Below are 1,153,433 nucleotides of genomic sequence, written 5' to 3'. Positions count from 1 at the left end.
ACATACTAGCCTCAGGACTGATGATATGAGACAGTAAAGCAAACCTTCGATAGTTATGAGTGATGCAGTATTTCCCTACAACCTACAGCACTTGGCAAATTGTGCGTGATTCCTCCCTGCGATAAGACAATCTTCATATGTGTACATCAATCGGAACATTCTTTTGTACATTTTGTAAGCTGAATCCTAACATTTGTAATATTATTTATAATTGTAACTTAATTTTTGGAATTTCGTTGTCCTTGCCTTTCCACAGCAAAGGCTAACCATATGAAATTTTTACTGGGAGGCAGAAGATAATGTACAGTTCTCATGTGTTTTCTGCTACTGTACATAATTCGCCGTTACTGTACTGAGACAAAGATGAATGAATGTACTGCACAAATATGCTTAAATGCATCTATGGTCGATTTGCTAGTCAGTCAGTTCTGCAGCGTTTGGGCATTCTTATTTGTGACTTTGTAGCGAGCAATTGAGTTTTTCATAGAATGAGATCAGTTTTTTTTTTTTTTGAGTCTGGGACAAGCTATCTGGAATAATTTATTGCGAAGATGAGAACTCATTTACAATAATTTATCATTCCTTATATTGCTATAGAAGAAATATTAAAGACAACGAAGGCATTTGCAAGAATGAAATATTTGTTTCTCAGAACTATTAATTAAAGGAAATCTTGGTCCCTCAAATAACTAATAGCTTTCATGATTAGTGTTAATTTGATCTCCTCGGTTTTCATTACGTCACAGATAACTCAGTTGTTTGAAATGCGTGCAGTTTCCTTATAATGAGAGAATTTTGTAATTGATAGAGGCTTCCCATGTGTCTTTTTGTCAATAATCAGAGTTTAGTTTCTCAGGAATGATTTTCTCTAAAGTAAAACCTACCTCCAAGAGCTATAGTAAAGTTTTGAATATTTTCTCGTGTGTGCATTGCGTCTTACGCCACACGACGCAACAGATAGTATCTGTCAAGCAAAAAAAATTAGGGAAAATTATTTTTCTTTGGCTGCCGCATCTGTTGATTTATACTTGCTTTCGAGTATTCATTGAGTACACACTTAGTTTCTCTTGTCATTTAATTAGATTAATTTTCGTTATTTAAAATTTTGCACTTTAAGAAGTTTTAAGTTTTATTTCACGACACTGCTTTCATGCGCAACACAGGGCCAACCTAAACTGAGTTTCGCTCAGTAATTGAATACGATAACTGCAGGAAACATTACAAGAGGAGAAAGTTTAGAAATCAATATATTCAGTTTTCTCACGTATAAATATATTTTTTTATAGAAAGCTTACAAAAAATGGTTCAAATGGCTCTGAGCACTATGGGACTCAACATCTGAGGTCATCAGTCCCCTAGAACTTAGAACTACTAAAACCTAACTAACCTAAGGACATCACACAAATCCATGCCCGAGGCAGGATTCGAGGCTGCGACCGGAGCGGTCGCGCGGTCCCAGACTGAAGCCCCTAGAACCGCTCGGCCACACCGTCCGGCAGAAAGCTTACAGTGGAACAGTGATATCCACTGGAAGTCACCGTGTGCTGCCAGCAGGACAACGCTGTATCATTACAACAACGTGTTGCTGTTGGTGTACATTTTATTGAACTACATGTTCAGCAGAAAAATGAGGATTTGGAAGAATAACTGTTTCCTGCAGTGTGCCGAAAACTCTAGTAAACACCCAACGGTCAGGAATTCGATATGTCGTAAAGTGCCGACGGTATTCTTTGACAGCAGCGAGAGTACTACCGTAGCAAAAGCCGAAAACATATCCCATATCTACAAATTCTTCATTAATGTAGCTATGCGGCATTTTAGCCAGCGCATGTAAAATGGTTCAAATGGCTCTGAGCACTATGGGACTTAACATCTATGGTCATCAGTCCCCTAAAACTTAGAACTACTTAAACCTAACTAACCTAAGGACATCACACGACACCCAGTCATCACGAGGCAGAGGAAATCCCTGATCCCGCCGAGAATCAAACCAGCGCATGTACAAACACAGTTAATCAATGATATTTATTTATTTATTTATTTATTTCACACACATTCTCATACTCTTTCTCTGCTTCACTCACAACACACCCTGGCCAACTGAGAGTTCAGAGAGCGAGTTTAATGGCACAAGGATATCCTGAAGCAAGGAGGTTAAAAGTTTGACTTGTAAGAGTTTCACTTGCGCGCCACTAGCCCAAAGCAAATGCACATTAATTCATCAAGGGGCACCATGTAGTATATTTTAAGCTTCCTGAACTTAACGTGCTAATACACAAAAAATTGGAAAAATCTTTTGTAAAATTATTTGTATAAGTAAATAAAAAAATCGATTAGTGAAATATTTAATGCACCTTTGAAAGATACTCGAAATTACGTACAGCAAATATCCTCTAATACTCTTTCAAATTGAACTTTTAATTCCCAATCAGGAACACATTTGCTGCACACGATTTTGAACATCACTCTAAGGCACGTCAAACATTTATGCAATGTATTATGTTCCTTCTTTCAAACAAAACATTTCACTAAAAATTTAAATGTTTTTATCGGGATATTTTTCCTTAAAATTTCTGTCGACAATTGCGATATGCATTTAATAATTAGATGTAATTGCCAGTATTTTTCAATGTTAAATCATATCATGTTATGCTAAGCAGCTACACAACTACCAGAAGAAACAGAATAAGGTAATTATTACTTACTAGTGCTTACAATTTCAACATCTGTCACCTGTAATCCAACAAGGATCGTATTTTCAAGTAGCTACTGAGAGTTGTGTACAACTGTACTAACATTCTCTTCTAGGTTTGTAATTTAATTTATGCTTTTCCGGTTTAAAAGAAAAGTGTAAAACTTACAGAATAAATGTTGCTTAGTGTATCAGTGTCAATTATCTGAGTTCGCAAATCTTCGTATATGATCTGGTCTACCAATGCCACATACGTACTTATTGCTGGACGTTTCTTTATGCTGTATAAATATTCATGGTCTGCCACGCAGTGAATCATGCCTCAAAATAAGTTTACACGGCTCACAAGCATCCTTTGCTTCTTGCTTGGAAATATGCCACATACCCTGCGACCTGTTGTGATAGAGTCGTGATAGAGTCTAAGCAATTGTAAAAGTAACTTGAAGCCCATGGTACCCAGCTTTGCCAATCTGGCATAATTTTGGTAGCATACTGACGTACCTGAGAGGTATATGTGTAAAAGTTATGTTTAGTTGCTGATGAATGTTTCGGATAGTATGGCATTGATCGAAGAAACTCCTCAGTTCCTGACGTTTCGTACAGAGCTACGCTAGACATCTTTGAAAGTGCTCCCGGCGATGCCGAGTGTTGTCGACAGACGAGTCGGACTTCGCAGAGCGACATAAATACTGTGTTAAGTGAACGTGGTGGAGTTTACAAGTGATCAGGAGAGATAAAATTTAACTATAGATTGTCGCCTGTCAAGGTTAAATACTTATTTATCGATTCTGCAGAGCCACTGTCCACAAATCAATGAAATTTAATGCTTCTTCTTTTCTGTTAGTATTAACACTATGCTTATATATTTTGATTGCTTCTATACATAGTCGTGGATAATATTTTGTGAAAGTGGATAAAATGTTTTCCTGCCTGAAGAGCATGGTCTGCTACAGCTGATTTTTCTGTGTTCTGTGGTCGGCATAGACGTTTACGTTCTTTCAGTCTTGCATTGACGTTTCTCTTGGTAGTTACAATGTAGACCTATCCTCAGGTACTCGGAATCTGATATACTCCAATTGTTGAAAGAGGAGGGCGTTTGTCCCCCCCCCCCCCCCCCCTCCTCTACAGATCAGAATGATTTATATAGAAAAGTTCAGTCAGCTCTAGAAAATGCAAAAAATGCAAAAAATGGTTCGAATGGCTCTGAGCACTATGGGACTTAACATCTGAGGTCATCAATCCTCTAGAACTTAGAACTACTTAAACCTAACTGACCTAAGGACATGACACACATCCATGCCCAAGGCAGAATTCGAACCTGCGACCGTAGCGGTCGCGTGGTTCCAGACTGAAGCGCCTAGAATCGCTCGGCCACACCGGCAAATAAGAAACCACGTTCATGGTATCGGTTCGTCGATGATACATTCGTGGTTTGGTCACTTGATAAAAAAGCTCTTGAAGGTTCCTTTTGTTAATTATGTGATATAAATCCAAAAATCCAATTCATAATGGAGATGGAAACAGACAACGCCATGCCCATCTTCGATGTTTTAGGTATGAGACGAGCTGCTGGAAAGTTGAAACATTAGGTTTTCCGGCAAGTCACACATACGGATAGATATGTGTATAAGAACTCCAACCATAATCCGCAACAAAAGAGAGGTCACATTATAAGTCTTGTTGACAGAGCCTAAAGAATTTGCACTCTGGAACACCTGGATCGCTAATTAAAACATCTGAAGCAGGATTTCAAGAAGAATGGAAGTTTAGGCAAAGAAGTAAATAGGGTTCAGCTACAGAATAACAATAGGAAAAAAGACAAGAGTAAAACATAGCAATGGAAGAACGCTGTTCCTCTGCCATTGATCAAACAATGGAAGAACGCGGTTTCTCTCCCACTGATCAACTAACTGATCAAGCCGGTAATATTTCATAGAAACCTGATGTCATGGCGGTTTTTAGACCAACTAAGACAACATCTCAAGCAAGCCAGTATGTAAACAAGAAACGATTTCCTTTGCAAGCAAATGTAGTATATACGATTTCGTGTACTTGTCGAAAGGTCTACATTAAAAGTACCAAAAGAAGAGTGAATGCAAGACTGAAATAACATAAAAGTCGCCTCTGACCAGGAAAAGCCGGCCGTTGTGACAGAGCGGTTCTAGGCCCTTCAGTCCGGAACCACGCTGGTGCTGCGGTCGCAGGTTCGAATCCTGCCTCGGGCATGGATGTGTGTGCTGTCCTTAGGTTAGTTAGGTTTAAGTAGTTGTAAGTCTAGGGGACTGATGACCTCCAATGTTAAGTCCCATAGTGCTCAGAGCCGTTTGAACCACGGAAAACAGAAAAATCAGCTGTAGCTCTTCAGTCAGGAAATCGTGATACGAAATTTTCCGAAATCGAAACTTTGTATACTATGTCAAACTGTTGTCCACGATTATATAGAGAAGCCATCGAAATGGGTAAGCATCGCGATAATTTTAACAGAAATAAAGAAGCCATGTAATTAATTGACATATGGAAAGTGGCTGTGCAAAATCGACAGATAAGTTTTAGTCTTGACAGGCAGCAATCGACCAAGCCCACTTTACACATTATTTATGTCACTCACCGACGTTCGATTCGTCAGTCGTCAAGACTTAGCGTCGCCAGGAGCACCTCCGTAGATGTCCAGTACAGCTCTGGACGAAGCGTCAGCAACCGTAAAGATTCTTCGACCACCGCCACACAGTCCAGAGGGCTCTTTAGCAGCTACGACATCCGGTCGTGTAAGTATTCTTTGTATGATAAAAGTTATGCTTCCCATCCAAATGTATTCCCAAATACTTACGTATCTCACCGCAACACACCAGACCTTCCTAAGTCCTCAGAATGGGATTCTGCCAACGGGAGAGGCTGCCTTTTAGCAATTTGTGCAGCAGGCAGGGAGTCCCATTTGTGCCATGTTCGATTTAATATCTGCTCATCACTCTTGCATCTGAGCAAGTACGTTACCACTTTTCCTTCCAGCTTGCTATTGAGTCCTCTGCCACGATAATCAGTGTGTCATTGCCATAGGCTATTATTCCTGACAGAGTTGTCAATAATGGCTCAAAGTTAAGGTACCAGGAAATTGGTCCAAATATACATCGCTGTGTATTCGCCCCACTAGTTTACTGGATGTTTTGTCCCACTCCACAGTGAGCCATTCACAGTAATCTAGGAAGCTGTGATACAAACATTTTGGCATTATGATTCTTTTAGGTGGGCAAATATTGAAGGCTCCCACAGGCTGATAAATGCGCCAGCAGTATCAGTCGTGATACCTGTGATATACGTGATGCTACAGTTGTCCACAATGCTGAGAGCACGGTTAGTGGCGTCGCCTATGGATCTGGCCTTTCAGAGGCCGAATTGTCTCTGGTTGAGGTAGTATACCTTCCTGTGGGACTGTAGCTTGAAGCATGACAAGTACACTGTAGATCTTAGGAACAGTAGAATTCATATTCCCAGACTAAAATAGTTTTTCCGTGTCCTAGTGATCCATTCAAGAAGTTTGTGAAAAATGATACAATTTTATTCTTTGCTGCTTTCAGCATTTCATTATGAATTTACACAGGATTGGGAACTTTTACATTCTTTATCTGAGCGATAGCAGCTGTAAGTTCCTCTTGTGCAAGTTATAGAACGACACTTGGGCGTTCTTATTTGGCATACATTTTTTCTCGTGCCTCAGTTTGAAGATCGTTACGATTTTCACTGTTATTTTCTGGAAGAAGCGACTTCAGTAGGTGCTGAGTTGAATCTCTTCAACCTGAGCAATAGACCCATCCCGTTTACACAATGTAGCTAGCACAGGTGATTTTTTTTAACTTCTCTGATTCTATTCCGTAGAAAGTAACCCATAATCTGTTACTAGATCCTTTGGTCGTATTGTTCCTCATGCATTTTCTTTGTCGTATCAATGAGAGCCTTACTTTCAGTTTTCACTGAGCTATACAACAATAGTTCTAGCCTCTCTCACATCGTGTCCTAAATCTCTTAGATAAATTATACGCAGATATCGCTAACGTTTTCTCAGATTTGTAATTTTTAACCTCCAAGGTGTACCATGATGCCTAGCAGTTTTCTGCACTGGTAAGGCCACGTTTTGTAAGTTGTGAGCGTCTGTGCAATGTAGTCTACGCTGTGGTAGCATCGATAAGGGTAAAGAGAGTAGGAGAGAAAGAGAGAGAGAGAGAGAGAGAGTGAGAGAGAATGTGTCTCAACCCTAGTAATCCACCGATTTCATGATGTAGTCGTACAATTCGTTCAACTCGTATGTCTACATATATACCTGTTAGTAACTGTAAAGCTAATTATTCATTGTACTATTAATGATAATAATGAGAGGAGAAACTGCCTTTAGCTTTCTTCGCGCGTCTTCTTACAGATCTCCGTGTCCCCATGTGAACAATACGTGCGAAGCAGATGTTCATAAAGCACTGGAAATTCTTCTTGACATGTTGGTAGCGCAGAATCTGAGATCAGATAATTTCCAATGTCAGTCAGCTCAGACTTTTTAGTGTCAATTTATTTGTTTACCATGATACTAGCAGACACCTGACAATCTGTAACCTCGACTAATACTGACCCCTATATACAGCAGAAGTACTCAAGAATGACAGTACAATTTTCCTGCAAGCATCTTTCTTCTTAGACTAACAGACAGCAGATTTCTCGAAAAGCATCACTGATGAAAGTATGATTCTTTCTTTCTCTGTTTGCGACTATACTCTGTAAATCACTCTACTGCACATTTCAGACAGTCCTCTATATTTTACTGTATGTGGTTTTCTCCATGACCCTCTCACGAGTTGAGCGTTGAATGAGTAGACGGTTATATGCGTCTCCGTGAGGTTTTGCTGGTGTAACCATGTAACCAAAGCTTCTATGGGAGCATTGTGAACGAGGGCATGCTGAAAAGTAAGGCCTCCGAATTTGTTATTCACTTCTCAAGAAGTGTAGAGGTATTACATGTCTTGCATACTACTCGGTTAGCTTTCTTGTTTCACTGATTAAAGTTGCAGCTGTCTGCTAGCGGGTATCGCATTGTAGCTTGCAACATAGCTGCGTGTAACGTAACTCGGTGCGTGAGAAACAGAGTGCTTTAATCCCATTTCGAATTCGAATAGTTCGTTCACATATGGAGCCCTCTGTTTCAGCATGACAACGCCAGATGCCACCCGAGCGCTGCGACATCCGCAAGAACTCAACGCCTTGAGTTCATAGCCATCAATCATCCTCCATAAAGTCCCGCCATGGCCCCATCCAATTTTCATCCGTTTCCAAAATTTAAAGATCACCTTCAAGGACTTCACTCTGATAGTGATGAAGCGGTGTAAGCAGAGGTGAGGTTGTGGCTTCGTAAAAAATGTCAAACTTCCAATAGTGACGCTATCACACAATTCTTGTTGGGAGAAATGTGTTCATTGCCAGGCTGACTATGTTGGAAAATAAATATGTAGACATGTAGAATAAAAATGTATAATGTTAGTAGCTATCGTAAAAATCTGGAGATTATACGTAGATTCCATCACGTAAATTCGGTCTTTGAAATTTTAAATAGGCTTACGCGAGATATTAATTGTGTCCTTTCATACGGCTGCCAACTCACAAAGCGTCATGGAGACGCTCAGCCAATTCTAGTGGCAAACGCTCCAAAAGAGGCGTTCTGCGTCACAGTATGGTTTACTGTTAAAGTTCCTAGAGCTTACGTTCCTGCCGGCCGGTGTGGCCGAGTGGTTCTAGGCGCTTCAGTCTGAAACCGCGCGACCGCTACTGCCGCAGGTTCGAATCCTGCCTCAGCATGGATGTGTGCGATGTCTCTAGGTTAGTTAGGTTTAAGCAGTTCTACGTTCTAGGGGACTGATGACCTCAGAGGTTAAGTCCCATAGTGCTCAGAGCCATTTGAACCACTTGAACCTTACGTTCCTAGAAGAGTCAGATAATATATTGCTTCTTCCTGGTATGTATACCTCGCGGAAAGACCATGAAGGTAAAGTTAGAGAGATTCGAGCTCATCCAGAGGCTTTGCAACAACTGTTCTTAGCCATTCGCGAGTGGAAAAGGAAAAGGGTGAAATCACAATGGTGCACACACTGCATACCGTTAAATACCGAAAGATTGCTTGCGTAGTATGTAAACCGATAGGCCAAAACATTATGACTACTATCGGCTGGTGGCGTTGCAGGAACGTGACGCGGAAAGGACAGTATGTAAGCGGAGCGTAGACGAATGTGGGATCACTGTAACGACGATACGGGTAGCAAGCGAGGAACTCTACTGACGTAAGCGCCTTTGACAAAGGGCAGATTGGTATTCTCCGGAGCCTGTAAACGAGAATATCGAAAACGGCGCAGCTGGTCATATGTTCACGTGCAGCTGTCGTGAGCGTCTGCGGAAAGAGGTAGAAGGACAGTGAAACTACCGTATGGCTCTAAATGGTTGAACGTCCACAAGTCTTTTCTGTAAAGGAGGATAGATGGCCATCTGTGGCAGCTCTGCCGAAAGAGTACAAGACTGGTGCGCGCACATGTGTTCCGGAGCATACCATTTAGCTGTCATTGTCGAATATTGGGTTCCGCTGCAGACCACCACTTAGTGTTCATATGTTGACCCAACGACATCTTCAGTTACGATCGCAGTGGACACGTGATCAGCGGGGCTGGACCGTGGGTTAATGGAAACTTGTCACCTGGGCGGATGAAACTCGTTTCTTCGTATACAATGCCGATGGTTGTCTCCACAACCTCCGTCATCCAGGCGAACGACGCCTCGAAAAGTGTAAAGCACCACGTATGCAGGCCGCTGGGAGCAATATTATGCTATGAGAGACATCTCCTGCGCTTGCACGAAATCTATGGTAATAATCGAAGACAAGCTGGCGTCTGTGGGCTACCTGTATCCCTTAATGCTTGATGTTTTTCCCGACGGTGATGTCACCTTTCAGCAGGATAATTGTCCGCGTCTCAGAGTTAGAACCGAGCTACAATAGTTTGAGGACCGTTATAGTTAACTCACTTTGATGTCTTGGCCACCAAATTCGCTTGATGTGAATCCGATGATACCAGTCTAGGTCGCTATCAGGCGCCATCTCCGCGTTCACAAATGAGCGACCAGTTATTTACGGGAATTACATGACTTGTGCGTAGACATTTGGTGCCACATATGTTCATAAATATAACAAAGAACTGTCTATTCGATGTTGCGCAGAAACGGTGATACAAAGATGGCCCAACAAGCTATTAAGCAGGCGGTCATAATGTTTTGGCTAATCAGGGTATGTAACGCAGTTTCAGATTTAAAGAACGTCTGTCCCACATTCTGCGCATTCAAACAAAGCAGTCGCAGTTCTTTCTGGCCTGTTTTTGAGAAAGATTTCAGTATTTCTACACTAGTGCACTAGTGATCAATTTCTTACCTGACTTAGTTTTGGTTTATGACATTCTAAAAGAGGCCCGATACCAAAAACATGCTGGCCTCCAGCTGAGTACTTTATTTCGCTGTAACATCTCTAATTAAATCCAAGTGTTTTAATGACGTGAATAGCTCCTTTGATACTCGTTAATCGTGTAATCAGGGGCTTCCAATTTTTAAATAAAGAAAACGATTTTAGAGTTCTCTAGCTTAGGACTACTAGAAAATCATTCGATCAAGTTTATATTGTGATACAATTTTGTTGAATATTATTACAATTTCAATAGGTAGGAACTTCGGACTACAGACGATTTCAGTTTTATGTTCAGTGACACAAAATACATTTTTCTATCCTTTGAAAGCACTTGCCTGCATAAGACTGAATTCTAATCTTGACAGATTGGATACTCATGTAGCCTTCCCAAGCTGTTAGCGAACCGCACAGCTGCTTAAGGCAAGCCTTTGGTTCTCTCCGTATCTGTAGATAGCTGTACACGCTTGTGTTGCCTACTGCCCTCACCTTAGCCCCTTCGTTTGCTCGTGGAGTTCCACGGCGGTGACTTGGAGTCGAGCAGAGCTGGGGGGCGGCGATACGTCACGGCTGCTGGCGGTCGCGTTTGTCGCGTTGGTCACGCCGTGACTCACTGCGGGCCCCAGCTGCACCACACACCACACAACACACATTCTCTTCTCACTGTTGCCAAATGCTCATTCATAGCCCTCACGCTACATCAGCAGGGGCTATCCGAAAAAAAAAAAATTAAGTGATACCCAGCTATAACTTTACCAGATGTCATCCTGGTCTGAAGACGCAATTAACGCTTTACTTATACAAATGTGAAGCACTGCGCTTCGTGAATGCTTCAGTGTAGGAGCTTCTAACATCACGATTACTTACAACTAAAGGAAGTCATGTCTTATAGACATATCGATCAATACGATGTCGTAACGTGATTTGAATCGATCAGTTCTCTGCAATGCAAGTGGCACACCTCGATTCCCTATTACGACAATGTTACCTGGTCGATTGTCAGACAATTATGTAGCCGATATTTGGCTATTGCTCTAGTGTGTGACATCGATATCAGATTTTATTTTATTAGGGTACACTCAGCATATATTAAGAAAGGAGCCACTAAGTGACAATGAAACATACTTGACTATGTGATAGAAATAACGAAAAACTGAACTCGCAGACGATCGATTAAATACGTCTTATATCTCACGGCAATCTAATGAAGGAATTCCACGAACAAGTTTTAGAGCAGAACCTAGTAAGATTCTTTATCCCCTTCCACTCGTGCCCGCTGGGACTGTGAAAATAATACTGTATTAATAGTTGCTCAGATGCAGACGTTCTTAACACGCTTCGTACGTAAGGGACCAATAAGAACCATTAATATGTGACTGTTGTAAAGGGTCGTGATGAAGCACGATGTGAAAATAACACTTCAAGAATACTGGAATAGTTGCCCATAAGTTGTTTACAATCCAGTAGTGAATAAAACGTCATATAAAGCACACTTCATAGGTTGCGTAACTTTTTCAGCGTGTGTGACGTCTTCCTACAGCGATTTATGAAAGAAATTAATATTTCCACCAGGAAACATTTTTGCTAAACATTGTGTTTCAGTTTCATTCTTTATTCTGTTACGTTGTAATAGTGTCACGCTTTACCAGTTCCTTGTCGTGCACTTCGCTTACCTACGATTTATAAAACCCAACCGAAAGAAGGAATGACGTATGATTAGTGTTTAGCGTCTCCTGTGCATAAAAGACACAAGAGCAGATTGGACAAGAACATAACAGAAAACCATTGGTGTTCTTTTCAAAGGCACTATAACGCTAGTCATCTTGAGTGAATTAGGGAAACCATGGCTAGCCTAAATCTGGATAGCCGGAGAGAAATTAGAATTCTGCTTCTTCCGATTGCGATACCATAAACTCGAATTTTCACCTTTCAAAATATTCTCCAGGACAAAATGAAAAGTGGAAGCTAGAATATTAGATTAACATGTCCGTCGTGAAAGCCGTCGCCATTTATGTTCTTGTAAGACTTCTGTTTAACATCTTTCTTAAACACTGATAACCTTAACCGAAATTCGGAGATATATTGAAATTTGTTCAATTAAAATAGCAGTATATTGTGTTCTTGTGTGTTCATTGCGATAGTTACAGTGGGTGGGACATCCAAAGATGCCCAGATTTTAAAATATAAAAAGCGCTATGTTTTTAGATGTGAGAATTTGAATTTTCTCTTAGAACTTTTTAGCAGCAAAAAACAGACAGAAGCGTTAATCCTACAAAAACATACATGAAACAGAGACGGCATCGGTGATTAAATTACTTCGGCTTACAAGATATCACTCAAAGACTTAATCAAGACGGAAAAGGTATCTCATTTCGAGTAATAAAAGTTAATTAATTACAAGGAAAATCACTTTGAGTTTTACCTTTCTAAGTCCCTGAAAATAAGTTCTTTTCTTGGGGACAGGTAGTTGCTTTCCATATCCATTTTTAAATGAGATAATGTAGACATTAAGAACATCAGAGGTCTCGATAAGTATATGTGATGGCGTTTACCGTCGATATCTGGTTAGAATTTCTGTACTGAGTCCGTAGTATTCCACAGGCAACAAGCTGCTGAGGAGGCAACTATTTTGGGAGATACACTGTTACAGGTACCGATTCTGACAACAGAGCAGTACGCTTAAAGAATGCGAGGAACACTTCATGAGCGTATTATTCCGTGCCATGAGCAATGACCAGCAGCACGAAGCGCAATAAGCAATGCACAGTAGCGGAGTGGCATGAAAAACTTTCTGTATCTACTTAACGAGGATCTGAGAAACAGCTTTTAGAAAAGAAAAGGAGATCAGTTTTCCAATATTTTTTTTAAAATACCGAATGAGATAATGCCGTGTTACGGAAGAGCAGTGTTCAAATCCCTGTCCGGTGACTGCTGCCCGTGGTTCCCCTAAACCCTCTCAGACGAATACTGGAGCGAGTCTGTTTGGCAAGATCACAGCCAGTTCCTTCTTAAAATGTTTTTCATTAGGGCAAGTGTTCTATCTCAATTGATCTTATTTCCGAAGAAACATTATCCACCAATCTTCCACATGTCTTCGTACATCGTTCGAGAGAATTAGTGAGAAACATCACAGATCAACCTCATTCGGTTTGTTGGGTGACACATATACACAGGAGACTTCTATTACCTGGATGTGGGCCGTTGCTCGCCCATCGTTCCATACCACTGGTTCCTATCCCGTCACTTCAGTGTCAAAATCTTCAGGAAACTTCTGGTTTAATAATCTTCCCCAATGATTGCCACTCCATATTAGGCTCAACACGAAATATATTTACCCACCTTATTATTATGGATTACTATCGAAATTATCATTAAATTCATCGATATTTGGCGAATCTATGCTGCCTCCAGGTATACCATTGGTATCCTAGCGCCCCGTCTAAAAACACAATAGTGTTCACCATGGTTCCTAAAGGTATTCTTCTGGTCGTGGTAGCTTCCAGCCGATCATTCAGTACCGTGTTGCAGCGACAGAAGATTCTGGCAAAGTAATCCCCTCTTTCATAGGACATTCTCGTCAATATTCTGCACTTCTTCGAGACTTTGCTTTCGTTATCGCACGCTGTACTTAATTACACTCGCTGGCCTCAAGACTCTTAATGTTCAAGAGCAACAAACGGACACTCGAAAATGACACAGATACACATATTTAAATATCTTGTCGCTGTTATTAACCTTGCTTTACAATAGCATTGCCCAGTGAATCATTCGAATAAATGTTTGCGGGAATATAAGTTCAAGTGGTATTTTATTGTCAAAGAAACAAACTGGACAAAAGATTTGTCACTTCCAGGAAACTTCATGTAAATGCGGGATCTAGCTTTAATTGCTCTGAATTTGACGGTGAGGAGCGTCCTCAAGTTTCTTCAGATATACTGTATGCCATATACTGCTGAAACGACTCATTGATGTTCAGACACCGTACAGCCACCAAACTGCGGGGATGTTGACTGCTTCTTTTCAACCGCTGTTCCATATGCAAGGGCCGTTCAGTAAGTAAAGCAACACCTTTCTTTTCTGAAAACAGTTTGGTTTTATTCATGATTCCGTTACATCATACTATTCTCCACATTTTTGGGTGCAAAACACTATTTTTCAATACAATCTCCGCTCAATGCGACGGCCTTATGCCACCTTACTGTGAGGGCCTGTATGCCCTCATGTTACCAGTGCACTGGTCGACGTTCGAGCGAACGTCTTGTTGCATTAATAACGTCCCCGTCATCCACATACTGCATCCCGTGCTGTGCATCCTTCATTGGGCTAAACAGACGGAAGTCTAAAGATGCACGATCCGGACAGTGGTTTGTATGAGGAAGAAGAGTCAAAAGAAGTTCTATCAGCTCCTCTCGGGTGTGTCAGCACTACCAACAGATACGTAAAGTTGTGGGGCGAGGTGTCGGATTGTGCTACGCCGATCATCTCACATGAGAGCGTCCGCACATTCCAGCATTGTTGGAGTCACAACTGTGTGCGGGAGTCTGGCATGCAGAAGACCGGACAGGTTTGCGCAACCTTGTTGCGATGAAGAGAAACACCTCGCCCAAAGACTAGACTCGCCGTGCTTTTGTTCAGTGCAAAGTCTCCGTAGACACTCTCCAATGGTTTATGAATATCTGCGACGCTTTGGTTTTCAGCCAAAAGAACCTCAGTGACAGCTTTCTGTTTGCAACGTATCACCGCTGCAGATGCCTATTTGAAGGCTATGTATAGCGCTGCCACCTATCGAACTTCATGAAACTATAGGGGCTGAAGCGAGGATATCGCACCATGTCGTACAAGAAAGTCAGCATTTTTTCAACAGAAACTGGCAAAGAAAAAATTTATTTTATTATTTATTTAACCTCGAAATCCCAAATATTTTCTGTAGGATTATGACTATGAGATTTAGAAGGCCAGTTCAGGTGCAATGTGATGTCAGAGTGTTTGTCAAACTAGGAAAGTATGCCTACTATGGACGTTTTAAGATGCAGAAAAATGTCAACATTTGGTTATCAAAGAGGTTGAAATAAACATCATGGTTCACAATCAGTGTTACCAGATGGAGTGGGGCTTAGCCATGGTATAAAAACACTCCCGGCGTATCCCAGAATTACACTCTCCACACACAGTGGATGAAATGCTTCATCTTGCGTAGCTTCAGTCGATGGTTTCACAAAAACTGAAAACAAACAAAATCGTAACACCCGAGACCAAACTAAACGCATCCAGTCAGCCATGTGCCGCTGTGAGCAATAGATTTTTGCGAGGTACCGGCCTACAAATTTCAACTGCGTGCAATTTCCTTCACGATTATGCACGTGAAAAGGATGAAATGAATCTAAATTCATTGACAGTACCAATACTGTCCACCCCGCCCCATGAACCATGGACCTTGCCTTTGGTGAGGAGGCTTGCGTGCCTCAGCGATGGGTGCAACCACGACGGAGGGCTGTCTGTTGAGAGCCTAGACAAACGTGTGGTTCCTGAAAAGGGGCAGCAGCCTCTTCATTAGCTGCAGGAGAAGCAGTCTGGGTGATTGACTGATCTGGCCCTGTAACATTAATCAAAACGGCCTTGCTGTGCTGGTACTGCGAACGGTTGAAAGCAAGGGAAAACCACAGCCGTAATTTATCCCGAGGGCATGCAGCTTTACTCTATGGTTAAATAATGATGGTGTCCTCTTTGGTCAAATATTCTGGAGGCAAAATACACTACTGATTATTAAAATTGCTACACCAAGAAGAAATGCAGATGATAAATGGGTATTCATTGGACAAATATATTATACTAGGACTGACATGTGATTACATTTTCACGCAGTTTGGGTGCATAGATCCTGAGAAATCAGTACCCAGAACAACCACCTCTGGCTGTAATAACGGTCTTGATACGTCTGGGCATTGCGCCAAACAGAGCTTGGATGGCGTATAAAGGTACAGCTACCCATGCAGCTACAACACGATACCACAGTTCATCAAGAGTGGTGACTGGCGTAGTGTGACGAGCCAGTTGCTCGGCCACCATTGACCAGACGTTTCCAATTGGTGAGAGATCTTGAGAATGTGCTGTCCAGGACAGCAGTCGAACATTTTCTGTATCCAGAAAGGCCCGACCACGACCTGCAACATGCGGTCGTGCATTATACATCTGCAATGTAAGTTCCACTGTTCAAAGTGACGTCAATGCGAACAAGAGGTGAGCGAGACGTGTAACTACTGGCACCCCATACCATCACGCCGGGTGATACGCCAGTATGGCGATAACGATTACACGCTTCCAACGTGCGTTCACCACGATGTCGCCAAACACGGATGCGACCATCACGATGCTGTAAAAAGAACCTGGATTCATCCGAAAAAAAGACGTTTTGCCATTCGTGCACCCAGGTTCGTCGTTGAGTGCACCATCGCAGGCGTTCCTGTCTGTGTTGCAGCGTCAAGGGTAACCGTAGCCATGGTCTCCGAGTTGATAGTCCATGCTGCTGCAAACGTCTTCGAACTGTTTGTGCAGATGGTTGTTGTCTTGCAGATGTCCACATCTGTTGACTCAGGGATCGTGACGTGGCTGCACGATCCGTTACAGCCATGAGGATAAGATGCCTCTCATCTCGACTGCTGGTGATACGAGGCTTTTGGGATCCAGCACGGCGTTCCGTATTATCCTCCTGAACCCACCGATTCCATATTCTGCTAACAGTCATTGGATCTCGACCAACACGACCAGCAATGTCGCGATACGATAAACCGCAATCGCGATAGGCTACAATCCGACCTTTATCAAAGTCGGAAGCGTGATGTTACGCATTTCTGCTCCTTACACGAGGCATCACAACAACCTTTCACCAGGGAACGCCTGTCAACTGCTGTTTGTGTATGAGAAATCGGTTGGAAACTTTCTTCGTGTCAGCACGTTGTAGGTGTCGCCACCGGCGCCAACCTTTTGTGAATGCTCTGAAAAGCCAATCATTTGCGTATCACAGCATCTTCTTAATGTCGGTTAAATTTGGTGTCTGTAGTACGTCATCTTCGTGGTGTAACTTTAATGAACCAGTAGTATAGTTCCCCATTAGAAACTCCGGCCGGGGACTACTCAGGAGGACGTCGTTATTAGGAGAAAGAAAACTGGCGTACTACGGATTGGAGCGTTCGGTGGCAGGAGGCACAAATGGAACTGAGCACTAAGGGACTTAACATCTGAGGTCATCAGTCCCCTATAACTTAGAACTACTTAAACCTAACTAACCTATGGACATCACACACATCCACGCCCGAGGCAGGATTCGAACCTGCGACCATTGCGGTAGGACGGTTCCAGACTGAAGCGCCTAGAACCGCTCGGCCACACCGGCCGGCGGTGGCAGGAGGAACAAGACTACAGGTCAGGTGAATGTAGGATTATAAACATAAAATGAAATAGGGATACTGTAGGAGTAGCTTTAATAATGAATAAAAAAATAGGAGTGCCCGTAAGCTGCTATGGACGGAATAGTGAACGCATTATTGTGGTCAATATAGACACGAAGCCCACGACTACCACAATAGTAAAAGTTTATATGCCAACTATCTCCCCAGATGACGAAGAGATTGATGATATGTATGATGAGATAAAAGAAATTAATTAGATACAAAAGGGATACGAAAATGTCATAGTCATGGTGGACTTGAATTCGATAGTAGGAAAAGGAAGAGAAGTAAAAGTAGTAGGTGAATATGGAATGGGGGTAAGGAATGAAAGAGGAAGCCTCCTAGTAGAATTTTGCACAGAGCGTAACTTGATCATACCTAACACTTGGTTCAAGAATCATGAAAGAAAGTTGTGTACGTGGAAGAGGCCTGGCGACACTGGAAGTTTTGAGATAGCTTAAATAATGATAAGACAGAGGTTTAGGAACCAGGTTTTAAACTGTAAGACATTTACAGGGTGAGATGTGGACTTTGAACTTGGTTATGAACCGTAGACTAAAACGGAAGAAACTGCAAAATGGTGGGAATTTAATGAAATGGGACCTGGATAATGTGAAAGAACCAGAGGCAGTAGAGAGTTACAGAAGGAGCATTAGGGAGCGATTGACAAAAACAGGGAAAAGGAATATAGTAGAAGAAGAATGGGTAGCTCTGAGAGATGAAATAGTGAAGGCAACATAGGGTCAGGTATGTAAAAAGACAAGAGTTAGTAGAAATCCTTGATCAACACAAGAGATATTGCATTTAATCGATGAAAGGAGAAAATATAAAAATGCAGTAAATGAAGCATCCAAAAAGGTATGCAAAAGTCTGAAAAATGAGGTCGACAGGAAGTGCAAAATGCCTAAGCAATGATGGCTAGAGGACAAATGGAAGGATGTAGACGTATATATCACTAGGGGTAAACATAGATACTGCCTATACGGAAATTAAAGAGACCTTTTGAGAAAAGAGAGCCACTTGTATGACTATCAAGAGCTCAGATAGAAAACCAATTCTAAGCAAAGAAGGGAAAGCGGAAAGGTGAAAGGCGTATATGGAGGGTCTATACAAATGCGTTGTACTTGAGGATAATATTATGGAAATGGAAGAGGACGTAGATAATGATGAAATTGGAGATACGATACTGCGTGAAGAATTTGTGGATATGGACAAACAAGTAGCAATAGGAAGAAGTGCAAAATAATCGCAGTACAAGATCTCCCACAAGACCAATGTACAACAAGTTAGTGTAATTGTCAAACTTGTAAATCTGTGGAAAGTAAGCTCCATTTCCAAAACATTTTCGTGTTTCATTACTAACAGTAGGATCTGATGTGAAAAACCTTTCTCAGATCTGCCTAATAACTTGTACAATAAACCAAAAGCCGACGGTAAGATTTAAGTATTTTGAACTTATCGTGACATAGGTGGCCCTCACTACATTATTGTTTACAAACTTGTTGGCAAAAATCGGTGGGTACGTTAATACGTAAGTTCGGAAGGAACTCTAGTTGAAAGCATTCCGAAGGGAATAGTAATTCACTAATCAGAGTTTAATGGTTTGCTAACGCTCTTGTGACTTCAGTTACTTTAAAGCAATAAAAAGGCTAATGAAGAGGTGCTGTGCAGTCTTGATTCAGAAGGGATAATAGTTTGGTCACAAATTTTTAATTATATCTTGTATTGTTACTGGTGTTTACTGATCTTACATGCAGATGTGATTTAGCAGCATTGAGAAATTTCTGTCGCCTGTTTTACTACTGATTATCCATCAACTTAAATACTGTAGTTGCATATAAATGTGCATGCATTTGAACGTTGGTTAATAAACTGTCGTGAGGACACAGACTTTTATTCCTTACGGTTCTAAGGAGACTAATTACAGGTTTTGTTTACAAAAGCTAGCTTTATATAGGAGTTACTCAAGTATCGATGAAATTATCAAAGCAGCAGCCACGATTTTTATTATTCACCGCAATACTAGATAATGGTGTGATGGGAATCCTAGACGGTACGTGTAATGACTTTTCTTTTGAACTTTATTCCTGAGATTAGGTTAGGGATAGGTGCTATTTATCTTGTTTCGATTTGTCGTATGTGGTCTAAGGATATTCTGTATACACATAGCTAACAGCAGATTAGTCTTCATAATGATAGTGAAAGTGGTTAAATGCGTAAATCGACTGCAGATTGAAAGGATCTGTGGATGTGTCGTTGTAATTCAAGGCTACCTGTCTAACAGGCTTACATAGTTAATTTAACCTCCATATGGTAACTCAGTAAGATCGTTCTTTCTTCTGTGGTTAATCATTGTTTGAGGAAAGGGAGGCAGAGTCATAAAATTCTGTGTAACATGATTTAAGTATGTCTATATTAATTTAGTGACACAGAATCAGATTATTAATTGAAATACCGTATTTACAGTCAGTATTTAAAAGGAAAACGATGAAAATGTTAAGCTAAAAGGTCTGCCATCAAACGAATTACTGCGGTGAAGCAGTATCATTGAGGAGTTGGACGCCAGGGGCTCGATGTGAGTGTCGTGCACTTTCGTGAAAGACACAATTCTGTCTGCTGCATTTCCTTTGCACCATGGGCTGCCTGGTACGAGTGCGATTATCGAACGCTTGACAGACAGTCTTTCGAACAGGAGCTGCTCGTCACGGCATTACTCGCGAAGAAACGGCAACGGTTCGTGAGTTCGGCATAAACTTCCTATCTCCTACCTCTGAAACAACTACGGTTTATTTGGCTTGTGGGATAAACAGGCTGAAAAAACTTTAATGTGTTACAATGTAACCACTCAGATGCATGAATGATAAACCGAAGTCAAAATTTACTCTCTCACTTGCCCTGTTTTGGTCAACAATGTTACATTGTATACCAATATCATTTGCTCCACTTCGCCATTTCATTCGCGTAAATTGCTCTGGAAAAAAGATTGTGATTACACCTCTCTGTGAACCCTAATTCTATAGAGCTGTGACCATTACGTGACATTTATGTGAAGAAAGTAGCTTTTTTCTTTCCTTGTCTTATTTTTCATCGTGGACTCTCAAAACCTTGTGAGTGAGCTCTCTGCAGTGTCAAAAGTCGTTTTTGCAGTATTTTCGACCGCAGTTACTGATCATTGCTGTATCACTATCATGTTGACCTAAGAAATCCTTGACGAATCATGCAGCTCTTCTCTCAACCTTTGCTGTCTCATGCTTTAATCTAATTCGGTAATCGTCCCAGACCAATACTCAAGAATGATGGGAACTAGTGTTCTGTAAGTAACCTGTTTCGTATGTGAATTAAATTTCTTTGGAAATCTTAAAACGAAATCGAGTCTGATATCTGCCTCCTCCCCCCCACTCCTCCCCCCCCCCGTCCCCCAAACGCTGCATTTATGAAGTCCACCTTAAATCACTCAAGTACATACTTCTAGATATTTGAAGGTTTTCATTCGTAGAAAGATCACAGTTAAACTATATCGATCACTTCGTCCTTCTGCTGTCATTACATTACATATATCTATGTTTTGGGCTATTTGTGTTTTACAAAGTACTGATGGTCTACAATTCTCTCTGCATTTCGAAACTCGGGTCTAATGTTGTCACCTTCCTATTCACAACCGCATAGTCAGTGAAAAAACTCATATGGCTTCAAGCTCCGCTGTTCCAGCAATTTCAGGTGAACAGATGCTAGATGAAGTGTCAGTTCTTCGGCATATTCAGCTTATAGAATCTAACAGATATCTCATCGGCTCATGCCGAATTTCCTCTATCAAATTAATTGAGTTGTTTTTTTAGAACCGACACATATGTCTATAGTTGTCATCTTCGCATCTATGCGGTGATCGAATGTAGGAACCGTGCTACGATCTTCGTCAGAGGAGCGGTTTCGGAAGACAAAATTTAGTCGTTCGACCTAAATTTTATCTCCTGTCTCGGTCCCATCATAACCAACCTATATATGGACACTCAACTTCGTTACATTGATTGATTTCACTGGCACCAAAGCCTTCATAACTCAATCGGTAAGATCTAAATAAAATCTTATCGGGTTATCAGCCGAGTGGTAGCGTCATATTGAAGCGAAGTAACAGTGCGCTTCTCAACCATTATCTTCCGTCGAACCCTCATTAGAAAGGCATATTAACCATCTGAATCTGTTATGCAGCTATTTATGCTTTTTGGGTATCTCCCTGATATTGTTATTAAACCATCGTTGGGCCTTCCCAAGCCTCACTACGTAACACAGCAAAAACGTATTTATCACATGGGCTTCAATACACCTGACTTTCTACTAATTTCTAACCATTTTCCAATCGTCAGTCGAACTTGTTAAGTAGAAACAACTTTTTACCTAACTTAACTTTTCTTTCAACATAGGTAAACAATGACTTTGGAGATGTGTTGTAACCTCCAACATCATGTCAGCAGCCGGTCGAGACACAAGCAGCAACAGGAAAGTGACACTTTTGCGACATTTTACGAATTTCTAAAGAGGCGCGAATTGTGTAGTTCTATCTATGTCGCGAAGTAAACCGATTTTCTGACATATTACAAGTCCCTAACCAGCAGCGAATTATTTAGTCTCACCTCACCTGAGTGGTTTGGTAGTTCAGTTTTTGAATCTCTATGTGGTAGTCTAATTTATTAGATGAAGTTCTTGCCTTTTACTCCTTGGGTACAGTGGAGTTCTGTACTGCGTGGCGATTGTCCTTGTCTGTCTGTGTAGTGTAGTGTTCCAAGGTTTTTAGTATGGATAGGGACTGTGATTGCTGTGTGAGGATATGAGCCGAGTTGGTGTCACCTCTCCTAAGCTCCAGGCCCTGATGGCTTCATTTACACAGCTTGAAACTGCAATGGATGGGCATTACTGTTGTGGACCGGCCTTGGGGATTCAACGGGCGTCCAGCATGTCAGAGTCTGCCGATCGGTCCACATTGATGGCCAGCCCAATTAGTGCACGGACTGAGGTTGACGTCACGTCGGGGAGTGGGAGGCGGAAAAAGATGTCCCAGTGGGCCGCACGTAACGCCTCCCCCTTTAGTCTGACAAACATGTGCCAGGTGCTGTCTGTGGCTCACACTGTCCCTCAGCCAGATACAATCGCTTGTTCTGTTTTAGAGGAAATCTTTCAGCGTGCAAGATCCGGGCAGTCACAGATGGTGAGATTATTGATAGTTGGGAGCTCCAATGCTAGGCGCGTAATCGGGCCCCTTAGGGAGATGGCTTCCACAAAGTGGAAGAAAGCTAGTGCACACTCTGTGTGCATGCCGATATAGTCACTCCAGACTTTGAATGGGTCCTTCCAGATGCCGTGAAGACAACAGGGTGCAAACAACTGCAGGTAATGGCTCACGTCGGTACCAATGATGTATGTCGCTTTGGATCGGTAGAGATTCTCTCCGTTTCCGGACAGCTAACAGAAGTGGTGAAGGCTGTCAGTCTTGCTTTCGAGATGAAAGCGGAGCTCGCAATTTGAAGCGTACACGACAGGACCGATTGCCGGCTTCTGGCAGAGAGTCGAGTGGAGGATCTGAATCAGAGTCTTAGGAGAATCAGTGACCGTGTACGCTGCAGATACCTCGACTTGTGTCATAGGGTGGTTCGATTTCGGGTTTCGTTGAACATGTCAGGAGACCACTACACGCAGGAGACGGCTACACTGATAGCAGGGGCTGTATAGCGTGAACTGAACTGTTTTATAGGTTAGAGCGTCTCGGGGAAACATAAAAAGGACTTCAGTCTCAAACGATTCAAGTCGAACCCCGGAAGAACGTAGATACAGGAACCATCGGTATAAAAGTTATAAGTAGTTGTAGCTGTGTTGGGAAAGTACCAGGGCTCCAAACGCTAATACAAAGCACTGATACTCAAATCATTACAAGCGCTGAAAGCCGGCTAAAGCAGGAAGTAAGTTTAGCCAAAAATTTTTCCGAAGAAACTAACGATGTTCTGAAACGTTAGGCTAAACACAGTTGGCGGTGGCATGGTTCAAATGGTTCAAATGGCTCTGAGCACTATGGGACTTAACATCTGAGGTCATCAGTCCCCTAGATCGTAGAACTACTTAAACCTAACTAACCGAAGGACATCACACACATCCATGCCCGAGGCAGGATTCGAACCTGCGACCGTAGCGGTCACCGCGGTTCCAGACTGAAGCGCCTAGAACCGCTCGGCCACAACGGCCGGCGGGGGTGGCATGTTTGATGCTGTTAGAAGCAGATAGTTCCTGTGCGTTAGTGTGGGTAGAGGTCATTCTTGGCTACCGGAATAAAATAACAATTGGATGCTTTTACCGATCCCCCAACTCAGATATTACAATTGCTGAAGAGTCAAACTTGAGTTTACTTTCAAACACGTAATCGACTCAAACAATTGTAGTTGGTGGTGACTTTAATTTACCCTCGTTATGATGGCAAAAATACTTGTAGAAATCGGGAGACACATATAAAACATCATTCGAAATTGCGATAAACGCATTCTCTGAAAATTATCTCGAGCAGTTAGCTCTTCAGCCCACGCGAATAGTAAACGGTTGTTAAAACACTTTTGACCTCTTAGCAATAAATCATCCTGAGCTAATATTTAGCATCAGAACGGATACACGGATTAGTGAACACAGGGTTGTCGAAGAGACATTGAATATTGCAACCCCCAAATCCTCCAAAAATAAACGAAAAATACACATATTCAAAAGAGCAGATAAAAATTTACTTGACGCCTTCCTGAGAGACAGTCTCCACTCCTTCCAAATTACCAATACAAATGTAGACCAGATGTGTCTTGAATTAAAAGAAATAGTATCGACGGCAATTGAGAGATTTGTACCAAATAAATTAACGAATGACGGAGATTATCTCCCTTGATACACAAAAAGGGGCAGAACGCTGTGGCAGAAACAACGAAAAATGCATGTCGAATTTAAAAGAACGCAAAATCTCAGAGACAGGCGATCTTTTACAGAAGCTCGTAATTTAGCGCGGACTTCAATACGAGATGCTTATAATAGCTCCCACAACGAAACCTAGCAGAAAAATCGAGTGAGGTGGTGCAGTGGTTAGCACACTGGACTCCCATTCGGGAGGACGACGGCCGGTGATTTAGGTTTTCCGTGATTTCCCTAAATAGCTTCAAACAAATGCCACGATGTTTCCTTTGAAAGGGCACGGCGACTTTCTTCATCTGCACTCAAATCAGTCAACCAACCTGGCACAAAATTCAACGAAATTCTGGACGTATGCAAACTATGCTAGCGGTAAGATACAACCAATGCCTTCTTTGTGCAATAGCAATGGAAATACTATCGACTATAGTGCTGCCAAAGCAGAGTTACTAAACACAACCTTCCGAAATTCCATTACCAGGGAAGATCAAGTAAATATTCCAGAATTCGAACGAAGAACAGCTGCCAACATGAGTAACTTAGAAGCAGATATCCTCGGAGTAGTGAAGCAACTTAAATCACTTAAAGCAAGTCTTCCGGTCCAGACTGTATACCAGTTAGATTCCTTTCAGGGTATCCTGCTGCAGCAGCTCCATACGTAACAATCATATTCAACCGCTCGCTCGACGAAAGATGAGTACATAAAAACTGCAAAGCTGCGCAGGTCAGGCCAATATTCAAGGAAGGTGGTAGAAGTAATCTACTAAATTACAGACCCATATCATTAACGTAGGACTGCAGCATGATTTTGCAACATATATTGTGTACGAACATTATGAATCACCTCGAAGAGAACGGTCTATTAACAAACAGTCAACACCGATTTAAAAAGCACCGTTCTCTTTACAAACACAAAGTGCTGAGTGCTATCAACAAGGGATTTGAAATTGGTTCCGTATTTCTAGATTTTCGGAAAGCTTTTGACACTGTACAAGCTGATTGTAGTGAAATTGCATGTTTATGGTATATCGTCTAAGCTATGTGACTGGATTCGTGATTTCCTGTCAGAGAAGTCACAGTTCGTATAATTAACGGAAAGTCATTCAGTAAAGCAGAAGTGATTTCTGGCGTTCCCCAAGGTAGTTTTATATCTGAATGGTGCGAAATTTTGCGATTAACCCTAAAAAAGGAAAAGGGCGAGGTCAGCCAAATGAGTGCAAAAAGGAATCCGTTTAACTTCGGTCACACGATAAATCAGTCAAATGTAAAGGCCGTAAATTCCACTATATACCTAGGAATTACAATCACACACAACATAAACTGGAAAGAACACGCAGAAAATGTTGTGGGGAAGGCGAACCAAAGACTGCGTTTCATTGGCAGAACACTTAGAAAATTTACTAAAGAGATTGCCTACACTATGTTCGTCAGTCCTCTTTTGGTGTACTGCTGCGCGGTCTGGGATCCTTAACAGATGGGTTAAACAAAGTGCATCCAGAAAGGTCAAAGAAGAGCAGCACGTTTTGTATTATTCCGAAATAGGAAGAGGATGTCACGGACGTGATGCAGGAATTGAGGTTGGCATCATTAAGGCTTTTTTCGTTGTGGCGGAATCTTCTCACGAAATTTCTATCACGAACTTTCTCCTCCAAATGCGAGCATATTTTGTTGACGTCGACCTATATAGGGAGAAATGCTAATTACAATAAAGTAAGGGAAATCAGAGCACTCACGAAAAGATATAGGTGTTCGTCTTTTCAGCGCGCTGTTCAAGTTCTAAATAATAATAGTGAATTACTGTGAAGGTGGTTCAATGATCCCTCTGCCACCCACTTAAGTGTGATTTGCGAAGTCTCCATGTGGTTGTAGATATGTTGTCAGGTCGTACTTCTAGGAAATACAATCAATAGTTTGACACTCTAACTTTGAAACTGGACAGTGGTCGTTTATTCCGTATGTCTCTCCGCACAAATATCTCTCTCTCTCTTAACATACTATGCCTCGATTGTCCGTTATCAGAATTTACGAAGCATGTAGAAACCTGTAGGTTTTCAAGAGCCGACATATTTATAAACAACTTCGTTCTAAGATTTGCTTCTTTGAAGATGTCTCTTAAGTCCATTTGAAAGAAAACTATCTCCAATTACGGTGAGAAGATGGACGGTGTAATTGAACATTTCCACTTCATTTTCGTATGCCAAATATTTTGTATCTGTGTGGATTACAATAGCAATAATGGTTGTAGACTTTGAGTGCTGAACACTGCGACAGTCTGCTGCCTTACTAATGTTTTCAAATACCAATGCTATTTGAATATTCGATTAAAGTCCACTCATGTACTCCTGGCCACACATCTAACGTAAAATTACTAATGCGTTCTTTGTCTTGATTAGTTATGATAAAATTTAAAAATATATATCGTATAAACGATTAAATAACGATATCGTGACTGACCATTCACTTAAATAAAATATAGATGTAGCAGCCCCCCTCACTAGACTGTAACGCCATCTCCTTAACAATTTAGGTGTACAATCATATACTCATCACTGAACCTTGAAATATACACCCCATTCGCCCCAGCATCACCTGCAACACAGAACAGATCATTTGAAAAACTGGTTACTGATCTCTCGTCATGCTGTACAACACATCCAGCTAAAATAAGACGTCTCGAAATCAAGCCGCAGGAAAATGTGAATTCCTTAGGGACCAATCTGCTGAGGTCATCAGTCCCTAGACTTACACACCACTTAAGCTAACTTATGCTAAGAACAAATCACGCACTCATGCCCGAGGGAGGACTCGAACCTTTGGCGTGATAGGCCTCGCAATCCGTGACATGACACCAAAGCAACCGCTCTGTGGTGAGTGAAATTTGACTAAAGAGTCCCTGGGTGCTGTGTCTTAATCGGTTTCTTCGCATCTTAATTCTGTATTCCCTACGTATTTTTTGCTTCTTTTATTTTCTGCTCTTCGACTATGACAAGGCAGTTTCTGTCCCACAGAGGACGGTTGTTTGAGCGATTAACGCAGCAGTCAGATTAGTAAAATTGCATTACAGTTTCTTCTGGAAATATAGCAGACTGTCTTGCCTTGTATATGGAAGCACCGGTAAACTTAATCACACAATAAATGCGACTGTTTTCCAATTCACTCCCTTTATTATATTGCCAACGTCTGCCGCCCGTGACTACACACGTCTTCGAAAATGGTTCAAATGGCCCTGAGCACTATGGGACTCAACATCTGCGGTCATCAGTCCCCTAGAACTTGTGTCGGTTAATGAGAGCATATAGAACTTTAATTCCGTTTAATATGAATATATTAGTTACTAGCAAAAGTTCGGTATTTTCATTTAGAAGTAACTGTCGTCAATTTATGCTTTTTGTCGAGTCGCTCAGCATCTAGAGAATAAATTATGGTTACAACCTAAAATGTTGTACATTAGATGTAGCTGTATAACATTTGTCGGAAAAGAGCGTGAGGCTGAAGTGCAGGCTATTTGGCCACACAGACAAACACAACTTAAACTCCCAAGATAACCGCGCGTATTAGCAGGCCGCTTCTGCGATTCGGGGAGATGCGTCCCTCGCGGATGGAATCCACCCAGAGTATTAACGACGAGGGTTGGTGTGCCGGCTAGTTTCCCTGATCCGACTGGGTGAGTGCCGGGCTGGTAATTACGTCTCGTCTCGCCTCAGTTACAAGATTCGCAGGCATTTCGAAAAAATCTCACACTCTCACACGGGATGACACTAGGCGCAGACTGATGGGTTTCAGAAATTCCTTCCCTTACGGAAAGGATATTGGCAGGAATAGCATCTGGCCACACTCTAACACCAACACTGTGAAATCCATACTAACATGTCGACTCCGCAAAGGAAGAAGAAGAAGGAAAAGACTAGATAGGCAAAACTCGCAAAAGCGCCAAGGTAGCCGCGGGACATCGAGGTCATCAGCGTACCAAGGTAGCCGCAGACCGAAGCACAGAAGCAGCGTAATACATTGATTTCTTTAGCTTTGTTTCTTTGCTTATCTCCGTTTTATAGTTTTCTAACTAATTCTGCTTTCTTTGCATATAAGTTTTCTACTTAGCTACATTGTATAAATTACGTTCATGTTGAGAAAAAAACAGATAGGACATTCATATTTACAGGACATGTACGTTGTTATGTTCTGCGAAATGATTAGCAAGTCAGTCACCTCAGTTCAGCATGTGTCCTGTTGTCTAGTAGGAACAGGTTTTGCCATGAGTCCTGATAACGTGTTCCACGCGTGATGGCGTCGGCGCGTATAAGGCGCGAATGGCATCCTGTGGTATATCGATCCATGCTGCATTCACCTGGTTCCAAAGTTCATCTGTGATGATCGGCAGTGGGTCACGTGTGGTCGTACATTGGCTTGCTGATAAATGGCGTCAGGGATACTGTGCAAAAAGGGTACGGCTACGGGTCGCGGGATGACACTGACGTAGATCACAATGGTAACGGTGCCCTGTGATTTGTGATTGTACGGTTAGCACCCCACACCAAAAGGCCTCGACATGACGCTGTATGTATTGTGCGAAAGCAGTCACTGTGATGCCGCTCGCCCTGTCTGCGGCCAGCCAAAATACGGCCATCATTTTTAAACAAACAGAACCTGGATTCATCCGAAAACACTATCTGATACCATTCCTGTCAACGGTAACGTAGTTCCACGCGTCATTGCCGTCTAGCATGTTTCTGCACATTCGTCATAGGTAGGAGGAAAAGTGGGATATACGCACCTAACCCACGCCTTAATATAGGGTTACCGACTGTCACCCCTGATAGTGTACTATGCATTACACTGCTGCACTGCTGCGCCAGGGTCGAGGAGGACGCAGATCTGTCCTGAGGTGCCTGTAGGATGGGGTGTCGATCGTCTCCGGGAGTTGTCTGAGTGGTGCGACCTCACTCATCATGTTCTAGTGCTTTTATGGAACCATTCTGTACACACCCGTTACACTGCCGAAAAACTTGGTCCTACACGAGCAGTTATTTTCCAGGTGGACGCAACACATTCTCTCATGGCAATAATGCGCCTTCTTTGAAACTCACTAATTGACAGTACGGTTCGCAATACGTCTGCGAGGCATTCTGCAAATCTGCTCAAGTCACACTGATCCATTACCTTCGGTTTATCCACAACGAGAGCCGTAGGCACATTTTACCTGTGGGTGGTGCTGCGCGCGATATCGATGTTGACCATGAACCAGCTGGCCGACATCGTTCAAATCCTAATTATTTCTTGAGAACATACTAATGCACATGTCCTGTGAATATGAAAGTCCTACCTCTTGTCGTTCAAGGTGTTCTGTTTCTTTTTCTGAACATGTGTGTGGTATCTTAATATTGCATTACAAGAGTTATTAATTGTATGCTACTGTGTACTGAATGTATTGCACGACCTGCTTTAGACACACAGGAAGGTACTTTTTGTGACTGCAAAATCATGAACTTAGGATTTTCTACGGTTTTTGTGTGTATCAGCTACAACAGTCTTACGAGTTTTATTGCAGGATTTTGTCAAAGTATATCGTGTAATGGCAGTTTACTGTATATGTATACAGTCTGACAGTTACGTGATAACGCTGTGGTTGCAGAAAATCCTTAAACTCTTAGTGTTATTCGTATGAAGGACACAGCATTACTCTACGAAGCTATAGCCCACGCAGGGGGAGAACCTCGCTGTGGATGGCATGTTCGGCAGTCCTCTAGTACAAATGGACAGCTGAAAGTGTGTCTTCTTTTCAGTAGAGTCAAGGAAGTGTATGAAAAGATAGATATGTTGGTATTTATTTGTTTATTTCACGTATGCATTTATTTCACAATACTGGTTATAGCGGTTTTGACACTACAGGGAAAGAGCTCTTCACGGCTCCCACTAGAGGATTCATTTAAGTTCTGATGTACCATGGTCTAAGAATCAATGTGGGCTCTTGAAAATGATTACTGTGATGGAAAAGCAATAGCCAATAAATAAAATTTATGCGAAATTACCGTGAAATTAAGTTTAATCTCCCCAAGAGGCAGAGTGGTCTTGGATTAGATGGAGGCTACAGTCAAACCACTGAAACAGAGAAGGAGATGAAGAAATACACTCCAGGAAATTGAAATAAGAACACCGTGAATTCATTGTCCCAGGAAGGGGAAACTTTATTGACACATTCCTGGGGTCAGATACATCACATGATCACACTGACAGAACCACAGGCACATAGACACATGCAACAGGGCATGCACAATGTCGGCACTAGTACAGTGTATATCCACCTTTAGCAGCAATGTAGGCTCCTATTCTCCAATGGAGACGATCGTAGAGGTGCTGGATGTAGTCCTGTGGAACGGCTTGCCATGCCATTTCCACCTGGCGCCTCAGTTGGACCAGCGTTCGTGCTGGACGTGCAGACCGCGTGAGACGACGCTTCATCCAGTCCCAAACATGCTCAATGGGGGACAGATCCGGAGATCTTGCTGGCCAAAGTAGATGACTTACACCTTCTAGAGCACGTTGGGTGGCACGGGATACATGCGGACGTGCATTGTCCTGTTGGAACAGCAAGTTCCCTTGCCGGTCTAGGAATGGTAGAACGATGGGTTCGATGACGGTTTGGATGTACCGTGCACTATTCAGTGTCCCCTCGACCATCACCAGAGGTGTACGACCAGTGTAGGAGATCGCTCCCCACACCATGATGCCGGGTGTTGGCCCTGTGTGCCTCGGTCGTACGCAGTCCTGATTGTGGCGCTCACCTGCACGGCGCCAAACACGCATACGACCGTCATTGGCACCAAGGCAGAAGCGACTCTCATCGCTGAAGACGACACGTCTCCATTCGTCCCTTCATTCACGCCTGTCGCGACACCACTGGAGGCCGGCTGCACGATGTTGGGGCGTGAGCGGAAGACGGCCTAACGGTGTGCGGACCGTAGCCCAGCTTCATGGAGACGGTTGCGAATGGTCCTCGCCGATACCTCAGGAGCAACAGTGTCCCTAATTTGCTGGGAAGTGGCGGTGCGATCCCCTACAGCACTGCGTAGGATCCTACGGTCTTGGCGTGCATCCGTGCGTCGCTGCGGTCCGGTCCCAGGTCGACGGGCACGTGCACCTTCCGGCGACCACTGGCGACAACATCGATGTACTGTGGAGACTTTACGGCCCACGTGTTGAGCAATTCGGCGGTACGTCCACCCGGCCTCCCGCATGCCCACTATACGCCCTCGCTCAAAGTCCGTCAACGGCACATACGGTTCACGTCCACGCTGTCGCGGCATGCTACCAGTGTTAAAGACTGCGATGGAGCTCCGTATGCCACGGTAAACTGGCTGACACTGACGGCGGCGGTGCACAAATGCTGTTCAGCTAGTGCCATTCGACAGCCAACACCGCGGTTCCTGGTGTGTCCGCTGTGCCGTGCGTGTGATCATTGCTTGTACAGCCCTCTCGCAGTGTCCGGAGCAAGTATGGTGGGTCTGACACACCGGTGTCAATGTGTTCTTTTTTCCATTTCCAGGAGTGTATTTTTTGCTTCTTTTATTTTCTGCTCTTCGACTATGACAAGGCAGTTTCTGTCCCACAGAGGACGGTTGTTTGAGCGATTAACGTAGCAGTCAGATTAGTAAAATTGCATTACAGTTTCTTCTGGAAATATAGCAGACTGTCTTGCCTTGTATATGGAACCACCGGTAAACTTAATCACACAATAAATGCGACTGTTTTCCAATTCACTCGCTTTATTATGTTGCCAACGTCTGCCGCCCGTGACTACACACGTCTTCGAAAATGGTTCAAATGGCCCTGAGCACTATGGGACTCAACATCTGTGGTCATCAGTCCCCTAGAACTTAGAACGACTTAAATCTAACTAACCTAAGGGCATCACAAACATCCATGCCCGAGGCAGGATTCGAACCTGCGACCGTAGCGGTCACGCGGTTCCAGGCTGACACGCCTAGAACCGCACGGCCACACCGGCCGCCGTACACTTCTTCCTTACGTTCATTAATGACGACTCGTACCTCGTCACTAGATGTGATACTGTTCTTACTGTATCAAAACTGTGTTTTATTTTCCGGATTTTTTATTAAACTGTCCAATTATACTTGCAGTCAGTAACGGTATGCCTGACGTGCTGTTGTTCTTTCAGTCCGTAGAGAAGAAGTGCGTAACCTTGAAACAGAATTCTAAGTACCTGTTGGTCCCTCAAGTAACTGTGAATGCAATATGGAGATAATGCGTCAAATTTATTTCCAATTGAATTCATGACAGTAGTCGCATAATTGAATGGGTGTCATTTCTCTAAAACTGTGGATGACTTTTAATTCCAGTCCTATTAGTTTCTTGGGTGTCGGTGTTCTCCGGCACTCAACACAAGTCGCTTGAAATTATTTTATTTTAATGTTTCTGAGCTACTCCTATCGTATGAGAAGTGGACACAGGTGTAGAGCTGTGTTTATGAAACACCGTAACGTATATGAGGTGTAACAGTTGTCCAAGAGGTTTCACATTGTTACGTTTAGTTTGGCATAAACAGCCGTCCACCACACAGGTGCTCAGCAACAAGCACACAACACTTTAAGAGATGTATCTTTCGGCATAGGTTTGTACCATCATCGGAATTCCGGTGGTTACAGGAAATGACTATTCCCAAAGACACAAAACGTTCTGCTGCCGCACCACAAGGCGGTCGCTAAACCATGAACAGAGTATGCCCGTAAACAAAAACGTATAACTTATTAACGGCTGTTGGCGTGACGAGCAGTTCTCAGCAGTCGCAAAGTTTATGAAACAAGTTTAGAGTAGGTGTTAGAAACGAGGTATACACGTGTACGAACCGTTAACGGAAGTGAGGTGATGAGTGAGATGGAGTGTACGAATGGTGAAGAGGTATGATTTAAGCAGTAGTGAAGTTGGTGAGCAAATGTTAAGCTCACAGCTGTGGTAAAAATAACGTGTGGCCACTGAGGTGTTGTGCTGTGTTGTGTCGGTTAATGAGAGCATATAGAACTTTAATTCAGTTTAATATGCATATATTAGTTACTAGCAAAAGTTCGGTATTTCCATTTACAAGTAACTGTCGTCACTTGATGCTTTTTGTCGAGTCGCTCAGCATCTAGAGAATAAACTTAAATGTTGCACATTAGATGTAGTTGTATAACATTTGTCGGAAAGGAGCGTGAGGCTGAAGTGCAGGCTCTTTGCCCACACAGACAAACACAACTTAAACTGCCAAGATAACCGCGCGTATTAGCAGGCCGCTTCTGCGATTCGGGGAGATGTGTCCCTCGCGGATGGAATCCACCCAGAGTATTAACGACGAGGGTTGGTGTGCCGGCTAGTTTCCCTGATCCGACTGTGTGAGTACCGGGCTGGTAATTACGTCTCGTCTCGCCTCAGTTACAAGATTCGCAGGCATTTCGAAAAAATCTCACACTCTCACACGGGATGACACTAGGCGCAGACAGATGGGTTTCAGAAATTCCTTCCCTTACGGAAAGGATATTGGCAGGAATAGCATCTGGCCACACTCTAACACCAACACTGTGAAATCCATACTAACATGTCGACTCCGCAAAGGAAGAAGAAGAAGGAAAAGACTAGATAGGCAAAACTTGCAAAAGCGCCAAGGTAGCCGCGGGACATCGAGGTCATCAGCGTACCAAGGTAGCCGCAGACCGAAGAACAGAAGCAGCGTAATACATTGATTTCTTTAGCTTTGTTTCTTTGCTTATCTCCGTTTTATAGAGTTTTCTAACTAATTATACTTTCTTTGCATATAAGTTTTCTACTGAGCTACATTGTATAAATTACGTTCATGTTGAGAAAAAAACAGATAGGACATTCATATTTACAGGACATGTACGTTGTTATGTTCTGCGAAATGATTAGCAAGTCAGTCACCTCAGTTCAGCATGTGTCCTGTTGTCTAGTAGGAACAGGTTTTGCCATGAGTCCTGATAACTTGTTCCACGCGTGATGGCGTCGGCGCGTATAAGGCGCGAATGGCATCCTGTGGTATATCGATCCATGCTGCATTCACCTGGTTCCAAAGTTCATCTGTGATGATCGGCAGTGGGTCACGTGTGGTCGTACATTGGCTTGCTGATAAATGGCGTCAGGGATACTGTGCAAAAAGGGTACGGCTACGGGTCGCGGGATGACACTGACGTAGATCACAATGGTAACGGTGCCCTGTGATTTGTGATTGTACGGTTAGCACCCCACACCAAAAGGCCTCGACATGACGCTGTATGTATTGTGCGAAAGCAGTCACTGTGATGCCGCTCGCCCTGTCTGCGGCCAGCCAAAATACGGCCATCATTTTTAAACAAACAGAACCTGGATTCATCCGAAAACACTATCTGATACCATTCCTGTCAACGGTAACGTAGTTCCACGCGTCATTGCCGTCTAGCATGTTTCTGCACATTCGTCATAGGTAGGAGGAAAAGTGGGATACACGCACCTAACCCACGCCTTAATATAGGGTTACCGACTGTCACCCCTGATAGTGTACTATGCATTACACTGCTGCACTGCTGCGCCAGGGTCGAGGAGGACGCAGATCTGTCCTGAGGTGCCTGTAGGATGGGGTGTCGATCGTCTCCGGGAGTTGTCTGAGTGGTGCGACCTCACTCATCATGTTCTAGTGCTTTTATGGAACCATTCCGTACACACCCGTTATACTGCCGAAAAACTTGGTCCTACACGAGCAGTTATTTTCCAGGTGGACGCAACACATTCTCTCATGGCAATAATGCGCCTTCTTTGAAACTCACTAATTGACAGTACGGTTCGCAATACGTCTGCGAGGCATTCTGCAAATCTGCTCAAGTCACACTGATCCATTACCTTCGGTTTATCCACAACGAGAGCCGTAGGCACATTTTACCTGTGGGTGGTGCTGCGCGCGATATCGATGTTGACCATGAACCAGCTGGCCGACATCGTTCAAATCCTAATTATTTCTTGAGAACATACTAATGCACATGTCCTGTGAATATGAATGTCCTACCTCTTGTCGTTCAAGGTGTTCTGTTTCTTTTTCTGAACATGTGTGTGGTATCTTAATATTGCATTACAAGAGTTATTAATTGTATGCTACTGTGTACTGAATGTATTGCACGACCTGCTTTAGACACACAGGAAGGTACTTTTTGTGACTGCAAAATCATGAACTTAGGATTTTCTACGGTTTTTGTGTGTATCAGCTACAACAGTCTTACGAGTTTTATTGCAGGATTTTGTCAAAGTATATCGTGTAATGGCAGTTTACTGTATATGTATACAGTCTGACAGTTACGTGATAACGCTGTGGTTGCAGAAAATCCTTAAACTCTTAGTGTTATTCGTATGAAGGACACAGCATTACTCTACGAAGCTATAGCCCACGCAGGGGGAGAACCTCGCTGTGGATGGCATGTTCGGCAGTCCTCTAGTACAAATGGACAGCTGAAAGTGTGTCTTCTTTTCAGTAGAGTCAAGGAAGTGTATGAAAAGATAGATATGTTGGTATTTATTTGTTTATTTCACGTATGCATTTATTTCACAATACTGGTTATAGCGGTTTTGACACTACAGGGAAAGAGCTCTTCACGGCTCCCACTAGAGGATTCATTTAAGTTCTGATGTACCATGGTCTAAGAATCAATGTGGGCTCTTGAAAATGATTACTGTGATGGAAAAGCAATAGCCAATAAATAAAATTTATGCGAAATTACCGTGAAATTAAGTTTAATCTACCCAAGAGGCAGAGTGGTCTTGGATTAGATGGAGGCTACAGTCAAACCACTGAAACAGAGAAGGAGATGAAGAAATACACTCCAGGAAATTGAAATAAGAACACCGTGAATTCATTGTCCCAGGAAGGGGAAACTTTATTGACACATTCCTGGGGTCAGATACATCACATGATCACACTGACAGAACCACAGGCACATAGACACATGCAACAGGGCATGCACAATGTCGGCACTAGTACAGTGTATATCCACCTTTAGCAGCAATGTAGGCTGCTATTCTCCCATGGAGACGATCGTAGAGATGCTGGATGTAGTCCTGTGGAACGGCTTGCCATGCCATTTCCACCTGGCGCCTCAGTTGGACCAGCGTTCGTGCTGGACGTGCAGACCGCGTGAGACGACGCTTCATCCAGTCCCAAACATGCTCAATGGGGGACAGATCCGGAGATCTTGCTGGCCAGGGTAGTTGACTTACACCTTCTAGAGCACGTTGGGTGGCACGGGATACATGCGGACGTGCATTGTCCTGTTGGAACAGCAAGTTCCTTTGCCGGTCTAGGAATGGTAGAACGTGTGGTTCGATGACGGTTTGGATGTACCGTGCACTATTCAGTGTCCCCCTCGACGATCACCAGAGGTGTACGGCCAGTGTAGGAGATCGCTCCCCACACCATGATGCCGGGTGTTGGCCCTGTGTGCCTCGGTCGTACGCAGTCCTGATTGTGGCGCTCACCTGCACGGCGCCAAACACGCATACGACCGTCATTGGCACCAAGGCAGAAGCGACTCTCATCGCTGAAGACGACACGTCTCCATTCGTCCCTCCATTCACGCCTGTCGCGACACCACTGGAGGCGGGCTGCACGATGTTGGGGCGTGAGCGGAAGACGGCCTAACGGTGTGCGGACCGTAGCCCAGCTTCATGGAGACGGTTGCGAATGGTCCCCGCCGATACCTCAGGAGCAACAGTGTCCCTAATTTGCTGGGAAGTGGCGGTGCGATCCCCTACGGCACTGCGTAGGATCGTACGGTCTTGGCGTGCATCCGTGCGTCGCTGCGGTCCGGTCCCAGGTCGACGGGCACGTGCACCTTCCGGCGACCACTGGCGACAACATCGATGTACTGTGGAGACCTTACGGCCCACCTGTTGAGCAATTCGGCGGTACGTCCACCCGGCCTCCCGCATGCCCACTATACGCCCTCGCTCAAAGTCCGTCAACGGCACATACGGTTCACGTCCACGCTGTCGCGGCATGCTACCAGTGTTAAAGACTGCGATGGAGCTCCGTATGCCACGGCAAACTGGCTGACACTGACGGCGGCGGTGCACAAATGCTGCGCAGCTAGCGCCATTCGACAGCCAACACCACGGTTCCTGGTGTGTCCGCTGTGCCGTGCGTGTGATCATTGGTTGTACAGCGTTCTCGCAGTGTCCGGAGCAAGTATGGTGGGTCTGACACACCGGTGTCAATGTGTTCTTTTTTCCATTTCCAGGAGTGTATTTTTTGCTTCTTTTATTTTCTGCTCTTCGACTATGACAAGGCAGTTTCTGTCCCATAGAGGACGGTTGTTTGAGCGATTAACGTAGCAGTCAGATTAGTAAAATTGCATTACAGTTTCTTCTGGAAATATAGGAGACTGTCTTGCCTTGTATATGGAACCACCGGTAAACTTAATCACACAATAAATGCGACTGTTTTCCAATTCACTCACTTTATTATGTTGCCAACTTCTGCCGCCCGTGACTACACACGTCTTCGAAAATGGTTCAAATGGCCCTGAGCACTATGGGACTCAACATCTGTGGTCATCAGTCCCCTAGAACTTAGAACGACTTAAATCTAACTAACATAAGCTCATCACACACATCCATGCCCGAGGCCGGATTCGAACCTGCGACCGTAGCGGTCACGCGGTTCCAGGCTGACACGCCTAGAACCGCACGGCTACACCGGCAGGCGTACACTTCTTCCTTACGTTCATTAATGACGACTCGTACCTCGTCGCTAGATGTGATAATGTTCTTACTGTATCAAAACTGTGTTTTATTTTCCGGATTTTTTATTAAACTGTCCAATTATACTTGCAGTCAGTAACGGTATGCCTGACGTGCTGTTGTTCTCTCAGTCCGTAGAGAAGAAGTGCGTAACCTTCAAACAGAATTCTAAGTACCTGTTGGTCCCTCAAGTAACTGTGAATGCAATATGGAGATAATGCGTCAAATGTATTTCCAATTGAATTCATGACAGTAGTCGCATAATGGAATGGGTGTCATTTCTCTAAAACTGTGGATGACTTTTAATTCCAGTCCTATTAGTTTCTTGGGTGTCGGTGTTCTCCGGCACTCAACACAAGTCGCTTGAAATTATTTTATTTTAATGTTTCTGAGCTACTCCTATCGTATGAGAAGTGGACACAGGTGTAGAGCTGTGTTTATGAAACACCGTAACGTACATGAGGTGTAACAGTTGTCCAAGAGGTTTCACATAGTTACGTTCAGTTTGGCATAAACAGCCGTCCACCACACAGGTGCTCAGCAATATGCACACAACACTTTAAGAGATGTATCTTTCGGCATAGGTTTGTACCATCATCGGAATTCCGGTGGTTACAGGAAATGACTATTCCCAAAGACACAAAACGTTCTGCTGCCGCACCACAAGGCGGTCGCTAAACCATGAACAGAGTATGCCCGTACACAAAAACGTATATCTTATTAACGGCTGTTGGCATGACGAGCAGTTCTCAGCAGTCGCAAAGTTTATGAAACAAGTTTAGAGTAGGTGTTTGAAACGAGGTATACACGTGTACGAACCGTTAACGGAAGTGAGGTGATGAGTGAGATGGAGTGTACGAATGGTGAAGAGGTATGATTTAAGCAGTAGTGAAGTTGGTGAGCAAATGTTAAGCTCACAGCTGTGGTAAAAATAACGTGTGGCCACTGAGGTGTTGTGCTGTGTTGTGTCGGTTAATGAGAGCATATAGAACTTTAATTCAGTTTAATATGCATATATTAGTTACTAGCAAAAGTTCGGTATTTCCATTTACAAGTAACTGTCGTCACTTGATGCTTTTTGTCGAGTCGCTCAGCATCTAGAGAATAAACTTAAATGTTGCACATTAGATGTAGTTGTATAACATTTGTCGGAAAGGAGCGTGAGGCTGAAGTGCAGGCTATTTGCCCACACAGACAAACACAACTTAAACTGCCAAGATAACCGCGCGTATTAGCAGGCCGCTTCTGCGATTCGGGGAGATGTGTCCCTCGCGGATGGAATCCACCCAGAGTATTAACGACGAGGGTTGGTGTGCCGGCTAGTTTCCCTGATCCGATTGTGTGAGTACCGGGCTGGTAATTACGTCTCGTCTCGCCTCAGTTACAAGATTCGCAGGCATTTCGAAAAAATCTCACACTCTCACACGGGATGACACTAGGCGCAGACAGATGGGTTTCAGAAATTCCTTCCCTTACGGAAAGGATATTGGCAGGAATAGCATCTGGCCACACTCTAACACCAACACTGTGAAATCCATACTAACATGTCGACTCCGCAAAGGAAGAAGAAGAAGGAAAAGACTAGATAGGCAAAACTCGCAAAAGCGCCAAGGTAGCCGCGGGACATCGAGGTCATCAGCGTACCAAGGTAGCCGCAGACCGAAGAACAGAAGCAGCGTAATACATTGATTTCTTTAGATTTGTTTCTTTGCTTATCTCCGTTTTATAGAGTTTTCTAACTAATTCTGCTTTCTTTGCATATAAGTTTTCTACTGAGCTACATTGTATAAATTACGTTCATGTTGAGAAAAAAACAGATAGGACATTCATATTTACAGGACATGTACGTTGTTATGTTCTGCGAAATGATTAGCAAGTCAGTCACCTCAGTTCAGCATGTGTCCTGTTGTCTAGTAGGAACAGGGTCTGCCATGAGTCCTGATAACTTGTTCCACGCGTGATGGCGTCGGCGCGTATAAGGCGCGAATGGCATCCTGTGGTATATCGATCCATGCTGCATTCACCTGGTTCCAAAGTTCATCTGTGATGATCGGCAGTGGGTCACGTGTGGTCGTACATTGGCTTGCTGATAAATGGCGTCAGGGATACTGTGCAAAAAGGGTACGGCTACGGGTCGCGGGATGACACTGACGTAGATCACAATGGTAACGGTGCCCTGTGATTTGTGATTGTACGGTTAGCACCCCACACCAAAAGGCCTCGACATGACGCTGTATGTATTGTGCGAAAGCAGTCACTGTGATGCCGCTCGCCCTGTCTGCGGCGAGCCGAAATACGGCCATCATTTTTAAACAAACAGAACCTGGATTCATCCCAAAACACTATCTGATACCATTCCTGTCAACGGTAACGTAGTTCCACGCGTCATTGCCGTCTAGCATGTTTCTGCACATTCGTCATAGGTAGGAGGAAAAGTGGGATACACGCACCTAACCCACGCCTTAATATAGGGTTACCGACTGTCACCCCTGATAGTGTACTATGCATTACACTGCTGCACTGCTGCGCCAGGGTCGAGGAGGACGCAGATCTGTCCTGAGGTGCCTGTAGGATAGGGTGTCGATCGTCTCCGGGAGTTGTCTGAGTGGTGCGACCTCACTCATCATGTTCTAGTGCTTTTATGGAACCATTCCGTACACACCCGTTATACTGCCGAAAAACTTGGTCCTACACGAGCAGTTATTTTCCAGGTGGACGCAACACATTCTCTCATGGCAATAATGCGCCTTCTTTGAAACTCACTAATTGACAGTACGGTTCGCAATACGTCTGCGAGGCATTCTGCAAATCTGCTCAAGTCACACTGATCCATTACCTTCGGTTTATCCACAACGAGAGCCGTAGGCACATTTTACCTGTGGGTGGTGCTGCGCGCGATATCGATGTTGACCATGAACCAGCTGGCCGACATCGTTCAAATCCTAATTATTTCTTGAGAACATACTAATGCACATGTCCTGTGAATATGAATGTCCTACCTCTTGTCGTTCAAGGTGTTCTGTTTCTTTTTCTGAACATGTGTGTGGTATCTTAATATTGCATTACAAGAGTTATTAATTGTATGCTACTGTGTACTGAATGTATTGCACGACCTGCTTTAGACACACAGGAAGGTACTTTTTGTGACTGCAAAATCATGAACTTAGGATTTTCTACGGTTTTTGTGTGTATCAGCTACAACAGTCTTACGAGTTTTATTGCAGGATTTTGTCAAAGTATATCGTGTAATGGCAGTTTACTGTATATGTATACAGTCTGACAGTTACGTGATAACGCTGTGGTTGCAGAAAATCCTTAAACTCTTAGTGTTATTCGTATGAAGGACACAGCATTACTCTACGAAGCTATAGCCCACGCAGGGGGAGAACCTCGCTGTGGATGGCATGTTCGGCAGTCCTCTAGTACAAATGGACAGCTGAAAGTGTGTCTTCTTTTCAGTAGAGTCAAGGAAGTGTATGAAAAGATAGATATGTTGGTATTTATTTGTTTATTTCACGTATGCATTTATTTCACAATACTGGTTATAGCGGTTTTGACACTACAGGGAAAGAGCTCTTCACGGCTCCCACTAGAGGATTCATTTAAGTTCTGATGTACCATGGTCTAAGAATCAATGTGGGCTCTTGAAAATGATTACTGTGATGGAAAAGCAATAGCCAATAAATAAAATTTATGCGAAATTACCGTGAAATTAAGTTTAATCTACCCAAGAGGCAGAGTGGTCTTGGATTAGATGGAGGCTACAGTCAAACCACTGAAACAGAGAAGGAGATGAAGAAATACACTCCAGGAAATTGAAATAAGAACACCGTGAATTCATTGTCCCAGGAAGGGGAAACTTTATTGACACATTCCTGGGGTCAGATACATCACATGATCACACTGACAGAACCACAGGCACATAGACACATGCAACAGGGCATGCACAATGTCGGCACTAGTACAGTGTATATCCACCTTTAGCAGCAATGTAGGCTGCTATTCTCCCATGGAGACGATCGTAGAGATGCTGGATGTAGTCCTGTGGAACGGCTTGCCATGCCATTTCCACCTGGCACCTCAGTTGTACCAGCGTTCGTGCTGGACGTGCAGACCGCGTGAGACGACGCTTCATCCAGTCCCAAACATGCTCAATGGGGGACATATCCGGAGATCTTGCTGGCCAAAGTAGTTGACTTATACCTTCTAGAGCACGTTGGGGGGCAAGGGATACATGCGGACGTGCATTGTCCTGTTGGAACAGCAAGTTCCCTTGCCGGTCTAGGAATGGTAGAACGATGGGTTCGATGACGGTTTGGATGTACCGTGCACTATTCAGTGTCCCCTCGACGATCACCAGAGGTGTACGGCCAGTGTAGGAGATCGCTCCCCACACCATGATGGCGGGTGTTGGCCCTGGGTGCCTCGGTCGTATGCAGTCCTGATTGTGGCGCTCACCTGCAAGGCGCCAAACACGCATACGACCATCATTGGCACCAAGGCAGAAGCGAATCTCATCGGTGACGACGACACGTCTCCATTCGTCCCTCCATTCACGCCTGTCGCGACACCACTGGAGGCGGGCTGCACGATGTTGGGGCGTGAGCGGAAGACGGCCTAACGGTGTGCGGGACCGTAGCCCAGCTTCATGGAGACGGTTGCGAATGGTCCTCGCCGATACCCCAGGAGCAACAGTGTCCCTAATTTGCTGGGAAGTGGCGGTGCGGTCCCCTACGGCACTGCATAGGATCCTACGGTCTTGGCGTGCATCCGTGCGTCGCTACGGTCCGGTCCCAGGTCGACGGGCACGTGCACCTTCCGGCGACCACTGGCGACAACATCGATGTACTGTGGAGACCTCACGCCCCACGTGTTGAGCAATTCGGGGGTACGTCCCCCCGGCCTCTCGCATGCCCACTATACGCCCTCGCTCAAAGTCCGTCAACGGCACATACGGTTCACGTCCACGCTGTCGCGGCATGCTACCAGTGTTAAAGACTGCGATGGAGCTCCGTATGCCACGGCAAACTGGCTGACACTGACGGCGGCGGTGCACAAATGCTGCGCAGCTAGCGCCATTCGACGGCCAACACCGCGGTTCCTGGTGTGTCCGCTGTGCCGTGCGTGTGATCATTGCTTGTACAGCCCTCTCGCAGTGTCCGGAGCAAGTATGGTGGGTCTGACACACCGGTGTCAATGTGTTCTTTTTTCCATTTCCAGGAGTGTAATTAGTTTGAATCTACGGTACTGCCAAAATGCTGGACATATCCGACCTGGTACTGCGATTATGGAACGATGATAGGTACACTACGTGATCGAAAGGAACCGGATACCCACAGAAAAATACATTTTTCATATTAGGTGCATTGTGCTACCACCTTCTGCCAGGTACTCCATATTAGTGACCTCAGTAGTCATTAGACATCGTGAGAGAGCAGAATGGGGTGCTCCGCGAAACTCATGGACTTCGAACGTGGTCAGGTGATTGGATGTCACTTGTGCCATGTGTACGAGAGATTTACACACTTCTAAAAATCTCTAGGTCCACTGTTTCCGATGTGATAGTGAAGTGGAAACGTGAAGGGTCACGTACAGCACAAAAGACATCTATCCACACAATCACGCAGGAATTCCAAACTGTATCAGGATCCACTGCCAAGTACTATGACAGGCGGGAGAAGAGAAAACTTGGCTTTCATGGTCGAGCGGCTGCTCATAAGCCGCACATCATATTTGATATTTGAGGAGAGGTTTCTGTTATACCAGGAAGTAAGAAACCAATGCAGGAAACAGAAAGTGAGGAAATCGCGTCACCTATCCATTCGCACACTTACTGACAAGGGAGGGACCGACGTGATAGAGCAGCCGAATGTTGCATACGGAGAAAGATTTCCTACATACTGCAGCAGTTTGCTATCCACACTTTAGATGCTCATCCAAAATTGCTTAGAGATTTTTTACAGTCTTTATGGGGTGATTTTGTACCATTAAGGAGTATTGGAGGATTATTTTCACGAAAAATTCAGCTGATAAATTTCCAGTTTCATGCCCATCGTTATACTGAACAAGGGTCGCTATTCGCAACTGATATTACAGCAGCTATATTCGTTTACCTAGCACTTAGATACAGCTGGAGACCGTCAGTACCTAATATTATATTCACCTAGAGTAAAAAGATAAGAATCAAGAACTGACCCCTGGGCGACAGCAGAGAGTACATGTTTCCATGATGACTTCTACCCAAAAAGGTCTCGTAATGTTTGTTTTTAAGGTAGTTGTACAAAGCTCAGTATTTCTCTGACTGAACAAATGCGGCTATTTAATTTTAATTAGTAATTTTTGTCACATAAAGGTCTCCTAAGGCAAAAGACTCCGTAAATGTGATATTTTCCTTTATTTTGTCATAATTGTGATTGGACCCCTGACAGTAGTCGCTGTTGGTGACTGAACTTTCTTATGCACATGCCTGATGCACGGCCACCTCTTATTTGTTAAGACGTCACATTACTGGCATTTCTGCGGATGAATGAATGGTTTGTACTAGCGAAATGAAAGTAATTGCACTAAGCAACCAAATGAAATAGTCACTTTTTTAAACCACCTAATTGTCTACCATTGCGACGCAGAAGTTTGATAATCGGCTCTACCGTGACTTCAACCTTCCCCTGTTATGTCCCAGAAGTGTGGCGCCCCGCGACACCACTGTCGGGCTCAGCAACGCTTCATACAGCAAGGTGTGGACAACGGCGAAAATAGCGTCAAAACTCAGAAATTCATGTGATGTGGTGTAAGATGGGATCACCACATTGGCACCCAATTTCTCCACAGTTGTGCCCAACGCTACCTTGGTCGTGTTTCACGATGGAAGAGTCGTCACACCTGAATCCTTCTTTTGACGCCCAGCTTTTAAATTAGACTGTTTTCTTATGGGTGTGGGAGGAAAAAATTCCAGGCACACCGCCGCTCAGAATCGAAATCAAAATGATTCAGTGGGTGCGTAAAGGTGCATAACGGGTGTCCAAGAAAGCACCCCTTCCCTCTGGATGTTGATTCCTACACATTGCGCGGTCGTACATTACAGTTCGCAGCGCGATGAGCAACGGGACGACGTTCATGACAGGCTTTAAGCTGCTGAAACCCACAGGAGGATTCAACAATTCTCTGAGGACATCGCAGGGTTTCAACCAAACTGAACGTGATGTGACCCCTTTGGAAGGTTGCGCAACCACAATTTTTCCTCTGGCCTCTCAGACCTCCCCCTTGAGCAACACCTTGCGTGCCACCTGCGCATCTTTGTTGGGGACATTAAAAATGTTCCTCTACGGAGGCAGCCAGTCAGTGATTCCTAGGCAACAGTGATAGGCAACCATCTCGACACACTTCAGCTGAGCGGCACTTAGTAGCTTAACTAACCTCCGATGACTACAATCGAAATCTAAGGGGTGTCGAAAGCGATTCCTGTCATGCTGGCGTCTAGGAGTCGGTGATTGGCTGTCTCTGCACAGGAACATTTTAAAGTTCTCAACGAAGCTGCACTGGTGGCAATGATGATGTTGCCGAACTGGAGGACGTAGAGAGAGCCTGCAATTTTTGCCATTACATTCATTAATGTTTCAATACTGCAATTCCAAGCTCATTCTCTTATCATCACGCCACAGCAGGGTGTGAAACAGGGCGGCTGAAGCATAAGCGCGTTTGCTCCTGCGGATCACACACAGATTTCATCGAATTGTTTTGAACGATTTCTAGTGGTTTCACCCTGCTTAACAGAACAAAAATTGTTGTCGTGCTACACTCTGATGGGGTCAGCTCACGTTCCGGGGGGTTGCAGCTCCACTATGTTCTTCGAGAAGGGCTGAATCACCCAGGTGGTGTCATCTGTGTCACAGACTATGGTGAAGGTCGTCCAGCTATTAACCGCACTGAGAACTGTCGTTTGCGTCTGTGCAGAGTATGGGAATCAACACATCCGCGGAAGGGATGGTTTTATCAACGCACTTTATGCACCCACTGAATCTTTTTTATGTCGATTGTGAGCAGCGATGTGTGAAATGTTTTCCTCCCATAAGAATGTACTACGTACTGACCACTACCGCAGAGGCGTTAAAAGAAGAGGTGAAATGTATGACTGAGGGCGTGTGACGACTTCCCCATCGTGTGACACTTCCACGGTGGCACTGGATTGAATTGTGGCAGTATTTGGAGCCAATGTGACATCATTAACCCACCTCACACTTCAAATAAATGAACTTCTGAGTTTTCTCGTATGTTTCGTTGCAGCCTTCTGGTGCTACAATCCTCCTTCGGACCACAGTATCGTCCTCGAACAGCCTTGCGGATCTTCGAACCTTATTCATTACACCAATTTTATATACTGGTATCAGAGACGGCCTTATAAAACTTCTTTGATGTGCTCCCAAAATTACCTTTACAAGAAACGATTTCGTCCCTATAAGAACAGTGTGCTGAATTCTATCCGCTAGGAAGTACCGACTCCAGTCGCAGATCAGATTCGAGATTCGATAAGCTCGAATTTCTTTTCATTAAATGGCAGTGCGTAACCGTATCGAATACCTTCCGGTAGTAAAAGAACACATCAACCTGGACGTCATTGTATATGGGGCTCTGAATGCATGAGCTAACAGAGCGAGCTGAGTTTAGCTAGATCTTTGGTTTTCGAAATCCATCTTGATTGGTGTAGAGGAAATTTTTAGTATCCAAAATGTTCATGATACGTGATCATAAGACTGGTTGATAACTCGTGTACAGGGCGCCAACAATTTGCATCTCTCCACGATACTTCGTGAAAATTAGAATGAGCTGCGCTTTCTTTTCCTTTCTGCTCCAGCGACTGACGATAAACTGCTAACAGAAAAGGAGGAAGTTCTTTGGCATAATCTTTGTAGAGTCTTATGAGCCTCTTAACTATCCTGATGCCCCCTCACTGTTGACCAATTCTAGTCGAGTTCCCATTCCGCATTAATTTACTTAAAAGTCTGGCATTTCAGGGTTCATACTATGACTGAAAATAGAAACTATATTACGATCTTCTGCAGACACACAGTACATGAAATTCATTATGCAGGTCTTCTCCCCTCCACCTTCTGTTTTTGGGCCTTGAAGGTCTCTAAGTGATTGAATAGATAATTTCGATCCAGTTAGCGACCTTAATTAAGTCTTAAACTTCTTTCGACACATCGGCCCTCATAATTTAACTTTTGAACATTCTTAACGTTTTCTTAGCTTAAATATGTGATGAAGCTGTCTTTCCTTTTGTGGGAACTCTCTAATACGCCTATTGAACCACTGTGAGCTTTCCCCAATTTCCAAAAGCTTGCTCAGTACACACCCAGATATAAGCTCCATTGTAAAATGCATTTTATTTTTGTCTATTTGTGGTTCTCACCCTCACCCCTAGATCAGAATATCTGATTTTGACTGCTCAGTACTCTGCAATTTGTTGTTGTCAGCACTTCTAAGAAAAAATATTTCTCTACCTTTCTTAACATTCCTTATGACTTCTGCAGTCACTAATGTTGTACTAGCCTTATGGTCTCTGACTTCCTCCTCTAAGCTAACCGACTCGAAAAATCTTGACCCATAAGTTACTTGGAGATCTAAGACTTTGCCCTCACTCGATTCGCCAACCCCAAGATTAACGTTTGCAGAAAAAGTTCAGGATAATGATATAAGAATACTCGTGTACAGCACCAGTATCAGTCGCAAGACTCTTGCATTTTAAAGCTGGTAAAGTGATGTTTCGTCCTAGTACAACAGCACAATCAAGAAGCTCACTCACAAAGTTCTCCACGTTTCCTTTGTGACACTAAAGCTCCAGATGCAGTTGGTCTGAAAAGGGTGCACAGAAACGCTGCGGCTAACTTTGAGGGGTTGTAGAGGGTATCTTTAGGAAAAAATCGAGGATGGAAACCCGGGTCTGTAAATGTCATTCAACGACGCTATAGGGCGTAGAAGTTACAGACGCCAGAGCTTTTCGCTAGTCCACCTCTTCAGCAGCCGTCGTGACTTTTTAGGCTGGCGGAACGTTTCGCAATGTTGTTTGTTATTCACTGATCGCGACTGGTTGCCACGACCAACAGTGGAGAAAATAGAACTAGCTGCTCCGTATACAGGCCTTGTTTCCTGTGAATATGGTGCTCTGTTGCCTTGGTGGATCACTGTTTTGGACATGAGTTTCCATCTGCACTTTATGTTTCACATGTATACCGAAAAGCATGAGAGATTTTAGAAGGTACTCGGAGAAAAATAAACTATGGATGGATACCCGTGTCGAAAATCATCATCCACCAAGGCAACAGTGCATCGTATTCACAGGAAACAAGGCCTTGCTATGCAGCAGCAAACTCCATCTTCTCCACTGAAGATCGTGGCAATTAGTCACCATCACTGAATAAAAAAAAAAAACATTGCTGGAAGTCCCACGTGTAGTGCGTTAGCATACAAAGTTACATTTTCTACCGAAGGAGTGGTCTAGTGGCAGACGCCGCCGCCTGTAACTTCGACGTGTCTATAACATCATTGGATAACGTTTCAGGACTCGGGTTTCAACCCTCGATTTGTTGCTCAAGACACCCTCGACAACCCCTCGAAGTCTATAGCAACATTTCTGGAAAACTATTTATAAACATCCGATTAGCATGCTTGATAGACTATTGATGCGTACCTCCAACCAGATTATTCCACATTAGTAATGTGTACTTATCTCACACAACATTATCTTGTCTTTTACTGCTAAAAATACACCACTACCGTTGGAGTGAAATTAATTGTTGTGAAATAAAAAAAAAATGGCTCTGAACACTATGTGACTTAACTTCTAGGGTCATCAGTCCCCTAGAACTTAGAACTACTTAAACCTAACTAACCTAAGGACATCACACACATCCATGCCCGAGGCAGGATTCGAACGTGCGCCTAGAACCGCTCGGCCACTACGGCCGGCGTTGTGAAATATACTCCAGCCTTAATTTAGGGCTTCGTTACTGTTCGCTAAAGGTTTCAACCAACTTTACATTCTTAAACTACATAGGCATTATTAACTTCCAATTAATTCTGGGATTTCTTCATGAATGCTCTTGATGTTTACTGATACCATGTTAACACTTTCTCATTCTGATCTGTAACGACGAAAGTTGTCTTCCGAGAGCAGCGTGGATGGTCATTCTACTATTATGGCACATAATTATCATTAAAACAATAAGAGGAACTTCTCTGCCTTAAAAAAAAGATAAAAACGCTCTTGCTCACGTATCCTAGTGGCCACTTCCTTTGTATTGTTACTGACCTGTCAAGGGGTCAATATAAGTCTCCAACCGATAGCGGAGATCGACAAAACGTTATCCAGGATCATCAGTGTATCGTTTGAGTCTCTGATTTCGATATTCCACTCGGCTCCAAACATGAGGATCGCAGTGAATGCTAGTTTCATGGGGTGGGTATCGATCGTAATCGAAATTGATTACTGTTTGCCCATCTGCGCAGGGTCAAGTTTAGCATAACCTTGCAAAGTAAGTGGACTGCGCGTGAAGAGGAATGCTATAAACAGGTCGACTGCGCGCGAGTGTTTTATTTGCTTCTTGGTAATGTTTGGTCTAACTGTTGGTGGCACTGTTCTCTTCAATCAATTTCTGGGATTTATCGTACGTGACTAATAAGGTAGAAATGGGTTATATCATTCCTGTGTAAGATATGACAAGTGACGCCATTACCAAAAACGTCCCAAAATTCGGACATCCAATACTAAAAATTCTGAAAGAACGACCAATGTTTGTGAGACATTTTACTGGGCTTTAGGAGTAAGTTTCAGAGTACACATCGACAAATATATATTTCTGTTGACGCTATCTTTCATACTCAGACAACCATCTACATTAGAGCGAATGATGCAGATCGGCTGCATCAGTCTAACAATAGACGTGAAAATGATGTGCAGTATGTAGAGGAATTGATTTTAAATTACAGAAATGGAACTATGACACTTTTGTAGGAAGCGTTTCTTATTATTATCGTAAGGAGCCTTAGTTATTATTATCATAAGGAGTGAAAATAGTTCCCGTGCCTTTTTATACACAGTCGATACCATTTAGAGTGGCATCGCTTTTAACGACGTATTGGCTATAAAAGAGAAGTCTAACGGTCCCTTCTGTTTCTTATGTAAACGCTGTATTTCAAGAATTTTTTATTTCATTTTCCGCTGTATTGTCCAATGTTCAATTCTGTTTCTTACTTATTTGAGGCTCAGTGACAAAACTGTAACACTTATTTTCAAACTCTTGTTTTCTGTAGATTGTTTATTACAAGTCTGGATTTATCAACAGACGCGCTTGCTCTTGAAGAATAGGTCCATCGATCGAGATATTATTTGATCTATGTCGCTTAAGGAATGGAAGTGAAGCTGCTTTAATATCTTCGTGCTCAGATCATCTCGCTCCCTTGATTTTTAAGGAACTGTGATCGAAAAGAGACTGCATTTTCTCTCTGTTTTTCCTAATTGTAGAAATCTTTAATTTGAAAAATAGAGAGAAAATATAGTCTCTTTTTGATCACAGTTCTTTAAAAATCAAGGGGGCGAGATTATCTGAGCACAAAGGTATTGAAACAGCTTCACTTACATGCCTTAAGCGACAGAGAACAAATATTGTCTCTATCGATGGGTTGGGGAATCCAGAATTCAGTTGTTCATGTTGGACACAACGTTTCTGAACTTATCATGATATTATCGCCAGGAAAATTTGTGCTGAAACTGCCGGTGTACTCGTACCTGGCGACGTAATGGACAAGTAGTTATCTAATATAATAAGTGGGTCTATTTTGGGCGAACGTTAGAAATCAGATGATACCTTTAGTTCTGATGAAACTTTCTTGTTGCACAACATGACTCCAGATAAGACACTGAAATTAAAAGGTGGACTGTGTTCAGGTGGGAAAAAGTCGACAAAGGATGACATCTGGCATTTTGGAAAGTGGTTGCGTAACCGGTCTCTCAGCTGAAATCAAAAATACGAAAAATTATTCTTCTGGTCAATAAATACCCTACTCATTCAGTACTCGACAATTTGCAGCTCATAAAATTTGTGTTTTTCCCTCCCGATGTCACTACAGTTGTACAGCCTATGGGACTGGTAAGTTATAAAATTTGTGGAAATGCAGCACAGGAAACTTCAAATGGTGAACAAGCTACAAAAAACCGAAGAAGGTAAAGAATCGTTCTTGATGTAATTTTAAAGATACCAGAAGTGTGGAAAAATTTCAGTCAAAAGGTAATTTCCAATTACTTCAAACATACAGAATTCAGAAATCTTTCGTCACCATCCCACGGTGAGAGTGACATGTTCTCACCAACAGCTGATTGTGCTGATGATGACGATGAAGATGACATTCCTCTGGCAGAGTTAGCGCAAGGATTTATTCCATCTTTGTCAACTTGTGAAATAACTGCCATCGTCCAGGTAGACAACAATCTTACTATGTACGCCTGAGCGAGTGAGGTAGTAGTTGTGGCTGACATCCAAAGCCACTACGTTATTGACCAACAAAAAAATGAACTAGACGGAAGTTGGCTGTGCTTTCACTTAATGAAGCTCTAAGTCCAATGAAAATCGTACTAAAGTTTTTTATTTTCAAAGAAGAGTTTAATGCAAATGAGAATAACGAGGCGGTCAAACGAATGCATCGTCAAATACAAAATTCATGTTCACTGTTAACAGCAAAAAGCAAACAAAGGTATCTGATTACATCAAGTAGGACGATATACTGTAGTATGCAGCACTGTACCGAATCTGGCAGATAAAGCAACTGGTCAAAAATCTTAACACCTTTGTCTTTGCTGCGACTGCAGAAAAATATTAAATTAAATTTCGATGTGTGTTATTTATTTGTAAGTGCAGAAATAGGATAACAGTGCATTCGTTATTTATGTTTTGTGATTTTGTGTGTTGGATATTTTCAACATGTTGAGAACAGTACATCACCTTTGTATATTTTGCGTAAGGCGCGCGAAGATAAGATGACAGAAGTTAGGGCTTGTACGGAGACATTTAGATAGTGGTTTTTTCCTCGTTCTATTTGCGAATGGAACAGGAAGGGAAATGACTGTCAGTGGCATAGTGTACCCTCTGCCACACTTGGGGAGTATGTTTGTAGATTCAGTTTACTATTTCTATACCTTACATTGTTTTGAATTTTTTCCAGAGTTAGCTGTTTCTTATGATTCTCCGTCTACTGATATGTCCAGTGAACTTATCCAGTTATAGCGTAGTAGTATGTCCAAGATTTTATCGAAGGTGATTTTTACCTTACCTTCTTGCGAACGTTTACGTGAGAGAAGAGCGTATTGTTATTGCATTATATTGGCAATGTTGTAGTTATGTTATTTCAGATGGATACAAAAGTAAAAAAAAATAGCAACACAATGGTGGTAGGTAGCTTTTTCAAGTTTGAGATACTCATCTGTTACTTCTGTCGTTCGTATCATGACACCGATCAAGTGATCACTTTGCCACGCTAATCATCAAAATGAGGGTGCACCACCATCGATTTACCTATTCAAGCAGTACCTTTTCTACATTCAAGAAACTGACTGCGATAGGCCGGCCGCGATGGCCGTGCGGTTCTAGGCGCTTCAGTCCGGAACCGCGGGACTGCTACGGTCGCAGGTTCGAATCCTGCCTCGGGCATGGATGTATGTGATGTCCTTAGGTTAGTTAGGTTTAAGTAGTTCTAAGTTCTAGTGGACTGATGACCACATATGCTACGTCCCATAGTGCCCAGAACCATTTAACATTTCAAGTAATTCACTTTTCTATTAATGTAATGTGCCGTCAACATAGTTGTAATAAAACAGGAGAACTAGACTAGTTACATACGAGCGGGGAATCTATTCATACACTGCTTTGTTTCAGGAAACCGTGCTTCATTTGTAGAGAGCGATCGTAGAGATATCATGAAGAATCTAAGCCGTAATTGCAGGTCAGGATTCCGAACACTCTTGTGCCGAAGACGGGTAGCACTGCAAATACATTATCTCGCTCTGAAAGATTTGCATCCCGACGCACGACGTATAATTAATAAAAGGCATCAGGAGTGGAAATAACGCTTAGTGTATATGTATGCAGGCAGTGGTGCGGCAGTGATCCGCTTGGTGGCCTGAGGGCGTGCGCGTGTACTCTTCTGGCGGAAGGGTCGGAAGGAAGGGCCAAGAATGTGTGTTTAGTCGTAGGCTTTGTGGAGCGCCGCCACTCCGCCTACTGTCAATATTAAAGTCACCTTCTGTCAACAGCAGGCCACGTACCTGCAACGAAAACAAAGATAAAACCCACCACCAAAGAGAACGTCGAGTTAAACGCTAAATAAAACTAAGAAAACAGCGCGCTACCACCGGGGAACTAGAAACTTGCGCCTTCTCGGGTAAGTTAACTCTTCGAGTAAACCCCGTGAAGCACACTGAAGGCAACGACAGTTGTCTTGCACAGTCTGGCACCAAAGTGTAAGCTAAAATCTCATGAGGTTAAAGATTTGTAGACGTCACTCCTATATGACCTCTTTAAAGAATATGGTATACTAACAGAAAAATCATAATAGGGCGTACGGCTAAAGTGATGAAAAACACACCGGTATTGACATGACATAACGTGTGTGGTACTCACCCTTGAAACAGAAAAGTATATTTTCCCTCTTTGCTTAATACTACATCTGCATCATTATAAGACTTGTTACAGCAAAAGTCTTTCATACTGTTTTAATAAAACTTTGAATTTAGGTATGCCGGTGCATGCTGAAGGATATTACTGCTCAACGTAGAACGTTTCGATTTCATTTGAATTTATGATGTATGTATTTATCAGAAACATATGAACAATATGGCATACAAAATTAGGTTTGTCGTAGTAATCAGTCGATACAATGACAAATCATTCAGAGACTGAAGCAATGTGCTATCTGCCTCCTTGAAAATAAGATCTTTCAACCGATAATTGTTTTAGGCTAGTCATTATTATTCCAGTTTCTAAATAATGTATCCTATCACCCTATATTCCTATTCTGAGCATGTCAAGAAATATTTTTCCGAAACCTTTTACGTGAAGCAAACTTCTGAAGGTGTCTCATGATTAGTGAGTTTTCACGTACCTCTAATATTTGTTCCTTTGACGGTGGTAACTGTAGGCTCTCTTCATACTTGCTCGTGTCTTATGTTAGATATATATTGTTGAAATATTAATATGATTTTCCAATTATTGTTTATTACTCTGAAATATCTGGTACGTCAAGATCGCTTGTAAATCTTTATATCGATTGTCGGTTCGACAGCGCTCCGCTGTCATCTTCGGATCTGTTTAAACCAGTAATCATTAAAAATATTGACAAAATATCTTGGCGTACCTAATATTTCAGAATTAAGTAACAATGCAGATCAACTCCGCCGAGTGAAAATGTCAAATATATATTTTTTCATTTCTTGTGCATTTTAACAATAATGCGGAATTGCAAAACAGCTTCATCAGTTATCATTCTTGTAAAATAATAAATTACCAAAGTTCTACCTGCTTTACTTAAACATTAAGTATATTTATTTTTTAATACAAAACACGATCTGCATCACTGCATTGCTTTCGACGGAGGCCATAGTATTAAACTACGCTTAAAGAAAATACGGCCGAACAAATCCGGTTAAACTTTAAGTACAAATTCTTACCATACAAAAAATGGTTCAAATGGCTCTGAGCACTATGGGACTTAATATCTGTGGTCATCAGTCCCCTAGAACTTAGAACTATTTAAACCTAATTAACCTAAGGACATCACTCACATCCATGCCCGAGGCAGGATTCGAACCTGCGACCGTAGCGGTCACGCCGTTCCAGACTGAAGTGCCTAGAACCGCACGGCCACACCGGCCGACTCTTACTATACATAAAGTAGCTAGAAGTGTATGGTAGAATATGTTCACTATCTGTCGTATTGTACATCCCGTATACAGGGTGATCCAGCTGCCCTTACCGCTGTCGTTTCACCCAGTACCGCAATGTTACAGCTGGCCTTCACAAACCACATGAGAGATTTTCATATTCTCTCACCCGCTACGTACAAACTAATAGTTCTTCAGAAAAACTAAATATGAAATTTAATTTAGTTACATTTTGTACTGGGATACGTTTCCCATGGAGGCCACAGTCTTCGATTTATTCAAGGAAAACGTACTAAAGTGACCTTCAAACTCATCTCTACCCCAGACACATCCCCCACCAGTCGAGATTTGTAGTATGTTGTTCCTTCACGGCCACCTAATACTGTACAATAATTTTCAGCTACACGAACTATTCCCTACGTTCGACCTTTCTTGGCCTCTATCAATTAGGATATCACGCCCCCAGCATAGCCGTAAACATTATTATTTTAAACGAGACGGTGAAGATAGTGAACGAAAACCGACTTTTGTAAACGTTACGCTAAACTAATTACTTTGACGATTCGAGTCAAAAGGCCTGACGAATACAACAATGTATTTTTTTCTTTTGCTACTGAAATTCACAAAATTGTTAGGTAAAATTTATACAGACGTCAATTCTACAGTTTGTAAGTGCTCGACTAAGCCGGTGGCGTAATAAGGACAGTTAATGAAGACCAGAAAAAGGTCGTATGTGGGAAATAATTCTTACAGCCGCAAATATGTGTACAGTGGTAGGACGTAGTGCCTCGAACAAGATACTATAAATCCTGACTGGTGAGGGATGAGTGTGTGGTAGAGGGGGTTTTCTTGAATAATTAGAAAGCCGGCCGCGGTGGTCTCGCGGTTCTAGGCGCGCAGTCCGGAACCGTGAGACTGCTACGGTCGCAGGTTCGAATCCTGCCTCGGGCATGGATGTGTGTGATGTCCTTAGGTTAGTTAGGTTTAAGTAGTTCTAAGTTCTAGGGGACTAATGACCATAGCAGTTGAGTCCCATAGTGCTCAGAGCCATTTTTTTTGAATAATTAGAAAACTAAGACCTGTAGCGAGCCCGTATCCCAGTAAAAAAATTAACGACATTGAATTTCCTTCAAAATGCCCTGTTCATTTTTTCTGCAGAACTAATAGTTTGCGCACAACCAAACAGAGAATGAGAAAATATCGTGCGTGGTTTATAAAGGCCAGCAATAACATTACGGCAGATGAATCACCCTCTTTAGCGCGTTCCAATTACACACTTTAACTGTTAAAAATGGACTAATAAGTACCGTTTTTCTCAGGAACAAATGTTGGAAGCATTTGGTATCCCAGGTATGGGAAAAGAAATGATGTAACCCACGCGCCGGGTTTGCTGAGCGAAAAGTCGATAGTAATTTACTATGACTCTGCACATTACTTTAATAATCCACTAACGAAGGTGGTGATATTGCAGTTTGAAGAAAGGTCATGGAAAGATACGGCACAGACGACTGATATTGTAATTCGCTGTCACTTCTTCCTTTGATAGTTCCCAATAAGTTCCACTGATACAACTGTGAAGGCGCTGGTGTCACCAAATTTGTTTGCTGGTTACAAATTAATTATTATTACGAACGGTAAGACCGTTGTTTAATATCAGTTCTATCGGAATCAGATGTGAGAGTATTCTCCTGGGTAGTGGTATTATGGAAGTGCAGTCGGCAACGAAACTGTGTCAGAAATCACGACCACAGTGAAAGGGGAAAAATGAAAAGGAAGGAGGCCAGTATGACAGCAACCCATGCAACTAATATTTAGTCGAAAAATGTTTTAGCGCACTCAAAAAAATCTGCATGTTTTTTCCCACTGAAATCATGAGAAGAAAGGACAAGCACGAGAAATGACCGCCCTGCTTGCATAAAAAAATTGTTGTAAACTTTTTCTGCAAGCAGACAATATTCTTTGATGATATTCGATACTTAAGCAACTATAATTTTAAATTTTTAAAATAAAATTTATATTTAATTTTGTGCAACAAATAAATACATTAGAAGTGAAAGATGATGTAGGAGTAGTATTAACATGTGCCAGTTTACTACAAGGTTGTGCACACTGTAATTCGTGACGTAAAGATGTACATCAGAGGATACGTATTTACGTACAACCACAGTCCATCAACGTCGTATACTTGTTTCCTGTTGGACTGAGTTCTCGAGAAAAGAATACTGAGTTTGACCGGGCCATGCATTTAGGGTCCCACGAATTAGTAATGTCCAAAGAATATTTTGCAGATGTTATTTGTGACACATTCTTAGCAAAGTTACTGTCAAGTGCTGACGTCAAGAAACCACTGAACGTAATCACAGATCTAGTAGGCTTAAAACTTATCTGGTGTAGCTATCTGACCTCGAAGTGTACTACACGAGCAGTCCTTGGACATCCTTGCAACACAGTCAGACAAAAAATGATAGGCATCAGATTGTGTTGCTGCCCAGAACCGACTGATGATAAGAACAAGTATGCGATATTGTTTACTGTGCTTTTAAAAGGGTCATTGTTCTGTGGAGCAGTGGAAAAATGCTCAAGAGAAAAAAAAACAGTACACCCTTTTAGATGTTACCAGTTCACTCAAGATTTTTTGTTGCAACAGTGCATATGCAGTACATGAAATTATTACATTTACAGGTCAATAGTACAAGCGGTTCTGAGGTACCAGGTATCGACCCATGCTGAAACACCCATATTAGTAGATCGTGTAGCCTCCACGGGCGGCAGTGCAGACACTGACTCTGGCAGTCGATCATATACAGGGTGAGTCACCTAACGTTACATCTGAACATATAAATAAATACGTAATCAGTGCCGTTTGTTCCATTGTAAAATGTTAATTACATCCGGAGATATTGTAACCTAAAGTTGACGCTTGAGTACCACTCCTCCGCTGTTCGATCGTGTGTATCGGAGAGCACCGAATTACGTGGGGATCCAAAGGGAACGGTGATGGACCTTAGGTACAGAAGAGACTGGAACAGCACATTACGTCCACATGCTAACACCTTTTTATTGGTCTTTTTCGCTGACGCACATGTACATTACCATGAGGGGTGAGGTAAACGTACACAGTGTATTTGTGAGACAGCACTCCCCAAACACCGGCGTGATCACCATGAAACATCTTACGGTTGTGTTAGAGCAGTGGTTACCAACCTGGACGAAATTACCCCTTGAGGGGTAAAATAAAAATTTTTGAAAGGTAAAAACTAAACGATTCTATTCTGTTTCAGTCACGAAATTAAATTACTTTCAAAAGATCATTACTATTACCACAATTTTGTAAGAATGTAATATAGGTTATATAAGATATCAATATTCACTTTTTCTCAATTTGTAGCATTAATACGGTGGAGGTTAAAGGTGGCTGTGGCCGGACACAAAGCATTAACAGCTAATTTCTGCCAGTTCGGTAGTAGGGAGTGCAGCAATGAAGTGATTTACGAACAGTATGTATAGCGCACACATATTAACTTGGTTTTTAAATGGGGTTGCAGTGTGCAGGTAAAGCAATTGCCGAAATGGAGAGGACTAAAGTAGGGAAAGCGTGCTTCGTAACAAGAATCTACCCTCACTGTGGATAGTTAGCTTTCTTATATGAGAAGGAATTGTGGGTAGCACTTGGGGTACACCACGAATTCATTCGTCATTCCTTCTGACACACACACACACACACACACACACACACACACACACACACACACAAATATAATTCATCTTTCATCATTTTAGAAATAAAAGTGTTCCGAGAAAAGTCTTTCATACTAAAATTGATAAAGTTGATGGTAATGTTATGAAGGGGAGAAGGTGGACAACAGACGGCAAGGAACTAATATCTGATTCCATTGAGGGGTAATGGTCTAAGAAAGGTTGGGAACCACTGCGTTAGAGCTTTGGTCGTTTGTTAGAAGACCAATTCGCCCAAAGCACCAGTAGCAGCTGTTTGTGACACGACATGTCATATCCGAATACTGGTTATTAATTTTGGTCGGAAGCTACATCTGGATTGCGCGATCTACGTCGCGAGAGCCAGGCGAGCGAGCGTTGACGGATGTCTGGTGGACGTAGCAGCACGCAAAGGTTAGGCAGAGCAGCGGGGCTAGGGGCTCGCTCATGCTCCTGTCAGATTTGAACATTCCGGACGTGACGTCAGTTACACCCGGAGGCGAGCACAAAACGTACATTTATTTTGTTCAAGTTTGCGCACTTGCAACTATTACATATACAGAAAAGCACGATACGTCTTCCTAAAGAGGAAGTAAGAACGATTCTGTTGATATGCATTTATGCTACGAAGATAATATGTGAGGGAAAATATAGTGCCAAGCATTTTTTAAATGAAATTTATGAAATAATTAGTACTTTTACAATTTTTACTACACAAACGAGATGGAGCTATCGATTTGTAGCACTCATAGATTCTCGTAGACTAAGCTGCTCACATGTTTCATTACGTAAGTAATTAACCTTTGAGAGAATTTTTATAAAATGTTTGACTTAAATCAGCATATCATTTTGTCCAAGACAGATATACTAATAGCAGGGCAGTATGTGTTGTCAGACGTGTAACATTTCGTTTGTATGATTTACATTTTTGTTAAGTTTTGAACGTGGCTGCGTGGTGAGCGACCGTATACAAAGTAAAACTAACAGCAATAGCAGCCCTCGGTCGCATAAAAGGAATCTTTTAACCCAGGTTTTGGCACTGCTATGAGTGCCTTCATCAGAAATAAAACTCTCAGATTAGCGTGTCACGTATTAAACTAAAAATCAAGGGATAAAGCTTTAGTCACAAAATTTGTAAAACAGAACACATAAAAGGGAAGCCACTATGGGCTGGGTTCAGAAATGGCTCTGAGCACTATGGGACTTAACTTCGGAGGTCATCAGTCCCCTAGAACTTAGAACTACTTAAACCTAACTAACCTAAGGACATCACACACATCCATGCCCGAGGCAGGATGTCGCTCGGTCGCGCGGTTCCAGACTATAGCGCCTAGAACCGCCTGGCCACCCCGGAGGGCCACTATAGGCTGGGCTCTGATGACACCGTAGCTCGACGCGTGTGAGCAGCCCATAGTGGCATAGTAGCAGTGCCAAAATCTGTGTCAAAAGATTACATTTTTGCGTCCGAGGGTTGTTAATGCGGTTAGTTTACTTAAATTTGTTGTATATTTCATTAATTTGGACAAATGTGTCTAGTTTTGTCTGTTATTCGAAACTGATCAGAGCTGTGTTAATTCCGCTTGTGACAGTGGGAGCGGCAGCAAATTCCTGAGGGAGAGAAGTGCCATACATGTCTATACTGTAATTAGTGAATGCACAGAGATTGTGAACCCTTTTTATAACTACCATTAAAATTGTCAATTGCTTGAAATTAATTTTTGGATAAAGTACAGAACGTAGAATTAAATATAAGACAGCAGTTTTGTTTAAATTTTTAGTGTAAGTCTAATGGTACATTCAGGTATTTAATTGCATTAGTATGTAAAAAGGTGTGGGAGGGCATTAAGTGACGTAGAAGTTTGGGTTTTCCGGGTAGGAGTATTCCAAGGGCTTAAAAGCGTGAGGCCATCTTACTCTTTCACACTGGTTGTGACGGATTGGTAGATGAAATACTTATGATAGTCTGAATAGTGATCCGGCCGCACACTTTTGTATCATAAAAATTCTAACATCATCGGTCTTGACACTTTGAAATATTTCATGTCAGGTCAGTGTAGACTTATAGATGTTCTTTTGTGCTCAGAACTAAATTTTGCCTTTTCTGGTTATTCAGCAGAACCTGTATTTTTATGAGTGAAGTTCGGTTTCAATAATGATTATTTGCAATGAGTCTGATGTTTAAGTCACTTGGCCAATGGAAAGATTAATTATTTTCGTTACTGATCTGCACTTAAGAATATAGCATCGTGTGTCAGTTAGACTAAACCTTTATTCGTGTCAGTGTGGAGTTTGACTTCTATTAATTACAGCCGCGCGGGGTAGCCGCACGGTCTCGGGCGTCTTGTCACGGTCCGCGCGGCTCCCCCAAGTCAGAAGTTCGAGTCCTCCCACGGGCATGGGTGTATGTTGTCCTCAGCGTAAGTTAGTTTAAGTTAGAGTAAGTAGTGCGTAAGCTTAGGGACCGATGACCTCAGCAGTTTGGTCCCATATGACCTTACCACAAATTTCCAAATTATTAATTATAGCCGTGACCACTGCCTATGTTTTCTACCTATTTATTTATTTTATTTTATTTACGTAGTGTGTTTGCCAGTCCCTATATTGCAGAATCAACCTGAATTTCAATTCATTTCATTATGTAGAGTTTATCGCAAGCCAACGAAATTTATCAAACGTTATTTGTTAAATTTAGCCGGCCGCTGTGGTCTAGTGGTTCTAAGCGCTTCAGTCCGGAACCGCGCTGCTGCCACGGTAGCAGGTTCGAATCCTGCCTCGGGCATGGGTGTGAGTGATGTCCTTAGGTTAGTTAGGTTTAAGTAGTTCTAAGTCAAGGGGACTGATGACCTCACCTGTTAAGTTCCATAGTGTTTGGATCCATTTGAAATTTTTGTTAAATTTAATTGCCTGTAGAGGGGGTACAATATTTAGATTTCCTACACCTACGCTCAACCTAACGTTATTTTACACCTGATTAGTACATGAGAGAGAATTTTATTGTTTTTGCTTTTATCGAAAGTGACAATAAGAAGAGTCAAATAATAACACCTAGACGAAGTATTCCGAGCTATCACTTTCGATTGTTGCATGTGCACTGTGCTTTATTAAGGACATCTCACTGTCAGCATACCGGTAGTTAATGGAATTCTGTTCATAAAGATCAATTTGTGTCAATGTAAAATGTTCTTAGAACCAAAACCAACAGAAGTTAATGCACTTTTCGACATCTATTTTCTCTCTGCAATGTCTTGTAATGGTGAAAGGAACAGATGTCGCAGTCTTCAGTATATCGTATGAAATTCTACGATATCAGAATTTGTTGATGTCGTTGTACCGTTTCCCTCTGGCGGGGATAAACATCAGCAACAAATGGAAGAACTTAATACAGCAAGTTTGAAACTAAGACAGAAGATTTCTCAAAGTAAGACTAAAATGATATAAGCTATCATGAGCACATTGAAGAGAAATTATTGCAAATTAATAAGGAAGTAACAGATCCAGTATAGCTTTTTCATAGCTGAAGACAACAGCTAGTTGAACGAGAAAATGAATGAACAGATGTCTAAAACAGTCTGGCATGTTTTGAATAGTAAATTATACAGAGTTTTCGAAACTAAACTCTAGTGTGTCTTAAAATGAAAGTTTACTATTAGTGTGTATTACTAATTTTGACTAATGGCAGTGAGACAAGAAGTTTAATGCGAAAGCTGTTCAAAAACTGAGGCTTCCTCTGCGAGAAATACAGAAAATCATATAGGAACTCACAAGGAGCTACAAGAATAACAAAACTGATCAGGAAACAAATAGAAGAGGAAGACGTAATTATGACCGCAGTGAAAATGGAACTAAGGTAGAGGAAACAAGTGGCGAGGTGGATCGATAGTTGATGAACCAAGAAATTTCTTTGATAGATTATATGTTTGTACACATACGACAGGGAGAGGGATGAGGGTGATGACAGAACCAGGGTACATTGATTTGAAAAGTAATGTGATGAGCTCATTTTCTGGCCCCCAAATACATTATACATTAATCCTGCCAAACCCATCTTCGATGACAGCCATCGCCAGATGAAACTGTGTGACGTTTCTTTCACCATAGCGGTCATTTGCTCGACACTATCCTGTCGACGTTTATACAACAGTTTGGCTAATCCACTTAATCAGCTTCATAACTGAATTGGTCCTATGCCATAGCTTTCTAACAAGAAAAAAAATAAAAAAGAGAAGGTCACGTTATGTTAAGACTGAAACGTCAAACTATTTGTTCTTGGACGTTAATTGTTAGTGTCAACACAGAACATCAGCAGACAGAGCATCAGCGCATCATATTCCGTGAAAGCACTTTACAATAAAGACATATCAAAGCTTCATACAGATCATTTGGTATGATGGAACTTCCGTTCACGTATACTGTTGATGTTAGTGACAGCTGTAAATAGTAAAAAAATTACTGGATATGGTACTTTCCAATCAGGGGATCTCACGTTATAATATATAATCAACCATCATTTGGGAATTGCCTTGTCGACGGAATGTTATTGCACTATACCGGGTATTTCAGGAGGAATGGTCAATATTCATGGATATGACAGGTACGATCATTTGCACCAAAAACTTCATATGAAGGTATGCCTTATTCCGAACAGTTTCCGAGATAGAACACATTTAATGTACATTGTTATTTATTTTCTGTATTATTCAATACATTTTCAGGTTCACGCATGGACTTACCGACAACAATTAGTAAATATTACAACGTGTGTTTTACAGAGTGTCATTTGATAAAATGTAGTCTTAACACATTCTCCTCTAAGCAGCATGGTACACGTCACATTAAAGCGTGGTACAGTTCCCGATAAATGTTCGAATATCCCACGGTAAACTTAAGTGCATATGTGTCCTCTATGGAGAACAGTTTGTGTTGCTTGCCTCTGCACGGTCGCTAATGAGGGTAGCGGCGTCCTTGATGCGACCAAGCAGTTCATCTCCCGTATTGACTTTTCGTGTGAACACCTCAGACTTCATCCAACTCCAAAAACAAAAATCAAGGTCTGCCGATCTTGGTGGCCAGTTAATTTTAGCACCACGACCAATCCAACAATTAGGGTACCATACATAGGTGCGTACCACTAGCCCAAAAGCAAATGTACTTTAAATGTGTACTGTCTCGAAAAACATTCAGAACATGGCTATGTCCATATGAAATTTTTTGCTTCAAATGAGCGTTCTAATAGCATCCGAGCAGCTCCAATCGTTCTCACGACAATGTAACGCCGCCTCTGTGAACAAGGTTTAAAAAGGTGCATGCTCTTGTGGTCGTCAGACCGAAGACTGGTTTGACGCAGCTCTACATTTTACTCTGTCCTGTGCAAGCTGCCGGCCGCGGTGGTCTCGCGGTTCTAGGCGCGCAGCCCGGAACCGTGAGACTGCTACGGTCGCAGGTTCGAATCCTGCCTCGGGCATGGATGTGTGTGATGTCCTTAGGTTAGTTAGGTTTAAGTAGTTCTAAGTTCTAGGGGACTAATGACCACAGCAGTTGAGTCCCATAGTGCTCAGAGCCATTTGAACCATTTTTTTGTGCAAGCTGCTTCATCTCCAAATACCTACTGCAACTTACATCGTTCTCAATCTGGTTCCTGTAATTATGTCATGGTCTCCCTCTACTATTGTTAGTCCCGTCTCTCCCCAAAACTGCCCTCTAATATTAATTTGGTGATCGTTGGATGTCTCAGAATGTGCTCTGTCCAACTGCCCCTCCTTTAGTGAAGTTGTGCCACAAATTCTTGACTCGCTAATGCTACTCTGCAGCCGCTCATTAATTATGCCCTCCACCCATCCAATCTTCAGCACTGTTCCTTAGCGTCACATTTCAAAAGCCTCTGTCCGCTTTTTGTGTGAACTATTTATCGCCTATGTTTCACTTTCACACATGGCTACACTCCAGACAAATACCTTCAGGAAAGATACTCTTAAATCTATATTCGATGTTAAAAAATTTCTGGTCTTCAGAGGCCATGCGGTTAGGGGTGCCATGTCACGGATTGCGCGGCCGCTTCCGCCGGAGATTCGAGTCCTCCCTCGGGCATCGGTGTGTGTTGTTCATAGCATATGTTTGTTTAAGTAGTATGTACGTCTAGTGGCCGATGACGATAGCTGTTTGGTCCCTCAGGAATTCACACACATTTCAACATTTGACCTCCTTCAGAAACGCTTTTCTTGGGTACTACTTTTAGTGTCTCGTTTCCTACTCTAATTCCCTCTGCATGACCTGATATGATTCGACCACATTCCATTATTGTTGTTTACGTTTTGTTGAAGTTCATCATATATCCTCCGTTAAAGACGATCTCCATTCCGTAGAATTGTTCTTCCAAGTCCTTTGCTGTCCGTGACAGAATTACAGTGTCATCGGAAAACAGCAAAGTTTTTTTTTTCTCCCAGAACTTCAGTTCCTATTCTAAATTTATCTTTGGTGTCCTTTATTGCTTGCTCAATGTACAGACTGAATAAAATCCCTTCTTTCCTTTTTTCCCCTCGTCTGTTATAACTGCCGTCTGGTTTAAGTACAAGTTGTAAATAGCCTTTCACTTCCTGTGTTTTGACGCTGCTACCTTCAGAATTTCAAGGAGAACATTCCGGTGGGCAGGAGTGCACAGCACCTAAAACATCTTTATTACGAAAAACAAAATGAGGGGAAAAGATTTCAATAGGCTGAGCAACATAAAAACTGGAGACTGCAGCAATGTTCCAAGGTATTATTCACGGACGAATCTAAGTTTTAAGTGCTTTGGAGCCATCGTCGAATGTTTGTTCGTCGACTTCGTGAAGAACTTATGAGGAGTCAGTGGTTGACGCCAGTGTTGAAGCATGGTGGAGGGTCGGTCATGGTATGGGGATGTTTGGCGAGTGATATTGTGACGTAGTGAGACGTTATGGAGCGTCAAAAAACGATATTGCTGGATACTCATGAACAATGCAATTCCATCTGACGACAGACTTATTGGCCGTGGGTCTGTTCTGCACCAGGATAATAAGCCGAAAAATTCATCTGAATTATGTAGAATGTATACCAATACAAAAGGAAAAGGCAAATGAATAATATTATTTTACCAAGTCAGTCACCTGACTTAAATCCTGTTGAACTCTTATGGGATTAACCCGACCTGGAGCTCAGAAAATTGAGGTCATCTAATGTTGAAGATCTATGTAATAATTTACAGACGTGTTGTCTTATCTCCAGAGCGCCAAAAGTTTGTGCAGATGTTCCAAGTGTAAAGGATTGATACTTTGAATAGACTAAAATCTGAACTGTACTGTATTGTACTTAATGAAAGAAAGAAAATATTTAGTTTGTTCATATATTTAGAATTTGCGATTGTTTGTAGACTGAAATGATGAAAGTAATGTTCATCATGGGTGATCTAAGACTTCTGACCGTAAGTTTAGTTAAAAGGTGAGTAACCGTAAAACAATGTGACAGTGTAACAGTACTCTGTAGCGTCGACTAAATACAGGGGATGAATCCACTCACATTCGGCAGACAGTGAAGACGTTGGAGCTTGCTGTCACATAAGTGGACTAAGCCACTTGGTGCCAGAAATACCTGCTCGCAAACTCGGCAGCAGTCTGAACTCTCCCTGCTAGGTTCCGTACGTGCTTGTAGCTCCACACTGGTATCATTTCCGCCGTATTGAACTTGTCATTCTACGAGGGTCGGTCAAAAAGTAATGCCTCCCATTTTTTTTCTACTTAAAAAAATTAAGTTAAGTGAAAAATTTGAATTTGGCGCCATTCCTCAAACCTTCTGCAATCCACTGCAGTAGTAACTTTCTGTGTCAACAGGTGGCAGCACAGCAGAAGTTTGTAAGATGGCCGACATCGATGTTCGTTTGAGACAGCGTTGTTTGATTGAATTCTTGAATGCAGAAGGTGAAACGCCCATACGCATTCATGAAAGACTGAAGAAGGTGTATGGTGTTGTGACAGTGGATGTCAGCACTGTTAGACGATGGGTTCGTCGTTGTAAGGAAGCTGAAGGGCAAACACCGTTGACTGACGAAAAGCGGAGCGGCAGGCCGGTGAGCGCAGTGACTCCACACAACATTCAGCAAGTTGATGACATCATTCGTGGTGACCGTCGGGTGACTGCAGATGAAGTGTGTCGCATTATTTCTCTTAGTAAAGGCAGTGTGATCACGATTATTAAACAATTGGGGTACTCAAAAGTTTGTGCACGGTGGGTTCCAAGAATGTTAACCGATCAGAATAAAGAGGCAAGGAAAACAATAGCCTCCCAACACTTGCAGCGCTTCCGTTTGGAGGGAGATGAGTTTCTGAAAAAAATTGTGACCGGGGACGAAACATGGGTGCATTTTTTTGAACCCGAATCAAAGAGGCAGTCAATGGAGTGGCGCCACACAAGCTCGCCGAGGAAGAAAAAATTCAAAACTGTGCGATCGGCAGGGAAAGTTATGGCAACAGTTTTCTGTGATACAGAGGGTGTGATTCTGGTTGATTTTTTGGAGCAGGGATGCACAATAAATTCTGTTCAATACGTCACAACCCTCAAAAAACTTAAAGCACGTCTTCAGCGAGTTCGCCCAACAAAATCAATGGCAGATGTTCTTCTTTTGCATGACAATGCAAGACCACACACCAGTCGTCACACCTCTGACGAGATTGTCAAAATTGGATGGGAAGTTTTGCCTCATCCCCCATACAGCCCTGACCTGGCACCATCAGACTTCCATCTGTTCGGGCCACTAAAAGAAGCTCATCGTGGGATTCATTTTGAAGATGAGGAGGCCGTCAAAACATCCGTGCGTCAATGGCTTAGGAAGCAGAGCTGTGATTTTTACCGTGCTGGGATACATGCCCTTGTTCAAAGATGGACCAAAACTGTAGAGATGGGCGGAGATTACATTGAAAAATGACAAAATGATCCTCAATGTTGTGGTTTTCAACCTATGTAATTGCATTTAAATTTCCTGACAATTAAACGTAGAAAAAAAAAAATAGGAGGCATTACTTTTTGACTGACCCTCGTATATTGCCTAGTGCGAATCTATGGGTGATATAGCTAAAATGATAGGTCTACGAGTGTCAGTGTAAATTGTGAGAAGAGTTGAAAAAATAGTGCGTCAAATCAGTTCTTGAGTTACTGAAAAAAGTATTCAAAATATTTATACTATTTTGAAGGGTAAAGATGTCAGTTAATCATCGCTTAGGTCTCAGTTGCTTCCCCTAAGGTTTCTCTGAAACATTACGTTAAATGTATTGGAGTTCTGTGTACACTTCTGTTATCCTTCTTGGTGTTATCCCGATGACACATTTTCTGACAGAGAGCCTCATTCCACTATGTCAGGATAGAATGTCCTTCCCGGGGAATGTAAGTTTGTGAGTTGTGATTCAAAATTCTAATTCTAGAACAAGCGCGTTAACAGGTGTGCCACACTAATTCAGAATTCAGAACACGGATTTATTATGGGTCAGTCTCATACAGGAGTGTCGTATGTCATCATTTGTATGAGTTTTGTTACTTGAGCAGGTCATCTCCATGTATAACGTGTGTTCGAGAAGTTGATATAAACTTTCAGGGATGATGAAGAAGAGCAATTATACCACCTGCGGATAGATAACCACGAACGAGAGACGAGTAAATCGAAGACTGTCAGCGAAAAAGAGAAATTTTGAATTATACTTGTGGTACGTTGATAATGATGATATTTGCATAATTTGGCGTAGCTTCTACTCTTGTACAGTTGCTCAGATTTGTGTCCTCAAACTTCTAGGCACGCTTGACAGGCGAGTAACGCTTCAACCGTCTGTGCTTGGAACCTTTCCTGGGAGTCCAGCAGGAGTTTCCGATACACCACTTCAGGTTTACTGTAACCCTTGGGCCTTCACATTGACGATGAAACACAGAAATTGCATTGGGACTGAACACAACAGGCACCACGCCGACTTCTGTCAGAGCGAGTAACGCTTCGAACGGTCTGTGCTTGGAACCTTTTCTGGGAGTCATCTACACACAATTTTCTGTTGGGAGTGTTGTTTTAACGACACATGCAACGAGAATTCTTGACAGATTGTCCTCTTCCGTCACGACAGCTGTCTCGTACATAAGACTCTACAAGAATATATCAGTTGTGGTCAGACGAGGTTGCAACTACACTACGCACCTCTGCTCAATTCACAAATGTTGTGTAGTTATATCACCTTTCATTACGAGTGACTGGTCGTGCCTGCAAAGCTCCTTGACCTTGATGCAACTTTACGTGGCTTCTGTAGCGTCTAACTACAGACTGACTAAGAATAATAAAATTTACATTCTGAGAACAGTCTTGGCTTAAGCTAAACTCTCCTGCAGATTTTAACTGCTTGCAAACTTATTTTAATGTTATTTACTCTATCGTACTTCATCCGGATCGTTTAGTAGAGGATTAGAAGCTCTTTCCCTCCGGAAATAAAGTTTAACACGTCACTTTACCCCTTACCTTCAATTATTGTTTTGGTAATTAATGTTTCCCAGTAGTCGGCCAGAGTGGTCGAGCGGTTTTAGGCGCTACAGTCTGGAACCACGCGACCGCTACGATCGCAGGTTCGAATCCTGCCTCGGGCATGGATGTGTGTGACGTTCTTAGGTTAGTTAGGTTTCAGTAGTTCTAAGTTCTAGGGGACTCATGACCTCAGAAGTTAAGTACCATAGTGCTCAGAGCCATTTGAACCATTTGTTTCCCAGTAAAACGTAGTGCCAATATTTACTACTGGGCCAGGAACAAATAAAAAATCACCTTGGGAGCATTCTTTCTGAAAATAAATAATTCTGCCTTCCAATAAGGGCCACCAGGTCTGATCTGAGGAATTCCGAAAAAATTCTGTTGATCAAACTTGAAACAGTTAATGAATATATCTTTGGATAACTGCAGTTTTAGCTTTTAATTCCAGAATGAACTCACGGGATTTTTGACGACTTCTTTTTCAGCAAACATTTTACAAGACTTTCAAATAAAAGGAAAAGTTAGGTATTATCGTCAGACTGAATTTATTTTAGTCTTGAGAAACTAAGCAAATAAAGTTAATCAAGTACTGAGCCAGGGCGATTCATCAAAGCTGCATGTCTTCACTTTCGTACATATACCAACCCCAAAAACATTGCATTTATTGCAATTAGTTTTCCTATAACAAGTAGTATTTTAAAATAAGATTGAAGGAAAGTAGATTTCAACTACTTGAGATACGCAGCTAACGCTTTTGAGAGTTATTCGTTACGGAAGAGTATTGCATCTGTAGGATAGTGTGTATAGGAACACACACAGTTTCCTCGTCGATGTTTCAGTATGGTATAGCTGACACTGTGGTTTGTGTGGAATGGCTACATTGCCAGGAGGGTGGGTGGCGGAGGGGTGAGACTGAATGACAGGCTGATGAGGGACAGGAAGAAGCTGTTGTCAAACTCAACACTTTATGTCCTAGTTATTCACTGATACCGTTGTGTGGTGCCGAGGTGGTCATGCCCCTGCCCCACAAGATTGGGACAGTGGTCGGTCAGCCACTGGCTAGTGTCCGTCCAGCTGGCTGCAACATGTGCTGGCGACTTGCTTTGCTAACGTCAGCACTAGTCGTCGGGCTCACGGCTATGTTGCGTGAGCATGCCACCGACGTCATCTGCGCCCACAGGTATCTTGCAGAGATCCGGGTGGCCAGGGTGAGCAGAAAGAGTTGTGGCCACTGCGTTGTCGGAAGGTGGTTGCTGTGTCCGGGGTGTGACCTTCTGCTTCCTGGTAAGAGTCCGGCTGCTGCTGGAGACGACCGGCAAAGCCGCTGCGTTGTGACACCTAGTCTGGTGGGCGGATTTGTTAGTGCAGGAAGTACGCACGCGATTGGGATCTCGAACCCACGACTGTGGCTGGTGGCTTCGTGTCATCCCCGCATCAGGGCTAGCCCGCTGCATCCTGGTGATAATGGTGGACTGAGGATGAAATCCGCTACAAAATCAATGGTTATTTATACCAAATAACAGCGCTCTTGTTGAGCCAATAAACCACTCCTGGTCACGTACTCGACCACACTAACCAAAACCTTGACAACGGAGACATCGCCATGCTTGTGTTATGCATTACAGCTGCACTAGCAAGTTATTCCGAGTGAGACTAGCCCAATGTTATGCATTACAGCTGAACTGGCAAGTTATTCCGAGTGAGACTAGCCCGTCATGTAATAATGTCACTTGCTTGTTGTCTCAACCCAAACATCAACATTCCACACTCTTCTATGCTCCACCGCACCTACTCACAAATTCTGCTCCAAACTGGTAACGGCACCACATCACCCTCCCCTTCACGGAGATGATCTTGCCCCTTGGGTTTTTCTTGAGATGAGTTCCCCAATGTGTGTCACATATGCAACACAAGTTATCCTTACAAAACATCTAACAGTACTGTTTTCTTAGTTCTGATTCTGCGTTTGATTTTATTCCGTACATCCTAAAGGCCTCCTTACCATGTTTTCTTGATTGTATTTACTCCACTTCATCGTCTATTAGTTACTCTACAATTTTTATCACTTTACGCTTTCACTCTTCTCACACTCTACGAAAACATATGCTATTGGCAATAAACAAATATTCACTGTTTACTCTGAGGTCTCTTAAATTCTATGAGACACAACCTTTTTTCACAACACCGTATTCACTTTCACTCTCTAGAAATCAAGTCTATTGGGATATGTATTGTTGGTGGATCAGTCTGCTGGGTTACACTCCATTTGAAATACATGATGGCTATGCAAAACATAATTACACTCTATACGGTGTTAGGTATTATGGCACTCAAAGCCATGGTTACTCATCGTTGCCTCTCCCGTTATTGTTTAACATGCTGCATTTGTTGCTTCATGGAGAGTTGGCCCTCCTATGTGGCTATTAATTGGTTCAGAGAATGGATCACGTCGGATTTCCACGTATGGTTCAGAAAGGTTATGTTGTGGTAAGGGAGTAACTCCAGTGCTTCATTCAGACAATACAGCTGAGCCTGTGTTATTTACAAGGAAGTAACTCGAGACATCATGGCTAGTAGTTGAAAGTTGGCATTGTTCTGTAACATGCTGCCCCGTTAATGTTCAAACCACTCTCATTTACAACAGTATTGCCCTCATGAGCCTTCTTTGCTCATACATACTCTCTACTAGTACCATGCTGTCATATATGGAATAAATCCAGTGCAGTCCTGCTTGCTGGAAACAGGGCGTAGGTTCTGCAGTATCCACAGACAAAGCTGCTCTGCCCATGACCCGAATGGTATTGTCCCAGCTCTTCCTCTGCGTTACTGCATGACAGTCTCCCTCATCAGGCATCATCAATATACCGTTTGTCCTCACCTGCACAAATTTCCCTATGGCTCCCATTTTCACCAGATAGGAGTGTGCGGTGTAGCACTTAAAACTGCACATCTGTATGAAAATGGGATCCTAGCCAGCATCTCCAATTGTGCCTGGTCTGTCCTCTGTTCCGCTAATGGCATGATAAAAGAAAGGCAATTCCTGCCCACTGGGCTCTGCTGTTAGTGCTAACTCTGACAAAGGTTCTCTCTGCACTGTTAATAACCTTGTCAGAAACTGTGCTCGTGACAAGACGGGACACAACTGCGCATGTGACGAGTCATGAATAGCCCCTTGGCAGCTCGTCATCTCCGTTCCTGCAACCCAGATTCCGTTCACTAGCGACTGTAGTAGTCTTGTCATGATGACTACTGCATCAAGAACATCTACTCATGCTTGCATGACCCACAGATCTCGGTTCATAGTGCTCTGTGATGCTTCTGCACAGATCACCCCTCACTTGTCAGCTTGTCGAGCTTATGCGTTTTGTTTGACATTCTGTTCTCCAACCTCGCTAGGTGCATGACGTGCCACTTCACCACTGCTTTATTATCCTCAGCCAAATACTTAACTGCTTCCATCGTCCCCTTCAGTTCCCTTACGTCACCAGCATCTGCTATTCCAAATACAGTTTTCAAAATCCTTCTTTAGGCGTCCATCCAACCGATCTTCTGCCATAGTAGCCAACGCAGAACGATCTCTACTACTAGCTGCATCTGTCTAGAGTCCATTGATGCCTAGTAATCATGACATTCTCTTGCTTAGCGAAAAGGCCTTCCCCCTCCAAATGTTGGTTTTGAAGTGCTTTCGTCCCGCCCCAGTCAAAGAGGTGCAGCAACATCCTTGTTCTCTGTGTACAACAACCTGACCACAGGGACTGCAATCATCCTCCCTCCATCTATGAAGTTTGGCGTTCTGGTCAGTATCTTTCACAAAGGTAAAACTGAAGAACTCTTGTGCTAATACACTACTGGCCATTAAAATTGCTACACCAAGAAGAAATCCAGATGATAAACGTGTTTGCATTGGACAAATATGTTATAGAAGAACTAACATGTGATTACATTTCCACGCAATTTGGGTGCATATATCCTGAGAAATCAGTACCCAGAACCACCTCTGCCCGTAATAACGGCCTTCATATGCCTGGGCATTGAGTCAAACAGAGCTTGGATGGCGTGAACAGGTACAGGTGCCCATGCAGCTTCAACACGATACCACAGTTCATCAAAAGTAGTGACTGACGTATTGTGACGAGTCAGTTGCTCGGCCACCATTAACCACTCATTTTCAATTGGTGAGAGAGATGGAGAATGTGCTAGCCAGGGCAGCAGTCGAACATTTTCTGTATCCAGAAAGGCCCGTACATGACCTACAACATGCGGTCGTCCATTATCCTGCTGAAAAGTAGGGTTTCGCAGGGATCGAATGAAGGGTAGAGCCACGGGTCGTAACACATCTGAAATGTAACGTTCACTGTTCAAAGTGCCGTCAATGCGAACAAGAGGTGACCGAGACGTGTAACCAATGGCACCCCATACCATCACGCCGAGTGAAACGCCAGTATGTCGACGACGAATACTCGCTTCCAATGTGCGTTCACCGCGATGTCGCCAAACACGGATGCGGCCATCATGATGCTGTAAACAGAAACTGGATTCATTCGAAAAAATGACGTTTTGCCATTCGTGTACCCAGGTCCGTCGTTGAGTGCACCATCGCAGGCGCTCCTGTCTGTGATGCAGGGTCAAGGGTAACCGCAGCCATGGTCTCCGAGCTGATAGTCCATGCTACTGCAAATGTCGTCGAACTGTTCGTGCAGATGGTTGTTGTCTTGCAAACGTCCCCATCTGCTGACTCCGGGATCAAGCCGTGGCTCCACGATCCGTTACAGCCATGCGGATAAGATGCGTGTCATCTCGACTGCTAGTGATACGAGGCCATTGGGATCCAGCACGGCGTTCCGTATTACCCTCCTGAACCTACCGATTCCATATGTTGTTAACAGTCATTGGATCTCGACCAACGCGAGCAGCAATGTAGCGATACCATAAACCGCAGTCGCGATAGGGTACAATCCGACCTTTCTCAAAGTCGGAAACGTGATGGTACGCATTTCTCCTCCTTACACGAAGCATCACAACAACGTTTCACCAGGCAACGCTGGTCAACTGTTGTTTATGTATGAGGAATCTGTTGGAAACTTTTCTCATGTCAGCACGTTGTAGGTGTCACCACCAGCTCCAACCTTGTGTGAATGCTCTGAAAAGGTAATCATTTGCATATCACAGCATCTTCTAGCTGCCGGTTAAATGTCGCGTCTGTAGCATGTCATCTTCGTGGTGTAGCAATTTTAATGGTCACTAGTGTACAAAAGTCATATGTTTACCCTTAACAAGCTACTCCTGATATCCTGCAGATTATATCCTACATAATCATCAATAAACACAATAAAAATATATTTGCTACTTCATTGACCTTGGTGCATATGGCCCTGCTTGCACAGGTTCTTTTACACTTTCCTGCATACTTCCCCACCGTCTTTATTTTGCTGTTCCCGGATATCTAGTCTTGAATGTGTCTGAATGGTCGCAGGTGTCCCGCATGCATTACTGTCGACTTCATTAGCAACTGTGGCGTAACAATGACTGGTGTTGTGGTTTCTGTTACCTGATAAGCACCCTGGTTGTCACAAATATCTTAGTGTTGTCTTTCGCTGTATAAGGACTAGACAATATCATCCACTATCCCACTCTATACCGCAATAAGCTTCCCATGCATTTTACAGCTTACTCCTGTCTCTCCAACGTCGTGGTGTTCACCTTCTGTACTCAGCTCCATACCTCTATCACTGTTCCTGTGAACTCACGGGCCGTCTCTATGTCCTTGCGTCTTTTTTCCCTTAATCACATCAAATAGTGATGTCCGTTTTCTTCCATACACCTCATAGTTAGTACTAATCCTGTATTGCTGTAGACGCTTGAATTGTAGGCAAATCCTACAAATGAAAGATATATCTGAATGATTGTGGTGAGAGTTCACATAGTAACTGAGCATCCTCGTGGTTGTCTGATGTACCCGTTCCATTGTTCTGTTCGACTGAACATAAAGTTCTAAATTTTTTCACATGTAACAAATGACATTATACCTTCACCAACTCTGACATGAAGTTTAGCCTTTGACATGTGATCATTGTTTCCAGTTCTCTCAACGTCAGTATCCACTTATTGACCTTCACCTATAAAAGTGTAACTACTTCCTGGCTTGGCATAGCTATCGCTCAACATACCAAGAGAAATGATCAACCATCATCAACACAAGATAACTGCCCGCTGTAGTCCAGTAAAACTGTAGTAATACAGCCACTTCTATCATCTCAAATGGTCTGTGGCTTCTAGCAGTTGCGGTAATGGCAGTAACTTACAACTCAGATCCATACGCTGCACGCAGTTCTTCATATACCGATCCACATCTCTTCTTCTTGATTTCGACTATTACTTCTTTGCTAACCATCAGTTCATTGCTCTGCATCCTCTATTATCAGACAGCACACAGTCAAGTGCTTCCCTTAGAACTTGTTCCTTCAATACAGCTGCTACCATCACTTGTGGCACTAACCTTGTTACTTTGCGCAGCAGACTGTCACGTATGCTGAACTACAGTTACGTCCCGTATTGTTTGCAGGACTGTCACTGTTCTGTGTTGGTTGCCATACAGCATGTCTCTGACCTAGTAATTGTACTATTGCTACCTTTCTGCTCCATGCATCTGCATTTTCATGTTTCTTTCCTGGCTTGTGAACTACTTCCTAGTCAAATTCACGAAGGCTTAACGCCCATCTTGTTAGTCTGCTGGATGGATCCTTCAAACCTAACTATCATTTTAGAGCGGAGTGTTTGGTCACCATTTTAAAATTCTTCCCATAAAATCGAAAATATGTCACTCCATATGCGGGGCTAAGCATTTCCATGGTCGAATAATTGTCTTGATGCAAAAGCGAGAGATTGTTTCTCAACATTAATTTACTGACTCTGAACATATCTGAGAGGGTGATTAGATGCCTCACAGGACAGTATAAACTCCCTCTGGAAATCTGATAACACCAACAGTGGACTTGACATCAAAATTCTCTTTAGCCCTTTGAATGCCCTGACATTCAGCTGTCCACATACATTTTGCACCCTTTCTCAATAGTTGCATGAGTGGTCTCGCTTTATCAGGGATTTCCCATAATATCTCGAGAGTCCCAAGAATGATCGTAGTTCTTTGTTCGTCTGTGGCAGTAGAAGATCTCACACTGCCTGTACTAGTCTTGGATTCGTTCTCATCACATCTTTGCTAATCACTTGCCCTAAATAAACTACGTACTCAAGTGCAAAATGACATTTCTCCATACTCAATGTGAGACATACAGCTGCAATCTCTTAAATACTTGTTTCAGACTTTGTCTGTGGTCTTCCATGTGCCTCGAGAACACAGTTATATCGTCAAGGTAAACTGGACGCAGAAATGGCTGTTACCCCTTCAACACTTCATCCAGACGACGTTGAAACGTCTCAGGAGCATTCTTCAGACTGAACAGCATCCTCCAAAACTGATAATGACCCCAGGGTAACGAAAAAGCTGTCTTATGTCAGTCCTCAGGAACCATCTCCAACTGATGGTATCCACATCTTAAATCTATGTTAGAGAAATGTCGGCTCTCTCTCAAGTTATTAATGGTCTCTGACATGTTGGCATGTGCATCTGTTACAGTCTTACCATTAAAAGGCGGTAATTATACCAAAATACGTATTTCTTGGAACTGTTTGTAAATGTATTTGGCACAGTAACAATTTCTGTTACCCATGGACTATTGCTTTCGTCTATTATCCCTCATCCAGCTGCTGGTCAATAAACTACTCCATAATTGGTTTCAAATACAAAGGTATTCTATATGGTTTATGATACATTGGTGCTTCAATCCCTGTCAGAATTATGTGTTGCGTATTGGGCGTCACAAGCAATGGACGCTGAGGAACGTAAAAAATCCCCAAATTCCACCAGTAGGCCCTCCATCTGTGTTCTCTCCACTCCCTCTAAGTGCTCTACTTTCTTACGCAATGCAATCTTAATAGTGTCCTGTGGCGCTTTATGGCTTACATCTTCTGTGGAGCAATCCTCTCCTTTGGAATTTACGAGCTCGCTATCAACATCCTCATTGTGAAATGTACTTTTTCAGCACCAAAACCGTCAATATTGACAGGTACTACATTCCCTCCATCCTTATCACTTAGGCCTACAACACTCCTTTTAACCAAACAACTCGCCGAATCTAATACATCATTCCCTTCCAGCCGTTCTATTATGCATAACATATCGACTGGAAAGTCTATCTCCATCGCCCAAAGCTACTTCCCCGTGCCACTTGGCACACAGCCAAGCCTTATTATATCTGTAAGTGCTTTAATTGTGTTACCCATTATGATGCATGCATCTCACAACGTATCTACATTGGCGATGGCTTCCGCTAGCTGTAATTTCTTCCCACGAATATGTTGATGGGAAATGTCTAAACACAGTATCATTATGTAGCTATCTGTTACATGAGGTACTACTGTCACACACTGCTTAAATCCAACTGGGTCCACTGTAAATTTATCTCCACTGAGCCCAATGGCCTCATTTCATTATCTGCCACCTCATGCAACGAAAAGTAAGGTAGGTTCCATCGCCTTTGATCCACAAGATCTTTACTAGCTACCAATAACTGTCCTGCTGTATCCAGCAAAAACTCATATTTTGTGTCTCTTACAACACCTTCCGAAAGAACCTTCGACTGTTCTGCTTTTTGTATATATACATAAGCCTCTATTTTAACCGCTTAAAGGTCTCTGCCTTCCTCAATGCTTCCGTGCATTTTAGAAAAGCTTTTGTCTCTCCTGCCAGATGTAATTTTGCTACCTGCAACAACCGGCTATCGGTGCAAGCACCACTGGTCGCCGACGTTGTCAGGTCCACCACGGACGACATTACGTACTCGGACGACCTTTCAGAAAATGAACGGAGTAGGGTTACGGGAACTGGATTGTTACAAGGTTCGGTGCCCGGATCAACGTTATTTCCACATACTTAGCTACAATCCTATTCTGCGGATCCGTATCATCTCCTTTCCATAGCGTTACTTCACTGACCAACACTTGAACTGCCTCCCAGATAGTAACGTCCTGTCTCTCTGATTCTCCCACTGCAACTCGTTTACCCTTCATTCACACACAATATAAGAACATATCAACTGAAAAACGAATAGCAAAATATACTTTGAGCCTGAGAGTCAGCCATGTGGATTCCACACAGTGCCTTGCAACATGACCAAAATGGTGGCCCACAGCAGGTCACAGTGCAAACATCCAACAGGCTCCAGTATCTCTCCTTGCTGTACCTCTAAAACTCAGACACATCAGACCGTACCTGTAATCTACGTAAGGTAGCTCTCAAGCTACGGTAACACTCTACCCTAGATCTCATATCTGTCACACACACCAAGCGTAACCAACTGTTTTTCCACTCATCCAACTGTATTGAGCCGGCCGCTGTGGCCGAGCGGTTCTAGGCGCTTCAGTTAGGAGCCGCGCTGCTGCTACGGTCACAGGTTCGAATCCTGCCTCGGGCATGGGTGTGTGTGATGTCCTTAGGTTAGTTAGGTTTACGTAGTTCTATGTCTGGGGGACTGATGACCTCAGATGTTAAGTCTCATAGTGCTTAGAGCCATTTGGACCATTTGAATTGTATTGACACGACAGATTGTGATACGGGAGTCGTGCTGCCTGGACGTAGCACTCTCTACTGCTAGCCACTTCTGATGCCAGTTCATAGCCAACTCCAGGTGTGGCTGCATTGTCACGATATCGAACGGCTGAGGGGTGAGGGTGAATGGCAGGTCTATGAACGCCCAGGGTGAAGCGGCTGTCAAAATTAACCATTTATTTTCTATTTGTACACTAGCACTGCATCGATATGTGGAGCTGAACACGAACCATTTATTTTCTATTTGTACTCTAGCACTGCATCGATATGTGGAGCTGAACACGCACCTGCCCCACGGAAAGAAGGCCGATAGTCAGCCAGGTAGCTTCTAGCGACCAACCATCAGCGACATGCGCTCGAGTCCTGGTGATGCCTGCACTCGGCCCCTGGCACACGCCCCAGTTGCTTTTATCCTCAGCACCGGTGTCAGCGGTGCGTGAACATGGACGGAACTTTCCAGAGGTAGCCAACTGCGCGATGATTGACCATACGCTGGTACCCGAAGCAGACAGTGAGGAGGCGGTCTACTAAGTTGTCGGAGGGCAGTTGTTGTGCGCACAGTTCGATCCATTGCCACTGGACAGAAGTGAGGCTGCTGCTGGAGTCAGCCTGGAAGGCCTACTGCTCTATGGTCCCAAGTCCGGAGGCAGACTCAGCTCAGAAAGCTGGTTCTGCTTCGGAGACTCGAATCCAAGGTTATTTCTACCAGCTCCATGTCGCCTACTCGACTGGTATAGCCCCTTCATCCTGGTAGACTACTCCGCTGCGAGTGATCCTGCTACAAAATTGACAGCAAATTATTCCCGGTAGCAGTGCATCTTTCATGCCAAAGCCTCCTACCGGTCACATACTCAGCAACATCACCTAAATCATAATGATGGAGGAATCCTCTTGCCTCTACAGTAGATTGTGCTGGCGGACTACAACAAGCGGACCTAGCCCGTACTGCAGTGAATCAACATCGCTGTTGCCTTAGCCCAGATGCTCGCCAGTACCCACAGCTAATGTAGTATTCCATTCCACCTTATCAGAGCTCTTTCCCTAAAAATATTAGCTGTGCTACACTTGAAACAGAAGAAGGTCTTCTGGCATGAAACAGGTGATATTTGCAAATGAAATGATTTCATTTAATGTTATTTTCTCCAGTCTTCAATATGTAAAGTCGTGTTATTTGCCAATAGTTTCCATTTCAAAATATACACTTAAGGAAAGAAAAAATCCCAACACCAAGAAACACTTGTGCAACATAAATGAAAGTTGGTAGGCGTGTTTATACATCTTAAAAATGTTGTGTATTCAGATTTCGCCTCACTCGCGTAAGGGTGACGCTAGTAACGCCAGTATGAGGATAAAAATTAGGTTTGCTCTAAATACACGCTGTAACGGTATTGAGTGTTAGTTACCTTTGAGATTCGACAGCGTGAGTTGATGTTAGTCAACAATGTCTTTATGGCGACAAAGACGCCATTCTCAGCACCTCACCTCACTGAGTTTGAACGAGGTCTTGTAATAGGGCTACGAGAAGCTTGAAGTTCCTTCTGCGATATTGCAAAAAGACTAGGCATGAATGTAGTCACCGTAAACGACTGCAGGCAAGGGTGATCACAGGAATCTAACGTTGCAAGAAGTTCAGGCTGTCGATTGCCATGGCGCTACCGAGAGAGAACACCATCCTGTTGGGCACATTGCTCTGGCGCATCGTACTGCATAAGCATCAGCAATTTAAGCACAAATTGGCACCACAGTGGCACAAAGAACTATAACAAATCGGTTATTTCAAAGACATCTCAGAGCCAGACGCCCTGTTGCGTGCATTCCACTGGCCCCAGACCACCGCCATTTGAAACTTCAGTGGTGTCAAGTAAGAGCTCTTTGGAGGGCAGAGTGGATGTCTGTCGTGCTTTATCATGGAAGTTGGTTCTGCGCAGTGGCAGTGATGTCTGTGTGTTGATTAGAGGGAAGCCAGTTGACGGCCTGTAGCCAACAGGTCCGCGTGCTAGACACACTAGACTTACACCTCAAGATATGGAGTAGGGTGCGATTTTGTACGATAGCATTGATATCCAACGCAGCCTGACTACAAAACTGTCCATCAGTCTGGTGATTCGACCTGTTGTGCTGACGGTTATGAACAGCATTCGAGAGGTTGTTTTCCAACAGTATAATGTTCGCCCATATACCACTTTTGTAACCCAACATGCTCCTCAGAGTGTCAAAACGTTGCCTTGGCCTCTTACATCGCCAGTTACATCTGTTTCCAGTCGAGCACTTACGGGACTTCATCGAGTGACAAGTCCAACGTCATCCACATCCGGCATTAACCGTACCTATACTGACCGACCAAGTGCAACACGCACGGAAGTCCATCCCGCAAACTGATAAGCGGCATCCGTACAACACAATGTAAGCACGTTCACAAGCTTGATTTCAACATTTACACCGGTTATTAATGTACTGGTTTTTTACATTTGCAATGGCTTTTCTCACACTTACACTAAACTGTGATCTTGCAATATTTATTACTTAAATATGTTACCTAGACAAATGTATTCCCGAAATTTCATTACTCAAAATTAGTTACTTTTTGGTTTTGCGGTTTTTTCCGACGGTGTGTTTGACTTTTAATCGTTTTTTGATAAAACTTCTTCTTCGTTTGATTTCACTTATTGATTATTGGTGTGGAGTAGAGTAACAATATAATACATAGGCTATTATATACCTATTGTAAAATTATTCTCGAATACAACATTTCTAAATTTTAGTAGAATATTTGCTCCTAGGTACACGATCATGTTGTACACTGAAAAAGTTTTACCAAATTGGAAAAACCATACTTTTTCAGAGTTAGTTTTGTAATTTGATAAAAAACTGCAGCAAACATGAACTATTTATATGAAATAGACGATGGGAAACAAAAGAAAGGATGGGTGGTCAGGTTGTGACTTCAAGCCACACAGGCGTCGTGGTAATGCAATAGGAAACATGAAAATTCGTGCGGGACCAGAACATGAATCCGGATTTACCGGTTCTTATAAAATGTTGTCTTAACCGCTTCGGTCATCCGGACACGATCCCTCACCGACACAGATTCCCAATTTTTGGCACACTGCAATGCAGCTTCCCTCGTGCATTAACTCCCTGCTCGCAAATTATTGATTCCCATAGGACTTCGATAATATTATTGCATCCACACCGAAACGGACGTCAAGGAAACGTCGCTCTCGTACAGAAATGCGTGTGCCGTCGGACATGTCCGGCCCATTCAGATATAAACATAAGGTCAAAGCTCACATTACAAAATGGAGTAAGAAAATGTATTAAACATCTATCACAGGGAATTCTAGATGGGAAAGCCATAAATGTGTTACAAGATATTTGTACAGCATTATTCCACAGATTATTAATCCCAAAAACACAATCATCACAGTTTCTGTTAAAAAAAGTCTGGCTTTACTGTTACATGTCTAAAGACGAAATAAACTGTCAGTAGCTTGTCTTGTCAGAAGCAATGCTGTTAAGAACATGACGCAAAATTTCTTTCACAGTATCTTCACGTCTTGTATTATTTAGACAGACCAAACACACCACACTTCGTGCTTTGTGGAACTATTTTTGAAGTAAGTTGGTGCAATTCTCGCTGCACCATAATTTACCGGGAAATATCTTGAAAGATAGCTACAATTTGTATAAGACGACTTACTAGTGTCAAGGTATTAATTATTGCCTTCCTCTATAAATTGCACCAATGTCAAAACTAAATATTAAAATTTTGAAATGTGCACCAGCACTTCAGTTCACTCAATCAGTGCTGGCTGCCTATTTCTATCGTTTCAATCTGTCCTAAGTACTCTCCGTTCCAAAGATAACGAGTTCTAAAAACGAAAACGAGAAGCCCACCAGCTAACCCTATAACGTCGCTGTCCTCTGGGTCAGCCTACTGGGTTTTTCTCGTGTACAAAATGAGTTCCAGAAAACAAAACAACAAGTGAAAAAGCTTGGCAGTTCACGGGTCTATTGCCTTCCCAATTTCGGTAATTTGTTATTCATTATAATGAACTAGCGAACTCGGCAATGTTTTTCAATTGCTAAATATGTATGGAAATTGGATATATGTCTTAAACTCCTTCTCCCCTCTTTCTGTCCATCACCTTCTTTACCCTTTCTGTGCCCGTTTACTCCTGCCTCCTGTCTCTCTCCACCTGCTCCTCCCACCTCTCTCTGTCAATCTCCTTCTTTTCCTTCTCTACATCCATTTCCTTCCCCCTTTCTATCCATCTCCTCTTCCCCTATCTCTGATCTTGAGATTTGTTTATTGATGTTGCCAAAGAATTCTTGGTGTGGAATTGAAGTGGCTTTAAAATGGTTCAAATGGCTCTGAGCACTAAGGGACTTAACTGCTGTGGTCATCAGTCCCCTAGAACTTAGAACTACTTAAACCTAACTAACCTAAGGACATCACACACATCCATCGCCGAGGCAGAATTCGAACCTGCGACCTTAGCAGTCCCGCGGTTCCGGACTGCGCGTCTAGAGCCGCTAGACCACCGCGGCCGGCTAAAGTGGCTTTAAATGACGGGGTAAACCAGTTGGGATCATTGATATACGAGGTATTGAGAAACCTTTTCTGCTACTGGATCTGTGAGGATAGTAGTTTCGTTGACAGTGTTTCGCACAGTTTTAATCTGTAAACGGGTAAGATTAAAAACAATACGTAGTCTTTGTCTACCATACTGTGTATTAGAGTATGGGGGTAAAAATCGAAAGTGAATCTTTCAAGAACTTTGCGAGATTTTAGCTCATTACGTTTCCCATTTATACAGTACATACATACTTATATATTATGGACATTAAAAACTTGTAGCCTACGTCAAGTATCGTGTAAAATTTTGAAGTAAATCAATCAAGGAGTTTTCGAGGTTTTTGCTCACAACATTGACCAACGACTTGTTTCAACATATACACTCCTGGAAATAGAAAAAAGAACACATTGACACCGGTGTGTCAGACCCACCATACTTGCTCCGGACACTGCGAGAGGTCTGTACAAGCAATGATCACACGCACGGCACAGCGGACACACCAGGAACCGCGGTGTTCGCCGTCGAATGGCGCTAGCTGCGCAGCATTTGTGCACCGCCGCCGTCAGTGTCAGCCAGTTTGCCGTGGCATACGGAGCTCCATCGCAGTCTTTAACACTGGTAGCATGCCGCGACAGCGTGGACGTGAACCGTATGTGCAGTTGATGGACTTTGAACGAGGGCGTATAGTGGGCATGCGGGAGGCCGGGTGGACGTACCGCCGAATTGCTGAACACGTGGGGCGTGAGGTCTCCACAGTACATCGATGTTGTCGCCAGTGGTCGGCGGAAGGTGCACGTGCCCGTCGACCTGGGACCGGACCGCAGCGACGCACGGATGCACGCCAAGACCGTAGGATCCTACCAGTGCCGTAGGGGACCGCACCGCCACTTCCCAGGGACACTGTTGCTCCTGGGGTATCGGCGAGGACCATTCGCAACCGTCTCCATGAAGATGGGCTACGGTCCCGCACACCGTTAGGCCGTATTCCGCTCACGCCCCAACATCGTGCAGCCCGCCTCCAGTGGTGTCGCGACAGGCGTGAATGGAGGGACGAATGGAGACGTGTCGTCTTCAGCGATGAGAGTCGCTTCTGTCTTGGTGCCAATGATGGTCGTATGCGTGTTTGGCGCCGTGCAGGTGAGCGCCACAATCAGGACTGCATACGACCGAGGCACACAGGGTCAACACCCGGCATCATGGTGTGGGGAGCGATATCCTAAACTGGTCGTACACCTCTGGTGATCGTCGAGGGGACACTGAATAGTGCACGGTACATCCAAACCGTCATCGAACCCATCGTTCTACCATTCCTAGACCGGCAAGGGAACTTGCTGTTCCAACAGGACAATGCACGTCCGCATGTATCCCGTGCCACCCAACGTGCTCTAGAACGTGTAAGTCAACTACCCTGGCCAGCAAGATCTCCGGATCTGTCCCCCATTGAGCATGTTTGGGACTGGATGAAGCGTCGTCTCACGCGGTCTGCACGTCCAGCACGAACGCTGGTCCAACTGAGGCGGCAGGTGGAAATGGCATGGCAAGCCGTTCCACAGGACTACATCCAGCATCTCTACGATCGTCTCCATGGGAGAATAGCAGCCTGCATTGCTGCGAAAGGTGGATATACACTGTACTAGTGCCGACATTGTGCATGCTCTGTGGCCTGTGTCTATGTGCCTGTGGTTCTGTCAGTGTGATCATGTGATGTATCTGACCCCAGGAATGTGTCAATAAAGTTTCCCCTTCCTGGGACAATGAATTCACGGTGTTCTTATTTCAATTTCCAGGAGTGTATTACACATATGTTCGAAAACAGGTGTCCGTCCGAACTTTTATTGAAATATTGTGTAGAAATTTGTAGTAAATCGGTCGAGAGTTTACTAGGTTGTTGATAACAACGTCCTCGCCTTATATATATATATATATATATATATATATATATATATATATATATATATATATATATATATATATATAGTTTAAAATATGTAAAATATGCTAAATATGTATGAGAATTGGATTTACGTCCTAAACTCCATCGACAATGCCTCCCCCCCCCTGTTATCTCTCTGTTCATTTCTTCTTTCCCCTTCTTTTGTGCATGGCAGCCTCCGTTCTCCTTTCGCTGTCGTCACCTTCTCCTCTCTGTCTCTCTCTTTTTCTGTCGTTCCCAACCTCCCCCCTCTCACTGTCCATCTCCTTCCCCCTCTCTTTGTCCATTTCCTCCCTCTCTCTCCATCTCCTCTTCCTCACTCTCCCTGACTCTCTGCCTTGTTTATTGGTGTTGCAAAGGAAACTTTGATTGGAAACTAAAAGCGCTTAAGCCTCGCAGAGTAGCCGCGCGGTTTGAACCAACATGGTACGGGTTCCGCGGCTTCTCCAGGTTCGAGTCCTTTCTCGGCCATGGGTGTGTGTGTTGTTCTTAGCATAAGATAGTTTAAGTAGTGTGTAAGTGTAGGGACCGATGGCCTCAGCAGTTTGGTCCCTTAAGAATTGACACATATTTGAACATTTTGAAAGCGCTTAAAATCATAAATCAAATGGGATCATAGGTATAGTGAACATGAGAGAGACCTCTCCATCTGCTGGATCCTTGAGGGTAGTAGTTTTGATGGCAGTATTTCGCATTGGTTTAGTTTACGAAGATTTTTAAATGATTTGTGATGTGCAGTTGCTTGATGAAGACGTGACAGGTATTTAGGTTAACAATGCGTTTGCTTGATGATGCTGTGATAGGTATTCAGATTAATAATGCTGTGCATTGTGTATGTGCAAAATATATGAATAACGAAGTTTGTGAGTGAATAATCAGGAACACTGATGGCCGTGCAAAATTTAAACACAATTATGGCACAGTCCTAACAACTTACGCTGGTACTGGCCTGCGCTCAGTGCTTAGAGTACACAGGATAGTTCAAGGCACCAGAGAAGACTCTAATAGCTATCGTACAATTCCAGAAGCACATGCCCTCTAATGTGACTGTCTGTCGTCATAGGGCGTATGAAAACTGACCCCCCCTCCCCCCAGACACGTTTAGTATGCAATTTAGCTGAAAATCTGAAGGAAAATGGTGCCCATAGACGCCCTGTAAAATTACCTACTTAAACAAGTCAACCAGAATGAATGACATATGCAACGGTTTGGTTAGGACGGACTGACTTCACTGTGAATACATCATGGCCTGTTTGCCTGTATGGAAGAATTTGACAGAGTTCTAAAAGAACTACGGGACAAGGAAACAACGGTTATTGATGACATTCCTGCAGAACTAATAAAGAATGCTGGTGATAGCATGAAAATGATGCTGCTTAAACTTATTAGGTCCATCTATAACACAGGAGAGACACAGACAGACTTCCAGAAATGTATCGTTGTTCCTATACCAAAGGAGGCAGCAGATGCAAAATGTGAACAGTATCGAACTCTAAGCCTAATATCACATGCATAAAAAATTTTCATGAAAATATTTCTGAATAGAATTGAACAGAAGGTGGCGGATATGCTGAGTGAAGATCAGTTTGGTTCCAGAAGGGGATTGGGAACAAGTGAGGCCTTTCTGGAACTGGACTCGTTATCGAAAAGCAATTACAGAAAAATAAACCAACTTATGTTGCCTTTGTAGACATGGAAAAGGTATTTGATAACGTTATCTGGCAAGAGATGTTCAGAGCGCTCAGGAAAAGTGGAATAAAGTATAAAGACATCCGTGTGATACTCAGTTTCTATAAGAATGAGGTGGCTGTGATGAGGAACTGTCACCAGGAACAAGAAGCAAATACTAGGAAAGGGGTAAGATAAGGATGTGCTCTCTCTCATCTTATATTCAATGCTTACATCGAGGAAGCTATAGACCAACTACTGAGCTGGGGATCAAAATTAATGGGCAGAAGATAGACATTCTACGTTATGCAGATGATATTGCTATAGTCACGGAGACAAAAGAAGATCTAGAGGAAGTCCTCAGAACAATGGAAAAACTTCTATGCAGTCAGTAAGGAATGAGAATAAACAAGAAAAATACTAAAGTGATGATATGTAGTACAGGAGCAGAATATGAAACTCTGAGAATGAGAATTGGAAGAGAGGAGCTGGAAGTTATATAGGAATTTACTTACCTGGGAAGCAAAATCACAAGGGATGGTATAAGGCGAAAAGAAATTGCGAGCAGAATACAAAAGGCCAAAATTGCATTTAATCGGAGAAGGAATTTACTCATCAGCAACAACATCAGTCTCAAAATAAGGAAACCTATGATCAAAGGTTTCGTTTGGAGTGTGGCCCTATTCGTATGTGAAACTTGGACAATAGGAAGAGAAGAGAGAAGACGGCTAGAGGCCGTGGAGATGTGGTGCTATAGAAGGATGATAAAGATCAGCTGAAAAGGTGCTTAGAAGAATACAGGAAACCAGATCTCTGTGGAGGCACATCCAAACAAGAAGAGAAAAACTTGTAGGGTACATCCTACACACAACAACATCATTGGAACAACAGCAGAAGGAGCTATATCCGAGCGGTCTGAGACGCTGAAGTCATGGACTGTGCGGCTGGTCTCGGCAGAGGTTCGAGACCTCCCTCGGGCATGGGTGTGTGTGTTTGTCCTTAGAATAATTTAGGTTAAGCAGTGTGTAAGCTTAGGGACTGATGACCTTAGCAGTTATGTCCCATAAGATTTCACACACATTTGAACATTTATGGAGCTATTGAAGGAAGGAATTGGTGGGAGCGACTAAAGATACCTTACATGCAACAGATCATGAATAACGCTGGATGTAACACATACGTGGAAATGAAGATGAAGGCAGACAGAAGAGAGGATTGGCGCTCTGCTGCAAACCAACATCCGGCCGTTGTGGGCGAGCGGTTCTAGGCGCTTCAGTCTGGAACCGCGCGACTGCTACTGTCCAGGTTGAATCCTGCCTCGGGCATGGATGTTTGTGATGTCCTTAGGTTAGTTAAGTTGAAGTTGTTCTAAGTACTAGGGGTCTGATGACCTCACATGTTAAGTTCCATAGTGCTCAGAGCCATTTGAACCATTTTTTGCAAACCAACCTCAGATCTGAACACAAAAAAGTATGTAACTGCAATTTTTTGTAGAATACCCACAGTAATCTATATGACGGTTAAGACGTCAAATACCATACCACGCATACTACTTTTATCAAATGAAAACAAATAAGCATAAACCCAAAATAGAATTTTCTAGCTCCTGCACGCCAAACTAAAACGCTAACTACAGCACTAACTACTCTACACGACTGAAACAGCTTGATAGAGATAGTTACCCTACATATGACGACAGCGTTGCCAGATTGCTCATCTTTAACGTCCGTGTACTGCCCGAAATATGCGCAGGACGAAATATTGTGACAGACATTTTTGTATTTCTAGCATGTGAGAAATCGCGCTGCAAAGTCCGAGTGCTCCAATTTTTCTTCACCCTGTATATTATATTTGAGTGGTGTTCGTTTTGTTGGACATGTCCGACAGAACAGACAACACTCAAATATATACGTTTCTGTAAGAGCGCGACCGCACCTTGATGTCTGTTTCAGGGCGGATGCACTAATATCGACCGAATTCGTACGGGGATCAATAATTTGCGTGCAGGGAGCATATGGAAGAGGAACGCTACCTTGGAAATTTGAATCGGTCAGGGATTATGTCCAGATGGTCGAAGAGATTAAGGAAACCGCTCATGAGAAATGGTAAATCCGGGCTCCACTGCGCTGTGCGGGTTTTTTCTCCATTCTCTATTTTATATATACATAAATCAGTCGACGAGGATCCTGTCAGCGTCACTGAGATCGCACAGAATGAGGAACTTTGGAATGTGCCTTCGGATATGAAGAGAACAATGAAGTAGTAGCAAAGTAAAACTGAAATTCTATGAAACCAGCTCTTGCACTCATACAGAAAACAAATTAGACCACGAACTATGGACCGATGAGATATCTATACTATAAAAACCATGGGCGATCGTTCCAATTATAAAACCACTTCCACACTGCGACAACCGCCAAAATCCTCATTGCGAAAGCACAAAAAAACAACATTAACTTTTAGAAAACAAACAAGGCCACATCGTATAAGATGAAGAATGAAATTAAAAATTCCAGCCTCAAATAGCAAGAAACATAAGAGGAAAAGATGATGATGAAATCGTGCCAATTTTTGTATTGTATGTCATACAATTCTATGAGCTCCAAATAACGGGTGTGAAGGAAACGACTGTATTGTAGCCGGGCGAACAAACGGACCAACTTGTTGTTTCTGACTGCAAATGCTGCTTCTCGCTTTTTTTTTTTTTTTTTTTACTTTGAAGAGTTTGTATTACACTAGAAGAGGGCTTACAGATTCCAATGGTCTTCCTTTTTCTGTTCATCACGTAAAGGAAATGAGTTTCTCCACTCCATATTTTATTATGTAATCGTCTACAGCCTACGGATGCCCCGTCGTTTAAATGTATGTGATAATGGCATGAATAATTAAATCGTCTCTGTTAAAATATACTTATTAGCCAAGTAATTAAATAGGAAAGTTGTGTGGAGATCAAATTTTTGATCATAGACTATGTGGTAAATTTTTTGTGGTCCTGATTCCACAAGGGGCAATTGGTTGTAGGTTTTCTTGTGTCTTTAAACGTTGTGTGAATGAATAGCTGTGTCTCTGTCTTGAATGTAAATAAATATTTTCAATACGAAAAAGAGAATGCTAGGTCTCTGGTGGGTGGCCATTCTGGAAAATCCGTGTCCTTGGCCGATAGACATGTAAGTCGTCGAAGTGGCGTCCAATTGAAGGACTTGCTGCAGTCCATGGGCCATACAACATTTATTGTTTCCATACAGAGCGAACCACTTTGTTTCTTACTGGTAGTTGAATGAAACCGTTGCACTTTTACTTGCTGATTGAGGACCGATACTACCTCTACTACTGGGTGAGATACATAACTTAATACCTGGACACTGCTTCTCATAGCTCTGAAATAATAGCCCCTAAATAAATCTTTTGTCACGTAATACCACTGTTTGGGAGTGCCACTACATGGTTTGTCTGAAATGTTGGAAGTGGCCAAAAGATCGCGTGGACGATGGCTAGCCATGTACACATCTAAAAACACATACGGGGAGGAAGACAAAAGCGAAGCCAAAAGAAGGATCGATATAGTACGAACAAAACCTGGGAGAACAGCCCAGAACAAGCCGGTTACTGCATGTGAATAGTAACGTTGGCGACTAGGAAGCTACAGAAACTTTAACGCAACTGGTCGACTAACGCGTGCGCACTTTCCTCCTTGTCTACGACGCCAGAGGGTGGTACCTACTACTGTGGTGTCCGCTCATGTCGTAGTGTGACCTTGAAAACGTAAAACTCTGGACGTTCAAAGCTGCTGCTTTCATCTCGACATCAATACCTGAATCTTGTGACGATACTAAAAAAATCAATAGTTAATAAAAATTTGCAGAACGCAATCTCTCTGTACATCTGTCCCACATCTCGTAGACTGATGCAGCGACCAACTCATCTCATGCGCTGAATCAAGAACATTTATGTACCACGGGTCAGCGAAGAGACGTACCCCCTCCCCTCCTTCCTAGGGTTCTCTCTTCTTTCTCTCTCCCTCCGCTGTTTCCTGCCTCCCACACCCCTGTCCACAATTTTCCTTTCCCAGCCCTTGCGCTCTTTCCTGGTCTGCTCCCTCCGCACCCTCCTCGTCTCCTGCCCATTGGTCTCTCCCCCTTCCACCCCTTCCTGCCTCCCCTTCTCTCTTTCCTGTCTCCCTCCTCTCAGAAATGCCCTCTCTTAGCAGATCTTTCCAATTGTAATCCAGGTACTTTGTCATGTTTTGGTGCTTGCCGTGTATGACACGTAAGTGCAGTGAGTATTCAGTGTCGTCGCGTCCCGTGTAGCTCTCATTACTATGAACACCGTTTTTAATTGTGCTCTTCGTGCCGCCAGTGTTTATGTGCTACGTCTTCATCGAGTGTTATTTTAATTATATATGGATTTTACGTAAAAGTGCCTCGTGAAACTACACCTTTTTTATTTAACTCCTATTGTTTCCCCTTCTCATGTGTAAACTTCTTTTTCAGGCCACCCCTGCGTACAAGGGATAGGGGTATGAAATAACCATAAAGGAAAAAATGAAACATACAAGTAGCTCAGTCTGTTACAAAAAAGTGACACCGTGATCATGGGGAAAGGTGGCCGTGGATTACGGAAGATTATGTAGCAAATGTGTGAAATCAGTAATGCGAATCTAGTTTGAGACGAACCTAAACACAATGTGGCTTCCGCTCACAGTATAAGCAAGCGCATGGAGGAATATTAAGGGCACACAATTCGTGGCCACCTCTTACCGAAAATGAAAGCCTGCTTTACTCTTACAATGTTTGTAATTGCAAAAACACATTGAAAACAAATTAAAAATTGGTAAAGAGAATATAAGGAACGAATAACGGAAGCAAGAATGTCCACGTCAGCCAGAAAACGTTTAGAGATATCTGCTGTCGTTAAGAGTGCGAAGAATCGTGAAAACCAAGAAATATAACTTTTCCAACTATAATATGCCTGGAACGAGACTTCTGTTTTGAAAGGTAAATCAAGTAAGAGACATTACCAAAAACCTTTCACGAAACATTTGTAAGGAAAGTGGAGAATTCGTAACCTTCAGCGCACGAGGACGAGGTTCTCCCAGATCCGCGGTCACTCGGGAAGTGCCTATTCACATAAAGGTGAAACCTGCTTTTCCGCGTAGCCCGATGTCATCGTTACATCATTAGATTACTCTGTGCACTCTCGCAAGGACGTGTGTGTACTGGAGACCGAAAGAGTGTCCGGCTACAAGAATATCGATTCTGACAGAGTATGTTCGTTTCAAGAGGTATTTCGTCTGCTGAAAGTTGGTGAAGTATTGGACTCGTGATAAAAGTTAGTGCGACTAATGTATTTGCCGTACGAGCTGGCAATACCTAGACGAATCCTTGTATTTGTATGAGGCTACCTCACCCTCTCCTTTTTCGCTCGTGCTTAGTATAAGCTGTGGTAGAGTTACTTGTCTATTTTATTATAGGTTTTATTTTTTATTTTTGTTGCTTTAGTTACTATATTTATAAACATATATAAACTGCAAGAAAATTAATAAATAGTTGTGCATGCACACAGGGGAGTTGGAAGCTGGGCATAGGATGTTGTTTCCAGTACCTGCTGAAACTGTCGCCCTCAGTGTGTATTGTATTTATAATTTCAGCGTATTGCACTCTGGCACAGGTATGCACTAGAAATGTAAAGAACGTTTTGAGTGAGACGAGAAACTACAACAAATGAAAAAGGCATCTTTATACCAACATAATCGATACTTTGAAAACAAATAATTAGTAAAATAAATAAAATCACTACCATCAATTTTTTTTCCTAATTTTAATGAAGCATTACACAGAGTTCCATGATGGCTTTTAATCACTAATTATTATGCATGGAGATTCTGTGATGATGTTAAAAATTCTCAGGGGTACTGGCGAAGGTTAGCCTCGCGGGATTAGCCACGCGGTCAGAGGCGCTGCAGTCATGGACTATGCGGCTGAACCTGGCGGAGGTTCGAGTCCTCCCTCGGGCATGGGTGTGTGTGTGTTTGACCTTAGCATAATTTAGGTTAAGTAGTGTGTAAGTTTAGGAACTGATGAGCTTAACAGTTAAGTCCCATAACATTTCACACACATTTGAACATTTTGAATGGTGAAGGTTAACAGATCCGCGTGGAGTGGCCACCGGTTTGAGGCGCCATGTCACATGTTACGCGGCCCCTCCCGCCGGAGGTTCGAGTCCTCCCACGGGCATGGCTGTGCGTGTGTTGTTCTTGGCATAAGCTAGTTTAAGTAGTGTGTAAGTCTACGTTCAGATGGCTCTGAGCACTATCGGACTTAACTTCTGAGGTCATCAGTCCCCTAGAACTTAGAACTACTTAAACCTAACTAACCTAAGGACATCACACACATCCATTCCCGAGGCAGGATTCGAACCTGCGACCGTATCGGTCGCGTGGTTCCAGGCAGTAGCGCCTAGAGCCGCTCGGCCACACCGGCCTGCGTAAGTCTGGGGACCGATGACTTCAGAAGTTTTGTCCCTTAGGAATTCACACACATGTTTACATTTTTTGAAGATTAACTGTATCAATCGGAGGTCAGGGACCCCGCCCTGACAACGACCGACTCTAATTTTATAAGCGAAAATTCTTTCCGATATCTCTGGCAGTAGAATATATTTACCGGTACTGTTGCTGCTAAGATTGGAAGGTGCTAGTACTGTCAAAAACAAAGAAAAAGTCAGTAATGGTTGAAATGGGTCTGAGCACTATGGGACTTAACTTCTGAGGTCATCAGTCCCCTATAACTTAGAACTACTTAAACTAAACTAACCTAAGGACATCACACACATCCTTGCCCGAGGCAGGATTCGAACCTGCGACCGTAGCGGTCACGTGGTTCCAGACTGAAGCGCCTAGAACCGCATGGCCACACCGGCCGGCAAAACGTCAGCAAATATGGGTTCTAAAATGCATACCTTGAGAGCTATGGGCACTTGTTCTGTAAAATAGATGTGTTCCACAGTAGAAAAGATAAGCCAGTGCTTATAGTTCTTTAGGTATGCGTTGTAGAGCCGATGTTCACTAGAGCTGTTTTCTTGTTTTTGTTCACACTACCGCTTCTGAAAGTTGCCTGCCCTACAATCTTAGTAACAACACTACCAGTACCCGTATTTCACTGTCAGAGGTATCGCCGAGCGGTCAAAGGCGCTGCAGTCATGGACTGTGCGGCTGGTCCCGGCGGAGGTTCGAGTCCTCCCTTGGGCATGAGTGTGTGTGTTTGTCCTTAGGATAATTTAGGTTAAGTAGTGTGTAAGCTGAGGGACTGATGAGCTTAGCAGTAAAGTCCAATAAGATTTCACACACATTTTGAAAAAACTTTTTTTCAGAGGTATCAGAACCATTTTCGCTTATAATTTTCGAGTCGGTCGTTTGGCTCAAATTGATACAGTTACACTTCTCCATCATTCCAGAAAGTTTGTATCATCGCCACAGCATCACTCTGTACATCGACTGCTTTAAACCTAAGCATATTCACATGAAAATTTTACTCGGAACAGTTTTTACTGTCACGTTTTTCATTGTTAACAACACATCCTGATTTCTCCACTTCGTTGCCCATTGTCAGTTATAAAACATGTTATAAAGTAATTCATAAGGCTACCGTCACTCATTGTACAGTGTTCAATTAGTAAAATCGAAGCCACCAAGCAAGGAAGTGGATGGGATCCTGGGGTAACAAATGCGAGCAGATGGTCGGTTACAGATCGCGCGTCAAAACAAATTAGTCAGAAATTCGGTGTTGTAAAGTAAGGCAAGCAGCTGGCTGCCGAGAGCTCCGCCTACAGAACGAGCGCCGCTTTCGAGAATTGGCCGTAGCGTGGGCAACAAGGCTACATTAGCACGCGGAGAGCCAAAGCGTGTACTGGGGTAGCGCCGCTAACGTGCATTACGACCGCCAGACTTGTGCGGCTGGCTTTCCGTCATACGACACGCGCCGCCTCTGCTGTTTGTGGCAGTTACACGGCGCCTGCCGCAGATTCCGCTAACACCGTCTCGCAGTTTCCATGCTGTAAACGCGAGCGCTAACTTCCACCACGGGACGTGCAGGTAAAGCGTATTTCGTGAACACAGTCCTTCATGATTAGCCCTCTGGTACCCGCGTGAGCGGCAAAATGGCCGCTAATTTAGTTACTTCTTGTAAAAAGCATCCAGATCGACTCGTGGTGGAAAATGCTGTCAGCTGTGCTCAAGTTAATCCCTTCGACGTATAGAGAAGCTAAGGTCATCCCGCCAGGAAGCAGGAGCGGCCAGATAGCCGCGACGCGGGTAAGGGTTCTTCCTGAAACTGAAGTGTGGGGACTCTAATGTAAGAATCACCGGCGTAGAATACATAAAGATGGCAAAAATAGGTAGCGCTCGATATCGGTAATCGCTGCATCTATATCGTAATTACATTTTTCGTTTTTTTCCAGTTCAGTTCGAATGCCTATGTCCTTTAAATATAAAATTCATCAAATATATGCTAATTATTACCACAGATGATTCTCATTTTTATGAAAAACTCAAGTCTTCTTATTCCTAATTACATTCCACACACAAAATTCCAGTTCAAATTGCAAACATAAAAACTTAATTACCGATCTTTCACAAAAGGTTTCAATCAAGATCGTTTAAATTAAAAGCATTACAATTTTTTTACATCTTTGCGTATTGTAGGCTTCACGTAAATGCAAGTGCAACATGCACAACTGTTTAAAATTTTGGGTCTGCCAGGAACCGAACCCCGACCACTCACTTCACAGTCGAGCACTCTAGCTTTTTTTCGCGGGCAGGTGCTCTACTGAACTTTTTTCTACTAAAAAGGATCCTACAACTGTCGTAGCCGAGAGTCCTGGTCGTCTTCTCGTCTGCTGGTAGGGGTTCCCCCTATTTCGTCCGCAGTGATTCAATATACTCCAGGATTCTTCTTCAGGTACAGCGTCTCATAACAGAAACGCCCCAGTGAGCAAGAGGGTCTGCAAAGAATGAGCCTAAATAATTTGCGATGAGAGTGCTGTACTTCGGGTTGCAGCTGAAAGCGGCATGTGTCGTAATAAGTAGGGACCAAAAGTGGAGGCTGCCTTTGTGAGCATCACGAAATATGTAGTATTGTTTTCTATGGCACTGGGGACCCAGAAACGACGGAGAGGCTTCGTCTCCCCTTAGCCCTCAGTACCGGGCGCTGTGACCGAGCGGTTCTAGGCGCTTCAGTCCGGAACCGCGCTGGTGCTACCGTCGCAGGTTCGAATCCTGCCTCAGGCATGGATGTGTGTGATGTACTTAGGTTAGTTAGGTTTAAGTAGTTCTAAGTGTAGGGGACTGATGACCTCAGATGTTAAGTCCCATAGTGCTGAGAGACATTTGAACTATTTTTTAGCCCTCAGTGGTTCTCAACCCAACAGGCTACAGCATTCCACTCATCCCACCGCCGCTCCACGCCGAACCCAGGATTATTGTGCGGTTCGGCCCCCAATGGAGCACCCATGGAACGTCTCACACCATACGAGTGTAGCCCCAATATTTGCGTGGTAGAGTAAATATGGTACGTGGAGAAAGTGTTTGAGCAGCAATCGCCGACATAGTGTAACACAGACTGGCCGGCACATAGGACCTCGACACTAATCCTCCGGGGGGAAAGCAGTGCGTTAAGACCGTGCGGCTAAATATGTAGTAAAGGGCCATGCCTTTTAGCCACTTATCGGCGTATGTTCTGGTTGGTGGAAAGTATACGCCGTGGGGGCGCAATATATCATCAGGGGAGACAGACTCCGGCAATCACCGCAAGACTAATGCCAACATGCGCTGCGTGAGTAGCCAGAAATCGCTGGTCGCGGGACAAGGCAGGCGCTGTGTATCCGAGCATGTCGGACACAAGGGGTCGTCCGTCAGATGAATCAAATTTAGCCTCTGACGAGTAGCGAACTTTCCGTTCACAACCACTTACGACAAGGAACTCACCGTTGTAGGTACAAAAGGCGTGTGTACTGCTCGCCACACCGTTTTCCAGCCAACTTCTGGGTGTCTGTGTGCGACCGTATTCACAGGTTACTGCTGTTCGTAAAGACGATAATAGTCTTTCGTGCTGGGCATCCGTGTTGACGGAAGGTCTGATCGTAAGTATCTGAGCGCAATCAAGAACTCTCTACTGTGGGCGAGGGTCGGTGAAGCGTGTCCTACAGAAACCGGTGGATGCAGAGAGTGTGGTGTAATTTCATCTATCACGTTGCCCGTCAGATTGGAGTGGGCAGAGGTCCACGTGCGACGAATAGTGTTGAGATAGAGCGATGCCACGGCTATAGACATGAATTAAACCGATACTTCCCGCCTGCTGCGCCAGTGTCAAGGGTGGTTTATAGGACTTTAAAATGAAGACCACAAAAGTCCATATTCTGCTTGAAATCAGTCAGCCATTGTAACCGTAAAGGCAATGACATACGCAAAATAGTTCAGCTTCTAAACAATATAGGTGTTGACATAACAAATTCGTAGGAGCATATCCATTCGATGTAATTTGTTGTCCTGTAGCAGAGCAGGTGTCTGGTGTAGTAGCCGGCGGTACGTAGCTGCCGCCGTGCGACGTACAGTACATTGCTATGGAACTGCACAACTAAACATTTGCGTACAGGCACCTTGTCAAAGGGCACCGCCGTTGCGTAGGAAAGCTCTCCCTCCGACATCCATGTATTTTGTCTTCTTCATGTTGATGACGGTCCCAGCGACCGCCCCGTATTGCCGCAGCCACTGAAGCGCCCTATGTATTTCATCCTCTAATCTGCCCAGGAAAACCACATCATCGGCGAATGCACCACAACGAAAGAACACGCAAATGCCTGCTAATCGCCGTCGTACTCCTTGCAAAGCTAGTTCAAGCGCTGCTGCAAATAATATGCCCGACAATGGGCATTCTTATCGCAGTGACCGTCCAACGACAATGTGACCAGAGTGGTAACCGTTTACCATCATGTGGAAACGCGGTTCATGGATCAGTCGAAGGACCACCTGTGCAGAATCTGGAGAGAGGCCCATGAATTTCAAAACAGCGCGTTTGAATCCGTGGTCAACGCGGTCGAATGCGTGGTCAAAATCGACGGCGACACTAATCTCCTCCTCCATCTGACGTTGGGGAGACGGCGGTTGCATGGCCAGCTCACACAACGTTGTATGCTAAAATTTCGATGTCGTTCTTTGCCAGCTCGATGTATCACGACCGTAGGCCATCAAGGTCTTTCGGAGTGCAGGTTTGACACGTCCCAGCCACCACAGCAACACGCAACCATCCATGGGCAGGTGCGTCAGACATCGGCGCTACGTGTCAGTAACTGCTTGTCGACATTCTTCCACGTGAAGGAGAGTGACGTTTAGCGACCACGGGCGTCTGCTGCGTCTGGTGAGTTGTCATGGTAAAGTGATAGTGCAGATACACGTGATATGATCCGTTAAAATCCTAGGCCAGTTACATGGGTAAATGTGTGGAGGCCACGCGAGAGGTATATGCGGTCCAGACAACTAGCAGAGTGCCCGGTAAAGTGTGTCTATCCGTGCTGGTTCCCATTATGTAAGAGCGCGAGTCACGTACCAGTACGTGTAGAGCCAGGCATGGGACGTAATGTGGTATGTGGTCCTCTGGCCGCAGAACACTGTTAAAATAGCCGCGCACTATCTAATGCTCCATATTTCCTTGCAAAAGTGGAGCGACCTCGTTCGAATAGAAGACGTGCCTGAAGTACTGGTAGGCGCGTAGACATTAACGAGTGCGATGCCTCGCGCGTTCGGCAAGTATTTCACATCCGTCGCTTCCATGCCATCTCGGAGAAGGATGACCGTTCCTCCTGCGCCATCAACAGATGGTAGGCTGTAGATGGTGTAGCCATAACGGTCTAAACACAGCTCTGGACGGACTTCCTGTAAAAGGGAAATGTCCAACTCTGAAGCTTCGATCATGCCGTGAAACATGCGGGTCTTGACATTGACTATTTCCACACGCTGGGATTCAGAAATATCAAGTGGTAGAGGCCATGTATGGGTGCAAGCCCATGGTGAGGTCATACACCACACAGCTGTCTGGCTGCATGCTGTACATTACTGTGCCATATGATCCCTTGACAGGCAGGGCCCTCCGGGCTCAGTGTCAGCCGTGGGCACCAGAGAAGTTATCGATGTGTGCTGCGCATCATCTGCCTCCATGTCGTCTGCCCAATCACAAAGACGGGTTTGGGACATCACTGGTGGCTCGCCACATTCACAGGAGCCCACATTCTGGGAGTCGACCCTATACACCTCGTTTTCAGGGCCACCAGGAGAGGGCGATTGTTCCATACCGTCAGGCGCCTTCTGGTGAATGAGGCCGCTAGGATCCGTTGCAACTGTAGACGCTGCTACAGAGTCGATGTCTTCCACCAGTCTCACATCCCTGTCCCGTTCTTCAGCTGACAATCGGCTCTTCTCATACCACTTGGGTGATTTTGGCTTGCGGGTCCGAAACTCGACATCCACTGAAGGGCGAATCTCGACACGGTCATCGGCAATCCCTGTGTCCGATTTCGACAGTGACGGTGGCCGAGTGCCCCCGACGCTGTGATGGGCGGAGGCTGTGGAAACGTCTGCATCGTTTGGTTGCGGTGGCGTCATCGTCGTCGTCGGTGCCGACTCTCCAACTGAGGTTGCAACGGAGTGAGCTGGTATTAGGTTTTGATCATCAGTCACATCATGTCTTGCCGCTTCCAAATACTTTAGTCGGAGGGAGGTCATCGTAATTCGCAGAGAAGTTCATTGCGGGGCAACTGAACGAGGCGGGACTGAAGACACTCAGTTCGGACACAGCCCTCATTTCCGCATCCCGAGTACTTCATCGGTTGGCCATCATATATAACAATTGCGCGGCAGCCGCCAACGAAAATATATGATGGAAATTGCTTCTTAAGATGTATGCGCACTTGGGGTACCCCGTTAAGTACTAGGTATGTTTCGAATGTATATCATTTCTCCACTGAGTGGCTCGAAACTGTGCCATATGGCCGCGGAGCGTCAAGGACAAGGTTGGCAGGAACATCGAAAGGCAGATCAAAGATGCGCACGGTACGCACCGCCAGACCAGCATAGTCAACTGCTGCCACTCTCACATTACCGTCAGCTTGACAGAAGCGGAAGCCCTTTGTAGATCGTTGGAGGAGTTTGTCACAGTCCGCTTCGTCTATCAATTTGGGGTACACTGTGCTGGATACAAAAGCAAATGTTCTTACAGTTTAATGTGCATGACATCTCAAAGAAAGCGTTCTATTTCATGGGCCTTCGGTCTTGTGTATGATGCATTTAACGTTAGTTTGGTTGTGGCTTGTCGATACGATAATGCCATGGGGGGCCGGTACCGGTACTATAAGTCAATACAACGAAGTACGACCCGCTAGCGGGTAAACAACAACGCCTGCGGAGCGCTACTCGGTGCGCCGATCCCGTCCGCACGGTGTCACGGCTGTCAGCCGACTGCTCATAGAACCACACTACTCGACGAAAAAGGAAAAGGGCGTTATTTCAGGACATTCAAGATGGTTAGAAAATTTCAAATTTGATTTTATCGAGACCTTTAGAGAGTTGCGAGAATATTTAGAGATTGTGGTATTTATGGGCTCAACTTCACATACCATAAACATATTAAAAATACAAAAATTCGATCGTCTTGTGGTCTTCTTGTAAGAGCTGAAAATAAATAATTCTCTGTTACGATCAGTTTCAGTCCTCAGGTCTCGTAAGACGAGTTTACATGGAGATATAAAACATATGATGTCAATTAGCATAAAATCCAGTATATATCACTATTGGCAAGTGGTATAGCATATCACACTGTTTATAGTAAAATGACCCAAAATTTTCAGTCTTCAACTTACATACACTGATAACCCAAAATATTATGACCACTGCCCACCGCCGCGCGGGATTAGCTGAGCGGTCAGGGGAGCTGCCGTCATGGACTGTGCGGCTGGTCCCGGCGGAGGTTCGAGTCTTCCCTCGGGCATGGGTGTGTGTGTTTGTCCTTAGGATAATTTAGGTTATCTAGTGTGCAAAGTTAGGGACTGATAACCTTAGCAGTTAAGTCCCGTAAGATTTCACACACATTTGACCATTTTTGAACACAGCCCACCGCGACGTTGGTTGCATCCTGGTGGCGTTGCGTGGGCACTTGACACTGTAACAAAAGCATAAAAGCGGAAAGACACGGACGGGATCACCTTAGTGAAGATGTGGGCTGCAAATGGGGAAATCCATTGACGTAAGGGACTTTGACAACGGGCAGATTATTATTACGCAGAGCCTGTGAACGAGTATCTCGAAAACGACGAAGCTGGTCGAATGCTCACATGCTACTGTCGTGGACATCTGCAGAAAGAGGTAGAAGGACCGTGAAACAATCAGTAGATGCTAAATGATTTTACGTTCACGACTTTTCACACAACATGGGGCTCTGTGGTTTGTTTGCTCCCTGAAGTAGGATAGATTTTGATTTGTGGCATCTCTTCTGAAAGAACACAATACTGGTGCACGCACAAGTGTAGTGGAGCATACCGTTCATCGCACATTGTGGAACATTGAGCTCTGTGGCAGACCACCTCCGAATGTTCAGGTGTTGATCCAACGACATCGTCAGTTGCGGTTGTAGTGGGCTCGGGATCACTGAGATTCGATCGCCGATCAATGGAGACATGTCGGTTCTTCGGGTTAATCACATTTTTGCTACACTAGGTTGATGTTCGTCTCCACAAACTCCATCATGCAGGTGAAAGGCGGCTCGAAGCGTGCAGCGCGCCGCACCACTGGCGCAAGCTGGGGAGAGAAGTACACTCCTGGAAATGGAAAAAAGAACACATTGACACCGGTGTGTCAGACCGACCATACTTGCTCCGGACACTGCGAGAGGGCTGTACAAGCAATGATCACACGCACAGCACAGCGGACACACCAGGAACCGCGGTGTTCGCCGTCGAATGGCGCTAGCTGCGCAGCATTTGTGCACCGCCGCCGTCAGTGTCAGCCAGTTTGCCGTGGCATACGGAGCTCCATCGCAGTCTTTAACACTGGTAGCATGCCGCGACAGCGTGGACGTGAACCGTATGTGCAGTTGAGGTCTCCACAGTACATCGATGTTGTCGCCAGTGGTCGGCGGAAGGTGCACGTGCCCGTCAACCTGGGACCGGACCGCAGCGACGCACGGATGCACGCCAAGACCGTAGGATCCTACGCAGTGCCGTAGGGGACTGCACCGCCACTTCCCAGCAAATTAGGAACACTGTTGCTCCTGGGGTATCGGCGAGGACCATTCGCAACCGTCTCCATGAAGCTGGGCTACGGTTCCGCACACCGTTAGGCCGTCTTCCGCTCACACCCCAACATCGTGCAGCCCGCCTCCAGTGGTGTCGCGACAGGCGTGAATGGAGGGACGAATGGAGACGTGTCGTCTTCAGCGATGAGAGTCGCTTCTGCCTTGGTGCCAATGATGGTCGTATGCGTGTTTGGCGCCGTGCAGGTGAGCGCCATAGCCCATTTTTCAATTACTTGGGGTCGGTGATAATATTTGATTACTTCGCATGGATAAGCGTGTAAAGTTACTATATTAAATTCTAAGCGCTGTTGACAAGAAAAGGGTCAAATTAGTATGACATGCTTAATGTAATCGGGTGAAAGGACGTACAACGTCGCCTTCATAGCCTTTAATTTCTAATCAGCGAAAGAGGTCATGTTGAATAGTGCTATCGGATATGTACAAAATTGTGTAAAAAGAATCTAATGCTATACTAGTTTCTTAAAATCAGGTACTTCAGGTACTGAACTATGAAGCTTAATCAAGTGAGGTCTTCTAACGCATGTAGCATGGGACAGACAAACAACTTTTGTGTCCTAGTAGTTCAAATAATGTAAGTGGCTTAATATACATGCGTCAAAGGATGTGCAACGCCGCTTTCATCGCCGTTGTTATCTATTGACCGACAGAGGTGAAAGCGATTAGTGCTATCAGGTGTTACCAAAATGGTATGCAAAGTTATGTGTATATGCGTGAAGAGATGTACGACGTCACTTCAACGTTTTTTATAAAAGGTTAAGGATTTATTTCCTAATTTTAGTTATGACGGCTGCCCTTACAAACGTGGGCACACTAATACAATACACGTGCTATTTTCTTTCATTTAACGGCTTATAATAAGTGATTCTTGTACATGTTCACAGTACTCTGACTTCTTACAAGCTCCAGTATTTCTAATATACTCCAAATAGCCATTCCCACTTAGTTATAATTATCCTAGTTCAATATGGTGATGCAAGGATGTTTTTAGTCATATTCATTCCAAGTCCGAGCTCTGGCCCAAAATTCATGGTTCAGTACTTCAAGTATCTGATTTTAAGAAACTAGTTTAGCTTTAGGTTCTTTTTACACTATTTTTTTTACATATCCGATAACACTTTGCAAAATGACCTCTGTCGCTCATTAGATATTAAGGGCGATGAAGGCGACGTTGTACGTCCTTTCACGCAATTACATTAAGCCTGTCATACTAATTTGATCCTTTAATGGTCCATAGCGCTTAGAATTTAATTTAGTAACTTCTGCCACTTATCCAAACATAGTCATCAAATATTATCGCCAACCCCAAGTAATTGAAAAATGGGTTATTCATCCCCCATATTATTAGCCTGCTTCTAGCTGATAGTATTTTATCTGTCCTGCGTGCATGCGTTTTGGCCATCTGTGGAATTTGCTATCCCACATATATAGTTTCAGCCTATCCACGTTCTATAGTTCTATAAAATCGTCCTCGAGCTAGGACATTACACATACACTCGCATAAACTACCAGCCCCTATGACCCGGTCATCGGATTACTTTCGTAACACATTTTATGCCAATCACATGGAAGAAGACGGTTTATCAATTTGCGCATGCGCGTTCCTTTCTGACACTCTCACAGCCTAGCTGCTGGCGCCTTCTCAGTTTACCTAAGAGCCCGCGGCCCAACGAACGCTGGCTGGGGTGAGGAAGCACGCATCTGACGTTTGAGCTAAGCATAGCTATTGACATGGTACACATGTACCGTTTATTTTACATTTTGTGCGAGTCTTTTGCCCTTTTGGGCGTTCTATATTAATGTTGCAACATGCCTCTTTAGTGTGTTCTGAAGAAGGCGTGGTTATCCGCGCCGAAACCTAGGTCAACATCCGGTTTCTATTTGCAATCGAGTCGGTTTCTTTATAATCATTAGTTCAGTAACTGCATGTGAGTTTCTAAGACGTTGCGTTACATAGGCGGAGGAATGTCTAGAAAGTAGACCGCACTGGTCCAGGTTGACGTCTGTGACATCGACGGTAAACACTGTATTGGGTGGGCCTGAAGTAGTAGAAAGATGGGTGTCACTCTGAGTGGCGAAATCGTCGCACACTTTACGTGTTGCATCTGGTAGGGGGTCGTTAATGATTGCTGCCTGCGAATCTGTGGGAACAGGGGGTTTTTGGGTCGTCTGTTAACGGCCAGGCTGGCTTTACCTTATTCACAGAGACTGTTTGGTATTTGTCGTTTAGTTGTATTCCCAATGTGTTCTGTTCACGGTTGAGGACCTTATGCGGGCCTAAGTATGGGGGCTGAGTAACGTGCAGACATAGTCGTTACTAAGCGTAACATAATGGTAGAGGACGAGTTCTTTGTTAACGAAGACTGATGGTGTTTTTTGTGATTTCGGCAGAGAAGTATGTTTGCGTACTCGATCAGCTAGAGTGGGGAGCTCGTCATTGTTCAGGAGGTGAGATTGACGAATTCAGCAGGGACGATGACAGGTTCACGATAGGGGATGGAGGAAAGCGACGCTGGTAGGTCCTCCTTGCGAGTAGCGCGCATTCCCAGGAGTATCTGTGTTAGCGCCTTTGACCAGGAACTGCAGATGCACACTACGGGCGACTTAAGAATTGTGTGTCAACGAACCACGAGGCTGTTGCTCTGTGGGTGATAGGCGGTGAAGTGAAACTTGTCAGCATCGCACAGCTAACATAGATAGATAAGTAGCTAGGATTCTGATTGGCCGTCCTGATCGGTGCTTATAGATGAGTGGAAAACGACACTAGAAATCCAGGAATTGACAATGGCGTGAGTGAGCGAATCAGCTATAATATTGGACACAGGGACAACTTTGACCAACCTTGTGACTCGGTTGAGTGACTGACCAGGTTGATGACGTCAGTGTGTACATGATGTAGGCGTCCTTTGGGGATGCTAAATTGTCCTGGAGGGGGCAGTGCGTGTCATCTGACTTTTCCTCTCTTCAAGGATACAGGTTCATGTCCAATTGTAACCAGCTTGCTTCATTCCCAGCCAGACAAATTATTTGGTATTCGGTTGCATAGCGGCCTTGATGCCTGGGCGGGAAAGATTTTGCTAAACATTAGAACTACAAAGAGGGAGGGGTATAACTGGTTGGAGAGTACCCATTGAGATGTTACACTATGGGAGTGACTGAGTCCTGTACGAAGCACGGCTCGAAAGTCAGTGCGCTTTTAGTGACCTTTAACATGATTTATCTAGCTGGTCTGCAGGTGGACCAACTCGTCTATATCAATGGAGGATGTGATAATGTTCACCCAGGACAGGTAGTCAGCGATAACGATGGCAGAATCGCGTATATAGCTTGTGTCTACAGAGTACCGGCTGATTAGGTCTATGTGCTGCAAGCATTAAGGGGGAATGTGTTTGCCAGGATTGAAGATGGCATCTGCAAGCGGCTGGTGGTCGATAATGGCAGTAAACTCGCGAGCTTCGATTTCATCATGGAAGTGTCTGTCTGCCTCATAGACCGCGAGGAATTTGTGGTCAAATGTAGAAAACTTGTGTTGGGCAGACGAAAGATTTTTGGAGAAGGATCTGAGAGGCTCGGTGGTATCGCCGATGTGCTGTTGCAAAACCGCGACTGAAGACGTATCACTGGCGTCAGCTATGACCAAGATGCGGGCATCAGATGCTGGAAAGTGCTGGTGTGACGGTGTGGGCAAGAACAGATTTGAGAGTCTCAAATTCTTAAATCATATCATTTATCAGCGGAGTATTTCTCAGGCCTAAGTTCTTTTCTTTCGCTCAGAGAACAGGTAAGCGGTGTCTGGGTGGAGGCAGCCTAAGGGATGTGATGATGGTAGAAGTTTATAGTGCTCAGGAATCTTCATAATTCACGGTAGTCCGTGCCTAGAGGGAGATTTCTAATGAACTCGATGACGTCGTATGCCAGTTGAATGCCCTCAACCAAGAGACTATGGCCTAGGAAAGTTAAACTGTTACAACGTAGTTGTGATTTCTCGTGGTTGATTTCGACACCATTGTGACGTAGTGTGGCGTGGACTTGATCCAAATGCTGTTCATGTTCCTTGTGGGTGGGGCAGAAGATAAGCATGTTCTCGAAAGAGGCACATGCGAATTTGAGGTTGAACAATAAATAATCAATAAACCGTTACAAAATCTGGATCACATTTTTTGAGGCCATATGGCATGGAACAGTACTCAAACAGTGCAAAAGGACATATTAAAGCAGTCTTGGGGATGTCATCCTTGAATAAGGGACTTTCGTGATAAGCTTTGTGGTAATAAAATACGCTGAATACTCATGCACCATTGAGCAGTTCGGCAAAATCCTGAATATGTGGGATCGCATAAATGCCTATAATAGTGCAAGAGTTCAGAACACTACAGCCCTCACGCAGATGAGACGAACCGCCTTTCTTGTGGACGAGGTGCATTGGGAAGACCAATTGATATCTTATGCGGTTATAATATCCACATCAAGTAGCTCGCTGACTTGTTTTAACATGGCATATTTTTTGGGAATGTTGATTAGAAATCTTAAGCTCGATATATGCTCCACTATATAGAGATAACACCTGGAATGGAGTTGGTCTTCACTGAGTGTTGTTTTGTAAGGTGCAAAGCTGGGCTGCCATGGGCCAGTTAGCCTAAATCGATCTGCAAGCAGAGTTTGGGACTCCAAAAGGAGGTTGGCAGTTCCGTTTGGAGTCGCCGAACGTAGTGTGGAACCCATAGAGGGGATAAATGGGGCAGGAGGGAGATGGTGCCATTTACGCGACGTCTGTTAGGTTTCAGGTTCAGTCAGCTGTGTGTTCGGAAGAATGTTTGGTGGTGATCAGAAATGATCATAGGGTCAGTGCAGGTAGTGCACAGAGCTGGCAGCCAAGTGACTGAGTGTCCTCTTGAAGTACTGTAAGTGCTCCGACGTGTCCTGCCCAAGGTGGGCGAGTTGGAGGTGTGTGTGTGTGTGTGTGTGTGTTTGTGTGTGTGTGAATTTCTAAGGGACCAAACTGCTGAGGTCATCGGTCCATAGACTTACACACTACTTAAACTACCTTATGGTAAGGACAACACACACATCCATGCAGGAGGGAGGACTCGCACCTACGACGGGAGCGGCCGCGCTTGGAGGGGGTAAGGGAGTCATCAGTAGTATCAATATTGTTCTCTGCATGACTGTTGGGGCTGACAAGAAGGTGTGTATGTTGGAGAAAGCTGTCGACCTGTTATGTGCCGTGAGGCTTAGTCTCGAAAGAGTCTGAGGCGTCAGAAAGCAGATGTACTTGCAGCTCATACGGAAACTCATCAGTGCACAAAATCCATAATGGGATGTCAGGCATAAATTTCACAGCAGTCAACGCTTGCAGGCAGTACTAGTATTAGGACTGAGTCCATTCGTGCATAATGTTATGAATAAAGTCTGGTGACAGGCGGATGGGAGGGCGGGGAATTCTCGACTATCGTAGTCTTGGCAACAGAGTACTTGTGGTGAGTAGGTGGGCAGAGAACTAGTCCACCCATAATGTCGGTGTCGTCATGCAGATGTCGAGGCTGTTGTCCAAAGAGAACAACAACCCGGTTTGTCTTTCAACAGGGCAGTGGGAAGGGGTTAGTTTAGTAAACGTGCACATCAGAACATGTTGAATATGAGAACCTTGAGGCTTCGAGAGAGATGAGGCACTGTGAGTTGTGAAATCTTGATTGAGCGATGGATAGTGTCCTAGAGCAGTGTCATCTGTGGTCATCATGGTGAGTCAAATTGGTGACCACATGTGGTACATGACGCAGTAAGTGCGAGAGCGCAGTTGAGCAACGCAGCGGGGACTACTGTGGTGGTCGTATCCATCAGCGGTCTCCTTTGATACTGAGCGATAACACGATGTGATTTATTGTCCAAGTCCGCCATGGGGAGGGCAAGATTTCACAATGTGGAAGGCGTGGTTGCGAGGTAGGCCGTCGTTGATGGTTCATCCGTGGCTGTGAAAGGAAATATCGGAAGATCAGTAGTGTGTGTATGTGGATGAGCGTGTTTGTCTCTTTGAGTGTGTTTGTGTGTAAATAGGTAAACGTTTGTGGGCTTTGTTGACTTATTTACTTATCTGTTTTGTTGTTGTTGTTTTGTGTGTGTGTGTGTGTGTGTGTGTGTGTGTGTGTGTGTGTGTGTGTGTGTGTGTGTGTGGTTTTATGGTCTGGTTTGTCTGATAGTTCTGTGAGGGCAGAAAACAGAGTTATGTTGCAGAGAGCTGTGTATTCGTTTATTATTTGTTTTCTTTCTACTAAGCCTTTTTTGTTTGGTAGTTTCCCTCAGTTATTAGAATGTACAAGCATTTATCAAAGGGCATAGACTATAGCTGCTTCCTTAGCAGGGCAGTAAAGAAATTTCACTATTTTTTTAAGAAAATTTTCTTCACTGGGATATTTCTCACAGTAATGTTAGTTTGTCGTGTAGGAGTCTTCTTCTCCTTCTGCAATAACGTGTGATATTAGTTGGTTATGCTGTGGCCGCCCACTTCATACATCGTAGAACCTACTGCATAGGCATCCCACTTCACGCCTAACCTACATGGGATGCCTGCATCACAGGGTGTATATTCACCAGGAAAACCTACGTCGCCTGTGTTGTAAACACAAATATTTACTGGCGGCCACAACACAACACAACACCATGTCTCCACAAGCGGCTACCAGGGAATTTTACTCGTTCACGGAGCCTGCAGAACAGCTTCACCAGAGGTCGCACCTATCCCAGGAAGTACTTTGATATGCAAGGCACGTGATCGCAAATAGTTCTTGCAGATACATCCGCCAAACGGGCTTTGCCGCTAATGGGCAGTTTGACGGACTGCTTGGAAGTATACAGAGCTGCCAGCCCAGCAGCCACGGCCGGACGCCTCTTCTAGCTGGCCGAAATCTTGCAGGTGGACTGGGTATAATCGACGAACATCTTGATATTGTGGAATTGTTATATTTTGATCTCTCCCAATGAAAAGTTGGGTCTTTCTATTATTATTTGTTATTTTATATTTGTGGCGATCCACAGATGGGATCGAGTCTGTTGCTCTTTCGGAGATTGTATTATTGGTTCGTTCTGCTGAGTCCCATAAATTGTATTCGGACTTGTGTTTTCTGCATTTTTATTCTGCTAGCGCAGATACTTCAGATTACACATAAAGTTGTTTGAAGCTTACAAAATTTTGGACAGAGCCTTGTAATTTTCTAATATTTTCCTTGATGTTTAGATTTTGTCGGCGTAAAATATAGATATCACTTTTTGGGATTTTGTTATTTTGATCATATTCCACATTTTTCCTTTTGGAAAACTCATTCTCTAACACAATGTAAGTTAAAAAAAACTCGATATCTTCATGTATATAATTTCAACACCAGATCTGCAGGTTTTCGAAATGTTTCTAGAATGCTGCTTGTTTATGACAAGGCCGAACATATACTCAGTCCATTTCAAGATCCCAAGTGCCTTCCATCCTACGGCCTTTTGAAATTTTGTGCAGTGTGTGTGTGTGGGTGTGGGGAGGGGGGGGGGGAAGGCAAAACCAGTCCAAGCACATTATGCGTTGTTCTTATATCTCCCCCTAAGGTCATACTGCCTCGCTCTTCCCCTCCTCTGTCCCCTTCCATCCCCATTCTAGGCCTACTAGGTAATGTATAAATCGCAAATGGTAGAGACATTCCGGTTAGCCTGCATAGTTGCCAGATTTGGCTAGGACCTGTATCATTACAATTTGTGATACAATTGGTATAATTTATTATCTCTATCGATGCAACTTATTATCATTGTGATGACTTAAAATTACTCATGGTAACCAAGATACCAGGTATGGAAATTGCTGTATGGCTTTACATTATAAATTTAAAAACATCCTAGAATAATAGTGTACTTTATCTGCTTAGGAACATTTCTGACATGTGTTTAGCAGTATTATGTTAATGAAGCACTCAGTAGTGCTAGGTGAAGTATAAAATGTAAGTTGGTTTGCTTGTTAAAACAACTACTGATGTGTTTCATAGCCGTATTTAAAAAAGAATCGGGAACGCAGCCACCGTTCTTGCACCAGACAGCTGTATGAGGGTGTATTTTACATTTGAAAATGTTTTAAAACATCGTACTGTGATCGCCAGAGACTCAAAAGCAGCCTCCAGGCCAGGCATAGTCCACAGCAACAGACACAGGGCTGCCCTGACTGTGGTCTATCAGCCGACCTCGCTCTTCTGCAGACAGCTGAGCCCATGATGTGAGACGCCCAAACATCCCAGCACATTACGCTTTACGTTAAACAAACAATAATGGTAAACATATAACGTGTACTCAAGTCTTACTACCTTTTCTAACAATTATGGTCATGGTCCTATGCACTTGACGGATATCTCTTTCTCCCTTAATGCGCCATCTGTATCCATTGAGCAATAGTTGTTGTTTAAACAAAAGGCTCATGAAATAAATAGAAACTGCGAACCATGAAATAAAAAAAATTCAAGAGAAAATTTTACCTTTTAGAAATACAAAATATCTATAACTTAAGTATTTAAACCAGAATAGAAAATGCTTTTGTGAGAAAGCATTTCAAATGCGAAACAAAAATAGTTATTCGGCATTTTATATGTGCATTTTAGATACATGTATTTCACATAATTCACGTGTGTGACAAAGAGTTTGTAACATAGCTGGAAAAAAACTTTTCAGATATTGTTAATAAATATCATTCGCAGTAAGGTGTGCAACTTAACAATACGAAAAATCTACTTGAGATATAAAGGAAGTATACGTTGGGCTGTAGAGCCAATACATCGCAGGCACTTCCGTTGACAGCATAAATACTAATGACAAACGTATAAATTTATGAAACTCAGTGCTAAATATGATATTCGCAGACTGATAGTATCGGTAGTCAATTGAATATATGGCGACGAATGCATTCTGCAGGTTCTGAATACTGAACCCTCTTTCAGTTCTTTGAACCTATTAATTAAGTCATTTCTAAAAGACAACACTGCAGTGTCTGTGTTCAGAAGTACAGTGCAATGTTAGAGTCACAGGCTCGCACCAATTTTCATTGTTGTCTTTTCATTATACATCTGATTACTGTCCATATTGACAACTGGAAATACATTTCATTTACTGCTAAAATACAAGTCCTTGGCATTTTCAAGAAATTTACTCAGCCCAGTCATCCTAAGTATTCTGAAACAAATAACTCCTGAATGTGTCGCATTGCTGCATCTTGAAGACTACTGATTCGATGAGGAGGAGAAGAGTGTTAATGATTATTACATGTTTGAGTCACTTAAATGTTATAATGTGCTTAAGCTGCTTCTTGAAAATTATAAAAAACCTTACAGGAAAGTACCCTAATTTGAACATGATTAACTATTACTTTTTTGTTAAAGAGCTGATGCCCTTTTTGTACAAAATTTCAGCAGATTTCACAAGTCACGCCAAGTGCTTCCGAGTGATGCATTTATTTGTAAGTGAGATTATTGCAATAAGCTTTTTGATTTAGATGCAGAATATCAAGTTAACGAAACTTCACCCACCAAACCGTAGTGTGAGTTGTAAAAGGGAACCAGTAAAACGATTTGTCAAATGTATTATGTTCTTTTTTCCCAAAAATCTTTACCAAAAAAGATAGTCACTATAGCTTAACCAATTGGACATTTTATAGAAACAAAACTACTCTACTTTGTATAAACATCTGAAATTATCTTACTGAATGAACTTCTCTTCGCAATTTCTCCGGATGTAATTGCCGTATTGCGATGCAACCAACGACATTATTTTTGTGATTTTTCATGCTATTGATTGCATACGAAATAATAGGGGGTGTCTATTTAAAAATAGAAGAGTTTGTGTTGAAAATAGTGTTCGTTTACGTTTTAAAATTTCGAACAGTATTTGGTTTACTAAGTCCCTGCCGTACGTCCATGTTGGAGAAAACGTTTTCAAAAATCTATTGTTACAGAGATATTTGACGTGGCAGAGTTACGTGAGACACCCAGTATAAACACAGATTTTAAAGTTTCATTTGTCACGAAATATTCAAATCAGAATATTTGCTTGTTAATCAATTTACATAACGATCTCTTCATATAAAAGAAGCATGTCAGACTCAAAGACTAACTCAGGACAGACAAGTGAGTTAAAATTTCGAGTCAGCTACGAAGAGATACCTTGAAATTTCACAGGAAGTACTAAATGAGAGTACAGGGAGAGTAAAAGGGGAATAATAACGACGAACTGACATATTTCCTCTATATCCATAACTACATCTGTACTCTGCAAGCCACCTTGTGGGGCGTGGCGGACAATACTTTGTACACCACTGTCATTTACTCACTTTCCTGTTCAGGTCACGAATAGCTCGCGAACATAACGATGTTCAGTAAACCTCCTTGTGGGCTAATTTTTTCTTCATAGTCTTGTCGTCATATACAGGGTATTACAAAAGGTACGGCCAAACTGTCAGGAAACATTCCTCACACACAAAGGAAGAAAATATGTTATGTGTACATGTGTCCAGAAACGCTTACTTTCCACGTTAGAGCTCATTTTATTACTACTCTTCAAATCACATTAATCATGGAATGGAAACACACAGCAACAGAACGTACAAGCGTGACTTCAAACACTTTGTTACAGGAAATGTTCAAAATGTCCTCCGTTAGCGAGGATTCATGCATCCACCCTCCGTCGCATGGAATCCCTGATGCGCTGATGCAGCCCCCTGGAGAATGGCGTATTGTATCACAGCCGTCCACAATACGAGCACGAAGAGTCTCTACATTTGGCACCGGGGTTGCGTAGACAAGAGCTTTAAAGTGGCCCCATAAATGAAAGTCAAGAGGGTTGAGGTCAGGAGAGCGTGGAGTCCATGGAATTGGTCAGCCTCTACCAATCCATCGGTCACCGAATCTGTTGTTGAGAAGCGTACGAACACTTCGACTGAAATGTGCAGGAGCTCCATAGTGCATGAACCACCTGCTGTGTCGTACTTGTAAAGGCACATGTTCTAGCAGCACAGATAGAGTATCCCGTATGAAATCATGATAACCTGCTCCATTGAGCGTAGGTGGAAGAACATGGGGCCCAATCAAGACATCACCAACAATGCCTGCCCAAACGTTCACAGAAAATCTGTGTTGATGACGTGATTGCACAATTGCGTGCGGGTTCTCGTCAGACCACACATGTTGACTGTGAAAATTTACAATTTGATCACGTTGGAATGAAGCCTCATCCGTAAAGAGAACATTTGCACTGAAACGAGGATTGACACATTGTTGGATGAACCATTCGCAGAAGTGTGCCCGTGAAGGCCAATCAGCTGCTGATAGTGCCTGCACATGGTACGGAAACAACTGGTTCTCCCATAGCACTCTCCATACAGTGACGTGGTCAACGTTACCTTGTACAGCAGCAACTTCTCTGACGCTGACATTAGGGTTATCGTCAACTGCACGAAGAATTGCCTCGTCCATTGCAGATGTCCCCGTCGTTCTAGGTCTTCCCCAGTCGCGAGTCATAGGCTGGAATGTTTCTTGCTCCCTAAGACGCAGACCAGTTGCTTCGAACATCTTCCTGTCGGGACACCTTCGTTCTGGAAATTTGTCTCGATACAAACGTACCGCGCCACGGCTATTGCCCCGTGCTAATCCAAACATCAAATGGGCATGTGCCAACTCCGCCATTGTAAACATTGCACTAACTGCAAAACTACGTTAGTGATAAACACTAACATGTTGATTCTACGTACTGATGTGCTTGATGCTAGTACTGTAGAGCAATGAGTCGCATTTCAACTCAAGCACCGAAGTCAACATTACCTTCCTTCAATTGGGCCAACTGGCGGTGAATCGAGGAAGTACAGTACATATTGACGAAGCTAAAATGAGCTCTAACATGGAAATTAAGCGTTTCCGGACACATGTCCACATAGCATCTTTTATTTATTTGTGTGCGAGGAATGTTTCCTGAAAGTTTGGCCGTACCTATTTGTAACACTTTGTATACATAGGAGGAAACAATATTTTAATTGATTCTTACAGGAATGTATGCCCTCGCAACTTTAACAGCAAACCGCGCCAGTATACTGAACGTCCCTTTTGCAAACGTCTGCTCCTGAAACTGGTTGATCATTTCTGTGATGCCTTCGTGTTAATTAAACGAATCTGTTGCGAAATGCTCTGCATTGCCTTGAATCTTCTCTGTTTTCTCTATCAGTCTTATCTGGTACGGATCCCATACCGACGAGCAATATGCAACGAGGGTTTTGTAAGTTACCTTTTTTGTTGATGGACAGTATTTCCTGATGATTCTTCGAATGACTCTGAGTCTGACATCTTCCTTTCCTGCCATTAGTTGTACTTGGTCGTTAAACATCAAATCGCCCAGTACGCATACTGTTAGATATTTTATGAAGACAGGGGCTTTCAGTGATTCTTCTGGAATCGTGTAGTCATATAATATTAGACTTTTCTTTTATATATCTGTATATGCCGTAAGTTACATTTGTTTATGTTGAGGGTCAGTTGCCACTCGCTGCACGTAGAGCCGATTCCCAGCAGCTCTTCCTACGTTTCGCTAAAATTTTCTAGCGTTGCGATTTCTTTGTATACCACAGCATAATCCGCAGAAAGCCTCTTGGAACTGTTACCATGCCATTTTTATACGTACAAGATGTTTCAAAATCATACGGACCAACTTCGAGGGGATTTAGAGAGTCTCTTGAGGAACATATGAGGATAGGAACCTGTGACCGTAACCGTCAGTCAACGGCTACAGAGCGTCGAAGATATACGCGACGGCGCCTGTATACAGGGTGATGCGGCTAACACTACATTTGTAACTTTATGCAACCCGTATGTTGTATCTATCTAACTGAGGAATTTTCATATTATCTCGCTCGCCACAAGCAAAGTACACAGACATGAGGAAAGTTTCCAACCGATTTCTCATACACAAACAGCAGTTGACCGGCGTTGCCTGGTGAAATGTTGCTGTGATGCCTCGTGTAGGTGGAGAAATGCGTACCATCACGTTTCCGACTTTGAGAAAGGTCGGATTGTAGCCTATCGCGATTGCGGTTTATCGTATCGCAACATTGCTGCTCGCGTTGGTCGAGTTCCAGTGACTGTTAGCAGAATATTGAATCGGTGGGTTCAGGAGGGTAATACGGAACGCCGTGCTGGATTCCAGTGGCCTCGTATCACTAGCAGTCGATACGACAGGCATCTTATCCGCATGGCTGTAACGGATCGTGCAGCCACATTTCGATCCCTGAGTCAACAGATGGGGACGTTTGCAGGACAATAACCATCTGCACGAACATTTGGACGACGTTTGCAGCAGCATGAGCTATCAGCACGGAGACCATGGCTGCGGTTACCCTTGACGCTGCACCACAGACAAGAGCGCCTGCGATGGTGTACTCAACGACGAACGAATGGCAGAACGTCATTTTTCGAATGAATCCAGGTTCTGTTTACAGCATCATGACGGTCGCATCCGTGTATGGCTACATCGCGGTGAACGCACATTGGAAGCGTGTATTCGTCATCGCCATACTAGCGTATCACCTGGCGTGATGGTATGGGGTGCCATTGGTTACACATCTCGGTCAATTCTTGTTCGCATTGACGGCACTTTGAACAGTGTACGTTACATTTCAGATTTGTTACGACCCGTGGCTCTACCTATCATTCGATCCCTGCGAAACCCTACAATGGCTCTGAGCACTATGGGACTCAACTGCTGTGGTCATTAGTCCCCTAGAACTTAGAACTACTTAAACCTAACTAACCTAAGGACATCACACACATCCATGCACGAGGCAGGATTCGAACCTGTGACCGTAGCAGTCGCACGGTTCCGGACTGCGCGCCTAGAACCGCGAGATCACCGCAGCCGGCGAAACCCTACATTTCAACAGGATAATGCACGACAGCATGTTGCAGATCATGCACGGGCCTTTTTGGATACAGAACATGTTCGACTGCTGCCATGGACAGCACATTCTCCAGATCTCTCACCAACTGAAAACGCCTGGTCAATGGTGGCAGAGCAACTGGCTCGTCACAATACGCCAGTCACTACTCTTGATGAACTGTGATATCGTGTTGTAGCTGCCTGGGCAGCTGTTCCTGTACATGTCGTCCACGCTCTGTTTGACTCAATGCCCAGGCGTATCAAGGCCGTTATTACGGCCAGAGGTGGTTGTTCTGGGTACTGATTTCTCACGATCTATGCACCTAAACTGCGTGAAAATGTAATCACATGTCAGTGCTAGTATAATATATTTGTCCAATGAATACCCGTTTATCATCTGCATTTCTTTTTGGTGGAGCAATTTTAATGGCCAGTAGTGTATTAGTGCTACAGAAAAATGTACCTGGCCTCTTTTGTAGGCTATTGATTGTAGCTAAATTTCGTTCTGAGATACGTTTCCGCGCCGGCCGCGATGGTCTAGCGGTTCAGGCGCTCAGTCCGGAACCGCGCGACCGCTACGGTCGCAGGTTCGAATCCTGCCTCGGGCATGGATGTGTGCGATGTCCTTAGGTTAGTTAGGTGTAATTAGTTCTAAGTTCTAGGGGACTGATGACCACAGATGTTAAGTCCCATAGTGCTTAGAGCCATTTGAACTATACGTTTCCGCTGCAGGCCCGGTTTTCGAGTAACTGAAGGAAAACGTACATGAGTGACCTTCAAACGCACTTCCACCCGCATATGCATTCCTCACCACCCAGGTTTTCTAGTATGTTGTTCGTGGTACTCCCTTCTACATCTTAGAACGTTCGACTACACGATCTACTCCCCATGTTCGATCTTTTTTCGTCCCTATTGATTGGGCTTTTATGTCACTAGTATAGTCGGCTACTTCGTTAACATTAGTAATTCAAACGTGCCATCGAGGGTAACGAACGAAAAACAACCTTTGTAAAAGTTACACTAAAACTAATTACGTTTACAATTCGATCTCAACTTAACCTTTACAAGCACAATATCCTCGTAGTCGGAATGCCTGACGAATACAACGTTGTGATTGTTTATTTTATACGTTAAAATTTTCAAAATTAATATGTAAAATTTACACAAATTTCAATTTTAGAATTTGTAAGTGCTAGACTAAGCCAGTGGCGTAAAAAGGCCAGTGAATGAAGACCAAGGAAGGTTTTATATTTGGAACACTGCCACGAACAAATACTAGAAATCGTGATTGGTACGGTATGAGTGTGGAGTTGGAGAGAAGCTTTAAGGTCAAATTTGTACGTTTATCTTGAATAACTCGCATATCGTGGCCTCCAGCAGAAACGTATCTCACTACAAATTTTAACTACATTAAATTTCCTACAAAAATGTTCCCATCCCTTTTTTTTCCTTTGGGACTAATAGTTTGCGCGTAGGCAGCGAAAGAAAACGTAAATCTTGAGCGTGGTCAGATATAATTTTGCGGGTTTCATAAAATCAAACATTAGAGACACCTGAATCACTGTGTATGTATTATACTGACAAAAACAACAACAAAATTAAAACACCAAGAAAGAGTTGTGAGACGTAAACGAAAGTTGGTTGTTGTTTCTACAGCTGGAAGATGATGTTTATTAAAATTTCGCTCCAGTCGCTTGAGAGTGGCTCTAGTAGCGCCACTATGAGAATTCAGATCGGGTTTTCTTTAAATACACGCTGTGACGGTCGTAAGCTTTAGATACCTTTGGGACTGGACGCGGTGTGTTGATGTTAGTCAAGAATGCCTTTAAGGCGAAAAAGATGCCATTAGCAACACATCGCTGAGTTTGAACGAGGTCGTGTAATGTGGCTACGAGATTCTGGATGTTCCTTCTGGGTTTTTGCAGAAAGACTTGCCAGGAATGTAGCCATTGTACATGATTACTGGCAGCAAGAGTCATAAAAATGTCCGGTCGCAAGGAGACGAGGCACCAGATGGTCACGTGGTACTACCGACAGGGGCACTGTACTGCATCTGCAGCAGCAGCAGCAATTTAAACAGCAGTTGACACCAGAGTGAGATTTATTATTTGCTATTTTCATTTGGTCTGTTATCTATATAAAAGGAGAGACCGAATGTTGCAAGTGAATTGGCATGAATAAAGCACATAATATTTTAACATGGTTTCAAATGTGTTAGTAATAACAAAGCGTTGTGCTACTTAATGGGGGGGAGGGGGGAATGTACGTTCAATAACTACATCTACCAAATAATAATACTAGCTAAAACACGTCTCAATTCTACCATTTGGCCATCTAGCACACAGATATCTGTGCATCCGGAATCCAGAAGGTACACACTACTGGTCTATAGCACTATGCGGCATTGGTATGTGACAAATTTTGTAATGACAATTACGGACCACTGTACACAACGCTACAGTAGTCTAGACTACTGCAGTTGCTATTATAAGCAAGCTGGAGCTCTCATTTGTCTGAATGGTTAGCTGGCAGTAGGCTGAGATGCAACTCCAGATTCACAGGGTTTGTGCTGCTGCGCCGCCCAAGGTGTAGAGATTGGAGGATAGCTGTCAAGCGTCTCAGGATGCCTTCCCGGTCCTCCCCGAGGCTCGTTTCCTCACTGGTTCCCGAAGGTTGATGCAAGTAGGTGTTCTGCCGTGGCGTGTCTCGTTAACATGACGTAAGGCTTCTTGTTGGATGTCTCTCAGCCGTGCAGGCTTACAGTGGCATAAGCTTATATCTCAGCTGTAATCTAGTTCAGGTTATGCCATAGTTCCTCAATCCTTATTATATTATAGACTGGTGCATTTCCGAATGCATTCCTGTCTTGGTTTGTAACATTTTGTCTAATGACTTAGTCTCAGACGATGCGGTCCGGGTTTACTGATTGCTCCACATTCACAGGTGTCTGTCATGTTTCGTCCTATTTTTAGTAAGTAGCCGGTTCAGATGGTTCAAATGACTCTAAGCACTATGGGACTTAACATTTGAGGTCATCAGTCCCCTAGACTTAGAACTACTAACTAGGACATCACACACAACAATGCCCGAGGCAGGATTCGAAGCTGCCACCGTACCAACAGCGCGGTTCCGGACTGAAACGGCTAGAACCGTTCCACCACAGCGGTCGGCCTAAGTAGCCGGGACACGGACAATCTCGACAGGTAGTGTTTAGCTCACTTGGTCGTAAGGAAATGTGTCATTCTTGTTTGTTTGTTTCTTCTTTTATGTTAGGAAGGAACTTCTAGATTCTCTTCCCTGTATCTGCCCTGTCCCAGATTTCTTGTCATTCTCTATCAATGCTTGCTTCAATTTACTTATTCGATGCGCCTCTTGTATCAAGTGTCTCCTTTACCTTATCATATTCTCGCTTTTTGAACCAATATTGTGCACCTCTCTTTCATACTGCTTGGTCTAGGCGTAGCAAGCCTAATATCACCAGCAACACCCTCAGTCGGTATTGTTCTATATGTGACTCAGGCGCAGGAGAATGTACTTTCCGTAAAGCCGGTGCTGTCTTCACCTTTCTCGCTCTGAGCCCAAATGCTCGGCCCGTACCCCACAATAGCAAGTAAGATTGCGTTGTGATGTGTTCTTATTGCACTTAGTGGCACTTGAAACCTTCTTTGGCCAATTGTTGCTATGGTATTTATGATTTTAATGCCTCTCTGGCAGACTATTTCTACATGTGTATGGAACTTTTGCTTTTCGACGATGTTAGTTCCAAGATACCTATATACTTCTTTTCTTTTCACATGTTGGTCATTTTTTCTGACCCTTCACATTTCTTGTTCTTGATAGTGGTTCATGGTGTGAGTTCCTGTAGTCATGTCCTAGTTCATGAACCACGGGCAACGTATGAGTGGCCAAGTAAGTGGGCCCGACAGTCGGGATACCAGTTACTTTGGAATAAGGCAGGGCATCTCGGACATATTCTGAGTCGTGGTAACCTTTGTGCTCATACGGCAAAGACTAAACACCGGTTAGCACCTCAGCCGTTAGGGGTAAAACCCAATGGGATTCGGGGCAAGTAAGGCTAGCAACCTGCTTCCCTGGTACTTTAAATATGATGCTGGCAATAATCAGACAAACCAGGGACTCCTAAGATACGACTTTGCAAACAAATGGTAATGAGATGGGGAGCTATTAATATCAATGGGGGCTACTCTGGGAAGAAGGTAGAACTGGCAGAGGCTGCAAGTAAGATGGGGCTGGACGTTTTAGCTGTTAGTGACATTCGGGGTGTAAGGGGTGAGAAAGAAGAGGAAGTGGGAGAATACAAGGGCTACCTGTCAGGAGTCAAAGCAGGAATAGCACAATGGGGTGTAGGGCTTTACATCAGGAAAGAAATGGAACCCAGCGTAGTTGCAATAAGGTATGTAAACGAACGACTGATGTGGATAGATCTGACAGTGTCTAGCAAGAAAATTAGGATTGTGTCAGTATATTCGTATTGTGAAGGGACAGATCAAGATAAGATGGATAGTTTTTATGGGGCACTCAGTGATGTAGTTGTTAGAGTAAAGGACAAGGACAGTGTTCTGCTCATGGGTGATTTTAACGCCAGGATTGGAAACCGAACAGAAGGGTATGAAAAGGTTATGGGTAAATTTGGAGAGGATATGGAGGCCAACAGGAACGGGAAACAACTCTTGGATTTGTGTGCCAGTATGGGCTTAGTAATCACAAACTCCTTTTTTAAACGTAAGAACATTCACCGGTATACTTGGGAAAGCAGGGGAACCAGATCTGTCATTGACTACATAATAACAGATCAGGAATTCAGGAAGGCTGTGAGGGACACACGTGTATTCAGGGGATTCTTTGATGACACTGATCATTATTTAATCTGCAGTGAAATTGGAATTGTGAGGCCGAAAGTGCAGGAGGTCAGGTCCATATGTAGGAGGACAAGAGTGGAGAAACCTCAGGATAAGGAAAGGCGCAAGTACATAACAGCGATCTCAGAAAGGTACCAGTTAGTTGAATGTAGTCAATTACAGTCATTGGAAAAGGAATGGACAAAGTACAGGGACGCAGTACTAGAAGTGGCTAAAGAATGACTTGAAACAGTAGTGTGTAAAAGTAGGATGAAGCAAACAGCTTGGTGAAATGACACAGTCAAGGCAGCCTGTAAAAGGGAAAAGAAGACGTATCAAAAATGGCTACATACTAGAACTCGGGTAGACAGAGAAAGTTATGTTGAAGAAAGAAACAAAGCCAGACATATAATTGCAGCATCCAAGAAGAAATCTTGGGAAGACTTTGGAAACAGGTTGGAGACTATGGGTCAAGCTGCTGGAAAACCATTCTGGAGTGTAATTAGCAGTCTTCGAAAGGGAGGTAAGAAGGAAATGACAAGTATTTTGGGCAGGTCAGGAAAACTGCTGGTGAATCCTGTGGATGCCTTGGGCAGGTGGAGGGAATATTTTGAAGAGTTGCCCAATGTAGGTGAAAATACGGTCAGTAATTGTTCAGGTTTTGAGGTAGAATGGGATAGGAATGATGATGGAAATAGGATCACATTTGAGGAAGTGGAGGAAATGGTTAATAGATTGCAGTGCAATAAAGCAGCTGGGGTGGATGAAATTAAGTCGGAACTCATCAAATACAGTGGAATGTCAGGCCTTAAATGGCTACACAGGATAATTGGAATGGCCTAGGAATCGGGACAGGTTTCATGAGACTGGACAAAAGCAGTAATCACACCAATCTTTAAACATGGAAACAGAAAAGATTGTAACGACTACAGATTTATCTCTTTAATCAGCGTTGTGGCTAAAATCTTCTCAGGTATTGTTGAAAGGAAAGTGCGAGTATTAGTTGAGGACCAATTGGATGAAAATCAGGGTGGGTTTAGGCCTCTTAGAGGTTGTCAGGACCAGATCTTTAGCTTACGGCAAATAATGAAGAAGTGTTATGAGTGGAACAGGGAATTGTATCAATGCTTTATATATCTAGAAAAGGCATATGACCGGGTTCCTAGGAGGAAGTTATTGTCTGTTCTACGAGATTATGGAATAGGAGGCAAACTTTTGCAAGCAATTAAAGACATGGAGAGTCAGGCAGCAGTTAGAGTTGACAGTAAATTGATTTCATGGTTCAGAGTAGTTTCAAGGGTAATACAAGGCTGCAACCTGTCTCCACTCTTGTTCATATTATTTATGGATCATATGTTGAAAACAATAGACTGGCTGGGTGAGATTTAGATATATGAACACAAAATAAGCAGTCTTGCATACGGGGATGACTTAGTTGTGATGGCAGATTCGATTGAAAGTTTGCAAAGTAATATTTCAGAGCTAGATCAGAAATGTAAGGACTATGGTATGAAGATTAGCATCTCCAAAACGAAAGTAATGTCAGTGGGAAAGAAATATAAACGGATTGAGTGCCAAATAGGAGGAACAAAGTTAGAACAGGTGGACGGTTTCAAGTACTTAGGATGCATATTCTCACAAGATGGCGACATAGTGAAAGAACTGGAAGCGTGGTGTAGCAAAGCTAATGCAGTGAGCTCTCAGCTACGATCTACTCTCTTCTGCAAGAAGGACGTCAGTACAAAGACTAAGTTATCTGTGCACCGTTCAATCATTCGACCAACTTTGTTGTATGGGAGCGAAAGTTGGGTGGATTCAGGTTACCTTATCAACAAGGTTGAGGTTAAGGATATGAAAGTAGCTAGGATGATTGCAGGTACCAGTAGATGGGAACAATGGCAGGAGGGTGTCCACAATGAGGAAATCAAAGAAGAACTGGGAATGAACTCTATAGATGTAGCAGTCAGGGCGAACAGGCTTAGATGGTGGGGTCATGTTACACGCATGTGAGAAGCAAGGTTACCCAAGAGACTCATGGGTTCAGCAGTAGAGGGTAGGAGGAGTAGGGGCAGACCAAGGAGAAGGTACCTGGATTCGGTTAAGAATGATTTTGAAGTAATAGGTTTAACATCAGAAGAGGCACCAATGTTAGCACTGAATAGGGAATCATGGAGGAATTTTATAAGGGAGCTATATTCCAGGCTGAACGCTGAAATGCATAACCAGTCTTAAATAATGATGATGATGATGATGATGATGATGATGATGATGATAGTGTTCCTTTTAGTAACATATAGACCCGCCAAGTTAGCTGAGCGCGCTAACGCACGGCTTCCCGGTTCGAATCCGCCCGGCGGATTAACGGCGAGGGCCTGTGTGCTGGCCAGCTTGGATGTGCTTTTTAGGAGGTTTTTCACATCCCTCTAGGTGAATACAGGGCTGCTCCCCACGTCACGCCTCAGTTACAAGGCTCGCAGACATCTGAACACTTTCGCACTATTCCATGGATTAGACTAGTCGCAGGCAGTTGGGGTACACTAATTCCTTCCCAGGGGGTATGGGGTGGCGGCAGGAAGGGCATCTGGCCACCCCTTCAGCTAACATTCCCACATCCGATTAACCATGTCGACTCTGCGTATCCGCGGGAAAAACGGCAAAAGAAAAGAAAGACTGTTCTGTGCGCTGGTATCGTTCGTTTGTTTTTTACGCTCGAGTTGCTTAGTGTTTCAAGAATTACCCTACCGTTTTGCTCTAATTTAGCCCTTTTGTTAGCAGGTACGGTGGGAAGCAGATGGTCTGCGTAGAAGCTGCAGCCTCTAGTGTTTGTTATACTGTGAAGCTGTTTCAGTCATGGTTGTATGCCAACATCCTAGAACTCTGGACCACCAACAGAGCCCTGTGGGCAGCCTTTGGTGATCTCTTTCACAATTTTCTTTCCAGGACATTTTAATTGCAACTGCCTGGACAGTCCATCTGTTTCTGTCTCTTGAACAGCGCAGGCAACCACAAATTATCAATCCTCCCCTGCCCCCCCCCCCCCCCCCAGCAATATTAATCATTATGCCTATAGCATATTTGTCGTCTGAGGAGATCACAATATTCATTGCGTGATTTATCGCATCCTCGGCGGACTTCCCTTTCCTGAAACCGTACTGCAGGGGGCTCATGCCTACCGTCTCTAGTCTCTCAGGCGGCGGCACAGGAGTTTTTCTTGTACTTTGGCTATAGCAGTTACCAAGCAAATCGGCCTGTAAGATTTTGGTTCTCTTGGTTCTTCGTCTTCCATTTTTTTAGTATGTTGGTATTTGAGATTTTCCAGATTCTGTGCACCCGACCTGCTAAAGAAATTCGTTTACTAACATTTTTATACATTGCACAAATTGGTCCACTAGCCAATGCAACACTTCTGCCACTATTCTATCAGGTCCTGGTGCTTTCTTCTTCTTGAACTTCGTTATTGCCAGCCTGACTTACTCCTGGGCAAATGGAATCGCAGTACTGTTAGTCACATGCTGCTCTGTTAATTAAGAGCCCAGATGCTGATGGATGTCTGTGTCTTGCATTGTTGCATCGCCCGAAACTAAACTTCTCAGTAGGTACTGCACTGATGTTTCCCAGTGTGTCGTCATCTTCTCAGGGTTGATAATACAATTGGTGATCGAACCTTATTTATTGCAAATTTGTGGAGAAAACCCCAAACATCTGTTACCATTTTGTCCTTAATGTGTGACTCCTTTTTTGCTACTCTTGTTTGGTGTAGTAGTTATTTATATTGCTGTTTAACTTTTCGATAGAAAAACGGCCTTCTTTGTCGTTCTGTCGCCCCTAAAAATCTTTGGTAGTATGTCCTCGCCTGCCTTGCTTTACGTCTTAAGGACTAAAAAGCGGGACTCCAGGGAATTTGAAATACTTTTGACCCCGTAACAAATGTTGGGATCGCCTCGTCTTGCGGCATCTGCAGCGCTCGCACCAACTTATCTGCTCTGGCGTCAGCATCGAATCTGCTTTCTTGCAGTGGTTGTACCTTGAATTCTTCCTTTAAAATTTCCCCGTTTGTTCTTTGTAGATTGTATAGTTTTTCGGGCCTGGTGTTAGAGCCTAAATCATTATCTGTGTTTGTAATAGTGAAGTAAATGATATTATTATCAACTGTTGTAAGTCCCTCACAGTTACACAACGAACTGTTACAAATCGGTTACTTCTAAGACAGTTCCGAGGACCTGTAGCGTGCATTCCACTAACCCCAACACACCACCGTCAGCGATTTCATGAGTGTCAAATGAGAGTTCATTGGAGTGGAAAGATGGGGTCTGTTGTGTTTTCTGAAGAAAGCTGGTTCTGGCTGGTTGCCAGTGATGGCCGTGTGTTGGTTAGGAGGAGGCCAGTTTAGTGCCTGCAACCAGCCTGGATCTGCACCTGGAGTTATAGTCTCGGATGATATTCCTTATGAGAACAGGAGCACTCCCTTGTTTATACCAAATACCCTGACTAAAAATTTGTACGACAATCTAAAGATTCGTCCTGTCGTGCTGCCGTTCATGAATAGCGTTCCAGGACGTGTTTTACAACAGGATAAGGCTCGCCCACACACTGCTATTGTAGCTCAACATGCTCTACAAGACTGTCAACATGTTGCCTTGGTCTGCTCGATCAGCGGATTTGTCTCCAGTGGAGCACACATGAGACATCATCGGTCTACAACTCCAGCGTTATTCATAAACAGTATTAACCATCCATGTGTTGACCGACCAAGTGCAACAGCCATGGAACTCCGTACAGCGAACTGACATCCAGCACCTGTAAAATACAATCCATGCACGTTTACATGTTTGGATTCAACAGTGTTGTGGTTACACCGGTTATTAATGTACCAGCGTTTCAAGGTTGCAATGTTTATGTCGCGCTTACATTCACCTTTGATCTTGCAATGTTCATCACTGAAATATGTTACCTAGACGAATATACAGGATGGTCCATTGATAGTGGCCGGGCCAAATATCTCAGGAAATAAGCGTCAAACGAAAAAACTACAAAGAACTAAACTCGTCTAGCTTGAAGGGTAGACCAGATGGCGCTATGCTTGGTCCGCTAGATGGCGCTGCCATAGGTCAAACGGATATCAACTGCGTTTTATTAAATAGGAACCCCCATTTTTTATTACATATTCGTGTAGTACGTAAAGAAATATGAATGTTTTAGTTGGACCACTTTCTTCGCTTTGTGATAGATAGCGCTGTAATAATCACAAACGTATAAGTACATGGTGTCACGTAACATTCCGCCAGTGCGGACGGTATTTGCTTCGTGATACAAGTGTTAAAATGGACCGTTTACCAATTGCGGAAAAGGTCTATATCGTGTTGATGTATGGATATTGTGATCAAAATGCCAAACTGGTATGTACTATGTATGCTGGACGACATCATCCAAGTGTCCGGAGCGTTCGCCGGATAGTTACGTTATTTAAGGAAACAGGAAGTGTTCAGCCACATGTGAAACGTCAGCCACGACCAACAACAAATGATGATGCCCAAGTAGGTGTTGTAGCTGCTGCCGCGGCTAATCCGCACATCAGTAGCAGACAAATTGCGCGAGAATCGGGAATTTCAAAAACGACGGTGTTGAGAATGCTACATCAACATCGATTGCGCCCGTACCATATTTCTATGCACCAGGAATTGCATGGCGACGACTTTGAACGTCGTGTACAGTTCTGCCACTGGGAACAAGAGAAATTACGGAACGATGACAGATTTTTTGCATGTGTTCTATTTAGCGACGAAGCGTCATTGACCAACAGCGGTAACGTAAACCGGCATTATATGCACTACTGGGCAACGGAAAATCTACGATGGCTGCGACAAGTGGAACATCAGTGACCTTGGCGGGTAAATATATGGTGCGGCATCACGGAAGGAAGGATAATTGGCCCCCATTTTATCGATGGCAATCTAAATGGTCCAATAATGCTGATTTCCTACGTAATGTTCTACCGATGTTAGTACAAGATGTTTCACTGCATGACAGACTGGCGATGTACTTCCAACCTGATGGAAGTCCGGCACATAGCTCGCGTGCGGTTGAAGTGGTATTGATTATTATATTTCATGACAGATGGATTGGTCGTCGAAGCACCGTACCATGGCCCGCACGTTCACTGAATCTGATGTCCCCGGATTTCTTTCTGTGGGGAAAGTTGAAGGATATTTGCTATCGTGATCCACCGACAACGCCTGACAACATGCGTCAGGTCATTGTCAATGCATGTGCGAACATTACGGAAGGCGCACTACTCGCTGTTGAGAGGAATGTTGCTACACGTATTGCCAAATGCATTGTGGCTGACGGACATCATTTTGAGCATTTATTGCATTAATGTGGTTGGTTGGTTGGTTTTGGGGAAGGAGGCCAGACAGCGAGGTCATCGGTCTCATGGGATTAGGGAAGGACGGGGAAGGAAGTCGGCCGTGCCCTTTGAAAGGAACCATACCGGCATTTGCCTGGAGTGATTTAGGGAAATCACGGAAAACCTAAATCAGGATGGCCGGCATTAATGTGGTATTTACAGGTAATCACGCTGTAACAACATGAGTTCTCAGAACTGATAAGTTCACAAAGGTACAGGTATCACATCGGAACAACCGAAATAAAATGTTCAAACGTTCCTACGTTCTGTATTTTAATTTAAAAAACCTACCCGTTACCAACTGTTGGTAAAAAATTGTGGGCCATGTGTTAGTGACTATTACAGCGCCATCTGTCACAAAGCGAAGAAAGTGGTCCAACTAAAGCATTCATAATTCTTTACGTACTACACGAACATGTAATAAAAATGCGGGATCCTATTTAAAAAATTCAGTTGATATCCGTTTGACCTATGGCAGCGCCATCTAGCGGGACAACCATAACGCCACCTGGTTTCCCTCTTCAAGCTAGACAAGTTTTGTTCTTTGTAGGTTTTTCGTTTGACGCTTACTCTGTGAGATATTTGGCCCGGTCACGATCAATGGACCACCCTGTATAACCTTAATTTCTTTACATTAATTACTTTTTGATGTTACTATTTTTTTGTCATTGTATATACGATACGATTCCGTGATGATGTTACAAATTTTCAGGTATGATGGAGAAGGATAAATGTTTCCATTTGAGGTAATGGATTCTGGTCTGGAAACGAGTGAGTGGAAAGTTGTAAGTTCTGATACTTCTGACGGTGGAATATACGTGCCGTTACTGTTATTGCAAAGACTGTAGGATAGGTAACTTTCATAGATGGTAGTATGGACTAAAACACGAAAAAATGTCCAGTAAACATGTGCCATAAAACGCACACGTTAATGGTTATGAGCACTTGTTCAGTAGAGGAGATGTCTTTCACAGTAGAGAAGGTGAATAAGTGTTCATAGCTCCTGAGGAGCGCTTTTTAATTCCCATGCATAGTAGCGACTTTTCCTTGTTTTGGTCCGTACTATTACCTTTGAAAGTTACCTACCTTACAATCTCAGCAATAACAGTACCGGTATGTGTATTTCAGAGGTATCGCAACTATGTTCGCTTATAACTTTCGACTTGTTGTTTTAAAGACCACGGTCCATAGCCTCAGATTGATATATTTATCCTTCGGTATCATCCTTGGAAGGTTGTAACATCATCGCGGAATTGTCCGATATTAAATACATACGCAGGCGCCGGCACCTAAAACTTGGATGCTCTGTAGCGTCATTGGATGATGTTTTTCGACATGGAATCCCATCCTCACCTTGTTATCAAGACACCTACTACAGAGAAAGTTAGGTTTCACACGATCATTGTTTTCGGAACGCATCTTGATACTTAAGTAGAAGATTTTCAATCTCTAGATATGTCATAATATGCGAGCACAATCATGTTCCAAAATTCCCTCGAAGTTTGTCGGTGTGCTTTTGAAACACACAGTATGTTGTGAAAAGTAATATACCAATAACACTCCCTTAGCGTAAGTCGGAAGTCACTTTTACTGAAGATTTCTCTCCATAGAGAATGGAATTTTGTGTTCTGTTTGCTAGAATCACACAATTACTGTGATATTCCGTGCGCTCATATTTTCTTCATTAGGCGGCAGTGCTTAATTACACTCCTGGAAATTGAAATAAGAACACCGTGAATTCATTGTCCCAGGAAGGGGAAACTGGTCTAGGAATGGTAGAACGATGGGTTCGATGACGCTTTGGATGTACCGTGCACTATTCAGTGTCCCCTCGACTATCACCAGAGGTGTACGGCCAGTGTAGGAGATCGCTCCCCACACCATGATGCCGGGTGTTGGCCCTGTGTGCCTCGGTCGTATGCAGTCCTGATTGTGGCGCTCACCTGCACGGCGCCAAACACGCATACGACCATCATTAGCACCAAGACAGAAGCGACTCTCATCGCTGAAGACGACACGTCTCCATTCGTCCCTCCATTCACGCCTGTCGCGACACCACTGGAGGCGGGCTGCACGATGTTGGGGCGTGGGCGGAAGACGGCGTAACGGTGTGCGGGACCGTAGCCCAGCTTCATGGAGACGGTTGCGAATGGTCCTCGCCGATACCCCAGGAGCAACAGTGTCCCTAATTTGCTGGGAAGTGGCGGTGCGGTCCCCTACGGCACTGCGTAGGATCCTACGGTCTTGGCGTGCATCCGTGCGTCGCTGCGGTCCGGTCCCAGGTCGACGGGCACGTGCACCTTCCGCCGACCACTGGCGACAACATCGATGTACTGTGGAGATCTCACGCCCCACGTGTTGAGCGATTCGGCTGTACGTCCACCCGGTCTCCCGCATGCCCACTATACGCCCTCGCTCAAAGTCCGTCAACTGTACATACGGTTCACGTCCACGCTGTCGCGGCATGCTACCAGTGTTAAAGACTGCGATGGAGCTCCGTATGCCACGGAAAACTGGCTGACACTGACGGCGGCGGTGCACAAATGCTGCGCAGCTAGCGCCATTCGACGGCCAACACCGCGGTTCCTGGTGTGTCCGCTGTGCCGTGCGTGTGATCATTGCTTGTGCAGCCCTCTCGCAGTGTCCGGAGCAAGTATGGTGAGTCTGACACACCGGTGTCAATGTGTTCTTTTTTCCATTTCCAGGAGTGTATATCGAATGCCTTACGGAAGCCTCGAAACACGGCATTTAACTGGGCGCCGGTGTCTACCGCTTTCTGGGTCTCTTGGACGAACAGAGCAAGCTGGGTTTCACACGATCATTGTTTTCGGAACGCGTGTTGATTCTTAAAAAGGAGATTTTCAATCTCCAGAAATGTACAAACATGTTCCAAAATTCTACATCTGAACAACGCCACAGATACAGGCCTGTACTTTCGTGCGTCTGTTCGACGATCTTTCTTGAAAGCGGGAATTACCTGTGATTTTTTCAGTCATCAGGAACAGTTTACTCCTTCAAGGTCCTGCGAAACACTACTGCTAGTAGAGGGGTAACTACTTTCCAATACTCTGGGTAGAATCGAATTGGAACCTCGTCAGCTCCAGCGGCCTTCACTATGCCGAGCAATTTCAGTGGCTTTTCTGCCCCATGGTCACTTATTTCGATCTCAGCCGTTTTGTCGTTCTTTGGACGACTTACAGGAGGCATTATAGTACCTTCTTCCTCTGCGAAACAGTTCTGGGAAAGACGTTTAGTATTTCGGACTTTTCTGCGTCGTCCTCCGCTTCAGTGCTACTATGGTCACATAGTATCCGAACAGAGGACTTCGATGCATTTATTGATATAGCATAAGACCAAATCTTCTTCTGATTTTCTGTGATGTCTGTGGATTGTTTTACTCTCGAATATGGTAAACGTTTATGAAACGTCCCCTTAGAACAATAATACATGACTGTGCTTAAACTGACACACAATATTTTTTGCGCAACGCTATCTGACTTTCAATAATCCCTACAAAAGAATGGCCCTGACTAACATTAACCTATACCTTTCACAAATCACTTACCTCACCAAAAATCTTCGTTACTCGAACTACTGCAATACAGTGAGCGCCACTACTGCCAGCTAAATAAAAGATTCAAACTATGGAAGTCACTAACTACTGATAGGTACAGTTAGCAAAATGAAAGATTTTAATAGAGAACAAACAATGTATTTACGTTAATAGTGTTCAACAGTAATAATGTATATAGCAGTTCATGACATCCAGTCTTACAAATTTCAAAACTCCGCCATCTCTCTCCCCACATCCAGCACTGCTGGCGGCTCACCTCCAACTGCGCAACGCTATGCGCTGTTCACATCCATCTGCCCAACGCTACAATGGCGAGTATTACAACAATGCCAACCAGCCACAGACTGCACACAGCACAGCCAGTGATCTTCATACAGAGCGCTCCGTGGCGTTATATATAAAAAAACCTAAACAGCCTACTTACACGTTTCACGCATGGCTGTCTTTGCACTTATTTCGGCATCTTTGAATTTATGTATGTATGTGTGACTTTGGCCACTTTTATAGTTGCAGTGAAGCACACTTTACTTTCGAAGCAACTTTCTAACATGGCCGTGGAACCATGGTGGGTTTGCTCCACCTCTCACAAATCTGCTCGGCCCATATCTGCTGAAAGCGTGTTGCACAATTCTCTTGAAATTTATCCATTGATAATCTCATTTGTTAGTGCTGGACATTTTCGTGTTGACCGTGCAGGTAATCTGAAATCTGTTTCTTATCACTCTTGCTGATCAGAAAGATCTTCCCACCCTTCTTCAACAGCATTCATTGATTCTCAAAAACCTTATGATCACTGATACTCTACGCTAACTGCCTCGAAAAGTTCGGGTCTGCTTTTCACCAACAGATCTACGATGTACCGCTACGATTCGGTTTTCTCATTAGCTGCTCAAGGTAACTTTCAGATGAAGCTTGTAAAACAGTTTCAAACCATTCCCTGTCGCTACTACCTGCCCTAATCACTTGAGCCTCCCAGTCTACTGTTGGTAAGTTGAAGTCTCCAGCTAATACTACAGCATAACGAGGATATTTAGGTGAAATATTTTCCAAGTTTATCCACAGAGGTTCCCCTACTATTGCTCCTTAGGCAGGGGGGCTGTAAATCATCCAATGACAATGACTGATCCTAATCTGTACTATTGTCCCTAGATGCTATCGTATTTTTTGTGGCTAAAAACGCGCGCATTCACCACCGGCGTTCGACCTTTCTTTACCATGTAAACTGCAGTTAGAATTTAGAATTTCAGTGCTATTGACATATAGTTTCAGCTAGCTTTCTGTCCCCAGTACTGTGTGGGCACTGTTACCGTTTATAAGCGAGACTAGTCCGGGATCTTTCCACGGACGCCCCTGCAGTTAACTAATACTATGTTAAAATTTTCTTTCTTCAAACTGCTATGACGGATTCTACCACGTCGGCAATCAGAACACATCTTATCGGTCCTGGGAAGGGATTTTTCTGTCCTAACAAAACTCACATTTACACGCCACACAAAGACCACTACTTTATTTCAAATGCTATGTTCTCTAAAACAAAACTGAGGAGCAAGTTTCCATGGTCATGGAACGACTCAGTATATGAAATTATAGCAGAAGAGAAATAATACTCGTAGATAAAATGAAACATATATGAATTTTATGAAGACGACAGGCCGTAAGTTAAAATAATCAACAACGTAACACATTTTTTCAGGAGTTCCTCGACAGAGCAGAAGAAGAGCTAGGCATGAAACTGCGTGGATTACTACTAAGATTTTTGAATTGTTTTGGCAGCCACTTGAAAATGGATGCAGCAGATTACTGCACGCCTTTCTGCACAAGAGTGAAAGAGGTGCGTTCCAGATTCAGATAGGATTTCTGCCTAGTATTAACTGAGAGAAAGCTGCTGATTCTTGGGCATAAGCTGGTATTGTTAAGAACAGCGACATTAAAGAAAATATGTATTGAGAGCCCAATGTCAGAATTCCCAGACTACTGAACAGGCGTGGGCCGGAGTCCCTCGAATTACACCACATATTGCTCGAACAGCCGGTTTCTGAGTTAAAAACACCCTTTGAGAATGGGAAGAGTTACTCCAAAATATAATACCATACGTCGTAAGGGCATAAAAATGAGCAAAGTGCACCACTTTCATGTTGTCACTTATTTCAAACACTGTTCTAATGGTACATAAAGCAGCATTCAGTTTTTTAATAATATCCTGAACCTGGGCTTTCAGCCACAGCTTATTGTCTATCTGAACGCCTAGGAATTTAAACTGTTCTGTATCACTAGTCATTTGCCCATTCTGTGTAATCAAAACGTAAGTTCTTGTTGAACTGTGTGTTAGAAACTCCAAAAACTGGGCCTTACTGTGATTTACCATCAATTTATTTTATACTACACATGAACTTAGTCTTGAATTGCATTATTTGGCACTGTGTCAATACTGCACACAATATTTTTTACTATCAAGCTAGTGTCATCTGCAAACAGAATTCAGTCGCCTGTAATACTAGAAGCCATATCATTTATGTAAATAAGAAACAGCAGCGATCCCAACACGTTCCCCTGTTCCCTCCCTCTTTGAACGACTTTCTGCTGTCTGATCTTAAATTAAGTGGTGATTCCATTGTGAGCTACTCCCCTTATTCCATAATGGTCTCACTTCTGCAGTAATATTTTGTGGTCAACACAACCAAACGCTTAGTTAAATGAAAGAAGAAGCCTAGTGTTCGCAACTTTCTTTTTAACCTGTCCAGATTTTCACAGAGAAAAGAGAATATAACGTTTTCAACTTTTAAACGACTTTTGGAACCAAACTGTTCATCTGGCAGCAAATTATATGGATTGAAATGATCAATTACCCTTGAACGTACAAACTTTTCAATAACTTTAGCAAACACTAATGGCATAGAAATAGGCCTAAGATTCTCTGCATTACAACTTTCTCCCTTTTTATAAATTGACTTCACTAGTTAGTACTTTGATCTGTCAGAAAACTGACCATTCCGAAAGGAATAGTTTCAGATACAGGTAAGTACTAGACTATCATTTGCAGAACAGTCTTCTGCTAGATACTCCGGCATATCCACGAGAGCCCTTAGGCCTTAGTGAGTTAATTATTGACTCACTTTACCCATTATCAGTATTCTGGAGGAGTATTTCAGATAAAAGCCTCGGAAACCTGTTTTCTGAGAGGGTTATGTGATTCCCTGTAAGAACTAAGCTTCTATTTGGTTCATCTGTTACATTCAGAAAGTAACTATTAAATACTGTTCATATGCCCTACTTCTCAGTTGCTGAAACATTTATACTACCCATTGACTTTATAACAGCAACCTGGTGCTGCTGACACTTCCTTCACGACTGATCAAATGCTTTTAATTTTATCCTGAGAACGACATACTTTTTTCTTCCTAATAATATCTTTAAGACCCTTACAATATTGTTTATAATGGGCTGCTATAGCTCGATTGTGAATGCTTCTAACATTCTTATATAATTCCCACTTTGTTCTACATGATATTCTTATCACACTAGTCAGCCACCCAGATTTCTTATTAGTGCTAGTACCCTGATTTGAACGCTCTAATGGAAAGCAACTTTCAAAGAGCATGAGAAGAGTATGAGGAAATCGCTATATTTATCGTCTACGTTACCAACATTATAAATAACTTCCACTCTTGTTCCTTAATGATGTTTAAAAAGGTCACTATTGCAACTGCATTAGCTTATCTAAATACTTTATCATTATATTTAACGTATGACTGAGCACAAAAATATTTTAGCGCTTAAATTTGTGCATCATGGTCTGAAAGGCCATTCAGTTTTATGCCCCTCTTGTAACGAAGAATGAACAAAAAATGTTGTATATTATTGTGTTACTGTTCCCTTGCACTCTCATTGGACTTACACAGTTAATACTGAAGTCACCACTTACAACTAATTCTTAGCACTTCTTATAAAGTGAACCAAGACCCCTTTCTAACATGAGCAGAAATGTTCCCAAATCAGAGTAAGGGTACCTATAAATAACAAAAATTAGATGTTTAGTTCCACTTAATTCAGCCGAAACAACACAACATTCAAGTAACTGCTTCGTGCATTGCTTTGAAACATCAATGGACTTTAATGAATACCGTTTTTCACGTACAAGACCTCTCCCTCATTACGCAAAACTCCTAGTAAGACAGCCAGCTAATCTGTACCCTGGCGAAGGAAGCCTCTGAATTGTCACGTACATTAAGAAGTGCTCTCATATATCAATAAGTTCAGCGTGAACAGTTCACTAACTTCATCGCTAACACCTTGTAGGTTTTTGATGAAATATACAAATTCCCTCATTAGTTGGATACCTAACCTTCGTCGAAAGTGTTTCCTTTGTTAGAGAGACTTCCTTTAAGTAGTAATACCTCTCAACTGACTTCCGTGCAAAAAAGATGCAGCTCTAACTCCAGCTAATAATTTACATGAATTTTGCCATGAGTGATCCCATTACCCCCAACTACGCTGTCATCTATAATCCCCTTGCCATACTTATTGCGGTGCAGGCCGAGTTTAGTGAAACCCGCCCTGTTGATAGACTCAACTGACACAGCTGCAATGTGAGACATGCCCTCCGACTTCAGTGCCGTCTCATGTTAATATGCTTGACAGCTGTATTAAGGTGAGGCCGATCATGATGCAGAAAAAGTTGCACGAGATGCTAATTTGTGCCACCAGTTCGAGTAGCTATCCTAGTAGCCGCTTAGTGCTTGCAGTGAACGCGTGACCTATGAAGGGAAACCCTACAACTACCCACTCGATAGCGAAGGTCGAAAAATGTACATTCGATACAGTCGCAGAATCGTGTGAGCCTCTGATTTAGGCCTCCACTCTACTCCACACCAGAGGACCAAGATCGGTTCTGAGAACGATGAAGCAGCACGATAGCTCTGCCTTAACCCGCAGGCGAGGCTATCTGTCTTCACCAAATCAGCCAGTCGCCTGCAGAAACCGAGAATGGCCTCTGAACCCAGGCAGTACGAGTCATTCGAGCCTACATGAGTAATAATGAGCAGCCGGATGCACCTAATGCGTTCAATTGCTGCCTTCCGAGCCTCCTCCACATCTCGGAAGAGACCCCCGGCATTCAAACAGAGTGGAAAATGGTTGTATTTACCGATGTACTCGCTATTTTCCTGCGTGACTCTATCACCTGCTCTGTTTAATACTGAATATGACAATAACAAGCAGTTCCACTCTCCGGAAGATTTCTCAGGAAGATCGACAACTGTCCCATGAGGGGAATCGTCCCCTGCTGACTCAGATTTTTTTCGGTAGCAGACAATACCTTAAGCTTATTTTTAAGACGTGAAGGGACACCCGTGAGTCCTTTACCCACTTTCGCCTTCCGTGTAGAGACCCGCGACTACACCACTGTTTGCCAGTCACTGTCAGGTAAGTGTTGACTGACCAGAATGTGCGAATGGGAAGGAGCAACGACATCATGAATCCCATGCGAAACCATGAGCTCTAGAGGTACCAAAACATTCGTCTCAGATGCCTCAACGCCACCGCAGGCCAGGGCAGCAGCCTGAAGGCTGTCGAACGTGGTCAACATAGATAGCAGCTGTTTACACACAATGGCACGTTCCTCACGCATCAGTACCCAACAGGAGCAGTCCCCATCCATATTTAATTAGTTATTGTGAGAACCACACAAACAATAGAAAAATACGCAAACTCTCACATCAAAAATAAATAGCACTACTAAAAACAGCTAAATAATCAGCTACTGTTCACTTCTAATCTGAAGGAAGTAAGAACACGAGTAAACTAAACTATGTATACAGTCTATGTCTAAACATTCATGATGGTGTCTGTTTGTTCTATATCGTGTCTCCCTACCACTTTCGCGCAACGACGCTCTGAGCTTGTTTTTTAGGGAAATGACTAGTTTGAACATGGGACCTGTTGCTGGTAAGGAGACGCCAGACCACACATGACATGTAGAATTCAGAAGAGTTCAGTGAGACTAGCCATGATATAACCAAATACTTAATGATTTCAGAGTCCGCTCCACTGCACTCCCTGTAAAAGAATCTTAATACTAACTAAATTTAGTGGAAGGGGTTCAAGGCTTTCCTATTTTTAGTTAGCTGGTAAAATAAGGTAGAAAAAGCAGTTAAGTTTACCATTGGAAATTTTATTCTCCTCACAAAACATTGTTTATAAATTTCACTACTGATAAAAGGAAATGTTTCAATACAGGATAGTAAAAACCAACTGCGTTCAACAAAAATGTGAACGAATATTCCCTGAGAGGGTTTCCAAGTTCTACAATGGATCGAAGGATGACCTATGCCATATCACATCTATAATCTAGGTTTAAATTAAGTTTCACAAAAGAGAAAACTAGCAAAATGGTCTACAGTGACCCTCAAATATCTTTAATTGCTTATCTAACTTGTCGTAAATTACAGTGGCTGATGTGGCTTCTCAATAACTATATAACAGAGAAATCATCGCGTTTCAGATTTTTACTTCAAGTGGCAAATGTGAACACCATGAGCTTTAATTTACGATCGACACTAGTATTACGCAAAAAGGGGGTGTAACAAATGAGACTTCTGCAGTTCTGAGTGAAGCTTTATGCGCTGTTATGCGGCATCGCGTGCGTTCATTACCTTGTTGGTGTTCGCCAGAGGCGGCGGCCGGGGCAGCTCCGTCCAGCTCGCCCTCTCGGAAGCAACTCTCCTCCTCACTTGTCCTTACTACAATTTACCGAAGTTGGTTTAAAAAAAAACTATCTGACTGTGTTTTCATCTGACCAATCAGGGTCTTAATGTTAACCTTAAGCTCCGCCTACAAAAATTCAGTCTATCCAATGAGAAACGTTATACTTTTCGTGGTGTGACAGTGTTTTTAAAGTTTGCAACGTAACAGAGACGCGAAAAAGTCTCACGCTAAAACTTGCAGGTGGTAGTGGCCCTTTTTGTGTTATCTTAAGATCTATACTGTTTTTCTGGAGGGCTCTAGCTTTTAACATGGGTTGGGGGGTGGTCCTTGACGTAACAGAGACGCGAAAAAGTCTCACGCTAAAACCTGCGGGTGGTGTGGTCTTATCGGTACGCTGGCAACGTGGGTGTCCTGTCCGTCCCTTATCGTAGAGCCTTCTAGCTTAACACGGTTCTGCTCTCGACTTCTGTTCTCCTTTCTCCCCTCGGAAGTGCGTCTGTCTCACGGTGGGAAGGTATGACATGCATTTAGGCATTCTTGTGTTAGTCTGTGGTATTCCATTTGCTCACTAGTTACTCGTATTACTTTGGTTAATTTAATGTCACAATTTATTCGGAGCTATGTGACATACTACTGGATTTGCTTATCATGTCAGGGTTTTCATGGAAGGTGTTCGATTTGCCTGACACCTTACATATGCACAAACGATAAGCTGTTGTAGCTGCTGACTCCACTCTGCTCTAAGGCTTGAGCTCATCTTTCAGGTGGCAGGATTGCTTAAGAACTTTGAAACTCGTTAGCCAACATACCTCTATATAAAAGGGCTAACCGAAATATTCGCTATGTAATTTACTTAAGGAAGAAGGAAACTGTTGCTGTTTGAAGTCAGAAGATTTAATGAAATTAATTATTTTTGACATATTTTGATACATTTTTCATGTTTATTACAATGCTACAGAATACCCCTGTAAGGGATATTGGATCCACAATGCATTTCACTTCCTTTCTTATTGATCTACGCCCACAGTGTACGTAGTTCGGTCTGAGGTAATGTAAAATCTTGTAAACTAGAAGATTTTGCTTGTATTTGAATGCTTAAATTGTCACTCCAAATAATTATTCCTTCCACATTTCAAATCAAACAGATTATTCCTTTCCTGCCAATTAATGTCAGTAGTTTCAGTTAGTCATTCTTTAATTACACCAGTTATCGTTAAAGGTTTCATATGTTCATCTAGGAACTCTGACAAAACTTATTTGGTATACACCCGCTCCACCTTTTTGTTTTGACATTTTATTAAACATTAACTGTTGCATTTTCAGCCCTCACTTAAAGTTTCTCAACTTTTCTTGTCTCACTAATGACTCGAAAGTATCATATTTTGGGTGATGTTGTTCATAGTGGCAAATCTATACATTAAGCAGATTATTTTATTGTTTAAGTCAGCATTAAAATATTTCAGTTCCTACACTGCTTTGAACTTTCGGTGTTCGTCAGCAATTTCCAATTATCTTCGATTAAAATAACTTTGCAATTGACGTAGCAAAGAGACGGATGGTGGGAGCTAGATACCATTTAATCATAGGCCTTCCATGATCGCCACGTGCTCGTTATGTGTCCTGTCTAGTAAATATACTGGACCTGACTGAGTTTGTCTGGGTGGATACCATAGTGCCCCCTGCAAATTCGATGCCATTCACAAAGGTATTTTATTCGATCTATACCACTTGATCTCGATGGAGATGCTATGATTGCGAAGGACAGAAATAAATTAGTAATCGGTAGGTAACATAAAGTAACAAACTTCCAACACAATTTGACAGTTTTTTTAGACATTAGCTTACTGCAGACTAAATAAACACATACATTAATCAGAGTAAAGTAAGTAATTTGTATTTATCTTGTTTCTGTTAAAGCACGTAAAACTCATCAACTTAAAGAAATCACTGATGTTCTCTGGCAGATACAGTATTCCTTACGTCTCTAGTTAGTAAAATTCAAAACGAAGGCCGCAACATACTTTCATCTGCAGCGTGTATGAAAGCAACAACGAAAGAAAATGTGAGGGTCACTCACCCATTAGTCAGTTAATACTAAAGTACCTATTCTTCTACAGACTAGGAGATATATACGTGTACAAAAATGCATCTGCTGCAGGAGGGGTGTTTGAAGCAAATGAATAATCTTTAATATCCTTCACTGTTTTCATGGTAATCTTACTTGGTATTTCCAGTCTTTATGAGAATCATTTCATTTCTTATAAGCTCATTTTCAGAATCCCATATTATTTACTTTTCCCCTCTTTCATACCTTATAGTTGCACGTTGCTTTTGTTGTCTTTCTTTACGTGTCGAGTGACTGACCGAAGGTGCGAATAATGTAGTTGTGGAGTTTATTTCGAATTATTCGTTAACTGAAGTCGCCGATTGGGCTGTGTATGAATTACGTTAGCGGTCGCAGGTTCGAATTCTGCCTCAGGCATGGATATGTGTGATGTCCTTAGGTTAGTTAGGTTTAAGTAGTTCTAAGTTTTAGGGGACTGATGACCTCAGAAATTAAGGCTCGTAGTGCTCAGAACCATTTGAATCATTTTTTTAAATTTGTTGAATAACATCAAATTTTCTTCTTCATTTAAAACACTGTCTTTAAATGCAAACATTCCTCGAAAGTTCTTAAGTCACGACTCTATACCAGCACAGTCTCTTAGAGTCATCTCTGTTGTAGCTACCATGGATGCAAAATAACACATGACAAACGAAGCAAAGAGGGCATAGAAAGCAGATCATCAAAGGCAAAGAGAACATTCCTGTCCAAAAGGAGTCTACTATTTACAAGTATCAGCCTTAAGTTGAAGAATAAGTTTCTGAAGATGTACGTTTAGAGCACAGCATTGTGTGGAAGTGAATCATGGACTATAGGTAAACCGAGAGAGAAGGCAATCGTAACATTTAGGATGTGGCGTTATAGAAGGATGTTGAAAATTTGATGGACTCATAAATTAAGAAATGAGGAGGATCTCCGCAGAATCGGCAAGGAGAGGAAAATATGTAAAAGATTGACAAGAAAAAGGACAGGAAGATAGAACACGTGTTACGACATCAAGAAGTAGCAATTAAGAGATTGATACCAAATAAATTAACGAGAGACGGAACTGATCCTTCGTGGTACACAAAACAGATCAGAACACTGTTGCAGGAGCAAGGAAAAAAAGGCGCCTAATATAAAAAGGAACACAAAATCACCATTACTGGTGATGTTCGGCAAGACACAATCAGTACCTTCACTGCGCAACAGCAGTGGTAATGTTACTGTTGACAGTGCTACAGAAGCGGAGTTACTAAATTTGATTTTCTGAAATTTCTTCACCAAAAAAAGACGAAGTAAGTATTTCAGAATTAGACTCAAGAATAACTGCCAACATGAGTAACTTACAAGTAGGTACCCTCGGTAAAGAAAAAAAAATTCGGATGACTTGATAAAGACAATTCTTCCAGTGAAGATTGTATACCAACTATGTTCCTTTTAGAGTATGCTGGTATAATATCACCAGACGCAACGATCATTTACAAAAGCTCGGTCGGCGAAGGATCCGTACCTCAAGACTGAAAAGTTTAGATACGATTTTAGAACATATACTGCCTTCAAACATTATGAATTACCCCGAAGGAAACTATCTGTTGACACACTGTACGGACTCAGAAAATTTCTCACGTGTGCAAGAAATGGTTCAAATGGCTCTGAGCACTATGCGACTTAACTTCTGAGGTCATCAGTCACCTACAACTTAGAACTAATTAAACCTAACTAGGTGTAAGGTCATAACACACATCCATGCCCGAGGCAGGATTCGAACCTGCGACCGTAGCGGTCGCTCAGACCCAGACTGTAGCGCCTAGAACGGCACGGCCACTCCGGCCGGCCATGTGCAACACACCTAACTCTTTATTCTCATGAGGTAACGAGTGATGTGGACAAGGGGATATCAAATTGCTTCCTTATTTCTAGATTTCCAGAACGCTTTTGATAATGTTCCTCACAAGCGACTCCTAATCCCAATGCGCGCCTGTGTAGTAGCGTCTCTGTTAGGCGACTGTATTCTTGATTTCCTGTCAGGAAGGTAATAATTTGTAGCAACTGACGGAAAGTCGTACTGTAAAACATAAATAATAGCCGGCGTTTCCCAAGGCAGTTTTATAAGCCCCTTATTGTTCCTAATGTATATTAATGGTTTATGAGACAACCTGAGTAACCTTCTTAAATTGTTTGCTGATGATCCTGTCACTTACCGTTTAGTAAAGTCATCAGAAGATCAAAAATAATTACAAAATGATTTATACGAGATATCTGTGTAGTGCGAAAACTGGCCATCGACCCTCAATAATGAAGAGTATGACGTCACGCACTTGACAACTGCGTGTATATGTGTGTGAATTTATAAGGGACCAAATTGCTTAGGTCATCGGGACCTAGACCTACACACTACATAACTAACTTAAACTAACTTATGCTAAGAATAACATATACATCCATGCCCGAGGAAGGACTCGAACCTCCGGCGGGAGGGGCTGCGCAGTCCGTGACATGACGCCCTAAACCTTGCGGCCACTCTGCGAGGCCACTTGACAACTAAAAGAAACAAATTCAATTTCGGTTACACAATAAATCGCCCAAATCGGACGGAAGGCTGTCAGTTCAACTAAATACCTAGGGATAACAATTACGAACAACTAGAACTGGAACAATCGCACAGACTATTTCATGGGTTAGGCGAACCGTAGACTACGTTTTATTGACGGAACACTTAGAAAAACAACAACCACCAAAGAGACTACCTACATTAAGCTTATCCGTCCTCTGCTAGAGTGTTGATGTTCAAAGACAGGCAGCTCGTTTTGTACAATCGCGAAATAGGGGCAAGAGTGTCGCGATAACTTTTAGTGGGATGAACTAGGGACACTTATAGTGTGACCAAATGGTAGACGTAGAGACTTGGCCGTATCCTTGTGCTGAGTGCAAAATGTTCTGCAAGACGTGCAAGGTATTCGACAAAAGCCTATTCAGCTTTAGATTTATAGTACTAATCACCAGAATTAGATTCTTGATCAAGAGATTACTTTCTGTACTCAGAAATAAAAGACGTAGGAGACTCTAATGACGCTTTATACAGAAGACCTCCAATTGATTGGTACTTCATGAACTATTATATCTGATTCCTCACCAAGGAGTACTTACTACTCCGATCAACCCATCGGCGAGTTGATGAGCGGCCAGTGGCGTGTCACGAAAACAGGTTTGGATTCGGTGCATTGGCTCCGCTGCTTTGTCTGACCTGCAGAGCAACACCTCCAGCGCACGCTACACCCGCAAACGCTGTCACGTTTTCTCGCATTCTGTGTCTCGTAAGCTCTGTTAGATTAGTATACTAATTAAAAGCTACATGTCATATATTTCAAAAGTGCTAACTGCCATTTTAATTATCGTATTCTTCATTGTATTTAATTCATCATCCGGTTTTGGGTTAAAAGTTTGAACACCTGTGACTCTAGACAAGTAATACACTCCGTGCTTTCACGCCGGTATTTGCGTGTTTGTGGTATTTGTTTTATGAGGATTGGGCAGTGGTCTATGGCATAGTGCTCTGCCTAGCGTTTCGTCTTCCCATGCTGGCGACATCATCAGAGGCACAACTCAGAAAGCAGTTACGGCCCGAAACGAGCTCCGCAAGCTGAACCGTTTATAAGTTTCCAGGCAACGGTCAGTTCGTGTCGTCATGAGACGACTGTCTAAGTTTGCAGAATCGCGCCGACGTGTTTTATGGAACTTTACGAGTATTTAGTATGAAGGCCAACAAATTGTCTAATTTCAACCTTTCTTCAATAACGTTAAAGTTGTTTCTGTATTTCTGTGGCGTCTCTGTACAACCTAGTAAAGCAATTATGGGCTTTTGATAAAATCATGGTATGAGGGAAACGAATTTCTTTGTTCCTGGTCCCACTGTACGATGTGCTACTACGTATTTATCCCTGTTGTCCAGGTGACAATTGCCCTTGCGTCGTTAAGGTGAGTGATAATGCTTCTTTTTCTACTTCCTATGTACACTTGACCGCAGGTGCAAGGGATTTTATATATTCCGCCAATGGAAAACGGCGAGAGTAGGCCCTTTGAAGTGTTCAAATATTCGCTCACGTTACTTGTTAGTTTCAACGCTGTGTCAATACCGTGTCTTCTGAGTACTCTGCTGCTGCGATGTGCGACCGATTTCACGAAAGGAAGGAATGCTTTCCCTTTAGTCGGTTCTTTTTCATTAGAGTCTGCAGATCTTTTAGGGTGTAATGCTTTAACTGTCTCTTTCTCGGAGCAGCCATTTCTTCTCAAGGCAGTTTTTAAATGATCTATTCCACCTTCCAAGTACCGTGGCTCACTGGTTTTTCAGCGCGCGGTTCATCAATGTTCTGACAATTCCTTTTCTGCTGTATCTGGAGTATCTGTGAAGGTATCTCTCCGTGTCAGTGGACTTTCTGTGACCATTGTACCATAAAGTTCCGTCACGTTGGATATACAGATACTTAGCGGAAGACGGGTTAACATGTCAGTAAAGTGGTAGGCAACAGGGAGCAACTTAGTTTCTCAACAATAAAGGGAACCAAGTCTACGAGAACAACTTAGAGTGTTTAAAGAAGCCAAGTTACGAAATCCCTGAGAACTACAAACAAAAGACTGATCAAATAAGCAAAAAAAAAAAAAAGATGCCGATCTGTGGTCTCTCGGTTCCAGACTGTAGCGCCTACGGTTTACAGTCAGATGGACCCTAGGGCTGTAGAACATGTCACAAACGAGGCAGGTTGGTCATGACAGCTGTGGTTGGCTAACAGAAAAATGTCCGGGAATAATAAGAAAAAGGGAAGAGAGGAAGTTCGTCATGCCTCGCTGAGATACAGTGCCAGAGACAATGCTGTCTCGTGGTTCCTTTCTCTGGCAGTGCTTTGTAACTGTAATGTAATTTTCCTGACCTCTTCCATATTGATTATTCCGCAGCAAATGTGAACTTGTCAGTAATAAGAGCACAAATTCCTTAACCCAGAGTTCACGTTTGCACCCGAGCATTCCAAGAAGATGCTGGCAGGAAACGTGAAAATGTAAAACGCTGGAGGTGGGAAATATAAAAAAAGGTGCAAGATTACGGTGGTGGTAAATTTCAAGATGCACGATGACGGTAGGGGAAATTAAAAAAGAAAAAAGAAAAAAAAAGCTAGATAGAAGGCTTTGTCCCGTTGAGCCTTGCACCCCGTTTCTCTCACTGCCCCCTCTCTTTTTCCTTGTCTCACTCTCCACCGAACATAAACATTGTATTGAAGTGTGATAGCCGACGACAGCACAGTATTTAAGTAGATATTTAAATGAGGCAGCCAATCACTGGAATTGCGTAAAAATGGCACCAAGTTCAAAAATTGTTATGTAAAATGTCGTCATGTACAATATTTCCATGTTGAAAACATACCGGGTGGCTATAATTGAAGTGCTGCTGCTCATAGGGGCCGACTGTGCACTGTAATTATCTTATGCCAGAGAAAATTGGTAGATATTCTAATGCTTTAATGCGGCACCGATTTACGCTGAAAAAATAGTTCCAGTTTTGGCCACCAGGTATAAGCCTGGCACAGTGGATGCAGCAAAGATATACAAAAATATTTCCATATATAATGGATTAGGAACGGGACGTGGGCAGAGAAAGTCAAACAAGTGAAAAATGCACAATGCTGATTTTATTATTAACCGCTGCTTACACAATTTGTTCAGTATGAGCTCCCGAGAACATTATCAACAATTTTGTCGCAGCAGTTCCAGTGGAATCTGAGTAACGAGCTCCTGTATACTGGCCTTTAGATCGGCTAATCGGCTAGACACCATGGTAAACGCGTTCTTGGCGAGTGGCACGGGTACGTGAAAACAGCTGGTACCCCTCCGCTCCGCTCGCCCACATCTTGCATCACATAACGAACATGACGGTACACCGAACAGACACTGGGTGTACTCTCTTGAAAGAAGAAGAGACCGATAATGAGGTGCTTGTGAATCCACACCACACAGTCACAAACGACGAGCGCAATGGCTCTTCGTGCAGAACACGTGGTTTAACGGTACCCCAAATTCGGCAGTTCTGTGTATTCACAGCACCCCTCATCACTCCCTATAATATTGTCCAGCAGCGGGTCATCAGCTTAGATCCGTACCAGAAACCGAAGAACAAATTCTGAACATTGCTGTGGGTCATGAGATTTCAGTTGCTGCTCTGTTTGGATCTTGTACGGCTACCAGTATAATATAGACCCCAAAACTTTCCCTAATGTTCCCCATGGTACGGTCAATTCTAGTGACACTGCACGAGCACTGGCATTACCCGGGACCCGTGCTGGATGGTCAGTTATAGCAACAGCAACCTCGTCAGTAACTTCCACTGAAATTGGACGTCTTCCTCCTCCAGGTGCCACACCAAGCTCACCCGTGTTTTCGAATTTCATTATCATCTCTAAACCCTTTGATGAAATCTGACCTCTCCTCAGATCTTTCAGACTGCGATACTTTCTCGATTCAACACAGTAATTGCTGCCGTTCACATAAAACAGTTTACTAACAGTAAGCGGTCTCTTTTCTCTATAGCTATACTGTTCACTCACGTTATGGCTCTTCAAAAGACAGTGTGAATGTCATAACGTCATAGAAACAGTGTACAGGGCCAGATTTGCACCTGGTGGACAAAATTGCAACTAATCTTTTTCCAGCGTAAATAGATTCTGTATTAACCAGTTAGCATATCTACCAAGTTACATTGCTTACGGTAATTACAATTCACATTGGACCCCCGTGAGTAGCTGCACCTTAATTAGAACCACCAGGGTCGTAAGCTAAACTTGAATTGGCACTATTTTCAAAGCAATTTGCCTTTAAAATTCGTAAAACACACATTTCGTATCTTTAAATTTCTTTGGAACCTTTACAGCATTTACTGTGGAACGAGTATAACACGTACTCTCCATAAATAGTCAAAAGCCAACATTTGCTTGTGTAATGCAATTAACAAATTAGAAATATATGATTGTCAAAATGGCTTTCACTTGAGCTACTATTCTGCAAAACTTCAAAATGGGAAATAAAATCAACTGGGGCTTGTGAATGTACATAGTCCCATTGCTGCACCGTACTTGGTGTAAGGCCCAATGGACACTTAAATTAATTATTGTCCAAATCTAAATTGCCCTGTGATGCTTGTCAAGTGTCACAACTCTTTTTTCCACGTCCAAAATGTCTGCAAAAATACGTTAGCAACACAAAAAATACGATGTTTATGTCAAGTATGACAATGTTATTTTCTACATACATATCTTTCAAATTCGCGCATAAAACATAATCGAGAACTTAAGTGTGTTTTTCATCTTATACAAAATTGAAGTGATGACAGAAATGCCACTTGAGTTTTGTGCTGGCAATCTTACAAATTAGAGCTATAACAAATTTATTTAGGTATAAGTTTTGAATTTTCGTTCCTGACCAGAGACCTGCTATTATATTAGCATATTATGATAAGTATCTTGCATGTGTTTTGTATACTAAATAGGTATCTATTATGATAAATTATTTTATTTTAATGGCAAAGATTGTATTTTAAAGATATCGACATTTCATCTCTGTCTTATTCGAACCATTATCAAAGGAAAAAAATTCATCTCTGTCTTGTTCCACCTTCGCCTTTCGTCGTGTTATGTATTTAGATCTCGCATTCTCAGCGTTACAAAACTATTATATTTGTGTGCAACGAATATATGCAGTCTAAGTGGTACACTTCAATAAATATATTGTTAGGACACCTGCTGTCTTACTTCATAAAATGATGTTTGATCAGTTTGTCGATTGGTAATGTTATGTCTGCTTTTACATAACATATTTTGTTTATCCGTTTTGGTTTGGCGATTTCCCTTTCCTTAGTGCTTCTTTATGCGAAACATAGAAAGCCTTGGCGCAATAGTTCCGGTTGGTAAATAATGCAATCAAATTTTTTCCAGCCTCTGATCACAATATCAATTCTTTAGACGATGGCCGGTTTCAGTCCGTAATGGCCATCCTCAGATCTTTTTTACACCATGTCCTAAAGTGATAAGCCCATAATGGCATCGTGAAAACATATAAACATAATCAGCACAGCATCGTCACACGGATCTAAAATAAGGTGTAGAGTAGGCCACATCGTCCACAGCCAGTTGCAATAATCACTATGCCATTATGGCCTTATCACTTTAGGACATGGTGTAAAAAAGATCTGAGGATGGTCATTACGGACTGCAACCGGTCATCGTCGAAAGAATTGATATTGTGATCAGAGACTGGAATAAAAAACTTTTGACGGTATTGTACCACTATTCGTGTACGCGATTATGTCGCAGTTGGGGAAATAATGCAATCTTACTAAGAAGATGTTATTGTACATAATCATGGGTAGGCCTAAATCATTTGTAATAAAAGCATAAATGTCAGTCAGTATCATGAATCATATTTTTCTAATGTAAAGCATGACACATTACCTTCTCCTCCTCGATCACCCCCCCCCCCCTCTCCTCTCAAAATTGGTGCTTACTAAAGTAAAACATCACTGAACAACTTATAAACCAAGCAGGTGATGTCGGTTCGCTCTACATAGCACCAGTAACATAGCTCAGACTGACATGACTACACTCTTTACTTATACCAGACATAGAGATGCCATCTTAACATTTGACAAGCATTTAATTTGAAAGTCTATTGTACCTTAAGGGAAAGGTTGGCAAAAAATTAATTTCTTAGTACGTTGTATCTGTCAATATATATTTCATAGGTATTTAGGCACGAAAATAGCATCAGAGTATTTAATTTGAGAGTTCACAAACGTTTTTGGTTGGTCGGTTGGTTGTTTCGAGGGAGGGGACCAGACGACGAAGTCATCGGTCCCATCGGATTGTGGAAGGATTGGGAAGGAAGTAGGCCGTGCTCTTTCATGGGGACCATCCCGGCATTTACCTGGAGCTACACTCCTGGAAATGGAAAAAAGAACACTTTGACACCGATGTGTCAGACCCACCATACTTGCTCCGGACACTGCGAGAGGGCTGTACAAGCAATGATAACACGCACGGCACAGCGGACACACCAGGAACCGCGGTGTTGGCCGTCGAATGGCGCTAGCTGCGCAGCATTTGTGCACCGCCGCTGTCAGTGTCAGCCAGTTTGCCGTGGCAGACAGAGCTCCATCGCAGTCTTTAACACTGGTAGCATGCCGCGACAGCGTGGACGTGAACCGTATGTGCAGTTGACGGACTTTGAGCGAGGGCGTATAGTGGACATGCGGGAGGCCGGGTGGACGTACCGCCGAATTGCTCAACACGTGGGGCGTGAGGTCTCCACAGTACATCGATGTTGTCGCCAGTGGTTGGCGGAAGGTGCACGTGCCCGTCGACCTGGGACCTGACCGCAGCGACGCACAGATGCACGCCAAGACCGTAGGATCCTACGCAGTGCCGTAGGGGACCGCACCGCCACTTCCCAGCAAATTAGGGACACTGTTGCTCCTGGGGTATCGGCGAGGACCATTCGAAACCGTCTCCATGAAGCTGGGCTACGGTCCTGCACACCGTTAGGCCGTCTTCCGCTCACGCCCCAACATCGTGCAGCCCGCCTCCAGTGGTGTCGCGACAGGCGTGAATGGAGGGACGAATGGAGACGTGTCGTCTTCAGCGATGAGAGTCGCTTCTGCCTTGGTGCCAATGATGGTCGTATGCGTGTTTGGCGCCGTGCAGGTGAGCGCCACAATCAGGACTGCATACGACCGAGGCACACAGGGCCAACACCCGGCATCATGGTGTGGGGAGCGATCTCCTACACTGGCCGTACACCTCTGGTGATCGTCGAGAGGACACTGAATAGTGCACGGTACATCCAAACCGTCATCGAACCCATCGTTCTACCATTCCTAGACCGGCAAGGGAACTTGCTGTTCCAACAGGACAATGCACGTCAGCATGTATCCCGTGCCACCCAACGTACTCTAGAAGGTGTAATTCAACTACCCTGGCCAGCAAGATCTCCGGATCTGTCCCCCATTGAGCATGTTTGGAACTGGATGAAGCGTCGTCTCACGCGGTCTGCAGGTCCAGAACGAACGCTGGTCCAACTGAGGCGCCAGGTGGAAATGGCATGGCAAGCCGTTCCGCAGGACTACATCCAGCATCTCTACGATCGTCTCCATGGGAGAATAGCAGCCTGCATTGCTGCGAAAGGTGGATATACACTGTACTAGTGCCGACATTGTGCATGCTCTGTTGCCTGTGTCTATGTGCCTGTGGTTCTGTCAGTGTGATCATGTGATGTATCTGACCCCAGGAATGTGTCAATAAAGTTTCCCCTTCCTGGGACAATGAATTCACGGTGTTCTTATTTCAATTTCCAGGAGTGTATTTTAGGGAAATCCAGGAAAACCTAAATCAGGAAGCGCGTTTGAACCGTCGTCCTCCCGAATGCGAGTCTGAGTCCATTGTGCTAACCACTGCGCCACCTCGCTCGGTACAGTTGTGTTCCAGGCGGTAGTTTGACCGGTAATGTGTGTGTGTGTGTGTGTGTGTGTGTGTGTGTGTGTGTGTGTGTGTGTGTGTGTGTGTGAAGGGGTATGGTGAATTACATTGCAACACTTGACTTAAACATTGAATTCTTGTGTTAATAACACGTTTCTGCAGTCATTTTGGACTTGAAATTTGGAAATTTGTGGTAAGATCTTATGGGACCAAACTGCTGAGGTCATAGGTCCTTAAGCTTACGTACTACTTAATCTAACTTTAACTTACGGTAAGGACAACACACAAACACCCATGCCCGAGGGAGGACTTTAACATCCGACGAGGGGAATTTAGGACTTGAAAAAAAAAAATTAAAACACCATTTCCATTAGACTGGTGCTTTAAACAGGAGTACCATAGGCCAAATACAATAGATAAACATAGGAGCACCACAACAATCACTAAAGAGAGACACCACCCTATTCAAGAAAACTTCAACACGAACATTAATACAAAATAAATAGTTTGTCACTGATGAGAGAAATGTTGGAAACCAGACACTGTATAAAATATTTCTGAACGAACTTCAGTTTCAGTCGGCCAGTTAGGAAATTTGCTTCGCTTTACCTGTTTCAATAGATTAATCTGTCATTTTCAGAAACCCCAAAATTTCGGATATTATAAATCATTAGAAGTTAGCCATAAACCTATGTGAAGTATAAGAAGAGTATCGCAAAAACTTACTTAGCATTAGTTTAGCATATGTCAAGAACCTCTTCACAGAAGCATAATGCAATGACATTTCGACAATGTATGTGATAACTATAAAGACAGATTGATAATATACAGTCTATGCATCAACTGGCATCTACTAAATCAGTATTAATTAAGTGTTCATAATACACTTCTTATACTGACAGGTATAGCCAAGTAATAACATTTGATAATGTCCCTAATTTTGCAGGCTTCTGAAGGTGACAGATTAATCTGTTAAAAAATATAAAGTGAAGTACATTTTCTAACAGTGCAACTGCTGACTGAATTTTATTTTATGATATATACCACAGTTTCCGAGGAAATAACAGCCATGAATAAAATCTTCACTATACCATGTAACTGAAAAACCACGTAATGAGAAAATAATACCTTGTCCTTTCCCATCCCTCACTTTCTGTCCCTCTGTTTCTCTCCTCTCCTCATTCATTTCACTTCTTGTTCTTTACCCCTTTTCTTCAACAAACACACCCCCCGTTTCACATTTCACTATTTTGCATTAACTGTTCAGTTACTTTCCCTCATCTCCCTGTCCCCCCCCCCCTCCCCCCCCCCCCCAACAGCTACCCAACGTGTAAGTCATAAACTGCGTCGCCTTCATTTCTCATACTCTCATGCACATTAAATAAATATATAACAACATAATTAAGTGACGTAACGCATGTATGACGAATAACAGAAAAGACAATATTTTTATATCAAGAAAGAAACTAGTGATAAAGTTGTTAAAACTATACAAAACACACTAGCCATATGTAGCCAGATAGATATATGCAGACAATCGTGGAGCAATGTTGTGAAGCGTTTCAGTTCAAAAAATGCATACTTCGGCAAATCAGTATGGGATCAGGTGAGAATCAACAGCCCCAAACAAATGAATAACTCAAAACAAGCAAGCAGACAGCGTTTTCTGATGTGAGGGAAATCAGCCATAAAATACCGTAATTAATATCAACACCCTTCTTAACTAAAAGTTTTTTGATCTAGAAAGCAAGCCTATTTGTAAATACCTTTCATTAACAACACTGATGGACACATTTTAATAAACCGAAACGCCTTTGGTGACAAAATATGCACGAAATTAAAATACCTCCAGCAATTATAAAGCAACTACAGACAATATGGCCTCACGAATGAAGACTTCTCTATCACCTGGCCGTGTATTGTCCTTTTATCTACTTCTGAGGTCACGTTTCGCGATTTCTACGTTTTACGATTGGCCCCACGCATCAAGTAGCCGACGAAGTTCTATTCCTTAATTTGTTAATAGGAAGACTTGAGAGACCACTGCAGGAGGTCCGAAGGAATCAACAGGGCATTTTATCATGGGAGCTAATATCAGAGTCACGGGGAGGACTTTTTATGTAACAATTTCTGAGTTTGTACCTGCATCCAGTTCCATCAACCAGCCAACTCTTAAGGCACACTATTCCATAAAAAGTGCTGTGCTAGGAAGTGCGAGTATAATATTCTTGTTATTTTTCGTGGTCTAAGAAGGACAGTGGATACATTAAAAAAATATTGTGAGATCAGTGAGATTCTGTTGGCAGACATACACAGTGATTGGTAGCAACAAGGAAGAAGTAATAGAACCCAGTGTCGGAGGAACCTTGTATCTGCGCTCTGTCTACTATGCGTAATGACTATATGATGATGAGGAGGCTAATGAAGATATCTATGTTGAGTTATCTCAGTATGTTATCTTTCTGCCGAAACTTTCGTGTGATTTGTGGCAAGTTTTTGAGATTGTCGATTGTTCCACATTGTTACCTTGAGGATACCCTAGGTTCTGTTCCAGAGTATGTAATGTGCATATCTAACAATTGTGATCTATAGAGCTCCATGTGATTTTTAAGTTACTAGATATACGAAATTTGACTGCTTTGAAATATTTCGAAAAGGTAATTCTATTGCAGTGCAGTTCGGTCAGCACAGTAGGAAGAATGATGAACTCCGTTAATTTAGCAGTTCCTTCTGTCTTGAATACATTGGTTTTTTTGTGATTGTCACAGAGAATACGTTCACTATTATTAATGAATGCATCCATGTATGGAGGGAGAAACTAGATTACTCTGGCGCAAAGCGGTAGAGAAAATCTATTACCAGTAATGTATCACTAATCACTGAAACAAGTATTTAAAAACAGTACCTGGCTACCATTTAATTTTTAATGTGTATTGGTACTTGGCAGAACATGGTAATGACAAAAAACCTTCTTGATGTTCTTTAACATTTGCATATTATTAATTACTACTTACAACTAACAGTCACAATCGTGAGATAATAAAGCAATGTAGTTCGTTTTACGGTTGCTATGAACATTTCTGCCATGTAACAGTACCATCAGCTAAGAAATTCCAAGAGCAACTCATAGAATGGAGCGATAGTCTGAACCCCACAGATAAGGTTTCAGTGGTTGATCATTGAATTATTATATTTTTTTGTTTTGTTTTGAAAGTCGTGTATCTTTGCCTTAAACCTTCAATATTATAAGGTACATTAAAAAAAAACTAACAGCAGACTATAAAAAGGAAACCGCTGAAACTACCTTAACATCATTGCCTGTGGAAGAGGGTGCGGTCACTGGAAGAGAGCTGAGGTCGCAAACGCGGCGCTAGAGGGTCACAGGAAGAGATATTCATGTGGCGACAGAGCGAGCGCACGCACACGTCGATCATCAACTGCACTTAGTCGTGCTGGAAACAATGAAATGCACCTTATGTGTTTTGTACACTCTTCTCTCGGCTTTTCTTCCGTCAATATTATTCAAATATAAGCAATAATTCAAGTTAGATACGCTTACGTAAACAAACCTAACCCGTATGTACCTAATGGATAAGGCTGCTGCACAAAATGAAAGAGCAACTCACTGACCTCATTGTGACAATTCAACGCGGACCTCATCACACCGTAGTATCATCTGTCCACCGGCGTCTAAGACAAAGCAAGATAATCTTGAGTTAGATGGATGATATTGGCCATGTGAGGAGTGTTCGAGTGAACTATACATCAGCATGCGAACTAATCAACTCACTGTACAGTGTATGTTAGAGGGAACATTGTACAAAAATGTCGATTTTTGGTCCAGTTCCGTTCATATGCTGAACGGATGAAAAAATCACTATCTGTATGCCCCTGTGCGTGCTGTTACCCTGCTACGCTGTTGGGTGTGACGAACTACTGTTGCGACACTCAGCAAAGCGGCGTCATACAGGGAGATATAAGCAACAGCCTGAAGACTGGACACCATTCTCATTCAGAAAGCTGACGAAGCCGAAGATGATAGCCAGTTCATCTAAAAGGTTAAATTGGATAATACTGCAGTATCTAGTCACCTGTCAGGGACTCCACCTCCAGGAGCAGCTGGCAACAACCCGAGCTACATATCGTATGCAGACGACTTGGTGCCTTCACACTGCTCTATCCCATACTGGGTGACTACCTCCTGCTGGCACCCACTTCCCTAATGTAACGAATGTTCGAGAATGGACAGGGGTCGGCCCGGTTCTTTCGTTGCCGTACTCCAGTTTGAGGAGGCTTCCATCGTCCTCGATCACTGCTCAGTGTGGCCATAAGCCTTTCACTTTTGCCAGTTTGGATGTTATGGTTTGAAAGCCCTCTATTCTTGTGTTTACTTATTTATTTGTTTCATTAACAGTACAGAGTAACCCACCACCTTGAAATGTAAGGTGGGTCGAATGCTTCTAAATCGAACAGCAAAGACGTCTCATTGTTACATTCTTATTGGTATGCAGTTGTTAATGCTTTTCATTAAATAATATAAAGAACATAACATATAAAAAAAATTCTGAGGGTGAAGAGAATTGAATGCTTAAAAACGTTATAATGAATCCAAATAATTTGTTACTACCTAATTGATGAGAATATAATTTACATCATGCAAATGTCAAAGACAAATAAGGAAAAAGAAAATGTAATACCATGAGTGTGGTGAAAATAATTTGCAGTATGCTGGTTGAGAATGGCCTATTTCTACCTATTTCAGATGAGGTCTCGCCACAACCTCGAGCTATTCTCATCTGAAATGGTTTGTGCTAATGTATGTTTAGACACATTACACAGATTAAATATTGATTAAGCACTTCATACATGAAATACATTAATTTTAGCTTTGCATGAGAAATACACTTATGTTTGTAATTTGTTAGTAGAAATAGAATAAATTTCATTGCTACTTGATTGCATTATTCCTTAAATAACGTAATACATCACTGATATATAATATTCATTTATTGTAGCTTTGAATAGAGAAGAGAATATACTTCCGTCAGCACACAATACATTACTGCTCGTGTGCAGTATACCTTAAACACCATGCAGTATGTCACTGGGGAGAAGAAGCCTCGAGCCTTCTACTCCCAAGCGACGTCACCTTATTACTACAAACTTAGTATGTGGTGCCAGACCGCTACGTTCGCAGGTATGAATCCTGCCTCGGGCTTGGATGTGTCTGATGTACTTAGGTTAGTTAGGTTTAAGTAGTTCTAAGTTCTAGGTGACTGATGACCTCAGAAGTTCAGTCCCATAGTGCTCAGAGCCATTTGAACCATTTTTTTTTGGTTCCCGTGTTTGTTTGTTTTATCATTTTTGTGTTGTATGTGACTGTGTTGTGGAATGAAGTGTCACGCACTGTTCGTTTTGGTCCCTTTCACGTTGATCTGTTCTAAGTTATGTTCACGTAGTGTTCCTTCCTCGGTTTAGAAATCTGTGGTCGTGTTTGTGACCTCCCACGTTGTCTTGTTGTTTGTGCTTGTCTACGCCTCCTTCCAAATGGGTTTTTAGCACTTGTATTCTTCGTGCAGAGTATTCGATACAATATCGGCTACGCTATTTATTGTGTTCAAGTCATCGGGATTACATATTATTCTGGCGATGTTGTTGTCGTTCCGGATAGGTCTCATTTGTGCAAGCGTGTTGCACAGCAGTGTGACAAGTTCTAATGTCCCAGCTTCTCCACATACACATACTTCATAGTTAGTTAGTCCCATGCGGTTTAAATGCACCGAATACTGCCACGAAATGGACCATTCCCCGGCTTGGGTCGACATGTTTCAGTTGTAGTCTTTTACGTATAACAAGAAAGAAAGAGTGTACTCGGCGACCGTTTTCGAATGCAATCCACTCTCTCTGCCATGTTTGAATCCGCCATTGTTTCATTTGTGTTTTGCTCATAATGCTGTTTCCCGTAATTTCAGTGACTTTATTGAGCCTGTCCCTCTTAAGCCAGTCAAGTGCAGCTCTATAACGTGTGGCTTGCTTCCTGTGTTTGATTGTGTTGTCTAAGTTTAGAATTGGATTGCTCTGAAGTGTCCTTGTCAGCAGTAAATATACAGTTTTGTTGAGAGCTATTTTTAATTTATTTTCTTTGCACAAAGTGTTAATTTTCGCTACGGTCGCAGGTTTGAATCCTGCCTCAGGCATGGATGTGTGTGATGTTCTTAGGTTAGTTAGATTTAAGTAATTCTATGTTCTAGGAGACTTACGGCCTCAGAAGTTAAGTGTCATAGTGCTCAGAGCCATTTGAACCATTTTTTTTTTGTAATTTTCTGAAGCAGGTGCGTGTCTTTTGTCTCTAGTGCTGCTCTCAAGTTGGCTGACACCACTACGAGCAGGTCATCTGCGTAAGCCACCACACCTCTTACCCTGTCGTCACTGTCCAATGTGTTCTGCAAGGGCTCGATTGCGATATCCCAGAATATTGGTCTACAATTCGAGACCTTTGTATATCCCTTTGTTATTCTCTTGACAACTTTCCGTGTACCACCCCTCCACTTCGCCACTCTGCCTCTGCAGTAGTCGAGGAAGCTATTGTAGAGGGAATCTGATAGCCTCATTTCCCTTAAAATGGCGAAGAGGGATGGGCCCCACAAGTTGTCAAAACCCAAGCTATGTCGATTAGTATGGCGGCCACGTATTTGTCGCTGATGCTATTTGTAACTGTCAGTGCTTGGTTGACGGCGTCTTCTATTGATATACCTTCCCTGAAGCCGAATTAATGGGGCGTTGGGCCGAGGAGGCGTCTGTGCGAGTATAAACGGTCACACAGGAGCCTTTTCTGCACCTGGCCGAAAGTGATTAAGAGACATATCGGTCGGTACGTCTTGGGGTCTGTTGACTCTTTGTATTGTGATTTCCTGATTGTTACTACATTAGCAGTTTTCCAGAGGTTTTGAATTCTGCCTGTTAATAGTGCCTCGTTGAACATGTTAGAACGAAAAGGTGTGATTTGTGTTACTGTTTGTTTTAGCGATTCTGAAAATATTTTGTCTGGGCCGGGTGCTTTTCGGTTTTTAAGCCTGCTGATTGCCGTTTTGACTTCTTCTTGCGCGAATGGCATGGTCACACTGTCACTGATGTATGGTTACCTCTGCTCTCTCTTAGGTCAGCGTGGTGTGTCTCGTCTTCTGTGTTCAGAAGATATACTGCTGTACTTCTCCTTCCTCTGGTCATTGTGCCGTTAGTTTGTTTTAGTATTGACAGTACTATCGGTGTCTTAACTTGCTCTGTTTCTATCTCGAATGGTTGTCCCCAGATGTCGTTGTGTAGCTTGGTTTTTGCTAAATTGGTTGTTGCCTTTAGTTGTTTTTGGTATTTCTGTTTAGCGTCACGATACAGATCAAGTTTTATCTGTCTTTCAAGGGCTGTCTTTGCTTGTTGGTAGTACTTTCCTTTGTCCCATGAATCCTTCCTTAGTCTTGCCAGCACTGTCGACCACGTTTGTTTCCGTCCCCACCCAGTTTTTGGCCGTGGTATAGCTGCTTCCTGTGCTCATTGTAGTACATCTGTCAGTACATGCGTTTTCTAATCTATACTGCCTTGATCAGTCTCTAATGACGACGCCTCCACAACATCTCGAAGTTTTTGCCAAGCAGCTCTTCCTATAAGTAAATGCTGCTGTTCATGGTCCATGTTATGTGTATTGATATATCTGTCCTTTGTTATGACGACTGCGTTGTGATCGCTGTGTGTGGCTCTATCTATTACCCTCCCCGTATTGACTAGTGGAAGGTATTTTCGTTCCCTAGAGAAAGGTTTATGTTACTTACACCACCGGCGTCTCCGCGTTAGGTAGATGGCTGACCCTCCCTATTCAGTATGAAGAGGTTGCATTCATTTACCACGTCAAGCACTAGTTGCCCTCTGTCCTCAGTTCTATCTGAGTTCCGCATGGGGGTTTTTCCTTGAAATCAGTTAGAATGAGCAGCCTTTTTCTTTCTGAGTGTTGTGCAATGTCTTTTATTTTGTCTAAGAAAGGTTCTATATCATACGAGTACTGAGCGTAAATAGACGACATGAGCCATATATCCTGTCCGTCTGTTATTCCTCATGCGGCAATGTGTTCAGAGCGTAACTGGGTGATCTGTGTTACTGTAAGGTTTTCATTAACTACTATTACTGCGGCCTTCGAGTTTTGTGTTCCTGCTATTGTGATGTAATATGAGGGGAGTCCTGAAATCTTCCCGCCTCGCAGAAAAGGTTCCTAAACGCAGGTGATGCCAGCTTTTGTTTCTTTTAAGAGCCTACCTAGTTCCATGTTCACTAGGATACTGCCCTGGTAATTTAGTTGTATTAACTTCAGAAGGGATATCTAGTGAAGGAAAAACACTTGGGTGTGGTTTCCTTAAAATCCAGTAACACATGTCCATGTGCTCTCACGAAGTCCTTGTATACTTTCTCTAGGTTTAGGCCCTCTCCCCTTCGCGCACATGCCTCTCCTAAGAGCTTACATAGATTTGGGGTTCGTTGGCAGATTTTCAACTCTTAGGATCATCATGTCAGTTTTTCTGTAGTTTGGAAGCACATTTTATCCCCGTTTTCATGCTTAGTTCGTATTACATAGCGAAGAGCTGTTTGAAATATATCCTTTTTTTCTAGTCTGCTAAGCCGTAGGTTAAGTGTTCAAATGTGCGTGACTTCCTAAGGGACCAAACTGCTGAGGTCATCGGTCCCTAGACTTACACACTACTTAAGCTAACTTAACGTTAAGGACAACAGTCACACTCATGCCCGAGGGTGGACTCGAACCCCGGGCAGGAGAGGCCTCACGATTAGTGACATGGCGCCTCTAACCGCGCGGCCACTCCGCGCGGCGCAGTAGGTTAACTTCTAAGTTTTCGTAGTTTACACAATTAACGGCATTCAGCTTGACATCCTTGGTTGTGTCTGGTTGGTGTGTTTGACTATTGTTTATTGCTCCGATTTCGAGTAATTTAGTAGTGCAGTCCGTCTTTCCTGCTATATGGTTTCTGATAGTATGGAGTTTGATGTGTTTTCGCTGAGCATTTCCCCTGGTAGTGACGTGTTGTTTTTGATCTCTACCGGGGACTTGTTCGTAAAAGGTGACTGTTCTTTGTCCGTTTATGGAATGGTTGTGTCTGGTGTTGCAGCGGTGTAGGCTGTGTCTTTCTGTTCAGCTAACTTACTGTTTTGTTTCTCGTAGTCACTGTGTGTGCTACTCTCGTAAACAAAACGAACTGGTGTAACATAGGGTCTGCATTTGTTGTATCATATTGTACTTCTTGCGCCGGTAGTGTGCAATTGTCTTTGTTTGTGTTTGCCTGTGGTGTTGGATTTCTTGTGAACTCAGTGACATCTTCATTCTCAGGATGTCCAAGGACGTCGTTATATTTCTCTGTACTGTCTCGCAGTATTTCGTCTTCCAATTCGTCACCTCGTAAAAGGAGACCACCCTGGAAGATGATCCAATCAAACATGTGAGGTTTCAGGTGCCTGGCAACTTCATATTCAATTGCATCCAGCATGTACATATCGTCTATGTAGTCGGTAATGCTGAAGTACCTACACTGTATTGTCTCCCAGAACTGTGGCATTACATTAGTATTGGTATCTGCATTTAGAGGTTGTAATATCCCTATTTGTTGCCGCCAGGCAACGGCTCGCCACCACCCTCTCATCCTAGTCGGCGATTTGTACCTCTGCCTGTTTGACTTATTAGTTACGTCTGTTCCTGCGTGTGTGTGTGTGGGGGGGGGGGGGGGGGGGGGTTCTGACAGTTATGGTATCACTCCTTATTAATGGACGTTGTTCAGAACATCGTACTCGGTGCGCTGTATTTGTCTTTCGTAGAGCTATTTGCATGTAGGACAGTCTGGCCTCCCTGCTTTAACGCATGTTCTGTTTCTGTGTTTGCATGGTATACAGCCTACAGAATTCTCCTGACTGCATTCTGATTTTTTGTGTCCCGGGTTTGCACATCTCCCGCATACTGGATCTTAGTCGCAACGCTTCGATCGGTGACCGAAGCACCAGAAGTTAAAACATTTTTCTACAGCAACAAAGTCGTTGATATACAAAGATTCAAATTGAATAAAAACACTTTATTTTTGAAGCAGCAGTAATCGTACTCTTGGTGACACTTCTAGAATAATGTTCACGTCCTTTTGCCCTTTGGTCCTGTATTAAATTTTATTTTAACCTCGTTATCGAACTCGTCATTAGTAACGTGTTCACTCAGGTTTATTTCGTAGAGCTCTTCTAAGAATTCCTGGTCAGTTAAATATGTCGAGACATGGTGTACTGCCATCAGGTGTCTGAACTTCTTGTGTTCTTCACACCTAATGTCCTTAGGCTGTGCTGTTTTTTCTATTACCTTTTCCTCGTCTACTTATGATTCTGTTTCAATTATTACGGCGTTTTCTGCTAATCTGATTGATTTTATTTTTGTCTTGCTTGGGGTTATTTGTTTTGGTGATGGTTTCTCTAAGGGTTCTCGCATCTTGGTTGATTTCTGATTTAAAGAAAAGTGTGCTAGACAGTTTAGCTTTTGTTTTTTGAATGCGTTCCTGTACTTTACTTTTAGGTTTGGCAATCGGACCGGCAGCTGCAACCGCTACAGAAGAGAGTGAGACGGATTTATTTTCTGACTTCAGTCTCTGATTTTCGGATTTGAGTTCCGCTATTTCTTGTCCAGGGGCTGAATGCGTTCCTGGGCATCTGGAGCGTTTGCAACCGCTAATTCTTTTCTGAGTCTGGCGCTTTCAGTTCTGAGCTCTTTATTTTGTCCATAAAGCCTTGCTTGACCTAGTTCGAGTGCCCAAATTTTGTCTCTAACCTGCGATCTAATTGTGGTTGACGCCCTTTTTTGTTTTAGCTCATTCCGGAACTCCCCTAAGATCTTATCTGCAGCGCTTATCATTTTAGTTTCCATTTTCTTTCTTTTGGGAATTAACTCTTCGCTGGATACCACTAGTCTTATTGCCCCCGTAATCCTGCCCGTCGGAGTCTCGTCAGATTCCGGAAGCACATTCGGCAATTCCCAAAGTAGCAGTGGCTGCCGCCAACGTGTATCAGGTTGTATGCTCCAGTGTCCGCGTATACTCGTGGACGTGGAGCTTAACTTAGTCAAAAGCTGATGCACACTTCCCAATTGCTTCACAGAGTTAGACAAAGAGAGAGCACACCGGACGAAATTTGCTGTACGGCACCCGATTCCCAAATTCTGGATCCGTTGCACACGTAGTTCGTTTCTAAACCGAGTGCAAGCAGTTCCGTTAAGCGCAGAACGCTATGTGATTTATTCCACAGTTTGCCGTGCAGTTACTCGGTAACGTCAGGCAATAAGAGCCACAAGCCAGTTGACAGTACCTGTAGCCAGCTTTCCGTAGACGGCTGCTGTGGCTCATGGAGGCCACAAGTTAGTGAGGCTGCTACTTGTTGTGTTTAACACTTCAGGGGATTGGCCGAACAGTCTGGACTGTGCGGCTGGTCCCAGCGGAGGTTCGAGTCCTCCCTCGGGCATGGGTGTGTGTGTTTTTGTCCTTAGGATAATTTAGGTTACGTAGTGTGTAAGCTTAGGGACTGATGACCTTAGCAGTTAAGTCCCATAAAATTTCATCCACATTTGAACATTTTGAGCCCTTCCTGGCACAAGGTACCAGTGCGGTATTGACCATCTACGCATTATTAAACTACAGACAACACGATCCGTGTACCTCCTTCCTGGTGGACATTTTTTGAACACTTCTGGGGCAACTTCGCTGGTGTCACGCCCGGCGCCGCTGGCTCGTGATGACAGTAACTATTGTAAACATCGATGTTTCTTTAACGGGTCGCAAAGCTGTTCCAGCCATCACTACGCTTTTAACCCGTGTCCCGGAAGGAGGCGTCATCTTCTCCTGCCCAGGAACGGACAAGTCCTACATGAGGTCACTTCCCATCTTTAAGAGTGTTCTAACGACTCTTCCCTTATTTTCATGGTCCCTAACCGGGATATACGATGGTAGCAGCATAACAGTCGCACAGTCTTCTACAAATACAGATTTTCTACACGTAGCCAACAGTGTTTCACGAGAACTACGACTTCCTTCTTACAAGATTTACTGTTTAACTTCTCTGAGCATAACTGTAATACTTTCATATGGGCTTTACCGCTATTTTACGATCCTAGGTGGATGGATTATCTTAAATTACAGCGCCAACTACCAAGAATGAAAACAAAGATTTAAAACAAAATGTAGAATCTGATTCTCCAATAAAAAATGAGGGTTCCCATTTGAAATTTTAAGGTTGCCCAGGGGGCTGGGGTGGCGGGCTAATTTTAGCACCAGCAGATGTCCGTCTCGAAAATAATCAACTTTGGATTCTACACATTTTTTCGTGTGAAGCTCATTTTTAGAGTTATTCTGGTTTGTCAATTTAAAATTTACACCCTCTATATTTCGTTGTTTGTGTGTACTTTACCGATCGGTAACAATGCTCATGGCTTACTCTTTGTTATCTAAGTTTCCGTTATTCGTTGCTATAGGCATGTTTTGTATCGTATTGCTACTGGAATTGAAGCCACAGATTATTTAACGATGTTGTCAACAGTTATTGTTATGTGTTAATACAACTTTTCCTTTATAAAACAAGTCACCTTCTGTAATTCAAGTGCCTGCACTAATGTGAAGAAATTTTCAGTGCAATGCAATCACAACAGTATTTCCCATAATAAAGCAAACGAATCATTGTGTAAGAAGCCACTGGAGGCCAAGGGTTTAATGTACGAAAACACTCAGCAAACGACCCTAAATAAAATTCGTGAATTAGCTGCAGAGTTTTGACTTCTTCTCTCTTCCGTTGTCAGAAAAAAACGCTCTTTAACACTATAGCGACTAATGTGTACCAGCAATGATATAATCAAATTATGTGAAGTGTTACTTAATTAAATGTGGCGTATGGCGATCTATCTTTCATGGCGTGTGCTACAAATATGCAGCGCATAGATCAACAGCAGATATGCGGCAAACTTTTGCTAACTGTTGTTATCACTGAAAACGAACAGTTAAAATTATAATAATATAACATGATCATTTTTTCAGAAGGTTTCAAACATGAACCCTGAGGATGTTCTGAGAAAAATTTGCACTTTCTTTAGTTCTTTGCAAAACGTTGTTTAGAGAGGCTATGTTTAAAACGATTACCATTCTTGTGCTAGGAGAAGATGTTTGCTCTTCACATACGACCATTCGAACTGTTACATCTTGACCTACAACACGGTTACGACATAAGCAGCACTGCGAAGGATACTCTAAGGGAACTGAATTACTTCGACAAACGACGAAGCCGTGTCTTCTGACAGCTCTATTGACCACATCTCGTCAAGTAATCATAGGATATCGTATTTCCGCTTCGATCGATTTCATTGTAGTTCAAGTACTTTCATGCGTTACCAGTCTGAGTGTGTCCGTGATGCTAGAGCTGAGGCATCGTCTTATAGATCACAGATTCCTCAACGTCATCCGCTTCGTCTCTTCAGCTTACAATAACTTATCTTACTGTAACACAACTAATTTAGTTTTGTCCATTTTAGAGAATTTACATATACCTTCACTTGGAGAAAGCCTGCCGGAGTGGCCGAGCGGTTCTAGGTGCTACAGTCTGGAATGGCGTGACCGCTACGGTCGCAGGTTTTGAATCCTGCCTCGGGTATGGATGTGTGTGATGTCCTTAGGTTAGTGAAGTTTAAGTAGTTCTAAGTTTTAGGGGAATGATGACCTTAGAAGTTAAGTCACACAGTGCTCAGAGCCATTTGAACCATTTCACTTGGAGAAAAATGAAATTTTTGTACACAATTACTTATTTTATCCTCTGAGTCACATTTTCATTTGTTATTGTCATTCAGACGATGCTAGCTGGCTGAATATGAATCATTCTAAAATATTATGTGGAATTTCTTCTCAAAGTTCGCGCTGCTGTCAACAGTGAGAGATCGCATTTCTGACGTAAAGGCTATCCATTATAGCATTACATTGCAATCGTAGTTAGAAGTTCAGTATGTGAAAAGCTTGCATCAGTGACGATATATCTGAGTGACATATAAATGTGTTAGAGGAACATTACCTCGATCTCTGTCTTCTGAAGAGTCCAAACATACAGCAACTCGTTTAAACTTTCACTGGTCAGATGATTTACGTTTCTTTAACTACGGCCATTAAATTTTTATTCTGTATTTGTTGTAGATATGAATTTGGGTAAAATTGGTCAGTGAAATAACTGATGTGAAAATTTACATGTTGTTTAAATCGTAGTATCGCTGTGATCAATGGATATTGTTGATATCATTAGGAACGAAAGTAGTTACATTATTTAATAGCCGCTCTGAAATCCATCAGCGATCTGTAGCAACTTTTAGACTACATTTGAGTCGTTTGGCTGTACTGGCGGTAATGTAAAAGCCACACATGTTCAGTTTCCACCAAACTATTTTACGACGCAGCTAAAACCATGTACAGGATTTTATTTGGTGTACCTTTCGTCATACATCTCTTTATTCGTTAATGAACGTCTTCAGCATCATTCTCAGCTGAATTCGTCAACAATATCAAGCTATTCAGTGAAAACACAAAAAAAGTTCCTTGTATCCGGGCCTCTACGTAAGAAACAATCAACATAATCTTCATGAGCGTCAACGCCTTCTGTATTAGATACGCATAAAATATATAAAATATGCCGGTATCCACATACGTACGTGTAGTTTTACTAGAGGTTTAAGACGGAGGTCACTCTCCCAACGATATCTTGGTTGGGAACGAGCGCTGCTGGTGACAGGAAGCAGTAGGGAATCGAAAATGAAGTCAAAAGAAAAACTGCTGAGTAGTCGCCAATTTGTTACTCCTACGTATTTATCCGAAATGTTCATAGGTTCAGCTCCGCAGGTACTGAAAACTTGACGCCTGCTTATATTCTCATGAGGTACTGAATGAAACACACCTGTCTAGTAGCATGTAAAATGGCTGCACGTCCTTGGATTGGATTCATTGTCACACAGAAGATATTGAAGCCAATGTCTTCCACGTGCACACAACCATCACCCACGTTTTAATGATATTGAACGGAGCTCGATACAAGGCGAGGAAATCTCTCTCGATGGCTTCCCAGATGTGTCCAGTAACACTGAGATCAGGACTGTTATGAGGCAGCATTAGTACGCTCATGTCCAAGGAGTGTCGTTCAAACCATTTGAACACTATTATTGAAGCTTCAGAGTGGCGGAATTGTATTGTATTAGATTGGTGCATGAGTTCGTAGGTTTTTCCACAAGTTTAATAAGCATCACAGATGCAGACAAAACACACTCTAGTCGTCTATAACATAGTCTCCTCCACTATTTACAACAGTCTGCCACCGCTGGGGCAACTTTTCAATTCCGCGACTGTAGAAATCACGTGGTTTTTAAGGCGAAAAACTCGTCGAGCCATGTTCGGAGCGAATTTTCATCCGGATAGGAAGTTCCTTGAAGACTGTTCGATAGAGAGCGGAAAACGTGAAAATCTGAGGGAGCAAGATGAGGTGCATGAGATGGGTGTGGAGTGACTATCTACATCTACATCTACATCCATACTCCGCAAGCCACCTGACGGTGTGTGCCGGAGGGTACCCTGAGTACCTCTGTCGGTTCTCCCTTATATTCCAGTCTCGTATTGTTCGTGGAAAGATGGATTGTCAGTATGCTTGTGTGTGGGCTCTACTCTCTCTGATTTTATCCTCATGGTCTCTTCGCGAGATATACGTAGCAGGGAACAATATGCTGCTTGACTCTTCGGTGAAGGTATGTTCTCGAAACTTTAACAAAATCCCGTACCGAGCTACTGAGCGTCTCTCCTGCAGAGTCTTCCACTGGAGTTTATCTATCATCTCCGTAACGCTTTCGCGATAACTAAATAATCCTATAACGAAGAGCGCTGCTCTCCGTTGGATCTTCTCTATCTCTTCTATCAACCCTATCTGGTACGGATCCCACACTGCTGAGCAGTATTCAAGCAATGGGCGAACAAGCGTACTGTAACCTACTTCCTTTGTTTTCGGATTGCATTTCCTTAGGATTCTTCCAATGAATCTCAGTCTGGTATCTGCTTTACCGACTATCAACTTTATATGATCATTCCATTTTAAATCACTCCTAATGCGTACTCTCAGATAATTTATGGAATTAACTGCTTCCAGTTGCTGACCTGCTATTTTGTAGCTAAATGATAAGGGATCTATCTTTCTATGTATTCGCATCACATTACACTTGTCTACATTGACATTCAATTGCCATTCCCTGAACCATGCGTCAATGCGCTGTAGATCTTCCTGCATTTCAGTACAATTTTTCATTGTTACAACGTCTAGATACACCACAGCATCATCTGCAAAAAGCCTCAGTGAACTTCCGATTGTATCCACCAGGTCATTTATGTATATTGTAAATAGCAACGGTCCTATGACACTCCACTGCGGCACACCTGAAATCATTCAGACTTCCGAAGACTTCTCTCCATTGAGAATGACATGCTGCGTTCTGTTATCTAGGAACCCCTCAATACAATCACAGAATTGGTCTGATAGTCCGTGTGCTCTTACTTTGTTCATTAAACGACTGTGGGGGAACTGTATCGAACGCCTTGCGGAAGTCAAGAAACACGGCATCTACCTGTGAAACCGTATCTGTGGTCCTCTGAGTATCGTGGACGAATAGCGCGAGCTGAGTTTCACACGACCGTCTTTGTTGAAACCCATGCTGATTCCTACAGAGTAGATTTCTAGTCTCCAGAAAAGACATTATACTCGAACATAATACGTGTTCCAAAATTCTACAACTGATCGACGTTAGAGATATAGGTCTATAGTTCTGCACATCTGTTCGACGTCCCTTCTTGAAAACGGGGATGACCTGTGCCCTTTTCCAATCCTTTGGAACGCTTCGCTCTTCTAGAGACCTACGGTACACCGCTGCAAGAAGGGGGGCAAGTTCCTTCGCGTGCTCTGTGTAAAATCGAACAGGTATCCCATCAGGACCAGCGGCCTTTCCTCTTTTGAGCGATTTTAATTGTTTCTCTATCCCTCTGTCGTCTATTTCGATATCTACCATTTTGTCATCTGTGCGACAATCTAGAGAAGGAACTACAGTACAGTCTTCCTCTGTGAAACAGCTTTGGAAAAAGACGTTTAGTATTTCGGCCTTTAGTCTGTGATCCTCTGTTTCAGTACCATTTTGGTCACAGAGTGTCTGGAACCTTTGTTTTGATCCACCTACCGCTTTGACATAAGACAAATATTTATTAGGATTTTCTGCCAAGTCAGTACATAGAACTTTACTTTCGAATCCATTGAACGCCTCTCGCATAGCCCTCCTCACACTGCATTTCGCTTCGCGTAATCTTTGTTTGTCTGCAAGGCTTTGGCTATGTTTATGTTTGCTGTGAAGTTCCCTTTGCTTCCGCAGCAGTTTCCTAACTCGGTTGTTGTACCACGGTGGCTCTTCTCCATCTCTTACGATCTTGCTTGGCACATACTCATCTAACGCATATTGTACGATGGTTTTGAACTTTGTCCACTGATCCTCAACACTATCTTGCTTTAGACAAGGCTTTTGTGTTGAACCGTCAGGTACTCTGTAATCTGCTTTTTGTCACTTTTGCTAAACAGAAAAATCTTCCTACCTTTTTTAATATTTCTATTTAAGGCTGAAATCATTGATGCAGTAACCGCTTTATGATCGCTGATTCCCTGTTCTGCATTAACTGTTTTAAATAGTTCGGGTCTGTTTGTCACCAGAAGGTCTAATATGTTATCGCCACGAGTCGGTTCTCTGTTTAGCTGCTCAAGGTACTTTTCAGATAAAGCACTTAAAAATATTTCACTCGATTCTTTGTCCCTGTCACCCGTTATGAACGTTTGAGTCTCCCAGTCTATATCCGGCAAATTAAAATCTCCACCCAGATCTATAACATGGAGGGGAAATCTACTCGAAATATTTTCCAAATTATCCTTCAGGTGCTCAGCCACAACAACTGCTGAGCCCGGGGGCCTATAGAGACATCCAATTACCATGTCTGAGCCTGCTTTAACCGTGACCTTCACCCAAATCATTTCCCATTTCGGATCCCCGTCAATTTCCTTCGATACTATTGCACTTCTTATCGCTATAAACACGCCTTCCCCTTCACTGTCCAGCCTGTCTCTCCGGTATACATTCCAATCTGAGTTTAGGATTTCATTACTGTTTACGTCTGGTTTCAGCCAACTTTCTGTCCCTCGTACTATATGGGCGTTGTGACCGTTTATTAATGAGAGCAGTTCTGGGATCTTTCTATAGACGCTCCTACAGTTTACTATTAGCACATTAATATTGTTAATTCCTGTTACATTTTGCGTACTCCTACCTTGCCGCGTCTCAGGAGGCATCTTGTCGGCCTAGGGAGGGAATTCTCTAACCTAAAAAACCCCCATGTGTACTCCACACGTACTCCTCTACCCTTGTAGCCGCTTCCGGCGTGTAGTGCACGCCTGACCTATTCAGGGGGACCCTACATTTCTCCTCCCGATAGCGCACCCTAGATCTCCGCAGCATCGTCTGAGCCTCTGGTTTAAGCCTTCCACTCGGCTCCAAACCAGAGGACCGCGATCGGTTCTGGGAACGATACTACAAATAGTTAGCTCTGATTCCACCCCGCGAGCGAGGCTTTCCGCCTTCACCAATTCCGCCAACCGCCTGTACGAACTGAGTATGACCTCTGAACCCAGACGGCAGGAGTCATTGGTGCCGACATGAGCAACAACTTGCAGTCGGGTGCACTCAGTGCTGTCTATCGCCGCCGGTAGGGCCTCCTCCACATCTCGGATGAGACCCCCCGGCAAGCAGACAGAGTGAACACTGGCCTTCTTCCCCGACCTTTCCGCTATTTCCCTAAGGGGCTCCGTCACCCACCTAACGTTGGAGCTCCCAATAACTAATAAACCCCTCCCCCCGTGTGCCTGCTCTGACCTTGCTGAAGGAGCAGCCACATGTCCACTCACAGGCAGAGCGGGTGACGCTACACGGACAGCCTCCACATTTACCCTGCGCCTCGTGCACCGCGAACGCCGCTGAACCAGCCAGTCCTCTTGGGGAGAGGGTGGCCCAACTGCGCCCGGTACCCGCGAAGATGTCTCGACAGCGGGGACAGTGGGTGAAGCATGTAACACCTGGGGTGTGCCTAGCGACGCACCAGACTCCCCACTGCCGCTACACTCCGAGGCAGCAACCTGAAGACGGCTGACCGCGGCCATCAACACGCTCAGCTGTTCGCGAAGAGTGGCCACCTATCCAACAAGTCAGTGTAGCAGAATGCGGGCGGGCGTTATCTTGGAGTAGCATCACTTCACTCAATCTAATCTTCCTGGACGTCGTTCATGGATGCATAGTTGTTGACATTAAATGTCAGCAGTGATGATTCCACCTCAGGGAATGTCAGCAGCGATGGTTACACCTCAGGGAAGCAATTCGATGTACACCACATTGTCTCTGTAGCACCAGAAGCATAACTTTATTTTTTGTGGATGCATGCAGGTCTTTGTGCGGGAAGCATAAAGACACCATTTCTTGTGACAGTACCGGATAGGAATGGTCGGTGTTGTTCACTAGCCAATTTGTGACAAGAAAGCAGAGATGCACGTATGGCCACCCACTGAACTTTGGAATTTTGGCTCAGAGCTTGTGGTACCTACACACCCAATTTTCGAACCTTCCTCATCGCATGCAAATGTCGCACGACGGTGGAATGATCACAGTTCATCACATTTGCCAGTTCTCGAGTACCTGACTTGGATCATTGCTGATTAATGCTTTTCAAACGATTTTCATCAAACCCAGAATGTTTTGCAGAACGTGGAGAGTTACTACTGTCAGAATGATCCTTCTCAGAACGAAAAATCCGTTCTCGTGCCGTTCTCTGTCCAATGACATTATTCCCACGCACGCCTCAATTGTTTCTGACTGCTTCCCCTGCTGTCTGCCTTCCGTTGATCTCAAACAGAAGAATATATCGGAAAAGTTCGTATTTCTCCATCTGGCATCCACAGCTTCACTCATTATATCCAAATGAGAAAATGGCAATATGTAAACTCAAATAGCAACAGTGAACTACAAATAAAATATGGCAATCGATAAATAAATTCATAGCAAGTGGAATACCAACACGCAAAACAAGGTGACAGTTGAAATAACATATTAACATGATCTAACAGTAGGTTTCGTTGTTATTCGTCTGCGAGAAACGAAAACAGCCTTGTTTAATCGCATTTTAACAACCTCATAAGAGAAATCCAGGTGGTGAACAAAAATATGAGACCAACGAGAGGATTTCATGCTTGAACATAACTGCAGAGACTAGTCACTTCTGTAGGTTGTAGTGTTTCGTTTCACCCCAGATGACACCTGTGCCATGTCCTCAATACGTTGCACGTGTTATCGTGGTCAGAGTTTTGTTCTCTGTAGCTGTGGTGCCGTTATGTCGGAGCTGCGTTAATTCGAACGTGGGCAAATTGTTACTGATCCTATGGTTGGTGCTTCCTTAACCAAGGGAGCCGAAGCGTTTTGTGTTCCGTGCAAAAGATTTATATAGTAAAGCAGATATACTTCATCCACTAAGTCACAACATGGATGAAAGTGTGTACTGAGTGATCATGACAGGTGGACATTTAAGAGGATTGTGAGGACGAATGAGAGGACGCCAAGTACAAAAGTATTTACATAATTTAATTTTGAATTTTCGAACCAAAAACAACACAAAGGGAGCTCTATAAGCAGGAAATTGTAGGAGGGACTGGAATTCTAAAACCACACGCCAGTTAATCAATTACCTGTAACAAGAAAGCGTGGTGCTGAGGCCATAAGATATTGTTTCACATTGTTTCCAACTTCTGGCCGAGTTTACCTCCCAAGAGTGCCACATGGCGGGGACTCGTTGATGATCTGGACAGCCACATCAGGGTATTTCATGGACACCAAGGCTACTCTGCAAGGTCGCATTACTGCCAAGTCTTACGTAACCAGTTTAGCTGATCAGATCCATCCCATGATATAATATTTGTTCACCAAAGGTGATGCTGTATTCCAAGATTCTGCAAGAATAGTGGTATAAGATTTAGTTGAAGACCACACAGAACCTGTATTTATCCATCCCTAGATGACTAGGTGCTGCTTTTATTGCCAACAGCTTTTTACACCGTATTAAGCAAAGTAATGTATTGTGTTTTTGGTGTATCCGTAGTTTTGTTCACCACCTGTACTCCAGCAGATGCATGAACAGAGCCTCATTTACAGTGTATTTATTCTCTGTCGTCAGCATGCAGCAAAGCTGGCTCTGGACCTTTGGCTGCTGACCGATTGTTACTGTCCGGCGCTGACCTAGTGAATGATATGCTGGATTCTGATGCACCCATCCTTCTGTTAGTATCCGCTGTGGTCGACAGCGATCCCAGCCATCAACACTTTGTTGCTCGCGGCATTTGACTCCGTCCACGTTTGTTTTACTGGAATCACGAATTAACATGGTAACCCCTTAACAGAAAATCTCAGTGCCGCACTAACTCTGAGACGAAGAGTTTCATTAGGCACGGATCCAACGTTTTTCTCTGTCTTCCCCTCCTTTCCTCCCACTCCAAATATAACTTACCATCACATCCACATTTAACATGCCAAAGACGTTTAGGACTTCAATAGTAACGAAAAGAATATATACATAATGTTTCAAAATTATCATAATAATTAATTTCTGTCAGTTATTAGTGGTATGCTTTTTAATTTTTCTTTATCCTTTAGGGGGAATCATGATCGACATGATCCCCTCCCACCCATTCAATTGTATCCGCACCTCAGTCCCACGCGACAGGCACCCACCATTTCTCAGCAATGAACTGCGCTACCATCGCCCGTATTTTCCATCTTGCATTCATGTATCACAGTCTGCCGGATTCCATTCACCGAGGAAACAGTTCTCGGCCTACGACATAATTGCTTCTCTGATTCTGTTGTTCTTCAGTATGAAGTCCAGTACTTTGTATCTCGTCATGTATGCTTTTACAACTTCGAATGAACACTCGGTGCTAGGATTTTATTGGAGTCAGTAATAATTATTCTTCGTGCAATGTTCAAGAACTGCTAAGCTACAATTTCATGTTGTGTTGTAATTATTCTTAAAATGGAGACTCGGACGGCAATATATATTGTGAGGATAAGAGAACATTCTAAGTTTCCACACAATTTGATGCAGGAATTCTACAACATGAATGGATACTGGAAAAGGAAAATAGAAAGCCACACACGGAACAAAATCTTGCTATTGCTTTAATTGTAATCACGCTATTCTTCCTAGCGAATTGATAGTACTCGTTGCTTGGAACAGGTAAACGGCAACTGCGCCAGTTGCTGCGTAGTTACGTGATGTTATTCACATCAGCGCTGTATGTGTTACATCATGTACAGTACGAACATCCGAATTGTGACAAATTGTAGTCGAAGTTTACAGCCTTTATCCTAAGTCATGATTTCCGATAGATGTAGAAGAAAAAGAAAGAAAACATAGATTTTGAAAGGAAATGCCTAGACATTTACAAAAGAGATGTTCCATTATACGAGGAGTGGATTGTGTAACTAGGTGTCGACTATACTGGGAACGCTGCTGGGCTTAGGGCCAATACGGATTTTCTAATGAAATTACTCCACTTCAAATGGACCAAATTCTACGTTTGTTGGTCACTCCCGTTTGAAAGAGTTGTTTATTCAGTACTTGAAGTAAACTATGAAACGATAATTTTAGTCAAGGTATAGACACTTAAGTTTTCAACAGAAAATACCGGATATTTATAATTAAACTTTCCCTATTTAACACGTTATAACAAGGAAACTACTTACCGTACGAGTACCAAATTTGGTAGCATTATTGTCAAGGACATGGGAAAGGGAAATAATGCAGAATTAATTCAATTGAAACACTGTTAATGTGCTGCTATGGTACATCATACCATTATATACCGGTATCATTACTGCTGCAAAAGGGGCTCAATACGGCGCTCATGTGTCCAGAAGAGTGTGAAAGCGCGGGATTGCATTCTGCACAGCAGAACAAAGCATGTCCGTTGGTATGCTGGCTGCCTGTTTGATATGCTGTGCATCAGATCAGCACGTGTGTGAATGCACCCCTGGTGAACCCTTTAATTCAGGTAGCCCCACAACGAGAAATCACAGGGAGTGAGATAAAGTGATCGTGCCGACCACGCATTTGAAAACGGTCGGCTGATACTTCGGTCATTTCCAAATGTGTTTCGGAGAAGCTGGTAAACTCCATGAACGATGTGTAGTGGGCTCCCATCTTGCATTAAAACTGTTTAGTTCTATGGGTTTCTCTCCTGTAGGCCGGGTATGATGTGCTGGCGAAGCATATCGCAGTAACGCTGGCCAGTCACACTGCATCTCTTTGGTCCTTCAGCGCCAACCTGTTCAATAAAGAATGGGCCAATTGTAACCTCCTCCTCCCTTCCTTGTACACATTAAGCAATGCCCAGTCAAAGTAATTAATAAGGAAAGTCTTTTACGAAGATTTGTGAGGAGCGAAGATTACAATAAACTTTCAGGTTTACTTAGATTGTCATGTTGGGATGTCTCCAGTTCTTCTTGTCTAGGGGTCTGATCCTTGAAGCTGAAAATCTAACATCAGATCCTCACGGTTGGTTTGAATTAAATAAATTGGAAGATTATTGTTGTAGAACTTTATACGTAAATATGTTTTCCACTGATTTTGTCACATTTTAGTATATCATACAGTATATCGATTTTTCAAATTAACAAAGCCGAAATTACATTGTTCGCACCTATTATACAGAAATACGTCCGACCACACCAGAGGCAGCTTAAGACTCTCACACTCAGCGCAAATAACAATATTTCAAAGGGTTTACAATTTATCTTAACAAATGAATTCCTTCTAGCTTTCGTTACATTATTAATTTAGATTATTATTTCATAAATCAATCCAGAAAGAAACATATTAAACAGTACAGGATTCCCTAATTAATAACAGAAATTTTGAGCGTGCAAATAATTCGTAATTTCAAATGTTTAAAAAAACACATAAATTTTTGCCTGAAATATAACATACTGTGTATAAAATTATATGTCAGTTTTCAGAAAAGCAGCTGAGATAATATTGACCTGTCTCAAATTCGAAAAATAATACTGATATCGACAACTACTTTTTAGGAAAAATAATGCTAGAGGAGGATGTCCCGTTAAACAATCAAGAACGCAGCCATGAAGCCACACCACACAGTGACACGTCCACCATACACAGGAACTTCATGCACACAGACGTCAGGTGAAGATCCCCACATTCGGCAATTCCGTATGTTCTGGTCACCCGTCAGAGAAAAATGAGCTTCGTCTGTCCATAGGATGGTGCAGGGCCAGTCCTCGTCAACTTCAGCCCTTGTGGAAAAGTGGAGAGCGAAATCAACACGTCGTCGTGCGTTCTGCTATAGGATATGGATCTTGTACGAATACCATTTAAGAATGGTTCGAAGCACTTTCCTTAAACCGTCGCCACACCGACCGTGCTGTTGAACGTCAACATTGAGCGTGTCGAGTTCAACGTGCTGTGAACGCTCAGAAATGATGCGACTTGTGCATACTGTACGTGGGCCCCCACGTGGTATACGTGATCCAACGCACTTCAACGGCAGCAGCGGGATGTTTCTAGTTCGTAATTCACACTATTTACTAAACGGGCGCGCGTAAAATTCCCACGTTAGCTCTATTAAAACGCACATTTCCCCCATAGTAGATATGCTAGTAACGTTGTTCTATATGTAATATACACAAATAAAAACGTCAATATCCATGTACATGTTTTAAGGCGAAAAGGAAAGTACCATGTCCAATCAGTAAGGATACAGGCTTATAAAAGTTCCATTACAAACAGTACGAAAAAAATTTGTAATAGTTCTCCACATAAGATAAGGATTATTTCATCATTCCCACATTTTAGTAAAACCCCAAGATCATTCTTACCTGATCACTGTCCCTACCCAGTAGGCCGGCCGGAGTGACCGAGCGGTCCTAGGCGCTTCAGTCTGGGACCACGCGACCGCTACGGTTGCAGGTTCGAATCCTGCCTCGGGCATGTCTGTGTGTGTTGTCCTTAGGTTAGTTAGGTTTAAGTAGTTCTAAGTTCTAGGGGACTGATGACCTCAGTTGTTACGTCCCAGCCAGCCGGTGTGGCCTTGCGGTTCTAGGCGATTCAGTCTGGAACCGCGTGACCGCTACAGTCGCAGGTTCGAATCCTGCCTTGGGCATGGATGTGTGTGATGCCCTTAGGTTAGTTTGGTTTAAGTAGTTCTAAGTTCTAGGGGCTGATGACCTCAGATGTTAAGTCCCATAGTGCTCAGAGGCATTTAAACGATGGGGCGCTGAAGAGTAATGCCTCCGAATCTTTTATTTTCTTCTCAATATCGGTTGAGGTATTACATGTGTGCATATTGCTCGGTCAACTTTCCCGCTTCTCTGACGAAAACTGTAACCCACTGCCACCACAAGGCTCCGTATTATAGCGTGTAACGTAACTATTACATGATTGCGTGGTGTCTGTTCTTTCGGAGATATCCGAAAGAACAGACAGCACGAAATCACATAATTATTTCGCCTCGATGGGCAATGAATCCACCACCTTCAGTGCGGATACACAACTACGTTCGACCTCCGCGGTGGGAATCTCAAATCAGGGTGCATGGAGGACATGGCAGGGGACTGCTGGGAGGTAGCGCTAGGAGGGAGTATGGGTAGGGCAAGAGTTGTGATGAGATAGTCCGTGTATTCGCGCTAAACACTGTGTCCGGATGATACAGTGGTTAACACAATTGCCTAGTAGGCAGAAGATCGCGTGTTCGCCACACGTTTTCACTCGTCGCTGTTGATTCTACACCAAATCCCGAGGCTGCTGATGTCAATAGTTCCTTTCCTTTTTCCCTCCCCTCATACCCAAAACAATGCAATTTTGCTTTTTTATGCCAAGGGCATAGTTCATTCAGAGTTTGTTCCCCCACGTCAGAAGTTTTAAGAAGACTGCACATCAGTATTCAGCAAAAAAGACCCTTTTTGTTGCAGACAGGAGATTGGTTTTTTCCACCACGACAACGCACCTGCCCCACACAGCCATCGCTGTTAGACAGTTTTTGGCTAAAATGGCGGGGTTCCGCTGCACCACGCACCTTACTCGCCTGACCTGGCTCCGTGCAACTTCTTCTTATTTCCACTCGTGGAAAGAGGCATGGAAGGACACCGATTTCACAACATTGAAGAAGTCAAGAAAACAATGATGGAGGAGCTGTCAGCCATTTCTAAAGATGACTATGATATGTTTTGAACAGTGGAAGCACCAGAGGGACAAGTACTAGCTGTAAAGGAGAGTACTTTTGAGGGGATAAAGTTGTTTTGCAAACAGTTTGAAAATATATAGCTTTTAAAAAATAATTCCGCCTTTGTAGGGTATCCTCTGCTAATAAAGGCAACGGCCTTGCCGCAGTGGGTACACCGTTTCCCGTCAGGTCACCGAAGTTAAGCACTGTCGGGCGTGGCCGCCGGTTGGATAGGTGACCATCCAGCTGCCATGCGCTGTCGCCATTTTTCGGGGTGCACTCAGCCTCTTTGATGCCAATTGAGGAGCTTTTCGACCGAATAGTAACGGCTCCGGTCAAAGAAAACCATCATAACGACCGAGAGAGCGGTGTGCTGACCCCACGCCCCTCCTATCCGCATCCTCCACTGAGGATGACACGGCGGTCGGATGGTCCCGATGGGCCACTTGTGGCCTGAAGACGGGGTGCTTTGTGCCTGCTAATAAAATTGTAGACTGCTGATAAAGTTTGTTTTATTTAAGATATTTTAATAATTTCCACATAAAAAACCTCGAAGACATTACTTTTCAGCACGCCCTCGCACATTTAATAGTGTAAAAATAACGTCGCTGACACTTCTTACACTTCATCTACGTAATTATTACATCTAGTTTAGCTACCCTTCGTTCTAGTCCTCAGATAACATATTTTGGGGTCAGGATTAAACCATATTCCCTAATTACTGTGCAGCATGCTTTTTATTGTGAAGTGTGCCAGCTAATTCATCACATTATATTTGTAAATGAGTGCTTTGAGTAATTTTAGATGCTACAACACGAAAGTCACAATTTTCTGATTTGCATTTTCCTGAGTCTAATAAATAATTTTAGAGATATTATTCTAGAAATTGGATCATAGTCTCATACAAAGAATGTATGAAAATAAAATACTCCACGCACAATTTAAAAGTGGCGTTCAGTGTATTTGCTTCCTACTGCGGTTAATGACCCCAGACTACAGAAGGCAATGAATGTGCAAGATTCAATGTAGAGTAAAAAACGTCTACTGCAAATACATGAGCTATCATTAAGTAACACGTGAGAAAAATGTGATAATTTTGTAACTCAAGAAAGGAGCTCCGAAACCTCTCCCCAACCACTCTAACAGAAAAACCAAGTCTTCTAAACATTTGATGGACTGGACATGTTTCTTGCAGAATACATCCGAAGAAAATTTTTTCTCCAGCAAGCTGAAACACAGCTCTGGAATGCAGTACATGTCCGGATTGGCGGGGTTTTCATTGTTCCAGCCTCTGCAGAGCCCCACAAAGAGGAGCAAGAAACTGACGACAGGCACGGGAAACCGGCATTCCGAGTCATGTGAGGCCCGCTCCGTTTCTCCCCTTTTGGGTCGGTGCGTTGATAATCGTGCCACCCAGCTGGACAAGTACACTATTGGTTGCCTTCAGGGTTTCTGTGTTGTCGATCTTCCAATTATGCACTGCTGCTGTCCTAAGCTCTGAAACGAACTATATAGAATCCTTCACGTGTTGGTTTACTTTTGTTGTCTTTTCCCCAACAGTTGACGATATCTGCCAGATATTTTCCTCGTGTTATCAGATACGTTTCCTTTCCACTTTTTACGTGTGAAAGATTGTCGGTAAAATGAACCCTGCTTCACCCGTTTTCACACGTCCCCTTACTTATGCGCCTCCTTGCGTAATACCGCTAATGCCTGCCAATGCTGTGTCCTTCCAGTTTAAGGCAGCGTCTTAGGATTCTGGTAGTGAGAGAAGATTTCGTTGCCAGTGTTTGGCAGGCGATGCGAGAGTAGATGGTAGCGTGAAGTTCACCATTACCAGACTGTATCCAGTGCTGATTTTCAAAATCTCTTCACATAGTCGCAGAGAGGGCATGTGATCATATTGACGGTGTTCCTTATTTGTCTTATTTAACAACGAATTTCATGATGTACCAATACATATTACATGGATAAGTCTCGGGGTCGTAATTCTCTTACATCTAAGGATTAATTTATAAGTCATAATTCTTTAATAATCTATAATTCGTTTTTAAATTATACTTGCACATTAAATTAAACTTTTAATCATTTGCGGTTTAACATTACTATCTACTGCAAGTAACTGTCCTTCACTCAGCTAGCCAAGTGTAGTGTATCCCCTTGGGAATTCAACTTCCACATTTGCGCCACTGGTTCACAGAACCGAAAAAAAGAAAAGAAACTGAAAGAAGGCAATAGAGTTTAAAATATAGTAGACAACTAGGTCATAAGAGAAGAAACACAAACTCGATTTGAGCGTAAATGAGGAAGAAAATAGGTTGTCTCCTTTTATAAGGAGTAACTGCAGTGTTAGTATGAAACTGTTAAGGTAAATCACGGAAAACCTAAATTGGGATGGACAGACACGGATATGAAATACTCTCTTTTAAAACGCGATTCCAGTGCCTCATATATTGGTCAACTCGTTCAGGCTGTTTGTATACGGCTGTTTAATATGTAATAGATGACTTATCCATTTCGAAAAAATTTTCTTTCAGAATTTTATTCTCAATTTATTTTCAGCTCCGTTACTCTTTAAACAAGTTTGTACATTGAAATAGTAACTCTTACCTCATTACGAGCTGGAAAATAGGTTTAGCCACTAAGGCATTATTTTTATTTGTCGGAGAAAATAAAACGATGTTTACATGAGAAATAGTTCTTCCATATATGGTTTCAATGCTCAGTTATGCGCTCTACTAAAATTTTTGTATAGGTTGTCATCTCTAATTTCAGTACTATTAAGTATCCGTGTTTGCTCTGCATTCCAACGAGTCAAGTAGCTTTTTGTTCGGCAGTGCTTCGATTTTAAAGACAAGAGTAAAGCCAATAAACAATCATCGAAATGTTTCACTGAATAAAAACGCTTCAAAACTCAACACTTCTAGCAAAACAAAAATGCGATAGCTTCCAGTAAATGAAACTAAGAGCAACGTACATTCAAAATCAGACACAACACTGCACAAAGCACAATATAGACTCTACGGCAAAGAATCAGATTTTTCTGAGTAATAATTTCGTTGAGTTATCAGCACCCTGGTATTACTGGATGCATGTAGTATTCTATGTGAAAAGTTTTAAACTGCAGCAGTATCTTCGTAGCAACACTACTGTGGCAAAGCTGTTTGTTTGATGCTACCACCCAAATTACATAACTATTACTTTCGAAGAAATTAAAGCCGTCTCTAAGTGATTCACGTTGCTTTACCCAAACGATTATCTCAGTGTTATCACACTGTTGTCAACATACTCCAATCATTATTGATGTTTGTACTTCTCCACAAAAATTCAATAAATGCAGTACTCTTACTGCTTCCTGACTCATAAGTTTTAAAGTATTCATTAATAATTTTGGGCGTGAACTCCATTTCGAAATGCACTAAAAGGGCAAGCTATGCTTCTAATCAATAGGTAATGCGATAATTACGTCTCAGTCTAAGTATACTATGGATGATGCATCATAGATACAACTTTAATGACTTCTAGAAATAAGAACGGTCCGCAGAAGTTTTAATTTCATTTCATATAAATTGTGTACTTTATGTAAGCATTTCTTTGTAAACTTGTAGAACTACGCACGTTAGTACTTGTTTTCTGTATGTGGCGTGATGCTTAATCAGGTATTATTGTTATCGCGTATCACTTTTCTCCCAGTCACATCGTTTTTTCATCAAAGTCAAGCACTACTTCACTCTCCATGTCCAACATTCTCTCATCAAGTTATTAATTCGATAATACAAATATTAAAAACGTGCTATTCAGTCGCAGAGTGACTTCACCTGCTCCTCTTGATTTTTCGGGTACTTTGTCACAATTCCTACTTCAGCCTGTCATCAAGCCAACAGAAAATTCGATCACAGGTTGCATGCCTTAATATCCTTGTTGAGTAAAAAATATCGAGTGAGGGATCAGTGAACAGTAAGAAACTACCACGCCCAACTCCTTATGAAGATAACTCCAAGATGACAGTGAGTCAGCACCGCATTTTATTCTTACAGTATGTGTTTGAGCAATGAATAGCTTCTTTCTTAAACATGAGTTACCACAGCACCTTATTCCATATGACACTACTGAATGAAAATATACAAAAAAGTGGCTCTGAGCACCATGGGACTTAACATCTGAGGTCATCAATCCCCTAGAACTTATAACTACTGAAACTTAACTAACCTAAGGACATCACACACATCCATGCTCGAGGCAGGATTCGAACCTGCGACCGTAGTGGTCGCGAGGTTACAGACTGAAGCGCCTAGAACCTCTCGGCCACATGGCCGGCTGAAAATATACAAAATATGCCCACTTACTGATTTGTCTCTCTCCAAGGTTTGCAACGACTCAATACAAATGTGACTGTACTAAGTTGTTATAGTAGTTCACAAATGTGCTCTTTCCAGTTTAAATTCTCAATAATATTGCTACCTACAATCTATAATGTTTCCACTCTGTTATTTCCTCAGCACGTATTACACTTACAACTGGTGTAATAGTTTGTAGACGCGTAGAACTAAACACATCGCGTCTCTCTAAAACAGACTGAGGCCATTCGTAGATAACCCGGCAATGAAACCTTCATGAACAATATTTACGATGTCTCCTGCTGCTGAATGTATGCTTAGACTGATTACAATACTTGTGCCATCCGCAAAAAGAACTAATTGTGCTTGTTGTATCTTAGGCGGCAGATCGTTTGCATATAAGAGGAACAATGGCGGACATAAGATTGAGACTTTGAGAATCCAATTCGTGAGTTCTTCCGAGTCAGAGATTCTGATCCGAAACAGAATTTCTTTAACCAGTCCGTTATTCAATATTAGGATGCAGACAGTTTCTTAATTCTTTTCAAGAGCCTGACTTCACATCAACTGGAACAAGGAAACCTTTTCCTTCCCTTTCCGTTTATGCTACCACGGAAACAAGGAATGGGGATACGTTTTGGAGCTAACTAGGACACAAGGCCACTGGACTGAAAGCCACTAGACACAAAAAATGAAATTTACTTTATTGACAAAATCAATCTTCTGCACTTTAGCAATGCACACAGTTATTAACAAAAACGACATACAATTGTTATTAGCCATATTACATAACAACGAACTCCAGATTTTAGTTTAATTCAACAAGACCAAACCAATCAGGTTTCTTAAGTTTCAACTTTCCCAAGCCATCTTTAAAACAAATGACGCACGCTAAAAAGTAATACAAATTCAACTGGCCTTTTGTTACTAAGTAATTACAAGACAATATGACCTATGATAGGTGCTTGGGTGTTTCAATTGGAAGCACTAATGAAACTACCCATCTGACAGGACATTCTCAAACATCGGCCTCGATCAACACAGCACATAAAAACAACACTTTCATTAACAGGGGCCTTCAGCGCTGACGACGCAAATCGTTACACGTAAGTCCTGCCAGTCATGTGAAATGATATGGGCACTAGTTCTTGGTTCTTAATCAGAAATAAGGTTACGACTTGTCAATGAAGACGCTTTCAAATCCTGCAACATAGTAGGTAGAAGGTTTTGAAATTATTCAATGACCCCAATTTAAACAGAGGTGCGACTGAAGGGTAGACGTAATCCATTTTACGACCACAAATTTAAAATAACGCATACGCCAGTGATGCCAGAACATGCAAAAGACGGCCGTAAGAATAATAACAATAGAGCATATTTCAACTTGACGACTCTAACCACTCAAATATCAATCAACAGCTCATATTAAAAATTTCCTTAGCAAAAATAGTTCACCATCCTATGTCGGTCGCAAAGGTTTAACTTGGATTGTATTAGAAATGACAAGTATTTGGCTACCACTACACACACATAAAAGACAGATTTACTGGCCTTTGGCCACTCTGAGTTGTAGATGCTTTTAAGCACATATTACTCAGTACGTAACAGAATTAACCCAGACATACAACGCTTGTTAACGGTAATCTCAATGCTCTACAATCACTCTATGAAAAATGAAGGAGCAGATGCAAATAACTTAAAAAATACTGCCTAAAGTCTACACTGAACACCATAGGCCTTTAATAACTATGACCCCATTCGCCGGCCGCGGTGGTCTCGTGGTTAAGGCGCTCAGTCCGGAATCGCGTGACTGCTACGGTGCAGGTTCGAATCCTGCCTCGGGCATGGATGTGTGTGATGTCCTTAGGTTTGTTAGGTTTAAGTAGTTCTAAGTTCTAGGGGACTGATGACCACAGATGTTAAGTCCCATAGTGCTCAGAGCCATTTGAACCCTATTGCTTCGACTTGGGTCTGGTGAAAACTGTAAGTATAGTTTTCCAAGGCCTGTGATTTTTCATGGAGACTTCAGGATGAAGATGGCGTTTTTAAGCTATTTGTATCTGCACCAGTTTGGCGAAATTCCACACATGCTAAATACGTGGATACGGCATTGAATGAGAGTGGACGCCTTGTTTCTGGCTACCTATGACCCACTGCCCTCACAAACATTTTTCAAATTCTGTGTTCAGCACCACCTGATATCCGCGGAAGAACAGTCCCGGAAATGAGGCAAAATAAGCAGGGAATCGAATCCACGCACCCGCAGTTGGGATATGAACCACAAAATCTATATCGAAGGCAAGGAAAAGCTTCGTGTGGACAACATCAGCAATTCCATCAGTACATAGAACTCTCCAACCAGACCTACGGCGAAACTCATTAACCTAAAAGGTTGCCGATAACATCAAAGAGAAACCTGCTGCAAGGGTTCATCAGCCGTATGACACGGAAGACACTAAACAAATTGAGGACAGGGGTGCAGTGATGCAAGGCGGACCTCTGGAAGTGGAGTTTCATGACTGATGATTATTCTTGTGTCTATGGTGACCTGAAAAACCCCACGTCATCTCCTGGTCTGCAGAAAACTACCAGATCCTTCCAACTAAGGAGATCTATGTGTGATAGGACAGCCAAGACAACGGAGCTATGGAGCTAGCGATCCATCTAACAGCAAATAACCGATTCATGTCAAAATTATTTTATTATTTTTACTGTCTTTCCCTAACATCTGGAAAGGTAAAATACACAAACCAAAAAAAGGTTTTCATCACCTCGGTTCCCAGAACTCCTGAAGATAAACGTTAACTGTGGAATTTGTATCACAGACACAGTCCCTTTGACTCATCAGAGATGTCAGTAAATCCGCCAAAATATGTAAACAACCATGCATAAGCAGTGCCTATTAGTCGGAGGGGGTCCGACAGCCGATCAGCTCCAATCATTCCACGAGGAAGGAGAACACGGCTCGTGTTGTCTGTAGTTCAACCATGCCTAGACGGTCAATACTGCATTGTTACCTTGTGCCAGGAAGGGCTCTCAACAACGGAAGTGTCTAGGCGTCACGGAGTGGACCAAAGCGATGTTGTTCGGATATGGTGGAGATACAGAGAGACAGGAACTGACGATTGCATGCTTCGCTCAGGCCGCCCAGGGCTACTACTGCAGTGAATGACTGCTATCTTCAGATTATGGCTCGTAGGAACCATGACAGCAAAGCCACCATGTTGAATAATGCATTTCGTGCAGCCGCAGGACGTCGTGTTACGACTCAAACTGTGCCCAATAGGCTGCATGATGTGCAACTTCACTCCCGACGTCCATGGCGAGGTCCATTCTTTACAACCACGACAACATGCAGCACGGTACAGATGGGCTAAACAACATGCCGAATGGACCGGTCAGGATTGGCATCACGTTCTCATCACCGATGAGTGTCACATACGCCTTCAAGCTGACAATCGTCGGAGACGTGTATGGCAGCACACCAGTCAGGCTGAACGCCTTAGACACAGTGTTCAGCGATTGCAGCACGGTGGAGTTCTCTGATGTTTTGGGCTGGCATTATGTGGAACCGACGTACACTGCTGCTGGTCATGGAAGGCGCCGTAACGGCTGTACGATATATGATTGCCATCCTCCGATCAACAGTACAACCATATCGGCAGTATTATGGCGAGGTATTCGTCTTCATGGGCGACAATTTGCGCCCCCATCGTGCACATCATGTGAATGACTTCCTTCAGGATAACTACATCGCTCGACTAGAGTGGCCAGCATGTTGTTCGGACATGAAACCCATCGAACATGCCTGGTATAGATTGAAAAAGGCTTTTTGTGGACGACGTCACCCACAAACCACTCTGAGGTATCTACGCCGAATCGCCGTTGAGGATTGGAACAATCTGGACAAACAGTGCCTTGATGAACTTGTGGATAGTATGCCACGATGAATAGAAGACTGCATCAATGTAAGAGGACGTCCTACTGGGTATTAGAGGTACCGAAGTGTACAGCAATCTGGACCACGACCTCTGAAGGTCTCGCTGAGTGGTGGTGCAACATGCCCTGTGTGGTTTCCGTGAGGAATAAAAAGGGCGGAAATTATGTTTATTTTGATCTCTGTTCCAATTTTCTGTACAGGTTCCGGAACTCTCGCAACCGAGGTGATCCAAAAATTTATTTGATGTTGAAAACTGCCTGTAGGTTACAAATATACTTAGTGGACATTGAAATTCGCACAGAGATTTGTCCTGATGGTAGTGTCTTTTCTGTAAAAGTACTATTGTAACTGCTGTTTCCAATTCTCAAAATATTGTAACAGTACACAGCCAGGCTGCAGTTACACGTAACTCTGCTTGCACCTCAATCTATTTCAGGACATTCACAGTTATTACAGTATAACATAACACACAAGAAACGAACACCACCAGAGCCATAACAGGCTAGGAATGTCTGTTATCGTTCAAAACAGCGACTACTTAGAGATCGATTAGTGGGCACAGATGTCGCAACAAAGACTGATCGTGAGATAACGGACACCCAAATTATTATAACTAAGAACTGAAAACAATAACAGGCAACTTTCATCAAACTCCGCTGATACTTTCTAGCAGAGTGCGAATATTTTCTGTAGAGTGATGAACAGAAAACATTTTAAATTGATCGTCTAAACTATCCTGAATATCAACTGCGCAGTCCTCATTCATCGAAACATGACAAAATTAAAATTACTATTCCTTCATTAAAGCATTAAACAGTCTCATGGACCCATAGTTCTCATAACATAAAAGCAAGATATGTCATTCATTGCATTATTATCAATTAACATATACTTAATACTGCAACATGTATGTTCACTAAACGTTGGTAGAAAAGTAGTAACATTTGTCCCTATTGCACAGAATCAAAGTGTTACAATGATTAAACTAGTTTTCTATAGCAGACTGAATATTTAAGTATAATAAGCTTAATTAAACCTGTCATCAGCCTGAAGATCGTTTTGAACACCACAGTGCTTGATTAGGCATGCTCCTGTTGGAGGTGGTACTCCGTTGCCTTCCACCGACCTCTGAACGGACTTACTAGCGAGTTATACGGGAACATAAGGATTAAAGAAGTTTCTCAACCATTGTGCTTATCGGAATTTTTAAATACTATCTGAAATAAATGTATTTATCCACACCCCTGCGTTAAGATTACACAGAAATGTCTGCATGTAAGTGATTTAAACATCATTCTAACAAATGAAATTTAACATTGATTAAGGTATAATCATGATTTGGTCTAAGTGGTTATAAACTGGTGGAAAATTAAGCAAAGGCAACATAAATGTATTGATGTGGCAGCTTATTTAAATATACTCTCGCTGTGGCGTCAGTTAACGTACACTCACACGTAAGCATCTTCAGATCATGTTCAAAATGCTCTACTTACTTACTCATAATCTCCATATTCATAAACTCCTGTCGGTTTTTGACCTCACAAATTAGTTTCCCCACAGAATTTTGTCCAGGCATTGTCTTTCCATATTCTAAGTTTCTGATGATCGCTACCTAGAGATCTTTATCATTTGAATCTCTGCTCCCACACTTCTCTGAATCTTGGTCCTTCTTCTGTTTCATAGATGCGGCCACTACATCTCAGTTTCCTTTGCTTGGCTTCTGTCACAACGTCTGGTTCAGTATACATCTCCATGAGCTCTCTCTTCCTTCTTCGCCATTTTACTCCCACACAAATTGGTCCAAATAGCTTTTGTGGAATTTTATTTTCAAAAACCTTTATCTCTCTCTCTCTCTCTCTCTCTCTCTAAGTATACTCAAGTGTTCTCCATATTTATGCCCTATACAGTAATACAGGATTTATTAAAGTTATGTATGTTCTTATTTTAGCTCTTCTAAAAAAAATTGGTTGAGTGAAAATGAGTCTCTGATTGCCACGTCGTTACTGTTTAAAACGCGAGTGGTTATGAAGTTGCAGGTTTGTCTGCATATTACATTTTTAATTTATGTCTGTCCTCATTAATTTTGTTTTCTCGCCATTAATCTGTGAAGTAACATCTCTTACTTTTTAAATAGCTATTTTGCCAGTATTTTCAAGCCATCTAGATTTTTAGCGAGTAATGCTACATCAACTGCAACAGCAAGTACATTCATTTTTATTCTCATGCTGATTTCCCTTACCTATCGCTTGCTGCATTCGGTGCTTCCTGTACTATTATGTAGAACAAGAATAGCGACATTCCCTTTCCATGCTTGACACCTATTTTGTCTATATATGGCTTCACTATGACGTCTGCGAGTCTGCGAATATAAACTTATGTTTAAAGAAACTTGCGGAACGTACAAAATACTCTACCAACGCATAAATTAAATATATCTTTTTAGGGCCTCACTACGGTCTCATTGGAAGTGAGTAAAGCACTTACAATCTCTCAACATCTCAGCGTGTTCATAAAAAAGAACTAAATATATGCTTATGGTCCAAGATAATAGACTGAATTCATGTATAATAAAAGAAAAACGTTGTTTAACAATTACAAATTCTATATGTGGCTGTCCTGTAAACTTAATAACTTAACAAAGAAGTTACAAACAACTCTGTATTACTTTCCACGAATGTGTTAAAGAAACTTAAAAACATTACTGTTCAATGATCTTAGCATTCTCAAAAATATGCATTCAATAGTAAAATCTTATACACAAAAAAGCCTTGAAAATGAAGAAAAACTGTATCATCTTCAACTAACTTGTTGAATTTGTTATCAATGACGAAAATGTTCGTCCACTGGATTTCCTAGTAGCAGAGCTGAAGCCACACTTGTCTTACTCTTTCCACAATAGTTTTTATAGTATGGTAACACACAGATGGATTTCAGACAAATGTTGAGTTATAATTGTATCTCTGTCTGACATGTCATCAATTATATCACATGCTTAGTGTAGAGGACAAATTAACACTACGTAGTATAGTATAAGCAATCATGGTAGAGCTGGCCATGAACAGATGTTGCCTCTGCAATCAGCTGTAGTTTTAGTCTCTGAATAGTAATGAAACCAACTCCATAATGGGTCATCTTCTCATGTGGCAAGAAGGTTCTAGTAGTGGCCTCTTCCCACATAAAGTTTTACATGCAAAATATTGGAACAATTTGTTAGCAACGCCTGTAAAGAAAACGTAGTATTCTCGCCTATATTGAGTTCCTCTCATCATATATAGTGACGAAATTGGTTTACTCAGTTGTTACTTAGCAGTTAAAAACTTTTCTGTGACATTTGTTCAAAAAATTCATAGCACACAACAAAATATATAACACCAGGACATATTCAATTAGTTCGCAGATATTTGTATAGTTCAACACAGTGTATCACAGCTTTAATATGTTTTTGTATTTACTACAGTTTAATTCATTAAGTGCACTGTTAGTTAATAGTTAGCTCGAAGTTTAACAATATTCTTACAATACTGGCAAGAATTACTACTATTAATCAGTGCACCAAACCACATTACATTACCTGCACTAACTCACTACATCTAACTACAAACTCAATTGCTACACTCTCACAGCAAAAATGTGATAAACAGCTTACCAATCCTCATTCTGTAAAATTCAGAGCAATGAATCATTCCTTCTTCTTTCATTCATAACCATTACAGCTAAATAAAATATACCAAAAGGAAATCAGATGTCATTCAGTATGTTTCTACACCTAACAGAAGAAAACGTAAATGGAAAGAAATACAATCTTATCAAGAAATTGTTCCTGTCGTTGTCAAATTTATATGCTCAATCAATCTCTCTCGATGTAAAGAAAATATCCATGAGACATACACAGTTCAAGAAAAAACATTGCACAATCTTGGAACCAATATAGGTGGACGAGATTAATGTTTACCGTCCTGTCGACAACGGGGTCATTAGAGACGAAGCAGAAGCGCGGATTAGGGAAGGATGGGGAGGGAAATAGGCCGTGCCCTTCCAAAGAAACCCTCCCGGCATTTCCCTGAAATGATTTGGGGAAATCACGTAAAACCTAAATCAGGATGGTCGGAGACCGGTTTGAACCGTCGCCGTACCGAATGCAAGTTTAGTGTGCTAACCACTGTGCCACCTTGTTCGGTGAAATGATATTTACAGTTTTAAAATCTATCACCCCCATGCTGCATCAGTTCTCGTAGCTGCACTCGCTGAACCTGCAGATAAGAGACACCTAGTCAACTAGTTCAATTACAATTTTTTCCGTTTTTATGGTCATGTTATGTCACTTACTTGTCATGTCCTTTATCGGTGAGACAAACTGTTCGATATAGTTTACAACACGTCAGTGTAATAATCATATAGTAACTCACAAATAAAAAGAAATAATGAATAAGAACTCAATAACCAAAATCGAATTTTAAATACTATCAGAATTTTCTCTTCCCATCATCATGTATTTTCTGCTTGCAGTACATCATCTATAACACATGCTTAAGAATAAGTGATTCCAAATGGAAAGATAAATATAGTGAAAGAGAAGAACATGGCCTCATATAATACTCTAAATAAGACATAAAATAAAATAAGGAGCTCTGATTGCAGGAGATGTAATGCAAAATACAAAATGTACAATCAATTACAAGTCAATCATATAGTTAGCTAAAAACAGAGTATACCCAGCGCTCAGTTAAGCCAGGTAGCTAGAATTTCCAACACAAAAAAACATTATCATCTCAAAGTCATCACATGAAACACACGTACATATTTGTCATCAAAAATTTTCCAATTAAACCAAAAATTCCATTTTAACGCTGAAGAACCCTAAAACTTGCAATTTCATTAAAATGTCTCATCCATAATTACTGAAATCCATATCTTGTGTCCGCCAACACACAAATCACTATGAGCAGAAAGAAGATTACTCAAAGCCATTCACTCCAGCAGTCGCTAGTTATTCTCCGCAAATTCTGTTTTAAGGCTGAAGAACAAAAAACCTCCAATTTCAAGGAAAAAATCTACCCATTCATGACCCAAATTCATTTTCTTAAAGTGATTATGTTCAGTCGCAAATATAAAGAGATGAAACAGTATAAATATGAACATTGTTACCCTCAGGTTTTGTTCCAACTCATGACAGACACCTGCAATTATTCCTGTGATAGCTGTACTTCACCCTTCATCAATTCTTTTTTAGCTGTTCAGAATAAATAAATGTGTCTTCAGGGAGCAAAGTAAATTTCCCTTACAAACTTGCAGATGTACACAAGCTCATTGAAACTACAATGACAGAAGAATCTTACTTCATCCTAATCCAATCAATAATATTCTCCCCGATTTCCCCCTCATATAAATGCAAGGATGCTGTGTACCAAGCACCAAAAATATACTTCGTCTATGTATGATTCCATCTAATTTAGTTTCCAGCGTAATCAAAGTCAACCTCTGTTCACAGCTACACTGCTGTGTTCCTCACGACAACATATTCTTTATTACCCCTTATTTCATAATCTCAACAACAGAGGTAAGCAGCGTATCATCCTTTGGACTATGTCCCAACTTAAGCCAAGATCCATAACGAGACACATCACCTAGCAACAAAATACCTTCATTGGGACACAGACAAACATCATGAGCTCATTAATTCACAAGATACTATAAAGACTATAACAATACATAAATCGCTCCTTGGAGAGAATTCATACCTAGACAAACTCTCACTTCAGATAACTGCATCTTCACAGCATTCAGCACAGCCACAAGCAAAATACTAACACCATTCACCTCTAACAGTATTCAGCACCACCAGAGTCTAGAGAATTCATCTGTCATATATTATCAGATTTTACTGGAAACAGAAACCCATCTTGCCGTCTCGTCCAACATCATTCATCCCCTGTTACCAGTAGGTTCAAACAATATATAAGTATTGCAGAATAGCTTCTGGAACTCAAATGGGAATCCCTGGAGGGAAGTTGACGTTCTTTTCTGAGAAAATTTAGAGAACCGTCATTATAAACTGACTGCCGAACGATTCTACTGCCGCCACCATATACTGTGCGTAAGGACCATGAACATAACATACGAGAAATTAGGGCTGATATGGAGGCATATGGGAAATCGTTATTCCCTCACTCTATTTGCGAGTGGAACAGAAAAGGAAATTACTAGTAGTTGAACAGTGTACCCTCTCGCACGCACCATACTGTGGCTTGTGGAGTATCTGTGTAGATTTAGACTCAGAACGTGACCACTGATCTAGTTTTACCACCCATTTCTAGATTTCCACTCACTTTTTCAAAGATGACTCACCTTTCCACAACTTCTACACTAAAAATTTGATAGTAAGAAGACTGCGAGACAGAAACTTCACTTCATTTATACCAATGAACAATCAAACACTCACAATAAGAAATTTGTGAACCTTCACAAGATATCATTTTATGCTTTCACATCATTCATACCAAGCAATAAATTTTGTTACAAAGAAAAATATTCAATCATGATCACATATCACAATTCAAGTCCCAAAAGCGATCATAACTCACCATTCTATAGCAACTTACCGCATCATCGAATGCACACGAATATTCATTAACATTGCTGAAACATATTCATCAATTTTCAAGTAGCAAATTGCAAAATCTTTCTCCTGTATCGCTCCACTAAACTCGTTAAGCTCCTTATTATATTCACACATCAGCAGCATGCCATCAAAGCATTAATAAAACAACGCACACCAAGAAAAATTCTGTGGTAAACTCGCCATAGCAATCTAACATACGGAAAACATAATAATGTCCTTAAACAATCTTACACAGATGGTTGCTTCATCACAACAGTAAACATTAATTCAAGAAAAATACTCAGAAACACATTTGAAGAACATTCATAATCGGTGGTAACTCCTATTCTCAAAATAATCGTGTACTTTCACTTTGTACATGCCATCCAAAACAGCAAAATTTAAGGGGAGTTTGCAGGCAAAAATTCGTAAATTTTTACATATTTAAAATATGCCCTGGAATATTAGTTATTCTTGTGCATAAATTATCTGTGTGTGACATTTAGAAGTATTTTATTTTTGATTTTCTGGTCTTACATGTGTATCTCTGAATCTCGTAAGTGCATCTGTTTCTATGTGAATATCTCTGGAGCTGCACTTTATAGAAGGCTGTCATTTTTATCCGTGGACAGAAAACACGCGGCGCTCGATGTTACTCACACTGCTGTATTGTCTGTCGTTTGGCAACTGTTTGTTTTGAGTGAAACAATGATTTTCTGTGAAATCTGGTGCAGTCTGACGTAATATAAACATGCCTAGTAGTGCTAGTCTCTTCAAGAAACGTAAGTTTGGAGGTAACCAACACACCAGTAGTGTAAAACCGAGTGTTGTTCAAGAGCTGGAAACCATAAGTAGCGTAAAATAAAATAACCCCAATGTGCCACCAGAGAACAAGGGAGCTGCGATATCACCCAGTGCAAGTGAAACTAAATAGATAAACAATATGAGAAACTAGGATTACTGGAGGGTTATTTAGAAAATGGCATCTCTGGTCGGGTTATGTTTTGTGTGATGTAAACATTTTAATTCAGGTGCTGTGTGATTCATTTTGCTGTAATATTTGTGGTGGAAAAGTAATTATTGAAGAGGATTTTTCTGCAAGAACTAGACTTGCTACGACAATAGCTGTTATTTGTACTGGCTGTGACAACAGAGTCATTGGTAACGGCAAATGAATGCAAGAATAATCTGTGTGAGGTAAATGTAAGACTTCACTATGCCATGAGAGCTACCGGAAAAGTTCTTCATGCAGCTCAGTGTTTCTGTTCGCTTACGAATCTACCACCACCACCTACGAAAATTCAAGGAACACTAAGTTTATAGGAGAAGCTGTAGAATCTGTCTCTTCCCTGTCAATGAAGGCTGCAACAAGTGAAGCTATTGAAATGAACGAAGGTAGCGTTTGATGGGCCATGGCAAACTTGTGGCCCCACATCGGAAAACTCGGTTGCCGCTATCACAAGTGTAGACACAGGAAATGTAATTGATTTTGAGGCACTTACAAAACATTGCTATAGCTCCTGTGTGAAAATTGGAAGAAATGAACATGAAAGGTGTCGAAAAACTTCGGAGAACCAGCAAAGGAATAGAAGCTGATGCCGCAATGAAAATGTCTATCCGATCACTGCAGGGAAAGCGTGTCCGATACACGCAGTACCTTGGGGATGGGGATTCTAAAGCGTATAAGTGTGCTGTTGAAGCAAATCTATATGGAAATATTGTGATAAAAAAATTGGAAGCGTCGGGCATGTGCAAAAGAGGAAGGGCACAAGTCTCAGAAAATTAAAACAAACTCTTCGCACCAATGCACTGTCTGATGGCAAGTCACTTAGAGGTCGGCTGACTGATAAAACAATAAATCAGCTTCAGCAGTATTGTGGAATGGCCATCAGAAATAACGAAATGGCTCAGAATGTATGAGGAAAGCAATCTGGGCCTTATACTTTCACAAACTTTCGACAGAAAACCGACACATTCACTCTGTCCACTTCTAGCTGAATCATGGTGTAAATTTTGGAAGGCTGAAGTTTCAGGAGCGTCTTTTGAACACAAGAACTCTATTCCTAAAGCTGTTATGGAAGCAATCAAACCAGTTTATATGGACCTAGCTCATCCATACCTCCTCAGAAAATGTCTACATATGCGAACACATAATCCTAACTAGTCTTTCAATAACATTATCTGGACAGGGCTCAATACACTAAAGTGGGGGGGGGGGGGGGGGGGGAGGGTATTAACATTTAATGATGCGAACATGGGAAGAATAAGAGTTCTAAAACATCTTAACATCACTCCAGACTACTATATTGTAAACAGCTTGAAATTATTGGACAAGCTGAGACTCGCCAAGACACAGCGTGAAACTGAGTTCACCACCAAAGACGAAAGGTCAATCTGAATAAAAAGTAGCTTTTAGAGAACATGATTGTGCTGACTATGCTGATGGGTGTTTTTGAGAGGTTATTTAAAATTACATGTCAATTTTTATCATTTTAAACTTTATATGAGGTTTTTTCAAAATGATATTTTTTATGCTTTATGTTCCTTTATATCAAAAACTACTTGTGAAAGGTATATGAAACTTTAACACCTGTTTCATTATAATATAATACCCTTACTGAAGCACAACCATGGCAATAATTTGAATAGACAGACATTTAGGGCACTATATGTACAAGTATTTGTAATAAAAAGTACCACAACTGAAAATTATATATATATATATATATATATATATATATATATATATATATATCCTTCTTTTGTACCTGATCTCTTAATCCTCGTTCAGTAGACATATATAACATGGATAAGATACCAATAAAAATTTTATAGTATTATCTTCATTAGTTCCAGAGATAAAGGTACATAAAGGATGCTACTTTAACATTGCCCACATAGGCCCTGCAAACTCTCCTTAATGCTCAAAATAAGTGCTTCATCATCCGAGAAAATACTACCACTAGTAAAGATACACACTTATAAACATGACTGCCTGTCTTTACCAGTGAGAAAAAGAAAGAAAAAAAATTAAGACCAAAATTAAAAACAAAGGATACTACCTCTTGAGCCCAGTATATATATAAAAAAAATATTTTGCCAGAAAGCGCTATCACATTCAAGCCAACAATTCCTTCAGTGTGAAGGACCTTACTCTTGAACCTGGTATGTTTCCAGTTACGTTCTAAAGCATTCAATCGAAGTAGCACAGCAAGAAATTTGGACAACCCACCTAGGCAATCACCTACCTGTAGTTTGCCAATTATGCATCTAAATCTACATGGATACTATACAAATCACATTGAAGTGCCTGTCAGAGGGTTCATCGAACCACCTTCACATAAATTTTCTGTTATTTCAATCTCGTGCGGAAAAAACGAACTCATATCTTTCAGTGCGAGCTCTGATTTCTCTTAATTTATTATGATGATCGTTTCTCCCTATGAAGGTTGGCGTCAACAAAATATTTTCGCATTCAGAGGAGAAAGTTGGTGATTGAAACTTCGTGAGTCCGCTGCAACGAAAAATGCCTTTGTTTTAATTATGCCCACCCCAAATCCTGTATCATTCCAGTGACACTCTCTCCCCTAGTTCGCGATAATGTAAAATGTGCTGCCCTTCTTTGAACCTTGTTGATGTACTCCGTCAATCCTATCTGGAAAGCATCCCACACCTTCTAAAAGAGGACGGACAAGCGTAGTGTAGGCAGTCTCTTTAGTAGATTTGTTACATTTTCTAAGTGTTCTGCCTGTAAAACGCAATCTTTGGTTTGCCTTCCCCACAACATTTTCTATGTGTTCTTACCAATTTAAGTTGTTCGTAATTGTAATTCCTAGCTATTTAGTTAAATTTTCGGCCTTTAGAGTTGATTCTTTCATCGTGTAACGGAATTTTAATGGATTCCTTTTAGCACTCATGTGGATGTCTTTACACTTTTCGTTATTTAAGGTCAATTGCCGATTTTTGCACCATCGTATTGCAAACTCCCTTGATCCTCTGATGACTTGACTAGTCGATAAACGGTAGTATCATCTACAAGCAAACTAAGACGGCTGCTCAAATTGTTTTCTGAATCGTTCATGTAGATAAGCAACATCAAAGGGCTTATAACACTACCTTGGGGAACGTCAGAAATCACTTCTATTTTATTCCATGACTTTCCGTCGGTTACTACGAACTGTGACCTCGCTGAAGGAAAATCCCTAATCCAGTCACATAATTGAGACGGTATTCCATTAGCTCACTATTTTACTACAGGCCACTTGCATGGTACAGTCTCAAAAATCTTCGAGAAATCTAGAAATACAGAATCAATATCAAATCCCTTGTCAATAGCACTCAGCACTTCCTAAGTTAAAACTCTAGTTCACAAGAACTATCTTTTCTAAATCCGTATTGACTGTGTGTCAATGGACTGTTCACTTCCAGGTAATTCACAATGTTCGAACACAATATATGTTCCAAAATCTTGCTGCATATCGACGTTAATGGTATGGGCCTGTGATTTAGTGGATTAATCCTAAATCTTTCTTGAATATTGGTGTGGCCTGTGCAAATTTGGTCTTTCGTCGAGCGAACGGTTGTATATTATTGTTAAGTATGGAGCTATTGTATCAGAATACTCGGAAAGGAACCTAAGTGGTAGACAATCTAGACCAGAAGACTTGCATTTTTTAAATGATATAACTTGGTTCACTACACCGATGATAACTACATCTACACTAGTCATGTTGACAGCTGCTCTTGATTCGAATCCTGGAATATTTACTTCGTCTTCTTCGGTGAATGAACTTCGGAAGGCTCTGTTTAGTAACTCTGCCTTGACAGCACTGTCATCGATAGTATTTCCGTTACTATCGTGCAGAGAACGCACTGATTATCTCTTGCCGCTAACATACTTGACATACGACCAGAATCTCTTTGGATATTCTGCCAGGTTTGAGACAAAGTTTCGTTGTGGAAACTATTATAAGCAGCTTTCAATAAATTCCGCGCTAAATTTTGAGCTTCTGTAAAAGATCGACAATCTTGGCGATATTGCATCTGTTTAAATTTGGCACGCTTTTGTCGTTGTTTCTGCAACAGTGTCTTGTGTACCAATGGGGATCAGCTTCGTCGTTTGTTTTTTTACTTGGTAATAATCACTCAGTTGCTGTCGATACTATGTCTTTGAAGTCAAGTAACAACTGGTCTACATTTATAATGTTAATTTGGAAGGAGTGGAGACAGTCTCTCAGGAAGGCAACAAGTGAATTTTCATCTGCTTTTTGAATAGGTACATTTTTCGTTTATTTTTGGAGGATTTGGAGTTACAATACTCAGACTTGCTACGACACCCCCGTGTGTCACTAATCCCTGTATCCGTTCTGCTGCTCGTCATTTACTCAGGATTATTTGTTGCTAAGACGTCAAGTGTGTTGCCACAATCGTTTACTGTTCGTGTGGGGTCACGAGATAACTGTTCGAAATAATCTTCAGAGAATGCGTTTAGCACAATTTAGCTTGATGCTTTATGCGTACCTCTGGATTCAAACATGTATTTTATCCAACGTATCGAGGGTAAATTAAAGTCACCACCAACTGTAATCGTATGAGTCCGGTACGTATTTGAAATTAAACTGAAGTTTTCATTGAGCCTTTCAGCACTTATACCATCTGAGTTGGGAGGTCGGTAAAAGGATCGAATTATTATTTTATTCCGGTTGCCAAGAATGACCTCCGCCCATACCAACTCACAGGAGCTTTCTACTTCAATTTCGAGCCGAGATCAATAACTTCTAACAGCAACAAACACGCCACCGCCAACTGTATTTACCCTATTCTCTCAGAACCCCGTCAGGTTCCTGGCAATAATTTCGACTGAACTTATCTCCTGCTTTAGTCAGCTTTCAGTGCATCTAACGATTTGAGCATCAGTGCTTTCTATTAGCGATTCGAGCTCTAGCACTTTCCTAACACAGCTACGACAATTTACAACTGTTATACCGATGGTACCTGAATCTACGTTCTTACTGTGTACGGCCTGCACTCTTTGAGACTGAGGCCCTTTTTGTGTTTTCCTGAGATCCTCTAACCTAAATAACCTCCCAGTACACACAGCCTCTGCTACCCGTGTAGCCGCCTCCTGCGTGGACTCCTGACCTGATCAGCAGAACCTGAAACCCAACCACGCTATGGCGCAAGTCAAGGAGTCTGCAGCCTACACGGCCACAGAAACATCTGAGCATCTGATTCAGACCCTCCACTTGGCTCTGCAGCAGAGTTCCGCAATTGGTCCTATCGACTATGCTGCACATTGTGAGCACTGCATTTATCTCGCAAGTAAGACTGGCAGCTTTTACCACTTGTGTTAGCCGCTCAAAACCAGAGAAAATCTCTTCCTATCCAAAGCGACACACGTAACTGGTGCTGGTGTGAGCCACCACCTGCAGCTGGTTGCACCCTATGCTCCTCATGGCATCTGTAAGGACCCATTCAATGTCTGGAATGAACCCACTTGGTATGCACACGGAGTGCAAACTGGCTTTCTTCTCGTCCTTGGCAGTCATGTCTCTCAGGGACCCCATAATGCGCCTAACATTGAAGCCTCAAACTACCAATAATACAACCCTCTGTGATTGCCTATATCTTGCAGGCTGAGAGGTTTGATCTGAAACAGGACAGGCGGCTGCATCAGGCTGAGGGACAGGGTAAGCCACAGACAGCACCTGGAACTGGTCTTCCGGACTATCTGGGTGGGGGGAGGGGGGGGGGGGCTTATTTGCAGTCACTTGAGAAGTCTTCTGCCGTCTGCCACGCTCCGATGCGACCTCCCACTCGACTATAGGTGCCCATCCACTGCAGCTTTAAGCTGTGTAACTGAAGACATCACAGCCTGGAGCTGAGAGTGAAGTGTCACCAACTCAGCTCGCGTCGACCCACAACAGTCACAGTCCCTATCCATACGAAATACCATGGAAAACTACAATACGCAAACAAACGAACTATCGACTCATGCTGCAGAACTCTACTGTAGACCCAGACGAAAACACAAGAAATCTGTCTAAAAAATTAGATTAGTAAACAGAGATTCAAAAACCGAACTACTGAAGCACCTAGATGAGACTAAATAATCTGCTCCTGATAAGGGCCGGCTGGAGTGGCCGTGCGGTTCTAGGCGCTACAGGTTCGAATCGTTCCTCGGAGAAGGGTGTGTGTGATGTCCTTAGGTTAGTTAGGTTTGATTACTTCTAAGTGCTAGGCGACTGATGACCTCAGAAGTTAAGTCACATAGTGCTCAGAGCCATTTTAACCATTTTTGATAAGGAACTTGTAATATATGACAAAATCTGTTCACTCTCCTCTGCAATCGTCAACACAAGAACTGTATCTATTAGATATTAAATTAACACACAGGAACTCAAGAAACTAAACTGTTGAAGCACGCAGATGAAATTATGCCATTTGCTCCTGATTAGGAACTCGTAAAAGTTACAGAAGTGGTTAGTTCCCTGTTTCTGTTTTTGTCTCAGCAGGTTGCTGGTGCCTGGCTGGCTGATTAACGCCAACAAGCCCTTACATGACATCTCACAAGAAAAAAATTAATCATTGCTCAAAGCCTTCTGGAACAACCGACACGCAATGTTTAATTTGTTGTAAAGTATAATAAAAAGGCTCTTATTATGTTCAAAGAAGTTAACTGCAATAATTTCATGTCCACCTGCTTCATTTGACATTCCATCAATCTCTTCTTCACTACCACGATTCCCCAGTGTAATTACTTAAATTTCCTTCAGCCTTTGATAATTTCTGATTTAGGTCCTGTGCTAACTCCCTCCCCCTCTTATTACTCTCAATCCACACTCTTTAGATCTTAATAGCAATATTATTCCCAGCTCTGCTAAGCATTAACAATGTACGTCTACAAACTGGCCATTCACATAGTTGCAACTAAGCTGATTAATACAGTGAACATATTTCCAGCTTTTTGAAAGAAAAAAGAGAGTGAAGTTACAGGATTCAATGTCCCATCGATGTCTAATTCATTAGTGACATATCTCAGTGAGACAGGTCATGAATGGGGACAGACCTTGTCTTTTTCTGAGGGATTCTTAGCTGATTCAAGGCGATCACAGAAAACTTCATACTTGGTGCTCCACTCCTCCTGAATGCGTATCTAATGTTATAGCCACTGTGGCACCTCGTTTGATTGTAGAATTAAAGTTTTTTTTTTTTCAATTTGAGCCCTTCATAACTGGGAAAAATTAAGGGTCTGCCAAACATTTTTATCTTTGGCTTTTAAGATTTTTGTTGAATTACAGCACTTCATACTTGATCAAAATTAATTATTCGCCAAGCTTCCTAATCACAAGCTTTTTTTTGCTGAAACATCTGTTTATGGTCCATTTGGACTTAGTATAAAACAAGATGTCTTCCATTAAACTAGCCTGTCTTCGGCTGGCATCTCTCCTACAGACAAGTGGTTAGTCTTCAGTGTCACTTATACTCGCCCGAATACTTAGCTATAATAAATCTCAATTTCCACATTTTTAGTTGTATCATTACAGGCAACATTTAATGAACTAAAGAGGACAGAAGAATAATGGGCAACAAAATAATCTTCTCTGAAATTAGCTGCTTTAAATGTACTCATTTTTCTTTATCTAGTCTCTGGCATTCGTTCAATTTGTTATATAGTTATTCATTAAGAGGAGACATATAAAAAAAACTCAAGCTTTCTTTTAGGCACTGGATATTCAGATCTGTTCGCGTTAGACTGTGATTTGCTTTCAGTTTAAAATGGTGCACTGATACACTGAAGCGGTTTCGAATCTAAGAAGTTATGACTTCCCATTTTCATACCTTCTTGCTAGTACTTTCTCTCCTGCTTCATATTCTACAGGTTTAATATAATGCCTACATCTTACTTCTTCATGATAATCTGACTCAACATTTGTTTTCAACATCTAATCTCTTTTGCTAAAGGTTATGAACAGAGCTTCACACAGAGCTGTGCCTTATGAATAGTTTCAAAATTTTGCACTTAAAGTCTTCCACCTAACCTGGTTTTTGTGGTATACGGAATTTTCACATACTAATATTTTATATAAGGCTGCTCTTTTTAATTTTTCCGTTTTATGTATTTGGTGTACCTGCACATCAGTTCTCTCATCTGTTACATGATCTTCATCCAACATTACTTTACTTTCATGAATATTCATGGTGAGCAGCTTATGTCTGTATTCAGGAATACCGATCTTAAATTTTTAACATCATTTTAATTCCAATTTATTTACAGGACTCTCTTCAAAGGTACTCATATCCTGAAGCTGTTATTTAACTTATAAAACCTTCCTACAGTCGATAATTGCTTACTTTTTTAGGTAACGTACTAGTTCCACGTGAGAAATCCACACTAAAGCCTTGTGCAGTAATTACAGATGGCTGAAAGATTATATTTGTGGCTGATAAAAGGAAAACTTGTTCAATATCCTTCTTGTTTTACATCTTTTATGACCCCTACTTTTTTAATGTCACACACTGATAATAGCTAAATTTCTTTGTTATTGGAAATGCAATCAAAAGAATTTCAGTGCTCATTAAATATGGGCTTTCATGGTCAGTAGTTACATCGCTGGTGATTATTTTTGATGGGTACTACGTCGTGGAACAGTGTATAATTCTCTGCCTAACATTTTGTCTTGCAATTGTGGAGACATCATCAGAGGCTATAATGACTCAGAAAGGAGTTACAGCAGCTACAGCCTCTTATGACGCCCCTGGCATTGGAAGATGAAACATTAGTCACAGAATTAAGCCTTAGATCGCCTATAAAACAAAAATCACGAATTCATCAGCTATTGACCGAATGGCTCTACGGAGGTAGAGGTAAAATCTCTTTTTGCAGCCCATAGATCCACTTAAATGGTTGGCTGATATACTATTTAGTGATCTTTTTATTCAAATATACACTCCTGGAAATGGAAAAAAGAACACATTGACACCGGTGTGTCAGACCCACCATACTTGCTCCGGACACTGCGAGAGGGCTGTAGAAGCAATGATCACACGCACGGCACAGCGGACACACCAAGAACCGCGGTGTTGGCCGTCGAATGGCGCTGGCTGCGCAGCATTTGTGCACCGCCGCCGTCAGTGTCAGCCAGTTTGCCGTGGCATACGGAGCTCCATCGCAGTCTTTAACACTGGTAGCATGCCGCGACAGCGTGGACGTGAACCGTATGTGCAGTTGACGGACTTTGAGCGAGGGCGTATAGTGGGCATGCGGGAGGCCGGGTGGACGTACCGCCGAATTGCTCAACACGTGGGGCGTGAGGTCTCCACAGTACATCGATGTTGTCGCCAGTGGTCGGCGGAAGGTGCACGTGCCCGTCGACCTGGGACCGGACCGCAGCGACGCACGGATGCACGCCAAGACCGTAGGATCCTACGCAGTGCCGTAGAGGACCGCACCGCCACTTCCCAGCAAATTAGGGACACTGTTGCTCCTGGGGTATCGGCGAGGACCATTCGCAACCGTCTCCATGAAGCTGGGCTACGGTCCCGCACACCGTTAGGCCGTCTTCCGCTCACGCCCCAACATCGTGCAGCCCGCCTCAAGTGGTGTCGTGACAGGCGTGAATGGAGGGCCGAATGGAGACGTGTCGTCTTCAGCGATGAGAGTCGCATCTGCCTTGGTGCCAATGATGGTCGTATGCGTGTTTGGCACCGTGCAGGTGAGCGCCACCATCAGGACTGCATACGACCGAGGCACACAGGGTCAACACCCGGCATCAAGGTGTGGGGAGCGATCTCCTACAATGGCCATACACCTCTGGTGATCGTCGAGGGGACACTGAATAGTGCACGGTACATCCAAACCGTCATCGAACCCATCGTTCTACCATTCCTAGACCGGCAAGGGAACTTGCTGTTCCAACAGGACAATGCACGTCGGCATGTATCCCGTGCCACCCAACGTGCTCTAGAAGTTGTAAGTCAACTACCCTGGCCAGCAAGATCTCCGGATCTGTCCCCCATTGAGCATGTTTGGGACTGGATGAAGCGTCGTCTCACGCGGTCTGCACGTCCAGCACGAACGCTGGTCCAGCTGAGGCGCCGGGTGGAAATGGCATGGCAAGCCGTTCCACAGGACTACATCCAGCATCTCTACGATCGTCTCCATGGGAGAATAGCAGCCTGCATTGCTGCGAAAGGTGGATATACACTGTACTAGTGCAGACATTGTGCATGCTCTGTTGCCTGTGTCTATGTGCCTGTGGTTCTGTCAGTGTGATCATGTGATGTATCTGACCCCAGGAATGTGTCAATAAAGTTTCCCCTTCCTGGGACAATGAATTAACGGTGTTCTTATTTCAATTTCCAGGAGTGTATGTTATTTATCTCTTCCGATTGAAGTATATCAAATTCTCCTGTTATACTTCATCATTTTTCATCATACTATTAATTGGAGGACTCATACCCTTTTCAACTGACATAGAGATATATTGAGTATAGGATATCGTTTAACTGGCATCTTTTTGTATCTGTTATTCTTCTCTCTTCTTATCTCAGCCTTTTTCCTTAGTTATTATTTCACTTATCTCTTCCCTAATATTAATTTTTCTTCAGTAATTACCTCTACCTGATCAATGAATTCTCGATACCTCCTTCTCACGTTTATTAGGCTGAACAATGTATGCATTTGCAGTCCTTCATCTCTTTTCTACAGACATGACTGGCCATTACATTTCACACTCGGTTCTTCTCTTCTGTCTTTCTTGATATTAACTGAAATTTTACGCCTATCGTTGTATTGTCTCCAGCACAGCTATGCTGTTTTTCTCTGGTCTGATCCCCAGAACTATCAAACAACAAACCCAGAAGCTTGTTTCATCTCTTTGTCCTTTTAGCTTTTTGTTTGCCACATTCAGTGGTTCAGCATTATTTATTTTTCGGCTGTTTGTGACTGTGATTTATTTAATCTGTGTGTCTTTAGTTATTCAAATTTATCGCCAACATTAGTTTTCCTTGTTCTGTTGTCTTGGTGTGGCTTTTCTGCACTCAATACAAATGGTAGTATCCGTTGTAACTATTCTCCTGCTTTGCTGGATGCCAGTATAGTTCACTTTCATTGGCTTCATCTGATAATGTCTTTCATTATTCTGTGATTTATTCTTGTGGTGTACCTGTCGGGCAGCTATCGGATATAATTCTTCTTTTGTTAACAGGTGACACGTGAGGATTCACAAGCAAACACAACTGGGCATGACGCATGTCTGGTCCGAGGAGTACGTAAACTTAGCAAGTTTGCTCTATCTCTGTATCTTGCTGTGTCAAATTCAGTGTTGGGTTCCAGGACTGCCTTCTATCGGAGCTACATTAGCCTGATAAGTTTCCTCCTCTATTTCGAGCTCCTGTCGAGGCCAATGATGGTTACACAGGAAAGACTGTCAGGAGGCTGAACTGGAATCCTTAGCCCCTTCCTGGACCTTGAGAGAATCCCTTTAAGGATAACACTGGTGATATACTAACGCGCGACTATAGTGGCAGCCTCACACTCTGTGTCCTTCTCCTTCTACAGTTAGAAACTGGGCGAACAGAACCCATTATAGACCTGAGACACTGGATCTCGACAGAGGATAGATTCGGCCAACTGGTGATATCGAAACTCTCGCAATCTTCGTGCTAAGGGTAGAGTCACTTGATACTGATTTACCGTGGCCACATGGATGCTGTAGTATTGTGGAACACTGTTGCAGCAGCACTTTCACGTTGCCTCTCATATGCACTGGTCGGTGTTGCCCACTGTGAGGTGTCAGTTGATCATTTAGCATACCCTAGAAATGTTATGAGATCTGAACCCAATGTCCTGTACAGTGAACAGTTCGCTCCCTACGAGATCATCTGATTAAGTAGAGTTTCACAATGCATAACTAGTTTAATATTTAAGTTAAATAAGAATGCACCAGTCAGACGTGAAATGTGGGTCCTCAACTCACAGATATATCGGTAATGGTTTCCATCAAGGTACTAAATGAAGTTAAAAGCCACTATCACAATCCAATTTATTGCTAGACGCATAAATGTGATTCTAGTCATTGTATAAACAACAAAAATAATTACTAATGGGTACAAGGGTGCAAAAAGAGGTACTAAAGATCTTTGCAAACGTGGGGAGATCTGAAATGAAAATGAGATGATAACTGTGTCAACAAGAATCAGCAATTATTGCTGACTAAGTTGACAGCCAAAAGAAAAGACCCAGGAAAGTTTTACAAATAGTAGTTATTTCGCTAAAGTACATACTGAGTGTATCTATGCGGCTCTCTAGATTAATTCAGAAATCTAAAACGTGACGTGAGACAAATAACTTTGCAGTCCCCTCGTCACGACTTTACGCAAATGTGGCCCATTCTTACCATTTTGCTGATACTCATGTTCAGAGGGTGGCTGCAGTTGGGGCTGAGAACTCTAAGATCATCCCTAGTATCTGTGATCAGCTCGAAAGCAAAGCCATTTCTCTCTGCAGTACTAAACTGTCTGCTGTCTGCGGTCGCATGATGAAGTCTTCTCCCTATGGAGACCTGGAATGAAGTCACTTTCTTCTCTTCACCACAAAACGTTGCTGATTCTGCCAGGACTGGAATCTAGTTGTCCAACAGCAGTATACTTTGAAATTTCGGATCAGTGTAAAGATTATAAAAATCGCAACAATTTCCCTTCTCCTATCGAAACTTCAATGGTTTCCGAATAACTCTCAGTCCTTGAGTGAGGCAGAAGACAGATATTTACTTCGACTACATGTGAGATTTGGCGTTTTGTCCAATAGAAATGGCTGCAAATCTACACTCAAAACTCTCTGCCATCACTATGAAATTAATAGCAATGAGCTAACGCTAACCATAAGCCTCTTTACAAAATTTATACATTTACACCTGTGACCAACTCTGGCACCCCAATGGCTATGTCCCACACCATTCACAGATCTTATCTTTTATAAAGAGCATTCTGTAAGCTGGAAGTTCACCGTGTGCTGGGCGCTCTTGGTGGGCCACCACCATAGTGACTACCCAGGGAAAATCAATGACTGATATTGGTGGTTAACTGAATGAGTCCTGGCTTACGGTAGAAACGTTTTTATTGTCTGCACGCTACTTTCCTCAGAGTTCTTGTTCGTTCTCATAGCCAGCTACCAATTCCCAGTTGCAGGAAAACACTACAGGGACCCGCTTCTACTAAATTAAAGACAGTAGTACTACTTAGACTTGTAATCATTGATGTTAGAATTAAATGTGTGCAACGTTGATAATTTAAATTGACTGGGTATCCTCATCTGAATAACGGTTTTCTAATAACGTTATGGACCAGTTTTTGTAAAACTGTCCCTTTAAAGTATACAGGAGTAAGTTTTATCAACCAGTATCATTGTTGGCAGTGTGTGTAGCTGGAATTAGTAGTCACAAATATTTAAACATACAGGACAAATAATATAACTAAGACCCATCATAATTCACCACCAAGAACCGAATTTTTTATTAAAACCGCCAGCCGTTGTGACCGAGCGGTTCTAGGCGCTTCAGTCTGGAACCGCACTGCTGCTACGGTCGCAGGTTCAAATCCTGCGTAAGGCATGGATGTGTGATGTCCTTAGGTTAGTTAGGTTTAGGTAGTTCTACGTCTAGGGGACTGATGATCTCAGATGTCAAGTCCCACAGAGCTAGGACCATTTGAACCATTTTGAACTTTTTATTGCTACAAGTTTCCATTCCGCTACACTTCAGGTAACTTACATGGTAATATAAAACTTTTAGCATCAAATAGCATAAAATCCAACAAAACTTGTAAGGTGTCCAGATTTTACGGACCTTACATGATATTGATCCATAATCGCAGGACAATATAGCATGAGATCCTCAGAAAATATTATATCAACAAAAGGCAATTGCAGTTAATCTCGTGTATCGAAAACTAACAAAACAATATCTACCAATACATGGACTAGCATGAAAGAAAAAGAAAACATTAAAAAAGTTGAAGTGAAACGCATTTTGAAGACGAACCGAGCAGGTGGTTAATGATATCGTAAAACTCCCATTTAGCAAGAGAACGGCGAGCTTCAGCGGAGAAAGAGATAAGGCCAGAACAATACATTATTCTTTATAACGTAAATAAGGCCGAGACTGAGGGTAAGTGTCTACACATCTTTAACAGGGCTAGGCTGCGGCACAGCAAAGAAAAAGAAATCTTTATACACCTCTAGCGAGACTGTGATTGGCTCAAGCCATACTAGTCGACGCAGACGCTACACAGTGGGGAGATTCCTATTATATAAAAGCGTTTTAAGACCTAAAAAATCTCTCTCTCTCTCTCTCGTCCCACGGCGGACCGCACAAGTGTTTGGAAATAAGCGTGGGCGTTGAGCGCTTTGCTTTCTGTGAAGTGAGGACGATACACTTCACGTATCGTGGCGACAGATAGCAAAGCGGTAGTTAATTATTCCTGTGGGAATTTTAGCAGGCAAAGAAACTGTGCACGTCGCTGCAACCCATAGCGAGTCTACAATAGCCATTATTTTGACTAGTGATAGATTAATGTCCTATGGAATGCAGGAAAGTTGTGAATGAGTGAATTCAGTCAAGGCCAGAGTAGGGAATTTGCGTTTCAGATACAGCACGGAGACAATGTCGTGGCAGATGCCGCTTGTTAAAGCACCATCGTGCATTAGGTCACAGTAAAGTTGAGGCTGGATTTGCTCACTCCAAAGCTTTGACCACAGAGTATCGAAAGCTAGGTTCCTAACTTACCCTCACATGGCGTACATGAGAGCTTTTTCATTGGTTCAAAAAGTAAATTTATTCTTTACCAACTCAGTGCATTGACCAGCTATTACAATGTAGATGTAAGTGAGCTGATGAGGATTTTTAATAATCATTCCCTCTTGTGATATATAAAATTTTCATGTATAGAGGTGACGATTTTAATAAACGTTATTTCAATATGTCCAAGACTTAAATATTTTGTTTTTGAGTGTCAAAAGTAATTGAACAGGTTTGTTTTTTATCACTTGACCCCTGAAAGCAACAGCTGATAAATAATGTCTAGATTAAAACAGGGAAATGCTGTGTTGTCTTTCTACAATGGAGACCACACTTTCAGTTTTATTAATTCGTGCAGTCTAGTTACATGACAGCAGCATTTCTAATGATTTTTATTATGATCCACACCTGATATTTGCTTCCTTACAGGTCCATGGTCATGGTTATTTAGAATGTCTGTTTGACACCCTGGGCTTGAGAAAACAGTTCAGATGTTTTGTCCACTTAAACACTAAGTGGTAAGTTTGCACACATTAGTACACTCACTATGCAGATACACAGGTAGGACGTACGACAAAATGGCGACCCTGCCGGGATGTGAAATTACAGCATTCTGATACATTAAGCGTTTGCTTTTGATAGGTACAAAACACATAAACCTCCCAAACAATTGGAGCAAGAAAATGTAAACGTGAATGTGACTCAACTGTGAAGTAAGTTTAAATAGAATTATATTCATGTATTTCGTATTTGCTGACGCACCACATCGTTGAATAGGGTTGTGTTGAGTTTGGACTCAACTCCAGTAACCCAAAGGCTAAATAAAAGACGAGAAAACGGGTTAAAATATTGAATATAGGACCGTGGATGCTATTTCGCAGTAGAATCAAGTCTTATGATCAGATGTCAACGCATAATCAGGTTAGGAAAATTCGCAAACAGCAACACTTAGAGGAACGCTCAAAAATGACAGAAAATAATCGATTAAGACAAGGAGAAGTCATGGAAGATCTTGATAGGATCGAGTTAGACATACAGCAGGTAGATCAGCGTGAACAACACGAGACATATCACGTAGAAATACTGAATGAGACTGAAAATCCAACACATAATGTTCAATATGGGCCAAAAAATGGGCATGAGAACGGCATTGCTAATGAATCAGAAGCTGAGTCTGCAGATAGTGATTTACAGTATATTGAATCAAACGTAATCATATTGAATCAGTCAGGCTTGCAATAGCATGAAAGAACGAGTGTTAGTGCTCTTACACTTTGTTCGAAAATGAAGGAAATGGTTCACGAAAAACGAGATAGGGAACAGTTGCATCAAATGGCAACTGGCGGAAATGGTGTAGATGAAAACGCCAACAAATTTGGAATGTTGCAGCGTTTATTACAAGAATCTCAGAAATCAGAAAAGCGTATAGAGGGGCGCAAACACATCAAACAACACAGTTTCAAGAATCAGAAAAGCATATAGAAGGGCGCATAACACAAGGGCAAAAGGAATTAGAAGGGAGCATAACATTGGGGCTGAAAGAAAATAAGAAGAAAATACAAAAAAAGCGTGATAATATTCAAGGTCAATGAGATCAAATGCGAACTGAAGCTAGGAAACGCAAAGCACGCTTCAAGCGCTCGTTACTGGGTAAAAACAATTGAGAACAGACATTGACACTGTCCAAACAGACATGATTACGTTGTGTGAAAATGCGCAACAAAGTATCAAAACGGTTAAACGACAGGTCGAATCTTTTGCCATCAAAGTGACGACTAAGGCGAAACAATTATTGCTGCGACAATGTCTCTGAAAAGGACGACAAAAGCAACATTAAATAAATTCGATGCTTGTATTTTAAGAATATAAGAGAAAAGTGAACACCAATTTCAACGGCTGAGATCGGAAGTTTTACGTTAGATCGAAAGTCGTGATGACGTAGAAACCTCTAGTGAGGAGTCGCAGACGACGACAGAATCCACTTTAGTGTCGGTAGATACTACTGTGAATGCTGCAAAATCAACAGTTGCCGATAATACTACAGAAAAGGTACCCGAAATTACGTGTGACGTAAGATGGAAAGGGACATGTGGATGCCAGTCCGAAACCACAAACCGCGAAAGGGAAATTAGTCAAACCAGCGATGCCAGTACATCACAGCCACAGTAGGGAACAGCTTGGATTGCGACCACGTATTCAAGAAAGAATAACAGAGCAATCTGGAATACAAGAGAGTGGCTTGCAGCAAGGTTCAGTACGTCAAGCAAAAAGTGTGACATAGCTGATCAAACTATAGGGACGCGTTACACAACGCCACAACCTGTAGGTCGAATACCGACGAGCTACAGTACGGCGTCTAACGAGCCATAATTGCTTACACGTCAAGACACAGACCCAGTAGCAGGCATTATGCACACTTATTGCACAGTGAGACCTGCAAGTGATTCTATGGCACCGATGAATTCCAGTCTTCAAAACCCAGCAGATACGTCACAGAGAGGTTTTGATGATAACCACTTTCTTACAGTGCAGAAATAGCAAATGTAATTATTTTCCAACCTGCTCATTTATTGACCAATTTAAAGTAGGAATACCGACATATTGGCCATTGAAACACAAGTTAGATTTTTATTTGCGCACATATGGAGGGCAGTGTTGCTGACACTATGCAGAAGATAGCAGAAACTTGCAATTCGTATGATTCGTTTAGAGCACCTTTATAGCAAGATATTGGTCTCCTGAGGCTCAAACAAGAATAAAATATGGATTATTACAAAATGTCTGATTCGCAAAATTCGCATGAGAAAACAGCAGTCACATCCTCTGAGAATGTGGCTAAAAGGAATGAATACCTAGATAACCTATATAGCGACAGAAAATTGATTCAAATATGCAAAACGAAACTGACAATGAAGTATCAGCAAGCCTTGACAGGACGCGGGGGCGATAATGCTGAAACATTCGAAGGTGTTTTGAGAGAAGTAGAATTCACGTATGAAAACGACGCTCAAAGTCGTCGCGATTCAAGACAGAGCAATTCTGAAAGAACACGTAATAGTAAAGAGAATAACAATAATGGTAGCAATGGTAGGCCACTATTGGGATTGAATATCGTACGAAATAGGAATAATTACGGAAATGGGAGTAACGGAAACAGTAGATATGGATATGGTTTTCATAGTGGCGGGAACAGGTGGAATATAGATGAAAACAGGAATGGAAACTTGAGAACTCGGGATAACCAGCAGACTGACTTTAATAAGCGATCTCCAGGTCCATGAAGAAAAAGCAGATGGGGAGGTGGTGCGAGAACGCGTCCACAGGCAAATAATTTGGGCGATTACCGGAGAACCGAACCACAGATGGAGGTTGAATTACTACCACCAAATCCTGGGAAACGTGAGGATTAACTGACATTAGGTATTGCAAGAGTTCAAGCAGATAACACACTTTCTGCAGAAACGGATGACAAGGCGTCCGCAGCAACAGGTAGATTAAGGTTTGACGTAGAAGAGTCGGAATTGGGAACAGGAACGACATAAATATCATCAACAGTATCCATACAGATACTACAGATATGGAGGGAGTCAAAACTGAAGTGTTTGGACGAGATAGGTTTGATTGACACTGACGATGAGGATGAACTCCCAGCATTGCCTAGTAATGAACCATTTGATTATGACAAAGCATTAATGCATATTGTGCATATGTTTGATTTTGCACAAACTAAAAATGATTTTCATCATACTTTATCCTACTTTTATCCTACTTTAACTTGTGACGCTACGATTAATCAAGACCAAAGTGTTAAACGACAAAATACGGCTAATACAGGCCATAGAAAAAAGAAGGAAGTACAGATAAGGACACCTGATCAAAAGTTCGACACGATACAGGATCTACTAAAATCCTTGCACAAAACTTTGGAAGAAAAGCAGAAAGAGTCCGAGGCATTGAGGATTGTGGGACTCTCAGTGGCAGATACAAATATGATAACCAGTTGAATCAGGGTGTGAATACAGACACGCTTAATTTAGAATCTGACGACTCCCCAGAATGTAAGTGTGAAGTACTGTCACACTTAAAGAGTACTCGCCAGGCTCTAAAATCTAAATTAAACACAATTACACATATGTGTGACGAGGAGACAAACTTAAAGCAAGTAGCAAGGTGTGAAAATGAGGATTTAAAATCTACATCGGTAACTTTAGAGGCTGATCTAGAAGCAGCGAGACTAAAGTTGGACAATTTAAAAAAGGCAAGTACTTCTCCCCAAAGTTTCGATGAAGACCATCAAGTGTTAATGGAAAATGACGCAACTATGGACATCCATAAACACCCAGTTGTGACAGAACAAACACAAATACATCAGTTACACTACGAAGTAATTAAGGACATATTAATGGAAGAAGTGGAAGATAGGGGTACTTCAAAGGTAAGTCTGATACTTCGTGTAACAGTCAAGGATATTGTCGTTAACGCAGTAGTAAGTGTTAAAAACACGAAAGGTCAGAGTACACACACCAATTATGGGACGTTCGTCGAACGTCACAAGACAGACAAGACTTGCATTTGATTGCCAGGGTCATCTAATAGAAACGAATTTTGTCATAGTACCAAAGATGTCAGTCGATATGAGTATCAGAGATGACTTCCTCAATCAACAAAAAGCTGTGTTGGATGTGGGCAGAGGAAGTGTCACTTTAGGAGAAATCACCTTCAAATTCGAGGAAAACCTGACACATGAAGAAATGTGTGGAATTTATACACAGCTACAAATGCAAGTACATGGAGATATTGCTTGTCAGAATAATCCGCGATATCTAAGGACGAACGAACCAGTGCCTATGGATTTCAGAACACTTGAAGACATTTACACAGGGATCGAAAAAAAATACTAAGTCTAGAGGGGTTAACATATCAACAAAGGTTGGAATTAGATGGAATATTGTGCAAGCATGCGATTGTATTTGAACTGAAACCTCGAGCAATTAAAGATCTACAACAAATTCGAGGTTAAGGACCATAAGGATTTTAGAGTGGCTCCATACAACATCCCACTGAGTTACCGACGTGTTGTATTCTTGGAGTTAAATAAGATGGAACGAGATGGTGTTATTGAACAGGTGCTATCAACTTATAACAGCTCGTTATGTGTTGTGAAAAAAAGATGGAATGATATGTCTGGTATTAGATTCCAGACAAATTAACACAATCATAGTTCCAGAAGCAGACCATCCCGAGAGGCTAGAAGACTTACTCCAAAAATTTCATGATGTATTCTCATCGCTAGATTGACCTTACAGCTTTTGGCAAATTGAATTAGCTCATAAATGAATGAAATTTACTGCTTTTGGAAGGTATTATAGGTTTAAAAGACTCCCCTACAGATTGAACATTTCATCTGCAGCTTTTATTCGAGGTCTAAGGAGTTACAGGAGCAATTGACATGTTATGTAGATGACCTCCTCATAGCAGAGTCATCGTGGGAGAAACATATTGAAATTCTGGATACCTTACTGAAAACACTTAAAGAACATGGGGTAACAGTAAACTTGGGAAAATCCAAATTTGGAACACAACACATAGACTTCCTAGGACATGTCATATCTGCAGAGGGAAAAAACCAAGCCCAAAAAAACTAGATGCAATAAGAACTTTTGAAATACCATATAATAAGAAGACATTCAGAGGCCTTATGGGACTCATAACGCTTTTTAAAAGGTGCAACTGTATAGACACTCCAGATACACCACGATTATGCTGTGTAACTGGTAAAAACACTCCAGGGATATGGGATGATACTGCAGAACAAGAATTTTAGAAGCTGAAAAAGGCGTTAGCGGAAACACCGATACTGTTACACCCAGATCTTACACAGGATTGTTGCATGGCAACAGACAGCACCAAGACTGGGTTAGGTGTAGTATTATTTCAATGCTACGAACAAGATGGACAGATAACGTATAAGACCACTGCATATGCAAGTAGTGTGTTATCAAAAAGTGAGAGGAATTATTCCATTACAGATCTGGAAGCTTTAGCGGTAGTTTGGGGCTTCTGAAAGTTTAGATATATGCTATTTGGAAGGAAAATTATTGTATACACAGATCATAGAGCTCTTGAGTCTTTACTCGCAGGGACTTGACACATTGAAGGCTAGTAATGTTGATTTTAATATTGCAAGACTACGATTTCTATGTAAAACATATCCCAGGACCGGCAAACACCTTAGCAGATTTTCTTTTCCGGTGTCCACATGGTGCAACCCCAAGTAACACAAAGTTCCATGTAGATTAACGCCAGACTGGTATATATTAAATAAGAGTAGTTCCTTTTGAAAACTACATAACAACAGGTTTTTCAAACATTTCACACAAACAGAACAAAGACCCAGAGGTGTTAAGGATCAAACATTAGTGGAAAGGCAAGAACTCAGTTGACATTCGTGAGCATTATTACCTGAAGAGTGACGTGTTGTTCTACAGACGAGACCCAAGTAATAGTTTATGGACAGCATGTGTTCGTGATGAACTCTTGAACAAGTATATATCGTAAAATCACTTAAGTAATGGGCACTTTGGGGAGAGAAAATTTTTATTAAACTTAACGATACTGCACATTTCCCCGTTATGGAAAGATGTATTCGGCAAGTACTCAAAAAATGTAACGATTGCTAACATGCCAAACACGTTACATTTCAGACTAGATCACCATTGTCACCCATAATGCCGATAGAGCTGAAACATCTAGGAGCAACACTTCTGCTTTATAGTTTTAGAGTGAAAGTATGTAACTTAGACCCCTTTGATATGTGCAACTGGTGTTACGATCAGTAAGGCACTAAAACGTGATTTCCTTAAGCAGGTAGAGCATGTAGGAAGGATAATTTCAGGTAATGGGCTCCAATAAACCTTGCTTGGCCATTTTAAAAAGACCTAAAATTAAACCCATCTTCATATCCAGGTACAAACCGAGCGCCAATTGTGCATAACGAAAGATTAAGGATATTGGAACATGGTGTCTTCTGTACTGTGGTTCACAACATACCATATTGGACGCCAATTTACATCATTTACAGACTATTATCAACGGAATGCCGCACAGTACTACACGATTATCACCAGTCACAATGCTCAAAAACGAAAGACCAGTGGATAGGGTAAGAGAAGTTGTACAGCTCCAAAACATTGAATTAGCAGCTGCAATAAGGAAGCTCAGAGCAGATAAAGGTGCGTCCACACAGGTATTCACTTTGGGACAGTTGGTTCTTGTTAGAACTTACTTATTATCTAATAAAGGTCAACAGGTGTGCCGTAGATTTTATCCAGTTTGTAAGGAGCCCACGTTAATTAGTAAAAAGTGGTTCATACAAATGTGGTAGAATTGGTGAACCCAAGAACAGGAAAAAATATGGGTCTACATAATGTCAGCCACCTTAAGGCTTATAATGAATGATAATTCTTGCTGTGGTCATACAGCAATTAGCCACAAAAACTAAAATATAAATGGATCACAGATGAAGCAAAAGAATGTAGACATGTTTCAGGTAGCAGCAGATCTCAAGAGCCAGACAGGATGAGCTAAAAGAAACGCATAAATATTCAAATACAGGTACAATAATAGTAATCATTTATATCATCAAATTAGGTTAGTAAGAAATTAAAAGAAAAGTAATAGTATGATGCAGTAATTAATTAATATACACATCATGAATTCATGTTCATTCAAGAAGTAAAGGAACCGCTATAAAATGAGGTAACTTAATGTGTCAAAGTTATATTTTAATCTCTTATGTAAAGTACTGAAAAAACTATTTAAACGTTGTATTATTCACGTAAACGTTCAAATGTAAAGCTCATAGTAAATTTAGATAAATAAATTGTAAGTAGAAACATTAAGTAAAAGTCACTGTTAAACGAATGAAACAGAGAAGAATATTGTCCCACGCCTCACCCCAGCAGCGAGAGGACGGGAAAACTCAGTAACAGCGAGGGACACAAAGGCCACACACCTGTGAGTAAGGCCAAGCGAACGCATTAGCAGTGATGCACAATAGCAAACCATCTGCAGCAGCTCATTAGTAGAACTGCCTGGAAAAATAAACTCAGAATATTTCTCTCAGTATTCCAGAAGGAGAAGCTGATAGCTGAAAACAGGCAGCAGAAGTTATCTATTCAGAGTTTACCATATCTCATAACAACATAACTGGTAGTCCTTCGAAATAAATTTTGCTGAATAACATATCCTATCCCTATGCCCGAGAAGTTCCAAGAAAGAAGATATGAAGACACAGCAAGTAAGGAAGAGAAGAAAGAGTCCCAAGATGAGGGAATAAGACAGCAAGATTCCTTTCTAAATCCTATACCGTAAACGAGTATGAAATTTGGCAGAATCAACAGAAAGCAGCATTCTACAAAACTATGGCAGTTATTTCATTTTACCTATCAAACCAATAAAAGGCGGTCAAACCATCAAACAGAGTATGCATAATGGGGACATCCAAATGCAGCAACCATTGAGTGGCTACACGCATCAACCTCGATGGCTACTACACCAATAAAGGATATGCCACCTATGTTGTCATAACATGGCATTGCATTGGACGAGCAGTTTGTCGTCAAAACAATACAACATGGAATCAACCATGTAATGGCATTCGTGCTTGAACACACATAAGTGTAAATGTCGATAATCTTCATCAACATCATGCATAGTCTACAAAGACTAGCAGCATCAACCACCACTGACCAACAGCAGTATTGGGAAACAAATGCAGCCAAAATTTTAAAGTGTAAAGTGTGTTAAGAAAGAAAGTGATGCATGCGACAAATTCATAGTAATATTTTAAACAGTGCACAAGATAATCACATTAGCAAGGAGTTGGGATGCCTGTTAATATTCGGCCACACTTGTACCACTGAGAATTTGTACTTTGTGTTTCATTTGTATTCTGTACTTCGATTTGTAAATTGTTAAAACATATTCATAAATGTACCATGCTTTATATTTTGTATTTCATATGTAATTTGTAAATGCCCATTCAATCTAAATATATGTTAATAACAATTTGTGTACTGTAGATATTTTTGGAAACAGATGTTTGTAATGACGAATAATGTTCAATGAATGTAAAGTTTGTGTGAATTTGTGTGGAAATATGAAAAAATTTTAACTGTTTTAATATATAATGTCTACTTCAATACATAAAGGTCTGTTTATAATGACTATTTTCACTGGTGATGTAGCATTTAAGTGTTTAGAATAGATATAAGAGAAACGAACGCTTCCATAGCTTCATTAATCTTTCACAGTCATCAATACCATGAATGTTTGAGAATTGTGGAATGACTGAAGTTATTGTCAAGAGAGAATGTAAAGGGTGGATGAACGATTTCAGTAGAGTTTACCCAGAAGTACTAGAGAAAAATGTTGTAAGAGTAGTCAAATAACTGTCTATGAAGGACTGTAAAGCCACATAATAATCATCAAAAAAGAAAATTCCATGTGAAGCAATACATGTCAAATCAAAATATAATGTTAAAACAACATCATCTAGCATAAGACAGACAAATAACTGGGCATTGATTAAATTATTTGAATTTATAATTTTGCACAGCAATGGGCAATGTCTCAACCATTGATCACAGCAGCATAAAATTAATGTGGAAGGGGTGGCATGTGTAAGGCTTCTACATCTACATGACTACTCTGCAATTCACATTTAAGTGCTTGGCAGAGGGTTCAACAAACCACAGTCATACTATCTCTCTACTATTCCACTCCCTAACAGCGCGCGGGAAAAACGAACACCTAAACCTTTCTGTTCGAGCTCTGATTTCTCTTATTTTATTTTGATCATCATTCCTACCTATGTAGGTTGGGCTCAACAAAATATTTTCGCATTCGGAAGAGAAAGTTGATGACTGAAATTTCGTAAAAAGATCTCGCCGCGATGAAAAACGTCTTTGCTGTAATGACTTCCATCCCAATTCGCGTATCATATCTGCCACACTCTCTCCCCTATTACGTGATAATACAAAACGCGCTGCCCTTTTTTGCACCCTTTCGATGTCCTCCGTCAATCCCACCTGGTAAGGATCCCACACCGCGCAGCAATATTCTAACAGAGGACGAACGAGTGTAGTGTAAGCTGTCTCTTTAGTGGACTTGTTGCATCTTCTAAGTGTCTTGCCAATGAAACGCAACCTTTTGCTCGCCTTCCCCACAATATTATCTATGTGGTCCTTCCAACTGAAGTTGTTCGTAATTTTAACACCCAGATACTTAGTTGGATTGCCAGCCTTGAGAATTGTACTATTTATCGAGTAATCGAATTCCAACGGATTTCTTTTGGAACTCATGTGGATCACCTCACACTATTCGTTATTTAGCGTCAGCAGCCACCTGCCACACCATACAGCAATCTTTTCTAAATCGCTTTGCAACTGATACTGGTCTTCGGATGACCTTACTAGACGGTAAATTACAGCATCATCTGCGAACAACCTAAGAGAACCTCTCAGATTGTCACCCAGGTCATTTATATAGATCAGGAACAGCAGAGGTCCCAGGACGCTTCCCTGGTGAACACCTGATATCACTTCAGTTTTACTCGATGATTTGCCGTCTATTACTACGAACTGCGACCTTCCTGACAGAAAATCACGAATCCAGTCGCACAACTGAGACGATAGCCTATAGGCGCACAGCTTGATTAGAAGTCGCTTGTGAGGAACGGTGTCAAAAGCTTTCCGGAATTCTAGAAATACTGAATCAACTTGAGATCCCCTGTCGATAGCGGCCATTACTTCATGCGAATAAAGAGCTAGCTGCGTTGCACAAGAGTGATGTTTTCTGAAGCCATGCTGATTACGTATCAATAGATCGTTCCCTTCGAGGTGATTCATAATGTTTGAATAAAGTATATGCTTCAAAACCCTACTGCAAACCGACGTCAATGATATAGGTCTGTAGTTAGATGGATTACTCCTACTACCCTTCTTAAACACTAGTGCGACCTGCGCAATTTTCCAATCTGTAGGTACAGATCTATCGGTGAGCGAGCGGTTGTATATGAGTGCTAAGTAGGGAGCTATCATATGAGCGTAATCTGAATGGAACCTAGTCGGTATACAATCTGGACCTGAAGACTTGCCTGCATCAAGCGATTTGAGTTGCTTCGCAACCCCTAAGGTATCTACTTCTAAGAAACTCCTGCTAGCAGATGTTCGTGTTTCAAATTCTGGAATATTCCATTCGTCTTCCCTGTTGAAGGAATTTCGGAAAACTGCGTTCAGTAACTCGGCTTTAGCGGCACAGTCGTCGGTAACAGTACCATCGCCACTGCGCAGCGAAGGTATAGACTGCGTCTTGCCGCTTGTGTACTTTACATACGACCAGAATTTCTTCGGATTTTCTACCAAATTTCGAGACAATGTTTCGTTGTGGCACCTATGAAAGTCATCTCGCATCGAAGTCCGTGCCAAATTTCGTGCGTCTGTAAATTTTAGCCAATCTTCGGGATTTCGCGTTCTTCTGAACTCCGCATGCTTTTTCCGTTGCCTCTGCAACAGCGTTCGGACCTGTATTGTGTAGCACGTGGGATCCGTTCCATCTTTGACCAATTTATGAGGTATGAATCTCTCAATTGCTGTTGCTACTATATCTTTGAATTTGAGCCACATCTCGTCTACATTTGCATAGTCGGTTCGGATAATCTCGGAAGATGTTTTCTGCCTACCACCGGTTTTGAACAAGTATTTTTGCCAACATATCGAGGGAAGGTTTAAGTCCCCACCAACTATAACCGTATGAGTGGGGTGTTTATTTGCTACGAGACTCAAACTTTCTCTGAACTTTTCCGCAACTGTACCATCGGAGTCTGGGGGTCGGTAGAAGGAGCCAATTATTAACTTAATTCGGCTGTTAATTATAACCTCCACCCATACCAATTCTCACGGAGTATCTACTTCGACTTCACTACAAGATGAACCACTACTGACAGACACAAACACTCCACCACCAATTCTGCCTAATCTATCTTTCCTGAACACCGTCTGAGACTTCGTAAAAATTTCTGCAGAACTTACTTGAGGCTTTAGCCATCAGCTTCTGTGCTTTCTATTAGCGCTTGAAGCTCAGGGACTTTTCCAGCATAACTGAAACAATTTACAACTATAATTCCGACTGTTCCTTGATCCAAGCACGTCCTGTATTTGCCATGCACCCTTTGACACTGCAGCCCACCCCGTACTTTCCCGAGGCCTTCTAACCTAAAAACCGCCCAGTCCACGCCACACAGCCTCCGCTACCCGTGTAGCCGCCAGCTGAGTGTAGTGAACTCCTGACCTATTCAGCGGAACCCGAAACCCTACCATCCTATGGCGCAAGTCAAGAAATCTGCAGCCAACACGGCTGCAGATTTTACGGACCTTACATGAGCTTCATCCATAATCACAGGACGATACAGTATAAGATCATCAGAAAGTAATAGTTATATTGTATCAACAAAAGGCAATTCCATTTAATCTCATGTACCGAAAACTAACAAAACAATATCTACCAATATATGCACTGGGCTTGAACAAACAAGTTAAAGCGAAACACATTTTAAAGACTAACCGAGCAGGTGGTTAATGATATCGTAAAACTCCCATTTAGCAAGAGAACGGTGAACTTCAGCGCAGAAAGGGATAAGGCCAGAACAATACATTATTCCTTTTAATGTAAATAAGGCTGGGACTGAGGGTAAGTGGCTACACATCATAAACAGGGCTAGCTTGCGACACAGCAAAGGAAAAAGAAATCTTTATTCACCTCTAGCGAGAGAGTGATTGGCTGAAGCCATACTTGTCGATGCAGACGCGACACAGTGGGGAAATTCCTATTATATAAAAGCGTTTTAAGACCTAAAAAATCTATCTCTCTCTATCGTCCCACGGCGGACCGCACAAGTGTGTGGAAATAAGCGTGGGCGTTGAGCGCTTTGCTTTCTGTGAAGTAAGGACGATACGCTTGGTGTATCATGAGGACAGATAGAAAAGTGGTAGTTAATTATTCCTGCTGGACTTTTAGCGGGCAAAGAAATTGTACACGTCGCTCCAAACCATAGCAAGTATACAAAAGCAATTATTTTGACTAGTGAAGGATTAATGTCCTATAGAATGCAGGAAAGTTGCGACTGAGTGAATTCAGTCAAGGCTAGAGTAGGGAATTAGTGTTTCAGATCCAGCATGGAGACAACGCCATTGCAGATGCCACTTGGTAAAGTACCATCAAGTATTAGGCTACAGTAAATGTTGAGTCTAGATTTGCCCACTTCAACTTGCATACGCATTTACCATTGAATATCAAAAGCTAGGATACTAACCTACCCTCACTTTGTGTACATGGCAGTTTTTTTTTCGTTGGTTCAAAAAGTAAATTTTTTCTCCACCATCTCAGTTCATTCACCAGCTACGACGACATAGATTTAAATGAGGTGATGAGAATTGTTAATAATCATTCTTCCCTGTGATATAAAATTTTCATGTGTAGAGATAACGATTTTAATAATCGTCATTTCAATATGTCCGAGGGTTTAAATCTTTTTTTATTGAGTGTCAAAAGTAATTGAACATGATTCTTGTTTATCACTTGACCCTTAATAGGAACAGTTGATAAATTATATGTAGAATAAAAAAGGGAATAGCTGTGTTGTCTTTCTAGAATAGAGCAAACACCTTCACTTTTATTAATTCATGCATTCGAGTTACGTGACAGCAGCATATCTTATGATTTTTGTTACGATCTGCACCTGATATTAGCTACCTTACAGGGCCAGGGTCATATTTATTTAGAATGTCTGTTTGACACCCTGGGCTTGAGGATACAGGTCAGATGTTTGTCCATTTGCGCGCTAAGTGGTAAGCTAAGTTTTTACACATTAGTTGCACTCACTGTGCAGATACAAATGTCGGACATACGTCAAAGTTCCCTTTGTCAAGTGTGAAACATTGGCAACAATGACTTTTGGTGAATTTTATGCTACTTGACTCCTTGGGGTTAATATTGTTATGAAAGCCGTTTCAAAAATTTTAAGATACCTGATGATGATCTGAGGACTAAAGCTGATTGTAAGAGAGAAGTATTTTTTTGCCGCTTTCACAAACTATAAATAATGCAAACATTGTTTACACTATTTTCCGAACTGTGCAGCATGTAGCTATTAAGTAAATGATACAGCTCTAAGAATGAGACCAGATTATGCACTGTCTTCTCCCTGTGCTCTTGGGTGATTTATACCTATGAATAATCCATCCGTAATGGAGAGCATAATGAAAGCTGCGACTGTTGATGATTACAAATAAAACAGTTTATGCTTCAGTCACTTGGTTGTTTTGCCTCTACGCGTTTCGATGGTCCACAGCATCATCTTCAGGTGGACAATTGTTTATTTACATAGCTAGCAAAGTCCTTGTTAAACAAACAGATTGCTCAGATTCCAATAGGCGTGTTACATTGCAGAGGGAGGCTAAAATTCAAGATATAATCTACATTACAGCTCTTTCAAGTGACATTGTAAACGTAATGTACAATGTAGAGGACATACATCAGGCAGCAGTATGCAGACTTTTTACCACCCTACCGTCCTTCAAAAGGCGCAACACGACCGTCACTGCTCTTTATATGCTACTGTGAAATGACATCTGTATTCTTCACCAACATCAGCTAAGTAAATAAAGAGTTCTCTCCGTTAAGATGAAGATGTGACCTATCGAAACGAGTAGTGGCAACATAAACAAGTGACTGTTTTGGTTGGTTGGTTGATTCGGGGGAAGGGACCAAAAATCGAGGTCATCGTTCCCATTGGATTAAGGAAGGACAGGGAAGGAAGTCGGCCGTGCCCTTTAAAAGGAACGATCCAATCATTTTCCTGAAGCGATTTAGGGAAATCACGGAAAACCTAAATCAGGATGGTCGGACGCGGGATTGAATCGTCGTCCTCTCGAATGTGAGTTCGGTGCGCTAACCACTGCGCCACGACTCTCGGCCTGCAAACTTCTTTATTTGTGTGCTTCAGCATATTTTAACATCGACTGAATAGTCAGACGCCATTATTAGAGGTCGCTATTTATCGTAAGTATCACCATTATTGAAGTACGCTTTATGCCTCCTACCACCTTCGTTTCACTTCCGTGTTGTAGACCACGTCCTTTCTGATACGTTATCCAAACAGTAACTCATGTTTCACTGTTTTGTTTTGCTTCTTACCAAAATTGATCGAGAACTGGAGCTTCATATTTCTTGGGCGTCTTACATACAGCTACCATTTGCTCAGCTGATCTTTTTGATTTTCTATGACAGTTTCTTCCTACAAAATTAGTTTTACGATTTTCAGTTTCTTTCAGAAGCAACACTTGATCAAGTTGCATACCAGCTACGATTGTTGCTTGTTAGAAAGTAGATGTAACCTTTTGTCTTCACTGTCACAAAAGAAGTGTCTGAAACAACTCTCCAGGCATCTTCCATAGGCTGAATTGTATCGGATTTCACGCGTCTTAATTCGTTGAAAAACTTTTCTGCATTTTAGTGTACACATTGTTTTCTGCGGTCTATTCTCACGTGACTTCGCTTTCTTTTATGTAACACGCCCACATCTCGTGGTCGTGCGGTAGCGTTCTCGCTTCCCACGTCCAGGTTCTCGGGTTCGATTCCCGGCGGGGTCAGGGATTTTCTCTGCCTCGTGATGGATGGGTGTTATGTGTTGTCCTTAGGTTAGTTATGTTTAAGTAATTCTAAGTTCTAGGGGACTGATGACCACACATGTTAAGTTCCATAGTGCTCAGAGCCATTTGAAATTTTTTTTTTTATATCTTACGCTCAACCAAAATCCTTGTTAAAGAAACAGTCTGCTCCGTGGTCTCAGATTCTAATAGTCGTATTACACTGTAAATGGATGCTAAAATCCACGGGACAACTTACGTTTCTTAATGACGTCGAGATCACTTTCCTTGGATTCATAGACCGTTATATTCAGTGTTGACTTCATGCCGTAGTCCACCATTAATGCACACATTGGGATACATTTAAGTTTCAAAGATACGAATTATAATTGCCGATGTAAATTAAAAAGGTTTTTCGAGGACACTGAGAATTACTATAACTGCTCTCCGTTGCATATTTGGTTACCACTGTTCTTTTCAGTTCACTTTTAACCTAATTCGTCTACACATTCTTTCAGAAATTGAACTTGATCTGGGTACTCTTCAGGTACGGTCGAGGCGAAGTTTCGTCAGGAAGTAAGTGTCATACTCTCTCATCACTGTCAGAACGGAATTCTCTGAAAGTACTCTCATTTCATCTACCGTCAGCTGTATTAGATCTGTCTGCACTCTTTTTACCTCGTTCCTGTATTTTCGTGTACACACTCCATTTCACTGTCAATTTCTTCGTGTGTTCACATCCTTCCATCTTACGCTCATCCAACATCCTTGTTAAACAATTCCGATAGTCGTATTTCATTCCAATTAGACGCCTACATCTGCTATGTAATCTACGTTTTTAACGACATTGGGGTCACCTCTCCCAGATTCATAGACCGTTATATTCAGTGTTGAATTCATGCCGCAGTCCACTTTTAATGCATGCACTGATATATTTTCATGTTTAGAGTTACAAATCGTAAGTTCCCATCTTGAACATGACTGTTAGCATAAACTGTGATTAAGTTTTCAATATACAAAGTGCACAGGCAATCAGTTGTCGGAATTTATTTCGTTTAAGACTTGGCTCAGATTTCGATACTGCTTCAGAAGAACAAGGACGAGAACTCCTTGTTCTTCTCGGCCTTGGTCTTCTGAAGCAGATACCCTTAGCGGTACAGAAATCTGTGTCAAGTCTAAAAATAAGTAAATTCAGGCAACTGATGGGCTGGGTACTTTAATAACTGAAGATTAATGCCGATGTAAATTAAACACGTTCCTCGCGACCACCACGAACTGAGAAGTGACTACAACTGCAAATCGTCGCGTATTTCTCTACAATAGGTCTCCAGGAATCAAACATTTGTTGTTTCGTATTTCATATTACTTCCTCAGCAATGCTCATAATTTAACCTTTTTTTAATGTAATGGTCACGTAATTCATTAATACAAGATCAATACGTTACACTTGTCTGCTCACGCTCAGTGATCATTAAATCACTCCATTTGGAAGGCCTTAGGGGTATATGATGTTTTGCTAAATCATATACGCATATGATATTCAAATTACTCATCACCAAATACCGATTGTTATTGTCTTGTTGTTCACACCATTATTTTTAAACATCGGTCTACACTTTTTATCTATTTTTCTAATTGACTTCTTCTAGTAGGACGGAACCTCAAAATGTATCACCGACGCCTCTTAATGTGAATTCGGAAATTAGCCGGTTCAGTGACGTATGTTTTGCAAATGTAACTTTTCTTAAATTTCTTTTGAAATTTTGACCGTGATATGAACGTGTAGTTTATTTATTTTCTGAAATTCGGTGCTGTAAGACTTGGTGGCTTTTTCCCATGAGGAAAGAATTTCCCCTGGGGTGTCAACAAATCATTTAATCCAATGATGATATGGACATGAAATGAAGAAAGTTAATTTAAATTGATCCAGACCAAATTAGTTTCTGGTTTGTTCATTCTTGGATGGAATTTCTACTGTGAATTACATACATTCTTCAACCATATGCCTGTCGAACTATGTTCAGATATTCCACTAGCTTTCTAAATTGGAACCGCATGCCGTCGATATCTTGCCACCATATTTCGACTGGCAATCTTTCAGTCATCTTTAGGTGACTTTTTCGGTGAAAAACACTGACGTGAAGACAGCTGAATGGTTGCCAGACGAAATAGTGTGGCAAGGTGTCAGAGTCATCAAGCTGCAATCTCGAAACTTTGTCGAATACTCCGGGAAAACCTCAAGAATCAGAATGTAAAGATATATGAAATTCATTTAATTTTTACCAAGGACTGTCCTGTTGCATTTCAATATAAATGTGTCATTATGCCTGTGCCACTCGTTTATTCACAAGATCCCCACATATAACTTAGTTATCTACAGCACACGATATTACTCTTTCTACGCGAGGGCAAGAAATAAGCTCTGGTTGTCCGTTTCGATCTGTACGTCGCGGCAAGCTATTCTCTGAACTGCACTGTGCGGGCCGGGGTGGCCGAGCGGTTCAAGGCGCTGCAGTCAGGAACCGCGTGACCACTACGGTCGCAGGTTCGAATCCTGCTTCGGGCATGGATGTGTGTGATGTCCTTAGGTTAGTTAGGTTTAAGTAGTTCTAAGTTCTAGGGGACTCATGACATTAGAAGTTAAATCCTATAGTGCTCACAGCAATTTGAACCACTTTTTGAACTGCACTTTACCCGCCAAGGAGTCTTCCGTAAATTTAGAAACTGTTCGCAGTTACTAATACATGTGAGGGAAATTAATAAAACTGAGATAAAAAATGTATCATCCATAGTCTTGTTACTTCACTGGGTGCACACACATTTTTGACGAGAGCTGAACAAAAATTTCTTAGAGTGATAGTCTCTCCAGTTGCGTAGTTTGAGTTAACGATGAGTGAGGCACAGCACTGGTAAGACACTAGACTCGTATTTCGGAGGACGGCGATTGACATCCCCGTATAGACTGTGGTTCCCCATCCTTTCCAATATGAACATGCGATTCGGTTGTAACGACCTATTTGTCGATAAGACATCACACGCTAATCTTTCACCTTTAAAGAATAAGACAATTGTTTCTTAACCATTATCTTTCAACACTGCTCTCGAAAGCCGCCTATCGTTGACGATAAGCAGCGATTGGTCGATAGACTAATATTCCTCAAAGACTAGAGCAAATTTGCGTTCAGTTTCATAACGATTCAGACTATGGAGTAATCATTGAACAAACTATGGCAAGGTGCCAGATTATAGGATGCTTTTCAGGCATAGAGTGTGTATGCAACGCGTTGAGGCATGGGCCTGAAGTATCTGGAAGCAGCAATTACAGGATGATTATTATTGAACTATATGAAAAAAAACGTAAATTAGTTACAAAATACAGCATGCACATACTTTATTCTACATGTAAACGTCACTACAGATATTCGGATTTAAGTTATGACACGTTCGATATGCCTGCCATCATTGACAATGATATGGTTCAACGAATAGCGAAATTCAGCACGACCCGCTGAAGCGTCGGAACATCGATGCTGTCGATGACCTCCTGAATGGCTGTTTTCAGATCAGCAATGGTTTTGGGGTTCTTGCTGTACACCTTGTCTTTAATATAGCCCCACAAAAAGGAGTGGCATGTGTTCAGCTCTGGAGAATATGGCGGCCAATCGAGGCCCATGCCAGTGGCCTCTGGGTATCCCAGAGCGAGAGTTCGGCCTCTAAACTGCTCCTCCAGGACATCAAACACTCGCCTGCTTCGATGGGTTCGAGCTCCGTCTTAAATGAACCACATATTGTCTAAATCAGGATCACTTTGGATAATGGGGATGAAATCATCTTCCAAAACCTTCGGTAGTCATTGTGCCATCAAGGAATATCGCACCGATTATTCCGCGACTGGGCATTGCACGCTACACGGCACCCGTTGAGGGTGAGGAGACTTCTCGATCGGTAAATGTGGATTCTCAGTCCCCCAAATGCGTCAGTTTTGCTTATTGACGATCCCATCCAAATGAAAGTGGGCTTCGTGGCTAAACCAAACCATACAGTGCATACTAATTCCCATCATGTCCCACGGCCAACCGTGCAGTTTGGACGTCCTAATGCACACTCTTCAGAAGTTAAGACGATTCTATTTCACATTGTTCAATAATTGTCACCCTGTATCGGATTTTGGCAAACAGAAGTAGCGAATGAGAGTGAAATCTATCGTCAAATTATTATTTCAGGCTAAGATTTTCATTTTCTGCGTGTGACTGGACGTCGACTGACATTGTCGTGATAATTCTTTGATGTTTTTCGAGACCAGTAAGCTCTCTGGCATCGCTGCTTTACACTACCATGCTTTCTTTCATTCCCCACTCATGTATAAGAACACAAACACGGCATTTTATTGCACACGGGCTCGTTGAAGTCATCCACATTATACAATTAGACATCCAACACACTACCCATAAGTCGGAGGAAGACAGTAACTAAACGTCATTTTGAGTAAGATTGTAATCCCCTCACTGTGCCCAGCACCCACTGACTGTGGTACCGAATGGAGCAGTAGAACCCTTCATTAACACGTTTGTATTGTAGATATTCAACATAAAATTCAGTTTGGAGATCAGTGCAAAGTTATTATGACTTTAACTCAGCGTGTTGTTACCCACACTAACTGGGGAAAAATGCATGGGCATATTGACTGTACTAATTTCTGATCGTTTGAATTCTGTGGGATATTGTGAAAGCACAGCTAAGTGATTTATTTTACATACTTAGTTACGACTGAAGCTTATCGTACTGTTGGCTACGCCGACTGGGAGCAAACGCATGACCATATAAACTGTACTGATTTTTGATCATTTAAAAGAGTATGCGAGATATTGTGAAAGTAGAACTGAGTGATATCTTTTTCATATTTGTTTTTCTTTTATTTTTATATAGGGTGGTTGTAATTAAACTGTCGCTGCTTGATCCAGTGTAGGTGAAAAACTATTTATCATATGGATACCCTAATTTATAGGAATGATGCTCAGACAGTGCGCTAAAGGATTTTCATTGTTAGTAATGTTAGTGCCATGAGTTGCCGTCAAGTGACGGTACTGGTACAGCGATGTAGGGTTGAAACACAAGCATCAGTGCGAACTATAAGTGCAGACAGTCATCATGGGTCTGGACAATGTGAGCAGAGCTTTACTTATAAAGCAGTTTTGTCAAAACGACAGAAATGGTGCTGCTGCTATTCGCAAGGATCGACACATTACAGAAATACGGAGACCGTAGATGTCCTCCTTCCGTACAGCTGTTGAAGAGCATGATCGAGAAGTTCGAATTAACTAGCGATTTGGGATTTACTCCTGGAAGAATTGTTTAAGAAGTTACTGTTGGCATGTCTGAGAATGCTGGACGCAATGTGCGAGCTTCATGCAGTGCACGAGATGTGTCACTACAGCTAAACATTTCATGGTCCTGCGTTCTGAATGTGTTGCTATCGACTGTGAAACGATACCTCTAATGTGGTTCCAGGCTATCGTGAATGAGGATGGCTGTCGCACTGGTCTTGCGGTAGCATTCTCTCTTCCCGCGCACGGGATCCCTGATTCGATTCCCGGCGGGGTCAGGGATTTTCTCTGCCTCGTGATGACTGGGTGTTGTGTGTTCTTCATCATCATTGACTAGCAAGTCGCCGAAGTGGCGTCAACTAAAATGAACTTGCAATACGGCGGCCGAACTTCCCCGCATGGGGCCTCCCGGCCAGCAATGCCATACGATCATTTGATTTCATTTCTCTTCCGCCTGTCCTTATAAATATTTTCACAACGTTTCATTGCCCTACGATTACGTGTTTTTCATTGGGCTTCTCTCAAGTAGCGAAAGTTAAATTATAACCACCCTGTATAGCGAAGTTATCACTGTAACTGGCGCAAACGCATTTTCGATCTTTTCAAAGTTTGCAGGTTATTGTGAAAGCAAAATTTAATGATTTCTTTTTTATATCTGTTTTTATGTATATATAGCAATATGACGTGCCTTATTTACAGGCCTTGCGATTTCTGAGGCCACTTCTGGCTTGCGTGAGCTGCAGTGTGTTTTACTGTCAGAATAATTGAATGACACCGAGAAAGGCCGTAACGCAATAGAGCGGCGCGCCCTGAGCGTGGCGACAGGATTTACTGCTTTCGCACGGGCCGTGCGTGAGAGCGTGGGACGATGTACTCCGGATGAGCAGCAGCGCTACATTCACGAGGCGTGTGTTTATTAGTTGTATCATCCGGGCGGCCGCTTTCAGGCGACACCGCGTGTCCCCCGCGGCTAATGTCTTTCATCTTTTACGACCCAGGTACTGACCATAATTCTGTTACGTTACATCTGTTAAGAACCTAGTGCAGTTGTTTCCTATTGTAAGGGCGGCAAATTGTGGCCCATTTGCCGAGGTTTAGGACCAAAAAAAACTGTGGAAGAGCCGTCGCTCTTTGTCCGACCTTTTCGAGCGCTACCAGTGCTGAGCTCTGGGTACGGCCTCCTCACAGACGCCAGTGCCTACTCCTACCGCTGAGGTTTCTCTCTTTGTCTTTCTGTCTCGTCCACGATTACAGATACATGCACTGATACCGATAAAATGAGCATTCACTCATCTCCCATTACAATTCGTACAGACGTATTCTCCCAGGAGACAATAAAGTAAAATCGTTTCGATTCACAATATACACGTCCAGAGGGTTGATACCCATCCGGTCGGGGAGGGGTGTCGGCCGCGGATCCAGTCCACCCAGCGGATTAACGACAAAGGCCTGAATTCCAACCAGCATGGATGTGGTTTTTAGGTGGTTTCCCACTTATGATCAGGTGGATACCGGGCCGTTACCCACGTCACGCCTCAGTTACACGATTCGCAAACAACCTAGAAAACGTTTGCACACTTTAGCAAGAGGTAACACCAGACGAAGACTGTGGGGTTGAACAAATTCCGTTCCAGGAGAGAAGCGGATAACGAGAAAAGGGCATCTGGCCACCTACTGTCATTAACATTGCCAAATCCAAAAATTAACAGGCCAACCCCGTGAAGATACGGGTTACAGCTCAGGAAAAAGAAGAAGAGGAAGTCATTCGGAAAGTTCATGTAGAATGGTTTAGGGTTGGCAGAGGACCTAATAAGATGCGCTTCTGAGGTTAAATGGTTCAGATGGCTCTGAGCACTATGGGACCTAACTTCTGAGGCCATCAGTCCCCTAGAACTTAGGACTACTTAAACCTAACTAACCTAAGGACATCACACACATCCATGCCCGAGGCAGGATTTGAACCTGCGACCGTAGCAACAGCGCTGTTCTAGACTGAAGCGCCTAGAACCGCTCAGCCACTCCGGACGATTCCGATTGGCGATTGGTGATTACCTGTCACAGAACAGTTTGACAAATGCGGCACCTATAATTGTTCATCCAGAAAATTATAACCCTAAAGAGAGAATTTTCAACGTGTGCCAGTGTACCTTCTTAGAGGTGTCAATTCCATTAAGCACAGTCACAAAGACACATCAGTCCCTTTCACCAATGCTGTACAGATGGTTGTTGGTCTCGAACTGTCTTCATTTTGGAGCTCGAATAGAAACTCTGTTGAAACGAAACAGCGACTCATCGGTGACGGGCATCTGTGAAGGCGTGGTTCACTGTAATGATGCTTATTTGTAGAACGTCAAAGCAACACTGTAATGAATGAATTTCACAGATAATCGACAACGCGAATGTTTCCAGAAGTACGTTAACCTCTTCTTCCAGTTTCGGAAAATATAGTCTATAAAGCCCAGAAATCGATACGCAGACAAACCGAAATAATTAAAACCTTCATGCATCAGTGCTAGCACCTCACTTTACGTAATACCTATCACTATAGTTCAACAAAGATGCTACGACACTACACACATCATTAGAGGCGCTCTTCACGGATGAATCCCTATTTTGGTTGAACACAGTTTTTCTTGGCACACCAAACTGCGGTGAGCTACCAACGCCAGTACAATGTCGCTGAAAGGGCGCACGCTTGTGTGTGTGTGTGTGTGTGTGTGTGTGTGTGTGTGTGTGTGTGTGTGTGTGTGTGTGTGTGTGTGTTTGTGTGTGTGTGTGTGTGTGTGTGTGTGTGTGTGTGATTGTGCGTGTATGTGAGTGTGAGTGTGTGATACTACCTCCATCATACGGTTTGACATGGTGCTCTTGAAGTTCGTCCTAGAAATGGATGGTAATAGAGAAGATGCCTATTTAAAAGGAAGAACACACATCTACGCTTTTAATGTTGACCTCGAAACCGTGGCGAAATCGAACGCCAAAGTAATAGAGACAGTGAGGGACCCAGCACAAAACGCAAGAAAACCAGAGTTGAAAATCAACGTCGATGGTGGAGTTCAGTGGAACAGTGCAGAGAGCCCCGTTTCAAACTGGAGGTCAGAGTTTGGCTACAATAAAAAATCTTAAGTGATGTGACAACCGCAACAGGTTAAAGCTGCAGATAAGACAGCAGATTGTGTGTGTACACAGAGCAAACCTCACCATTAAACAGATATTAACATCACACGCGTTCTTCAACTAAACCCACAGCAAGGCATATAACTCAATAAAAATTCCACTCGACACGTGTGCAACTGAAATCTTGTGTACTTAAAGGCATACAGTTAGTTAATATTGCTTTTGAAGGAAAAATCTTGAGGGATGTCTTTGAACTAGTGTGAGATTTTGATGAACAGAGAAGAAGGACGCACCAGGAGATGTACGAAATGATGCGAAAAACAAATATTTCCTAGAAAATAAAAGTAAAAAGACTTCGACGGGTAGTGCATATGACTCACTTGCCTGAACACGGTAGAACATAAGCAGTAGTAGTGGGAAGGTCTGAATTAATACGTCCACTTAGCAGAATCAGGGAGCGATGGTTGAACGAAATAATGATAACCAGGGTATTAAAATTATGTTACAGCAAAACTGTATGTAGCACATTCTCCTTTAAATCTACATGTTACAGCAAAAATGTAACAAATTGCCCCAATCATCATCATATTACAGCACAGTTATAGCAAAATACCTCATACATCCACATGTGAAAGCCAAACTGTAACAAGTTGCTCCCTGACACACTAAAATTCTGACAAATTGCCCTATAGATCGCCATGCTACACCAAAATTGCAACAGACTAACTCATACATGGACATGTTACACGAAAACGGTAAAAAATTTTCCCATATGTCATCACACTATAGCAAAACTGTAACAAGTTACAACATTCATCTCCATGTTACAACAAAATTAAAGCAAATTGCCCCATACATTTCTACATTAGAGAAAATGCCAAGTAACTGCCCCTCTATTACAACAAAATTCTAACAAACCACTCTATACATGCACTGAAGATGGCTATTTATAGATGAAATATGGATATGCAAGAATAATAAAATAACCAAGCCGATTGTGACTGATTGCTGTATCCTTATCCTTCCTTATAGCAATATAGAGTTGCTGTGCTTATTGGTTCCATAAGGAGTCAAAGTTAATGACAGTGGGTGTCAGCTACTGTATCTGAAACAGCATTGTGACACGGGAAGCTGACAGTGTTTGTATGTCCCATAACTTGACAGTGAATATCAGCAGCTCAATCTCCATGATTTTACATTTGTTTACAGACAAATATGAAACGAAATTGTAACAAACGACCTCTTATATCGTCACATTAGAGTAAAATCCTGTTTTGCTCTAATAATATCTATCATGTGTTCACAGTATATGCCACATTTGTAACAGTGATGACGTATGAGGAAATCAGCGTATCAGTGTTTTACTGAAATTGGGTGTGTATGTGGGGGGGGGGGGCAGATTATTAAAATTTGTGAATTTCTGGGAACATATCAATGTTCAGGGCACTCTGCTATAATTTTGCTGTAACATGATGGTGTATGGGGCAGTTTGTCACAATTTTGTTGCAACATAATGAGTATGGGGCAATTTTTTTAAAAAATTTGCTGTAACGAGATGACATATTGAGCAAATTTGTACAATTTTAGGGTAACATGTAGATGAATCGAGGAACTTGTTACGTTTTTGTTATAACATATAAATGTAAGGGGCAATCTGTTAGAATTTTACTGTAACATGGTAATTCGGGGCGGCAGTATGTTAAGATATTGTTGTAACATGGTGAAGTAAGTGCAGTTTGTTAGAATTTTGCTGTAACATACCACTGTATATAGCAGAGTCTTATAATTTTGCAGGTCAATGTACAGGATATTTTGTTGAAATTTTGCTGTAACATGACTATGTATGGGGTTATTTGGCACAATTTTGCTGTGACATAGCGAGGTAAGTGCAATCTGTTCGAAGTTTGCTGTAACATTATGATATATGTGGTAATGTGTTTCAATGTTGCTGTAACATGTAGCCCTATGGGTCAATTTGAAACAGTTTTGCTGTAAGATTATGTCAGTACCCTAGCATAGGGTCACTACAATGATTCACTGCTTTTAAATGCGAGTAAGACGAAGTAAGTATTCCAAAATTCGAATCGAGAACAACTGCCGACATCAGCATCTTAGAAGTAGCTATCCTTAGCGTAGCAAGGTAGCTTAAATCAGTTAATAAAAGCAAGACCTCACGTCAAGTTGTATGCCACTTAGGTTGCTTTCAGAGAATATTCATGCAATAGCTCCATACCTAGCAAATCATGTACAATAGCTTGCCCCTTGAAAGGGCTGTACCTAAAGACTGGAAAGTTGCGCAAGTCGCACCAATACCCAAGAAAGGAAATAGGAGTAAGCCATTGAACAGAGGGCCCATATTATGGACGTTGATTTGCAGTAGGATAGTGGAACGTACACTGTATCCAAACATTAAGTATTACCTCGAAGAAAACTACTTATTGACAAATAGTCTGCACGGATTCAGAAAATATCGTTCCGGTGAAAGATAACTAGCTCTTTATTCTCATGAAGTAATACATGCTATTAACAGGGGATTCCAAATTGGTTTCATATTTTTATATTTCCGGAAGACTTTCGACTCCATTTCTCACAAGCGTCTTCAAATCAATTTGCGTACCTATCAAGTATCACCTCAGTTGTGTGACTCGATCCGTGATTTCCCATCGGAAAGGTCACAGTTCGTAGTAAGCGACAGAAAGCCACCGAGTAAACCCAGAGTAATACACTACTGGTCATTAAAATTGCTACACCAAGAAGTAATGCAGATGATAAACGGGTATTCATTGGACCAATATAATATACTAGAACTGATGATTACATTTTCACGCAATTTGGGTGCATAGATCGTGAGAAACCAATACCCAGAACAACCACCTCTGGCCTTGATACGCCTGGGCATTGAGTCAGACAGAGTTTGGATGGCGTGTACAGATACAGCTGCCCATGCAGCTTCAACATGATACCACAGTTCATCAAGAGTGGTGACTGGCGTATTGTGATCAGCCAGTTGCTCGGCCACCATTGACCAGACGTTTTCAATTGGTGAGAGATCTGGAGAATGTGCTGCCCAGGGCAGCAGTCGAACATTTTCTGTATCCAGAAAGGCCCGTGCAGGACATGCAACATGCGGTCGTGCATTTTCTTGTTGAAATGTAGGGTTTCGGAGGGATCGAATGAAGGGTAGAGCCACGGGTCGTAACACATCTGAAATGTAACGTCCACTGTTCAAAGTGCCGTCAATGTGAACAAGAGGTGACCGAGACGTGTAACCAATGGCACCCCATACCATCACACCGAGTGATACGCCAGTATGGCGATGACGGATACACGCTTCCAATGTGCGTTCACTGCAATGTCGCCAAACACGGATGCGACCATCATGATGCTGTAAACAGAACCTGGATTTTATCATTCGTGCACCCAGGTTCGTCGTTGTGTACACCATCGCAGGCGCTCCTGTCTGTGATGCACCGTCAAGGGTAACCGCAGCCATTGTCTCAGAGCTGATAGTCCATGGTGCTGCAAACGTCGTCCAACTGTTCGGGCAGATGGTTGTTGTCTTGCAAACGTCCCAACCTGTTGACTCAGGACTCGAGACATGGGTTCACGATCCGTTACAGCCATTCGGATAAGATGCTTGTCATCTCGACTGCTAGTGATACAAGGCCGTTGGTATCCAGCAAGGCGTTCCTTATTACCCTCCTGAATCCACCGATTCCATATTCTGATAACAGTCATTGGATCCCGACCAGTGCGAGCAGCAATGTCGCGATACGATAAACCGCAATCGCGATAGGCTACAATCCGACCTTTATCGAAGTCGGAAACGTGATGGTACAGATTTATCCTCCTTGCACGAGGCATCACAACGACGTTTCACCAGGAAACGCCGGTCAACTGCTGTTTGTGTATGAGAAATCGGTTGGAAACTTTCCTCATGTCATCACGTTGTATGTGTCACCACCGGCGCCAACCTGGTGTAAATGCTCTGAAAAGCTAATCATTTGCATATCATAGCATCTTCTTCCTGTCGGTTAAATTTCACGTCTGTAGCACGTCATCTTCGTGATTTTGCAGTTTTAATGGCCAGTAGTGTATCTGGCGTTCCCTAAGTAAATTTTGTAGGGCATATGCTGTTCGTGATCTACATAAACGACATAGGAGATAATCTGAGCAGCCCTCTTAGATTTTTTGCAACCAAGGAGAGACCATACATGGTGATAACGAGACACGCCAACGCTAGAACATTCACCTAAAACAACTTTCTCGAATTAATGAGGACATCGGCGTCGGGGAGGACCAGGAAGGATTTCCTGAGATCCTGACAGCCATCTCGCAATCTCTACGCCTTGGCTGTCAAAGCAGTGCATCCCATGTGAATACTGAGTTGCAACTTACCATGCCAGGGTCTAGGCATCCAGACCAATGAAAAATCCAATTTGTTTCTGATACGAAAAAAATAGAGTGGTGTAGTGGTGTGTAGTGAAATGTTGTATATTAACGTAGACTAGAATAATGTAATAGAAAAGTAGCGTGCGCCTTCCGGATTCTGGATGAACATATATCTGTGCACCAGATGTCAAAATCTAAGTATGTAGACACTTTTTGGTCTTTTTTGTTATTATTATTATTTTTCTTTTTATGTAGATATTCTACGTAGATTTTTTCCCATTTCAAACAGAATAATGCTTAGTTATTACTATCGGATTTGTAATTGTGTTAAAATATTATGCCAATTCATGTGCAACATTCAAACTGTTCTTTTATATACATAACAGACTACAACGTGTTTTATAGAAGATATCTGTATGGTGCGAAAAATGGCAATTTACTCTAAATAATGAAAATCAGCTGTATTTTGGTTACACGATAAATCATCCAAATTTAAAGGCTGTAAATTCACCTAAATACTCAGAGATTACAATTACAAATAACTTAAACTGGAGAGGGAGGAGATCAGTGTATATCGTCCTCCCGACGACGAGGTCATTAGAGATGGAACTTAAATTGAAATGATTACATAGATAATGTGGGTAAAATAAAGACTGCGATTTATTGGCATAACACTTAGAAAGTGCAGCAGTTCTACTAAAGAGTCTGCTTACATCGTGCTTTTCTACCCTCTTCTGAAGTACTGCTGTACGGTGTGGGATCTGCATCAGATAGGACTGACGGAGGACATCAAAAAAGGTCAAAGAAGGGCATCTCATTTTGTATTGCCGTGGAGTACGGGACAGAGTGCCAAGGATGTCATATGTGAATTGTTGTGACAGTCATTAAAGCAAGACCTTTTTCGTTGCGGCACGATTTTCTCCTGAAATTTCAATCACCAGTTTTCCCCTCCAATTGTTAAAATATTCTGTCGGCGCCTACTTACATAGGGAGAAATGATCATCGAGATAGAGTAAGAGAAATTAGAACTCGTAGAGAAAGAATTAAGTTTCGCGCCGGCCGCGGCGGCCGAACGGTTCTTGGCGCTTCAATCCGGAACCGCGCGACTGCTAGGGTCGCAGGTTCGAATCCTGCCTCGGGCATGGATGTGTGTGATGTCCTTAGGTTAGTTAAGTTTAAATAGTTCTAAGTTCTAGGGGACTGATGACCTCAGATATCAAGTCCCATAGTGCTGAGAGCCATTTGAACCACTTAAGTTTCGTTTTTCCAGCGCGCTTTTCAAGAGTGGAACAGTAGAGAAATAGCTCGAAGGTGTTTCGATAAAACCTCTGCAAGGCATTTAATTGTGAATTGTAGAGTGTTCATGTAGATGTAGATGTAACTGAAAGTACAGTAACCTTCTTTTTCATGTACGTGAATGTGTTGTAGCACTTTTCACTATACTACGTCATCAAAGTATCATGGAGCTTCCAGAGTGTGACAGCATAAGTTAGCGTTATCAGCTAAAGATGACAAACGTTGTATGCTACACGATGAAGTCAATACCCTAGCATCGGGGAAACTATACTTTTCGGATGACTTCGAAACCGACATAGCCACTTTCTTTTCTTATCTACACAAATGTTTACTACTATTGTTCAGTTGTTCAGTATACTACTTCATCGAAGTGTTATGTTGCCTCCCTTTTATGACAGCATATTCACCTTTGTTACAAAGATCGAATTATCCTTGTTAAAAAGTGCACATTAAGCTGTTAGTTACCTCAGCGGTAGTAAGTAACAGAACAAATCCTTACATCTTTTAGTTTCTTTAACGTGCACTACATAGACTGAACTAAGCTCGTAAACTAATCTGTAAGATTTACCAGTAGTGCCAAAAAGTGAGTCATGCGTATTTTCATAAGTAATACAGACAATAAATTCGTGGAATTATTTACTTTGAGTGTCTATTGCGCTTTGCGAAGTATTGTACAGATATCGAGCTTGAGTTGTCTGCAAGTGCAGCTTAACCTGCACGTTTTGTCAGTGGTCAGTTATGGAAGCCAAGATGCAGAACAATTAAGTTATAATGGTAGCACCCTTTGTGTTGTGCTCGAATATTTACGTATTTATAGAAATTGTATCATATTGGTGCAAGATTGAATTTCCTTCATGATGAGATATCTACACTCCTGGAAATGGAAAAAAGAACACATTGACACCGGTGTGTCAGACCCACCATATTTGCTCCGGACACTGCGAGAGGGCTGTACAAGCAATGATCACACGCACGGCACAGCGGACACACCAGGAACCGCGGTGTTGGCCGTCGAATGGCGCTAGCTGCGCAGCATTTGTGCACCGCCGCCGTCAGTGTCAGCCAGTTTGCCGTGGCATACGGAGCTCCATCACAGTCTTTAACACTGGTAGCATGCCGCGACAGCGTGGACGTGAACCGTATGTGCAGTTGACGGACTTTGAGCGAGGGCGTATAGTGGGCATGCAGGAGGCCGGGTGGACGTACCGCCGAATTGCTCAACACGTGGGGCGTGAGGTCTCCACAGTACATCGATGTTGTCGCCAGTGGTCGGCGGAAGGTGCACGTGCCCGTCGACCTGGGACCGGACCGCAGCGACGCACGGATGCACGCCAAGACCGTAGGATCCTACGCAGTGCCGTAGGGGACCGCACCGCCACTTCCCAGGGACACTGTTGCTCCTGGGGTATCGGCGAGGACCATTCGCAACCGTCTCCATGAAGCTGGGCTACGGTCCCGCACACCGTTAGGCCGTCTTCCGCTCACGCCCCAACATCGTGCAGCCCGCCTCCAGTGGTGTCGCGACAGGCGTGAATGGAGGGAAGAATGGAGACGTGTCGTCTTCAGCGATGAGAGTCGCTTCTGCCTTGGTGCCAATGATGGTCGTATGTGTGTTTGGCGCCGTGCAGGTGAGCGCCACAATCAGGACTGCATACGACCGAGGCACACAGGGCCAACACCCGGCATCATGGTGTGGGGAGCGATCTTCTACACTGGCCGTACACCTCTGGTTATCGTCGAGGGGACACTGAATAGTGCACGGTACATCCAAACCGTCATCGAACCCATCGTTCTACCATTGCTAGACCGGCAAGGGAACTTGCTGTTCCAACAGGACAATGCACGTCCGCATGTATCCCGTGCCACCCAACGTGCTGCAGAAGGTGTAAGTCAACTACCCTGGCCAGCAAGATCTCCGGATCTTTTCCCCATTGAGCATGTTTGGGACTGGATGAAGCGTCGTCTCACGCGGTCTGCACGTCCAGCACGAACGGTGGTCCAACTGAGGCGCCAGGTGGAAATGGCATGGCAAGCCGTTCCACAGGACTACATCCAGCATCTCTACGATCGTCTCCATGGGAGAATAGCAGCCTGCATTGCTGCGAAAGGTGGATATACACTGTACTAGTGCCGACATTGTGCATGCTCTGTTGCCTGTGTCTATGTGCCTGTGGTTCTGTGAGTGTGATCATGTGATGTATCTGACCCCAGGAATGTGTCAATAAGGTTTCCCCTTCCTGGGACAATGAATTCACGGTGTTCTTATTTCTATTTCCAGGAGTGTATAATTAGATTTGCATATTACGATACGCAGCTTGTGCCTGTTTTGTACTAGAAATCGTTGGTTATTTGATAAATAATTTTATTATGATGCAAATGTTGTATTTTCAAGATACAGATTTTTCATCTCTGTTTGTGGATCTTTGTTCATTCCTCTTTCGCCAGGTTGAATGTAAACATTTCGTATTTTGTGCACTACGAACTACTCCGTGTGTATTACGAAAATATGTACTTTTAGCGATATAACACAATAATGATTCCTAATGCATTATTTTTAATACAGTTTGTTGAGCTATATTGTCAGGAAACGTGACTTAAGTGTATAGAACACCAACGGAACGTAACTAACACGACTGCAGATATGTTCAGGATAAAAAAAGCTATTTTACTCAGGTGAGAATGGAAATAGAATTTTTCCGGTGTAGAACATGAGGCAGAAAGGACACAGTTCGTAACAATTCACGGGGAGCCATCGAGTAAAACCGATGTTGTATCTGGCGTTCCAGTGTAAGTGTTATGGACTATCTGTTGTTTCTAATCTATATAAACGATTACGGAGACAATGTGAATAGCCCTCTTAGTTTGCTTGCAACGTTTCTGTCGTTTACTGTATAGTAAAGTCATTAGAAGGACAATACAAATTACCAAACGATTTAGACAAAATATCTGTATGGTTTGAACTATTAAAAGTGCGAGGTTCTCCATATGAGTGCTAAAAATAATCCACTAAATTTCAGTTATTGATTGAACAAAATATTTAGAAACTGCAGTTATAAACAACTTAAAATTGATCCATAACACTGAAAATGTTGTGGGGTAGGCGACTCAAAGACTGTGTTTTATTGACAGAACATTAAGAATATGTAACGAATCTGTTGAAGAGATTGCTTACACTTTGCTTGTCTGTTTTTTGTCACAGCCTTGGTGCGCTGAGTGGTATCCTTACCAAACAGGGTCGACGAAGGACATCGGCAAAATTTAAAAATGGTAATTCTCTCGAAATAAGGGAAAGAGTGTCAGGTATATGATACATGATCAGGGCTGACAATCATTGCAACAAAGGCATTTCTCGCTGTCGCGAGATTCTCTCACAATATTTCCATCACCATGTATCTCATCCAAATGTGAAAATATTTTGCTTACTCCCACCTGCATAGGCAGAAGTGATCAGCGTTATATAATAACAGCAATCAGAGGTTGCAGTGAAAGATTGAAGTATTCATTTATTCCGCGTGCTATCTAAGAGTGAAATATTAAGAATTACTTTGAAAGTGGTTTTATCAACCTCTTACCACACTATTTATACGTGAACCGCACAGTAGTGTCATTTCCGTAGTGTTTTCGCAGAAAGATAATAATCTATAATAATCTCTCAGAGACACGTCTGGCTGTACGACAAATGTTCAAAACTACCAAAGGAAGTACTTTGCCAACGCAGCAGAATGCGAGAGACAATTATCGTGTAGAAGCACAATGACATAGGAAAACAGTCCAACGATTAAGCAAGTCTATGACACGTTGATGTTGCGGGGGAGAGGGGGGAGGGGAGGATTTACCGATCTATAGACGGACTGAAGCAGGGTTCAGCGAACATGTCACATTAGATCGTTAAAATGTAGCAGTAAGATCTAACTTCGCTGCCCACGTTCTTCAAAAGGTATTGCCCTCACGGATGAGTACGCATCATCTATGCGAGAAGGGAAGTAGTAAGGACTGGTTGGAGGAGTTTGAAATTTTTTACCTTCAGGCATCGTCTCATAGGGCACTGTTTAATGAGCAGGTGGCCTCAATAAGCTCCCAGTTTTGGGAACTGGGAGCTTACTGAATTGAAAACAATTAGAATTAGGCTGATCCCGACGGACGCACTGAGATGGCCGTGTTGTGGGCTGTCAGAGGTACAGTATTCCGCTCTTCAGCTAAGAGCATTCTAAAAATTATAAGAAAGATTAGAAAAAACATAGAACTCTTTTTCATTTTAAAATTAAAAAGATAAAAAATGGGCAGCTAAAAGGGTGAAAATGAACGCAGTTTAAAAACGCACTGGAACGTGGTGAGCTTGTTCTATGAAACAGCACTGAAGCACTGCGCTGTCACCTCAAATCTGAAGGACCTGCACTGGGTGAGATGCGTTTTGGGAGGAAAGAATATGTTTCACAGGGTAAAAAGATAGGAGTCTGTTACGATAGGAAAAATATGGAGATAAAAGGTAGGGGCTGAGGTGAATTGTGGTAATGCGTAAGGTCAGAAAGACAGAGCTTGCAGAAGAGTTTGGTGTTTAGGTAGGGTAGTGGTTAGAAGAGGAAAGGGATGGATGTGGATGGAGAGGGAGGAGAGAGAGGCCCTGATGTGGAGTGAGATATGTGGGGAAGAGTTAAGATTGGTAGGGGGGATAAATATCGGGGCGGATCTCATTGTCCGGGAGAGGAAGTTGGCTGAAGTTGCGTTGGGATAAGACATTGACGTATGTCGTATGTGTGTGTAGGTGTAGGAATGGTGGGTGTAATGGTAATGGTAAAGGTTGGTTGGTAACCAGAGGGAAGATAATGGGGTTATTGGAACATAGTTTGTGGATAGTATAAGAAATGTGGAGGTGTTCGATGTGGATGAGGGGGGGTGGCAATTGGGTCAGATGCTAGAGGATCAACGCGTCGAAAGGTAAATGAAAGCGAAAAGCAAGACGGAGTGCATTGCGTTCGAGGATTTGGAGCGATTTATAGAACTTTGATGGGGCAGTTATCAATGAAACATTTTCGTAGAAGAGGATGTGGTATATCAGTGTTTTTGTAGGTGAGGGGACAGTGTAGTGCTGTAATTCCGAAGTTCGGCTTGTTAGTAGTTTTAGTCAAATGTGCACTTTCTGTTTGATTATTACTAGATGACGTTTCCACTTTTCTTGCTGATTGAGGGTTAGCCCAAGATATTTTAATGTTTTAGTTAAGTGGATAGGACAGTCGTAAATGGTAAGGTAAAACTCTTGGAGGCAGAAGGTGTGGTGTCACCGCCAGACACCACACTTGCTAGGTGGTAGCCTTTAAATCGGCCGCGGCCCGGTAGTATACGTCGGACCCGCTTGTCGCCACTATGAGTGATTGCAGACCGAGCGCCGCCACACGGCAGGTCTACAGAGACTTCCTAGCACTCGCCCTAGTTGTACAGCCGACTTTGCTAGCGATGGTTCACTGACTTCTACGCTCTCATTTGCCGAGACGATAGTTAGCATAGCCTTCAGCTACGTTATTTGCTACGACCTAGCAAGGCGCCAGTATCCGTGCTATTGATATTGTGAATCATGTACCATAAAGAGCGACGTTCTCCATTAATGGATTAAAGTTAAGTATTCCACCAGCTACGTCCGTTTTTCTCAATTCTAATTCCCTTGTCATGTTCCAGACCTAACGCCAGCCTGCGCGACCTACAGCGCGTGCATTTCGGCCTCCTTTAGTTACACCGTGTTGGCTCTCCTGCCAACTACAACAGAAGGTACAGGTTGTTGAACCTTTAATTATCGTTTGGGTTTTAGAGGCGTTGATCTTGAGAAGCCATTGGTAGTACCTGGAGGTAAACTTCCTGAAATGGATTTCGGGAGGATTAACGGGATTTCTGGAGTGTATGGTAAAGAGCCTCTTTCAGCGTACTGAAGGATTTGACTAGTAGAGGTGGTCTGGGCATATCAGTAATGATAAGGAGATAAAGGAAGGGACAGAGGATGGATCCTTGGATCACTCATGCTGTCAGAAGGAAGTTATGGGATTTGGTATTGTTAATAATGACAAAATATAGGTGCTTAGACAGGAAGAATTAATAAGAAAATCAGAATACTATACAAGGTCGAATGCTTCCTCTGCGTCCAGGAAGACAAAAATAGCGAATTTATGGTAGAGCAGCTGATGAGACAGGAGATGGGTGATTTGTAGGAGCTGGTCGTCAGGGGACAAATTAGGACGGAAGCCACATGTGTTAATGGGAAGTAGGTGGTGCTGGTTCAGATGTTTATGGATGTGGTGGAGAGGAAGGATTTGGAAACTTTGCTAAACACTGAGGTGAGGCAGATGGGGCAGTAAGAGGAGGTATCAGAGGGGAGTTTGTGCAGTTTGGAGAAAAGCATGTTTTTCGAGGTTTTCCATAGTCGAGGACAGAAACCTGTGGAGAGGATATGTTTGGAATGGCTCTGAGTACTATGGGACTTAGCTTCTAAGGTCATCAGTCAACTAGAAGTTAGAACTACTTAAACCTAACTAACCTAAGGACATCACACATGGCAGAAATTTATTTAGTGCAAAAAGAAGAAGAAGAAGAAAACGTCGGAAGTGTCCCCAGGCAGCACCAGACTAAACTCTCCACTCTCCACAAACTCCTTCAAATATTGGGCACTATTATATCCACTCACTGGCAATAACGTCATCCAACATTACCCATTCATCCACAGCAACCATCCCTTAAATGACAACTTGAGTTAAGCTGACCACTTTGCATCATATTTCTCTGACATTTCTCCATTCCTGATGACCCTCATTTTGATTACTCCCTGTTTCCTAATATTCACGAATGCACTAGCACCCCTGGGTCTCAGCTTCCAGTAGCTAGATAACACACTACAAACAGAATCAAATACACGAACCATAGCCCACAATGTAAAACGAGTACTCCACAAAAATGCAACAGTTGCCTTGATTGTGAGGTTTCACCTCAAACAACGTGGTTTCTCCTTTTTCGCCACCATTGCAATCCTTAACAGCACTGTCTTCTCCACGTCGGCCGGGGTGGCCGAGCGGTTCTAGGCACTACAGTCTGGAACCGCGTGACGGCTACGGTCGCAGGTCCGAATCCTGCCTCGGGCATGGATGTGTGTGATGTCCTTAGGTTAGTTAGGTTTAAGTAGTTCTGAGTTCTAGGGGACTGATGGCCTCAGATGTTAAGTCCCATAGTGCTCAGAGCCATTCGAACCACTTTGAAGAGGAGTCATGTCCGTATGCTAAGTGTCATCAGGTTCAGTTTGAGGTGAAGGAGTGGGAAATGTAGGTATTCTGATGTTTTATAGGCTCCTTGACAGCTGTTGGTGGTAAGGATGGTTGTAAGTTAGGGGGTGGCGGGATGTGACGTTGTGACTCGCTCTATTTCCAAGTGCAACAGGAAAAGAAATGACTCGTAGTGGTAAGGGGTACCCTCCGCCACGCTCTGTACGCTGAATTGTGGAGTATCTACGTAGATGTAGATGCACCTGGGAGCTGAGTAGGTCCTCCAGCACTACTTGGGTTGGTTTGTGTGATAAGACTTGATGAAGTGATGCTTATGATTTTATCAGTTGCAACAGTTGCTCGGCGGGCTCTGACACGTGGGAAGTGGTGGAGGTGTCTGGTGAATCATGTCTAAAAGAAAAAAAGGTGGAAGGAGCTGGGGACGGAGTGAGATGCATGTGTTACTGCTTTGGTGGGACAGTATACTGTAGGTAAGGGAGGATAGATCGGGGAAGGGTTGAGAGGACATGTTCTATGTGGTGACACTGCGAACAGGAGATGGAGAGGTGTAGAAGATAGACGTTGTGGGATAGTATAGTCCATGATGGTGGAGAGTGTTGAACAGTGTTGACTGGTGCGGGTTGCAATTGAAGCAATCACAGGACGAATGAGACAAGCTGCAGTGACGTTGTGAAATGATGACAGTATATCCTACGTGGCAGGAATGCAGCAGCTATGTCTGGTATGATGCAGTGGTGACCCAAAACAGTTGAAGAGATGGAGTTGGCGGGTACGGCGACGACGGAGATGATAGCAGCAGCGGCGATGGTGATGGCGGCGGTGGAATAGCGACGTGATGGAGACAGCGACAGCGACGATGAAGCACAAAATGAGGTGACGATGAACATGCACACACACATAAGAAGTCTCGAAGACACAATAAACTACAGAGACAAACAAGTATGGATGCAAAGTGTAGGAGAGTACCACTATCAGTCTTTGTGACAAGGTGAACAGTAGCAAGCTAACTAGTACTAGGCAGTACCCTATCCGAACTAGCCACATATGAGGGGCACTAAGCTATTTCTTTTCTTTTTTACCGTTTCATTCCCCTCGTATATGGGTAATAGGGGGCTGTCAGTGGATACAATTCGCCGCTCCTTAGCCACATGAGAGTAAAAATTTTAAAACATAGTATAAAATTGTACATTGCGATAACAAAAGTGCAAGTCTTACATAATAAAAAGCCAGATCGTCAGTAGCATAAGTTAAACTATGAAAGACATATATATTGATTAATTACAATATTGACATAAAGAAATGAAAAATGACTGTTTCATCTAAATACAAAGGACAGACGGACAGCTGCATAAGTTAAAAGATAAAAGGCCAATGTGTTGATTGATTAAAATAGGTGCATAGATAAGTGGATGTAGACTGCCAGCGATAGGGGTAGCATGGGAACATAGCGTTGGGGATAGTGTATAGGAGAGTGTCTGTGTGGACAGATGTTTGAAGAAGGGATCTGGGAAGAATGAAGATGGATGCGGTTCCGAACCAAGACTCTGGAAGTGAGTTGACGGTATTGAAGAGGAAGGGAGCGCTTAAAAAGGGAGGGAGGATGGGATCTCTTAGATCTGGCATGACAGGTGTACATCAGGGTGGGTTGCATGATTAGGTAAGAGAAGGCGATTAAAGTTTTGTTGAGAGAGAATATGGATGATGTGAAGGTATAGTGTTGGGGAAACGTTGGGTACGGGTGTGGCGAGTACCAGGACCACTGAGTTGCGGGGACACTAGTAGGTGGGTAGTGTTGAGCTTAGAGGTAACGTAGAATACTCAGAGATCTTGAGGATGGGAGGGTAAGGTGGGGAATTTTATGAGTTGTTAGTGGGTGCAGATGGAGGAGAGCAAGCCGATCCGAAAGGCTAGGAGAAGAGCATGGTGTTTGAATATCTGTAGGGTTCGATAAAAGGAGAGAGGAGCAGAATCACGTGCCACATTTGCATAGCAGACGGTTGATCCATACATGTGAAGGATCGTTAGTTGGTTCACCCAATTACCACCATGTTCTTAGTTACAACCACCTTATTTCTTTTATGTACATAAGTTTTTAAGAATTATAAAATAATAAAACTTAAGAACTGTACAATAAATTTAATTCATGTTGTCAACGCATCACACACGTAAAGAGCGCTATGTAAATTGACTCTGTAGGGTGGTATGGCGTACACTAAAGCCAGCTGTGCTGTAAAAGTAAATAGCCGCCTCAGTGTGAACTCAGCCTTTGGCATGAACATTCCAGTTGGGACTATGTCCTTATATGTGGTTTTAATGTTTTAACTTATATTTACTGTAATGTATTTTATGACCGACTAACATTTAAAGCTTATACAACTGTACATTTAATAAGGGATACATGTTATAGTATTGTAATTGGTTTGATATGGCTTTGTGTACCGAAGATGACAATGAACATTGTTTGGCACTGACTGCTGTACCCTTTGCTATTGGATATTTGTGAGTGTATTGCAAAGCAAAGTTTCTTGAGAACTTCTAAATACGTACCAAATTAAACTACAAAAGTTTTACAGATCGTAAGGTACAAAGCACTTTCAGAATCAGCGTGAGAAATAATTTGGTTCCTTTAATTGACTACAAAGTAGGAACTGAAGTTATAGAAGATGGCTGAAATATTATCAGAGATATTATAGCAGGAAAGTGTCTAAACACCATTGACCTACGAAAAGTACCCAAAGACAAGGTTGGTTTAATGAAGATTATGGACTAGTGGCCCAGAAGAGACAAAACGACAAATCAGGATGGGTACAGGATGTGAGATATGAGACCCACACGGCAGCTTTCAATAGGTTTCGTTGAATAACTAAAGCTACTTTGGGTGAGTAAAAAGGAAGCAGATTACATTTCATGGAAGCAGAATAAAACAGCTGCATAGAAAAATGATATTGTTCAAAGGAGGAACAGTAGCAGTTTAACGGATTTTTTTATAAATAACTAACACAAACCATTTTTAATGGAACAAATCAGAACACCAGTTTATAATATATGAAAACAAAAGGGTACTGATTTACGAACAGGAAATAGCAAAAAGATGATCTAGGTATTTTAAAAACCTTTATGATATGCGATGAACAGAGAAAGTATCTGTTTTCTTGAGCTCATAACAGCTGTTTCTCTTCTCAGCCTTATTACAACTAGAAAACACATAAATCATCAACATAATTCCACTTGTGATGGATAAAATGGAATATCAGCCGCAATGGTAAAAGTCAATGGTGAGCTACTTGAGTCATAAATACACGGACTAATAAGAATAATTTTAAAAGAATGTACATGGTCTAAAATGAGAAGCTATTCTTGTCCCTTGTACCCTTAAAAAGATAACAGTTAGGTAACAATTGTAAGCCTGTAGCACTATTAAATGCACCTTCATACAGCTAAGTTTTCTCCCTATTCCTATCAGTTCACATAAAACTGTTTGCAACAGAAGTTACTGAAGAGTTCGAAGAAAATCCGTAGCAGACATATTTTTCGAAAAACAGCTCTGTGGAAAACGCTGTAATGTAATCGTGGCATTTATTTCTTCTGTATTAACTTCCTGGACGCATATGATAGTATCCACTAAAAGCTAATCAAAGCCCTAAGTTTTGTGTACCTCGAGAATTTGGAGTATCATATCCAGATTCGAATACAATTGAATAATAAAGTTATTTCAAGCTCTCAAGGTGCTAAGCTGAAAACAGGTGAAATGGGTTAGCAATAGTTCATTTTAATCTGGCACTCTAGAATATTATAAAAGAAATTGATCAATAAAATTATTCTAGCAATCATTTGAGTAAAAAAAAACTACTAGAATATTATAGAAACTATTCACAAAGCAGCAGCTAAGTTGGGACTAAAAATCTAAACTTCGAAAATAAAATACATTGTGTTATAAAGAAAATAACAGGGAAAGCAAGCTCTACAAGCGAATAGCGACAAATAGAAACTGATCGTAGAATTCAGTTATCTCCGAACTGAATCACACTTACAAAACTATATCAAGCGAAGCAGACGTTTAAGTCAGAATCTAGGCAAGTAATAGTTGCTTCTACGCTCTCACCAGTCTACTGATCTCACTGAGTGCATCAAAGGAGCGAATTTTAAGAGTTCAAGATCCTATTACTCCCTATTAATATGTGGATGTCACAGTTGGAGCACAAGAAACAGAGAACTGAAACAGCTCTCCACTCTTGAGTGAGGCCTTCAGGAAAATCAACGCTCAGTTAAAGACATACAATACAGGAAATGTGAAATCCCCCAAGCGCATCTCTAGACAACCTATAGCAACAGCCAATCATTGTGGATTAATCAAGGGCAAGATTCTATAAGGGGCTGCACATGTAGTTAAAATGAAAAACGAACGATGGCATAAGATATCAACGGACATGACATCAGATGGCAAACTACCCATAGGAAGATCTAGAAACAGGTGAATAAAGTCAGTAAAAGAAGTTCTACAAACGCAGGGTGTATGGGGAAATTGGAGAAGGATGGCAGAAAAAGGAATAGAATGGAGAACGTCAGTCATAACATCATGTGTTCCACCGATCCTAATCCCGAAGAAGAAGAAGAAGAAGCAGAAGAGGAAGAAGTTGAAAAATATTCTACATTGGCTATAAAGTAAGCACCCTGCGAAAGAAAGATATAATGTCTTATTAAATCACATAAATGAAACGACTTCAACAGCTATATATCGGAAGAGACGAACATTGACAGCCAAACGAAATGCAGTGTCTTAGCGGAAGTACGAGTGTTCTGAAATAGTTACAGCTTATACAGTGTGTAATGGATATGACTGCAGACATTCTATTGGCGACTGAAGGCTGTTTACTGAACAACATTACATCAATATTTACTTCATCTGCTGATTAATAATTATAGCTATTAGGAAAAGTACGTTTTTAGGTTTGTTAGTACCTCCAATTACACATGGCAAGAGCAAGCAATTAATGATTATTTTCCTTTAGGCAGAAGGTGAGGTGTTGAAGTGTGGACACGTGGAGACAAAACAGTTAGTCCGTTCTGACAGGCGTAGTCCACTTAGTGATTAAGTTATGGCCATGTAGAAAACATCAGGTCGTAAATTTTTTACGTGTTTGTGAGAAGAATGTTCCACACAGAGAAAAAACAAGCATTGTATTGTTTTCTGTAGACATTAAGGTACCACATACAAAAATATCTGCACTTACACCAGTTACACCCTGTACGTTAAGCACACCACGTGAGAAATTTTCGTAACGAACGACAGCATAAGTGCAAATACCAAAAGCTTCTTCACAGCAAGTAAGTGGAGCCACTGGAAGTCATTTTGTAAGAAAGTTAAAAAAGGTAGCATACAACAGCTTTGGCTGATTAGTAACGCACGAAAGAAGAATAAAACTGTGCCTTGTAGGACACTACAGATGTTGATAAACGAATATACTAACTTCTGACACTATTTATACCCTTCCAGCACCGTTTGAACCGAATAACTACATGACATGAAGTGTTTCTTGTTTTTTGAGTTCACATTTTCGATTAACATATTATGGGTTACCATTTTTCCTCTTAATACTGCTTGTTTTTTAAACTTATTTGCTATTGGCTTTTTGTAACGCTAACGTCATTATCAAATGGCTTAACAGAAACTATTAGGAAGAGTGTGGCACTGAATAAGTCATCTGAAAATGAATAAAATACACAAAACACTGGTCTAATACTCTACAATGTTTATTATTTGTTATACGAACTGTTTTCGGTTCTTACGTGATCATCAGGTACAAAAGTAAGTATGTCGTGCAGTGAAATTTCGTTGGATCAAAGATTTTAAAGTGTTGCATCTACAGACTGTCTCCTTTTACAAAGATGTTAATGTTAGACTCACGAATAAAGTATGTTGATGATGTGCTGGGCTAATAGAACACTTTAAAAACTGTTCGAGCAACTAAATTTTAAACACAACACTATAGAATTCACAATGGAGTGTGGGGTAACTGCATAAGTTATTTAGATTTAACCACAACCACCACATTAGTGACCGTAATCACACATTCAAGATTTCCAGGAAACCTCCCGCCACAGTAATACCGGCCAATTATCAACACCCAGTGACCCATAAACATGCTGCCTTTCATTCAACGATACATCGCATAATATCCAGCCCCATGAGTGAAGACAACTTCCAAATGGAATTAAAAGCAGTCATACAAACAGCATCAAGTAATGGCTATTCTCCTACATTAGTGAACTCCATAAAACACAAGAGGCAGAAACAACAGGTGTACACCGTTCCTTGCCCTTTCTTCACCCATCACTTCAAGCCCGCAATAAAGGGCGAACGATTCCACGTTAGGAAAGGTCTCACTGGATGTAGCCAGACAGCTCAAATCAAGGAACGTAAAAAGTCATTTTATGTACGCAACTCAGTTGGACACTTTTATCCCGATGGTAAAGACAGTACTCTAGATTCGTAAATATAGTCGAATATATAAAATTACATGTAATGTGTCATATTCTGTGTAGGTCAGTATGGCAGGGCAGTATTTATCCGCTTGAAGGAACAGCACAAAAGTTGTAAACTTCGAAAAGGAGACTACGTTTGCAGTCCACGTGCTTAAAGAATAAAACATGAAGTATTACGTCATATCCATAAAGGAAAGGAGATGAACTATCCTGAAATAATGAAAATTAGTAAGCACATGCCCATCACCAGAAGCTTAGTACCGAACGACTAGACACAATTCCCTTACTCACGACGCCGAACTGCAGATGATATTCATAATCCCATTTCGGCCACGTTGTAAATTACCCTTCTTCGTCACAAAGCCCATTTTCCTTTATTTTTATTATTGTTATTTCCCTCTTTGTGTTACAAAAATTTACTTTGTGTAATCACAGCTGTTTCAATCACCTGCTTAATATCAGTATTATATTTTATTTTTTCGTAATTTAGGATCTATCAAAGAGAAGATTATTTTGTTCAGGCAGAACTTTGGAATAAGCGATCAAAGTTTATTGTTCAGTTCATTTCTTCTATGCGCAACTGTTTTAATTTGTCTTTAGTTCGTTAGTTCATTGTCACATATTTAACCTTAGTTTAATAATCTTACAACACATATGCACTAAAATAACCAGAAGTTTGACAGGTCAGTTCAATCCCCGCAGCCACGTCAGTACAGTACTCTGAAGACTACCTTCCGTCGTAGCAATCGCTAATCACGCAGAACTAGTACCACAAACAGAGTGCCTGATATATTGCGCTCAGTTATAGTGACAATATCAAGACTGTCAAAAGAGTAATTTTTTTTTACATATCACTGCATTAGGTATAGGAAATCAAGAGCAACATACCAAACTGTACTAAAGTACTACACCGAAGAGCCAAAGAAACTGGTACACGTGCCTAATATCGTGTAGAGCCCCCACAAGCACGCAGAAGTGCCGCAGCACGACATGGCATGGACTCGACTAATGCCTGAAGTAGTGCTGGAAGGAACTGACAGCATGAATCCTGCAAGGCTCTCTATAAATCCGTAAGATACGAGTAGCCGAAGACCTCTTCTGAGGAGCACGTTGCAAGGCATCCCAGATATGCTCAATAAAGTTCATGTCTGGAGAGTATGGTGGCTAGCGGTAGTGTTGAAATTCAGACGAGTGTTCCTTAAGTCACTCTGTAGCAGTCTTGGATGAATGTGGTGTCACATTGTCCTGCTGGAATTGCCGAAGTCAGTCGGAATTCATAATGGACATGAATGGATGCAGGTGATAAGACAGGATGCTTTCGCAAGTGTAACATGTCAGAGTCTTATCTAGACGTATCGGGGGTCCCTTATCACTCCAACTGAACACGCCTCACACCATTACAGAGCCTCTACCAGCTTGAACAGTCCTCTACTGACATGCAGAGTCCTTGGATTGATGAGGTTGCCTCCATACCAGTACACGTCTATCCGCTCGATACAATTTGAAACGAGACTCGTCTGACCAGGCAACGTGTTTCCAGTCAGCAGTCCAACGTCGGTGTTGACTGGCCCAGGCGAGGCGTAAAGCTTTCTGTCGTGCAGTCATCTAGGGTACACGAGTGGCCTTTCGGCTCCGAAAGGACATATCAATGATGTTTCGTTGAATGGTTCGCACGCTGATACTTGTCTTTGGCCCAGCACAGAAATCTGCAGCAATTTGCGGAAGGGTTGCACTTCTGTCACGCTGAACGATTCTCTTCAATCGCCGTTGGTCCCGTTCCTGCAGGATCTTTTTCCGGCCGCAGCGATGTTGGAGATTTGATGTTTTACCGGTTTCCTAATATTAACAGTGCACTCGTCACATGGTCGTACGGGAAAATCCCCTCTTCATCGCTACCTCGGAGATGCTGTGTCCCATCGCTCGTGCGCCAACTATAACATCAGGTTTAAATTCACTTAAATCTTGATAATGCGCCATTGTAGCCGTAGTAACAAATCTAACAACTGCGCCGGAAACTTGTTGTCTTATATTGGCATTGCTGACCGCAGTGCCGTATTCTGCCCGTTTAGTTCGCCTGGATAGCTGAGTGTTCAACGCGGCTGAATGCTGTGCAAAAGGCCGGGGTTCGATTCCCGGTTGGGTCGGAGATTTTCTCCGCTCAGAGACTGGGTGTTGCGTTGTCCTCATCCTCATATCACCCCCATCGACACGCAAGTCGCCGCCAAGTGGCGTCAACTCAAAAGACTTGCACCAGGCGACCGGTCGACCCGACGGGAGGTCCTAGCCACACGACATCATCATCATTCTGCCCGTTAACATATGTCTGTATTAGAATATGTATGCCTCTACCAGTTTCTTTGGCGATTCAGTGTATTTTGTAAAATAGTCTTAATAAATGTTATTGGTGATTTCTTATTGTGTTCTCACATTTCAATTACTGTTAAACAAGGGTTTAATTATCGATCGTGCAATGAGCCACCTTTAATGAACTATAGCAGGCAAACAATTTTGTGCCACAGTGGATGATTGAGCTGAATTAACAGCAGAATTCCTATACGACATTGAAAACACAAAGAGTGGGACTGGAATGTAACATAGCTTAGGAATGCATACAGAAAGACGTTGATGATATACAGACGATCCTAGCTTCAAGATTTTGGTTTCAGAAGATCAGACACGATGACCTTCAGATTACATCCACGGTCCACGTGGGATTTGGAAGTAGCTGCTATCCAGCGAAGTTTTCTCCGTATGAAACTAGTCCCTTTACTCAGAAAAGCTAATTGATTTCTGTTCAACACTGAAGCAAAACAGAAAACACTGTGCACAGATCAATTTTTTAATTATCAAATATGTACATTTGCACTGAGGAAATACATACAATATTCAGAAAGCTAGTGAGAGCTGGTTACGAAAATGTAATTAGGTTTCATTAAGGTAATGGTGCACGACCTCAAATAGATGCCCAGCTGTTATGTAGCACAGATGTGACTACGTTCCCTGAAGACAGCAGATGCTTGTTTCTTCTTTTTTCGTGTGATGCGTTTGATAGACGTATGACGGACTTTATCACATTTGGTTTAGCGAATATATAAGGTGTTAATAGTAGTGAATGGAACATCTGTCTGTGCCACAATGGTCACCTCCTAACCCGCCCTACAGCTTGGGCGGGGTGAGCTTTGTATTTTTAAATGAGAATTCCCCATTTTTTACAAATTAAGATTCTGCGCCATAAAATATGTACGGTTTACTCAAACCATTGTTTTCCATTCATGGTAGACGGCGCTGTAATCGACAAATATCGTCTGTGCCTGTTTTTAGAATTAAAGACCAACGAATTTGATTTACGATGTAAATGTAAATCTTAGTGCTCTAACGGTAGATAGTTATGTTCGAAATTTACTTTAGTGTTGCAAATCTGAATGTACAGTGCTATATGTTTGGAGACTACGTTTAGCGTCATCCAGGAACAACGACGTGCATGTAATAGCTCTCTGTTCCCGTCGGGATGCTCGATATCAGTGATTCCCCTTGTCTCTCATCATTTTGGTGCTTGATTTCGGTGAATATCCATGGCAAGTCCCCGTGTCACTATTACTTCATGGACATTTTATCTTGTTACAATGGTTGTGGTTTGCATTCCGCCAGCAACAGTGTACTGGTCAGCGCGAAAGTTACAGCGGTCGGACAGAAACTCAATCCGAAATTATTTTCCCAGATGGCGGGGTTCGAGAGCATTCCAATGGGTTGCAGACTCACCACAATCAATCCCGAAGAGAACAGAAAACTGCATTACCATACAGGTAGCTTATTTGACAGAAATTTCAATGCCTGGCCATATTGTTTGTGCTGTACAATCATATTTGCAACACGAAAGTAAATTTTGAATATCAGTATCAATCGTTAGAGCACATAGGTTTACATTTACAATGTAAGTGAAATGTGTACTCAAATGTGTCGCTTCTTAATTGCGAAAACAGGCGTATTCCGATTACAGCACTATCCGACAGTAATGGAAAACACTGGTTTGAGTAAACTGTACGTATTTTTTGGCGTAGAATCTGAATGTGTAACAAAATGGGGGGGGTGGGAGTTCCCATTTGAAAATACGAATTGGCCCCGCCCAAGCAGAAGGGGTGGTTACGATGCGACCAGTTGTGCCGCAGAAGGATGTCCCCTTTACTAATATTAACCATTCACCTAGAATTCTTTTTTCGTACGATGCTTCGTTTTCAATATATTTAGCTGTCTCAATTTGAAACAAACACGCTGTATAGTTCTAGGGAAAAAAAGGCTAGCTTGTCTGGTGAACACATTTGTTGATATGGTAGCACGAAGACTGGTTGCGTTGTGAACTTAATCGCCGACGATACTTCAAGCAATTTGGCTTATGTAACATCACTCTTCCAACTCCCACTTAATTTATGAATTTCCACACATGTCAGTCAGCTCACTTTGTATTCTGTGTCACAGTATATCTTATCTATTTGTGTTTTGCTCTTTTTATTGTATACATATGGTTACAGGAAGAATGGAAAATACGAATATTTTAGGAAGTGGTAGTTTAAACTATTTCGGATAAAATATTCCATAAACAGGAGTCCAGTTTGTGTATTTACAGAATACAGATGGTAACAGTGACGAGTTATCATTTCACATGAAGCTTCTCACGTTGTTGTGAGTTTTTTTGTAGATTCTCATTTCTTTTTTCAAGTTCAAGATGGGGATTTGTGCTTGAGTTTACATGACTGAATTTTTCAGCTGTGATTGTTGACCAATTCTACAGTATCGTTTACGCATTCCGTGCGTATTTATTAATGAAGAGTATACCGATATGGTTTTTGTAGACCGGTTTTGTAATTGAGACATGGCTGCTCCTTGAGGAGCACACGGCATACAGTTTCATAATCACACAGTACCAAATTCAAGAGTGCATACTTGTGTTTTCACTAAACTGCCTCGGTTTGTGCAGTGCCCAGCAGTCATATTTCATGTATATATGTGTTATCTCATCTTTCGGACATGCTCAAGAGAACAGACACCACATATACATAGTTAAGGCGAGGACAGACACTGATCCCTTCAGTGCAGATGCATACCAAGCTACAACTCTTACGAGAATCGACGAAATGCCGTGAGTAATAAGGCTAATGGACAAGGGACACTACAGCAAAAGTGTGTGGAGAGGTTGAGAATTTGGTTTTGACGGGAAGCGTGCTACGTAGCCCATGCAGTGATAGTGGCCGCTGTGTCCGCAGGGCGTAGTGGTCAGCGCATCTGCATAATAAGCAGGAGACCCGGGTTCGAATCTTACTACGACACGGATTTTCAACTTCCTCCACTGATATAAATTAGTGTCCACTGACTGATAATGTCCTTAATTCCTTTATGTATTGATATTTCATGTAAATGTACAAGTGAACAGAGTTTGAAAGAAATGCAAAACATCATTCAGTTGGTAGAACGTAACAGTTCAAGAAGTACCAGCAGAATGTGGCATTATAGACTATCAGTTAATTGGGCCTGATACAAGTCCATGTTTTCTAGACTGTTTTGAAAACTGGCTTGCAGCATTGTTGGAAGAGGTTCCTTTGGCTACAATGATGGACAGGCCCGGCGTTCTTGTGGCATGACGGGGCTCCTGCAGGTACTGTCGTCAGGTGATCACAAGACACATTGTCTAAGTCCAACATTCCCCGGAAGCTGTACCGGCGGAAATGGCCACGTTTCTTGATCACTTACTTTCCCAGGCCTTACCCCTACAGATTTTTGCGTGTTGTGGCGATCTAAAACTGAAATCTACAAAGAAAAGTTTACATAAGAGACAAACTGATCTGTCTGGATTATGAATAGTGCTGCCGCTATAAAAGAACGCCAGGACGAACTTAGAAGAGCTACACGTGGTGTTCTCAAAAGAATTAGGATGTGCAATGAAATCAAAAGTGGAATGAATGAAAATCAGCTTTGAACTTAATCATTTGCCACTGTGTAATATCTTCTATTAGTATTTGTTTGGGTTATATTCTAAGAGCTGTATCTATGTAACCAATGAAAACTGGACTTACGTTGTATGGAATCCACCACCTCCTAAAATGTTAAGTACTTAGTATGGAGCGAGGATTTTGGTTGAACGGTAAGCGTCTAGGTCACGAAAATATTTAACAGAGCTAAACAGTCTCTTTATCGATCTTTGAGAATATTTAATACAACCACCTCAAGTGAATCAATGAACAAATTCAGCATTTCGTAAAAGGAAGAACACTTCAAATTTAATTTTAAAAAGATACAGTTCCGACCCACAGGGAACAGATTCTCATATTCGCCAGTTGGGCAGTTAAGACACAACTAAAACACAGAGAAGAGACATTGTAAAAGATACAGAACAAAAAATCTATAAGGGCAACCATCAACTGTATAACGGAATGACGATAATAAAAATTTGTGCCGCACCGAGACTTGAACCTTGATTTCTCGAGTATGACGGGCAGTCGCCTTACCATCTCGCTATCCGAGTACGACTCAGAGCCACATCCAAACTTCCTTCCGACGTGCAGGTATGTCTGAAGGAACATTGCATCGTAATTCAGACTAACACAGGTACTGCAGTATCATATACAATCTTAAGGCCAGCCAGAATCGGCCACAAATTACCTAGATAGTGAAACTCTAAGGAATCCTTTTAACAACTGAATAACAAGATCTTAAACTGTCAAACTTTTAAGTTAAGCTCTAGATAATAAAAACTTTAAAACAAGGAACCTTAAACAACTATGCAACAAGTAAAATTTAAGACCTATGATCCTAATTGTAGGTAATGAACTCTTAAAGAACATTTAAATAGCTCAGACCTATTGGAAGACTTCAATTTCATGAATCAAACTAAGCTAAACTTTACAGTAAACTCAATAACTCTATTGCTGTACCACAACAGACAAATGATTTATGGCAAACAGCTTACGTACTTATGCTAGTTCCAAACATTTCACAATGAGGTAAACAACAAATTTGAGTTCCACAACTTACAGTTCGTAGTAAGATTAGTGTTTAACAACTTAGAAGTTATGCAGAGATCAAATGACCATCAGAAACTGATAATTGAAAAGACAATAACAGATATAAGTGGTATTCAAGGTGAATCCTTAGGAAAATAACATGCGGAGAAAGTGGCCGCGAAAACCGCTTGTTTCATGGCAACAGCACACGCATCGGAAACACGCGAAGCTCACCTTCTGCAGTATGCAACAAGTCAAACGATGCGTCCAGCGGTTTGGGTCAACAGTTTCCGCAAACGACGCTCTCATCTACGGCCACCATACTGCACAGTGAACCACGTTACATGTTCGACTTCCAAAAAGTGACTCAGCTCTACCAAGTCATCACGTAAATCACAAGAGATGTCGGGCACAAGCATACACAGGCTGCCAGTAACTGAGTGAGAATGAGGTTTGCCCCTTACACCTAGCACACTCGGACATCAGCATTATCACGGCTGCACCTGCACTCCTTATGGACTTTCTGCGCAGCTCCACAGACAGACTTTGACTGATGGCGACAACAAGTCACAGCCGTGGGGCAGAACTTCACTGTTTCGCTTCCCAGGATGACCCGTCGCGAGACCCTCAGCTCAGCGCTAGAAGAAGCCTAGCCAAAACCCACGGCGGTGCCACCAGCGTGGCCGCTGCGTATTTTAGGCGAATGACAGCACACGTAAAATCAAATCGGGCTACCGCACTTGAGATCCATTCAGCACCAAACTGCCTCAATATTGTTCCTGAAACACGCTGCATGACGCAGAAACACTTGGAGCCAAATATCGAGAAGCGTCAATGAAGAAAACTGAGAAGCGGTCCATTTTTATTATTACTTTAGTTAGTAGACTAGCTGTGACGCTAACCTTTACGCTGATGTAATTCAAAGCAATATTCGAAGCCACTCGTCCACCTGCTCCTGATTTCGCATCAGTGCAATGAAAGAAGCGAAAGCTGACCCCATGTGACAGCCTTCCCTATTCTCCTTGTCATCCTGCACCAGTTCACAGAAGGATTACATTAGAAAGTGGTGTTACATCATCTCACAATTGTTATTCGCCACTAGTTCCAGCAGTAGAAAGCACACTGCGGGCAACAGGAGGACCTGGTATCCGTCTGTGGTAAGGAACGCAACGTCGCTGGCGTCTCGTGAAACCAAAATAAGTAAATTTGATCTACGACACAAACTCTCTTATTCAGCCCGCAGCTAGTTTCTGCAGCTCATCTTACTGTGAGTTCGAAGAACAAGAAGATATGATCCATCTACATCTACATACATACTCCGCAATCCACCATACGGTGCGTGGCGGAGGGTACCTCGTACCACAACTAGAATCTTCTCTCCGTGTTACACTCCCAAAAGAACGAGAGAAAAATGACTGCCTATATGCCCACTGTACGAGCTTTAATCTCTCTTATCGTATCTTTGTGGTCTTTGCACGAAATATAAGTTGGCGGCAGTAAAATTGTACTGCAGTCAGCCTCAAATGCTGGCTCTCTAAATTTCCTCAGTAGCGACTCACGAAAAGAACGCCTCCTTTCCTCCAGAGACTCCCACTCGAGTTACTGAAACATTTCCGTAGCACTCGCGTGATGATCAAACCTACCAATTACACATCTAGCATCCCGCCTCTAAATTGCTTCTATGTCCTCCCTCAATCCGACCTGATAGGGATCCTAAACGCTCGAGCAGTACTCAAGAATAGGTCGTATTAGTGTTATATAAGCGGTCTCTTTTACAGATGAACCACATCTTCCCAAAATTCTACCAATGAACCGAAGACGACTATCCACCTTCCCCACAACTGACATTACATGTTTTTCCCACTTCATATCGCTCTGCAATGTTACGCCCAAATGTTTAATCGACGAGACTGTGTCAAGCGCTACACTACTAAGGGAGTATTCAAACTATACGGGATTATTTTTCCTATTCATCTGCATTAATTTACATTTATCTATATTTAGAGTTGGCTGCCATTCTCTAGACCAATCACAAATCCTGTCCAAGTCATCTTGTGTCCTCCTAAAGTCACTCAACGACGACACCTTGCCGTACACCACAGCATCATCAGCAAAAACAGCCGCACATGGCTACCCACCCTATCCAAAAGATCTTTATGTAGATAGAAAACAACAGCGGACTTACCACACTTCCCTGGGGCACTCCAGATGATACCCTCACCTCCGATGAACACTCACCATCGAGGACAACATACAGGGTTCTATTACTTAAGACTTAAGAGAAGCGTCGGAAATGCGCTAAGGACATCAGATTATGTCATGTGTTGAAGCTCTCTTACAGGTGGAACACGGTGGCGCCTTGGCTAACTTAATAGACTCGTACGCGGGAGAATCGACTTGCAACTTCTCGCACGGCAGTCCAGACTTACGTTTCCCGAGGTTTTCCTTAATCGCTTAAGGTAACTGCTTGGGTAGGACTCGGTCCATGTCCTTCTCCACTCTTCCCCAATCACATTAATGTGGTCACCGCATAGTCCGCAGCTCGTGGTCGTGCGGTAGCGTTCTCACTTCCCGCGCCCGGGTTCCCGGATTCGATTCCCCGCGGGGTCAGGGATTTTCTCTGCCTCGTGATGACTGGGTGTTGTGTGATGTCCTTAGGTTAGGTAGGTTTAAGTAGTTCTAAGTTCTAGGGGACTGATGACCATAGATGTTAAGTCCAATAGTGCTCAGAGGCATTTGAACCATTTGAAAGCCACCGCATACGTTCGACGTCAACGTAAAATAACCACTCACAGACGGAAGGTGTCAGCACTAGTGCAGGGCACATAACGCGTGTATGGGGAACGCAGAAAAGAGTGCAGCGGTTGTCGCAATGAGGAAACGAAGCGATTTATCTGACGTCCAAAAGGCCATGAGCATTGGCTTTGGGGCAAAGGTGGAAGCATTTCCGAAACGACTTAGCTTGTAAAATGTTTGCCTGCTGCCGTGGTTGAAATATATCTTACATGGCAAAATGAAGCTATACAAAACAGGCTCCAATGTAACTGTAGTGCACCACGGGCCGTGATGACAGGGGTGAGCGACGGCAGCGAAGATACTCGTATGTACTGGCGAACAGACATGCAACAGCTGAGCCCAGATAAACCAGAAAGCTACCTCTTAAACGACCGTTCAGCGAACTTTGCTGCATATGAGATCCGCGGCAGGCGCCTGGTTCATGCACCCATGATGACTGCTGTTCACGGAGACGAAGGGTGGAAGTTTCCCGTCAGTACCACAACTGATCGTCCACTAAGTGGCGACAGGTGGCCTTTTCAGATTAATCACGTTTTATGGTCGATTGGACAAATGGCGCTTGGCGTTTACTCCTGAAACCAAACAATCTGCAACAACCGTCGGAAGATTCCATGCCGGAGAAGAGAGCGTATGCTCAGGGGAATGTTTTCGTGTTATTCCTTAGGTGATGGATCAGCACAAGTGTGCATCTATCCCCGTGTACCATGTCCACCGCTACGTGCAGTTTGTTTTTCTTTGGCAAGATGGCATCTACCAGCAGTAGAATGCAACATGTCACACAGCTCGCAGCGTTGGTGCGTGGTTGGAAGGGCACCAGGATGAATTTACCTCGCTCCCATAGTCATCCAACTCCCTGGATTAAACCCGATCGAGAAGCTATGGAGCCACCTCGATCGTGATGTTCTCGCCATGAATCCTCAACCGAAAAACTTAGCGCATCTGGCCACGGCACTGAAATCGACATGGCTTCATATCCCTGTCACTGACTCTTCCTGAACGTCTCGCAGCAGTCTGCGCTGCAAAATGTGGTTATTCACGCTTTTGGTAGGTGGTCACATTAATATGACTGGACAGTGTACATTCCACGACCGCCTTGGACATTATGCTAGAATTTTCTTTTCTGCTGGGCTCCTCAGACCATTATAATACTTCTGTCTACTGCTGATGTCAGGACATTTACACTGCTGACGATCTTCTCTGGTGCAGTAGGAGGTGAAGTTCCTTGAAAGAAAAATGGCATTATCATTCCGCTATTGAACATAAGTAGCAAAAACTGAAGAACTCTGATGTACAGACACATGTGAGTGCATTATTGCGAAAAAGAGCGCGATAGTATTACTGAATACTGTGTGAATTATGTAGAACACAAAATTACTAAAACTATAGCAGTAATAATATTTTCCGTCGAAAAACATTATTTGATATGTGCTGAGGTGCTTGTGTGGTATCGATAGCTACGATGCCACGGCGTAGGTGCAAGTTATTAGGTTGGCACTACGACACCGAAACGACGACAACGCCCTCTAGCCGGCGCTGTGCATCTACGAGCTCCGCTCCAGATTCAGCCCATTTGATTACGAGGAGACGACGTAGCAACATTGTTTCCACTTCATAGGGGCTAGCAATACAGACTGTGTTACTTCAATGATAGTTGTCCAACTACTAGTAGCTGTTAGATTTGATGGATGAACGGCTTCGCACCTACGTGCTCATCTGTACGCAAAGTTAAGTAAAAGAGTTATAACCTAAGTACAGTACCAAGAAATAAGATTTCACATGATCGCCGCTTGTGGAAACAGTTTTCATTTCTACAGAAGAGTTCTTTCTCCAGAAAATCATCAAACGCGATTATCCTGTTTACTAAGCTTGCAACACATTGACATCAGAAAGGTTGGTCACACAGAGCATTATATAACATTATAAGTGCATCTGTCTTGCATCTGTCGGTTGGAACGGAACTGTACACGCCCTATTGAAATCATGAAAGACGCTTCGTCGTTCGACTGGTTGGTTGGTTGATGCATTTATTGGGGGGGGGGGGGGGGGGGGACCAAACAGCAATGTCATCGGTCCAGTCGGGTTAGGGAAGGATGGGGGAGGAAGTCTGCAGCGGCGTTTCAAAGAAACCATCTGCGCATTTACCTGAAGCGATTCATGTAAATCACGGAACAGCCAGATGAGGCTGGCCGGACGCGGGTTTGAACCGTCGCCCTCCCGAATGTGAATCAGTGTGCTAACCAATGTGCCACGTCGCTCGGCGTAGTTCGAGAGAACAACTGTAAGCTATTCCTTGATAAGGGATAAGTGCTTCCTCTTATTCGATAACGAATCTAACGGATACTTTAACATATCCAGTGATATTTCCAGCATGGAGCGATCTGGTATGTGAGCGAAGATCGAATGTGTAAACTGTGCTGTGATTTTAATTTCCCTACCAGATTTGCACACTATCCATATCTCACTTTATTCAAAACAACCAATTTCTATTACACAACGGACTGTCCTCAGGTATAAAGCGGTATCAGTTTCAGGATATGTATCAGACTTGACAACTTGAATCTAGATCTACGATACAGATACACGTTGTCATGATCTGACGCATGTTCTATAACAGAAGTCTTTTTTATACCTGATGATAGTCTGTTTTTAATAAAATGACTTGGAGCGCTTGTGTGTATCATGATTTCTCAAAGACATTTACAAGTTGTAAATTATCGGCTCCTTCAAATAAATCTCCTCTCTGCTATTTAAGGACTTCAGAGAGCATGTCTTCTCATTCACCCCGATTTTCAATGCCCCGTAGAATGACTTCCGGGTTTCCTCGCAGTTTTGCTGGGAGTACCGGTCTATCGAAAATAGAGCTCTGTATGAGAGATCTGTATGCTTGGATGAAATTGATGGCTACACGGTTGTAGCGTAGGTGACAAGCAGGGCCCCCTGTGGAGGACAAGCCTTGCTGGAGAAGTCGGAGAGACATTTGTCGTATATAATAGTAAAGGAATATCCACCCACCAGGGTAGCCGAGAGCGCTAACGCGCTGCTTCCTGGACTCGGGTAGGCGCGCCGGCCCCGGATCGAATCCGGCCGGCGGATTAACGACGAGGACTGATGTGCCAGCCACCCGGGATGTGGTTTTTAGGGGGTTTTCCACATCCCACTAGGTGAATACCGGGCTGGTCCCCCCGTTCCACCTCAGTTACACGTCTCGCAGAACATAAGAACACTTTCGCACTATTCCATTAACATGCCAAATCCGATTAACGATGGCTGACCCTGCATAACTGTGGGACAAAGCTCAAAAGATACAAAAACAGAATAGTGAAGGAATATCCATACAAGTGACGTGAAGCCATCTAACCTGAGGCAGTCATCTCTAATGACAGATCTGGTATGACCAAGGGCTGGAGCTTTTTGAGGAAAGATTAGTATCCGCTGGTGTAGCGTAAACGAATTTCTGAAACGCCATGCAGTTCCATTTTGCGTACCGTAAAGTTGTAATTAAAAAAGGTTAGAATTTGGCATCCTACAATAGTTCAGTACCAGCAGTAGTTTAGTTTGGCGAATATTCGGCAAGAAATCATTCGTGGCGTCGTCAAACGAACCAGCCTAATATTCGCATTGAGTTGTTTAGGAAAATTGCGGTAAACCTAAATCTCAATTCGAAAGCAAATGCGCTGTTAACACGTTTAGAAAATATCTCAAATGTTCATTAAGGTGAGTGACTGTACTTGAAATCACATTCTTCAGAGATGGAAACGCTAATTCTAGGGTTTGTCGTAGCTTGCGATAGGGACAGCGCTCGATTTAAAGCAAATATCATCTTCTTTTATTACATATTCTGTCTCAGGTCGCAGAACTTGTACCATTACCAGTTTGAACTCGTTACTATACAAAGTATTGAATTCATCTGATAATAATGATAATAATAACAGTAATAATTTCATATGATTAAGTAGCCGAGTGGAAGTGTTTCAATTTGATGCCATGTCGTCGACTTGGGTGCCCCTAATCTACCGCAGTTATCCAGTGGAGTAAAGGGGACCTAAAGTGTCGTTCGCAGCGACTCCTCATATCACTGAGAGGTGACGGCTAGATTAAAAGCAGAACGAAAATTTCCGTGTTCCGATTGGGATTCGCTCCCACGACCTCTGTTTCCAGACACGCCCATTACCACTAGACCGTCAGGTCCAACAATCATCTGATGATGGCTTAGTACTAGGTCGGAACCGGTAATGATACCTTTTGTGTGATCTGATGCTGAAATAGATAATAAAAAATTACAAGAGATTCACCGTGTTTTTCTAAGGCATTATGCTTATACAGTATAATGGCGCAAGGATACAAATATGCCTGTCACAAGATCAGATGGCTCCTTGTAGAATGTAGTTGAAAAGTTCTGCTACCTAGGTTCCGTAGCGTCAGAAGGTCTTCCTGCAGATGATGAAATAAATGCAAAAATTGGCAATTCCGTGAACACTTTTGGCAAGCTCCTCGAAAGATTACGGGACAAAAAATACCTTACGGTGACCGCAAAAATGTTCGTCTATCATGCATGCGTGCTGAGCACCACCTTGTATAGTGCTGAGACCTAGGCATGATATGCCAAACAAGAATGTAAGCTCAACGCTTTTCGTCTGTGATACGATATTGCAGTGCTTGTGTTGTTACATGCATTTATGTCCGAAGGACAATTGCATCGCGCTTCTGAACAACACAGACACTACCAAATCGTATTTATCCACCGACACCGGGCATGCGACTTTCAATTAAAATGTCTCCCCTGTATGGGAACATACATAAGATGTATGAGTACACGTTACAGAAACACGGTTAACGAGTTGACGACATATGTATATTTGTGGTTGGCCATAAAGCGTGATTGAATAGCCTAATGGTAATGCGATCGTTTGCGATAAGCGGGAAATCCGTTTCGAGTACCGATCAGGCACAAAATTCATTGTCATCATTCCATTATACAGCTGATGGTTTTCCATATTCACAACTGCGAATACATTTCATGCCTTTCATCTGCGGAGCTTATGTAACATTCTACGCGTAACTAGGCGGGACCATGTGACAACTGATATGGTCCTGAATGCTGCAAATCTACCGAGTATCGCCGCCACTATGAAGGAACGTCGCCTGCGATGGATAGGTCACTTACAAAAAAAAAAAAAAAAAAAAAAAAAAAAATGATTCAAATGGCTCTGAGCACTATGGGACTTAACTTGTAAGTTCATCAGTCCCCTAGAACTTAGAACTACTTAAACCTAACTAACCTAAGGACATCACACACATCCATGTCCGAGGCAGGATTCGAACCTGCGACCGTAGCGGTCTCGCGGTTCCAGACCGTAGCGCCTAGAACCGTTCGGCCACCTGTGCCGGCAGGTCACTTACATACTGTGGACAGCTCACTCCCGTCTTCCCCGCAAACACTACTCAGTGAGATAGTACATGCCAAGTAACACCCTGGAAGAATTGCTTTGCGGTTAAACGTTACTTCAGGAGCGATATGAACACATTTAATATTGTCTGCGACAAATGGAAGGAGCTTGCCGAAGGCCACTGCAGATGGAGAATACTCGTCAAGGGTGGCAGCCAAGTTCCACGACGGCACCTGGCTCAGCAGCTTCGCTGCGAAATGAGGATGTAGACAATCGCCTCCGACAAACCCCTCTTTTGGTGTGGTATACCCTTGTCCCACCTTTGGGCGCCAAGTGTGCTCTCGCATCGAAGTCCTAAGTCACCTAGATGCTACTCGAAGTACAGGCCATTGATGTGAGACTTCAATCTCTCTAAGCAACTTGCAAACTGAGTGAAGTACGCTATGTTCGTCAGGCGGTGAACGGAATGTTACCGCACGGCTAGCGTAGCAACCGAAGCGACATTTATACTGCAGCGATGTAAATAAGAAACTGCGATATGGCATCGGAAATTCGGGAAGGACCGGTGGTGACGTCTCGGGGTGCGAGTGCGCCCGGGGAAAGCAACGGAGAGGCGGCTGAAGCGGGAGCGCGTTTGAAAGGTCCCGCGTGGCTTTTGTTAGCGCGTCTGCGCACCGCACTGGCACTAATGAAGCGTAGCGGCCCGCCGGGGAGGGGGCCGAGGCCAGCCAATGGCGGCAGGCGGCGCGGCGCTGGGGTGGGGGAAGCCGGCGGCGGCGGCCGCGGCCGCGGCGCGCGCTCACAGTGAGCTGGGCCTGGCCCGTCGGGGACTAACATGAGACACTGAGCGATCATGCTCGTGGCCGTCATCGTGCTCCTGCTGCGCCAAGTCTCCGCCAACTGGATGTAAGTACGGAAGCTCGTGCAGCCTCCTTTCCTTCGCCGTTGCCTCTTGCTCACCTTTTTAGGCCGCAGCAGGGTTTTTTTTCTCGTCTCTGTGGCGAAATTTACCTTTCGTCCGGCGACTGGAAACGTCAAAAGTAGCGGAAACGCGACGCACTGGAAGGGTCCAGCGTCTGCACGGAAGGGCCTGCGGCGCGGCACGCTCAAACGTAGGCGCTGCACCTCGTGGGCTCTCCGCGTTCTCACTATATCAGCGAAAGTAGCAGCGTCTGCTTTTCGAAACTCTGCATGCTAAGCTCACAAGACAAACGACAAATGTTCGTACATGTCTCATAAGGAGCTTATCTAAATATTATCACTAACTTATACTGTAATGATCACTATCGAAACATAATACTTACCTGTGTAGCGATACACATATTTTATACCTAAGGTTAAACTGGCTTATTAAATGAGACCAGCAGTCTCTATTAAGGCACTGTTACTCAACACTGTTAATTTAGTGCTCCTGTTTTGTATATTCGCTCCAAAGAAGAGGGCATGAGACATTTAAAGGTCAAGGTTATGCACCAGAAATTCTGCTCTAATTAAGAGATCGTTTCTGTTATTTCGACATGTTTTACGACTTTGTCAAACGACAATGGTCTGAACCAATGCTATGGCCTGGAGATGACAATTTTGAATGTGCCTACTTCTTTTGTTTTTCTTGTACAAATCGGTGATGTAAGTCGTGTTTCCTACTACGTATTAATACCTTTACTTTCCAAGATTCAAACTGTGCTGCAGTTGATTTGCAACAGCGCACGCAAATTTAACTTCATTAGTCAAATAATCAACACTAAAGATTTTCCTTTGTCAAACTCCATACTGTAAATTTGCTCTAAAATTCGTAATACTAATGTAAAGGTAATTTAGTTACGTGGATGATCTGTTTGTCATTTTACCCTTAAAATACACGACGAAATAATACTGTTTCGTTCGAACAAAAAACCTTTTATTGGTCTGACTAAATAAAAACAAGTAATAAAACTAAGAGGGAAAAACACATGGTTAAACGAGAATCTGGCAAATAGAACTGTAACTAAATAGTTGAACATCACACCACAATTCGTGGCTCGGAGCAGCTGTCGCATTCCAGGGATTTGCAACCTGGTGTACGCTAAGAAGCATTTTATTACCACGAAAGGATTACCCCGTTCGTAGCGACGGGTCTGGTTTTTTCCTCATACTAAGATTATTAATGCGAAAGCTCTGAGGCGGCCATGGAGGAGACACGATACGAAGAACCTGCTTAAGATACCAAAGGTCGTAACTTGCCACACAATATTTCGGGTAACTGTGGATGACACTTACAGGAGACCGTAACAGCATTTGTATGCGTCTCGGGAGTCGTCCACACACTGCCTGTCTTCCTTTTTTGAAGATAGCCACCACATGTCGGTATCCTCTCCAATTTATTTTATAAAATGCTGTAGGTTGATTTTTGATACTGTTGAGACGTAGAGAAGCATTACGCTCCGTTTTCGACGTAGGAAGGCGGGTACTTTAACATGCACTTCAGAAACTGATGTTACATGCCTTATACAAATAATCTTATGGCTTAGCTATGACTCCCCGACATCCACTTAACGTCATGTCACTTACGGCAGAAGACAATTTGTTGTTATGATATCTCTTTCATCCCATTTGGTTCTTACAGAGCAACACCAACTGGTGCGGTGATTTTCGATAACTTCCCGGGAAATTTCGTTTTAATTCAGTTTCATTCTGATTCCTCACCGTCAGTGTTATACACTGCCACGAAACATAGATATTGTCTATTGCGTAAAAATGAAGATAACGAAATAAAATATAAAAATTATTAACTGACATTTCTAAAGCTCGCTCCAAAACTCCTTATTACTCTTAAAAAATTTGAGAGAAATTTCCGCATTCGTACGTAACAGTAACGTATAATAACATTGTTTTACAGTTGTAAAATACAGAACAACTGGTGAAAGAGTACCGTAGCTTAATGTCATAAACTTCTGTCAGAGAAAAACGTGCAGGCATCGACAACGTGCAGTGTTTTTCGGAGATAAAATTCCAGTTTTCAGAATTTCTGCTCGTCAATGCCCGATCACAGATCCGTGCGGAAGTGTACACGAACCTTCCATTATCCGTGTGGGCACTCGTGTGGAACTTGCCCGCAGCATTCAGGCCCCGAAAAATCCTTACCATTCTGTTGCTCGGAGGGTTAAAACACCGAAATGCGCTTAGTCTATTTCAGTTATATGTTCATTGACAAGTAAAAATGAAGTTTTCTGGGCCTCCCTTGCAGAAGCATGTGATGGTTCATGAACCTGTTGCTAAAAGCGCCCCCCTAGGTAACTGACACTCAGCACTTCACTAATAAAAATAAATAGGTCATATATATATATATATATATATATATATATATATATATATATATATATATATATATATATGAAGGAGTCTAATGTGTCTGAAGTCGTGTTATTGTCAGAAATAATAATACAGATTTGGTTCTCATCATCGTATACTTACTTAAATCAAGTGAATGACTAAGAATGACGTATAAATTGTTCCTTTGAAGAAAAAAAGCTGTCCAGAGAAAAAAAATTAAGAACTTCACATAATCTTTCCACTGGGCTTGTTGAATCTGATGTAAATTAAATGGAATCTTAATTCATAATACAACGTATAAGGATTTCTTTGGCACGTAATAAAGATTACAGGGAATTTGGTTTAACTCAAGAAAACATATCCAGACAAGTTTTAAATGATACGTACAAATCGCTTAATTTTGGCACGTACATTGTGATAACGCTACCTATTTTTGTACCAGATTTAATATTTTCAGTCAGTTACTTCTGATTTAAATCGATAATACGTCACTGACTTTTGTACCATGAAGTTCTCTCGTTAATATCACGACATGTAGAGAATTTGGTTCCCCGAAACGTTCTTGTAAGTTCTGCACTTACGCTTATACGTGTGGGTGCTATACACAAATCCGTTTTGGATACCTACGACTATTTTGTTTATCTTTTTCATGTTCCCTTCCTCATTAAATTGATAGTAGAGTAAAAATTAGACACCTAAATTCGAATGCATAGTAGCTTACTACTGCATCATTATCTTATTTTCTTAGATGATGGCATAAATTAACAAACCAATATTAGACCAAACCAAGGTTGAATTTTCGCTGTACTGAATACATTAGTGTAGTTGTATAGAGAGAGAAACCCGTAAACAGTGATTTTACCTTGTTTCATACAACCTGTCCGTCATTGACAAATGAGCCAATGATTAGAACTTCAACTTATACATACATATTCCACAATCCACTGCATAGTGTATGGTTACGTTTAGGAAGGAGAATACTCAAACAAAGAAAACAAATTTTCAAGCACTATACAGCTTTCTCGTCTCGGGAACATGTCGGTTTAATATTTTTATCTTTACCCGACCCTTTTGTAATACAATTCTGATTAGAGGTTTGTGAAATGGGTTGAAAAATAAAGCACAATTAGGCAAATCATTATAGAGTTGCACCAACTTCATTGAGCGATAGATGCCGTAGCACGCTTGCATTTTTTTACTATAAATGTCTTGATCTAGTGTCGAAACTTTCGTCACAATTCACAAGACAAAAGCGTGTAGTCTGTTAACAGAAAATGCTCTGTATCAGTTCTTTCACATGTTCATACACGCTGAGTCATAACGCTCTTTCTTCAAAATTCGGCTAACATTCAGTGTTTAATACACTTTTCCTACAGTCACTGTAATTGCAAATATGAATGTCCTTTAACTTGAAACGTGAGTGGAAGAGTATTTCTTATATCAAATTCTGCCAGAAGTTGAGCTACCGAACATCTAATAGCATTTGAATATTTCATATTCAGACATACAGATACATATAATTGCCTACAAAAATAGGAAACAAACGTGTAAGTTATATGTAAGATTGTGTAATACAACGAATCAAAAATGAGTGGAGATGAGTTAAGTGGACAAAAATTGATGTTGGTTAAAAAGCATTCTATCAAAACCAAAAGTACTTTTCTTTCATTTTCCTTTAGTGTTTACCTAATGAACTGTTAGGTATATTACTTTTCCGCGTCCCATGGTTCTGATCGATTTGCCCAGGTTTCTTGCATGACTTGAAAATAATGATCTATGTAACTTCTTTTCGTTGACGTGTAGTTCTGCGAGCTATGAGTCTATACTCATGATTCTTTTCTTCAGCAATGCATAAATAAATAGCAAAGACTGTGTTTAGTATTCTTATTTCACTTTCCACACTGGTAAAGTGCTGACATCTGATAATAACAGTAGGGAAAACAAACGTTTATTCGTAGGTACATCATAATCAGCTGCGACTAGCTACCCTTATCCCCATCGTTGTTGAGTAAAATTGGTTTCTACAACAGTATTTTCAGTGACTTTATAAACAGTGTCTTTTGAATACATTTGCAACTGTTTCTCTTCTTTGCGCCTTTTTTGTGAAAAGTTTCTGCAGGTCAATGATAGAATGCTTCTTAAATTCCGAAATAAAAATATGATAATTTTTTTCCATTTTAGTAATGAAACTGGAACTCATTTACGAAGGCCAGCCATAGCTTGTTACTGAAATTGTCTGATTGTGGCAGGCTGGTAATGTATCAGTACCAAGGTTGCTTGTCAATGTCCCACAGTTTAGGTTTAACACTTTGGCGTAAGTTAGCTAAGTTACTAAGTTATCTAAGTTAGGTGATAAGATCTTTTATAAAGTAAGAATTTACGAGCTGTACCACGAAGACGAGTATCTTCTGATATATAGTTTACCTTATGAACTACTGATGCATGAGAACGAAAATCTATCATAAGAAATTTAGCAGGATGAAATGTCAGTTCATTCTTACCCATTCGTCTGCATTTTCCGTAGGGCCGTTTGTGGCAACATACGTAAGGACCTCGACACTAAAAGTTAGAAACGTTAGGTTTCATGCAAAGAAACAGTCTTCTCGCGAAGCAGCTTCGAATAGAATGGAAATTGGGAAGAAATGGGACACATAAGTTGAACCACACAGCGTACGATGGCTTATGGAGTAAGATGTAGATAAAGCGGACATCAACCAAAAAATTGGTTTACCCATCATAGTACTGTTGTATGCGTGATCGTTTTACCTTATGGACTGGTTAGCAAAGGCAGTTATGGGGGAGAGGGATTCCCTATAGCTTATCATAGAATCTGAACGACGGTGCCATGTAATGGTTGCTAGTGACGCAAATACATACCACGGAAGAACAGACCAGGCATCGAGCACCGAATTTTTGATTGGCAGGATAACCAAATATTTTCAGAAAATGATCTGCATTTCTCCCTGTTTCAGATGACCCTAAGTTTACTTCGATGAAATAAGGATATTCTGATACACTGCGAGGAAACGCTGAATATATAAGCCAGAGCTCTCTGTAGAATATTGCTAACGTAGTGGAAAAACAGTAGTGAAAGAGATGCAACATTATACTAAACTTATTATTACCATGAGAATAAGAAACCTTAAGCAAAAACAGTGTTGTAGATAATTGACTTTAGTCATTAGTAACGTCCTGAAGAGAATGACAGTGGTTGCAGTTTGAGGCTAGAAGCAGTATATTAGTTGTCACATTGGCGCCCGACGTCTTCAGATATCACGTGCGACTCCATATCGATGTTCTTGTTTCTTCAAAACTTATTGGCTATAAGATAAGGAAGTAGTATCAAAACCAGCAAAATAAAACAGCGAATGTAAAACACACACTCACAGTGGTCTCAAAGTAAGTGCTAATGAACCCGTAATTAATTCTGCTTCCGTGAGAAAATAGGTTTTGATTGTTTGAAGAGCACAAAACCTCACTTTTCCATAAACGAGCGTGTAGATAAGACTAATGAGTCTAAGGGTATGTTAACGAATGAAGCAAATATGTTTACATTTAACGCAAAAGTATGGCTATACTTCACTTTTTTATAACTAGCGTTCCAGTTTCATGTGTGTAGTATTTAGACATTATTATGAAATGCTGAAATAAAATTTTTTGAGTAGAAGTCACTTCCATGTATGCAGGTGTGGAGAAAAAACTTGATTTAAAGTTATAAAACAAAGACTTCAAACCTTCGTACGTGTTGTAAACAAACTCATATAGTTTGCTATGGAAGCACCACAAGGCAGCTTGCCGTTGTCCCGAATTCACGAAAGATTTTCATTTTAAAAATTACATTAAACGCTAAAAAACATGGAATCGATTGGGGAATCTATTAGAGTAATTGCTATCAAAACAGTATAATTCCTAGTGGCATTCAGTTGTTAATTGCAGACTGAATTTTTCAAGTGCAGTTAAGTAATTTGCTTAAAAGACAGTGCACTCTCGTAACGACATTCAATGCCTCTGGAAAGTACCTTTCTGTTACTTTGCAACTACTCATGTCTGGAAAAAAATTATTCTTTTTCATCAAGTGTGAGAAAATTCTTCTTAACCTTCACGTAAAAAGAGGTTTCGTTAGCAGTACTTTTACTGGAAAGGCTCCAGCTTTCTCTCACCCGAAATCACTTTTGATGTTTTTTTCTACCATCCCTTTTTGGGGCTTGGTCTGAAGGTAAAAGGTGTTATACATTTTCTTCTGCGTCATCTGTGACAAAACGCTACACGCTACAGATATTTGTACTATTCTCAGGAATTAAATATTTAGTGAAGATGGTAGGATTATTCTGCATGATATAGTGAATCAGACTGAAAATATTTAAGTTTGTTATTGGTTACAAGAAAGATAAAATAAAAAACTAAAATAATCGTTACTGCCAACAGCAGAAGTTGTTCAGTGTTACAAGAAACTGGCATTTTATTTGGTCTCCATGGCATGGCATATGCTTTACTGTACACACATCATCTGAATCTGATAACCGTTTACAAAATCAGTCACACAGCTGCTTAGCCAGTTATTTATTGTCAACTATGACTTCTTTTCAGAAATGAAGCAAGTAGGACGCAGATATGACTTCAGTCAAGATAAATCGCAGAGAAATCTGTATCCGTACAAAAGACGATTCGTATAGAGAACGTAAGACTTCACGCGTTACTCTGTTATATCCGTGAATGTTTAATAGAACTTTGCTCTAGTTTAGCAGTGTTGTTTTAACGAAACAGTAATCGGAGATTTTGTGCCGCTAGTCTTGTACGAGTACGATCTATTGCACCTCAGCCAAGATCACGTTGAATGACAAGGCTACTTGCGTGGTGTACCGTGTTAGTGTGTCTAGTGCATCCAGCAGCACACGGTAGTTAGGCCTGATGTCGAATTGTGTAATTATTTTACGACTAAGAACGACCACCAGTTACTTTAATTCTAATTTATTTAGCTAAATCGCTCAGTGTGGAAGGGCTGGAACCGTATCCCTTCCACATTCGTTGCCAAATATTAAAACTATAACATATTCTCTTATATGACCTGAAGTATACTTTAGATACCGCATGAGGTATCGCTCTGTTTTCTTAACGCAATACATGTATACTTCTCAGTAAGGTGCGGCACGTTTAAATGTAAACGTATACATATACCTGATTTCATATATATTTTATCTGAAACTGAAAATATCAGAGAACTATACGCGCAAATAACTAGGGAGAAAAGTTAGATGTACGTGCGCAAATAAATAGCGAGAAAAAGGACTTGCTCAGGCTTCTAATCATTATCTACCCTTAAAATTCCTATCCTAGTATCTGAATAGGACTCATTCAGGAGCTGTGCAAACGCCTGTAAACTGATTTTCCACACAGTTTTCAAGACGTACAGCCTGTAGAGGAAGTGTAGTAGTCGAGACGTATGAAGACTGTACTGGCTGAATATTCCGCTACAAAAAAGATAGGAAAATGCAAGAGAACAAAAATTGTTTATTTATGCATTTACAGATTTGAAATGAATAAAAATTTACATCTTTCAAATTAAAATTCAGTAATCTAACTATCAACACTGTTCTTATTTACGCCTTTTCGCACTAGTGCGACAACGGTTTTAACATAGTACTGCTAGATTTTTAAGAGGACTGGATTGTTCATAGTGGAAACCAAAATTTCGCCCTCTCGAGGTTGCCTTTCTTATACAATATTTGTCCCGTATCCATCGACTCACATGAAAATCTGATAGAAAACCAAGCGAGCGATACATCGTTTGGGTGCAGTGAATTAATCTGTTTTATACATAGCTAGAACTATCAGAGGCCATGATCAACAATTTGTACCTATTCCAGTCATTAAAGGAGCACATATTCCATGAAAACTATATATGTAGTTCTGCATTAAGTACCAGTCCGTTGCATAATTTCAACTTGCTTGAAAATATGAAGCTTCACTAAGGTTTGTGAAAATTGTAATACCGAGAATTACGAATAAAATGTACCGTAAATCATGGGTGAAGTACAAAATAGTACCAAAGTATTGGGATTAAAGAGCTGTAAATGATCACACTTTTTTATTTTATTGCCATTTGTCTTCTAGGTCTCAATTTGAGGTCATCGCATTTAGATTAAATGTCACAAGTTATTCCTTGCCCGATTCTTCGGCGTAATCAGTAAGACTTCGTTTACCGCAGTAATTTGTAACATATATGCAACCATCACTGCAGAACAATCTAATGTGGGACATAATTGAGAAGGGTATAAGTTTTTTGGTTTCTGTACAGTGGAAACTGACTCGCTGGAATCTATTTCCAGCAGTCAAAAACACAGGAGACAGCGTCGAACCATCGACACAGAAGGTCCCCATCCGTTGCAAGGATGCAGCGTCGAGGCAATGTGATGGTCATGACGCTCCTCGCTTCTAGCTACTGGTTCCACGCACGCATCGCTGCAGTATAAGTATGTTGCGTGTGAACAAATATTTCATGGTATTACAGCAGGAAGCTGATCACTCTACCCTGAACTCATGAGCATGACGGCGCATCGTTTGACATCTGTCATGCACGTCGGCACTTGATTTCATGTGCCCGCTTAATGTGACAGCTCTCTGACTTAAGATTGGCGAAAACCGACGTATTAGGTCACACAACACAACACGTTACTGTACTTGCATGTACGCCGTATATCTGTAATCTTAACCACCTACAATCTATTACTTCACTATTCTGCACATAATTCGAACATAGAATCGTTCTAGCCATTATTCCTGTACATTGCAGTTTTCCGAACGTTGGTGTAATCACCCATCTGGAGAATCTACAACACAAAAGTCATTTATTGGTCACCCTTTATGTCGAGGAGTCGGTCACGTTGAGGTTTTCGCAGTATTGTACAAAATAATGGAGCCATATTTAGATCGTATGGGTAGAAAAAACGAGCACATATCCCATAAAGTCAATTATTAAACTAATTTATTTCTTGCTATTACAGCCATGAAAAGTAACAGCTGCTTTGTTTCTAATACATACCACCAGTGGATGACAACATCAACGGGCTTTCATGTATTCTCTCCAGTAATACAATGACCGCTACTTTAGCTCAGCGTTTAATTTTTATACTTTCTTTTTATCCCAAAGTTCAATGTGTGTTTGATTATATGTTTAGAGTTCAAGGGCGGCCCTCTGGCAGCTCCTAGATTTCTAATTGCGCTTATCGTGACATTCACGATTTTTAGTGACTTGCGTATGTTAAAATGCCACGGAAGGTCGTGTTTCGGATTATTCCTTAGAACTTCTTCTGTTTCTACGTGGTTGGGCTATTTCAGCTTTAGGAATAAGGCGAGGACGTATTACCTGTACTATAAATTCCCCATGCAGCGTTCGAACCAATCTGCGGATTTATGATTTCTTTACTTAATAGTTGCAAGATACTGCAGAAAATGACAAATGTTCTCATTACCTAAGCATTCGATTAACTGATTAACTGTAAACACACGCAAATGGGCGTGCACGCAAGCGCGCACGCACACACACACACACACACACACACACACACACACACACCGTGCACCGTGCGCAACGACTATCTCATAGAGTCTCCCACTTTCAGTTACTGTTCCTTGAATTTTCTGTATCTCATCTTTGTAGGACTTTTCAGGCGACAATCAGTACCAAGAGTCGGTAGAACGACAGCTTTGCATACGATCTCATCCTTCAATAAATTCTACTTACATTGTATTCTTTCGATAGAACTCACACTGAAATTTATTTTTTCCCACCAGTAGATTAATGCGGTCATTTCAACTTAAATCTGACGAAACTTCCTGGCAGATTAAAGCCGTGTGCCCGACCGAGACTCGAACTCGGGACCTTTGCCTTTCGCGGGCAAGTGCTCTACCAACTGAGCTACCGAAGCACGACTCACGCCCAGTACTCACAGCTTTACTTCTGCCAGTATCCGTCTCCTACCTTCCAAACTTTACAGAAGCTCTTCTGCGAAACATGCAGAACTAGCACTCCTGAAAGAAAGGATACTGTGGAGACATGGCTTAGCCACAGCCTGGGGGATGTTTCCAGAATGAGATTTTCACTCTGCAGCGGAGTGTGCGCTGATTTGAAACTTCCTGGCAGATTAAAACCGTGTGCCCGACCGAGACTCGAACTCGGGACCTTAAATCTGACGATTGCAGGTGATTCCAGTGCCTGACTACCAACCGTGTAGGCAAACGATACTGACCCTTTTCGTCTATTAAGTTGAGGGTCATTTTCCAGTCGTATCAATCGCTGATCACCGCTGATCCTGCAATTTATATTAATTTTCTAACAACTTGTTTTCCCAATACACAACAGCGTTGTGAGGCTTTTTAGATGCATTAAACTCATTCATGTGATAGACATTAACGAGACAAAATGGCTGTTCATTCAAATGTGGAACATTTCACTGCAATCTGTGAACCATATGGTTATTAATAGTGAATAACTGTTGCAACTTATCAAGCAATTCTGTGGCAAAGAAGTGTGTCAAAGGTAAATAAATCTTTTTTTCACTGCCCACCACGAGACTGAACGCCACCTTGTGGCAATGTAGGCACGTGATGCGGTAAGGAAAGTATACCAGCGGAGTAGAGGCGAATCGGGAATCATTCTAGTGACTGTCCCGGCCGGGAAGCAGACGGGGAAATCCACTGACTTTGACGAAGGACGCATTGTTATGGGACGGCCCCTGAGAATGAGTACCTCTAAAACAGCGAATTTGGTCGGCTGTTCGCCTGTTACTGCTTGGGGCTTTTACGGAAAGTGGATGAACGACGGTGTTGGACGTCCACACCTCACCACAGAACCTGGAAGCCGGAGGCTCTCCCGCTCTGCAAAGAAGGCTAGGTAGTGATGTGTAATAGATATGACGACAGAGTCCAATTCTGGTGCAGGCACAAGGGTTACAGAGTACACCGTTCAGCGCTCATTGCTAAACATGGCTCTCCACAGAAGACATGTTCCCATACTGATCCAATGACATCGTTCATAACGATTTCAGTGTTCACGGAACCATCAAGATTGGACCGTGGATCGTGGAAACTTGCTGCCTGCTCAGATGATTCACGTTTCTTTTTACACCTGTTCGACGGTTGTGTCCAGTTACACAGTCATCCTAGTCCAACGTCTGCGCACAAAACATGCACCGCTCTGTGGACGAAGGCTGGAGGAACCAGTATTTGGTACGGTGGACATTCACTTGATATTCCGGTGGGACCTGTGGTAGTAATCGAAGCCGTTATGACAGCTGTAGATTACACGAACACTACTGTGGACCACCACATCCCTTCATGCTTGATGTTTCGGCGACGTGACGGAAAAATAAGTGTCCGTCTCACAAGACCAGACTCGTTCAACAGTTGTTTGAGAAACATAATAGTGAAGTCACCTTGAGGTCTGGACACCGAATCTCCTGCTATGAAGCCGATGTAAGGCGTCTTAGGCACTGTCGAGTAAGAGCTAGGCGCCCATAAACCACCGGTCGGTAATTGGTGGGAATTGCGTGAGCTGTGAATAGACATGTGGTGCTAAATACCTCGGAAACGTACCAAGGTCCAGTCGTATCCATGCCACGCAGGATCGCTACAGTATTTCGCCTCAAAGGTGAACCAACACGTTATTAAACAAATGGTAATAACGTTTAGGCTTATCAGTATAGGTCCATACATTAAATGCTGCTACACATCTTTATAAAAGAAGGAAAGGGTCCTGTATTTTGATACTGAACTTATAATACTTTTGTTTGATTGCTCATATTTGATTTATGCTCATAAAATCATGTTCCAGTTCGACTTACTGAGCTTTATTGAGTCTGTAACACCTTCATGAGTCTTTAAATCCTCTGATACGTCTCCAGTATTAGCCCCATGCCCATTAACCAAATGTCACCAATAACACAAATACCGGCCGTGTAAGCCTACATCCTATCATAATACTTTTTCCACAACTGTTTCAGACCAAACGTATGCAGTGTTGAAAATCCCTTAAGAATGACTATTTGGTGGACTCAAAAATGATTTCAGTAGCTAAAACCACAAAGTAAATTATACCTACTATGTTAATGATAGACATATCTCAAAGGTTATTTCAGGTATAATTAACACCTTTTTCTGTATTCTGCTTGTTTGCCTACTTTTCCATCCTTATGGTTTTTAATGTGTGTAAATGTCTTCTGCTTGTAAGAGATCTGATGCGATACCGGCCTCTGGATGTGTTCTTCCGTTGTTCAACATTCTGAAGCAAAACTTCAACCTACATAATTACTGCTGCTGAACTATATGGCATTAACGATCGCAAGGTCACAGCTCTAGGTTGCTGCTCGGAGATGCCATTCCTTAGAACCGTAAGCTCTGCAACTTTCACCCCCCCTTTATGGGAGAAAGTTGTGTTTCAGAGGCAGTGGGAACATCGGCTTAACCCGCTGAATCCCGAGGATGGCTTTTGATGCAATACAATAAATGGCCATCATTCTCCGTGGCACTCGTCGCTTTTCATTTGTATCAGACTTGCTCAGGTATCCAAGGCTCTGTCTAGATCGAGATGTATTTTTATAGCTGCTAGTGGAATAAACACCACGCGAGAGGGATTGAGAGGACATTCCTGATCAGCCCTTAAATAAAATGAAAGCAAGGATAATGGACAGGATACCAGTGCGCCACATAGTAAACCACGCAGTAAACCCCAGTCTTCCCACTCACTCTTGTGAAGTCAAGACGAAGGTTCCTTATGCATTGATATATTGTCCACACTCCATTAGAGTATGGCTTTATGTTCCGACGCAAGGATCCATCTGATTGTAATGCTTGTTGCCTTCTCCTGCAAGACTCAAATTCTTGCACTCCTAAACCACACATCATTGTAACGCTGTTCTTCGCACTGTTGTAAGTTTTGGCTGTTACGTGCTTCACTATCACCTCTGACAGCAACAATGACTTTAATATGGCTAGGCTTCAGGTAGACCTGAGGGTGGTTGGTAGTTATAGGTATTTAACACCATGCTGCCTCAACTCTATACCAGAGTTCATACTGTTGCTGTGAGTAGGGGTGTGTCAGGTTCTCGGCAACCCATGACTATATGTCTACAATGCTTGAGAGGTCTAAGGAAGTAGCTTGCCAATGCTACAATCGAATCTCCTTTGTATCGAGGTAGGTCATGACAGCACGTGTAGCATTTGGTTTTTTACATTATGATAGAGAAATTTCGACGTCAGCTCCAGTTGGACATTGAAATAAATACAATAGTAACAAGTAAAATTTTGTGCCGGACCAAGACAGGATCCCGGCTTTACCGCTTATCGCGAGCGGTAGCCTTAACCACTCAGGCTATCAGACCACACTTCCCCTCCAGTCCAAATTCTCATATGTGACACACTACATACTTAGTGTCCCGTGTCCATTATTATCATTGCTCGCAGCCCCACCAGATTCCAGCAAGAGGTCGAACAAAGAGTGGATCCGCATTGAAGGTACCATTATTTCCTTCCAAGGAGCATATATACTGAAGAGCCAAAGAAACTACACCTGCCTAATATCGCGTAGGGCCCTCGCGATCACGCAGAAGTGCCGCAAAACGACGTGGCATGGACTCGAATAGTGTCTGAAGTGGTGCTGGAGGCAGTTGACACCATGAAGCCTGCAGTGCTGTCCATAAATCAGTAATAGTACGAGACGCTGGAAATCTCTTCTGAACAGCACGTTGCCAGTATTCCTAGATATGATCAATAATGTTCATGTTTGGGGAGCTTGGTGGACACCGGAAGTGTTTAAACACAGAAGAGTGTTCCTGGAGCTACTGTGTGTATGGTGTCGCACTGTCGTGCTGCAATTGCCCACGTCTGTCGGAATGCACAATGGACATGAATGGATGCAGGTGATCAGACACGATGCTTACGTACGTGTCACCTGTCAGAGTCGTATATAGACGTATCAGGAGTCCAATATCACTCCAACTGCATACGCCCCACACCATTACAGAGCCTCCACCAGCTTTTACAGTCCACTGCTGACATGCAGGGTCTATGTATGCATGACGTTGTCTCTATACCCTTACACGTCCATCCGCTCGATACAATTTGAAACGAGACTCGTCTGACCAGACATGTTTCCAGTCATCAACAGTCCAATGTCGGTGTTGGCTGGCCCAGGCGAGACGTAATTCTTTGTGTCGTGCAGTCATCAAGGGTACACGAGTGGGCCTTCGGCTCCGAAAGCCCATATCGATGATGGTTCGTTGAATGGTTCGTACGCTGATACTTGTTGATGGTCCGTCATTGAAATCTGCAGCAATTTGTGGAAGGGTTTCACTTCTGTCACGTTGAAAGATTCTCTTCAGTCGTCGTTGGTACCGTTCCGCCGCAGCGATGTAGGCGATTTGATGTTTTACTGGATTCGTGATAGTCACGTTACACTCGTGAAATAGTCGTACGGGAAAATCTCCACTTCACCGCTCCCTCGGAGATGCTGTGTCCCATCGCTCGTGCGCCAACTATAACGCCATGTTCAGACTCACTTAAATATTGATGACTTGCCATTGTAGCAGCAGTAACCGATCTGAAAACTGGGCCAAACACTTGTGGTCTTATATCCGTTGCTGACCGCAGAACCCTATTCTGCCTGTTTATAATTCTGTTTTTGAATACGCATACCTGTACAAGTTTCTTTGGCGCTTCAATGTATTTATGTGTGTGGTATCTGCTCTTTTGGACATGTCGGAAAGAACAAACACGACACTTATAAATATAGTTTTATGTTATCTTTTTGAAATGTTATGTCACGGGGACCTCGAAGATATGACACAGCCATCGGCCTTAACACGTAAGAAATGCAACGGCTGCTGTCAACTTTAGCAGCTGTGCGAATCGGAGGTGATAATCTTGTGTACCTAGTGGCACGCTATACCATCACACCAGATGTTGCACGTGTATGACGATGGCGAGTGCAATTTTCGCAACGTCTGTTTGCCTCCAGGCCTGCACAAAAAGGCATGTCCACTGCGATGTTGTGTGTAGAATCGTCTGAAAAAAAGACTTGGTGTCACTCCTGTGGTTGAGCGCACCACCGATGGCGCGCATCTCTCTTCTACCGCGAAAACGATGAACGTGCAGAAAGTTCATGATGTTTCAGACGTCATCGTACTGACCGTATGGACACTTGTCTTGTTGCAAGAAAGTCAGTTTCTTAACTCAAGGTACATGCTTGGCTGTCACGTCCTGCACGGCCGAGCGAAAAATATAATGCCGTGCAAAGACCAACCAGGGTTGATAGCCAAAGATCTTGCCGCTGAGGACTTCTGGAACTTGTAGGTAGTAGCTTCCACATCTTACAGGAGCAATAACACGATCTTCTCACAAACTGCCAACATTCAAATGCGATTACTGAATGTCAAAACCACGGCGTAATTTTCACTTATACAGAAGCTATAGATAGTGTAATTTCTTCTAGCTTTGTCTAGCTCCGCCGAAACGCTAATAATTCAAACATACAGGCAAGCACAATATTTCATGTCAATTTGACGTTTGTTGCATGTCGCCTTCATGGTGCTGCAAATTATAATGGGCAGCGCTGTACTAAACGTCGGTCCACAAGAAGCCCGGGGACCGTCCGCTTAAGCGGTTTAAAACTTGATAAGAAGAGAATGAGAGGTAAAGCTTTAGTAATACAAAAGGGTTCGCTGGAAGTGCAGTTCACAAAGGGACGTTATATATGGTGAATTTTTAAAATATGTTCACCGAGTGCTCTCCTGGCTTTTAGGAACACCTGAAATAAAGGTGGGAACAAGATCTGTACAATGTTACAGGTGATGGAAGCTTCTTAGGCGTCATGATGTCAAGAAATCAAATTATTATCATCAGAGCCCGAATTTTCAAACACTATCAGATCGTAAAACATGCATGGTTTCATTCAGTATCGTATCACAAAACATGAATAATGAGACACAAAAACAATATAAATATGCGTTGTTAAAATTCAGTTCTATGTTTCTATTCCTCCTAAATCAGTAAACAACAACCAATATCTCCTAATATTCTTCACTTAAACTCTTGTGTTATCTCATAGAACATTTTTGCACATAGAAAATGACCTTTCTACACTGCGCTACACAATGAAAGGATCACTTTCTCGAACCCCGTACTTGTTGCCCATTGTGAGGTTGTTTGAAATTTAGCTCAAAAGTGCCTACAATATTCCTCTGTAACGGTGCAAAAGTGTCGCGTTCTGTGATGTCGCCATCGGGCTATGCAATACTTCACACAGCAAGGTGCTGATCCGTGCGAAATAGAGGCCACAGTTCAGAAGTTCATGTGAGGTGTAAGATGGGTTAATGATAAAATATTGGCACCAAATTCCACCGCGAATATGCCCAATGCCAACATGGACGTCACACACGATGGAAAGATCGGCACATCCCTTCTTACAAACATTTCATCACTTCTTACGGGGCCACTGCGACGGAGGTCAGAATCGGCGAAGCACAGTGTTCACATCACGAGGCTTTTTTGTGGGTAGCCGAGGAAAACATTTCTGACACTATGCCGCTTCGTGTCACCACGAAAAGGCCTCACGAGGTGGCATAAATGGTGCCAACGAATCTACCTCTTCCCCTGGGGCGTTGATTCCCACTCATTTCGCGTCCGAAAACGATAGTCTGCAGTTCTGTGAGCAACAGGACAACTTGACAATGTGTCAGACTGCTATTATCCCTCTAGACGATTCATCGCTTCTATAAGGACATCGCTTGCCTGCAACTCCAGTGAACATGATCGCTTCGCTTCAGAACGTACGATGACGGCAATTTTTACTATTGTGTACAAGTTTGAATATACTTTTACAGCCGTCCTGTTTCACGCCTTCCTGTGGCATGATCAGTTGGGGGAGACGGACATTGACACATTCGTGTATAAAGTTCGGCCAGTTCGGCAACACAATCGAAGCCACTCGCGTGTCTGTTTTGGGCACATTAAATATGTTCCTGTACAGAGGGAGGAAGTCATGAAATCCTCAGGGTCGGCGTGGCAGTTTTGCCTTCCGATGTCCCTTAGCAGGCGCTGGTTCGGCGTCGTAGTGCCACCCCACTTAGTGGTGTCGACATGGTTGCCTGCCACGCTGACGCCTAGGAATCAGTGACTTCCTGTGTCTGTGCAGGAACATTCTAAAAGTGTCCAGCGAAGAACCGCGGGTGGCACAGAGGGTGTTGACGAAATGGGGGTCTTAGAGGGACCCTTTCCCGTTTGATTCATGCATGTGTCGATGTCACACCCCTCTCACCTCTCCCTGCCCCTCCCCGCCGTGATCACTCTACAGGAGGGCGCGGTAGCAGGAGGGCTGAGAAAACGTAAATACCCTTCGCTGCGTCGTATCACATTCAGATTTTGTCGAATAGTCTTGAAAAATCCCTGGTGGTTCCAGCCTGTACACCAGAGCAAAGGGGTGCGATCACTTTCAGTTTGGTTGTGGGCCCAAGATATTCATAGAGAGAACGGCTGAATTGTCCGAAGGGTGTCAGCAGTGTCAAAGTTTGTCACGAACATCATCCTATTGGTCATCACACTAGGAACTCTCGCTTTAGACCGTGAAGTGTATGGGAATGAACGCCCAAAGGATAGGGGTGGTTTCATGGGCGCCCTTTATGCCACTCTCTGAGGTCTTTTCGTGGCGATACTCAGCGACGATGTGTCTAAAATATTTTCTTTGGCCATCCATAAAAACACCGCGAGATTTCAACTCTGGGTGTCGCAGTTCTGACCTCCGTAGCAGAGGAGACAAAATGAAGGGCGGAATGTTGATAAGAGGGGGTGTGACGACCTTTCCATGGTGTGACACATCCACGGTGGGGTGGGGCATAATTTTGGTGAAATTGGTGCTAATGTAACATTATTAACCAATCTTACACCTTAGATGAACTTTTGAGCCCTGCAATTTTTTCCATCTGGATCTACACCTTGCTGTTTGAAGCGTTGTCGACCCCGAGGGTGCCGTTGCACCATGACGAAGGAAGGTTGTGGGCACCTTTAACACATATTTCCAACTACAGCGTCGCAACTGGGCTACTAGTACGAGGTTTCGAAAAAGTGACCCTTTAATTTTTTTATGCAGTGTACCTTGCAAGAAGTGAGAAGTACCTAATTAAGCGAAGAGAAGTCGGTAAATTTCAGAAGCCATATCTAAACTGTCCGAGGAACCCGAATTCATTACATCCCCGGCGGTACAGAATTCAGCCGCTTTCCTTTGTTAGCGACAGTGGAAAGTGTTGCAGTAACGAGCGACATCATAATACTAACACGGTAGAAAAATGGTTTAGTAACGTGTTGCTGCCGTATTTGACACAAACGTCTATGGAGCGACGTGCTTCTCACAACTACTTAAATTTTTCGCTTCGAAGATAATAATAACTGGCATACGGTGTGTAAATTTCATATCGAGTACACCACAGAAATGTGTGGCTTATGAGGACCTGCTAGATCGTAGCACTCCAGTGTTTTTAATTCCAACAGTCGATCTGTGCAACTGTAGAAGGATTTAAATGTCCCTGATGGATTCTTTACACCTGTGACAGCCGGCCGGTGTGGCCGAGCGGTTCTAGGTGCTTCAGTCTGGAACCGCGCGACCGCTACGGCCGCAGGTTCGAATCCTGCCTCGGGCATGGATATGTGTGATGTCCTTAGGTTAGTTAGGTTTAAGTAGCTCTAAGTTCTAGGGGACTGATGACCTCAGATGTTAAGTCCCACAGTGCTCAGAGCCATTTCAAAAATACACTTGTGACATCCAGTGGTTAGCTCATGTCCGAGCTTACTGAGATCACTCAGCTCTTCTGAACCGACCCATTCTGCTGTTACTACTTCTCTACGAACAGCACAAAACTCACAGCGTCCTTCTACAGTAGGAGGTCCTTCTCATGTGACATCTAATGGCCAATTCCGCAATACATAGGCGTGTTCGAATACTTTCGATGAGACAGTGTGTATCATACCGGCCTTAGCAGGGGATATAAGAGATGATTCTGCTTTGTTCAGTTTGCGACAAAGTGACACAGAAATTCTGAAAAACATCCAATCGATAGGTGCTCAGAGCAAGGAGAAAACTAGCTAGCAAACATCATAAGATGCATTTAAGAGTGATTTTTCGTAGTATTGCCTGGAGATGTGTCAACTCTGCTCCCATACAGATGGTTAAAATTAGAATACATCAGTTAGAGCTGGTATTGAGTTTGACAAATTTTCCTCACTCGAACGATCCATGATTGGAGTAGGCTAAATACTTAATACAGGGTGTCTCTCCTACAAGCCGTCAGGAACATTTTCTTAGGTGTTTCGGCAGATATTTGCAATTTCTTTTTTGCAACGTGTAGCTGGAGTCAGTCCAAACAAATACTACTCATCAGGCCTTTCGTGCGACATCCAGCGTCGATGGAAAGTTAAAGCTTATTCCACATAACAAAAAAAGTGGAATTTACCTGACCATTCGATAGAGCGGTCCCAAGATAGTTTGGTGCGTTATTCGTTTTATCGATATGTGTTAACAGGGACAGTAAAACATGAAGAATAGCCGGTACTCTAGCAGTTCTAGCCCTCGCTGGCTGCTTCTGCCACACAGAAGCATTGCACAGTCGCTGCTGGAGCGGTGATTATTCCTCGTGTTTTTCCGTTACTGTTAATATATACCGATAAAACGAATAATACACTAGACTGATTTTGGGCGGCTCTATCGAATGGATACAGAAAATTACTACTCAAAAATTTTTTGTTTGTAAAGGGAGACAAACTGCTGCTCTTCGTCGACGCTGGGCCTCGCACGAAAGGCATGATGAGCAGTTTTTATTTGGGCTGACTACTGTTACAAGCTGCAGAAAAGAAATACCGGAGAAAAGCAACTGACGACCCATGGGAGAGAGACTCGGTACAGAGGGTGAGACGTATAAAACGTATACAACTTCTGTTTCGTGAACTTTTCAAGATATCGTACAAGGTCTGCGGTAAATGTTAGTACGTAATATTGTTGTACGATTAATATTCCTAACCTGTATCAGCCGAGATACTGAAGAAACGAAGGGCGATTTGAATTTAACGTCCCGTCGAGAGCGTGGTCGTCAGAGATGGAGCACGAGCATGGATTACGAAAGTATGGCGAAGAAAGTCGTCCTTATAATTTTCGAAGGAACAGTCCGGGCATTTGCCTCGAACGATTTAGGGAAATCAAGGGGAACCCAGATGTGGATGCCTAGACAGTCTGCCTCCGGAGCAGACTGGTCAACGCGGCTCACTGCAATGTGGAGGACCCGAGTTCGATTCCCGGTACTGCCAGGGATTTTTCCTTGGCGGTTAGACTGATTCAGGGTGCTCTCCAGCTGCTTGACCGAGTGGTAGCGGCTCCAGGTCACCAAAACTGACAAAGGCGGTGAGATGACACGTGCCCTCCGTACTGCATCCAATAACGTCATTGCCATAGGATGACACAGCGGTCGTTCGGTACCGATAGATTTGCCAGGGTCTGTGGACAGTGTTTGTTACCGTTACGGATAGTCGGACAGGAATTTGAACCGTCGTCCTCCCGAATGCGAGTATCAAAATATGTGACATGTATGACCATATATTTTGATAGGATTGACTTAAAAGCTTAAATTTTTTACACCGCCAAGGGTCTGTAGAACAGGATTTTTATGAAAGTTTCAACTTTATATCTTTACCCGTTACTGAGAAAAAAGAATCTTAACAGATGGACAGGTGGAAAGAAATTGCCCTTAATTACGCACTTCTCTATGATTTAGGGAGTGTTGATGTCTATTTTAGTTCCAAGAGTAAGATCCTAATGAAGGCAGCAGATTCCTAGCTTCGTTCTTTTAAACAAAAATAAAAACTGAATAGAAAAAGTCGGTGTTCAATTTATGATGTGGTGTTGTGTGTACCGTAACAGACGCAGGAAGACGTGGCATGGAGCTGCCTGGGGTTCACGACCCACTTGCACTCGTTCTCATTGGTGTGATGGATGGCAGCTTCCTCTAAATGTGGAGAAACGTAAATTAATGCGGATGGATGGGAAAAACAAAACCGTAATGTTCGGATACAACATTAGTAATGTCCTGCTTGACATAATCACGTCATTTAAGTATCTGGGCGTTACGCTTAAATGCAATATGAAATAGAATGAGCAAGTGAGGACTATGGTATGGAAGGCGAATGGACGACTTCGATTTACTGAGAGAATTCTGGGAAAGCATGTATCTGTAAAGAAGACCGTATATAGGAAGCTAGTGCGACCTATTCTTGAGTGCAGCTGGAGCGTTAGCGATCCTTGCAAACGTCGGCTTAGTGGAAGAAATCGAAATATTTGAGAGATGGGCAGCTGGATTTGTTACTGGTAGGTTCAAACAACATACAAGTGTTGAAGGGATGCTTCGGGAACTCAAATGGAAATCCATGGAGGGAAGGTGACATCCTTTTCGATGAACACTACTAAGAAAATTTAGAGAACCGACATTTAAAGCTGACTGCAGAACGATTCCACAGTCCCATCATACAACGCGTGTAAGCATCAGGAAGATAAGATACGAGAAATTAGGGATCATGCGGGGGCATACAGACCGTCCTTTTTCCCTCTCTCTATTTGCGAGTAGAACAGTAAAGGATATGACAAATAGTGGTACCGGGCACGCTCGACCATGACGATGACTTGTGGAGTATCTATGTAGATGTAAATGAAGAACCTAGACGTATTAGCAGGCACCTGCGAAGGCAGTAGTGATCCACAAGAAGTCAGCGGTTAGTACGGAGCGAACAGGTGGGAGTAAGGTGTAAGGGCGAGGCCAGTAATTAAATTTCGCATAGACGGTCTGATAGCAGCGGCGGCGGCAACAGCAGCGGCGGCGGAGCAACGTTCCGAAGGTCACGACGGGGCCGGGCTGCCACTTGGTACGCAAATGCAGTGGAGCGGCCGCCCAACCAGTTACCGACAGCCGGAGTGCACGCGACACGCGAGCAACACCGCCGTTTGATGGAAGGCCCGCCAACTTGCTGTCACATTTTAGGTCCTCCGAATAAACAAGCCGAGCTAAAACAGCAGGCCTGAGGAGCTCGCGCACGCATGCAACCTTCTGATGACTGCGAGAGCAGGTTGCCTGCTATGTACACAGCAGAGCATATAGACATTAGAGCCGGCAGACACCTATAACGAGAGAAAAAAATCGACCTAAATGCAAAAGAATAAAGTAAGTAAAGTTACTAATAGAGGCAGATCATCACTAACGATCTAATCTCTAGACCAGGGTTTCCCAGACTGTGTTCGTGAAACACTGGTTCAAAATGGCTCTGAGCACTATGGGACTCAACTGCTGTGGTCATTAGTCCCCTAGAACTAAGAACTACTTAAACCTAACTAACCTAAGGACATCACACACATCCATGCCCGAGGCAGGATTCGAACCTGCGACCGTAGCAGTCGCACGTTCCGGACTGCGCGCCTAGAACCGCGAGACCACCGCGGCCGGCCGAAACACTGGTGTTCAGCGGGATGTGAATAAGTACTCCGCAAAAATGTATCAACAATATGGTGTTTTTTCAACAATTTGACGATACTTATTATTTTTAAAAAAAATTATTACGATTTTTGTTTTATTAGTTTTCATTTAAAACTGAAGCAAGAACTGAATTAATCAAGCTTTTCTCAGTTTAAAAAAAAAATTGATTAAACCTTCAAATAAGCAAGCATCCAGTTCCATCAAAGGAGCAGGATTCTCAAAGTTTTCCGTCAGAGAAATAGCTTGCGAACCCTTGATTTGCACTGCTGCCTAAGAGACTTGTTAGCTTGTTACGAGGGAACTTCAAAAAGTTACTTACACGTTATTATGGGAAGCCAAGTAACTTTTATTGAATGCTGCGCTACACTTCAACGTGGTACAGATGACTCTATTTTCAACATAGTCGTTAAGTCTCTGTAAACAACAGTCGGAACGTTCGACCAGTCATTCAATTCCTCGCCTGTATAAATTTGCTTCTTGGTCACGTAGCCATTCGAGAACCACTGTGTGAATGTCCTTATGGTCGTAAAATCAGTGATTGGAGCGAATCATTTCCTCGATTTCCTGTACACCGTCGTCTGTGGTCAGTGCCGACAGTCTTCCTTCCCGATCAACCTGACCAACGTCTGCGCGACGTTAGTCAAGTCATGTAACATGAAGGTGGAGGATGGAGAAAGGAAAGGAAATGGAAGAACTAATGACATCATCTGCATCGGGACTTTGTACGGAATCAGCAGCGATGAGTGAAGATGTGTGCCAGACTGATACTCGAACTCGGAATCTCCTGCTTACTAGGCTGCGTTAAATATCGCGCCACCCAGCCACAGTGTTTATCGGAAATGCGCGTACTTTCTCGGTACGTCCCTGGCCGAATCACATTGCCGCCTGGAGCCACCTATACGCAGTCCCCGTTCATGCCCACCATGCTCGCTAATTTCAGATTCCGAGTGGAGGTCGAACGTAAATGTTCATCCGCATTGAAGTTTGTGGACTTGCCCATGGAGACAAATCAGTTATATGAATGTGTGGTGTCTGCTATCTCGGACGGCCTCAATGAGCAGTGAGTCCACAACGTTCAATGTGAATGAACATTTACGTTCGACCTCAACTGGGAATCTAAAATAAGCAAGCCAGGAGGACATGGAAGGGTCTCCAGATAGGTGGCTTTGTATGGGAATGTGAGTTGACAGGCGTACCGACACAGTCAACACATGTAAAATAAACATGGTGTCAGGGTGGTGAAGTAGTCAAAGCAACTGCCTTGTAAACAGGAGATCCTTCATTCGAATACTGGTCCAGCACACATTTTCACTCATCGCCAATGATTCCTCACAAAGTTCCGATGCAGTTGATATCATTAGTTCCTTCCGACGGGAAGTTGCTTTTGGTCCATATACTACCAGAATTTCATGGCGCATCTGTGTGCAGTTTACGTATTTGCCCACAAGAACCACACTGGACCGCAGGCTTCATCTTTGCAGTACGGTACGTTTTCAGTTGCCGCGCCACTTCATTCCAAAACGGTAATGTATCTGTTAACTATACCGCAGCAGAACTGTGTTTGCGAAGTACCCAGAACATGTGATCTCTTCTGATAATGAGCCACTCTTGGTGCACAAGTTCGTAGCGTGGGGCGACATGTGTCACTTACTTTTGGAAGTCCCGTCGTATATGTCTAGAAAACCCAGTATCAACCGAAACATAACCCACAAATACTATAAACTTAAAATTCCTACTATTCACAAATCTCTTGTGAAATGCTGGTTTTAAAATTTTTGTGAACCGGAAGAACAAGTTTCAGACGAGTGAGAAGCTGAGAACTTGGACAACTGACAGATGTAAACATAAAACGAGTTCGGTGTGAAGCACATACGACATTTTTTGGTAATTCGTCCAGTTATTCTCTACGGGCTCTATGCTTGCCGTTAGAGAAAAATTAACTTGTGGTTCTACAGTTACATAGCTTTCCACGTTCATTAAACATCGCAGATATTTCTAAAAGTACTTGATTTCATTTCAAAGATAAAAACGCCCCCATTCACAGGCCTGGATATGTCCAGGATTAATTTGATGACCACGAACATCATTTAATACTTCTTTCATTACTCCCACAATCACTAAGTTTGATTTTTATTGAGACATTGTGGTATGTACTAGAAAACAAATTTTTATACATTAGCTTCCTTCAACATCAAACGTTTGTAACAGTTTTACTGTTCGGCATAAGTGCATCGTGTGTAAAAACTAGCTTTGAGGGAGGAACAGCCAGTTCGACATGAATCTGTTTGTAACATATTCATGACCCAAGAATCAATGTAGTCGAGATCATAATAATACTATGTCGTACAATACCAAAGAGAAAACAGGTGTCAGTAGTCACAATCCAATGAAGTGGCAGTTTACAGAAGGCCTTCACACCGGAATACATGAATCAGGTTCAAATGGCTCTAAGCACTATGGGTCTTAATATCTGAGGTCATCAGTACCCTAGACTTAGAACTACTTAAACCTAACTAACCGAAGGACATCACAGACATCCATGCCCGAGGCAGGATTCGAACCAGCGACCGTTGCAGCAGCGCGGTTCCGGATAGAAGCACCTAGAACCGGCCATAAATCAGGACTGCGTTTGTTATTCGTCTCAATGAATACTTTCCATATGGTTCCGAACTACCGAATAGTAAACAGAATAGGTACTTACGGGATATGGTAGGGAAATGTAATTGGACCACAGACTTCTTGGCAAACAGAACTCAGTATTTTGTCACTTGTAAACAGACATCGTCAGACGTGAAAATTGAATCGTGTGTACGTGTGACTAGTACAACAGAAAATATACTGTTCATGATATTCGTGAATGGCGAGCGAGTTGAAAAAAATAGACAGTCGTGCAAAACAAAAGGACGAAAGTAACTTTCGCATGATGTATCACTGCCAAGTGACTTAGCTCGATGAAACTTGGACCATAAATAGAAGGAACTACTACCGTATACAACAGAAAGGTAACTGAAAGAAATATACAATGAGGCGAACAGAAATGGCACTTATATTCAGAAATAATAATGACACTGAAGTCACCGTGATTCATGATGGTCCTTTGGACATTACAAAAGCGGGATGGGGGGGAGGGCATTGTTTTTAATGGGGTTTGTGATCACCACATATAGCACTGCATGCTCTAAAAGGTGCTCTCATATTGGCAACGAGCTTGCGAAGGAGCTCTTGTGGTTGAGCGTTCCATTCCTCGACCAGCGCAGTTGACTGCTTGATGGACGCTGGCGCATGTAGACGTGCCGCAGTACATCTGCCCAACACATCCTATACATGCCACATGGTATTTAAGTTTGGGAACTGGCAGGCCAGTCCATTCGCGGAATATCCACCTGCTCAGTTCAGTGGGGTAATGCATTGCCATCTATAAAAATGAAGTCAGGTCCCGTTCCAAGATCTCCTCCACCTGAGTAGTTCTATGAGGTCAGGTATTGTCACCCATAAAAATAAAGTCATAGCCGAATGCAGTAATCAAAAAAACGCACATGGTGAAGAGTCCCATCTTACAGTAACGTTGACCAGTGAGTGTACTGTTTGCAAACTTTTGCTACCCCACCAAAGCCATCAAGTTCGTCAGTGCTTCAGTACCTTCATTTCGTCAGAGATGGGAACACGTAATGCACACAGCAACATTGTCGGACATCATCGTTTTGGTGATCCAGGATTTACGGTGCGAGGATGTATTATGCCGCATGGGCGCGCATCGAACTGCGCAGTTGGAAGAGCTCTTGGAATGAGAAGAGATTCGACGAATGCACTACTAGGCACGTCCGTTTCCTCGACTCCTCATTCAAATGAGTGTGAAATCTTATGGAACTTGCTAAGGTCATCAGTCCCTAAGTTTACACACTACTTAACCTAAATTATCTTGAGGACAAACACACACACCCAAGCCCGACGGAGGACTCGAACCTCCGCCGGGGCCAGCCGCACAGTCCATGACTGTAGCGCCTGAGACTGCTCGGCTAATCCCGCGCGGCATAAGAACTCCTTGCAAAGGTTATAGCTAGTATCAGAACACGCATGGTGATCATACATCATATGAAGAACTATGTCCTGCCTTTTGTAATGTCCGGGGGTCCATCACAAATCGCATTGTATTCAGTGTAATTATTGATCCTGAATGAAAGTGTCAATTCTACTCGCCTCATTGCGTACTTCTTCCAGTTACCTTACGTAGATGGGCCAAGTTTCATCAAGCTATGTAACATCATGTGAAAGTCACTTTCGTCCTTACGTTTTGCACTCACATCTGTATCTGTTTATGGGCGACACGTTTTTATACATGACGAAATTGGTCCGATAATAAAGTTAGAACTCCTACGATCTACGTTTGGTGTCGCAACGTTGACCCTCAGTGGCAGACTATACCTTATAATGCAGGTCAACTGAAGGAAAGAAACTTAGGGTTCAACGTCCAGTCGACGACCACGTCATTAGAGGCGGAACATAAGTTCGGATTAGGGAATGAAATTGGCCGTGTCCTATTCGATTGCACCATCCCAGAATTTGCCTTGATTAGTTTAGGGAAACCTTAATCGGGCTGAACGGCGAGGAATTTTAACCACTGTCCTCTCGAACGCGAGCCCATTGCCTTACCACAACGCCGTCTCGCTCCGTGTAAAAACGCGGAGTGTAATTGTTTGGATCATCTATGCCATACAATTTCCTTGGAAGAATCGTAACCCGAAGGCGACCGCTTCCAAAATTCTTCTTTTGAGCTTTTGAATCAAAGACTCATAAGGAGCTGCAGTAAATTTAATGTAATACTAACGTACGACGTGTTTTAAACCAAGACGCAGTCTACCACCCAGATAATTTTCACACAAAACTGTTGGATTATTTTAACCAACATGTGTAGAGCATTACGTTGAACGTTTGTTGTTAGATAGGTATATAAATCGTATCCTCACTTAACCCACCTGCACCGGGCTTGTTGGAGTAATGAAAGCACTGGACTCGCATTCGTAAGAACCGGATCTCATATCAGCGTGCGGCCATCAAGATTTAGATATTCCGTGATTTCACAAAAATTATTGTTTTGAAACGTAGTCCTCTGGTTTCTTCCCTCATCCTCATCTTATCTCTGAGATAGTGATCACCCTAATACTAAGCTAAATGAGATGACGCAGTGACTGGCTCACTGGCCTCGCCTTCAGGAGGACGGTTGTTCATTCCGCCGCTCGATAATCCCGATTTAGATTTTCTGTGGTTTCCCTATACCATGTAAGGCAATGCAGCGATGGCTTCTTGGAAAAGGACATGGCCAGTTTTCCAGTCCATAATAACATTGTCGTTCATGGAACGTTAAACACTGTGTTTTTGGCTTTCTTTTCTATCCATAATGTCTTTGTCGGCGACACGCACTAACGTCCTTTCTTCCTGTTAACACATCAGCCGAAATTAAAATTCGTCAGGTGCGCCGAACGGCGTGATAGCGGTTTTTGGCCGGTTTTCCTCAGTATTTCTCTATATTTTCGATACGGCCTCTGTAATTTTCCTCCCTTATACAAAAAGAGAAACGATTGAAGTGGGTAAAAGTGCTGCTTAAATGATCCTCTATTAGCAAGCATATGTCGCTTCAGACTTTCAGTGTTAGATATGGATAAAATGAAAGTATAGCGACAATAGTGGCATCTCGCAAAGAGCAAACGCCAAATCCAAGTCGGCGGCATGTTCATCTCAAGCGGATACCTCAAAGAAGCGATTTAAACAATGGAAAGGGATAATAAGCATAAAAAGCAGGAAATTAATTTGTTTATGATATTTCAATGATAATATCTCGACTAATTAAAAATAATTTGTCAGATAAGGTGACCGGAAAAGAAAACTGAGAGGGTGAGCGCGCGTCTTTGGAACTGCATTGCGCTATCGTAGGTCTAACGGCGTACGCGGCTGTGGGAAATGCAGCACGGGTCCCCCTGTAACGCGAACAGGACCCGCCGTCAGCTGGCCACAACCGGTCCCGATCCTGAGTGGGCTTTATTTCACATTCATATGCAGATTCCTCTTTATTCTACGAATATGCAAATGGCGGATGAAGTCAGATTTACATCGCAACTTTTGTTTCAGATTCATCTGTTCCTGTGTAGTAGCAACACTAAAGGCAGAATCTTATGACCGCGTGAGAGTACCGCCAACAGAAGATTCCTAACCGCTAATTCCACCTCTCTCTCTCTCTCTCTCTCTCTCTTCAGAACTGATTCGTTTATGGGACGTCTGTTTGTAGTAGGAAGAGATCAGTTGAGAACTCCTTGCGACATCAAATAATATGTATTGCCTAATATGGTATGAAGAGAGTCAGTAGCTCGTCCATGATCAGTCACTCCAGAAGACGCTAATATTAAATCTCAATCGATGGGTATTCACGTCTCGTGCAAGGTTTATGAAGAAGTTTCCAGCTAAGTGATTAGGAACAGTTAGTAGTCTGATAGCTGTGCTGCTTTTACAGCATTATAATGATGTATGGAACAGGACCTCATGACAGTAAAATATGTAATTAAATATCCATTTAAAAGCTGGTGCATACATACTTTAAACCGTTAAGTAACAAAATATTTTTTTTTCACCGTAACAATGAAATACATTCCAGCATTTACTCTTTGGAATAATAATGAGTAAAACTGCACAATTTATCACGTATTTCTAAGTGTGTCAGGAGGTATGAGGTGATAAATATATGTATCAACGAATCAGGAACAAAAGAAACTATACATGGTAGTTTCAGCGATGTGTCTATTTACTAGCGTTACTTAAAGGGTTCAATCAATGCAGTAGCTTTCTATGCTGATACGTATGGTGAACTAGGGACTGCGACCATGAGAAATATCCATTCTTATAATAAAAAAAGTAACTGAATAGAAAACATATGAAAATACATAGCTAAATAAAGAAAATCATTCTACTGCTAACAGGAGGATATAAGGCCTAAACTGATATAATTACAGCCATTTTCATATTACGGCTATCAACATAGAGACATCGGAGTATGGCAGCTAGTGGGAGTACTAAATCACTGAAATACCGAAGTACTGAAGTATTGTTTGATATAAAGGCAATTAGAAGAGCCACACGTTTGAAGTACCTTTGCCTTGAAGTTAGCCAGTGGATGAGCTATTCGTAAATATGTCTGTACTGTAACGGTAGCACACGGTGAAACTGAGAAATATGTTGTGTTTTAGGAAAAGCAGAAAATAATTTAGATGACGGTTATTGCATACGATTTGGAATTTAAAAATTGCATAATTTCTTGCCTACTTCTGAATAAATGTTTAATTAAAGCTATGTAAGTATTCGATATGAAAATAACGCCGCAAAAGCTGTGAGTAACTCACAGCTGGCTATTGAAACAGTTTCTGTTTCGAAGGCTTAAACATTTATGAGAAGCTAATAATTTTAGAAACATCACCACTTCACCCAGCGATTGTTCGTGTAACCACTTCGACAGAATTCGGAAGTAAGAGTGTGGAACGAAGGCAGGAAGGAAGGGCGGTAAGAAGAGACAAGCGAACGAACGAATATTATGGTTTAGCTTTCCGTCAAGTCGAGTTGTTTACGGAAAGACCACATTTTCTGACTGGAACAGATGGGGGAAGGATATCAACTGCGGCCATTCCAGCATAACAATTCCCGTATTAAATATATGTGATTTGAGGAAATTGTGAAAGAATAGAAATCTGAATGGCCGAACGTGGACTTGAAAACCGTTACTGCTGAATGCGAGTAGAGTACGTGAACTACCACCTAATCTCTATGAATGACATGATTCAGGAGCAATCCAATAAGTCACTGGCTTAGTGAACAAACAGATGGGTGCTGTATGAAACCAAACTACTGCTCGTAGTCTACTGGCTGGTCCCTGAACGAGAGATGAAAGCGTAGTGTGCCTATCGATGCGGTCTTACTTTGCCGTATACGCTCCTCGCTCGTCTAGGCTAGCTTTACTAATCTGACAGTGAAGCGCCTGCGTCCATGGCGATTATATCTGCTTCTTGAGAGGCGCCTTTAGCGAAGTTAGTTTCCACATGACATATCTGCATCTACATATATATTCCGCAAGCCGCCGTACGGTGCGTGGCGGAGCGTACGTTGTACCACTACTAAACATTTCCCTTCCTCTTCCTGTTCCACTCTCAAATTGAGAGAGGAAGAGACGACAGAATATATGCTTCCATACGAGCCATAATTTCTCGTATCTCCGTGGTTTTTACGCAAAATGTATTCTGGTGGCAGTAGAATCTTTCAGAAGTTAGCTTCAAATACCAGTTCCCTAAATATTCTCGATATTGTTCCTCTAAACGAACGTCGCCTTTCATCCAGGGATCCGTATTTGAGTTCCCGAATTGTCTCCGTAGTACTTGTGTGTTGTTCGAACCTACCGGTAATAAACTTAGCAGCCCGCCTCTGAATAGCTTCGAAGTCTTCCTTTAATCCGATTTTGTGCGGAGCGAGAGATTCGCGATAAGCAAGAGAGTCAAGGGAACAATGACATAGAATATTCTCTGCAAAACCTAACTGAGATTCCACCCGGACCTGGCAACTTATTTGTTTTCAACTCTTTCAGTTGTTTCTCCCCGCCAGGAATACCCACTACTATGTCCTCCATACGGAAGTCTGTGGGATGTTCAAACGATGGTATGTTTGTACCATTCACCTACGTGAACGATTCCTTCAAAGTAAAATTTCAAACTTCGGATATTGTTTTGCTGTCTTCTGCTGCCATGCTAGACTGTTCAACGAATGACTCGACAGCAGCCTTAGACCTGCTTAGGGATTTTACGTAGGACCAGAATTTTGTTGGGTTCTCTGCAAGATCTTTTACTAAGATGTGACGATGGTAGTTGCTGCATGCTTTGCGCTTCCATCTCTTTACGGGTGCAAGAATGTCTACCAACTTTTGCCTGTCATCATTTGTACGTTCTCCTCTGATCCGAGAGCGCAACAGCCTTCCTCAGCATATTCCGAATTTCGTCGTTAAACCACGGTAGTTCACACGTTCCACGTGAACTGAGGATGGCCTCAGAACCCAAGCGACAGGCGTCGTTGGTGCCTACGTGAGCCACAACTTGCAAACGAGTGCACCCCGTACGTTCAATAGCCGCGGGCTAGGCCTCTTCCACGTCTCGGATGAGTGCCCTCGGCATCCATTGCTTTCCTTATGGGCCTGAACGCTATTTTCCTAAGGGTCTCCATAACGCGACCAACGTTGAAGCTCCCGATAACTAGTAAACCCCTGACCCCGTGTGCCTGTATATGAAGGAAGTAGTATGATCGTTCGCATTCAATTACGATGCAACACTGAATAGGAGTGTGATCTGTTGCTCTCTGGTCGATGCGTCCTCTCACACCTTGTTGAGTACAACAGCTGATCCTGTGAAGCAAAGAGAGAAAAAATGTAGAATTTAAATATCTGTCGTCATGGAGGGCGTCACAGATAGAGTCCCGGTTTGGTTGGTCAGAAATGAACTAAATAATGGGCCATGGGTTATCCATCTGAATAATTCCGACATTAGGAGTGGCGTAAGAAAATTGTTAGTCTAGTATCTTAATCTCTGAGCCACTTCATTCATTTCATTGCAGCTGAAGCTTATCCATATTGGATTTACTCGTGGTAAAGCTTTGTAGCGGCAGTCCTTACATATCTTAGTACCTGCATGTCCTCAGAGGTGTGTTCCATGTTCCTGAGTGCAAATGAACATGTAGAGATATGTCATGTCTATCCTTTCACGCACACTGGTAATACTAAATACATCTCTGTCTGTTACGTGCCGAGACGAAATAGTCCATTTACTAAGGCAGCAGGGGCGTCACCACTCCATCGTGAAAAATAGCTTTGATTCAATTGCGTTTCGGTGTAATGCTGTTTGCTCGCGAATGACGATGAGCAACTGGTCGTTTCTTGGTCGAATGAACCCTCGAATCATTGGTGGCTAATTAAGGAAACCACGGAAAAGGTAAACGAGAATGTGTAGTGCTTGATACCATCTTCCTTCGGTACGTCAGCACTTCATCGGTTGACGCCCTCTTCAGTAGGTTGTGATACAAATAAAAGCAGATAAGGAAGAGCGGGATATTGTGGACGGATAAGGGCTTCAAGAGCAGGATATTGTGGAGGGATAAGGGCTTCGTAATGCGTCTCCATCGGTTAGAAAGTTTAGCGGAGACTTACAATCGATAAGGCAGAAGCAAAAGTCCTACGGAAGCACGCGGCAGCACCAATTATTTTCGCGCCCGCAGAAAGTACAAATTAATTTTAAAACTTAACGAGGCGGGCTGGCGTAGTGACGAGTGTCCTCGAGCCGTGCATTGGCATCTCGCTCGTTAAACTCGCTGACTTCCCGAATGGCCCGTGCCGAAAAGTGTGCGGGCGACGTGTAAACGCCCCTTAACGAATGCTCGTGGCTGCAGCGCTGCGTCGCTCAGCTCGCGTACTTTTTGCAGCCTTCCGCAGGAACGACGGGCGGAAAGAAGATTAGTGTTCAGCGTCCTGTCGACGATGAGATCATTAGAGACGGGGCACACGCCCAGACTGAACAGAGACGGGGAAGGAAATCGGCCGCGTCATTTTCAAAGGAATCATCCTGGCATTTGACCTAAACGATATCGGAAACCATCGATAACTGAAACCATAACTGGTGAATGCAGGTTTGAAACCCGCTTTTCCACTACCTTACCCGTCATATTCTATTCAGCCCTATGGCACAACTAGAAGTCTCGTATTGCAATGGACAAAGACTCTCCGGTTATCGCGATGCAGCGACATCGCCTGAATGCAGCTACGACTGCGTCGCTGAGAGCCAAGTGTTTGAGAGTTCGCAGTTTACTCGCAATCGTTATGCAAATTCTACGTTGTCACCTGCCACAGGCAAGAGGACGCATGAGATGAAGGGCTACATAAAAACACGGACTTTCAGCGGCATATAGCTTCTTTGATCTGTCAACTGAGACTGGTTTAAATTGTCTTAAGTAGCTGGAGGCCAGTTCTTTTAGCGATCGGGTCATCTACACTGACACTTTGCATTTGCACACTGAATGAAGGAAGAATTAGTCTGCCTTCAGGATTTATTTTCTCATTCATAGATTATACTGAAAGGAAACCACTGGAATCCTAAGATAATAATATATTATTGCAACTGTAAGGCTATAAGGCAATCGTTTATACCAATCGTTAAATGAACATAGTAAATGAATATCCGTAAATTAAGAGATTTACACTTCCGGATATAAAATTTTTGGCACAGATGAAACCAGAAGTAATAGAACATTCAATAATTACTTCTTTTCTTCGTATTATATTTTAAATTGTAGTGAAATCATACAATTTTCAAATAGACTTCCTGGTTTAAACCAGTTGATTAAATCATCTCCAGCCGAACAGCTGCCTGCAACAAATGGAATCACACAAAGGACAAAGTTGTGTAGAAGGAACTGAAAATGGAAACCGTTACATGTCATATTCAGAATTACCGAAACAACTGGAGAAAATATCTACAACGAATGATCTCAAAGCGAATCCCAAAATCCCTGCAACACTGTCACACCAGCGGTGTAAGACAGCTAAGTCGATCAATAATAAGATGGCAAGAGAACTTCTGGACAAGATCATGCTTGGAAGGAAGGTGGTAATGATGATGATGGTGATGATGATGATGATTATCTACAGACGAGTTGCCTTCCGAAGCGTAAAATAATCCATTTACATAATTCTTGTTAATGACATCTAGTATACTCAGTGTACTAAGTGTATACCGTTCAGTGATACAACATACATTGTGCAACTGTCGTCAGAAAGCTTTCTACACCCAGTTGCTGTTGCAACGAATGAAAGAAGAAGCTGCAATGTTTGTGTTATAACTGTACTACGTCCCCTTGGTAATTAAATCCCCTTCTTAGTTGGATGTTCGAATGTGAATGCAGATTAAGACGCTTAGCTTCATGAAAACAAACAGTTTCGCCTCGGTTTTTTACTAACAAATTGGATACTCGCGAACGTGGCTGATAAAATGATCTCATTTCACGACTTGATGCAAGTCTTCAGTGGAATAGGCAGTTGAAGAGCACCAGTCCATCATTAGACCTGCGTATAGAGATTTTCATACTACAGGCAAAAAGTTCCATTACGTAAAAAAGCAGCCGCCTCGTTGCTTCTCTCTCTTTCACGTCTCGTGCATCTCCTGTTTTCCCAGACCTCTTGCCACCAATTAGCCTTTTACACGCAGAGACCGCTACGCAACATAGTTCCATTGTAATCTTTTCACATGCAGGAAAGCAATTCTGCTTTGAAGTACCGTAACGTTCATAACAATTGTAACACCAAGAAATGTTAGCAGTAATGCAATCGAATATGCAGGATATGTTGAAAATTGTACCAGCGAGAAGGTTCAAATGGCTCTGAGCACTATGGGACTCAACTGCTGTGGTCATCAGTCCCCTAGAACTTAGAACTACTTAAACCTAACTGACCTAAGGACATCACACACATCCATGCCCGAGGCAGGATTCGAACCTGCGACCGTAGCAGTCGCACGGTTCCGGACTGCGCGCCTAGAACCGCGAGACCACCGCGGCCGGCCAGCGAGAAGGAATTAAGAACGGGGAGAGATGGTGTGCATGTCAGTCCGATACCACACTTTGACTGATTTGAGTTCAGTATGGTGCAGACCTTTCTACTCGCATGAGAAAAAGTCGACAAACGAATCGGAAACTTGAAAACGAGTATATTTATTCGACATAATATCAGCACGTGAGTGCAGTAGAATTATGAAAAATTAAGGGTCTCCGGAAATCGAGTTTATCATTCTGTGACTTTTCTGGTCACACACAAAAAATGGGGGGATACTGTGTGTGTAGTCTATAAATGTCACCTCCTAAACTGCTGTGTGAGGTCATGTCTGGTATGTTACGAAGAGAAATTAAGTGTTGTTAGCCTAGTGGTATTATGAGATTATAGGATGAAAAAGTTGTTTTGATGTAAAACTTGATGGATTTCCTCTGAATGATAGATTGATGGTTACCTTAAATATAGCCTAATGTGTGTGAAAATTTATAGATATGAGCGATCGTTATAACTTGAAGAATCTGTGTTTTGAAGAGTTAGTAGTCGTCTGAAATGTGCGTCGGTGGCCATTGACCAACTTGCGAACTATACGAGTTAGTAAGGAGTTTGATGGCTCGTCAGACTGTCAGTTTCGCTTTGATAATGCATCACTCTCAAAATGATTAATTATACATTCGACTCTTCTCTGCCTGCATAGTGTGATTCTTATTAACGTCTAAAAATCTCCTAAGCGACGTAGGTGACGATGGAACAAGTAATTTAATATAAGACGCATGGGGCGGCAAATGTCGGGAAATACCCCTAATACCCCTAACAGCAGTCCAGTATATTAGCATTGCGTGACCTCGCTTAAGTTGCTACGACAGTGATCAGAACATATAACCAACGAATAGACGAAGATCTAATACCGGCGAAAAGCTGATACTGGACCACAAAATGCGATCGCAGCATGGGATGAGCGCGATCTTGTCCGCATGGCCGCTATAAACTGTACAGTTTAATTCACGTATTGGTTTGACACTTGTAACGGGTGTGATCATGCCTGCGTCTACGTTTCGCGACCCCTCTGTAGGTAGCAAACATTCCATTACGTAGGATCCCATTTTCCGGGAAACATTAACGCCTCAGAGGACGCGAACGTTGACTCTGGTGGTAAAATGTAGCGCCTTGGGAGAGGCGCCGCTGCGGTACATTCTATATCGTTGCGTATGTTTTAGACGCTACCTTACTGTGACAACAGTCTGGCAACATACGTTACTGAACGACGTAATACTCAAGTACACAGTGTGGTGGCTATGACGTCATTCACTACGTTATATCAAGTACTACACACTGAGGTCAGTCCGAACTTTAGCGCTACATCTGTAAGGTTTTGGAGTTTAAGCATTTACCCTCTTTAATATACCACGATAAGCAACGTTTCAGTAGCAGTATCTCCGGCCACATGCGGAGGACATGTGCAAGCCCTCTTCAAATGACGAGTACCACTGCATGCCTGGCCTGTGCGTTCGCCTCATATGTTACTCATCAAACATAGTTCGTCGGCAACATGTTCTCCACTAATTTCTGTTGATGATTTGTGGCATAGCTAAGAGAACACGCAGGAAGGGTTTCCTCAAGTATACATGTAGGTGTTTTGCGATCCCATGTGACGACGTCTAGAAGCTCTCACTGCAGTGCTTGTGGACCTCACACCACAGTGACACCTAAGACTGTCAGGTCCTGTAGCTCTTATTATTTGTGTATTGAAATGTTTTCAGTCTGTGGTATGACATCCTTTTCAGTCACACGTAATGTTCCTGGTGCTACATTTTTCACAACCGTTTGTGTATTATTCTTCACTCGGTACAACTGAGTGGTCGAAAACAATCAATTCCTTAAAGTGAGCGGTGACGATTATTGAGAAATGTGTAAAACAGTTATCAGATAACCGACGGTAATATTCTTTTAGCGTATAATGTTGTAGCTAATCGGTGTGTATCACGTTAGTCTTGTGGCACATGTTAGACAAGATGTTCCTAATGTGGTTAGTAGATTTCGGCTACTATGATTGAAACCCATTTCGACTGCTTGATTTAATTACTGTACACTTAAATATTGCACTGTTGAAGGAGAATAATTAAAGAAGTCCACTCAGTCAGTGGCTTTTCAGGCAGTGTACGTTAGGGCTGGAGTTGTAAAACCACAGTATGCTGCCACAGACTTCCCTAAGTAAGCGTCGATTACTGTAGTTTTGCAAGTAACCTTGATCACTTAAGATCGTATCCGCGTTACTTGTATACTAGTTGTGCTGCACACTTATCGGGCTTTATCTCTTACCGATAGCTTTTTTTACGCACACGATCAGTGTCTTACCAGATTGGCTTACAAACCGAAAGAGGTGAGCCGTCTGGAAAACGAGTTAGAGTACATAAAGGGCCGCATAACCTATGGAACATTTTTGTTCTGCATAGTTATTCTCCTGTCTGAATAAACACTGTCCACAGGAAAACTGAAATTTTTAGTGTTTAATTCAGGTTTTATTCGAAAATTGTTGATTTCTAATCTGAAACAGAGGGATCTAGTAGAAACAAAACACAAACAGAAAAAATATAGATTTGTCGTACAGCCTAAAAAACGCAATTTCCTCAATAAGAAGAGAAAATAAAAAATCTCAAAACAAAAATGTACCAAACATCGCTTTAATGCTTTATCGACCAACCGAGGTGGCGCAGTGGACTCGCATTCGCGGGTACGACGGTTCAATCCCGCGTCCGGCCATCCTGATTTAGGTTTTCCGTGATTTACCTAAACCGCTCCAGGCAAATGCCAGGATGGTTCCTTTGAAAGAGCACGGCCGACTTCCTTACCCATCCTCCTTAATCCGATGAGGCCGATTACCTCGCTATCTGGTCTCCTCCCTCAAAACAATCCAACCAAACCAATACTTCATCGAACTATATAGAAGATATTTCTTTTATTCATAAAAAACTTTCGTATTTATCACTAATCACAGGAAACTATACTCTCTGATCATGATAAAGAACGTTCAATTGAGAACAAAATACCAACAATAATCATATAGTTTTGTATGTTTATGCATGTAAACTGTTCCTGCATCAATGAGATTGCTTTGGTTCCATGAAAGTGCAGAAGTTTCACGATCAGCTAACTTTTACTACTTATAAAATGCAATTAATGTTCTGTATCGATATAAAACAAACAACGGACTAACACTGAATTGTGTGGGCTTCTAATTATGTGCAAAACAAACAGCTAAAATACAAAAAAAACATAGAGAAGTCGTCGGTTCCCAGTTCCTCTCTTACACATATATTTATGTTTCTGTCCCTACCAATGCTATCATTTACTACGTCATTTATGTACTGTACTAGAACTACCGAGCCGCAGCTTTGGTAGAGCGCAATTCTAGTTTGGGCCAATGTGGAAAACTGACTGTGCTGTTGTGGAGATACTCTTCGTGAAAGTGGTTTGGTAGAGCAATACAGGGTTATCTCCATATCTTTGTAAAGAAAGGAATCTTGGGTTTAACTTCCGTCGACAGCGAGGTCATTAGAGTCGGAGCACAAGTTCGAATGGTTTCAAGGATGGGTAGAAAATCGGCCCTGCCCTTTAAAAGGAACAATCCCGGCATTTGCCTGGAGCGGTTTAGCGAAATCACGATGAATCTTAAGCGGGATGGTTGGAAGCGAATTTGTACCGTAGTCCTCTCGAATGGGGTACATTGTGCTAACCACTGCGCCACCTCTCTCGGTCTGAGGAGTTGTGGATGAGAATGCATGAAGAAAAGAGAGAGAGTAAAGTCCGATGTCAGCTGCTTGCCTTCACCTCTATAATACCCCCCAGAAGAAGGAACGAAAGAAGGTAAGAGGATTAGGATGTAACGTCCCGTCGACGACGAGGTTATTAGGGATCGACCAGAACATTGGTTCTGAGCCGGTTCTAGGCTCTTCAGTCTGGAACCGCGCGACCTCTACGGTCGCAGGTTCGAATCCTGCCTCGGGCATGGATGTGTGTGATGTCCTTAGGTTAGTTAGGTTTAAGTAGTTCTAAGTTTTAGGGGACTGATGACCTCAGATGTTAAGTCCCATAGTGCTCTGAACCATTTTTGAACCTTGGTTCTGAGAAGTATGTGGAAAGAACTCAGCTGTGGCCATTTCAAAGAACTGTCCCGGCATTTGCGTTAGGGGAGTTGGTTGAATCACAATCCGCCGATCTAATACACGAAGCCATTCGATAGCTGTAACACCACTGTGGCGTGCAACAGCAGTCTCGGCTGCCGACGCCGGTAATTAAATATGGGTATAAAAATTTGCACTGATGAGATTGTTAAAAGGTGGACCTGTCCACCACATTTGTCCACAAGATTACAGGTGGTGCATATGGGATATGAGATAAAATGTCTTAAAACAATGTTCCTGCAGAGATCGTCGGCTCGCTCTTCTCGACTGCACAGCGAAGTGTCGAAGTGAGATGTGGAGCGGCTTGCACGCGATTTGGCGGTTAGTGTGAGTAGTGTTAGTGCAGAGATTGCGGCGCGCCCGCTGGCGGGTGAGCGGCCGGCGCATTCCTGCACGCGGCGTGTGGGCCGCAGCTTCCCGCCGCCGCTGCCGCCATCAAACGCGCCGACACACCTCGCGCTGCCTTTGTTGTCCATCCGCATCTACTGCGACCCTTCTGCTCTGGTTTAGATTCCAGGTTCAATGACTGTAGCGATTCATTGTGTGAGTAGCAACCACGCTTTTCCCACATTCCCAAAACATTCAGTGTGCTCTACTGCATCAGTACACTAAAAGCCACCTGAAGCGTGTGCATAGGAGGGTACATCATGTACCGTAACATTCTTCCCACTTCCTGGTCCATTCGCTACAAGCGAGCGGAAAAAAAAGACTATGCTCGAATTTCTCTGATTTTATTATCACTTTCATTTCGCGAGACAATATTGGGAAAATCCAATTTTTACGGCAGTCGTCGTCTTCGGCTTCTCAACGTCCATAGTTCATATTTTTCCAGTCTTCCTCCTAAAGACCTCTTGAATTCACAACATCAATAAAATCATGCATCCACGTTCGAGGTGACTTTCAACGCTTTCTTAGTTTTAGTTGGTCTCCATTCATAGATTATTTTTGCCACTGTTCGTCAACAATTCGCTAATATTCTACTAACAATGACAATGATCCTATAATTTCCGTATTTTTATATTTCTAACGCGTATAGAGTTGCGACAACGTCTTCGCCGAAAATCCATCTCCTGCACTGATCCTTCCCAGTTACGCTCCCACACTGATGAGTTGTACTCAAGAATTACTCTACTGAGTGTTTCGTAAGCTACCTCCTTAGTAAGTAACAAAATTTCCTCAGGAGCTCTCTCCTTCTTAGCGTTTATTCTGTCGCTCTGAGTCTGCTGTTTTCATGATTTAGAAAATGTATTTTATTAAACTTTATGCCCAGATGCCCATCCCGTCGCCATAGTAGTCAGGTAACCTTATGGTAGGTAGTCGTGTGCACCATCTGTCTTTGAATCATGTCAATTTTGTTCTGTGTTAGCGAATTTCAACTTTTTCTTTATCGTATTTTCTGAGGTGGAGATTGGGACTGGTCCAGACTTGGCATACGTTAGCTTTAAAAAGTGTCTAAAAGTTACGTTCAGTCTGGTCTGGACTATCTTTCATTAACTCATCGCGTGGACTCGATCCGTATGTGGATTATTTCGCCGGCTCTCAAGCTAGCGTGCGCTTTAAACTACGGGAGCGGTTCGACAGTTGTACCTTGGGATTCGTTCAATTAGTTTCATTCTCGAATCATACAACTACTTTTATGTGGTTGTTCCAGTTTAACCCACTCCGGACGCATGATCATAGATATCTTACATGACTATTACATCACCGCCCCTCTAATGAAACAATACTCTACCTATTTATGCCCAATATGCTACTTGTATTTGTGTCAATGGTCGATTGTGAGTTCCTGTATCAAGTGTCTCGTCTCTGTTGGTCTTGCCGCATTTTACTATTTTCTCGCGTGATGATTTTCTGTCTACAACAGCGTCAACCAGGAACATGGTTCACGGAGCTTCCGAAATTGTCCACTAGGTCGTTTATGTCTAAACAGGGTGAGAAGCGAGAGTCGTACAAAATATTTTGTTCAGAAAACGGTTTAAGATATCGGTGCGAGGGTATTGGCAAATGACTGTACGCAGTGAGGCACGTAACGTGGTTTAACTGTTGTATCATTCGTGATAATGAAACAAAAATGTTTTTCTTTTTTTTTAATGTAATGATACACTTTATAAAAACAGCATTCCATTGGTCTCGATAAGAAGCTTAAAGTAATAAAACACTTGTTACCGTTGGAGTTCAAGCTTTTAGCTAAAAGGTATCTGCGGAAAATGTTAAAACTGAGAGGCAAGGTGGCAACAATCTGCTGTTTCAGTTCAAACACCATCAGTGAAATTTCACTCACAACTGGACTTGACAGATTGCTACAGTGAAGTAGCCTACTGATTCCCCCAATTTGACGCTATTTGAACACTTTTTGTTGAGAGCACTCGAAGATGCGGTATACCATGAAGCTCAAACAACGCCAAACGATATGTGACGATGAAATTTACGTGTAAACATGAGGACATACACGTATTTGAAATGTTTTTTCAATTGAAATATATTGAAATTTAGCACTAAGTTCTCTTTACAGAATCTTAGACTTGTACATCTGTCGTATGAAGTAGAGTCAAGAGGGAATAAGTTTTATCCTGGCGGCCTCGGTGTAATTTCTTACAGCGTGTAACAGCGAAGCTTGGTATGAGAACCCGACTCGGCTGAATTTACAACGCAGTACGGGATTCCAACCGTTTTACCTCTCACTTGTACCACATTTCTCAAATACTTTTGCTGAAAGCTTCTATTACAACATGTAATATCCCTGCCTACTTTTGAAAAGCAGCACCTACGCGTTGTCAAACGTTTCGATTTTAATTGGAGCTGATCATGATCGTGTTTTGCCTACTAAAATGGACAAGGCTTTCAGAGACAAAAGAGTAGCGCATTGAAATCGAATATCCGTACAACTCTTATTGTGACTGCCTTTAAACTACATGGAATAAAAACGTCTGTAAAGACACCACGCTTATTTGAAATAATCAGTTATTGGTTTAAATTGTATTGACTTATAAAAAAGGATAGCAGCGCGAAATACGTAATTAATGCTCAAACTGCTTTCAAAATTCAGTATTGGTTCACTTTAGTAACATGTTTTGGAAGCACTGAAGGGGCGAATTAGTTTTGGATTTTACGGGAAATTTTGGTAGTTAGTGAACAGAAATTTATAACTGGAAGATTTAAACAGGATGGATTTTATTATCTTATCACATATGAAAGTATATCTCATAGCACACTTCACGATTATTCAGTACTATGCAAATCTTTAACCACCAAAACTTCAGTACTGATGTATTTCACGTAATGACAAACACAGTTACGCCGTTACAACGAATAATTAAAGGAAGATCTGCGTTCTTAGCCGAAGTCGCTAACGCACGCCATCGCTGTAGCGCTCTATGTGGAAGTCCGCTGGTTCGAATCCTAGTGGTGGATGGAATTTTCACTGCCTATATTTGGCTAACACGGGGAGGAAAGATGGTGGCTTAAAGTTCTTGATCACCAAATTTAGAGTCAATGTCTCCACAGTGTCTCACGAATTGAGGTCCTATCACATTTTCGATGGTGATCCGTCCGTCGGATGGAGACGTTAACCTCCACGGCCCTCTTGGTGCTATTCGAGCGGAGTAGGCAAAGTGCTGGCACTATGTGTCACCCTCTCCCTTCTCTCATCATCGTGAAACACACTCATAACGCTACACTGTACACTTATGCATTGTAGTACACAAGATCACACACGGCACAACACACATATCTGCAAGGAACGGGCAACTCTGCGCGCAGGAAGAAGGCTCTTTCCGACTAGGTAGCTGAATCCAACGCACGGTGTTCAAAAGATGGTTCAAATGGCTCTGAGCACTATGGGACTTAACTTCTGAGGTCATCAGTCCCCTAGAACTTAGAACTACTTAAACCTAACTAACCTAAGGACATCACACACATCCATGCCCGAGGCAGGATTCGAACCTGCGACCGTAGCGGTCGCGCGGTTCCAAACTGTAGCGCCTAAAACCACTCTTTAACTAAAAGAACGAACAAAAACTTTTGCACAGGTTAGATAAACAGCAAATATTCAACAACATGAAATTAAATAGATTATTAAGTCACTTTGAAATTAAATTACACTTCGCAAACTGTAATGTAATAACAGAAGCTGTTGAAAAAATTAAACGTGACATATCACGTCGGTGAAATCTTTGATGCAATATCGGTTCACATTTTGGACCAGGTCTAGGACACCAAAAACGGTATAGTGATTCCAGATAAATGAAGCGGAGCAGAATTCGCTTTCAGTACACATACTAACACAATTAAAAATATCACTGGTCATGTCCTAATACAGTCGTACTGGAGCTTATACATCCCTTTAATCTGACGAAGATGAAATGACCTGGACGTATAGCGTAACTCGAAAACCCACAGCACGGTAGCTAGCGAGAATGAGAGGTGAGACAGACCGGGATCGAATCCACACAGTCGATTATCTCGACCATGGCCAGTCAATCTGAGTATGGTGCTTAAGCGGGCCGCGTTGGATTAGACGAGCGGTCAGGCGCTGCAGTTATGGACTGTGCGGCTGGTCCCGGCGGATGTTCGTGTCCCCCCTCGGGCATGTGTGTGTGTGTGTGTGTGTGTGTGTGTGTGTGTGTGTGTGTGTGTTTGTCCTTAGGATAATTTAAGTTACGCAGTGTGTAAGCATAGGGATTGATGACCTTAGCAGTTAAGTCCCATAATATTTCACAGCCCGCATCTCGTGGTCGTGCGGTAGCGTTCTAGCTTCTCGCGCCCGGGTTCCCGGGTTCGATTCCCAGCGGGGTCAGGGATTTGCTCTGCCTCGTGATGGCTGGGTGTTGTGTGTTGTCCCTAGGTTAGTTAGGTTTAAGTAGTTCTAAGTTCCAAGGGACTGATGACCGTAGATGTTAAGTCCCATAGTGCTCAGAGCCAATATTTCACACACATTTGAACATTTTGCTTAGGCGGTTACCGACGCTCATTAAGGCAAGAGCTTGGCTGAACTCCTAATTCTGCTTCATAATATACGCTACAGAAACATTTAAAATACGATAACACATAGAACAAAGCTTACACGATTCACAGGCAGGTGGCGCACGCAACTTTCGTCCCTTAGATTACAATGAAGACTGTGGTCTCGGGAACGGCATCCGGTCACGAAGTTAAATTAACCTAACTTACAGCGTTCTGCCAACCCCCCTCTACGTATTACTATTTACCGGAAACTTCAGGTATAGATCCTGAATCGGTTAGTAATCGGTGAACACTAACTGTCCTATAACTCCTCGAGTACGGCCGAAGCTACTAATATATTTGACCATTTCTCCCCTTTAGAAACGACTGGCATAGGCTTATTTGCTAGGAATTCTTCAAACCAACGGGAATGAAGATCAGATTTCCGTAACCTCAAATTCTGATTATTATGCGGCATGAAATGAAATGTCGTGTGGATAAGGCCTCTAGTCGGGTAGACCGATCGCCAGGTGCAAGTCTTTTTAGTTGACGCCACTTCGGCAACTTGCGTGTCGATGAGGATGAGGTGATGATGGTGAGGACCACACAACACCCAGTCCGTCAGTGGAGAAAACCTCCGACCCAGCCGGGAATCGAACCCGTTCCCCATAGCATAGCATAGCACAGTATTCCGTCGCGCTGACCACTCAGCTATCGGGGCGGACTATTGGGCGACATTACGGAACCGTATCCTACCCCTCCAGGAATTCAGCGAACTCGATATCAGCTTGGCAACCGAGATCTCCTGACGTCTGGATTTCGTGTAGGAACAGAACGATGAGAATTGCTCCCTAATTCGTGTTCAATCATGCAGAGATGAATTTCTATCTCGACCAACGTCGTAATATATGAGAATAGGGTGATGCCCCTTCATGAAAAAGGAAATTGTTTAGAGCCCTTCAATAATCTTCAGTTATTATTAAAAAAGGCGCGTTGCGCAACCTAAAGAATTTTATTCTACTGACGATACCTGTAGAAGCCTACCTGCTTCCAGGGCGATCCAATTTCCAGAACACAGGCATGGTGCTAGCTGAAAAGAGGACTTCTTTTTTAACTTTTCGGGTCTGTATGACTCCTGAGAATTCTTATAAGATTCATGCAGCGGCATTCTTTCTGTATAACAGAAGGTATCAACCTGAGAACCACCAGGAAAAGTTCTCCCACTCATTTATTTTGAAACACAAGAACGTTGAGCCTGACAGAAATTCTCCTTCCTTATCAGAATAAATGAACTGACTTTCGCAACTTAATTTTCAAGTCTTCAATTTCTCCTTGGTACCTGTATTTCAGTTGTTTCTTTTGCTCGCGGCACGAAGTTCATAGAGAACCTTAAGTTATACTGATAGACCCGTAACACATTTTGTACGAAAAGTGAAGAGAGTGGTAGGAGTTAACACAGAATTAAACTGTTAAATTGCTGCAGTATGGTACGCTGGGTAGCCAACACAGGGGCCTGACACAATGTCGTAAAAAAGTCGACTACTATTCCGGAGGAGCTAAGTTAAAATTCGCGAAAGACCATCCTCATCCAGGATTTCTGCAATTTCCCGACATCACTCGAGACAAGTGCTGAAATACTTGATTAAATAATGCCGATACAGGTTTCCCTCTCGTCGGTACCCAGTCCACACTTCCTTATTTTGAAGCAGAAGTGTTGTTCAGGTGTCATCTTCCTTTTTGTCGTTTGGCTGTCTGCAGCATTACCCGATCACAGTGCACGCATCTTATTTGATGTGCTACATTCTGTTTTTCAGCATCACTATGTTACTAAATCATAGTTGTATCCTGTCTCGATATTTACTTACTTATTTCGCATGTGTGTTATTCTTGAGAATCTCCTTACGACCCGATGCATTTTTAGTAGGGAATCAAGTTTTCTCTTCATACTACAACACAGACTGGAATAGGTCGCTTGCAGAACTCTTTTCTAGTTTATAACCCAAGTATTTTGCTACAGTATCAGACTATATTATTTGAGAATATTGGAACTGTATAAAAAGGAGCGGTGTGGTGGTGAATTATATGTTGACTGAATTACATGATTTAATGATAACTTCTTTGGGACACGAATTTCAGGTTGGCGATTAGTGAGATGTGCCCGTACTATCGATTGCCTGAGACAAGGATTCAGTAAATCTGTTCAGTGCCTGAAGAAGAAATGAAGTTGTAAACCGACCTCCTCTCAACGTTGTTACAAGGTTTCGATGTTAAAAAAAAAATAATAAATCAAAATCGCACAGCTGGTTGTGCACTCGTGTCCTGAATTCATCTGCAAACTTCAGCATAGTCTCTCATAGCATGTAGGCGTAGAATAAGTTCATCTACATCTACATCTACATTTATACTCCGCAAGCCACCCAACGGTGTGTGGCGGAGGGCACTTTACGTGCCACTGTCATTACCTCCCATTTCTGTTCCAGTCGTGTATGGTTCGCGGGAAGAACGACTGTCTGAAAGCCTCCTTGCGCGCTCGAATCTCTCTAATTTTACATTCGTGATCTCCTCGGGAGGTATAAGTAGGGGGAAGCAATACGTTCGATACCTCATCCAGAAACGCACCCTCTCGAAACCTAGCGAGCAAGCTACACCGCAATGGAGAGCGCCTCTCTTGCAGAGTCTGCCACTTGAGTTTGATAAACATCTCCGTAACGCTATCACGGCTACCAAATAACCCTGTGACGAAACGCGCCGCTCTTATTTGGATCTTCTCTATCTCCTCCGTCAACCCGATCTTGTACGGATCCTACACCGACGAGCAATACTCAAGCATAGGTTGAACGAGTGTTTTGTAAGCCACCTCCTTTGTTGATGGACTACATTTTCTAAGGACTCTCCCAATGAATCTCAATCTGGTACCCGCCTTACTGACAATTAATTTTATATGATCATTCCATTTCAAGTCGTTCCGCACGCATACTCCCAGATATTTTACTGACGTAACTTCTACCAGTTGCCACTTTTTGCACCAAGTGCCTATCCGCTGCAGATCTTCCTGCATTTCGCTACAATTTTCTAATGGTGCAACTTCTCTGTATACTACAGCATCATCCGCGAAAAGCCGCATCTTCCGACACTATCTACTAGGTCATATATATATATATATATATATATATATATATATATATATATATATAGGGTGAGTCACCTAACGTTACCTGTCTCGGGCATGGATGTGTGTGATGTCCTTAGGTTAGTTAGGTTTAAGTAGCTCTAAGTTCTAGGGGACTGATGACCTTAGAAGTTAAGTCCCATAGTGCTCAGAGCCATTTGAACCATTTTTTGCTTACTAGGCAGATGGCCTGCCCACCGAGCCATCAGGTCATCTCAACTCCAGTGACTGCCTTAGCACGCCTCCTATCACACCCAAATTCTCAACTTATCCAAACACTGCCGGCCGGTGTGGCCGTGCGGTTCTAGGCGCTTCAGTCTGGAACCGTGTGACCGCTACGGTCGCAGATTCGAATCCAGCCTCGGGCATGGATGTGTGTGATGTCCTTAGGTTAGTTAGGTTTAAGGAGTTCTACGTTCTAGGGGACTGATGGCCACAGATGTTAAGTCCAATAGTGCTCAGAGCCATTTGAACCATTTATCCAAACACTACTAATGTACTGCCCCTTTCCCGTTATCACCATTACTCGCGGCATTTCGTCGATTCCTGTAAGAGTTTGAGGCTGGTGTGCGTCTGTTGATGACTTTCCATCCACATGATTGGCTGCCTTCTCCCTATCAAGAAATCCTCAATCCAGTCACAAATTTCGCTTGATACCTTGATATCGTATATGACCATACTTTTATTAATAACTGTGGTTTGGGGTATTAAGTACAATGCTAATTCATACGCATCTGAACATTCTATGGATTTTCTGTTCTATTCTTGGGACTAATTTAAGGTGAGCAGAACACAGTCCGAAAGAAACATTGCACACAGATAGCCGATACAGTTCTTGTTTGACGCTTTCGGGAATATCAGCACCCGATGAGGCAGAACAAAAGTTGGAGTTTGTGATGGCCTTATGTACCGACAGCGTTTGGCTTCTATGCGTGTTTGAGTTTCGGCGCGGCGTGGCGCGGCACGGCGTGGTGCGGTGCGTCCTTCCGAACCGGTTGTGCGCGGCTGCGGCAGCGGCAGCGGCGGCGGCGGCGCAGCAGCTGACAGCGGGCGGTGGCAGTAACAAGCGTGACCGTCCTCTGCCGCACTATGAATGGCCCCGCCGCGATTCCCACGCCCAGCAAATATCCTCAATGATGCACGGCCTCTGGCATCTCTTTGTTATGCGGCTGCGCCTTAACGCATTTTGGCGAGAAACGAATGCTATATCGAGCTGCGCTTGTCTCTCAGCGCACGCATGCTCATGTGTGTGTGTGTGTGTGTGTGTGTAGGGTTCGTATTGTTACTGGGAAGCGAAGTATACAAATTGCGCGATATGACTGCCTTGAAGCAGTGGGACCTGTGTAAGTGAGTGGGGGGGGGGGGGAGGGGGGGAGATGTCTTACATTTAAAGAGCTTCCTTCTACTTCCGTAGCGAGTTCAAAGGATCTTATGCTAGGGGTCAGGACACTCAGAGTTAGTTTAATAAGGTGACCCTGAAAAGCATCTGATCACTGACGTGGTTTCGTCATTTGCTTATAACACTGAGGTGACAGAAGTCATGGGTACCTCCCAATATCACGTCAGAACTCCTCTTGCCAGGCGTACTGCAGCATCTCACTTAGAATGGACTCAACAAATCTATAGAAGTCCCCTGCACAAATATTTAGCCATGAGTCCTCTATAGACGTCCTTAACTGCGAAAGCGCTGCTGGTGCGTGATTTTGTGCACAAAATAACCTCTCGATTATATCCCAAACGAGGGGATTCATGCTGGGCGATCTTGATGGCCAAACCATTTGCACAAATTGTCCAGAATGTTCTTCAAAGCAATCGCGAACAATTGCGCGCCCAGTCGTGTGACTAGGGCCTCGCTTCGTGTAGACCGTTTGCCGGGTGCAAATCTTTCGATTTGACGCCACTTCGGCGACTTGCGCGTCGATGGGGGTGAAATGAGATGATTGTGACAAAACGACACCCAGTCCCTGAGCGGGGAAAATCTCCGATCCAGCCGGGAATCGAACCCGGGCCCTTAGGATTGACATTATGTCGCGCTGACGACTCAGCTACCGGGGGTGGACTGTGGCCCAGTGACATGGCGTATGGCCGTCCATAAAAGTTCGATCAATGTTTGGGAACATTAATGACTGCAAATGGTCTCCAACTAATCGAACATTCAGAAGACCCAGCGTATTCCATGTAAACACAGCCCACACCATTATGCAGCTTGATAACTTGGATCCGCGGCTTCGTGGGGTATGTTCGAACCCTAACGGGACTCTTCTGAGCAGGCTACGGTTTCCCCGTCGTCTACTGTCCAACCGATATGGTCATCAGCCCAGGAGAGGCGCTGCAGGCGATGTCCTGCTGTTATTAAAGGCACTCGCGTCGGCCGTCTGCTAGCATAGCCCATTAACGTCAGATTATCCCGCACTGTCCTAACGGATACGTCGTCATACGTCCCACATTGATTTCTGCGTTTATTTCACGTAGTGTTTCTGGTCTGTTAGCACTGAAAACTCTGCACAAACGCCTCTAGCGTCGGTCGTTAAGTGAAGGCCGGCGGCCACTGTGCTGTCCATGGTGAGCGGTAATGCCTGAAATTTGGTATTCTTGTCATACTCTTGGCACTGTGAATCTTGGAATATGGAATTCCCTAACGATTCCCAAAATTTAATGTCCCAGTCATCAAGCTCCAAGTACCATTCCTCTTTCAGAGTACGTTAATTCCCAATGTGCGGCCATAATCACGTCGGAATCATTTTCACATGAATCATCTGAGCACAAATGACAGCTCCGCAAATGCACTGCTCTTTCATACCTTCTGTACGCGACACTACCACCATCTGCATATATGCATATCTCTACCCCATTACTTGTCAGCTCAGTGTGGTATGGTAGACAGACAGTGATACGAGAGTATATTAAGGGAAGAGCGTCAGACAGTGATACGAGAGTATATTAAGGGAAGAGCGTCAGATAAGTTACCAGTAAAAGTAACACTTCCACTCGCTCTCTCTGTGCTTAATTCACTGTTTGTCTACACTATAACATAAATGAGCTTTTGAATATAAGTCGACTTTTACAATTTTATTGTTTCAGAGTTTAAGAACACTTTATAGAGCGCTCACACACACACACACACACACACACACACACACACACACACACACACACACACAGAGAGAGAGAGAGAGAGAGAGAGAGAGAGAGAGAGAGAGAGAGAGGCGGGCAGAGAGAGAGAGATGGGGGGAGGAGGAGAGACTAATGCGTTTGATTGTTCTCCTTTTCAACACCCTTTAAAATAATCGAACCATGAAATGTAACTGAAAGAAGAAGGAAATGAAACTCATATACAGGGCGCGTCAAAAGTTGCGCAGAATATATCTCATACACACAGTGGATCAAAAGTTACGCAGAGTTTATAATTGTAACTAATTTTTTATTTATTCTTTTCTCCATTCTTTTATTTAAATCCTGACAGAGAAAGGTAGGTAGACAGACCATCATCAATCTTTAAGTCCGCGAAATATCTGTGTTAACTAATGATAAATAAAAACATTATTCACAGTTATATTCCTATCGTGACTTGTGGCCCAACCTGTATAAGGGCTGGCTGATCCCATAGAAACCTTGAGCCAGGGCCAATCTGAAACACTCAAATCTTTCGCTACGACTTTTAAGCGCTGTGCGAGAAACATTAAATACGCATAAGATCTTGAAAATCATATTGTACAATCAAGTCGGCAACTTTTTAAAAACTTTTTCTAAGTCGATGAGACATTCAGTTTGTCCACGAATGTGATGCGTCTTAGAAAAAGCGAGTGTTTAAGTACCATATGCCTAGAGCAGGACGCCACAGTGAATCTTCCACCGATCTCTCTGTTTTATGTTAGGCTTCAGAATTTGATTCACACTCAAGACAGGATCAAATTTGAAAATACAGAATTTGACTTAATTTCAAATTGCACTTTGGAGTGCAACGAAGACTGTACACAATAGTTTTATAGACTAAGCTCGCCAGAAACAAAATATTAGCCACCCCCTCAAAACTGCTATAGATTGTGTCAAATGAGCGTCCACAAAATTGTATTTCCAACAACTTTTTATTAGGATCCTTTCTTGCCTATCCGTCCATTTGGTACAAATTTTGCATCTGATTTCAAACGAACTGCCCAGTGACTCGGCGGCTTTAAATTTTAAAGGTATCTCAGAACTGGATAACAATGAATAGTTAACTCGCTTTCTTGTCAGGTTGTTCAGAGTGGGAGGGAGTGGATATGGAAACGTTGGGTAACACCTGACTTCTCGGCTGCCCTGCAGGACCAGTGTGTTGTAAAGGTAGTATTGGAATGGCTTCCATGTGGTGCACAAGAGTATACACACATCTCTGCAGACAGAGGAGGAAAGAGGAGATGAACAGAAACAGGAGCAGGAGGGAATGTGTGCAATACGTAGAACATACGTACAAGGGCTGGAACTTAAATGGTGGCTACTATTTATTCACAATATTTTTATAGACTAAGCTCGCCAGAAACAAAATATTAGCCACCCCCTCAAAACTGCTGTAGATTGTGTCATATAAGCGTCCACAAAATTATGTTTCCAACAACTTTTTATTAGGAACCTTTCTTGTCCATCCGTCCATTTGGTACAAATTTTGCATCTGATTTCAAACGAATTGCCCAGTGATTCGACGGCTTTAAATTTTAAAGGTAGCTCAGAACTGGATGACAATGAATAGTTAACTCGCTTTCTCGTCAGTTTGTTCAGTGTGGGAGGGAGTGGATATGAAAACGTGGGGTAACACCTGACTTCTCGGCTGCCCTGCAGGACCAGTGTGTTGTACAGGTAGTATTGGAATGTATTCCATGTGGTACACAAGTGTATACACACATCTCTGCAGACAGAGGAGGAAAGAGGAGATGAACAGAAACAGGAGCAGGAGGGGATGTATGCAATACGTAAAACATATGTACAAGGGCTGGAACTTTAATAGTGGCTACTATTTATTCACAACCGACGCAAAAGAGTTACATGTTTGCACCTGTTACTGTCCTTCAAAGTAGTCACCAACGTATTGTGGAACCCGTTGCCAGCGATGTGGAAGGCATAGTATACTGTAGGAGAGCCTGTTCTGTTGATGGTGCAAAAGGAGTGGTCTACTGCCTGTCGAATCTCTGGAACAGTTCTGAAGCGAATACCACGAAGTGGTTCCTTCATCTTCGGAATTAAATCAAAGTTACAAGGGCTTAAGTCTGTGAAGTATGGTGGATGGTAGAGTACTTCTCAGTCCCATTGAACGAACAGAGCAGCTATAGCTTGCGTTGTTCAAAATATAGTTCAAATGGCACTGAGCACTATGGGATTTAACTGCTGTGGTCATCAGTCCCCTAGAACTTAGAACTACTTAAACCTAACTAACCTAAGGACATCACACACATCCATGCCCGAGGCAGGATTCGAACCTGCTACCGTAGCGGTCGCGCGGTTCCAGACTGTAGCGCCTATAACCGCTCGGCCACTCCGGCCGGCCTTGCGTTGTATGCGCCCGCGCATTGTAGTGCAAAATGACGGGTGGGTTACGCAGAAAGTATCACCGTTTCTTTCGCAAAGCAGGTCGCAGGTTATGCTCCAAAATCGAACAGTAATATTGTGCATTGACCGTCTGCCATGGAGGAACGTAATTCGTTAGGATAACACCATCACAGTCGAACACGAGAATCACCACAACTTTCACCATACTATGACCCTGACGCACTTTCGACTTTCGCGGCGACCCATAATGACACCATTCGTTGGACTAGCGTTTCAGTTTTGGCTCGTATGATGAGACCCATGTTTCATCTAGTGTTACGATAAGATTCGACAGGCAGTAGACGGCTCCATTCGCACCATCAACAGAAGAGGCTCTGCCAACGGTATACTACGCCTTCCACATCGCTAGCAACGGGTTCTACACAACGCTGATGACTGCTTTGAAGGACATGAAGAGGTGCAAACATGTAGCTCTATTGTATCGGTTGTAAATAAATAGTTGTCACTATTTAAGTTCCAGCCCTCGTAAACACAAGTGAAACTGTCTGAGAAATGCTAGTCTATATACAAATTATTATTTAATTACAAAATATAACACCATCAAAATGTTTAAAATCCATTAAGAAATTTTACACGCGCAGGACTAAAAAGCATAAAATAATTACTTAAACAAAAGTAGATTTTAAATGTAACGCATTTTTTGATCAGACTAAAAAGTGTAAAATAATTTCTCCTAGACCCATAAAGATAGTCCTGATAATTTATGCATTTTAATTTTTAATAGCTATGACAACACTTTTAAGATTTGTAGCCAGAAACGTAGCGTGCCTGCAACAGATAATAGTTAGGGGGTGAACTATTCATTCATCTTTTATGTATCGTATGTGCTCCACTTTTTTTGTTATAAATATTATCATCGATTTTAAAAATTCAGAAGCACAAATTTCTGGGACTGTCTGAATGTGGTTAGCTATCTGCATAGGGCTAGGATAAATTATTTTATACTTCTTACTCCGATATAAAAATGTATTTTATTAAAAATTTATTTTTGTTCAGATAATAAAGAGTAAGCTCATCGGACAAATTATTTCTCACCCACTTAAAGGAGCACACTGTGCAGTGCTGTAAGTGCACATGATGTCGAACTGATACCAGGCAGTCATGTGACCCTTGACTGCTGATCTAATTCATATCAGTGACGTTGTGTTTGAGTGCCTGTCGGTTGTATATGTCGTGTTTGAGTGCCTGTCGGTTGTATAGAATCAGTGCAGTGAACTAAGGTAGATCGACATGTGAGAGAATGCCATAAAAGAACTATTTTGTTTGGATGTGCCCACGATCACATCGTGAATGAAGTGGTCGGTTAGAGTACCAACGCGGACTGTTCAACGTGTCTGAAAGGTATGTTGTACCACTCGCAGAAGCATAACACGGCGTACGAACCGTTTATATAAACAAAAGAATCCAAACCGATGGGATTCGAAGACGAGGGTCACGCTTTGTCAGTGACAGTCAGTTTCAAGCCCTATTGGAATTCTTGCTGTAAGAGAATGGAGGTCAGTTTTAATGTTTCCAAGCGAACATTGCGACGGGAATTGCATGCAATGGACATTTTGAGTCAGATACCTCGTTAAAATCATTTCTCCCAGTGGCGTGTCTCCAATGGGCAAAACTGCACAAACTGGACAGCAGTTGACTGGAGGTGTGTAGTGTGGTCCGACGAGTCGCGATGTGGTCTCTTTTTAAATGATGCAGTGCATCAAGCACGTCACGACCGCATGAGGTGTTCAACGTACTGTGTGTAGCTGCCATGGTTTAGTCCCGAGATGGCTCTGTGCTGTTTTGGAGGTGTTTTCCGTCCAATGACTTGCGACCGCTCATTATGGCTCCTTCAGGTATGAACTAAGACCTTTATTTCGACATTCTTGGTGACGTGGCGTTGACCTTATTTCTGCATCTTCATTAGGAAGATAACTAGCCTCCGTATCTCAGGTCACTGATGCAAGCCTCGGTGGTGCATGACTTTGGTGTACTCTGGTTCGAATCCTGGTGGTGAATGAAATTTTAAACGATATTATTTGGCCGGGAATGCGACGAGAATTGCTGGCATAAAGCTCCTGATCACCAGTCTTCGCTTCAGTGTCCTGGATTAAATTCCAAACCTCTGCACAGTGTCTCATGGTGTGAGGGCAGGTGCCACTGTTGATGGTGTTCCGTCAGTTGAATAGGGACGTGAGGCTTGGCGTATCCACCTTGATGTTATTCAAGAAGAGCAGACTATGTGCCGGCACTGTGTTACCCCGCCTCCCTTCTTTCATCGTAAAACGCAAATATAACACTACACTATCCACGCATCCATTACACACATCTATACTTTACAAACACACATACTACGGGGCCTATATCCGCAGAGACAAAACACCCTTTCCGACAGGGGGATGAAGCCACCCCGCCGAATATCTTGGCCAACAATTCCGTAAGACATTTACATTTTTGTAAAGATGAATATGCTGTGAGCACTCCCGTCGTCTAAGATGATAAGAGCCGTGTTCACAGGCTGCATGTATATGTCCCTAGAATGACGAACACCCAGGCACCGTATCACAACTCGTATGGCCTACTAAACCTCCGATGTTAATCCCACATAAATTGTCTGAAACTATGTGGAACAGCGGGTGAAACGCAGTTTGGTAGCTCAACGGTACCTAACCATTAGTAAGTGGCTTGACCTGGATATGGCGTCCCTGAAGACTCCATTCTTAGCCGAATTGAGACCATTGCTACACTCTGATGTCTTCTGGGGCTGATAAATTTGTTGTATGCTGTGCTTACTTCGTCAGCAGTACTGGTGAAAGAGAATGGCAGTATTCTCGAATTTTAGGCTTAAAACTCGTACGATTAAAGAAAGATGATTTGAACATGTTCCGCGAACTAATTCGGAAAGAACCGAAGTAGTGTGTCAATTTTACATGTTTGAACGCCAAAATTCTTACTGCAGATTAATAGAATATTTTCCTCGATAACGCGGAACACCAGTAAGTGGTCAGAATTAAATATGTTTTGTACAGGCCCACTTCCATAGCATAAGTCATTAAACGATCTGTTTGTATTATGAAGCATCCATTTTTTTGTTTCAGTTAGCGATGAAGCCTCCACGTCGCCACAGATACTTTACAAAGAGCTGTTGTGGCGCTGTGACGTAGTGGTGGCTTCATCCCTAAGCGAAACTGGAAAACGGATTCTTGACACTCGAATCCGGTCGTTTAATAAATGTTACTGTGTAAATGAGACTGCACACCACATATTAAGATATTTTTGCAAATTCTTATCTATGATTTTCTTCTCCTGTGGGGACACACAGTCAAAATCCCTGTTATATATTCCACATACTTCATTAAAAGCTGTTTGATTGATAAGGAACAGTCCAACATTAGCGACCTGCTCTGTACCTACGCAGTGATACTGTACGTTGAACCAGACTGTCTCTGACAGTACCGCTGAATCTTCTCTCTTAAATCTATGTTAGCTCATATCTGTCATATTTTCACTAATCTTTTGTCCTAAAGATGGATGTTTCGTGTTTCAGCCTAGCTGAACTAGAGTGTAGTCTTCCAAATCACGCAGCAGGGACAGCTGGTACCCTTGACGCGTCAGAAAGGTCGCGCTGGTGTCGCATGGCAGTACCCTGTTTTCAAATCTTTTATCCGTTAAGTGCAGTCAGAAATGGGCAGATGTCGAAACGTAACAGGCCGAATATGTGCGAATCAATGAACAACTTTTCGTTGTTGCTGCTGCCGTAGGTTTCCACCGGCCGGCTTAACTACTTTGTTCCTAGCTCGCTGTTACAACTTGCTACAAGTAACGAGTTCAGTTATGCACTAATTAAATCTGCTTAAAATTTCGTAGAATCACTGAATATCTTCGACATAATACTCTGTGCAAACCCATGTTCCTAATCATGTCATTTGTGCAGTGGGCTAAAATCTCCTTTTTAAATAGTTTGCTATTTTTCTTCCTGTATATGTCTGTGTCATAGCTCTTCATGGAATTAGCGTACACAAAAAGAGTGACGCAAACTAATGAGAGTCTAGGCTTGACTTGGCCTGTACGTGTATGAAAGTATAGGTGAAAGTAAACAAGTTTCTTCACACTAATTTTTGGGAAGCATGAAATTCATTTCGTTAGCTGCAGATGTTTCTAAGTTACTACTATCTATTAATTAAAAGTACGTTCTGGGTTTCTTAGCATGCTGTTTTTTCGAGAGGATTTCTCTCGTGGATACGGAAGCTCCAGGGTACTTACCCATGTACCAGAGAAGGCACCATTTGGTACGTTTAGGACTAATGATTCAGCGAGTAAAATTCCAAGACTAGTGACTCTGTGGCAAAAGTAACTAAATCTTAGTACAACAGTGTTTCTATAGCCTCTGTAGCCTGAGTTGGCAAGTTCTAAACGCAAAATTGAAAGAATTTCATCACCGAGAGGATGACTACGTGAGGAAAAAAACTCGCAGGGTAAAGTATATAGTTTATAACGCTTAGATAGTGAGCCCATATCAAGCATGAGTACAGTCTCTTTGAAATGTGGAGTGGAATGAGGGCGTTAAGCAGTGTTGGATGGTGCTTTTGGAAGGCGTGGGCTACATGCTACTATTGAAATCCAAACTTACGTTTCTTTGTCCCTGTCTTTCAGTCCATCTCTACGTCTCTCTTTCCCTCTGTATCTCGATTCTCTCTCTTTTCTGCCACTTCCGTCAACAATACGGCATTATATGCATTTATAGACTCTATTCTTTCATTTGTCAACTATGCCTCGCTAAAGAAACAAATCATTGATGCGAATGGCGAGAAATGTTCCGAGCTCGTTGGCGTAACTACTGGAAGAGTGGCTTTTGATATACTTTCCGGGATGTGAGGTCGTGGTCCAAGAACTTTTTCTGCTCCTTACGTTTCGTCCAGGACTGCGCTGGACTTCCTCAGAGGCGCTGCTCCGCTGAGTCTTGCCGACTGACTGGTCGGGTGTCTGAGAGCGACTTATATATTGTGAGAAAGGGGGGCGTGGTTCAGGTGACACGTGATGAGCAGTGATAATCCATAGCAAAGATAAGGTTGACTATCGATTACCACCTTGTCAAGATAAAAATTGTTAGCAATTTTGCAGAGCCACTGTCCATATGTCGCTGAGTTTCATAGCCTCCTCTTTCCTATTAAAATTATCGTGATGTTTATAAATTTCAATAGCTTCTCTGTATATGCGTGGATAGTAATTTAACGTTGTAGATAATACTTCGGTATCCGAAAACTTCACTTGGTGGTTTCCTGGTTGAAGAGCATGTTCCGCTACAGCTGATTTTTCTATTTTTCCAAGTCGACTAAGACTTTTATGCTCTTTCAGTCGCGTATTTACGCTTCTTTTGGTAGTACCAATATAAACTTTCCCACAGGTACATGGAATTTTATACACACCACATGTCGACAGAGGAGGGCGTTTATCCTTCACAGATCGTAGTACTTGACTTATTTTCTTTGTTGGTTTAAAGACCGGTGTTATGTCATGTTTTCGTAAAATCTTACCGATCCGATATGTTACTTTTTTAATAAAAGGGAGAACTACTGTATTTTTCTGTCGTTGTGGTTCATTCTTATCTTTTGGTCTTCTGTTCCTTGGACGCAAAATTCTATTTATCTCTTTTTTTGAGTAGCCGTTTTTTTTTTCGAAAGCCTGCATCAGATGTTTCACTTCAGCATCCAAATGTTCAGGTGTACATATCCGTTGCGCTCGATCGACAAGACTTTTTATGGCACCTCTTTTTTGTTGTGGATGATGATTAGAGTTTTGATGTAAATATCTGTCCGTATGTGTTGCCTTTCGAAAAACTTTATATTCCAAGCTTCTATCAGACCGCCTCATAACTAAGACATCCAAGAAAGATATTCTGTTATACTTTTCTATTTCCATGGTAAACTGTATCTTTGGGTGAATTTTATTTAAATAATCAAAGAAATCGTCCAAGGCCTTTCTGCCATGGGGCCAAACCACAAATGTGTCATCTACATATCGATACCAACGAGATGGTTTGTTATTAGCTTTTTCTAGAGCTGATTGTTCAAATCTCTCCATGTAAAGATTGGCAATCGCAGGGCCTAATGGATTACCCGTTGTTACTCCATCAAGTTGTTCATAAAATTCATTATCCCACTGGAACTGACTTGATGTGAGACAATGTCTAAAAAGAACAGTCAAGTCTTATGGAAAAATATCCGCTATGAAAATCATAACTTCGTTAACAGGAATCATTGTGAATAAGGACACAATGTCAAAACTTACAAGAATATCTTCAGGGGCCAGAGTTAGTCCCTCTAGTTTTTCAATAAAATGACGCGAGTCTTTTATATATGAGTCCGTTTTTCCAATAAATGGTTGTAAACAAGTTGTTAAATATCTTGCTATTTCATAAGTGGGAGAATTGATGGCACTGACTATGGGTCTTAAAGGAAAACCTATTTTGTGAATTTTAGGTACACCATACAATCGGGAACACATAGCTTCACTTTTCAACAAAGTTCTTTTATTTTCTTTTTGGATAGAGGTAGATGACTTAATCAAATTATTGGTTTTCCTGAGTACACTGGCTGTAGGATCTCTCGCAAGTTTTTTTTATACTGTCCTGACGTTAAAAGGTTCAAAATTTTTCTTCGGTAATCTTCTGTATTAATAACAACAGTAGCGTTCCCTTTATCTGCAGGAAGAACCACTATTTCTTCATCTGCGGATATTTTTCCAGAAGACTTGACTGTTCTTTTTAGACATTGTCTCACATCAAGTCAGTTCCAGTGGGATAATGAATTTTATGAACAACTTGATGGAGGAGCAATGGGTAATCCATTAGGCCCTGCGATTGCCAATCTTTACATGGAAAGATTTGAACAATCAGCTCTAGAAAAAGCTAATAACAAACCAACTCGTTATCGATATGTAGATGACACATTTGTGGTTTGGCCCCATGGCAGAAAGGCCTTGGACGATTTCTTTGATTATTTAAATAAAATTCACCCAAAGATACAGTTTACCATGGAAATAGAAAAGGATAACAGAATATCTTTCTTGGATGTCTTAGTTATGAGACGGTCTGATAGAAGCTTGGAATATAAAGTTTTTCGAAAGGCAACACATACGGACAGATATTTACATCAAAATTCTAATCATCATCCACAACAAAAAAGAGGTGCCATAAAAAGTCTTGTCGATCGAGCGCAACGGATATGTACACCTGAACATTTGGATGCTGAAGTGAAACATCTGATGCAGGCTTTCGAAAAAAAAAAACGGCTACTCAAAAAAAGAGATAAATAGAATTTTGCGTCCAAGGAACAGAAGACCAAAAGATAAGAATGAACCACAACGACAGAAAAATACAGTAGTTCTCCCTTTTATTAAAAAAGTAACAGATCGGATCGGTAAGATTTTACGAAAACATGACATAACACCGGTCTTTAAACCAACAAAGAAAATAAGTCAAGTACTACGATCTGTGAAGGATAAACGCCCTCCTCTGTCGACATGTGGTGTGTATAAAATTCCATGTACCTGTGGGAAAGTTTATATTGGTACTACCAAAAGAAGCGTAAATACGCGACTGAAAGAGCATAAAAGTCTTAGTCGTCTTGGAAAAATAGAAAAATCAGCTGTAGTGGAACATGCTCTTCAACCAGGAAACCACCAAGTGAAGTTTTCGGATACCGAAGTATTATCTACAACGTTAAATTACTATCCACGCATATACAGAGAAGCTATTGAAATTTATAAACATCACGATAATTTTAATAGGAAAGAGGAGGCTATGAAACTCAGCGATATATGGACAGTGGCTCTACAAAATTGCTAACAATTTTTATCTTGACAAGGTGGTAATCGATAGTCAACCTTATCTTTGCTATGGATTATCACTGCTCATCACGTGTCACCTGAACCACGCCCCCCTTTCTCACAATATATAAGTCGCTCTCAGACACCCGACCAGTCAGTCGGCAAGACTCAGCGGAGCAGCGACTCTGAGGAAGTCCAGCGCAGTCTTGGACGAAACGTAAGGAGCAGAAAAAGTTCTAGGACCACGACCTCACATCCCGGAAAGTATATCAACAGCCATGTCACCCGCTCGTGAAAGCCTTCATTCTACTACTGGAAGAGTGCTTCCGCAGGATATTGTTGCGGCAAGAAGTACCGCTAATAGACAATGCGATATTTTATTTCAAATTTACATTTATTGTCTTTCGAAATCCCGAAGACTGTTTTACAACCAGCTGTTTTTTACTTATCTTAATTTTCGTCTTGTATTAGCAGCAACAGGACTATGGCGTGCAGCTATAACTCTGTATTCTCTTGCTTCACGTTTCAAGAAACAGAACCTTGCAGGTCTAACAGAAGACTCGGTATTTACCGATCTCCAATGGCTTCATAGCTGTCTGAGTAATCGCTTCCTGCTTCCTTAAGCAGCAGACTTAGAGTGGAGGTGCCGTCGCTCACATTAGGATTCAGTGGAAAACCATTTCTTTCCTTTCACCGCCGGAGGTGCTCTTCTGCGTACCTGCAGCCCCCTGGACTTCACTTTACGTCCAATCTTTTACGCAGTATAGGAACCTGAGCTTCCCCTTCTCTTATTATACATCCTGCTTGATCCCTCTCGCATCTTACTCTCTACTTGTTTGACTCGTTTCCACTTGGTGTGCAAACCACATTCCAGGCGCGCATTAAATAGGGATTTCTATGCTGTCTGCAAAGTAGTTTCCTACGTCCCCTGTAGCTCTCACTATTTATGAGCCATCCTTTTCGAGTACAAAACACAGCTTTCTGCCAAGCTGTGCCAGTCGAGTACAATTTAGTATAATATGCAAATGTTTTACGAAGAGTGGTCTTATTCGATGTATTGGGATCCTACCTTTCTCCGGCCTGAGAACTAGTTTTCCACATAACCACATTTTGTTGGATCTGAAATGATAGCGGTACCAGAGGAACCCTTCGCACTCATCGGAAGGTGGTTTGATGATGATAGGCGTAGAGTGCATCCTTCATTGTCCAAACCAAGTACTGAAACAGTGGTTCAGAAATTATTCTTATAAGTTTCAATATTGTTGTATTCTAGTAATTTAAGTTTGGGAGTCTTTATTTAAAACAAAGAGAAGTAGGAGTTCCCGCCATTATTATCTCCTGTAGACTGTTGAAGTGTATGGAAAAAAAATGTTTCAAATGGCTCTGAGCACTATGGGACTTAACTTCTAAGGTCATCAGTCCCTTAGAACTTAGAACTACGTAAACCTAACTAACCTAAGGACATTACACACATCCATGCCCGAGACAGGATTCGAATAAGCGACAGTAGCGGTCTCGCGGTTGCAGGCTGAAGCTCCTAGAACCGCTCGGCCACTCCGACCGGCTCCATGGGATCGGCATGTTATTCTGGATTTGGTAAAGTTAGTAGTAGAGGATAGTCGGATGCCCTTTCTGTCGCCAAGCCAACCTCGACCCTTCCCCCTGGACGGAATATGTGTACCCCCATTTGTCTGTGTCGGCAACACCCCAGTATTCAACTTATCGGATGTGGGAAACCGCCTTAAAACCACATCCAGGTTGGCCAGCGCACCGACCCTCGTCGTTAACGAGCCAGACTGGTTCGATCCACGACCGGCATATCTCCTCGAATCCCGGAAGCGAAATGTTAATGGACGCCGCTCTCCAAGCGGGTTGAAACTCTAAAGTAGTATTTTACTAAACTAGTCTCGTACAACATTACAATTTTGTAGGTATATTTAGCGGCAGACATGGATACAGTCCGCAAAAACTGTTGCAAATGCAGTTCGTATCAATGAAGTCATAAATTTAATTGTTATCCATGATGTGGCAGTTTTTCACGCATCTTCGTTTTTATGACGCTATATCTCCTCAACTATGTGTCGTTCAGTGAAAGAATTTTTCAGATATATTCAGTGGTATATAGGAATATCGTCTGCAAACTGTGTCGCGAATACAGATAGTAGTAATGAATAACAAATTAAAACATCATAAATGATACTACAGTCTTCCTGCACGAACAGCGGAGATGAGGTATGCAATAAAGTTTCTCCCTTTCATCATTTTGTGGAGGTTGTTAGCGAGAAAAAATTTCGAATTATGGTAAAGCTTGTTAAAAGGCACTAAGTGCTCTCGTGTCAAATACTGAATGAATAAAGTTTGGATATTTGCACGTCATGGGCTACGCTTCTTTTTCACCCTGACCCCATCCATACTTCTTTGACTGGTAGTTGGTTATTACCTACATAGCGATTCTATCCAGACAGTAAGTGATACGAGCACCACGTTTGGATGAATTTGGGCCATTAGTTTAAAAGAAGATGTGAAACATACATATATACATAATACATTTTTATAATACTTGTTGAGTATCCAGCATTGTCCAAATACATATTTATTTTTGTCTTCTGTTAGTCCATTCCTCCTTTGCCCTGTGTCCACCCTCTCCTCTCCTCCACTCGCTGTCCGTCACCTACTGCCCTTCTCCCTGTCCATTTCGTCCTCCCCCTCTCTCTGTCCACCTCCTTTATACCCTGTCTATGTCCATCTCCTCTTTCCCTCTCTCTGTTCATCCCCTCCTCACCATTCTCATTCTTCATCACCAAGTTATCACCACCACCGCAATAGCAGGCTTGTGGTTCTTACCACCACAGTATTTCTTTCCATACACCTGTATAAGTACAGATATGCGAGAGAAAATGGAGGTGGCTGGGGCACACATTTAGAAAGCCAAATGGTGCAGTCAAAAATAAGTCATTGGAATGGAATTCACAAAGAAGAAGGACGAAAGGCTGACCAAGAGGTACGTAGAAGAGGAAAATGGAAGTGGAAGCAAGAAGAGTTGGCAAGACCTGGGTGGAATTGAGAGAAACGGCCAAAGTTAGATATGAATGGGGAGTTCTCCTGGATGCCCTGTGCCCCCTTAGGGGTCAATGGAATGAAATCAAGTAAGGAAAGTCAAGTGAATAATTAATGTACCAGGTTTGGTTGAAATCGATCTTGGAGATTTGTATCCGTGAGTACCAGATAATGCACATACCACATACAGGGTGTTTCAAAAATGACCGGTATATTTGAAACGGCAATACAAACTAAACGAGCAGCGATAGAAATACACCGTTTGTTGCAATATGCTTGGGACAACAGTACATTTTCAGGCAGACAAACTTTCGAAATTACAGTAGTTACAATTGTCAACAACAGATGGCGCTGCGGTCTGGGAAACTCTATAGTACGATATTTCCCACATATCCACCATGCGTAGCAATAATATGGCGTAGTCTCTGAATGAAATTACCCGAAACCTTTGACAACGTGTCTGGCAGAATGGCTTCACATGCAGATGAGATGTACTGCTTCAGCTGTTCAATTGTTTCTGGATTCTGGCGGTACACCAGGTCTTTCAAGTGTCCCCACAGAAAGAAGTCACAGGGGTTCATGTCTAGCGAATAGGGAGGCCAATCCACGCCGCCTCCTGTATGTTTCGGATAGCCCAAAGCAATCACACGATCATTGAAATATTCATTCAGGAAATTAAAGACGTCGGCCGTGCAATGTGGCCGAGCACCATCTTGCATAAACCACGAGGTGTTCGCAGTGTCGTCTAAGGCAGTTTGTACTGCCACAAATTCACGAAGAATGTCCAGATAGTGTGATGCAGTAATCGTTTCGGATCTGATAAATGGGCCAATGATTCCTTTGCAAGAAATGGCGGCCCAGACCAGTACTTTTTGAGGATGCAGGGACGATGGGACTGCAACATGGGGCTTTTCGGTTCCCCATATGCGCCAGTTCTGTTTATTGACGAAGCCGTCCAGGTAAAAATAAGCTTCGTCAGTAAACCAAATGCTGCCCACATGCATATCACCGTCTTCTATCCTGTGCACTATATCGTTAGCGAATGTCTCTCGTGCAGCAATGGTAGCGGCGCTGAGGAGTTCCCTAATTTGAATTTTGTATGGATAGAGGTGTAAACTCTGGCGCATGAGACGATACTTGGACGTTGGCGTCATCTGGACCACAGCTGCAACACGGCGAACGGAAACCCGAGGCCGCTGTTGGATCACCTGCTGCACTAGCTGCGCGTTGCCCTCTGTGGTTGCCGTACGCGGTCGCCCTACCTTTCCAGCACGTTCATCCGTCACGTTCCCAGTCCGTTGAAATTTTTCAAACAGATCCTTTATTGTATCGCTTTTCGGTCCTTTGGTTACATTAAACCTCCGTTGAAAACTTCGTCTTGTTGCAACAACACTGTGTTCTAGGCGGTGGAATTCCAACACCAGAAAAATCCTCTGTTCTAAGGAATAAACCATGTTGTCCACAGCACACTTGCACGTTGTGAACAGCACACACTTACAGCAGAAAGACGACGTACAGAATGGCGCACCCACAGACTGCGTTGTCTTCTGTATCTTTCACATCACTTGCAGCGCCATCTGTTGTTGAAAATTGTAACTACTGTAATTTCGAAAGTTTGTCCGCCTGAAAATGTACTGTCGTCTCAAGTATATTGCAACAAACGGTGTATTTCTATCGCTGCTCGTTTAGTTTTTATTGCCGTTTCAAATATACCGGTCATTTTTGAAACACCCTGTACATGTAACATATATTTAACATAATTCATACATACATGCACACATGTTTCGCCTTTATTTGTAGCGAATTTCACCTTGCAGATTCGTTTTCAAGTAGCTCAGTTTTTATGATGTCATATTTCCTGAAAATGGTGTCGTACAGTTGTATAACTTTGCAGGTACATTCAGTGGTATATTTTGATACTGTCTGACAAATGAATTGGGAAAAGAGTTAGTACTAAAGACGTAATAAATTAAAACGTCAAGCATGATGAGGCAGGTTTCCAAACACCTCAGTGTTCATGAGGCCGTATGTCCTGAGCTATGTTCTGTACATTGATACGAGGGCTATCCACAAAGTACATTACGTTTTGGAATTAAAAATAAATAAACTATCGGAATTTTTTTTATTATATACAGATGAAAGCCACACTTAAATACTACTTTTCTACATAGTTGCCATTTAAATTAAGGCACTTATCGTAGCGATGGACGAGCTTGGAAGTTCCTTCATCGTAAAATTCGGCCGCCTGCGCCTTCAACCACGTGGTTACCTCTTCTTGAAGCTGTGCGTCGTCATCAAAACGCTGTATAGCCAACCACTTCTTCATTGCTGGGAATAAGTGGAAGTCGCTCGGTGCCAGGTCGGGACTGTACAGCGGATGAGGAAACAACTCCCACTTAAAAGATTCGAGAAGTTCACGAGTGGCATTTGCCGTGTGGACCCGGGCGTTGTCGTGAATCAGCAAGATCTTTGAGCCCAATTGTCCTCTGCGCTTGTTTTGTATTGCTCTTCTGAGGTTGTTCAGAGTTTGGCAATACCTTTGAGAGTTTATTGTAGTGCCTCTTTCCATGAAATCCACAAAAATCACACCTTTTCTGTCCCAAAAGACAGTAATTACGTGGTTGTAGGCGCAGGTGGCCGAATTTTACGACGAAGGAATTTACAAGCTCGTCCATCGCTACGATAAGTGCCTTAATTTAAATGGCAGCTATGTAGAAAAGTAGTATTTAAATGTGGCTTTCATCTGTATATAATATAAAATTTCCAATACTTTATTTATTTTATTCCAAAACGTAATGTACTTTATGGATAGCCCTCGTATAATTCAAATGGTTCTGAGCACTATGGGACTTGACATCTATGGCCATCAGTCCCCTAGAACTACTTAAACCTAACTAACGTAAGGATATCACACAACACCCAGTCATCACGAGGCAGAGAAAATCCCTAACCCCACCGGGAATCGAACCCGGGAACCCAGGCGCCGGAAGCGAGAACGCTACCGCACGACCACGAACTGCGGACGATATAATTCTGTAGGTACATTCAGCGGCATATATAGATATTGTATGAGAAATTTGTTACGAATAGAACTAGTAGAAAAGAAGCAATAAATTTAAACGTCATGGCTGATGGGGCAGTTTTACTGCAAGAACAGTAGTTAGCGATAAAATTTTTTCATCGTATTGTAGGGATCGTTGGCTGTTTTGGCGTAATATCAAGCGCCGCCGTGTCGGCATGGATTGTAACCACAGACGTCAGGTAATAGTATGCTGACTAGGACCGCACCACGACAGGAGCGGCGTCTATCCGTAGAGAATATAAGCGCCGCTCCAGCGAGCCCTGGGCGCTCACTAGAAGACGCACTAGAAGAGCCGCACTAAAAGACGCAGTAGAAGACAGGCAATGGTAGGGCCGCACATGAAGAGGCGCACTAGAAGACGAGCCGTCAGCCTAACTCTTTACCTGGGACTTGTGATCTACATCAACTGCGTGCACGGAAATTGTATCGATCGAAGGACATAGGTTATTTGCATGTCGCCAATTGGTTGCGACACTTCATTGTTATAACGCAAGTTAAGTATTGTCAGTTCAATTCATTGTAATAAACTTCATTAATATGATTTGCCTTTATGTTGTCTAGCTATCAGAGAAAACAGCTTCCTAGGCACCCTATATTCCACGCGGGGGCAGGATCCATCATTAACGAGAAAAATTTCGCAAAGGTTTGAAATTATATATGAAGTCCGTTGCAAGTCTAAGTGCTCTGATTCTCAATGCTGGTTGATAAAGACTTAATATTCGTGCGTCAATGGGCTGCACTCGTTTTTCAGCCCCACCTATTTGTTGATAGGTGTTCCAAGTTTGGTTTAAATCGATCCAGTAGTTTAGGAGGACATGTGGAACATACATCCATCCATCCATACATATATACATTTTTATAATATGGTTGGATGTATGCATTTGTGTAATATGGGTCACCGTTACAGTTGTTTTTATCATCCTACAAATTCACGCACTTTTTTATTCTTTGAATGAGAGTAACGTGTGTCTTGGATGGTACCTTTTATTGTACCATCCGCCTCCGTTACTGGGAGGTCAGCGTAGGTGCTTGCCATGCGGAGGACTTTGGTTCAATCCCCTGTACTGCCAGAGAGTTTTTCTCGGTGGGAGGACTGTAACTGGGTGCACTCAGCCACGTGATGCCAACTGAGGAGCTATTTGACCGAACAGTAGCGCATCCAGGTCACGAAAATGACAGCAATCGGGAGAACTGTGTGCTGACGCGTCGCTGCTCCATGCTGCACCCTTACAGCAATTATCTTATATGCGCTCGCTGCCTCGACTGCAACCAGACTGTGACGCAGGTATCGCTGGTGTCGGGCATCTGTAGTATTTATAGAAAAGTTCATTTCCTGGGATCCAATACTCTCCTTTTATGCAAATTTCCATTCCTGTTCCTACGAAATTATACCGTGAAACGCAGACGTCAACGGTGTTTTCCAGTCCTGACGGACGAGACCTTATGAACTGAGTAATGGATCCCAAGCCTTGTTTAATCTTAAATTTCACTCTCTCGTTACATGTTTTACCTGTACCGTCTTTCGTATATTTTATTACGTTATTCCATAAACTAGAATCCGGCACCAAGATGTTTGTGTTGTCATTCTTCTGGACCACTATTCGTAGGTGTTTCCGATTTTCGGTGAGGCTCGCCTTTTTTGATAGTGTGTGAACGCTATGGATCAGATACCTCAGCACGGCATTTAGTTTTGACGAATGGTGATGGCTCGAGGCTTGGAGACAGAAGTCGATATTTGTGAATTATCTATGCACACCTTGGCCAAGGAACTCGATCGTTCTTCTCTGAACGAATATAGCGAGGAAAGGTAGGTGGGCAACGTGGTCATTGTGATTTTTTTTTGTTACGCTAGATGCAGTTTAGCTGTTCCATTAAGTCATGAACTTCTTCGTTCCATATGTCAATACAATAAACGTGTCCTACTATTTCTTCTGCCTAAAACTAGCCCTTTGTAATTCTGCTACATTATAGTATCACATACCTTTTCTTTGACAATTCTAAAACATGACTGACTAGTAGTGAGTCTAAGGCTACTATACTTTCACCTTTCGCGACGTATTTCCTCAGATTCTGTGGTTTCAGCACTAGTTGCATCGAATCTTACAGCTGTCAAAGCCGTAAGTTTGTGCATTGCGCTTAGCTCAGTTCCATTGGCGTGTTTCTGCTTGGAAGTAAGCAGTTAATAGGTACTGTGTGTATGAAATAATTCAATCGAGACCCTGCGCAGTCGCCAGGCGTTGATGTACATCAACAGTGGCAGTTGAAAATGTGTGCCCTGATCGGGACTCGAACCCGGGACCTTTTGCTTACATGGTAGACGCTCTATCCATCTGGGCCACCGAGGGCACAGAGGATAGTGCGACTGCAGGGACCTACCTATCCCTTGCACGCTCCCCGTTAGACCCACATTCCCAACTTACTGTCCACACACTACATTCGTAGTGCCCCTGCCCATTACACTCGCGGCAGACAATCTTACCGAGTCCCGTAAGAGTTCGGGCAATAGGTGTGCATCCACACAGAAGAAGGAGGTCAACGGCCGGTTAGCCTTAACTATATGAAGATGGTATCTGTTATTTCGGACATGTCCGAAAGAACAGATACCGTCCTCACATACTGTGTGTATGTTGCACTTTTTAATTTCTGTGTCTCTTCTTGTATTTATCAGATCTAGGATCTTGCGTATTTGACGTATCAAAGTATTTTGAGTCTGCTGTTAGCACCACTGACATCTGATTCTGTTTGAACCAACTACCGTTAAAGAAACACTTAGTACTGCTATATTGTTAAAAACTGACATTTTGAGCCCGTGGCTGTGTACAAAATATAGGTTGACTCTTACATAGAAGATTACAACAACCAGCCACTTTTTACAATACTATTTATTCATTTAAACTGTGCCGTTACCAGTTTCGAATCGATTGGTTCATCTTCAGACGGCTAGTTCACATTTTAAATTACATTTCGTGTTTTGTCTCCCCACCTGACGAAACTTCCTTGGGGTGGTGATGCTAATGAAGAATCCGAGCCATTACGTTCCAGTGCAGGTTGCTTATCATCTTGCAGCATCGAAAACTGTATAACGCACTTTTTCGTGTCTATATATATGCATATAATGTAACGCACCACTCACATTCATCCATGACCTAGGTTTCACTTGAAGAATGTTGCGAAAACAGAGATTGCCACACTCTCCCTTCAAAGGAGGCTACAGAGAATCTGATAGACAACTCTTAGGAGAAACTCGTGCATCCGTGCTTCACACCTCAAAGGGACCATATCCCTTAGTATGTGATATAAATTTCAACTTGGTACCCCTACCTAGTCCTGAGAAAAATGGGTCTTAACAGTGGGACAGAGAGACAGACTGACGGTCACCCAATTGACACTTTAACAGTACCGTTTTTATCTGTTGCGGCATGGGACCCTAAGAAGTAAAGTCGTATTTTATTGTCCACTGGAAGACCCCGACAGGCATGTTCAGTCTCTTAACTCGAAAGGATTTTGCAATCCTTCATGCAAAAAAGCATTTTTCCATCGCTATGTATGAGATTTGAGTCTTTAAGTGTTTCTGGTAGGGGTTAAGGGTCATATGCCCTCACTTCATGAGACTCTTAGGGGAGATTTGAATTTTAATCTAGAACATCAGCACAAAAACTGGTGATCAGAGACTTCACGTCATCATCTCTGCTGTCCCTTACACCAATGGCAAAGGGAAAGCTGCCAACGGCAGGTGGAGGGCCCAGACGGCTACCCATCCAAGTACTGGACACGCCTGAATTTCCTTGATCTGACGAGAACTGGTGTACTCACCGAAGCAAGGCCGTTGGCATAGCAGAAATATTAAATATCATATTTAAAACGCTACTGAAATATGAGGATACTACCGCACCAACGTTTGACCACCACAAATGGTTCAAATGGCTCTGAGCACTATGGTACTTAACATCTGAGGTCATTAGTCCCCTAGAACTTAGAACTACTTAAACCTAACTAACCTAAGGACATCACACACATTCATGCCCGAGGCAGGATTCGAACCTGCGACCGTAGCTGTAGCGCGGTTCCAGACTGAAGCGCCTGAACTGCTCGGACACAGTGGCCGGCTTGACCACCACACCGACTCACAAATAAGATACTAATATTAGCACCCTCGGTGTTGAAAAATAATTAAGACTGCTAAAAGAAACCAAGCGCCAGACTGCGGCGAAATTCCAGCTTGTTTTTCCACCGATTACGCTGCTGAATTAGCTCCTTTCCTAGCTCAAAATCATCCAGTATCGCTTGCGCAACGAGTAATCCTACGAGACTGGAAAAGGGTGTAGGTCACTTCTGGTTACAAAGAGGATGAAGGATCGGATGCTTAGTTTTACAAACGAATATCACTGGCGTCCATCTATTGCAGCTTACTAAAGCATACTCAAGGGTTAAACATTACGACGTTCCCGAAAGGATAAATCTTTCCTTGAAGTCATCATGGATTCACGTAAAACCAATTGTTTGAAACACAACGTGCTTCGTTCAGATGCATCGTAAAAACAATAGATGCGGATTAACAGACAGATTCCATTTTCTTAGATTTCAGAAAGGCCTTCGACACTGCGTCACATCGTTGAATATTAAACAAGATGTTTTTTTTCAAATATGTGTTTGTCTCGATAAATATTTGACTAACATAAGCCATACGTTGTAGTGGAAAAAGAAGATTTTTCAGCAACGAAAGCAGCAGCCGTTGAGCCCTAAGGTACCGTAATGGAATTCTAATGTTCTCAGTGTACAATTGTCAGACAGGATCAACACACACTATAAGACTGTTAGCTGACGATGCTGTTTTCTACAATAATGTAACGTCGTTGAACGATCGTAAGGAAATGGAGAGAGACTTGGTTAAAAATTCTGCTTGGTTTACCGAATGCCAGCTCTCCTCGTACATAGATAAATGTCAGCTCCCGATGGTGTCCGATTAAGAGTTTATCAATAAACATCCTGAACGCATCGCATCGTATAAGTATTGAGGGGTAAGAGTAAGGAGCGATATGAAGCGAGACAATCACGTAAAATCAGTGCTAGGTAAGGCGAATGAAAGACTTAGATTTGTTGGATGGGTTCTGAGGAAAATGCAGTGTACCGGTAGAGGAAATCAAATACAAGGGGTTAGTGTGATCACTTCTAGTGTATTGTTCTAATGTTCAGAGATCTCACCAAATAAGAACGACAGTAGACGTAGAACGAATCAGAGACGCGCTGCTATGTTAGTACAGGTCGACGTAGCACATATGAAAGTGTAACACGAATGTTGAGGGAATTTAAATGGGAATCATTGAAGGACAGAAGGCATAGATCTCACCATGCACTGTTGGATCAATTCAGAGAACCTGTACTTGAAGAGTACTACTTATCTTACTACCATCGTGTATTTCGCATAAGAATCTTAGAACAAAATAATAGAGATTAGAAGAGCATAGAGACGGTCAGCTTTCCTCTTCTCATTACGGGAATGGAGCAGGACAGAACATTATTAATACTGGTAGGAAGCAGCCGCCACTATACGCTGTATTGTGGTTGCGAGGAATAGCGCAGAGGTAGTAGATTTATTTTCGATGTAGTAACGTGTCCTGTTTTGAATGAAGTAGAAGACGCGAAGTGTAAAAAGCGATCTGTCCCTCGTGAAGCTGTGGAATGACTACGAAGCACACAGCAAGAAATAAAAACAACAAAACAACGGCTGACTACACTTTCAGTATTTTCTTAATGGTTAGTCAAATAGTTTTGCTTGCTTTTACCAACATTTGTTACGAGAAACAAACATGTATTAAAACTGTATTCTAGGCATTATGCGTTCAAACTGAAGGGTGGAAGCGCACGCAACGCCCAGGTAAAAGGTCTCTTACGAAGACTGAAATTGAAAATGAAAATAAAAGCTGGAAGATGGAGTGGAGAGATACCTGAATGACGTTGAGTGGTGTTTCGATGGTTCCGAGAAGACGGCCGAGCAATTGTCCGGTGGCTGGCAGCACAGAGGAGCATGGAGTGTGGCCCCACAACTGGCCACGTCACTCGGGGGTGACTGTGCGACCATTCTACTGCCACTGTCGCATATCTCGCGTAGGGAACAAGAAACCAGATAACAAGGATTAGGGTGCGTCCGAAGACAGTCAGCTTTCCCTCGCCAAAAATTCCAATGCAGTAGGATATAAAAATCGGTAGTGTTACAATGTATCCGCCATTCGCTGATCACTGATTTAAGAAGAGTATACGTAAATGTAGAGATGTACAACTTAGCATTTCCCTACGTTAGGAGCTGTTGGACATTATTCGCAGCACCTAGCTAACAGTTTGCATGTTATCTTCCATATTAATGGCATTTATTGACGGGTACGATTTCGTGAAACAGCAGTATCTTAGTATTTTTCACTATTCTAACAATAAATGCGGTCGAAACAGTCCATTCGTCAGTCTTCGAAGCTTTCGTGTCGTCGCACGAATTCACGCTCACAACCGCGACCTGAATGCACGTCGTCTTGGCGACGTGAGAAGCGCGAGGCACATTACGCCATGTGCTGATCCGTGGATTAAGCCGAAATTGTTTATTGGTGGACCAGGATTAATACCGTGCTCCGTTACACTATGGAATCTACCTAAATAACGGTCATCAGCCTCGCTTTGATCAGCGAGACAGGGTTAAGCTTCTCACAACTCTAAAGTCATTAATTAACAACCGTGTAGCAATGCAACTACTTTCAATAAAAATTGTGAGATCCGATCATTACAGTGGAATATGTTCACCGCTAACTACTCATACACCACCCCCAACTGGGCCCTAACAACTTTCGGCCACAATTTCCACGGAAAAACAGCTCTCCAGTTCAATGTCAATAAAGTTAAATGTCTCTCAATTACACATCACTCAAATTTGCACGCAACAAATTAACCCTGGCCAAGTCCGTAACTTTTATCTAATACTACGTAGCTAGCTGATGGCTTCACGCTAATCGCAGAGACCTGTGTTTACCGAAAAAGTCCCTGCTCACTAATTCACAATCCTCGCTGAGCAAAGCAGGAGAATGCCAAAGGAGAATTCGACGCCCGGGCACGGGATCGCACATTCGAATGTTTTGTAGCCTTTCCGTGCCAGAAAAAATTATATTTTTGATCATGGGAGAACCAATAACTTCCTAACTACGAATTGATAACTACGTCAAAACAGAAACTGCTTCGCAGAGGATCCGTGACTTCCTGCTTCAACCTCACGAGGATAGGCAGCCGACTCGCCATCTGCGTGAGCTCCAACACCACACTACGAAACCGTTTAACATATAGCCTTTTCAGCCAGTCAAAATCAGGAGCAGAATAGAGGCATTCTCATTGGTCGTTTCCTACTCCTGCTTATAGCCCTTTCATCTTACGGGAAGGTGCCGTGGTCGAGTGACTGTGGGAGGATAGAAGATGACTCAGACAAAACTTCTAGTTGGTGTGACGAATGGCAACTAACTTCAAGTGTAGAACAATGTAAGTTAATGTAGATGAGTAGGAAAAACAAACCCGTAATGTTCGAAGTCTGCATTAGCAGTGTGGTGCTTGACACAGTCACATTGCTTAAATATCCAGGCATAACGTTGCAAAGCGGTATGAAATGGAACGAACGTGAAAGGATTGTTGTAGGGAAGGTTAATGGTCGATTCCGGTTTAGTGCGAGAATTTTAGGAAAGTGTTGCTCTCCTGTAAAGGAGAGTGCATGTAGGACATTAGTGCGTCCCATTCCTAAGTACTGCTCAAGTGTTTAGGACCCGCACCAGGTCGGATTAAAGGATAACAACGAAGCAATTCAAAGGTGGACTGCTAGATTTGTTACCTTTAGGGTCGAACAACACACAAGTGCTACGGAGATGCTTTGGGAACTGAAAAGGGAATTCGTGGAGGGAATGCGGCGTTCTTTTCGAAGGACACTATTGAGAAAGTTTGGGAACCGGCATTTGAAGCTGGCTGCAGAACGAGCCTCCTGCCACCAACGTACATTTCTCGTAAGGACCACGAAAATAAGACAAGAGAAATAAGGGCTCATACGGAGGCATATATATAGTTGCTTTTCCCTCGCTCTGGTTGCAAGTGTAACACGAAAGGAAATTACAAATAGCAGTTCAAGGTGGTCCGCCGCCCGCGGTAGCGTTCTCACTTCCTGAGCACGGGGTCCCGGGTTCGATTCCCGGCGGAGTCAGGGATTTTCACTTGCCTCGAGATGATTTGGTGTTGTTGTGTCGTCTTCATCATCATCATTCATCCCCATTACCGTCGGAAGAAGGCAACGGCAAACCATCACCACTGGGACCTTGCCTAGTACGGCAATGCGGGTCTCCCGCATCGTTTCCTCACGCTCTGTCAAGAAGCATGGGACTTCATTTCCATTTCCAGTACAGGGTGCCCTCCACCACGCACGGTACGCTGGCTAACGGAGTATGTATTAAGATGTAGATGTAGTGTAGGTGTACAATAAGGTGCCACCTCCTAACACAATTTTAATAACTTTTTCTGCAACGGACTGGAAACATTGTGGGGAAATACTTAAAATTAGGCCAGTCGACTCCGGCTCTAACCATTTAGCAGGATTAGTGAGAGTCCGGTCAGTCTTCTTAGGTCAAAAAAACCTGCTTCCCCTATAAACTGAAACTGGCCGAGCCGACTACGAAGCGAAAGAGTGCTACCACACATGGTTGGCCCGACAGTGACATATTACTGGGTGTCAACCAGTATGTGGTAATCACATTATGACATGAAAACAGTGACTTCCATGCAGAGGGCCTACATATACATATTTATATGTGGATGAACCTCCGTCCACGAGAAACTTCTGCTTTATGTCTAAAAATAATCATCCTAGTTGCAGACCACGTTAGCCGTGGCTCATTTTTATATTAAAATGCAACTACTCCCGGAGGTCCAGTGTGAGTTGTGATTATCGTATGTCAGCGAAACTTGGAAGATGGTAATGCGTTAATGGGAAACTGATTTACGGTGGAAAAGTAATTAGTTCCATATTTGTTCACAAGGTGCAAATCTGGCTCTGTACACTGTTTGTATGACGTCCATACTGTCATCTGACAAGCCATAAAGTAAGTGCACAGTATGGCTATCGAGATGAGAGACAGTGCACCTTTAGTGAATCTGTTTTGTGTGAACGGCAGCAATTACTGTGCTGCATTGAGAGAGTATCGCCAACTGAAAGGTCTGAAGAGAGACCCGATGTCACTAAATGATCTAAAAAAGATGATAATGACATTTGAAAACACGGCTGAGCTTGGTGTGGCATCCGGAAGAGGAAGGCGTCCTACCCGGTGGACAGTATTGACGGAGTTGCTGTTGCTGTAACTGATCATGCAGTCGGGCTCCGGTAGTTGGGTTATTCGGGGAAGGGGATCAAATAGCGAGGTCATCGGTCCCATCGGATTACGTAAGGATGGGGAAGGAAGTCGGCTGTGCCCTTTCAAAGGAATCATCCCGGCATTTGCCTAAAGCGATTTAAGGAAATCACGGAAAACCTAAATCAGGATGGACAGACGCGAGTTTGAACCGTCGTCCTCCCGAATGCGAGTCCAATGTGCTAACCACTGCGCCACCTCGCTCGGTGGCCCCGGTAGTGCTAATGCCCGAGCAGTGTCCTGGCAATTGTCCTGCCCAAAGTCAACAGTACGGGAAGTTTTGCGATCCGTTTCACGCTGGTACCCGTACAGGATCCTCACGATGTAACAACTGAAACCTCATTACCCGCAAAATGTTCTGAATTTTCTCGTTAGTTTCTGACACAGACTGAAGTTAATGACATGTGGCCGGGCAATATTTTGTGGAGTGACGAGGCACATTTTAACCCAAAGGATGCAGTGAATACACAGAACTGCAAAATTTTGGGTACTGGCCAACCGCGTGTTGTGCAAGAAGAGTCATTGTACTCGCTGTGTGTGAGTGTGTGATGTGGATTCACAAGTACCGTTATTCTCGTTCACTTCTTCTTTGAAGAGAATACACCCAGAGTGACTGTCAGGTACACCACGACATCTGTACGTTATCGACACCTGCAGGAACAGCATCTGATTTCTGCTTTGGAAGAGCACAACTGTGTGGAAAATAGTTTCCATGCTGGATGGGGCAACAGATCATGTCACACACTCAGTGGAAGATCTGCGTAATAAAATCTTCCACGAATTTGTTATGGTCATAGGTTTTCCAGATGCATGACCTGCAAGATCACCTCTTCTGAATTCGTGTGACTTTAGGCTTTGGGGATTCTAAAAGAACGCGTTTTCCCGGGTTACATTCGGCCTCTACCTGATTTGGAGACCAGTATACAGAAACACTTCGCTCAGATTCTACTGGAACTGATACAAGCAACTGCTGATCACGTCTTTTAACGGATGCTGCATCTCGTCAACGTGTCCGGTGCTCATATTGAACAAATTGTGTAAGCGGCAGTTAGTAATAAAATCAACATCATGCCTTCTCACTTGTGTGACCTTTTCAGCCCACGTCCCATTCCTTCCCCATTACAAATGGAAAAATTTCTATTTGTCTTTCTTGGATTCACAGCGCCATATTTGCTCCTGGTGGCCAAAATTGGAACTATTTTTTCCGGCGTAAATCGGTTCCGATAACGCGTAAGCATATCTATCATGTTTCGCCGACATACGATATTTCGAGCCCTCACTGGAACTCTGTGAGTAGCTGCACTAATTATAACCACCCGCTACCCTCGTGTTTGTGCCTTGCACTAGAATGTCAGCGGAGTATGAGGTTCATTTCTTTGTGGTATAGTGTCCTCGAAGAGTGGGAATGGCGTGGGAGGTGACACGAGCCGCCACGGTGTCGACAGACGAAGCGCGGGCAGTGAGAGGTGTATACACACCGCCGCTGGCGCTGCCGCTGCTGCCGCCGCTGGTGCTGCGGCTTGCCGTGGGCGACGCCTCGTGGATGGACGCTCTGCAGCGTCGCCGGCAGGACGCCAAATCAGCTCAACGATAACTGACACGCAGTCTGGCCAGCCTGGCATATACCGTAGCATACGGCCGAAGAGTCCATTCTGAAAATGTGAGGAGGAAACAACTCTGATGGAAAAACAAATCTGCATCAACTCGATGCGGCGCTGTAGGACGGACGGCAATGTTTTAACATCCACTCGACGAAGGGGTCAGACTAAACGGAACACGTACTCGAACGGACAGAGATAGGGAAGGACATAGTCCACGTCATTAACGAAGGAACTTGAGGAATGTAAGGAAATCCCATAAAATTTAAATTTGGATTTCCTGACAGGGATATGAACCCAGCTTCTCTGCAACGCGAGTCCACTGGCTTGACCACATTACCACCTTTCTCACGAATGCCATTGGGTAATGAGCACAAGCCGTTGGTGTGCAGCCGGCCGCGGTGGTCTCGCGGTTAAGGCGCTCAGTCCTTCTAAGTTCTAGGGGACTGATGACCACAGATGTTATGTCCCATAGTGCTCAGAGCCACTTTTTCGTTGGTGTGCAATACTACTTTACAATGTCGTTGTTTAAGTAACATTTGTCGAATGATATTATGGTTATATAATGCATATTTATAATGTGTAATATGACAGGAAAACCACTGATAAATCCTGTTTGCAGTACTAGTGACACGTAAAAGACCTCGAGTTTGTAAGTACAAGAAAGCGTCGCCTGTTAGAATACCCTCGAACCTGAAAAATACCTCTGCGCTTTTTGTGTGCCGTGATTCAACCATTGTACAACTCTAGCGGGTAATCAGACAGGAAACATTACATAAGCTGTGTAACGCTGCATTCTTTGATTTCATTGCTTACAAACTGGACGAAAAAACTAGTTAAGGAATCTACTAGCACAGTTAAACATTACGTAGCGTGAATCGTCCTTCCATCTCACAGAAGCCTCATATCGTTTACATTGATAACGAGAATAATCCACATATCGTTTTAGACAATGAGGAAATTTCCGAATTCAGATTTCAAATTATTTGGATTCATTCAAAATGTGCAACCGCAGCTTCGTCTCCACAGCCTAAAGTTACACAATCACCCCCACATTCCAGGCCGCAAGACCCACTGCCATGTGGAAGTCGCTAAACAAGAAAGAAAAACTCTTTTCAGACAAACGTAACACGTTCGACAACTTAACACCATAGCAGAGGGTACACTAACCTCTCTGTGAGTCTCCGATGTCAACTTTTCGATAAAGAGCCTCTTTTCCATAGAAGAAACCGTTTAAAGTACAATTAACTAACCAAAAGAATCCAAATAGAAATATCACTGAGCATCTGTTGAAGAATACGGACGCACACAATTTTTTAACTATACCAGCAATACATAAGAGGGAATGTTACTGTGAACATATGCCACACGGTAAGCAGCCAATTGAAGTATTTGAAGTAGCGGGTCCTTCTACGAGGGTAGAGGTGGGAGAGGATTCTCTAACGGAATAGCTCATGGAGTGAAGGCTAAATTTGTAGAAATGCCAACACACTTCTAGCATCCAGAGACTAGCAAATTTTGTCTCTTTAAAAGAAGTTCTTTTTGAAATAAGATCAACTGTGCACCCAGTTAAGCAATTTCTCTAGTAATTGCTTTTTAGAAATACAGAAAGACAGTATTGGAGTCCAACAGTACGCACCGTAGGTGCTACAATCGCGCACTGCCAAGTTTGTAATACAGAGCGAAGCGATGCAGTGGTAAGGCCCGGTCATCCGGGTTTGAGTTTTCGTGGTTTCTATTCTGAACCACTACAAACAAGTGCCAGGATAGTTTCTCTAGAAAGGATACAGGCTGTTAACTTCTCCTTTCTCCCCCCACCTCTCCCTTCACCCTCACCAATACGAGCTTGCGACCCGTCTCTTATAACCGTCTTCGATAGCACATTAAACCCTAATCTTCTTTCGTTTATTATCTGATATTCGCTTATCGTTCCGAACAATATTTACCAACCGACAAATTTCGTATACAGCAATTCAGACAACGTCATGTCCAAGAAAGAGCGAAGTACAGTAACTCCTTTCTCAAGGTACCACAGACAATATTACATGAGCAGTCCCAAGTTAAAGTGTCTTAATTACCCACAAGCTCACATTTAAAGGATAACGGATGCTGCTCATCTACAACTACACTCCTGGAAATGGAAAAAAGAACACATTGACACCGGTGTGTCAGACCCACCATACTTGCTCCGGACACTGCGAGAGGGCTGTACAATCAATGATCACACGCACGGCACAGCGGACACACCAGGAACGCGGTGTTGGCCGTCGAATGACGCTAGCTGCGCAGCATTTGTGCACCGCCGCCGTCAGTGTCAGCCAGTGTGCCGTGGCATACGGAGCTCCATCGCAGTCTTTAACACTGGTAGCATGCCGCGACAGCGTGAACGTGAACCGTATGTGCAGTTGACGGACTTTGAGCGAGGGCGTATAGTGGGCATTCGGGAGGCCGGGTGAACGTACCGCCGAATTGCTCAACACGTGGGGCGTGAGGTCTCCACAGTACATCGATGTTGTCGCCAGTGGTCGGCGGAAGGTGCACGTGCCCGTCGACCTGGGACCGGACCGCAGCGACGCACGGATGCACGCCAAGACCGTAGGATCCTACGCAGTGCCGTAGGGGACCGCACCGCCACTTCCCAGCAAATTAGGGACACTGTTGCTCCTGGGGTATCGGCGAGGACCATTCGCAACCGTCTCCATGAAGCTGGGCTACGGTCCCGCACACCGTTAGGCCGTCTTCCGCTCACGCCCCAACATCGTGCAGCCCACCTCCAGTGGTGTCGCGACAGGCGTGAATGGAGCGACGAATGGAGACGTGTCGTCTTCAGCGATGAGAGTCGCTTCTGCCTTGGTGCCAATGATGGTCGTATGCGTGTTTGGCGCCATGCAGGTGAGCGCCACAATCAGGACTGCATACGACCGAGGCACACAGGGCCAACACCCGGCATCATGGTGTGGGGAGCGATCTCCTACACTGGCCGTACACCTCTGGTGATCGTCGAGGGGACACTGAATAGTGCACGGTACATCCAAACCGTCATCGAACCCATCGTTCTACCATTCCTAGACCGTCAAGGGAACTTGCTGTTCCAACAGGACAATGCACGTCCGCATGTATCCCGTGCCACCCAACGTGCTGTAGAAGGTGTAAGTCAACTACCCTGGCCAGCAAGATCTCCGGATCTGTCCCCCATTGAGCATGTTTGGGACTGGATGAAGCGTCGTCTCACGCGGTCTGCACGTCCAGCACGAACGCTGGTCCAACTGAGGCGCCAGGTGGAAATGGCATGTCAAGCCCTTCCACAGGACTACATCCAGCATCTCTACGATCGTCTCCATGGGAGAATAGCAGCCTGCATTGCTGCGAAAGGTGGATATACACTGTACTAGTGCCGACATTGTGCATGCTCTGTTGCCTGTGTCTATGTGCCTGTGGTTCTGTCAGTGTGATCATGTGATGTATGTGACCCCAGGAATGTGTCAATAAAGTTTCCCCTTCCTGGGACAATGAATTCACGGTGTTCTTATTTCAATTTCCAGAAGTGTATGTACAGACTTTCGTAATGTCTTTGAATTAAAACTTCTGGTGCTCTCTACACCTTATGACAGTAAAGGTGGTCGGTTTCAGAAATCGGCCGTAGAAGGTCGCACTCAAATGATGGTGTCCAGTGCTGTGATGAAGCACAAATGCCTTTGAACAGATGCTACGAGAAAAACAGACCATGAGTTACGTAAAACGCTCATGACGTCGGAAAATTTCATAGGTTACAAGACAAATGCAATCACCAAGGTCTTCCTCAGAGTACATAACAAGATGAACTAGAGGTCTTTTGCATGAAGCTAATTAAAATACTCAAAAAATCAGATTTCGTTAATGTTTAATTTTAAAAAAAACCTTGCCTTCTACGTACCGTCAGACCTATAGCGAGCATCATACTGCCATTTAATCCGTCTCTTAAGCGCCTCATGAACCGGTTAACTTTAGAAAGTGACACGAAAATGTCTTTAAAAAAATAAGATTTCATTCGCTACGGAATCTGGTTACAATTGGATTAATTATGTCTCGTTTTCTAATATGATACAGAAAGCCTTGGGTGTTCAGGAAGAGATTTTCAACGCTACTTGGACGGAAGAAACCTTCCTGGGAGATTGGACGAAGGTGCCAGCTCTAAAAGCAATCTTATTGCAGAGCCAACTGACATCATGTGAGAGACCAACAACATTTTTGACCCGCGTGATTAAAGCCTTGGAGCGACTGATAAAATGCCGTTTCCGTAGTGGTTCGAACACTACCAACAACTATCGCAAACGAATTTCGTTTTACGTAATTCCAAATGAACCAAAAATAATCTAACTACACTGAGCACCAGGCACTAAAAGCGCATTCTTCACCAGTGGACTTATATCTTCCTTGTTCTTAGCTATATAAGGGGCTTCTGATAGTGTTGCCATATCAGTTTAAATCAAAGAAACGAAAGTTCTGAACATTCTTTATCCATTGTTACAATGCATAAATGCATTTCTCTGTTCATTCACAAGCAGAATAAAGAAAAATAGTGACCTCATGACATTATAAAAGCGCAAGGAGCGATACATAATTTAATTTTATGTAATTTATTTTGGTGATTTGGGAAATAAAGCATCATAAGGGAGCTACAAAGTCAGAACACATGCAATTCATTGGTGCCAACTGGCAGTGTTGAGATTATTTACTGGCGATTACAAGACGGATGCTCTCACACATTTTTTGTTTTTTCAAACCATCGGAAGGCTTATCTTGCAGGAATGTGCCATTAATAAAAGAGTGAATTTAGGAAGCCAATATACTGATTGCCAGAGAAGCTGTGTTTTATTAAATCTGGATATTAGGAGAGTATTTGTACCTACATATCTTAAAAATGTAATACAGAAATTAAGAAATTCTGGATGGGTCAGGAAATCATCCTTTATATGCTAGGAATCTTTGTCACTTTCATGGATGATAAGGAAAGCGATGTAGTTTCTTATTTGCTAAAGATAAACGTTCACACTGATAAGCTATAAAATGAAGCTGTGGATCAACTCTTCAAAGTAAGTAGGAGGGAGGGCTCTTTCCCATCTGTACGGATTCCTTGTAGGGACGTTATTGGAAAAAATACGATGATTTATGAATCATGAGCAGCAACTAAAATGTTAGCCGGCCGGAGTGACCGAGCGGTTCTAGGTGCTACAGTCTGGAAACGCGCTACCGCTACGGTCGCAGGTTCGAATCCTGCCTCGGGCGTGGATGTGTGTGATGTCATTAGGTTAATTAGGTTTAAGTAGTTCTAAGTTCTAGGGGACTGATGACTTCAGCAGTTAAGTCCTATAGTGTTCAGAGCCATTTGAACCAACTAAAATGTTAGGTAACTCAACAATACAAAAATGAACATTTTGGTGCTTTATAGCTGATGATTACTTCAGAGCTTTGGTGTCAGAGGAATAGGACCAGAGAATGTCAAGCCATGTTCATAATACAGATTGGTTTTGGAAATGGATGCTTTCTGGAGGTTATGTACAGAATAAAAGTCCAGAATTCTGGAAGGTGTGACAAATATGATAGTGGCGACACTAATCTGAATCATGTAATACCATCCGGTTTCAAGTATGATCATGCAGGCACCGTACTGTAGCACTGCTTGGATTCACAGAGGTCTGAATTTCGATATTTTTATTATACAAATGAAACAGATCAATTTATCAGACAGCACAATACTGTGGTTCAACAGCTACATCGAAACAGATGTCAGCGAGTCGTCTGTGGGTAAGACTAGTCATCACTGAGATGGGCCCTCTGGACCCCTCAGGACTCCGTCGTTGGTCCATTGCTTTCTCGTTGTTTATAACTGGCATTTCGTCTGTGCTTCATTCTGGTAACTACCACTTACATGCCGACGACCGTAAGTTTTATTGAAGCACCAGCCCTAAGGACGTTGCTGCTGCTGCATCAGATATGAATGACGACCTTTGTTCAGTATCACGGTGGACCAAACCCGGGACCTTACGCTAATTTAAACTGAACCATAAGAAGTTCTCATCATCCTCATATCATAGCAAAAGTTCATCAGCTTCGTAGAGGAACAAGTGCCTGTCTTATTAACGAAGCGAGTGGGAACTGGAGGCGAAAATGGAATTATATCACGTGGGCTTAACGACGCAATACGTCCAAAAGGAACTAAGTCTGTGAGATAGCACGGAAGCAAGACGCTACACACTCAAGAGTTCGGTGCTGCTTTTTTCTAAACTGTTCATGCAACTAATACGACAGACCATTCGGGTGTTACAATTGGAAGAGAGTTTAGTGTTACATTGTGTATGTACCAATTAGCAAGAGAAATTTTGGTTAAAGAAGCGAGCTTGTCGAGGCTTTTTACAGTGAAATATACCATATTGATTACTTGAACACAGTGGTTTTTGATTTTACGTGGCTATATACCTTCTGCACTTTTGAATTCTATCGATTAATTGTTTTTCTCATATTTCGAGGATTTTGCTAGAGACCAATTTTTAGGTTAACTGAATATTATCCGCAGTGTATTGTTCCCGGTATAGAGGTTGGATCATAAGTCTACCAGAGCGATTGATTAGTAATGGACTAATCTACATCTATACTCCGAAATTCATTCTATAGAGTGTGGTGGAGGGTACTGTGTGTGTACCACTGTAACGTCCCTCCTTTTCTGCTCCAGTCGCTAAAGATCCGCGAGAATAACAATTGTTGGTAAGCCCCCGGAACAGCTTGAATCTCTCTAATTTTAGCCCCATGGTCTTTTCGTGAGATACAGCTAGTACGAAGCAATATATTGGTGGAATCTTCTACGTACGTAAGCTACCACAATTATGACATAAACCACACCGAGATGCAAAACTTCTCCCTCGTAGCGTCTGCCACTGGAATTGACCGAGCATATCTGTGACCCTTTCATGCTTACAACATGAAACTGTAATGAAAGGCGCAGCTCTTCTTTGGATCTTCCCTATGTCCTCTATCATTAATTTTATGTTCTCGTTCCTCTTTAAATCACTCCGTACGCGTATTCCTAGAACAATCTATGGATGTGTCTTCTTCCTGTGACTGGTCTGTCATCTTGTAATCATAGAATTCTGTGTCTTCTTGGCTATTTATGCGCTATACCTTACACTTGTTTTAGTGCAGGTCAATTGTCAGTCAGTGCACCAAGCGTCGATCCTGTGCAGATTTCCCTGCATTTCGCTACTATTTTATATCCTTGTGGGTTATCTGTATGCAACTAATCAGTGTTGTTGGAGTCGTGACTGTGCAATACGGTATTGAGAATCAAAGCAAAGCTGGTTTCAGCTACCAGAATTTTTTCATTAATTACGAAGCGTAGGATGGTTGATGTGCCACCACCAAAAATGTCTCCTTTCTAACCATTGTATCATTTTGCCGGCTGGAAGAAACAGATGCGTGTCTCATCAACTAGACCACGTGAAACAGGGGTGTAAGCATTGGCTTTCGCGATTCTACACCAACACTCTTAAAAAAAACATTACACTGAGCACTGAAACTGTCAATTGTACATGCGTTTTTGTACCCCAACTAAATCTTCGGAAATGGATTGACAAATAATGTATCAAGAATTTTATTTTAAGCACAATTAGAATGGTTTCACCGTTCAGTATTCATACTAAAACACTTTAATGTGAACCACAGGTTTCCGAGAAAACTATTAACACTATTGAAGGCTCTTATAAAAGTTTCAGTACCTCTCGCAATTTTTAATCTACGTTTAATTATAATATGCTGTTACTTGTGCACTGATGAGCCAAAACATTATGAGCTTCACCTTTTTCACAGGTTCTGCGTAACAATAATCTGCCTTTTGTCAAAGGCACTTTACTCAGTGGATTTCCCCATTTGCTGCCCATATCTTCGCTAGTGGTCCCCCGTCCGTGTCTTCTTGGATTACATATCTTTGTTACCGCGTCGCTTGCCCGCAGTGCTACCAGGCGGCATCCTATGTCACACTGGGCAGTGGCCATAAGGTTTTAGCTTATCAGTGTATATTACCCACTATCAGAGGAAGATGGAAAGAGAATCACATCTTAAGGTTCCATAGATGTGGAGGTCATTATGATGGACACGGATTCGGACTAGACAAGTTGGAGAAACCAATCGTTCGCGGCTTTGTTCACAGACCATGCCAGTATTATCCTGAATCGTGGTTCGGTGGACGGAAATTCGAAACCCGCCACTCCCGAAAGTGAGAACAATACTTTTGCGAATACGTTATCTCCCTTAGCGCATGTATCAGCACAACAAGTGGTTGTGAGGAGGAAATGACCTGTCGAACTGCTAGTGTGCAAAAGTATATTCCATTCTGAAAAAGGAGATTATATTTCAGTCTATGAGATTTACATCGTCCCACAAAACATAGCTTTTATATGGCACAGAGTCCTCCATCATGTGTTTCCACTCCCCCCACAGTTTAATTCTACAAACGATGTGTACTAAAATTGACCATCGGTACCTGTTCTTATGAGCAATAATCTATAATTTTATCAGAATGAGTATTGGGATATAGTATGTAGACAAGAATAATACGTTCTTAAAATTCTTCAACCCTCTTCCATGACCGCGATCGATAAAGCACGCCTGCAGTGGCACTCGAGTCGGAAGTAAGATGGTTCGAATCGTGATGGTGGAAAATTGTCACTGCTAATATTTGGCCGGCAAGGATGGTGGTGTAAAGTTTCTGAACACCAGTCTTTGCGCCCATGTCCTAGATTATATTCCATTTTATGCCTACATCGGGAACGCTCGTTTTAGGAAGCGAAAGGAATGGTAAAACGGGCATTCGAGTAAGGTGAGTGGAATTTCAGATGTATTCCAGAGTGATTTGTAGACTCCAACGTCATCCACTAGTCAGTCGAGAGTGGTCACCAATCTGGAAAGCGGGAAAGATGTACAGAGTACTGGTAATAATTGTCCGCGAACTCGTTATTCCATGGCTAATTGTCACTGAAATTTGGCGGAAGCCTTATATATGAAATAGTTTTTATTGAATGTGTTCCACAGCTTTGTTAAATCGTAGAAAATAACATACTGTAGAACGGGAAGTTACTGTATAATTTATATTTAATTGTACGGCCTGTTTCAGTAGGAGACCATTTCCCCACACAAGTTTCTGTTAATAGTAGGCGATACGTGTGAATAGTATAAAAACAAATTTCGAAATATATATTTATACTCATTATTTTTGCTATGGAAAGGTGATGTACATATTTATAAACTATAGTTTTTGTTATGAAAAGGGAGTTGCATCATCTTTTAATAACAAGAAATGTTATCTAGAAACTTATAGTTTGAAATTTTTTGCGTGATATATACATATATAACATCTGCTGTTGTCAAGAGTTCATAGAGAACCACATAGAGGGATACACTCACTTCTAAATGTTCCGGAGTTTTAAATAGTTCCCCAGTCTGATCTTCGAGGGGAACAGTTCTGAATTGACCCACGTTAAAGATGAATACAAAGAATAAAATTAATATTGGAACCTGGAATGTTCGAAGTACATATGAAGCAGGAAAATTAGCAAATATTATCCAAGAAATGACACGATTAAGTGTTGATGTACTTGGTATAGCAGAAACTGGTCGTACAAAAAAATGGCTCTGAGCACTATGGGACTTGACATCTGAGGTCATCAGTCCCCTAGAACTTAGAACTACTTAAACCTAACTAATCTAAGGACATCACACACATCCATGCCCGAGGCAGGATTCGAACTTGCGGCCGTAGCAGTTGCGCGGTTCCAGACTGAAACGCCTAGAACCGCTCGACCAGACTACCTGTCTTGAACTTAAGTGATACCCGATGGTTCCCCACACCATGATACCAAGAGTAACACCGTTATGTATCTCCAAAACAGTAGAAGAGTGGGATCTATCACCAGGCCGCCGCCATACTCGTCAAAAGTGTTGGCCATCCGGATCAGTAAAGTAACACAGTTCATCGCAGAAGCCAATGTTACACTATTCACCAGTAGTCCATGCTTCTTGATCATGGCTACAAGCGCAGTTGTTTATGTTGTGGTGATAGCGGCAGTCTACTCATTGGACGGTAATTCCTTAGTCTGGCTGCTTCTTGTCTCCGAACAGTGGTGCGAGATGTCAACGGAATGTTGCAAAGAGTCCATTACTTGTACTAGGATGGCAGGAAAAGATGTGTAGGCGTTACCGTGTGTCTGGTACACAATATGGCGATCCTCCTTTGTGGTGGTCGGACATGTTCGACCGGAATTTTGACGACGAGTTCGCCTGTCTACACGCTTCCATGCAGTACAACATCGGGCCACTGTCAAGTCCGAATGGCTCATCAATTTGGATAATGCACGGTCGAACAGCCAGCCGAATGAAGACCCACAATGAGTCCCCTTTCCTATTTCTGTCAGGTAGGGATAACACTGTCGCACTCGAGTACATGACATTCCATGTCTTTCATAGTGATCACTCAACATCTGATGCTTCTCACGTCCCTTACATGCGCTGCCAGCAATGGTAATAACATTAAAAACGACCAACGGCAATGCACTCTAGTGATAGTTTAACTTGTCACAGAGAATTACAACTTCAATCGTTTACATACCCGTATGTACTTTGTATGTGTACAAAGCTACATCGCAATTCGGCCTTGCCTTCTGGGTAATTCACATTTTTTGTCAGGTGGTATAGTTTTTGAAAGTTAATGACTTGTACCGTTAACTCACGTACAAATATAATGTACAGGAGTGGTTCTCTAAAACTCTCTGAATCATACCTGAGGTTTCTTTTGTAAGTAGTGGTGATTCAAAGTGTTTTGAATGTTGGGTTGCAACGAATAAGAATGTGGAGATTCGAGCTACAGTACCAGCGTGACAGAAGGTCTGATGGAATCGCTAGGTGATATCGAGGTCTCCGAGACTGCGCGGAACAAGAGTTTGTGATCCGAAGCCCCACGCCAGCTGACTCAGGGCCACGAGATCCCTAATATTTCATACGAGTGCTACGTGCGTGCACGATACGGACCGGCGGGCAATTGAGCGCCGCTTGAGCCCTGCTAAATAATTACGGGCGGCTAATTGTCAAGTGCTGAGCGAGCCGCAAACACGTCCCCGCTGGTAATTAATGAAAGGGCGCGCGGTCTCAGGAAGCGGACGCCGCTCTCATTGTGCGCAAATCATCTGCAAATATTGGTGCAGCGGCCGCGGCCCGCCGCCCCGTCTCTCGGGAGCCGGCAGCCGTTGCTGGCGCCTGCGACCCACCTGCCCAGCTGTCCAGCGCTGCAACTCCGAAGACGCGGGGACAGCTGGACAACACACTGCGCCGTAATCATTCTCTCTAATGCCTTCTCCTCCGTAAATTTTCAAACAGACTTTGCTTCTCCTACGCTGCTGCTTATCAATACAGCAGCACAAAAAATATAGTAATCATGTCACATCAAAAAAGAATTAGTTACATACATCACTTTTCAGTAGAGACAATGAGACTTGAAGGCAATAATTTGAGAATCTAGCGCATCTATTCTGAACAAAACACTGGTACCACGGTTTGTTTCGTTCTTCTGCCTTTTATGAAGTACATGGTCAGGTGACATTAATGTGAACACCGTCATTGGTCGACGTCGACGTGCAATGATCATTCACGGACGGCTGGAGCAGCACTAGCAGCGGAGGGGTATATAAGGCTTGTCGGGGAACGCTGGAAACAATGTAGTTGTTGTCGTACTGCGGAAACGGAGCGATTTATCTAACGTTCAAAAGGGCGTCACCATTGGCTTTCGGGCCAAGGATGGAAGCATTTCCGAAACAGCTAAGTTTGTTAATTGTTCTTGTGTCACCGTGGTTAAGGAACTACGTGCATGACTAAATGACGCTATGCATAACAATCATCGAGGAAACTGCGTTGCACTACGGGCCGTAGACGAAAGTGGCCAACGACGACTATAGAAATGTGTATGGCGAGCCACGTGCAAATGGTTCAAATGGCTCTGAGCACTATGGGACTTAACATCTGAGGTAATCAGTCCCCTAGAATTTAGACCTACTTAAACCTAACTAACCTAAGGACATCACACACAACCATGCCCGAGGCAGAATTTTAACCTGCGACCGTAGCGGTCGTGCGGTTCCAGACTGAAGGGGCTAGAATAGCTCGGCCACACCGACCGGTGCAGACGTGCAACTGCTGAGAAACTGACCGCCCAGATGAACCAGAGGCTACCGACAGTGTCTCCTCAGCGAACGTTGTTGCGTATGGGCATCCACTGCAGGCTCCTGGTTCATGTACCTATGCTCTCTGCTGTTAATCAGCTACAATGGCTGGAATTTACACGTCAGTACCGCAACTGGAGTCCCAATGAGTGGCAACAGGTGGCCGTTTAAGATGAATCACGTTTTATGCTCCATGGGATAGATGGCCGTTGGTTTGTACGGCTTGAAACGTGTGAAAGCTAGCACACTGCAACAATCGTCGAAAGGGCCAAAGTCGGAGGAGGAAGTGTTACGGTATGGGGAATGTTTCCGTAGCATTCTGTGGGTGATATCGTCATTCTGTATGGCACACGGGATCCACAAAAGTATGCATCTATCCTTAGAGACCATGCCCATCCCTAAATGCGGTTTATTTTTCCTTGTGTCGATAGCATCGAGCAGAAAAACAATGCAACGTGTCGCATAGCTCACAGTGTACGTGCGTGGTTCCAAGAGCACCATGCTCCCCCGGCCACCATACTCCCCGGATTTAGCCGGCCGAAGTGGCCGCGCGGTTCTGGGCGCTGCAGTTTGGAACCACGAGACCGCAACGGTCGCAGGGTCGAATCCTGCCTCGGGCATAGATATGCGTGATGTCCTTAGGTTAGTTAGGTTTAACTAGTTCTAAGTTCTAAGGGACTAATGACCTCAGAAGTTGAGTCCCATAGTGCTCAGAGCCATTTGAACCATTTGAACTCCCCGGATTTGTACACAGTCGAGCATCTGTGAGGCCACTTCTATCAAATTGTACGTGCCAAGGATCCTCAACCGAGAATTCTAGTGCATGTCCTCACGGCGCTGGAGTCGTAATGACTCCACGCACCTTCCAGAACCTCAGTGACTCTTTTTCCTGCACGTCTCGCAGCGGTCCACGCTGCAAAAGGTGGTGATTCAGGCTTTTGACGGGGAGTGACATTAATGCGACTGGGCAGTGTAGGATTTATGTAATTTCATCGTGTGACTGATCGTGAGTAGTGCTTTTGCAGCATAATGCTGTGTGCTTACGGTTGTGGATGAGTAAGAAATGATAAGGAGTCAGAACGTGAGACACTGAGATAGCAATTAGCGTATTCCTTTCCAAGAGCACGAAGCGAACCTCCAGTGGTATATTACGGACACTCGTTCACAGAGCTCGAGGTACCTCAGAACCAGAGTTATTGGCACCAGACTTTGTAGTTTCCGCTCTGTATTTGTCAAGATCGAGTATTCGAAGAAACAAATTCGCCATGGTTTTCGACCACCACAGACTGAAGTTCAGGAGCAGCCAGGAGACGTGGAGAACTCCTCTAGGATGGTTTTTCTCTCTTATGGCCGGCCGCAGTGATCGAGTGGATCTAGGCGCTTCAGACTGGATCTGCGCGACTGCTACGGTCACAGGTTCGAATCCTGCCTCGGGCATGGATGTGGGTGATGTCCTTAGGTTAGTTAGGTTTAAGTAGTTCTAAGTTCTAGGGGACTGATGACTTGAGAAGTTAAGTCCCATAGTGCTCAGAGCCATTTGAACATGCTGGCGGTGTGTCCTTCGAGATCAGCAGAGTCTTAAAGTGCAGCGAATGAAATATGTCTTCGTCCTCTGGCGCGAAAGAAATTCATCCTGTGCTCTGAAAAGACGATTTACGTCTTATCAGACCAGAAATATACAATAACTCATGTCATTGTGTGAAATGGTACATTCACCAAACGTAGAAAAAAATATGGTACATTAGGGTTTAACGTTCAGTCGAAATCGAGGTCATTAGAGACGGAGCAAAATCTCGGAATGTTTGAAAGTTGGGGAAGGGAATCTGTCACACCCTTTCCCAAGGAAGCCTCTCGGAATTTGCCTGGAGCGCTCGAGAGATCATAGTGAACCTAAATTTGGATGGCCGGACGCGGATTTGAACCACCGTCCTCCCGAATGCGAGTACAGTGTGCTAACCGCTGCGCCGTCTCGCTCGGTCGCCAAGAGTGTTGCACTATTAAAGGCGGGTATTTTGAACATCGACGTCATGCAAGACTAATTCAGCCAGTAAAATCTGCTGTTGCTGACCAATTCCTTGTTGCGGGACATAGAAATAACGAAGGGGAGCCCAAGATCATTTCGTCTGCCTCCACATACCAGTATGCATGATTGAAGAAGCGGCCAAAATGCGTGTAACAAACGACTTAACCAACAGAGACACTGGATTTCATCTCAGTAAATAGCGGGAACCTGTATTTCTAACACTAAGGCATCGTCGGCCGTAGACAAGCAAACTTAACGAATTTATACTGATGGGCATCGGAGCCAGAACATATAGATCGGATACAAAAACATTAGCCGCGGGCTTAGGGTCACGTCCGCGGCTTCTGATTAGGCTTTCTCGCCCAGCGAATGCGGAGTCCGTAACTGGTTTGTCCTACGGGAAGCTATGGATATCAGCATCCTTTAGGATACCGTTATAGCCCCGCTCTTTGGCGCCTTCACTTCTCTAATGGATCATCGTATACATTGGCTAGCCACTACAGCTCTCCTCATTCGCTCCTGAACATGGTCAGCAGATGCTCCGTAGAAATACTGTGCAGTTTCCACGAGACTATGCAAAACAAAGCCGTATGATCTATCAAGCTGTTATTATTTCCAAATAGCCTTATAAAGCACGATAGGCTGTTCTCTCTGCCATGCAGGATCATACAACCACGCCACCTACCTTCGTTAAGAAAACAGGCTTCTTTGCAGGGAGACAAATATCCACGCGGATACCGCAATGGCGTCTGGAGTACTATCGTCAGCACGGCTACCATTGTTGCACCTCTCTTCACACGGCAGCAGAGAAAAGCGGGCCAACAACGTTACGTCCAATGGCAACACTGGGCGCACGAGTGGTACCACCTCGTATTTTTCTTTATCTTTTTTTCTTCAGACAAACTCCGGTTCTGTTTACAGGATCATGTTGGGCGTCTCCGTGAGTGGTGACTTCAAAGGGAACTAATGTTGCCAGATTGTGTTTGTCATCGTCATACGACCCAGTACGTGACGTAATATGGCATGAGGCGCCATTGGGTGCACAACATAATTACCTCTGGTTCCAGTAGCCGGTAGTTTGGCCTGAGTGCGTTACTTTTCTGACATGATGATACCAATAGCTGTGCCATATTTTCGAGGTCTCTGTGTCGTTATCTTTCAACACGATAACGCACGATCCGATTTCGGCCGGGCTGTCCTGACCTACCTCGATAAAAAAAAATTCCACATTTGACCTGGCCAGTACGTTCCCCACATATCTCACCCACTGAAACCATGTGGTCATAGATTTCTGGGATACTTACATGCTTCACTCTCCATCCATTACGTTTTATATACTCTGACAGAGATTTAAAGTAGCATGGAATGTCTTACCAGTACATGTCATTCTTGCTCAGTTCATGTTGATGCCCAGCCAGCGTAGAACAGTTCTTGCTGCCATGGGTGATAGCTCTATGTACTAAATTTTACACCCTGTTATCCACATATCACCTACAACTGTAATCACGTATTCTTCTTGCTACAATGTGTATGCATATTAAGCAAAATTTGGTTCTTTGCTACCCCGCCCTGGTATTATGATTTTAATATCCAGCAGTGTATATAACATACACCGCGGAGCGACAACTTGTAACGCCATTCGTCGAAAGACGCGACTTGTTTCCAGTCAGCGCGCCAGACTGGTATTCGCGTTTTGACTGAAATGGGAGCTACCAGACTGGAGAAATAGGGCTACGGAGAGTCACAATGCGGCGAAAATTTTGCATAGTAACAACTTCTCTGGAAGTTAATTCCTCTCTTTTTCACACCGTTCTATTAGGTCACTTTCTTTTCTCTCTTTTTGTTCGGTACAAATTTTGCAGTTGATTTTAGGCTAACTTCGTCATGAGCTAGAGATTGAAGTTTTTAACATAGCTCATAATTGGCTGACAATGTAATGTTAACTTGCTCTCTTGTCTGGTGTCTGACGGGGGCAACTTTGTGTATCACTGCCATTTGTCCCTTTTCCCATTCCACTCGAGAGTGGTTCGTGGGAAACACGATTGTTGGCCAGCCTTCGTGTGAGCTCACACCTTACTAATTTTTATCTTTACGGATTTTCACAAGCTGTACGTGGGAGCTAACACTATGTTGGTTGACCCGAGCGAAGAGAAACTGAAATAAAACTGAAATTGACCACATGTCCATCTTGTGACCACATCAGAATGTTTTAAATCGATTCAAAAGTTCACAAACACAGGGCAAAAAATCAGGAAATAATTATTTAAATAAAGATCAAGTTTTAATATATCATGTTTTTATATCTGACTAAAAAATTTAAGTAGTTTCTCGAAGATCCATACAGATTCTTAACCCGGTATGAGTAGTTCTGAAAATTTGTCGTTATGATTTCTTAATTGCTAGGAAAATACATTGAAGATGTAAAAACGTGGGGCACACACAATAGATGAACTATTAGATTAATCAGATGAATAGGTGAAATATTCACATGACAGATATATATTCCATGGGGCCCACGTTTTCCTTTTTAAATTTTCCCAGTATTTTCATAGCTATTAAAGATTCACAATTACAGATTTTCAGGACTATCTCTATGGGGCAAAAAGATATCACTTTATACTTTTTGTCCGATAAAAAAACATGATATTACGAGGGGGTGCGGGAAAATGGTACCTCCGAATTGTTAACGTGAAAACTCTTACAGCTTTTTAAATGAAACAAACATTATAAACATCCTACATTATTATTCTTCAGATCAGCATATTTATTTCTCAGCATAGTCACACTGACGACGAAACATTTCTCCCACCGAGATACTGGTTCGTTGATACCGTCACTGTAGAGCGTTTGGCATTGTGGACGGATCCACAACCTCACCTCTGCCTGCACCTCTTAATCTCTACCAAAGTGAAGTTGTCGTTTCTGTTCTTTAAGTTTTGGAAACAGATGAAAATCGGATGGAGCCAAGTCGGGACTGTATGGAGGATAATCGTGACAGTGAAACCAAGGCGTCGGATTGCTGCAAATGCCGCAGCGCTCGTGCTTGGCCTGGATTGGTATTCTGAAGGAGAGTGTCCTCCATTTGTGGACGAACACTTCCATATCGAAATTCAATTACAGCACGCAGTTTGTCACGCACCGACATACACTGGTATCCAAAATTTAAGCAACATACGGAAATTTTGCAAGGTTGCATTTATTTTGCCACAAAACAGTAAAGTAGAAACAAATGTAAAAAAATACAGAATCAACTGCAACTTGCATAACTGTAGATAAAAATGTTGTTCATTCTTTTCCATCTTACCGGATTTGCACACACATTCTGACAACTGGTTAATGTGCTCAGTACCGGGTGTGACCATCTCCGGCAACAATACAGACCTGACAACGACGGGACATGCTGTGCATGATGTCATCAATCTAATTTTGAGGCAATAACGCCCATTCTTCCTGCAGAGCTGCTCACAAGTCTTGGAGAGTGGTTGGTGGATGCTGTCATGATGCAACCCGTCTGCGTAGTGCATCCCAGACACGCTCTATGGTATTCAAATAGTGAGAGCGAGGAGGCCACGCCATGCGTGCAATATATTCCGTTTCCCAAAGAACATCGACCACCGGTGCTTTATGACGTCGAGCATTGTCGTCCATCAGTGAGAAGTCTGGGCCCACAGCACCTCACCACAACTACGCATAAGATCCCAGGATGTCCTCACGGTACCGGACAGCAGTTATATCTTGCTGATTTACCAGTACTATTTCAAGAAGAGGCGTTCTAGCGGTCAACATAATCCCTGTCTACACCGTTAGGGATCCTCCGCGATATCGGTCTCTTTCCACAATGTCTGGGTCCTGAAATCATGTTCCGCGTGTCCTAGATGCGAATCCGTCGAGAATCACCCCCAGACCAAATCGGGACTCATCTGTTAAAAGAACATTGGCCCAATGTTCGATCGCCCATGTGGCATGTTGACGGCTCCGCTCTAGACATTCCCTTCTGTGAAGACACGCCAGAGGTAAACAGACAACAGGTCTGCAACAATAAAAGGCCACTCTGCTGAAGCCTTCTGTACACCGTTTACTTCGATACAACACGTCCAGGGGTTGCTGTGAGGTCAGATGCTACCTGCAGTGCAGTACTAAGGCTGTACCGTCGTGACCTTACAGCCAAATAACGGTCCTCTCTTTCTGATGTCGCACGTGGTCGGCTCTGTCCTGGTCTCCGAGATACAGTTTCGGTCTCTATAAACTGTCGCCTCATCCGTGAAACAACAGAACCATTCACATTGAGCCATCGGGCCACATCAGTCTGCTACTCTCCTGCTTCCATTCTGCTTATGACCATCAGCAGCAGATGTGAATGTCTTCTCTGTGCTGTACTGCACCGTCTGTGGCTGTGTACACAGCGATTGTGGATGTGAGACGACCCTACTTCATAGGTGCCCTGACATCATTGTTGGTGTGGTTGTCCGTTGATCAGAATGCCATCTTCCGTGTAGTACATGGTTTTAACGACATCTATTGACATTTTGTGTGATTATATCGTTCATTAGACACAGTACTTGGAAATAGCTGTTTGTTGCTTTAATTTTGGACACTAGTGTAATTATGTTGCACACCGCCATGTTACTGTCTACAATTCGGAGCCATCTCGCGCAGAGGAATGCAAATACGTATACAGGAAGAATAAAGATGTAGAATGTTAATAACGTTTGTTTTATTTAGAAAGCTTTAAGAGTTTGCACTTAAAAAAACTCAGAGGCATTGCTTTTCAGCACGCCGTATTTCGTATTAAGAATTTATTTTTATTTACATAATTATTTTTCTTACAGGCACTACACGATACTGAAAAGAGCTGTGTGTTTCAGTATGCATTCTTGAGCGTAATACTGCATGTTTTTATATTATTTTAAGCTTTCTTTCATTAATTTATTTAACTCTACGTCAGTAACGTTTAAACGATATGAGCAGAGGAGTCCGTTACGATCAGTAGCGTGCTCTCACACTTGGTGTGATTTGCTTAATGTGTGTCTGCTGTATAATCGTGCCAATATTAAAATTGTCGGCTCTGATTTGTTTTCCATTGCAAACCCGATATACCGGTCTTAGGCTACTACAAGCAGCCAAGCAGTGATTATCCTAGTACATATTTCACTACCACTTGTCTTGTTCTTAACTATTAAGAGCTGTAATATTGGCAAAAAGTCTTCCATGTCTACCTTCTAAGTGGGAAAAATTATACAGAAGACACACACGATATTTCTTTAACCGTAATAAGTCATATTTTCAGATGTATCACAATTTCCTTCCGCATTCTCTCTTCAAGCCTCACTTCACACTCCGTATAGTGTTTGTTTAACCTGCCAACATAATTTCCACTGGTTTCTCTGTTCGTAGCGAGGATTATGCTATCTGATTATGGGTTCCATAAAATCGCTTGATTTCGTTTCTAAACAGTAGCAGCAGCACACATAACGGTCTTTGAACAGTTATCATCGTTGGGTGGCGTGATGAGCAATTGTTGTTTCATTTGCACCGAAAGGTATACTGTTGTTAGGTACGCCCATGTAATCTTATCTTCATTAGCTGTTGTCACTTACTGTAGTGAACTTCAACTCGGCAACTCGGACAGAATCTGTATCTTACTAACACGGTGACAGATCAGGTGTGTGTAGTGGATCGCAATGGGATCACTGCCTTTCTTTGGCAGTCTCTTACACTTTCGGACCAGCAGAAAGAATCTTCGGTGAATATAGAAGACCTGAAATGTAGCCACACTCAATCACAGGAAAAAATCTGATATCACGAATGATCATATGTTAGCGAAGATGACGATAATGAAAATAAGTAACAAGTTATTAGTAACCTTACATTTGACATTGACAAACTAATAATGTGTAGTAAAGCAAATTAGAATTTCTAATGAGACTCCAAGAAATTTGAAAATTAGCGTAGCTTAACCGTTTTCCTATTAACGCAAAATTTAATAATCGTAAATGGTAACATTACTTACTAATACACTGTATTTGGATTTTGTTTTCAGTCTCCCAAAAGCGTTCTAATACACCAAATGCGGAATCTACACCATCTGAATAACAGCATCTGGACACTTGTTAGTGGATTTTAACAGGAGGTGTGTCCACTCTTCACCTTTATTTCGTCTTGAACTCCGCTGGGGGCAACTTCAACTTCAGTAGGTGTCTGAATATCTGTGGAGAAATGGCAACCGATTCTTCCTCAAGAGTCTAAACTAGAGACGATTGTAATACTGGATGCTGGTGTCTGGAGCAAGGTCGACGTTCTAATACATCCAGAGGTATTCCTTTGTGTTCATATCTGGACTCTGTGCAGGGCTGTCCACTTGAGGAATGTTACTGTCTAAAAACCATTGCCTCACATATTTTACTTTATGACAGGGGGTATTCTTACGATGATAGAAATAGTCATCTTCTTCGAACCGTTGCACTACTGTACACGCATTCACCTCATAAGCACGAAAACACCCGCTCTACTTCGCTGCTGGCACTGCATATGGTGGCAAACCCTTACATCGGATTGCCACAGGTTACATCGTGATTTATCGCTCCAAATATGTCGTTTCCAGTCATCTATAGTCCATTCGCGTTGCTCTTCACACAGCCTCAAGCGTCGTTCAGCACTGACTACAGAATTGTGTGGTTTACGAGTAACTGCTTGACTGTAGTATCGCATTCCTCTTAACTCCTTATGCACATTTATAGTGCTAACTGGATTACTGGTACCACTTTGGAACTCAAGAGTGATTCCATCCGCTGATTTGATGAGATTTCTTACTACCATCTTCCGCATTGCTCAGCGGTCCCTGTCCCTCTGTCCATTAGGTCTGGTTGGTCTTGAGTTAGGTGTGGCTGCTGCTTCGCGGTCCCACTTCACAATGACATCAACAACAGTCGACTTGGCAGCTATAGAAGGGTAGAAATTTCTGATGCATTTGTTACTCAGGTGATTTCCAAGGACTAGTCCACATTCTGAGTTACTGAGCTCTGCTGACAGACCAATCCCGCTGCTACTGCCTGTCTACTGACAGTACTCTTCGCCTCCTCTTACACTGGCGGGTCCGCTTCTCGTGACATCTAGTGATTATTTCCGAGTTACATAGTGGTGTCCGGATACTTTTGATCAGATAGTGGATTTAGATTCTTCCTTGTGCGTTTTGAACAGCTCTAGCTGAGTTTATGGGGCATTTATTTTAATGATAAGAGCTATACGGTATTTGTAACTCAAAGTAAATGATCGTACAAAAAAATTAGAGCTTCTTCGAGGTTACGTTTAACGTTTATATTGAGACACAAAAATGAACTTTCCTGATACAGAAATTCGCGTCAATCGATTCGGTGTTTTCTACGTGTACTTGTTTCAGTCTAATAATGCTAGGACTGGACAAAGGTTTTCACGAGAAGTGGCAAAAAAGGAAGATTCGTGTTCAACATTCAGTCGACAATGAGGCCATCAGAGATGGTGCACGAGCCAGTGCTGGTTAAGGTTGGGGAACAAAATCGGCCGTGCTCATTTAATGTAACCATCTCGGCATTCGCATTAGTCGACTTAGAGAAATCGAGGAACAACTTAAACTAGATGGCCGGACTGGGATTTGAATCATAGTCCTCGTGTGTCTTACCTCTAAACCACCTCGGTCGCTACGAAAATTGGAGTCCACTTAGAAACGTTTCCATTGATGATAGTTAAAAGATGAATGGCTATCCTCAGGCTAAAATATATTCTATTACTAAATTTGGTTTGATTTGTTCATTACTTGGCCTACTGAATTTTTAAGTCTCATGGGCACCATACTGGCTACAGCGTTCTGCAGTATTTTTAAATTAATTTGTTCCAAAGATTTGCCGAATAACTTGTTATGACGTGGAAGACCGTGAACTCTTGTCTCACCTCTGGGAGAAGAAGCTTTCCATCGATATTCTAAATTATGCGGCAATTTTTCAGTCATTTACTGGATAACCGCAGGGCACTGCTTTCTTCAATGATCACAGTGTCATTGGAACATTATGGTCTAATCTACTTAGCTGCATTCTGTCTTTTCTGTCTTCCTGTGAATGTGACTTTGGCATGTATACCATTGTCAGACTTAAGTGTTAAAAAAATACTTTTTGGTAACGCCCTACGACAATATCTTATATTTACTATTTTTCTCTCTAAGGAGTCCCATTCGCGTCCTATTGCATTCTCCCTAACGCCAGCAAGTATTTGAATATGTTTGCACAATTACTGACTTCAGTAACTGTCAACTGGAGCAGTTTACAAGAAGATTGCTCATTTGTCTGTAAGCACTTAAATTTACGAATATGCAAGTAACTGATTGATGTTTGTACCGGAAGTGTAAACTGAACGAGTAGTCTCTGCTTTGCTCGGACCACGAGTGACGTGGGCAAATTTGGGGCCACGCTGTATGCTCATCTGTGCTGTTAACCGCCGAACAATTACTAGGACGTCTTCTCGGAACCATCGATGCACCACTCAACGTCATTTACGTATCTCGCTACTCTATCTTTCAGCTATTATCTACATTTTAATTTTCAATCTCCGTAAGAGATCTTTTACCTTAACCGTTGCTTGCACTTTCTACCTTCACTATGAACATCTAACTTCTGGTATACATATTGTAGTACGTTCCCGCTTATCACAACCAGTTTTCTTTGTAAAAGCAAATAAAACTATTTAACTAACAAAAAAAGAAAATATTTTATCTGTAGTTAGCCGTTGCTTTTCTGTTTTTATTTCTCGCTGTGCCCTTCGTGGATTACATTTCGTGACTTTCGCTTCATATAAAACAGGGCACGTTACTACATCACAACGAAATCTACTACATCTACCTCTACATCACTGAAACCACTGTACAGTGCATGGTGGCGGGTACTTCAAGATAATATCAACGATTTTCTGTCCAATTACATACGCTTATTAAGCGAAGGGAAACTAGGTGTCTATATCTCTGTACGCACCCTAACCTCTAGTACCTTGTTCTATACCTAAGCGAGGTATACGACTCTGGAAGCATCATGGTTGCACAGTCTACTTCGAATACAGGTTCTCCCAAATTCGAAAGAACTACATCGTCTTCCTTACAAGGTCTCCCCTTTAAGTTCCCCGAGCACCTCTGCTACGAGAGGCCTTCAATAAGAATTGCAACTTTTCTCTTTTTTTTTTTTGTTAATGCGGGTAGGTCTTATTCCTAAACACCATATTATTCTCAACTCTTTCGGCTAGAAAACCTTATTTTCCACCATACTCTCCGTTCAATGCGACGAGCTTATGCCACCGCCACCTTACAGGGAGGGCTTTTTGTAAGCCCACATTGTATCAATGTGCTTGTCGACAACGGAGCCAACGTCTTATTGCAACATTAACCTCCCATCATCCACGTATGCTTCTCGCCGTGCATCCTTCATTGGGAAAAACAGATGGAAGTCGGAAGGTGCGGGATCTGGGCACACAACTTTGAGTACCCCTACTGGTGGATGTGTGTGTCACCACTGCCAACAGATACGTCCTGTTGTGCAGCGAGATGTTTCATTATGATCCGTCGATCACCTCGAATGAGAGAGCCGCGCGTTCCATCAATGCAGAGGCCACAGCGATGTGCGGCCCGCCGGCATGCGGGAGATCAGACAAGTTTGCACAACCTAGTTGCCATGGTAACAGACGACTCGCCCAACTACTTTTGTTCACTGCCAGGTTCCCGTAGACATTATGCAAGCGCTTGTGAATATCTGTGAGCTCTGGTTTTCCGCCAAATGAAACTCAAGCTCTCTGCTTGGAACACATCTCCCTTACAGATGCCATTTTGAAAGCTACGAATAGCGCCGCCACCTATCGGATCTTCAAGAACGTATAGGGGTTGAATTGGGAATGTTCAACGATGTCTCACATTGAAGTCCCTATTTTTTCAACCGAAACAGGCCCAGAAAAACATTTTTTGCATTACTTATTGAACGCCCCTCGTACAAATTAGTACTGTTTATACAGACATGTTACAATCCGGATTCATTCGATGTTTATTGTCATACCTAGTTTATAAAGACTCTATTTGCGGTAGCAATACTCTAGAATTGGTCGCAAACGTGTTCTGTAAGCAATCTCCTTTATAGGCCGATTGCATATTTACAATATCCTAAAAGCTAATCCTAGCTTACTACCTTCTTTGCCTGAGTCTATGTCTTCATTCCATTTAATATTCCCCACAAACGTCTACATTCAAATGTATATACGAAATGACTAATTCCAGCCGTTACTCATTGATATTGTAGTCACAGGGTACTATGTTTTTGCCGTTTGTGAAATGCAAAATTTTACATTTCCAAACGTGTAAATGAAGCTGTCAGTCTTTGCACTAGTCGATGACACTCCACTCAAGGTAACATGCTGCGTCTTCCTTACTAACGAATCCTCTATCAATTCACAAATTTCGTTTGTCACCCCATATGATCGTAGTTTCCTGTCTCACGCACTCGTGCAGTACTGATTTTCGGAAGTCAAGAAATAAAGCGTCTACCTGAAAAGCGCTGTGTTTCGTATGACCGGTGTTTTCGAAATCCCAGCTAATTGACAGGTAGGACGTTATACTGTTGGAGATAATATCTCGTTACGTTTGAACACAGAATATGTTCTAAGACTCTACAACAGATGGATGTCAGTGGTATTTGGAAGTAGTTTTGTGGGTCACTTTTGCTACCCATCCTGTAGAAGTGAATTAACTGTGAAATTTTTGCTAACTATTTTTTTTCGAGGCTGTACTAAGTATATTACTGTATTTAAAAGAGGGACTAACTGAGCCAAAAATTCTGTGCAGTATCTGACAGGGATGTCATCGGTCCCTGTGAATTTGGTCAATTTCAATGATTTCAGCAGTTTCTCAACACCAGTGACGTAAATATATCTTTTACTCAAATTTGCAGTGATGCGACAATTGATATGGGTCAGTACTCGTGTATTCTACTTTCCAAACGAACATTTGAAAATGAAATTATATTGTCATTATACATTCATCTTGATGTTTGTCAATATTATCGCAAATAAGGAATTTGAATAGAAATATCGATAACTTCGTGCAGTTTTTGTTTGTCCGTTTTCATTATTTATTAGACTAATTACCTGATATATCTGTTTCTTCTATATCGTGTGACTGGATGGAAACTAAGGCGACGGTCGAAATATGTCAAGGCAAATGTGTCAATTCAGTTATCTGAATTCCACGTCAGTTATCGTCCTATAGGAGACAAATGATAGCTGCCTTATTCAACGTACTTGTTCATCGTATGGAAATGGCCAAAGTGCAGTCGGCGGGAGTAGAGGGCATTGTGTAACGACTCGGGTTAAATTGCACGCGACCCTCTAGATGCGAGAGTCGAAGGTCAAATAACCCGACTGCAAGAATTTGGTCAATGTACTTTAACCAGAAGCATCACGTGCAATTTGCTCCATCTCGCGTATGCTGCGCTCCTGTTCATCATTGGAGAGATATTAGTATGACTCACTTTTATCGAAGAATTTTCTCAGGAATGATACTGTCCTGCGGTCTACTTGCTATATGCCGTAGTAAAAATGTATATAAACTTACTTCTCCTCTAACAAGCTTATCAGTTTCAGCGACAGTGGTTCATGGTCTGAACATGATAATGGAGTATCTGGTAACAGAATTTCAGCGTTTTCTAAACGTTGGCATTGTTTTAATAGACTCACCATAGCCTTATGCTTTTATATGGTTTATCACTGCTGGGGATCTTTCTCGGGGGGTAAAAGACGGCTGGGACGATGGGCCCGACACCCTCCCCCTCCCAGTGCTGCAGCGAAGAAAGGCTGCAGTCTACATGCAGGCAGACCCATAGCCCAGTCACGGGCTTGCGATATATACTTATTTTCATAATATGATATGACCATATGTAATATTTGATGCATTCGTGGTATAGGGACATTGCCGATTTAGGGTGGATCACGATTATGTACCGGTTCTCCAGCCGTTGATATAAAGAAAGAGAGAATCAATTTAAAAAACTGACGTGCTATGGCTAAGTTCACTGTTGCCAAACATTTAGTCACTGACACCTAATTTGAAGGTGGATAGCTAAATTCTAGAAAATTCATACAGAATGATAATAAATCAATTAAAATGATATGGTAATCTTCTGACATTGACACTATGTACTGTGTGCGGACTCGAACTTTACTTTTCTCAGATAACACAGCTTACATCCTGTCTGTAGGCCTTAATACCTCTGGCTAGAGACCACGTAAACCTATACTCGGCTGACTTGATATATGTAATTCAATTGCTTGCTAATTGCCTAAGGGAGGCAACGCACAGTTGCAATATATCCTAACAATAAAAATAATTCGTCACTAGCAGCTGTATAGCTCCAGTCTTACTTCCGTTCAACAAGACAATGTAAGTTTCTGGGAGCTATGCTGATATATAATCTCCTAACTGTTGCCAAATATCTACGGAAATCGGTTGGAGGCTCCGTTTTACACACATTCTTCTCCTCTGGCGTCCGTGGAACGCAACTGATTTCCTTCTCTATAGTTCCCAAATTTCGAGTTTGTTTTCCGTCCCTTATGAAGTCGTGTACGTTATCTACCAGCAAGTCACTGTACCACTCGATAGAAATGAACTATCGCAAACATGCCAGAGGTCCCATTCCATCCCGTACAGCTGATTCTCATAATAATATACAACCGTTAATGTGCTTTTCGGCGCATTTCTGTGTCACGGTTCATCAGGCCAGGTGAAATTCTTTTAGTACTTCAAGAGTCCAAACCAGTGTTCTGTTATCAATCATTTGTTTACCATGGAAGCTGACCTTTGACGATGGTTTTATTTAAATAGAGATACCACATGTAATCCCGCTGACTGCATCCCTTCAGAGGTGAAGCATTCTATTTGTCTCGTTGCTGTGAAATATTGTGAGGTTGTGGGATACCTAACCCACCGGCCACTGTTACTTAAACATGTCAGAGTCCTAACCGTATCAATGTATTTGTCACGCAGAAGTATCACACTTAGCGTTCGCCCCGTTAGCTGAGTGATCAGCACGCCTAACTGCCATTTAGTGGGCCCGAGTTCGATTCCCTGCCGGCTCGGAGATTTTCCCCGCTTGAGACGGGGGTGTTGTGTTCCTCTCATTATCGACACGTCAGTCCAACGATGTGGCGTCAACTCAAAAGACTTGCAACTAAGTGGCCAAACTTCCCCATGTCTGGACTCCCGGGCATCAATACCAGATGATCATTTCATACCATCTGGTGAGGCAATATAATTGCAACATCTGAAACCCAGCATATAACAGATTCAGTTTCTCCAAATCATTGAGCTGCATTTTACGTCTACAGTCAGGTTATGTGCTACTCGTTGTTTGTTGATATGTTCCTCTGGAATATTTACGAATTAACCTTTTGAATGACAATGTTACCAGCAAACATACCTCAGCAGCTACAGATGATGTAACATTCGTGTTAGTTAGTAAGCTATATGCACTGTGGCAGGAAATAATATTCTTTTCTAGCATATTCTGGCCCCACAGTATTCTAGGAGAGGCTATTCGTAACGTAATCTTTCGGATAACTGAAATGGTTAGTAGTTCTTACAGAATCGATACACCGTTAAAAACCTTCATCTGCACACCGGTATACAGGGTGGTCCATTGATGGTGGCCGGGCCAAATATCTCACGAAATAAGCGTCATACGAAAAAACTACAAAGAACGAAACTTGTCTAGTTTGACGGGGGAAACCAGATGGCGCTATGGTTGGCCCGCTAGATGGCGCTGCCATACGTCAAAGGGATACCAACTGCGGTTTTTAAATAGGATCCTCCATTTATTATTAAATATTCGCCTAGTACGTAAAGATATATGAATGTTTTAGTTGGACCACTTTTTTCGCTTTTGATAGATGGTGCTGTAGTAGTCACAAACATATGACTCACAATTTTAGACGAACAGTTGGTAGCAGGTAGGTTTTTTAAATTAAAATACAGAAAGTAGGTACGTTTGAACATTTTATTTCGGTTGTTCCAATGTGATACATGTACCATTATGAAATTATCATTTCTGAGAACGCATGCTGTTACAGCGTGATTACCTTTAAATACCACGTTAGTACAATAAATGCTCAAAATGATGTCCGTCAATCTCAATGCATTTGGCAATACGTGTAACGACATTTCTCTCAACAGCGAGTAGTTCGCCTTCCGTAATGTTCACACATGCATTGACAATGAGCTGACGCATGTTGTCAGGCGTTGTCGGTGGATCACGATAGCAAATATCCTTCAACTTTCCTCACGGAAAGAAATCCGGGGACGTCAGATCCTGTGAACGTGCTGGCCATGGTATGGTGCTTCGACGACCAATCCACCTGTCATGAAATATGCTATTCAATACCGCTTCAACAGCACGCGAGTTATGTGCCGGACATTCATCATGTTGGAAATACATCGCCATTCTGTCATACAGTGAAACATCTTGTAGTAACACCGGTAGAACATTACGTAGGAAATCAACATACATTGCACCATTTAGATTGCCATCGATAAAATGGGGGGCAATTATCCTTCCTCCCATAATGCCGCACCATACATTAATCCGCCAAGGTCGCTGATGTTCGACTTGTTGCAGCCATCGTGGATTTTCCGTTGCCCAATAGTGCATATTATGCCGGTTTACGTTACCGCTGTTGGTGAATGGCGCTTCGTCGCTAAATAGAACGCGTGCAAAATATCTGTCATCGTCCCGTAATTTCCCTTGTGCCTAGTGGCAAAACTGTACAAGACGTTCAAAGTCGTCGCCACGCAATTCCTGGTGAATAGAAATATGGTACGGATGCAATCGATGTTAATGTAGCATTCTCAACATGGACGTTTTTGAGATTCCCGATTCTCGCGCAATTTGTCTGCTACTGATGTGCGGATTGGCCGCGACAGCAGGTAAAACACCAACTTGGGCATCATCATTTGTTGCAGGTCGTGGTTGAATTTTCACATGTGGCTGAACACTTCCTGTTTATTTAAATAACGTAACTATCCGGGGAACGGTCCGGACACTTGGATGATGTCCTCCAGGATATCGAGCAGCATACAAAGCACACGCTCGTTGGGCATTTTGATCACAATAGCCACACATCAACATGATATCGACATTTTCCGCAATTGGTAAACGGTCTATTTTAACACGGGTAATGTATCACGAAGCAAATACCGTCCGCACTGGCGGAATGTTACGTGATACCACGTACTTATACGTTTGTGACTATTACAGCGCCATTTACCACAAAGCGAAAAAAGTGGTCCAACTAAAACATCCATATTTCTTTACGTACTAAACCAATATGGTATAAAAAATGGGGGTTCCTATTTTTTTAAAAATGCAGCTGATATTCGTTAGACATATGGCAGCGCCATCTAGCGGTCCGACCATAGTGCCATCTGGTTTCCCCTACAAGCTAGACGAGTTTCGTTCTTTGTAGTTTTTTCGTTTGATGCTTATTTCGTGAGATATTTGGCCCGGTCACTATCAATTGACCACCCTTGTATATTAAATCAGTCACGTCGTCATTGTAATGACTGTCTCTCCTTTTTTTCTTTTAAGAAAAAAGAACGCTCGAGATAACCATAAACCTTCAGTACAACATTTCTCTTACATCAAGACCAGATTATGATTTGGAATAATGCGAGGTAAAGGCTCTTCGACCATTAATAAGTTTGAGAGCGAAACACTTGAGGTGCACTATCTACTACAATGTGTCTGATTTAAAGTGCTACCAGAAAAACATCAGGTACATCCCTTTTGTAATTTCTATTTTGCAAACAAATGTTCTGATAGACGAAACCTGACAATTCATCAAATAAATGAACATGTTTCATTAATGGATAATCAAGTTATAGTGCTATCGAACATAAAAAACACGTAGTTGCTTGAGCACAATTTACTGTTTCGCAAATGAGTTCAGAGAGCTAATCTACTACATTTTCTAACGTACTGCTTATTCCTAATGTTTATTTTTTTAAACTTAACTCACGAGTGCTTTTCTCAACGCGGTCTGTTCCATGGCCATATCATATGATTTGTATTGCGCTAAACCAATGTGACTTATACCCATTATGTGGCCTAGCGGTTCCAGGCGCTAAATTCTGGAACCGCGCAACCACTACTGTCGCAGGTTCGAATCCTGCCTCGAGCATGAATGTTTGTAATGTCCTTCGGTTAGTTAGGTTCAAGTAGTTCCAAGTCCTAGGGGACTGATGACCTCAGAATTTAAGTCCCATAGTGCTGAGAGCCATTTGAACCCAATATGGTAATCAGAACTATCACAGTCGGTAATCATAGAATATTATAAAAATTTCTGAACCTCCCAGCCCAACTTAGTTGCTGCCCCAAGTGTCGTGTATATGTCTGTCTTCACACTGCTGGGAATGTTATGTACTACACCACGTAGCACCAGTCAGATCTCTGTGAAGATTATCATCACATAACGGGTATCAAATTATTAAAGTTACATTCTGTTCCGAACTGATGCCCATCAGGATGAGGTGCAGAGGTTGGACAAAGGTACGGAAACACCGCGAGAAGTGCATGCTTGAATACAAATGCAGATACTGGCCAAGCCTGGAGGTTGGACTGTTGTATTTCATCACGAACGGCACCTGTGGAATATCGCCAATATGTTGCAAGTGTCAGTTGTTGTCAGGACATTGTTCTGTGTAGTAATGAGTACATGATGTCGGAGCTAAGTGAATTCGGATGTGGGCAAATTGTTGGTGCTCGTACGGTGGGTGCTTCCGTAGTCCCGGGAGCCGAAGTGTTCGGCGTTCCAAGAGACAACATATCGAAGGTCTACACCGCACACAGCGAAAGCGGGAAAACGTCATCCGATAATTCACGAGGTGGACGAAAGTGTGTGTTGACTGATCGTAACAAACGATCATGGAAAGGTTGTTGACGAAAAATAAGAAGTCGACAACTGCATAACGAATGTAATACAGTATTTTCCACTCGTGAACACTGTCAGCACCAAAATAATACAAAGGGAGCTCCATATGCAGGGAATTGCAGCCCGAGCTGGAATTCGAAAATCACCATTGTTGCAAATTCCCATAACAGGAACACTTGGTGCCGAAGCCAAGATATGGACTATGGAGCAACGGAAGAAAGTGACTTGGAAGGAAAAGTCTTTTTTTCACGTTGTTTAACCTTGGTTATCTATTTTGGAGAGAAGCATTCGTGATCGCTATCCACCTCCGTCATCGTTACCTAAGCTTGCCGCCGCTCGGGTTCAGCCGAGCGGTCCGAGACGCTGCAGTCATGGACTGTGCGACTGGTCCCGGCGGAGGTTCGAGTTCTCCCTCGAGCATGGGTGTGTGTATTTGTCGCCGGCCGCGGTGGTCTAGCGATTCTAGGCGCTCAGTCCGGAACCGCGCGACTGCTACGGTCGCAGGTTCGAATCCTGCCTCGGGCATGGATGTGTGTGATGTCCTTAGGTTAGTTAGGTTTAAGTAGTTCTAAGTTCTAGGGGACTGATGATCATACATGTTAAGTCCCATAGTGCTCAGAGCCATTTGAACCATTTTTGTATATTTGTCCTTAGGATAATTTAGTTTAAAGCAGTGTGTAAGCTTAGGGACTGATGACCTTAGCAGTTTAGTCCCAGTTTGAACTTGCCCCTGTTTTGCAGGAAGAATGGTATAAGATTCCCTTGAAAACCATACAGGAACTCATTTGTCCATTCCGGAAGCTGTTATGAATGTCAATGGTTTTCCTACACAGTTGTTGTTATGGTCTTCATTCCAGAGACTGGTTTAATGCAGCTCTCCATGCTACTCTATTCTGTGCAAGCTTCTTCATCTCCGACTAACTACTGCAACCAACATCCTTCTGAATCTGCTTAGTGTATTCATGCCTTGGTCTTCCTCTACGATTTTTACTCTCCGCGCTTCCCTCCAATACTAAGCTGATGACCCCTTGATGCCTCATAACGTGTCCTACCAACTGATTCCTTCTTCTAGACAAATTGTGCCACAAATTCCTCTTCTCCCCAATTCTATTCAGTACCTCCTCATTACTTATGTGATCTACCCATGTAATCTTCAATCCTTTTTGCAGTTTCTTCAGTTTTAATCTACAGTTCATAACCAATATATTGTGGTCAGAGTCCATACATGACACTGGAAATGTCTTACAATTTAAACCCTGGTTCCTAAATCTCTCTCTTACCATTATATAATCTATCTGAAACCTTACAATGTCTCCAGTCCTCTTCCATGTGTACAACCTTCTTTCATGAGACTTAAACTAGGTGTTATCTATGATTAAATTATGCTCTGTGCAAAATTCTACCAGGCGGCTTCCTCTTCCATTCCTTACCCTCATTCCATATTCACCTACTACTTTTTCTTCTTTTCCTTTTCCTACTATTGAATTCATGTCTACTAAATTTTCGTCTCCCTTCACTATAAGAATAATTTCTTTTATCTCATCTTTCATTCCTTCTATCTCTTTGTCATCTGCGGAGATAGTTGGCATAGAAACTTGTACTACTGTTGCAGGCGTAGGTTTGGTGTCTATCTTTACTACAATAATGCGTTCACTATGCTGTTCGTAGTAGCTTACCCTCGCTTCATTTTCTTATTCATTATTAAAGCTACTCTTGTTTTACTCCTATTTCATTTTGTATTTATAATCCTGTATTCCCCTGAACAGAAGTCTTGTTCCTCCTGCCACCGAACTTCACTATATCTAGCTTTAACCTATCCATTTCCTTTTTTAAATTTTCTAACCTGCCTGTCCGATTAAGTGATCGATACGTAGAACGCCACTTTTCTTTCTCCTGTTAACGACGTCCTCCTGAGCAGTCTCCGCCCAAATATCCGAATGGAGGACTATTTTACCTACGGAATATTTTACCAAAGAGGACGCCATCAATATTTAACCATACAGTAAAGCTGCATGCCATCGGGAAAAATTACGGCTGTAGTTTCTCCTTGCTTTCAGCCGTTCGTAGCACCACCACAGCCGATTTGGTTAATGTTACAAGACCAGATCAGTCAATCATCCAGACTGTTGCCCCTCTTCAGGAACGACACGTTTGTCTGGCCTCTCAACAGATACCCTTCTGTTGTAGTTGCACCTACGGTACGGCTATCTGTATCGCTGGGGCGGTCAAGCCTCTCCACCAACGGCAAGGTCAATGATTCATGGAAGGAGGTCCTACTCAGTATTAGGCATGATAATGTATTGTGGTTTTGGTGCTTCCATACTTTGGCCCACCACCTGTATTGCTCCTAATGTGCCAATATACTCTCGATTCCTGTGTAGCACAGAATCAAAGAGCCATATAACAACATGTTGAGGAATGTCTTGTCATGCTTGAACATATTCTGTGTCAGTTCTTGATCTTGGCTGGAGGCTAGTAGGAAAGTACACGCCTCCCATCGTATTGCAGACAGGCTATAACGGTGACAAATTAGAGAACTGGGCTGGCCAGTCAGGGATTCACAAATTCCTCAAAACGATTGTAATATAAACCGGAGTGTGAGATCTTGCATCATCCAGGTAGAACATTCCATTTGTTACCCTAGCCGTGAAGGGTATGACATCAGGGTTCACCACCATATACAGGCAAGCATTCAGCCTCTCTTCAACAAGGTATTATCGTATACTAAAGCTACTCACACCATGAATCCATAAGTTGATGTGGGCCTCGAGTATCGCTGCTTCCCCTGACCTTTCGCCAGGTCGTCTGCGGACACGTCGGCGTCATTCTAACCGCAGGATGCAGAAGCGAGGTTCGTCGCTGAACACCTTATAATCACACAATGTCCCAGTTGACTCTGGCTGTATACCAGGCTAATCTCCAATGTCTGTAGTATGGTTTCTCCTGCAAATGAAGAACGGCAGTTCCATATTTCAACCCAGTAATGTGTTCCAGACGGGTTGTTCTGACACCTTACGTGTGGCCTGGGTCCGGATATCATCTGTTGCCATTCGTTTATTCGTCAGAGCCAGTCTAACACACTTACGTTTTTCTCGTAATGTAGTCCTTCTGTAACGCCCCATGCCTACTCTTCATATTGTAGTAATATAGCCAACTGCCTGTGCGACCTGTCGGAATGCTGCCGGCTTGGCCCTCGTGCCTCTGACTCGATCTTTCTCAAAGTCTGAAATATGGCGATAAGCTTCAGGTGCACCTTTTCTGGACATTCTACGTTGTGGTCTCCATCTGAGATGTTCCAGTTATGTTAGAGACACTAGGTAGCCATCCTGTACTCAAATAGACCTACATGTGTAGGTGCACTCATCTCGTGGTCGTGCGGTAGCGCTCTCGCTTCCCACGCCCGGGTTCCCGGGTTCGATTCCCGGCGGGGTCAGGGATTTTCTCTGCCTCGTGATGGCTGGGTGTTGTGTGATGTCCTTAGGTTTAAGTAGTTCTAAGTTCTAGGGGACTGATGACCATAGCTGTTAAGTCACATAGTGCTCAGAGCCATTTAAACTAATACGTGTATAGGAACAGCTTTATTATACCGAAAATAAGATCACGTAAGCATAAAATGTTAATCGACATAGTCCACCGACATGAGAATACTGGAGTATCACTTAGGTAGCGTTCAGTTAAGGTGTTCACGGCCCAAGAAGTGTCAAGATGTAGAAAGAATGTTCTGAGCGAGTGATATTAGGTAAAGAGGTGAGTATTTTGCTGCTTAGCAGACAATCGTAGCACTTTTCTGTGTTGACATATTAAAGTAATTTTACTCTGCTTAAGCGGAACGATGTACTTTTTTAAGGTATATTTGGGCAAAATATTACTCCGTGAAGGCAAACCAGGCGGCAACGTGCGTCGCCAAAAACTAACAGCGGCACCTCAATTACACGCGCGTTAACGCGGCCGCCTAAGAAATCAAAGGACTCGAACCGCCCAGGGCTGTACAAGCGTAGCTCATGTCTGTGATCGCCGTCGTTATGACGCTAGGATCATCTCCCTTTCTGAATGCAATCAACATTTCTTAGTGCATCTCTGTTGAACTTTTTCATATGAAAAGCATGTAACGCCGTATTTAAGGGAAAATGACGGCGTCATGAGTAAAAGACAGTAAATTCAGTACTCGTCAAACAGCGATGCAGAAAATTTTGAAATTTTTCACTACTATTATGGGCAAGGTCGTTCTAAGGAAGATCGTCCATTGCTTTCTGTAGTGACAAGTGTGCCCTGCTCTGTATTGTCTTTTTGTTTTTAGGACTGATTGTCAAATAAAATAAACAGAGAGAGTGATACGCAAAGAGGCACAGTATCAACTCATTTGTAGTAGCTGCAAAGGCTTCTCATAGAATGAGCGGAAAACTTTATAAACTTTGCATGCCCTTACTCAATTAGAAACTTGGAGACGTATGAATGTTCAGGCCAGTACGTATGCATAGGCTGTAGAAGTTAAAAACTGCACGTCACTATCTGTCCTCTTTCCACCAAATGTTGGTGAAACTAGTTTCTTCCGCCACCGGGATTGGGACCAGGTACCTTCGGGATGAACGTGACCACATTAACGTGTGTTCGTGGCCTTGATTACAGAGGCAGATACCTAACGACAGTGACGTTTAATAAGTTACGCGATAAACCAGTGACATTTTTTATGTAATTTACGAGTTTATGGCGTGCCACTTGTTTCGAGCTACATTATGCAGCTCAGTTTCATACATTTTGGATTAGTTTACAGCAACAGAATATACTGCAACCATATTATGTCTACAGGCATTCAGCATTATATGTGAATCTGCATTACCGGTCGTCCCAGGCGAATTGCTTCAAATATGTTGAAATTGGATGAAACGATGCCTGTTCCTAAATGTAAAATTGCAGAACGTTAGAAAAACTGTCAGTGGATAAAGTTTTCTAACAGAGTATTTGTCTGAGAAGGATTTGTTATATTGCTCCGATTTTATGATATTATTAAAAGTTCTTATCAGTGACTGGTTGCAAGATACTGAGTAAAAGAAAAAGAAGTGTATAGGACAATGGGAGAGATTACATTGTTTATTAATGTTGTAGTGAAGCAAAGACTTCTTACACTTCTAATTTCAAACAAACATAACTTTCCGAATTAACAGGATATAACCTAGATACAGTGTTTTTGTTTGGAAATAAGTATGAAGGAACTCATCAGCTGAAACTTCAGGGCAGATTACAATTATGTTCCGCACATATAGAGGCGAAGTAATAAGGTATATCTGGTGTATCCACCAGAGAGCATAAACGATGACAGCAACGTTGACTTCACGGGAGAGGCTCACAGAAACCCATAAAAATCTTATCTGGTACGCACTTGTACAAAAAAACCAATACATTGTAATGACGAATTAAAATTCCGAATAGTTCGTTTTTATAGCATGTTGCTGTGTTAACCTGCAATATGACCAAGCCTAGCAATGAACTATAACGCTTAAGAAGAAGTATCTGTTTTTGATATCTTCATTACATGTTCGAATTGTAATGGAACTCTGCTAGAGAATATAAAATCCTGTTGCTCTAGTAATTTCTGTATATTACATAGCTCATGGAGTTTTCTCTCTTTTTGCATCGCGAACGTCGACGCGAAAGGCGAGGTGGCTTGTAAAGAGATAAGCACCGCGTATTTCATCGTAATTGCGTTGCTGGTTGCGTTACCAGATCGCCATTCTCCCTTTTTACGTCATTAGCGATTTTATTGTTCCTTTTTGTGTTGACAGGAGAAGGCTGCCAATACGTGTGACATCATTTTCTGTGATGAGAAGTCCTCAGTCGATAAACTCTGCGTTTATGCGGCACTGCCTGAATTACAACCCAAAAGGAAGAATCACGACCGACAGCGTTATACGCAATTAAAGACAAGAATTAGCAGCTTGAAGCCTCCTATAAAAATGAATAGACTGGCCACCAGCAGAGAATATCAAACCAAAAACGTGGACACACTAATACGGAGAGTTTTATGGATCAGACATTTCGTCACTAAACTCTTGAAGAAGGAAATGTTTTGTCAATGGCGAGATTTTATGGCGACAGGCGACAGCAGAACGAGGCAAATCTTGTCTCTCACACAAACACAACGTCAAAATGCGCATCTGTAGCTGCCGAACTATTATGCAGTGCACAGCTGCACTGCAAGCAGTTATTAGGCGGACAGTGTCTTTCCCCTAAGGCTAAAAGGTAATATTATTCTTATCACTTTTAAACGAAATAAAGATACTGATACCGAGAGATTAAAAACCATAAAAGAATTAACAAGAAAATAAAGTAATTTAACATCTTTTTTCTATAGTGCTATTAAGAGGCGATGAAATATGCAGAGTAGTACAGTACAATTTAGTCCAAAATCGGTACCTGGTGAATACCTCACGTGTTAAGACAAGAGGTCTTACACCAAGTAACAATGGAACCAGCTAGTTTGAGAATGTTCACGAGAAAAGGTATTCTAGGTAAGTTATAGACGAGTCGAATGTTTAGTTATATTGTTCACTGAACGAGCACAAGGAACTAGTCTCCGATCGACGACATCACAGTTGAGTTCAACAGGTGCCGTATTCGGCTATTAAGATCGTCAGAGAAAAAGTGGTGCTCTAGGCGCGCAGTCCGGAACCGTGCGACTGCTACGGTCGCAGGTTCGAATCCTACCTCGGGCATGGATGCGTGTGGTGTCCTTAGGTTAGTTAGGTTTAAGTATTTCTAAGTTCTAGGGGACTGATGACCACAGCAGTTGAGTTCCATAGTGCTCAGAGCCATTTTAACCAAAAAGTGGTGCCATTGTGTGAAGAAATGATACCTTGAATAATTCTTGCAACTCGTGTAAGAGGATTTTGCTATTAAAATACGACTCTAGCATTGCGTTGAAAAAAGAGTTGTACTTTTGGCTACAAAATTTCTTTAATACCGTTTGCCTGTTGTGAAGCAGGACACAAGGGGCTGCTGAAAATTTCCTGCCTGTGCCTAAACAGAATAAACATAGAGTTTGGAAATTACCCATTTATTCAATGTGTTCTACCGTGGCATTGATAGACATGGTACATCGTTACTGCAGCTTTTCTAGCCCGCCAAAGTAAAAGTCACTGGCCGGACGCGAAACCAGCTTTCCGCAGCCTCCTTAATATCTTCAGTGTTCTGAAAACTGCTACCCCTCTGATTTTTCTTGAAGTTCGGAACAGACAGTAGTCCAAAGTGGCTAGGTCTCGCGAGTAGGGATGATGGTTGACTAGGTGGAAGCCCGGGGTCGTCAATTTTGGCGGTCGCAACGTTGGACGTGTGTGCAGGTGTGCTGTCATGCAACAAAAGAATCCATTTGCTCAAATTTCATAGGCTTTTATTCTTAACTGCTTTATTCATTTCAGGATGCGGACCTTCTTCGGCAGTGGGTATCCCCTGTGGTATCCTTATTTTCATTGTTCCTTGTTTTCATGATCACAAATGTGAAACCAAGCTTCGTCTTCAATCACTTCAGTGGTATGAAATGACTTTTGATATCTCAACGAGTTCCTTCCGTTACATCTCGGCATCTGTTTCGCTTAAAGCTTGCGCATGTCTGGGATTGTGGTGATAATGAGACCAACACGCTCTTGGGAGATGTCTCGTATATCGGCAGTCTTTTTGACGGATAGTCATCGGTCCTGAAGAATTAGCTCATGGCCAGTGCCGGGTGTTGCAGTGACCACTGAGATGCTCGTCTTCAACAGTAAAATGACGAGAAATTTGCTTTTGACTCTGCCATCTTGTTTATAACCTGCAACAGAACAAGTTGTACAGTGTAAACCTGATATTTACACAGTTACATATTAATATTTCAAACTTTCAAATGTTCTATCATTTTTCTTTCCTTTTATTTCAACTATAAGTTAACAAGCCCATGAATTTTTGAGGACACCCTCGTAATAAACACTGGGAGGGAAGGTTCAAATGGTTTAAATGCCTCTGAGCACTATGCGGATTTACCAAAGTCTTTATTAGCAAGTTCAGCCATAAGTACGATAGGCAATTATATCTCTGTCGACAAAACTTTCTAGTCCTGGTACAGATGGAGTACCAGACCCACCTCGTACAATAGCTACTGTAAGCCAACCATTACCATGACCGAAAGTCCATCCACAAGAGCAGTAGCGGCAACAGATTTAATTGGTATGCGGTTCTTCTTATCACCAGATGTTGTAGCAAACTCGATGTTCTCGATCGTTTTATACACTGTAGGCCGCTTACCCGGGCGTGGGAACCCGGGAAAGTAAAGTCACCAACAAACTTAACATACTCACATACACCTTTACCCTTAATCCAAATAAATACAGATTCATTTACAGACACTTTCCTCTTATTACGACTATACAACACAAGTGCAGAGGGCGACATATATGCGGATTTACCAAAGTCTTTATTAGCAAGTTCAGCCATATGATAAGTACGATAGGCAATTATATCTCTGTCGACAAAACTTTCTAGTCCTGGTACAGATGGAGTACCAGACCCACCTCGTACAATAGCTACTGTAAGCCAACCATTACCATGACCGAAAGTGTCGTTAATATCAACGCTAAAATTAACTCTACATCCAACAAATACACAAAGACAACAGCCACAAATGATCTGCTGTAGCTCAAGTCTTCAATTATCAGTTTTATCGTGTGCTTCTTTTTTTACTGCTTCTTTCTTTCACGCATGTGATCCGAAAAACAAACTGGCATAATTTTTCGACGGTTCCATTGACCGGTGTAATCAGACGAGGCACTACGCAGAGTTTCATGGAATTGATACGAAACTAGGGACAGATATTTTTCTAGGCCTTTGAACGGACTCCACGTGTTTACCAGACGCCGTCAAAGCTGCCTAGTAAAATAATAACCTAGACTGCGGCGGCAGTGAAGCAAGTTGGCTATGTTTTAATTAATCAAAACGATACAATTCATCGTTATATCGCCTTACATCTTACTGTACACAACGGCATTAGCAGCAAACAACCACAGACTGCTGCCCACCCTGTCAGTCAAAGCATTTATGTATGTAGACAATAACAGCGGTCCTGTCAGGCTTCTCTGGGGCCCTCCTGACGATACCCTTGTCTCTGATGAACACTCGCCGTTGAGGACGACACACTGGTTGCTATTATTTAAGAAGTCTTCGAGCCACTCACATGTCTGTGAACTTATTCCATATGCTCGTACCTTGATTAACAGCCTGCAGTGCGGCACCACGTCAAATGCTTTCCGGGAATCTACAAATATGGAATCTGCCTGTTGCCCTTCATCCATAGTTCTCACTATATCATGTGAAAAAAGGGCAAGCTGAGTTCCGCACGAGCGAAGCTTTCTAAAACCATGCTGATTCGTAGACAGAAGCTGCTTCGCATCAAGAAAGTTCATTATATTCGAACTGAGAATTTGTTCAGGGATTCTGCAACAAATAGAAGTTAGGGATATTGGTCTGCAATTTGGCGGGTCCGTTTTTTACCTTTCGTATGTACTGGATCACGTGCGCTTTTTTCCAGTCACTTAGGACTCCCTGCTGGCCGAGAGATTCATGAAAATTGCAAGCCAGGTAATTGGCCAATGCCGTAGAGAACTCTTTGTAAAATCGAACTAGGATTCCATCCGGCCTTGGTGATTTATTTTCTTTCAAATATTGAAGTTGCTTCTCTACGCCAGGTATGCTAATTAATCCCCCATACGGGAGTCTGTCCAAAGGTCAAATGACGGATGTTTTTAAGGTTCTCCTGCGTCAACGATTTCTTGAAAGTAAAATTTAAAACTTCGACTTTCGTTATCCCATTTTCAACTGCTACACCAGGGGTCAGCAAGGGACTGAATGGAAGCTTTACATACGACCAGAGTTTTCTCGGGTTCTCTCCCGAATCCTTTGTTAAGTTGCGACAGTGGTAGTTTTATGCTTCGAGCATAGAACGTTTCACAGACGCACGAATCTCTATTAATCTTCACTTTTCGTCATTCGTGCGCCGCTTTTGAACCTACAGTGCAACAGCCTCTGCTTCCCCAGCATCCGCAGAATTTCGTTACTAACCCATGGTGAGTCTCTTCCATACTTTATCCTCTTACTGGGCACATAACTCTCCAGATCACGATTTACAGGCTACTTAAACTTTTCCCATAATTCCGCTACATCCATCTTACTCGTACTACGTGAGGCCAATTCATTGTCGAAATGAGATGTTAATAACTGCTTGTCTTCTCTATCCATCAGAAACACTCTCCTAGCCTTCTTCACTGATTTTAATAACTTTCATAATCATAGTTGCTATAATGACATCATGATCGCTAATCCCCGTTTCTATACTGACATTGTCAATGAGGTCTGGCCTATTTGTAGGTACAAGGTCCAAGATATTTCCATTGCGTGTGGGCTGCCGAGCTAGCTGCACAAGACACTTTTCAGGAAACGTATTCAAAAGTATTTCGCATGACTGTTTATCTGAACACCCGCAGTGAATCCATAGACATCAACGTCTATACTCGCCTCCAACTAGTATTGCACGATCTGAGTATTTACGCGCTATTGACATTAGACTTTCCTCGAATGACTCTAGAACTGCCACAGTGGTCAGATTTAGGCTTCCCGTTAAATCAGACGTGATGCATTGTGTTAATGTGTATGGGATCACAGTGCTTTCAGTCCTTCAACAGAAGGTGTGACAGGAAGTCAGGAATAAAGGTATATCACTCTTGCTAGCGTTCACCATTGGTGGCCCACTTCTGCACATTGTTCAGGGCAGCGCCGACGGTTTCTAGCACACGCGCCGATTCCTTTTCGTGGCTTATAAAATGGCATCGTTCCTGGAAAAAATACTAAGAGGCAAGAGCTTCCACCAAGGACAGCCATACGTAACGCTCTTGTAAGGACTAACTGTAGATGGAGGAACAGCGGAGCACTGTTAAGCCTTCGCTGTAAACTGTATGGGATGTAGGTTCTGTAACGAATTTTGTAGGAGCTGTCTGTGACTTCACATATGTTCGGAGAGACTTTCAGCGTATCATCTAAATAATACGTCCAGTGCGACACTGATGAAATTTCATGTCGTGCTGATTTTAGGAAACAATAACCAACTCGACTAAAATACCACGATTTCCTAAGCCGGGAAAGCCTACAATGAAAAGTTGTTTTCATTAGTAGTTAAGCCGTTCCACAGTAAGTATAAATCTGAGGATCACAGGCGTGGAAAAATCGTGCGGAGCTCTGATTCTTAAGAATATTTTTAGAAAAATATGATGTATATGATAGACGTGAAGAGCGTCACCTAACAAATACAAGTGTACAGAGTTACAGGAGTCCACTTACACGAGAAAGAGCAGACGTGTATTCAAAAAACTTTGGACAAGGACCCCCAGCATGACAAAAACGTCGGGTAACCTATCACATGGATCGATCTGATACCAGCTTTTCTGATGAGATATGGTTCAGCAAACTAATCTGTTTTTCTTCTGAAATTTCAGTGAAGCTGGTTTATCACTGCGTTCTTCCTACGGTCTGATGGTAATCTAAACTTGTGACGGTGCACTGTGAATAGCTATGATACTCAAAATCATGGAAAGAAATGGAGGGAAGCCTTGATCAGTGTTTTGAGTAGCATATTTATGCTGATACCTGTTGGACTTTTTCAGCCAAAGGCTGACGAGAATTTCTTTCACCACCAAAATTCGAAACAGGTTACCTATGGCTCAATAGTTAGCATGATAGACTTCCTGACCGCACATTATTTTATGAAAATACATCTACAACATATTTACTTCATTAACTACGAGCAAGTGAGCATTACTAAATTACATACGTCAATAGCAAGCACACAGGAAATACACTAGTGTTATGTGTTATCTGATAGCTGAACTACAGTCAAGAATATTCGTCTACTGTACGTACTTCCCCCAGTTCGTTTCCATTCACTGACTGATCGCTCTGTTAAAAGGAATGAAATTTAATTCGCTATTCAGCACAAAGTTTCAGACTGTTGTGAAGTTTCATGTACCTATAGGTTACACTGCAGAGTGGGATATTCATTCTGCAGGCATCCTATAGGTAGCGGCAAAAGCTTTTTCTGCCTCATTCCCTATCTCAGGATTTATATCTCAACAAAGTGCACAGGAAGGCCTCAGTCGAGTCTATACAGGAGGAGGCCAATAATAAAAGATTGACCCTTCGAGTCTGCACGTGAGACTGTTACGTTCGAGTATATGAAGCCATTGTCAACACAAAGATTGGTTTAAATATGAGAGAATCCACTCCGTAGCCATGAACACTAACTCGGGACAATAAGACGTGAGATTTTCATTATGAATTTTCACTTTTTGCGACGTGTACGCTGATATGAAACTTCCCGGCAAAAGTTCTGAACTAAATTAAAAACCTCTGAGCCGTGTATCAGTCCGCGATGACATCTGGTAATGTTGATGGAGATTCATCCGTCGAAGGAAAATGTTAATTTCGGCGACCCTTCGCGAAGAGTGGGCAACGTGCTAGAACCGCATTTCACCCTTCACCCTCTTCTTTCTCCACTCATGGCCAAAAAAAGAAAACAATGACATTAAATTACACTCTAAGGCATCGCAGATGCTTATAATAAATAATTACACAAGTGACACAAAATTAAAACTAAAAAACGCACAGTTAGAAAGCTGATCGCTTACCTCAGGATCTCCTAACCATCAATATCTTAGGGACTATACTTCGACACAATTGTGGTTTAATAGACTTGGCTTTATTAAAAGTGGTCTGCGTTGTCTTCCACTCACTCGATCTGTCAAATGAGAACATACCGTTTAAGACGTCTACTCTGGCGCCGAGAATTGTTTCTCTCTGTGGGGGCGGCACAAGTATTTATGCTGCCCTTCATCCGGGGAGCTGCTTTTCCTATTTCTCGTGTGTCGACCGGCCGTCGCATTCACACGCTGTAGGCTACTAATTTAACATATTGAACTTTTATTATGATTGCGGCAGATGTCCATCCTTTTAAAAATACGAGAGATTAGATAAAATAATTTTATACTACATTAACTGCAAACTATGTTATTTCTAATTTGTTCAGTAAAGTCTTTCCTTTAAAGGTCACACAAAAGTGCACTCACAGTTGTTCGTTGCCCTTGGCTGAAAGGTATTACATACTATGTTAGGGTGTTGCTGAAGGCATAATTAGTACAGTTGAGAATGAGCACCGACAGGGAGATCTGTTTGATGGGAGGATCAAGTGCGATCTCAATCACATTGGTATTCCCATCATTCAGAAACGAAAGTCCCATCAACTGTCAGAAAGAAATCAACTTAGGACTTACTAGACATTAAACCATTGACCTCTACTCTTATACATGTAATGCAGCACTTCGTATCGCAGCAGCTATGAGTGTCAAAACTGAAAGCAGCAAAGCGAAAGAGCCATGATTCTGTGTGAGCATGTGTTTTCAGTAGAAGGTTTGGTACACCTTTTACTGTCACTATAGGAATAATCAACAGGATGCTATGTTGCGTGTATCTCCTCCAATGCTGAGAAATGATTGGGGTTAATCCACCTAACGGTACACTGGCACCTCGCGAAACATCGTAGTAATAGCATTTCCTGAAATACCTTGTGTGGGTGGATGGGCTCTATGATTGGTACAGGCAACGTGATGACTGCGCTAGGCAACGAGGACCTGGAGTCTTGTAGCAGATTATTTTAACTATAAATCGGAATCGCAAGGCCGTGAAAAGCACGCCAGGTCGGTTTAGCGTGTAAGGCAATACGCCGTGAAGCGGCCTTTCCGCTCGTGGGAACTGACTCGTAAACGGCTGTCCGCTGCACAATAGCGACGCATAATGGCGCCCGCCTTCCTAGTATTTGGCGCGGTCCATGCACACCCAAGCAAATTCTGCCGGAACGATCCTAGCCATTAAACCAGATGCGTGATCTGCAAGTACTCGGTAGTTTGTTCTTTTTTGCGTATGAGATAGTTACCAACTATCGAAATTACTACCGTCACTGATCTTCGTAATTCTAAGACCGCACGTGCTCTGCTGCTTTCAAGACATAACTCCATGCACAATGACGTGCAACACGTCAGGACAATAGTAAATATCGCATAGTGTGCCACTGTCAAGTAAAATAGCTCAATGGAACTTGGACCACAAATAGAAATAACTGCTACAGATCAGTATAGAAGGTAACTGAAAGAAATTTGCAGTGAGATGAACGGGCCGGTCGCTGTGTCCGAGCGGTTCTAAGCGCTTCAGTCCGGAACTGAGCTGCTGCTACGGTCGCAGGTTCGAATCCTGCATCGGGCATGGATGTGTGTGATGCCCTTAGGTTAGTTAGCTTTAAGTAGTTCTAAGTCTAGGGGACTGATGACCTCAGATGTTAAGCCCCATAGTGCTTAGAGCCATTTGAACCATTTGAGACGAACGGAAATAGAACCTTTATTCAAAGACACGAATTACACTAAGATCACCGTTACTTATGGTGGTCCCGAGGACATTATAAAAGGCGGGACACGGTTCTTAATAGTCTGTTCGTGTTCTGAAACGTATCCCCATGACCGCCACAAGGTTGGTAAAGAGTTCTTGTGGTAGGGCGTTCTCTTCCTCCACTAACACGGTTGACAACTTCTGGAAAGTCGTTCGTTTGTGTGTGTACATGCTGCAATATGTCTCCCCAGCGCATCCAACATTGATAGATAGGAATGAAGTCGGGGGGAACGGGCAGACCAGTCCATTCGCCGAATATCCTCCCTTCCCATCATATGCTCCATCTGCCCTGGTCGATCCAGTCACGGATTGTTATCCATAAAAAATTAAGTCAGCACCGATAACTTAAAATGTTCCTGGATAAATTACAAGTTCCCACCTCTCGCGATTTGGGGTTACGTCCAGAATCACTACTCGGACTGAATCTGCTCTCATACTAGAGTAGCACGCGACACCTCTTCTCGCTGGTCCAGTCCCTGTGCTCTTGGCACCATCACAAAGGATGCAGCCGATGTGCTGGTGTCAGAGTAACACAACGTACTGGTCGCTAAGCAATGTGACCACCTCCACGCAGTCGCCGTGCAACTGAGTCTTGAGATTGCATGCCTTGCGGTCCTATTAAATGTGGTTGCAATTGCACTCCCTGTTTGCCGTGGGCCCGTTCTTGCCTGTTGCACAGGGCAGCGGTCATCTGCTACTCTTGTTGAATGTGGTCGACCACTTCCTCTTCTTCGTGCTACATTTGATGTGCTTCGGAACACTCCCCATGCACGCGAAACAACTCTGTGAGTAAATCCAAACTCCTGATTTACACTCGTCACACTCCGTCCTTGCTTGAGTTTCCCGATGATTCTTCCCGGTGTAAATTCATCCAGATGGCAGAACTAAAGCTGTGAGTACCGGGCGTGAGTCGTGCTTCGGTAGCTCAGATGGTAGAGCACTTGCCCGCGAAAGGCAAAGGTCCCGAGTTCAAGTCTCGGTCGGGCACACAGTTTTAATCTGCCAGGAAGTTTCATATCAGCGCACACTCCGCTGCAGAGTGAAAATCTCATTCTGCAAACATCCCCCAGGCTGTGGCTAAGCCATGTCTCCACAGTATCCTTTCTTTCAGGAGTGCTAGTTCTGCATGTTTCGCAGAAGAGCTTCTGTAAAGTTTGGAAGGTAGGAGACGGATACTGGCAGAACTAAAGCTGTGAGTACCGGGCGTGAGTCGTGCTTCGGTAGCTCAGATGGTAGAGCACTTGCCCGCGAAAGGCAAAGGTCCCGAGTTCGAGTCTCGGTCGGGCACACAGTTTTAATCTGCCAGGAAGTTTCATATCAGCGCACACTCCGCTGCAGAGTGAAAATCTCATTCTGGAGTCATCCAGATGTTGTCTTCAGACCATGTAATGAACCATCACAGTGCACCGTAGCCGCGTACTGACACTCTCTCTTCCCATTCCCTAAACGTCCTCTTGTTATGGGCCAGGCCATTGCGATACCATAGCCACGCTTATCCCACGCCATTTGACGCCCATATTTCTGCACACGACTGGGAGACATCTGGAAGCAACCTCCCGCACTTCCATTTATTTTCACCTAGCAGTTAATATGTTATATTACTTTATCTGTCTTGTTATTAAGTTTTGCAGAGCAATCTATACGAAACATACAACACGTCAGCCTCAGTTGGAAATAGAAACCAATCTTTACCTAGGTTTCACCCAAAATAATTTGGCCTTCTTCAGAAACTATTGACACTAAACTATTGTATGCCAAAGTTTGGCCATGTCAAGTATAAAACTGTAGCACCGTAGTAACTAGTCATCATCTACATTACTTGGGCTGAAGGGAAACAGCAGGCCCCACTGCGCGGACGAGGTCGGTAGGCCGCGAGAGCTGCGCCGGAACTAATCGCACCGACCAGCTACGTACCGAGCATCGCTGATGGTCCTGCGCATGCGCAGATGCTTAACAGTAGCTACCTCTACTTTAGGAATTGGATTAATATAAGCATTAAAACTGTTAATGGCGTAATATGTAACCGAACTTACTTCTGGGGAGAACGAGAACCCTATAAACGGATACGGAGCCCGTAGGAAAGACTGGCTATTACTCGGCAAAATTATTCCTCAATTTTTGAGGACCAAAGAAAGTGGAGTCAGGCGTCGGCGACTGCAAAGGCAACGTAACATCACGGCCGGTGAAGCAAAGGTTGAAAACCTTCGAAAAAGTTCTTTTTTCTCAATTGTAGCTGGTCATTGAGTAGGTTTTCTTTATCAAGCAATAGGTGTTTAAGGATTTGCAACTCCTCAAGGATGTCAAGCCTAGTGCCTTTAACGTCACAATTTAATAGCTCTGTGTTATTTGGTGGATTGGGAACATGGGCCAATTGAACAAGGTGCTCGGCAGAACTTTGGCATGCAATAGTTTAGTGTCAATAGCTTCTGAAGGAGGCTAAAGTATTTTGGCTGAAACCTAGGAAAAGATTGGTTTCTATTTCCAACTGAGGTCGACGTGTTATATGTTTAATTATCACAGTTGCTGACGGGTCAACACGTTGTTAAAAATTCTTCAGTCTGCAAGAGCCGAACGCAACCTTTGTCCAGTTTCCTGTGATGGTCTGTTAAGCGGTTTCAAATACCTCCACCGCATATTTTCTATAATGTAATTACACTGGAAGGAAGGAAGGAGGGAAGGAAGGAAGGAAGGTGAAGATTTAGCGTCCCGTGAACGACATGGTCATCTGAGGCGAAGCACAAGTTCGAATTCGGGAACGATGGAGAAGGAAACCAACCGCGTCCTTTCAATGGAACAATATTGTCATTCGCCTTAATCGATTTAGGGATATTACTAAAAACGTAAGTGGGAATGGCCGGACGGGGATTCGAATCGTCGTTTTCCAGAACAGGTCTCCTTTGTTTTACCAATGTGACACCTCGCTCCGTTCAATGGCGTTGCACTCGTGGGGATCACCATGAATGGATGTTATGCCTTAAAGATGACCTCTGAGAGGTAAATATTGAACATTACTTTCCCAACAAATTAAAGAGAAAAGCCCTGTTGCTACATGTTATAAATATTCTGTATCACACAACAGCTATGGTTCTCCAATACTGTCATTATTAGATAAAATATCACTATTGCTTTCTTGTCAGTCTTTAACTATGAAATTACAAACACTGAAAACGAGGCTAATACTTCTGATGTGTTTGTGGACTGATTATAAGGAAATATCCACACAACTCAAAGTCGCTCTCATTAGACGTCCAACATCATCATCCGTCCCAAGCCTCCCTCCCTCCTACCCCTGACCCCCACCCCCAGCTGCCGTACTGCTTAGAATCCACGTCTCTCGAGCATGATAAAGCTCCGCTGCTACTGAACGCGTTTTTGCAAGTCCTCAACAACCAAGAGAAATACCAAATTTTGAATAGTTTTTATTTTTGCTCTCGTGAATATGGAAAACTAGTGCCTTTCGCAATCGCACCACTTTAACATGAGCTCATTTAATGAACTTGTGATTTACATAGGATATTGTATGGTACTAAATATTTATGGAAACGATGATCTGAACAATGATCGGAAATCAGTTTTCAGAAAATACTTTAACATCATCTGATCATTACAATCAAATGTCGAAACTTCTTAACATGTAGAGATCCACTTCTACCTTCGCCACTTTATATGTGAAACACCTGTTTCGGTCACGAAACTACATATGTCACTAAACATATGTTTCCACCGTGTATTCCAGTGAAGTCAAACAACCCCTCCTTATATTTTAATATGGTCAAACCACCCTTGCTTGGAAACTGCCAACTACATGTTGAAGACTGCGTGTTGTAACAGCAGAAGGACGGCCAACAAAGCCTTCAGTCACTCATCAGCTAAGTGTTTGTGAAGAACAGTCGATGAAAACTACTAGCTTCGAGAACCATTTTATTGGCATTAGGTACAGAAATCATGACCCGTTTTATACCCCAGTCATGTGGTCCACCCATTACCTACCCTCGGTCTTTAAAAGCGGTCTGGGATGTTATAGAGGGAGATGAACACGCCTTATATCCAGCTTAGACTAATATCAAAGAGTCTTCATCCTAGGTCGAGCATTCAACGATTAGGGCGGCTTTCCAACATTTTAGGAGTCTCCTGGAATCCACGTAAAGACGCATTCTCGTAGTCATCAGATCCAACTGGCTACTAGGTAGGTGTTCCTAATTTCGTCGCTAACGAGTGTACACTTTCTAGGTTCACACTACACTTTCACTCTAAAATTAACAAAAACCTTTACTGACGCCATATAAAACTGGATAGAATGTTCTGACTTCATGATTGCCGTCCAGAATCTAACGTCGTGGCTTACTGTTCGAGATTCTCGTCAGTATTTCAGATAAATTGGGTTACGAATATCCAAATGCTTTCCTACTTTAGTTTTATCACGCCTTTACTACGTAGTTTCATTCTGATCTTTTGATGACTTCACAAGAGGACTCCTTTCTACTCCTCCCTCATATGCTTGGAATTAGCGGATCTCGTTATCGTTCCTTGTCGCGCAAGAATCACTCGGAACAGTATCATTCTCTGTTAGGACACAAGGTGAATGAATGCGTCCTTCTCTAGTCAACATGTACACAGTTTCTATCTACGGCTGTTTCCTCACCCCTCTCGGCTGGGGTCAGCCTAGTGCCCGTTGCAGGAGACGAACAAAAGGTCCCTTCTTCCTGTTACGCTAATGCCCTGCTGTGATACAGCACGACCAAATAAAAAAAAAGAGAAAGAGAGAAATAACAATAATAAGACAACCTGCGTACTCGTGATGACAACGAAGCGCATCCTTTCTGCCCAGAGCTCCAGAGCGTCGAACCGTGAGAACAACGCAATGGCACAGTCATCCGTGTCCCGTCTGCATGTTTGTGGGGGCCGGTGACTTAACGCACGTCTGCTCATACAGTGTATATGGCAGCTGCAGCGCTAATCACATACTGACCAAGAGCGGAAATCCAAATTACTCGTCCCCGCCTAATTAATACCCGAAAACTTTCTTATGAGGTCACATATTTGAATTTGATTTAAGATAACGGTAAGATTTAACCGTCTCGTTGACGTTGAGGTCTCCATAGTTGGGGTAAGGATTTTGTGGGAATACAGCAGTACTCTAATCCACGGAAAATTTACGGCATTCGCCTCAAGTGATTTGGGAAATCGTGGGAATAATAGTTTTCCAGGTGGAAATTTGAAACTTTATCCTCCCGAATGAGAGTCTAAAGCATTAAGTGCTAAGCAACCTTACTGGCTAACACTTTTTATAGCCTTAATGCACTTTTAACGGCTAGATGTAACCGTGAGCTTAATGGGTACATTCAGCCATATAAAATAAGATCCAGATGTTCTTTCCTTTAGTATTTTATTGCTTTCGGCTATGCATACATTGCGTAAACGATGGAAAGAGCAATGATAAGTTACTGGTATGAACTAAAATTATCTGTTCATAATTTACCTATTTTGAGCCACCACAAATCCTGATTCGTCCTCATACTTTCATTAAATGCTAGATGGCAGAAGGAATAGCGCAAATTAAAAGCAAAGCGTATACAATTTTCTATCCTGTATTATACTGTGCATCCTTTTTACACTGTGCATCATCAAATATATATAGGCAATGTTGACTTTCTCTTTGTAAACGAGTATTTTCTTCAAAGAAAATGACCTGTCTGATTGGATAAGCATCCAGGTGGATCAACACTGGAGGATTGCAGATAGTTTGTAAATTAAGGAGATCGGACGGGATAAGTCGGAAGAATCAGAGGAGTAAAAGGTAAAAGGGAAAAGGAGTGCAGCACAAGACAAATGAGTAGCTTTGAGTGATGGAGTAATGACCACTGTGATACTGCGTGAAGAATTTGACAGAGCACTGAAAGTTCTAAGCCGAAACAAGGCTTCTGGAAGAGCCGATATTCCTTCAGCAGGGCTGATATCCTTGGGAGAGCAAGCCATGACAAAACTGTTCCCACGAAAGATATATGAGGCAAAGGAAATTCAATCAGACTTGCAAAGAAAGCAAGTGACGACAAGCGTGAATATTACTGCACTAGCAGTTTAATAATTTCGATTGCGAAGTATTGGCACGTATTATTTACAGATGTGTGGAAAAATTGGTAGAAGCCGAAGATCAGGTTGTGTTCCGAGATATGTGGGAACATATAATACTGACCCTAAAACTTATCGTAGAAGATACCTCAAAGACAGGCAAACCTACATTTATATATTTTGTATATTAAGATAAATGTTGACGCGAAAACACTCCTTGAAATTCTGAAGGTAACATGGATGAAATACAGGGAATGAAATGTTTCATACAACTTGTGCAGAAACCAGATAACGCTTATAACACTTAAGGGGCATGAAAGGGAAGCAATGGTTATTCGGAGCTGAAGAGGATTGTACGGGGTAGAGAGGTGCGCGAAACCGGTCTCCGGACTGAAGACCACAACAGCTACTATCCAGGACGTCTGCCTTCCACTCTTAGTAGACGATGTCCCACGTCGTAACATACAGACCTCTGTGCGGGCTGCAAGAGAGATGCCACTTCAAAAAATCACACCTGCAACTCCATATCGCTCCTTCCCTGTGATACTGGATAGATGATAACGCGTCCCTTGCCCTCAGCACGTGTTGAGAATCGCCGTCTTCAAACTAGACGCCTCTACCCTGCACAGATGTAGCCTCTTCATCATAACTGATCCCTGGCGACCATATAACAAAACTTTTGTAAAACAGCTGTCCAGAAACGTTGAGCGGAGACCACAACGGGTGGTGGAGGAAGCTATGTCGTCTGCTGCTGGAAGGAGAAGGAAAGCCAGAGTTCAACGTACCGTTAACGACTAGGTCGTAAGCAACAAGAAAATCGGCTACGTATTCAAAGGAACGTTGCCAGTATTAATCTAAATCTATTAAGGAAAATCACTGTAAAAGGTAAATCAGGAAAGGTAAATGAGGGCTTCAGTCCTGCCCCTTCCTAACAGGCATCTACTGAGCGCATTTCTTGGATCCGGCTGCAATTCTTGGCTCGTGTCGGCACGAATGACGTTTCTCGACTGCGCTCAGTGGACTTCCTCTGTTTCTTTAGACGAAAGGCTAACGTGGTGAAGGCAGCTAGTCATGTGTGCACGGTGGAGACAGCTTGAAATTTGCAGCATCTTATCTAGAATCAATAGTTGTTATTTGGTCTGGAGATGGGTGGAGCACTTAAACCAGAAGTTCAGATGACGTTGCGATGGTCTTGGATGCAAATTTCTTGACTTTTTATATTAGTTGAAGAGTTGCTACGTCTACTTTAATAGGTCTACGTGGTTTTTCTGAGAGGAAGGTAGTTGTGATGTGCATATGCAAATCCGTCAGGTTAGCGAAACCTCTTCATAAGTCCTGGCGTCAGTTACGTGTAGTATTTGGAAAGAGGAAAAGAGCTTAGTCATATTGTATCTGGAGCCGAGCAGTTGTCCTTGCAGATACGAAAGAGAAAATTTCAGTTCAGGTGGTTCAAATGGCTCTAAGCACTATGGGACTTAACATCTGAGGCCATCAGTCTCCTAGAATTAGAACTACTTAAACCTTACTAAACTAAGGACATCTCACACGTCTATGCCCGTGGCAGGATTCGAACCTGCGACCATAGCAGTACACAGCGACACATCACTCAGTATATGCGAAACAGTTTGTACCATATCTGTCTGTAGGTCTCCGGAGCAAATATACGATCAAGGCGAATTTAAAAGGACCTGGTCGTTCCCGCTTCCAAGAAGGGTCATCGGACAACAGCACATAGCTTGTATATAGCTGACTTGAATAAATGTTAAACGCGTATAATACTTTTATGCTTGGGTGTAAGAGGTTTTTGGAGACCGAGAACCTCTGTGGGAATAAACATGTGTTCCACAAACAGTGGTCAAGTGAAACTCAGCTGCCTCTGCTCACCTTTGTGATCCAGAAGGCAGTAGACAGTGGGTAAGAGGTTTAGGCCAGGTTCTTGACTTCAGGAGAGCTTTCGATACACTGGCGGACTGTCGCCTTGTGGTGAAAATACGCGCTTACAAAATATCAGATCATCTTTGTGAATGAACTAGTTTCTATTTAACAGCTGTTACGTATCTGGAACTGTAGACTTGAGATCTCCATAGTGCATGATCACTATATGAATTGGTCGTGTTAATCACAGGTTTAGAGTATTATAAGCAGTCAAACCTGGCCTCAGACTGTCATCAGTGCAGCGTCATCGACGTTTAGTACCGCTCACGCGTCTTACCAAACCTTTCAAGTAGTGGCATGTTAGGGTACCACGCATAAGACTGTCGGGCGTCTTACTGCCACTTTCGTGTTCCTGGGACGTCGAAGGTATGATCCAACTGTAAGAATAGTCAAAGTATATAGAAGTTAGGTAGAACTGAAGGCAATGTCTTTCGCTGCACGGCAATCTACTTCTGCATCCTCACGTTGTAACATGAAGTACGATCTAAATATGGTACGGTAACATGGACAAGCCTACCTACCTCAACAACATTTATTTGTGATTAGTGCGTACAGAACTTTACGATCTTAAAATAAATTAGTGGAGTTGTTTTTTTATTTACTTGGCCTTCGGCAGCTAACGGCCTTCTAGCCTATTAGAGGAACGGAAGAGGAAGTAATTAACATCTAATGGGATATGTTTGGTTTACCATAAGTGGGACGAGTACACTAAGAGCAAATAGAATTAAAATCAAGACACGCATTTTACTGCAGAGAAATATAGCAGGAAGGCTATTCAAGTGTAAACTTTATTGTAACCATTGTTACGGCGTAAAGTCAAGTGCCGGCACGCCAGTCGCGAACGAGAGCGCAGAGAGGGCTGTGAAGAAGACGTCAGCCAATTGCACGCTGACCGACCCCTCTCCAGGACGACAACGCGACAACAGCGGCCTCTATGCGAAGAGAACACAAACGCCGCGCCCGACTGGCCGCGGTCTAGTTCTACAGAAGCTTTGAAACTAGCAACCTAAATGAAAGGGCCAAAGCTCATTACTTTCCTTATACATTCTATGTAGCTCAAAATTGGAATTGTTGTATTGAAGAGATCTCTTATTTTGTTTATCGTCCTTTGCTTGCGATACACCTGTTTAACATAAAGTTAAGTATTGTATTTTTCCCTTCGGAATCAATACGATTTGCTTGAATTGTTGTCTAGTGATGATAAAGCCGGTTTCCTAGCCACCCCACAATTGCCGACAAGGCAGGATTCAATAACCATGAAAACTGGATACGAGATTACAGATATTAAAGGAATCTCAGGCAGATCATCATACACTGTGGTCCAAAGTATCCGGACACCCCCAAAAACATACGTTTTTCATATTAGGTGCTTTATGCCGACACCTACTGCCAGGTACTCCATATCAGCGACCTCAGTAGTCATTACACATCATAAGAGAGCAGAATGGGGCCCTCCGCGGAATTCACGGACTTCGAACGTCGTCAGGGGATTGGGTATCACTTGTGTCATACGTCTGTACGCGAGATTTCCACACTTATAAACATCCCTAGGTCCTCCGTTCCCTATTTGATGGTGAAGTGGAAACGTAAAGGGACACGTACAGCACAAAAGCGTACAGGCCGGCCTCGTCTGTTGACTGACGGAGACCGCTGACAGTTCAAGAGGATCGTAATGTGTAATACGCAGACATCTATCCAGACCATCACACAGGAATTCCAAACTGCAACAGGATCCACTACAAGTACACTGACAGTTAGGCGGGAGGTGAGAAAACTTGTATTTCATGGCCGAGCGGCTGCTGATAAGCCACACATCACGCTGGTAAATGCCAAACGACGCTTCGTTTCGTGTAAGAAGCGTAAACATTGGACGTTTGAACAGTGGGGAAACGTTGTGTGAAGTGACGATTCACAGTACACAATGTGGCTTTCCGATGTCAAGGTGTGGGTATGTCGAATGCCCCGTGAACGTAATCTGCCAGCGTGTGTAGTGCCAACCGTAAAATTCGGAAGCGATGGTGTTATGGTGTGGTCGTGTTTTTCATGGAGGGGGCTTGCACCTCTTGTTGTTTTGCGTGGCACTATCACAACACAAGCCTACAATGAGATTTTAGGGCCGGCCGGAGTGTCCGTGCGGTTCTAGGCGCTACAGTCTCGAACCGAGCGACCGCTACAGTCTCAGGTTCGAATCCTGCCTCGGGCATGGATGCGTGTGATGTCCTCAGGTTGGTTAGGTTTAATTCGTTTTAAGTTCTAGGCGACTGATGACCTCAGAAGTTAAGTCTCATAGTGCTCAGAGCCACTTGAACCACTTTTTTGTGGTTTTAGGCACCTTCTTGCTTCCCATTGTTGTAGAGCAATTCGGGGAAGGCGATTGCATCTTTTAACACGATAGAGTACCTGTTCATATCGCACGGCACTGTAATGGACTGGCCTGCACAGAGTCTTGACCTGAATCCCATAGAACACCTTTTGGGTGATTTGGAACGCCGACTTCGTGCCAGGCCTCACCGACCGGCATCGATACCTCTCCGCAGCGCAGCACTCCGTCAAGAATGGGCTGCCATTCCCCAAGAAACCTTCCGGCACCTGATCGAACGTAGGCCTGCGAGAGTGGAAGCTGTCATCAAGTCTAAGGGTTGGCCAACACCATACTAAATTCCAGCATTACCGATGGAGGGCGCCACGAACTTGTCATTTTCAGCCAGGTGTCCGGATACTTTTGATCACATAGTGTACGTGTGTTAAAAGTAAACGGAAGATTTTCATTCAGGCTCATGCCTGAATGAGCTCATTATCTGATGAGGAAGCTACCAAGAGTTGAAGAAATTGATAAAAGACAGCAAATATCACGACAATAAAAAATGGAGAATTTTAATGTTAACGTAGATCGAAAACTAAAGAATAATCATCAGTGAGTAGCTTCGGATTCATACCAGAAATGACAGAGGTCATACATTTTTAGCATTCGCCGATCAGAAGACAACATTTCATTTTAACACACTCTATCAGAAGAAAATGAAGAAGAAATGGCATTGCAAGGCTAGATGGAAATAAAATTTAAGTGATTATGTTTCATCCACCAAAAACAAAATTTTACAACGTGCAATTGTGTGAATCTTTTTTTTTTATTTCAAGTTTCCATAGACTAACATGATTTTGAATAAAAACATAGATAAAAATAGAATGGAACTATCTCATTACGTAGGAAATCAGATATGTATACGTTAAGATCTTATTTGGAAATAGAGAAATATATCATACTCCATTGAGAAAGAAGATCAGCATCTAAGAAATAGGTTTCTATTGGAACAGGTTATATGTTAACAAGAACACTTATGCAAACACAAATATTTGTAACATGCTCGAGGGCTGCAAAAGATCAGAATATCCAACCTAAACAATGCATTATTAGAGATAAGGCCAGAGTTTCAGGCAAACTGTGAAAGGAATATGTTAAAACAAGTTGAAAGAAACAAAAATGTAATGTCAGAAAGTATACGAGATATAACGTCAAATGTTCAAAAATGTGTAAAATCTTATGGGACTTCACTGCTAAGGTCATCAGTCCCGAAGCTTACACACTACTTAACCTATATTATCCTAAGGACAAACATACACACCCACTGCCCGAGGGATATAATGTCAAATGTTCAAAAATGTGTGAAATCTTATGGGACTTCACTGCTAAGGTCATCAGTCCCGAAGCTTACACACTACTTAATCTAAATTATCCTAAGGACAAACACACACACCCAAGCCGGGATCAGCCGCACAGACCATGACTGCAGCGCCTAAGACCGCTCGGCTATCCCGCGCGGCATATAATGTCAACATAAAGGTGGTACATCTTCTGTTTTTGCTTGCATTTGTTTCGCATCGGCGCATGTTCGACATGGTTATTAACGGATTCAGCATGGTTAATATAACGGTTGGTCAGATGCCTTTCTTGTAACTACCCCACTACTCGCTGGGACGGAATATGTGTACCATACAACTGTCTGCTTGTAGTGTTACGCACGTGAAAGTGAGCGCATGTTTTCGAGAAGTTTGCGAATCGTGTAACTGAGCTGGACTTGGAAACGAGCCCAGTAATTACGTAGTGGGACGTGGGAAACCCCCTAAAAACCATATTGAGGCTGGCCGACACACTGAACCTTCCGCGAGGTGGATTTTATCCGGGCTGGGGTACCTCCCCATTCCGGAATCGGCTCTTCAAAATGCACAGCTATCGAGGTTGGTCAACGCATACCTAGTATGATAGAGTGAAAAAATCCCAGGCTGAGACTCATTGGAATGACATTAAGGAAATGTAATTTACGTATAAAGCAGACAGCTATAGAAATACTTGATTGGTGTTGCACCTATGACAGGAGTTCATTTGGTAGGGGTGAGAGTGTTGCTGAAAAGTTCTTTCAGCTGCAGTGACAGAACGATTTAGAGGAAACTGTTAAGGGATGTAAGGGATGTAGGAAGAGGATGAAAGAGGAGAAATGTACGAAGTTAAAAAAAAAAGAAAAAAAGCAATGCGTAAACACTACGTGTGGTATAGAGGGATGAGATAGTGAGTGAGTGAGTGATAAAAACCAAGAAGTTGAGTTGCAAGAAGATTGGATTTTAGGTAATGTAAGAACGACTTGTTAAGTAAAACATATTTAGAAACACAAGGAAGGGCTACCGGACAGAAAGGTGTCGGAGGTTGGGACAGAAAACAAGATGAGTGTGGGGAACAGACGGAGCCATGCGGGGCACGCGTGCTGGGCAGCGCTGGTCGAGCCAGCTGCATTGTCACGCGGACAAAGGCCTGCGCTGGCGTTTCCGCAGACATTCCATTATTTAGGGTCAGCTTCCCCTTTCGAGTGACTTGTTTGAGGTGACGCGACGTGTTTGCGGCTGCGGCTCGCTCCGGATTCTCTTTGAAGGACCGGTGTGGTTGGCGGGGGGAGGGAGGGGGACCGGGGCGGGGGCACGGACAGGGAGAGGATTATGAAATGTCTGAGTGGGTCCTCCCTCGTGTACAGAGCCTTCGTCACGTTGTTTGCGAACTGTCCCGGTGAATTAAGAGGAATAGCGGCCGTTTGGGGAGCACGGGGTAATTTGTTTCGCGAATAGCCCCGCTGCAGTCCACCCGATTTAGTCCGCCGAGTTCTGTATTTGGCCGAATGACCGGCATTCGTTTCTGCCGCAAAGCGCGCTAGGTAATTTGCGCGCGCTGCAGACGTGCTTTAATATTGCACCCGCACATTCTGCTCGCTTACGAAGCACACAGGTATTTGAAAGTACGTCATCCGAACGCTGACGCTTTTCATTGTGACATTCAGTTTACCGACCAGAATAGAGCTTCAATGGATATGTTTTAATACATCGGATGAGTCAAACTATTTTTCTTTAGAGCTAGCAATGTATAGATTTCTTACTTTGTGATCGTAAAGCTACTGTTTCACATAAGATTTATCAGACACTTTTTCTAGATACTTTGGTACTTGAAGGTTGATTCGTTCGCAGTAAAATCGACGTATTTTAATCCAAAATGTCCAGTGGTGGCTACACAGTTCAGGGTGGATAGCGAGATATCGAAAGATTGTCTGCTTATATCGACCGAACAACAAATAAAAGTGAACTGACGAATAAATGGTACAAGTTGTAATCCATGTCTCAGTTGATAAACTGAAGGACTCATGATGCGAAAGCTTAGGACTCTAGCATAGACTGGTATTGACTATTTTTTCTAGCACTGAACGAGACTATAAAATCTTCTTAGTAAAGGAGGCATTTGTTGAAAAATCTACAGAATTTGGCAAGTTTTATTTAATTACTTAACTTAGTGGGGGGATGCCCTTCTTGACGTCACAGTCGTCATGGAAATGGGCGGAAGTCTTGTGCGCAATCTGTGTTCCGTGAGTTATCGTATTTGAAATGTTTGCATATTGTATTCTCCTAGGCGGAATTTGGGGATCAGCCCAGATTTGCCCAAAGGAGCATGGGAAACTACCAAAAAACCACACTTTGGCTGGTTGGCGTTCCAGCCCACGGACGTTAACACGCCGCGCGAATTCGACCCAGGTTTGGGTCACTCCCCCGTCTTCCAAGTTAACGCATTGCGCTATACGTACCGGTAACATACATCGAAGTACATCAATAAAATACCTCTAACAATGGTTCCTAAATTTTTCTAGCCCTTCTGCATGTTGTTTCAAGAACTTACACACGATATACACGGCAGCACCAGGGAATCTGGTATAGAAATGGGTATTCAAATACAGAGATATTTAAACTGGTGGTACTCGGCGTTGCGGTCGACAAAAGACAAGAAGTGTCTGGCGCAGTTATTATATGGGTTACTACTGTTACAATGACTGGTTGTCAAGACTTAAGTGAGTTTGAGCTTGATGTTATTGTCGGCGCACGAGCGATAGGACACAGCATCTCCAAGGTAGCGATGAAGTGGGGATTTTCTCGTATGACCATTTCACGAGTGCACCGTGAAAATCAGGAATCCGGCAAAACATCAAATCTCCGACATTGCTGCGGCCGGAAAAACATCCTACAAGAACGGGAACAACGAAGACTAAAGAGAATTGTTCAACGTGACAGAAGTGCAACCCTTCCGAAAATTGCTGGAGATTTCAATGCTGGGCCATCAGCAAGTGTCAACGTGCGAACCATTCAACGAAACAGCATCGATATATGCTTTCGGAGCCGTAGGCCCACTCGTGTACCCTTGATAAATGCATGACACTGCCTGGGTCCGTCAACGCCAACATTGACTTGTTGATGACTGAAAACATGTTGCCTGGTCGGATGAGTCTCTTTTGAAATTGTATCGATGCTGATGGACGTGTACACGAATGGAGACAACACTTTTCAAGCTGGAGGAGACTCTTTAATGGTGTGGGCTGTGTGCAGTTGGAGTGATATAGGACCCCTGATACGTCTAGATACAACTCTGACAGGTGACAAGTAATTAAGCATCACAATGCAGTCACGTGCATTGTGCTTTCCGACGGACTAGAGCACTTGCAGCAGGACGATGCGCTGCCATTCCCCCAGAGACATTCAGAAGCCTCACTGAAAGTGTGCCCATCAAGGTTAAAGTAGTCATAAAGGCGAGTGTGGACAGAACCTATATACATTGTCCAGTAATACGGGTCAGGATAATTTTGATCAGATAGTGGACCTTGTTCTATCGTCTCATCTGGTTGTAAGTAGAAAAAGAAATCGCAACTCCGTCTTATGAAAATCTCACTGAGAGAGAGAGAGAGAGAGAGAGAGAGACAGACAGACAGACAGACAGAGAGGAGTCGGAAGGTGTGGAGTCCGAATCTCAATCCACTCGTCCAGATTTGATTTCCGTAGTTTCCGTAAATCAAGAAGGCAAATATAAATTGCGTTTTTTTGAAAAGGGAACAGAAAGTTTCCTCTCCCACCTTTGCTTAAACCAAGATGTAGCTCCGTCTGAAATGACCTCGAAGTCAATGGATCTTTAAACCCTAATCCTCCATCCTTATCACGGATGTATCATTATTTACGTTCAGTAACGGCCGGAGCTCAATCTTTCGGCTCAGATTAAATCGATCGGAAAGTTGCAACGAGTTCATTAAGAGAGACGCTCTCTTCAAAGGGGAGCCCATCGCCTTAGCTCCAAATCCGAAGCGCGTTTTCTTTTAGCTTCTCAGAAGGCCGGACAAACCTCTAATAAAAGACGTTCCAGAAGTTAACAAAAGCTTATTAGTTACATTCAGGCCGCCTCGTAAACTTCCTTTCATAATATCCGATAAAATCTTGTGATAAATTGATCATTTGTGACGGAAAAGTAGCTTTCGGTTGTCTTTTCTGGTTTACCGGTAATGCTCCTGGCGGCAGTAACGTGCGATTTTCGCAATACTTTATTAAGATTTACTTCCGCATCTTTCTTAGCTTACTTGTATCCCAAGCAAAACTTACGACATCCTACATATTCTTTATGATGGACCAGAGTTTGATAATCGTCATTAATACACTTGGTGCCTTTTAACGAATCTTATTAAAACAAATATCTTTCGTAATAATTTATTCATTGCAGCAGCTTTTACGACGATACTGAACCCTGCATTGTGTCTGTTAAAACTGCATATAAAATATAGCCTGATAGCAATAATTGTTTGTCAAGTTATTACCCGTTTTAGAAGATGAAATGAACAATATTCTTAATGAATGTCTAAACTGCTGGGGGCAACAGACATCCCATAAATCTCAATTCGGCCTGTGCTGCAAGCAAGCCGGTATAGGACCGCTTGATCCTAGATAAAATGATGGAGGTATATATACCATTATTTATGTGACGCAGTGTGGAGTAATGCAGAATGTTATCGCAACAGAATAAAGCAACGTGCATCAGTGTTTAATGAACTAACTACAGTTATTACAACGGTATATTTAACTACAAGTGTTGCCTTAATATCATATAATAATCACCAGCTACTCTCAGCGCGTTTCAGGTTTCTAGTCATAGAACTGCTTTGCTCATTTTTGTGTGCACAGGGCCACTACCAGCTGTTGTTTCACATAATTCAAGATCTAAAATTTTTAACTCCATGAGATACATCCATTTCTGTGAGTAACATCTAAGTAGAACACGATATATTCGTCATCCTGGCTGACAGAAGTTCGCAGTGTATGCAAACGCAATCCCACCAAATTGTACATTTTGTTCCGTCATATATCTGTATATCGTAGATGCACCAAGGAAAATAATAGACAGCAGCAGAATAAACAGTTAATTGCCCAAAATGGAGTTTCAAAAATATTTATCCGCTTTCACAAGTTTATACCTTCTACATGAAGACAGAAACGTGGGTTGGATTTAGCTTCTCGTACATAGGACTACGAAGTTTTTACTCTCAAATAACCAACCGATTTAACAAGGGTATATGTTACATATACCCCATGAAAAACAGACATTGCTGAGGCTGAGTGCTTTGCATGCCATAACGAAACAGATAACCATACTTCAGGTGCAACTACAATTGAGAGGTATCTGTGGAGAGACCAGACAAACGTGTGGTTCCTGCAGCCTTTGCAGTAATTACAGGGGTAACAGTTTGGATGACTGACTGATCTAGCCTTGTAACGTTAGCCAACTTCAATAATATGGCTGCCTACTATCCAACACACTTTTTTTGCTTTTGTGACCTAGGTTAGTGATCTTGACCTAGATCCTCGTGCACTTGGTTTACATTATGTGACCTAGGGCACTGACTTTTCTGTAACGTCGTTACAGGGCATTCCGGATAAATCCAAAACTGTTGGTAGATTGAAAACACACACACGCACGCAGAGAGAGAGAGAGAGAGAGAGAGAGAGAGAGAGAGAGAGAGAGAGAGAGAGATTGAGGGATAGGGAGAGGGAGAAGGAGATAGATGGAGAGGGAGAGAGAGAGAGAGAGAGACGGAGTGAGAGTCCTATAGTGCTTAGAGCCATTTGAACTATTTTTTTGCGGTGAATGGTTGACTGCATTTCTGATGTAGTCTCTGTTTACTTTGCTAATTTTCGGTATAATTTAGGGTGTAAGTTAGTTTTGCGGTGATCCTATAGAATTTAATGCTGTCAATAAGCACGCTGTGTGTACTTTAATAAGTAATACAAACAGTTTAGATACGGAAATATTTAATGTGAGGGTCCATAGAGCTTGCAAAGTGTGTGCACAGTCTTAAATATTTCAAGAAATATTACAATTTTATTTTGCACGATATTTTGTAGATGTCTGTAATATTATTTGCATATTATGACCAGCAGAAAAATACTCCTATCGCTGCCAAAAAAATGCAAATATGTTCCTGTTTATTTAAAAGACTCTCACTGAAAAGTGGGGTACTAGCTACCTAATTGTACTTTCCTCGGCACCTTCAGAAATTCCCCAAAAATTTTTAGCATGCAAACATTTTCGCGTTTTTTTTAACGTGCACCTCAGTCTCCCACAAGCCCACCTAATTGTAACTCACTCACCCCGACTAGACCATTGCTGTAAATCGCTCATATTCGTCCACTCCCAGTTTTCCTTCCTCACTCACTCATCCAGCTCAACTCATTGTCGTTATCTCTTTGTCTCTCTCTGTTATTGTATCCAGTGTCACAGCCACCGTCTCCTGCTTTTTCTCCTTCTCCTCTTACTGTCACTATCTCCCTGTTGCTCTTTCTTACTACTAACATCTCATTCTTTTCCTCCTACGGCTGCTGTCTCTTCTTACTATCACTGTCTCTCTCCCTCTCTCTCTCATTATCTTTATCGTTTGCCCTGTCTGTTATTATCGCTGGCTCTCATCTACTTCCACTTTCTATTTCTTTTTATTCCTCCCACTTCTCCCTCCCCACTGCACCATCTCCTTCACTCTTATCCTATCACTGTTCTGTCACTGTCAAGCATGTACTACTGCGACTGTGTTCCTCTCTTTCTCTTACACTGCCAAGGTTTCCTTCCCTCTTGTTATAACGCAGCCCCTCTCTACTATCTTGCAGCATTTATTACGTTTCCGTCTCTTTGGCGTTGCCACTGTCTGCTTATCTCTCAGCACGAAAAAGTGAGGATACATTCGCATGCCAAAACTTATGGAAAACATTATAAAGATGCTGAGGTTGACAGAATGAGGCAGCTGGTACCTCACTTTTGAGTCAGTGTCTTTTGAATGAACAGGGACATATTCGCATTTTTTGCTGGTTCCTTTCTGTTCCCTGCTGCAGCAGGACATGTAACTCACATGAAAATAAATGTACTGGTCAGTAAACTTTTTATAGGTTACTTCCGCGAAACTATCAGAGAACTAATTTTACACCTCAGACTAGACTCAACGCGCGCAAAAAATAAAAAAAATGTATGTGCTCTTCAGTACTACAGCATGGGGTTACCAAACTATAACAGAAACACTTTAGGGCATAGTCCTCCGTGCTACGTCACAGTATAAACTACGTTTTCGCCTCACTCCGGATTTTATGTGCGTGTTTTACGTGTACAAGTAGGATACCTTTGATTCTCTGTATATCGGAAACGGTTAAAGATATGAAAAAAAATTCGTGCTCTAGATCTAAAACTTAGGAATACATCGTAAAAACTACAGCTGTTTCCTGTGTATAGCCATCTCGGAATCCGCGACTGAATTTCGACACCGGAAAAACAAGTTTTTGGGGTGTTTCTCGATAACGGATAACGGGGAGATGTCTCTTTTAGATAAATGCCCAGAGAATGTACCGTTAAAATTTGAGCAACTTGCTGCTGTTATTTACTATTTAGATTTCGTCTCATACCAGATTTTACGAATAGGAACAGGATAACTTTGAACCACTGTATCTTGGAAATGGATAAATATATTATCAAGAAAATATTCAAGGTCCTTTGAGATTGGAATCTGAGGAATATATCTTGAACGTTTCAGCAGTTTGCTGTCATGGAACCGTTGGCTGAGTTTCGGTCCGCTGGTGACGGCAAAAATGTAGTAAAAAAACGCTTTTTGTGGACTAATGGTTCCTCCATAAACAGCACAAAGCTCACCATAGATGACATCAAATGCAAAAAAAAAAAAAAATAAAAAAAAAATTGCTCTATTGGCATAAGCAGGATTAAGTGTGTAATATTAATACTTAGACTTTGTACTGTCGGATAGTGATACTAAGGCGATCCTTCTGCTGGGTATAAAAGTAGTCCCTAGGCCAAGGGCTATTCAAAACACTTGACCTTATCTTTCTGTCACCAACAGAATCCGAGGTGCAAGCACCGAAAAATCCCGGTTTTATGTGCGGCGTTTTGGAACATATTAAGATCATCATGATAGCTGCGAGTGCGTATGTGCGCAAGCAGGTGTATATGTGTGTGTTTTTTATAATTCCATAAATCATAAATAACTTTATTTAGGGGGAGGCCATACTCATGAAATCATGTATTCAACATCATTGCCCGTGCCCCTGCCCTGCCCCTGCCCCTGCCCATTTCTCTGTCCCTGCCTGGCCCCTGTGAGTAGACATCCCCACTGCAGACTTAAAAATGGGCCAGGATTGCTATAGCTGCACTACTACAGTCGAAGGGCATGAACAGGAAGTAGTGGTTGAGGAGGCAGTGAGACAAGATTGTAGGTTGTCCTCAGTGTTATTCAATCTGTGCATTGAACAGCCAGTAAAGAATCGAATAAATGTTTTTTTTCTGAACTAAACGTCAGGGAGAATATAAATTTTAGAGTTTGCTGATGACACTGTAATTCTGAAAGAGACAGCAACGACTTGGAAGAGCACTTGAAAGGACCAGACAGTGTCTTGAAAGGGGGATACAAGATGAACATTAACAAAATCAATACAACGGCAATGAAATGTAGTTGAATTAAATCAGATGAAGCTGGGTAAATTAACTTACGAAGTGAGACGCTAAAAGTAGTACATGAGTATTGTTGTTTGAGGAATAAAATAAATGAAGATGGTTGAAGAAGAGAGGATATAAAACGTAGATTCCAAATGGCAAGAAATCCATTTATGAAAATTAGAAACTTGTTAACATCTAATAGCTTATAAATTTATGTGCTAGGAAGCCTTTTCTGAAGGAATTTGTGTGAATAGCCGTCTTGTACAGAAGTGAAACAGTTCAGAAAAGAAGAGAATATAAGCTTTTGAAATGTGGTGCTACAGAAAATGCAGAGGATTTGATGGGTTGATCGCATAACTTATGCCCAAGTACTCAACAGAATTGGCGAGAAAATAAATTTGTGGTATAATTTTAACAAAAAGAGGGACCGAGGAATCGTTAATTAGCATTGTTAGGGGGGTGGGGTGGTAAAAACTGCAGAGAGAACCCAAGAGACGACCACAGCAAGCAGGTTAAAATTAATGAATCTCGCAGTAGTTATTCGAAGAGGCTTGCACAGGTTACAATATCGTGCAGAGCTGCATCAAAACATTCCTCGGACTGAGCAAAACAATAATAACCTTTACATGGATACAAGTTTAACTTAGGAGCACTTTTTACATATAAGTTTAAGATCAATGCTGTTATTTACCTTCCTTGAGTGTTCAATGTGGTCTCAACCCACATACAAGAAACACCCAGACATGTCTAGAACTACTGGATTCACTGCTGTTTTCTATGTGGCGTTGTGGCTTACTCAAAGTTGTTGAATATGGATGCACATTTACGGAGCTTACACAAACCCCTCCTACATCCAGAAAAAAAATCGTGATATGCCGTGACCCCAGGCAACCCTAGGGCGAATGGTGCAAGCCGAGATGCATTCGCTCCTCAGACTGTAGGATGCTCAGTGCCATGTTTTCAACGAAAATCATTACTCGCAATTATAACTGCACTGGACCTATGGAAACGAAGGATGCAAAACGCCTGGGATTCTGGAATATGTTATCAACAGCGATATGGCGACCTAAACAGAAATATCGCCTAATTTGATATTTGTTTTCCACAGCAACATCGTCAAATATGAACACTGTGTTTGGCTTTAAATTTTCCGGCGAAGTGATATCACTGCTCTCACTGAATGTTGTGTATGTCACACCATCTACACCCTGCAGAATCTCCTGTAATAGTTAGTATTTGGGCTGAAACGGTGTTTTTCAAAATACACATACACTCCCGGAAATTGAAATAAGAACACCGTGAATTCATTGTCCCAGGAAGGGGAAACTTTATTGACACATTCCTGGGGTCAGATACCTCACATGATCACACTGACAGAACCACAGGCACATAGACACAGGCAACAGAGCATGCACAATGTCGGCACTAGTACAGTGTATATCCACCTTTCGCAGCAATGCAGGCTGCTATTCTCCCATGGAGACGATCGTAGAGGTGCTGGATGTAGTCCTGTGGAACGGCTTGACATGCCATTTCCACCTGGCGCCTCAGTTGGACCAGCGTTCGTGCTGGACGTGCAGACCGCGTGAGACGACACTTCATCCAGTCCCAAACATGCTCAAAGGGGGACAGATCCGGAGATCTTGCTGGCCAGGGTAGTTGACTTACACCTTGTAGAGCACGTTGGGTCGGCACGGGATACATGCGGACGTGCATTGTCCTGTTGGAACAGCAAGTTCCCTTGCCGGTCTAGGAATGGTAGAACAATGGGTTCGATGACGGTTTGGATGTACCGTGCACTATTCAGTGTCCCCTCGACGATCACCAGAGGTGTACGGCCAGTGTAGGAGATCGCTCCCCACACCATGATGCCGGGTGTTGGCCCTGTGTGCCTCGGTCGTATGCAGTCCTGATTGTGGCGCTCACCTGCACGGCGCCAAACACGCATACGACCATCATTGGCACCAAGGCAGAAGCGACTCTCATCGCTGAAGACGACACGTCTCCATTCGTTCCTCCATTCACGCCTGTCGCGACACCACTGGAGGCGGGCTGCACGATGTTGGGGCGTGAGCGGAAGACAGCCTAACGGTGTGCGGGACCGTAGTCCAGCTTCATGGAGACGGTTGCGAATGGTCCTCGCCGATACCCCAGGAGAAAAAGTGTCCCTAATTTGCTGGGAAATGTCGGTGCGGTCCCCTACGGCACTGCGTAGGATCCTACGGTCTTGGCGTGCATCCGTGCGTCGCTGCTGTCCGGTCCCAGGTCGACGGGCACGTGCACCTTCCGCCGACCACTGGCGACAACATCGATGTACTGTGGAGACCTCACGCCCCACATGTTGAGCAATTCGGCGGTACGTCCACCCGGCCTCCCGCATGCCCACTATATGCCCTCGCTCAAAGTCCGTCAACTGCACATACGGTTCACGTTCACGCTGTCGCGGCATGCTACCAGTGTTAAAGACTGCGATGGAGCTCCGTATGCCACGGCAAACTGGCTGACACTGACGGCGGCGGTGCACAAATGCTGCGCAGCTAGCGCCATTCGACGGCCAACACCGCGGTTCCTGGTGTGTCCGCTGTGCCGTGCGTGTGATCATTGCTTGTACAGCCCTCTCGCAGTGTCCGGAGCAAGTATGGTGGATCTGACACACCGATGTCAATGTGTTCTTTTTTCCATTTTCAGGAGTGTACATACTGAAAGCGGACTCCATCTAAATGTGTTAGCAGCGAAATGAGAAGATTTGTCTTGCTGCAATTGGGTGGACCTACAACTATTACACGTATGTTGTCGGGAAGGAGTACGCCATTCTTCTTCTTCTTCCGGTCTTCTTGCTCACCGTCACAGCTCCAGTCGCTTACAACAAAGTCTTGATGCTTCACCAACTCTACCATGATACCTACAACGTCAGGTAGTGGCGTGTAATGGGCCTTTATATAAAATAGTGAACACTGTGCCCTGTCCATGATACCGACTATTTCAGGTACTGGCGTGCAATGGACTTTATGGAGAATTTAGTTCAATGACACAATTTTCTGCTGTTGTCAGTTTCCAGTGAAAATACTGTTGCAATAGCTTTAATACTAGCATTACAATAAGGGATAAGAAATAAGAAACACGTATATGGTTAAATACTTCTTTATTCAGTAATCATACACAGGATGCACTACATCAACTGGTTCTTTCTTAACGCCATTACAGAATACAGAAGATAAAGCCTTCTTGTAAGCACAGAATTCAGCATGTATTTATCTCAAATTATTGGCAGTACAGTACAGCCCACTGTTCGACGTCGTCTACATGCACACTGTTCATATTTAGATACTCTGCGATGTCTCTATACACAGCTCTAACACAAGGCAGCCATATGTTCGAACTTTCCAACACAATGGATAGGACCATCTGTAGATCGAAAAAGTTTTTAACGGTGGATTGCTGTAGATAAACGGATGTGTCACCTGATTTCACGCGGAGTGCAGAGTCGTTGTACACTGTTGTAATGGATAGAGTTACAGCAGCACAGTAAATGTCCACAGGAGGACGCATTGGGTGATACTCGCAGTCAGCTCCTGCGTGATATACGCTTTTGCACGACTGAGTTCATCCCATTCCACCTCCATAAACAGCACTTTAATACTTTTAGCTGCATTCTCGATCTTTATCACAATACACCATTCCCTTTCTGTGGTTGCTTCTGTACCAATATGTAAACGTTTAGAACCACTAGCAGTTAAATTATACACAGAAGAGAAGAGTAGTGGTGCACAAGGCTTAACTGGTATCTTCTCATCCACTACATTCTCACTCTGTCCATGCAGTATCACTGGAATATACTGTAATGGCGCTTATGATGGAGTTCAGTACCGACCTGCGTCATGCTGATTAGGGCCCCCGAAGCGCTTCAGCGAGTCAGAGGCTGGCTAGGTGTTTTCAGCCGACAATAACAGCTTACTGACCGCCACGGTCGGAGGTTCGAATCGTGCTTCGGGCATAGATGTGTGTGATGTGCTTAGGTTAGTTATATTTAAGTAGTTCTAAGTTCTAGGGGACTGATGACCTTAGAAGTTAAGCCCAATAGTGCTCAGAGCCATTTACCTTCTTACTGTACTGCACAATCAAACTGACAAGGTGCGCGACGGGATCGCAGGATGCTGCCACAGCTGTGGCAGAGCCCGACAGGCTGTAGGACGTCGCATTCGCTGGTGAGCAAAGAAGAAAAAAGGTTACAAGCGATGATAGAAGCACAAAGACCCTCTCACGGCAGTAAACACATACATTCAGCAGGGGGTACTTACTGTTCCGCGGCTTCTTCGCATTCTGTTGCTGCTGTGGCTGGACGGCTCTTAGTGTTTCAAGAGGTACGGTATCGAAGATCCATACCGCGCGCAGGGAAATCGGAGAAACATCAAACAAAGTCAAAACGCAATCGAAATTCTGTGTTTGCAGTACCCTTTCCAAGGATGTTTACCAGTATTCTAATAGATTTAATAAGGCTGCTATAGTTTCTAAGAAACATTCTTCTTCTGAGAGTGCAGATAAACAAATGCGTGTGAGAATGAAGAGTTTTTTCAGCTGGCAGAACGTATTCCTGTAATATGCACATACATTTCTTCATCAGTAACTGTGTTGTACTCACAAAATCATTTCAAAAGATGCATCACGATGGCTTAGGTTATTACCATTTTCCTTGTCAATAAACCTTTATAAAGAACATATGAAAAAGGAATTTAACTTTGTCACCATGAACACAGTAGTTGACAATTCACACTACGCTGTTCGGTGTTACCGATCTGATGCATTATTATTTATTTGTGTAAATGCTGTGCTGCTCAGTCACTGTACCACTGCATCAGTCACGGTATGTACGATCAGAGGGATAAAATAACCGCACGTGAACTAGATGAGAAAGTCCGTGAACCATGGCGCGGAAACCGTTAGGTCCATTTGTTACGAAGGTCTGTGCATCTTACTCCGTTAGATTTTGAAATTGCTTTATGTGAAGTGTGTGTGTATGTGTGTGTGTGTGTGTGTATGTGTGTGTGTGTGTGTGTGTGTGGTGGGAATAAAGTTTAGACCTCTATTTCCGGCAGATATCGCAGTCGTTAAGGGCGAGGTACAGTCTCACATTAGCTAGCGTGCTTTACGTGTGGAACTGGATAAGAACTCAGAGAGGGGCAGGTTTCTTTAAAGATTCGTGGTAAGAGTGACTTCCGATCAACATATTTACTGGTGCACATATTCTTAATTTCTACAGTATTTACTTGTTCTCCTAAGACAGCGATGAAAATAAAATTAGGACTAAAAGGCGACAAGAAGTATATTAACTTTAGCGGGAACTGAATAGCCAGGCAGTGATCAGATCTCACAAGGAGAGGACGCCTACTCGTCATCGCCGAATTCGTCCAAATTCATCGTACAAGTAGGGCGTGATGAGACAAAGTGCTCCAAGTGGAAACCCGAGATGGCAAAGCGTTTAGGAAATAAAAGGAATTCTGATACGGATGTATCACCACGTGCACCTTATCAATTGTCCCTGTGACATTCTGTTTATTAAGCGGTGTTTGGCTCTGTGGTAAGAGATCGGATTTCGCATTGAAAGGGTCGTAGGTTCCACTCCAGCAGTTGGCAAATATTTTTGTGAGCCTTGGCAATGCGTACACTACTGACATCACAAATAACCGCAACATCATATAGGTTATTTTATTAATTTATGTAGGTACAAGAAGTATAGGCATAGGATGAAATGCGGGACTGCAAACATTTAAAACCTATATGATGTTGCGGTTATTTGTGATGTTAGTAGCGTAAGCATTGCCAAGGAGCACAAAAACATTTGCGACCTGGTGGAGCCGAACATGCGACCGTTTCAATACGAAATCCGATCTCTTAGCGCTGAGTCAAACACCGCTTCCTAAACATATTGTCACAGGGAGAACTGATAAAGTGCACATGGTGATAGATCCATACCAAAATTCCTTTTATTTCCTAAACTCTTGGCCATCTCGAGTTTCCACTTGGGGCATTTTCTCGTCTCACCACGCCCTACATGTACCATGAATTTGGACGAATTCTGTGATGACGAGGAGGCATCCTCTCCTTGTCAGTTGCAGCATGAGACGACTGCTTTTGTGTGCCACAGAATTAGCAGCTGCTCTAGTAAGAGGAGGCTGCTATTGGCGCGGCGGGCGCCGTGATTTAGAACCAGAGACAGTGTGTGACGAATGCAGTCATTCTTCGTGAGGCGGACGATCATATCTCGGCAGCGCGTGCCGCTAGCCCGGGTCGGCGACCGTAAATCTTGAGGCCGCTATCAGATTTCACTGAGTGATCACCAACAACTTTTAACGACGAAAATTTGATACTGCGTACCGACGAACCCACCAAAATTCCTGCGTCGGTGAGTGACTGGTTACTACGGAGCGAAGAGCATTCACTAACAGCTATACTGCCGACAAAAAGCAGTAAACTACTTTTTTGTTACTTGGGGCATACAGAGGATCATAAAAGGCTTACCTAATACGTCTCGTTTTACAAATGTGAACAAGCAGGGGGAGAAGGTACAAGTGGGTCGTATAGGCAACTACAGGCTGAACCATCATGTACACGATTGTACAGTTTCGTTTACTTTTTTGAACACTCCACGGACGACTTAATTACACTTCCATATAATACTAAAAATTTTACGAATACTGTCTTAACAATATCTTAAGAATTAAATGTTTCCTGTAGAATTATACAATGCGCTTAAATCTAGCGAGTAGAATTCTTTCCCACAGATCCATAAAAATAAAAAAAGATGTAATAATATTATGTGACGAAAATGGTAACAAAAGAACGGTGTCGTGATCCTCCTCTGCCAAATAATGAAGTTTCATTTTCTGGAAGTTTACATACAAAATCACCGAGACAACTTCACACAAATGGTAGGCCCAATTGACTTATTGCCGACCACGCTACATCACGCGCGCACGAAAAGCTAATTTTAAAATACCTAGGACCTCAAATAATGTTTGTGAAGTGTGTACCCTCCATAATTAAGGGAAACTCTTTCACGTATATTACTGCCACATTCTAATATAGATTTGCAATTATTCATCGGCAGAAGTGCAATATGGAATACAACAATGAGATAAGCCTTCATTATTGACAGTTTGATCCTGCTCTTGCTCAAAATGGAGCAAAGTCTGCAGTTATAAAAATATTTGATCACATATCTTCTGAGCGGAAGGTATATTTTGATAATGCGAACTGCTTTAAAAGCAAACACAAATTATTTCTGTTTAACAACCAGATCCAATTCCATCGATACAGTTTTGCACAGTGACTAGCATATTTCAAAACAAGAAAAGGTTATTACAGATCTAGATTTCAGCTACTGAATAGCTACCTTCAGTGCGTTTGAATCGAAACGTAAAGACTTGTCAAGCTTGTGATAATACACGTTACAATATGACTTCAAGATTCTAAATTAGATTCAAAGAGCAGCGACTTCTTTTTCCATCTATTTCAGTGTCTTCCATTGCACAGATGTTCCACATCACAGTGAGATATTGCAGATGTGGCACATGAAAAGAAACCACGATTACAAGACCATATGATAATTTAGAGGGGAAACACATTATTTTAATTTAATTTTTTGTGTCTATAGCCTTCGGATACCACCCATTCAGCCGTCTTTATACTATCTAAAATAATTAGTACCTCTTAATGTTGCTGATTAGTTGGCTCTTTAACAGCATTGACATAAAACGCGAATTAGATAAGACTTTATAACTATAACTATATTGTCAATATAATTACATATCTCTAACAAGTCTGTGAGCTCCACAGTTGTCCCAAAAATCTGTGAAAAGTATGAATCGCCTACCTGGAGTATTTTTCAACATAACCTGCACTATGCATCCCATCAGTAATCGTGAGTATATCTGCTTAGTTCAGGTTATTCACTGTGGATTTCATGTTTTGTGTATTCGGTCACATATCTTGGTTCAGTATATTATTCTAATAATCTGTAGCATAGCAATCATAATGATTGATCACTGCAATTTTATGCCACGAGGAAAAGATACAGTAACAGGCGTGGTAGAGTATTGTCTATATACACTAAGGTCACAAAAGTCATACCTATATAGATGGCGGCAGTATCGCGTGCACAAGGTATGAAAGGGCAGTGCATTGGCAGAGCTGTCATCTGTACTCAGGTGCTTCATGTGAAAAGTTTTACGAAGTGTGTGTGAAATCTTATGGAACTTAACTGCTAAGGCATAAGTCCCTACGCTTACACACTACTTAACCTAAATTATCCTAAGGACAATCACACACACCCATGCCCGTGGGAGGACTCTAACCTCCGTCAGGACCAGCCGCACAGTCCGTGACTGCAGCCCCTTAGATTTTCCGAAGTGATTATGGCTGAACGACGGGAATTAACTGGATCTGAACGCGGAATGGTAGCTGCAGCTAGACTCGTTGGACATTCTGTTGCTGAAAACTTTAGGGAATTCAGTATTCCGAGATCCGCCATATCAAGAGTGTGCTGATAATACCAAATTACATTCAGCCGGCCGAAGTGGCCGAATGGATCTAGGCACTAAAGTCTGGAACCGCGAGAACGCTACGGTTGCTGGTTCGAGTCCTGCCTCGGGCATGGATGCGTGTGATGTCCTTAGATTAGTTAGGTTTAAGTAGTTCTAGGGGACTGATGACTTCAGATGTTTAGTCCCATAGTGCTCAGAGCCATTGGAACCCATTTGAACAAAAATTGCATTCATTACCTCTCACCAGGGACAAGGTAGTGGCCAACGGTCTTCACGTAACGACCGGCAGCAGTGGAGTATGATCGGAGTTGTCACTGCTAACAAATGAGCAAGACTGCTCGAAATAACGGCAGAAATCTATGTCGGGCGTACGACGAACGTATCCGTTAGGTCAGTGCGGCGAAATCTGGCCTTAATGGGCTACGCCAGCAGACGATCGACGCGGGTGGTTTAGCTCACAGCACGACGTCGCCTGCAGCGCCTTTCCTGGGTCGTTACCGTATCGATTGGTCCACAGACGCCTGAAAAAGAGTGGCCCGGTCAAATGCGTCCCGATTTCAGTTGGTAAGAACTAATGGTAGATTTCGAATGCGATGCAGACCCCACGAAATCTTGAACCGAAGTTGTCAACAAGACACTGTGCAAGCTGGTGGCGGCTCCATAATGGTGGGGCCTATATTTACATGAAATGGACTGGGTCTTCTATTTCAACTGATACGATCATTGACTAGAAATGAATATGTTCGGCTACTTGGAGACCGTTCGCTGCCATTCGTGGGCTGCATGTTCCTAAACAACGCTTTGACCACACAGATCGCTCGACATGAATCCCATAGAGCATTTGTAGGACATAATTGACTGGTCGGTTCGTGCACAACACCCTGCACCGACAGCACTTTCGCAGCTGTGGTCGGCTATAAGGTATAATGGCGCATTACTTCTGCAGGGGACTTCGAAAGGCTTGTAAAGTCCATACCATGTCGAGCTGTGGCACTACGCCGAGTATAAGGAGGTCCCACACGGTATTAGGAAATATTAGAAGGTATCCCATGGTTTTTGTCACCTAAGTGTAAACGAATATCTGTTGGTTATATGATTCTAAAACAATTCGCTAAATCTCAAATTGTCGTGCTAGAACCGTGCTCGTTTTAGGAGATATTAGGAACCAATATATTGCCATCGAAGTTCGAGTAGAATCTCGTTTACTTCCACGAAAAGCGAATATTTAGAGTAGTCCGTCAGTAAGGCTTTGTGCTGGCACGTATCAGTTAAAAGTTAGCAACTGTGCCAAAGCAGAGACATCCATCATCTATATGTAAACCATTAGTATACGGACAGAATTACACACACACTCTTGGTTGGTTTCCCAGGAAATGGCAACGACAGTGTTTTTATATTTTGCGCTCTTCGTTTCCTATGGACAGACGATGCCTTCTTCCCATCGACGTATTGTCCAAGATATCGGATTAAATGGTTCCAGTGACATCGTCCTTAGTCATGGCATTTGTGTCGAATATAAACACACTTTACGCTGGCAACACTTCCAAGAAATACCGACACAACTTGTCAGCAAACGTCATCGTCACAGCCATGGATAATGGCGCCTCATTAGACTGTCATTCGTAAGTCATCGGCGTATCGTATAACCCTAAGTTGCTGTCCTGGGTAACGTACATATTCCTGAAAAACTGACTGAGACAGTGGCTGTGTTAAGGAGAGAGTGCTCCTGTTATCGCGATGAATGTAATAGTTCCAATTTCTCTCACGTGGCTGGTCTGTCGTCTGACGTACTAGCCGTCGACATCGGTCGGCTCGCAGTAGTCAGTTCGTCTTCCTCTATCATTTTAGCGACAGTGCATCTTATTCATTCAGGTCCTGCTGTAGGCCAAGGTGAATAATGAGCGATGTTGTCTCCCACTGTTAGTTTCTTGTGTGCAGTAGCAAAGATAAAGTCTCACTTTTCATCTTGAGTATTAATCGTTTCAGAGACGCAGTAGACCAAGATCTTGCTGGGCACTGGGGCCTTTGAGTTCACCCACATTAAATCCGCCGTTTCTGACAGAAGCTTATGTAACGACACCGCGTTTTATGAAGGTAGCACTTTCTACATAGCCATGATCCCTATCTTTCCGTGTTGAGTCCCATGGTGCTCAGAGCCATTTGAACCATTTTTTCTATCTTTCCGGGGTAGGTGATATCCATCAATTAGCAACTATTCAGTGGAGCGTAGCCAAGATATTGAGATTACGACGACTCATACGTCTCATGTTTTGTGTACTTAATTTAATAACCTATGCCATTAAAGGTAGGAAATGCAGTAAGAGATACAAAACTAAGTTTCTTGATATCCATACATTATGCCGTAGAGATATGTAGAGGTATCAGATTGACTTATCGATGTATCACACGAGATGTAATGTGACTGAATAATTATTCGGTAGTTTTAGAAGCTGTGACCTAGTCGCGGATACACAAACAATGACACGAGAAGTCACTTCCAGCCTATTATCACGAAATACTGTCTTCAAACTATCGATTTCCGTCAATAATTACTGCCATCAGAGCTGAGAATGGTCAGTACTGACTGAAGTCAATAGTCTGACAACAATATTTCAAGGTCACAGACTGGAAGTGAGTAGTGAATTCGGTAGTTACAGGAATTTCGGTGAATGCGTGTTAAGAGTAGACTGGTGCACCAATATGTTGACTTGAATGAGTTTCAGTAACTTTGCTGTCTAGTCTGTGGTAGTCACGTGTTGTTTCTTGCCTTCCGCGTCCGTTAGGTTCGTTTCGTGATGTAGACGCAATGTAGGAAGCGCCTCCGGTAGTGTTAGTGTTTTGGTCACACAAGCACTGCTTCGTGAATTGCTCGCTACCCACTGTCATCTGCTGGGCGATCTTTGTCACGTGATAAGCCTGTCGTCGAATTTAAAGTATTTTTCCAAGAAGTGCTGTTACCTGTTGAAATATAGGAGTTTGTAAAATATTCGTCTGATTTCACAAGACTGTATGTTCTACACAAATTGAGATGCCAGTTTTAATTTGTCGGTACATCTCGTTGCCAGTAGGGGACTTCCAGGTGGAGTCAGCTCGTGGCTTACTTGCGTCGAATGGAAAATTTAAAGCCTAACACAGCGTTCATATTTGACGATGTTGCTGTGGAAAACAAAGATCAAATTAGGCGATATTTCTGTTTCGGTCGCCATATCGCTGTTGATATATTTTATCCGAGTCAAACATATTCCAGAATCCCAAAACAGCTGGTGAGAAATAATTCAAACCTAATCATAGTATTCAAACAGGACAATCTGAATTTAAAACACATATAGGGACCGACGTGTCGCTCATATGAGTACGAAAAGGGGGTTGTTATACTTTCAACTACCTGGTTCCAACTACTTTTCAAGGTCATCCTATCACCCACTTCCCCCATAGGAAATAGGGATGCATAAATGGATAAAATTCAAAAGTATTGTGCAATACACCTTAGACATGTATGTTCCACGCAAGGTTGTGAGTGGTGAGACAGACCTGCCATATCACCAAACTACTATGAAAACAAAGGAAGCCTCATCACAGATTCAAGCTACGTCAAAAGACATTTGAGAGACAGAAGGTGAACGAAGCCAAACTGAGCGTAAAGAAAGCAACGCGAGAATCGTTCAGTATACTGGAAACCAAATTTTGCTTCTTTCACATCTGATATACACGTACGATTCGCTACAGATAATGCTAAATAACTTGCTCCCCTTTCAGCAGCAGTCACTGTAGTCACTAAAGGTACCAATCGATTGGAAAAAGGTTCTGATTATTGCTGATTTCAAGAATGGACATATTTGAATGCTATGTCTCTAGGTTCAGCCTGTTGCACGACCGAGCGAGGTGGTGCAGACAACGGTTGAAACCTGCGTCCGGCCCTCCTGATTTAGGTTTTCCCTGATTTCCCTAAATTGCTCTAGGCAAATGCCGTGGTGGTTCCTTTGAAAGGGCACGGATGATTTCCTCTCCCATCCTTCCCTAAAGCGCTGGGACCGGTAAGCTCGCCGCCTGGTCCCCTCCCCCAAATCAACCAACCAACTAACCTGTTACACAATTAACAAACACGTTGCATCCTCGTCTGTTATCACCTTTTCACTGAATGAAAATATTGCCTTTAGGAATTATCATGGATTTCACAGTGATTTTGTAAACTTCAGCCCACTCTGTTCGTTCTTGAGATCAATAGTGCCCTAGATAACTGCTGCCAGTTTGATGCCGTATGCCATAACTTCCGTAAGGCTTCAAAACAACTCCGCATTGTCATTTAGTGGACAAAATAAGAGTTCACCTAGTATCAGAAGTGATTTATTAACGGACTCAGGACATCCTCGCAGACAGGACTCAACACGTTGTTCCTAGCGGGACGAAGTAACCAGGTGTAACATTAATTTCAGAAGTATCCGAATAAAACTTTATAGAGCTCCTACTGTAACAAAAAGGTATGCTAAACTTTCAGCAAACAGTTCTCGGCCATAGAAGAATAAAACGATGTTGATGGACATGGGTCGGGAAACACTTTCTTTCCGTGTTGCATCTCATTTTCTAATTCTCTTTATTATCACATTAGTCACGGGAATCACAATTTGTTTGAGACATACTTAATAAACAGAATCAAAATAATTGTGCCGAATAATTCAGTCAGTGCTGAAAGAAGAAAAAAATTTAGGGAGAATTACGGAGGGAGTCACACAGTGTTCAATTTTGTGTCGACTCCTATTACTTATTATGGGTTGTCGAGAATCCCCGCGAAATTCGGCACTCACGTCATCAACAAAGATTTTCTGTCATCAATTGGACCTACATTGTTGGTGACTGTTTGTTAGAGCCTCATGTTCTTCCCTCCAGGCTCAAAGGAGAAACGTACTATGGTTTCTTAGAGAATAATCTACCGGTTCTGCTGAAACATGTGTGACAAGACACGTACTTCCTACACTATGGAGTTCCTCATTTCATTGATAATGTTAAATAACACATTTCGTGACAGATGGATAGGCAGAAGTAGACCAGTTCCTTGACCTCTACGCTCTCCGGAACCAAACGCACTAGACTTTTATTTGTGGTGACATTTGAAAACTCTTGTCTACGGAACCTCGCTACGTGATATACAGAGCCCTTGTATCCGTATTGTGGAAGCCTGTAAGGCAGCACGAAATTATTCAGGGATACATCAGCGTATCAGGAATTCAATGCGACGGCAGCTTCGTGTATCATTGGTAACAGAGGGCATTTTGAGCTTTTCATTCAGAAAACTGTTTCATAGTGTGCTGATATGTTCGTTCCGAGCGTGTTACCTATGCTTAATGTATTGAAGAGTCGTAGAAACTGAGCTCTAACACGGAAATAAAGTGCCGGCCGGGGAAGGCCGAGCGGTTCTAGGCGCTACAGTTTGGAACCGCGAGTCGCTACGGTCGCAGGTTCGAATCCGGCCTCGGGCATGGATGTGTGTGATGTCCTTAGGTTAGTTAGGTGTAAGTAGCTCTAAGTTCTAGGGGACTGATGACGCCAGAAGTTAATTCCCATAGTGATCATAGCCATTTGAACCACGGAAATAAAGTGTTTCTGGGTCCATGTCCACATAACATATTTTTTTCCTCTACGTGTGAAGAATGCTTCCTGAAAGTTTTCTTACACGCTGTATATGAATGATCTAGGGGATAAAGTCGGAAGCTTCCTAAGGCTGTTCGCTGATGACGATCTTGCAACCGTCTAAAGCTGCAACGAAATCAACGAATGGTGCAGATTCTGGCAGTTAACCTACGGTGTAAGAAAATGAAACGTATTCCGCCTGAACAGGAGGAGAGACTCAGTTCTGTTAGACTATATTATTGGCAAAAAATCTTTGGAAATAGTGACAGCCACAAACTACCTACGAGCAACCATCCGGAGCGAACTAAAGCAGAATGGCCACATAAAACTAGTTCTAGGGAAATCAGAAGACTGCTAAAGAAAACCAATTAATTCACGAAAGAAATAGCTTACAAAACACACGTTCGACCGAACATCGCTTGTCTGTTTCGGACACTTGCCAAGTAATTACAATGAAAAGGTAGAGATAATCAAAAAAAGAACGGGCTTATCGTTAGGAGTTCGTTTAGTAAGTGCGAGAGCGTTACGGAAATGCTCATACAATTTTATTAGCAGCCGCTTCAGGTGAGGCGTCGTGCATCATGGAGAAATTTACAGTTGAAATTCCAAGAGTGTACATCCCAAGAAGAGTCAGACCATCAACTGCTTCCTCCTGCGTACCTTTATCGAAATGACGCGACGGGAGAAACTGATAAATCAGAACTAGTATGGCAGCTCACCAGCATTGCTTGTGCTCACGTAAAATTCACGAAGCAGGAATTGGAAGAAATGATAGTGGTACTACAAGAACCTTAAGCCATGTTGTGTAAGATTACTTGTGGTTTTTAGATGTAGATATGGATGTTGAAAGAATTCTAATTACTCCAGCAATATGGCGCCATTCTCATCTGTTGTCGGTAACGAAAATATTGGCGAGTGTCGTCTATCTTGTCATTATGTTGGACTGTGACATTTATATACTCGTAACATAGTTTCCAATATCTTTTATGCATTTTGCGCAAGAGCCTGTGATTGTTGAATTCGTAGAATTCGTCGGTGTAGTTCTTAAATGTAATTTCATAGAACGGTACGATAATATTTTTCATATTTGAGAGACCTCTCTTGTCACAAAATTGAGGCTTTCACCACCGGTATTTGCGATGTTGCTGATAACTGATTTATGGACATAAGTCCGTAGTCAATAATTCTCTCCATTGAACGACGGCCTTACGCCCATAAATCAAATAGTAAGACCTCTCTCGTGTTCTACAATACGCCATCATGCGAATTTGATCACATACGTAACGGCTACTTTGACAGCACTTTTTACTTACTTCACATAATACAGATAATTGCCGAGGATTCAAAAATCTGTGTCGCTCACTGTGACATTTAGTTCTTTAAACGAAAATTTGACTTAGTAACAACATCTAAATGCTTGAGATGTTTCCAAAAAGTTCCTCCAAAAAATTACACCATATTAGACACCGTCATTGGGTTCGTCGCGTTTTGAGACAAAGTAATACTTAGAAAGTAGGATGAATCTTACACTCTGTAGAAGTGCTTATCTTGTTCTGAAACCTTCCTGGTAGCATGAAACTATGTAAAGAACTGGGACTCAAACCGAATCCTTAACTTTCGTCGGAAACGTTCTTGCAATCAATACGAGATGATGTTATGACCACTGTACAGTAGCTGGTGTGCATATTTAAGTCTTAAATACGAAGCTGCAATGATGTGTTAGCGCTGTGCCTTGCTTCTTTCCAAACATTTAGTGTGTCAGCCAGTCACTGAGTCGTTGGAGTGCGAATGGAATATGTCACTTTAATTGGAGAACTCTGAGACTGTTTAGTGTATTTCCAATGACTGCTTCCTAGTGTATTACTGGTGTATGTGTCTCATTAACGAAACCACAAAAGCCTAGGTAAAGCTAAAAGGTGGACTGGCGAAAACCAAGTATCAGCAAGTTGATAAGGTAGCGCTGACGTGGAACAGTTTGAGTCAGCTTTTCATTTTTTTTTCTTATGGAACAGTTACGTTCCTTTCTTGTTGTCTGTGACTGGAGAACTAAATTTGCTGAGAATTATTACAAATGTTTTTAGCTGCACAACATCTACAGTATTATCCAGCGATTGCAGATTCTGAGATCCAGGAGCTGCCGCAAAAACTTACCTTGACCACATCAGGTCCAGAGCTTCCTTAATCCAGTCGCTTCAAACAACCATCATACCATATGCATGGTATGTGTCCTCCACGTGAGACAACGTTCTTTATCCTATGTTCGCCCATTTCAGTGCAGTAAATACCTTGTTGTGTAGAAATAATTACCCCAGATTTCATTAAAAATGTCCGAAAGACACCAAAAAATACAGGAAATTACCCACAGCGTAAACTAATCATACAACAGATGGATAGCTTTGTCTTGTTTTTCATAACAGTTGCTTTGGAATTCGAGAAATTGTCACAGTAAATTGTGAAAAAGATGTTCAAAACCCTTATTTGATGTGTACATATGGATATAAAGGTCGAAAGATTTAGGTTGGAACCAAATTACAAATCTAAGTGTGAAGATGGAAAATCTAGACTGAAAATCTTTGGAAAAGAGCAAAGGAAGTGGAATTTATACCCAAAATAGTCAGCTTTCTCTGACGAATTTTCGAATGTAATGCGTCTATTTAAATACTTGAAGGCTTGAACTAGTTTAGCCGAGATGTGGCTCATGAAATGTTTACCATTTATGACAAGTTACAACTTCGGCGATTCTTGGTCTGTCATACATTTTTGCATCACAAAGACTATTATCACTAGGGATCGCAAAGATGAAATAAGATTAAGTATAGCTCACATAGACCTAAATAAAAAGTAATTTTTGGCACATTATGTTTGTCACCGGAAAATGTAGAGAATCAAATATATGTCCATGTACGTACCAATCAGTTACTTTCTTCAGAGAGGAAGGGATAGGGAGGGAGACAGAGAGACAGAATGCGTACGAAGGACAAACCACCAAAATTAAGTTAAAAGAAAGAGAAAGATACACTGTATGTAAAAGACAGTGGGACTCTGCTAAAAGAAAACCACTGAAAACTTTACGAGTCGCTTTTGTACGACTGCGGCCATTCTGCGGTGACTCAGCTCAGGTAACATTTTCCGTGACCGCCAAGCAAACCACAAGCTTGAGAAACAATTTACGAAGTAATTCTCACCGCGGCATGTCATCCGTATAGCGCCCTCTTGCCGGGCAGTCACTTGCCAAGACAGCTCCGTGTCGTTATTCTGCTCCTGGAATACATCGATTTCGCATTTGGGCCGGGCTCGTAGATCGGCACTATTGTTTCGAAGCATTGTGCAAAAACCGGCGCGTCGTCGTATTTTGCCTGCTTGCGGACCCGACTGCTTTAAGCTCGGAACTCACAATTAACTTTTGCACGAGTGTACGAAGTATTAAACTGAGAAATAACATCAGATAATACCTCGTATTTCAAGACCGCCATAAAGGTTTCTGTCCGCCGTATATCAAAAGAAACGGCAATCGGCGAGACGTAAAATATGCATTAAAGCAACTTACAGTTCGTACATTCTCTCTCTTAGAGGAGCAGAACAAAAAAGAAAATTATTAATGCTTCGTGGTATAAACAGCACATTATTGCAGAGCACGTTATCTTTTCTCTCGTGGTAGGAACAAGTGGAATTTAAGTCCACGAAACATTTTCGCCCTTTACAACAGCGTGGATGTTCTCAATTTTTTTTTTTTTTTTTTTTGTTTTCGAAGAAAAACACCGAGCAACCAGGACAAGCCCTTCACACATGATTATCATACCGAAACAGTAAAATTGAGGCAGCTCTTCCGAAATAATGGCCTTTCGTGATCTGATATTTCAAATATTCGTTGCTTCGAAGACATTTACCACACTGTTGTATAAAACTGAGGACATTCTTCCTGCTTAAATCTTTAAGTAGCTTCGAGAGGTCGTAGTAGTACACAACAAACTCGTTGCAAGTGGTAAATATCAATGCCACACGGCTAATTATCTGGACTAAACAGTAAATCGCATAATGACTCCCAACCTACTACTTAAAGTGCATCCTATCCATGTTTCGGAGTACTGTCGTGGAGGAGAATGATGGCATTCCACAGTATTCCAGGAATTTTGATTTCCTCATTTTCGGCAACCCGAAATACATTCATAGATATTGTTTTACACTCGCTTCCACCACGTCCGACTTGGGAACTATTGTTCTGCCAACGGCTTGTAGATTTACTCGAGAAACACCTCACCTTAGTTAACAGTATTTCCTAAATAGTGGTGTACAAAAGAGGCAGTGAGCTACATTGTGGCTGCTGAGACATTATATGTGGCTGTTGCAAATGATAACTGTTGTAGACTCATAAAACGAACAGACTATCTGCGATTGGGCAACAATATCTTACTCAATTTTCAAACGTAAGAGACAACTTTAACGCCGTGCACAAATACACGCTACATTAAACAGTAGTTACAAGAGAACCTGTGAACAATAGTCTCCTTCTGCCCAGCAGAACAGAGTGAAGCTCAAAATTGGCAGATATTCTAAAGGTAATTACCTTATACGATTGGGATAATACAGTCAGACAGCTGCCTAGAGGGAAAAATATAGTATCGAGAGCGAGATGGTGTAGCTAAAGAAAACGTTTAGAACGACTGTGATGGCTTTGAGCACTAGTGCCGCTGACATTTATCGCCACCAGGTGGCTATGTTATACACCGTCCAGTCACATTAATGTGACCACCTGTCAAAAGCCTGAATAACATAATTCGCTGAGCGAACCGCTACGAGATGTGAAGGAACAACCTTATTGAGGTTCTGGAAGATACCGACAGGGATGTGGAGCAATTCCGACTCCAATGTCGTATCTAGCTGCGCTACGTTTCTCTATTGAGCATCCAAGGCGCGAACAGCTAGATCGAGGTGGTCGCGCAGATTGTCGATTGCGTTTAAATCCGGGGAGTTTGGTGATGGGAGGAATACTGTAAATCCATCATGGTGCTCTTCGAACCAAGCACGCACACTGCGAACCGTGTAACACGTTGTATTGTCGTGCACGTAGATGCCAGAGGAAAAACAAATTGCACGTAGAGGTGGACATTGTCCCCAAGGATAGATGCATACTTGTGTGGATCCACTGTGTCTTTCAGATCAATGAAGCTCACTCTTCCGGCCTGGATCCTTCAGACGACTGTTGCTGGGTGTTTGCTTTCAGATGTTTCACACCGTACACGCCAACAGCTATCTGCGCGATGGATCATAAAGCGTGATTCATTTGAAAAGGCCACATGTCGCCAGTCAGTGGACGTCAAGTTGCGGTATCGGCGTGAAAATTCCAACCTTCGTCGACGTCGAACAGCAGTCAGCACGGGTGCATGAACCAGGCGCCTGTTGCGGAGGCCCAAGCTTAGCAACGGTCGCTGAGGAGACACTGTTCGTAACCCCTTGGTTCATCTGGGTTGTTAACTATTCAACAATTGCGCGTCTATTCTCCTGGACTATTTTTGCTGTCGTCCTTCTCCCCTGTCATCTATGCCTCGTGCTGCGCCACACTTCACTCGGCGCCGATTTTGGATAACGCCATTTTGCCATGCACGGTATTCTTTAACTACGGCGGCCCGCAGATAGTTTATAAACCTAGCCGTTTCGGAGATGCATCCACCCTTGGCAAGAAAACCAATGATAATGTCCTTTTGGACGTTAGATAAATCTACCCGTTCCCGCATTACGACAACAACTGCACTGTTTCCCGTATCCCCCCCCCCCCCCCCCCCCCCCCGCCTTCCACCGTCGAAAATAGGCAGTGGCGCATTGATGTGTCTGCACCGTGTTTGAGTGTTTGTAGAAAGTTGGCCTTCACCTCTATATCCATTGATTAGGAAGCCTTGCTGCTAAAAAGGAGAACGTTTTGTAGTAGTTCTCTTTATCATTCGATGTCACATATTCCAGAGAGGGTACGAGTACAAAACGAAATCATGACTGTTACCAAATAATGCTAAATGTATTCTCTAAGGAAAAATCCTAGATTTGTGCATAATTAACGCTAACCAGTAAATTTTCATATTTAACTACACTGATAAGTCAAAATATATAGCCCACTTGCTTAACAGAGTTTTGGTCTAGCTTTGGGACACAATACAGCAGTGAATCTACGTGACATTGATTCGGCAGGCCGTTATTAGGCCTCTAAACGCATACGAAAGTTGATTTCAACATGATATTCTGCAGTGTCTTGTTGGAGATTTTAGGCCTTTATCTTCACCCGACCTTTGTACTGACTTACACAGCCGCTTACATGGGACCTACTGTTTAATTTCCTCTCAGTTACCGAGACCGGAGCCGCTATTTCTCAGTCAAGTAGCTCCTCAGTTTGCCTCAAAAGGGCTGAGTGCACCCCGCTTGCCAACGGCGCTCAGCAGACCGGATGGTCACCCATCCAAGTGCTAGCCCAGCCCGACAGCGCTTAACTTCGGTCATCTGACGGGAACAGGTGCTACCACTGCAGCAACGCCGATGGCACCACTACTGAGTATTGCTTACAAGCAATTCATTTCGTGACTGAAGGGAGAATTTGTGCGATTTTTTTGTTGATAAATTCTCTTCGCCTTTTCCCTCTGTTTTTATCCCCCCCCCCCTCCCTCATCCTCTCACTAACTTCACCCTCTCAGCATCTCAGGCGTTATATGTCTATCGCTCCCTGTCTCACCCCTAGCTTTCCCTATCTCCGCTCTTGCTATCCACCTACTTGTGTTCCCTCATCCCCCCCCCTCTCTCTATCTCTCTATCTCTCTCTCTCTCTCTCTCTCTCTCTCTCTGTGTGTGTGTGTGTGTGTGTGTGTGTGTGTGTGTGTGTGTGTGTTTGTGTGTGTGTGTGTGTGTGTGTGTGTGTGTGTGTGTGTTTTTGTGCCTTGTGGCAATCGTCTTCTGGTTTCATTCTTCAGATCATATAGAATCATGACGTTTTGATTACTGGAGGAGCAATGAGTACAGCGGAGTTGCCTTAGAAGGCTCGCAAAATTTTGTATGTTTTATTGGCTTCGTTTGTTTTCTCATCATTACACTAGATGTAGGCAACGTTCTTGCCACGTTGGTGACACCGGTTGCTGCCCGATGACCGAAATTAAGCAACGTTGGGCCCAACTGGTACTTGGATGGGTGATCTTCAAAGGAAAACCTGGCGCCATTGCTTTTAAGGACACGCAAGTCGCCCAAATGGCGTCCAGTTGAAATATTTTCACCAGGCCGTCGTGACACGCAACTTTTTTAATTTTTTTATTACAATGGATTATTCTGGAGACACTGTGTATGTGCCAAAAATATAGTGACACGAATAAACACTATCAAAGGGTCGTGCGACACACAGACATCAACAGTGTCAGTGGATACACGTGATTGTATTGGCCGAGCGAACGGTCAATAACGAAGAGACAATAGTTGCCTATTAAAGGCGCGAACGGCCGCTACAATTCAAGACTGATAACTCTACTGACAGCAACGGGAAATGCATTGTCTACCACGATTAGATCGTCGCTAAATCATGCGTGTAATTTTCTTTTTGAGACTGAGGGATGGCATCCTAGTGGGCAGTCCCTGATATCCGGGAAAGCCACTGCGGGATGCGTGCAGCGGTGGCAGGTGACTCGGCGCCGCCTCCTCGGCCACGTGCGGAGACGGCTTATGTGTATTTTGTAGCCGCCCGGCTAGAACAAGGGCGGCGAGCCCGGCGCTAGGAGTAATTAGAGGGCCAGCGCGGGCGCGGGCGACACGTCGGACATTAGCGGCCGACTGATCGCCGCAGTTAGGCAGATTTATCGCTGCCAGTCGGCACTCCATCTCGCGACAGCTGGCTATTAAGCGTCCGCAGTTAGCGGGTACAAGCGCTTTCGTTCATTCGGAGGCTAATAGCGTTCGATGGCGAGTCGCGATGCTGTTAGTCCGCCACGGCTCGCGCCGCCACCTCCGCGCCGACCGTCCCGGGCGCTACACTATGTGTGTTGCTTATTCAGCCGGCTGGGGCAATCTAAGACAGAGAAGGACATACCCAAAATCTTCCACGTACGGCGGTGAGTACTAGACGCTCAGGCTATCTTTCTTCTTGACACTGTTCGTTCCGCACGTGATGTACATTCGTTCACTTTATATCTGGCATCTGTATCTTGATCAGACAGCTTTCTTTAAATGCAGGAGCTAAAATTCTGTGGAATTTGGATTACAAAATATATGTTTTGCTCGTTATTGTGGTTCAGCTGTTTTTGTTGTGTTAGTGAGGTAGAAATTAGTAATCAAACTCCGAATTCCTAAAATTAACGTGAAAAACCAAACGCAAGCTAGTCAGTATTTCAGACACAGGGTCGCTGACCTGGAGCACAATTGAAAAAGACTTCATTCATTTGCCTTTCTAACAAGGTAACTGACTATACATTGCTATACAGAGCAGCTCGCAGTGACCCTTGACACTTATCTTTGTACTTGTAACCAGTTTTTTACTGTGGGCAGAAAGGGAGAAACTATTATATTGAGCTGATAAAAGCTGATTAATGTACGCATTTAAAAATTAAACATATTTGAAAATCAAACAGTAGAACCAGTCATCTCAGAAAAATAGCATACAGGGCACTGCTATTAGATGCTTTTAAACTATTCCCTTCCCCTGTGTGCTGGAGGAGGGTACACTACCGTTTTACGTATGCTCGAGTTGGGGATCGACGCGGCCAACTTCGCTATGCGACGTAATTTTTGTGAAGGAAAAATTAATCGACGAACTTGGATCGATCTCTTTCGGCAATATACACATCAAAGAAAGTTTTTCAACACCTCGGTTCCGAGAGTTCCGGAATCTGTACAGAAAATTGGAATAGAGATCAACATAAACGTCATATCGGCCCTTTTTATTGCTCATGAAAACCATACATTGCCTGTTGTACCACCATACAGCGAGATTTTCAGAGTTGGGGGTCCAGACTTCTGTACACACCCGTACGTCTGATACCCAGTAGCACGTCCTCTTGCATTGACGCAGGCTTGTATTCGTCGTGGCATACTGTCCACAAGTTCATCATGGCATTGTTGGTCCCACTCCTCAACGGCGACTCGGCGTAGATCCCTCAGAGTGGTTGGTGGGTCACGTCGTCCATAAAGAGCCCTATTAAATCTATCCCAATCATGTTCGATAGGGTTCATGTCTGAAGAACATGCTGATCACTCTAGTCGAGCGATGACGGTATCCTGAAGGAAGTCATTCACAAGATGTTCACGATGGGGGCGCGAATTGTCGTCCATGAAGACGATTGCCTCGCCAATATGCTGGCGACATGGCTGCACTATCAGTCGGAGAATGGTATTCACGTATCGTACAGACGTTTCGACGCCTTCCATGACCACCAGTGGCATACGTCGGCCCCACATAATGCCACGCCAAAACAGTAGGGAATCTCCATCTTGCTGCACTTGATGGACAGTGTGTCAAAGGCGTTCAGCCTGACCTGGTTGCCTCTAAACACCTCTCCGACGACTGTCTGGTTGAAGGCATATGCGACACTCATCGGTGAAGAGAACGTGATGCCAATACTGAGCGGTCCATTCTGCATGTTGTTGGGTCCATCTGTACCACATTGCATGGTGTCGTAGTTGCAATGATGGATTTCGCCATGAACGTCGGGAGAAGTTGCGCATCATGCAGCCTATTGCGCACAGTTTGAATCGTAACACGACGTCCTGTGGCTATACTAAAAACATTATTCAACATGGTTTCATTGCTGTCAGGATAACTCCGAGCCTTAATCCGTAGGTAGCGGTTATCCACTGCAGTAGTAGCCCTTGGGCGGCCTGAGCGAGGCACGCCATCAAGAGTTCCTGTCTCTCTGTATCTCCTCCATGTCAGAACAACATCGCTTTGGTTCACTCGGAGACACCAGGACACTTCCCTTGTTCAGAGCCCTTCTTGGCACAAAATAACAATTCGGACGCGATCGAACCGTGTTATTGACCGTATAGGCATGGTTGAACTACAGACAACAAGAGCCGTGTGTCTCCTACCTGGTAGAATGACTGGACCTGATCGGCTGTCGGACCCCCTCCGTCTAATAGGCGCTGCTCATACATGGTTGTTTACATCTTTGGGCGGGTATAGTGACATATCTGAACATTGAAAGGGAGTCTGTCAGTGATACAGCAGCCACAGCCGACGTCTGTATTCAGGAGGTCTGGGAACCGGGGTAATAGAAAACTTTTTTGATGTATGTAGTTATGAATCAGCTACCAGATGGTTCGCCAGCCTTGCTTTGATCAGAAACACAGGATTAAGTAACTGCCTCTCCTTCTGCACTAATATGTACCCTGAAGCACTTTGTCTATTAGTGTAAAATCCACACCAGTCACAAAATTGGATCGGAAGGTAAAACATCATCAGCTACTTCCATTTCGTCTCCGACTGGTGTCCCACAGAGTTATCATGAAACTCAGCGGAGAACTGCACCTGGGTAGTAAACAGAAGATATTTGTGGTTTCCACTGAAACAATACATTGTATTCAGATGACAAATTTTCAAGTCTCCAGCTGGGTGGTGGTGTTGGGATACTACGACGTTTCGATGTGTGTCATTCCCATCATCTTCTGGCCAATCTCTCCAGATGTTCATTCCATATTGGTTCAAATGGCTCTTAAGCACTATGGGACTTAACATCTGAGGTCATCAGTCCCCTAGAACTTAGAACTACTTAAACCTAACTAACCTAAGGATATCACACACGTCCATGCCCGAGGAAGGATTCGAACCTTCAACCGTAGCAACACCCCGGTTCTGGACTGAATCGCCTAGAACCGCTCGGACACAGCGGCAGACTGCTCATTCCACATCAGTCATCTAACAAAATAATCTTAACCGCGTTTTTACGTTTTCTTCAGACACTTAGTTCGTAAGTCCGCGGTCCCTTAAGGACAACCACTACTCCTTTTTAAAGCACAGAACTGTCGAATTTCTGTTGATCCTGCTCAGTGCCCCCAGGGCGGCAAAACATCATAGCTTCACCCTGCGGAAGCCGTTAGGAATCTAGATGTCAGTGACTAAAAAAAATTGCAAATGTCTTTGAATTCCTAAGGAACGAAACTGCTGAGGTCATCGGTCTCTAGACTAACACACTAATTAAACTAACTTACGCTAAGAACAACACACACACCCAAGTCTGAGGGAGGACTCGAACCTCAGGCGGTAGGGGCTGTACAATCCGTGACATGACACTTTTAACAGCGCGGCACTCCGGGCGCTTTAATGACTAAAGACTTACGGGTAAACAGTTAAGCTTATCAATCGACCAGCACTATAGCTATGGTTTGATTGGCTGAAGGTTCAGCCACCGTTATAACCTCCGATTCGGCCCCTCTTTCACTAATTGCTGCCCTCTGTATCACCATACCTCATGAGATGTTCAGAAGAATTCACATGACATAGTTGGAAAACGTGAAACAAACACTCGGCCCTGTAAATCCTGCCAGAATATTGGAAAAATATATGAAGCCAACTATGGCTTGTTACCGTAAAACACAGTAACTAAATATTTCGAGTAAAGAGAGCATTACAGTTAGAAATAGACCGGCCAGTTCTTTAGGAAGCGGTGAAATTAGTGTAACTGCAGCCTATGTTGCGAACTGCAGTAATCATCGATAGTTTGAAGCAGCGCGGAGTGGCCTCGCGGCTTGAGGCACCATGTCACAGATGGCGCGGCCCCTGCCGCCGGAGGTTCGAGTTCTCCCTCGAGGATGGGTATTTGTGTTGTTCTTAGGATAAGTTAGTTTAAGTAGTGTGTAAGTCTAGGGACCGATGACCTCAGCAGTTTGGTCTCTAAGGAATTCACACACATTTTTGATAGTTAGAACATGTAACGGTGGAATACCTGGTAAAATATAGTCTCTTCTGAACATAAGTGAAAGGGAAAAAGTAACTGATGGGGATAGGGAATTTTGAAACAAAAGAAAGCAAACTGCAAAGATGGAAATGCCATGGACACGTCTGCTCTGCGGGAAGTGTAACGAAAAGTGTGTATCGACCAAGAGAGGCCGTAAGCGTTCAAAATTTTACACAAGTGAATTATACGCATGATAGCGTACCACTACCGACCATATATTCCTTGTGAAATGTTAACTGTTGTAAGAGGGCTAATAAATCCCAATATGTGTTAAAATGTGTGTGACATCTTATGGGACGTAACTGCTAAGGTCATCAGTCCCTAAGCTTACACACTACTTAACCTAAATTATCCTAAGGACAAACACACACACCCATTCCCGAGGGTGTACTCGAACCTCCGCCGGGACCAGCCGCACAGCCCATGACTGCAGCGTCTTAGAGCGCTCGGCTAATCCCGCGCGGCTAATAAACCCCAGTTTTTAACTACTAAACGTTAACCGAAACGTAAATAAATGCGTGTACTGCGTTTAGACCCGGCATGGCCAGTCCATTGCAAGGGCTTCCTGTGGACAGTCTTTTTGTAAAATTAGTTTCGTGTAACATGTTTTCCTTGTGATTCCACTGAACTCATGCAAAAGATAAATTATGAGAAGATATTTGCAAAACAACGATTATAATTTAAACTAAAAAGAGATGGATGAACTCTCACCAGCCGAATATGAATTGCGCTGTATTGCTGCCACATATATTCACTACTGCATAAAGTCAAAGCCAATATGACTCACTTCTAACAGAGCTAGTACTAAGGCAGTACGTATGATTAAAGATTTCATAGTGATTCCATTTCTAGATCTGCGTTCTTCACGCAAACTCAAGTCCTTTACCCGGTAGTCTGCACTGAATCTGAAATGACCGAGCAAAAAAATGGTTAAAATGGCTCTGAGCACTATGGGACTTAACATCTGAGGTCATCAGTCCCCTAGAACTTAGAACTACTTAAACCTAACTAACCTAAGGGCATCACACACATCCATGCCCGAGGCAGGATTCGAACCTACGATCGTAGCGGCATCGCGGTTCCAGACTGAAGCGGAAATGACCGCTCAAGGATTCGAAGTTGGCAATAAGCCGAACTTAGCGATAGAGTAAAGCATTTCTACCAGTGGAATGTTTGACGATGGACACTCTTGAAATGTTAAGGTCACAGCAAAGCTAATCTTGGAATAATTACGAAAAAAGGAAAGTTAAACAGTTGCTTTTGGTTCGCACCTGCGTCGTTACTGGCGGGGCACGGGCGTTGGGGAAGAGAAGATGATTGAATGACATGAAAATTTTCTGCTCATATTGAAACGTCCCCTTAAAAAAATTATACATGACTGTGCTTAAACTGACACACAATATTTTTTAGCGCAACGCAATCTGACTTTCAATAATCCCTACAAGAGAATGGCCCTGACTAAATTAACCTATACGTTTCACAAATCACCTCACAAAAATCTTCGTTACTCGAACTACTGCAATACAGCGAGCGCCACTACTGCCAGCTAAATAAAAGATTCAAACTACTGAAGGCACTAACTACTGATAGGCATAGTTAACAAAACAAAGATTTTGATAGAGAACAAACAATGTATTTACCTTAATAGTGTTCAAAGGTCATAATATATATATATATATCAGTCCATGATATCCAATATCACAAATTTACTCTTTCTGATGGACACACGTCCAGATCGTCCGCTCTCAAAATTCCGCCATCTCTCTCCCCACATCCGTCACTGCTGGCGGCTCACCTCCAACTGCGCAACGCTACGCGCTGTTAACATCCAGCTGCCCAACACTACAATAGCCAACAACAATGCAAACCAGCCACAGACCCCACACAGCACAGCCAGTGATTTCCATACAGAGCGCTACGTGGCGTTACCAATAAAAGAACCTAAACAGCCTACTTACAATATGTGGAATATACAGCATGGACCAGTCTGTAGTGGCACCTCTGTAGGGTGGCGCGTGTGTGCTGATGCCGTAGGTGGTGGGGAAGCAGTGGAAACGCTGTGGGCAATTTAACAATATAACTTTAGTGGATCTCGAATTATATATGAGGCAGGCGCGCCTCTCCTTCTGAGCTCTGGACGGTGCAGATGGCGTCGGCTGCTAGGACGGCGCTCTGGCGATGCTGCGTCATGACTCTGTCCCGGTGGCGAAGGCAAGGCCACTGCCAGTTGCGACAGCGGCGCTTCCCGGAGAAGTGACCCGCCAGGCGGCGGCCCCTATGCTCTTCGTTCCGCGATGGCGGGGCTGCTGTGGGCAGGTCTCGATCCGCGTCCGTCGGCAGGCTGCGGACGGCGGCTGGCAAAGTGACTCAGAGCTCCTCTCTGGATCTCAGCGTCGGCGGCAGCAGCCACGGACAGCAGGCCGGTGGAGCTGTGGCACCGTGTCCCGTGAAGGACCCACTGCGACGGCACACACAGCCTGGTCTCGAACCGGAGGCTGCTGCTGGCGCTGCCCTGTCGTCTCGCGGCCCGTTGGTACCCCAGCGTTTTGACGAGGGTACTCAGCGATGACCAAATTCCCAAATCGAATGACGTCCTGTCCTCAAATTCAGCCTCATTTACACTCCATTACTGCCCATTTGTTTTTCTAAAACCTGGTGAGTAAGTCTCTTAGTTAAGGGTGACGTAGACTTTCAAATATCTTACTGTCACATATCATCTGATTCGACTCGATAGCTTCTATCAGAAAACAAGTGTCAAACTATAGCATCCTATTAAAAAAACTGGAGCTTCATATCTCAGACATGACCCCACCTACCAACAAAAAACCAACGTCATATTATGGCCACCGTTGTCCTATGCAACTTTTCCTTGTCCCACAAACTTTCAGCTCCTATCATACTTTCGGAGTTATTCTTGGTGACAATAGTTACTCACCCTGTATGAGCCAAAAGTGTATGGCGCATTGTTAGATCGGTTCCTGCTGCCACAATGGCACGTTATCAAGATTTAATTGAGTTTAAATGTGGTGTTACAGTCGGTTCACGAGGAGTGGGACGCAGCATCTCCTAGGTAGCGATGGTGGGGATTTTCCCGTATGACCATTTCGCGAATGTACCGTGAATATCAGGTATTCAATGAAACATCAAATCTCCGACATCGTTGCGGCTGGAAAAAGATTCTGCAAGAACGGGACCAACGATGACTGAAGAGAATTGTTCAACGCGACAGAAGTGCAACCATTCCGCAAATTGCTGCAGATTTCAATGCTGAGCCATCAGTAAGTGTCAGCGTGCGAACCATTAAACGATATGGGCTACCGGAGCCGATGATCCACTCGTGTACCATTGATGACTGCACGAAACAAAACTTTACACCTCGCTTGGCCCGTTAACACCGACATTGGACTGTTGATTACTGGAAACATGTTGCCTGGTCGGACGAGTCTCGTTTCAAATTGTATCGAGCACATGGTCGTGTATGGGTATGGAGACAACCCCGTGAATTCATGGACTCTGCATGTCAGCAAGGAACTGTTCAAGCTAGTGGAGGCTCTGTAATGGTGTGGGCTGTGTGCAGTTGGAGTGATATGGGACGCCTGATACGTCTATATACGACTCTGTCAGGTGACACGCACGTAAGCATGGTGTCTCATCATCTGCATCCATTCACGTCCATTTTGAATTCCGACGGCCATGCGCAATTCCAGCAGGACAATGAGACACGCCACATGTCCATAATTGCTTCAGAATGGCTGCAGGATTACTATTCTCAGTTTAAACACTTCCGCTGCCCACCAAACTCTCCAGATATGAACAATATTGGGCACATCTGGGATGCCTCGCAACGAGCTATTCAGAAGAGATTTCCAGCCCCTCGTATTCTTGCGGATTTATGGTCAGTCCTGCAGGATTCACGGTGTCAGTTCCCTCCAGCACTGCTTCAGACTTTATATCGAGTCCATGCCACGTAGTGTTGCGGCACTTCTGCATGCTCGCGGGGCCCTACACGATACTGAGGAGGTGCACCAGTTTCTTCGGCTCTTCAGTGTATTACTGTCCTTTCTGGATTGGCTGTCTTTCTTTCCTGTGGGTGTTTGACATTTCGTTTATATATACTCAAATATAGGAACGAAAATCGTATACTAAATGTACCTTGGAAATGCTTCCTGTTCAAATATTTTGCGCTTTGTATTTCTGATGGAGAATTCAATGACCAATGTGGAAATAGTCTAAATAAGTGAGAATCCTACAAGAAACAACTGTCACATGTTTGACATGTTCACCAGACCTGTTCAACCCCTGAGTCTTTTATTCCTCTTGGGTTTGTTGAATCGTACTACCAAGAGCTTGGTAGAAATGTAAAATTGTACATAGAAAGAAATCATGTTATAAATAGTTTGAACAGTGATTTTAAATTATTATACAGTTTACACATAAGTTGAGCTCTTGCAGCTAAGTAATCTTGACGTATCAGTTACAGAGGAAGCGAAGTAGAAAAAAAAAAAAAAAAAAAAAAAAAAGAACTCAGCAGAGACTGTGAAGCATACACCTGGAGCTTAGAGTGTTTACCCAACCAAATATTAACACTAAATTCCACATACACACGTTACAATATCGTAGAAAACAAAAAAAACGGTTTTGTATATTTGATGGTCTTCATGGTATAATAAAACAGAAATACTTGTTGGAAGGGGCACCTTCACTTTCACAAGGTTGTGCAGTAAGCGGTTTTGCTTTGCGTCGAAGAAACTGCAGAAAAACATCAAGTGGTAGATATCTTCTTCTTTCTTCTTATTCGTGATGCCCATGCTATATAAATGGGAATGAATTGAACCATGGGTGGGACACAGCAGTAACCCTCCGATTTATTCAGTTACTCGTTCACTGTCCTGTGTTCGAAGCTAGCTATTATGTGTTAATACCCTAGATCAATAATTGAAGCTTATTCACTGATTTTTGAATTCACTGATGTTGTCCGAGTTTTTCCATAAGGTTACTTATGCATCGAAACCATTTATAGGGTACCTCACAATGTGCAGATATGTGTTGTTTAACTAGAACTGCTGAGCCTCCTGATTAAGTTAGTGCAGTGTCTGAAACTTTTGATTTATGCTCCTTGGGTGCGGGGATGAAATCATCTATAGACCAATGCCGTTTACATATTCTGCTATTACCTTAAGCTATTCAAATGAAAGTATAAATGGATCACTGAACAAGGGGAATGCCTGACATTCAGTCACCATTTTATAGGTGACTCTGTGCTCTGTCTCGACTTGCAGGACTGCGGACTGGAGGTTAAGGTCAATTTTTTTGCTCTTTTCCCAAATAGACGTACTGGCGTATCAAATTCGTTGCATTACTTCTGTGTAGTGCATCAGTACCCACGTGACTATCAGTATGTTCCAAAACGCCGTGCATATAAACAGGATTTTTCCGGGACTCACATCGAAGATTTTATTGGTGACAGAAAGATAGCCTCCAGTATTTTCGATAGCCCTTGGGCTGGAGGCCACTTGTATACCCAGCAGAAGGATTCGCTTACTGTAACTGTCCTACAGCACACAGTCAAAGTTTGAATATTAGACACTTCCTCCAGCTTAGGAAAATAGAAAATCGGCTGGTTATTTTTGCATTATTTGTAGTCTACTGTGCACCTTAAGGGACTTATGAAGGCAACATTGAGCTCGTGGGCTGTTCCCCTGAGAAAAACAGAAAAAAGCGTTTTTCACCATTCCTCGCCGGCAGCAGCGGATATCTAAATAATTTACCGCAACAAATTGCTAAAATTTTTAACGTATATTCTATTTGGCATATATGTAAAATTTCCATCTTCCCGTTTTCAAAACTCTTTATTCGTTAACGTGGTTTTTCCGTACCAAAACCGAGCAAAAGATTTCCAGACGGATATATGCAAAAGACAACTGAAATTTTTGCAATATATTTCTGATATCCAAATGTCGAACAAGCTTGATAATTTGCTTGCTACCTTCATCTCTTTCCGTGATACAGAGGTTCAAAGTCAATCTATTTGTACACGTAACATCCTGTGTAGGGTGACGTAGCACGGAAAAATGTGCTGTAAAGTGTCTCCATTACCATCAGAAGGATTCTGGGAACTGAAGCACTTGCAAAATTTTCGTAAAATCCAGACCGAAGCTTAAAATTAGTTTTGCGTTATTTCAATTTCGCATAAGTAAGCTATCAAACATTTTCTGACCCATAAAGTTCTTTCCATATGTGACATGCCCTACTGTAGCAGGGAAAAGAAGGGGACCAGCGGAAAAATACTCCTATCAGAGCTCGAAAAAGGCGACTATGCGCCTATTTAAAAGACTCTGACTGAAAAGTGGAGTGCCAGCCACCTCATTTTACCTTCCTCATCACCTTTAAAAATTTTCCCAAAGTTCTGGCATGAGAAAATATTCGCGCATTTTTATGCTGAGGGAGAAGGAGACAGTGGCAGTGAAAAAAAAAGTAATAAATGCTGGAGATAGTAGACAGTGGCTGTAGTATAGAAAGAGCGAAGGAAACAATGGTAGTGTGAGAGGAAGTTAGGAACATTGTTGACAGTGACACAAGAGTGCTGGGGAAAGAATCATAGAGACAGTGCCAGAGGGAGAGGAATAAAGAGAAGAAGAAAGTGAGAATCGGTGAGAGCCGGTGATAGTGAGAGACAGAGTCTATGATAATGTCAGCGAGAAAAAGGAGGACAGTGGTAAGAGACAGCAAGAATGGGAATGAGTGAATTAGGCAGTAGGAGTTAAGAGATAGCAAGAGGGAGGCAGTACCAGTGAGACTAGTCAGTAGTAGTAGGACAGAACGGAAGAGACCGTGGCTGTGAGGCTGGAGGCAGTGACACTTAGAGAGACACAAAGAGATAATGACAACGAGCTGGGCTCAATGGGCAAGTGGGGTTGGATGTGTATACGCGACTTAAGAATGGACTATTGGATATGAGCGAGTTACAGTTTGGGGACCCGTTAGCATGCCAAAGTTTATGGGAAAATTTTAAAGGTGCTAAGGAAAGTAGAATGAGGCAGCTGGTACCCTACTTTTAAAAAGGAGCACAGTGGCATCTTTTGTGCTCCGATAGGAGTATTCTTCCGCTGGTTGTAAACATATTCAAGAGATGGTAGAGACATGTCCAAGACTGTTAAAATATCGAGGAAACTTCGACTTGTTTTTCCATTTTCTTAAAAGTAAGCTCGGTAAAACAGACTAGAACAGATTGTTGTTGCCTTTGTAGCTGCAATATTTGCACCCGAACTGGCGAGTTCCTGCGGACTGATGCACGCAGAGCTCGCGCTCTGACCCGGAGTCAACCAAAGGCCACCTATCGTACTAAGGACACACTATTGATAAATTTACAGTTCGGTCCTTGAACATCTTTATGGTGAAAATGCAGAAAAAATCATTCGTTCCCTTTTCTAGTCTAATTAACCTGCTCTGCCCCCCCCAACCCCCCCCCCCCCCCCATTTTTTCTCAAACATTGTATGTGAGTCTAGGAACTGCTTCTTCTGCAGCAACTGGACGTACTGACAGACAGCAGTGGTTTGTGAACAATTCTTAACCCAAAAATCTGAAACGTAAACACTTCAGTCTGATAACAAAACTGGCAGTGCTAATCCTATGTTTATTAAAGATCTGTTAATGTAGTATTTCGGCAGATCTCATGATAACTTATTCCCGTTGCTGTATATGACATATAGTTCGACTGAGTGATGTGTATCTGTAGCAGTTTTTGACAAGGTGAAACACCGATTCTCCCTTGCGCATTGTGCTGTGCTGTAGACCACATGCACGCTGCACAGTAGCGTCGAGACAATGGGAAAGTAAAAACGATACGCAACAGCATGACAATAAGATATCATAATCGATATGTAATAGCATGATAATGAGAAACAAGAATCGATCACTCGCGAAAGAGTCCAGCCTCCCAAAGCCACTAACACTGCTCGGAATGCCACTTCGGTGTAGCTTAAGTATCAGGAGTGGAACGCGAAGCTAATCGAGCACTCCGTTTTCATGTAATTCTCTGCTTTTATTACGCAACAAGGGACCTCATCCTATGCTATCGCTTCAAAACTTGCACGTAATGTTTCACGTGCATTCATGTCCTGAAATGTATCATAATACTTCACCAGGCCTTTTAATGAGTAAAAGTTTTCAAAAAGATTCGATTGAATAGTTTTGAAACGGGCAACAACAACAAAAATACATTAATATCAAAAAGACGCTGTGTTTCTTATTTCTTTGTATTTAATTTTAATAGTACTGCTTTTTACTTATAAATTTACTGGACGGGATTTAGAAACTCACGGTACTCCTATACATGCTCTGGCTTTGGAAACGTCCTTCAACGTTCATAGGAAAGCAGTTGTGTAAAACTTAAAATTTTAAATCAGCCATAGATAAAACGGCCATTTTAGACTACGCACTTTGGGTAACACACATGCTGAAACGAGTCTCAGCAGTTTTCGCCACTTTGACTTCAGCTACTGTCAATCAGAGACTTTAGCTGATATGGCGTCCCTGGAAAACATATTAGACGAGTGTACATGGTGCTCTTTGCGTGTTTCACCGTTCAGCATGGTACAGAAACTAATTTGTACACTATATTATTCTATATAGTTAACACTTTGCTTTCAAGTGAGGCGTTACTAATGCTTAGTAATACACACATAAAATACGTTAATATGAATAGAAGTCAAACTCAATTACAGCTAAAACACGTTACTCTAAGCCTCGCGTCTTGGTGCTCCTTTCCCATCACCAGGTTAAATTTAAAGTTGAGCAATATGTGAGGAAGGACTGATGTGAAACACACGTAACGTTTTCCACTTACAGTATCTAGCGAGCTATAAATGCAGGTGAACAGACACACTCCGTATTTCTAGATTTCCGAAAGGTGTTTGACACAATTCCACCGTTTCGATTGAAAACCAACATACAATCATAAGGAGTAAGATCAGAAATAAGATACAGCGCCGAGGAATTTCTGACTAATAGAACCTAATACACTGCAGTGGACGGTGAATGCACCACAGAAATAAAAATAACTTTCAGTGAGCCCCAAAAAAATATAACAATACTTCTAATGGATGTGCCCCAAATATATGTAATAAGACTGCTACTGTTCTCAATATAGCCAACAGATTTTTCAAATATAGCCAGCAGCGCTCTGTTTGTTCGATGTGGATTCTGTTGTTTTCGTGAAAGTCTTGTCGCTAGATGAACTTAAGTTAATGCAGAACAACTTGGCATGCGCTCTCGAATACTGAGTTGGCAACACTCTTTAAATGTAAACATATGCAAGGTAATTTCCATAACAAAGAGAAACATTTCGATAATGTATGATTACAAGACTACTAATGATAACTACTGGAGTACGTCAAGGTGTTGAAATGTAGGAATCGGAACGTACACGTGAAATTAGTAGAAGGGAAGGCGAATGGTAGACACTAATTTGCTGAGCTTTCGGGGAAATTCTCTGTACTAGTACAGGGAAAAAATTGAATGAAATGATCGTGTGGCATTGATAGCCGGGAGACGCCATCCGGGGAAGTTCGGCCACCGGGTTGCAAGTTTTATTTTAGGTGACGCCACATTAGGCGATGATGATAAGAATAACACAATGCCCAGTCCAAGGGCGGAGAAAATCTCCATCCCGTGCAGGAATCGAACCCGGGCCCGCCGCATGGCAGCCAAACACATTACTTCTCAGCTAAGCGGGCGGACTCAGTATGTGTAAAGGAACCTGCATGCAAGACACTAGTGCGACCTATTCTACGGGGTGAATCCGAACTCCACCGACAAAATTTCAAAGGTTGTTTTGGGCCATTTTCTGGGTATTTTGATAACAGGGAGCCGTGGTCTCCGGTGGCTAGTAAGGGCGAATAGTGTAATTATGACTTATTAGGTTTGATACTCCAGTTACCTTTTCTCCTGTGAAAATACCTTCACAACAGTGAAGAAGCCTATAACATGGAATTACAAAACATACAACTCCATACACAGAGTAATTCAACAACCATCAGATGCAGATGTACTGTGATGTGGATGCCATCGCTGCAGGGTCAGCTCTGCATAGTGTCTAGCTTCTGCTGGGAGACCGTATAAATATTTAACAGAAATGCTTGTGAACTGAGAGGGGAATACTGCATCCAAATGACGCCATTGGCAGAGAATGACACGGCAGTCGGTCGGTACCGATTGGCTCATCTGGGCCAGAACGCGAAACTTTGTTACCTCGCGAAGAGTAACGAGTACTCGAGCAACAACAGAGCACCGCTTGTCTATGATAGTAGCAGTTAGAGCGAGCCAGGGCGGCGTTCGAGTCGCTGCTGGAGTATTACTTCATCTTCGTGTTTTATTTTCTTGTTAATACACGTCTGTGAAACGAATATCGCACTAAACTAATATGGGACTGCTCTGTCGTATGGGTGCGTAAAATGCTGCTTTAAAAACATTTTGTTCGTAACGGGAAACAAACAGATGCTTCCCATCGACGCAGGGCGTCGGATGAAGAAAGTGATGAGCAGTATTTGAGTGGGCTGACTCCAGTTACACACTACAAAAACGAAACTGCATATATGAGACGAAACATCAGAGAAAATGCGCTGAAGATCCTTGGGGGGGGGGGGGGGGGGGCATCCGGCAGGCCGGGTCCGGTAGCCGAGAGGTTCTAGGCGCTTCAGTCCGGAACCGCGCTGCTACTACGGTCGCAGGTTCGAATCCTGCCTCGGGCATGGATGTGTGTGATGTCCTTAGGTTAGTTAGGTTTAAGTAGTTGTAAGTCTAGGAGACTGATGACCTCAGATGATAAGTCCCATAGTACTTCGAGCCATTTGAACCATTTTTTGACATCCGGCATATTAGTATAAAAGAGCTGTAGTAGTGAACGTTATACGCTTTTGATTCTTTTTTATATGATGCTCATACATCAACTCATAATAAAAGGAAGAACGGAAGATAAGATTTCGACATCCTGTCGATAGCTAGGTCATGGGAGACGGAAAATAAGCTCGGATAACGAAACTTTGGGAAAGGAAATCGGCTGTACCCTTTTCAGAGGAACCATTCCAGCATTTACCTGGAGCGACTAAGGGAAATCAGGGAAAATCTACATAAGGGTGACCGGATGGGGGTCTGAACCGTCGTTCTCTCAAATGCGAGTCCAGTGTCCTAATCAGTGCCCTACTTGACTCGGTTCATAGTAAAACAGGGTCGTCACTCTATATTATATAATGGGCTACACAATATAGTTACACGATGACCAGTATCACGCGTACATACCGTGATGAGTAATTCAATTAGAAATACCTATGCAGTGGCGAGTAGTAGCCGCTTTCGTCGTGATTACGGTGGGAAGGGATCTAGACGTAGAGACAAGGAAACATTGTAACCGATGAGGAGCCATGCTTGTATGTGACTGCTCTGCTGACGTCCTCTAGGAGTCAAGAATGATCACATCTGGATCCAGAGAGTTCACATCTCCTTCGACGCATTTCCAGACGTGTGCAATAGAAGTTAGACCAGTGATCCAGGCAATCTTACAAGCACCATCATGTCCGTCGAGTCCTTCTTAAACCATTTTAATGTCGTGCAGGGTCAACGGAATGGTGTGTTGTGCTACTGAAAGCCAGGTTGGCATCGGGGTGCCGTAGATGAACAAACCGATGCATATGGCATAACAATAGGTTCCTGTACCGTTTCCGGTGAGAGACAGTGGGAGAGATATCAAGAGCTCATGTCATCCCGTGTAAAGTTCCTTCATCCGTGAATACCTTCAACACCTCCAGATCGGCATATTGTCGGCAAGGTGGTTTCGTTTGGTTTCCCACGCACTTTCATGAATGTGTACTAACATGACTCACGACTCATCATTCTAGGAGACATGTTCTCCATCCTTCGAGCAATCAGTGGTGGTGATCCTGTGGCCATACTAATTTCAATGGCCAGTGAGATGCGGTAACAAGAAGAACATGTGTGCGACGTAAGTTCTGTGTCTCATGCTGAAGAAATGGCTCTGGAATGTATGTTTGCTCACCGTTGTTGTTGTGTATGCTCTACTGTGATTTGTCGATGAGCCGTCACAATCAACGATGGTCATCGTAAATCCACATCTTCAAAACATTATTGTTGCCCGCAACGCCTAACAATTCCGAAAAGGATTTTCTCGAATCGAGGATTACTCACAGTACGCCCATGATTGAGTTTGGGAGATGGAGTGCCACATGCATTGGGCAACCACGATCTGACAGCGGTCAAACGCTTTGATATCTCGTGCTTCGTTGATCTTATTTTCGACTGCCACGTCAACGTCTAGTAGATTTCTGACGACAGCCGAATCAAGTGACTCGCTGAACTATTCCATTTACCGTGGCAACTTCCCTCTCGCTGTCTCTCTGTCTGTCTGCCTGTCCCTCTCTCCTTCTCCAATACAACAGCTGTTTTTAATGCTGTTGCAATATTTTATTCTGATTAGGTACGTTGGATGGCGTTATTAACCTCATGGCAGTCGATTCAGACTCGCAAGTAACTCTGTCAATATAGGAGGAGTCAATATGTTAGAGAGCATGACGCACTTGAACCCATGATTCCATACTCGCATGACAATCTTGTGATCCCAATCAACTCGAGAAGCAGTATCGAGGAAAGATGAACTCCCGTTTGCATAGGCCATGATCCTGTCACTGTCAAATTCAAACCCGAGCTGGTAGACGTTTCTGTTTCCTACAGTATGGATAACCTCAATCTCCTCACATACAAACAGCATTCAGCTGCGATTTCTGAATGAGAAACCCGCTACGTAATCTTTCCATACGTACAGAATGTGGATGGCTTTCCTCTTGCATATTTTTTGCGATTGCGCTGAAGTGCTAATAATTAGCAAAAGCAAGCTTGTAGCACACTTCCTGTCAGTTTGGCGTTTGTTGTATGCCACATATACTATATACTATGTACTATAATGCTCAAAAACATTATGTAACTTGCAATAAATAAGGTAGTATAAAAAAGTATATTTCAAAAAACGATCAGTAAAAATGTAATAATGTGCCACTGTTTGTGTAACCATGCTATTCTCTGCATGTTCTAGATTAGAAAAGCCCACTGATGATGGTGATATTTGTCGCCGAAACTAGTATGGGAAAATAAAGAAATTAAACATATAACAAGGTGTTTTGCATCAAGGCGGACGCCACTTCTGATATTGTTTTGCACATATACTATGTTGCAATTTTAATGACTAGTAGTGTACATATCCTTCAGTTGCTGCATGAAAACTTCAAGCGAATGTCGGAGTGATTCCTGCAAGACGGTGACAGATCACTTCCCACATCTGTGCCAGACTTAGCATGTGCCTCCGTCTTGATGGCCTCGACGTCATTGTTTTAAAATTTTTAAAATTAAATGGAGTGAGATCGTTATGGAATCAATGGGATTGGCATTATTTACAATGAACTTTTGTCGAGAGACGATCAGCGAAATTTACCGATGCTGTAGTACTTGCTTCTGTGTTGCACATTTCCAGGGCAGGAATACTTTGACTGATATGAAAGGTTGCATGCTGAATTGCTGTAACTGTATCTGGTAGTGCCTCCTGTGTTACATTGAACATAAATCATTTCAGGTGAATCCAACGATAAATTTGCAACAAGGCTACCCCAGATTCCTTCCACTGGCCCTGTAAAATAGAAACTGTTGTTCCGTCTTAACTCACCCTTCAAATCATCTTTGGTTATATTGCAGTCTTATACTATGCGCGAAAATTCGACACGTTGCGACGTTTCTGAGTTAACTGGCATTGAAGTCAGACTATCAGACCGTTACGCGTGCAAATTCAAGCTTCCAGCCACAGACGGCGTCGTCAAACGTGTTCTTTGTTTGCTTTCCTAAAACCGAACAAGAGAGCAATATAAAAATTGGAAATGGGACGCTAATGAAGACTGAGCCTGTACCAAAGGCTGAACAGTCTCGTGCGCTGTCATCTACGTTATGAGAACAACTGACACTAATTGTATTTGGCGGGCCGCTTGAATTTGTGCGCGCAACGGAATGATTGGCTAACTTCACTGCTAATTAACTCAAACCGGTGCAGCATATAGAATTATTCTCTTAACAATTATTTCTCAGTGCAACCTACCCTACAACACCCTTACAAACTTTTCGGACTGTTTGTGACTACCCTGTATGTTAAAACGGTAACGTTCATCACAATAAAACTAGCTCTCCGGTCTGTTTGTTCACTGTTCGCCGAGAGTGGTTGCAGCAGGAGCCTATTTCCATTACCATTACTCACTTGTTCCCCTTTCCCTCTCATTGTAACATTAAGCACGTCACATATGGCAGACTGTCAAATATCGGGAAAAAACTCCTTCACAAACAAGTTTCATTTTCAATAATTAAGGCGCAATAAGTGTGTCAATTTAACACAAATCATTCTTCAAGAATGAGATGCGGACAGACAACTGAAAATGTGTCTATGCAATACTCCTGTCTAATGATTGACAGCATTAGTGCTGGTATGCTGAAGAAGCTCGTTTCACTCGGGACCTCATCAGCGTCAGCATGAACTCGTATTATCGATGCCACTACTACGCAGTAGCTGTACAGATAAACTTCCACTATCCTTCATCTCCGAATATGTGGTGTGATTTGACACGTAGTCAGTTTAGTAGGCATAATAACTCAACAAACCGTCTTCTGGCAATAAAGTACTTATTATTTCTATAAAATGAACTTATTAATAGAAGTGTTATCTGTGACAAAAAGGGTGATTGTCACAGAGTCCCTGAGCCATTAGTATCCCAGGCGAGGTGACACACAGCTTATCGAGCTCACAGGCGCCAAGTAAATGAACCGTCAAGGCGCAGTACATTTCCTCCAGCGAATAACTGCTACCGGATGTTGATCTGCTTTCGAGATTGTGTTCTTTACAGTTTATGCATTCCATAGTACCTTAATACCCGAGTGGCTGGGAGTAAGGATTACGATATCTGACTTGCGTGTGACCAAAGCTAACATTTCTTGTGTTGTTCCTGAGGGAACATTCATCTAAATCCCCATGGTAGCAGTTCAGTGTGACAATTCGTTGACGAAGCCGTAGGAGCCCTTGGTTCTAGATCCAAGATGGCGTGGGTGAACACTCTTTTCAATAACATTTTTATACCAGAAAATGACAGCCCACACCACCTGGATTCCAGCAGGTTACCATACCAAAAAGACCATATCAGGAAATTTTAATAAACATTATAGTTACGGAAGATCGATGTATTAATGTCAAATAAATGAGTATCTACACAGGTTACCGACATTCCTTCCGTCTTTGTAACACCTCATTTTGCTCGCTTTACGTACTAGGAGATGCAGTCACTGTTATGATCTTCCACTGGTGCCTGGATAGTGAAGAAGAGTAAATTATTTCTTTACGTTTAGTTCCACAACCATTACGAATTTTTTGTAACATAAATCGTGGTTCCTTCGGAGCTGTAAACTATATGTCAAACTTTTCGAAAATATTAACATCTACCATAGGCGTTTTCTCGATTTCAAGCGGTACCTGCATATAGACTGACAAGTCACAAGATTATGGCCACTGTCATCGGCGAGACGGGCACGTGAAGCTATAAGGAAAAAAATGTAAGCGGAGCAGAAAGAATGGGGCATCATTTTAGCGGCGACAGGGGCCACAAATGGGGAAAGCCACTGTCAAACGTGACTTTGACAAAGGGCAGATTGTTATAGCCCGGCGCCTGGGGAGGAGCAGCTCGGAAAAGGGGGAGATTCTCAGCTGTTCACGTGGTGCTGTCGTGAGCATATAGTACTGAAGAGGGTGACTGACGGTGAAACCATGAGTAGGAGACAAGAAGTTGGACGTCGACCAATCCTCATGCCTGCTCTGTAAAGCAAGATCAGCACAGATCTGTGGCAGATGTGACAACATAGTACGATGCTGTTGCAGATACGAATGATTCGGAGAACACCATGAAGCGCACGTCGTTGAACATGGGATCCTCAGCGAATAACCACAGCGTGTGGCAATGTTGGTCACGAAATCGATAATTTCGATTGCAGTGGTCATAGGATCATCGAAATTGGACGGTGGATCAATGTAGACATGTCGTCTGGTAGATGAATTATATGAATCACGTTCCTTGATGCCCGAGATCTTTGGTAAGTTCCGCAGTCATTCAGGCGAACGGCCGTTCGAAATATGCATCGCACAAAGCACCAGTAAGGGCAGTATTACGCTAGAGGGGACATTCACCGAGCCTCCGTAGGAGCTGTGGTAGTAACCAATGTCGTCCTGGCAGACTTAGAGGAATTTATTACGAAGCAACTACACCCCTTCATACTTGATTTCTTCCGCGACGGCGATGGCATCTTCCAGCAGAATAACTGTCTGTGTCACAAGACTGAAATCGTGCTACAGTGCTTTGAAGAGCACAATCTTGAACTCACTTTAGTATTCTGGCCATGCTACTGGGCCCCAGCTCTCCGTCGACGCACCACCGATCCGTATTTCACGCAAATTGAGTGTCCTGTGCTTCGCTATCTTGTGTCACAAACCACAGGAAGCCTACCAGGAACTTGGTGAATCCACGACAAGCTGAAAAGCTGCTATATGGCCTTCATAAGGTGCACCAATATGCTGTTAAGCAGGTGTTCACAATGTTTAGACTAATCAGTGTAGATGAGTGTCAACATTGCTGCAGTGACCGCGTTTTTGGTCTTAGGTACAGTTATTTCAATAGACAGTTTAACATATGGGTTGGCACGGTTGGCAAGTCGACAATTCTCCATTTCAAATCTACAATATTTCCAACTGTATATATTAGAAATGTGTTGGTTAATTAACTAAATAAGTGTATAACCATGCGAGTGCTGTCAAGCAACGTGACCGGTCTTATTTAGTTCATTTATTAACTCGTTTGTAATACTTATAGATATACATTGTCATACAAATTTTACTTTTTGACGCAGAAATCTACCATTGCGCTAAAGTTTCTGTTGATCAACACATTTGAGAAAATGAAAAAGTGACCAATGTATAAATAATATTAACACGGCCCTGTATTCAAGTAAAAATTAAGAAAGGCCTAAAAGCCAAAATAGCCACAGCCCCGGTGGGACCCTGATATTAATTTCCAATAAGAGAAGTAACTTTAGAGTGGTATCAACACTCACAACGGAACCTCCCCATCGCACCCCCCTCAGATTTAGTTACACGTTGGCAGAGTGGATAGGCCTTGAAAAACTGAACTCAGATCAATCGAGAAAACAGGAGGAAGTTGTGTGGAACTATGAAAAAATAAGCAAAATATACAAACTGAGTAGTCCATGCGTAAGATACGCAACATCAAGGAAAATGTGAGCGCAGGAGCGCCGAGGTCTCGTGGTTAGCAGGAGCAGCTGCGAAATGAGAGGTCTTCCCTCGAGTGAAAAGATTATTTTTTTATTTTCAGACAATTTTAGTGTGGGAGTAGACGTGATTACCATTCCTCCAGGTTGTGCACCTCTTGTGCAACCGTTAGATGTGTTTGGTATTCGGCAAGTGAAATACTTTGTTAAAAGATTGTATCATTTTGCGAAGCTGCACAGGTACACAGAGCAGTATTGTTTACTTGACAGTGTGTCAATTATAAAAATTCAGGCACTCACACATAATCAACTTCGCTCTCCAAAATTCCAGGACATTTTCAGGATTTGAATGTCTACACAGGGAAAAATTTGAAAACGTTAAAAACATATGTTTTGACAGATCACAGGGAAAACTGTGTGACTGTGAAACTGTTGCATTAATTTGTTGCAGTTTATGTGACAAACTCTTATGTTTTCGTCACTTTTTTGGGAGTGACTATCACATCCACAGGAAAACCTAAATCGGGCAAGGTAGAAGAATTTTTTACCCATTAGCCAAGTGTACTAGTTAGGTGGGTCGACAACATATTCCTGTCATGTGACGCACATGCCGTCACCAGTGTCGTATAGAATATATCAGACGTGTTTTCCTGTGGAGGAATCGGTTGACCTATGACCTTGCGATCAAATGATTTCCGTTCCCATTGGAGAGGCACGTCCTTTCGTCTACTAATCGCACGGTTTTGCAGTACGGTCGAAAAACACAGACACTAAACTTATTACAGTGAACAGAGACGTCAATGAACGAACGGACAGATCATAACTTTGCATAAATAAAGAAAGTAAACTCTTCACTCGAGGGAAGACTTGAACTAAGGACCTCTCGTTCCGCAGCTGCTCACGCAAACCACGGGACCACCGCGCTCCTGCGCTCACACTGTCCTTGATGTTGCTTATCTTGCGCATGGACTACTCAGTTTGTATATTTTGCTTATTTTTTTCATAGTTCTACATAACTTCTTCCTGTTTTCTCGATTGACCTGTGTTCAGTTTTTCAAGGCCTATCCACTGTGCCAATTTATAGCTAAATCTGAGAGGGGTGCGATGGGAGGTACCCTTGTCAGTGGATTTAACATCATAACTCTTCCACCCGCTCAGTGGAGCGGGAGCAGTGTTCCCGATAACCAAAACTTACCAGAAATCTGGAAATAAACGAGTGGGTCACAACGGTTTTTAATAGAACTGGACCAAACCACTGCTTTTCAAAATTTATCTTTTCTTTGCCAACGCTGCCAACGTCCTTGCCGCAGTGGTAACACTGGTTCCCGTCAGATCACTAAAGTTAAGCGCTGTCGGACTGGGATAGCAGTTGGATGGGTGAGCGCTATTGGCAAGCGGAGTGCGCTCAGCTCCTGTGAGGCGTATTACTCTCCATTGGTATGTTTAGGGGCTTGATCTGCAAGGTGTTTCGTAGTTTTTCATTCCTTATCCTGTCCCTTCTCGTCTTATCGAGGATCCATCGTAGAAAGCGCATCTCTGTTACTTGTATTCTGCTCATATCTTCCTTTGCCCACATCCAACATTCTGATCCACAGGTCAAAATTGGCAGATAATACGAATTGTGCATCATGATCTTTGCTTTGGTAAGTATTTTCCAATTTCTAATAATGTCTAATACACAATAATAAAATTTCAAACAGTTTTCTGTTCTCTCCGAAATTACATCCTTGATGTTTTATTTCTTGGTTAGTTTACTTCCTAGATACTTGAAAGCATCTACTTCTTTACTAATTTTTCCATCGAAAGTTACATTCTTCATTTTCTTCACGTTTACTGCTGATTTTCACCACTTCACTGTTTGTTAAGTCTGTTTTCATGCCTACTTCTTCAATTACTCTCTGCCAGGAGTTTAGTTGTTCTTCCGATTTGTGCTCATTTTCTTCCCAAATCATCAAGTCATCTGCATCTCGTACGATTTTCATGTCGTCATCTGTTGACGTACCCACCTATTCATACCTCCCCATACATCTTTCTTTCTAACAGTGTTAGAAGCCTTTTTTTTATATATATCTTAGTGCTACTACGATGTCTTCCCTAAATTCCCATTTATACAACCTGCCTGGCTGTAAATATGCCATCTGTTGTTGAGCTTCCACATCGACATTATTGTTGTTTCTCTCTTAACTTTTGTTCTATCTTATTCCAGATTTGCTGTGAATTATCGTTTCATAAATCTTCATGCAGTGGCACAGTAGTGCTACTCTTCTGTAATTCACACAGAACGCCTTGTTTCCCTTCTTAAAGATAACTACAATAATTTCCTTTGTCGTGTCATCAGGAATCTTCCGATATTCCCATAGTATCCTCATTATTCTACACAACCACTGAATTCTGGTAGGTCCTGCAAAAAAATTGGTTCAAATGGCTCTGAGCACTATGGGGCTTAACAGCTGAGGTCATCAGTCCCCTAGAACGCAGAACTACTTAAACCTAACTAACCTAAGGACATCATACACATCCATGCCCGAGGCAGGATTCGAGCCTGCGACCGTAGCGGTCGCGCGTAGGTCCTGCAGTTTTGATCTTTTCCACTGTGGCGTAATCCACTCCAGCAGGTTCGCCATTTTTCGTTTCTAATTTTTACTGTGTATTTACTGTAACAAATACAACAGACCAGACCCTGTTCTCAGTAAAGCAGAGCTATCGTATTTGAATTCAGACGCTGAAAAGACTTGTAACATGGCTATCGACGAATATCGTCAATTTAACAATGAATGGTACCTGTGACGTACCTGTAACCACCGCTATATTATCTCTCTTCTACTAATGTGTGAAATTACACAAGAATGTTGAAACACGACTCGGGGACTATGCTCCGTTTGGGGGATGTCACATATACTTTCGGAACTTTCTTTTCCAGAAACTCTGTGAGTGCCACGGCAATGGCCCACGGAGACATGGACGCGGAGCGTGGCGACCGCGCCGGCCAGCACTGACATAAAGTATCATTTTTGTTGGCGTCCGCCTTTTGAGGCGAGTTTTGTCGAAAAGCCGTTGACCTTGGGGGCGGCGGCGCGGTGGCGGCCAGCGTACCGAATTTCACGAGGCCGGCTTCATGCCCCGTCGCGCTACATCGGGAGCGCAGCTTCGCTGCTGTAGTGCACTCATCTCTTCCGGAAGATCGCAGGCCGAAACACCCTAATGTTCCGTATGATGACTATCACAGGTACAAGCACGTCTCTGTTCTTCTACGAAGATCGTGAGTAAGATGTGATAGATATTAGTCTGTGAATTTTCTGCAGCGTGCGCCTAATGTAATGTTGAGTTTTCACTTTAAAAGCGGTGATCACATGAAAACGTCGTAATTAATGTGGTTCAGCAAAAAAAAAAAAAAATCATATAGGTTTTTAGATCAGCGTTAGTTGTATGTCCCAGTCACATCGATGAAATATATAGACAATATGTTATGAAATGATACGAATACGAAATATCAGAAGTATATACAGTTAAATGACTTACCTTTTTGGAAGAATAGCGGGGGATGTTGCGACCTATTCTTGTGATTTTATTCAAATACTCAGCATGCAAGATTGAAAGAAAAAGTCGAAGAAATTTAAAGGTAGGTATTTCACTGTAACGGAAATAGTGTGACTGTAAAGGAAATAGCGTCAGCATATTGCAAGAATGTTTTATCAAACTGATAGTTTCCACACCAGTCAACACCATCCTTTTCTGTATTCTTCTTGAAGTCTACGAGTATTTAGATTTTCTCAAGAGACTTTCACACCAGATGAAGCAGTTTTGTCATGGGTGACACTCTCAATGATCTCCACACTTCTGAGGGAATGTTGGTATACTTCAGGGGCCTTGTTTCGACTTAGCTCCTTCATGTTCTTCTTCTTGCCGTATCATATCTCCAATTTATGATTCATTAACTTCTTGTTCCATCTCAGCGTGGTACAGTCATATTAATGTTCGATGTCGATGTGCAATAATCACTCACAGCGCTAACAGTGGAGAGTATATAAAGTGTGTCGTCGCGACGCGGGAAACAGTATAATCGTTGACGTAATGCAGAAGCAGAGCGATTTATCTGACGTCCGAAAGGGCATGATAATTGACTTTCGGGCCAAAGGGTGGGGGTAGGGGAAGCATTTCCGAAACGGCAAAGTTTGTAACTGTTCGCTCGCACCTGTGGTTAAAATATATCGTGCATGGCAAAAAGGTGCTATCCAAAACAGGCGACGAGGCCACTTTGGTGCACCACGGTCGAAAGATGAGAGAAGTGAACAACGGCTGCGGACATGTGTGCAACTGTTGAGGAACCGACCGCCCAGATAACCCAAGGAGCTACCAACAGTGACTTCTCAACAACCGTGCAGTAAACGTTGGCAAACAAGCGTACTGTAACCTACTTCCTTTGTTTTCGGATTGCATTTCCTTAGGATTCTTCCAATGAATCTCAGTCTGGCATCTGCTTTACAGACGATCAACTTTATATCATCATTCCATTTTAAATCACTCCTAATGCGTTCTCCCAGATAATTTATGGAATTAACTGCTTCCAGTTGCTGACCTGCTATTTTGTATCTAAATGATAAGGGATCTATCTTTCTATGTATTCGCAGTACATTACACTTGTCTACATTGAGATTCAATTGCCATTCCCTGTACCATGCGTCAATTCGCTGCAGATCCTCCTGCATTTCAGTACAATTTTTCATTGTTGCAATCTCTCGATACACCACAGCATCATCTGCAAAAAGCCTCAGTGAGCTTCCGATGTCATCCACAAGGTCATTTATGTATATTGTGAATAGCAACGGTCCTATGACACTCCCCTGCGGCACACCTGAAATCACTCTTGCTTCGGAAGACTTCTCTCCATTGAGAATGACATGCTGCGTTCTGTTATCTAGGAACGCATCAATCCAATCACACAATTGGTCTGATAGTCTGTATGCTCTTACTTTGTTCATTAAACGACTGTGGGGAACTGTGTCAAACGCCTTGCGGAAGTCAAGAAACACGGCATCTACCTGTGAACCCTTGTCTATGGCCCTCTGAGTCTCGTGGACGAATAGCGTGAGCAGGGTTTCACACGACCGTCTTTTTCGAAACTCATGCTGATTCCAACAGAGTAGATTTCTAGTCTCCAGAAAAGTCATTATACTCGAACATAATACGTGTTCCAAAATTCTACAACTGATGGACGTTAGAGACATAGGCCTATAGTTCTGCACATCTGTTCGACGTCCCTTCTTCAAAACGGGGATGACCTGTGCCCTTTTCCAATCCTTTAGAACGCTTCGCTCTTCTAGAGATCTACGGTACACCGCTGAAAGAAGGGGAGCAAGTTCCTTTGCGTACTCTGTGTAAAATCGAACTGGTATCCCATCAGGTCCAGCGGCCTTTCCTCTTTTGAGCGATTTTAATTGTGTCTCTATCCCTATGTCGTCTATTTCGATATCTACCATTTTGTCATCTGTGCGACAATCTAGAGAAGGAACTACAGTGCAGTCTTCCTCTGTGAAACAGCTTTGGAAGAAGACATTTAGTATTTCGCCCTTTAGTCTGTCATCCTCTGTTTCAGTACCAGTTTGGTCACAGAGTGTCTGGACATTTTGTTTTGATCCACCTACCGCTTTGACATAGCACCAAAATTTCTTAGGATTTTCTGCCAAGTCAGTACATAGAACTTTACTTTCGAATCCATTGAACGCCTCTCGCATAGCCCTCCTCACACTACATTTCGCTTCGCGTAATTTTTGTTTGTCTGCAAGGCTTTGGCTATGTTTATGTTTGCTGTGAAGTTCCCTTTGCTTCCGCAGCAGTTTTCTAACTCGGTTGTTGTACCACGATGGCTCTTTTCCATCTCTTACTATCTTGCTTGGCACATACTCATCTATCGCATATAGTGTGATGGTTTTGTACTTTATCCACTGATCCTCAACACTATCTGTACTTGAGACAAAATTTTTGTGTTGAGCCATCAAGTACTCTGAAATCTGCTTTTTGTCACTTTTGCTAAACAGAAAAATCTTCCTACCTTTTTTTAACATTTCTATTTACGGCTGAAATCATCGATGCAGTAACCGCTTTATGATCGCTGATTCCCTGTTCTGCATTAACTGACTCAAATAGTTCGGGTCTGTTTGTCACCAGAAGGTCTAATATGTTATCGCCACGAGTCGGTTCTCTATTTAACTGCTCAAGGTAGTTTTCAGATAAAGCACTTAAAAAAATTTCACTGGATTCTTTTTCCCTGCCACCCATTATAAACGTTTGAGTCTCCCAGTCTATATCCGGCAAATTAAAATCTCCACCCAGAACTATAACATGGTGAGGAAATCTACTCGAAATATTTTCCAAATTATTCTTCAGGTTTTCAGCCACAACAGCTGCTGAGCCCGGGGGCCTATAGAGACATCCAATTACCATGTCTGAGCCTGCTTTAACCGTGACCTTCACCCAAATAATTTCACAATTCGGATCTCCGTGAATTTCCTTCGATACTATTGCACTTCTTATCGCTATAAACACGCCTCCCCCTTCACTGTCCAACCAGGGTGGGAATGGCTACGAGAGCTGACAGATTACTCTCCGCGAGATTTCTCTGTCGAAATTCTGAGTGTGATGGAAAAGATTTGGATGCATGAGCGTCGCGCTGCACATGCACTTTAGTGGCAAACAAAAAACATAAAAAAGCGAATTAACGGAGTTGATGATTTCGGAACATGCAAAAATCTCATTACAGAGCGTCTGATGGAAGATCCACAATATCAAAATTTTACGAAAATGACAGCGATGAAGATGGAAGAAATACTCTTTATAATCGGACCCAAAATTGCCAATCCAAACAATATTATTTGTAAACCCATTATGATACTAACATTCTAACACTAGCTACGCTTATTCTGCTTAATATTCAGTAAAGTAGCAATTGTGAGGAAATAGTATTAAACCAATTTCATCTTGATACTCACAACCGTTCCAAAGTCAAAAAGTGCGGATGTATGTTGAATGAATCATTTCCGGACGTACATTTATTTGAACGTTTTTTACTTGCATTGACTGAAGGAACCGCTCGTAAATTCCTGACGGTCTGTTCTTCAGCACTCAATATAATAATATAATCAATAAATAACACGTCATATAAAATTATAGAAACGCCTGTATTACTTGAAGTTAAATAAAAATTTTCCGAACTCTTAAAGATTAGTTCCAAACATAAATTCACTTGTTTCTCTATGTCAGTTGATCTAGGTTATAACACCACTTTGTCTAATTCCTTAGTGGATATTCTGGTTGACTTCATCTGTAGAAGTGTTAAAAACTGTAGCCATTTCAGTCAACAAACTTTGCTTCTTATCTCAGTTCCTGTAGTCCAGTAATTGTACATTCCGTAACGCTGTCTTTTCCTTGTAAATACTAATTAAATGCACAGCTTCGTCTGAGTCCCTTCCTGCCTTTCCTCATTAATTTTTTTGCTTACATATCGTTGACATTGACTCACAGGACGTATCCATCACGATAGTAGTCTTAATTGTCCCGGTGATACCAGCACACGTCTATAGAGCCAATCGTTAAGGTGGTGCAGTGTTTAGTGTGTTAGTCATTCATTCATGTTTTCATATTAAGGGGGGTCGTGTCTTTTCAGTTTCATTTGTTGATTCTATACAATATGTCTATGATATTCTTATATGTTATTTGCTGCGAAGCATTTTTTAAGAACAGAACTTTCGAAATGGGCTAACTGTTCGAGCTATTCGTTTAATTGGTAAAACGGGCGATTTATTCGCTCAGAAACCGGCAACGACCACATATTACGGCTCAAAACATGCTCTGTCGTGGGTACTTTTGTTTAATGTGTGCATGAGTAAGGCAAAGTATAATACCTAGACGTAATAGTGCATAAACTTTGAAATACGGCACAAATGTGGGACGCAATACGGCCTCTCTGAACTCTGCATGTACTCTCAGCGCCCCCGACAGAGCGGTATACATTTTCTTTTCTGAGAGCTGGGACGAGCACCTCTCGAGAGACTCTCACTGCAGTCTACACGAGAGGTCTAAACGACTATCTGAGATCTTGCCCCATTCTCGGACACTGCCGGCGACCTGACTCTAGGCGCTGTTTACGCGACATGTATTACTAGCATATGCTCTCCTAGAGTGAAAAACTCTGAATTGTATACCTAGCTTAAATCCATGCTGATTTGTGGACAGACGATCTTCCGTGTCAAGGAAATTTATCATATTCTGACTCAGAATATGTTGAAGACTTTTGCGCGAACCGATGTTAAAAATATTTGTCTGTAACCTTGCGGGTCCGTTCTGTTACCCTTATTATATACAGAGGTCAGCTGCGTTTTTTTGCATTCGCTTGGGACTTTGAGTTGGGCGAGAGGATCGTGATAAATTCGAACTAAGTAAGGGACCGATGACCTTGAGTACTCTGTGTGAAACCTAATTGGGATTCCATGCGGACCCGGCGACTTACTTGTTTTAAACTCCTCCAGTTGTTTCTCTTCGTGAGCAATGCCTATTTGTATATCCTCGACGCGGGAGTCTGAACGACGACCTGCGAGAATGATTTCTTAAGCGTGAGATTTAAAACTTCCGCTTTCCTTTTGGTATCTTACATAGCCACTCCATATTGGTCAACGACTGGATAAGAAGCCCTCGATGCGCTTAGCGATTCTATTTAGGATCATTATTTTCTCGAGTTCTCGGAAAGATCTTTTGCTAAGGTATAATTGAGATAGCTACATGCTACACGCATGGATGTTTTTACAAACCCACGAATTTCTAGAAACTTTCGCCTGTTGTCTTTTGTATATTCCTTTTTGAACTTTGTATCAACAAACTTTCCTTCTTCAGCAATTTCCAAATTTTGTTATTAACACAAGATGTGTTTTTTCCGTCTCAATCCACTTACTCGGCACATGCTTCTCCAGGGCGTGGTTTACAATTGGTTTATTAATCTTTGCTCCTAATTTCTCTACGTCCATTATTCTGGAATTATGTGACGTCCATTCATTTTGTGAGTGGCATGCTGACAACCCTTCATTTGCTGTTTCTGGCCAAAATACTCTCCTATCTCTCTGGATAGATTTACTAACCTTAGTAATCATCGTCTCTTTGATGACATCATGATCACCATTTCCTGTCTCTGTATTGACACCGTCGATAAGTTCAAATCTGTGTGACCCTAGAAGGTCTAAAATATTTCCATTTCATGTAGGCTGTTGAACTAGCTACTTAAGACAGTCTTCGGAAAATGTGTTCAAAAGCACTTCACTAGACTGACTGTCCATATCAGCTACAGTGAATCAGACATTCCAGTCTATACTCAGTAGATTTAAGCCACTTCCAACTAATATTGCATGATCTGGGTATTTCCTCGCTTCTTAGCGTAAACTTACTTTGAATGATTCTAGAACGGTCACGTCGTAATCTGATGACCGGTAAAAACACCTGATAATTAACTTAAGTTCACATACATCTGTTATAAGTGTCCAAATACCTCACAGTCGCATTTAATTTCGATCTCGAGAGATAATGTTTTTGTCTACTGCAATGAATACTCCTTCTCCTGTGGCGTCTAACCTGTCTTCTCCCTAAGTATCCAGAGCTTTCTACTTCCTGGCTCATGAAGCTCTCTGAGTTCTTGATATTCATACAGCTGCTTCACTTTTCTACAACAGTGTCTTTAATTTTCCTATTGCAGCATCTTTCTGTTCCCTAATCGTGCAAGCTTCTACAGTTTTACGATTGTCCTCTTACCATTCTTACTTAGGAATTTTGCATTTTCTATCGATCAAATTTTTTAGTCTTCTTTGTTTCGTTTACCCTACAGATTGATATGTGCTGATAGGTATCTGATAGAAATGTGAATAATACACAGAAACTGTTTTCCGGAGAACTAACGAAAAGACCTACGGTTATTCCACGCAATACAAAGGAAGAGCATACATCGGCAATGCTGTTATGACAGCACTACAAGGTATTTTTTCTAGTAACAACCATCCTAGCGTCGAATAAAAGTATACATATTGTTCAGTATAAATACTATCGTTAATTTACAATATTTCGATTACAGTTTGTGTTCAGATATTTTAGCAGATTATACTGGCAAATACTAAAAGGAATTACTAAAATGCACAGAAGTGCGGTTGTAAGGTCGGTTCTGAAAAGTCTAGTTTATTCTCCACGGAAACCGATTCACCACCTGTCCCACTATCCAAGCGACCGGTCGGGGCGTCTTGCAGTGATCGTAGCACGCATGTCGCCGTATTGGTTTCCGCCTGCGTCATATTATTTACTAGCGAGCACATAAGAAATTATGTCCTGTAGGCCCAAGAGACAAGATAAATGGTACGTGAGGAATATGAATGGCGTCTCCATTCTGTTCGCTTTACTTCTCAGGCAAAGAAACTCTCACAAAAAAATTTCCTCACATCTCTCGGGCAAATAACATAGTTCGTTTCAGAGAAACATTATGTATCTGAGGTGGTGATACAATGAGCCATGTAAAGCAAACGATGTCACAGGGCGTGCGTATCCTATTTTAATATGCATAGAGCTGCGGCATTTAGAATTATGCCCAATAAAATACGTAAAAAATTACAAATATCAGACAGATTATGTATTAAAAAATGTAAGATTTTTTCCAATTGAAAACATTTTATGTAAAAGAATTTGACGTTTATTATGTAATGGATATGATTGTTGCTTTATTTAGAGCGTGAAGATGGTCAAGCTTTGGTAATTTAAATATGTTAAAATGTAAAATAATATAGAATAAGCTGTAGCCAATCAGATGGACGGCTTTAGGAAAGGGAGCTGCCCTTGTCAGTTGAGCGAGGATATTCGGCGCGCGGGAAACGCGGCCGGGGACGAGCAGAAACTGCTGGTGCAGGCGCGAAAGCGGACAGTTCGGCTGGAGACACCAAAGGGTACAGTTCGGATTCAGACGCGAAAGCGGACGATCCGTCTTTAGGTAGCTAGGGAGTGAAACAACTTAGAAAATTTGGCGTTGTGTGGTATCGCGGGAAGTAGTCTCCGAGCAGTGAGCAGCCGCGTGCCTGCAGTTGACTCTAACTTTTCGTTTAAATATCGAGGTGGAGTATTGTGTTTCGCGAGAACATTGTGAATGATCGAACTTGTCAAATGGATATGCGCTCGAGTGTAACAGTAATTCTAAATACGACCACTTTCGCTATTAGTCTGCTTTCTGAATAAAAATTATTCTAACCAAATCGCAGCTGTGTGGCCTACATCATTCATGCGTCGTTAATTTAGTTCCCGATATTATTATTACTGTTATTCTATGTTGTATGAACTTTGTATTTCGCAAACTTGCCATCAGCCAGACAATTCAACCAAAGGGTCAGAAGGGTCTAATTTAGAGCGTGTAATGCGACACGTGTTGTTCAACCCCTAGACGAGTTTGAGCCGACATTTCGATGAAGGGGAACTGCATGTGAGCCCGGACATCTTTGGGATGTTGGCTCGCATCCTTCATCATTCCTGATGTTATTTCCTCTGTAGCAACAATAAAATCTGAATACTGGAAGGATGATTTCGTGCTCTACTTCTAAATCTATACGCTTTTAATTATACATAAAACGTATTAGACAGAATTACAACACATACGAATAATTTGGCCGTGCTTGACACGAGATACACGTTTTATTGAAGAGGTAGTCACCAGTCACATGCGCTATGATGAATTTCAGTTCATCCGCAGGTAGCTAAATCTTTCCACCCAGATCGCTAATTTTTGATCTTACCTGGCAGCCTGTCACGTGGATGATGTCTTCTTTCCAATGACCACTACGTAAAGTAAAGTTTCCAGGAATATTTGGATTCAAACTTCCAGTTACAGCCGTACCTACACGTCTGTTAATACCTTCGATTTTACTGTTCATTTAGGCTTTGATAGTCATACAAATAACTGAACGCTACTCAGCAGTCGACGTAAGTTTTCTACTAAACCAAAGATTCCTGTTCTATATCCTACAACATATTTTATTCCATTTCACTTCATATTGTTCTGGACGATCATACAAAGGCATTTAATCGAATATACTAAGTATAGAGGTGTATAGTATATCTCGTACAAGAAACCGCCAAAATTATATTATTATGTTTTCGGTATTTATTGTACATCTATCCAAATTTAAGTTGACAAGATACCCATTACGTCAAGTACAAACACCTACGGTATTTTTGTTTGTTCAGTGTTTTCTTATCGTTAATCAATAAGTACCCATTCTTTTCGACAGCAAAACCGACTAAAAGCAAATTTTAAAATTGAAATTTTTTTGAGTATCAAGGATATAAGCGGCATTGTTTGCACCCATCTGTGAAATTTCTGAGGTTACTCTTGTTCTTCAGGAGCCCTAAACACTCAATCAACATACAGGATTCTCGCGTTAATATATGTTAGAATAATCAAGCGTCCCTCCCAAGAGTTAGCAGTGCGATGTGACTAATAATCTCCATAGGTAAGCAAAGAAAACGTTGGATACCTGCCCGCTCAGTACTACGGTTGTACGATTTTGGCCGCTTCCTCTGTTTAGGTCAATCTTTTATGTAGGCTCTATCTTTTGCCTTGGGGTTCCTTTAACACTATTCACATAGAGTGGTCTTCCACTCTTGATAAACGTATGTGGTAGTATTCTGACTATTCACTTCAAGAGAGATCGGAATCAGCTCATGCCTGTGAGGAAGAAAACGCGATCAGAAGCGCCCCTCGAGGGTTCCAAACTTTGACAAGATGCTCTCCCATTTTGTGACGTACGGTTCGGCCTCCGTGCTTCAAAGAAACGCCACAATAGGAAATCCGGTTCCCTGATCCCATACCATTGAAAAGGAACGTCCTTTGCTTGAATGCTCAGATCTTTCTGTAGCAGCACTGGTACCTGCTGCGTTTCATGTCTAGAGCTGCGGAATCAGGTGGAGCGTATTTAATACCAAGAATCACACTCTGTCCAATGGCAGATAAAGCCAATTACAGTGCGTGGAAATGCGAACAAACACACTTTGTACCACCCCTTACGACTTTTTGAATTATTTAATAATCACTCCTTTATTTTCCAGCCAATGATAAAATTTTAGAACAGATGAATACGATATATAACATCTTTGTTTGAAATATGAAAGTAACTGAGTCATAAAATTACAGAATGCTGTTTGTACACATCTCATAATACGAGCTGCTGCATGAATATTGGAAGAAGGCGCAGTAGAAATTACTTCGTCAGTTAAAATTGTAAGCATCAATACCTTTGTAGTCTTAGTCTAGTGCTCATTTTTTTTCTAAATGGCATATTCCGTGTTGTGTTTTGGTATATTCTGGAAAACTCTTGAGTTCCCTTACGATGTCAGAGACTTATTTTGCAGAGAGCAACGTCGTTGTTCGACACTTGGTATCAAGATTTGCGTCAAGTTATAGAATTATAAACTCTGTCAGAACAGGCCATGAATGCCCAAACGGCACCGAAAAAAGTCATTGTGACACTCAGTAAAACACAAAAACGGCATATCTACAATAATACATCATATACGTTAAGTGATACATTCAGGATAGTTATAATGACGGAGTACAAAAGTCCACCCTTGTACTTATAGTTTCTATATCTACATGTACAGCTACATGGATACTCTGCAAATCAAGCTCAATTGCCTGGCAGAGGGTTCATCGAACTACCTTTACAATAATTCTTTATTATTCCACTCTCGAACTGCGTGCGGAAAATACGAACACCTATATCTTTTCATGGGAGCTCCGATTTCCCTTATTTTATTATGATGATCGTTTCTCCCTACATAGGTAAGGGTCAATAAAATATTTTCGCATTCGGAGGAGAACGTGTGTGACTCAAATTTGTATTTCATACAAAGACTTCGTGGCTTGTGAAAACGAGTTAGTTTCGAAACAAGTCACTCAGCAAAATGAGTAGCATATGAAACTGTATTTCACACAAAATTTTTCTTATTTAGAAAAGTATGCAGAATTTTTATACGGCGATATCCCACTACTAAGAAAAGGAAAAAAGAATCATTTTCAAATTCACTGAAAAGTCAAAGCTCACGTGAATACGGTGAAATATAAAGTCGGCTCATGAAGATCAGTGCAGCAACAGTCCAGGGTGTCTTTCAAGTGTGGTTAGTTTCCACATAGACTAAAATACTCAACAACGAAATCTTTAGTATAAAAGTGGAGGAAAACTAACATAGTTTTCGAGTGTTTATGGAAAGATAATTGTAATAGACTAGTAGCATCTCGATGTGAAGGATGTGGTTCAGACCGGTAAGCTGAATTCAGCAAATGGGTACCAACACAAAACCACAATTTATTTCCTTGTGTGAGAGGTACTTGCAGGACTGATTGGAAAACTGAGTACCGGAAGCGTCATCTTCGATTTAATATGAGCATCTGATTGTGTAGGCCTAAGCATACAGGGTGAGAGATCTAAGACAGGGCACTTCGAGTACATTCAGAATGAATTAAAATATCGAGGTGCGGTCTTCGCCAAGGGCTAAGTTATAGTGAACAATACGGAGAATTTCCTGACGCCCGCAAGTAACTTTTATTGTTTGTGTCCGCCGAATTACGACACCGACTTCGTTTCTTTCATTTTTTCATAAGGTCATTACATATTTTTTCTGTGGTATTTGAAAGAAACGTTTAAGAGAACTTCAACGATATAACACGTATGGTGCTTGATGAAACAGTATTAAGATATAAACACTGCAAACCACTATCCCGCCTTCGCGAGATGAGGTTTCACAAGCGCCTGCCCTATTATACCAAATGTGAGCAAGCTCGTAACTCAGGTACAGTTGGTGTGTTTATCATCACGAACTGTCATACCAAGTGCTGAAAATGTTGGCACTAACCATTGCTGCACTCTATTAAGTTCAAATGGTTCAAATGGCTCTGAGCACTATGGGACTCAACACCTGAGGCCGCGTGGTTTCAGACTAAAGCGCCTACGCTAAGATCGCAGGTTCGAATCCTGCCTCAAGCATGGATGTGTGTGATGTCCTTAGGTTAGTTAGGTTTAAGTAGTTCTAAGTTCTAGTGAACTGATTACCTCAGAAGTTAAGTCCCACAGTGCTCAGAGTGATTTGAATTTTTGAAGCGCCTAGAACCGCTCGGCCACACTGGCCGGCTCACTGTTAAGTGATTATGGAGAAACAATACTACACGTTGAACGTCATCCAGAGTTAACGGCAGCACAGCTCCGTGTTTTAAGTCACTTAATACCTTTAGTATAGTCGGTGTTTCATAATAGTCTTCTTGTTTTAATTTTCACCACCGATAAAAGTATAGTGAGAGCGCAGGCGATTTTTCGTTTTATGAACGATCGTTCTAATGCTCTCCAAATGTTCTCTTAAGAATTGGACATTTGTTATGGTGGTACCCTACTGATTGCCTTATGTCCAGCACTCGTTGTAGCCTCGCGGTCTTCGGCGCCTAGCCATGGTTCGCGCGGATGCTTCCGTCGGAGGTTCGAGTCTTCTTTCGGGCACGGGTGTGAGTGTATGTTGCCCTTCGCGTAAGTTAGTTTAAGTAGGGTGTAAGCCTATGGACAGATGAACTCAGCAGTTTGGTCCCATAGGAACTAAAAAAGTCTTTCAATAACTTCACAGCAACATATGTTAGGAAATCCAGATACTTGAGTGTATTCAGATTCCCATCAATAAAACAGGGATCAATGAAGCGTGTCTTGAAGAACGTGCACCACGTCGATAGACCAAGGGCATAGTTTTTATGCACTTCTATGAGTCAGCGAGGATTAGCAACTAACGATTAGTGCATCTTGCGAAAACTGACTTGCCCATGGTTTATAAACGACACTTTTTCCTCTAACAACATTTTGCCTAGATATGCCGCATCTCTTTGCACTTTTCGTAGACAACATTCGCAGAACTGTAACCAATTTTTGAACTCACTGCCATGAAGCTGTAGATGCAGAGAAATGTAAAAAGAATGAAATGCGAGGGATTGTATTTTTCGAAGATTACTCGTTTGGTTGAGCCCTCTCGTACTTCAGAGACGCGTCATAGCGTCATTTGTATTGTGTGTTACTGCTGCTTAAATTTTAGTTTCATTTCTTTCATTAGTTGCTCTTATTTTTTCTTGACGTATTTTATTCTCGACCCTTCCAATTTCTAGAACTTTTTTCTTATAATGTTTGCAAAGACAGATCGTTAGTACTTGACCAGATCTGGATACTCTTCAACATACAACTGCAACGTTTCTCTAATAGTTTGGCGACATTTCTCATAAACGATTTTCACTTTTTCAATTGCCGTCTACATTGTGAAGTGACTGATGGGCTCAATAGCTTTACAAGCAAATTATCTGATTGCTAATAAAGCAGAACACAGACTGATGGGCTTCAAGCACACAGGTAAACACTAGAAATATACCTGAGGTACATGTATGCTTACATTTATAATAATACGGCAGATGTTTGTGGAACCCCTTCTCCTTACGACGGGACAGTGGTTTATGACACTGTTATCTTGATACTATTTGATGAAGTCTCATACATGTTACGCCGTTGAAGCTGTTTTATAAGGTTCTTTCAAATAGCACTGAAAAAGTATATAGTTGCACTAAAAGAAAGCCGGTGTCGTAATTCGGCGATTATAAACAATAAAAATAAACAGTTGACAGACCTCAGTATGTTTTTGTTCCGGCGTAACCACAATCGCCGGAACTAAGAGGAAGAACTCAAGACCAGAGAAGGCGGTGAGGAAACGTCAGACAATTGCCTGCTGACAAGGACAACACCGCGCCAGGAGCGACCTCTGCAAGAAGTAAACATAGGCGCCGCTCCTGCCAGCATCAGCTGCTCAGATCGGCTCCTAATTCGCGGCGTACTAGCACGCCCTAGCAGAGAGTGCTGCGAGAACGGTTAGTACTGATCCACAACCTGTGTGACAGACTTGCCTCAACATTGTATACAGCGTGGTCCATTGTTCGTGATCGGGCCAAATATCTCACGAAATAAGCGTCAAACGAAAAAACTACAAAGAACGAAACTTGTCTAGCTTGAAGGGGGAAACCAGATGGCGCTTTTCAAAAAGTCTAAGAGAGTGGCGATAAACCAAGTTGGTAAATGAATATCGCCATTTATCTATTTAATAGGAATCGCGTACGTCGGGATATTAGTTTTAGAAACAATGAATTTAACAGAATAACATCAGACAAAGGACAAAAAGTTTTTTACATGGGTACTGGTTATGTTTATCACTCATTTTATCAATATCTACATCTACATCTACATTCATACTCTGCAAGCCACCTGATGGTGTGTGGCAGAGGGTACCTAGAGTACCTCTATCGGTTCTCCCCCCCCCCCCCCCCCCCCCTCCCTATTCCAGTCTCGTATTCTTCGTGGAAAGAAAGATTGTAGGTATGCCTCTGTGTGGGCTCCAATCCCTCTGATTTTGTCCTCATGGTATTCTTAGGAGAGAGCAATATACCACTTGACACCTCGGTAAAGGTATATTCTCGAAACTTCAACAAAAGCCCGTACCGAGCTACTGAGTGTCACTCCGGCAGCGCCTTCCACTGGAGTTTAACTATCATCTCCGTAACACTTTCGCGATTACTAAATAATCCTGTAACGAAGCGCGCTGCTCTCCGTGGGATCTTCTCTATCTCTTCTATCAACCCTATCTGGTACGGATCCCACACTGGTGAGCAATATTCAAGCAGTGGGCGAACAAGTGTACTGTAACCTACTTCCTTTGTTCTCGGATTGCATTTCATTAGGATTCTTCCAATGAATCTCAGTCTGGCATCTGCTTTACCGACGATTAATTTTATATGATCATTCCATTTTAAATCACTCCTAATCCCTACTCCCAGATAATTTATGTAATTAACTGCGTCCAGTTGCTGACCTGATATATTGTAGCTAAATGATGAAGGATCTTTCTTTATATGTATTCGCAGCACATTACACTTGTCTACATTAAGATTCAATTGCCATTCCCTGCACCATGCATCAATTCGTTTCAGATCCTCCTGCATTTCAGAAGAATTTTCCATTGTTACAACCTCTCGATATACCACAGGATCATCCGCAAAAAGCCTCAGTGAACTTCCGATGTTATCCACAAGGTCATTTATGTACACTCCTGGAAATTGAAATAAGAACACCGTGAATTCATTGTCCCAGGAAGGGGAAACTTTATTGACACATTTCTGGGGTCAGATACATCACATGATCACACTGACAGAACCACAGGCACATAGACACAGGCAACAGAGCATGCACAATGTCGGCACTAGTACAGTGTATATCCACCTTTCGCAGCAATGCAGGCTACTATTCTCCCATGGAGACGATCGTAGAGATGCTGGATGTAGTCCTGTGGAACGGCTTGCCATGCCATTTCCACCTGGCGCCTCAGTTGGACCAGCGTTCGTGCTGGACGTGCATACCGCGTGAGACGACGCTTCATCCAGTTCCAAACGTGCTCAATGGGGGACTGATCCGGAGATCTTGCTGGCCAGGGTAGTTGACTTACACCTCCTAGAGCACGTTGGGTGGCACAGGATGCATGCGGACGTGCATTGTCCTGTTGGAACAGCAAGTTCCCTTACCGGTCTAGGAATGGTAGAACGATGGGTTCGATGACGGTTTGGATGTACCGTGCACTATTCAGTGTCTCCTCGACGATCACCAGAGGTGTACGGCCAGTATAGGAGATCGCTCCCCACACCATGATGCCGGGTGTTGGCCCTGTGTGCCTCGGTCGTATGCAGTCCTGATTGTGGCGCTCACCTGCACGGCCCCAAACACGCATACGACCATCATTGGCACCAAGGCAGAAGCGACTCTCATCGCTGAAGACGACACGTCTCCATTCGTCCCTCCATTCACGCCTGTCGCGACACCACTGGAGGTGGGCTGCACGATGTTGGGGCGTGAGCGGAAGACGGCCTAACGGTGTGCGGGACCGTAGCCCAGCTTCATGGAGACGGTTGCGAATGGTCCTCGCCGATACCCCAGGACCAACAGTGTTCCTAATTTGCTGGGAAGTGGCGGTGCGGTCCCTTACGGCACTGCGTAGGATCCTACGGTCTTGGCGTGCATCCGTGCGTCGCTGCGGTCCGGTCCCAGGTCGACGGGCACGTGCACCTTCCGCCGACCACTGGCGACAACATCGATGTACTGTGGAGACCTCACGCCCCACGTGTTGAGCAATTCGGCTGTACGTCCACCCGGCCTCCCGCATGCCCACTATACGCCCTCGCTCAAAGTCCGTCAACTGCACATACGGTTCACGTCCACGCTGTCGCGGCATGCTACCAGTGTTAAAGACTGCGATGGAGCTCCGTATGCCACGGCAAACTGGCTGACACTGACGGCGGCGGTGTACAAATGCTGCGCAGCTAGCGCCATTCGACGGCCAACACCGCGGTTCCTGGTGTGTCCGCTGTGCCGTGCGTGTGATCATTGCTTGTACAGCCCTCTCGCAGTGTGCAGAGCAAGTATGGTGGGTCTGACACACCGGTGTCAATGTGTTCTTTTTTCCATTTCCAGGAGTGTATATTGTGAATAGCAACGGTCCTACGACACTCCTCTGCGGCATATCTGAATTCACCCTTACTTCGGATGACTTCTCTTCATTGAGAATGACATACTGCGTTCTGTTATCTAGGAACTCTTCAATCCAATCACACAATTGGTCTGATAGCCCAATCACACAATTGGTCTGATAGCCCATATGCGCTTAGATTGTTGGACACCAGATAAAAGAATTGTCTTCAGAGTTTTTATTGCTTTTTGCATTCTGGAGACTTCAAACGGTCTAATATCATAATCCGATTAATTCAAAAGCTGCTGCGCATCTATCAGATTTCTTGATCCATTTTTTTATACACCATTTTCTCAAGATGGGATTGTGTATTAGAAACTAAGGATCTTGGTCCTGCAGCTGAAACAACAGCATGTGGAAGGCAGTTGATTGTCGTCCTCAGCTGTGAACATCCTTGCATTTTTTTTTAACAACTGATCGTTCTAAGAATTACATTCATCTTTATTCAAAATGTCCTCCAGAATTACGGTAGCAGTTTCAACCATTCAGTTACGTTCCTCGTTTTGGTCTCTGAGTCTGCCCTCATACGATGTGTCAAAAAAGATGGAATAGCATGTTTTTCGAAAGCATATCATGATTTTCTTGGGTTGATTTAGTTTTCCAACGAAAGACAAATTCTAATAAAACTTTTAAAACAACAGTTTCCGTTTCCTCTCGATGTTTTGTAAGTACCGACTATAATTTTTCCGAATGTCTTACCAGTGTGAGCTGTCATTCATCTCCGTTTGATTCCAAATGCTGACAAATGAAATTCACCCAGGCAGATACCTCAGCATATTTTTTTGTCGTCCAACACGTCTGTGAATTGCAACATCAGATTGGAAAAATCGTTTCGCAAACTTGCTAAGCTATAAATGTGGGATTCATTTTCCACTGCATCCGTTCGTCTAATAAGATTTTATGCACTTTTAATGGAAGTCAACAACGGTACGGTTCACCAAAGAACATGTATACAACAGTTTCTTGTCTTAATTCTCTCAATAAAAGTTTGTGTGCATTTTTCTTTCACCCTGACAGATGTACCCTATCCATAACACTTTCTTCACAAATCAGACATTCAGACGTCGCTCTGACTTCCAATCACAAACGTAATTAGTGGTCAGTTGACGACTGATACTTCCTCTACTGCCAAATTTAGTAGTGGTCAATAAAAGACTAGGAAGTAAGCACACATTATTGACAGCGGAGCAACAAAATCCAGGGATTTTACTGACAGATAAATGAAATAGCAAGAGTGAATATTAGAAAAAAACATTCAATGGAAAGTAAACTGTCGTTAACCATGCGAGTCCATGAAACTGATAAATGGCGATATTTACTAACCAACTACGTTTTTAGACACTTTCTTTGACGTACTGGTAACCATTTTAATGCTCTAAAACATTTCCTCTAGAAATTTTTCTTGTACAATGGGCGAATTTTCAGAGATTGAGCGTTTTATGGAAGTGACAATCTTTCATGAAAGCGCATTATAGATACGTTCACATTCAAATGTGGTGCTCATTTGAAGTAATGAGGATAAAATTAAATTAATCCTGTTCTAACTCAATTATTGAGTTGACTTTAAAGGCAGACAATGACCTAAAACAGGACACATACGGCACAACGACTTCAGACTTCTATGGAGAAGTATCGATCAGAAAAAGGGAACGAAACTGCAGGAAAGCTGTTACAGGCTATAGTTGACATCAGTCGGCCTGTGTATCGGTAAAAGTCTGTAAACTCCATGCAGTAGTCGACCATTGCCAATCTTAGCGATCTAAGAATGTTACATCATGCTTAATTTAGTGTCATGTCCATTACAATTAATAAGAACCACATTTGAACATCAACATTTCTATTCTGAGCTTTCGCGAAGCCTTACATTTTTATCTGTCATTTCGACCATAGCACTTAGAAGGATGGCGTAGTGCTTAATACACTAGACACGCATCCCGGAGCCCCGAGCTCAACCGCAGAGCTAGCCATCCAGCTTTGAGTTCTCCGTGGACTCACAGTTCACTCTGCGCGAATACCGAGGTGCTTCCCTGAAGACTCCATGCCGCTTCTTTCGCATCCAATAATAAAAAAAATCCGAGCAAGGCTCCGTCTTTACAGACGGAGCTGTCGAATATACATAAACTACTAAACTTACTTGTTTACTTCTACCACAGCATACGGTCGATGGGTCTACGAAGAAGTGGAAACGGTGCATATGTTGTCGGGACTGAGCAAAGTAGAAATTATTTTCCATGTCCTCTCTTTGTGATGGTCTTCGTGCTGCTTCCCCCGCTCAACAACTAATTATTTGTTAAAATTTAAATGTTTCTTAGAAATTATTTTACTGCCTAGGTGGTATTTACATAAGGAAGCTAAAATGTGATGACTAGCTACTTTCTGTTGTAAGTGACAACTTTACTCAAATCATGATCATATTAAATTCAGGCTGAATACAGACTGGACGTAACAGTAGTAATCATCACGCGGCGCCATGCATTTGTTTGGAAAACGACGTGAGTAATAAATTTGGTGCTAACAGTAACAACAAAATTGATCCTGGGCTATACACTCTGGTCGAACAAACTGGTTGTACCAGTAGGCCTACAGATCAAATTGTGTGAAATGAAGATACGACGAAAAACTTTCATGCAGTTGCTGTGTCATTGTATGTTGATTTAGACATCATATTTTAATTTCCTTATGTAAACATGACCTAGACATTGAAAGATTTTTTAATTTTTTTAAAATTAAGAAGTTCACAAATATTGCTTTCTCATTCCTGATAATGTCAGGCAGTAGAAACTCATTAGCGTTTGAAACTATAGCACTTGTTGGAAAGACGTGGTTTGCATACATGTATGTTCAAATGTTCACTGCAGTCTCTAAACAATGTATAGAATGTGCTTCAGCTGCCCCTACTAATGTCGTTCTATGCAACCTGCAATGTTATATATCTGACCTTCAAGACCGATTTTCACATTCTGTCACTCGCTACGCTCAGACTATTGCTCCTATAGAAAAAATGAACTGGACCTTTTTCGTAGGACGTTTAATGCATTTAAGTTTTGTACTAGGATACGTTTTTGCTAGAGGCCACAGTTTTTGAGTTATCAGAGGAAAACGTACAGAAGTGATCTTCAAAGCCACCTCCACCCCCACACTCATTCCTCACCTGTCAGGATTTCTAGTATGTTATTTGTGGCACTCCATCCTACCACCGTCAAAAATGCCCGACTACATGAACTATTCCCGATATTCGACTTTTTTTGGTCTCTAGTGATTGGGCCATTATGCCACAGCATAGCCGGCTGTTTCGTTAAGATTTTTAATTTAAACGTGCCCTTGAAGATAATTAAAGAAGTTGAAAGTCCACTTCTGTAGATATTCATTTGTTGAAACCCCCCTCCCCCCTAAATAAAATCCTCGCTACGCCTATGCTAGCAAAAATGTTCCATTATTAGGTAGCAACCACTACAGTGGTGTCACGAAAAAGAAAGAAAAAAACTTGTCATGTGCGAGTAAGGCTCGCGCCCAGAGTGTTCCGCACAAATTTAAAAATGTTCATTTATAGATTATGATTACAGAGTGACAAAATATGTGACCCAAATGGCCCTATCTTTTGACTGCATTGAGTTAGAAGATTAAATTTTTACACACCAAGGGATCGTAGACCTTAATATTTGACATATGTTTCAGTTTTATACCTCCCACATTACCGATCGATGTACGGACCCTATCAAATAAAATTTAAAGAACCTTAATTGTGTACGAAATTTCGAAAGAAGTATGGTGCGAGAGTTTATTATAAGCACTTTTTGTGTTCTAGAAACTTAATTTAAACACGTGAAACGACTCCACAAATAAATCAAAGACAAATGTGGTCATGGAGTTGGAATCTTATCATTCATGAGAATTTTTCGTCATCTTATAAGGATTTGTATAGGTACAGTGACGTTAAACCTTACAAAATGTGGTTGTACAGGCCTATATTCTCGCCGAATTGCATTTGTGAACAAACCTGGAAGGACTGCTGCAGACACAGCAAGCTGGTTTGTGGAACACTAATTTATATGTCGCCGTAGACAACAGAATGCTTTCACGAGGACTTTAATGTGTCAAAGTGGGAGAACCAAGACAGTATCAGAGGGCAGAAGAGCAAGCTAGCCAAATGTGCAGAACTGGAGTAGACGATATATGAGTAATAGGTGGGAGTTGTAATGAGCACTGGTCTGTAGGTGTTCACTGAAGGCGCGCCGTAAATACGCTAAAAGCCCTATGGCAGGAAAGGATCGCTCCGGTGTGGAATGCTACCTGCACAGTCCCTCGCCGGATGGCCTTTCATCTCGCCGACAAATCCCATTGTGCGGCCCGCCTTTCAGCGCGCGCCTACCTACCGCGGACACATACACCGTACGCGGTCTCCTCCCGCTAACTCTGCCCGCTCGCACTGCTTCGATGAAACAGTTCTCCCATTCGCACATTTTCTTTTCCCCGAATACGGTTAATCACGATTAGCACATGACTCATCCATTTCCCAGCCCCGGATGTACGATATTTCCGAACCGGGACAAAAACTTGGTGGTGGTGCACCTCACCGTCCCACTTCCCTCTCGAGCGTTTGATATAGGATGTCAAAAAATTAAAAAATCTATTTTTCAAAAATATGTTCATTTTATGTGTGTGAGACAATAAGAAATTTTCAGAAAATTTGCAATCTTTATGCGTATTAGCAAATAACTTTCTCTTTTGTGTGACATTAAATTAAATATAGGAAACATAAAACAAGTAAAGACAAGAGACAAGCATACGGTACACATTTCTTCAACCCTTAGGTCCCAGAATTTTGTTCTCTCTAATCTTGCGACAGCTTTACACGGCGAGCTTTCCTTTCGGCAAAACAATCTATTACTTCATTGTAGTTCGTCGAACATTTGCCACATGAAAACTAAAAATTTCGTTGTTTACTACTGGAAAAACAGTCAGTACGAATAGTAACCAAGACTGGTGTGGTTTCTCGATTTGATTATGTCTATTTTGTCACTGTCTGCTACAGGAAACGAAACAGGCTTTTCTACTATTGCAGAAGTTGTAATACACGCCAAATAAGCGAGACTATTTAAGCGCATAGGGTAATTTTTTTCTACCTCCTTTAAACAAATACCACGACAGAATATAATTCACGAAGTACCAATATCAAATGCCTATTAGCGCTACTACAAGCGAAAAGTTTTGTTAGAAAACAGCTTGACATTTCGTCCATATGCTCCAATTTCTAAAGCATGAGATCGAAAAGTAGTAGCAGTACGAAATTTTTATATTTTTCAGTACGAAATTTGTATATTTTTCGGAATCTTCATATTCTGCCATATAATTTGTATGATATCCCCGTTTCTTCTCATTCCTCGTTCTAACAAGCTATCTTGTCATCAGTAATACTGTAACTGTTCCTACCGTTGTCAAAACTTATTCTCGGGTTAACTTCACTAACCCTGCCAGAATCATCAGTTTGGTTATCCCGCGTTTATTCTCCGGTTAGGCGTTATCACGTGTTTGTACAACACGCTTTCCGCGCTGTTCCGTGAATAGAACTTCAACGGCTGCTACCGAAGACGGTACAACTGGCACTAAGTAGTGTAGCGATCTGGCAAAAATTTTCTATCAAAATTTAATTTTATTGGATACGCCGAGAAGATAATATGACATCTTACTCACCTGTTATTTCTCTTAGTCGTTTATTTCGACTCTGGTTGTTTGAATCTACGGATTTTGCTAATAGTTATAACAATGCTTATCAATCGCACACCGATTCAACCACATAAACAAACAGCGACTGGCATCCACTCGTTCGAGTTTATTTGTCTCAGCAGGTATAGCCCCGTCTCCTTATGTCTGCGGGAAAGTTTTTTATTTCTAACTGTAGATGCGACTTGAATTCCCCTGGCAGAGACATCAGGTACACTACACACGCATTCGAAAATCAGCTTATGATTCGTTCACAAATCAACTTAGAATGTGGTCAAAAATGTTCAAAAACTAACAGGGATGCGTTTCAAAATCATATCAATAATCGATCGACTGAAGTGCGCAGCTTGCTAGGCCCTTTGTGAAACAAAATTATTTTCTAGTAGAATATGAATTTGGCGCCGCCTGAAATTGCCGCCCAGGGCAAATACCTCGGTTTTCTAGCCCCTCCTCCCCCCCCCCCCCCCCCCACCCATCACCCCCAGATGAGGGCGTGCTTTTTCCGAGAAGGAGACTCATTTCCCATTCCATGTTTTTCTCAAGTATTCATTTGTAAGCGCGGTATGGTCCCAATACCCTCGCTCATGAAGAGCGTCTCAAAGCGGTACCTTTTTCAAGTCCGTCAAAATGGTTCAAATGGCTTTGAGTACTATGGGACTTAACATCTGAGGTCATCAGTCCCCTAGAACTTACAACTACTTAAAGCTAACTAACCTAAGGACATCACACACATCCATGCCCGAGGCAGGATTCGAACCTGCAACCGTAGAGGTCGCGCGGTTTCAGACTGAAGCTCCTAGAACCGCTCGGCCACATCGGCCGGCTCAGATCTGTCAGTATGATCTTATATGTATTATGTGCATGCTGCGTCTTTTATGAAAATTGCCTTAATCAATCCGCTTGAGATTCTGTCAACAACAAATTTGCTCTATTTTTTTTAATCAGTGAATTGAATGTAGAGAGAAGAACCGATGACCACAATTGTTAAAGAAAACGTAAGAAAGGTAGAAAATTATTTCTGTTCGACAAGGGTTGCAAAAATGATTAAACAGTATCAAAACGGACAGCATTAAACTTTCAGCCCTGTAAGGAACAGTTTGTACGATCAGTGGTACGAATCGGAAATCTTATGTGTCACGTGTTGTGTAACTTTATGCCGTGGAAGGTGCTGAAAATGGAAGGACTAATTATGGATGATTACCATAACATAATATAAAGGTTAAAGAGCTACATGGCAAGTTCGAATGTAGCCGAACCCTTATTGAGAAACAAAAGCTGACTAAAATCAGTATACGCAATTTGCGACAAGAATTCTGTAAATTCTAAAGCAATGTCAGTGAAAGCTGTGTCAAAATAACAAATTTTGTCATTCTGCCTTTGCAAACTCAGTTAGTGAATCAAAGTAATCTGTTCGATTTCTAGTCATTAATGTTAATCTCCTACAAAAACACGCTACTCGATACTGTCATTAAGGACTGGTTACCAATATCACAGTTAATTTGTCACAGAATTATGGAATATATTTTGTGCTTTGGTGTGAAATAGCTTTTAGAGACCACAGAGACCAGACAACTCATCTGTTGGAATCAATACGGATTCTGGAGCACCAGCTGCTTGATCTCAGCTCGATGGAGTCGTTCACGAGATCCAGCAGGCCTTGAGGGTGGGCCCAGTTTGATGCCATGGTTAATGACTTCTAGAAAGCTCTCGACGGAGCTATGTGCCGACGCCTGTTAACCAAAATTTGTGTTCATACAAATTAAGAATAGGTAGGTGACTGGATAGAAGTCATTCTAACAAACAACATCGGTTCGTAAATAGGCAGATATTTTCGTGTTCATACAGCTCAATAATAGGTAGGTGACTGAATAGAAGTCATTCTAGCAAAAACAGCATCGGTTCCTAAGTCAGCAGATATTCTTAGAACAGGAAGTACCGTCTGGTGTGCCTCAAGAAAGCCTGATGGCTCGCTGGAAGCACTCACAACAGTCAGCTGTATAAGTGTCTGTCAGAACGATGTATAATAGAAACTATGTAAATCGAACTTAACGCACATGTGCATTGATTATCATATTTTTTCCTGACATTTCAAAGCTTTCACTGACTCGGTATTACTTCCAAAACGATATGTTCCTATTCCAGAGTTGTTGTACGAGGTATATCAAACAGAATCATACGATTTAATAAAATCAGAACTATTACGTTATTTGAGATATGCGCGTGAACAACATACTGTTGGAAAGAGCAAACTCTCGAGTTTTACACGGTTCCCGCTGGGTATCAGCAGTGTGCGCCTACTTCAGTTCTATTAAAAATGGTGTCGATACAAAGGAAAGCTTTTTGCGTTCTACGTTTTGCGCATTTCGGTTCAGTAATAACTGTCCAGCGTGCTAGGTATTGTGTGGAAGCTCCTTCAGCTCAGAGCATTAGACGATGGCATGAACAATTCCGAGAAACAGATTGTTTGTGTAAAGGAAAATCACCGGGTAGTCCCCGCGTATCTGACACGGACGTCGGACGAATCCGCCATAGTTCCACAAGGAGTCCGGAAGAATCCGTTCGCCGTGCAGATTGACAGCTCTACATACCCCCGATGTCCACCTGGTGTGTGTTACGTCGACGTTTACACATGAAACCATACAAAATTCATCTACTGCAAGATCTTCTTCAACGTGACAAACAACAGCTTGTGGAGTTCTGTAATTTCGTTCTTGGCAAGATGGAGGATGACAGTTTTCTTTCACGCTTAGTGTTTAGTGACGAGGCAACATTACATTTAAATGGAAAGGAGAACCGTCACAATGTGAGAATATGGAGTACGGAACAATCACATGAAGTTGTACAACATGAGAGGGACTTTCCAAAACTTAACGTGTTTTGTGCCGTTTCACGGGAATATGTGTATGCTCCATTTTTCTTTCCCGAAAACACTGTTACAGGAAGCACATATCTCGATATGCTTGAGAAATTTCTTTTCTCACACTTAGAGGCTGATTCCAACGACTTCATATACCAACAGAATGGGGCACCTGGCACCTGGAAGTGCAGGCATTTTGAAATCAAAGGCTTAATGAACGATGGATCGGTTGCACTGGACCAAATGATTCAGTCTTACATTACTGGGCACCAAGGTGATCCGATCTGACTATATTTCATTATTTCTTCTAGGGGTTTTATAAAAGACTCTGTTTATGTGCCTCTGTTACCAACAACAATGAATGAATTGAGACGTCACATAACTGCAGCTGTGGAAGCTGTAACTCAAGACATGGTCGCTGCAGTGTGGGAACTATCTGAATGCTGCATTGACAAATGCTGTGCATCTCATGGGAGTCACATTGAACGCCAATGAAAAGGTATGAAACAAAAAACATTTTGAGTGTCTCGTTCATCAAAAAACAAAATTCGTTGCATATGTTATTATTTTCAGAAATATAGACGTGCCAAATTGGATTTTTTTGTATACCCTGTATTTTAACTCCTTCAACACCTTAATTTGTGCGCAACGTTTTGAATCACACAATCTATATGTTTTCGGGCTTTCGGAACTCCTTACAGTAAAACTGAATGTGATTATTAGAACGATGTGATGAAATTCTCTACAGAAGGCCCACATAAAAACCTACTAGAGGAAATCGTATCTCCAATAAGTCACACTTAATGGAGAGAAGATTGACCAACTTAATGCCGTTGCTTTTTCTGTTTTTAAGTAGTTCCGCAAGCACATATGTAAAGTGGTTCAAAACGCCATTATTGGTTATCCGTCTTGAGTTGACTGAAATTTAATTAAAAAGGATTTATACTAGACGCGTTTTGCTTTTATTTACAAAGCATCCTCCGTGGTTATTCTGCAAATTGGATATACACGTTTGTACATTTTTGCTTGTTTTAGGCTAAGAACAGCTTTCTTCTTGTAAAATTAGTGTGTAAGCTATTTAGGTGTTTACATATTCAGCTCCTTCCCTCCTTAGTAGCAGCGGTTTACGTCGAAAGACTTCGATTCACATTTACGCTTGGCAATATTTGCCATTCTTCAGTATTTTTTGCGCTGCAAATTGGAAATTTGTGGTAAGTTCCTAAGGGACCAAACCTGTGAGATCATCGGTTCCTAGGATTACACACTACTTAATCTAACTTAAACTAACTTACGCTAAGGACAACACACACACCTAAGTCCAGTGGAGGACTCGAACCTCCGACGGGAGAAGCCGCGCGAATCGTGGTAGGCGCATTAATTGTCTATTTTGCTTTATCTCTATTGTAAAATGTATCTTATCATGAACAGAACAATCCCGTCTCCAGACATCCTGATTTAGGTTTTCCGTTATTTCCCTAAATCGTTCCAGGCAAATGCCGGGATGGTTCCTTTGAAAGGGCACGGCCGATTTCCTTCCCAATCTTTCCCTAACCCGAGCTTGCGCTCCGTCTCTAATGACTTCGTTGTCGACGGGACGTTAAACACTAACCACCACCATGAACACAATCTTTGTCTGCGTGTAACTGGTCATTTTTATTGCTTGGTTCATCTCTCAAGCACAGTGTCATCAATACATCTAATCCAGTATAGTACATTGTACTTATTTGGCACTACTTTGTTAAATATAATCTATTCCACATGGTTCATAAATATGTTTGCTATGGTTCCAGACCCTGGGGATCCTACTGGTAATCCTTCAATTTTTAAACAGAATCCATTTTTGAACTGGAATTAGTTCTGTCTCTTATTAGCTCTGGTAGCCGGACTGTTTCTTTGAAGTATTCGTGTGGAAGTATACTGTGTATCATAAGATTTCGTGCGATAAAGTTTATTGTTTAAGTTATTGGTTTATTAGAATACAATACATCAGCACAGAAATAGACGAAAAACACATAGAAAATCTCATAGTTGAATCAGAAACCATAATCACACAGGAAAACAGAAAACAAACGAGTGAGGTAAACATTGGTCTGCCGAGGGAGCTAGTCAGTAATGATATCAAAAACATAATAACACAGACGAAAGAAAACAGAGGAAATCAAAATAATACGGATTCAATAAGAGTGACAAAACTTAGAAAGAAACTCCAGGAACATAACACCATCATCACAAGGGAAGATAACAGTGACTCTCATAGATAGAGTAAGACACAAGAGCTCATCACAACAACAAAAATATTTCAAAACTAAAATCAGATCCAACTAACATTTTCCAAACGAAGCTGACAAACACTCTGAAAGACATCGAACATACAATAGAAAACAATAAAAAATAAAACTGCTACAAGCAAATCCCGGTACACCTTCACTCCGATGTCAATCAGAGCCACACAAGTAAGATCTACCTGTCAGAGCTATTGTGAATTGTAGAAACTCTCCCACTTACCCACTTGCAAGATACATGTTGAAACTTTTAACAGAAAACTACAAATTACTAGAGGACATAGTTGTAAGAAACACCACACAATTGATTCATTGCATAAAAGACATACAAATTCCAGAAACAGCCATCCTCCTGTCTTTGATGTACAGAATATGTATGCCAGATGTGCACAACATCCTATACTGGATCAGATGAATGGAAGACATCTTGTGCTTGACAGATGAACCAAACAATAAAATTGATCAGTCACACACAGACACAAATTCTGTTCATGATAAGACACGTTTTAAAATAGAGAAATAGTGAAATAGACGTCAAATTTCTTGGACCTCACCATCAAGATTCAAAATAACCAACACGCATTTGACATATACCGAAAACCGTTAACAACAGACACAGTTACACATGAGGCATCACAACACCACAAGTTCTCAAAAGCAGGCAGCACTTAGATACATGCCCCACAGACTAAACCCACTACCGTTTGATACAGACAATTACAAAAAAAGAAAATGAATGCCATAATACAAATAGCCACAAACAATGGGTACGAAGGGAACTTAGTAACAAAGTTGAACAAGAAACACAAGATACAGAAAAGAACAAAGACCCAGCTGTCATCAATCCAAGGACAAAATCACACACAAACAAATACACAAAATACAAGAATAGGAACAACACAAAGTGTGAAAGAAAGAGAAAGTAAAAGATGGTACACAATGACATACAACCACCAATACACGCACAGAGTATCCAATATTTCCAAAAGAAAAAAGGGCAAGAAATAGCCCACCAAACCAAGAACTTAATTCTGAAATACTTCCCAAAAAGAATAGGAAAAACTTATATGTATCAGAAATCAGGAATATACCAACTGAAATGCAATGCAGGAGGATATTTAACACCAGATACAAAGAACATGTAAGAGCATGGAAGTAAAGGACAAAACATTCAACTTTTTTCTGAACACTTTCACCACCAACAACATAAAATAACAGCCAGAGACACATACATGTAAATCATAAGGGTAAAGAACAACAAAAAAACACCTCCTCACCTTAGACGAAAACAACCATATCCAGAAAACCATAACGGAAAAGAAAGAACTCATAAATGATCTGACCAACTTGAAATCATACACTCTTTAAACTGATTGACCACTTAATATAACATTAAATATACACATATAGCCACAGGATCCATTTACCACTACAATCTCCTATAATTATCGTCCAGGCCCTTCACCGTCCCCCCTAAAAAAAAAAAAATTAAGTTCACCCCCACTCCTCTAAGGTCTCTACCTAATATACAAGACTGCTTCACAAATTTTCACTGATACACACACACACACACACAAAGATATAGTTTCACAGGTTGGCGTCACTCACAATGTAAACGCAAACAAACGAACAGACATAAACACTGTTACTGTGCGGAATGAGAAAGAGTTTAAAAAAGTGAAGTGTAAATAATGCAGCTCAAGAAATACTGCAGAATGGCAAAAACTGCCAAGTGCAAACGTCAACCGCTGATAGCAAGGAGGGGAGGAGCAGATTATGTAAAGAAATACCGCAAGTAAGTTGCACACTAATTTTATAAGATAACGCTGTTTTTAAACTCAAACAACCAAAAACGTATAAACGTGTATATCCAAGATGCTTTGTAAATAAAAGCGAAACGCGTCTAGTGAAACTCTTTGTAATTAAATTTCAGCCAGCACAAGACGGATAACCAATAGTAATAGATTTTAATAGTGGCCACGTAACAAACGTATTATCATTGAAAACATTGCGCACAAATTGAGGTGAGAGAGGGATCAAAATACAACGCTGGAATAGGATCGTATGGTCTTTGGAAATAATCCTTTGTCAATGAAAGCTTTGAAATGTCAAGAAAAATAAGGACAATCAACGCACACGCGCCTTACGTTCAGCAAAGATTGTGTATTCTTTACTCAACATTTTAGTAATTTACATTACTGAAGTGTTCCAAATGAGGACCGCACATTCAGTACAGCCATAACATCTTAGCAGACATTCTGGCGCACTTTGTGAAGTACAGCAGGCATCACACGAGACTCATCAGATGATGCAAGTATCTTGGTAAGAAGAATTTCTGGTGTCGCGTACACGGTGCTTTTCATATAGCTCTCACAAAGAAATCAAGAGGCGTCAGATCAGGAGAGCGATGTGGCCATGCAACTGGACTTGCTCGGATTCTGGACCAGCAACTGCTTGATCTTATCCTATCAGCTCTTTCGTCTAGTACGTCACGTACTTTCACAGAAGAGTGTGCAGGTGATCGGACTATTTGATTCAACAGAAACAGTATACTATCTTTGCCGAACTTAAGGCGTGTGTGTACAGATTGTCATTGTCGTTCCTGATATTCCAGAGCTTCCATTGGCTTAGAATTTCTTCCAAGACCATAACTTCCTATTTCAGAGTCGCATTTCAACTCCTCTGTTAGCTTCTTCAATTTGTGAGCAAGTTTTGATTTACCCTGTATATAATTACCGTGCAGATATATGTAAAAATTCCAGTGAAGTACAGTTCACCCACGGAGGATGTCACGCATGATATACTGGTTCGACGAATTTCTGGGTATTCTTCGTCGGTCTAGGATCATTATAAAGGAGAATTAACGAAATAGACTGAGAAGAATCTAGGAGGAGCAGCATACTTCGACACAGGTGTATTTAGTCGTCACGAGAGGATATGTAACACCTCAGTGTGAGACCCTACAGGAAAAGTGCTCTGCATCGCGGAGAATCGTAATCATATAATCCGGAGAGCTCCCTTTCCATTAAGGGTCATGAAACCTAATACTTCCTCTAGCATATGTCCTACGTAATGTCCATGTTGAATAAAATTACAGAACTCCGTGCGTATAGAGAGGACTACCGATCACCTTTCTTCCCGCACACATGAGTGAATGGAACAGAAGGGGAAAAATATTTTGGTACAGCATGTACCTCTGTTACACGTCTCGTGGATATAGATGTAGTTAACTCATCTTTCACCCCTTACTTTAAGATTCCTTCCCTGTCTGCATTTTCAGATGCTTTTAGGACAGAAATATATACCTACGTAGAAATGTATGCATCAACAGGTAGCCAGCGATCAAGAGGTGTTGATTTGTAACTGTTTCAGCCACGAAGTGCTCTCACCTGATGAGTAGACGCTGACAGCTTCTATCTGCCACTAACTGATTCAATTAAATTGTAATTCCTGTCCCGTCATTACTTTATTTACATGTATTGCTCAATAAACTTCAATTGCTAAATTCATATTTAAGCAGTTTCCATCTACATCAAGTTACAAATGTTGCATGAATACGTTAGTGCTCTTTTATTGTTTACAGTTTACATCGGTAGCAGAAAGTGAAGTCCCTGCTATATCGCTCACTTCAGTGCAAATATTTTAATGCCCTTGAAACTGAACAGCAATAATTAAACTTCATATATTTGCAGTGGAGATTTACACTTTCCGAACTGTGTTTCTGATAGAACTATGTGGCAGAAAATTTCTTAAACACAGATTCCAAGAGTAAAATGTTTTTAGTCACATTTTGATAAGACCTTCTTACAGAAGCGCAAAATCGAGTTCTAATATTTTTGTTACCATGAAAAAAGACATTTGTCGTGATGCAGACTATATTATTTAGGTAATGTAAAATAAAAAAGCGAAGAATACCTCTACATTTTGGTGATTAAAACTTGACGCGTGTAGAGTAGGCCCGCTTATGGGAAGCAAACGCGTATGATGAGCGTTCTGTTAACGGATCGTCTCCTTCTCTACTGGTTTTCTTAATGTTGAACACTGATGGAGTCTCCTTCACTCACGACTGTGTCGAAGACCTATACAGGGTGATTGCTTGATGATGTTACAAATTTCCGGAGATGATGGACAAAGATGAGTTTGTGCATTTGAGGTAAGGGACCCTGGTCCAGAAACGACAGAGTAGAAAGCTACGACCGAGTGAGGTAGCGCAGTGGTTAGCGCACTAGACTCGCATTCGGGAGGGTGACGGTTTAAACACAATTCCGGTCATCCTGATTTAAGGTTTCCGCCATTTCCCTAAATATCTTAAGGTAAATACTGCGATAGTTCCTTTGAAAGGACGCTTTAGATTTTCTTCTCCATTCTTCCCTAATCCGAGCTTGTGCTCCGACTCTAATGACCTCGTTGTCGTCGAGATGTTCAACAGTAACACCCTCCTTCTCCTCCTCCTCACAAGTTATGAGCGAAAATCGTTGTAATTCTCCTGACCTCTTCTACGGCAAGCTCTTTGCTTTCCGTATTTTGAGAGGACGTTGTATGGACCATAACAAGAAAACGTAACCAGTAAACATGGGTTGTAAGGCGTATACCTTAAGAGATACGAGCACCTGTTCATCTATGTTACTGTGAAACTTATCTCTTTTAATGAACAAATGCTCATGGATCTTAAGGTATACATTTTGGAGCTCATAATGACTAGAGAGTCTTTTCTTGCTTGGTCCATACTACCTCCTCCCAAAATACGGAAAGCGAAGAGCTTGCAGTAGAAGAGGTCTATTGTCATAGGTATCAGAACAATTTTCACTACTCATAATGTACAGTAACTCTTAAATGTTTTTTAACTTTGTGGTTTGTTGCGTTTTGGCTTCTATCCCTCTTCAGTGTGTATATTCAGCTGCATTAAGCTAACTGAAGATGGGCGACTGCCGAAAACGCACCATAACATAAGTAAAACTAAAAATCCGCATTTCCTTCCAGAAAAACATTTTTCCGTGGGGTTTCTAGGTTTTACTTTATTACTCAGCCATATGCTCGAGGAAAATCTCGGACAAGATATCCGTCGAACCATCTCCCCGTTATCTACGTTTTATGGAATTTACGGTTTGTGCACATAGGTTTTTACATGTGCCTCCAGTAGAGAATTTTATCACATTATTCTAATAATGACATTCATTTACGTATAATGTTGTTTTTCCCGTAAATAGTTCCGAAACCACATTAACGTGTTCAGAACTTTAAATGATCTCGTTTAGAGTAATCAAAGCACTGCCATAGATGATATTTTGACAGAGCATCCTGTGATCACCAAAGAGGAAATGCGTGCGATACGATACTATAATAAGTAGGGCCCCCATTTCTTACGGTGCTAAGTAACGTCTTCTTTTCCCACTCGATGAGATGTTGGGCCAATACCGCTGTTACTAGTATCATACTCAGATCTTTCCTACATGTGATTAAAGAACGAGTCTTACATCTCTTGCTCTTACTTTGGTTCCACTTTATGTTGCCTCTATGACCTGAGGTTTATCTCGAGATAATTGTTTCCAGTGAATCTAATACCGTTACATAGTTCGAACCTACAATATAATGAATAAACGACACCTCAGAATAATAAAGGATGGCATGAGTACGAAACATGGATTGTTGTGAAAGACTTCGAATCATCGTCTTATTTTAAGTAACAAGATCGATGTGCAAAAGTGTTAAATCCGTCATTTCAAGAACATGAGACATATTTGGCAGCACCATGTTCTGCATAATGAAGGATTTCTATTCCGTATTACATTTACTAGCAAATATATTTTTTCCGTGAAACTGGAAATGACTGCCTTACTTCGAGTCAATAAGAGGTTATTCCGCTGGCAATAGCGCTGGTCCTAAACATTTATATCACTCCTCTCACTTCGCTCACAGCTACCTTATTCTGATACCAATAACATCCACAGTTTCTTTTCTTATGCAAATTTCCTACCTGGCCGTAAAGCTAAACCTTTGATCGTTTCCTGCCCATTAAATGAAACATCCGACCTGTAAGCTGCTTGGCCTGGCTTTTCGTTACCTCGCCGTTTTATCTTAAAGTAATTTCCGCTCTTCCTGTTTTCCTCCGCTGGATAATTGGCTTTTCCAGACATTTAACCCTTAAGCAGCCTCTTCTTTGACATCTTGATGGCTCTGATCTAAAAGGTCTTCAGTGAACTGCATAGTCGCCATTTCAATGTTAAATTTTTCGAAAGGCATTAAATTTTATTTCACTTCGTCGTGATAGTTTGATCCGTAATTTATCTACTAACTTCGTAGTCTGGAGCAATTGTTTATAAATTCACATCTAAATATACAGATTTAAGCTTTTTGTGATTGAACTAAACCGCTACTGAGTAACAGCTGTATGTTTTCTTCAACAGTATGACTGGACATTAACATGATAATTTTTACCGTCATCCGCATCTGACATTTATATAAGTTTGCTAATGAAATTGCAATTCCGTAAAATACGGCAAGAGACTTGGAAGACCAGTTGAACGGAACAAGTAATCTCTTGAAAAGACGTTTTAATATTAACATCAATAAAAGTAAAACGAAGGTAATGGAATATAATCGAATTAAGTTAGGCGATTCTGAGGGAATTGAATTAATAAACCGCCGTAGGTTCGAATCTTCCCTCGGGCATGGGTGTGCGTGTGTTGTCCCTACCGTAAATTATTTTAAGTTAATTTAAGTAGTGTGTAAGACTATGGACCGATGACATCAGCAGTTTGGTCCCTTGGGAATTCACACACATTTGAGCATTTGAATTAATAAATGAATGACTAAAAGTCGTAGACGAATTTTGCATTTGAACAGCATATTAAGTGCCGATGACCGAAGAAGGGAGGGGGAGGGGAATTTTAAAAAAAATACTGACTAGCAATAGTAACAAAAGCGTTTCTGAAAAAGAGAGATATTTTAATAACTAATATAGGTGATCGAGTAACTGTTCTGAAATGTTTTCTGGTGGTATTTGTCGGAGGTGTAGGCTTATACATAAGTGAAACGCGGACGATGAGCAGTACATAGGAGTGGTGCTACAGAAGAGTGATGAAAAGAAGGATGTTACCCATCAGGTAACTGACGAGAAAATACCGAATCCAATTGTGGAGGAAAGAGCTTTATGGCACAATTTGCGTAAAAGAAGGGATCGTCTGGTAGGATACATCCATAAGTACCAAACAATCATCAATTTGCTAATGGAGGGAAGCGTAAGGAGTAAGAATTTTAAGGGTTGGTCAAAGCTTGTCTACGGTAAAATGGTTCGAATGGATGTAAGTTGCAGTGGTTATTCAGAAATGGATAGGCTGACACGGGATGAGCTTGCGCGAAGGACTGAATCAAGCAACTGAAGACTACCGTAACAAGAACAATTTACAGACAGGGAATAAAATTTTTGTTTCAAATGGTGCAAATGGCTCTGAGCACTATCTGTGGTCATCAGTCCCCTAGAACTTAAAACTATTTAAACCTAACTAACCTAAGGACATCACACACATCCATGCCCGAGGCAGGATTCGAACCTGAGACAGTAGCTGTCACGCCGTTCCAGACTGAAGCGCCTAGAACCGCACGGCCACACCGGCAATAACATTTTATTAGCTCTTCTGAATTTATGTCAAAACGCTATATTTATTATACATACCGGAGCAATAGCGGTCTAATAATTTATCGAACTCTGCATATGACGATTCTGCGTCTACATCTATTCAGAGATACTCTCCTGGTACTATGCAGAAATCAAATACTGTATAATCATATGAAAATTTGTTGTAAAATTCTTCGATTTCTAAATAATATGACGTGAGCCGACTGAAAGATTGTACGACATTTTACAACAAAATAACCAAAACTATCAATTAGATTCCAGGCAGATGATGTTTTTAGTTTTATAACGTTTTCTATAAATGTCGTTGTCCACAAAAATATCTTTACTTTCTGAATGATCCCTTTACTTTATAAAATACTAAATTTCTTAGGATTTCCTTGCTCGTCATATACAATTTTTGGTACAAAACTTCCATCTCTGTAAAGTTTTTTTTTTTTTTTTTTTTTTTTTTTTTTTTTACAGTGCATTGTTAAAACAGAGCGAAAGTAACTTTTAGAGCTGACGCTGGCGACTAACATGTAGTAGGTCTATCAGGAAAGTAAATGTCAGACACAAGCGTCTATTCTGTACCGCAGTGCTCCAAATGGACTGCTGTCGCCTCCGATACCCACCACTGCTTTTGCGACACACCGGAGCGAAATGTAATATTACATAAACTATTCAAAATATGCACAATGACAAACTAAGCTATAAACAATTATTACCACAGTGGTAATAAAATTGTTAATGTGGTACATTTTGGAACAACTTTTCTTGCAGTATGCTCAGTGTGTCTTTTTCCTTTTTCTTTTTCATTCCTTCCTCTATACAACGCAACAACGAACAATGGGCAATTTTATTCTCAGTTTTACACTTCCCACTTGCTATAAACTCATTACTGACTGCTGCAGAATTTGTTTGGATTTCAATGTGTTTATTATTCCAAGCGTCCTAAGGGATAAAAACAAATTGTTCCCTAGACAAGTTCTGTGTGTATTATGTGTGTGCGATAAGAACGATCGCCGGCGTCTATAAGAACCTACCGTCCTATAGCTTCATTAATAAATCTTTTAGTTACTCGCCGAGACACATCCTAGGTAATACTTGCTCTCATAGGCAGGCAGAGTTTCCACTTGATCGGACTGTATGCTGAAGTCTACACTGAGATGAAAAAGGTCATGGTATACATCCTAACATCATGTCGGATCTCCTTTTTTCCCGGCGCAGTGCAGCAACTCGATGTAGCTTGGACAAAAGAAGTTCTTCCAAGTCTCCTGCAGAAATTTTGAGCCATGCTGCCTTTACAGCCATCTATAATTGCGAAAGTGTTGCCGCTGCAGGATTTTGTGTACGAACTAACCCCTCGATTACGTCCGCAAAAGGTTCAAATGGCTCTGAGCAATATGGGACTTAACATATATGGTCATCAGTCCCCTAGAACTTAGAACTACTTAAACCTAACTAACCTAAGGACATCACACAACACCCAGCCATCACGAGGCAGAGAAAATCCCTGACCCTGCCGGGAATCGAACCCGGGAACCCGGGCGTGGGAAGCGAGAACGCTACCGTACGACCACGAGATGCGGGCCGTCCGCAAATGTTCGAGGATATTCACGTCGGGCGATCTAAGTGGCCAAATCATTACCTCGAATTTTCCAGAATATACTTCAAATCAATCGCAAACAATTGTGGCCCCTTGACATGGCGCATTGTTATCCATAAAATTCCATCCTTGTTTGGGAACGTGAAGTCAATGAATGGCTGCAGATGATCTCCAAGTAGCCGAACATAGCCATTTCCAGTCAATGATCGGTTTAGTTGGACCAGAGAACCCATTCCTTCCATGTAAACAAAGCTGACACCGTTATGGAGCCACCACCAGTTTGCACAGTGCCTTGTTGACAATTAGCTCCATGGCTTCGTGGCATCTGCGCCGCACTCGAACTCTAGCATCAGCTCTAACAAACTGAAACTCGTCTGGACAGGCCAGGTTTTCAGTCGTCTAGGATCTAACAGATATGATGACGAGCCAAGGGTGGCCCTGCAGGCGATGTCGTGCTGTTAAAAAGGCATTCGCGTCGGTCGTCTACTGCTATAGCCTATTAACGACAAATTTCGAAGCATTGTCCTAACATACGTTATTTCGTACGTCCCACGTTGATTTCTGTGGTTATTTCATGCAGTCTTGCTTGTCTGTTAGCACTGTCAACTCTGCGCAAACGTTGCCGCCTTCGGTCGTTAGGTGAAGGCCGTCTGCCGCTGAGTTGTCCGTGGTGATAACTAATTCTGAAACCTGTTATTCTCGGTACAGTCTTGACACTGTGGATCTCGGAATATTGAATTCACTAACGACTTTCGACATGCAGTGTCCCATGCGCCCAGCTGCAACTATCATTGTGCTCCAAAGCCTGTTAATTATTGCACTGCGGTCATAATGACATGAACCAGCTGAGTACAAATGACAGCTCCGCCAATTCACTGCCCTTTTATACCTTGTGTACGCGACACAACCGCCATTTGTATGTGTGCATACCGCTATCCCAAGACATTTGCATCAGTGTATGATGTCAATAGTGGCAGAGCTATACTCCTCTTCATTAAAGTGTTTTTGACCGAAAAACTAGGTTCGTGCACAGAGTTCTGCATCTTTTTCCAAAGATGTGCTTTCATATTTTTCCCAAACCACTTGACGCAGTTTTCGCCGTGGATCTGACAACGAAACGCTGCAGATTGCTTCCGTCACTGATACCAAAACCGAAGTCGTTCTACACCTCTAAGGACCGTGCTGTGTGGAGGGAGTCAAATCTCACAGTTATTCCGTTACAAAACCACTCCCTAGCTTCTTTCGTCAGAAAATAAATTCTAGTAAGAGATATTCATTACAGAAAGGCCTAAATCATCCACTGAAGTTTGATGAACAAACAGATTAATAGTTTGAATTCATTTGGGAGTAGCGAAGTCAACGGACTAATCTTGTATTGTGAGGGTTGACTCTTTCAATACGTGCTACGTTTTTAAATGAAAGTTAGGTCAGTGGCTTGTGAAACCGAAACACTCCTCTATAGTAGATTCAGTTCTCTTGTTCTCAGTGTTCATAACGACAGACAAAGTACGCAAGGACGAGATATATGAACAGTGACAGACGCGACCAAGCCTGACAAAGTAGGCGTATGAACAGGAGATCTACGCTGGAGGTGACTCACTGTCAGGCAGAAACTACTCAGTAGTAAAGAAGCTTTGTTTAGAAGCCAAGCACCTCACAGGTAGTGCGCTGCAACAGCGCGCCCGACTGGCGAATTTTCACGCCAGGTGCACGCAGCACACGGATGCGCTTAAAACATTTGCGGCGTGTGATGGATCTTCTGTGAACGCTGTTTATGCCTTCGAGGCATTTGTACACATCACCTCCGACCGCCGTAATTACGCGCGACGCAGAAAAATAGCTTCCTGTCCATAGGCACCGCTCGGTGGTGCACAGCACCAAGAAATGGATGCGACCATCTATAATTGTAATGAGCGCGCCCTTTGCTGCAGTGGCCAGCGGCGAGCCTAATAGTGCCATCCCATTTGGCGGCCTCTCGGAATTACTTCCGCACGCTCGACAATGACCGATGTATATTACTGCAGCACCCTTACAAATATTTGCTCCGTGAATTAGTCGCACTATTAATCAGTAGCCTCTCAGAAACCGGTTTTAGTACCCGAAACGTTTTAATTGGGGAGCCCTCTTATCTGTCCGTACCCAGTTTCCTTTCTGAAATCTGTTTGTTGACCTACGGGCAAGTGATTACCAAATTATAACATGCAGAAAATTGTATACGTAAACAAAATAATAGATCTGTCGAGATTCACTGGTGACAAAGTAGCACCCGGAGAAGGAATTACAGCCATAACCTCTACGTTTTACATTTCAACCCTGTATATTGAACAATGTCTGCCTGCCCATTCGCTGCTAAATGGTACAAATATGTCAGGAAGTGACGTCTAAACAACCATCCAGGAGATCAGCTAGCTAGTGGAGTGTTATGACCAGTTGAAACGTCCCCTTTGAAAAATTGTACAAGAGTGTGCTTAAACTGACACACAATATTTATAGCGCAACGCAATCTGACTTTCGAAAATTCCTACAAAAGAATGGCCCTGATTAACACTAACCTATACGTTTCACAAATCACTTACCTCACAAAAATCTTGGCTACTCGAACTACTGCAATACAGCGAGCGCCACTACTGCCAGCTAAATAAAAGATTCAAACTACTGAAAGTACTAACTACTGATAGGCATAGTCAGCAAATGAAAGATTTAAATAGAGAACAAACAATATATTTACCTTAATAGTCATCAAAAGTCATAATGTATATAGCAGTTCATGACATCCAGTCTTACAAATTTCAAAACTTCGCCATCTCTCCCCCCCCACATCCACCACAGCTGGCGGCTCACCTCCAACTGCGCAACGCTACGCGCTGTTAACATCCATCTGCCCAACACTACAATGGCAGACAACAATGCAAACTAGCCACAGACTGCACACAGCACAGCCAGTGATTTTTCATACAGAGAGCTATTTGGCGTTACCAATATAAAAACCTAAACAGCCTACTTACATAGTGTGGTTTTACGTACACAAAATTGCCCGAGGTCAGGGTGCTTATTTCCCATGAAAACGTCTACAGTGCAACATATTACAAATGTAGCTGCTATAATGAGTAGCAGAGGACTGGAACGTGCCATAGTTAGCAAGCAAACGCAGAGAGATCATTAGCGGTGTCATATCACTTTATATACACACATCGCAAGAAATACGTCCTTGGCTTACGCGCTGTAGAGGTCACATCTCGGTAGAAACTGTATTAATGTGACCCGATACTGATCCCGCTTATCAAAGTATAAGCGCTTTTACCTTTCGGCTCCCATAATAACTCTCAGGAACAGTTAAGTTCTTTAAAGTGTTCAGAATAGAATATGAAGTAAGTTATTATTTGACTCTGTATTGGTGATAAGTGGCGATTTTTCACACATTTAAGAGGGAAGCACACGTTGCAAGTGTCGAAGTACTGAATTTGGATAAACACATACTGTGAGTATAGAACAGCAGCAGTATTCACCGGACATTAAGAAAGGATTTTCTGAAGTAAAACACCTTATTATACTGTTACCGACCGGGAGGCTGCCTTTTGTTGTAATGGCCTACCTCCCCTCACACTATAGCCGAGTGCAGGCTATAAAATCTGCTCAAGTCGTTGCACGTGCATCCTGCTGTGAAACTTCTCTACAGTTATAAAACTACTTTGGCTGTGATCGCCTACCTCTTCTGACGTTTTCCTATCCCTCCGTGTTTGCCACTAGCAGTATCCATACACATTACAAATAGAATATACAAAATCCACTCTGAACGGCCGGCCGTTGGTGGCCGAGCGGTTCTAGGCGCTCCAGTCTGGAACCGCGCGACCGCTACGTTCGCAGGTTCGAATCCTGCCTCGGGCATGGATGTGTGTGTGATGTCCCTAGGTTAGCTAGGTTTAAGTAGTTCTAAGTTCTAGGGTACTGATGACCTGAGATGTTAAGTCCCATAGTGCTCAGAGCTATTTGAACCACTCTGAACGGAGCACGATGTGAAGATGACGGACAAGATTACGGAGTTAAACGTAGCAGTGACTCAACGGGCAGACAGTAGAAGTTTCGTTGTGAGCATCGAGAAAACTTTGCTGATATTCTCCATACAGAAATTATACACGCAATGAGAAAAAGTGTTATTTATTTGGTAGGCCAAGAATCGAAATGCTGTCGTCCATCAATGCCGAAATTCTTCAAAATAATCTGAACGGGAAGCTTCAGAGTTAATGAAATTGAAGCTAGGTCTTGGAAGTGCAACAAGAATAGAGAAGGAGGTTGCAAAAGCTCTTTCGGAAACTTCATCTACCAGATGTCAACCACAGTTGTTGGAAAAGCCAAAAATGAGAGAAATGACATCATTTTATCATTTACCATTTTGTCCCAACTTCTGATACAGTATTCGAGACTTTCGCAACTGCTAATCTAAGTGGTACCCAATCCATCTGTATCAATGTCTATATTAGCACGCTACCTAACAGTATGTTGTGTTCTTGGTGTGACACTGTCACTTCTCCCTTTCCTGATCTAGTCGCCAATGGAAGAACCGCTGTTGCTAAGCACCGTATTATCTCAAGTCACTTTAATTTTACCTTGATGGTCTCTTCGCGAAATATGTGTAAAATGGAGCAATATGTAGGTTGCCTATGCAAGATATATACGCTCTTGGAATCCATGTATATTACAAAAATGGATGTTCAGGAAAGCCGCGTGAAAACGAAACTGCAGGGTGTAATTCGTTATGGATACAGGTGAAATGTACATACAAATGTATATGATATGTTAAATATACGTCAACTGCATGTAAACAACTATCAATTTCAAACATACTTGGTACACATATTACTTACTCTCTGGAAAGGAGCGCTGTGGGGGAAGAACCAACACCTACGGGGGTGGACTGTTGGACAGAGAAGGGCGTGGAAGGAGGAGTTGGAGAGATGTCGTAGGAGGAGATGGACAGAGAAGGAGAAGAAGAGGAGATGGACAGTCAAAGGGGGAGGAGGAGATGGGAAGAAAAATGGGGCAGGAGGCGCTGGGCGGAGACAGGGGGAGGGGGATACGGAATAGGGGGAGGGGACAGAGAGAGTGAGGGGGAGGAGGAGATGGACGGAGAGAGGAGGAAGGAGAAGATGGACTAATAGAAGACTGGAATAAGTACATACATGGACAACGCCGTATAATCAGCTACTTTTAACAATAAACCACACCGTGTTGCAGAATTCACCTGTTGTAGCATCTCCCACTGGAATTGGCTTTCGCAATTATAAAGGAAGTCGTTAGGAAATGCGGTACTCTTATTTGGATGTTCCAAATTTATTTTATCACTCTACCTGGTAAAGGTCCCTTGGATGTGTGTGATGTCCTTAGGTTAGTTAGGTTTAAGCACTAAGTTCTAGGGGACTGATGACTTCAGAAGTTAAGTCCCATAGTGCTCAGAGCCAAATGAACCATTTTTTGAACATTCAATGAAAGTTGCTGATTCCAGTAGTTGCTTAGCTATCGTGCAGTAAAATTATAACGGTTCTCTCCTCCTCTTTGTGTTCAGTACGTTGTATTTGCTTATGTTGAGAGTCAACTGTCAATCCTTCAGTCAAGCGTCGATGCCCTGCAGATCTCCCTACAGTTCACTACAACATCCTAGCGTTGTGATTTCTGCTTATACATGAGGGGAAAAACTGAACAGGCCTGGAATCCTTTAATCCAGCTAACGATAAATAGCTCAATTTACGTCTTTCGCAACCGGGGCAGATGATGTGACATGAGTTGCCTATCTTAAGGTGCATGAAAGATTTTCTAGGCCATTTTTGTTTTGCGTGCCCTGTAAAACAGCATCATCTATGAAATACTTCAATGAGCTTCCAATTTTCTTCATTAGTTTATTTAAATTTCATATGAACAGTCGAGGTCGTTGCAACATTCTTTTGGAGATGCACCAAAAAAATTTTGCATTGTATATTTCTCACTATTAAGTGCGACATGCTGTGTTCTTCTTGCTAGGAGCTGTTCAATCCAATCAAGAAGCTGGTCTGATGTTTCGTGTTCTCTTCCTTTCGTTGATAGGCAGCAGTGCGGAACTGTATGGAACGCCGCCTCCCTGAAGTCCAGGAACGTGGTACTTTCCTCCTAGGAAACACTTCTGTGACATAAAATCTATGATTTAATTTTTCAAATTTACGTCGGATGAAGGACCACATTTTTATTACTGGTTATCTGGAGATGATGGTTTTCGCAAATAACGCTTCCAGGACTTAAATCCGTGGTGAACTGATAGGGAAGCCGAGGGAAGATCGGCTAAAAGCCAAAAGTGGTCAGAATTACCAGAGAGCAAACCGGGAACTCTCAGCTCTACCGGACATTTCGCAGCTACGTGACTACAAGTCACATTGTTACAAGGTCACTGGAGCTCGTCTCTCATAGCGTAAAAACTATGGGGTGAGGATCCCAGTACAGCGTATCAGAAGCGCTCGTATGCATTTCCTCATGCTTATCAACAGCTGGGTCGCAGCAGCAGCCATTCGATCGGCCGGTTGGCTGCTCTTCCTGATGAGAGTGCTAGACGTCAGCGCCGGTTGCGATAATTGGCCTTTCACGACCGCGTGCTCGCTCTGCAGTAAGTGGAGTGAGCGGAACATGATTTCCAATTTCCTGGCTCCGCTTGTTGAGGACCTGGTCCGTAGCAGGCCGTATCTGCTTTCGATTCTGGAAGTATATTCATCGAATCCCAGACTGAATATTTATGTGCACATCTTTCAGAAACAATCCACTTTTTACAGGGTGAATAGAGAAGTATGTAAGTCTAACTTTAGGATCTGTAATTTCAACTGAGCGTGGTAGCGCAATGATTAGCACACTAGACTCACATTCGGGAGGACGACGATTCAAACCCGCTTCCAGCCAACCTGATTTAGGTTTCCAGTGATTTGCCTATTTGGCTCAAGGCAAATACCGGAATGGATCCTTCAAAAGCCACGGTCGCTTTCCTCCTCCTCCATCATTCAATAGTCCAAGCTTGTGCTCCATCCCTAATGATCTCGTTGTCGACGGGAGATTAAACACCAACTCCTCCTCTTCCACTCCAATTTCAGTTCATTGTGGACAACGAAGAGTCTGCAGCAGCTATATGGACCAAATAACTGCATGCTCTAAATGAGTAAATGGTTCAAATGGCTATGAGCACTGTGGGACTTAACTTCTGAGGTCATCAGTCCCATAGAACTTAGAACTACTTAAACCTAAATAACCTAAGGACGTCACACACATCCATGCCCGAGGCAGGATTCGAACCTGCGACCGTAGTGGTCGCGCGGTTCCAGACTGTAGCGCCTGGAACCACTCGGCCACTCCCGCCGGCTCTAAATGAGTAAATTCCTGTTAGCCTGATTCTGTATAACAAGTGCAGAAGCACGTGTCTTTCCGTGTAAAACGTTACTTCTTCATATCAAATTTACTTATGTTAACCAAATATACTCATGATTGTATTTCAGTAACTACTGCAGCAAAAGATGTACGCTCACAGACTCTCGGAATTACGTGTAGAGTAACGTCACTGGAATCTACTTTTTCCTATACCAGTAGGACCTGAGAAGGAAATGAGACACAATTGTACCCTATTCTCCATATTATTCATAATGTAAATAGAGCAAGAATTTAAAGAAACCAAGGAGAAATGTAAAAGAGAATTAAAATTCAGGAAGAAGAAATAAAAGCTTGAAGGGCTGACGTTGTCATAGTAATTAGGTCAGAGATGGCAAATGAGTAGGAAAAGAGCGAACGGAATACATAGTGTGCTGAAAATAGGTTGTAAGATGAGCATCAAGAGAAGTAAAACAAAGATAATGGAATGCAGCTGAAATCATGAAATTCTGAGGGAAGTAGATTAGGAAATGACGCTGTGAAAGTAGTAGAAGAGTTTTGATATGTGGACAGCAAAATAACTGACGATGACTGAAGTAAAAAGGACACAAATGCACACTTGTAGTAGCAAGAAAAGGTTGTCACCATCTGTGAAACGCTGAGAGTAACAAAATGAACGTCCGAAAAAGATTACTCCAACATCCGAAGAAAATCACTTCTGCGTTGATTACAGACCTCGTGGTTACAGAATATTAAACATCGAACTACGAACACACGGCGAGATAAAATATGACAGCGATCAGGTTTTGCCGCAGCAACTATTTTATTATTCGTTCCATGGGGAGAGCCGTGTCAGAGCCAGTGTGTCCGTCACCTGTCTCCGAGCAGCCTCCATTTGCATGGGGTAATGCGATAACGCTATGGAGCATCATATCAGCCGTCATATCCTACTAACTACGTTTCTGCCAGCCTGCGCGAATCAGCGATCGGCTCATTGTGTTACACATCTCATCCTAGCGCAAAACTTCTTCCCCCTTACCGCTTTGTGCCGCCCTTCGCGATGCCAGTTAGCGTGTTAGTTGGAAATCACCACGAAAGTATTACACAATCTCCGTATAGCGTAATGTACACTGTTTTATGTTATTTATCTATACTTCTTTTTATAATTTTTCTTAAAAGTTCAGATTTTCTAAATTTAGACATGAGAGCACATTGTTAAATCAACGAAAAGAACGAGAAGAAATCGTTTCTAATTTTCAGTTTTATGTGCACCTGCATCTACATCTACATCAGACTGCCCAAGCTACCTAACGGTGTGTGCCTGAGGGTACTTCTGATACCACTAATTGGTCCCCCATTTCTTCTTCCACTCCCGAGTGGTGCATAGGACGAATGATTATCGGTGAGCCTTTCTAGTATCTCGACTTTTCTCTCGAGTTAGTTTCGTGAGATGAATGTGTGAGGAAGCAAAATGCTGTCCGATTCTTCCCGGAAAGTGCTCATTCGAAATTTCAGCACTAAGCCTTTCCTTGATGTACAACCTCAGTCTCGTAACGCCTGTCACTGGGGTTTATTGATCATCGCTGTAACGCTCTGGCGCCGACTGAACGAACACTTCACGAAAAGCGCCGCTCTTCTTTGGATCTTCTCTCTCTCTCTCTCTCTCTCTCTCTCTCTCTCTCTCTCTCTCTCTCTCTGTCTATCTATCTATCTATCTATCTATCTATCTATCTATCTATCCATCTATCTATCTATCTACCCTATCCATCTATCTCTCCCTTTCCTTTTCAACCTCAATCCCTCCCTCCTCCATCAGTCCTACCTGGTAAGGATCATAGAATGATGAAGAATACTCAAGTACAGGTAGAACAAGCGTCTTGCGAGGGTTGGTGGGTAAGTTACATTTTCGTACGATTCTTCCAAGCAATCTCAGTATCGCATCCGATTTTCCCGCTATTTGCTCTGAGTAGTCATTCCACTTAAGGTCACTCTGAATTGTTGCTTTTAGATATTTTACGGTAGACACTGTTTCCAGCAGTTTGTTATCATTAGTGCAGTTGTACAGCAGTGGATTTCTTTTTCTATGCATATGTTACATTTATTTAGGGTCAGGTCAGCTGCCAGAGCCTGCACCAGTCGTCAGTCCTCTGCAAACCGAAACTGTCTTCTGGCCCTGCTACTTTATTACCGACAATCGCGTCATCTGCGAACAGCCTTAAGGAGCTTCCAATGCTTTCTAGTAGATCATTTATACGCAATGTAAACAGTAACGGTCTCATAACACTTCCCTGGGGAACTACGGAATTATTTTTTACGTTCGTATACTCTGGAGAAATAGCTCTAATATTGCGAACCATATCACCCAAAAATTTTCGTTACATATCTACTGAGAACAACAGTTATAATCTCCTTACTTTGTGTTGTTCTATAGCGCATAGGTTTTTATTTCTAAGGAGTGCCAATTCATAAATACGAATAAAGCTGCCGAAGAAGCTAGAAACAGGGTGGTAAGAAAGAACGGAAGAAAAGCGTCACAGTAAGCAGGAGGCCTACAAAAAGTAATTGATCTAAAATTAAATAAGCGCCAAACCACAAATCAAAATTTTGACAGTCAGTTTCCGGCTGGTTCTCCGATGTTCCCCTTTTATTGCTCCCTCTGACAATGCCATGTTTATCTGGAAAATGTGACACCGCATCATTGTTCGTATTGCATGTTGTGTTGGCTTCCACCTGAAACTAGAAAAGTCATTCTGCAAGTTAAAGGAAGTACACGTGAAGAGCCGTTGTGCCCGAAGCAACTTTCAGTTTGATAAACACTGCGTTTATGTGTTAAAAAATACGGATACGTAGACAAACATATTGCTGTGTTAGTCTGAAACTTAAATCGTTCACTTTTACCATTGGGGGAGTTTACGATAAGACTTTCCTAATCTCTCTACGTTTTTCTCCTTGGAGCTTTCTTTTTATTATTCTAGTGGTGTACGTTTCACGTTCAACGATGCGAGAGGCATGTGTGACTTAGAACTCCATTGACACAAAGCAAAAGGAGATATTGGGTGCTCTGAACTAGCTACAGGTTCGCTCGATGAAAGAACAACTGAGATCTCCCTGTGAAGGGGGTCGTCGGCTGGAGGTACCTTGTGCAACAACAGTTTGACACATTTCTCCACGTGCGTCGGCCGCTACCCTCCGGCTGGGCCTTTTTTGGCTGGTGGCGTGTTTATGAAAGTGGCGCGTCGGCACGTACAGCAGCTTTTTGTGGCTGACACGCCACGGCGGCTCCTCAGACGCTTCTGTGCGCCTCCGCGCCGTTTAGCCGTGAAAACGGCGCAAAATTGTTTACCTTTTACAAAGGGCGGTTTGTCTGAACACCACTGTAGCACGCAAGTGTGTTAGTAAAAGCGTGCAGATTGTTTCCAACAGCGTCTAATGTCAACTCTCTGTGGTTTCTGTTGGAGGGACAACACGAGGGAGAGTGTGTAGCCGGTGGTAGTTAAAGCAGCTCTTTCTGTCCGTTGCAGGCAGAAATCGAGGTACGTCTTGCACTGTATTACAGGAACAAGCCATACGACATTAAATTTTTACCTCGGTTTATGTATTCCCACGATATACTAAGCACCCAGGGAGCTCTTACATTCACAGTTCAAGAGTCTCCACGTGCCTAGAGAGACAATTAGTTCCATGAGCAGAATGATACTAGAAAATGGAACATCCACGGAGGATATTATGTACAAAAGAAAAAAATTAATCACTAAACTGTAATGCAGATTGCAAGTGATCTAATCTATTTACTAGAAAAATTAAGTACGAGGAAGAAAAGCTACACGTAACGCTAGTTAAACTGAACTTCTCGGTACCAGAAGGAGTAACAGTTGCACTACATAACTGTAACGTAGCCGTGGGTTCAGCCGTTTATAAGAATTTTGGATCTGCGTTTTCGCGGATATATGTCTAAGTATATCCGAGCCGCTCGATCGGAAGCAATTGGTATGTGACTCAATGTTAGAAGAAAACTTTCCTGTGTTTATCTGGCAAAGAGAGGTCATATGGTAGCGTAACGTTCACGATCGCCAAATAGTGAGCCAGTATCTAGATAGAATTTTAAGTCCTTGCAATTTCTCATCTTTGTATTTTAACAAAACTCATAATTTAGTGATTTAACAATTTTTTACGGTTTTAAAAAGCGTAAAATATACAGCTCAAGAGATAAATGTGGAATTACAGCGCGAAAGAAAACAAAATCTTCCAGAACGCGGGAAAGGAATCCTTGCGTCTCGGAGGTTCAGTGCGCTCTCACGTGGACTGCAATTTAGTTAGGTTCAGCTAGCTCATCTGGCTGTGATGTGCACATCGATTTACCAAATCTTCTTGATCCAAACTTGCACATACTACAATGGTATCTGCCTTGGGGAAATGCTTGTCCAATTCTTTGTTCTTTACTGCAGTCGAGAATATATTTTAATATTTCTGTTTTCTACGGATTTTTCTGGGGCAGTGTCGACGAATATGATGACACTGTATTTCTCATCAAGAATAGGTAACTGTCAAACCAAACTGACCCCAATTCTAAGCAAGCTTAGTATGAAGCTTTAGGTGCCAAAATTCGCTCGATATCCCCCCGTTGAGTGTTATGTCTGTTTGTAGAGCCCCCGTGGAACAGTTCGTGCAGTTGAAGGCACAGAGTTAATTAGTTATTTGTGGCGGACCTAAGCGTAAACCACGCCCGGTGGGATAACCTACGTGAAGATAGGTGATGAAAAATAATATCATATGTATAAAGAAAGAAAATCAAATATCATTAAATGATATATCATCAACCTGAATAAATAAGCCAACAGAACATAGCAGAGCAGTAGAAATATGTTTTGCCAGTTACAGTAGCGTTTAGTGCATTATTTGGGAGCCTGTGTGATAAGATTTGGGTTGGCCCATTTACCTATTCTCATAACAAAAAGACAACGACAAACTGTATCCAATAAATTACTAACAGAATATCTTAATGGCCTACTGAACATAGTATGTTTATAAAGTGCCGGACAAGATTATAATACTACGGTTAGCAAGGAATCAAGTACCAGAATACGTGAGTTTCTTTACATTTATCGATCTGGCAATGTAGTTGTCTATCTATTCGTACACACCACTCATGAAGCCTGAAATGAAATCCCAATTGTAGTGGAACGGTGCCTGCAATACCATTGTCTTTGGAATGTGAAATAACCCAAGACAGTATAAAGGAGAAGCTACTCAGAAGCTCATTTCACCGTAGGAAATACTGCAGTCACCCATGAATTTTTAAATGATTTCGTTGTCCCATTACTAGTTTCGGGCCTGAGCCCATAGTCAGATGGTAGCGTTGACTTCTTTACACGTTTTACATTTGGGCCTCAAAATATAACAAAGATTTTATAATTACGTATTTTTATACTTATGTAGGAAAGATAGTGGACGCCACGCGATGCAAACAGATAGACATGTAACTGATATTGAGAGGAAGCGGAGACATTACAGGAGTATTTATTAACACTTAGAGTACATATAATCTTTTCCTTCAGCTTGTCGTCAATAAAATGCATAGTATGAGCGTTTGTGTTAGCAGATTTTATCAGCCTCCTGAGAGAAAGGAAACAGAGTATTAGAGTGAACGGCAGAACATGTCGTCCTAGGTCAACGTGTGAGGGCATAACACATGTGTCAGTCCTGTTTCCGTCAGTATTTACAGCACAATATTTACAGCAGAGAAAGTTCTCCAATGTGCTGATGCCTTATCTATATACACACTCGGCAACTACAGACATGTCTGAGGAATACTGTGGGCTTGATTGTCTCATAGGGCATCTAAATGTGTGCTTAAACCACAATGTATTAGAAGCATTGCCAGCTAAATCCGTAGTGGAAAAGTATCTAGGTATCTATATTTCATACAACAAACATCTACATAGAGCTTGTAGTAAAAAGATATAACCGCTATTAATGTGCTTCGTGCACCCAGCTGGTGGCTGATTTCAGAATGAGGGTGCGTTCGTGTGTTAGTAACTTGTGTATTTAAATCTGTCTTGTCCTTTATCACAAAAGCTCAATAACTGCAAAATGATTTACCACGTTATTTGAAGCAGAAACACTTAAGCCATCAATTCCGAATAAATCTGGTCTATTTACTGCGTGATAGCCTTGTGGATGAAGTCTGGCCACTTTTTGTACTTGACTGGCCGCTCGATATTGGTTCAAAAACACCATTTCAGCAGCTGTGAGAGAAACTGGGATGCTTTCGCTGATATACGAGGGTAATTCAATAATTAAAGAGACAAATTGGTCTGGAGAAAAAATTGTTAGTTGGGCAAGTTTGGTACCATTATGGCTTTTAAGTTGACATCACTGGGATGAGCCCTGATCAGCTGATGTGTCAACATTGTTTTGTTTACAATCTCAAAAATACATTTCAAGATGTCGAGTCCGTTTCAAAGGTCTACATTAGTTGAACAACGTTCTGTTATTCGTTTTTTACTTGCTGAAGGTGAAGAGCCAGTGAATATACACTCCTGGAAATTGAAATAAGAACACCGTGAATTCATTGTCCCAGGAAGGGGAAACTTTATTGACACATTCCTGCGGTCAGATACATCACATGATCACACTGACAGAACCACAGGCACATAGACACAGGCAACAGAGCATGCACAATGTCGGCACTAGTACAGTGTATATCCACCTTTCGCAGCAATGCAGGCTGCTATTCTCCCATGGAGACGATCGTAGAGATGCTGGATGTAGTCCTGTGGAACGGCTTGCCATGCCATTTCCACCTGGCGCCTCAGTTGGACCAGCGTTCGTGCTGGACGTGCAGACCACGTGAGACGACGCTTCATCCAGTCCCAAACATGCTCAATGGGGGACAGATCCGGAGATCTTGCTGTCCAGGGTAGTTGACTTACACCTTCTAGATCACGTTGGGTGGCACGGGATACATGCGGACGTGCATTCTTCTGTTGGAACAGCAAGTTCCCTTGCCGGTCTAGGAATGGTAGAACGATGGGTTCGATGACGGTTTGGATGTACCGTGCACTATTCAGTGTCCCCTCGACGATCACCAGAGGTGTACGGCCAGTGTAGGAGATCGCTCCCCACACCATGATGCCGGGTGTTGGCCCTGTGTGCCTCGGTCGTATGCAGTCCTGATTGTGGCGCTCACCTGCACGGCGCCAAACACACATACGACCATCATTGGCACCAAGGCAGAAGCGACTCTCATCGCTGAAGACGACATGTCTCAATTCGTCCCTCCATTCACGCCTGTCGCGACACCACTGGAGGCGGGCTGCACGATGTTGGGGCGTGAGCGGAAGACGGCCTAACGGTGTGCGGGACCGTAGCCCAGCTTCATGGAGACGGTTGCGAATGGTCCTCGCCGATACCCCAGGAGCAACAGTGTCCCTAATTTGCTGGAAAGTGTCGGTGCGGTCCCCTACGGCACTGCGTAGGATCCTACGGTCTTGGCGTGCATCCGTGCGGCGCTGCGGTACGGTCCCAGGTCGACGGGCACGTGCACCTTCCGCCGACCACTAGCGACAACATCGATGTACTGTGGAGACCTCACGCCCCACGTGTTGAGCAATTCGGCGGTACGTCCACCCGGCCTCCCGCATGCCCACTATACGCCCTCGCTCAAAGTCCGTTAACTGCACATACGGTTCACGTCCACGCTGTCGCGGCATGCTACCACTGTTAAAGACCGCGATGGAGCTCCGTATGCCACGGCAAACTGGCTGACACTGACGGCGGCGGTGCACAAATGCTGCGCAGCTAGCGCCATCCGACGGCCAACACCGCGGTTCCTGGTGTGTCCGCTGTGCCGTGCGTGTGATCATTGCTCGTACAGCCCTCTCGCAGTGTCCGGAGCAAGTATGGTGGGTCTGACACACCGGTGTCAATGTGTTCTTTTTTCCATTTCCAGGAGTGTATATTGTAGACTGCCTAAAGTTTATGGTGAAGGTTATATGAATCGTGCAAATTTTTACAAGTGTGTAGATCAGTTGAAAAATGGTCACGACTCGGTGACTGACGTACACCGTTCTGGCCGACCAATTGCCATTTCAACTCCCTCAACTGAAAGTCGAATTGCTGACATTTTCGTGGCGACCGCCGTGTGACTGTGGAAGCGATAGTTGATAAGGTTCAAGTTAGTACTGTTACAGTTCATAACATTATGTGTACCAAGCTGAAGTACGGCAAAACATGTGCAAGATGGGTCCCAAAGGAGTTGACGCTGCTACAGAAAGAAACAAGTTTGGGAGTGTGTACAGAGCTAAAGGGACGTTATGAAAGAGAAGGTGAGCACTTCCTAAACAAAATTTAACTTGTCATGAAACTTTGGTTCGCTGTTATGAGCCAGAATCAAAAAGACAAAGCTTGGAGTAGAAGCACACCAACTCACCTGTCAAGAAAACATTCAAAACCCACTCATAAGCAGAAAAATTCATGTGGATGGTGTTTTGGGATGCCGAAGGTCCAGTTTTTTGTGATTATCTCCAAGAGGAGCATACAATGAACAGCCAATACTACTCGGATTTGCTTTTAATCAAGGTGAAGCCTGCCATGAGGGAGATACGTCGTGGATCTCAGAGGAGAGGTGTGATTCTGCAGCAAGACAATGCACGTCCTCATATTACTCAACTAACCCCGTTGCAGTCCTCATTTAGCACCTAGTGATTTACATTTGTTTGATGCACTGGACGAGGCATTACGTGGGAAGAGGTTCCTGGACAATGAGGACGTGACAATGTTTGTGGAAAATTGGTTGAAAAATCAAGATAAAGAGTTCTTTGCAGCCGGAATAAAGAAATTTGTAGCCTGTTGGAACAAGTGCATAAATGTTCAAGGGAATTACCTTGAAAAGTAGAAAAAGTATTGTTTTGTAAAAATGAACGCTTTTTCCCGCCAGATCAGTTTGTCTCTTTAATTGTTGAATGACCCTCGTAGGTTCATCCACATACGCCCAGTTAACGTTATCGTTTGGGTAACAAGATCCACGTAATGGAGTAAGTAAACGCACCTGCCACACGTTGTCACTGATTTCTGTACACTTTTTGCATCAGTGAATGGGCAGGAATCATGGATGGCGATATAATTCGGCCGCATATCCCTCCTCTCTAGCTATCACGTGATAAGTATCTGTTTACTGCGTGAATTGCTGATGGAATTCGTGGGAAATATGTTGTCGTACATTAATGAAGACATACATTTTCCATACGATGAGGCACTATCATATTTTGCAGTTCCGTTAGAGTGTAACGTGTACCGATAATAGGGAAAAGACGGATCGATAGACCACCTGCTTGGCCGATAGGGTTCCTGGGTTTGATCACTAGATCTTTTTCTTGAGGTGCTACATACTGACCTTTCTTTAAGAGACACACGTAAATGCCTACCTCGGTGGCTGAGAGGTTCTAGGCGCTTCAGTCTGGAACCGCGTGACTGCTGCGGTCGCCGGTTCGAATCCTGTCTCGGGCAAGGATATGTGTGATGTCTTTAGATTAGTTAGGTTTAAGTAGTTCTAAATTCTAGGGGACTGATGACCTCAGCTGTTAAGTCCCATAGTGCTTAGAGCCATTTGAATTATTTTGAACACACGTAAATATATATGGCCCATGCAATAAACGTGGAAAATCTTGCGTAGAAGAAGGAGGAAGATCTGGTTACACTGTTTATGGATGCCCCAAACCTTATTGGTTGTACACCAACTTGCGGCGCAGCCACATTTTATGCAATAAACATAGTTCTCATCATTTTGGCAGGTTCTATAGTTAGCTACGAACAGAATTTCAGTGTTACTGTTTCTTGTTCCTTTTTCTTCTTTTTCCTTGTGCCTTGGTCCCCCATCGGCGCAAGGTCCCCATGGTTATTAACGGATTTGGCACAGTTAGCCTAGGGGGTGGCCGGATGCCCTTCAAGCCACACCACGTTATCCCTTCCTGGAACACCTTTGGGCTGAGTTAGAATGTCGAACATCACTATCTTCTCAGGGTTCGGCTTTTGAGGTATAATGAGCCGCCAATCCTCCACAGACTTCAAGGCACATCATTGAAGGGTCACCAGCCGAGCGGAAGCCGTCATAAAGGCTAAGTGTGTACACACCCCCATATAATTGTTCACTAATAGATGACTGGTTACTTTTGATCCGGGAGTGTATTCATTCGTTTGCGGAACAGCATTTACGATGTCCCTTCTACAATCTTTTGAGATTAGTAACGAGAGATGTGTATCTTCCCGTTCTTTCAAAATATTTCAGTAGCTTTTTATCCTACACATTGTTATTGATTAGCAAAACACGAGACTTGAGCCTCAATGGTTTCCGATGTTTACCTGGTGTATTAATATAATAGCATTCTAATGGCTGTAATTGCAAAGCTAGAAAAACCAGCAAAGTTACACACTGTCCAGCTGAAATGGGTTGGCATTTAGTCAGGAAGACTAGATCAGCTTAACAAGAAAACGTAAGACATTTGTACATGATGGACGACAACCATTAATACCCGTTACCTGTGATAAGTATGCTGTGCTAAACGCCCTCTCCCCCCCCCCCCCTCCCTCCCCCTCGCCGCCCCCTCTCCCATCAATGCCACACCACCGCCGCTTGCACTATTTCTCAGTTGCTTCCGTGATAAAATCTACCTACATCTTCGCTTTCGTAAATTGACACCATTGTGGTGCCTCCTATTGTTGGCGCCTTTCTCGAAAGATAACATCGGAATGAAGCCATGTGAGAGCTGTTAGATGGCTATTGTGGGGATGAAAACGTTTTTTGTTGCCAGCGAAGAAAACATGACAAATTAGTTTATCCTACACTAGAAAGTAAGCGAAATGGAAATGTGATGGAAACTCTTCCTTACTTCCTCTTGTCACCAAGAAGGCAAGAGACAAAAGCTTTACACTTATAGCTACAAATTATGTTTTTCAGTCAACAGTCTTTCGACTAATATGGTGTTATTCTCCATTTGTTTTTGCTTCGTGCGTATCTTTTCATTTCTATTTATTTATTGCCTCCGACGTTGTGTCGGAACATTTTTACGTATTCTGATTGTTACGTGCCACTATAATTTTTCGCTCTGCTACTCCTTACGGCGCAAAATAAACTGTACTTGGATGTCTATGTAGACGTCCCAGTAACATATTTTATTACTGAAACAATTCTTTTCCCTAAAAGCACCCCTACCCCTAATACTTCTGTTACATCTTCGCTTAGTTCAGTATTCTTATCGGTTCACGTTGAGTCGTGAATATGCATTACTCCAAGGTCGCGTCTCAGTGAGGTGCTCTAGAAGGGCATCTTGCGGTAAAGGAAAGTGACATTGCTCTGAACGGACTATGAAACCCAGATTTGAGACTATTCACTCGTTATGTTGGGTAATCTGGCTATGACTGTAAATAGTAATTTTGGAGTATTGCCAGTCAGATGATAATATAGAAAATAAAACGCTATTTACGACTCGATACCACCGCAGGTTTACAATTACATACTGATGCGTATAACGAAATCTAATCGCGTTGCATTCAGTAAAGGTTTTGCAAACGTTGCCTCGGAGAGATCTAATAAAAAAAATTTTGTATAAAGTGGTCAAATGATTTGTGAATTGATTTGACTAAAAGTGAGAATTAAAACAGCTTTGAGAAACATTTGGCTCTCCTTTGAAAGATGCTCTACATCATGCAAAGCAGATGAATTACCGATTGATAATTTGATGTTCAATGGTTAACTTAAAATCTCAGAATTTTAATGAGTACCAGATGTTATTTGTCTCGTGGATTATGTAGACTACCAGACCAATATTCTCTAGGTCTTTTTAAAATTATGAATTCTCATTTGTTGTACATCATTTTCAGCATCATTCAAAGACGCGTCAAATGTTTCTCTAAGCTGTTTTATTTCTCACTTATTTTAAAGTTTTGTTCGTCAAGTATGAAATATAATATATTTATTTCCCAGATTACTTTCGAACATTAGATATCTTTTTTCAAATGTGTACCTCACGTTGAGGCGTCTTGTCACAATATGCGTGCCTTCCTCCGTTGGAGGTTCGAGTCGTCCCTCGGGCATGGGTGTGTGTGTTGTCCATAGCGTAAGTTAGTTCAAGTTAGATTCAATAGTGTGTAAGCTTAGGGACCGATGACCTAAGCAGTTTGGTCCCATAAGATCTTACCACAATTTTACAAAAAAAAAAGATACTTCACGTTGGTCAATTTCATTTCCCATTGGACCATTTCGCACTTTTCGTTTGGGTATGAAAATCTGACAAAAATTTTCCCTCAGATCTCGAATTAAGCTTATCTTAACTACTCTGATTATTTTGAGGCAATTAAATCTTTCTCTTGTTAAACAAGACCTGACGCCGGTCTGTTTGATACCTCATTATCTTTTCACACTCTTCATTTTGCAACCAAATTTCTACAGATTCTTAATAGATTTTATCAAAAAGGGTACAAACAGATTATTACTGATGTCTAAGGGTGAATATGAACACTTTGAATATCATCAAAACCTTCACAAAAACAGTTACAATAGTTTAGGATGTATGTACGGTCGTCCATTGTTGCCAGAGAGCTCTTCATAGCTGTTCATACATGTCACATGAAGGAAGAACACCGTACAGCTGGCAAACATAGGTCTATCACTGAATATTCATACTTCGGAAACGGCTGTTTCCACGTGTGGGGGCGACCTTAACCAGCGTGTCTTTTAGTTCGACCTTCGTTTCATTTTCTTTTATGAGGTGTCATACATTGGGTACGAAACGAATTTAAGGAGGCATAACTCCCTGAATCCTCCAGGAAGAATCCCATGCCAAAGGTGCAGCTGTTGACAATCTGACTTTAGTTATACGGTCCTTACGGAAGTCACGCAAGGGGATATGAAAAACATCATTTCAGTTTGCAAACGAAAACAGATTTTCCCATGAGAGAATTATTGAAATGCCTAATAATTCTGGGCAAGAGAACAGATTGCAGTAAATGACAAAGCGTATTAGTTTTAGTTAGTACACAGAGACACATACTAGACTCCAGATACGAGAAAATCGGGGACTACAACACAGCAATTAAAAAGCCCATAAAGAAAAACAAAGAGGAAATGTTTATAATTTCCGTGCAGAGCAAATTACTGGTGTTGCACATCATTTTATGCATATTTATACACACTTATCTTGTGTTTGTGCTTCGTGTCTAGCAGAATATATGAGAACGTGCTGAAAAGTAACGCCTCCGAATTTCTTATGTGAGAACTCTTGAATCTTTTTAAATAAAACAAATCTTAATAACAGTCCAAATTTTTTGTCTACATATTTATTTCTCAACATATCCACCCTAGAGACGAAGACATTTCTCTTGAAGAGGGACAATTTTGTTGATACCGTCATTGTAGAATGTTTGACATTGTTGATGGAGCCACTACCTCACTTCTGCTTGCACCACTTCATCACTATCAAAGTGACATCCTCGAAGGTATTCTTCAAGTTTTGGAAACATATGAAAATCAGATGCGAAGTAGAGGTGGTCTGCTGTTTCCTTCATTAAGAGCACGAAAAACTCAGCGACGCACTTTACAGGTGTCGATACAATTACCACCATATACAGTTTTCATTCTTCTATGGATTTCATTTGGAGACATGTTTTCTGTGGTTAGAAGCTCGATTACAACAAGCTGCTTCTCACGCACTGACATACGTTACACTTCGTTATGATATACGCAACAATTCGGAACGTCGAGCAGCATAGTGTTTCAACCTGCGTCAGTGAACCAGGAAAGTCGACCGAGTAATATGCGTGAAACGTGATACCTCGACCGATGTTGAGAACAGAATAAAAACTTCGCAAGTGAAAGCACACCCTCGTGATTTTCAGCACGCTATCGTATTCAGCACGCTATGAAATTCTAAGAATATAACCTTAGTTCCTGATCACCCCCTGCACATAAAGAATACAACGTAACTTATCGTAAAATATACTTATTTGATTCATAAATGATGGATACTGTGAAGGTTAATTTTTCAAGAAACTGATTACATTCACTCAATTCACAAACAAATAGTAGACACGCATTTTATTTAATAATGTTATTTGAACGATATGGCTTTAATATTAGCATGTGCAATAAGAGATAAATGCCAAATACAGGACGAGTAAATGCCTTCACATGCACATATCGCAGATGCCTTATTAAATGTAAATTATTTACAGTATCATTAAACTCGAATACAGGGGATAGCTGGGCGGTGTGGGAGCGCCAGAAGCGGCGCAGAGAATGGCGCGCGTTGGCAGCTGCTTCTTTGATGTGCGCCACAAAGAGCGCGTGTTTTTTTGGAAACAGCCGATCCCACCTGCGGCTTTGCTGTAATTGCCAGCGCACCGCTGGTCACGTGTTTGCTTAGCGCACCTCATTTCACTGCGCGGGCAATCCCATATCAGAATTGCATGAACTCGTTTTCCGCTTGACAGCGTAGCTATAAATAAAGGGAAAAGCGCGAAAGATACACAAGCAATGTGCGCGTGCGTTAAATGCGAACACACTATACGTAAAGGTATCCCGACGAACTAAATAAACCTAATAGAAGTGTTACCTTGTTTCGAGACTGCTTATTCATGCTCATTAACAGAGTTTTATAAATTTGTCTTTTCATTTAAAGAAATAATTTTCCACAGATTTACTTTTCTGTGAGATTCTCGACGATTTTCTATAATTAATTCCGGTTTTCGAGTGCGGTTTACTCTGAAATAGACTTAGGGATACGTTGGTACAGACACGAGCCCGTCTTTCAACGAAATGAGCTGCTTTTACACTACTTACCCAATCGTGTATATCGTGCTCAAAGTTCATTAAAGTAAAACATAATCACGACCAGCCGTACTCGAAGTAAAAAGTGTTCAACGTATCTGCAAATAATATAAATTACTCGAAGCGCTGAAAGCATTTATAAAGTGTCAGAGAAGTAGCGTTAGAGAAAACGCGAGGTCCTTATCTGTAGGGGCTCTGGCTCAACTGTACCAGGATGGACTCAGGAAACGGCCGAGGTTTTCGCTATTTAACCATGGCAGCTCTCGCCAAACACTGCTGAGAGAAAGTTACGGATAACATGAACCAGAAAGGGTAGCACGCAATTGTGTAATATTATACCTGCGTCTTAAGCACTGTCCAGATTCGAAGAAAATTATCCATTATGGAGAGAGATTTAGACTGTGGACAATAGGAAAGATAAAAGTGCATGCCATTTGCGATTCCAGTGATGTGGAGGAAGTCTAAAAATCACCTTAATGACTGTTCCTTCTATTTAGTTAATGTTCAGAGGTACAATTGGAAAAATTAGAAACGAATTGTATATTCATGTATTGATCCAGTAATTAGACGAGTTGCACATGTAGAAGATCTGTTTGCTCCTCTTCTTCCAGCTGCTTTAGAGAACGTGGCAGAAGATGAGGACGAGAATGAAGTTGATGCAATTACCGAAGACGATGGTGATGTCAAGTTTGAGTCTCGATCTGACAAACGGTTTTAATTTAGGAGGAAGTTTCATATCAGCACACATTCTGATGCAGAGTAAAAATTTCTTTCTGGAAGTTATTTTTAATTTATAAATATACCATGGAAAGTATCATTTTAGGCTGCAGTAACCTTGCAGTCAACGGACTTGAGGTAACACGTCAACTAAATGTAACATTACCTGAACTGTGAATCAACTGCTGTGGTCACATTCATTAACTGCCAAGGCCTCAGTGCCTCGCAACATCAGATTTTTGTGTGTGAGGACGTCTGTAAAGGAAATCATACAGCAATGACATAAAAAATATAGATGATGTGATTTTTCGTGTCGTAAATCTTATCACTCAAAACGTCGTCGATATTACCGATCAAGTGTAAACATGTTATTTCGAGGAACGCTTAGCAGTGTATTACAGACTGTTGTAGCTGTTTTGCAAGCTTACTCCTTACCACTACAATTTATTGGAATGCGTTTAAATCTAATAAGACATCAGTAACTTATACGTTGGTGCCTGACTTATTTTTCTTTTTTAATCTTGTTGTAAGATTTCTCTTTGAAGCAGTTGCCGCTCGACGCCGATGATTTTATAAACTACTTATGCTTGTAATTTCCCACTGCATCAAATATTAAATATTAACTATTCATTGTGGTACATCCATCTGACGAGGATATTGACCGAGAGAGGTTGGGTAGTGGATAACGCACTGAAATCGCATTTGAAGGGCTCTACATTCATGTTCCAACATAGATAGGTTTTCCTTGTTTCTACAAATCTTTTAATAACGGAATAATTCCTTCGATCAGAACGTAGAGAATTTCTTTTCATACTCCTGCAAGATCCGGACTAGTGCTCTATCTTTAATGGCCTCATCACCGACGCCACCTGAAACATATTCATAATCCACGTACGGTATGAAATTTTTGTACTGCGAGTAACGGAATGTTTCAGACAAAATTTTAACGCTAAAACCATTAAGCGAGATGTTAGCAAACTTTGATAGACTACCTCAGTCTATGGATGTCAGTGCAAATCCACGGGGAACAAATAACGTACAGATAAACGAAGTCTGAAATTAGATACAAATGTGCTAATTTCGAGAAATTTTCCAAAAGTTATATAATACAAATCTGTAATTAATTGGAAAAAAGTCTATACTGACAGGGGGGATCTGTTTCTTAAAATTACTTTCTCCAACATAGTTTCTAACAAATGAGGTAAAACTATTAGAAAATGCAGAAGACCACAAGACCAGTTTCCTACTAATGTTGGAGTATAACAGAAAAGTAGTTTGTGTCCTTCTGCACGAAGTACACTTTCGTCAACGAGTGCAAAGGCTGCTATGCAGGAAGCACTGTACCGGGTGCACACGGTTCAGCAGTGGGTCTCAAGGTGGCAACAGACGCGCCTTCACGAGAGCCCACCTCAGTGCCTAAAAATGGACTACTTGTCTGTCAGGCGATCCATAAAACATTTACCCCGCCTAGCTGAGGAACAAGGCGCACCGTAACTATTATCTGTTTGATGTCATATAAAGAGAGGTAACAAACAGGTGGAAGCGCTGTGCAGCTGTTGACACGCCGTCTGAGCCGACACAAGCATTCCCGGAATTCTAATCTCCTGAGGTAAACCGCCCGGAGTGGAGCACGGGAAAACTTCCGCAGGAACAAACTCGTAAATTTCTGTTTGTATGTTCAGAATTATGTATGGGATCATCTGTCTTGAAGGCAAGACATAGATGTTTCCTTTCTCTCGGAGAAATGGCGACAAGAAAATTCATTCCCAGTTTTCGTTTCTAAAAATAGTTTCCTAGTAGTGATTGACTGTCCGTCGGTTTCGTTTCTGATGTTATATACTCAGGAACTGCTAGACATATTTAAAGAAGGTTTGTACGTAGATGAATTTATGTTTTTTGATTTTAACACGTATCCACAGCTGTAGGTCAGAAAGCTGAATCGTCAGTTCTTTATTAGGATGCGGGAAATGGCTGGACCCTTATGAAAAGTAAGTCTACGGAACATTTTGCGTCCTATACTGCAATATTGTTCGATGGTTAACCAAAAGAAAATATATGATGTGTGTTGTGTAATAGAGGACAGTAACAAGTTCACTGGACAATTTATCCTTGTCGCTAATATTCTTTGTTCTACGTTACTAACGTTCGGACTGCAAAGGACACTGGTTAGCTCGTTTAGTACCTAGTTATCATACAGTAATCTTACAAGTTTACTGTTTTGCATAAACAACTCACCTATTAATCGTTACGAAGATATGTCTGTGTATCTCAGTGCTTTCTACAATCCATGTTTTTATTCTGAATATTTTGAGAGAATGATCGTTCGTCATAAGACAGAGCCACAAAAGAGGGACATAATCTTACAGGATGGGTACAGTAACGAATTTATCAGTTAATATATCTGCATATATAAGGAAGAGTTCCTGTTTGTTTGCTTGTTTGTAATTCATACATATCTAAACTTTTATTCTGATCTTGATGAAATTTCGCGCACTCTACCATCAAGAGAAGAGGAAGATCACTGTCTACATAAGATTTCATAATATCACTCGAAACATACACTGATGGAAAAAAATTGCATCACCAAAAAATTATTAATGTCGAATAATGAAATTTCGTGAATACATTTGTCTAGCTAACATGTTTAAGTGATTAACATAGCAAGATTACAGGTTAATGTAAGTACTGCAAATGTGGAACGCTGATGCATTAATAACCAGTGTAACCGCCATGATACTGAATGAAAGCATGCAAACGTGCAGGCAATGTGTTGTACAGGCACCGGATGTTAGTTTTTGGAGTTCCATGCCTGGAGCACTGGACCAGTCAACACACAGATGGTAAATGCTGTTTGTGGATGACGTTGGAGTCATCATCCCATGATGTCTTATATGTGCTCGACTGGAGACAGATTTAGCGATCGATCAGGCGAAGGGGGCGTGTCGACACTTTGTAGAGCATGTTGGGATACAACAGCGGTATGAGGGCGAGCCCTGTTGGAAAAAGCCCCTGTAATGCTGTTCATGAATGGCAGCATTGTTGACCGAATCACCAGATAGTCGTAAAAATATCCAGTCAGGATGCGTGGATAACCACGAGGGTACTCCTTCTGTTATACGAAATCACACTCCAGACAATAACTCCAGGTGTAGGTGCAGTGTGTCTAGCAAGCAGACAGATTGGTTGCAGGTCCTTCTCTGGCTTTCTTTTAATCGACACTCTGCCATCACTGACACCGAGGTAGAACCAGCTTTCATCATGAAATATAACAGACCTGTGTTCTACCCTCCAATTAGCTGTCGCTTGACACCACTGAAGTTGAGAAGGCGTGGTTTGGAATCAATGGACTGCACGTTACAGGGCGTTTGGTTGGGAGCTTTTCTTGTAGTAACCTATTGGTAACAATTCGTTGTGTCACTGCGGTACCAACTTCTGCAGATGCAGAACGACACTACAGAGCCATACTCCAAACGCGATGGTCTTCACCCTCGGTAGTGGCTCGTGACCTTCCGGCGCCTGGTTTTCTTGAGACTGTACACTCTAGTAATCACCGCTACCAGCAATCATATACAGAGGTTACATTCGTACCAAGTCTTCCTGCAATATCGTAGAAAGATCATTCATCTTCTCGTAGCCCTATTACAAGTTCGAACTCAGTGAGGTATTGATAATGGCGTCTTTGTCGCCTTAAAGGCATTCTTGACTAACATCAACTCACCACGTCAGATCCCAGAGGTAACTATTGCTCGCGACCGATACAGCGTGTTTATAAAGGAAACCTGATTTGCATCCACATAGTAGCTCTACTAGCGCCACTTTTATGTGACTGGAGGAAAATCTGAATAAACATAATCTTTGAGATGTAGAAACACCCCTGCCAACTTTCGTTTATATCGCTCAACTCCTTCTTGGTATTCAGATTATTTCTTTCGTCAGTGTATATCTATGTAATATATAAAGGATAAATGTCGTTACCAAGAATCTGTAAAAGTTCTTGGTCGATTTATTTCATATTTCTGTACGATTCCCTAAGGAACATTTGAGTGGACATAGGCTATATATTTTTTCAATATACACAACATACAAAAATTTGTAAAATATTCAGCGTGAGTCAGGAGGAAAGGTACATGCTTTGAGACATGATAGTGTTAGTGATTCTGAACAAAAAATTTCATATGTATATATGGCCTATTGCGAATGGTTTCCGAGATAGAACACGTTAAATATCACTTTTGTACGTTTGTCTTTAATAACTCGAAAACCGCACACTCCAACGACACCGCAATTAATGCAAATTAAATTTGCAACAAAAAAGGTCCTATTTTTTTCGGACTAACAGTTTGCGCGAAGAGTTCGCGAGAATACTGGAAACCTAGCGCGACAGGAGTACGCTGTAGCTTAAGTACTTTTTGTAGGCCAGTTTGAGGTAGTTTTCCGACTTGATAGACCACAAGCGTCCTGTGTCAAAATGTTCGTCTCAACTTTCTCTATACTACTATGGTATGTCGTAAACAATGTCAATGAATAATACAGAAAATAGACAGAAATGTACATTAAAAGTGTTCTATCTAGGAAACCATTCGAAATAGGGCATATGTCCACATCAAGTTTTTTGTTCAGAATCACTAATGCTATCACCTGTCAAAACTCGTACCTTTGCTCTTGCCTACCCTGTATAACGGAAAAACGTTTCATCAGACTTCTCGAAATGTACTTGACTGATTTAATTCAAAGTTCTTGGCCGATTTGCTTCAAATTTCTGCATTCACATGAAACAATGAGGAAAATTAATGAAAAATTAAATGCCTCAAAACGAAATACATCGTGGTAAACTGATTGTAATACCTATCTCTATACCGCGGGACAAACGAAAGCTCGAGAAATTGTCATAACATGATTGCCAGCTCTTATTTACTGATTTGTTGCCGCTGTTACTTAGACATATACCCTAGAAGGTATTTTAGTCCGTGTTTTAGAATCCAGTGCCATAAAAACGCTAAACCAGGTCGTGGATACAATGCCAACAAATGTCACCAGATCGCGGGCCGAACGAAAGATCGAACAGAACCAGAGATTTCCCGAACTGTGAGATAAGGTCCATCTTATTACCACAAAATCATTGTGTGAAATGCGTTAATAAGCTACCTAGGAAATGCTTCTCGGTAACTCTGGCAGTTTTACATCCATTGATTCAGTAATGGATACAGCAAGCTGTGCATTACCCGACAGAATGTTTAAATGCTCTTGAGTCTCCAGGATTACCGCAGTACAGACTCACTTAAAATGAAAAGGGTTCCTTTATTACGCAACATCGACCCACCTTCGCTATTTAGCGGAACAAAGCTGCAAGTAAAGAACATATTGGCGAACGCAACAGAGTATAGCGCAGGTGAAGACGTATTCAGTCCTCGCATTCCGTCGATGCCTAGTGATTTAAATATGCCCTTCGACTTCAATCTATTGCACTTTCCGATCTGAATTACATTTTCTATGACCATCAGGGCCAATCACTTTGAGTGACAGCATTAAATTGCCCACGTCATGTTCTTCTCATGGTCACTTATACGTGGCTTGCTCACGAGTCGGCACGCCGAATAGTTCGTTTGTTTACATTCCAGACGGACAAACGAAGAACATTGTGTACCATCAAGCTCTAGGTTAAGAGTTTTATTTTACAGTTTTATGCGAGCTGGGTAAAATTCTACCCTTGCTGACTGTAGATTTTCATCATGTGTCCGTGAAAGGAAGGTTTCGCAGCATGCAATGTAGAAACTGTTAAATCGGTATGTTTCGTTAAGTAACTACGATTTTTTTACCCCTGCTGACTATAAATATGTGTTCACTTCTACCGAATATTAATAAATATGTGAAATATTTATTTATAGAACATGTGCACTTATTTTTAGAGTAAAAATATTTCTTACAGTAAATTAAGTGTACTGAAATGAAATTAGTGTGTATCTTAGAGTTTAGGTACATTATGCGTTACAGATATATTATTTTAATCTGTAATTTAAAAAGGAATCAAAACATAATGTATGATATAACTGTCATGACAAAACTTTTGGTTTTGTAATTAATGCATATTTGCAAAAGTCAGAACCGGAAACCAAGAACCTGATTTTTATGAATGCCGCAGGTGAAGAAGTATTCATTCCTCGCACTCCGCTGACACCCACTGATTCAAATATGCCCTTCGATTTAAAGCGATTGCGAGTTCCCATGCGGCTTGTATTCGGTATGAGTATCAACAAGGCAAAGTGTCAGTCACTTTGTGTGGCTCATACTAAGCATCCAAGGCAACGCCGGGCCCTAGAATTCGTTTTCTTATAAACTAAGCATTACTAGGGATTATAACTATGATAATGGTCATGAGAAAGAAATCGTACAACTGACTGAGAATCGAAACTTTAACTTCTAAAAAAAATATTTGACGGTAGTGTTCATTTGCTTAAGTTCATTCTGTAGTCTTCGCTTTAGTTAACATCCATACTCAAAAATGTTATTAAGTAAAGTGTGGTTATAATTAAACTTTCGCTACTTGAGCCAGTGTGGACGGAAAACTATTGACTGTATGGGTACTCAGCTTTATTGGAATGATGTTCAGACTGCGCTGCAAGATTTGTTCGTTGTATTAGTGTAATGACTTGCCGTTAAGCGCCGTACTAGTAAGGCGAGGTAGCGTTGAAACACAAGCATCAATGTGTATTGCAGTTGCAGACAGTCAACATGGGGCGGTACAAGGCGAGCAGCACCTTACTCGTAAAGCTGTTTTGTCAAAATAACAGCAAACGTGCCGTTGCCCTTCGTTAGGACCGACGCATTGATGGAATACGGAGAGGTCCTATTTCTGCACCAGGGTTGAAGTAAATAATGCAGATGTTCGAACTAATTGGTCACTTGGGAATGGCTTCTTCTGGGAGAGACTGAAGGCCAATTACGCCACAAATGATTGAAAAAGTTACTGTTGCCATGGCTAAGAATGCTGGGCGTAATGTGGATACTCAAGCAGTGCATGAGCTGTGTCAGGACAGCTGAACATTCATCAGTAGTCCACATCCCACCTGAGATATTTCGGGCAGCAGTAGAGCAATCTCTAGTGCGGTTCCAGGCTGTTATGGATGCTGATGGTCGTAACACTGAAGAACGTTTGTAATCTGGAACGTAAACATGGTAAGAAAAAAATTGTTGCCCTTTCGTATGGAAATTAAAATGTGTTTCTTTCAATGATTTGTTAGTTATTTCTCTTACCAAGTCCTTACAAACTTTTCCACAAATTTTCATTGTTGTAGAGTCACTCCTTTTTCATGGGGGCTCCCTCAAGTAGCAAAAGCTTAATTATAACTATCTTGTATGATCAAGTAGAACGGTGGCAAATGGCCATGATATTCGAGTTTGTAAAATGTAGTCGGTGTGTTACCTCACGATGAGAACGATCAACATGTCTTTAGGTATGAGATATCGTTCCCAGCTTACCCTGCACATATCATAATCTAATATTCCAAGTAATCATAAGTCGTGGTGTGTCAAATTGTTTTACAAACTTTGCTGGCAAAATCCTCCCTCTAAAAAAAAGAAGTCTACACAAACGTATGTCCGAAAATAAACCTTTTGGACACACAGGAATTACAGACATTGGCTGCGAGTGGGCATTGATTTAAATCAATGAGGAAAGTTGAAAATGTGTGCTGGACCAGGAGTGGAAACCGGGTCTACTGCTGACCAGGTAGATTCTCTGACCACTAAGCCATCCGGACACAGTGGCCAACGCAACTGCACGGGCTACCATAGAAAGCCTCCCGTCAGACGTAAATTCTCAACTTATCCACGTACTACGAAAGTAGCTATTCTCATTTCCACGATTCCCGTAAGAGTTCGAGCCTAGTGTGCATCTGCACTACAGAGATTATTGCTGATCCTCGCCTTAATTGTACACTGATGGACCAAAACATCATGACCAACTGCTTAATAGTTTGTTTGTCTGTTTTTGGAACGAAATACATAACTGATTCTGCGTATCAGGGAACTGACAGTTTGTTGTTGTGACTGGGAGGTATGTGGCATTAGATGTCTACGCACAGGTCATGTAATTTGCGTAAATAAAGGGCTGTTGATTTCTGTACGCTGTGATGACTCCCGATAGCGACCCAAATGGATTCCATTGGATTTACATCAGGCGAATTTTGTCTCCGAGACATCAAAATGAATTCCCTATAATGCTCCTCAAACCACTGTAGAAGGTTCTGGCTCCGAGACGCGGAAAATTATACTGCTGAAGGACGATACGGAAGACATAAAGCATGAAGGAATGCAGGTGGTTCGCAGTTGTCAGCGTGTCTTTGATTACTACCACATGTCCCACTCAACCGCAGGAGAATGTCTCACAGAGTATGATACTGTTCCTAACAGTCTGCGTCCGTGGCGCGCTGCACGTTTCGAGCCGCCGTTCACCACAATGGCGGAGTTTTGTAGAAGCGACCATCAACCTAGTGTAGCAAAAATTTGATTCGCACGAAAGCCGACACATTTCCATTGATTGGCGGTCGAATCCCGATGGTCCCGCGCCCAGACAATCGTAACAGACGATGTAGCTGGGGTTAGTGTGCGAACACGTAGGGATGGTCTGCTGCGGAGCTCCATGGTCAACTATGTACGATGAACGGTGTGCTCCAAAACATTCGTGCGTGCAGCAACATCGTGCTCTTTCGGCAGAACTGCCACTGATCACCGTATATCCTACTTTACAGATCAGACAAGCTTCCGAACCCCACGTTCTGGGAAGAGTCGTGAAGGTCCCACCATGTAGCGCCATAATGAAATTTTCACTCTGCACTGGAGTGTACGCTGATATGGAACTTCCTGGCAGATTAAAACTGTGTGCCGGACCGAGACTCGAACACGGGACCTTTGTCTTTCGCGGGCAAGTGCTCTACCAAATCAAATGGCTCTGAGCGCTATGGGACTTAACTTCGGAGGTCATCAGTCCCCTAGAACTTAGAACTACTTAAACCTAACTAACCTAAGGACATCACATACATCCATGCCCGAGGCAGGATTCGAACCTGCGACCGTAGCGGTCGCGCGGTTCCAGACAGTAGCGCCTAGAACCGCTCGGCCAAAGTGCTCTATCAATTGTGCTACTCAAGCACGACTCACGACCCGTCCTCACAGCTTCAAGTCTGGCAGTACTTCGTTTCCTACCTTCCAAACTTAACAGAAGCTGCCTTACCCGCGAAAGGCAAAGGTCCCGAGTTCGAGTCTCGGTCCGGCACACAGTTTTAATCTGCCAGGAAGTTTCATATCTGCGCACATTCCGCTGCAGGGTAAAAATATCATGCTGGAAACATCCCCTATGCTGTGGCTAAGCCTTGTTTCTGCAATATCCTTTCTTCCAGGAGTGATATTTCTGCTAGGTTCACAGAAGTGCTTCTGTGAAGTTTGGAAGGTAGAAGACGAGGTACTGGCAGAATTGAAGCTGTGAGGACGGGTCTTGAGTCGTGCTTGGGTAGCTCAGTTGGTAGAGCACTTGCCTGCCAAAGGCAATGGCCCCGAGTTCGAGTCTCAGTCCGGTACACGGTTTTAATCTGCCAGGATGTTTCATGTAGTGCCTAGTGGTAGTTTCACTGTTCTTCGATGTGCTTCCGTAAATGCTCACGCCGGTAGCACGTGAACAAATGACGAGCTTCGCTATTTTCGAGATCTCGTTCACAGGCCCTGCGTAACAATGACCTGCCATCTGTCATTGTCGCTTATCTCAATGGGTAACTACTTTTTAGAATTTACCGTTGACGGGTTGAGAAATAAAATCCAACAACTTAAGTCTGTAACCAATAATTAAAATTCGTTTTCTTAGATAATCTGGAAACATTATTAAAATAATTCGTTCTGCCAATGCACCCAACATATAACTGAGGGCAATGGAGACTTTTTCACACTTGACGTCATCATGAACATTTGAAAATAGTCTACCTGGAAAATATGATTTATGGTAGCTGAAGTCAGTTACCATATATGTGTTCCTATTAAAAACGGTAAGGTTCGTGAGCAGAGAGAGATGAGTTTTATTACGTCCATGCGAATGTTAATGGACGCAAGGCTGCGTAGATGTATCAAGACTACTTTCCAGAGAAAATATAACCTTTTTACACAACTATGCAGTTGTTCATCGTTGTGTTGATGAGACAGGACACGTAGCGCTAAAAATCTTGTACTGATGTAGGCCGACATTTGCGCAAACGCCTGGTGAGGAAGAATTCATTCTGCTGATTGTTGAAGATCTCGGCATTAGCATACGTCACGCCACCGTGGCAGATTTGTCTCACTGTATCGAATGGCGAGTACTGGAAGGACAGACCACGTAAGCATGTCATCTTCCACATGTGCAGTCTTTCGACTACCGATCACCGACCAGAGAAGAACTGTTGACAAGTTTTGTCTCCACAAACTTCTAGACCATTGTTTGCAGCTTAAATCTCGTTAACAGATAAGGCAACCGTTGGAAAAGATAGAATAACATACTTTCATAATCAACATTATAAGAGGATGTTTGTTATAGTGCCATGAAAGTCTGCACACCATTCGACACTGTCCGAGGATGTGTGAAAGTATGTGACAGTCCATAATCCGATGTATGCGTATATGTGCACGAGCAAGCGAAGAAAATTTTTAACGCAAATTGAAAACATCTAAGAACTTTCTTCTATTAGTAGTTAAAAAACTAAGGATTTTGGGGTATTTGGTTATGTATGCACTCCGTATTCAGTGACGAACCAAAACATAATGGCCACTTGTTAATGGCGTGTTGATCTACCTTTGGTAAACAATACTGCAAAGATTCTGTCTGCTATGGATTCCACAAGCCGTTGTAGGTTTCTAGTGAGATGTTACACCAGATAGCTTGTAGGCGCAGAGATGGCGCCGCATTGTGTCACAGTTGTGTTCCTTAGGGTTCAAATAAGGCAAGTTTGGTGGCTAGGACATCAGCCTGAGTTGAATGTAATGCTCCTCAAACCACTGTTGTGTGATTCTGACATGTGACATGGACAGTTAACGTGCTAGGAGATATCATCACCGTTGTGTTGTACAAGTGCCGGATGATAGTTGTTGGCGTGGAACTCTAAACCCATTGCAATTGGTCAATCAATACAGAGACGTTAATGCTGTTTGTGTATGATGCTGGGGTTGCCTTCCAATGAGTTCCCATATGTGCTTGATTGGAGACAGATCTGGTGATCGAGCAGGCGAAGGCGGCATGTCGACACTCTGTAGAGTATGTTAGGTTTCAACAATGATATGTGGGAGGGCGTTATTCTGTTGGAAAACCCTCTGTGGAATGCTGTTTATGAATGGCAGTACAAGAGGGCGAATCACAGCCTGACGTAGAGTCTTAAAGTCACGGTGCGTGGGATAACCATGAGAGTGCTCCTGCCATCATACGAAATCGCACTCCGGACCATCGCTCCATGTTTAGGTGCAGTATGTCTAGCACACAGACAGGTTGTTTGCAAGGCCTCCTTCTAACCAACACATGACTGTCATTGGCACCGAAGCAGAACCAGCTTCATGAGGAAACACAACAGATCTCCACCCCGCCCTAAAGTGAGCTCGCGATTTACACCACTGAAGTCTTAAAAATCGGGCGTTTGGGGTCATTGAGATTCCCCATACAAAACGTCTAGCGCGGAGCTGTCCTTGAAGTAACTGATTTGTAGCAGTTCGATGTGTTACTGTGATGCCAGCTGCTGCTCAAATTGCTGCTGCAGATGTATTACGATGCTCCAGAGCCATACATCGAACACGATGGTCCTCGCTCTCTGTAGTGCCACTTGGCCGTCCGGAACGCGGTCTTCTTGGGATCGTACAGCCTCATGACCACTGCTGCCAACAGTCATTTACAGTGGCTACATTCGTGCCAAGTATTTCTGCTGTATCGCAGAAGAAACATCCAGCTTCTCGTAGCCCTATTACAAGACTTTGTTCAAGCTCAGTGAGAAGAAAAAAAGAAAAAAAAATGGCTTTGAGCACTATGGGACTTAACATCTATTGTCATAAGTCTCCTAGAACTTAGAACTACTTAAACCTAAGTAACCTAAGGACATCACACAACACCCAGTAATCATGAGGCAGAGAAAATCCCAGACCCCGCCGGGAATCGAACCCGGGAACCCGGGCGCGGGAAGCGATAACGCTACCGCACGACCACGAGCTGCCGACAAGAAAAAGAAAAAAGGTATTTTTCGGGCCCGATTTAGGGAAATCACGGAAATCCCAAATCAAGATGGCCGGACGCAGGTTTCAACCGTCGTCCTCCCGAATGTGAGCCCAACGTGCTAACCACTTTGCCACCTCACAAACTCAGTAAAGTGTTGATAATGGTGTCGTGGTTGTCTTAAAGGCATTCTTCATTAACATCAAGTAACTACGTTCGGTCTCAAAAGTAACTAACGTACTCGACCGTCACAGCGTGTGTTTTAACCAAGCCTGATTTGCATTCTCATGGTAGCGCTACTATCACAGATTTTGAAAGACGCCGACCGACTTTCGTTTATGTCGCAAAACCCCTTCTTGGTGTTGCCATTTGTTTTCCGTCAGTGTATTTGCGTCTTCAGGGCGCTGATTTCTTGGAATTGGCGAGGTCTCACACTATCGACACTTCGAGGACTAGTAATTACGGCATGATTCAGAGTGACGCGGCAGACTCTTACGTCTGATATAGATTAATATTGAGCAACAGGCGAGCGATGAGCTAACTGTTATTGCTGCAACATATTCTGCGACATAAAGTGAAATAGTCAGCAGCTAAAACAGTTATTTGAATTTTTCAGAGATCTTCTGAAGTTAATCCTAGTCACGGTAGTACGTTCTTACCTGTCCCTGACCTGTTAAACCAGTTTATGCAACCGGTTAAGGCAAGACCTATATTTCTCAGTGGAATTCGAACTACTCTACAACTTTTTCGTTTTTCACATACATGAAGAATTTCCCTTACTGAGGCACTCGCCGATACTGGAATTCAGTGGGCTGATAAAATGTAAATACGAGCGGGAAATACTAGTTGAGTTTCAGCGTCCGCTAGGTGAGTGGGTCCTGTACTCTCATCTAAAGTTATATCGTAAACTACAGTAAAATCACTATTGCAGTTCCAGTAACCAATAAATGTTAATTAAATGTAAGATCGCAGCATTATTCTCTTTATGCAGAAGGTTATACTAATTTAGTTACTGTACCTTCTCACACAAAGTTTTTCATTTCAAGTATGAACCCAAGAAACAGTTTTTAAGTCAACGTAACAAAGCAGGTAAATTGTCAATCATCTTCGATTGATGATATAGCGTGTAGGAACGAACTGTTCCGACAGAGAACCCGCTTAGTGACTACTTTACTCTTATCGAAAATGCCAGCGTTTCGTCAGGAAGACATAGTTGACGAGTTTCGGCGTACAGATTTTGTTTGATGCAATACCATTTGCAATATGAAATTAAGCATAGGTTTGTTTCAGTCAGCGAATAATACAGTCAACGACATTATACTAATATCACCTGTACCATTAGCGTTACATAGTGAATTTGGTCAAATATATAACATTGCCAGCATATCGCCAAGTAGTGCAATAATTCAATAATTTTTAAAGTTTCAGTATCATAAAAAGACACATAACTAAGCCTCTATGTTCTTTAGCACACACTGAAAATGATTTGATACAAGCGACATGCAGCGTTGACAAGGAAGCTTTACTTTTCGAAATATACTTTTAAGAAATTTGTTCGTTCTTCATAAATCAGATTTTTTAAATTTATTTCCCAATTATCCGTCGCCATTCTATCCAAGTTAAGCTACTTGCTCACAGTTTTTGACGATCGTTCGGTTTGGTGCAGAATGACAAGCATAAGATACGCAAGAGAAGCCATATAAGTCGCATGTTCCTGAATATTCGTCAGCAGTTGTCACTCTTCAATTACTTATAGGCAACAGCAGATTTCGTCCTTGCGTTTCTTACACAACCACCTACCAGCTCTACAGAATGAATTCGCAATTACTGCCAGCAAAGTAGTTAATCTCCACAAATTGCAATGTTGTTCGTAAAAAATAAAATGCGAATTAACGAAAGCCTTTTTTTCGGTTGGTTTGAAGAGAAGAACTTTTTCTTCTAGACTCTTGTCTGTGACCGACATAGTGTATCACATACGATGATGCCACGCTTTTATCTATGTCATTTTTATCGAGTCCTATTAGTTCGCGTGCTTTGGCGTCGTCTTCCGTTTAGTCCTCCTCTTGATGCTCCCAAACCGGTGACTGACAGAGAAACCAGCTTTTCTCCAGAGATTTCTACAACGAAATTGATCATCATGAGAGACTGCCTTTTCGTTACATATTTCTCGTTTTTGTAATACAGAAGTTTCCGTTGTCGTATTCATCTTCTTGATGAAACCTGTAATTATTTCACATTTAATTTATTTTCACTACACACGCACGAAAATGAAATATTGTGTCATGTGAGTTTGGTATCTTGATGTCGAGTTCCCCTAAAATATAATAACAATAATAAATTTTGCCGACTGTTTCAGCATTCAGGAAGATTCCAAGACAGCCATCCACCCACCCTCAATCCTAAGAGCTGAAAACTGTCGACTTCATTGAATGTAGGACGATCTTCGCACAGTAAATTTTCGCTTTTACAAGAGTTCCGTGCCAGAAACTGAATGAACTGCGATTTGTTACGGTTAAGGGTTAATCCGTTCCCTGAGAGCTACGCGGTGATGATAAAACTATCCTATTAGCTACATCTCTTACACTACGTACCACGACTTTCATAATAACACTTCTATCGTCTGCAAAGAGAGCAATTTTCTTATCTGTAATGTCTAGTGGCAAATCGTTGATATACATTAAGAAAGACAACCTATCCAGAGGAGAACCCAGTGGCACCCCCTACCCTTTACACGACCCAGTGAGATTCAAACCTCATCCCTCTCTGTTGACAGTGGAGGACAGCCTTCTGCTTCTTACATTCCAGATATGAAGTGAACCCTTGTTCAACTAGTTCTATAAGTCCATATTGCTACAACTTACAGAAACGTGCAGTATAGTCCCCACAATAAAATGCTTTTGTTAAATCAAAGAAAATACCTACACTCCTGACACTGTCGTTTAGGCCTGATAGTGATGCACACACGAAAGAATAAATAGGATTTTTGAGCATACTTTCTTCCTGAAGCTAAACTGAATGTTTGACAGCAAACTGTGTGCAATGATACGTGCCACTATTCACATATGCATTGTTGTATCAGAAACTTTTGAAAACATTGGTAGAAAATAATTTGATCGGTAATCTTCTTCAGACTGTTTGTAAAGTGACTTCAGTAACGAGTATTTTAATCGTCCAGGGAACTGACCATACCTGAAAGACACTGCACAGGTGACTGAGTGCAGACTTAACGTATGGTGCACTCATCTTCATAATCCTTCTTGAAGTTTCATTATACCGATGGGAGTCTTTACTCTTTAACGATATAATAATTAATTCACTGTCACCTTCCATTGTTTCCTGTAGCTGCATGTGATACAGTTCTCTAGGAGCAACAGTTTTCAGGAGATCCACATATTTACCTACACCAATAAAATCTTTATTTAACTTGCCGACCCTAAACAAGAAGTGATTATCAGATATTTTGCACAACTCTGGTGGATGAATAACAGTTTCATTCTCACACAAGAGAGGTGTAATCGTTGATCAATCAGTCTATCCTGGTATGTCTTTCACAATTGACCACATAGTTTGAATTTTGGACTGAGGGTTTCTGTTCTCTTGGTGTAGTGTGGAAAACAATTTTACATATTTAATTGAATCTTTAAGTCTGCAGGGAGCTTGTTGAACATTTTAGCATCAGAATAAAGTACTGAACTCTGAAACCAAGATCAAGTCTCAGGCTCTCGTATTCTATGTGGATATATACTTAGTTAGTTACATGTTCCATAGATCATTTGAACGTTTCTTTTATCAGAATGATGTGGGACGAGTCAGTTTACAGGATACGTGTACGTGATTAGTGTAAACATTGATAAACAACACGTTATTATTATATTAGTGCTACTCACGCAGTTACACTTACGGTTTTCTTCTGGCTGTCAGTTTTTAAAGATAAAACACTTGCTTTATTACCTGTCAGATATTTTATGTTATTGGGCAAATGATCAAGTATTTTAATTGCTGTCTACTGATCTTCTTTCTGAGCCACATACAGCTTTAGCAATGGCTAATGAAGCTTATTTTTCCCCTCTAGTGTTGTGGGTGTGGACATTACTCTTCTTCTCAAATAATTATGGATTATTTATGACAAAATTCATTAGCGAATATATGTATTGCGACGGCGCAGTTAAAAGTCTAACTGCTTGAAGAGGCACCTTCATAGCGTCCGCTTGTGAACACCACATATTATTCTTGCCGCTCGTTTTTGTGTAATAAATACTTTCTCTCTAAGTGATGAGTTACACCAAAACATTAATCCATAGAACATTATTGAGAGAAAATATGCAAAATGTTTTAGGAGGCTGATTCATTTGTTTCCAAGATTTGCAATTATACGAAGAGCAAAAGTAGATGAAATTAATTGTTTAATAAGATCTGTAATATGCTTCTTCCAGGTCAAGTTTTCATCAGTATATTCACCCAAAAAATCTGGAATATTCTCCTCTATTTGCTGACTCCCGCTTATGTGTTACGTCAATCGTTAGTATGACTCTGTTCGTTGTACAGAATTGAATATAGTGTGTTTTTTTATAATTTGGCGTGAGTCTGATTTCTGAGAATCATTTCATAATTCTTTGGAAAATATAATTTACCATCTCTTCTGTTGTTTCTTCTCTAAATAAGTTTATTATATCGTTAATATCGTCTGCAAGAAGTACCAAATCTGCTTGTTGAATGTTAAGTGGAAGCACACTCACGTATATAAGGAATGGGAGTGGACCCTTTTCGATTTCTCCCCAATCACTAAAATTTTCCACTCTTCAGCCATTGTTTGAATCATGCAGCAAGATCATTTGCATTCTGTTTGTTAAGTATGATTCGTACTAGCTGCGTGTAATGCCATCAGCTCCGTAAAACTGGAGTTCTCTTAAGAGAGTAACATAACGTACACAACTAACGCTTTGGAAAGATGACAAAAAATATCAACGGGAGATATTTTATTATTTAAGGCTTTTAATATTTGATGAGTGAATGTGTAGATAGTATTTTCAGTCGAGTAACCCTTCTGAAATCCAAACTGTGATAAGCTAACAATTGTTTCCACTTAAGTGTGAAACTACTCTTAAGTAGGACGTGGAAACTGCGCAAAGCTGATACAATGATTATATATACCACAGCTAATTTGAAACTTATCTCTATTATTAGGCACAGATTCAGTTCGTAAATAAACTGGTATTATATCGCAGATCTTTCTACATCACTGAGTAGAGATCTACAACATGATCATATGGCCATACACAACTACTGATTACTCGCTTTAGGTGCATTATACAAAAAATCCGTAACATTACAAGGCCTAAAAGTAAATGGCACATTACAATAAATTTGTGTCATTTCGCTGTGAGACAGCAGCAAGCTGATAGTATCCTGTAATGAATAATTGAATATCACATTATCGTGCCCTTGCGGCGGCAGCGACGACGGCAAAGTCGTGTACTATGGAGATGAAGATTTCGGCAACTATGAGACATATGATCACCACGCTACGTGTGAGAATTCTGGTGACAATACTTTTGCTTGATCCGTGCTGGAGAGGCTGGAAAAGAAGTGAATAAACGTTTTAGATATACGTTGCTGTAAGTGGATGTTTAAGATATCATTGGCAAATTGGGCCATAAATCAGTAATTCCTACAGAGAAAGCTGCTTACGAAAGCTCCCTTAGGTCATATAATAGTGGTGCTGACTTTCAGTATTGTTCCACAGATTAATACGTGGCATTCACTATAAGAGAGAACGACAACGAGGTCATTATGGACAGAGCAAAATCTCGTATAACGTTAGGCTATAAATTTAAATTGGCTATGTCTTTTTCGAAGGAGTTATTCCTAATTTCGCCTTAATCGATTTATGGAAACCAGGGAAAGCCTAAATTTGGATGTCCAGAGGGGAATTTTCAATCCAATTTTGGTTGCGAGTTTTATAACTGTACCACTGTGCCACCTTGCTCAGCAACATTTTCTAGTCAGTCAAATGTTGAAGGTATGTTTTGAGCTTAAAGCTACGTAAGTGTGGTTAAGAAAGTATAAAATGTCGCAGTCTGACTAGAGTTATGCATATGGTGAACTGAACAAACAATTTCAGAACTTGAGATTCTGTCACCTGCGTAGTGGCATTAGAGCTATGTAGAGAAATACGTAGAGCCTTCCACACTGTCAAAATAGAAGTATGAAACTTGCAAACAAGTTAAGTAAATTGTTTAAGATGCTTCCCAGTTCATAAAACAGCTTATGTAAGCGTTCTATCCTACTTACAGTTCTCTAATCCTAAGATACTCTCGTTTGAGTCACATACAGAACAAGATGAGATGGAACCAACGTACTTTCCATTCACATAAAGTACAAAACATAAAAAAATCATGCAGAAATCAGGAACAGAATGTGGCGTATATAAAATGCCATTATTTCTGCTGCTTCATGACCGTGAAGTCAGTTTTAACAAATCGAAATAACCGACTTTGGATAGAAGTAAGATCTGTCAGGAAGATCTGAAAAGAAAAGCCTAATGTAAAACAAGCTCCAGGGTGACGATTCCTATGACGTTAGTGTCACAAAACGATTAAAAGACTGGTCATATGAAATTAACAATATTGTAATGACTCTCAAGTAACCCAGAGGAAAACCATTAACAGTCGTAAAAAAAGACAGAAAACACATTAAAATATATTTCGTTCTATGTTTATTCTACTTTAAGTTACCAAATGATATTCATGACATTAGTGGTTCTAGGAAAGAATGGTAGTTAGAAGAATGGTGACCTTCTTCAATGTATCGTTTAAAATATAAAAGAACTTTGCTGAATAGTTTCGCATCTCCCACAGCTGAACGCTATATAAATGACGCAAGTGTAACATTTTTTACTAAAATTGTATATTATTTCTCACGCTGTTTTCTGTAATGATCACACTTTTTATAGCCTTGCATGTCTGTCCAATAAACAGTGCTAAACATGTATTAAAAGAGGGTTTATGGTCATATATTGTCGCAAAGACTTGCTTTTTGTATCAGGTTTAATTTTTAAGTTCAATACCCCGAAACATGAAATTTGCCGAGGATCCTCTCTGCCGTGATGCCCTTCATTTTTGTAACTAAAACGACCAGCTAAATACCACGCACCATCCAGAGCTACAGAGCTACTGCTTACGAATCTTAGTGTACAGACCAGAAGAAGAAGATCAAAGCAGTTACACAGTATCGCTTCCACGTGGACTGCCAGGACTTTGCTACGTCTACTATCGTTTATATACCTTTCTGTATATTAATTAGAAGTATAAGCTTATTCTTCAGTTAACTTGATGGTGTTTCGAATAAACAAAATAGGATGAGTACCTGAATGCTCGTATTAGCAGCAGATATTAATTTTCTTGATGAAGCATATAACGTTTTATTTATTTATTGTTCCGTGGGACCAAATTAAGGAGAAGTCTCCATGGTCATGGAACGAGTCAATACATGGAATTATAACACGACAGTAGAAACAGATAAAATTAAATATAAAAAACATATTCAGGCGATAAGTCTTAAGTTTAAATAAAGAAAATCAACAATGTAACACTGGAATTTGCTTAATTTTTTAGCTCTTCCAGGACCTCCTCGACAGAATAGAAGGAGTGAGCCATGAGGAAACTCTTCAGTTTAGACTTAAAAGAGTTTGGGCTACTGCTAAGATTTTTGAGTTCTTGTGGTAGCTTATTGAAAATGGATGCAGCAGAATACTGCACTCCTTTCTGCACAAGAGTCAAGGAAGTGCATTCCACATTCATATTTGATTTCTGCCTAGTATTAACTGAGTGAAAGCTGCTAACTCTTGGTAATAGGCTAATATCGCTAACAACGAACGACATTAAAGAAAATATATACTGTGAGGACAATTTCAGAATTCCCAGACTATTTAATAGGGGTCGACAAGAGGTTCTCGAACTTACACCACATATAGCTCGAAGAGCCCGTTTTCGAGCCAAAAATACCCTTTTTGAATCAGAAGAACTACCCCAAAAAATAATACCATACGACACAAGTGTGTGAAAATATGCGAAGTAGACTACCTTTCGTGTTGAACTGTCACTTATTTCAGATACTGTTCTAATGGTAAATAAAGCAGCATTTCGTCTCTGAACAAGATTCTGGACGTGGGCTTTCCACAACAGCTTACTATCCATCCGAACGCCTAGGAACTTGAACTGTTCCGTCTCGCTTATAATATGCCCATTCTGTTCTTAAAGTAAGAGGCGAATTAATTGTAAGCTACTCCCCTTACTCCATAATGGTCCAACATCTGCAGTAATATTTTGTAGTCAACACAGTCAAAAGCCTTCGTTAAACCAAAGAAAACACATAGTGTTCGCAACCTTTTATTTAATCCATCCAAAACCTCACACAGAAAAGAGAATATAGCATTTTCAGTTGTTAAACCATTTCTAAAACCAAACTGTACATTTGGCAGCATATTATGTGAATTTAAATGCTCCAGTAACCTTGTATATACAACCTTCTCGATAACTTTAGCAAACACCGATGGCATAGAAATAGGTCTAAAATTGTCACCATTATCCCTTTCTCCCTTTTTATAAAGTGGCTTCACTACCGAGTGCTTTAATCGGTCAGGAAACCGACCACTCCTAAAGGAAAAGTTACAGATATGGCGAAGTACTGGGCTAACATACATAGAAGAATACGTCATTATTCTGCTAGATACCCCGTCATATCCATGAGAGTTCTTGGTCTTTAGTGATTTAATTATTAACTCAATCTCTCTCTTGTCAGGGAGATGGTTGATGTAGGTCACGAACGGTGTGCCACGTACTTAAGATCGGAGGACGGAGCATCTGAAGTCCTGTATTCCGAGTTGCTTTCATTCTGGTGATGGCGAGTTTTTGTGAGCGCACGCTTAGGTGTTTCACAGAGGCATTTCTCGTATGCACCGTTGGTGGTTCTTGCAGATGACGGCGAGGTGGATGTGCGGAGCGCTGCAGCCGCGCGCCGCTGCCCGAGGCAGCCAGGCAGGTGCGGGCCGGCCGGCGGCGGCTGCTCCGACCACAAAAACGCAAACCTGTTTCCGCTCTATGACTAACCTGTTCTCCTCCTGTTTTATTTATACCGTAGCTGGCATTTTAGGATAATCTTATTTAATAATATGACAGGAGTGCGGTGGCGGGCCGGCGCCCTGCGTCCCTCGTCGTGTACGATTTCATTTGGCGCGGCCTGCTAGGTTCGGCGGCAAGCTATTGTCTGCGCGACGTCTCTTTAAAATCCGGCTAGCTAGCGCCGCCTGTTTGCCTACGTCCGGTTTTGTAGCAACTGTATTGTAGTCCACCAGCTGTAATAACGGGAGCGACCGGTATTCGAAAACGTTCTCGGTGGCGTGGCTGGCCAGACCACATTTCAATTTAAATCGTGATCATTATGCAACGCGTAATTTGTACGCGTGCTGTTTATGTATCCGGTGCGCTGTGCTGCGCCGATCCCGCCCCTTCTGTTAATGGAGATGAAGCTGCAAGAAATGACATGTTATTTACCGCCGTGATGGCTATATCTGCATTCACTTCGGATCCCCGCTAAGCGGTGGACAGTGGACGGTGGAGTGTATGTTGAACCAGTTTCTCTGGTCTTTGCCATCAGGCGCGGATGGATGCGTCTTTAAATTAGTTGAAACACGCACTCATTCGCCTTTATATACGACCATTATTACGACTCACAAGCACGCGCGCTCCGTGCCGCTCAAAAATTCCGGCTGCCAGACTCCGATCAGTACCATAATAGTTATTTTGTTATATTGAACTCTGTTCTGATTTAGAAAATTACATGCTACACAACATTAAATTTTAATTGTTAATAATTTGCCGTTGAGATTGTATGCAAATATACCACACTACGGCCCACTATATGAATCTATATGGTGGCCGAAAACGCAATGCAAAAACAAAACACCTAGAACGGGCTGAAGCGGGATTCGTCACGAAAAAAAAGTGGTAGGAGGCAATCAACATGCGACTGACGACGCCCACATATCTAATGGAATCTGATGTGTTTCTGGCTTCCAATCAGTAGAAGCTGACCGAATGTTATGCATGCCAGCAGCTCGGCCCGCAGCAGACAAAGTTGAACAGTCGACGCAGGCATTTTCGCAGATCCACACATAACACAATGAACGAAACAGTAGAGTCGTTTGCAACCATCTTGTTCTCGTTCTTTTTCTTCTTGTGCCTTTGTCCCGTATCTGCGCAGGGTCGGCCAGGTTATGAATGGATGGAGCATGGTTAATTGGGTGGTGAACGAATACCTTCGCTGTCGCCACGCCGTTACGGAGTATGTGTACCCTAACTGCCCGGTTGTAGTGTTATTCACGTGAAAGCGTGCGAAAGTTACCTAAAAGTTTACACATCGTATAACTCACGCGGGCTAATAAACGCATAGCCAGGGTGGCCGGCACACCGACGCTCGTCGTTAATCCGCTGGGCGAACTCGTTCCGGGGACGGCACATCTCCCCGACCTGGAAGCGGCGCTTTAACGCGCACGGCTATCCCGGCCGGTCATTGCTTTGCAACCGTGGTGCCAAGATATTGCTCGTCTGATGGGATGATCAAATTGCGAGGTCAACACAGTTGTACCACTGGTTGCACACACGAATCACTGTTGAAGAAGCGTACTCAGAACGACCTGAAAAAGGGCGATGTGAACAATCTACATAGTATTTCAAACAGATTCATCCAATTTCGCGTGGCTACATCTCCTACATGAATGAATAGGACTAAAACTGTAGTACTTTCGAAAGTACCATCCCATTTTACAAGGGCGTGCATTTTAGATGCATTCACAAACAACCTTGGAATACTTTTGCAATTAAGTTTTGGATCGATGTTTTCATCTGCTCTGCCTTTCTGGCCCGGAAGCGCCAGTCGGGACCTACCGATTGCCGTGTCATCCTCAGTCAATAACAAAGAGAGGTGGCGCAGTGGTTACCACATTGGGCTCATATTCTGGAGGACGACGGTTCAAAGCCGCGTCCTGCCATTCTGCTTTATGTTTGCCGCGATTTCTCAAAATCGCTCGGGGCAAATGCTGGAATGATTCTTTTGAAAGGGCACAGATAATTTACTTTCTCATCCTTGACATAGTCCGACCATGTGCTCCTTCTCTAATGACCTCGATGTCGACGGGACGCTAAACGTTGCTCTTCCTTTCTCCCTTTTCAGACACTGGTTTCATTTGGAAGCGGGATGGAGGAACGTGGGTTCAGCACACATCTCTTCCTGCCGTTATCGGTTTTGCAGACCTTCTCGTGTAGACTTCTCGTTGAAGTATCTCGATAGTTTGCAATACGAGGATGAGTGGAACCCGATCCAGTCCTCCCACCAAGCTAACATTGTTCGAAGTACCGCGAATTGAACCCAGTTTCCCACGGTCACCAGTCAGCTAAGAAGGCGGGCAAAGTATTGATATACCTTACACAGTCCTTCAACATACTGTCCAATGGATGCACTACAACATCCAGAATATAGTCAAACCCGTCGCATTCCTTTGCGAGCATGTCTTCACCCTACGTGTCACCGCATTTCAACCCAAATAGCACGATGCAGAGACACATAGCTGGAGTCTTCCACAAATCCACACACACCGTGAGATCAGGCGACCTTGGGGATCACTGGTACAATTCGAGATCCGTAACTGAGGCAGCACATTGTCAAAAAATAGTCTAACATGAAGGTATGCAGGTGCAATTGCACTGGTACTCTTTATTGTAGAAACAGGGTGTTTTCAGCACGTTCCTACAATCCAGTGAAAAGTCAGATCTGCAAACTTTTCGGGTACTTGATTCGTGTAAACGTCTTCTTGGCAAAAAGGAACTTCTTGTAAATCGTATAGCTTTACAGAGTTTTTTTTCGTGATCGACTACGCAATGTGGTTGCTGTGTTTCCCATATTCTTCCCACATGGGTAAGGAATGGGCGAAGGAGCTAGCTGCATCTGGAAGACCCCCTACCGGCAACCATACGAATTTCTAGTTTACAACTGGCGCAAATTCGAACTTTCCAGTGTCAGTGCATTTGATAAAATTCGTTCCAAGTTCCTGTCTTCATTCATGTACATCTACATACGAGGGCTATTCGGAAAACAAGAAACAATTGGTTGGGAAATGGAAACCACAGTGAAGTACGAGGGCCTGGTGAGAAATTTCGCCTGAAGCTATGCAGCCAACATTACATAACTGTCGTGCGTTATCTTCTTCAAGACAATTCTTAGTCACATTCTGCAGGGCAATGAAGATGCTCCTGCATCGTTTTCAATTGGAAATGTGTGATTACCCACAAAGCAACCCGTAATTCTCTCCCTCTGAGTTTCATCTCTGCACACATGAACCGCTAGGTATGAAGACAACATTTTGGCACAGACAGCGAGCTGTAGGCCAGCGCAGAGAATTGGCGGAAAGCACTGACGGCTGCCTTCTATAACGAGGGTATAGTAAAGCTGGTACAACGTCACGACAAACGTCTAAGTCGCATCGGCGACTATGGAGATAAGTAGCTGGAGGCTGTAGCTAAGAGTTGCAAATAAAACAGTTTTGATTTTCATTGTGGTTTCCATTTCACGACCTATCGTTCCTTACTTCCCGAATATCCCTCTTAAATACTCTGCCAGTCACCGTACATTGCATGGCGGAAGGTACGTTGCACTACTACAAACCATTACCCTTCCCCTTTCCACTCGCAAATAGAGCTAGGGAAAACCGACTGTCCGTAAGCCTCCGTATCAATCCCGATTTCCCTTATCTATCTTGTCCTTTCGTTAAATGTACGCTGGCGCTCTTCAGTCAATCGTTCTGCAGTTAGCCTAAGGTGCCGATTCCCTAATTTTTTTTCAATAGCGTACCTCGAAAATAATGTTGTCTTCCCTCCGAAGATTCCCATTTAAGCTCCCGAAGCGTGTTGATCGAACTTAACGGTAACAAATCTAGGCCCGCCTCTGAAATGCTTCGATATCTTCCCTATCCCTATCTGGTGGGGATCCCAGACACTCCTGTAGCACTGAAGAATGAATCGCACTAGCGGTCTATATGCGGTCACCTTTACAGATGAACCACACATCCCTAAAACTTTCCCAGTGAAGCGAAGTCGACCACTTGCCTTCCATATTTCAATCCTTACACGCGCGTTCCATTTCGTATGTCTTTGCAACGTTATGTCTAGGTATTTAATCAGCGTGACTCTGTCAAACAGCACACGCCTAATGATGTACTCCAACATTGTGGGACTTTTTTTTTTCCTTCTCACCTGCATTAACTTACATATTTCTGCGTTTACAGATATCTGTCATTCATCACACCAGCTAGAAATTTTTTCTAAGTTATCTTGTATCCTCCTAGAGTCACTCAACGACGACACCTCGACGTACACCACAGCATCATCAGAAAACAGCAGAAGACTACAATTTTCACTGTCCGTTACCGAGCGAGGTGGCGCAGTGGTTAGACACTGGACTCGCATTCGGGAGGACAACTGTTCAATCCCTCGTCCGGCCATCCTGATTTAGGTTTTCCGTGATTTCCCTCAGTCACTCCAGGCAAATGCCGGAATGGTTCCTCTGAAAGTGCACGGCCGACTTCCTTCCCCATCCTTCCCTAATCTGATGAGACCGATGACCTCGCTGTCTGGTCTCCTTCGCCAAACCACATTCACTGTCCGTTAGATCATTTATACATCCAGAATGTTCAAAAAAAGTGTATAATAGTTTGAGAGGTGGTAACACTAATCGAAACAAGAAAAATGAGTCCGACAAATATGGGTCCGGAAATGCATACTTTCTGAGATAAGTCCAAATAACATGGGGCAGGAAATCCATACTTTCTGCTATAAACACACGTTTACAGGAGGTGTTTAACATCGCGTCCATTCATGACAATGCATCCTTATGCCCTCCGACGTAAGGAATGACGCACACTTTGAAGTACACCTAGTTGTTGTTGTGCCTGCTGGCATGCATTGAAGACGAGAACCTGGCGTGGCGAAGACCAATTCCTTCAATTGTCCCCATAATAAAAAATCTGAATTCTGGTGAACGAGCAGGGCAAGCTCTGTGGCTGCCCCGACCAATCCAGCGGTCCTGAAGTGTCTGCGACAGATGTTCGCGCAAATTGTGACGAAAGTGTTCTGATGCGCCATCGTCCAAGAATCACATTTGTATTCGTTTCTGCAATGGCACCGCCTCCAGCATGGTAGTCAATACGTTATTTAGAAACTCCAGATACGAGCCCCAATTAACCTTTGTGGTAGCACGTATCGCTCTATTAATCTGTCGCCGAGTCTGCCTGCCCATTCGTTGATTGAGAATCGCTATTGATGCCCTCTTTTCTGAACTGCTTGTGGGTTTACATCAGCCCATACATGATGGTTATGGAAATTCACAACACCATCTCTTTTGAACACTTCCTAATCGGTAAATAATATCTTGGATGTGCAGTGGATCTGCGGCACACTTCTACAACAGCCATTGACAGAACCGCCGTCTGCCATGATTATCCTGTGGCCTTATGGCCTGAACGAGGTCTGTGGATGGTATGCGTACAGCAGTTATTCATGAAGTACCCCCAGGTCAGAGAGTGATACACACCTTCTGCTGCTGCTAATCATCGCACGCTGGTCCCAGGGGTTCCTTCCGCTGAACGTAGCACACGCTCCTCCATGTCAGGTGTAAGGACTGTGCGGGGCCTTCCACTGTCAGTTTTCCGAGGTGCAACGGTGTCTGTGTCCCTCAGACACTGGAAAAGTGTAACGCTGCGGTCCACGTTAGTAACATATATAACTCTACTAACCCCCTAAGACATCCCCCCCCCCCCCCCCCCCACTGGTAAAAGCACAAATCGCACCCTGGTCCGGAACCACGCGACTGCTACGGTCACAGGTTTTAATCCTCTCTCAGTCATGAATGTGTTTGCTGTCCTTAGGTTAGTTAGATTTAAGTAGTTCTAATTCTAGGGGACTGATGATCTCAGGTGTTAAGTCCCATATTGCTTAGAGCCATATGAACCATACGATCTGACAGTAGGTTGCCACATAGCTAGTCAATGACAGACGGTGTCAGACGCCGAAAACGCCACATTTCTTCCAACTTAAGGATTCAAGCAATAGATTACGTCCACCATTTTTCTTAGTGGTGCCGTATTAAGAAATGGGATACATCACGTCATGTGGTTTTCGATGCACTCGTATTCTGCTAGCAGCATGTACTCACCTTTATCTCGACTCATTCGTCCAGACAACGTGTTTCCACGCTTCTAACGTTAAACGCCAGTGTTCGTATTCCCATATTAATCATCGTATCCTCTGGCATGTGGTGAGAGAGGTACCCTTGTGAAGAGATCTCGTAGAGAAAAGGTTGCTGATGAATTTGATTGCGATGTTTTATCCGGAAGTGAGGTGCTCACGGCACACCCTAAACGAGGTTGTAGGCGAAGAGCTCAGTGCTATCACGATCTTGTAGGTGGAGTGTCCCATGCGACGGGGACGCGCGATCTGTGTGCGGTCTGGTATCTCGCACCTTGCCCATTATTTGCTTAGCTGCGTGCCGATGGAGAATCATCTCTAGCCGACACAGCTGCTATCTCTTCTTTAGTTCCTGATGGGCATTGTTATATTTAATTATGTTGTATTCACCACAAACACAAACATAGACACGAACTCATGTACGATGAGTTCGGTTTTTATTTTTGTCAATCTGTAGAATACACTCGGTAACTGCTAATTTCGAATCCACAGCGTGTCTGAAGTTGGAATGGAGCCTGCTAGAGGGAACGACGTAGCTGCGAAATCCCAATCTGGTGTTTCTTTCAGTTCATCGAGGTCTTTTCTCACACTACATCACGACCACTCACAGTGTTCGTGAGAAGAGAGGCATACCATACCATACCTTCCTGTAAATAGCTTAACGTGTATCGTGCATTTGAATTGCTTGTATGTGGGTATGAGAGGGATAAATGGAACCAAACTCCAATATTCCACTAAATTATTTATACGAACAGACTAAATAAGTAATTTGGCTGTTGTAGTGATCACATTTATGTCCGTCATACTCTAACGTACCACAAATACTACTAAATTACCTACTGTGATTTAGTTTGAACAAACATAATAACAAGAAACTCCTGTTTCAAAAATGTCAAAAGTGGTCATTATTTCCGAAGAATTTTCATTCATCACAAGAGAAACGTAGCAGTGTGATGAAGTAGTTGAAACATTGAACTCACTCTAAGGAGGACCGTCTTTAAAAATCTCCAACCGACTCACTTGATCATGATTTTCAATACATTCGAAAAGTAGAACAATTTCCTTCGAAATTCTCGTCCGATCCAAGCTCGACATCTGTCTCGAATGAACTCGTTGTCGGAAGGAAGGAAAGAGATTAGAATTTACCACAGCTATCATGATGACCTCACTGGGGACAAAGTTGGGGAAAGAAATAGGCCGTGCCCGTTTGAAGGGAACCATTTAGGATTCGCCTTAAACGATTTCCGGGAAAATCCTGAAAGTTTAAATCTGGATGGCTGAACGAGGAAATGAATCCAAGCCCTCCTGAATGCCAGTCTAATGTTTTAACTACTTCAGCACTTCGCTTAGTTGAAATAGTCCTAAGATGAACGTTGTTCGAAAATTTACGCCACTCAGACGTCTCTCTCGAATTCTTTGACATGAAACTTATATATATACTTTGCAGATAAACTTTAAAGTGCATGGAGAGTCATTGTTTTTCTGTCTGAGGCAGAGAAGTACTCGGAATAACAGTTCAAATGAATTTATAGTGGCTTGAAAAAGAGGTTACAAGGTAAACATTAGCAAAAGTAAAACAGGCATAATGATAAGTACTTGAATTTTATCAGGTGATTCTGAACTAATTATGCTAGTGAATGGAACACTAAAGCTAGCAAACGAGTTTTGATAATTCGGCAGCAAACTAAGTGATGCTGACCGAAATAGAGAATAAATAAAAGGCCGACTAACAATAGCAAAGTAAACAGTTACGGAAAAGATAATTCTACATCTACAGGTACATCTATAGGTTTCAAAGAACTGTGAAGTGCATGTAAGAGGGTACGCCCTGAAGTATTGGGGTAGCATCTCGTCCCATTAGCTTTTAGAGTTCGTAAATGCTTCTGTGCGTACTGTGATTCGTTTAATATTGTCCTCACGGTTGCTATGGTAGCGATACATAATAGTTCCTAGAATATTTCTAGATTCTTCACTTATTACTAGTTCTTGGAACTGTATAAGTAGGTGTTCAGGTTTTCACAAGATAGTTTGCGTCTGTCTTCAAGCGTTTGCCAGTTTAGGCTTCTCGTCGTCTCCGCGACGTTCAGTTGGTCAACAAACCTGTGGTCATAGGTGCTACGCTTCACAGTATCCCCTAATGACCCGATTTGGTACGTATCAGACACAGTTAGGCAATATTTGCAGGATGGGTAGCACGAGTGTTGATTTGTTTAATATCGAATATAAATTTAAGTGTTATGATGTCTATTCTGAACGTATTTGCCTGGAGTGTAATATTGTATCGAAGTGAAAGGTGCAGACACTAAGAGAATACAATTTTTTTTAAAAGTGGAGCTATAAAAGAATGCCGAAGGTTAGATATTTAGTTCGAATAACCCAAGAAGAGACATTGAGTGAAAGTGAAGAGGAAATAAATTGACGGCACAACTTGTTTAAAAGAAGTTATCGCTTGATGGAACACATCCTGAGGCCGGAAGGTCAGTTTGTCAATAGAGGGGTGTGTGGTAAGCAGAGGGGTATAAACTGTGGAGGAGGACTCAGGTTTGATGCAGTGTTTTGGTGACTATAGGTTGTGGCAGTTAAGCAGAGGTGAAGAGACCTGTACAGGACAGAACCAGTCTTCAGACTGAAGGTCAGGACAAAAAATGCGTAATTTGTACAAATTATTTTTTGCATAGCACAAGTAACAATATTTACATTACCTTTCTTTATTAACCGTTGATTGTTCGTTATTTTCCGCTGCATGAAGTTCTACCCTGTTCCGCACAGATCATGCCGTTAATTTGTTCCTCGATGATTTACGATGTTTTTCCGATATATTTACAAAAACAGCTCCTACAGAACTTTTGAGACAATACCTGTATTGTGAGGTTCCACTTCCACATTGCATTAATAGTGACAGGGCAGTATGACGTTACTGCAATGGAAACATAACGACTGATAATAATTTAAATATGAAAAGCGATTCATGAGTAGCAACCTCACACCGACTACGCCCAATATTTTTCAGTCCATGGGGCGAGTTTCGCTAGCTGACTAGCGAGGATGTCTCGTTTCTTCAGTAAATGGAATCGTACTACAGTTTTCTTATTATTTTCACAATTTAGGAATGCAGTTTGTTTCAGCAGATTTACGACTTAATAAATGTACATTGCGTTAGCTTGTGACGCAGTGGTTAAGGCACCACTGTCTTATTCGGGATGGTCTATTTTCGAATCAAGACCAAGTCGGATACTTTAATCAGCGCTTGACTTCCTGACGTAATGAATCGTCTCTAGTTGTGCTGAGCTGCAACCCTTCTGCTTTCGTATTTCTACCACTGTCATAGTTTACGTATATCAGTATGTTCGATTCATGTACACATAGGGAGACCCACTTCATGTTCTGCAAGTACACAGTATGATAAAGAAGACTGTTGCAGTTTCTCATATAACACGTGGATGAAACCACGAAGGAATACATCTAAAGATCAGCAGACGAAGTGGATGTGTCCAGATTTATTTTCTATGTAGTAATTTATGCCAATAATTGATCCTGAGAGAACATAGGCAACGTTTCCATTTCCAGGTTTACACGTACACTGTTTACAAACTGCACAAAACTTGTGATGTTGTACTTTATTTACAGTTTAAATATACAGACACAGACCTCCAAAAATATTATGGGTAATTGTTCAGTGGTAGTGCTTCTTGAAAAGGCATCCAGCTACATGGCTTTCTGCGTGAGACCAGAACTTCATTGATTAGTGAGCAACGATTTATATAGTGGACGTACAAGATTCACAACTGAGCAGTCATAAAAATACTTTCATAGGGCTACCGTAAATGCCTACTTATGGTATGTCTACTCACCTAGGAACACACAGTATTAGGAAACAGAGATCCGTAAAATGTATAGAGACGTTAATACTGTGGCGAAATTGTGGTTTATTCTTAATCGACGCGTGACTGACCTTGTCCCAGTTGCACGACTGCTGTAAGATTTGTATACACTGAGCGATGTATCACACATCTTAATAACAAGCTGCAGAATCATTTAGTTACTTCTTGATAGCACATTCGTATTTCTTATCAGAGGTGTGTTGACAATTTTTTTTCTTCATAGGCGAGATTCCTAAACCATTACAATCCAGAGAGAACAATGATTTTATCTTTTTTTTAAATTAGTAATTTGGGGATGTATAATTTGGTTTCAGCTTTGGGGACTCGGGTAGTTTAATGCACTCAACTAACAGCTTAAGCAGACCCGCTAACGGTGCGTTATAGGCTAAAGTCATAGTAAAATGCTTGAAGAAGAAGACTGGTAATAAGTCCCAATCATGAACTGCAAGTGAGTAACAACGGCCAATTACGTAGCTTACGAAATATGCGTGAATATACCATACCGAGTTCTAAAGGAGAATTTAACTTGCACTCTCTGCAGAGTGAAACATAATACATGAAATTAATGGCTGGTTGAAAGTATTTTGTTAAGTATACATGCAGATCTAGTGCGACATATAACAACAGGAGTGACTTTTTGCCACATCAGTAAGAAATTAGTCACAATAATCCCGTTAGGTTGACGTTTCTCGATAATGTGTGAGACAGCAGGGCCATTAGAGCGCGAAAACGCAGCTCCAACATCAATTTAGGTACGTCGCCTCCTATGAGAGGTAGAAAGTATTGAGAAATATAGAACATCGAATGTCAATATCTTCAGGTATTGATCGAAAGCTTCGCGGTGTATAGCCGGAGCGAGTACTCTGAATGGGAAGTTGGTGAAATACTCTTCCACATTCCAGGCTTCGCTGTTGCTTGTCGAACGCAGTGATGAACAAGGTGATACTGAAGAACAGTAAACAACTGGAAGCTGGAGATCTGGAGAAATATCAATGCAAGGCATTTTGATGTCAAGAGAGAAATAAGTACCTGCTAACTCTACATGGCGCTATATGGGTAACTAAAAGACGGCGAAAAGGGAAAGGAAAAACTGTGTCTGACTTCATTTGGCCTTCTGGTACCATAAGTAGAATCTGGGGACATGAGGAGGAAAAAAAAAACATTCATTTATCTTCATTGTAAACTGTCTGCATTGGATTACCGCTGTAAAATTTCTGGTTTCATGTTTGGGTTGCAAATTGTTCTAGCGCAGGATCTGAATGGGTGTTGTTTTTGTAGAAAGGAGTTCCAGAACTGAAATACGCGTCTAAGTACAGCGTTATATTCAATTCCGGATTAGATACATACTTTCCACCGAACAACACCAACCCATATCATCCAGTAACTCGGATACATACCTTTGGTAAGAAGATTTCTTATTCCTCCAGAGACAATATGACATGTGGTAGAAAGCCTCATCTCCACTAGAAATAGAGCCTTCGTAAAATGAAAAGAAGCTGTTCCTTACCTCACACAGTCAGCTACTGAGAAAATATTATCAGCGTTTCCTAGTAGCTGTATGGATTTAATGATCAGTTGGTAAAATAAATCGACAAAAACCGAAACTTTGTATCAGGTATTCGGACGAACTGCATAGTAACGTTTTAAACCTTGTTAATTCGACAGATTCCTCAACTTTTAGAATAAAGACTAAGAACAACACATTCTTCTTTTTTTTAAATTATTAGCAAACAGTGTTTACTTCACGAACCACGTATTAAGCTGTGGCTGGTGGAAATGGAAGATGAACACCTGTGTAATTATAAATTCATACTCACTGGTAAAGTGACAGACTACAAATCTAAAGGGCTCGGTTTCGATACCCTGTCATTCCTAGGATTTTTATATGTCACTTATCACTTCTTTCATCTATGGCAATGTTCGCTGTAGCTGTGTGGGTAAGTCAGTTCATAAGTCAGAGGAAGGCAACAACAAGCCATCTCCAACAGCACCACGTCTAAGCAAGTACTGTGTGGTTCTAAACAATCTTCGAATTGATGACTGCTTTAATTTTACGACATTGATGGATCATTTGTAGGGAGATTTAATCATCCACCATCTACAGACAGAACATAACATTAGGTGCTCGTGCTGTTTCTTTGCCAGCTTCGTTACTTCGAAAGTAGTCCAGTTATCGGAATGAGCTCGTGATAGGAACAACAACAAGAAGAAAAATGTAAATACACTTAGAACGGCTTCTTCAAATGAAATGACAGCTGGATTTGTGGAAGAGCATTTATTTTAATTTTCGCATGCATCCTAATATAGGTATTCTACATTGCACCGAAAAACTTCTGGTCATAGTGTTTACTGTTACGTTTTACAATTCACAGAAAGCTGTACATGCATTTCAGCATGGCATCGTCTAGTACCAAGCGCGAAGACGCGGAAGTGAAGGCACGGGCGTCGCATTCCGGCCATGCATATTTAGGTTTCACGTTCGCCTCCCTAAATTCATCAAAGCGAATGGGGTGATGATACCATTGAAAGGATATGACGTATTTTCTCCCCTATTCTTCTCCGCCCAATGTGTTCTCCATCCCTAATAACCTCATCGTTGACTGGACGTCAAATCCCAATCTCCTCCATCTCACTTCGTAGTGGAATGTTTGATCAGCAGTCACGGCTGACTTGAATCGCGCATCGCAATTCCCACGTATTGAGCTGTGTTTTTCTCTTCTGCAATCCACGTCCAGTTTCATCCGATTTATTATCTGCAGCTGAAACTCTAGTTCTGATTGAGTATTTAAGTGACTCTTTCGCCACGCCGAAACATTCACTTGACCAATGCACAAGAGCGGAAATCATCGATTCCCTTAAAGAATCAGTGGTTGATACAAACGAAAATATTTTCCTGCAGCCAGCAAGCTTTAACACGATCAGGAAGTGAGTTGCACGAATTCGTTCGACAGCTGCAGTATAATATAATACTACAGTGCAAATGATCAGTTTCATTGTCGATTCACTAATGCCCAAAGTAAAGGACATTTTAACCATTTTTTGACTTCCAGTGTCTCCTCAACTGCATAGAAGGAAGGACTAATAAAATCATAACCCAAAAAGGAATCTGCTAAGGAACCCTCGGAATACTGGCCCATTTGCACTCTACCAGCAGTACCTAAGGGCTTTAGAATACATAGTTTACGATCAGCTTAGTGATTAATTAACATCAAATAACCATTTAGATGAATAACAGTGTGATTTCCGGGAAAATCGCAACACGATGACAGCTTTTATTAAAGTGACTCACGAACTGAAACACGCTGTGGATAAACATGAGGCGACTATTACGTGCTCCTAGAATTTCAGCAAATCTTTCGACACTGTCAACTTTGGCTTGCTGAACTCACAAGTCAAAATTTTTCTTCAAGCACTGTACTATTGTTACTATCATATCTCATATCCCGTCAACAGTATGTAATAATAGGAACAAAAATGTCACGATGGAGGGATGTAGTATTAGGGGTCCCACAATGATTAGTATTGGGCCCATTATTCTTCTAATTATTTGTTAATGATGTGTCGATAATTCCCTCCCCACTAAATATCACATATATGCTGACGAGCTTCAGTATACCAGAGTGCAAGTCCATCAAACCTACTCACAGCCATACATCACGTAAATGCCGACTACTTGGTTTATCAGACTGGGCATAGAATATAGGTTTGGAACTTCACCCACCTAAAATGCAAGCAATCCCTCACAAAAAGAGTTATTAGTCCTCAATTCAGAAAATCTCTTCCATCTTTAATCCTAAACGGCACAGAAATGCCCTTATTTTCTTATGCAATGAATTTAGGGCAAATTCTCCACTACAATTTGGACTGGACTGAGCAAACAACTGCTGTCTGTAAGAAGGTATCACCGTCACTTAATTCATTACAAGAATATAAAAGAAGGAATTCGTCTCGAGCTTAAAAAAAGACTCGTAGAGTCACTAATACGCTCCATTCTGGACTATAGTGTTCCTACTCTCGAAGAACAACCTCTGAGGAACCTGCCACACCTCAGTTGTATAAGGCATACTCAGCCAAGTGCGGCTCTGTGTGGGTGGATGCGTACTTCCCTGGCTGCTCGTGGGATTTCCATGAAGTCTAAATGACTATTTCATGCTCCCATTGGTTCGGATGGTTCGTTGAGCAGTATTAACACTCAAGCTCGTGAAAGACCTCGTGTGGCTAATAGACCTGTGACTTCTGCGAACGTGAGAGAAAGAAGTAATAGTAACAGATCACATCCTGTGATAGATAACGCATTTATTGTTACACGTGTAGAAGGTTCCTTTGGAAAGCTATCACCTTCCTACAACCATAAAGTTCTGCAGTGACTTGTGGGGCAACTTAAATCTATCAAGAGGTTGCACAGTGATACACTCTGATCGAGACACAGAAGGCTAGACGAGTGAAAAATCTGTTAAATGCCAAAGTACATGGAGAATTCTGTATCGCTGAACAAGGTGGAAGTAAATACAAACAGTCGTCTACAAAAAGGTAGCACATTAGTAGGTTTATTTACACTGTATAACGGATTTGTACGTAACTTTGAATGCTGTAGGTTCTTTGGTGGTGATGAGTTATACTGTAAACAAATGATAGTGATGTTCTTCAGTGTAACAAGTACTCTTGAATGCTGACACAGTACGGTTGCATAAGTTTCTGAATATTAATGATACTTAGTAGCATCGTGCTACTTCGATGTGATGTTTCTCACTTCGGTTTCCTGTACTAATACTCATAAGTATAGAGACGCACTTAATCTGATGCGAAACCCTAATAGCAGTTAGTTAAAAGGATGCGACAGGCAATCAGACTTGCGTAGAGTGAGGTCACTTCCACGTCCTCTGATGGCCTGTATGCCTTATGCCACACCTCGGAGAACGGTGAGCGGAGGTAAAGCGAACTCGCCCCTGGAGCGCTGCTGGGAGGTTCAACAGTGACGTCTCCCGTGTAGATGTGGGCCGCGCGCGGCGCGATGGGTGCCATCGGCGTAGATGCCGTCAACACTGCAAAGAATATGCTATCAACAGGGAGCTACACACTGAGCTAAATTGTTATGAATGAGTTGTGACGTGCCGGAATATTATGGATATCGATACCAAGAAACTCCAACGGTAATCGGAGGGTGAACGTCTTACTGAAGATACAATTAATGAAAAGGGTTGATGGTGAGCTGCAGAAGTCAGCATCTTTTATGCTGATATTCAGTCTACCGAAATTGTCTAGTAAATTGTGGCAGGTTTTCTTCGTCTTAAAGCTACGCTCTAGGTACCTAATCCGACACGCTACCTGAAGTGCCGACGCTTCGGTTTCAACACCATGGGTTGTAACGATTAGGCTACGTGAGATAGATGCGGCTGTGTTGCCTAAGAAACAGGTATTCAGTGCGCTGCCCAACCATGTGTGTTAATTACTACCAAGCGCATATAGTCTGAAGCAAAGAATGTCATGTCTTCGTGGAAGAGAAGAAAATACAGAGAATGAAATTCACTATACACATCTCATATTCTGACACGAGGAAGGTATTTAAGAACATACTGCAATCCACGTTCGTGAAGTCGTTTGCCCCATTACTGAAGCAGCCTTTACAGGTGACTATAGTTGCTACTCAGACTATGACAGCTGAGCATAGCAAATCAGCCTGCACCGCTAGTCCCATAATCAAGCCATTCTAACACTGAAAGAATGGTAGCTACCGAACCTGATGTCGACAAGGATAGCAGACCGTCATAGCACACGGTAGAAGAGACACAGAAAAGTGTTTCGGATTCAATGTTCTTGTCACCGTCCCAAAACCGATATGGGGACGAAAACAAAGAGGCCAAAACGAACAGGTCCAAAGTCATCACATGAGGCGACCTTGGTCCTGTCTGATGGATCAGACGATGACCAGACTATCGATGATATTCAGTCTACTGAAACTGTCTGTGTAAATTGAGACAGACGTTTTCCGCTTTAAAGTAACATAAGTATCTAATCCGACACGTTAGCCAAAGTGCCGACGCTTCAGTCTCAACACCATGGGTTGTAACTGTCAGGCTACGTGAGGTTGACGTGGCGACGTCGGCCTGAGGAAACCAGCAAGTCCCTCAAGTAACTCCCCCTGGCCCCTCCATCCCGCTGGAATCATCACGTCACGTAGCAACGAGAGGGACGACGGACAGAGGAGAATATCACCATTAATATGGCTTCCTTACATCAGTGAAACTTGAATTGGTTCAGGACACACGGGTAAGAACTACGGCTATTTGCTCAGGGTAGACAAATGTGTGTATCTCTTCAACAGACAGATTTTTAAATTCGCTGACACTTCTGTGCTACCTGGCTGCAGTCTCCACAGAAAGAACGACCTTAGTGGAGAGAGGGGTGTAAAGGAGGAAAGGCTATTTTCGTAAACAACATATGGGGCTCCTCGCTTCTCTCCCCCACAACCAGTCTACAAGCAGTAGCTTCAACAGTGCATGTGCTTCAGCCCCCACCCCTTCACTTCCATGATAGTTTTAACGCAAACAATGTAATTAGGCCTCTGTAACGACCTGCCCTAATGCTAGTTATGTCCTCGTCTGCATGTTTGTTGCACATTGGGCAAAGCACGCACTTCAGGACTGCAACAGTGTTGTTCACTGCCATAGGCCTCTTGGTATGTTCTCCAGCCCAAGCAGACACCGCTCAGTGGGAAGTGGTGGATGATGTGTACTCAAGTGATCATCTCCCCATCTGGATTCACAACCAGTCAATGCGGTACCTGAAAGAAAGGGTGTTCAGTAAGGCAGACTGGATGTGTTACGCCAAACTTACTGTTTAAACGCAGCGTCCAGCGCCCAGGAATGAGTGACTCATATTACCCACATGATTCACCGTGCCACTCAAGCATCCATTCCGTCGTCTTCAGTGCAGTTATAAAGAATGCCTGTCTCATGGTGGAGGGCCATTTACCGCTCTGCAAACAGGACCAGGCGGGAGGCTTTGCGTAGGTTCGAGTGCCGCCCAGCTGCAGAGAACCTCGCAAACTGTCTGGTAGTGACGCGGAAATGTGGCCGAATTACTAGAGAGGGTAAGATGAATTCGTAGCAGCACCCGTGATAACCATAAACTTTTCTAGTAAGAGTACAATCACAAGGGAGGCCACCAGGAGGGTTTCTGGTGAGGAGGGAGATGCTCTGTGGCTGTTAAAATGGCAATGGAAGTGGTAGTGATGATAAGTTCCTATGGGACCAAACTGCAGAGATAATAATGTAGAGTGACTAGGGCCTCCCGTCGGGTAGACCGTTCGCCGGGTGCAAGTCTTTCGATTTGACGCCACTTCGGCGACTTGCGCGTCGATGGGGGTGAAACGATGATGTTTAGGACAACACAACACCCAGTCCCTAAGTGGAGAAAATCTCCGACCCAGCCGGGAAGCGAACCCGGGCCCTTAGGATTGACATTCTGCCGCGCTGGCCACTCAGCTACCGGGAGCGGACATTGCTGAGGTCATCGGTCCATAGGCTTACACACTACTTAATCTAACTTAAACTAACTTACGTTAATGACAACACACTCACACACACACACACACACACACACACACACACACACACACACACACACGCACGCACATACATGCCTAAGGGAGGACTTGAACCTCCGACGGGGGGAGCCGCAGGAACCGTGGCAAGGCGCCCAAGACCACACGGCTACCCCGCGCGGCGGCAATGGAAGTCTCCAGACCAAACCACGAGACAATTCCGAGACTATGAAGGCCTACTTTACCACAGTTAAAGCCACTATCAGTCAGGATTCACCTTTCCTGAGCTACAGATTGGCTTCTGAGAGGGATGGTTGGCACTTCAGTTCAGTTACTCATGAAGAGTACAACAGCCCCTTTTCCACGTGGGAGCTGGATTCTGCGTTATCTGCAGCTCGTGACACGCCATCTGGTCACGACAGAGCCCATTATAGTATGTTATATCACCTTAGGTTTCTGCACAAAGAAATTCTTCTCAACATTTTTAACCTCATTTGGGAATCAGGTCATTCTTCTGATTCGTGCCAAGAGGAAGCTGTAATTCCACTTTTAAAACACAGGAACGACCGTACATACCCGAATGGATATCTCCCTAGCTGCGTGTGAAAGACCTTGGGGTGGAAGGTCAACCGCTCCCTTGTCTGGATCACAGAATCTAAGCACCTCCATAGTTCCGGAGGTACCACTCCACCTTTGATAGCCTGGCCCTCCTGGAAGCTGCTACACAGCAGGCTTTCCTGCACTGTCATCACCTCCTGGGTATAATTTTTGACATACAGAAGGCCTACAATGCTAATTAGAGGCATATCGTCTTCGGAGACCTTCATGAATGGGGTTTTCCATGTTGTCTTCCCATGTTTGTACGATCCTTTCTCTCACCACTCTATTTTAGATATTCAGTCAGTGACGTTCTCTCTGATCGGTTTGAGCAGAAGAACGGTTACCATGAAGGTAGTGTTTCAAGTCTTCGTCATACCTGTTATCAGTTTCACATTAGCAGTTAAATGTCCTTTCCAGTGTTTTTGTTTGTTGACGACTTCTCAGTATTTTGTCCCTATTCGAGCCTTCCAACAACAGCTCATCAGCTGTATGAGTGGGCGGAGAAGACGGGTTTAACATTTTCACCCTAGAAGTCTAAGTTCTTTCATTTTAACCATTCACGTTCTATTTTAAATATTCGTGAGCTGAGGATGATGGACATTGTTCTTAATTTTAAAATCACAGCGAGGTTTCTGGGCCTCATATTTGATTCTAAACTTGCATGGTTGCACATTTGTAGACCTGGAAAGACGGTCCCTCCAAGCACTCAGTGTTTAAAATTGTCTTAGTCATAAATCAAGGGGAGCAGACTGAATGAGTCGCTCCAGTTTTACAGGGCCTTGGGTGTTCTCGGCCAGATTATGGGGGCACGGTGTATCGGTCTGCACACCTCTCTTATTTAAAAAAGTTGGAGATTATGAAGCAATTCGGCTGGCCACTGGGGTCTCTCGAACAAGCCCTGTACTGAGCGTCTGTGATGAAGCCAGCGTGTCGCGTCTTCACATCGGATGACGACTCATAGTGCAACAGGCCTATACAACTCCGCTTTCAATATCTAGCGATGAGGTCCGAAGAATTCGTGCGAAGCATTGCCTATTAGAGATGAATGAGCCTGGATTTAACGTTGGACTCCAGTGTTGGAGCAGATCTCCATCCTGGTTTTTGCAGAGGCCTAGTAATTTTTCAGACTTGACGAATTATAAGAAGTATTGCACTCCATCTATTACGTTTCTATCTCTGTTTATTCTTTTACATTTTACATAACCATTAGAATTTTTAAGTTTTGTGCGCTGATGGCTCTAAACAAGGGAAGCCCCTCGGCTGTTTAGCAAATTTCCCCGAGCGTGTCTTCCGAACTCGCCTTACCGTAACTATACTTTATTTTCAGCAAAGCTCCATAGAATCCTGAAGGCACTGGTGAGGACGAGCCGTCTTCAGCGCAAACTGTTTCCCATCTGATCCGATTCTCTTTCTACCGTACAACAGTTGCAGTACGCGTACCCATCACATATAGTGATCCAATTAATACACGACCGACCGTACGTCCTACAGCAGGGGAGGGGGCTGAGGTGGGGGTCATTCTGCTTGGTACCAGGGCACATGAGAATTTGAAGAAATGAACAAGCAGATAAAGTTGCCAGAGAGAACTGGAAAGAACATGACGTTCCACAATTTGCCACTCTCCTACAGGCTGTAATTTAGCTGGTGAGTCGGAGATCCATGAGCCTGAGGGAGTAGGAGTGGCTGGCAATGACGGAGAATAAGCCGCGCTTGGTGAATCCAGCTACCTCGCCGTGACGTTCCTCATTCTGTCACTCTGGCGGGATGAAGTGGCTACGCCCCGCGTTCAAATTTGCCACTGTCTCCTAACGAATGGATCTTTATTCAGGTGAGAGGATCCGCCAGTCCGTAATAACTGTGCCATCCCAATTACCGTACGTCACATTCCAATTGAGTTCATTTTACGTTGTGATGAGACGACGGAAGAGAATTTCGGTGCTGACCAGTCCACTATTTTAGCTTATGACTAGACGTATGTGGTGTAGGTCTTAAAATTTAGTGAAGTGTGAGAACTCCAGCCCAAGCCTCTAGGTTGGAGATTTTAGTGTATTGCAGAATGTCTGATTCATCCTTTTTCCTTTATATTTTAGCAATCAGCCTGTCAGATTTATATGATACGATATTTTAATTCTGTCAGCCACTTTATGCTATTTTAGTCTAAGTTTTAGACTTGACAAATTACATACTTTTCGTATTTCTGTGTGTGTATGAAGTTATTGCTGCGTTTTTATTACTTTTAACTGTAGCTGAAATTTTTTAATTCAGTGAATTCTCTTTTATCGCTGCTCATCTCATAAGATTTTCTTACGGGCGCTAAGGACCTTGTTGTCATGCGCTCAATGTCATGCGCTCAAATCCTCATATAATCAATATCCTATCATCCAAGGACAGCTCACGCAGGCTGGAACTGACGATAAATGCTTGTGTACGACACGTTGTTGACGTAAACTATTTCGACCACATCACTCGTGCCTACGAACAGTTGTTATAGTTACGTGCAGATAAGCGTAGAAATTATCATATCGCATGTCTGCTCTATCGTCTCTTCCGTCATTTCATTCCCTTATTTATCTTCAACCCTTTATAATACTGTCTGAACAAGTCGTAAATATTCGTTTTCAGCAAAGTAAAACCCTCCCTGTACCACTACAAAACACTATCAGGTTCTCTAAATAATCTTCTGCATTAGGAACCGGACTTTGCAACAGTCTTCCTGTAAATATCAAAGAAATCAGAATTCTTTCGAACTTCATGGTTCATCTTCTATCACAATAGCTATCTCTTCCATATACTTGGTTGCAGCTGACTCTCGTCAGTCTTTCCTCCCCCCCCCCCCTCCCTCCCCAACTTTTCTTAATGACCTCAGTTATTATCATTATTAGTATTATTACATTACTATCATTGTGTATTATTATTACTAATGCAGATTATTATTATTGTGATTGTTAAGTATTATTTTCTGTATGTGTTATTCTGGTTAGACGTAAGAGAGCGCGTGATACTATTCTGTTTAGCCTAATAATAAATAATTAAAAAAAATGGCGGAACACTTCGTGTGTCAGGCACAATTTCAAATTACGTGCAGTGATCACATCTCCAAGACACATGTATTGTGCAATCCACTGAAAGTAGCAGCTAACCTCTGATACTAAATGAAATCCGTCTTGAATGTGTTCAGCTGTCCTTCCATTCCTCTCAGACACTTCCCTCATATAAGGCCTATGGAACGGCGGATGCGTTAGCACGATTGACAGATTTGTGGTATGAGAGGCTAAGAAAATTTTCGTCTTTCTTACTTCATATTCAAATAGAGAGTAGGAGAACGCTTGTCTGAATACTTCAGTATGTGGTTCATTTTTCGCTATTGTGCAGTTAAGACGATACGTCTGTAGGAATTCCTTGACTAATCGCTGAAGACAGATTCTCAAAATTTCACGAAATGTCACATACTGCTGCTTGCTTAAAATTGCTTCCTACTCAGTTTAGCCTTTTGTGTCTCCCCAGTAGTAGTTAGTGACAAAGGGCACAAAGTGAACAGTTGCATGGAAATCGAGTGAATGATGCAATGGCTAAGACACTGTACTCACATTCCAGAGGACAACTGTTCATTTACTTGTCCAGCCATCTAAAGTTAGTTGTCAAGTGATTCACTTGATCGCTGAAGATGCTGGCAAATTCCATTCGTAGGCTTCGCGAATTCAAGCTTACACTCCACTTCTAATGACTTCGTCCTCGTTGGCACAATAAGACTTATTACTCCATTTTTTAGTATTCAGGAACTGACCGATCGACGTTTCTGTAATGAATTCAGATCATTCATGAGCTAAATCCAACGCGAGTTTATTCGCTGTCTATAATTCTGAAGTCTGTTTTTTGTGTTATAAGATACTATGAAAACTAAGTTACGTCTTATATCGTGAGAGAAATTTACTTTTAATTGTTAGTCCTATCGATTAACTCTAGCGATTCATCATAAGTGAACTACTCTTAGGCTACTCAAGTGTTTTGTCCAACAACTTTAACGGTAGACATTTTGTATTCACTAATACAATTTTCTAATTTTATATTTTATTTTCATTATTTGCTTTCCATAAAATATGTAAGTAGTGATTCTCTCTATCGCATAGTAGATTTGGTTCAATGATCGGAGTGTTGACATCCCAAAGGTGCTAGAGAACGTTTCTCTTTTTTCTTTGTGAAGTTGTGTTATAGAACTTATAAGGACTCGACGTACGAGTATATTTTGTGAAGACGCAGATGGCGGTGGCGCACGAGACAGTCTGGAAGAAAACCGATCTCGTTTCTTCTGTAGTCCGCAATGTTTCCAGAAAGTGGGATTCCTTCACACACTTAATGTACACCGTGAATTCCTTATCAGTGTATTTGGAGACGAGTTCAGCTATCACTAGTGGCTCGGAGCTCATTCTGGGTGAACCACCATAAGACGACGCTTCCCGGCGAACAGCAGGAAGTCTTCATATTTCCATCAAAGAAAAGTATATTTGAATCGTGCACATATTTGAGCATTTCTTCAATAAACCTCCGTTTGATGTTGCCTGATCGTTATTAATTGCGCATGCGCGAACTATGTCCTATGACTTAAGATGGCTCGGTGTTCTGCAAAGTGTTCACCACAGATCATAGTAGAATGAACTACGCATTCAGAGTGCAACTTAATTCTATTTACTCAGTGTATTTCCCACACTGATAACGGCCCTGACTAAGTCTCACTGTAGTATAGGCAGATCTATATAAAGTAATGCAACCCTTCCATACGTTACTAATCATTAAATTTTAAATTTCTGTGTCAATTCATTTAGGCATGTGCTTATGGAGTCCAATAAAATAAACTTTCTTGATATTTTACTTACAGTAAACTATTTGGTGTCACTTATCATCCCTGTAAGTTATTTCTTTTAAGCTTCTGCTATTTTAAATACAGTAGTTAGTCCACTAGATTAAGTGTTATCACAATTATTAGGGAGAACCTACTTCAGTACAAACAGTGGAATTCTAGGAAAGAGGGTTTTATAGACGAATGATTGTTTTTTAAAATACTGAAGCTCTGAGTTTAACATGAACGTCATCTGAGTGTAAGTGGTTGAATTATGGGTAAGGAAGCTGTCGTAACCTTTTGATGGCACTTTTCTACAGTTGCCTGGGTGTGGAAAACCAATGGAAAACCGAAATTAGGATACTGTGGCAAGGATTTGAACGTAATTAAAAAAAATTGTTCAAATGGCTCTGATCACTATGGGACTTAACGTCTATGGTCATCAGTCCCCTAGAACTTAGAACTACTTAAACCTAACTAACCTAAGGACAGCACACGACACCCAGTCATCACGAGGCAGAGAAAATCCCTGACCCCGCCGGGAATCGAACGTAATTTAATTCTGAATACTATTTCAATGCCTTAACGACAGAGTCATCATACTCTTTAAATTTTTTGGACCAATGTGTGGAATCTAATGATACTAATATAGTTAATTATTGTTCCTTTTACATATAATATCTAGAATATTAGCCTACGTATAGAGACTTTTGGAATTTTGTATAAATACAGAGAGAACGAAGGCAAGAGTCTATTGGCCCGCCTACAATAAGATTACTAAGACGAGCACTTCCTCATTTCTACAACGTAGGTGCAAGAAACCTGTAACTGTCTTGTTGAAGTGCTATCGTGCCGTTATCCTGCAGTGTTTTGACAAAACCACATAACATCAAAATCTAGTTGTACAGACTGGAATTTTGAATCAACTGCATGTAAATAAGAGTCCGCATCATCATAAGGTTTGATGCTTCGGCGATTTACCATCTCTCAAACAAAACTCTGATTGCTTTTATTCTCTGCAAATGGTGAAATTCTTCAGCAGTGGCTTGAGTAGACTATTGTCTCGTTCGAAGTAACATATTGGCATCGTGATAAAATTCTATATATCTCTCATATTCCTTGAAATCTTCCATTCAGTTGAACTGGAGGGTTCTGCAACTAACTGTAAAATTGTGAAATTACAAAATAATTTCTGAAAAGCTACAATTACGATACTGACTAACCATTGACTTAAACTTCCGCGCTGTTTAAATTACATGTTAACTCAAAAGAAGAATGACGTTAAGAGTTTTCATTAGTCTGTTATTTTCTATTCGTGAATACTTGTTTAACAAATACCGCGAATCACTGTTGATAACGTAAACCGTCTAACTGAAGAGCGTACTCCGCGATCAGCGATCGAATAACACAATGAGAAACGACATGAAGTAGACATGATGCGGCTACTTTCTTATTATATTCACCACAGAGACTTACTCTGACTGTTACATAGAAACCGACACGAACCAGCACTAATACCAGCATCACAGAAATTTCACAAACGCAACTAAAAACGTAAGTTACAATGTTCGAAACTGTATAAGGTGTGAATAGTAGGTATGCAAATACATGAAGGCAAGAATATTCAAAAATCTCAAAGAAAATGTGCTTTACAAAAGATTAAAAACATTATGTACTTGTATATGCAACTGTAAAGAAGGATTGGCACTGTTTGTGTCATTTTTTTTTTTATTTTCATGCGAATTAGCGGTTTCGATCTTTGTTAAAGATCACCTTCATATGGGACGCTAAACCCTAATCTTCCTTCTTTCCTTCCTACAAGCATCCAGATCGACACGTTAGTCACTGTTCATCAGCTGGGAGACAATCTGTGACGGTACCTCCAGACATCTTAAATTATGCGATGTACAACTGTTTTACGGTGCCACAGCCCGACTTGACCTGTAATGTCGTCAAGGAACAAAGTTTAGGGTCTGTCTATTTTGAGGTTCTCAGAGACCGTGAACAAACTCGAGTTCAGAAATAAGGGGGATCATTCAGCCGTGATCTGTTCAAAGGAATCGATGCAACATTCCCCTAAAGTTAATTACGGAAAATACAGGAAATCTAACATGGATGGGTAGAAGGAGATTAGCACCTCGATCGTGCAGAATACTGTCGTTCCAGTGGATGCAGTGGCGTGTACTAGTTACGCTAGTAAAGCGGCTTCCAGGCCGTTTGCTTTAGTACTCGTAATAACTTCCGCATCTGCGGCTCTCAAAACAAGGAACAAGCGCAGGTTTATTCGCAGCTGGTAGTGTCGAGAACTGGTTTAACGGTGTCTGCTCGTTGTGGCTACGCGAAAGGCGGCGGCTTTATAGAGCGACGCGCGGCTATAAAGAAACCACGAAAACTGTGAGCCGCACTAAAAGGCACGCAGCTACTGTAACTCCTCCTTTCACCTTATTTGTTTAGCAGCGGCCGCGAACTACCTGTTGCTGGTTCGGCCGCAGCCGCCGCTGTCGCCTCGCATTGATCCAAAAATGCGCTTTGCTCCGGAGCGGGGTCAACCGAGCGGATCCCACGCCAAAAGGCCGACTCGCACGTGACAGCTTTCTTCGCATATCCGCCTCTTAGTAAACACTCAGAGATTGATTGCTAAGTAACCTACAGCCTCCACTGAGCTGGTTGATCCTGTAACACGTGATTACAATGTCACTGCGTGCTGCCAACAGGTAAGATGTTATAGATCTTTAGAGATACTGATATCGCAAGCGAGTGGCTTAAAACTCGACTTCTATAGAGATAACTTTGAATTAACTGATACTTCAAATTGCAAGTAATAGCTGCGGTCTATTTCCTTCTATGGCGAATACCAGTTTTGTAATTAGGACTTCTGTGATGACTATCTCGAAGGCCTTCAACTACCGAACGAGGCGGCGATGTTGTTAAGACGGTGAACATCATGCAGTTGGTTTAATATCTCTGTCTGACATCTTTATCTTGGTTTTGTGTAGTTTCCCTGAATTATTTTAGGTGAACGCCGAAAGTTTTCCTGAAGTAATCAACGTTCACTTCCCTTTCCTGTGTTCCGTCCTCTAAGTCGGCGAAGTGTTCTCGTTTAATATTCGAGTTTTTCCTTCATTCTTTCCCTAAGTATGGAAATGTATTTAATTCATCTTATGTTTCGGTATATGACCGATGTTTGATTATTTGAATTGCCGTGGAAGATAATACAGTCCAATAGTCAAGATTATGAAAGTAGGAGGACAAAAATTTTCAATCGACAAGAGATGAATGAAGTGAAGGAATGGTTGCAAATACAACAAACTCAAGCGAAAACGATATTACAAAAGTAATTAAGTTGCTATTTTCCGAACCCTGAAGTAGTTCCTTGGACTGTTTGGAGGAGGAGACCAGACAGCGATGTCATCGGCCTCATGGGATTCCGGAAGGACGGAGAGGGAAGTTGGCCGTGCCCTTTCAAAGGAAGCATCCCCGCATTTGCCTGGAGCGATTTTGGGAAATCACGGAAAACCTAAATTAGAATGGCGGGACGAGGGATTGAACCGTCGTCCTCACGAATGCGTATCCAGTGTTAAGTAGTTCCTTATTTCATAAAAGAAGTAAATGACTGTTAATATTTTAAGCCTACCAAAGATTCAACGGATCTCTGACTGTACCCTGTACAAAACAAACGTCTCGGTTTTCACAAATTTCTGCTTCTAAATGTAGCAAAAATTCACTCTTCTCTTAAGGACGTGGAGCAAGGGAAAAGTAGTTGTCTCTGTCTGTGCTTACTGTCCGCAGGATATCGTAAGCGAATTAAGCAAATAGTTTCACTGAGTGGTTTTCTAAGAAATCGGACCTTGTCCTCTGAGACAAGCTTCCTTTCTTCTAGATTCTTAATTATTTTATAGGTTAGAATACACTCTAAATGTATGGCAACAAATAGACTTCAGGAATAGTAACTTAAATTACAATGAAGCCATACTTTTTCCCTTAACGTAAATTGGAGTGAATATACACTCCTGGAAATGGAAAAAAGAACACATTGACACCGGTGTGTCAGACCCACCATACTTGCTCCAGACACTGCGAGAGGGCTGTACAAGCAATGATCACACGCACGGCACAGCGGACACACCAGGAACCGCGGTGTTGGCCGTCGAATGGCGCTAGCTGCGCAGCATTTGTGCACCGCCAACGTCAGTGTCAGCCAGTTTGCCGTGGCATACGGAGCTCCATCGCAGTCTTTAACACTGGTAGCATGCCGCGACAGCGTGGACGTGAACCGTATGTGCAGTTGACGGACTTTGAGCGAGGGAGTATAGTGGGCATGCGGGAGGCCGGGTGGACGTACCGCCGAATTGCTCAACACGTGGGGCGTGAGGTCTCCACAGTACATCGATGTTGTCGCCAGTGGTCGGCGGAAGGTGCACGTGCCCGTCAACCTGGGACCGGACCACAGCGAAGCACGGATGCACGCCAAGACCGTAGGATCCTACGCAGTGCCGTAGGGGACCGCACCGCCACTTCCCAGCAAATTAGGGACACTGTTGCTCCTGGGGTATTGGCGAGGACCATTCGCAACCGTCTCCATGAAGCTGGGCTACGGTCCCGCACACCGTTAGGCCGTCTTCCGCTCACGCCCCAACATCGTGCAGCCCGCCTCCAGTGGTGTCGCGACAGGCGTGAATGGAGGGACGAATGGAGACGTGTCGTCTTCAGCGATGAGAGTCGCTTCTGCCTTGGTGCCGATGATGGTCGTATGCGTGTTTGGCGCCGTGCAGGTGAGCGCCACAATCATGACTGCATACGACCGAGGCACACAGGGCCAACACCCGGCATCATGGTGAGGGGAGCGATCTCCTACACTGGCCGTACACCTCTGGTGATCGTCGAGGGAACACTGAATAGTGCACGGTACATCCAAACCGTCATCGAACCCATCGTTCTACCATTCCTAGACCGGCAAGGGAACTTGCTGTTCCAACAGGACAATGCACGTCCGCATGTATCCCGTGCCACCCAACGTGCTCTAGAAGGTGTAAGTCAACTACCCTGGCCAGCAAGATCTCCGGATCTGTCCCCCATTGAGCATGTTTGGGACTGGATGAAGCGTCGTCTCACGCGGTCTGCACGTCCAGCACGAACGCTGGTCCAACTGAGGCGCCAGGTGGAAATGGCATGGCAAGCCGTTCCACAGGACTACATCCAGCATCTCTACGATCGTCTCCATGGGAGAATAGCAGCCTGCTTTGGTGCGAAAGGTGGATATACACTGTACTAGTGCCGACATTGTGCATGCTCTGTTGCCTGTGTCTATGTACCTGTGGTTCTGTCAGTGTGATCATGTGATGTATCTGACCCCAGGAATGTGTCAATAAAGTTTCCCCTTCCTGGGACAATGAATTCACGTTGTTCTTATTTCAATTTCCAGGAGTGTACATATCAAGACAGAATACATCCAAATTCGATAGCCTCTTTCTGCCATTCTCTTGGCAATCATCTTAGTTTCTGATTCCACGCAATCGACTGGATTATGCACAACACTTCATTACCATGACTTTCCCTGAGGTGAGAAAAGTCATAGCATAACTCCTAATATCGTGTCGGAAATCCTTTTGTCCGGCGGAGTGCAACAGCTCGACGTGCCATGGACTCAAGTCGTTGGAAGCCCCTTGCAGAAATATTGAACCATGCTGCCTCTCAAAAGCCGTTCATAATTGCGAAAGTGTTGCCGATGCAGGATTTTGTGCACGAACTGACCTCTCGATTATGTTCCAGAAATGTTAGCTGGGTAGCCGAATCATTCGCTTGAATTATCCAGAATGTTCTTCAAACCAATCGCGAACTGTTGTGGCCTGGTGACATGACGCATTGTCATCCATAAAAATTCTATTGTTGTTTTGGAACATGAAGTCCATGAATGGCTGCAAATACTCTCCAAACAGAGAATATACCCATTTCCAATCAATTACAGGTTCAGTTGGACCAGTACAAACCATTATAAAGCCGCCACCAGCTTGCACAGTGCCTTGTTGACAATTTCGGTCCATGGCTTCGTAGAGTCTGCGCCACACTGGAACTCTACCATCAGCTCTTACCAACTGAAATTGGGATTCATTTCACCCAGCCATGATTCTCCAGTCTTCTAGAATCCAGCCGATATGGTGACGCGCCCAGGAGAAGCGCTGCAGGCGATGTCATGCTGTTAGCAAAGGCACACACGTCATCATCTGCAGCCATAGCCCATTAACGTCAAATTTCGCCGAGCTGTCCTAACGGATACGTTCGTCATACGTCTCACATTGATTTCTGCGTTTATTCCACGTAGTGTTGCTGGTCTGTTAGCACTGAAAACCCTGCACAAACGCCTCTGTTCTCGGTCATTAAGTGAGGGCGGACGACCACTGTGTTGTCTATCGTGAGCGGTAATGCCTGAAATTTGGTATTCTCTGCACACTTTTGACGCTGTGGATTTCGGAATATGCAATTCCCTAAAGGTTTCCAAAATGAAATATCCCATACATCTACCTCCAACTACCATTTCGCGTTCAAAGTATGTTAATTCCCGTTCTGCGGCATAATCACGTCGGAAACCTTCTCTCATGAGTCACCTGAGTACAAATGACAGTTCAGATAATGCACTGCCCTTTTATACGTTTTGTACGCACTACTACTGTCATCTGTGTATATGCATATCGCTCTCCCATGAGATTTGTCACCTCAGTGTGGTAGGAACGCCTGCGTACCAGTTGTATATCATTTACAGCTCTCCAAAGTGTCCTTCATGCTCTTTTAAAGGGATGAGTAGCATTTTCACTGGCGAGGTAACATTTCTGGTAGAATTTTCATGAAAGTTTTCTGCTGAACGACAAATTCGCCATCGGGAGTATATAAGATGCCTATGTCCTACTAGATTACATCCTTATATTTAGCTTCCATCGTTGCTCCGGAGTCCCCAGATGTCTACATCAGACTGACATCCACAAAATCAACAATTCCGTCACGGCTTCTGCGTTCATTAACTGCGGAAGACTCCAAATATTAGCAACAAAGAAATGAAACCGTCTGAAAGAGGTATAAGCTCTCTGTAGGGCATGTGTAGGCGAGCAGTCAACTAGGTAGTGGACAGTTTATACCTTTTACATGAAACGTATTCGCAGTTGCGGATATGGATAATCATCAGCTGCATAATGGTATAACGACAGTAAAAATCTGTGTCGGACCGGGACTCGAACCCGGATTTCCAGCTTATCGCGAACTGTCGCTTTACCATTAGTCTATCCGAGCACCCAACGGCCAGACCCAAACTTCCATATGCCGTCATCCATGTGTCTGCAACCAGCACTTGTACATTCATTATGTATATTTCCGTACATGGGAAACATTTTAATAGAAAGTCCAGTGCCCAGTGTCGACGGAGAAATATGATTTGGCAGTGCCTGTGTTGTTCAGAAGTACTATGCAATGTTCCTTCGGACGTGCATGCCTGTGTGAAGGAACAGACACTGTGACAGCTACAGCCATTATGGAACACATGAATGTATTCTTAGTTGCGAACATGGACAACCATCAGCTCTACAATGGAATGACGACAATGAAAATCTGTGCCTGACCGGTACTTGGACCCATATTTTCCGCTTACCGTGAGCGGTCGTGTTACCATTAGGCTTTGCGAGCACGCATTATGACAAGTCCAAAACTTCCATATGACGTCAACCATCTGCACTCGTACATTCCTTTTAAACACTCATCAGCCAGAACATTATGACCACCTACCTTATAAAACTTCCTGGAAGATTAAAAATGTGTGCCGGACCGACACTCCAACTAGGGACCTTTGCCTTTCGCGGGCAAGTGCTCTACCATCTGAGCTACCCAAGCACGACTCACGACCCGTCCTCACAGCTTCAATTCTGCCAGTTCCTCGTCTCCCACCTTCCAAACTTCACAAAAGCTCTTCTGCGAATGACTGATACTCCCACCTTTGGCACAGATAACAGCGGCGACTCGTAGTGGGATGGAACCAATGACGCCTTGGTAGGTCGCTTGAGGGACTTGGCACCAGATCTGTACACAGAAGTCACCTAGTTCCAGTAAATTTCGGGGATGGGGGTGGAGAGTGAGCTCTGATTCCACGTCCAATCTCATTCCAGATGTGTTCAATCGGGTTCAGATCTGGTAAATTGGGTGTCCAGCACATCAGTTGGAACTCGCAACTGTGTTTCTCCACCCACCCCATCACACTCCTGGCCTTGTGACATGACGCATTATCTTGCTGTAAAATGCCAATGCCTTCTGCAAACATGATCGTCTGGAATGGTTGTACATGGTCTGCAACCAGTGTATGATACTCCTTGGCCGTCATAGTGCTTTGTACGACCTCCACTGGACTCATGGATGCCCATGTGGATGTTTCTCAGACCATAATGCAGCCTCTTCCAGCTTGTCTCCATCCTGCAGTATAGGTTCCAAGGATTTGTTCCCCTGACAGACGACGGATTCGCATCCTCCTATCGGCATGGTAAAGAAGATATCGGGCTTCATTAGACTGTTCAACGCGCTGCCACTATACCAACGTCCAGTGCTGATGGCCAAGTGTCCATTTGAGTCGTAGTTACCGATTTAGTAGTGTTAATATTGGCACCTGTAGGGGTCGTCGACTGTGGAGGCCCATCTTAGGTGTATTCGTTGTAATCTGTGTTCAGACACATTTGTACTCTGCGCAGCATTAAAATCTGATGTTAATTACGCCACGGTTTGCCCCCCGTCCTGTTCTACCATCTGTTCAGCCTAAAACGACCGTCATCTGTAATGAGGAGTGCCGCCCAACCCATAACTACTGGACGTTGTTTCACATTGGTTTCGCCACGTGTTGAAGGCACTCACCACAGCACTCCTCGAACACCCGACGAGTTGCGTAGTCTCCAAAATGCTCGTGCCAACATCCGGACCATCATTATCTGCCCTCGGTGAAACTCAGATGGCACGCTTTCTCCATTCTACACACGCACAGCACTCTCACTGATACTACGTTCACCGTGCGCGTGGCTGACTAGCCGTCATTCCCCACCAAGTGCCGCTGCTATCGTGTAGTTCTGATATGGCTGGCTTCCCGATGATGTTAGAAATTCAGAGTGAATGTCGCTTACTTCAGGCTCTTACTTCTATGTAGATCTTTCAGTGGTCTCTCAAATGCCTCTCTCAGTGTGGTACCTCCCACCTCATCTGCACCTGCTTCCTTGTGCTCTCCATTTTACAGCCCCTCTACGTATTCCTTCTGCCTTTCAGATTTCCCTTCTTTGCTTAGAACTTGTCTGCTACCGAAGCTCTTGATATTCATACAGCTGCTTCTGTTTCTTCCGAAGGTCTCTTTAATCTTCCTATAGGCTGTATCTATCTTTCCCCTAGTTATGCAGTACATGCTCCTACAGCCCTGCATTATCCTGTAGGTAATACTCCTTAGCCGTTTTGCACTTTCTGCCAATCTTATATGAAAGACGCCCGTACTCCCTTTCCCTACTTCCGTATCATTCAATATCAGGGAGGATTTGAAATACCGCATCTTCTCTAATGACCTTAATGTCGGACAGACGTTATGACTTACACTTCTTTTCGATAGGAGCTAGGTAAAAATCTCTGTCTGTGCAGTGATGTGTGGGCGCGGAGCTGGCACCCGGTAGAGTCTTAGATGTATTCCATCGCGGTTCAATCAGGCGAATTTGGTGGCCAGAATATCAACCTGAGTTTACTCTCATGCCCCCAAACCAATGTACCACCATTCCGGTATTGTGACACAGACAGCTATTCTGCTGGAAGGTGCCATCGCCGTCGGAGAATATATGAAACACGAAGGGGTGCAGCTCGAATGATGCCTCTGATTACTACCCATGGAAGTCCGCCATAACATTCTACTACCACAACCGGTCTGCGGACATGACCTTCGACTTCCACCAGGAAGGAGGTACACGACTCGTGTTGTCTGTAGTTCATCCATACACAGTAGGCTGCATGGTGCATGACTCCCGACGTCATCTTTGCTACCACGATACCATGCAGCGCGGTACAGATGGCCCCAGGAACATGCCGAATGGACCGCTCAGGATTGACATCACGTTCTCTTCACCGATGAGTGTCGCATATGCATTCAACCAGAAAATATATGTTTGGAGGCAACCCGGTCAGACTGAACGCCTTAGACACACCGTCCAGCGAGTGCAGCAAGCGGAGGTTGCCTGATGTTTTTGGGTGGCATTGTGTGGGGCCGACGTACGCCGCTGTTGGTCATACAAGGCGCCGTAACGGCTGTACGCTACGTGAATGCCATCCTCCGACCGATAGTACAACCATATCGACAGCATATTGGCGAGGCATTCGTCTTCATGGAGGACAATTCGCGCCCCCATCGTGCACATCTTGCGAATGACTTCCTTCAGGTTAATGACATCGCTCGACTAGAGTGGCCAGCATGTACTCCAGACAGATGTTTGGGATAGGCTGAAAAGGGCTGTTTATGGACGACGTGCCCCACCAACCATTCTGAGGGATCTACGCCGAACCGCGGCTGAGGTGTCGGACAGTCTGAACCAACAGTGCCTGTGTGAACTAGTGGATGGTATGCCACGACGAATACAGGCATGCATCAATGCAAGAGGACGTGCTACTGGGTATTAGAGGTATCGGTGTGTACCACCTCTAAAGGTCTCGCTGTATGGTGGTACAACATGCAGTGCGTGGTTTTCATGAGCAATAAAAAGGGCGGAAATGGTGTTTACGTTGATCTCTATTCCAATTATCTGTACAGGTTCCGGAACACTCGGAACCGCGGTGATGCAAAACTTTTTCTGATGTGTGTACTTTCCTTACCGCGCGCTACAAGTGACTGCAGCGGTGCCAGGAATAATTCAGTCTTGCTGTAAAATGTGGTCGTAATGTTAAAGCTCATCAATGTAAGTAGTCATCGTTTTGATAATCTACCTTTTAGATATGGAAACATGTTTCCATACGTGTGTCATAAGTTTAAACTGTTACAGGGAAAATAAACTAGAAAAAATTCCGTATATTGACTAATGTGTTGTAACTTCTTCATAAAATTCTATAGGGTGTTGGTCGTTGTACCGGAAAACCACAAAATATCCTACTTGTAATTGTGTACAGGACCATAGTGAGCTTGGTTGGGATTCACAAGATGCAGGCATTTGTAGCGAGCATTGAAACATAAGATTATCATTGGCCGCAACGAATTTATTCTGAACTTGGGTCACATTTGGTGTTGTAAGATCCACCTGCGAGTCTCGGCAGTGCGGAGAGACTACAATTGTTTGTCCAATTAGGACCTATCTTCATATAGCAGCCAGGGATTAAACATGTCCTAAATATTATGTAAAGTGAAGAAGGAGGCAGAGAAAGGAAAGGAAGGGGATTATTGATATCTTCTGCATCAGGACTTCTTGCGGCATCAGTGGCGACGAGCGAAAGTATGTGCCAAACTGATATTCGAACCGGCGATGCCCTTCTTACTAAGCAATTGCGTTGACGACTGCGCCACCCGGACACAGAGCTTATTGCACCTGCTCGAACTATCTCCACACGGGTCTCAAGATGTTCAAATGTGTGTGAATTCCTAAGGGACCAAACTAATGAGGTCATCGGTCTCTAGACTACTTAAACTAACTTAATCTAACTTACGCTAGGAACAAAACACACAAACATGCCCGAGGGAGGCTCAAAATGGTTCAAATGGCTCTGAGCGCTATGGGACGTAGCTTCTGAGGTCATCAGTCCCCTAGAACTTAGAACTAATTAAACCTAACTAAACTAAGGACATCACACACATCCATGTCCGAGGCAGGATTCGAACCTGCGACCGTAGTGGTCTCGCGGTTCCAGACTGTAGCGCCTAGAACCGCTCGGCCACATCGGCCGGTCCCAAGGGAGGACCGACCCATACTCCCACCTAGCGCCACCTATCCGCAGTCCCTGTCCATGTCCTCCATGCTCCCTTCTTGGATATTCCCGCAGGTCAGATGTAATTGTGCTTCGGTAATGAAGGAGGTAGATCCATTGCCCATTGAGGCGAATCAGTTATTTGAATAGTCCGCAGTTCGTGGTCGTGCGGTAGCGTTCTCGCTTCCAACCCCCGTGTTCCCGGTTCAAATGGCTCTGAGCACTATGGGACTCAACTGCTGTGGTCATTAGTCCCCTAGAACTTAGAACTACTTAAACCTAACTAACCTAAGGGCATCACACACATCCATCCCCGAGGCAGGATTCGAACCTGCGACCGTAGCAGTCGCACGGTTCCGGACTGCGCGCCTAGAACCGCGAGAACACCACGGTCGCCCGTGTTCCCGGGTTCGATTCCCGGGGGTCAGGGATTTTCTCTGCCTCGTGGTGACTGGGTCTTGTGTGATGTCCTTTGGTTAGTTAGGTTTAAGTAGTTCTACGTTCTAGGGGACTGATGACCATAGATGTTAAGTCCCATAGTGCTCAGAGCCATTTGAACCGTCAATGTAATTTGAATAGGTGCTGTCTCTTCTTTCGGGCATGTCCGAAAGAACAGACACCATGCATTCATATAAAAGTCCTAGATAGTTGGATGGCACCTGAAGGGAGAACTCGCGACTTGGGATTTGGTTCACCGGAGGCGTACAGCAGGCCACACGATATTACCCCTACCTCTCCTCGTCCCTGCAAACGCCCTCCCCCCTCACCACAACCTACTGGCTAAAAACAGCAATGTATAGGGGGCAGCTACTGTGAGCAAGCCACTTCTACTGAGACGATGGTCTTACTCTGTACGTATGTCACAAGGACTCATAACAGAAGAATCAAATATTCTTAAATACAAAATTTGAAGTACTTAGGCTGGTTAGGCCACCTGTACTGATGAAACACATTATGTTTGTACAGATATCTTCTGAAGAAACGCTATCATACGATACTTTTCTGACTGTTTTTTCAGGAATGTGAGAAGCGTCGGGTTAATATCTACTCTTTTACAGGTATTCAGGTCGTAAAAGTTGGTACCTAATCCTTAAAGGCAAGTGAAAGCTTAGTTCTTTCTCCTCCATGCTTCCCTTCGAGTAGGGACAGTTGATAGCAATGACAGTTTGAACAGGGTTAAGTGATTTTTGGTTTCCTAAATGTAGATAATCGCTTCTCGTTCCAGAAAATCTGAAAACTTCCAGAACTTCTTATCGAAACAGTTGAATGGACTATCTAGACCTGTGAGTATATGTGTCGTTTTCCTAAGATTTAGTACCCACATACTTAGGAGGCAGGTCATTTTTCTCATTTTGAAAGTAAGTAAACGGGCAAGGCACTACAGGAATTAAGGCACAGCACTCCTATTTTACAGGATTCCTGTCGTATCGTCGTGATATAATTTTATCGTTTCTGGAAAACGCTCGATGAGATCACGTCCGATTCCTTCCCTGTCCCTAATCACAAAAACTAGTGTTTCTCGTTGTCTTACGATCAACAGGACCTCAAATTACAATGGCAGTTTCTTTTCTTTCGTCCAAAAACAACAATAAGAGATACCAGTTTCGTTTAGAAGTCAATGAAAACTTGTCTGTATCGTCTTTAACTGTGCCGACAACCTATTTTATTTTGTGAAAGTTATAGGAATTACCCAAAAAGAAACAACTCTTTCGATGTGTTTGCTAAAATTAACGGCTTAGAAGAAACCCACGATGCTTGTCGTCAACGTTCTGGCGTCTTCTAGCAGATCGTAGTGGAAGTGCATATTTCAAACACCTGGCTGTTGCAACGGAGCGTAACAGTTTCATTTTGTGGCCGACATGTCTGGGCTGGAGTTTTTCATGTAACCGGTGTGCCAAGCGCGAGCGGCTCTGGTTAATGTTCCACCTGTCGTGATAAACGGCCGTTTCTCTGTCCGAGCAAGAACCTGTCGTAACAAGTCCTAACTTGATTTTGGTGACGTAAGATGACAGGAACTTCTCGTGCAGCTTTCCGACTGTCAAAGTGTAAAACAAAGTATCTGAGTTTACGTCAGATTCTTTCCTACAGAATAAAACACAGAGAACTGTTTTTTTCCTTTTTTTCCGGAATTGTATAGCTGGTGGTCTCTGTGAACGTTAAATATACAAGTACGCTGCAGGAAGACAAACCAGGAAGTGATGTCATGCACATATCACAAATGAAAGAATGTGAATTTCAGTTGCGCAGATCGGTTCAAGTTTATAATGTATGATTTAGTCAGCTTCCAAAGTTCTTCTGCTTGTTACGCCTAACTGTGGTCGAATCAGATATCTGAGTTTATTTTAGTTTCACTCATGAGACGGCTTGTTATCATGTGTGCAAACTTAGAGAATTAATCCCTCTCTGAAGCCGAGGTTGAGATCTTTGGAAATTTTCTGGCTGTATTAGTATCTCAATGAGAGAAACATCCCTTGCGTAGATTGTCAGCAAGGCACGTAATAGATTCATGTCTTTTGAAGTTCTATTGCTTAGGGTTTTACTACCATAACACTAATTTACTTACCAACTTTTTAGTACTTCATACGTAACAAAACGTTTGGGGGTAACATCGGCTGAGACAAGCAACTGGAAGCCTTTCATATTGGAGAACATTCCGATAACTTCAGAGGTAGGATGAAAAACTTTTTGTAATGTTATGTGTTGAATCTATATGGGCGTAGTGCTGTGCAGCTGACAACATCGGAATAAGGGTCTGTAGTCTCCTCGTGCCGCCGCAATGAGTGTCGTGTCATGTTTTACCAGAAGTCAGTAAAGGTATTCAGACTGTTCTCCATCCGCTAGTATTCTGTCCTTACTCTTGGTTATCCTTCTACCTTCATGAGCAATGAAATTGCTGTCCCATGTAGACAGCGTTTCGAAAGTCAATTTTTTTCTTTTATTTACAATTAATAACGATACAGGTAGCTTATTTTCACTTCTAGTCTTACTGGCTCGGGACTGGGTGTGTGTTTGTTGTTCTCATCTTCATTTCATCATGATCGACGCGCAAGTCGCCAAAATGACGTCAAATAGAAAAACTTACACTAGGCGGCCAAACATCTCAGATGGGTTGGATTTCCCACAAATGGCAAGGGTCTGGGTTAATATGTCGATCCGACACACAGTAGTAATCTGTCAGAAATATTAATAAGTAAGCATACTTCACTAGAGAGTACAAGTTTCACTTCAACCTTAAGCCATTTCACCACGATATTGTCCATGGCACCAGTGCTACTCTAGCAAGTCTACAGGGTAGTTTCAGTGGGGTTTGTATTGTCGATGAGAGATGTCGACAGAACAGGCAGTGAGGACGAGTTGTTAGTCGTGTTTGGTTAGCCCAGGTGGTAACAGCATTTCTCTCGAAGGGCAAGGACATGTTTGATTCACAGTCACACCATTTTAATTCGTCGGGAGTTCTTGCTTACCTAAAGTTCATATGTTAGAAATTTCTAGTTCGAAGTGTTGTTTACCTACAATTTCTTTTTCTTTCTCCATTACTTGAGTAGCTTGACTCAAATGTCTCTATTTAATTCACGAAATATATGAGGTACTTACGTTACCCTAAGTTTATCTACCTTACGTACAACAGATGACGAAAATTATTTTGATTTTCGTGTAAGATCAGAATTATTTGTTTTACTGCGGAACTTTCTTCGGAATACCGCTGTATTTTTAGAAAAATGAATTACTTCGTGAGATCGAGCATTAGGACATTTAATATCATTTCAGGAGCAGGCAGCTCTGCTTGGGATGATCCGCACATTGGTGTGCAGAAACGACAATAATATATTGGCGAGTCTACAGCGTAACTCTACCATACTCCTCAATATCTTAAATTCACGTCGCTTTCTTTTTCTACCAGTTTCTCTCATTTTTATAGCAGACTGAATTTTCGCAAACAGTAGTGGAGCACGTTACAAAAGGTTGTTGTTGCTGCATAAATGGGCACATTAACAAATGGATGTTAGAGGCGCACTTGCCCAACGTTTATTGACAAAGCTATTTTGGTTTCCTAGGAAAATAACGAAATATCATGAGTCATAAATAGGACTAATTTCTACAGCAGCTTTCCCGAAATGCATTCTACGTTTGGAGGCGACAGAAATGAAAGAAACTCAGTCAAATGTTTAAAAAACGAGCAACTTTTATAAATTTATCATTCTAGAGCATAGTGTGCAACCTTTTACCTTAGCTGGGTCAAACTGGAGGAAGATAAATATTATCGGGCAACACATAATCTGCGGAACACAAATAAAAGGGGGGAGGGGATGATCGGATGTATATAGTTCACATATTTAAGTAATTTAGAATTCATTGGTCTATGGCTATTTACTCTAAAAAAGTAACATGGAATTAATTTGACATTTTATATGTTAGGTTTAATAACTTTTCGTAAAAGGAACTTTCGCCTCCCCGCTCCCCGATCGTGTGATAGACACTGATTTCTTGAGGCACAATTATACTAACTTTGGGCCGCATATGGCCCACGAGTTGGACACCCCTGCTCTTGAGGTGATATAAACGTGTCAAAGGCTCTCTCTCTCACTACTCCTCTCTCTCCCTCTCTGGTTCTCTCTTTGCCTTTCTTTCTCCTTACCCATAGGTTCCTCATGTATAAAGAAGACAATCAAATCGGCTGTAGGGAAGGAAGCAAATAAAAAAATTTAACAATGCCTTGTACACTCAAAAGAGTTAACTTATTTACTAGGAACGAAATGTGTGGACTGAAGTTACTATCTGTGTAACAGAGCAGACGCTTTACGCCCGAAATCTGGACATCGCGCGCTATTTTGAGCGTGGGTGTGATCTTCCCTTCTGCAGATTAACATTTCTTTTTACTCTCTCTGCATCTATACCCACATGATTACCCCGCAGTTCACAATTAAGTGCCTGGCGGAGGGTTCATCGAGCTACACTCAAGCTATTTTTCTACCGTTTCGCTCCGAAACAGCACGCAGAACAAACGTAAACTTAAATATTTCCGTGCGAGTTATGATTTCTCTTATTTTATTACGATGTTAATTTCTCTCTTTGTAGATGGGGGCCAAAAAAATATTTTTGTACTCTGAGGAGAAAGTTGGTGATTGGAATTTCACGAGAGGGCCCTGCCGTTAAGAAAAACGCCTTCTTTTACAGTGGCCACCCCAATTCGCGTGGGGGCATTACAGGTGGAAATGAACGCTTATCGGGAAACGGGCCATTGTTGTTTGTGTGTGAAGGAAACACTTAGCAGCGGGCAGGGCGGCAGAGATGTGAGGCAGCGGCGGCCTTGAGTTGCGGCGCGCCGCCCCGTCCGGCCCGCATTCCAGGTGGGAGGGCTGCTGGGCTCAGCGCTGCTCTCTGCTCCGCAGCTAATTGTGAAAGCCGCCGCCGCCGCCGCCGGCCCTGCGCTATCCACAGACACAACCAGCCATACAGTCCCCACCTCCCTTGCCACGGCAGCTGAAGGTCACGCCATCAGCATCATAAATGCTTACTCTATCCGTGGTCGTCAGTCAACTAACGGCAATGTGTTGATGACTTAGTCGATAACACAGAAGTGCTTAATCCCATACTACACATTTCTCTCTCCACAATTGTGTATTAATCCTTTTCTCTTAGAAATTAGAGGTTCTAAAACAAAGAACTAGATGCTGCTCTCAGAGAACTATCAGAAGATACGTACTCAGATAACACGGTGCGATACTGAAGTGCCCCTCCCCCCCCCCCCTCTCTCTCTCTCTCTCTCTCTCTCTCTCTCTCTCTCTCTCTCTCTCTCGCTCTCTCGCTCTCTCTTTCTTCACACGCACACTTACACACACACACACACGAATCAAACCTTACAGTCAAAAAACGTTCGAAATTACCGTCCAGAACACATAAAATAAGATGGCAGAGTTCAAATGGTTCAAATGGCTCTCAGCACTATGGGATTTAACATCTGAGGTCATCAGTCCCCTAGAACGTAGAACTACTTAAACCTAACTAACCTAAGGACATCACACACATCCATGCCCGGGCCAGGATTCGAGCCTGCGACCGTATCGGTCGCGCGGTTCCAGACTGAAGCGCCTAGAACACTAGAATTTTTCATAAACAGTGATACAGTGTGTGGTTGGGAGTACGGTTTCGTAGTCTTGGCAACGTGGAAACGACAAAACGTAACTAAAAGAAATTTCCGTAGGCCCTCTACACTCACAAATTTACAAAGCTCATCACGAGTAACGTGTTTTCTATTCATATCCATACTATATTAATAAAACTGTAAAACCGACGTGTCTGTCTGTTTCGACACGCTAATCCGCAACTACTTGACGAATTTTCATAGAGTTTTCACAGATAACTTGAGCGTAGCTTGGAGCAATATACGGCTTTATTTCATCAAAATCGGAGTACTAAATGAAAGTTATAGTAATTTAAGGTTTCATCGAGAATCGTCTGTTTAGTGTACTAGTTCGAATGTTTATTTCAGTGAAGCGATATCACGGTGCAGTACACCAGGGAACAAATAAATGGCTCTGTAAGATTTTTTAACTCAGTGACAGATGTAATTTTGGAAGTTTACATCAGTGACAGAATTTAAGCCCACCGAAATCGTTTAATTGATAGAGGCTCAATGTTACTGCTCTCCAATGTAACATCATAGAAGCGGAAATTTTGATGGGATGTGGCGTAGGCGAACAAGTTTTTTATGCCCCCAGTCCTGCTTATTCGTAACATTTTACCATTTTACTTTAGACGTGTACAATTCCCTGTGATCTTATGTTAAGCCATGACCATAAACAAAGCACAAGGCAAGACGCTGCGTTTTGCGGGCATGGAGGTTATCGACAGTTCCTCTTCGCACTCCCAGCATTGCGTTGCTCTCTTCCGTTTTAGTGAAGCAGACAAGCTCTTCGTTCGTGTCCCCAGTCATACAGCTCCAAACGTTGTATACAAAGAAGATTTATAAGGGAAAACAAAATTCCACGCTTACGAAGCACAGCTGGAAATAAATACTTGGACAAAGCTAGTTATAAATTAAAGTCCGCAGCCGTTTTTCTCTGTCTGTATGTGATAGCTAATCTCAGGAACTACTGTGGGGATTTGGATACAGTTTTCACTAATAGCCAGACTGACTGACGACGAAAGTTTGTGTGCATGATTTATTAGCGCTACGTCATAAACGTTGTCAAGCCATTGATACTTAGGGCTGCAGGAGTGGGTCACTAATCGTAATTTAAAATCAAAAATATTTTCAGAAACAGTTAGAATAACGTTGTAAGCAAACGATAAAACATGATTAACATAGCAGTGCTGACAGCAGAAGGTAACAAATAAAGTGTATCGAAAAGATAGGTAATAATGACATTGCACAAGAGTCCCAAACACAAATATTTTCAGCTTACGCATAGCTTTTTAGTGCCATTTGCACAATGTACTATAGATAAATCCTTCTTAGATTCAAATAACTAACTCTACCGAAATATCAGCTGTGTTGCAAACGACAGACAGGTACAGTATATGCTATTAAATATGTATTTTGTTCAAATGTTATGAATATAATGAACACAATCCCAAAACCTTATCTATGCGCAAGCAACATTTTACCTGTTATGAGACAGAAGAGTAAAAGGAATCCGCTAATGATGAAGAAATGTTATTCAAACATGTATGGGCGAAAAAAGAAGAAAACTGAGTTTACTCCGGGCAGAAATCTTTTTAAAACAGTTTTATTTTGGATCAAACACCGACACAAGGTGAACTTAACCTAAAAATGAATGAAGATACATTGGCTGTTACGTCTCGGGTGAAGTGTTCCCCTCCAGAATATAGTTCTCCTTCATTCCTACCTTGCGTCCCACATTTGTGCACGGTCAGCATGCTTCGTTGCTGTTAAGCAAGTTAAGCGCATACTTCTGTCTGACATCTGTCCCTTCCATCTCCGTACTGACTTCGTCTAAGCAATGTTTTTTGGGTGGCCGCTGTGTCGACGTTTCCCTGGGTCGCAATGTAGGGCGTTTTTGCTATGAAATTGTCACTGTTTTTAGTAATATTTCCATACCACTTAAGACGTACCTCTGTTACTTTGTGAGCGATTCTACTCACTCTCATATGTCTGCTCACTCTCATATGTTCTTCTACATGATCGTTTTCCATACGCTACAGTCTTTTGTTACCCACGGACCAGCCAACATTTGCATTCCCATTACATACACCAGAATACAATTCAGTTATTTAAAATACGGTTTAGCTTTTGCGCGGGTGATGGCTGGGTGTTGTGTGATGTCCTTAGGTTAGTTAGGTTTAAGTAGTTCTAAGTTCTAGGGGCCTGATGACCATAGATGTTAAGTCCCATAGTGCTCAGAGCCATTTTGCGCGGGGCATGACGAGTGCGATGGATGTAGAAATGTCACACAGCGTAGGCTTGGTAGTTATTTTAACATTCTTTTGAGATTTCTCTAACTGTGTACTAGTGAAGTATCCCCTTTTATCTATGCACAGTTTCACATTTATTTTAGTAATACTGATAGCTTCCAGCGAGTGTCAATCGAGAATGGTTTTAGTCTGCAAGCGTGTCGCTCATCAGTCATCGTGGCGCACGGAGTTGGTGTTAACGAAGGTTCGCCATCTTTCTTCTCGTTTAGACACACGCCAATAGCTACCTGGGTTCAGGTCAACCTTACTCCTTCGCCCCTCCCCAGAATAAAAGGTCGCAACCAGTGACACGATCATCCCTTATGAGAACTTATATCAGTGACAAATAACACTCTTATCCATAAATGCGAGATACTAATTCTTCGATGATAAAATCGCGACGCATGATAACCATGGAAGGTATGATGGGTAACAGCGCCTCGTTGACAACAGTTTCTTGAATACCGTTATTGTATGTATTCTCGGGAAAAAGAATCAAAGTGAAGGTCTATAAAACACTGATCAACTTTATTCAAATACCAATAGCGATATCAATCTTGATTGATGATAGGAAGTATGTTGTTGTTGTTGTGGTCTTCAGTCCTGAGACTGGTTTGATGCAGCTCTCCATGCTACTTTACCCTGTGCAAGCTTCTTCATCTCCCAGTACTTACTGCAACCTACATCCTTCTGAATCTGCTTAGTGTATTCATCTCTTGGTCTCCCTCTACGATTTTTACCATCCACGCTGCCCTCCAATACTAAATTGGTGATCCCTCGATGTCTCAGAACATGTCCTACCAACCGATCCCTCCTCCTAGTCAAGTTGTGCCACAAGCTCCTCTTGTCCCCAATTCTATTCAATACCTCCTCCTTAGTTATGTGATCTACCCATATAATCTTCAGCATTCTTCTGTAGCACCACATTTCGAAAGCTTCTATTCTCTTCTTGTCCAAACTAGCTATCGTCCATGTTTCACTTACATACAAGGCTACACTCCATACAAATACTTTCAGAAACGACTTCCTGACTCTTAAATCTGTACTCGAAGTTAACAAATTTCTCTTCTTCAGAAACGATTTCCTTGCCATTGCCAGTCTCCATTTTATATCCTCTCTACTTCGACCATCATCAGTTATTTTACTCCCTAAATAGCAAAACTCCTTTACTACTTTAAGTGTCTCATTTCCTAATCTAATTCCCTCAGCATCACCCGATTTAATTTGACTGCATTCCATTATCCTCGTTTTGCTTTTGTTGATGTTCATCTCATATCCTCCTTTCAGGACACTGTCCATTCCGTTCAACTGCTCTTCCAAGTCCTTTGCTGTCTCTGACAGAATTACAATGTCATCGGCGAACCTCAAATTTTTATTTCTTCTCCATGAATTTTATTACCTACTCCGAATTTTTATTTGTTTCCTTTACTGCTTGTTCAATATACAGATTGAATAACATCGGGCAGAGGCTACAGCCCTGTCTCACTCCCTTCCCAACCACTCTTATAACTGCCATCTGGTTTCTGTACAAATTGTAAATAGCCTTACGCTCCCTATATTTTACACCTGCCACCTTCAGAATTTGAAAGAGAGTATTCCAGTTAACATTGTAAAAAGCTTTCTCTAAGTCTACAAATGCTAGAAACGTAGGTTTGCCTTTTCTTAATCTTTCTTCTAAGATAAGTCGTAAGGTTAGTATTGCCTCACGTGGCCGGCCGCGGTGGCCGTGCGGTTCTGGCGCTGCAGTCCGGAACCGCGGGGCTGCTACGGTCGCAGGTTCGAATCCTGCCTCGGGCATGGGTGTGTGTGATGTCCTTAGGTTAGTTAGGTTTAAGTAGTTCTAAGTTCTAGGGGACTTATGACCTAAGATGTTGAGTCCCATAGTGCTCAGAGCCATTTGAACCATTTTTTTGCCTCACGTGTTCCAACATTTCTACGGAATCTAAACTGATCTTCCCCGAGGTCCGCTTCTACTTGTTTTTCCATTCGTCTGTAAAGAATTCGTGTTAGTATTTTGAGCTGTGACTTATTAAACTGATAGATCGGTAATTTTCACATCTGTCAACACCTGCTTTCTTTGGGATTGGAATTATTATACTCTTCCTGAGGTCTGCGGGTATTTCGCCTGTCTCATACATCTTACTCACCAGATGGTAGAGTTTTGTCATGACTGGCTCTCCCAAGGCCGTTAGTAGTTCTAATGGAATGTTGCCTACTCCCGGGGCCTTGTTTCGACTCAGGTCTTTCAGTGCCCGGTCAAACTCTTCACGCAGTATCTCCCATTTCGTCTTCATCTACATCCTCTTCCATTTCCATAACACTGTCCTCAAGTACATCGACCATATATAAACCCTCTATATACTCCTTCCACCTTTCCGCCATCCCTTGTTTGCTTAGAACTCGGTTTCCATCTGAGCTCTTGATATTCATACAAGTGGTTCTGTTCTCTCCAAAGGTCTCTTTAATTTTCGTGCAGGCAGTATCTATCTTACCCCTAGTGAGATAAGCCACTACATCCTTACATTTGTCCTCTAGCCATCCCTGCTTAACCATTTTGAACTTCCTGTCGATCTCATTTTTGAGACGTTTGTATTTCTTTTTGCCTGCTTCATTTACTGCATTTTTATATTTTCTCCTTTTATCAATTAAATTCAATATTTCTTCTGTTACGCAAGGATTTCTATTAGCCCTCGTCTTTTTACCTACTTGATCGTCTGCTGCCTTCACTACTTCGTCCCTCAAAGCTACCCATTCTTCTTCTACTGTATTCCTTTCCCCCATTCCTGTCAATTGTTCCCTTATGCTGTCCCTGAAACACTGTACAACCTCTGGTTCTTTCAGTCTCTCCAGGTCCCATCTCCTTAATTTAGCACCTTTTTGCAGTTTCTTCAGTTTTAATCTACAGTTCATAACCAATAGATTGTGGTCAGAGTCCACATCTACCCCTGGAAATGTCTTACAATTTAAAACTTGATTCCTAAATCTCTGTCTTACCATAATGTAATCTATCTGATACCTTTTAGTATCTCCAGGATTCTTCCTTGTATACAACCTTCTTTTATGATTCTTGAACCAAGTATTAGCTAAGATTACGTTATGCTCTGTGCAAAATTCTATCAGACGGCTTCCTCTTTCATTTCTTCCCCCCAATCCATATTCACCTACTATGTTTCCTTCTCTCCCTTTTCCTACTGACGAATTCCAGTCACCCATGACTATTACATTTTCGTCTCCCTTCACTACCTGAATAATTTCTTTTATCTCATCATACATTTCATCAATTTCTTCATCATCTGCAGAGCTAGTTGTCATATAAACTTGTACTACTGTAGTAGGTGTGGGCTTCGTATCTATCTTGGCCACAATAATGCGTTCACTATGCTGTTTTTAGTAGCTTACCCGCATTCCAATTTTCCTATTCATTATTAAACCTACTCCTGCATTACCCCTATTTGATTTTGTGTCTATAACCCTGTAGTCACCTGACCAGACGTCTTGTTCCTCCTGCCACCGAACTTCACTAAATCCCACTATATCTAACTTTAACGTATCCATTTCCCTTTTTAAATTTTCTAACCTACCTGCCCGATTAAGGGATCTGACATTCCACTCTACGATCCGTAGAACGCCAGTTTTCTTTCTCCTGATAACGACGTCCTCTTGAGTTAACAGTCCAAAATGTACTATGGTCACTTGCAAGACCAGTTTCACAGCAACGTACTTTGATGAAAAGAACTTTCACTTTAAATAAACTTCCTTACCTCAAGGAGGGATATTCGCTTTCACAGTTTCTATGATACGTTATCTGCTAGTTAAATATAGGCTCTCAGTAAAGCTGTGGACGGTTACAGGCTATTTTACCATTTCATACTTTCAAGCTTTAATTCCTTCAAAAATTAACCCGCGTACCTCGAATGACAGAATGAAATCACACTTAACGGGTTGAGAGGGTATATGATGTTATCTCAGTGATTACCGAATCGTGTCAAATTGAGAAATAACTTGGCAATATGAGCCCACTTAACAGCATAATGTTGCACTCATTCTGACCTGGACGCAAGCACTGACTCGGATAGGAAGGGTGTTATAAAGCCTTTGTTCCACTCCAAAGGAAGCTGGCCCACAACTGCTGTAACTGGTCCTTGATATCCTGGACACGGGCGCAATTTAACAATTATTAACATTTGGTTTAAGAACCGCGAAAGAATGTTGTACACGCGGAAAAGATCTCGAGACACAAGACGGATTAAAATCTTTATATCCAAAAATTCAACCTGCTTGTGTTTGTGCTCTCAAAAATCGAGAACTTGTCGGCCGATTGATTTGAAATTTTGACACAACTTTTGAATACGCCCGTGGTTTTATGTATCCATTTATAACACGTAAATGTGTAATACATACAGGGAAAACATCGTTACCGAAAATATCGAAAAGTTCTTGACCGATTTATGTCAAAATTCTACACATTACTCTAATTAAGATTCAGACAGACTAGGCTATTTACTGTTCACTATATACAATAAAATTGGGAAATATTGTTACCAAAAATTACAAAAAGTACTTGACCGATCGGCTTTAAATGTTTACGTTGTGCTGTAATAAGCGTTTGGACAAACGTAGGTTACATATTTTTATATACATAATGCATATATAAAACATATAGCAGTGGAGGCTTAACTGATTAACTTCAACTTTTAACCGATACTCTATTAAACATTCAGACCAAAGAATCTGAATTTGCAATAACAATAAACAAGGCTCAAGGTCAGAGCGAGAGGGGAAGAGAACATGAACAGAGGGATGTGAGGAAACTGAAATAGAGAGCAAAAATTAGAAGTTAGACAGAGGGGACAGAGGGGACAGTAGGAGATGGAGAGGCAGGGATGGACAGAGAAAGAGGGAATGAGGACTAGACAAACAAGTAGAGGGGAAAGAGGAGACCGCCAGAGACAGGGCGAAATCACTTTCTCTCTCCTTTCTTTTCTGTATAACCAAACTGAGCAACGACAACGTTTGGCCGGGCACAGTTGGCATATTACATAATAGTGAGATAGAGATTTAGAAACCGGATTTTAAACTGCACAACATATGCAGGAACACATATGGACTCTGGCAATAGCTTTCTGGTTTTGAGCTGCAGATTAACGCTGAATGAATCGCAGGAAGGGAGGACAATTAGGAGATAGGAACTATATAAGTTGAAAAAAAAAAACAGAGATTTTGGAGAGGTTCAAAGGAATCATTCACAATAAGTGAAAAAAGGCTTACAATTAAAGAGGGATGGATATGGTTCAAATGGCTCTGAGCATTATGGGACTTAACTTCTGAGGTCATCAGTCCCCTAGAACTTAGAACTACTTAAACCCAACCAACCCACGGATGTCACACACGTCCATGTCCGTGGCAGGATTCGAACCTGCGACTGTAGCGCCTAGAACCACTAGGCCACTCCCGCCGGCGAGGGAGTGAGAGATGAAGTGGTGAAGATAGCAGAAAAACTGTTTAGTAGACAGTCCACCCAGCATTTCTTGAATAGCCCGAGAGAAATTTTAAATAATTGCTGAAAGTAGAATATATAAAAATGCAGCAGATCAAGTGGACAAAATGGAATATACCCACTTAATATAAGAAATGACATTACATACAAAGCGGCATAGCTGGAGAGGGTGGAGGGAAAATTCAAGCTATAGACACCCAAATGAGTATAGCGAAGCTACATGACACTTGTATGAAAATCAAATAAGTCTTTGAAGAAAAGAGAAATAGCTGTCCGAACACCAGTAGCTCAGATCGCAAATCATTGCTAAGAGAAAATGGCTAAAACTGAGGTTGATGTGATGACACTGTTAGAAGAATTTCACAAAACTCTGGTAGACCTAAGTCGAATCATTGCACCTGCAATAGACGACGTTCCTTCAAAATAATTACTGTCCTTGGCAGAATCAATCTTGATAGAACTGCTCCATTTGATATGCAGGACTTCCGCGACAGGCAAAATATCCTTAGTTCAAGAACAATGCAGTAATACAAATCGACTATACGGCTCTACTGGCAAAAACTGCGGCTCATGGACAACGCACAAAAAATGGTTCAAATGGCTCTGAGCACTATCCGACTTAACTTCTGAGGTCATCAGTCGCCTAGAACTTAGAACTAATTGAACCTAACTAATCTAAGGACATCACACACATCCATGCCCAAGGCAGGATTCGAACCTGAGACCGCAGCGGTCGCTCGGTTCCAGACTGTAGCGCCTAGAACCGCACGGCCACTCCGGCCGGCCCGGTCTGGAAAATACACTGATCGCGAATGAGTGCTGGTGCAGTTACACAGGTGTAGGCTGTGGCGTTGACTAATAATCATAGATTCCTGGGAAACCCATGAAAGTGTCCTTCAGACTATGCTTCCGTCAACAACTGCCTACATGTATCCATCGGTTCAAGTAGATGAAGATGTACGCTGTAAACCACAATGTGCAACAAAATCAAAAGTCAAAAATCAAAAAATGAAGTAGTAGGACTAATGAAAATATCTTATCTTACCACATGAAGTGAGAAGAAGTAAGAACAGTTGCCTAGTTAATTAATATTGTCCTTTAAATAAACATTAGACGCTGTAAAATACAGCAATTATAACTTCTTTTTATATGGCAGACTTTTAGAAACAGTCGCTTGACACGAGACATTTATCTTCGCGTACGTATTCAGGTCACAGGAGAGGCCAGACGATAGTTTAATTTTATATCGTGACTTAATCTCACCTGTAACACCGTGTTAAATTGCTTTGGTAACTTTTCTTCGCACCTACATTTCAAGTCGAAGTGGAATGAGTAGAACACGCTACGAGAATAGTCTTCCCCTTTCATCGGAGTAATATTTCTATCGAAGTAACCAATTATTAAATCTAAAGGGGCAATTAGGCAAGCATTGAAATAAATTTACAAGTGCGAACCAGTTCTGGTGCTCTGTTGAATGAATCGAGAAGGAAAGAGGATTAGGTTTTAGAGTCTCGTCTGTGATGAGGCCACTACATACAGAGTGCAAGTTGGGATTACGCAAGGCTAGAGCATGACAAAAATTATTGGCTTTTCAAAGGAATCATCCAGTCATTCGCTTTTAAATAGCGTTGGCTACTATGGGAAACCTGTATATGCATGGACGAACAGTGGTTTGAAGCCCGATCCTCTTACAATCAAACGAATTACCGTTATAATAGTGTCATATGCGAAGCAGATGCGTTTTGCTGTTATCAGCAGGTAATTAAAACTGTTAGAAGTACTTAACTATCAGATATAAAATTCGTTATTTTAAGTCTATCTTGTCTCTCTAGCACGGTAGCCAGACAGTTTCATAGAGAGGCCCATGCAGCAACTGGTCACGATGACTATAATATTCCTGATCCAATGAATATTTTCGTAAAGTAATCGTTGATTATAATATTTTCCCTGTGCTTTCCTTTCAGACTCATCATCATCATCATCATTTAAGACTGATTATGCCTTTCAGCGTTCAGTCTGGAGCCTAGCCCCCCTTATAAAATTCCTCCATGATCCCCTATTCAGTGCTAACATTGGTGCCTCTTCTGATGTTAAAACTGTTACTTCAAAATCATTCTTAACCGAATCCAGGTACCTTCTCCTTGGTCTGCCCGACTCCTCCTAACCTCTACTGCTGAACCCATGAGTCTCTTGGGTAACCTTGCTTCTCCCATGCGTGTAACATGACCCCACCATCTAAGCCTGTTTGCCCTGACTGCTACATCTATAGAGTTCATTCCCAGTTTTTCTTTGATTTCCTCATTGTGGACACCCTCCTGCCATTTTTCCCATCTACTAGTACCTGCTATCATCCTAGCTACTTTCATATCCGTAACCTCAACCTTGTTGATAAGGTAACCTGAATCCACCTAGCTTTCTCTCCCATACAACAAAGTTGGTCGAAAGATTGAACGGTGCACAGATAAATTAGTCTTGGTACTGACTTCCTTCTTGCAGAAGAGAGTAGATCGTAGCTGAGCGCTCACTGCATTAGTTTTGCTACACCTCGCTTCCAGTTCTTTCACAATGTTGCCATCTTGTGAGAATATGCATCCTAAGTACTTGAAACTGTCCTCCTGTTCTAACTTTGTTCGTCGTATTTGGCACTCAATCCGTTTATATTTCATTCCCACTGACATTACTTTCGTTTTGGACGTGCTAATCTTCATACCATAGTCCTTACATTTCTCATCTAGCTCTGAAATATTACTTTGCAAACTTTCAATCAAATCTGCCATCACAACAAAGTCATCCGCATATGCAAGACTGCTTATTTTGTGTTCACATATCTTAATCTCACCCAGCCAGTCTATTGTTTTCAAAATATGATTCATAAATAATATGAACATCAGTGAGACAGGTTGCAGCCTTGTCTTACCCCTGAAACTACTCTGAACCATGAACTCAATTTACCGTAAACTCTAACTGCTGCCTGACTACCCTTGTAAAGACCTTTAATTGCTTGCAAAAGTTTGCCTCCTATTCCATAATCTCGTAGAACAGACAATAACTTCCTCCTAGGAACCCGGTCATATGCCTTTTCTAGATATATAAAGCATAGATACAATTCCCTGTTCCACTCATAACACTTCTCCATTATTTGCCGTAAGCTAAAGATCTGGTCCTGACAACCTCTAAGAGGCCTAAACCCACCCTGATTTTCATCCAATTGGTCCTCAACTAATACTCGCACTTTCCTTTCAACAATACCTGAGAAGATTTTACCCACAACGCTGATTAAAGAGATACCTCTGTAGTTGTTACAATCTTTTCTGTTTCCATGTTTAAAGATTGGTGTGATTACTGCTTTTGTCCAGTCTGATGGAACCTGTCCCGACTCCCAGGCCACTTCAATTATCCTATATAGCCATTTAAGACCTGACATTCCACTGTATTTTATGAGTTCCGACTTAATTTCATCCACTCCAGCTACTTTATTGCACTGCAATCTATTGACCATTTTCTCCACTTCCTCAAATGTGATCCTATTTCCATCATCATTCCTATCCCATTCTACCTCGAAACCCGTAACATTACTGATCGTATTTTCACCTACATTGAGCAACTCTTCAAAATATTCCCTCCATCTGCCCAAGGCATACACAGGATTCACCAGCAGTTTTCCTGACCTGTCCAAAATACTTGTCATTTCCTTCTTGCCTCCCTTTCGAAGACTGCTAATTACACTCCAGAATGGTTTTCCAGCAGCTTGACCCAATGTCTCCAACCTGTTTCCAAAGTCTTCCCAAGATTTCTTCTTGGATGCTGCAATTATCTGTTTGGCTTTGTTTCTTTCTTCAACATAACTCTCTCTGTCTACCTGAGTTCTAGTATGTAGCCATTTTTTATACGCCTTCTTTTTCCTTTTACAGGCTGCCTTGACTGTGTCATTCCTCCAAGCTGTTTGCTTCATCCTACTTTTACACACTACTGTTCCAAGACATTCTTTAGCCACTTCTAGTACTGCGTCCCTGTACCGTGTCCATTCCTTTTCCAATGACTGTAATTGACTACATTCAACTAACTGGTACCTTTCTGAGATCTCTGTTATGTACTTGTGGCTGATTTCCTTATCCTGAAGTTTCTCCACGCTTATCCTCCTACATATGGAACTGACCTCCTGTACTTTCGGCCTCACAATCCCAATTTCACTGCAGATTAAATAATGATCAGTGTCATCAAAGAATCCCCTGAATACTCGTGTGTCCTTCACAGCCTTCATGAATTCCTGATTTGTTATTATATAGTCAATGTCAGATCTGGTTCCTATGCTTTCCCAAGTACACCGGTGAATGTTCTTACGTTTAAAAAAAGGAGTTTGTGATTACTAAGCCCATACTGGCACAGAAATCCAAGAGTTGTTTCCCGTTCCTGTTGGCCTCCATATCCTCTCCAAATTTACCCATAACCTTTTCATACCCTTCTGTTCGATTTCCAATCCTGGCGTTAAAATCATCCATGAGCAGAACACTGTCCTTGTCCTTTACTCTAACAACTACATCACTGAGTGCCTCATAAAAACTATCCATCTTATCTTGCTCTGTCCCTTCACAATGCGAATATACTGACATAATCCTAATTTTCTTGCTAGACACTGTCAAATCTCTCCACATCAGTCGTTCGTTTACATACTTTATTGCAACTACGCTGGGTTCCATTTCTTTCCCGATGTAAAGCCCTACACCCCATTGTGCTATTCCTGCTGTGACTCCTGACAGGTAGACCTTGTATTCTCCCACTTCCTCTTCTTTCTCACCCCTTACAACCCGAATGTCACTAACAGCTAAAACGTCCAGCCCCATCTTACTTGCAGCCTCTGCCAGCTCTACCTTCTTCCCAGAGTAGCCCCCACTGATATTAATAGCTCCCCATCTCATTACCATTTGTTTGCCAAGTCGTATCTGAGGAGTCCCTGGTTTGTCAGTTAGAGGTGGGACTCCGTCACCTCCAAAGGTCCGAGGCATTTTGCTCTGATTATTGCCAGCATCATATTTAAAGTACCAGGGAAGCAGGTTGCTAGCCTTACTTGCCCCGAGTCCCATTGGGTTTTACCCCTAACGGCTGAGGAACTAACCGGTGGATTTGGTAGTCTTTGCCGTATGAGCACAAAGGTGACCACGTCTCAGAATATGTCCGAGATGCCCAGGCTTATTCCAAAGTAATTGGTATCCCGACTGTCGAGACCACTTATTTGGCCACTCATATGTTGCCCGTGGTTCATGAACTAGGACATGACTACAGGAACCCACACCATGAACCACTCCTTCTGGCTGGCCTTCATAAAAACTGGCTACATTCAATATAGATAGAAGAATTTCTTTCTACTCTCTCTGTTGCTCTCCAGGCCAGTGATCATTACACATTGTACATTCAGCGGCCAACGACTTTTTAAATAAGCTCATTCACCTTCACACGTTGGAGCCTTTAGAGTGACTTTGTGGTATAGTGAATCATAGTCTGTTTACAAAAAAAAATCAATTTGGTGATAGAAGTACTGAGCGAGAAACACAAATATAATCCTATCTTAATCTAGACCTTGAGGTGACAGTAGGACGTCCATATCGTTTTAGTTGCTTGATCTATAAAATGGCCCAGTATACTCTTTAATCAGACTTAGAAGCTGAATGTGACGTGTTGCTTTGTATGCAGTTCTTTGCTGATGTTGCACGAGGACTGCGAGAAACGGCGAGTATTCCACACTTTATTTAAAAAATGGACAAAAATTCCATAGGACATTACGGAACATACAAAAAACACATACACATATCGATAAAACCGACAAGAGAATAGATCGAAACATATTATGTGTGATTGTGCTAGTGGAAGTAATGCCTTTGCGTTCAAAATACATAACTGACAAGGGAAACTCCCCATCGTAGCCCCCTCAGATTTAATAGTACAATGGCCCGTCAGAAACTGAACACAGATCAAGCATGAAAACAGGAATAAGGTGTACTGAACTGTTAAAAAAGAAGAAAAATAGAAACAGTGAGTGGTCGAAGCTCAAGATGTGGAACATCGAGCGAATCGCCAGAATCACGGCGCAGTGGTTGTGTGGTCACCGTGTTGGAGTGCAAAGCGAGAAAAAAGTGTTGAAATATCCCTCCTACACCATTAGTTTCTTTTTTACACAAAATTACGGAATTTCCGACGGGTAATTCACGTGTCTGTTCTCCTTCTGTAGTCTTGACAATTATCGTACTATACATTGCTTACAATACATTAGTCATTTCGTAAGAATATATTACCGTCGCAAGTAAACGCAATGAATACTGAGAGCAGGCGAGATGCCGCATAGATCTCTAACAGAAATGAAAACAACAAGTAAACGGTTGTGAACTATATTACAACAAAAGATTTCAAGAATCAAAACTTCCAATACGGAACGTAGAATCATAACCTGTGCTACTTGCGTAGAGCAAATAGGAGTTACGTATGTCTGGAGATCCCTTCCTTACACCTCACTGTTGTAAACGTTTGTAACAACAATACACAGGCATAAATTTAAATGCAGCGAACAGACACGTCAAATAACGGAAAACAATTCATTATTTTGTGAAAAAAAATCTATGTAGGTGCCACGAAGGAGATTTGATCACGGATCTCCCCCTTCGTACTCCAACATCGTGATCACATACCCACGAGACCGTAGCTACTGAAATTCGCTCCATGTTATACATTTTGAGATTGTACCGTTCACCGTTTCGATTTTGCTTCTTTTTTTTCATAATTCAGTACACATTCTTCCTATTTTCATGCTTGATATGTTTCAATTTTTTACGGGCTAGCCACTGGGCCATCTCACCACCAAGTCTGACTGGGGTGCGAAGGGATGTTTCCCTTGTGAGAAGGTGCTATTTTGGAAACACTAGATATTGGAAACACTAGCTTCAAGAACAGATACACTGCAGTTTTGCTGAATTTGCACAGAAAATTTTTCTGTCATCTCGAGTCTGAGTGTACCGTAACGGTCTCTACCATTATCACACAGCGTTTGATCCTGCACGACGAAGTACGAACCTACTGAGTTCATTACGGTTTTTGTGAATAAATAAGTATTGATACGGGATAAAAGCTTTCGATTTCTGAAGTTTCGCTGTTATGTGTCTGAGAACCTTGATATAAGCAAGCATAATTTTCTTCGGTCAGTAGAATTTGTGGAACAAATCTTGTGAATATTGCTGTGTTTTAGGTAACGGGAATAAAACAGTATGCGAAACTCGAGTAATGGAAAATTGTAATAATGCATTTGTGTACTCCAGTATTTACATTCGACATTAAAAAAGATATTGTAACAAATTATGAAAGAAAGTTGTTTTACATTTTGAGAAGGGCATCAACAGAATAAAACGAAACAGTTGTCAACCGAAAAATAATCGCTCTCGGCAGTAATGCGATTTGCATAAATTTATCGACGTGGTGCACTGCTTGGGTGAAGGGAGGTGTAGTGTTCAAGTCACTGTTCTTTCATTTCTATTTCCCAAGGTGTCCCTAAAACATCTGACGCGTTTGCTAGGATACTTTGTGAAAATAAGGGCATGCTCGATTTCCTTCCTAGTTTCTGTACATTTAGAAGTAATTTTCAGCTGTAATAACTTTAAGGGCAATAAAACGTTAAATTCTATCCTTTCCTCCATGCTTACTTTTTACCAAATGAGAAAGAACATAAAATCACAAACATGTAAGCGGACACTCATAGCATAAAACATACCAGCATGAAAAATCCATCTTTACCGAGAAAGAAAGGGTCTGAATGATGAAATGTGTGAAAGTCACTGTATGGAGACATGGTTGGTGAATGCAAAGTACTTCGCATCTCGAGGTTTGATTTCTTGCATAACACCAGTGCACAAATGACGACGGCCTTGATTGTCAATAAGTATAGAATTTCGACGATCAACCAGTAGTACATAATCGTTGTATAATTTATGGTAATACATATCCAGCTGGACCAACGGCCTTGCCGCAGTGGTAACACCGGTTCCCATTAGATCACCGAAGTTAAGCGCTGTCGGGCTGGGCTATCACTTGAATGGGTGACCATCCGGTCTGCCGAGCAATGTTGGCAAGCAGAATGCACTTAGCCCTTGTGAGGCAAACTGAGGAGCTACTTGATTGAGTAGCGGCTCCCGTCTCGGAGACTGACATACTGCCGGGAGAGCGGTGTGCTGCCCATATGCCCCTCCATAGCCGCATCCGGTGACGCCTGTGGGCTGAGGATGACACGGCAGACTGTCGGTACCGGTCTGTGGAAGGAGTTTACGTTTTTTACGTATCCCTCTGGGTACCGGTGTGCCAAATTTGAACGTCTGCACATCTAATGACAACTTCCAATGTATTTACGAGAAATTTTAATAGTCAGTGTTACTACTACCAGACACTCCATTAAATACACATTGTACCTCTTGGGAAAAATTAAAAAAAAATTACATTTAGTTAATTCACGTTAAATTTATTCGTCAAAGCATAACAGTCCATTCTAACGACGATAAACCACACTATTCCACATAAATAGCTAGTTTTTCCCTATTTCACAAAATGTAGGTCTGTTGGACTATGTTTGGAGTGATTGCAGTTACGCTGTACAAAACCTATTCTGACAGAATTGATATCTCTCCATCACTCAATCCAGTTAAAAAGTGAAACAATAATACTTCCATTGTGTTAATAATTATCTCATGGTTACTTTCTATAATTTACCAGGTGATGCGTGGCGTTGAGCTGACATCGTCAGACTCGGGTTGCTGCGAACATGTATGCAACGCTCCTGGGAGGCGTGAAGGCTTTGGCTGCATTGCGTGTTTCTGTTGTAGCTGGACCAGATCTCTGGCGTAAACAGCAATGACTGCCACTGCACTCACAAGTGGAATCTTGAACGGCCTCTGAGCAGATGCTCAAGTGCCTTACATGAGGCATAACATTGGCGTATACCTCGCTAGGTTGCTCTCTCTACTAGTGTCTCAAAAATTTCCTTCGTGTTGGCCATCTCCGATTGCTTATCTCGACAATCGAAGCAACTTCCATGGTATTGTGTAACGTTCTCCTTTTCCACGCTGAAAGAAACGCGTACTCGCCAAGAGTGCTCTTACGTAACAGGAAGACTGTTCAGTTCCTCTGCAAAATATTTGCTAACTCCCTACCTTGTCGAGTTATTACTCTACTTTGCCGACGGAAACACTCTCTACACATACAGTAGCTGGTTGGAGGGCGGCTTTGTGTGGCAACTTTTTCACTATCTATGCCTCTCCAGGCGGCTCTGGCCAACTTATTAAGGTCTTCTTCTTCTTCGGCTTTTATCGCGTATCTACACGTAGTCGGCATATTAAATATTTATTTGGTGTGTTAGTGATACAGGGTAGCTGGATGCCCTTCTTGTTGCCACAAGACGTTACGGTATTGATAATAATTAATAAGCTTTAACGGTGTACTAAATAAAGAGTTGAACATGTACACATGTGATACCTGAAAAAATATACAAGAGTTAGTGACATGATCAAGCTTTAAGTTAAACCGTGTGGCGTGGTGTGGAGTTTTCCAAATTATAAGTAACTTATGACAAACGGTAGATTTCAAGATTTGGGTTGTTTTACAAAGATTATGTAGATTTCTTTACTACCGTCCCAAACGTCTCTTTCCTAACGTTCATTCACTGTAGTTACTGTTGCGGAGTGGTCACTGCTGACTCTGTACAGGCTTTTGTCTTACAGTTGCAGTTTACACGGATCGTGTGTGAATGTTTTGAAACGTTTTGCACTGTTTAGCGGGACTAAAACGTTTCCGCATTTTTCTTCTGAACAGCGAAGCACTCACACACTCCAACAACTAGACTGCGCAACACAAATAATAACTTATTTGAAACCCCAAAATTGTGTCTCACTTCGACGCAGAATTTTGAACTTTGCCTCGAAAGTGGATACAACCCTCCTCTGAAATTGAGCAAATCCGTGGCGTGCTGCGGCCATACCCTCGGACTCGATGACGTTTCAAACAGGATGGTGTCGACACAGGCGAAAAAAGGCCAGGTTTCAGAAGTTGATGAGATGTGTAAGGCGGGTTAATAATGTTAAATTGGCACCACAATTCTGCGTAGCACCACGTGGACATGCCAGTCGATGGAGAGGTCGTCACATCCCCTCTTAATTGCAGTTCACCCCTTCTGCTGGCGGTTCTGTGATGGAGCTCAGAACCGTAACGCCAAGCTTTGAAATCAGGCTATATTCTTATGGCTGGCCGAGAAAGACGTTTCAGACATACTGTTGCTCAGAACTGACACTAAAAGACCTCAGGGGGTGGCATAGAGGGCATCAGTGTAACCATCCCTTTCACTGACTCTCATACATTACGCGGTCGAGAACAACAGCTCGGAGTGCGATGAGCTATAGAACGACGTTCTTGACAACTTTTGACACTGCTGACACTCCTAGACATTTCAACTCTGCTCTAAGGACACAGTGGGGCTGCATCCTCATTGAAAGTGATCGCACCTCTATTGAGTGCAGCGCGACTGCAATTTTTGCTCTTGTGTAAACGTTGGTGGCACTACTAACCATTCAAAGCCATTCGGCGATAGTTGAACGTGATCCGAAATGGCAAAGAGTGTTTACGCGTTTCCAGACCCCCGTTTCGCGACCTCCTGTGGCGTGATCATGGTGGGGTGCGAGGTGGGGGTGGGGGGTGGGGTGGGAGATGGAGCTTGGGTTGTTAGGGGGAGACCAGACAACGAGGTCATCAGTCTCATCAGATTAGGGAAGGACGGAGATGGAAGTCGGCCGTGCCCTTTCAAAGGAACCATCCCAGCATTTGCCTGGAGAAATTTACGGAAACCACAGAAAACCTTAATCAGGATGACCGTACGCGGGATTGAACCGTCGCCCTCCCGAATACGAGTCCAGTGTGCTAACCACTGCGCAAAGGGGGGGGGGGGGAGAAAAGAGGGCTATGAGACATTGACATATGCAGGAATAAAATTGCAACAACACCCCCATTTCGGCAAACACTGTCAGTGGCACCCATCTACCTCCACTGAGAATTTTAAAAATCTGCCTCTACTGAGACAACCTGTGAAATAGTCCTACACGCCTGAAGGCAGCAACCCCATAACACCCCACCGATTTCCGATGCCTGTTTCCCGGTGCCTAGGTCTAATTCACTGGTTGTCTCTGGAAAGGCACATTTTTAAAATTCTCCATAGGGTTAGGTGGGTGCCACCGCGGGTGTTGCCGAACTGGAGGAGGGGGGGGGGGGGGGCTTAGGACAACCCTTTACCGTTCTATTCACACGTGTGTCAATAGAAGGGCTGAAAATGCATAGCTACCCTTTGCTGCTTTGTATCACGTCCAAATTTCGTTGAATGTGTTTGAATAGTCCTTAGTGGTTCCCACCTGTACACGAGATCCAAAGTTGCGATCGCACTACACTCCAAAGTTATGCGATTACGTTCAACGGGGATGCAGCCTCAAAATGTCGTTAGAGAAGGGTTGAAAGGTCTGGGGATGTCACCAGTGTCAGAGGTTGTCAAGGAAGTCGCGTAGTTGCTCATCGCACTGCGAACTGTCGTTTTCGACCGCGAAATGTGTGGGAATCAACGCACACCGTCTCTTGTCGTTTCTGAGCAACGGCGTGTCTGAAATTTTGTCCTCTATCACGTACAAAAAAGACTGTATTTCAACACTGGGCATCATGGTTCTGACCTCCATCGCAGAAGCGTTAAAAGAGGGGGATAAAATGTTGGTAAGTGGGGTTGTGATGACCTGCTCTTCCACGGGGGCGGTGCGAAGAATTTTAGTGAAAGTAGATCTCTACTGAGTAAAAGTAAACGAAAGAGATGAATTGGTAACCTACACTAAAAACTTCGCTGTAGTCGCTTAACAATGCTAGTACAGTTTCTACTCGATCTAATCTGATTAAAACGGGAAAACGCACGACTGTTACTAAGTTAGTAAATATATCTGTGAATCGCTTACAGGCAACAATTTTCTTAATATTTTGCATGGCATATAACATCCTGACAGCATAAACCCCAAATTTGTAGAAGTTTTAATGCACGTTTACACTGACTGTTAATATCTCATCAACAATTTCTTCATTCAGAATTGTTGTGAAGTAACACGTGAAGCGAAGTTATCATCGAATTCTGTCGTGCATTTATTTTGATGATCAAACATACATAATATTCCATCATCTTTCGGCAGTGTTTCCGGAACATAATTAATTCTTCTTCCAGTATTTTGGGTGACAGTCGTATAGTTATCTTCAAGAAGCTGGTGATTTAATTACAAATACATAACGCAAAAGTATCTTGGAGTAAATGTATGTGTGTCAAAAAACACCATCCGCAAAACTCCGTCAGTCATAGATAAAACTTTATGCATCTAAGAATAAAGCGTAACTAGCGCTGAATGAGCGAATCCACAGTGTTAACGAATTATGTGGTTAGTTATTAAAGTGGAGTGCTGTAAGGTTACCAGCCGTAATAAACCATACTGGAAGATGAAATAATTATGTGCTGGATGTTCTCCTGGCTGGACGCCAGAAAGATGATGGAATATTCTATCCATCGGTAAAATGTTAAGAGGCACACAGCTCTACACTGGAGTAATAATCACTTATTGGGCTTCACTGTGAAAGCGCTCGATATGCGGTGTTATTAAGGACCTGGGAATGTAGTTTGAAAAAGAAGATATGGATGGATATAGATAAATGAATCTAGATTCATAAATTAAGGAATAACAAACTTCAACTGCTACCCACCTAGTTCTGTCTTACAATGCCCCCTTTTATGCATGTATCCATTTCATATCTCTGGGAACGTAAATAGCCCAGTTTATAATAGCTTCCCTACATCTGCTTCATTTGATATTGTCTCGAGAGACAGACGATAGCAATTAACATACGTTATTTATGGCGTTTATATAGTGACACGAAAGAAGCACACGGAGTCAAGAAGAAAGAATGCTTTGAGAACACAGGGCAAGTGTACCTTCCGATCGACAAAAGAAACAAGATCCAGGAGAAGTGTGATATTATCCTCTTTGAGAATTGTGTGAAGATTCAAGCCTGTTGCCGAACCATGCGTTGCAGTGAGTCACGATGAAAGGGGACGAGAGGGAGCTGATATGCACTGCTCGTAAAGGCCAATGGAGAGATCGTTCGCCACTCCGCTGCACAACGCTATCGCTGCAGAATTATGGGGCAAGCACAGAGTGTTTCCTGAGAATTCAAACCCGTTCACAGTCGATCTAGTGCGATTCTACAACTAAGACTTTTCCTCTAGCGAAACATTCCCTCTCATCGTGATTGGCATATCTATAAATAATCAATGCTAACCATTTTCTTCACGTTTGAAGAAAAAGAACAGCGTGCAGAAATTTTTGGAGCAATTTTCGGGAAATAGTTAACACTTTTCGGTAACATAACCAATATCTTAACTGCTTCTCAGTGCGATACATCAGTTCTCATACAGAAGACAGCTTTTCAGTCTTCCACAAACGTGACAAACCGACCAAATACCTCACTCTTGCTAGTTGACAAGTCAGTAAAGGAACTACGTAATATTCAATATGACTGGTAGTCTGTAAAAGATCGCAACTAAGTAAGGGCAATCTCCACTTCACTATACGCCCATGGCAAAAAAATGGTTCAAATGGCTCTGAGCACTATGAGACTTAACATTTGAGGTCATCAGTTCAAATGGCTATGAGCACTATGGGACTCAACTGCTGTGGTCATAAGTCCCCTAGAACTTAGAACTACTTGAACCTAACTAACCTAAGGACATCACACACATCCATGCTCGAGGCAGGATTCGAACCTGCGACCGTAGCGGTCGCCCGGTTCCAGACTGAACTCAGGACTCAAACCTCCGCCGGGATCAGCCGCACAGTCCATGACTGCAGCGCCTAGACCGCTCGGCTAATCCCACGCGGCTGCAATTAAGTAACTGGTACCTAGCTGCCATCACATTCACTTGTTGGTCATAATAGTTACTTAGTGAATCCAGAAGATGATCATAAGAAGTTCACTCGGAGTTGCATTACGGAACAATTTCTGCTTGAGGCGAAAAATTGCAGTTCCTACTGTGGACAAAAAGTAATGTAGTTTCACAGTACCTGGTACATTGTCAGCAATTACATGGGCTTCAGACTGTTTCAGCCACTCAAGCCACTCCTAGTCTTTATCGTTAAACTGGCGAAAAGGCAGTATGGCATTTGGAGCTACAGATATTGCTTGTTGTTCTATTGAGCATGCTACGTTCGAGGCTGATGTACCGTGTTTAGCAGCGTGGCGATCTACTGGGTCTGAACCTGAAACATCTGTGTTATCTGTGTTGCATCTATTGCTTGCAGTTGAGGTGCTTGAGCAGGGGGTTGGTTAGGTGAGTTGCTCATTGCAATAAACAGACCAGGAAAGCAATAAAAATAAGCACAGAAGCAAAGAACATTTCTGCAATGCCCGCCTGAAAACACTGATTTTCAAAACGATTATAAGACACTGTGAAAACACGTAAACACATCCCTGCAAGGAAAAGACAAAGTAGAATTAAGGTGGCAGGAAAACACAAAAGCTCACGAAAAACTGTGGCAGCCAAGCACTGGGTTGCCGCTATAGGATCCGTTGATCTCTCGCCACCAAATGTTAAATCCAGCTTAGTCATCATCAAATATGAGGTGTGTAAGAAGCCTGCTTTGTCGGATCGCTAGACAACAGTTCAAACAAATCGTATTAATGAGTTTTATTACAAAATGAAAAAAATACAATACTTAACTTTGTGTTACACAGGCGTATCACAAGTAAAGTGCGGCATAAGAAATAAGCCAGTCTCTTCAGTATAACAATTCCACGTTTGAGCTACATAGAATGTGCAGCAAAGTAACTAGTGGCGATGCTGCTATAGAACTCGCTAATTTGGAAGCTACTCTTCGACTGAGCTGCGAGCAGTCGGGCGTGGCGCCTACGTCCTCCTCTCAAAGATCCACTGCTGTCGCATTGTCGTCCTGGAGAGGGGTTGGTCAGCGTGCTATTGGCTGACTCCTTCTCACAGCCATCTCTTCTCTCTCGTTCCCGACTGGCATGCCGGCGCCTGACTTTGTGCCGCAGCATAGACAAGAGTTTCACAGTCTTCAAATTACAGTGCCAACTTATTAACATCCTACATGTGAGAAGCACACAATCTTCGTTATCAGGAAATAAACGGTTTACGAAACTTCCATACCGTATATTGATCGGTCCTTTTTCTGTGAATGGCTTACTATATGAGAGGATTCCCTTGAACGATCAAGAATGTATAAAGATCAAATACATTGTTTACAAACAAAAAATTGGTTTTGTGACACGTAATTATGTTATGAAGTGCTGTAATTCCGTAAAATGTTTTATCTGAGTCTCTGAGCCACCCGTCATTTACAAATGACATAAACGTTTTCCTGTTCCGTGGGCAAAACTCATTAAGAACAAACCGAAACGTTCGACGTTTTATATCATTCCGATAACAAGAAAGCAGAACGTATGAATCCACATAATTAAAATCAAACGTTCAAAACGGATTATGAGTCAGGTGAAGACCTGTCGACAGTTTCTCTTCGATTAACAGAATCTGAATGTTTCCTCGGATATTGGTTAACCTTCGGAAGAAAAAGAAAATAAAGTGTGTATCGGAAATGTTATAGGACAAAGTATGTATCTACTCTACACACGGAATCAAGTCCAAGACATAAAAAAAAGATGTGCATACCACAAAGGCTCTTCATTTGTTTTCCGCGTCTCATTTTTTGAAGCTCTGAGCATGGGTGAAGAGCGATGGTTGCACGCCTGCAATTGGCCATATTTTCAGGGCTATGACAGAACATTTCTTGTTAATAAATGTCATGGTATGTAAATGTAATGGATGGTAATGAATTGTCATTCTTCTATACGTACCACATTTAAACATACTCAGTGCATTTTTTGCACGATGATTGCTATACAATTATACATCCCAATATTATTATCGCAGTAAGGTACTATAAAACAAGCAAATTGTATGACCTGCCTATGACAGTAATACAATTAATCGATTTACTTGCAGACACATACACGCAAATTACTGGTACAGTTTTAAAATTTTTTTTAAGTCACAAAATGTGTTACCGACGCAGGGAGGAGTCCGATAACTTCCCAAATACCTGCTTATCTAAACTGGTTCTATAGGTCCATTGTGCCAACTGCTAAAGGACACATACAGACTGATTATATGCCATATTGACTTATCGATAGTACTTACATAAAACGGAACAAATGAATGTCTGATGTACTACGAAGAAGGTTTTAACGAAATGATTAAGGAGTATCTTTGTATTTTAATTTTCGGACATAATTGCGTAAACATCCAAAGGAAGGCTATATCTTCATCTGCGATGTAATAAGACGGAAAGTGCTGACAAAAGTAGCAGTTCGAAGGAATCGACACCGGACATGTGGTCCGACAGTTGCACATATCTGCACGTCAGTTCACCTAGCATGATAATAAAAAATTTATACAGGACCCTAAACTCAGCATCCAATGAAAATACATGCGTCATTGCACTCACAGAATCCTAAAACGCAAACTATTGTCAGTGCTCCCTCCCTGTACATTCGCGTGTAACCGTATTCAGTTTAGCAGGTAGCTTTATGGTTCTGAGTGAATGCTTTACTCTACAAAAGAAAAGTGCAGACTTTTAGAAAGCTGCACCACCCCTCACTTTCACGGTAGTCGTTGTAAGGAGTTGTGGAATTTCCTGAATCACCTACAGTGTTTCTGATTCATTCAGTTTCTGTTCCTCACAGTGTGTCACATTGTACAACCATAGTGTTTGTTGTAAATACTTAGCCCATTAGAAATTTTAATTTTCTTCATATGGTGACATTCGACAGCAAGAAGTCAACTGTTTTAGCACATTTATAGCTACATGAAGCGCAGTATTTTCCTGACTTCTTATTAGCACTCTAATCTTCACCCTTACATGGAAGTTCAGCTTGTGCTGTGGAATCCAACAATTGTCTGTATTTGCTAAATCATACTTAGAATTAAATCTCCTGAAATTTGAGTGATGCATTGCTTCTCTCATTATTATGATGTGATGTTCTCAAACGTGAGTCTATTTCTGCGTCGTTTTAAAATGAAAACGTGTAAACGTGTGTTCTTGCGTGTTACATTATAAGCATACCATGGAAGCTTCTTCTCAGTTCAATAAAAATTACGCCTGGACTGTTCATTTTATTATACTGCAACAAGATAGATACATTATTGAATACTACCATGTTATCAACAGAATTACTCCATCTCTCTCCTAGAGTGAGTGGTGAATGAATAATTTATATCAACACCCAAGAAATGAAGGTATGGAAGCTGGAACTTTCTCACGGTGTTTGCAAGTACGCATAAGATTCAGACTGCAGTGTCAGAATGATTTACCGTACATAAGTGCAGGTAGTATAGCAGAGGTACCTAACAGAATTGACGCTGTGCCGGAAAAATAATGCAAGTTGACCATACACTTAGGCAAACCCGTAACGCGACTGACGACTCTCAAAATGGTTCAAATGGCTCTGAGCACTATGGGACTTAACATCTTAGATCATCAGTACCCCAGAACTTAGAACTACTTAAACCTAACTAACCTAAGGACATCACACAACATTCAGCCATCACGAGGCAGAGAAAATCCCTGACCCCGCCGGGAATCGAACCCGGGAACCCGGGCGTGTGACGACTCTCAAAACACGCTTATTTTTGCTACTTCGATAAGATCACTGAGTTTCATTACTGAGAGGCATTATCAGCAAAATATTGCAGCACCTTGCGAAATCCATTTTTTCCTTTGTGTTTTAGCCAATTTATAGGGAAATTTAATCCTTCTTGTAGAAGATTGCGTGAATGACTTTTAGAATTTATGAAATTGTATGGAAGGCAGAGATAAACAAAATTATGTACCTCATAAAAGATTTTACTCTATGTTGTTACCAGTCTACTTACTTCAAACATGCGTTGAGTCTTACCAGAACGAACAGCATAAATCGATTTACTGTCTTCAAATTCATCGAATTATCCAACACTTACCACATCTCTTATTAACAAGAAGATTTTCACGCTGTGGCCATGTCACATGTATTTGTTGTTATTTTCAGTTCAATGGAAGGAAGAACGAATCGTTGTCAATCTCTCAAGACAAGAGAAAATTTAACATTATAATGGTACCTTCCAAATCTACGAATCCCCAGCTTGTTAACTTTTAAAAAAAAAAATCATGCAAGATTTCTGAATTATGCGCAACCGCTACACAATTCACAAGTTTCCTTGCCCGACCGAAGAGCCGTACGTGTTAAACTGCCCGCTTGCGGAACGAGGAGTCGCGCTGGCCCCGGTCAGAATTCGTCCCGCGCGTTAACGATGACGCCCGATGTGCCGGACATCCTATATGTGGTTTTTAAATACACGTGACGCAGACGTTTCGAATATTTACCCACACTTGCACACTAAATTTACTATAAACGCAGACAGGTGAGGTACATTGATTCCGTCCTGGAGGTGAATAGGTGAATAATGACCTTAGATGTTTGATCTCCTTAAATATATAACAAGCGGCAACAACAGTTTTTGGTGAACCATGTTATTTCTTAATTCTATTTTTAAACAGACTTTTCAAAATGATTGAGAAATATAACGTTAATACAGTTGTAATTCGTCTCTGTTTCAAATTAGTAAATGTTTTGTGCAATCCGTTTTAAGCAGTTCGTGCGCTACGGTGAGCGGGATGAAGCAGAGGTTACGACATCGGACAATTATTAGGGAGGGCGACAGTTCTAATCTCCGTCTAGCTTTAGTTTCTTCGCATTTTCACTACATCTCATAAAGAAAATGTCAGGATGATTGATATGAAAAGGGCGACGTAGATTTCGTTCCTCAACATTTCTAAAACAGAGCTTGTGCTTCATCAGTAAAGACCTCGTCATGGACGGGACGTTTAACACTCACCTTCCTTCTTTCATTTGTGTAGCACATTGGATTTATACCTCTGTTTACTTATCAGAGAATCTAGATATTCTGAATTTGGGGCAAAGTACATACTTGTGCACTGCAGTAGAGTTTTTCTCCGACGTCGGTGTTTTTTCAAGCTCTCTTGTCCTTATACATACTTTTCAGTGGGAAGAGTTTGACGACCATCACCCACGTGATCACTTCTCGAGCTGGAAACGCTTACTGAAATAAGCAGGGAAAGGATTACGGTTTGCTTTGCATAGTTACTGTCATTGTAATACTGAGGAATGCAATTGATGTCTACCATTCTAAATCATTCCATGGGATACTGGGAAGCATTCCGTAATTATTTCTCACCAGAATCTTGTTATATTGGTACACATTTTTTGGGTGTCTAATGAACCAGCTGGAGACGGAACATTAACAAGGTGTGCGGCCTCTAGCTGTGTACCGCCCAGTCCTTTGTAGACCGCTATTCTGGCAACTCTGCCTCCACTAATAATTCATCTATCTCACTTGCGAGGGACGGCTTCTTTCGTTTGAAGTACTGGCGCCAGCTCAGCGACGAATAATAAAACGACAGAGCGTATCGTGCGTAATGGAAGTTTAACCAATTACAGAGGACAGAAAAGCACTAAACACCGCCATTCTGCGCCCTTTGAGCACCCGAGGCTTTAAAGTGACCCTTTTACGAGAGTTCGCTGCATTCGCGAGATAATAGCGAATGAAAGAGGTGGAATGGACCTAATGCCGCTGTTGTTTATGGCACTAGCGTACGTTCGTTGCGCAAATTCACGATGCTTCCTTCAGAATTTTCATACAAATTATTTCCAATTCGATGCTTCTCTTTGGAATAAGCTATTTCATTTTCAATTTTCATGGTCTGAAAACGTAACAGTCCACTGATGGTGTCTTGAGTTGAAAGTTTCCTTTTATTCTATACTTCGTATTCATAATCTTCTCTTTGTTTATGGTAGAATGAAACGGTTATAGAAAGAAAATATTTGAACCACTGTCACAGCACAGTGAACAAAAGATAATTTATAACATAAAGAATTAAACGGAATAGAATATAAAGAGTGAAATCGATGGCGGAGACTGAAGGATACAGATAATCAACGTCAAAATATTAAAAATAATGTGATATAGAGTTTAGTATCCTCCTGAAGTTATTGTGCTAATCATTCGAGACTAACAACTGTCGTTATTTTACTGTAGTGAAAGAAGCTGTTATGAAATACTCCGAGATTCGTATTGTCCAAGAAATTGGTGTGACATACGCAAGAATGTGTGTCTTTCAGCGTGTGTAGTTTTACTTAGAACGGCTACCTGACACAAAAATACAGACGACGGACGTTCTCGCAAGCGTATCGGCCACAACAGTGGGCCAGAAATGGATGAATACGTACTCTGTACTTAGCAAGACGTTTCAAAGTAAACATATGCGACTTAGCTACTTCTTAACTTTACATCATCTGTAAGAATGTGTAACCGAGATCGTGACCCGTGTCATTTTGTTGATTGTAAGACAATAATATGTCCCACAGATCTGTTCTTCAACGTGTGTTTACCAACAGGTAGGAGATATTTATATCTCAGCACGTTTCTCTCATATTGACAAACATGGAGGTATCTCTCTCGTGGATTAAGAAACGAATATGAAAATAGTTGACTTGTTTCTGAACGCTATTAGCTGTCTCTGAATGGGTACGGAAAATCACGAACGCAGTTGATTTCCATATATCTTTAATGTAACGCTGTATAGGGCAGAAGTTCATTCATCTAAGTTATGTGAAAACCGTAACTACACACTTGTTATTAACTTACCGTGCGGAAACCTCGTCTGAAATTGCGTTGGTGTTGATTGGTCGTTACTACACCACATCATCTTATAGGATAATTGACACTGTCGTCGAATTAACGTGTGACAAAAGTTAAATTTTTAGAAAAAATGCGCGTAGTAAAAACTCAGTTTCACTTACCATGAATGTGACATTTTGGTATGCATATCATTGGTTTCTTTGTTTTGTTATAATTAATATGTGCCAGTTTTTTGTGATGACCGAGGAAAGGCATTGTTTACGCACTCTTATAGCTGTGCTGAACTCACCTCACCTCAACTTGACTTGCCTATTTGTCTTATACGTATTTCTGTGTTTATATTTGTACGTATCTGTATTTTTGTATTCATTTTTAATCTTAATAATTATAACAATAATACTTTATTTGCTTATCTGCCGGCTTGCATTGCAGGCCCTGCAGGTCATAACGTTATGCCCCTGGGTCTAACAGAAAAACAGATTCGTTTCCTGATCTGAGAGACATTTCCTCAGTGTTAACTGCATTTCGTCCACATTTCAGTTCCCAATTGTTGGTTTCTGTTCAGAGAGCACTGCCGTAAAAACCAGACTGCGAAAAAATAAGATTGTAGATTTTCTTAGATACTGGATGCCTCTGAAACAGGCTCTTTTGTCTTATCTAGAACGAAAGACGATGGCAGAAGACTGTGAGTCCCTTTTATACGATGAGTCGGAAAAGGCAGAAATATGAAAATCTCTCCCAGAACCACGCATGAAGAAATAATACGACTGGAGTGACCACTGGCTTACAGGGGTTGACATTTTGTCACTATGAACACGTGAATATACACTATGCAACAGCAGCAGTGGAAGTGCATAAAGTCCATCAGTACCTCTGTCTTATAAAGGAAAGGTTTCTTACAAACTCTTTCATAAAACGAGTGCATTACGAAAGCCGGCCGGAGTGGCTGAGCGGTTCTAGGCGCTACAGTCTGGAATCGCGCGACCGCTACGGTCTCAGGTTCGAATCCTGCCTAGGGCATGGATGTGTGTAATGTTCTTAGATTAATTAGGTTTAAGTAGTTCCAAGTTCTAGGGGACTGATGACCTCAGAAGTCAAGTCTCGTAATGGTCAGAACCATTTTTTTGCATTGCGAAAGTTATAAATATTTTATGATTATTATAAAATTTAAGTGATAAACCGCGTAACATTTTGCTATCATTTCATTCAAATAAAAATAAAACAAGAAGGTTCTTTTAATTACTATTCCTAATAATATCACAGTGTATTAAATAGAAGGTTAATTAAGCTGAAATGTAGCCTGACGTACACGATCATACTGGTGCTGTTATCATTAAATTTTTAGTGAAAGATTTTTTTACTCTTCCTGAATCGTAAGACAGTATGCCAAAATATTCAACTAATTCAATTTAATTCACCATTTTCTTTACGAAAGTGTGAGGATGAAAAGGGCTATAGCGGTGAGCGAAGGTCTAGTCTTATCAGGGCTCCACCCTTTCCTTTAAGAATGCTGCTATATTTACAAGTAGAGCCATCCAGAGAACGTAGCTGTGTGGGTTTGATCCAAGGCCTTCAACTACGTCAAAGTTCAAATGGGTACATACATGACGTCGTCTGCCCTGCGTAGAATAGCTTACGCTCTAACTCTACGTAAGTAGTGTTACTATTCAGCAGATTACAGGAATGACACTCGTCGCGACGTTATTTGACATACATATACCCGCAAAATCAAAATAATTTTTATACGTGATGCGCAGGTGCACCCAATCACTTTCACAGTGTATAGTACGTAGTAAAAAGTCAACCGTTCTGAGATTAGTGCAGCTGAGATGGCTTTAACTATTATTCCTAAACTCGGTTAGACTGTAGCGATTGACAATGACTTGAAGAGTCAATAACACCGACGGTTTACGTGTAAACACAAGGTACCACTATTATCACTTTCAAACCGACACACATCGTACATGTAACAGCTTCAATTACGTAAAGTATTATCAAAGCTAATGTTTAATGACAATTCTGTTATTTGCGAAGACTCTCAAAAACCCTTTTAATTACTACAGCAAAGCTATTCTCAGCAGAAAACCACTGTAAATAATGCAAAGTCGTACCGACACACCATGATAATACTACGTAAGTCAGTTTAATTAATCCAGCAAAATGTTCAGGGGGCGTAGATTTATTCTCGTATACTATTACTGATTGCAGAATATGTTGACGGCATTGTTAAAATAACTCACATTAAACTGAGTTAATATCCTTTGTATGTAATTATTTCTCGCGTCCTGTTATGTAACGTCAAAATATATCTTCTCTTTGTTGACTCAAACGTATGATGAGCTATTACGTAAATACCGTCTCTGATCTACAATTCTTAATACAATTATTAACAGCCATATCTATTAACTTTATTCCTTTGTCTCCACTTGGGAGTTAGTTCGTAGTAAATATGACCCCTTTAAATAATTTTCAAGTTTTATCTTTTAATTAAAGTGAGTTCATTTGACGTAGCACAAAGAATAATTAATACCGTTGGTTCAAAATACTGTTACACGTCAAGCGTACTCGCAAACAGCTTTTCATATGTAAATCACTTTCAAATAACTACAAACAGAACGTGGAATTTGGTCGTATTACTATGTGTTTAATCAATAAAAGACTTCCCAAGTGACTCGACAAATATCCACAGTATTTAAAATTTGGTTCTTTTCACAGCACACGTTAAAACACTTACACTAGGAAACTGGAAGACGAGTTTTACTTCCTTTGCTAGTCTCAGCTAACTTTTTCCTTTTTACTGATAAAAGCTGAATTATAACTGACAATCCACGGTCTCATTACTAGAAAAAAATGACGAAAGTCACTCGTCACGAATCTCTTCAATAGTTTTTAAATGGTTACACAGTGCCTCGTAATATGAGTCCAGGTTTTCTGATCTTCAGTTCCTTTCCTTTACGCGTTATAAAATGTCCAAATGTATGTGAAACCTTATGGGACTTAACTGCTAAGGTCATGAGTTCCTAAGCTTACACACTACTTAACCTAAATTATCCTAAGGACAAACACACACACTCATGCCCGAGGGAGGACTCGAACCTCCGCCGGGATCAGCTGCACAGTCAATGACTTCAGCGCCCCAGACCACTCGGCTAAACCCACGCGGCTTTACGCTTTAGGGTAGATTGCAAACTTCACATAACACGCTGCGTACACTATCAAAATAAGACACAGTTCCCAGTCTATAAATCGTTAGTGACTGCCAAACGAAATATAAATTACATCGAGACCTCCGCCCGGAAACCACAATAATCCTACAACCACCAAATAAGCACGAACACTGTCACCTCAGAGTCGGCCAATAGATTTGTTACAACCGTTTCACGGAACTATAGGACCACTATAGTCCAAATAAACTAATTGCCACTGGAATTATCCGGCTTCACAAATACACGGCTTAATGCATCAGCCGCTTACTCAAATAGGCATCTCACTAATCCACGTACCGGCATTCACAGCTTGATTAATCAAATTCTGACATGCGCAACCTATCGATTAGGAACACCACTAAGTTTCATAAACCGTGCAAATTTCGGAGCTGGCTAACCGCGGCCTCTCTTAATATTTACACTTACCGATCCAGGCAAACTCTACCAGTGTTGTCTCCCGTCAGACGATATGCTCCGTCCTGTGGCACTCAACTAACTACCTGACAATGCCAAGATCTCCAGAAACCATATCACAGACCAAATGCCAGGATTTTTTGACTGCACACTAATGTTTACGTTACAGAAAATATCTCTCGCGGCGTCGTATAGTAGCCAGATATGTGCGATGGTGGACTGTCTCTGAACTCTACCGTCGCCGCTGCCCAATCACTGCTTTGCTGCATAGTTGATGAGTTTTGCAGCCGTTTGTCGATCTGGATATCTACAACATATACAAAGAATGCTTAGGCAACAATTATAACATGATTACATTGAAACCTGTCGTATTTCTTCTTCATAGTTCACGTACGTAGCACGTATGTGGAGGCGAACAACGTCTTTTAATGTCCGCTATAATTTGACACTGTACAGTCTCACGCTTAAGCCCGCGAACGGACAACCGGTGGTTAAAACTATTGGTGGAGCGTCTCTTTCTGGTCACGTCATTGCTGGTGGGGAAAAGAAAAAAAAGGCCTACAACGAGTCAGTCACAGTCGTTACAAGTGGTTCATTTTCTTCAGTTATTCATCAGCACAATTTCCTTTGTTTATTTTTCCCACCTTACCTTTCTCTTAGGTTTCATTCGTCCAATTTCAGAGCAGCCGACTTGCCTTACGTGTTTTTGTCATGAAAGATTGTGTTTCCCAATCCCACGAAATATGTGACGCATTTCGGAAACGTATATCTACCACAGTTGTTACATAAACATGTCACCATACTATGTGCTTCCTTACATTTGAATTGTGTACTTCGATCTTGATTTTCACTTCAGTAGCCCTTGTGACTTAAGAATATACTCCTCTACAATAATTTTGAAGACTATGATGAAGACGGATGAGCTTCAGTGCAACAAATTTCTCTAACGTTATAGAAACATAGAATCTGGCACCTGATACTTTTGAAAATGCATTTCTTTACTTTACTAAACACAAAGAAAATGTAACGATAACGGAAAACATTTTTCGGGTAAAGTAACTTCTAATATAAATGATCAAAGTTTTTCCAACGACCGTTTAGTAATTGCTATGTTAAGCAACTACATCTGCACTACTAGCTGAAAAAGTTGTGTGGATTCCTTACTCAAGATTGATTACTGGAATTTATAATTTCTCGTAGTAGGTTCAAGGTATAAATAAAACGATTAATGCTGCTGTTTTCCTCGATATCTCCGCTGCGGGCTGGAGGTCGAGCAGCTTAGCGCACGGTCGTGACCGTCTAGAGAGTTTTACTAGCGTCTTGGCCACTTTACAAGACAGCAAACTATACAACACGTACTACGCAATGTGTTTATGAAAATTTGAATACTTTTGCCCTATTATACTAACGTTTACGAAACAAGCGTCATCCAGAAAAACCGGCTGAATGAATCCAAATTTGAAAGACATATGGGAGAATAAATGATTCAGATAGAAATTTGACGGCATATACTTTACATGGATCCAGCAGCGCCATCCTGCGTGTAACACGTAAGTTCAGAGTTACAAAATGAGTATTTGTTACCGGCCAGGATGACTAGCACACACTTTCAATATTACCTATTACGGGTCATATAAAATATATCTTCATATTCTCCAATATGACAGTAGTAGCTGTAATTAATAGGTATTTTTATGGCATGAAGTGTAATTTTTACATACAGTGGGACATAATATTCTTTTTCATATGTTCTACTACTATCGAGTGGAAGATTTTTAGGTGATATGTTAACTACATTATAAAATCTAGGCCTAATCGTCAAAGTCTGCACTAGTCATTGTGACGGACAGTCCATTTTCGGTTGAAACAAGAAGTGATCGCGGCGTTATAGACGCAATGTCTTTTCACATTATGTCGGTATCATGCCTACTCCAGTCAGTAAAGAAGAGTCGAACGAGGTAGAAAGACGAAAGCAAGTCTAGCATTCCTTGCTGACATCATGGATACCGTAACAACATGTGAATTCTTAGGTAGCAGAATAAGCATACGGCAATGGACATTAGAAGTGCATCGATGGCGTCTTGTTGCGAAAAAGCAGTTTTTAAGGATGAGTGCCCATTCTGCCTATCTTACAATGGCATTTACGTTTGGCATTTACGCATTTACAAGCGTGATGCTTATGAATAGCCGCTAGACCATAAAATCCAAGGTTTCTCTCCTCCCGCCTGTCATATTATTTACAGTGGATCCTGATGCAGTTTGGAATTCTTGTGTGATGGTCTGGATAGATGTCTGCCTATTACACATTATGACTCTCTTCAACTTTCGGTGGTCTCTATCAGTCAACAGACAAGGTCGGCCTGTACGCTTTTGTGCTGTGCGTGTCCCTTCACGTTTCCACTTCGTCATCACATCGGAAACGGTGGACCTAGCGATGTCTAGAAGTGTGGAAATCTTCAAGTGGATGGACTGTGCGGCTGTTCCCGGCGGAGGTTCGAGTCCTCCCTCGGGCATGAGTGTGTGTGTTTGTCCTTAGGATAATTTATGTTAAGTAGTGTGTAAGCTTAGGGACTGATGACCTTAGCAGTTAAGTCCCATAAGATTTCACACACATTTGAATAGAGACCAAGAGGGAGAAAATGCCACTGAGAGGAGACTTTAGTAGTAGGACAGAACCAAGGAGACTGGCTGTGTGACAGGAATCGGTGACAGTCAGAGAGACGCACAGAGATAATGACAGTGAGCTGGGCTGGATGAATGAGTGAGAAGGGGAAAGTGGGACTGGAAGGGTATGAGCGACTTACAGCGATAAGCGAGGGGATGCTTGTGGGAGTGAGAGCAGCGTTGCATGTTAAGAAGAGTACGAATACGTTCACATGTGTTTGGGAAAATTTTTAAAGTTGCTGAGAACGGTAGAAAAGAGACAGCTGTTAACTCACTTTTCGGTCAGTATCGTTTAAACTCCATTATATTCGCCTTTTTGTGTTCCGATTGGAGCTTTCAGCTGGAAAACACTATTCTCGTAGGCTCAGCATGGTATCTTTCCTTCATCGGCCGGCCGCGGTGGTCTCGCGGTTCTAGGCGCGCAGTCCGGAACCGTGCGACTGCTACGGTCGCAGGTTCGAGTCCTGCCTCGGGCATGGATGTGTGTGATGTCCTTAGGTTAGTTAGGTTTAAGTATTTCTAAGTTCTAGGGGACTGATAACCCCAACAGTTGAGATCCATAGTGCACAGAGCCATTTTTTTCCTTAATCACGACAACTAGTTCAAAAAATTTGTGCGAATTACTATAGGACCTAACTGCTAAGGTTATCAGTCCCTGAGCTTACACACTACTAAACCTAAATTATCCTAAGGACAAACATACACACCCATGCCCGAGGGAGGACTCGAACCTCCGCCGGGACCAGCCGCACAGTCCGTGACTGCAGCGCCTCAGCCGGCCGGTTTGGCCAAGCGGTTCTGGGCGCTACAGTCTGGAACCGCGTGACCGCTACATCGCAGGTTCGAATCCTGCCTCGGGCATGGATGTGTGTGACAACCATAGGTTAGTTAGGTTAAAGTAGTTCTAAGTTATAGGGGACTGATGAACTCAGATGTTAAGTCCCATAGTGCTCAGGGCCATTTGAACCATTTTTTGCAGCGCCTCTGACCGCTCGGATAACCCCGCGGGGCACAAATTGTTTGATAGTTTGAGGAGGTTCTGGGTACAACGTGCGAACTGAGCAGCAATCACTACGTGGGAAAGGTTCAAATCGTAATTACCGCTCTTTCTTTAGGCAATTCCATGGACAGTTGATATGAGGAAAGAGTGGCAAAGTTCTTGGTTTCTTCATCAGTATGTCTAAATATACTATTCATGAGAACGTCCATGTCTCTTTATTCAACCAAGAACGATATAAAGAGGCAAAGATTCTTTCTACACAATACCCATTTACCCAACGGGATCTCGAAAACTCACAATTTTGTGGGAAATATTAATCGTTATGCAAATGGTTTAATTTTAATAACAAATATATTGTACTTTGGAATGGCTGTCTACGTTTGATGTGTTAACTTTATACTAAACTAAAGAAAACTATACTAAACTCAATACTTACGTCCTGATAAGGCAATAATATGGTAGAGGTATGCATCAGAGAGGCGCTCTCGATGTTACCTCAGCGTTTGTAGATGATCGTCTGTCAAGTATTTCGTAGTGTGTTTCAAATGTTCAAAACTTTCCACCCGAATCACAGTTAGCTTGGGTGGAGACGATCAGTATTTATGTGTTTCCTTTAATTGCGTTTAGAACCGTATATTAAGGAGGAACATAAGATTTCATGTCCCGTCGTCGACGAGGTCGTTATAGACGGAGCGCACGCTCTGACTGAGCAAGGAAATCGGATGCAACTTTTCTGAGGAATCATCCCGTTATTCGCCCCAATATATTTACGAAATTCGAGGAAAACCAAGTCTGGATAGTCGTTAAGTGCGTTTAAACTGCTGCCCCTCCCCCGAATATTATTCCAGTGTCTTACCTTTGCGCCACCTAGGAGGTGTGTCTTCGGAAGTACTTACCACGACTCAAAACTTTCAGCACAACAGGCACTGCGAATAATTGTTTCGATTATTTTGTAAGTCCGAATAGTATTCAAATGTTAAACGCGAAATATGTTCTGTAACTTTTATCGAACCTATCACAGATGAGCATAAAACAAGAACCCAAGTACCTGTGTATATCTCCTATTTTATCACCAGCACCAAGAAGTGAAACATCTACTGAGCATTCGTTTTCCACACGGCTCTCATAATCACTTGCGTACCATTTAGTTTACTTTTTAATAACAGATGTGTGATAATTTCAACGCTGAACAACAACACAATCCTCTGCAGCCTTCTGAGACCAACCAGTTTATGACGGAAATTAATAACGTTGCAGTAATCAGCAGTTGTTTATTGTTGTTCAATATGAGGTAGGTCTACCAAGAAGCGATGGATTAATCCATTAACCTTAGTTTAAATTTCGATCTTCCTTGAACACTTTAGTTGCTTACAGGTTTCTTTTGCGATGGCAGACAGAGAGCTCTTCTAAGATCTTTCTCCGTCTGTTCATCATCTTTGGCTGTTTTTTTTTTTTTTTTTCAACTGTCGAGGATAACATTTCTGATAAAATGCTTGGACGAGCTGGTAGTGCTCCCTTGCTTATTTTCTTTTTTTTTTACAGTTGTTCAAAATATTCTATTACCTATTGTACCTTTCGTGTACGAAGGGACTTGCAAAACTTGTTTCGCGGCTCTCGGTCGTAATCTGATAAAGTGGCTCCAATATTACAGAGAAAACCGAAGTCTCCACTCCTTCTACTAGACTCACTATAAATTTTCCAAAATGGTTCAAATGGCTCTGGGACTTAACATCTGTGGTCATCAGTCCCCTAGAACTTAGAACTACTTAAACCTAACTGACCTAAGGACATCACACACATCCATGCCCAAGGCAGGATTCGAACTTGCGACCGTAGCGGTCACACAGTTCCAGACTGAAGCGCCTAGAACCGCACGGCCACACCGGCCGGCATAAATTTTCCGGTAGCAGGCACAAGTTCCTGGCGGTCTCTGGCGAGGTTGTCGGCGGACGTGGCTGAATGCGTTTCTGTCCATCGTACCGACAGACAACTGTGGCAAATATACTGATATGCAAGATTTAAGAGCGAAAGTAACTTCCGCATGATGTGACGCTACCAAGTAACATCGCTCCTAGAAATACATTGAAAGAACTGTTACAGTATAGTACAGTACAGTACAGAAGGTAACTGAAGGAAATACGCAGTGAGACTATCAGGAATAAAACTTTTTTTCATAGCCAATAATTACCTCGATTTGTGATGGTCATCTGGACATTAAAAAATGTGGGAAATGGTCCTGAACGGGGTGTTTGATCACCGCTAACGGCAGTGTATGCTCTGCAACTTGCTCCCATGCTGATCACAAGGTTGGTAACCGGTTCTTGTGGTAGAGCATTCCACTTCTCCACCAGCGCGCTTGACAACTGCTAATGTCCTTACGTGCGTGTGGACGTGTTGTAATACATCTCACCAACACATCCCATACGTGCTCTACGGGATTTAAGTCGGGGGAATTAGCAGGCCAGACCATTCGCCTATTATCCTCTCGTTCTAAGAGCTCCTCCACCTGCGCTGTTTTATGCGGTAGTGCCGTATCAGCGAAGTCAAGGCCGATTGCACCAATGAAAGGACGTATATGAGGAAGGAGTACAGAGTCAAAATAAAGTTGACCGACGAGTGTACCGCCTTCAAAGATACTTAGACCATGCTACATTGCCTCATTATGTCTCCCCACACGGTATCACCTGGACCACTAAAACAATCATGTTCGATAATGCTGGAAGTCCCTTCATAAGGGGAGAGGTGGAAACACGTAATGCACACAGGAACATTATTTGCTTGTGGAGGAATCGAACGTCTTAGCACAAGAACACCTTAGCAACCTTATGGACAGCAAGGGAGCACGTTGCCGGGCACGCATTGCCGTTCATGGTAATCACAACCCTATTACGAACCATGTCCCACATTTTGTAGTGTCTAGGAAACCATAATGAATCGTGGTGACTTCAATGTAATAATTATCTTTCAACAAAAGTATCGTTTCTCTTCGTCTCATTACGTATTTCTTTCAGTTACATTCTGTACTATACTGTAGCAGTTCTTTCTATCTATGGTCCAAGTTTCATGGAGCTATGTCGTCTAAGCATTTGTTGTATATTCAGAAAACAAACTTATTAACAGTTAACACAACCATATCTTATGTTACCACAGTAAGGCGATATATTATCGAGTAATTCTGTACAGCAATCCTTCTGACAGATAATGATGGGGAAGTGAGTAAGGGAATTTAAAGTTCAGCGTTTTCTCAATGCCATGGTCGATCGTACCGAAGCACTTGCTCAGCAGTATAATGATGAGGAGGGAAGCCTACCGAGGTTTACTCAAAAGACTCAACCTGGCAAGCAGCTGATGTGATTCCAGGGGACCTTAGTTTATGAGACAGAGAGTAGGTTCGTCCCACAATCCTCCAGATGTTGTCAATATCTCAACTACTGCGTAACAATGGTCAGAACTGGATCATCAACGCCAAGCGAGATGGCGAATTGGTAATACGTTCGACTCGTATTCGGAGGACTGTGCATCAGCCGTCGTCGGCCATCCTTAGTTAGGTTTCTCGTGGTTTCCCTGAACCACTTGAGATAAATTTCTAGATGCTTGCTCTGAAAAGGACACGATAGGTGCTGTGGCAACACACTTCGGACATCGTAGCGACTATTGTATCGGCATCTCACTTTACGTCCAACCATTCCGGGATGCCGGCATCACACGGTGTATATTCACCAGGAAAACGTACGTCGTCTGTGTTGTCAAAACAAAGACTTACCGGTGGCGACAACACAACACACCACAACCTCTCCACCAACGGCCGCCAGGGACCGCTACCCGCTCACTGAGTCTGCAGAAGAGCTTCACCAGAGGTCGCAGCAAGCCTAGGAACTACACTGCTACGCCAGGCACGTGATCGCAAGTAGTTCCGGCAGATACATCCGCCAACGGGCTTTATAAGGTGGCGCACTGCCAGCAAAAGGCAGCGTCATGCACTCCGCCTCGCCTTCCGTATACCCTACCATCCCCCACGTGGATCCTCTATCATCTCATCCCTTTCCCCCATCTGCTCCTAGTCCTCGAACATATCCGCATCCTCTACACCTCCTGCCGCCTTGAACCCCCTCACCCCCTGGTTGCTCCTCTCCTCTCCCATCCCCGCCCCCTACCACGTCTTCACTGTTGTATCCCCCCTACCCTCAAGCTCTACACCCTACATCTCCTTTCCCAAGGTGGCTTTCATCAACTCCCCCTCCCAGATGATGCCCTCTCTTCCTCCATTTATCCCTCCTATCACCTCGGATCCTTCCTACTCCCGCTCCTGTCCTCTGTCCTTTTCCTGGGCTCCCTCTCCCCCCCTTCCTTCCTCTTTTTTCCCCACATCCCCTCTCACTGCCCCCTTCTCTCCCCCGAGTCCTTTTGCATTTCCCTCCTCTGCCTCTTCTTATTCCCTCTCTCGTCTGCCCTGCCCCTCTCCCCTTATGAGTCCTCTCCCTCCTTGGTTGCCGCCCCCCCTTTCGTTTTCTTCTCTCCTCCCTCCTTGTTTTTCCCCCCTCCTCCAGGTCCCGCCCCCCATCTGCCATTGGCTCGGGAGTGTCGTATTTGTGCCACCGTTTTTTGTACAGTGTTTTACAGTGTGTGTTTTCCAGTGAGTGTTCCGAGGTGTGTCTTTAGGGACGTGTAGCGAACAGCCATCATGCTGTCACTGGGTGTGATTTTTTTTATCTCTTGCGAACAGAAACCAGACTGTCGCATGTTTTTTTTAATTGTGTGTCTACTATGTTACTTGTCCGATTCCAGTGTATTTTATCGACATTGCCAACCCCTTTTGCTTTCTATTTTAATTTTCCGCATTTTTCGCCGTTTTACACTTTAAGTAGTCATTTTATCGCCTGTTTTTCCTTGTTTCTTTCTTCTTCACTTTCTTACCAAAAAGTCTGTAGGCTGTAGAGCAGCTTACTAACCTGCTGCCAGCCCGACCCCCTTCGGGGGGAATTGAAAATCAATAAATAAAAAAAAGAAAATACAAAAAAAAACAGCAAAAGGCAGTTCGATGCAAAGCTTGAAAGGATACAGAGCTACCTCCCCGGCAGCCCCAGCTAGCCGCCTCTTCTAGCTGGCAGTAAGCGAACGTCTTGATGTTGTAGAACTACACTCCTGGAAATGGAAAAAAGAACACATTGACACCGGTATGTCAGACCCACCATACTTGCTCCGGACACTGCGAGAGGGCTGTACAAGCAATGATCACACGCACGGCACAGCGGACACACCAGGAACCGCGGTGTTGGCCGTCGAATGGCGCTAGCTGCGCAGCATTTGTGCACCGCCGCCGTCAGTGTCAGCCAGTTTGCCGTGGCATACGGAGTTCCATCGCAGTCTTTAACACTGGTAGCCAAGACCGTAGGATCCTACACAGTGCCGTAGGGGACCGCACCGCCACTTCCCAGCAAATTAGGGACACTGTTGCTCCTGGGGTATTGGCGAGGACCATTCGCAACCGTTTCCATGAAGCTGGGCTACGGTCCCGCACACCGTTAGGCCGTCTTCCGCTCACGCCCCAACATCGTGCAGCCCGCCTCCAGTGGTGTCGCGACAGGCGTGAATGGAGGGACGAATGGAGACGTGTCGTCTTCAGCGATGAGAGTCGCTTCTGCCTTGGTGCCAATGATGGTCGTATGAGTGTTTGGCGCCGTGCAGGTGAGCGCCACAATCAGGACTGCATACGACCGAGGCACACAGGGCCAACACCCGGCATCATGGTGTGGGGAGCGATCTCCTACACTGGCCGTACACCTCTGGTGATCGTCGAGGGGACACTGAATAGTGCACGGTACATCCAAACCGTCATCGAACCCATCGTTCTACCATTCCTAGACCGGCAAGGGAACTTGCTGTTCCAACAGGACAATGAACGTCCGCATGTATCCCGTGCCACCCAACGTGCTGTAGAAGGAGTAAGTCAGCTACCCTGGCCAGCAAGATCTCCGGATCTGTCCCCCATTGAGCATGTTTGGGACTGGATGAAGCGTCGTCTCACGCGGTCTGCACGTCCAGCACGAACGCTGGTCCAATTGAGGCGCCAGGTGGAAATGGCATGGCAAGCCGTTCCACAGGACTACATCCAGCATCTCTACGATCGTCTCCATGGGAGAATAGCAGCCTGCATTGCTGGAAAGGTGGATATACACTGTACTAGTGCCGACATTGTGCATGCTCTGTTGCCTGTGTCTATGTGCCTGTGGTTCTATCAGTGTGATCATGTGATGTATCTGACCGCAGGAATGTGTCAATAAGGTTTCCCCTTCCAGGGATAATGAATTCACGGTGTTCTTATTTCAGTTTCCAGGAGTGTATTTGTGAAGAGTTTTTTTTAATTATTATTTCTTATTTTGTATTTTTGTCGATCCGCAGTTCGGATCGAGTCGGTTGTTCTTTTGGATACCGTATTATTGTTTCGTTTTGGTGAGAGAAATACATTGTTTTCGAACTTGTGTTTTCCGCATTTCTATTCTGCTAGCGCAGATACTTGTTTCCTTCCTCAGTTCAAAAATGGCTCTGAGCACTACGGGACTTAACATCTGAGGTCATCAGTCCCCTAGAACATAGAACTACTTAAACCTAACTAACCTAAGGACATCACATACGTCCATGCCCGAGGCAGGATTCGAACCTGCGACCGTAAAGGTCGCACGGCTCCAGACTGAAGCGCCTAGAACCGTTCGCCTTCCTCAGTTCTACACCACTCAAAGCTTGTGCTCTATTACTGAGGACTTTGTCGTCGACGGTACGTTAAAACTTCATTTTCCTTCTTCTTCTTCCTTTTGGCATCATACATCACAGGAAGCAAATCCATACTACTGGATCACGACCAGCATGCCACTGATGTGTTCAAACGAACGTTTGTTCTGGTGTGAGTTATAAATTTGATCAACTACTACTTGCTTTAATCTTAAGATACCCAGAATCAACAAATATATATATTAAAGGCCCCATCGAACTAGGCGTAGTCTTCGAAAATAAGGCTGTGTCTGATGACGATCGCTGCTCAGCAGGAGTATACACAGAGAGAAATGCAAGAAGTACACTACCCGACTACAAATATCTGGACACATATTAGTGCACATTAATCCGAGATGGGTCAACCCTTCGCCTATATGACGGCTTGAACGTTTCTGGGCACGCATTCTATGAAGTGTCCGAATGTCTGGGGAGGAATGGCAGCACATACTTCCTCAAGGTTCGAAACCGGAAAAAGTAGTGATATCGGAAGCTGGAGTCTGGAGAAAAGTCGGCGTTCTAGCTCAACCTAGAGGTGTTCCATTGGGTATAATTTGAGACTCTGGGCAGCTCAGTCCACTTCAGCAATGTTATTGTTCACAAGCTATTGCCTAACAGATGCCGCTTCACGACAGGGTGCATTGTCATGTTAATATAATCATCGCCTTCCAACAGTTCCTCTACTGCACGCAGTCACAATGTTCTAAAATGTATTCATATTCTTCCGCATTTAGCGTTTTGTTAACCGCAATAAGGGCACCACACTCTAATCACGAAAAACACTTCCGTAGAGTAACATCACCTCCTCCGTACTTTACATCATGTCAGTGTAATGTTCTCCAGGCATTTGCCACACACAAACTCTTCGATTAGACTGAAACAGGATATAGAGTATTTCATCACTCCAAATCAATCTTTTCGAGTCATCCACTGTCAAGTGGTGTCGGTGTTTACACCATCTCAAGTGTCGTTTAGCACTGACTACAGAAATGTGTGGCCTGCGGTAAGTTGTTCGATCATTGTAACCCATTACTTTTAACTTCGTGTGCTAGTTGGACTGCTGGTAGCATTTCTTAAGTGAAGAGTGATTCCTACCGCTCATTTTATGCGACTTTTGAAAACCACCCCAAGCAGTGCTTGACGGACACTCTCCGTCTGTACGTGATACTGCCTGGTCTCGATTCACTGTCGTTATTTCTTCGCATTCCCGCTTCACAATCACATCACCAACAGTCGAATCGGGCAGCTGAAAGGTCCCTGATGGATTTTTCACTCAGGTGATCCAATGATTAGTCCATGCATGAAGTCAGAGAGCTCGCCTGAGTGACCTGTTCTGCTGTAACTGCTTGTGTACTAACAACACAATGTTCTCCGCGTCCTTTAATACTGGCGGGTCCTCCTATCGTTACATCTAGTGGTCAGTTACGCGTTATATAGGGGTGTTAGGATACTTTCGATTAGAGTGTCTTAAGATTGGAAATCAGTGTTACAGGCCAACTATGAGTTGCGCAAAGGAAAAAGGGAACGATCGGTGGGCATCTTCGGTCGTACCAGTTAGGACCTCACGTAATACAGACTGGGGCAAAAGTGGACCGGACGAGTGGGTAAGATTGGACGTTAATGTGTGCACTCCGTGACACTCACACCACGTGTATGGCCGCCACGTGATCCACGCGGGTTCAGAGCGTAGTGCGGGCTGTGCAAGTGTGAGTGGAGCAGTGAAAAGGGGACGATGGTTCTCAAAATGGAGCAGCGGGTGTTGGTAGTGGAAAAATTACGTGACAACAAAGCCGTGGAAACGCTGTGATCAGTTGTTTGCTGAGAAGTTTACAGGTGCCAAAGTGCCACCAATGGGTGCCATACAACGCTTTCTCCGAAAATAGCTTCAGGTTCAAATGGTTCAAATGGCTCTGAGCACTATGGGACTTAACATATATGGTCATCAGTCCCCTAGAACTTAGAACTACTTAAACCCAACTAACCTAAGGACATCACACACATCCATGCCCGAGGCAGGATTCGAATCTGCGACCGTAGTGGTCACGCGGTTCCAGGCTGAAGCGCCTAGAACCGCACGGACACTCCGGCCGGCCAATAGCTTCACGTAGGACCTGCTTTGAACACGTTAAAAAATCCCGAAACGTGACACACACACACACACACACACACACACACACACACACACACACACACACACACACACACACACACACCTGAAAATGTGGTTGCAGTACACCAAAAGATGCTTCAGATTCATACCAAATCAAATCGACAATTGTCGCAAGAGACCGTCATATCACGTCGACCGTGTGGACGAATACTCCACCTGGACCTGCATATGCGTCTCACCGAGTATCTGTTCTCCATGCATTACAATCAGCAGATGCTCCTTCGTTTTGTAAGTGGCTGTTCACTAAAGTAACAATGAATGGCTTGGAAATGGACCTTTCGTTATGTCTGATGAGCCCGCCCGGCTAGCCGCGCGGTCTAACGCACAGCTTCCCGAGCGGGATTGCGTGCCGGTCCCCGGCACGAATCCACCCGGCGCATTATTGTCGAGGTCCGGCGTGCCGGCCAGCCTGTGGATGGTTTTAAGGCGATTTTTCCATCTACCTCGGCGAATGCGGGCTGGTTCCACTTATTCCGCCTCAGTTACACTGTGTCGGCGTTTGCTGCGCAAACACCGTTTCCACGTACGCGTACACAATAATTATACTATCAAGCAAACATTTGGGGGTCACTCTCGTCTGGTATGAGACGTTCCCGGGGGGTCCACTGGAGGCCGAATCGCACAATAACCCTGGGTTCAGTGTGGGGCGGCGGTGGTGTGGGTGAACTCTTGTGGCCAGTTGTGGGTTTGTGAACCACCGAGGGCTACAGTGGGGCGAAGCTTCTACGTCGTTCTAGGTCCCCGTTTTAATACATACATACATGCCTACATATGTCTGATGAAGCCTGGTTTCGCCTGATTGGTTAGGTCAGCTCACAGAATAACAGGTTCTGGGCAGCAGAGAATCCGCATAACTCCCAAGAAAGACCACTGTATGATCTGAAGGTTGGGGTTTGGTGTTCAGTGTCTGCACGCTACATTGTATTGTATTGTATGTTAACCTGGGGTCTAGAAACGACGGATAGGCTCCGCCACCGCCGCAGCCGCAGTGGTCAACAACCCCACGATTGCTACCGCAATCCACTTCACCCCTCTGCCGCCCCACACCGAACCGCTCTTTCAGGGTAATTCTGCGGTTCGGCCCCCACCAGACTAGTGTAACCCCTCTGTTTGCGTGGTAGAGTAAAGGTGGTGTACGAGTACGTAGAGAACTTGTTTGCGCAGCAATCGCCGACATAAGGGGAACCAGCTCGCATTCGCCGAGGCAAATGGAAAACCGCCTAAAACCATCCACAGACTGACCGGCTCACCGGACCTCGACACAAGTCCGCCGGGCGGATTCGTGCCGGGCACCACGCTCTCCTGTCCAATCCGGAAAGCCGTGCGTTAGACCGTACGGCTAACTGGGCGGGCGCAAGCCACATTACTGGTCCCATCTTCTTTCATCAGATGCTGATTTCGGTATGTTACATTGCCAACATTTTGAAACTATTTGTGGCGGCATTAACGGAGGAGGAGAAGACCTACAGTTACTTCCAACAGTAAGGAGCAACTGCCAATACAGGCGGCCGAACCTGTGGAGCACATTTATATAATATTCTCGCATGACATAGTCATTAGCATAGCTCAGTCTGGGCACTGTCCCAGCTGGCAAACCAGGTCACCTTATTTGTCAGTGTATGATTACTTTGTGAGGGGAGCCCTCAAGCCTAAGGTGTACAGCAACAGCTCTCATAGTCTTCAAGAACTGCAGCAGAGCACTTCAGATGAGACTGCAGCAATTCCAGCATTTCAGCTTCGATCCGCCCTCAGCAATTTCCTGACAAGGGCCCAAAATTGACAAGAGATGAATTATGGTCACTTTCTATATCTGCTATAGTCGAGTTAGTACTGTACTTCCTTCCCTCTGCTGTGTTTCCTTGTACCCTGGAACTGTTCTCAGGGCCACTTTTATTCGCCCCACCCTGTATATCGGCCAGCATTACATTTTGTTTAAGCCGGCTACTGCAAGTCAAAACGCGGTGCCCGGAGGTCACTGGAATCGGGTCTCTCGTGTGCTGGTTCTTACCTTACAAAAACAGTGGCTGACTGTGACATCGCGCTAATTAAACACGACACTTAATTTTTTGGGGGAAAACTGCGCTGTAGCAGGAAGTTATTAGTATTCACCCCTTTTCAGAAACGTGTGCCAGTGAAGGCTTTTGAGACGTGAAAACGTGTTGGACCTATTTAATACTGTTGCGTTTAGGAGATTGACTAATTGTCTCCCTACCATGCCATTACATGCTACATGTCGTAAGTTTATTGAAGTTTTACTGTCGAATTTATGTAATGAATGCTGATTACAATAAGAACTAGTATCGATGCACGAATAAAAAATATTCCAAAAATGTTCAGAATTATAAAAAAAAACTTATGTATACTGTGGTGGAGCGCAACTAAGGCGGTTGGAAGTGAATGAGAAGCCTACTGACGGCATTTGTATTTTGTTTCAAATTCAATATGTTGCGGATCCAGCCAACTTCTCAGTTTACATTCTTTGTAAATCTCTTATACAGCATGCAGTACTAGATGACTGGAAAACAAACTCCGGTTGCTTATGTTATCAAGGCGGCTATGCTTTGTTAGGTATTAAGTATCTTAAATTGTCGGCGCATGTGGACTGTCAAAATGTACTTTCTAGATTTCCAAAAGATGGTCAGTGTATCATATTCTCGACTGCTAACAATGGTACGATTGCGGGATTTCGTTCACAGAATTTTCGCTTGACGCATTCCATTACTTCATTTGAAATAGATTGTGCTAATACGGAATTGTTTAGTGGTGTATCAGGCTGTGTCACCAGCATACTCACATGATTTGGGTTTGCTCTCGACATAATCGCATATGGGAAAGTAGTTCCGCTAAGAAACCGCAAGAAAAGTCGCAACGACATCGACCAAATATCCATGTAACTTAATGAATGGCAGCTTATTACTGACTTAATTCTCTGTACCCTGCATTATTGACATAGTGTCTATCGAAATTATGCATAATGGGTCATTTTACTGACTTCTGCACCTGTCTACACCTTCATAGCAAAATAGCTTATCAACCTTGCTAAGAGAAATGTTCATGGGCAAGTAGTATTTTCTTAACAGTGAATGAACAGCAAAACATGTTAAGTGGTAAAGACATGTTGGTGATGTTCTCTATACGTGAAAAGCTTCCACCAGAAAAATTCAGAAGTTAGTGAAAGAATGAATCATTGGCATACTAACATACAGGTCAGTATGGAGTCAGGGGGTTCCACCATCACTTTCCTAGATATCAACTTACAGATAGAACATGGCAATCACAAATTTAAAATTTACCTAAAACACTCCTTTACTGATACATTCATCCGAGCTACCTCTCAAGATCCAACAATCTAAAAACATGCAGATTCCACCATATGATCCACCGTCTCCTTTCTGGCCCCATGTACCAAGAAGATTATGTCCAGGAATTCAATACAAAAAAGTAATAGCCACAAATAATGGTTTTGAATCCTGCAGTATTAACAGTTCCCAATTAAAAATTGAAGATGTTAGCCAGATCCCTACTGTATCCAGAGAACAACGCAAAAATGGAAATGAGCGTATGGCATCGTTGGCCGGGAGTCCCCTATTCGGGGAAGTTCAGCCACCAAGTGCCAGTCTTATTTCATTCGACACCACATTGGGCGACTTGCGTGCCGGGGATGAGGATGTAATGATGCTGAGGACAACACAACACCGAGCCCACGAGCGGAGAAAATCTCCAACCCGGCTGGGAATCGAACCGGTGCCCGCTTGCATGGGAGGCGAGCATGTTGCCACCCAGCTAAGCATGCGGACAGAGAACAACGCAGATTGACCGAAAATGAATTGGCGTAATGTACGTCTTATAGATAAGATTTCAAATAGGATGAACATTTTGAAAGCATAAGGCTTCTCTGTTTTTTTCTATGTCCCACAGACATTAGAGTGAACTTTCCTCTATTCAAAGGTAAAGAGCCAAACATCATGGAAAGTGATGTTGAGAGTGTCAATTCTGCTGCATTGGACATACTGGGAGGTCAGTCTGTTTCAGGCTCAGAGAACACCATATACGGTAAAGAAACAAGATTCCTTTTTTGTCCGACACTGCTTAACCGAAAACCACAAAGCGCGCAAACCTCACGCTGTTCGACGTACTAAAAATTAAGAAAGAGATCTGTGCATCCCCACATTTACTACTGAATTAACAAACTCAGTTCAATTATTCATTCATTTCAGACAATGTTACAATCTCTATAAAAGAAAATAATCTTGGTGCCTGCATTCATAACTAGGTAATGACATAACTTGGCACACAGCTCTACTGCAGTGCATGTTTCTTAATAGGTAACGTAAATGCTGTCCTAACGAATTTTTTGAAACTTAACTAGGTCAAAACTGTCAATAGAGATAATTTTATAGCTTAAGTCAAGAATCGATGATTAAGAAGTTGACGTGTTTGTTTTTGTTTGGTTCCCATCTTTGGCATAGTTGTGTGTTATACAATGGGTTTATAACGCTAAACATAGGTCTTACAGTCGTAATAAAGTTTGTGAAACAAGGCTAAAAAGTGTTTCGTTTAGATAATACAATATAAAGTGTGATTCTGTGATGTCACAAATTTCCAGGCATGATGTAGGAGGGTAAATGTATCAATTTGAGGTAAGCTGTCCTAGTCCGGTAACGACCGAGGCGAAAGGTATAAGGGAAAATCTATATAAGCTCCACCTTAGCCTCCTGTTGCACACAAACTGAAGACCCTAACATCTGAACCCTCATTATGACATGCCAAATTCCGGAAAGGCCCTAAAATCCGATCCCTTATTATGGCGTACCGAATTCCCGCTGAATACTTCCCAATCGCACCTAACCTGATGTCAGAAAGACCGAAAATCCTAATTCTGTGGTACAGCAATGATGAATTCCATTTACCTACACAAGTTTCGCAAGCTAGTACATTTACAGCGCTTTTGTAAAGTCAATGCAGGCGTTACATCGTCGCAGAAAGTTCTGTCGTAGCCGTTCTAATACCCCCGGTGTTTTCTGCACAGTGTCACAAGCAGCGAGAAATTTTGCCACATCATCTTCAGTCTCGACAGGCGTCTCTTACAAAGACTTTAGACATAGCCCCACAAAAAGCAATGAGGTGAGGTAAGATCAAGTGGACACGCTGTCCAGGAAACAGGACTTCCTTTTCGGGGATTGTCTGATCCAGGTGTCCACGAACGCTCAGTGCAAAGTGTGGTGTGGCTGTATCATGATGGGACCACAGCCGTTGACGGATAACAAATGGGATATATTCTAGGTCCCTGGTAGTATGTATGTCTCAGATAAGCACTGTGTACACTGGTGTATTTAAGCAGGGACGAAGAAGAAACGCAATCGTTGACTGATAATCTGAGATGATGGTTCTTGAAAACTGTAGAGTGGGGATCCTCCAAGGTTTGAAAATGACTACTATATTTTGCATTCCGTCTCTGGTGAAATAGACATCATCCGTGAGAAGTAAACACGCAGGAAAATGAGAATCTTCTGTAACGCAGTGCAAGAACCACTGACTGAACGCGGCAAGAGATCCGAAATCAGCAGGAGTCAAAGCATTTATCAGGGCATGCAATTTCTGTGATGGTAGGGGTGTAGCTCCATTTTTCTTAATACTCGCCCCATATTATTCTACGAAACATTCATTTCACGTGCGCTGACTGGGTGCTGATTTCGGGCGTCTCATCCACTCGAGAAAGCACTGCATTGTCTAAGTCGGGAGTCAGTGTATTTCGTTGCCCTCCTCAGTCATTGTGCTGTGATACCACCTGCTCTGCTTCACTTAATATTTGGAACAGCCTAGGAAACATCGAGTGAATATATGATCCTGAACAAACTTTCCGCTTCCCTGCTGCTTCGATTTGCTTCCCCTGCACGAAAATCATGTCTGCAAATTCCGCCACCGGGAACAGCTCCATCTGATTATGGCTGATCGACGTTAGTACTATAACAAACAAACACAGACGGCACTCTACTACAGGACAGACGTTCTAAACCAGGATTTCTCATGTCAGTACAGAATATGCCATCTACATTGGATTACTTGAATTGTTATTTCAACCTCTACCCATATTTGATCGTCGGAATTGGATACCCTACAATCGTTCCAACAGTAATGCCGCTCCATGAATTTAACTGTCAGAGATATCAGAACGATTTTCGCTCACAAATTCCGTGGCAGTTGTTTCTGGACCAAGGTCCATTACCTCAAATTGATACCATCACCCCTGAAAGTTTGTAACATCATCACTGAATCATCCTGTACAATGTTTCACTAGGCACCCTCAGCTAAATCAATAAAAAAGGCTTAAATGTAATATAAAATAATATGCTGGTCTTAGAATTAAAAGTACTTAAATTTAACAACAAAAGTAAACGTCTTTGATATATATATATTACAAATGACGCTAGTTTCCAATTGAAACTCGTCTTTAGACTACAAATATTTGTCCATTAGAAGATTTCATTTTATATTTAAAATTTGCTTTTCTATTTGTTTTACATTATAGGTCACTGAACAAATCAAAATGTTTTAGGACCGCGTACTGAAACATTTTGTCATCCACTGTCAGATTTAGTTACACGTAGTGAATAACATAATTCTTTTAAGTGTATTAACCACTTACGTTACAGTAGTGAAACAATGATTGAGGTTTACGACTAATTTTATAAAAGAACATACGAGGTGCGTCTGAATGGAATCACTCGATGCAGCGTGATCAGGCGTTGTTGGATATCAGCAACGTCTGTGCGCCCAACTTTCTCGTTCAACGTAAGATGACTGTTCTTCAACGCCCTCCTTAATCTTCAGATTTGGCGCCAGCAGACTTCTTTTTGTTTTCCGCCTTAAATTACCCCTGAAAGGCTTACGCTTTCCAGACCTTCCACGTGACCTGGGTGCTTCGAGCGATTCCACAAGAAGCGTTAGCCGACAGTTTCAACATATTTAACAACCGATGTCAGAAGTTTTTTGTAGTTAACAGTGATTACTTTGCAGGCCAGGAAAGGTATTTTGTTTGTAAGTATTGTTTCATTTATTTCTTGAGGCCATTCACCGAACTTTTCAGGCGCACCTTGTATATTAATTCTGAAGACTGGTTAGAAAGCACAACTGTGGATAAAACACCACATCCTATTCTCATTACACGATTTCGTGCGATGGATACTTGCTTTAAATGATGAATCACAGCAAAATATTAGATCTGAGTGGAACTATATGAAATAAGTTGTAAACTGTCTGCATGTGTATATAGCCTCTTTCTCTCACTTACTCTCCCCAACGAACTTGTTCCTCGACAATTGATGTTGAGCTGTGATATGCGTTTCTGACCAGTATTTTTTCACCTCTAAACATCCGGGTGACCAAAAAGTCAGTATAAATTTGAAAACTGAATAAATCAGGGAATAGTGTAGATAGAGAGGTACAAATTGACACACATGCATGGAATGACATGGTGTTTTATTAGATTCAAAATGGCTCTGAGCACTATGGGACTTAACATCTGAGGTCATCAGTCTCCTAGAACTTAGAACTACTTAAACTGAACTAACCTAAGGACTTCACACACATCCATGCCCGAGGCAGGATTCGAATCTGCGACCGTAGCAGCCGCGGGGTTCCGGACTGCAGCGCCTAGAATCACGTGGCCACAGCGGTCGGCTGTTTTGTTGGAACCAAAAAAACATTAAAGTTCAAAAAATGTCCTACAGATGTCGTTTCATCTAATCAGAATAGAAATAATTAGCATAACAAAGGAAGACAAAGCAAAGATTATGTTCTTTACAGGAAATGCTCAATATGTCCACCATCACTCCTGAACAATAGCTGTAGTCGAGGAATAATGTTGTGAACAGCACTGTAAATCATTTCCGGAGTTATGGTGAGGCAATGGCGTCGGATGTTATCTTTCAGCATCCCTAGAGATGTCTGTCGATCACGATACACTTGCGACTTTAGGTAACCCCAAAGCCAATACTCGCACGGACTGAGGTCTGGGGACCAGGGAGGCCAAGCGTGACGAAAGTGGCGACTGAGCACACGATCATCAGCAAACGACGCACGCAAGAGACCTTTCATGCGTCTAGCAATATATGGTGGAGCGCCATCCTGCATAAACATCGTACGTTCGAGCAGGTGTTTATCAGCGAGGCTGGGGATGATGCGATTCTGTAACATATCGGCGTACCTCTCACCCGTTACGGTAGCAGTTACAAAACCAGAATCACGCATTTCCTCGAAGAAAAAAGGCCCGATAACGGTATATGTGCTAAATCCAACCCATACCGTGACTTTCTCGTTGTGCAATGGAGTTTCCACGACAGTTCTAGGATTTTCGGTAGCCCAAATTTTGCAGTTGTGGACGATGACACACCCTCGGAGCGTGAAATGAGCTTCGTCGGTCCACAACACGTTACTCAACGAATCATCATCTTCCGCCATATTTTGAAACGCCCACACCGCGAATGCCCTCCGCTTCACTAAATCGTCAGGTAACAGTTCATGATGCCGTGGATTTTGTACAGACAGCATCGGAGGGTACGCCTCAGTGCCAACCAGACAGTAGTGTATGGAATGCCGGTGCGACGTGCGACTTCCCCGTGCATAGACGAACCCGCTACAGTCTCCATTTCTTCCTGAACTGTCTCAGCAGCATTACGCCTTGTGCTCGGTCGGCCACTACGGGGTCTATCGTTTGAACAACCCGAGGTTTCGAACTTCAAAATCATTCTCGCCACAGCTGCATTTGTCAACGGATCTTTACCCGTTCAAATCCCCTTCCTATGGCGATAGGATCGTAACGCTGAATGATTTGTAAGTTATAAGTATCCCTCTTTCTTTTGTTTTAAGGTACATCTACGCAATACGACCTTAGGTTTTGTGAACTTTTATAATTTTCGCAGTTACAGAATAGGAGGATTGGCTTCTGTACGTTTACTTTTTTCATGCAACGATATTTTCCATATATCCCTCTACCGGGACCCTATTTTGAACTTCCAGCGTAGTGCTACTTCACGACACAAGGAAGTCAGTCACACCAGAATCGAAACCACGCGCCGTTAACGATCTAACTTAGGAGTGAGAGGGGTTATTTCTGAGACACTCATAAGCGGAGTTTGTGTATTTATGCATAGTAGACAAACGCTAAATCTGCTAAGACGGAAACAGTTACTGAAATCGAGTTCAATAGTGCGACAATACTGTGACTGCAATTACAGATCTATGGAACCGTACACCCCAGACATATGGAATGTCACAAAGTCGTCTTCATGAAAACATGCCAGGTTTTACATGTTTTCATTTTCAATCTTAAACACGTGTATTGGTGAACAGGCGTAATGTTTCAGAACATGTGTATCTGATCTATAGCCCAAATGAAACAAAGAAAGCGTAAACTGCACTTTTTATACCTTCAGGGCTAAATTACTAAAACAATTGGGAGTTACGAAGGCTATATTGGTCGACAGAAACTAAGTTTTAGAGTCTCATGAAAATGCTACCCCTGACTGGGAAGCAGAATAGAAGTTAATTGACTTGAATATGATACTTCGAATTTACAATTGCCATCCTACCCGATTAATTTTTCCCATCCAGACCGTCGATCATACATAAATCTCATCAACTTCAGGTTTCTCAAACGGTAAATAATACCTATGTGAGATAGTTATGGTAGATGTTGTTGAAATAACCATCAGAGGTCGCACTGCACTACAGAAATGAAAGAATAGTTGTATTACGATGGCAGCATGGTGACTCTATTCACTGAAACCCCTACGTCACTTCATTCCCTATAGACTTCTCTTTTTACGACACACATTTATCATCAAATTTTGGCAACTTCTTTGTTAGTAAATAGGACACTTGACTCGCATTCGGGAGGGCGACGGTTCAAACCCTCGTCCGGCCACCCGGATTTAGGTTTTCGTGATTTTCCTAAATCGCTCGAGGCAAAATAGGGGATGGTTCCTCTGAAAGGGAACGGCCGGTTTCCTATCCCATCCTTAACATATTCCGTGCTTATGCTCCGTCTCTACTCTAATGACCTCGATGTCGACGGGACGTTAAACCCAATCTTCTTTTCCTCCTCCCTTTGTTAATATAAGCAATTGGTAAATATTACGAAATCCAAGAATTGCTGCACACATAATCACTAATAACCTGCAGTTGCTTTGCATGTTTTAACATTTTTGCATCTAATATGAATCTTCTGATCACAAAGTTACATAAAAACTGTACTCTTGCTTACCCGCTCATCGGCAGCTCCTACGCATTATGTCGGCGGCGTCATTTAAGCAAGAGGCTCGTCACTCTCCACAAGCATATCCACTTCCTCAGAGCCTGTTTTTGTCGTAAACATTACCTAACCTCTTAGCCATCCTTGATAAAATCCAGGAACTTACTATAACTGCCATTTCTGTGAACGTGAAGAAGGATCTTGCAGATGGTAATAATATTATGTTGGTGTGTGAGGACTGATCGGTCTGACTTGTATGACCACCCACCTAAGAGCATATTGGTGATACTCATTACCGCTGCATCTCGTCGTGGATAGATATTCGAAGTACTTAGTACTCGTCCGTGGCCGGAAACGGAGATAAGTGGTACCAGATTACACGCAACGGCTACGAGCTGTTTTACGATACAAGAAGGTTTCTGAGACCTGAGCAAGCGCTAGATAACACCGAGAAAGAATTCGTGCACTCAGTAACAACCTTAGATCTAAGAACCTTTCGATAAAGGTGTACGGCCTGTATAAAACCAAATTGAGTAGACACACTTGCTTCTGAGCCAAGAACATGGATCGACTCAATCCCTCTAATTACTGTAAATGCTAAAAATTCAGATATTTATGTGTGATATCTAATCATTTCACTCATGAAGATGTTTCGGCCAAGAATCAGATCGAGTGAGTGATTATAGATGCAGTACCCTTCGATAGACCTTATGATTCAGACAAATCATTAAAATACAAGAATTCCTTACACATAGAGTGGGTGCCAGTCGCTGTCTGTAAAGCATTAGAGGGTCTCATCTTTCTACTGTCATGTTGCGAAGTTAATCCCTCTACTTGTAGTTTTTATCCATTGAATATTAAGTATCATGCTAACACGATTCAAATCGTAATTATTCAAATTTTATAGCGGGAGGAATTCTGCGAACTAGCTCCTTTTTGTGCTTAAACAACGTGCAGAGGCAGTTAATGATGCAAGTGTGACCATAATTTACGGAGCCATTCTGCAACAGGGTGCAATTGCAATTCATTTCATTAATGAAGAAATGACACATGGATCCATGCCACTCAACAGTTAGCGTGTTGTTCATAAGCACAGGGCAAAACAGCTCGTTATGAAGTACTCATAAGACCCGCAAAAATGTTACGCTTCAGTTCCTGTATACATTTAGCTGCATACAGGTATTAATTCAAATTCTTCAATGGCACAGCGCCAGAAGGTTACGCATGAAAAACGTATTGCTAATTTCAATTACGCAAAACATTCAAAAGTTTTAACGTATAAGAGTTTTACGCTATGAATACCTGGATTCTGCAGAGATATTATCGGATACCATGCTACTCAATATCACAACGTTACCAGTAAACTTAGAGACGAAACCGCGCAGAATATCAACACACGCAGTGAATGCATTGGGAATTTAACATAGAAAATTTGAGGACAGAGGCGTGGCTACACATGGACACATATTCCTTGCTGTGGAAAGTACTCTAAGCAAACTGGTTCACTTAATTACCGCCAGTCTTGGCCATTAAAGACCAGTTATATATTCATATGCCCATCAGCTCCTACCTCTCAGCCCCCTTCCGACTTATTTTTACGTATGACTTAATGTGACTGCTGTAAATGTACTTTTCTAGTTCTCACTCAGTATTTTAATAATGAGTCAACCATTCACGGCGAGTAATGTAAGTCGTTAGAGTGTAACTAAGCAGCACATGTATTTTATTTCAAAAAATAGTATTAATTTAATAATGTAGTGGGGTTATTTGGCTCGTTGTGAATACCTCTAATTTTTCGTACATCTGCAGAGGGTTCAAAACAATTATTCACACTACGCTGCAAATTTACAGATGATACAGCTAAACCAACACATTAACAACTTAGTGGAAAAGAATGAAAGTAAGGGACCATGTTGCCAGAAGTATCCCAGTCGTGCACAGAAAACTAGACGTCACACGACTTGAGATTAGCGAGTCTGAAAATGCGGCTGACCTCGCAAAACGAGGCAGTTGAAGGAACGGGAAAAGACAGTATCTCCCATTCGGCGAAAGGTTATGGTGCCCTGTGATGGTGTCCATCATTACAACATGGCCCAGAGCGAACATTTGAATGACGTGATAAGGGAAAGAATCATCGGGAAATTGGGAGAAGGGCGACGTGTATTGAGTGCAGCTCACACCATTGTTTCATGTGCGTTAACTGGGAGCGTTCTGGACAACTGTCACTGCTGCAGCTACAGCAGCAGATGACCGTTAAATTATGCAAGAGGCAGGAAAGGACCCACGTCAAACCACGGGTGCAAATGCATTTTCATTTAACAGCATTGCAAGACACGTAATATTACGCTCCTCAGTGTCAAGGTAGACGACAAGTACATCGTCTTCCGTTGACATCCGTACATCGGCGGCACTATTTTTGATGATGCCAAGAGCACGGGTACAGGACGAAGGAGGAGTTGGGTTCGTAATTTTTTTGGGAGAGAGCAGATTCGGTCTGAACAGTGATTGTGGATTTATCCTTCTATGGCGAGAGGTGGGAACATGTAATATACCGAGAAACGTTTTCGAACATGATCGTTTTGGTCGTCTGTTTGCCATGTTTTATGGAGGAGAAATACTGCATGGGCTTACTGACCTCCAAAACTTTGAACACGGCACACTCAATGGTCACCGTTACTTTGACACTGTACTCCTTCCCCCTGTACGTCCTTTGAGGAGTACATTCGTCCTGACTTCACTGACAATGCTCGACCACATAGAACAGCGCATGTGGGGGAGCTAGGGAACGAGAGGATATTCGGCGAATGGACTGGCCTGATAGTTCCCCTGTCGACAGGCACATCGAGAACGAGTAGGATGCGTTGGGGAGACCTACTGCAGCACACCCACAAGCACCAACAACCATCAAGCAGTTGCCAACCAAGGCTGGTGGAGGAATGGAACGCTTTACCACGAGGACTCTTTATCAACCTTAGCGACCGCCATGGAACCACTATGAAGAGCCCGCATTGCCCTCCGCGGTGATCATACACCCTATTACGAGAAATGTTATGTTTTTTCAGTGTCCATGGAACCATCACGAATTGCAGTGACCTCAGCGTAGTTACGGTCTTTGAATAATAGTGTCATTTCTGTTTGTTTCACTGCGCATCTCTTTCACTTACATTCTTGCTATACTGTGTTTGTTATTTCTATGCATGGATCATGTTTCATGAAGGTATGTTACTTGGCAGTGATACAGCATAGGAAAGCTAGTTTCATCCTTAGGTTTTGCACACCATTACATAGTAAGTTCGTGAATAGGAGAGTCTTGGGTGAAAGATCTGTAAATGTAGCACTTTATAGCTCACGTTTACTAGACATTTTTTCTTTGTTTTGGTCCATACTATCCCCTCTGAAAGCTACCTGCTCTAAAGTCTTAGCAAAAACAGTACCGATACATGTATTCCACTGCCAGAAGTATCAGAAAGATTTTCGCTTATAGCTTTCGAATCGCTCGTTTCCGCACCGGCGTCCCTTACGTCAAATTGATACATTCACCCTTCTCTATCAGGAACACGGAATAACCCACATTAAGTAATTCCTATAACTTTTTACGTGTTGTACGTATCAGGTGACGTTTCCTCACCAATTCTGTGTGCTGCCAGAGCCATAGATACAGGAATGACGGATGCATCTCCGAGTGTCATGATGAATTCGAGCACCAACAATTTGCGCTCCTTAGGAGTCTGTAGTGTTCCGTATGTCAGTTGACCATTAAATACCCATAGTATTTATAGGCATACTAGAAGCTCAGAACAATTGTAGGCAGAGGTACAAACGAAGGTTTTTTGCGACTCGTTAAGACAACAAATGCTTCTCGAACTCTAGTCGCCACTTCGTCAACGAGAGGGAGAAACGTTTCGCTATACGTTGATAACACCCTGCGAACTGACTCCATTAAAATACTAGAGGGTTTTGTATCAGCTAGCCGAGTTTTTAAAGTACATCTGCATCTACATCTACATCTATACTCTTGAAACCTTTGTTAAACACGTGGCAGAGAGTAATTCCCATGTATTAAGCTTTTTCTCTGTTCCATTTGCGTATAGAGCCTGGGAATAGTGACTGCTCAAATGCTGTTGTGTGCTCTATAAGTAGTCTAATGTTATCTTCATGATACCCAAGGGAACAGTTCGTAGGGAGCTGTAGTGTACTCCTAGATTCATCTCTTAAGACTGGCGCTTCAGTCTTTGTAAATGAACTTTCGCTGGATCTTAAACCGCCTGCCAGATCAGCTTTTTGAGCCTGTCGGTGAAGCTCTTCCAGGGGGCAGAAACACGTGTGATTATTCGTGCCACACTCCTTTTTAAATGCTCTGGTATCTGTTGGTGCTATTTTTTACGACTTGCAGAAACCTTAGAAATATTCTCAGATGGATCGCACAGGTGTGTTCTAAGTGTATTCGTTTCTCCTTGTAGACTAAGAATATTCCCCAGTGTTCTACCAATAAACTGAGGTCAGTCACCTGCTCTACCTACTACTGAGCCTATATGATCATTCCATTTTATATCCCTACTAAGGGGGGGGGGGGGTGTTAAACAAAGGAATTTGTATAGCTTGACCGATTCCAGTTGCGACTCAGTGATATTGTAGACATAGAATACTACATTTTTACGGTTTTTACGGTTTGTGAATTGCAAAATTTAGCATTTATGAACATTTAAAGGAAGGCGCCAATCTTTGAATTACTTGGAAAATTTATCAAGATCTGACTGTATATATGCGCAATTCTTATTAGAGAGAATTCATTATAGATAAGTGCATCACATGCAAAGGTTTGAGGTTAGTATTAATATTGTCTGTTCGGTCATCAACGCACTACTTGATCAGAAAGGCTACCAACACACTTCCCTGGGACACACCAGATGTTACTTCTTCATATGTCGATGACTATCCACCTTCTGTACAGAGAAATCCTCGATTCAGTCTCAAATTATTTGATGCCCCATATACTGTATAGTCTTCTTTCTTTAGTAAGCCTTGGCGTGGTACTGACTCACATATTTTTCAGAGGTCAGGAAACTTAACATTCATCAGACTACCTTAACGCTTTCACTACCACGGGGACCTATTTGTACCACTATAGATTAACAGAGAACCAGTGGGGATTTGCTGCATGTTATTACTATGTACCAGAGTCGCACTGGTAAACTAAAACCTGATTATGTCCAGCAGAATCCTTATAATTACGACTTGCACGTGTAATTTGTGTATCTTCAAGTTTCGCTGTTAACCCTCTGCTCTTCTCCCCACCGTATTGTCACATCGGATTTGGTTGCGCCTGCATATAGTCAACCCAATGAACAGAGTTGCAAAGCGGGCTGCTGTGGCGCCTTTCCGAGAAGTACATGTCAGTAAACTGCACGCACGTTTGGCGTTTGCCGCTTCAAACATTCCCATATTGAGCACCTGTAATATGAGGTAAAATCTTGTAGAGATGCTCTATTCACTCATGTATGTCTGTTTTCTGTATGTATTTTATTTTTTTCACAGTCGTTGTCCGAAACATTGGAGGTTCTTACGAACATGTCATTATGTCCCACCCCTCTCAGCAATGGAAAACAAAACGAAACAAAAATTTTCATTTTTAAATTTTTAAAGTGGTATTAATTAAAGTAAACGTACGTTAATGTCTTTCACTTCGAAAAAAATTGGTAGTGAAAGGATTAATCCATTTGTAAGGAGTGCTGTGTGACATATTTTTCACTTCCACTGCTGATCTGCCATTATACAGCGACCTGCGGTACAATATGGATGACCTTATTTTCATTATATATTTTTATGTTATAGCAGAACATGGATTTCTACTTACACATGCACTGATGTAGCAAAACATTATGACTAACAATTTAATAGCTTTCTTTCTCTCTTTCGAATAAAATACATAATTGATTCCGCGTATCTGGAATGCTACAGTTTGTTTGTAGGTTTGTGGAGGTAGGTGACATTAAATGTCTACGCACAATTCATGCAATTCGCGTAAATAACGGGCCGCTGATTTGCGTTCCGGTGATGGCTCCCAATAGCGACCCAGATTGGGTTCCATAGGATTTACATCGGGCGAAATTGGTCACCGAGATATCAACGTGCGTTCTCGATAACGCTGCTCAAACCACTATACCACGGTTCTCGCTCTAAGACACAGACATCACCGTCGGCGAAGATATCAAGCATGAAGGAATGCAGATGGTTCGAATCTATCGGCAAATCTTCTATTACTACCACAGGTCCCATGCAAGCACAGGGGAATGTCTTCCATAGCATAACACTGTTCCCACGCCTTCGTTCGTTGCGCGCTGCACGTTTCGAGTAGCAGTTCACCTCGATGATGGCGTTTTTTGAGACTACCATCGACCTAGTGTAGCAAAAATGTGATTCATCCGAAGACCCGACACGTTTTCATTAATCGACAGGCAAACCCCGATGATCCCGTGCCCACTCCATTGTAATTTACGATGTCGTTGAGTCAACACGTGAACAAGTATGGGTGGTTTACTGAGGAGCTCTATGTTCAACAAAATACGATGAACAGTGTGCTCCGAAACACTTGTGTGTGCACCAGAATTGTGCTCTTCAGACTGAGATGCCACAGATCATTATCTATCCTACTTTACACAGAAGACAAGCTTCGAAACCCCAGGTTCTGTGAATAGTCGTGTACGGCCAACCATGTAGCGCCTCTTGGTAGTGCCCCTGTTCTTCTACTTCTTTCCGTAGATGCTCTCACCGGTAGTGCGTGAACATTTGACCAGCTTCGCTATTTGCGAGATACTCGTTCATAGGTTGTGCGTAATAATAGTTTGCCCTTTCTTCAAAGTCGCTAATATCAATGGATTTCCCCACTCGAAGCCCATACCTTCGCTGGTGTGATCCCTAGTACGTGTCTGCTCCGCTTACATACTTTCGTTACTCGTCACGTTCCTACAGCACCACCAGGCGGCATCCAGAGTCGCGCTGGGCAGTCGTCATAATGTTTTGGCTTGTCAGTATATATTGTGTAGATGGACTGACATACATTTAACATCGTTGGCAACTGTATTTTGACTGTAGATCTATATATGCTGAATTAAGGTAGTAATAAATTTGTAAGACAATAACTTGGCACTTTAGCAGCTACGTTGTCATATGTTTACAAAATATGAGGGCTGTATGTTTATAACAATCGTAGGTGCTAGTAATTTATAGGTGTTTATTCGACAGATGTTTCTCATTCGGCGTGTATGCTTTTCTTAACTTCTAATTTCGATAATTTTTCGTAAATTATGACATTCTCGTAGGTATTGTAATGACGTTCTGACATATGTTTCCAGACTATGTATATGAGCAACGATGTTAAGGTTTTAGTTTGGTTTGCGTCATCTTTGGCCGTGCTCTACGGTTTGAATTTATCCGGTTTCTTTTTCGAATATTTCAAAACATTTTTTAAACAGTATTGAGGTTTAAGCTATGTCTATCTTGTGATTGGTTTCTTATATGTATAAGAATTTCAAGTTCCTCAAGAATGCTCGTGATAGGAACTTTCGGATTTGTTTGAAGTACCTGCAATGCGTTTTCAATACTATATACCGTGTACTGAACGGTATTTTAAGAGGAGAAAAATTTATTTGGTCGTTATCGCTACTTCTAATATGTTCTTTAAACTTTGACATAAAGTTTCTTTCTGTCCGGCCTATGTACAAATAATTGCAGCTGTTTCATGAGGTTCTGCATAAACCAGGGCTACCATAGATCACTCGTTTTGTGTTACCTGATTGCAATTGCAGTTCGGGGTTGTTAGTGGTCCGAATAATGCGTTAATTTTGTGCAAGACTGGACCCATATAAGCAGCTGGAATTTATTTTGTTTTCTTTCTAGATATTGTTTCTTTGATTAGTAGTATTTCGCTGTGCACTCTGTTGGAATTCGGTGTCATGTTTTTACTGTATAGTTTAGAGACGATACTAGGATCAAAATTGTTTTTATGCACTATGTGTTGAAGTGTGTGCATCTCTTTTTGAATTGGTGATCCAAGTTTTAGATTTTGCAGTCTGTTACGATGGGGCAAAAATATGCGAGCTTTTGTGACATTGGGTGACATGAATTAGCATGCATTATGCAGTCCGGGGAGGTATGCTTTTTATAATGGTCAAATATGTGGTAGCCATCCTATTTCCTGACGTCATATAAGAAAAGTTCGACCAAAGGCGGAAAACAAATGATGTCAGTATGTTAGAGAAAAGCTTGAAAATTCGTTCCGGAACCGAGACGAGTATAGCGGGTGGTGCGCAGGTACCTCGGCGTGGTGGGCGTGACGCCGACGCCGGGCCCGGCGCAGCCGTCTGCGGGGGAGGTGCAGGCGGACAGCCCGCTGACGGAGGCGCGCGCGCTCTGCTCGTCGCTGCCCGGGCTGGTGCAGCAGCAGGTGGCCGAGTGCGTGGACAAGCCGGGCGCCATACACTCCGTGTCCGACGGCGCGCGCCGCGGTATCCAGGAGTGCCAGTACCAGTTCCGCAACGAGCGCTGGAACTGCACCACCAAGAACGACGAGCAGAGCGTCTTCGGCAACATCCTCAAGAGAGGTACGACTCTTTCTTACTGTACAATTATCTCTTGCACCTTTGTTTGCTTTCTCTGACGTCACATTTCCGATTTTCAGAGCGATGTCCGAAGATTTTGTTGTGCATAGTATATCCGAATAATTAGTATTTATTATTAAAACTGAATAGTGCCAATGCTAGGTGTTAGATGGATCATGGTCAATGTACATTCTCAGATCAAAAGTATCTGGGTACCTATCAGTAGTCACTAATGTGGGGCGTGTTAACGCTTGACGTGTATGACGACGTAAACTATGCTAGGTGGCACTTTCAGTGGGGTGTCCGAATGTCTGTGGAGGAATAGCAGCCCACTCTTCCTCAAGAGCCAAGACTACGGGAGGTAGACATACTGGACGCTGGTGTCTACAGGGAAGTCGACATTCTGACTCATCCCATTGGGCTCAGATCGGAACTCTGTACAAGCCAGTCCATTTAAGGAATGTACTTTATGATAGGGTGCATTGTCATGCTGACAAAATCATCGTCTCCGAACTGCAACGCTACTGTGCACAGTACACAATGCTGTAAAATGTGTTCAATTTCTCCGCATTTAGTGTTTTCTTAAGAACAATAAGTGGACCACATCCTAAACTCGGAAAAACAGCCATGCTGTAACACCACCTCCTCTGTACTTCAGTATTACAACTGCACATGATAGCAGACAACGTTCTCTAAGCCTTCTTCAAATCCAGACCCATCCGTCAGACTGCCATAGGGTGTACAGTGATTCATCCCTCCAAATCAGTCGTTTCCAGCCATCCACTGTCCAATGGTGATGCTCCTTTTACACCACCTCAAGCGTCGCTTCACATTGATTAAGGAAATGCGTGACATATGGCGAGCTGTTCGACCATTGTTACCCGGTCTTTTTACTCCTACGCACGTTCGCTGTGCTAACTGTTAGCACTCTGGAACACACGAGCAACTCCTTCCTTTGATTTCAGGCGATTTTTTAGAACCACACTCCGCAACGCTCGATGATCCCTGTCCGTCAGTAGATGAGATATGAATTGCCTTTTTTATCGGTGGTTGTTCTTTCGCGTTTCCACTTCACAATAACTACAGAAAACAGTCGGCCTGTGTACTTTTAGAAGTGTTGAAACGTCCCTGGTAGATTTTTTCCTAAGCTGCCATCCAATGACTTGTCCAATTACAAAAATATTGAGTTCTCCTGACCCACACGTTCTGCTGTTACTCCTTCTCCACTGATCCCACCTTACTCCATGCCTCCTTTTATACTGATGGGTCCGCCTCTTGTGACATCTACCGTTTCATTCCGCGTCACATACGGGTATCCACATACTTTTTACCAGGCAGAGTATCATATCTGTCATCATCGGTGGACTGTAGTTTTATCCAGCCTCAACATGATGTGTCAGTCCCTCCATAATCGTAGTAATTTGGTTGCGGTCGTGGCCTTCAAGGTTTGCGTGACTTTCGCATGACATCAACTGTGTCCCAGCAGCTATGAAAATAAACTGTTATAAAATATCAGGAATCATTTACTAAGAGAGGTTTTCTGCTAGTACAGAACAACATCGACTGAGTTGCTGTTGGTAATATTAGGCTTACTAGCTCTAGGCCTAACCGTAATAAAGATAAGAAAACAATATTAGCTCAAAAAGGGCGAATATGATAAGGTAACGGAGACGCTGTGCACAAGAGCCAGGAAATTAGGGCATGTGTTGATAGGTAGTGGCAAGATATCTGGGACAGGGCAGAAACAGGGAGGAGAACCTACCAGTTCCTTCCTAACATAAAACAAAGAACAAGAATGACATACTTGCTTTCGATTAAGTGAGCTATACGCTACCTGTGGGGACACGGTCCATATCTCAGCTACTTACTGAATATACAACAGTGCACCACAGGCACTTATGAATGTGGAACAATCGACATCGCCTGGGAATGTGGCATTTGAAAAATGTTACAGACCAAGACATGAACGTCTCTAGTAATACAACGGTCAATATCATAATAAGGAAGGAGGAACCGTGGCATAACTGAATTGGTTGGCAGCTAAAATATCAGCTAATGAACTGCAAACCTACATGGTTGAGAGACAACCAAGAGGAGGCCATACATCATGATAATGAGAAGCGCCACGGCACAACATCCACCTAAAAATCCTTCTGGAAGAAGTGAGGAGCTGAGCCTCGGGGAGGACCAGAAAGGAGTTCCTGAGACCCTGACAGCCATCCCCCATTCTCTACACGTTGGATAGCATAGCAGCGCAGCCCTTGTTGATCCTGAGTTGTACCTCAGTGTGCCGGGAGCTAACCATCCAGACAAAGGAGAGACCCAACTTAGTTCTGGTACCAAGTACAGTAGTGTAGTGTGGTGTGATGTAGTGCTGCGAAGTAAGGTCTTGTGTAATAGAGTAACCCAGAATTATAAATTACAAACTTTGTAATCTACAGACGAGTAGTGCGTGCCTTCTGGAATCCGAATGAACAGACATCTATGCGCCAGATTACCCCCGCCCCCCTAGTTAACCTTAGTTAAACAGCATAATGCTTAGCTATTACCAGCACATTTTAAACTATGTTATAAATATTATGTGCTATATTCATGGCAATTCATGTGGAACATTCGGTGGTCTGTTCTTTTATATACATAACAGACTAAAAGAAAATATCAAATAAATAAATAAATCTTCTACTAGCAGGAGCATAAATTGACTAATGGTTGAGCCCACATTCTACTCCGGAGGCTGTACATCTATAAGGTCTCAATGTTGGAACAATTTCGTGGAGCAGCTTGTGCTGGGAGCTCGCGGTATAGAGATGAGTCGGTCGGCTGCCCTCGCGCGGTGTCTGAGTCAAATTTTGAGCACTATGTGACGGAATTCGTGTTTTGAAGTGTTATATTCTTGTATTTTTTGAAACGTCCCCTTTGAACAATCATACATGACTGTGCCTAAACTGACACACAATATTTCTTAGCGCAACGCAATCTGACTTTTAATAGTATCTACGAAAGAATGACCCTGACTAACATTAACCTATACCTTTCACAAATCACCCACCTCACAAAAATATTCGTTACTGGAACTACCGCAATACAGCGAGCGCCACCACTGCCAGCTAAATAAAAGATTCAAACTACTGAAGGCACCAACTACTGATAGGCATAGTTAGCAAATGAAAGACTCTGATAGAGAACAAACAGTGTATTTACCTTAATAGTGTTCAAAAGTAATAATGTATATAGCAGTTCATGAGATCCAGTCTTACAAATTTCAAAACTCCGCCATCTCTCTCCCCACATCCACCACCGCTGGCGGCTCACCTCTAACTGCGCAACGCTATGCGCTGTTAACATCCAGCTGCCCAACACTACAATCATTGGCGATCAAAACAGTTACTTTCTAAATAGGAACGACTACATGAATCGTAAGTCCATATCTGTGCGCGACCGTGGAATTATTTTTAGTTCTTCTACGATTTCTAGGAGAGCGTTATGATTTAGGAAGTGTGAAAATGCTCATTAGAAAGAGAAACCTTATGAGAGAGTGAAGCAATTAGCTAGCTAGAGGTGGTGTTTAATGAAAAGAGCGGACTAGGTGAAGTCAATAGAAGGCAAAGGATGTTTGGAAATTGTAAACTTGTGGTAAGATCTTATGAGACCAAACTGCTGGGGTCATCGGTCCCTAAGCTTACACACTACTTAATCTAACGTAAACTAACTTACACTAAGGACAACACACACACCCACGCCGGAGAGAGGACTCGAACCTCCGACGGGGGGAGTGGCGCGAACCCTGACGAGGCGCCTAAGACTGCACGGCTATCCCACGCGGCGAAGTTTGATGTTTTTTTATGCGCTTTTCGACCAGCTGACTGAGTTTTATTCCTGTTTCGTCACTACGCAGACTGTCGGTGCAAGTTGCTGGGAACCACTTGGAAGCGGTCTACCGGCTCTTAGCGATGTACCTTACACAATACAACGGGCGGATCGCAGTCTCTCTGAAAGAAGTTGGATTGGTACAGGGAATATGTTAGTGTTATTGAAGTAGTCCTCATTTTAACTGCGTCTTGCGGGTCAAAGTGAAGCCCCCGCCTCTTACTTAACACGTTCACGCCGGCGTGCACCACCGGTGGATTACGCTACTCCCAACCATCGGACTGTGTGTACCACCAGTGGTTCACGCAGCACTCTACGAATTATGCTACCAGCAATATAATAACGTGTGCTGTATTACCATTCAGCCAGGCGCAACAAACCGCTCTGAATACAATTGTGTGTGGCCCCTCAACGAAAGAGCTTTCTGAGCATATGAGTTCTCACATAATTTGTGATTAATTTACAGTAAAAAAATGGCTGTGAGCACTATGGAACATAACTTCTGAGGTCATCAGTCCCCTAGAACTTAGAACTACTTAAACCTAACCAACCTAAGGACATCACACGCATCCATGCCAGAGGCAGGATTCGAACCTGCAACCGTAGCGATCGCGCGGCTCCAGACTGTAAAATAATTTGATGTGATCTCTCGTTTCTTTACCAAATAAAGGTTCAGTTTAGCAATATAGTATCCTCGGGCGTTACGATACAACCTCCACCCCGCACCGTGAAACAGGAAAAGCAGCGCCGCCGGACGGAGGAAAGTATAAATATGCGTGCCACCCCACAGTGAGAAACGCAGTTCTGAGCGCCAACGTCAAAGTGTTAGACTCATTTTAATAGCGTATTAGTGCTGAGAATTTACCTGCTGAGAATTTATCCACCAATAAACGTTCCCGAGTATATCTATGAAGCGTTACGTCGTCTAAATTGTCTCGAGCGTTATACACAAAACGAATTTAGACAGCGGCCAGGAGTAGTACTTCGCTCAACGACCCTGAAGTTCCGGGGTCGAGACTCAAGGAACATTATATTCTCTTCTTAAACTCCATAAGGTTGGGCGACAAAAATTTACCAAACGAACCCAGAAGGTCCTCTCATTTGTTTGACTACGTCACATATTCGCCGTGATAAATCTCCAAAAGAATTAGTTCATGATTTACAGCGAATGCATTAACCGTAAATAGTTTAATTTCGCGTCATTATACCTCATTAGGCTGTATTCATCTATATGTGCTACGACTGCTAAACATTCCTCTAACAAGAGTTTTGAATAATTCACCTACTGGGTTAAAATTCGTAGAGTAAAGATGAAGCATCCTGTCATTTTTAAACTAATGAGTACTATTTTTCCAGAGTTCTAATCTAGTTGAAGCTTGAAGCTTAGTCACTGTTTTGAGGATTCGGCAGCGTTATGCAGCTCTACAGTCGTCATTATAAACTAAATAGCATAGTACTTACGTATCAAGTTTTCACAAGTGGTTCATAGTGGAACGGATTTCAATGTTTCTTATGTCTGTCTAAAATGTCATTGTGATCAGTGGCATTTTGCTCTTGCAGGATGCCGCTTGGTCGATTGTGTGGAATGGATTGCATGATTCACCTGAATATTGTTACAATCAGCACATATAATCACTTGGAAAGACTGAGACATCGCTCCCGTACGTACGTAATTCTATTTAAGCGTGGCTCCGTGTGTGATACTAAAACTTCTTTTCTGAAAATTCAGCACTTCCATGTCTGGTAACTCATGCTGTATGGCATTACCGTTAACATATCGAGAACCATTCAATTTCATTCCGAATCTCAGTATTCAGTTGTAGAAGTGATAGAATTGAAATGAAGCTGCTAGTAAGGCTAAAGCGGCTGCCTAAATGGTATAATGCAACATTATTAAACATACGATTAATGAACAACTACAGATAGTTTCAATGCTCCATTAGCTGTTGTATGAACACAGGTTTCATTCATGCCATAGTTCTGTTGGCGAACTTTAGGCAGCGGAACATCAGGAATTGTCATATTTAGGGAACATAGAGCGCTCTCATAACGTCCTGTTTTAAGATCTACCTCGAAATAAGCTCTTCTCAAAGTAGTCTTTAATTAGCACAGTTTACCAAGGAAAAATTGTCATATTTCCCAAAAAGACTGGGGTTACGCCAACTACGTTAATATTGATACTTGAACTGGTCAGTCGCACTGTCACGCATGTCCTGAAGATTCCTTTGTATAAAATTCTTGTATCTTTACAAAGAAGTACTTAGCTTCAGTCCTATGCAGAATAATTAAGAAAAATCACTAATATCCATATTACAAAACGGAGCATATATCGCTCAGTAAGATAACAATTATTATTTTATTTTTTTTTGTGGTAAGGTCTTATGTGACCAACCTGCTGAGGTCATTGGTCCCTAAGCTTACACACTATTTAATCTAGCTTAAACTAACTTAAGCTAAGGACAACAGCATACCCATACCCGAGGGGAGAATCGAACCTCCGACGTGGGGAGCCGCGCGGACCGTGACAAGCCGCCTCAAATCACACGGCTACCCCTCGCGGCAATGAGAGAACAGTCATCACAGTAGTTCGACGATATTTTAAAATTCTCAAGAGTGGAACATGTTTTAAGCTTAAAATTTTGGTTCGCCTGGAATAATGCGTTTTAATTCTCACAAAATTTGAAACTAATTTAATTTCTGATGTTAAGTCCAATAGTGCTCGGAGCCATTTGAACCATTTTTGAAAAAGTCGTGGAAAGCTGAATGTAAGAGATATGCATTATTTGGCCGCTGGGAAATCGCTCTGGCCGCGGCAGGCTGGACATCTGAGATAATATAGCGTGAAAGATGTATGTGCCACCAGTGCGAGGGGTGCCTAGCGAACTACTTGCTTGTGGCAAGGAAAGCCTCGCTCAGGTCTTTCCTGGTCGCCGCATAGGACGTTATATCGTTATCAAATGGCGTGCACTTACTCTTCATTTGCCTCCACTGGTCTTCTTTTTCTAGGGTAAACTCTGAGAGAAAGTCTATACACACGTCTGACGACCCAAGAGAATTTGAAATATCGCGTTGTTACAGACTGTGCTATGACGTCTTAGAAATCTCTTCAGTCTGTACAGAAGTCTTTGCACTAGCGACTGCAGACGTGTAATTTAGTAGATGGTGAACATTTCGAATTCTTGATGACATTAATGGAACCCATGAAAAAAGTGTTTATATTCACATACTGTTGCGATTTCCTTTTTGTAATAGCTTCTGATGTAATTTTGCAATGTGCGTGAGGTGTTCAATAAGTAAGGCAAAACCCTCTTTTCTTAACCAGTATCAGCTCAAATAATGCAGAATTTAATGTGAGACATCGTGGAATATTTTCGCTTCTGTCCCTATAGTTTCATGAAGTTCCGTCTGGTAGTGGCACTTTACGTAGCCTTCAAAAGTTCCGTCTGTAACGTAGGTACATCCCAAGGAGACAGTTGTCACTGAGTTTATTTTGGAGGAAAACCAGAGCTTCGTAGATATTCATAGGGGCTTGCAGGATGTCTACGGAGATCTCGCAATGAACAAAAGCACGGTGAATCGTTGGGCATAGCGTCTGTCATTATCACAATAAGGTCGCGCAAACCTGTCCGTTCTCCCACGTGGCGGCCGGCCGCAAACACCTCTGACTCTCCTGCAGTGCTGGAACTTGCAGGCACTCTTATTCGAGAAGATCGACGGATCACAAATAAAAACTTCGCTACACAGCTGGTCGTCTCTTTTGATAGTGCTGATACGTTCGTCCACCATTTGGGTTACTGAAAGGTGTGTGCCCGTGGAGTTCCTCAGCGCCTAACAGGAGACTATAAAGAGCAACGAAGGACTATCTGTGCGGAATTGCATGCACTTTACGAGGCTTATCGCCACAATTTTTTGTCGAACACCGTTACAGGCTATGAAAATTGACTTCGAAAGGGTAACATAACGGCAATCTATGGAGTGGCGCGACACTAACTCTCCTCGGAAGAAAAAGTTCAAATCTGCACCCTTAGCCGGTAAAGCCACAGAGACTGTTTTCTGAGACTCTGAACGGGCTATTCTGTTTGATGCTGTACCTGATAGAGCAACGATCAACTCTGTTTTGTGCTACCCTCAGGAAATTAAAGACAGGAGTACAGCGTGTTCGTCGTCACAAAAATATTAACGAACTTCTCCTTCTCCGTGACAACGCAAGGCCTCACACAAATCTATGCACCGGAGAGCAGCTTATAACACTTCATGCATCTACCCTACGGTCCAGATCTCGCAGCTTCCGACTTCGATCTGTTTGGTGCAGTGAAGGATACACTCCGCGGAAGTTAGTGCATGGATGGTGTGGAAGTTCTTGATGCAGGAAAAAATTTTGGATCCCACGTCGACCAGTAAAGTGGTACCATTCGGGCATACAGGGGCTCACAATAGGGCGACATAAGGCCATAGCATTGAACGGAGATTATGTTAAAAATAGGGTTTTGTATGCAAAAGAGTCGGAAATACGAGTAATATGGAGTATTGGAATCCTGAATAAAGCCAACCTGCTTTCAGAAAATAAATGTGTTAAATTGCTTTTAGTAATGCATTTCGACATTAAAGTCACGACATGAAGTTCTTATTTAAATATATTTATACAAAATACGCAATTTTGTAAATGTATTCAAATTTTGACGTAAACCTTTCTTCAAAGGTTCTATCAGGTACAAGGTCTGAACTACTACAGTAGTTAACTGCTGAATCATTCTTAAATGCCATGTCCTTTTCGTTATGATTGTTGTCAGTCCAACCACAGGTACCCATGTGTGATTAGTATCAGTTTTAAATTCAACATTTCTATACTATTCTAATTTTGCGAGTAGACTTTCTCGCAAAAGGGATGGTCAGATGTGTCATGTCGATACCCGCCCTGATTCTTTTGCCACTCGTAGTTAACTCCAGTTAAAATCCAAATGCTAATTTTCAATGGCCGACATGAATTTTAAATTACTAAAAACATTTATGAAATGTGATATTTTTCTCATGGTTTCCGTGCCTGCAACTGCAAGGTGTACAGTCCTAAATTCTGTCTTTTTTCGATGTGGCGTCATCTTCTCAGTGCTTCATTTGACTCGCGAGGCGAGCGCTGAATCGCCGATTGAAATCTATGGTGATATAATGAAACATTTCAGTTGCTGTGTATATTCTAGAAATATATTATATTTTACCTTATATACTAGAATTGAAACATAACAGTTTGCGGTATTCAGTTACTCCGTGTGCAATCTAGCGATTTCTGACATCCTTTTTTTTTTTTTGATCCGTACATAACTATTCGAAATTAAGCACTAGCGCATTTCTGCCCTGACTCATACACATTTTTAAAACTACATCCTGTACTCATCACGTTATATGCAGGGTGTTTGGAAAGTTTGTAAGAGCGTTGGGGGGAAGATTTAGCTGAGAAGTAATTGTTAATAAATAAATTGAGTACGTTGCGCCGTCTCCGAGTTATTCAGCATTTAAGTTGGCCAATCAAATCGGCGGGCTCGCAAATTCAAGCAGCCTGACAGAGGCGGTATTACCGAACGTGTTCTTCGTTTGATTTCCTCAAACCGAACAAACGTAGGTTTCGCTCACCTAGCTTAAATTCATCACTTCCCAAAAAGGCACATTTTAACTGGTAATCTGAATTTCAAAAAGTGTTAACTCTCGGACCCACAGATGTCTGCGCGTTACGGGATTTGTGCGTGTGCACGTGCTTGAATTTTCGCTCGCAACGAACCGATTGGCTAACTGCGGTGCTATGTCAGTCAGAAACGACGTAACGTGTCGAATTTCTTCCTTCACAGTTATTTCTTGGCATTACCTGCCCTGCAAAGCTCTTACAAGTTTTTCACGCTGTTTCTGACCACCCTGAATATTAAATAACCAGCGACTGAAAATTGCTGAAAGAGGCAAATCGAAATAGGTAGCTAGTTATACTTGTATATAGAAACGATGCAGTACAACTGAAACATAGATAGCTTTGTGATAATTATTATGTAACTTATTATATTTAAAAAGCCATTAACATCTACTAACATTTACTGTTATCACTTCTGAATGCATAATATTGTTTTAAAGACCTGTTTTATAGATTGTGGTATAACAGAGCCCATACCACGTGAAAAGTTAACAGCGGAGGGTACTGTTTTATATCGTATCCTACTGTTCTTACATCGTCTAATATGGTATTTGCAGCTGCTTTGTCGATTCGGAGTCTTTCCTACTGAGATTCTGTGGTTTTTTTAGAGTACCAGTTTTCGCTGAGTACATGGTGCCCAATGTTTTTGAAACAAACGGTTGCTACCTTTGAAGCTGTTTCAGCTATCATCACATCGCCACCATATTTCTGGAAAAGACGAGCGTTGACAGTTCGCTTATGAGGGCGATGTGATGTTGATATTTGTCCTAAGAGATCAGCCGTTAGAAGCTGACATTCTTCCGTATTGGGCTCTAGGTAGGCAAATATAGCCTCCATCCTTCATCTATTTTTATCGCAAGTCGGTACCCTCGTTTCTCTCCGGTAGCTGAAACACGTTGAAACAGTTTTCTGCAGCAAAATCTGTGGTACCACCCACTTGCAGTTACCAGGTCTTTTACGTTTTGAATCCGCTCCACCACTTGTTGGCCAAATTTACCGCCATCTCGTTTAGCTTGTTCTGATACTGTCGATCGCACTTGCAATATCATCACTTTTTAAACAAAATGTCGTATGGCATAGGGAAATTTTACTATCTAATTCGAAAGTGATGAGAATTTGCTTCTTCAGGTAATAAGCACTTCTCTTTGCAAAGGAACTGACCCCTTTCCTGCGACCGACGTGTCACGCCTGTCGGTTCCTTACGATGACGAATATTAACTGCTTCATACTTCTTGTAGCATATTTCAAGCACTATCTCTTCACTGAGCCTTTTCAAAACAAAGTCTGTGAGCATACTCCCTACATTTAATACTACAATGAATTAGTGTGCTCACGCCTTTTTTCTTCACAACACGTTCATCACTCTTTACATTTTTTCCTAGATGTAACACAAATGTACGTTAGAAGCATTCATTTTCAGAATCCCAATATGACCAAAATATCCTGAATGAAGCCATCCTTTGTAATGGGTGCAGAAAAAAGTTGTTGTATCGGATTTGCATAGAATTTTGTGCTCTTTAAAAAAGTAAATATACAACAAACCGTAGCAGCACAACAATCTGACATTTATGAAAAAACTGAAAAAGTCCGAAATTTTCGAAGTTTCTTGACTGTTGAATTTTTAGCCAGCACAAATTTTGTACGAAAAATTTTGTTTCTCAATCTTTCCAACCATATGAACGTCTTAAAAAGTAGAATCTTCTACCCCATATTTGCAAGGCATAGGCTTTTTTTACCAAAAATTTGGTTGAACTAAATGTGCATTCTCTAAAACATTTTTTTCGTCGATCTCACCTGTTTGAATTATTCCAATTACCAACCTATTTCGCGATACTAATTTTGTTATTTTTCTTGGTGCTACTTCATGTTATTTATTTACACGACAAATCCAGCTATGATGAGCTGAAAATTCTTTTGCCCCTGTATCGTTAGGAATACCTAATGGCCAGTAGCGCAGGACGGTATCACTGAAACTAAATGACTTCTGTATGGCTTTAGAAAAAGTTATTTAAGGATACGGTCATTTAACGCAGCAATTATATCTGAGGGATTCTTACGTCGGTCGAAACTATTCGTGTTCAGAATGACCAAATCGGAATTTCTTTTGAACAGCATTCACACCTAGGTGATTCTTACAACTTTCTCTCGCGCAATACACTACCGCTTTTTCTTTGTCTGGTAAGATACGTTAATTCCTGGCGTTCCTTTCGGAGACAACTGATTATTAAACGTGGCACTATCGCTCTAAGATTCTTCATAATTATTCGTACGTAATTTTTTACGTCGTTGTTGGATTCACACTTTGATATGCAGTTTCTTAGTCGTTTACCGCGACTTGTCTGTGCTATTAAAATGTTCGATCAAAAGTTTAAAAACCGTTTCACACATCATAAAATCTTCACGTGTGTTTTCTGTTGGTGGCTTCAGTTGGTAAAACATTTACAAGTTTCCCCATCACTTATGGGCAAAGACTGAAAAACTCGAAGTAGGGTGAGAAACGTGTGTTTATAAATACTTAGCATAAATTAAAAGACAGAGCCTTCCCCATCCTCCCCAAAAAATGTATATTAGCTTTCTTTTTAACGAAACTTTGAAGCGTCATTCGTCTTCGATGAACGCTGCGGCGCTAACAGGTGGCTGCACTTTCCCTATCACGCGCAAAACGCTCACCGTAACGCTGGCTCAATCTAGGAGTATTCATTCCTTAGCTCCAAGCTCCAAGAAAGAAAATAACTATTTACGAGATTCTTTGCTAACTTCCAGTTCATATCAGCAGTCGACGTTTAGCAACAGATTTTAACTGACGTCACCTACGAGTGACAAAAAACTCAAGGCAGGTTTCGAACGTGACAAGTCTGACAATTCCCTTGTCAGCTTCTTCAAGCTGGAATGCCCCATCAGCCTGATGTCACAGTTCTGTATAACAACACGAACTTCAGCATGAGGCAGCGAACGGGTTCGTGTTAAAACGATACATCCTAAATTGTAAATACTTCAATTTTGTACGAAACTAGTAATCGGATTTTGAACAATGAAACGCTAATGAATTTGTCGCTTTTCTAACAATGATACTAGTAGCAGAAGTTGCTATAGTTCCATTTGAAAAGGAACGAAAATGATACCGATATCAATGTGATTAATATCATAAATTTCTATAGTTCCATTTGAAAAAAAAAACGAAGATGATACCGACATCATTGTAATTAATATAGCTTTTAAGAGAGTCTATACATCATTTAGTGGAGATTTCTTCGCGATTTATTTGTGTGAAGGCACCTGTCTGTATATGGATGCTTCAGCTAACCAGTTCACCTCAGATATATCCAGAAGCGTGCAAGGTATTTTAATTCTGTATTCACAGTAATGAATCGCGAAGAAATCTCCACTACATGAGGTATAGACTCTTTTCAAAGCTATATTAATTACATGGATGCGGGTATCATCTTCGTTTTTCTCAAAGAGCCTGAAAGCATGAAGGGCTGTTGCAGGGTAGATTGTGCTGAGAAATAATTGTTAAGAAAAAGTTTGATACTTTGCGTGTTTCCGAGTTAATTAGCACTGAAGTTAACCAATCAGGCCATTGTGCGAGTAAGCTCAAGCGTCATTCCAGAGACGGTGTCGCGAAACGTATTCTTCATTTGGGTGTCCTAAATCCGAACAAGAGATCGACGCAGAAATTGGACATGGGACGACAGTAGCCATCGAACCCAAGCCAAAGTTTGGGCAGGGTGGTGCACTATCATCTACACCATGGGAACAAATGACAATAATTGTCTGTGGCGGAATGCTTGAACTGGCTCTCGCAACGGCCTGATTGGCTAAATTGAACGCTAATTAAATCGGAAACGGCGCAGCACCCTCACAAGTTTTTCCGACTGTTTCTGACCAGCCTGTATACAGATTTTTTTTTTTTGAGTATTCCTGATCTTGAGAGATGGTAGTATGGACCAAAACAAGACAAAATTGTCCAGTAAATATGGGCTCTAAAATGCATACCATAAGAGTTATGAGCACTTGTTTATATTGGCTACTGTGAAACACATCTCTTCTACTGCTAGCTCTTTGCTGTTACGAACGAACTACTCGTACAAAATACAGCAAACAAATGAGGACACAAAAAAATTAGTTCAAATGGCTCTGAGTACTATGGGACTTAACTTCTGAGGTCATCAGTCCCCTAGAACTTAGACCTACTTAAACGTAACATCACACACATCCATGCCCTAGGTAGGATTCGAACCTGCAACCGTAGCGGTCGCGCGGTTCCAGACTGAAGCGCCTAGAACCGCTCGACCACAAATGGGGACACAATCCTCTGTTATTTTCGACGGCTACAGCATCCATGCAAGTGTTAGTGTGGTACTGTAAACCGCATTTACAGTTTTGGATAAGTGCAGCTCATACATCAATTCTAATGGAACCAGTTTGTATTCCAGACGAGGCTGGTTTCTCGCGAGATAGGACTGCAAGTTTTCGTGACCAACTTTTGTATGGATTGATGCAAACGCACACGCAGTTGAAGAAGCAAGGTATCAGCGCAGATTTACAATTAATGTAACTGCACGGATTATTGGCAATAGACTAAAAGTAAATTACTTGCTACCAAACAGGCTGACTGGTGCAAGGTACGGTCAGTTCCTATCAAATGATTTGTTGCCTATCCTGCTGGGGAGGTACCGTTCAAATATCTACTGGAATGTTACTCATGCGTTATGGACCACCAGCCCATTTTCTCTGAAATGTCCGAGGACATCTCAGAAAGACATATACATTGGTCTGGGGGTCCAGTAAATTGACCAGCTCGTTCCCTAATTTTAATCTATTGGATTTTTTGTAGAACGGCACTTGAAATCTATTCGGCCGCTGGTGGCCGAGCGGTTCTGGCGCTACAGTCTGGAACCGCGCGACCGCTACGGTCGCAGGTTCGAATCCTGCCTCGGGCATGGATGTGTGTGTTGTCCTTAGGTTAGTTAGGTTTAAGTAGTTCTAAGTTCTAGGGGACTTATGACCTCAGCAATTGAGTCCCATAGTGCTCAGAGCCATTTTAACCATTTGAACTTGAAATCTTTTGTGTATGAAAGTCCCATTATTGATCTACACACTCTACAGGAACGATTCCTCACATTCTGCCACTACATCCTGTACAGCGTTTAACATGCCTTACTACGAACGAACACCATATTGACCATTTCCTTTAGCGATAGCTCACACGTGCAGGTTATATCTAATACCAAGCAGATTACATTAAAAGCTCTGCTGTTTCGCAGTAGCGGAATAGTGTGTTCTCATTTGTTTACTACAGTCTGTATGCCGTTCGCAGTAGTAAAGAGCGTGCAGTGGAAGAGATTTGTTTCACAGCAGCGAAAATGATCAACTGCTCATAGACCTGAAGGTATGCATCTTATTATCCATGTTTACTGGGCACTTTTTCTCGTTTTGGTCCATACTGCCACCTCCCAAAATATTAAATACTTTTTAAACACACTGTATAGCCCCAAGTCGACTTCCCTTGAAACTGCGTTTAGCCGTTGTCGTGAATGAATACGTTATTGTCGGAAAACCCCTGCAAGTCCATAATCATATATTAACCACCACAATCTTAGTTTTCATGTAAGTTATTTTATATAACCTTTATTAATTAAGAATAGAAGACATAAAATTGTGACAGGTTAGAACTTGCGTATGGACAAGGACCCAAAACTGGACCAATGTGTTTCCCACGCTGCAGTCGTATGGACTTGGGTATCCAGGCACGAGTAATGCCGCGCCTTACAGCTTTCATCTCCCAGCTCCACTCTCCCGCTTTCCAGACACTTGAGAAGCTCTCACCGAATGACGTGGCTCTGTAGTTGAAGCACGGAACAAGCATTCTGAGAGGAGTGAGGTTCAAATCCTCGTCCAACCATTTGTATATTGGTTTCGTGTTTTCCATAAATCACATAATGAAATTCCAAGATAGCTCCTTCGAAAAGGCTTCAGTCTATTAGTTCCACTATTTTCCTCTTCCCAACGCCTGTGAACCATCTTAAAGGAAATAACGGTCATGACAAGGGCAGTGTGCTAATTTATAGTCTGCAAAACCTTTGTGTACAACTTGACGAGAATTCCCTCAGGGTCAGTGATCTCCTTTCCTGGGTGATGAGAAGCACAAACTTGTCGTACAGTCACAACAATGTCGCGTAAAGTAGCCAGTCATGCTATACTGATAAGGTGAGAGTTCATTCAAGCCATATGGATTGGCAGACATACGCGCTTAGAACGAATGCTGGAGGACAAAGGTAATTTTTATTTTGCACTAAACTTATTTTATGAAAATGGCATAGAACGATTGATTAGACAGCTCGCTCTCATAGATATTATATTAATTCTGCCCATATTGTATGATTAAGTGATTGTGGAGAAAGGAAGGAAGGATAAGAGGAAGAAAAGGACTTAATGACTAGTCGACGACGCGATCGTTAGAGACAGACGTTAAACTCGACGTTTGGAAAGGATGTGAAAGGAGGTTTTCAAAGAAAACGTTCCGGCACTTAGGGAACCCAGGTCGTAGAGGCATGAGTGAGCAAAAACAAGGTTGTCATACCATAATTAATCATAGTGTTGAATCAAAGGTCTGTAAAGTTAGGAAGATAATATGTGATTACCAAGATCTATTAAAGAAACTGCCTGCACTACACTTGTGCGTCCTCATTTGGAGTACTGCTGCGCGGTATTAGATCCTTACCAGATATATTAACGGTGTACATCGAGAAAGTTCAAAGAAGAGCAGCACGTTTCGTATTATCGATAAATAGGGGAGAGAGTATCATTAACATGATACAGGAATTTGGGAGGGACATCATTAAAACAAAGGCGTTTTTCGCTGTGGTGGATTCTTTGGCGAAATTTCGATCACCAACTTTCTTCTTCGAATGCGAAAACAATTGGTTGACGCCGACCTACGTAGGACGAAACAATCGTCACAATAAAATAAGGGAAATCAGAGCTCGTACGTAAAGATATAGGTATTCGTTGTTTTTTTTTCGCTCGCTTTTCGAGATGAAATAACAGAGAATTATTGTGGCAATGAACTCTCTGAAAGGCACTTAAGTGTGATTTGCAGAGTATCCATGTAGTTAAAGATGTAGAACGGCTTCAAGTAAATGATAAAAAACAAAGCTTAGCAGCCAACAACAAGCATTCGGCTCTTGCACGAGAATGTGGGTAACAAAAGGCACAAACTCGGAAGCATTGTACGCTACGTGCTGAATAAGTTTGTTCTGTGGACGGTAGTGAAAGATGAGGAAGACCCATCATGGTTCAAAAACAGTTTTGGTACATTATTACGAAAAAATGAAGAGATGCACAGGAAATTCAAACAAAGCCGAGTCCTTGCAGACAAACAGTGACTGAACATCATCAAATCAAGCGTAAGAAAGGGTATGCGAGAAGTATTCATTCAGTTTCGAAACAAGATATTACAAGTCGAGTCATTAGAAAATATTAGCAAATTTTGGTTAAAATGGTACAAATGGCTCTGAACACTATGGGACTTAACTTCTGAGGTCATCAGTCCCCTAGAACTTAGAACTACTTAAACCTAACTAACTGAAGGACATCACACACATCCATGCCTGAGGCAGGATTCGAACCTGCGACCATAGCGGTCGCGCGGTTCCAGACTGTAGCGCCTAGTACCGCTCGACCGGCCAGCATCAAATTTTGGTACTTATAATATTAGCCAACTGATTGGAAGCTATCTATATAGACGTTCGACTATCAAAATGGTACCTAATCTGAGGACGATAAAATGAAGGTCGAAATTCTAAATTCTGTCTTCAGAGATTGTTTCACCAAAGAAGGTTACAATAATCAATTTCGACCGCCATATTGATGCGAATGTGACTGATACGAAGTGAGTAAACAACTAGTACAACGGAATGTTTCATGTGATTGGAAGGAGGAGCATGTGGTTCCAGAAAGAAATGTACTTATAAATTATCTAAACAGATACTCGATCAAAATGAAAAGTTCCAGGGAAACAGATCCAGTGCGTGATTTTTAATCGGGAAGCATGTCCCTGTAGACTAACCGCTTTGCGTCCACGTGCTCACACTTGACCATTTGACCTGCTGCGTAGGGGAAAACAAGTATTAATGGTTGCTCTTGAAATATGTACTTGGAGGTACACAGCCTAAAAATACAGGACGTGTAATAGCTATAATTGTTAACCTACAAATTACGTAAATACTCCTGTAATGTTATTCGGTACTGTGTCGTCTGTCGCCAATAGAAATCTCTGCATTTATACCAGTTACTCCCGTATAAACGCTCTTCAGAGGTGATAGAGAGATTTATGGTGTTGTCCTTAGCATACTTTTATAATTTGTGGGGAGATTTGAAGAGCTTTGTGCAGAGGCTGCCAGCTGACTCCCAACAAAAGAAAGTGTAATATAATGCGAGGAAATAAACTGAGCACTTCGATTTTACGAGCAGCGGCAAATCTCTGGAATCAGCCATAAACGTCTGACTAGAGAAATTTAAGGACAAAATCTAGCAGTGGGGTATTAGATGCCACACTGACATTAAATGGAAGATTTTGAAGTGAGATGGTTGTTAGAAAGCTCTCTGTTCTTACAGTTCTTGAGTATTTTTGATGGGTCTGGCCCTGACCAAACTGGACTGATGTAAAAGATAAAAACAATTAGAAGAAGAGCAATGCGCATTGCGCCGGGTTTGTGAACGTCACAGAAATGCTCAATAGATTCCAGTGAATGACAATAGATTAAAACCATTGTGCAGCGCAGAACGCTATGGCTTTAAAATTCCGAAAATCTGCATCGCAATACTAACAGAGAAATATATTCTCTCCTCCAACACACATCTCACCTAATGAACAAAATGGAATATACGGACAATTATCGGTTCTAGCACCTCACATACAACTAATGGTGTGTATTTTTTCAGAGTACAGATGCCAATGTAGGCTTTTGTAAGCATTTTCGATGATTCATTTAGCTTCATCTACCCACTGAACTACACAAGGAATAAATACTCAACGAGAATGTTGTGGTAATGTATCTGTGGGAAAAAACACGAGTCCGTATTATAATTTTTTTTATTGCGTTCCGTTATGTCATTTCTGCAGTCATACATGCCACGTCAGCTTGTCTGTATATGAGATGATGTGCTCGACGAATATAACAGATGTGAGACGATGAAATTTTCTTCTTCCAGGACTTATAGCAAACAGAAACTGAACCATAGTATGCCACCTACATTTCGTACGCAGTTAATGTAGATGTAATGTTTTATGAATTTTTGTGCACTTCCACTTCTAAATATTGTTAATTCTTTTTATTTGGGTGTTTCGACTAATTTTCCATACGAATGCTTAACAGGAACAACAGAGGTTGATAATGCACTACCATCATCAATACAATATTCCATCTATATTTCATTTTCAAATTTCCAGTTACTCGTTTCACTATTGTTTCCTCTTCGTTTTTCTGTACAACACAACAGATCCTGTGACATGTGGAACTGATGAGTCTACCAAGTAAACCGACGGTGCCCGTATAAAACGAAGTGTCTGTGTAAAACCGGATGTTTGCTAAAATGTGAATCCGGAGTTCTGACATTCCGCAGAGATTCCGGTTCAGCATTCGTCTCACTAAAAGCTTGAGAAACCCTCTGTAGTCCGCGCCAAGTGGACAGCATTTTTTTGCGGTAATTGGCATTGGGTGTAGTTGATGATGTGTCACTGCTGGTATGTAGTGGCACTCTATAAAATACTGTGACTCTAACCTCGTGTATAAATTACAGTCAGTGTGTATTCCCATTAAGATAAGTTTGCGACTACTGACATTAGGGAAAAGAAAAGAATATTTTTAATGGCATAACATCTGAGGAAGAGTGCTTATAGCATTCATCACTATTACTGGTGAGTTTATTTCTAGGCAAACTATTTTCAAAAACTTCCTGCTCTTAGCTTACATTTGGTGTAATTTTTCGACAAACCGACTTTAAGTGTTCCACTTTTCCCCCCGCAGCCAAGGTAACTAACACACATATTTCGGGGCGTGAAACCCTGAAGCAGCTGCTTCGAAACTAGAGAAATTTTTTTGCGTTTGGCCAATGAAAGAAGAATAGCTTATGTACAGTTTCTAACAGCCAGACTATTTGTCGGTGTCTTGGAAAACCTTTCAAATCTCTCCACAATAGCCCATGGTATGAATCCGTACGTCATTGTTGGTAATGATTTCTCCGTCTCATGGGACCATTAAGCTTGGTGTCGTCTTAATGTAAGCCGAAAGCAGTAAAATATATACCGGTATCGAGAGCCGTCCTATTTCTTTTTTCACTAGCAACACAAAGGCAAAACTATGCTCTGCTTCAGTGATTCCCAGCGTGTACGTAACGAACCCTTGAGGGGTAGAAGGTAATTCTCTGAGGGTTAAATACAAAACAGTTGAATTGTATTTCAGTCACGAAACTAAATTCCCTTTAAATGCTCATTACTATTATCGCAATTTAGTAATGCTGTAACAGAGATTACAGAAGTACCCAATAATTACATATTTTCCGGATACTAGAATTAATGCGTGACACATTGCGGTACATGCTACAGCTTGTGAAACGAATTCATAGACAACCTGTTCCTATATAGTCCAACCACTACACGTATACATTGCACAGTGTATCTATGCCTTCATTATTCACTTCGCAACAATAAACGAACTAACTGACAGCGCAACACAATAATAATTACGTAATGGTTACTACACTGCTGTATGGCTTGCACGGTATTATTATTATTATTATTATTATTATTATTATTATTACTGAGAGTGGTGAGACATAAAGCACTGGTAGCCTAACGTCTTTTAATTGTTGCCACTTCAGAAGTAAGAAGTCGAGCAAGCCAGTGATTTACAAACGGTCGGCCGAAGTATCTAATTTGGTTGATTTTAAATGGGGGTGCAGGGTGTGGGTGAATCAAGTGTCGGCAGCGAGAGGAGTGATGACGAGAAAGGATGTTTTGTAACAAGTCTGTTTCCTCGATGTAGATAGTTAACTTTCTTTTTCGAAAAAGATGTGTAGATATCAATCTTCATGCACTGAGCGTAACTTCATCATTCTATGTTAGAAAAGAAGATAATTAGAAATAAACAGTACCATTCGTCTCATTGAATCATTAGTTCGTGGTTTAATAAAACATTTAGAAAAACTAAATATCATTTATGTTTTGTTATTTTAAAAATAAAAGTGTTCGAAGAAAATTCTTTTCATTTTGGAGTTAGTGATGCGCTAATGTTTATGATGGAGGGGTGGGGGCGGGTAATGGTCTCAGGGAGACTGGGAATCATTGCTCTACATCTGCTGGTAAAGCCATCATTTTAAAAATTTCCAGTCTAGACAAATAAAAAACTTTCTACTGAAAATTAAGATTGCCATTTCACATATTTAATTATGTCAGGTCATACAAAAATAAAAGGACAGCTTCTAATCCAGTTGAACATCTGTTCTTCAGTCGTTAGCATTCAGCAAATTATTCATGTGCATTTTTCTTTATAAAATATTTCTACGTACCGATACGTTGATCGATCACGATGAAAAAGACGGACGTAATTCTACATTTAGTGTACCTGCGACACAAGTTACCCTTGGTAATGATTTTATGAATAGCTGTAATTCTCTCAGAGACTGTAATATGTATTTCAGAACAAAATCCAGTCATCAATTGCACAAATAGTTTTATTACACATCTTATACTTGACATAAATGTATGACCAAACTTTTTAGGATCCTGAAGAAGACAGATTAATCGGTTGAAACCTGTAAAAACTAGTTGTGGAGCTGACGACTGCATGTTATACTCGAATATTCTTGGCAACAGGATGTAAGATGAGGATAGAAAGTATACTATCGAGACTGACTAAATCGTTTACAAAAATGGCTCTGAGCACTATGGAACTTAACTTCTGAGGTCATCAGTCCCCTAGAATTTAGAACTACTGAAACCTAACTAACCTAAGGACATCACACACACCCATGCCCGAAATCGTTTACAGAAGTTACATCATGCCTCATAGATGAACGAAGACAACCATATCGTACGTTACAGTGTATTTTACAGCCACACTGAAGGGAAGATGGCTCCCGATTTCTACGAATAATTTTAAATGATCATATTCATTAAGCGGCTCAGGAAAGTAATGTGTCTATGCGGGTACTACGGCAATTGTTCCAAAGTCCATCACCAATGACGTCATTTCCAGTGACGCTACAATCACACCCAATCTTTGTGAAATTGAAGAAAAGACTCCAGTATGGCCGAAGCCTTACTTTTCCACTTGTGACACTTTTTTTTAAAGATGCTATGTTCTCCCAAAAATATTATTTACACAATGACTTTAATTAAAGGTAGATGCTATACTACCATAACATACACTAAGATTAGCACTGTCTGTTTCTTTTATTGTTTTGTTCATAACTATAAATTCCATTGTAAAGCACTCCATCGTGAGGCCAAGAGTGGCCTACGGGCACCGTCTGACCGCCGTGTCATCCTCAGAGAGGATACGAATAGTAGGAGGAGGAGGAGATTAGTGTTTAACGTCCCGTCGACAACGAGGTCGTTAGAGACGGAGCTCAAGCTAGGGTGAGAGAAGGATGGGGAAGGAAATCGGCCGTGCCCTCTCAAAGGAACCATCTCGACATTTGCCTCAAGCGATTTAGGGATATCACGGAAAACCTAAATCAGGATGGCCGGAGACGGGATTGAACCGTCGTCCTCCCCAATGCGGATAGTAGGGGCATGGGGTCGTTATGAAGGTATACTGGGCCGAAGCCGCTATTATTCGGTCAAGTAGCTCCTCACGATGCTGAGTGCACCCCGAAAAATGGCAACAGCGCATGGCGGCTGGGTGGTCACCCATTTAAGTTCCGGCCAAGCCCAACAGCGCTTAATTTCGGTGATCTCACGGGAACCGTTGTATCCACTGGGGCAAGGATAATTTCAAGTAGTTCCATTTTACCGCACATTCACGGAACACAATATACGACACATTATGCTTGTTTTATGTTATCTACGTTCATATGCGTTTGTATAGTTTGTGTTTCATCTAATCTGCTCACTTCAAATGTTTCCAAACCCGTTTAAAATATCGTAGTTTTGTTTTCGCTCAGAGAAACTGTGAGAAAGTCCTCACTAAACGACGTGTAGGCTCTTTTTATAGCTATATAAATTACACCAATATCGGAATCAGCTTCGCTTTTTAAAATAAAACTACAGTAATTTCTGTTGCTAGCACGGTGCTTCTAAAAGAATATTTATAACTTAGGATTTACCTGTTTTGAACATGAAACTGACTGCTGTCTTCTGCGGAAGTCGGTCGTTTCCGTGCCTAAAAGTGAAGTCGTTTCGTGAGGGTAAGGAGTGTTGCACCGCCGCTATACCGGTATAAAAGGTGAACAGAGGAAATGTAGCTTTCACTCTGTTTGTGTTGCTCAAGTGTGTCGAGTGTCTCTAGTGTGGAAGCATAAATATCTTTCACAAGCCAGGAGAAACCAGGTATGCTATTTCATTACGAGGAATACAGAAGAGTGCGAAGAAAATATTTGAACTATACACACAGAGGTATCCCGACAGACGGTGTACAACAACAATGGCAGTTCAGCGAATGCACGAAAAATTGCAATTGGAAGGTCACTGGAATACTACGCAAAAAGAAAATATCAAGTCTGAAACAAGCGGAGCGAACGAAGTAGATATTCTGGCAACTGTTGCTCATAATCCGCATGTTAGCTGCAGACAAACTGCGAGTTCTTCTGGAATAAGTCAGCCCAGGGTTGTTCTCATTTTGCGCACAAATAGCTTCGATCTGTATCATGTGTTACTTACTCTCTCAGTTCTGATGCGACATCAAAACAAAGTTTACTATACTAGATGGTAGGCATTTCGATACTTGATGACATAAAAGCAATATTAACAAAGTGTCTATGACCACATTCTTTTTTATGTGCATTTTGTTGCTGTCACTCAAGTAAATTTGCAATGTAAGTGTTTAACTTTATATTAAACTTATGACGCGCAGTTATTATTTAACAATATCTATTAATCAGTTCCCTGCTAAACAAATCCATTCAATTTTTGACGTTCACCTGTTCTTCAAGGCTCTGGCAAGAACAGGAGCTACACTGTTGCTGTAGTTAACTGGTCAATCATCCTTAGATGCCACGTCCTTTGCCTTACGGTTGGTGTGTCAGACCGGCTACATGTGGCAAAGCATAATTAATTCCAGTTATAAATTAAACTTATCTCCCCTATTACGTTATGCAAGTAGACTCCCTTAGCTGCGTCAAGCTGGAACGGTCTATCAGCCTGATGCGACAGATCTCTATAACATTAATTCCCGCAGAAGATAGAAATTGGTTTTATCTACATCTACATGATTACTCTACAATTCACATTTAAGTGCTTGGCAGAGGGTTCATCGAGCCACAATCATACCATCTCCCTACCATTCCACTGGCGAAAGCGCGCGGGAAAAACGAACACCTAAACCTTTCTGTTCGAGCTCTGATTTCTCTTATTTTATTTTTATGATCATTCCTACCTATGTAGGTTGGGCTCAACAAAATATTTTCGCATTCGGAAGAGAAAGTTGGTGACTGAAATTTCGTAAATAGATCTCACCGCGACGAAAAAGTCTTTGCTTTAATGATTTCCATCCCAACTCGCGTATCATATATGCCACACTCTCTCCCCTATTACGTGATATTATAAAACGAGCTGCCCTTTTTTGCACCCTTTCGATGTCCTCCGTCAATCCCACCTGGTAAGGATCCCACACCGCGCAGCAATATTCTAACAGAGGACGAACGAGTGTAGTGTAAGCTGTCTCTTTAGTGGACTTGTTGCATCTTCTAAGTATCCTGCCAATGAAACGCATCCTTTTGCTCGCCTTCCCCACAATATTATCTATATGGTCTTTCCAACTGAAGTTGTTCGTTATTTGAACACCCAGGTACTTAGTTGAATTGACAGCCTTGAGAATTGTACTATTTATCGAGTAATCGAATTCCAACGGATTTCTTTTGGAACTCATGTGGATCACCTCACACTTTTCGTTATTTAACGTCAACTGCCACCTGCCACACCATACAGCAATCTTTCCTAAATCGCTTTGCAACTGATACTGGTCTTCGAATGACTTTACTAGACGGTAAAGTACAGCATCATCTGCGAACAACCTAAGAGAACTGCTCAGATTGTCACCCAGGACATTTATATAGATCAGGAACAGCAGATGTCCCAGGACGCTTCCATGGGGAACACCTGATATCACTTCAGTTTTACTCGATGATTTGCCGTCTATTACTACGAACTGCAACCTTCCTGACAGGAAATCACGAATCTAGTCGCACAACTGAGACGATACCCCATAGCTCCGCAGCTTGATTAGAAGTCGCTTGTGAGGAACGGTGTCAAAAGCCTTCCGGAAATCTAGAAATACGGAATCAACTTGAGATCCTCTGTCGATAACGACCATTACTTCGTGCTAATAAAGAGCTAGCTGCGTTGCACAAGAATGATGTTTCCTGAAAAAATGCTGATTACGTATCAATACATCGTTCCCTTCGAGGTGATTCATAATGTTTGAATACAGTATATGCTCCAAAACCCTACTGCAAACCGACGACAATGATATAGGTCTGTAGTTCGATGCATTACTCCTACTACAGTCGGCGCACGAGCGATGGGGCACAGCATCTCAGAGGTAGCGATGAAGTGGGGATATTCCCGTGCGACAATTTCACGAGTGTAACGTGAACATCAGGAATCCGGTAAAACATCAAATCTCCGACATCACTGCGGCCGGAAAAAGATCCTGCAAGAACGGGAACAACGACAACTGAAGACAATCGTTCAACGTGACAGAAGTGCATTTCTTCCGCAAATTTCTGCAGATTTCAAAGTAGGGTCATCAACAAACGTCAGCGTGCGAACCACTCAACGAAACATCATAGATATGGGCTTCCGCAGCCAAAGTCCCATTCGTGTCCCCGTGGTAACTGGAATGCACACAGCTTTACGCCTTGCGTGGTCCGTCAGCACCGAAATTGGACTGTTGATGGTTGCAAACATGTTGCCTGAACGGAGGAGAATCGTTTCAAATTGTACTGACCGGATGGACGTGTACAGGTATGGAGACAAGCTCTTGAATCCATGGTCCCTGCATGTCAGCAGGGGACTGCTGAAGGTAGTGGGGGTTTTGTAATGATGTGAGCCTTGTTCAGTTGGAGTTATATGGGGCCCCTCATACGTCTAGATACGAATCTGACAGGTGACATGTACTTAAGCATCTTGTCTGAACACCTGCACCCATTCATGTCCATTGTGCATTCCGATGGACTTGGGAATTTCCAGCAGGACAACGCAACACCCCAAACGTCCAGCAATGCTACAGAGTGGCTCCAGGAACACTCTCCTGAGTTTCAACAGTTCGCTGGCCACCAAACTCCCCAGACAGCAACATTATTAACTATAACTGGGGCCTTTCAACTCGCTGTTCAGAAGAGACCTGCACCCCGTCGTACGGATTTATGGACAGCCCTACACGATTCATGGTGTCAATTGCCTCCGCCACTACTTCCGACATTGTCTCCGTATGTCCATCTTTTCAGAGATGGTTGCGGAACTCGGCTGCTCGATAGAGGATGTCAAACTGAACACCTTTCAACCTTCCGACATTAGTCGAGTCCATGCCACGTCGTGTTGCTTCACTTCAGCGTGCTGTCGGGGGCCCTACACGATATTAGGCAGGTGTTCCAGTTTCTTTGGCTCTTCAGTGTACCTGGGCCGCTCAGCACATTTTGCGTTATCGAGTTTGACAACCTTCTGCATTCGATATAACTGCATTACTCTTGAAGACTAGAGAGAAGCGTATGTGCCTCGTTTCACTTATTACAGTGAACCTATAAATGTGGATATTAATGTACCAGGACAGACGTTCGACTGTCTGTTTGCGATTACAGAGGTACTGAAAACAGAACAGGGCTTCATTACGGCATACTGAACACCAGGGAACAAAGTTGTGGCATCAACATCGACTGCCGCTAACATGGATGTGAGGAAAGTAGCATTTATCGTCATGGGTTTGGTTTCCTTTAACTTTAATTCGTACAATAACGAGTCGAAAATACTTCTGCTAAGTATTTTAAGTGTAAAAACTACGAAATTCATTTAAATATTTCACTGTTAATCGCTTATTAATACGTTGCAGAAGACATTCCGAGATCTCACTTATTCAAAAGGAAAGCATTGATAAGAGACACGTCGCAGTATTACACTTAAACAGCGCAGCTAATGCGCCACATAAAAATGTTCACTTGAGAAACGTTATCGTAGAATAGTATATCTATGGAGATTTTGGCACATAGTTCAAGCGTCGTCTGGTAGTCAACTATGCAGTCATTGCGCTACAGTCGCTGGCGGAAGCGAAAAATTAAAAAATCAGAGATAGCGGATTTCACAAATCGAAAAACCCGAGAAGGTGCTGGTCGGAAATTTAAAAATGCTGGATGACATATCGGATAATTTTAAAAAAATTAAAAATTAAATATTTAAGAAATATCAAAAAATCCAATATGGAACAACTACCTTATATGTCCTAGTGGCCGTTATGGTCTCATATTCAAAAATATCCAAATGAATTGAAATCAACATAATGCTCAAAAGTATCCGAACAATCAGTCTTTTGAACCTTGTTCAGAAACATCTGAGAAGTCTGAACGTTTCCTGTCACGTTCAAAAATATTTGATCGAACTGGAATTGGCACTGTGTTTGAAAACGTCCGAACGATCTGAAATCTGTGCCACATTCAAATGTATCCGAACTATCTGATGACTCGTACCAAACAATTTGAGTGATATGACTTTTGTACCATGTTCACCGAGTGAGACGGCGCTGTGGTTAGGGCACTGGACTTGCGCCCGGGAGGACGACTGTTCAAATCCACGTCCGGCCATCCTGATTTAAGTTTTTCGTGATTTTTCTAAAGCGTTTCAAGCAAGTGCCGGGATGGTTCTTTTTGAAAGGGCGCGGCCGTCTTCCTTCCTAATCCTTCCCTAATCCGATAGGATCGATAACCCCGCTCCAAATCAACCAACCAACCAACCAACTAAGCATTATGTTCAAAAGAATCCAAATAAACTTTACTTTTGCGTTATGTTCAGAAGTATTTCTCAAAAAAATTACATAAAGGGTGTAGCTGGCAGTATGTCAAAATTGACCCCTAAAGTAAGCTGTCGACTCTCAAACCAAGTGCCCTAATCCCATTTTCACTTATAAACTGTTACAAATAACATGTAATGAAAACAATAACATCCTTAGCAGGTAGTTTACATTACATTTTTAGGTGTAAATGGGTCGATGTTCCAAAACGAACCTGACCAAGCCTGTAACGGCACAAAACACATGTTTACTAAAATATTACATCGGGCACGCACGCACACACAAAAATACAGATAGTGCGAGTAACTGTCAGGTGATGCTGGAATGCAGTTATTGTTATCCTAGGTCTAAGCGAGAGTGTGAATAAAACCCAGAAAAAATACAAAATTAGGATGGAAGAAGGTAACAGTATACACAGTTTATATATCATGTGTTATGTTATTTTCACTTTAAATATCTGTCGACATGCTAATTTTACTTTTTATTGTATTCGATAAAGGCCTATTCAAGGTCAGAAACAAAAACGAATTTCAAGAATGGCCCGAAATTTATCGATCGGAACTATGGTGCAAAGGCATTCTAAAACGTTCAAAAACTGTATTTACGTAAACAACTACTAAATAACACCAAAATTCTAATCATAATGCTCCAGAATATGAGGTCTAAAACCACAGAAGCTGACCAAAGACAAACTAGCTGACCAAGAGTCGTACTAAAAGAGTGAAGAGGCCATCTTTATTATATCTAGCGGGAAAAAAGAGGAGATGGAAAACGGATGGGGTGGAGGAGAGGCATAGAGAGGGGACGAGATATATCTCTCTATCTCATACCCCTTGTACTAACGACTCCAACGGTTTTAGCTATTCATTTTGAAATCCATTCCAAGTCACGGTCCTGTTTGCAATAAGAATAAATAAGATCAGAAAAAAGGAAGGAGGAAATAGATAGAAGAGGAGGGGAAAAAATTGATATAAAGAAGGGAAAAGAGGATATACATGGAGAGATGAGGGTGGAGGAGATGGATATACAGAATGTGGGATAAGAGATGTACAGGGAGTGGGTGGGACGTTAGGACGTATATCCTATTCCCATACATTTTTAGCAATTGTGAAGCATTAGTGAGTTCACTAGTATTTAATAAAACCGATAGACAACGTAAATAATGCAGGTTGATTCACGTATCGTGGAAATTCTTTACATTTCGTAAACGATTCGAATACATCGAAATAAAATTTTATGTACTTTATAGTACTCAAAGTAGCAACTACTATGTAGCATTTCGAATGCTAAATACTTTTGTGCACCGAAGTATTGATGCTAACATGCTAACAAATTTAATTTTAAACTTCTCCTGAGCTTAGGCGGTAATCGTACTACCTGTGAAACTTATGAACGCTGGACTATCCAACTTTCTTTTCCATTTTCTAAATTAATCACTGATAATGAGGCGGAAACTGTACTGTGCATGCATTTTCGCTCGCATTTAACCAATTTCCCAGCCATAGTTGAGAAGCATCTCACTCAATACAGTTAACTGATGTTGTGTCACTTTTGACCTCTTTCAAAGAAAGTATCCAAGTAGCCAATGCTGCCAAAAAAGTGGATCGTTCTGTTGTGTTATTTTAATCATTCATTAGCCAAATATTTACGAGCTTCAAACAAATATAAAGTCGCGATTCTGTGTGTTTTTTCCTTGTATTTCTGTGCCAAATGCCAAATCCCGTTTTTTCATGGAGTCGGCATGTTAATCTGCATTTGACAATTCTTGTGGTAGAGGGTAGCCGGTTGCCCTTCGTGTCGGTTTCCCTTCCCCCTTGGAACACAATTTTGTGTAGTACCTCATTGACTTCGTCTGTTGTTATCCCATATGAACGTGGGTGAACATTTTCGAAATGTTTGCGAATCGTGTAAATGAAGCGGGACGTGGGTACCAACCAAGAATTCACCTAGTCAGACGTGGGAAACCGCCTAAAAGCCAAATCCATGCTGGCCAATGGTCATTAATCCCGGAAGCGGCGTTGGACGGTGTCCTGCGAAATATGATTTCCCTATAACGTTGTTACTTGGTGGACCCTGGGTCTACCTGTTTACTGTATCTAAATTCTAAGTACGGGGCAGGGTCAATCTTTTCGCATATGATCAGACCACAAAACTCGCAAGAGTCTCTACCAGATCCGCACTTTTATTGTTTGGCGGACTCAGCTCTATGTCATACAGACTGTTTCACGGCGTTAACGATATATTACTCGGGAACCGCAAAAGAGACTGTAACGACAGAACGTACTTGAAATCAATAACAAAGATTCAGGTGTATCAAAGTTGTCCGCCGTCATAAAATTATCCGTTTGTTGCTGTAACAGGTCTGAAAGCTGTAAGATTTTTCTCAGAGCAAACAAACGTAAAAAGTCTAGTTGGTCTTCAGTTCAGTGACTGGTTTAATTCAGCTTTCCATCCTACTCTATCCTGTGAAAGGCTCTTAACCTACGAGTAATTATAGCACCCTACGTCCTTCTGAATCTGCTTATTGTATTCATCTCTTGGTTTCCCTCTACAATTTTTACCCATCGCACTGCCGTCCAAAACTAAATTGGTGATCCCTTCATGTCTCAGAATGTGGCTTATCAACGGATTCCTCCTGTTAGTAAAGCTGTGCCCAAATTTCTTGTCTCCCCAATTCTATTCAGTATCTCATCATTAATTGCGTGATCCGCCCATCTAACCTTCAGCATTCTTCTGTAGCACCACATTTCAAAAGTTTCTATTCTATTCCTTTGTAAAGTATTTATCTTCCACGTTTCACTTCCATACATGACTTCACTCCACACAAATACCTCCAGAAAATACTTCCTAGCACTGAAGTCTACGTTCGACTTTAACAAATTTCTCTTGTTCTTCAGCCATCATCAATTGATTTGCTGCGTAAATAACAAAACTTATTTACTACTTTAAATGTATCGTTTCCTGATCTAATACCCTCAGCGTCATCTGATGTAATTCACTTCCAGACCTTCGTCGTGGTCTTGCTGTTGTTGACGCTCATTGTATGTCCTCCTTTCAAGACACTGTTCATCCGTTCAACTGCTCTTCTCAGTCGGTCTCTGACAGAATTACAATGTCATCGCCAAACCTCAAGGTTTTTATTTCTTCTCCATGAACTTTTATTTCTCCTCTAAGTTTTTATTTGGTTTCCTTTACTGCATGCTCAGTGTACAGATTGAATAAAATAGGAATAGGCTACAAGCCTGTCTCACTCCCTTCTCAATCACTGCTTCCCTTTCATGCCCCTCAGCTCTTCACTGCAGCGTGTTTTGTATTTAAGTTCTATATAACTTATAATTCCCTGTATTTTACCTCTACAACCTTCAGAATTTCAACGAGAGTATTCCAGTCAACATTGTTACAAGGTTTCTCTAAGTCTAGAAACGTAGGTTGGCCTTTCCTTAACCCATCTTCCAAGATAACTCCTAGGATCAGTATTGCCTCGCGTGTTCCTACATTTCTCCGAAATCCAATCTGATCTTACCCGAGGTGGTCTTCTAACAGTTTTCCCATTTTCTGTATAGAATTAGTGGTAGTATTTTGCAGCCATGACTTATAAAACTGATAGTCCGCCAATTTTCACACCTGCCAGCATCTGATTTCTTTGAAATTGGAATCATTACATTGTTCTTGAAGTCTGAGGGCATTTCGCTGGTCTCACACACCTTGCACAGTAGCTGGAAGAGTTTTGTCATGGCTGTCTCTCCCAAGGTTGTCGGTAGCTCTGACTGAATGTCGTCTACTCTCGGGACTTTTGTTTTAACTTAGGACCTACAGTGCTCCGTCAAATTCTTCTCGGCATTTTAAATCCCCCAATCTCATCTTCATCTAAGTCCTCTTCCGTTTCTATAACAGCCTTCAAGTTCATCTGCTTTGTATAGATCCTCCATATACACCTTCAACCTTTCAGCTTTCCCTTCTTTGCGTAATACTGGTTTCCCATCTGAGCTGTTGGTATTCGTACAGCAGCTTCTCTTTTCTTCGAAAGTCTTTTTAATATCCTGTAGACGTTATCTATTTTTTCCCTAGTGAATTAGGTTTCTAAATCCTTACATTCTTCTTCTAGCCATTCATGCTTAGCCTTTTTGCACTTCCTGTCAATCTCATTTTTTAGACGTTTTTATTCCCTTTCGCTTGCTTCATTTGTTGCATATTATTATTTTCTCCTTTCATCACTTAAATTCAAAATCTCCTGTGTTATCCAAGTATTTCTACTAGCCCTTGTCTTGTTTACCTATTTGACCCTCTGCTACCTTCACTATTTCATCTCTTAAAGCTAACCATTCCTCTTTACTGTATTCCTTTCGTCTGTTCCAGTCACCCGTTGCCTAATGCCGCTCTGAAACTCTCATCAACCTCTGGTTCTGTCACCTTATCCAGGTCGCATCTCCTTAATTTCCTATCTCTTTGCAATTTATTCAGTTTTAATCTATAGTTCATAACCAATAATTTGTGGCCAAGTTCATATATTGCTCTGGAAGTGTCTCACAATATTAAATCGGATTTTGAAATCTCTGTCTCGCCATTATATAATTATTCTGAAGCATTCCGGCTTCTACAGGTGTGTCCCACGTACACAACCTCCTTTCATGATTCTTAAACCAACTGTTATCTATGATTTAATTAGGTTTTGTGCAAAATTCTACCAGCTGGCTTCTTCTTTCGTTCCTTTCCCCCAGTCCATATTCACCTACTACTTTTCCTCTCTTCCGTTTCCCTTCTACTGAATTCTAGTCTCCCATGACTATTAAATTTTCGGCTCTCTTAAATATCAGAATAATTTCTTTTATCTCATCATACATTCCTTCAATCTCTTCATCATCTTTAGAGCTAGTTGGCATGTAAACTTGTACTACTCTGGTGGCTGCTTGCTTCTACATCTAAATCATCTAAATCTACATGGATACTCTGCAAATCACATTTACGTGCATGGCAGATGGTTCATCGAACCACCTTCACAATTCTCTATTATTCCAACTCGTATAGCGCACGGAAAGAATGAACACCTATCTCTTTCCGTACGAGGTATGATTTCCCTTATTTTATCGTGGTGATCGTTCCGCCCTATGTAGGTCGGTGTCAACAAAATATTTTCGCATTCGGAGGAGAAAGTTGGTGACTGGAATTTCGTGAGAAGATTCCGTCGCAACGAAAAACGCCTTTCTTTTAATGATTTCCAGCCCAAATCCTGTATCATTTCTGTGACACTCTCTCCCATATTTTGCGATAATACAAAACGGGCTGGCTTTCTTTCATCTTTTTCGATGTACTTCGTCAGTACTACCTGGTAAGTATCCTACACCGAGCAGCAGTATTCTGAAAGAGGAAGGACAAGCGTAGAGTAGGCAATCTCCTTAGTAGGTCTGTTACATTTTCTAAGTGTCCTGCCAATAAAACGCAGCCTTTGGTAAGCCTTCCCCACAAAATTTTCTGTGTGTTCTTTCCAATTTAAGTTGTTCGTAATTGTAATACCTAGGTATTTCGCTGAATTTACTGCTTTTAGATTAGACAGATTTATCGTGTAACCGAAGTTTAACGAGTTCCTTTCAGCACTCATGTGGATGACCTCACACTTTTCGTTATTTAAGGTCAACTCCCACTTTTCGCACCATTCAGATATTTTTTCTAAATCTTTTTGCAGTTTGTTTTGATCTTCTGAAGACTTTATTAGTTGATAAACGACAGCGTCATGTGCAAACAACCGAAGACGGCTGCTCAGATTGTCTCCCAAATCGTTTATATAGATAAGGAACAGCAAAGGGCTCATAACACTAATTAGGGCACGCCTGAAATCACTTCTGTTTTACTCGATGTCTTTCCGTCAGTTACTATGTACTGAGACCTCTCTGACAGGAAATTGCAAATCCAGTCACATAACTGAGATAATATTCCATACGCACGCTATTTTACTACGAGCCGCTTGTGTGGTACAGTGTCAAAAACCTTCCGGAAATCCAGGAATACGGAATCGATCTAAAATCCCTTGTGAATAGCACTCAGCACTTCATGTGAATAAAGAGCTAGTTGTGTTTCACAGGAACGATGTTTTCTAAATCCATGTTGACTGTGTGTCAATAGACGGTTTCCTTCGATGTAATTCGTAATGTTCGAACACAACCTATGTTCTAAAATCCTGAGGTTTTACCTCCTGAATATTTCACTCAAGAAGGCGCCATCATCATTTAACCACACAGTAGAGCTGCATGCCCTCGGGAAAAATTAGGGCTGAAGTTTCCCCTTGCTTTAAGTTGTTGGCAGTACAAGCACAGCAGAACTGTTTTGGTTGATCTTACAAGGACAGATCAGTTAGTTATCCAGACTGTTGTCCTTGCAGTTACTGAAACGCTGCCCCTCTTCAGGAACCACACGCGTGTCTTGCCTCTCACCAGATACCCCTCCGTTGTGGTTGCACCTACGGTATAGCTATGTGTATCGCTGGGGCACGCCGGCCACTGCAACAACGGCAAGGTCCATGGTTCATGGAGTTAAAACATGTTATAGTACAGTTTCTCTTTGTAAATCGTTTCATATGTTCCAGACTATCAGTTTTATTTACATTCAATATTACAAAATATAAAAGCTTATATACTGGTATGGAATTGTCATCATGTGCATATAGCATCCACAGCCAGAAACGACGTCTGACACGTAGCACGAAGCAGTTTTGCTCTAGAGCTCTAATAGATGTACATTTTCAATCCACATTAATGCGATCATCTGTCAGAAGCCTAAATAACCACCTTTCGCAGCGCAGACGGATGTGAGACGTGCAGGAAGTGAGTCAATGAGGTTCTTTAAGGTACCTACACGGATGTGCAGCCACGCCGATTCCAGTGACATTGCCAGCTGCGCTAGGTTTCTCAGGTGACAATCCATCGCGAGAGCAGCGCAGTTCGAGGTGGTCCAACAGATTCTCGATTGGATATAAATCCTGGAAGTCTGATGGCCAAGGGAGAACGATAAACTCACAGTAATACTCTTCGCACCACGCACGTGCACTTAGAAATTTTTTGACAGGTTGCGTTATGCTGCTGGTAGACGCAATCACGCGAAGGAAAAAAACAAAAAAAAAAAAAAGGAAAGTTGCTGCAGGTAATCTTTTACGTGGTCCACACGGATAGATTCACACTTTTGTTGATCCATTGCGCCTTTCAGAATGACGAGATCACCCAGGACTCTTTGACGATTGATGCTGGAGCGTAAAACATGGTTCATCTGAAAAGGCCAGTTGTCGCCACTCAGTGGACATCCACTTGCGGTATTAGCGTGCAAATTCCAGCCTTCGTCGCCGATGAACAGCAGTCAGTATGGGTGCATGAACCAGGTTCCTGTTTCCGAGGCTCATTTGCTGGACAGTCGTTGAGGAGACACTGTCGGTAACACGTTGGTTTACCTGTGCTGTCAGTTGCTCAACAGCTATACGTCTATTCGCCCGTACACATCTCTACAGCCTTCGTTCATACCTGTCGACTTTGGTTAACGGTGCACCATAGCTACCTTGGCTGCAGTCTTGGATAGCGCCATTTTGCCATGTGCTGTATAATTTAACCACGTCAGCACACGACCAGTTAACCAACTTAGCCGTTTCGGGAATACTTCCACCCTTGGCCAGAAATCTAATGATCGTGCCCTTCAGGACGTCATATAAATCGCTCCGTTTCCGCATTAAAACAGCGATTTCACTGTTTTCCGCGTCCCCCAGACACGCTTTATATAACCTGCAGTACTAGTGCTGCCACTTGATGGCTGTGAATGGTTATTGCACGTTGGCGTCGAACATAGGGTGTGATCACATTAATATCACTGGACCGTGCATTTCTCGCTACGAAATTTGTGCAGTGTGGTAACTGCAATATGAAATTAAATACTGAAGGTAATGAAAATTATTTTGATGTTGGAAAATCAATTAAATATTTTACTACAAGCTAAATGACCCATACTACCTGAAATACAATTTTTATGTGCCATAAAATTAAGATGCGTGGTGTTACAGTAATTAATGCATACACAGAATTTCCAGAAGAGACTTATTTGCAAACAAAATGTGTAAAAATGAGCATTAGTCTCCTTATAACGGTGGCGGTTCTACACCTTCCCATAGATGGCACTCAGTGGATTGCGCCTACTAATGGCCAGCACCACAAGATTTACGGCTCGTGTTTGCTGGCGGGATGTTAATGGGCCGCAGCCGCGAGCCAGGAACGGCAATCGGAAACCTCTGATGGATATGTAAGGTTCAGCTGTCCAGTGGGCATGCCGCCGGCGCTGGCATAATCTTTCAACGAGTCGAGTCGGTTTCCTTAATAACGCGCGCAGCGAAGGGCATTATGAAAAGGCGGCAGCGCGAGAGGGCCAGGTAGTCGGCAGTCGCACTAATGAGCCACGTGCTTTGTCTACGGCCGGCCTTCCCACGCTACTTTCAATTACACAAATTACAGCCCACTGGTTTCTTGCTTACGTTTCATTCGCTCCTGTAATCGCCGTTCGTTCGCCTGACTAACGAAATCCCTCTGGTGCGAGTTCTGTCTCCATTGGGAAATGACAAATCTATAACGTGTCTGTCTATACTGCTGTATAAAGACAAGTTGTTGTTCAAAGTAGTTGACGAAAATCTCGAAACGTACTTTACCGATTTTTGGAATGATTTAGAAATTTATTGAGATAACTTACAGAATCGGTAGATGTGTCATTTTGTAGCAAACAACCTGAAGTTTTACATAAAATGTCAAGTGTCATTTTGATTCCCTGTGACAAACATCCTGTCGGTAATCAATTTGTTCCCACACTCGTAGCAGCAAATCGGGCGTAACTTTTGCAGCGGCATCTTAGATTCGATTTTTCCTGTAGGCTAAACTGTTTGTTAGCGGAAGAACGTACACACGGTCATTTATGAAACCACAGAAAATAAATCCAAAGGTGTCAAAACTGTGGAGCGAAAGGGCGATCAACACACACGCGACATGATGATTTATAATGTCGCAGTCTACAAAGTTCCTGTTCCAAGAGTAAATTGTAAGCCCACTTGGGGGTTCTTTAGCGTATTCGGTGCAAAATTTAGGCCAAAAAGTTGTCGCAGGGTTCGTTTCATGAAACCAAAACACACAGTGAGCACTCTCCGCACCAGTGAAAGTAACTGCTGTAACTGTACACTACGTTGGCGCTCCTGGGGACTGACTGGGACCTTGCTGCCCTACGTGAATCAAACTTTAGGTTGTCTGCTACCGATTCTGGAAGTTATCTCAATAAATTTGTATATCATTTCAAAGTTTTAAAGTCATTTTTGACTCACCCTGTATAATTATAAACATATATGTAATACATAAAGTGGAAGCGTTTATTACCAAAAACCTCATAGAGCTCTTAACCGATTTACTTCAGGTTTTTACATGATGCACTTATAAATATTCAGACGAGCCGCAATGGCAAGGAAAGCGATTCTGAAGAAGAGAAATTTGTTAACATCGAGTATAGATTTAAGTGTCAGGAAGTCGTTTCTGAAAGTATTGGTATGGAGTGTAGCCATGTATGGAAGTGAAACATGGACGATAAATAGTTTGGACAAGAAGAGAATAGAAGCTTTCGAAATGTGGTGCTACAGAAGAATGCTGAAGATTAGATGGGTAGATCACATAACTAATGAGGAAGTATTGAATAGGATTGGGGAGAAGAGAAGTTTGTGGCACAACTTGACCAGAAGAAGGGATCGGTTGGTAGGACATGTTCTGAGGCATCAAGGATCACCAATTTAGTATTGGAGGGCAGTGTGGAGGGTAAAAATCGTAGAGGGAGACCAAGAGATGAATACACTAAGCAGATTCAGAAGGATGTAGGTTGCAGTAGGTACTGGGAGATGAAGAAGCTTGCACAGGATAGAGTAGCATGGAGAGCTGCATCAAACCAGTCTCTGGACTTAAGACCACAACAACAACACAACAACAGTTTCAACTACGATAGCAGAGCATGCAAACCATTAGACAAATTGTTTTCATCACATGCATTTTTTTCTCCTTATAAATAATTTCGAACAAACACTGTTCGCCGTCGGTTTTACAAGAAACAGAAAAGTTGTATTTATGGTGCATTGGGTTATGTTTAGGATACTAATCTGAATCTTTTGGAACTATGTAGTACTACCCATTCGCAGATTAAAATTAGGCCAAATATTGTCATTGAAGCTATTATCCTAAGAGATCCAGCAGCTGGCGAGGTGTCTCTCATACCACGTATTCCAATGATCTCAACCTATTTATCCATTCGTTTTAAGCGACTTGAATTCCCAGTCAGGAGGGGGGGGGGGGGCAGGAAATGGAGATAGAGACGGGAGAAGAGGAGATGGGCAGAGAGAGGGCGGGAGAGGAGATGGACAGAGAGAGAGGAGAAGAGGAGATTGGCAGAGAGAGGGGGAATGCGGTTTAAGATGTATATAAATTTCTCACACATGTTTAACACTTGTGAAGCATCGCCAGGGTCACTAGTAATACATATAATTCGCATCCTACAAGACGTATCTGAAAGTACTTGGTCGAAGAATCCTGGCTAAAACGTGTTCAAACTTAAGCTATTTCAAGTTGACTTATTTTCAGCTCTGTGGCCTAGGGTAACACTACCCAGTGGCGGTTATTTATGAGGGAGGAAAACAAACGTCAACTAAAGGAGAGGTGTAAGAACGTGATTACTTATACTTCACAATTCGCGAAAGACGTTCTCCAATATCTGACGTGATTTAGGGCAGCATTCGCCTGTTTAGCTTTATCTTCTACAGGGTATAGCCAGAGAAGTATGGTCATACTTTCGGGATAAATTTCCCACACGCAAGGAAAGAAAATATGTTATACAGGGTGAATCGCCTAAAACTTTACCGTCTCTAATGAGCTCCATGACGACGAAATGTAACATCCTATTCTTCCTTCTTTAAACCTGACTGGCTATTAGCACACTGGACTCGCATTCGGGAGGACGACTGTTCAATCCCGTCTCCGGCCATCCTGATTTAGGTTTTCCGTGATTTCCCTAAATCGTTTCAGGCAAATGCCGGGATGGTTCCTTTGAAAGGGCACGGCCGATTTCCTTCCCAATCCTTCCCTAACCCGAGCTTGCGCTCCGTCTCTAATGACCTCGCTGTCGACGGGACGTTAAACACTAACCACCACCACCTGACTGGCTAGCAAATGCACAACAATGTAAAAGAAATTCAGTAGAAATTAATTGTCATTACTGAAAACAGAAAATTTTCACTGACGCAAAAGTTAAATTTTCCTTACTGCTATGTTATTCCTGTGTTATCAAAAGCTGTACCAGCGTACGAATGCACCTGGAACAGTATTCGTAGTATGCGTTTTAGAATATTATCTGTGAAACAATTATTTTAGATTTTGAAGTTGCAGTTCATGCAGCGGTACAAGAAGTTTTTCGAAGCGTTAACATTAACGGATGCAGTTTCCACTTAACGTTCGGCATGGTATGAGAAGATAGTCGAAATATGACTTTGTGATGAATATACCGGTTCTCAATCAGAAGTCGGTAAGTTTATGAAATACACGTTTCGTTTAAAATTTCTACCTCCAAGCACAATCGGGGATGCTTTCGCAGAGTTGCGTGGAATTTCTTCCACTCACCATCAGTTAAAATTTATTCTAGACTATATACTTGAAAACTATGTAAGTCAATATGCTAAATTTTGACCTGATTTGTAGGTCAGTATACCATCAGATTGAAATCATAACTACATGGTGTTACAAAAAGGTACGGCCAAACTTTCAAGAAACGTTCCACACACCAAGAAAGAAAATATGTTATGCGGACATGTGTCCGGAAACGCTTACTTTCCATGTTAGAGTTCATTTTATTACTTCTCTTCAAATCACATTAATCATGGAATGGAAACACACAGCAACAGAACATACCAGCGTGACTTCAAACACTTTGTTACAGGTTATGTTCAAAATGTCCTCCGTTAGCGAGGATACATGCATCCACCCTCCGTCGCATGGAATCCCTGATGCACTGATGCAGCCCTGGAGAATGGCGTATTGTATCACAGCCGTCCACAATACGAGCACGAAGAGTCTACATTTGGTAACGGGGTTGCGTAGACAACAGCTTTCAAATACCCCCATAAATGAAAGTCAAGAGGGTTGTGGTCAGGAGAGCGTGGAGGCCATGGAATTGGTCCGCCTCTACCAATCCATCGGTCACCGAATCTGTTGTTGAGAAGCGTACGAACACTTCGACTGAAATGTGCAGGAGCTCCATCGTGTATGAACCACATGTTGCGTCGTACTTGTAAAGGCACATGTTCTAGCAGCACAGGTAGAGTATCCCGTATGAAATCTTGATCACGTGCTCCATTGAGCGTAGGTGGAAGAACATGGGGTCCATTCAAGACATCACCAACAATGCCTCCCCAAACGTTCACAGACAATCTGTGTTGATGACGTGATTGCACAATTGCGTGCGGATTCTCGTCAGCCCACACATGTTGATTGCGAAAATTTACAATTTGATCACGGTGGAATGAAGCCTCATCCTTAAAGAGAACATTTGCACCGAAATGAGGATTGACACATTGTTGGATGAACCATTCGCAGAAGTGTACCCGTGGAGGCCAATCAGCTCCTGATAGTGCCTGCACACGCTGTACATGGTACGGAAACAACTGGTTCTCCCGTAGCACTCTCCATACAGTGACGTGGGCAACGTTACCTTGTACAGCAGCAACTCCTCTGACGCAGACATTAGGGTTATCGAAAACTGCACGAAGAATTGCCTCGCCCATTGTAGGTGTCCTCGTCGTTGTAGGTCTTCCCCAGTCGCGAGTCATAGGCTGGAATGTTCCGTGCTCCCTAAGACGCCGATGAATTGATTCGAACGTCTTCCTCTCGGGACACCTTGGTTCTGGAAATCTGTCTCGATACAAACGTACCGCGCCACGGCTATTGCCCCGTGCTAATCCATACATCAAACGGGCATCTGCCAACTCCGCATTTGTAAACATTGCACTGACTGCAAAACCACGTTCGTGACGAACACTAACCTGTTGATGCTACGTACTGATGTGCTTGATGCTAGTACTGTTGAGCAATGACTCGCATGTAAACACAAGAACCGAAGTCAACATTACCTTCCTTGAATTGGGCCAACTGGCGGTTAATCGAGGAAGTACACTACATTGTGACGAAACTAAAATGAGCTCTAACATGGAAATTAAGCGTTTCCGGACACATGTCCACATAACACCTTTCCTTTATTTGTGTGTGAGCGGTGTTTCCTGATCTTTTGGCCGTACCTTTTTGTAACACCCTGTTTATTTAAAACAACAACAAATTTTACAAAAATGGTTCAAATGGCTCTGAGCACTATGGGACCTAACTTCTGAGGTCATGAGTCCCCTAGAACGTAGAACTACTTAAAACTAACTAACCTAAGGACATCACACATATCCATGCCCGAGGTACGTTTCGAACCTGCGACCGTAGCAGTCGCGTGGTTCCAGACTGTAGCGCCTAGAACCACTCAGTCAGAAGACGGAATCCCGACTGAATCGCCTAGAACCGCTCGGTCACTCCGAACGGCCAAATTTTACAAATAGGCATCCAAGTCCAAAGGAACTTCCCATCGTACATCGGAATACCACACACACTGCAAATTCGTATGCATCCATCGACACTGGACGAGCGACTTTCGAGTAAAATGTCTCACCTGCTATGGTCGCAGGTTCGAATCTTTCCTCGGCCATGGATGTGTGTGCTGTCCTTAGGTTAGTTAGGTCTAAGTAGTTCTAAGTTCCAGGGGACTGATGATCTCAGATGTTAAGTCTCATAGTACTCAGAACCATTTGAACCATTTTGTCTCACCTGTACAGGAATATACATATTGGACTTGCGAGTACATGTTATAGACGCATGGTTGAAATGTGTAAGTTTGGGTCTGGCTGTGAGTAGTGCACAGATACCTGCATGGTATCGCTAGCATGGTAGCGCAGCGTATTCTGTCAGTGAGTTGGCTGGTCTCGGTAATTAAAAACGGAGTAAAGGGATGAACAACGAACTTCAATGAAGTCCGCTGATACCAACTACAAAGGACATCAATGAACAAAATAAAAAAAAAAATACGGGTAAGACCACGGTGCGCGGTAAGCGGAAAATGTGGGTTCGTGTCCTAGTGCAGCAAAAAATTTTTTTCCACATTCTGTTCTACAGCTGATGGTTGTTCATATTGTGCAAATCGTATCGACACACTGTTTACCGAGTACACACAGGAATACAGTCTATCACTACACTACATCCGACTCTTCTTCAAAACTTTCTCTAGGACACGTAAGTTGCTCTGTAAGTTTTGGGTTTAGTGCCAGTGTTAAGTATTCAATTTCACCGAATGTAATGCACACATGCGGTTCACACGCACGGTTGTGCGCGAAAATTCAAACTGCTCGCCAGAGAGGGTTTCGCCAAATGTGTCGTTCGTTTGGTTTCTTAAAACTACTGTACATGGAACGGTAGTAGGATCGAACCTAAGCCAAAGTCTGAGCAGTCTAGAGCGCTATCATCGACGCTAGGAGAACAACTGACACTAATTTTATCTGGCGGGCGTTTGAATTTGCGCTCGCGTTGTTCTAATCGGTTAACTTCAGCTGTAAGTAACCCGTAAACGGCGCAACGTACCGAATTTTGTTCTTAAGATTTATCTATCACCACAATCTACCGTGCAACACCCTTGGAAGCATTTCAGACTGTTTCTGACCTTCGTGTATAGATCAGCAAAGCCGCACTATTCCAACTTTCTGCTGGCAGAGATTTCCCTAGCGAAGGTGCCCAGGCTAGAGGGCGTCTGAAGCAATAGATCCTATGGTTAGAGGTAATGCAGGTCAGGAATGCTTAAAAGGACGAGGGACATTGAAAGGGTTTGAGGTAGTTCTTCTTGATGTTGACGCTAACCCTACTGCCAGTATAAGACAAGTAGTAGCAACAAGCACTGTTGACCAGATGACTCTGGAAGTGTTACATGATAACCTATAATTTATAGCATCTGTAAACGCTATCAGCATCTAATTTTCCTGCACGGTTACTCGTCTCCAACTGATTTATTCAACAATGTATCAACCTTTATATTAGTCGAAGTGTGCTGTGCACGTATGAGGCGTTATTTCAGTCTGATCAGATTGTAAATTTGCTGAATCACTATGAATGATGTAAGGTAAATACTCAGGGTACTAATGAACTACGTCGTAAGCAAAGATTTTATGTCGATATCCAAGCCGGCCTTCTTGGCTGTTCGTTAGGGCCTCATTCCCCGACACAATGGACGAACTTACAACGAATTTTTAGAGAATACTCTTGCTGATCCTCTGTAAGTTGTGTCTTCATCAGATAATGAAATATCTACGATAGAGTTCCTCTTCAGTTCTAAGTTAGTGTCCATCGTCGTTTAAATTATACATTCCGTGATAGATATGAAAAGGTGACCTCTATATGCTTCAGACCTGAAACCACTAGATTTCTATTCCGCCGGCCGGAGTGGTTCTAGGCGCTACAGTCAGGAACCGCGTGACCGTTACGGTCGCAGGTTCGAATCCTGCCTCTGGCATGGATGTGTGTGATGTCCTTAGGTTTGTTAGGTTTAAGTAGTTGTAAGTTCTAGTGGACTGATGACCTCAGAAGTTAAGTCCCATAGTGCTCAGAGCCATTTGAACCATTTGAACTTCTATTCCCGGATATATTGGAAAGCTATCGTGTGTTGAATCCAGGTACAAGATAAACACAGTGTTTTCGTCCAAACTGTGGAAAGCTGCGAAATCATGCCCATCACTCCGGGGGTTCATCAGCAAATTTCACAGTTGCAGTGCGACAGCGGGTTAGTGCTTATATCATTGCCAAAGTAGGCTATGTTGAATAATTTATTTTATAGTGGCTTCTCATATTCTGACTGATTTCTTTATATTCAGAGAAGATACGTCCTTTAAGATTCCTTGTTTTTACACTAAAACAGAAGGAAAGTACACTTGCAAATCTTTCTGTTTCAACTTTTTCCGTCTCAAATTTGCTAGCCCGTTTGGATTCCTCGTCTGATATATTAATATGATTTTTAGCAATCTAACGAACAGTGATGACACTTTCTCTCGTGTTTGGAAGTGAACTATGGAGTAGTTTACCAACTGCCATATGGTGAAGATGTTTGATGTTATGAGAACTACTCTCCACGCAGAAGGGTCTGCTTTTGGGTCGTTTTGAATGACATATTCGTTGGGCACGTCCTCGACCAACATTTTCCAACGTCGTGTCTAGTGAATATTTCACTACATGTATTTGAGCTCACCGTCAGCATTTGCTTCAGATTTCTTAATTAAAATAAGTTATCTACCTCTAACTCATTTCCGTATACTAGTTAACTGAGACATCAGCTTTATGTTACTGCTGCTATTTTTATAAGAGGTGTCACTGTTGCTGCAAATTTATTAGGACTGTTGTTATTGTGACTGTAGGTGCTGTTGATGCTCACATTCAAGTGTCGGCTGTTATAAAGGTCGTGGTTACTCCTGTTGGTGCGGCTGAAAACACTCCTGGAAATGGAAAAAGGAACACATTGACACCGGTGTGTCAGACCCACCATACTTGCTCCGGACACTGCGAGAGGGCTGTACAAGCAATGATCACACGCACGGCACAGCGGACACACCAGGAACCGCGGTGTTGGCCGTCGAATGGCGCTAGCTGCTCAGCATTTGTGCACCGCCGCCGTCAGTGTCAGCCAGTTTGCCGTGGCATACGGAGCTCCATCGCAGTCTTTAACACTGGTAGCATGCCGCGACAGCGTGGACGTGAACCGTATGTGCAGTTGACGGACTTTGAGCGAGGGCGTATAGTGGGCATGCGGGAGGCCGGGTGGACGTACCGCCGAATTGCTCAACACGTGGGGCGTGAGGTCTCCACAGTACATCGATTTTGTCGCCAGTGGTCGGCGGAAGTTGCACGTGTCCGTCGACCTGGGACCGGACCGCAGCGACGCACGGATGCACGCCAAGACCGTAGGATCCTACGCAGTGCCGTAGGGGACCGCACCGCCACTTCCCAGCAAATTAGGGACACTGTTGCTCCTGGGGTATCGGCGAGGACCATACGCAACCGTCTCCATGAAGCTGGGCTACGGTCCCGCACACCGTTAGGCCGTCTTCCGCTCACGCCCCAACATCGTGCAGCCCGCCTCCAGTGGTGTCGCGACAGGCGTGAATGGAGGGACGAATGGAGACGTGTCGTCTTCAGCGATGAGAGTCGCTTCTGCCTTGGTGCCAATGATGGTCGTATGCGTGTTTGGCGCCGTGCAGGTGAGCGCCACAATCGGGACTGCATACGACCGAGGCACACAGGGCCAACACCCGGCATCATGGTGTGGGGAGCGATCTCCTACACTGGCTGTACACCTCTGGTGATCGTCGAGGGGACACTGAATAATGCACGGTACATCCAAACCGTCATCGAACCCATCGTTCTACCATTCCTAGACCGGCAAGGGAACTTGCTTTTCCAACAGGACAATGCACGTCCGCATGTATCCCGTGCCACCCAACGTGCTCTAGAAGATGTAAGTCAACTACACTGGCCAGCAAGATCTCCGGATCTGTCCCCCATTGAGCATGTTTGGGACTGGATGAAGTGTCGTCTCACGCGGTCTGCACGTCCAGCACGAACGCTGGTGAAACTGAGGCGCCAGGTGGAAATGGCATGGCAAGCCGTTTCACAGGAGTACATCCAGCATGTCTACGATCGTCTCCATGGGAGAATAGCAGCCTGCATTGCTGCGAAAGGTGGATATACACTGTCCTAGTGCTGATATTGTGCATGCTCTGTTGCCTGTGTCTATGTGCCTGTGGATCTGTCAGTGTGATCATGTGATGTATCTGTCCCCAGGAATGTGTCAATAAAGTTTCCCCTTCCTGGGACAATGAATTCACGGTGTTCTTATTTCAATTTCCAGGAGTGTATTTATTGTATTTGCTGTTGTAAGAATAAGAATTTCTATGTGTAAACTATTATCCTCCTCGTTTTAGTTATTGATGCAACTGTATTAAATTCTGTTACCGTTGCTTAATGCTCATCGCAACACGACCATAGTACGCAATGAATGACCTGAACAGTTTTCTAGGTTCTGTAAATTTCTTGTCTATGAGCCCTCTGTAGTAGTTGTAATATTCAGCACGACACATAACACAGTAATCACTTTGTGGCATACCTCTACGCATGGTGTTGTAGGCTGTTGTCGGCTAGTACGCAACTTCCTCTCGCGGTCCGTACTTCATGAAAACTGAGGACTGAATTCTTCGTGGATGTTAAAAGGAAATTATAACTAGACTATGACGGAAGAAGGTTACAACACTCTCGTATGACTTTTGGTTGCTTTTGTCTGTCTATGGTCCTTATAAAGTCAAAGCGACAAAGCTGAAAACAAGATGCTGTGTGCTTATCTGAAAAATTGGTTCTGAAATATTTGGAGTAATTAAACGAAAGCAACAAATGGTTGGAGTAGTTTCGATCCAGCATAAGGGCGTTTCACAGATACTTAGGAAACTCCAGGTGGAATGATTACAAAAAGGTAAAAAAAAGGCTTTGGTGATAAGTCGAAGATTGCTTTTAATCGTATTTAAAGAGAAGAAGATGTGTGTGATTACCCTTTAGTGATCACAGTTATAAAAAACAGATGTTAGGGCATATCAGCACCGTAAAGGCAGCTGCATCCGTGAATGGAAGGTCAGCCGTACTAGGGACGTCGCTCTCTACTCCTTTGGGAAGAGTCTACAAAATGTGAGAATTTTTCGAATGTTACTTTAATCCAAGTTTTCCTGGTGATAAATTTGTATACGGCAAAATGTGTCTATAAATGCTGGAAGTAGCCGTACTTTCGCTGTAATATCGACATTCCTTTTTCAAAGCGCACGCCATGAGTCACTGCGGATTTGCTGCGTGGCTGCAGGGTGAAGTGTTGACGCACTCGTGTGTGCTCTATGCAGCTTTCAATGGACGAGAGGAGGCGCTGTCATAAGTGAGGTTGTAAAATGTTCGCTGAGTTGCCGCAATTAGTTTTTCCCGCAATATTTACAAACGGGACTTGAAATGCCGCGCGCATAAGAGAAGAACAAACAGAAAAGTCGATGACGCGACTCATTTCTGCTCCAACTAAGCATACAGATGAGGAGGCATTTCTCGAGTATAGTTCACACGTCCTGTTCAAATCAATATAGATAAAACTAATAAACACGTTCGTACTAAAAGGTAGTGCTACTTCTGCAAGATGATTTCAGGACGACGAACACAAGTAGGAGTAATTCGACTAAATTTTATTAGAACTTCCAACAAATTAATAAAGCAGCACTACTCGAATCTTAACGAAACGATTCTTTTTCGCTGTGTTGTACATCTTCTAACGCCGCTACTAATTTTATACTGGTGCTGTTGCTAGAGCTGGAAAACTGCGAAAAAACGTAACTTACAGATAAAGAAGCCTGCAGATCTGAACGTTATCATACTGGTGGTATTATAGTAATGCATAAATTCAATATGATCAACTGTCCATAGAAGAAATTTAAGTCAGTAAGACAAATGGTGTAAACCGTCCAAAATAGAACCTGAAAAGCTTTGTAATTTATTCAGCCTTTATTGCAGAAACTCGAGTCGAGAGGCTGTTGTATGAATTCTTTCTGTTGCATAAAGCGGTTTCTAGAACTTATTATTCAGTGAGAGGTATCATCGTCATATTAAGTTCATATTATTTAGGTACTGAATTCTCTGCTGGTTGCTACAAATTTTCCTTCGATGTGATACTGACAGACCTCTTTTAGAATGGGACTTAATGTGAGTGCAGAAATATTTTTTTCTCAGAAGTCCTCAAAAAACAGGTCATAGCTGCTCGATAGGTGAACATGGTAGCGTAAGCATATAAATTTCTTGACAGATTACAACTGTGTGCTGGACCCGGAACCTTACCTTTCTCTCGCAATGTTCTTATCGACTGTAACATCCATCACGACTCACCATCCGCCATCACAGTTTTAATTCCGCCAATGCCTGTCTTCTGCGTTAGACATTTCAAAGAAGTTCTTCTTCATGAGTTGCGGGAATAGCAATCCTAGAAGAAAGAATACTGAGGAGAAATGGCTTAGTCACGAACTAGAGGACTGTTTTCAGGATTTAACTTTCATTCTGTAGAAGGGTGTGCGCTGTTTTGAAACTTCCTTTCCTCCAAGAGCGCTATTCTCGAGAAGGATGCAGGAGAACTACTGTATGAGAGAGGTACTGGCGGAAGTTCACTATATGCTCAAAAGGATCCGCACTCATTTTACTGGACATTAGTATCGGATATGGCCACTCTTCTACTTTGTTGTGAATGTAGTATCTGAATTATACTACTATGTGCCACACAATCAGAGGATCACACCTTTGTAACACCGTAATTGTCTCTCAATGCAACGCAGACGTTTAAAATTAGGCTCAAAGGTGACTACAACCTTCCTTTGTAATGTTGCAAAACCGCGAGGCCCTGCGGCGTCACAATCGACCTCGACGACTCTTTAAACAACAAGGTGTCGACACCAAATGACCAGAGCTTAGAATTTCAAGTGAGATTAAGGTAGGTTAATGACGTATCTTTAGCACGAAATTTTATATCAATTCTACCCAATGGCACAGTGGTTGTATCACACGACGGTAAAGTCGTCATATCCCCTCCTATCCATATTTTACCCCCTCTTTTGACACTCCTTCAATGGAGACCGGTACCGCGACGCCCAGCCTCGATATTAAGCGATTTTCTTATAGGTGGCAGAGGAAATGATTTCAGACGTACCGACGCTCAGTATCGCCACGAAAGGCCCTCAGAAGGTAGCATACAGAGAGTCATGGAAACCACCTCTTTCCTTGAAGCTTTGATTCCCACCCGTTTTGCGGTCGAAAACCACAGTTCGCAGTGCGATGAACAACAGGCCGACGGCTTTGAGAGCATTTGACACTGCTGCCACCCTCCGGACGATTCAACCATTCTCGAAGGAGATCGTGGGCTTGCAACCACACTGAACGTCATCGCACTTCTTTGCAGTGTAGTGCGATCGCAGTTTTTGGTCTGGTACACGGAGTGGAAGCGACCTTCTAAACCATTCCACGAAATCTGAAAGCGTTCCGTAGCAGCAAAAGGTGTTTATGCTTTTTCACCCTCCTCTTTCGTGCCCTTCTATGGAGAGATCATGTGATGGTTGCTGGGGGATGGGAGGGTACGGCAGAGGCCGGGTGCAATATTGACACATGCGTGAATAAAACGGCAAAGGTCCACGCTAAGAAGCCCAGAATTCGGCAACATCGTTGGTGCCATGCGCACTCCGCTGAACACTTTGAAAATATACCTGTGTAGAGACATCGACACTCATTCAGCTGAGTGGCACTGCACAGCTCTAGCGCCTGCTTCCCGACATGCGGAACCTACGGCGTGTCAAACGGGTTGCGTGCTTGTAGGTGCTAGAGCAGCGTCGTAGCGTCACTCAACTGCATGGGTGTCGAAGTCTCAGTACAGATATACTCCTATAGTGTTAGTCCAACGTGTGCGGGTGGTGTAAAGGGTGTTGCCGAACTCGGCAGGGAGCGAGGGGGGGGGGGGGAGGGTGAGGGGTGTTAGAGTGACTCTCTGCAATTTTATTCACGCATGTCTATGTTTCACCTGCCCATTCTTCGTTTATTGCGGACGAACTACACTCTAAACGGGTCAGGTCACTTTCAGTGGGATTACAGTCCCACGATGTCCTCAGAGAAAGTTGAATAACCCGAGACGTGTCATCAGTGTCAAATGTTGACAATAACGTCGTTGTGTTGCTCGACGCCGTATAATCAGTCGTTTCCGACCGTGAAAAGTGTGGGAATCAGCGTCCCAAGGGAAGGGGTGGTAACATTGTCGCCCTTTATGTCACCACGTGAGGTCTTTTTATGTCGATTCTGAGTGGCAATGTTTGTGAAATGTTTTGTCCAGTCACCATTTAGAAAACCGTGTGATACCAACGTTCGGCGTCCGGTTATTACCTCCATGGCAGAGGTCTCAAAAGAGGTGAAAGGTGGGTACGACAGGGTGCGAAGATCTTCCCGTGGTATAACACGTTCACGGTGGCGTTGGGCAGAATTTTGGTAAAATTTGGTGCCAGTGTGATGTGACTAACCCACCTTACACCTCACGTGAACTTCTAAGGTCAGGCCATTTTTCTCATGTGTGGACACTTGGTTATTTGAAGCGTCTCCGAGCCCGAGTGTTACATCGCAGTGCGCCATGATTTTACGCCGTCGCAGCGAAAAGTTGTAGTTGTCTTTGAGCCAACTGAAGTGGGAGAAAATTGCGGCGTTTCAAAATAGTGATCCTTTGACTGTGTGCGCAGCGACGGATTTAATACTAGGTGTGTGTGTCTGCAGGCTGGTGTCACTCCTGACATACTCAGACCGATTGATGTAACTACACTCACTTCACTTTAGTTATGCTGTAGATGTATATTCCTGGGTGGTAGCGCCCATCGTGACATCATTGTGATCTATAAGAGAAAATAGCTTGCTTTATGAAATAAGGAAAATTAGGAAACAGTTCGGAGTTTCCCAGGACAAGTATGTTACTGTCAACTTTTGCCGGTCTCGTAATGAAAAACCACATTTCTGTTTCTTGTTTTGTTTTTTATAACACTGTCTGCTTTACTGAGTCAAATCTACATATGTGTACCTGACGGCATATGAAATTAGGGACCCGTCAAGAACAAAATTTTCTCCAAATTTTTCACTGTTTGCGTAATTACAAGGAACAGACTCGTTACAGATCAATTTTGCTTTGTCAGTCCGAGATAAGGCCTGAAAGGGCGACCACAGAAATGTTACTGTTCCGTGAAACGTCAAAATTTTGACATTCTCATCTGTGAGACAGAGACAGCGATCTTTCAGAACTCGTAGTATCTACAGTTAATAGACCATAATACGACAGTTGTACTGTACAGCCAAAATACCGGTGACTGTGATACCGGCGTTTTGCAATTAAGCGCATTTATCTTTTGCTGCACAAGCTGTGTGTATTAAAGAAGGAAACTAGATCTACAATAATTTAAACGTATCTTTATATCTTCGGGCTTTGTTTTATAATGGCCTTTCAGTTTGTGTACCGTTAACAAAACAAATTGCATCGTTGGAATCTTCTCGCCTTGCAGCATTCCTATTGCACTTTTGAATGGATCTAAAAGTGCACCAGTACTTTTACAGTGTTATTGTCGTAACCTGAAAGCTTTTTGAGACGCCTCTGTTCAGAAGCATTTCCACGGTTTTTTCGTACTGCCTTATTACAGACTCTCGAATCCTAAACAATCTGTTTCAACTACTCTCCGTTTTTTGCTTCAAGCTTGTCTGTATCGAATTCACGGCGCCAGTTTTGTTCATGAAACCGACAGTATCATTAGCAGCGTCAGTCGCGGTATAAACCACTGGAACTTCCCTTACCAAGTAATCGTCATCCAACATGTGTTTCAGGACTATAGTCAAAGTATGTGTAATTCACACCTAATGCTGATAGGATTGCAATGCCTCGCGTGTAAACTGAAGTGCCGAAGAAAGTGGTGTGGGCATGCGTAAGCAAACAGAGATATATGTAAACAGGTAGAATACCGCCTTGTGGTCGGCAACGCCTCTGTAAGACAACAAGGTTCCAAAAAATGGTTCAAATGGCAGTGAGCACTATGGGACTTAACATATGCGGTCAACAGTTCCCTGGAACTTGGAACTACTTAAACCTAACTAACCTAAGGACATCACACACATCCATGCCCGAGGCAGGACTCGAAACTGCGACCGTAGCGGTGGCGCGGTTCCAGACTGAAGCGCCTAGAACCGCTCGGCCACCCCGTCCGGCAGACAACAAGGTTTTGGTGCATTGTTAGGTCGGTTACTGCTGCTACAGTGGTAGGTTATCAAGATTTAAGTGAGGTTGAACGTGGTTTTATAGTCGGCGCAAGAGCGATGGGACACAGCATCTCCGAGGTAGAGATGATGTGGGGATTTTCCCGTACGACCATTACACGAGTGTTTCGAGAATATCAGGAATCCTACAAAACATCAAATCTCCGACAGTGTTGCTGATGGAAAAAGATCCTACGAGAACGGGACTAACAACGACCGAAGAGAATGGTTCAACGGGACAGAAGTGCAACCCTTCCGCGAACTGTTGCAGATTTCTGTGCTGGCCTCTCAACAAGTGACAGCGTGCAAATCATTCAACGGAACATCACCGACATTGGCATGTTGCCTGGACGGACTCGTCTCGTTTCAAATTGTGTCGAGTGGATGGACATGTACTGGTGCGCAGACAACCTGATGAATCCATGGACCCCGCATGTCAGCATGGCCCTGTTCAAGCTGGTGGAGGCTCTGTAATGGTATGGAGCGTGTGCAGTTGGAGTGATATGGGACCCCTGCTAAGTTTAGATATGGCTCTGACGGGTGGCACGTACGTAAGCGTCCTGTCTGATCACCTGTATCCATTCATGTCCATTGTGCATTCCGACGAACTTGGGAAATTCCAGCAGGACAATGCGACACCACAAACGACCCGAATTGCTGCAGAGTGACCCCAGAAATACTCTTCTGAGTTTAAACACTTCCACTGGCCACCGAACTCCATAAACATCAACATTATTGATCATATCTGGGATGCCTTGTACCGTGCTGTTCAGGAGAGATCTCCAACCCCTAGTACTCTAACGGATTTATGGACAGCCCTGCAGGATTCACGTTGTCAATCCCTCCAGCACTACTTCAGATATTATTCGAGTCTATGCCACGTGTTGCTGCTGCAGCGTGCTGACCTACACGATATTAGGCTGGTATACCAGTTTCTTTGGCTCTTCAGTGTACCTGAGCAACACATTGCGACGCCGGAGTTTGATATTTGGCTCAAATGTGCCAACAACATTACTCTGTTACATCGTTAAAGTGTGGCGGCCTGCGACGTCACACTCGGTCCCAGTGATGATTCACACTAAAAGGTGTCGATACAGGCAAAAATGGCCACAGCTCAGAAGTTCATGTGCGGTCGTCACAGCCCCTATTACCCATATTGCACCCCTACTTTTGATTCCCCTTCGATGGAGACCAGTACCGAGACGCCCAGCGTTGAAACTACGGGGTTTGGTTACTTATGTGTGGCCGAGAAAAGCATTTCCGTCACTACCGCTAAGTATTGACACAACAAGTCTTCAGAGTGGAGGGAGGGTGTCATAAAGTGCGTCGATGGATCCAACCCTTGGGTTGGGGCGTTGATTCCCACACATTTCGCGGTCGGAAACGACAGTTCGCAATGCTATGAGTAATAGGACGACATTCTTAAAAACGTTTAACACTGCTGCCACACTTTGGACAATTCAACCATTCTTCAAGGACATCATGGGCTTGTCATCCCATTGAACGTGAGCACACTTCTTTGGAGTGTAGCACGATAGCAGTTACTTCTTTGATATGCAGAGCGGAACCAGTATGGACTGTTTGAAACCATTAAAGGGAATCTGTGGCGATCCAAAGCAGAAAAGGATATTTATGATTTTTCAGCGTCCCTGTTTTGTGCCTCTTGTAACATGATCAGAGGGAGTGTGACACTGACACGAGTGTGAATAAAATGACAAATGATCCCTCTAAGACCCCATCAGATTGGCTACACCGTCAGTGCTACCCACTCACATTTGTTGAGCACCTTAAAAATGTACCTGTACAGAGAGCCAGGTAGTGATTACTAGACGCTGAAGGGACAGGCAGCCATTTCCACACCCCTGAGGTGGGTGGCGCTGTATAACTGAACTAGCGCCTGCTGGCTGCATGTGAAATCCGTGGGTGTCGAATGTCTCAAGGGATTCCTGTCACACAGGCGCGTAGTAATTATCGAATGGCTGTCTCTGTACAGGTACATTTTTAAAGTGCTCAAAAAAGGCACGAGGTTTGCATAGAGTGTGTTGCCAGACTGACGGGTATCAGAGGAGCGAAATAGGAGGACCGAAAAAGCATGAACACAGTTCGCTGCTACGGATCACGTTAAAATTTTGTCGAATGGTTTTGAACTGTACAGAATGGTATATATCATGTATACCAGAGCAAAAAGTGGAGAGACGCTGCACTCCAGACTGAGGGCGATCGTGTTCAATACGCTTTCATCCACTATGTCCTTAGAGAATGTTTAAATCGTCTGGGGCCTGCCGGCAGTGTCAAAAGTTGCCAAGAATGTCATCCTGTTGCTTATTATACTGTAAGCAGTAGTTTTAGACGATGAAATGTATGGGTGTCAATGTCCTAAGTAAAGGTGTAGTTTCACTGATGCCGTTTATGCAGTTCTCTAAGGACGTTTCCTGTGTATATTGAGTGGCGGTGTATCTGAAATGTTTTTCTCCTCCATCCAAGTATGTTTCACATCTCCTCCTAAGCCACTGGACCAATTTCAGCCAAACTTGGTACGCTTACCATATACCATCTGTAAAGAATCGCTGTGGTGGTAACGCTCACATACCTATAAAGGGATGGGTGTGTAATAGTAGTGTAGCCCGCGACGTGCAAATATCCAAATTGAGTCGTTTAGTACTTGTTAATGAAAGCACTTATAGCTGTCTACATACCTCACTCACACTTTTAAAATTTTACGAAAATTTTTCTTGCTGACAACCCCCAAAGAATGATGAAAGAAAAAAAGTTTATCGCTTACTGCGTTTTCGCTGTCCGTGCACTAAAACTACAGCATCAGGCGTGACGTTTTGATTTATTACTTCTATACTAGTAACTGTATTCTAGACAAATTTTTCTGGCCGACATGTGCCTCTGAATGTACCTACAAATCTAGATTATTGTACGACACTTAGTTCCGGAGATATGACGTCATAAACATTGAACTTCTTGAAAACAAAACTGCAGGGTGAAATTCGATAGAGATGCAGGTGAGATACATGTACAAATTTGAGTGAAATATCTTAAACTTATGTGACACGTGCGTACGTGGGCAAAGCTAAGGGAAAGAAGCTCCTCCTGAACCCGGGACCCGTTCCAACCAGTCTTGCTATACATGTTACTATTTGGAAGGAAATACTGCGTGGTAATAACCAGAAACCATCTATTGGAGTGAGAGCGATAATTTGGAGAGAGAGGGGAGAGGAGGAGACGGACTGACAGAGAGAGGATAGGAAGAGATGGAGACAGATAGACAGTAGGAGAGAGTGGAGAGGAAAAGGAGAAAGGATGTAGAAGGGATAGACATAGAAAGGAAAGAGGAGGGAGTAGATAGGCAGATATAGAGGGAAAGGAGGAAATGAACTAATAGAAGATTGCAATAAAAGCATACCCGGGAATATGCTAATTTCTTCAGTGCTGAAAATGGAAGAATAAGATGAAAGACAAGCTTGTGTAGTTTCCTTAGGAACATTTAGAGGAATTTTATGTTTTTTTCTGAAAATAGCGTTCCCAACCAACACAAGCATCTGTGTTTTGTTATTTGCTGCCTTCAAATGCTTTGTATAAATAATCTCTGGTACAGTCCAATATAACTATAAAACTATGATAGTATGTAAGCTTGCTATTGTGTACTGATGTACCGAACTGCATAAGAGCCAATAAGAAACTTCTTTTATGTAGCCACTCAACTACAACTGTACATAACTTCTCTTTTGTCTTCTCTTTCCGCATGAAAGCGTAAGAAATGTATGCATAAAATAATGAACTGTATCAATCTGGTTTATTTCCTTTTACGTATAAACCATCTTGTTTCTTAACGTGTTCGCACAGAATATTCACCCCATAGAACTGATTGACCCAGACGAATATGGCCGTGTTCCTAATGTAGAAGTCAATGTGCCTTTGGAAAGCTCACAATAGTCAATTTTTGCACATATTACTCTTAAAACTATGCACCTAAATACAACACACAACGGATACGCGTTGATTCCTCTGGGATAATAGAAAATACTAATTTCATTGAAATTCGCAGATAAATCTTACGAATTATCTCTCGCTTTTTAAGCGCGAACATTTTAATTTTATACAGGTTATCGTTAGAATGACTTATATATAGTGTCAAGAGTCATAAGATAACGATAACCAAGTATACAGATGACGAAAATGGTTCAAATGGGTCTGAGCACTATGGGGCTTAAAATCTGTGGTCATCAGTCCCCTAGAACTTAGAACTACTTAAACCTAACTAACCTAAGGACATCACACACATCCATGCCCGAGGCAGGATTCGATCCTGCGACCGTAGTAGAGATGACGGTAGTATCGCGTACACAAGATAAAAAAGGGCACTGTATTGGCGGAGCTATCATTTTTGCCCAAGTGATTGTTGTGCAAATGTTTCCGACGTGACGATGGCCACCCGACCGGTATTAACAGACATTGAACGCGGAATGGTAGTTGGAGCTAGACGTATGGGACGTTCCGTTTCGGAAACCGTTAGGGAATTCGATCTTCCGAGATCCACAGTGTCAAGAATATGTCGCAGATATCAAATTTCAGGCATTATCTCTCACCACGGACAACGCAGTGGCTGGTGGCCTTCACTTGACGACCGAGAACAGTGGTGTTTGCGTAGAACTGTCACTGCTAATAGAGAAGCAACGCTACGTGAAAGAACCACATATATCAATGCGACACGTACGCTCAACGTATTCGTTAGATCAGTTCCGTGAAATTTGGTGTTAATGGGCTATGGCATCAAATTACCGATGTGAGTGTCGTTGCTAACAGGACATCGCCTGCAACGTCCCTCCTGGGCTCGTGACCATGTAATCGTGGAATGGTCAGATGAGTCTTGTTTTCAGTTGGTAAGAGCTGACTACACGGTTCGAGTGGGGCGTAGAGCCCACGAAGCCATGGACCCAGGTTTTCAATAAGGCACTGTGCCAGCTAGTGGTGTCTCCATAATGATATGGGTTGTGTTTGTTTGAAATGGATTGGTTCCTCTCGTCCAACTGAACTGATAATAATTGACTGGAAATGGTTATGTTCGGCTACTCGGAGACCATTTGGAGCCATTCAGTGATGGAATTTTTGTGTATGACAATGCCACCGGGCCACAATTGTTCGCGATTGGTTTGATGAATATTCTAGACAATTCGAACTAATGATATCGTCACCCATCGAACATTTATGGGACGTATTTAATGGGTCATTTCGTGCACAAAATCCTGGACCAGCAACACTTTCGCAATTATGGACGGCTATGGAGGCGCATGGTTTGATTTTTTTGCAGGGAACTTCCAACTACTTTGAGTTAACACAACGCCGAGCTGCTGCACTATGCTGGCAAAAGGAGGTCCGACACGATATTAGGAGATATTACATGGTTTTTTTCACTACAGTCAGTATCAACCAGCTGTCACATTGTGGCCTTGGTGTTCTGCTATGGAAATTAGGACGTGTTCCTGATTAATCATTTTAAACTGGCGTTACTCTGAATGAACTATTTACACCTACGAACAATTATATATCTAAATACCTTAATATTGCTTTCTTGTGACATACTGCCGTTATACTTGATGGTTTGTAATCTATCTTAATTTAATTTTTAATCATCACAGTAATTGTTCCAGCTTATTATTCAAATTATTTCCATGTAATAAAGATTCTGGTATCCTTTTTCAGTAGCGCTGGGCAAGTGCTACCAGCCTTAGCATAATCGCCGGAGATTATTTATAGTTATTAATTTTTAAAGAATATTGAAAGGTCCACCTTTTTCATCGTCTCTAGCTAATATACAGTTTCACCTACAAAGTGAGACTTAAACGTGCTTCCTCGTCTCTTTTTTGCTCTCTCACGTGGTGCTACTGCCAATTACGTAGCTTTATTGGTACTGGTTTTATTCTTACGACGGCCGTGAAATAATTCGCGGGCCTCTTCGTTTCTTGCAATGCAGGTCCTTCACGCCATACATCGCCTTGAAACGGCCAATCACCGGGGAATTCGACACGCAGTAACCTTTTAGTTTAGTTGCTGCCCTCCTGCCGTGGTTATTTCGTGGCTGGTACATCCTGCCAGTAGCAATGGCCTCATTGTCGTCTCTTTATCTGACAACTCCAACGCCGCACTATGCCGTCTATCTTACCTGCGCGCTTATTTCTGATAATGGATAAAACACAAAATGTGAATGAGAGTGGGTCAAGTCTAAAATTCAAATACTCCGCACATCTACCAGCGATGTAATTTACTCATTCTACTTGGAAGAAGGGCATAGCATTACCTCAGTGGGAATAACGATTCCAGAATAACGTATTATCTGTCGCCTTGTGCAATATAAAATTCTGCTCATAAAAATCAATTGTAGGGTTCACATTTTACTGATAAGGACGTGTTACGAACCCCAAAGGTTCTTTAAAGAAGGGACAATAGTCGTGAATGTGACACTAAACTCCAATGTGACAGTGCTACAGTAAATGTTCTAATAACGAAAATTGAAATCTGTATGCGTACAACAATTACGCTCTTGCTAGATTAGGTAGTATTATGTAGGATAGAACTAAATATTACTGTATGCTGAATAGTTTGTGTAGCAATCAGTACAGCCCCTCTTTCAATTATAGGTAACAGGGTACAGTGGAATGGAATGGAATAAATAAATAAATACGCTCTTGTTAGATTATCACCTTCCGAAAGGAAAAAGTCGCATTCGTTGAGTATAAAAGATACAAATCAAATACATCCTCTTTATTTTGCTAGTGATAATATTAGGAGCAGGGGGAATGACAAAGCGTACCCTTATCACAGCTAGGAGTACCGTTTGTCAATAGCATCAACAATTTCAGATGGGAGAGACAGAATAAACGCGTTCGCTTAGTACAATTTTCAAACACATATCTGAGAAACTTGATCATCTAATCACAGAACTGTGACTACGACCTACAGTTTTTGATGGCTGGACAAAGTTCAAGATTTCTTTCAGATCGGAGTACTACTGATTTCCATCAAATTTGTGGGCTTATTTCTCTGCTGGTACCCTCTAAAATCTCCGATGGTTTTAGTTGTACGGGAGGAAAATAAAAGGCGAAAGGATACTCGCGTCCGAAACCGTCATCTACCAATGCAACAGAGGATCACGTTCTTAGGATTCAAGGCCTGTCAACACAGCAGCTGGCCCAATCTTCTTCACTGGCGAACATGGCGCTCAGTCGCGATCACTGAATAACAAACAACATACAAGACCTTCCACCTGTGGTCCGTCGGCATAAAAAGTCACGTTTGGTACTGAAGGGGTGCCCGGCACCAATAAAATCGACGCTCTGTAGCGTCACTGGATGACGTTTCCGGACATGGGTTCCTGTCCTCGATTTATTCCTCTACAACGTGATGAAGTTTGACGCAACATTTCTGGGATACACTATAGAAAACAGACAATCAGTGGATAAATTTGGAAATTTATGATAAGTATCTTTGGGACCAAACTGCTAAGATCATCGGTCCTTAGGCGTACACACTACTTAACCTAATTTAAACTAACTTAGGCTAAGGACAACACACACACCCATGCCCGAGGGAGGACTCGAACCTCCGATGGGGGTAGACGCGCGAACCGTGGCAAGGCACCCTAGACAGCACGGACCAAAGTTGACAACAAGGCACTGTCCAAGCTGGTGGTGTCTCCATAACAGTGTGTACTGTATTTACATACAGTAGACTGGATCCTCTGGTCCATCTGAACCGACCATTGACTGTAAATGGTTATGTTGGGCTGCTTGAAGACAACTTGCATCTATTAATGGTCTTTATGTTCCCAAACAACAATGGAATTTTTGTGGATGGCAATTCGCCATGTCATCGGACAACAACTGTTCGCGATTGGTTTGAAGAACTTCCTGACAATCTGGGCAGATGGTTTGGCTCCCAGATCGTCCGACGAAATCCCAACGAACATTTATGAGACATAGTCGAGAGTTCAGTTCATGCACACAGTCCTGGCCCGGCAACGCTTCAGCAATTATAGAGGGCTATAGGGGCAGTATGGCACAATATTTCTAGAAGTGTCTTCCAGTGACATGTTGAGTCCATGTCATGTCGTGTAGCTGCGCTACGCTGAGCAAAGGGCGGTGGGACGCTATGTTAGGAAGCATCCCATGGGCGTTTGTCTCCACAGTGTTAAGTTAAATGTTTACTACTCTGTGAAACATTTGCTGCTGTCGCAGGTTCGAATCCTGCCTCGGGCATGGATGTGTGTGATGTCCTTAAGTTCGTTAGGTTTACATAGTTTTATGTCTAGGGGACTGATGACCTCAGATGTTAGGTCCAATATTGCTTGGAGCAATTTGATTTATTTGTGAAACATTACATCATCCACAGTGCAGCCACATTGTGAATGCTGTTCCCAGGCATGCGATGAGTTAGTCGACGTTCGTAAGCAGATGGAGTGACTAGTGTCAAACGATTGGAAGCTATTGGGATGGGTGTGTTGGAAGAGCTCCCAGAATTCATGTACCGGAGATACAAAAGGTATCTTAAGTATTATCCACTACTGTGGATCCTGTCTCCTATATAGGAATTGTGAGGTCTATCACTTCTCGTCCACCTGACTGCGAGTGGCTTGTTAGTGGTAGGGCTAGGCGCCTGTATGAGGGAGACAGGGATCAAGATTAACTCAGTTAGTTATAGCCATTCCCCTAAGCAACAACTTTGAGGTGCCTCTTCCACTGAAACATAAACTGAGTCAATGAGACTCGCTTCACATGTTGGGAAGCCTTCTGCGTTCCGTGTCAGGAGGTGGCAAACACAAAAGGGTTGAAACCTATTAACCGTTCGCAGGTCAAACGTATGGTGATGGAATCCCTCAAGGAGATGGCAGCAAGGGTTTGGAAGGAAACCAGGTACACTAAGTGTGCATGCATGGGAGCCTAATTCTGCATGTTGAGGAGGCTATTCTGATAACCATTGAGGAAACAGGGTGTAACCAGTTAAAGATTGTGGCGCATGTTGGAACAAACGATGCCTGTCGTCGGGTCTCCGAGATCAAACTTGTATCATTGCAGTAACTGGCAGAGAAAGTTCAAAAGAGTAGACTACCTGATGAGTTTCAACGAAGCTCACAGATTGCAGCATTCTTTCCCGAACTGAACGTGGCCCCCTGGAGCAGAGTGAAAGAAATGAAGCATAGACTCCGAAGGTCCCGTGGCAACCTAGGCTTCGACTTCCTTGATTTGCACCGTAAGGCTGAGAACTGCACGATTCCACTAAATGAGTCAAGTGTACACTAGGCACCAGAAGGAGCTACCCAGGTAGTTAACTGTGTATGGGATGCACACAAGATTTTGTTTTCGGATTAGGCTACTCTCCAACCAGTCTAGTTAACGATAGCTGTAGGGGATCCGGAAGTGTCAGTGTAAGATCCTAAATTCCTCCTATAGGCATGAATTTTAAAACCATAATGATTACCAGCTGAATCATTCGCAACAAAGTGCCAGAGTTTGAACAGCTCCAGCATAATACCAGGTACAGAAAAATGATTAAATCCAGAAATTGAAAGTAGTGCAATTTTCTGGTAAAATTTAGTGATATGTCGAAAGAATAAGCTAATGGTAAACTGGGGTGGTGTATTTGTCGCAGTAAACAAAAACCTCAAATCCACCGAGACATACATTCAAAATGAATACGAAATTGCCTTGGCAGTACTCAGTATCAAGAATGTATAAACTAACAGTCGGACCCTTCTATCGACCACCAGAGTCACCTCCAGATCGAACTGAACTCCTTAGAGAAAATTTATGTTCACTAATAAGTTCCCCAGTCGTAATGCCATTGTTGGAGGAGATTTTCATCATCCAACAGTCAGTTGTATGGTAAGTGGTGAGCATGACAAGAAGTCCAGTGAAACATTACTAAATGACTTCTCTAAAAACTACTTAGAACAGACACTTCGGGTTCGGAGCCCCACTCTTGATAGAAATATGTTGAATGTAATAGCAACAAACAGACCTGACCCATTTGAGGGTGTTCACAATGAAATTGGTATTTGTGACAGTGAGGCATTTGTATCAACAATAATTACCAAAGCACAAAGGGCAACTAAAAGGAGGAAGAGGATTTACATGTTCAACAAATTGTGGAAAGAGGCAGTACTTTCGTAATTCAGTAAGGAACTCGAAACATTTAGCTCTGGAGAGGAGCATGTAGAAGCTTACCTCTCATGCTCAAAAAGTATGTTATAAAATTTACCACACATGCCTCACTTAAACAACAGAGAAGATTTTCTATTAATTTTGTGGTTTATACTTCATTTGCTCATACCTGAAGCCACCTGTCCGCACTGCACAAAAAACAAATGTTCTCAAATAATCCTGAATGACTCCTGAAGTTTATTATTCACTTCTGTGTACAGCGTTAGGCAAATTTCGGTATGACAGCTCAGATGAGGCCTTCGCCAGTGGTTCTTTATTCATCATTATGAGCTACTGCTCAAACTCCGGTCTTATTATCTGACGTACGTGGAGCTGCAACAAACTCCTGCTTGGGAAAACCACAAATTAAGCATTGTTAGCCGAACGATGTAATTTCCTCTATGTACGAACATCGAATTTTTTACAACGATTCGCAATTGCACCACCTGCATTAACGTAACGACGATGTGAATCGTTAACCTTCATGGAATTCAATTCTTGTATGCGTGACAACTGCGCTGCCTCGTTAGTTAGCAAACGATGTCACATTCGCTACGGCACTTGTATTGGGGACAACTTGTCCGCAATAGCGCACCAAGCTCGGCCGATTTTGAACAGGAGTGGAATAATTGCGTATTGGAAGAAGGTTAAAGAGCTGTTAGTCCATTAGGGCGTGAGTCGGCGGTTTCTCGAGTGGCTGTGCACACAACGGCTGCAGCGCCGGCAATTATTTTCGAATCTGGCGGGCGTGTTGCGGCCTTCGCTCGGCTCCAGGGCACGCGTCCCAGTCCATCGCCGCTATCTGCAACACTCCACACAAAAAATTCTCATCTACATTTTGTGATACTTTGTGTCATTGACAACGAGATGCTCTCGTGCAAATTTTGGTTGCCCTGCTCTACTCTAAATCTAAGCAAAAAATTCGTTTATGTGACCGTACATCCAGTTGTTAAGGTACTATTATTTTTAAATCTCTGCCTAAATTTCCCGAAAGTCATAATGTACTAGCTGTACATACAAAGTTACAAACTAAACGTGCACGACGGTGCTCTGCTCATTACTTTCCAATTATTTCCCATTACTTTGACGGTGAGATAAAATACGTACGTTAGAAACACCAATCGAAAGTATATGAATCAGCAATCTTACGTCTTCGTCATAGTGGGCACCGCAGCCATAAATGTGTTGAATGAGGGTAACATTTTCGCAATTTCAACACTACTTCCAATTTAGAAAGCCGTTTTCGAGTGTTTACGCTGAAAATTGGGCCACATTTATGAAAATGACAGCTAAGTCACGCGGTGGCTTCGTAAATTAGCAAGGTCTGAGCTTTATCGATAGCTAGTTAAACAAATCCCTCATGAATCATTTATTGAAGAAGGTGTTGCTATTATCTCATCATACCATAGAGCTAATTCCACCATTGTAACCAACCAAGTGTTCTGACTAGCCCGCATCTCGTGGTCGTGCGGTAGCGTTCTCGCTTCCCACGCCCGGGTTCCCGGGTTCGATTCCCAGCGGCGTCAGGGATTTTCTCTGCCTCGTGATGGCTGGGTGTTGTGTGATGTCCTTAGGTTAGTTAGGTTTAAGTAGTTCTAAGTTCTAGGGGACTAATGACCATAGATGCTAAGTTCCATAGTGCTCAGAGCCATTTGAACCATTTTTTTGTTCTGACTAATTCTAACCCAGTTGCTTGGATATCGACACATTCCACATATTTACATTTACCTCCTAACAAAACTGACACTTGCTTCTACCTGGCCATGAAATGTTTCTCAATATCCCCTAACCCTTCCACATTAAACAGAACTCTTCTTTGTCTCAATTCGTCAGGTTTCACTTCGGCACATACACAAATTTTCATCAATTTCATTCGATTGTGCCATTGTCGAGCGCGGTATTCTCTTGCAGAGGGCACGAATGTAAATATTATCCGCTGTTCATTCACTGCCATTGAACTGGTCGATTTTTATGAAATTTATTGCACAGCAAGAACACTATCCGAGATCTAGAAAGAGTGGCGTACTAACAAGCGTGGGTCAGTATTTACTTGATGATATATCTATCTTCTTGTCATTTTCCGTATGGTTACCTTACAAATTCACACACACTGAGGTGAGAAAAAGTCATGGGATACCACCTAATATCGTGTCGGACCTCCTTTTTCCCGGAGTAGTGCAGCAACTCGACATGGCATGGACTCAACACAACAAGTCGTTGTAAGTCCCCTGCAGAAATACTGAGCCATGCTGTCTCTACAGCCATCCATAACTGCGGCAGTGCTGCCGGTGCAGCGTTATGTGCACGAACCGGACTCTTGATTATGTCCCATAAGCGTTCGATGGGATTCATGTCTGGCGAATCATTCGCTCGAATTTTTCAGAATGTTCTTCAAACTAATCGCGAACAGCTATGGCCTAGCGACATTACATAGTTGTTCGGGAACATGAAGCGTATGAATAGATCCAAAGGGTCTCCAAATAGCGGATCATAACCATTTCCAGTCAACTATCGGCCCAGCTGGGCCAAAGGACCCATTGCATGTAAACACAGTCTACCCCCTTATGGAGCCACCACCAGCTTGTGCAGCAGTACCTTGTAGACAACTTGGGTCCATGGATTAATGGAGCCTGCGCCAAGCTCTAACCCCACTATCAACTCTAATCAACTGAAATCGGGTCGTCAAGGGGCCAACCAACATGGCAACGACACCAGGAGAGGCGCTGCTGCCGATATCATGCTGTTAACAAAAGAATCCGTTGTTCGCCTGCTGACATAGCCCATTAACAGCAAATTTCGCAGTTAGCAATAACGATCGTACGAAAAAGCCGCTGCTCTTCTACATCTACATCTACATGACTACTCTGCAATTTACATTTAAGTGCTTGGCAGAGGGTTCATCGAACCACAATCATACTATCTCCCTACCATTCCACTCCCGAACAGCGCGCGGATAAAACGAACACCTAAATCTTTCTGTTCGAGCTCTGATTTCTGTTATTTTATTTTGACGATCATTCCTACCTATATAGGTTGGGCTCAACAAAATATTTTCGCAATCGGAAGAGAAAGTTGGTGACTAAAATTTCGTAAATAGATCTCGCCGCGACGAAAAACGTAATGACTTCCATCCCAATTCGCGCATCATGTCTGCCACACTCTCTTCCCTATTTCGTGATAATACAAAACGAGCTGCCCTTTTTGCACTCTTGGTCGGTAAGTGAAGAGTGTCAGCCACTGCATTGTCAATAGTGAGAGTTAATGCCTAAAATTTAGTATTCTCGCCACACTCTTGACACTGTGGGTCTCGGAATACTGTATTCTCAAACGATTTCCAAAGTGGAACACCCCTTAGCTTCACCTAAAATTCCGCGTTAGAAGTCCGTTAATTCCAGTCTCGCGGCCACTATCACGTCGGAAATATTTTCTCATGAATCATCTGAGTTCAAATGACAGCTCCGCCAATGCACTACCCTTCCATACATTGTGTAGGCGATATTACCGCCGTCTGTATAAGTAGTAGGGACCTGGCGTTCGTAGCGCATTTTTTAAATCAAACTGATATGCAAATTAGTTAAAGTGATCATTTAACCACCACTACCCCAACCCGACCACGCCCACCCCCGCCCCCAGGCGACATCACGTGTTTTCTCAGCTGCACATGTCCCCAAGCCTCTATTCCCCCTTCCCCCTACCTCCACTCCCGTCACCACTCGCCCCAACCTACCCTATTGGCCGGAATTTCGAATTTAGCGTGAATTTCGAATTTTGGCGAGAATTTTTTAGTCTCAGGGCTGTGCTGACGTCCCACCCCACCCCCTACACAGGAATTGACGGGAAATTAAGATTGTCAGTACCCTTTCCCAGACTCGAACCCTGATTCTTCTGGATGGAAAGCACAAGTGTACCAACTAACAAATGGAAACTGTCCAGATGCGGGAGACGAAGGCTAGGTTAGTGTGCTTTATTTTTTTTTGTCGGGAAACTGACGCAAAGTTCGATCCTAATTACATGCTTAATCACTAAGGTCAGGCCTAATTACATAACTATATGTATAGCCCTAAACAAGGAAGGCATAAAAGCGCAATACTGCTAAAAACTGATGATACCATACAACTGATGTTATCCTGCAGGGAACAAATTTCGCAATACCACTCGAAACTTTCGACAGACACACTCAAACTTTACCCTACACCTACAAGTTGGCGGGAAAACGGCAGGGGTGTAAATAATATCTTTATTCTTTTTGAGGGGAAATACGTTCAACTGACGAGATGCTGGTGTTGGATAGAGAGGAGTTTAAAAAGCGTATTACCTGTAAACGCACAGAATCTATCACTGTTTGACGTCAGAGTTCGCTACAGATTCCTGTTCGAAAACCATCCTGCAGCCAAGATAATCGAAGCCAATACACGCTACCACAACTGATGGGAAAATGAATGCGTCACAGTTCTAATTAGACTTCGAAATCGTCGTGAAAAAAGCAGCACTTGTAATGAACGGGTCGTAATGCAGCACATGTACTGAGGGGAAAATCGTCTTCCTAAAAGACTGCAGGGTGCAGAAGGGGTGGCAGTTGAATGTGCTTTCTTCTCGATGTAGAATCACAAACTTCCGAAAACCAAGGCCATCTCACTTCTCCTCATGCCTCTCCCTAATCCCATCAACGATGCTCTGCCGACCGTCTCATGCACTGCTGCCACACTCTAAGGTAGCCTCCCACACACGGCTTTTCATCATCTAGCCGCCACCTTAAGGCGACGCTCTTACGCCAACACAGTAGGAGATAAAAGACAACCGCCTCAAGTGCAACTTGTTCATCTAAAATATAGTGACAAGAGTCCCCACGCGCCGTCCCCCCCCCCCCCCTTCCGGACAGAAGACAGCGGCTGTGTCCAGCGACTGCCACAGCAGACACCCCCCCCCCCCCCCCATGAACCCTCGCCCGCAGCAGCCCGCCGTTCGGCGACGGAGAACAATTGCATTTGATGTCAATGCATCTATAATCAAACACTATTAAAATAAGCAAAACACATTCACGACCATAATAAACGTCCTCTTCCCACGAAAATAGGTAAAGTCCATTTTCTTTTAGTTTTATGAACAAAATCGGATAGTTTTTACATTCGACTGCAGTTGCATCTCATTATTTTGTGATGTCCAGGATGTGTACCTCCACCGGTCACAAATGATCAGCAAAGCCACGTCCACCCTGTGTAAAATCAAGAAAAAGAACTTCGACTATTTTGATGCGTGTACTACCGATCACCACAGAATGTCCTCATTATTTCAAATCCGTCATCAGAGAAAAGAAAAATAGAGAATTTAAATTCCAAAGAAAAGAAAATCTATATTAAGCACTTTCTTCCAGCATGTTGAAGAAAAATTACACCTCCTGAGAGCATCTTTCTCCCCATCATTTCGTCGTGTTTTCTCTCAATTTATACGTATTTTCCGTCATTTTATTGGGGGAGTACCTATATGTCTTCTGGTGCAGAACAATTCTTGTACATAGGACCGAGTATACGACAGCAAGAGGAATGCGGGAAAACGGTGAGATGTAAGCACTGGGAACTGGGGATACAATCTTTTATTTTTCGTCGATGCAGCATTCTACTGTGTGGCTATTGAGGTAATAGTGACACGCGCGAGTTGACTACTGTCTTAGATGTTTTCTGGAAAATAGAGAGCCATCTGCCTCTAAACTTACTCGCATATGCGTTAAAGGATGACAGATCGTGGATGGAGTGATAGGGTGAAATGGGGCTGTAACGAGGTAGGATTTAATGGTAGACTGACGATGCATTCTAGAGAGAGAGGGACATCTTGCTGCATGTCATTTGATGTCAAGATGCATCAATTGTCTGACATAACCTTCCTTCGACTCGCATACTACTGTGTTTGCCGTGTGTGACGTAGAGCACTGTCTACTTGCGATCGTAAACAGCAAACCTCTCGGTCATCAGACGACTTCCATCATGTTTCGACACATTGCTCGGACGCACGAAGATACACTCCTGGAAATGTAAAAAAGAACACATTGACACCGGTGTGTCAGACCCACCATACTTGCTCCGGACACTGCGAGAGGGCTGTACAAGCAATGATCACAGGCACAGCACAGCGGACACACCAGGAACCACGGTGTTGGCCGTCGAATGGCGCTAGCTGCGCAGCATTTGTGCACCGCCGCCGTCAGTGTCAGCCAGTTTGCCGTGGCATACGGAGCTCCATCGCAGTCTTTAATACTGGTAGCATGCCGCGACAGCGTGGACGTGAACCGTATGTGCAGTTGACGGACTTTTAGCGAGGGCGTATAGTGGGCATGCGGGAGGCCGGGTGGACGTACCGCCGAATTGCTCAACACGTGGGGCGTGAGGTCTCCACAGTACATCAATGTTGTCGCCAGTGGTCGGCGGAAGTTGCACGTGCCCGTCAACCTGGGACCGGACCGCAGCGACGCACGGATGCACGCCAAGACCGTAGGATCCTACGCAGTGCCGTAGAGGACCGCACCGCCACTTCCCAGCAAATTAGGGACACTGTTGCTCCTGGGGTATCGGCGAGGACCATACCCAACCGTCTCCATGAAGCTGGGCTACGGTCCCGCACACCATTAGGCCGTCTTCCGCTCACGCCCCAACATCGGGCAGCCCGCCTCCAGTGGTGTCGCGACAGGCGTGAATGGAGGGACGAATGGAGACGTGTCGTCTTCAGCGATGAGAGTCGCTTCTGCCTTGGTGCCAATGATGGTCGTATGCGTGTTTGTCGCCGTGCAGGTGAGCGCCACAATCAGGACTGCATACGACCGAGGCACACAGGGCCAACACCCGGCATCATGGTGTGGGGAGCGATCTCCTACACTAGCCGTACACCTCTGGTGATCGTCGAGGGGACACTGAATAGTGCACGGTACATCCAAACCGTCATCGAACCCGTCGTTCTACCATTCCTAGACCAGAAAGGGAACTTGCTGTTCCAACAGGACAGTGCACGCCCCCATGTATCCCGTGCCACCCAACGTGCTCTAGAGGGTGTAAGTCAACTACCCTGGCCAGCAAGATCTCCGGATCTGTCCCCCATTGAGCATGTTTGGGACTGGATGAAGCGTCGTCTCACGCGGTCTGCACGTCCAGCACGAAAGCTGGTCCAACTGAGGCGCCAGGTGGAAATGGCATGGCAAGCCGTTCCACAGGACTACATCCAGCATCTCTACGATCGTCTCCATGGGAGAATAGCAGCCTGCATTGCTGCGAAAGGTGGATATACACTGTACTAGTGCGGACATTGCGCATGCTCTGTTGCCTGTGTCTATGTGCCTGTGGTTCTGTCAGTGTGATCATGTGATGTATCTGACCCCAGGAATGTGTCAATAAAGTTTCCCCTTCCTGGGACAATGAATTCACGGTGTTCTTATTTCAATTTCCAGGAGTGTATATGCAAAGTACTCCATCACTATTTCAAGTTATCGACAGGTGTTTGTGAGGTATTACAATCTCCGTGTATACACCTTCTTGACAGATATCCTGTTTACGGAGTTACTGGTGGAATGACATGTAATTTCACATGTCAAACGCCGCTGCTATGCGTTTGTCCCTTTCTTTGTAAGAGGCATTCCCCGTTACTAACGATCATTTTGGAGAGACGTCTACAGACGTTAAAGTAACCTCTGATGTGCCACAAGGGAGTGTTATGGGACCATTGCTTTGCACAATATATATAAATGACCTAGTTGATAGTGTCGGAAGTTCCATGCGGCTTTTCGCGGATGATGCTGTAGTATACAGAGAAGTTGCAGCATTAGAAAATTGTAGCGAAATGCAGGAAGATCTGCAGCGGTTAGTCACTTGGTGTAGGGAGTAGCAACTGACCCTTAACATAGACAAATGTAATGTATTGCGAATACATAGAAAGAAGGATCCTTTATTGTATGATTATATGATAGCGGAACAAACACTGGTAGCAGTTACTTCTGTTAAATATCTGGGTGTAAGCGTTCGGAACGATTTGAAATGGGATGATCATATAAAATTAATTGTTGGTAAGGCGGGTACCAGGTTGAGATTCATTGGGAGAGTCCTTAGAAAATGTAGTCCATCAACAAAGGAGGTGACTTACAAAACACTCGTTCGACAAATACTTGAGTATTGCTCATCAGTGTGGGATCCGTACCAGATCGGGTTGACGGAGGAGATAGAGAAGATCCAAAGAAGAGCGGCGTGTTTCGTCACAGGGTTATTTGGTAGCCGTGATAGCGTTACGTAGATGTTTAGCGAACTCAAGTGGCAGACTCTGCAAGAGAGGCGCTCTGCATCGCGGTGTAGCTTGCTCGCCAGATTTCGAGAGGGTGCGTTTCTGGATGAGGTATCGAATATACTGCTTCCCCCTACTTATACCTCCCGTGGAGATCACGAAAGTAAAATTAGAGAGATTAGAGCGCGCACGGAGGCTTTCAGACAGTCGTTCTTCCCGCGAACCATACGCGACTGGAACAGAAAAGGGAGGTAATGACATTGGCACGTAAAGTGCCCTTCGCCACACACCGTTGGGTGGCTTGCGGAGTATGAATGTAGATGTAGATGTAGTACTGATGCGAGCATAGTACAATTTCTGAACCGGCAAGGAGAATGTATGTTATGCGCTGGAAATATATTTCTTACATTGGGATAGTAACGGTGTTGCATTCCATATGAATAATAGGTAGGAATCCGCAACGATCTAACATTATAGCGTGTTTTAAGTGGAGAACATTGTAGCGTTAGGAGTGCATGTGTTTATGTTCTATCTTACCAATACCTTCTTGGTACTGACCCCAGTCACTAGAGCAATACTTTACAATTGCTAGTGCAGTTGATTTATGTAAAATGCTGCAAGCTCCGTCTGTCTGGAGCTCCATCATGCATAAAAACCACCAGTTTCTTGTTCTTAACTCCCTGTTATGTCATCAAAACCGTTTCATATATACTGTTCAGTGATAAAGGTGCTAACCTCTTCGACATTCGCGCATGTGTAGAAATCTTGTGCTCTTGGATGGATGCGGGACAGCAGTTACAGCCTTGGTTCGCATTGTTCCTACACGAAACGTGGACTGTAACGGTCTACTTCTGGTCAGCGGCATGGAGAGTTGGTCAAAGACAATGAGAGGAGATCTTTCGGTCTCTAACATTATCCTAAGAATGCGAGAATGCTCTGTGACTCTCACACACAAAGAGAGAAATCGAAAGTTACGCTCTGTGATCGAAGTGCTAGAGACATGTCGGTCGCTGTCTGCTATACTTTGGTGTATATGTTCAAGAGCTAACTATGAATGAAAATACTGCACAGTCATCTGCTTACATGCGCGATGGTACTCACAAAGTAGTGGAGGGGCTGTTTAGCGATGACACAGAAACTGGTAAGCATGCTGCCACATCATTGGTCGGAGTTGAAACTACGATAAAATTGCTGAAATTGATCGCACTATCAACTATGATGCTTGTTATTACAGTACATCGATGGTGTCTTTTTCCATTCCAACAGTGGTGGTGGTGGTGGTTAGTGTTTAACGTCCCGTCGACAACGAGGTCATTAGAGACGGAGCGAAAGCTCAGGTTAGGGAAGGGTTAGGAATGAAATCGGCCGTGCCCGTTCAAAGGAACCATCCCGGCATTTGCCTGAAACGATTTAGGGAAATCACGGAAAATCTAAATCAGGATGGCTGGAGACGGGATTGAACCGTCGTCCTCCCGAATGCGAGTCCAGTGTGCTAACCACTGCGCCGCCTCGCTCGGTCCCATTCCAACAGTCCAGGTACGCTGTTGATTACCACATAATGTTATTTACACTGTGCGATGTCCAGTTTCCTGGGGGAATAAATGGACCAAACGTGTTAATGTCAGTTTAGAATCTGACACCGACCTTGAAGTCGTGGCGGAAAAAAAATGTGTGGCAGTGTGCGAAGTGTGTTACAGCAGAAAAAGCGGTGTTTCAAACAACGAAACAGGGTCCCTCGCCTGCGAGTGAGAACATGTGGGAGAAGGTTCTCGTACAGTACCACCTCGGTCCGCGCAAGAGACGTCAATCACTGGCCACTTGCTCCAGTGGATAAATACCTGTATATGTAATAGGATCGCCGCATATTCTCGATGCTGGCACATAAACGGTATTGATTTCCGATATATTGGAAGAGAGAGATGTAGTAAAAATCTATCGGATGAAATTAACGGAACTTTTAAGGTTAGTAACTTTTCTCTGCTGGGTGGTGCAGAATAACGATGATAAAATGTTTGGGTGATAGATGTGAATGGATCATGACGGACGCGGATCTTCTTCGATGTTGTCTTCCCAATTTTCCCAGTAAGAAGCGCCACCGTAACTGTTCGTTCTATCGTCGTGTTGCAGGAGCAGGCTTCATTTGATGCTGGCCTTACACATTGTACACGAGTGGCGGATCTACGATAACATGTTCTCACTTCCACCGAGTGGTCAAAACACACTCCTATAGCATTAACTCAGCTCCCCGACTTCTGGGTAAAATTGCTAAGATTGATCTCATTATCAACTGCGGTGTGTATTACAGTACACTACTCCACATCAATGGCATCTTTCCAATCCTGAACATCCACTGGGTACGCCGTTGATTACCGCATAATGATTGACTGACACCACTCCGTTGAGATGGAGGGAACCTTGACGGAATACTGGATACCTGCTACTTGTCCCTGTAGAACATGGGATTACATGTTGAGGTCGTCAACTTAATACAATTGTTTTGAAGCGTTCCTCATTGCTACAGACTCGTCCTATTTACATATGCTGGGATACCCTACATGTTTTTATTTTTATTTTTTTATTTTTTTGCACGAATAAGATAACAGTACCTCCTTTTATTTGTGCTACCTCACATGTGTCGTGAAGAGCACCTTCCGGTGATGGTCAACACCGGAACAGTAATCATGTACATGACTGCAAAATAAAGGAACTATGCTTTTCGAAAAGGAGTACCGAGACATACGCTACCCTTTCGATGGGAAAATGAGAGTAACTGTACAGGTAATCACCTTCGAATAGCTGTTGGAAGCGCTCTACAATACCGCAAACTCTTCCAGTTTTCATATATTGCTTTGTCTTCCAAATTTCTGTCAATGAGAAACATCACGTCTCTGTTTAATTTCTACTGCCCTGTGGTGTGGTAGCTGTACAGTTTATGCCATGCAATGTTCAGTTTTCTGTGAGAGCCAGAGGGTCAAAGCATGTTAATGTCAGTTTAGCATCAGCTGACACGGTTCTATAAGTCACTGTAGAAAAAACAAAGTTTATGGTGGTGAACACTGATTGGATGTGTTACAACTGATAAAAACTATGTATTAAACATCTTATGAAGGAGCAATACAGTAACCTTCTCGTGTGATTGATAGTCTGTTGGATATGGTCATCCTAGAGTACAGGTAATGAAACTTTACACCGGTCTGTGGAAGCGACTTCGGTCACGAACCACCTTCTCCAATGAACCAGTACCAGTATATTTAATAAAATCGCCACACATGTTTTGGTGATAGTCATGAATGCACCCTGAGAGACACAAATCTCCTTCGGACTATCTGTATGTAGTTTGGAAATGTGTTGCGAAATCTGCGTCCTTCCTCCATGCCATGTATGATGTGTACTCTTCCTAATTTTCCCCACAAGAAACACCACCATAACTGCTCGTACTATCTCTCCTGCTACCTCGTGTTGCAGGGCAAAGCTTTGTTTGGCGCTGGCCTTACACACTGTACACGGTTGGCAGAGCTATGACAATGTGTTCCCATTTCAACCGAGTGGTCAAAACACGCTCCTGTGGCATTAACTCGGCTCATCCTGTTTCCCCACAGGATGCAGAAGGTCTTAGATGTAGCATTCTCCGACTTCCGTAGAGGTCAAACTTAAACTGGGACGATCACATGGTCTAAGCTGCAGTGTGAGCGAGGCAGAGACTTAGGAGAAATTATAAGATGCAGAGGAACTGCCTAAAAACAGCACTGGAGTTCTTGGTGTATGGGAACCATAGCAGATAGGTTCGAAAAAAAGAATAAAGTTGACTCGTTTCGAGATAAGAGAGTCGCACTAATATGATTTACCAGTGACTGTAATCATTAAAAGATGTTTCTACAGGATCTAACGAAAATATGTGGTTGAATGGATAGACTTGATTCCAAATTGCTGACAGCATTTCGGACGGCATTTCTGCCTGAAAGCGTAACACTATCAGCGACCATCCGTGCCTGTAGACTCAAGACCACTTTTAATGCACGGTGATGGTAACATAGGGGTTATGATCGTGTTTTTAAATAGCGCGGTCCTGACGCGAAATGTATGTTGTGGTTTGTATAATCCCTCTGTGGTCAGCATCAGATGTCATTTCTCAATAGTATTCCTCGAAAAGAACATCGTGTTTCCTCCATGGGTTCCCAGTTGTCCTACTTGGCGAGTGTAATCCGACTGCTGAAAAAAAAAGTTACTCACCATACAAAGTGACTCTCATGATCTATTTAATTAATTAGTCTATCAAATTGATATTAATGATGTGCCGCTGATGGGTGGAAGAGATGGCTAGGGCACCATAGAATGATCCTTGACAAGCCTTTTTTTTTCGTTGCGGCGATATCTTTTAACGAAATTTCAATCTCCCACCTACACAGGGCGAGACAGGCTCGCGCGATATGTTTCGTAAGATCTGGTATGATATAGCATCCCACTGGTAAAATGAGCCATGTCATAATGTACAGCCGGTAGGGGTGGCCGAGCGGTTGTAGGGGCTTCAATCTGGAACCGCGTGACCGCTACGGTCGCAGGTTCGAATCCTGCCTCGGGCATGGATGTGTGTGATATCCTTAGGTTAGTTAGGTTTAAGTAGTTCTGAGTTCTAGGGGACTGATGACATCCGATATTAAGTCCCATAGTGCTCAGAGCCATTTGAACCATAATGTACAACACAGCTCCGTTCTCTTGAATTATAACTTCTTGTTGTCAGACATAAAATGAGTGATTTTTCCGACATGTGTGCCAATGACATGAAAGATTGTCTGAAAAGTTTGTAGATAAACTGTCATGCACGTGTGTATTACAGACACTGAACGCGAGAGATGCTCTCAGGTCGTGTAATTTGTTCAACAAGCTCGAAGTAATTGCTTAATATAGATTTATTTTTAGTTTAAATTCTCTCTGTTTCTTTTCAGTGAGGACGGTTTTGAAATAACAAGGAGACTGTGTGGTTCTCGAATCAAAAGAGAAGAAGTCTTTTTTCCTGATTTTACGCAGGGTGGGCATGTCTCTGCTGATCATTTGTGATACGTGGCGGTACACTTCCCTTGACATCACAAAATAATGAGATGCGACTGCAGTTGAACGTAAAAACTATATTGATTTTCTTGATAAAACTAAAAGAAAATGGACTTCACACATTCTTGTGGAAAGAGGACATTTATTATGGTCGCAGGTGTGTTTTGCTTTTTTAAATAGATGCTTGATTATAGATGCGTTGACGTCAAATGTAATTGTTCTTCATCGCCGAACTGTGGGCTGCTGTGGGCGACGGCTCGTGGGGCGTGTCTGTTTAGCGGTCGCCGGACACAGCCACTCTCTGTCCGGCAGGGGGGGGAGGGCGGGGTGCTGCATGTGGGGGCTCTGTCACTATATTTTACACAAACAAGTTGCACTTGAGGCAGTCGTCTTTTATCTACTACTGTGTTGGCGTACGAGCATCACCTTAAGGCAGCAGCCGGCCAGATGGTGGGAAGCCGAGTTTTGCGGACCAACTGGACCATTCTCCAAATGGACGGGTTATGCTCCTTAATTTCCCTTTTGTGTTGTCTAGGACCGTCGTCTGAGAGCATGCCATGTATCTTGAAGGCAGTGGAAGGGGGGAGTGTGTCTGCGGTGCGTGGGGGCTCTGTTGCTACATTTTAGACGAACAAGTTGCACTTGAGGCGGCTGTCCTTTTATCTCCTGTTTTTTAGTTGACTAGGTGCAGGAGTAGGAGAATCGCATTATGGCAGCGGCCAACATCTGATTAAGGCAGCGGCCAAACGGTTGAAAGACGACTGGTAGCAGCCACCTTAGAGTGTGGTAGCAGTGCGGGAGATGCTTGGCGGAGCATCGTTGACAGGGGGAGGCCGAGTCGTGAGGGGAAGTGAGAAGGCCTTGGTTTTGGCAGTTCGTGATTCTACATCGAGAAGAACGTACGTTCAACTACCACCCCCTCTGCACTCCTCAGTCTTATAGGACGACGATTTTCCCCCAGTACATGTGCTGCATTATGACCCGTTCGTTACAAGTGCTGGTTTTTTCATGACAATTCAGAAGTTAATTTTTTTTTTCATCAGTTGTGGTAGCGTATATTGGCTTCGATTATTTGGGCTGCAGGATGGTTTTTGAGCAGGAATCTGTAGCGAACTCTGACGTCAAGCAGTGATAGATACTGTAATGCTTACAGGTAACACACTTTATACACCTATCTGTCCAACAACAGCATCTTGTCAGTAGAATGTACTTCCCACCAAAAAGAAGAAAGATATTACCTTACACCTCTGCCGTTTTCCCGCCAGTTTGTAGGTGTAGGGTAAAGTCTGGGTGCGTCTGCTACTAGTTTCGAGTGGTACTGCGAAATTTGTTCCCTGCAGGATAACACCAGTTGTATGGTATCGTCAGTTTTTTTTAGCTGTATTGCGCTTTTATGCCGTCCTTGTTTAGCGCTATGCATATAGTTATGTAATTAGGCCCAATCTTTGTGATTAATTACGTAATTAGGAGCGAATTTTGCGTCAGCTTCCCGACCAAAAATATACAAAGTACACTAATCTTACCTTCCTCTTCCACATCTGGATAGTTTCCATGTCTTAGTGGATGCACTCGGGCTTTCCATCCAGTAGAATCAGGGTTCTTATGACAAGAATCAGTGTTACCGAGTGCTATCGTAATTGAATCCATGGACATACTTCTAGATTTCCAAAAGACCGTTCCTCACAAGGGTCTTCTTAATTTGCTTACCCTTGGAGTATCGTCTCAGGTGTGTAACTGTATTGTATGGGATACTTACCCGTTTGGACTGACGGATGATATCGAAAAAGTTCAAAGAAGGGCAGCTCGTTTCGTATTATAGCGAAGTAGGGGAGAGAGTGTCACGGATATGTTACACGAGTTGGGGTAGCAATTATGTTAGGGAGTGGAGCGGTAGAGACTAGAGCGTTAGTGGTTCGATGAATCCTCTGCCAGGCCCTTAAGTATGAATTGCAGAGTAGTCACGTAGATGTAGATGTACTTCGAAATCCGTCTGTAGTTACGGATGGAATAATACAATGGTTGCTTCGTTTATGCGCAATTTTTGGGAGTTAAAGCGAATACGTTAACAAATATTTACTATGTAATAACGTAATATTCCCTTAAGCTGAATTTTAAGTTGTTGTGATACGCTAACGGTTGCATCTACAGGAAGCGATGCAGGAAGACAATCCGTGAAACGTGTAAGTTATTCTTGTAGAACGTACCACTGCTAATAATACAATAATTACAATTAACCAGCATAATCTAATAAAATCACTACAGCACCAAATCGCTTTACTGACCTTCCAAACAGGATAGGCACAACTGTACTAATAGCTGAGCTATTGCTACTCGTTTTCCACTCAGTTATCACATAATGTAAAATGTCTCAATAGTACATGTAACCTTACATGCCATATAAAAATTTCAAACGTGTGTAATATTTGTAGCTTTAATAGTGTGCTTAAAAACTAGAAACACGTGGTTTCAGAATGTGGAACGAACTATATCAATATATGGCAGATCAAGTAGACCTGCTCCCATTTACTGGAATTTCATGAATAGCGCAATCTCTACGAAGATAAATCTGTGGTACTTGCCGAGCAGGTGGTAAGTGAATAGTGAACAAGACACTTGTTGGAAGTCACTTGTTGGAAGTCTAGTTCCTACGATGCCCTCCGGATTCAGTTTCCCTAGCCAGAAAACGATTTCCGCTGAATACTGAAACCATGATTTTGGTAAAATCATGACCCACTTCATCCCTCAAGCTTTTCTGCTCCTAATGACTCTTTTGTTACGTCACGAGAAGTCAACAAGCGCGACTGCATATTAGAAGAACCTGCAGTGGACGATCGTATCTCTTACATTACTCCTTCCAGGCAGTGCTGAGCACGGCAGCACCGTCTTCCTGGTTCTCCCTGTTTCTGCTCTTAAAGGACAGGTCATAAAAATAAAGCTTTTCATAACAGTGGACCTAAAAGAACACTGATAGCAATGGGTAAAATTTTTCATAAAATGTGGGAATGACAGAAACATATTTATCTTTTTCGGTGATGTTCGTTTTTAAGATGAAAAATTACTTTCGTGCTTATATTGACAGTTTCACATAAATTAGAGAGAATGAATTTAACAATTTTAACAGAATAAGTGACGAAACAGTCAACAAATCATCACCAGGATACATCCAAGTTAATCCATAAGTTCCTATTAGTGTCCGTTTGGCATTAAAATTACGAAGCGTTTTAAACTTCTAACTTCAAATACTTCCCTTAACTGTACGCAGTCATAAACTCATCATCTCACACGGGATACAGCTCCCCTATTTCGGCGTCGTAGACAGCAACATCATATGTTTCAGTGACAGGCAGATCGTATCTCCGAGACTGTGGGAACGGCCACGGCCAAAATTAAATTCTTAAAGTCACTTGATATCACTTAAAACAGAAATATAACGCTCGTTATTGATTAATAATTACTTGAATAAGTTACTTGTATTCGCTATTAGCCTATTGTATTGTAAAGTGAAATTTTAGGAATTACTATACGAGGGGCGTTGAATACGTTCAAATGGCTCTACGCACTATGGGACTTAACATCTGACGTCACCAGTCCCCTAGACTTAGAAGAACTTCACCTGACTAACCTGAGGACATCACACACATCCATGCCCGAGGCAGGATTCGCACCTGCGACCGTAGCAGCAGTGCGGTTGCGGACTGAAGCGCCTAGAACCGCTTTGCCACAGCGGCCGGCCCGTTGAATAAGTAATGCAACACATTTGTTCTCAGCCAATTTCCACTGAAAATATGCGGAATTTGTTGTTGGAATATTCCCGCTTCAACCCCTATAGTTTCATGAAGTTCCGATAGGTGGCGGCGCAATACGTAGACTTCAAAACGGCATCTCTAACGAAGGCGAGTCCCAAGCACAGACGCTTGCAGAATGTCTGTGGAGACCTGGCAGTGCACAAAAGCACGGTACTTGTTGGGCGAGGCTTCTGTCAAAAGTGCAAGAATGTCGCGCAGGCCTCTCCGGTCTCCCGCGTGCCGGCCGGCCGTACACAGATGACTTCTGCACTTTTGGATCGTGCTGACACTTTAATTCGAAGTGATCGACGGATCACAGTCCGATACCTCACTGCTCAACATGACGTCTCTGATGGCAGTGCTGACACACTTGTCCACCAGTTGGGGTACACAACTGTGTGTGCCGGCTGGGTTCCCTGCCGCCTAACATAAAACCATAAAGAGCAACGAAGGACCATCTGGTGGAACTGCTTTCAAGTTTCGAGGGTAATTGCCGCATTCTTTTGTCGAATATTGTCACAGTGATTAAGCATGGAGTCATCACTTCGAAGCGGAAACAAAACAGCAATCAAATGTTCAAATATGTGCGAAATCTTATGGGACTTATCTGCTAAGGTCATCAGTCCGTAGGCTTACACACTACTTAACCTCAATTATCCTACGGACACATACACACACACCCAAGACCGAGGGAGGACTCGAACCTCCGCCGGGACCAGCCGCACATTCCATGACTGCAACGCCCAAGACCGCTCGGCTAATCCCGCGAGGCCCAAAACAGCAATCCATGGAGTGGCACCACACTAATTCTCCTCCGAAGAAAAATTTCAAAGCCGCACCCTCAGCTGGTAATGTCATGACGACGGTCCTCTGGAACTCTGAAGTTGTTATCCCGTTTGGCATCCTCCCTCATGGTCCAACGATCAACTCTGAAGTGTATTGCTCTATCCTCAATAAACTGAAAATGGACTTCAGCTTGCTCATCGCCACAAAAATGCAAAGGAACTTATTCGCCACGATAACGCAAGGCCTCAAACAAGGCCCCAGAGGAGCTCATAGAACTTCACTTTTTTCCCTCTTCCATCCTATAGCCCGCATCTCGTACCATTAAACTTCCATGTGTTCGGCCCAATGAAGGATGCACTCTGTGGGAAGCACTACGTCGATGACAGGGAGGTTATTGATGCAGCCAAATTTTGGTACCGACGTCGGCCAGTGGAGTGGTTCCATGCGAGCATACTGGCCCTCCCAGTAAGGTGGCGTAAGGCAGTCGCATTGGACAGAGATTATGTTGAAAAGTAGGATTTTGTAGCCAATAGATATCTTTCACTGTTGCACTAGACAACAACGCGTCAATTGAAACTAGACTGATATTTTGACAAAAGCTTACATCTTTAGCAATCGGTGAAAAACGATATGAGTTCCCTGTGCATAGCCACGAAGTTTTGTTTTTCTGCTCCTTTAAGAGATCAGTTTCGCTGAAATTCACGAGACCATTTGATTTCTAAGTGTATATTTATTCTCCTCTGACATAGAGATTGATACAGTATGATATATTGACATGCAGCCGACATACTTCGAAGACCACTAAGGTCAAGTCGCCCGTGTGGCAAAATGCACAATTTACTATTTTGAACTAAATGCGAAATTTTGAATGTTCCACTTCTTATCCATTTGCGTGAATTGTCACTAGTTGTCATCCGATTATAGCCTTTTAAACCAAAAGTTACTGTGGAGTGCAAATGAGCAGTTAGAAGTGGTTTGTGTAAAAATATTTATTATTTAAGTAATAAGTTTTCAGCTTTGAATCATCATCGGATGCAAAGATAAGATTAATCTTTGTACTTTATGATGGTCTAACAGCCGAAAGCGGAAAGCGGTTAGCCAAATAATCAATATTGTAGGCTATTATACAATTGTTGTGTTTTTTCATTCATGATGTATAAAATATTCGTGTTAACTTATTCTTCCATTGCTTTCCGATAGAATAACTTCCTAGTTACCAATTAAAAGCACACTATTGTCCATGTACCAAGTACACAATATTGTGCTTTTCATTTATAATCATTAATTATTCTACCAAGTACCAAGAGAATATTCAATTAACTTAAGTAACTGTAAAATTATTTTACTTATAAAGCGCTGAATAATATTGTATATCTTGCTTGAACCACGCCATAGATCGCAAATTGGCTCTTTCTAGCCAGTTTGACGTCAGCTGTAACGATTTCCGTACACTGCATTTCAATAATCTACCTATGGTGAGGAGAATCACTCCTTCTTCTAATGATATTCTGCTGGGAAGAAATGTAGAAGCAGCGAGCACTCCAGTCTGCAGAGAATCGAGATTAAAACTGCTTTATGTATTAACATTTTCGAATTGAATTAAAATATTCGTTTATATTTGTTCATCATCAGTGTCGGTTTTCACTAATACACAGTGAGGTGACAAAAGTCGTTGGCTAGCGATATCCACGTGCACAGATGGCAGTGGTATCACGTACACAAGATACAAAAGGGCAGTGCAAAGGTGAAACTGTCATTTTTACTCAGGTGATACTTATGAAAAGATTTTCGACGTGATTATGACCGAATGGTAGAATGGTAGTTGGAGCTCGACGCACAGGACATTCCATTTCTGAAATAGTTAGGGAATTTAATATTCCGAGATCTACCGTGTCAATAGCCTGCCGACAATACCAGATTTGAAGCATTATCTCTCAACACGTGTCACGCAGTGGCCGACGGCCTTACGTAACGACCGAGAGCAACAGCGTTTCCGTTGAGTTGTCAGTGTTCATAGACAAGCAATATTTCTTGATATAGCAGCAGAAATCAATGTGGAACGTACGACGAACGCATCCGTTAAGTCAGTGTGCGAAATTTGGCGTTAATGTGCTATGGCAGCAGTCGGCCAACGCGAGTACCTTTGCTAGCAGCACATCACCTGCACCGCCTCTGCTGGACTCGTGACCATTTAGGTTGAACCCTAACAGAATGGAAAATCGTGGCATGGTCAAATAAATCCCGATTTCAGTTGGTAAGAGCTGATGGTAGGGTTCCAGTGTGGCGCAGACCCCACGAAGCCGTGGAGCCATATTGTTGGAAGGCACCATGCAACCTGGTTGTGGCTTTAATGGTGTGGGCTATGTTTACATGGAATGGACTGGGTACTCTTGTCCAACTGAACAAGTAAATGACTGGAAATGGTTATGTTCGGCTACTTGAAGACCATTTACAGCCAAACAATGATCGAATTTTTAGGTATAAAAATGCGCCATGTCACTGGGCCGCTATTGTTTGCGACTGGTTTGAAGAACATTCTGAACAATTCGAGTGAATGATCTGGTCCCCTCGCATCACCCGACATGAATCCCATCGATGGTATATCGGATACAATCGAGACTTCAATTCGTGCACCAAATCCTGCACCGACAACAATTTCTGAGTTTTGGAGGGCTATAGAGGCAGCATGGGTCAGTATTTCTCCAGCGGACTTCCAGTGACTTGTTGAGTCCATGTAATGTAGAGTTGCTGCACTAAGCTGGGGAAGGTCCGACACGATACTTGTAGTTATTCTATGTTTTTTTTCACCTCAGTGTGCATAATCAAAATTAAAACTGTAATTTATTTCTAAAATTTAAGTTGCCTGTAATAGCTATATATGTACTACTACTATAGTGACTTACGAAAATTTGTGCCGGACTGGGCCTCGAACACAGATTTCCCGCTTATCGCGAGCGGTTTCCTACTTAGGCTGTCCGAGGACACTTCCTGGACCGACCCCATATGTCACACACCTATCTACTTCCTCTCATAAATTATTAATTCATTTACGCACACTCGCACTTCTCGTGATTCCCGTTCAGGTCTTAGAATCTAGACAACGAGAAGTCATAGACTATCGTTGTCATTTTGCTCACAGGCCCTTCTGCGCCTTATATGTATCACTCTCGAGCGACGAAATCCTGACTGGAAATCAAGGAAGAAAGTTCAATGCAGAAGTGTCTGGAAATGGACGATGTGCTTGCAAACGACAACAAATCGTCCTGGAACATAGTACAGATCTGCATCGAACACACACTGATGTTCAGTGGTCTCCACGGGACTGCAGGTGATACGGATAGTAGTGGTCGTAACATAAGCATACTTTGGCTTACACCATGTTCCCGGGCCACTTGCCCAGAGCTTGGACTAGGGTTCGCCTCAATATTTTGCAGAACCCGGTCCTCCAAATCTCGTGTACGCACAGTCCGCCGCCTTCCTGGACTTTCGTCTGTCTGAAAGGACCTATGATCACACAAACGCCAAAAAAGACGTTGTGTTATATGGTTGGTACTTGTTTTGTTATAGCCACGCTGCCTCTCAACCTTTTCTATCTGTTTTGCCGTACACAAACATCGTCTTGGCTTGTTGCTGACATGACTACTGGCCATTCTGCTGCTTACAGTACGCTGCGTCAAAAAAAAAAAAAACAACTTACAACAAAAACATGACTCTGAGCACTATGGGACTTAACATCTGAGGTCATCACTTCTCTGGACGTAGAGCTACTTAAACCTAACTAACCTAAGGGCATCACACACATCCATGCCCGAGGCAGGATTCGAACCTGCCACCGTAGCAGCAGCGCGGTTCCGGACTGACGCGCCTAGAACCGCTCGGCCACCGCGGTCGGCCAACCTACGACACATAAGGAACACACGGCAAGTGGTCAGAGAAACTGTCATTCGTCAGCGCCGTCTACCGTGACAACGATACATTTCCGGACATGTGTTCATAGCAACTTTTTTCTCCAATTCCAACCAGGAATCCATTCTTAGTTTGTCGGTTTGATTAATTTTCAACCAGAATCCCTGAATAATATCCCTTCGAGTGCTCACGTGATCAAGTGTTGTGAAACTGCAAAGGTGAATGAATTACACCGACTGAGAACTGGACAGGCACGGCGTTCAATAGAGGTGAGAGAACTTTCACATACTTTCGTTGACAATTGGCCGTCGATACAAATTGAGAGCACCAATGAGACCTTCATTCTTACACTTACCGTTCACCGCCATAATAAACGGAATAGTTTGGTATTTCGTCGTGCCTCGCTTCCAGATTCCGAAGACACAGGCCAGGGAAGCAGAAGGGCTCACAGCCAAGTTTGGCAGGTTTGCGGCGCGGGGCCGCGGCCGGTAACTTCATTAGTGGTCTGAGTTATTGCCGTGGCTGCCGCCGCAGCCTCAGCGAGCCCCGTTCTCTTCCTGGAGCGGCGGATCGCAACCCCAAGCTTTAAATGCGGCATCAGAGGCTTCCGCTACGAAAAGAAATCTTACACCACTGCTTCTGCTGCGTTAAATGCGACTTAACTCCAGTAGGCTGAAGTACGATTGGCACGTATCGGAACTTTTGAATGCAGGTGTGCTTATAGTGTGACAAAGGAGAGTTCGGAAAAATGAGGACGCTTATAGAAAAGCCTCTAATCGTTCGTAGTTAAATGATATTGCTACGCTATACACCCATTATGAACTATGGGAATTGAGTGTAAGGGTTCGAGATTTTCCCAGTATTTCATAAGTTATAATTTTTATGTATCTAATGGACTGGTGGGAGAATCACGCGCTGCAATAGCATATAAACGAACAAGCGTGACATGTTCCGCGTTAATGGGAATAGGAGCTCGAGGATTAAAGTTACCCCTAGTAGAGATGATAGTTTCTTCAGAGTGCGTTGTTGCTGTTGTTGCTTGTGTGTCTGAGGTATTCGTTTTGACCTTCGTCCGTTGCCGACTTTGGTCGAGCTGCGCCTGACGTCACCCATAAGTGCAGCGAAGAGACGTCTGCGCCGTACGCATACCGATGACCCGAACGTCCGACAGACGGCATTAAGGCGTTTTCGTATGTTCATGTTATGATCTTGTCTGTAAAAGGTAGTGAGAGTGAGTGGTCGTATAAAGAGTGAAGGTTAAATAGTGTTTTATGCACAAGTTGTTGAGTTGCTCCTTCAGTAGAGTTACTGATAATTACTACAACGACTAACTACGGAGAGTAAGGAATCAATCAACTTTTACTGCATCAGAAGAGTTTGACATATGTGGACTCTCGCAAGCGAGTAATTGTACTCGTATGTATCGCGACACTTATGAATCATTTAACTGTTTTCTGCCGGCCGCTGTGGTTCAAATGGTTCAAATGGCTCTGGGCACTTCACATCTGAGGTAATCAGTCCCCTAGAACTTAGAACTACTTAAACCTAACTAACCTAAGGACATCACACACATCGATGCTTGAGGCAGGATTCGAACCTGTGACCGTAGCAGCAGTGCGGTTCCGGACTGAAGCATCTAGAACCCGTCGGTCACAAGGGCCGGCCATGTCTGTGCAGTTTGGTGCCCAGCAGAGGTGTTTAAACTCAGAAGAGCGTTCCTGGAGCCACTCTGTAGCAATTTTGGACGTGTATGGTGTCACGTCGCCCTGCTGGAATTGCTGAAGTCCGTCCGAATGCACAAGGGGCATCAATGGGCTTAGGTGATCAGACAGGATTCTTACGTACGTGTTACCTGTCAGAGTCGTATCTAGACGTACCAGAGGTTTGCTATCACTCCAACTGCACCCTCCCCCTACATTACATAGCTTCCACCAACTTCAACAGTCCCCTGCTAACATGCAGGTTCCATGGATTAATGAGTTTCTCTCCATACCCGTACATGTTCATCCGCTCGATACAATCTGAAACGAGAATTGTCTGACCAGCCACCATGCCCGTGTCGATGATGTTTCGTTGAATGTTTCGCACGCTGTCACTTGTTGAGGGGCCAGCACTGAAATCTGCAGCAGGTATCGGAATGGTTGCTCTTCTCTCACGTTGAACGATTCGCTTCGGTCGTCGTTAGTCCCGTTCTTGCAGGATCTTTTTCCGGCCGCAGCAATGTCGGACATTTGATGTTTTGTTGGATTCCTGATATTCTCAATACACTCGTGAATTGGTCGTACACGAAAATCCCCACTTCATCGCTACCTCGGAGATGCTGTGTCCCATCGCACGTCCGTCGACTATAGCAGCACGTTCAAACTCACTTAAATATTTATAACTGCCGTTGTAGCAGCAGTAACCGATGTAACAACTGCACCAGACAGTTGTTGTCGTATATACACCTTGCCGATGGCAGCACCATATTCTGCCTTTTTCCATGTGTCTGTATTTGAATACGCATGCCTGTACCAGTTTGATAGGGGCTTCGGTGTATGTGGCATCTGTTCTTTCGAGTCTGTTCTTTCGGGCATGTCTGAAAGAACAGACGCCAATTTCATCCTGCAGCGGTTGTGGTACCAGTATGGCCAGATAGCCTAATGGTCAGCACATCTGTTTAGTAAGCAGGAGACCCAGGTAGAATCCAGGTCGGGCACAAATTTTCAGCTTGCCCGTTGATATAAATCGATGCCTACTGGCGGCTATGGTCTCTAATTCTTTCACTTCTTGATTTATAGCGGCTGCAGGTCAATTTGTTGTCTGGTCTTTTCAAGATGTCTGACAGAACAGACACTGCAAATGTAAAGAAGGCGATGACAGCCAATGATCCCTTCAGTGCTGATGCACACCGACCTTGAACTCTTACGGGAATCGGCGGTATGCCGCGAGTAATGAGGCAAATGAGCAGGGGCCTTACAGCAGTAGTATGTGATATAAGCTGAGCTTGTAGGTCTGACAGGAGGCGTGCTGCTGTGGTGACCACTGTGTCTATATGACATAGTGGTCAGCGCACCTGCCAGTAATCAGAAGACCCTGGTTCAAATCTTTCTCTAGCACAAGTTTTCAGCTTACTCCATTGGTACAAATCAGTGTCCACTGACAGCTAATGGCTTTAATTGTTTTGAGCCTTGGCCACTGTTGAAGCTTTGTCGAATTGTGTACGAACAACTCAAAAGTAGTGTTTCGACTATAATATGAAGATCTTTGATCCCATGCCACAACATTTGCTTGCAACATGCGCGTTTACACACATTGTACCTTCGAAGATATGGATCATTTCCAGTTCTACAGCGGTAAACACTTGTGCGTGGTCGTGCACCTAATCTGTGTGCAAAGTTCATTTCAGTCATGTGTTTCCTATTGCCAGAACATATTTTGACAAACGATACTGAATACAGAGTATAAGGGGTATAGGCACAGATATTGTAATCAGTGGGACCTTAATATGCACCAACTTCAGCGTGTAAGCTGTTTTTTCTCTGCGTCTAACAGTCTCCCCGCGAAACACATCACTTAATGTGCTAACTGATGTTTTGTGCGCGGTCTTATCTGCACCGTGAAGTGGACTATACCTGTCACTCTAGACTGTCCTCGGGCCTCCATGCATCCATACTTCAATACCTGTCCTACTGCCAGGGGTAAATAAAATTAAATGGCTTGCTTGTGCCATAACTACTAACTAACCTATAAACATATACTCGTAATAGCTATAATTGTTAGTCTGCAGATACTGAACCAATGTTGTTCAGTACACTCTCTCCAGTCTTCACTAGAAATATCTGCAGTTATACCCCCCGACTCCCTGTATATGATACAATGCTGGAAAGCAAGTACCTGCGTACTGTGTGCACATAAATTGGAACTATACTTTTGCAGAACGCATATTCTGTGTTGTAACTGCTGCAGCACATCGCACAGTACTAAAATTCTAAAAGGCCGTAACACAACGGTGATTTAGCGACCTTGGCACTAGCGGCGTGTGTTGTTGTTGTTGTTGTTTTGGGGGAAGAAACCAAACAGCGAGGTCATCGGTCTCATCGGATTAGGGAAGGACAGGGAAGGAAGTCGGCCGTGCCCTTTGAAAGGAACCATCCCGGCATTTGCCTGGAGCGATTTAGGGAAATCATGGAAAACCTAGATCAGGATTGCCGGACGCGGGATTGAACCGTCGTCCTCCCGAATGCGAGTCCAGTGTGCTAACCACTGCGTCACCTCGCTCGGTGGAGGCGTGTGTGAAAAGTAATTATAGCTAAAATTTTCAAAAAACATGGAAAGTGATTTAGTTCAAATAAGCTCTGTGCAGTGAGACCATAAAACGAAGGGAGTTCGTTCGTATATGAGGCATTCTTTTATCAAGTATATGATGGCATTTTCTGGATAGAAGGTTTATTTGATTGCACTTTTACAGGCTTGAAGATATTGAATGAAATATTTGACTCTCAATTTAAATTGAATTTTGAGACAAACTGAAATTATTTTATGGGCCCTGCAAGTCTGGTGTCTGCTGACAATACACACTGCACACGCTTGAACGTATGACTCAAAACTTGGCATTGTCATTATATGTATTCAGCAGTTCTGGACTGCAAACACAATTTTTGACCCTCTGAGTTCCATATGTGGCAAAGTACCTGCAAGCAGAAGTACTCCACAACACAACATGACCGAAAACGTTCGCTCGGTATCATATACCAGTGTCCAACTTTCGGGACTTGTAAGTTTCAGAAATTTTAAACGTTTCAATATCGTACAGAATTTTTCAGATGTCTATGAGGAAATTCCTATGATTTCATTTTAGTTTAGTCTCTTCCTATTGTAATATTAGATACGTAAACAATGCACATACTGACATAATATCAGTGTTTTTTTAAAAAAAATAACTAGCACATTTGACTAAGGCGTGAAGTTTGTTGGAATGTTTTGTATTGGCTCCAATTGGAAATTTGTTTTCGCTTTTCTGTTTGATTAGATTTCAACCAAGGTGGCATCTATCGTCCACAAAACATGCCAATAGTAAGTTATTCATGTAAAATGAGCTGTGGTCTATCTTGTTTCATGCTTACGTCATTGTGTAGTATCTACCATTACATAAATTGCAAAATTACATTGATGTCGACATTTCCGTGGCACAGAGAGAAATTTACTACATGTTCTAATTTGGTGCTTTTTTCTGACAGGTGCAGTACAATTTGGAAAAATTCATGTAGCCAACCGTGCATAGCAGTATGTAGATAATCTCTTAGTGTGCTGACTGCTTTACGCAGAACACTCTCTGGCAGCGTGGAGCACGCAATATACGGAGTAAATAGCCAAGCAGCTTTTCACTATGTTCTCTGGTGTCCAGACCTACACCTCTACAGCCAGGGTGACGCCAGCCAGCTGCCTAAGTGAATTGCCGTTGTCGGATGGATTATCGATGACATGTGTCCGGTGTCAGACGCTCCATCAGCTCCCAGCTTCACTTCTCTGTCCTCTTTTCGCTTCCCTATAGCTACACACACACACTCTACTGGTAGCGTTTACTTTTTCCTGGCAGCTCTGTCAGTGAAATTAATGCAGGAGTTTGGAATATTACAAAGGAATTATTAACATTTATAAGCCTTGAATCGGTGTGTAAGACCTACGTGAATCGCCGAACTGTTGGAGTACTGGCCGTAAAAAGCTGGTATCCGTATTCAAGATCAGGTCGGGCACACAGTTGAATTTGATACGAATATTCATCGGTAACATTGATCCTCCGAGGAATAAAAACATCTAGGTCCCGTTTAAAATCAGCAGTAACGCATGCTAGGGCTGAGTCTTACAACGGCTTTCGTATTCCAGGCAACGGCGTTACAGTTGGCATTTCGCGAACAGCTAGTTTCCTCTTCACATGTTACACCTCAATCTTATTTTTTCATTTTTTTCTATGATAACGTTGCCTTATTAGATGTATCATTTGAAAAAATAATTTATCATATTTAGAGCACAGTAGTACAGTGCGGGCATCTTGCAGAAGCAGTTGCAGCAGTTGAAATATATTAATAGTTTTTTCCAGGCGAATTGTAGCCAATTTATTTTCCCGTCCATACATCTTCTTTTTTCCTCTTGCAACACCTTGTACGGTTGTGTCCATAGCGAAAACTGATTTTCAATAACAGTAACTACGTTCGGTGATGATTACAGACAGGAAAAGCAACAGTTAAGCTCATATAGTCATACTTCATGCCCAATCACAATCCTAACGCTCAATTCAGCTACCCATGACTTTTAATTTGTCTGTGTTTTACCTACGTTGCCGCATAGTGCATTTTCATGCCAAGGAGTAGTAGAAACGACGCGATACCTCAAATCAGATAGTTTTGTGATTCGACGACCATCTGCATCTACGTATACACTTTGAAAACCACTTTGAAATGTAAGTCATATAGTATTTAGCATGGTGCACCATGTTAGGGTTTTTTCTCACTGTAACTGCGTTTGGAGTGGATAAAGAACGATTTCCTAAATGATACTGCGCGCTTTGTTGTCAGCCAAGCCTTGTGTTCTCTGTCCCTATGGGAACTATACGTTGCGGGGGAGGTGAAGGAGGGCGGCGGGTTGAAGAAGAGCCTTAGAGACTTCACTTAATACTGGTTCATCAGATTTCATAAGTAGGCCTTCACAGGCTCACTGATGTCTATATTAAAGTGTGTGTCAATTAAATATTCTCAATATTCCCGTGACACTTTCTCGTCGCTCAATCAAACCTGTAACAATTTGTGCCACCCTTCTTTGTAGATCTTCAGTATCAGCTGTAATTCTATCTGATACTGACCCCACATGCTTGTACAGTATTTCAATATGCGACACACAAGTGATTTGTAAATAGTCTTCTTTGTAGACTCACCGCATTTTTCCGGTATTCCGCCAACGAATCGAAGTCTGTAATTTGCTTTACCAATGACTGAGCCTTTGTAGTTGTTCCTTTTCATACTCCTACAAATTCATACAACCACGTATTTTTATAAGTTGCCTGATACCAGTTGAGACTAATGGTGTTGCAGCCGGTAGATACTACATTTTATTATAATTTTTTTTATGAAGTGCAAAATTTTCATTTCGCACTTGTGATACTAGAGTTCCAATTGATGGGTCATAGGTGAATATTCTCCCTGATTGTTCCTCATACAAATAGTGGGTCATTTCTCGTGCTGTTCATAACAATGGGGCCCTGAAAAATGAATTGGCAACAGGAATAAAGCGTAATGACGCAGTACAACATGATATGATTTCGAAACACGGTACTAAAGTTTATCCTACTATACATGATGATACACCTCAGAGTTTAACATGATGTGGCATGCATGCGACCTCTATGGCATTCTTAGTTCAGTTAATAAATCATCGCCTATATAGTCTCCACTCTGCTGTAGCATCAGGTATAATCAAAAACCCCCAACGATGGCTGCTGACAACATATAGGTCGTGACTGCGGTGAAGGTTAACGCTCTGGCGCAGTCGCAAGTTGGAGTTTCTAATCTCCGTCCGGCCACCCAGTATTAGTAATTCTGAGGTACCAACTGAGATAGCATTTCCTCACGAATGCCCGTCAGTGACGTTTTTATGATCTGCGGTAAGGAAAGGCCGACAGTAAGCAATAACAGAGACTATAGACGTTGGAATAAAAACTATGGAAGAGAAATTATATTGAACATTATCATTTCGAATGTAGGAAGAGACATGAGGATTTCACGTCTCGTTGACGAGGAAGGTTAAAAATTAGATCATAAGCTCGGCTGGGAAATGCTTAGGAAGGAAACTTGATTTATAATTTTAAGGGAGCAGTAAGACTTTTACCTTGAGTGATTTTAAGAAAACAGGGAAAATCTAAATCTAGGTGACGACTGTGATTTGAAACCACAATCCTCCGAAAGTGAGTTCAGTGTCTCTAGCACTCTGCTACTTTTCCCGGCTTTACGTTTCGAGGGAAAACCACCAATCGGCCGGCGTTATTCTTTCAAAGAGTTGCTTCCGGCCAAAGAAAACAGCAAACGCACATGCGGAGCACGGGCCGTCGGCCGTTATTGGAAACTCTTCAATAATTCAGCGAGCGGTAGGCTGAACTTCAATATACGCATAGCTTAGGCGCCCATCTGGCGCTCGCATTAATATCAGATTAGCAGCGGCTGCCCTTGTGGGCGGGGTGGCAGAGCGCCTCCATTCAACGTGGCCGTTGCCTCATCACGGCAGCCTACCCTCGGGTCGCAGCAACTTTTGTTCCGACGTCGCCACCACCACTGCATGCCGCCAAAGCACACAGGTCAAGGAACAAATGGAAGTCATTATTAATAATATGATATTCATTTTGGCCCACAGGGTTATTAGTTGCAATTTCAGTTATTTGAAACTCTAATGATCTCGACGTCCACAGGGCATTAAACTCCCCATTTAGATGGTGTCGACATCTGACATGAGGATCTGCTATGACCTAAAATAAGAATTATACAAAGTCACACACGAAACAAAAGTCAGCCTGGTTTAAACATAGGCAACAGACAGCATATGTAGATCAAGGCTTAGTTTTGCAATTATCGAAATTCAAAATAAATTACAGCTTTGGCAATTCCATCAGTGATTCACAACTAAAATTGGTGTATCGTTACGGCTAGGTTGGATTAGGTTAATGTAACGATACATACTTATGGAAATGAATCATGGTGATCACTTATTCTCTGTTGTAAGTAAATCAAATGAGAGGAGTTAATTAAATGAGATATTATGGGAATGAGCAGCTTGCCTTCGAGAGAGACAGCTTGCTAAACACTGGAAAGGGCATCAAAACTAGACTTGTTCCTCATTAAGGACTGTATGCAATCTTTATTTGCACAAAAATGTCCAATTTCATTCTGAATTTCGCTTTTATTTATTTTCAAATAAATAACAGTGAAATGGTTCAAATGGCTCTGAGCACTATGGGACTTAACATCTGAGGTCATCAGTCCCCTAGAACTTAGAACTACTTAAACCTAACTAACCTAAGGACATCACACACATCCATGCCCGAGGCAGGATTCGAACCTGTGACCGTAGCAGTCGCGCGGTTCCGGACTGAAGCGCCTAGAAACGCTCGGCCACCGCTACCGGCGATAACAGTGAACTTGCAGTTATGTACCGATAGGTTACTTCGTAAGAGTAACAAATGATCTGAAGAAGGGCAGCTCGCCAGAAACCGGTTGTGCGAAAATAAATAAAAGCTATCTGCAGACTGAAATTTGAAATTTTTTTACTGGGAAGGATAATACGTTTGGTTACATATTTGTTAAAAGGGCGAGCCATACAACAGAGTAATCTCAGCTGAATAACTTCACCAGTGTAACTTTAGCTGCGTAATTTCAGCTGCGTAATTTTAGCTCATCAACAACTGAAGAAAGTTTTGTAATGTCACTGGGAAAGAATCTTCGAAAGAATCAGTTTTGAGGGCAAAAGCTACAAATAATCTCCTGCTCTCCATATCCTACATGTGGATACCGTGAAGGTCAAATGAGACTAACTACGTTCCACAAAGAAAAATTGTAGCATTCATTGTTCAAATCTTCCAACAGTGACTACAACGTACAGAAAGCATAACGAACGGTACGCTAGGGAGAACGCTCTTCCACACACTTTGTAGCGGATTTCAAAACATGGCCGGCCGGTGTGGCCGTGCGGTTCTAGGCGCTTGAGTCCAGAACCGCGTGACCGCTACGGTCGCAGGTTCGAATCCTGCCTCGGGCATAGATGTGTGTGATGTCCTTAGGTTAGTTAGGTTTAAGTAGTTCTAAGTTCTAGGGGACTGATGACCACAGATGTGAAGTCCCATTGTGCTCAGAGGCATTTTAACCATTTTTTTCAGAACATGTATGTACATTTAACTGTCAACTACAATTGAATAGAATTTACTGTGCTAATGATAATGATGAAAGGAAGTATGTCATTTCAGTTGATGCAGTTTTCTATTCTTATATCCTTAAGGATGGCTGTCTGTCATAACAAATACCTAATATCAAATAAAGGATAAAACAAATCGGATGTTAGTTCACTGCAAAAAGTAATCAGGGGGACATAAGATGTCTGGTACTACTTCCGAAGTGCAGTATAAGCCTCATTGGGAGAATTCACACAATTAGGAAGAGAGGAGCCGAATTTAGGTATGTAAATGCACGTACGCGCAGGACAATGAGCTGCTAAGAGAAGTAATACTTTTTATAGAGAAGTCTGTATTGTAATGAATAAAACGCAGATGAGGAAAAATAAGTAATTCAGTTATAGTACCTCCATATTACAACGAGCTTCATTATATCACAGATCATACACGTAATGTTACTAACGTCACGGCGCCGTTCGATGATACAGTCTTAACATTACATAAGTTTCAGTACATCCTATGTGGCTACCGTAGGCAGCAGTAAAGCTGGTATTAGTGATGTTCTAAAATGTCAAGCTAAATTGTCTCCTTCGTCCATGATAATTCAGTCTTGTGGAAAATTCTTTTATAACACTCAAAATGATTGAGGATAATCGCCGACTTTATTATTCTATCAGTTAATCAGATTCTGTTAACATTATTTATGATAGCCGTCGCAGAGTGTATGTGAGGTTTTCGGCTAAGAAAATCGTTGACAGTATTACCTGCACCACTTATTACTCCGTATGTTTTTAATGAAAATCCATTGCTCCCAAGAATGTTAAAAATAGAACAGCTAACGCTTAATCAAGGAAATCAGTTCCAATCATATTAACCTGTTTGATGTTGCCATAACTCCACGGAGAAAAAAATTTCGGGAGGGAAACTATTGACGGAGTTCATTACGCTACTAGACTATATGGTTGGTTTTGGAAGTCATCGACTGTTTATCGGTGAAACTTTCAAGTTATTAACAGGACGTGTTCGCTTGCAACAAATGAGTAAAACGAACGGAAGCACACTGATGACAAAGTCTCTACCCATGGAAAATATACTGCTTATTATGACTATTTAGAGGTATAGAACAAATATTAATATTTTGTGATTAATTTTTTCATATGTTTTTCTTTGGGTTTTGTTAATCATAAGTCTACATATTTTATAAAATATGGCGTGAATAGAATTCACGTCCACAGACAAGGTACTGTACATGTTAGGGCAAACCTTAGACCGCGTCTTCTACATCTACATCTGCATCTACATGGATACTCTGCAAATCACATTTAAGTACCTGGCAGAGGGGTCATTGAACCACCTTCACAATTCTCTGTTATTCCAGTCTCGTATAGCTCGCGAAAAGAAAGAACACCTGTATCTTTCGTACGAGCTCTGATTTCCCTTATTTTATCGTGTTGATCGTTTCTCCCTATGTAGGTCGGTGTCAACAAAATATTTTCGCATTCGGAGGAGAAAGTTGGTGTTTGGAATTTCGGGAGAAGATTCCGTCGCAACGAAAAACGCCTTTCTATTAATGATGTGCTACCCAAATCCTGTATGATTTCAGTGACACTCCCTCCAATACTTTGCCATGATACAAAACGTGCTGCCCTTCTTTGAACTTTTTCGGTGCATTCCGTCAGTCCTATCTGGTAAGGATCCCACACCATGCAGCAGTACTCCAAAAGAGGACGGACAAGCGTAGTGTAGGCAGTCTCCTTAATAGATCTGTTACATTTTCTAAGTGTTCTGCCAATAAAACGGAGCCTTTTGTTTGACTTCCCCAAAATATTTTCTATGTGTTCTTTCCAATTTAAGCTGTTTGTGATTGTAATTCCTAAGTATTTGACTGAATTACGGCCTTTAGATTTGAGTGATTTATCGTGTAACCGAAGTTTAATGAATTCCTTTTAGCACTCATGTGGATGACCTCACACTTTTCGTTATTTAGGGTTAATTGCCAATTTTCGCACAATTGAAATATCTTTTCTAAGTCGTTTTGATCATGTGATGAGTTTATTAGTCGATAAACGGCAGTATCATCCTCAAACAACCTAAGTCGGCTGTTCAGATTGTCTCCGGGATCGTTTACATAGATAAGGAATAGCAAAGGGCATATAACACTACATTGGGGACGATGCTTCAGTCTCATCATTTTAGGGAGATCTTACTTATGTCATTGAACTGTGTATTTACTATTGATCTGGCGTCAACACTCAATGACGAGAGTATTAATCTAACTTAAAGTAAAAATGGGGTGAGCAAAATATTCAAATACAGTAAGTCGTCAAAGAGCAGCTAGTTCTCTTCGTGATTAGTTTTTGACAAAATATCCTTTCTTATTAAAAAAAAATAGGATCGACAAGGAGATAAGGCAATGAAATGGAATTTCGAACGTCGAGAGGCTGTTTGAGTGATCACAAAATCACGTGGAACACAGAACCAACCTGTCAACAGGATTTTCCATCCAGTTGGGTCTGTGTGTGTGCACTGATTTGGTAGGGAACTGTTACACAACTGTCGTAAATGGCATTCTACACCCTGGATTTTGGTGCTGGGAAAGAGGTGAGGTCCGAGTAGCTCCCATAAATTATTTTTCGGGCACGGATAGTGGAATTTGCTGCTCATGGTAGTAACTCAGAATTTGTAGACATACTCGATTGCTCTCCGCATCATGACTATAGGTAAGACCGGTGTTTCTCCCCAAAACATTGACAGTGTGTGTCTTCTTACATTGACGCCGCCGTTCTCGAAGACAGTAGCAATGCAGAACCAAGATTAGTGGTTGTAAATATGCGGTGGCACTCATTATATACTTCCCCAATCGGACTCGTCTGTGTGGCGTTGTTAACGGCAGCGTTACTCATTGGACTGCAAGTCCGAAGTCTGGCTGCTGTTAGTGACCAGAAAATGACGTGTAAAAAAGTGGGGTGTTATAGTGAATTCATCGCTTACTTCCGGATGGCAGACGCAAGCTTTAAGGGGTTACGGACAACACGGCGAACCTTTTTGGTGTGGTCATGCTTGGCCAAGCACAGTCGTTAGGACTCGTATGGTTTTTCGTTTCTCCGCATTCAGTACACCATGGTGCCACTATTGCGTCCAAATCTCACGTATGACTAGATACTGCGTGATACGGCTAACTGGCTGCGTCTATGACCTCAACGAAGCAGCTTTGTATCTCTCTCAAACTTTGGTATTGGTGTCGTCCATCAGCACGCGTCATTCCATGGCGTATCCCACCGTGCTCACGAATCATTTGACGCGGCTCAGAAGACCTTTATGTACCCTAACAGACTTGAAAACAACACTATTACATGTTGACAAGACGTATACTGATGGAGAATCAAACCGTCAAAGATCAATGCAACTCTGAGCATCTGTATATCTACCTAAGAGTATTAGTTTTACAGCCAATGGATTGCATTATTCACTTGGGGCAAATGTTCCGATGGATCCTAAAAGAAAGGTCACTGCGGGCTTCCTTCTCCAGTGGGTACAAGTAAGTCCACTACCTCCAATCATCTCCACATAACTGGATGTTATAATTTAACCTTTCTTCCTTCGGCCCCAGTGAAGTTGCATCGGCGTTCAAACCCCGTCTGGTCACTCTCATTTATGTTTTATATAAGTTTTCTTTACCGCTGCAGCCTAATTTTTTAATGGTTCCATGAACAGGCGACGGCCGTTTCCCCTTTCCTTTTCCAGCTAAGCTAATGCTACGTCTGCAATAAAATCTACATTAGTGGAGGTGTTAAACGGTGAACGCTCCTCCCTGTTTCGTGAAGTACCTACTGAACTGAACTCATTAACCTAATTGGAGGACAGAACATAAAAATCTCATCATTGGGAAGCTTCCATCTATAGGCGGGTCTTCGTACTTTCACATTAAATTTATTACGTAGAAGTATGAACTACAGGAAATGTACCTGAATATATGTCGTTATAAGCGACCTTGAGTTGTATGTAGAGCCAAGAGCAAGCAGTCATGTAGGTGAAGCTGAAGTGATAGCCACAGTAACTTAAATAAACAGTTTTTCTATACGTATATGTCAGAACGTAGAAACATGTGCTTCTAAACTGTTGCAGACAAAGAGTTCTCCCATAATTTTTAGAGCCTACAGATCCACAATTTACTTCCAATTATTAATGAGAAATCTACATTTGTTGTTGACCTACCAGTCGAACAGTTAATAATTTGTGAAGATTTAAATGTTCATTTATGGCATCAATCTGTTAGTTAAACGACTTGGGAACATTATTTGGTTGTTACACTCTGATTTCAGTAATGAATTTAACAATAAGCGTGCTGCGAGACAGTGGGACCCTTACTCATACTGTTCAGACTGCAAAGATTAACATTTTTTCCGTTGTTAACGCGCCATTTGATCATAACAGACAACAAACGAAAATAAACAATGTACCGTCAGACAGGTGAGACACTTCTATACAAAAAGGGAAGCTTGTTAATGATTTCGGGGAACAATGATTTAAGAGTACGACAAAAGACCTGGAATGGGTTTGTGTATACATTGTATATGGAAAGAGATGCTAATGCAAAGTTCAATGTATGTTATCAAAAAAAATTGATAGAAATTTAATGAAAAATTAAGTGACGAATTACTATGATGATTAAATATCCTGAGGAAGGAAATGTGCATTTATCTAATACCTGTAACATGTTACGATCCCGTACTACTTTATTCTAGCAGTACTGTAATACACTATGCCTTACCGCAAGATTAACTAACTCAGCTTAAGGATGAGAGTCTTTCTACAAGAAACCAGGACTTTCTGTACGCACCTGAAGATGCAGTTGTCACTTCCATTTTCACAGATCTCCTTCTGTTTCATTTGTGTGTGTGTGTGTGTGTGTGTGTGTGTGTGTGTGTGTGTGTGTGTGTGTGTGTGTGCAGGATGGAAAGTGTACGTACCACAGTGACAAGGAATGTAAATATGATTGGAATCTGTGCGGGAATTCGAATAAAATAAGTTAATTGGAGTGCCCTCAATCATTTGTTATCCTCTTCAGTCCCAAGGAATTTTTTTTATTTTTACAAATATTGCATATGGGTATCATGAATGACCATTCTAATTGTAATTTTTTGTTACCGTTCATCTGGGAAGAGATTTTCCTATGTCCAGCCGGGTGGACACTGGGACTCAAAGTAACTACTGATGATACATGGTCATCCAAGGAAGAAGACTAGTATAAGTTTTATATTATTTATTTATCATTAAGAAATATTACTTACAGAGTGTTACAAAATTATGACACAAGAAAAATAGTTTTGTCACAAATATTTCTGAAGTTGTGGTAGTACATCATAATCGATTTCATTTGTGAAAGTCAAAGAAACATTTTCTGTCACTAGTTATACACAACGGTACTTGGCATTCTAAGCATATGAACTTGGTTTTAGCTTTGCAGCCCTTCTTTCGGCATCTCATCCATTTATTTTTGTCTGTAATTGGGCAGAGAGGTAAATGTTTGCTCTCACTTTTCGATCCATTTCAAAACAGAAATTTTCCACATTCTCTGACGAACTCGTGATTAGCGGTAGCGCTTGGAGAGATGGTCGTGAACGAGAAGACGGTTCGAATCCCGGTAACATTTACTTTTAAATCTATATTATTTTCTTCAATCGTCACATTATTTAATTTATATTACATCTGAGAGGTAATATAATAAGAAAAAACACGTACATTTTCATGGAGTCGTAGTAAATTTCGTATGTTACTTAATTACTTACTATTTGTAATTAAATTTTCAAGGTCTAGGGACAGGCTTGGAAACCCCAAGTCGAACCTCGATAAATAATTATGGGTTGACTCTATCCACAATTAGTAATACACTAAGTCACAATGTGCTAGACCACAAGACTAATGTACAATCACTCGCCGGATGTTGGCTCGACATCACACTTTGCAGTATAGTATTTGTCATGCAGACGTGGAGAACACAAATTGAAACTTCATGCAAATACATGTGGTTTTTTCATTATATTACCCCTCAAATGTCATATAAATTAAATAATATGACCAGTGATGAAAAAAGATTGGTAATTAAGTTAGAGCGAGAGTCGAACCTTCGCGTCATACACTCTCGTCTTATGAAGCTGGAACACTAATCACTTGACTACCACGTACTCTAACGTCTAGTCCCTACCCACAGATACATACGCCATACAATAGAAGTATAATATTTCTCTTGCGATTTTCTCAGAATTGCCAGAGAAGTGCACCTTACTGCTTCAACATTATGTTGTTTTAATGTCCTACTAAAGGCGTACAAAGTCTGAAATAAATCTGTGATCTCAACGTCGTGGCCTCCACTTGTAAGACCATTACGCAACAATAATGACGCAGTGTGAGAAGAGAATGTGTATTCTTGGCTACCTGCAGACATAGTTCTGCTGCGTTACGCATAACAGGTGTGTCAGAGTGTGTGAGCGAAATGACGCAGCAACTGGAAAAGTTAAAGTACGCGGAACAGTATGATTGTTGTGAGCAAAACGCCTAAATTGCACAAAGAATCACCGTGCAGTTGTGGCAGTATATGGTCCACATGCAATGACGCGTCCTGCCATAGTGCAAAGAACTTGACCAAGACCGCGCAGACGTGGGTGATACTGGGCGGGAAAGAAGCAATCGAATCGACCACAGACGACAATGCCCAGGCAATCGAGGAACAGATACATAGTAATCGCAGATTTCCCAACGATGGGGACGTTGACACGCCGGTTCTCGAATTGCTCTGTGGCCAAGAGCGAATTTGTATCATCGAGGAGCTTAGCGATTGGTAAACGTTCCGGCCGTTGCTTACAGAGGATTGGCGACTATGTTGATAGATAATAGTGTCATGTATGTGGATCATTTGAAGTGTTGTGCAGCATTCAATAATAGTTACCAAGTCCGCCATATCAATGTGTAGCTTACCTTCTGAATTCCCCCTCGTATATTCGAGAAGCTGAAACACCACATCACTGGAGATCAGACATGTGGTTTCGTGACTTTCACGCTGCAGCTTCCCATACTACCACCTCTTCAAATATTTGGGGATACTTCAGTACACACTGTGAAGTTCTGCATTCACGAACGCCGATATGCGGCGATGTAAGTGAGAAGCGAAACAGAGAATATACGTGTCGGACAGGAGAAAAAAATGATGGTAGTCGAAACAAAATAGTCACCACTGATTCGAAATCAATATGAGATTTGGCAAACAGAATCTGTAGAAAATTACCGGTTCCGCAGCGGTGAGCGAATGCGTTATTTCGACAAATAATGCTAATTTGATTGTGGCGACCGTTTTAAAAGGAAAGTGCGTGATAATAATTTGAATGTGAAGGGTGTTGGCGCCTCCCCGGGTGGCCCCACGCAACTGACGGCGGCGCGCTATCCGGAACAGTTTTACGACGCCTAGACGGGAAAACGCACACGGCACGCCGAGACACGCGTGTTCCTCGGGAAACACGCAACGCGTTACCGGTCCGCTCGGGCCATAACATCGCCTCCTGCGCCGAGCTCCACCACCCACAACACAGCGCCACAATTTATCGCTAATGCTGGACTTCTCACACATTTCTCAGAAGTTGCCACCGTGACAATTCTCACTTTCACACCAATATCACAATTGCATCAAACGTGACGTTAATGCCAGTCTTCCACTCATTTCCTCAGAATTTCATTATCAATAATGGGTAAGAAACTATTTGTTTCTGTACAAGTTTTAATTTATTTTTCTGTCCTATTATTACTGAATTCTCTCTCGGTAGCCGAGACTCGAAATTTTCACACATTCGGAAGGTTCCAGGGTGGGTTTGTCCCTTTTAAAAAGTAATACCATCAACTGGAATGTGGAGGAAAAAGACATATTTGATGGTCACTAGATTCTGTACCAATATTCAGGAAAACCTGAATAGTTTTCCGCAGTGTCTTAACAGTATACAGCACTCTTTATAATACAAGGCGTTTCGAAGACATTCATCCGATTTCAAAAGACTGTATCATCTATACAGCGTGTTTCAGAATTGATGGCCAATTTTCAGGGACATGACAGGAATGATCATTCGAAACAAAAAAGTTATTAAACATGGGCTCTAAAACCCATGCCTTAAGACCTATGAGCAATTCTTCATCTTTGATACTGTGAAGCAAATCGCTTCTAATGCAAGGTCTTTGCTCTCCATATTTTGGGAAGTGGTAGTATGGACCAAAACAAAAAAACAAAAAAATACAGTAATCACGTGCTCTAAAATGCGTACCCTTAAAATTATGAGCACTTGTTCATTAGAAGAGTTATGTTTCAAAGTAGCGAAGATGAACAAGTGCTCATGGCTCTTGAGGTATGCATTATATAGCACATGTTTACTGCCTTTTTTCCTTGTTTTGGTCCATACTACCAGTTCCCAAAACATGGAAAGTAAATATCTTGCAGTAGAAGAGATCTGTTTTACAGTATCGAAGATCGAGAATTGCTCACAGCTCTTACGGCATGCATTTTACAGCCCATGTTTAGTTGACTTTTCTTGTTTCGAATGATTATCCTGTCATATCCCTGAATATTGACCATCACTTCTGAATCACCATGTATAAATGATGATAAGCACAGGGGCTGGATTTTAACTTACGCTTCCAAACTAAAAGTTTACCTTGGGGCCAGTTGTAAATTTTTGGTTCATGTAGTTGCCAGTAGGGGTCTCCATGGTCCAGCCAGTTCACTCTTCCATTGCCCAGCGTGCATCCAAGTGAGATAGCGATAACACAGCAACAAAAGGCATTTTTCTTTCTACGTTTCAAGAGAGGCAATTCAGTTACAATTGAGTGACATGACTTTCATTGATACTACAGCTCTGCAGCTCCTATATCGTATGAGGCGTGCCGATCTTGCATTGCACCAACGGCCCCCCAGGTTACTTGGTCTCATGCTACGTTGCGTTTTTGGGGGGACGGGTTTGTAAAAGATTCCATCAATGTGCCTCCACTACTAACAATTTTGGGTGAACAGCGTCCTTGCATAGGAACACCACTGAATGCAATAATTTCAGACATGCTGGCAAAAGTATTCGACGAGTCTGACTATCGTATGGATGTTTATCGTGCGTCGAATGGAAGTCGCATTGAATATTTGTACAATGTAAATGAAAACTTTGGTCCTAAAAACTGCTACAAGGTTGTATGTGCATGCACTTGAAATATGTGTCCTTCTAAAATCAGATGGTTCTTTTGAATATAAAACTTTGTAGTCTTAGTTTAAAGGTACCTCAAGTTTCTATCTTCTTTCGTGTAGAAAAATTCGGATTTAAAAAAAAAATAAAAAAAAGACCTTTCACTTGGTGCTAGCTATCTAGATGCTTTTCTAGAGGGAACTGGCATTTTCGCCATCAGATTTCACTGTATCTATTCCTTCAGTTACCATTTTACTCGCAACTGCACATGTACAAAATGTCGTAGGGGAGCATTTGATATGAAGAACACACAGCTAAGCATTTGACAGACGATACATGCAGCTCAGATGAAAGTAAGAGTAAAATACGTCTCCTAGAGAAAACCTAGAAGAATACCATGACTCTTTGACCTTCGTCACTACCTATCAGTGACACCGCTCTTCATTGCTAGCTTCCAAAAGTGAACCATGATCAAGATATGAGGACATGTTTCGTAAACAACGAAAGATGACTCAGTCATGCATTATTTGCATTGTGACAAACTCCTAACTACAAAATCCATTACGCTCTGGAAATGAAAAATAACATTTATTTTTAAATTAAGAAAACAAGAGAACTCTGCCAAAACCGCAAAATAGTTAATAGGAGATATGCTTACCTACAGTTAGCTTTGAAAAAACTTTTACCACTACTTAAGTAAAGCAGACAAAACATGTACAAATGCTGTACATTATGAATAAACATTCACGCACTTGAACTCCACAGCGAAATTTTTTGCTTTGTAGCCATACAAAACTATATGTTAGGAAATTTTGTCCTGTGCACATTTTATGTAGGAAATAGACGTCAAATAATCTTATTTTCGCAATACAGTAATCGCCTGTGCGACACGACGTTACAGTTGTTGCACAATACTCAACGCAGACGACCTTATGCGACGTGTGTTTTTGTTTTTACTTGCTAATTTTAGTTGATGTGTTATGATACACGGTTTCTTAGTCATTGAACAGTAATTGTAGTATGTCTTTTACAGAATGTGTACAATTACTCAATAGTAATACAAAAACGGGAGTATTCTACTACTTCACTGTTAAAAACTTTTGTCTTTAAGGGTCCACTGCGTACTCTCGCCACACAATACACTCCTTCACACTCTCCAATTCTTTGTCACAATTGTTTCCCCCTTCTCACTCCTTCTCTTTTTACAAAAGTATAAATACCAACTATATCCACAACCTTTTTAGCTTACCGACGCTTCTCTTCTCTTCCACTACTGAGTTCATACTTACTCTATGCACGTTCCATTAGGTCGTAAGCATCATATAGACGTATCATTAAAGAGTACTACTTCGCACCACTCTACCTACCACATTCGAACTCTTATCCTAATATCTCTAGAACGGACACATTTCTCATGCATGTTATTACAGTATTGTTATTCGTCATTCTTTGACTTATTTTTTCAGGGTAAAGTATGAAGAGCACGACATTTGTGCAGGCATAATCTAGGAATCACGCTCTAATATCCAAGTGAGCGGATTCTTCTTTACCCTGGATAATATAAATAGATGGAAATTATATCAAATGATAAGAGTATACTTCTTTTTGGACTCTGTAAGGTTATATCTCTAGCATTTAATTCGGTACAAACAAGAATATGATAGGATAACACAAAATTCTTTTATTTACAGTTGCTAGGTCATACATATCATTTCACTTCACATGCAGTGAAATATGTGATTGCCATAGATTTGGCCATAGATGTTGTTAGTTTGTGTATCGTAGAGGCAACGTTCTGCAGCCGTTTCGAGTTCCCAACGTTACGCGTAACAATGATTTATGTTTTCTATGATCTCGCAGTCGAAAAGTGGAGCCAGTATAACGATTACAAGGTGTAGATGCTGTACAAGGTGAACATTGATGAACGTGGCCCGCACTATAAAAATGTAAATATTCCTGTCGCTGATACCAAAATCTAATAGATATAGGTAGCAATATCTGAGAGCAGTGTTTACCTTTAGTTACCCGCGAAACTTGCCTTCCTTGGCCCTATTCATTACGAATTTTGATCTTCATCATCGCTACTAAATTCTTTGTTTGAATATGTAAAGTGTGTGTCATAAATAACGCCACTTTTTACGTGCTTGCCCTTTTTCCTGTAGTAAGTTGGTAGCACTGAACGTTGTACGGTTATCGTCTGTTTTCTTTGTGGTCAGTAATGGAGCACTTCTTGAAGGAACAGCGTGTTGTCATAGTGAAAACTAATTAAAATTGTGGTGACTGTTGCGCAGCGACTGTTCGCAAATTCTGCGGTTTGTTTGATCAACGCAATGCATCGAATAAGTCTAACTGTAACAATGCGATGAAAATGATTGCTAAATTTGAAAAAAAAGAGAGGACGATTTGAATCCTCTGGGCGTAATCGTGTTAGCCGTTCTGTAGAAAATTTCATAATCGTGAATGATAATGTTGCTGCACGTCCGATGAAATGTATCCGCCGACGTTCACAAAAATTGAATATTCCCGGAACCATCATGAAGTGAATTCTGAAAAATATCTGCACCTTTGGGCATATAAAATCCATCTGACACCGGAAGTGAAGCCAAACGATCACGAAAAGATACGGTTTCAACAAGATGCTTCAACCTGCCACAGATTGATTCTAACAATGGACTTGTTGCGAGTGAGGTTCTCTGGGCTGTAGATTTATTGCAAAAATGACGTCAATTGGCTACCCTGTATTACTGTGAATTGGCTCCCTGTGACATCTTCCGGTAGGTGAATTTGAAATGTAGTGTGTATGTCAACAAACCACGATCACCTACACAGGTAAAGATCGAGATTCAGTGAGTGATATCAGAACTAGAGATTCAAGTGTGCTGGAAAGATATGGAAAGTTTCATCTAAAGAACGAAAGTGTGGCTACAGAGTCATGGAGAGTATTTGGATAATATCATATTTAATACTTAATCACAGGTAGCTTACACTGCTATAATATTTCAATTACTTAATTTCATCAGTAAATTTGTATCTTATTATGGACTCAAAATTTGTGTTCTTAATTGCACACCCTTCATATAATCATCTTAACTAAAGATCACTGCTTTTTACGGAAGACTGTCAGTTATTTCATTTCCAAATATGCTGTAGCGGGCTTCAAATGGTTCAAATGGCTCCAAGCGAAATGGGAGTTAACATATGATGTCCTTAGGTTAGTTAGGTTTAAGTAGTTCTAAGTTCTAGGGGACTGATGACCTCAGACGATAAGTCCCGTAGTGCTCAGAGCCATTTTCTTGAACTTAACTTCCGAGGTCATCAGTCCCCTAGACTTAGAACTACTTAAACATAACTAACCTAAGGACAGCACACACATCCATGTCCGAGGCAGGATTTGAACATGCGGCCGTAGCAGCTGCACGGTTCCGGGCCGAAGCGTCTAGAACCGCTCGGCCACAGCGGCCAGCTGTAGCGGGCTTCAATCCAGTACATTGTGATTTGGCAGTCTTTCTTTAGCATTTGATTTACATATATCTTTTCCTCGTAATGATTATTTAAGTTTGAACGGCCTCGATAAAAATACATTTTTGTCCGCCCATGTCACTGTAAGACGGGTTTGAAAACTTGAGGTGATATGTTATGGGGCTGTTGCGCAGACAACAAGGACAGTGTCGGATGGTGTGCCTCTGCTGGTGGAAAACACGTTGAGTGGGAGCTCAGAACATCAACTAATGTTATTCCATTACTGGTGTTGGTAACTGCTCGAAAAATTTAAGCATTTATGTTAGTTTTTGCAACCGTTTACATTACAACATAACTAGATTTGTAACTGATAATAATTAGCTGAAGTAGATAATCGATTGAGGTTATTGACGACAATTGACACTGCGATGAAAATAATTTGATTACTTCCTAAACCACTACTACCGCTATGACACGTTGATGTCACACTTGATGAAATGTCGTATACTAGTTGATCTGGGCACCTAATAGTGGATATCACTATGGGACGCGTGCACCTTTCGCCTTTATTACTGTATCTACGGTGTCTGTCCTTTCAGACATGTCCGACAGAACAGACACCATGGTGTATCGCGACAGCCGTGAAGAATGAAATTTCAATTAATTACAGGCATCAGTTGTGTACGGGACGTTGATCGAAATCAACGGGGAAGGTTGAAAATGTGAGCCCGACCGGGATTGAAACCCGAGATCTCCTGCTTACTAGGCAGACGCTCTAACCCGTAAGCCACCAAGGACACAGAAATTAGCTCTGCTGTGCGGACTTACCTCAAGCACACCCCCCAGCAAACCCACATTCTCAACTTACTCCACAAAGTACGGAAGTAGTGCTGCCTGCCCTGTTCTGGCGTAACCACAAGTGCCGGAAAGAAGACGACGAACGCAAGACCAGAGAAGACGGTGAGGAAACGTCAGCCAATAGCCCCCTGACAAGTACATCGGAGCGACATCTGCAAGAAGTGAATATAAGACGCGCTCCTTCCAGCCTCGGACGCTAAGGTCGGCTCAGTATGTGGACATTAGTGCTACGATGTCAGATTGTCGTGATCCGTATCAAGTGCTTAGTTGGACTTTGTCTATAGGGAAGAATATTACTGTTTACATGTTACTTACGATACCGATGTAACTCCACAGTTAAGAATTGTTAATCTGCTCATAGAAATAAAACTATTAATGTTATTTGCATGAATGGTCGTGCATTAAGGCACCCTATACAAGAGGAGTGGGTAAGATCCAATAGGCCAATTAATCTCAATGCTCGTGGCAAGGCCTATTCCCGCATGAGATTGAGCATATTTGTGCATTCGCTCAGAAACGATTCTCGGATTGTGATCGCCGTAATTATATGTGTATGGTAGTAAGCCTAATAAGCAGGAGGTCCCGGTTTCGAATCCCGGTAGAGCACACATTTTGAACTCTCCCCTTGATTTCCATCAACGTCCCAGACAAAGCTGATGTCTATAATTCATTGAAATTTTTCCTTTTTTACTGGTTGAGCTCGGCTAGGGGAACTTTCGCTCAGGTATCTGATTGTCTGAGGAGGAATGGCAACCTAATCTTCTCCAAGAACCGAAACCAGAGAAGGTAGATAGGTTGGACGTTGAAGTTTGAAGGGAAGTAAACGTTCTATCTCATCCCAAAGGTGTTGGTCGGTTTCGGGTATAAAGAGACCAAACTACAAGGTCATCAGTCCATTTTTTCTGACGCAAGCTAGGTTCACGGTACAAAAACACCCAACACCACACCTAAAAAGAAAACGAATGAAATGAACAAAAAAAAAACGGGGAAAACATATACCACAAGGAAAAGCTACAGAAGGTATTAAAACCTTAGAGTAGATGGACTGGGCTGGCTGATCACAGTAATAAAAGAGAATGAGCCTGCCACTGTTAACACATTAAAATGTCCACCCCAAAAAGACAAGGCGAGATGAACACATGTATTGAAAAGACGATCACCAAACAAACAAATGCAAAGAAAGTGAGAAAGAGTTAAAATGGAGGAAGTGTGGCGACCTCAGAGAGAAGGCTAGATGCCCACCATTAGATGGTACGATAAAAAAAAACCTCACGAATAAAACGCAAAACTGAAACTGCTGTTGAGGAATTGTGGCCCAACACCGAAGGTAGGGTGCTGGGAAGGTTAAAAGTCCTCCGCAGAACGGCAAAAAGTGGGCAGTCCAGCAAGATGTGGACGACAGTCATATGTGAGCCACAGCGACACCGAGTTGGGTCCTTGCGACAGAGGAGGTAGCCATGTGTTAGCCACATATGGCCAATACGTAGCCAGAAGAGAACCACGGAGTCCCTCCGAGAGGCCCACATGGAGGTCTTCCACACACTCGTAGTCTCCTTAAGGGCACGGATTTTTTGTTGTGCATACAGAGATTATGCCATTCCGTCTCCCAAAGCTGAAAAACCTTGCGGAGTAATAATGATCGCAGGTCAGTTACAGAGATGCCGATCTCCAGAAGAGGTTTCGGTGTAGCTTGTTTGGCCAGCCTGTCGGCAAGTTCATTTCCTGGGATTTCGACGTGGCCTGGGGTTAACACAAACACCACGGAATGACTGGACCATTCCAAGGCATAGATGGACTCCTGGATGTTCGCTACCAAAGGATGGCGGGGGTAGCACTGGTCGGTAGCTTCTAGGCTGCTCAATGAGTAAGTACAGAGGAGAAACGACTCGCCAGAGCATGAGCGGATGCACTCAAGGGTACGAGAAATGGGCGCCAGCTCTGCAGTGGAAACACTGCAGCCATCTGGCAAGGACTGCTGTTCGATATCTCCTCCATGAACATACGCAAAGCCAACGTGACCATTAGCCATCGAGCCGTCAGTGTAAACGACTTCATGGTTCCAGTACATGCCAAGAATCGAGAGGAAGTGACATCGGAGAGCCGCAGAGTTAACTGAGTCCTTAGCACCATTTGAAAGGTCCAGGCAAAGCTTCGACCTAGGTGTACACCATGGAGGTGTACGTGAATGGACCTCGAGTATAGGTGGTAAAGGCAAGGATTCCATTTCAGACAGAGGAGATCGGACACAAATTGCAATCGTAAGCCCTGACCTGGGCCTCCAATGAGGAAGATAAACCGCCGTGGATGGGAAAAGGAGACAGTAATTCTGATGCTCAGGAGAACTACGAATGTGTGCAACGTATATGGTGAGCAGTTGTGCACGCCTTACATTCAATGGAGGGACTTCGGCCTCCACCAGGGCGCTCCTCACCGGACTCATCCTAAAAGCTCCTGTTGCTAGTCGAACGTCACAGTTGTGCACTGGGTCGAGCAAACGCAACTCCTTGCCAGATGGCTGCAGTGTTTGCACTGCAGAGCCCTGTAGAGCTGCAGCAGGGTAGAATGATCTGCACCTCAGCTGGTGTTGCTCAGGCAGCGGAGGGGATTCAGGTGCTGCCAGCACTCACGCTTCAGCTGACGAAGTTGAAGAAGCCGCGTCAATCAGGCGTCGAAAACCAGTCCTAAGGATCGATATTTCTCCACTACCGTGAGTGGATCGTCATTAAGGTGAATTTCTGGTTCCGGATGAACGGTGCGACGCCGACAGATGTACATGACGCACGACTTCGTGGTTGAAAACTGGAAGCCATGGGCTAGAGCACACGACTGCACCTTGTGGATGGCTCCCTGTAGGCGCTGCTCGGCTCGGCAACACCAGTACTGGAGGAGCAGTACGAAATGCAGAAGTCGTCTGTATACAGAGAAGGTGAGACCTACGTCCCGACAGCTACTGCTAGACCGTTAATGGCCATATAATAATGTAGCCAGGTCGTGTCGTAACCTTGCCGTAAATCAAAAAAGACGATAACCAGCTGTTGGCGTCTGGAAAAGGCTATTTGGATAGCAGACACGAGGGCAACTAGATTATCAGTGGTAGAGCGACCCTGGCGGAAACTGCCCTTGCTTGGAGCCAGTAAGCCACGTGACTCTAGGTCCCAACACAACTGCCAACTTCCCATACTTTCTAACAGCTTACACTCTGGAATGATGGTGCTCTCCCGCCATTGCGATGGAAAGACGCCATCGCAACAGATCCAGTGAAGATAACGAGGAGATGTCGTTGTAGTCGGACGAGAGATGTTTGATCATATGACTGTGGATCCGATCTGGCCAAGGAGCTTTGTCAGGGCAATGTGCAAGGACGCTGAGGAGCTCCCACTCTTTAAATGGCACATTATAGGGTTCATTGTGACGCTAAGTGAACGAGAGGGCTTTCCTTTCTATCTGCTGTTTGAGGGTGCGAAATACTGGGGGATAATTCTCTGACGTGGAGGCTTGAGCATCGTTCTCAGCAAAGTGCTCGGCAATTGTGTTTGCGTCGGTGGATAACACCCACAAACACGTTGGATCTTGGTCGAGACTTGGGAAGGTGACGTATGGCACCCAATGGTCGAGATCTACCTCCCCAAAACTTCTGTTTCTGTCTTTCTGTAAGATGGCGGACGCGATCACGGAGCCGTTTAAAAGCTATTAGGAGCTCTAGGGAAGGCTGCCGCTTATGTTGCTGTCGAGCTCGCCGACGCCCTTTAATGGCCTCAGTGACTTTCGGCGACCACCAAGATACTGACTTTCGCCGGGGCCACCCTAAAGGGCAAGGGATCGTGTTTTCCGCACCAGAAACGATCGTTCTAGTGACGTGCTCAACTACCACATCGATTGTACCATGTGGGGGAGATCGAACGGTGACAAAAGAGGTGAAAGCGTCCCACTCTGCCTTATTTAAATCATATCTTGGTAGACGTCCACGAGAATAGCGCTGGGGTTAGTGACAGGAAGATGGGAAAGTAGTCATTACCACACAAGTCACCGTGGGCTCTCCAGTGGACAGATGGGAGAAGTCCTGCGCTGCAAAGGGATAAATCAGTAGCCGAGTAGGTGCCATGAGCCACACTGAAATGTGTGGGGGCCCCAGTATTTAAGAGGCAAAGGTCGAATTGAGACAGGAAAGTTTCGACATCTCTACGTCAGCCAGTAAGCACAGTGCCACCACACAAGAGGTTATGAGTGTTAAAATCTCCCAATAGTAGGAATGATTTAGGGAGTTGATGAATCAGTACAGCCAATGCATTCAGGGATACTGCACATTCTGGAGGAAGATATACGTTGCAGACAGTTATTTCCTGTGTCTTCCTTATCCTGACAGTCTCAGCTTCAAGAGGGGATTGAAGGGGCACAGGTTAACTGCATACTGAGTTCAGGACATAGACACAAATCCCATCTGACACACTACTATAGTAGCTATGGTTCTTGTAATATCCCCTATAGCCGAGAAGGGCAGGGGTTCACATTGACAGGAACCAGTTTTCTTGGAGGGGAATCAACAAAGCAGGTGTAAAGCTTAACAGTTGCCGTAGCTTAGCCAGGTGGTGGAAAAACCGCAGCAGTTTCTCTGGAGGATGACGTCATCATGAGGCTGGGAGGGCATGAAGCATGTAAGGAGGCAGGTTATGCCTCAGGATCACCTGCTGCCAGCGACTGAGTATTTTTATCAATTCCTATTGTGGATGAGGCATCAGTCAGATGCAGGTCATCGGGGGATGCTGAGATCTCCACCTTATCTGCAGGTGCAGATTTGATAGGGAATGGTGGTGTTGGAGCCACCAGAGGGTCCTTTTTCTTAGCAGGCTTCTTTGTTTGCATAACCTCTCACTTCTGTTTAGGGGCTTAATGTGAGGGCTTATCCGAAGTAGCTTCAGGCATGGAGGAAGACGATGATGCTCTTCGTCCAGCAGGTTTTAGCTCCTTTAGCCACTGGCAAGTTCCCTCTGTAGCATTAGTGGACACCTTGGGAGAGAGGGTCCCAAGGTATTCTTTCCACATGAGAGGAGCCGGAGGAGGCTGTTGCTTTTCTGGTTGGGGGGAGGGGACTGATATCCCCTTCATTTGGGGGGCCCTTGTTCCGAAAGAAGGTACTTTGGGAGCAGTGGAAGGAGATTTTCCCCCTACCACCAATGGGGCTGATGTATTCTGGATGACCAGAGGGCCCACTGTTCCCCTACACAGTGTGTGTTACGACTGGTACTTGTGATGGCGATGGTAATGTAGCTGCAACGCATGTGGACATCAACTGAACGGGGTGTAATCATTCAAATTTACACATAGCCTCTTGGTAAGTCAACCGGTGCAGGGTTTGTACTCTATGATTTTCTGCTCCTTTTGGAGTACTGTGAAGTCTGGCGAGCACGGGGGTGCTGCCCTCCACATGTGATACAAGTGAGAGGAGGAGCACAAGGAGTATCTGGATGCAGTGGTCGTCCACAGTCTCGACATATGGCGTTGGGAGTGCAGTGGGAAGACATGTTGCCTAATTTCCAGCACTTAAAGCACTGCATAGGGAAGGGACGTATGGTTTAACGTCACAGCGGTAAACCATCACGTTGACCTTTTAAGGCAATGAATCACCCTCAAAGGCCAAGATGAAGGCACCGGTAGCAACCCTGTTGTCTTTGGGTCCCCTGTAAACGCGCCGCATGAAATGAACACCCCGCCGTTCTAGATTGGCCCGGAGCTCGTCGTCAGACTGCAAGAGGAGGTCGCGATGAAAGTAATCCCCTAGACCATGTTGAGGCTTTTATGGTGAATGATGGGAAAAGGATTATCACCTAGCTGATCACAAGCGAGTAACGCCCAGGATTGGACTGGGGATGCTGTATGAATCAAGACTGCAGCGCTTCTGATCTTGGATAGCGCTGTCACTTCTCTGAACTTATCCTCAAGACGTCCAACAAAAAATTGAGGCTTCATAGGTAGAAAGGAGTCCCCATCCAAATGTGGCTCTCCTCTTTCTGTATCCCTACGCTCCTCCCATGGGTATAGAGGGAGGGAAATGATTTAGGGCCCTATCTGTCAGCATTGCACTCAATATTGCCCATTTTAGAGACTGCTGGCGCCGTACAGTCACCAGCCGGAGAGATGACTTAGTCCGCCATGATGCCACGCACTCCGATCAGGGGCTCTCCCCATGGGCGCCACCCAGCCACAGCAAAGGCTGCCTGGCATGATGGCTGTTCCCCGGAGTCCTGAGGCCCCAAGAAGACAGGCATCTACTCCTTGGTATACGTGGGGAGTTTACAGCTCAGGCATCAGCAGTGTGATCCCTGTGTTGTCAGGGGACTACCACCAAATGGGTACATAACGGCCCCACCACAACAGACTGGTTACCGTGCTGGATATTGGGCCCAGAGAAATCTAATATTGTCATTGGGGTGAAACAGGAGAGGAGACGACGGAAGAATATGACATACCCCAGAAAGTGTCCTCGCCCAAATAGTTGAATTGCAGGTGAAGATGCAAAGACATGACAGGAAGTTCAGGACATCGAATCTAAGGGCACTATGGATAACTCATGCACCACATAAGGCCTCCTTCCTCATATGGCCCGCACTTCTGTAGGATTTGGGAAGTGGCAAGTCAAACCATAAACTGGATTTGAACTTACAAGGCGGAAAAGCGTGAGACTCCTTTTAGTCGCCTTTTACGACAAGCAGGGATACCTCGGGCCTATTCCAATTCCCAGACCCGCAGGGGCGGTCCATTGGTTTCAGATCTGGACCTGGACAAGACAGTCCATTTCAGGAGTATTATTGTCCACAAACCATACCCGCACAGATGCTGCTTTATGACAGGGAGCATTGTCATGCTGGTACAATCGTAGTTTCCGAACTGTTCCTCTGTACACAATGCTGTAAAATGTGTTCATCTTCTTCCACATTTAGTATTTGCGTAAGCACAAAAAGGGGACCACATCCTAAACACAAAAACTCCCCACACTGTAACACAACCTCCTCCGTACTTCGCTGTTCGCACTGTGCATAACGGCAGGTAGCGTTCTTTAAACCTTTGCCAAATCTGAATTTTTCAGTTTAACTGCGACAGGGTATAACGTGATTCATCGCTCGAAATCACTCTTTTTCAGTCATCCACTGTCCATTGGCGTCGCTCTTGCCCCCCCCCCCCCCCCCCCCTCAAGCGTAGGTTAGTATTACAGACACGTGTGGCTTTTGAAGAGCTGTTAGAGTATCGCATCCATTCGTTTTAACTCCTTAAGCACAGCCATTATACTAACTGGACTGCTAGCAGCACTTTGGAACTCACTACAGTTTCCTTCCACTGACTTCAAGCGATTTTTGCTACAAACTCCACAAGGTTCAACAGTCCCTGTCCATCAGTAAATGAAATCTGCCTGATCTTTTCTTAGCTGTGGTTGTTCCTTCGCGTTTCCACTTCACAGTGACATCGCCAGCTGTCAATCTTGGCAGACTTAGAAGGTTTGAAATGTGTCTGATGGATTTCTCAAGTGACATCCAACAACTACTCCATGTTCTAATTCGCTTAGCTCTTTTAACTGGCCGTTTCCACTGTTATTGTTTCTCTACGGATAACATGATACTCGCCGCCTCCTTTATATTGGCGGTTTCACCTCTCGTGATATTTAGTGCATAATTCCGCACTACATAGGAGGTTCCAGATGTTTATGATCAGACAGTGCATGTCTTTTAGTCTTTTTCTTATTCTTGAAACATCTTGCAAGTTCTTTTCACTCTGGATGAGTAACAGAGCTTGGGAAATATACAGAGCCCATGTCGAGGTGTATGCAAAACAAAGAGAGTTCTAAAGATTAGGCACTAATAAATTCTCAACATTTTCGTTATTTTCGTGATCTTCAGTATTCAGTAACTGCGACAGGATTTCGTCACATTTTCAAACTGCACCAGATGCACAATTTACATCCGAGGTTAAATGTGGCTATTGAGACAAAGTGCAATCTAAGAGAACTCCGGATTAAAATCTGGAAACATTTCTTTCAGCTCGCTTTCCACAATACAAATTGGACATTAAGGTGCGGTGAACCGCATCCGACTGTTGGCAGGAAGGATACTTGGGAACGTGCCTACTAAGATTGCTCCGAGTGTCTTCGTCTTGGCAGCGCACACTCCGAAAGCGATATTTGCGGAGCTCAAGAGCCTTCTGTCGCAATAGAAACTTTCCCCGCTATGTTGTCTAAATCCTTAAGAAAGAAATTGGATAGCTTCCAAGAAAGGGAAGCGAGAATGCTGTTACATAAATCAGATACTTCGACAGTCGGCGAGCAAAGTTCCATTCAAATAGAAGTTACGGGCTGCTTCAGACTTCATAAAGTTCTGAATAACATGAGGCTTACATTTGTGACATATACGTAATAATGATTTGGCGTAATTAGTTTCAGCATTGACAAGGTTTATTTATGGTTCCTGTAATGAATGAACTCTAATTTAAAACGAAAGATGTTAAGCACTCCAAGCCTCTGTTCTCTTTAACGCGAGAGAGTATCAATATTTCTGTTGGAGATGCAGTTCATCCAGAGAGAGTTACGAGTTTGTTTCTAATGAAGTTAGCAATTACCTAAATATAATACCTACATATATTAATTTTAAAAGTTAATTTATTGCTACAGAAAAACTACCTTTTGCAGTAAGCATCAGAATATCTAATTGTCATACTGGATTGTTCCCTTGTTGTTTCCATATTTGAGGCCATTAAACCTCGGTAACGTGGCTGTGCTTGAAAAAGAGGTAACCGATACGATGTATGAAGGTTACAGACGTTTTCTTCATTTCATCTCTATCAGCAAGGTTCGAGGGGGAGATGGAGGAAGGGGGCAGGAAGGAGGGAAGAAGGGGGAAGAATGGAGGGAGGGAAAGGGATCTGTGTGGAGCGGGAGGAGAAGGAAGAAGATTAGCATTGCCGACATATCTGTACGCAGTGTATTACGGAGTGAGGTCCTAAGGTCGACATGAAGATTATGCATCTGTCTGTTGCGGACTTTAAGCTCTATGACTCTGTTGATTTTTTTACGAAAGGGGTATGTATTTACAACCACTGATTTAATTCTCTCCTTCACTTTGGCTGTCATCTTATCAAGGACAATGCAAACACAACTTGCAGATTTGTACATCACAGTCAGTCACAGGATAATTTTAGTTTTTTGCACTATACCCATATCCACAGGTACGATGATGGTAATACTAGAAGTCTACAACTGATGTTTTCTTTTGGAAGCGAATTGAAGTTCCCTATTGCTTTCTACAACATGGAACGTGTAGGTCCTCGTATTTCACTTACCGTGGATTGTTTGAATCAGAATAAGACAATTCTGCAGCTGCTTGAACGTCGGATGTCAGAGCACTGCTGACAATTCCTTTCCTTTCTCTTCTGGGTGCGAAGATCCCCATTCCTAAGCCAGCAGCCAGCTTGATTAGGTTTCCTCGAGTGAGAGGGGTGATTGTACTCCTCCAGCTGTTGCTTGCAATTCTGTGGTTCTTAACTTACGAACTCTAAATACTACAACGGAATAGGTGTGCCCTCGGAAAGTAACAGCAGGCACACAAAAAAGGGAGATTTAGGTATCGAGCGGAGAGTGTCAGCGCACAAAGAGATTGCGAAACGGTAACTGAAAAACTTCATTAAAATATCTTCTTTATTAGCAAAGCAGAGAACAATTCGTTCGAGAATGTGTCGCCATCTTCTGTAAATTAAGCTATGTAATATATTGCAAGAAACCTAATATCGATAAAGTGGTGGAGATTTGTGACGCTTTGGGTGGAAACGGCTATTTTACGTCTAACTGAAAGTACCCGTAAATTTCTCGATGACCTCCCGAGATACCGTTCGCTCCGCGACGCAGAAGAGATGATATCGGCGCGCTAATACGGTGTAAACATTTCCGGCTTGCATAGTGCTCGCGTGGTGTACACAGTGATAGTTCGTACCGGTCTTTGCTATATTCATACGAGTATTTAGTATTTCCATATGCTGTGCCACATCGTTAGACTTTGTGCTACGCTGCGTTCACCATCATGGACGGTGGCGATTGCAGCCCACTCACCCTCCTTTCTCCCCAAGCTTAAACAAACCAGCTGCACAGTTTGGCAATGGATAGTGATGCACATCATGAACCTATCAGTGAAGTGATTAGCGATGCAATCATCGCGCCCCAACGCGGACACATACCAACCTGTTCCACCTGTCGATGCACCTCCAGCAAGAGACCTGCAGCCCACGAAGGAGCGTAAGTGGAACTGCACCGAGCAGAAGGACACGTCGACCAACGAGACAAAATGGAGGAAGTGTCGAGTGTCGATGCCACCAAAGAAGGAAATTTCATCCACCAACATTTACGTTGCATTGGTAACTTAAACGCAACTACCGACAACAGATCTTTCATCTTATTTGTTGACAGTAGAGACAGAAACATAGACAGGCTCCACCCTATGGTGCTAGGCACACCTATTAGATGGAAATAAAGTATACAAGCATCTAACCAATATTATAGCGGCAGGGAAAAACTGTGTGAAAACTGAGACTGTGTCAGGGTTAACTGCGAAGGCATCTGCAGCGGGGGTAGGTGTGCGGTCTAGGGCGCCTTGCCACGGTTCGCGCGGCTCCTCCCGTCGGATGTTCGAGTCCTCCCTCGGGGCATAGGTGTATTTGTGTTGTCCTTAGCGTAAGTTAATTTAAGTTAGATTAAGTAGTGTGTAAGCCTAGGGACCGATGACCTCAGCAGTTTGGTCCCATAGGAACTTACCAAAAATTTCCAAAATTTGCTAAGGTCTTGGTTTAGTATTCTTCCCTACACACACACAAAAAATAGGTGGTCTGTATTTCGAAGTACTTCGGTACTAAACAAGGCATCCTTAATAATGTTGAAAACTTACCTCACGGATGACGAGTCGCTGAAGGAAATGATGTGCTTTGCTATCAGCCAATTCAGTAAAATTGTAAACCTCCACCGGCAAAAGGTAACAAAGCCGTCACCAGTTTATGTTGTGACACTTAGATTACAGCGACTCCCACAGAAGCAGTAGGTGGCTCTGTTGTGTCCTGGGGATCTGGCATCATTTTTTCTGTTGTATGTGATGAAAATTCCTCTTCAACAAATGCATTTGCATTAAGCGGGAAAATGCTTCTTTTTAAACACATATAGAATATTTTAGATTTGTTGCTGTCCTAGTATAGGGGAACTCCTTTTCCTACCACGTGACTTTAACATCCATTGTACACTGTGGTATCCTAGAAATGTCAACGCAATGGAAAAATACTAGTGCATGTACGAGTAGTAGATACCGATTGCGGTATACTTGAGCATACCATCCCCTGCACACTCTATCGGGACTTTATGGGAAATGATAACATATACTTTAATTTCGAATCACTTGCCAGTTCATATTATAATAAACGATCAACCTACGGAGACTGCCAAATACGCAAACAGCTGGAACTGGAACACAAACAAAGCCATCTGGAACCTATAAGAAACACTATTGGAAGAAAAACTGGCATCGAATGTCGAAACTGGGGATCCGGAAAGAGAATATGTGACCTTGGCATCGTTTATCAGTGAAGCAGAAGGACATAAGCGGCTTCCTCATACGTTACCACCTTGTTAGTGGAATTCAAAATGTGATGCAGTCTTCAAGGAACGCAGGGAGGCATTAAGACACTGTAAAAACCTCTCTAATGACTCAAACTTTATTGCCTTTAACAAAACACAAGTTGCAGCCAAAAAAATTTTCAAGTACAAAAACAGAAAATCTTTGCAAAGTTTTTGCACTGCGGTCTACAAAGAAACGCAACTAATGTAAAAAGGAATATAAAAACTGTCTGACAATGGACATGCACACACCACCACCATCCGAAGAACTTTTAGATTCGTTCTTGTGTAAGATAGATCCACCTCTCATAATGGACAAGGAAGATGAGGCGGAATATGAAGAGTACAACACTGTAATTGCATAACCCTTTTCGCTGGAAGAACGGTACACTGCGCTCTCCCAAGGGAAGGGTACTGCACCTGGCCCAGATTACAACGACTAACCAATGCTGCGACACATCCCACCCAAAGGCAAACTAATACTGTTCCAAATTTACAATAGTGTATGGACACAGAAGATCCAAATAGACTCGCTGAAAACATGTCGTGTCAACCCTATTCACAAATCGGGAACAAGATGTGTTAAACCCATTTGTATCAATCTATCACTTAACTACCGTGTTCGGCAAGGGTAATGGAAAACATTGTTAAGCTGTATTAGAATTATATTAATACCTTCAGCTGCTAACGGGCGTTTATATATATCAACAGGGACACGTGAAAATGTGTGCCCTGACCGGGTCTCGAACCCATAATCCCCTGCATACATGGCAGACGCTCTATCCAGCTGAGCTAACGAGGGCACAGACGATAGCGTGACTGCAGGGACTACACTCCTGGAAATGGAAAAAAGAACACATTGAAACCGGTGTGTCAGACCCACCATACTTGCTCCGGACAATGCGAGAGGGCTGTACAAGCAATGATCACACGCACGGCACAGCGGACACACCAGGAACCGCGGTGTTGGCCGTCGAATGGCGCTAGCTGCACAGCATTTGTGCACCGCCGCCGTCAGCGTCATCCAGTTTGCCGTGGCATACGGAGCTCCATCGCAGTCTTTAACACTGGTAGCATGCCGCGACAGCGTGGACGTGAACCGTATGTGCAGTTGACGGACTTTGAGCGAGGGCGTATAGTGGGCATGCGGGAGGCCGGGTGGACGTACCGCCGAATTGCTCAACACGTGAGGCGTGAGGTCTCCACAGTACATCGATGTTGTCGCCAGTGGTCGGCGGAAGGTGCACGTGCCCGTCGACCTGGGACCGGACCGCAGCGACGCACGAATGCACGCCAAGACCGTAGGATCCTACGCAGTGCCGTAGGGGACCGCACCGCCACTTCCCAGCAAATTAGGGACACTGTTGCTCCTGGGGTATCGGCGAGGACCATTCGCAACCGTCTCCATGAAGCTGGGCTTCGGTCCCGCACACCGTTAGGCCATCTTCCGCTCACGCCCCAACATCGTGCAGCCCGCCTCCAGTGGTGTCGAGACAGGCGTGAATGGAGGGACGAATGGAGACGTGTCGTCTTCAGCGATGAGAGTCGCTTCTGTCTTGGTGCCAATGATGGTCGTATGCGTGTTTGGCGCCGTGCAGGTGAGCGCCACAATCATGACTGCATACGACCGAGGCACACAGGGCCAACACCCGGCATCATGGTGTGGGGAGCGATCTCCTACACTGGCCGTACACCTCTGGTGATCGTCGAGGGGACACTGAATAGTGCACGGTACATTCAAACCGTCATCGAACCCATCGTTCTACAATTCCTAGACCGGCCAGGGAACCTGCTGCTCCAACAGGACAATGCACGTCGGCATGTATCCCGTGCCACCCAACGTGCTCTAGAAGGTGTAAGTAAACTACCCTGGCCAGCAAGATCTCCGGATCTGTCCCCCATTGAGCATGTTTGGGACTGGATGAAGCGTCGTCTCACGCGGTCTGCATGTCCAGCACGAACGCTGGTCCAACTGAGGCGCCAGGTGGAAATGGCATGGCAAGCCGTTCCACAGGACTACATCCAGCATCTCTACGATCGTCTCCATGGGAGAATAGCAGCCTGCATTGCTGCGAAAGGTGGATATACACTGTACTAGTGCCGACATTGTGCATGCTCTGTTGCCTGTGTCTATGTGCCTGTGGTTCTGTCAGTGTGATCATGTGATGTATCTGACCCCAGGAATGTGTCAATAAAGTTTCCCCTTCCTGGGACAATGAATTCACGGTGTTCTTATTTCAATTTCCAGGAGTGCATCTCGCGCACGCCTCCCGCGAGACCCACATTCTCACCTTGTATGTCCACACACTATATTCGTAGTTTCCCACCCCAAGACACTCATTACTCGTGGAAGACATTCTTACCATGTCCCGTAAGAGTTTGGGGAATATGTGTGCATCTGCACAGAAGAAGAAGGCTATGGCCGGTGTTGCCACAACCAAATACTTATATGGATATGGTGTCTGTTCTTTCGCACATGTCCGAAAGAACAGACACCATTGATGACCTGCAGCCGTCTAGAACTAAATTAGAATTATATTAATACCTTCAGCTGCTGACGGGCGTTGATATATATCAACGGGGACAAGTAATCCTAAGAGTGGATTTATGGTGACTGCACTACCAATATTTTATGGTTCCTTTATTATTTTCACACTCTTTATTCTGGAAACAAGCTCGGAAGAGGCCGTAGATCAGGTTCAAAAATGGTTCAAATGGCTCTGAGCACTATGGGACTTAACATCTATGGTCATTAGTCCCGTAGAACTTAGAACTACTTAAACGTAACTAACCTAAGGACATCACACAACACCCAGCCATCACGAGGCACAAAAAATTCCTGACCCCGCCGGGAAACGAACCCGGGAACCCGGGCGTGGGAAGCGAGAACGCTACCGCACGACCACGAGATGCGGGCCCGCAGATCAGGTATAAAGAAAATAAGTTTATGAGTACGCACGCAAATGCAAAAACCTTATGATAACATATTCAGAGTCAGGCAAACTCATAACACCATAAGGCAGGAATTTATAGCGTAAAAACATGAGAGAATAACAATTTCACTAGCTCCTCGCCGCGCGGGGTAGTTGTGCGTTCTAGGGCGCCTTGCCACAGTTCGCGCGGCTACCCCCGTCGTGTGTGTGTGTGTGTGTGTGTGTGTGTGTGTGTGTGTGTGTGTATTCCTACAGGACCAAACTGCTGAGGACATCCGTCCCTAGACTTACACACTGCTTAAGCTAACTTATACTAAGGACAACACACACACACACACACACACACACACACACACACACACACACCCATGCCCGAGTGAGGACTCGAACCTCCGGCGGGAGGGCCCGCGCAATCTAACCACGCTGCCACTCCGCGCAGCCGCCGTCGGAGGTTCCAGGTCTCCCTCCGGCAAGGTTGTGTGTGTGTTTGTGTTGTCCTTATCGTCAGTTAATTTAAGTTTGGTTAAGTAGTGCGTAAGCCTTGGGACCGATGACCTTAGCAGTTTGGTCCCATAGGAACTCACCACAAATTTTCACAAACTTCCAAATTTGCTCCTCGATTCATCGAGAGGACAAATGAACCAGGGTTTGTACAACGAAACTTCTCGGGATAGAGAGAGTTTTCCCACGTTCAGTGTTAATTTAATTACTCCAAAATATGTTCAACCGGTGCAGCCTGGCGACGTTTATTGTCACAGACTGTTGAAGAACTTGATACATCGACTACAAAATTGCCGGTACATCATCGAACGGAATAGACGGATAGCTGCTAGAGAACATTGTATAAGAATTCAGTCAGTAGTACACTGACAGTTATGTTTTGATATGCGTGGCACGCCAAGAAATTATATGAGCACTAAGAACCGTTCATAAATGCAAACAAAGTTTGTTCAGGAAGAGACTCTTTGTGAAAAACCATGCTCATGCAACATTTCGGCGTGTCTTACATGTGCTGTATGTTTCAATAATTATCATTTCCCATGTTTCTACGACCAGTGCCATCCTGACTGTAGTAATGCTCCGTATGTTACACGCTGTGCTTGTCACAAATGTAGATACTATAACATAAATAAAATTACTCTACTGATTTGGTTTAAAGTCCCATGTATCCTTGTTATTTCTAATTACAATCTGTTTACGAAAATGTTTTTCTCCTTTTTCATAATAAAGATTATTAAAATATAAATTAAACATTTAATATTGATAATTTGCGTAGCCAAAATAAAACCTGTTGGTAGAGTTGCGTAGGAATGAAAGAAAAAAGTACCAAGAGACTAGGACCATACATGGTAAGAGCTGCTATAGTATAGTACAGAAGGTAACAGAAAGAAATACACAATGAGACAAACTGAAAGACCCATTTTTTTTTTCAGACAAAACTACACTTAAATCACGGAGACTGGTGCTGTTCTCCTGGACATTACAAAAATGGTTTTGAGCAGTATGGGACTTAACTGCTCTGGTCATCAGTCCCCTAAAACTTAGAACTATCTAAACCTAACCAACATAAGGACATACACACACATCCATGCCCGAGGCACGATTCGAACCTGCGACCGTAGCAGTCACGCGGCTCCAGACTGTAGCACCTAGAACCGCACGGCCACTCCAGCCGGCCTGGACATTGCAAAAGACGGTAAATGGTTCTTAATAGGGTAAGGTATCTCCACGAAAGGCAACGCTTGCTTTGCAACGACCTCCCATTCTGGGCCTAAAATCGATAAAGAGTTATTGTGGTAGAGCGTTCCATTCCTCTACCAGTAAGGCTGAAAACTGCTGAAGGGCCGTTGGTGGATGTGCACGTGTTTCATTACGTCTCCCCAACGAATCTCACACGTGTTCAATGGGATTTACTTCTATGAAACGGACAGGCCAGTCCATTCGCAGAATATCCTCTCATTCCAAGGGCTCCTCCACATGCGCATTCCAGTGCCGTCGCATATTGTCATTAATAAAAAGGAAGTCAGCGCTGAATACACCTCTGTTAAGATGCACATGGGGAAGTAGTACGGTGTCACAATGACGATGACCGGTGAGTGATAAAGATTCGGAGATCAGTAAGCCCATGCAACATTATGCTTCCCCACCTGGACCACCAAACATTCATATTCGACTATGCTGAACGTACCCTGATATTGCGGGAGGTGGGAACACGTAATGTACCCAGGAATATTAAAAAATCCGAAGCGATAGAGAAACAGATAATTCCGAGACAAGTAATTTAGTGTAGGGTGTTCTGAAATTCCCGTTACTAACTTCTAGGACTTGTGCAAGGGAGCGAGTACATAATACTTTGCCCGCATCTCGTGGTCGTGCGGTAGCGTTCTCGCTTCCCACACCCGGGTTCGATTCCCGGCGGGGTCAGTGATTTTCTCTGCCTCGTGATGGCTGGGTGTTGTGTGATGTCCTTAGGTTAGTTAGGTTTAAGTAGTTCTAAGTTCTAGGGGACTGATGACCTAAGATGTTAAGTCCCATAGTGCTCAGAGCCATTTGAACCATTTTTTGAACATAATATTTTGAACAGGAACTCATGTCCGGAAACGTCATCCAAAGACGCTACAGAGCGTCAAAGTAATAGGCGCCGACACCATCTGGGAAGATGGAGACGGATAAATGTATCAATTTGAGGGAAGGATCCCTAGTTCGGAAATAAACGACTCCAATGGGACAAGCGAAAACCATTCTGATACCTCTGACTGTGGAATACATGTACCGGTGCTGTTATTGTCACGAATGTGAGGTATACCACATTCAGAGGTGGTAGCGCGGACCAAAACAAAATTTCCAGTAAACATGGACTCCAAAATGCATCCCTGAGGAGCTATTAGCACTTGTTTATCTTCACTTCTATGAAACACATCTTCCCTATTGAAAAAGTGTTCATAGGTCTTAAGATATACATTTTAGAGCCCAAGTTTACTAGATATTTTTTTCTTGTTTTGGTCCGTATTACCACCTCTGAAAGTTGCGTACCCTAAAATATTAGCAAAACAGTACCAGTACATGCATTCCACCATCAGAGGTATCAGAACGGTTTTCAATTATAACTTTCGACTCGTTAGTTTTCCGTTCAGGGACCATACCTCAAATTCGTACATGTATTCTTTTCCATCATTCATGAAATTTTGTAACATTATTACGGAATCACCCTGTATATACATACATTTACAGACGTCGGCGCCTATAATTCTGACGCTCTGTAGCGTCCTTGGATGCCTTTGCCAGACATGCATTCTTATTCAGAATATTATGTACTCATTTACCTCTATAAGTCCTTGGAGTATTGTAGCGGGAATTTCCGAATACCCCGTATAAGACACATCGGGCAGCAAATATCAGGAAAAACTCCCAAAATACCCCGGATGTGTATGACAAATGTTGAACGTGTGACGTCACCAGATGACGTATCTCATCTCACATGCGTCGGTTGGGCCTGTCGATCCCTCCCTCAACGGTAGAGGGCAGTGTAACACATCACTCCGCTAGGGTACTCTGTTTCGTTGTTGCATTATCCTATGTGATATCGTAGTGCTCGTGGTAGTGTTAATACAAGACTACAGTGGCAGTTTACATTTACGATAACGGTGTAACCTAGCGAAGTGATGTGTAGCACTGCCCCCTACTAGCGAGAGTAGAATCGACAAGCAACTGCTGCACGTGTGGCGAGGTACATCATGTGGTGACGTCACATGTTCAATATATGTCATACACATCTGGGGAATTTTCCGTCATTTGTGGCTTCATGTGTATTATTTTACAGTACTTGTCTGAGTATTACCTACGTCGCTTCCGGTATTTTTAAAAGTTATTAAGACTCACCCTGTATATCGTGTCTTCTAACAAGGGGAACTCCCCATCGCAGCCCCCTCTGATTCAGTCACAAAACGGCCCAATGGGTTGCCCGTCAAATGTGAAACCAGATGAAACATGTAAACAAGAAGAAGATGTACTGAACTGTGAAGAAACAAGTACAAAAGAAGCAATGAACTGTCAAAGCTTAAGACGTGCAAGATCGAGTGAATTAAAAGCGAGTCGGCGTTGTCGTTGTGTGGTCAAATTGTTGGACTACCGAACGGGAGACACGGATTCAAATCTCCCTCGTACTCCAAGTTCTTTCTTCCTTTCACAAATTTATGGATTGTCCATCCGGTCATCGATGAGTCTGTTCTCATTCTCTAGTCATGAAAACTGTCGTACTATACATTAGTTATAGAACATTAGTCATGTGGTAAGAAAATACACTGAAGCGCCAGAGAAACTGCTGCAGGTTTGCGTATTCAGATACAGCGATTTGTAACAGGCAGAAGACGGCACTGCGGTTGGCAACGCCTACAATCACGACACGCGTGTGGCGCAGTTGTTAGATCGGCAGGTTGTCAAGATTTCAATGGTGTTATAGTCGGCGCACGAGAGATTTGGACACAGCATCTCCGAGGTAGCGATGAAGTGGGGATTTTTCCCGTATGACAATTTCACGAGTGTTGCGTGAATTTCAGGAATACAACAAATCGCTGCAGCAGGAAAAAGATCCTGCAAGAAGGGGCCAACGACGACTGAAGAGAATCGTTCAACGTGACAGAAGTTCAACCCTTCCAAAAATTGCTGCAGATATCAGTGCTGGGTCATCAACAAGTGTCAGAGTGCGACCCATTCAACGAAACATCATCGATATTGGATTTCAGAGCCGAAGACCCACGCGAGTACCCTTGATGACTGCAAGACAGAAAGCGTTAAACCCCTCCTGGGCCCGTCAACACCGACATTGGACTGTTGATGACTGGAAACATGTTGCCTGGTCGGTCGAATCTTGTTTCAAATTGTATTGAATGGATGGACGTGTACGGGTATGGATACAACCTCATGAATCCATGGACTTTTCAGGTCAGCTGGGGACTGTTCAAGCTGGTGGTGGCTCTGTAGAGGTGTGGGGCGTGTGCAGTTGGAATGATATGGGACCTCTGATACGTCTAGTTACCACTCTGACAGGTGACACGTACGTATCATCCTGTCTGATCACCTGCAACCATTCATGTACATCGTACAATCCAACGCACTTGGACAATTCCAGCAGAACAATGCGACACCCCACACATCCAGAGTTGCTACAGAGTGGCTCCAGGAGCACTCTTCTTAGTTGAAACACTTCCGCTGGCCACCAAACTCCCCAGACATGAACATTATTGAGCATATCTTTGGGATGCCTTGCAACGTGCTGTTTAGAAGAGTTCTCAACACCCCCCCCCCCCTCTCCTCCCCCGTACTCTTAAGCATTTATGTATAGATAGCCCTGCATGATTCACGGCGTCAGTTCCCTCCAGTACTACTTCAGACATTAGTCGAGTCCACGCCATGACGTGTTGCGGCACTTCTACGTGCGCACGGGGCCCTACATGTTATTAGGCAGGTGTACCAGTTTCTTTGGCTCTTCAGTGTAGTACCGTTACAAGTAAATGTGATGAATACTGAGAGCAGGCGAGATGCCGTATAGACCTCTCACAGAAAAGGAAACAACAAATAAACTTGTGTAACCTATGTTACAACAATGGAATTCAAGAGCCAAAACTTCTAAAACGGGACGCAAGAGTGATAACTTGTAGTACTTGTGTGGAACAAGTAGGAGGTACGTGCGTCTGAATCTCCCTTCTTTACACCTCGTCTCGCTATTGCAAACGGACGTTACACCACTACACAGACACAAACCTGAATTCAGGAAACAGGCATGTCAATGACCGGAAGGACAGTTCACAGTTCTGTGAGAAAAGAAGAGGCACGAGGGAGGTTTGAACACGAATCTCCCCTTTCGAAGTCCAACACCGTAACCATATAACCTCGACGCCGTGTCAAAGCACATTCGGTCTATTTCGCATATATTGAGCTTGGACCGTTCAGTGTTTCTAATTTGCTTCCCTTTCGCAGTTCAGTACACCTTCTTCCTGTTTTCGTGCTTGATCTGTTTTCAATTTTTATCGGACTACCTGCAGGGCCATCTTACCACTAAATCTGAGGGGGGTACGATGAGGTGTTCCCCTTGTGACTGCGGCCGCCAAATGTATCTTGCAAAGCCAAAAGGGGACAGTGATACAAATCCACAATTCTGTGTGGCACAACGTTCCACAAATCACCGCAAAATTAGTGAAATGACGATAATTCGAGATTTATTCCTTGGATGTGAAAAATAATAGCTGAAGCGCACGATACATGAGATGAGCATGTAAAACATAAGAATACAACTCTAGACAAAGAACGTATGCTCGAATATGGAAAACATTTAATCTTTCACTTACAAGTGTCACTTCGGTCAATAAAGTGATATTATAAGCCACGAGTATACAATTAACAGTACACCACTTAGACACGACACAGCAAGTGTCTAGAGACGACTACGAGCACTGACAGCAGACGATTCTATAGTCTGAAGTATTGTTTCCTGTCTACGAGAGGAGCGCAGTGTGATAGTTTTATTGTACAATGAAATCATCACGTCACACACAACCAAAACGGCGTTCTTAAGTGTCATGGATTTCATCCCTGTAGCAAAACATGTACACCTTTCGACAATCAGACACTTCGTTGTCCGAAGACAAACCTTTCACGAACATTTACTCGATGATATTGTATCTCGACTTCTCGGCAAATGGAAATATTAATCCTTAGTCGAATATACATGTAGACATTCCCTCGGGGGATGTCGAGACATATTATTCAGTTGACGTTATCGAGAGTGACTTAGCTCTTTCCCGTTATTGTGTTTTGCGAAACGGTTGTCGCAAGTTATTACACAAGTATCTGAGCTACAGAATGAAGCACATGACCACATTGACTGATTTAGTTACATCCAGAGTATGCCATGTATCATAGTCCACCATATAACGATTCCTCTACACCATTCAACCAAGTTGGCTATTCGCAACATGTTCTCCCACGTTTTCAGCTGCAATTGCCACATATTCTTAGATATGCTGTTGTCTATCATCAACACTTGAGTGCCTGCTTTCCTTGCGGAATCCTTGCACTATATTGGTTTGGCAAAAAACGCTCAGTCTTCATAATCTCAAGACTTGTAAATCAACTACGGACAATATGGCCACACAAATGAAGAATTTCATACGAATAACTTCGTAATTTTTCTTGTTTCATAATATTTTACTAATTTTTGGAAGCCGTTGCAAGTCATTGGTGGTAATTTATTCGTTCTGCTCCTGTCGTTAGCAAACATTGCAAATGAATTATGAGATTTACGTGGAGTTCATATTTAAAGCAGACAAATAAATACCAGAAGGGCATATAGCACCTGATACTAATCGCCATTTTATCGTATGAATTACAAACTAAAACTTTTACAAGCATTCGTAGGTACTAACACCAAAAGATGACGTCTGTTCCATAACGAAGTAGCACCGACTCTCTCGCTAAGGGAATGGTTACTTACTTACACACAAAGGTTGATAGTTGACTTTCCCTGCAGTGTTACTCGCGTGCGTTATTGCGTAGCTGATCCACGGTTTTTATGGTAGCTTCCACAACATTTATTCTGCTTTATTACTACGACCTCTGATAAGATTTCATTATCAAACAGTAAAATTCTTATCTGAGCAACCTAAATTATACTCCAATAAATAACATGACTTTACGGTGACGAAGTTGGTCACTGAAATTCTACGTGCTGTACTTTTCCTGTTCCTGTTTACAGTTTATGATCATCCTTTTTTTTCATACAGAGTGAGATATAAAACGAATCTTGCAGCGCAAGTTAGACTGCGGCCTCATGAATCACAGTGTATCTCGTTCTGCACGAAAATAATTACCGCTTGTAAATTATGATAAGGAATGGCGCAGCCACGAAGTAGTACGTACTCAGGTCCGTTGGAGTCGGCTCACAGAAGAGACCTGGAGAGGACTGAACGATAGGATAGGAAGTGAATAAAACTAAAATTACTGTCAGTTGCTGGCGAGAGATAATTCATTTACCGCAAGTGAGAAAGGCGAGATAGGCAATCAGTTGGGCGAGGCGTGCAAGGGCTCTTGCGATCCTCAGGCGATAATTGTCGCGGACTGGCATTTAAGCTGGATTCGATTGAAATCTGGCGCTCAGAGCACGTTTCGCGACTCACCAACAACAGCAACGAGCCCTCTCCTGGAACACAGCACAATACGCTAGTGATCTTGCTTGCATTCAATCGAAGATAGTAATAATAACAGCCGGGTAATCTAGTTTATTTCTTATTTTCTACGATGTATTTAAGAGATTGGTGTCACATTCAGAAGATGCTGAGTTAAAATTCGATTCGATCTCCCCTTCTACCTCTGCCATATGATTATCCAACTGAGCTAGTGCAGTCTCTAATGTTCTCAACGATTAACCGGATCCTGCGCTCTAAATTTTCTTTCTTACCTATTTTCTAGTAGTATTTGTGGTTTTTATCAACGATAAAGTTCCAGGGATCATAAACCGTTCCTCAAAGAATGATTTCCGAATAGATAACATAGTCCGGAAGCTTGACCACCGGACGCTAACGAACGTCGTAAATATTAGAAATAATCCTTGTTACTGAGAATTGCAACAAGGAGTCGAGATCAATAAAACCGATACTGGTTGGAAGATTCGCAACATTAATTCGGTACTTAGATATCATTCTGTGTCATTCACAACGTAAATGCGTACGTTGTGCTGGTAAGATTTTCGAAGGGATTACTTCCCTCACCTTCACTTTATGCACCTGTAAATGTCTGAAGGTCAGTATAAGGCATACGGGAAAACTGGTGATGGAGGAATTTATTAAGCATTGAAATCTAAAGGAATTGCAGCAGTCGGTAGAAAACTCAAATTATGGAGGCTTTCGGTGGTGTACTACGCGCTGAGAAAATGAAGTAAAAATATTAGCATTTTAACGTACCATCGGGGACGAGGACGTTATTTTTATTTATTTATTGTTATTTAGAATACTCCATTAAATTGCAATATTATATCTTTAATAATCTAAGATTTTAAAGAAAACATTGTAAATTTACGAGCAAAGACAAAGCAAATTATGCTTCTGTAACTAATACCTTACTTTCTTAATACGCTGCCTGTCGAATCTCTGGAACAGTTCTGAAGCGAATGCCATGAAGTGGTTCGTTCGTCTTCGGAATCAAATCAAAGTCACAAGAACTTAAGCACGGGGAGTATGGTGGATCGTTCAGTACCCCCCAGTCCCATCGACCGAACAAAGCAGAACTCAGCTTGCGCTGTATGCGCCCGCGCATTGCCGTGCAAAATTATGCGTGGGGTTGCGCAGAAAGTGTCGCCGATTCTTTCGCAAAGCTGGTCGCGGGTGATGCTGCAAAAGCGAACAGTAATTCTGTGCATTGACGGTCTGCCGTGGAGGAACATAATGCGTTAGGATAACACCATCACAGTCGTACACGAGAGTCACCAAAACTTTAGACCGCTCCATTATCACCATCAACAGAACAGGCTCTACTAACGGTATACTACGCCTTCCACATTGCTGGCAATGGTTTATACACAAAGCTGATGACTACTTTGAAAGACAGTAGCAGGTGCAAACATGTAACTCTTTTGTATAGGTTGTGAAAAAATAGTTGCCACTATTTAAGTTCCAACCTTCGTGTATATATATTAGGCGTGACTGCCTTGATGACTTCTTTGCAGATGCACAACAGGATCCGAATGTCTTGCGGGTATACAGGATTCGTTGTGAGCAAATAGCTGAATGGACAGCGAACATTACTAGCGATTGACAAGTTGAGAATTTGGGACGGACGGGAAGCATTTCCGAATGGCCGAGGCGCTGCCGGCACTGTAGCTCAGCGTGTTCAGTCAGGGGACTAGTTGCCTTCTGTAACGAAAGAAAAAAATTGACTAAAGGAATCAACGATGCACTTGAACGGGTCCACCCAGACCAAATGCAACGAACAATCACGAACCAAATGGGGGAAAAAGGCGGTTAAAAAATGGTTCAAATGGCTCTGAGCACTATGGGACTCAACTGCTGTGGTCATTAGTCCCCTAGAACTTAGAACTACTTAAACCTAACTAACCTAAGGACATCACACACATCCATGCCCGAGGCAGGATTCGAACCTGCGACCGTAGCAGTCGCACGGTTCCGGACTGCGCGCCTAGAACCGCGAGACCACCGCGGCCGGCCAAAGGCGGTTAAGGTGACCGCTCGCTTTAAGCAGGAGATCCTGGTTCGTGTCCCGGTTCGGCAGAAAATTTCAGCTTTCACCATCAGACTACTGCAATGTCCGAGCTGGGCTGGCGTCGGACCTCCCTTAGAAAAAATTAAATCGGTTGGATGCAGAGCGTCGAATTGTAACCGCCGATGCTGATGGAGAAGAGTGCAATAAAAATTATAAAAATATTAATATAGAACTTTGTCAAGCAAAGCAAAGAAAGCACTTAGCACGTTATGAAGCTCGTGCTTCTTGGCCTTGCTAGTTTGCGAACTGTATAAATGTCAGATTACAAATCCAATGATCTGAAGATCGATCCTCAGTCAGTCCTTGGATATTTTACGTAATTTATTGAATCCTTCAGCACTGACAATGCTTTGCTGCTTTGAAGAACACTACAGAGTCCTCGTTAAATTGCAGGTCGCGCTACAACTGTTTAAGTAATTATGTACAAAGGTCGGAAGAGAGCCATAGTATACCATTTCCAGTAGAGTCATAGCTATTAAGTCACTATATTATTCAAACTAATCTTCGGGTTGAGGATGGATTTCAGTATTTATAGGGCTGTTAAGGTGTGTGGGATTAATACAACCTACTATTTTGCTGATTATTGCCCAGTACTTCAATTCAGCATTGCCCCAGATCAGCCTAGCGAAGCAAAAGTGGCCAGAATGAATGTACAACGTAATTCAAACACCAACAAAGCAGAATTAATTGTCAGTGTACGAAATATTGGCACGGCTCATTTTAGATGTAGAGCAGTGTTATTGTAATCAATAAATACACGCTATTGTTGTGGTTGTTGTTGTTGTGGTCTTCAGTCCAAAGACTGGTTTGATGCAGCTCTCCATGCCATTCTTCCTGTGCAAGCTTCTTCATCTCCGAGTAACTACTGCAACCTATGTCCCTCTGAATTTGCTCAGTCTATTCATCTTTTAGCCTCCCTCTACGATTTTTACCCTCTACGTTTTCCTCCAATACTAAATTGGTAAACCCTTTATACCTCAGCCTGTCTCATTCATCTTGCTCACCAGATGGAACAGTTTTGTAATGGCTGGCTCTCACAAGGCTATCTGTAGTTCTAACAGAATTTTGTCTACTTCCGGGGCCTTGTTTCGACTTAGGTCTTTCAGTGCTCTGACGAATTCTTCTTATTTCCCATCTCATATTCATCTACGTCCTCTTCTATTCCCATAATATTGCCCTCACGTACATCGTCCTTACATAGACCCTCTATATACTGCGTCCACCTTTCTGCTTTCTGTTCTTTGCTTAGGACTGGTTTCCATCTGAGCTCTTGATGTTCATACAGGTGGTTCTATTTCCTCCAAAGGTATCTATAGTTTTCTTGTAGGTAGCATCTATCTTACCGCTAGTGATACAAGCTTCTACATCCTTACATTTGTCCTCTGGCCATTCCCGCTTAGCCTTTTTGCACTTCTTGCCAATCTCCTTTTTGAAACATTTGAATTCGTTTTCGCCTGCTTTATTTACTGCATTTTTCTATTTTCTCCTTTCCTCAATTAAATTCAACATCTCTTGTCTTACCCAAGGATATCTATAAGCCCTCGTCTTTTTGCCTACTTGATCCTCTACTACATTCACTATTTCATCCTTCAAAGTTACCCATTCTTCTTTTACTGTATTCCTTTCCGCTTTTCTTGTCAGTCGTTCCCTAATTCTTCCTCTGAAACTCTCAACGGCTTCCCAGTCTTTCAGTTTATCCAGGTCCTATACCCTTAAATTCCTACCTTGTTGCAGTTTCTTCAGTTTTAATCTGCAGTTCGTAACCAATAAACTGTGGTCAGAGTCCACATATGCCCCTGGAAATGTCTTATAATCTAAAACCTGGTTCCTAAATCTCTGTCTTATCATTATATAATCAATCTGAAGCCTTCCGGTGTCTCCAGGTATCTTCCCCGTATACAACCTTCTTTCATATTCTTAAATTAAGTGTTAGCGAGGATTAAGTTTGCTCTGTGCAAAATTCTACTAGGCGGCTACCTCTTTCATTCCTTACCCTCAGTTCATATTCACCTGCTACTTTTCATTCTCTTTATTTTCCTACTACCGAATTCCTGTTCTCCATGATTATTAAATTTTCGTCTCCCTCAAGTGTCTGAATAATTTCGTTTATCTCATCATACATCTCTTCAATCTCTTCGTCACCTGTGGAGATAGTAGACATATAAACTTGTACTGCAGTAGTAGGCGTGGGCCTCGCGTCTATCTGGGCTACAGTAATGTGTTCACTATGCTATTCGTAGTAATTTATCCGTGTTCCTATTTTTTACTTATTATTAAACCTACTCCTGCATTACCCATATTCGAAGCTGTACTTATAACCCTGTTTTCACTTGACCAGAAGTTCTGTTTCCCCTGCCAGCGAACTTCACTAATTCCCACTATATCTAACTTTTATCTATACATTTAGCTTTTTAAATTTTCTAACCAACCTGCCCGATTAAAGGATCTGACATTTCGCACTCCGATCCGTAAAACGCCTGTTTTGTTTCTCCTGATAACGATGTCCTACTGAGTAGTCCCCTCCCGGAGATCCGAATGGGGGACTATCTTACCTCGAGAATATTTTACCCAAGAGAACGCCATCATCATTTGACTATACAGTAAAGCTTCATGCCACCGGGATAAATTACGGCTGTAGTTCCCCCTTGCTTTCAGCCGTTCGCAGTACCAGCACAGCGATGCTGTTTTGGTTGATGTTACAAGGCCTGTTCAGTCAATCATCCAGACCGTTGCCCCTGCAACTGAAAAGACTGCTGCCCCTCTTTGCTCTGTGGCCTGTCAACACATATCCCTCATTGTGGATGCACCTACAGTACGGATATGTGTATCGCTGAGTCACTCAAGCCGTCCCACCAAAAGCAAGATCCATGGTCCATGGAGGGGGGTGTGGGGAGGAAATACACACTCAGACCAAAAAAAGCGAGACACCTTGAGAGAATTATTCGAATGGTACAGAAATTGGTAGATGTTATGTACATGTGCAGATAAATGATTAAAATTTCATAAAGACTGGATGATTTATTGAAGAGAAAGAGGTTTACAAATTCAGCAAGGCAATAACACTTTGGTCCACCCGTGGCCCTTATGTGAACAGTTTTTCGGCTTGGCACTCATTGATAGAGTTGCTGGCTTTTCTCCCGAGGGGTATAGAGTCAAATTCTGAAATTCTGACCAACTGATTCGTTGGATCTTCAAAATGCCGATCTGGTTGCAGGGTGCTGCCAATAAAGCTCCAAACTTTCTCAGTTGGGGAGAGGCTTTGCTGGCCAGATAATGGTAGGGTTTGGCAAGCACGAAGATAAGCAGTCTGTGGGCGAGCAAAATCTTGCTGAAATGTAAGCCCCGGATGGCTTACCATGAAGGGCAATAAAACGGGGCGTAGAATAAGGTCAACGTACCACTGTGTAGTAAGAGTGACGCGCCTGACAACCAAAGGAGTCCTCCTATGAATAGAAATGACACCCCAGACCATTATTGCAGTAAGCACATTAGATCGTGGTAGCAATTCAAGACGACAGTGAAAAATATGTTTGTCATTTCGGAAAGTACATTCGTTTAGAAAACTCAACTTGTACGACGGGCAGAGATAATGGACTACCACAGTGGTCACGATTATTATCTACGAAAATGCTGCATACAAATCATTCAATTAATAAGTACTTTATAACAAATGAAGTGGTACTTGTAATAAGGTAACACGAGAAAGGAGGCTCTTATCAGTGATTAATAATGTAGTATCGTAAAATATAGGTACGGAGCTGGGCATCTGTGATGAACTTTTCCCTATGATAGTTAAAAGTCACTTTCATGTTAAAAATTTCTACAAATAGTAAGTTTTACCACAAAATCGGTATGCAATGTCAGAAACTGGATAAATCCTTTCTAACGATACTTCATTCATACCTGTACTATTAGTATGAGTTGAGAAAGATAGACGTTGACTTAAGAAATATATATATAAGAATACGACGGTTCTCTTACTTATTGTAATACACAATACTTCGAATCAGAAATGAGTAATATTAAGTTATTAAAGATACTTACAAATATTCAAACGATTGAGGCACAGTCAGCATGTGAGGAAAGTAGATTGTATTGGGAGTACTTGTTGTCCTACATCCGGTGCAAGGAAGTGGTGTAGAGCCCGTAGGGCAACGTGTTACTGTATCTCCTTTGTGTCAGTAGGTAGCAAACACTGACTGGATGAAAGATAATCGATGGTTATGGCGAAGTGGATTCTGATATACAGGTACTATTCAACGAATTACCAAGTCACATGTACGTCTGAGTGAACATGTTGCGGACGCTGTGGACAGCCTGGAATCGTTATTCCAATACAACTTGAATTTACCGAATTCCAAGAAAATAAAAGTCAATCAGTGCTACATAGGAATGACATTTCACATCAGTGCAGTGTAGGCATTCAGAATCATCAAATCACTGTCATGTGTCTAAGGCGACATTTCACTGGCGGTTTTACGATTTGTTGTGAACATCGTAAAGGTGCCACTGGCTATGGTATATTATCGTGACCAGTGAGAAGTATCAACAGTTAAGAGGACCTGTCTGGAAACAGTTTTCAGTCATTCATTATGTTTATGTTCCACAAATTATCATTAACAGTCGCTTTCTATATTAGCAATTAGATTATCCTATTAGGATATTTTTGAGTGCCCGCTCCACCAGAGACACCTACTTAGCATTATTTACTTATTCAGAGCTATTTCTGTGTGTCCAACGATCGTTCATTGGAACTTAATTCATCTCGAGGTGTCTTAATTCATCTTTAACGATAGCAATTCGGAATAAGTCCAATGGCCGGTAGAAGTGAGAACATTTCTTCCAGAACGTATCAGCATTGGTTTTCTTGGTTTTGAAACTGCGTAACTAGCAAAAAGAAACGCAAATAAGGTATCCCCTCTCAGCTAGTCGCAATACATCGCAGTTATATTCTACAGTTGAAATTACATGTAAGGAAATTTCTTATTTCAGGAAGATCGCAGACTTTTCCGTATTTTGTTAGATGAACGAGCAGATTTCCAAAACTTATTTTGTTTTTCATGGAGGTAGCTCTTCTCTGCCTGTCATCCACAATCGTGTGTTGTGCTCTCTTTTTGCCCACGGAGAATGAAAAAGAAACCAGGCACACAGAAAGAGATGCTTTTTATTTCCAAAAGCAGCACCTGAGAGTTGATTTTTAGTGTACTCATCAGTCATTATCTGTTGTTACTTTAAGTAATCTGCCGTAATTGTTAGTTTACTAGATAACGAGAAAAATTTTATAGTAATAAGTACTAGTCAGTATTTCACCATAGTTTAGTGTTAGAACGTTCAGGACTGCTCATAAGTGCTGTTTCATACACTGTAGTCCAAAATTCACTGGAGATTCACCCGTGTATGTGTGTGTGTGTGTGTGTGTGTGTGTGTGTGTGTGAGAGAGAGAGAGAGAGAGAGAGAGAGAGAGAGAGAGAGAGAGAGAGTGCTTTTTTTTAATATAATTAAAAATCAGTTGCAGCAAAAATCTGATAAGCACAAATGACAAATAGAAACACAACATGTAACAGACAAAATGATTAAAGGATAGTTAACAGACTGAGACTTATGTACACAAATTAACTCACACAGGGAAAACATATTAAAAAACAGTTTCAATGTCATTAACAGAACAAATAACTCACCTTGAGTAAACATCCTCAGGAATAAAATAAACACAGACAGATTCATGAAAGTAGGAACACACAATTCGGTTGCTAAAGTTGCAAACACCTCTCCATAGGGCAGACCAACAGAGAAAGAGCACGTTAGGACATACTTTTACAATATCTTTTACTTTGTAGAAAGCTGATAATGCCTAATTTAAATAGGTATTTGTTCTTACCGACATGGTAAACGTAATGAAACGAGCCGATCAAAACTTTCTGGACAGCGTTACAATGTAAAGTCGCACACACTCGAACATTGATAACGCCATGAAAATTCTCGATAAAAAACCATGAAACACTATCACTAAACACACGCCCACACAAAATCTGTTTTAGAAAGCAACAGTAGGATCGAAAAATATTCCAAATACAAAATCAACATTAATAATAAACATTGCTAAAACAATGTAAAACGCTAGTAAAATAAAGGCACATTCAAACAACTGTACTTTGATTCCAGCTCTTGCCTTTTCGCTTCCTCTTAGCACATCCAACCTTCTGTCCGCCCGCTGTAGCTGAATGTTCAGCGCGACAGAATGTCAATCCTAAGGGCCCGGGTACGATTCCTGGCTGGGTCGGAGATTTTCTCCGCTCAGGGACTGGTTGTTGTGTTGCCCTAATCATCATCATTTCATCCCCATCGACGCGCAAGTCGCCGAAGTGGCGTCAAAACGAACATTCATTCGTCCACCCTTCTTGGTCATAATTATCACCTAACCTAGCTAGTTTCTCTCATTAGCACAGTAATTTCAGACCGAAAGCACTGAGTCTCACAAGACTGGAATTAACAATGGAGCAATCAAAACCAAAGTTCAGGAACTGATATTCGCTGTGAAAGTCTTTCTAATTGTGGTATTTCTGGCGTAATGCATGCTCACTGTATCTCTGAGACTTAAGTTTCGGTGGAAATGAAGGCCGGAGTGGCCGTGCGGTTCTAGGCGATACAGTCTGGAACCGAGCACCGCTACGGTCGCAGGTTCGAATCCTGTCTCGGGCATCGACGTGTGTGATGTCCTTAGGTTAGTTAGGTTTAATTAGTTCTAAGTTCTAGGCGAATGATGACCCCAGAAGTTAAGTCGCATAGTGCTCAGAGTCATACAGCGGAAATGTTTCTCTCAGATGGAGGAATGTTGTAATACTAGGAGTATTTGTCTATAGAAAAGAGTATCTCAACAACACCTTCAACAAAGCAATTGACCACATGCAGTTTGTTATTATCTTTTATCGCTCTAGGCCTCAACCGAACTTTCACTGTAAGAAATTTCTAATAACGGTATTATAGTAATAATGAAAAAATAGAAATAATAGGAATGGCACACTCTGGCTTACTGAATAACTCTATTATTTTAAGGAAAAAAGTGGCTAATTTTAATAGCAAAAACGTTTTGTATCGTTTTTTTTTTAATCTCAGTATCTCTTTAAGATCACACATGCCTCCAGTGACGACGATAACTACCAAAAATTGATCATAAACGTGAACACGTTAAGAAGACGATATTTACTACAACAATTTGTCCCTCTCTTTTGTTATTTCTCTGCATAGACTCTCTAAATGGAATTAATGTAGGTACCCTGAGAATTTTCGAATTGTCATGAAAGTTCTGTGACTTGAAACTTTACTCATATATTCCTTTCAACTATTTTACGTACAACGTTCCGTTTTTATTTGTTCCCAGAAACGCATTTCCCTACTTCACCCTTTCGCTACATTATGATACAACTCTTGTGGATCGTCGGCTTAACAACATTTGCGTCCACCTCATTATTCACAACAACGAGAGGTACGTCGCTGACTCAGTATTATGTGTAATATATCCTACCACAAGATGCACTAATGAGCATAACTTGTGGTTACATCAAAATAAAAGTAGGAAATTTTCAATGCTCTCGCTAATTTAGAGAAAACAAGGTCTCTTTCCAGTTAATGCTTCTCAAACGTCAAACTTCTATGTGCTCTTTCTTGTTTGAAGTAGGATGAAATTCCCGTTTATTCATGTGTGACATGGAACGAGGAACAGGGCACGACAACCAACGAGAAATAACACACTTCGGCGTGCCAGTTAATTTAAAAATTCAGTCAGTCAGTTTCGTTTGAACTTAATTACGGTCAATATCCATATGTTTTGTTAGAGTTTAATGCAAATAATTGACTCACCAGGGCCTGTGCGTCATTTTAAGCTATTCAGTACATAAACGGGATAGAATAAAACAGTATCCGCCTCTGTAGTCATGCTTTGTATTGGTCAGTGACTTTAACACACAACCAGTATCAGTCCTACATCAGAAATAGTTACTCATTAACGAAGCATTACAACGCTTTTCTATTGCTAGGTCCTAGTCAAATGCGTATATGTCCCTCATGAAAATAAATGCAGCTGGTGATATAAGAGTGCCGCTAAAACGCATTCTGATGATCCACCAATAATAAAATGGAATGTTAAGTATTGCAAGTATTGTTCTACTATATTATAAACGTGAGTATTGCGTACAAAATAATAGTGTTTTTCTTTATCATATCTGCAGATAGCATAGCAATGAAGGCTGAATGATTGCCTTGTTTCTCAAGAGCTGTTTGCAGATGCTCTAGTGTACTAATTTACATGTAAATCCTCATCTTGCCTGTGCGTGACAGAAATCCAATGCGACTTCTTGCTGTTTGGTGATAAATTTAGTAAATATCTTGTACATCATGGAGTGGAGGCTGGTAGGTCCATGCTTTTTTATATCTTTTCTGTCTCATTTCCTATAAAATAACATACTCAGAGAATCTTTGCAAAGTTGGGGAACTGTCGTAGTCCATACACGTTCAGTAAGTGACTGAAAATTATTTTGGATTACTTTACTTAAATCTTCTCTTTATATACTGAAACACTGTCATCTCTAGACATATTTCCTTTTTTCATATCTCTAATGACTTTGTACACTGCTTCTCTTTGAGAACATCATTTTCATTATTCACTACCTAATTCATCTCTTTAATTTACTGAAATATTCGAAAACTTGTTAAATTCTCTCTCTGGAGTTTGTTACTGAGCCATCTACCATCTTACCTGATATAATTTTATGTCGATTCAACATACATTTACGGTTTGTTCATTACATGCACTAGTTGTCTTCAGACGATCCTTTTACCAGATTTGCGCTGCATTTTATTACGTCCTTTTGAAGACAATTCGCCTAAGTTCACTTACTGCCTTATAGGCGTGACCAATAAAGAAGCAGAAAACCACGTTCCAAAAAATTGTGTTCAAGGTCACAGAGACTCATAGAGGTACCCAGAGGCACTGTATGCATCCCAGAGTGCCCCTGAGAGTTACAAAACCAAGAAGCATTGCTTCTCAGCTTTTGGAAAGTTCAATGTACAGTAGTTTTAGGGTTCAACGTCATATAACTAAAACACTTTATAGATTGAAGGTCATTTATTGCCTGTAATACAACATACAGCCTCATACAATCTTTATCTTAAAATTTCCATTGCCTACTTTGGCCCGAATAAACAAATACTCGTCAGAATTAAGCAGCTTCTTTCTTGTAGTTGAGATGTTAAACGGAATGTATGGAAGAAAAGGTATCATATGGAATATTCGCTAGTAGTCCTGTACTCTCGGCTATACTCCAAGTCTTCCAAGCCATAATGTTTACATCAGGAAAAGCTTCAAGGCCACCATAATCAGTATATTCAGTCATGTTCGTATTAGCAGTTGCTTTAAACTATCACGTTTTTGATCAGTAGTTCACTTGTTATTTACTTGAGACGTTCTGTTCTCTTTCTTTATTCTTATCTGCAACATTATTTATTTTTGGCATAATTTGCTTTTTTAATCAATTGCTCGTTTCGTCTACGTCTGTATAATCGTCATTTTCCAAGACGCTGCCACTATTGCGTGATTTAATCAGTAATACTTCCCCATCATTAAGAAAATTGTTACTTCCTGATAAAGATTTTGTTTATTTCTAGGTCTTTAAGGTAATAAATAAATGAATCACTCGCTTATTGTGTTCATTTGTTTTTTATACCACACATTTTAGAGGTTTTTCAGTGAATCATCTTCCGATACATTCATTATTAAATCATTCGCCTCAATCTGCATGTTTGACCGCAGGAACTTTTTAAAATTTTTGTAATTTTTTCGTGTCGTTGACAAATAGTGTAATCTAAGGTGATCAAAGTTTTGGAAGGATGTAAAAAGAAAACAAAAAGTAAATTTCACTCTACCTCTTTATAGAGAGTAGTGTAATCATACGTTCAAACAACCTCATAACAAGTGACGTAACAGAAATGACGCAAAATTTCTGCACTCAAAAACTTGAAACTTGTTTCGGGGAGTCAGTTATTTCTTTCGGTATTGGCATTTATGGAACCACTTAAGGGCAACAAAAAAAAAAATGTTCAAATGTGTGTGAAATCTTATGGGACTTAACTGCTAAGGTCATCAGTCCCTAAGCTTACACACTACTTAACCTAAATTATCCTAAGGACAAACACGCACACACCCATGCCCGAGGGAGGACTCGAACCTCCACCGGGACCAGCTGAACAGTCCATGACTGCAGCGCCTCAGACAGCTCGGCTAATTCCGCGCGGCGCTTAAGGGCAACCCAAAGCATTTCCGTACGAAAAAAAAAAAAAAAAAACCTGCTGTGCTGACTGCCTCAGAGATGCGAATTTTGTAATTTTAGTCATGTATACACGATGAGGAGATTATATTGTATAGTATTATTACGCAAAAGTTACATATACGGCACTCCTGTACTCGCAGCTGAAACGATAATAAATTTGTAGGTGGAATCGGAACCTTTTAAAATAAACACACAATTATACCATACATTTAATTGCCGCAAATTTTATGTAACTACTGTTCTCTTTCATTCTCAAATGTCTCTTTGCACAACTTTTCCGTTTTGCACTGCTCTTAATCGGTTGGTCACCGTCTGTTCGACTTTCCATTCAGCCGCAATTCATGGGCGGCACCTCACTCAACGATTCCATTATCGACATCACAGCGGCAGCATCGCTTAATTAATAAGCAAATATCGGGCTGCTGATTCGGGCAGTTATTGCGATGGGAGTCTGGTAGTCTCTATTAGCCTGATGTCCACTAATCGCTTAATGAACAAGATCTGGGGGCACGGAACAATTACTACAAATATACACACTCTGGCCTTAGGTCTTTATGCGGAGTTTCATTTTTTTTTTTTAATGGCGGTCGGTTAGGATTCTATTAAGTCGGAAATACACCTATTATGGTATCTCTATTCTACTCGCATATGCTGGTAGATTGCTTCCCTACACTTCATTTGTTGATCAACATTTGTAGCGCGAAAAGAAATTTTCACACTGCTATAGATGTAAATACACAATACATTAATGTGACTACCCCTGACGTTTGATGTCAACGTGAAATAGCCACTCACAAACGCCAGGTGGCAGCAATAGCAGTGGAGGGTATATAAAGCGTGTCGGCAGAACACGGAAAAAACTACAGTCCTTGTCGTAATGTGGAAACTGAGCAATTTATCTCATGTCCAGAAGGTCATGATCCCTGGCTTTCTGGCCAAGGATGGAAGCATTTCCAAAACGGCTATATTTCTAAGCTGTTCGCGTGACGCCGTGGTTAAAGTATATCGTGCATCGCAAAATGGTACTATACAAAATCGACACCGAGCTAACTGTGGTGCACAGATGATAGTGGTGAAAGACAGCTACACAGATGTGTACGGCGAATACACGTGGAACTGTTGAGTAGCTAACAGCCGAAATGAACCACGTGTCTCCTCAACGACCGTTCAGCGAACGTTGCTACGTATGTGCCTCTGCAACATGCGCCTGGTTCATGTACTCATGCTGACAACTGTTCATTGGTGACGAAGGCTCGAATTTCCACACCATTATCGCAACTGTACGTCCACTGAGTGGCGACAGGTTTCCTTTCCAGGTGAATCACGGTGTATGTTCTGTGAGACAAATGGCTCTGCAACAATCGTCAGAAGGGTCCAGGCTAGAGGAGGGAGCGTTGTGGTCTAGAAAATGTTTTTCATAGCACTCCCTGAGTGATCTGGTCATTCTGGAAGGCACAATGGATAAACAAAAGTATGAATCTATCATTTCGGACCATGACCATCCTTAAATACGGTTTGTTTTTCCTAGGCACGATGGTGTCTACAAGCAGGACAATGCAGCATCTCACACAGCTCGCAGCGTACGTACGTGGTTAGAAGAGCACCAGGTGCATTTATCATACTCCTCTGGACACGAGACTCCACGGATCTACAAAATGGTTCAAATGGCTCTGAGCACTATGGGACTTAACATCTGAGGTCATCAGTCCCCTAGAAGTTAGAACTACTGAAACCTAACTAACCTAAGAACATCACGCACATTTATGCCCGAGGCAGGATTCGGACATGCGACCGTAACAGCAGCGCGGTTCCGGACTGAAGAGCCTAGAACCACTCAACCACAGCGGCCGGCCCGGAACGTTCTACCAGTCGTTCAGTTCACGGTTCGAACCTGCGACCGTAGCGGTCAGACTGAAGCGTCTAGAACCGCTCGGCCACTCTGGCCGGCACGGATTTACACCAAATGGAGAATGTGTGGGATCTCCTCAACCGTGAAACCTAGAGCAGCTGGCCATGACACTGGAGTCGGCATAGCTCACATTCTTCTCGATACTTCCCAGAACCTCACTGACTCAGTTCCTGCACGTCCGAACAGCAAAAAATGGGTGGACATTCACCCATTTGGCAGATGGTCACATTAGTGTGATAGGACCGTGTACATTACGAACAGTTAATGAATCGACAACATCGTTAAAGTGAAATTCCACAGAGAGTTAAGGATTTTACTTCGGAAATCATGGGATTCAGTTCCCCGTCCGAGCATTATGCTATATGGTTTAAATGCTTACCTTATCTCACTTCATATAATGGGAGATAGCTCCTGTACAGTAACAACAACTTTCCTTAATGTTGTGATGTTTCTAACTAATTACATACACACACTGATGAGCCAAAACATTATGATCTCCTGCTTAATATCTAGTTTGTCTGTCTTTGGAAGGAAATACGTAACTGAATCTGCATGTCAGGACCCTACCAATAAGGTAGGTTTGTGGAAGTATGTGATATTGACTGTTCAAACAAATTTCGGGCTTGCAGCCGGTCGTCGTTCAATACTTCGCACGATATTTCAACTGGGCACCTGCCAGTCATCTTCAGGTGAGCTGTCGCAGACTGGCGAAAACGTTTTTTTTTTTCTTTATTGTATTTCAATTCCCCATCAAGGCGGGCTGGCAGCAGCATATGCACTGCTCTTCAGCCGAAAGACATAGAACAAACAACAGAAGACATTTAAAAATGACAAAAAAGAGAATATGGTGAACATAGATATGAAAAAGGGGAAAATCATGGAAGGCAATAGATAAAAAACGGGGTTACTGTATAATGGAGTTAAAAAACTGTTTAAAAGTAGCACACACAAAAGCCACACACTGCGACAATTAAAAGACCACAAGGCACAGATGACTGGAGCATAAAAGGTATCGACGGATGGTGTAGCACAGAACAAACACTGAAAGCGAACCTCAAGGCAGTACGCACTTCAATTCACACCTCTTGACACAGGAGAAACAGCACTAAACACAACACTGATGTGGCACATGGACGATGGTCAAAACGGAGGATCTTCCAGGCGCAAGGAGATGAGGGAGACCGGAAGAAGGGTGGGAGGGAGGAGGAGATGAGTGGGGGGCGCGCTGAAGAGAGCCCGGTAGGGAGGGATGTGGGAAGGAAAGAGGCAAGTATGGGGTGCAGGGTCTCGGGGGAAGAGGAAAATCCGCTCTGGGAGAAGGAGGGGAGAGGAAAAAAGGGGGCCCTGGGGAGGGGGGGTAACAAGGTCAGGTTATAGTTGGAAGGAAGTGTCGATGTCACGGCAAAGTTCGTCATCCGGGAGGGGGTATTGCCCTGATGAAGGAGATGGAGGGTGTGGAGGTGGAGAGAGGGAGGGATACAGCGATAGAGGCACGGCAACGGGCGAGGGGTAGAGAGGAAGGGGGAAACCAGAGGGTGGGGGGGATCAAGCCTGTGGACAATGTATAGGATGCGGAGTTGTTGGAGGAACAAGAGGAGGTTGGGGAAGGGGATCAGTTCATGCAGGAGCCGTGTGGGGGAAGGCAAGGCAAGGCGGAGCACATGGCGTTCAAGGATTTGGAGGGCCTTGCAAAAGTGGGTGGGGCCGGAGATCCAGGCTACGCTGGCATAACAGAGGATAGGATGGATGAGGGATTTGTAGGTGTGGAGGATGGTAGCAGGATGCAGTCCCCATGTCCGGCCAGACAGGAGTTTCAGAAGGTGGAGGCAGGAATGGGCTTTTTGCTGGACGGTCTGGAGATGAGGGGTCCAGGTGAGGTGTCGATCGAGGGTGAGGCCAAGGTATTTCAGGGTGGGTGTGAGCTGGATGGGACGACCATAAAGGGTGAGGTAGAAATCATGGAGGCGAAAGGAGCGAGTGGTGCGGCCTATGATGATGGCCTGGGTTTTGGAGGGGTTGAGACAGAGAAACCACTGGTTACACCAAGTGGTGAACTGGTTAAGGTGGGTTTGGAGGGTACATTGGGACCGTTGAAGGGTAGGATAGAGCCAGGAAGGCGGTGTCAACAGCATACTGGAGAAGGTGGACTGGTGGGGGTAGCTTGGGCATATCAGACGTATACAAGAGATAAAGGAGAGGGGAGAGAACAGAATCCTGGGGGGACACCAGCCGTGGGATAAAAGATAAAGGAGTTGGTGTTGTGGAGGGTGACATAGGAAGGATGGTGCGAGAGGAAGAAAGTGACAAGACGGACAAAACTGATAGGCAGGGCGTAGGTTTGGAGTTTAAAGAGGAGACCGGGATGCCATACACGGTCATAGGCATTTTGGAGGTCAAGGGAAACAAAAATGGCGGAGCGACGGGAGTTGAGCTGGAGGGACAGAAGGTGAACGAGGTTGAGGAGTTGGTCTTCAGCAGAGAAGGAGGGTCCGAAGCCACACTGGGTAAGGGGGAGGAGCGAAAACGTCCTCCGTTCCGCAATATATAGCGTACTGTAACTATTCTGCGCACGCGTCGAAAACTTGATAGTTGAACCACACTGTCCGCCGGCAGCGCCCTCGCTGGTGGAATAGCAGAACTCAGTCGCCCTCTGCGTTGCTGTTTGCCACGGCCGTCGACGCACTCTGTCACCTTCGATTTGAGCAAATCATGGAGGTGATGGGATTCCATGCACTGTCCAGCTGGTAGCCGCTGTCATAGTTTAACAGATTTTCCGCCAGTCTTATTTCTACGGTTTCTTTAATAATGGAGTCCCCGAAAGACGTTGCTGTGGACAAAATAATTGTTTTCTCGTACTCCATTGAATGTCCAGTAGAAATACAATGTTCAGCAATAGCGGACTTACGTGGCTGCAAAAGGCGGGTGTAACATTGATGTTCAGTGCAGCGTTCTTTCACGGTGCGTGTGGTTTGACCTATGTAAGCCATACCACATTGGCACGGTATCTTGTAAATTCCGACCTTTCGTAGTAACAGATTGTCCTTAACTGATCCCACAAGGTCCGCAAACTTCGATGGTGGGTCGAAAACCACTTTTACCTGAAATTTTCGGAGGGTTCTTGCTATTTTAAACGAAGTGTTGCAAACGAAAGGAAGAAAAGCTAAAGATTGTTCTGGCATGTTCTCCTCTGAATTCACTTCCTGCTTCTTAGTTTTAACTGTTAGTGCCCTGTTAATCTGCCGGATGGAATACCCATTTTCGCTGAATACTGTCTTTAGATGGGCGAGTTCTTGAGGTAAGCTATCTAGACCTGCGACAGTATGAGCTCTATGAACAAGTGTTTTAAGCAAACTCGTGGTTTGCGATGGGTGATGGCAACTCGATGCTTGCAGGTACAAATCAGTATGAGTGGGTTTCCGGTAAATTCACATGTGGTATTGACGTCTACGCACAGGTCATGCAGTTCACGTAAATAACGGCCCGCTGATTTGCTTACTCGGTGATGGCGTCCCAGAGCTACACAAATGGGTTCCATAGGATTTACATCAGACGAATTTTGTCGCCGAGACATCAACATGAGTTCACTATAATGCTCCTCAAACTACTGTACGGTTCTGCCTCCGAGCTACGGACAATTATATTGCTTAAAAGATGACATCGCCGTCGGGGAAGATATCAAGCCTGAAGTGATGCAGCTGATTCGCTCCTGTCAGCGTGTCTTCGATTACTACCACAGGTCCCATGCAAGCGCAGGGGAATAACTCCGATAGCATAATAGTGCACTCACCACCTTCGTCCATGACGGACTGCACGTTTCGAGGTGCAGTTCATCTCGATGACGGCGTTTGTGGAGACGACCATAGACCTACTGAAGCAAAAATGTGATTCACCCGACGAGCCGACACGTTTCCGTTGATCAATGGTCGAATTCCGATGTTCCCATCCCCACTGCAGTCATAACTGACTAGGCCGTTGGAGCAACATGTGAACATGTAGTTGTGGTCTGGTGCTGAGCTCCATTTTCAACAATGTTCAATGACCGGTGTGCTGCGAAACGCTTGTGCATGCACCATCATTCTACTCTTTCAGGAGAGTTGCCACAGATCACCATATATCCTAAGTTACTTATAATAAGCTTCCGACACCGACGTTCTGTGAAGTCGAACCATTTAGAGCCTAGTGGTAGCATCACTGCCCTTCTACTTCTTTCCGTAGATGATCGCGACAGCTTCGCCATTCCGGAGATACTCGTTCACAGGCTCTGCGTAATAATAATCTGCCCTTTGTCAAAGTTGCCAATGGCAATGGATTTCCTCACTTGCAGCCCACATCTCCGCCAAGGGCCGCTTACATACTTTTATTACAAAAAAGTGGTTCAAATGGCTCTGAGCACTATCGGACTCAACTGCTGTGGTCATTAGTCCCCTAGAACTTAGAACTACTTAAACTTAACTAACCTAAGGACATCGCACACATCCATCCCCGAGGCATGATTCGAACCTGCGACCGTAGCAGTCGCACGGTTCCGGACTGCGCGCCTAGAACCGCGAGACCACCGCGCCCGGCACTTTTATTACACCAGGCGGGGTGGCAGAGCGCCTCCATTCAACGTGGCCGTTGCCTCATCACGGCAGCCTACCCTCGGGTCGCAGCAACTTTTGTTCCGACGTCGCCACCACCACTGCATGCCGCCAAAGCACACAGGTCAAGGAACAAATGGAAGTCATTATTAATAATATGATATTCATTTTGGCCCACAGGGTTATTAGTTGCAATTTCAGTTATTTGAAACTCTAATGATCTCGACGTCCACAGGGCATTAAACTCCCCATTTAGATGGTGTCGACATCTGACATGAGGATCTGCTATGACCTAAAATAAGAATAATACAAAGTCACACACGAAACAAAAGTCAGCCTGGTTTAAACATAGGCAACAGACAGCATATGTAGATCAAGGCTTAGTTTTGCAATTATCGAAATTCAAAATAAATTACAGCTTTGGCAATTCCATCAGTGATTCACAACTAAAATTGGTGTATCGTGACGGCTAGGTTGGATTAGGTTAGTGTAACGATACATAGTTATGGAAATGAATCATGGTGATCACTTATTCTCTGTTGTAAGTAAATCAAATGAGAGGAGTTAATTAAATGAGATATTATGGGAATGAGCAGCTTGCCTTCGAGAGAGACAGCTTGCTAAACACTGGAAAGGGCATCAAAACTAGACTTGTTCCTCATTAAGGACTGTATTCAATCTTTATTTGCACAAAAATGTCCAATTTCATTCTGAATTTCGCTTTTATTTATTTTCAAATAAATAACAGTGAAATGGTTCAAATGGCTCTGAGCACTATGGGACTTAACATCTGAGGTCGTCAGTCCCCTAAAACTTAGAACTACTTAAACCTAACTAACCTAAGGACATCACACACATCCATGCCCGAGGCAGGATTCGAACCTGCGACCGTAGCAGTCGCACGGTTCCGGACTGCGCGCCTAGAACCGCGAGACCACCGCGCCCGGCACTTTTATTACACCAGGCGGCATCCAACGTCGCGGTGGGCAGTGGTCATTATGTTTTGGTTCATCAGTGTACTTGCCTACATACATACACATCTATCGGTCATAGGCCCTGCAGACTCCGCGCTGCTTCCATAACCTGCCTCCATGCTTTCTGCTTTGCGCTCGGTTCCTCCAAGTGTTTTCAGTTCCCAGGCCTTCCAGACCCATCGCCGGGTCGTCCAATCAACACATCCTACTGGGTGTTTCGCGGTTGGTTTCCCCTCAAGTGCTTTATCCTCCTGTCATTATTCTGGCATATGGGCCAAATGATCCGCCCACTGGATGCTTTTGCTCTTCACCTTCTTTAGTATTTATTGGTTGTTGCATCAAGAGGTAGATTTCCTCATTTTTTCCTCTTTCGCCGTTGTCTTATATCTAAGATTGGTCCTTGTATCTTCCTCATTACTCTTCTTTCAAATATGAATAGTTTTTCCTTTCCTAATTGAGGCATGCCCCAGCTGACTGTACCATACATGACTGCTGGCTATATCTCTGTTTTAAATACTCTCATTTTAGTATTCGCTGATATTGATTTTGAGCTGAGGGTATCATTCTCACCGCCATTCTTCCTTTATGTCCATTTGTATGCTGTTGTTGCTAGTAAACCAAGATCCAAAGTATCTGAAGTGGTGAACTCTCTTGTATCGAGAAATTCTTGCTGCTTTTGTCTTCTTCCTAACTGCATAAACCCTAATTTCTCTTGATTCACATTTAGCCAAACCTTCTGTGCATAGTTATAATTTTCTGGTAAATTTCTTTCAACTCATGGTTTAATTAACTTAACAGTACTATCTCATCTGCATATGCGAGACAATTGAAATTATGTTCTACATCTACATCTACATTTATACTCCGCAAGCCACCCAGCGGTGTGTGGCGGAGAGCACGTTACGTGCCACTGTCATGACCTCCCTTTCCTGTTCTAGTCGCGTATGGTTCGCGGGAAGAACGACTGTCTGAGAGCCTCCGTGCGCGCTCTAATCTCTAATTTTAAATTCGTGATCTCCTCGGGAGGTATAAGTAGGGGGAAGCAATATATTCGATACCTCATCCAGAAAGGCACTCTCTGGAAATCTGGCGAGCAAGCTACACCGCGATGCAGAGTCTGCCACTTGAGCTTGTTAAACATCTCCATAACGCTATCACGGTTACCAAATAACCCTGTGACGAAACGCGCCGCTCTTCTTTGGATCTTCTCTGTCTCCTCCGTCAACCCGACCTGGTACGGATCCCACACTGACGAGCAATACTCATGTACATGTCTAACGAGTGTTTTGTAAGCCGCCTCCTTTGTTGATGGACTACATTTTCTAAGGACTCTCCCAATGAATCTCAACCTGGTACCCGCCTTACCAACAATTAATTTTATATGATCATTCCACTTAAAATCGTTCCGCACGCATACTCCCAGATATTTTACAGAAGTAACTGCTAACAGTGTTTGTTCCGCTATCATATAATCATACAATAAAGGATCCTTTTTTCTAAGTACTCGCAACACATTACATTTTTCTATGTTAAGGGTCAGTTGCCATTCTCTGCACCAAGTGCCTATCCGCTGCCGATCTTCCTGCATTTCGCTACAATTTTCTAATGCTGCAACTTCTCTGTATACTACAGCATCATCCGCAAAAAGCCGCATAGAACTTCCGACACTATCTACTAGGTCATTTATATATATTGTGAAAAGCAGTGGTCCCATAACACTCCCCTGTGGCACGCCAGAGGTTACTTTAACGTCTGTAGACGTCTTTCCATTGATAACAACATGCTGTGTTCTGTTTGCTAAAAATTCTTCAATCCAGCCACACAGCTGGTCTGATATTCCGTAGGCTCTTACTTTGTTTATCAGGCGACAGTGCGGAACTGTATCGAACGCCTTCCGGAAGTCATTAAAAATAGCATCTACCTGGGAGCCTGTATCTAATATTTTCTGGGTCTCATGAACAAATAAAGCGAGTTGGGTCTCACACGATCGCTGTTTCCGGAATCCATGTTGATTCCTACAGAGTAGATTCTGGGTGTCCAAAAACATGATACTCGAGCAAAAAACATGTTCTAAAATTCTACAACAGATCGACGCCAGAGATATAGATCTATAGTTTTGCGCATCTGCTCGACGACCCTTCTTGAAGTCTGGGACTACCTGTGCTCTTTTCCAATCATTTGGAACCTTCCGTTCCTCTAGAGACTTGCAGTACACGGCTGTTAGAAGGGGGGTAAGTTCTGTCGCGTACTATGTGTAGAATCGAATTGATATCCCGTCAGGTCCAGTTGACTTTCCTATGTTGAGTGATTCCAGTTGCGTTTCTATTCCTTGGACACTTATTTCGATGTCAGCCATTTTCTCGTTTGTGTGAGGATTTAGAGAAGGAACTGCAGTGCGGACTTCCTCTGTGAAACAGCTTTGGAAAAACGTGTTTAGTATTTCAGCTTTACGCGTGTCATCCTCTGTTTCAATGCCATCATCATCCCGGAGTGTCTGGATATGCTGTTTCGAGCCACTTACTGATTTAACATAAGACCAGAACTTCCTAGGATTTTCTGTCAAGTCGGTACATAGAATTTTGCTTTCGAATTCACTGAACGCTTCACGCATAGCCCTCCTTACGCTAACTTTGACATCGTTTAGCTTCTGTTTGTCTGAGAGGTTTTGGCTGCGTTTAAACTTGGAGTGAAGCTCTCTTTGCTTTTGCAGTAGTTTCCTAACTTTGTTGTTGTACCACGGTGGGTTTTTCCGTCCCTCACAGGTTTACTCGGCACGTACCTGTGTAAAACGCACTTTACGATTGTCTTGAACTTCTTCCATAAACACTTAACATTGTCAGTGTCGGAACAGAAATTTTCGTTTTGATCTGTTAGGTAGTCTGAAATTTGCCTTCTATTACTCTTGCTAAACAGATAAACCTTCCTCCCTTTTTTTATATTCCAATAACTTCCATATTCAGGGATGCTGCCACGGCCTTATGATCACTGATTCCCTGTTCTGCACATACAGAGTCGAAAAGTTCGGGTCTGTTTGTTATCAGTAGGTCCAAGATGTTATCTCCACGAGTCGGTTCTCTGTTTAATTGCTCGAGGTAATTTTCGGATATTGCACTCAGTATAATGTCACTCGATGCTCTGTCCCTACCACCCGTACTAAACATCTGAGTGTACCACTCTATATCTGGTAAATTGAAATCTCCACCTAAGACTATAGCATGCTGAGAAAATTTATGTGAAATGTATTCCAAATTTTCTCTTAGTTGTTCTGCCACTAATGCTGCTGAGTCGGGAGGTCGGTAAAAGGAGCCAATTATTAACCTAGCTCGGTTGTTGAGTGTAACCTCCACCCATAATAATTCACGGGAACTATCCACTTCTACTTCACTACAGGATAAACTACTATTAACAGCGACGAACACTCCACCACCGGCTGCATGCAATCTATCGTTCCTAAACACCGTCTGTACCTTTCTAAAAATTTCGGCAGAATTTATCTCTGGCTTCAACCAGCTTTCTGTACCTATAACGATTTCAGCTTCAGTGCTTTCTATCAGCGCTTGAAGTTCCCGTACTTTACCAACGCAGCTTCGACTGTTTACAATTACAATACCGATTGCTGCTTGATCCCCGCATGTCCTGACTTTGCCACGCACCCGTTTCCATCCTTACACCAGACCTTTCTTGTTGTCTGCATTTCCTTATTACTTTTTCTAAGATGACGTTGAACGGAACACACGCGAGATCATCCCTTTGTCTGAGATCTGTCTCAACTCCAACGTTTCTTACGCAATCCCTTACAAACCTACTGTTCGTCCATGCAAGTTTGCAGCACCCTCGGTAGCTTCTCAGGGATTCTGAAGAATTTCATAGGCTATTCATGCGGTTGCTGTCTTTGAAACTCGATGAACAGACTATAGATTTCTTTATCTCATTCCCAGTGTTTTTCATGTTTGAAACTAACCCTCGCAAGTATAACTGACGCAGCTGTTGAGACATTTATTACAGTAACGTGAATGGTAGTCAGCTCACTTCTAACAAGTATCTAAACGCGCTTCTGAAGAAACAGCGGTCATACCCAGAGTTATATTCCTCGTCAAATGAGAATCATTCTTCTAGCATATCTTTCTTCAGGTCATCAATCAAGGGGGACACGTTACGAGAAATGAACTATGGTTTCTGGCGGATTGTCAAGTGTTCCCGAACCATCCTTGTGTCACATTGTTATACTTTTGAATGAATAAATCTTTTATAATACTTCTCACTTGGTTAAACACAAAATATTTGAACTTGACAAAATCAACTTCCACGGAGTTTTTCTGTTCAGAAACTTCCAGATAAATGAATTAAACAATAAGGCACGATTCTTGAAGAACCTTTTTACGGGTACATGTTATCTATAGTCCTTTTACTCCTCTTACTAAGTAATAGCCTTATATGACCGGTGATGCATCGTTAACAATTTCTTGCATGAAAAACGTATTAATTCTCCTAGAGCTTTAATTTACTTTTGCATTAGTCTCGCTGCCAATTTAGAGATATACTCATTTTCAAAAATACCTGTCCAAAATCAAACTATCAGAAATACATAATTTTCACAAAGATGACAATGTTTGACTAACTGTGTTGTTTTACTTACATCAGATTTATGACGTTCATATTGCCTGACCGTAAAAATCGTCAATCCACTTAAAGTAGATTGTGATAGGACATACATGAAAGAGCTTGGTGATGTCTAGCATGAAAATGGAATCGATATGCCGCTAACCTTATGGTACATGCGTCGAGTGCAGTGGACAGCTGTTAATGGTTGCTTCTTTGGCGTTTTCAATCAGTCATGAGGCTGCAAATGTACACAAGGCGCACCAGTAGGAAGCGTCTACTGCATTGGACTACGTGCGTTTGCACCCTCAGGACCGACTGAAACGCCAAAGAAGCGACCATTAGCAGCTATCCACTGCAGTGGATGTGTGCACCACACGGTTAATTCTGGCCCGGTTTCTAGTGTTTCTTTCTCGTCTCCTGCATGTTTACATTCAGTGGCAATGCTGTATGAATAGTGCGTCCGTTAATAGCATCAAGAAGGAAGACCAGTTTCAATTAGTAAAGAACAATTTAAACAAATTCCGTACTTTTACATAATCTACTTTAAATACGGATTGATTTATCGTTATTAATTCAAATTTGGTTCACGGGAGTTCGGAATAAATAAAAATGGAAGTACATTGCGACTAAGATGATGTCTTTAACTTCTTACCTCATCTTCGATTTGGAGACTTCCTGTTTGCTATTGACATGGTTGTTATTGTTTCACCTTTCATATAATGCGTAACAATTAATTAAAATTTAAATAATGTATGAAGTAAAGGCCATTACGTAATGCCGAGCCTTGACTTAAGCTTTCCACCCGTATGTTCTTGTGATCTTATGTTCGCTGTAGAAATTTTAAGAATATCGTAGTTATGGCATCTTTCACAACGCCAGCAAGACTTGACATTGACCAAGTGTGCTTTGCTTTAGTTCACAGAATCGTCAGTGGTGTTTGTGAAAATTGCGATTTCGTTTACAATTTAGTAAAAAAGATGGTGATAATGATTTATCCTTATTGCATAGTCATTAAATTGAAAATCGTTTATATTTTTTTGTTTTTGTAAGTAAACAGTAAAAGAAATTTTAATTGTAACAATGAGCACTGACAATATTTTGAAATAAAATGACACGCGTTTAATGAACTTAAACACTTATTTATGGTGCATAAAGACAGCTTAAGTAAGATATCGTTTTAATGGGTAGATTTACTTACTTAAACTGATGACAAACTGATATTCAGACATGTATCAGACGGAAACAAACAGTCCACTTAATTATTTGTTGTTGTACTTATTGATATGGGAGAACTACGCACTCTAGAGGTTAGTTTTTCTTTTGCGTGCGGTTTAATATACATATCACTTGACTACCGTCAACACTTTATAGTATCGTTCAAAGATCTCATTTGCATAAAAACAGGTGTGACAGCTAAACACGAGCACTAATTATACGCCTCGTTTTGAGAGCCCAATAAAACCTGGGCCATGATAGACGTGATTTATACGACACCTTTACCATTTTCCCCTGAGAGGCAATCGTGACATACAAATTTATCATCAATAGCAGCTGATAGTTATGACGTCAATTGCTACAGACAAAAAACTTGATATCTAAAGATGATCTGGTTTATAAGTATAAGTATTTGTTTCTTTCTTACGGCAATATGAAACACCTTTGAAAGCAAGAAGAGATTCGATGGTTTTCGTTCCCGTAAAAATAACAGCAAAGTTTTTGGTGTAATGTCATAACGATTTCCGTTGTTACATAATAAATAAATGTCGAGCCACAGTGTACTGTAGTTAAGTTAGGACTTGAAGGAATCGTGCGACACCTAACACGTGTCACCAATAACATCCTTAAAATACTATCTTTAAGTTACACTGTAGTATCAAGAAGACTATTCACGTAATGGAAGCAGTTTTACTAGAGAGCTTTGGGCGATCACACGGCGCAGTGTGAAAAAATCTTGGATGGACGAAAAAGCAAGAAATCATTGATATGAGACTGGGGCAGGAAATGATTTAGGGGAGCGGCGGAAAGTATCACTCAGAATGGCTGGATGCAGACTTGAACTTGTTAGTTCGCAACGCGAGTCCATTTATGAGCTACTAAGGAAAACAGATTCCGAAGGATGTAGGTTGCAGTAGGTACTGGGAGAAGAAGAAGCTTGCAAAGTATAGAGTAGCATGGAGAGTTGCCTCGAACCAGTCTCTGGACTAAAGACCACAACAACAACAACGACAACAACGAAAAAAAATTAAATGCATGTGGGACGAAGGAAGAATACTGGATTACAAGCCGTTTGAAGAATGAAGGAACTGAAGTAGCACATTAAGTATTAAGTTGTGCGCTCATCTGGAATAAAATGATAATCGGCTATGCAGGGAGTCAGCAAGTATCTATATGAACACCATTTAAAAACCACTGAGTAATACAAATTAAAAAATCTGATGTACAGGGTATTTCACAATTCAAATTGCACTCTTCTAGAGAGAGGGGACTTCGTACTTCAGGTTCTACATAGGAAACGTAATCCAACGAGGTTACAGAGCGTCAAAGTTGCAGGCGCCGACGGGGTGTTCGGAAGTTCCCGTTATAAAACTCTAGGACTTGTAGAGGGAAGTGAGTATTTAACACTTTTAACAAGAAACCATGTCCGGCAACGTCATCCATCGACGCTGCAGAGTGTCAAAGGTTTAGGCGGCGGCATCTGTAAATGTATGTGTATAAGCGGCGATTCCATGACGATGTTAGAAGCTTTCTAGGGTTCTAAGATTGTAGGGTAGGAAAGTTCATCTTTCTCCATCACCCTAGAAAGTTTGTAACATAGTCATGGGATCACCCTGTATATACAAATACTTACAGACGCCGATGCCTATAACTCTGAGGCTCTGTAGCATCACTGGATGATGTTTCCAGACATGCGTTCCTATGTAAAACATGATCTATGTCCCCACTACAACCTCTAGAAGTGTGTGGCATAAATTGTGAAATACCCTGTATATGCTGAGGCCTTAACTTCTCCGAAGAAATTTATAGTATTCTTTGTTTGATATTTCACGTAATATTATGATAAGTTATGTGAAGATTAAACTATAATTCTAAACGGTTTGGTAAACATACTTCTTAAATGTTCAGTTTCTGTTGAGAAACCAGTGTAAATTTCCTTATTGTTAGGAACTCAAACAATATTTTTTGTTTCTCATGATCCCAAACATTTTAAATATAGATATGTATCACATAGACGTGAGATAATTTTATAATGCCGCAACACTATTGCAACTTAGACCACAAAACATTACCAAGTCGTTTGCTGTAAAATAAGAGGTGCGTATCAAATAAATTGTAGGAACTGGAAAACAGAGTCCACTCACAAATTGTGTGAGGGAAGAACAAATGTTGATAAGTTTCCACACAAAATAAAATTGTTCTGATTATCCTATTATGGTCACTTCGCGAGACGTACTGTATGGGATCAAACGTATCTGGACACCTGGCTGAAAATGACTGAAAAGTTCGTGGCACCCTCCATCGGTAATGCTGGAATTTAATATGATGTTGGGCCAGCCTTAACCATGATGACAGCTTCCACTCTCGCAGGTATACGTTCAATCAGGTGCTGGAAGGTTTCTTGGGGAATGGCACTATTCTTCACGTAGTACTGCACTGCGGAGAGATATCGATGTCGGTCGGTGACGCCTGGCACGAATTCGGCGTTCCAAAACATCCCAGAGGTGTTCTATTGGATTCAGGTCAGAACTCCTGTGCAGACCAGGTGCTTGATCGTGTTAAAAGATGCAATCGCCATCCCCGAATTGCTCTTCAACAGTGGGAAACAAGAAGGTGCTTAAAACGTCAATGTAGGCCTGTGCTGTGACAGTGTCACGCAAAATAACAAGGGTTGCAAGCCTCCTCCACGAAAAACACTACCACACCATAACACCACCGCCTCCGAATTTTACTGTTGGCACTACACATGCTGGCAGACGACATTCACCGGGCATTCGCCATTCCCACACCCTGCCATCGGATCGCCACATTGTGTACCGTGATTCGTCACTCCATACAACACTTTTCCATTGTTCAATCGTCCAATGTTTACCCTCGTTACACCAAGCGAGACGTCTTTGGCATTTACCGGCGTGATGTGTGGCTTATGAGCAGCCGCTCGACCATGAAGTCCAAGTTTTCTCACCTCCCGCCTAACTGTCATAGTACTTGCAGTGGATTCTGATGCAGTTTGGAATACCTGTGTGATGGTCTGGGTAGATATCTGCCTATTACGAATTACGCTCCTCTTCAACTGTCGGCGGCCTGTCAGTCAACAGACGAGGTCGGCCTGTACTCTCTTGTGCTGTACGTGTCCCTTCACGTTTCCACTTCACTATCACATCGGAAACAGTGGACCTAGGAGTGTTTAGGAGTATAGAAATCTTTCGTACACACACACACACACACACAAAACCTTTCATATTAATTATTAATCTCAGACAGAGCCACAGCAGTTTAGAAATCGCAACTTTTTCGTAAATTTTTTGCCTACATTAAGTTGTATGTAGTTGCAGGTGACAAATTGTAAAGAAAAACAGAGACTATAAAAACACAATACGGCAGGAAAACCACACCATGTGGTAAGAATGTATGCATACACAATTTTATATGCTCCTCAAAAACCTGTAATTACGATTTAGGAACTAATATTTGTATGTATTTAAACAGTAAAGAACATTCCTTATGTTTAACAGCCCTAACAACAAAAAACCCACTATTGATGCTGCAACTACAGTGGGACAAGTCTGGGACAAAAACAAAATTGTGTTTTGCTAAAGGGAGACCCCACTCAAAAACATATGTTTTAATTATAACAATCTTTTTATAACCACTGCCTTATTGAATTACCTAATTGAATTCTAATTGAACTAAGCTATATAACTGAATAACAACGCCTCCTTGTGTAAACCTCTGTGTAATGGCCTATAATAATAATAATAATAATAATGATAATTTTACATACACACTGGGAATGTCTGTGGGAGTGTATATTAATGGAACGAATATCAAGCTGCAGTCATGAGGAAAGTACGCGATAGGCTTTAGCAAGAAACTGGAAAATTGTCTTTAGCCTAAAAGAAAATTGTCATCATAAAAAACGCATACGACATAAAATGGAATTGTGTAACGCTTGGTAGCTTTTTAGGCAACCTCTAGACTACAAATTCATATATTTGATCCTCTGTTGGTGTTGGTACTCCATAGAGTTGGCTCTGTGAAGACCTCACACTGGGAGCATTTATGTATTCAATTAGTTTATCTCCACATAATGAATCCAGTTAATGTGAATTATGCCTATTAATTTGAAATAACTTTCCACTTGAGTGTGTTATTCGTAATGAATAACAAATATAAACATTGGGTGTACCAGTTACGGTAATATACATTAAATACAGCGTAACTGCTTTTATTTCTACAAAAAATGTAGTTTTGTACCTCAGATAGATGGACTGCAGTTACCATTTAGAAAGGTTATTGAAATGCAATTAATATTTTTCATCACACAGTACAATTCAAAAAAAGGAAAAATTTGTATCCACATAATGTTAAGAATTATCTGTGGATTTCTTTCCTATTTATTCAGTTATTACAATGGGATAAATGGAACATTGGCAGGTGAACCTTGAGTGTTTTTCTGCAAATTACTACCAGATGGCAGGTAGTCCTTATGCAGTGTCGATGTAGAGCGGCTACAAGTAAGAAATGGCAGGCAGCATTTCCTAGGTGGCTGGTATTGTGTGCATGAATGCATCGACTGCTATTCACTAACTGATCGTAAGTTTCAGGAACATGTTAGTGGAAATCAATATGGGATGTGTCTCCCCTTCGCCTTTATGAGAGCTGAACTTTACTGGGGTCTCTTTCAATAAGGCGTCTGAATGTCTATGGAGAAATGAAAGCCCATTCACCATCAAGAGCCGAAACCAGAGAAAGTAGTGACGTTAGACTCTTATGTTTGGAACGATGTCGACGTTACAACTCATTCCAAAGGGGTTCCAGTGGTTTTAGGTCGGGACTCATGTCAGGTCACTCCATTTAAAAAGTGTTATTGCCCGCAGATCATTGCCTCAGAGATGCTGCTGTATAACAGCTGTTCGCTGCACACAATGCTGTAACATGTGTTCATCTCTTCTTCTTTCTCCTGGCCTTTGTCCCGTATCTTCACGGGGTCGGAATGTTAATTATTGGATTTGGCAATGCTAGTCATAGAGTCCATTCTCCCCCCCTTCCTCCCCCCCCCCCCAGCTTCTGGTAAAAGATGCATTTTTATTTCGGCCTTTTCTGTGTCGTCATCTGCCATCATGGTCACAGAATATCTGGACAAATAGCTTCGATCTGTTTACTGTATTAACAGAAGACCAAAACTTTTAAGAATTTTTGTTAAACAGATAGAGTTTCACAGATTGTTCGTCAGTGAGGCTTTGGCTACGTTTAAATTTTCTGTGAAGCTCTTTAAGCTCCTTTTGCTTTATTGGCAGCTTCCTAACTCCGTTTTAGAACCGTGGTGGGTCTTTTCCATCCCTCACAATTTTTCCCGGCACTTCCCTGTCTAAAGCGTATTGTATTGTGCTGTTTAACTTTGTCCAATGATGATCAGCATTGTCAGCGCTGGAGATGAACTGTCCGGTGACCTGAAGTCGCCCTCGGTAAACAGAAAGCTGTTCCTACATTTCTTTGAATTCCTGTTTACAGACTTATTCAGTGATGCTGTAACGGCTTTATCGTCACTGATCCCCTGTTGTACCCTGAGCAGGAAAGTTCTGGTGTGTTAGTCATTAGTACATCAAGGATGTTCTCTGCACCAGTCGGTACTCTGATTGAATGGTCAAGTTAATTTTGGGATGCAGCAACTAGAATCATTTCACTCGATTCTCTGTCCCTACTACACTCCTGGAAATTGAAATAAGAACACCGTGAATTCATTGTCCCAGGAAGGGGAAACTTTATTGACACATTCCTGGGGTCAGATACATCACATGATCACACTGACAGAACCACAGGCACATGGACACAGGCAACAGAGCATGCACAATGTCGGCACTAGTACAGTGTATATCCACCTTTCGCAGCAATGCAGGCTGCTATTCTCCCATGGAGACGATCGTAGAGATGCTGGATGTAGTCCTGTGGAACGGCTTGCCATGCCATTTCCACCTGGCGCCTCAGTTGGACCAGCGTTCGTGCTGGACGTGCAGACCGCGTGAGACGACACTTCATCCAGTCCCAAATATGCGGACGTGCATTGTCCTGTTGGAACAGCAAGTTCCCTTGCCGGTCTAGGAATGGTAGAACGATGGGTTCGATGACGGTTTGGATGTACCGTGCACTATTCAGTGTCCCCTCGACGATCACCAGAGGTCTACGGCCAGTGTAGGAGATCGCTCCCCACACCATGATGGCGGGTGTTGGCCCTGTGTGCCTCGGTCGTATGCAGTCCTGATTGTGGCGCTCACCTGCACGGCGCCAAACACGCATACGACCATCATTGGCACCAAGGCAGAAGCGACTCTCATCGCTGAAGACGATACGTCTCCATTCGTCCCTCCATTCACGCCTGTCGCGACACCACTGGAGGCGGGCTGCACGATGTTGGGGCGTGAGCGGAAGACGGCCTAACGGTGTGCGGGACCGTAGCCTAGCTTCATGGAGACGGTTGCGAATGGTCCTCGCCGATACCCCAGGAGCAACAGTGTTCCTAATTTTCTGGGAAGTGGCGGTGCGGTCCCCTACGGCACTGCGTAGGATCCTACGGTCTTGGCGTCGCTGCGGTCCGGTCCCAGGTCGACGGGCACGTGCACCTTCCGCCGACCACTGGCGACAACATCGATGTACTGTGGAGACCTCACGCCCCACGTGTTTAGCAATTCGGCGGTACGTCCACCCGGCCTCCCGCATGCCCACTATACGCCCTCGCTCAAAGTCCGTCAACTGCACATACGGTTCACGTCCACGCTGTCGCGGCATGCTACCAGTGTTAAAGACTGCGATGGAGCTCCGTATGCCACGGCAAACTGGCTGACACTGACGGCGGCGGTGCACAAATGCTGCGCAGCTAGCGCCATTCGACGGCCAACACCGCGGTTCCTGGTGTGTCCGCTGTGCCGTGCGTGTGATCATTGCTTGTACAGCCCTCTCGTAGTGTCCGGAGCAAGTATGGTGGGTGTGACATACCGGTGTCAATGTGTTCTTTTTTCCATTTCCAGGAGTGTACCTGCCCTAATAACTTGATTCTCCTAGTCTGTAGCTGGTAAGCTGAAATCTTCACCTAAAATTATATCATGACCAGGAAATTTATGCGAAACATTTTTCAAGTTTACCCCCAGATGATCCACCACTACTGCTGCTGAGGCAGGAGGTGTACAAACGCACCCAATGGCCATGTCTGACCCACCTTTAACACTCACATCACCCAGATTATTTCGCATTCTGAATCTGCACTATGTCACTAAATATCACAGTATTTTTTATTGCTACAAACACGCTTCCACTACCAGCGTTGAACCTATTTTTGCGATATACATTCCAATCGAAGTTTAAAATTTCATTGTGTTTGTCATCTGGTTTCAGCCAGCTTTGTGTCCCTAGCACTGTATGGAAATTGTTAACGCGTATGAGTGAGAGTAGTTTCGGGCCCTTTTCATAGACGCCCCTGCAGTTAAGTAATACTGTAATAATATTTTCTTTCTCCGAACTGTTATGACGAATGATACACTATTTGGACTTAGAATTTGTCTCTTCGGGCCTGTACATATATTTCGCTATCCTAAAAGTATCCACATGTGCATGCCATAGTACATGCCATAGTGCATGCCATAGTGTTACCCTGGTAGCCGCTTCATGCGTGTACAGCACGATTGACCTATTGAAGAGGGTCCTACATTTCTCCAGTCGATAATGGAGGTCGACAGTCACATCCAAGATGGTTCAAATGGTTCTGTGCACTATGGGACTCAACTGCTGTGGTCATTAGTCCCCTAGAACTTAGAACTACTTAAACTTAACTAACCTAAGGACATCGCACACATCCATCCCCGAGGCAGGATTCGAACCTGCGACCGTAGCAGTCGCACGGTTCCGGACTGCACGCCTAGAATCGAGAGACTACCGCGGCCGGCGCATCCAAGATGGTCACAGAATCGTCTGAGCCTCAGGTTTAAGTCTTCCACTCGGCTCCAAACCAGAGGACGGTGACCAGTTATAGAAACGGTGTTACAAAACGATAGCTCTGCTTACAACTCATGAGATAGTCTACCTGTATTCGCCTGATCACCCAGCTTACTGTCGGAACCGACGATGGGCTCTAAACACAGGCGTCAGGAGTCATTCTTACCGAGAAGAGCCACGATATGAAACCAAGTACACCGGGTACACTCAGTCGTTACCAGCAGAGGCTCCTCCAGATCTCAGACAAAACCCTCCCAGGAAGCAAACAGGGTGGGCACTAGCCTTCTTCCACGACCTGCCTACTATTTCCCTGAGGGTCTCCCTCACCCACGTGACATTCGAGATTCCAGTGGCAAGCAGTATCACCCACTGCAGTCGTCCGGTCCTCTCAGGAAGATCGGTCACAGTCCCAACACGCGTGGGATCCTTTGCTGGCTCAGATGTACTTTCAGCAGTAGGCAATACCTCAAACCTGTTATTGAAGCGGAAGAGGATAGCCGTGCGGATGGTATCACTTTCGCCTTCATCCCCGAGATTCACGATCCCCACCACTGTTCGCCAATCACCGTCAAGCAAGTGTCGATTGCCAGGGACGTGCGAGTCGGCAGGCGCAGAGGCATCACGGATGCTATGCGTCATTATAAGCTGTAGAGCTGCCAAGGTATTCGTCTCAGGTGCTCCAGTGCTACCGCAGCCCGCGGCAACAGGCTAAAGCCTGTTGACAATGCGCAAGACAGCTTCCAGTTGTTCACATAGAGTGGTCAATTTTCGCTGCATTCGTACGTATCAGGCACAGACCCTGTCCAGCTTTAACCTATTTTTGTCTGTACCACAAGTAATGTAACGCTGACCCAAGTAGTCGCTGGGTGCAGTCTAAGTTCCGCTGCTACGCTATCTCTAGTCTGTACCACCCGAGAAAATCACCTCACACACAAGTATGCACTACAATTTACGCAAAAAGCTCAGAGTACGTTAGTAAACACTAGTAAAATACGCAGGTACTATAAACTTATTCGTAGACATACTTGAAAAAACAGAAACTATACTAAACTACCATGTATTAGACAAACTGCTACAGTTACAGGCAAGTCCTCTCGTTGCAGCGAAAGCCGCTACACACTCCAAAATGTGTTCATATCCCGCCACATTTAGCGTTTTCTTCAGCGCAGTAATGGTACTACACCCTAACCACAAAAACCATGTCCGTACTGTAACACCACCTCCTCTACTTGACTCTACACATGACGGCAGGTGAAGTTCTCCTGACATACGCCTAACCCAAATTCTTCCATCGAATTGCCACAGTTATAGGGTGATTAATCATTCCAAATAATTCGTTTACAGTCATCCACAGTCAAGTGGCGCCGTTCTTTACAGCACCTCGAGCGTCGCTTACCGTTGACTACAGAAATGTGTAGTTTGTGAGGAACTGCTCAGCCATTGTACACCACTGCCTTTAACTGCGTTAAGCACAGTCACTGTGTTAGCTGGGCTGCTGGTAGCCCTTTGGAACTTACTAGCAGTTCCTTCCGCTGATTTCAGACGAATTTTTGCAAACCGCCCTCCACAACGCTCGACGGCCCCTGTCCATGAGTACCTGAGAACTGCCTGGTCTTGGTTTAGCTGCGGTTGTTCTTCGCGTTTCCGCTTCAGAATCACATCAGGAGCAGCTATAAATGGGGTAAAATGTCCCTAGTGGATTTGTTATTCAGTTAACATCTAAGGACTACTTCCCTGCCCTAGCCTCTCCTTCTGTAACGTCGGATCCATCTCTCACGACATCTAGTGCTCGATTCCGCATTACGAAGGGGTGTCCGGATACTTTTCATCAGATACTGTATGTGTGAAAAGGATCAGGTGTCTACCGGCAAAGACTACAACAGCAGTGATTGCACTCAGAATGGGCAAGTACCTGGCAGCAGACTGCTTCACCCTAGGATGGTCTTTCCTCTAGCGTTCTCCTTCATTTTTATGGACATGTCCATGTATCTGACTGGCAACCTTGAAGTTGTCATTCTTCCAAGTGGAAAATTTATTACCAGCTTTCGTTGCTGTTGCAAACGGCCTCTCTTCTTCCTTTAAAGGAGACACACACGTCAAAGGTATTCCTCAATGAAAACATTTATGTATAGTCATAAGTAAAAGATAGTTTGCCGTTATCTACAGATATATGCGTACTGTTAAGTTCTGAATATCTCAGCTGCTGGTGGCTGTCTTCTCCACTGTCCATTACCTCTAGTTGTGGAGATAACAGAAGTGCTAGGTATTCAGCTGACTGTCTTGGCATACATTTGGTCTTTCAAGTAACTTTCATTTGTAGATATTATTGCTGTATGTGAAAAAGAAAGACTTTAATGTGCTTTACATGGGTTGTGAAACTGTAGGTCACAGGTAATTTAGTTTAGCGAACTAATTATGAGATAAAAGAACTGTGCTTTTCACACCAAGTTTCAACTTAATGACCACTACTTTCGACGCAATACCGTTAAAGCCTTTCGATTTAAATTAGGCTAGACCACTGGATGACGACAGTCATATACAAACAAGGGACACATATCACATACAAGTTGCAAAATGTGAAATGGCAGCCTCTGTAAGAATGACATCGATTATAACTTGATGCTCTGTTCACGAAATCATCATCATCATTTAAGACTGATTATGCCTTTCAGCGTTCAGTCTGGAGCATAGCCCCCCTTATAAAATTCCTCCACTATTCAGTGCTAACATTGGTGCCTCTTCTGATGTTAAACCTATTACTTCAAAATCATTCTTAACCGAATCCAGGTACGTTCTCCTTGGTCTGCCCCTACTCCTCCTACCCTCTACTGCTGAACCCATGAGTCTCTTGGGTAACCATGCTTCTCCCATGCGTGTAACATGACCCCAACACGTAAGCCTGTTCGCCCTGACTGCTACATCTATAGAGTTCATTCCCAGTTTTTCTTTGATTTCCTCATTGTCGACACCCTCCTGCCATTGTTCCCATCTACTAGTACCTGCAATCATGCTAGCTACTTTCATATCCGTAACCTCAACCTTGTTGATAAGGTAACCTGAATCCACCCAGCTTTCGCTCCCATACAACAAAGTTGGTCGAAAGATTGAACGGTGCACAGATAACTTAGTCTTGGTACTAATTTCCTTCTTGCAGAAGAGAGTAGATCGTAGCTGAGCGCTCCCTGCATTAGCTTTGCTACACCTCGCTTCCAGTTCTTTCACTATGTTGCCATCCTGTGAGAATATGCATCCTAAGTACTCGAAACCGTCCACCTGTTCTAACTTTGTTCCTCCTATTTGGCACTCAATCCGTTTATATTTCTTTCCCACTGACTTTACTTTCGTTTTGGAGATGCTAATCTTCATACCATAGTCCTTACATTTCTGATCTAGCTCTGAAATATTACTTTGCAAACTTTCAATCGAATCTGCCATCACAGCTAAGTCATCCGCATATGCAAGACTGCTTATTTTGTGTACACATATCTTAATCTCACCCAGCCAGTCTATTGTTTTCAACATATGATCCATAAATAATATGAACAACAGCGGAGACAGGTTGCAACCTTGTCTTACCCCTGAAACTACTCTGAACCATGAACTCAATTTACCGTCAACTCTAACTGCTGCCTGACTGTCCATGTAAAGACCTTTAATTGCTGGCAAAAGTTTGCCTCCTATTCCATAATCTCGTAGAACAGACAATAACTTCCCCCTACGAACCCGGTCATATGCATTTTCTAGATCTATAAAGCATAGATACAATTCCCTGTTCCACTCATAACACTTCTCCATTATTTGCCGTAAGCTGAAGATCTGGTCCTGAAAATCTCTAAGAGGCCTAAACCCACACTGATTTTCATCCAATTGGTCCTCAACTAATACTCGCACTTTCTTTTGAACAATACCTGAGAAGATTTCACCCACCACGCTGATTAAAGAGATACCTCTGTATTTGTTACAATCTTTTCTGTTTCCATGTTTAAAGATTGGTTTGATTACTGCTTTTGTCCAGTCTGATGGAACCTGTCCCGACTCCCAGGCCATTTCAATTATCCTGTGTAGCCATTTAAGACCTGCCATTCCACTGTATTTGATAAGTTCTGTCTTAATTTCATCCATCCCAGCTGCTTTATTGCACTGCAATCTATTGACAGTTTTCTCCACTTCCTCAAATGTGATCTTATTTCCATCATCATTCCTATCCCATTCTACCTCGAAATCTGAAACATTACTGATAGTATTTTCACCTACATTGAGCAACTCTTCAAAATATTCCCTGCATCTGCCCAAGGCATCCACAGGATTCACCAGCAGTTTTCCTGACCTGTCCAAAATACTTGTCATTTCCTTCTTACCTCCCTATCGAAGACTGCTAATTACACTCCAGAATGGTTTTCCAGCAGCTTGACCCATAGTCTCCAACCTGTTTCCAAAGTCTTCCAAAGATTTCTGTTCACGAAATATAAAGAACAGTTTTTTGGTGATGAATTCTAGAATAAACTGGGTCACCATACCGCTACATACAACTTCCTTCTTTCTGAATCCGAAGGAGAAAATACGATTAAATAAAATTGCAGAGAAGAAAACCTGAGCGGTAATGATCCTAGCCTTCTCATGTAAATACAACATGAAGAGTCCTTAGTGAATTCTAGATCTTGTACCACAAGCTTTATTTGTAGATGTAGGAGCTAGAAACTGAAAATGGCAGCGTCAGTTGTGAGCAGCGTGTAGGAACAACCGAAGCTGGTCGCAGCGAGGGAGGCCGGAGGCCACTTCCGGACCTACCGCACCCCCGCCATCCATCAAAAGCGTCAAATCCCTGCCGCGCCGACACAGCCACCTCTCACGGCCGCCAATAACTCCTTCACGTTCCCCAAGATGAATATTCTTCACTGCACGTCGTTTCTGCTTTCTACAGATAGCTAATTCATAACGCCGAATTTGACGCGAGAAGCAGACCTTTTAGAAATAGCGTTCTATGAGGCGAGGATATCGTTGAGACGCCTTCTTTCATTTAAAAATATGGTACTGAAGAGACAGTGTTTTATGTGGTTTGATCAGGCGATGTAACTAATTTTACATGTCTAAGCCGAATTACATTGCAGGCCATCTCTCTCTCTCTCTCTCTCTCTCTCTCTCTCTCCATCTCTCTTTTTTTTTTTTTTTTTTTTTTTTCCTGTCAAACACCTTGGCTTCCCAGGTACATCGCGACCCAGAGTTTCCAAATCCACGCATTCGAGACTTGTCTTCTTACAGTATATAATGTTTTAATAGCAAATATAAAAAATCAATTAGTAATATCTTTCAACATTTGCGTTGACTGTGTATTGAAGCATCTGAAGGTTAAACCTAGCACTGTGATGGAGTACTTAAGATATTAGACACGTTTGTGGCAGCTTCGGGCCAATACTGAATGGAATCCGTGCACAAATCAGTTGTTTATTACTGGCTTCCCGACACTTCGCGAAACTGAACTAGCAAGCCACTCTCCGTCGTTAGAAATGTGTGTGTGTAACTAACTGTAGCTGTGAGATATTTATAGAAAAACACTTTTATTTTCCATTAGCTGTATACGTTAAATTTATCCTTGAGCAGTTACGGTTATTGATGATTGCTGAAATAACCGAAATCGCCCAGGAATAAATATAGTATTTACAGCTGATGGCAACTAATAATGCTTTTCTACCAATCTCTGTCGCCCGTGAAGTCGGCAGTTTCTCCAGAACTAACTTGCGGAACTCAGGCGATACCTGTCATGACTGCTATTAATTGTGAACAGAATATTGACTACACTTTCAATGTTCAGGCGTATTCCAAGAACGGTATACCGCATCTATCTGTTACGACTGAGCCGCTCGTGTATCATTCACATAAACCCTCTGCCCCAAATATGAATTTCTTTCTGCTGAACTGCACTGTTTTTGAGAGCCATACAGAAATGCACGCTGAGCAGGAAGACACCAAGCTAAGACAACTAAGCTATTATCAGTGCCAGTCAACCTGATGCGTCCTTTCGGTTACACTCTTCACTAATTTGGTTGTACGTGTTTTCGTCCCACACTATGGTTTTATATAACAGACGACAATAGTCTTACGTACTGAGCTATCCAGATACGATCAGAAACCATCCAACACCGTTTCAGTTATGCCAACACTTCTCTGATTCCTTCCAAACCTTCGCAGAGCTCTCCTGGCTCCTTAAGGGGAATTGGAAGCATGGATATCGCAGAGAAGTGGAAGCAACTCCTATGCTGTGGCTAAGACTTTATATGTTATTTTTGATTGTCTTTGGTGGGTTCCATTAAAGTTTACACTCGGAAGAAGATCTATGTGGTTCGTTCTGTGTTCACATCGTGCTTGCATTATCGTATGAAGCACCAACACTTATCTAAGATATGAGCGCATCTAGAGGCACCATCTGGCACCGACCCCGAAGAGTGCATGTTTTCTATCCATACACCTGATTTGTCACGTGGAATTAATGGAAATATTTACGTTTTAAGCGTTCTGGAAAGCGGCCGTAAGTCAAATAGTTGCCAAAAGTCCTCTAGTTAATGACAGCGCCACCTCCAAAAATTTTCGATTTACCTGACATTGCTGTTACGAAATTTCTATTTCACTTATCCAGTAAGAGTCACAACTTTTGTAAGAAAACTTCGTTGTCCGCAGTTGCCATTTCTTGGTTTCGCCATTTTCAAACAACTCATACACCTAAAGCTGCTGAGCTTAGCATGAGTGCACAATTTAACCACAAAGTATATACAGGGTGTTTCAAAAATGACCGGTATATTTGAAACGGCAATACAAACTAAACGAGCAGCGATAGAAATACACCGTTTGTTGCAATATGCTTGGGACAACAGTACATTTTCAATCAGACAAACTTTCGAAATTACAGTAGTTACAATTGTCAACAACAGATGGCGCTGCGGTCTGAGAAACTCTGTAGTACGATATTTTCCACATGCGTAGCAATAATATGGCGTAGTCTCTGAACGAAATTACCCGAAACCTTTGACAACGTGTCTGGCGGAATGGCTTCACATGCAGATGAGATGTACTGCTTCAGCTGTTCAATTGTTTCTGGATTCTGGCGGTACACCTGGTCTTTCAAGTGTCACCACAGAAAGACGTCACAGGGGTTCATGTCCGGCGAATAGGGAGGCCAATCCACGCCGCCTCCTGTATGTTTCGAATAGCTCAAAGCAATCACATGATCATCGAAATATTCATTCCGGAAATTAAAGACGTCGGCCGTGCGATGTGGCCGGGCACCATCTTGCATAAACCACGAGGTGTTCGCTGTGTCGTCTAAGGCAGTTTGTACCGCCACAAATTCACGAAGAATGTCCAGATAGCGTGATGCAGTAATCGTTTCGGATCTGAAAAATGGGCCAATGATTCCTTTGGAAGCAATGGCGGCCCAGACCAGTACTTTTTGAGGATGCAGGGACGATGGGACTGCAACATGGGGCTTTTCGGTTCCCCATATGCGCCAGTTCTGTTTATTGACAAAGCCTTCCAGGTAAAAATAAGCTTCGTCAGTAAACCAAATGCTGCCCACATGCATATCGCTGTCATCAATCCTGTGCACTATATCGTTAGCGAATGTCTCTCGTGCAGCAATGGTAGCGGCGCTGAGGGGTTGCCGCGTTTGAATTTTTTATGGATAGAGGTGTAAACTCTGGCGCATGAGACGATTCGTGGACGTTGGCGTCATTTGGACCGCAGCTGCAACACGGCCAACGGAAACCCGTGGCCGCTGTTGCATCACCTGCTGCACTAGCTGCGCGTTGCCCTCTGTGGTTGCCGTACGCGGTCGCCCTACCTTTCCAACACGTTCATCCGTCACGTTCCCAGTCTGTTGAAATTTTTCAAACAGATCCTTTATTGTATCGCTTTTCGGTCCTTTGGTTACATTAAACCTCCGTTGAAAACTTCGTCTTGTTGCAACAACACTGTGTTCTAGGCGGTGGAATTCCAACGCCAGAAAAATCCTCTGTTCTAAGGAATAAACCATGTTGTCCACAGCACACTTGCACGTTGTGAACAGCACACGCTTACAGCAGAAAGACGACATACAGAATGGCGCACCCACAGACTGCGTTGTCTTCTATATCTTTCACATCACTTGCAGCGCCATCTGTTGTTGAAAATTGTAACTACTGTAATTTCGAAAGTTTGTCCGCCTGAAAATGTACTGTTGTCCCAAGCATATTGCAACAAACGGTATATTTCTATCGCTGCTCGTTTAGTTTTTACTCCCGTTCAAATATACCGGTCATTTTTGCAACACCATGTAGTAGCCACTGATTTCGCACAAGCCTAAAATACTTACCTTCTTTCACGAGAAATGTGTGTACTGTTCTGAAGCTTTCGAAACAAATACCTTATGCAGATGTCAGTAGAAACAGCCATGTATTTTCTGATTATGTATGGTTACAATAATTTTCTTGTGAATGACTTGGTGTCAGTAATTATATAACACTAACATTATTGTATACCCGACTGCGTGTATTCGGAAGGGCGCTATCTACGGAAAAGTGGGTTTGTGATAGTCTTTGCCAATCATGGCTACATCCTACTGAATGTAACGAATTACTGTGTTGGTTATTTTTCTTCACTTCCAATAAATTCTTAATTGCCGACCGGCGTGGCCGTGCTGTTCTAGGCGCTTCAGTCTGGAGCCGAGCGACCGCTATGGTCACAGGTTCGAATCCTGCCTCGAGCATGGATGTGTGTGATGTCCTTGGGTTAGTTAAGTTTAATTAGTTTTAAGTTCTAGGCGACTGAAGACCTCTGAAGTTAAGTCGCATAGTGCTCAGAGCCATTTTTCTGAATTTATCATGTCCTGCACTATGGGATCACGTACACTTGTGTGCAAAACTGAAAGGACAAAAGTAACTTTCGCATGATCTGTTACTACTAAGTTACATAGCTCGATAAGACTTGGACTATACATAGAAAGAACTGCTATAATACAGCACAGTACAGAAGTCAACTGAAAGAAATACGCTATGAGACGAACAGAAATGACATTTTTATTCGGAAGCAATTATTACACTGAAGTCACCGCGATTATGATGGACCATGATGATTACAATAGGAGGGACATGAACTGTATAAGGGTATGAAATCACCATGGGTGGCCCTGCATGCTCTGCAACATGCTCCCACGCTAGCAACAACGTTGGTTAGGGGTTGTTGTGATAGGGCGCTTTTCGTTCTTCCACCAGCGCAGGTGACAGCTGCTGGATGGTCGCTGGTGCACGTGGATATGCTGTAATGCCTCTCCTCAACGCATCACACAAGTTCTCTATGGGATATAACTCGGTGGAATGGGCAGGTCAGTCCATTCGCCGAACATTCTCTCGTTCCAAGAGCTCCTCTCATGTGCAGTTCATACGGTCACTCATTGTCACTCATAAAAATTAAGTCAGTGCCGTATGCAGCCCTGAAAAACGCACATGCGAAAGAACTATAGTGTCAGAACCACGTTGACCGGTGAGCGTATCATGTTTATAGAACTGGAGGTCACTACGCCCATGCAGTATTATGCCTCCCCACACTTGCCCCCCCCCCCCCCCCCAAAACGACCACTTTCGACAATGTTCCTGGGTGCATTATATGTTCCCCACCTCACGTCAAATTAAGGTAAAACGAACTCCTTACCAACCTTGTGGCCAGCTTGGAAGAACGTTGCCGAGAATTGCCGTCAGTGCACATCATACATCCCATTAACAACCATATCCCGCCTGTTTTAAGTGTCCATGGGACCATCATAAATCACCGTGACTTCAGTGTAATTATTGCCTTTGAATAAAAGTATCACTTTTGTTCGTCTCATCGCGTACTGCTTTCAGTTACCTAAAAATTAAACTCCTCCCGAACAGGCCATTAAGGCCCAATGGGACCGACCGGCCGCCATGTATTCCTCAGACCACAGGCGTCGCTGGATGTGGATATGGAGGGGCATGTGGTCAGCACACAGCTCTCCCGGCCGTATGTCAGTTTTCGTGACTCGAGCCGCTACTTCTCAACCAAGTAGCTTCTCAGTTTGTCTCACAAGGGCTGAGTGCACCCCGCTTGCCAACAGCGCTCGGCAGACCGGATGGTCACCCACCCAAGTGCTAGCCCAGCCCGACAGCGCTTAACTTCGGTGATCTGACGGGCTATCAGTTACCTACCGTACAGTAATGTAAAATACTGTACTATACTACACTATACTGTAGCAGTTCTTTTTATGTAAGGTCCAAGTTTCAACTGGTTACGTTACTTGCCAGTGACATAGCTGCGAAAGTTAGTTTCGTCTTTAAGCTTTGCATATCAGAGTATATGGTGAACTAATCTGGCGATGTCATAATTCCTTTTCCGATATTTTGTGGTTTCTCGAGATTTACATCTAGATGAAACACGAAGTATAGCTTGTTTGCTTCTCATCTCCAACATTTATTACCGCCTCTTTATTCCTTTAGAATTTGTGTCCTCTATTTGCTTATTATAATGACTTATACTTGTATCCTGCAGATTTTGTATGGAATACAACGTGTGTTTAGCTATGCGCGGACATAGACATGATCGTCTCATGTTTCCCAAACGGGGTTTTTCTCATCTAACTCATTATTTTGGTGTCAGTGATTTCTGTCTTTAACAGTGGAAACTTCCATGATTAAATAGTTTGCCTGCAGGACCAGCTGGTGCTTGACGAATTTGTGAACAGCTTCAAATTAAAATTTACTTGTCCTGTAGTAGTTTCTCTACATGTGAAACAGTCATACATACGGCGTCGAATGACATAGCGAAGGTTTTTTTTTTTTTTATGTAGGGCGATGCACATGTAATCTCTTGTGATGAAGAGTTTAATATCGCCGTAGTACACCAACTGATTTATTGTATAGTGCAGGCTCTAGTTGCTTTTGAAATTAAACTCACTTCCACTTCAACTGCACAGTGTTGAAAGAGCGTTGTGTGTCTAGCAGGACAATATGGCTACGAGCATATTTCTCTATGCTACGTCACTTTGTAAATTACATTTTCGCCTCACACCGTATTTTACGTTCGTATATTACGTATACAAGTAGCGTAAATTTGAACCTCCGTATCTAGAAGACAGATAAAAGATGTCAAGAAAATTTTGCAGGTTGTTCGAGATCGAAATCGCAGGAATACATCGTAAAAATTACAGCCATTTTCTGCGCAGAGCCACCTTGGAATCGTTGGCTTGGTTTTGGTACCCAAAAATCATGTTTGTGGGGTGTTTCTCGCTGATGGATGAAGAGTTTTGAAAACGGGAGGATCGCACTCCTACATAAATGCCTAGAGAATATTCCTTCAACATTTGAGCCGTGTGCTGCTGTTAGGTGCTTAAATATCTGCTGCTGACGGCGGAAAACGCTTATTTCGGGTTTTCTCCATCACCACCCATGAACTAAATGGTGGCCATTAAGACGCACCGTAGACCACATATAATGCAAAATGAACCAACCGATGCGCTCCATCTGCCAAAGGTAGAGGAAGTATTTTACCCTGTATTGTAGGATAGTTACAGTAAGATGATCCTTCTGCTGGGTATACAAATGGTCCCTGGCCCAATGGCTACCCAAAAAACTTGACCATACCTTTCTCTCACCGAAAGAACCCGAGATACGTACCCAGAAAAAAAACCGTTTTTATGCGCGGCGTTTTGATCCACAATTATAGCGTATGCTCTCGCATGCGTACCGATGTCCCTATCAGTTTATATCTTTCAATGATTTGTTACATCCTCAGAACTATTGGTGTTGCATCAAAGCTGCTAGAAACATTAGTGACTACCATTATCTGATTCTTCCATAAACCGTAAAATTTGATGCGTACTTCATAATTTCCACGTCTCTATCCTTTGTAGTATCTTTCCAAACAGCGCTAAAAGTATTTTTATACCACTCTCATTGGTTACACAGTTGAAGTTTTATTCTAAATACGAAATGTTTCCTCCATATTCTTTTGACCACAGGAAACCATTACGTACAGCCGCCTGTTCATGGGGGTAAAATTAAACCTGAATTCTCAGTGCACTTCAGTCGATCTCGCCGTGCCTTCAATTTTCAATACGACGTTGCGACTTGTGTACATTCTTCAATCTGTCAATATGCCGACAAGAGCGATTTCAAACTTGGATCATTTGCGTATTGTCATTTCAAGGGGAAAGGGTTGTCATCACCAGAAATTGTCTACTGAATTGACGTACACTCCACTGATTTCATTCGAACATTCAGCCGCTGTCGTGATTCATGGAACATTGAAGACCTGTTTCGTTGCGTTTACCCGCGGTCACCGACACCTGCTGATGACCAATATCTACAAATCATTCATCACAGCTGCATCGGAGAGAATATAACAGAACTACGTACTGCCTATTCGCAAGTAATATGGAGGGATGGATCGGCTCAAACAGTACTCAGCTGCCTCATATGACATACAGGTGTAGGAAAAAAATATTGAAAAACCATGAGCAATGGATGCTCGTATTCAAATGAAAATGCTAGCAAAACCTGCAGGTGGCACTGTTGTATCTGACCATGATCGGCACATGTGTAATGTCCTCGACACGTTTCAGGTGTCACTCGTGGCCAGAACAGTGTTTTGTGAATTTGTGAGTACATTATGTCGGAGCTAAGTGAATCTGAACGTGTGCAAATTGTTCGTGCTTGTATGGTGTGTGCTTCAGTAACTGAGGTACCGGAAGCGTTTGGTGCTTCAAGGCGCAGCGTATCGATGATTTATACCTCATACAGGTAAAGCAAAAAAACATCATACGCTAAATCACAACGCGGACGAAAGTAAGTGTTGAGTGATCGTGACAGACGGTCATTGAAAAGCACTGTGACAAAAATAAGAGGACGACAGCTGCTAAACTCACTACAGAACTGAATGTCGTACTCGAGAACCGAGTCAGCATCAAAATAACAAGTAGGGAGCTCCATATGCAGGGAATTGCCGGGCAAACTTCAATTCTAGAACACACTCAACAGTGATTCAAATGCCTGAAACAGGAAAACGTGATGCTGAGGACATAAAACCTCGACTGTTGAGGAATGAAAGGAAAATTTATTCGGATAAGACTTTTTTCATACTGTTGCCGACTTCTGACAACGTTTACGTCCCAAGAGTGAAACATGACGGGTATTCGGTGATAATTTGGTTAGCCATATCGTGATATTCCATGGGATACATGGTTCTCTGAAAGATCATATTACTGCGAAGTATTATGTGACCATTTTGGCTGATCAGGTTCATCCTATGCTTCAATGTTTGTGATCCAGTGGGGATGCTGTATTTCAAGACGGCAGGGTCCCTATTCACACAGCTCACATCGACCAAGACTTGATTTGTAATTACAAGGATGAATTTTCGTTCTTTCCCTTGGCCACCACAGTCTCCAGACCTGAATATTATTGAGCCTTTGTGGTCTACTTTGGAGAGAAGGGCGCTTGGTCACTATCTACCGCATCATCATTACCTACACGTGTCACTATTTTGCAGGAAAAATGATATCAAACTCAATACGGGACCCATATTTATCCCTTCAGAGACGACTGGAAGCTGTTTTGAATGCCAACAAGTTTACTACACCGAATTAGGCATGGTAAGTGTTTTGTTTCTGCTGTTTGCGTATATTTGTCCAATCACTGTATTTCGACTCCAGGAGTCCATCACGAACAATAGTATGAACCCGCCCCCCAGGACCGCGGTGCGCGAGGAAGGCTGGCAAAGGAACTCCTTGAATGAACTTGTATCATTGACGTGGGGTTTTGTTCACTGACGAGTGCAGGAGTTTCTCTGACATCTTAATACTGTCGTCGAAGAGTGCGTAAGCGTCAGGTATCAGTGTTCGTCTCAAGAATACAGTCCGATTGGTTCCTCAGGTAGGTGGGACATGTAAGAGTGGTAAAATCGAGATATTGAAAACAATGTCTGTGTTAGAGATGACAAATAACTATGTGAGAGGTTAGGGATATAAAAAAAATGCCGGCCTGAGTGTGAGAGAGAAGGGTAGCTTGTGCCACCACCCCCTCCACCTTTCCCAGGGATTATTTGTCGTGTGACGCACGTCCCAACGCATGACCATCCAACGATCTGAATCAGGAGTAAGACAGTAACGGTATAAATAATTTATTCTTGCCGGGTGAGGAGCAGAACGATAATGGTTAAAATAAAAAGGCTAAAAACTTCATTAACACTAGTAATATGGATAATTGTGAAATAAAGTGAGGAAAATAATGAGCTTGATAGGTTGTAGTTGTTGTTGTTGTGGTCTTCAGTCCAGAGACTGGTTTGATGCAGCTCTCCATGCTACTCTATCCTGTGCAAGGTTCTTCATCTCCCAGTACCTACTGCAACCTACATCCTTCTGAATCTGTTTAGTGTATTCATCTCTTGGTCTCCCTCCACGACTTTTACCCTCCACGCTGCCCTCCAATACTAAATTGGTGATCCCTTGATGCCTCATAATATGCCCACCCAACCGACCCCTTCTTCTAGTCAAGTTGTGCCACAAATTTCTCTTCTCTCCAATTCTACTCAATACCTCCTCATTAGTTATGTGACCTGCCCATCTGATCTTCAGCATTCTTCTGTAGCACCATATCTCAAAAGCTTCTATGCTCTTCTTGTCTAAACTGTTTATCGTCCATGTTTCCCTGACTCTTAAATATATACTCGTTGTTAGTGCATTTCACTTCTTCAGAAACGTTTTCCTTGCGATTGCCAGTCTGCGTTTTATATCCTTCCTACTTGGACAATCATCAGTTATTTTGCTCCCCAAATAGCAAAACTCCTTTACTACTTTAAGTGTCTCATTTCCTAACCTAATTCTCTCAGCATCACTCGACTTAACTTAACTACATTCCGTTATCCACGTTTTGCTTTTGTTGATGTTCATTTTATATCCTCCTTTCAAGACACTGTCCATTCCGTTCAACTGCTCTTGCAAGTCCTTTGCTGTCTCTGACAGAATTACAATGTCATCGGCGGACCTGAAACTTTTTACTTCTTCTCCATGGATTTTAATCCCTACTCCGAATATTTCTTTTGTTTCCTTTACTGCTTGCTCAATATACAGATTGAATAACATCGGGGATAGGCTACAACCCTGTCTCACTCGCTTCCGAACCACTGTTTCCCTTACATGGCCCTGGATTCGGAACTCCATCAGGTTTCTGTACAATTTGTAAATAGCCTTTCGCTCCCTGTATTTTAACCCTTCCTCCTACAGAATTTGAAAGAGAGTATTCCAGTCAACATTGTCAAAAGCTTTCTCTAAGTTTACAAATGCTAGAAACGTAGGTTTGCCTTTCCTTAATCTTTCTTCTAAGGTAAGTCGTAGGGTCAGTATTGCCTCAGGTGTTCCAACATTTCCACGGAATCCAAACTGATCCTCCCCGAGGTTTGCTTCTACCAGTTTTTCCATTCGTCTGTAAAGAATTTTTGTTAGTATTTTGCAGCATTGGCTTATTAAACTGATAGTTCGATAATTTTACACATCTGTCAACACCTGCTTTCTTTGGGAGTCGAATTATTATATACTTCTTGAAGTCTGAGGGTACTTCGCCTGTGTCATACATCTTGCTCACCAAATGGTAGAGTTTTGTTAGGCCTGGCTCTCCCAAGCTGTCAGTAGTTCTAATGGAATGTTGTCTACTCCCGGGGCCTTGTTTCGACTCAGGTCTTTCAGTGCTCTGTCAAACTCTTCACGCAGTATCATATCTCCTATTTCGTCTTCATCTACATTCTCTCCCATATCTATAATATTGTCCTCAAGAACATCGCCTTTGTATAGACCCCCTACATACTCCTTCCGCCTTTCTACCTGATAGGTAAGCAGGTGCAATTAAGAGTATCTTGGGACTCATCACGCAACGGAGGCGTTCCTTCCACATCCGTACCAACCCCTATGCGATATAGTCAACGTGTTAAATATGCGAACAGAATCCACTCCCTCGGAAGAAGCATAAAAATCTTTTCAACTTCTCTTTCGCAATCGGCTGTTATCAAAGATCTGACAATAAAAACAACATTTTTGGAGGAAATGAAGTAACAGTTCAGCTTTCCATACATCTGCCACTAAAATTAGAGGCAAAGAACCCGAAAGACCATGTCTGGTGTGCAGAGCTAGAGTGAGAGGGCTTTCCAACATGAGGTGAGCTATTGTCGTAAAGGTCGCTGATATGGCGTACCTGGCAGTAGGTGGCAGCACAATGCACTTAATATGAAACACGTATGTTTTTGGGGGTGTTCGGATACTTTTGATCGCATAGTGTGAAGTACAGTTACAAGAGCAACATTTGTTAGTGGGATCGAGACAACTCATCGAGTCATTACAAACAAATTAATAAAGACTGTGTGTTTGTTAATGGCTATCAGCTCCGCAATAAAACCACTACATGATCCAGCAACAAATATTGTTCCCGAGTGGTGGGAAATTTAAAAGCATATTTCATCCATTCCACGGCCTTATAGCCGCCAGAATAAATGATCGTAGCCACTGGATATTTCAGAAGAACTGACAAGAAACACCTTAAGTACGAGGTCGTAAGTTCGTCGTCTTTAGTAAGGCTCATTTGAACATGTTGTGTTAACAAGTATGATATGAGAAGAAAAATATCAACTGCAAATGACTCATCATGTGCATCAGGTAGGCAACAGAAAACGAATCATCAAGAGGTGCAGAGAGCAACTTTCTAAGGGATGTGTGTATTATACTTCACAAAATGGACATCGTCGGCATTCAAGATATGTTCAAAACAAGCCATTAACTTGCAACATGAACATCGAATGCAAAATGGCGCGTCGCAGAGCTCATGAAGGTTCGCACTGCCAGGCTCGAAGGCGACTTCCTTATTAGTTACAAACCGTGCTGGACGTTCAGCTAGGTATCCACTCTTAAAAAAAGCATACAGAATCATACTGATGTAATGGGGTGATGGAATGTGATGGTATGCAACGGAATGCGAAATAGTCTTTCGTGGAGTTTGTCATGCAACTGACTGTCCTTAGAGACTTAGCTGCAAATAGTGCGATGATATGTTTTATAGGCGCGGAAAAAACAAACATCCAGAGGCTGTATTTGACCAGTGGTTCCAGGTGGTATCAATTGCAATGTCACACACTTTTCCGGAGGTTAATTTGCTCTATAGGAGAACGACATATATACGCAAACCAGGAACCAAAAAAAGCTAGTTATATTGACCAGCACTTAGCCAAAAACAGTGCTTATACTATAGTTGTAGTTCTCTTACGCCCATTTTTCCCACTCTTACTTCCTGTGACGTAGATATTCCCAACTGTCCTTGCAAGATTACGCACACGAGAAAGAATCGTAGGAGACACAGCACTTCCAACTACTCGCAGTACAATAAATAATTTCCAGTCAGTTTACCATCCAGATTAACAGTCGATATAATTGTATACGAATGCGTTAAGGCTTCGATGTTAGTTGATCTTGATACGACTCGCTCGGTACCTGTAATTTCCAGATTTCCTTCCATATGCATTTCCTCTTCAAATTCAGATCTATCGGACTTGAAAACAAATTCCTTATTGAAAGATGGAATAAGTTTGTTTATCTCATCTACAAATTTCTGGGCCGATTCCGCGGTCTGCTGTGGATCGTCAAGAGAACGCTCTGTTTGCAATGTCGTTGTCTTATGTCTCCCAGTTCTGCAGCACTGTTTGAAATCATGCAACCATCTACTGTTTCCCTTGATATCACTGTAATCTATGTCGAAAGCAATTTTGACGTGCACAACGTTATAGGTCACTACCATGCACATCCTGTGAATTGTATCAAGCGAACACCATTTTTTGCTGCCTTATCCTTCTTTGAATATCCGTAGTTTTTCTTGTGCACTAAACGGTCATATTGCTGAGGACTTCTTAGACATCTATTCATAACTTTTTTTGTGACTGTGCTGCGGATGTACGTATTTTCCCGTCGATTCGTTGTTATCTCGTAGAACCAGGTGTACACCAGTAAGTTTGATATGCCTTCGACAGGAATCGTGAGAGGACTGGGTACTTTCTTTTGATGTAGCTCACGTATGAAATCTGCTACTCCATGCCATGTAAAAGAGTAAATAGAGAGAAAGCCGATGTGACCCTTAACTACTAATTGGCTGTAGCCGCCCACAGGTTCAATAAAAACCTGTGTTGATGGCTCGTCGTAACTGCAGCGCGGTTATACTTAACGGCCCACGCACGGACTCCAATGACTATTGACTATACCGTCTCTGATGCAACAGACTTCATCCGAGACAAGTACATGGTCAGAAAAGATAGGAATAAAGATACAGCGTTCGAGTACCCATTGCATCAACACAACACAAATCTCAAGAGGGCAGGAATGAAAGCTTCCACTTTCTGTGAATGGTAAGAATGTTGCTCCTATAACATCTGAAGACTCCTCATGCGTATGGGCAACCACAGTTTTCTCCACATGGGGAGTGTATAGATTTCGTTGTATTGTGGTGCCAGTTTCCTGTTTCGAATTACAATTGTACCGGTCAATGAAACATGATGTGCGCTAGGTGGCTCCCATATGGTTACTTAACCCGATACAACTTGTCACGTTTTCCAACAATTTCATGTCTACTAAATCCATATTCATATTGCACATTCCATAACCAGATACAGCGTCATCACACTACAGCTGCTCTACTGTACACTTCAACTTGTAAATTCAGGCTGAAGTATAACAGGCCATAACAGGAAGACTGACTCAGTCAGCGTCCACATTACACCATCTCCAAACTATACGTGGAGCGCCCTGTCTTCATCCCTCGTTATGTTCAGCATGTTGATCGGATTTACCTACCCCAAAATACCAATAACTCCGTATACAACACATAAATTTATTACATTTTGTTAGCAACGATTCGTAGCTTCTCATATTTCATTGGCAAAGTTAATCCACAACACGCTCGGTCTCAAATCTCTCGTCTCAGTTATTTTTGTATGAAGATTCCTAATTTCAGACTGGTACACTTAACCCTTCTACATCACCTGAGGGAGTTTTGTATCAAAATCACGGAAACACTCATTATGCTGCGGTCATACATGAACGAAATGATAAGCAATCTGCTATGCAGTAAGCCATGCGGTTCTAGGCGCTGCAGTCTGGAACCGCGAGACCGCTACGGTCGCAGGTTCGAATCCTGCCTCGGGCATGGATGTGTGTGATGTCCTTAGGTTAGTTAGGTTTAACTAGTTCTAAGTTCTAGGGAACTAATGACCTCAGAAGTTGAGTCCCATAGTGATCAGAGCCATTTGAACCACATTATTGTGACAGGTCAAATAACTTTTATCGAAAGCTGCACTACACTTCAAAGTGACACAGAAACATGACACTATTTTTCAACATGGTTAACAAGTCTCTGTAAACAATGGCCGTATCGTTTTCAAAATGGTTCAAATGGCTCTAAGCACTATGGGACTTAACATCTGAGGTCGTCAGTCCCCTAGAACGTAGAACTATTTAAACCTAACTAACCTAAGGACATCACACACATCCATGCCCGAGGCAGGATTCGGACAAGCGACCGTAGCAGCAGCGCGGTTCCGGACTGAAGCGTCTAGAACCGCTCAACCACAGCGGCCGGCCCGGAACGTTCTACCAGTCGTTCAGTTCCTGGATAATACAAATTTGCTCCTTGTCGCGGAACCATTCGGGAACCTCTGTATGAACGTCCTCTCGTCGGAAAATCTCTTTACGTCGAGAGGTTCTTTCACCTTCCCAGAAACATGGAAATCACATGGTACAAGATCTGAACTTTCTGATCAGCATCACAAACGTCTGCGGTCTTGGTCAAATTGTTGGAACAATTTCACTGCATTTGGTCCCTATGCCGATAGAATTTCACGGCTAATCTGTGTGCAGTAGAGTCTTTTGCCCACAAAAATAGTAGTGTTCCGTGTACTCCAGCTTTCGAGTTCAATGGTGATCGATGCTGCCAATGCTGTGTAGTGCTCAATCTCTTGAAAAAAATCAATTTTGATCCATTTGTGCAACTGTAATGTAGAAGGCGAATAAAGCCCGACACTTGACGTGTACAGAGAATCGCGGCAGACACCAACATAGGCTGCATCTGCCTAATGTTACAAATCACACATAAAATAACTAAACGAAACGAATTCTCAGAAAACTGTTTAGTAGTAGCTTTTAGTAATTCAGTACGCAAACTGACAGATCCGTGCCGTAGTCACTGAAAAATGAGAATGTATGTGTGTCGCATACCGTAAAAATTGGAAGGAGCAACATTAAGCTCACGCTGTTCTACTTACGCCCAGCAGGTACTTAAGAGTGCACGATAAAGTGAGTGGCACGACAGCTGAATCTGCTCGTTTCTCCCACGTGCCGTACGGGAAAGGAGCCTAACGTCAACGCTGCACGGCCGTTACGCCGCGATCTCAGCAGCCGCACTACTTAAGATAACCTCAACACCATTACTACACACCGCGAAATAATAACTTGCTGCTACTCATTTGTTTCTAGGGTGCTTTTTACAGCGGACATTAGGCGAATATGGTTCATTTAGTAAAACACGTTCGCTGGGATGTACTGTTTCGAAGATAATCTCCATTACTGTTGAGGAATTACGTATACGTGATGACAAGACAGTCAAATACGTTATCGTCGAAGTTATAAGGCGCCATGATGGAACTGCTTCTGTACCCAGTCAGTTACACGAACGCCATTTCTAAAAATATAGCATATAAAGTCTTGCTTAAGGCCTACAGGAACGTGATTTTTCGCTCTGAGGTTAGTTGCAACGGTAGAACAAAAAGTTAAAATACTTGTAGGAAAATCACTTAAGAGGATGGTGCTAAAGATGGTAGGACGATTTAGACATCGTCTATCTGGGAACCGTTCCGCATACGTTTTGGTGACATTCTAAATAAATTTAAGCATGTCGACCAATTGTTCATTTGTAAATAGCGTTGTACTCCTGAAAATTGTTTATGCGCTACTAACGATTCGCCTATGTGTTCGTTTTGCAAGCAACACACGGGAAATGAACTGCAGCATTCCACGTGTCGATCCTTATCTACGTGGACCCCCCCACGGCAACACACTACTGACTTCTCCCTTGGCCCGAAGACAACAGGTTTCAGTCGAGAGTGGCATAAACATCACGTATCTATTATCTGCGAGCGAAAGTTTCCTTGGGGGCTGGTGTAAATTTCAGCGACATCAGCACAAAAATCCTTGTACTCACTGTGTATTTGCTCCATGATTTCTTGTTAGCTCTACGAAAGAGTTATGTCATTGAATTTCTATCATCAAGATCTACTATTCTGTCGGCAAAAAGTGTATAGTTCCATATAAAAATACAAATAAAAGTTGATTCTTGTACCTCGGTTATTAATGACGTCGAAAGGCCGCATTGCTGTTCGTTTCATGAGCGTCTGATTACTGTTCGTCTAAGTGAAAACAGATTGCAAATAAGAAACTTACTGGTAGATCAAAACTGTGTGCCGGACGAGGACCCGAAACTGGGACCTTTGGTTTTCCTGGGCAAGTGCTCTGCCGACTGAGTTATCCAGGCACTACTCACGACCTGTACTGACAGTTTTACTTCTGCCAGTACCTCATGTCCTCCCTTCACAATTTCACAGGAGTTCTCCTGTATAATTTGCAGGCCACTCACTTTCAGGATTTGCAATAAATGTAGTGCGAGACAGAACAGATGTCAAAAGTTTTCGTCCATTTTGTCACCATTCGATTGGAATACCGTTTCTATCTCCGTGAATAGTCTGGTGGAAACGTGGAGGAACAACATCCCGTTGAAAGCCGAAATTAGGAATATCTTCATCTAGTTGACGTATAAAGCCATTCTAAAACATCGCTGTAGACAAGACCATGACAGAAGGATCTTAAAACAAAACAAAAAAGGCACATACATTATGTCAGTTCGCTGCAAACACTCTTTTACTTTAAACGAGTGTCTTTCAAACTCCATTGTGCTATGCTCGATTTCTGTTTTGCTGATACTACCATTATGAAGCTTGGTAATTCCACTTAGGTAAAGTTGTCTTATCACTGAATATTAACATGTCGGTCACACGTTTGAAACACATACCAGATTTGAGTCTAGAAGGTAGGACTCCTTAACTTTATTGTTGGTCTCAAGTTTTGGGTGTATGGCTCACAGGAGAGAAGCTTTTGTAGTATACGTCATACAGCTATATTTTAATTAATTCCAAACCTCTATTTTTGATTTATTTAGACTCTTCAGAAACTTCCATGACATATTCTGTTGCAGCAAAATTGCCGTTTTTTCAACAGCTGCAGCAGTACTAGTAGAAGAGAACACAATGAGCGAGGTGGTACCGTGGTAAGACTCTGCACTCGTATTCGAGAGAACAATGGTTCAGATTTCCCTCCTTCCTTCAAGATTTAGGCTTCCGTGGTTCCCCTAAATCGCTTTAATCAATTGCGAGGATGGGTCCCTTGAAAAGGCATAGGAGATATCCTTCCTGATTCTTAGGCAACTGATCGTCGATGAGACGTTAAATCCTCAACCTTCTTTCTCTACTTTCAGAAGTGAAAGCCAGAGACAGGCACGAAACTTAAGATCACGAATATGATGAAGATTGTCTTAACACTGCACACCTTAATGGGTTTCAATGAGGGACTTATCAGCTTTGCTGTTAGACTAAGACATTTCTGACTTTGTGCTTCAGCTTAAAAGTACAAGACTGTTGAATATAATGTCACAGCTATCAATCACTGCAGCACATGAAAATATTGCATCTTAGAAATTCACAATGTGTAGCCATCAATGATTAATTTGATTATGCACATGTTAGAGTTTTCTATGCAAAACCCTATGATATATACTGAAAATCATAAACCAAGTGTTTGATCCCCATCAGACACCAGTGTTTTGTTGCAAAGTGGTTCGGTATCAACATTAAACTACAAGTTCCACTGTAACTGGTTGGGTTAGGCACTTCGAATGTAGGAGGGAGGCAGTGGTATGCCTTGTGTAACAGGAACATGTCTAGTGAAGTACAGTGGTGTTCATGCATGGAAATGTGTCTGTTTCTATGTGCCCAAGAAAACTTCATATAATGGCGTAGTAACGACTAAATTTTGATGTAAGGGGAGGGGGAAAATTTTGTTGGGAAGGTATCGGGAGTACGAAAACACCGTAGAAACACACATACCGTTAACCTCGGTATTTAACAAAATTCGCCGGTCTGAAGCACTATTGCTTGCGTTGGGATGAATTTGGAGCAGCAGAAAGAATGTGAAACTGCCGTATACAGAGCTTTGAAGTGAAAACCTAGTATATCATTGCTGCAAGGGAGAACTCACCATCCTCTAGCCCCCAAAGAAGTATGTTGGGCAAATGGCTCATGATCGAAGAATCAAAATATACATCACCTTTTGAAGTGTACCTGTTGGGAAATACTCATTCTAACATTAATTTACATTTTCAGAATGATTGTGGCTGCATAGTTCAATTTTGTTAATGTATTAAATTCGTAGCTATTCTGAACAAAATTTTCTGGTGATACGCGCCCATCATTTGTGGGAATGGTATATTTAGTCTAAAAAATTCCAACTACTGGCTCTTCAAATTATACATAGTGTTGATTAACAACGCTTGAATTTACTAGGGATAGCAGATGCCATTCGCTTTTTACAGTACTGTCAGTGATATCGTATAACTGAATGCCGTTCAAAACTCCGTGCAGCCTCGTATTTACGAAATGTTTCGTGAAGAAGAAACATATTTGAAGCAAGATAGAGCATTTCTTACGATTATTGTGGTTTAAGGAGCCATCTTATAGCTACTGTGCCAGGAAGATGGAAAAAAGGTTAAGAGTGCCTGTCAAATACCGTGCACATTCGCCATGCCAATTTCTAATTTTTTTAAGTTACCGTTAACATAAGTTCTATATGCAAACGTTTGAAGAATTCAGAAAAAAAGTAAACCTCCTCCGATATGGCTTCAGGCTAGCCAATAGGGACCTCCCGACCGCCATGTCATCCTCAGAAGTGACGTCATTTTTGTAGTATGGAGGGTCCTGTAATCAGCACACTCAGTTGACATCGCGATGCTGAGTGGACGTGTAGATGAAATGTGTTGGTGGACTGCGAGAAACGAGCAGTTACGCCAGCCACCATTTCCTCTAAAATCAGATGAAAGCGATCTCACCTGGAAGTCGTCCACTCTCTGGACTGTGAAGACATCGGATCACTTTTCTTACACCAGGGAATGCGGTTTCCGAGCTAAATAACTTGTTACACGAATGGAACGGGGTAAAATACAGACCAGTAACTGACAGCTGTAATTAAATCAGTTACATGCTTGATAAAACACAGAAATGCGTGACAGTCTCGTTTCAAAACAATTGGAATTTTTTGTCTCATAAATTTGGATTATACAGCGATGTGCAGGCTTGCCTTAGGTCAAGCGAAATGTACATGAAAAGACATAGAAACACATGGGACATCGTTGTAACTTTTCCAGTCCCTAGATAAAGTATTGGTCAGAAAACTAGAGATGAATATCTGGAATTTAGAATCATGAGCGAGAGTAATGAGCCACGATTTATCACATAACACGGAGCACACGGACAGGGAGAGCGCGACATGGCTTACCGCTGTAACATTGATGGAACCGTAATGCAGATTTCTCGCAGTGAAAGTTGCGTATTCCCATCTTAATCGTGAACGGATTTGCTACGAGCGCGAATGTTTGGAAAAAAACTGAACATAACAGTGCATGGTTGCTTACAAGATGTGGAAACCAACACAGGTATCACGAAAAAGTCGGCACCTGCCGCACTACCGTTAGTCAAGAAGTGATGCCTGTCAAGAACTGCAACTAACTGAGAGTGAGTGCGAGTATCTCCGTAGCTTTATTTCCTCCGACGCCGCACTGCAGCGTGCTTCCTCCGAGAGGAAAAGGTTTTTGTAGCCATCTTGACTGAGGGTGGCAATGCTGGTTGTTGCTATCAACCGAGGGCAGCTCGGCCCACCCTATGCGCAGGTTATATGGTCCTGGGGTGGAACCAGTTCTCTGACTGCGGAAGGGGCCAGTATCCCTACATGTCGCTATTGCCTTGGCTTGAATCTGAAATTAACAGGCCCTGCAACTTTCGCCGATTTGCTCCATCTTGTGTATTTTATGAATTAAATGATCGGTGATAATGCATATTGCTATACCCCTATTATTCAATAGTCCTCTATTTACGCAAGCTGTGAATTAGTGGTTTCGTTTGTCTGAGGGAAATTACTTTTAATCCATAAATAACCAGACTAATTTCGTCGACATTTTAATTGACTGATATACCAGCCCGTGCCTCCTGCCACTGAAGCCGCAACTGCTGAAGCAGTCCAAATCTCTGATTAGGAAAGCGGTTATAATTTTACGTAACTCTCTCTATTTGTAACAGGACTCCGCTTGAAGTTATAAACTTTGTATAGTCAATGACGATAATCAATTTCAGTATATGGAAATATGCATGATACGATAGACTTATGTTGTTGAGTTTTCTACACGCGCTTTGTATGTATGTCAATGAACAATGTAAGAAAAGACAGATTGCTACTTACCGTAAAGAAGACACTTCAGGTTGCAGATAGGCACGATTAAAAGACACATAAAGCTTTCGGCAGCAGCCTTCATCAGTAAAAGATAGACACAAACCATTCACACACACAAGCAGGCACATCTCGCGCACAGACGATCGCCAACTCTAGCATCTCCGGCCGGAGATGCTGGAGCTGGAGGACGTGTGTGCATGGCGTGTGCTTGCTTGTGTGTGTGAGTGGTTTGTGTCTCTCTTTTACCGATAAAGGCTGTGGACGAAAGCCTTATGTAACTGTCTTTTAATTATGCCTGTCTGCAACTTGACATGTCTTCTTTACGGTAAGTGGCAATGTGTCTTTTCCTACATTGTTGGTATACCTACTTGGAGTTTCCATTGTTTGATTTGTTAGTGAACGAAACATTTTGTGTCACACTGCTTCTGGGTTGACTGTCCAATTTATTTTGTGTGTTGGGGATTATGGAAAAAGAGCAAAATATAAATTTGCATAATGGTCATGCAGGCGGATTTGTATTCTGGACCAATGAAAAGGGAAGGAAGCTTGAGTATTAACATCTTATCGAATAGGAGGCCAATGGAGACAGAGAAGGAGGAGATCAGTGTTTAACGTCCCGTCGACAATGAGGTCATTTGAGACGGAGCACAAGCTCGGATTAGGGAAGGACTGGGAAGGAAATCGGCAGTGCTCTTTCATAGGAATCATCTCGGTATTTGCCTGAAACGATTTAGGGAAATCATGGAAAACCTAAATCAGGATGGCCGGAGGCGGGTATGAACCTTCGTCCTCTGTAATGTGAGTCCAGTGTGCTAACCACTGCGCCACCTCGCTTGGTCCTGTCCATAGGGCTTAAGCTTGGACGAAGGAAATAAATTGGCCGTACCTTTTTCAACTGAGCCATCCCCTCATTTGGCTCACAGAACTGAGCGAAACCACGAAAAATCAAAGTATAGATGGCCGGACTGAGGATCTAACCACTGCCCTCCCAAATACGGGTCCAGGGTCTTACCGTTGCACCACTATTTTCTTTACTGGCTTCCTCAGTTTCTCAGTCCTTGCAGTTCTCATATTAGTGTCCACCTTTTTCATCAATTTTTCGGTTTATTAGGTGTTGTGCTCCATGAGGCCTGTACTATGGCTATCGTTGCACGCTGTAATTCGCGTTTTATTTAAACAAGGATGCATTAAGAGGACATTGATGTAGCATATATGAAGCTTCAAAAACTTTAACTCCATGCCATATTAATTACTACTAATCTGTCATATAGAAATAATTAAAAACTGACAACGGCTGAAATGGAGAAGTAGTAGCTAGTCCAGGAAGGCATGCAGGTTATCTTCTGTGAAGTTTTTACCCTGACAGAGAGATACTGCCAGAACAGAATCTGTGTTTTTTGACAATGACATGATTTCACCAGGCTGTGCTTTAAATTACTTTATTTGTACCACTAGTTTCAGACACTGTCCCCTTCAAGAGCATCTATAGTAACAGATGTGGACACATCGTAGTCAGTGCTTTAAAAATCGTGTGCATGCATAATTGTAACCTGCACTGTCGTTCAAGGTCATCTTCTAAAACATAAGGTGCATGACATGCACAAAGTGCTTTCGGAAACGTAACATTACTGTGTGATTAAAATATCACATTTAGACAGAAGCATCAGGGAAGCGAACCATGTAATATTTAATACAAATCACACTATACGCACCTGTTCAAATGATTGTCACATATAAGAAGCTGTGATCATGGGTTCTGATTCCTACTTCTATAGGTCAGTTGGTATGAGAAGTCCTCGCGGAAGGTTAAGTTCGGGGTTGGGAGGCAGGTTCAGCACACAATCTGAATCTGTTAGGAAGTCTCAATACAGTGCATATTCCGCTGCAACGTGAAGGACTAATTCTGATATCAGTTTTCTTTTGGAAGTGCAGTAAAATTTCAGTGTGGACAAGTGCCCAGTAACTATTTAAATGAGGTCTCTAACGTGTAGGTCTGTAGGATACTGAACCCAAATTATACGCGACTGTTTCATTAACGTGGGGCTGAACTGCATTATCAAGCAAGAGATTAAAATGCTGTGTCTGCACACAAGGTAAACGTTGATATGTTCAGCGAACCAACGTTGATATGTGCAGCGAACCATAAACTATTTATCTCCGGAAGCTAACACGCTACTTCTGTGTAACTACGCCTCTAGCCTTGATCACCACCACCATCATCAGTTTTCTGCTATATTAGCAGGTCCTTTGCGTATCCATTTCCTGCAACCCGTTGCTTCCTTCTTGATGCTGCTGTATGTGCTGCCATCCATTTCATCATGCAGGATCACAAATATCCACCGTCATCGCCTTCACGTCCACATACCCTTCTAAGACTATTTTTATTAGCCCCTCCTTCCCTTTAATATAGCTCCAGTCCAGTTTCTTTTCCACCGTTTTGTTACATTCTGTAATTGTCTTTGCTGTCCCACTCTTCTTAGTATCTATTCATCCACCAGATGTAGCTGCAGTCACTGACAGTTGCAGTGGCTCTGAGCACTATGCGACTTACCTTCTGAGATCCTCAGTCGCCTAGTTGATTTAGCAGTATAATCGTGGCGTGATAGTGTACCTGAATATTCGTATAACGAGGAACACAGAACAGGATGATTCAAGTGCCCTACCAACAGGTTTTATGCCACGTGCAACACCTTCAAAAACCATGCACGAAATTTTCATTTTCTGTCACTCGCTACGTGCGACTATCAGTCCCACAGAAAAAATGAACAGGTCCTTTTTGTAGATAATTTCAGTTAAATTTTTTATGGAATACATTTTCGGTGGAGGCCACGGTTTTCGAGTTATTCAAGGGAAGCGCACTTGAAGGTCACTTTTGTACATTTTTCTTGAATAATTCTAAAACTACGACCGCACTCGAAAATGTAACGCAGTACAATATTTAATTATATTAAATTTTCTACAGAAAGATCCTGTTCACTTTTTTTCTGCGTTCAAGAAACAGAACATGAAAATCTTGTGAGTGGTATTTGAAGAAGTTGTGGGTTGCATAAAACCCATGCGTAGGTGCAGCTGAATCTGCTGTGTGTGTAGCCCTGAAAAGACAGCCGCTGTCAGTTTAGAAGACAGGAGTTTCCACATCATACTCATCATGAAGGTGTAGAAGAAAGGACAACATCTAGTCACGAGAATGTTGAAATAAATACCATGGTTTACCGTCATGGTAACCTACGAGAATGAGTTTGCCCAAGCTATGGTACTGAAACTACTACTAAAGTGCCACAGAACCACCTCTGACCTAAACTACACCTTTCGCACACTTCCGGCCTAACACCATGTTGTGCCGTTGGTGTACTCGACGCCCTACATTATTTGAAAATAGGGAAAGTTGCGACTGATTGGACCACACTCCACATCTCCAGATAGCTAGTGTCCAGTTTCTGTGTTGTGCAGCCCATCGCAGACGTGCAGCCTTAAATGCCATTGTGGTCAATGGCTTTTCGTGATTTATCTCACTCTAAATACCCACTGCATACAGTATACTCCGCAGTGTTCACTCTACAGCTGGTTGAGATGTAGCTGCAGTCACTGACAGTTGCAGCTCTTGTCGGGATTGAAGCTGACAGTCACTGACAATGCGTGTCACTCGTCTCCGGTCTCTGTCGGTAGGATCTTTCTACAACAACTGTTCCCACATTGTGTTTCATGTTTTGTGAGCAGTACACTATATCTTGTAGACACTTTGGCTACGGTCGCAGGTTCGACTCCTGCCTCGGGTATGGATGTGTGTGGTGTCCTTAGGTTAGTTAGGTTTAAGTAGTTCTAAGTTATAGGGGACTGATGACCTCAGATGTTAAGTCCCATAGTGCTCAGAGCCATTTGAACCATTTGACACTTTGGACAGCCCACGTTGGTTCAACTACAAACTGGGAACTTAATTACCAGTGTGGTCAGGGACATCTCCTAATACGATAGCTCCTTTCTACACCATGAACAGCGATCAGAAGAGAGCAGTGTGCTCGTTTATGGATGTGATACTTGTTCGGCGAGTTTGTGTGTTTTGTGCCACAACTTACAGAGATCTCTGCGTCCACCAAAATACACTGTATATAGAGTGATTACGCTGCTCTTACTAATGAGTTACATGCAACCCACATTGCCTTCAAAAACCACACGTGAGATTTTCATACTCTCTCACTCACAACTATTAGTCCTACAGAAAAAAAATGAATAAGACCGTTTTGTGCGTAAATTCTGTACTATGATACGTTTCCGCTGGAGGCCACATTTTTCCAGTTATTCAAGAAAAAACGCATTTCAATGTCACGTTTTTACGTTTTTCTTGAATAATTCGAAAACTGCGGCCTCTATCCAAAACGCATCACAGTACAAAATTTAGCTACATTGAATTCCCTACAAAAACGTCGCGTTCATTTTTTTCTGAAGGACTAACAGTTTGCCCGTAGCGAGCGAGAGAATATGAAAATCTTGAACTCGGTATTACAAGGCGTTGCGGGTTGCATAAAATACATCGGTAGTGGCAGCTTAATCACGCCGTATAACGCGGCGTATAGGCACTACTTCATACAATAGCATTTGTTTTGCAGATAGGTGATATGGTAGTTCCTCTTCCTACCGAATCAGCACACATTTCCTGCCGCTTTTTCTATGGACTGCCATTTTTAGGATAAATCATGCTTAGACGCCATTCGACATTGTTGACGATTCAAGCTGTGTTCTCTAAATATCTATCTTGTACTCAAACCACAGTCGTCCGCTATGGCGACAGTCGACTGAGATTGTGTTGGTTTTAATATGCTATTTTAGTGCAGCAGTAGCCTGTTAACAACAGCTTCAACTTCTCTGTCGAATTTTGTATATCCCCGAACTATTTCTGTTTTCCTATATGGTCTGTGTCTCATCTAAGGAATCTGGTAAGGCCGGTAAAATGATTACTCTGAAAAATTCTATTGATTCTTGACACATAGGAGACAAAATGTATAACAGTTATGTTGAAAAAATTTCCATGTTATTAGTGTTTACATAAAATACATGTCAACGGAGCTAGAATCAGTAGAATGGTGTGTACAGCTGCCGGAAAAAGCGGCGCACGAGTTAAGAAGAGCGGCCGGCGTCCTCTGAAGATGAACCAGTAATCGGTTTAGCGCCGCTGCACGGCTCTCTTGTTTACCGGAGCTACAACGCAATTCAAAAAGTCATTTTCCTTCGCGGCAACCCATGGGATTAGCCTGGGGAGCGCTCAGGCTGCCATCCAAAACACGAAGTGTCTGCCAAGCTACAAGACTGAAACACTAATTTTCCTCTTTAAGTTCCTCATTACGAAGCTGATACCCAGTACATTTAGTTCTTGGGCGGGGTATACCAAAGTGTCTGGAAAATATACACCCACAGACTACATCACGCTATACCGACAAACTTCTCTCTCTTCGTAATAATTTAACCACCCAAATACAAACGATTCGTGAGAACTAACTACATCCCAGATAATCCCCAAAAGGTTGGAGTCAGCGAACTAAAGAAAGTTACCGCAACCAGTGTTCCTGCGTGACAGTTGTTTTGCCTGCTGTGTGCTTTAGGTCTTCTTTGGCCTTGATGATGATGTTTGGTTTGTGGGGCGCTCAACGGCGCGCTCATCAGCAACTGTACAATGTCCCAGTTTTTACATAGTCCATTTTCTTTTCACAATCCAATCTAGTCACTCACACAAATGATCTTGAAACGACGAGGACAATACAAACAGAGAAAACGGGCAGAGAAAAACCCAAACGCGGCCGGGAAGCGAACCAGGACCCGTGATCCAGAGGCAGCAACGCTAGCCCCTAGACCATGAGCTGCGGACTTCTTTATCCTAGTTTCCGCTTTTAAAAGGATCACACATGATGGAAATTTGCTCAATAATGGGACGTTGAACGTAACTCTTTCTTTTTACTTCCTTTGTTATGCATTGCATTACTGAGCAAGTATGCTGTGATTTCCTTACATCACTAGTTCCACAATGATTCTCCACTAAGACCACTAATGCATCGTTTCTTCTCATGATTCTACAATGTACTGGATTGTTGAAGGAAGCGAAAGAAATGAGAGTCAAATGTGAAGCGGCAAATATTACTTCAGCAGGTCATATCCGTTCTGTATTGCAGTTCACTGACACCTATTTCTAAATTCAGAGTTTTCTTTGCTTTTAGGTAAGAAAACCGGTAATTGAATTTCTCAAGATGATTTCTCGCTGTCTCCTTCGGAACGGGAAGTTGGTTGCCATTAACTGTAGAAGATAACTTGGGCTGCAGTCAAAGTGTGTTCCCTACGAGAAAAAAATTTATATTTTTCGTATCTACAGCCATTCTTTTTCATTTTTTACTTCGATTATGTCTATCAGATAGAGAGGAACAAGTGTTATTCGTCTCTAGCAATTGCAGTTGAATGTTTTCTAAATACCTCCTTTATCTGCAGGCTATTGGCAGAACAGCTGCTATGTGCACTTCGTAAATTGATTTAAAAATCTTGCAAGCGACTCAAAGTTGTCAACTGAAACGCACGCCCGAAATATGATGGAATAAAATGCTACCTACTATGCTTATGGGCAATAATGACAATACTTTCAGTTGTATTTATTAATTTTTATTTATTTACGACCGACTTCTGTGGTACAGTTCACCATCTTCAAGCCCCTAGATACAGCAAACGTATAATTTACCACACTACACAAAAGCAAAATCATAATATTCATTACATATGTGTGCGTGACCGATGTATTAAAAACGTGGAACATCAATTATAGAAAGTGGCTCCACTGTAACAAATTTGTAGTAACTGTTGGAAAACTATAAACAGCTAATACTGTAGACAACTGTTAAATGCTTTGGTGTACAATGGGGGATGAAATAGAAAAGTGTAGCAGAACACTTATAGAGGATGTCCCTAAAAAGCACCAACAAACTTCAGCGAAAGGGTTCTTATACAGAAATAAGTAAAAAATGTCAAATAAACATGGGCTCTAAAATGCATACCTTAAGAGTTACGAGAACCTGTTCATCTTCGATACTATGAAACAGGTCTCTTCTACTGCAAGATCTTTGCTTTAAATCTTTTAGGAGGAAGAAGTATTAGCCAAAATAAGGAAAAAATTCTAATAAACACGACGTCTAAAATGCATACTTTAAGAGCTATGAGCACTTGTTCGTCTTCTCTATTGTGAAACGTATATCTTCTATTAAACAAGTGCTCACAGTTCTCAAGGAATGCGCTTTAGAGCCCATGTTTCTCAGACATTTTGTCCTTGTTTTGGTGTCCATTAAGTTTGTCGGTGTTCTTTTGGGACACTCTGTATCTAATTTGTTTACAACTGGAATGTTAAAAAAACTATCCACATTGGTCAGAAATATTATTTATAATGTGACAGGTTACACGTGGCTACCTACGATGCTCCACACACTTCATCGGGCTACGGTAGTTATGCAATATGGATTGGAAATTTTATAAGTTTGGTATATTGTAACAGTGAGATCCTATTAGTAACAAGACAACATAGAGTAAATTGTATCTCTCTCTATACAATACATGTGGGTATATAGTGTGTTGTGATTAAACGCATTATTCCACAGGCCAAGTTAGCCGCTCATGTTAACGCGACCGCATTCGGAACGGGAGTTATGATGGCTCCGGTTCGAATCTGCACGGCTGTTTTATCTAGAAGGGTTCGGCGTGTCGGCCAGCCTGCCTGTGGTTTTTAGGTGGTTTCCAACATCCTACCAAGTCAGCAATTCCAAAAGTGGTGTATATCAATCTCAAGGGGTCTACCCCAACTTAGGAGGCGTCCATTCCATTTAGGTAGCTCGCAACCAAAATTTCGAACTCCTCTCACCGAGATGAAGCTTGCTCCTGTGAATGTCACTGTTTGGCTCATCGGCTAAGAGAGAGCGAGGCAATTCTTTAGTTTCGCTGTACTGCTCGCACCATTCAGCGACGTTATTAATTATTTTTCCACTTCCACTCGGTAAGGTACTACACCTTGTCCTTCTCCGAGGAGATGAAGCAGTATCTCCAACTGCTCGTGATGGGTCAAGAACTGCTTCGTCACATATCGAGATTATTAATTTGCTACAAAACATAACGCAGCACAACAATCACTTCCCAGTGGCTACATCCGAAAATTCTGTGTTACAACGCTGATGATGGTAGAGGCCAAACACAAAACATGAGCTGGTCGAAGTCGACTGATTTCTGTCGACTTCTGCAGGTCCAAGATTAAGGAGCCCTCGTTCATCTATTTGTGGGCAGACTATAGTTGGTACCACACAAATTAAAGTGGACCAATGTCATATTGTTTGGGAGTGGCAGAGAAGAGTAAGTAAATTATTTTATATCATATTTTCTTTTTGTAGTACCTTCGACTGCGTAGAGACGCGCTGATCTTGACTTGAGGTTGAGGATACTGATTTTGAATGCTATGTCTTCTCATATTTGCCTAATTGGCTTAATTTTTGACCATAGATAACTGATACTAAACAATACCGAATCTAAAAGGAAATGTAGACAGGACAGTTTGATTATTTGAAGAGGGCTTCATTCAATCATTGTCGGGCAGACGACTACCTATGTGTGTTTTATGCAACAAAGGGTTAAGCAATGACGCTATGGAACCATCCAAGGCGTAGGCATCTGAGAAGGCGTCCTCCTGATGAACTAGTCAAACTTTGAAATACTTAAAGAAAAACTCAGAAAGATAACTACGCTGTACAGAATGTTCACTTGCACTTCACAAAGGGATGATGATGATTTGCGGGCGTCTTACAATACCTTGCGACTTAAAGCAAAATCTGAAAAACCGCTTACTATAAGGGAAATTTTGCAACTATTCAAGAATTTCTGAATACTGCTCTCCACAAACCTGCTTATGATGTACTCTAAAGAAATTCTTTGGGCAACCACGCAGTTCAAAGACATGTTGATGAAATACGTCGTGACACTGAAAGCAACTTGTGTAATTGATTGCAAAACGATCCATTTCTCCGCACAGCTGGACGAGTCAGTTTTATCTGCTAATGTAGGATTATTATTGGCATATATTCGTTTTGTTATGGACCGAGAAATATTCGAGAAGAAATCTCTTCGCAAGAATTGTGACAGCAAGTACTAAAGGTGACTCAATATTTAATGCTATGAATGATTATTTCAGCAGAAATCAACTCCTTTATTAAATATAATTTCAGCGGCAGCATATGGAGCACCTGCCATGGTTGGGCACTATAGTGGATTTATAAGCTATTTAAAACAAAATTTATCCAGGTTGTTTGCAGTGCACTGTCGCATGCATTGACAACGCTTAGTTACTAAAGATTTGAATGGTAGATTGGATTAGGCTCTTCTCTTTGTCATTAATACAGTAAACAAAAGTCGAAGCAAGGCGTTGAATTCTAGGTTATTTGGGCTGTTATGTGAAGAAAATGACGAAAATTTTGATAGATTACTCCTTCGCACTGAAGTGCGCTGGTGTTAAAAGGCTGATGTTTGACAACATTTTCCCAGTCTGTCACAGACAAAGGGTCAGGTGATGACATTTCAACTTGATCTCAACATTTAAATATCGTTCAAACGGACTTTGAAACTGGATTTGACTATGCAGATACCACATTCGATTATCAATCCATACAGTGATGTTTAAAAAACAGACATCATGTTTCAAAAATTATTGATCGGAATAAACAGGGACGAAAAATCTAGGTACAGTTTAGTGGCGGATGTCAGAAATTCTGATTTCCGTCACAAAAACCTGTTACTTATACTATAATATTAATTATTGCGAGTAATGTTTGATAGCTTAAAACAAATTGAAAATCACTGAAAACGTGGTTTAAGGTTAAACCTAATTGAAAATTTGCTAATAAAGTATCAGACTCATCTCTCCCATTGAAAGCAGGTATGTGTTAATTTCACTATATTTGCGTTTTACGCCTTTTACAAGAGTAAATGTATAGAACTTAGTGTTTTTTACGTTTTTTACTATTCATTACTACATTGAAACCTATCAAAGTGAGTAGCGCTGTATCAGTTGTCAAAAAACACATTTGAAGTTGATGAATTTGTAAAAATTACCCGAAACACGTAATCTACGAGTCAAAAATGTTTAGGGCCCTCTGCACTATCAGACACACGCAACGCACCTAGAATACTTTCTTACACCTGCACACAAAATTTGCTCTACACATAGACGGATTAGGTACACTCTACTGTCCTGAGGGTGGTGGAGTTATTAGGAGACACGATGTTAGCTGTCTGGTCTCTTTAAACACTTACTCAGCAACAGCATTATTCCATCTCATCCATGTAACAAAATGAAAAAATGAAATGTCGTGTGACGAGGGCCTCCCGTCGGGTAGACCGTTCGCCTGGTGCCAGTCTTTCGATTTGACACCACTTCGGCCGGCCGCGGTGGTCTCGCGGTTCTAGGCGCGCAGTCCGGAACCGTGCGACTGCTACGGTCGCAGGTTCGAATCCTGCCTCGGGCATGGATGTGTGTGATGTCCTTAGGTTAGTTAGGTTTAAGTAGTTCTAAGTTCTAGGGGACTAATGACCACAGCAGTTGAGTCCCATAGTGCTCAGAGCCATTTGAACCATTTTTTTGACGCCACTTCGGCGACTTGCGCGTCGATGAGGATGAAATGATGATGATTAGGACAACACAACACCCAGTCCCTGAGTGGAGAAAATCTCCGACCCAGCCCTTTGGATTGACAGCCTGTCGCGCTGACCACTCAGCTACCGGGGCGGACTTGTAACGAACTGTAACGTACTAACTAACTCCGTCCGAAAAGGTCTCATAAGGCCCAATGTTACCGACCGATCGCCGTGTCATCCTCATTCTATAGCCATCACAGGATGCGGATATGGAGGGGCATGTTGTCAGCCCACCGCTCTCAGGGCCGTTGTCAGTTTTCCTGACCAGAGCCGCTAGTTCTCAATCAAGTAGTTCCTCAATTGGCCTCACAAAGGCTAAGTGCGTCCCGCCCGCCAACAGCGCTCGGTAGACCTCGACGGTCACCTGTGCAAGTGCTAACCATGCCCGACAATGCTTACCTTCGGTGATCTGACAGGAACCTGTATTACAACTGCTGTTAGGCCGTTGTCTTAACGTAATAAAGAAGTAAATAATTCGAAGGGTGTGTTAATCCTATATGACAGATATATATCATGTACGACAGAAATACAGCATGTGTTGGTAGTTGTAGGTTGACTTAAACGTCCGTATCCAGTGAGGGTTGTACAGTTTACTCTGTGTTGCGTTGTTACTAATAGGATCTCACTCTTACAATATACCTTGCTTATAGAAATTCCATCTACATTAATTAGACGAAGTATGTGGAACATCGTAGATAGCCACTTATAACATGATACATAATAAATAATATTCTACCCTGCGTGGATAGCTTTTTAACAGACGTTTCAGCTATAACCAGGCTGAATATAACTGTTCTATTATACGTTTCTGTTCCATCCCACGCAAATGACACACTGACACAACAATATTTGACAGCCTTGTGTGATCGGCATAAGAGGAAGACAGTCCTCGACAACCATATATGCCTGCAGTATAGGCTGTTTAGTTTTCCAACATTTATTACAAATTTGTTACAGTGTTAACACTTTCCGTAGTTGATGTCTTACATTTTTAATACTATATGGGTCACACATACATATACAATTAAAATTGGTTCAGTCAACATTTTATCATTTAAAAAAGTAAATACCTTTTACGTGTAATATGATGTAGGACATGTATGTTGTATCTAGAGACCTGGAGACGGTGAGTTGTACCTCCGAAACCAGTCGTAGATTAATAAAAACTAATACATACCACTGAAAGTATTGTCATTATTTTTCATCAATGTTTATTTTGAACGAAACATGGTTCACCTATCCATTTTACGTATGATCATTGGTCTGTAAGGAAAATAATTTTTTTAACTATACATTCTTTGTTAAGATGTAGCGTTCCCTGCCAGGAAATTTCTTTCTGTCTTTCTTTCTTTCGCTTACGCCATAGTCCCGCAGCGATCAAAGAGTCGGCCTGGTTACAACGGATTTGGCAGTGTTAGTGTTAGGGATGACCGGATGCCCTTCCCGCCGTCACCCTGTACCACCCAGTACAGAATCATTATACTCCAACTGTCTGCGTCTAGTGTAAATCGTGAAATAATGCGACAGTGTTTCAAATGTCTGTGAGGCGTGTAACTGAGGCGAAACGTGGGGACCAGCCCGGTATTCACCTAGAAGGATGTGGAAAACCGCCTAAAAACCACATCCAGGCTGGCCAGTACACCGGCCCTCGTCGTTAACCCACCGGGCGGATTCGATCCGGGGCCGGCGTGCCTACGGAAGTCCAGGCAACAGCGTGTTAGCGCGCTCAGCTACCCTGGCATATAGTTTTCTTTTCCTTAGAGACCAGTGATGATACGCACAATAATAGATGAACCATGTTTGATTGAAAATAAAATACATATTAGTTCCAAGTATAGATAAGATTAAAACTGGGTAAAAGAATATGCTTAATATTTGAGGTTGCATGAACAGTTTGCACATCAGAACTTGATGTGATGGACATTGTATCATTCTTAATGGAATGATAACTGAGGTAATAATGTCACACATCAGCACAGAGTCGGCATGGTTACTAACGGGTGTGCCATTGTTAATTTAAGGAGTAGCCGCATGCCCTTCCTGTCGCCATTCCGTTACCCGCCTCCCCCCCCCCCCCCCCCCCCCCCGCACACCTCGCCGCTCCCTCCTGTCCCTTAAGTTTTCTAAAGGTTTGTGAATCATGTAACTGCGACGGGACCTGGGCATTGGCCCGTATTCAGCTAGTCGGATGTTGAAAATCGACTAATAACCACATCCAGACTGACAGACCTACTCTCGTCGTTAATCTTTCTGGTGGATTCAATCCGGGGCCGGCGTACCAACGCGTCCTGGAAGCGGGGCTACAACACGTACAGCTATCGGGGCTGGTGTTCGCTAAATTTATATAACTTATAGAAATCGATCCTTTGTTGCTATAACGTGGCAGAAACAAGTACTGACTACACCCCCCTTAAGCAGGCGCACTTTTAAAGATTCACAAAATTTATACGCTATTAATCATGGCTTATTACGATGGTTCGCCTCGAGGAAACAGAAAAGTCAGTATTTATGTTTATAATCTTAACTCTTATACGAAAGAATTTCAACTATTATTTTCACGGTGAACGAAGTAAACAAGCATGTCTGAATCGGTTGGTTTAGAATTATTTATGTGTCTATATATGTGTGTGTGAAGGAAAGAGGGGCGAGGAGGCGGGGAAAGGCGAGGGTGTGACAGACTGAAGGACAATCGAAGAGGAGCTCATGAACCATCAGCTTAGATGAACATTTGAAATGTACCCTATGGAATGTTAGTTGACCGTTTCGACCGACTAACATTGAAGTTCTTGTTTTGGAAAAGCCTAACAATAAGGCCACGTTGCACTCTGACTAACGTTGCGTATTGAACGTATTTGGCCGGCCGGTGTGGCCGAGCGGTTCTAGACGCTTCAATCTGGAACCGCGTGACCGCTACTGTCGCAGGTTCGCACCCTGTCTCGGGCGTGGATGTGTGTGATGTTCTTAGGTTACTTAGGTTTAAGTAGACCTCAGTTCTAGGGGACTGATGACCTCTGATGTTAAGTCCCATAGCGCTCAGAGCCATTTGAACCATTTTTTGAACGTGTTTGCATGGTTCATGATATTGCACAGCCCAAACGAACGATGATTTCTTTTCGCAGAAGCATTATCTGTTGGCTGTGTTTTAACTCTTCGTTTCCTCTGTCTTCGCATTATAACCGGAGTTCCGCGATTTTCTATGATTCTTTTCACTTGCAACTGAAGGCCCATGATAGATAAAGCCCCATAAAAGGCACTTGCACTCTTACATGTGTTTACCCTTGAAAACGATTCAAATAGGAAACTTGTAAGTTCAGCTATCTCACATACACCAGTTTTTCTTTCATCAACCAATGCTAGTGACCTGCCTCACTATGTACCTTCATTTACATTTTCATTCAGTTCAACTTGGATAAAATGACATTTGTCACATTTTAATGATTTCAGAGTGTAATGTCCTAGGTTTGAGTAAAAATTTCTCCTGTCGTAATGATTGGAAATAGCAAACATTGCTTTCACTGTGATTTCACCGTTATACCGTAGTCTTTCAGATAGTTTCTGGGTCTATTGAGATATCAAGAAACATAGAGGATACTGACCAACATCGATCCGACATGACATGAAAGGAGGATGTGAGTCGTCTTTTAGTGAAACATTTGTACGACTCAGTATATGGAGGGTGCTCATTCGTTTTTCGAAATATCATAAAGCACCTTGACACGGCTATGTGGCTTCTGGAAACATATTATCGTTCTTGAATTTTTAATTCTTATAATTATGATAATTTGAATGTTTTTCTGAGTGCTGAGTGTTGTTATTCTTATGCACAATACTAAATGTTTCTACTTTTCCTGTAAAAAAGAGCAGTGCATATGAAGGATAAATTGAACTTGCGACATATACCAATGCAAATAGCAGGGACTGAAACGCGTGGTTGGGAGAAAGCTACAGACATTTAGTACACTTGATACAGAAATTTCATGTCAAAATAAATAAATCATGAAAGTCTTATGTATGAAGCAGAAAAAGCCAGAAGAACGTGCAATGATCCTAACGACGCTTTGCGAATCGTGTGTTTGTCAGAGTCCTAAGGCTATGATTAACTGTTGTAGCTGTTTAGTGACAACTAGATGAATACCTAAAACAGGACTGATTTTGCGGATGCTGAGTAACACTAAAATGTACGTTTATAATCCAAAATATCGAATAATTTAACTTTCATTTATAGTAAGGGGCGCACCACCAAGGCGTCCGTATCCGAAAATCTCTTCTAAGGACCGCTTCTTTTCTTTTAAGTGAAAAAGGAAGGATTAGAAGTAGAAGATATTAAGGAACTGCCAGGAAGTTTGTTTGTACGGCGAGGCATGTCCTTCGTTAAAATGGTGCAGCCGAGCTTTGCGGCCGCGCCTCAGAAAAAAAAAAAAAAAGAGTTTGAAGTGTTCTGTCGATCCTTGAGCAAGCACGGTACGCCAAGAGGCTGACATATGACCAAACAAGATTTACGCAAATGAAAGTTAATGAAGGAAAGTCTACAAGTCCTCGAAAGCTCTCACAAGCGAAGCGAGACGAAACAGAGGGCCGCCGGTACGTAGGCGCAGCTTCGTCATATCGCGCCGGTCACTGTTTGTCGCTAACGACGCAAGCTGGTGTGCGGCAGAGTACTTGGCACGACGCGGGGCGGGTTATGGCTCGAAAATAGAAACGAAGATTACAGTTTAACGTCCCATCGATAAGGAGGTCATCAGATACGGAGCAGTAGCTCGGACTAGGGGAGGGTGGGCACGGAAATCGGCCGCGCCCTTTTCAAAGGAATCATCCCAGAATTTGCCTTAAACAGTTTATGGAAATACCGGAAAACCTAAAACTTGATCACTGGACGTGGATTTGAACCATCGTCCTCTCGAATGCGAATCCACAGTGCTAACCATTCTGCCACGGCGCTCGGTGGTTGTCGGTCGTCTTTTGTTTCCGTCATCTTTATTTGAAGTATGCAGTTTCAACTAATATTTCTTGCCCAGCGACATACGGAATTTTTCAGAGTAAACACGTCTACTAGGTCGAATGTCATTACGGCGAATGTCTACTAGCATATACACAAAGTGGCCAGAAGAAGTGGACGTGACACAAGTAGGTTCTAATAGGTTTCCGTAATTTCTGAAGCACTCCTCACAACCACCGAAAGATACGTGCCGGAAATATCATATACTGAACACGACGACCGAGATAATGGTACGGTAGCGTAGACGTTCAGTTCTCGAATAGGTAAGAATATGAAATACTTTTATGTTATCTGCGGACACTTAATCTTCTTGTTAGAATATCCTCTTACAATATCCTCTTGTTACAATATCCTCCTCTAAACAGAGAAAGTAATAGTTAGGTCGGTGTGCATCTGCTTTTAAAAATGGATTTGTAGCCTAGTCAGCCAAGGGCGCAATTTACATACAGATTACCTTAGAGAATTTCATGAAAAACAATCTGTTTATTATAATGCTACCCCCACCGCTCCGTGTTCTTCCAGTAATGATTATCCAGTGACAAAACAGCGAAGTCTATCAGGCCAGTTGTCAAAATTATTAAAATTTTTCTTTGTGTTATATCCCATCGCTGTATAAAATACTTTAAAATATAAACTATTAAACCGAAGTCTTACAACAACGGCCTTCCGCAGGGGAAGACAAGTTCTACAGGAGGAAATCTGCCCTTTTTATTACAAACAGTCGGTGTCAATACGTCATATTACTGGAACTTTATTGGTCCTAGACTACAATAAGCTAGTCAAAATCATGATCATCTAGAAATGAGGCACCTTTCCTCCTTCGAAGCCAATCTTGCCTGAGGAAGAACGTTATAATACAACCGAAACGCAGGTTTTCAGTTTATATTTTAAAGAAGTTTATCCAATGACACGGTACAAAACCCAGAAGAACGTTAATTATCTTGATTACCCAGTTCAAAAATGGTTCAAATGGCTCTAAGCACTATGGGACTTACCATCTGAGGTCATCAGTCCCCTAGAACGTAGAACTACTTAAAACTAACTAACCTAAGGACATCACACACATCCACGCCCGAGGCAGGATTCGAACCTGCGACCGTAGCGGTCGCGCGGTTCCAGACTGAAGCGCCTAGAACCGCTCGGCCAGATTACCCAGTGTTGGTTCTTCATTGTTTCTCGTAGGACACACCTAAGTCCACCCGTCTTAGGATGCAAAAAATGTGACTCACTGTAGAAAGTTACCTAATGGCAATTAGTAACAGGTTATTATCGAGATGGTCGTTCAAATACAAGTCGTCGTCCTCTATTCACCGTCACTGCTGAGAGTACAGACACCTTTCATATGCTTTGGAGCTTGTAGGGTAACGATCGCTGGTGTGTAGTGTGCCTCTAGGAGTCTGGTGCTTCCCTTCCTCATTTTGAGGACAAACTTTTCGTCACTGGCGTGTAGGTTGCAGTTGCGAATCTTACAACTTAAATTCATGACGTACATTAATAATACCTCAGGGAGCTTTGCAATGTCCTGAGTTAACAGCGATCTTCCCTGTAACCCACCCACGGTATCTATCATGTAAACAATCAACAAAATTTGCCGTTTTCGAAATATAACTCTGTTGGCCTGAAAAGCAGTGTTCAGATGTGGTAAATCGCTTGCTCCGGCCAGGAAATATATGAGTCTAATATGTGAGAGCTGTGTTTGAGAGCCAATCGGCTCATGCACATACAGTTTACATGCTCTTTCCGGTAAGTAAAGACAGAGTGAGGCAATAACTTTTAGAGATCCATGAAGGAGCTGTCGTAACTACCCATCCTCTGTCAGTGAGACTCGTTGTCCTTGAAGATTTATGTGCATAGCGTGCTCTGTCACTCACTGGGAAGAGTTGAATACTGAAAAAGCAATCTCCAGCGAGTTCTTTCTTCACCATACCCCCTCCTTTTCTTTTTCTAGGGAGTTTTGTATTTACCATACCCCCCTCTTTTTCACTCTCCAATGAGTTCTGCCTTGTGGCCAATACATACAATGTCGCAGGCGACAAGCACGATACTGTCAAGTGTACAATAAAAGTAAATTAAGAAAGAACTCCCAATTTATATTCTTGTTCTTAAGCGTAAAATTCCATGCATACCCGCTGTGTAGACTGTATCTCAGTAAAAATTGTCAATTCGCGTTCTGATTTCCACGCCTTCTTGGTGACTAAGGCCCAGTCATTAATGCATGGGCTGGAATCCTCCGGTGTTAAAAATGATCTCACGCTTATCCATAAAAATGTTAGTCCAGTACCGGTTATTCTAGACTCCTACACTCTAACATCGAGACGCTACAGATGAGTGTACTCCGTATTGTAGATAAGGATGAGCGCAAGGCCGTTGTAAGGAACCCAGAATTTTCATCGTTCGTATATCCCTAAATGCAGTGCGCACTACCTTATCATCTTTGGATTCCAACACTTGCTTGACTGTCACTGGCTTTCTTGATAAAAACTATGAAGAACATTGTCGGAAGCATAGAACATCAGGCCAATATCACAAGTTCAACTAGCGCGTGTTATGCATTAGCAAAACCCATAATTTGGTTTTATTGCCAGATGTGATTCGGCTCACGGACAAGACGCGCTTGTTGAAATAGCAGCAGCTGGAGTAATAACGACTTCTGAGTATGTGCTGCGGCGCATTTCTTCACACTCCAGCCAGAGATACTGGCGGGGTGAGCAGCATCTCGCAGCAGCCGGTCATGCGAAGAAACGGCAGTCACGAATCAGATTGTCAGCCGATGAAATCAGCGGCGCGCCTGTGCAAACAGGCCAGCGCACCCACTTACTCGTAGGTGCCAGACCCTGACGTCCCGTCCTCAACAGACTCACCGTTTCGCAACCGCACCGCGTGCTCATATATTCACTGCACAAAATGTTTGGAAAATTTAATAAACGGTGTCCACGTCCAATAGTAAGATAGGTAGCGGAAGAATAGAATTATTGTTTGACGTCTTTCGACGCAGAGGTCGTTAGAGATTGAACTCCACCTCAGACAGACTAGGGCGTAGCTCAGAATTGGACGTAGCCTTGTTGAAGAAATAATCCCAGCATTCGTACTGTAATGATTTAGTAAAACCACTAAAAACTTTCTTTAGGATGAAATCGTCGAAATTTTTCCTACATTGGTACTAAGCTATGATGTATATCATATGTTTATGTGCCTACGTTTCACCTGATAACGCTGGAGACAGCCTCAGAATATCGATTGTGTGGGCGAATACGTCTTTACTCCACCAAATCAGTTATAGGCAGTGGCGCCTACAGTCTGTGTCATATTGATGGGCCAGTTTATAAAACAGGCGGGCCTAACATCTAGTTCACGTGGATAAATATGAAGGACAAAATATAGTTTAAAGGATTGCTTTATACACCTTGCTCAATTCCGCCAATAAATTCATTATAATACACATCATGCAGTGACAAATTTGGTTTCGATGCAGATAAAGTTTATGTAGGTGTTCTGTGTTTTTATAGTCACTGTAAACTTATACGCTGTCCAGTCATATTAATGTAGAAGGAAAAGGATGCTGGTAGACCTCCATAATTCATATAATCTTATGCAAACCGTATTCTTTCCAACGAGAGTGCAAGGGAACAGTAGAACAACCATAGACAATATTTTTGTTCATTCCTCATTACTAGAAGGGCATTCTGTTAGCAAAAAGGTGAATGGCCTTTCAGATCATGATGCACAAATTTTAACTCTAAAAGATTTTTATGCTGCAACACATGTTAAATATAGTTATCAACTTTTTAGGAAAGCTGATCCACTTGCTGTAGAGACCTTTGTAAACCGTATCAAGGAACAAGAGTGGCAAGATGTTTATAGTGCTGATACAGTAGACGATAAATATAATGATTTCCTCAAGACTTTTCTAGTGCTCTTTGAAAGTTGCTTTCCGTTCAAAACAGGGTACTAGCACAAACAGGCAACCTGGGTGGCTGACTAGATTGATAAGAATATCTTGTAGAAGAAAGTGGCAATTATATCAAAACGTTAGAAACAGTCACAATCTAAATTCAGTAGCCCATTATAAACAGTATTTTAAGGTGCTTAAAAAAGTTATTAGGAAGGCAAAAAGTACGTGGTATGCAGATAGAATAGCTAAGTCTCAGGATAAAATTAAAACCATATGGTCAGTCGTAAAAGAAGTGGCTGGTCTGCAGAGACATGTCGAGGATATAGAATCAGTGCTTAGTGGGAATGTCCGTGTTACTGATAAGTCGCATATATGTACAGTATTTAATAATCACTTCCTGAATATAGCAGGTGAACTAAATAGAAACCTAGTCCCAACAGGTAATCATATAGCGCTCGTAGAAAAAGGTGTTCCAAGGCTGTTACCTGAAATGCTCCTCCACGATACTGACAAGAGGGAGATGGAGTTAATAACTAAATCACTAAAGACCAAGAACTCCCATGGATATGACAGGGTAACTAGCAGAATACTGAAGTATTGTTCTATGTATGTTAGCCCAGTACTTAGCCATATCTGTAACTTTTCCTTTAGGAGTGGTCGGTTTCCTGACCAATAAAAGTACTCGGTAGTGAAGCCACATTATAAAAAGGGAGACAGGGATAATGTTGACAATTATAGACCTATTTCTATGCCATCGGTGTTTGCTAAGGTTATCGAGAGGGCTGCATATACAAGGTTACTGGAGCATTTAAATTGACATAATTTGCTGTCAAATGTACAGTTTGGTTTTAGAAATGGCAAAACAACTGAAAATTCTATATTCTCTTTTCTCTGTGAGGTTTTGGACGGATTAAATAAAAGGTTGCGAACGTTAGGTGTTTTCTTCGATTTAACGAAGGCTTTTGACTGTGTTGACCACAAAATATTACTGCAGAAGTTGGAGCATTATGGAGTAAGGGGAGTAGCTTAGAATGGTTCGCCTCTTACTTTAAGAACAGAAAGCAGAAGGTAATTCTCCGCAATATTGAGAGTGGTAGTGATGTTCAGTCCCAGTGGGGCACTGTTAAGTGGGTATTCCCCAAGGGTCGGTGCTGGGGCCACTGCTGTTTCTTATTTATATAAATGATATGCCTTCTAGTGTTACAGGCGATTCAAAAATATTTCTGTTTGTTGATGACACCAGCTTGGTAGTGAAGTATCTTGTGTGTAATTTTGAAACATTATCTAATAATGTAGTTCATGAAATAAGTTCGTGGCTTGTGGAAAATTCAACAAGAACGGATATTTTGATCAGACAGAATGGGCATATTATAGGCGGGACGGATCAGTTCAAGTTCCTAGGCGTTCGAAAGATAGTAAGCTCTTGTGGAAAGCCCATGTTCAGGATCTTGTTCAGAAACTAAATGCTGCTTTATTTACCATTAGAACAGTATCTGAAATAAGTGACAGTTCAACACGAAAAGTAGTCTACTTCGCATAATTTTCATATGATTATGTCATATGGTATTATTTTTTTGGGGTAATTCTTATGATTCAAAATGGGTATTTTTGGCTCAAAAACGGGCTGCTCGAGCTGTGTGTGGTGTAAGTTCGAGAACCTCTTGTGGACCCCTATTCAGTAGTCTGGGAATTCTGACATTGCCCTCACAGTATATATTTTCTTTTATGCCGTTTGTTGTTAGCAATATTAGCTTATTCCCAAGGGTTAGCAGCTTTCACTCAGTTAATACTAGGCATAAATCAAATCTGCATGTGGAATGCATTTCCTTGACTCTTGTGCAGAAAGGAGTGCAGTATTCTGCTGCATCCATTTTGAATAAGCTACCATAAGAACTCAAAAATCTTAGCAGTAGCCCCAGTACTTTTAAGTCTAAACTGAAGAGTTTCCTCATGGCTCACTCCTCCTATTCTGTCGAGGAGCTCCTGGAAGAGCTGAAAAATTAAGAAAATTCCAGTGTTACATTGTTGATTTTCTTTATTTGAACTTACGAATTGTCGCCTGAATATGTTTCTTATATTTCATTTTATCTGTTTCCACTATCGGGTCATAATTTCATGTATTGACTCGTTCCATGACCATGGAGACTTCTCCTTAATGTGGTCCCGCGGAACAATAAATAAATAAATAAATAAAATAAACTACCGCCTATGTTGGACGTCAAACGTGTAATAACCACTGACAGATGGCAGATGGCACCACTGATACTGGAGGGAATATAGAAGTTGTCCAGAGGACACGGAAAGCAGTGCAGTCATGTAGTCCTAGTTGTAATGCAGAATCGGAGCGATTTACCTGACGGCCAAAAGGCCTTGATCATTGGCTTTCGGGCCAACGGAGGAAGACTTTTCGTAACGGATAAGTTTTTCAGCTCTTCGCGTACTGCTGTGTTTTTTAGTATGCCATGCATGGTAAGATGGCATATTCCAAAACCGGCGCTAGGGCAACTGTGGTGCAACACGGGCCATAGATGATAAGGGTGAACGATGACTGCGGAGATGTGTACGGACGAATAACTGTGGAGCAACTAACAGCCCATATAAACCAAGTGTCTCCTCTAAGACCACAGAACGTAAATTCGTATGGGCCTCCGCACCTGGCGCCTGCTTCATGCTCCCTATTTGACTGCTGTTCATCGGCGACGAAGGCTCGAATTTGCACGCCACTACGGTAACTGGACGTCCACTGAGTGGCAACATGTGGTCTTTTCAGATGAATCACTTTTTATGCTCCATCAGCGTGAAACGTCTGAAACCAAACAACCTGCTACGATCGTCGGAAGAGTCCAGACCGGAGAAGGGAGAATTATAGTCTGAGTAATATTTCCGTAACATTCCACGGGTGATATTATCATTCCGGAAGGCACAACGAGACAACACATGTATGAATCTATCCTTGGGAGCATGTGCACGCCTACGTGCGTATCGTTTATCCTCGGCATGATGGTATCTACCAGCAGGACAATGCTACGTGTCACATAGCTCGCAATGTACGTGCGTTGTTCGAAGAGCACCATGGTGAGTTTACCGTACTCCCCTGCTCATCAAACTCTCTGGATTTAAACCAACATCATTCGGGCTGTTCGCGACATGAATCGTCAGCCGAGAAACCTAGCGCAGTTAGCCATGGTACTGCAGTCGGCACATCCCTATTGATACCTTCCAGAATCTCACTCACTCTCTTCGTGTACATCCCGCAGCGACTCGCTTTGCAAAATGCGGTTATTCAGGCTTTAGACAGCTGGTCACATTTATGTGACCTGACAGTGTAGTTCTTTTGTGTATTTATGTACCTGCATCAACGAGATAAAATTTTATACAGCGATTACGTCCGCGATATTTGTAGCGAATTGAGCTTCTATCTTTTCTTTTTGTCAAGGGCATCATCTTGTGTTCTACGCTTCATTGAAAAGTCTCTCTCGTTGCCGTAATATGAAATAGCCTATGCTAGCATTATTTTGTCCCGCGAACAGGAAATAGTGTTGATTTCCTTATAAAGTGGCAGCAAAGAGCAAAGTTTTAGTAAAAATATGGATTACGATTACGATGCAAACAAAATTAGAAGAAGATTCAAAGCATAACGATGACTTCACTTTTTGCTTGCAGACGGAATGTAATTTGAACCTGTGCTAGTGAAGATCATGGAGTAACCATCGAAATGCATTGCACCTGTATAATGAAAGCAGTGACTGATTCTGTCATTTTGCTGGTATTTTAAGTGTACAATAGTAGACTCAAAAGCCACTCCACGTTGGACGAGAATATTTTTTTTTAAATTTATGTGTGGCATTAATTTATATAAATAAATAAGTAAATTGTAATAATAATATGCGAGTGCAGGCTTTCTCGGTGAATTTCATATTTTAAGTCTTCACGGGTTGTCAGCCGAGTAGCATCGTCGTCTCGTAGCAACGTTTCGATGGAATGCATCTCCATGGTCTTCAGGCGAAGATGATGGAGACGCATTCCATCGAAACGTTGCTACGAGACGACGTTGCTACTCGGCTGACAACCCCTGAAGACTTCATATATAATAATAATAATAATAATAATAATAATAATAATAATAATAATAATAATAGTAACTTAAGAGACAGTAACATAATAAATATTTCAGTTCTATAACATTTCGAATTTTTTTTATTGCTGTGGCCGTAAATACAATACAGGAGAGCTTCTGTAAAGTTTGGAAGGTAGGAGGCGAGGTACTGGCAGAAGTAAAGCTGTGAGGACGGGGCGTGAGTCGTGTTCGGGTAGCTCAGTTGGTAGAGCACTTGCCGAAAGGCAAAGGTCCCGAGTTCGAGTCTCGGTCCAGTACACAGTTTTAATCTGCCAGGAAGTTTCATATCAAATGGCTCTGAGCACTATGGGACTTAACATCTCTGGTCATCAGTCCCCTAGAACTTAGAACTACTTAAACCTAACTAACCTAAGGACATCACACACATCCATGCCCGAGGCAGGATTCGAACCTGCGACCGTAGCAGTCACGCGGTTCCGGACTGAGCGCCTAGAACCGCTAGACCACCACGGCTGCGAAGTTTCATATTAGCGCACACTCCGCTGCAGAGTGAAAATCTCATTCTGGAAGACGATAAGTGTTAACATGGCACAGTAGAATGTTGTAAATTAGGTGGACAGAAAACATGAAGAATGAGATGGTTCATCACAGAATCGGCGAGGAACGGAGCATATGGACGACACTGACGAGAAGAAGGGACAGGATGATTGGACATGCATTACGACTTCAGGAAACAAACCTCTGTGGTACTACGGGGACCTGTACAAGGCTAAAACTGTTGGCGAGCCGGCCGCGGTGGTCTCGCGGTTCTAGGCGCTCAGTCCGGAACCGCGCGACTGCTACGGTCGCAGGTTCGAATCCTGCCTCGGGCATGGATGTGTGTGATGTCCTTAGGTTAGTTAGGTTTAAGTAGTTCTAGGTTCTAGGGGACTGATGACCACAGATGTTAAGTCCCATAGTGCTCAGAACCATTTTGAACCTGTTGGCGAAGACAGAGATGAAAATGCATACAACAGATAATTGAGGACGTGCTACACTAAGATGAACATGTTGGCACAGGAGAGGAATTCTTGACGGGTCGCATCAAACCACTCAGAAGACAGATGACACAAAAGGAAAGTCTACTCTGCCTTAATATCTTATCCAATAGCAGCTTCATTTATCTCACCTTCATGAAAACTTTCCTTACAAGTGAGCTACAATGTAGCCTACTTTTGTACTTTTCGATAAAGTCCACTCACATTAATGTGACCACCTGTCAAAAGCGAGAAAACTACCTGTTGCAGCGCTGCCGCTGCAAAAAGTGTAGAGAGTAAATGATGTTCTCAAAGGTACGGACAGGGGTTTGCAGCAAAGCCAACTACAGTGCCGCGACCAGCTGCACTATGTATCTCGGTTGATGATCCGCGGTGCGAACAGCCCGATCGAGGTGTTCCACTGATTCTCGATTGAAGATAAGTCTGGGGAGTTCGTTGGCCAGGGGACGCCGGTCAACTCATTCCTGGTGCTCTTCGAAACACTGCAAGCCGTAGGGCACGTTGCACTGCCCTGCAGGTAGATGCCATCGTGCTGTGGACAAACGAATTGCATTTAAAGGCAGGCATGGCCCCAAGGATACTTCTTTTGATCCAATATATCTTCCAAACTTATTTGATCACCCAGGGAATGCCACGAAAGCATTCTCCTGACCATAAAGCTTCCCCCTCCGACCTAAACCCTTCCGAGTGTCACCTGTCGCCGCTATATGGACGTCATGTTGTGTTATTGTAATGCAAATTGCAGACTTCATCGCCACTGAACACCGGTCGGCATAGATCCATGAACAAGACGCCTGCTGCAGAGGCCCATACGCAGCAACGTTCTTTGAACGGTCATTGAGGGGACACTATTGGTAGACCCTTGGTTCATCTCAGCGGTTAGTTGCTAAACGGTTGCAATTCTATTAGTCCGCACACGTCTCCGCAGCCGACGTTCCCCCTTGTCGTCTATGGCCCGTGGTGCATCACAGTTGCCTCTGCGCCAGTTTTGGATAGTGATATTTTGCCATGCACGATATACTTCAACCACGGCGGTATGCGAACAGTTTAAAAACATAGTCGTTTCGGAAATGCTTCCCCCTTTGGCCCTAGAGCCAATGATCATGCCCATTTGGACGTCAGATAGATCGCTCCGTTTCCGCATTACGACAACGACTGCCTTGTTTTTCCGCGTCCCTTCAACGCGCAGTATCTATTGTCCACTGCTAGTACTGCCACATGCTGTCTGTGAGAAGTTAGTGCACGTTGACTTCGAACATAGACGGTGGTCACGTTAATGTGAATCCGTGTATAATCAGTTACCACTTTTTGGATTACTATTTGGTTGAATCACAATAGCCACGTATGATGTGAATGCCAAAGTACGCACACACAGACAAGGTAGCACAATTCAACCATGTACCAGACTTTGATCGTCAAAGAATATAACACAATAATATACGTTATCTAAGATAACAAAAAAGTGTAAATTCGTGCATATCCACAAAATGCGTTAAACCAATTCTGAAAAACGCGAAAGAAAATGATTTAAGCAAAAAACCACTACATAAGACCGGTATTACACTGTGTAAATCAATAGTCAAACAGTCATATTTAGAGTAAACCAGGAAGCGTGAGGCTAAGGGTAAGAAACAGCCAGACCAGAAGTCTATTTGTGTGTGTGTGTGTTTGTGTGTGTGTGTGCGTGAGAGAGAGAGAGAGAGAGAGAGAGAGAGAGAGAGAGAGAGAGCGTATGGGAAGGGACATTACCTTAATGACATCGCATATGACTTGCTGATGGCACTAAACAGCGAAACTTGTTGTCATAAACAAAGAACTTAGTGATTTTTCACTAAACCCTGCTTGTTAGGCTGCCCGGAACCTTCATAAATATTTAATAGGTAAGCTGAGAACCAGTCTCCGTACCATAATAAATCATACATGTTTACAAGAATAAATAAAAATTGAAATATAGATCCCACCCTGCTTTACAGATCGTCAACGCATTGATGTCTATACGACAATCGTTAGTTCAGTTTACCTATCCGACTACTGACTACTATAATTAAGATGGAGACACAGATTTTACTATCGTGGCTTTCATGTTGTTGGTAGCAGTCTAATGAAGTTTCTTTTATTTTAGTTATGTTATAGAAACCTAGCTACGATCAAGACATAATAAGCATCTCTGCAACATTTAGGACGACATAGATGAATTAACATAACATATCAACAACCTTATGGAAATAAATGGAAGCGCGGGAGCACGTTGCCTGAGGTCTCTCAGTCTTGCACAGAAATCTGGAAGTTACATTGTTACATGGCGTAAGATAAATATGACTATAGCGTCGAATGGGGCTGGCGCCGCAACAAAAGGCACTTGAAGAAACAGGAGAAGACAGTGTGTGTCAATCAGCAGGCAGTTACAGTGCACTGTAGTGGTGTCCTTCACTACAGCATGGCCCAGACACAACTTTTGTACGATTTCACACGGAGAAAAGTCATAGGGAAAGCGGAATAAGGACGAAGTGTGACGAGTCTAGCCCAGGAGTTTGGCATTGCTCACAGAATTGTTTTACGTATATAGCGATTGGAACCACATGCACTGATGCCCGAAGGTGCGGAGGTGGTCAATCACGGTCGACTACAGCAGCAGATGACCGCTACACTTCGCAACAGGAAACAAGGGATCCACGTCAAACAGCGGGTGCAACGTGTCGAACACTAGCGGACGTTGGCGACCTCGACTACATAGGCTCCCGGAACGAAGTTCGTGCATTAGTAATAACTTTGTCTCACTGGTACTGGAATCTGACTACCAGTCCTTTACGAGTAGTGCTCATCCAACACAGCATTCAGACACACGCGCGGGTTATCTCAAAGCAGTCCTAGTACCATATTCTGTCACAACTAGCGAAACCTCATCTACGGGTGTGGGTCTAAAGCTTACGTCTTTTTTAATTAAAGCTTTGCCTCCTGTTATTGTCAGAAATTATAAAAATTGAAGTAAATAAATATCAAGGTTGGACAACAATATGGAACCACCAAAAACACAACACATTTTCATCCCTAATGCGGTGTAGGAATCCCGTTGGCACTCGAAACAGATTCCAGTTATCTCGGAATGGTTAAATACAGGTCCTGTGCGGTTGTCAAAGGAATCTTCTAGCTTTAATCCCGGAGGGTTCAGGTAACGATTATGGATGTAGATATCGATCACATACCTTTTTCTCCGTAGCAGATTACAAAAGCTGAATAATATTGAGATATGATGACTGTGGTTGCCTGGGAAGACGCGACAATTCATTCTCGTGCCCAGAAATCAATCCCTGGACGAAGCGAACTATATGAACATAGTTTCTATCGCCTTGGAACACATCATCACAATTGGAGAACAAAACCTGTACCATGGGATGGATCTGATCATCCAAAATGGTCACATAATCCTTTTCAGTAACGCTAATTTGCAAAGTAAGAATGGGCCCATTGATTACCACGGTACCGCAGCCAGAATTATCACGAACTCTTACCGTGTTTCATTCTTTGGACGTAAACTAGGCCAGAAGTTGGAAAAAGTGTGAAACAAGGCTCATCTGACCAAATGACTTTCTTCCATTGCATATGGAGTATCGTGTCAGTTATGTAACTAGATTCGTGATTTCCTCTCAGAGAGGTCACCGTTCGTAGTGATAGACGGTGAATCATCGAGTAGAACAGAAGTGATATCCGGCGTTCCGCAAGGTAGTGTCATAGGCCCTCTACTGTTCCTGATTTAAATAAATGATCTAGGTGATAATCTGAGCAGCCGCCTTAGATTGTTTGCGGGATGACGCTGAAATTTACCGTCTAGTGAAATCACCATACCATCAATTCCAAAATGAGAGAATTTCTGCATTGTGTGAAAAGTGGGAAAAGTGGCAATTGGCACTAAACAAAGAAAAGTGCGAGGTCATCCACATGGTTACTAAAATAAATCCGATAAGTTTTGGGTATACGATAAATCGCACACATCTAACGGCTGTCAATTCGACTAAATACCTAGGAATTACAATTACGAGCAACTAAAATTGGAAAGATCGCATAGATAATATTGTGGGGAAGGGGAAACAAAGACTGCGCTTTGCTGGCAGAACACTTAGAAGATGAAACAAATCCACTAAAGAGACAGCCTACATTACACTTGTCCGTACTCTGCTGGAATACTGCTGCGCGGAGTGGGATCCTTACCAGGTAGGACTGACGGAGGACATCGAAAAAGTGCAAAGAGGGGCAGCTCGTTTCGTGTTATTGCGAAATAGGGGTGAGAGTGTCACTGATATGTTATGCCAGTTGGGGTGGCAGTCACTGAAACAAACGCCGTTTTCTTTGCGGCGAGATCTATTTACGAAATGTCAATCACCAACTTTCCCTTCCGAATGCGAAAATATTTTGTTGACACCCACCTACGTAGGGAGAAATGAACATCATAATAAAATAAGAGAAATCAGGCTCGAACGGACAGATTTAGGTGTTCCAGTTTCCCACGCGCCATTCGAGAGTGGAATGGTAGAGAAGTAGTATGAAAATGGTTCAATGAACCCACTTCCAGTCATTTAAGTGTGAACTGCAGTGTAACCATGTAGATGTTGATGTAGATGTAGATCAATAGTCCAGGTTTTATGGCTTCATCACCAAGTTTTCATATTACGGGCGTTAGCACCACTAATGAGTGGCTTTGAAATATCAGCTCTCCCTGTAATTCCCTGCATATGAAGCTCCCTTCGGTTTGATTTCGTGCTGTCAGAATCCAATAGTGCGACATGCAGCTCTGCAGTGACTTTTACAGCTGTAACCCTGTTGTTTTTCGTCTTTTTTCAGTATACCCAGTATAAATCTTCAATTAGATGTCTCTTGAAACACCAAACTCTACGGCTACGTTGCTGAAGAAAGCACCCACCATTCTAGCACCAACAATTTTCCAACGTTCGAATTCACTTAGATCCGACGTAATTCACTCACAATTAATCAGAACACTGTTCAAAAAACGACTGACACTTGCAGCGTGTTGAAGACATTACCCAGGTTTGGCTAGCACCAGCCCTGCGCCTGCTACACGGACGTCTGAGTCACAGCTCTTGTACAAGATAAGTAATTTAAGTAGTAATAAACTGTTTTTTAACACTTTAAACTAATTTATTACGTTAATTATAGTGCTCTGCAAGCATACCATTAAAGGTTTTTGTCTTACTCGCGTATTTTCACAGTAATCACGTAAAGTTCATTTTGTTTACATATCGCGGCCAGGCCGAACTTTTGAGTTTTCAGATTAAACTTCATACCGCAATCTTAAGTGCATTTACTGATAGTTTAGTGTGCTAAATACGTTTGCTGCCCCTTTATATCTGTAGAGTATCGTCATCTCTTAAGTAATTTCCAGTAAAAAACTTCTGAACCACTGTTTACATAGTCGCGAGTAGGCCTAATTTTTCGTACACATATTTTCATTGTTTTCCGGTAACTTAATTGTCTTTCTGTCACTAAAATAGATTTGTACCATGAGTGTAAAGTGCCTGACGTGCCGTAGGATCGTTAGCTCCGGGGTCTGGTGTGATGGATGTAGTAACTTTTTTCATTGGGGCGACTGTAGTGGCGTGGGAATTGGGAAAATGAGCGAGACTCATCAGTGGTTCTGTAGGCTATGCAGTAGAGATAGGAAGATTGTGGAACAGGAGGGGAAAATTGCTGCCCTTCAGGCTGAGTTAGATGAGGCTAGGCGAGAACTGGGCAGGTTAAGGGGGGAGAAGGGTAAACAGGGGTGGGAAGTGGCAACAGGCATGAGGAACAGGCCAAGAAATTCTTCTGACCGCTTTGTTATTAATGTACAAAATAGGTTTGACCTGTTGCCTCAGTCAGAAACTGATGAGCCTCTCACAGAAGTAGATGTACACAGGGCTCAACAAGCTTTCAGCAGCAAATTGATTAAGAATGTAGGGAAGTCTGCAAAGAGAAAGAAAGTCTTGTTGCTAGGTAGTTCGCATGCTAGGGGTGTGGGCCAACTTCTGCAGGATGAATTAGGGTTGGATTACCAGGTCACAAGTTTTTTCAAACCTAGTGCTGAACTTGGGCAGGTTACAGAGGATTTAGGTTCACTATGTAAAGGTTTTACTAAGGAAGAAACCGTGGTTATTGTGGGTGGGCCGGGCAACAGTATTGACAGAGATCCGGGGTACAGCATAAAGTGTGACCTGGCAAAGATTGCATCGACATCGAATCATACCAGTGTTGGGTTTGTGTCGGTTCTGGAGCGCCACGACCGACCTCATTTGACCTCTTCTGTCAGGAGAGTTAATTTGGAGTTGGAACGGCTACTTGGATCTGGTGCAGGGTCACACATTGGTGTGGTTCCTGTTGATTCACTCTGTAGGTGGGACTATACTAGACATGGCCTACACCTCAACAGGAAAGGGAAGGGTAAACTGGCTGGGCTGATAGCAGGAAATTTAAAGGGGGGAGGAACTACATCTCATGGTGGAAACTCTTTTTTAGTGTAAGATCAGTGTCCAGTGGGAAACTCAGCCAGGCAAGTACTAAAGATGTTAAAAAAGTTCAAGATACTCACAAAAGTAAAGTGAAAAATAATGTTAGTATATTTCATCAAAATATTGGGGGATTGAAGAATAAAAGTACTAAAGATGTTAAAAAAGTTCAAGATACTCACAAAAGTAAAGTGAAAAATACTGTTAGTATATTTCATCAAAATATTGGGGGCTTGAAGAATAAAATTGATGAGCTTCTGCTTTGTTTAGAAGATATAGAAACCAAGAATGTAATAGATATACTATGCCTGTCTGAGCATCACATTGTCACTGATATGCAAAAGGTTAGCATCAATGGGTACAAATTAGCTGCACATGTAAGTAGAGATAATATGATGAGAGGAGGAGTTGCCATATATGTCAAAAGCTTCCACAGTGCAAAAAATTTAGAAACTAAAAAATTTTGTGTAGAGCAACATATGGAAGCATGTGCCACTGAACTTAAACTAAAGGATGGCACTTTCATAATTGTAACAGTGTATAGGTCCCCCTCAGGGAATTTCCAGCTATTTCTGGAAAACTTGGATGCTTTGTTGTGCTATCTGTCAGACAGGGGGAAGCAAATTATCATTTGTGGGGATTTCAATGTTGATTCCCTGAAAGAGTGTAATAGGAAGAATGACCTTTTAGTATTACTCAGTTCTTTCAATTTGAGCTCCGTCATTGATTTTCCTACTCGGATAACAAAGAACAGCAGTACATTGATAGATAACTTTTTTATAGACCAAGATAAGTTTAAGGACATAAATGCTTATCCTGTTGAGAATGGTCTTTCAGAACATAGTGCACAGCTTGTTACAGTACATGACATAGCTCCATGCAGTATAATAAATCAGACTTTCAAAGCAGTGCGTTCAATTAACAATATAAATATTGCAAACTTTAGGGAAAGCCTACAGCAGCTAGACTGGGATGAAGTGTATAAGGAACCCGATGCAAACTTGAAATATAACTTATTTCACAATACATTTTTAAGAGTATTTGAAAATTGTTTTCCCAAGAAAATAGTTAAACATAATTCCAAGAAAACATATAAAAAACCATGGCTAACTAAAGGAATAAGAATATCTTGCAACCGCAAAAGAGAACTGTATCTAACAGCAAGATGGAGTACTGATCCCGAAATTGTTCAATATTATAAAAACTATTGTGCGGTACTAAGAAAAGTTATTAAAAAGTCCAGAAGCATGTGTATCATGTCTGAGATCAGTAACTCTGATAATAAAATTAAAGCAATTTGGAATATTATTGAAAGGGAAACAGGGCAACCAAGAGCACAGGAAGACTTTAGTGCAATAAAATTGAATGACAAGTGCACTAACAAACAATCAGAAATTGAAAATATTTTGAATAATCATTTTTTAAATGTTGTGGAGAAAAAAGGATCTAGATCTTCACTAGAAGAGGCAAGGCTATTAATAGAAGAGGCCATACCTGCACAGTTTGAAACAGCTGTAATTCCACCAACCTCTCCCTCTGAAATCAGTAAAATAATAAACTCACTGAAAAGTAAAAGCTCTTACGGAATTGATGGCATTTCCAGCAAAGTACTTAAAGCTTGTTCCCCACAGATAAGTAGAATTCTCAGCCACGTATGTAATAGCTCTTTGGAGCAGGGTGTTTTCCCTGATAGACTGAAATATGCCATTGTAAAACCATTGCATAAAAAGGGGGATATGTCGGATGTCAACAACTACCGCCCAATCTCTCTTCTGACAGCTCTATCAAAAATTTTTGAGAAAGTAATGTATTCAAGAGTAGCCTCCCATATTTGTAAAAATAAAGTACTAACAAAATGTCAGTTTGGTTTTCAGAAAGGCTTTTCAACAGAAAATGCTATATATGCTTTCACTGATCAAATATTAAATGCTCTGAATAACCGGACATCACCCACTGGTATTTTTTGTGATCTCTCAAAGGCCTTTGATTGTGTAAATCATGGAATTCTTTTAGATAAGCTAAATCATTATGGTTTGAGTGGGGCAGTGCACAAATGGTTTAATTCATACTTAACTGGAAGAATGCAGAAAGTTGAAATAAGTGGTTCGTGTAATGTTAAAACAGCTGATTCCTCAAACTGGGGTGCTATCAAGCATGGGGTCCCACAGGGTTCGGTCTTAGGTCCTTTACTGTTCTTGATATACATTAATGACTTACCATTCCACATTGATGAAGATGCAAAGTTAGTTCTTTTTGCTGATGATACAAGTATAGTAATAACATCCAAAAACCAAGAACTAAGTGATGTAATTGTAAATGATGTTTTTCACAAAATTATTAAGTGGTTCTCAGCAAACGGACTCTCTTTAAATTTTGATAAAACACAGTATATACAGTTCCGTACAGTAAATGGCACAACTCCAGTAATAAATTTAGAATTTGAACAGAAGTCTGTAGCTAAGGTAGAATTTTCAAAATTTTTAGGTGTGTCCATTGATGAGAGGTTAAACTGGAAGCAACACATTGATGGTCTGCTGAAACGTCTGAGTTCAGCTACGTATGCTATTAGGGTTATTGCAAATTTTGGTGATAAGAATCTCAGTAAATTAGCTTACTATGCCTACTTTCATTCACTGCTTTCGTATGGCATCATATTCTGGGGTAATTCATCGTTGAGTAGAAAAGTATTCATTGCACAAAAACGTGTAATCAGAATAATTGCTGGAGCCCACCCACGGTCATCCTGCAGACATCTATTTAAGGATCTAGGGATCCTCACAGTAACCTCACAGTATATATATTCCCTTATGAAATTTGTTGATAATAATCCAACCCAATTCAAAAGTAACAGCAGTGTGCATACCTATAACACCAGGAGAAAGGATGATCTTCACTATGCAGGGTTAAATCTGACTTTGGCACAGAAAGGGGTAAATTATGCTGCCACAAAAGTCTTTGGGCACCTACCAAACAGCATCAAAAGCCTGACAGATAGCCAACTAACATTTAAAAATAAATTAAAAGAATTTCTAGATGACAACTCCTTCTACTCATTGGCTGAATTTTTAGATATAAAGTAAGTAAAAAAAAAAAAAAAAACTTAGTCATTAGTGTCATGCAATATTTTGTGTAATGTAATTTCTTGTACAGACATCTTTTATTAACCTGACACGTTCCACATCATTACGAAGTGTCGTATTCATGATCTATGGAACAAGTATTAATCTAATCTAATCTAATCTATGTTGAAGTATGTGTTTCTCGCGGTGTTTCGATATTTTTGTCCAACCACAGAACCTTGCATGTACAAAACATGCAATCTGAACGTCTCGTTGTCATTAAGTTCCATAGTGCACCGAGACATTTGAATTATTTGATCCCACTATTCGTTGGTACACTCCCTAAGCTCTTGGCACCGGCGCATACTGTGCGGCCGATGTGCGGGTGTCGCCAGAACCAGACGTACTGGTCGTCGGGAAAAGTGACCACCCCCATGTAGTCTTTGTGCCACTGTAGAGAGTGAAATTGCGTGTCTTACAGCCCTGTTGAGTGTAGTTGCAATTACACCCGTAGTTTGATGTGGTTCCATTCTTGCGTGTAGCACAATGTACGGGTCATCTGTTGCTGTAGTTGACTGTGGTTACTCATCTCACCTCTTTTGGGCAGCAGTGCTTGTGGTTCGGAAGGCTTCCCATGCACGGAAACAGTACTGTGAGCTATACTAAGCTCCTGGGCTAACCTCGCCACACTTCCTCCTTCTTCCACTTTTCCAATGATTCTTCCCCGTGCTAAGTATTTAAAATACTGTCTCCGGGCCATTCTACAATGAGGAACACAACCACAATGCATCACATCTGCTCACTAACTGAGACACGCTGTATTTTCCCGTTCCTTCAACTGTCTCCTGTTGCGAAGCCAGACCAATTTGGTGCTATAGTCACGCTGGCCTCAATCCGTCTACCATCCAACTTTTTATGCATGACTGGGAGACCACTGGCAACATGCTCCCGCATTTGCATTCATTTCCACCCAGTATTTTACTATGTTATGTCACTTTATCTAGCTCGTCCTTAAGTTTTACAGACCATTATAGCTTCAGTATCATCATCCTACATACAGGTAACGTTTAAACGTGCACTATCTCATAGAGCCTTCGAATTATTTATTGAAGGGAGCAGAGATAGTACGGAAAATCTACGGAGATTTCCTGCTTATCTGTTCTAGCTATTGCCACGGAGTGTATGCATGTGGCATTCCTGTACAAACAGTTACAAATACACGGCAGACACTTCGGTTCAGAATGCAGTCTCATTATTTATTTATGGTAACGCCGCCTCCATGTTTGAAGCCACCTGACACAATCACTGAACCGGTGGTTTCTGTGACGCCATAGATGTAAGTCTTTTCTAGTGGAGTGTCTTTCAGGTACTGCGAAAGAACTCCGCCTGTTTCATTCAGAATAACATCCATTAGCGCTATGCGTCTCGATGTACTGGTACGTAGTAGTCCACGAAAAATACGAGACTGGAATAGAAGGGAGAACCGATAGAGGTACTCACGGTACCCTCCGCCACACACCGTCAGGTGGCTTGCGGAGTATGGATGTATGTGTAGAAGGCTTAGGAAATGATTAGTGAAGATTAGGAAACGTGCCTGTAGGCGGAAAATTGCAAAAGCAATAGTAACAGAATTCCGACAACAAAGATCCAGCTCATTTTCAAAATTATAGGCCACTTTGTCATAAGAAAGCTCGTTTTAAGGTTCATGCATCATGAACTGACTCCACTGTGAAAGCTTGCAGTCGCACATGGAGAGTCACTGGTAAAGTCAGTCTTTTTGGACGTAAACTAAACTAAAGTTAACTAAACTCCACCCGAACAGGCCATCAAGGCCTGACGGCAGAGACGGGCCGCCGTGTCATCCTCAACCCACAGGCGTCATTCGATGCGGACATGGCGGGGTATGTGGTCAGCACCCTCTCCCAGCCGTACGCCAGTTTACGAAACCGGAGCTGCTACTCCTCAACCAAGTAGCTCCTCAGTTTGCCTCACAAGGCCTGAGTGCTCCCCGCTTGCCAACAGCGCTCGGCAGACCAGATAGTCACCCATCCAAGTTCTAGCCCAGCCCAACAGGGCTTAACTTCGGTGACCTGACTGGAACAGGTGTTACCACTGCGGCAAAGCCGTTGGCCCTGTATAGATATAAGAAGGACAAATTTATCGAAATTTTAATTGTTAGGACGGTTGAAAGAATAGATGCATTTAACCAATAATATTCAATTCAATAGGAATGTTAACAGATTGCACTATGCCGTACAGGCCTCAGTGTTAGTTACGAATGTGAAGGCACCATGGACAGAGGTTACACCAACGAAGAGTACGCTGACATGCACTTTATGTATGGCATGGCGAATGGCAGTGTCCTTGAGGCTGCACGATTGTATGAAGAAGCTTTTCCCCTCTGCAGGCAGCCCGACAGGCGTACATTTAGCCGGTTACATCAGCGACTCAGAGGAACTGAGAGTTTCGCACACCATGTTCGAGAAGGTCGACCAAAATCCCCAAGAGCTTGTCCTGAGTCATAGCACTGTGTGGCGGATTTTACATCTATCCTTATCATCTCCAGAGAGTGCAAGCCCTCAACAATGCAGACTTCCCTCTTAGAGAGAATTTCTACTAACGGATGCAGCAACATTGTACCCTGAATCCCCTGTTTGTAAGCAGTATTCTGTCCACGGATGAAGCAGGACTTACCCGTTGCGGTATTTTGACCAACCATAACTGTCACATTTGGGCCGATGTCAGTCTTGATGTAAGACATGTATCACGACATCAGCAGCCTTATTCGTTGAACGTTTGGGCAGGACTGCTCGAAGACCGCGTAATAGGACCATACTTCCTACCACAGGGACTAACTGGACAGCATACATGCGGTTTCTGCGGCCTATACATCCAGATGTCCCTCTGAACCAACGCCTGAATATGTGGTTCATACTTGGCGATGCTCCAGCATATTTTTGTGTACGAGTGGCCAACATTTGATAGGTAGAGGAGGACCTGTGCCATGGTCTCCAAGGTTTTAGGATTTAAATCCCATGGATTTCTATGTGTGGGGTCGTCTCAAATGCCTGGTCTACGCTATGGAGGCCAGCTCTGTTAAGGAATGGCACTTGCGTGTTGATGCAACCTTCCAGCATTTACAGAATTCCCCAGGACTGCCTAAGAGGATTCGCAACTCATTTCAGAGACGAGTTCAATGTAGCATTTAGACGCATGGACAACATTTCGAACACCTACGTACTTTCACGTTTAGAGATGCTATGTGTTCCTAGACACTGCTCAACCACAAGAGAAAATGTGTTGTATCTCGACAACGGTTGATTTGTGGACCCATATTTATTGAAGCTTTTTACCTACTTTTGACCTGTACTTTCCATGTGTGAATTATTAACTATCACTTCTGAAACACCCTGTAGAAGTAGGAGCACATGTAGAAACTTCCTGTACTCCTGTTGGCAACTGCAAGTTATCGCTGCATGTTGTGAAGTAATACAAAGATATCATGTTTACTATTGTCACCGGCTTTCCTGCGAGTGGGCACACAAATTTCACTGCACACGGAACAGAAAAATCCTGCGATTCTCATAGAAGACTGTGCTCCTCAGGCTCACAGGTGTTTTCACACAACATCAACGATGATTTTCTCGTCATCCTCAAGATCCGTGTTACGGTAAACCCCCTTCTGACACTGGGCAGGAGACTGCGCTTGATCTTAACACGTTTATAAGTAAAAAGTGAAGTTCGCTTGACATATAAATCCAAGCATTGCGCTGAAGTAATAGATTTCTGTTAATGGAAATAAATCCTAAAAGCGTCAAGTGAGAAGTTTGAGTAATAAAGTAATTTTTCACTGGCTGTATGACTTTCTTGGAAGCGATGTATTCAGTTCCAATGCAGTACTGTATTATAACCATGGTCGTCTGCTTCCTACGACATAACATGTGTCAATTATATTTAAACTTCTGTATTTCCATATTCAATTGCAGTAGGCATGTCTAGGAATTTATGGTGACAGCACAAAATAAGGAAGTCCTTTACTTGTACAATTACAGTTTTGCAATGCAGCGTTGGTACGCAGGCTGTTTATGTAGCTGTATTCTTCGTTACATTTATCACCACTCTAGGTCAGTTTTGTTCTTCATAGAACTGCGTCTCATTGTAATTCGAAAAGGAAACTGGCCACTTTGTCTCTGTCTCTCAGTTTTTCTTTTTTTGTTTTGGCGTTTGTAACTAGCAGCTTCTATCGAAGCAACGATAATAAACCTACTATCATTAGTAGTGGGGTACTTGCTTCCACGGAGGCCTTAATGTCATGATCTTCACTGGTGCTAACGTAGGGATGAAACTAAGGTTTTTGGATGGCAAAATATACTATACGGCTGCACTTTGAGCGTCTTTGAGATTCACATATTTTCGAAGAACAATATGATATTTCTTTGTTATTGTAGATAATAACGTAGGGCAACATAAGGTGGTTTAATGGTAGGGAATAATGACCTTGAAAGCCACCTTTACTGCCGAGAACCAACCAGCCATGCACCTTATTTCTTTTATGTCTCATTCGAAGTTCTATTAACACACTGACATTTGATGTCATGCAGTCTCATATAAACCAGACGACTTCTCGCAGTGTTTGACACAAGTCACTTTTTTAAGTGTCCAAGCGGGTTGAGGATGATATTCTCCTTCAGAAAATGTTATCATGTATGATTCATTACATCCAGAAATATACTCGTACATTCAAAATTACATATCACATACATATCACATTACATATCACTTCACGCGAGACAGGTGTTTTTTCTTTATGAAGATTTTGCCGTATTAATTGAAGTTGAAGTTTCAGTCTCTTTTTCCAAACGTATTTGACAAAATACAATAATCTTTTAAACATCTTAAAGATATGGTGCTCAGAAGTTAAGATGTAACTAGTAAAAAAAAAACACAATTATGTAAAAGCAGCCGTTATTCTCTGCTTTTTGATCACGATGACTTTAACTGAATATTAATTTAGATAGAGCTAACGCCATAGCACCTCGAAGGAAACCGAGAGGCAAGAACTGTATTTTATGAGTATGATGGTGAACGTTATTTTCTTCAAATACTTATTCATGTAGCCACCCTAATAAGTGAAATTTGCATAATGTCATTCAAATCTCATTAAACAGGTAATATTATCTAGAGCATATCTAGAAGGGATCTGAATTCCTCACTAATCTACTTGGCATAGTGTCATTCCTAAAATTCTTTTTTTTATATAAACTACACAGAACATCTTCGAACCAAGATTCAGAGTTCAATACTGTGCGGACAAAAGCAGCATCCGTTGTTTACAACTGGATGCCCTTCCACCGATGACTACACATTCGTTATGTTTACATGCGAAACATCTTCCGAAAGACTAAAACCGAATTTCGGAAACGGTTTTATGCTGCCGTGTTTACATGATAATGCCTAAAGTGAATTTGCTAGCCCAGTCAAAAAACGGCGTCTGGAAAACAGCTGTTCCAGATTCTGATTTAGTCAGCGAGATCGCTATTTCTCTTAATTAATATTACAGTTAGACAGCTTCATGCTTAGTCTACTACTCCTACTTCTCCTTCACTCCACAATAAATCACTCCGTCTACATTAGCCGAATATTATGGGAAACAAATAGATAAACTGACAAACCCAATAAGCTACAGAAACAGTTGTGCGTTTACATGGGGGCTGAAATATATTTTGGAAATGGAAAATAGGCAGCTAGAAAATACACTGACGGAAAAAAATCGCCACACCAACAACAAGTAATGTAGAATAACGGAATTTCGGGAATACATTTGCCGGCTGCTGCGGCCGAGCGGTTCTAGGCGCTTCATTCCGGAGCCGCGCTGCTACTTCAGTAGCAGGTTCGAATCCTGCCTCGGGCATGGATGTGTGTGATGTCCTTAGGTTAGTTAGGTTTAAGTAGTTTTAAGTCTCGGGTACTGATGACCTCAGATGTTAAGTCCCATAGTGCGTAGAGCCATTTGAACCATTTTTGGTAAACATTTGTGTAGGTAAAATATTTAAGTGGTAAATATTGCAAGATCACAGATTAATGTAAGAGCAAGGAAGCCTTTGTAAATGTGAAACCCTGGTACATTATTAACCGGTGTAATAGCCAGAATGTTGACTGTAAGCATGTAAACGTGCATGCGCTTTATTCATAACTAAGTTCTCGAATTTCCTGCCCTCGAAAAGAGTTCTCGCGCTTCAATTTTTTTCGGGAGTGAGAGCTGCCTGAAACCAGAAGTGGAAAGCTCTGAGATATTTAGCGCGTCATATAACGCACATCAGAAAGACAGATCAGAAGGCCAGAGGAGGGGAAGTGTTGAGAAAAATATTTTCCCTACTGAGGTCGAGTTCACTCTGACAGTGAAATTACCTGGTCGTGATAACAGGTCTTGGTGAAACCATGATAATTGTTGGATGTTTTAACAGGCCAACCGATTCCACTGTGACACTCAAAGAAAGTTTACGGTCAGTGGCGCGTAAATACCCAGATAACGCAATACTAGTTGCAGGCGACTTTAACGTACCGAGTATAGGATGGGATATGTATGGATTCATTGCAAAGGTTCAGACAGTCTTGCGAAGTACTTTTGAACACGTTTTCTGGAAACTGTCTTGAACAGCTTGTTCGGCAGCCCAAATTCATTGGAAATATCTTTGTAGCTACAAATAGGCCGTACCTTATCAACAACTTCAGTATAAAAACGAGTATTAGCGCTCATGGTGTTATTATAGCAACTACGGTTACGAAAATTAATAAAACAGTTAAGAAGGCTAGGATATTGTTTCTGCTAGAAGAGCAGAAAAGCAGTTAGCATCTCACTGAGATAGTGAATTGACATCACTTAGTTCCAGTAGGATGGACGTAGAAGAATTATGGGCAAATTTTAAACAGATTGTAAATTGTGTTTTGGAGAGTTGTGTGCCTAGTAAGTGCATTAAGGACGGGAAAGACCCACGATGGTTTAGTAACGAAATCCGAGAACTGCTGAGGAAGCAGAGGTTGTTGCACTCTCGGTTCAAAAGATAACGTGCAAATGACGACAAGCCAAGGTTAGTAGAGATTCGTGACTATGAAAAGATCTGTGCGCGGAGCATACAACAGCTACCACCGTCATAACGTAGCAAAAGATCTGGCAGAGAACCCGACAAAATACTGGTCCTATATAAAATGGAAAAGTGGGTCTAAGGCCTCCATCCTGTTACTTTGTGATCAGTCTGGTGTGAGAGTTGAAGATAGCAAAACGAAAGTCGAAGTTCAAATTTCACGTTCATGAAATCGTTCACACAGGAAAATCGTACAAACATAACGCCGTTTGAACTTCGAAGAGACACTCGTATGGGCGACATAGTAATAAGCATCCCTGGCATAAAGAAACAAACGAAAAAATTGAAAATAAATAAGTCACCAGGTCCGGATGGAATCCCTGTTCGGTTTTTCGAAGAGTACTCTACAGCATTAACCCGTTGCCTAGCTTGTATTTATTGGGAATCCCTCACCTAGCGCAGAGTCCCAAGCGACTGAAAAAAGCGCAGATGACTCCTGTATACAAGAAGGGCAAAAGAATAGATCCGCGAAATTACAGAGCAATATCTCTAACATCGGATTACTACAGAATCCTTGAACAAATTCTCAGTTCGGATACAATAAATTTTCTTGAGATCGAGAAGCTTATGTCCAAGAACCAGAATAGTTTTAGAAAGCATCGATCGTGAGAAACTCAGCTTGCCCTTTTCTCACATGATATATTGCGAGCTGTGAACGAAGAGAAACAGGATGATTCCGTATTTCTAGATTTCCAAAAAGCGTTTTACACGGTAGGCCACTGCGGGCTGTTAAATTTGGTACGAGCATATGGAATAGGTTCACAGACATGTGAGTGGCTCGAAGAGTTCTTTAAGTTATAGGACCCAGTATGTTGTCTTCGACGGCGGGTTTTCATCAGAGACAAGCTTATCGTTAGAAGGGAAGTGTGATAGACTGCCATTATTCTCGGAGGACAGGGTGGGCAGCAATCTGCGGTTGTTTTCTGATGACGCTGTGCTGTACTGTAAGGCGTCGAAGCTGAGTGACTCTAGGAAGATACTAGATGACTTAGACAAAATTTCTAGTTGGTGTGATGAATGGCAGATAGCTCAAAATGTATAAAAATTTAAGTTAATGCAGATGAGTAGAAAAAACAAAGCCTTAATGCTCGGATACAGCGTTAGTAGGGTCCTGCTTGACACAGTCACGTCGTTTAAATATCTTGTTGTAACGTTAGAAAGCGATATGAATTGGAACGAGCATTTGAGGAGTACGGTATGGAAGGTGAATGGCCGACTTAGATTTATTGGGAGAATTCTAGGAAAGTGTGATTCATCTGTAAAGGAGACCGCATATAGGACTCTTGGGAGACCTATTGTTGAGTACCGCTCGAGTGTTTGGGATCCGTACAAGGTCAGATTAAAGGAATAAATTCAAAAATTGAGAGACGGGCTGCTAGACTTGTTACTGGTTGGTTCGAACAACACGCAAGAGTTCTTGAGTATTGTTCATCTGTCTGGGATCCCTATCAAGTAGGGCTGATAGAGGAGACAGAGAAGATGCAACGAACAGCGGCGCGTTTCGTCACGGGATCGTTTAGCTGGCGAGAGAATGTTACGGAGATGCCAAACCACTCCACTGGCAGAAATTTATAGGAGAGACAATGTGCGCCTCGTAGAGATTTACTGTTTAAGTGGAACGGGGCTGGAAGGATCACATAATGGCATCGAAAGTACCCTCCGGGACACACCATTAGTTGGCTAGCGGAGTATGAAGTAGAAGTAGATGTAGATGTTACGGACATGCTTCGGTAATTGTAATGGGAGTTCCTGGTGGGAAGACGACATTCTTTTCGAGGAACACTGTTGACAACATTCGCAGAACCGGCATTTGAAGCTGACTGCAGAACGAGTCTACAGACTTAAACAAACATTGCAAGTAATGACCATAGAGCTACATAGACCGTCTTTTTCCCCTCTCTTTTATTTGCGAGTGGAACAGGAAAGGAAATGACTAGTGGTGGTACGGGGAATCCTCCGCCACACGACATAAGGAGGATTGCGAAGTATCTATGTAGATGTAGATGTCCCGTATGTGCTCGATTGGAGACATATCTGATGATCGAGCAGGCCAAGGCAATATGTAGACACTCCGTAGACCCTTTTGGGCTATAAAAGCGGTATTTGAGCGGGAGTTATCCTGTTGAAAAACGCCTACTGGAATGCTAATCATGAATGACAGCACAACAGGTTGAATTACCAGATCGACGTACAGTTTTGCAGTCAGGATGCAACCACGAGAGTGCTCCTGTTGTCATATGAAATCTTCTCACCCCAGACCACAACTCCAGAGTAGGTCCTGTGTGCCTATCATGCAGACAGGTCGTTTGTAGGTCCCCATATGGCCCCCTCATAACCAACACGAAGTCATCACTGGCACCGAGGCAGGACCAGCTTTCATCAGAAAACACAAGAGACCTCCACTCCGCCCTCCATTGAGCTCTCGCGTGTTACTACTGAAGTCGAATGTAGCTGTGGTTTGGGGTCAATGGCATGCACGCTAGAGGACATCTGGTTAAGAGCTGTCCTTGAAGCAACCGATTTGTAGCAGTTCGTTGTGTCTTTATGGTGCCAACTGCTGCTCAGACTACTGCTGCAGAGCCATACGCCGAACACGATGGCCTTCCCTCTCGGTAGCGGCTCGTGCCCGTCAGGTGCCTGGTCTTCTTTCGACCGTACATTCCCGCGACCACCGCAGCCAGCCGTCATGCACAGTGGCAACATCCCTGCAAGATCTTACTGCAGTATCGCAGGTGGAACACACAGCTTCTCGTAGCCTTATTACAAGACCCCGTTCGAACACAGTGAGTGTTGATGAAGGCTTTTTTTTCGGCTTAAAGGCATTCCTAGCTGACACCAACTCACCACATCCAATCTCAAAGGTAACTAATGGTGAAGAACGCGTGTATTTAAAGCGAACGTGATTTGCGGCTCGTAGTGGTGCTATTAGCGCCACTCTTATGAGAGTGGAGCGAAATTTTAATAGACACCATCTTTCAGATGTAGAAACACGCCTACTATCTTTCGCTTATGTCGTACAACTTCTCCTTGGTGTTGCTGTTTTCTCGCGTTATTGTATATTGATTGAACTTACAGTAGTAGCACTTACGAAACCTTTGTTTGGCAGTTAGCGGAAGCCACTGTAGGTGTGGGGGGAACAAAGGAAAGAAAGTGATATTTTACCACCCGTCAATGTACTACTTTATAATAAAACGGCGTGCTTGTGTACCGTATATAAGGATGCCCTAGGATCGGACATCCTGACTCATGCATCCGATCTTATTGGCACTCGCTGCAGGCGTAGATGATAGCTCGCACGGGTGAAGTGGCAGGTGTTGATAGAAGTGGGCAGTCTTCCTCCCCGAGCCCGAAGGTATAGCCTCTTCCAATCTCTCGAACTGCGCAACACACTGCCGCAAGTGCCTTAACGGCATGTTAAGTGCTTGTCCGCCATCACTGTGAACGATCTTCCAGGCGTGATCGTCGCGTTGAGTGCTTCCCGTTCATTTACGTCACTCATTTTTGTGTAACAAGGACGTAGATAACAGCTCTTTAACGTCAGATAACCTCACAGGAACGTCATCGGGAATACAACTAACAAAGAAACATCACCATCTTGACCTCCAATTTTAGTGAGGAAAGAGCACTCCTGCACAATATCAGATCCAGAAATCGATCCAGTGCCAAAATTAGGACCATAATTCTTGCTACATGCAGTTATGAACTCTTGAATGTACGGCCTTTGAACATTCGCACTCTCCGACGGTTTATCGCTCGCTCCGCCCGACATAAGCCACCTGATGTCCGAGCGCGAAGTACTGTCCGGCGGAGTGATAACCAGAGCCCCATGAACGTTGAAGAGGATGGATGAGGAGGGGCGAATGTGTCACGTCTGACCAACGTGCTTTAAAGTCTTGTTCGAGAACGTAGATATAATATTATATCACCTGAAGCACATAAACGTACAATATTATTTTAAATGTATCAATCTGATGTAAAGGCCCTGGTCCTGAAACGACCGAATCGAAATAAAGCGAAATCCGTTCTGGCACCTCTGAGAGTGGAATACGTGTGCCGGTGCTGTTGTTGCTAGGGTCGTGAGGTAGGTAACTTTCAGAGGTGGTAGTATGGACCAAAACAAGAAAAAATGTGCAGTAAATATGGGCTCTAAAATACATACCTTAAGAGTTATTGGCACAGTTGCGAAGATCAAAAAATAATGACGATGCCACAAGACTAGATGTATAGATCGGATAACTAATAAAGAGGGTACTCAATCAGATTGGGAAGAACAGAGATTTATGGATCAATATGAATATCAGAAGTGATCGATCGGTTGGCAGGATACATCATGAGACATCAAGGAATGAAAGGAAGTGTACGGCAAAGAAAACTGTAGGGGTACACCAAGGCTTGGCTACAGCACGCAGGTTCAAATGGCTGCAAGTTGGAGCAGTTTCGAAGAGATCAACCGGCTTGCACAAGACAGACTATCACCGAGAGCTCCATCAAACCAGCTTTCGGACTGACGACAATAACAATGAACATTTACATCAGAATAAGCTTTCCCGAGAATTCTAATAGGCACTTATTTATCGTGTTTTCATACAAATAATTATGCCGTGTGATGGAGACATTTCATTATCATGGAAAATGGTATCATTATCAAGCATGTTAGTTAGTTTCAAGTTCCGTGGATCATTTGGACGATTAATCGTTATGATATGAAACGAGTTATTTCATAATCAGATTACACATTCATATGTAAATATGATTATTTGTTGATCAATTACATTCTCTTTTGAGACAGTTATTCCTACCCATCACCGTTTACGCATTACTTCTTCTTCTGTTTCTCTTTCTTCTTGTTCTTCGTCTTATTATTCTTTTTGTTTTTTTTCTCATTCTTCTTCTTCTTCTTCTTCTTCTTAATTGTCGCTTAGGCCTCAGAGACCATATGCGTTCTCTACATTCCTCCACCAACCATGTCTCTTCCTGTCTTCCGTGGTCATTCTCTGTTTCTCAGGTCCATCACTTACGCATCCCTGTTGCTAACCTTCCATTTTGTCTGAGGTCTTCCTCGATCCGTTCTAACTTCCATGGATCCTGAAACTACTACTCGTTGTATTCTTTCCTCATCCATCCTAATTAGTTGTCCGGCCTACACCAATCTTCTTTTGTTCATCCTTAGGACAATATCAGCTTTTAAGTACAGGTCTGACAGCTCCTGGCTTTTTAAGATCTTCCATTCCTTCGACTGGATGTCCCTCCTAGGCCTAAAATTTTCCTTAATATCTTTCTCTCTCAAAGATTAGGAGCTTTTGTTCATTTATTTTCCTTAATGTAAATGTTTCAATGCAGTATAGAATTATCGGAAGAATTCTGTACTGGTATAGTCTAATTTTTAAACTTCGTGAAACATCGCCATTGTAGAGCACGACCGATAAGACAAAAATTTGATCTATTTGCCGTTGCGCTTCTTGCCTTAATCTCAATTTTCAATCTATTCTGATCGCCATATTACATATTCTTCTAAGAAATTAAAGGAGTTTTCATGGTGGAGCACCTACAGTTTTATCCAAATTTTATTTTCTATCTGTCTGACATTTTACACACATTTCTTGCATCATTTTTCGCCCATTTTTGTGTCTGAGCAATGAAGGTTTCCTTTCTTAAAGCAGAATTACCCCAGAGTATTATTCCATATAACATTATTGAATGAAAATTCGCAAAACATGTCAAACTCATTTCAGGAGATTTGCAATAATTCAAAGTAAAAATGTGGCTAAACTAAGTTGTTATAGGAGTTCCAAAAGGTGTTTTTCTCAGTGTGAAAATGGAAATGAGCGTACAGCACTATGGGCCGGGAGTCCCCCATTCGGGGAAGTTCGGCCGCTGAGGGCAAGTACTTGTTGCGCGTCGGAGATGGGGATGAAATGACGATGACGACAACACAACACCCAGTCCCTGAGCGGAGAAAGTCTGCTGCTCCAGCCGGGAATCGAACCCGAGCCCCTTGTCATGGCATTCCGCCCCGCTGACCACTTAGCTAACGGGAGAGGACTTCAGTGTAAATTCTTATTAATATGGACACCTAAGAATTTTGACATTCCATAGAAATCATCTTAAGCAAATGTCGTACAAGGCTCTTGTTGCATCCTTGTTATTGTTTACTCACTATGTGTTACACTTACTATTGGTGTGGGACCTCTATGTGTGCAGAGCTAAATATGTCATGTCTTTCTGAAATAGAGACTGAGAACATTCACAGAAAACCACTCAATAATATTTTAAGAATATCATTTACCATTTTTGTTGCGGTATGTATTTTAGGACTGATAACAATAATAGTGTCATCCACAAAAAGAACTAATTCTGCTACTTGTGTGTTAGACAGATGGTCATTACCATGTATGAGAAAAAATAGTGGGCGTAAGATCGAGCCCTGTGGAACGCCGTAAGTGATTTCTCCATGGCCAGAAATATCTCCCCTGCCCACATTAGTTGAATTACTATGCATAATTTCTGGCATTCTTTTAGTTAGAAATGACATACATTGGTTTGCTATACCATCAGTTTCATATAACGTCAGTTTACCAAGGATAATATTGTTATTCACACAGTCAAGTGCTGTAGATACGTTACAGAAAATACCAACAACTTTTTTTGTTACTTAGTGCTGGTAAAATTTAGCGAATCTATGTGTAAATGAATTCTCAGTTGAGCAATTCTTTTCAAATCCAAACTGAAATTTACTGACGATATCATTGTCGCACAAATGGGATATTATTCTAGAATACATGACTGTCTCAAAAATTTTAGAAAATGATAACATTAGTGAAGTGAGCTGGTAGTTATTCACATTTCCTATCACCTTTCGTATACTGGGGTTTAACTATGGCTTATTGTGATGCATTACATATTGAATATAACAGCAGTGAAATGGGTTGGTTGTTATTGACATTTCTCATACTGGGGTTTAACAATGGCTTATTGTGATGCATTAAATATTTCAGAAAAGGCAGCAGTATTGTATGTGAACAAGTCTTTAGTGCTGTGTTGTGAACCCCATAAAATACAGATGAGCTTTTATTTTTGGGACAATTTGTAATTTTCTTAATCTCAGAAGGAAAAGTGGGTGGGACATCCACGTAATTAAATTTTCTGTAAGTAGCTTGTTCACCACACCTCTTGATTTTTATCGTGAAATCTTTGTCCACACATTTTCTACTACTTGTAACTAAAGATTATTACACAGATATGCTACATGTGACTGATTATTTATAAACATTCCATTTAAATTAATAGTGTTGTTATCCAGTTCAAAGCTTATTGACCTGTCTTTTGTTTTACTACATCCCTTACAGCCTCACGTCTGTAGTCAGAATTACTGATTTCTGATATAAAGGTAATGTTCTTTGACTTTTTAGTAACTTTTATCATTATGTTTGACTAGTTTTTGTAGAGTGCAACTACTGCAGGATCTTTATTTGTACTTGCCGGCATATACAATTCTCTTTTCCTTTCACTGGATACTTTAAACCTTCTAGTGATCCATGATTTCTTATTAGCTTACGTGGAAAGCTATTTTCAAATAATGATATGAATTTTCATGGAATAGACATAATTTTATCTTAGCATTCTTTCATTACTAATTTTGTTAATAACTTTCCCAGGTCATTTCTTGTAAACTGTTCTTAAAAATGTTTGTACCGGAATCATTAACTATCCTAATGAACATTCACTGATGAATATCTATACTATAAGGCAATATTTCACTCACCCTAATTAACTGTGCATCCTGATCAGAGAGAGAAATTCTTACTGTGTATATAGTTATTTCCGTGTTTAATGCTTCATCAGAGAAAATATTATCACTTAGGATACTTCTATCTTTATTCACCTTTGTTAGAAAGTTAATTCATCATCATCATCATCATCATCCTCATCATCATCATCATTTAAGACTGATTATGCCTTTCAGCGTTCAGTCTGGAGCATAGCCCCCTTATAAAATTCCTCCATGTTCCCCTATTCAGTGCTAACATTGGTGACTCTTCTGATGTTAAACCTGTTACATCAAAATCATTCTTAACCGAATGTAGGTACCTTCTCCTTGAGCTGCCCCGACTCCTCCTACCCTCTACTGCTGAACCCATGAGTCTCTTCGGTAACCTTGCTTCTCCCATGCGTGTAACATGACCCCACCATCTAAGCCTGTTCGCCCTGATTGCTACACCTATAGAGTTCATTACCAGTTTTTCTTTGATTTCCTCATTGTGGACACCCTCCTGCCATTGTTCCCATCTACTAGTACCTGCAATCATCCTAGCTACTATCATATGCATAACCTCAACTTTGTTGATAAGGTAACCTGAATCCACCCAGCTTTCGCTCCCATACAACAAAGTTGGTCGAAAGATTGAACGGTGCACAGATAACTTAGTCTTGGTACTGACTTCCTTCTTGCAGAAGAGAGTAGATCGTAGTTGAGTGCTCACTGCATTAGCTTTGCTACACCTCGCTTCCAGTTCTTTCACTATGTTGCCATCCTGTGAGAATACGCATCCTAAGTACTTGAAGCCGTCCACCTGTTCTAACTTTGTTCCTCCTGTTTGGCACTCAATCCGTTTATATTTCTTTCCCACTGACATTAGTTTCGTTTTGGAGATGCTAATCTTCATACCATAGTCCTTACATTTCTGACCTAGCTCTGAAATATGACTTTGCAAACTTTCAATCGAATCTGCCATCACAACTAAGTCATCCGCATATGCAAGACTGCTTATTTTGTGTTCACATATCTTAATCTCACCCAGCCAGTCTATTAATTTCAACATATGATCCATAAATAATATGAACAATAGTGGAGACAGGTTGCAGCCTTGTCTTACCCCTGGAACTACTCTGAACCATGAACTCAATTTACCGTTAACTCTAACTGCTGCCTGACTATCCAGTAAAGACCTTTAATTGCTTGCAAAAGTTTGCCTCCTATTCCATAATCTCGTAGAACAGACAATAACTTCCTCCTAGGAACCCGGTCATATGCCTTTTCTAGATCTATAAAGCATAGATACAATTCCCTGTTCCACTCATAACACTTCTCCATTATTTGCCGTAAGCTAAAGATCTGGTTCTGACAACCTCTAAGAAGCCTAAACCCACACTGATTTTCATCCAATTGGTCCTCAACTAATACTCGCACTTTCCTTTCAACAATACCTGAGAAGATTTTACCCACCACGCTGATTAAAGAGATACCTCTGTAGTTGTTACAATCTTTTCTGTTTCCATGTTTAAAGATTGGTGTTATTACTGCTTTTGTCCAGTCTGATGGAACCTGTCCCGACTCCCAGGCCATTTCAGTTATCCTGTGTAGCCATTTAAGACCTGCCATTCCACTGTATTTGATAAGTTCTGTCTTAATTTCATCCACCCCAGCTGCTTTATTGCACTGCAATCTATTGACAATTTTCTCCACTTCCTCAAATGTGATCCTATTTTCATCATCATTCCTATCCCATTCTACCTCGAAATCTGAAACATTGCTGATCGTATTTTCACCTACATTGAGCAACTCTTCAAAATATTCCCTCCATCTGCCCAAGGCATCCACAGGATTCACCAGCAGTTTTCCTGACCTGTCCAAAATACTTGTCATTTCCTTCTTACCTCCCTTTCGAAGACTGCTAATTACACTCCAGAATGGTTTTCCAGCAGCTTGACCCATAGTCTCCAACCTGTTTCCAAAGTCTTCCCAAGATTTCTTCTTGGACGCTACAATTATCTGTTTGGCTTTGTTTCTTTCTTCAACATAACTTTCTCTGTCTACCTGAGCTATAGTATGTAGCCATTTTTGATACGCCTTCTTTTTCCTTTTACAGGCTTCCTTGACTGTGTCATTCCAACAAGCTGTTTGCTTCATCCTTCTTTTACACACTACTGTTCCAAGACATTCCTTAGCCACTTCTAGTACTGTGTCCCTGTACGTTGTCCATTCCTTTTCCAATGCCTATAATTGACTGAGATCGCTGTCACGTACTTGTGCCTAATTTCCTTATCCTGAAGTTTCTCCACTCTTATCCTCCAACATATGGACCTGACCTCCTGCACTTTCGGTGTCACAATCCCAATTTTACTGAAGATTAAATAATGATCAGTGTCATCAAAGAATCCCCTGAATACACGTGTGTCCCTCACAGCCTTCCTGAATTCCTGGTCTGTTATTATATAGTCAATGACAGATCTGGTTCCCCTGCCTTCCCAAGTGTACCGATGAATGTTCTTATGTTTTAAAAAAAGGAGTTTGTGATTACTAAGCCCATACTGGCACAGAAATCCAGGAGTTGTCTCCCGTTCCTGTTGGCCTCGATATCCTCTCCAAATTTACCCATAACCTTTTCATACCCTTCTGTTCGATTTCCAATCCTGGCATTAAAATCCCCCATGAGCAGAACACTGTCCTTGTCCTTTACTCTAACAACTACATCACCGAGTGCCTCATAAAAACTATCCATCTTATCTTGATCTGCCCCTTCACAATCCGAATATACTGACACAATCCTAATTTTCTTGCTAGACACTGTCAAATCTATCCACATCAGTCGTTCGTTAACATACCTTATTTGCAACTACGCTGGGTTCCAATTCTTTCCTGATGTAAAGCCCTACACCCCATTGTGCTATTCCTGCTTTGACACCTGACAGGTAGACCTTGTATTCTCCCACTTCCTCTTCTTTCTCACCCCTTACCCGAATGTCACTAACAGCTAAAACGTCCAGCCCCATCTTACTTGCAGCCTCTGGCAGCTCTACCTTCTTCCCTGAGTAGCCCCCATTGATATTAATAGCTCCCTATCTCATTACCTTTTTTTTTTTTTGCCAAGTCGTATCTTAGGAGTCCGTGGTTTGTCAGTTAGAGGTGGGACTCCGTCACCTCCAAGGGTCCGAGGCATTTTGCTCTGATTGTTGCCAGCATCATACACTCCTGGAAATTGAAATAAGAACACCGTGAATTCATTGTCCCAGGAAGGGGAAACTTTATTGACACATTCCTGGGGTCAGATACATCACATGATCACACTGACAGAACCACAGGCACATAGACACAGGCAACAGAGCATGCACTATGTCGGCACTAGTACAGTGTATATCCACCTTTCGCAGCAATGCAGGCTGCTATTCTCCCATGGAGACGATCGTAGAGATGCTGGATGTAGTCCTGTGGAACGGCTTGCCATGCCATTTCCACCTGGCGCCTCAGTTGGACCAGCGTTCGTGCTGGACGTGCAGACCGCGTGAGACGACGCTTCATCCAGTCCCAAACATGCTCAATGCGGGACAGATCCGGAGATCTTGCTGGCCAGGGTAGTTGACTTACACCTTCTAGAGCACGTTGGGTGACACGGGATACATGCGGACGTGCATTGTCCTGTTGGAACAGCAGTTCCCTTGTCCGTCTAGGAATGGTAGAACGATGGGTTCGATGACGGTTTGGATGTACCGTGCACTATTCAGTGTCCCCTCGACGATCACCAGAGGTGTACGGCCAGTGTAGAAGATCGCTCCCCACACCATGATGCCGGGTGTTGGCCCTGTGTGCCTCGGTCGTATGCAGTCCTGATTGTGGCGCTCACCTGCACGGCGCCAAACACGCATACGACCATCATTGGCACCAAGGCAGAAGCGACTCTCATCGCTGAAGACGACACGTCTCCATTCGTCCCTCCATTCACGCCTGTCGCGACACCACTGGAGGCGGGCTGCACGATGTTGGGGCGTGAGCGGAAGACGGCCTAACGGTGTGCGGGACCGTAGCCCAGCTTCATGGAGACGGTTGCGAAGTACTAGGAAAGCAGGTTGCTAGCCTTACTTGCCCCGAGTCCCATTGGGTTTTACCCCTAACGGTTGAGGGACTAACCGATGGATTTGGTAGTCTTTGCCGTATGAGCACAAAGGTGACCACGACTCAGAATATGTCCGAGATGCCCAGCCTTCTTACAAAGTAACTGGTATCCCGACTGTCAGGACCACTTACTTGGCCACTCATACGTTGCCCGTGGTTCATGAAGTAGGACATGACTACAGGAACCCACACCATGAACCACGGGTTAAAGTTAATTGTTGAGATCAAATTGTAGCGTCCAAATAAGGTTTCCTGATAATTTTCCTATTAGAATTTTCTACAAAATCTACATTGAAATTATCACAACACATTAAATGCTTACTGTTGTGTGGCAGAGAGCGTTGAAGGGAATTCAAATTCCTCAAAGAGTTTAAAATTTCACTCTGGGGATTTATATGCAGTTAAAACTAAAAGTGAACTATTTTTCGGTATTAATTCAGAAGTGTAATCTTCTATGTGCTGATTATTACAAAATCTACTTCCTTCAATGTTTCTGAAATTGTACGTATATGACGACTCTTCCTTTTCCAATGTTAGTTCTACATGATTTCAGTGCAAGAGTGTAATCTTTTATATTCAACTTCTCTAATCCTGTGGTTACGTGGTGCTCAATCGCAAAGGACTTGAGATTTTAAACTTTACAAAGAGACAAGGAGCTGTTCTATTCTTATTGCACTCTGAGACAAAATAAAAAGACCCATCACGAATTAATTACCATGTGGATGTGATGTATATGTACAGCAAAAAAAAAAAAAAAAAATGATTATAGTTTCAGAAAAATTGGAGTATTTATTCAAGAGAAAGAACTTCATAAACTTAGCAAATCAATAACCCTTTGGTTCATCTCATCCCTAATGCAAGTGGCTATTCCGCTTCGCATTGGTTTATGGAGTTGTTCAATGTCCTCCTGAGAGATATCGTGCGAAAATTCTGTCCAACTGGCGTGTTAGATCGCCAAAATCCCCATCTGGTTGGAGCGCCCTGGCCATTATGTTCCAGTCTTTCTCAATTGCGGCGTAATCTGGCGACCGTTTTGTAAAAAGTAGAGTTTGGCAAGCACGAAGAGAAGCAGTAAAAACTCTCACCATGTTAGGGATGGGTGTTATCTTGAACTGTAAGTCCAGGGTGGCTTGCCACGAAAGGCAACAAAACGGGGCGTCGAATATGATTGATGTATCGCTGTGCTCTAAGAATGCCGCAGATGACAACCGAAGAGATTCTGCTATGAAACGAAATGGCACCACAGATCATCACGCGTGGTTGTCGGGCCGTATGGCGGGCGACAGTCAAGCTGGTATTCCATCGTTGTCTGGGGCGTCTCCTGACACGTGTTCGGCCGGGAACCTCACTGACTGGAGTATAATTGTCTTCGCTTCGAACTGAGCCCTGATGACCAACGAAGACGTCTCTTCAGACGTCCCGACAAGATGAACTAGCATCTCCCCTGGCCACCAGTCACAAGAACTCAATATTATTGAGGCTTTATGGTCTACCTTGAAGACCAGGGTGCGTGATCACTATCCACCACCACCATCATCATTACCAGAACTTGCCGCTCTTTTGGAGAAACAGTGGTATAATATTCCCTTGAAAACCACACAGTAACTGTATGTATGCGTTCCGAGACTACTGGAAGCTGTCTTGAATGGCAACGAATTTCCCACGCGGTATTAGGCATGGTAATGTTTTGTGTTTTTGGTGTTTCCATATTTTTTTCCATTTTCTGTACAGCCTGAGAGATGGCACAAAAAATTATTCTAGATCCAAACATAGTTCTTTCTCAGCAGTGCGGTCCACTGCCAACAAGTGTTTTGAACTACCTTACAGAAAGCATGCACAATGCCTCTGGCAAGCACCATGGGCATTTAAAGGTAACAATATTTCCTACTGACTTTATTACTGTTGTCTAAAAGATTTCCCACTTTTCTTATATTTTTAGATGTGTATATGCAGTAACAATACTTCACTAGTTTGATGTTTAAGACACTGTAGCTAAATGATTGTAACTAACCTTCACTTTTCTGTACACTATAATCATGATTTTAGGGAAACATTTCAGTGTATTTTTAATGTGTTGAAGCGTTGATCGAGCAATGCTTTCTTTGATATCTTTATCTGCAGTCTACGCATTTTTCAGTGGTCAAATAACAATTAAAGCTTGCTAATAGCGGCTTTGTTTGGAGCTGCACATTGTAAGATTTTGTCTCTCACGGGAGTTATTACGTAACAATGCCTTATGTATTCCTGATACCCCACCTTGCTTCTCTCTTAGTTTACTTCTTTCTTTACATGCGACTAGGTTAATTTTTTTCTAGACGTATTCTGCGTACGGACGCACAATCTGAGAATGAAGCGAACGAAAGGACAGCAGAGTAGTTGATAACAATTCTTAAACTGCGTCTATAGTCGCCCTAACTTCTGCAACCGTGATAAGTATCAAGGGAAGGAGGAACAATAAAGTTCAAGACTGAAGTTTCTCCAGCAAAGACTGCACGTCAGGATACAGTCACGCAGTTTCCAGGGGTAAAGCGGGAAAAAAGAAATTCTAAAACGGTTCTGTATTGCTGGAATCTATTATTTCCAGATGCTGTAACTGGCCATATTGTACAATATACAAAACAAGAACAATTAAACAGAATATGAGCAGCTTATTCGCGGAGTGCTCGAGACTGCCCATAGAAAGATTCTGAAGAATTATCGGCTTTCCTTGGTGTTTTATACGTACATCGCAAAAGTGAAAAAGTTGCAAGAGGGTGGATCGGCTCAGTCTGGTGAAACTGAAATTAAGTTCACCTCAGTCGTTCACTTACTATGATTATGTCAAATCTCTAGTAGGAGAGATGTTGTGAATGTAATTCTAAACTGCTTATAAACATTCCATATTGAAATATTCTTAGGTCAAGCAATACACATGTTTTATTTAATAGTCGGACGTATCTATAATGTGTTGGTAAAAATGAAAAAGAAATTTTCGTTATAAATGTAGTTTTGGGTAGAATTTATAGCTAAAAAACGTAAAAGCTATCTTCATTAGAAAAAAATCTAGTACAAGAATTATCGCGTGACAACAATAGGCGCGAACGATGGCGAGATGATGTTATTCTAGCTTCACCAACTCGTGTTTGAGAACATGTCCGTAACGTTCTCGAAACAACCAAGTAGATCCGCCACAAATCCCGCAGCTCCTACGTCACATTTATAATGACTTCATTCGTTTGCCTTTTACAACAATGCCAGGCAGACGAGCAGTACACGAGAGTGGAACTGATAAATGTCAACAGAGCCTTGCGTGTCAATAGACTACGTATACAAGGTAATTAATTCCTTCCACAACTTTGACTAACCAGAAAGAATGCAGATGCGCGCCAGTGAAGAGTCAGGATTGGCGTTTTGAGGGAAAGGCCAGGCTTCGACTAGTGCGGTCGCTGCCATCGACCGGAACTGTTCCGTGCTCACGCATTAACGAGCACGCGGCCCAGCAAGCGCACGCACTCGGCCCACACAGCCAGCATTACGGCCGCTGCGTCAACAATGGCCTCCAAACTCACAACAAAAGAAAATAACAGTCGTCTGGGAGCGGACACAATGGCCCTAATAAACTGCCTTCGCGCGTAATGTGCTCCTCCAGCAAAGTACTTGTCACAGCAAGGAGAAGCAGGCCGCTCTGTCACACAAGCTCCGTCGCTTGGGCTGCGCCGTACGGGCCGTGACTGCCCATAGCCAACAGGCGTGGCAAACAAAGCGATAATTTCTAAATCGCATTCGAACCTAACTATAGTTCCCTCCAGAATCGATGGAAATAGAAAAAATAGGGCAAAATTGAATTGTAATGCATAAAAATTCAATGTGCCTTATTTTCCCCATTTTCCAGATATGTTTGATTTAGTGGTGGAACTATAAATAATACCAGATCAGTGTAAAGGAACTACGCGCCCGGACTGCACAGCATGTTAACGCACCTTTTCTTGGGTGCAGGCTCAGAGGGGCGAGCCAGCCCCAGATCGGATGCACTTCACGGATTAACGACGAGGCCTGGGGATCCGACCAGCTTTAACGTGGTTTTTAGGGGGTTTCCACATCCTCCTATGTGAATACCGGGCTGCTACCCACATACCGCCTCGGATACACGCTACACAAACATTTAAGAAACGTGATCGTGCTTGAACTCAGATTTATTATAGACACATTCTGATAGGGTACACATATTCCGTCCCGGGGAAAATAGTAGCGTCATAAAAGCATTCCACCACAAACTATCGCTAAAACGGTCTTGATCCATATACAATTGCCGACTCCGCAGAAGAAACGGTAAAAGGCGCAAAAAGAAAAATAAGAATGGGAATGCCCGTTCGTTAAGCAAAACAGGAAAATACAATACTGATCATATGTACTGGTTCTAACGAGATAACATTGCAACTGATGCACAAGCTTGAAGCTCTCTGAGTACCAAAAACGTAGCACCATAGACGAACTTAGTGCACTGACATGAAGTAATTTGTGAGTTTTTAACTGTTAATATGTGCAAACATCATCAGAAAAAATCAGAGTGAAACTGTGTAAAAAATTGGAGACAGCTGCCATTGCAGTGAGAATAATAGGGTGCCCACTATGGAGCATTTTCAGACAGAATTACACAAGCCTTTAGATAAAAGAAAGTGAAAAGAAGGTGAATTTCGAAAGAAAGATATAGATGGTTTCAGGCTACACTACAAAGTTGGGAACAACAGTAACAAATATGTAGGGCCTTGCGTCTACAAAGACTGTGAAAAGTTTTGTGTCGGTCAGATGGGAAGGAATTTCAAGTCTCGTTTTAGAGAGCATACAAATATCCAGAATAAGAGCGCATTCGGTACACATTTGGATGATTAAAAACGTGGCAGGATACATAGAGGATAATATGAAAGTGTTGCATAAGACACGAAAAGGACAATTATTAAACCTACTGGAAGAAATGGAAATTATCGTACACAGAAAACTGCAGCCGGGATTGCTGCTGAATAAACAGAATGAGTTTAACTTAAATTCTTATTCCGATGTATTCAGAAACCTAGTTTGAGCAGCGTCGAGCGTCGCTGCAGCTTGTCTTGCGCCGGTCACCCGCGAGCAGTAGACTGGGGCTTCCTCCGCAAGCTGCACCACAGAAAAACAAAGATTATTGCCGAGAAGCCACGTGGTGGCACCACTGAGATTCCACTCCGTATGTGTCATCGTCTATCAACATTTTTAATTAATAGTCACAGTCTTGTTAACTATCTCACACTTAGCTTAATGTTTAATTGTTCTGCCCTGCTGACAGGTTTCGATTTATAGATGTTATCTTACTTTTAAACATTTTACTCTGGCTTTTACACCATTATGTGTTATTTACTTTGCCAGGTTATAAGTTTTCTATTATTACCATTTACCTGTTTCATGTGGATTTCAATTATAAATTTAATTCCACACATCGAATTTCAATTCATTGTCAGAAGCTCATTTGGCCATATGATGTATTTTTAATTAATGACTACGCATACTGCATTTTACCTGCTGAATTTACGATACTAGTTACTCAGTTACCCCACTTATAATTACCTCTACTGGCCTCAGTTATTTGTATAAATACTGGTCGTATCCAGGCCATAACCAGAACTTACCATGCGCCTAGAAACAGTACACAAACTTTGACGTTGATACCTACATCAGAATATTTTTATGGTATGTATAGCTGGTATGCATGGCTGTTAATCACTAATATTTTTTATTTTTCTTATGTACACTAGGCTTGTTGCAAATTTTGTTTCAGCTAATTGGACACAGTTTGTTACACTGCTATTTTTCTATTTGTAACAGACCTGAAGACGGCAATTGCTGAAACTGGTAATTGTTTATTGTACAATTTACGTGAGCAAGTCGGACGTTTACAAATTAATGCCATAACATGATCGTGGGCTCATTTAACAGACTTCATGACTTCAACTGATAAGTAATTTGGTAGTTCAGGAATATAGATATTACTACAGAATCATTTTTGTACGTTTTAATTTGCAAAAGCTTTGCGGAATGTATAATCGTATTTTGTGGGACAGATACTATCGTATTTCAAATTTTTTTTCTATGTTACAAATTATAATAGTGTACATCACCACGAATCGAAAAGTCGTACCGGCCGTTTGCTTGTAGTGTGCTACCTAACTGGTTATCTGGATACGATTCACGAGTCAACGTAAAGCTTGAACCCATAAGAAGAGAGTAAAAAGAATCAGTGGCACGCCAAAGCTTTGTTTCTATGGTATCGCTCTTCCCATGGAAGGTAAGCACTTTGATTCACGTCACTGTCGGAATCATTGTTGAAGCTTGCTGTTGTAATGAATACAGCAAATACAAGTACTACCCTAAATGTGGAAGAAATGCATCGCGATAATGCTGTTTACTTCATATTAAAAAATTACTAAATGAAGTTTATGTTTGTAACGTATACGCATAGTAAATGTTTGTTCAAACAGTTGACATTAATTGCAGCCTCACAATAAGTTATTCACAAATGAAATTGTTGTCTGTAGTATCTCCGAGCTATTGAATAATATTGTCTTTCACAAATCTTTGGTAATATTTGCCTTAGTGGCAGAAAGCAGTCAGTCATTAGAATGCAGTACTTAGTATGTAGTCTCATTTCCATATTACAATTTTTTGCCAAACAGTTTCGGGTGACATGCATCCGTTCTCAACTTTCAACTAATGTTGAAGCCACCACTTCATCAGTATTAGAAATCTGGTAAATGATGAGTGCCATCCGAAACAACTTCTCAGTAAATTGTAATGTGCAAGTCAAACTAAAAGACCCAGTCACATTAATGTGACCTCCAACTTCGTTCGACGACAGTGTGCAATAACCACTTCTAAGAAGCAGATGGCAGCACTAGCAGTGGAGGGTATATAAAACATGTCTGGGAATTCGGAAAACACTGCAATCGTTGACGTATTGAAAGAAACGGAGGGATTTTTCTGACGACGAACGGTCTTGACCACTGGCTTTCGGGCCAAGGGGGGAAGCATTTCCGAAACGGCTAAGTCTGTAAACTATTCGCACGCCGCCGTATTTATACTGTGCAGCAACTGTGGTCTACCACGGGCCACAGATAATACGGGTGAACGACGGCTGTGGAGAACTGAACGGGCGAATAGACTTGCAGCTGCTCAACAACTGACCGCCGAGATGAACCAAGGGGCTACAACAGGGTCTACTCAGCGACAGTTCAGCGACTTTACTGCGTATGAGCCTGGGCAGAGGGCGCATATTTCATGTACCCGTGCTGACTGCTGTTCAACGACGACGAATGCTGTGATGTGGACGCCAAAAACGTAACTGCATGTGCAATGAGTGGCGACAGATGGCCTTTACAAATGGATCACGTTTTATTCTCCACCGGACTAAAAGCAAATACCCTGCAACAATAGTTGGAAGGGTCTACTCCAGAGGAAAAATAGTTCAAATGGCTTTGAGCACTATGGGACTGACAGCTGAGGTCATCAGTCCCCTAGAACTTAGAACTACTTAAACCTAACTAACCTAAGGACATCACACACATCCATGCCCGAGGCAGGATTCGAACCTGCGACCGTAGCGGTCGCGCGGTTCCAGACTGTAGCGCCTAGAACCGCTCGGCCACAGCGGCCGGCACTCCAGAGGAGGGAGCGTTATGGTCTGGGGAACATTTTCGTGGCATTCCCCGGGTAACCTTGTCATTCTGGATGGCGCAATAGCTTCAACTCAGATATGTATCTATCCTTGGGGACAATGTCCACCCGTACATGCAGTTTGTTTTTCTTCGGCACTATGGCATCTATCAGAGGAAAATGCAACGTGTCACACAATTAGCAGTTTGTGTGTGGTTCGAAATGAACGAGGATGAGTTGACCGTATTACCCTGGCTACCAAACTCCCCAAGCTTAAACCCTATCGAGATTCTGAGGGACCACTTCGATAGGACTCTTCACACCATATATCCTAAATGCAGCTGGACATAGCACTGGAACCGCGCTACCGCTACGGTCGCAGATTCGAACCCTGTCCCGTTCATGGATGTGTGTGATGTCCTTAGGTTAGTTAAGTTTAAGTAGTTCTAAGTTCTAAGGGACTGATGACCTCAGCAGCTAAGTCCCATAGTGCTCAGGGCCATTTAAACCATAGCACTGGAGTCGGCATGACTCCACATCCCTGTCGGTACCTCTCAGAACCTCACTGACGGTTTTCCAGCACGTCTCGCGGTGGTCCGCGCCCGAAGGGATGGTTATCCAGGTTTCTGACAGGTAGTCACATTAATGTGACGAGACAGTGTGTACACTACGTAGTTTTTCCACAAATAAAATACTAGAAGGAAACGTTAACCGTATTACCCTTTATTGCATCCAATATCGGCTCATAAAACAGTAAAATACGCATATATTAAAAGCCTTAGCAAGCTACCCACTGAACCAGCATGTCTGACGAGTAGCAGTAGTGTTTCTAAGCGGAAATTAAATCTGTAGCACCTTGAAAACTTCCTCTACACTACAGGTTATCCGTCATGAGGAAATAAGCAGTCATTTTCGTGTTTGTAAATAGGTGGCAAGTTCAAAATGGCTCTGAGCACTATGGGACTTAACATCTGTGGTCATCAGTCCCCCCTAGGTGGCAAGTAGCTAGTCTTTTATAGCAGTAGTGTTTCTAAGCGTAAATTAAATCTGTAGCACCTTAAACTTCCTCTACACTATAGGTTATCCGTCATGAGGAAATAAGCAGTCATTTTCGTGTTTGTAAATAGGTGGCAAGTAGCTAGTCTTTTATATATACACTGATGTGCAAAACTTAAAGAGGAAAGCAACTCTCGTATAATGTATCACTACGAAGTAACATAACTCGGTGAAACTTCGACCATACATAGAAAGAACTGCTATAGTATAGTGTAGTACAGTGCAGTGCAATGGCCGGCCGGAGTGGCCGAGCGGTTCTAGGCGCTACAGTCTGGAACCGCACGACCGCTAGGTCGCAGGTTCGAATTCTGCCTCGGGCATGGATGTGTGTGATATCCTTAGGTTGATTATGATAAAGTAGTTCTAAGTTCTAGGGGACTGATGACCTCAGAAATTAAGTCCCATAGTGCTCAGAGCCATTTGAACAATTTTTTGCAGTGCAATGCAGAAGGTAACCGCAACAAATTCGCAATGAGATAAACAGAAATGGCACTTTTATTCGAAGGCAGTTATTACACGAAAGTCACTGCATTTTCTGATAGATGTTACGAAAGTGGGGACATGGTTCTTAACAGGGTGCGCAAATCACCACGAATGGCACTGTGTGCTCTACAACGAGCTCCCATGCTAACCATAAAATGATAAGGAGTTCTTGTGGTAGGGCATTCTATAACTCCAACAGCCCAGCTGACAACTGCTGGATGGCTGTTAGTGCATATGGGCGTGCACCTCCCCTCCCCCCCCCTCCTCTTCCCACGTGTTCGACGGGATTTAAGTAGGGGGAACGGGCAGGTCAGTCCATTCGTCGAATAACCTCTCGTTCCAAGAACTCTTTCACCCTCGCAGTTCGATGCGGTCGCGTGTTGTCATTCATAAAAAATAAAGTCCAGGCCGTTTGCTCCTCTGAAAAGACACCCTTGGGGAAGCAGTAAGAGTCTCAATAACTTTTATCTGTGAGCGTACCGTGTTCAAAGATTTCGAGAACCAGTTGGCACATGCCACATTATGCTTCTCTATACCATGACACGTGACCCACCAAAACGATTTTGTTCGAAAATGTTCCTGGGCGCAATACGTGTTCTCACCTCTCATAATATGAGGGTACGGCACTGTCGAAGATAACTGTTTTGGTGGTCCTGAGTGGGGAAGCATAATGTTGCATCGGCGTACTGGTCTCCAAATCTCTGAACACGGTAGATTCAGCGGTCAGCGTTATTGTGACACTGTACTCCTATCCCAAGCGCGTCTTCCCAGGGATTTATTCGGGTGTGGCTAAATTTTTATGGATGACAATATGCGATCGCATACAACTGCGGTGCTGGGGGACCTCTTGGAACGACAGGATATTTGGTGAATGGACTGGCCTACACGTTCTCCCGACTTATACCCATCGAACGTGTGTGGGATGCTTTGGGGAGACGGTATTGTCGCACGTCTGTATGCATCAACGACCATTACGCAGTTGTCGATGTGCTGGTGGAGGAATGGAAAGCCCTACCATAAGAACTCCATACCAAACTTGTGGCCAAATGGGAGCACGTTGCAGAGCATGCATTGCGATCTGTGATGATCACACACCCCAGTAAGAACCATGTCTCCTCTTTTGAAATGTCGAGGGCGCCACTATAAATTCCAGTGACTCAATGTAACTATAGTTTTTGAATAAAAGAGTTATTTTTGTTAGTTTCATTGCGTATTTCTTTCTGTTGGCCTCCCTAGTGTATTGTAGCATTTATTTCTATGTATGGTCCAAGTTTCAGCGAGCTAAGTTTATATGCCAACTAGCTCCGCAGCTGAGGAGGAGGTTGAGGAAATGTATGATGAAATAAAAGAAATTTTTCAGATTGTTAAGGAAGACGAAAATTTAAGTCATGGGGGGCTGGAATTCAATAGTAGGAAAAGGAAGAGCGGAAAAAGTAGCAGCTGAGTATGGACTGGAGGAAAGAAAAGAAAGAGGAAGCCGCCTGGCAGAATTTTTTCACAGAGAATAATTTAATCACAGCTAGGAATCATGAAAGTAGGTTGTATATGTGGAAGACACCAGAAGACACCGGAAGGTTTCAGATTGAACATATAATACTAAGACAGAGATTTCGGTACCAGGTTTCAAATTTTATGACATTTCCACGGGGCAGAAATGAACTCTGACCACAATTTGTTGGTTATTAACCGCAAATTAAGACTGAAGAAACAAAAAAAGGGAGGAATTTAAGGAGATGAGACTTGGATAAACTGAAAGAACAAGAGGTTGTAGAGAGTTTCAGAGGGAGCATTACGTAACGACTGACAAGAACAGTCGCCCGGTGTATGCGCCTTGTCACGGTTCACGTGGTTCTCCCCTCGGAGGTTTCAGTCCTCCCTCAGGCATGGGTGTGTGTGTGTGTTGTCCTTAGCTTAAGTCATTTTAAGTTAGATTAAGTAGTGTGTAAGCCTAGGGACCGATGATATGCGCAGTTTGGTCCCACAGGAACTTACCACCACCACTGACAGGAACAGGGTAAAGGAATGCAGTAGAAGAAGAATGGGTAGTTTTGAGAGACGAAATAGTGAAGGCAGCACAGGAACAAGTAGGTAAAACGACGAAGAGCAGTAGAAATCCTTGGGTAACACAAGAGATATTAAATTTAATCGGTGAAAGGAGAAAATGTAAAAATGCAGTAATTGAGGCTGGTGAAAGGGAATACAAACGTCTAAAACATGAGATCGACAGGAAGCGCAAAATGGATAAACAGGAATGGATACAGGTCAAATGAAAGACTATAGAAGCATATATCACTAGTGGTAAGATAGATGCTGCATACAGGAAAATTAAAGTGATCTTTGGAGAAAAGAGAACCACCTGTATGAGTATTAAGACCTCAGATGGAAAACCAGCCGTAAGCAAAGAAGGGAAAGCAGAAAGGTGGAAGGAGCATATAGAGGTTCTATACAAGGAAAATGTACTTGAGGCCAATATTATAGAAATGGAAGACGACGAAGACGAAGATGAGAATGGAGATATTATACTGCGTGAAGAATTTGAGAAAGCACTGAAAGACGTAAGTGTAAACAACTCCCCGGCAGTAGACCTTCGCTAGAGCTACTGATAGCTTTGGGAGAGCCAGCCATTACAAAACTGTTCCATCTGGTGAGCAAGATGTACGAGACAGGTGAAATATCCCCAGATTTTAACAAGAATAGAATAATAAGTGTTGACAGGTGTGAAAATTAAGGAACTATCAGTTTAGTACGCCACAGCTGCAAAATTCTAGCACAAATCGTTTACAGAAGAATGGAAAGACTGGCAGAAGCCGACCTCGGGAAATATCGGTTTGGATTCCGGAGAAATGTAGGAGCACGCGAGGCAATAGTGACCGTACGACTTATAGTAGATAGGTTAATGAAAGATGAACCTACGTTTATAGCGTTTGCAGACTTTAAAAACAGCTTTTGACAATGTTGACTGGAATACACTCTTTCAAATTCTAAAGGGAGCAGGGGTAAAATACAGGGAGCGAAACGCTCTTTACAATTTGTACAGAAACCAGCTGGCAGTTATAAAAGTCGAGGGGCACGAAAGGGAAGCAGTAGTTGAGAAGAGAGTGAGACAGGGTTGTAGCCTATGCATGATGTTATTCAATATGTATATTGAGCAAGCAGTAAAGGAAGCAAAAGAAAAATTTGGAGTAGGAATTAAAGTCCAAGAAGAAGAAATAAAAACGTTGAGGTTTTCCGATGACATTATAATTCTGTTCAAAATGGCCCTGAGCACTATGGGACTTAACTTCTGAGGTCATCAGTCCCCTAGAACTTAGAACTACTTAAACCTAACTAACCTAAGGACATCACACACATCCATGCCCGAGGCAGAATTCGAACCTGCGACCGTAGCGGTCGCGCGGTTCCAGACTGCAGCGCCAAGAACCGCTCGGCCACTTCGGCCGGCTATAATTCTCTCAGAGACACCAAAGGACTTGGAAGAGCAGTTGAACGGAATGGACTGTGCATTTAAAGGAGGATGTAAGATGAACATCAACAAAAGCAAGACGACGATAATGGAATGTAGTCGAATTAAATCAGGTGATGCTGAGGGAATTAGATTAGGAAATGAGACACTTAAAGTAGTAGATGTGTTTTGCTATTTGGGAAGCAACATAACTGATGATGTTCGAAGTAGTGAGGATATAAAAGGCAGACTGACAATGGCAACAAAAGCGTTCCTGAAGAAGTAAAACGCGTTAACATCGAGTATAGCTTTAAGTGTCAGGGAAACATGGACGATAAACAGTTTAGGCAAGAAGAGCATAGAAGCTTTTGAGATATGGTGCTACAGAAGAATGCTGAAGATTAGGTGGGTAGATCACATAACTAATGAGTAGGTACGCAATAGAATTCGAGAATAAGGAAAAAGACTCGAATTTAATCAAAGTACATTCTACTTTCACATCTTCGTCTGTTCCTATCAGCAGCTTTAGTTCTGAAGGCAAACCCATGTGTAAGTCTGTAAAAATCAAGTTGATCATCTGCCATTAGGCTTTACCAGCATTCTTTTATATGAGACAACTGCGGCAACGTGTTTTTAGTTGAGAGATTTTAGCCAACGACAGTTTGAACCCTACAGAACTAAAGAAAAACCTGAGGACAAAACAGCTAGACCGTGTAAACAAAGTCATCAAATTTGCTAAGCGTCATGAGAAATAACTTAAAGAAAATATGAGATTCTTCAGGAAACTTTTACCAGTTCTTAAGAAAGCCCAAAGGGCATCCCTAGAGGTGCCACACTTAATTGCAAAGTCCAAATCTTTCCGCACTCGTCAACGTGTGCCAAATCATGCATGGGGAGAGATTTGCCGACATTCTGAAGTCGATACCGCTCTCAGATGATACCATGCCTTCTCGTATTGATGCAATAACCACTGATAGGAAACCAACTGCTACTGCGACTCCATGATAGCCCAAAATTCGCTCTCCAACCTGTTGACAGTACCGATATCGGAAATCTTTCCCTGCTTCATGTTTTTGTATGCCACTGTCATGGAAATGAAATGCTCAAGAACTTCCCACTTTGTAAAGCTCTAGAAAGGAGGGCTAAAGGTGAAGGTATTTTCTTTCTTGTGAATTCCATTTTTATTGACAACAATTTGCTGTCGACGAAATTCACACATTACATGATACACGAGGATGCAACTGGCTTCTAAAGTAGTAGAACCGGAAGTCAATAAAATGATGAGCGATGCAGTCAGTACTGTATATTTTGTGAAATCACTAGGTTTAAACACCAAGCTATTTTCCATTCTTTGCAAGTAGATGGGTTCTACTAGTGACTAGCTTCTACTGCACACGGAGGTACGTTGGTTGTCTTGCGGTAAAGTTCATCGTTGAGTTTCGAAACTTAACGATGAACTTCGGCTTTTCCTATTGAACAACACTCCCATAATCTCGGCTGTGTTTCTGGGTGCAATATGGCTTCTAATATTGCGCTACTTGGGCGACGTTTTTGAGAAATTGAATGATCTTAACTCGTCATGTCATGGCCGAAATAGTGATAGAGTGTTTGTAAGCCAGAAAATACGGAAAATGTGGACTTTGGAAAACCCAGATGGAGAACGATAACCGCGAGATGTTTTCTTGTCTCACTGATTTCGTGAAAAAATGAGTTTGGTGTATTTAAAATTAGAAAAATTGCCGTAGTACATCTCGTAAATCATCGTGAACAGTTCGAGGATAAATTTCCAAACCATCATCTGAGTGTGACTGGATCCCAAATCTTTTCGATTTGATTATAGCAGACCACTTGTTAACAATAGAAAAGGAGGAACTAATCGAACTCTAAAGTTATAGAATACTTCGAACTGAATTTAAATCGAAATCTCTTGAAGATTTTGGGTACAGACTCGGAATTAATATCGTAATGTAGCAAGAAGGGCAGTGGTCGTGTTGTTACCCATCGCTCCAACTTGCTTCTGTGAGTAAACATTTCCGCAATGACATTAATCGAAACGGAACGTTGATCTCGACTGCAGCTGGAAGGGAATCTGCAAGTTGCTGTTTCAAAAATCTAGCTAAGACTGGAACTGCTTTCTTCGCAAATTGAAGCACACGTGTTACACTAAATACGCATAATTCCGAATTTGGAACTAGATACGCTTTTACTCTTGTTAATTTCGTTTTTGGATGATCAGTTTGAATATAACGGTTTTTAAATTGGTACTGAAATGCTGAATATTTTCCTATCGACATTTATATGTTATCATCTTTCAAATATTAAAGTATTCTAAATTAATTAAAAGCAATATAGATGGTAACAGACTTTAGCTAACTAATTTGTGAAATTATTTGTAAAACAAAAAAATATGTTGTGAAATAAACGTCATATTAGCTCAGTTTCAATAACGGCACACCCAGCCTTGGGTATTTAGTAACTGGTTGTAGTTTTTAACTTTCATCATCTTTGAATAACATTCGTGCATGATAATTTTTAAAAAAATGTTCAACTCTGACGCCCTCAAAGGATTCTCTCAAATAAGAGGTGGGGAAGGGAAAGGATGAGGTGTGATGGAGGCAGTTTGAGAAATCCTGACCTATACTGCTATATAAAGACAAGTCGTTCTTTAACGTTGTTACCAAAAGTCTCGAAAAGTGCGTGGCCAATTTACTTCATATTTTTTCACGGTACTCCAGTAGACGTCAGAGCAGACATACGCTGCAGATTATTTTATGTTTTTGACATATAAATATATATTTAGTGCATAAACGGGAAATATTTTTTGGCAAAAATCTCGACAAGTTCTTGAGCTATTTACTTCAGATTTTTACACGACCCTCTAATAAACCTTAGGACAGACACAGGCTAAAATTTTTAATATATGTAGTATACAAATATATGATTTAAATTTATGCTTCCTTACAAAGAGAATGTGGTATTTAACGTTGATACCAAAATATAGAAAAGTACTTGAACGATTTACTTCATATTGTTACATAATACTTTAGTAGATGTCAGGACGGACATAGCCTGCAAGTCTTTTTTAATGTTTAATATATATAAATATATACTTAATACATTAACGGGAAACGTTTTCAGGAAAAATCTCGACAAGTTATTAACCACATTATATCAAATTTTTACACAGTTAATAAACGTGGGACGACGGACATAGGCTACATTTTTAAATACATGTGGTATACAAATACATATATACCAAATAAAAGAGAAACGTTGTTAGCAAACTGAACGATTTTCTTCAAATTTTTATACGACACTAACGAACGTTTGGGCAGATGTAGGCTGTATATATACAGGTTGGTCCATTGATAGGGACCGGGCCAAATATCTCATGAAATAAGAATCAAACGAAAAAACTAGAAAGAACGAAACTCGTCTAGCTTGAAGTGGGAAACCAGATGGCGCTGTGGTTGGCCCACTAGATGGCACTGCCATAGATCAAATGGATATCAACTGGGTTTCTTTTAAAATAGGAACCTCCATTTTTTATTACATATTCGGGTAGTACGTAAAGAATTATGAATGTTTTAGTTGGACCACTTTTTTCGCTTTCTGATGTATGGCGCTGTAATAGTCACAAACGTATAAGTACGTGGTATCACGTAACATTCCACCAGCGCGGACGGTATTTGCTTCGTGATACATTACCCGTGTTAAAATGACCCGTTTAACAATTGCGGAAAAGGTCGAGGTCTTGTTGATGTACTGCTATTGTGATCAAAATGCCCAACGGGCGTGTGCTACGTATGCAGCTCGGTATCCTGGACGACATCATCCTAGTGTCCGGACCATTCGCCGGATAGTTACGTTATTTAAGGAAACAGGAAGTGTTCAGCCACATGTGAAACGTCAACCACGACCTGCAACAAATGATGATGCCCAAGTAGGCGTTTCAGCTGCTGTCGCGGCTAATCCGCACATCAGTAGCAGACAAACTGCGCGAGAATCGGGAATCTCAAAAACATCGGTGTTGAGAATGCTACATCAAATCGATTGCACCCGTACCATATTTCTATGCACCGGGAATTGCATGGCGACGACTTTCAACGTCGAGCACAGTTCTGCCACTGGGCACAAGAGAAATTACGGGACGATGACAGATTTTTTGCACGCGGTCTATTTAGCGACGAAGCGTCGCGTTCTATTTAGCGACGAAGCGTCATTCACCAACAGCGGTAACGTAAACCGGCATAATATGCCTTATTTGGCAACGGAAAATCCACGATGGCTGCAAGTGGAACATCAGCGACCTTGACGGCTTAATGTATGGTGTGGCATTATGAGAGGAAGGATAATTGGCCCCCATTTTATCGATGGCAGTCTAAATGGTGCAGTGTATACTGATTTCCTGCGTAATGTTCTACCGATGTTACTACAAGATGTTTCACTGCATGACAGAATAGCGATGTACTTCAAACATGATGGACGTCCGGCACATAGCTCGCGTGCGCCTGAAGCGGTATTGAATAGCATATTTCAAACAGGTCGTCGAAGTTGATTGGCCCGCACGTTCACCTTATTTGACATCCCCGGATTTCTTTCTGTGGGGAATGTTGAAGGATATTTGCTATCATGGTCCACTGACAACTGCTGACAACATGCGTCAGCCCATTGTTAATGCATGTGCGAACGTTACGGAAGGCGAACTACTCGCTGTTGAGAGGAATGTCGTTACAAGTATTGCCAAATACATTGAGGTTGACGGACATAGTTTTGAGCATTTACTGCATTAATGTGGTATTTACAGGCAATCACTCTGTAACAACATGCGTTCTCAGAAATGATAAGTTCACAAAGGTACATGTATCACCTTGGAACAATCAAAATAAAAAGTTCAAACGTACCTACGTTCTTTATTATAATTTAAAAAGCTACCTGTTACCAACTGGTTGTCTAAATTTGTGACCCATATGTTTGTGACTATCACAGCGCCATCTATCACAAAGCGAAGAAAGTGGTCCAACTAAAACATTCATGTTTCTTTACGTACTACACGAATATGTAATAAAAATGGTGGTTCCTGTTTAAAAAAAACGCAGTTGATATCCGTTTGACCCATGGCAGCGCCATCTAGTGGGCCAACCATAGCGCCATCTGGTTTCCCCCTTCAAGCTAGACGAGTTTCGTTCTTTGTAGTTTTTTCGTTTGACGCTTATTTCGTGAGATATTTGGCCCGGTCACGATCAATGGACCACCCTGTATATATATACCATTATACCATGTGTCCTTCCAATGTTTATTTAAATATAGTGTAAAACTTTGAAGTAAACGGTCAAGAATTTTTCGAGAATTTTGCCATCAATTTTTACTCTCTCTCTCTCTCTCTCTCTCTCTCTCTCTCTCTCTCTCTCTCTCTCTCTCTCTTAATCAAACGTATCTAACGTTATTTACGTTAAATTTTACACGATACTCTAACAAAAATTCAAACAGACACAATAATTGACTGGCTTTCTTTTTCAGCAGACTGCAAGAAAGAAAATGCTGTACTGTGACAATGTACGGTTTCGTTCTCTTTGTCGCGGTCAGTTTTAACTACAATTGCGCCGCATTTAGACCACTGGACAAAGTGTTTCTCTCTTATATGTTCTTCCTCCTTGTATGTAAATACAAAGAAAAATTTTAAAACTAAAACTTGATTTTATTCTGCACAGTTTGTAATTATAGTCCATGGGCTGACGATAGAGGGGGAAGAGGGAGGGGGAATAGTAGATGGACACAGAGGAGCGGGGAGGAAATGAGTATAGAGAGAGAAGCAGGGAGAAGGAGGTGGCGAGAAATAGGGGAAGCACTAGATGGACTGATAGGGCGAGGGTGGGAAAAGGAGATCAAGACGTATATGCAATTCCCATAGATATTTAGCAATAGCGGAGCACTGCAGGGTTCGCTAGTATTAACTAAAGAAATGTTATTAATGCAGCCGGAAAGACAGTAAGGGAGTGCGGTGGTGCGTGTTGCAGGCAGCAAGGAGACGGCGTTCATCTACGCTGTGACGAGCGCGGGCGTGGTGCATGCGGTGACGCAGTCGTGCAGCTCCGGCAACCTGACCGAGTGTAGCTGCGATTCGTCGCGCCAGGGCCAGCACACGCCCGAGGGCTGGAAGTGGGGCGGCTGCAGGTACGTACCCATTCTACCCCTCGCTGTTCCATGCTGTACGCGTCTCAGTTTCCCTAATTACTGAAAAAAAATTCACATATTGTTGTAGTTTCCAGTCATAAGACTGATTTGATGAAGCACTCCATTATAGTTTTCTCTGTGCTAGCTTCTTCACCTCTGCGTAACTATTGCAACTTGATTCCAAATCAATTTGCTTACTCTAGACAAACCTGGATCTCCTTGTATTTTTTATCCTCCACACCTCCCTCACTACAGAGTAATAAAACTATCTTCGGCTACCGTAGACTATCATGAACAAGTGTAGACTACGGTTGATTTCCTAGAACTCTTGATCAGTTAGTCGGCCCTGTGGCCTAGCGGTTCTAGGCGCTTCAGTCCGGAACCGCGCTGGTGCTACGGTCGCAGGTTCGAATCCTGCTTCGGGCATGGATACGTATGATGCCCTTAGGTTAGTTAGGTTTAAGTAGTTCTAAGTTCTAGGGGACTGATGACCTCAAATGTTAAGTCCCATAGTGCTTAGAGACATTTGAACCATCTTAATCAGTTACGTTCATAACAGCGTTACTTGTACTTTAGGCATAGTGCATACCTATACAGGGTTACCTTATTTCCTACGCTTTTTTTGCGTATGTGATCAGTGTTTTACTAGGTTTCACTACGAACCTAAACCGTCTAGGAACTGAATGATGGTATATAAAGGGCAGCATAACCTAAGGAACATTTTGCTTCTAAATAGTCATCCTCATCTATTACTTAAAAACATATGGTATTTATGGCAAAATTGAAATTGTGTGTTTAATTCAGGTTTCATTAGCAAATCGTTGATATGTAACGCGATGCAGATGGATTTAGCACTACAGATGAAAATTAATACAAATTTATCATATAGCCCTAGAAAATGCAGTTCTCTCAAAAAATTAATGAAAAACAGCAAAACAAAACCAAATCAAATATTGCTTCAATACTTTGTCGAGCTTATACAAAACATGTTTTTGTTACTCGTAAGCCGCGCAGGATTAGCCGAGCGGTTTAAGGCGTTGCAGTCATGGACTGTGTGGCTGGTTCCGGCGGAGGTTCGAGTCCTCCCTCGGGCATGGGTGTGTGTGTTTGTCCTTAGGATAATTTAGGTTAAGTAGTGTGTAAGCTTAGGGACTTATGACCTTAGGAGTTAAGTCCAATAAGATTTCACACACACTTGAACGTTTTGTTACTCGTAAATAACTATCATACGTATAAACAACAACAGGAAACGCTTGCCTTTGATCATTATGAACGACTTTCTGTCGAGTACAATATAACAGCTATAATTATGTAGATTTTTTATGTTCATGCTTGTAAACTGTACCTGCTTCAAAAGTAATTGCGTACATAAACCACCAGAAGTTACACAGTGGTGGTGGTGGTGGTGGTTAGTGTTTAACGTCCCGTCGACAACGAAGTCATTAGAGACGGAGCGCAAGCTCGGGTTAGGGAAGGATTGGGAAGGAAATCGGCAGTGCCCTTTCAAAGGAACCGTCCCGGCATTTGCCTGAAACGATTTAGAGAAAGCACGGAAAACCTAAATCAGGAGGCTGGAGACGGGATTGAACTGTCGTTCTCCAGTAGTTACACAATAAACTAATTGTTATTACTTATTAAACGAAGTTTATATTTTCTCAGTATATAAAATACATAGTGGTATAACACAGATCGACGTGCGTTTGTAATTATATGCAAAACAAACAAACAAAATACAAATAGGGATCCAAATTTCTCTCTTACATATTCATATATGTTTCTTTCCCTACCAATACTATCCGTAATCCTGCCGTGTCCTACATCATTTAAGTACAGCATCAAAACTACCGAACCATGGTTTTGGGAGGTACAACTCTACTGCAATACCAAATTTACTGTTCTCTGATGCCTCAGGATGGGTCCTTTCACACGATCCCTTCGTTTAGTTACGTTGTGTTGTATACAGGCTGCGGAGAGAAATCAGTACAGATTTTAGTGAAACACAAATACTTTATTAAATAAAGAACAACTCAACTTTCATGGATCGCCCTCGCTGTGGCAATTTACACAATTGTGAGTGGTTGTTTAATACTTGGTAGCCGGAAGGTAGCAGTGAAATAACAACTATGCTCCTCGGTAATGGTGGTCTGACAAAACCACCCCACTGCTGCGGGTGAGTAGCACACAGTATTTGAATGTACTTAGTGCAGTTAACACTCCAAATCACTGTAAGGAGATGCACAACAGAACTACTCATTTTGTTAGCCTAGAAACAGTACTCTGAATTGACTCGACGATTGTAACACTCTGAGACAAACTCTGAGAGGCGATTCCCGGGACTATTACTGCTTCTCTCTGTGCTCGCTAGCAGCATCTTTGTGGTGGTTCACCTTTTGTTATGGGTGTAGATAGTCGACGACACCGCTCCTGCCCAATTCGATTCAGCACATCTTCATTAGGTACTCGGTCTGTACTTTCAAGCTTCAGCATTCCTTCGCAGTAATACAGTTCAAAAGTTTTGTTCTTTGGTGCCCGCAGTGCAAAATATATCTTCTAATGACATTATTATTGCGAATTTCAGCCTGCTACACTGCTCTCTCCATGGTTATTATTTCATAAATAATTCACTATAAGCCCCTTTCGGCATACTGCCATCATGAGGTGATCTGTAACTACACAACTAAGCGATAGTCTTAATACATTGGTCTGTAACTAAGATCAGAAGAACTATAATACATCGTTAGGTGGTTTTACCTTACATGTAATATCATTGCTGCCACGTCCTGTCTTTTTCAGAATTACTAGTTTCTTCTTAGATGTACACTGCAGACGTATATCTGACTTTAGTTGGTTTTTATGTATGCTATTTTTCTATTGACAGCTTGGATGACAGTGGATCAGCGATATTACATCTTTACTTCGTTACTATTATAAATAAATGTTATGTCTTTGTTTCACACTCTTCATGTTGTTATCGCTGTTACTATGGATATCAGTCACTTAGTTTCTCTGATTTATTATTTTACCCGTTTTCTTGATTTATAACGAGAATAAAGCTTTCTATGTATATTTTTGTGCTTTTGGTAGGTTGTTTAACTATCCACATTATAAATCAAGAAAACGGTTAAAGTAATAAATCAGAGACACTAAATAACACATACCCATAGTAACAGCGATAACAACATGACGAGTATAAAACAAAGACATAACATCAAGGAAACACCATGAATCATATGCTATAACCACATTGTTACGAAAAAATAAAAACATTATATAAAAATCTCAAATGAAACTAAAACTAATTCCAAACAAAAACATAGTTAGAACCAATACTAAAAAACAACCGAACTTACACACATCACTTATTTATAATGGTAACTATGTAAACATGTAACGTCGCTGATTCATTGTCACCCACAATGATATTACATGTAAGGTAAAAACACCTAACGATGTTCAAAAAAATGGCTCTGAGCACTATGAGACTTAACATCTTAGGTTATGAGTCCCCTGTTATAACGTTTCTGATCGTAGTTACATACCACTATATTAAGACCATCGCTTACTTATGTATTTACAGAGCACCTGATGATGGCAATATGCCGAAAAAGGTTCACCGTGAATTATTTATTGAATAAAAACCGTTTAAAGAGCAGTGTAGCTGATATTCGTAATTATAAACGGTTCAAAAGCTTATATTAACTTCTTGCTTGAACTGTTCATCGTTCATATTTCACTTACTTGTAAATAGTTAATGAAAAATTTCTGTAATACCTAAATTTATGATCGATGTCAGCAAATTTCTGTTTTTCAGAATTGCTTATCTTTGCTGTTGACAGGACGCTTTTTATGACCTCTCTACTTCAGCGTTCATCAGTTATTTTACTGCTCCAACAGCATTACTTATCCACCAATTTTAGTATTTCATTTCGAATGTACACTACCTGACAAAAAGGTGAAGAACCCAGAAGAGGAGAAAAAAATGAAGTTAAACTTAACGGGTTGAGAGGGTACGTGATGTTATTTCAGTAATTACAAACTGGAGTCAGATTTAGAACGAACTTGGCAGTGTGAGCCCACTTATCAGTATTACGTTGCACCACCTCCGGCCTGGATGCATGCATTGATTCGGTTGGGAACGGCGTAACAAAACCGCTGAATCTTCTCCTGGGGCAAGCTGACCCACGACCTTTCTAACCGTCATTGTTAACTTATACGGAGTTGACGTTTGTGCCGGTCCCACAAATATTCTATCGGGGATCGATCTGAGTACCCTGCCGCAACGGTAGTACCTCAACGCCATACAGGAAGTTCACACAGACGAGTATTTCCTTACTGAAAAATGACACCACGATATTGTGCATTCAGAGGTAACGAATGAGGACGCAGGATGTCTGTGACGTACCGTTACGTTGTCCGTGTCGTACCGTTACGTTGTCAGTGTTCCCTCATACACTACCATCTGTAACCTAAAATCAGGCGGCCGTTGTGGCCGAGCGGTTCTACGCGCTTCAGTCCGGAACCGCACTGCTGCTACAGTCACAGATTCAAATCGAGCCTCGGGCATGGATGTCCTTAGGTTAGTTGGGTTTAAGTAGTTCTAAGTCTAGGGGACTGATGATCTCAGATGTTAAATCTTAGGGCCATTTGAACCGTTTGAAACGAAGAGAGAAAGCAGTATACTAGAAGAAGAAGGCATTTTCTTTACTTTTTGACAAAGAGAAACTGACCATATATGTTAATTTGTCAGGGAAAAGTTATAAAATTGACAAAAGCTGTTTCTTGAATACCAGGGCACTAAATTGAGCGCAAAGTGTACCTTGTTCCAGAGGCGGACAGCGCCAACTGATAATGTATTTTCCCTCAGTCTACCTTCTCTTCCCTCTCTGTGTCCATCGTCTCTCCTCTCGACACTGTCTGTCCATCTCTTCCCCCTCTCTCTGTATCTCCCTCACCCACTCTCTGTCAAATCTTCTCCTCCCTCTGTCTGTGGCAATCGCCTCCTCTCTGTCTGTGGCAATCGCATCCTCTCTGTCTGTCCATCTCCTACCTCTCCTCTCTCTAACCATTTCCTCCTACTCCATTTCTCCACAACTCCCCCTGTCCTCCTTTCTGCCCAGCTCCCCCTCCACCCTCTCACTATCCATCTCTTCCTCCCCTTCTCTCTGCACATCTGGGCCCATCTGCTCACACACTACCTGGAACACATACATGGGTCCTGCAGGGCAGCCGAGATGTCAGGTATTACCAACCCTTTTCACTCCCACCATCACCCACAGGTTGATCCTATTCCCACAGTGCTTCTTTCCAGACAGTTATGTGTATGAAGTTTGGTTGAAATCGATCCACCAGCTTAGGAGGAGATATGGAACTTACACACACACACAAAACACACACATTCATTTATGTGCATAATATCCTTTCCCCTTGATTTTGCCTGTGGATGAAAACAGCACATAATTCTCCATCTCCCTATCTGTCCATTGTCTCCTTCCCAGACACTCTGTCCATTTCTTCCTTCCCCTTTCTCTCTGTCCATCCCCCACTCTCACCTCTATCTGTCTGTCTCCTACTCCCTCTTTCTCTGACCATCTCATCCTCTTCGCTTTCGCTATCCATCTCTGTCTCCCCTCTCTCTCGACTCAACTGTGCCCATTCGCAATGAATTCCTATACTACCCTCATAATATGCCTGTTGTCTAGAGCAGCCTAGTTATCAGTGTTTAGCAACCCTTTTCACCCTCACCCCCACCATTATGGGGGCTAAATGAATGGAGATGTGGAAAACACACACAATCATTATCCATTTTTATTTATTTATTCTAATTGACACCATGAAACCCAGTACTTTGCTTCACATCCGACTGTCAGGCTAAGAGATTCCAAGTGTGTCAATTTACTATGACTACAATCCACTGACTAGGGTGGAAGAGCAGCTTGTTCACTCGTATCGAGTGTCTAGATGTGGCAGCACACACTCTAAGTATGTCTGTCCAAATTGAAATACAATGAGTAAGTACATCAGTTTGTTGATTCAACTGTTTTGATCAAGAAACGTTTGGGGCATCAAAATTAAGTTAGAATCTGGTATCAGTTTGAGTAATTCTCAAGAACCAGTACTTAATTTATTCTGTGTTTAACACTGAGGTTGACTTAATTTATCAGAAAGACTCACCATAGCTGAGATGCATACGTTACTACAATTCCCACGAAGTATCTAAGATTCCACGAACACCTACCCTCATAGTCATGTTCAAAATAAAAAGCAAAGTCACATGTGAATTTTCAAGTCCACAACTGTACCATTGTGAAATCCGTACTAGTCGCACAGAAGTTACTTGACAAAATTTTCCTATGTCCAGAACCTACGTCGTTCCGAAAAATATTACAAAATATGATCCAGTCGCCATATTTTTTGAATGCAAAGAGTCATTTCTTGAAAAATAATAAGAATAACAATTATTATTATTATTATTATTATTATTATTATTATTATTATTATTATTGTTCTACAACATGGCTGATAACTGATCAAGCCTTTTTTGTGCCGTATAGTCTATATGTACTTTCACGTTTCGTACATTGCTCAGATACAAAAGATCACAACTTTCTTACAAGCATCTGTTGTTTATGCACATTTACACGTTGTTTACGCACACTTTCGCCACCACAGTTATTTATATGTTTGAGGTTCTTATACTTTCATCTTAGCCGCCACTGACATTTTCAGTGATAGTTGTCATCGTACATTTGTTCCTTACAATCTAAAATCTTCGATGTTAGAAGTGTGTATATTATCAAACGCTATCTGTTTTCTATAAACATTTCTCATTCTTGTTTAGTTCGTTCTTAGGTACGTTACCAGGTACAAGGATTATTACTGTCATTGTCCAAATATTCCTGATTGAGAACTGCCTTTCACCCAAGAAGGGTTCATTTCTCCTTTCCTTCACTTGGAGCGGACATCTAAGAACTCACTAGATCCCTAGCTGCTACAGTTTTATCATGCTGCTGGCCTTTCCTGTGCTGTCAGAAACATAGCGTACCACTATTAGTGTTAACGCGAGTCAAACACTTCCTGCAAGTTCTAGAATGGCATTATTTGATTTAGTGAAAAATCATCATTTACTACGAAATATTGCAAGACCACCAATCACGTAAATTTTTGTTGACTGTGTAGATTTTTTTGTGGAACAACTGAACAGTTTTGTCTTTGGCATTAATACACGTTTTGTCCGTTAACTGTAATGGAAATATTCATTTGGATCTTCAGGATGCATGTTGAACAACCCTGAAGTTAGCTCTCATCCCTGTGTGACAACTCCGCAGCTTTCTCTCAATCCAGTTGTTCTACTTCTTGACAGAATAAGATTTCCGAGTGCTCAAATGGAGCGCAGTGTCAATAGCTTTGAGAGAATGCGTTGTTCTCTTTCTCGCTACAACTATGTCGTGGGCTTTGGCCAAGAATACGAAAACAAGTACCATATAATCGTTACAGAAATTTTTTTTCAGTAAGAAGTTTTAATATATTTCAGTACGCTGTCCCGTTTCCGAAACGAAATTTGAACTTGTAGTTACTTCTTTTATTCCCGAGTTATCATCTAATATACTCCATTCTAGGACGTACATCAAGTACAAAATAATCAGAACAAAAAGGCTTTTTTTCATTATATCATATTTGAACCTTAGCATCCATACTTTACTTGAGATTTTGAGCAAGAATTGTTTTCCTTTGTGTGGAATATGTCTCAGAATTCGAGTCTGAATAACCCTAAGTAGATGCAAGCTATACGTTTTCACTGAGAAGTTGCACAAATATGTTGTTCTCTTCGTATGTAAGTCTAGCAGCTACACATATGAACGATTCTCGAAGTTCATTAGACGCTGGAATTAGGTACTACTTCTTCCTAATTCAGGTTTTTATTATATCTTTCTCAGTTCTCAATCCCAAGACTGGGTGGCACCAATTCTTCTGTTCCACTCCTCTCCGTTCCCTGTAATTCTCTTCATTTTTTCATACGAGCTTGCTCCTACAGCATCCCTCATTCCATCTAGGTCTTCCTCGTCCTCTCTTGTTTTCACTCATTCATCCCAATACGTTAATTAGGAAACTATTGTGTCGGTATAAATAGCCAATTAACTGATCTTTTCTTTCCTGTACGGGTGAAAGTAGACATTTTATTTCACTCATTCTTCTAATTTTTTTCATTTGTCAGCTTCGCTGTCCATTAGACGTTTTCCAGTCTTCTTCAGCGCCACATTTCAAATGCCTGCAGTGTCGCACGCACCAAAAGTCCACGTTTCCAGCGAGCGAGGTGCAGCAGCGATTAGCACACTAGACTCGCATACCGGGGGACGACGGTTCAAACCTGCGTCCAGCCATCCTGATTTAATTTCTCCGTGACTTCCGTTGATGGCTTTAGGCAAATACCAGGACGGTTCCTTTGAAGGGGCATGGTCAACTTTCTTCCTAATCCCCCCTAATCCGATGGGACCGATGAGTTCGATGTTTGGTCCCCTTTCCCAAATCACCCAACCAATTCACGTTTCCGAGCCATTCAAAGAAAGTCCTCCAGGCAATGCTTTTAATAAATTTCTTTTTTGTCTCCACATTTAGGTTGCATGATGTAAGCAGCACCTGTTTCTTGCAATAGACTGTGTTTGCCTGCGGAGCTCTACTCTTTATGTTGGCTAAACTTTTACCATCTTCTTCTTTCGCCTATGCCATAATCCCGCTGCGATCGCAGGGTCGGTGTGGTTACAAAGGATTTGGCAATGTTAGTTGGAGGGACGGCCCGATGCCCTTCCTGCCGCCACCCCGTACCCAACACTACGGAATCAGTGTACCCCAACTGTCTGCGTTGAGATGGAATCGTGAAAGAGTGCGGACGTTTTTCAAATGTCTGCGACGTTTTTAACTGAGGCGGAACGTGGGGACCGGCCCGGTATTCACCTAGCGGGATGTGGAAAACCGCCTAAAAACCACATCCAGGCTGGCCGGCACACCGGCCCTCATCGTTAATCCGCCGGGCGGATTCGAGATGGGGCCAACGCGCCTACCCGAGTCCAGGAAGCAGCGTGTTAGCGCTCTCGGCTACACTGGCGGGTAAACTGTTACCATCTCATGTGGTTTCATTTAACAAACAGTTGAAGGTATTCGTCCGCCTCCATAGCTAAGTGGTCAGCGTCTCTATCTGTTATCCGCTTGACAAGGGTTCAAGTCCCGGTACAGTTAGGCATTTTTTCTTGGTGGGGCGTCTGGATTCCGGCCACTCAGCCTTGTGAAGCCAACTGACGAGCTGCTTGTGTGAGTCGTAGCAGCTCAAGGCCAAGAAAACCCACAATGGCCGGGAGAGCGGTATACTGAACCCATGACCCTGCATCCTGCGAGCTAACATCCCAAAGATGTTCGGGGCGGTTCCTCTTCGTCGAAATGTCTTGGCTCAAACTCGTCTAGGGGTTTGACCCGTAAATGTCCCATTACACGCTCTAAATTAGACACTTGTGACCCTTTGGTTAAATTGTCTGGCTGATGGCAAGTTTGCGAAGTACAGAGTTAACATAACATATAAGAACAGTAATAATAATGTCGGGAACTTAATTAACGACCCATAAATGATGTAGGCCACACAGTTGCGATTTGGTTAGAGTAATGTTTATTCAGAAATTAAACTAATAGCGAAAGTGGTCGTATTTAGAGTTACTGTTACATTCGTACGCATATCCATTTGACACAGTACGATCATTCACAATCTCATCGCGAAATATAAGTTATCTTGCGAAAAGTTAAGAGTTCACACCAGGCGCGCGGCTACTCACCCCTCAGACACTAAGTACCGCGATACCGCACAACGTGCAATTTTCTAAGTCCTTTCACTTCCCAACCACCTAAAGGCCGAGTGTCCGCTTTCACGTCTCAGTCCGAACTGTACCCTTTGGTGTCTCCAGTCGAACTGTCCGCTTTCGCGTCTCCACCAGCATTCCCTCTGCTCGTCCCCGGCTGTTTTTCCCGCGCGCCGAAGCTCCTCGCTCAACTGACTAGGACAGTTCCCTTTCCTGAAGCCGTCCATCTGATTGGCCAGAGCTTATTCTAAATTATTTTACATTGTAACATATTTAAATAATCGAAGCTTGACCACTTTCGCATTCTAAATAAAGTAACAATGATATCCATTGTTAATTTTTTTTTACATAAAACCAATACAATTTCCTTCTTACTTTAAATGTCATGGCCAGTAGCCTTGAACCAATGTGCTTTCTTTATTAGTGCTATTATGCACTACACTTTCCAATAAATATTCTATTACCTAATGTTTCAATAAGGTGTCATGCTGTCGTCGTTCAATGTGTTTTGCGTGGAGGAAATGATGATCCTGAAAATACTGGTAATTTAAATTTACTCTATATTTTAAACAAAGAAAGTCAGAGAGTTGATATTTACAACGTTTGTCAGTTTAATGATGCTCTTCTATATGAAATATGGATCGTTAAGATCGATCAAAGCGTTCAGAGTGTAAGATTCAGGTGTTTGTTAGAAAACTTGTTAATTCCACTTTAACAGTAAATCCTAAACTATTATAGATATGATTAGTATTCAAGTTTTACTGGGATCATCATGAAAATTTATGGAGGATGGAAAATTAAAATGACTGTGGCTTCACTCCCTGCATTGCTACAGAATTAAATAGTTTCCATAAATGTTCCCCTTTTTAGCCGATCTTAGGTGCGCCATATTTAACACTACTACGTCTCCTCGGCCACCAACGGCTTCTACTGGGTTTCCCAATGACGTAGGTTCTCTTCTGTCTCACTCGCACAGTACAGCGCTTAGGCCTCAATAGACGCCTGTGAATTTCCCCATCTCGTGGTGAATCTGAGCGCCCTTTGTGGCACACAGTCCTCGACGACAGGGTTCGTTTCACAATTCATGTAGGCTGATTCTTTCGTCCATATATTTAAATGAGAGCGCAATACTCGTTAACTCACAATGCCATATGCGGACAAAACTGTTGGCAGAGTATGGCACCGCAGTCGGTATGGTTATTTACTTTCGTGAGTGGTATATCATTAACTCTATTTTCTACCACAGTATGTTGGTTGTTGTGTACAATAATTTTTGTCATCTTTGAGTTAATTTTCATGTTATACTTACTTTACGACATCCATTAGGGTAATTCAAAAATAAAAAAGACTCTGATAGTGTAAAACGAAAACCGTTGAAGAGATCATAATGCCATTCCCTACGGAAGAAGGTGTGGTACATATCTTTAAGCGGAGGCCTCAAAGCCGCTGCTAGAGGGACATGGGCGGACACCCACATGAAGATAACAGCGAGTACGTTCACGCGTCGGCCGTCGAGTGCACTCAGTCGAACTGAAAACACAGAGATGGAAGCTTCGGAAGAAGGTCAAAAGGATGTACCGCGTTTTCTGTCAGCGGAAGGAATGCGGAGAACAGAAACTCATCAAAGACTGATACAAGTGTACGAAGAGCTCTCCGTGTCTCTTGCAAGGGTCAAGTCGTGACGCAAGCGATTCAAGGAAGGACGGATGTCGTTGGCTAATGATGTACGATGTGGAACGCTACATCGTATTACCGACACCATTGTCCAGCAGGTGGATGCCTTCAAAACTGAAGACCGGTGAGTTACAGAGGTAACCATTATCCCAGAGGTCGGACTCAACCTCGGAATTGCAAACGGACGTTTAGTGCTCTCCATACACTTGAGCCATTTTTCAGTGCATTTCCATTCCCTACTCTCCCTACGCTGTAAGATAGAGCACCGCATCCCTTCTCGTCCTCTTTTGAAGCCTCCATTACTCTATTTTCAGCACTACTGAAATAAAGAGGACGGTCGATGCGTCCAGGTGTTCGCTTATTCGTCACGAGTGTGTGCACCCATGTCCCTCTAGCAGCGAGCTTAGGGCCTCAGCGTTTTTATAGGGACCAAACTTTCTCCCTTTGCCTATGACATTACTATCCCTTCAACGGCTTTCATTTTACATTATCTGGCTGGTTTCTTTTTGAATGTCCTTAACAGTTCATTTCTAATAGCATTTTTATAGTTTTTCGTCGCTCTGCGTTATGCTTTAAACTTTATCCCCTCCATATCATCTTTAAATTCCTCAATTCCTTTCTTAGCATACAGACTGAACAACACCAGTGACAAACTACATCATCCCTGGCTTGCATCTTTCTCCAAGTATCAGTTTGTCATTGAGGCTTTGTATTATGCATGTAATTGAAAAAGAAGAATGTATAATAAAAGGCAGCTGCAGCGTTCAAAATGCAGTCGACAAAAACGTTATATTGATGAAGATATAACTGTATTACACGAGCCGAAGATAGGTGGAAACATCGAAACTCGTCTTGGCATAACCTAAAACGCTGTGGAAACTGGCAGGAGGTTTAATTTCTTCAAGTAATTTGTACTAAACTGCAGAATTAGGGCAGTCATGCCCCTTCTTAAATCTAATAAGGCATTCTACATACTTTGCAATATGTTTATAGCGAAACCCGTTATAAAACATCTTACATTTAATATACGTACGAGTAATTCAAATACATTTAATATGGCTCCATGAACCATGGACCTTGCCATTGATGGGGTGGTTTGAGTGCCCCATAGATAGCCGTAACGCAGATGTAGCCACAACGGAGTGGTATCTGTTGAGAGACCAGACAAAAGTTGGTTTCTTAAGAGATAAAGCACCCATTTCAGTAGCGGCAGGCCCAACAGTCGGGATGACTGACTGATCACACGTTGTTACAGCAGCCAGAAAGGCATTGCTGTGCTGGTACTACGAACTACTGAAAGCAAGGGTAAACTACAGCCCTAATCCTTCCCGAGGGCATGCAGCTCTAGTGTGTAGTTAAATGATGATGTCATGCTATTTAGTAAAATAATCCGGACTTAAAATAACCCCATTCGGCTCTCCAGGCGGGGCTACTCAGGAGGATATCGTCACCAGGAGAAACTAAACCAGTGTTCCACAGATCAGGGCGTGGAATGTTAGGTCCCTTAATCGTGCAGATAGGTTAGAAAATTTAAAAAGGGAAATGGATAGTTTGAAGTTAGATGTATTGGCAATAAGTGAAGTTCGGTGGCAGGAGGAACAGGACTTCCGGCCAGTTGAATACAAGTTTATAAACAGAAAATCAAATAAAAGTAATGCACGAGTAGTTTGCATCCGAGATAGACACAACGCCAGCAGCCACCACAGTAGCACAATCTTATATGCCAACGGGCTCCGCAGATGATGGAGAGATTGAAGAAATATATGATGAGATAAAAGAAATTATTTGGACAGTTAAGGAAGAAGAAAATTTAATTGAGATGGGGGACTAGGATTCGGTTGTGAGAAAAGGAAGAGGAGGAAAAATTGTAGGTAAATATGGATTGGGGAAAGGAATCAAAGAGGAAGCCACCTGACAAAATTTCGCACAGAGCAAAATTTAACTATCGCTAAGAGTCAGTTTAAGAAAAAAGAAGAATGCATACGTGGAAGAGATCTGGGGACACCAGAGGATTTTAGATTGATTATATAATGGTAAGACAGAGATTTCGGAACTAGGTTTTAAATTGTGGGATATTTCAGGGGCAGATGTAGACTACAACCACAATTTCCTGATTGTGAACTGTTGATTAAAACTAAAGAAATTTTAAAGAGGCAGGAAATTAAGGAGATGGGACCTGGATTGGTTTATAAAACCAGAGGTTGTTGAAAGTTTCAGATGGAGCCTTTGGAAACGGGGGAAAGGAATACAGAAGAAGACGAACGGCTAGCTTTGAGGGATGAAATAGTGAGGACATCAGATAATCAAATAGGTAAAAAGACAAGGTCTAGTACAAATGCTTGGATAACACAAGAGATATTGAATTTAACTGATGAAAGGAGAAAATATAAAAATGTAGCAAATGAAGTGGGCGAAAGGGAATACAAACTTCTAAAAAATGAGACTGACAGGAAGTGTGAAAGGGTTAAGCAGGAACGGCTATGGGACAAGTGTCAGGATTTAGTAGCATATTTCCCTGCGGGGAAGGTAGACACAGCCTACAGAAAAATTAAAGAGGCTTTTGGGGAAAAGAGAAGCAGCTGTATGAATATCAAAGAGCTTAGATGGAAAACCAATACTAAGCAAAGAACGGTAAATTGAAAGGTGAAACAGTATATAGAGGGGCTATGAAGGGAAATGGGCTTGCAGGTAATTTTATAGATATGGAAAAGGACGTAAATAAAAAGGAGATGGTAGATATCGTACTATGAGAAGAGTCTGACATAACACTGAAAGACCTAACTCGAAAGAAGGCTCCGGGAGTAGACGACATTCCGTCAGAACTACTTACCGCCGTGGGACACCCAACCACGAAATACCCTCAGACGTCGGGAAGAATGTAATAACTCCAATTCTAAAGGACGCAGGTGCTGAAAGGCGAGAATATTATCGAACTATGAGTTTAATAAGTCGTGGTTGCTAAATACTAACACGAATTCTTTACAGAAGAATGGAAAAACTGATAGAAACGGATTTCGGGGAAGATCATTTGAGATTTCGGAGAAATGTTAGGAACACGCGACACAATACTGACCGTACGACCTATCTCTGAAGATAGGTTAAGGAAACGTAAACCTACATTTATAGCATTTGCAGGCTTAGAAAAATCTTTTAACAATATTGACTGAAATACTCTGATATTCTGAAGGTAGCAGCGGTAAAAAACAGGAAGGGAATTAGGTTAGGAAACGAGTGACTTAAAGTTCTACCCGATAGGTTCTTTTTTTTTTTCAGCAAAATAAGTGATGTTTGCTGAAGAAGAGAGGCTATAAAGTAGAGACTGGCAATGGCAAGAAAAGCGTTCATGAAGATGAGAACTTTGTTAACGTCTAATATGGATTTACGTATTTGGAAGTCTTTTCTGAAAGTATTTGTGTCGAGTGTAGCCATTCGTGGAAGAGAAACATGGACGATAAACAGTCTATACAAGAAGGGAAGCTTCTTTGCTACATAAGAACGACAAAGGTTACATGGGTAGATCACGTAACTAATGAGATACTGAGTAAAATTAGGGAGAAAAGAAATGTATGGCGCAACCTGGTTGTAAGAAGAAACCTATTGATAGGTCGCATTCTGATTCATGACGGGATCACCAGTTTAGTATTGGAGGGAAGTTTGGGGGGTAATAACCATAGAGCGAAACTAAGAGATGAATACAGTAAGCAGATTCAGTAGGATGTAGGTTCCAATATTCAGAATATAAAGGCTTACACAGGAACATACTCAATAAACAGTTTAGACAGGAAGAGAAGCTTCTGAAATGTGATGCTTCAGAAGAATGCTGAAGATTGTGTGGGTAGATAACGTATCTAATAAGATGCTGGATACAAATGGGGAGAAAAGAAATTTCTGGCACTCCCTGACTAGAAGAAGGGACCGATTGATTGGATGCATTCTGAGACATCAAAGAATCACCAATTGGAGGGAAGTTTACTGGAGGGAAGTGTGTGTGACGGGGGGGGGGGGGGGGGGATGAAAATCGTAGTCGGAGACCAAGGGCTGCACACAGTAAACGGATTCAGAAGGATGTAAGTTGCAGTAGTTTTTCGGAGATGAAGAGGATTGCACAGGATAGCATAGCATGGAGAGCTGCAGCAAAGCAGTCTCCGGATTCAAGATCACAACAACCACATTGAATATAGGATATAACATATAGAAATAAGTATAACATAAACAGCCTAAATGAGTAGTAACTATAGTAGAAAATTATCTGGACTATATTAGTTGATGGAAAGTAGAACAACAAAGACTGATTACAGGCAGCTGGAGTTAAACTGGGGACACTGGCAGCAATGGACGCGAGAAAAGGGCTCGAATAGAGGGAAAAGGAGGAGCGCGGTACAACGCAGATAATGAAGAGAAGTGGGAAGAATGTGACATGGCTCATCAACAAACTAAGAGAAGCCGGCCGCTGTTGTCGAGCGGTTCTAGGCGCTTCAGTTCGGAACCGCGCTGCTACTACGGTCGCAGGTTCGAATCCTGTCTTGGACATGGATGTGTGTGATGTCCTTAGGCTAGTTAGGTTTAAGTAGTTCTAAGTGTAGGGGACAGATGACCTCAGATGTTAAGCCCCATAGTGCTTAGAGCCATTTGAACCATTTGAAACGAAGAGAGAAAGTAGTATACTATAAGAAGGAAGCATTTTCTTTACTTTTTGACAAAGAGAATCTGACCATATGGGTTAATTTTTCAGGGAAAAGTTATAAGATTGACAAAAGCTGTTTCTTAAATGCTAGGGCACTGAATTGAGCGCAAAGTGTAGCTTGTTCCAGAGGCGGACAGCGCCAACTTATATTTGCGAATAATTTGTTTTTGCGTGCGTACAGCTAGGACACTAAATAAATAAGACCTTGTGTTGTGAGAATGATGGAATAACAGGTACTTCACCTCTGATGCGACGTACTGGGGCGTACGAATATGCGCACAGGAATTCGACGAAGTAAACCTAGTATCTGCTAGTCACGTAATCCGTCTGGCCGCAGGCACCCTAACTATCAGCATGAAGCACTGATATGGTCAAGTGGAAGGATGTTGCAGCTGCAGTACACCCAGTCTTTCATAATTAGTTCTAACCATCTTGAATTTTCACTACTCTTGATGTGTTGGATTACATCGCAGTAGTGGAGGTTCGACACAACAAATGGTAGCACAACTTCTGGTTTCACATCCTGTGGAAATATGATACGGATCTTCCGTAGAACTTCAGTAGAAGTCTTCCTGCGCGTGAGGATAGTACTTTGTCTCCAACCGAGGTGTTCATTCAAAGTTACACTCTAGTTCTTCACTGTTTTATTATTATTATTATTATTATTATTATTAAGATGCTTGGATACCGTCACGAGAAACGGGGAGGAGGGATTGGGGGGGGGGGGGGGTGGAGTCTTTGCCATATTAGTTTCTGGTCGCATACTTTTTCAGACTTCTTTTTGTCCGTTTAACCACTGAAGGCAGACAGTCATTATCTTGACGATAGTTGTATTGACATCTTCTGCTCTGGAACTTACTTAAGGCTGGAGCTACTCGACATAGAAAGGAACTCGATATGGAAATGATATTTACAGGATGGCAACCTGACGAGATTTCATAGACATACAAGTAAACCAAGAACGGGCCCAGGGCTAAGCTGTGTGGCACCTCAGAAGGAACGTCCCTCAAGAACGACTTTTTATTTTTCTCAGGTTGCCTTGAAATACTCCACCTCACTACTCATAAATTTTAGCTGTTGCATAATTCTGATTAGTATGTGAAGGTGATGGAACCAAACGTCATGCTGAAGTACAATAGTGCGTGCTCTGTGGCATATTTCAGGTCATCAGTTGCCTTCATTAGTGCATTGTTTGTGCTATGGTGTTTACGAGAACGTGGCTGATGTTTGCCACATGTCTTTAGTTGGTAGTGAATAATTTATTTCAGAACTTTGGTTACAGCAGGTAAGATGCAAACTGGAAGCTAATCACAAACTGACTGAAGCTTATCGCTCTAAGGAAAACGTCTGGCTATACTTCTTTTCCAATTAGGGGGACACATTCCCTTTACGAGATAAAAATTTGTAATCTGGAAGTTCTAGCGTGCTATAGTTCTTTGCAGAATGGAGGCTGAATGATGTTGCTAAAGAAAATCATTTAGTTCGTCAGCTGAGATCTGAGAAAGAATTTGTGTTTCCTGTACCCAGTCTACAGAGATTCACAGAATCGCAGGGCTCGAATCGCTCCTCAGAACGGAGCGGGCATGCCTGATTTTGACATTGTGAGCGTATTGCTATACCCTCTTTCGCAGCTTTCTGTATTCTTTGTAGCATTCAAGCTTTGGATATGAGTTGAGACAACTGTGAGCAGAATCCTTGTTGTTTATTATTTTACGTAATTCTGTTGTCTATTACTGGAATTCTACGAATAGGAGCTTCTCTGTCGTAGAGTGCTGTTAGCTTATCAGTACATTCATGAATTTTACCATCTGTAGTAGTGTCACTAATGGGCTTCTGAGGAGTCCTCTGTCAGAGCATTAAGATCGATATTCTTAATACGATATTGCTATGCCTGTGTTATACCGGGTTTCCATGTAATGTTCCTCTGGGCATGCATGTATGTGCAACGAAACATTACAGCGTGGCACGGAATAACACAGGCACTGCAACATCGTATATATCCGCCGAAATCGGGCCAGTTACTTTGAAGTAAAATGTCTCGTCTGTACCGGAATATTCATAATGGATGAACATGTACAGGTTGTAGAAACATGATTGACGACTTCGAGTCCGGGTCCGGCACAAATTTTCGTTGTCGTCATTACATTACACACTTGACGGTTGTCCATATTCGCAACTGCGAGTATATTCCATGTATTTCTTGATGGCTGTAGTCGCCGCAATGCCTGTTCCTGTGGACATGCATGCATATCCTAAGGAACATTTCATCGTAATTCGGAATAAGATAGGCACTCCAATATCGTATTTATTCACTGACTTTCAAGTAAAGTGCCTCTCCTGTTCGGTAATATACTTAATGGATATACGAGTACATGTTGTAGACAATGGTTGACGACGTATGGAAGTTTGGGTCTGGCCGTGAGCCACGCTCGGATAGCCTAAAGGTAAGGCAATCGCACGCGATAAGCGGGAAATCCGGGTTCGAACCCCGGTCCGTCACAAATTTGGACTGTCGTCATTCCACTATACAGCCAATGGCTGTCCACATTCGCAGTTGCGAATACATTTCAAGTATACGATATGTTTAATGTCGTTAAAAGTGATGAGACGCAGTTAGAGCTTTGACGGCTGTGAGGATTGGATCGTTACGTCAGGTGCTGAGATGTCTGGAGACGAAGTCTGACCGATATGTAAGTCTTTTTCATTGTGATTACGTCTATAGGTATGTGACTGTAAGCCGAGTGTTGTGCGAGCTGTAAAAAGTATCCGTTTCTTTCAATCAAACAATCTACTCAGGATTATTGTGGAGGGAGAGTCTCTGAAGGAGTCTGTGTCCGTGTCTGGTGGGCTCGTATTTAACAGGAGAAATGTTCAAAGTCTTTCGCAGCCATGTTGATACACGTTTCTCGTGCTGTTTCCTACGCGAGAATGCTGAGATGATACCTTACAAATATCGTGCCCGCTTACTTCCTCCGTACTACATTAACTGCTTTAGTGCTCTATCTCCCATATCTTTGAAGTTGACACAAGGTTAAATTCATTTTGCTGGACAGTCTTACACAGAGTGTCACATCACTTTATTATTTTCAGTGTCAGTTGCTTCTAGAAACGAAACTCCATTTGCTCACTCCGTGTTTTATCTTTACTGCTACCTGACTATAGAAATTTTTTTTTTCAAAACCTGAGAAGCGAAGGTTCTAAATCCTCTCTACGGCCTTTTACGCTATTCTAGTTCTCTTCCAGTCATACTTGTTTTCCTAGCATATTTCCAAATTATATGCTACGTACTTCTACTACTGAGTGAGTTGTCGCTGTTGTTGACACTGGATCCGTAATAATGAGGGGCAGAGATCATATTACTGTCGGACCATCTTCTTTAGAATATCCCATGCCTGTTCGAAATTACTACAGACGAATGCAGAAATTTCTTTGTCCCCCAGGCTATAATGGACCTACAGAGACTGAATGCAGAAATGGTTCCTTCGTCAACGTCACGATCGTTTCTCACCCATATCTTTCTCCAGCCGAATTAGTGCTCCGTTTCGAGCTATCTTGATGTCGACGAGGCATTCAACGTTTCTTTTGCTTTGTTAAATTATTCATAGTACGATTTAAACGATTCACAGCAGATGGTATATACACAGTTCTCCTCCTAAGTTTCAAATGATATTTTGGAGTCAGGAAGGGTACTAGAACAAAGAAAATGTTACGACATCAGCGACGAGTCAAAACTGATGAGGAGCGAATCTTGTAATGAAAGTTAAATACCACCAGGAATGAGTCTGTTAACAGTGCACGATTTTGCACTACCCTCCAGTGCGGTAAACGTTGGAGATAAAGTGATGAGCTATCGCCAGCTGCCATGCATAATATTTCTCACTATCGACCAATAAGTTCTATGTGATCACTGTGTTGGTTCACTTAAGCTCCATTCGCCATCAATCGTTAGAAGCATAGTCCGACTAAATACCCTTGAACTGTCCTCTGCATCATTGCTAGAGATTGTATACGATCGGTAACTGTGATTCCATTAGACGCAAAACACCAGACAGCAACAACAACACATCCTGCATCTCGCCCAGAGTAGCACCAGCGCACAGCCATATATCATATCAACGAGTGGTTATACTTACAATATTATCAGTCCTGATTTCAGCGTATCGCTCTGTGTATCGTGAAGAAATAGTCTCTATCTCCTCGTGTGGGACGAAACACATCGTTGACTTCACACCTTCAGTTAAAGTATTCCAGCGCTAGACATTCGTGCTCTTCTTTCTCCAGTAACACAAAGCCTATTAATGTACATGGATTAATTTCAGAGACTTAATAGGCTATTATTAAATGCCCAAGTGCGCCCAAGTAAACATTCCGGAAGCCTTTACGTAAATTTTGTTAGATAGTCGTTATTGGCGGTAATCGTTAACAGTTTCAGCTTCAATCAAAAATACTGAAACGTGCCGTAAGCAGTCACCAAAATAAATGATTCTACTGTTTATTTGCATTTTCTGATACCAGTCACTTTCATTTGTTTTATGTTTGATTTAACAAAATGCAATGCGTTTCTAGCATGTTCTGCCTATCTTCAGGCGTTTATGAATACAGAAAATTGTAACTTAAAAATACTTCCTTAAATTAGAGTAACATAGCACTGCTTTGTTTACTTTTGGCTGCTGGAGGGGCTGTTGGAGTATTGGAGGGAGGGAGCGGGGGAAAGGGGTAGATGGCCAGAAACTGATTTCATGTGTTGTCTTATACTTGTGTGGCTCTGTGTCTCGTTGTTTATTACGATTTCCACCACAGTCTGTGTCGCATGCAAATAGTATTGCATCAGCTATTGCCTTGCGAAAGTCGTGTGATACACTTATCTATATGACAGCTGTTCCCTTATAATTTTAGTGTCCTAAATTTCATTTTTTATCCTTGGTACACTGGCGAAGCTGTTGTGGAACATTAAACTTTGTACTGTTTACTTTTTCACTGTTTTTGACATAATTCACTGCACAAGTTTCTTGTAAACACTGTACAGTAATACAAAGTGACTTGCTTATAGCATGAATGAATATCGATTATAGCGCTTTGTAGCAATGTTCAAGAAATTAACACACTGGTGTTCATATGCTTACATTGGCCCATTTTAAATCAATTGCATTAGAACTTACTTCAGATTACTGAAAAATTTTGTGTTTTGAAATCTGTTATCCCATTAAGAATATTATCTCCATATTTCCATTTGTTCCATATTAGAAAAGTGTATCACACGATTATCGCAACATAATAACCGATGTAAATCTATTTGCATCCCACACAGGCTGTGGTATCAATCATAATGAACGAGACACAGCTTCAGACTAGCATAAGACATCACTGAACATCAATTTCAGGTCACAACTTTCCCTCCCCCCTCTCCCATGAATACCACAACAGCCCCTTTAGCAGCCAACGGTAAGCAAAAAAGATCTAGTTTAAGAAAATTTATTTTTAAGTGACAATGTTGTGACTAGTAGCACAATATACAAATAAATAATTATTCCACGCAGTCACGGTTCCCAGACATAGCCAGTATGGTCACAATTTATTAAGTGATTGTGTTGTTTCAAGAGCTGAACATATGGCTACGTACACAAGACTTCACAATTATGATGACGTGTAAAGTATTAGATCGCTTTCTGTGACTATATAATCTAAAAAATTTAAGTTTAATATTTAAGAAACTTCAATTAACTGTTGCTTTCTAAAACGTCTCGGTTGAGAGGCAGCACGACTACACCAATACAAGCACGTTTACAGTCACCAACCACACCACATAACATTTCAAGCCCTTTTCGTGCGCTTTTATTATCACACAAACGCCCAAAAAAGGGCTTGAAATGTTGTGTGATGTGGTTGGCGTCTGTGTGCGTACTTGTTATGGTATAGCCGTGTTGCCTCTCGACCCTGTCTGTCTGCTTGGTCGTACACAAACACTATCTCGGTTTGTAACCGACATGAATATGGGACCATTCTGCTGCCTTCCAGTATGCTGCGTCAGTTACACAGCCTGCAAAACACAAGGAACACTCGAGGTTTGGCCAGAGGAATTGTCATTCGTCTGCGCCAAGGTTCACCCTAGTAAAAAATTTACCGGGGAACAGATTATTATAGAAATGTTTACCATAATCTAAAATCAATGATCCATCTCTGCATGACGGTATCCTACACAAAAACAGAACATTCCTGTTCCGAGAGAGCAGAGCAATACGAGCTTTCAGTAGGCATGTATTGTTCAAAAAGTTCAAGAGGTAAGACACGTATCTTTTTTGAACAAATTACTGGAAATGCGGGTATATACACAACTGTGGAGCAGTGTGTGCCATTATCACTGCCAGTTCCATTATTGTTTTTCTTAGGGTCGGAACAAAGGTCACAGCCGTCGACGGTTACTAATACATTTCGAAGCGACTCACCAACGAGAGTTATATTGTGCAATATGAATTTTTTATCCATAATTTCATGATTCGTTAGTTCGCAGTATAAGTATCTAGTACCAACCAATATTGCTGCCACTCCCTGTTCATCCTATTCATGTTTATTTATTCATATATATCCATAGCACAGACCTGTCTGTGATAATGTTAATGTTATTTATTCTGCTGCGGTTTCGGTTTAAAGTCATCATCAATGACAGCTGCACAATTTTTCAAATGCATCCCTGGTTTTTCAGTTATAGAAACTGTAATATGATACGATTGTGACCCTGTATTTCGATTTCATAATTGTGTGTTGTTCTTCCTTGATTAATTTTTGTCTGTATGCTCACTGCCATTTTTAATTTTGTCTTATGACAGTGTAGTAATGTTGATGAAATACTTTCGAACCAGTGTGTTAAAGTGTAGATTCATACCATACCTTTTCATTAATTTGTACCCCGATGTTAAACGGAATTTCAGTTACATTTTGTGATTTCGTAGACATTGAATGACATATTCTTCTAACCAATGCGTAACACTTAAGATCTATACCATGTTTATTCATAAAAAAAGTTTGTCTGTGGCATATGCATAAAATTTTGGATGTTTTACATCTACATATTCTACATTCTTTTTGTATTTTCCTTCACTCTTAAAAATTGTATTTCCTTCGTATTAATTTATTTTAATGTGTATTTTCGTCAGATATGGCTTGACTGATTTGAATTCCACGAATTGCTTTGTAGATGGTATTTTGCATGGTTATATTTTTGACTGGATTGTAAAATATTGTATAGTCTCACATTCATAAATTCTGTTATTCTATTACCTTATATTTTATTTTATTGATGCTTTTGTGTGATATCAGTCAAGTGTAGAACCGTTAAAACTTCACTTTTGTAATCTTATTACCACAGAAGTATTTAATGCCAGCTTCTTTGGATTAGGTCAAGACTGTCATCTTTGACTTGGAAGTTCTTTGAATTGTATTGCTGTACATCACATGTTGTCCTTTTTTCAATGTGCCATCATATTTTAATGTTTTCCCGATTTTTTATTTTTATTGGCGGTTATGGTCTTCAGTGGTATCTTATGTCGAATCATGCATGATGAGATAAACCTGTACTAATTTTTGTGAGCATTTCGATAGATTTAACGGTTTTTCCTGTTTTCTCTTATTTAATTTGGCATTGTCTCATTGTCCACTTTTGTATGTTGTACAGCTGTCGCCGATGATGGTTTAGAACTGAAACCGGTAGCAGAATAAATAACATTATCACAGACAGCACGGTGTTACGTATTTTGTAAAATATGTAACCTCTCCTTAGAACTATGTGAAAGAGCTGCTTATTATCTCTTCTTCATTGTGTCAATTTTGATGGCTCTGGTAGTAATTCGGTGATTTCTCATTCAGCTCCCTGCAGTGCAACAGAGATCATTGAACATTTTATCAGCTTCATTATTCCTCTACTTCACCGCGGAAAAAGATAAAATATACGTTACAGTTTTATGGCTCATTGACGACAGTCTCGTAAGAGACGGAGGACAGATTTAAAGGACAAGAATGAAGAAGTAAATCGGTCGTGACCTATTCAGGAACATGAGCCCAGCATTCACCTTGATCGATTTATGGAGACCATGGCAAATCCATATCTGAATGGTCAGACAGACAGTTGGAAGTAGTGCCTTAAACAGCACACCATTACACTAGTTAGAGATATTAGTGGGAGTAATTATGCAGGTGTTTACCTCTGCCACACCTGATGACGTTACTGAAGTTCACCCAACATGTACTTAAGTGAATTTCGCCACGAATGTCATATTACAACGCTTCTTAGAGGCCATTATTCTTTATAGTTTCTACCTCTAGTACATATTATAAAGTTTGCCTGGAATGTTACTTGTCATTTTCAATATCTGTACTGGCATATAGAACTCTTCTCACAAAAATATCCCTATATTCAAACAATTCATCCACAGTCACTGGCATTAAACTTGCGTCATCCATTTGAATTACTTTATGAGTAGCAATATTGCACATTTGGGGAACATGGTTCTTGACAATATTCTCAAACTTTACAGATATGAATTATGGTACATAGGGTAGCGTCTAATATTAGCGAGACTAGTAAGTGATAAAAAGTTTCGTAAAGGTTTGAAATTATATGCAAAGTTTGTTGCAAGTCGCTAAGTGGTCTCATTCTCAAATACTGAATGAATAAAATTCGGATATTTACGCATCGTCAGTTACACAGCCTCAAGTAAAACACATTGTTTATAGCTACAATTTGCTACAAAATTGAAAGACAATTTTTTCGAAATCCTGCAACTATCTCCCAATGCGACGCATAAGTTTGAAACTTGGCTCAAATGCGCATACAACCTTCCTCTCTAACGGCGCACAAACGTGGCGCCCTCCGACGTTACCCTGGTGTCAACGACTGTTCAAACAGCTAGGTGTCGACACCTGCGAAAAAAAAAAAACAGCTCAAAAGTTCGTGTGACGTGTCAGATGGGTTAATGGTGCCACATTAACACCTAACTTCACCTCAACTCTGCCCAACGTCGCCGTGAACGTATTACACGGTCGTCACGGCCCCTTTTACTGACATTTCACCCCTATGACGCCTCTGCGCTGGAGGATACAACCGCAATGCTCGTCATTGAAATCATGAGGCTTTCGTATGAGTGGCGAGTAAAACATTACAGATACACAGCCGCACAGGAACGGTGCCAAAAAGGCATCAAGGGTTGGCAGAAAGGGGGACCAATGAAACCACCCCACCCATTTCCCTAGGGCGTTCATTCCGACACATTTCGCGATCGAAAACTACAGTTCGTAGTACGATGAGCAACAGGACGATGTTCTTGACCACTTTTGACATTGCTGTCGCCCTTTTGTAGGGACACTATGGGGATGCATCCACATTAAACGTGATCTGACCCCTTTGGAGTGAGGTGTGACTGAAATTTTTTTCTTATCTGCAGATTGTAATGTATAGGGACCATTCAAAAACATTCGATGAAATTTGAGCGTGAACCGTGGCAGGAAAGGTTTCTTATGCAGTTCAGTCTTCCTTTTTTGCACCATTCTACTGCGTAATCACGGGATGTGGGGCCAGCAAGCGTCAATAAAACAGCAAAGTCGTTCTCTTTAAGGCCCCCCAGTTCGGCAACGCCATGGCTACCACCCACGCACCTTAGTTCAGCACGTTACAAATGTACGTCTCTAAGACTTCAACAAACATCTACCTTGCGGCTGCTACAGTGCTTGAAGAGAGGCAAACATCGCCTGAGGGGTGTCAAAGGGGTTACCTAACCCTCAAGCGCTAGAGCAGCCACAAGGTTTAATGTGTGTCGAAGTTTCAGATAAATATACCTGTAACTTGCTCAAATAACGTGGTAGGTGGTACCCAGGGTGTTTCCGAACATGGAGAGGGGGGTGGGGAAGAGGGGGGGGGGGGCTCTTAAAGGGCTCCTTTGTCGTTTTATTCACGCTCGCCTTCCAAAGTTGCTCCTTCTACTGCCCCCCCCCCCCCCCCCCAAAAAAAAAATCATTTCCGCGCCGCGCAAGGGAGCGAAAAAGGAGGGAAGAAAGAAAATGCAAACGTACTCTTTTCTGCCATGGACCACTTTCAAATTTCGTTGACTGGTTTTGAAAGGTGTTTAGTGGTTCCAAACTGTACACCATAGGAAAAACTGCAGTCGCGCTGCCATCCAAAAGGGTCAGGTGACGTTTAATGGGATTGCAGCCAGAAATGCCAGTACAGAAGGGCTGAAACGTCCGAGGGTGTCAACAGTGTGAAAGGTTGTCAAGAACTGTTTCGTGATGCTCATCGTCCTGCGAAGTGCCAGTGCATCGACGCCCTTCTGGACAATCCCTGAGGCCTTTTCATACCGATTATGAGCAGCTGTGTGACTGGAACTTTTTCATCGGCCACTCATAAGAAAACCGCGAGATTTCACCCCTAGGTGTCACAATTCTAACCTCGATCACAGAGACGTCAAAAGAGGGCGTGTAATGTAGGTAAGAGGGGCTGTGACGACTTTCCCATCGTGTGACACTGAGCAGAATTTTTGTGAAGCTTATTGCCAATGTGACATTAATAACTCACCTTACACTTCACCTGATCTTCTGAGCTGAGGCCTTTTTTTTCTCATGTTTCGACACCCTGCCGTTTGAAGCGTCGTCGACCGCGAGGATGACGTCGCAGGGCGCCATGCTTTTGCACCGCTAGAGAGGAAGGTTGTACGCATCTTTTAACCAAATTTCAAACTTATGCGTCGCAATGGAAGACGGTTATGGGGTTACGAAAAGTGATCCTTTAATTCCATTGCGCATTGTAGTACAATACTTGCCTTATTGTGTTTAACTTTTAACACAAAATTATACCGATTAATAAATATATTATGACCGCATTAAATTTTTTAATTCTGTCAATAATTACTCTAAGTATGAGAAATCAAATTTTTTTGCCCCTGGAAGACGTTGCATTGGCAACCTGCAACTACTACTGGATTCTGGGTTCAAAAATGGTTGAAATGGCTCTGAGCACTATGGGACTTAACTTCTGAGGTCATCAGTTCCCTAGAACTTAGAACTACTTAAACCTAACTAACCTAAGGACATCACACACATCCATGCCCGAGGTAGGATTCGAACCTGCGACCGTAGCAATCGCGCGGTTCCAGACTGTAGCGCCCAGAACCGTTCGGCCACTCCGGCCGGCTGGATTCTGGGGTTCTGGGATACTCACTTAATAATATGTAGTAGATAAAGGGGTATATGAACAACGTCCGATGTTGGGCGATCACTGTGAAGGACACGGAAATACTGCTTACTTGTGTAAGACAGGATTTGAAAGGGGCATCTTTACGGGTCTCCATTTTGCCAGCTGTTCTAATAGTGAACTATTCACGTTTGTGGAGCATTTGACGAGATAGTGGCCCGACATTGAACTGGGAAAGTGAGGACAGGCATAATTGTTGTCAAGATTGTAGTTGACGAGGTCGACCACCGAAAGGGAAGAGCGTCTGTTATGGCATCAAACACATATCGACCCCTTCATGCCTGCGTGCACCATCCGAGAACAAATAATGGAGTCCCTGGAATAGTCTGTGTCATACTGTGTCATTAGTAGGAGACTAGAAGCTGACGGAATAGGGAATTACCGTCTCATGCTTACTTAGGTTGCCGTTAACACCACAAGAAACGCTCGTTTTTGGAGTAGTACAGTGAACGTGAAGCCTGGACTGCTGATGAATTGTGTCAGGTTGTGTTCAGCAGTGAATTTCAGTTTTGCATTACCCAGGATGATAATCGTAGGCGAGTATGGCAGCTACCCTGGCCAATCCCCATTCTTCCAGTACTTTAGAGAGGCGCCACGAAGCTACTCCTTGCGTCAAAGTAGCGGGAGATATCGGGTATCACTTCAGGTCAACGTCAATAACGGTTGGGGGCTCTGTCCTCAGTGGAACATGTGTGGGACCAGTTCGGACGTCAGTTCTGTCCCTGTTCCAGTATCGAAGATACCAGAGACCAGTTACAGAGGTTGTGAGCCACTTTGCCTCGAAGCAGGCTACAGCGGATTTATGGTAACCTTCCGAACGGAATGAGTCCATGTATCAAATGCAGAAGGGGTACAACGTCATACTGGTAAGCAGGCTCATACTGTCAAGTTCTTTGTAAAATTTGACTCGATTTTGCAATCATGGATGTAATACCACACCCCATCTCAATCCATTTGGTTTCACTTTGTTTCCTCCCCCCATTCTGGGGTTTCACCTCTCTTGCAAATTGTGTATAACTCATACATATTTCGTTCGAGAATTTTATATTTCTTTCCATACCACACTAACACACCTAACTCCGTTAACACGTCATAGAAATAAAACTTTCCTTACTCACACACTGCAGTTGCTCAGTAGCTCATTTGATAAGTGGCAAACTGCTAATACAAATGTCAAGCCTTCGAACCCGTCTCGGTACAAGGATTTTCTCGTTTTTAGCAGCCACATGTGAGGGCATGAGCTGACACTTGTGGTCTGAGTGATGGTAGCACAGTTTTCGTCTAGTCACTGTGTGCTGTGGTGTGTATCCTGATGTTTAACCGCTGAGAACATGTGTGTACTTCCTTTCCTACATTTGATGGAGTCTCCACTAAGATAAAGCACTCTGGGGTTTAGGTTTCCCTTATGGGCAGGAACAACCCCGCATTGTGATTGTATGTAAGCGGCTAGCAGATGGTATCAGTAATGTCAACATAAGGCTCAAGGTTTATAATACGACATTGTTACCAATGCGGACTTACTTATATCGTCTTGTGGGTTTATAGTTTTGCCGCCCCCCCCCCCCCCCCCCCCCTCTCCTGGGTGTTTTATGAATTTTTGTGTTTCTTCAGTGTGCTCATGTGCAAGAGTAGGTCGTAATACCGGATGGTTACAAGTAAAGTGCAGCTACTCACAGAGGTTCAGTGTGGATTGTAATTATCGAATGGCAACGAAACTTGGTAGAGATTGTAATGCTTTAATGTGGAACCGATGTACCCTGGAAAAAAATTATTCCAATTTTGACTACCCTGTGAAAACTGGCCCAGTGAATGCAAGAGAGACATGTAGAAATGTTTCCATCTGCAACAGATTAGGAAAAGGACTTGAGCAGAAAAGCTCAAACAAGTGAGCAAGTCATAATGTTGAGTTTGTTCAATATTAGTACCGGAAACGTCGACGAGGTACTGTACAGCGCCAGATTTGCACCTGTTGACCAAAATAGGAATTTGTTTTTCAGCTTACATCCATTTACTGCATTAGCATACTTACCAAGTTTCGCTGCCATACGATAATTACAGCCCACATTGGATCTCCGTGAGTAGCTACACTCTGGTATCATCCGGCTGTATAACAGGCCCTTTGAAAGAGCCAATGCTGGCACGCAAAGGCTTTTCACCCTACAGTACGGTGCTACAGCTGAAACTAAGAAATTTGGGCTCATAATGTAGATTTAATAGTGATAATGGCTCTCGCGCTTTGTGCGCGGATCTGAGGCGTCATCTTTCGTCTTTCGTAGTACTGATCCTGAAATTCATAGGGGTCAAACGTGCACTAACTCGAATACCGGAACCCCTGATCGTCTCCGTGATCAGAGCCCTTATATTTACAACAACAGCAGTCACGTGCCACATGCGTAGGTAAAACATCGAACGCTAACGTCACCCATTCGCAATTATAAATTGTGGGATGCGAGTATACGTGACTTGAAGGAAATATAAGCCCATCAAACTTTTGTCGAAGCCCACTGTGCCACAAAAATACCGCCTGACTCCTGCTAGTGATGACACACGCTTTTCGCTCTCTACTGTATGCACTAGAGCTGGTCATCTGACTCTTCAGTCTCAATCGTAGCTCGTTACCGCCGTAAGTCGCACTCGCAGCCACGAAGAGCAATGGGGCCGGGCGAACCTGCCGCGGCTCGTCTTCTGCGAGTTTCCGTAGCAGTCGCGAGACTCGTAGGCGCTCCAGTGCCGTTTCTTACAGAGCTATGATGAACGAAAGAGGACGTTCTAGCAACGTTAGCAGACGGGACGTACGTCGTGCTGGACAGTCGCGAAACAAGCCATGTAGTTCCTGCTGGGATAAGTTCAAGATACTAATTTAATTTTATTAGAAATTTATGTCATTTCATTCTAGATGAAAGAAGTGCACACAATTATGTTATCCCATTTTCCTGAAGTTTACTCTTACGGCCACGTCAAACAAAAGTGCTCAACACTTATTTTGGACTCTCTTTTACTTTGTGAACAGTGACGAGTTAAAACTTGTAGAATATAATTAAAGCGTTCAGTTTATTTGCGAATGAATGCGGACTTTGAGCGCTCGTAAGAGATATGCATTGCGAGTGAGTGAATCAAAGAAGCTACGTTGAGTTAAAACTTCTCTATTCGATGCTGCTAATTACTTCCAATTACTGACCGAAAAAGCTAGTAAAACTAAGATTTATTTGCTTACTTTTTGTGTTCGCTTCGTCTGTTTAAGACTTCCTAGGAAAGGTACAATCTGTACTTAACAGCGGAAATAAAACAGAGTCTACCAGACAGTTTGAATATATGGTTTAAATTAGCACGCGATCACGTAAGTTGAGTTAATTAATGACGCATTTCCCTGAATGCGCAGTTTCTTTAAGAGGCATCAACTTCACTGAAAGAAAGTTTGTCGAAGAGCCGCTAGCTGTTAAAGTCTAAATTTCATAAAATGCCTTCTGCTCTGATAGATTAGTAACATTGTGGCGTCTAGTGCAACGTTTCGTTATCTGGCGTGTTTTTATTACGATAATATGACGCAATTTATAACCTGCACTGTGTATTTACAAATCCGATGACAAGTTTATTTACATGTAATTCAAAGCTTAAGAAAACACGATAAACGCCAGATAGCCAGGACATTGGACGTGCACATTACAAACTATGAATTTCTTTCGCTCAGAGTCTAATTTAAGTAAACTCAGTTTCGCATGAAGCTGGAAAGCTCAGTCATGGACGAAAGTCGCTGTTAAAAATAAAAATAAAATAAAATGAACAATACTTTTAGCGAGAGGAATAGTAAAACGTGTTCCTTAGACTTCATCGAGATTTTAATGATATTTATAATGTACTGCAGAGACTGTCCACCAGATTTGAACTTGGGACCTTGTGGGAATAATATTCATACTTTCCACTTTACATTTTGCTGTCTTATAATTTCTGAAAAAATTGCTTCATTATGTTAAAGATATACGAGAAAAAAATTGGAACTGTATTCGTCAGAACATGTTCATTACTGCGATTTTTAATTCCAGATAGGTACTGAAAGGGATACTTGTGATCCTGTGCATTACTTTCAGTGCCGAACAGAGGGATGCAAAGCGTTACTCGTAGGCCTGTATAAGGGAAGCACGAAAAGACATACGTGCAGAAGTGTTGCCCACACGATATTAACAACAATTTCGATCCGCGATAAAGAATCATTCTGGGACAGGTGTATGCCAATGCCGGCCGGTATGGCCGAGCGGATCTAGGCGCTACAGTCTGGAATCGCGCGACCACTACCATCACAGGTTCGAATCCTGCCTAGGGCATGGATGTATGTGATGTCCTTAGGTTAGTTAGGTTTAAGTAATTCTACGTTCTAGGGGACTGATGACCTCAGAAGTTAAGTCCCATAGTTCTCAGAGCAACTTTTTTGTATGCAAATGTGTGCTCTGGATTTACGGCCCTTCAACATTGTTATGGGGGAAGGGTTTATTAGCCTTTCACAAAGACTAATTGGTATTGGCGCCAAGTACGGGACAGTTAGAACACAAGAGATTTTGCTTTATCCGAGAACCGTTTCTCGACATATACAAGATATTGCCGATAAAGTGAGAAGTGAGATCTTGCCTCAAGTGAAGAAAGCTGTTGACCATAACGAGTGTTCTACGATTTGCGATCTCCGGACTGACAATTACCGCAAAATACATCATCTGACTGTCAGATCTAGTATTATTATAGATTCTGAGAACAGATGTGACCTGAGTAACAATGTGCTCCTTACAACAAGGTTCACCGACGTTTCAAAATCGAATGAAAATGTTCTTACAGTTATACGAAACGTTGCCTGGGATAGATGTATCTCCTATGGAACTAAACAGGGTGGCTTTTGTGACGGATCGAGGGCCGAACATACAGAAAGCTCTTCAACACCACAAACGTCTGCCAAGTGCAGTGCACTGTATAGACAGCTGGTAAAGGCACACACTGGATGACAAGTTCCTTAATGAAGCGTTGTCTGATATTTTTGAATCCATCCAGGCAGTACATAGAACTGTAGGATATATGAAACTCTCTGGTTTTGTGGCAAGGTCAGAAAATCATTAGATCAAGATGTTGAAACGAGATTGAATAGCCTTTCCCAAGCTCTTTGAACTGGTGAAAGAAAGCATCTGCATTCCCGCTAGTCGCACTGCAAGCGAAAGAAATTTTAGTCGGGCTGGCTTACTGTATCCGGGAAGCGCTGTTGTGTCGATCCAGAACGTGTCAATGATATCTTGTTATGAAATAACAATAAGAAAAAAATGGTTCAAATGGCTCTGAGCACTATGGGACTTAACAGCCATGGTCATCAATCCCCTAGAACTTAGAGCTACTTAAATATAACTAACCCAAGGACATCACACAACAACCAGTCATCACGAGGCAGAAAAAATCCCTGACCCCACCGGGAATCGAACCCGGGAACCCGGGCGTGGGAAGCGAGAACGCAACCGCACGACCACGAGCTGCGGATATAACAATAAGAGGGACAAGGAAATTATTTTATGTAGACAATCATATCATACGAGATGGAACACAAATAATCTGTGTAAATAGTGTCCACTTGTATAATATAAATGTGATATGCAGATTTATATTCAGTAGTTTTTGTTACCAACATATTTTTATTTTTATTTTAGACACATGGATGTATGGTGCTGTGTTATGTTATCTTCAATCTCAACCTCATTAACTGATCCCATTTTATCATTCATTACAGCAGTAGTTTTAATCTAATTTTTATTTGAGTATAAAGAATGTTGCCCGCCCGGTTAGCCGCACGGTCTAACGCAAGGCTTTCCAGAGTGGGAAGGAGCGCCTGGTCCCCGGTACGATCCGCCCGGCGGTCTTGTGTCGAGGTCCGGTGAGCTGGCCAGTCTGTGGATGGCTTTTAGGCGGTTTTCCATCTGCCTCGGCGAATGTGGTCTGGTTCCCCTTATTCCGCCTCAGCTACACTATGTCGGCGATTGCTGCACAAACAAGTTCTCCACGTATGCGTACACCACCATTACCACGCAAACATAGGGGATACACTCGTCTGGTGTGAGACGTTCCCTGGGGGGTCCACCGGAGGCCGAACCGCACAATAACCCTGAAAGAGTGGTTCGGTGTGGAGTGGCGGAGAGGCGAAGTGGGCTGCGGTAGTCTTCGTGGGGCTGTGGACCACTGCGGCTGCGGCGGGGACGGAGCCTCTCCGTCGTTTCTAGGCCCCCGGTTAACATACCACACAACATAAAGAATGTTATTTCTTTCATTAAACAGCCATGAAATGACTGAATTCAGTTTGATTATAGCAGAGAAAAGCTTTCCTTCTTGGCACATGCCCAGAGAACAAATCGTGTGACCACTTCCTGCTTCTATTATGTTTGTAAACAAGGCAGCACGAAAATAGAAAGGTGAAAATATTATGAAGATGGGGTGTACACATCATATGTGCAGTTTTATCGCAGGCCTCTCATTAATAAACTTCACCGATATCCCTTGCGCTATGAGTATGACCGAGTCGCCTCGCTCGTGAGCGCCTGTGCTCGAGCCCCACTTCCGAGCAGCTACCATTCTCGCGAGTAGCCATCGAGCTTGATGCGATTACTGACCGACTCTAGTATACACATGGGTGAAGCGAGTGTAGACCTGAATTTACCGCTCAGCCCATGAAAATAGTGTTGGACGCTTCCGATCTCTTATCGAGTGCTCCGATAAAAGCTTTGTCGAACTTCCAGCTGCTCCTTGTCCCATTTTCATCCACACAACTGATACCCAGGACCCAATAATTTGAATCTATATGCCTTATCTATGATACAGTGATACAATCATGTCGAAATACAACTGGCCTAAGCAGGCCTTTAGTGCCATGAGTAACATTGACATCCCAAACACACAACGCAGACTACGAATAATACATAAGTCATGCGACGTTTTAGCAAAAAGGATAGTTTCTAAAAGTTGTAGAAGCCATCCATCATCCTCTATTGATATTGCACATTTTGACACTTCGCATTTAACAAGGGAGCCGGCAAACTCATAGTGTAGGCAAATGACAAGGAGATCTAAACCAAACAGTATTTCACGCTATCTTACTTAGCCCATGTAGTATTTCAAGCAGTCATACCTTTTTATCGGGTAGATTGTGTTGTTAAAAATCTAAGATTTCGTCGTTATTTGCTGGCAGCTAACGTTGAATTTATCTTTCCCAAGAAAATGTCTCCAAGTGGCACATACGAATATAATGCACCGGTATACGAAACGATGCTTATCATAAAATGGGCGTCGACGCAGGCATGTGAATATTGTTTAAGCAGTGGATACCCTCCATCTGCGATGGAGCCGGCAAACTCATAGTGTAGGCAAATGACAAGGAGATCTAAACCAAACAGTATTTCACGCTAACTTACTTAGCCCATGTAGTATTTCAAGCAGTCATACCTTTTTATCGGGTAGATTGTGTTGTTAAAAATCTAAAATTTCGTCATTATTTGCTGGCAGCTAACGTTGAATTTATCTTTCCCAAGAAAATGTCTCCAAGTGGCACATACGAATATAATGCACCGGTATACGAAACGATGCTTATCATAAAATGGGCGTCGACACAGGCATGTGAATATTGTTTAAGCAGTGGATACCCTCCATCTGCGATCCTGATGCCCGGGCCCCCGGGTTCGATTCCCGGCGGGGTCAGGGATTTTCTCTGCTTCGCGATGGCTGGGTGTTGTGTGCTGTCCTTAGGTTAGTTAGGTTTAAGTAGTTCTAAGTTCTAGGGGACTGATGACTATAGATGTTAAGTCCCATAGTGCTCAGAGCCATTTTTGCGATCCTGATAACGAAGTATGGTGTTTTGACAAACTTTCATGGCTTCCTTCTTGTTACTCTTTTTGCAGTGCCCTGGTCCCAAAGCAACATCGAACAGAGGCAATTTCATCAGGGCCAAATGTTGCGCCTGTTTGTCAAGCAGTAGTGCATGTGCAGATAAACTGAAAGGTCGTGGTGTCGAATCCCTGTCGAGCCCCAGATTTCTTTAGTACATTTTTAAACTACCGGCCACCTCGTAGTGTTGTGAAGATTTGCCAGAAACGAAACATAGTTAGGATCCCATGTTAAACTGTAGGTTCCCTTCCCCAGTTGGATAACTGGGCCAGCTTAGAGACGCGCAAGTACCCAAAGTGGCGTCTAATTGAAAGACTTGCACCAGGACATTTGACCACACTGTCATCATCACGGCCAGAATGTAAGACTTATTTGGAGGTTTATAAGTAGGGTAGCGATGTGTGTTGAAGGCCAGAGACAAGAGTGATGCACGCCTGGTGATAACACTGTAAACGGTAAGTAGTAGTTAAGGGCCAATTCTAGCCAAGATAACGATCTTATCTCAAGGCCACTGATAAGGACTTCCGGTATCAGGTTACAAAATTGTAATAGTTATATTCATATAGGTAAGAAAAGGTGGTCGCTATACTTCCAGCTACCTAGTCTCAGCTACTGTTCAGCGTAACCTAACCACCCACATACTTCTGAAATATATATGCATGTAGATCATTGCAAAACTTTTTAGGATATTTGAAGATTAGCAAATAAGAAACGCAAATATACTCATACAAATTCCTTATTAATTTGTGAATATATATTTCCATACAGAAAACAACACTTTCTTTATTTTTGTTTGGTGTAGATTTGATAGCATCTAGCTTAATTTTTATCATATAAATTAAATATACATTGGCATGTCCTAATTCTTTTTCTATCCAGTAATCTGCAGATACAAAGGCGGTATATTCTCAATTTCTAATACCTATCTAATTTTTTCCTGTAAAATATCTGTTTTTTGGCTTTAGCAATTAGTTCCATTCCTTCTTGCAAATCTTCTAGCCGTGAGCGTTTGGGGAGTTTCATTTTAACTCTTATCTTCTCCAGTATTCTATTGTTATAAGACACCAATCTTGCTGGACATACGACACCAACTGTCCTGCTTTACATTCTTGCGGAATTTACGTTTAAGGCTAAATCTATACAACATTTGTATACGAGAGTCCATTAAATGTGACTATTCTGTTGGTGTTAAGCTCTGCAAATGGTTGCTCTCTTGTTAGGTGGACAACATCCAGTTTTCCACATTTAGATACAATGTGACCACTCTATTTAAGCTGATCTATATGGGAATGGAGGTGTATGAAAAACTTTTTCGTGTATCTTCTAATGTTGTACACACTCTCAGTTGCATTAATTTTGGTTAGAATTCTGACATGTGACCAGTCTCGATTGCTTTTTACTGTAAATGAACACATTTTGTACTCCCCAGTCATAGCCAGATTTCTCCATACACTGTGTTTAAAGCAGTATGTAAACTCTTTTTGCACATCTACAATAGCGCCTTCTTTTTCAAATAGCAGTTCGTATTATTATTTCCTGGCAGTTGTTTTCGCCAGATACTCCAGTTTTCTTGTTTTGACTTTGACCTTTTCCAGTGCCATGCACATAACTAATTAACTGCACTTAAAGGTGTAATTTCTTTCATGGGGAATGGTTTAAGTATTTTCGAAACATTTATTCTTTTTCATAAGACATTGTTTTGTGGATATAAGGCCAAAGTTGGGAATATCTATAGTTGATAGTATTGTGGTGAACAGTGCCGTAGATTGAGAAAAATATGTTTTGCCTGCTTTAGTACAACACATTTGTGTAATACTTTTATCGTCTGTGGTGAGGTCAGTGATAAGAATCTCCGCATAGTTTATAGCCTAAGGCTTATAACTCTATGCAGACAGAATGTAGTTAATAATCTTTTTTGGGCCTTAAACATGTGGAAAATTTACTTACGCAACCGACGGTTTTCAAGTGTTCTTATTGCCCCAGTAGACAAACTACATAATGTTGTTGAACACCACACAGTAATTGTTCGGCGACTTATTCGTTAGCTCACACCACTTAGCTGTGATCGGCACAGAGTACAGTGGCGCACGTTATAGATTGCTTTTGTTAGAGTTTGAACACTTAAATAGTCTTGCTCATGGACAAACACACGATCCAATCTGTAGCCTCCAACCTCATAATACCATATTCTTCAGCCAAAAAGGACGTAAATGTATATCAGAGTCGCATATCAGGGCACTTGATAAAACCGGTAATGTGCTTACCAATAACTTTGTGCACTCCTGGGCTTGTGATTGGACATATAATTTTTTATATATTTTTAATGTACAAGTGGAGCTCATTCAAATTAAACGGCCGATCCCAACTGCCGTATCGTTCTCCACAATCGCATATCTGTTTCCCAGGCAATTTCCTTCATCCAGAAATCATGGTTTGATAGTAGATAGTCGCAAATCTCCATTTTGTTAAAAATCCTGGCACAATCTTATCTTCTTTCCAAATTCAAAAGGTAATAGTCGTCTACACGAAACTGTTGCATTATTCCAAAGAGCTCCTCCATTACAAAATCCATTTTAATGTCACCTAATTCCAATTTGCATTGTACAGCCACAGGATTTTTATGCTTTCTCGAAATGGTTGCCAGTGCTTCCATAACGATTTTTTTCAGTATTCCTTTACTATCACAGTGTTGTTTCCGTGTAGAAGAAATAGTATGCTCACCTTGACGCCATGTCTCACATTGATGAACCAGGAGAAGTTACTGCGTCGACAATAGTTAAATTACCCACACATAGTCTTCTTTAACATTACAGCCTGGCCCTTCTTTACTGTCACCTGGCTTTCCACTTGATCACAGATTTTAACTACCGTAATGTTATCGCAAACTGGTTCTTTAATGGATGTAAGCACATTTAATTTCTAATTGCTAAAGAGCAAGTCATTTTCGACGTAATTTATGTAACCAATCTCAGTAACAAGATTGTTCAGGTTCTCCGGTAATAACCACAAACCAAATCGTTCGTTGGATGACCCCGTCTTCCTCCCTAGTAACTGAGGGATGCTTATCACTTTGGAGGAATCCATGTTGACATTTTCTGCTACCACAGATGACAGGCCGCTTACAGCTGTCAAGCCCCTCTTTATGCTTTTAAGTTCCAAGATGACAGTACCTTCGGCCATGTGACCATCCCCACTGAGTTACTGTGTATGCAAACTGTACGTGGGAGGAAGGGAGATTGCCCCTCATGAGGAAGATGTGAAGTGATATAACAACAGCGTCATACGAGAATAAGAGGTAAAATTAAACTCCCCGAATGTTCCTGGCTAGAAGATTTGAGACATGGAACAGAACTAATTTTTAAAGCTATAAAACAGATATTTTACAGAAAAAATTAGTCATGTTTCAGAATTCGAGAATACACCTTCACTGTATTTGTCAAATTACTGTATGGGAAAAGAATTAGAAGACTCCAATGTAGATTTAAATTATAAGTTAAAAATTAAGATAAATTTTGTTGCAACCACACCGAACAAACAGGCAGAAAAGACTGTTCTCTGTGTGTAAATGTATATGCAGGAATGAATAAAGAATTTCTATGAGAATATTTGTTTGTCTTTTCGCTAACCTGTCAAAAATCCTACGAAATTTCCTATCTGCCATGAGCTACATGCATGTAATTCATGGGTAGTTTAGTGACCTTGAAAAGTACCTTAAACTAGGTAGCCAAATATGTAGGGACCCTTTGTTCTCACTTATATGAATATAACTAGCACAAGTGTGTAACATGACACTAGGAGCCCTTGCCAGTGACCTTGAGATTAGTTCGTTATTTTGGCCAGAACTGGCTCATTATAACTACTGCTTATCAGTTAGTGTTGCGTTCCCTCCGGAGGTAAGGTTGCCTATCCCCCTTGCCCCTGTTCTTGAACGTACACTACTGTCCTAATGTTATACACGCCGGTTATTTTAGGCATCGATTTTATTTTTGTTCTCTCACCCTCAAATGAGACACCGGGGCTTAGTTTTCCCAAGCATTTGCTAACACTTGAGAACTATAGCTTGTTGATGTACGGCAAAAACACACACACACGTTGATGTACGGCAAAAAAAAAGAAAAAAAAAGAAAAAAACCACAACAAACACACACACACACACACACACACACACACACACACACGCGCGCGCACAAACCAACAAACCTACGTGGCCTTTAAAATCTACTTTGCTCCTAAATCGGCTTCACTTCGGCTGAAATAACTTTGTGATTGGGGTCTTAGTGAGTAGAGTGGTAGGCGCAATTCTAGTTACTTCTTAAATACAACATGCTCGCTGTGTCAATCTTTTTTCAGGTACGTGCACTGCTTTATCTAGTACGGTTTACCTAAATGCCAACACTACCCCCCACTTCTGTCATTTGTCAATCAAATGCCATTTTATTAAATCCTGCATATACATTTTCACACAGAGAACATTCTTTTCTGCATGTTTGTTGGGCGTGGTTGTAACAACATTTATCTTAATGTTTACGCCCGACACCCTTGTTCACACTAACTGACAAAGTGAGCCAATACATTGTCCAGATCATGCTGTTTTTAACATTAGTATGTGTCATCACCCACAATATACGTGTGCTGGCTGGAATTTCAACTTAAGAATTTTAATAGAGACTTTTGCGATGCGCAAATTGAGTAAGCATGGCTTTCGAGCTTGGTGGTAAGTTCAAAATTCCTTCCCTTTATCAATGGTGGACACAAGTTGCAAATGATAAATTAATCAACTGCGTGGAGCATATGCCGTCAATCGGGCACTTTGGATTAAGCATATGAAGGAATATTACTTTCACACCTTCCACGAGAAATATGTGCTACCGCTCACATCTGATTGAATTCGGCTTGTGGTCAAGGGAATCAAAGACAAAATCACTAGCCTTATCCCCAGAGTTGGTGTAAAGTCGCACAGAACCTGTAGCACTGCAGTGAATACCATCGCTTTATGTTTTGTTTACTTCCATAAAAATATGTGAATATAACGTTCAGTAAAAATTTATTTCATTCATTGAAGTTAGAAAAGATGCTTAGCATGTATATTATTGTACCATTACCTTTGGAACGAGATATACATCACTCAAAGAACTAGAACTCCCTATCACAAGTTACTCTTATTAACTTCATTCCCCTAGCAAGGAAAAGATAAACCATAGTTTTAGACTACTAAGTCTCTGGATCATGAAAGTGAAACATTTTTTGAGATGACTATGTGCTCTTACTCTTCTTTATAGGAAGTGCGTAGAGAAACGTATGGTAACCAATGTTCCAAATTTTTATAAGCAGAACTGAAAGTTTCCCCCTGTTGCAGGTACCAATTTATGCAGACTGTAGAGAAATTACTTATAAATTATAACATCTCATATCAAAAAGTAAAATGTGTCTTCATACGAAGTTTACAGTCTGGTTGGAAAAGCTTAAACTACGTTGTGCTTAGCATGAGAGAATGAGAACCTTGGCGTATTTGAATTGGTTACAATTGAAACATGCATGACAGCTTTACAGGAATGCCTTCGAACTTGGTACAAAAACACACTGTAAAAAAACACTGTATGTAAGCTAAAAGTTAGGGAAAGCAACATAAAAGAGGATCACAAAAACAGCACTAAATTATCTCAATCAACACTAATTTTTAATTTTATTTCAGACAATTGTCTGTCAGATTCTGCAAAAGTATTGTTGTTTTTTTAACTGTTTCATTGGTTCACATTCTTACATGGTTTGGCGCAAGGGTACATTAAGAAACGATATTTAGCCGACATCTGTGAAGTAAATAATACTGTTAGCAATAGTGTGTACCAAATTCCAAACAATGCACAACGAATCAGATCATACAAATAAAATTCTTGTCTTTATTTGCCATACATAGAATAAAGTTAAAAAATATAATTACATCTAATATATATTCTTTATAATTTTATGTCCATGAACTACTAGTTCCAGTGCTTTAAAAATAACATATAATCATGGGGACACAGTACTAAACAGTGTTACTATTTTCTGTTCAGATCTGATAATGATGGCCGCTGTGGGGGTCGCGTGACAGTGCAGGGCCGGTACCATATGCTATACACCATATGCTTTTCCTATCAGTGAGGGAAAACTCTGTAGCACAACTGGGCTATATTAGAATATTCCTCCATTTTGAATGTCGCACTATCTTATACGTAGGGTAAATTGTCTATGTGATAGCGATTGGGTTGGACTTTGGGGAGTTTGAGTGGATGATTTTCGGAGACAGTACCCTTTGTCCCATAAATGGGCAATCCAGGAGGCAGGAGGTGGCAGTGCCCTATGTCCCAGAACAAGGAAACTCAATGGGGAGGAAATGATGGTGTTCTTTGTTCCAAAACAGTCGCAGGGGCAGGGGGTGACTTTCAGAACTATGCCCTTTTTTTCAGAACAGTGGACGAGGTGGAGGAGGGATGACCTTGACCTAGAGAACTATAGAGAGGAAAAGTTACGAGAAGGGGATCGTGACATCTTTCGTGCCAGAACTGCCCTTGTTGTTGTTATGGTGTGGTCTTCATTCCAAAGACTGGTTTGATACAGCTATCCTTGCTACTCTATCCTGAATAAGCCTCTTCATCTCTGAATAACTGTTGTAGTCTACATCCTACTGAATCTGCTTACTGTAGTCATCTCTTGATCTCGTTCTATGAGGGGGGGGAGTTGATTTGGGGGAGGAGACCAACCTGGCATTTGCCTGAAGCGATTTAGGGAAATAACGGAAAACCTAAACCAGGATGGCCAGACGCAGGATTGAACTGTCGTCCTCCTGAATCCGAGTTCAGTGGACTAACCACTGAGCAACCTCGCTCAGCCTCGTTCTATGAGTCTTACACCGCAGACTTCCCTCCAATATTAAATTGGTGATCTCTTCATGTCTAAGAATGTGTGCTTCATTCTTCTAATCAGGGTGCGCCACGGATCTCTTTTCCCCTCAATTCTATTCAGTAACTCATTAGTTACGTGATCCACTCATCTAACCTTCGTCATTCTTCTGTAGTAACACATTTCAGAAGCTTCTCTTCTCGTCTAAACTATTTATCGTCCATGTTCCACTTCTATACATGGCTACGCATCACACAAATACTTTCAGAATAGATTTCCTAACACTTAAATCTAAATTCCACGATAGCAAATTTCTCTCCTTCGGAAACTCTTTCCTTGTCTGTGCCAGTCTACATTTTATATCCTCTCTACTTCGACCATTCTCAGTTATTTTGCTCCCCAAACAGCAAAACTCATTTACTACTTTAAGTATCTTATTACCTAATCTAATTCCCTCAGCATCACCCAATTTAATTCGACTACATCCCACTATCGTCATTTTGCTTTTCTTGATGTTCATCTCATATCCTCCTTTCAAGACAATGTCCATGCCATTCAACTGCTCTTCCAGGTCCTTTGCTGTCTCTGACGGAAGTACAATATCATCGGTGAACCTCAAAGTTTTTATTTCTTCTCCATGGGTTTTAATTCCTACTCCGAATTTTTCTTTTGTTTCCTTTACTGCTTGCTCAACATACAAATTGATTAACATCGTGGACAGGCTACAACCCTGTCTCACTCCCTATCCAACCACTGCTTCCCTTTCGTGCCCTCGACACTTATAACTGGCATCTGGTTTCTGTACAAATTATAAATAGCCTTCCGCTCCCTGTATTTTACCACTGCCACCTTCAAAATTTGAAAGGGAGTAATCCAATCGACATTGTCAAAAGCTTTCTCTAAGTCTACAAATGCTAGAAACGTAGGTTTGCCTTTCATTAATCTGTCTGCTAAGATAAGTCGTAGGGTCAGTATTGCCTCATGTGTTCCAATATATCTACGGAATCCAAACTGATTTTCCCCGAGGTCGTTACTACCAGTTTTTCCATTCGTCTGTAAAGAATTCGTTGTTAGTATTTTGCAGCCGTGACTTATTAAACTGATAGTTCAGTAATTTTCACGTATGTCAACACTTGCGTTCTTTGGGATTGGACTTATTATATTATACTCGAAGTCTGACTGTATTTCCCTGTCTCGTACATCTTTCTCACCAGATGGTAGATTTTTGTCAGTGCTGGCTCTGCCAAGGCTGTCATTAGTTCTATTGGAATGTTGTCTACTACCAGGGCCTTCTTTCGACTTAGGTCTTTCAGTGCTCTGTCAAACTCTTCACGTAGTATCATATCTTTCATTTCATCTTCATCTACATCCTCTTCCATTTCCATAATATGGTCCTCAAGTACATCGCCCTTGTATACACACTCTATATACTCCTTCCACCCTTCTGCTTTCCCTTCTTTGCTTAGAACTAGATTTCCTTCTGAGCTCTTGATATTCATACAAGTCGTTCTCTTTTCTCCAAAGGTCTATTTAATTTTCCTGTAGGCAGTATCTATCTTACCCCTAGTGAGATAAGCCTCTACATCCTTACATTTGTCCTCTAGCCATCCCTGCTTAGCCATTTTGCACTTTCTGTCGATCTCATTTTTGAGACGTTTGTATTCCTTTTTGCCTGTTTCATTTACTGCATTTTTATATTTTCTTCTTTCATCAATTAAATTCAATATATCTTCTGTTACCCATGGATTTCTACTAACCCTCGTCTTTTTACCTACGTGATCCTCTGCTGCCTTCACTATTTCATTCCTCAAAGCTACCCATTCATCTTCTATAGTTTTTCTTTCGCCCATTCTTGTCAATCGTTCCCTAATCCTATGCCTGAACCAGCCTCTGGTTTTGTCAATTTATCCAGGTCCCATCTCTTTAAATTCCCACCTTTCTGCAGTTTCTTCAGTTTTAATCTACAGTTCATAACCAATAGATTGCGGACAGAGTCCACATCTGCCCGTGGAAATGTCTTACAATTTAAAACCTGGTTCCTAAATCTCTGTGTTACCATTATATAATCTATCTGATATCTTATAGTATCTCCAGGGTTCTTCCATGTATACAACCTTCTTTCATGATTCTTGACCAAGTGTTAGCTATGATTAATTTATGGTCTGTTCAAAATTGTACCAGGCGGCTTCCTCTCTCATTCCTTACCCCCATTCCATATTCACCTACTACGTTACCTTCTCTTCCTTTTCCTACTATCGAATTCCAGTCACCCATGACTGTTAAATTTTCATCTTCCTTCACTGTCTGAATAATTTCTTTTATCTCATCATACATTTCATCAATCTCTTCGTCATCTGCGGAGCGAGTTGGCATATAAACTTGTACAACTGTGGTAGGCGTGCGCTTCGCATCTACTTTGGCCACAATAATGCATTCACTATGCTGTTTGTAGTAGCTTACCCGCATTCCTTTTTTTTATTCATTAGTAAACCTACTCCTGCTTTACCCCTATTTTGTATTTATAACCCTGTATTCACCTGACCAGAAGTCTTGTTCCTCCTGCCACCGAACTTCATTAATTCCCACTACATCTAAGTTTAACGTATCCATTTCCCTTTTTAAATTTTCTAACCTACCTGCCCGATTAAAGGATCTGATATTCCACGCTCGGATCCGTAGACCGCCAGTTTTCTTTCTCTTTATAACGACGTTCTCCTGAGTAGTGTCCGCCCGGAAATCCGAATGGGGGACTATTTTACCTCCGGAATATTTTACCCAAGAGGACGCCATCATCATTTAACCATACAGAAAAGCTGCATGCCCTCGGGAAAAATTACAGCTGTAGTTTCCTCTTGCTTTCAGCCGTTCGCAGTACCAGCACATCAAGGCCGTTTTGGTTAGTGTTACATGGCCAGATCAATCAATCATCTTGATTGTTACCCCTGCAACTACTGAAAAGGCTGCTGCTCCTCTTCAGGAACCACACGTTGTATAGCCTCTCAACAGATATCCCTCCATTGTGCTTGCACCTACAGTAAAGCTATCTGGATTGCTGAGGCACGCACGTCCCCCCCCTCCCCCCCCCCCCCCCCACCAACGGCTAGTTCCATGGTTCATGAGGTATATAAACTTGTATTTCTGTGATGGGTATGCGCTTTGTGTCTGTCTTGCCTACGATAATGCATTCACTATGCTTTTCGTAGTAACTTACTTGCATTCCTATTTCCTTTTTCATTATTAAACCTACTCCTACATTATTTCTATTTGTTTTTGTATTTATAGCCCGGTAATCACCTGGCCAGAAGTATTGTTCCTCCTGCCACCAAACTTCACCATTTACCACTACATCTAAGTTAATGCTATCCATTTCCCTGTTTCAGTTTTGCAACCTAATTGCCCGACTGAGGGATATCTCCTTCTTATACTAATTAAAACGCATTATAGTTGTCCTTTCTCTTCTCACACTGGCGCTCTACATTTGCTTCAGTCATATTTCAAATTACAGCCAGCTTTTGGTTTAATAGCAGAAGAAGAAACCAATACTTCTTCTGTAGTGTATCTTACAGCGCAGTGGGAACATTGCCTACCACAGCATCGTACAGTCTGGTCACACAAATCATTTGGAACTTTTTACCTCAAATTCTCTGCGAATTGTGATTTTTTACTTTAATAAGACATTTCTTCACGTTTTCACAACGTCAAGAAAGACTGCAAATCACAATTCGCTGAGAATTTGAGGTGCCAGTTTGGTATGATGCTGTGGTAGGCAATGTTCCCACTATCAATTAAAGGTTTTTGAAATCTACCAGGTGTGAGAGATGTTGCGACTTGGGAACTGTGACACTTCAGGGTGGTCAAAAGAAATCTAAGTTGAAAAAACCAAGAAAATAAGTATTGCATTTTAATTTCAAATTTATGGTGTTATCACTGGCCTCATTGAGGTTAATACCCAGAAAAACTACGATTTTTACCAAAAGAATGTCGTTTTACTCCAGAAATGGGAATAATGCGTTCTAAAAACATAGAAAATTTTGTTGCATTGAAGCTTTATTCGCATTACTTGTTTATTAAATCTTAAAGATTCAGTGGTACTTAACAAGTTTCAGGTGAAGTCTCAGTGCGTATCCTCAAACTGACTTTTTATACAAAGTGGCAAAACCATCAAAACATCCGATTGTACGTACTTCCCCAGTATAATTATTTCCTGTTTATTTTGTTCCTAAAAAATTTTAAGTAATTGTTTTTAAAAGGAAATATAACAAAACCTAAACTGAAAATAAAGGAATCGGAGAAACTAAAAGTATGATACGTGTAAAACTTATAAAAGACTGTATTTTAATTTATCTTTATTGATTACCTTATAAAATTATACAATATGCATTTTATTAAGTTAATGTTAGGTAGAAAGTTTCTGTTTCCATTCAGATACAACTTCGAAAAGAACTGCATTGTTCTTTGTCTTGCATTATACAGTGATTGTAACCTTGAAATAATATATATTATTAAAAACATGTCACTAAATTAATATTATATAAAAGACTGAGATCAACCTGATAATGACGTCGATGATATGACTATTTAAAAGTCAAGAAATAAACTGTCTACGTGCAGATGTCATTAACAATTTTTTAAACTTTCAACATTTTCTTAGTTTTTAAATTAGGTTCATTTTCACGCTGTACGCTGAGATCAACAGTTGTGCATTGATTTCAATCCTCTTAAAAACCTGAAGTTCTAAGAAATAAATTAGGTACATTTTTACGCTGTACTGTGAGATCAACAGTTGTGCATTGATTTCAATCCTCTTAAAAACCTGAAGTTCTAAGAAAAAAAAGTTATCTGTATCTCCACCCAATAACTGATTAACTTCTGTTAGAACCAAGCTTTGAGGATGGGTCATGAGTAGTGCTTGGGTAGATCAGTCGATACCGGGTGTGAGAAGAGATTGAGATATAGCACATGATGGACTGCTGAGACACATCGCCGGTAATTATAGATTGTTTCACCCTCACTGAACGAGAAGACGACCTGGACATGCCGCCGTCTGGCTGGTGTGGACAGCCCCGAAAGAAGATTTAAACAAATAAAGATAAAAAAGAGAATTACAAATAAAAACGTAACAACGAAAAAATAAAAAAAATATGATAAAAAGTGTAACGTTCCCTTTTCCCTTTTTTTTAAAAAAAAATGATAAAAGCGTATTTAACTTTTGTTCATGGGTGGAGCCTGAAGTGATGGCAAGCAACTGTCCTAGTTAGCTGTTGGGGCGAAAGTGGCGGTGGCACTAGCCTTGTTTTTGTTTTTCGTTAGAAAGGTTTTTGGGGGTAGTATGGGTGATAGAGGCCAACGCCTGAAGTGGTAGAGGTCTTAAAAAAGAAACAAGTAGCGTCTTTGGAAGAGAAGAGTAGCGCCTGCGATTAGTAATAAATAAAAAAATGTCCGTAGAACACTTGCCCTCGAAAGGCAAAGCTCACGAGTTGGAATCTCGGTCCGGCACATGGTTTTAACCTGCCAGGAAGTTTCAGAATGAATTTTGCTTTTACATACCTGTCATCACAATAATTTATATCATTTCCTACTTCAAACAGTAATTTGCAACCAAACTTGTTTTATATTTCCTCCGATCTTGCTTACATAACTCAGTCTGGAATTTTTCCCAAACATTTGACTGAGAAGCAGTTGTTGTACCAATTTTGCAAAATTTCTTATAAGGTTACTCTTAAAATGCGATGGCGACATGCAAAATACAGATGTTTGTACTCTAATATTGACTCTCTTCTTCTCTTAAGTTGACCAGTATTTTCTGCCATTGTATCTGAAATATTTCATATATTTTTAATTTGCCATTGTTCAAGTTTTGATAGTAAAGATTTTGCCTCATTAATCCTGACACAGTTTACAGAAACTGACCAAAAAAGAAAAAAACATTTTAGAAATCGACCCAAAGAGGTCCATGGACTGTCCTATACCTTTTGTTTTTATCATCTATCTACTAGAAGAAACCTTTCCTGTGGCGCACGATTGTATACACATAGTGTTATCAAAGTATCATTCCATCTAGGATAGGTTAGGTTAAGTTAAGGACTACTATCCAACAGACGTCTGTCACTTAATGTAGGTTATCTGGGAACAGTGCTCTTGGTTCACACAACTGCTGACTACAGAGCTCGGTAATGTTCAAGAGTGGAGCTCTTGTTGTTATTTTGTTACGGTATTGTAGGATGTCAAAGGTCGGCTTCGGGTGCTCAAAAAAATGTGCTACTTGACCGAAGGTTTCCGATTTTTGCCAACCGAGGACTGAAGCTAGACTGTTTGAGTTGCAGTGCTGGAGGGAAGGTCAAGTACTCTTCGAATTGTGATCGTAACATTTAGAGAACCGGTATTTGAAGCTGACTACAGAACGATTCTACTGCCAACAACATACATTTCGTGAAAGGACCACGAAGGTGAGATGATGATGTTTGGTTTGTGGGGCGCTCAAATGCGCGGTAATCAGCACCCGTACAAAGTCCCAATTTTTGCACAGTCCAATCGCTCCCTGTGAATCTGCAACGTGATACGATGTCTGGGCATTGAATTTACTGAGTGGGGTGGCACAATGGTTAGTACACAGCACTCGCATTCAGGAGGATGACGTTTCAAACCTGTGTCCATCCTTCCTGATTCAGATTTTCTGTGATTTCCCTCAACTGCTTGAGGCAAATGCCAGGATGGTTCCTTTTACAGGCTGGGACCGATGACACAGTCCAACCTAGCCACTGTCACGAATGACGATGATAATGAAATGATGATGGCAATACAAACATCCAGTACCCGGCAGAGAAATTCCGCAACCTTGCTGGGAATCGAACCCGAGACCCCGTGATCCAGAGCAACAACGAAGATAAGTTACGAGAAATTAGGGTTCAAACGGAGGTATACACAGTTATTGTCCCCTCGCTTTATTTACGAGTCGAGCAGGAATGGAAATGACTAGTACTGATACAAGGTACCCTCCGCCAAGTACCGTACCGTACCGTGGCTTTCGGAGTATGTATGTAGATGTAGATGTAGATAACTCAGTTAATATTCTTTTTGATATCTTCGTGTATGCTTCAGATTCCAGAGTTTCACAGTAATGTGGGATCTAGTTAACATTTCACCGTTGCAAAGATGAAATGTGAAAAGCATGATATGGAATCGAAATCATCTATTTCTCGTGAAGACCTCCATATGTGTTATTTATTAGTTAATTTTTTGGACATTCATTCGAATGATGTCGACATTTCTTTATAAATTGTGCAAACATTAGAGGTAACAGGAAATAACTCCGACGATTCCGTGAACTGTGGTTCAAATGATGATTGTTGTGCTATTTAAAGTCTAGAACAAAAGTGGAGTACCTTCCAAACCCAAAGTAAACATGTATAGGGATAGCTTTCAGTGAGAAAGAGAAAGCTATAACGTTTTTAGATAAACGAAGGAATAAGAGAACGCCTATAAGTAAGTAATGTGCAAAGCCGGTTTCGTTTCGCAAAATAAAATGGAAGAAAAACTATTCGAAATATTTACAACCGCTCGTGAAAGTCACTGAACCGCTACCGAATGAGGTGTACGTGACTGGGCGCTCTGAATTGTAAGTGAAATGAACATTACTGATTTCCTCGTTTCTTCGACCTGTTTAAACAAATTCAGGAAATTATACGAAAAACTGAGTCGTAAAATTATGAAATTTACCTCTAGTGAACGTGTAGAGGAGGCGTAACTGATAGGTAATACTACAGAGAGATTAGTAGCTAAAGTGAAGACGAAGCCACTTGCTATTTCCTAAAACGGTGCGTATAAAGCCAATCAGTCAGGTTTCCTTTCGAGCGACAAAAAAGGCAATCGCTTGTGCAGTCAGTTAATGGAGTGACACATTCGTATAAAACGATGCCAGTGATAAATATCAGTGGATTACTGTTTCTGTAGTTTTATAACTATCTTCAGAAACATCAAGGCTAATTAGGACCAACAGTTAAAAAAAGTACTATTTCCTTGTAAAAATCTTGTAATCGATGTAGCAAAATCCAGAAAAATGGGAGAGAATAATTTTCAGTGTTACATCCAAAACGTCTTCTTGCAATTTGCATACAATAAGTCATAGCTTTTGTTGGTCTCTTGGCCTGGACATAACGAGATCTCCCTCATTAGAACGACGACGACAAGACTGTTAAATAGAATTCTGATTCCACCCGGTACTAATAGTGTGATTCAGCCTCTCGATGAAAATTTTTCAACGGTCTAAAGCAGTTTTCAGTAAATTGTCACGCTATATAGTTTCCGTTAACTCTCTGTCATTTCAGGTTTATCAGCGGAACACTATTTTAAACGCCAGTCATATCTCCGTTGTCAGTTTGTATCACCACATTTTAAGAATTTGATCAAGTACACAGCACAATACTTAGAACAACGATCAAAAGCATTTCTTACTCTGTTCCAATTGTGTCTAAATAAAACTAGTATTTACTGTGAAGTGCCTGAATGCATCAATTTTTACATGAAATGTATTCACAATTGCGAATACGAACAACCATCAATGTATAAGGAAATGACAACTATGAAAATTTGCGCAGGACCAGGACACGAACCCTGCGTGTTGGCGACCATCAGTAGATCATTGATATACGTCTTCTCGCTGGTGTGTAGAATAACCGTTGAAGGGATCGAATCTGTATATTGGAAGAAGGAACAACGTATGTCAACTGCTCCTAGCATGGGTGATCCAGCTGCTAGGGAGTTGTGGAAAGCCCTGCAGAAAAAGTTCGAGAAATATTGTTGGTGCTTATGGTTCTTGACAACTGCTCTATGCCATTCGTTAAGATATTTCCAGAAATCGAGGGTTGATTTGTCATGGGCGCCAAACGGGTAGTGGACAGCATTCCCGCTAATCCAAGTCACTGGGTGGGTCCTCATCCATGGGAAATAGTTTTTGTCCAGTAAGAGAAGCATTTGTGCGGTGATACTGTAAGGGTTCGTGCGTGTGATGAATGCCAACATGTGGCGAACCAACAGACCAAACGCCAAATGTCGCTCACTTCGTCGCAGACAAGTCGATGGCCGTCGCCCTCGTACGTCACACATGGTACGTAATGGTGGTGCCGCCGGATGTATCTGGTGGACACACGACTGGCATACCTGCTTCCCATTAACCGTCATGTACCAGACAGATTGGACATCTGACGCAAGATTAGGGACGTGTGCTGCCCACCATATGGCATTCTGCCGAATAAGGGGGCGTTTTTCTTCAATCGCATTTAGCAGAAGACGCGATTGCAGCAAGGCATATAACTATGTTCACCGTTGGTAGACATGGAGGGAGAAGTACGGTCCGGAGGTAGCTGTATTCAAAAAAGAAATAGCTCAAGTAGAAAAAGGGCGCTGGGACATGTGCTAGCGGCACTGGAGCAATAAGCGAACACAGGGTAAGGGCCCTCAACAGGGTGTTGAGATGAGTTGAAGTACAGCACCACATTTTGACATGCATGCTTACAAAGAGGGTTGTAGCTCGATGTTGGACGTGATGGAAAATGAGGCCTCTTTTGCCTTTGGGAGCGTGAGGGATTCCTAGCTGGCTTAAAATAATGTTCCTTAACTCACAAAGGAACTCAGTGCACCCAACATGCATCTTGCTATTCACGACAGAATAAGGAAAGTCTGTGCCGGGTGTGGAATTTGCGGCACAACAAAAGCGACAGCATACTGGGTCCATTGCAGCATGTCCAGGGTTCAGAGTCGATTGTCAAGGAGCTCTGCCTGGATCTGGCATAATACACTATGTGATCAAAAGTATCCGGACACCCCCAAAAACATATGTTTTTCATATTGGGAGCATTGTGCTGCCACCTACTGCCAGGTACTCCACATCAGCGAACTCAGTAGTCATTACACATCGTGAGAGAGGAGAATGGAGCTATCCACAGAACTTAAGGACTTCGAACGTGGGCAGGTTATTGGGTGTCACTTGTTTCATACGGCTGTACGCGAGATTTCCACACCCCTAAACATCCCCAGGTGTACTGTTTCCGATGTGTTAATGAAATGGAAACGTGAAGGGACACTTAGCGCACAAAAGCGTACAGCCCGACCTCATCTGTAGACTGACAGAGACCGCCGACAGTTGAAGAGGGTCTTCATGTGTAATAGGCGGACATCTAACCAGACCATCACACAGAAATTCCTAACTGAATCAGCATTCACTGCAGGTGCTATGACAGTCAGGCGGGTGGTGAAAAAAAGTGCATTTCATGGTAGAGTGGCTGCTTATAAGCCACACATAACGCCGGTAAATGCCAAACGACGCCTCGCTTGGTGTAAGTAGCGTAAACATTGGACGATTGAACAGTGGAAAACGTTGTGTGGCGGGACTAATCATGGTACACAATGTGGTGATCCGATGCTAGGGTGTGGGTGCGGCAAATGCCCAGTGAACTTCATCTGCCAGTGTGTGTAGTGTCAACAGTAAAATTGGAATGCAGTGGTGTTATGGTGTGGTCATGTTTTTCATCGAAGGGGCTTGTATTCCTTGTTGTTTTGCGTGGCACTATCACAGCACAACCCTACATTGATGTTTTAAGCACCTTCTTGCTACCCACTGTTGAAGATCATTTCAGGGATGGCGATTGCATCTTTCAACACGATCGAGCACCTGTTCATAATACGTGGACTGTGGAGGAGTGGTTACACGACAAGAATATCCCTGTAATGGACTGTCCTGCACAGAATCCTGACCTGAATCCTATAGAACACCTGTGGGATGTTTTGACACGCCGACTTCGTGCCAGGCCTTACTGACCGCTATCGATACCTCTCCTCAGTGCAGCACTCCGTGATGAATGGGTTGCATTCCCCAAGAAACCTTCCAGCACCTGATTGAAAATATGCCTGCGAGGATGGAAGCCGTCATCAAGACGGCGTGCGTGAGATGGGCCAACACCATATTGAATTCCAGCATTACGGATGGAAGGCACCACGAACTTGTAAGTCATTTACAGTCAGGTGTGTGGATACTTCTGATCATATAGTGTAATTGCCTACTCTTAAGGGCCACAGATCACCACAGGTCGACCGTAAATTCAGTGGTTGGTTGATCTGGGGGAAGGGACCAAACATTGAGGTCATCAGTCCCACCCTGTAAAAGGAACCATACTGGCATTTGCCTCCAGCAGTTGAGGGAAATCACAGAAAATCCAAATCAGGAAGGATGGACACAGGTTTGAAGCGTCATCCTCCTGAATGCGAGTTCTGTGTGCTAACCATTGTGCCACCTCACTCAGTAAATTCAATGTCCAAACATCGTATCACGTTGCAGATTCACAGGGAGCGATGCATTCATCAAGTAGCCCACATCGTATAGCCAGTGCGTGAGATTTGCAAATGTTAATATCACTGCCTAATGCAACGCTGTAGGACTTAACCCTCGCCTACACTGCTAGAACATAATTACTGCTGCACAGGAGTAGGACCATGTCATCTGTGTAGGCCATGCAACAAAAAGTGTGGCCACCAAGAGTGTACAGATTAGCAGAGAGAGAGCATTCCTGCAACACTGATTGGTGCGCCATGATGGGCAGCGTAAGATGACTATTGTACAAGATCTGAGATGTCATATCCTGGAGCAGACACATCATTACCACCACGAAACTGTCTGGGAACCCCATATTCTGCATTACTGCTGCCAAATAGGAGTGGTCAACCCAATCAAAGGCCTTGCTGAAATCAAGGGAGCCAAAGACCCCTATCACACACCGTGTCCACGCAAGAGTGGTCATGTCATGGTGCCAACATAACACAGTCCATATTTTGTAATCACCTCCTAAAGATGCCTGATCGTGGGAGACCACAAAGGAGGTGACCCTTCAAACGTGAGCTGGCAAAAGCTCGGTGAAGAGCTTCATGTCAGAGTTCAGGAGCGACAGGGGACAATAGTCACTGATACAGGTTCCACCATTTGGTTTATGTACAGGAATAAGCAACCCTTCGAGAAAGACACCTGGAAGCTGTATTGAAAGGGACATCAAGTCACTGTGTACATCTGTCCGTTCTGGCATTAGTAACTGGCGGTAGATCCTGTGGAGCACTGATAGGAGGCGAATGTAGGAGTGACACTTTGAATTTCCAGGGACCTTGCCCGATCCATACCATCTGGCAGCACAAGGTGACAGTGCTCATATAGGCTGCATGATCAGGAAAGCCAACGGCCATATTACAGCTGCCCATGTGCCCCAAACAATGGAGCATGAGAGATAGACACGGTCTATGCCGCTGGAGGGATGGATGGTATAGTGCGTGAAACCCTCCCTATCGCCATGTACATGCTCCCACATGTCCTCAAGCCATTTGGTATCGTTGGGTCTCCAGGTCCACTAGTAAACTGAACTCCTCTCTGCCAGCAGCCATCCATGGATGAACAGCCAAAGCATGTGTTGTTTGCCAGTCAGTGTGTAAGTGGTGTGCCCGAAACCTCCATTGGAACACTCCCTTCTGTGGCACCAGGCAGTAGCACTGTGTCATTCTGTACCTCATCTGCCCATGAGCCCGTCAGTACCGATGTGGTGTCCTTTGGTGGGTCATCCCTTGTGCATGTAGGTGGGATGCCACTCAGGATGCAAGCAGGAGGGATCAGCATGGCTCTGTCACTACAACATAAAGCAGTATTGGGCTGAGATAGTGGAACAATACCGTCAAACATCTTAGCATCAGAGGACATGACATCACTGGACATTTAGTCATCATCATGTGGCCCAATTCATTGATGGTAGTCATCTGAGGATGCATGGTGCCACTCTGGGCACCACTTCCATGATGAGCTTTCATGTTTACATGCTGTTTGGAATCATAATGGTAGCGGCTGTCCACTGCCTTCTTGTCATAGGAAGGAAGGCAGAAGTCAGTACCATTCCAGGCACTATTTCCACTCTATGTCATGGTCATTGGTGCTAGGCCTTTGGTTGCAGTGATGTGACTAGTGCCAGATCAATCTCTGTGACAGCAGTCATTGTCTGTGATGGGTCACGTGGGTCTTGCAGAAGATCAGCATTTGGTGCAGTGACTACATCTTAGGAGATAGGAAGGACAGTGGATGGTGCTGTGGGGGTATTTTCATTGAATGGTGTCTGTTAAAGTTGCCATCGGAGAGTTATTGTCGACATGTCCTTCCTGGCTGCAGCAAGCACAGGTACAGAGTAGCCCGTCATACATGATGATGGCCTTGCATCCACCTACAACCAAGTATTATGGCACATACTTCACCAGTTCAGTTTTCAGTTGTGGATGCCAGTGACAACAAGGTAGGTGTCAAAGGTTTCCCATTTTTCGGCCTGGTGACTGAGTACATTGCCATACGGCTTGAATACCAATATGATGACGTCCAATGGGACCTCGAATGGGAACTTAAAGACTCTGCTCATACGCTGGCCAAAACTGGTGTGGTCAGTCACGATGGCACCTGTGTGTCTGTCTGGATGCTTAAACGTGAGGTGTTGAGCATGGCAGCTTACAGTTTCAGTACATAGTTCTTCGATATGTGCCTTGACAAAGATAACGTTTCCACTTGTGGAAAAGTGAATGCCATTTATATCCTGTTGACCCAGGTGAAGACCCTCCCTTATAAAGTTGTATATTTCAAAAGGTCATTGTCATGCATATTCTGCTTGGAATCTGATCTTGATCATTCCACAATGATAAGAGTGTGCCTTGGCTTGGTTGTATGAGAGACGCAATACACAAAAAATGCAGCAAGAAGTAGAAAAGGAAACCAGTCACTCGCACACTAATACAGGTGGGGCATAAGCAGATGTCAACTAGTTACAGCTATGTGAACCAAATTGTGACCAATTTGGCTATCCATGCATGAAGTGAAGGGTAAATTGGCTGGGATGATAACAAAATCTATAATGGGACCCACTGAAACTCATGGGAGTACCTCTTTTTTAGGTTAATATCAGTGTCCAATCATACAGCATTGATTGAAATTAATCTTAATGAGAAGCTCAGACATGCAGGTACTAGAGATGGTAAAATATCACAAGGTTCTCAGAAAAGTAGAGAGAAATGTAATGTTAGCTTGTCACAAGATTCTCATAAATGCACAGTGAAAAGTAATCTATGTGTATTGCATGAGAATAACATAGAATTAAAAAACAAAATAGATGAGCTTCTTGTTTGTTTAGATTTCGAAGCTGAGGATGGAATAGACATACTATGCCTATCTGAACATCATACAGTCACAAGTATGGAAATGATAAATGTAGGTGGATATAAGCTTTCAGCACATGTAAGTAGAGACACTATGGAGAGAGGAGGAGTTGTCATATTTGTTAAAATCTGTCACTGTGTGAAAAATTTGGAAACATAAATATTTTGTGTAGAGCAAGATAGAGAAACGTGTGCATGTGAACTTAAACTAACTAATGGTACTTTTATAACTGTAGCCGTGTATTGGTCAACATATTTTTGAAAAACTTGGATTCTTTGTTGTGCTATATGTTAAACAGAGGGAAGCAAATTATTTTTTGTGGGGATTTCAATGTATATTTTCTGAAAGGGTCCAATAGAAATCTTGATCTTGAAGTATTACTTAATTCTTTGATTTTCAAACTCTGGTAGTACTGGAAAGCAGCACACTGATTGATAATGCTTTTATAGACCAAGATAAATTTAATCACATAAAGACATTTCCTGTTAAGAATGGTCTGTCTGATTATGATGCACATCTAGTTACAGTATACGATGTGGCCCCATACAGTAATGCAAAACAGTCCTCCAAAATAGTGTGTTCAATTAACAATTACAAATAGAAAATTTTAGGGAAATCCTGCAGCAGTTAGACTGAGATAAGGCATACAGGGAACCCGATGTCAAATTGAAATATAATTGTGAGAAACCATCTAAAAATCATGGCTTCCTAAAGGGATAAAAATATCTTGAAAACAGAACATGGAAATGTATCTCATAGCTATGTGGACTAATGATCCAGAACCAGTAAAAAATTTATAAAACTACTGCACTGTATTAACAAAAGTTATTAAAAAGTCCTGAATATGTACATTATGTCTGAAATTAGCACACCTGATAACAAAATTAAAGCATTTTGGAATACTGTTAAAAGGGAAACAGGGAAACTGAGAGCACAGGAAGACTGTATTTCTATCAAACTCAATGAAAATTTGTTAACAAGAAGTCATTTTTAATAATCATTTTTTAAGTGTTGTAGAGAAAATACAAGTAGGATACAGCTATTCATTAGAAAATGCAGGACAATATATGGAAGAGGCAATACCTATGCAATTTGATAAAATTGTAATTCAACTCACCTCTCCTACTTGAAATTAGGAAAATAATAAATTCACTCAAAAGTAAAAGCTCAGATGTAATTGATGACATTTCCAGCAGCCTACTAAAAGCTTGTTCCCAACAGATAAACAGGAATCTCAACCACATATGTAGTAGATCACTGAAACAGGGCATTTTTGCAGATAGCCTGAAATACGCTATTGTTAAACCATTGCATAAAAAAGGGGATATGTATGATGCCAACAACTGCTGTCCAATCTCATTTTTAACAGCTTTATCCAAAATTCTTGAAGAAGTAATGTATTCAAGAGCAGCATCACATATTTGTAAGGCTGTGTAGATTGGCCATGCAGTGAGAGGCACCATGTCACGGATTGCATGGCCCCCTCCTGCCAGAGGTTCGAGTCCTTCCTCGGGCATAGGTGTGGGTGTTGTTCTTAGCATAAGTTAGTTTAAGTAGTGTGTAAGTCTAGGATCCGATGACCTCAGCAGTTCACACACACACACACACACACACACACACACACACACACACACACACACACATTTGTAAAAATGGTGTACTAAGAAAATGTCAGTTCGGTTTTCAGAAATGCTTTTTAACAGCAAATGCTATATATGCTTTCCCTGATCAGATATTAAATGCAATGAATAACCAAATTTCACCGGTTGAGATTTTTTGTGATCTCTCAGAGTTGTTTGATTGTGTGAATCATTCAATTTTTCTTGATAAGAATAAGTATTGTGATATGAGTGAGACAGTGCACAAATGGTTTAATTCATATTTAACTGGAAGAATTCAGTCTGCAAAAATCAGCAGAGTCATCTAACTGGGGAGGTATCAAGAATGGTGTCCCATAGAGTTCCGTTTTGCATCCCTTATGGTTCTTAATATATATTAATGACAGGCCACTCTTCAGCCATGAAGACACAAAGCTAGTTCTTCTTTCTGATGATACAAACATAGTAATCACACCCAACAAACAAGAATCAGCTGAGGAAATTCTGTGTAATGTCTTTCAAAAAATTATCAAATGGTTCTCTGCAAACTGACTCTCACTACATTTTGAGAAAACACAGTATATACAATTCTGTATAGTAAATTGCATAGCACCATTCATGAATGTAGATTATGAACAGCAGTTTATTGCTAAGGCAGAATATTCATAATTTCTGGGTGTGTGCATTGATAAAAAATGGGATTGGAAGAAATACATCGATGATCTGCTGAAACAAAATTTTGGTAATAAAAACATATCAGTAAATTACCCTACTGTGACTATTTTCATTCACTGCCTTCATATGTCATCATATTTTGGGGTAATTCATCATTAAGAGAAAAAGCGTTCATTGCACAAAAGCGTGTAATCAGAGTAATAGCTATAGCCTACCCAAGATCACCCTGCAGATTTGTTACTAATAACCCATCCCAATTCAAAAATAACACCAAAGTGCATAGTTACAGCACTAGCAGAAAGGATGATCTTCACTATTCTGGGTTAAATCTGACTTTGGCACAGAAATGTGTGAATTATGCTGCCACAAAAATCTTTGTTCATTTGCCAAGTAGCATTAAAAGGCTGGCAGATAGCCAACCCACATTTAGAAACAAATTAAAAGAATTTCTGAAAGACAACTCCTTCTACTAAATAGATGAATTTTTAGATATGAAGTAGTAGGCCCTAACTGTAAAAAAAATTAATTAATTATTTCGTGTAATGAAAACTTATGTTCAAGTGGCACATTCCGCGTCATTATGAAATATCGTATTCATAATCTACAGAGTAAGTGTTAATGTATGTATGTACCTTTGTGTACATATGACTCACAGCCTGGCCCAAACTGCCATACATCGTCATTCCTGCATCACAACCAATACCTGTACACACATTATGTAATTCTTGAATAGGGGAGGACATTTTAATTGAAACTCTCTGCCTGGTATGGCCATATAAATACGATATTGCAGTGCCTGAATTGATAAGAAGAGTGATGTAGTTTTCCTTCTGACATGCATTCATGCCAGCAGAAATTGCTGGCATTCCTTATACAGCTGCTGATACTTTGTATACGAATATGTGAACATGTTGCATAATTTTCGTGCATGCATGTCTGAAGCAACATTGCATCATTCTTCTTAATCAACATAGGGACTGAAATATTGCTTTCATTTTTCTTTTATCAGGTTTGCTTCATGCAATGAAAATGTTTGTGTCCCTCATCCAATAGACATTTTGCATTTTTGTAACGACTGCATGGAATTAATGAAGGAAATAGTTTCATTGTCAGAAAAATATATATATTTCAAAATTATCATAAGATCAGGGCTGCAGGAATACTTACAAAATATTTAATGTCAACAAATTAAAGTCCTGATTGATGGAAGTTGTGTGTAATGTAACATCATACAATGCCTTGATATTCTTTCCTTTGATAGTCTCTTGTGTAACAATTACATTTGCCTCAGTTTAGTAGTCGATATGAACTGCAAGTTATCCAAAAAATTAATGATGTGAGACAGTTTCAGTACGATTAAGTGCTTAAAATTCACATGTGTGCCATCACAGCTAAAATTTTGAAAGTGTGTTTCTTTCAGTGCATCCCTCCTATCTGAAAATTTCCAAAACATGGATCAAATGGCTCTAAGCACTGTGGGACTTTACATCTGAGGTCATCAGTCCCCTAGACTTATAACTACTTAAACCTAACTAACCTAAGGACAACACACACATCCATGACCGAGTCAGGATTAGAACCTGCGACTGTAGCAACAGTGGAGTTCTGGAGAGAAGCGCCTAGAACAGCTCCGCCACAGCGGCTGGCTGAAAATTTCCTGGTTAGGTGTAGACAGACAACCTTGCCAGTTTTACCTTCACACAGAAATCACTTTAGCCAGAAAAAATGATTGCATTACTAAAAAATTTCAAATTGTTGCATTGCTTCCAGTATATTTTCTGATATCCTGCTAAACAACATCAGGAAATTGATACACAGTTGCTTTTGCGTAAATCACATCACATGAAGTTATGCCAGATCATTAAATATGTTACAGTCTTAAAATAATAATAATAAGAAGAAGAAGAAGAAAAAGAAGCTAAAGAATGTCTGTGGTTTACAGAATATGGTAGCAGGAACAAAAGAGAGACAAAAACAAAATACCAGTTGTTGAGTGAATACAATTTTTTTTAATATTAAGTAAGTGTTTGCTTTTCTATCTTATTACCATATTCTACCATGTATCAATGAAGAATTTATTTGAGATTAAAATAAAATTTATGTTCTTAATTTAACTGTGACTATAAATACAAATATTATAAATACATATTTCTTTGCCATATAATGACTGCAGTGGAACCAAAATTGTTCTCAAGTTGATAAATAATTTATGAAATGAAATGCTCAATTTCTTAAAGCACCCTAATTTATGTATAAATGTAGATATCTTTCAGATGGAATGAAAAATTTCATTTCACTGCATTATACCATTTACTTTACCATACAAGCAAGTAATTTTTATATCATATTGTTTTTTTACAAATCTAAATTTTCTTTTCAGTGACAATTTGCAGTTTGGTCTGAACTTTGCTCGGAGATTTGTTGATGCAGCAGAGAAGGTGAAGCCACCCACTACCAAAAATAAAAGAGCGTGGAGCATAAGAACAAAGATGAACCTGCATAACAATGAAGCTGGAAGGCAGGTAAATAAGCTATAGTTTGAAGTAGTATCAGCTGTCATCCATAGTTCTGTCAAAATGTCAAAGAATTAAATAATTTTGGAAAATCTGCTTCTTACATATGCTGTACCAAGTAGTGAACTTATACATGAAAATGTAGATATCCTTTCATTTTCACTTGTATGTCCCCCTTTCACTTCCCATCTCTCTCTCTCTCTCTCTCTCTCTCTCTCTCTCTCTCTCTCTCTCTCTCTCTTATCAGAATGATGTCACATGGCACCATGCTCTTACACATTTACAGAGGCACCTTTGAGCCAAATTTCAAACTTCTGTATTGCATTTGTAGACAATTACTGGGTTTGGAAAGGTGACGTTTTAATTCTGTTTTGAAGTGTATGTGTCTGCATGTGTTGGTCCTAGATACTAGTTTTGAAGGAAAAAATACATAACCCGTTAGGACATCCTACCTCTCTGTGTGAGTCTATTTTAGAGTTACAACCTCTTTGATGACACTGGCATATCCTGGGTGAAATACAGACAATATTATAAGTGAAGGTAGCTATTTTCCATATAGGGAAAGACCTGAAGTACAGTCACTCAGCTATTGAGTCTGTGTTTTCTTATGAAGCATACAGACACACACATGCAAACACAGTGACATGGTTCTGATGCTACAGCCCTACTAGGTAGAGCTGGAAAGCTGGACACAGTGGAGACCGGAAGCTGGAAGGGCGTAGTGGGTAGGAACTTTAAGAAGCACATAGTGAAGTAGGCAACTGTTAGAGGATGGGTTGGGGGGTGGGGGGGTGGGGGGGTGTAGGGGTAGGAGGAAGGAAGGTTAAAGTAGGATCAGATAATGGAAGAGGTAGAACACCGTGGTAACAATGTAGGAAAAGAATAATGGATATAAAGACTTATGAATCAGAATAAAGTGGGAGAGGCACAGTGATATAGGGAAGAAAAAGAATTTTGTAGCTGAAGGGGAACAGAAATTAGTAGTAGCAGCGGCAGAGCTGGCTGAAAAGCAGGGGCTAGCAGAAATTGATACAAGTGAGAAAAGGCTGTTCCCACCTATCCAATTCCAGGAAGCTGATTTTAAGTGAAGAGGCTCCACGTGGTATGGGGTGTGAAGTAGTGATTGATGTTGACAATTTTGTGCTCAATGTCATTCTGCCTTCGAATTGTTAACATGTTTGTGATCATAGTTTGGCAGTGGCCATGTCATCTGGCTGGACAGCTGCTTGGTTGTTGTATCCGCATAAAAGGGTGGGCACAAATTTCAATGGGATTGGTCTGAAATATGGCTGCACTTACAACTGACTCTTCCTCTGGTAACTTACAACTTTCTCCATTTCCCAAGATTATGTTCCTACCTACCATTTGCCACTTCCTCCACCTACTCTTTCTTGTTTATCTAACCTGTTCTACTTAACACAATCCCCCATCCCAATCAGATCTCAGTGATGTAGCTTTGTGTATCTGTGTTATGTGATAAAGAATTCAAGTTTATAAGTTGGATCACCATGTTATATACCTTGTTTGTGTGGTTACCTACCACTCAACACATAAACTAAATAGCGAGTGGTTATCTTTATTCATTCTATTGCCAATATTTCTTCTGCTTGGGACTGTTTTGTCTTCCAACAGATACACAAGTGTTTATTTTCTTTTTCAGATCTTCTATTACAATTAACATTAAGAAAGCCACTGTTGATCAAAATTTTACAACAAATAAAGTCAGGATACTGAATAAGGTTTTTAATAATTGATATGTAACAAAATTGTACAGAATATTTCGTCTAAGATAAACAAATTCTATAACACATAAGACACAACACACATGCAAAATTAGTACTTCTGCTTTTACTATATGTGAAAAATTATTTTGCAATGATACCGTATCACATCAAATCCTGTAGAGCACTGCTATAGCCATATATGTTCACACAACATTTTATACTACTGAAGAAATACAGCAAAAATTAAACTGGGTGCTGTTCAAAACAATAAATTAATGAATGTCTTAAAAAATTAACCCCTGTTCTGGAGTCTCTGTCCTGGCTGACAGCTCTTTTTTGAGTTACAGTATTTTGACGACATCTATGTGTAGTTTTCTCACAGTAGTTACCAACATTTTCTTAGCTTTTATTTTATTTTTGTTCATGTGGCTCCTGTGAGAGGATTTCAAATTCATGGCCCTCTCAGAGAGTGTTTCATGGTGCCATATGAAAAGTTTTGTGAAACAAAATGACACTACTGCAGATATAACATGTTTTACACACTTCAATTACATCTCTGACCTAACTAAATATAGTACTTATTTTTTATGAGACAGAGTGACACTACTGCAGAAATACAGTAGTTAACACATTAATAATGACTGTATAATATAAATAACAGTACTTTGGCATCAAGCTGTCTTTGTGATAACATTATTCCATTTTAATAATTTTCTTCATTTTTTTACATTTTTAATGCTATTATTAGAGAAGTTACAATGAATGTTTACCACCTCCATAACCACAGAAACAATAATATAAAATTACTAACACACATTCCTAACAATTGTGTTTCAAAATATCAGAATAAGTATGCAGACATCTAACATAATTATATCTGGACTTCCCAGACATACAGTACAGTAGTTTTTCTATGTAATTTGCATAAATTGTGTTTTTAGTAGGCAGTATTTTGTCTTAGTACAAATACAAAAGATGAAAAACATTCAGGACAGTACACAAAAGTGACAGCTTGAAGATTTCAAACAGCTAATGTGAACTAAGTGAATAGCATCTGCAAATACATGTGGCTTACATGTCCCAGATCTATGTTGCAGTAACACTGGAACATTAGGAAAAAACATTGTAGAAAAAATTGCTAACTGTGCAAACAAGCATGTCATCCTGCATCACAGTAAGAATTCTCTCTTAACATATTAATGTGCACGCAACAAATCATAGCACATTAATCATATTTTATTTCCTGTTATCTTATGACATAATTTGAAAATGACACTACTACTTCTCTCTTACAACATTAATGTGGACACAACAAATCTTAGCATATTAATCATATTTTATTTCCTGACATCTTATGAGATAATTTTTAAGTTACACTACTAAAGGCAATATGATATATTCAGGAAATTGTAAAGTAACAATGCACTAAGTGAAAATGGTTTTCAAAACAAAATATGTACAACACTGGGACTTGAACTTCTTCGTCACTTATGTCTTTCTTCTACTATTCCAAATAATGCAACCAGAAGAAAAATCACTGCTGAGTTAATGCATATGATGTGGCACCATGGTTATTGTGCAACAGGGAAATGAATTGAAATGAAATGTAGTCAATGGGGATTAAAACAACAGAGATGCAGCAGCATGAAAATCATTCATATTGTTGAACCAGCAATATACTGAATACATAATAATTAATGAAATTTCACATCACACCAGGATTCAAATCCAGTTTTCCTGATTTTTGGAAGTACTTACTTTGAAAACAGCCAAGTATCACAAGGTTATTGTCAATAAGTCAAACAAAGAGCATATAGTACTCATCAGCAAGATTGAAAAAGCAAGGTCAAGATGGTCTGTGGCTGGCCTAAATGTGTTTGCCTGTACGACCTGACATCAGCACATGCAACACTCCACACAATGGCCACTGACCTCATCAAACATACCAGTATGTGTAATTACATATATTTATTCAAAGATATGTCCAGTGGTATTAGAAGAATGTTAGTGATTATGGAAATCTGAGTCCATACTGAAAACATGTTCAGGTAGCCTAATGATTAAGGTAACTGCTCATGAGTAGCAGAATACCTAATTTCAAGTCCTACTGCACCACAAATTTCATTTGCCATTATGTGTTCATTGGAATACAAGTAAGTTCAGAATTGCTGAACAGTTTTCACAGATATCATTTCTGCTTCTGCAGCTTTACTGACTTCATTCCTATTGACTACGTTCATTTCATTTCAGTGAATTTAATTCAATTTAATTACAACTGGCATTAACATTTTGCAATGAATATATTCTATGTAATAGTGTCAAATATGTATTGATATCAAGAGTGTACTAAGAAACTGAAGTAAGGAGGAGAAGTGTGAGCCTCATTTTAGTTGCGAGGAAGAGTGATGGGTGCAAGAAATGATACACAATTTTAAAAGAAAATACAAATCTAAGCCATAGGAGAACTGTGTTTACAAACCAGCAAATACACTAATTCCACCACTTCAGTAAGCTATTGCTACTTACTGCCTACTAAACACTTAACCGAGAGAGTTTTGTGAGGAGAGTGAGATTTGTATGTATTATTGTGCTATCAGGCAGGTAACTTTCAGCTGCATTCAGATACACTTGCTATATTCACATTTTCTAATATTATTTCACCACTGAATGACAACATAAGTGAAAACATTATGAATTAAAGGTTCAGTGCTACTAAAACTTGCTGAACCCAGAGTCATTTTCCTTTTTTTGGCAGCAAGGAGAACAGCAGTGAATGGTGCAGTAGTTTTGCAGTTTCACAATAAATGGCTTAGTAGATGTTCTGCGATTCTTCAAATTGAAACTGAACTGATATGTCTTCTGGCTGTGTGTAACGAGGCAAAATGTGAGTTTGGATGTGCAAATGTCATAATTTTCTGTGAAAGAGGGTGGAGGTGGGGGTGAGGGGGGGAGGGTGGTGGAGCATGAGTTGCAGCTGCCCTTCTCCTTTTCCCCTTTTGCTGAGTATGTCCTTGATTGGCATATTCCTTTATGGTTATCTCAAGTCTTACAAACATGTTTTATGTTCACAAAATAGACAGATGTGTTAGGAAATGATATATATTGAAGTCAGATATTTATGTAGACATTTGAGGGGTCTAGCATGCAGTTTTCATTTTGCAACATCTTGATTATCTACGGTGAAGTTCTGGACTCTAGGAAGGACAGAAGGTATCATCTACTGTTTTTGGAAAAGCATTTCTGTGCTCACCACAAATATTGATTAAATGATCTGTCACATTCATACAGCTGGTTCTCACACTCAGACGGCCTTTGAATTTGTTTCCATGAAATTTTCATATCCAACAAAATGCCATTGTAGAGTACAAGGACAGATCATATTGCAATGACTCTATTTCCAGATATGATTTTCAGCAAACCAAACAGTCAGTGATTTTTTGAACATATTCTTTTCCATTGGATGTCTTATCACTGTATAAAATGTTTGACCATTGTTCAAATTTGGAGTGATGCCAGTTACATGCCCCATGAGGTAATGTCTGCCATGCAAGGTGATCCTTAAGCATTATTGAAGCACTTGGAAACTCACAATTTCTGCCTCATAAGACTGATTCGATCAAATGTACTTTTTTCATAGATCCATTCTAAAGAGATTCTCAAGAACATGTCATCAAACAAGAATACACAGTGTAACAATGAAAATAATCAATTACTGACAATATAATATAAATTGATGGATAAAAAACCCACTCATCAGGTTGAGGCAGGTGAAAATCACACACAAAAAGGTTTCACTTTGACAAGCTTTCAGACCAGTAATTCCTTCTGGCAGAAAAGTTGAAGGGGAAGGTGGAGGGATGGAGGAAAAGGACTAGAGAGGCTTAGGAAAAGAGGTACATTTCAGAAAAGTCACCCAGAACCCCGGATAGGTGAGACTTACTGGATGGGATGAGATGGAAAGACAAATTGTTAGGGACTGCACTCAATGAGATTTGAAAACTTGAGAGCTTAAACGTGGAAGACAGGGTAATATGCAAGACAGAGATTACTACTAAAACATCATGCATGAGTTAATAAGAGTGTACCAGAGGTGGGAAGGGGATGGTGAAAAAATAGACAAGTCAGAAAACGAAAGATGTAGAAAACTAAAATGGAGTGAAGAAAGGAGTAGTTACTGTGAATAAATTTTGAGATGGAAGGAATTAATGTAAATTAAGGCCAAGTGGGTGGTGACAGCCAAGGATATCTTGTAGCACTAGTTTCCACCAGCAGGGTACTGGGAAACTACCAGCAGGGTTCAAAGAGACTGGTATCTGGGGGAAGAATCCAGATAGCGCATGAGGCTATGACTGTCATGTTGTTGAGTACACTCTGCAACAGGATATTGCTTGTTGCTGGTATACACCCTCTGCCTATGCCCATTCATCCTGACTGATAACTGGGAAGTAGTCATGCCAATGTAAGGTTTACATAATAGCTCGTATATGATGTACCATTTCACAGGTGGCTCTCCCCTTGATCGCATATGTTTTGCCAGTTACAGGGCTGGAGTAGATGGTGATAGGAGGGTGCACAAGGCAGTCTTGCTGTGGGTGTGGTCACAGGGGTAGAAGCTATGGGTAGGGAGATGGGTGCAGAAGGAGTATAGGGTCTCACAAGGATATTGCGGAGATTGGGAGAGCAATGAAAAGCTATTCTAGGTGTGCTGGGCAAAATCTCAGATAGAATGGGTCTCACTTCAGTGCCTGATTTTAAGAAGTAATGACCTTGTTGCAATAGCTCATTAATAGATTCAAGACTATAATAAAACTGGGTGACAAGTGGTGTGTTGTGAAGTTGTTTTTTGGAGGGATCAGCAGTACTAGGGTTGGATGTGATGGCCCAGATAATCTACTTTTAAACTAGGCTGTTGGAATAATTATGTCCAGTGAAGGCTGAGGTAAGAGTGGTGGTGTACTGATGTAAAGAATCTGCATCTGAAAATTATGTTTGCCTCGAATTCCAAAGTTGTATGGGAAAGAATGTTTCACATGGAAAGGATGGCAACTGTCAAAATATAACTACTGTTGTTTGTTAGTAGGTTTAATGTAGACAGAAGTGTGTACCTGGCCTTCAGAGGATGAGCTCAACATGAAGGAAATTATCTGTATTACCCATGGTTATCACTTTCACCCTTAAACCTGCATTTAACCATACTGCTTTGAAGAAGGACCTACTTTGCTTTACAGGTAGTGTCAACTGGAAGTATCACTTTGCAAGACAATCACAAAATCTTTCCAACAGCAAACCTGACTTTGGATCTTGCCTTGAACAGTTATGACCATGATCCCATCGTGATCCACTACCACTGCCTCAAAATCATCCCTTAAAAGACTTCCAAGAATTCCTCACACCCAACAATGCTTCACAACCCTTCCTCAGGTCCCTAATAGACGACCCTAATCTGTCCCCTGTAGAACTCCAGGCTCTACATTCTATTAAACCTGATGACTCCATCATTATCTTCCCAACAGACAAATGATCTACCACCATGGTGCTTGACTGACAGGAGTATGTTAGTGAAGCTCTACACCACAGCTGTCTGACACTTGTACATGTAGCATATGGCATAAAGATTCCATCCCTGTCATTCAAATTGTCATGCAGTCTCTCCTAAAAATGTCAGTCCTTACAAAGACTTACACAACCTTCCATAGAACTTTGTACCCCACCCAAACCACACACCCCCACCTTTTACCTTCTTTCTAAGATCCCCAATCCCAATCACCCTGGCCATCTTACATTTGCTGGCTTCAAAGCACCCACTGAATGTATATCTGCCTTAGTTGATCAACACCTGCAACTCATAGTACAAAGACTTCCCTAATATTTTAAAGATACCAATCATTTCCTAGATCATCTGAAATCTATGCCTGTCCCACTCCCACCATACACCTTGCTATCGCCCTCTGTACCAATATCCCCCTACATATATGATCTGTCTGCTGCTGAACAATCCCTCAGTCAACACCTGGCTGTTTCCAGGCCTATGATATCCTTCTTGCTCACTTTAATCAACTTTATACTTTGCTATCCTTTCCATGACAAATGTTCCCTCCCATATGGCCTCGGTATTTGAGGCAAACACGTCTGTTCAGTTGCAGACCCCTTATAGTAATACACCACCACTCCCACCTCAGCCTTCACAGGATGTAATTATCCCAACAGCCTAGTTTAAAATGAGCTTTCCTGGGCCATCACATCCAATCCTGGTACTGCTGTTCCCTCCAAAAAACACCTTCAGAACACATCACTTGTCACCCAGTGTTACCTTGGTCTTGAATGTATTAATCAGCTACTTGGACAAGGCCATGTTTTCCTAAAATCATGCCCTGAAATGAGGTCCATTCCATCTCAGATTTTGCCCAGCACACCTAGAATAGCTTTTTGTTACCCACCCAATCTCTGCAATATGCTTATCAGACCCTATACTCCTTCTGCACCTATCTCCCTACCCTATAGCATCGACCCTGGTGACTGTCGCAACTGCAAGACTTGCCCTATGCACCCTCTTACCACCCCATATTCCACCCCTGTAACTGGCAAAACATATACTGTCAAAAGAAGAGCCATCTTTGAAATGACTCGTTCGATATACCAGCTGTCATGTAAACACTGTTCAGGCTCTTACATTGGTATGCGTACCACCCAGTCTATAGTCAGAGGGTTTATACTGGCAACACACAATATCCTGTTGCGGAGCATGCTCTACAATATGACAGTAAGGATCTCAGTGCCTGTTTTACCACATGTGCCACCTGGATTCTTCCCCCAGACAAAAGTTTCTCAGAACTCCACAGGTGGGAACAAGCACTAGAACATGTCCTTAGTTCTCACCTTCCACCTGGCCTCATTTCATGTAATTCCTTCCATCTCCACATCTTTCATTTTCTGATCTGTCTATTTTTCACCATCCCCCCTCCTGACTCTGTTACACACAAGCCACTCAGTTTTTCACTCTTATTAATTCATGGATGATATTTTAGTAGTAATCTCTGTCTTGCATATTACCCTATCTTCCATATTTAAGCTCTCAGATTTTCGAATCTCATCCAGTGTTGTACCCAAGAATCAGTCTTTCCTTCTCATCCCATCCAGTAAGTCTCCCCTGGTCAGAGTTCTGGGTGACTTTTCTGAACTGTACCCCTTTCCCTATAGCTCTCTAGTCCTTTTCATCCACCCCTCTTCCTTCCCCTTCAACTCTTCTGCCAGAAGAAGGAGCCACTGCCTCTTTAACCTTTTTGTGTGTGTGTTCACCTGCCACCACTTGGTTAGTACATTTTTTTTATTTATCCATTTACAAGAATACACAGTGTGCATGTTATTGGAAATGTGAGGTCATGAGTAAACTGGTTTGGACCAAAGCAAGTGACTTCGTAAAGATTATTTCTTTGATTCCATGAACCAAGCTGCTGGTTTGAAAGAGAGACACATTACTAAAGAGAAATTTAATTATGCAGTAAATGTATTGGCAAGCAGTAGTTAGTATCCCAAGTTCCTTGAACAGGTCTCTTCTGTATGTTCTTGAATTCACAACACAAATAATTTGTGTTATACATTTTTGGACCAAAAATATCTTGAACTTGTCTTGATGAGTTACACCTTTACCTATACCCCACAAACCACTTTACAGCATGTGCTGAAGGGTACTTCAAGTACCACTGTCTTTTCCCCCATTTCCTATTCCATCCAAAAATGGTGCATGGGAAAAATTATTTGTCAGTAAAGCTCTGTATGACATTTAATTCTTTCAGTTTTCTTATTGCGATCATTTTGTGAGACATATGTGGGTGGAAAAACTATGTTGCTTGACTCTACTTTGCCATTATGCTCTCATAATTGCAACATAAACCTCTCCATGATGTGCAATGCCTCTCTTGTTGCATCAGCTACTGGAGTTTGTTGTGCATCTTCATAATGCTATCACATTGACACTCTTCAGTGGAGCTTCCCTAGCTCTTCCACTGATCCTACTTGGTAAGTGTACCAAACTTATGAACTGGTCTAATGAGTGTTTTGTATGCTACACCTTTCATGAATGAAGTATGTTTCCTAAAGATTCTTCCAAAGAATTTTATTCTGGCATGTAATTTTGCTACTGTTTGTTTTACTCCATTTTCAGTCACTGTGAATGGTGAATCCTAGGTATTTTACAGTAGTTACAGTTTCCAGTGGTTTGTTACCAGTAGTGTAATCAAACTGTAATGGCTCTCTTTGCCTATTTGTGTGCTGTATTTGCAATGAGCAGAGTCAACTGATAGTCTGTCGACCTATTGTCACTTCTCTGCATGTCTTCCTGCATTTTGCTGCTGTCTTCTGATGTTGAAACCTTCCTGTAGACAATATCATAATCTGTGAATAACTTGACAGAGCTTCCATTGCTATCCACTACATCATCAATATAAATTTTAAATACTAGTGACACTATAACACTCCTTTGGGATAGTCCTGAAATTACCTTTATCTTTGTCAAATTTGTTCAGTTGCGAATGGCATGTTTAATTATATCCCCATAGAAGTCCTGAATCTGATTAGAAATCTAGTCCAATGCTCAGTAAGCAGAACAGTACTAAATGTCTTCCAGAAATCATGAACATGGCATCAACTTGAGTCTACAGTGCTCTGCAACCTATGGATGAATAAAGTGAGCTGAGTTTCACAAGATGTCTATTTGCTGAATCCATGTTGATTTTCATATACATTTTCATTCTTAAAGAATGTCATAATGCATGAGGTTAAAACTTAATCCATAACACTACACAGGCTTATGTCATTGATATTAACCTATAACCACACATGTCTGTTAGCTAATCCATTTCTAATGGATCATCCATACCACAGTATGAAAATATACCCTAATTTTGACTGAACTAATAAGGCGAACCACTGAAAGGATACAAATATGGACTCAGAACTCAATCAGTATTCATTATTCATGTTGATATTAGCCACTATTTGCAGCCAGTTGCACCCAATGCAGTCAGTAGCTGGCAGCAGAGCATGCTCCACATCTTGGATGAGAACTTCCATACCAACTCTACACTGGCACTCTTTCCTGGTCCTTGTGCTATTTGTCTGAGGAGCTACATTATCCATTTAATGCTGGACCTCCCAATAACCAGCAAACCCTTTCTCTGTGATTCTCCGGACTTAGCAGGAAAATTGGCCTGTAGCCCAACGGATGAGGCATCCCATGCTGGCTCACATGTGTTACAAACGTCATGCATTAAGTACCCACTTTTGCCTTCTGTCCAGAGATATGTGAACCACCGCAGTCCACCATTCACCCCTGGGGGAAGATAACCTGTTCAGATGATGCACATCAGAAGACTCAGTACATTAGGACTTCTTGTGGATTTCGGTAGTGCCAGAGGTGGCACAGCTTCCACTGCTGGTGCCTGAACATCACCACAGCTTAGCACAGCAGTCTGAAGCCTCTCAGTTGTGGCCAACGCAGCTTCTAGATGCTTCTGGGCAATGACCATTTCTCGTTGTCTTCACACACAACATACACAGCCTCAGTTTCCTACTACATAAATCTATACAAAGTCAGGAATAAATTTGCTAACCAGTCAATCAGTGGTTAATTAATAAAGAATAAGCAGCTCACAAAGGTCAAATAAATCATGTAAATAAATCACCACTATTGATTACAGGGTTAGAAAAGTACAGTACAAACTTAACTCTCTCTGCACAAATTACTGAAAAACACTCTTGCACTTAAAACAAAATAAACACTACTATTAAACACAGAAAATAAACAGCTACTGGAAAAATTGACAAGTTCAGGAAAACCATTGCTTGTAGAGATTAGTCCTGCCAGAAAATGATGCTAATCCTTGTCTATCAAATAATGAGTCAGTTTAGATAAATTCTGAATGTTTCTTTAACTCATTTCTCCAAATATATAATAACAGTATTTCCATTAGAAAATGTAAAGTAAGAGACACAGGTTGTAAAAAGAAGGTGTAAAAAAATTCTCGGTATGCTAAAATGCTGTCTGATAAGAAATATCATGTAATGATGATGTTAGGTACATACAATAATACTAAGTATGAAGATAACCAATTTAGTATTGGAGGGCAGCGTGGAGGGTAAAATCGCAGGGGAAGACCAGGAGATGAATACACTAAACAGATTCAGAAGGATATAGGTTGCAGTAGGTAGTAGGAGATGAAGAACCTTGCACAGGATAGAGTAGCATGGAGAGGTGCATCAAACCAGTCTCTGGACTGAAGACCACAACAACAACAACAACAACAACAAGTATGAAGATGCAAAATCTTTGTGTGTACGATGGAGAAATGATTATAAAAAGCAGTTATTGTAGCAAAAACGTTGCACAATGCCCAGTACATTGAGACGTCTAACAATAAATGCGAAACTGCTTGGAGTCTCATAAATATAATTCCCAGAGAATCACATACACCACAATACATTGAGATGTCTAAAAATAAATGCGGAACCTCTTGGAGTCTCACAAATATCATACCCAGAGATTCACATAAGTTCAAAATCAATATCTTTCCACAAGAGTTTAATGATTATTTTATTAAACCTGTGGAGGAAGTAAGCAGTGGCATCACTAAGCCTCATACAAGTCCTTGAGAACTCTTAGAAAAACATTACCATGGGACACCCTACAATAATATTCTCACATTCTCTGAGGTTACACCTAGTACTGCATTAAAATAGTAAGGAACTTTATGTCTTCAGATAGTGCAATTTGTTGAAGAAAGTCATTGATTCCATTGTTTATTTACTGACTCACTGCATAAGTAAATGTTTACCTGAGGGATACTTTCCAGAGGAGCAGCAAGTTTCAGACCAATATCAGTCGTTCCAGTCATGGCCAAAATAATAGAAAACTTCATTTCCCATCAGTTGTCTGCTTATTTTGAAAAACTTAGAACATTTAGTGTAGCACAATTTGAATTTGGAAAAAAATCATCAGAAGCAGCTGCAATAGACTCTGTAATTAAGTATGTTCCTGAAGTGTTTGAGGAAGAGGGATTTGCTCAGACCAGTTTCTGTGACCTGAATAAAGCATTTGATTGTGTAGGACATGACACACTTGTACAGAAACTCCATTTTTATGGCATCTGGGATAACAGCATAAAGCTACTAAAGTCTTACCTTCAAAACCATAAGCAAGTTGTATGAGCACAGAAAAGTATACCAATAAACAAACAAAGGTGGGAGTTCTGCAGGAATCTCTGTTGGGACCATTGTTGTTTTTTATCATGATCGGTGACCTACCCTCCTTTCCAATACAGTGCTACTTGCAGATGACAGTACCTTCCTAAACTATTACAATAATCTAAATAAGTTAAAAGATTGTGTTAACGTTACTTTTGCCTAAGTACCATGTTGATTCATGTCAAATGGGTTTGTCCTGAATGAGAACAAAACACAAAAAATGGTCTTTAGTCTAAAGGACAAAAGTCCTTTTAATGATCTGTTTTATATAATGTTCTTGGGAGTATACTTAGATGACAAATTGTCATGGGAGCAACACATAAAATACATTAGTATTAAATTATCCAGAGTAATTTACTTGTTAAGATGTCTTATGAAATGTGTACCAACAGCTTATGTTAAAACATCTTATTCTGCATTTTATCAAAGTATTATGTTATATGGACTTATTCTCTCAGAAAACTCATGCCGTGTTCAAAACATATTGCTTCTGAAGAAGGAAGCAATCAAGAGTCATTACATGTTTCCAGCATAAAGCACATTGTAAGCCTTTGTTCTGTGAATGTAAAATAACAACTGTTATTAATCTGCATATATACCAAGTGTTAACCTATACAAAAAAGTATCTACATGAAGTGAAATGTAGAAATAATATTCCTGGTCACAGCACAAGAAAAAATATCTCCATACATATGCCATACCATAGATTATCAAAGTCAATCAACAGCTATGAGCTAGTGGGCCATAAATTGTATAATAAGCTTCTGCAGATGCTACAATATCTTCCAGTGTGTGGATTTAGGAAAACATTAAATAAATGGCTTGTTGCCAATCCATTCTGTGAATTAAAAGAATTTTTTCAGTGCAACATGGAATTGTAAGCCTACAACTGACATGGCCATGAAGTTCTATTTGCTAATTTTAATGGTTATGTTATATAAGAAGCATGTAAGAACACCAATAAACTAAACAATGTACAGAATTTGTGTACAAACAATGAACTGCTGATGCTGAACTCTGTCCTACTTTAAGACTTGAGAGAGAATGATCCCATATGACATTATGGAATGAAAGTAAGAACAGTGTGCTAGATTTTTCATTTCTATATAATCTACATGTGACACAATCCATGTTGTAAATAAAGATTTGTTTAGGTGCTTCAGCAATTTTTGGCAAGATCCTCCTAGTTGAACTTCATATTAAGTTGTAATTCCAAGAATTTAAGACAGTCAGTATCTTTTATCAGCTTCTTATCATATTGTAGGTACATACTGGGTGAGTGGCGGGTGAAGGGGGGGGGGGGGGGGGAATGGGTCCTTTTACAAGTTTTGAACTGCATATAGTGAATAATTTGTCCAGTGTTTAGGAGCAAATAATTGATTAGGAAACATGTATTAATGTCAATGAATTTCCATCAACTGATTTTTCTAAACTATACTTGATTTGCTATTTATTACAATGTACATATCATATGCAAAAAGTTGCTGAGAAAAGGTCATTGATATACCCTAGAAAAAGTAAGGGCACTGAGATGGAATCTTTGGGACACCACTTGTAATTAGTTCCAATATGGATGATGCCTAATAACTTAATATGAGATTCTTTCCCGTTGAAATATTCTGTTTCATGTCAGAGCTATGAAATCTGAACCATTTTGCAGTATTTCACTTTACACCATAACATTCCAATTTTCATAAAAGAATATTGTGATTTACACCGTCAAATTGCCTGTCAATGATAGTAGAGTACTCTAGTATCCTGTAATTTGTTGTCTAAAGATCCTTCAGCCCAGTGAAAGCTAGAGTGGAATGGGGGGTAGTGAATATTCTACAAGCATTGATTCAGGTTCTCTCATAGCTATAACATTTAGGGGCACTTGATTAAAGTATTTTTTTGAAGGGATGCAGCATCCTTCAGTGGTTTTCCCGATGGAATAGAAGAGAGGTAATAAAGAAAATGAAACTCTGAATGGTTGTTATGAGTATGTGTGGATACCCAGCACAAGTGAGTATTGCCCATGACAGGCGAGATCGAATCCCAGTTAGACACACCATTTTCATCTGCCAGTAAGTTTCATAAACAAATAATGTTTTAACTAATCAAAATGTTGTGTCTGAAGATGTATTGCATAAAATGTATGATTGAGGCCACAAACATGCATTCATGATATTAGTGAAGTAACTACAAGCACCAAAAAAATAAAAGAACATTTTTAAAACTCATCAAAATGTTGACATATTTTATATGAGTTATGTTCCACAGAAACCTGCATTCACAAATATCACAGAAGTTTTGTTACATATTTTACTAGGTTAATTCCATTAACTGAGTACAATGGGAATTGAAACTGTTCCAGATTGTTGCTTCTTTGATGCGTATGCAGTGCCGCTGTCATGGAGTTTCTGGCTCTTGTGAGCTGAAGACTTGCTGGAAAACTATGCCATCATTTAGTGAGATTGGTGATGCACTCAAGAGAAAATATCATCAAGCTGTGCAGGTATCATTCATGTGTTATGTAAACTGTACATTAAGTGATGAGAAATTCTTTTCTGCTGTGCAGAAATCTTTCCACTGTTGTGTTGATCCCTGCCTAGGTAGAAAAAAATAAAATGTGTTTCATTAAAAGCTAAAATACTGGTTTAACGCAAATTGTTACTCAGCTCTCTCTATTCCCTACACTTTTCTCTCACCTTTCTCAACATAACATAATTTACCAAACTTCAAAGATAATGTGGATGTCATGTAAGTAGAAGTAGGATAATGAATTATAACTAAACAATTTACATAAAACAAATTTTGACCTAGTGATTTGTCAAAAGGCAATTCTAAGGAACAGAGCACAGTACATACGCTGGATACAAGTTGGAATAAGGACAGGTGGCAGTTCATGCAAAACCAAAAATTCTATTACCAAGCTCTCGTAATAGTGTGATGACTTTAATGAGGGAGGGACTGGTGAACTGTGGACACATGCTGGTCACATGACATAACTGCCAATGAGGAGATACTGTCAGTTGCATAAAGCCTGTGATGTGGTAGATTTCTTTGGAAGTTGGTGGTTTATCTGCAGAGAGTATATGAATTTCAGATTTTTTATCTATCTCTGATCTTTTGTTCCACTTCCTTCCCTCGTTCTTGTTCATCAGTGACATGAGTGTACACTGAATATAAGGCTATAAGGTGGTGAAAAAAAGGAGGGATGACTAAATAACAACTCTTTGTTTTGCATAGAGGTGAGGGATGGTCACAGACTGTTTGTTTTGTGTAATTGTGAGGAATGAAGGGAGTGTAAACTCAAAGCTACTGGAAACCTGTGTTTATTAATCATAAAACATAATAATGGTACCACTTTAAAAAATACACACTGCCTACCATGTACTTAAATAAAATAATATAGTTTGTATTAGATCTGTACATATTTTCTTACTGTCAGACCGGTAATGTTCTGATACATGTTACTGATTTCTGTATTCATGTTTTAAGTAGTTTTTAATACTGGCTGTTAACATGCATAAGATAAATGTAAATTTTTGATTTAGAAAATATTGTTCTTGTGAAACACAACTAGCTCTTTATTCTCATGAAATAATGAGCACTGTCTACAGGGGAGTCAAATTGCATCCATATTTTTAGATTTCCAGGAGGCTTTTGACACCCTTCCTCACAAGCAACTTCTAATCAAATTGTGTGCCTATAGAGTATCATTTCAGTTGTATGACTGTGTTCATGATTTCCTGTCAGAGAGGTCACAGTTTGTAATAACTGATAGAAAGTCATTGAGTAAAACAGAAGTGAAACTGGGAAGATCTCACTGATAACTTTATGGGGAAAGCTAAACAAAGACCACAATTTACTGGCGCAACACTTAGAGAATGCAACAGGTCTACTAAAGAGGCTGCCTGCACTATGTTTGCCCACTGTTTGCTTAGCTATAACCAGCCAAACAAATAGCCCAGGAAAATTTTGTTAACAGCCCTTTCTGGAACCACACTTAACTTATTGCATATCATGATATTTGTATCACATGATACTTAGCCTCTGGAAGTTAAACAGTAAATAAGTAACAAATCAATTACCATTAATGGAACCATGGGACAAACCATACTTACTCTAATTATTCCCAGTCATATGAATCAGACACCTTTATCCATGCATGTTTGGAATGGTGCCTTTCATTTCCTGCCCCAGAGCTATGACCTGAATCATTTTTCAATGTTTCCTGTGAAGACATAGCATTCTAATTTACTCAAAAAGATTTTATGATTGAAGCACCCAGCTACCTTTGATTAATCACACAAAATACCAGTAACCTGTAACTTATTTTCTATTGCATTAAGTACATTTCTCCTGTGTGTGTAAATAGTTTTCTGATTATGGGAATCATGCAGAAATCCATACTGTGCATTGGAAATGTATTATTTGCAGTAAGGTAATTTAGAAGCTTTTATAAATAATATTTCTCAAATTTTAGTAGCATGCTTTCAAAAGTGATTATGGACAGTAGTTTCATTACATTTCTTAAACTCTTTTTCTTGGAAAGAGACATAAATTCACCATATTTCAACCAGCCTGGATATATTTCAGTGATTATTTATGTGTTTCAATAAAAGTACAAATGTTATCACCTTCACAAGAACAGCAATATGGAAAGGATAGATTGCTGCTAACCATATTGAGCAATTGGTGAGTCACAAATACGCACAATGAGAAAGAATGTTACAAAAGTTTCATCTTTTGGACAAAGTTTTCTTCAGAGGTAAAAAATTCTTCAGAGGTAGAAAACTTACACTCATTCATGCAACAACAACAACTCATAAACACTTAGTCACTACTTCTGGGCATTAAGGCCTCGCTTGACCCACCTGGATAGCCAACTGGGAAACAAGAAGGTGAGCCAGCCTAGGATCAAAACCACCTTGTGTATTATTTTACTATGGAGGCTGTTGTGTCATCCAGACTAGATGTGATTTTATGGCAGTTTTCCAAATCCATCTAGGTAAATAATAGTGAGGTTCCCAAGTTATGCCTCAGATGTACAATGTGGAAACACTTTGAAAAGTAATGTCACATTTGACCAAGTGATTACACTAGAAACAGACAGAAGGGATGCACGGATTCCTCCCAAGCCGACAGTAGCTGACAGTAGCTTTAGAATACCTTTGGGAGTACCAAGAGAGATGGCACAGTGGTTAGACATTGGACTTGCATTTGGGAGAATGGCGGTTCAAACCAGTGTCTGGCCATCCTGATTTAGATTTTCCATGATTCCCATAAACCATTTCAGACAAATGCCAGGATGGTTCCTTTGAACGCATATGGCTAACTTTCTTCCCCATCCTTTCCTAATCCGATAGGACTAATGACCTTGCTGTTTGGTCCCCTCCCCAAAAGCAACCAACCCTTGGCAGTGGTGACCCCAAAGTAATACTAGCCTGAATAAGAGTATGGTTGGCTTGCCACAAAAACTGAAGGAGAACCATTTCAGTCCTTACCTGGTGTTGGCTGGATAAAGAAACTGGAAAGAAAGGATGTTGAATGTTACTTACTCTGGTCTCCTGCCTGGTTCTACCAAACTCATCCATTTTATATCATTTTTTATTGTTATTTTCTTGCCTTGCTTGACTATATTTTTTCCATAATAAGTATTCTTAGATGTCGGAATTACTTTTTTTGAAAGTCTACAGTACTCCTTGTAATGAGCTACAGCATCACAAAATGAACTACTTATAACTGATTGATATTTCCCTTGTTGTCCTACATGATTTCTTTATTTCAAGAATAATCAATGGTTTTTTTGTTGACTCTTGTTTAGTCTGAGATACAATTGGGGAGAAATGTTTGTCAAATAAGGTAATAACTTCACCGTTGTGTACCGTATTTTTGTATCACGTTATGAGTGGTCTCTGTAGTAGATGTCTGTGAGCAGTCTCCTAAACGTACTGATTTTGGCATATTAATGACCCCTCTGTACTCAGATTTAATTGGTTACATACACTGATCAATATTAATTCATATCAATGAAGATCTGCATTATCATGGTCTTATAGGGCCTTAACTATTGTCTTTTCTATGTTATTTTTTCATTAAACTAGTTTGTAAGCATGTTATAACTGGCATTGTCTACTTAATGCTTATAACAGAGACATTTTTTAATAACTTTTGGATGGCATTCTGATCTGGTGTGTTTTCACCTGAATTCTCATCAGTAAGCTCTTCTGAAGTTTCATGTAAAGCTTTCCATAACCAATACTCACTGAAGCAGGGGAAAAAATATTTACTGTGCCTGTAAGGATCAAGTTGTGTTTACTCATCTGAAACAATGAAATTATTTCATTCAACCTATCTTTAAGTGAGAAACACAATGAAAATTGAATTATCAGAAATACTTTTACAAACATTGCAAATGGATATCCTAGAAAATAAAAATAAAAGATCCATATTGAACATAGGCACATAAAACACTCTCATTTCTTAGGTATTTGTGCAAGTTTATTTTGAAAGTATATTTTAGTAACTGAAGTTCATGTCCTACATCTGTACTCTACAATCCATGATGTAGTGTGTTTGGTACTGGGTATTTCTGGTACCAATACCTTTTGCTCCTGTTCCATTCGAGGATGATGTGTGTGGAGCACACTGAAAAAATATAATTGTTGTCTCACTCTTCTCTTGGAATTTGAACACTACTCCTCTGTGTAATGCACAACACCTCTGCCAGATGATTTCAGTGAGCACCTCCAGAAAACTCTGGTACTTACAAAATCAATCCATGAAGGCACTTGGCACTCATTCTTGGATATTCTCTAGCTTATCTGTGAGGAGGCAGATATGATTTTAATATAAGGCCATATAAATCATAATTATTCATGAACATGAACCTGAAGGGCTCTATCAGAACTCATTTCCACCCAGAATATAGCTGCATCAGCAGTATTTGTTGTTGTTTATCATTGTTTTTGAGAGACGATACATATTATTACAAATAGTGGATTTAGATAGCCCAAGATTAACTTGCATGCTTGACTAGAAAGAACAAATCCTGTAGGCTGTCTAAGAATACCTATCTATCAACACAATCACATTGCACTAGCAGGTTACACAACTCATAGGAATGTATAGAAGGTATTTCATATGCAGTTCATGTATCCATAACATCCTCAACTTGTGCAAGAATTTTCACCTACTGATCACTGAATAATAGAATACTCTTGCTGATAGCTTGTCACAATAACTGTCAGTTTATTGTTAGAATATTCAGTTTTCTTTACAGATGTAGCAATAGTTTGAAGAGACTGAATAGCTAATTTTCTTATCAATGTAAATGCTCTTATTTATCATCTTCATTGTGTGATTCAAGATAGACACCAGCAGTAACTCACAATAAGTCTGTAGGCTGCAATTACAAATCATCTGGTAGATCTAGATATTCTACCAGCACATATTACACATATTATCTACAATGATTTTACTCAGAGCTTTCTTCCAGTCTTGCTACAGGTGGTACTTCAGCAAGTAAGAAGGTGATACTACCATGACAAATAGAGAAGCAGGTTAGGACCAACGTCATGGCCTGCATAATCTCCTGAACTCAGTCTTTTTATTTTCTATATATTTATATTTTAAAAAAATAGAGGATATAAAATGTAGACTGGCAATGGCAAGGAAAGCATTTCTGAAGAAGAGAAATTTGTTAACATCAAGTATAGATTTAAGTGTCAGGAAGTCGTTTCTGAAAGTATTTGTATGGAGTGTAGCCATGTATGGAAGTGAAACATGGACAATAAATAGTTTGGACAGGAAGAGAATAGAAGTTTTCGAAATGTGATGCTACAGAAGAATGCTGAAGATTAAATGGGTAGATCACATAACTAATGAGGAGGTACTGAATAGAATTAGGGAGAAGAGGAGTTTGTGGCACAACTTGACTAGAAGGAGGGATCGGTTGGTAGGACATGTTCTGAGGCATCAAGGGATCACCAATTTAGTATTGGAGGACAGCATGAAGGGTAAAAATTGTGGAGGGAGCCCTATAGACGAATCCACACTAAGCAGATTCAGAAGGATGTAGGCTGCAGTACGTATGGGGAGATGAAGCAGCTTGCACAGGACAGAGTAGCATTGAGAGCTGCATCAAACCAGTCTCAGGACTGAAGACCACAACAACAACAACAACAAATAATCAGTCATCATTTATAATTTGGAGATGTTTTGTCACTGTATCCTGGATGCCTATGAAACACTTAAACACTACCAGAAAGTGTCTGGAAGGGCCCAACAGTCCACAGTCCATTGGGTGCATGGGTGTAGAGAGAGGGGGAGAAAATTTCAAACATTTCTTACAAATTTTCTTTTAAGAAAGTTGTTACCGTCAGTGATAATCCTGAAATTAAGAATGTTTGAGTGTGTATTTTTATGGACTTTCTCATTTGTTTCTTGTGTGAGGAATCTGCTGACAGTGTTTTTTGTGAACGTATTTGTTATAATTGTGTAACACAAAGTTTACTTAAATTTCTTGTTGCACATATAAACAAAGTCCTCACAGTTCTTTCTCTACACTTTCATTTGAGGTACTGTAAACCACAAAGGCAAATTCAAGAACTTCATATTTTGAGTAAATCCTATATTTATGAAATGGTAGCACAGTAGACTCAACATGAATTACATCAGTTACTCTCTATGGGTTTACTATTTATTCACATTCAAAACATTTGAGTGTACATTTGGTTCAATGAACACAGAAAATAAAAAATCATTGTGAAGACAAAGTTCATTCATAATTTATATGCATGTCATAATTTTCATCTTAATCATTCATGGCCACAGTATAAAAACTAAATATGTGACTCTGTATTATTTTTGTCAAGAATGCATTAAATGACAACAAAGTGTTTGAAAGAGCAGCTTGCACATGTTTTATTTCACCAATGGTACATGGATGGGCTAACCACATAGTGAATGTGTGTGTTACTCCCTAGGACTGAACTTCTTAAAGTTATGCAGCACCACTTTCCCTTCTGAAGTTTTGCTTTCTCTTTTGCATAATCTGTGTCATGGCTGCTGCCTGTGTAAACTCCCTCTTTGTAGTGTTTACTATATTCAAACATTCTCCCAGCCTCCAATTTACATCCTTCGGATGATGATTTTGGGGTACATTACTGCAGCTTAGAAACTTACCATGAAATCTGGCCTGTGTTTATTTCCTTTAACTAGGTGTTTCTTATCAAATTTTTCAATGAAGAATGCATAGTTTTCTTTACAAGAAACCTGAGCATGTAATACTTATTTTCAGTATAGCCAAAATCACATTTCCACATCAGTTACGAATTGCCAGGTACCAACAAGTAAGTTTTTATTTCTTTGAATGTATTATTGTGCATGAATGATGAATTGACCAGAACAATATTAAGAATTTTAGTCCAGCCAAAGCAATAGTCTGCAAACATCACTAACATTTATGATTAACATATGCATTTGACAAGTAGTGAGTGAAACGATGTGTATTTTGCAACTGTTTCATCCCATAAATACATAGTTGCCTCTGCATTCTTGGTGTTGTGTATGTCTGTCTGTGTACACAGCAGTCTGTGTACTAGAGAAGTTAAACCCTGTTTAATATGAACATTAATCTAAACCAGAGTTTACATCCCTGAAACTAAACAAATAAATTCTACAAGGTTTGGCTACTATTTTACCTTAGTTTGGAATACTGAGGAATTTCCCATTTGCTGTCTCATGTCTGCTGGTGATGTTTCAACAATCAGAACCACATTCACTCCTACAAAATTGTATTATTGACATCAATATTGCTAGAATTTTAGCTTTCCTGTTTCTGGTTTGTTTGTTTATTCTTTCTTCCCAATGTCTCATTCCACCCCACTCGGCTGGTGCACTATTTGTCAGTGACAATTAGTGTACACTAGAAAGCCCTCAAAAGCTATGTTGAGGCACAGTTACTCAACAATGAACTTTACATTGACATGCAGCAAATTTTATAGAGTCTTATAAGCATGACATACATGTCTATTATTATTCATATTTCAAGTTTGTTTGTTTGTTTTGTATGTTATTTCTGTAACACTCATTTATGTCTCTTCATATTTTTTCACCTTTCAAGCAGGTGGCGACAAAGACAAGGAAGCGTCTTCGGCGTAAGAGCAAGACAAAACAGGGGTTGCCTGTCAGTAAAGGAGATTTAGTCCACATTCACAAATCTCCAAATTACTGTGTACATAATCCTGCAGAGGATATTCCTGGTACTTCAGGAAGAATTTGTAATAAGACTTCACATGGTCCAGACAGTTGTGACCTCCTCTGCTGTGGCCGAGGCTACAATACGCAGGTACTAAACATATTTAATTAGAATCAACAAAATATCATATAAACTTGGGAAATAGTTATGATATTGAGTCAAGTCTAAGAGATATTTAAAAGAAATTTACATCACTTACTGAAACTTCCTTTTGTTTCATGAAATGAACACTTGCTAAAAAGTGATTGTCATTTTTCTGGAAGTGACAGCTGGATTCTATGCAAGAGTAAAAACATTTTCTCTGTTAAGAAACTGATAAATCAAATTTTGGTGAATGACATAAATAAAACATTTAAAATTAATGTGACAAAGTATGTATGGGTGCATATACCTGACAGGATTCCTTTTGTTGTGGAGTGTAAGTGAATGATACTTCCAAAGTTTAGAGGATTGTGGAGGGTGATATGAAGAATATTTGTCACCTATAAACTATGCCCATAAATAAACATTGGAACATCTACAGCACTGTGATATGTTTTTACTACTTTTCTTATATGGTGCATTCTCCATGCAGTCAGGAGAGTCTGCACAACTCCAGAGTAATTGGCAGAGCTTTATTCAGTTACAGTGTACAATAAATGTTCAGTGTGAAGACCACCAATGTTTCTACATAGCTGGTTGTGCCAAATCATGTCCTGTTATTTGTGGGATTCTTCTCTATGTTCTTATGATGTAGTAAAAATAAATGCATTGAGTTCATATGTTGTTTGTGCAAGCACTGGGTACACAACAGCCTTCTTAGACCCCCATAGGAAGATATCTAGAGGGTTAAAAATCAAAGGATAGCTCTGTGTGGGACATACTGACTCAGTTCATCAGGTGGACTGAGAGAAGACCATAGTCGAATGTTTATGGGCATGGAGTCAGTTTTCCGAACAATGCAAGCCGCATAGCTGTATGTTCACAGTCCAGGAGTCATGAGCATGTGCCCTTAACATGTGCAGCAATGAAGAACAAAACTATGATTTATCTTGTGAGTTATCTGAAACAAAATTTTGTGTAAATCAAGGAACATTCTACAATAGAGATTGACCAAATGAGTCAGTGCAGTTCTTGAAACACTGATCTAATATTAGGGGGAATGGAACTGCTCGGTCCAGCCATACTGATGGATAAAAATAAATAAAGAGGCTGAACATACCCTTCATCAATGTTTACCATTTTGCATTCCATAACCTTAATTTTTAAAGAAATATCATTTTTATTTTCTCTTTCACCTGGAGTGTTAATTGTCTCAGAATTTTACAGAAAGACTGAAACAGTTTTTGCATTATCTGTTGGTATTATGAGAAACAAATACTTAAAGTATCCTCTGCCTTGCTTCACTATCTACCTATCTGTTTCTAAGTCATACAGCTCATTTCATGGAATGGCCACCTGAATATTAGGAAATTATAAAGGGAAAAAGGGATTATAGTGTAGTACTTCAGTTAATTGTAATTTATTAGTCAATTCATATCAGGCCATAACTGTATCAAATATTTTTATTACAAGTTTTATAAATTTAGTAACTAAAGGTAACAAACTAAGAAGTACCATTTCAGGATCAATAAGATGCTTACATTTTTTTCAGTCTTAGTAATTTATTTGCTTCATATTTCTTATGTAAAGTGGTGTGCACCAAAATGTCTCAGAATAAGTTAGTCATGTTTCTGCTGACTCTTGAAACTTCTTGAGAGGCAATATTATGCATGACTTGTTAAAGCATTTCTTATGAAAACTGTTTTTATGTTTTTACAATGAATTTGTGAGTTACTCTACTGTAAGTCTCTGTAATTTCTAATTGAAACATACAACTTAATAAATTTCTCTAATGACTGAATAGTCTGTAATAGTCATGGAAATACAGGATAGTCATCAGGATCATCATTTTTATATGCCACAGAAGATAAGATCATTACAGATGGCATTACACTATAAATTGCCATCTTCACTTACACTTGTAGTGCATTTATAGTACTGTAAGACACAAACAACAGCATGACCACAATGAACCAAAGTTTATTCCACTTCAATGTACAAGCAAAAGCAGTTGTGAACATAGACAAAAACATAGAATTAATCCAGGTATTGATACAAGCAGATGCTGACGATAAGTATGGATATGATATGAGGACGAGTGCCTGCTGCACTGCCATTGTAAAGAAGAGAGCTCTGGTCAATGGTGTGGCAGATGCTCTGCCTTGGGCACAAGTCATGTGAGTCACTGCAGGTAGCCTCCATTGTTGGCTACCACATATGCAGCTGGCACAATATTTGAAGTGTAGTGTGCCATCAGCTTGGTGCTGCAGTGCATACTCAAGTATTACGTACGGGGTCATAGTACCCCTCCCACATTGAGGAAAGGGCACTCTGTCAATGCAGGCACCAGCATCCCAGCTGAAACACCATGGCCACTTGTGATGGATGCCACAGACAATGACAGTGATGGCAGAAGGCGATTCCAGACCAGAATCAATGAGTAGGGGTGAAGTGTTGCAACCGTGGACATGTGCAGTGGCTGCTCCCCCACTAAGTACCATAAGTGAGAACTGCTAACAAGTGCACTGGTAGCATGTCAATGTCTGTTACTCATTGTGGTAAGACTCCACTCACAGTGAAAACTCCAGCCACTCAGGTTACTGGGAACTCCACTTGAAATTGCCAGAGGCAGCAAAGCATCACAGGAGTACTCAGAATCTGGCACCAGGGGGTTTGACCCCAATGGAGAGAAGGAGCTGGCCCATAATGAAGGCTGCACAAACATGCATTGGTGTGTCAATGTGAGCAGATGCAGGAGGCTGTGTGGCTGGTGACAAAGTAGCACAGGAGTGGCCAAGATTTCAGCTTGTGGGTCAAGGCTTGCTTCGCATTTCCCCCACAGCCACACTGCACTGTCTGAATGTGAGGAGGGGAAAAGAGTGGAAATCAGTGAACACACTGCATTTAAATGGCAGTACAGCCATACTGCATCGACTTGATTTTATATTTCACACTTCTCAACAACACAGACCACAAATGAAACAAGTTACCAGTATTAGTTAATTACTTTAGATGTGCTGAAGACACAGTATAATTTTTATCTGTTGCAAACTTTTGGCTTCAGACAGACACAGACAATTTCACCAACCTTCACATTCAAGTTGCTATGTAATCATGACTCATTTAGTTTCATAATAAAAAAAAAGTCTTTATCTCACATATGTCAATTGAAATATTATAGCACTTTTGAAAACTCATTATGGAGACCTGAGAAACCCACTTTAGAAAATCAACGTAGATGTCCTGGATAGTCTTAATGTAAAATGATTTGTAATTAAAACTGTAATTACCTTGCAGGTCAATCAGTTACATCCACAAATGTACAGAGGCACTTTCAGCTGAAATGGCAAATTATCTCAAAAATAGATTGCCAGTGTCCTTAAAACCTATATAAAACCTTCATCGGAATTCTTGCAAGCCCACAATGAAGTCTTCAAACTTTGCATTTTCTTTAACACCAGTGAGCTTAGTGAACTAGACTGTCATTGTCAGAATGTGTTCCTTCTGCAACATGATTTGGTTTTTAAATACATTTCCATCAAATCAGAAAGAAGTTACCTTGCACTTAAAATACAAAGTCTGCAATAGATTTAAGGTGCTCTAATTTTCGTTCCTGCACTCATTTTTCCTTCATAAATTCAACAACAGTGAGATTTAAACTGAAAAATTTTTCAAGCTCTTTATTCCTTTCCCCTGAAAACCTTTACAACTGAAAAAACGAATAATGAGTGTGACTTCAGAAAGTTTACTGTTCATACGATCAATATCTTCAAGTGGTCTATGCCTGCAAATTTAGGACGATGTGCAGAACTGTGAATCCCAACTGTCAATTGTTGTAATTTTTTGTGCTTTCATTGGCAACTGAAAGTTTAAATTCTTTCTGCATGGCACTATAATGTTATTTCCTAGCAAATAAGCAGTACCCATAGCTTCATCCCTCTCTTCAGTAATCCCCATTCATTTTAAAGGAATGTGATGATAGACTGCCTCTTTTTGTGCACACAGCCACTGAACCTGTGAACGTTCTTCATACCATGAACAAGTAGCAAATGATAAACAGCACTGATACTTTAATTCTTTCAAATGAAAAGAGTTGTGCTGTTCACAAAATACTGTACCATAATGCTAAACAAAATGTCATGCTGTTCCAAATACTTCCAAGAAGGACTGATCAGAGCTGAGTGACAGGTATACCTTGGCTCACATGTGGCCCACACATGGTGCACATGTGAAGTTGGGCACACTGTGGACAGCCCTGATATAGCATCTTATCTTCGACACTGATCCCCCACTGGCATAAACCTGTAGGAACTGAAGAAGTATGTCAAGATACTGTCTGTGGAGGAGTCTGTGATGTACTTCTTCATTTGAACCATGGTCATGTGAATGAGACCTTCTGCCTCACCATTAGTTTGGTGGTGAAAAGGAAGAGCAGTCATGTGGTGAACGCATTAACAGGCGCAAAAATTGTGGAAGGCCTGAGACACAAACTGTGGACTGTTATTCATCAGTAGTGCATAAGACAATCCTTCAATAGAAAAATTTTGGAGAGGGAATGAATCAGCCATGGTTGACATGGAAGGACGGTGGATAATGTATGGATATTTAGAGAAAGCACTGACAACCAACAACTAGTAAGAGTTCATGGAAGGTTCTGTGAAATTAACATGCACACATTTTCATGGCGACTGCAGTGCAAGCCAAAGAGAGAGCATTGCCCATGGGGCCTCCTGTTGGGTTGCACAGTGAAAGCAGACCACAACAAGATGTAAAATGTCACCATTGATGATGAACCAGTAACTTGGTATGTAAGACATCCAAATGTCCCTGATGTATGAGCTGAAGCACATGCCACTGTAGGGCAGATGGGATAACAACCCTAGGTGAGAGCCCATTTGTAGCTAAGAGAACAACACCATCAAATACTGAAAGGTGGTGACAGAGGGCAAACAATTACCCAAGGGATCAGAAGCCCTGCCCATAGGCCTGTGCAGCCACCCAAGCTACACAAAGTGAGAACTTTACATAAAACTTGAGCAGAAGTGGTAGCAACTATGATCTGGGAGCCTTTAATAGGAAACCCTTCAACTGTATGTTGCATCTCAATATCTAAGTGAAAAAAGATGAGTTCATCCTGATGAAAAGCAGGATCTAGCTCCTTTGGGAGCTGTGTCAATGGATCAGTGTTAACATGCTGCACTGTAGTCCTAAAATGTATTTCACAGTTTTATTGAGACTGAAGCAAGACCCAATGCTGGAGGCAATGTGCTGCTTTGTCAGACAATGAAGCAAAAGAATTTAACAATGAAATCATGCTCTTGTGGTTAGTAATGAGGTGGAACTTACACCCTTACAAGGACACATGAAACATTTTGAGGGTGAAGCTGACTGCAAGTCCTTCCTTTCCAACTTGAGAGTTGCACTGCCAACCAGAATTGAGTGTTTTTGATGCATAAGCTATCGGACATTCAGAATGATCCTCATATTGATGCACAAGAATGGACCTGACTCCATATCAAGAGGCATTTGTAGCCAAATCAGGTTGTGGCTAGGGTGGAAAGTACAGGCAAGGAGCAGAATGTAATTTAAATTTCAAAAGCATGAATGCAAGCTCACAGGCCAGTGTCCACTGAAAATGAACAGTCTTGTGGCGCAATTGATGGAAGGATGGGCCAATGCTGCCACAATCACAATAAATTTGTAATAGAAAGCAATTTTACGTAACAATTCTTGTAGTGCTTTCAGATTTGTAAAGCAAGGCAGAGTTGTGACCATGGAAACATGGAGACATAAGGGCTTAACACCATCCCAAGAAAACTCAAAGCCCAAATACACAATAGATGGGTAAAAAAGTATGACTTGACCAAGTTGTATTTCAGCTCTGCAGTATGTAAGATTATTACAAAGTTATATAAATGCTCTTCCAAGCTCTTCGTCTTCAGGTAAATCAGTCATGGAGAAAAACTGAGTATAACTAAAAATTTGTCCATACAGGGTGAAGAGTAAGTGTTAACAATAAACTGAATGTTTACTAAAACTTTAAAGTCACCACAGAGGTGAAGGTGCCCAGTGTTTTACTTTTCTTTTTTAACACAAAGGAGGGTAGGCCACTCACTAAGTGTAATAGACTGTATGACTGCAACAATGTCAGCCTGTCCAATTCAAATTTTGCTTGACCATGCAAAGCCACTGGAATAGGACATGCATGGAAAAAGTACAGTGAGCTGTACAACTAGTGGCAAGACCTAACCTATCTGAGGAAAGAGTTATGAACACAGAACACAGAAAATCTAACTGCTTGGAAAGGACCTGATCAAAAATGTGGTGCACCATATTGAAAATGGAAAATCCAAAAGCATTGAAAGCATCCAGACTGAACAAATTGGTAGTGCCAGCTTCATCCATCTCAAAAAAGTCCATAAACCATAGATTTATACACAGGGGGAGCCATAAAATAGCCCTAGAATTGTAATGCTACTTGTTGTAACTCACCAAATGTCAACTAACTGAAGAAAAAGTTGGCCATCCCAAATCTACATATGTTTGTGAGTTTATTAAAGTCACAGCTGCATCTGTGTCCACTTGTAGAGTGAGCAATTTGTCCACCATTCACACTTTAATAAAGAGGTTATTAGTTGTAAGCACTGGAGACACAATTATTTTCTCTGTCCATGTCTGCAGGAGGGAGCTGGGAAGGACACACAAGTACTATATATCTTTTTTTTCCTGCAGTTGTTGCTAGTCGCACAATACTTAAGGCATGCATACCTTTCATGTTGCAGGAAACAGTATGGGGAAAATGCAAGCCTGGGGCACTGCTGTTGCTGTGGTTGTTGTTCTTGTTGTTGTTGGTAGGCACATAGATGTCCAGTGTGGTGTGGTGGTGATGTTTATGTGGCTGCCACATCATCCTCCCCTGGATAAATGTCTGATGCCTGATAACCAGAAACAGCAGCCCATGTGGCAGTGTCACATCAAACCTTCATCTGATCACTATTAGCATGAGATACTTCGAAAGACTGAGCAATGTTTAACGTTAAATGATGAATTCTCATCAGAGAATGGTCTCTGAACATAGTCATGAACTATTTTAATGGGAAACAGTATCAGCAATGCCTCTTTTATGATCTGTCAATAGTTGCACTGTGCAGTGGTCAACATCTTAGACACACATGCAATTGGTTGTTTGGGGCCATCCTCATTCCTATGTGCCAAAATCACCTTCATGCCATAGGTGGATATGTTGAATGGCATGAACAACTAATGTTCGGGAGACAAAGGGATGAGACAAGGTGCAGATTGCAGTGTGGTTTTAACTGGGTAAAAGAATGATTACAGGCAGGGGTCCAGTTGTAGAATGCTCCCTTTTGAAGCAGTTGGTTCAGGAGTTGTACAATGTTGGCTGCTTAAGGTATGAGTTTGGAGCATTAGCTGACTTTGCCCAAAAAAAACCTGCAAATGAGGTAAGTTCCTTGGATGGGGACATTTCAATCTGTAGACCTGATTCTGTGTTTGGTGAGCCAATTCTCTAAATATTCCTCTTCTGGTTGAAAAATTGACCCTTATCCAACCGACAACACAGACCTGCATCCTGAAGGTTTGTAAATTTAGTGCGGATGTTTCGTAAATGTTCCTGGTGGGAGGGCCCCATGACAATGAGATTATCCAGATAATTCACACAAGCTGAACTGATCTGTGTCAGTTGTTCCATATACCTTTGGAAAATTGCAGGGTCTTAGGCAGTGCCAAATGGGAGTTGCTTGTAGTTATGTAATCCAAAATGTGTGTTGCTGACAACAATTTTCTGAGATAACTGGTCTAAGGGCAACTGAAGGTAAGTATTGGCAAGTTCAGTCTTTGAGTAATATTCCATCCCAGCAAGTTTGGTAAGGAGGACTTCCATCCAGGGAATCGGATAAGCTTTGACCACAGATTGAGCATTTATGGTAGCCTTGAAAACCGCATGGAATCAAAGAGAAGGACTGGGCTTTCTTATTATGACTTGTTAGGTGGTCCACACACTAGATTTCACAAGATAAGTAATTCCAGCAACCTGGAGATGATCAAGCTCCTGCTTCACTGCAGTATGTGAGGCCGCTGGCATGGGTCTGACACAGTAAAAATGGTGGGGTGTGCCATCCAGTTGAAGGATGATGTGTGCCTGAAAATCTGAGGCACACCACAATTCTGATTTAAACAGAGGTGCAAATGCTTAACAAAGATTGTCCAGTTCCTGCAAAGGGACTGCAGTGAATATACCTTGACTTCATTGGAGACAGAAAACTGAAAAAGTGTGAAGGCAGTGAGACCAGAAATATTTGTGTTCGTAGGCTGCTATGATCAAGAACTGCCCATAAAGAGGGACAGAATTGTTTGCATAGGCCACAAAATGCTGCAAGTGTGGAGACTGGTCTGGTGAACCCAGCTGTGCTGTCAGATTGATGAAAGAGATTGTGGCCCCCGTATCCACCTGAGAATGGACATCCTTGTTACAAATGTTGAGTGTGAAAAATAGCTTCCTGATCAAAAGGTCTTCCAGTGGGACTGCTGACTACAGCACATGTATGGTGTTCTGATACTCTTGTGGGGTGGGATGGGAACAGGTTGTGCTTCAGTCAAAGTTGCTCATCTTTGTGACAAAGTGTGCAGCACCCCCAGCGATCTGGACAGTCTGCCCAGGAGTGAGTGGAAAAAACACTGTGGGCATGAGGGGAGCTACTCCCATGATCTGCAACAAGGTGTGACCAGAGGCTCTGACACCAAAGGAGTGTCAAACAAGGACAAATGATGGTGCTGCCTTTGAGCTGTTCTACACCTGCAGTGTGAGAGTGCAGTGGATGAAAGTGCACCATAGCTTGTGGCCCCACCATGAGTCATGAGCTTGTGCAATTTTGAACAAGTGTACAGTGTATAAAATATTCTCCAATGAGAGGTTATCAAGTTTCAGTGCCACAATGTGGACATCTAAATCTGGTGCATGTTGGACCACCATGTTAATAATCAAGGAGTTTGTGTACAAAGACTTCCAGCCTTCACTCTTGTGAGGGAAATCACACTTGTAGCTGACACCTTGCAAATCAGTGACCAAAGAGGCAACCACATGGTATCTCTGGTACCATTCATTAGTCAACAGAAAATGTATCAAATGAAGAGTGCAACAGAGTGTAACAGAGTAGCAAACTTTTGGAACAGAATGGACTTTTCTGGTGATCCCGAAGGGGAAAAAAAAATGGCTGTGATGAACGAGCTGTGACTTTGTGACTTGAAACACTGTAGGATACTGTTTCAGTTGATACAAGTATGTGTCAATAAAAGGTGGAAATGATGGGGGAGGTACGAGGGTGCCACTAGTGAGAGGTGCTGAGGCCTGGACAAGTGGGTCTCATGTGCTCTGAATTTGTGCGCCTGAAACTGAAGTGATTTTTGTAACAAGCCTAACTGGAGCTGCTGCTGCTGCATTAACTGCTACTGATGCTTCAGCAGACAAACCAGTTTTGTGTCCATGCTACCGAATAACTTCCTGTTTCTTCATCACCAATGCTATATCTGTGGGTAGCCAGATGTCAGTGCACACATTAGAGCTCTGAAAGAAATGGTGAAACAGAGGGAGCCATCGGGCAGGAGAGCCACCTTCAGAAGAGTAACCCAATCTAACAATAGGTAAACAGAATCTGTCACATAGACTGCAGAAAAAGCAACAGATCAAGACAAGGACAAAAAACCTAGATTACAAGAAGGTGCTACCTAAAGACTTCTCCACAATGATGGCAATAAGACCAAGAGCAGCAGTGAGACAAATCCAAGATGTGTCCAAAGAAAGTAACTGGATGACAAGCAAGGTAGTTATCAAGCAGTCCTAGTACAGCAGAGATAGATATGACAATATTAAGCATGATAATTGAAATGACCAACTGTGTGCTTGACAGCCACCTATATACTAGCTACACAGACTGCTGTTTTCCACTGTACTCATTTTGCTAGATGGTGGTGATCTCCCCAGGTGAGGACAGCATTACATGGCCATGGTGCACCCTAATGGCCATTTAATTTGACCTCCTCTGTTGGGGATTGTAATCTTCCTATTAAATGAATAGCCCAATTAGTGGAGATAGTGGATGACCACTTCATGAAAATTTACCATGTGAGAAACCTCCAGTCTGTGTCAATTGTGGAGATGATCACCATACTCAATCCCTGACATAAATGTGCTAACTTAATTAATGAATATAAAATTAATGAATTTAAAGTCTCCATCGCCCCTCATATTTTGAAGCCCAAGAAAGGGTTGCTACTTACATTCCATCCCAGGGGTATCGAATTTTGTTGGTGCTATAGCCAGGCCATCAGCAGTTCCCCGAGTACTTACTCCCTTCATTCTCTCAAAGTTGATTATTGATACTCAAAACAGTAGATTAAACCATTGGGGGATAGATGTTGTGGTCCTGGCAGCACCATATTTCTTGTCATTGAATCACTGCACCCAGCCAGAGAAACTGCATCCTCTTTTGCCATGTAAGCTCTTCCCAGAAAAGACATAATGTGAACCGGAGGCTAATAGAGTCACAGACCAAAGGTTCCAGTGTTGTCTGCTCCTCTTCAGTTCCTACGCCCACAGAATATAATTCTCCACAAGAAACCCATCACTCTAATGTAGTTAAGGAGAAAAAGAAGAAATCTGGTTACACTGGAGGCACCAGATCTTCCCCCGCCAGCAGGCCCAGAACCCTTGTCTGTAGATGTTGCTCCACCCACACAGGTGACAGACAGTGATCCTGGAGAATGACCATTCTCCTTGGCCCCATCATGCCTAACTAGGCTACTCTGAACATGATAATGCAATGGAACTGCAATGGATGTTACTGTCACCTACTAGAACTACTACAGCTAATGGAATCTTGCAGTATGTAGTGCTTTCCTAAAATGACACATCACTGATGACTATTCTCCAATCCTTTAATATTACCATGCCTTGTGTCAGAATCATACTGGCCCTGAGAAAGTATTGGAAGGGTTTGTACATTGGTTTGCACAACAGTTGTCAATGAGTGGATTCTCCTCTTTACAAAACCACAAGCAAAATCAGTGTGAGTTTGAACAATTCTAATTTTGTTCTGTGTCCAATGCATTTTTGTGGTTGCCAGCCTGGCAGTCTCTTTCCCTAGTCTTCTGGCCTTGCTACAATGATCATTACATGATGAACCGGAGATAATTATCACTTTCTGGTGATCCTGTCACTTCTTTGCCACTAATAACTAACTAACTACTTGATGGACCATTTGCCATGCTGGCTTCTTGTAAGGGAAAACAGGCAATGGTACACCTCTGCTATAACTTTCATCTCCTCCCCGACAGGTTGTATCAACAAGATTGTGGGAGATATCTCTGTTGTGATCACCCATGCTGCTGGAAATGCTGCCCCCCTTTGTATTGACCCCCTCCAATGACGACCAGTGATGTACAGGAAAAAATACATTCCAAGTATGTATTCAAATCATCAAAGGGCCCTGCAACATCTCAAGTGACATCTTCCACAGACTTCCCTCATCACTTTGAAGCAGATCCATGCAAAGGTGTACTACCTAATTAAATTCAATGAAAGCAATGTTGGGAGCATTATATCTCTTTTTTGGGAATGTACAGTATGTCATTTAATCTCAGATGTCGGCCAAGCTCTCTATTCTACTGGGCTGCCAACAATCAACAACTGTTCCAGGTCTCCTTTCTCATATTGCTATTTCTAGCTAGGCATGTGTTCTTGCTGAATGTATTGTGCTCCATTTTGTAAGATCATTAGCATCTTCTTCTTACTTGCCTTCTTTTGAGCACATAAAAGACAAATTCAACACATCACCCAATCCTGTACCCCAGTAATCCAGACTTACATAATTATCATTTCACTGACTGAGGACTGCTTCAGCCTCTTTATTCATCATTTGATATGGCCCAAGGTTCTGATTCAATTCATAATCAGACTATCCAACATATGAATTAACACACATGCTCCACTTACTCATAGTCTTCAACTGTATTTGACTATACAGTGTCTTCCTTTTACAATGGAGCGACCACATCATCATAATCACCCAAGTCCTTAAAAAGAACCAATGAACATCAAGAGCTATAGACCAATGAGCCTCGCCAACAGACTCTGCAAAGTACTTTAAAGGATGATAGCCTGATTATTAAGCTGTGTTCTTGTATCACAGGGCCTTTAGTGCTCCTATCAGTGGAGTTTCTGAGAGGGGCGATCCACATCTGACCATGGACTTACAGGTGCGTATAAGACCTCTACTCATTTGGCTATGGAACACCATCTGGTGGGCTATTGCCCCGTCTAATGAACTACACTCTATCAAGGAGACTGTAGCTGCATGGCAGCCCTTCTTCCATTCCTCCCAGAAGGAACCACTGTCCTATGTCACCTCCACATCTGCCACACCAGATTAACATATAGTTTTGTCTTATGTAATGAAACACCTCCATATTGTGGTTCATGAGCCTTGTAGCTCACATCTGGTGAAATGCCACCTTCTTCTGGATCTCTGTCATCCTCAACACTCTCCATTAACCACACTGTTCATCCCTCTTGTACTCTACTTTTAATTTTTGATGCTGTTAGCCCATTTATCTGTAGCACTCTATATTACTCTTTTAGAAATGCCTCTTTGCAGAGCATCCTAAGGAAGACCAGGTCTTAAAGATTCTTTGTACTTTATCTTAACTGATGACAAAGGACAACTGAAAAGGCGTTTTTGATCCCATCAAGACAAGATGTTAACACTTTGACTATATCAGGCTTTGGGGCAAGACAGTTGTGGGAGAGTGGTCTCCCATTACATGCTGACCCATAGAGGACACTCAACAGCACTTACTTGCTCACCAACCTGACCATTTCCTTCACCTTATTTTGCTGTTTGAGTCCCACCAATGTCCATTATATATTTAGCATTTTCAATATTATGGTCCTCCAGAATAGGATTTTCACTCTGCAGTGGAGTGTGCACTGATATGAAAATGCATGTATTTGCTATAAGGTTTTTTTTTTTTTTTTTTTTTTTTTTTTTTTTTTTTTTTTTTTTTTTTTTTTTTTTTTTTTACTTTATGCAGAAACTCATATCAGGTACCAGCAGACATGTCATCAGGTGCAAGATAACTTGTAGATGGCTGTCACTATATTAATAGTTACCCATTTGTGCAAAACTATTAAATACTGGTAACCAGCTTTATTTTGAAGGACAGATGATTTACAGCTTTCAAATACATTTCAAAATTCGTAATTTGGTCATGTTAACTTATTCTTCTTTTGTTTCTTGCTAGAGCAACATCATAATTGTTAATTAAGTACACCATATTGTGCTTTTCATTAATTAATTTGGCTCAATATGGTAACTCTGAATGGATAATGTTGATTTTGATGTATATGATCACGTTTGGCACATACTGTAATTATTACACTACTGGCCATTAAAACTGCTACACCAACATGAAATGCAGATGATAAATGGGTATTCATTGGACAAATATATTATAGTAGAACTGATATGTGATTACATTTTCACGCTGTTTGGGTGCATAGATCCTGAGAAATCAGTACTCAGAACCACCTCTGACCATAATAATGGCCTTGATACACCTGGGCATTGAGTCAAACAGAGCTTGGATGGCATGTACAGGTACAGCTACCCATGCAGCTTCAACATGGTACCACAGTTCATCAAGAGTAGTGACTGGTGTATTGTGATGAGCCAGTTGCTTGGCCACCATTGACCAGATATTTTCAGTTAGTGAGAGATCTGGAGAATGTGCTGGAAAGGGCAGCAGTCGAACATTTTCTGTATCCAGAATGGACCATACAGGACTTGCAACATGCAGTCATGCATTATCCTGCCGAAATGTAGGGTTTTGCAGGGATCGAATGAAGGGTAGAGCCACGGGTCATAACACATCTGGAATGTAACATCCACTGTTCAAAGTGCTGTCAATGCGAACAAGAGGTGGCCGAGACAGGTAACCAAAGGCACCCCATACTGTCACACTGGGTGATACGCCAGTATGGTGATGATGAATACACGCTTCCAATGTGCATTCACCACGATGTCGCCAATCATGGATACAACCATCATGATGCTGTAAACAAAACCTGGATTCATCCAAAAAAATGATGTTTTGCCATTCATGCACCCAGGTTCATCATTGAGTACACCATTGCAGATGCAGGCACAGGTGCAGGCGTCAAGGGTAACTGCAGCCATGGCCTCTGAGCTGATAGTCCATGCTGCTACGAATGTTGTCGAACTGTTCATGCAGATGGTTGTTGTCTTGCAAACGTCTCCATCTGTTGACTCAGTGATTGAGACTTGGCTGCACGATCCGTTACAGCCATGCAGATAAGATGCCTGTCATCTTGACTGCTAGTGATACGAGGCTGTTGGGATCCAGCATGACATTCTGTATTACCTTCCTGAACCCATTGATTACATATTCTGCTAACAGTCATTGGATCTTGACCAATGCAAGCAGCAATGTTGCAATACGATAAACCACAATCACGATAGGCTACATTCCGATCTTTATCAAAGTCGGAAACATGATGATAGGCATGTTTCCTCCTTACACGAGGCATCACAACAATATTTCACCAGGCCACACCCGTCAACTGCTGTTATTGTATGAATAATTGGTTGGAAACGTTCCTTATGTCAGCACGTTGTAGGTGTCGCCACCAGTGACAACATTGTGTAAATGCTCTGAAAAGCTAATCATTTGCATATCACAGCATCCTCTTCCTGTAGGTTAAATTTCACATCTATAGCACGTCTTCTTCGTGGTGTAGCAATTTTAATGGCCAGTAGTGTATTAGTTTTAAAGCATGAATTTGCCCCGTTGCTTGAAACTCGTAGCTCACACACACACACACACACACACACACACACACACACACACACACACACACACACACATGATGTTGCTCTTTCAGACATGAGACATGTCTGGAAGACCAGACACCATTTTTGATCCAGCAGCCACTATGCATTAATACACAAAGGAATTACAGACCTTGGCTGTGTGTAGGCATTGACTCAACTCATTGGGGGAGTCAGGTGCAAATTTCCAACTTCTCTCATTGATTTCAATTATAACCTACTTGCAGCAAAGGTCTGTAATTCCTTTGTATATTAAACAGGTAAAATGGTAGATCATTATTCTAGATCGAGGATATTTGTTAGACCTAATTAAATTTGAAGGCCACTCATTAGTATTTACCTTGTACAGGCCTTATTGTGGCCTTGTGAATATCTTCAACAGTGTGGTGTAACTTGCTACTTGTTGTTTCTTAGGTAGGAAGTTGAAGCAGTCTTGTGTTGAAACATGTGTAACATAAAAATATAAGGTTTTTAATAGAAAATCATAATAATGTTAAAATGTCTTTCATGTGGCACAGAAGATACCAACTGGAAGTATTGCATTGGTTCAAAATTATTTTTTCTCATTGAATGTATAAATATTTTCCTCAGTGGAGCAGAAATTCTGAAATGTGGTATGTTATTGGCTAAGTATCCCATTGGTGCCCACGTATGTGCAAGCCTGGAACATTTTATCTCATCAGATAGTGTGGTTGAGAGAGAGAGAGAGTTATTGATGTTTATTGAGTCATCCTTCTTATAAAAAGCCATCACAATGGCATATATTAATCTGAAATAAAATAAAGTTACTGGAATGAAATGAATGGAGTCAGTGTGAATGAAATCAATCAAAATGCAATGACATGAAATGATATTAACAAAAGCTGGTCAGAAAAGCTAAACCTGCTATATAATAAATGTGACATGACAAACTTTGTGCTAGATTGCAACTCAAATCTTCATAGACATGAGCCTTTACTATCAAGCTATTACAGCTTGCAATCAGCAATGGATTAGATTTTCATTGTCATTCATCTTTCCTTCTGTTACTCAGGAAAACAACAATCAGAAGTTTTCCTATGGAGTACGTGAGAAAACAATGGGGTACTGATTTGGTGAAGGACCCTGGTTCACCCTGTCATACAGATATACATCAGTTGAATTAAATCCACTGAAGTGAAATTAATAGATGGAAACATCTATGATAATGTAAACTTCAGTTTGATCTAAGAGGATGCTTAAACAGCCTAATGCTTAAGGATATTGTTCATGTTCAAAGGCCAACCTTGCACATGTGTTCATTTGTCATATATTGATGTATTTATCTGTCTGTGAAAATGTCCTGAATTAATTATGTATTACATATAAGTTGAGGAAGATTGATTGGTTGCTTGAGGGTTTAAAGGACTGAACAGCCAGGTCATGAGTCTCTTGTTCATGTGACAGTCCATCTGGATTTAGTGACATCAGTCAGAATTCTGATCAAACTGTGGTAGTATCTAGCACTGGTAAAAATGAAGCACCAAAAGCGGTATTGATGCCAAGGATAGGAAACAATTAGAGATAAAAATATATGGGTCAGGTGGGTCTGGAGGCCAGAGAGCAAATGTGGACCATAGGGAGCTCATCTGCAGTGAGGGTAACCTCCTGCACATCTTTGGAAAGCCTAAGACAGTAATGGAATAAATAATTCCTTCTAGCTGGGTGGAGAGGTGGCCCATAATGAAACTTTGTGGCAGATTAAAACTGTGTGCCAGACCAAGACTCAAACTTGGGAACTTTTGTGAAATTTGGAAGGCAGGAGGCAAGGTACTGGCAGAACTGAAGCTGTGAGGATGGGTTGTGAGTCATGCTTGGGTAGCTCAGACATAAGAGCACTTGCCTGTGAAAGGCAAAGTCCTGAGTTTGGGTCTCGTTCTGGCACACAGTTTTAATTTACCAGGAAGTTTCACATCAGTGCACACTCTGCAGTGGAGTGTGCACTGCAGTGGAGTGTGCACTGCAGTGGAGTGTGCACTGATGTGAAACATCAGGAACAAGTATGGTAAATCATCTGGGCGTGATGGAACAGAATTGGAATAATCTAACAGAAAAATCCAAACAAAAGTTCATACAATTATTTTAGCTTTGGATGTAAAATGTATAGTTTGTGTCATTAATGGTAATTAAAATAAAGTTTTTTATTGATTATATGTTTTTAAGCATTCTTCCATGCAAAGAGCCAGCTTTTCTTTACAAATAAGACAAAAATACCATGACTCATGGCATTTCTTTTGTTGTGTACACTCTATGCAGAGGTAGTTTTTCTTGGTGGTGTGTATTGTCTCTAAATAATAAAAGCTGCCATCAGTCATGATTTTCTTTGCAATGTCTGCTGTCCTATCCCCAATCAATGCTTGAATAATTTTTTCTCTGAAAGCTAGAGACTTGATACTCCTGCCTGCTTATTGATTATAAAAGCACTGAACATTCTGCACACAAATTTGCATTACATGTAGAGAAAGCTTCTATGGCCATTTAATAGTTTTTTCCAGTGCTGAATAATATAACAGCATTTGATCTTACTCATGCCATTGTCGTAGTCTCTGACTATGTCTGATTTCAAGGCAACTTCACCATTTCTATGGTGAACTTCCACCATTTTGGCATGTTGCATATTAGAAATGGTAATGGCTTCCCTTTTTTTTCTTCCATTTACAAACCAAATCATTGTCATTTATTTTCCATGCCAACTGACCTTTTTTCAATTTCATAATAACTAATAACTTTGAGTTTTTCATTCTTTTGTTATGTAATGTTCCACAAACATAGGTTTTGTAAGTCAACAAAAATTTTGTAAGTGATATGGAATTATAAAAATTATCCATACATAGCACATATCCTTCATTCAAGAAAGCTTCCATCAGGTGTGAAACAATGTCAGATGCATGACCCATCTCAACCTTCTCCTGTGACCTGCTACAGTAGATTTTTATTTTGTGAAATACACCATTAGATTCCTAGATTTCAAAAAGTTGTATACCATTCTTGTGTTTCTTGTTTTTGCTATGCAGCCTGAAAAACAGACAACTGGACCACAAAACCATTGATTTGTTAATGCAGAGATTCTGGTCAGGACTGTAATTATTGACCATGATACTACCAAAAAGGAATAAAAATGGTATAATTTTGTAGAGTTGGTCATTAGATTGCAATGAGTGATATGACAAGTGTAAATATCTCAGTAACAGCTGAAATCTGTTTCTACTCATAACAGATCTCCAGCATGTGGCACTGTAAAAAGGAAGTGTACTGCAGTGACATTCTGTTAATGGAAAGCAATAAGGTCTTATGTGTGGCATGTAATCTGCTCCTCCCTCACATCATTTGATTTGCAGATTGTCACTGAATTTACAATAAATTCTTTTAATTAACTTTGAGAGGAGCAAGATTTAGAATAAACTTTTTTACTTATCTTCTTCTCTCATAGTTGGCTCCAGTTCTTCATGTCCAGGAGTTGATTCCTGTAGCTGAAATTTTTTGGTGTTATAGGTTCTCATGGTTCCAACTGACATGATAACTACTGAAGAATCCCTGTTTTTGTGTTGATTTTTATTCTTTCACATTTTTCTAGATCTTTCTGTCTTTGCAATTTTCACTACAAAACTGAAAATTACATCGTTTTTGCCAAACATAAAAAGTGTGTTCGATCACATCAGAGGCATGCTCACTACCAATCCATTCTGCAGACCTAACAATATTCCAAAGACTTTACAAACTTTCTTGACAAATGACTTTTTTTTAAATCTATACCATTATTTTATAAATGAATCCAGAAATAAATTTAACAAACATCATTCAATTGCACAATTAATAAGAGGAGTTTTAAATGTGCCAGATATTTCTTGATTTCAAATGTTTCTAAAAGAAAAGTAATTTTAACTTTACATATAGAGTTAGTACATATTGATTGTAACAATGAAAATAAAGTAATTTCTTTTTATGGGTAACAGTCTGAAATACACAGTCAGTCTGGTGTTTTTTACATTTTGGTTGTGAGTTACTACTTTCTGAATTTCTTTCACTGGGAAGCAAAAGTTAAGATATTCTACAATATCATAAAATTTGGCCCATTTGTATTCGGACCCTTTTTCTGATGAACTAGTTGCCATTCCTCAGATGCTAGTTTACTTTTAAAAGGATTAATGTTTCTCTCTTTAAGCATTCTTTTATGTTCTACGACCTGAGTCCTTTCTTGGATGCTTGTATGTTCATAGTCTACAAACTGACTTTTGTGGTCTGAGTAGTGGAAGTCCACATTCCAGCATCTAATACTATCTTTTACCTCTTTACTTAGTATTATGTAGTCCATTCTACTAGAAGTAGACTGAGTTACTCTTGTATCTGAATTTACTGCAGTCATGAGATTATAGGAGTTAAGGGTATCCATTAGCCTGCTGGTATGGTTGTTGCAAGATGTTGCCTCTATATTCAAGTCACCAAGTATTGTTACCTCGTTTGGGTCACAGTGTCCCACTATTCTACTAAAAATATCTATGAAACGGCCGTACCTCTGATTTTAGTGAGGAAATGTTGTTTTAGAAATGATTAAGTTTCCAATCAGTTTGTTTACAGGGGATGCCACTCATTTTTTATTAGTATAACATGAGAAACTGCACAATTACATTCCTTTTTAGAGTCACAAATGGTTTTTATTCTTCAGTGAATTAATGAACTGCATATTTCTGTAATTAGCATCACTCAACTACATGTCCAAATAACCATAAATTGCTAATAAAGCCTTGTCTAACCTTGACCATGGCAGACTACATGTCTGTCTTCAGACACTGCCAAATCAGCTCAGATTTACATGAAAGACACTGCTAACTAAGTATTAACTGATACTGTCCTCCGAGACTGTCGAATGAGCTCTCATCTTACAGCTGAACCACTTCTAAGTTAGGCGCGATTCAAAGATCACTGCCTTTTTGTTCTGCAGTTGCTTACTATTCTGCTAGTTATTAATACTTGTGAAATAATGGAATGATAGCACATTATTGAGAGATGCTTTAATTTGAAATTCAAGTGAATACACTGTTTAATTTTTCAAAAACACTCCTGGAAATGGAAAAAAGAACACATTGACACCGGTGTGTCAGACCCACCATACTTGCTCCGGACACTGCGAGAGGGCTGTACAAGCAATGATCACATGCACGGCACAGCGGACACACCAGGAACCGCAGTGTTGGCCGTCGAATGGCGCTAGCTGCGCAGCATTTGTGCACCGCCGCCGTCAGTGTCAGCCAGTTTGTCATGGCATACGGAGCTCCATCGCAGTCTTTAACACTGGTAGCATGCCACGACAGTGTGGACGTGAACCGTATGTGCAGTTGACGGACTTTGAGCGAGGGCGTATAGTGGATATGCGGGAGGCTGGATGGACGTACCGCCGAATTGCTCAACACGTGGGGCGTGAGGTCTCCACAGTACATCGATGTTGTCGCCAGTGGTCGGCGGAAGGTGCATGTGCCCGTCGACCTGGGACCAGACCACAGCGACGCACGGATGCACGCCAAGACCGTAGGATCCTAGGCAGTGTCGTAGGGGAGCGCACCGCCACTTCCCAGCAAATTAGGGACACTGTTGCTCCTGGGGTATCGGCGAGGACCATTCGCAACCGTCTCCATGAAGCTGGGCTACGGTCCCGCACACCGTTAGGCCGTCTTCCGCTCACGCCCCAACATCGTGCAGCCCGCCTCCAGTGGTGTCGCGACAGGCTTGAATGGAGGGACGAATGAAGATGTGTCGTCTTCAGCGATGAGAGTCGCTTCTGCCTTGGTGCCAATGATGGTCGTATGCGTGTTTGGTGATGTGCAGGTGAGCGCCACAATCAGGACTGCATATGACCGAGGCACACAGGGCCAACAACTGGCATCGTGGTGTGGGGAGCGATCTCCTACACTGGCCGTACACCTCTGGTGATCATCGAGGGGACACTGAATAGTGCACGGTACATCCAAACCGTCATCGAACTCATCGTTCTACCATTCCTAGACCGGCAAGGGAACTTGCTGTTCCAACAGGACAATGCACGTCCGCATGTATCCCGTGCCACCCAATGTGCTCTAGAAGGTGTAAGTCAACTACCCTGGCCAGCAAGATCTCTGGATCTGTCCCCCATTGAGCATGTTTGGGACTGGATGAAGCGTCATCTCACGCGGTCTGCACGTCCAGCACGAACGCTGGTCCAACTGAGGTGCCAGGTGGAAATGGCATGGCAAGCCGTTCCACAGGACTACATCCAGCATCTCTACGATCGTCTCCATGGGAGAATAGCAGCCTGCATTGCAGCGAAAGGTGGATATACACTGTACTAGTGCCGACATTGTGCATGCTCTGTTGCCTGTGTCTATGTGCCTGTGGTTCTGTCAGTGTGATCATGTGATGTATCTGACCCCAGGAATGTGTCAATAAAGTTTCCCCTTCCTGGGACAATGAATTCACGGTGTTCTTATTTCAATTTCCAGGAGTGTATTATTAATAGAAGATTATCATTTTGGTACACCTTCTGAACACACTAGCCAATTATGGAGAAGGGCCACAATTTAGGTGGTATTTCTCATGATACCTGTGCCATATAAATCATCTGTCATCAGTACCTCACACCACACTACGTCATCTAGCCACAGCTACCTTCTCACGTGCTCTAAAAAGAGCTTCTTGTAGCCAAATATTATGGCTGCAAAGCCAGAAATATTTCACCTTCTTCCACTGATAAAATTTTTTATCAACGGTTTATTAAAGTTTGAAAGTAATGATGATATTTACAAATAAAATACTAGGAGGAACAACGATCCATAACATCCTCTACTAAATCTAACACTGACCCTGAAAATAAAAAGAAGCAAAGCTAGAAAATTCTTTGATAGTGTACCCATAGAACTAAAAGCATCTTACGGAAAACATAATCATTTTCACATGCTGATTAAACCTATTTCTCCTTAATAACTCTTTATACCACTGAATAAATCTTCAAGAGGAGTAAGCTGCCATTTGTAAACCCACTAATTGCTAAAACATACTCATTTAAATACACGAGTTATTAATTTTGTTCAGTTAACATCTTTCACATGATAATGTTTATCACAAATATAATCAATAGGGCTCATAACTAAGTAAATCATTAATTAACTGTTAGGCAAAGGGTATGTAAATAACACCAGTGGTATGCAGGGTGCTTTAGTATCTCCCGTCATCTTTAAATATTATGTAGCCTTTGTTTTCACTGTTGTTTGTGACTGGTACATAGATATTTTGTTGTTAGCTGTCATATAACACTAAGTAAAACCTATCAAAATATTGTTACTCATCTGTGAACTCGCTGGAAACCTGAAATTTGTGTAATATACATTATTCTAATTTCTGATAACTTTTTAATAGTCCATAGAAAATAGAAAAAAGCACATAAAACAAAAAGAGAGACTGAGGAAACATGAGATGATCTTGCAAGTGTTTGAGAGCATGTGATAGGGGATAGCCAAAAATAAACAGACGAAAATAAATTAAACACATACAAATTCAAAAATAAAAGTAGATAAATATGAAAGAACGCACACTATAAAATGATGAGGTAACAAAATAGAGCATGATTTCTTCTTCTTCTTCTGCTTCTTCTTTTTCCTGCTCTTATCCCAAGTCTTCATGGGGTCAGTATGTTATTCTCACTCAGGCAATGTTAATGGCAGAAGATACCTGGTTGTCCATCCCGTTGCCACCCCTTCCACCAGGATGCAATGTGTGTAACCCACCTGTCTGTCTCTAGTATTAGCCCATGTGAAAGTATGAGAACATTTTTAAAATGTTGGAGAATAGTGTGACTGGAGCTGAATATGAGCACTAGCCCAGTATTCATGTATCTGGACTGGTGAAAGTGCCTAAAATACATATCCAGGGTGGCCAGTATATTGAGCTTCATCATTAATCAGCCAGGCAAATTTATTCTCGGTCCAGTGTGCCTATGCAAACTCCAGAAGAATCATGCTGTGTACTTTGTCCTCTGGAGGGCTAACAATATTGAGCAGACAGTGGAAAATATAAAATCAGGGATGGCAAAGAATATTATAAAGCTTTGAAGGGAAGGTGGAATGAAGGAGGTTACATGAATGAAGGATATAAAGACAGTGTAGAGAGAACAGTCACCTTTGTAAGAAATTTGAAGTCAGGTAGTTCATAAACCAAGAATCTGCAGAGTAAGAAGTTACTCTAATAATCTGAAAAGCTAGCACTGGAAGAAAGTATCAGAATGATCAAATAGTTTCTGAAACTATGATGATGAAAAAGTGTTTTAAAAGTTATTATCGAGTCTGACACAATGAAGAAGAATATTTCAGTTTCATCATTCTAGGCACACAGAACTTTCATGAAACAGTTACTGTTGATACATTATTTTGCTGCATCATTCATAATTAATGCACTCACAGAAAATGATGCAGTGATTTCACATTAACAGTATAATATGGTAAAATTAAATTTCTGGTAAGTACAACACCAAAATTCTCTTGCATTAGTGCAAATGGAGGGAAAATGCACTGAGTTAAATGCAAAAATAGTTATACAAATTCAAGTTTAGCACTTTTGTTGACTTTGACTCTCTCTCTGCTTTTACCTGTTTTCATACAACAGTAGATTAAGATTCAGCCCCTGAGTGGGCACTCTGTTTTTAAGAATGGACAGTAAACAGCACAGTTGCATCATATCCCAGGAAACTGCTTATTTGATTATTAATTTTCTCATAGCCAACTTCCTCATTGTAGGATTGAGCTACTAGCACATAATGTGGATCATTTCCCTGCATGGGATATAATTTTTTCTCCTTTAGCTCACTGTTTATTTTATATTACTACTGCTCACTTGGATGTATGACAACACAATTTATCACTGTGCTAGTTGAAACAATACTGAAGGAATATGTATGGGCTCACAATTGTGAAACAACAATAGAATGGTGCAAAACACTTTTATTTATGGCTGGTGCACTTTATACATAGGCACATTGGCTCTGAAGTTAAATAGAGGCCCCAGATTTGATTTAGCTCATGACTTAATAGTAAATTGAAGGTAAATGGTAAAATGTGCACAGATCTTTAACATTAAATAAGAGTAAATTACTGATGTCTTTTTCTTTTCACATGTTTTTAGGTAATCAAACATGCAGAGAGATGCCAGTGCAAATTTGTATGGTGCTGCTACGTTAAGTGCAAGACTTGTGAAACTCAAGTTGATCGTCACACGTGCAAGTGATTTTTGTGTCGGACATGCATTAATGTGTGCCAACATTTTTCCTACAAGTATTTATTCATGTCATTAACTTTCTCCTATTGTAAATAGCACATAAATGATTTTAATTTTCTTCATCAGACTTTCTGTTGAAACTCGAATACCAAATGTAATATTAAAATCGACAACATTACATTATTTTAAGTAAATAATGTACATGCATTCAGTGTGCATTCCATCATTTAAACTATGACTGACTGTTAACAGCTCATTTGTTATCTTGAACTCATCCTTGGTGTGTCACACACTGACTGTTCCTCCAGAAGTGCCACTTTAGCTTTGCTATTTGTGCAATACTCAGTTAAACATTTAATACTTTCACAAGAATACAGTTTATTCAAGAAGTTGATTGTGTAGTACAAGTACCAGTATTTGTTTAAGTTATTTTGCTGTATAGATTTTGTTTGAGTGTAAATAGATACATTATTTTTATTTTTTATTATTCCTAGTATTATTATTTTGTTACCTGTGAATTATTGTTATTTTCATTTGAAGTCTGGGTATCTCAACAACACATCTTCAACAGTGAGCGAAGATTTGTTTTGTAGGAAGTACTTCTTTATCAGCAATAATTTGCTTACAGTTTTGTCGTATGTTGATAACTGCAACTATATGATGTGAGCTGACCACATTCTGTTTGCCAGTTAAATTTTATCAACCTATTATTCTTTACAATGTTCACTTGAAGAAAAAAGTGTAAATTAGGTATTAGCAGTGACTAATATAAGAAGGTGTTGTACTCATTGACGTCCATGTTGTCATGTATACAGAAATGGAACTTTCTTTTGCATACTTTGTGATCAGTTTTCTCTCACAAGTATTAAAAATATTATTTTGGTATAAAAAGCCTGCATTTTAACTGGTGTGTATGGCATTGTATGTTTATTGCAATAAGCCTGTGGATTCTCTGTTTGTAACATACAGGAATTCCTGTAGTCTGAAGTGGTAGTATTTACTCAACTGCACTATCAGAAATAGAAATGTGTGCAGTGTTATCACAGAGATGCTGTCTGTTTGCATCACACGTACATGAAACCTCTTAATTCAGTACTGGGTACTCTTTCTAAGGTAATAGTTTTATTTATTTATTAATTTGTAACATCTTGTGTACACTGAAGTCATTAAGATGCACAAATTTAACTGGAATGAGTGCAGAGAAGAATTAGCTGTGACCTTGCTGGAAAAAATCTCAGAGTTGGCCAGAAGCAATTTTAGGAAAACAATAAAAAAAACTTCATGTTTGAACTGTGTGAGTCCAATGTCACAACCACTGTGCCTTCCCTCACTTCCACCATTTTCCTCCTATTTTCTTACCTAACAATAACTGTGCAGATGTAAAAAATACACACCAAAATATAGATTAATAATAAAAATTCTGAATTGTGGAATCTATTGGGAAGGAGGTATGGTGAGCTCATCAAATACACAAACGCAGACCACTTTCTCAGAAAATATTATTCCTGGACTGTAAAGTCACACTGTTTGAAATACATTTTGTTTTTACATTGTTCATAAGCAGTCTGATGCTGTTTCCATCCATATATTTGTTGTATCTGTTAGTGTTTTTGCTCTTATGGGGTCCTACTTATAAATTCTGTGTAGTAAAAAAAAGGGTATTTCAGTCATTTAATCAATACATCATCAGAAGCATCTGTAATTCTGTGTGAAACTTTTTCTACTTGCACATAAACATGACTATTAACTGAAACTTTATGGCAGATGAAAACTGTGTGCTGGACAGAGACTTGAACCTGGAACATTCGCCTTTCATCAACAAGTGCACTGTATGAGGTATCCAAACATGATCTACCTTCATAGCTTTACTTCCATCAGTGTATCATATCTTACACTCCTAAATTGTGAGGTTGAGTCATCAGTCATGCTTGGGTACTTTAGTCACTCGAGTATTGCCTGTGAAAGGCAGTAGCCCTGGGTTTGAGTTTCAGTCCTGCCCTCAGTTTTAATTTGCCAGGAAGTTTCATATCCATGCACAATATGCTAAAAAGTGAAAATTTGTTTTGGATGATTTGTAACTGTTTAGAATTTAAGTAGTTGCAGTGATATAGACACATAACATCTGCAATAGATCAGTGTTCAAAACGGTAATATAACTAATAAGAATTCATACTGAGAGATGAAACTAGATGAACAGGTGCAGTACTTTCTCCAAGAAGAAAGGTAGCAGTGACAGATACGATATTAGTTTGAGATGAATAGGAAAAAGAGGTACCACACTTACAGCTACCCAAACACTGAAGATAAAATTTCTCTTTAAGAATACTCTAACACTTCGTCTTCTTGCTCAGCAATTGTATTATACTCATTTTGTCAGCATTTATGACCTATAGGTGAGAACTAAATCTAATTCTTAATCATCCAATATTTTGTATAATATTGAATTTCACACAATTCAGATCAGTGACAATATTTCAGGGCACCATGTTTCTGCTTATATTTAATGGTTGTGTGTGTGGGCCCAGTTTTGATGCTGAAATCAGAATATCAGAAAGAAAGCTGATGTCAAATTTAATATTCCTCAGAAAACAGGTAATCTATCAATTTGTTTGGTGTCCTACATCTAGCTAATGTTGGGTTGGAACTGGTATGGAACTACTCCATTTTTCCAGAGAACTATACCTGTATGTAGGCTACTATTTTGATGGGGGTCACCACTCCCAAAGGCAGTTTGAAGATACTCCCAGCTCCCCCTGGGGAGGAATCTATGTATGCCTTAGATCTGTCCCTAGAATACAAAGCAGGGTTGAATGTGATTGAGTTTTCAAAGTGTTTGTGCATTGTGTGACAGAGGAAGGACCTGCAACTACACCTAATAATTACCCAAGTGAACATGCGTTACTGCCTAAAAGCCACATCCAAGTTGGCTAATGCATTGGCTCCTAGTGTTAATTGATGAGATGGATTTGATCCAAGGACAGCATGCCTCTCCATGTCCAAGAAGCATGCACTTCAACATACTTGATTATCCATGTGGGCTACAGAACAGGTACTCTGAAAGAGAAATTAAATAAATTCTTGACACATTGAACTCTTTCACGCCATTTTTTCAAAGTGTCATCAACTGGGAAAATGTTTTCTTGGTAGGTTTCAGTCACTTCATTTAAAATGTCATGGGACACATTATGCACTTTATTTTTTGTATTCCTAAACTGTATAATATGACGTATTTCTATGAAATACATTATATTGTCAGTGTTCATTCTATGCATTGATATTCCTGAAAACTTGTTCATCTTTATGGAAAAGGTTGCTAATGGAATTATCTGTAGATGATCTTGATGTTGAGGCAGAAGGAGACATTTTCATCTTCTCAATTTCAGGGATAAGGAATGTTGAGGAGGCAGTGCAGTGTTTCTGACCATGAGCTAGTGTCCTCAGTTTTATTACAGGCTTTCTTCTTTGTCTTCCTGTGTCAGGTTGTTAGATACTGGTGATGTTAATTTCTCCATTGGATGCACACATTCAATTCAGTGTTCCTTGATGGATTATTGGAGGGTCAAGTTGTGTGTCAGTCCTGCATTTCACCTTCTCCCTTTGTGTATTTCATACTTATCATCATGGTACTGTTGCGCATCTGATTCATCATACATGGATTCAAGAAAGACACTAAGTGTGGTTGTACAAAGGTTAAGGGATTGGAGGTCTATCTGGGAGAAATGAGAATCAGTGTACGGCACAGAAATCCAAATTCAGATTATCTATCTTAAATGAAATCATTGTTAATGAGCCAATGAACCTAAATTGTCCTTCATTTATTAAGATTTAGGTATTAAGCAGATTACCTGAATAGCTTGGTGTAAATACCAGAGGATATTTCCCTCAAATTGAATATGGCCAGTTCCCCTCCTTATTCTTGTCCTGTTTGTGTTTGCGTCCAATCTCCAATGACCTCATCCTCCAGGGGACATAAAATCTCAGTCTTTCTGTTTTCAGAGGAATGTATTTTCACTGTGACCTCATCCAGGTTATCAATGCAGAATATTCATTTTATTCTCAATACTTATTCAGATCTCTGGAGCTGAACTGGATGTATTTTCAAAATTATGACTTGCTGCTCTTGAATTTGCTGTGTTTGTAGCTAAAATTTTTTGATATAAGGTCCACCTGTTAATGAAAAGTGCAGGGTTTTCATGTGACGTAAACCTGTTTCAGCAACTCTGTGCCATCATCAGTGGGTTTCTTTTATTAAAATATGTGAAATGTAAACACATTTTAAGTGATAACTACTCTAGAAAAATTACACCTAAAGACATTTTTGTTTCTTTTTGTTGTTACCTTAATTTTATATTATATGGTTGTACAGGACCATTTACACATTTTCATACACGGGTAGCTTGTCATCTGCCACCAAATATTTTATGTGAGTTTGGTTGGCATGTTGAGACATTAGTGTACATTTAAATGTAATTTGGTTATGTTCTGATGCTTTTTTTTTCTTTTTTTGCTGGACTTTATCAGGATATTGCTGAAAAATTTATCTTATACTTACTTTTGGTATGCCTTTAAGAACATACTCTCTCAACAACATTTAAGATGGTTCACATATCAATTCTTCAATTGATTTCAGTGTGCTTCCTGATTTCATTTATAGACATAGCTTTGAACAAGTTATTTTATTTTTATAGCCTCTGTTATGGATTATTTTATCAACCCTACATCCTTCTCATCTTCTTTTCTGTTCAAAAATTTTTTTCTGTCTTTTTGTTCATCTTATAAAGGTTTTTTCAGCTGCTTCTATCTACACAGAGATTCATTCCCATGTAAACATCTGTGCTGCACACACTGTGTATTAATGTTGTTAATAATCTCCTATGTGTTTGGTGGTTGTCATCTATCACTGACTTTCAACTATAACCTCTGGTTTAGACTGCTTGTATTCAGTTGAAAATTAAGTTTCAAAGTTTAATTTCTTATGAAACATCTACTTTCTTTCCATTTTGCTTCAGTAGGGATATTCAGATCACATGGACTACATGGTAACTTTTCAGTATCTTGTCCCAAAATCCCATTATGTCATTATTTGGGTTCTTCCACTCGCAAGCATTATGTAGAATTGTTTGCAAATACCACTCATAAAGAGTAGTTTCCTTATTAATATAATCCAAGTTTGCCACAGAGACTGCAGTGATTGGAGTATGTTTAAACTGTGGCTAATACATGAAGCTTCTGGAAAGTAATTATGCTTGAAGGATATCAAACAAACTATATTTTCAATAAAAAATTGTGTGTGCTTTAGGATTGTCTCAGAACAGACTTACCTCAATGATAAATTAGAATATATAATAGAGCTGTTTTGGAAATTATGCTGCAACATGAAAATTCTGTTGGACTCACTTAAAATCCGAACACTTAGGAAAATTAGACCTGCTAGTTGCTGCACTAATAATGAGACCATATAGATGATTAGTTTTTCAAAATGTTTCACTTTGAAACTGTATTCTCATTGCATTAAAAATAATTTTAACTTCTAAACTTGACGGCTACTTGATAATAGCCCAGAAACATATCTGTTACATGCATAATACAAATCAAGACTCAAAATTTCTGACATAGATATCTTTTTAAATAAATAAATAATAAAATAAATTTAATAAAACAACTGTCATTCAGTGACTTGATAATGATCCTGTTGTCATAATAAAATCTGGAACATCTTCATTGTGACAGTGAACCCATCAGCAACAAAGCATTTTCAAGGATATGGAGAGGACAAGGGAAGTAATCAGACAAAATTTTGCGTAGGATGTATACTACACAGAATGATGAGAATCCATATGACGATAATATGAATCATTCAATCTGATCTCTTTGCAAACAGGTTGTCAGCATTTTACCATTTCACCATAGGAATATCAAATATGTTCATATTTACGGAGGTAGCTGTTAACTGTTTTTTAATATGCATAGCTACAATTTGAAGACAGCTCTGACAGTTGTTGTTTGTTTACTATATATTAAACTTGTTACACTACTTATTTTGTGTATATGTAAAATAAGGAAATATCCTATTACATTGAATCAGGAGTTGCAACCATACTGAAATTTACATTGGCTGCTGTATTAGTTGCTCACTATTGCCTAGTGCAATATGTATATGAGGTTCCTTTCATAATTTATGTCATATGTATTGATTATCATATGTGAAATATGTTACTAAAAGTTCACTATATACACTTGATGGCTAATAGAGCATGCTTCATATTTGTAGGACTAAGCTGTGCTGGTGATGCTAGATAGGGGATATTAAAAAGTATAGGCAGATATCATAGTTTCACTGTGCAAAGAAAGTACATTAATTTGTTGGTTGGTTGGTTGATTTGTGGGAAGGGACACAACAACAAGATCATCAGTTCCACATTGGTTTGTAATGAATTCCATGCTAGTAGAGTACAGTTTTAGGTGTGCTCATAATAACCACTACTGGGGTATTTTCATTTTTGTTCCCTCTTATTTAAAACACATGTTAATAATAATGGTCATTAAAATGACATGCAATTATATATCTGAATAAATGTTATGAGAACAAATGCTGTAAAAATAGATACATTATACTCCCATGTCCTAGTCTACTTTAATTCTGCAGATGAGTGACACTAATGTGTCTATTACAGTCACACCAGAGATATACTTAGTAAATTTTTCCATGTGAAAAATGTACTGGGAAATATTTTCCCCTTGAAGAACTGGGGGAAAATTTGTTGTCTTGCTGTCACTTGTCCACAAAATCAAACCAAACAATGACATAAAGTTAGTCCAAAAATTTTGTACTCCTGTTTTTGTTAGAACAGTAGCAGAAACAAGTAATTATCCTTTTTTACAGGTAGGTGGATTACTAGTATGAACTACTGGACAATTTCTGTATTAATGTATTTAAAGCCATCTGGAGATGAGAGATTATCTTATCAAAAGTAGCTACAAATATTTAAATAAACTATCTTTTTAAAAAGAAGAAAAACAAAAGAAACTGGCTGCAGTTGTTCAAATAATACCTAAAAAAGTACATTATAAGTTCAGATAACTAACAAATAACATTGTTTGACTATAGGACAGTTCTATGTGAGAGAATGCAGGATGCCCACTGCTAAACAGATGAATACTTTTTATGCAGCTACATCTGGAAATTTCAGCCTTCTGTTTCATGTAAGACACAGTTTTCCTCAGTACTCTATATTCCTTATAATGCTGATGTATCTGATTTCCATTGGTAACTGCAGTTGTTACACATGGAGAAAGTCCTTGACATTGAGTTTTTAGGCTCATTTAGCTAAACCCAAGTGCAGACAGTCCACAATTGCCAATGGTATTAGTGATCTCATACACTGTCAAATGCATACTTTTTCTGTTATCTTATGTTTGGGAGATATAAAATTACCTTGAACTATGGAAGGAACCTCCAAATTTCATACTGTTATATATTCCAAAGACTGATGAAAATCACAAAATGTTGACATTTAAAATTAAGAGAGTACATTAAATGTATATATTTGTTGTTACATGAATTTCTCAGGTACCAATACTCAGGCAGTTTATAAAAGGGCTACAGGCACGACAATTAGCAGTTTTTTCGGATATATCCTTGCTATGCCTTTTAAGCTTGGACATAAAACCTTATTTGGGACTTAACTGAGAGTGCTTATGAATCCTACAGATTTATCTAAGGCATTATATGTTCATGTAGACATCCCAGTAGGGCTCTGATGCGCAAAATAAAAAAGGCAACAGGTGTTTAAGTACTTGTCAGAATCTTGTGTAATGCACTGTATTTAAAGATCCTACTGTTTTACTGACAGTAAACATTAATGACAGAAATGCAGGTCCACACAAAAGAGTCAGAGTAGGCTTAAAATGTTGGCCACCACTCTAGGAGGAATTACTGAGTTGTGTACACATTTCTAACATAAGGGTATGATATAGAGATAGAATATAGTTTAAATAAGAGAGAGAAAGTAATCAAAGCTTTCAGTTTACTGGAAATGACTAATCAATCTCTATCAGAATTACAGAGATTTTACAGGATTCAGGAAAAAGTGACATATCAAACAGAAAAAAGGAGAAGAAGAAGAACTGTACCAAACACATTTTTTACATACAATTCTTAGACTGTACTTTCGTTTGTAGCAATGATTCACAAGTGTTAGTTTATGTAACCTCTCATATTTGTGGAAATGCAATATTAAGTATGCTAGCTATGCTAGCATACATGTAAATAGACCCTCTGTAAAACAGAAATTGGGTATTTCCAATCTCTATGCTGTCTTAGGAAGACAACCAGTGCTTCAGGTTTCCCATGTGAAGCTGTATAATGAAATTATCACACTTCATAATGACACAGCTCATTATCAGTATATAATGAATGTATTTTATTAGACTTCAAAGATGGAAATACAGCCAGACACTGTATGATGAAGTCATAAATATAGCATGAAAGATGAATCAGTATATAATGGCCAGAAGGTTTAAAATGACAAACTTAGTGTCATCATGCTATGGAGAGTAGACATATCTGTATGAGAAAGGAGTATTCCTCACAGCTGCCAGGTGACAAATATGTAGAAAATAATGGATGGATAGGTATATCTGGGAACCTGATACCTTCATCTTTAGCATACATATAGGAAATGTGGAAACAGAAGGGTCATGGACTAAGAAGAGTGTAGAATTCAGTCAGAAAGTGTTAGAAAATATTGGGGTGAGGTGGAGCAAGCACTGCAAGCGGGGGTAGTTTTTGGGTTTCTGAGATGTCTGGGAGAAATAAAGAGATGGGAAGATGGGAAAACATTAAAAAAGAGGACAAGCTCAACTGGAGTAGAAAATAATCTTGAGGAGTGAGGGACTGGAGTGGTAATGAGATAAGGAAATGGGGTTTGAATTATGGAGAGCGATCAAGTGTGGAACTGAGATTAGTAAAGTCAGAGACCAAGGGATTTATGGACATGAAAGGAAGAGAGCTCCACCTCTGAAATTCAGAAAGGAAGTGAGGTCGAGAGCACGAGGGAAGGGGAGGGTAAGAATTGGCAAAAGTTATGAAACATCTGTCAAAGATCACCAAATTATGTCTCACAGCATGTTCTATAACTGTGTGATGCAGTTGGCAGTTGGTTTTGGTTTGACTGTAGTTGTTAATTTGAGTGTACTATTTCTTTGTGGCCATACCCACATGAAATTCCTTGTAATGATTACATCAAAGTTAATATGTGATGTGGCTGTCTTCACAAATGGCTCTGCCTTTGCTGGAGTAAGAAATTACAGATACAAGTGTGGAATGGGAGGTGATGAATAGAGATATAGGATGTGTTTTGCATTTGTATCTACTCCAAGGATATGGCCATCTGACAGGTATTCTGGAGCAGGAAGACCAGAAGGAGGGCCAGGGATACTGTTAGGTAGAGTGAGCGGCAGAACATCTATCCATGTGTCCTCATTATTTCTGATTCATTCAGGTAAAATTGTGATATATTAACAGTTCTTGATATAAATCTTGGGAAGCCACCAGGGCAAAGACAGCAGAAAGAAGAAATACAAAGAATGACACAAGATTTTGTTCCAAGACATATTGAAGATTAAAATTTTTAAATGTCACCATAGTAGCATATTTGTATCTGTATTTCATCAAATTTCCATTTCATGTGATGTAATTTGTCTTCTGATTAGGTAGTCTGCTAATATCTTACCTGTATAGCTCAATAAGAGCCATGTGACATATCTCATGAACATTGTAGTATATTGATTCAGACATTAAGTCCTTCACAGGGTCTGTGACCATGTTTGGCTCAAATGAATTTATTCTTGTCTTGGTTACCAATATTTCTCTATTTTACACTCCTTATGATCTGCTTTTTTTTCCTTACAGCATGATCAGATATTGATGGATACATAGCATCTAGTCACTACTGAACATTTTGCTGTAACAGCAAGTGTCAAACTTTTTAATTGTTTACATAGAATACCTGTGACATCTGATCATTGTCAAAATCAGATAAGGGTCTACTGAGAGGTGCCAGAAGGATTTCCCATGCACGCCGCTCTTTAATAACTGTGGTCTCAAATGACAATTCTTTTTTCAATACCCCAAATCCAACTGTTTTTGTTAATGTATGTAGTTTCCTGTTCCTTAAAATACTGGCAGTGGGCCAGTGATGGCAATTTTCAGTCTGTAATTGGCTGTAATAGCTGCTTTGGGAACTTCTATTTTTAAAAGGAATTCATTCTCTGCAGTTTTCTTCCTATGTTAACTGTTAATCTGTTTTGTGCATTTCATTATTCTGTAAGTTTTACAAATCACCAAGAGATGGAATCAGCTTCTATACAGAATAAATTCAGCTGCAGTCACAAGTGAAAATATGTTGATTATAAATTTTGACATGAACAAAATATTCTGCAAACGCAAAAGTTTCTGTAAAATGCTAGAAAAATAACAAGAAAAACAAAAACAACTGTTTTAAAATAACATTCTATATTTAAGATTTTATGTTAATTTTACATCTGACATTTTTGTGAGGAAGATTTTTCAACATTATTTTCTTTAATATGTGGACTGACAGTTTAAAAACTCTACTCACCAGAGACATTAAACACTAAGGCAGGATTAATTTGAAAGCACAAATAACAACAATTCTTTATTGTATGACACTGTCTGCTCCTCTTTCTAGAGCTAAAAAGAAACATGTGTGGAAGAAATTGGGCAGCTAGATGGAATCACTAAGTTCATATCTTAGATGACTGATGACTTGCCCCCACCACATACTTTCTCCCCTAGCACATTTACCTCCATCTCCAGCCCCATCCCCACCTGCAAACAGGCATGACTGCTGGTGCCATTGCTGCTGACATAATAACAATAACAGTAATGACCACCACCATCACCACTTTCTTCAGTAGCAGAAAAAGAAGTTAGAAGAAAATGGTGGAGAAGAAAGCTAAATGTAAATGTTCATCTAAAGATTATTTGTATTTAGTAAAAATGTTTGTTCTGTGTATGTTGAGCATGTCCAACTTCTCTTCTGCTATATAAGTAATCAGTGTGACTTTCCTTGTTTGTGAACATCAGTTTCCTGGTGAGCTTCACATCTTAAACATGCTGTAATTATTGTGAGAACTCATAAGTGTAAATTAACATTTCAGAAACATCCATCTTGATTCATTGTACAGCTTTGCGCATAAATCATCACAAAATGACATAAAATATATATTTTATTTTCCTTTTTCTTTTTTTTGTCTTAGTAAAACTTCTTCCACTATACCTTAGTTGAAACCATCATAAGTTTTGCACAAACAATATGGTACAGTGGTAAGATGCTGGACTCACATTTCAGATATCAGTTAGTATCCCCTTATTCCCCTCCTTATTTAGGCCATCCACGAACTTCCTGAAGTAATGAATGTAAATGCTGAGATGGTTCCAGTGAAATGAACATGGCTGATTTCTTTCCACACCCTTCCCTAGTTGGAGCTTGTGCTTTGTCTGTTATGATCTCATTGACCACTGAGTGTTAAACCATAATCTTGATTCACTTCAAAGTTTTTGACACATGGAGTTACATGACTGTTTTATCTCGATACAGAAACAATTTTTACATTTTGAGTGAATGTGTGTCAGCTCACAGGAAACAGTGTAATTTGTCAGTGATAAATATTAGGTGTAGCTCCAGGTGTAACAGAGCACTACAACTCCTGAAAGTATTCTGAAACCAGAGGCATCCAATCTGTACAGTACAATCTGTAATCTTTCCATCTTCATTAAATGTATAACATAGTATGTAGTTTGTAAAATAAAAAAATAATAATTTTCACCAATTCTATTATCTTAACAGCTATCCGACAAAAAACTTTACAATGTAGATAGTCTAACACCAACTACATTGTTGACTATGCATTTATTGCTGCTGTTGTTACAGAATACTGTGCTGATATTAAGTGCAAATCACTACTACATTTCTCTGTGGACTGTGAGTTGCACAGTGAATGTTTAATAAGTGGGCTAAAATTTACATTATCACTGAGTTGATGCATGTTTGAGTGCTATGGAAGTAGTACTGTAGGTTTTCTTCACTTCTGTATAATGTGAGCGGTGTCACAGTGGCATTAGATATAAACCTGAGAAACAATAAGATTATGAATGCTCTCTTTTGATGCCACTTGTACAACAAGATAGTAAGTGTGCAAGACAATGAGACATGTTGCAGTATGATTAATCTTCAGTAGCATTTCACTCATTCTTAAAAATGTGTCAAACATAAAGCATTTACTATAAATGTAGATACATGTGCATTTATGTTGCTTAACAATGTTTATACAGTCAATGATTGGCAGATTTTCTTACAAATTTATTTTGCAGTTTTCCAGACCATAGTATGAATGAACATATAAAAATTTGATACTTGTAAAGTTGTTTTCTGTAGCATTTAACATTATTTAGTCAAAAAATCTTTAGGAACATAAATATTTCAAATGTTCTGTGCAAATAGACTTATTTTTAAAGAAATGTAGTTTAACAATGAAATTGTTTCTGTTAATTGTAATCATATGATAATATCCATGGGTCTAATGATATAATATTTAAATGGGTAAATCATACTTCCATCATGTGTATTGTCTGAAGAAACAAAATGCCTAATACTGACTTAATTGGTACAGTAAGTACAATTCAAGTTTTATATAGTTACAGTCCTACCCATTCTACAGTAATACAACTATTTGTGAAGTAACATTATCTACTCATTTTGCATATAATTTGATATGCAGAAAGTGATTCAATTGATACCAGCTCTTACATATGTTCATTTTCTTGATATATTATCATTACTGACCCAGTAATAACAGCAAATAATATTTTTTTTCGCAGCTCAGGTCTTCATTTCATTAACAATGATTCAGCACACTAAAATACCACCTTTGTAATAGCCTTGCAGTTATGTTCTTGAACTTCATTTTATTGTTTTCTGTAATTAAAGAGGATTTTTATCACAAATGTTTCTTGAGGGTTTTTATTTACGTCCAAATCACAGCCTGGTAACTACAACAAGACATTTACACATTTTTCTTGACATTATAACCACATTGTGACAGTTTGTAATCCATATCATCTATGGACAACCAAATAATATCTCACGACTTTGCACTGCTTTTAATAAATATTTAATTGACTGCAACACAAATATTTGCATTCTGTGTACAAATATGTGTGCCACAGTGTCTTAGACACAACAAAGACTATCATCAATGCTGACAAAGAGCAATATACCATTCTAATAAACTGATAAGCTGTCTGACTTTTAGATTTAAAATATGACACTTATTCCATGATGCAAAATCCTTCTAATAAGTTGCAAAAAATTAATTATGCTGCAGACACTTGTTAGTGTTTATTGCTTACATTTGAAGGATTCTGTATTAATATTCCACATACAAAATATACTAAAGTAACACTGATAGTTCTTGGTATGTAGCATATGACAAGCATGAACCGCTCAGGAAAATAATGTGTTGAGCAGACGAGGCAAAGAATTTTGTGATCTACATATATGTCTGCAATAGTCTGTGAAGTAACTGAGAGATTAATGAAACAACTAATCACCAAGTACTTAGCAGACCACGGCCTGCTGAATAATAATCAAAATGCCTTTCAAACAGGTAGAAGACCATAAAATGAGCTTTCATATAACTAGGTCTTTGTCACACACACACACACACACACACACACACACACACACACACACACACACACACACGTATATGTGTGTGTGTGTGTGTGTGTGTGTGTGTGTGTGTGTGTGTGTGTGTGTCAGTCGTCATTCTGTTGTGCCTTTGTGTTGCTATGAATCTCCACTTTAAAGTTACTAGCAACTATCCTTTTAATAATATTGTTGCATTCCATCCTGAATTTTCCATTTAAGAAGGCCATAAACAATCATAATGAATTACACAGATGAACTAACTAGAAATTTTGCTATCATCAACAGTGTTGTACAAGTTAATTCAGACCTCTCTAAAGCTTTTGATACTCTTAGTCATGAAATTCTTTCAGATAAGTGGGAAACAATGGGACTGAAAGGTACAGAAACAAATGATTTCAGTCATATTTGCAGAAAAAGCACATGTTGTGAAACCTACATTAGCTCATTCTAATGATAAAATCAGATTATTATCACATGCAAAGAGTATCAAAATAGGTTTACAGCAAGGTAGTGTGTCAGGCCCCCATCTTTTCTTCATTTACATAAATGAAATATACACCTCAGAAACTGCAGCTAATGTGTTGTTCACTGATGATACTAGTATAAAAGTGAGAAATGTTAAGGAATCTTTGTTCACAACAAGTGATTAAGTCTTGAAGTCCAGACAATCATAGTTCAATGTCAACAGGCTGGCCTTTAATATGAAGAAAGCAAATATTGTTCAAATGGCTCTGAGCACTATGGGACTTAACATCTGAGGTCATCAGTCTCCTAGAACTTACAACTACTTAAATCTAAATAACCTAAAGACATCACACACATCCATGCCTGAGGCAGGATTCGAACCTGTGACCCTAGCGGTCGTGCGATTCCAGATTCCAGACTGAAGCGCCTAGAATCGCTCGGCCACACCAGCTGCGAAGAAAACAAATTACATTAAATTTTGATAGATGAATCAACAAATCCAAGATCTCCAGCTGGCACTCATCAGAAATGAATTAGAAAGGGTACAATGGACACAACTTTTAACAATGTATGTTGATCAAGTCAAACTGAAAAGACTATTTAACTGAACTGACCCAGAGATTCAGTTCTGCAAGTTTCACTCTGAGAATTATTTATGAAGTTTGCTCCTCAGGCGATGCTAAAATGTCTTATTTTGGGTCCTTTCTGACTCTTGTATCTTTTCAGAATAGTTTTTGGAGTAAAATTAATAGTCAGTTACAGTAAAGGAAATTTTTTCATTACAGAAAAAGGCTATTCAAACCTTACCATATAGCTCTGCTGTGGTTAATTGAAGCGCTTATTTTAAAAGTTCTGTTTGAGTACTGTACCCTCCCTCTACATATAAAAAAATGTGTGTTGATGAAAAGAGCTAATGTTTGTGACTAGCAAACCAACCATGATTACCATAGTTACAGTACTCGCAATTTTGGGTCCCTGCATGTAGTATAATTAGGAACAATTCAACTCAAAGTCATGTGAGACAGTTTGGTGTCACTCCTTATAATCCACTGACCACATACACAAAGAGGCTGGAGAAAGAAGGGGCTTTTATCACAAAGCTACAATCATTTTTATAGAGGTATTTCTACGACATAAATGAATACGTGAGCTTACAGGAATACTAGGTCGTTATTTGTTGAGTGCTTCTGATTCTGTTAACTGATCAACCACATATGCTGTGTTTGTCTTTGTAAAAGAATGTTTCTGCCATTTCTTTTCTGTGTTCTCTGTTTCAAATTCAGTGCAATATACCTCTTCAGAGAAGGGATCTGTTTCTAGATTAGTTGTGATAGGTATAGGGTGTCGACAGGGTTTTGTGTGTTCATTTGATACATTTTTCAACAGTGTAATATAATGTATTCATGTATTTTTACTTCTTTGAAGGGTTTTATATCAAAGTTCATATTTTAGTTACATCACTGATTTATTTCTTGTGTGTTTCAGTCTAAATGTGTAGTATGTAATTCCTCTTCCAGTCATGTACAGAGTGAGGTGGTTATGCCAGTCTTAATTAACAGGACTCTGATTTAGGGAAAGCAGTGTGTGTTCCTCTCCATCTGGCCATCCTGGCTTAGGTTATACATGGTTTTCTGTAGCTGTTAAGGTGAATGCTGGGATGGTTCCTTCATTAGGCCACAGCTAACTTCCTGTCGCATCCTCAACAAATGCTATCCTACTTTGTTTACACTTAATATATGTCTATATTATTTCTGTAATGTATATTATATGTCCAGTACTGTTGTATCGAATTATCTAAGGATGAATATATAAATAAATAAATAAATACTCGTACTGCACAAGCCATCATACAGTACGAGGTGGCAGATACCCTGCACCACTACTAGTCTGTACACCTTAATACATCCCCATTCTCTATTATCTTGTCTTCATGGTCCTGAAGTGAAATTTACTTTAGTAGTAGTAGTATCTTTATTCATCTGTAGATCTCCTTTTACAAGGATATAGGACATGTCAAAGTATCTACCAGTTTAGACCAATTTAAAATAAGCTAATTCATATACACATACATTTACAGATTTCTAGTTAGAGACAATCATTAGATTTACTCCTGGTATACAATACTTTTTCTACAAATAACTTATTAAATAATGTAATGCTACACAGTTCACTCATATCTCACTGTCACTGCACACACTCACTCACTACATACAAAAAAAAAAAAAAAAAAAAAAAAAAAAAAAAAAAAAACACACACACACACACTCACACTCACACTCACACTCACACACACACACACACACACACACACACACACACACACACACACACACTGTTGATCTCTGTGCCATTTTCTGTACCACAACTTCCCATTTGCTATCCTGAAAATCTGACTCAGCATTCCTCTGTATTGAGTGAGACAATCTCAGAAAGAGGGAGAGGTGTTAGTACTGTGCACTGCATAGCTTGGAGGTAAGTTTCCTAGAAAAGGAAAAAAGAGGGGAAAAAACATTGTGTGAAGGTATTATGTGGAATGTTGGATTTTTTATAATCATTATTATTATTTATTTGTATAACATTTTTTTAACCAAACCCATACTCTGTTTTATCTAAGTAATCTTCAATATATACAATGTATTGCATAACAGGCACTTTTTTGTTGCTTTTAAATAAGAGTATTTTACCAATTTCTTTTATCTGTTTGGTATTTTATTGTACAACTTTATTCCTTGGTAGAAGATGCTGTTTTGAGTTTTATGTTTACTTTTTCTTGGCAAATGTAAGTTGAGTCTAGCTCTTGTTCTATGCTCATGGACAGAATTGTTTGTGCAGTAATTACCAATGTTATTTTTTATTTGCACAACTGACTGGTAAATGTATTCACATGGAGCAGTTAAAATCCCCAGTGTTTTGAACAGATCTTTACAATGAGCTTCACTAAAATTTTTGGTTATGATTCTTATGGCTCTTTTCTGGAGTTTGAAAATTGTGTTCATATTTTGCACATTTGTTCCTCAAAAAAGAATGCCATAGTGAAGATCTGAGTGTACATAGAAATAGTATATAAATAAAAGACACTGCATGTTACACACTGATGATAGGATTCTAAGGGCATAACATGCTGATGACATTCTGTTTGCAAGTACCTTTGTGTGTTCACACTTCAACTGAGAATCAGTATTCATTCCGAGAAATTTGGCATTTGTTACACAGTCTAACATTGTCATTTTCCCTCTTCAAACTGAAATTCATGGCATTAGTTCTCTTTATGTTCAATGTCACTTTATTGCTTTTTTACCAGTCATAAACTTCCTTGAGAGCTTCATTTGCTTTCTCCACAAGGAGTTCTCTTGCTTTCTCAGTGACTATAACATTGGCATCATCAGCGAAGAGAATTTTTTCACCATGAGTAACAGTACTGGGAAAGTCATTGTTGTATATCAGGAATAGTATTTGTCCTAATACGCTACCTTGCGAAACCCACATATTAATGTATTTTGGTTCTGATAAGTGTTTTACTGAATTTTTAGATCTATTTGAAATTGCGTTATCTCTACTCTTTGTACCCTATCTGCTAGGTATGATCGAGACCAGTCATTAGCTACCCCTCTTATTCCTAATGCTTCTAATTTATTTAATAGAATCTTGTGGTCAACTGTATCAAAGGCCTTAGAAAGATCCAAAAATATGTCTGTGACACACTCATCTTTGTCAAGAGCATCAAGCACAGCCTTTTTGAATTTTACTGGGCATTGATGACGTCAGATGTAAAGTCCCATAGTGCTCAGAACCATTTGAACCAGTTTGAATTCTACTATGGCTGACTCCATATTTTTGCCACTTTGGAAAGCAAACTGTGATTCAGTTAAAAGGTTGTATTTATTCAGGTAATTCATTACTCTGTCTTTCATAATTGCTTCTATTGTTTTTGAGAATGGTGACAGCAGGGAAATGGGCTGGTACTTTTCTATACCTTCTGCATTACCTTTCTTAAGAAAAGGTACAACTCTTGCCTGTTTTAACTGCTCTGGAAATGTCCCTGAGGATTCATTTATTATATTTGTTAAGGGGCCTTGTATAATCTCTATGCATTGTTTCAGGACACATATTGGTACTTCATCTAAGCCTACTGACTTTTTATTTTTTAGTTTTTGAACAGTTTGATTGACTTCATTCTCTGTGGTTGGAAGTAACATCATTGTATTTAGTGCAACTTTATTTACAGGTGTTATATTTATTTGGGGGATTTTTGCTTTAACTTCTCTGCAATACTTGAAAAATGCTCATTTACATAGTTTTCTAAGTTGTGGATCATTTATTACCTCATCTCCTTCATTAGCAGTATGTTATTCTGTCTTTGCCTCTCCCCATTTACTTTTTTATAACATCCCAGACTGCTTTGCTTTTATTCTCTGCATTATATATCATTTTGTGATTAAATGAGTTTTTTGCAGTAATCCGCACCTTCCTATAGATGTTTTTGGATCTGTGATAGAAATTTAAGAATTCTGGAGCACTGCAACTCTTTTTCATTAGGTATTTAGGTGGTTGGGATGACTTCTTAATACACTGGCAGTAGTAGAATTCTTCTGTAGTCAGCAGCAAATGCAGGTTCTATAAATTTTCTCAGTAGTGTAACAAATCCAACAGAACAGTTCTGAACTGCATTGATGCCTTCATCTGATCTAACCTGGCGGGGATCTCAAACACTCCTGTAGTACTCAAGAAGCCCTCCCAGTGTCCTCTCTTAGTTACTTGGTAGTCTTTATATCAAATGATAACAGCACTGGAAAGGCTACGAGAGAAATGATACAAGCAGGAAACAGAGATTACTTTGCAAATTTAAATTTCTTCTGAAAAAGCCTTGTTACAACTCCCTAGTTCAACCAGTTGTCACATATGAGTCATATGTATGGATGCTGACAGAAGACAAACAGAATGCTTAAAAAACATTTGAGTAAAAATTAATATGTGGAAGTTGTGGATCAATAATCATTTCAGTAAAAGGAAAGCAAATTATAATTAATAGATAAATATATTAATCATTAAAATGTTACATTTGCTGTGTTTTTAAAAGTGAGTCCATGCAATGAGATGGGGAATAGTCTTCCCACTGCCCTCCTTCAAAGATAAATGATATGAGCAAGACTTTCAATTTATTTCATATTCATTTGAAAAACTTACTTTTTTTGTTATAATTATTGTTCACAATTATTTTCCAAGACATTTTCTAAGACATGGGTCAATGCAAAGTGGAATTTCACAGTATGTACAGGGTGTTTCAAAAATGACTGGTATATTTGAAACCGCAATAAAAACTAAACGAGCAGCCATAGAAATACACCGTTTGTTGCAATATGCTTGGGACAACAGTACATTTTCAGGCGGACAAACTTTTCAAATTACAGTAGTTACAATTTTCAACAACAGATGGCGCTGCAAGTGATGTGAAAGATATAGAAGACAACGCAGTCTGTGGGTGCGCCATTCTGTACGTCGTCTTTCTGCTGTAAGCGTGTGCTGTTCACAACGTGCAAGTGTGCTGTGGACAACATGGTTTATTCCTTAGAACAGAGGATTTTTCTGGCGTTGGAATTCCACCGCCTAGAACACAGTGTTGTTGCAACAAGACGAAGTTTTCAACGGAGGTTTAATGTAACCAAAGGACTGAAAAGCGATACAATAAAGGATCTGTTTGAAAAATTTCAATGGACTGGGAACGTGACGGATGAACGTGCTGGAAAGGTAGGGCGACCGCATATGGCAACCACAGAGGGCAACGCGCAGCAGGTGATCCAACAGCAGCCTCGGGTTTCCATTCGCCGTCTTGCAGCTGCGGTCCAAATGACGCCAATGTCCACGTATCATCTCATGCACCAGAGTTTACACCTCTATTCATACAAAATTCAAACGAGGCAACCCCTCAGCGCCGCTACCATTGCTGCACGAGAGACATTCGCTAACGATATAGTGCACAGGATTGATGACAGCGATATCCATGTGAGCAGCATTTGGTTTACTGACGTAGCTTATTTTTACCTGGACGGCTTCGTCAATAAACAGAACTGGCGCATATGGGGAACTGAAAAGCCCCATGTTGCAGTCCCATCGTCCCTGCACCCTCAAAAAGTACTGGTCTGGGCCGCCATTTCTTCCAAAGGAATCATTGGCCCATTTTTCAGATCCGAAACAATTACTGCATCATGCTATCTGGAAATTCTTCGTGAATTTGTGGCGGTACAAACTGCCTTAGACGACACAGCGAACATCTCATGGTTTATGCAAGATGGTGCCTGGCCACATTGCACGGCCGACATCTTTAATTTCCTGAATGAATATTTCGATGATCGTGTGATTGCTTTGGGCTATCTGAAACATACAGATTGGCCTCCCTTTTCGCCGGACATGAACACCTGTGACTTCTTTCTGTGGGGACACTTGAAAGACCAGGTGTACCGCCAGAATCCAGAAACAATTGAACAGCTGAAGCAGTACATCTCATCTGCATGTGAAGCCATTCCGCCAGACACGTTGTCAAAGGTTTTGGGTAATTTCATTCAGAGACTACGCCATATTGGATATGTGGAAAATATCGTACTATAGAGTTTCCCAGACCGCAGCGCCATGTGTTGTTGACAATTGTAACTACTGTAATTTCGAAAGTTTGTCTGCCTGAAAATGTACTGTTGTCCCAAGCATATTGCAACAAACGGTGTATTTCTATCGCTGCTCGTTTAGTTTGTATTGCCGTTTCAAATATACCGGTCATTTTTGAAACACCCTGTACAAACACAATGAGTGCACTCTTCTGGTGCTTTGGTACTACAATGACTGCACTACCTGTAGGTGTCTCCTGAAATTGTTTGGTGCGTCCCACAGCCATACAATGAACACCTTCATGTATTTTACCCCTTTTTGCCAGAAAAAGGGATTTATAACATCTTTTCCAGGATGAGAAGCCAGCAACCGGTTGCCTTGTCAGACAGGCTCTGTATATGACCTGATCATGCTCTCCACTTTCTATTTACTTATTTTCCATAGTATATAGCTGTTTACTATGGCAACATCCACCAGGAAATAAAATATTCTGTGACACTACTTCACAGAGTGTCTGTCAAGAGCATACCTGTCTCATACATTATCAAACTTATTGATACCACCCTTTATTTTGATGTATCCTTTCACAACTTTGGGACAGAGAATGTCTGTACCAGAACTAACCATGTTTTTCCTTTTCCGCCACTGCTGCTTCTCTTGGGTCCTAAACAGAGGACAGGGAAGTGACAGGATGGTTGTCCATCAACTTTATAGCAGGAATGGCTCCTTTCATCTTGAACTGGAACTCTCCTCTTCCAAATCTGAAGTTTCCCTTCATAATTTTGGGTAAATCTGTCCTATTGGTCATCACAGTCCCACATGGGTAAACATACTTCTGAAGAAGTGTTGACATTAATTTCACAGTGATGAAGAGCCTATCGAAAGCAACTGTGTTATTTTTATTGTGTCTACAACAACCCTTTCACCCTATGGCAAACTACTGTGTTACAAATGCCTGTGTGAACATAAAAGTTCATTATTTATTGGGAGATTGAATCTGACAACCACCACATTTTGCAGACTCATTTCACCAGCTTTCTGGCATGTATTGTTTCACTGATGCTTTTGCTTTGAAGAAATCACTGTGTCATCTACTGATGCAAATGATGAAAGCCAATAATTGTTCATACAATTCTATAGACATTTGATATCAATAGATGCAGTTTATGTAATTTGTCATATTCTGCATGATGTCTAGGTTTTGCAGTTTCATTGTTATTGCACTGAATAGTCTCCTCAACCTTTCCCTTGTTGTTACATCATTAATTGGCTCTACTTTTAGCATATGACCCATATTCAAAAAATTAGAGAGAGCAGGAAATTGGTGCATGTCCATTATAATAAAGCATCCTAGGAAAGCTTTAATTTCTTGAATGGATTTGTCCATCTGGGTTTTTGATGGGCTTCTGCTAACATGATTTAGTTTTGCATGTAAGTTTACTTCCTTTAAAATGAAAGTGAAAAAATCATCACCAAAGAACTCAGAAAAATGACTGAGCTTTCACTGGCACTAAAAATAAATATTAGTTTCCCTTCCCTTCTTCCATGAAAGTTGTTCCTCACATAGTCAAAGTAAAAATAATATCTATTCCATTTCTCTTCACTTTCACTTTCTATTTCACTGTCACTTTTAATTTCACTTTCAATATCAAGTTTCTTTTTTGTTCTATTTTTTTTTTTTTTTTTTTTAAAGTGGTGGAGCCCCTTCACACTCACACCAGCATGATGACCAACTCAAAAGTCCTACTGCAATCTCTGCATAAAGGTTAGTTTTCACTAAAGTGAGATGTCACAGGATGTAGGTACTGCAATCTTTGCTTATGTCTGGGTAAGGTGAATCATTTATACACACTTGTCTGGAGATAGATTGGGTCAAAAGTTGAATGAAGGGTAAGAGTTTGAAGGACACAGGGAAAAAGTGCCAAGGCAAGTGCCAAGGGAAAAAAAGGATGCAGCCCTGACCAGGGGAGGCAGGGTGAGTTCTGTTTAGAGCTATATTTTTGTAGAATTCACTTTACAATAGTTAGTTCAAGTAGTAAGAGGAGTAGCAGATCATGCAAGCAGATACCATGTCATGGCATACGTTCATCATAAAAGATCAGTCCGTGATGGTGCTACAGCATGGTGTGCTGCAGTTTGGGCTGTGAGAGCCCCCTGCCATGCAGCGTCAGTGGTGACTTGGCATGGGGGAAGGGCCAAGTTGCCCAATGGTGTCTGGTGGGCAAGCATCAAATTCAAGCGCTCAGAGGTATGTGGTCACATAGCGGCACCACTCCTCACTTGTTGGCTGCACTGACAGGTTCAGTGAGGGACGCGGTTGAGTCTTCCCTGTTTAGTGGACAGCTTAGCTCATGCCCTTGAGCATTCTGATTGCTCTGGTAGCCCACATGTTAGAGCAGAGCTGCTTGGAAAAGATGGACTTTGGTATTGTTGCAGCAGCTTTTGTCTTCTTCTTCAGCTTTTCACTGAGATGTGCCCTTCTGCCAGGTGCTCCATACAGAATGCAGCAGCAGGCATCTTCTCTTCGACTGTGGCATCTGCACAGATGTCATGTGCCATCTTCAAGCACAATTGCCATAGTTGGCTGCATGCCTCCTCCGTTTCTGCAGTCAGAGTGGCCTTAAAAGCTGCCCTATCTGAGTCCATGGTGTCCTTGTAGGCCACAATCGCCTCCTCTACCATGGCCGCCAGCATGGTGCCCAACTCCTGCACTTGCAGTGCCTGCTATACTACCGCCAGTGGCCAGTCCCCTGCTCCACTCTCACTGTTACAATATTCTGGCTGCCTGTGGGCAGTGGGAGCTGTCTTTCCTCCTTTTGATTGCATCTTCTTTCGGCGGCACTTATGGCACAGTCATCGTGTCTTCTCAGTTTGAACCTTGTTTCCATTGAAACCATTGCTCACAAAAGCCAGGCAGCCATGCCAGTTTGCCACATGTGGCCCGCTACAGTGAGCATAAGTTGGTGCCTCTTCTTGTTGTCTGTCACAGGCGACGGTGTTGTGCACGCTGGGGCAGTTTACACACCGTAGCAAGTTGCAGTAGTATTTAACCACACGCCCTTCGGCTTGGTACCTGAAGCACTGTGGCTTAGGGTCAATGCCTAGGAGGAGAGCTTTGGTGGTGACAGGAAAGCCTAAGAGCTTCCTTATCCCATCTTATTCATCTCATTGTGCAGCTTCATAGTTGCACCCCAGAATCCAGCACATGACAGCCCCTCTCGGACCATATTTTCATCACAGATCCAAGGCAGGCCTCTTATCAGGGCCTTTGCGTGCTTCTCACATTGTTTCAGTGCAGTCGTATTCTCCACAGTAGGTGGATCAAAAATGTGGGTGGCTACTGTGCTCTCCAATTGCAGTGATCAGCCACACTCGCTGCCTGCAGCTGAACAAAGGAGTCTGTATCAAGGGGCTCTACACCTGCTTCTTCCCTGCAGCAGCTGGCTATGACATCATACATCTCTATCCACGACCTTCTACTGCACTGAATATGCAGAGGGGCACATGTACATGATGCTCGTCGTGCTTCCATTCCGCATTCCCAGTGGGTTGCGGTATCATAGGTGGCTTCTCTGTGTCTGCCCTCTTCTTCTTCTTCTGCCCATTCTGTGCCATGGCAAACATGACAATTTTGATGTGTCATAATAACGGCACACAACAATTAGCTCAGCCTCATGCCACAGTCAGAGCACAGCTTCGCAGCTCTTCTTCTAGCTCAGCACAGGTAGTGCACTGCACCAGTGATGTACATGTCTCCACTGGTTGAGCACAACTATGTCCAAGTTATTGCTACTGGCATTTACAGGAAGGACAAATTATTTAGTGTCAAGTTCACCAATATAAGCAACTTGCTCTATCGAATGTGACTGAATCATGTGCAGTTGTATCATCTACAACATTCAGTTAATTGATGGCACCTTCGTCTCTATCAGTTCCCAAATCACTTTTATCAGGCAATGAAAATAATATAATGTAATCTTCTGCAACATTTTTAGGTTTGTAATTCTTCAGGTTTTCCCAGTGAGGCATTGTCATGTTGAGTAATCTGGTTCCTGCCAGTTATTTGTATCTTTCTTGCATGATATTTCAACTTAGTGACTCACAGTCTTTTTCAGGTACTGTCTGATAGCTGTCTGTACTGTTTTCTTCTAGCTGCAGCTGTTTCAAATACTATATGTGTACTTTGGGGTTATTATCCATTGTCAACCCTGCAGTATGGAGTTCTGGGTGACATCCAAGTTGTGCTAGGCATTTTATCTTCTGAATGCTGTCAGTTAAGCCCTCCTGTGATTTAGGATGTTCTGTTACTGTAGCTTGCCGGGTCCGGTATTCTGTCCGAGATCCATGCCTGCCAAGAGTTGCTGCAGTGTTATTTTCAGGCCACTGGTGTTCAAATTGCCACTCTAGACTCAGTAAAATGCCCTCAGGCATCGGGTCTGTTGTCTGAGATACCATTTCACATGTGTCCTTTGTTACTGGCTCTAACTCCATAATCATACTTGTGTCGCTTGGCACCTTGATGCTGCCTCCATTGGGTCTTCAGAATATTGAGTGCTGGGTTCCAGACAGAGCTCAGCTGGAAACCAGTATCATGGTTCAATGAGATTCTCTATGATGTTAATTTCAATCGATTCTTTCATGATGCTGTATCAATATCTTGATGTTTGTGTTAAAATTTTCGCATGATTATAATCCACAGAGTGACTAAGATCTAAAAAGTGCTCAGCAATCACTGACTTGGTTGCCTGTCTGAGTCTGGTGTGTCTTTGGTGTTCTTTGCACCTGATGTCAACAGTCCTAGTTTCTGGATGATGTATCCCATATCACATTCACATTATAAGTGGTAAATGGCTGGTTTCTGTAGACCCAGGTCATCTTTACCACTTCTTAGCAGAGTCTTAATCTTGGTGGGTGGATGGAATATGCTCTTGATTTTATGTCTGTGGAGAATTCTGCTGACTTTGGCAGATATCAGCCTGACGTATGGCAAATATGTGACCTCCTCCCTTTCTTCTTGCATATCTTGAGGAACCTCTGGCAGGGAAACAAGGCACAGTGCCTTTTGAACATCTCAAGTAGAGTATCCATTTTTGTAGACCACAGAGTGTAGGTGTTCTATCTCTGTCACTAAATTATGAGAATCTGGCAGGGTTCATGCCCAGTGAACCAGAGCTCAGAGTAAATGATTTTTCTGTGCTGGCTTGCAAATACAAGTCAGTGCAAGTAGGTTTGTGGTACACACTGTTACTGAAGGTACCATCTGCCTTCCTCTTGACTAGTACATTTAGGAATGGGATTAATCCATCTTTCTCCAGATCCAAGGTGAATTTAATGTTAGGGTAGCATGAGTTTAGGTGGTCCAATAAAACATTGAGCTTATTCCTCCCATGGGGCCATATGACAAAGGTGTCATCCATGTACCCAGGAAAGCCTTTTTTTGATGTGGACCTGATGTAGATGCCTCCTCTTCACATCTCCCCATAAAGAGATTGGCCACCACCAATTAGAGAGAGCTGTAAGTTGCCATCCACTCCCCCCCCCCCCCCCCCCATTTGTTTGTAGAACTGACCCCCATGCAAGAAGTACACTGAGTTCCATATGTACCTGAATAAGTCCAGGAGAGCACCATCAAAGTTTCATCCAGCTCGAGTGTATCATTCAGCGGTATGCAGTGAACAGGGAGACCATTTCTAAACTGACTATGATGATATGTCAGTTATCTGTAGCTGCTTTAGATGACATAGGAAATCCTCTGAGCTGCGAATGTAATGGACTTACTTCCTCACATATGGCAAGAGCATCTTCTTAAGATGCCCTTCCTTGTGCACCTTATGGAGGCCAGCAAGTCTGGGTGAACCTTGTCTGTGGGGTCCCTTTCTACTGGTCTGAATGCCGGGTCATCCAGAAGTTATCACACCTTAGTGTCATAATCTGCCTTCTGTAGGATGACAATAGCATTCCCATTATCAGCTATTATCTTTGTAGAGTTGTTAGAGGGCGAGCTCCTCATCACCAAAAATGTCTGATTAGGGCGGCTTGGTTTTAGTGAGCAACGTACATGTGTCTCATCTGACTTCTTCTGCCTCACTGGCAGGAAGTTTCATAGCCACCTGCTCCACTGCACTGTAAAAAGATGCAACAGGAAAACGTCTGGGGATAACTGTGAAATTAAGACCCTTGCTCAGTACTTTCATGATGGTTGCATTGAATTCCTTCTCACTCAGGTTGACAACCATGCGAGCATCTTCTTTCTATTGTGCCTTGCTAAGATGTTGAAACATGGCTAGTTGACAGTACACTGATTTCTTCTTTGTGCACTCTGCTAGGGAGCATGAGGTGCCATCAACTTGGTCTCAGTTTTGTATAGTTAGAGAGTTTGCTATAAAAAGGGGTAGAGAAAGCAACTCTCTGAATGTCACATCAGGTCAGTGGCACATGGTACGTACTCTCTCTCTGACTAATGCTAAGCTCACTCAAATGCTTACTTCTGTTGACTGCTCTGGCATTGGTGTGATGTTTAAACCTAGCAAATAATACAACCCTAGTGTGACAGAGATAAATACTTGACTCGTTTCACATGGGAATCAGTATCAGATGCACTTGGTGAATACTGTGAGTCACTTGGTTGAAATATCATTTAGGAAAACCATGAATAACCAGCAGAAACCTGACTGTTAAACATGTTTAAGATTGTTGAAATCTAGAGAATGAGCCATCTGAAAGGGAAATGATCCAGACTATAGAGACAGGGAAGGATACGTCCCACCAACAATATCAAACATTGCAGGTGATGTCCACAAGGTATGTAAATAACACATTTTACAATTAACAGGAAGCACTAAACAATAAGTTATGATAACAAATATCAGAACTATCTATCGTAGACTAAAGCAAAGAGAACAAAATTACAGAAAGTCAAAGTAACTGCACTCAAAAGCTCCACTTCAGATCAACAGTTCATGAAACAATACCTCTATGAGATTGTACAGCTATAATAGTGGGAAATTTGAGTTGGAAATAGTACCCTGTACTTTTCTCTAGGTGGCACCATCATACAGAGGCAGGAACAGTGTATGTCATAGGGTTGGGAACAGTTTGCTGGAAGGGGTGGGAAGAATTTTTTCTGTTGCCTGCAAAAGAGATAAAGGAGGTGGAAGACTGCAGGATATCCTATAACACTTAACTACAAACATTAATACAAAGAAGTTCTAGTAAAGTTTGTCTAATCACAATGAGTATGATGGCTAGGACATGTGGAGAGAATGTTGGAGGATAGAATACAAAAGAAAATGAAAGGTATGATCCACTAACACACTAAAATACTAACACCTAACCACTGACTAATATGGATGCTGAATCTACCGACCATTCAAAAGAAAGCCCACAATAGACTAAAATTACTAAAACTAGTAACTGGCCAAAGATGGAGATTGCATTCTTCCACAATCCTTCACACCTGTAAATCCCTAATCTGACCCATCCCCCGTTATGCAATTGTGCCATGGACTTCCAGTCCTCCATCCCTTTATCATGTCCTTCAGATTCTTAACCACCATGCACTATACTTACCCTTCTGAATCCCTCTCATACCATCTTCTAACAGCTTATAAAATTACTCCCCCCCCCCCCTCCCCCTCCTTTCTTCTTCCATCTTGAACAGCTCTGAGTATCCTATGTTACCCATAAATGTGACACTATCCTCCTCCTAGTTTCCCCTCTGCTCTCCAGTCCTGGTACACTGCCATGCCTCTACCACCATATTACCCTAAAGCTATACCTCCTCACTCTCTATATCCTCTACCAATGAATTTGTAATCACCTTCCCTTACCCAACCACAAAATCTGCCCTGATATATATATATATATATATATATATATATATATATATATATATATATATATATATATATATATATATATATATATATATATATATATATATATATTTTCTACCAGATCGAAACAGAACCCACCCTGCTTCCCCTGGTCAGGGCTGCATCTTCTCCACTCCTCTCCACCAACATCCTAAGGCTTGGGGTGGAACAGAAGCCCTCTTCACCCCCCCAGATTCCTCCAGCAAACATTCCCCCATGCAGACACCCTCTTATTCATTCCCATGAACTATATTTTTGAAGAATTCACTCAATAAACTGAAATTGATGATTAACTTTCCATGCCACTAATTCCATTTCATATTGCTTTGCAATGTTATGTCTAAATATTTAATTGACATGACAGTGTCAAGCAGCCCATCACTAATACTGCATTCTTCATTTATTCATCCTTTGATCACTGTTTAGAGTGATACTGAATAAGTCAGTAGACATTTACAATTTCAGTTACAGTGCAGATCACATTTTGGGCAAACATATTATTTCCAGAATGAGATTTTCACTCTGCAGCGGAGTGTGCACTGATATGAAACTTGCTGGCAGATTAAAACTGTGTGCCCGACCGAGACTCGAATTCGGGACCTTTGCGTTTCGCAGGCAAGTGCTCTACCATCTGAGCTACCGAAGCATGACAAACGCCCGGTACTCACAGCTTTACTTCTGCCATTATCTCGTCTCCTACCTTCCAAACTTTACAGAAGCTCTTCTGAGAACCTTGCAGAACTAGCACTCCTGAAAGGAAGGATATAGTGGAGACATGGCTTAGCCACTGCCTGGGGGATGTTTCCAGAATGAGATTTTCACTCTGCAGCAGAATGTGCGCTGATATGAAACTTCCTGGCAGATTAAAACTGTGTGCCCGACCGGGACTCGAATTCGGGACCTTTGCCTTTCGCGGGCAAGTACTCTACCATCTGAGCTACCAAAGCATGACTCATGCCCGGTACTCACAGCTTTACTTCTGCCAGTATCTCGTCTCCTACCTTCCAAACTTTACAGAAGCTCTTCTGCGAACCTTGCAGAACTAGCACTCCTGAAAGAAAGGATATAGCGGAGACATGGCAGGAGATGAGATACTGGCAGAAGTAAAGCTGTGAGTACTGGGCGTGAGTCGTGCTTCGGTAGCTCAGATGGTAGAGCACTTGCCCGCGAAAGGCAAAGGTCCCAAGTTCGAGTCTCGGTCGGGCACACAGTTTTAATCTGCCAGGAAGTTTCATATCAGCGCACACTCCGCTGCAGAGTGAAATTCTCATTCTGGAAACATCCCCCAGGCTGAGGCTAAGCCATGTCTCCGCTATATCCTTTCTTTCAGGAGTGCTAGTTCTGCAAGGTTCGCAGAAGAGCTTCTGTAAAGTTTGGAAGGTAGGAGACGAGATACTGGCAGAAGTAAAGCTGTGAGTACTGGGCATGAGTCGTGCTTCAGTAGCTCAGATGGTAGAGCACTTGCCTGCGAAAGGCAAAGGTCCTGAGTTCGAGTCTCGATTGGGCACACAGTTTTAATCTGCCAGGAAGTTACATATATTATTATTTTACAATACACTTACACATATATGTAAAATAACTGAACATCACAGGATTCTTTTTCCTACTCATCTGCATTAACTTGCATTTTTCTTCATTTTGAGCAAGCTGCCATTAGTCACACCAAATATAAATTCTGTCTAAGTATGTTGTAAGCTCCCACAGTCACTCAACTGTGACTTTTTCCTGCACGCTACAGTTTCATCAGCAAGGAATTGCAAATTGCATCTCACCCAATCCATCTGTTTGTTTAAGTATATAGAAAAAAAGAGCAGCCCAACCACTTTTCTGGGGCACTCCTGCTGATAGTTTCTATAACTTTTGATTTGCACACAGAACCTGAACTGAAATAGCAAAATACATACATGTATACAACTAAGTATGGCTGTGTGCTCAGTATTTTAGTCACTCTGTGATTTTAGGTGCTCTGCCAACTGAGCTACCCAAGCACAACTCACACCCCGTCCTCACAACTTTGCTTCTGCCAGTACCTCATCTCCTACCTTCCAAACTTTACAGAAGCTCTCCTGCGAACCTTACAGAACAAGCACTCCTGAAAGAAACGGTAGCTCAGTTGGTAGAGCACTTGCCCGCGAAAGGCAAAGGTCCCCAGTTTGAGTCTCGGTCTGGCACACAGTTTTAATCTGCCAGGAAGTTTCATATCAGAGCACACTCTGCTGCAGAGTGAAAAGCTCATTCTGGAAACATCCCTCAGGCTGTGGCTACGCCATGTCTCCACAATATCCTTTCTTTCAGGAGTGCTAGTTCTGCAAGGTTCGTAGGAGAGGTTCTGTAAAATTTGGAAGGTAGGAGATGAGGTACTGGCAGAAGCTGTGAGGATGGGGTGTGAGTCATGCTTGGGTAGCTCAGTTGGTAGAGAACTTGCCCGTGAAAGGCAAAGTCCCGAGTTCGAGTCTCAGTCCGGTACACAGTTTTAAACTGTCAGGAATTTTCATATCAGCTCACACTCCACCGCAGAGTGAAAATCTCATTCTGGAACTGATTCCTGTCTTGTGGGCCCATAGCTAATGGTGCTGCACCCCTTTCCTCAGGGAATAGATGACAAAGCCATATTGGTGGAGCATAATGATACTGCCTCCATCGTCCCCCAGAAAATGATGGTGGCACTATTGGGAGATGCGAGCAAGACACCAGTGTAACATCTGCCTATAGGAAGTGGCCTGGGGTGTCAGAGATGACATCCTGTGACTGGCTTTGACTCTGGCTCCATCCTGAATCTGGCATGGGTGGACCTAGACCAGCTGGTAGCAGCTGAGTAGCAAACCATCTCGAGCAAATCTGCAGAAGTAACAAAAGTAGCAACATAAACTCACTATGCCAGGGAGACTGAAAATGGTGAAACAGCACCTGGGAAGTGTGCACAGAATGCTCAGAGAGTGAACAGTAATGTGGGAGCACGCTGGAAAGAACATGATGGAAACACTGCGTGGAGGGTGGATATGAAGGCAAGAGCACCAAAGCATGAACAGTGCTGCACCAGGAGGGTTTAAAAGGATGTCGGAGCACTTGAGAAATAGGAATATTCCATGTGGAGGGTGTATATGAGTGTGAGAGCTCATTCTAAGTATTCCTTTGACCAAAGAGCATGTAAGTGTGCAAAAGCACCTAGGCTACAGAATGTGACAAGGAGAGAGGTCCAGCAAGGAGTCCTGGCACATTGGTAATAATGACTCCAACTACCGAGCACCTTGTAGAGCATGAAAAACTATAGGTAAAAGCAGCGTGGTCTTGGACCATGTGACCAGGAAAAGTTTTGACTGCTGAGGTCACTCAATGACATTGTTGAGGGATGTCAACTACAGTGCCTGCTGTATGCAGCACGCAATCTGCTGGATGTCACACAATACTGACATGACTTGGAGAGAAACATCATAGTCAATGACAAACATATTGCAAAGAAAGCTGAAAGTTAGTACACTAGGTTGTGTAGCTGGGAACTAGGACAAGTTCAGTGTGAGTTCACATAAAAATCACACTGCTAGCAGAAGTGGATGAGACACTCTGAAACTGTTGACAATGATAGGCACAAAGTTATTAAATCTGTGAAGCTATCATCAATAGCGGAAAAAAACTTGAAAGCCATTGTCGACTGATACAGGGTGAGAAATGTGGAAGCCATCACCAGGAACTAGTACAAAATTGGAAACCATTGCTAATGCTGAAATGAAAGTGGAATGGTGAAACTGGAACCAGTAAAAAATTATATCCTCATCACCAATTAGTGGGACAAAAGTTTCATTGGCGGCTCTGGAGCTGGTGAAAAATGTCTGCCCAGGTAGACTATGAGGAGCAAGTTTAGTAGTTTAGTGAAAGGAACATTACACTTCTGTTTTCATTCTTTGAAGCTCAGTAATTTAAACAGAAGAATTATATATATGAAGATGGTATCTTTTCTTTCAGACATGTCTGAAATAACAGATACCATTGATGACCTTCCAGCTCTCGAAGAATTAAATTACAGTGAAATCCAGACCATTAGCTGCTTACAGGCATTGATAAATATCAATGGGAACAGTTGAAAATGTGTGCTCTGACTTGAACTCAAACCCGAGATCTCCTGCTTACATGGCAGATGGTCTATCCAACTGAGCCATCAAGGACATAGAAGACAGTGTGACTGCAGGGACTTATCTCTGACATACTTCCAGTAAGACTCTAATTTCCACCTACTGTCCACACACTACATTTGTAGCGCCCCTGCCCACTATACTCACTGCTCATGGCAGTCAATCTACTGATTCCCATAATATTTTGAGAAATGTGAGTGCATCTGCACTGAAGAAAATCTTTGGCCAGTAATCCTTATCTATATGAATGACTGCATTGGATCTTTGTACTACTTACAACAGCTGTAAGGAAAAAATTGATCTGTTGAAATTTGAACTAGATTTGCTGCTGGAAATACAATTTTTGGACAAAAGGTCAAACTTTAAACTTGATTTAAATGGTTAAAATTGTGTTTTGTATGAAAACAACATAGCTCGATACAGCCCATCTTCTAGAGTAGAAATCTGCTTCAAACTAATTTACAATCATGAGTAGAGTTATCACATTTTGAAACATCATCCCTCATATGATTTTCTTAATTTCAGAAGGAGAAGTTCATGTGACTGACTTTTATGAGAGCTGCTTATTCTACAGACTCCTATGATTTTTCTATTGGACAGTTTGTCCCTATATTTTCTACTATATTTAACAAATGATTATTAAACATATTTGCTACCTGTGACTCATCATTTACAGCCTTTTCACATAATTCAATAGTGATACTCTCTTCTGTGGCCTGTTGTCATGTCTTCTCATTCACTACATTTCATATAGCCTGAAGTCTGTTGTTGTAACTATTGATTTCTGATACAGTGTGCCTGTTCCTGGATTTTTAATAACTTCTCATAGTAATTTTAAGCACTTCTTTTTGTACTGTGCAGCTACTGCAGGATCTCTGCTTGTTTTTTCCAACAGATACATTTCCCCTTTCCATTCCTTAACTTTATAGATTTCCATGGTTTTTCACATAGGTGTTTAACATCCTTTCTGATTAGCTTATGTGGAAAGCTATTTTGAAATAATGTTATGAATTTATCATGGAACAGATTAAACCTTATGTCAGCATATGGTTCATTATAAATTTCATCCAGGTCATTTCTTGTAAGCTGCCCTTAAAAAAAATTATCCTTTTATTGTTAATTATTGTAACTGGTTTCCACTGAGGAGTGTAAATACCATAACACATCCTTTAATTTTATCTAACTGTGCAGCATGATCTGAAGTAGCATTAGTTACTGGGTATACAGTTATTTTCTTTGCTCTGAGCTTAATCAAACAATACATGATCAAGTAAGATTCTACTTTCTTTATACTGCTGTGTTGGAAAGTTAATTATCGAGATCAAATTGCAGTATCCAAATAAGGTTTTCAGATCATTTATCCTATCAGAATCCATTAGAAAATCTACACAGAAATCACCACAAACTATTAACTGCTTGCTGCTGTCTGACAGGTAGCATAGTAAGGAATCGAAATGCCTCAAGCAGTTCAAAATATCACTGTGGGGATCTATATGTAGTGACAATAGTGAAATATTTTTCAGTATTAGTTCACAAGCACACACTTCTGTATGGTGATCACTACAAAATCTAGTTGCCTCAATATTTTTGAACTTGTATTCTGTATTAATATATGTAATAACTTCTCTTTTTCCCATATTAGTTCTACATGAGTAATATGTTAGAGGGTACACTCATATTTAATTTCCCTTATCCTGAGTTTGTGTGGTGCTCAGATAGACATAGGATGTCTATTGCTACAGAGCTCTCTTAACAGACAACAGCTCGTCTACTCCATTACTCAGTCCTCTACTATTGTGATGAAATAAGCTAAATTTACTTTTCTGTGCATTCTTAAGTATCGTGTGGTGGTCAACTGTTAATGTAACTTCCGTCATGGTAGAGTACTTAAATTTTTATTCTCACCTGAAATAGGCACCTTTCTGCAACAGTAGCTGAGGTATCTCACTTTGTGTGAGAGTGACCCACTATAAATTCTTCTGCAAGAAGCTGTGCAAACCTATCTTTCACTCTTATGCGGAAATAGACTGTGTGTGAGTCCATCCCCCCCCCCCTCCTCCCCCACACACAACCCCACCCCATTTCTCACACTTGCATCAACAGGCACTGCACTCATATGAGATGTAATTGCTGCCAGAAGGGGACTGCTCAATTGTGTCACAGAAGTGTTAACCCAGAGCTGGTCATGGTGCAGCATGATCTCTGCAAAACACACACTGTATGTGTAGTTGATAATAGCATTTCATTCTGGTCGTATTTGACTCTGTAATTTCTGTCTTTAGCCAGGTTGTTCCTTGTTCTATCTGCTATGATAACCTGACATTCTTTGTTAATATCTGTACACAAATTCCCTGTGTTCCTTATCACCTGGCTAAAGCTAGCTCTTGGTTTCACAATTCTTATGTGCTGGTACACTGTTCCTAATCTGTCCTGCATCATTAGGCCTACACTCTTGCCATGACTGCCAAGAGCACCATACAATATCAGAACAAATTAGTTCACTGCAGTGTGACTTCAGCATTCTGCAACAACTCCAAGAAGCACTGGCAGCTGCAAGCAGCCTCCACCCTACAAAACAATGCAATGCTTGCCATGACATCAGCCAGCATTTCATACAGTATGGGAATCATTCCTACTTTTGATGGATGACCCAAAAATGTGTCCCTCAGTGCATTCCCAAACATGAACAGAGATCAGAATTAGGCACAACTGACCACTCCAAAGTAAAGTGCTTACACACCTCTACAAACAGATCATCATCATCATCATCATCATCATAATGTGACTCAATGGCTGTAATTAACCATGTTCTGTAAAAAAGCAGATCTTATCCCTGTATCTGAAATGTGAGTACCCTTGACATGCCTGACAGATGCTCCGCTGTTCACAGCTTTCCTACATCACACCACTTATACATTACAGACAGCAGCAATGCACAAAAGTATTTAATTGCTGCAATATCTTATGCTAGTGCGCTGCCGGCAATGTTGGAAGGCTGCTCTTTGGTTACATCTTGTCTTATAGCTCCAAACAAGTGATGTGGAGAGGTTATATTTTGTGCAGTAGTTTTAGTAGATCCTCCTGATTTCATATGTTGCCAAGTCTATTATGGGATCCACACTGGTGTGTCGATACGAGTGGCACAATGCACGCTGGACAATGAGACTGTTTATGGAAATTCGATATGTTCACATTACACTCACAGAAATGGACAATCACTGCTGCTGCATATTCCTCTGTGGATGTGAAATCATCATTATTAAACAAACTTCTTACCATATCAAACACTGTTAGTGAACTTATTGGGAAAGTGACAGCCATGGAAGAACAGAAAACATGCATTGTTGCAGACAATGATGTGTTGTGTGTGCACATTAAAGAGTATACTGCTACTCTGAAGACTGGTTGGGTTCACACATGTAAGCTATGGAATGACACCACTTTGACAATAGAGAGAAAGAAGTCTCTTCACTGCCCAGAATACATCATAACACTCACCACTACATTACTATGCTGGGACTTCTGGTTGCTTCCAAAATCCACCGTGTGGTATCTGCAAAATACTGTGGAGTGAAGAAGGAATGTGAAGAATTACTGGTTGCAGCCATTATTTGACATTCACATAGCTCAAGGGGGTCTGCCCTCCATTTAGCAAAGAAGAAAGACATGTCCTGGCATCACTATGGGGATTATCATGCCTTAAACACATGAACTACAACTGACTGCTACCCCATTCTGTATCCTTATGCTTTCACTGCTGTATTAGCAGGCACTCAGCTGTTTAGCATAACTGATTTTCAATAAGCATTTTACCAGATTCTATTGGCACCAGCAGTTATACAAACGCCAGCAGTAATCACTCCCTTCGGCCTCTTCAAATATACTGGAATGCCATTAGGCCTGAAGAAACAAGGCAGTGATTCATCAATGAAATCCTTCATGGCATGCCCTTCTGTTTCAAATTTTGAAATTATGTGTAGGTTTTCCATGCCTCTGTTGCTGAACATGACAAATTTCTGCAAATAATTTTTGTCAGATTTCCTTCTTACAGACTAAATATAAAAGTATAATGTGTGCTCAAACAATAAGAGGTTGAATTTTTGAGACATCCAGCTTTTACAATAAAAGATTGACTTGATTCAGTCAGTTCCCCTTCCAGACAATTCCCAGCAGTTATGCCATTTTTTGGTATGGGATACTTCTACAGGAGCCACACACCTATGCCATGGTCGTACAAGCACCACTCACTGCTGCACTCATTGGCATAATGTTATGAGAACAATGCTGAATAACATGGAGCTCAGCAATGATGACTGCATCCAACATCATCAAGGTCAGCTTAGAGATGCTAAACGTTTAGCACACCCTCTCCCTTCTGCTCTACTAGCAGTTGCTGATGCAAACCAGACTGGGACTCGAGTGGCCCTACAACAGTAAGTTCTTTTGCCATAAACTGACAGAAGCACAGACAAGATGGAGTGCCTAACACAGGAAAATGTTTGAAGTCTACAAAGCCATTAAATATTTTTGACTAGATGTGGAGGCATGGCATTTCACAGTTGGTATGGACCATAAATTGGTTTTGTTGGCTTTCAACATCCCCTGCAGCAGTTTCTCGCCATGGCAGTTCTGGCGTATGGAATTCATCAACTATTTTGCTACTGACATTTGTCACCTTTGTATTGCTAATAATGTTGTGTCTGATTACTTTTCCCAAATGAATGCAGTTTCTGCTGATATCAAATTGATAATGAGAAAGACATAGGAGGAGGGGGGAGTTGAGGGTATTCAAGGGTGATGGGTGGGATTGGTTTTAAATACAGAGGCAGAGGGAAGAAATAAGTTAAACTATATATGCAAAACTTGTGAGCAAAATATAACGTGTGTGTTTGTGGGGAGGGGGGAGGGAGGGGCAGTGGGGTTGGAGGAGTAAGAGGTGAGGTAAGGAGATAAATTGGTTGGAAAGGTGTTTGTGAGGTGGGATGATGTGGAAGGAAGGGAGAGATTGGGAGGCTGATGAATAAGAACAAAATTAAATTCTTACAACTGATAAGGTGTAGCAGTAGTGATGCTTCATGATTATACAAACTTTCTTCAAACTGTTGAAAATAAAATACTAATTGCAGCTTACTGAGTATAACCTACTGCTTATATCTGCAGTAAAATGATTATACCACTGATTATGGCCTATTGAATGATAATGCTGTATCCATGACAGATAATAAGTTTTTGCAAATAATCACCTGTACCTTTTTCAAGGAATATAGTTTTAATTGCACTCTCAGTTGGGTCAATATATCTGGCCTTAACAGTTAATTTGATATATGATGGATTTATTCAGTGCATTACTTTTTGATTGGCAAACGTGAACAAGTAATTGACTGATTTTATTCTTTGTATAAGAGGTTGCTGCAACACAATGTATTTTAGGCAGATTGAGCATTTGGTAAGAAATAATGCACAGCCATCATCGATCCTCTGGGGCTCTCATGGGATAACGTATGAGAAAATGGGGACATAGCTTTGAATATTCAGCCATGTAGACCAAATTCTGTATGGGGAAGACACCAAGAAGGCTTTTTGTAAGTGTAGCATTTACAGGCATGCAGAAATTTGGAACCTGGAATCATATAGATCTCTCATCTCTCAGACGGTTCAACCAGGAGTATGGAGAAGAAGAAAGTAATGTTATATGTGCTTTAGATAAGATAAAATTACTTTGAAGTTTGGTGACAAATAAATGATGTTTTAAATATAATTTACATTGAGGTGACAAAAGTCATAGGATAACAATATGCATATATATGGTGGTAGTATCATGTACATGAGGTATAAAAGGGCAATGCATTGGGAAGCTGTCATTTGTATTCAGATCATTAATGTGAAAACATTGCCAATGTGGTTAAGTCAGAAATGAACAGACTTTCAATGTGGAGTGGTAGTTGGAGCTAGACTCATGGAACACTACATTTTGGAAATCATTAGGGAATTGAATATTCTGAGGTCCACAGTGTCAAGGGTATGCCCAGAATACCAAATCTCAGCCATGTTAATAGGCTATGGAAGCAGACAACTGACCCCAGTGCCTTTACTAATAGTGTGACATCCGCTGCAGCACCTCTTCTGGGCTCGTGACAATATTGGTTGCATCCTAGATGTCTGGAAAACCATGGCCTGGTCGGATGAGTCCCAATTTTGGTTGGTTATAGCTGATGGTAGGGTTTGAGTGTGGCACAAACTCCACAAAACCGTGGATCCAGGTTGTCAAGAAGTCATTGGGCAAGCTGGTGGTTGCTCCATAGTGGTGTGGGCTGTGTTTGCATGGAATGGTTCAGTTGAACCTATCATTGACTGTAAATGGTTATGTTTAGCCATTTATAGACCACATGCAGCTATTCATGGACTTCATGAACCCGAACAATGATACCACAGGGCCACAACTGTTCTACATCTACATCTACATCCGTACTCCGCAAGCCACCTGACGGTGTGTGGCGGAGGGTACCCTGAGTACCTCTATCGGTTCTCCCTTCTATTCCAGTCTCGTATTGTACGTGGAAAGAAGGATTGTCGGTATGCTTCTGTGTGGGCTCTAATCTCTCTGATTTTATCCTCATGGTCTCTTCGCGAGATATACGTAGGAGGGAGCAATATACTGCTTGACTCTTCGGTGAAGGTATGTTCTCGAAACTTTAACAAATGCCCGTACCGAGCTACTGAGCGTCTCTCCTGCAGAGTCTTCCACTGGAGTTTATCTATCATCTCCGTAACGCTTTCGCAATTACTAAATGATCCTGTAACGAAGCGCGCTGCTCTCCGTTGGATCTTCTCTATCTCTTCTATCAACCCTACCTGGTGCGGATCCCACACTGCTGAGCAGTATTCAAGCATTGGGCGAACAAGCGTACTGTAACCTACTTCCTTTGTTGTCGGATTGCATTTCCTTAGGATTCTTCCAATGAATCTCAGTCTGGCATCTGCTTTACCGACGATCAACTTCATATGATCATTCCATTTTAAATCACTCCTAATGCGTACTCCCAGATAATTTATGGAATTAACTGCTTCCAGTTGCTGACCTGCTATTTTGTAGCTAAATGATAAGGGACCTATCTTTCTATGTATTCGCATCACATTACACTTCGCTACATTGAGATTCAATTGCCATTCCGTGCACCATGCGTCAATTCGCTGCAGATCCTCCTGCATTTCAGTACAATTTTCCATTGTTGCAACCTCTCGATACACCACAGCATCATCTGCAAAAAGCCTCAGTGAACTTCCGATGTCATCCACCAGGTCATTTATGTATATTGTGAATAGCAACGGTCCTATGACACTCCCCTGCGGCACACCTGAAATCACTCTTACTTCGGAAGACTTCTCTCCATTGAGAATGACGTGCTGCGTTCTGTTATCTAGGAACTCCTCAATCCAATCACACAATTGATCTGATAGTCCGTATGCTCTTACTTTGTTCATTAAACGACTGTGGGGAACTGTGTCAAACGCCTTGCGGAAGTCAAGAAACACGGCATCTACCTGTGAACCCGTGTCTAAGGCCCTCTGAGTCTCGTGGACGAATAGCGCGAGCTGGGTTTCACACGATCGTCTTTTTCGAAACCCATGCTGATTCCTACAGAGTAGATTTCTAGTCTCCAGAAAAGACATTATACTCGAACATAATACGTGTTCCAAAATTCTACAACTGATCGACGTTAGAGATATAGGTCTATAGTTCTGCACATCTGTTCGACGTCCCTTCTTGAGAATGGGGATGACCTGTGCCCTTTTCCAATCCTTTGGAACGCTTCGCTCTTCTAGAGACCTACGGTACACCGCTGCAAGAAGGGGGGCAAGTTCCTTCGCGTACTCTGTGTAAAATCGAACTGGTATCCCATCAGGACCAGCGGCCTTTCCTCTTTTGAGCGATTTTAATTGTTTCTCTATCCCTCTGTCGTCTACTTCGATATCTACCATTTTGTCAACTGTGCGACAATCTAGAGAAGGAAGCACAGTGCAGTCTTCCTCTGTGAAACAGCTTTGGAAGAAGACATTTAGTAATTCGGCCTTTAGTCTGTCATCCTCTGTTTCAGTACCATTTTGGTCACAGAGTGTCTGGACATTTTGTTTTGATCCACCTACCGCTTTGACATAGGACCAAAATTTCTTAGGATTCTCTGCCAAGTCAGTACATAGAACTTTACTTTCGAATTCATTGAAAGTCTCTCGCATAGCCCTCCTCACACTACATTTCGCTTCGCGTAATTTTTGTTTGTCTGCAAGGCTTTGGCTATGTTTATGGTTGCTGTGAAGTTCCCTTTGCTTCCGCAGCAGTTTTCTAACTCGGTTGTTGTACCACGGTGGCTCTTTTCCATCTCTTACGATCTTGCTTGGCACATACTCATCTAACGCATATTGTACCATGGTTTTGAACTTTGTCCACTGATCCTCAACACTATCTGCACTTGAGACAAAACTTTTGTGTTGAGCCGTCAGGTACTCTGTAATCTGCTTTTTGTCACTTTTGCTAAACAGAAAAATCTTCCTACCTTTTTTAATATTTCTATTTACGGCTGAAATCATCGACGCAGTAACCGCTTTATGGTCGCTGATTCCCTGTTCTGCATTAACTGATTCAAATAGTTCGGGTCTGTTTGTCACCAGAAGGTCTAATATATTATCGCCACGAGTCGGTTTTCTGTTTAACTGCTCAAGGTAGTTTTCAGATAAAGCACTTAAAAATATTTCACTGGATTCTTTGTCCCTGCCACCCGTTATGAACGTTTGAGTCTCCCAGTCTATATCCGGCAGTTTGTGACTGGTTTGAAGAACATTCTGGACAATTCAAGTGAATGATTTGGTCACTCAGATCGCCCAACATGAATTTCATCAAACATTTATTGGACATAATTGAGAGGTTGGTTCATGCAAAAAATCCTGCACCAGAAACACCTTTGCAATTGTGGATGGCTATAGACACAGCATGGCTAAATATCTCTGCAGGGAACTTCTAAATAATTGTTGAGTCCATGTCACATTGAACTACTGCAGCATGCCAGCCAAAAGGAGGTCTGACATGATCTTAGGAGGTATCCCACGACTTTTATCATGTTGGTGTATTGGTGTTTTATTATTGTGACTTCCCCTCATCCTTTAATATCAAAGTGTTTGAGCAAGCTTCCCTACATGTCTGCAAAAATTGGAAAGATGTGGTACGTTCTTATGGGACCAAACTGCTGAGTTCATTAGTCCCTAGGCTTACACACTGCTTAATCTAACTTAAAGTAATTTACACTAAGGACAACACACACCCATGCCTGAGGGAGGACGCAAACCTCCAACGGTGGGGGGGGGGGGGGGGGGGGGGGAGCCGAATGAACCAGGGCAAGGCACCTCAGACGACATAGCTACCCTGTGCAGCTACATGTCTGCAGATAAGGTTTATAAATAAGAACATGGATGTACACTGACAGAAAAATATCACGACCTCAAGAAGGTATTCTGCAACATAAATGAAAATTATTACGAGTGCTTCTATGAGGATGGGAATCAGATTTGCTTTAAATACAAGCTGTAATTGTCATGGGTGTTAGTTACCTTTGAGACTGGACATTTTAAGTTGATGTTAGTCAATAATGCCTTTAAGACAACAAAGATGTCATTATCAACCATTTAATTAGTGTAATTGAGAACATATAACAGGCCTACGTGAAACTGGATGTTCGTTCTATGACATTTCAGAAAGACTCAGCAGGAATATAGCCACTGTACATGATTTCTGGTAGCGGTCGTCATGAGAATGTGCAGTTGCAAGCAGACTGGGCTCCAGACAGCCACATGGCACTACCGAGAGGGAAGACCATCATGTTGGGTGTATGACTCTGGCACATTGAACTGCATCCTCAGCAGCAACTTTAGCAGCAGTTGGTACCAGAATGAGAATGATCTGTCACAAACTGGTTACTTCAAAGACAGCTCTTTGCCAGATGCCCTGTAGTGAGCATTTTACTGACATCAAACCACTGCCACCTGCAATTTCAGTGGTGTCAACCATAAGCTAATGGGGAAAGGGGGGGGCAGGGTGGAGGTCTGTTGTGTTTACTAATGAAATCAGGTTCTGCATCGATGCCAGTGTGTTGCTTATGAGGTGGTCTGGTGATTCGACCTCTTGTGCTGCCATTCATGAACAGCTTTCCAGGCTGTGTTTTCCAGCAGGATAACACTCACCCACATACCACTGTTGTAATCCAACATATTCAACGGAGTGTCAACATTTTGCCTTTGCCACCAGAGCTATCTCCAATTGAGAACACCGGGTGAAAACTCGAGCGTCATTCACAAACAGCATTAACCATTCCTGTATTGACGAAACAACGGGCATGGAACAACAACCCACAAACTGACATCCAGCACCAGTAAAACACAATTCAGGCAAGTTTGCATGACTTCACTGAACATCTGGAGGTTACACCTCTTATTAACTTACCAGCATTAAGACTTTGCAATGACTTATCTTCCGCTTACCTTAAGCGTGATGTTGCAGTATCTCTCACTTCCATATGTTACCAGACAAACATATTCCCAAACTTGCGTTACTCTACATTAATTACTTTTGGTGTTGTCATGTTTTTCCGTCAGTGTACGTGTTGCGAAATTTGTTCACAGTAAGTTTACATTCTCATCCAAATAAGATGCATATGTCATTCATACAGTACAGGCAACAGGATTTTACCCAAGTCTTGGATATATCATTGGAAATGCCTGTCGTCAGATGAGGAATGCTTCCAAGAGTTGATATGTGCTGGACAGTAGGCAAAATTCTATGCAATTATTTGTGAACTAAGCCACTTTCCCCATCTGCAAACTGCATTTTCTTCTTCTTCTTTGCACTTACATCCTATAGGCACACCTGAGATGTGTCTTTCAACCTTTCAGTCTGAGCAGCTTTTGCTTCTGTCATATCAACGGAGAAGCAGGATAGTTTGTTTTATTATATTATAACCTTAAATAAAAAATGTCCTAACTTGTGCCTACATCATACATCCATGGCTGTGATATTACAAAATGTGTATGTAACATCCATGAATGTTGCTCATTAATTGCTGCAGACAGATAAAACCGGCAATACACAGAATGGCTGTTTCACAGAGGAAGACCTCACTGCAGTTCCTTCTCTGAATCCTCGGACAAAAGAAAAAATGGCTTACATCGAACTAAGTGTCTAAGGGATAGAAAAGCAACTGCAATCACTCAACAGAGGAAAGTCCACTGGACGCGAAAGAACTTGCCCCCTTCTAACAGCCGAGTACCGCAAGTCTCTAGAGGAACGAAAGGTTCCAAATGATTGGAAAAGAGCACAGGTAGTCCCAGTCTTCAAGAAGGGTCGTCGAGCAGATGCGCAAAACTATAGACCTATAACTCTGACGTCGATCTATTGTAGAATATTAGAACATGTTTTTTGCTCGCGTATCATGTCGTTTTTGGAAACCCAGAATCTACTCTGTAGGAATCAACATGGATTCCGGAAACAGCGATCGTGTGAGACCCAACTCACTTTATTTGTTCATGAGACCCAGAAAATATTAGGTATAGGCTCCCAGGTAGATGCTATTTTTCTTGACTTCCGGAAGGCGTTCGATACAGTTCCGCACTGTCGCCTGATATACCAAGTAAGAGTCTACGGAATATCAGACCAGCTGTGTGGCTGGATTGCAGAGTTCTTAGCAAACAGAACACAGCATGTTGTTCTCAATGGAGAGACGTCTACAGACGTCTACTTCTGGCGTGCTACAGGGGAGTGTTATGGGACCATTGCTTTTCACAATATATATAAATGACCTAGTAGTTAGTGTCAGAAGTTCCATGAGGCTTTTCGCGGATGATGCTGTAGTATGCAGAGAAGTTGCAGCATTAGAAAATTGCAGCGAAATGCAGGAAGATCTGCAGCGGATAGGCACTTGGTGCAGGGAGTGACAACTGACCCTTAACATAGTTATACCTCCCGAGGAGATCACGAATGTAAAATTAGAGAGATTCGAGCGCCCACGGTGGCTTTCCGGCGGACGTCCTTCCCGTGAACCATATGTGACTGGAACAGGAAAGGGAGGTAATGACAGTGGCACGTAAAGTGCCCTCCACCACACGCTGTTGGGTGGCTTGCGGAGTATAAAAGTAGATGTAGATGTAGATGGCCTGAATCCCCTTACACTACTGCAGCCACAGCATATAGACAGCCAGTGGTATCTATCAGCTGACTATGCCTCCCTGGTGGACAGCTGCCACCTGTGATGCACTGCTGCAGCCCAAAGTTCCACCCTGCTATTCATCACACAGCTCTGCTCATACATTAGCCAGCCCTAGTGCTCAATGCAGGTCAGTGTCCTGTATCACTGCAGGTGGTCTTCAGCCTGAGATGTGTTGTTCCAAGTGCTCCTAGATGCAGTAGCTTCAAAATATATACCAGCTGCGTTTTCATATTGCTGTACTTCTCCACTTTGGCAGTTGGTGGGTATTTGTTATAATTTTATGATCATCCAAACAATATACACTGTTACCACAATTTGTTACTCAATTATTAGTTGCCCAGGGTTCTGGTTACCACATGTTCTTCTGAGAATCTCGTTTCCTGCGAAAATCCCTGTAATTTGGCTGGCTTTTACCCAATTGGGCAGTATCCCTCATTCCTCTCCTCCCATCGTTTGTGGGCACATCCTGCACTCCTTCTCTGCCCACCACCAAGTTAGTATATAGAAAGACACCATTGTGCCATTTGGATCAACTACAGTTTTAGAATGACTACCAGAACCATCATTAGCTCTAAAATGCTCCTTTGATTGATGTGGTGGTGATGGGAGCAAACGTCCTTGTCTGGCTGAGAACATCAAAAGTATATATGTAATATATATTATGTATGTGTGTTATTTGTTTGTACGTGACCTAAGAATTTTTCTGCTGTTACAGACATCAGCATGCCATAGCCACTACTGGGTGATGACACCTTGGGCCCCCTGATGGCATTGCTCCTGAATGAGGTGGCTGGTTTGGGATGACCAAACCAGCTCCTCTAAGCAATAAGGACTGAGATGATATGTACAAGTTCTTAGATATGTAAACAATTATTTTTCTAATGTTTATTTGAAATTTTTAGAACCAAATTGTTCTTACAGGATTGTATTTGACTGAACCTGTCCTATGGCTGTGAATGAAACACCAAATATGACAGACCAGCATTCTAGCTGTGAATGATGCACTTCTTATGATTTAACCCTTAACTAGTTTTTAATTTTTTTCCTTCTAAGAATGTTGGAAACAACCAGAGACAGTCTAGGAGTGAATACAACTCAGCTGTCATCATCACCATGAGCTGGATGACTGGCTGCATGATCACCACAATTCTCACCCGAACCAACTCCCCATCCCAGGCCAGGTTATCACATTCATCATGGCCATTAACATCTGCTAGTTATAGCTATCCACCAACGAGAGCAGTTTTCTAGCCTATCCAACTAGCATCACCTTAATCATATACCAGTTTTAACTTAATAATTTGAGGTTCAATTGAGGACAGGATTTCATATGTCCACATTCATAATCCTGCTGCAATCTACCAAGAGCTGATCTGTTTCCCAATCATGTGTCTACCCATTTTGGAATGAAGTCTTCTCACAATCTATTACGATCCATGGCATTCCACCATCAAGCACAATGTAATTTCATGCTGCGAGCTTGTGTAACCCCAAAATAAGGTGGTGATGTTGAAGAGAAAGTCGCTGTCTGTATTTGAGATGCGAAGTGACCTGAGATCTGGGGCAATCTCTTGCTGAGTGTTTCCGAGATTTCACGTCAGTTGTCATACTGGGTCAATTTTTTGAAATGCAAGAAAGAGGAGGGTGGTATAGCACCCTCCTATATAACTCTTCCATAGAGTATAGCTAAAAGCCTATCATTATTAATGTTCAAATTCTTAAAGACGAATTTTGCATTGTGTGGTCAATACTGGCTTGTGAGAAAAATAAGATGTATCCTGAGCATACGAATCAGTACAATGTGGGTATTGTAACTTTGGTTGCATTGATTACCCTGTCAATCTATAGGATGTAGCCACATTTGAGAGGGAAGATCGTGGTATATACGTACACATCTATTGCCTGAAGCAGAGTAAGCCAGGCAAGAACAAATTTGTCTGACCCCTTCATTACTCAAATTTAGCCTGTCACTGTCAGCAGTACGTACAATTTTGTTCTATTCTCCCACGAGGAGAAACTACACTACTGCTAGGTGAAGAATATGCCCTGTATTGAGAATCAAAACTCTTCTGGGTGTTTTTCCGCGTCCTTGTCTAAAACACTTTAATTATAAACTTAAAACCAACATTTAGACCGTATTACTACGACCTTCCTCAGGGGGGACTGGTTTTAGTTGAGGAAAGGTGGCTCTATTTATTACCGAGGATCGGTGTGAATACGTCATATTTTTGAAACTTTGTTGGTCCCAGAATATAATAGGCTACTCATGACTGAAGGAGGAGGGTAGGAAAGAAGCTATTTATTGGCTAGCCGGTTTGTAAGTGATTGGCGATGGCCTGCAAATCTTCGCTTGGCTTCCGGTGGGCATCTTTTCTAACTGCTGTGCGCGGAAATGGACTGACAGTTCCTATACAGATGCTTGTTGGACTGGTACAGGTGGCAGACAGAACTTCCGAAGTGTGTAGCCGTCCTCTCTATTGATTTTGGCGGGGTACTTAATAATTTCAGTCGCCTATAGAATTTTGCGTTGTCTTGTCCACGACACACGGGCTTCCTACAATAAGATAGGCTATCCACATTCGACAGTGGTGTTCCGCTATCGCCAATTTATTATGCTCTTCTAATCTCATATAGCGTTCATGTTCTGCTACTTGTGCGCTTGCGCAACCCCTCCCGTCGGAAGTTCGAGTCCTCCCCCGGACATGGGTGTGTGCGTTGTCCTTAGCGTAAGTTAGTTTACGTTAGATTAAGTAGTGTGTAAGTCTAGGGACCGATGACCTCACTAGTTTGGTCCCTTAGGAATTAACGCACATGTGAGCATATGAACTAGTGCGCTAACTGGTTCCCCTGTCTCCCCTATATTAGGGGCTCCCCTATCACAACGTAGTTCATATACTCCTACAGTATTTAGTTTGTTGACATCTTGCTTCGTGGAACCTATCATTATGGATCCTGTAGCTGCTGCGAAAAATCTGTTTCAAGCCTTGTGGGGGGAGGACGTTGCCTACCTGCCCACTGGCGCTCTTCACATATGGTAAGTGCACTAACGAACTCTTGAATTGCCCTTTTCTCTTGTTTTATTTCTCACTTGAGCAGCACGTCCCGATGAAATGAAGTTTCAGCTGGTGAGGAAAAAGGGGGTCTTCCCATGCAGAAATTGGGATTCAGTGGAGAAACTCAACGAAATCATGTTGACCGACATAATTACATTTTCCAGTAATCTTACAGGTAATGCCATGACTTTATTCAAAGACTTGGCCAGTATGCCCTTGCAGCATTGTGCCTCCTAACATCATAGAGCCCGAATCACCAAAAACGATCACACTTGACAGTGTCCCTCGGTGCATACAAGTTCCCACCTCTCGCAATATGAGGGGTGCATCCGACATTGAGCATGATCGTTTTTGTGGTCCAGGTATTATGGTGTGGTGAGGCATAATGTTGCATGGGCATGCAAACCTCTAGTCTACTTACGCGATGAACTCACCAGTAACGTTACTGTGACACAATACTGCTGCAACATGTGCGATTTTTAAGTGGTAAATTTGACCATGAATAATTTTTTATGGGTGACAATGCATGATCGCATTGAACAACTCAGGTGAAAATCCGTGGGAACGAGAGTATATGAGAAAAATTGACTGGTCTGCCCATTCCCCCAACTTAAATCCCCTCAACGGCCTGTGAGACGCATTGGAAAGCTGTTTTATAGTACACCCACATGCACTAACGACCACACAGCTATTGCGGACCACACTGTGGAGGACTGGAATGCCCCACCACAAGACCTTATCAACATTGTGGTCAGTATGGGAGCACATTCCAGAATATGCACTGTTGTCTAGTGATCAGAAACCCTATTCAGAATGACTTCCCACCTTCTGTAGTGATGGGGGACCATCTTAATCGCAGTAACTTCAATTTAATTATTGTCTTTGAATAAAAGTATCATTTTTATTTGGTCTGCTTGTTTCACTTTACACACACACACACACACACACACACACACACACACACACACACACACACACACACACACACACACGCCTATTTACACTATGATTAATGGGTCATACTATCCTGTATTCATTCACTCATGTGCACACATGGTATTCACTAATACCCACACTCTCACTATCACCTGGATGAGTAATGTGAATATGATAGGCTTTACAGTCTTGTGATTGAACAGTAAGTTACTGCAAGAAATACAATGGGACAGGTGGAACATAACCAACACCAACCATGACAGCGATTGAGGATGCACGATACTCACCCTTTATCTATCTTTTGATGAAACCTATCACTGTAAGGTATGAGCACATTTCAATGCAACAACTATTTCGGTTGAATAACCGAAAACATTCACCACAAACAATGCGGAAATGGAAAGCACTATTGATGTGCGGTTTTCTTAGAATGGATTGGTAGTCAGGGGCTCATACACTTAGCCAATACACAGACTGTAATAACACTTATAAAGCATACACTTTTTAAATGTAACAATGCCTATTGACAGTCAAAAACTGAAAGTAGGGTACCTATATCAGAATGTCAGTGGTGTTTATGTGATGTATTTTGAAGAGTTTCCACATCGACACTTTTACAACACCATGGCAGCAAACACTATAGAAGAAACTGTGTGCATTCACTAGGTAAGTGGACTTTGACCAGTAACGAGACAACTGACCATCACAGGTTGTTCAAAATGACCACTGTCAGCGGCAGTACAATGCTGGATTAATCCTTCAACGCAAACTAACTTGGGACCCAGGTTTACCAAAACTCGAGCAAAATGCCCAGTATAACTGAAATTACTAACTCTGCTAACAGTACATGAATATTACAGCCTTACACCCTTCTCTGCAAACAAAAACACTTTAGCTGGGCCATCCTCACCTTCGTCGATGTAAGTTCGATTTCTGACTGTTCAAAGTGCTACCACTTTTACAAGACCTAGAGCATTAAGCTCTCTGCCTATCTTTCCGCAGCCATCTTCCCCCTCCTTGACGAATCTTCCACCAGCTGACAAAATTCCCCTTCTCTTCAAATTTCTGGAACGTCTTCGAAAATACAATACATAATGTGATCTCGAAGACCCACAACCAACTTTCCCACCAATATTCACCAATCTGTGGCTGATGCCACATCTAAACCAACGTGTTCGCTCATCCTGCAGCTCTACATCCTTTACATTTCATTCCAAGCGAAATTCAGCACACTAACCCTTCATAATAGATATCATTCATCTGACCACCGGAATTCTCGCTTTCCTAGCCCCCATTTGACGATTAGAGACTTTCAAAACCAACAATTACTGGAAAACAACCGCTATGTACTTGCCAGAACTGACAACGTAAATGTATTTTGCCGCGTCATTACTCTGAAGAGTATCAATTTGGCTGCTGTCACTTCATCTCCTGGTTAGGTAGGGAGGAGGTGGAGCTAAACGAACAGTAAAGAAAAAGGTAACTGTTTAGTCACAGAAATGAAGATCATCTGACACACAGATCAGTAAAAACATTGACAAGCTCCAGAAATAGCTTGATTTTCGCAAAGTAAAAATTCACGTAGTACTGAAGAGGAAATTGTTAAGTAAACTGAGAAATGAAATGGAGCATTTTTAATTTAATTTAATCGAGTGGTAACTAAATGGGCTGAGTGGTACAAGTGATAAGGCATGTTCGGGAGAACGCTGCTTCAAATTCCTGTCTGGCCATCCTGATTTGTGTTTCCTAGGGATTCTCTAGATCGTTTAAGAGAAGCGGTGGAGTGGTTATGTTGAAGCTGACGTGGCCAGTACCTTTCCCTTTTCTTCCCGCATTTCATCACGTACGCTGTCTCTAATGACTTCATCACTAATGGGACATTACACCCTAAACCTACTTCCTTCTTTTAATTGCATTAATGAAAAGATTTATTTAACGTAATTAACTATCAGAATGAAGCTTGAAGAAAATATTACCCCTGGTCATTTGCTTCACGTTTAGAAGCTACGAGCTGTTGGGTTCTTCCTTCTAGTATCCTGCAACAACACTGAAAATCGTAGGAAACTAACTCCAAAGATTTCTGAGTGTCGTGCTTCGCTCGATTACTTATATTTTTCTTCAGTACATAAGCTCCGCTTTCTGTCGTTCCCATGATTGAAATCTTACTATAACTGCTTCCTTCTCGGTCAACACCACCAAAATTTTTAGCTCGTAATTGTTAGCAAAATTACCAGACCAGCCGAACTGCTGTCTATAGATATACACAGTGCCGCAAGTAAAATTATGTAAATTTGAGGAGATGACCTGTGACAAATCAGGATACATGCAGGAATGCTTCTTTCTGTGGTATTCGCGCGGGAGCGATTCCCAATTGTGTAGCGGACCGCCTACGACGCGATAACTGAGGGACACACCATAGGATGACTTGAATTCCTCATGCACCATATAGATCTGGATTATGCCGAGTACTGCTCTGTTTGTACCTACACCACCTGACTACTTCCATTTAGTGCAACGTTTCTCTGCCGTTGAAACTAACAGACAGGGTCAGAATAGCTGATTGTAGTTGCAACGAAGAGCAGAAACGGACAAAATAATGACTATCGCTGAGTTGGGACAGAATAACTACCATGCCAGAGAAAGAAACGTCTACACGTCTCAGCACCACATTTATTGCAAATACAATATGACTGCATTTATAACACTAAGGACAGAACTTGTTATGCCTCTCCGCAAACAGTACAAATCATTGTACGGTTCCTTAGCACTTTCCTCCGACCTTACTTCTCGTGCTCTGTTTTCTTCATTGTGACAAAATAGGGAATAGCATTTCAAGGCAGCCTAATTTTTCATCTGAATGTGTGACACGTGATCAGCTTGGTGATTGTTGCTTCTTCCTGTGACTTTGATGGTAACGTCTTTTGCTGATCTAATCTTGGTGACGAGTCCATTAGAGTTCCGAAGATCAGACAGCGTTTGCTTTTGAACGTAAGGCTGCTCTTGTGTGAATAGACGCTCTGACTAATTGCTAAGCTCTCTGTGTCTACTGTGGAAACCGTAGATGGTCGTCTCTTTCGTCATAAGACTTCCTGGTATCCGTCTATCGAAAATGGCTCTGAGCACTATGGGACTTAACATCTGTGGTCATCAGTCCCCTACAACTTAGAACTACTTAAACTTAACTAACCTAAGGACATCACACATATACATGCCCGAGGCAGGATTCCAACCTGCGACCGTAGCGGTCGTGCGGTTCCAGACTGAAGCGTCTAGAACCGCTCGGCCACAAGGGCCGGGTAAATAGAACGTTACATCTACTTTTTAAATTATCTGTAGAGATATTGGAACAAATTTAACAACATTGGAAAGAGTGGTATTTCTGTAGAGCCGCAGACTACAGTGATTGATTGTACGATAGACCCACAGGTATTGCTACGGAATTGACCTATTTCGGCTGGCATCGGCCATCTTCAGATCATAAAATACAGACTGTGGTCCACATCCACCTCTACAGAAGTGACGTTGCTAATGTTGCTAATGTTGAGAACGTCATTTCCACAATGGCGGGATTGGATACAGGCAGGTTACGATCGTTGACCGGGGTGGACAGATACATAGCTAGCAACCTAGTCAACTTGCTTTCATATGGTGTCGATAGATGAAGCTTTTTCATCCGTGACTTGAGTGTGCTGACCAATCGGTCAGCCTCCGAGCTTGATGCCGTGTGAAAGGGAGCAGTGTTCAACAGCGCGACCTCATTCCTTCTGCGGTAATTCTGTAAAGCATGCATACTAAAGTCTGTGGTTCACGCTCTATAGCGAACAGGCTAGCTAGGTCCCGGATCGTAGAAGCTATGGTCGTTAATTGTATTTGGGCAACATACTCGCAATTTTAGTGTATATAAAGTAAAAGCCACATGGAACCCTTGAACGGTCGAGTGAAGTCTATGTGCACTTGCTCCCTAGGTTGCTCACGCCTGGGCCATGAATAAGAACACTGAGGAGCAGCCGCTTGATTTTTGTGGACAAGCGTGACTCTTACAGATCTTATGCTCAATATTAGCGTAGACTATGGGCCAGTAAACGTGAAGTCAGCTCAATGTCCCTCCATCTGATACATCCCTCAGTGTGCCTAATGAATCATCTGGAGGATCCAGAAATGGGACGAAAGTGTTAATCCCCCCTCATCCCCCACTGCTCGGCGGACTACAGTTGAAAATTAACTAAGAATAAATTGCTTCGATGAATTATCTGTGGAGCTTAATGCTTGTATGTCTGTAAACCACATTTACTGCAACGCCGTGATTTTTTTAACAGTAGCGGTGGTCGGAAAACGAAAAGATCATTTCATTTTTTGTAGTTGCGACGTCATTGTCCAGGGGCAAGTAAATTCCATTTAGATACTCCAAAAATGAGGTCCGGGTTTCTACGAAATGACTTAAGTGCTTTCTTCTTAGTACTTGGCATTTTTCATTGCAAACTTTGCTGCCACATCCATAAAGTCCACAAATCTTTTAATGTAAACTTGCCAAAATCCTTAAAACTTAGGCCTACATTAATAGCAAACGCTGTTCTTAAAAAGTCCATTACATTGCCAGCAGAGTACGAAACTTAACTACAACTCAGAACAAATGTCTCTGCCACATTTGACGCTAACGTACTGCCAAAGACAAATATGTATAACATAACTTGCGGAGATAGTATACTGATTTGAAAGTGTAAGCTGTCATGGTAATTTTTTTGGTACACTGAAATCTGGAGATCCCTATGTTGTTGCGGAATACGATTTGCATTAATATTTATCATTTTTACCAATTCCTATTTAATTGAACGTAAGAATCCCAAGATGACTAAGCATTTCGGAAAGAACGTAATTACATCTTCTGAGTGTGTACAGAATGCTCGAATAAACTTCAAAGAAGACAAAGGAATGCTAATACCTGAAATTATCACAGATACAACGAGCTCCCAAGCAAATCCAAGGCTAGCACAAGTATACACAAAACAGTGAAGATTACTCGGCATTTATCTGGAACGTTACAAGGCGAATGACTACCCGGCATTGCGAGTCTTCGATGACCAGCAACGAGACACCATCTGAAGGTTTTTATTACAGTTTATTGGCTTTGGGGTCGTAGCCATTCAGCCATCTCAGTAATGAGAAGACGATAAGCTAGTAACGTAGGCCATTCAACTGTCGTCTCTCAAATGGGGTTTACAGATTTTGCAGGTGTTTCTCCTATGTCGCTCCTGTTATGTAGTCGTCCCGGCAGTTTGAACACAGAGGGATGCCCATGATGAGCTGCTTTAATCATCGTTAAAATAGAGCGAGGGCACGAACCACATCAAATGGAAGCCTATTATATTGATACACCTCGAAATGAATGTTAAGCACCAGTGCCCCCATTGTTTTTGTGTCCACCACTAACTATATAAGGGTCCGCTACGTCAATTTTAGAGAATAATTCACCATTGCTCACGTGGCCAACTGTTCTTCCGGCACCGGAAGGTGATAGGCATCCATATCGTTGGGCTGGGCGTTAATAATTATGTCAAACTCGCCATGAATGTATAGGGAACTCTATGATTTCCTAGTGATGTCCATTAGAATCACTGTCGACTGGCATAAATGGGCAAGATATCTGTGAGATCTTCCAAACTGGAAAGTTCCTTTTTAACTACGTCGCTAATTCTGAATGGTATCGGGCGGGCACGACAAAAATCCGGTTGGGACCCTAGCTTATGGGATACGTACACTACATCTCCAGCAAAACCTGATGAAGGAGGAAAAACGTTCTTAAACTCCTCACACAACTTACCTACGTCTTTGAATGATATACAGGTTTACACTAGATTGACCTGTTCGTCTGTGCGAAAACCAAACAAAGAAAATTCATCCAAGCCTCATATATTAGTAGCCAATTGTGAAGTAACTCCTAAAAATTTTACATACCAAACTCATTATTTAAACTTAGCTGGTAACGACAGCTCGCTTACTAAAGGAATATTTTGAGGTCTATAGATCACTAGTCGGCGCTGTGTCTTCCATGCGGCGATGAACCCAGGTGGTGATAGTCTCCGATTTGGTTACAGATAAGGTGGGAGCAGCAGCAGCAGCAGCAGCAGCAGCATCGACCTGAAACTCCACGTCTGTGTGTGTCTCTTTTTTTTTTTTTGTACTAAGACGATTATCAATATGGCTGTTCTGTTCTGTCGGTTGACGTAGGTACCGATATGATAGCACCGTATGGGCACCAGACAGCGGCCGAGCCGCTAGACGAAAGCTGCCAATCAGTCGCGTTTTTTTTTTTTTTGGGACAGTTACGATTTTTGTAGCTCTATCTCCAATTTTTTTCCATTATTTTTAGCAATTATGAAACGATTTACTATGAATTAGATATTTATTTCACCTACAAGGGTATATTTTCTTATTAGTTTGAGTTAAGTTGACGAAAAAGTCTTGGCAAAGATAGTGTACTCTTACAAAAGAGCACCCACTTACATTTTTGGGCACAAGGCGCACAAAGCTGGTTCCTACCACTATATCTCATCTATTCGTTCGAACTTGTATCAGATTGTGTTGTGTTACGTAGCGTTATGCTATATTGGGAATAGTTAGGTTTTCTTAATGAATAATACTTCCGGTAAGAATGAATTCAAAGAAGTGTAAGTGCTGCTTCAATGAACAATTGCAATAAGATTTTCTACTCATAAGTGGCAATAGCTCTTCGGACTCAAAAGGAAAAGTGAGCAGCCACGCGTGTGCTTCTAGTTTCTCAACAAGTCACGGTGGACGTGGATACAGACAACTCCACTTAAAAAGTGACAAACTTAGCAGAGCAGTCTCTACAGCGGCATCTAGTGCAACATTAAATTGTTCTTTAAATCTGATAAATTTTGTTGTCTGGAGGAGAGATTAGTTGTAGCTGAGGCAGTCTTTGCATATACTATGCAGCACAATTATAGCTTCATATCTTTAAGCAGTATTAGAGCCTAAATTTGCCTGTGTAAGTACAAAAACAGAGGGCACAATTGTGAATGTGTTAGCACTTCATGAGTTAGGTATGTTGCGGTGTGATTTGTAAAAGGTGACATTTATTTCCACTGCTGACTGTGGGAGCTAACCACAAAGAGATTAAGGTTTTTATCTGTCCTTGTTAGACATTTTATTTACCAACCTGATTCAAAATTAAGAATATTACAATTACAATCGTTGCCTGGAGAAACATCTATTAAAGTGATTGACTATTTAACAGACTGAAACTTCCTGGCAAATTAAAACTGTGTGCCGGACCGAAACTGAAACTCGGGAGCTTTGCCTTTCGCGGGCAAGTGCGCTACCATCTGAGTTACCCAAGCACGACTCACGCTCCGTCCTCACAGCTTTACTTCCTAAAGGTCCCAAGTTCAAGTCTCGGTCCGGCACACAGTTTTAACCTGCCAGGAAGTTTCATATCAGCGCACACTCCGCTGACTGCCTCTGCAGTTCGAACAGATACTGATATTTTGCCTGTAGATATAGGAATAGAAGTTTCCAAGATATTTGTATAATGAAATCATACGCTGTGAGAGTTGAAACTCTCAAGGACTTTTGCTGTTTTGTGGAAATAGATTTTGCAATGATTTTAGCTTATGCTCAAACAAGCACTGCTACCTGCTGTTGAACGAGTCATAAACACGTTTAAACCACTATAATCACACTTTAAAGAGATGCACATTATTCCTGGAAAACGTCTTTCAGAACACGTTTTCTGGAGAATTGTTATACTCTCTTCACAACCAGGCTTCATCATTTCACGAAGCAGTGAAGAAAGTTGTAGAACAGTAACTCTATTTGAAGTGACTAATTGTATTAGTAAGCTGAAAGCTACCTTGGAGTCCAAAATTGAAGACCAGTTTCTCCCCTCAAGTATAAAACAATGGTTGAGAAGCTGTGAACAGAGAAAAGTCTGCTCCCAGCAGAGCCAGAACGTTTCATAGCACTGTACTATTTCTCTACGAAACTGCTCTATCCTACTCGAAAAAAAATAGACTCAAGAAAGTTCCAAGAACTTAAAGTAGTTGAGCTTGGTTGTCTTAAATAAAACAACCTTATGGGATGGTACTGTAAGAACTACTTCTCTAGTTATCAAAACTGTGTCATGTATCATGTCTGCCGAAAATGGAATGCATACTGAGTATGTCTGTGTCAAATAGTTTGTAATCAGTGAGTAAATCAGGGAATTGATTGCTAACAACATTTTGCCAACTGAAAGTTGAGTTGAAATGATTTCTCATGTCAGCCAGAATCACGTGCTATTCTCAAATTCTCTCAATTTAACGGAGTTTCTCTTCCACTTTCCTAGCACTAATGATGCTACTGAAGGGATTATTTCCTACATAAATGACAAAACAAAGGAATGACAAAACACCGCTTGCTGTAGAAACTATGAAAGCTACGTTAGTGACTAGAGTAAACTATAATGACACTGTGTTGAATTTTTTCATATACTATTGAAGAATACGATCTTGCTGAAGAAAATTCACAGCACTGATAAATACGGCCTTTCTGCTTTCACTCTATTTTGGACGGTACTAATTAAAGTGATTTGTGTTATGACATCTTTTTTGCAATATCTAAATTTGTAATGTGTCCATAATTTGGATCCTGAAAATATGGTCACCTTACTTCACAGACCTTACAGACATTAACTACCAGAACTTTCCTTTGGCAGGCACGAAATATTGTGACAATACGTGTACTGACGTTTAGCGTACCGTCCGCAGCTCGTGGTCGTGCGGTAGCGTTCTCGCTTCCCGCGCCCGGGTTCCCGGGTTCGATTCCCGGCGGGGTCTGGGATTTTCTCTGCTCGTGATGACTGGGTGTTGTGTGATGTCCTTAGATTAGTTAGGTTTAAGTAGTTCTAAGTTCTGCTGTTAAGTCCCATAGCGCTCAGAACCAGCAAGCCAGTTTAGCGTACCTCCGATGGCAATGCGAACATGATTTCCACGGCTCTAAAGCTACTGAATTTGGTTTGACAGCAACAATGTGAAGCTGCGGCTTCTATCTGCAACCGCACAAGTTGGACAAGAATAACATCGTGGTCCAAGCTCACTTAATTGTTTACCGATCCAAAATTCTCGAAAAAATAATGTTTTCAAGAATAGCTTCATATATTTGTGAAAATGTTGTATTAACAATATGTCAATATGATTTTCACAAAGGCTTTTCAACAAAAAATGCTATATGTGCTTCAGCTGATCAAATATTAAGTGCTCTGAATATCCGAAAATTACGCATTGGGAATTTTGTGCTGTCTCAAACGCTTTTGACTGTGTGAATCATGAAATTCTCCACTAACCTATCTCCAACCTCCTTCCCCCTCTCCCCTACCCTTCCCCCCTGCCCCCACCCCCACCTGGAAATTGGTGGGAAGAGGACACAGTCTGTGCTGGGCTTGTTGGATAGGATGGACGTAAGTCTTCATTTATATGCTTTGTTTATTTAAACAATTTGTGTTTTTGTAGACAGTAGCTCCATGCAGTGTGTTCACCATGAGGTCCAGAGTCCAATTGACATGGTTTACACCACCACCAGCAGAGGGTGCTGTCAACCCTCCCCTTCTCATCTCCCATGACATAATCCAAGATGACAGTCTTAGGAAAAATGGCAAGAAAAGAACTCTGTGTGCCGGCCAGAGTCTGGAGCCGAGCGACCGCTACGGTCCCAGGTTTCAATCCTGCCTCGGTCATGGATGTGTGTGATGTCCTTAGGCTAGTTATGTTTATTTAGTTCTACGTTCTAGGCGACTGATGACCTGAGAAGTTAAGTCCCATAGTGCTCAGAGCCATTTGAACCAGTTTTTGAACTCTGTGTTCAGCAGTTGCACTAGAGGGTTGGATGTGATTGCTTACTGTGTGTAATACTGCATGTGTTTAATTATGAGATGTCTGTACTGGAGAAGGATTTTAACGACTATATTAGCTGTAATCATGCAGCTGAGGACTGTATCCATAGCTACCTGCTGGATGATCGAAAAGCAATGATATTTGGTGAACGTATGAAGAAGGCGAATATGCTTCCTCAGAAAATAAAGACGCACCAGGACGGAGCTAAGTTACACTTCGTAACTTATGCTGATAAATGTGTGTGCTGGAACTGTAGATAACTTGATAAAAGTCTAGTAAGTCTTTTGAAACTCAAGAGCAAGATGTACACTCCAGGTAAGCGCGCTCCCTGGCCCCACTGGCCACGCGCTGGGCTCAGGGCACTGCCACGAGGTAGCCGCAGCGGTAGCCATGTACTTCCTGTTGTGTTGGAAATACCCGAAGCCTTCCTCCTCCCCATCCCCAGCGTATGGATACCGTTTGCCATTGAACACGAACTGCCTCAGGAGTTATTACACCTGGTGTGTAAGCGTTTTATTCCGAGGAATACCACCAACTCACTTGAAAAGGGATTCTGAAAGAAGTTCGTGGCACACTTGTGGAAAGATCAGCGAGACACTCCGTGCGTTTTTCTGGGAAATACCCTTGTCATTAAGCATGGACTGCTTTATGTGTTACTAAATGCAACCAAATATGTCACTAAACACACTTTCAAAAAAGATAGCAGCACAGTAGTTTCCTACAATTTCATGCTGTCTACCGCCACACTCGAACACACACCCCAAAAAGATAGCTGCACACTTGTGAAACCTCCCTGAGACTTCACACGCTTTTGTGAGAAAAACAGATCCTCTAACCGATATCAGCTGTAATACATGACTTTACACGCAAAAAGGACGGCATTTGAACGTCGAAATAAATGTTGCTACGTGACTCTAAAAACAGCACAGTCACCAATCTTCGATTTTTAGCTTCTTGTTGGAAGGCCTGCCAAAGAGAGAAAGAGAGAGAGGGAGAGAGAGAGATAGAGAGATAGAGAGAGAGAGAGAGAGAGAGAGAGATGAAGAAAATTTCTGAGTGCTACAGCTGCTGTGGTGTTCACCACTTTTATGGAATGGTAAGTGGGCTTAGTATTTGCACGTCTAAATAAATGAGAGAGAGAGAGAGAGAGAGAGAGAGAGAGAGAGAGAGAGAGAAGGAGAGAGAGAGAGAGAAAGAAATTTCTGAGTCCTACAGCTGCTGTGGTGTTTATCACTTTTCTGGAACGGTAAGTGGGCTTAGTTTATGTTTTCTGCTGGAGTCATGGACGTTATTTTCCAGTCTTCTCGATGCACACACTGAGGTCTAAGCACAGACGGGAAAATCAGAACAAGTACACAAACAGAATTCAAAGCACTGTCGTACAGACGAGAAAAATGGCTGGAATTTTCAGTGAATTTTCGAAGTCCTACAGCTGCTGGTCTGGGAATGCTCTAAAGCCACAGTGGCGGGTGGGGTGGAGAGCATCCCGCCTGCCAGAACCAGAGGATGACTTGGACTTATCTCGTATGAACACTCGAACAAAGAAGACATCACGTGATTCTCACAAGTCACAGAACATTCGGTAGATGCCTTGCCTCCGTGTTGTTAGAACCAGTCGTAGAGGTTCCTATGCTCCACAAAAAGGATGTCAGTCTCTCTGGAATTTCTTGTGAATGGAGCATTCTGATTAGTTCTCACTGAATTTACGCGCTAAACTGCTGTTGCTGCCAGTGTGGGAGCACTGTTCGCCATTTTCTGCAGATAGGCAATTTACTATACCTTCAGCGACAAAACTATTTTGTACAGGTCGAAAAAAAAAAAAACATTCTGCGGACATATGCCACTGACAGTTAAACCCTGCAAACGTGGTCTACAGATCATGAAATACAGAAACTATCATCAAAGACAGTTCCTCAATTACACTGTCTTGCTATGGACGGGGAAAGCTTGAATTTTTCAGCGTGAAACCGTTCTCCAATCGGACTATATCAGCACATACCATATAGATCTAGTAAAGGCAATTCGTATCCTGCACCATACAAAACTGCATAAAGCTATCGACCTGCAGACACTGGTACATATACCGCAAATACAGACAGATCGCCCCCAAAAAAACCGCACTGTATATAGTCCTCGCTGCACCATGTCAGCAGCTCGTGGTCCAGTGGCTAACGTTCCTCCCTCTGGATCACGGGGCCCCGGGTTCGATTCTCAGCCGGGTAGGAGATTTTCTCTGCCCAGAGACTGGGTGTTTCTATTGATCTCATCATTTAGTCCTCATCATCATCACTCGTGACAGTGGCTAGATTGGACAGTGTAAAAATTGGGACTTGGTACAGGCGCTGATGACTTACCAGCTGAGTGCCCCACAGACAAAATATCATCACCATCATCATCACCGCAGCACTAGATACTTCCAGCGCCGTCGGCCGGTCATTCACCATGCTTTTTGTCTGAGAGACAGAATAATAGGGACTCAAACATTTTTTATGAATAGCTCCCAATGTCCTACTGGGGACCATTACACTGTTGCTAATAGCAACACTATATGATCTAGCTGTAGTTCACATGTACAAACTTCAAAGTGCTTATCGACACAAAATTTTCTTACTCCTACAGTTTTGTACTTAAACCATTGTTTTGCTGTGTGAGGTAGCCGTGCGATCTATGGCGCCTTGCCACGGTTCGCGCGGCTGCCCCCGTTGGAGGTTCAAGTCCTCCCTTGGGCATGGATGTGTGTGTTGTCTTATGCGTAAGTAAATTTAAGCTAGATTAAGTAGTGTGTCAGCCTAGGAACCAATGACTTCAGCAGTTTGGTCCCATGGATTTTACCACAAATTTCCAAATTCCGAACCCTTGTTTTGTGTAAATGGCCACTACTCCTTTATCCATGCTAGATTTCCAAGTGTAAGATGCTAAATTCTACCCATTTACACTGACACGTCCCATCCTTACAATTACATGGTGTTCAGACAGACAAAGTATATCAGTATCATTCTTATTTTTGAGATCTAAACACACCAACAACTCATCTACTTTATTTTTTTATTGCCCTGATATTTGATGAAGATAATTTAATTTTATCCATATTCAGAAAACATGAAGCTTCTTTAATTCTATTTTTATTAATTTTTGTCTGTCTGGAGTTTGACGTTAACCGAAAAGGTCTGTCTGCCTGGTCCCATTAACCACAGGGATCATTCTTTGTATGACTATGGCCTCCCTTACAGTATCTAGTACAGAAGCTAAATTATCTTTCCCCTTCCTATTTTGGTGCAGGCCATGTGTAGTGCATCCTCACCTACCAACAGCATTAACTGGAACAACCCTTATGTGAGATTTTGCCAGTAACTGGAGAATCCTGTTCAGTTCAGTGTTAACATGCCTTACAGCAGTGTTTACCTAGGGCCGATTATGGTGCTGAAAGACCTCCACAAACCCCACATAAGTATGCTCAGCTTCTTCTCCCATTTTTCCCAGGTCACGTCTAGCACTATTTCTTGGGTTCATAGCCAGACTGCTCTCCCCACTATAGTTACCTGATCTTCCTTCTAGAAGTCCTTGCGTAGCTGACCTAAGAGTTCTGTCACCTGGCAAAGGCTAGCTCTTAGTTTGACAAAACTTGGGACGTGGTACCCTGCACTTAATTTCTCCTGGAGCTGCTGGCCTACTACCCTCTCATGACTGCTACCTAGAAGCAGAAATCTTTGCTTCCTATTTTGATTTGACCCCGACCTGTCTTTTCTTTAAGCTAATATTCTGCTTCAACCTACATTCAACTACATCAGGATAAGGCCCTTCCTCCACTACTTCAGGCTGCCAAATTGATTTGCTACCTGAATTTCTAATGTTTTTTAACAGTTTCCCTCTTTCGCCCTTTGCTTGCTACCGTTTCCCAGCACTCCGTCTCTTTTTCCTCCCGTAGCCTACATAATTCCAAATAGGGGTTTTCTAATTCAGTCTTATGGGCATACATTTTTGCCTCGTGTTCAGCGATTCTACGTAACCTACATTGCCACTGAAAAGCCTCGTTATCTACCCCTGTTTCCTCGCCGCTAGATTTGCTCCTAATGAAACCATAATCTACAGTCTTGACAGAACACCCCCTCCTTCAGATTTATACGGCAGCCACCGCATTTGTCATACATGGTTTGATAGAAAAATTTACACGATTTGCACAAAAGCAGACAATAACTTGGCACAAGAGTACTGAAGTTTCATAGCCTATACAAACACATAACTAAATGCTAATGTAAACAAACTTTTAAACTTACTTTCGAAAGCTCTAATTAACTACCTAAACACCATATGGCAGACACGAATTAATTTAACTCTGAACCGCTAAGTGTAGTCAAAAGAATAAAGGTCTACACTTACACGAAATTTATGCTTAAAATGTGAACAAAACCAAAGACTATTGGCGTTTACGAAATATTGTTGTTATCGATCTAAACACGTTGAGAAAAGCGAAACCTTCAATAGGTAGCCTAGCGAGGAAGTAAATGCACTAGTCTAAAATGTAATAATAACTAAATTAGTTCTTATTTTAATATTAATCATTTAACTTAGCGATAGTTTCGTGGACGTGCGTCTGCCAGAGATACTACTCCACAGCAATGAAGTCAGAGAGCGCTATATATAAAATCTTCCACAGTCCATGTAAAAACATGGTCAACTAAGTTTATATGCCAGGACCATCTTTTTTGACCACTCGGTGGAAATCGGAGAATGTTGTCGTAACTCCGCTGACAATGTACGATGTGTAGGGCCAGCAGAAAATGATGCTTTTTCCTGCAACATGGGATAGTAGTAGAAAAAGACAGTACAAGCACTTATGGGAACTTGGAGAAGGATGCTACTGCATCGTGATGTGTCTCTTAACTACATACAGGTACTACACTCTGAAGGAGATCTGTGTCCCTCAGGGTGCATTCATATCTGTCACCCAAAAATACTCTGTTTCATCGTTATTATATACCATCCAACAGGTAAAAACTACAAACTATAGAAACTCCACTGATGTCATCCGATAGAGACCTCAATAAGATTTTTACCGCATTTCTATCTCTCTTCTAATAGATGTATCGAAAATACCGTCTGTGAACTGTCATGGAGCATGTGGCGATCCTATTAAACATTCAGATATTGATTGATCCACTTTAGCCGCCTGCACAAACCAGTGTAACCCCCAGGGGGGCTCGCAACTCTTTGATGGGTTCGTGCTTGGTGACAAAGGGGCCCCAGCCTTTGCAGCGTCTTTTCCCTTTCGTGCTGCATGTCTATCCTCTTGCTATTCTTTCTCCCCTCCCTCGGGGAACAAGTACAGGATATTTTTGGGGATGTTCCACATTGTCTGTCGCTTACGTAAGAAAAGTCTCACCACTGTTTTCCTTTCCCCCTTCCTTTCTTTGTTTCCCTTCTCCTTTCGTTCCTCCACTTCGGCGTTTGAGGTTCCTCTTTTCCTTCTTCCTCCCTGCGCTCTCTGACACGTAAAAGGTGACTGGGTAACGCATAATTCCCAGCCCCATGTCAACAGGTAGGGGTTGCACGTACTCCCTGGTGCAGGCCAGGCCCATGGAGGGGTGACTGTCTGAGCTGCAAACTTCCCAAATTGCCGATTGGTCCCTCTGTCAGGTATTCGGGAGGTATGAATGAGGTGCGAACAATCACATAAGGCAAGTGTGCACCCTTGTGAACGGAACCTCCAGTTAGAAAGAGCGCGCCATCAGAGATGCTGGTAATCGTGGGGGACTTTCTCGCAATGAGTCAATCATTTTCACTATCAAAGTATACTAAACGTAAACGTAATGAGGCTAACGATTCGAAGGCGCTTCAAGCTGCACCACGGGTCCTGTGGTCTCACGTACTGAAGACAGTCAGTCCTTCGCCACAGTAAATCCGTTTATTATTCAGAAAGCTGTTGAATCAATTGCCGGCCCTGTGAAATTCTGCTCTCGTTTATGGAATGGCACTTTGCTTTTGGAGACTACTTCTGATTCTCAAGCACAACAACTGCTTGCCACCTCGCTTCTCCATGGCTACACTGTTCGTGACGAGGCCCATAGTACTCTGAATTCTTCCTATACGTACACTAGGCTGCCTGATGGTATGACAGAGGGCGAAATCCAGAGTTACCTCTCTGATCAGGGTGTCATTGCCTTCCATCACATGATCAAAAAGGTAGATTCTTCCCTGGTGACCACCCACACTGTTTTTCTCCGATTTGATAGAGTGGTACTTCTTTCCAAGATCAAAGCAGGCTATGAAATTACCACAGTCTTACCGTGCATTCCAAACCCGATGCACTGCTACCAATGTCATCGTTCCAACCACAGTAGAGCATCTTGTCGATAGCGAGCCAAATGTGTAACCCATAGTAAGGATACACACGAGGGCGATTGTCTGCCTCCTGCTCCTCACTGTATCCACTGCAATGGCGGCCATGCTGCCAGCTCTCGGGATTATCCCATGCATCTCGATGAGCACGCTCTCCAAGAGATCCAGGTAAAGGAAAAAGTGCCTTACCCAGGCGCTCGAAAGTTATTGGCTAGTCGCAAACCCTGCGGTCTCCCTTCTGGCATCTGTAGTTCTGTTCTTGTTACCTCTCGCTCCCTGAAGGAGTCGGACACTCAGACATGTGACCTCAAATTCAGCTTTGAGGTTGCGAAATCGCCCAGTATCAAGGTAGCAGCATCACCATCCCCCCATCTGGCTGTGCGAGAAGCCATGAAACTCTCGCCTCAAGGGGAGAAGCCACCAGCGGCACAACTGGTAGGCCAGAAAGGACAGAAGGAGAACTCCCGTGGAGACTTCCTATGTTCCTCCAGCCAAACAACACTCAAGCCTTCCTCGGCTAGGTAGAAAAGCTCTAAGAAGTCCACCATAGGCAAATGGTCTCCTTCACATACTCAAAGATCCTCTCTGACAGTGTTGCCACGTGATTTATTAGCCCAGCTGGCCTCAATGACGCCGGTGTGCACCACCGACAGTTTTTCTGCGACCCCATGGAGCAGGATCCTCCTGCTTCTGTGCCCTGTAGCATCGACTCTTCACAGGCTGCCACTCAGCAGCCGCCGAGGTGACGCCCCTTCATCTATTCCTTATCACGACTCTCCTCCAATGGAACGTTCGGGGCCTTTAGTACCACAAAGAGGATATACAGTTGCTTCTAGCAGTTGTCGTTGTACTATACCTTCAGAAAACGAAACTGCATACTCTCGACCGCTTTGAGCTTTCACATTCCTTCCCGGTTGATTTTGACCTTCACCCTGAAGCTGGCATTCCATCTCATGTAGGCGTCATGCTAGTCATAGTGGTTAACATTCACAGGCAACCCCTCTCCCTAACAAGCCATCTTCAAGCTGTTGCAGTTCGCCTTTTCCTTCCTCATCTGACGCTCTCCCTATGTACCATTTGTTTCCCCCCGTCATTTGATGTCACTAGGGCAGACTTCCTTCAGTTTATTGGGCCGCTACCTTTCCTATTTTGCTACTCGGTGACTTTAATACGCATCATCTCCTTTGGGGTTCTCCTAGAACCTGTCAGAGAAGTGCCCTCTTGGCTAATCTTCTTAATCAACTCAACCTCTTCTGCCTTAACACTGGATCACCCACATTCCTTTCCGACTCCTCGCACATTCCCGTTTGGACCTATCCTTCTGCACTGCCCACCCTGTTCATCGTCTTGAGTGGTCCATTCTTTCTGACACGTACTCGAGCGACCATTTCCCATGTGCCATCTGTTTGCTGACCTCTACTCCACCTGCGTGCACACCCAAATGGCAGCTTACTAAGGCTGACTGGCGGCTCTCCTCCTCCCTGGCGACCTTCGAAGAACAGGATTTCCCCAATTGTGATGATCAGGTGGAATATATCACAGACTTTATCCTTACTGCTGCCGAACATTCCTTTGCTCGCACTTCCTCTTTAGCACGCTGTTTCCCAGTGCCTTTGTGGACTGAGGAAGGCTGCAACGCAATCCGCGCATGAAGACGTGCTCTCTGCGTTTTCAACCATCATCCTACAAAGGCGAACTGCATTCTTCATATACAGATGCATGCAAAGTCTCGTTACATTCTTCAGAATAGCAAAAAAGCTAGCTGTATTGCATTCACTAGTTCTTTTAACAGTTCCACCCCTTCCTCTGTCGTGTGGGCCAATTTCCAATGGCTCTCTGGGACCAAGATCCATTCACCAATTTCCGGTTTGACAGTAGCAGACCATTTATCATGGACCCTACTGCTATTTCCAACACCTTGAGCCGCCATTGTGCGGAAATTTCGAGCTCTTCCCACTATCACCCCTCCTTCCTCCATCGGAAACGAGCGGAGGAGGCTCGAGCAGTAACCTTCCCTATTCAGATTTGTGAGTGCTATAATGCCGCCTTTACTATGAGGGAGCTAGATGATGCTCCCAGTTCATCCCGACCCTCCGCCTCACGGCCAGACGCTGTCCACATTCAGATACGTTGCAGCACCTTTCTCTTGCGGGCAAGCATTTTCTGCTTAACACGTACAACCACATCTCGACAGAGGGCACATTTCCCGGAAGTCGACGTGAAGCCACCGTCATACCCATACCTAAGCCCAGTAAGGACAAAAATCTTCCTTCTATCTACTGCTAATCTCTCTCACCAGCTGCGTTTGCAAGGTGATGGAACCTATGGTTCATGTCCGGTTGGTATGGTGACTAAGGTCTCATAAATTACTAACGACTAACAGTGTGGATTTCGATCACGACGTTCTGCATTTGACCGTCTCCTTACTATGTCCACCCATTTCATGAACGTTTTTCTGGGGATATCCCAGATTGTGGCCATGTTTTTCGATTTGGAGAAGTCCTAAGACACCTGCTGCCAAACTGGCATCCTCCGTACCCTTTACATGTGGGGTTTTCTGGCTGCCTGCCCTGTTTCCTTTTCAAAAGACCGAGTTTTCAAGGTGCATGTGGGTTCTGCCTTCTCGGACACCTTTGTCCAGGAAAACAGTGTACCTCATGGTTCTGTCCTGAGGGTTGTCCTCTTTGCTATCCCGATTAACATTATAATGGCCTGTCTCCCACCGGGCAACTCCAGCTCCCTTTTTGTTGACGATTTTGCCATCCGTTGCATTTAATTTTTAGTTTTGTACCTCTGTTTCTGTACGGTGTCTTAATTACCCTGTCTCCACATCCCTGTTTTAGCTGTCTTCTCGTATGTCAGTTGGGACTAACGTTTAGTTTTTATTTGTTTTTGCGCCCTAAAACAAAACAAACCATTGTAAAGTTTCATCACCTGTACTGTAGGAGGACCATATCCCACAGTCTGTCAGTCAGTCAGCAAGAGAGGGTCCTTGTTTTGTTGTTTAATACATCTCTGTTTCTGCTGTATCATGTCCAAGCAGTGTATGACTTCAGTATTGTACACCACCACACATTCTATTTTTCCACCATGTCTTCCAGGTCTGTGTCAGATTCTAAACTGACATTAACAGATTTTGATCCACTGGCTCTCACAGAAAACTGGACATTGCGTGGTGTAAATTATGGTGCTGCTCCCACAACAGACACACAGGATGATTGAAATAAAAGACAGAGTCGGTGTTCCTTATTGACAAAAATGCAGAAAATATCACAACATATGGAAGTTGGAGGATCTTTGTGGCATTGTGGAACGCTTCGAAATAGCTGTCCAAAGGTGATTGATGACCTCTGCACTGAAACTCATCTTTCACAGTGAAGGAGTAGCAGATGGCTGCGTGTTCTGTTTCGACTGATTCCTCATTCTGGCGTCATGTATGCAATCACTGTTTCAGTGCTAACTGTCCCCAAAATGTGCTACCGCTCCACCAAGACTCTTTCTCCATCTTAAACAAGTGATGTCAGTCAATGGTAACTAACAGCATACCAGTGGATGGATAGGATCTCTAACGTCGATCAGTTGTAGAATTTTGGAACACGTATTATGTTCGAGTATAATGTCTTTTCTGGAGACTAGAAATCTACTCTGTAGGAATCAGCATGGGTTTCGAAAAAGACGGTCGTGTGAAACCCAGCTCGCGCTATTCGTCCACGAGACTCAGAGCGCCTTAGACACGGGTTCACAGGTAGATGCCGTGTTTCTTGAGTTCCGCAAGGCGTCTGACACAGTTCCCCACAGTCGTTTAATGAACAAAGTAAGAGCATACGGACTATCAGATCAATTGTGTGATTGGATTGAGGAGTTCCTAGATAACAGAACGCAGCATGTCATTCTCAATGGAGAGAAGTCTTCCGAAGTAAGAGTGATTTCGGGTGTGCCGCAGGGGAGTGTCATAGGACCGTTGCTATTCACAATATACATAAATGACCTGGTGGATGACATCGGAAGTTCACTGAGGCTTTTTGCAGATGATGCTGTGGTGTATCGAGAGGTTGTAACAATGGAAAATTGTACTGAAATGCAGGAGAATCTGCAGCGAATTGACGCATGGTGCACGGAATGGCAATTGAATCTCAATGTACACAAGTGTAATGTGATGCAAATACATAGAAAGATAGGTCCCTTATCATTTAGCTACAAAATAGCAGGTTAGCAACTGGAAGCAGTTAATTCCATAAATTATCTGGGAGTACGCATTAGGAGTGATTTAAAATGAAATGACCATATAAAGTTGATCGTCGGTAAAGCAGATGCCAGACTGAGATTCATTGGAAGAATCCTAAGGAAATGCAATCCGACAACAAAGGAAGTAGGTTACAGTACGCTTGTTCGCCCACTGCTTGAATACTGCTCAGCAGTGTGGGATCCGCACCAGATAGGGTTGATAGAAGAGATAGAGAAGATCCAACGGAAATTCCTTCGTCGTAAAATTCGGGGGCCTGCGCCTTCAACCACGTGGCGACTGTCTTTTGGGACAGAAAAGGTGTGATTTTTGTGGGTTTCCTGGAAAGAGGCCCTACAACAAACTCTCAAAGGTATTGCCAAACTCTCCACAACCTCGGAAGAGCAATACAAAACAAGCGCAGGGGAAAGTTGGGCTCAAAGATCTTGCTGATTCACGACAACGCCCGGACCCACACGGCAAATGCCACTCGTGAAATTCTCGAATCTTTTAAGTGGGAGTTGTTTCCTCATCCGCCGTACAGTCCCGACCTGGCACCGAGCGACTTCCACCTATTCCCAGCAATGAAGAAGTGGTTGGCTATGCAGCGTTTTGATGACGGCGCACAGTTTCAAGAAGAGGTAACCACGCGGTAGAAGGCGCAGGCGGCCGAATTTTACGACGAAGGAATTTCCAAGCTCGTCCATCGCTACGATAAGTGCCTTAATTTAAATGGCAACTATGTAGAAAAGTAATATTTAAATGTGGCTTTCATCTGTATATAATAAAAAATTTCCAATACTTTATTTATTTTTAATTCCAAAACGTAATTTACTTTGTTGGTAGCTCTCGTAGAAGTGCTCGAAATATGTAGATCGCTGTGTGAAAAGTAGAGGACAGGTGGTTTAGAAATTATACAGAAACTGGGAAGCATGCTGCACTGTCAATGGTCAGTGTTGAAATTATGGAAAAAAGCTGGTAGAATTGCTAAAATTGATTGTACTATCAACTTTGATGGTTGCTACAGTATATCAACAGTGTCTTTTCCATCCCATCCACCCACTGGTGTGCTGTTAATTACCACATTATGATTTACTGCCATCACTTGATTAAAACGGAGAAAGAGTTGGTGGAGGGCCAACACTCTTCAGGGACAGTTAGCAACGAAACAGTGATCGCATACATGACCCCAATGACAGGAAACAGCTGAAATGAATCACCCCATCTTCTACCCCATCACTGTGAAAGATGAGTTTCAATGTAAAGGTCACCAATCACCTTCACACAGCTATTTGGTAACTGTCCACAATGCCACAAATCTTTTACAGTGCCTATATGTTGTGATATTCTCTGCATTTTTGTCAAAAAGGAACACTGATTCTTTCTTTTATTTCACTCATCCTGTGTGTCTGCAGTTGGATCAGCAGCATAATTTACACCATGCGATGTCCAATTTTCTGTGAACCAATGGGTGTTAATGTCAGTTTAGAACCTGACACAGACATGGAACTCATGGTGGAAAAAACAAAATGTATGGTGGTGACAAAGCTGTAGACAGATACTGCTTGGGCGTGTTACAGCAGAAACAACATATGTATCAAATAACAAAACAGGGACCGTGTCTTGCAACTGACAGTCAGTGGGATATGGTCGTCCTACATTACACCTGATGAAATATTACATTGGTTTGTGCAGATGACTGAGTGGATCAATAACTGTATATTTAATAGGATCGCAATATATGCTCAATGATATATATACAGGGTGTTTCAAAAATGACCGGTATATTTGAAATGGCAATACAAACTAAACGAGCAGCGATAGAAATACACCGTTTGTTGCAATATGCTTGGGACAACAGTAAATTTTCAGGCAGACAAACTTTCGAAATTACAGTAGTTACAATTGTCAACAACACATGGCGCTGCGGTCTGGGAAACTCTATAGTACAATATTTTCCACATATCCACCATGCGTAGCAATAATATGGCGTAGTCTCTGAATGAAATTACCCGAAACCTTTGACAACGTGTCTGGCGGAATGGCTTCACATGCTGATGAGATGTACTGCTTCAGCTGTTCAATTGTTTCTGGATTCTGGCGGTACACCTGGTCTTTCAAGTGTCCCCACAGAAAGAAGTCACAGGTGTTCATGTCTGGCGAATAGGGAGGCCAATCTGTATGTTTCAGATAGCCCAAAGCAATCACACGATCATCGAAATATTCATTCAGGAAATTAAAGATGTCGGCCGTGCAATGTGGCCGGGCACCATCTTGCATAAACCACGAGGTGTTCGCTGTGTCGTCTAAGGCAGTTTGTACCGCCACAAATTCACAAAGAATGTCCAGATAGCGTGATGCAGTAATTGTTTCGGATCTGAAAAATGGGCCAATGATTCCTTTGGAAGAAATGGCGGCCCAGACCAGTACTTTTTGAGGGTGCAGGGACGATGGGACTACAACATGGGGCTTTTCAGTTCCCCATATGCGCCAGTTCTGTTTATTGACGAAGCCGTCCAGGTAAAAATAAGCTTCGTCAGTAAACCAAATGCTGCTCACATGCATATCGCCGTCATCAATCCTGTGCACTATATCGTTAGCGAATGTCTCTCGTGCAGCAATGGTAGCGGCGCTGAGGGGTTGCCGCGTTTGAATTTTGTATGGATAGAGGTGTAAACTCTGGCGCATGAGATGATACGTGGACATTGGCGTCATTTGGACCGCAGCTGCAACACGGCGAACGGAAACCTGAGGCCGCTGTTGGATCACCTGCTGCACTAGCTGCGCGTTGCCCTCTGTGGTTGCCGTACACGGTCGCCCTACCTTTCCAGCACGTTCCCAGTCCATTGAAATTTTTCAAACAGATCCTTTATTTTATCGCTTTTCAGTCCTTTGGTTACATTAAACCTCCGTTGAAAACTTCGTCTTGTTGCAACAACACTGTGTTCTAGGCGGTGGAATTCCAACACCAGAAAAATCTTCTGTTCTAAGGAATAAACCATGTTGTCCACAGCACACTTGCACGTTGTGAACAGCACACGCTTACAGCAGAAAGACAACGTACAGAATGGCGCACCCACAGACTGCGTTGTCTTCTATATCTTTCACATCACTTGCAGCGCCATCTGTTGTTGAAAATTGTAACTACTGTAATTTCGAAAGTTTGTCCGCCTGAAAATGTACTGTTGTCCCAAGCATATTGCAACAAACGGTGTAAATACACCGTTGCTCGTTTAGTTTTTATTGCCGTTTCAAATATACCGGTCATTTTTGAAACAATATATATATATATATATATATATATATATATATATATATATACTTTTTATAGTTCGTAGTTTTTACCTGTTGTATGGTACAAAATAGCGATGATAGAGAGAATGCTTGGATGACAGATGTGAATTCACCCTGAGGGACACAGATCTCCTTCGGACTGTAGTATTTGTATGTAGTTTGGAGACACACCGCAATGCAGTAGCAAAATCCTCGTCCCTCTCTTTTTCCGTAACTGCCTGCACTGTCTTTTTCCACTACTACCCCATCATGTTGCAGGAGAAAGTTTATTTAGGCACTGGCCTTACACATCGTACATCGTCGGTGGAGCTACGACAGCAAGCTCCCAATTCCACTGAGTGGTAAAAAAAGACGGTCCTGTAATATTAACTCAGCCCACTCTGTTTCTACACCGACTGCAGAAGGTTTTAGATACAGCGCTCTCTGTCTTCTGTTCAGTTGTGACCAATCGGGACGATCAACTGGATGAAGCCGCAAGGATCACCGGACAGAGACTGAGGGACAGTTACAAGATGCAGAAGGATTGTCTAAAAGCATGCTGGAGTTCTACTGTAGCAGACAAGTTCGAAATAGGTGACTCGCTTTGAGATATGAGACTATCATGAATATGAATAACCAGTGGCTCTAATCATTAAAAGACATCTCCATATAATCCAACGCAAGTGTGTGATTGAACGGAGAGACTTGGTTCCATATCACAGACAGTATTAATGCCAGAAAGCGTAACATTATAGATCTGAAAAGCCAGTATATTGGTCATAGGATTCTGTACATTTCTTACGACTTCAGTCTAGAGTTGCGTTTTTTTAAATGACTGTCACATAGCTCACCATCTACTGTACGTGATAATTCTCAGTCAAACATCATCCTCCATCGCCTATAACCCAGTGAATATATCACAGAACTTATCACAGGGACAGAATGCATACCAACGATAGGAAAGCCCCTAGCCTGATGGCATTCAAAACCTTGCCCTCCAGGAGTTGATGGATAGAGCCGTAGAATACCTTGCACATATAACGAATGCCATCCTTATACACCAACACTTCCTTGACTTTTAGAAGGCGGCCAAGGTCCTGATGTTCAGGAAGCCAGGGAAAGACCATTCCCTCTCACAAAGGTACCAACCCATCATACACGGTTCAAATGGCTCTGAGCACTATTGGACTTAACATCTGGGATCATCAGTGCCCTAGAACTTAGAACTACTTAAACATAACTAACCTACGGACATCACACACAACCATGCCCGAGGCAGGATTCGAACCTGCGACCATAGCGGTCACGCGGTTCCAGACTGAAGCGCCTAGAACCGGTCGGTCACAGCGGCCGGATACCTACTCATCAGTCTGCTGTGTTCGCTCAGCGATATTTTTAAGAAGGTAATATTAAAACGCATCACGAGGCACTGCATCGCCAATGACACCCTAAGACCAGAGGAATTCGGCTGGAATCACCACTCAACGACACAACTCCTCTACATAGTCAAACATATAACACATGGCTACAACGTGAACAAAGGTACAGGGGGCGTGTTCCTGGACATCGAAAACCTTTCGACCATCTAATGCATAACAGCCTCATACGCAAACTAAGCGAAGCTGGTTTCCCGGACGGACTCGTACGTCTCATACACTCATATCTCACGAACAGATGTTTGAACACTGACGTGCTGGGCAAAAAATCGACACAACACGGTATCCAAGCTAGGATATCCCAAGGAAGCATCCTAGGGCCCATCTTCTTCAACCTGTACATTAACGACTTCCCAGCAACACGAAACACGACGTTAGCCATCTATGCGGGTGACACAGCCACCCTTGCGCAAGACTAGAAACCGTCGAACATTAATTCACGAATACAGATGGCACTCAGAACTGCCAAGACTTGGTTGGAACGATGGCATATTACAGTAAGCGTCAACAAGTGCGAAGCAGTTCTGTTTACACGCTGACCGAAACTACTGCGCAAACACCAACACAGCAGACAGATAACACTACATACACGCCCAATACGTTTCCGAGAGAAAGTCAGATGTCTCGTTGTCTGGCTGGACTGGAAACGTACATGAGGGAACGACTTCGAATACGTTGCCAACAGAGAACAGGCGAGGCTCAAACAGCTCTACCCAATGCTCAACAGAGAAAACACACTGAATAAGAGGGTGTCGAGATCCATATACATGACACTGATTAGACATCTGATGACGTACGCAGCTCCCGTCTGGGGATATGCAGCTCCTACACGCCTGTGCCGCCTGTAGATAATACAGAACAATGTGCTATGAATCATTAGCAACGCTCCACGCTACACACGCACCATGGATCTTCACAATGAATACCACCTTGTAACCCTCAAGGAAGTATATAAAAAACACGCCACACGACTATGCAGGAACCCGAGACACTCGAACAATCCTTTCATCCTTAATCTCGGAAACTATGATAACAACCATAGGTGGACGCATAAGCGGCCAAAGACACTACTAGCTAGGGCATAGCCACCTATGGCAAGCTAACATACACCAACAATGACAAACGTCGCAAGCCCCTGCATATCAGCAACGTCAGGGCCGGCCAGAAATCCTGCACGCGTGCGGTGCTCTTGCACATGTGCAACTTCCGGGTCACAACGTGCACGCCGCAGTCGTCAGCGTTCATGTAGTGCATGTTTCCACGCACAGATGTCGCTCCTCTGTGACACAAAGTGCGTTATAGACACCTCGTATGTATATCACAACCTGGGCTGTATCTGTAAGATCTGTTGCTTCATCGAGCGCAACAGGGAAAGCAACAAAGTATTTAGCCTTATTTATTAGCTGCCTGTGCAGATCGCCGGCCATAGCACTGATACGTCTTGTCACTGTTGGTTTGGATAGACTGATTTCTTGAAACCTACTAACGTTCGTGGGACACACAAGTTCTGCAGCATCAATCAGACACGTTTTCACAAACTCCCCTTCGGAAAAGGGTTTCCCAGATTGTGCAAATCTTAAAGCGATTTTAAAACTTGCTCGCAGTGAAGATTTAGTGTGGTTGTCATTTTGGAAAATTGAAAACAGTACATTGTACAGCGTACAGTGAAACAGACATAAATGTAACACAAGAAACTAAGAGTTGAAGAAGTATAAGTTACTTTGACATACAGTAAAATCGAGTGTATGTGTCTCATCCATTTTCTTAAGGACTTTTTATTTTACTTGCGGTTCTTCACCGTCGAGTACACTACACTCGTCTGTGTGATATGTATTGTAGTGTCTTTCAGTTGAAAACTTACGCTGGCCGCCTATTATTAGGCGGCACAGCAAACTACAAAAAAGAATTGCAGTTCCCAGTCATTTTTAAACGACTCAGAACATAGATCTCCCTCCTTTGCTTTTTCGCAGTACTTCCCATTCCTCAGTACTTCTCTGTTAAGATTACAGTCACCAGGGGGAAACGAGACTGGATATGTTGCGCTCTTGCTTGTACCACAGGGAAGTGGAGCCGCCGCCGTTCATTGAGGACACATGTCTAATAACAGATGCTGTCGCTCGCTGTCGCACACGTGAGCACATGTGCAGCACTACCGCACGTCTGCACACTGTGCAGCGTTTGGCCGTCCCTGAGCAACGTTGACTGGACATACCAAGCTTCTATTAAAGTCGACCAACAGGCTACAGTAGGGAAACCGACGAGCTCGCCCACTGACACACAAACAAATCGCCAACATCACCTTACACTGTACATCTGATATGTGAGCTATCGGACACAAAACGATGATGAACCTAACTGTTACAGGTATGCTGAGACTGACCGAGAGACCGTCACTGGCACCCAACGGCAGCCGCCGAGTAGCAGCACCGCTCAACGTCTAAGGTATCGACATGCATGATACAAACTACGAACAAAGCCTACCATTGCATGACTTGTCGCAGGCAGCAATACTTCCGCTACTGCTCTTACTACCCGATCTAACTATCGCAGATGTTTTTTTTCCCTTGGCTCTTGCCTTGTCACTTTTTTTCCTCTGCCCTTCAAACAGCTAACCTTCGTTCGACTTTCGACCCAATCTATCTCCAGATGAGCGAGTATTAATGGCTAACCTTTGCCAGACTTACGCAAACATCGCAGTACCCTCATCCTGCGACACCTCACTTTAGTGAAAACTAATCCTTATGCAGATACGGCAGCAGACCTTTTGAGTTGGCAATCATGCTGGTGGGGGCTTGGAGGGGCTCCATCTCTTGAAGAAAGGGGAGACCGAATGCGTTACAAATACTCTTAGCGTGAGAATTATCAAGTGGCAGCACGACGCCGGCCGCGCTGGTCTAGCGGTTCTAGGCGCGCAGTCCGAAACCGCGCGACTGCTACGGTCGCAGGTTCGAATCCTGCCTCGGTCATGGATATATGTAATGTCCTTAGGTTAGTTATGTTTAAGTAGTTCTAAGTTCTAGGGGACTGATGGCCACAGTAGTTAAGTCCCATAGTGCTCAGAGCCATTTGATCCTTTTTTTTTTTTTTTTTTTTTTTTGGTAGCACGAAGCAGTTGCAAATACCTGCTTCGTACTACGTTCCTTAACAGAAGCACTTTTTTAAAATCGATGATTTTATTATGAGCTTACGCTGCTGGATTCGTGCACCTGCACTTTCGGTCCGTTAATTCACATCCCGCGATCACAGCCTGTATTCAGTGACCAGATATTTGTCTGGAAGACCATGTCATTAGTAGGTATTGTGTGATAGATCCGCTGTGATCAGCAGGATTATAAAGTATGTGTATGCGGTCAGTGTTCCAGCAAGTGCAAAGAAAATTACTGTGTTGTCATAAGGGGCGGTATGGATTTGACGTGTAAAATTGCCATCGCCACAAGAGGAATGAAAGAATTTTGTACGTGGAAAATTATGTCCAGTCATAAGAAGGATACAGAGTTCCGAATTTTTATATCCGCAGCTGTAAAGACGGCGCAATTCTGGAGCATCGCTTATTGTCGAATGTCATCGGATTAACAATGCTATCGTAATATTTAATTATAAGTACAGTGATAAAATACACTGAGGAGCCAAAGAAACTGGAACACCTGCCTAACATTGTTTAGGGCTCACACGAGCACACAGAAGTGCCGCATCAAGACATGGCATTGACTTGACTAATGTCTGAAACTGTGATGGAGAGCAGACCATAAATCCGTTATAGTACGAGGGGGTGGAGATGTGGAGATCTCTTCTGAACACTAGGTTGGAAGGCATCCCAGATATGTTCAATAATGTTCATGTCTGGGGACTTCGAAAGCCAACGGAAGTGTTTAAAGTCAGGAGAGTGTTAATGGCACCACTCTGTAGCAGTTCTGTACGTGTGAAGTGTCGCCTTGTCCTGCTGGAAATTCTGAAGTCCGTCGGAATGCACACTGCACATGAATGGATGCAGGTGATCAGACAGGATGCTTACATACATGTCACCTGTCGGTGTCGTATTTAGACGTATTAGTGGTCCCATATCACTCATGCTACACATGCACCATACGATTACAGAGAATACACCAGCTTGAACATTGCTCTGCTGACATGCAGGGTCAATGGATTCATGAGATTGTCTCTACACGTCCATCTGCTCGATACAATTTGAAACGATACTCGTCCGACCAGGCAACGTCTTTCCAGTCATCAACAGTCCAATGTCAGTGTTCACGGAGCCTGGCGAGGCGTAAAGCTTTGTGTTATGTAGTCATCAAGGGTAGGCGAGTGGGCCTTAGGCTATAAAAGCCGGTATCGATGATGTTTCGTTGAACGGTTCGCATGATGACACTTGTTGATGGCCCAGCACTGAAATCTGTAGCAATTTGCGGAAGGATTGCACTTCTATTATATAGAAATATTCTGTTCAGTCTACGTTGAATCCGTTCGTGCCGGAACTATTTCCGGCTGCAGTGATGTCGGAGATGTCATGTTTTACCGGATTCCTGACATTCATGGTACACTCGTGTAATGGTTGTACAGGAAAATTCCCACTTCAACGCACTTCGGAGGTACTTCGTTTCATATTTCGTGCCCTAACTATAAAACCACTTTCAAGTTCAAATCTTGATAACCTGCCATTGTAGCAGCAGTAACTGACCTAACAACTGCGCCAGACACTTGTCTTATGTAGGCGTTGACGATCGCAGCGCCGTATTCTGCCTGTTTACATATCTCTGTATTTGAATACGCATGCCTATACCAGTTCCTTTGGCGCTTCAGTATGTATATATGACTGGTTTCCTAGGACGACTGTTCTTGGCGTGCGAGACGTGTGATGGCAGTAGCCTGTGGCTGGAATGATTGAGATTTCCAGCTTACGGCATGTGCCGTCCAGACTCCACGGGTTGGAGCACAAGAATGCAGCTGACCTAACCGTGTCGCCCTGTAGTAGTGTGAACAGCGAACTAATCCTCAGTATGTGCTGGGCAGCATTCGTGATGACGTGCGGTCTCTTTGGAAATTTGAGGAGATTCAATATGGACCTGTGTTTATGCTGGACACTTATTCCCTCCCATGTAGACTGAACAGTTGACTGCTTCTACAATCTTCCAATCTTTATTTGGTTGATAGAACATCGATTGTCACGTGTGTTTTGTGCATCTAGATGGTGAAAAACAGGTGGAACAGACGTTCGCTTATTCTCTAGAGATGAGAAAGACCTTTGACGACTTTGTGAAGTACAAGCATGATTTGGAATATGTTATATCATTGACATTTGTATTACATTTGTATTCGTTAAAAAATACGAGTGAAACTACCCGTTTCCTTTTTTTCACGAGTTTTCTCACGTAAATATCTTCACAGATGTGGTAAGTCTATAGTTACTCGCACCTAGCGAAAGTTTCTGATTTCTAGAGATATAATTTCCACTCTTTAGTTTCGGCATTATAACTACTGTGCAAGTGACCGGTAGTAGCAGGCCGCTTTGTGGCTGATATTGAGAATTATCATGTGAGTCGTATGATATTCTAGTAAAGCATGCGAAAACACATATGTCTTGTAATCTGAGTGTCCGAAGATGGCTGTAGAAAGCATAGCAGTAAGCAAACAGGTTGTACTTGGAGGAACACTCCGGCGTTTGTACGCTAGTTCAGAGAGCGACCGCGGTCCACTGAGAGCACTCTGATCGTATGTCCGACAAGCTAGTGCATGGGCAGTTAACTGGTTACAGTTGAGCACGGTGGATGACCAACCAGCGGCGGTGGAAGTATCTGGTGCAGCCAGGATATATACAGCGCAAGTTCTTTTTTTTTTGGGATGGACGTGTCTGTCTTTCCGGTATATGTACGAGTGTCTGGTGGTCGATAGCTATGTGCATGTAGCAGAATTGATAGTTTTGTATGGTGCAGGATACGGTTGCCTTTACTATAAGTACATCGATATGGTATGTGATGATATAGCTAGACTGGAAATCGGTTTCACGCCGAAAAATTCAAGCTTTCCTCGCCCATAGCAAGTCAGTGGAACTGAGGAAGTGTCTTTGATGAGAGTTTCTGTATTTCGTGATCTGTAGACTACTTTTGCAGGGGTTAACTGCCAGTGCCATATGACTGCAGTATGCTTTTTTCGACCTGTAAAAAATAGTTTCGCCTGTCTGCAGAAAATGGTGGACAGCGCTCCCACACCGGCAGCAGCAGCAGTTTAGCTGGTACATTCAATGAGAACCAATCAGAATGCTCCATTCACAAGTAGTTCCATGACGTCAGAGAGAATGACATCCTTTGTGCGGGGCATAGGAACCTCTACAGACTGGTTTGAACAAGACGAGTGTAGGGCATCTACGGAAAGTTTTAGGACGTCTGAGAGTCATATGATGTCTTCTTTGCTTGAGTGTTCAAAGACAAGTCCAAACAGACTATCATCCTGTGGTTTGGACAGGCTGGATGCTGTCCTCCCCAACCACCATTGTGGCTTTAGAGCATTTCCAGACCAGCAGCTGCAATACTACGAAAATTGACCGAAAATTCTAGCCATTTTTCTCGTCCGTAGGACAGTGCTTCGCATTCTGTTTGTGAACTTGTTTTGATTTTCCCGTCTGTGCTTGGACCTCAGTGTGTGCTTCGAGAACAATGGAAAGCAAAGCCCATGACTCCAGCAGAATGTATAAGCTAAACCCACTTAGCGTTCCAGAAAAGTGATGATCACTGCAGCGGCTGTAGGACTTTATCCCTCCCTCTCTCTCTCTCTCTCTCTCTCACTCACTCTCTCTCTGTCTCTCTCTCTCTCTCTCTCTCTCTCTCTCTCTCTCTCTCTCACACACACACACACAAACACACACACACACACATACACACACTCTCTCTCTCTCTCTCGTGTAAAGTCTCAGGGAGGTTTCACTAGTGTGCAGCTATCTTTTTGCAGTCTGTGTTTGAGTACATCGCAAAATTGAAGGAAACTACTGTGCAACCATCTTTTTTGAAAGTGTGTTTAGAGACATATTCGGTTGGATTTAGTAATACATGAAGCAGTCTATGCTCAAAGACAAGGGTATTTCCTATAAAAGGTCCCGAAGTGTCTCAGGGATGGCTCCAGAAGTGTGCCGCGAACTTTGTTTGGGCGGGTTATGTTAGGTTTGTAGAGGTAGCCCAAGTGATCTTCCACAACGATGTCACTGCGACATTGCTACTTCTATTGCCGCCATCTTGTGTCATCCATATTGAATAAATTTAGCAAGATTGCACCGGCTCAGCTCTCATAATATTGCCGATATGCCATCCATATCTTCCAGTAGGTTTGGGTGCGTAGACAATTGGGTCTTTGCAACACAACACAAGAACTTTGAGGTCATGGAAACAACCTTGAAATCTGACTTGGAGACATTAAGTACAATCTTTCGTAATCAGAGATTACAGCCAAATCCCACAAAAACTGAAACTACATGTTTCCATCTCAATAACAAATTAGCAAGCAAACAACTTGACGTTCATGTCGATGGAAATCGGCCCCAATCTAATGAGCATCCAGAGTATCTTCTACATCCACATCTACAAATATATTGATACACTGCAAATCACATTTAAGTGCCTGGCAGATGGTTCATCAAGCCACCTTCACAATTACCTTTTTTACAATCCCGTATAACGTGCTGAAAGAACCAACACTTATATTTTTCTGTACGAGCTCTGATTCTCCTTATTTTATCGTGGTGTTTGTTGCTCCCTATTGTAGCGGCAGATGCTAATAGGTGCCGTATTAAAACCCGGCGAGAACTTTCCAAATGATTTATTGTTTCCAATGCAGTGCCCTCTTTCCTGTTGGTCAGACACAAAGTGCCCGCAATGCCGAGGAAGCACCCCAGCGGCCTGTGCAATGCAATGCTGTGCCAAGCCGCCCTTGTACGCCAGCAAAGTTGCGGCGGCGTCAGGATGGCGGCAGTTGGCTCAGCGATCTTCGTCCCCGGCAACTCAGCACCGCTCGGTGTGTGCTGCAGGTGGCCAGCTCCGTCCTTCTCGCCGGTGTGACTAAGAATGCGATGACCACGAGCACCTGCGATCCAGCATTCAAACCTGCAGCCCTCGCCTCGAGATGTCTCCAGCGAGTGTTGGAAGCCAGGACGATTGCCCACAGTAGGGAGCCATGGAGTAGCCCGAAGCTATCTTGCTGGCTACTGACCGTGTGTCGGCTTCAGGGGCTCGAACCAACGACCCGCCGTCGACTGGAACGCTGTCGCCCCATCTGCTGTTGTGTGTAGCCGGTGGTGTGACACACCCCGCCGTCCAGGAGAGCTGCCACACTTGAATGAATAGCCGGCCGTTGTGGCCGAGAGGTTATAAGCGCTTCAGTCCGGAACCGCGCGACTGCTACGGTCTCAGGTTCGAATCCTGCCTCGGGCATGGAGGTGTGTGGTGTCCTTAGGTTAGTTAGGTTTAAGTAGTTCTAAGTTCTAGGGGACTGATGACCTCAGCTGTTAAGTCCCATAGTGCTCAGAGCCATTTGAACTTGAATAAATCTCGTTAGAAAACGGCACCTATTTATGCTTGGCTGTGCGCCTCCGTTTTGCCAAGCGCGCTGCATCGCATCACGTACGCATAACTCTTAGGTTGGCCAGTGGCCCCCTTCCGCCTGTGACTTGCGCCATGAAAACTGCTGTGTGTGCCCTCTCCAGCAGTTCTACACCCCTGTGGCCTCTATTTGCCTTTGCAACTGCTTGTATGCGTAACTCATTGCAATCTGGCCCGCAGTTGACTGTAACTTGTGCCCTGAATATCGCACAAAACTAACTTTCCCTGTCCAAAACGGTGGTGCCGCTACATTATTCCCATCTTCGGAAAGACCCGGTCCGTGGATCGACCCTTAACTAGCTCTTAACTTCTTTGGGTCGGTACCTATGGTATATTTTCTTACTAGTAGAAAACTAATGGGTCTGGTGCCCTCTTAAAACCATGACATGAAACAAAACGTAAAAATTCCTTACTGGACGACCACTGCTCGATCAACCCGTTACCTACTCGTCTTTCGCCCTTGGTATCCAATCCACTGGGACTTGGACTACTCTTCGTTCCCTTTTGGAATTAGCTTTCCACCTCATCAGAAAGAAAACAACACATAACAAAGGTAAGGCTGTGATGACACTTGGCACAGAGGTGCTCAAAATTATCGTTATTTGCCGTTGCCTTTCCCTATACTGAGTGACATGTTGAACAAGCTGTTTTGCTGATATGCACTCCTCTTAAATGAACTGGTTTACGGATCTCAACAGCCCTAGGTCCAGAGTTTGATTTAATAAGGTCAGATTCTGCCTTGGAAAAACCTCTTAAAGTGGCTTCCAGTCAGTACAGCTATGGCTGCATAACATTCAATTGCGTAATTCCGGGAATTGACTCTGGAAGGTGGAAGGTTGGTCCTATTATATTACACTTAGCTCCATTGATTAAAATTCTGCTCACTCCGAGCTCTATACATTTCACTTCTGCAGATACTCCCCACTCAAAACAACTTGCTACTACCACCAAATTCTTGTTGGTGAAGAAGATCAAATGCATCCTGACCAGATGAAAGCTAAATTTTGGCTCCACGATGTCCCTTGGACAGTCCAGCCCTTTCCCCTTGGCTAAAAATAACTGCACCGTGCATGTATCCCATATTAGTAGCTTCACAGATTTTCCTCCAATATTCACTGTTCTTTATCCAAACTCAACACCGATTGTGTGACTACTTTCATCCTTAAATTTACATTATATGAACTGGTGCCATAAACACGACTTTCCTGACCCACCCTTGTCGATAACAAAGTATTTAAACAGGAAATCGTAACGACTCTGATATCGTTCAACACATATTTATTACGGCTTTGCCGCAAAATTTACTGTGACGCATTTATTTCTCCAGAACTGCGTTCGATTTATCCTCCAACAACACTCCACATACGTCAGACGCTACACTTCCCTTTTCAATGACCTGGGGACAGGGATCATCATCACCCTTCCTCCTTCTTCAAAAGAACTGCTGCCGCAGCAAGTTCACAATCCTCGAAAACACATATACGAAAATACAGTGCCTCTTTACTCTACGCAAACCCAATGATACAAGACTTGAAAAAAAAAATGCTACAAATATTCTACTACTATCTGGATCGCAAAGCATACGGTACTTCATTCTGTACTCCAGCTTCCTGGTTTTCTCTGTGCTTAGCACCCCTCTTCACTCTCTCTTTCTTCCTCTTTCCTTCCTGTGACATGCCTGGAATCACATCCAGGCACCCTTAAATGGCCGTAACCGCCCAGTGTGTACTATAGTGAAGCTGAAGCTTAACATTAACGGGAGATACGGTTTCAACAACTTGGTATGGCCCTTGATACCTCGTGAGCAACTACTTCGTTTTCCCTTTTTGCGTTTAGGGACTGGACAGCATTACCCATTGCCCCTCTCTATACTGCGGTAAACTTTCTTTCCGCTTTACTGCGTCTTCCTGCCTTTCCAGAGCCTTTGTATTCGCCTTTTGTGCCCGTTTCCAAACATCCTGAATTGTCCTTGCGAAATGAGGTACAGATTCACCAGTCCTTCCTTTCTGTAGCCTCACCAAATCAAACGGTGACGGCATTTTTCGCCCGTACACTACCTCACATGGAGACAAACCGGTATTTGTATAGGCATTTGCATTGTACGCCCAAAGAATATTCTTCAAATACTCGTCCCACTGACGGTGATGAGAATCCACATAAAAACTCAGCATCGTCCCGACTGTTCTGTTTACCTGTTCTGTCCTTCCGTTCGCCTGTGGATGCAACGCGCCCTTCTCAACTTCTTTACATTCAACAATTTACACAATTCCTTCATTAAATCCGACATGAAGTTGGTCCCTTGGTCTGTAATTATTGTCTGTGGTACACCAAACTTCAAAATCCAGTTGTTTACTAACGCTTGCGCGACCATAGCTGCCTGTTGATTTGGCATAGTCACCATCTCCACATACCTCGAAAAATGGTCTATTATTGTCAGGACGAATCTGTTCCCCGATGGTATTCGCCTAAAAGGTCCTCAGACATCGATCCCCAGCAAAGAGAATGGACATGTTGCTTCCGGTAATCGTTGTAGCTGTATCTGTTTAGCTGTATCTGTTTCCGTCTCAAATTTGCTCTCTGTGCACATGGGATTCAATTCTTGACATACTGATCCATATCTGCTTTCCTACCTCTCCACCAATATCTCGCCACCACTCTCCTATCCGTCGCTCTACACCCTCCATGACCAGATAGCACGTGATCATGTGATTCCTTTGAAACCTCACCCCTCAACTTCTCTGGCATTACTACCCTTGGTCCTAACTTCATTTACCTTCCCAGAAGACAGTCATACACATTAAACTGTGGCTGTGTCCGATACAATTTACAATCGTTCTCCGCGTCCTGTAATTTTTGGCATACCGTCAGGTCATAACCTATGACTTCTACTTTTGCCACCATCCTCCTTCGTGCATCCGCATTACCATGCTTCTTCCCAGGCTTCTGCACCATCTCGTAGTCGAATTCCCTAAGCCTCACAGCCCATCTAGCGAGTCTAGTGGACGGATCCTTCAACCTCAACAATCACTTCAATGCAGCATGATCTATCACTACCCGAAATCTTCTCCCATATAAATAACATTTAAAATATGTGATTCCATAGAGTACGCTAAGCATCTCCCTTTCAGTTGTTGTGTAATTCCTCTCTGCTGCATTCAACTGCCTAGACGTATAGGCTACAGGATGTTCTTTCCCATCAATTTCCTGACAAACACCCCCCCCCCCCCCCCTAATGCTAGACTGCATGCATCGCATGCTAGTATAAAACTCCTTTTCAAAGTCTGGAAACACCAGAACTGGACTTGATGTTAACACTTCATTCAGTCTGTCAAACGCTTTCTGGATGTATGTGATGTCCTTAGGTTAGTTAGGTTTAAGTAGTTCTAAGTTCTAGGGGACTGATAACCTAAGATGTTAAGTCCCATAGTGCTCAGAGCCATTTTTTTAATTTTGTAAAGGCCCCTCCTTCAACTGCTTAAACTGTCCTGCCTTCCTTAAGGCCTCAGAAAACCTTACAAATGTCTTTGCTTCACCCGTTAATCTAATCGTGGCTACATGTAACAACTGTTCATCAGACCAACCATTCATCACAGCTGAAAGTTTGAAGTCCTCCACAAACGAACATACCTCCTCAAATGCCTTGCCAGAAAACGAAATAAACTCGTGGCAGTTATATCAATCTCCTGATGCGACACCCCACGCAAAAATGACTGATCCGATATGGTTTCCCGCTCACTTCTAGATGTTAATTCATTTCTCAATTGCGTATTGTCAATTGTGCTATCTTTTCCATCAAAATTCGCACCGCTTCTGGTTCCGACACAACTAGCATCCTTGACTCTGCCATTGTGTTGCTTTCATTTCCAATTAGCCCCAAAACAAAACATTTAAGTACAAGAACAACCAGACTTCCTACAGCTCCATATCATTACAATCAGTATCATCATAAACCTACACAAAAGTAATCAAATGCCACAAAAAAATCTTACTTCCGCTAAAGACTAACACTTATTCTGACAACAAAAAATACTGTGCCCATGCAAAACATCCAAAATGTGGCTTGCCAGGAGCCGTACTCGAAAAAACAAAAAAAAGGCAAGAAAACGTCCAATACTCAGAACTAGTCAAAACTCACCACATCTTGTGAACGTAATGCGGCAGTGGGCTCGAATGTCATACTGGGCAGACGACGCCCACTATTCTGACACCAAATGTAGCATCTCGTGCCAATAGGTGCCGAATTAAAACTCGGCAAGAACTTTCCAAGTGATTTATTGTTTCCAACTACAATGCCCTCGTTCCTCTTGGTCAGTGTCACAGGCTGTCCCAAAGCAGAGAATGCACCCCAGCGGCCCCATGCAATGCATTGCTGTGTCGAGCCGGCATTGTACACCAGCGGAGTTGCGGCGTCGTCAGCATGGCGGCAGTTGGCTCAGCGATCTGCGTCCCTGCCGACTCAGCGCTGCACAGTGTGAGCTGCAGGCAGCCAGCTGCGTCCTTCTCGCCGACGTGGCTAAGAACGCGGTGACTAAGAGCACCTGCGATCCAGCGTCCAAATCTGCGGCCCTCGCCTTGGAATGCCTCCAGCGTGTGTTGAAAGCCTGGACAACTGCCTGCGGTAGTGAGCCGTGGAGTGGCCCGCCGCTGGCTGGCTGGCTATGGACCCTGCGTTGGCATCAGGGGTTCAAACCAACGACCTTCTGTGGACTGGAACGCTGTCACCCCATCTTCTGCTTTGTGTAGCCGGTGGTGTGATACGCCCCGCCGCCCAGGAGAGCTGCCACACTTGAATGAATCTCGTTCGAAAACGGCACCTATTCAGGGTGTTACAAAAAGGTATGGCCAAATTTTCAAGAAACATTCCTCACACACAAAGAAAGAAAATATGTTATGTGGACATGTGTCCGGAAACGCTTACTTTCCATGTTAGAGCTCACTTTATTACTTCTCTTCAAATGACATTAATCATGGAATGGAAACACACAGCAACAGAACGTACTAGCGTGACTTCAAACACTTTGTTACAGGAAATATTCAAAATGTCCTCCGTTAGCGAGGATATATGCATCCACCCTCCCCGATGCGCTGATGCAGCCCTGGAGAATGGCGTATTGTATCACAGCCGTCCACAATACGAGCACGAAGAGTCTCTGCATTTGGTACCGGGGTTGCGTAGACAAGAGCTTTCAAATGCCCCCATAAATGAAAGTCAAGAGGGTTGAGGTCAGGAGAGCGTGGAGGCCATGGAATTGGCCCACCTCTACCAGTCCATCGGCCACCGAATCTGTTGCTGAGAAGCGTACGAACACTTCGACTGAAATGTGCAGGAGCTTCATGGTGCATGAACTACATGTTGTGTCGTACTTGTAAAGGCACATGTTCTAGCAGCACAGGTAGAGTATCCCGTATGAAATCATGATAACGCGCTCCATTGAGCGTAGGTGGAAGAACATGGGGCCCAATCAAGACATCACCAACAATGCCTGCACAAACGTTCACAGAAAATCTATGTTGATGACGTGATTGCACAATTGCGTGCGAATTCTCGTCAGCCCACACATGTTGATTGTGAAAATTTACAATTTGATCTCGTTGGAATGAAGCCTCATCCGTAAAGAGAACATTTGCACTGAAATGAGGATTGACACATTGTTGGATGAACCATTCGCAGAAGTGTACCCGTGAAGGCCGATCAGCTGCTGATAGTGCCAGCACACGCTGTACATGGTACGGAAACAACTGGTTCTCCCGTAGCACTCTCCATACAGTGACGTGGTCAACGTTACCTTGTACAGCAGCAACTTCTCTGACGCTGACATCAGGGTTATCGTCAACTGCACGAAGAATTGCCTCGTCCATTGTAGGTGTCCTCGTCGTTCTAGGTCTTCCCCAGTCGCGAGTCATAGGCTGGAATGTTCCGTGCTCCCTAAGACGCTGATCAATTGCTTCGGACGTCTTCCTGTTGGGACACCTTCGTTCTGGAAATCTGTCTCGATACAAACGTACCGCGCCACGGCTATTGCCCCGTGCTAATCCATACATCAAATGGGCATCTGCCAATTCCGAATTTGTAAAAGTACAGTACATACTGACGAAACTAAAATGAGCTCTAACATGGAAATTAAGCATTTCCGGACACATGTCCACATAACATCTTTTCTTTATTTGTGTATGAGGAATGTTTCCTGAAAGTTTAGCCGTACCTTTTTGTAACACCCTGATTATACTCGGTTGTGAACCTTATTTTTCCCAAGCATGCCGTTTCTCATAACACTTAGGTTGGCCAGTGGCCCCCTTCTGCCTGTGACTTGCGCCATGAAAACTGCTGTGTGCGCCCTCTCTGGCAGTCCTACGCCCCTGTGACCTCTGTTTGCCTTCACAACTGCTAGTATGCGTAACTCACTGCAATCCAGCCTGCACCTGGCTGTACCTTGTGCTCAGAATATGGCGCAAAACTAGCTTTCTCTATCCTAAACGGTGGTACGGCTACTCTATGTAGTTCAGTGTCAACAAAATGTCTTTGCATTCGGAGGAGAAAGTTCGTGACTGGAGTTCTGTCGCAATGAAAAACGTCTGTCTTTTAATGATATCCAGCCCAAATCCTGTATCATTTCAGTGACACTCTCTTGAACATTTCGCGATAATATAAAATGTGCTTCCCTTCCTTGGACTTTTTCGATGCACTCAGTTAGTCCTATCTGGTAAGGATCCCACACCTCGCAGCAGTATTCTAAAAGAGAGTGGACAAGCGTAGTGTAGGCAGTCTCCTCAGTAGATCTGTCATTTTCTAAGTGTCCTACCAATAAAACGCAATCTTTGCTTAGCCTTCCCCAAAACATTTTCTATGTGTTCGTTCCAGTTTAAGCTGTTCTTAATTGTAGTTCCTAGGTATTTAGTTGAATTTACGGCCTTTATCTTAGACTGATTTATCGTGTAACCGAAGGCCAACGAGTTCCGTTTAGCACTCTTGTGGGTGACCTCACATTTTTCGTTTTGTAGGCTGAACTGCCAATTTTCTCACCATTCAGATATCTTTTCTTAATGATTTTGCAGTTTGTTTTGACCTTCTGATGACTCAATTTCGGATGATGTTTTATGCATACCTCCGGAATTAAAAATGTATTTTCGTCAGCATATCGAGGGTAAATTAAAGTCACCACCAACTATAATCGTATGAGTCGGGTACGTGCTTGAAATCAAATTCAAGTTTCTTTGAACCTTTCAGGAACAGTATCACCTGAATTGGGAGGTAGGTAGAAGGATCCAATTATTATTTTATTCCAGTTTCCAATAATGACATCTGCCCATACTAACTCACAGGAAGTATCTACTTCAATTTCGCGACAGGTTAAACTACTTCTAACAGCAACAAACATGCCACCGCCAACCATGTTTAGCCTATCCTTTCGGAACAGCGTTAGGTTCTTCGCAAAAATTTCGGCTGAGCTTATCTCCGGCTTCAGGCAACTTTCAGTGCCTATAACGATTTCAGCATCAGGGCTTTTTATTAGCTCTTGGAGCTCTGGTACTTTCCCAACAAAGCTACGACAATTTACAACTGTTATACCGATGGTTCCTGTATCTATGATCTTGCTGTGCTCGGCCTACACACTTTGTGGCTGAAGACCTTCTTGTGTTTTCCCCGAAGACGTTCTTGTGTTTTCCCGAGACCCTCTAACCTAAAAAGCGCCCAGTCCACGCCACACAGCCGCTTCTACCCATACAGCCGCCCCCTGCGTATACTGGACACCTAACCTATTCAGTGGAACCAGAAACCCCACCACCCTTTGGCACAAGTAGAGGAACCTGTAGCCTACACGGTCGCAGAACCGTCTGAGCCTCTGATTCAGACCCTCCACTCGGCTCTGTACCAGAGGTCCGCAATCGGTCCTGTCGACTATGCTGCAAATGGTCAGCTCTGCTTTCACCTTGCAAGCAGAACTGGCAGCCTTTACCACTTCTGTTAGCCGCTCGAAACCAGAGAGAATCTCTTCTGATCCGAAGTGACAAACACCAATGGTACCGACGTGAGCAACCACCTGCAGTTGGCTGCACCCTGTCCTCTTCATGGCATCCGGGAGGACCAGTTCCACATCTGGAATGACTCCACCCAGTATACACACAGAGTGCACATTGTCTTTCTTTCCATTCTTGGTAGTCGTGTCCCTAAAAGGCCTCATAACGGGCCTATCGTTGGAGCTCCCAACTATCAATAATACCGCCCTCTGTGATGGTCCGGATCTTGTAGGCTGAGTGGTTTTCTGTGAAACAGGACAGGGGACTGCATCTGGCTCAGCGACAGCATCAGACACAGACAGCGCCTTGAACGTGTTTGTCAGACAAACTGGGAAGCCTTACGTGCGGCCGCCTGGGAAGTCTTTCGTCACCTGCTATGCCCCAGCGCGACCTTCCACTCGACCACAAATGAGGGGTCAACCTCAGTGCGAGCAGTAACTGGGCTGTCCACAGGTGAGGACCGATCGGAGGACTCCGCTGTTCTGGACGTCCGTTGGATACCGACGGCCGGCCCACAACAGTGGTGCCCACCCACTGCAGCCTCAAGCTGTGTAACCGAGGCCATCACAGCCTGAAGCGGAGACCGAAGCGTCACCAACTCCGCTCGCATCCGCACACAACAATCGCAGTCCCTGTCCATTATAAAGATCATGGAAAACAAAACTATGCAGATGAGCGGACTATAGGCACGTGCCGCGCGACTCTACTGTATGCCCTGACGAAAACGCACGAATTGTGTCTAGTAATACGCAGATATTCAAAAACCTAACTACCGAAGCACTCAGGTGAAACTAAATAATTTTCCCCTGATTAGGAACTTGTAATACTTTAGAAAATCGGTTTACTTTTCGACGCAAACGAAAATGTGAGCACTGTGGCCATTAGTTATTAAATAAACACGCCGAAACACAAGAAACTATACTATTAAAGGACACAGATGATATTATAGAATTCGTTGCTGGTTAGGAACTCGTAAGTCACAAAATCGGTTACTTTCCTGTTGCTGCTTGTGTCGCGGTCGGCTACTGTTGCCTGAATGGAGTCACTTTGGACAGAGCGCTCACCTATAAACGACGTCTGGAAAATACTGCAGCCAAACTAAAGACGAGGAATAATGTTCTCCAGAAGCTGTGCAGCACTACTTGGGGCTCCTCGGGTGACACGCTACACACGTCGGTACTTGGACTGGCCTACTCAGCCGCTGAGTACTTCGCTCCGGCCTGGATGAACAGTGTTCATACAAAAAATCGATGCGCAAATGAATAGCACAATGCGAATTATCAGAAGAACCGTGAGATAAACCCCAACGCATTGGCTTCCAATTCTAAGCCACATACCATCTGCGGACCTACGCCTGGAGCATCCTTTTCTCCGAGAATATAGGAAGATAACGGACAACGCTAGCCCCATGAACACTGCGACATGCGCGACCTGGAAAGAAACAGACTTCGGTCTAGACATCCAACAATGATAACAGCCAAGGAGTTGCAAAGTATAAACTTTAATGCAATAAACACCTGGAGGGAAGAATGGCGAGAGGTGTGCCCTGAGCCCTGTCAAGCCCTCCCCTGCATCACTGAGAGACCACCAGGTTATGAACTACATCGTAAAATGTGGTCATCTCTTAACAGAATACCCACAAATCGCGGAAGATTTGCAGATACTCTTTACAAATGGGGAGAAACACCAACTCCCAACTGTGACTGCGGAGCCAACAGGCAGACCATCCGCCACATCGTCCAAGAGTGCGACAGAAGAGCATACAGTGGCAATTTGAGTGATTTTCTGATGGAATAGACGCCGCACAAGACTTTATACATAATCTTGATACTTTATTTAATTGTGTTGCACATTATCTGTATGTCTTATACTTCTTATATAGCATATTTTATTGTGTCTTTTGTTTAAACATTGTATTTGTTTAAACTTTTGTAAAAAGCATAAAATGATGAGCACTACCATGCGCTAAATAAATAAATGCCCTCGTACTTGCGATATCTGCCTCTTATATTTTTAAACAAGACCTACATGGCCACAAAAGTGAAAAATTGTGAAACAATATACGTGAAAAGTGGTCAGGACTAGAATACTACAAGGACCTTCAAACTCAACCGATAACTAGACCATGAAACACGAGGTTAAACATATTGGCGAATGAGTCACGATACCGTGACAGATGCGAACACTGCCTATATGCTGTGGTCATATATTGAAAGGCGAGTGGGTCTGTGTTGCCCCTTCAGCTGGAATAGTGACCCAACAGCCACGCAGTTGTTTTGAGTTTGCCCTCAAAGTAGAGTCTGGACGGAACATGGTATCAACGAAAAGACAGTCTGAACTCAACAGATCGAATTAGAAAGTCAATTGTTTTTTAAGCTAGTGTCAATTCTCTTCATGACTATGACAGATATATCTATATTGTGGGGTGTCTATGGCGGGACTGCAACTGCATTGACCAGGACACTACGTCCAATACTAAATAGAGGCTCGTTGGTGGATAAGTAGTTGCGTACCACTTGATACCACCATCGGTAAAACTGTAAGGCTAAGATGAAAACACACTGTCTTCCAAGAAGTTTGCAGCGATGCCCATTCAACAGGCGTCGCAGAGTCACTTCCCCACGCATTAACAAAGATATGGTAGTGATACGCTGCCGCCATCGAATATTAGGCTGTAAATAACTGACAGCAATATAAAATTCACTGACATGTTTCAAATGGAATTTTAATCGACAAGACGTAAGTATGCGAACTGCGTGAAAGAGCGTCAACACAGTGCGCCGAACAAATAACACTTTCCTTTGAATATCAGAAAGTCCCAAACCCCCCAAAGTAACGCGCACGTGCGACCACTTCTTAATCAAAAAATGTGATGCTTCATTAAAAACGACTAGACAGCCGTTTTACTTTCCTACCCATCATCGTGGGAAGAAGAAAGATCTGAGCGACTGAGCTATGTAATATGCTCTGCACAAGACGCAAGTACTCAGGACACGAATTTTCTGAAGCAAGTTATGGGAATACCGTTCACATTTCAGAACTGTACCTTTTGTCTGCAACCAACTTCGAATTATGCGTAGCAATGTGGAATCAAGAACGATCAGTTATGACTCCCAAAGTTTAATACCTATCGGCCATCGTCGTCCACAGATTGACACCATTATCAAAACATGCAGACACTAAATAGGAGGCAAAAGACATCCCACATAGCCTTGAGTAACAATCTCAGCAGGTGAATGGACTAACACCATCACATAGTCCGCGTATGCACGCACTGACATCGTCTTGTTCAGGTGCATCCATCCTTGTAACTGAGCGACGATGTTTTGAAGAAGGATATAAAGGGATAGAACAGACGACATTGAAAGCGGACTTCCCTGAGGAAAACCCATGCGGACATTAATTAGGGGTAACGATTGGCCATTGACAGCAACGCACTGAAATTGGCATTGGCCATTGCACGCATTAATTGTGACCCAGATGGCTATCAGCACCTACAATAAGAAGGCATGGCTGACTCGGTCGAACACCTTGTCAAAATCGAAAAGAGCCAGAGAACCAGAAACAGAAGTAACACTCCAGTGTGACTGCACTCCCTGCCTCAATGGCCACGCACTTGGCTCAGGGCACAACGACGAGGTAGCAACAGCGTTGGCGACGTACTTCCTTTTGTGTTAGAAATACCCGCAGAGTTCTTCCTACCCTTTCCCAGCGCATGGATGTAGTTTGCCATTGAACACGAACTGCCTAAGGAGTTATTACATCTGGTCTTTAAGCAGTGTATGGAATACTGTTACATACATAACTTGAAGGTGTAACAGTAACTAAATGTAGCACTGTACTCACACAAACACACACACACACACACACACATACACATACAAACATAGAGAGAGAGAGAGAGAGAGAGAGAGAGAGAGAGAGAGAGAGAGATTTGCAGATGAAAAGAATATTTAAACAACTTGCCATGTAAATACACGTTTTATTCCGAGGAATACCACTACCACACTTGAAAAAGGGGTTCTGAAAGAAGATCTCGGCACACTTGTGCAACCATCCCCGGTGCACTTCCCGCGCTTTTGTGGGAAATACCCTTGTCATTGACCATGGATTGCATTATGTATTACTAAATCCAACAGAATATGTCGCTAAACATTCTTTCATAAAAAGATCGCTGCAAAGTAGTTTGCTTCAATTTTGCGGCGTATACCCCATACTCGATCACAGATTCCAAAAAGATCGCTGCATACTTGTAAAAACCTCCCTGAGACTTCATAGGCTTTTGTGAGAAAAAACAGATCCTGAGACCTCTATCAGCTGTAACACCTAATTTTACACGCAAGAAGGACGGTATCTGAACGTCCATATAAATGTAGCTCCGTGACTAAAAACAGGACAGTCACCACTCTTCGAGTTTTAGCTGCTTGTTGAAAGGCCTACCAAAGAAAGAGAGAGAGAGAGAGAGAGAGATGAAGAAAATTTCTGAGTCCTACAGCTGCTGTGGTGTTCATCACTTTTCTGGAATGGTAAGTGGGCTTAGTTTATATTTTCTGCTGGAGTCATGGACGTTATTTCCCATCCTCCTCGAAGCACACACTGAGGTCTAAGCACAGACAGGAAAATCAGAACAAGTACACAAACAAAATTCGAAGTACTGTCCTACGGACGAGAAAAATGTCTGAAATATTCGGTGAATTTTCGAAGTCCTACACCTGCTGGTCTGGAAATTCTCTAATGCCACAATGGCGGGTGCAGAGGATAGTATCCCGCCTGTCCGAACCAGAGGATGATTATCTGCTTAGACTTGTCTCTGAACACACGAACAAAGAAGACATCATATGACTCTTAGACGTCACAGAACTTTCCGTAGATGCCCTGTACCCGTCTTGTTCGAACGAGTCTGTAAAGGTTCCTATGCTTCGCAAAAATGGTGTCTGTCTCTCTGACGTTATGGAACTTCTTGTGAATGGAGCATTCTGATTGGTTCTCACTGAATTTACCCGTTAAACTATTGCTGCTGCCGGTGTGGAAGCACTGCCAGCCATTTTCTGCAGATAGGCAAGTTACGATACTCTCAGCAGCAAGAACTGTCTGGCACAGGTCGAAAAAAAGCATCCTGCACTCATATTGTACTGAAAGTTAAACCCTACAATAGTGGTCTACAGATCATGAAATACAGAAACTATCGTCAAAGACACTTCCTCAATTACACTCTCTTGCCATGGACGAGGAAAACTTGAATTTTTCAGCGTGAAACCGATCTCCAATCGGTTTATATCACCACATACCATATAGATGTAGTAAAGTGAATTCGTATCCTGCACGATTTAAAACTATCACTTCTGCAACCTCCATCTAGCTATCGATCAGGAGACACTCTTACATATACCACAAAGAAAGACTGCTATCCCCCCCCCCCGCCCCCAATAGAAAGTAAGCACAGTATATAGTCCTCGTTGCACAATGTCCGCAGCTCGTGGTCTAGTGGCTAACGTTGCTGCCTCTGGATCACGGTGTCACAAGCTCGATTCCTGGCTGGGTGTTTGTGTTGCGACCATCATTTCATCCTAATCATAATCATTCGTGACAGTGGCTATATTGGACTGTGTAAAAACTGGTACTTCGTACGGGAGCTGATGACTGCGTAGTTGAGTGCCCCACAAATCAAAAATCATCATCATCAAATGGTTGAAATGACTCTGAGCACTATGGGACTTATCATCTGAGATCATCAGTCACCTAGAACGTAGAACTACTTAAACCGACCTAACCTAAGGACATCACACATATCCATGCCCGAGGCAGGATTCGAACCTGCGACCGTAGCGCTCGCGAAGTTCCAGACTGAAGCGCCTAGAACCGTTCGGTCACTAAGGCCGGCTCATCATCATCGCTGCACTAGACGCTTCTAGCAACGTCGGTCGGTCACCCACAGTGCTCAGCGGTCACCAGTCAACTTCCCCTGCACACTCTTGTCGAACATACGTTCAGAACCCTCCCAGTGGACCGCGGTCGCTCTCCAAGCTGGTGTACAAAGGCTGGGCTTTCCCCCCCCCCCCCCCCCCCTCTCCCGGCCCGGTACAATTGCGTTACTGTTTCTGGCCCAAACCTGTTTGCTTACTGCTGTGCTTTCTACAGCCATCTTCAGACACTCAGATTATAAGAACATATGTATTTTCTCATGGGTTACTGGAATATCGTACGACTTACATCTCAATATCATCCACAAAGCGGCCACTTGCAAAGTAGTTATAATTCCGAAACTAAAGAGTGTAAATTATATCTCTAGAAATCCGAAACTTGAGCTAGGTGCAGAGAGGTGAATTCTGCTACAATTGACCGAATAACTAGAAACTTATCACGTCTGTGAAGATATTTACGCCAAAAGTCGATAAAATAAAGGAAACGTAGTTCCACTCATATCTTTTAACGAATACCAATGTCACTGATATAAGATATTCCAAATTATGCTTATACTTTACAAATTCATCAAAGGTCTTTCTCATGTCTAGGGAACAAGTGAACGTCTCTTTCACCTGTTTTTTCACAATTTGGATGCACAAAACACACGTCACAATAGATGTTCTCTCAACTAAATAAGGATTGGAAGATTGTAGAAGGAGTCAAATGGTCAATCTACATGGGAGGGAATAACCGTCCAGCACAAACATACGTCCATATTGAATCTTCTCAAATTTCAAAAAATGGTTCAAATGGCTCTGAGCACTATGGGACTAAACTGCTGTGGTCATCAGTCCCCTAGAACTTAGAACTACTTAAACCTAACTAACCTAAGGATATCACACACATCCATGCCCGAGGCAGGATTCGAACCTGCGACCGTAGCAATCGCACGGTTCCGGACTGCGCGCCTAGAACCGCGAGACCACCGCGGCCGGCTCTCAAATTTCCAAAGAGACCAAACGTCATCACGAATGCTGCCCACCACATACTGAGGATTAGTTCGCTGTTCACATTACTACAGGGCGACACGGTTAGGTCAGCTGCATTCTTGTGCTCCAACCCGTGGAGTCCGGACGGCACCTGCCGTAAGCTGGAAATCTCAATCATTCCAGCCACAGGATACTGCCATCACACGTCTCGCACGCCAAGAACAATCGTCCTAGGAAACCAGTCATATATACATACTGAAGCGCCAAAGGAACTGGTATAGGCATGCGTATTCAAATACAGAGATATGTAAACAGGCAGAATACGGCGCTGCGATCGTCAACGCCTACATAAGACAAGTGTCTGGCGCAGTTGTTAGGTCAGTTACTGCTGCTACAATGGCAGGTTATTAAGATTTGAACTTGCAAGTGGTTTTATAGTTAGGGCACGAAATATGTAACGAAGTACCTCCGAGGTAGCGTTGAAGTGGGGATTGTCCTGTACAACCATTTCACGAGTGTACCATGAATGTCAGGAATCCGGTAAAACATGACATCTCCGTCATCACTGCGGCCGGAAATAGTTCCGGCACGAATGGATTCAACGTAGACTGAAGAGAATATTTCTATATAATAGAAGTGCAATCCTTCCGCAAATTGCTGCAGATTTCAGTGCTGGGCCATCAACAAGTGTCAGCATGCGAACCGTTCAACGAAACCTCATCGATACCGGCTTTTATAGCCTAAGGCCCACTCGCCTACCCTTGATGACTACATAACACAAAGCCTCGCCAGGCTCCGTGAACACTAACATTGGACTGTTGATGACTGGAAAGACGTTGCCTGGTCGGACGAGTATCGTTTCAAATTGTATCGAGCAGATAGACGTGTAGAGACAATCTCATGAATCCATTGACCCTGCATGTCAGCAGAGCAGTGTTCAAGCTGGTGTATTCTCTGTAATCGTATGGTGCATGTGTAGTATGAGAGATATGGGACCACTAATACGTCTAGATACGACACCGACAGGTGACATGTATGTAAGCATCCTGTCTGATCACCTGCATCTATTCATGTCCATTGTGCTTTCCGAGGGACTTCGGCAATTCCAGCAGGACAATGCGACACTCCACACGTACAGAATTGCTAAAGAGTGGTGCCGTTAGCTCTCTCCTTAGTTTAAACACTTCCGTTCGCTACCAAAGTCCCTAGACATGAACATTATTGAACTTATCTGGGATGCCTTCTAACCTATTGTTCAGAAGAGATCTCCTCCTCCCCGTAATCTTACAGATTTATGGACAGCACTGCAGTCAGTTCCCTCCAGCCCATCTTCAGGCATTAGTCTAGTCTACGTCATGTCTTGTTGCGACTCTTCTGTGTGCTCGTGTAGGGCCTAACGATGTTAGGCAGGTGTACAGTTTCTTTATCTCCTCAATGTATTTTATCACTGTACTTATAATTAAATATTAGGATAGCAGTGTCAATCAGATGACATTAGACAATGAGCGAAGAATCGGAAATATCTCCTCTTGACAGATGCGGCTCTAAAAATATGGAAATCTATATCCTTCTTATGACTGGACATAAGTTTCAACGTGGAAAAATCTTTCATTCCCCTTACGGCTATGGAAAACTTACACCTCAAATCCATACCACCCCTTAAGACAGCACAGTAATATTCTTTACACTTGTTCTAACACTGACCATAGTACACATAAAAATCCCGCTGATGACAGCGAATCCATCACACAATCCGTACTAAGTGTAATATTTCGCGAATAACTCAATGCTGGCGATACCAAACATTACTGAGCGAAAATCCACAATGGATGGATGTGCCTCATCTGCTTTTCTTCTGAGTGGTACCACTGTGTCTTATGAAGGAAGACATAATCGTCTTACAAGCCCCCACATATTAAAAACGCTATCGCAATGGCTATATTACTGTCGTCCTGAATAAAAACCAGATCTTGTTCTACAGGCGCTAACGATATCCATGTTAAAAACTAATAAAGGCTTTATAAATCAAAGTTTGGCATTGCTTCCGAATGACAACGTTGTGGTAGGACAAAGTATGTACCATCTCACTCTCCACTGTTGCCAAATTTATTCAAGATGGCGGATCTAAGATGGCGGCAAGAAATATGGCAACATCACAATGATATCATTTCGGGAAGTTCAAATTCTGTCAGGATAATTGGTTAATTTCGCTACCTCCACTAACCTAACCCCTCCTCTCCCACCCCTCTCCCCTTCCCTCGCCACATTCTCTCCCGCCGAAAATAGGAGGATGTTCAAATTCCAGTAGGACAATGCAACACACCACACATACCTCCAATAGCCTGAGAAAATGGTGGGAAAATAGGTCACTTCAGCTACCCCCACTAGCCTAAGTCATCCGTCTGCCACCTCTTCATAGGAACTGACGGGAAAAGGACTCAGCCTGTGCTGTGTAGGATGGATGTAAGTTCTTATTTAAACAGTCTTTATTTAAACAATTAGAGGCAGTACCTCCATCCAGTGCCATCACCATGAGGTCTCAATTCCAACTGACCCAGTGCTCAGTACTGCCACCAGAGGGTGCTGTCATCCCTCCTGTGATGTAATCCAAGATGGCGGTCTGGGGTGGGGGAGAAATGGTGAGAACCAATGGGAATTCTTAATCCAGTCACGTGTTAGACTTCAGTGAGTAGGATGGCGGTGTCTGTTAATGTCATTGGAGGGGATATAGGGCAGGCTCAGCAGCTCTGGGACCTCAGTGTTCCTCAGTCAGCCAGCAGCAGAAGCAGAAGAAGCAAAAGAAGAAGAACCATGAAGCGTCAACAGTAGTCACAATCGAACACAGTCCTGCAGAACAGGAAGAAACGGAAAAGTAAGTATCCCATATCACATCTTTCTCTGTGGTTAGCATTATTATTATTGGTTGTTTTCGGGTCTAGGTCCATATGTAATGCTTACTCGTTTTTGTTCAGCAGTAGCTCTCGACACGTTCAAGCCCACAGGGCCTCGCGCCAACATACCGATCTCTACTGGGTCCAGACCTGTAGCAACCTTGGCTGCATTCTTGTCGAGACCTGCACTGACGTCTGGGCCTGCAGCAGCAACAACCTCCAGCATGTCCGAACCTGTAGCGACCACGTAGGATCCTGTAGCGCACATAGCCCACTTGCTGTAGCACGACCAGGACCTGTTGTTATCTGTCCCACTCATCGATTTGTGTGATGAGGACAGACGATTTGCTCCCAAAACACCGAACACTGCTAGTGGTCTTACACAACAGCGAGATGGAGTACAGTATTGGTCACCAACATACGACCCATCCTAGCAGAACATCCCTAAGCTAGTGCAGGCTCAGAGCGCAGATGCTGTGCATAAGAAGGCATCGAGTGTACGCGTGATTTTCAGTTCTACATACAATTTCACTCCCAGTGGAACGAAACGTGTAATCGTTGGTATGGAAGCACATCATGTCTGGAGCTTTCATGCGAGAACAGAAATTGATAATGCATCGAAGGGTGTTCAATTGCTAATTTCCTAATTTGACTGGGACGAAATATGCCATGCAGAGCGCTACATCAATCGGCAGATGACTACTCATTCTCCCCCAGACATTCGTCTTACTGGTATGACACTATCAATTTCAACAATGTATAATGACGGTGTACTATGTGTGAAATCGGGAGAAAACTTTGTTTATCTAAGGCACACCTCAGTTCAAAAATGGTTCAAATGGTTCTGAGCACTATGGAACTTAACATCTATGGTCATCAGTCCCCTAGAACTTAGAACTACTTAAACCTAACTAGCCTAAGGACATCACACACATCCATGCCCGAGGCAGGATTCGAACCTGCGACCGTAGCGGTCACGCGGTTCCAGACTGAAGCGCCTAGAACCGCACGGTCACAAAGGCCGGCTGACACCTCAGTTATGAACTTATAAGATATGGATACTGCGCTACGTCTTGCTTTGGAGAGATTGAACCGTTTGTTTCCGAGCATAGACTCTGCATACAACGATGTTGTAAACTTCCTACGTGTACATAGTGTACATGTTATGGATATGAAGAAGAACCTTTCTGCCCGGAGTGGCCGGGTGGTTTGAGGCGTCATGTCACGGACCGTGTGGCCCCTCTCACCAGAGGTTCGAGTCCTCCCTCGTGCATGGATGTGTGTGTGTTGTTCTTAGCGTAAGTTTAAGTAGTGTGTAAGTCTAGGGACCGATGACCTAAGCAGTTTGGTCCCTTAGAAATTCACACACATTTCAACATTTGAAGTGCCTTTGTTTGCACATGAGAGCTGAACCGAAACAGAAAAAGATTAAATATGCTGTGAAAAATCTGAGTGCTGTGAGGCATCCATTGGCTTGAGGGAGATACGGGCGGAATTAATTGCGTGTCAAAAGGTTTTGTTTGGGAAATACTGTACAGGTGCGAAGTAGAAGATACAGAAAGAGTCTGATGATTTTCTTGAAATACTGCATCCTATGTATGATATTTGAATAAATTAATAATGTATGTATATATAATCTTAAACTGTGTTTGTGTTTAATTTCGTACCTCTTTCATTAATGTCAAAGTATTACGCTTATTAATATCATTATTTTTCAATGCTACACCAGTTATTCACAATATGAATGATTAAGTTACTCTTCATGGATAATATATATATATATATATATATATATATATATATATATATATATATATATATATAAATTGCTGATTTCTCTGTATAGCCAATATAGCTCAGTCGGTTAAGTGATGGAGCTATAATGGCTACAAATACTATTACCGATTACCGTCCCTTCAACTGTATCTTTCTATATACACTCCTGGAAATGGCAAAAAGAACACATTGACACCGGTGTGTCAGACCCACCATACTTGCTCCGGACACTGCGAGAGAGCTGTACAAGCAACGATCCAACGCACGGCACAGCGGACACACCAGGAACCGCGGTGTTGGCCGTCGAATGGCGCTAGCTGCGCAGCATTTGTGCACCGCCGCCGTCAGTGTCAGCCAGTTTGCCGTGGCATACGGAGCTCCATCGCAGTCGGGTGGACGTACCGCCGAATTGCTCAACACGTGGGGCGTGAGGTCTCCACAGTACATCGATGTTGTCGCCAGTGGTCGGCGGAAGGTGCACGTGCCTGTCGACCTGGGACCGGACCGCAGCGACGCACGGATGCACGCCAAGACCGTAGGATCCTACGCAGTGTTGTAGGGGACCGCACCGCCACTTACCAGCAAATTAGGGACACTGTTGCTCCTGGGGTATCGGCGAGGACCATTCGCAACCGTCTCCATAAAGCTGGGCTACGGTCCCGCACACCGTTAGGCCGTCTTCCGCTCACGCCCCAACATCGTGCAGCCCACCTCCAGTGGTGTCACGACAGGCGTGAATGGAGGGACGAATGGAGACGTGTCATCTTCAGCGATGAGAGTCGCATCTGCCTTGGTGCCACAGATGGTCGTATGCGTGTTTGGCGCCGTGCATGTGAGCGCTACAATCAGGACTGCATACGACCGAGGCACACAGGGCCAACACCCGGCATCATGGTGTGGGGAGCGATCTCCTACACTGGCCGTACACCTCTGGTGATCGTCGAGGGGACACTGAATAGTGCACGGTACATCCAAACCGTCATCGAACCCATCGTTCTACCATTCCTAGACCGGCAAGGGAACTTTCTGTTCCAACAGGACAATGTACGTCCGCATGTATCCCGTGCCACCCAACGTGCTCTAGAAGGTGTAAGTCAACTACCCTGGCCAGCAGGATCTCCGGATCTGTCCCCCATTGAGCATGTTTGGGACTGGATGAAGCGTCGTCTCACGCGGTCTGCACGTCCAGCATGAACGCTGGTCCAACTGAGGCGCCAGGTGGAAATGGCATGGCAAGCCGTTCCACATGACTACATCCAGCATCTCTACGATCGTCTCCATGGGAGAAAAGCAGCCTGCATTTCTGCAAAAGGTGGATAAACAGTGTACTAGTGCCGACATTGTGCATGCTCTGTTGCCTGTGTCTATGTGCCTGTGGTTCTGTCAGTGTGATCATGTGATGTATCTGACACCAAGAATGTGTCAATAAAGTTTCCCCTTCCTGGGACAATGAATTCACAGTGTTCTTATTTCAATTTCCAGGAGTGTATATGCCAACTACTTGTCAGTACCTGACGTAGTTAGTATCGTGGAAGGGTGGGGGAAACATCTTCATGGGGCCGGCCACGGTGACCGAGTGGTTTTAGGAGGTTCAGTCCGGAACCGCGCGACTGCTACGCTCGCAGGTTCGAATTCTGCGTGGGGTATGGATGTGTGTGATGCCCGTAGGTTAGTTAGGTTTAAGTAGATCTAAGTTCTAGGAGACTGATGTCTCAGATGTTAAGTCCCATAGTGCTCAGAGCCATTTGAACCATCCTCATCGAAAGGACTTTGGTCTCGGTAACTGGTCCTGTGAATATGCAAAGGAAGACCTGAGAAAGAAGAAGAACGGAATTCTCCTTCCTCGATAGTACCTTTGTGTACCCTGATGGCTCTTGGACTCACCATGATGTCGAGTGTGCCTCTGTCATTGGTGCACAGGTCTTTAGATATCAGTTGTGGCACAGTGCTCGGCATTTACAGCCGAGCTCTTGGCCCTGTATCCAGCTACAGAGCACATCCGGCTGCACCCACTTTTCAATTGTGTTCTATGTTCGGACTCTCTCAGCGCCCTTCAAAGTCTATGTGCGCTGTACATTGACCATTCCTTAGTGCAACAAGTCCAGGAAAGATTGTCTTTGCTCACTCTTGGTGGAGCTACTGTTCAGTTTTCGTGGTTTCCTGGTCACGTCAGTCTGATAGGAAACAAGGCTGCTGATGCTGCTGCCACGACTGCTGTCCTCGCCCACTAGTTCCTATATTGTCTCCAATGGTTTCTGTGTTGCCGTCTGTCAGGAGGTGGTGTTCCTTTGGCATTGCCATTGGTCCTCCCTTCGTGGGAATAAGCTCAGGATTATTAAGTCTCTCCCAACGGCTTGGACGGTCTCGTCTCGGCCCTCCCGGTGGGTCATTTTCACAGGTTTCGTATTGGGCACTGCCTTTTTAGCCAATGTCATTTGATAAGTGGCGCTCCTCCAACCACTTTGTACACATTGCGCCCAAGTTTTAACTGTCCAACAGTTGCTGATGGAATGTCCACTTTTTAACCGTTTATGTACCCACTTGGGTTTAACACCTCAGTTATCGGCAGTTTTATCAAATGATATATGGACTGTTGACCGCATTTTACTTTTTATCTGTCAAAGCAATATGGCGCAGGCCATGTAATATTTAGTTTTGTACCTCTGTTTCTGTATAGTGCCTTTAGTCACCTGTCTCCACATCTCTGTTTTTAGCTGTCTTCTCCTATGTCAATTGGGATTAACGTTTAGTTGTTTTCTAACTCCTCTCTGTTATCATGTTCTATAATTTTGATGTGGGCACATACGATCACAGTAGTTTTTGCGCCCTAAAACAAAACAAACTAGTGTCAAGTTTCGTCACCTGTACTGTAGGAGGGCCATATCACAAAGACTGTCAATTGGAAGAGAGGGTCCCTGTTTTTTTGTCTGATACATTCTTGTTTCTGCTGTATCATGTCCAAGCAGTGTATGACTTCAGTTTTCTACACCACCATACATTATGTTTTTCCACCATGTCTTCCAGGTTTGCGTCAGGTTCTAAACTGACATTAACACATTGTGATCCACTGACTCTCTCAGAAAACTGAACATGGCATGGTGTAGATTATACTGCTGCTCGCACAACAGACACACAGGATGAATGAAATAAAAGACAGAGGCGTTGTTCCTGATTGACAAAAAAGCAAAAAAAATATCACAATATATTGACGTTGGAAGAGCTTTGTGGCATTGTGGAACTCTTCCAAATGGTTGTCCAAAGGTGATTGATGACCTCTACATTAAACTCATCTTTCACAGTGATGGGGTCCCAGATGGCTGGGTGTTCTGTTTCGACTGTTTCCTCATACTGGGATCATATACGCAACTACTGTTTTAGTGCAAACTGTCCCCAGATGGTGTTGCCACTCGACCAAGACTCTGTCTCCATCTGAAACAAGTGATGTCAGTCAGTCATTATATGGTAATTAACAGCATATCAGTGAATGGATAGGATGGAAAAGACACTGTTGATATATCGTAACAACCATAAAAACTGATAGCTCAATCAGTTTTAGCAATTTTATCACTTTTTCTATAATTTCAACACTGACCATTGACAAGGCAGCATGCTTAACAGTTTTTGTATAATTTCTAAACCACCTGTCCTCTACTTTGCTATTACCATATATTATATTGCGAATGAACACATACACACACACAGACACACACACACACACACACACACACACACACACACACACACACACACACACAGCGATCTACATGCTGTACATTTCTGATGACGTCAATCTAGCGTTGCGTTTCTTTAAATGATTGTTACATAGCACACCATATGCTGTACATCATAATTTTCTATCAGCCTTCTTCTTCCCTCGCCTATAACCCAGTGGATATATCACAGAACCTCTCACTGAGATAGAACATGTCAGAAATACTGTCAGTATGAGAATTATATAGTGGCAGCGTGAAGCAGATGCAAATATCTGCTTCGTACCACATTCCTTAACTGCAGCACATTTTAAAATCGGTGATTTTTTTATTAAATGGACGAAGTGGGGGGAGGGGAACTAGAGAGAGGATGGCTAGGAGATGGACCGCGAGAAAAGGAGCTCGTGGACAGAGGGGCGAGGAGCAGATGGACAGAGAGGGCAAAGAGAAGGAAATGGACAGAGAAAGGACAGACAAGTAGATGCACACAAAGGAAAGAGGAGGAGATGGACAGTGAGAGGGGAGAAAAGGAGATGGAAAGAGAAATTAAAGAGGGAGAGATGAACAGAAGGGAGAGAAGGAGATGGAAACAGAAAGAAAAGAGAAGGAGATGAACGAAGAAAGGAAGAGAAGGAAATGGACAGAGAAAAGGGGAGGAGGACATGGCTGAGAGAGGGGGAGGAGGAGAGGGACTAGTAGAAGATTGACATAAATACTTATCTGGACAAGAATGGGTAGTCAGCTAGCTTTAAAATAAGGCCATAGACTATCTGTAAACCATTGGCTTTCATATTTAACAAATGTACACAGTATGGAGTGTTTCCCAACTGTCTCAAAATCTCCAAAAGGTATTCCAGTGTTTAAAAAGATAATTTATCGACTAATCTCAATTGTAAAAATATTTTCTAAGATATTAGATTCCTTTATGCATACCGTGTTAAGTAACTATTTTGAGACTAGCAACCTTTGAGTAATATTTTCGATTCCGACAGTGCAGGAATACGGCAATGGATGCTTTGCAAATTATTGCACAAATATTAACAGCCCTCAAAGTCTGGAGTATTCTGTAACTTGAATTATGTGACCCAAGCGAAGTGTCTGAGTGCATTCTGTTTGACATCCTGACAGCAGGACTAGAAATTTGTACTGTATGTAATCAAGCATTAGCAGTAATAGATTCGTATCTTCACATCAGAAGACCTTTTGTGACATGTAAAAAACTCTCCGATGTAGCAGTGATTAATAACAATATCCCACAGGGTTCAGTTTTTGAACCCATATTCTTCATCATTACATAAATCATGCTGCCATATGCTAAACTGATGACACAATCCTGCTTCACTCACATTAGAACTTCTCAGCTTTGCTTAATAATACACAGGGATCATTCAAATCGCTCTCCACTCGTTCTCATCAAAAAAATATTCAGTAATCCAGAGAAAACAAAAGCATTTTTATGACTGCTCAGAGCCACGGAAAACAAGCCTATAAAACTGTTAGGAATGCATATGGAAGAAAATGTCAGTCAGCTGTGGAAAAAGGGTATTTCGAGTTCCCTCTCTCATATTGAATCAGAGAAATGATTAGTATGGACTATCCTAGAGTAATGCATTTTGGACTTGTCCAATTGCATATTACTTATGCCCCTCTCATCGAGAGACACACCTATTACTTTACAAAAGTTTGAATAAGCAGAAAAGAATGTTATGCTTTAAGTGTAAAAATTATCAGAGGGAGCACTGTCATCCTCTATTTTTCTGTCTTAGTGTAGTGACAGTTGAAAATATTTATATAAACGGCTGTGTACTATTTGTGAAAAACAAAGGCATGAAATGTTTTTTCACAGAGGAAATTAATAATACTTGAGGTAGGCAGATTATACCATATAATGGTAGAGGCTAACAAGAACTGGTAACCCGCACAAAGTGGATACTTTGACAATCTTCAGCAAATTATCACAAGTTGCTCAGGCCATGTCATTAAAAGTTCTTAAAGGATGACTGTACAACAGTTTATCAGACAAGCCATTTTACCGTATGAAAGAGTTTTATGATCTGAGTAGTGCTAAGATCAGTTTGTAAAAATAACTAGACTTACTGCTTATTCTGCTTACCCAGGCCAATATACAATGAATATTAGCATGTAAGATAATAACTGCATTCATTCTCTCAAGATTGTTTGTTGTGCATAATTTATATTAATTGATTAATTGTATTAATTATCTATATTTAACATATTTCGCATTTAGTAACTTTGTATGATAACTGTGTTCACCAGTTTAGTAAATGTAGTATGTATTGAACAATATATTCACTATCTCAGTATTTATGGTATTTACAAATTGCTTGTAAATTTAGGTTTCTCCATAAATAAATAAGACAGTATTCATGAGCAATTGTGCTCAATAAAAATGGTAAATTGTGATTAAATATTGTGTAAACAGTTATTTAGACTTGCTGGTCAGAAGATACTTTAGGCACTCTTTTACAAAATTTATATCAATTGAGACATGGGATTGACCACTTCCTAAATTACCATGATTTTGTATCGTCAGCTGTAACTGATATTTAAATAAAGTTACTAGCAAAATACTAAAGTATGCTTTAAATAAATACACTAGGATGACAATATGTATGGTATTCACGCTGTATTCATTTGCATATATAACTGTGGAAAATATGATATTCTGACAAACATTTGTGTAATAAAAAAGGCGTGAAAGACGTCACACGGCTATAAATAAAATACACTCCTGGAAACAGAAATAAGAACACCGTGAATTCATTGTCCCAGGAAGGGGAAACTTTATTGACACATTCCTGGGGTCAGATACATCACATGATCACACTGACAGGACCACAGGCACATAGACACAGGCAACAGAGCATGCACAATGTCGGCACTAGTACAGTGTATATCCACCTTTCGCAGCAATGCAGGCTGCTATTGTCCCATGGAGACGATCGTAGAGATTCTGGATGTAGTCCTGTGGAACGGCTTGCCATGCCATTTCCACCTGGCGCCTCAGTTGGACCAGCGTTCGTGCTGGACGTGCAGACCGCGTGAGACGACGCTTCATCCAGTCCCAAACATGCTCAATGGGGGACAGATCCGGAGATCCTGCTGGCCAGGGTAGTTGACTTACACCTTCTAGAGCACGTTGGGTGGCACGGGATACATGCGGACGTGCATTGTCCTGTTGGAACAGCAAGTTCCCTTGCCGGTCTAGGAATGGTAGAACGATGGGTTCGATGACGGTTTGGATGTACCGTGAACTATTCAGTGTCCCCTCGACGATAACCAGATGTGTACGGCCAGTGTAGCAGATCGCTCCCCACACCATGATGCCGGGTGTTGGCCCTGTGTGCCTCGGTCGTATGTAGTCCTGATTGTGGCGCTCACCTGCACGGAGCCAAACACGCATACGACCATCATTGGCACCAAGACAGAAGCGACTCTCATCGCTGAAGACGACACGTCTCCATTCGTCCCTCCATACACGCCTGTCGCGACACCACTGGAGGCGGGCTGCACGATGTTGGGGCGTGAGCGGAAGACGACCTAACGGTGTGCCGGACCGTATCCCAGCTTCATGGAGACGGTTGCGAATGGTCCTCGCCGATACCCCAGGAACAACAGTGTCCCTAATTTGCTGGGAAGTGGCGGTGCGGTCCCCTACGGCACTGCGTAGGATCCTACGGTCTTGGCGTACATCCGTGCGTCGCTGCGGTCCGGTCTCAGGTCGACGGGCACATGCACCTTCCGCCGACCACTGGCGACAACATCGATGTACTGTGGAGACCTCACGCCCCACGTGTTGAGCAATTCGGCAGTACGTCCACCCGGCCTCCCGCATGCCCACTATACACCCTCGCTCAAAGTCCGTCAACTGCACATACGGTTCACGTCCACGCTGTCGCGGCATGCTACCAGTGTTAAAGACTGCGATGGAGCTCCGTATGCCACGGCAAACTGGCTGACACTGACGGCGGCGGTGCACAAATACTGCGCAGCTAGCGCCATTCGACGGCCAACACCGCGGTTCCTGGTGTGTCCGCTATGCCGTGCGTGTGATCATTGCTTGTACAGCCCTCTCGCAGTGTCCGGAGCAAGTATGGTGGGTCTGACACACCGGTGTCAATGTGTTCTTTTTTCCATTTCCAGGAGTGTATTTGAAATTAACTAGGAATGACCTAAGAACTCACCATCTGTAATTTGATTTAATCTATATATTATTTTATTTTTAGACAACAGACGTCTTTATTTCGGAACGATTTAATTCTTTAAGCATCTGGCTTGTAACTGATCGTCTATCATGTTTAAACATTTCTAAGTACTGGACACATTCTTAGCACTTTAAGAAAATGGATGGCAACAATGCAATTTGTAAAATGCAGTAGGTGAGATGCACCACAACACGCACTGCTTCTCACTAAAAAATGTCTGGTGATTTCGTCGTTATACGAGTGGATGGAAATGGAAACGCCGTGTGGCTAGGGCGTCCCGTCGGGTAGACCGTTCGCCTGGTGCAAGTCTTTCGAGATGACGTCACTTTGGAGACTTGCGTTTCGTCGCGCTGAACACTCTTTTTTTTTTTTTTTTTTTTTTTTTTTTTTTTTTTTTTTTTTTTTTTTTTTTTTTTTGAGCCATTTGAATCTTCCTACTATACTGTAAACAGTCGATACGTAAAATTTCATTACTTGTTATCCTTTCTCATATTACACTAGTAGTCACAAAAAATTTATTAATGACCCAATACACCTTTAGACAAAAAAAGCATCCCTTAGCAGGTTTATAACTTCGTGCAACCACCACTGCATGGAAAAGTTCAGCTACAAAAACAATGGCTCTGAGCACTATTTTTTTTTTTGTAAAAAAATTTATTTCTTTAATACAAATGAGATTCAATTACAAAATAGTACACAAGAAAACAACTTATTGGGAAAAGTCTTACAAAGCTTCACCTTTGTGCTGCAGAACATAACAATTAAGCTCAAATTTTACACTTCAAATGGAAAATAAAAATATTACAAAAAAAGAAAAGAAAAAAATCAGTCTGTGCATAAAATAACCTCCCATATTTTTGGTTACTTTCATGGAAATGCGATGACAAAGCCACAAAACTGAAGTTGTACTAAGGCACTTATGCAAATAACATGTACAGAAATATGTCAATGAATACTTAAAGAAAATGGTGTTTCTACACACACAAATTATTAAGCTCAACAAAAATATAATCACAGCCTACAATGCTTATTTCACAAACTACTAACTACATTTTTTTTTGAGAATGCATTAAAAAAAAAAAAGGCAGCCATGCGCAAAAAGTTGCCAATAAAGTGAACTAAAAAGGGCCATCTTGCTCGCCGCGGTCACATTGCTAGGCGGGCGGCCAGGAACGGGCGGTCGTCATTGCATTGGACATCACCAGCCACCAATCGTTGGAGCGCCCGGGGCCGCTGCACACAGTCAGAGACTGTTTCTGTTACCATAGGGGAATCGTGGAAAGATCACATCTACAAGTTAATGTCTTCTCACACCCGGCACACCCCAGCTGGGTGGTGGGTCCATGAATGACGAACCCAAATAGTTCGCAAAAAGGTTCCGGTAATCCTGTCTGTTCGTTAAGACCAGAAACTCGTCGATCATATAGTACCATAAATCGAGGACGTCTTTGTCTCCATCGCGGTATATGTAGTGTATCGCCATTCCTCGTACCCAATTAACCGCATTCATCCGGGTCATAGGGAAATAGACAGCGTCGGGATGAAAGAGTTCTTGGGGTAAAATCGAAACGTAGGGGCGGCGGAGCAGGAAAGCCAGGATCTGGCGGATCAGTTTCCAGCACTCACGCGCGGGGCCACAGTTCAGTCTATGTTCGTCCGTGTCTAACGTCGTGCAACGGGGGCACACAGGGTCGTCAATTAGGTGAATGGCATGCAGCCGTTGTCGGGTTGGAAGTTTCTCGTTAACGACCACATACCACGTCGATCGCACGAAAGTAGACAGGAACGGCGCGTGGATGGCTCGCCATACTCGTGGCCAGTCGACCGTAGGGTGGCGCCGTACAATGTCGTTATCCGGAGTCCAGTGCTGGAGAGCACTATAATAAGTCTTCGCTGTCGGATTCCGTGTCTCCGATATAACCCGCAACACATAGCTATGCTCTACGAAAAACGTTCTAATGTGTGACAGCGTGGGCGATAAATGTCCAACTGGTACCGGTGGGTACAGCGTACGTGGGGCCACTTCTTCAATCAGTAGGCCGGGGAGACTGGCTGTTGGTGAAAGCCAGAGTCGCCTCATGGAATGGAGATACAGTGCCAGCGCTCTGTGCTTGACGTGAGTGAGTCCAACACCGCCTTTGTCGAAGGGTAAAGTAAGCGTAACAAAACGGATCTTGAAAACAGCACCATCGTTCACCACGTGTCCAAACACTGCCTGTATCCTGGAAGCCATCGTGTCCGTTATCGGCAGTACATGGGCGTAATGGTTAAGGTGAGAAGCCATGTACACATTAACGTATTGGGCGCGTTGCAAAATGTTCAATGATCTGAATTTATTGAGACGAGCCTCTAAACGGAGTCGTCGTAAGACCATACGATACGTAAAGGCCGCAGTGCGTTGTATTTGTCGATGGAGTGATATCCCTAAACACTTGAGCATCGGGACCTTTGTCAGAGGTACGTCCAGACCTGCAGGCATTCCTCGTCCTACCTCCATGTAGCGTGATTTCCGAAGGTTGAGCACACTGCCTGCCACCGCCCCATACTGGTGGAGCCAGGAAAACGCCGTGTGTATTTCGTCACCAGACCGTGCTAAGAACATCACATCGTCGGCGTATGCACCACATCGAAAGGTTACGGAACGGAGGGTAAGTCCTTCTAAGCGTCGCCGTAGTCCGTGAAGAGCTGGTTCGAGGGCAACGGCGAAGAGCATGGCAGAAAGAGGACAACCCTGCCGGACGGACCTGTTGACACGGACGGGGGCGGACCGACAGCCGTTGATCATAATCCTCGTGACAGCCCCATGGATAAATCGAAACACAACAGACGTCGTCAGACGCGGGACACCGATGTGTTCCATAACAGTACGCAGGAAACCATGGTTAACGCGGTCGAAAGCATGGTCGAAGTCCAGCGCAACAAGAGCGCCTTGGAGGCGGCAAGTTTGCATGAGCGCCACCACGTCTCTATAGGTGCTTAAAGTCGTAAACACATTAGTGTCGCCCCCGAGGCAGGTTTGATCAGTGTGAATGGCCGCCATTACCGTAGGTTTGAGCCTCTCACGGAGCATGCGTGTCAACAGCTTATAGTCAGTGTTTAGCATTGTCAACGGGCGAAAATCAAGAGGGCCACGGCCTCCGCCGGGTTTGGGCACAGGGATCAAGAGACCCTCAGTAAAGTCAGATGGTACCTGAAAATCGGCGTCCAGGAGTTCACTGTACATCCTGACCCACATTGGGCCCATGAGATCAAAGAACCGCTTGTAAAATTCAAGAGGGAGGCCGTCAGGGCCAGGCGTTTTGTTGGGAGAGCCACGCAACAGAGCCTCTCGCAGTTCTTCCAAAGTCACCGCCGACAAGAGCGTAGCATCATCTTGTAGGTTCCGAGAGACTGGTAGATCAGATAGGACTTCCCTGACCCCTACATTCATGTGGGACTCCCTCTCGTAAAGAAGTTTATATGTCTGTGTGAACGCTCGGACGATATCCATTTGTGCGTCAACGCGTCGCCCGTCCTCCGTCTCAACCTCGGTAATGAGCTGCCTCTTGCGTCTTCGGCGTTCTTGAATGATATGGTGGAGGGAAGGTCGTTCACCACGAACATCATCAGTCGTCCTCGCTCGCACCCGCACACCCGCAAGACGTACGGCGTTGATACGAAGCAATTGTGCCTTGACGCGTTGTACTGCTGATTGTCGCTCTGGCGACGGCGGTTGTACAGCCAGTTCGCGGAGCGCAGTATAGTAAAAATCAGTAGTCGCAGTATACCAGCGCGCTCGGTCGCGTCCATAGCTGACTAATGTTCGGCACAGTGCGGGTTTTGCACACCGTAACCACCATTGAAGTACAGAACGGTAGGCGGGTAAACGCCGGTGGCAATTGCTCCATGTGGACTCGACTGCGCGTCTGCAATTTATCTCATCAAGAAGGGCCACATTGAGGCGCCACGGACCCCTACTTCGGCGGACGCGCTGGCGGGGAAGGGTGAGAGTACACACATATGCGAGGTGATCCGTGAACGCTGCCGGCCACATCTCAGCGTCGACAACGGCCGATCGTAGGCCGCGGGTGACGTAGACTCGATCCAAACGGCTCGCGGAGTGACTAGTAAAGTAGGTGTGTGCTCGACGGTCGCCGTGTTGGATGATCCAGGTGTCCAACAAGGCCAAGTCCTGTACAAGTGCCTGGAGTGCCGGACAGGTGGTATAGTGTGGCTCCTGGTCGGATGGGCGGAGCACACAATTAAAATCGCCGCCTACTACCAAGTGGTCGGTATTGCCCTGGAAGAGCGGGGCTATATCTTCGGCAAAAAAGGTGCGCCGTTCTCTCCTTTTGCCGGTGCCTGAAGGAGCATATAAGTTCACCAGACGTACTGTACCAATCGTGAGTGCGACCCCCCGGGCCGACGGTAAATAGGAGACATCAGTGGCCATTATCCCTTCCCGCAGTAGAATCGCCGTACCTCCGCCGCCCACATCTGCAGGCATAGTGTAGGCGTCATATCCGTAGGCATCGAGACAGAGTCCTGATCGGACTTCTTGAAGGAAAACAACGTCCAGATCCGCAGCGGGTAACGTATCCTTCAGCATACGGGTCTTGACATCAGATGTAATGCCATTGACGTTGATCGTGGCGAGGCGGTATGCCTGGTCCATCAAGTCTCGGGAGGTGACCATGGTATGACAGGAGGGCAGTAGTCGTGACGTGGAGCGCCGGTCTTGCGAAGTGCTAGGCAGCGACGAGAGGTGCTCATGCCGTCCTAGGCGTCTGTCGCCGGCCGCGGAGACGCTGCCATCGGCATCGGTGTATCGTCTTGGTTCTGAAACGCATCCTGCAACTCCATCTCCTGCGCCCAGTCACCCAGGGACGTTGACACCACTGGATCTCGAGAGGCAGACGGAGGCAAGGGTGCATCCCCGGTGTCGGAGCTGCGGTGATCTCCCGCATCCCCATGTGGTCCAGACCCAGCGGTAGTGGGAGAAGACGTCGAACCGTGTGAGACGGTAGGGTCGCCTGTGTCGGCGCGGTGGAGCGGTTGAGGCACCTCGTCATCCAGCGGTGTCGCCTCGGGCTGTTCTACGTCGTCGGTTGTCTTGCGCCGCTTCTTATGACGCTTGGGTGATTTCTGCTTACGCTGCCGCGCCTCTGTTTCCGACGTAGGGCAAGGGGAGGACGCTGCATCCTGTGCTTCAACTTCCATCGCACCGTCGGCGAGCCGTTGTGACGGTGCGCCGGGGTCCGACGAAAGGACATCAGTAGCATCAGCACTGAAAGACGCTTGGGGCTCCGTGGAAGCTACTGCAGGGTCCTCCAAAGCTCGCACCAATACAGTGGGGTCGTCATATACAGCTGGCGTCTCCCGTCTCGCCGCCGCAACATACGTAATCGGCAGAGAGGTCGGTGTCGACGGACGAATCTGGTCGGTCGAGGGTGTCTGCACGAGACGGCGTTGCAGGCATTCGGTACGCATGTGTCCCGTCTGGCCACAACCGGAGCAGGTTCTCGGCTGACCGTCGTAAATAATTATTGCCCTGCAACCAGCGATCGTGAGATACGAAGGAATATGGCGATGCAGGTCAATACGGACTTGTCGCACCCCGTTAAGGACAGGGTAGGTGTCGAAGGTCTTCCATTTTTCGGCCGTGTGGCCGAGAACTGTTCCATAGGGCCGAAGAGCAAGGGTGACCAAATCCGCTGGAACTTCAAAAGGGAGCTCAAACACGCGCACATTTTGGATTCCCAATCCAGCACGTTCAAGCGTCACCACACCCACGTTTCCGTCTGAGTGGCAGAACCGATAACCTGCCGTCGAGTGTCTGAGAAGTTTGTCACATGCTTCGTCGTCAGTGAACTTAAGATATACGACGCTGGAGACAATAGATAAGTGGATACCGATCAGCTCGTTAGGATCAACATGTACCACATCGCGTAAAAAAACGCTCTACTTCGTGGGCCTTGGGTCTAGAGTACGTAGTGTCGAACTGCAGCTTGATCGTGGCTTTCCGATACGAAAGAGCCATCGTGTGTCAGGAACGTGACGGCAATACGTAACACTAGCGCGCCGGCGCGGTAAACAACAACACACCCGGAAACGCGACACGGAGCGGCCGGGACGTACCGCACCGCTCCACAGCCAAAGGCCGACTGTACACTCAGCTATGAGGGGAGGACTACGAGTGGATAATTTTATATGAATCAGAGTATATGAATTTTTTCCGTCCAAGTGAAAATGTAAAATACGTACGATATCTGTTTACAACTTTTCGCTGGAACAGAATAGTTATTGTGTCGGATTTCATTTTCTTTCATAATTGTACTTTATGTACATATGCATTTTTATTTTAGCTATTCTGAGCCAATAGCTGTTACGGAATCACACTCAGACGATCACACAACGTTTACCGGCTGCTGTGCCTTCCAATATCAAATTCCGTTATTTGGATGCAGTTTGGAGAGGTATAGGGGGCAGCCCAAGGATCTCCTATCCGTTGACGCACTTCCATGCCTTGGATCAGGTACGTTTTATTCGAGTAGCTCCTCTATAGGTCTCATGAAACTATGAAAAACTTTTTCCAGTCCTCCAACCAAACAATTATCCTTGTTAGCACCCAGAACAGAACATGGATCCTCCACACGGCAGTTAAACATAATTTCTCTGGTGCATTGTACTACGTCTGCAGCATCAATATGAGCAGCAGTTGGCACCACAGTGACAGAACTGTTACAAATCGGGTACTTCGAAAACAGCTCCGGACCAGACGCCCTGTAGCACGCATTCCACTGACAACAAACTACCGCCATTTGTCAAGTGAGAGCTAATTGGTTGACAGGGTTGATGTCTATTGCGTTTTATGTTGAAAGTTTGTTTTGCCTCGGTGGCATTGATGGCCATGTGTTTCTAAACGGAAGCCACTTAGACGCTTCAAAAGTCTTGTCTGCGTGCTCGACATAGTGGGCAAACATCTGGAGTTATGCTCTGGTGTGCGATTTCGTATGACAGCAGGAGCACTCTCGTGGTTATCCCACGTACCCTGACTGAAAAATCAGTACGTTAATCTGTTGATTCGACTTACTGTGAAGCGATTCACGAACAGCAATCCAGGGGACGTTTTCCGAAAGGATAGCGCTCGTCCAAGTATCGCTGTTGTAACCAAAAATTCTCTACAGAGTGTCGATATGTTATTTTGCCCTGTTCGATCGCCAGATGTGTCTCCAGTCGAGCACATATGGGCCGTCATCTGACTACAGTTCCAGCATCGCTCACAACCTTGGTTAACTGTCCCTGTTCTGAACGACCAAGTACAACAAGTGTGTAATTACATCCCACGAACTGACGTGCGCCACTTGTACAGCACAATGCATGCACATCTGCATACTTACATTCAACATTCTGGTGGTCACACTGGCAATTAATGTAACAGCATTTCACATTTACAATTGCTTATCGCTCGCTTTCATTAACCTCTGATGTTGCAACGTTAATCATTTAATTATGTTACCTATACAAATGTAAACTCGGAATTTCGTTACTATTTTTTGGAGTTCCTAATTTCTTCCGGCAGCCTAAGTCGAACGAATTTACTGCCTGTTTACATATGTATTTGACAGTAAATGTTGTGGTTTTTTGAATAGAACTAAAATTTGTACAGAACATTTGACGTTACCTTCACATGCAGGAATAATTTATTGTGATAGAGCCTGATAGAAGCAATTTTTCCCAAGAGTATCAGCTACATTCTTTCAAGTGGCATGGAGAAACATTTGTCTGGGACTTGTGCATCAGGATGAATGGCACATTGGTTACATTTTCGAAAGAACAACATATTAGGATCGATTGTAACTAGTCTAATATATAGGTCTTTTCAAATTTCTTTTTATGTTTGCAGATATAGTTATTTAAATTTTTATAATAATCAGTACCAAAACGGCATTAGAAAATAGTCAGCAGCTGCAATGACGATAATTTACTGTTGTCAAACACTTGCATAAAAAGTGAAGTTGCAGCATTAATATGTTAATGCTAATTCTCATGTACCAGTCACACTAAAAATATTCTTAGAACCTATTTTTATTTATCTAAATGAGTGTTGCGCGAAATAAGAACAAACAAGGTTTTAACATCATCGAACAGCAGCACTGCATGAAGGCTGGCTTGATCGTTAAACAAAAAGCAGTGTTTCAGAAGAGAATGACTTTGCTGTTGTAATACGTTATTTTCAGATATCAGTCAAAAAAATACTAAAGAAACATGGAAATTACAAAACAGTATCAGAATAGGGAAGTAAATGAAAAAACCTTATTTGAGCACACAACTTACTTCAAGCAGAAACATACCTAGGAGAATTGTGCTGCAAGTAGATATAAAGGTTACAAGATGTGCGTGTAACAGTCATAAGCAGGTTAGTGAAAAAATCGTAACTTGGAACTTAGAGGCTAACATTCACGCCAGATGGCGGTATAGTGATAATAGTGGCGCCACATTTCGTCGTAACTGAAAACGTATCCTAAACATTTAAAATTAAAAAGAAAATGGTCAAGTGTACATTATAAAATTAAAACAAGAAGAGCAAAGAGAAAAAGCCACGTACCTGTTGTTACGTGGCATGGTAGTAGCAAATTTTGTTTATGAAGAATATTAGATATGAGACCACAATAAAAGTCCAACAACAAACTATTTACGATACAAAATTAAAAATTTGAAATAAAAACTAATAAACAAAGCTATATTAGCTGCCATCAGGTGGCAGAATAGTTACAACAATGACGCAGTTCAACTGACAATGGATATCATGAGTGCTAAACAATAAAATAACATAATATTACAGTACAAATAAGAAAATGAATGAAATGAGCCATATTGGCTGACGTCAGCTTGTAACAAAAATTAACAGATGAAAGGGGGACAAGAGCTGCATTGAGTGTCTTGACAAAAATTGTAAGCGCAAACAAACAGAATAAACAAAATAAAAGTGACAATAAGATACAATGTCAGTGCAAACTGAATTTCTTCTTTAGATACAATCTATTCAGCGAACTGTATTAACATTGGGAATAGTGTCTATAGCAGAAATGGGTGGGGAGTGTGTGATGGGAGTGGAGAAGGAGGGGAGTGTAATGGAACGGGGAAGTGTTACAATGCGAACAACAAATCATGTTACATAGACAAGGCACTGGAAAAACGACATGATCTGTATCTGTAGTACCGTTACTTAAACACAAGACTTACCGAGTCTGTACTTAACGGTACAGTAGTATTACTGCTGGTATAAAAAATTGAAATGTATGATAATGACAATAAGATAAATGTCATTTCATTTAGTTAGGATCAATGACATAGCGCCTTACAGTATGGATACTCCTCAGTGGAAATCAGTTAGAAAAGGTAACGTCTCAAGGGCAAATGTTTTTAACGCTCGTTTACAATAGATGACATGGGAAGTATGTGATAATACACCAAACGGTAGCACAAAATTTAATCTATTCTATGAAAAAATCATATGAATATAGGAAAATAGCTTTCCACATAAGCTAGACAGAGAGTACACTAAACAGCAAGGTTGAAAATCACGTGAAGTGGTGTACGGTACGAAGGTTGAGTGAGGTACAAGCAGCAGATGGTACAGTATATACCATTCCCGTGGGAGAGTCCGTCAGTTGTACTGAACTTGCTTCTGATTGGTAGGTACCTTCCGGGGTTAGGCGCCAAAACGCCTAATTTCTCTTATTAATTATTTATATATTTGTCATTCTATTTAACTGAGTTTTCCGTATGACAATTTCTCATGGTTACCCTACGAGTCTACCGTTTCTGTTTATTACATTTCACTAGTTTTGAGAAACGTAAGAGTAATGATATTACAACTGAAGTGCTTCGTACACCTTTGGGTCACTTTGGAACGCCTGGGAGATGAGGTACTTCGGCTGTGCTAGTCATTCTGTTATAGGTGTTCCGGAGGGCAGGACGTGTATCTCTGTTTTGGGCGGACATGTCGTACTCGATATCGGAAGTTGCCAGAAAACTTAGCGTACCAGTAAGAACGCTATGTCGAATGTTGAACAAGACAGTGTAAAAAGTGATATTTTAAAATATAAACAAACAGGATACATTAATGAAAGGTGTCGCCTACCATCAAGGTCAGTACTACAGATCTTGCCCTCTGTAGATACAGAGACTAACCTGGGCAAATGGCATCCCATAAGGAAAAGCACAAACACAGGTATAAGTTCGAGATGACAGCAACCGACGAACTGTCTTCTACGCTGGAAACACAACTTTAGATGACGACAGGTTGGTGGAAAGAATGGGTAGGGGCTCTTATTCAATCTCTACAGATCTCTCCAGCTTCCAAATCTGACTTCCAACACGGCAACTTATATTTTATACATGGCGTCTCTTGCGGGGAACGTGTATTTAAAGAAGAGGCTGCTATCCATTAAGGAAAACTGTGAATTAGGTGAGATGTGAAAATCATAGTGAGAACAGTGAATTGTAATGATTGTCATAAAATGCCCGAATCAATAGTGTATGAACAATGAAAAAGGTAGTAAGCCACACTGTGTGAACTGTGAAATTGTATCTTATTTTAACTTTTGTAAGTTTCTTTGAACTGTTACGCAACAAAATCGATAAATGCCGCTAATTAATACGTGTCCCGTAGTTAAAAGTGAAAATGCGAAAACGCAAATCGATGTGTAAAGTTATAAGTGTGTGTGCGATGCAAACGGATTTAGTTTTATATCACCGCTAAAAGAAACAACGCTTAAAGTTAACAAGGCAGCGTACAGCAGCCGAAGTAAATGACATGGAAGCAATACCTATCGTCTCCATCAGCTACAGTCAAATGTCAGAGAGCGGCTAACGGCAGGGATGGGCGTCTGTGATTCACTACGGCAGCCGAAGACACCCAACACATCAAAAAACAAAGCGGCGAGCAGCAGCATCGCACCGGAGAAAAAGGTAGCGTGTTCGCTAATCACTTTACTACAAGCGAGATTAAGCTAGTATAAACAACCTTAGGGATTTTAAGAATATTGCTAAATTGTTTCGTAGTAATTTCTTTAATAACAAAATGTCGGGGGAAAGTGAAATGCGGTACAATCTTAGAAGCAGACAGGCAGTGCAACCTCATGGTAATGAAATTGAAGAGGCAAGCCAACTACAGGGCATGCCAGATGAAGTTAGTAATATAAGTAAAGAGGAAAGTCTACAGAATGAAATGGATGATAGCTATTTACCAGTATCATCTGATTTAGAAACTGATGTTTTCCAAGAAAACACAATTTCGCGTAGTAGCAATAGTGAAATTGGAGAGGTGGATTCTGATGTAGATGACATCAATCTTAATAAGTTAAATAAGGTGATTGGTAATGTCAAAGGTGATGACTCTGACATCATCATTGCTGATGAATAAACAAGTAGTTGGTTAAGCCAAGGGACACCATCAGCTGATACATGGCCTACACAAGGTAATAATACAAGTGTGGTTGAAATGGTAATGGAGTTAGTATCTGGGCAAAAAGAAATAATAAAGGAGTCAAACGAATTAAAGAAAGGGCAAAAATTACTTGCTGATAAAATAAAAACAACAAACGAGGAGATAGCAAAAATTAAAGATAAGCTTGAACATTTAGAGACCAGGGTTGATTCTCATGAAACTAGAATAGGGGCTTGAGAAAAAAGAATTGAGCATGAGATTAAAAAATGGGGTCAAAAATTAGTTAAGTCCAAGCGAGAGGTTAATCATAAGATTGATGACGAAATAGTGAAAATAAATGATCTCATGCAAGCTCAAGGTACTTTTGATTTGTCAGTTAGGGATAAAGTCATTAAATTAAGTAATGATAAGTTTAAAATATACAAGACTTGCAAAGATACCCATGAAAGACAAAACAAACAGGTCGTAGACTTAAAGGACGAAAATGTAGTCCTTAGCCGTAAAGTATCATGAGTAGAATCTGTTTGTAATGGTAATACAAATACGATGTAGGGTTGTTTGAGAGAAATAGGACAGAAGCTAGAAAACATACCTCTACTAAGTGAGATGAGAAAAACATATATGATGTGGAAATTGCGTTAAAACAGAAACTGCCGGCCTGTGTGGCCGAACGGTTCTAGGCGCTTCAGTCTGGAACCACGCGACAGTTACGGTCGCAGGTTAGAATCCTGCCTCGAGCATGGATGCGTTTGATGTCCTTCGATTAGTTAAGTTTAAGTAGTTCTAAGATCTAGGGGACTGATGACCTCAGGTGTTACGTACCATAGTCCTTAGAGCCATTGGAATTTAAAACAGAAACTCGAAATGGGGAGTAAACGGGAAAAACGTAAGGGTCTCCAGAATGATATTTTCACTCTGCAGCGGAGTGTACGCTGATATGAAACTTCCTGGCAGATTAAAACTGTGTGCCGGACCGAGACTCGAACTCGTCACCTTTGCCTTTCGCGGGCAAGCGCTCTACCAACTGAGCTACCGAAACACGACTCACACCCGGTACTCACAGCTTTAATTCTGCCAGTACCTCGTCTCCTAAATCCCAAACTTTACAGAAGCTCTCCTGCGAACCTTGCAGTTTCATATCAGCGCACACTCCGCTGCAGAGTGAAAATCTCATTCAGGAAAGATCCCCCAGCCTGTGGCTAAGCCATGTCTCCGCAGTATCCTTTCTTTCAGGAGTGCTAGTTCTGCAAGGTTCGCAGGAGAGCTTCTGTAAAGTTTGGAAGGTTTGTAGCCAAGTTTGTAGCCAATCGTTTTGAAGGGGATGCAATATTATAGGGAACTGGAGCCAACAGCACATGTGCCAACAGCACATGTAAAACAAAACAAGAATTCGTTAATGCATCCTTGAAGCAACACTTGTCCACAGATACACAATACATTATAAAAACAGAAATATTTGAAGCCAAGAGATTTGAAAACAGTGGCTGCGATAGTTATAAGGAGTTCTTCCAGCACTACTGGGAGAAGGACCAGTATGTAACTGAACATTTACGTGAATCTGACTTAGGAAAAATAATAGTTCCAAGTTTCAGTGTCTACACAAGTGAAGTTAATTCAGCTCAGCAAGAGTGAGGTTAACAGCTTCCTGTGTGTACTAGATTGGCTGGACGAGGTTTTAGGCAACATACAAGTGCTGGAAGGATGGCGTAAAAACAGGAGGTGTGCATTCCTCTACGTCCACTATTACTCATACAGAAATAGCATGTCGAGAAACCTCAGTGGGCCGTAGCACTGTTTGCATTCCTAGGTTGCTGACGCCTACTAGGCATCCGAGTTAATTAACAGTTTACTTCATTTCTTTTCACACTGTTCGTTCTTCACTCTTCATCATTCTGAACCAAAATCTGTCGTCTATCCTTATTCAATATTCAAAATAAATAAATAAATTAATTAATAAAATAAATAAAATAAAGTAAAAATAAAAAAGGGATCAACTGAAACAAAAGACATACTAATTAAATATTTAAGCAACCGAAAATAGACTATGCTTTTGTATCACAAAAGATAACATGCAGGATAAAGTTTGTAAAACAGATACAGAACCTTGGCTATAAGTTCTAAAATCATCATCCATACAAGCAGCATAACACCCTATAAACTACATACAGAAACTTTTTGTACCTGTTATGAAATGCAAAGGAATTACATACGCATATATACAGAGAAAACATTCTTATATATCAGCTTGCAGCTGACTCAGAGGAAGATGGCAGCATCGATAAAATTAGAACAAACAGCACGCAATGGACCTGAGAAAATTAGATTAAACTTTATTAGCAACAATTGGTTGGTGGTCTGCTAGTGATTACAAGCAATGATGAGTTTTCCGCTGCAATAGATATATATTTAGGCTGGGATGACTTCAGCCACAGTTAAAATGATGATGAAAGAGTTTTGAATCGACCTGAGAAGTCGACTACTCTAATATAAATGATAATGAAAGAGTTTTGGATGGACCACAGAAGTCGACACCTCATTTATGATGGTAAGGATTAGAAAGGTAATAGGCGACTTTAGCATCGGCCACACATTTAGGGATTAGTAGGCTATGTACAGATGTTAAGTTCCACGGTGCTCAGAGCCATTTTTGTAATGGTAGGCTCACTCAACCGATCCTGATCCGGCACTCAGTGCAACAGGGGTGCCTCCTGTCGGACTGCTTTAGCCTTTAACCTAGAACTATTGTTGTGTTGTCTACGACAACGACTAATGGGGACGTCGCTAGGCGGACACCGGTTTTGCTGTGCCGCTTATGTGGTGACCTACGGCGAGGAGTCGGGCAGCTCTCTCAATGTACGTAAATGGCGAGCTATGAATATCAGTACAGGCCTGCCTGAGGGGATCGTTGACGTACTCAGTGTAAATGATACCTTACGCCGCCTTGGCACCTATTTTACGGCTGACCTGCGGTGCTCTGCGGCCCTCAACTGCAGATGGCTGCTGCAACTCGTTGAACATCGCCTCCGCTCCCTTGACTTCTTGCAACGTAAGCACTGTGTCAATGCCCACATAGCGTCGTGGATCCCTCCCGTGGCACAAACGCTTCGTTTGTGGCCCGGCAGTAAGCCTCTGGCACTTGGTCCAGCGAATTTTGGCCTTCCCCGTATGTGTCACTCCTGATCTAATAACAACGCAGATGATGATGTTCCAGAATGTCGTGTGCTACCCGCAGGCGATGACTCAGTCTGTGAATTGGTTCCGCTGCCATGCAGTTCGATGTTGTTTTGCTACTGGTCATCGTCAGTAATCCGAAATACAGAAAATACTTCTGCAACTTCCTTTGGTGTGCTTTCTACGACCCACCACGTAGTTGCAATGTCCATGCAATGAGCAGTTGATCTGATGCACTGTTTCTGATACTATGATCCCAACGGTATTCCTCTTTATGTTGAGAACACGTGCAAGAAATCCTTTTTGGTTTGTACAGAATTGTTGGGACAGGCGTGGTTAGGGGCCAACACCTGAAGTGGTGCAGATATTTCTCTTAGGTTCAAAGTGATGATGTTAAATAAACTCCTATTATAAAGTAGAGTTGGTAGAGAAATTTCGTGATAAAGGCATAGGTCCTGAGTTCGAGTCTCAGTCCGGCACACCGTTTTATCTACTAGAAAGTTTCATATCAGCACACACTACTATGCAAACAGAAAATGTTATTATGGAAGAGTAACAACTGCGCAGTGATAGCAGAAGAAATTCACTATTGTGTAATTGCGATAATGATGAGAAACTGTTAGAAACAGTGTAGAGCATAAAATATCTAGGCGGCCGTAAGTGGAATGATCACATTAAACATCCAGCAATAAAAGCAAACGTCACATCAAGATTCATAGGAAATCTCATAAGGGAATTTAACTGATCCACGAAAGAAGGGGCTTACAAAACAGTTGCTCGATCGATTCTTGAGTACTGGTGGGACGCTTATAAGGTGGGACTGATCGAAGACATAGAGAACATTCAACGAAGAGCTGCACATTTCGACATGGGATCGTTTAGATGGTGTGAGAGCATTACAGAAATGTTCAACACACTCCAACGGCAGACGCTACAAGATCGCCGGTTATCATCACGGAGAGGCTTGCTACTGAATTTCGGAAAGAATGCGTTCCGGGAAGAGCCGGACAACATACTTCGTCCTCCAGAATACGTCTCGCAAAATGACTGCAACGAGAAAATCAGAGAAATTAAAGCTAATAGAGAGACTTTCCGACACTCATTCTTCCCACGTGCCAATGGCGAATGGACAGGGAAAGGGGAATCAGTTATTGATACCAGAGGTATCCTATACCACACACTGTCCGTGGCTTGCAGGGTATTTATGTATGGTAGGTGTAGACGAATTTAAGGTACATTTGTTTGATGCCTTAATGGTAAGCGTGTTTCATTAGTATACGTGCAGTGCTCCTTTGAATAAAATTTAATATTAATATGGACAGAATATTTTTGGTTTTCCGATCTGAAGTCCCAACCTTCTTACGAATAAATCCAGGATATCCAGTGTGTCGATTAATGAAGGTATTTTTATTCAGAAAATAAAAATATGAAAATTATAAGTATGCAATGCAGAAATATCAGAGTTATTGAGGAATTCATTTCGATAGCAGTAAAAATAACCAGAAAAACACGTCACATATATACCCCTCGTAATTAAGTATCATGAAAACACTTTGAATAAATAACGCTTATTGGCCTTGGTAGCCACCTATAATACGTCGTTAGCTAGCAGATCTCTACATATGATTATGTTATTGGATTTATTTCATTATTTTCATGTCTATTTTTATTTACTGATGACTGCTGAAATTACAGTTGAACAAGATACATTTCTAGGGTTTCTAGGGTGAAGTATGTGGGGCACCCCAAAAACCACCCTCAAATTGGCGAGTATAATCTAATGATAACAAGCAAGGCCGTACTCGGCTCCTCGTTTGGCTCCTTATTGTGCAGCCGTGCCCACTGTACGTCAGGGTTACAAACTCTGTGGCTGTACGTTGCACCGTATTCCTATGCCACAGAGTTTGAGAGGGTCCCACTTCCTACAGAGGAAACCTTTCAGACCTTTGAAAACTCACGTTTTCTCCTATAATTTGTAATGATTCATCTGGGCCCAAAGAAGTATAAATGTACATACATACAGTACTGCATTGCTATGTTCTTTGTAGCGTGTTGCGATAACTCTGCCATGTAAACTCAACATGCGGTCACGGACCTTGTTTGCCCACAGACAAACGGTAAACAACTGTTGTGCTTACGATGGTTATGGAGGGGAGTGGGTGTCCCTGTGTGACATGCAGACAATTGCTGGTTAGCCATGGTGGTCATGTTTACGTTGTGGTGAGAATTATCTCCGGAATCAGTGGGTCAGGATGTTAGACAGATGTTTTTCTGATGTTCGATAAAATCTGTAGGGGGAAATGAGAGAGGGAGGATGGTAACGACCTCAGGACAGCACCGAAACGACTGCCGCGCCAAGGAAACAGCACGATGCCCCGTCAACAGCGTGAAAGTCAAACATATCCAGTAGTAGCATAGGTAGTAGCTTTATTCATCCGTAGCCTATTATGGTTAAACTGTTATGGTCTAGGACAACAGAAGCCATTGCCAACGTCGGAAATACCGATAGGCGCCGGCCGCGGTAGTCTCGCGGCTCTAGGCTCCCAGTCCGGAGCCGCGCGACTGCTACGGTCGCAGGTTCGAATCCTACCTCGGGCATGGGTGTTTGTGGTGTCCTTAGGTTAGTTAGGTTTAAGTAGTTCCAAGTTCTAGGGGACTGATGACCATAGATTCTAAGTCCCATAGTGCTCAGAGCCAAATACCGATAGGCGAAACCAGAAGCGCTATCTGACGCAATGCACATACAATGTAAACGCCAATGTAAGTTCACTGGGATCCAAAGCGTAACGTTTCCTCGCTAGAAGTGACTTTTTCATTCGCCCGGCCGGCGCCATTGAATGTAGCGATTACGTTATCCGGTAGCTCTCTGATTATCTCGTCTGGATTTCCAGTCACAAATATGTATTAGTTCTATTGTAAGAATATGGTTGTTAACTAGTCCTCGTTTGAGTTCGATAGCTCAGCATGTCTCCTATTATACCTGGGAGTGCTTAGGAAGGCCCACGAGCAAGGGGCACCACACGGGCGAGGGTGAAGTACTAACACTCAGCCCCTTCTCACCAACGCCGTGCAGACGATAATTCTTACTATTATTTGTACCAAAAATGGCGAGGATCCGTCCCTCGTGGCTACACACGAAGGGAGAGGAGCACACTTCGGATGGTGCCGTGATGCTCTCGGAAATTTATGACGCGGAGTTGGACAACAGTCCCCAGCACGTGGGAACGTGGGAACAGGGATCGTAACATACAAAGACCCAATGGTTTTTTGAACAGAAAATTCAATCGGCGTCAATAAAACAGACTCCGAAGATTTCATCTCCGTCTAGTGATGTAGGACGTCGCATTTTTGTGTTTCGCCTACGTAGGCCTTGAATCTTTCGTGCAGTCGCTCTGCACCATCCACGTAATTATTGTACAGCTGTTCAAGAACAGAAAATACACAACTATGAACTTCAGTGAGTAGAATAGACACTTTTCTCTAGCGTATCTTAATGTGTGCAGTAGGAAATACTGCCACCCTTAAGAGCCTTTTTACAAAGAATGAGTCTTATAAAAAAATACATTTAAATTTTGTGACGGCAGATTCAAACTATACGGAACTTTACGAATCACTTGATGTATTATGAATATCGATCCGATTACTAATGAGGAAGTTGGTGAAATTAAACGTTAGTTAAACCAAATCGTGCTAATATTTCCGAGCAGTCAGATATCACCATAGCACCGTAGTACTGTTGTCTCGTGGGGGCGAAGTAATTTTCAGAGCCTTAATTTAAAAATTCCAAGTAATTGGGAATCTGGCGAACAGCCACATACGACATTGGAGCCGTTATTTCGAATTTCAGACCACGTTTTCTTCGTGACGGACCGACACCTTTCTGTCCCCTTCTTTCTGCAGGATTGTCATGACTATACGGGTCCCAAACTCGGAAACGTGAGACCAGGCCTTTCGGGCCGGAACAGTGCTTGACTGTCACTCTGTTTACGTTGGCTACGGGCTCCTCTTTCTACCGGTGAAAGCTTACTGGGTTGCGATGCTCTCGGCAACAAAACTGACGGGAGAGGCCCTTTCGTCCTCACTTGCTTGCAATTGTTAGTAGGAGTTGGGCCGTGGAGTTCAGTAGCGCGGAATTTGCCGCCATTTGTGTATCTTTGTGCTTGCTTACTGTTCTCAGTAGCAGCCGTTGACCTTACAGCTCTGGTTAGTGCTCTTTCGCTTTAAAGCTAAAGCACCGCAATCATTACGATCGTGAATGATCAGAAATGCAACGGTTTGGATTTACAGTATATTGGTAGGCGCGACAAAGCTGACTATGCTTGCGTGATAATGCTTTGTACTACCCCTGTCGCTTCAGTTTATTCTTTCCCGTGGGTAATAATAATTACGATTTATCTCTCAGTGCGCTCAGTCATGTGCTGGACACCGAGCGAGGTGGTGCGATGGTTGGCACACACGTCTCGCATTTGGGAGGAGGACGGTTCAAAACGGTGTCCAGCCATCCACTTTTAGGTTTCTTACGGTTTCCCTAAATCGCTTCAGGCAAACGCCGGAAAGGTCCCTTCTAAAGGGCAAGGCCCATTTCCTTACCCATCCTACCCAAATCCGGGGTCATACTCCATCTCTAATGACCTCGTTGTCGATGGGACGTTAAACACTAATCTCGTCCTGCTCCTCAATGGCTGTACGAGTAAACAGAACGCTCGTTTATATTGCAGTTATGGCCTTTGTGCGGTCCTGCAACAAGACTTTTCTGTCTCAGGTATGTGTTATTCCTATGTGTGCAGTATCCGATATTTTGATTGTAACAGACTACCTTGCTTTTCCGTGTGTGTTTGCTTATGTAAATATGTGCTGTATCGTATGAGATCTGTCCGACTTCTGATCTACAGAATGCCCGTGTTGCCTTCTACAACCATTTAATTAATAATCCGAAACCCTGCTAGAAGTGATTAATTCTGCTTCTGGCTACAGAAAAGACAGTAGAAGATTAGCAGGTAAGGTTAAATGTACCTGTCGTCTGGACAACGGAAGTAGAGCAGCCATTTTAAGCTCTACAGCCCCTGTCGCCATGTTAGTTCTTTTAAAAGAGAACCGACGGAAGCCGCAACATCTACAAGTGCTGGTCCCTTGGGATTCAGTTTCTCTGGCAGTTCCCTTAAGGGCCGTGTCCACTACAGATGTGCCTACCACATGACACTCATCCGCCTCTATTTTCAGAGTTAATCTTATAGCACACTGGCGTTAACCGCTCGCAGCACCTGAAGGTAAAGCAAAAACCGCCCAGTCACTACAGTACAGAGGTTGCTAAAGCCACAGTTTTTGCTGCTTCTGTGGACATTACTAAATCTACAGTTTAGTAAAATCGCAGAAACTCACTGCTAGAAATGCATGAGAATTTTCTAATGAATAAGGAAGTCTATACCTGTCAGATTTCAAGGGGTTGCATACATCCCGTATTGCCCCCTTACCCCCTACCCTCCGTACCACACACACACACACACACACACACACACACACACACACACACGTGTGGATGCGGGACACACACTACCAGACACCTATCAGACATACGGACCAACTGAGTCTCAGACACAGACTGTGGTGTAATTGAGGACAAATGTTTTGTTTTTATTTCATTCCTTAAATTATGTTCATTTCGAAGCATTTCTTTACTTTGGGGAAACCATGCAATTTTTGGAGGTTCTTGACATTGTAATAGGTATAAGTGATGCGAGATTTTTTGTGATACAACGGTCAGGTCCCTCGGTCACTTCAGATGTTCCCCAAGCAGCTGCAGGGCACACACGTATTTATTCACCTGCGCTGCAACACTAGTACTGGCGGCAGGTTGACGCAAAACAACGCTTCCGAGCATGTATACTGTCACTGCTAGTCTTAAAAAAAGGTTTCATTCATAAAAATTATCTGTTTCCCTGTTGTAACAGTCCAGCTTTCTTAACACCACCAACAACGTTGTTGCTGTTGTGGTCTTGAGTCCGAAGACTGGTTTGATGCAGCTCTCCAAGCTACTCTATCTTGAGCAAGCCTCTTCATCTCCGAGTAACTATGGCAACCTCTGTCCTACCTAATATCCTTGTTGTACAATCCCTTGGTCTCCCTCTACGATTTTTCGTCCCCACACTTCCCTCTTGTACCAAACTGGTGATCCCTTGGTGTCTCAGAATGTGACCTACCAACAGATCACTTTTTGAGTCAGGTTGTGCAACACATTTCTTTGCTCTTAAATTCTATTCAGTACTTCCTCATTAGACCCCGTAACAAAGAAAAAAAAACCTAAGATTCTGCAAAGATCGAGCGAAACTGGTTGAATACCTCTGCGAAATGTGACCCCATGCAGTCTTTAGTAGAAAACGCATCACTCGATTTTTCAACTATGTTTGCGTCTAGCTTGGGAACTTACTTTGGATCAACATTTGGTGTTAATATTCAAACCACTAATGGATTCTTACTTGAGCCTGGTGATTCCAATGTTGCAGCAACATCATTGCACTAAGATCAAACGTTCATAGTCCCCTGACAAGGAATTAGTAGTAAATCTGTTTTTTTTTCATATTTTATGTAAAATGACAGTTACGGAGAAGATACTAGTACACAAACACACATTGCTCTGCATTTTGCAACCGAAGTTCATGAGAAACAAATTGAAATACACAAAAAACTTTTTCTTAGCAATCGTAAATGATAACCAAACTGTTACTTTAATTATTTTATTTATTTACTAATTCTTCACCCAGGCCTCATCTATGATATTAAATATATCTATGATATTAAATTTTTCGACATGGCAGAAAGAAAGTAAACAGTTGAAAAATTCACATACACACAGAATATATAACTATGCTGTTGGAGGATAGAAAAGTAGTCGGCTGAGCATTGATGAAGGAAAAACATCCGCATTTACCTGAAATTGTTTAGGAAATCCTCGGAAAACCTAAATGAGGATAGATAGACAAAGCAAACTACATTCTTCCGAGTATGAGCTTAGAGCTTTAAGAACAGCACTGCCTCATTCGGTTGATCCCTATTCCTCTACATTCTTTGTTATAAAAATCGTTTTACTCTTCATCGCTGCACATTTCAAAGACACCCGTTGGTGATTCCGAAACCATGAACTTCTTGATGTGCCTTACGCACTAACACCAGTCGGTTCAGAAAGTTGATTCCACGGCCGTAAACATGCCGTTATTCCACAAGCACGTTTCATGTTCTCCCGTCACTCCATTTGGAAACTGAATCATGAAGAGTGACATATTGAACTCAAGAGAATGGCAACACATTAGTGTCATGCACTACAGATCTGGCGAATTATTTTCTTGAGAAAGCATTACAATATGGTAATATGACAAGCAGTTTGTTTCATTAGTAGCAACTACTCTCAACGTTAAGTCTGATTATGTACGAGTAGTATTCACTGGACATGAAGAACGTATTAGTTGCCTTTTTAAATAGATGCATTTTAGTAATCCTTACCTTCTGCTTTGAAAATTCATTGCAAAATTTTATTCTTTGCTTTTTGGAACATTTTTATTTTTCCTAGTTAAATATGAGCCCAAACTGGCTCTTGTCCCATGATTATGGGTAAACTATTAGTGAAGTACATAGAAATGTTTACCCTGATATGGAGATCAGATTGGTAAATGTACTCACTGTGTGGAATAAAGATACAATTTTTACAATGAGCATGACTATTAGTTACTATCATCACGGCGATTTTCGGCAGCTTAAAATTTGTATCCGTGTTTTGTGCCTCGTTCCCCAGGAAAGAGTCTCATAGCTAAGAACAGAGCGTACATAGGAATAATATGTCACCGAAAGCCAGTGACTGGTACAAATTTATGATCGAGATCTAAGAGAAAAACACACTGATAACATACGTTCTGCCACCATCCTTAAGTGTTCATTTCGTGTCACTCGACAATTAATATTTATCTCTAAAAGCTTTTTGTTAGTTACACAATGTATAAATTTATCGTTTATGCTTAATGCGACAGAAGTGTGTTCCCTTTTTACGCTGCAGTGCATACTGTTTGCTTTCTTTGTATTCAACGTTAATTTGTTATATACTTCCCAATCGGAAACATCCTTTAGAGTAGGTTTTGCTTTCTGTAGTAAAAGTTCGGGTGTTTCATCAGTGACTATGGTATTACTGTCAACAGCAAAAAGTTCTTTTTCCTTATGACTAATAATGTCTCGAAAGTAATTTATGTACATAGTGATTCAGGTGCTCTACCAATGTCGTTTTATACAACTCGCAATGTTATGTCTAGCCGTCAAAAAGGACACCCGAGGTTTTCATATTCTCTCAGCTCTCTAGGCGCAAAGTATTAGTCCTACAGAAAAAAAAGTGGGACGTTTGTCGTCGGAAATTTAATGTAGTTAAACTTTGTACTGGAATAAGTTTTCGCCAGATGCCGTTGCTTTCGAGTTATTCAAGAAAGACGTACTGAGCTTCAAAGCCTACTGCCACATTCAGCCACCACCGGTCAGGATTTCTACTATGTCGTCATGGCACTCCCTCCTATCACTGTACAAAAATTTGAGACTGCACGAATTATTTACCACATTGGACCTCTTTTGGTCTTCATTGATTGGTCTCAGTCTTTATCGAACATTTACAAATCATAAAATTGTTATTTTTTTAAATTTTACCTATGATTTTTTTAAATTTTAACAGCATAAACTAATCAATTACATCGTTGTATTAGTCAGGCCTTCTGACTACGGGACGACCGTGCCTTGAAGGGTTTAGTTGGGCTGAATTGTCAACATAATTAGTTTTAGCATAACGTTCACGAAAATCTTTTTTCACTCATTACTCTCAGGGCCATTTTTAATTTAATGTCAGCGAAATAGCCGATGATGCTAGTGGCGTAATAGACCAGTCAACAAAGACCAAAAGAGTCGAATATCGGCAATAGTTCATGTAGTCGGAAATTTTCGTACGGAGGTTAGAGGGAATGCCGTAAGTGACATACTAGAAATAGTGGCCCGTAACGGCTGGATATGGGAGTGGGGTCTGAAATTTATTTTTGTACGTCTTTCTTGAATAACTCGAATACAACGGCATCTGGAGTTTTTCTTGAGCAAGTTGAACACTACGGCCTTCCGCGAGAGCGTATACGAGTAAAAAAAATCACCACATTATATTTCCTACAGTAAAGATCCTGTTCATTTTTTTCCGAACGACTAATAGTTTTCGCGTAGCGAGCAAGAGAATATGAAAAATCTCGCACGTGGTTTTTGAGGGTAAGACGTAACATTTCGGGTTGTAGAAAATAGCATCAGTAGTGGCAGTTAAGTACAATCCTGGAAATTGAAGTAAGAACACCGTGCATTCATTGTCCCAGGAAGGGGAAACTTTATTGACACATTCCTGGGGTCAGATACATCACATGATCACACTGACAGAACCACAGGCACATAGACACAGGCAACAGAGCATGCACAATGTCGGCACTAGTACAGTATATATCCACCTTTCGCAGCAATGCAGGCTGCTATTCTCCCATGGAGACGATCGTAGAGATGCTGGATGTAGTCCTGTGGAACGGCTTGCCATGCCATTTCCACCTGGCGCCTCAGTTGGACCAGCGTTCGTGCTGGACGTGCAAACCGCGTGAGACGACGCTTCATACAGTCCCAAACATGCTCAATGGGAGACAGATCCGGAGATCTTGCTGGCCAGGGTAGTTGACTTATACCTTCTAGAGCACGTTGGGTGGCACGGGATACATGCGGACGTGCATTGTCCTGTTGGAACAGCAAGTTCCCTTGCCGGTCTAGGAATGGTAGAACGATGGGTTCGATGACGGTTTGGATGTACCGTGCACTATTCAGTGTCCCCTCGACGATCACCAGAGGTGTACGGCCAGTGTAGGAGATCGCTCCCCACACCATGATGCCGGGTGTTGGCCCTGTGTGCCTCGGTCGTATGCAGTCCTGATTGTGGCGCTCACCTGCACGGCACCAAACACGCATACGACCATCATTGGCACCAAGGCAGAAGCGACTCTCATCGCTGAAGACGACACGTCTCCATTCGTCCCTCCATTCACGCCTATCGCGGCACCACTGGAGGCGGGCTGCACGATGTTGGGGCGTGAGCGGAAGACGGCCTAACGGTGTGCGGGACCGTAGCCCAGCTTCATGGAGAAGGTTGCGAATGGTCCTCGCCGATACCCCAGGAACAACAGTGTCCCTAATTTGCAGGGAACTGGCGGTGCGGTCCCCTACGGCACTGCGTAGGATCCTACGGTCTTAGCGTGCATCCGTGTGTCGCTGCAGTCCGGTCCCAGGTCGACGGGCACGTGCACCTTCCGCCGACCACTGGCGACAACATCGATGTACTGTGGAGACCTCACGCCCCACGTGTTGAGCAACTCGGCGGTACGTCCACCCGGCCTCCCGCATGCCCATTATACGCCCTCGCTCAAAGTCCGTCAACTGCACATACGGTTCACGTCCACGCTGTCGCGGCATGCTACCAGTGTTAAAGACTGCGATGGAGCTCCGTATGCCACGGCAAACTGGCTGACACTGACGGCGGCGGTGCACAAATGCTGCGCAGCTAGCGCCATTCGACGGCCAACACCGCGGTTCCTGGTGTGTCCGCTGTGCCGTGCGTGTGATCATTGCTTGTACAGCCCTCTCGCAGTGTCCGGAGCAAGTATGGTGGGTCTGACACACCGGTGTCAATGTGTTCTTTTTTCCATTTCCAGGAGTGTATATTAAGAAAAGAACTTAATCTAATAGACGCACTTGAAGAACGCTTTTATTTATACACTTCTTGTTGGTGTCGCTAAAAATTTCTCATCTGCGAATGAGTAAGCTACCTCTGCCGTTTGCACTCTGTTTTCCAAGTAAGGATGGAATCACCCGTCTGATATTCTTCTTACATCTACTGCTTCTAGTTTGTTTGGTAGTATTTTATGGTCAACAGTATCAAAAGCCTTTGACAAGTCTACAAATACGCCAGTAACACAGTCACTGTTGTCAAGAGCTTCTGGTAACACTTTTGTAAACACTTTAATGGCGATGTTGTACCTCTCCCATTATGGAAACCAAACTCTGGTTCATTAAAAAGTTTGCATTAGTTCATGTAACTGATTTGTCTATTTATCATGATTGACTGAAATAATTTTGAGAATGCACACAGTAGTGAACCTAGCCTGTGGTTTTCAATACTCTGTGCACTAAGTTTCTTTAGTAATTGCACAACTTGTGTGTGCTATAGGTACTCTGGAAAATGACTGAATTAACGGAATTATTTCTTATGTTTATTAGTGGGTTTTGTAAGCCGTCTAAGGACTTCAGAACAGAGACTGAAATCTCATCAATAAAGGCTGATATCTGATTTCTTAATTTCTGCATTGTCTTCCGCACTTAAAGTTATACCGTACGGAACAACACCTTTCTGCTTGCTGCACAAGCCATTGTGGATGCTACATATATTTTAGGAAGATTTTGTTGCAATTCTCTGCAACATCAGAGAAATAGTTGTTCCAGAAATTTGCCGGCTCCTGAGGGTTTTCTATTATTCTATCATCAACTTTGATTAGTATATTACTGTATTTGCGTTTGCCGTTTCCAGTCACATGTTGTATGACATCCCAAACATTTCTGCATTTATTCTCTGCATAATTTAATATTTTGTTACTGAATCACTTTCTTACAGCAAGCATTACCCTCCTGTATAATTTTTATACATGTCATAGTAATCTAGGAACTATGGATAAGTATACTGTTTTTGTAATGAACTGAGAAATGTAATTGACTGCGAGGACTTTCCAACACCCGCAGTTATCCATTTACTTACCTTACCTGCTGCTGTAGTGGTAGCTTGTTTGGAAATGTCTCCGGAAGAATTAATTTAAACAGTTTGCAAAATTAGACAATTTAGCATTCTCATTGTCGTTCATATACATTTCATCCAAAGTGTGATTTGCCAACGTCCTAGAAAACGCATGTATTTTACGTCCTGAAAAGAATTTTCTGTAGGCGTGCAATTTTGTGGCTTTTACCAAGCCTGTCTTTAGCTTTATTATCTTACAGTAATGATAAGACAGGTCAAGATCTCTCATTACTACTTTACAATTTTCCCTGTCACTATCTGTGAGTATATTGCCTAATACTGATGCTGAAATCTCTGATATCCTAGTAGCAGTGCCTACCACTTGTACCATGCCGAAAGTTTTCATAACACATGTATCAATTGTTAACTAGGTGTCTAAGTAATGTTATGTTAGTTTCGGGGACTTCAGTTAATTTCTTTCAGAAACATTCTACATTACCACAACGTGAGCGGCGCACACGCACAGTGTCTAACCTCTTACAAATTTCCAGCTTTGTTAGTTCAAGGGTTGCCAGTTCAAAATGTTTACCAACATCGATTTTGATTACATATTCTCTAGTTTTCAAACGTGTGCCACGTCTGATATAAGTACATGATACGTTAATTCTGCAGTAACAACTTCCACATTCATGAGACGATGACCGTTAACACTGTATACCATTACCTCTGCACGGGAGCTAGTAACGCATACCGTCATGATGTTCAAAGACTGAAATTCAGCTTCAAGCTCTTGTATTATATTTTTAACAGAGAATGCATTTTTATGAAGAATAGGTAATTACGTGCAAATTTCTGTGGTATTTTCGTGAATAGATCTCTATTCTGGTTCAGATACACTCCTGGAAATGGAAAAAAGAACACATTGACATCGGTGTGTCAGACCCACCATACTTGCTCCGGACACTGCGAGAGGGCTGTACAAGCAATGATCACACGCACGGCACAGCGGACACACCAGGAACCGCGGTGTTGGCTGTCGAATGGCGCTAGCTGCGCAGCATTTGTGCACCGCCGCCGTCAGTGTCAGCCAGTTTGCCGTGGCACACGGAGCTCCATCGCAGTCTTTAACACTGGTAGCATGCCGCGACAGCGTGGACGTGAACCGTATGTGCAGTTGACGGACTTTGAGCGAGGGCGTATAGTGGACATGCGGGAGGCCGGGTGGACGTACCGCCGAATTGCTCAACACGTGGGGCGTGAGGTCTCCATAGTACATCGATGTTGTCGCCAGTGGTCGGCGGAAGGTGCACGTGCCCGTCGACCTGGGACCGGACCGCAGCGACGCACGGATGCACGCCAAGACCGTAGGATCCTACGCAGTGCCATAGGGGACCACACCGCCACTTCCCAGCAAATTAGGGACACTGTTGCTCCTGGGGTATCGGCGAGGACCATTCGCAACTGTCTCCATGAAGCTGGGCTATGGTCCCGCACACCGTTAGGCCGTCTTCCGCTCACGCCCCAACATCGTGCAGCCCGCCTCCAGTGGTGTCGCGACAGGCATGAATGGAGGGACGAATGGAGACGTGTCGTCTTCAGCGATGAGAGTCGCTTCTGCCTTGGTGCCAATGATGGTCGTATGAGTGTTTGGCGCCGTGCAGGTGAGCGCCACAATCAGGACTGCATACGACCGAGGCACACAGGGCCAACACCCGGCATCATGGTGTGGGGAGCGATCTCCTACACTGGCCGTACACCTCTGGTGATCGTCGAGGGGACACTGAATAGTGCACGGTACATCCAAACCGTCATCGAACCCATCGTTCTACCATTCCTAGACCGGCAAGGGAACTTGCTGTTCCAACAGGACAATGCACCTCCGCATGTATCCTGTGCCACCCAACGTGCTCTAGAAGGTGTAAGTCAACTACCCTGGCCAGCAAGATCTCCGGATCTGTCCCCCACTGAGCAACTTTGGGACTGGATGAAGCGTCGCCTCACGCGGTCTGCACGTCCAGCACGAACGCTGGTCCAACTGAGGCACCAGGTGGAAATGGCATGGCAAGCCGTTCCACAGGACTACATCCAGCATCTCTACGATCGTCTCCATGGGAGAATAGCAGCCTGCATTGCTGCGAAAGGTGGATATACACTGTACTAGTGCCGACATTATGCATGCCCTGTTGCCTGTGTCTATGTGCCTGTGGTTCTGTCAGTGTGATCATGTGATGTATCTGACCCCAGGAATGTGTCAATAAAGTTTCCCCTTCCTGGGACAATGAATGCACGGTGTTCTTATTTCAATTTCCAGGAGTGTACTTTTAAGGAAAGAGAACCTCTTGTCATTGTTTATCCTAAAGAAGGCCTAGTTTTCCTTCCCATGACAGCAGCTACATTTGACAAAACCATCTCACTTGCCAATAAAACGTTGAGATTTTAATCAAGTAAATTGATGCAAAACCCGATTCTACATTCTTTGCCTATCACAACCTTTAGTAAAAGTCAGACTTTTTGTTATACCTTTGTAAGTTAATAGTATAGGGAGACACCCAAATCCGGCATACCAACGATTTTATAAGATTGAGAAGTGTTTCAATGGCAGACAATGCAGATTACAAATAATGTTAGATGTGTAAGGATGTTCAGCTCTGATTGATTCTTATAAAAATATTAGGTACTATTTTCACTCCCTACAATTTAAATTCTAGCTTTATTTAAATATTTTCTG

At 42.3% G+C, this 1,153,433-nt stretch overlaps 1 protein-coding gene across 2 annotated transcripts; it reads left to right on the top strand.

Annotated features, from left to right (window-relative positions):
• Positions 1–267,331: 267,331 nt before the first annotated feature.
• LOC126299030 (protein Wnt-16-like) lies at positions 267,332–1,015,666 on the top strand. 2 transcript variants are annotated; one of them, XM_049990671.1, is made up of 7 exons: positions 267,332–267,437; positions 643,783–644,072; positions 905,171–905,327; positions 966,401–966,542; positions 981,852–981,992; positions 989,610–989,834; positions 1,013,909–1,015,483. In XM_049990671.1, the coding sequence occupies exons 1-7, from the start codon at positions 267,385–267,387 to the stop codon at positions 1,014,008–1,014,010; spliced, it is 1,110 nt and encodes a 369-aa protein (XP_049846628.1). In that variant the 5' UTR covers positions 267,332–267,384; the 3' UTR covers positions 1,014,011–1,015,483. The 2 variants fall into 2 exon arrangements, with proteins under 2 accessions (XP_049846628.1, XP_049846629.1); XM_049990672.1 differs by having other exon boundaries at positions 267,333–267,437; positions 989,613–989,834; positions 1,013,909–1,015,666.
• Positions 1,015,667–1,153,433: the final 137,767 nt, after the last annotated feature.

This window comes from Schistocerca gregaria, chromosome X, assembly GCF_023897955.1.
Source record: "Schistocerca gregaria isolate iqSchGreg1 chromosome X, iqSchGreg1.2, whole genome shotgun sequence".
Classification (NCBI taxonomy): domain Eukaryota; kingdom Metazoa; phylum Arthropoda; class Insecta; order Orthoptera; family Acrididae; genus Schistocerca; species Schistocerca gregaria.
This window is presented reverse-complemented; position numbering and strand designations above follow the sequence as displayed.

What these genes read in the sequence shown, in the direction of transcription:
- LOC126299030 (XM_049990671.1), top strand. Translation starts at nt 267,385, where the DNA reads ATGCTCGTGGCCGTCATCGTGCTCCTGCTGCGCCAAGTCTCCGCCAAC. An exon ending in ACAATGAAGCTGGAAGGCAG is followed by an intron (nt 966,543 to 981,851) that starts GTAAATAAGCTA and finishes AAACTGTTCCAG; the next exon opens with ATTGTTGCTTCTTTGATGCG. An exon ending in AATATCATCAAGCTGTGCAG is followed by an intron (nt 981,993 to 989,609) that starts GTATCATTCATG and finishes TCACCTTTCAAG; the next exon opens with CAGGTGGCGACAAAGACAAG.